The sequence below is a fragment of the Schistocerca cancellata genome, chromosome 5 (assembly GCF_023864275.1).
Source record: "Schistocerca cancellata isolate TAMUIC-IGC-003103 chromosome 5, iqSchCanc2.1, whole genome shotgun sequence".
NCBI lineage: Eukaryota > Metazoa > Arthropoda > Insecta > Orthoptera > Acrididae > Schistocerca > Schistocerca cancellata.
This window is the reverse complement of record NC_064630.1, coordinates 178,773,760-179,927,192: the sequence shown is the minus strand read 5'-3', so window position 1 is coordinate 179,927,192 and position 1,153,433 is coordinate 178,773,760. Positions and strand designations below refer to the sequence as shown.

At 42.4% G+C, this 1,153,433-nt stretch overlaps 1 protein-coding gene and 1 pseudogene across 1 annotated transcript; one reads left to right on the top strand and one right to left on the bottom strand.

Moving 5' to 3' along the window:
• Positions 1-438,290: 438,290 nt before the first annotated feature.
• LOC126188427 (uncharacterized) lies at positions 438,291-1,080,266 on the bottom strand. Its single transcript, XM_049930030.1, has 7 exons — positions 1,080,143-1,080,266; positions 1,069,001-1,069,372; positions 726,881-727,007; positions 666,966-667,150; positions 536,575-536,595; positions 488,285-488,388; positions 438,291-439,624 (listed from the first exon to the last, which is right to left on the bottom strand). The coding sequence occupies exons 1-6, from the start codon at positions 1,080,264-1,080,266 to the stop codon at positions 488,306-488,308; spliced, it is 912 nt and encodes a 303-aa protein (XP_049785987.1). The 3' UTR covers positions 438,291-439,624; positions 488,285-488,305.
• On the top strand, positions 915,648-915,765 carry LOC126189781 (5S ribosomal RNA; annotated as a pseudogene).
• Positions 1,080,267-1,153,433: the final 73,167 nt, after the last annotated feature.

Below are 1,153,433 nucleotides of genomic sequence, written 5' to 3'. Positions count from 1 at the left end.
TACTCTATAACAATATGACAAGAAATCCTTGTCTTCTTCCACTTCACTTCGCTGACCCCTACTGTATCTAGACTGAGCCTTCGCATTCCCCTTTTCTGATTTTCTCGTTTCCCTACCACGTTCAAGCTTCTGACATTCCACGCCCCGACTCGTAGAACGCTATCCTTTCTTTGATTATTCAATTTTTTTCTCATGGTAACCTCCACCTTTTCAGTCCCCTCTCGGATATCCGAATGGGAGACTATTCTAGAATCTTTTGCCAATGGAGAGATCTTCATCACATTTCTTCAACTACAGGCCACATGTCCTGTGGATATGCGTTACGTGTATTTAATGCAGTGGTTTCCATTGCCTTCTACATCCTCATGCTATTTATCATTGCTGACTTTTCTGTCTTTAGGGGCAGTTTCCCACCCCTAGGATAAGAGTGTGTGCCCTGAGTCTCTGCCCTCTCCTCTGCCCTTTTTGACAAGGCCGTTGGCAGAATGAGAGTGACTTATAACGCCGGAAGTCTTTTGCCACCAGTGCTGACCGTTAATTAAGATTTAAGCAGCGGTGGGATTCGAACCCGGACCGAAGACGTTTTGATTATGAATCGAAGACGCTACCTCTAGCCCTATTGCCTCTCAGTTATACGAATCAACGCTTGAGGGGCAGAGCTTCCCCTTCACACCGCGTAGAGTTTTGACACTGTTTAGCAGTTACCAATAATGTATTCGACACTTACCAATGCTCCACCTTCGTCTCTCCTTATCCCCTAATGGTTTCAAGCGTTTTATTGTATTAAATCTTTTTGCTCATATTCATTCTGTAGATGAAGTTTGTAATTTTGATGCCTGTTTCCCTCTAAAGAATATAAATGTTTAACGTTACAGAGACACGGTCTGAAGATGATTTTTGATAAAATCGAAACCGGTTACCATCTGATATGTGATATTCAGTTTTTAGTAAATCCTTAGGATCAAGACTATTGGTACTTTAATTATTAAGTGGTTCCTGAAAAAGGACTCTCTGTAAACTTTGGGAAAAGCACACTAAATTCAATTTTCCAAAACAGAGGGAGTCATACCAACAACTGATGTAGCGGATGAAGAAGAGTCGGTAAGTAGGTAGAACATCCCTGATTTTTGGGTGTACAAATTGATGAAAACTTGAAGTGGAAGAAGCATATGACTGACATTCTCAAACAATTAAGGTCAGCTTCTTTTGCTCTTCGTGTAATAGGTGCACTTGGAAACAGACGTATCAACCTTCAGACACATTTTGGAAATTCAACTCAGTAATGTCGTACGGTATAATGTTCTGGGGTAACTTTCCCTTAGAAACAAATTACTGAATGCAAAACGCGAGCAGTAGGAAAAATATGTGGTGTTGACTGACGGACGTCAAGTTTGTACTGCTTCAAGGAGCTAGGCATTTTAACTGCTCCTTCACAGTACTAATTTTCGCTTATGAGATTCGTCGTAAATAATCCATCACAATTTGAGAAGAACAGTGATGTATATATCTACAGCTCTAGAGTGGCAAAAGGACTTATACTGCCAACTGATGAAGCTGTGAGTGTCTCAAAGAGGAGTTCAATACATGGGAACAAAATTGTTTTTCAATATTTTTCCAATAACGTACAACGTCTGAGGTGTAGCAAAGCAGATTTCAATTCTAATTTAAAATCGTTTCTTTTGGAGAACGCCAACTGTTCCATTGACGAATTTATTATTAAAAATCTAATAACCAGTAAAGAAAACTGGTTTTAACTGTAGTTCCATGAGCAGGAGTAAAAAGATAATTTGTTCATTAATGTTAATACTAATCACGTCTACATATCCAATAAACTGACTCGTTTCACATCGTATCGATAAAAGTATCGTTCGAGTGGCCTATAGAAAATGTAACTAACTGACAAACCACTTCTAGTTCACGGTCACCAATTAAATGTACGTGCCCAAAGGCGTATAATACTGCGTATTGACCAATGAATTATTATAAACTACCAGGGGATGTTCAATGACTTTAGATGCATAACTCATTGTATAAGAGTTGATACGAGAGAACTTCGTTGTCTGCTGGATAACTGGAGCTTATAATTCTCTTTACCGCTGTAAGAAGATTTAAGATTCTACATTACAGGGAATTTTCTGGTTGTTAAATGCCTCATATAGTGGACAAAAACGTCTACATTTAGTCTGGGACACCTTACTTAGCCTGCAGCACATAGGGAAGGAAGTTTTATTGTGCTGGGTATGCGGGTGTTCTGAGTATTGATGAAACGCGTACGTTTCAACCAGCGATGGCGAGGCATGACAGAATCTCTGACCAGAGAGTTATTTATCGTTGCTAGTCTGCGCTTGACCGCGCGAGAGTTCAGTTAGAGAGAGCAGTAGCGTGCGCGAGACGACAGTAGGAGTCTGTACAATGAGTGTGTGTGGAGCCGGCAGAGCGAGTAGTGGTCGCGAGTTGTACTCGGTCGGTAGTTGTGTGTGAGGAGTCGGCGGGCGTCGACATGGGTCTCTGGTCAAGGTTCGGGACGAGGTATATTTTTAAATAAGGTAATGAAGCAGCATTGCGCACATCTGATAATGTAATCAATGTGAACTGTAATTAATTTGTTCAAGAAATGCCCCAATAATAATTTCGTTTTCAAAGCAATCGTTTTTAAGAAAAGAATCATTACAACTGAAACAATATTTCCTATGTTTTTCGTTCCAGAATCAATTTACCAGATTAATTACTGCACAGGGCCTAAGGTCAGCGCAGCTGACCTTATATAAATTTATCGGGTTGATCTTAACGTTAATTTTGTGGGGACTTAATATTTTTGCACATTTTGATTATCATTGAGTTTTATTACTGTGGGAAGCTAACATTTGGCATTATTTGCAATTTAATTCCATTCTTTTCATTTTCATATTTTTGTGGGGAGGTTACACTTAGCACGATGTCTATTCACATTTAAATATTTTCTTTTATTTTCACGGGGAGGTTACACTTGGCGACATCCGGACCAGGATCGTATTTCTTTGAGAATCTTCTGAAAAGTAGCCTGATATCTGCTCTTATTTACTAAAATATAATTAGCATTTGGCGCAATGCTTTTACTAATTTTGTGACTTTCTTTCCTCAGATCATCGGCAATTCAAAAAAATGGTTCTGAGCACTATGCGACTTAACTTCTAAGGTCATCAGTAGCCTAGAACTTAGAACTAATTAAACCTAACTAACCTAAGGACATCACACACATCCATGCCCGTGGCAGGATTCGAACCTGCGACCGTTGCGGTCGCTCGGCTCCAGACTGTAGCGCCCAGAACCGCACGGCCACTCCGGCCGGCTATCGGCAATTCGTTGCTCTGTTGTATTTGTGTTTGTTGCTTTTTGCATTGTGCTTATTTCATTTGTGAATAATTGTGATTAGTGATTAGTGTAAAAATGCCGCGAAAGAGTATTAATAGTGTATCGCGAGGTATAATGAATGAAATTACCGAATTAAACAACTTCACCGATAGTACTTGTGACACGCAGTGTAATGATGCCAATCCTGCGTTCACTGACAATCAGTGCGTTCCAACCACTAATGATGATTTTTATCTTAATGATGAACAAACGAACTCAATTGTCTCCTCTGTTAATTTGACGACAATTGATGATGCGGGCGCTCTATTATAATGAGCGCTGCCCAGCTTAACACACCTGGTTTGGAAAATTCAAGTAACGTACAGACAAATTTTTCTAATGAAAATGGACAGTGTACTGAAAGTATGACGGATTCACTTAATTCCGAAATAGTGACTGACAGTGTACATTCGACTAGCAATCCTTTTTGTAAATCACAGAATGACCTAATGGTCACACAAAGCGTGACAATTGCAGGTACACCATTAAAAAGCACTGAGAATAGGAATGCTGATTTTGGGTCGGATCCAATTATGGCATTGTTGCTACAAATGACTAAGCAGTTTAATGAAAAATTTGATAACAATTCCAAACAACAGAGTGAAGATTTCAGACAACCTAGAGAACAGAACAAACAAGATAACGAAAATCTCAAACAACACTTTAATGAAAAATTAGACAACAATTCCAGACAGTTAAATGAAAAATTAGACAGCAATTCCAGATAGTTAAATGAAAAATTAGACAACAATTCCAGGCAGCTTAGTGATCAGATTATAGCCGTTGCCGCACAATGTCGTGATACTAAGGAACAATTACGCGAGGAAATTGAGGCTTGTGCTAGGAAAAGTAGCGAAGAAATTAGATCTGTTGCTCAAGAATTAACGGATATGCAAACAGCTACAACAGAAACACTTAGAGAGGAAGTTAGTACAGTCGGTAAACAATGCTCTGAAAAAGCTACACAATTACGCGACGAGTTTGAAGCAATGACAGCAGAACTTTCGCGCACAATGGATGAAAAGATTGACGCGAAATTCGACCAACAGAACACTTAAATTGACGAACGTTCTAATCTTCACCTACAAAACAGTAATACGCGTTTCCGCAAATTTATACAGGATCAGAAGAAAGTAAAACGACAAGTAATGGAAACAATCACAGCACAGAGACAAGAAGACAAACGTAAATTGTTCGCGAAGGCAAAAACATACGTGGAGAGCAATATTGCTGCAGTGTCCGATGAAATTAATACCATCAAACAGTCGAACACAGAATTACGTGACGAAATTTCCGATCTTAAATCGAAAACAGACATATACACAACAGATTTTCAAACAGTGACCGACAGACTCGAACAATTAGAATTAACACAGGATTCCGATGTCGTCAAAGCTGACGTTAAAAAACTGAACGAAACCACAAGTAAAATGCAAAAACAGATTAATGCCTCTGACACTAAAACCGATGATCAGGTAAAAATACTGACTGAAAAATATGATGAATTGGCCAGTCGTATTGACGTTATTGAAAGTAATAATGACAACAAATCAGACGATACTGCACCGATTTCGTTTATCCAAACACCTGAATTCCAAAATTTACAGCAGACAGTCAATGAGATCGATTCGTCTAATAACACCTTACGTAGAAAATTGTCATGTTTACAACAAGAGGTAACAGAGATAAAAAATGTTTCGGTTGTAACACATCACAGCAGACGCCACTTAGTGAACATTTGTCAGACTCACGCAGCGCGTATAACTTGGGTAATCTACAGAGAATACGGGACTTAGAGTCAGAACAGACACAGACAAATAGATTCTCTTACAATACAGAACCTGTTTCGTCATACAGAGACGATAATTTCGATTACAAACATTTTCTATCAGTGAGAAAATTTAAAGTATTTAAAAATGACAGAACATAGATTCACCCACTGGTTTGGATACAACAATTTAGCTTTGCTTTTCCACCGACTTGGCCCGTAACGCATAAACTTGAATTTATTTGCAGTTTTTTAGAAGGCGAACCGGCAACTGGCATGAGACCGATCGCGAGACAATGTTACTCGGTGGAAGAATTTCAGAATGCTTTTCTGTCAGCGTATTGGTCGAAGACAACAGAGCGCGGAATTAAAGATCAGTTAATTAGTTTACCAAATTATGAGAACTCAAATTTTTCCCAGTGTGACACAATTTTTGAGCACATGGTGCAACAAAACCAGTACCTAAGTGAACCGTACAGTGAATCTGCACTTATACAATTATGCATTTCTAAATTACCACGGTCATTATAAGAGTGTCACTTCTAACGGGTCAGCAAAAAGAAAATATTTCGGCATTCAGGGATCTGCTGCAGCTTTTAGAAGTGCAGCAATCAGATTACTCTTTCGTAAACAAAAATTTTTCATATAACAACCAAGGCCAACAAACTTACAGTAATTACGGTCAACCACGTAATTACAATAGCAAAGGTAACAGACGCTTTAGGAACGACAACCACCAGAACTTTAATAGCAGACAAAAATTTTATTATCAATATCGTCAAAATTTTCAGCAACAGGAACCACATTTTAGTAACAATAGACGTTTTCCACCACAACAGCATGAAAGTCAGCCGGTTAGCATACCTAACCAACAATATAATTCACAAGGTCAACCAAACTTTAATGTTTCGCCGCGTGGACGTATAGTCCCTGGTACAACAAATAGTAACGCACGGCAGCAAAGAAACAACTACGTACAGAAAACACAGTATTTCAATTCCTATCGCAATGCACCGTATAGGAATGACTATTACGACAGACGTAAAAATAATGAGGACAATTTTCAGCGTACATCTAACAACAGTCGGTCTTACCAACAGCAAAATTATCCACAAGAACATATTCTCATGAATGAACCCGACAGTTGGTATCATCCAGAGCGTAATACGTCTGGAAGAAATAATAGAACAGTTCAAATAGTCGAAATGCTACAGAATCGTCCTGACAATAATAACACGTCAGATAGAATCTGACTAGATACTGTACAGGTCGCATCATCCAGTAACACAAGCACTACTTTAGAAACGCAGAATGTTGTTCACGAAAATGTTATTACTTTCGACGACATCCGAGACACTCTTTTACAGGAAAGACCAGTTGTTCAAAAAACTATTTCACATCCTGTCATCGAAATTAAAATTGGTTCATCGAAATTTTCAGCAGTAATCGATTCTGGATCACCTATGTCTGTTATAAATGAGGAGACTTTCAACGAGTGTAACAAAGAGAATACCTATCCTACATTACCATTAGGCAAAACGAAAGAGAAAGGAGCAGTGTCGAGTAAAGGAGCAGATGTAAAATTACAGACACATTTATCATTTTGTATTGCAGGTCACACATTCCACTTAAATTTTTGGATTATTCCGTTATTGACGACAGACATTATTTTAGGTACTAATTTTTTGGCACAACACGACGCAGTTATTGATTTTCAGAATTCCTATATAATGTTGAAGGATGAAAACGTACATTTGGCTTTAGAAATTCAGCACTCTTTATCTGCGGAAGAACAAACAATTAATCGTACAGAGGTCATTTCCGTATCACGCGGCATAGGCTGTAATTCCTCATTGTTCACAGATACATACGTACATAACTATAACACTCCAGACGAAGCTGACTACGACGTAATGCAGATGGTTTCTGATAAAGTTAAACAGAGCAGTGCAAATACAGACGACGAACGCACGCAACTACACAAAATTCTTTTACAGCAAGCTCCAGTTTTTGACAACGTTCCTGGTACTATGTTCGGTTTTATGTACGAATTTCAAGTCAAACAGCACGATACATTTAAAGCAAAGCATTATCCCATTCCATATATCCATAGAGAACATGTTAAGAAAGAATTGCAGGATATGCTTGACCAAGGAATTATTGAACCAGCAGTTAGTCCGTACATAAACCCGCTACATATTGTTAAGAAAAAAGATGGCTCACTTCGCCTCGTACTCGATTCACGTCACATCAATTACATAATTATTAATGAAACAGATCGACCACAGACATTAGAGGAACTTCTACAGAAATTTCACGGTACTGCTATTTATTCTACATTAGATCTGAAATCGGGATTTTGGCAAATTCAGCTCCATCCGAATTGCAGAAAGTACACGGCATTTCTCTAATTTGGCGACTGTTATCAATTTTGCAAATTACCATTCGGTTTAACTATTTCCTCAGCAGCTTTTATTCGCGGTTTGAACACAATACTTCCGACAGAACTTAAAGACAGAATCACGACGTACGTAGACGATATTCTTATTGCAGAAGCTAACTGGTCTGAACACAATATGATTCTTGAACGACTGTTACAAACTTTTCATGCACAAGGACTCACAGTTAACCTCAGTAAATCACATTTTGGCAAAACTTCTATAAAATTTCTTAGGCACGTAATTTCAGCAGAAGGCATTGCGCCTGATCCGGAAAAACTACAAGCTTTACGTGACATTACTGTTCCTACGACGAAAAAACAACTACACAATTTTTTGGGTTTAATTAACTTTTTTCGTAAATTTATTCATCACTCTGCTTTAGATACCCCCAGATTATGTCAATTGACAGGTAGAAACACTATTTGGTCTTGGGATAAGCAAGAACATTCTGAATTTATGAACCTGAAACATGCTTTGTTGAATGCACCACTTTTATCGCACCCAGATCTTACCAGAAATTTTTCCATTGCCACCGACAGTTCTAACACTGCTTTAGGCGTACATACTTTTCAGGAAATTGAAGAAGATGGCTCAACAGTAATTAAAAACATCGCATTTGCAAGTCGCATTCTGTCACCTGCTGAACGAAATTATTCTGTTACGGAACTGGAAACATTATGTGTTGTATGGGCTTTTACGAGATTTAGGCATTTTCTTTATGGAAGACATACCACCGTCTACACAGACCACAGAGCGATACAATTTTTACTTTCAGCTAAATTCACTCACGACAGATTAAGCAGATGGAAGCTATATTTACAGGAATTTAATTTTACAATTGTTCACATTCCCGGATCACAAAATGTTATAGCAGACGCACTATCTCGTTCTCTCAGCAACAATCAGCAAGAAATCGCAACCAACTTCTGCAAAGCAAATTTCAGCGTCATGTACATTCAACAAGTTGCATTTGAAAATTTCATTTCGTCGTCATTACAAGACATAGCACAAGAGCAGAGTAAAGACAACGTGTGGAAAGAAATGAAACACCTTTGGCAAGATAAGAATAATGTTACCATTAGAAACCATTACACAGTACGCAATGACATTCTGTTTCGCCGCTCTCATCCTGAGAGCAACAATTGGTTATTATGCATTCCTGATGAACTGGTTAACAAATTAATATGGTATACTCATTTAAGTTATGCACATTACGGAGCCCGAAAATGTTTTCTTATACTGAGACAGAACTGTTATTTTACGAACATGGAGAAACGTATTCGACGAGTTTTAGCGTCATGTAAAATTTGCCAGAAAGCTAAGTCAGACACAACTTCACATATTCCTCCATTATATCCCATTTTACCTGTTAAATTGAGACACATGGCCACTGTAGACATTTTTGGTCCGATTCCCAGAACTAATAGAGGTTTTTGCTACATCTTTGTCGCTGTTGAACTCACTCCAAAATTTGTTACCTTCACTCCGTTACGCAAAGCTACTGCTAAAACCGTTTCGAAAGCATTTGTAAAGCATTTCTTATTTCATGTAGGGCATGTGTTGAACGTAATTTCTGACAATGGATCACAATATCGTTCTACTATATGGACACGTATGTTACGAGCTAGAAACATTTCTCCGATCTATATATCCAAGTACCATGCTTCTTCGAACACCTGTGAACGATTAATGAAAGAAATTGATAAACAGTGTAGAATATACTGCCACAAAAGACATATTGATTGGGACACACACATATTCTCATTCCAAGATGTAATTAATTCCATTCCAATTGAATCCACTATGCTATCTCCGTCTGTTATAATGAAAAATGTTGAACCACCTAACAAAATTACAGAATTAGTAAACTTTCCTACATCTCGTCGACTACGACACCATGAAATAATTAACATTGCGCTGAACAACATCAAACGTGCCGCAGAGCGCCGGAGAAGACAGCAAAAACAAGTTTGTATACGCCGTGACTTTCACATTGGACAGAAGTTATTAGTACGTACACACTATTTATCCAACAAAATAAAAGGTAGGTGCAGTAAATTTGAACTTCTATACGCAGCTCCATATCGGATTCGCAGCATTCCTCACCCCAATGTTGTACACGTCGAAACTTCGAGAACCAGAAAATCGAAAGGGAACCACCACACATCCAACGTCAAACCTTTTATTGAATGAAGATACTTTATGATTTGACATGCTGTAATGCCATTTGCTAATATTTCTGATCACGTATGCAATTATACTCACATGAACACTTACTGATGACTGTCGTATTTTTTCTTGGCAAGTGCCCGGCAAGGTAAGGCTAGCAGGTCGCTTTACTTGTCGTTACACATCAGACCGTGCACATTTTCATTTTCTCTGTATGTATGATTGTTTTTCTGTTTTGTAGTATGCGTTATGAAATAGCTAAGACATAGCAAACACCAGTAGACTTTGACATTTTTGCTTTAAGATATCTCAACATCGTGACTATTTTTACATTTTTTGCTGCTGCATTATGATATTCTGTGTACATTTTTGCCTCTGAACACTGTTTATGTTTTTCACATATTCCGTTTTCTGTCATGCTATGCTGTATGTTTAATTATGTTACCATAAACCAGTCATTATTTAGTGAGTATATGAATTAAATGCAAGACATTAATCTTTGTTCATCAATTTCAGAAAGAAATGATGCGTGAAAAAAATAAATTAAACAGAAATGGGAATTTCACCTTCGGAATGATTGAAAGAAGAAGCAAACCTCGTGAGGAAGAGTAAATGGATGAGGATTAACAAGCTTTAACAAGAAAATACTATACATCGTAGAATAGCAGACTTAACTAATCTTTTCTTTCAGAATACAAGGCGATTGATGCAGGCTGTCAGACAGAACTACACATTTTAGTTTTAGTGATGAAATATGCTAGAGATAAGGAATAGTTATGTAATATGAAGTGATTTTTTTGCAGATGATAATGAATGCTGATGAGTAATGATGAAGAATATGCTATTATGGATAATGAAGTTTCTCTTTACAGGTGACGATAACAATTGAGTTATGATAATATAGATAATGAAGTGATGGATAATGAAGTTTTTTTCTTTACAGATGAGGATATTGTTGAAGTTATGTATTTATGCTATGTAGTTATTTAAGTATTTGTTGCAGTTCGCTTTGACAGTAGGTGTTATATTGCATAGTATAATGACTGAAGGTTTTGGAATGGACAGCTATGGAACACATTTTTATACACATTTCACTACCTGTTAATTCGAAGTTCACTACTTTTCAGCATAAAATGCATTTCTTCTTTCAGCTTAATAATCCATTTTTTATACGTTTTCGCAGGAGAAATTATTTAAGAGATTAATGTGCTATAAGCAGTTGTTCATTAAATCTATATCATTTATGAATGTGATTACATATACTCTACTTGTTTCATAATCTTGCAACAGCAGACTCATGACGAATGACGTTACACATTTTCATTTACAGCAACAGCGCAGAAGTAATTTTTTCTTGCTTTCCCCTATAATTACCCAAAGCAATGCATTGCTAACAAAAAAAAATGTATTACCAGTCCCAAATAATGATACCAGTTTAAGAGAGTTCTGAGTAATGCTGATCAGCTATGAATAATATGTCACTTGAATAATGAATGCTACTGATTACGGTATTTAAATGACCAATGATTAATAATGCTTTGTAACTACCAAATGAATGCTACTAATTATGCTTTGTAACAAGGAAATGAATGCTACTAATTATGCTTTGTAACTGGGAAAAGAATTCTACTGATTACTGTATTGAGATGATTAATGTATTTAAATGACCAATGATTAATAATGCTTTGTAACTAGGAAATGAATGCTACTAATTATGCTTTGTAACTGGGTAAAGAATGCTACTGATTACTGTATTGAGATGATTACTGTATTTAAATGACCAATGATTAATAATGCTTTGTAACTAGAAAATGAATGCTACTAATTATGCTTTGTAACTAGGAAATGAATGCTACTAATTATGCTTTGTAACAAGGAAATGAATGCTACTAATTATGCTTTGTAACAAGGAAATGAATGCTACTGATTATGCTTTGTAACTGGGAAATGAACGCTACTGATTACGGTATTGAAATGACCAATGACAATGTTGTCTGTAAATCAATTAATGAACATTTTTCTGTAATACTACATACATGGTACAGAAATGTTCAATAACTGGGCTATGAATGCCGCAAACTACTAATGTAATTCACAATGAAGACTAGTATGTGACTTAATGTCCTTCACTTTCTGACCTAACTTCCCTGAATTACTGTAATATCCATTTGTCCTGTATATCCTCTTGATCATGGAGCACTATATTTGGTTTTTGCACTAATTCTACGTTAGTGTGCCTTGTAAGAGCGTGGTGTTGACACGACATGCTGTCCACCACCGTGAGCGATGGAGACGTTATTATGGTCGCACTGTTTGGTGTACCTGATGTACTGCCAAAATGTTAACATGGAATATTACTACGACATTTCAGTGTCTGGGGTACGCTGATAAATACTTCTGGGAAAAGAACTTCAGATTGTCTCACTTGGTGTTGTACTTCTGTGGAAAGATATGGAATTTCAGTGCAGCTGCGTGCAACATAATGTGCTACAACAATGATGCAATCCTTCCTTTTCCTATTCTAATTCTTGTAACATAGTGAAGATCATTTTTTTTTGCTAACATTATTTGTATTCAAGGCCTATACATTTTTTTTCGATTTGCTGATATATTCTGAATTTCAGTGCGTGTGCACTTTTGTCATTTTTCTGACATGATTTCTACTTATTGTATATACATTTGTGATTTGCTGATATTTCTAACATAATTTCTACTCATTGTATGTGCATTTTGATTTGCTGATATGTTCTGAACTACAGTACATGTGCACTTATGTCAACTGTCAATGAGATTTGTACTCATTATGTCTATTTGTTGTGAAAACTTTGAAGAATTTTTCAGTGCATGTGCACTTATGTCATGTGTTAATAGGTTTTCTACTGAACTTCAGTGCCTGTGCCCTTTTCTCATTTTTCAATATGATTTGTACTCGTTGCCTATACATTTGTGATTTCCTGATATGTTCACTACCTCAGTGAGTGTGCACTTTTGTCATTTGTCGATATGATTTGTATATACATTTGTGATTTGCTGATTTTTCTGACATAATTTCTACTCATTGTATGTGCATTTTGATTTGCTGATATGTTCTGAACTACAGTACATGTGGACTTTTGTCATTTGTCAATGAGATTTGTACTCATTATGTCTATTTGTTGTGAAAACTTTGAAGAATTTTTCAGTGCATGTGCACTTATGTCATGTGTTAACACGTTTCCTACTGAACTTCAGTGCCTGTGCACTTTAATCATTTTTCAGTATGATTTGTACTCGTTGCCTATACATTTGTGATTTCCTGATATGTTCACTACCTCAGTGAGTGTGCACTTTTGTCATTTGTCGATATGATTTGTATATACATTTGTGATTTGCTGATTTTTCTGACATAATTTCTACTCATTGTATGTGCATTTTGATTTGCTGATATGTTCTGAACTACAGTACATGTGGACTTATGTCATTTGTCAATGAGATTTGTACTCATTATGTCTATTTGTTGTGAAAACTTTGAAGAATTTTTCAGTGCATGTGCACTTATGTCATGTGTTAACACGTTTCCTACTGAACTTCAGTGCCTGTGCACTTTAATCATTTTTCAGTATGATTTGTACTCGTTGCCTATACATTTGTGATTTCCTGATATGTTCACTACCTCAGTGAGTGTGCACTTTGTCATTTGTCGATATGATTTGTATATACTTTTTTGTGATTTGCTCTGTACTCATTGTATATATTTTTGCCATTGTCTGATATGTTGTGTACTCGGTGCATGTGCACCATATTTACTTCATGTTCTATATCTGTATGTTCTCTGTTTGTAAAGTTAATTAGCCAAAAAAAAATTGTTGCTCATGGCAAGTCCAAATGACTCACCATCGCTGCCAAATTTTTACACCCCCCCCCCCCCCCCCCGTGGAGGGTTATGAAACGCGTACGTTTCAACCAGCGATGGCGAGGCATGACAGAATCTCTGACCAGAGATTTATTTATCGTTGCTAGTCTGCGCTTGACCGCGCGAGAGGTCAGTTAGAGAGAGCAGTACCGCGCGCGAGACGACAGTAGGAGTCTGTACAATGAGTGTGTGTGGAGCCGGCAGAGCGAATAGTGGTCGCGAGTTGTACTCGGTCGGTAGTTGTGTGTGAGGAGTCGGCGGGCGTCGACATGGGTCTCTGGTCAAGGTTCGGGACGAGGTATATTTTTAAATAAGGTAATGAAGCAGAATTGCGCACATCTGATAATGTAATCAATGTTAATTGTAATTAATTTGTTCAAGAAATGCCCCAATAATAATTTCGTTTTCAAAGCAATCGTTTTTAAGAAAAGAATCATTACAATTGAAACAATATTTCCTATGTTTTTTCTTCCAGAATCAATTTACCAGATTAATTACTGCACAGGGCCTAAGGTCAGCGCAGCTGCCATTATATAAATTTATCAGGTTGATCTTAACGTTAATTTTGTGGGGACTTAATATTTTTGCACATTTTTATTATCATTGAGTTTTATTACTGTGGGAAGCTAACATTTGGCATTATTTGCAATTTAATTCCATTCGTTTCATTTTCATATTTTTGTGGGAAGGTTACACTTAGCACGATGTCTATTCAAATTTAAATATTTTCTTTTATTTTCACGGGGAGATTACATTGAAAGAAAAATTTAGGCATCACCGAAGAATTGTACAATACTCACTGCAGAGCAATGTCAAATACTCTTACATGCAGCTGCACCCTAGCATGGTTCTTTCCATTAGGTAGGGCGAGTAAGTAACACGCCCATCCCTGTCCTGCTGGTCACCAGGTTGTGTGCAAGTTAACCCCATCTCAGATGCGTTTACCTGGATATGCTTATCACCCGGTTAACTTAAGGGCTGGTATTCTGCAACATCCAGCTGCTACTTGTTGTTTGCAAAAACGAATGCTTGAGACGCTTTGTCCACTTCATCGGCGAGGAAGAGAAGACGAGTCGTTACTTCACGGAAGGATTTTTATCGGTGGTTCAATCACAACAGATCCATAATTTGAAAGGAAACACAATTTACCTAGAAGCGTAGTGGCGCTGTAAGACTCTATATAAAGAACATACAATTTGCCCATGTATACTTGAAATCTTAAGATCGCCTTTAGAAATTATGCTAAATGCACACAGAATTTCTTAAACAATAATTTACACAGAAATTAAGCCAAGATTTTTGCACGATTGCCTGACATCGTAATCAGACGCTGAAATTTTAATGACAAAGGAAGCGCTGTCGGAAGGGAATGGTAATTCCCATAAAAAGTTTTTGAGGAAATCCTATCAGTATATTTTAACCAGGGATAGTGTGGCATTCGTAGATATATATGTACTGACACTCATCTTGTAAAGTTCTCAATTTTATCGCAACATCAGTATTGAGTTGTAGTATTTCTATAGAGTCCAGTGTATTAGGAGACCTCTATGGTGAGTGATGAAACGAAGGTGGTAGGTTTCAGGCCAGCAATACACTACCCTGGCTGGAGTGGTAGTGGAGAAGTGAATGGATGCTATGCCAAGTGCATATGCCTAACAAATCGTCAGGGAAAGAATACTTGTTGAAAGACCCATTTATTGCTTAACAAACTGTCGAGACGATGCACAGAGAAGCTAAGAACTCCAGCACATAACCTGTAGGCAGCCATCTAAGAGGTGCCGTCATCAGCAGCGTCGCACTGTCCATGAAGTGATGAGAGTGAGAGTGATGACAGCCACGACTTGACAAGGGCGCTGGTCACTACAGTGGACGTCGTTCCACAGTGTAGACTAGGGGCTGCCCAGCTATGCAGGTCCGGGCCCACTGATGCACCCACAATGACACTGTAGACTCGGTGGTGGTGAGATGGATCACAGCAGCAGCTGAGTCTCCCCACACAAGTAGAGGTGCGCAGCAACAAGTGGTGGCACTGCATGGCCTCGACCTTGAACCATAGAGCACAAGAAGGCATGAGGCCGGTGGCAGCTGAGTTTTGCCCCAGATGGCACACTGTTGGAGTGTGCGGAGACAGCAGCGTTAGACTTTTTTCTGTATAATCACTGCTTTGTGTTCTTTGATGAAGACAAGATGTAGTTTAGTGCTGAATGCGGCCTACCACTGAGTTGCGTTTTGTGAGATGGTTTCATGTAATAGGATTGTGTGAGACAACGCACCTCTGCAAGGCGGTTAACATTTCATTGATTCATATTTTGAAGCTGCTATGTTTCTTGCGAGTGGATCCGTATTCCACGTGTCGTTATGGGCTTCTTGGTTCATTTTGATGTGTGGTACGGAATCTGCCTTGAGTCAATTAATTTGAAGCGTATCACAGTCAGTTTAGTCACTCTTATCGTTACTGAGACTTCCTAAACGGTTTCCGGTATGTACGGAATTCTGTTTATATGCTCCCACTTTACGTGCCATGTGTTGCTGGTGTTCTAATAAGACATGCCTTACTATGTTTACGTACCTTTTTAAAGTCAATTTTTATTATTCCACTGTGGCGAAGTATTTTTGGTGTGTTGTTGCCGTCGAAAATTCCGCGCGATTTTGTTGCGAAGTTGCAGGATTGTATTTTTCGCATATTCCTAAATATATCCGGCACTTACGTAACTTGTATATCACTAAATTGTGCAAAGCATCACACACACACACACACACACACACACACCAAAAAGAATTTACCACATGTGAAGTTATCACAGACATTACACATTTACGACACAAAATTGCACGGAATTTTCGACGGCATCAACACAACAAAAATACTTCGCCACAGTGGAATAATAAAAATCGAAACGGGACTATAATGTAAAGTGTATCTTCAAAACCATGTGAACAGCCGTCTGATGATGAACTTGTCAGTTCGAAACCGGTAACGGCGCTATTTACCTAAATAAATAGCAGTGTTAATAGTGGCTGGTTGCTCTTTTCTTCCTTGTAAGAATTAACCTACATTAATTGTACAGAGCCACGGCCCCACCATGTCAGTATTACACAAAATAGCATCCACCATTCTGAATATTATACACGGTCCAGTCACATTACGGTGACCACTGCCTACATTCTACGTCATCAAGCAATAACCTCTGAAAGACGGCAGGTGGCAGCATTAACAGTTTCGAGGGGGACGCAGAAAACATCGCAGTCCTTGTTGTAATGTGGAAACGCTGCGATTTTTCTAACGTTCAAATTGACACTATCATTGTTTTTTTGGCCAAGGCTGAAAGTCTTCCTGAAATAGCTATTAGTATAAACTGTTCGTTTGCCACTGTGGTTAAAGTACGGATATATCGTGCCTCCCAAAATGGTAGTATCCAGAACTGGCGTTGAGGTAACTGTGATCTGTGATGGACCTCAGGCCATAGATGACAGGGGTCCATAGGCAATAGACGTGCAACTGTTGAGCAACTGACCACCCACAAAAACCAAGGGCCTGAACAGTGTCTTTTCGACTACTGCTCAGTGAACGTTTCTGCATATGGGCATCTTCAGCCCGCGCATGGTTCATGCACGCATGCTGACTGCTGTTCGTCAGTGACGAAGGCTGGGATTTGCTCGCCAACACAGCAGCTGGACATCCTCTGAGTGGTGAGAGGTGGACTTTTCATAACTTCAAAAAGTAAATAACCGAATTAACATGACCAAGTTGAACTGCCATTGAAATGAGAATTAATACTGTTAAAATATTGTATACAGTAATAAGGTGCAATAAATTTGTAAAAGTATTGCGAATGTTCTTTTGTAAAGTTATTGCAAAGGAACTGAGAATGTTTATTTGCAGTATTGTTAAAGAGAGAGTGATACGATCAGAAATATGTTTGTCTTTTTTTTTGCATTTTAATGTTACTGTATCTATTGCTAAACTTTATTTTTGAGGTTACAGTCACACGTTGGAGGAAGGCAAGACAGAGCTGCTGATGGAACAAGAAGCAGAAGCTATGAGGAACGAGGAACGATTGTGTTACTGCACAGTAGTTATGGTCTGACACACTCCCTGTTGGATAGTAACGTATCTAAAACCAATATTTAACGTATAGCTACAGCAAATATGCCTATGTTCATCAGTGACAATGGACTCGATAAACAAACTAAGCTATCAGTAAACGCAATCTAACCTGAATAACACATTGTGCACGTTCTATGAGTGTCAGTTTCACTGTCATCTAAGCCCTCAACAGATTGTTACATGAAAAACTTAAAAGTAACATTTGGATGAGGTATCTGACTGCGAATTTGAATATGAAAAACTACAGCAACAAATAAACCTGCAACAATGAACATGTAAGCTTTCTCACTGCGTTTATGAACAAGAATTTACAAGTGGTGCTGAATCTGACTTGTGCAATGGAACTTACTGGATCAGATTACATTACATGTTGTGATGTCTCAGTGTCTCTGTTTTGGCCCTAATTTTTGCTCTCACCTCTTTAGATTGTCATCGCGCAAATGGACAAAACATCTGAACTGTCTTCTCAAGCCCAGGGTGCCAAACAGACATTATAGATAACCTAGCCCAGTAAGACAGCTAATAGTAGGGGTGGGTCGTAACAAAAATCATTAGAAATTCTGCTGTCTCGTAGCTAGAATGCATGAATTAATAAAGTTGGAAGTTTGGGGTTCATTCTAGAAAGACAACACAGCTATTCCATATTTTATTCTACATATAATTAATTTACTGTGCTTTCAGGGGTCAAGTGATACACAAAAATTATGTTCAATTAGTTTTGACACTCAATAAATAAAATATTTAACTGTTGGACATATTGAATTGACGATTATTAAAATCATTATCTGTACACACATGACAAAGTTCTTGTCACAGGAAAGAATGATCAAAAATCTTCATCAGCTGATTTACATCCACATTGTCATTGCTGGTCAATGCACTGAGTTGGTGGAGAATAAATTTACGTTTTGGACCAATGAAAAAACTATCATGTACACAATGTGAGGGTAGGTTAGCATCCTAACTTTTGATATTCAGTGGTCAAAGCATACGCAAGTTGGAGTGAGCAATTCTAGACTGAACATATACTGTGGCACTTTACCAAGCAGCATCTGCAACAGCGTTGTCTCTCGTGCTGGATCTGAAACGCTAATTCCCTATTCTGGCCTTGACTGAATTCACTCAGTCTCAATTTTCCTGTGTTCTGTAGGACGTTAATATTTCCCTAGTCAAAATAATGGCTATTGCACACTCGCTATCGGTTGGAGTGACATGCACAATTTCTTTGCCCACAGAAATTCCCACAGGAATAATTAACTTCCTCTCTGCTATCTGTTGCCATGATACATGAAGTGTATCGTCCTAACTTCCCAGAAAGCAAAGCTCTGAATGCCTCGCTAATTTCCACGCACTTGTGATATCTGCCATGAGATGAGAGAGAGATAACCATTTTAGTTCTCAAAATGCTTTTCTGCAATGGGGATCTCCCCACTGTGTCGCGTCTGCGTCGCCCATTATGGCTTCAGCCAACACCATCTCGCTAAAGGTGAATTTTATTTTTCTTGCTGGGTTGCAGCTGTTAATGCCGTGTAGCCACTTACCCTCGTCCCGGCCGTATTTACGTTAAAAGAAATAATGTATTGTTCTGGCGTTATCCCTTTCTGCGCTGAAGCTCCTCATTCTCTTGTTAAATGGGGTTTTCCAATGTCACTAACCACCTGCTCGGTTTGTCTGCAAAATGTGTTTCACTTTAACTTGTGTATTCACGCTCCTGTCCATATGTTTGTAGATCTTATTTCGTTAGTTTCTGGTACATGAGATTAACTGCAATTGCCTTTTGTTGATACCATATAGTCACTATTTTCTGAGGATCTCATACTATATCGTACTGTCGTTATGGATCAAGCTCATGCAAGTTCCGCAAAATCCAGACGCCTTACACATTCCATGCCTTCAGAATTAATTCGGTGCTGCTATGATCAATGGTTGAGGCATTGTTCATTGCAGTGCAAATTTATAAATTCAATTAATTTAAGCATTGTCCAGCTACTTTTCTGTCTTAAGCTAGATGATGTCGTTTTAACATTGTATTTTGATTTGGAATGTATTGCCTAATATGGCACTTTCCGTTTAGATGATTATTAGTGGCTTTACAGTCCTTTATAGCAGTTATTTAACTAATCTTACAACATTTTTCTCTCTGGCAGTTGTGGTTAAATTCTACTGAATTGGTTGATCTGCCCTTTAGATTCTCTCTGTACAATAACTTCAGGCATTTCCCAATTCTGAAACATTTATCATATTGATGATTGTGAAAGATGAATGTAGTTAAGGAAGCGTTTGTTTCTCTTATATCTACTCTCAACAATTCAATGCTACATTAATATTACAATTTATACTCATAAATAGACATGTACTTACTTAAGTGACATTATATACATGTAAAACAGTAAACATTTTTGCATATTTTTATACACATTATCACAAACTTTATATTCGTTGACATTGTTTATCATTAAAACCACATGTTTCCAAAATATCTACTAGACACAAATTCTTATTAACATATATGTAGACTGAAAGGACATTTACACATTATGCATGAAATACTAAATATAAAACATCATACATTTATGAATATACTTTAACAATTTACAAATCGAATTTTAGAATAAAAATAAAACACACAAATTACAAATTCTCAGTGGTACAGGTACGACTGAAAATTTACAGGCATCTCAACTCCTTGCTGAAGTGATTATCTTGTGCAATCTTTAAAATATTACAGTAATTCTCCACATGCTTCACTTTCTTTCTTCAAGCACTTTACCCTTTAACCTTTGGTCTGGGTTTGCTTCCTGATGCTGCTGCAAATCATTGGTGGTTGATGCTGCTAGACAGTTGTAGACTCTGCTCGATGTTGATGAAGATTATCGACATTTACGGTTCTGAGTGCTTGAGTACGAATGCTGTTACATGGTCAATTCAATGTTGGATTGTTCTGACAACAAACTGCTTGTCCATGGCAATGCCATGATTTGACAACATAGGTGGCATAGGTCTTGATTGGTGTCATTGCCATCGATGTTGATAAATGTAGCTCCTCAATTGTTGCTGCATTTTGATGTCCCCATTATGTGTACTCTGTTTGATGGTTTGACCACCTTTGGTCGGTTTGATAGTTAGAATGAAATAACAAGGTTTTGTTGAGTATTGCTTTCTTTTGATTCTGCCAAATCTCGTGCGGATTTAAGATACAGAGTTTAGAAAGTAATCTTCTTGTCTTCTGCCCTCATCTTCATACTCTTTCTTCTCTTAACTACTTGCTGTTTCTTCATGTCTTCTTTCTTCGAACTTGCAACTTCTCATGCATAGGGATAGGATATGTTTTTTCAGTGAAAGTTATTCGGAGGGACTACCAGTTATATTGTTATGAAATATTTATCAAGTTTGGAGATATAATTTTGGAAGTGATATATCCGTTTTCAGTTATAAGCTTCTCCATCTGGTATTGAGAGAAATATTCTGAGTTTATTTTTCCAGGCAGTTCTACTAAGGAGCTGTTACCGACAGTTTGCTATTGTGCATCACCGTTAATGGTGGCGCTTCACCTTCCTCGCAGGTTTGCGTCCTTTGTCCCTCGCTGCTGCTGGGTTTTCCTGTCCTCTCGCTATTGGGGTGAGGTGTTGGACAGTATTGTTCAAAATACACGTGGCTCGGTCTCCGCACTAATGTGAAGCATGAGACAGTGAGTTCCTTACATCGGTCTCCAGTTTGTCACCAATAACACATTGTGTAATCATATAAACTCACACACTCACCGTAGCTTCCCACTGACTTTCTGCTTCTGTTGTCAGTTTGGATACTTTCCAAGACAATTGTATTGATGTTGTTTGTGTGTCTTCTTTGTTTCATTTGTTTACAATGACTTTTGCTTAATGCAACTATTTATAAGTTGCTTTACAATAAGCTTTACATTTGTATATTTACATGATTAATACAAAACGAATTGTGTAAATAGTTTTTCCCATTACAATACAGAAGAATTATATCATTTACACATTAAGTTACTTCATTTGATAATGGTTCCTTTACTTATTGAATGAGCATGGACTGATGATGTGTAGTTGAGTTTATTAGTACATCATGCATTTAGTTTTCTTTTATTTTCCCTGACCTACTTTCATAATTTAAATGATTACACAGCTCTACAAAATAAATTTTTTTTTCGTTGCCAGGGAAGTTTGAACGAAAATGGGATATTGTTATGATACTCATTCCGAGTATATTTGTACTTTTTCCAAATTGGCTCTGGTTTTTGAGTTATAGGTTATTTGTGGAAATGAGAGTTTCATGTGGATAATATCGACTGCAGGGTCCATATATGGTGTAATGTATTTGCTACCTGTTTTTTAATTAGTGATATTGTACTATCTTTATTAAACAATTGTGCTCAGGGAGTGCATCTGTGTGGTTGAGGATTACATCATGCAAACATCACACTGTCAGCATGTGTTCAGTCCTGTTGTGCGGTGCGTGTGTTGAAGATATTGAGGGTTGTGCAGATTTGAATTCGGCGGTACTCGACATTCATTTGTTGGCCGAGGTAATCCCCGCAACAGCCAATAGGTAGCGTTCAGTGTAAACAAGAAAAATGGCGATGGTCGAATGTCACACACATGTGCAGTGCAGCTTCAAGGAGATAGAACCTTTTCATCGTGACGTAGCAAATAAGAGGTGAGTATTCATTTCACACAAAACAATTAATGATGTTTGTTCGATGTGATTGACATGCAAATACAAGAAAGTTCTGCATAATATGTAGTATTTGTGCAATTTTGTTTTAGGAAAACATGAGTTCTTCACGCCATCTTTGCGTGAACCATCCAGATGAGTTCTGCTACATTTGTGGTGAATACGTTCTTCAAAAGAACAGGAAGAATATCACTCCTTTTGTGAAGGAAGCGTATCTGGCTTATTTCGGAATTACACTTGGAGATCAAGACAAGGCGTGGGCACCCCATAAAGTTTGTAAATGCTGTGTGGCGTGCTTACGGCAGTGGACAAAACGAAAAAGGAAAAGCTTTAAACTTCGGAGTGCCTATGGTATGGCGAGAGCAGAAGAACCATACAGATTATTGCTATTTTTGCATTCTTAATGTGAAAGGTTTTAATAGGTTCAAAAAACGAAAGTGGGAATATCCCGATTTGGAGTCAGCAAGAAGACCGGTGGTGCACAGCAACGATGTTCCTGTACCAACCTTCACAACATTACCCACGCTAACATCATCAGATGACGAGGTGCACGGCGAGGAATGTACAAGTAGTGGTTCGGAATACGAATGACGTGAGACACAACCCCAGCAGTTCGACCAGAAGGAGCTCAGTGACTTGATACGAGAACTCAATCTTTCAAAGCAAGCATCAGAACTCTTAGCATCCAGGCTTAAGGAAAAGAACTGTCTTCATCCAAGTGTTAAAATAACAGCATACCGGACGAGAGAAGAAAACCTTCTTCCATACTTCAACCAAGAAGAGGTTATAGTGTATTGCAGCAATATACCTGGACTTTTACTTGAATTGGGGCTGCCGGAATATAGACCAGAGGACTGGCGTCTCTTCATAGACAGTTCCACTATAAGTTTAAAATGTGTTCTCCTACACAATGGCTATCGTTACGCATCTATTTCAATTGCCCACTCAACAAAACTTTGTGAAGCATATGCTAACATCAAGATGGTTCTGCAGAAAATTCAGTATATGCAGCACCAGTGGTTGATTTGTGTTGATTTGAAAATGGTGAACTTCTTGCTTGGACAACAAAGTGGATACACAAAGCACCCATGTTTTATCTGCATGTGGGATAGTAGGCAAAGCACGAACATTGGAAGCAGAAAACATGGCCTCCAGGGGAACATATGGCTGTTGGTGAAGCAAACATCATTAATGAACCTCTGGTTAGGGACAAGATTTAAATAATTATTTAAAACTTAGGAGCTAACATGAGCATAAAATTGCACTTCCTTCACAGTCACTTGGATCGATTTCCTCGTAATCTAGGTGATTTCAGTGAGGAACAAGGAGAGCGGTTCCATCAAGATATGAAAGTAATAAAGGAAAGATATAAAGGAAGATGGGACAGGCATATGATGGCAGATTATTGCTGGAATCTGCAACGTGACTGTTCTGAAGAGACCTATAAAAGGAAAGCGTGCAGGAAGCGGTTCGTCATGGACGGAAAATGATATACTTATAGAGAAACTTTTCAATTATGTTTTATACGTGGACAAATGCCTATCAGGTTTTCGTAGAAGCTATTTATAAAGATTATTTTCTTTTTTCATTGTAGTTTGTAGCGCTCGAGTTCAGTATTAGCAATTTTTTCTAATTTTTTGAATAAATCATGCATTATCTCAAAAACTAGAGCCAAACTGCATAAATGGTTGCTATATTCGTCCTCAGCACCACTAACCCATCCTAAAGCCACTCAAATATCCTTGGCAAGAAAATGAGTGTTGACCAGTGTTAGTATTGTTGAATATTGACATGTTTTTAGCTCGTCCTGTCTGCCTCTTGAGATCTGCTGCTACCTTAAACCAATCTACATTCTCTTGTTGTATCATCCGTGATCCTTTTATATCTTAGTTTTCATGGCTAATTGTCGTTTGACCACTGCAAGAATTCCTATCCAGTGCCTCTGTAGTATAGCACGTCGTTCTTCAGCAAATAATGCTGACGAATGTCAACTGAGCTCTTGTCTTTCCACTTATGTTTGACTCTTAACACCTCTAGGTCTTTGTTCTGCTCATTTGATACATGACCCTGGCAGTAAAATGCAAGTCTTGTCTGCCTTGTGACATTCGACGAATGCCCCAAAAATGGTCCGTGTACTTTCACCTTTCAAGCTTTTAACACTACTAAGTAATTGTCACTATTGCAACGATTAAATAATGGCTCTGATATCGCCTTTAACTCACTGCCACTATCTACTGCTGCGTTAACGGAAATACCCTTGACTGTTACACAAAGTGTTGGACTTAGGTCTGAAGTATTCCTGTCTTCGACTTCCTCCAGTAATATGTCCTCACTTACTTCATAATTTAACTGATGTATATGTGTTCGTTCCGTCACAACTGGATGTTTATGAATATCCATAGTTGCATCATTTTCCATTAACATTTGATGGTCTTCTTCAGGAGTTTGCGGAGAAGTACTTGCTTTTTTTTTTAAATTGTCAAACGTTAGTCTCGCTGCTTCTAGCTCAGGTTCTACCGTAACCAATCTACATTTTAAATCCTCATATTCACACTTTGCTACTTCCTTTGAGCTTGTCTCCTCGTCACACATCTGTGTAATGTTTAATTTGGATTTTAGAGCCTGCCAAGTATTCTTTTAGTGTGACAGTACTTCACAGTTAGATTCTGGGGTGTCGTCAGGTTCTATGTTAAGTGTGTCTGTACTCGCACTGTGACTCAACTCGGAATCATATTTCTTATCTGCCACTGAGAGTTGCAGATTCCAATTTTCAGCTATGTCGTCATCTATAACGACGCTGTGTTCTGTGTCTGCTGTGATGATTACATAGTCTCGGTAACACTGCCGTACTATGTCCTTACGTGTGCCAAAATTGTATACATTTGAATCTGATTTATGAGACTCTTCGCATAGTTTATAATCTGGTTCGTTTTCAGACCCAGGCGGGATATTTGCCCTGTCAATTTCCTCTCCACTATCCACTTCTTCTTCCCGATTTTGTTCGATTCTCGCTATCCACAATGCCTCAGACTCTTTCTGCTTTTCTTCCAAAGTTTTGTGGTAGGATTTCAGTAGATCCTCTAGCGTGTCGAACTTCTGATCAGGTGTACTTTTCTGTACTTCCTTCTTTTTTCTATGACCCGTATTAGCCGTATTTTGTCAGTTAATACTATCGTCTTGATCACTCGCAGCGTTACAGGTTACAGTAGGATATGCATTATCATGCTGAAAAGTATTTTTCGTCTGTGCAGAATCAAACATCTGCACCATATACATTAATGCTTCGTCGTAGTCAAATGGTTCATTATTAGGTATTGCTGGTAGTTCATCCTCACCGTCAGTGTCAATCCAGCCTATCTAGTCCCAACACTTCAGTTGTGGTTTCCTCTCTATTTGTAGTATCTGTGCGGATACCTTTGATGATCTTTATGTCGTTCCTGGTCCCAATTCTGAATCTTGTACGTCACACCTTAACCTTTTTATTGTTGGGGATGCTTTGTTATTCGGTTCTGCAGTATGTATGTTATCTGCTTGAACTCTTGCAATACCTAACTTCAGTCAATCCTCACGCTTCCCAGCATTTGGTGATCGTAACTCAATCTCCATCTGCAGTTCGTTTCTCCGGTAAGTACCCGAAGTACTTTCCTGTGGCTACATTCTCGCACTACCTCCCCATCTGCTTTCTCTCCATGGACCTGGAGATCGCTGATTAAAGTCAGTCTGTCGGTTATTCCGAGTTCTTCAGTATACATTCCTATTTACGTCTATAATGCGCCTGTTCCAATCACTATTAAACAATATCCATTACTCTGTGTTCTAGTGCTTCCACTACTCCCATTTCCGTAATTATTCCCATTTCGTCCAGAATTCAATCCCATTACTGGCCTACCAACGCTACCATTATTATTATTCTCCTTACTATTACGTGTTCATTCCAAATTATTCTATCATGAATCGCGACGTCTTTGAGCGCCGTTTTCATACATGAATTTACTTCTCTCAAAACACCTTTGAAAGTTCGTACACTATCGCCCCCACGTCCTATCAAGGCTGGTTAACACTTCTTTAGCAGTTTCGTTTTGCATATTTGCATCAATTTTCCGTTGCTATATGGGTTATCTAAGTATTGGTTCCTTTTAGCCATGTTCTCAAAGAATTTCACTGCTGTTTTCTCAGGTGACTTTTCAACTCAGACATTTTGTAATGAGCCACACTTTATTCTCATCTGAGCCTCAGGAGACCAATATCTTGCTATAAAGGCAGCTCTAAACGAATCATACGAATCGCAAGTTTCTGCTATCTTCGGCATAGTTTCAGCAACACTTCCCTCCATATGTACACAAATGAAATCTAACTTAAGGTTCAATGGCCAATCTGTCGGAATTCCTACTTGAAATTGTTCAATAAATGTGCGGGAATGGAGAATATCTGCATCTTCCTTGTAGTGCTGGTATTTCCGCACTGTAAGAAAGGGTTTATCATCAAAACCTCCCGCTTCTTTCTGTGATGTACCTTCTGGGCTTTGAAGACTAGAATTCTGTCCTAGGTTTGCATCAAATCTACGTAAACGTGTGTAACTTGGTTCATTCTGTGTCATTTGTGCAGTAGAATCACTTGCAGATCTCATTGCGTAACGCCTTCTGCCGGCTTTGTGTCCTGACGTGTAAGCAATTCTGGCTCTTAGATGCCGTGTTGTAAACCATCTACACTCCTGCAAATGGAAAAAAGAACACATTGACACCGGTGTGTCAGACCCACCATACTTGCTCCGGACACTGCGAGAGGGCTGTACAAGCAATGATCACACGCACGGCACAGCGGACACACCAGGAACAGCGGTGTTGGCCGTCGAATGGCGCTAGCTGCGCAGCATTTGTGCACCGCCGCCGTCAGTGTCAGCCAGTTTGCCGTGGCATACGGAGCTCCATCGCAGTCTTTAACACTGGTAGCATGCCGCGACAGCGTGGACGTGAACCGTATGTGCAGTTGACGGACTTTGAGCGAGGGCGTATAGTGGGCATGCGGGAGGCCGGGTGGACGTACCGCCGAATTGCACAACACGTGGGGCGTGAGGTCTCCACAGTACATCGATGTTGTCGCCAGTGGTCGGCGGAAGGTGCACGTGCCCGTCGACCTGGGACCGGACCGCAGCGACGCACGGATGCACGCCAAGACCGTAGGATCCTACGCAGTGCCGTAGGGGACCGCACCGCCACTTCCCAGCAAATTAGGGACACTGTTGCTCCTGGGGTATCGGCGAGGACCATTCGCAACCGTCTCCATGAAGCTGGGCTACGGTCCCGCACACCGTTAGGCCGTCTTCCGCTCACGCCCCAACATCGTGCAGCCCGCCTCCAGTGGTGTCGCGACAGGCGTGAATGGAGGGACGAATGGAGACGTGTCGTCTTCAGCGATGAGAGTCGCTTCTGCCTTGGTGCCAATGATGGTCGTATGCGTGTTTGGCGCCGTGCAGGTGAGCGCCACAATCAGGACTGCATACGACCGAGGCACACAGGGCCAACACCCGGCATCATGGTGTGGGGAGCGATCTCCTACACTGGCCGTACACCACTGGTGATCGTCGAGGGGACACTGAATAGTGCACGGTACATCCAAACCGTCATCGAACCCATCGTTCTACCATTCCTAGACCGGCAAGGGAACTTGCTGTTCCAACAGGACAATGCACGTCCGCATGTATCCCGTGCCACCCAACGTGCTCTAGAAAGTGTAAGTCAACTACCGTGGCCAGCAAGATCTCCGGATCTGTCCCCCATTGAGTATGTTTGGGACTGGATGAAGCGTCGTCTCACGCGGTCTGCACGTCCAGCACGAACGCTGGTCCAACTGAGGCGCCAGGTGGAAATTGCATGGCAACAAGCCGTTCCACAGGACTACATCCAGCATCTCTACGATCGTCTCCATGGGAGAATAGCAGCCTGCATTGCTGCGAAAGGTGGATATACACTGTACTAGTGCCGACATTGTGCATGCTCTGTTGCCTATGTCTATGTGCCTGTGGTTCTGTCAGTGTGATCATGTGATGTATCTGACCCCAGGAATGTGTCAATAAAGTTTCCCTTTCCCGGGACAATGAATTCACGGTGTTCTTATTTCCATTTCCAGGAGTGTATATTCGCCCTACAGTTTGTGGCGTTGTGTAACGCGACTCCATGGTTTGAACAGTGTAGGTCACACCTTGTGCTTCACGTTCTGAAACTTGCTACAAAGCACACTCTTGTATTCCCGATTGACCTGATATTCTTTCTTGAACGAGTGTTCGCAATCCACACTGTTCCCTACGGTTACCGTGATGTTCTGTCATACGTTGGTTTCGACTAACTTCCCGTTCACGGTTTGCGGTTTCAGACTGACATCCACATGTGCCTTTCCGTCTTACGTCACACGTAATTTCGCGCACCCTTTCTGTCGTATTACCGACAACAGTTGATTCTGCAGCATTCACAGTAGTATCTACCGACACTATAGTGGATACTGTCGTCGTCTGCGACTCCTCACTAACGCTTTCTACGTCACCTCTACTTTCGATCGAACGTAAAACTTTCGATCTCAGCCGTTGAAATTGATGTTCGTTTTTCTCCTATATTTTTAAAATAAGAGCATCGAATTTCTTTAATGCTGTTTCTGTCGTTCTTTTCTGAGACGTCGTCTCGGCAATAACATGTTTCGCTTTCGTCGTCGCTTTGATGGCAAAGGCTTCGACCTGTTGTTTAATCTTTTTAACACTTCGTTGCATAACTTCACGTAACGTAATCTTGTCTGTTTGGACAGGGTCAATGTCTGTTCTAATTGTTTGTGCCCTATGACGAGCGTTTGAAGCGTGATTTGTGATTACTTAGCTTCAGTTCGTATTAGATCTAATTGTTCTTGAATATTATCACGCGTGTTTTGTATTTCCTTGTTAGTTTCTTTCTGCTACAATGTTATGCACTCTACAAATTTTTTTGCCATTGTGTTATGCGCCGTTCTAATTATTTTTGCCCTTGTGTTATGTTTCCTTCTATACGCCTTTCTGAATTCTACGATTGTTGTAATAAACTCTGCAACATTACAAATATGTTGGCGGTTTCATCTACACCATTTTCGCCTTTTGCCACATGATGTAACCGTTTCCTATCTCGTTTTCCGTGAACCGTTTCCTTCACTTCCGAACAGAGTGTAGGAGCACTAACACTCGTTCTTTCATGCAATTGCAAGCCTGACTGATTCAGTATGCTTACGTTTGGTTCAGTATGCTGTAAATCACTATCTGCAGACTCAGCGTCTGATTCATTAGCAACCCCATTCTCATGTACATTCTTTGGACCATATTGAACATCATGTGTAGCATTTCCGGTCTCATTCGGCATTTCTATGTATTCTGTCTCGTGTTGTTCACGCTGATCTACCTGTTGCATGTCAAACTTGATCCTATCAAGATCTTCCATGACTTCCCTTTGTCTTAATCTATTATTTTCTGCCATTTTTGAGTGTTCTTCTAAGCGCTGGTGTTCGCGAAATTTTCGAAACCGACGACCCGTTAACATCCGATCATAAGACTTGATTCTACCCCAAAATACCATCTACAGTCCTATATTGAATCCGTTTCCTCATCTCTTATAGCCTTTTGGTTACTGGTGTTGAGACAGAACTCAACACAGCCCATTTAAATGATGTGTTTCACCAGCAAATAAGAAATACCTGAATACAATTCTATCTACACTTTCTACACATTTGAGTCACATTTACATTTACATTTTTTCTCCAATTTGCATCAGCTTATTATTTGGAAGGATTATGTATTTTGTACCTATCAAAAGTAAACCGTCAATCTATTAGAATACAGTAATTTCGCATCCTGGCAGGGTCACCATGCATAAGATATGTGTGCAAATGGATAAAACATCTGAACTGTCCTCTCAAGCCCAGGGTGATCTACAGACATTCTATATAAATATGAATCCGGCCATGTAAGGCAGCTAATATTACGTGCAGACCATAACAAATGAATTGTAAATACTGTGGTCACTTAACTAGAATGCATGAATTAATAAAAGTGAAAGGCAGAACAGCTGTTCCCTTTTTCATTCTATGTATAATTTATCAACTGTGCTTTCAGGGGGCGACCCAGCAATCATGTTCAGTTATTTTCAACACTCAAGAACAAAATATTTAACTCTTGGAAATATTGAATATGCAGTTATTAAATCGTTATCTCTAAAACTGAAAATGTTATCATAGGCAAGAATGATAAAAAATCTTCACCTATTAAATTTGCTACTGTGATATCATAGCTGGTCAGTGCACTCAGTTGGTGGAGAATAAATTTACCCTTTAAACCAACAGAACAAATCTCATGTACTCAATGTGAAGGTAGGTTAGTATCCTAGCTTTTGATATTCAATGGTCAAACCATACACAGGTTGGAGTGATAGAAATCTAGATTCAACATTTACTGTGGCCTAATGCACGATGGTACTTTACCAATCGGGACCTGCAATGACGTTGTCTCTGTGCTCGAACTGTAATGCTAATTCCCTACTCTGGCCTTGAATGAATACACTCAGTCTCAACTTTCCTGTATTCCATAAAATGTTAATGTTTCCCTAGATGAAATAATGGCTATTGCACACTCGCTAAGGGTTGGAGCGATGTGCAGAATTTAATTGCCCGCAAAAGTTCCAGCAGGAATAAATAACTACCTCTTTGCTATCTGTCGCCATGATATGTGAAGCATATCATCCACACTTTGCAGACCCAAAGCTCACACTTGTGTGGTCTGTCACGAAATGAGAGAGATCTAGTAATTTTTAGTTCTCGAAATGCTCTTACATAATGGAGATCTCCCCACCATGTCGCATGTCCCGTTTGCGTCGCCTAGTATGGCTTCAGCCAACCGCCGTCTCATTAGAGGTGAATTTTATTTTTCTTGCCGGGTCGGCGCTAGCCCTGTTAAAGCCGTACAGCCACTTACCCTCGGTCCTGGCCGTATTTAAGTTAAAAGGAATAATGTATTGTTCTGGCCTTATCCGTTTCTGTGCTGAAGTTCGGCGTTCTCTTGTTAAGTAGGGTTTTCCAATGCCATTAACCACCTGCTCGGTTCATCTCCAAAAGGCATTTCACTTTAACTTATTTATGCATGCCCTTGTCCTTACATTTGGTAGAGATTTTTTGTTAGTTTTGGGTACATGAGATTACTGCAATTGCGTTTTGTTGATAATATAGTTTTCTGAGGATCTCATACTGTTTCATCTGTCATTATGGACCGATCCTATGTAAGGTCCATAAATTCCGGATGCCTTACAACAAGAATCTAAAGGACGAGGATGTCCTACCATTGCCCTGAGAACTTGTTGAGCAGATCATTGAAAAAGTCTGGTCATGGGGTGCCAAGAGACTGGCACGCCATGATTTCGAGAGGCTGGAATAAGGGCGGAACAGAAGTTAATGACGTATACATATTGCTCTTCCAAGCTCAGTTCTGCTCGATGCCCAAACCGAGCGATGTTGTGCAGTGGTTAGCACACTATACTCACATTCTGGAGGAGGACTATTAAAATCAGCGTCAAGGAATCGAGATTTATCTTTTCTGTGCGAGCTGGAATAACAGATGAACTACTTAACAAGTGACGAGACGCAGTGCAAAACTAGTACACGAACTCGTGATCAACATTTGGGATGAAGAAAGAATTCCATCTGCATGGACAGAAACTGTCATAGTACCAACCCATAGAAAGAGCAATAAACAAAAATGAAGAAATTATAGAAGCATCTTATTAACTGACACGGACTGCAGTGTGCTTTCCAAGATCCTCCAGTTCAGATTGGAGTCGTATTAAAGAGATAATAGATGAGAGGCAAGTGGGATTAATGAAGAATCGATCCATTATTGATCAGGTATTTGTGTTGAAAAAAGCCATATCAGAGTATTAGGAATACAGCAAACTAGTGTCAATATTATCTGTTGATATTAAGAAAGGCTGTGATAGAATAGAGAAAAGTTGCTGGAGAGAATGGAGAAGTTTGTAACACCATAGAAGATTACGAATCTTCTGAACGTTACACTGGAAAGCTGAAAAGGGATAGTGAAAATTACTGGAGAATATCACATGGCTTTTGACATAAAAATAGCAGTCAGACAAAGAGATGGGATGTCACTCTTGTTCAATGTAAGATGGGATATCACTCTTGTTCAGTGTAATAATACAAGAAGCACTGGATGCAACAAGCAAAGCAGAAGTGGCAATTAGTACAGGAATAAAAATAAATGTACTCACCTTCACGGATGACGTAACGTTAATCTCTGAAAATCTAGATGGCCTGAAAGTATGCAAGAAAGCTATTAAAAAATTTAAGGAAGTTGGATTTAATGTAAATAACGAGGAAATGGAATTCATGACAGTAGAAAGCAATTACAAGACAAAACAGTAGGAAATATACAGATTCAAGACCACTTGTTCAAAGAAGCAGAAGAGTTTAAAATCATGGAGGTCAGAATATATAACTGAACTGATGAGAAACAAGACACAAAAGCGAGGATAAAAACGGCATCCAGAGCACCACACTCCCTCAACAAACTACCACCATTGAAATTTATCAAATGGTTCAAATGGCTCTGAGCATTATGGGACTTAGCTTCTGAGGTCATCAGTCCCCTAGAACTTAGAACTAGTTAAACCTAACTAACCTAAGGACATCACACACATCCATGCCCGAGGCAGGATTCGAACCTGCGAACGTAGCGGTCACGCGGTTCCAGGCTGTAGCGCCTAGAACCGCTCGGCCACACCGGCCGGCGAAATTTATCAAGATGAACCAAAACAAGGATATACGAAACCATAATCAGACCAGTATTACTATAAGGGGCAGATATATGAACAACAAATAAGTGTTCGGAGAGAAATATAAAGATTTTCGATAAGAAAATTCTGCAGGAGATATTTGGACTATTTATGCGGGAGGAGAATGGCGGAGAAGAAAAAAACGGGGAGCTCAGGGGTGCGTGTTGTGAACCAGGTATTATTGCGGAAGCTCAGGGGTGTGTGTAGTGAATCAGATATTATTGCGGAAGCCAAGAAAATGAGGTTGACATGGGTCCGGAAATTCTATAAATGAGAGTAGGGAATAAGACTGTGGGAAGTGTTCGAGAAGAAACACGGAAGGCGAAGACCTTTCGGCAGACCGAAAATAAGGTGGAGAGAACAGTTAGCCAAGGACCTTCAGTTACTTTGAGCAAGGGAAGAAGATGCCAATTGTAAAACGCTGTCGAGAAATCCTCCTGACGAGGCCAAAAATTGACTGCAGTTTGCCGGGCACGGAAAGTAAGAGTAATCAATTTCCTTAAATCGCTCCAGGACCGTTCCGTTCAAAGGGAACGCCGGTTTCCTTCCCCATCAATGAAGCAACACGAATTTGCACTCCGTCTCTAATAACATCGATGTCGATGCGACGATAAAACTTAATCTTTCCTACAATGAAGGCTTTCACGACCGGATGTTTCAGCCACCAAGAATTCTTTCGGGTTGTATGGCCGTGGCCCATGGAATTCTTCTATCCCTGACGTTTCGTCCAAAGCTACGTTGGACATCTTCGGAGGTGCTCCTGTTTGTCTTGAGTCTTTTAGACCACGTCCACACAACCCGGAAGATTTCTCGGCCGTTAATCTTTCCTCCTCCTTTCAACGCCCAATCCGTTCTTTGTGCCATAGATGGCATTTCTGTGTACCAAGTTTTGTATCCTTCATACTCCCGATCACCTGCAAATTTTATGTCTGCTCTTCCTGCAATAACGTGTATGCATAATGAATACATGTCATTGTCCGCCATCCTTTCTGGTGTTGCAGTTTTGATGAAAAGAATGTAAGGTTTCCAGATTACTTTTGTATTCAACGAAAGTGATATGAGCTCCCTTTTTATTCGATGTGTCATGCTTCATAATAGTTCACTAGATATTTTTCAAACAGAAGTCTTCAACAGTGGACATGCTACACCAGATAGGTTCTCAGTGCAAGCTATGTGAACATTTGTTGCTGATGTAGCATGCAGTGAGAAGTAGGGGAGAGAGTGGGTGTTGGTCACACTGCAGAACGGTCTGGAAATACCCAGCAGAACACAGAGATGCAAACACAAAGATGTTCCGTTTTGGAGATATGCTTTTGTAACGACTGATTTGAGAAGTGTGAAGATACAAGGTAATGTTGCTGCAATGCTTCCTCGCGCGTGGTTTATCAATAGTTTGAGAAAGAGTAAGGTAAATTTTTAGCACAATTTTTTATTTATTGATTCGAGTCAGTTCCTTTGATTGCCGAGACGTGGTTAAACAAAGGTATCTGGTCACATAGCTTGGACTCAGAGTTACAAACTCATCGCTTCCTTACCGTTCCAGTAACGTATTATAAGGCAAGGTCAATTTTTTAGATCTAAATTTTGTGAAGACAATAGTAATTGTAGATGAATGAGTTTCACGATTCACAGTACTGTTTTTGAAAGCTAGAGTCTCCTACATCATTAAGTAAATTCAGTTTCTACTATCATTCCCTGACGAAAGTTATGTTTTCTAAGCTTGTGTTGTCAGATTGCACTAGCTGAACATAGTTGCTCACGCTTAACGCTTGATGGTTAGCATAGTTGCTTTTCTTTGCATTGCGCTTTGGCAAGCTTTCTTTCTTTTAGCTGGTTCGCTGCTGAGCTGCATTTTAACATTCATTACTTTCTAAAAGTACCAAATAACCTTTGTCGCAAGGTAAGTCAGAAAAATTCGTCAGAGAAAGTTTAACATCAGTCAGGATATGATAAAATCATTCACAGTTATGCATTGCTTTACGTAACTATTATCTAGTCGAGTTTAGTAAAGTTGACTTCGGAAATCATTTATTGCTAGAAATTCTTATTTTTGCCGTGCAGTGTTATGTGTTCGTGGGTGTGTCACTTACAGTTCGCCATTTTGTTTAGTCTGTTTTGGTACTTAAAATTGCTGGGTAACTTTTACAGAAGCCTTTTGCAGAGTTACTCTTTCACAGTTCGGTTTATAATTTTATGTACAATTTTTACTCTGTTAATTCTTGTTTACTGAACTGCAAAGATACTTTCTGTGACGTCAAGCGTCGTAGCACTATTCACTTGGCTCCACGATAATGAATTTCGCAGGGTAGCTTATTTCAGTGTACAGTTGTCCTTTTTCCAATTATTTTTGTTAAAGGTTTATTGCAATAGAGTTGCCCAGTTTCAGATGGATTTGGCGACTCTTTTTATGAGATAGTGTTTACGTAAGTACACTACTTGCATTTCTCAGTTTACATTACAACACACACACACACACACACACACACACACACAGATGAAAGTTTAAAAATAGAAAACCAGCTTACATACACAACAGCAAAAACAACAACTAAACACAATAAAACAAACAGATGTCGGCATTTTAGTTCTGAATAACTAGTATTTTTCGGTATCTGTTTGGTCTCGGTTATAACAATAGTTTTTTTGTTATTTTTACCAAGAGCCGAGTAAAACACCGAAATATCCTTTAGCCGTAGCAGCAGCGTCAAAATTTTTCGTTTTTAAATAAACCTGTTGCAGAAAAAGAGTAATTTTTATTCTATAGTTTGCATTAGTTAGAAATATTGCATTATTATAGAAAATGGGAAAACCGATCAGTGCTATTTTATTAATAATGCCAACAGAGACGACCAACCAACACGCGGCATAAGAACTGGTACAACACTGGTGCCTCAGTGTCCCTATTGCCGTGTGTCGTGGCTTGAGGTACGCACGTACGTGCAATGTGAAAGACTTGCTCCAAACTGGTCTATGCAGCAGTATCTCCGTCGTACTGCACAATGTTACCTACCCAGTCTGGAAATATTTCTGCGAAATAACGTAGCAATGAAGCACAATGCTTCATTTTCTTTGAAAGATTAAGGATTGGTGTGCCATTTCTTCGAAGTAATAAAAGGGGAAGGCAGTTATGTTAACGGCAATAAACTAACAAACATTCATTCATGGTACACATTAAAAATAAAAAAGAGTTTATCTGTCATCTGTGTCTACATGATATGCCTTTATCTGCTTATAGACCTAGAAAACAGATAAATTAAGATGAAAATCAGAGTTCTACAGCCTCAGTTTTCACCCTCTAGCATTGACTATTCTAAATACCAAAGTAGTGGCATAATCTGCTACTGCAACGTCATTCTTCAGCACAGTTTAAGGAAATCCTTGCAATTTTTTGTAGTACTATTCAGTCATTTTACCACTTTTCGAGAAGAGCAGTGAATGGTGGACAGTCTCAGTTTTATTTCAGTTGCCTATTTAATTTAATACTTTGATTCCGTGTATGTTGAAACTGAGAGAGACAAAATATTTATTCGATTTCTGTGTTTGTTACAGGACATAATAGGAATAAAAAGCCTGGAACTATTATAGGAGAAATCGATTATTCTGAGCGATTTTAACAGTTTGGTTGAATTGGCTTGGAAGAAAACCGATATACTGGAAAACCGGTAGTTTGAGCACCATCGCCATCCCTAGTCGTCAGTTTCCAGAGGAGTGGAAAGGTAACAGGAATTATTGTTTCTTCGTTAATGTAAAACAACGTTTATACTTTTCCATATACTGAAGCAGATGAGGGTAGGAGGCTTCGGCGGGTGGCAGGACACGTATGTGTCGGCAGGACACTGCTCGCCACGGCATCCCCCAGGGTACAGCTGTGCTGACTGGCCGCTGACAGCCGCGGGAACCGCTGCCGGCACCTCGTTAGCCGCGGTCAGCAGGCAGCTGCCCAAGGCTAGGGTCGACCGCTTCGCAGCGACCTGCAGGTCGATACTGGCGCATCTCATGAATGAGCAATCGCACCCACCATTGCTCGCGCCGACAGCTTGTATTAGCACCGCTCCCTCGTCTGCGCTTAATGAAAGTTTCTCGCAGGTCGCTCACATAACGCGTTCTTTCAATAATTCATACTCGTAACGCCTTCCTTTCCTTTTCCCGTCCGTGTTTCTACCCATCTGTACCTTCATATCGGCCGCGGTGTAAACAGCTAGAATCACTAGCGAAACATTGCTTCATCATAGGCGCCTGACATTGCCTGTTTAGTCATATGGCAGAATATAGCGGGATGGAAAAATCTATATCACCTATATGGTCTGAGTCAAAACACCAAGAACATTTCTACAGTTGCTCAGATATACACTGAAGCGCCAAAGAAACTGATATTGGCGTACGTATTCAAACACAGATATATGTAAACAGGTAGGATACGGCGCTGCGGTCGGCTACGCCTGTCTAAAACAAGTGTCTGGCGCAGATGTTAGATAGGCTACTGCTGCTGCAATGGCAGGTTATCAAGATTAAATTGCGTATTAATGTGGTATTAAAGTCGGCACACGAGCGACGGGACAAGCATTTCCGAGGTAGCGAAGAAATGGGCATTTTTCCGTACGACCATTTCACAAGTGAACCGTGAATATAAGGAATCCGGCAAAACATAAAATCTCCGACATCGCCCGGAGAAAGATCCTGAAAGAACAGGGCCAACGACGTCTGAAGAGAACCGTTCAACGTGACAGAAGTGCAACCCTTCCGCAATCTGCTGCAGACTTCATTGCTGGCCACCAACAAGCGTCAGCTTGCGACCCATTCAACAAAACGACGATATGGGTTTCGGAACCGAAGGCCCACCCGTGTCCCCTTGATGACTGCACGGCACATACCTTTACGCCTCACCTGGGCCCGTCAACACTGACAATGGTCTATTGATGAATGGAAACATATTTCTTGGTCGGACGAGTCTCGCTTCAAATTGCATTGAACGGATGGACCCTGCATGTCTGTGGGGGCTGTTCAAGCTGATGGAGGATCTGTCATTCTGCGGCGCGTGTGTAGTTAGAGTGATATGGAACACCTGATGCGTCTAGATACGACTCTGACAGCTGACACATACGTAAGCATCCCGTCTGATCACCTGCATCGATTCGTGTCCATTGTGCATTCCGACGGACTTGGGCAATTCCAGCATGACAATGCACACTCCATACGTCCAGAATCGCTGCAGGGTGGCTCCAGGAACGCTATTACGTTGGCCACCAAACGACCCAAACATTATTGATCATATCTGGGATATCTTGCTGTTCAGAAGAGATCTCCACCCCCTCGTACTCTTACGGATTTTTGGACAGCCCTTTAGGATTGATGATGTCAGTTTCTTCGGCACTACTTGACACATTAGTCGAATCAATGCCACGTCGTGTTGCGGCACTTCTGCGTGCTCGCGCGGGCCTTACACGATATTTGGCAGTTTCCTGGGCTTTTCAGTGTATTATGTGAATGAGTGGTGTCTTTTCTTTCGGACGTGTCCGACACAACCGACACTGCGCGGATCCGCAGCTGAGATACATACCGTGTGAAGTGAAGAGAAAGGAATGGTAAGGAAGTGAAGATATCAGCTGCATCGGGACTTTATACGGAATCTTCGGCGACGAGTGCTTACTACGCCGTTAAATTAATCACTACTCAACGCAGACACAGTGTTGACTGAAAATGCGCGCTCTGTCTCGACTCGCTCCCCCGCCAATTCACATTCCCACCCATTGCCTCCTCTCCAAGTCCTCGTCCATGCTCATTAACTTATATTCCTGCAGGCGGCCGAACGGTATTACTATACCGCACTAAAGGTTCTGCATTCATATAACCGATCCGCCTCGATGGCCAATGAATCCATAACAGATGCACAACATCGTTCGGCCTCCAGTGGGAATCAAAAATTGGCGACCATGGAGAACATGGACGTGGACAACGGAGAGGTGGCGCTAGATTGGAAAGTTAATAGGCCGGATACTGTGTCGAGATACTCTGTGCATTTGTGATAAACACTGTGTCCGGCTTTACCAGTGGTTAACGCACCTGCCTAGTAACACTTCTGTCTTGTGCGCCGAGCGAGCGGGTTATCGTTTACGTATTTGCTCCGTCTCAGCCTCACAAGCGTTGGGGAGTTTATTGCTTCAGAAGCGTCTGTGCCTTTTTGTCTGGTACTGTCGTTGTTCCGTCTCGTCACTCGTTCTATGTGTGTCTCACTGGTTCGCTCCTGTTGTTTCTCACGGCGTCCAAAACCGTTCCACGTACAGGAAATGTGACTTCTTCGTTTGACTGGTTCTCTACTTTAAAAAAAAGCCCTTTAAAATAATAAAACATGACCTATACAAGGAATCTGATTACCCCTGTTTGTCGTGGACGAAAAAAAAATTTTGAATAGTCTTTGTCAGATCGTGCAGAATCTTATGTGAGACCAATAAGACGTCAATTTTAATCTAAATATGGTATGCCAATGTTTACATAGTAAAAATAAATAAATTAGTTAATTCAGTGCAATTATTATATAGATGCGATAAATCACTTTAGCGGGGCCAAATGAACAATCAAAGTCAATATAATTCCAGTGAACCTGCAAAAGTGAAAACAAATTATTGTAGGGGCCTACATAGACATCGCGCATCTGCTAGATGCCCACGAAATAAGTAATTTTGTTTGGGAGCTGACAGCCAATGAGAAAATAGGTCTGCACCTTTCAAGCAGTAATGGCGGACAGCATCAGCTGGTAATATACGTAATTTTATGGTAGCTAATTTTACTACACAACATTAAAATATGTACTCCCTCCAAAAGAAGCTACAAACAAACATTAAAATAAAATTATAATGAGCAGTAAAATGTCTGAGAAGAATTTTGAAAGAAAATTATTAATTGAACTTTAATTCCCGGGTTTTGAACACTGTCCACAAGACGAAATATCGGAAGGAATATTTATTGTAACTAAACAAACTTGAGATATTGTGACAGTACTTTAAAATAGTTAATTTAACAGCAATTGTCTATAATTTTGAAATGAGAGAGAGCGTAATAATGTTTTTTTTTAATGTCTTAACTGTTGCTGCAGGCAGTGCGATGACGTCAGCGGTAGTCAGCGCGGACGATGTGTGAAGTAAATCCTGGTTCGTGGCGTGAAGATAATGATGGATCCTCCTGTTTCATTAATATTCCAGTTACGGTGGTGGTCCATGTCTCTGTTGTAGTCGAATCAGCTGGTAGCACTGGCACGATAATAATAGTCCAGTATGCGCGTTGTCGTTACGCGTGCGACGTTTTATTATTAAAAGTTTATTAATCACGCGGTGCGGGTAGGTCGGAATTATGCAACGTCTTTAGCATTTAAGATATATATCCGGTTAATACCAATACTTCGTACAGTTCTTTCACCGTGTTGCCACAGGTAAACACTCACGTGTGTTTTTCACAACAGTCCGTTAAACATCAGTTCAATTACGTCGTCGTCTTTAAAACAGTTTGGACGATATAATTAATGTTTCTTGATCAAATCACAGCACTGTTCTTTTACTTAACATTTTGGTTTGGTCCACTTTCACGCAATTCTAACAGTTAGTGTCTCCACACGACAATGGTGTCTGGTTCATGACTAATTGTAATTGTCACAAGTTCACACAGTTTGTAAAATCGTCACCGCAAACACTCGATATACTTTCAGGTCTTACTGTTCACTTAATAATGCTCGTTCTCCTGTTAACACAGCGGACGCACTGTAATTAATTGTTCTTCCGCGTATCACCGTCTTTCACGCCGAACTTTTTACGTTTTCCCACCCGCTAACCGGCCGCGTACCACAACAACTCGCACGCTCTCTATCGATAGTCGTTCGCTCTCTCTCTGACACAATATTTCTCCGAGCCTAACCAAAGATTTACAAAGCATATAGAACCAGAACATTCATATTCGTACAATATAAAAATAAAGTAGTAGCAAAATGAATGAAGAAACAATGTGACGTATTAACAAATAAAGAATAGTTGAAATAAATTATACGTACGTACTATGACAAGCTACTGCACAAAAGAAAAAAATTATTATCAACTTTCGGGGAAAGCAATGTCTTTACAAAGTGGACACGTAACGTGCAGTCCCGTTTTTTAGACATCCGTGACTGGTTAGTTGATACTTTTCGTGTTACTTCAGACCAAGCCCATACCGCCTATTTTGATGCAGGAGTGTTCTGTGTTCTTGTCCGCAGCTCGTGGTCGTGCGGTAGCGTTCTCGCTTCCCACACCCGGGTTGCCGGGTTCGATTCCCGGCGGGGTTCAGGGATTTCCTCTGCCTCGTGATGACTGGGTGTTGTGTGCTGTCCTTAGGTTAGTTAGGTTTAAGTAGTTCTAAGTTCTACGGGACTGATGACCATAGATGTTAAGTCCCATAGTGCTCAGAGCCATTTGAACCATTTTTCTGTGTTCTTTGTGAAATTCGTAGATCCCTATTCAAGCACGATACTCATGTTCCCTTACGGTACAGAGATGATTCGGTCAGTGTGATGCTGCTTGCAAATGCAGACATTGAACGTTCAAATAGTGAGTCTTCCTCGAAGGCAGAGGATATTTATTTTAAGGGAGTTTTGCCGCAGTATGGTTACGTGTGAGAGGCATTCGCCGTGAACGTTGGTCAAGTCAACACAGGTTACGATGTTATAGCGACATATATTCAGTGGAAAAGCAAATCAAAAAGGACGTTCCGTCTCTTTTGCTGACTTGTGGCTATTGTATTCACGTTAGGTACAGCGGACAGATGGGGACCTGTTTTCTGTGCAACGAAAGTGGCATCTCCGAACTAGCTGCTCGTGGAGAGTTTTTGTTTTTCGGTCTTCCTTGGAACAGTGCCGTAAGTTTACGGTAGTTGCCTTGTCCCGTCCAGTAACGAACGTTTGTCTATATCTCTTTTCTGGAGATCATCTGACAGTCCCCACTGTTACTGGGAGTGATTTGCCGCCGTTGCAAACTAAGCCTGACCACATTCCTGCTCCTGCGTTGATGGCGGCGCGAGCGATTGATAACAAGCGTCGCCGCACTCAAGACTGTGATGAACTAGTTGTGCCATCTCCGTCCCACCTTCCCCTGGTCTGTCACCCCTACAAGTAGCGTGGTACCACCTGTACTTGGCAAGGTGGACATCTGGGACGCAGTATCAGGTTTTCCTGCTGCTGCAGGGGTGGCTCCTATCGCAACTCCCCAGAGCGTGTGTGTGTCGGAATCGTCTCCTTCGCAGCCTCCACCACAGGTTCAGCCTATAATACAGCAATGCCCTCCAGTTCCTCTGTCTGCTCTCGGCGATGGAGATCGTGATTTGCTGCTTATTTCGACTCCCGTTGCTAGAGCTTTCACCCCAGAACTGTCGGCCGATGGCTCTGAGGTTCAGTCTGATTGCCCTCTATTAGGGAGTCGGCATACCTAACAGCGTGACCCTTATGTAGGGCAGGCCTCGGACCCTGGGCAGTCACAGATTGATATCGATGTAGTGCAAGATCCGCCTACTGCCGAGGCTGTTACGCCGAATATCCGACTTAATGTATACAGCCGGAACGAGCAGTGGCGTGAAAATCAACCACGGGTTAAGATTCAGTTGTGGCCCTCCACTCTCCGATTAGTTTTTGGCCTCCCCAAAGGACTGTACCGGACGATTGGTGGAATAATCATGCTAGCTGTTGTTATTTCTGTGTTTTTTCCTTTGACTGATGGCTCAGGTTCAAATGGTTCAAATGGCTCTGAGCACTATGCGACTTAACTGCTGAGGTCATCAGTCACCTAGAAGTTAGAACTAATTAAACCTAACTAACGTAAGGATATCACACACATCCATGCCCGAGACAGGATTCGAACCTGCGACCGTAGCGGTCACTCGGCTCCAGACTGTAGCGCCTAGAACGATGGCTCAGGCGTATGCATTTATCAAGTTAAATGTTAACCTAGTGGTTTCAGAGCTGCCCCTAGTTTCGCTGCGTCAGTGCAGATACAGTGTTCGTGCAAAAAATTTACCAGTTTCCTTCTTCCTGGATTTCACTCTGTTTTCAATGTGACGGCAGAACGGGAACTTCCTTATTCTTTCGAGAAGGCATTCCCATTTGTGAGGTAGACATTCTTTAATCTGGTAGAGGAATAGGCTATACACTCTTTTATCTAAACTTATGGTATAAGCTCCGTCTGGTTCTGGTCACACAGAGGAAGGTTCACTTTTTTATAAAGAAGAGATTGTTTATCTTATATGTAGATGTCCTCTGGTTCTATTTGTTGGTGGTGGATTTAACTGTTGTTCTGCGTCCTGTTAATCAATCTCCACATTTTAATTTTTGTCGACATTTAAACGAGATGATACACACGATGCACTCGAAATTTGTTTGAGAGTGTAAATGTCCGGCGTTGGTTAAATTTACGCACTTTACTGTGACTTCTAGTAGCAGGGTTGACAGATTATTTTTATCGGATTGGACCCACGATCGCATAATTGCATCATCCTTGCTTGCTTTTCTGATCACTGTTCTTTGACCACCACTCTCCAAATTGATCGGCAACGCATGAAACTATTCCAATCCCCGTGGCAGATCCTTCTCTCGATGATCTGATACGCAATGTGTGGGAGCGTAGTCTTGTAAGGTGCCAGGATTTTGGCACTTACACGTTAGCTTACCAACAGTAGTATTAATAATAAAGGGATTGGCTAGGGCATCAGATCATGATTTTATCGAATAATGATGAATATGAGGCACTCTCGAGTAGTATTCCCCGCATGTCTGCATGATTAAGTTGCTAACATAAAGCGTTGGTGAAAAGTGTCGAAGTTCAGATTGTGGAATATAAAGTCTGCAGCTGGCCGTAGCTATCCGGGCCGCCGTGGTCAGCAGGTAGCGGTCACCGGCAAGGCGGGACAATACGAAAACTTAGGGGGAGCCCGGCCTCCGGAGCCACCTGTGCTGGGCAGCACGTGGCGAAGGCGGGATTCTCGTTTGATGTGCGGACATTTGCCACGCCGAACATTTGCCACGATTTTACCTGCTCCGAAGGGTTGGGTCCCTCCTCTCCCCCTCCTCTTCTTCATCGCTGTCCCGCAGTAAAGGTACTTACTGAGCCTTTCCGCTGGTTTACTTAACATAGGACCAAAATCTCTTTGGATTTTCTGCCACATGTCTAGAGAGACTTTCGCATTGAAATTCGCACCAAATTTCAAACGTCAGTAAAACTTTGCCAGTCTTCGATATTTTGCGTTCATCTAAATTATAAGTGCCCCTTCGGTGTTCCTGCAGCAGCTTTCCGTCGTGTTTTGTGTACCATGGGGGATCAGTTCCGTCTCTTATTAATATATTTGGTATGAATCTCTCGAGTGCTGTTGATACTATTTCTTTGAACTTAAGCCACATATGGTCTTCACTTACATAGTTTGGAAGGATTGGAGACTGTCTCTTAGAAATACGTCAACCGAATTTTTAGCCGCTTTTATAAATTGATATAATTCGCCTTTAGTTTTGGTGGATTTCTTTGTTACGGAATTGAGCCTCGCTACGACTGTGTGTTCACTAATCCCTGTATCCGTCGTGATGCTCAGGACTATTTGTGGCTAAGAGGTCAATTATGTTTTCGTAACCATTTACAATTTGAATGGCCTCGTGAACTAACTGTTCAAAATAATTTTAAAAAAGCATTTAGAACAATTACTGAAGTTGTTTTGTATCTATAATAGGGTCTGAAAACGTATTTTTGTCAACATACGGAAGGTAGATTGAAGTCATTGCCAACTATAATTGTATGAGTAGCGTACCTATTTGTGATGAGATTCAAGTTTTCTTTGAACTGTTCAGCAACTGTTTCATCTGAGACCGGGGGTCGGTAAAGGTTGCCAGTAATTAATTTATTCCGGTTGTCGAATATAACCTCTGCCCATACTAAGTCACAGGAACTATCTGCTTCAATGTCGCTCGTGAGCTGAAACACACATTACATTATTTTTCCTTAAGTTGTGCTTGTTGTTTCTGTTGTAGAGCAGATCATTACAAGTAAGGCTTTTCCCTCCAAAATCTAGGATGCTTTCTCTGTTACCCTGTACATACCAGAGCTAAACAATGTAGAACAACAACATACGTTACAAGCATAGCATTCTGTATTAATTCATTTCCTTACTTTTAAAATTTTAAAATTGTACGTCGACATTAGATGACATGTCAGTCATAGATGTTCTTACCTCTATTTAGTGAACGTATTTTCAGTCATCATATGAACATTGTCCTTCTACACTTTATTAACTAATGTTTCGCCGCAAGGGATATCGGATTTTACAGAGTAAATTAATATTGTGTATGTCATTCGTCTTTTCAAACATTCACACTCCCATTTCTTCTTTCCTAATTGTCTTTTGGGCATGCAGTTGTAGTAATTAAAGCAGGCACAAATGCAGTGATCAATAAGAAACGATTAGCGTACATTCGCATTCTCTTTCCATTGTTCCTTTCTTGTTGCTCCCATGCCAATGGACTGTTCTATTGCAATCAGTAAGCGTGAAAAGAAGCTACCCTACAGACAGAGGGATCCTTATTTATACTTGGCAGAACTAATTACATACTGACATAATCGTTGGTATTACTTTCGTTTTCCAAAAGTTATAAATATTTCGATTTTGGAAAAGAAGCTCAGTATTCCGCTAAGATGTCGGAGAAGAAGGTCCCTTACGTACTGGTTGTATCGAGTAAGATGTGGGGACGGCGGTTTGAAAGGGGATAGAGGAAGTACGAGGAGGGGTGTCCCTTACCTGAGGGGTCGCTACTCAAGCTGTCTGCCAAAGGGGCAAGTGTGGCAAATGTCCAGCGAGGCAAACGTCCAGCATTCATTTCGTTGCCTGGGGGCGATATGACCTACTCGATCATTGGGTAGAAACTCAGAAATGGCGTTGGAGTGATTTCGACGATGTTAGAGCGTTCGATACTGGTCGAAACTGAGTATTCTTCCGCCGCGTTTTCGTATGCGTGGAAGACTGGAGAATTGTGGAGGAAGAGGACTTCGCCTTCAGCCATCGAGTGGTACGGACTTGGAGACGGGTTGGTTGGTTGTTTTGGGGAAGGAGACCAGACAGCGAGGTCATTGGTCTCATCGGATTAGGGAAGGACGGGGAAGGAAGTTGGCCGTGCCCTTTGAAAGGAACCATCCCGGCATTTGCCTTGAGCGATTTAGGGAAATCACGGAAAACCTAAATCAGGATGGCCGGACGCGGGATTGAACCGTCGTCCTCCCGAATTTGGAGACGGGTCTTGGCCATCGGCTTCGAAGGGAGATATACGGTACGTATTTCAACATTGCACCAACGCGTGTTTCATGCACAGTTCTGCGCTTAGAGCTCTTTGTGCGCTCTGAAGCGATATTTTCACCAACGCTTAACCACTCCAAACAACCTATATAGTATTCTTGATCTTGAAGTTATCCTTGCGAGGTGCCGAGTATTCATAAACGTAGCTGCCGGTAACTGGGGCGCGTAATTGCAAATTAGTCGATTTGCCATTCTCAGGACTGTGTGGGTGGTCAAAGAAAATTAACATTTTTGTAATTTCTGTCAATTATGGAAAATATCAAAATTCAATGCCAGTATTACAATCGAACTGTCGACTTCATTGTAGCTACCATTTAACCTGTCCCAGCAAGCTTTACATGTACCATAGTCACTGCCCAGCTTACCCAACGGGAAGGAAACAAGGTTTCCGATCTTCTATGTCAGCGACGGACAAATAAGCTTACAGTCTTCGATCCCCTGGGAGGTACTGTCCCGCTCTTAAATGGTTGACTTCCCTGGCTAAACCGAAGCTCCGTCAAGCTTTGATAACTTATTGTGCTGCTAGGGCGAACTATTTACGGAGAACCCATGAATTTCATTAGCCTCTCTTGAGCGACTTGAATGAAGGTTCGGGTCGCGCCCTGCTGCGGATTGCAGATGTACAATGTATAAAAGCAAAGCTGTTGCAGTATAAACGGCGGCAGATGGAAGGGTTGCGGGTACGATCGAAAGCACTTTCGCAAGTGGTCTAGGAATTGGTTTCGTTATACCATTTGCTTCGACATCAAGATCGGTGTCGCCGCTCTTACATTTCTTTTCTTACAGCAGCAGACGGATGTCAGCTAACAGCGAAGCCTGACGTACTTCACTCCTTTCATCAGTAATAAGTGAATCTTTACGACGTGGATACGTCTACCGAATTTTGCTTCGACCCGGCTATTGAGAAGATAAGTACGTCAGTTACGCTTGAGCACAACACTGAATTCTTGGCTACCTTTTACCCAGATGATGTAGACGATATTATTGTTACGTCTCCTTCTCACAAATCGCCAGTATGGATGGACTCCCGTAGGAATTTTAGGTACGTTTTGGCCCCTCTTGGTCCTCAAATTTACGTCCATGTTGAACGGGCAGTTGTACCCGCTCCATTTAAGGTGGGGAAAACTGTACTCATTTCTAAACATCGTGGTCGTAATACTGTTGATAATTTTCGTCCTTTCACGATACTAAATTTTGAATGTATGACAGTGACGATGGTGGTAAATTGCAGGATGTAGGCAGATGATGCCAGCGAGTATCAGAATTGTCTTCCTGGTCGCTCTGTTCTTACTCCTGTGGCCGAATACCGTGACGTGGTTTCGGTTGTTGCTCTTACTTGTACCCATTGCGCCTTTGCTTTCTCGGATTTTTAATAAAGCTTTCGAGAGTCTAAATCATGACTTTCTGCTTCGTATTTTGAAGTTAACCGGCTTTATTGTTGAGGCTGATAGACTGAAGGCGAACATCGACGATTATGACCTTGTCTCGTGAGCGCTACTTAAAGAGGGAAAAAGTAAACACATTAATTTACGGGATCTCGATAGAGCAGTAATCGCGTGGGCCACTGCTGTAGATCGTCATACGTCACTAGGAGTGCTTATTAATCTTTGTCGGTTCCAAATGGCGACTCTCAATTGGAACTAGGCTACTGGTAAGATCCAAGGGACACTTCTGAAACGTGAACGTCGCTCTTTTACCCTTCTTCAGAAGGTGCCAATTTTGAATACGCACGCATTGTGCAAGGCCTATTACGTCGCAAAACTTTTCCGCTTCCTTCTATGATGGGTAAGAAACTGAAGCAGTTGTATAGTCGCTTTTTATGGAAGCGTCATATCTTCACATTACCATACGTGATCGTGACGAAGCAACTTTCTCTCGGCGGATTGGGCCTTTCTGACATTGAGAGTAAGGCGTCTGTCCTACATATTCAGCGCAGCATTTTGACGATTACTCAGGGTTTACATACCTCAATGTCTCGGCTGTTCACCTTACGGTATCCAGCGAGTATTCATCCATGTGTTAATGTTGGCCGTCTGCATTTTAAACTGAGACATTCGAGAGTTCTACCTAACCGTGAGCTATTTGGGTGCTAACGTGCCGTAGCGGCGGGTGTCACGAAAAGGTTTTTGTTGACTCGCTGGGAGGGATCCCATGCCCCAATCCTGTTGAAAAATTAGCACCGCCGGCCGGTGTGGCCGAGAGGTTCTAGGCGCTTCAGTCGGAGCCGTGCAGCTTCTACGGTCGCAGGTTACAATCCAGTATCGGGCATGGATGTGTGTGATGTCCTTAGGTTAGTTAGGTTTAAGTAGTTCTAAGACTAGGGGACTGATGACCTCATATGTTAAGTCCCTTAGTGCTCAGTGCCATTTGAATGAATTATCACCACATATTTCCTGGAAATTCATGGAAAATTGTGTGGGCCAACATCAGTCTCCTGGTTCTATCAATGGCAACGGCTTCCTCCCGGTATAATGTGGTCAACGACTTGATTTTCACCAGCTTGCATCTATATGGCATCGTGATTAGTGACACGGATAAATGCAGTAAGTGTGGTTCCCCAGAGACGCGAAAGCAATGGTTTGAAACTTCCTGACTGATTAAAACTGTGTGCCCAACCGCGAGTCGAACTCGGGACCTTTGCGTTTCGTGGGCTAGAGCTCTACCATCTGAGCTACCGAAGCACGACTCAGCCCGGTACTCACAGCTTTACTTCTGCCAGTACCTCGTCTCCTACCTTCCAAACTTTACAGAAGCTCTCCTGTGTAACTTGCAAAACTAGCACTCCTGAAAGAAAGGATATTGCGGAGACATGGCTTAGCCACTGCCTGGGGGATGTTTCCAGAATGAGTTTTTCACTCTGCAGCGGATTGTGCGTTGATATGATACTTCCTGGCAGATTAAAACTGTGTGCCCGATCGAGACTCGAACACAGGTCCTTTGCCCTTCGCAGGCAAGTGCTCTACCATCTGAGCTACCGAAGCACGACTCACGCCCGGTACTCACAGCTTCACTTCTGCCAGTACCTCGTCTCCTACCTTCCAAACTTTACAGAAGCTCTCCTGCGAACCTTGCAGAACTAGCACTCCTGAAAGAAAGGATACTGCGGAGACATGGCTTAGCCACAGCCTGGGGGACGTTTCCAGAATGTAAAGTTTGGAAGGTAGGAGACGAGGTACTGGCAGAAGTAAAGCTGTGAGTACCGAGCGTGAGTCGTGCTTCGGTACCTCAGATGGTAGAGCACTTGCCCGCGGAAGGCAAAGATCCCGAGTTCGAGTCTCGGTCGGGCACATAGTTTTAATCTGCCAGGAAGTTTCATATCAGGGCACACTCCCATGCAGAGTGAAAATCTCATTCCACCTTAGGTCTCCTTGTTGTGGTCATCTAGCAAAGTGTTCTTGGCTCAGGAAGCAATTAGCTTTCCTCAGTCATTCTGTTGGAGCTGCATATCCCACTGATGATATTTGGCGGCCGGCTACTTCTTTTTTCCTCGAGCATACAGACTAAAGCGGTAATTTGGCTGGTTGCTTTTTTTGTAAGTTTTGTCGTTGTTAGTGATGGAGATGCCAATTTGGATTTCCGCCCGTTTATGTCTACGGCGTTCTGGTCCTCCTTGCAACTGCCCCTATTTCGAGAACTCTTTGCCAACATTCTGAATCTTATTCTCCAGAGGCTGGTAACTGGATGGATCTAGCAGCAGCTGATGTCCTAATTGTGATTTTGCTTTCTCGTCTCTGTTACTGCTCTGTATTCCTTCCTTTCACGCTATTGGTACTACTTTTGGAAACTTACACAACATCAAATAAAAAATAAGGTATGAAACTATGTGAGGGAGCAGCTAAGGGGCAGGGGAGAGGGAGGCCTTCTGGCCAGTCATCGGGATCCTGTCCCTGTCCACCGTGTCTCCACCACACTGAAGCCGGCTGTGACAATTATTACTAGCTTTCTGTAAAACGTATTTCCTGTTTGCGAGAATATTCAGATACTTCTGTTAAGCATTTTCTAATTAATTCTAATATCCTACATTTAGACTGCCAAGCTTATGTTTATCATCATTATTTCAATGTAAGTTAACTGTAAATTCCATCTACTCAATATATTCCTGACATTCAAAAAAAGTAAACAGGAGGTCCCGATTTCGAGCTCGGTCTGGCACATATTCTCACGCGTTTTCGCTAGTTCTGTATAAGCAACTGATATCATCAGTTCTTTCCTTTCTGCCCCCTTCACCTTAAATTTCCATAGTTCAAGGGCATTGTTCAGTATTTTGCTATAAGTGACCGGAGGTTTCCAGTGGTTCGCTACGGAGAGTAATTGCATTCGAATTCCTACCCTGATTTATCTTTGTATCTCCATTGCATCGAAAATATCAGCACTAAAGAGCAAATGTTGACAACATACGCTATGTCCCTCGTTTGAAAACAAAGCTGTTCCATTCACTCACGGTACATTAGGTTGACAACAGTAATGGTCATTTTCTCTTCGCCCTCAAGTACGCATTCAGTACTGTTCGGTTCTGTTTGTTTTTTAGATTTTTTTTTGGCATTATTAAGCTGCGTTAACAGTGATACATAGCAGTATGGATATGTTTACTAACAAAGAGCTACCCGATATGCATCTCATGTATGCGCTCACTGAATGCAATGAAAGAGCGACGCAACGAGCCTGCGGTGAATTGTTGGCTCGGTGATGACAACTACATCACGTAACTTTGCATTTGACGGATTTCGAATTATTTTCTGTTTTAAGTTTTGGTAATTACACGTTGTGGATTTTTACACTTTTGTGAATGTATTTTCACGTGAACAAAAGTAATAGATTTAAGAAACCAAATAAACCACATTTACCTTATCACTCTGCAACATTACACCAAAGTACTCAGAAAATATCCCACAACAATCTCTGAATATTTGTCGGTGCGTTTGAGGTTCACCCCTCATACTTTTGTAAGTAGTGGAGTAACTAGGCTACGTCAGACAGGGATCTTGCTCTGTGTGCCGCTCCCTTGCGGGCGCAGGTTTCACTCGGCGAAACTTGAGAAAGGGAAAAAGAAAGATGGAAAACGGAGTGCGAAGGAGAGTGATGAGGCGGAGAAGGAAGGAGAATGGAAGAAGGAGAATCGAAGTATTGGAGATTTATAAAACGTGAGGGACCGGAAATGCGTGAAAGGGAATCTTTAGGAGGCTTGGATTGGGTTGCTCTGACAATATAAACTATCAACCCCCCTCAGACTTAGTAGTGAGATGACCTAGTGCGTAGCGTGTCAAAACCTGATCACAGATCAAGCACGAAACCGGATGAAGGTGTATTGAATTGTGAAAAAAGAAGAAAAATAGAAACTTTGAACGGTAAAAAATCAAGATACGCAACGAGCGAATTTGATTAGCCGTGGTGTCGTGGTTCTGTGGCCATAGTGTTGGATTGCAATGTTGGGAGATCCGCGTTCATATCTGCCTCGTGCTCCATTATTTTTGTTCACAAACTTATGAAATGTCCGCCGGTCATTGACGTGTCTGTGCCATGGTGTAACGTCCGTTTGAAACTGCGAGGTGTGAGGAAGTAACCTCCTATTTGTTCTACACACGTACCACATGTTATGACTCTAATGTTCTGTTTTGGAAGTTTTGACTCTTGAATTCCTCTGTCGTAACATAATTCACACCCGCTTGTTCGTTGCTTTCGTTTCTGTGAGGGGTCTATACGGGATCTCGCCTGCTCTCACTGTTCATCATATTTACTTGCGACGATAATACATTATTACCACGTGACTCATATTCTTTAACCAATATAACGCCAAGACTACAGAAGTAAAACAGACACGTCAATTACCGCATGGAAAGTTCGTAATTTTGTGAAGGAAAAATAAATGTAGAGCACGACGGAGATTAGAACACGGGTCCACTGTCTTTTGTTTTGAAGAAGGAGGGCATGGAAGCCTGGTCAGGGAGGGCAGAGTTGGCAGGGGTCGTAAGCCGAGGCCTGGCCACAGTGTCCCCTTCACCGTCAATGTTTTAGGCTTGGTGAGAGGAAATCAATAATGGGACATACCTTTTCATAATTTTATTTAATTTTATTTGTATTTCCCTTACACGACACCTAGAATACGTGTAACTAGCGACGCATCGTGCATTAAGTAAACAGAACCAATAATCTCTCGACTTTCCTGCTCCTAGGTAATATATGTGGGGAAACGGAAAATATTCTTCGTGGAAGATGCAGAAGGGTGCAACGCTTCATCATACAGGTATGTCTTAACGCATGTCGAATGTTATTCCATCGATAATCGGTCGTGTTCTTGTCAGCTCACTCAGTGGGTATCTTCCCCTACCTGCTGCTGATACAGCTGCGTGGCGGGTCGCATAGGGCACTCCCTAAGTAATTTGGATGCGATGGGGAGTTTCCCTTGCAGGCGTCAGTTACCGCTCCCTGTTACAGAGTTGCTTATCTCTTGTTTCCGGCTGTCAGGTGGAGCAACTTTTGTTACATAAAGTACGCCATTGCAACGTAACTGTAAATCGTAAATTCAGCGTTTGTTTTGTTACGGTTTTGCATTAATCAGTGAAAAAAGAAACGCTTTATGTGACTTTGGCCTCTGGTGATTCTATGTTTTGTATTTACCGTGCATTAATAATTATAGATATATGTCCCTATGACATAACGTATTCCTAATTTTTAAGTAACGACTTATTGCATTTTCCTTAAAACTTAAAGATAACATATTTTGTTTCGTTTGGACTTGGAAGTTTGATGATTACTTGTTGAAAAACTTAAGAAAAGAGTACCACACTAGAAATCACTCCTCACTATGTGCCGGTTGGTACGTTTTTGGCTGTTGACAGGTTTGTGGCGGTCGATGATCTGCGGGACGTGCGTCTCTGGGAGGGCAGTTGCGGCAGTGAGGACCGAGGAGAGACAACAAGAAAGTGCGGGCTGCATTGGGATAGTATACTGCCGAAAGTGTGGTCCTATGGTATTCGGTGCTCTGTGATTGACGTAGAAATCTGCAGTGATTACTGTAATGAAGTTTGTGGAGACTTTGCTCTCTACCTTCAGAAAGTAACGACGCCCATAGAGCACGGACCCGATGGTAGGGATCTATGTTTCTTTCCACGGGATGTGGTATGTGGGAGCGGCTTCCTGTTCTGTAGTACGGATGGGGCGATTCAAAGGCCTACTATGTGGTAATCTTTCTAAACACCTCCATATGGAAGCGAATTTGCTGCTTTGAATTGACATTATATGTTGCTTGTTGTCAATGTTTTGCCGGAAACTCATTGCCGGTATAGTTTGTTTCCACCTTGCGTCCCTCTAAGTAATACAGAACTCACGTCACAGAAAAGACGTTATTGGTGGTTGTTTGCCTATCAGGGTAGTGCGTATGCTATGGTGAGAGTATACAGTTCACCATACAGTGACGTGCGGGTTGGGTTATAGTGAACTTTTGGTATCAAATCATTTTCAGGTAACTGTGGAGTGCTGAGTCATCAGACCTCCCGTGGATTTTTCTGTGCATGCCTGGGCAGCGGGAGCTCTATGGTATGCTATCTCTGTTTCAGATGAAACTCAATCGTGTTAGCTACCTGTTATCTGTGTGGGAAGCAAACAGAAAGGCCCGAACGAGTAACGGCGGTTAGATGAGTGGAAATGTACTACGCTCGTGACGGAAGATGCAACTCCATGAGCTATTTAGCCGCTGTTTGCAAGTTACGCGAATTTCGTTTTGTATCTTGATGATCCTTATATTCTATATTAAGTGCTTTTAAATTTATTAATGAATGAATTAGATTGTAGTTTTGGATTTTAGTACTGCTATTGTTGGTTTCAAATTTTAGTTATTAGTACTGAGTGAAAATTTTCATATTTTTGTTACCGTGTCACGTGCCCCCAACGTCACCAGGTGGAATCCAACGTCATAATGTTTTGGCTGATCAGTGTATGTCCTGTTGGTATTACTGGGTTATTATCACTGTGAAACTTGGGTAGCTTGTACGTCTAGAAATAAGTGTTAGGGAACCCGTGTGGTATTGCTTTCGGATTTAAGGGGAGCTGAAGCAACGTGGTACAAATGGTTCAAATGGCTCTGAGCACTATAGGACTTAACTGCTGAGGTTATCAGTCCACTAGAATTTACAACTACTTAAACCTAACTAACCTAAGGACATCACACACATCCATGCCCGAGCCAGGATTCTAACCTGCGACCGTAGCGGTCGCGCGATTCCAGACTGTAGCGCCTGGTACCGCTCGGCCATACCAGCCAGCGAAGCAACATGAACTTAGTCTTTCTGTAAGGGCTTGTAACGCCGGAAATGCATATCCTCCTATTTCCATCTGTTGTACTATAATTTTTCGTCGCCCCACATTGTCTGAGTATGTTCGTGTAACGTAAATAGACTCAGAGGCTTATTGCTCGTTAACTGTTCGTGCTCCGGAACTTAATGCTAGTATCTTTCCTATGAGGGTTATGATATGAGTTTGGCTACGTACTAGATAAATGTTATGTTACTGTTTTAACAAACGTCACTCTGTACTCACAAAATGAGTTTAAATTGAGTAGTTGAAGCTCCGCAGTACTATATTCAAAAATCAACAAAAAATAAGTATACCTTGATTTCGCTTTATTGGTGCATTCGTATGTGGCCTGATAACAAGTGCTTAAGCAAGGGTGTATGTTGTAAAGATTAAACAAGATATTGACGAAGATTGGCGTGGGCGGGGAAGGTGTAAAATCGAAAATTGTCCTGGGGGCCCGTTATCCTAATTACACCAGTGTAAACAAATAGCTCAATAGTAAATAGAGGAGGGTACCTCCCCTGTGCATCATTCTGTGGTTTGCAGGGCAATCAGTTGACATTTGTATTTAAGAAACTTAAAGGTCAATGTGTCTCAGTATTCCTTGTAATCTTTCTAATCTCTTTGAGTTTGTTGATTCCAAAGCGAAATACAACGTGTAGGCAACAAAAATCTTACACGATTTGTCTCGATGTCTTTGACCTTGTGAGTGCATAGTCAGGAAAATGCTATACGCACCATGTGATCAAAATAATCCGGTCACCACTACGTAGTACGAAATTAGAGGTGGGACCAGCAGTACAAAAGGAGGCGGGGAGTGTTACGTTGTCAGTAGGCAAGCAGTAACAGCAGAAAAGGTCGTCAGCAGGACTCACTGACTTCCAGCTTGTACTAGTCATTGGATGCCACCTGAGTGACAAAATCATCAGGAAGATAGGAAAGCCGGCCGGTGTGGAAGAGCGGTTCTAGGCACTTCAGTCTGAACCGCGCTGCTGCTACGGTCACAGGTTCAAATGCTGTCTCGGGTATTGATATGTGTGGTGTCCTTAGGTTATTTAGGTTTAAGTAGTTCTAAGTCTAGGGGACTGATGACAGATGTTAAGTCCCATGGTGCTCAGAGCCATTAGATTTGAAGATAGGAAAACAGCAATGGGTCGCAATCCCATTGTTTCTTTAATTATTTTTCTTGCATAACTTCAGCTATAAATAGCCATCATCAGTGCATTTTAGTGAGTTACAAACCAATGAACTCACAGTTGTACGTCACCATATGAATTTATTAGTCTCCATGCAGAAGGAAACTAAACTCTTTTCTTCTGCTGTGCGTTTGTTGAATTGAAACTCACTTCAATGCACTGAAGATGGCTCTTTATAGCTGAAATCTGTATATACACTAATAATAAAAAAACTAATGGAATTGCGACTGTTTGCTGTGCTCTTTTATTTCCTTATGATCGTCTACGATGTCTGCACACAACCGTTTCTTACGCAATCATAACTGGTTAAAATTCCATCAGGGACATTTCAACGCTTCTAAAAATTGCTCTGATAGTGAGGTGACTGCGAAGTGGATATGCGAAGGAACAATCACAGCTAAATAAGACCAGCGAGATCCCAGAGGGACCGTCGATCACTGCGATAGGCGTTGGCAACTCTAATTTCTTGTTTTATAACATCCTACCCACTCTCTCCTCTATGTTTAACAATGGAATTCCCATAGTACTCTTAATGTTCACCCTTATACAGGCCTATAATTTCATCGAAGGTACTTTTGACTTTTCTATATGCTGAGGTAATACTCCACACGACCATTTCTTTTTCGATTTCTTCACATCTTTCCTGGAACCATTGCGCCTTGGGTACCTTGCATTTCCTATTTATTTCATTTCCATACTGTTTTTGAACATTATGAATAACCTCAAAGATAACGAATTATTGACAAATATCCAGCAAGAATCAGAAAAATATCGTTCTTGTGAAAGCTAGCTCTTTATGCACGTGGAGTAATGAGCGCTGTGGAGAGGGGATCTCAAATTGATTCCATATTTTTAGACTTTCAGAGCTCTTTTGACACCGTTCCTCACAAGTGACTTCTTACCAAGCTGCTTGTCTAAGAGGTATCGTTTAAGATGTGCGACTGGGGTCACAGTTCGTAACAACTGACGAGAGTTATCGAGTAAAAGAGGAGTGATATCTGCCGTTCCCCAGGGAGGTGTTGTAGGCCCTTTGCTGTTACTGATGTACATAAACAATTTAGGAACCCATCTGAGGAGCCCTCTTAGATTGTTGGCAGATAATGCTACTAGATCTACAACTTAGTTACCGCCGTTTTTTCTCAAAGTTCGAAACTTTATTGTGAAAAACTTACAAAAAGTTTACGATTCAAAGTAATGGCCATCGTTGGCCACTGCTTTTTCCTAGCTTTAGGGCAGCATACGAATCCCGCAGTGTATAAACTGGGCATCTATAGAGGGGAGCCATGAATTGATCCAATTTGGCACTTGTTCATACGACCACATGTGCTAGTGAGCTAGGTCGTGTGTCATAGTTCGAAAAAGGTGGCAGCCAGTGGGAGGAATATCTGGAGAATACAGCGGGTGGTGTAGAACTTCCCATTTCAACGTTTCGAAGTATGTTTTATCGGGATTTTCGACATGGGGTCGTGCACTGTCATGCTGCAAAATAATTTTTTTCATGTCTATCGCTGTAGTGTGGCCGTTTGTCTTTCAGTGCTGGGCTCAAACACATCAATTGCTTTCGATAACGATCTCCTGTGATTGTTCCCGTACGTTGCAGTATCGTCCAAAGCTTTCTCTCTTTCACAACCATCCTGGTCTCCATTCTTCATTCTTGAAGCATAGAAACCATTTTCTGCGAAGTTCAGTCACTAACAGGCGTCTCATCATAGATTTAGCCAGCTCTTTATGAGCCTCAGCCGCAGATTTCTTCGTATCAAAGCAGAAAATTGAAACCTCCCGCAGATGACGAAAATTGGGTGCATAAGTTGACGTATTCAATCGTGAGTAAATTTATGACGCAATCAAAAATTGACAGATATTTTGAAGGCGTTATGTTCTCAAATGCCTAAGCTTACTGTATGACACTTACGACAAACAACTTGCACCACTACTTTCTACTACTGCCGTCAATTGCAAAACGGCGGAAGCAAATTTGTAGACCTAATATCATTTACCGCCGCATAAAGTTATCGGACGATTCACACCCAACTGCAAAATGATTTAGGGAAGGTGCAAAAAGGTGCAAAAAGTGGCAATTGACCCTAAATAATGAAAAGAGTGAAGTCATCTACATGATTAATAAAAGGAATCCGCTGCATTTTGGTCACACGGCAAAACACGAATCTAAAGCCTGTAAATTCTACTAAATACTTAATTCAGTTAGGAATAACTTTAATTGGAACTATCACATAGATAATGTTGTAAGAAAAGCGATCCAAGGACTGCGATATTGATGAAATACTTAGAAGCTGCAACAGATTTGTTAAAGACACGCTTGCACTGCGTTTGTCCATCTTTTGCAGTATTTCTGGGCGATGTGGGATCCATATCAGATACGACTGATGGAGGACATCGAAAAAAGTTCATTGAAGGGCAGCTAGTTTCTTATTACCGCGAAAGGGGGCCAGAGTGCCACGGATATGATACGTGATGTTGAGTGGCAATCATTCAAGAAAGGGGAGGGGGGGAGGGAACTCCTCACGAAATTCCAGTCACCAACAATATCCTCCGAATGTGAAAAAATTTTGTTGGTGCCCATCTACATAGGAAGAAATTAATCGTTGTAATAAAATAAGAGGAATAGGAGCTTGCACGGATTCACGTGTTCGTTCTCCTATGCGCTGTTAGAGAGTGCAACGCTAGAGAAATAGCTTGGAGGTGCCTCTATGAACCCTCTACCAGCCACTTAATTGTGAACTGCAGTATAGTCATATAGATGTACATGATACGTAGTCCTGTCTTTTCCTGATCATTTTTGTTCTTACTTCTTCTGTTACCAAAGATTTCTTTGCAGTTAACTGCGTTGTACCGAAGTTTAAATGTCCAACATCTGTGAGTGCCCTTTTAAAAGACGTCCAAGCCTCTTCATCAGAACCACCTACAGATGTATTCTTTATCGAAGTATCCCATCTTTAGTGAACTTCAAATGTGTCTTATTATTCCTCAGTACTTCAGCATCCCATTTTCCTAAACAATGATTTTTCTGGATGATTGTGTTAAACTTTAGTGTACTCTTCATCATTACTAAATTATGGTCTGAGTCTATAACTGTTCCTGAGAACGCCTTACACTCCAATACCTGTTGTAGGAATCTTCCTCTGACCCTGATGTAATCCAATGGAATCGCCTTACATCTGCAGCTCTTTTCGGAGTATACCCCCTCCTCTTCAGCTTTTGATCTTATTCAGAAGAGTATTCGCTATTACCATGTGACATACACTGCAGAACTAAATTAGTTTTTTCAATCTCCTTCATGTTCTCCTGTAACAACTTCTTGTATTACTTCCTCTACAGTCGCGTTAGAGTTACCCATGATTATTAGATTTTTATCTTTCTTTATATAGTGAAGTACGTGTTCAACATCCTTGTATACTATCTCTGTCTCCTCAGCTACTGCTTGCGACGTTGGCGTATAAACTTGAACAATCATCGCTGCCGCCGTTGGTTTGTTTGCTGTCGACTTTGATGAGAACAACTCCATCACTGAACAGTTCGCAATAGCTCAACAGCTATTCATAGCGAATCCTACTGCCCTTACACTATTTTCTGCTGCTGTTGATATTATCTTATATTCGTCCGACCAGGAATCAGCCGGCCGTTGTGGCCGAGTGGTTCTAGGCACTTCAGTCCGAACCGCGCTGCTGCTACGGTCGCAAGTTCGAATCCTGCCTCGGGCTGGATGTTTGTGATGTTTGTGCAAGTAGTTCTAAGTCTAGGGGACTGGTGACCCCAGATGTTAAGTCTCATAGCGTTTAGAGCCATTTGAACCCGTAATCATTATATTCTTTCCATTTCACTACACTGACCCACAATACATCTAGATTGAGTCTTCGCATTTCAGTTTTCGGATGTCCTATTTCCTACTACATTCAATCATCTTATATTGGAGTCTCCCTCGTATGTTATCCCGTCGTTGGTTATTCCATATTTTCCTCATGGTCATCTCCCCATTGGCAGTCCCCTCCCGGAGATTCGAATGGGGGACTAGTTCGGAGTCCAGAGATAATGAAGACACCTTTTGAACCGGAGGCTACGTGTACTGTGGATACACATTACATGTATTTCATGCTATGTTTTTCATTGTCTTCTGCTCCCTCATGCCGTTGATCGTTGCCAATTCCTCCGCCCTTAGGGGTCAGGCTCGCACCCGAAGGGCAAAACGGTGGTCTGAACCTGTTAGCTCCTCTGCCCTCTTAGACAAGACCGTTGCAAAACGGGGGTTACTTCTTACGCAGGAAGAGAGACCCATGATCGTTTGATAACTAGTCAAAGACGCTACCCCTAGACTAAGGGTCTAGAACTAATTTGTTTGGTCGTTCCACTTTCGGTAATTGCGGGCGGTTATTCTGAGGCATTTTAGGGCTGTTAACTTTTCCACTGATATACCGAAAAAGGAATAGCAACAGGTCTTGTCGTATTATATTTCACACACTTGTCTGCAGGCCTTGCAGTATTTCGTTGCACTCTTCTGGTTCTGTAAACTTCCTATATATTCAAATACATCGCCTACGAACATCCTCAAGGTGATTTCGACTAGATCAGTTTTACACAACGTACGCAGTAACAAACTTTATAATTCTCTCACAGTTACTTTCTACAGCTGAGGATTTAGCGCCGGCCAATTCGACATCTTTAATTACATCCGCTGAGCAGACTTTAATATATAGACAAAGCTGATCTTTTATTCCGTAAGCTCGTATTTTGTTCACAAAGCGAGAACAGGGCTGTTCTGGATGCCACTGAATGTGGCAGGAACCTAGATACCGTATATACGGTCCTTTATATTCAGTATACGAAAATTGCGAGTTGAATTTCACGAGAGCTCTGTTTGCATTACATACGTTGATTCCAACAGAAGATATTTTCGTTCTACTAAATGGTCGTGTTAAACGATGGAGGAATACGTTCCGTAACTGTACAACTGATTGCTAATTATTTGCCCGGCAACCCTTCTTGTCACCGACTAAACCGTAAAAAAACCTCTGCAAAAAACGGAGATGTGCCTGTTCTATCATCAGTCAAGGCCATTCACCCATAGATCTCTGCGTTTATGTGTAATCCATGTTTAAGTTTACGGATTTATAGGCAGGGACGCATAAGTCGCTGAAAGAACAAAATAGTTTAACCGGCAGCTACAACCAGCATAGTCGCTGGAAACACGAATTAAGTTTTCCTTGTTAACAAGTTAAACATGTGATTGAAATAAGATATTTTAAAATACATGATCAATATTTCATCACCCGTCTTCACTCAGAAAGCAGTTTTGTATACCGAAATACAGTGCTGTGTTAACATATGCATGACATAGAACAGGATGCGAAGTTGACAGTGCTGTAGCACCGTTTGATAATGATATCACTGTGGCTTTCGATACTGGACTCTACAGTCGCAGGTTCGAATCCTGCCTCGGGCACGGATGTGTGTGATGTCTTTAGATTAGTTAGGTTTAAGTAGTTCTAGGTTCTAGGGGACTGATGACCTCAATTGTTAAGTCCCATAGTGCTCAGAGCCATTTGAACCATTTTTTTGATACTGGAATACAACCGTGCGAATATACTGAGAATTATATAACATATTAGTACGTTGCCATTCTCAAGGGTGCGTTAGAAACTTTGATGTATGTCCCAATAACTTCACTGAAACTCTGCATTTGCACTTCCCGTGATGAGTCAACAATGATCAATGCAATTTATGTTTAGGGAAATATGACTAACTACTGCTTGTGTTAACATGGATCTTTTCATTAAAAATTTATCTTTTTCCGAAATGAAATCTCATTTGTGATTCTTGTCAATGTCATGGTGGTAAGTATGTTGAATGGTTTTGTATCTTTAGCGACTCCTGCGTCTTCAGTTTTCAAATTTGAGAGCCTTAAAATATAGACGATGTCCAGAAACAGGGATTTGCAAATTTATCGTGGTCGTTGATAGGACACGATTACTTCCTTGTTATTCCGGACGTCACAAGAATGGGTTTCCAGTTAAGTTGCCAGTAGCGTTATCATAAGTTACTCTCTTGAGTCACTGTAGGCATATTTCAGGCCTCAGATATTCTGTCGATTTAAAACTTTTGTTAAGGGGGGACGTTGATCAGAAACACACACTATTTCAAAAATGCACCAAATCCACAGTTTTGGAGATATGGCAATGAAATTAGAACCTTTGAATATATGTATTCAATTTTCTTTGAATGAAATTTGAAGTTTTATTTTCAAAAAATTATGTTTGTTCCTTCTTCTCAGAATGTATTCAAGAGATTTCTACAAACATTTCTCTGTTTCATCTCTTTATATGTTGTAAGCTTATCTCATGAGGTTTTTGGAATAGGTCAAATAGGAGAATTTTCATAATTTTTTAATTATAATTCTACAAGCACAATTTTAAATTCATGCAAAATTCCAAGCACTTTGCCCTATATCTCTGCTTGCAATCATAATTTCAAAATTTCTCGTCACGCAGTGGGGTTTCTACAATAGTTCTAGAATACTTGGTAGCCGAAATTTTGCAGCTGTGGCTGTCGACAATCCCTCGGAGTGTGAAATGGCCATCGTCGGTCCGTAACACGTTAGACATGCAGCAGACAGATTCTACCATTTTTAAAAATGTCTACATAGAAAATTCTCTCAGCGTTACAAAATCGGTGGCTATCGGTTCATGACGACTTTGGATTTTGTACGGACTGCTTTGGCGGGCACGACATAGTGCTCTCCATACGCTAGAGAGTGGAATGCCCTGCGACTTGACGACCACTGACTTCACCATGCTGAGATGAACCAGCTAAAGTGTCCATGTCTTCCTGAACTGTTCGAGCAACAGTAGCACATATCTGTGGTCGCCCACTATTGGCCGATCATCTTAAACCAGCCCACGGCTTCGACCTTCTTGATTATTTTCTTCTCAGCGACACTTGTCACAGTACCTTTACCCATTCGTAAAGCTGCAATAGTGAATTCTACATACCGTCAGTAAAGCTTGACTAACAGTGCCTCCTCTGGTAAAGCCAGATTTCCGTGACTGCTGGCGCATCTGATTCCCTCTCTCATTACAGCTCATTTTATACACGATTCTCAAGCGGCCTCGCCCGACGTGTTGCCGTCTAGCGCCATCCGTTTTCCGGTTTTTGCGTTTGTTTCTGATTTCAATAAAACTAAATGTCGTTACAGGCATCTGTGTCAAGTTTTATCTCTGTACCATCATCATTCCGTGAACTAGTCATTTTCTGGTGTAAACGGACTTCTGGATCAACCTGCACATAATTTCTGTCAATATTTGAACGGTTCACCTTCAGCCATACCTCTTTTTCGGAATCTGGTTTGATCTGCTGTAGAAGAAATTACTTTCATTTTATGTGTCAAGAAACTCACCTACCGAATTCATGGAATGCAGATACGTAAACGGTAGGAGCACAGCGCACCGCACGACGCAGTGACAACCATATATGCTTAGAACAGTAACAGCCTTGAATGTTTGACTTAGAAGCGAAAACAAATTTGCTGGGAGCGACTGGTTGCTGTAGAGGCGCGTTGCAGCTACACCATATCTATTGTAACAACGAAGGATCTTCTTTCGCCGAATGCAATACCGTGTAGTACTGGCGTGTGAAGCCGGTATGCATATTCATAAATGTTATACGGACTCTTAACGTCCTCATCAGACCGATGGGCTGCTCACAACTTTGTGTCAAGAGACAAAATGCAATGGTATGGAATTTAAACCATCTTTTGGATTGCCACTTGCAGAGCTGTAACTGGGCAGTCCTGGTTCTTCCTCCCCTTGCAAATTAATTTTGGCGACATTTTGGATGCACCATATTTTGCGCATGCATTCTACCGAGTATTCACTAACGTTAACGAAAAGAAAATGTCTAAATCGTCTTTGATCTCTCAAATTTCTTCAAAGTTACTGATTAATGGTACGAACAACATATCTGATAGGTAGTCATTCTTTTAAAATAAAGGTGTGGACTACATGTGTTGATTAACAAACACAAAAATAGCCCACTTACATTACTTTAACATAAAGTAGTTCAATACAACGAAAAGAGATCCTTAGACCTTTTTTTCGACGGTGGGTTTAATTTCTGCAAGAAAGCTGGAAACAAAGGAATTAAATTAGTGTCAGGCTACGTGTTAGGAACTCTTTTCATATCTGTGTGACACACACAAAATACCAAAAGCACGAAGAATAATTCCGTTTGAAAATACATAATTCTTACTTAAATCTAATTACAGGGATGTCATGAGTAATTAACAAATTACAGTGTCGCTGCAATAAGAGGGCCACTCTAAATTATGTTTAATAACATTACGCTTATAGTCTGTCTGTAAACTGAAGAGCGAGCAGCGCTTTTGGTGGGGGAAGTGGCATTTCCCGGAAGAACGCTGCCACCGGACTACAGGGGCACCCAAAATCTGTTGCCCGTTACCTGTGTAGCGGTGCAGACCGGCGTGCAGTGATATACGTCGTTTCTGTTCGTGGGATTTTAGTTGCCAGTGTCAGTTAACTTTGTACACTTACTGATATTCTTCGACATCCGGAAGTGATGGATAATCGTCTAGCATTGTAAGAAAATGTGCAGAATACGAAGAAGATATTTGCGGAGTAACAAGCGTTCGATCGTCTCTAATGTTAGTACAGCGTATGTTAAAGAGGCGACGCAAAAAGAACTGTTGGCTAATATTACTACTCCCAACCAAACGGCTGTAATTTAGGCAAACGTCAGCGTCGCCCAATAGGACGCATAAAGAAGAAACGCGGAAATAAGCCGCATGGTTTACTGGAATCGCCACGAAGGAAATTAATAATTTTGTGAGGAAACCCATCCTTATAGACAGTTTCAAAATCACGTAAAACTTTTGATGCTGATGGAACACTAAATCTCTGTCTCGGTCACTATTCACCCGATTCTAAGACATACTGCTTATGTGCACAATAGCTACCGTAAACACTTCGAAACACACACCCCGATTCTGGACTTCCAAGCAGAAAGCTTGACATACGAGGGGCGCTTACATATTAACTTTCATTTTTTGGTAAGAACTTTATTTGTTAGTCTTCAGCAATGTTATACTCTTCAAAATATTCCACATTACATACTACACACTTATGCCAGCGCTTTTTCCAATTCCCGAAACACTTTAGGAACTGTTTCTTCGGGATAGTTTATAGGTCTTCTAACTGCATATTTTTAATCTCATCCATACTTGTTAAAACTGCTGCCCTTTAAGACCCACTTTGAAATGTTTATACCACTTGTATGCCCTTGGTTTACTCATAACAAGTTCAACAAAAGCAATATTCAATATTTCTAAAAATTTCATACATTTTATTCCATTCTTACAACAAAATTGATACAGATTATCTGATCTATTTTTATACAAAACAAATAATCGTTGATGCTACCAAAACACATGTAATCTTTTTGACAACTGACAACAGAGTAAATAGCCAATATGCATAACATTGTACACATACTTTAGAGACATGTTCACGAAGACAGTGACAAAAAAGTAGTGCAAATCGGACTAACACATAAAATTATAAATTTCTGCTTACTTTTTTAACACTCTTCATCTTGCAAGAATTGTTAAGTTTCAACACAGTCCTTCAATGAAAACTTCTACCTTTCAGTAGAAACACAAAGTAAGAACAAGCCATAAATTCCACAGATTTATTGAATTATGTGCGGTTCTTTTTACGAATAGCAGTGGAGGAACATATACCATATTCACATGACCAGGCATTCGGTTCTATGTTTGTAGTAGAATCCTGACGTCAGTTCCTATGTTAATATTATTTACTCTATTGTTGTATTTCGAAAGAAGCTATCGTCTTTTGTATTCCTTATGGCCTTAATGCATTTGTCTGAAAATAAACGCAGCCGAGACGTATCTGTGTACGGTGTCGCCATAGATTTAAATCGCGCGTCGCGGCAGGGCCGCTACTACGTTGTGAAACAGCTTGTAGAAGCGCCCTGTGACGTAGCTGGGTTGGCAGAGTGGGGACTCGCTCGCTCGCTCTTCAGTTTACAGACAGACTATACAACACGTTGCTACGCTTTGGCAGAATAAATAACGAATAATTCGTATTACAGCAGTACTGTTCTAATGCATCTGATTGTTATGAAGTAGGTAACGTATAAATGTGTCGGTGTAAAGCAAAATTAAAAATGTTTTTCAATACTTACAGAAATAAACAGACAAAATTGCAGAGTTTCTTCAGTGATATTTTCTGAGTATACGGAAATAAAGAACACGTAGCGTCCGGTGTCTCGTTACAGAGTAATTAAATTTCTTTGATTTTTTACCCTTCCTTATATTTTTATCTGTACTACGCTGGAATTATCTGGACAGCATTACAAATTTGGACCTTATGATCCATATGTCTTGTTTGGAAAGAAACTTCTACCTTTCACTCTCGGTACTTGTTGTTCATAGCAGGAATTACTACTCTACTCTTCATATTCCACCTAGCATTCAGATGTGCTTGGTTCTTTGTTAGCAGTATGGCTAGGTTTACTGATGAAAAGTTGGCCAATATGCACTCCTTACTGACTGGATGCAATAGCACAATGACGCTGCACTGAGATGTTTGCGTAGCGGCGCCGACCATGTCACAGAAAGTTTTGCTTGTGCTTACAGGCGTCTAAAAGAAACCGAATCCTTCCTTTTTAGAATAAAATACACTTGCCGTACGGGGTGAGGTAGAAGAACCAGTACGAAAAAGAATGTGGAGTCAACCAGTAGTTGGCGCGTAGCACGTGCTCAGAAGAGAAATGAAACATCAGGTTTGGGAATCCAACGCGAACTGCAGCATCAGCCGTATCATCCACAGAGAGTACAGCCATTCCAGCGAGTGGCCTTTCGTGAAGAGTAGTTTGCAAATTCCTTCTTCCAGAAATGTGATGAGAACCACAGTCTTGGTGCTTTCAGGTTTCTTTGCAAGTTGCTCGAACGCATGGTGAGCTGGAGGTTCAGCTGGGTACTCGAGTCCTGGGGCCTTCTGGCTCCGTCTCAGGGTGGGTTCCGTAAAGGCCGCTCTGCCGCCGACAATCTGGTGAGCCTGGAGGCAGCCATCCACATGGCCTCTGCCCGCTGTCAGCACCTCGTCGCTGTCTTTTTTGACATGCGGAAGGCCTACGATACGACGTGACGCCATCACATCTTCTCTACACTTCATGGTTGGGATCTTCGAGGTCCACTGCCTATTTTCCTATGAAATTTTCTGTCGCATCGTACCTTCCGCGTGCAAGTTGCCCCCTCCCATAGTTCCTCCCGACTTCAGGAGAACAGGGTATCACAGGGGACGGTCCTAAGTGTCTGCCTGTTTTTAATTGCAATTACGGGCTCGCTGCGGCGGTGGGAACGCCTGTCTCAGCCTCCTTGTATGCCGACGACTTCTGTATCTACTATAGCTCCAATGGCATTGCAGCTGCTGATTGTCAGCTGCAGGGCGCTATCCGCAAGGCGCAGTCTTGGGCTGTAGCGCATGGCTTCGACTTTTCGGCTGCCAAGACTTGCGTTATGCATTTCTGCGACGAACAATTCACCCTGAGCCGCTGCTTTATTTTGCCGGCGAACTTCTTGCTGTGGTGGAGACACACTGGTTCTTGGGTGTGGTTTTTGATGCCCGGTTGACTTGGCTCCCACATAATAGGCAGCTTAAACAGATGTGTTGGCGATTCTTGAGCCACACCAGCTGGGCGCCGACCGCTCTACCCTCTTACAGCTCTACCCTCACAATCAAGTGGGCCGGTGGATTCTGACGTAGCTGAGAGCCAACTGTATGTGACGACACGGGAGATAACAGAACCGTTGTTGCAGCAGCGGCATAGGTTGACAGCATTGGCACAGGATGTATCCACTCTTATTTCCAGCTAGCCTTGGTGTGGGTCCAGGGCCTTATATTCCATTATCTTCCGTTCTTTCTGGAATATCCTACAGTCCAGCGAGCAGGGGGAATGGTGTTCTCAGCAGTTAACACAGATGGGAGGCGGGGCACATGGAGTATTGAGATGTGAAGGACATCCACAATCTCGACACATGATGCCGGAAGTACATTGGGATGACATATGCCAAAACTTCCAGCATTTGAAGCACCGCATCGGAGGAGGGATATATGGTTTCACATCACAGCGGCAAACCATCACCGTAACCTTTTCGGGTAAGACGTCACCCTCGAAGGCCAAGATGAAGGCACCGGTGGCCACCTGATTATCCCTCGGACCCCGATAGACGCACCGGACGAAGGGAACACTTCATCGTTCTAGGTTGGCGCGTAGTTCCTCGTCCGACTGCATAGAAGATCCCTGTGGAATATAATACCCTGGACCATGTTTAAACTCCTATTGGGCGTGATGGTAACTGAAACATCCCCCCAATTATCACAAGTGAGCAACTGCCATGACTGGGCAGAGGACGCTGTCTTAATTATAACTGACCCAGAGCGCATTTTTGACATGCCCTCCACCTCAACAAACATGTCCTCGTAATGCTCCACAAAAAACTGGGGCTTGGTCAACATAAATGATTCACCATCAACTCACGTACAGACTAGATACCAAGGTGAATAATCTCCACTGCCTTCTTTAGCCATACGTTCCTCCCATGGAGTGGCCAGGTAGGGAAATGATCTTGGATCATATTTCTTGCCATTGAGGTTAGACCCCGATCGCTTAGAGACTGCTGGTGGAGGCCCACCAGCGAGAGATGATTTACTACGCTTCATTGTGGGTCATGCGCCCTGGTGCCACCCAATCCGACCAGGGGCTCTCCCCACGGGCACCACCGAGCCACAGCAAAGACCACTTGGCATGATGGCAGTTGCCAGGAGTCCCAATGCCCCAGAGGGATAGGCATCTACTCTTGGGCATACGTGAGGAGGTAGCAGCTCAGGCATCAGCAGTGCGATCCCTGTGTAGTCAGTAGGCTACCACCAAGAGGATACATGACGACCCCACCACAACGGACTGGCTACCATGCTGGTTGTCGGGTGTCGAATATCCATGTATGTAGGGAGGAAAGATGGAAGAGCACAATGGAGGGAATGTATGGTACCCGGACCACACTGCAGCCGTTGTGGCCGGAAGCTCAGTGTAAGTCACACTCCGTGACAATAACGACTATCCCAGATCTTAGGGCAAGATGGATATCGAATGCACCACGTAAGGCGTCCTTCCCCAAATGGTACGCACTAACAGAAAATTTGGAAATGGAGTGGTCAAACCTCTTAGGGGACCATCTCATTAAGGCCGAAACGTTGGAGACTCCTTTTAGTCGCCTCTTACGACAGATAGGAATACCGCGGGCCTATTCTTACCCCCGGACCCGCAGGGTGGTTGGAAAGTAAAAGGTAAAATATTACAGGCATTGTTTGTTGCAACAAAATCAATAAAGAGTCTCAAAACAACTCTAAATGGTTGTTAAAATGTACGTTATATATCTTGTAACATACCCTACGAAAAATTAAGAATGACAATGCCAGTAAAAGGCAAAAATCTTATGACAGATCTGGATGAACTAGTATTGGCGCGTTAAGTAGCGCTTATTTCAAAGAATTGTATTCCAACTGTACCTGTTCGCCCCAGTTCTAAATAGCATTTTTTCCAGTGAGAGAACAAAGGTTTGGTATAACTAGAATTTGCATATTCAGGAAACGGCGGTAAAAAATTACGAGACCTAGAAAACTGCGGAATTGTTTTTTTGTGGATGGTACTGAAATGGCTCTGATTGCTTCTAACTTTTCAGGATCCGGCTGAATGCCTTCAGAAGAAATAATATATCCCAAAAACTTAACCTTCAGACTTTTCCAAGTGAACTATAATTTCAGATTCTGCAAAAATACGTAATACACTGTTGAGGATGCGATTATGTTGTTCCCATGAGGCTTCTGCTATTAGAATATCGTCCACATATAAGGTGATGTGACGTTTTAATAACTCAGGTAATATGGAAGTTAACCTGCGAGTGAATGCTGCCAAAGAAATGTTCAAACCAAAAGGAAGTTCCCGAAATTGATAACAAACGCCGAAACAAAGGAAAGCTGTGTATTTTCTACATTCTGGATAAAGTTCGATCTGATAAAAGCTGGATCTGAGATCAGTAGAAGACAACACTTTTACACCATTGAAATTTTGAAGAAGTTCTTACAACGTTTGCGGCCTGTCTGTTTCAGGAATGATGATACTATTGATTTGTCTCGAATCTAAGACAAGCCTGATCTATCCATTTTTCTTCTCAACAGCATTTAATGGATTGTTGTATGAGCTTACTGCAGGCTCAACAATGCCCTCGTCAAGCATAGATTGTATTTCTGTTCTAATACGGTCCCAATAACGTTTCGGAATTACGTATGGTCTAAGACAAAATTTAGTATGCTCACGAACACGAAATTGGTATTGAAATCCCTTGATTGTTCCTGTTTTGTGAGTAAAACCTGTGGAATGTGCTTGTAATATCTCAAAAAGGTCCCGCCTATCAGCGTCATTACAATTCTCGATGGTTTGAATTTTATTCTGAATTAACTCATTAGTATCAAATACGCCATCGATTCATCCCTGTCAGTACTTGCAGAGTGATTGTTACTGTCTAGTTCCGTCGAAAATCCCGAACTGTTGTCTAACAGAAGGTAAAGCCGATTAATTTCCTCGTCATGGTTTGAGAGCCGATCTTCAAATTTCAAAGCTATTGACTTACCTTCTTTCTGTAAACTTATTTAAGTATCGTGAAAGTTTAAGATTGCTTTGTATTAATTCAAAAACTCTACTCCCAACATAATTTCCGTCGACAATAATGGAACAATAAAGAAGTTCATAGAGGAACTGTGGCTTTGACAAAAGATTTCTAAGTTGGTTTGTTGGCGTACATCTACACTTTTTCCAACGATTGCACCTTGTAATTTAATCTTACGTAACGGAAGTGTGGCGCAATCTTTCGATTTGTCGCATTTGCTAAAGTCTATTTCACTAATTACTGAATTGGTACTGCCAGAGTCAAGTACTGCCGTCAATTTTACGACATTTACTGTAATGTGAATTGCAGGATATGCAATGTTGTTCTGTTTTACGTCGTGTTCCTGGAGTAAGATGTCCCTAATGTCTTCCATTTTTACGTAATTACTAGCCACGGCAGCTATGTCGTCAGCTTCATAAGTACTTTTGTGGCTGCAGCGGTGTGAGTCATTGCCTACTATATCTTTGTTGGCGCGCGTCGTTATTGGGATTAGGTGAACTAACCTCTACAACTTCAGCTTGTCGAGAGGGCCCTGCCCTGTTTGAATTCCACGAGTTCTGATGAAATTCAGGTCTGTCGTTATGTCGGTAGATTCCATACTTTCTTTTTTACCGGTCATATGGTGGAGAATTGCGTCTGAAGTTATTCTGTCTCCTTTTATAAAAATTATTTTGGTTCCTATATTTTATGTTTATCTGATTGTCTCTGTCATAGTCATTACCGCAGAGAGCTGATCTTTCCCTGTACTTAATATTACTCTGCCAATGGTTGTCATATGGGTGGTATCTGTTTTGGCCATAATTTGCGTTTTAGGAATAGCCTTGTCGTGTCCAGTTATTGTTTCTATCATCGCGGAATTGTGACGGATGTGACCTGTAATTGTTGTGCTCCTGTTTTCACGTTTCGCGACTGTCAGTGTAAATTTCCAATTCTTGTAACAGTCCCTGAGAAGCGTCAATGTCGTCTTTGCAACGTCCTGCCAAAATAATATGTCGTAAATGTTCAGGCAATTTGATTATGCAAATGCGGATGAGTTCTGAGGGACTGTATGGGTTTGAAAGATACTGATTCTTATGTAACATGTCTTCAAAATATTTGACAAGACTGGAAAATTCAGCTTGTTCAAAGAGTTTCATCATTATGGTGCTATGTTTTACTCGGTCTTGAGTAGCTTGAGACGAATATGCTGAGAGGAAGGCATGATAAAATACCCCCTCACTCTGACAATCGTGAATGACCGATCGCATTCTTACAGCTGGTTCATTCTATAAATAATCAGACATATATTCTAATCCGTGCTCTAATGACCAGTTGGGAGGAAAATAATGAGAGGATTGGTGAAGCCACGCCTGTGGATGAATGTCGTTGCCAGAATTGGTAAATGTTTTGATTTTACCAATAGTAATGTACAGCTTATACAGGGTGTTACAAAAAGGTACGGCCAAACTTTCAGGAAACATTCCTCACACACAAAGAAAGAAAATATGTTATGTGGACATGTGTCCGGAAACGCCTAATTTCCATGTTAGAGCTCATTTTATTACTTCTCTTCAAATCACATTAATCGTGGAATGGAAACACACAGCAACAGAACGTACCAGCGTGACTTCAAACACTTTGTTACAGGAAATGTTCAAAATGTCCTCCGTTAGCGAGGATACATGCATCCACCCTCCGTCGCATGGAATCCCTGATGCGCTGATGCAGCCCTGGAGAATGGCGTATTGTATCAAAGCCGTCCACAATACGAGCACGAAGAGTCTCTGCATTTGGTACCGGGGTTGCGTAGACAAGAGCTTTCAAATGCCCCCATAAATGAAAGTCAAGAGGGTTGAGGTCAGGAGAGCGTGGAGGCCATGGAATTGGTCCGCCTCTACCAATCCATCGGTCACCGAATCTGTTGTTGAGAAGCGTACGAACACTTCGACTGAAATGCGCAGGAGCTCCATCGTGCATGAACCACATGTTGTGTCGCACTTGTAAAGGCACATGTTCTTGCAGCACAGGTAGAGTATCCCGTATGATATCATGATAACGTGCTCCATTGAGCGTAGGTGGAGGAACATGGGGCCCAATCAAGACATCACCAACAATGCCTGCCCAAACGTTCACAGAAAATCTGTGTTGATGACGTGATTGCACAATTGCGTGCGGATTCTCGTCAGCCCACACATGTTGATTGTGAAAATTTACAATTTGATCACGTTGGAACGAAGCCTCATCCGTAAAGAGAAAATTGCACTGAAATGAGGATTGCCACATTGTTGGATGAACCATTCGCAGAAGTGTACCCGTGGAGGCGAATCAGCTGCTAATAGTGCCTGCACACGCTGTACATAGTACGGAAACAAGTGGTTCTCCCATAGCACTCTCCATACTGTGACGTGGTCAATGTTACCTTGTACAGCAGCAACATCTCTGACGCTGTCATTAGGGTTATCGTCAATCGCACGAAGAATTGCCTCCTCCATTGCAGGTGTCCTCGTTGTTCTAAGTCTCTCCCAAGTCGCGAGTCATGGGCTGGAATGTTCCGTGCTCCCTAAGACGCCGATCAATTGCTTCGAACGTTTTCCTGTCGGGACACCACCGTTCGGAAAATCTGTCTCGATACAAACGTACCGCACCACGGCTATTGCCCCGTGCTAATCTATACATCAAATGGGCATCTGCCAACTCCGCATTTGTAAACATTGCACTGACTGCAAAACCACGTTCGTGATGAACTCTAACCTGTTGATGCTACGTATTGATGTGCTTGATGCTAGTACTGTAGAGCAATGAGTCGCATGTCAACACAAGCACCGTCAACATTACCTTCCTTCAATTGGGCCAACTGGCGGTAAATCGAGGAAGTACAGTACATACTGACGAAACTAAAATGAGCTGTAACATGGAAATTAAGCGTTTCCGGACTCAAGTCCACATAATATCTTTTCTTTATTTGTGTGTGAGGAATGTTTCCTGAAAGTTTCGCCGAACCTTTTTGTAACAACCTGTAGTCAAAGCCATCGTGTCGGCGAGTCGCATATCGGTCATTGCTACGTCGTGTCGGCGGTCCCATCTCAAAATTCGCTGCACCATGCCAATTTCTTTCATAATTTCCGAAATGCCCTGTGTTATTATTTTGTGGCTTTTCCGTATTTCTAAGCCCCTCTTCCCGTGTTGGAGCGCGAGTCTCCTCTGAAATATGTAATTCTTGTGTTACTTGTGCCAACTGATCTTGTACTTTCCGGATTTCTCTTTTATGTTGGGTATTAATTTGAATCTGGTATTGTTTAAATTTCCTAATTTGTTCCTACTCTTCTGTGTCAATAAAGTCTACCGGTCTTGTGTCATTCAGAGTATCACTTACATTCGTAGATAAATTATTTAGCTGATCCGAAAGTTCGACTACTTTCTCTGATAATGAAATAATTTCCTTTATGTGTCTTTCTGAATCAATTTTTAGAGTAACTACTGTCTCCTTTAAGTTTTCCTGAGTTCTTACAAGTTGTTTAACCGAATCGGTAGATGCAACTGAGTCAATTTTAGCCCGCAAGGTGTCGTGATTTTCATGAACAATAGTCTGCAGTTCTTTTATGTCTGCTTCGTGATTCTGTAATGAATTTTCATGCTGCAAGAAAAAAAGGTTGAAAATGCTCACAAATTTGTGTTTTCACATTACAGTCTTTTTGACATTTCGATTCGATGTTATGTAACTCAGTAGTTGAAGCTTTACTTGTTTGTTGCAGTGTTTCTTTAATTTGTTTCTGATTTTTTTTTCCATTTGTTGTTGTGACTGTTTTTGATTATGTTCCATTGCGTCTAATGTTTGAAGCTGTTGCTGTGTTTGTCTCTTATTTTGTTCCATTGTGTCTAACTGTTGCTGTGTTTGTCTCTGGTGTTATTCCAGTGTGTCAAACTTTTGAAGCTGTTGCTGTGTTTGTCTCTGATTTTGTTTGATTTATTGCATTAATTGCAATAATAATGTATTAATGTCTGGAATCTGTTCCTCTATGCTTTTCGGCAGTGCATTTGCACCGGAAACATTCGCATTTTGAAAAGCAGAAGATGTGTCTTGACTTAACTGAGAAAAAGGTGAGGAAACAAAACCTGAATCTAGAGTATTTGCAAAATTTTTTCCTGTCATTTGGGAATCCTGAGGCGAGCTGTTGCGACCGATCGATCGACAATGCTTCCCTGTTCACCAATTCGAAAGAATTGTCTACACCATTATTTGCCGCCTGGTCCATATCCCTGTGCACAATTACCAAATTACTATGTTAAACATTAATTACTTCATTACACAGTGGCGCTAATACACTACTGTCGTCTTTACTGTCCTTTCTCAGTTTAATTTGGAGCCTAGTATTACGTGCTTCACACGCCATAATTGTCACAATATTTCACACGATAACACAGAAAAGCACAATTTGGAGAGTAAAATAAGAAAACACATTAAAATAGCACTGAAAATAATATCTAGTTAATTGCAAGCACAGCTGCAAAATATTTGGTGCAAATCAACATGCATGCCACAACTGATTTACTGTACAACAATGAATGACTACAACTACAAAGAAGATTCTCTCTACAATTACGTGCTAGCAATAAACAATAGCAACACTAATTACACAGACTAAAAGGAAAAAAATCAGAATATTCAAGTGACGTATCCTCGGTTAAGCGTCGACATATGAAACATCCCCTTAGAAAATTTTTATATAACAGTGCTTCAAAACCACTACGTTATTTGATTTTCGAACAGCTGAGCAAAACTGAACGTACTCAGACAGTTCTCTCTTTACTTATTCTGATCAACAGTAAACTGACACACAATATTTTCTTTTTTTTTTTTTAAGCGCAACGCAATCTGACTTTCAATAATCCCTACAAAAGAATGGCCCTGACTAACAATAACCTATACCTTTCATGAATCACTTAGCTCACAAAAATCTTCGTTACTCACACCACTGCAATACAGCGTGCGCCAGTACTGACGGCTAAATAAAATTCTAACTACTGAAGGCACTAACTACTGATAGGCACAGTTAGCAAATGAAAGATTTTGATGGAGAGCAAGCAATGTATTTACCTAAATAGTGTACAAAATTCATTATATATATATATATATATATATATATATATATATATATATATATATATATATATATACACACTCCTGGAAATTGAAATAAGAACACCGTGAATTCATTGTCCCAGGAAGGGGAAACTTTATTGACACATTCCTGGGGTCAGATACATCACATGATCACACTGACAGAACCACAGGCACATAGACACAGGCAACAGAGCATGCACAATGTCGGCACTAGTACAGTGTATATCCACCTTTCGCAGCAATGCAGGCTGCTATTCTCCCATGGAGACGATCGTAGAGATGCTGGATGTAGTCCTGTGGAACGGCTTGCCATGCCATTTCCACCTGGCGCCTCAGTTGGACCAGCGTTCGTGCTGGACGTGCAGACCGCGTGAGACGACGCTTCATCCAATCTCAAACATGCTCAATGGGGGACAGATCCGGAGATCTTGCTGGCCAGGGTAGTTGACTTCCACCTTCTAGAGCACGTTGGGTGGCACGGGATACATGCGGACGTGCATTGTCCTGTTGGAACAGCAAGTTCCCTTGCCTGTCTAGGAATGGTAGAACGATGGGTTCGATGACGGTTTGGATGTACCGTGCACTATTCAGTGTCCCCTCGACGATCACCAGTGGTGTACGGCCAGTGTAGGAGATCGCTCCCCACACCATGATGCCGGGTGTTGGCCCTGTGTGCCTCGGTCGTATGCAGTCCTGATTGTGGCGCTCACCTGCACGGCGCCAAACAAGCATACGACCATCATTGGCACCAAGGCAGAAGCGACTCTCATCGCTGAAGACGACACGTCTCCATTCGTCCCTCCATTCACGCGTGTCGCGACACCACTGGAGGCGGGCTGCACGATGTTGGGGCGTGAGCGGAAGACGGCCTAACGGTGTGCGGGACCGTAGCCCAGCTTCATGGAGACGGTTGCGAGTGGTCCTCGCCGATACCCCAGGAGCAACAGTGTCCCTAATTTGCTGGGAAGTGGCGGTGCGTCCCCTACGGCACTGCGTAGGATCCTACGGTCTTAGCGTGCATCCGTGCGTCGCTGCGGTCCGGTCCCAGGTCGACGGGCACGTGCACCTTCCGCCGACCACTGGCGACAACATCGATGTACTGTGGAGACCTCACGCCCCACGTGTTGAGCAATTCGGCGGTACGTGCACCCGGCCTCCCGCATGCCCACTATACGCCCTCGCTCAAAGTCCGTCAACTGCACATACGGTTCACGATCACGCTGTCGCGGCATGCTACCAGTGTTAAAGACTGCGATGGAGCTCCGTATGCCACGGCAAACTGGCTGACACTGACGGCGGCGGTGCACAAATGCTGCGCAGCTAGCGCCATTCGACAGCCAACACCGCGGTTCCTGGTGTGTCCGCTGTGCCGTGCGTGTGATCATTGCTTGTACAGCCCTCTCGCAGTGTCCGGAGCAAGTATGGTGGGTCTGACACACCGGTGTCAATGTGTTCTTTTTTCCATTTCCAGGAGTATATATATATATATATATATATATATATATATATATATATATATCAGTTCATGACATCTAGTCTTACAAATTTCCTTTTTCTGACGGACGCACGTCCGGATCGTCTCCCCACATCTGCCCTTTCTCTCCCCACATCCACCATTGCTGGACGCTCACCTCCAACTGCACAACGCTACGCACTGTTCACACCAAACTGCCCAACACTACAATAGCGAATATTCCAACAATGCCAACCAGCCACAGATTGCACACAGCACGTTTTCATACAGACGTTATGTGGCGTTGCCAACATAAAAACCTAAACAGCCTGCTTACAATCTTCAATTTCATCTCGTGAGTTAAGGGTTAAGCTTGGACATATTATTGTACACTGGGTACATACCTCTTACTCTAAAACACAATGGTAAAACTGGAGTAAAGTCCCCATAATAATAATAATGGCGTATGACGCGTGTAGACCACTCGCCTGGTCTTTCGATTTGACGCCACTTCAGTGACTTGCGCGTCGATGGGGATGATATAATGATGATTAGTACAACACAACACCCAGACCCTGAGCGGAGAAAATCTCCGTCCCAGCCGGGAATCGAACCCAGGCCCTTAGGATTGAAGGTCTGTCGCGCTGACCACTCAGCTACCAGGTGCGGAAAGTCCCCATCTATATACTTTAAATTAATTGACGGAATATGGGTGGCGTACAAGTGAGAGATGATCTGTAATCTGAACTAAGACTAACTTTTGTTGTCTTTGTACCATCATTCATCAACATACAGCACGCAGAGCTATAATCATACCACTATTTATACTAAAGATGCTTTCATATGGCACCTGTCGTAAATATTGTTTAATATTAATTTTATCCAGTTGGTAAATTCTAGTGATTGTCTTTTGAAGTAAAATCGATTACACGGTACACTGCAATTAAATCAGGAAATATATTTCAAACGTCATCGCTCTATAATACCGTATGGACATGTTGGTGGCACTGGACTTCAGGAGGGCGATGTTCTGAGCAGTGTACAATGAGTTTCTATACTATTCGCATTAATGTGACTGAGCCGTTCGTGGCTCGTGTTCGTGTCATATCTCATTTGACATCCTGTTTTTACTGTGCTACCACCTCGTTATTTTAATTTGAAATACTGTTGTCACTGAGTAGCCGCCTCGCCTGCCCGTGAGCGGCATCATCGGCGCTTATCGATACAAGCCCTGGCGTATTATCTTTGCTGACTGCTATAACTTCCCGGTTGTCGTGTGTTCGGGTTAGTTCGTATCTGGCAGTGAGTTATACGCGCCGGCAGTAGAGCTCGTACGCGGCAGTCGGACGGTTGGAACGCGGCAGGAGTCGATCGGGCTGCAGCCGAAAGTGAGGTTCGGATAGCCATGACTCGCCCGACCGTTGCCGGCACACATGTTTGGAGTGGGACAACCTTGGTTGATCGCCGGTTGGTCGTCTTACTGGACGACGTGATTGCTCGCCGATAGTTTATGGGTTGGAGATGTGTGTGTCTCAACTCGTGGGTCGTCCTCGTCACCGCATAGTCACTCCTTTTACCATTGGTCGCGTTCTTCGTCCAAGTGTTTGTGATATTGTGTGTAGCTTGTGATGTCGACTGCCCAGTTATTTTAGCGCTGTCTCCGAGCTGATGTGTAGCAGGTGGTCGGCTGGCGCAGTTGCGACGTACTTACAGCACCAGTGGGGCATGCAGCATCAGGAAAATGCGGATAGCCATCACTTGCCCGACGATTGCCGACACACATGTTTTGAGTGGGACAACCTTGGTTGACCGTCGGTCGGTCGTGTTGTTAGACGACGTGTATTTGGCCAGCAATTGCTTATGGGTAGGCTGTGTGTGCCGACTCGTGTTTCGTCCTCGTTATTGCACAGTAATTGCCATGAGCATTGTCTAGTCTTCATGCAGATGTTTGTGAGGCTGTGTATAGTTTATGCGATTTTCACGGACTAGTTAATTTAAGTGTTGTCAGCGTACTGCTTCTCAGTTAGGCGGTCGTTTGTTTAAACGACGTCCGTTTTCGGGTCGTCCACCTCTTATAGATAGTCTGGGATCCGTTCTTGTTTGGTTCCGCAGTCTCTGCTGTCAGCATCGTTGGAAGTTTGGTGCAAGTGCGGAGCGGAACCTTGGTGCAAGTGTGGAGCGAAAATCACCTGGGGCATTGGTCTGCTGACGGTCTACCGGTTGGGTTGCCCTCGGACTGAGGAGGGTTGGGCCGACTACCTGTCGCACCTAAGTGAACCTTAGTGTTTCAAGTTCTGGCCGACCCCCGCGAAACTTCTGATCGCCGTTAGCTACACTGCCTTTCCTTATTTTTTGTGTATTTGTATGGCTCATAGCCAATGGTTTGAATCAAAGCTGAATTGTTTTTACTTGTGTTTTAAGTCAAGAGCCTTCAGCCGTTTAAAATTAAATTTTCTTACTTGTCAAGTCTTAGATTGTTTGGGCTTTCAGCCTTATTAATATCTTGTTTTAAGATTAAACCTGGGACCTTCTGCCTACTAAAAGTTATTTTAGTTGTGTTTTAAGTCAGGGGCCTTCAGCCGTTTTAAAATTAAAGTTCCTTGCTTGTCATGTGTGGGATTGTTTGGGTTCTTCAGCTTTATTTAAGATAGGGCTTTGTTGTTTAAATTTATTTTACTTTGAGTTTTAAGACTTGGGGCCTTCAGCCGTTTTTACATTAAACTAGTTTGCTTTTCAGGTGTTAGATTTGTTGGGCCTTCAGCCAAGTTATAGAAGTAACTTACGTGAGGCCTTCTGCCTGCTAAATACTCTGTTTTGTGTGTGCATCTTAAGTTAATGCTTCAGCCGTTTCTAAATTTAAGTGGTTGTGCCCTTAAGGCATAAGGTAGCGTGGCCTTTCTGCCGATAACCAAGTTCAAAAATGTGTGCTGTAATGTTTGGTGAAATAATAAAGCTATATGCGTTCGAATGTGACTGACAGCCGTTGACTTTGGCATCCTTTCCACAATTCCATGTACCTGTCTTGTCCTGCGGGTTTAGCAGGGCATGTCAGTAACCACCAGTCAAAAGCTGAATAATCACCTTTCGCCGCACGGACCGCTGAGAGACGTCCAGGAAGAGGGTCAACGAGTTTCTGAAAGGTGCCGACAAAGATGTGGAACCATACCGACGTAACTGCCATGGATAACTGTGCTAGATTCTCTGAAGAGCCCGATCGAGGTAGTTGCAGAGATTCTAAATTTGGTTTAAGTCTCGAGAGTTTGGTGTCCAGTGGAGCATGGTAAACTCATCCCTGCGCTTTTAGAGCTATGCACGTATACTGCAAGCTGTGTGACACAGTGCATTGTCCTGCTGATAGATGCCATAGTGCCGCGGAAAGAAATCTACATGTAGGGATGATCGTGGTTCCCAAAAACAGAAGTGAGTTTATATTGATCTACGGTGCCGACCAGAATGACGAGACTACCCAAGCAAAGCCACGGAAACGTTCCCCAGACCATAACGCCCACTCTTCCGGCCTGTACCCTACCGACGATTGTAACAGGGAGTTTGGTTTCGGATGTTTCACGCTTTTCACGCTAACGACCATCTGTCCGATGAAGCAAAAAACGTGATTCATCTGAAAAGCCCCCTGTCGCCACTCAGTGGACGTCCATTTGCGGCACTGGCGTACATATTCCAGCATTCGTCGCCGATGACCAGTGGTCAGCACGCGTCCATGAAACAGGCGCCTGTTATGGAGGCAAATATGCAGCAACGTTCGCTAAACAGTCGTCGAGGAGAAACTTCTGGTAGCCCCTTGGTTCGTCTAGACGGTCAGATGCTCAGCTGTTAGATGTTTACTCCTTCGTACACTTCTCCGGTACCTTCGATCACCCTTTGTCAACTGGTCCGTGGTGCACTACAGTTGCCTCGATGCCGAATTTTGAATAAAATGAAATTATATTAATACCTTCAGCTGCTGACGGGCGTTGATATATATCAACGGGGACAGGCGAAAATGTGTACCCCGACCGGGACTCGAACCCGGGATCTTGTGCTTACATGGCAAACGCTCAACCCATATTTTTTTTTGAAAAATCTCATTTTGTTCTATATTGTTCGTGGCGGACGTCCGATGACACTCGTTCAGGTTGTTCGTTGATCCGTTCACTCGGTTTTTTATTACAGAGGTTAGTTAAACCTTCTGAACGAACACGCTGAGCTACCGTGCCGGTTATTCATCTGAGCCACCGAGGGCACGGACGATAGTGCGACTGCAGGGACTTTCTCGCGCACGCATCCCGAGAGACCCACCTTCTCACCTTGTATGTCCACACACTACATTCGTAGTGTCCCACCCCAACACACTCATTACTCGTGGAAGACATTCTTACCAAGTCCCGTAAGATTTCGGGGAATATGTGTGCATCCGCACAGAAGAAGAAGGTCATGGCCGGTACTGCCAGAACTATATACTTGTCCAAAAGAATAGACACTATATCCCTATAAGAATTTTGAATACTTCCTATTTGTCATTACGGTATATCTTAACCACGGCGGCTTGTGAACGGTTTACCAACTTAGTCGTTTCTGAAATTCTTGTACCCTTGGCCCTAAAGACAATGATCATGCCCCTTTGAACGTCAGATAAATCGCTCCATTTTAGCAACACGGCAAGGACTGCACTGTTTTCCACGTCCACCCGACACCACTAAAAAATGTATCCTCCACTGCTAGTGCTACCAACTGGAGACTATGGGTGGTAATTGCACGTTGACGTCGAAGGTAGGCTGTGGTCACATTAATGTGCCATTAGAACTGTAATCTGATTTCAATCGTAGGCGAGTACTGAACGTTGTTCCTGTTCGAATCTTTTACGACATAGGTTATACATTTGGCTGACAAAAGTACGTTGTATACACCCGCACAGGATGGCTGTGTACAACTGACAGGACGTGAGAAAGTACTTTAAAATGGGACATAGGTCATATTAGCTGATCGTGTGAAGCAAATGATTGTGTTTGTAGTACAGTCAAACTGCAAAATATAATTGTCTGTTAATAAATTTTAGGCTTAAACACCCGATATGAATAACCTTCTCGACCAAGGTAGGATTTATTTTATAAAAAATTAAATCAAGAAACTGTATTTGCATACAAAAACACTTAAATAACGAAAAAAATTACGTACAGTCAAAGCTTCTCAAATAAACTCTTTTGCTTTGCGTTTTATTATACAAGGATATCCCCTGCAGAAGTATTTTCGTTCACATAGCCACTATCCGTAAGTGATGTGCAGTAGATGGATACACTTAAAGAGTGCGATAGTGTTGGTTTCTCCTATCACCATATTCCACTATTTATCCTGTACGTGACTTGCAAAGCATTGCACCTTAAATAATAAACTATAAACCACGAAACAGCCTATATGTTTCACGAGATTTCGTGCTACAGCGACAAACTGGAAACGCACTACTAACGTAAAAATTTCAGCACCAATTACATGTGATGCTGCCGTAGTCTTCCGTTGATTTGGACAACAAATGAAAATTACTTGAAAATTGATGTTACTTGCTCTGAAGCTGTGGAAGACACAATAAGGAATAAGTAGGCTAGGGGCTGAATATTTCATTGCTTAATTATTATTCCAGAGACTAAAACGCTTCAAATTCCACAGCTGGAAAGATGAATCAGGAACAGATGAGATGTGGAAAAATATTTTCGGACGGTACAAATCACAATATCTTCTGACGTTCGGCAGTTTAGATGTTACATTATTACTGTGATGTGCTCCATACATTATACAAAATTCACGAAAGATCCAGTTCTAGAGATAACATAAAAGCAACTGACAGAGAAGTTGACTGTGTGTGACCATATGATTTCCGCACGTCGTTGCCGATATGACGAAGACGGAGTGCTATTATCAGACAGGTCATGGTCAGATGCTTGGATTTTCATTCAGTGCTGCTCAGTGACTTGGCAACACTCATTTCAACAAACCTTTCGCTCAGACAAATTTAAATAGCGACCCATGACAGGCGCTGTTCCTCAATGTTTGGTGTTACTCAAGGAAACGATGGCATCCTAAGTAAGATCCGCATTTGTCACACATACCAGAATGGTGATACTATATTACACTAGCATTCACAACGTTTGGCATCAGTACCTTTTGCCAGTCACGTGTGAGTGGAATGTTTTCAGTCATCGTAGGCAATGTTTGAAGCGTACTCGATCGTATAAATCTGTATGAAATCAGAATCCATATGTACTGAATTTGCTTGCCGTTGTGTTTTGGTATGACGAAACGATTAATCCTGCTTGCATCCATCTTCCATGGGTGCTGAGAGTACGTTACACTCGTTCCGTTTATCTCTCTCTCTCTCTCTCTCTCTCTCTCTCTCTCTCTCCCTCTCTCTTTCTCTCTCTCTTTTTTTTTTTTTTTTTTTTTTACCATCAGTCTTCAAAACTGGTATGATACAGCCAGCTTCCAGTTCCTCTCTTGTGCCAAACTTTTCATTTCACAGGAGCAATTACACCCTACGTCCTGAATCATTCGCTGGTATATCCCAACTTCTGTTTTTACCATCTCCTAGTGCCAACGGCCTTGCCGCAGTGGAACACCGGTCCCCGTCAGATCACCGCAGTTAAGCGCTCTCGGGCTGGGCTAGAACTTGGGTAGGCGTCCATCCGGTCTGTCGAGCGCTTTTGGCCAGCGGGGTGCACCCAGTCCTTGTGAGGAAAACTAAGATGCTACTTGATTAAGAAGTGGCGGCTCCGGTCTCGAAAACTGACATACGGCCGGAAGAGCGGTGTGAACACATGTCCCTCCATATCAGAATTCAGTGACGCCTGAGGGCTGAGGATGACACGGCGGCCGGTCGGTACCGTTGGGCCTTCCAAGGCCTGTTGGGACGGAGTTTCGTTTAGTTCCCTCTGGTGCCATGGAGATTAATACATGACGTCTTAAGACTTATCGTCTCACCCCATCCTTTCTTCTTGTTAGTGTTTTCCACATACACCTTTCCTTGATGTTTCTGCGGAAACCTTCAAATTTCTTACCATATCACTCATCTAATTTTCAACATTCTTCGATAGCTTCTGTTGTCTTCTGTACGGTTTTTCCATGATCCATGATTCACTACCATACAATGCTGGGCTCCAAAAGTACATTCCCAAAAATTTCTTCCAAAAATTGTGGCCTATTTTTGACACTAGTAGATTTCTCTTGATCAGGAACGCCCTCTTTGCTTGTGTCAGACTAATTTTTATGTCCTCTTTGCAACGTCCGTCACAGGTAACTTTGCTTCCAACGTAGAAGAATTCCTTATATTCGTCTACTTCGTGACAATCAGACCTGATGTTAACTTATCTCGCTATTCTCGTTTCTGCTACCTCTCATCACTTTGCAATATTCCATTTTACTCTCAATCCTTATTCAGTACTCATTACACTGTTCTTTCTATTCAACAGATCCAGTAATTGTTCTTCAGTTTCACTGGGTATAGCAATGTCTTGGGATAAGACTTCACATTTTGGTAATAAATAACTAAACAATAAGAAACTAAACCTAAACCATCTCATCCTAACAAAATTCTAATCAAATTAGGACTAATAATTAAAAACCCTATAGAAAGAATAAATATTAAAACAATAATAATAAAACGATTTATATTTTTTTCTCCCGATATATAATCCTCAGCGAATCTTGTCGTAGATATCCCTTTAGCTTGAATTTTAATCACATTCTTGATCATATATTTCGGGCATTGCTTCTTCGATGCATACATTCTATAATATAGGCAAAAAAGGGCATCCCCGTCTTTACAATCGTTTGAAACGGAGAATTTGATCCTCCAATCTTATTATTCCGTCTTGGTTCTCTTACCTATGGTGCAGGATGATTATAATTAAACTTTCAAACCCTTGTAGAAATAACACCACTGGACAGAATGACGTCAAATTGCAACATAATATTGTCGGAGAAGGGAAAACGTATGGCAGAAGAAAAATAAACAGTTACAAAATGTAGCAGTAGATGGCGCTGTAGGTATCATAATTTAATAGTGGTCGACTACAAATAACAAATGAATCATACAGCAATACCTAAGGTGTACGTTTGACGCTAAACAAATTGTAATACTCAGTGTGCATGGGTAGTACTGTTAGTTACGTAATCCCATCCACCATGTGGAGGACATATCACTTCGGGTGGGAAAAATCGGTTTTTAATTGACCTGAGGTCAAAAACCGCATAAAAAGCATCACTCATATCGGTTTTTAGTTGTCCTGAGGCCAAAAACCGCATAAAAAGCATCAATAACATCGGTTTTTAATTGTCATGAGGCCAGAAAGCATCTGAGCCATGTAACGACACGTGCTACACCTTGTGTTTAGGTTGCATTGGTTTTCCTTTTGTTCCCCTGACATGTTTGTTGGTATGTTGTCTGTCATTAAGTGGCTGCTTGGTTGTCATTTCCTTCTGCTATCGATATCTGCGTTTTGCTTCCGGGAAACTGCTATGGAGGAAGTGAGATCTTTGACCGGTTGTAACCTCGTGTGGTGGCGCGGAAGTAGGGGGGTTGCGTGCAAAGAGTGTGGTGGACACGGGAGGGCAGTGTGGCTGTCCAGCTCGAAGCAGGCGTTGTCAGTTGTACCGAGTCGTCAAGTGTGTAACGAGCGGGCCGAGTTGACGGAAGAGCTCCCTGTGTGTTGGTTGTGTACAGAATCGCCCCACGAGTAGTTGCTGTTCATTTCGCTTTGGTGGGACATTAACAAGCTTTTTAAATCCTCCGTTTCAACACTGGAGTTTAAAAGGAGACACCTAACATGAAGGAGCGGTCACTACCCGTCAATGTTGCAGATAGGACGTGAACTCCGCTGACAGAGCGTGTTGTCGCGTGACCGTGGCGTGTTGGGTACGCTGGCGACGCGTGCGCTGTCGGATATGTGGATCTTTGCCATCGGAGGTCGTGTACTGCCTGTTCGAGCATAATTGCAAGCTAAGTTCGTGGAAGGTTTAATCATTCAGTAATAATTTTGTGTAACCAGCGTCTCTTCTGCCTTGTGGCCTCCGGCGACCGGGTTTCCTGTCCCTGGCACCGGTGTAATTGAAGACAGTGATCTTTCCTCCTTCTCTCGCTGCTGTCCGATGGGAGGTGTAGTTTTGGCAGTTTAATTGTTTCGCTATTCTGTCGTGGGTTATGAGAAAATTCATGCTTCTTGTTGGTTGATCATGTGGTCGCTCATTCAGGACTGTGTGGTGTAATGTTTCCTTGCACGAGGTTAGCTCTAATTCTGTCAGCAAGATAAGCCATCTTATAAAAAGTTTTCGCTTGCTAAAAGTTGGTTCAGTGACCTGCCTGAGAGTGGCAATTGTGTTTACAAAAAAATGGCTCTGAGCACTATGGGACTCAACTGCTGTGGTCATAAGTCCCCTAGAACTCAGAACTACTTAAACCTAACTAACCTAAGGACAGCACACAACACCCAGCCATCACGAGGCAGAGAAAATCCCTGACCCCGCCGGGAATCGAACCCGGGAACCCGGGCGTGGGAAGCGAGAACGCTACCGCACAACCACGAGATGCGGGCAATTGTGTTTACAGGCGCATTTAAATTGGTCAGTATTCTGTCTAGCCTGAGGATCACTGAGTGGGTGATTTGTGGCCGCCTTACACGGGTCCGTCATATCTGTTATGTTCTAATGATATTCCAGGACACTTTTGTTCAATTTTTTTTTAAATTTCTCCAACTTTGTGAATTACTTTTATTGCAATTAATCGTGTGTTTGCTGAGACCTGTTTAATTTTTTTAAATGGCGGTGTTGGTAGCTTCACTACCTCACCGTACCTTATTAACAAAATTCTGTATTTACTTTAGTAGCCTGTTTACTAATGTTCTTTAATTTTTTCATTGTTGTATTGCTATAAATTACTTTGATTGGCGTTAGCGGCGTGTTTTAAAAGGTAGTTTATTGCCGTACTGCTAGCTTCTGTGTTTTTTTTTTGTTTTTTTTTTAAATTGTTGTATTGCTATAAATTACTTTGATTGCCGTTAGCGGCGTGTTTAAAGGGCTGTTTATTGCCATACTGCTAGTTTCTGTAAGATACGAATAAAACATTTGTGAAAATCTCAACTCGACAGTAAACTACTAGAAATTTGGCCCCGTTTCCCAACTTGTGGTGTGGCTTGCAGTAACCGTAACCACTGTGTGTGTCAGCATCAATCAAATTGGATTATTAATTTGCGTGTGACTGGCACAAAAGGTGTTTAATATTCTGCCCACCGTTTTCTGCAAGAAGTTGAAATCGAGAAACAGCACGTTCCACATCTGATCGAAGTGTTTCCGGGGTCACGTCAGATTATTTTGAGCAATGCGTGCCTTCAATGCCGATAAGTTTGCAAGCGGAACATTGAACACAACTTCTTTCAGACAGCCCCACAGCCAATAGTCACACGGATTAAATTCAGGTGATCAGGGCGGCCAGGCTGTAGGGAAATGGCGGCTGATAATTCTAGCATTTCCGAAATGGCGCTTCAGCAGCTGCTTCACTGGATTTGCAATGTGCGGAGTTGCGCCACCATGCTTAAAAATTATCTCATTCAAACATCCTCGCTGTTGGAGAGATGGAATGATGTGGTTCCGCAAAAGACATTCATGGCACTTACCAGTGACGAAACAGGTAACAGACTAGAAGCACCTGTCTTTTCGAAAAAAAATATGGCCCTGTGCTAAATGATGCCGTAAACGCGCACCACACAGTGATCTTTTCAGGAGTAAGTAGTACTGGGTGATATGCGTGTGGATTTTCCGTTGCCCATATTCGACAATTCTGTGTATTGACATATCCTGTCAGATGGAAGGGGGCTTCGTCTGCCCACACAATCTTCCACGGCAAATCATTTCCCACTTACAAGCGAGCAAGAAATCCTAAATCAAAGGTCTCTCTTGATGGCAGGTAAACAGGAAGCAACTTGTGCACATGGGTAATTTTGAATGGATATCAAAGAAGGATGTTTCTTAGGATTTCATGCACAGTGATGACGGGTATGTCCAATGTTTGGCCAATTCTCCGTGCGCTACACATTTGCACACCACGTCTCGTCTCCTCCTACATTGCTGTGGCCACTGCTTCCACAGACGTCGAATCAATTCATTTCCTCCCTCTACCAGGTTGCACACCAAAAGAGCCGGTTTTATCGAATTTCCGAATCATTTTCTCTACACCCACGGCAGTCATCGGACCAACGCCTTTTTTAAAACCCTCCAGTGTCCGGAACTTCTGCAGAGCGACGTGTGCACAGTCATCATTTATGTAGTACAGCTTTACAAGCAGAGCACGATCCTTCATTGAGACAGTCATGGCGAACGTCGCAGACGCGGAAGGAGAAAAAGCCATGTACCCGGCGTGTTTATACCAACTTCAGTGGGTCGTGAGCATGACAGGTGTTTTCATTTACGTATTCTACTACATATAGCACCATCTATTGATCAACTTCCACCCTTTTTTTCTTCTGTTATACGTTTTTCTGCTTCTCCGATAATATTCTGTTGCAATTTGACGTCATTCTGACCAGTGGTGTTATTTCTACAGCGTTTTGGAAGTTTATAATCACCCCGTATATCACCCGTCTTTCCCCATAGCTTATTCCAGTTTTTCTCTGAATTTCGAACATCGTGCGGTGTTTCATAATGTCGAACGCTTTTTCTATATCTACAAATCCTGTGAACGTATCTTGATTTTTCTTCAGAATTCCTTTCATTATCAAGCGCAAAGTGAGAATTGTGTCTCTGGTGCCATTATCTTTCCTAAAGCGAGACTGATCGTCATTTAACAAATCCTCAATTTCCTTTTCCATTCTTCTTTCACTTGTCAGTAGCTTGCATGCATGAGATAAGCAGATTGGGCGATAATTTTTGCACTTATCTGCCGTGACTGTCTTCGGAGTTGTGTGGGTCATATTTTTCCGAATGTTTGATGGTACGTCGTTAGTCTCATGAATTGCTCACGCCAACTTGAATAGTAATCTGGTTGCCACTTCCTCCAATGAGTTTAGATATTCTAATTCAGTTGTGTCTATCCCTTATGCTTAATTTAATCTTAAGTCTTCCAGAGCTCTCTTAAATTCTGACTCTAATAATGGATGCCCTGTGTCTTCCATATCGTTTCTTATTCTATAAAATCATCAGACAAGTACTGCCTCCATAAAGGCGTCCAGTGAACGTTTTCCATCTACTCAACACAGCCTTGCTTTCAAGCATGGAATTCCCATTGTTCTCTTAACGTTAGCACCATTTCCTTTGATTTCACCAACTCTTGTTTTGTCTCTTTCCTAAGCTAAGTCAGTCCTTCCGAAGATAATTTCTTTTCAGTTTCGTCACGTTCTTCCTGCAGCTATTTCGTCTCGAATGCCCTTCACTTACTGTTTATTTCATTCCTGAGTAACTCATACTGCTGTATTTCTTTTTTTCCCTGAGCACCTGAAAATTACTTTACTCACTTCTTTCATCGACCAGCTGAAGTATTTCTTCAAATGTTCGTATGTGTGTGAGTTCTTAAGGGACCAAACTGCTGAGGTCATCAGTCCCTAGACGTACACACCACTTAAACTAACTTAAACTAACCTATGCTAAGAGCAACACACACACACACACACACCGATGCCCGCGGGAGGACTCGAACCTCCGGCGGGAGGGGCCGCGCAGTCAGTGACATGGCGCCTCTAGCCGCGCGGCCACTCCGCGCGGCGAAGTATTTCCTCAATTACCCAGGGTTCCTTCGGAGTTACCTTCTTTGTAACTATGTCTAAACGTCCAACATCTGTGATTGCCCTTTTTAGAGATGCCCATTCCAACTGAACCGCCTATTGTGATATTCCTTATCGCAGTTACCACATTCCAAGAGAAATTCAGGCGCTACTTATTCATTCCTCAGTACTTTAGTGTCTCACTTCCTTCCACATTAATTCTTCCGCATGGTTCTCTTGAACTTCAGTCTAGTCTTGATGAATACTAAACTACACTGAGGAGGTAAAAGTCATGGGATCATGTCGAACGTCGTTTTGCGCTGCGTAGTGCAACATCTCGATGGGTTCAACAGATCGCTGGAAGTCCCCTGCAAAAATATTGAGCCATGCTGTCTCTAACAGTCCGTAACTCCGAAAGTGTTGCCAGGGCAGGATTTCGTGGACGAACTGAACTGTCGATTGTGTTCCATAAATATTCGATGGGTGGTCATATCTCTCGCTCGAACTGCCCAAAATGTTCTTGAAATAAATCGTGAACAATTGTGGCCCGATGACACGTAGCATTTTCATCCATAAATATTCGGTCGTTGTCTGGGGACATGGAGTCCATGTATGGCTGCAAATGGTCTCTGTGTAGCCGCAAAATTACAGTCAGTGATCTTTTCAGTTGGACCAGAGGATCCATTCCATTCCACGTAAACACAGCTCACACCATTATGGAGCCACCACCAGCCTGCGCAGAGCCTTGCTGGTAGTTTGTGTTCATGGCTTCTTGATCTGCACCACACTTTATCATCAACTCTTCCCAACTGAAATCTGGACTCATCTCACCAGTCCACGGTTTTCCTGTCGTCTAGGTCGTCTAGGGTCCAACCGGTATAGTCAAGAGCCCAGAAGAAGTGCTGCAGGTGATGTCGTGCTATCAGCAAAAGCACTCGTGTCGGTAGTCTTGTGCCATAACCCAATAACGCACTGTCCTAGAGGACTTGCTTGTCTGTTAGCACTGACATCTCTACACAAACACCGCTGTTCACGGTCGTCAAGTGAAAGCCGTTGGCCACTGCGCTGTTTGTGGTGAGAGGTAATGGGTGAAATTTGGTATTCTCGTCACAGCTTTGACACTGTGGGTCTCGGAATATTTAATTCCCTAACAACTTCCCAAATGGAATATCCCATTCGTCTGGCTTCAACAACCATTCCGCTTTCCAACTGCGTTGATTCCCGTCGTGCGGAAACAGTGACGTCGGGAACCTTTTCGTGTGAATCACCTGCGGCAATGCAGTGACGTTTTATGGCTTGTGTACGTGATACTGCCATCACCTGGGTTAGTACGTATCCCTGTCTCAAGTCACCTCAGGGTGTGATCTGTGTCAATATCTGTTTCTGGATGTGCCTTACAATCCAAGATAGGATTTCGTATTCTGTATCTGACCATGATGTAATGGAAGCAGAATCCTCCCGCGTCTCCGGTCGTTTTGAAATATACCTCCTTTTTTTTTCTTGAACAGAGAATTTCCTGGTTCCATCTGAACTTTAGAGCATTAAATTAGCGTACGTCCTCTCTCATTCCCACTGCCTAGACTATACTCTGTTGCAACACTTTCTTCTGTTCCTTTCCCTACAACTGCGTTCCACTCCCCTACGATAATTAGATTTTAGTCTCCATTCACGCACCGAATTACCCGTTCAGTACCCTCACACACTTTCTCCATCTCTTCACGTTCTATTTGCGACGTCGGCAATTGTAACTGACCTATCGTTGTCGGCGTTAGTTTGCTGTCGATTCTGATAACACTGAACTGTTTAAAGAAACTCACTCTTCCCTACCTTCATTAATAGCGAATCCTACTCCCGTTGCATAATTTTCTCTTGCTGTTGCTATTGCCTCGTATTCGTCTGACTTGAGGTCCTCCTTTCCATTTAACTTCGCCGGTACCGACTACATCTAGAGTGAGCGTTTGCGAGTAACTTTTCAAATTTTATAGCTTTCCTACTACTTCTGGCATTGCATGCTTCTACTTCTAGAATGTTATCCCTTTGCTGGTGAATCCATCTTTTCTTGATAGACGGTTCCATCATGGAGATACGAATGGGTGACTAATCCGGAATCTTACGCCAACGGACAGATCATCATGACACAGTTTCAATTATAGGTCGCACATCTTTTACACACAAATTATGTGCCTCTAACGCACTTGTTTCTATTGCCTTCTCCATCCATAGCCGTAAATCATTGCTGATTCTTCTACCGTCCTGGATCAGTTTCCAACCCTGAGGGCAAGAGAGTGCCCTGAGCCTCTTTCCACACCTCCATCCTCTTTGACGAGACCTTTGAAAGATCGAGGGTGACTTCCTATGAAAGAAATTCTATTCCGCCATTTTCTGAATATTTTTATTAAAAATTTCAGCAAAGGCTGTGTTCGCACCCGGGACCTATAACGTTTTCATTGCTAGCATAAGACGGTACTAGTCTTTTTCCCCTCGGTTTTAAGCAAAACGCTTTACCGCTCTTTTAATTCACAACTACATACGCTGTTCAAAAAGCAGTGAAACAAAAATCGAAGTAAATCGTACATTGTACCTCCAGTTTTACACATACGATAAAAATTAATTTTTTTTCTTTCCAGTAGTTGCCTGCAACTATTTTTATCTTTTTTAAAGCCAGATCAACTTGGCGACAAAAATGAAATAAACTGTAAAACAATATATCTGAAACGGAATCATGACTAGAACACTACAAGATGCGACTAACACAACCGATGTCTTCTCAACGAAATAAGAAGTTTCATAGGTTTAGCGAATAAGTCGCGATATCGTTGCAGGCACAAAGAGTTCCAATATGCAGTGCCCATGTATTGTCGGAAGGCGAGTGGGTCCATATCGCCCCCTGCATCCACAATGTAGTGAACAGAGTGGCCCAACAGCTACGCAGTTGTATTGGACTTGGCTCTCGGAAAATCATTTGAGAACTACAGAGGCGAGCGAGTGTGCCGGGACTTACCCCAGTTCACTGCTACTAGCGCTACGTCACCATAACTCGACTGTGCGTAGTTCAAAAATCGCTCTGAGCACTATGGGACTTAACATCTATGGTCATAAGTCCCCTAGAACTTAGAAGTACTTAAACCTAACTAACCTAAGGACAGCACACAACACCCAGCCAACACGAGGCAGAGAAAATCCCTGACCCCGCCGGGAATCAAACCCGGGAACCCGGGCGTGGGAAGCGAGAACGCTACCGCACGACCACGAGATGCGGGCGACTGTGCGTAGTACACATGTATTGCACCATAATTTAAGAATGGAATTAAAAGTTAAAGCTGCTTTTCCTAACTTTGTCAGCGTATACTTTAGTATATTAATGTTTAAACTATCAAATCTCAGATTGATCAGATGAATATCTTTCCCTAAATACATGGTTTTCAGAAAAAAAATAAGTGGCCCTAAAGCTAGGAATCCAAAAATTGGTCGGAATGTGCAAATATATGTCATAATTAACAGGTGCAAGTCTCAACGTGATTAGAGCGATATTTTGGTCAGAATCCACGTTTTTAATAAAAATTGGAGGCGCTAAATATTAGACATAGAAATATGAAAATTTGTATGACGATTCAGTTCAACACAAAAATAGTAACTACGTGACCCCATTCAGCTACCTCTAGTAGTTTTCGAGTAATTTACTGAAACTAAATTTGAAACAAAAATGTCCTTGTCTCTATTAGATTAAGTATATGTTATATTAACGCTAAAACGATCTGATTACAGCGTGATGAAGCCTATTAAATAATAAAGGTATAACAGGTTTCAAGACCTTGAGGTTAATAACAACCAGTACAAGGAGTCTTAAAGCTACAGTTTAAATGTCATGTTCTAATGTCAGTTCTGTGCTAATAATTCCAGACGGCAAAGTTTATATGTAGGCGAGCTAAATCTTTTTCTGTGACTATAGCCATCTCAGTTGCATTCATACAAAATTACTAAAATTCTAAATTAATACACAACAGTTTCAAAAAATTATGTGTCGGAGGAAGAGGCCCTTTAGAGACAACTACCGGGGGCATAGAGTGGATGACAGTAGTTCTTCCCTTGGCCATCCGCTGCGCCCGTATATAAATACAGCCCGAGCGGCAAGAATTCACTTCGCACCCACCTACCGTATCATTCGTGTCAGTCAAACGCTGGAGCATGCGCTGCCTCGGATGACGTCAGAGATAGGATGTTACTAAACGCATATTTTCAGTAATAATAGTGAACTCGCGAGGACTGTACGCCATCATGGATCGTTTACATTTCTGAAAAACCGTTCACTTCGCATCCAGCTACCATACTGTCCACGTTAGTCAAACACCGTAGTACGCAATGCCTCAGATGACGTCACAGCCAGACCGCAACTAAACTCAAGTTTTCGGTACAAATAGGAAGCGAACTCACGAGGACTGTACACCGTCCTGGATCGCTTACATTTTGCGAAAGTAACTGTTAGTGTGCCGCCCGTAGTGTGCCGCCACTTTCGTGGCGAGCAATTATTTTGATTATCAGAAGTCAGGGCGAAAGACTATTTAATGGGAACTTACCTTAGAGATCGCCTCTGAACTCATAGTACCGGTTAGGATAGAGACATTTATTAATAGCCTTATCGTCAGGAACATAACTATGTTGTGTGTGTGAAAGTTAATCAAATATATCTATCAATTAGAACTCAAAATCTTCATTTATAATCACAGTTCCTGACCCCACTGAATATATAGAGAGTAGAAACATTTCTTTCATTGGGCTGGACAAGAATAGGGATTTGCAGACTTGAAACTATGGTCGGTATGTTCTCCATCGCTTTCTGGCTGAGCACAGAAATAGTTTCCAGGCTCTCGTAACAGACGGCGAGCAATATTCTAATATCTCCCATTACTTACTATTTACTATTATTATTAACCCTCCTCCCCATGAGCCGAAAATGCAGTCCCTACAGATCCAGGCAGAAACACTAATTGTTTTCTAATCCAGTGCTCGTTCACTTCATAACCATAACCGCTAAATCTCTGTTGTTGCGTGTCTATAGTGGAACAGCGACTGCACTGATCCGTGGCATTAAGTCTAATAAGAAATAGGCACTCACTGGCGAACAGCGGCTGTGTATCGCTTGAAATCGCGAGGACGAAACCGTCATTGGCAGAAGAGGAAGGCTAATATGAAACCACATCTTCTGCCAAGACGTTTGCGGCGATTCCCGTTCAACAGGTGTACAGCCAATCCCTCCTCCGCACATAAACGATAGCTTTTGTTGCGAGATGCTGTTTCTATAGGATATCAGTCCACAAATAACTGACAAAAATATCAAATTCGAAGGTAACTTTTGGCTAGACGTCGACAGGCGGATGAAACCCGCCCAGTCTCAGACACGAAAGTAACAGAGACGATAATGTGTGGATTGCGTGAGAGACAGTCAACACGTTGCACCGAGCAAATAACAGAGACGGTTTCCTTTGAATATTTGACAGTGCCAAGCCCCCGTGGGAGCAAGCAGGTGCTGCCACCTCGTATCATAATCGAAAGACCTGATGTTTCCATAAAAAGTTATTAGAGAGCTGATTTAGTTTCTTGGCATGATCGTGGGGAGGATAACAAACATTTTAAGCAGATTAAGGGAGCATTTCCAGGTGTGGATCTCGTCTCTTCCCCATAACTGACTTTCAATTAATGGCTGCTAATCTGAGTGGAAAGTGATCAATTATGACCCCTTAGTTTTGTGTTTTTCAGCCACCGTCGCCTTCGAAGTGACGAAATCATCAACACCTCGTAACTTCAACAACTAACATTTTCTTTACTGAAGTGGGCACCAGATACAATGCAAAATGCATCCAACATAGCCTCAAGCATCGGAATCTCGGCAGGAGAACGGAGAAACTCCGCTACATCGTCCACGTATGCGCACCGATAGTGTATCGCCTAACAGTGTCTTCACTGACCGACGTTCCTTCTGTTGCGACTTCTACACCACTTGTAAGCTGCAGTCAATGTGACTGCGCCAAAGACTGGGACGGCGTGGAGTTTTACAATTATTTATTGAACTTCCTTTACAATTTCTCCCTCATCGTCGCTGCTGCTGCTGTGTAGATCCTCCGACAATGCGCGCAACAGGAGCCTCAGGCCACCAGTGCTCATCTGAAGCCAGGATGCCCTGTGGTTGAGGTGAACTCGTCGCCTCTCGGCGTCACTGTGAGGTCAGCTGCCGACGCCTGCTGCACCGGCGGCTGGGTAGTCGTCGGTCTCGAGGTCCCGTCACGAACGGACCACGCGCCATGGTGCCGGGTTGCCGTAAAGTCTGGGCGTCAGTCGCCAGCGGCGCCTGTGACCAAGACCTTGATGCGGCCAGTCCTGCTGGAAGTTCTCGCTGTATTTAGTCATCCATGGTGCCGACTGAACTCGGACCGACCTCCAGAGCTGAAGTTCACATCTGGCGGCGAATGGATGACTCCTGCGAGCTGGAACAGACTTCCAGAATCGTCACCTACGAAGATTGAACATTCGGACACGGACCACGTCCGTCCTCAAATCCGAACTGCTTCCTAATCGCTTCTGTCTGTTGCTGCCTGCGCTCAACTATTTATATCCGACAGGAGAAAGTGTTTTACCCTCGATGGTAGCTTTTTCTTATTACTCCCACAGTATATTGTAGAGTAAGTAAGCGTGCTGTCATCACTTCCCCTTACTCAGCACTCTCCAGGCTTCACTCGGCACTCGGTCTGTGTGCATCCTTGCGTCAGCCAGTTGGTAGACTGCTGCTGTCAGCAAGGCTATCTGTGTCTGCCTACTTTGCAACACCTCGGTCGCCGGCGTGCCTCTGCTTTGCCATTCTCCACTGCGTGAAGTAACGCTTACTACAGGTGGCCACAACACTGCCTCCTCCTAAAATTTAAATTTGTCCCTGAATTTACCCTACAGGTTAACACTAGTTCTATCCTATATTCTACTTCTTTCCTATACACATCCAGGTTGCCCTGACTCATGCCCTACTGGTAATCCATTCTACAGAAATCTCATGGAGCGGTCTTGCATTAACATGCTGAATCCTCCGTTTTAATAAGACTTATACCACACCGATAAATACAATTAACACGGTAATAGTACTGGTTGAAATACCAATGGCCGCTATGCTATGTTTCCACCTGGTGTCGTACTCCTCCACATGCCTTAATAATTGCTGCATTGAAATTTGACCTTTCTTCGAATCTACTAGTTTATCTACCGTTTGCAATAGTGTAGCATCCATAGTGTTATTAATATACGTCATATTTTCACCTGGAGCGATGCTGAATGATGCATCTGGTCAGTACAACGTCAGATGAGTATCTGTGACCTTGGTGACTCTCATGACTGTCGCTGGTAAGCTGAAGCGATCCCCTACCATTACACAAGTTGTCCCGTTGGTTAGCAAACCACTGTCCCATTATTCAATCTCCGTGGTTGCTGTCCAATTCCCATTCTCATAACACTTGGCTGATATCCTCTCCGTAGAAAATACTGAATACAACCAATGCCTCCCAACTTGCTGAAAATGTGGCGTAGGCTTCACCATTATTCTCCGACACTGCGAAGCTTCTGCTTCTGCCCTAAATAACTGGATCTCACATAAAAACTTGACCGTGAAAACAACCCATGATGGACAAATGGAAACTGGCTCCGTTAGACATCTACTCAACTCTAAACTCGACATAGTAGCATGAGTATACCTCTCCTTAGAAATTAATGAAATGTCCTGTGTCCTGAACTGTACGCCCTTCCCAATGCACTCCCATCTGACCAGATAAGGATGCACTGTGTAACAGTGATACTGTATCCCCACACTAGTTACTGGAAATCTAATCTCTATATACATCTTAACTAGATCCGTTGTTACCTTAATCCTAGACATATGATGAAAAAGTGATATACTCGCTTCAATTATCGACACTGCGTGCTCTACCCCTCTAGAAACTCTCCCTCTGTCTGCTTCAGACTCCTTCTGAATTTTTTTGGTGACATCAACGTCACACTCACCTGCCTGCGCAATGCGTGATGTCCTGCATCTTGCAATTCATCCATCCTCACTCATGCATCACCAATGCTGTTAACCAGTTCCCGCAGCAATTTAGCCATTTCCAGCTTCCTTTCCACTATATCCAATCGCGTTTGTACCTGTTCCAGATCCGTATTCAATAATTTTTGTGTTTGTTCTATACATGCTCGTAACCCTGTAGCAATCCTATGCACCACGCTTGTCACATTCAACAACTCTGTACCTAATCCCCATATCCCTGTTGTGTGTATATCCACTAACTTCCCTATGCTTTCCGCCCCGTCACGAATAACTGTTAAAGAATTGTTCAAACCCTTAATATCGTCTCTATCCGCTGTCCCAAAAATTGTTTTCAGCAACTTCCCACTTGCATTCAACCAACCCCTCTTTACTCTCTTTCTCCTCCCTGGAATCAGCCTCACGACTTGGTGCAGTTGTTCCCTTATTAGCTTACATGACCTATCCAAAGCCTCGTACTCTTCTTGCACGTCCTGTAATATTCCGTTCTTAGATGCAACCGTTTCCACACTCGTTACCACCTGCTGTAGCTGCCGCATCTCGTTCCTTACCTGCAGGATGTTGAGTGCCAGCCGAAGCGACCAAATGTGACTTGTGAGGACCACATCTGGTTGTTTTCTGAACAACACCCTACTTCACAATGGCATATCCTGTACCTGGCCAGCTTGTGTCAGCTGCCAGAGGACTACGCCCCATACTATCCTCTTGTACCCCATCCTGCATCACCTACAGAATGGAGAGAGAAGGAAACAACTCCCATCACTACCCCTTAATACCAATGAAATAACCCTAATCTGTGCAGAAAAACAATACACTCATGATAATTACTGCTAACTACATATCCCTCGAACACAACTTATACTTAATACCTGGTTCACTGTCTACTTCTGGCGCTTCTTTTCGCTTTCTGCGAGAAGGAGAAGTACATATACATGTATCTACTACCCCCTGGAACGGCTTAACTCTACTAACATGAACCACCATTGTCTTGGTAGGCAATTGTAATTTTACATTGACAGGTGATGTCATTTCCACTACCTGGTAGGGTCCCTGTAACTTGTTAGTGAACTTCTTGGTTCTCCCTTTTGGAACATACGGATTAGTTAGTAGCACCCATTGGCCTACTCTGTACTGTGGCAACTTCCTTGTTGAACCTCCCATCTGTTCTTGTCGTTCCAATGCTTTTGTATTAGCTCGTCTAACTCACTGCCATACTTCGTTAATGGTTTTCGCAAATTGCCTTACATGCTCGCCCTCCGCTCCCACTCTTGGACAAAGCATGTCAAAAGGTGATAGCTTCTTCCACCCATACACCACTTCGTACGGCGAGAATCCTATCGACGTATGTAACTTACTACGATATGCACTGGTTACTAATTGCAAGTACACATCCCAGTCGGTGTGTTGACTATTTACACAGTGACTCAACATCTTAGCGATCATGCGATGCACTCTCTCCGTTTGTCCGTTTGCTTGTGGATGGAATGGACTAGTCCGTAGTTTCTTTACCTTCAGTAACTTACACAGTTGCTTCATCAGATCAGACGTGAAATTAGTACCTTGATCCGAGATTAAGGACTGAGGTATCCCATACCTGAGTAACCAATTATTAACTAAAGTTTGTGCCACCGTACTTGCTTTCTGATCTGGCAATGCGACCATGACTAAACACCTAGAAAAGTGGTCAATCACTGTTACCACATACTTATTCCCCGCTGCACTCCTATTAAATGGGCCGAATACATCAATTACGATTCGTTGTAAAGGTCTGTCTGCCTCTGGTAATATTTGAAGCTGAATCTTTTGATGGCTCAAATCCGCACGCTGTGTGCATGGCACACAATTCCTGACGTACTCATCCACGTCTTGACGTCGTGTCCTCCACCAAAACTTCTCCGCTATTCGCCTATCCATAACTCTTCTCCCGCCATGTCCTGAAAGAAAATGGTCATGCGCCTGTTGCAAAACTTCAGACCTTAACGCTGCTGGTACGACGACGCGGGGGCCGCATTTCGTCGACCTGCAAAGTAAACCGTCCTGTACTAGGAACTGTATTTGCTTTCTGAACAATTGGCAATCACTATCCACGACTTGTGCCCTTTTCCACTCATCTTCAGTCACCCCTATTACTTGTAATACTGCCACTTTCCTGCTCAGTGCGTCAGCATTGGCATGTTTCACACCTGGCTTGTGTAGTATTTCATAATCGAACTCACTGAGTTTCAGCGCCCATCTCACTAGCCTACTCGCTGGGTCTTTCAGACCTAATAACCATTTCAGAGCTGAATTATCCGTCACAACCTTAAACCTTCTACCATACAGATAACATCGAAAGTACGAAATCCCGTATATTACTGCTAACAATTCCTTCTCCATCGTGGACTAATTGTGTTCCGCCTTGTTAAGTTGTCGAGACGCGAACGCAATCGGATGTTTTTTGCCATCAATTTCTTGCCCATTCGATGCGTCACGTTGTAGTAGAAACGCCTTCGAAAAGTCTGGAAACTTCAAAACTGGATCTGATGTCAGTATCCGTTTCAACTCTTGAAATGCTTTCTCGCACTCTGACGTCCACTGGAAGGTAACACCTTTTCTTAGCAACTTAGTAAGTGGCCTCGCTATTTCTGCGAACCCCTTGTAAGTAGGCTGTTTAGGTTCCTATATTGGTAACGCCGCCGCCACGTAGCGCTCTCTGTATGAAAATCACTGGCTGTGCTGTGTGCAGTCTGTGGCTAGTTTGCATTGTTGTCTGCCATTGTAGTGTTGGGCAGCTGGACGTGAACAGCGCGTAGCGTTGGGCAGTTAGAGGTGAGCTGCCAGCAGTGGTGGATGTGAGGAGAGAGATGGCGGAATTTTGAAATTACATATATTATGACTTTTGATGATATTAAGGTAAATACATTGTTTGTTCTCTATTAAAATCTTTCATTTGCTAACTATCCCTATCAGTAGTTAGTGCCTTCCGTAGTTTCAATCTTATATTTAGCTGGCAGTAGTGGCGCTCGCTGTATTGCAGTAGTTCGAGTAACGGAGATTTTTGGTGAGGTAAGTGATTTGTGAAAGGTATAGATTAATGTTAGTCAGGGCCATTCTTTTGCAGGGATTTTTGAAAGTCAGATTGCGTTGCGCTAAAAATATTGTGTGTCAGTTTAAGCACAGTCCTGTATAATTGTTGAAAGGGGACGTTTCACCCTGTACGAATTTTCGATAATAGCTCGCAAGACCAATATACGATTGCAGTTGTTTTACCGTTTGCGGAACCGGAAAATCTCATACTGCAGAAGTGAGACGAGGATCAGTCCATACCCCGTCCTGACTGATAACATGCCCGAAATAATTCAGTTGTGCCTGTGCAAAATAGCATTTTTACAAACTTAATGTTAGCTGTGCTGCCTCTAATCTTTTAAACACCTTCTCTAACCGTTCCACATGCTGCTTTATATCTCTTGAAAAATCTATGTCATCCAGATAGACCATGCATTTTTTCGGTTTCAACCCGCGAAGGGCTGCACCCGGCAACCTCTGAAATGTTGCTGGAACGTTTTATAGTCCAAACGGCATTCTTTTATACTCAAAGTGACCACAATGCGTCGTAAATGCTGTTTTTGGCCTGTCCTTCGTATATACTTCAATCTGGTGATAACCGCTTCGCAAATCCATAGTGGAGAAAAATTTACACTACCCTAGGTTGTCTAACGTTTCTGTGATATTCGGAATCGGATATACGTCCGCCACTGTCCGTTCATTCAAATGTCTGGAATCGCATGAAAAGTGAAATTTTTTCGACCCGTCTGGTGTCTTCTTCGGAACTAGGACCACGCTAATAGTCGAAGGACTATTACTGTGCTGGATTATCTCATCTTCCTGTTGTTGCTCTATTAATTGCTCTACTACTGGTTGTATTTGTTTCAGTAGTCTGTGTGGCTTACGATACACCAGAGCGTGATTCCCTGTCGGAATACGATGCTGTGTTATCGGTGTAGCAGGTAACGTACCCTGTGCTTCAAACAATGCTTTATACTTTAGTAATAATGCTTCCATACCCAAACGATCATTTCCTGTCAAATGAAGTGCAAACGAAGTGCAGACGTGCTCACTGGAACCATAAACTGCTCATTTATGTCCATTACCTGTGATACACTCCTACGAATAAATCAATGCTTTTCATCTAAAACCTCATCACTCGGTAGTGGCTCTACCAAGAATAACCCCTGCTGTGGCACATCGACATCTACCGGCACCCATATCAACTTCCCTGCACTTGTTCGTACTTTGTCTCACGAAATCACCTTTAATGCACTTGTACGCAGTTTAGTTTGTATCGCTATCGGTGCACCTTGTGACTCTGAAACATTTGCAACGGCTGTACCCATTGAGAACAAGTTCCCATCGAGTTCCAGCGTATGTTTCGAAAGGTCAATTTTGGTGCGATGTTTAATCAGAAAGTCCAACCCAAGTATCGCTGAAAATCCCTGTCCCAAAGTTGACAACACCTCCATTTGCTCCCGGAACCACACGTTCCCTATCTTAAACTTCACCTGTGCTGTCCCTAGTGCATCTAATTTTTTATCACCTACTGCACGCAATCTGTATCTTGGAGTTTCCAATCCTTTCTTGCACACGAGGTCCACACTGACGACTGATACATGCACTCCAGTATCCACTAAAACTCTTCGCCACTTATCTTTTATCCAAAGCATTAAACTACTATCAGCCTCTTTGTGCACTCTTGAAGTACGTCGTTTTACTGGGAATGCCTCCAAACGACAGGAACACTATCTTTTTCGTTTAACAGTTTTTTACCTGCTGTATCATTAACCCGTTTCTTGGCTTTACACTGCCGTTCCTTACGCCTTATTTTATGACAATTGAAACACTGCGGTTCCTGACATTGTCCCTTAGAATGACCTTGCTTCCCACAATCGTAATACTCTTTGGAAGACGAAAAAATTTTCTTGTCATTGCGCCTTCTAGTGGCGCTATCCCCATCCTGCAAATATGTAGCTACGCGCAGTGGTGCTGCTAAGTCACTTGTATTTTCCATCTGTATCCGGCGTGAAAAATCTGACGAGACTCCTCGCAGAAATGCGTCTAAAGCTCTATTCTCTGCTTCTTTCAATAGAACTTCATTTGCACTAGCATCTTGCATTAACTCACATGTGTGCGCATTCGTTCTGCTAATTCTGTCTGAAAATTCTTCTACCGTTTCACCCCTTTTTGTTGCTCCATCCTCAGCATGTGCTGCTTTTGCAACTTATTTTCTTCAGACAGTTTCTTAACTTGCTCTGTCAGTGTGACTACGGTGTCATTTGTCCCGGTTGCACGTGTCTCTGGCATAAAATTGTATTACCCTGAAGCAAGTTAATTCCTAGCACATCTAATGGCAACCCATCTAGACTTATCACATTGCCCCATTACATGACCATAGAAGCCAATCACATCACAAGCGCTTGGTACAAATTTATCGCAAGGAGCGACGTGACATGTTAGTCCAAACACTACACACTTCGATGGTACTAAGTTAGCATGACTATCATTGCCACGAAACTGCAATAAGTCTACAGGGCTGCTAGGCCTTTCAAATGACACTCTCACATCCAGTAACGTTACCCTCGACATGTCTAACTACACAGAAAACATAGAGAGGAGGCAGTTGCTGGACTCAACCAATTAGGTATTACTCGGTTTCTCCGCATGGTGTTACTCAAAGTCGTGGCGTGGATGCGCCTGACACCACTTGTTACGACTTCTGCACCACTTTTCAACAGCAAACACAGTGGCTGCACCACAGACTGAGACGGGGTGGAGATTTACAATTATTTATTGAACTTTATTTACAATTTCTCCCTCGTCGTCGCTGCCCAGCCCTACGGATCCCTCCGCCTGGCTAGTGCTGTTTATATTCTCCGACAATGCGCGCAATGGGAGCCTCTGGCCACCAGTGCTCCGCTGAAGCCAGGATGCCCTGTGGTTGAGATGAATTCGTCGCCGCTCGGCGCCCAAGTACGGTACCCGTACAGAGCCGCGTCGCCGGAAGGTCAGCTGCCGACGCATGCCGCCGCGGCGCCTGGGAAGTGGTCAGTCGCGATGTCTGCGAGGTCCCGTCATGGACGGACCTCGCGCCGTGGGGCCGACTTGCTGTGAAGTCCCGGCGTCAGTCCCGGCGGCGCCTGTGACTGCGCTGCGAACAGTCCTGCTGGAAGTTCTCGCTTTAGTTAGTCAGCCATGGTACCGACCGAACTCGTGCCGAGCTCCTGAGCTGAAGTTGATATCTGGCGGGGAACGGATGACTCCTGCGAGCTGGAACAGACTTCCAGAATCGTCACCTACGAAGATTGAGCATTCGGACATAGACCACATCCATCCTCAGATCCGAACTGCTTCCTAATGGCTTCTGTCGGTTGCTGCCTGGGCTCCACTATTTATATCCGGCAGGAGAACGTTTTTTACCCTAGGTGGTAGCTTTCTGTTATTACTCCCACAGTACATTGCAGCGTGACTTAGCATGTTGTCTCACTTACCCTTACTCAGCACTCTCCAGGCTTCGCTCGGCGCTTGTCTATGTGTGACCTTGTTTCAGTCTGTTGGTGGACTGCTGCTGTCAGCAAGGCTATCTGTGCTTGACTACTTCGCAACGAATCAGTCGAAGGCGTGCCCTGTTTTGTTATTCTCCACTGCGTGAAGCAACACTTACTACATGTGGCCAGAACACTTCGAAGAAGTGGCTCAAGTGATACAACAAACAACAACATTGAACGAGGACCTTCATGAGAAAAACCACTTCGTATGTTAATCGGGACTGTTAATTGGCCACTGAAAGCCCTGAATCTTTGATACAAATTAGGCAAGACCTTGTTCGCGTCAATTGCAAACCCAGCAACTCCCAGTATCTGCTTTAGGAAGCCGTGGCTGATCCAGTCGAATGCCTTGTCAAATTCCAAAAGTGACAGAGCTCCAGAAACAGAAGTGACAGTGGCCACAAGTATGTCATAAGTCAGTTACCGGAATCAGAATGGTATGACTAGGAATACAATACCGATCGACACCAACAATTTTCTCCAGTAACGAGGACAGCCAGCTATGCATCGCTCTCGCCACAGTCCTTATGATCAAAATACCGTGGGGTAATTTGGTTGAATCTGTCACTTAGTACCTGGCCAGATTATTTATGAATTAACACAATTTTGACAATTTAAAACAAGTGTGATACGAAATCCTCTCAACTCTTAGTTCGAAAGCAACGTGAACGTATTACCCAACAAAATCCATAAATGCACATAGAAGTTCTTTGGCACACTGTCCAAATCCGGCGACTTTTGGAGAAGGTGATCACATATAACGTCACACTGAAAATCATGTTAAAACATACCATTATAAGCAGGTGTAAGTCTACGATCTAGATCTCGAACAGTCAAGTCTCATGACTCGACAGAAAAAGGTACCTCGTACAGCCCAACATAGAACCGATACAGAGCATGCAGTATGTCCTTCAGTGTCGTCATAACGTTGTCGTCCTTAGTCTTGAGAGACCTTATATATGCACGTAGACCATGAGTCTGATGTTGAATCTGGATGACACTGAGAAATCAGTTCATCCACTAACAGAGAACGAGGTTTGAATTGCGTCCTTAACTATTACACACAATGTATAATCCAGATCCGCATTAGCAAGAAGCACCACATAGAACGACCACGATGCTTCAAGGGAAAGTGAGAACCATGACACAAAAACAATCTATCTACTTGTAGTGCATCCAAAAAAGTAGTGAAAAAGGCTGTTATGAACATTGAAAGTGTGAACCTTATCAGATGTTACATGAATTGTATAAACGAGCCAGTCATGAGTCTCCAAAGATCTGTGTTGTGTCCTGCCTAGTTGTCAAATATGGGGTGCCTGGGAAACCTGGTTCCTCAGATCACTAAACAACAATTCAAGCAAATGGTTGTAATGAATTTTATTGCAGAAAATAAATGTCAATACTTAACTCTGACAAATACAGATGGGTCACAGGCAAAGGGCGATGGAAGAAATAAGAAATCTCTTTAGTATAGACAATGCTACACAGTAGAAGCGATATGACTAGTCTTGATGCTGTTCTTAAAGTTGTTGCTGTGGAACTCAGAGAACTGGGCCAGGACCAGGTAGCGCATCACTTACGTCCTCTTCACCCAGATGGCGCTGCCGTTGCAGTGTCATCCTGGAGAGGGGCGATCAGCGTGCAACTGGCTGACGTTGTCTCACAGCCCTCTCTGCTCCAACGTTCCCGACTGGCCTGCCGATACTTGACTTTACGCCTGAAGAACCCCGGCATCACAGAATGCGTGGATTTGTCGAAACCAAGTATGACTGTACCTTTAGAAGAACACGCTTGTAACTTATGGCCGCCATTGTCAGTGGATTACGCAGCTACCATTGAACACAGAGTGCTAACGCTATGAACCAAATGACGATGTGTCACACAAGGAGGCACAAACAGTGAGGAGGAGGCGTCCAGCAGTGTGTGACACGGTTACTTTTATTACTTTGAATGGGATTTCACATTTTACTTTCACGGTATGTTCTTCCACGGTATGAAAGCAGGAGAATATAGAAAGAATTGTTGTAACATCAACCCATTTCGCAAAATTTTGTCGTCAACTTAATCCTGTTAAAGTTGTGGTCTTCAGTCCGACGACTTGTTAGAAGCAGCTATGAGTGCTAGGATTTCTACATCCATTTGACCTGCTTCCTGTATTAAAGCCTTGGTCTCCAGCTATAATATTTGTTTTCTGACCTCGGCGTGCCCACACACACACACACACACACACACACAACAAAATTCGCAATTCGTCGGTGCTTCAGGATATACCGTATCAATGGACACCTACTCTTAGTGTATTTGTGTCATAAATTTGTTTTTTCCCTAAGTGAATTCGGTACCTCTTCATCAGTTATTTGAGCTACCCGTCTATTTCCATAATTATTCCGTAGTACAAAATTTCCAAAGTTTTATTCTCTCCATGTCTAAACTGCCTATCGCCTATATCGCAATTCTGAAACGGGCTAAACATAAGACAAATAACTTCATTAAAAACGTCCTACAACTTAAACACAGGGTGGAGAATAATTTTGTCACTAAATTTTAACCCTGGATACTGATGCCAGTAGGAACCAAAATTACTTATGTTGTGTAGGTCAACAACGCACAGTTTTTAAACTACGGAAACATGGCGCCATGAGCTCCGATTGACCGCGGGATTGCCCTGCTGCCGGATGCTCTGGACAATGCATGACCGCGAATAGTTTGCCTGCCGGAGATCGCGATGTATCGAAGGCGGCCCGCATGCTCTGTGGTAGCGTTGCAGCCTTCCACTATGGGGGCCTGGGGGCAAATCCGTCGGGGTCCCGACACATCCATTGTAGTTTCATGATAATACGTACCGGGAACAAACCAGTCAACAGCTGTTAGTTTGCGTACAGAATGTCTCTTACAAATTGTGTAGGCCCCGAAAAGGGCCTTTTAAGTAGCTAGGACATTGTTTACTTAAAGCAGGTGCTCGAACCGGCGACCCTCTGACGCGACGCAAGCTTGTTAACGACAAACGGTGTTTTGACGAACTCTTTCAAGGATTCCTGGAATTGCCCTGATGTGATCTGCAGCATGTTGAATGCGATCCATTAATTCCTCTTCCTATCTAGGTGGTTCGCGTCCGGGTAGGTGTACTAAAACCTCGAAGAACCCCCATAGGAAAAAGGCCGTTGACGTGAGGTCTGGTGATCGCGGGGGTCATGTCCTACGAGAACCTCTGCCAATTACCCGGCCGTCGAAGAATTCATTTAAACATCCCCGCACAACACGCCCCATCATGCTACAACCACATGCGTAGCCATGTCCAGGGGAACATCTTCCAGCAAGCCGAGTGGAGTTTCTTGCAAAAAGTGAAAGTAATTTACCCCAGTAAGTCGAGGAGGTAGACAGACCACCTCAGTCAGATAGTCCCCCACAATTACTTCGCAGATGTTGAGCGAAATCGTTCCAGGTTTCCATGGACGTAAATGACGTGAGGATTTCCCCTTGTCCAGTAATGAACGTTTCGAGTGTTGTACAGGCCATCCCGATGGAAGATGCACTCGTCGGTAAACATCACCATGGCAGGGAAGTCAGGATGTCATGCAACACGTCGCAGGAACCACCGGTGCTACCCGACAACCGACGAACAGCAACAGGGCAATCCCACGGCCAATCGGAATGCGTGGCGCCAAGTTAACGAAGTTCAAAAATGGTGCTTTGTCTTCCTACACAAAATCAGTAATTTTGGTTCCTACTGGCATCAGCCATCCAGGGTTAAAATTTCGTGACAATCTTTCTGTTTTCCCTGTATATATTTGATGGTAACAATTTCCTCTTTTTCATAAATGTTTTTTATTGTCATTGCCAGAATGAATTTGATATTCGATCTACTTCACCCATCATGTGTTACTTTGCCACCTAAATTTTACTACCGTTGTCTTACATTTTTTGTTCGTCGTATAAACTCCTTTCACAACACTATTCATACAATTAAACAGCACTTCTCAGTCCTTTGCCGTTTCTGAAAGAATTACAGTTATCGGAAAACATCGAAGTTTCCGTTTTTACTCACTGAACTTTAGTTCCCTCTCCAAGTTTCTCCTCATCCTATTTTACTGCTTCCTCAATATGCACGTTGGATGACTTTGGGGATTGTCTACACACCTTTACCACTCCCTTCTCACCTACCGCTTCTCTGGAAAGTTCTTAGACTCTTCAACCAACAGCCCGATTTTCTTACAAGTTGAGGATAACTTTCCGTTACCTGTATTTTCTCTGTGAAACCTGTAGAATTTCGTAAAGTTTATTCTAGTCCATATTCTGAAACGATTTCTCTAAATATACAAATTTTATAAACGTATTTTTATCTTTCTTCAATATAATTTAAAATTTATATACTTAATTACTTCCACGCATGTACTATGTGTCTTTGGAACCTTACATTATGTTCCACACGGTCGGCTTCTACCAGTTTTTCCGTTGTTCCATGAATTATCCAGGATTTTGTAACTCTGACTTTTAAACTAGCGCTCTTGTAATATTCACACCTATCAGCATCAGCCTTCTGTGGAAAATGAATTATTACACTGCTCTAGAAATCTTAAGGTATTTCGCTTTTTCTATTTTATTTAGCGCACCATATGCAGTAGTTTTATCATCGCTAGCTTTCCCAAGAATCTCAATAATTATGAAAGAATGAAGTTTTCTGCAGAAGTATTGTTTCGGCTTAGGTCTTTAATTGCTCTGTGAAAGTCTTGTCTCAATACCAAATGTTCCATTTCCTTGTCACCAGTTTCCTCTCTTTGTATAAAACTGTCCCGAAGTTCATTTCCCCCTTGTATACTTCTTTCACCTTTCACTTTTGTCTTCTTTACTTAGTACTGGCTTCTCAATCGAGTTGTTGATTTTCATACAGCTGAGTATCTATCACTCAAAATCTGTTTAATACTCCTGAAAGCCTTATATATCTCCTAGATATAAATGATTTAAAATTGTTGCATTTGTCTTCCAGGTATTCTGTCTCAGCCAATTTGCACTTTGTATCAGTCTATGATTTATACGCTCTGCACTCGTAAATTAAATTCAATTTCCACTGAATCTTAGCGTTTTACCTATTTTATCCTCTGCTGCCTGTTCAATTCTCAACAACATTTCAGCCAATAGTTGCATCATTTTCCCTTTGAAAATTCCTAATTTCGTGGTCCTTTCATTCTATACAAATTCTGTTGCTTTAATTTCTGATGTTTTTGCAATTTATTAAGTTTTAATCATCATAACCAACAAATTATTGTAAAATTCCAGACCTACCTCTATAAATGTTTTGTGGTTTAAACTCTGGTTTCGAAATCTGTCTTAGCATTACACAAGTTATCTGAAGCCTTCAGGACATCTACCTCTCTTTATCGTATGCATCCGTGTTTCATGATCCTTAAACCAGTTGTCAACAATGATTAAATTATGCCCCACATAAAATTCTACCAGGCAGCTTTGCCTATAATTCCTTTCCTCCAGCGCACATTTACGTATTATTTTTCTTCCTCTTTCTTTTGCAGTTCACCAGTTACAATTCTATTATCGCTTCCCTTACCTGAATAATTGATTTCATCTTTTCGTAATTTGCTGAGTCAACTGACTCTTTAAGAACTTGCAGTACTGTAGTGGGTGTAAGTTTCATATCTGTCCTGGCTCTGACACCACTTTCACTATCCTTTTGACAGTAGCTCAACAGCATTATACTTCTTATACATTATTACACCAACTGCATAAATCCTATTAGAATTTGTATGTTTCATGCTTTAGCAACAATTTTATCTCCCGGTTATTTTCTCCAAGAGGATGCCATCATCATTCAACCAAACGGCAGAGCTGCATGGTCTAGTGAAAAGTAACGGATATAATCTTTCTTGCTTTCAGCCGTTAGCAGTTGAAGCAGAGCAACGCCACATTGGTCTATGTTACAAGGCAGGGTTAGTCAATCGTCCCGATCGTTGACCCAGCAAACACTGAAAAGACTGCTGCACCTCTTCAGTAACCATAGATACCCCTCCGGTGTGGTTGCAATTGCGGTACGGCTATGTGTATCGTTGAGGCAAGCAAGCAGTGTCTGACCGAACATTCTGCTTCGGTTCCGGCTTCCGCCACCTTCGGCCAAAAATCCCACATTCGGCCAAACCTTCGGCATCGGCCAAAATATACCAAAGTTTTGGTCGAAGCCGAAGACTTCCAACAAGCGCCGAATTTGCACTAACTGTTAGAACTGCCCATGCGGGGTGGACACCCGACATTTAAATTGCAACAGTCGTGAATCTTTCACATTCTTGGAGAGAACTGTAGTACACTGTGTTGCGTCGGTCGGCCGCCCTCGCCAGTAACACAAGTACGTACAGGAGATTTTCTTATGCAAGGAATACTTCAGATTTCTTTTGCACCTCTAATATAGCCTCGTTTTAGAACGAAGTGTTTGAGTAGATGAAACGTAAAACATGAAGACTGAATTATCATTTCTACAATAGAATGAGTCTCGGTCAAGTCAAATAGCTTGTATGGAAGCAGATGTTGATGAGTCTAGAACTTCCTGTTCAAAATCAAATGCAAATATCGAAAATGCATTCTCAAAATATGATAAAAATTTATGGGATTAGCATGATACACTTGAATTACCTGTCACAAGTGATGACAACTTGGATTGATAACATCACAATCCTCCTTTCGAAGAACATCTACTAAGCGGTGTTTTAAAAGAACCTTTGCTTTCGAGGAATGCGGTCATTTATGAATATAGGGTTCTAGTCCATATACTCATCCATACCCAATTGTACACAAATATTTATCTGCTCCTCCTACCACTGTTCCCAGCGAACAATTGTCCAGCGCAGCGGGACAGATGTATGCGGACAGGCGATCTAACTTGACTTGTGAAAATGTGGACAATTTATTATTTTTAGCTTACAACACAAGACGATTTAACTTTGAGTATTAATTATTTTTCACTGATAGATATGAAAACGCTTACGGAAACTTTAAGTATCACTTGGTTATTATTATGTGTTTTTACATTTGTAATTGTTCAGGTACTTCTCTTAAATACGTAAATATTATAATTTATAGCAGATTAGATCTGAATGATTTTACGTGAGAATGTCTACTAGTAGATGGTGAGAGGAAGAGGTGGGGGGGGGGGGAGGAAGTGATGGGAAATTAGAAAGATCTCACTGAGAAGGTTCTCATTGTTACTGAATATATTTATGTGCAAGGAGACTGGACGAAACAACATTTGGATGTTTGACCTCGTAAGCAGGCTGTTTATGTTCTTATCTTGGTCACGCCACGTAGCGCTCTGTGTGAAAATCACTGGCTGTGCTGTGTGCAGTCTGTGGCTCGTTGGCATTGTTGGAATATTCGCTATTGTAGTGTTCGGCAGTTCGATGTGAACAGCGCGTAGCTTTGGGCAGTTGGAGGTGAGCCGCCAGCAGTGGTGGATGCGGAGAGAAAGATGCCAGAGTTTTGAGAGGTTACTATAAGCGGACGATATGGACGTGTGTCCGCCAAAAAAAAAAAAAAAAAAAAAAAAAGAAATTTGTAAAGATTCATTTCATGAATTGATAGATATGTATATGATCACTTTTGAACATTATTAAGGTACATACATTGTTTGTTCTCTGTCAAAATCTTTCATTTGCTAACCTTGCCTATCAGTAGTTAGTGCCTTCAGTAGTTAGAATCTTTTATTTAGCTTGCATTATTGGAGCTCGCTGTATTGCAGTAGTTGAGTAACGAAGATTTTTGTGAGGTAAGTGATTCATGAAAGGTATAGGTTATTCTTAGTCTGGGCCATTCTTTTGTCGGGATTATTGAAAGTCAATATTGCATTGCGCTAAAAATATCGTGTGTCAGTTTAGTGGTGATCAGAATTAAGTAAAGAGAGAAATATCTGAGTACGTTGAGTTTTACTCAGCTGTTTCTGTATCAAATAACGTAAGAGTTTTTCCAGCACTGTCTTTCCTAATTTCCAAAGGGGACGTTTCAACCTAAACCTCAGCAACAAACTTTCATATCACGTACTCTAAGAGGAAAAAGATTCCCAACACCAAGAGATCGTTGTGCAGATAAAGTAAAGCTGGTAAGCATGTCTCTAGATCTGAAAGATGACGTCTACTCCAATTTCGCGCCACTCACGTAACAGGGACAGTGGTAGCGCCACAATGAGGATACACATCAAGTTTGCCTTAAATTCGCATTGTAATTGGCTTGAGCATTTGAGAATAGACGTAGTGAATAGAGGTTAGTCAAGAATGCATTTAAGGGGACAAAGACGCCGTTATCAGCATCTCATTAAGTTTTAGAAGCGTTGTGTAACAGGCTACGGGAAGCTGAATGTTACATACGTGATACTGCAGAAAGACATGGTAGGAATGTAGCCACTGTACTCAATTTCTACCAGAGGTGGTCACTGGAAGGTACGACATCAAGAAGCCCGGTCTCCTGACGGCCACGTGGCACTATCAAGGGGGTTGATCATACTGTTCGGGGTATAGCTCTGGCGCAGCATAACGCATCTTCAGCAGCAATTCGAGCAACAGTTGGCACCACAGTGACACGATACAAATCAGCTACCCCAAGACAGCTCCAAGCCAGACGTCCTGTAGCGTGCATTCCACTGACCCCAAACACCGCCGTTAGCGACTTGAGTGGTGTCAATCGGGAGCTTATTAAAAGCGGAATGGCGGTTGTTGTATTTTCTGATAAAAGTTGGTCCTACAAATAATGATCGATTGTTGGTTCGAAGGAGACCAGGTGAGCGCGTAGAATAAACCTGTCTGCAGCCAAGACGCACTCACCTACACATGGACTTATGGTCTAGGTGCGACTTTGTATCACAGCAGGAGAACTCTCGTGGTTATCCCACGCAAGCTGAATGCAAAATTCTTACGTCACTCCGGTGATTAGACCTATTATGCTGCCAATCGTGAACAGCACTCCAGGGATAACGCTCGCCCACATACCACTGTTGTAAAGGAACATGCTCGACCAAGTATCGACTCGTTGCCTTGGCCTGCTCGATCACTAGATGTGTCACCAATCGAGCACATGTGGGACTTCATCGGACGGCAGCTCGAGCGTCATTCTCAACCTGCATAAAGCGTCCCTGTGTGGACCGTCCAGGTATAACAGGCATGGAACTCTGTCCCACAAACTGACGTTCGGATCGTGTACAACACAATGCGTGCACTTCTACAACCTTGCATTCAACAGGCTGGTGGTTACACCGGTTATTAAATGTACCAGGACTTATCGCGCGTAGTTTGACTTGTGGCCTAGAGCGTCAATCAGTTAAATACTTTACTTAGACTAATGTATTCCACAAATTTCATTACTATAATTATTTTTCAGTGTTGGAACTGTTTCTGCCTCAGACTATGTACCATAGTGCCGGACATGGCGGTAGCAAGTTTGATTTTTGGTGATGAGTTTTTTTCTTTATTTGGCCAAATCCTTAAATTCGACCTACAATACTGTCCATTAAAATTGCTACACCACGAAGATGACGTGCTACAGAAGCGAAATGCAACCGACAGGTAGAAGATGCTGGGATATGCAAATGATTTGCTTTTCAGAGCATTCACACAAGGTTGGCGCCCGTGGCGACACCTACAACGTGCTGACATGAGGAAAGTTTCCAACCGACTTCTTATACACGAACAGAAGTTGACCGACGTTGCCTGGTGAAACGTTGTTGTGATGCCTCGTGTAAGGACAAGAAATGCTTACCATCGCGTTTTCGACATTGATAAAGGTCGGATTGTAGCCCATCGCGATTGCGGTTTATCGTATCGCGACATTGCTACTCGCGTTGGTCGAGATCCAATGACTGTTAGCAGAATGTAAAAACGGTGGGTTCAGCAGGGTAATACGAAACGCCGTGCTGGATCGCTATGGCCTTGTATCCCTAGCAGTCGAGATGACAGGCATCTTAACCGCATGGCTCTAACGGATCGTGCAGCAACGTCTCGATCCCTGAGTCAACCGACGGGGACGTTTGCAAGGCAACAACCATCTGCACGAACAGTTCGACGACGTTTGCAGCAGCATGGACTATCAGCTTGGAGACCATGGCTGCGGCTACTCTTCACGCTGCATCACAAACAGGAGCGTCTGCGATGGTGTACTCAACGACATACCTGGTTGCACGAATGGCAAAACGTCATTATTTCGAATGAATCCAGGTTCTGTTTACTGCATCATGATGGTCGCATCTGTGTTTGGCGACATCGCGGAGAACGCACATCGGAAGCGTGTATTCGTCATCGCCATCAGGCGTATCACCCGGCGTGATGGTATGGGATGCCACTGGGTACACGTCTCGGTCACCTCCTGTTCGCAGTCACGGCACTTTGAACAGTGGAGGTTACATTTCAGATGTGTTACGACCCGTGGCTCTACCTTTCATTCGATCCCTGCGAAGTCCTACGTTTCAGCCGGATAATGCATGACCGCATGTTGAAGGTCCTGCACGGGCCTTTCTGGATACAGAAAAAGTTCGACTGCTGCTCTGGCCAACACATTCTCCAGATCTCTTACCAATTTAAAACGTCTGGTCAATAGTGGCCGAGCAACTGGCACGTCACAATACGCCAGTCACTATTCTTGATGAACAGTTGAATCGTGTTGAAGCTTCATGGGCAGCTGTACCTGTACACTCCATCCAAGCTCTGCTCGACTGAATGCCCAGGCATATCAAGGCCGTTATTACGGCTAGAGGTGGTTGTTCTGGTACTGATTTCTCCGGGTCTATGCACCCAAATTGCCTGAAAATGTAATCACATGTCAGTTTTAATATTGTTCTATATTTTTTCCAATTAATACCCGTTTATCATCTGCATTTCCTCCTGGTGTAGCAATTTTAATGGCCAGTAGTGTACATCTACATCCAAATGGATGCTCTGCAAATCACATTTAAGTGCCTTCACAAGACTGTTATTCCACTCTTGTATAGCGGTCTGAAAGAACGAAGACCTATGTTTTCCCGTACGAGCTCTGATTTACCTTATTTTTTCATGGTGATCGTTTCTCTCTATGCAGGTCGGTGTCAACAAAATATTTTCGCATTTGGTGGAGAAAGTTGGTGGTAGTAATTTCGTGAGAAGTTTCCTCCGCAACGAAAAACTCCTTTTGTTTTAATTATGCGCATCGCAAAACTCGTATCATTTCAGTGATACACTGTCCCCTGTTTCATGACGATACAAAACTTGCTGCTCTTCTTCGAATTTCTTAGGTGTATTCCGTTTATCCTACTTGGTGAGGATCCCACACCGCGCAGCAGTATTCTAAAAGAGGACGAAGAAGCGTAGTGTAGACAGTCTCCTCTGTAGATCTGTTACATTTTGTAAATGTCCTGCCAATATAACGCAGTCTTTGGTTAGCCTTCCCCAAATTTTTTCCTATGTGTTCCTTCCATTTTAAGTTGTTCGTAAAAGCAGTGAAGGGAACCCAAAGTACTACCAGAAGTAAAGCTAGCTCGGTTCCTCTACGTAGGCAATTGAGAGGGATGGGGTGCACTGATCGAGCAACTCGTAACAAGCGACGTGATGCCACTGGACGATGGATAATTGGAAACGAGTGATTTGGAGCGATGAATCACGTTCTACCATAAGGCAACCGGATGGAGTGTCCTGTGTTTGGCGAATGTTCGGCGAACTTTACTGGTTATCATATGTAGGGCCAACAGCGAAGCATGGGGGAGGTTGTACTGCGGCATGGGGATGTTTTCCGTAATTAAGCTGTGATCTCCTTACTGCCGTTAAGTCAACTATAAATGCGGAACAATATGGAGACATTTTACAGTACTGTGTATTGTGCGGGAGTGGGGCAACAGTTCGACCACTGTTTGTATCAATATGACAGTGCATCACGTCATAAAGCTGCGTCTTTGAGGCAATGATTTGTTGACAAAAACATTCCTGAAATGGACTGGCCTCAGTGTCCCGATCTGACTCCAATAGAACCACTCTGTGATTAGAAACTGGGCTTCCCCCTTCCCAGGATCTCATCATCCGGGTTCACTACCTTTTCTGGTTTCGGCTATTTGGGAAGGCTGAGCCACCATTCCCTCCACAGGTATTCAGACACCTCACTGAAAGTATCGGTCACTAAAGCGAACGGTGGACTCAACTCGTACTGTAATGTTATTCAATACATTATGTACATGTACTCCATATTAATGGCCACTAATAGGTGTTCAGCTAACTTTCATCCGTTTGTGTATGTACGTAAACACGGGAAGATTACGAGCTGTCCAGATTTAAATATAGTTTGTCATCATTCGTTCTTAGCCATTTTATCAGTAGTATAATGATTATTTATATGGTACAATTTAGAACGAATATATTAGCTGATTAAGGCACTGTATATTTTATAAGATTTCAACCCAAGTAAATCAAAATCGGTCACGCTCGTCACTACACTCACTGTTTAGTGTCATCCTGAGTTGTTCCCCTTGAAAACTATCACGTTTTAGTTCACACATCGTATATGATTTGCTTTTGTTTTCTTATGATTTGTTCTCAAGCCATTCTTAACTTTTACGACTTAAGACAAATTTAATCAGTGCGTTCTTACTTTACTGCCACATGACTGATTATTTCTTCCCCGTTACTGTATCCCTTCTTTTCACCCCACGTTTTCCACGGTCTAGAATTACCTCAGATTATATACTGATTACTGTTCCAAGTAACGCCATCCATCTAACGTTGACTAATTCAAAAGACTGATTTATTCCATCCGAAACGAACGATTCATTTACTATATGAAAACACATTCACTTTCTAGAAGAAGGCCACGCGATATCACCATTTCATCCCCAAAGACAGTTAACAGGTTACTAAAGAACCTGGCCTCTGTAGACATGGAGGAGGACAGGTAGTAAAGCTAAGTTCTTTATGACAAGAATTTGTGCGAACGTCCTGAAGTAAACTTCAATTCTCTCCACAGGGCCACATCGCATGAGAGCATGTGACAATGTTGATGGCGATTCGTCTTTCTGTTGAGGACATTAGACTGAAAGGTCTGTTTAGTGCTGTTGCAAGTGTCACCATTTCCCATTCCTTCAACCATAGCATAGTCAAACTAAGATTTTAAAAGCTGTCTACTGATTCTGATCTGATATCAAGTAATACGGATAACAATAACGAGTAAAAACCCTTTTCTTTTTTCTCGGATTACATCTTACACAAATTTTAATTGTCTAATTGTTTATTATCACAGAAGAGACACTTTTTGCCATATAACTACGGACACACTATTCTCCCTTGACTGTAAAGAGGGAAAGCTAGTACTTTAGTTATTTATTGCATGCCACATTCGTATGCTGTGTCCCATGTCGTCCATTCCTCGTAGCAAACATTCTCTATTAAACATTCTCTTCAAAGTATGATTCTCTATTAAGCCCTGAATTTAGAACGTACAAGGGAAGGATGAGAAAGATACGATACAAATACAAGGAGACGATGTTGTTTCATTCACGGTAAAGAGTATTTGATAAACTTGTCTCTTGAAATAAATGAATTATTGGCATTTTGCGGATTTTGTAGGAGACAGTAATCCAGTTACGATCAAAACAGGAATTTATTACAACAATATGAATACCCATCCAAAGCACATCAAACAATGAAGTACCGGTAGAGTGTCTGAGAAATTGAGGATATTAACCTAATACCACGGTGCCACAAAGACAAAAGAGATAGCGTTCAACATCAGAGCTATTCAAAACAAATAAGTAAACCGAACAAAAAAAGTAAAGTTCCGCATTTTAGTCCTAGACGGACTAATCGGGTGTGACCCACCGCCATGTCATCCTGTGCCAACGGCGTCAGTGGATGCAATATGGACGGGCTGGTGGGCGGTCATGTGGCCTCTCTCTCTGTCGTTGTCGGCTTCCTTGACTTGGGAACCGCTGCTAACCGGTTGAGCATCTCCTCACAATGCTAAGTGCAGGCCGTACAAGTCCTCAGTGGAGGATGCAGATAGGAGGGGCGTGGGGTCAGCACACCGCTCTCCCGGTCGTTATGATGGTATTCGTGACCGAAGCAGCTACTATTCGGTCGAGTAGCTCCTCAATTGGCATCACGAGGCTGAGTGCACCCCGGAAAATGTCAACAGAGCATGACGGCCTGGATGGTCACCCATCCAAGCGCCGACCACGCCCGACAGCGCTTAACTTTGGTGATCTCACGGGAACCGGTGTATCCACTGCGGCAAGGCCGTTGCCCGGAGCAAAAAGTGGGAAAGCTAAGGATCGAGAGGTAACTACTTCGTAAGATATCTTTGGAGGAAAGCTAGATAATTGGTACTACCATGCATGAGTATCTGTCCCAAAACCAGTTTATTTGAAAACTTATCACTCTTACTATCACGCTTATGGATACCATTCAGGGACGAAAAAGCACGAAAAAAAGGTTACTGTTTATCAAAATTAATTAAATATAAGCGAGCTACTTAATAAAAATAAATAAGCTGTAGCTAGGATTGGGCATGTAGAATATTAAACACAGCTGAACAAGAAATTAACTCAGAGAACAGTGTGTCACAGAAAACGATGATACTTGAAAACATGAACATGGACATGAATGGAGAAAAATGAAAGAGCGTTAGAATAGTCTCTTTCGAAGTTCACCACAATAATGGCGTACCAACTGCCGCAATAAAAGTAACAAAATACATCGAGAGTATACATTTTAAGAACTACTACCTCTTTCGAAAAGTTATGCCAGATTATGCAGCATTAAATGTCTTCCGTATGATGACTGCTAGGTTGCAGGATAATAGAACAAAAGCTTTTCGCAAATTGTTGGGGCTATTTCACAGTAAACTGTAGTTCAAAAGGTATTTGACGAAGGCAAATGCCAATCACCTCAACTAACGCTTTCATCGGAAGCCGTCTGCTCCCATTCATGGTTTCCTGTGTATGGGGCTGCCTCTGACAAACAAAACGTTTGTGCTTTACTGCGAGAGAAGTTTTCCTGCTGAATTAGGATTACGTTCAGGAGAATCACAAGCGAAATTGTGTAGAGTATTTAAAAAAATTATTTACGTTATACTTGTAGCATCTAGAGCGTTTTATCATTTCAAGTTGAGTTAGTCAGCTGAGCGTTTGCACAGGTCCCGGCAGGCCGACGCAATTTCCCAGAATGCAGAACCGCCTCGTCGGTGCCAGACTGGAGCAGAGCGGCACGGCGTCCAGGGTGTGCTTCGCCAGTATTGCCGCAGAACAGCGTGCGAAAAGGAGCGCTAACAAAGACGACGGAGAAGGAGGGGTGCATTATTAAGGCCGAGCAGCGCCACCAGCTGCGACGCGTCCTAGCCGCCGGGTGTGGTGATGCGCGCAGCGGGTTGCTAGCACACTAGGTGCGCCGGGACGAGAGTATCGCGCCGTCACGTACGAGGCAGTGGCTGCCTGCCGGCTAGTGCACGAGAGCGTGAGTCTGGGGCGGACGATACCAGCGAAATACAGGCGCTCGGGGCCCCTCAGCCGAGGCTGGCAGTGGAACACTACCAAAGGGTCTGCACCATCCAGTTCTGAGCCTCAGCATCTCCGCAATCTCCTCACTCTTATCACAGTTTCAAAATTCAGCTATGTAAAAGAAAAACAGTAGACACGGACGGTTACTGCAATATGAGAAACAGATTACACCGGATATGGAGTATAATAGCTACATAGAGATGTAATATGTCAGCACAAGGCAAAATTTACAGACACATACGAGTAATCTCCATCTACAAATTGCGTTGGAAGTAATAAACATAAAAGACCCAGATATTCAAGTGCGTGTCAAGAAGTATTTAAGAGACTATTGATAATACAATCCCGGCCTTTATGGCTGATATTATCGTCTTCGGTGAATTTTGCTTTATAGATGTCGAGATGTGAGCCAAAGTATGTTCCTGAGCCTAACGTTTCATCTTCTAAGGCAGGAAACGTCAGAGGCTACAATGATCCTGATAGCAACGCGAAACACCAACAAGCTCAGCAGAACGAACTGTTACGCTTCTGGCCATTAATCTTGCTACACCACGATGATGACCTGCTACTGACGCTAAATTTAACCGACAGGAAGAATATGCTGTGATATCCAAATGATTAGCTTTTCAGAGCATTCAAATAAGGTTGGCGCCGGTGGCGACACCTACAACGTGCTGACATGAGGAAAGTTTCCAACCGATTTCTCATACACAAACAGCAATTGACCGGCGATGCCTGGTGAAACGTTGTGTTGATGCCTCGTGTAAGGAGGAGAAATGCGTCACGTTTCCGACTTTGATAAAGGTGGGATTGCAGCCTATCGCGATTGCGGTTTATCGTATCGCGAAATTGCTGCTCGCGTTGGTGGAGATCCAATGACTGTTAGCAGAATATGGAATCGGTGGGTTCAGTAGGGTAATACGGAACGCAATGCTGGATCGCAACGGCCTCCTGTCACTAGAAGTCGAGATGAAAGGCATCTTATCCGCATGGCTGTAACGGATCGTGCAGCCACGTCTCGATCCCTGAATCAACATGTAAGAAGTTCATGATTAAGGAATTTTTTTTGCTAGCGCACTCGAGCAGATGTAATGTCGATGGATTTCTCACGCACTGCCTGCGACATGCAAAGCTGTAAGAGAATCTCAGACCAGAGAGCAGTGTTGTATGCAGTAGGAATCGTGTAGCAGTCGTAGTAGTAGTAGCGAGCAGTCGTGTGTATCGAGTTGGCTGGGCCGGTCGTGGGGAGCGATGGCGGAGCCTGAGCTTTGTAGTATTAGGTAAAAGTAGCCTCGCGCTTATGAAGTATTGTTATATTAAGTCCCATGTAAATGTTAAAAGAAATCCCTTAGTAATAATCTTTTTTGTAAAAATTAACTTTTTGACAACCATTCATCTCAATTTAAGGAATTTACTAATTTCTCTCCCCCCCCCCCCATGAACCATGAACCTTGCCGCTGGTGGGGAGGCTTGCGTGCTTCAGCGATACGGATGGCCGCACCGTAGGTGCAACCACATCGGAGGGGTATCTGTTGAGAGGCCAGACAAACGTGTGGTTCCTGAAGAGGGGCAGCAGCCTTTTCAGTAGTTGCAAGGGCAACAGTCTGGATGATTGACTGATTTGGCCTTGTGACACTAACCAAAACGGCCTTGCTGTGCTGGTACTGCGAACGGCTGAAAGCAAGGGGAAACTACAGCCGTAATTTTTCCTGAGGGCATGCAGCTTTACTGTATGGTTAAATGATGATGGCGTCCTCTTGGGCAAAATATTCAGAAGGTAAAATAGCCCACCTTTCGGATCTCCGGGCGGGGACTACTCAAGAGGACGTTGTTATGAGGAGAAAGAAAACTGGCGTTCTACAGATCGGAGCGTGGAATATCAGATCCCTTAATCGAGCAGGTAGGTTAGAAAATTTAAAAAGGGAAATGGATAGGTTAAAGTTAGATATAGTGGGAATTAGTGAAGTTCGGTGGCTGGAGGAACAAGACTTTTGGTCAGGCGAATACAGGGTTACAAATACAAAATCAAATAGGTGTAGTGCAGTAGTAGGTTTAATAATGAATAAAAAAATAGGAGTGCGGGTAAGCTACTACAAACAGCATAGTGAACGCATTATTGTGGCCACGATAGACACGAAGCACACGCCTACTACAGTAGTACAAGTTTATATGCAAATAGGTGGGAATTTAAGGGGATGAGACCTGGATAAACTGACTAAACAAGAGGTTGTGCAGAGTTTCAGGGAGAGCATAAGGGAACAATTGACAGCAATTGGGGAAAGAAATACAGTAGAAGAAGAATGGGTAGCTCTGAGGGATGAGGTAGTGAAGGAAGCAGAGGATCAAGTAGGTAAAAAGACTAGGGCTTGTAGTAATCCTTGGGTAACAGAAGAAATATTTAATTTAATTGATGAAAGAAAAAAACACAAAAACGCAGTAAATGAAGCAGGCAAAAAGGAATACAAATGTCTCAAAAATGAGATCGACAGGAAGTGCAAAATGGCTAAGCAGGGATGGTCAGAGGACAAATGTAAGGATGCAGAGGCTTATCGCATTAGTGGTAAGAAAGATACAGCCTACAGGAAAATTAAAGAGACCTTTGGAGAAAGGAGAACCACTTGTATGAATATCATGAGCTCAGATTGAAACCCAGTCCTAAGCAAAGAAGGGAAAGCAGAAAGATGGAAGGAGTATATAGAGGGTCTGTACAAGAGCAATGTACTTGAGGACAATATTATAGAAATGGAAGAGAATGTAGATGAAGATGGAATCGGAGATAAGATACTGCATGAAGAGTTTCATAGAGCATTGAAAGACCTGAGCCGAAACAAGGCCCCGGGAGTAGACAACATTCCATTAGAACTACTGACGGCCTAGGGAGAGCCAGTCCTGACAAAACTCTACCATCTGGTGAGCAAGATGTATGAGACAGGCGAAGTACCCTCACACTTGAAGAAGAATATAATAATTCCAATCCCAAAGAAAGCAGGTGTTGACACATATGAAAATTACCGAACTATCAGTTTAATAAGTCACAGCTGCAAAATACTAACGCGAATTCTTTACAGACGAATAGAAAAAACTGGTAGAAGCCGACCTCGGGGAAGATCAGTTTGGATTCCGTAGAAATATTGGAACACGTGAGGCAATACTGACCTTACAACTTATCTTAGAAGAAAGGTTAAGGAAAGGCAAACCTACGTTTCTAGCATTTGTAGACTTAGAGAAAGCTTTTGACAATGTTGAATGGAATACTCTCTTTCAAATTCTAAAGGTGGCAGGGGTAAAATACAGGGAGCGAAAGGCTATTTACAAATAGTACAGAAAGCAGATTGCAGTTATAAGAGTCGAGGGGCATGAAAGGGAAGCAGTGGTTGGGAAGGGAGTGAGACAGGGTTGTAGCCTCTCTCCAAAGTTATTCAATCTGTATATTGAGCAGTAAAGGAAACAAAAGATAAATTCGGAGTAAGTATTAAACTCCATGGAGTAGAAATAAAAACTTTGAGGTTGGCCGATGACCTTGTAATTCTGTCAGAGACAGCAAAGGACTTGGAAGAGCAGTTGAACGGAATGGATAGTATCTTGAAAGGATGAACATCAACAAAAGCAAAACGAGGATAATGTAATGTAGTCGAATTAAGTCGGGTGATGCTGAGGGAACTAGATTAGGGAATGAGACACTTAAAGTAGTAAAGGAGTTTTGCTATTTGGGGAGCAAAATAACTGATGATGGTCGAAGTAGAGAGGATATAAAATGTAGACTGGCAATGGCAAGGAAAGCGTTTCTGAAGAAGAGAAATTTGTTAACATCGAGTATAGATTTAAGTGTTAGGAAGTCATTTCTGAAAGTATTTGTATGGAGTGTAGCCATGTATGGAAGCGAAACATGGACGGTAAATAGTTTGGACAAGAAGAGAATAGAAGCTTTCGAAATGTGGTGCTACAGAACAATGCTGAAGATTAGATGGGTAGATAACATAATTACTAAGGAGGTGTTGAATAGAATTGGGGAGAAGAGGAGTTTGTGGCACAACTTGACAAGAAGAAGGGACCGGTTGGTAGGACATGTTCTTAGGCATCAAGGGATCACAAATTTAGTATTGGAGGGCAGTGTGGAGGGTAAAAATCATAGAGGGAGACCAAGAGATGAATACACTAAGCAGATTCAGAAGGACGTAGGTTGCAGTAAGTACTGGGAGATGAAGAGGCTTGCACAGGATAGGGTAACATGGAGAGCTGCATCAACCCAGTCTGAGGACTGAAAACCACAATAACAACAACTAATTTCTCCAATCCATGGTGATCCCGATTATTGTAAACAAAAATCAGTTGTTTCTTTTTATACATGACAAATCTATCGGCCAGCATTGCACAGGGCTGTCCCAGAAAAATTTCTTATATGAGCAGATGTATATGCGTTATCCGGCGACCTTATTGAGGTAATAATTTTCAATTTATTCAGAATGTTCTTTCAGGGCCATGACGCAGCACTGCTGACGTCCAAAATTTACCAGTTTAAACACACAGTCAATTATGGAAAGGTTATCTATGAATCACATTTTTTTATTAGGAGATTAGTCACATTTTATCCTTCCAAGATTACGGAATTTATCTGTGGGAAGTTACGCTGAATGTGAATTATATAATTATATTTTTTACTGTTGGGAGGTTTCGGAACTTTTCTGTTGGGAAGTTACAAACAGATGGTGACGTTTGCAAGACAACAACGATCTGCACGAACAGTTCGACGACGTTTGCAGCAGCACGATCTATCAGCTCGGAGACCATGGCTGGTGTTACGCTTGACGCTGCATCACAGACAGGAGCGCCTGCGATGTTGTACTCAACGACGTACCTGGGTCACGAATGGCAAAACGTAATTTTTTCTGATGAATCCAGGTTCTGTTTACAGGATCATGATGGTCGCATCCGTGTTTGGTGACATCGCGGTGAACGCACATTGGAAACATGTATTCGTCATCACCATACTGGCGTATCACCCGGCGTGATGGTATGGGTACCAATGGTTACACGTCTCGGTCACCTCTTGTTGGCATTGACAGCACTTTGAAAAGTGGACGTTACATTTCAGATGTGCTACGGCCCGTGACTCTACTCTTCATTCGATCCCTGCGAAACCCCACATTTCAGCAGGATAATACAGTACCGCATGTTGCTGGTTCTGTACGGGCCTATCTGGATACAGAAAATGTTCGACAGCTGCCCTGGCCAGCACAGTCTCCAGATATCTCACCAATTGGAAACGCCTGGTCAACGGTGGCCGAGCAAGCGGCTGGTCACAATACGCCACTCACTGCTCTTGATGAACTCTAGTATCGTGTTGTGAAGCTGCATGGGCAGCTGTACATGTACACGCCATCCAAGCTCTGTTTGACTCAATGTCCAGGCGTATCAAGGCCGTTATTACGGCCAGAGGTGGTTGTTCTGGGTACTGATTTCTCAGGATCTATGCACCCAAATTGCGTGAAAATGTAATCACACGCCAGTGCTAGTATCATATATTTGTCTAATGAATACCCGTTTATAATCTGCATTTGTTCTTTGTGTTGTAATTTTAATGGCCTGTAGTGTATGTTGACATGTAGAGTCTGGCTCGCTAAGTTGTGTTTGTTTGGTCATAGGGCGTAGGTTCTGACGAAGACTCCGGCATTAGGAGACTAGGAAAAGTAGAGAAATCAACTGTAGCAGAGTAGGAAATTGTTCAGTCAGGAAACCACGAATTGAAGTTTTCTCAAAGAGAAATTTTATGTACAGCGTGAAATTATTATCCACGACAATGTAGAGAAGCCATTGAAATTTATAAACATCAGGATAATTTTAATAGGAAAGAGGAGGCAATGAAACTTAGCGATATATGGACAGTAGCTCTGCTGAATCGCTAGACAGTTTTATCTTTGATAAGACGACAAGCGATAGCTAAGTTTCGTCTCTGACAAGGATTATCTCTCCTCATCATGTGTTACTTGGACTGTGCCCCCTTTTGTACAGTATTTATGTTGCTCTCGAACGTCCGACCGGTCAAGACTCAGCGGAGGGGCGCCTCTCAGGATGTCCAGCGCAGTCCTGGACAAAAGTCAGGAACAAGAAGAGTTTCTTGGACCATGACCTCACATTCGAAAGATTTAACAGCAGCTATTAGGAGACTAAACTCTACTCACAGAAACTACGCCCTAATGCCCGTAACTTAAAATTTATCACCATTAACGTTCACTTGTGTGTCGAAGTAGCAATGTAGAAACAAAATTTCGGCAGTAGAATAAAAGCGGAAAATTTTGAAAAGGATCACAGGTGAAAAAGGCCTCTTATTCCGATCAAGGGATGACTTCATGGACTGGACGCTATGCTTTGTTGGTAACATGGCTTAACGACAAACAAAGGCTATGTTCAGTATTACAAGTGAGAGTAAAGATCTGATTGACATCAAAATTAGTAGCGACGCAGCATTGGGAAAAGCAGACCAATTCTCCCATATAGGAAGTAAGATTACGCAGAATCCATGGAAAACTGCAGCGGTAGATTCACATAGAGATGGAAGTTTTCTTCAATAAAGGAAGCTCTACTGTCATTACAAACTAATGTTGTAGCTAGATGAAAGTGGAACGTGCACAATCTGAAACGCAAAGAAGTGATAAGTTTTTGAAGTGTACTGTGTTGAACACTAGCTTGTATTTCACTGTGCTACCTACCAGAGTGTAGGAGGCAAGACATATGACTTGTCTCCTCTGGGGAATACGATATGTTTTAACGTGTCTAACGTTTTGGAAGTTGGAAGTACGACGTTGGTGGTCCTTTGTCATGAAGAGGTGACTTTGAAATGTAGAAAACCTAGGTTGGCCCCACGAGGCTAAGTGCAACTCTTACCGACTGAGGAGCTACTAGAACGATTAGAAGCGGTTCCAAGGTCATGAAAGCCGACAACGACTGGGAGAGCGATATGATGGCTATATGCCTCTCCGTTCCGCATCGTATGACGTCATTGGCAGAGGATGATACGGCGGTAGTACGGGGCCGTTTGAACCGTCTAGGGGTAAACTGCAAAACTTCTTTATTTTTCTAGAATCAATCGATTTTATAATGATTGACAAAAAGTATAAAAGGCTACAATCAATCATTGTTCAAAATGATCGTAATATGTTATGTTATGCATTTAAGACAATGACTCTAATTTGCTTGCTGACGATCTTAAAAGTTACAGAAAATGAGAGTAGAATGTAGCATTAGTGTCTGTATAATGCGAAGCAGAGAAAGAGCTTGTGTTTAGTATTTGAATACTTTAAAAACTGTTCAGAGTATATGTAAGAATACACCTCTACACAGGCAGACTGAATGCAGTAAGCCGTATGCAGTTCGACAAATTTTCAGGCAAAGTGACAGACGGCCACTAGCGCCGAGACAGAAGTGTACCTGGGGATACAGCGTGTTATTGAATTGAACTGAATTGAATTGAGTTGAATTTATTTGCGTGTAGAAAACTGTTGTGTTGTACAAAGCATCGTCATTGGTTCCATAATTATACAGTTGGTTAAACAAAGTATATAAAAGGTAGATACATAATTCTACAGATGGTTATACGAATGATTACAGAAAAGGTTAAAATATATAGATATTTATGTAATGATATTGCACGTCTTGTACGAATCCAGAACTAGTTTTGTTACACTGGTTGCACAGATAAATTTTGTTGTATGTCATAAGCTATAATTTTGTTAGTTTACAATCATGTTTATAATAATATAGCATCATTTTTCATTGTATAAAAGATCATCATGTTTTTTCATTACCTATGAATTCACACGTACTATAGAATGCGTACTCTTTTAGCCATATCTCTACCACCATTTTAAATTTATTCTCATGCAATTCTCTTGTGCCATGTGATACAGTGTTAAAAAAGTTTTGCCAGCATGTACAAAATTATTTTATATTTCACTCAAACACGTCCAAGGAATGTCTAATAAGTTCCCGTTTATGGTTCCATATGAGTGCACAACTGACCTACTTTCATACATGCAGGCATTCTGTTTGGTTTGAAAAAGTGCATTTAGCATGTATAGACTGGGGCTGTAAGTCTTTTGCGCTCAATAAAGCACTGTGTGCAAGAAGTTAATTTGCTTAAACCAAAAATACATCTAATGGTTTTCTTCTGCCTGAGGAAGACATCTTTTGCCCCAGCAGAGTTTCCCGAAAGAAATTTCATAATGCAAATGTATGTGGAAGAATGCATATTATGCCATAACCATGCATTCCTTAGTGACACAATCCTTAAGTTTCCTAAGGAGATATATAACTCTTGCCAACTTACTGCACGGAACCACCTCTGTGTGGGTATTCCAGCATAATTTAGTGTCTAGATTTTTGCTAAACTATTTTACTCAATGTCTGAGTTCATTTATCCATTATTAATAATCTATAAGTGAAACGAGGATGTGTTCAGTTTTGTTTCTGTTTAATGAGTCTATTCTCATGGAACCACTGAGCTGCCTCTTCTGTCATTGAGTTGTTCATTTGTCTGACAACATTCACGTCACTATGTGAGGTGATTAAAGTTGTGTTGCCAGATTATAGATTTATATGGTAATAAGTTGGGCAGGTCATTCACAAACACAATAAATAAGAAAGGTACCAGTGCAGATCTTTGTGGGACTCCTTATTGAACGTCGTTATTTGAATTTAAAACTACCGTTTGGTTTCTGTATGCATATATACATATTCAGCAATAATAGTTCTACAGTTTATATGGCACATCTTCTAGACTGTTTAGCATGTGATAGACATTGCCAGTGTATCTTCTGTTACTGTAATGCTAATAACCCATTGGTATTTTTGCAGTTATTATTGATAAGCTAATGTGATGGTATCCTCGTGTTATTATTATTTGAAATAACCTCCTGTATCTATTTCAAACTACGCCCGACGTTTGGGTAATGAAATAGCCCAGAAATACATATCATATAAATGACCCACAGAATTCATTTACAATAGCACCATAAAAGTGACTTCCTTTCTTACATAACTAGCTCCTAAATTAATGTAATTAGTAAGGAACAGCAGTCTAAATGTCACAAAGGAATGACTGCCACTGAAGTAACTTTATGACTTTTGTTTGCTAATAATAATTATTCGGGAAAATTTTCCATTGACTCAATTATTTAACTGAAGTGAACTTGTTGTATCTTTAAATGCAGTATTTCGCGTTGAATGTCGTAGTCTTTATAGGTTACTCAGATACGTTATATTAATAGCCTTGTTCACATTAGGCAGTGCAAGCGGTTGTTAAGAGCTGCAGCATCGGAACGAGTTTTGCATTTTCATGTACTCGTATGTGTTATTTGAGTCACAGTAATTGTAGTACAGGTTATAGTACTGGGTTTTCCCCCAAATTTGTAACAACTGTGATGCTGTAAATCAGGTGCTTAATTTTGAGCAAACAGGGATGTTTACAAAAAAATTGTGGTAAGATCTCATGGGACCAAACTGCTTAGGTCATCGGCCCCTAAGCTTACACACTACTTAATCTAACTTAAACGAACTTACGCTATGGACAACAGACACATCCATGCCCAAGGAAGGGCGCGAAACTCCGACGGGAGGAGCTGCGCGGACCGTAACAAGGCGCCATAGACCACGCGGCTATCCCGCGCAGCCAGGGAGGTTTTCACTTTGTGGTTGTAAGGCATTATGGTATTAGTAATCTACAGGGGGTACTAATTAATTAAGCAGCCGTTGTCCGTAGTGGACTGGAGACCGTATTGGTTTGTAAAATCTATTTTTCGCTATTTTTTGTGTAGACGATTAGGAAGCGCTACTACCGATTCAGATTATATTGGCCGGTCAGGTTGGCCGAATGGTTCTAGGCGCTACGGTCTGGAACCGCGTGACCGCTACGGTCGCAGGTTCGAATCCTGCCTCGGGCATGGATGTGTTTGATGTCCTTAGGTTAGTTAGGTTTAAGTAGTTCTAAGTTCTAGGGGACTCAGCGCTCAGAGCCATTTGAACCATTTGATTTATATTGATTTCCAGCACATTTATCGAAATAACCTCGTATTTTTATTTTTAGTTGAATATGGCAGGCGGCTGTCTTTTTGGATAGGAGCTGAACGTTTTTCCATTTCGTTTCGGTTGTTTCGGAAGTAGTGCTTTTGAATGTGTATTGGCTGCAGTGTAGAGGCTGCGAATTATTTTCGTAGGATAAAATGTTTTGAACTGAAAGTCATTTTCTTAAATAAGTCACACCTTAGTCTGAAATATTGCATTATCGTGAATAAGATTAAGGAGAGGGGAAGATACTCCAATAAAAATGAAGTGCATAAAAGGAAAGTAGCTGAACCATAGCTACGTCCGATATAAACCTACCAGAGTCATAATAAGGCAATCTACAGGCAATTGAGGCTTGAATTATCTGAGGGCTATGGAAAAATAGCGTAGTCGGTATGAATAACCGGCTTCCAACGAGGAGCGAAGCCATCGCGCGATGCCGCGGCGGAATACATTGCTACTCGGAGCTTTAAATTTTCACACAAGGTACTCCGCTTGAATGGCACTTGATCTCGGCAGAACTGCCGGAGGCACTTAAAGATTCAAGCAGCGCGGCGGCAGATTTACTCGGTGGAGGACCCGGAATAAATTTTCTTTGTGTTCTCCTAGAACAAGGAGTCGGGGAGGGAGAGAGTGAGGGAGAGACACGGCAGTCTGCAATACAGCGCGCGGCGCGAAGTGGAATGAGCGCGGCTGTTTTTGTTGGCCGGAGGGGTGGGAGACCGTAAGCGAAGCGGCGTGCAGAGGGTCTGCGTGGAGACTCAGAAGGGAGAAAGTGAAAACAAAGGAGAGAGAGGCCCGGGTACTCACCTACCGCGAGCAGTCGACTCTACAAACTCACCACCCAGCCGCCGGTAACTACGCCTGCAAACGAGAGCCTCTGGCTGCGCCACGGTCACGTTGTTTACATTCCGGGGATCCGCACGGGACACTTTGGCCCCTGAATGCCTGATCAGCACTGCGCCGTAACTTTTCCAATCTTTCATTCCCCCTGGTGTCAGCTCATTCTCTATCGCTCCCTGTTGCCTCTATTCCATTCCAACCATCACAACGGCAGACACATTTGAATAATTGATGGACCTGATCACGTAACGAAATACTACAGGTTTGAAGTCACTGAACTTCAAAATGGCGAAACTGCACGGTACCAGTCGACACACAGGGGATTTTGCAACTTACCTGTACACAGCAGAATGAATTACGAGAATGGCGGTATTCCGACAACGAGAATTACGCCCGTACGGCTACCGTGTCGCGAGGGAGATAACGCCAGTCTGACGGGGAGTAATCTTCAGGGAGAAAATGGAATGCGGAGTTGCTGAGAGAAGTAAAAAGGTCCAGTGATATTTACACCACGAATTAATCCTTAATCCTTCTCTCTCTCTCTCTCTCTCTCTGTAGTCCTCTCTTTTTGGCCCTCCAAGAATCTCCGTCTGGTGTACAGGTTTACAGAACGTCTGTATATGACAGGATGATAATTCTGTCGAAGTTTGGTAGCCCAGTGAGACCTTGTAGAAACGATGTAAATTTTATTTATCGATAAAAGACTCCTACACCTATATTAACAATTGCTTATCTTTGTTGCACTTTAAATAAATATTGTTACAGCTGTGTGAGTGCCAGATCTATTTACCGTGCATTCGAGTCATGACGGTGCTGTCGAATATTAGAACAGGGAGATGCACCTAATCGTTTAGGTTTGTCGGTCACATGACTCGCCTTGGATGCTGTTGGTGTGACGTGTATATGAACTGGAGGAGAACATCAGGCATTGTGGATCAAATTTGACGTTTGACCTTTAACTTTGATATCTAACTGTCACCCCCTCACCATCTAAAGACACCCCTCTCACCACTACCCTCACCCACTTCATCCCCCTCTCCCACCACTTTCCTTAATCAAAAACGTTTCTTACAAAAAAAAAGCAATTGCGCTAGACACATTTGGATTTCTCAATCACAGCTCCCCATTTTACTGCCATAAAAGTGAATCAGCCAGTCAGACATGAATGAGTGAGGAGACATGGCATCATTCTCATCCAGTGCTGGCGGTACTTTTGCTGTTGTCCGCTTTATTCGAATGCATGCTGAAAAGTGATGCCTCCGAAGTTTTTCATCTGAAAATTCTTAAGGCTTTTTAAATAAAGAAATTTTTTAACATTCTACACCTTCGTTATTCATATTTATATACTTGCAGCTGTCTGCCGCTAGAGGGCTCCGAATTTCAGCGTGTAACGTAGCAATGTGTAACGAAACCATGTTGGTCTGTGAGGAAGAGCAGTGATTTCCCTAAATCGCTCCAGGCAAATGCCGGGATCGTTCCTTTCAAAGATCACGGCCGACTTCCTTCCCCGTCGTTCCCTAATCCGATGAGACCGATGACCTCGCTGTCTAGGTCTCCTTCCCCAAAACAACCCAACCCAAAAGGAAGAGCGTGCTGTAATTGAGTTTCGCATTCGAAGAGTTTGTCCACACACGGAGCGTCCCCTCTTTCAGCACGACAAAGCCAGGCCCCACACGAGCGCAGCGACATCTCCACCAGTCCAACGCCTTGGTTTCACAGTCGTCGATTATCCTCCATCCGATTTTCATCTATTTCCAGAACTTACAGGAAACCTCAAGGGACTTCACTTTGATAGAGGTGAAGAACGTTGCAAGCAGTGGTATGGTTTGTGGTTTCCTCTTTATAGTGACGGTATCAACAAACTGGTCACCCATTAGCAGAAATGTGTTCGTCGACAGGATAATTATGTTGAGAAATAAATATGTGGACGGGAAGAATAAAGATGTAAAATTTTAATTCTTTTTGTTTCGTTTAAAAGATTTGAAGAATTACTTTCCAGCAGGCTCTCGTAAGTTGCCACTGGCATAACCATGTCATATCTGTCTGCCATGTAGTTTCAAATTGCCAGGATAGGTATACATCTCAAGAAAAATACCGCGATTTTAGCTCAATATACGAAACACATCAGTCACCTCTTTCGTACATATAAACGGGTACATTAGGATTACATTTTCATAACACAAAGGTTACAACGGCTACAATTGCACTACTTATATTATCAGTTAATATTTTATTGTTATATCAATTTTAAATAGCCAGTTCTTGTACCCACAGCTGTAAACTAGTCTCTAAACTGACGCCAAGCTATGGTGATCACTTCTGAGCAGTCTTAAGATTGTTTCAAGATAACACATTCAATTCGGTAGCAGAAAGTTAGCACCCATATTCATAAAAAGACTGGTACAATTTTTCATTATTTGATTTTACCATGGAACTACAAGGAAACAGCCACCTAACAGATCTGAGTAACAACAAAAAGGAGCACAAAAATGAACAACAGTATTACTTTCAAACATACACAGTTTAAACAATAAATGAGGTAGTCTTCCTTGGTGCAACTTTTTCTGACAACTTTCGCAGTGTAACAGTCCCGTATTCCAAACTTATTCCCTTCTCCAACAGATACAAATTAGTATACAGAGGGAATCACATTCTTCACACATTAAAAGCTATTATAATAACGTATTACAATAAGCAAGTAAGAGCCTCTACACTCTAAAATAAAGGAACTCTTTACATAAAAGTACCTTGGTGCAGGAGAGTGAAACATTTGCGTTAATGTACTTTAAAAACCAAATGATGTTGCTAGAAGAGATCTCGAATTATAGGGGACCTCACTCGATAAAAATTTGACTATTGTTTATGGCTGAAATAAATAAGCTTTTATCAGTAATTGGCCAAAGTACTTGAGATAAATAAACAAAAAAACCTTTCCAAAATCTTATTTAAAAAGCACCTAGGGTGAAATGAATCACATGTTAATCAACAGCTTTCTCTAGAAAGCAGATTACTAATCTTACCTAAAAGCAAAGATTTCACTAATTACAATATCGAATCAATATCACATCGTATTCCTTCTCGTGTGGCTGCATGCACTGATTCGCTTGGGGAGAGTGTCGTGAAGCTGTTGTATCCTCTTCTGAGATGGTCCACATCTGTTGTAACTGGTAGTTGATATTGTGGATGTTGTGTTGGCTACTGTGGCAGTCAGCACCGACACAAGCAAGAAAGGAAAGAAACTGCAATGGTCGGTGGCAGGACTCCTAGATGATCTGTATATAACAACTGAAAATTAAATCAACATTTTATTTCTAAAAAGAAAAGAAACTTATCTTCTTGTACCTCTTGTGCCTCTTATACACAAGTTCTGTGCTTCCCATTGCTACTCGCAGAACGCTGGCTAAGTAACGTCTTCCTATTGCTCAGTGCTGATGCTCTCGAAGTCAGCAACCAAACTGGGAGCCTACCAGCAATGAGCGGCTGGTTAAATCATTGTTGACAGGAGAGGCTGAACTATGTCTTCCTAGAGGTGTGGCACTGCCCGCTCTTTCCAGGGCACGCGGATCAGCACCTTCTCGATGCCGTTTTGCAGCGCTGTGCTGGTTGGTGTGCAGTCGGTGGCTTAGGTCTGCACACTTGATAATGGAATTGGGGCTCAGTAGACGTCAGAGCCATTCACACACAGGATCTTCTGGGGACAGATGTGTGTGTCCTGCTGACCACAGCAGTACCTCAGAATCACGCAGACAGTCATCATGTGTGGTCGAGCATTGTCCTGTTGAAAAATGCACTACGACACTGTGGGGATAAGTGGTTACACATGAGGAGTAAGGAAGTGCGTGACGTACCGTTGTGCAATCAGTGTCCCCTCAGTCACGACCAGGTGTTCTGTAATGTCATATGTGATTGCACGCCGTACCATGACACCAGAAATAACACGCTGTGTCTCTCCAAGTCATTGCAACAATGGGATGTCTTCTCAGGTAGCCGCTATACTTGCCGACGATGGTCATCCAGGGTACTGCAGAACCACAGTAGTCATGCTTGCCGATTATGGCACCACTCCACGCGCACCAGTTCATATTATGCTCTTAACTGTAGCCTACTCTTTGGATGCTAATTCCCTCTTCCGGCTGCTCCTTGTCTGCAACCAATGGTGCCGGGTCAGACAGAATGCTGCAAAGATCCCACTAGTTAATCGTGAGCTTCCTAATATGCAGCCGAGTTATCGTGTGCATTTCATGAGTCATCACGGTCCATTAGTGGTTTTCCGATGAAAGACGCTGTTGTGGAGGTTTTGTGATGTTATTGGTGTACAATACGGTGATCCTCGCTTGTGATGGTCAAACTTGGTTGACTGGAAGCTTCATAATGCATGTGCCTAGCCTAGAATTCCCATGCAGTCCAACATCGGACAACTGTCACATCCCAATGTCCCACGAATCCGGATAATGCAGAATTCATCTAGCTAGCAAAACGGAGATCCATAGTGACGCTCCATCCAAGCTCTCTCTACTGCTGGTAACGCGGTCTTTCGAGTGTATGTGGCGTCTCCAAGTAGTTCAGTGATCACTCAACATATGTTACTCCTCACACACTTAGTATATATCATACCATATCTGGTAAAAACACTAAATAAGAACAATGCTAATGAAATCCAATGGCATTTCTATCTGACACAGAGAATTCAACTGCGATCCTGCATGTGTGCACATATCCGAAGCTACATTACCATCTGACTTGTTTTGTGAAAGCTTCACTTGTTTTGTCAGGCTGTGTACATTCTGAGCTGTCGATTTACCTGCACCATTTAACATACATCTTCGATAGTCATCAGTACTTAATTTCTTAGACGATGAAAGTTTCACGCTTTCGCTCTATGCATTTTGGGTTGTTCTTCAGTTCTTCTTTTTGTTGGCATGCAGCATGTTATCGAGGTAATTATTGATGTTTTTTGATGCTGCAAATCACTGGTGCTCATCACTCTTAACAGCATCTTATATAGTTTTGATATAGTTACATGATATATTTAGCTAATCGTGTGTATGTAACAATTTTAACTTTTTTTGTGTCAAATTCCTTCAAAATGTACCCATAACGAAAATAAGCATGTGAAAAAATAACCATTCCTACAGCCATTGGTTTGTCAGAACTCTACTTCATTCATTAGCAATCTAATTTTCGATTAATTCGACACGTTACTTGAAATTCGGTCTTGCAGCCAGAGAAGCAGCTCCATATATACCGTCTCAATGTGTTAATAAATTCACGTCCCTAATTTTTGGCACCTTGTACATAGTTTTCCCGAAACTAGTGTGAACCACTAGTTTAAAAAAGTCATGTTACAAACCATTTGTTTTTCTATTTGCATTAATATCTTTCTCAGAATTAACATCTGTATGTGATTTCAGTCAGAGAGCTTTGTGAAGTGGTAGTATTTGCTTACAACAATATTATTGTGCAGTTACTGCTTTAAATTTCTGTATTGACTCAGATTATTTTAAGATATAGTGCTTGCTGGTTGTATGATTTTCTCTGAGCATTATGATGAGTTGGATGAAGTTTACTGACTTTTCTGGACACTCAGGGTATACTTATAAAATGTAATCTATGACTTAATCAGCCAGTACAATCATTATTTCAAATCTGTTTACAGGCAGTGCCCAACCAGTAAGTGGATGGTATTGTATTACTGTCCACCTGTAGACATGGAGAAGTGTAATATCAGATTCATCATTTTTTTTATTATAATTAGTCATAAATACAATGTTTGCATCTTCATGTCTACCTGAAGAGCGAGCAATACCAGTCTGGCAACACACTCAACAAATTATAGTTTCTCTGTGTCCGTAATTTGCTGCAATTTTACATAACCAGTTTTCAGTGATGTATCCTACACTAAAACAGGTGACGTCATATAATGAATTGGATCCACTTCACATGTTCTGAGTCGGAGTAATGTAAAATGTTCAATGAATTCGGCCAGTAGCAACTACAATTCACAGTCAGGAAATTCTGGAATACTGTGACATATCCATTTGCATCTACAAAGTGGGTAAGTATCAATGACGGTACTCTTTAATGGGAAATCAAGATGGATTTTATGATCTCACTTCCTTGATGCTTGTCTTCCGGTTTTCTAAAACGGAGGGAGGGAATTCAATTAGTGTATTAAGACAAGTGACTTACATGTCAGTAAACTGCTACTCCCCTTGTGGAGTAGTGGTAGCGAAATTTACACAGACACATTCTTATGTTACTGCTTCTCTACTGAAAGCACTGTATTTCACTGGTAACGCACTACTCCCCGTCACCTACTGTACTTTAAGGTGCGCCTATCGCGACATCTTGTGACCATAAATCGCGTTGGATTATGACATTAGTGAAAGTTAGTCAAGCGATGTTACAGTCGTGCTTAAAAACTTAATATTCTGAGTTTGTGATTTAGTTGGATTTTAAAAGAAATTTTGAAACATTGTGGCAATGAGAATATAAATAAAAGTTTTCATGCAGGACTGCTCAATAAATTACGAAAAGTAACTTCCAAGAAACAAGCAGTAGCAAAAGTTAATTCAAAGAATAGTAATTATTGCTTAAAGTGGTAAATTATAGCTATCATCCTAGGACCCACGTGTCTGTGTTTCTTATTTACATATTTTAAACCTTGCAAACATCTCATTTCTTAAGAGTGTGAAGTATGTGGAAATATTTGAGAAATGCCACAAAAATGTATCTGCTAATGTCCATGGTATTCGGATCTTTGAACACAACTGCATGGCTGCTTGAGGGATAAATGAAGACAAAGGAAGAAAACATTGAAGTGGTTCCATTGTGTGTCTAAAAGCCTCATAACTGCGAGGGACATTTGAACAAATTTAAACTACTGCTTGAATACATGCACATTTAATATTTCCATTATATAAAAGGATCTTTTGAGGCTAGCAAATAGCGGAATTACTACTAATCGTCATTTATTTAAAGTATATGACCATTGTTTGTGCCATTTTCATTCTAAAGAGAAAACTGGTACAGATTTAGTCGATTGTCCACATTTCAAACCAATGCAGAACAGTACATTAAATTTTACAAGCTATTGTTTGTGACATATTCAGCTATCGAATGCTTGCCGCAACGACGTGTTAGTGACTAAATTCATATGGGGAAACTTCATACACATCCCATGTAAGTAAAGAGTGAAATGTTCAAACCTCCCCTATAATCAGGTGGTGACTGTACGAGATGGTTTAGCAAACAGCTGTGTCTGATTTCGTAGAGCATAAAAATTACTTGTTGCGAAACAAGCAGATTAATACTACTCTCGAAGAGGTAGAAGCACTTCGAATGGTAGAAATTGGCCTTATCTGTAAATACCACTTGAAGAAAACCAATATCATTGACACTTTCCAGGACGATTTCGAGAAACTGTAGCTGATTGTCGTGATTTAAGTTATCTACCTTAGCTTATGGCACATATTGTGCTTCACTATCTGGCAAATTATTATTCACGTTTTATAATTACGAACATAAGCTAATAAGTGGTAGAAATTAAGCATAAAAACAGCGAAAATAAGTTAAGGTCACGTTTACGTGATTGAGACAAACAAGAAGCACTTACTAAATACCGAGAATATTTTCTCAATAATGAACCGAGAAGTGCATAACCATATGAGTATGAAACTGATGTAACTGTTTTATTGGATGAAGAGCTACTGTCAACATAAGTCTACAAAATCTTGCTGACTGATGAAACAATTATCAAAGAATATGAATAATATAACAGCGTTCAAGATGTGCTGTGCATTTGAATGTAAGACATTAGTACGCAGTACACGGTGCTGTAAAACTGTTCATATTCTTGCATATTTAGCGGTGTCTAATGCACAGTAACGGGATCAAACCCTAATAACGAAGTAATCAAACTGCTCGTTCCTAGTCATCTGACGCTCAATAGTGGCACCCTTTACACAACCTCAAGTGTCATTCAGTATTGGCTACAGAAATATGTGGGTTTTGAGGAGCTGCTGAACTTATCTCACGACAGAGTTGGAAAGTTGTGGTAAGGGCATATGGGACCACACTGCTGGGGTCATCGATCCCTAAGCTTACGCACTACTTAATCTAACTTAAAACTAAACGACGCTAAGGACAACACACACACCGATGCCCGAGGAAGGACTCGAACCTCCAACGGGGGGAGCCGCGCGGACCGTGACAAGATATCGCGCGGCTAGCTCACGCCACACATTCATTGCGGTGCTAGCTGATCTACTGGTAGCACTTTGAAACTTAAGAGTGATTCGTTCTACTGATTTAATGTGATCTTTTACATCCACCCTCCGCAATACTCGACGGTACTGGTCCATCAGGAAATGAGGTCTGTCTGCTCTTGGTTTAGCTTTGGTTCTTCACGCGCGTTTCTGTTTGACAATCATATCACCAACAGTCGACCTGGGCAGCTTTAGAAGGATTGAAATATCCCAGCTGGATTCATAATTCAGGTGGCATCCAGTGACTAGTCCGCATTCGAAGTCACTGAGCTCACCTGACAGACACATTCTTACGTTACTCCTTCTCTATTGACAGCACTGTATTCCACTGGTAACTCACTACTCCCCGTCACCTACTGTACTTTAAGGTCCTCCTATCGCGACATCTTGTAATCAGTTCCGCATCTCACAGAAGTATGTGCACGCATATTTCTCTTCAGAGAGTATATGTTTCTCTGTTAATAGTCTCCTCTGCTGTGAAACGATGCAATACCAATCTGTAAGATTTTTTTTTTTTTTTTTTTTTTTTGCTCTCTGTGTACAGTTTTGAAGTGATAAACTCACTAATCCATCAAGACACGGAATTAGTTTTAGAAATGTATCTTAAGTATCCAGAAAATGTTAATGAACTTCACCCTGTCCTAACATTATGCCCAGACGAAGCCAAGACTTCCAAAGCAGCGTAATACTTCTCGCGTAAACCTTGTGCATCAACCACGTTTAACAAGAACAATGAATGTAGGATTGTCATCTAGTACCGTGACGCTTTAATCCTCCCATGCAAGAGATTGGTATATCTTGATCGATCATTTACGAAATGGGATAGAAATGCTGCAGTGGCACCGAACCTTACACTTAATGCTTTAGCGCTCCTGTTTCATGAGATACGATATGAACATAACGGGTTGAGATAGAGTGCACACGCAATGTAGACGTATCGTCAACTGTTAATTCGTATGTCGCTGCTTCTCCCTCGGAATTGAAGGATTCGGAAAATACTGGATGGTTCACAGACGAGCCGGTGGACAGAACAGCGGAAGAGTGCAACAGATTTACTGCATGTGTACCTTGTAAATTGTTTGTGGGGTACTTTGAAGACATTCGGCAAATTGTACTGAATGCTGAACAGGAACTTATTCTGATATGGGGTGCAACGGATAACAAGTCATATATTGAGAGAGCTCAAGAGGAGAAAGAGATCACCCTCGATGAAACAGTAAGGAAAATGCCACACATCATAATATCAAATGGTTCAAATGGCTCTGAGCACTATTTTGACTTAACCTCTGAGGTCATCAGTCGCCTAGAACTTAGAACTACTTAAACCTAACTAACATAAGGACATCACACACATCCATGCCTGAGGCAGGATTCGAACCTGCGACCGAGTGGTCGCGCGGTTCCAGACAGAAGCGCCTAGAACCGCTAGGCCACAACGGCCGGCCCATCATAATATCATGTGATCAGCATTTGAAGCTTTTAAAAGTTGTGAAGTCTGGGGTACTTCTATCGTTATCTTGGCATTAACGGGAGGTTTTCAAGTATCCTGTGCTACCGACTGTAAGCACATAAACATGTTCCATTGAAATATCCGCTCAGCTGGAGACTCCCAGGTTGATCATACTTGCGTTTCAGAACAATAGAAGAGGGAATATAGCAAATGATTCCCCCGAATTTGATAACTGCTGGTTAACTAATGCTAGAGTCTACCTGAACTTCGTATTCTACCCGTGGTATAATTTACACCTGCTGTGGGAAGAAAATGTATACAGTCTAGCTTATGTCATGTGTGCAAGGTTCTGTGCTTCATACAATGAAGAGGAAGGATGTCTACTCAGTCCACGGAAATGCGAGGAGTTGGCGACAATAGTCGTAATAGACTGCTCAAAACTTGATCTGTAAATGTACGAAATGAAATTTAAACTTTGCCAAATTTCCCAGAACACACTACAGCGTATACTCTAGATCTACTTGACTGTGTGATTAACTACTGCCCGCTCACTGGTGTTGTGCAAAGAGGTGTATAAGTGAACAGGTGCTGCACTATAAACAGAGCATTTCACAGTGGTATCTCTAGGTTGGAGATTCATAGCAGACGCTGAGGGTTTCTATGATGAGGGGTGGAGACAGTTCATAGCACACACATAAGATGCCAGAATAATAGAGACGTCCAGAATAATAGACACATTCTCAGCAATTATTGCATCAGTGAGGTCAATCATTGATGTAAATCCTCTAAAACACAAATGAGTGCAAAGTCGTTAACAGATTTCTACAGTGGGGTTCACTGATATGATCCTGGCATACCGTATCAAGATATGGTGATGGCGCTTAGATTTTTCGACCACATGGATACATCATCTACGTGAAGGGAAAGAGATCTCATGGATGTGTCGAATATTCAAGTTTACTGCTATTCAAGACATGGAATTCTAAGGGTTTCCTGGTTTCCATCGACTCGAGACCAAGAAGAAGATGTGTGAAAATAGCTCAGTGTCTGTTTATGAAAATGCAAAATTTCCTTTGAGGTGGATGAAAAATAAATCCTTTTTTCATCTCACAATCTGTTCATGATTTCTCTTCACCAACTTCTCATCTTGATAGTACACAATTTTACACAGATACCATGTCTATGGTTTTCTTCAAGCACACGAGATGCAATTATAGACATGTTTGCTGTATGTCTCTGGAAGCGGCCATAGTCGTGTGTTGCCTGTCCTCATAATCCGATATGTGCAGAACAATATCCCATGCAACCATTCAATATATTTCGTTATCTTCCATGTTAAAGTTCATATTCATGTTCAAGACTAGTATCATTAGTGTCCTGCACATCCTTTACTTACATAGTGAAATAGGGGATTCTTTTTTGGAAATAACAACAACGAAGACATATAGTAACGAACTCTTTCATTTATTCAGTTTACACAGATTCAATTTGATCTTTGAGACACAGTTCAGCTCTTGACATACAGTTCAATTCTTGAGCTCCAGATTAGTTCTTGAGGTTCAGTTTAGTTCTTGACATACAATTTCTCTCAGTTTGGCCAACATCCTTTAACCTTGGTCTATACTAGTTACCATCTGATATATTTCCTGTCGCTTTGTTTGCTGTAGTAGCTCACACATAGAAGAAGAAATTTCTATAATTCGCAGGGCAGAAGACTAACTCATCTGTAAGAGAAGAAGTCTTAAGGAGTCAAGATAACAGACAATTCACACAGATTTTGAATTAACGATAAAAAAATGAAACCTGAAAGTGCGAAATAGCAGTACAAAAACGAATAACTACATGATAACCATCAAAACTGGGGAACTTGGTGCGGAAGAGGGACGAATTATGCTATCTAGAGAGAAATACTACGAATAGGAATCTTTATATTAGGAGTGAAGAGGGCTATAGTTCTTACAGTGTTCAGTTGGAGGAGTGGTTTGAAACAGCTCTCCACGCTCGTATATCCTGAGGAAGTCGACTCATCTCTGCAGAATTATTTCAAAGGACGTTCATTTGAACTTGCAACTGTATTCATGCCTTGGTCTCTCTATATAACTGTTACGCCCTACAGTTCCCTTTGTTATGAAATTAGCAGTCCTTTGGAGAAGGATATGGTTTTCTTGAGGAAGACCATGCAATTCAAATATTCACACGGATTTCAGGAAAAAGGTCTGAAACTTTATAGAAATCTGTATATATGTTAACGTGGGCCATTGTTTAACCGATGCAGAAACGGATAGCATTTGAAATTCTTTATTGTAGAATACAACAATAGCAAGTAAATGAGTATCTATCGAAAATACCAAAGCAAGTTACAGTTTACTGGTTGTTGAACAAAAGTGGTACCAGGTACTAGATGGGAAAGTGACAGGGACAGATTGGAAAATGTAAACAAATTATAGAGAATGTGATCGTATCAGAAAATATTTTATGATAAGGAGAAATAGATGATGTTACGAAGTCAATGGCTTAGAAGTAAGTAAATAAAACCGGAAGAGGATTAAAGAAAACAAATCAAGGAAAAAACATGCTCGTGTGTAAAGGAAAAATTTCGTGTTTGCTTTTGTTTCTGGGGTAAACAGCACTTTTTAATTACGTGGGGCTTTCAGCTTTGATGGTGTCATTAAGCCTGTCTACATTAGCTAAGCCGAAACACTCGTACAGCTTTGCACACCCCTGGGTCTTGCTTATTACTTCGTTAATTGTGCTGGGCGAGTTGTTTTTACCTTAACGCATGGGCAATTTTCTGTAAATAGCTCCATAGTAATTACACTGTAAGCTAGCATACACCTACGCTCACCGCTATTAATATTACAGACAGTTTGACGTCACTTACTTACTCCTAACACGCTACGCAGTCATGAAATCGGCTGGAAAAGAAAGCAACGGTCCATCGACAACATGTGTAGAGAATGAATTAATTCTATTCCCCTTGAGCTACTTGAAACGAATGTTTCCTAGTATCACACACATAATAAGAAGTGCCTGGAGTAAGAGAGAGGGTGGGGGGGGGGGGGGGCAAGGAAAGCTTTGAGTCTGCTTCAGGAATATATGCAATATGTAGACAAGTACTGAATATGTTCCGAAACGAGAAAAATTGTACAACATCACTTTGTTAATGTTGTGTTTTATGAAATTTGTTGAGTTATCATTTTGAGAATATGTGAAATTCACAATACCTTATTAATAGTGAATTTACTGTGAATTCAGAATTTTAATACTGTTAGCGTTTACTGATGGAGGAAAATGATCTTTAAGAGATTATCCACAGAAATATCCAGAGAGGTATATATGTTGTAACTGAAACTAATCTCGAAAGGAAACATGGCTATCACTTTTAGGACAGATGTCCGCAGCTCGTGCTCTTGCGGTAGAGTTCTCGCTCCCCACGCACGGGCCCCAGGTTCGATTTCCGGCGGGGTCAGGGATTTTCCCTGCCTCGAGATGACTGGGTGTTGTTGTGTCGTCTTCATCATCATCATTCATTCTCATTACGCTCGGAGGAAGGCAATGGCAAACCACCTCAGCTAGGACCTTGCCTAGTACGGCGGTGCGGGTCTCCCGCATCGTCCCCTACGCTCCTCGTAGTATGGGACCTCATCATCATCATCAACATGGATTAACTACATCATATTCTGAAGGTAGCAATTCATGATGGACCAAGCTATGACTTCTTGTAACGTATTGTGGAAAATATTTTATCGTAAAATTGTGCTCAAAAAATGGTTCAAATGGCTCTGAGCACTATGCGACTTAACTTCTGTGGTCATCAGTCGCCTACAACATAGAACTAATTAAACCTAACTAACATAAGGACATCACACACATCGATGCTCGTGGCAGGATTCGAACCTGCGACCGTAGCGGTCGCTCGGTTCCCGACTGTAGCGCCTAGAATCGCACGGCCACTCCGGCCAGCTAAAGTTGTGATGTGTAACAGTTAGTAAATCATTAAATATTTAGCAACACTACATCTAGTAGGACTTGGAAGAGCAGTTCAATGGAAAGGACAGGAGGATATAAGATGAACATCAACAAAAGCAAAACGAGGATAATGGAATGTAGTCGAATCAAGTCGGGCGATGCTGAGGGAATTAGATTAGGAAATGAGACACTTAAAGTAGTAAAGGAGTTTTGCTATTTGGGGAGCAAAATAACTGATGATGGTCGAAGTAGAGAGGATATAAAATGTAGACTGTCAATGGCAAGAAAAGCGTTTCTGAAGAAGAGAAATTTGTTAACATCGAGTGGTAGATTTAAGTGTCAGGAAGTCGTTTCTGAAAGTATTTGTGTGGAGTGTGGCCATGTATGGAAGTGAAACATGGACCATAAATAGTTTGGACACGAAGAGAATAGAAGCTTTCAAAATGTGGTGCTACTGAAGAATGCTGAAGATTAGATGGGTAGATTACATAACTAATGAGGAGGTGTTGAACAGAATTGGGGAGAAGAGGAGTTTGTGGCACAACTTGACAAGAAGAAGGGACCGGTTGGTAGGACATGTTCTGAGGCATCAAGGGATCACAAATTTAGCATTGGAGGGCAATGTGGAGGGTAAATGTCATAGAGGGAGACCAAGAGATGAATACAGTAAGCAGATTCAGAAGGACGTAGGTTGCAGTAAGTACTGGGAGATGAAGAGGCTTGCACAGGATAGAGTAGCATGGAGACCTGCATCAGACCAGTTTCAGGACTGAAGACCACAACACCAATAACATGTAGAACCAACAATATTTGGTGAACTGTTGTAAATGTGAATATATTTCATTTCATGTTATTTTCACGTACATGGAGAGTAATATATATCCCAAAGACTGCAGATTTTAAGTCACAAAATCCCACAGTTATGCAGTCTGAAGTTTCATTCAGAGAAACTTACCCTTTTGTATGACAATCTGATTAAACATCAGTAAAAACGATAATGTGAAAACAAATTTCATCCTTTCTCCTATTACGTCAGCAGAATGTTATGTTGACCTGTTTGGAGTACACAAATATGAAATTAACATAATATCTGTTAGTCCTACAGAAAAGTGAAATGAACTCTACCTTTTCTTTGGAAATTTACTCTAGTGAAATTTTGTGGCGGGTAAGTTTTTGCCGGAGGCCACGGTTTCTGAGTTTAAGACAAACGACTTTGACGATCACTTTCATTTGTACCTCTTGAATAGTTTGAAAACTACGGACTCATGCGAAAATGCATCCAAATTAAAAATTTTACTCCAATCAATTTCAAAATTAAACTACATTCAGTTTCTTGTGAAAGGTTCCGTTAACTTTTATCTGTAGGACTAATAATTTGCATATACTGTTCAGAAGAGTATGGAAACCGTTTACGTTTTATCTGAAGGCGTTGCAGGTTGCATAAATCTCAGCATTAGGAGCAGACAAATCACCCACTATATACCTGGGGTAACAAATATATGAAAACACAAATAAAAAACAGATGACCATGTCCTAAACGACGTAGAAAATCCGTTAGCGTTCAAAACAGCTCCCATTCGGCTAGAAATTGATAAATAATGGTCCTGTATGACCACTCAACATGCTCTTTCGTCCGAGTTGTGATTTACCGTATGTTTTTCCACTTACCCTGTACGCAATATAAATCTTCTATACTGTGCCTGTTGTAACACCAAATATTTCAACTATCTCGGTTAAGGAAGCAGCACAACACGAGCGCCAACAGTTTTTCCAAGTTAGAACTCTTTGTTCCGACATAATGCGCTCACAACCTCACAGACCTCTGTCCTGACCGTGACTGACACTTCAGGGCTATGCACAGGTGCCGTTCGTGTTGATATACAACAGTGCTACCTGCTAATTTCGCTAGCATTTGCGAAATTCTTAAGCTTGCTTTTTTGTCGTGTTTTCATACTTTTGTGTAACCACGTGTACAGAGTGCCTGAGGGGGAATGGTCATTACTTAGGGGTATGACGTGAATCATCATTCAAACAGCCACCCGGGGTAGCCGCTCGATCTGAGGCGCCTTGACGGCCCGCGTGGCTTCCCTCGTCGGAGGTTCGAGTCCTTCCTCGGGCATGGGTTAGTGTAAGCCAGTTTGAGTTAGATGAAGTAGTGTGTAAGCATAGGGACCGATGACCTCAGCAGTTTGATCCCATAAGGCCCTGCCACAAATTTCCAAATTTCGAAATCATTGAAACAAAAATATCTAATAAACATTTGCTGTGTTTTCGTACTTCTGGGTAACACCGTGTATAGGGTGCCCGAGGAGGAGTGATCGATATTTAGGGACATGACGGGAATGATCATCTGAAGCAAATGTATGTAGAAATATTTGATCCGAAATGGATACCTTAAGAGCTATGAGCACTTCTTCATCTGTGATAACGTGAAACAAATCTCTCGTACAGCTAGCTTTTTGCTTTCCATATTTTGAGCCATGTGTCGCGCCCAGCAAGTGGTATAGACGCTTAACGACACAAAAAGCTGAGGATGGTCCACACACCTAGACATCGTGGATCTGGCTAACTGTATGTGTCGAAGGAGTTAAGCAACTCGGTGGTATATGTATGGGTTAATAGGCCAGACTTGAAGAATTACGTTCTGTAACGTTAATCTGAGAAAAAAAACGAATAAATGACTTAAAGGAAAGTACACTACATATGGTTGTCCAGAGTCCCCATTATAGAGGTATGTGGCGAATGTGGCTATGTGAGAATGAGAGCAGAACCAGAGCGAGTTCTGCAAATCCAGGCACCAGGATTCACCAGCACAGACGTCCCACCTGGACGACAGTCTGAAAAGAGCTCTTCTTCTGAAGCTGCCGCCTCCTTCTTCTTCATTCTGTTCAGCAGGCTCTGTCGTGTTCTCCACGTTGGCACTTCTGGCCACCGCCCTGGAGCGTCTCGTGTGTGGCGGCCATATGTGGTTGTCACCAACGCGCTGCCTCGCTGTGCGCCTACTCCACGTGAGCTGAAGTGGTGCTTCACGAGACTACGTCAAACTTCCGGATAACTCCCAAAGCAGCGCCCTTTCTGTGGCCTCTCTTCTTCTTCTTGCGTTTCGGCCTCTGTAGGACCACGGGTAGCCCCTTCGTAGACTGCATTTTCCTCTTCTTCTCCCAGAACTCTTCATTCTTTCTCTTCTTCTCTCCCGCTCTTCTTCCGTGATCTTCAGTTTCCGTTTCTCCTGTCGGCTCCACTGGTGACACTCTAATCTATTCCCGTATTCTTCTCTGTCATTGATCTCCGGCATACTGGTCGGTGTATATTTGTTCCTCCAATTTCTTTCCTTCGACCTCGATCCCCAATTCCAACCAGTCCTTCCGAAGTTCAACAATCCACTTGGTTCCTGTCTTTCCCCTTGTCCTCCCTGTAGTTTCCCACACTCTCTTCGTCATTCTGTCCATACTCATCCTAACTACATGTCCAGCAAACATTGCCCTTTTGAGTCGGATTTCCACGGATATTGTTCTCATGTTTCGGTACAATTCTTCCCTAGGTCTTCGCATCCACCTAGTATTTTTCTCAGTATTTTTCTCTCTTCTTTCTATAGTTGTTCTGCCCCATTTCTTCCTAGTGTCATCGTCTCAGCAACGTATAATACTGCATTCCTCGCATTTGCCTTGAAGTGGCGTATCTTTGCCACTGTGGATATATTATTTTTATGGTATATGTCTCTCGTCATGCAGAAGGCTGACCTCATCTTCTTTATCCTCTCTGTTATTCCCTCTTTGCTCCTGTTCCTTCTTGTTATAAATTCTCCCAGATATTTAAATTTTTCCACCATTTGCACAGTGCCTTCCGGTGTTTACCAGTCTGCAGTGGTATTTAATGTCTTTGTCTTGTTATATGCGATCCTCAGTCTCAACTTTCTGGCTACCTTCCTTAAGTTGTCGAGGTGTGTCTTTGCGTCTTCTTCCGTCTCACTTACTATTGCTATGTCGTCTGCAAAGGCTAGGCAGTCCACTTGAGCCCTGTTGTCCTTTTTGTCCCCCACATGGTTCTTTGGTATTCCCATTTCCTCGTTTATTGTTCTTCACTGCCTGATCACTTCGTCCAGTGCTATATTGAACAACAATGGTGACAATCCATCTCCCTGTTTAACACCAGTCTTGATCTCAAATTCCTCTGACAGTGCTCCTCTGAATCTCACCCTTGCTTTTGTGTGTGTCAGAATTCCTTTTATGAGTTCTTGTGTAGTTCCATCAACTCCTCTGTTCTTCAGGATCCTAACAAGAGTCTGTCTGTCGATGGAGTCATATGCCTTTGTGACGTCCACGAAGGTTATTACTGTCTTTTTGTTTTTTAAGGACCTATGTTCTATCAGTTGCTTCAGGATAAATATCTGTTCTATACAGACTCTTCCATTCCTGAATCCCGCTTGGTAGTCGCCAACTGTACTTTCTACCTGTTCTTCTACTCTCTTGAGCAATAGTTTTGACAGCACCTTGTATCCGACCTCTAGTGGCCTCTCTTATGTACTGTGGGTTCTTTCCAGGGAAGTTATTCGTTCTCCCTTCTGTTATTTTCCCTTTCAGTCGTTGCATCTTTAAAATACGTGACACTCCTCCCTCTCTGCCCCCCCCCCCAACCCTTAGGAAAAATTTGTAGCGCTGTCCCCAGCGACCACAAAATTTTAAATAAGTTTTTCACATGTTGTATCCAGTTAATGGGAAGCATTCGCATTTGTTTTACAACTGTTGCTGGAAGAGATACGTTAATGCTCTACAGTCCTCTACAATGGAAATACGTATGAATTCATATTTTCTTGTAAAAAAACATCTTTACATTTCACACTCATATCATTGTTACATTCTGATACCTGAAATAAAGATCCATTTCATTTACAATATGGGTACTTTCATTTCATTATTAAATGTTGTTTTCTGTGCGATGGAATACATTTCTTTATTTCACCATCAATTTGCAATGAATTGCACTTCATTACATCATTAGAATGATAGTACATGACAGACAAAATACTTTAAACTAGTTTTCACACATACTTCCAGTGTTACTAATCTTCAGTTTCTGTCGGATTTTTCTTTAACTCTTTGATAAACACCACTTCTAACATTATTTTGCTTGTATCTAGCAGGCACAAGAGATCTATCAAAAGTTACCTCTTCATTATCACGAGATGTCGTAGGAGGACGACACGTGATTACATCTGTCTCTGGATTCTGTAGGGTTTACAACACATTTCCCTAAAACGGTGGTCACTGATTGTTCTGAATATAAATTCATAATACTGTCCGCAATATTTACACTATTTACATAGAAAACACAAGATTTTTTATCGTTACAGCAGCGACCATAGGACTCCAGAAAGAAAAATAACGTAACAAGAAATTGATGGGCACTTCTCTCCTGATACTCAGTCCCGCTTTGCAATTCATCCAGCTTATGTCCTGAATGCGTTAGGTCATCTAGCTGCCTAACTGTGGACTGCATTGGCAATTCAAGCTTCAATTCATTTATATTTTTCTTCTCATTATTTACGATGCAGCGGTCTATTTTCATGCTCAAGTTTGGCCTAATATCACTACTGGGACACTTTTTCGTATTACGTGTTTGGATTATATCACCATGTGAGCTACATATAAACGAAATTTAAATAAAAATTTCAACTTCCTTGTGCTTCGGAGCACAATATCTGCGTGTCTTCGTTCGTGACAGATGACGATAATGCCCTGATACAGCGGGACAACAAGCAGCCACTCGTTGTTACTCAACAGTGTCTGCAGCCTTTTGTTCATCTTTTAGCTTCTTCACGCAGTCCATCGGAACATCTTGCACGGGCTGCAGCAGCTTCGCCTCACATGTCTCATTGTCATACGTGAACAAACATATTCTGAGGCTCTTCTCTAGTATTTACATTGTAGCTTCTCGTTACTTAACTTTGCATACTGACATTTCGCTTTATCAGTTAGGTAGCTCTTTTTCTGGAGCGTCCGCCCCGATAGCTGAGTGATCAGCGGGTCGGCCTGTCACGCCAAGGGGTCCGGGTTCGATTCCCGCCTGGGTCGGAGATTTTCTCCACTCAGGGACTGGGAGTTGTCCTCATTATCATTTCATTATCATCAGTGGAAGGCCACGGGAAACTCCTGCTGGAATCACTTCCCAAGACGCTCATTCGGTGGACCTCTCTGACGAGGCTCCCCCATGACAAGACCTGCCGTAAGCAGAACGTAAGGTTTAGTTTTCAGTCTTCTGAAGAAGTATGTAGAAATAAACGCCCCGTTCCGTCCGCTTCTGGCGGTAATGGTAATATTCTATAGAGGTTCTACACATTATCCACTACTAGCGGGATATTAACACTTAACTTAGACGTTTCCAGGAATGAAAACATCGAAATCAATAATTCTGATCAACTGGTAACTGCTGTCGGCCGTAACGGCGACGGGGAACCGTTTATTCATGATATCATCTTTTATCAGTTGTAGATAATTTACGATCTGTACTGGATTAGCCAGATTCTGCCCTAGAGTGCGCTTCTGAGAGCAGAGAATTGCTGATATTAACATGTCATATTCTCGCTCTATGACACTGAACGGTCCGTCAGTTGTAACAACTGTTTGGTAACAGTGATCGAGATTTCTGTTCTCTGCAACCGTTAGTCAGAACTGTTCTCAGATTCTGTTATGTGCCGGCTTAATTGTTTCATTACATACCTGATAATCTCTTCATTTTTCTCTATAGAGCTTACCGTTTGATTGAAACTACAGATGGTTGCTTTGACAATGGTCGCTTGCTCCTTCGAATGTCTGAGCTGCTGTTCTCCTATTATTACCTCTACTGATCCCTGAAACACGTGGCGTCGTCTTCGTCTAGTGCTCCGAACAAAATCTTACTGACCTCGCCCACAAAGTTTAAAAACCATACTTTCTTTGTGCGGGGTTTTTACTAAACAACAGAACCTTACGTCCTCAACGGAATACCTTTGGGTTCTGTGTTCTATCGTAGTAATTTCATTTTTGATTTTACGCTGCGAATTCTACTCGCCTGCACATCAGTGAATTACTTGCTTACGCTTTTGTAACGCAGGCACATAATAATCAAATTTACAGTTTATTCCACGCGGATCCTTCTTTAGTATTCTTGGAGTGTTAGATGTTCTTCCAAAGAAAAACTCATTTGATATATATCTCGTCATGCCATTGGTCGATCACATAACTAATGAGGAGGTATTGAATAGAATTGGGGAGAAGAGGAGTTTGTGGCACAACTTGACCAGAAGAAGGGATCGGTTGGTAGGACATGTTCTGAGGAATCAAGGGATCACCAATTTAGTACTGGAGGGCAGCGTGGAGGGTAAAAATCGTAGAGGGAGACCAAGAGATGAATACACTAAGCAGATTCAGAAGGATGTAGGCTGCAGTAGGTACTGGGAGATGAAGAAGCTTGCACAGGATAGAGTAGCATGGAGAGCTGCAGCAAACCAGTCTCTGGACTGAAGACCACAACAACAAGACCATGCCGTTTCGTATTGTACACAAAATCCACAAACGGACTGCAGCTGTCTCGGTCTGTTTGAGCACTATTTACATAGCGTCGCAATGTCGACATTTATGTTCGATGCTACTTCTATAATACCCTGTTTGTCAGAGAGTGGTAACTGGTGCTTCTTTGTTATACGCTGCAGCTTACATACTTAAAGATACTGACGGTATTCCTTAGTATAATATTCTCAACTAACACCCATACAACTGTATCTGCATCTTGCTTTCCAGTGGGTTTAGCTACCATGACCTTCGTCAGCACGTCTTGAAAAGTAAGAATATATTTGTTTCCTCTATGTGTTTGGTTTAATAGACCTACTACGTCAGTATTACAGATTTTAGAAACAAACTCAGGCGTTTAGTGATATGAAAATTCATCTTTATGTGTTTCTAATGAGCTTAACTTTCGCATTTCCTGATGCATTGTTCTACATCCATTTTCATTTCGTTCGATAATCGGCAGTTCTTTATTCGCTCATAGGTTTTCTCTATTCCCTGGTGTCCTCCAGTCGGAGGATAATGAAACTGTTGTAATATTGCAGCTTTTTCGTTTTCACTTATTTCCTCCAGCACTCTCAGCTCAGATACACTATGTGATCAATAGTATCCAGACACCCTCAAAAACAAACTTTTTTCACATCAGGTGCGTTGTGCTGCCACCTGCTGGCGGGTATTCCATATCAGCGACTTCAGCAGTCATTATACATCTTGAGAGAGCAGAATGCATCGCTCTGCGAAACTCACGGACTTCGAACGAGCTCAGGTGATTGGGTGTCACTTGTTTCATACGTTTGTACGTGAGATTTTCACACACCTAAACATCCCCAGGTCCACTGTTTCCGATGTGATAGTGAAGTGGAAACATGAACGGACACATAGAACACAAAAGCTTACAGGCCGACCACGTCTGTTGTTGAAGAGGGTCGTAATGTGTAATAGGCGGACATCTATTCAGACCATATCACACATGAATTCCAAACAACGTCACGATCCACTGCAAGTACTATGAAAGTTAGGCGGGAGGTGAGAAAACTTGGATTTCATAATCAAGCGGCTGCTCATAAGCCACATATAACGGCGGTAAATGCAAAACGACGCCTCGCTTGGTGTATAGAGCGTAAACATTGGACGATTGAACAGTGGGAAAACGTTGTGTGGAGTAATGAATCACGATACACAATGTGGCGATCCGATGACTGGGTGTGGGTATGGAGAAGGCCCAGAGATCGTCATCTTCCAGCGTGTGTAGCGCCAACAGTAAAATTTGGAGACGGTGGTGTTATGGTGTGGTCGTGCTTTTCATGGAGGGGGCTTGCACCCCTCGTTGTTTTGCGTCGCACTGTCACAGCACAGGCCGACATTGATGTTTTAAGTACCTTCTTGCTTCCCACTTTTGAAGAGCGATCCGGGAATGGCGACTGCATCTTTCAAGACGATGGAGCACCTGTTCGTAATGCACGGCCTGTGGCGGAGTGGTTACACAACAATAATATCCCTGTAATGGACTGGCCTGCACAGAGTCCTGACCTGAATCCTATAGAACACCTTTGGGATGTTTTGGAACGCCGACTTCGTGCCAGGCCTTACCGACCGACATCGATACCTCTCCTCAGTGCAGCACTCTGTGAAGAATGGGCTGCCATTCCCCAAGAAAACTTCCAGCACCTGACTGAACGTATGCCTGCGAGTGTGGAAGCTATCATCAAGTCTAAGGGTGGGACAACACCATATTTAATTCCAGCATTACAGATGGAAGGCGCCACGAACTTGTAAGTCGTTTCCAGCCGTGTTTCCAGACACATTTGATCGCATAGTGTATATGGATGACTTAGACTCCACAATTTAATATTACATGCGGCTGAGAGAGACTCTGTACAGGACAATCATTTACAGGGATGTTATTGTTGTGTAACCACTACTCCACAAACCGTGCATTATGAACAGGTGCTCGATCGAGTTGAAAGATGCAGGCGCGATCCCCAAATTGCTCTTCAAAAGTGGGAAGTAAGAAGGTTAACACATCAATGTCGGCCTGTGCTGCGATAATGCCACGCAAAACAGCAAGGGGTGCAAGCCCTTTCCATGAAAAACACGAGCACATCATAACACCAGCGCCTTCGATGTTCACTGTTGGCACTACACACGCTGGCAAATGATGTTCACAGGGCAGTCGCCATACTCACACACTGCCATCGGATCGCCACATTGTGTACCGTGATTCGTCACTCGACACAATGTTTTTCCACAGTTCAATCGCCCAGTGTTTACGTTCCTTACATCAAGCGAGGCGTCGTTTGGCGTTTACCGGCGTAATGTGTGGTTTATGAACAGTCGCTCGACCATGAAATCCTAGTTCCGTCACCTCCCGCCTAACTGTTGTAAGTAGGCTGTATATGTTTTCTTATTGGCAACGTCACGTAGCGCTCTGTATGAAATTCACTGGCTGTGCTGTGGGCAGTCTGTGGCTAGTTTACAATTTTGTCTGCCATTGTAGTGTTGGCCAGCTGGATGTTAACAGCGCGTAGTGTTGCGCAGTTGGAGGTGAGCTGCCAGCAGTGGATGTGGGGAGAGAAATGGCTGAGTTTTGAAATTTGTAAAAATGGATGTCATGAACTGCTATGTATATTCTGATTTTTCAACACTATTAAGGTAAATACATTGTTTGTTCTCTATTAAAATCTTTCATTTGCTAACTATGCCTATCAGTAGTTAGTGCCTTCCGTAGTTTGTATCTTTTATTTAGCTGGCAGTAGTGGCGCTCGCTGTATTGCAGTAGCTTGAGTAACGAAGATCTTTGTGAGGTAAGTGATTTGTGAAAGGTATAGGTTAATGTTAGTCAGGGCCATTCTTTTGTAGGGATTTTTGAAAGTCAGATTGCGTTGCGCTAAAAATATTGTATGTCAGTTTAAGCACAGTCTTGTATAATTTGTTCTAAGGGGACGTTTCATATGTCGACCCTTAGCCGAGGATACCTCACTGGAATCTTCTGATTTTTTCTTGTAGTTTGTGTAATTAGTGTAGATTTTGTTTATTGCTAGCGCGTAATTGTAGAGAGAATCTCCAATGTAGTTGTAGTTTTTCATTGTTGTACACAGTTGTGGCATGGATTTAGATTTGCACCAAGTATTTCGCAGCTGCGCTTGCAATTAACTAGATATTATTTTCAGTGCTATGTTAATGTGTTCTCTTATTTTTGCTCTTCAAATTGTGCTTTTCTGTGTTGTCGTGTGCAAGATTGTGACAATAATGGCGTGTGAAAAACGTAATACTAGGCTCCAAAGTAAACTGAGAAATGACAGTGAAGACGAAAGCAGTGTGTTAGCGCCACCATGTAATGAATTAACTAATACTCAAAGTAGTAATTTGGTAACTGTGCATAGGGAAATGGAGCGGGCGTCAAATAATGGAGTAGACAGTGAAACAAGTAGTGAACAGGGAAGCATTATCGATCGATCGGTCGGCAACAGCTCGCCTCAGGAATCCGAATGACAGAACACAATACTGCAAATACTGTAGACTTAGGTTTTGGGTCCTCACCGTTATCTCAAATGAGTCAAGACACATTTTCCGCTTGTCAAAATGTGAATGTAGCCGGTGCAAATTCACTGCCGAAAAGCACTGAGGAACATGTTTCAGACACCAGTGCATTGTTATTACAATTAATACAACAAATGGGACAAAAGCTTCAAAAGTTAGACACAATGGAACAAAATCAGAGACAAACACAGCAACAGTTAGATACAATGGAACAAAATCTTCAAAAGTTAGACACAGTGGAACAAAATCTTAAAAAGTTAGACACAATGGAACAAAATCTTCAAAAGTTAGACACCATGCTTGAACAAACACGTGAAGATTTAATTACTGAGTTACACAACATCGAATCGAAATGTCAAAAAGTCTGTAATGACGTATAAACACAAATTTGTGAGCATTTTCAAACTACTTTTTCGCGGCATGAAAATGCATTACAGAATCACGAAGCAGCCATAAAAGAACTGCAAACCATTGTTCATGAAAATCATGAGACCTTGTGGGCTAAAATTGACTCAATCGCATCTACCGATTCAGTTACGCAACTTGCAAAAACTCAGGAAAACTTAAAGGACATAGTAGATTCGATTTAAACACAAATGGACACTCTGAAACTTGGTTCAGAAAAACACACTGAGGAAATGTGTTCACTATCGGAGAAAGTAGCTGAACTTTCGGATCAGGTCACTAACTTATCTACAAAGGGAGATGATGATCTGAATGACACAAGACTCGTAGCCTTCACTGACACAGTAGAGTATGAACAAATTAGAAAATTCAAACAAAATCAAAATCAAATCAATACGCAGTACAAAAGAGAAATCTGGGAAGTACAAGATCAGCTGACACAGGTAATACAAGAATTACATATTTCAGAGGACACTCGAGCCCCAATACGGAAAGAGGGACATAGAAATACGGAACAGCCACAAAATAATAACACAGGGCATTTCGGAAGTTATGAAAGAAATTGGCAAGGTGCACCGAATTTTGAGATGGAACCGCCGAAAAGACGTAACAATGACCGATATGCTACTCGCCGACACGATGATTTTGACTATAAGCTGTTCATTACTACACGTAAATTCAAAACGTTTAAGAATTCTGCCAACGACATTCATCCACAAGCGTGGCTCCATCAATTCTCTCATTGTTTTCCTCTCAACTGGTCATTGGAGCACAAGTTAGAATATATGTGTGGCTACTTGGAGAATGAACCAGCTGTAAGAATGCGATCGATCATTCACGATTGTCACAGTGAAGGAGAATTTTACCATGCGTTCCTCTCAGCATATTGGTCACAAGCTACACAAGACCGAGTAAAACATAGCATCATGATGATGAAACACATTGAACAAATTGAATTTTCCAGTCTTGTCAAATATTTTGAAGACATGTTGCATAAGAATCAATATCTTTCAAACCCATACAGCCCTTCAGAACCCATCCGCATTTGCTTAATGAAATTGCCTGAACATTTAAGAAATATTATTTTGGTAGAGCGTTGCAAAGACGACATTGAAGCTTTTCAGAGACTCCTACAAGAATTAGAAATTGACACAGACAGTCGCGGGATGCAAAAACAGGAAAACAATCACTACAGGTCACATCCGTCACAGTTCCGTGACAACGGAAGCAATAACTGGACACGACAAGTCTATTCTTACAACGTAAATCATAACCAAAACAGACACCACCCATATGACAACCACTGGCAGAGTAATAATAGTTACAGAGAAAGATCGCATTTCTGTAGTAATGAATATGATAGAGATTACCTTAGAAACAGACAATATGGCAACCAGAACCATTAGTATCACGGGAGGCAGAATAACTTCAGACGCAATGGTCCACCGTACAGTGATAATTCAGGGAGAAATTCTCCACCACTTAACCGACAAGAAAGAAAGTACAGGAACTACTGAGATGACGACAGACGATATAATCATAACAACAGACCTGAATTTCATCGGAACTGGCGGGATTCAAACAGAGCAGGGCACTCTCGACAACGTGAATTTGTGGAAGTTAGGTCTCCTAATTCCAATAACGATGCACGCCAACAAAGAAACAGACAATGACTCGCACCGCAGGCAGCCACTTGCGCCAGCTGGCTCAGGGAAAAATAGCATACACGCTAACCTTGAGAAAAATTTTAGCATTCCTTACCGACGTATACAACATGATAATCGCTTAGAAGTTGAAACTCTGCGCACTATAAAGGGTAAAAGATTACACCACATTTCACATGTAAAACCGTTAATTGAGGGATAATCTGCTTTTTAACTTTGTCTTTGCCATAAAACGTTTCGCTTCACATTTCTAGTATGCATTGTCACACTTAGAAACTGTTATCATGCAACTATGTTTCGAAGTTAACTATCCAGTCTAGAACCTAGGGTACATATTTAGACCATAATTACCACTGCATTGTGATAGTGAACAGAGGACACAGTGTTACTGTGTGTGTACATTCTTGCTTGTTAGTTGCACGATCGCGTAACGACTATGAGGCTCACATACTTGGAACATATACCGGCGCTGGTAATGAGATTTTCATGCAACATTTTGGTTTGCTTGAGAGTGGATTCTGGATTTGAGGTGCGTTCTGTGAGATACCAGACGAGACAGTGGTTAGTTTATGTGACAGCTACACGATTTTATCACGACGCTACTAATGAGTGACAATTTACAATGTTGCTTTTGCGGTGTTTCTGTTTCACATCTGCACAGTTTCTGTATTATTCTGGAAAGTAAAACATGTTTTTGTAGTAACTTTTGTGGTATAGCTACAATGAGACAGCCTTTTCCGTAGCACAACAATACGTTACAGCACAGTAATTTCTTCATCACAACAATAAGCGTAATAACTAAGATATCTATACACAAAGCATTTCACTTTTGTTTATCATGAGGTACGTACATTGACTTCTGCAGAACTTAGCTTTCAGAGGACGATAACTACGACACTTCCACAGAGATTATCTTACAACAAGACGCACAGTTTAGCGCTACAGTAAACGTATTTGAGTGATTAATTTTATACTTAAAACATTTATTGTTACAGATATTTGAAGTACAATGACACAAAGGTTTTCCGTTATACATTTCATTCCATTGCTGTAATCTGTAACACCTGAGGGTATAATTACATTAATCCTCTGGGGGGTACACGCCTACTTTGTGTACCATGTGTTTGGCAAGCACAAGGAGCCCTAGCTAATATGGTATTTGCTTATACAACTTTACACATCGGTACCATATTTCTCCAACACTTGCCGGCCAGTGTGGCCACGCAGTTAAAGGCGCTTCAGTCTGGAACCGCGCGACCGCTACGGTCGCAGGTTCGAATCCTGCCTCGGGCATGGATGTGTGTGATGTCCTTAGGTTACTTAGGTTTAAGTAGTTCTAAGTTCTAGGGGACTGATGACCTCCGATGTTAAGTCCCATAGTGCTCAGAGCCATTTCTCCAACACAGAATTACACAGCCACCTAATTATTTAACAGAGACACAAACATTTTTTTTTTTACTACGTCAGTGACAAATGTTTACGCAGTTACACAGTTGGATAACTTCATACTTATGAAATTGTATTTTGTCTGTACTTTGTGAACTGTTCATATTTTTTCAGACCCATTGTGATATTATGAGAGCTTTTAATGATACATTTGGTATGAGATCATGATTTTTAAAGTACGTTGGAGGTAGATGACACTGTTTAAATGAGCAGAGGTTTTTTATTTAGGTTTTGACATTATTGCAGAAAGCTACGACGTTATTGAGATATGACTGAGGTGTTATGATGTAATTATTACGATGACGATGTGTATTATGCTGCTGAGGTGTGTTTATGATTAATAAGCTGATGCTATATGAGTTATTTGATTATGCTACATATCTGTTATGATGAAATATTTAAGAAGTGTCGACGAATATGTATATATGTAATAAGGTAAGGAATAATGAGTAGTGGTTAGGGACTCTGATTTGTGAAAAAGGATGTTGCAAACCAAGAATCGTACTTTAAGAGTTATGAAATGTATGTAAATGCATGAATGTATTACAATGCCGACGAAAACTTTTTGGACACTGTTATATCAATAGGATTTTGTTTCTACAGCTTTATAACGCAAATTCTTGACCTGTGAAATATTTTTATATGAGACTGTCACTGTATTGCAAACTGGTGTCGTAAATATTTCGGTAAGAAAGTTAAGTGACCACCTTCACGCAATGCGTCGTGGGCACCCAGCTGTGCGGCAGACGCCCAAAAAATAAAAGCCATTAGTGTGCCTTTCAGAAGCGCTGGTGGAGAAAAAAAAAAGGGGCCATTATCATCGCTATTGACATTCCTTTGTAGAAAGCAAAACTTAAATGCATTTGCTAATGTGAACACTTTCTGTCAACAGATCTATTATATAATTATTTTATGATCCACATTCTTCAAAAAAGGAGCACTTTGAAAGGAAAGAACAATAAGAAGGGACTAGTAACAGTAACTGCATATATAATTTTCTTTTCAAGTACTTGGTAACTCTTTGTAGAATTAGTTTTTGTGGTGCACCACTTTAATTGCATAGACATTAAGATGTGAATATACATTTCCCTTGTCTGCATTTTTGTCTTTAGTGTAATGTTTTTTTCTGCTTGAGCTATGTCATGTTAAGATATAAGTTATTTCTGCTGCTGTTTGCCAGGCATAGTGTTACTGAATTTGACTTTGTGTTACTCTGCTAAGCCAGTTTATTACTGATTTTTTTTCTTGTTTGCTGCTCATTTCCTTATATTAGTTGTAATATTGTTGCTTACTTTGCCAATTTGAATTTTTTTGTCATTGCTGTTCGTGTTAATGGTTTGTGCTGCTGCATTGCCTCGCCCCTTAGTTTAGCATCTGAGCTCAGTAGATTTAAGTTAGCTTAAGAGGGGGTAGACTATATAAGAAACTAACTATGATGGATTGGAAGAAATGCATTGAGAAGCTATAAGAAAATGGTTTGGCCAAAACAGTATTTTTAAAGAGGATATGAACCAAAAAAGTAGGGTTTAGGGACAACAGGTTTAGGTAGGATTTTCTTGGAAATAAATGATGAAGTAAGATAATGGAAAATAAATAATGAGGTAAGAAATATGTGAACATATAAATACAGAAAGCATGCTTGAATTGGATTTTTTTGGCTGGAGCAAATATCGAAATAAGACGAAAGATCTATGGAATGAAGTTTTCGGTTGGACTGCAGTACCAAATGTTACACTGAAAACGAACCCTGTCCTTTCCTATTGTGTTATCCCACTATGTGTTTGTGTACCCTTGTGTATTTGTTTTCTTCCTGTCTTGATGTGTTTAGCTAATATGAGTTATGTTGTAGAATTTTTCTAATAATATGTTATTTACTTTGTAAAGATGTTTAAACATTATTAATTCTGTTTTGTTGCTTATGTGTGAAGTTGATGTTCCAAAATTTATTCTGATCTTTTATGTATGTACTCATTTCATAATTCCTGTAACACTGATGTATATGTTATTTCTATTCTTTTGTAAAGCCTGTACCACAAATGTTATATGTATTGTTATGTTCTTTAATGATGTATTTTGTACCTTTGTAATCGTATTCTTATGTTATAAAATTGTAACTGACACCAGTTCATCATATTATTAACTTGTAAGTTACATTTCACTGCACACGTTTCTGTTGGTCATAGTATATGGACAATATGTGAGAAGTAGGGACTGTTAGTGTTTGCACATGTGTTAATAATTCAGCAAGGCACTGGATAACAGCATTGCTGGTTCTAAGGACAATTCCAAAAACTTTGTGAGTGCACAAGTGGTGGTTCATGGACTTGCTATATTGTCCACAAGACTCTTCGATGGTGATTGTGCACCTGCACAGTCGCAGCAGATGGCTGCTGGCCATCTCTACAAGGACTACAGTGGGTCTGCATCTTTGATGACCCAACAATACCATTATTTCTACAAGGACTACAGTGGGTCTACACCTTTGCTGACTCACCAGTACCACAAGTACTTCAAGGACTGCAGTGGGTCTGCACCTCTGGTTGCCCACCAATACCATTATTTCTACTAGGACTGCCATGGGTCTGCACCTCTTGTGGCGCAACAATACCACAATCGGGTCTTCTCTGTGATGACCTACCTACCAATATTCATCAACTTCCAATGACTCTGCTGTGGGTTTGCTCTGTTGTGGCCCATTACCTGTCAGCATGTCAAGAGTCAGAACTGTCTTTCCGTTGGAAGGACAACACTACTTCTTCAAGACTGCATGGAAATCCACTACTTCTGTGTGCAATTTCTTTCACTAATGAGACTTTGTGAAAAAAACTGTAATTACTATTATGATGAATGATCAGGACCATCTTTATGGACTGTGAGCAAATTTTAGCTTTTGACCAACATTTTATCAATAAGTGTGTGCATTTGACATCTTTGTTATTGTAATTATGAAAAATTTTATCAAATCATTATTGGCCACTGCCCAAAACAATTTGTAAAATTTTTTGTGGGGAGCATGGGGGCTATGCAAGTAGGCTGTTTATGTTTTCTTATTGGCAACGTTACGTAGCGCTCTATATGAAAATCACTGGCTGTGCTGTGTGCAGTCTGTGGCTAGTTTGCATTGTTGTCTGCCATTGTAGTGTTGGGCAGCGGCAGCTGGATGTGAACAGCCCGTAGCGTCGCACAGTTGGTGGTGAGCCGCCAGCAGTGGTGGATGTGGGGAGAGAAATGGCTGAGTTTTGAAATTTGTAAAAATGGATGTCATGAACTGCTGTATATATTATGACTTTTGATGACTATTAAGGTAAATACATTGTTTGTTCTCTATTAAAATCTTTCATTTGCTAACTATGCCCACTAGTAGTTAGTGCCTTCCGTAGTTTGAATCTGTTATTTAGCTGGCTGTAGTGGCGCTTGCTGTATTATTGTAGCTTGAGTAACGAAGATTTTTGTGAGGTAAGTGATTTGTGAAAGATATAGGTTAATGTTAGTCAGGGCCATTCTTTTGTAGGGATTTTTGAAAGTCAGATTGCGTTGCGCTAAAAATATTGTGTATCCGTTTAAGCACAGTCCTCTATAATTTTTCTAAGGGGACGTTTCAAAAGCATCGCAAATACGACACACTCAAACTTGAAAACATATGAATATACTGTGGAGCTCTTAATTTATGATATTTACTAAAATGCCTAATGAAACAATGAGAAACATTTCATGGCTATTGCCTTGCTAGTTGAGAAAAATGCCATATGGTTTGCTTTATGTATTTATTTACTCGTTTTGTTTAATATCATGTTTCTAGCTGCAGCAGCATTGGTTAAAATAAAATTTTATAGATGTACTAATATAAATATTTTATGCCTACATATCCAGAAAAAAAGAATAACTTCGATGTACTTAAAAAAAAAACGAAGGAGCACAAAAACTGAATTTGACTTTGTATTACGCTGTTAAGCCAGTTTTACTACGGATTTATTTTCCTTGTTTGTTGCACAGTCCTTATATTAGTTGTAATATTGCAATTGCTTTGCCAATGTGATTTTTCTCATTGCTGTTTGTGTTAATTATTTTGTGCTGCTGCATTGCCTCATCCCTTAGTTTAGCATCTGAGCTCAGTAGATTTAAGTTAGCTTAAGAGGGGGTAGCCTATAAGAGAATGAGTTGCGATGAATTTGAAGAAATGCACTGAGAGGTTATACGAGAAAAATACAGAAAGCATGCTTGGATAGGATTTTTTTGGCTGGAGCAAATATCGAAATAAGACAAAAGATCTATGGAATGAAGTTTTGGGTTGGACTGCAGTACCAAATGTTACACTGAAAACGAACCCTGTCCTTTCCTTTTGTGTTATCCCACTATGTGTTTGTGTACCCTTGTGTATTTGTTTTCTTCCTGTCTCTGTGTAGTTTCATAGATTTTTCTTCTTCTAATACTAAGCTACATTCACTATGATCAGGAATACTGTTATCCTCAAATATAATTGGCGTTAATAATATGTTATTTACCTTGTAAATATGCTTAGACATTATTTATTCTGTTTTGTTTTAATGCTTATGTGTAAACTTGATGTTTCGAAAATTATTCTGATCTTTTATGTATGTACTCATGTCATAATTCCTGTAACAATGATGTACACTCCTGGAAATTGAAAAAGGAACACCGTGAATTCATTGTCCCAGGAAGGGGAAACTTTATTGACACATTCCTGGGGTCAGATACATCACATGATCACACTGACAGAACCACAGGCACATAGACACAGGCAACAGAGCATGCACAATGTCGGCAATAGTACAGTGTATATCCACCTTTCGCAGCAATGCAGGCTGCTATTCTCCCATGGAGACGATCGTAGAGATGCTGGATGTAGTCCTGTGGAACGGCTTGCCATGCCATTTCCACCTGGCGCCTCAGTTGGACCAGCGTTCGTGCTGGACGTGCAGACCGCGTGAGACGACGCTTCATCCAGTCCCAAACATGCTCAATGGGGGACAGATCCGGAGATCTTGCTGGCCAGGGTAGTTGACTTACACCTTCTAGAGCACGTTGGGTGGCACGGGATACATGCGGACGTGCATTGTCCTGTTGGAACAGCAAGTTCCCTTGCCGGTCTAGGAATGGTATAACGATGGGTTCGATGACGGTTAGGATGTACCGTGCACTATTCAGTGTCCCCTCGACGATCACCAGTGGTGTACGGCCAGTGTAGGAGATCGCTCCCCACACCATGATGCCGGGTCTTGGCCCTGTGTGCCTCGGTCGTATGCAGTCCTGATTGTGGCGCTCACCTGCACGGCGCCAAACACGCATACGACCATCATTGGCACCAAGGCAGAAGCGACTCTCATCGCTGAAGACGACACGTCTCCATTCGTCCCTCCATTCACGCCTGTCGCGACACCACTGGAGGCGGGCTGCACGATCTTGGGGCGTGAGCGGAAGACGGCCTAACGGTGTGCGGGACCGTAGCACAGCTTCATGGAGACGGTTGCGAATGGTCCTCGCCGATACCCCAGGAGCAACAGTGTCCCTAATTTGCTGGGAAGTGGCGGTGCGGTCCCCTACGGCACTGCGTAGGATCCTACGGTCTTGGCGTGCATCCGTGCGTCGCTGCGGTCTGGTCCCAGGTCAACGGGCACGTGCACCTTCCGCCGACCACTGGCGACAACATCGATGTACTGTGGAGACCTCACGCCCCACGTGTTGAGCAATTGGGCGGTACGTCCACCCGGCCTCCCGCATGCCCACTATACGCCCTCGCTCAAAGTCCGTCAACTGCACATACGGTTCACGTCCACGCTGTCGCGGCATGCTACCAGTGTTAAAGACTGCGATGGAGCTCCGTATGCCACGGCAAACTGGCTGACACTGACGGCGGCGGTGCACAAATGCTGCGCAGCTAGCGCCATTCGACGGCCAACACCGCGGTTCCTGGTGTGTCCGCTGTGCCGTGCGTGTGATCATTGCTTGTACAGCCCTCTCGCAGTGTCCGGAGCAAGTATGGTGGGTCTGACACACCGGTGTCAATGTGTTCTTTTTTCCATTTCCAGGAGTGTAGTTCTGAAACGCAGGTAACAACTTACTCCCGCTTTTTTCGCTTCTCTCCGGCAGTCCCCGTTCCCTGTCTCTGTTGGCTTTGGACACCAAATGACTTTTACTCTATATTCGCTCTCGCACATAAGCCTTCCTCGAAAGAGCCTTCGCTTTCTTTTGGCTGTATTCCGCGGAACTCACACTATTCATTTCTTGACGTGTCTACCGCTCAGCGTCTGAGCTTCCCCCGAATCAGTCTCCTCTTTCTTCTACTTGTGCAGTCGTACTAACATGTTCCCTGCTGCTAATAACTAACTGCACTGTGTGGAGCTCACACTCTTTCTCCGTCTTCATTCCAATCCATTCCCCATGGATCCACATGTCTCCAGTAGCGTAACTGATTCCGACTACATTTTCCTCGAAAAAGTCTCGGCCTATCAGCCTGTCAAATGCAAGATCCACATCCTCCCGGTACATGGAAGCAATGCCTCACCTGTATTCCGCTTTCCGTTCATAGTCAGAGAATTATAGGTCTCTGTGTCCTTGCAAAGTATTAGCGATTCCCCCGATCCTAACACATTCGACTGGATTAAACATCCTGCCGTTTCTCAAACAATTTCTCTGTACTAGGGTTATCTCCACTATCAACGAGAAACTTCAGGCAACTGTTAGTGTCTTCTTGACACCCTAGTTCTATACATCCATTTTTATTTTCGCAGTTGATTGTTAACATATTTCCAGGAAAGGCGTAAGGCAACTTCCTTCTTAAGCTCTTGCTTAGTGTTTCTGGCTTTCACTTTTAATCGCGCTGTCCCCCCCCCCCCCCCCCCGCCCGTCCCCACATACATAGCTGCTGCTGATGGCTGCCCACACACAGCCGTCTGCAGTTACCGGTGCAACTGCACCGCCTCCACTTTCTGTTTGTGACCTCATGCCTCTGCCGGCTGCCTCTGGATGCCTTCCAGGAGGTCGGTCTCGACCCCGGGCGCAGTCTGTTTACTGCTGCAGAGGTTTCACGACCCCTGGCCACATTCCAGGATAACTGCACAGGCCCTAGACAATCCTTTTGCTGGGCTGCTACTGACCTCATCTTCTGCCTTATTTGGGTACCTACTTCTTCTCGAGACGTCCTTTTCTTTTCTGGCCCTTGGCTCTGCCGCTGGCTTGCGTAGGTGATACTCAAGTAACAGAAAAAGTGTCCTGAAAGACTTTCTATCATTTTATGTGAGCTTACATTGAGCAAGTTCGATATTCGAAAAAGAGGTGACCTCACCCTATAACTCGTGGCGTGACAACCTTATGCTAATCCACGACTTATAGCACATTTAACACCAGAACATTAAGCTGTCCTAATGTCCCATCTAGACGCTTCATGATGTAGGAGGCTGAGGATGGTTCGTCCAGCTAGTTGAAATGGAAAAGGCTAACTGAATACGTTGAAGGAGTTACGGAATTTGGTTAGGAAATAAACAAATTGCCAAGACTTGAACAACTAATCTGTTTAGTGCTCATTCGATCAAAAACGAATAAATGAATGAAAATACACTGCTCCTTAGTGTCAAAAGCCCACTGGAGGGAAGTATACGGATAAGTATGAATGCAAGTCCAGGTCCCTGGCCTCAGTTACACCTGCCTGGACGACTATCTCCACTACACTCATCTTTGGACGACGGCGCCTTTACCTTTATCCTGTGTGACAGGATTCATCGCCCTTCCACGTTGGCACACAACTACCAACATGCTAGACGTCGTGTGTGATCATAAATTAGAAATTTGTGGTAAGATCCTGTGGGACCAATCTGATGAGGTTATCGGTCCCTAAGTTTACACACTACTTAATCTAACTAATTCACTCTAAAGACAACACACAGACACATGCCCGAGGGAGGACTCGACCATCCAGCGGGGGAGCCTCGAGAACCATGACAGGGCGCCCCTGACCGAGAGGCTACCACGCGTGGCATGTGTGTTGGTTGGTTTTGGGGAAGGAGACCAGACAGCGTGGTCATCGGTCGGCATGTGTGTGACCACGTATGATCACCGTCTATCCACTAACGTGGTTCAAGGCTTCCCCACTTGGGCTCATGTGATGCTTCGTAAGTCTATGTAACGTTTCCAGCCAACGCTCAAACCGACACCTTCCTGTGGTGTCTCCTTTGTACTCTTAGTACTTTCTAGAAAATTTAATTGGTCTGCCATCAGTTCTTTTGACATTGAGTCACTGAATTAAAAAATTTGTGACAGGTGGTATTACAGTCCAAGGCAAGAAAAAATCTCCAGTAAACATGGGCTCTATGGAATATACCTTAAGAACTATGAGTACACTACTGCGAAACAGATATCTTGTACTAAACAATTGCTAGTATCTCTTAACTTATGCATTTTAAAGCTCATGTTTATCGTTTTCTTGCTTTTGTCCACACTATCTGCTCCCAAAATATGGGAAGTGCATATATGCACTAGTAAAATATTAAAATATTCCTTGTTTGATACCAAATGTCTTGCAATATATGATCTGAGCAAAGTTCGCCATGGCTGTGGAAACTTCAGACTCTGAATAGGCACTGTTCTGTCGCATCCTCGACATTGTTCTGAACGACTAATTGCGTTCACTCTAAAGGCTATGATAGTGGCACAAATCAATTAGTTAGTTCGAGAAGGAGGGTCTCACAATTGTTTTTGCATTGAAGATATTTAATGATCAAATAAATTCATCCTTATCACAGACCGCAAACCTTTACTGCCTATACTCTGATAAGCCAAACATTACGACCACTGCTCACCGCCTCGTTGGATGTCGGCTGCTCGCGTTGCGGGAATGTGACGCCGTAAGGAATGTATATAAGTGGATTAATGACGGATAGGGGATTATTCTTTCGACGATGCAACTACAAAGGGGGAAATCTGCTAACATAAGTGATTTTGACGAAGGTGATATTATTATTACTCTGAGCCCATAACCGAGTATCTCAAAAACTGCGTAACTGGTCGAATGTTCACATGCTACTGTAGAAAGCATCTATGGAAAGTGATAGAATGTCAGTGAAACTACACTGGGCCGATAAGTGGTTGGACATCCACGACTTTTCACAGAATGTGGGATTCGTAGGCTTGTCTGCTCTGTAAACTAAGATAAATGGTGATATGTGGGATCTCTTTCGAATGAACGCAGCCGGCCGCGGTGGCCATGCGGTTCTGGCGCTGCAGTCTGGAACCGCGGGACTGCTACGGTCGCAAGTTCGAATCCTGCCTCGGGCATGGGTGTGTGTGATGTCCTTAGGTTAGTTAGGTTTAGGTAGTTCTAAGTTCTAGGGGACTGATGACCTAAGATGTTGAGTCCCTTAGTGCTCAGAGCCATTTGAACCATATTTTTGAATGTGCGCATTGTGGGTGCACGCTTAAGTGTTTCGGAGCACACCGTTCATGTTGTTCACATGTTGGACCAACGAAGTGGTCAGTTACGATCGCAATGACCACAGGATCTCCGAGTTGGACTGTGCATCAAGGGAAACGTGTCGCCTCGTCGAATGATTAACGTTTTTGGTACCCTAGGTCGATGGTCGGCTCCACAAACTCCGTAATCCCCGCGAACGGAGGTTCTGTGCACCGTGACAAGGACGCAGGCTGGCGGAAGAAGCACTATGTTATAGGAGACATTCTGTTGTGCCCGCATGGGACCTGTGGTACTAACAAAAGACACGCTCACAGCTGTAGACCATCAACGTCCCTTCATGTTTAATGTCTTCCCCGCCAGCGATGTCATCATCCAGCTAGATAACTGTCCGTGTCTATTCTCTGCTTGAGCCTTGTCCCGCAGTTACGCAGGGTCAGCCATTGTTAATGGGATTTAGCATATTAATGGTTAAAGGGTGGCAGGATGCCCTTCCTGCCTCCACCCCGTAACCCCCCTCCCCCCACCCAGGACGGAATTTGTTTACCCCAAATGTCTGCATCGAGTGTAGTCCATGGAATAGTGCGAATGTGTTCAGATGTCTGCGAGCCGTGTAACTGAGGCGTAGCATGGGGACCAGCCCGGTATTCACCTAGCGGGATGTGGAAAACCGCCTAAAAACCACATACAGGCTGGCTGGCACATCGGCCCTCATCGTTAATCCGCTGGGCGGATTCGATCCGGCGCCGGCACGCCTATCCGAGTCCAGGAAGCTGCGCGTTAACGCTCTCGGCTACCCTGGCGATTATAAGTTTCCGTGTCTCAAGGCCAGAAACGTGCTACAGTGGTTTGAGGAGCATGACAGTGTGATGTTGATGTCTTGGCAACGAAATTCGATTGATATGAATCCATTTGGGTTGCTATCAGGCGCCTACCACTGCGTACACAAATCAGTGGCCCACTGTTTAAAGAAATTACATAACGCGTGCGAGGACGTTTGCTGAGACATGCCTCCAACAAACTGTCAGTATGGTTTGGTTTAGAGCCGAAACCCACTTTCATTTGGATGGGTTCGTCACTAAGCAAAATTTGCGTATTTGGGGGGACTGAGAATCCGCATTTTTGCGATCGGGAAGTCTCTTCACCCTCAACGAGTGACTGTGTGGTGTGCAGAGTCTAGTCACGGAGTAATGGGTGCGATATTCCTTGATGTCACGGAGACTACCGAACGGTACGTGAAGGCTTTGGAAGATGTTTTTATCCCCATTATCTCAAGCGACCCAGATTTTTACAAGATGTGGTTCATGCAAGACGGAGCTCGACCTCATCGAAGCAGAAGACTGTTTGATGTCCTGGTGGAGCACTCTGGGGCCCACATTCTGGTTCTGGCGTATCCAGAGGCCACTGGTATTGGTTTCGATTGTCCCCGATATTCTCCGGATCTGAACACATGCGACTCCTTTTTGTGGGGCTATATTAAAGACAAGGTGTACAGCAATAACCCTAAAGCCATTGCAGAGTTGAAAACAGCCAATCAGGAAGTTATCTACAGCATCGATGTTCCGACACATGCAGAATTTCGCTATTCGACTGCGAATATGTCATAACCCAAATCCGAATTTCTATAGTGACTTTTACATGATGAATAAATAGTGTGCATGCCGTAGTTTCTAATTTATGTTTTTTTTTTTCGTACAGTTCAACATTGTCACTCTGTATTAATCAGGCGGTCACAATGTTTTGGCTGAACTGAAGAAAATGTTTGGCGACGATCAAGCCATTCGGTTTAGCGGAGAACAATTGAAGAACAGGGGAAAAGGGCACAACGTCATAGGGGAAACGACTCAGTCACACATACAGAATGTTTTGCCCTATCATTCAACGTAGAATATAAATCTACAAAATTTTCCACTTGATGGAAGTAGTTGCAGAAGGCATGTACAAATCTCTTCTGGGAAGGGACAGAGGAATTCATCAACTGGTACCAGATATAGGGAGAAATGCAACAGAAAAGAGTCAGGTAAAGGATGTATGACCGACCGCTGAATGTGGTCCCAACGGTAGTTGTGTAAGCTCGCCTCTCTCATACGCTATACAGTAAAGTAAAAGATACAGCAACGTGTGGGAGCCAGAATTATCGGACCGAGTACACAGCAGACAGAAGTCATAAATGTCGACTCCATTTGTCATGAGGTACTAAACGGGAAAGAGAATTTAAAGAACAGATGTGTCGATCTTTGACACTTGGCTCCGCCACTAGTTGAACGCACGATGAACATGTAACGTGACCTAGCTCTGAGTGTTGAATTTTTCATTGGATGTGACTTGTGGTGCGAGAAAGTTGTCATAGTGTCCATGTGCTGGTACCTGTGGAAGATATGAGACTTGAATGTAAGATGCACTTCGTGTCAAAATGTCGATGTATTAAATCCAAATTTTGTCAAATTTTGACTTGATCAGTAGCTCTTTTGCTGAGAATGGCCCTTTCTTAGTGTTAATGTATTCCATTTCATAGAACACTGTGCAAGCATAAGGGTTTGGGGGAAATTTCGTGTGGATAGTGCCGTGTGCAAAGAGCGCAAACAAAAGCGGAAGCAGTGGTGAGACTTGGGAGAGTTGTCATGGGAGGCCCATGTGTGTGAACGCGAGTGAGATCCGTTCTGGCGAAAATGTAGCTTGATGGCAACGTGGCTTGATGGCTTCGAAGTGTACAAAGGCATACCTGTAACAATGGATACAGTAGTACAAAGACGTGAAGACATCATCCAGCCACCGGTTTATCTTAGCTATGGTGCCAGTGATTTCGATACGTAATCACGTTAGCGACGATATACCAAATCGGGGGATTTCTTGTAGAGATATTTTACCACAAACAGCATTTCCATTCCTAAAGTTAATTCAGTTTGAATATCAGTATCAATAACTGAGTAAATGATTAGCACAGTATTAAGATCCAAACTTGTCATTTTAAACATCGTTATATTGAAATGTTATATTATCTTTCAGAGCAGCTGTATAAGTGAGAATACGATACGATCGCTTTTTGTAGATCAAATGTTTTAAAAAGTATTCTTCATTTAATGAAGAAAGTTATTCAAAGGAATTATAGAAAGTTAACACTACATCGCTACGTCCTTGGTCACTACACATAACAATAATAACGTGTCAGTAGCAAGTATGCTAAGAATATTAAAACTTCAGTTTACTTTTCCATCTTGTATCTGAGTACGCAAAGAAATGAAATTTAATTCACATAAATAACTTTTCTGTACAATAAATTGTGAATACAGTCTTCTAAAGAGTGTTAAAATTAAATTCAAGTTAAAATTTCCGAAGGTTCACATTTCCTTCAGAAACGTAGAACATAATTTGCTCCTTCGGAACAGGCGACCTATATTAATATAATTAGATAAATTCTTTACAGAAGATAAGTAACGGTAAGTAATCAATGTTCACGTCAGTCCTGGCTCTGGTTTTCTGCTGTCACGACCGCTGAGTGGAGTCCAAAATGCACAGAAGCGTGTGTAATACAGGAAGTGTAACTGTATAAGCAAAGTAGGGCAGAGTTCCACCTAGGATTGAACCCCCTATCAAAATGTGCTTCGAAGACAGAGTTCGATTAACCACAAAGCTTGTGCTTTATCCGAATAGCATATTTTTATTAGAAATAGGTGTCAAACAAGTTTATTAGTTATTATTTAGTCACTGTATTAGGCAGAGTTGTAATGTTGTGTGTAGTATTTCGGTAAGCTCTGCTGGGCAAATTGATAGCGAAATGTACAGTAGAATGCAAAGAACAAGGCCGGCAGCCTGCGATTTTATGAACTAGCGTCGCGGGGACGGTCATCGTACCAAAAAACCACCAAAAGCACTTGTCATTTGCATATACAGTAGTCATCAGCTAAAGAAGATTATCTTCTGTGATACAAAAGCGATTGTTCTGAAAGTCTCAGGTAGAAAATACGTTTCATCTGACAGGAACAAGTATTGCAAGATTGAATATCGACGACATAATCCAGTCATTCGAATTTGTCGTTTTAAAAGTTTAGTCAAAACCTTATTCCCAGATGCTACTTCTTGGAGGCATTACTCGCAGTCATAAACTGTCAAAGGCCAGAAGTCCAGACTAATGGAGTTACTCCAACAAGCACACATAACAAGAAGTTCTCTGGGCAGTTGTTTGCCTTTTAAGAAGTTTTATGCTGGTGTCATCAACAACACGAGCTCCATTCGTCAGTCGAGATGCTCAGTTAAGCTATGAAGCTTTTTTGATTGTAAACGGCTACCCAGACTCATAAAAAAAATCTTCATGCCAGTGGGATTATAAGTTTGTCCCATTGTAGGTTGGATCTCTAATTGTCTTGAGCAGCCACAACTCATCCATAAATGTATCTGTGTAGAGACAGCTGAAAAAGTTGAGGAAAGTCAACTTTGTGTCATTGATGAAGAAACTACTACAACAGACAACGCAGGGGGAGGAAGCCACAATCAAACGGCCAATAGAATCTGGCCTGACTCAGGAACAAGTCGACAAGTGGAAAGTGGCAGGATTTCTGCATTAATTTTCAGTATCAGGGATGGAGAAGAATAGATCAAGTAGCACAAGGTGAAACATTGGATCAGCATTTGGGATCACATACCAATTTTTCGCTAACTGACGATAATTCAGGAGGCGGTGGGGCTGAAAAAAGCCATTACTGAAACTTCAAAGACTTCTCGGTCCTCTCCTATGGTCATAGTGAAGAAGAACGGCGGCACATATCTTTTCTGCTTCGATGATTAACGACTGAACAAATTCTTGAAGAAAGATATCTGTCAATTGCTGTGCACTGATGACATCACAAGCTGCTTGAAAGACTCAAAGTACACTCCTGGAAATTGAAATAAGAACACCGTGAATTCATTGTCCCAGGAAGGGGAAACTTTATTGACACATTCCAGGGGTCAGATACATCACATGTTCACACTGACAGAATCACAGGCACATAGACACGGGCAACAGAGCATGCACAATGTCGGCACTAGTACAGTGTATATCCACCTTTCGCAGCAATGCAGGCTGCTATTCTCCCATGGAGACGATCGTAGAGATGCTGGATGTAGTCCTGTGGAACGGCTTGCCATGCCATTTCCACCTGGCGCCTCAGTTGGACCAGCGTTCGTGCTGGACGTGCAGACCGCGTGAGACGACGCTTCATCCAGTCCCAAACATGCTCAATGGGGGACAGATCCGGAGATCTTGCTGGCCAGGGTAGTTGACTTACACCTTCTAGAGCACGTTGGGTGGCACGGGATACATGCGGACGTGCATTGTCCTGTTGGAACAGCAAGTTCCCTTGCCGGTCTAGGAATGGTATAACGATGGGTTCGATGACGGTTTGGATGTACCGTGCACTATTCAGTGTCCCCTCGACGATCACCAGTGGTGTACGGCCAGTGTAGGAGATCGCTCCCCACACCATGATGCCGGGTGTTGGCCCTGTGTGCCTCGGTCGTATGCAGTCCTGATTGTGGCGCTCACCTGCACCGCGCCAAACACGCATACGACCATCATTGGCACCAGGGCAGAAGCGACTCTCATCGCTGAAGACGACACGTCTCCATTCGTCCCTCCATTCACGCCTGTCGCGACACCACTGGAGGCGGGCTGCACGATGTTGGGGCGTGAGCGGAAGACGGCCTAACGGTGTGGGGGACCGTAGCCCAGCTTCATGGAGACGGATGCGAATGGTCCTCGCCGATACCCCAGGAGCAACAGTGTCCCTAATTTGCTGGGAAGTGGCGGTGCGGTCCCCTACGGCACTGCGTAGGATCCTACGGTCTTGGCGTGCATCCGTGCGTCGCTGCGGTCCGGTCCTAGGTCGATGGGCACGTGCACCTTCCGCCGACCACTGGCGACAACATCGATGTACTGTGGAGACCTCACGCCCCACGTGTTGAGCAATTCGGCGGTACGTCCACCCGGCCTCCCGCATGCCCACTATACGCCCTCGCTCAAAGTCCGTCAACTGCACATACGGTTCACGTCCACGCTGTCGCGGCATGCTACCAGTGTTAAAGACTGCGATGGAGCTCCGTATGCCACGGCAAACTGGCTGACACTGACGGCGGCGGTGCACAAATGCTGCGCAGCTAGCGCCATTCGACGGCCAACACCGCGGTTCCTGGTGTGTCCGCTGTGCCGTGCGTGTGATCATTGCTTGTACAGCCCTCTCGCAGTGTCCGGAGCAAGTATGGTGGGTCTGACACACCGGTGTCAATGTGTTCTTTTTTCCATTTCCAGGGGTGTATTTCTTAACTATGGACATGCAGTTAGGCTACTTGTAGATCATAGATGACAGGCTGATTTTCATAGGTCCTAAAAGCCTCTATGAGTTGAAGTTACACCATTTGGATTTAGTAAAGAGCCAGCCACCTTTGAATGTATGATGGACAACCAGCTTGGACACCTTAAACTGACGACATGTCTTTGCTTTCTGGATGTCATTCTCGTTTTATCGAATACATCTGAAGAACTCCTAAGTTACCTGACAACCTGTTGAAAGATTGCAGGTCTCTGCCTGAATCCAAAAAAGTGTCTCTTAGTCAGTCAAGGTATAAAAATCTTGGGGCACCTAATGAATGACGATTGAGTGACGCTAGTTCCAGAGTGAATCGGAACAGTCACAGATTTCCTAACTCCTTGGTTCATTCATGGTTTGAAAAGTTTTCTTTCGATGTGACTGTACTATTGGCAGTTTATAAGAGAATTCGGTATTAAGGTACATCGCTACCAAGGCGCAACCCCTGCAATAACGCTCTAGGAAGATTCTAAATTTTCCTTTATATGATGAGAATGCCGAGACAGAACTCAACATCGAAGCTAGTGGTTATGGAATAGGGATAGTTTTAGTACCAATTCAGGGTGGTGCAGATAAGGTAATAGCTTATGTTTTCAGAGTACTTTCTAAATCCGAGGTGACCTACTCCAATAACGGAGAAAGAATGCCTTGCATTAATTCGGGCCATCAACAGGTTCCCGCCGTATTTGTTTGGCAAACCAACCGCTGTTGTGATGAAACACCATCACTATGCTGCCTGACTGGCATGAAGGATCTGTCAGGTCACCTGGAAATGTAGCAATGAGGTTTCAGGAATGCGAAGCCACAATGGTATACGAAAGCAGATGCTAACACAAGGGCACTAACTACCTTTCAAACAATCCTGTGGAACAGCAGAGCAATGAGGACGAAATATCAGTCACTGCTGCAAGAAATACTGCTGCTGAACAGAGGGGAGATCCATGACTGCAGAAAACCATATAAGCTTTGTATAAAAAAGAGATTGACTGAACTAGAAATCCAATTAATTAATGAAGCATTTTATCATAGAATCTATGTTCCAATGGGACAGACATGATTGCTTATCATCCCAGCTCATCCATGGCCAGCTATCCTGAAGCTCTTTCATGAAGGTCTAACATATGATCAAAAGCGATTCATAAAGGATCTGATACTAATATTACTGGCCATATCTCTATCGATTGTTAGACACTATGGTGAGCCACTGTAAGTAATGCCAACAATGGAAGCACACCCTTAAATACCTCAGCAGATTCTGATACCCCTCCCTCTCGCAGTTGCACAACTCCACTAAACTGGAACAGACCTCTCGGGAAGACGACAAATGGGAACTGGAGGATAACAAGAGGTAGTGACTACTTCACATGTTATGCTTTCACTAGAGGTATGCCGAGTACCAAAGCTCTGAATATTCCAAAGTTCTATGTAGAAGTCATTATACTGAAGCGTGGAACACATTATCACCAAGACCGAAGAAACAAGTCAGCTGGGTCACATACAGACCCTGGACACCCAGAAGGAGAACCGCGAGCAGTACAGTGTGAAGCAGGATATACGCCTACAGGAAAAGTTCATAATGGGCTACTTTCGTCTGTATCGCATTTTTAGTCTCTTTTCGTACATGAATTCAAGGATTATGACTCTTCATCAATACGAAAAGCACATAGACGTCGTTCATGTCCTCCATATGAAGCCGTACTATAGGCAGAGGTGCAGATCTATGACGGGAGGTTCAGGGAAACTTGAGACCCAATCGATGATGGCAAATCTTTGGTGGGAGGAGCTACCTTCGATGCTCATCACAGTGACGAGGATATAACAACACGATCACGGGGCTGCCATACAAGATAAAAATACGGTCTGCTGTCGTCAACTCCAATAAGAATATCTGAAACAGCGGCGAGTGGCGTTTTGTCTGGGAGAGGGAGCAATACCACAAGCCATTGCACCTGCAGGCTGGCGTGGTGTGGGTCGCCAGTTCAAACCTAATCACCAGCAGTTATTTGTTTCTAGCTGAAAGAGTGGGCATTGGGAAAAGACCCAATCGATGATGGCAAATCTTTGGTGGGAGGAGCTACCTTCGATGCTCATCACAGTGACGAGGATATAACAACACGATCACGGGGCTGCCATACAAGATAAAAATACGGTCTGCTGTCGTCAACTCCAATAAGAATATCTGAAACAACGGCGAGTGGCGTTTTGTCTGGGAGAGGGAGCAATACCACAAGCCATTGCACCTGCAGGCTGGCGTGGTGTGGGTCGCCAGTTCAAACCTAATCACCAGCAGTTATTTGTTTCTAGCTGAAAGAGTGGGCATTGGGAGGGTATTTTTTTATTTCACTGTCCTATTAGTTCATCTCCCCCTCCTCCCTGCTCTCTCTGCAATCTCCTCCTGCCCCCTCTCTTCTATATGTTTCCTCTTCCCCCTCTTTCTATCCACACCCACTCTCTCTGCCCGTCTCTTTCTCCCATCTATCTGTCCACCTACTCCTCCCCCACCGTCTCCTCCGCTCCCACTCTGTCCATCTCCTTCTCCTCAATCTTCCTATCTCTCTCTGTCTGTCCATCTCTTCACCCCTCTGTCAACCCCCTCTTCCTTCTCCCACCTTGTCTGTTCAAAAAATGGCTCTGAGCACTATGGGGCTTAACATCTATGGTCATCAGTCGCCTAGAACCTAGAACTACTTAAACCTAACTAACCTAAGGACAGCACACAACACCCAGTCTTCACGAGGCAGAGAAAATCCCTGACCCCGCCGGTAATCGAACCTGGGGAACCCGGGCGTGGGAAGCGAGAACGCTACCGCACGACCACGAGCTGCGGACCACCTTGTCTGTCGATGACTTTCTTGTCACCCACCACCCCTATCCCAATGAAAAAGGTCCAGCTTATTTTTTCTGAGGGACTAAAAGGTTGCACTTAGCGAGTACGATCATACGAAAATCTCGCACGTGGTCAGTGATGGCCAGCTATAACACTGAGGGTTGCATGAAACGCAGCAGGAGACCCATTTAAGTAACCCTGTATGTGTCTCATTTTCTGCTACCTTACACTATATGACTCCAAGGATATATTAAAGTTATTTGTGGTTCACACACTGAACAACACAAATAACACACCAATACTTCATCATCTGAAAAGCATTCTTTATTAATCCAGTACAAGAAATAAGTACCAACAGGTCGTTTTCGAGCATTATTAAGTCAATCCTCCCCACTCACAGCCCCACCCCCAGATAGTGGGGATCCCACCGAATTCTTATACAAATAATTAATCATGTACCTAACTAATTTGGTTGAAAGAGCGCCAGGTGTTCCTGAGTTATACTTCAATGTCACCCCCGTTTCATTCCCCTCTATGGGATGTAGGTGGTTTTGAACCTCACAAACCTTGATCCCAGATAGCGATCGCAAGCAACCAGTAAATATCCAATTCCTCAGAAATTCGAACTTCTCTGTGTAAAACAGCTTCAACCATCTGATTAAGTTACAAATGTGTTAGTTTACTGATTATTTGGGTTTGAGCAAATAAGAGACTAAATGTTTAGAAAAGCTTTGAAATTATGTTTAAACTTTGTTGGATTTTTTAAGGGCTCTCATTATCGAACACTGGATGCGTGTAGTGCAAGTAATTTGCCCTTCGTTACAAGAAAAGCTAGCTTTCATGGACCTCAGTGTTTATGACGTCTTATATCCTCAAGGGTGGTTTAGTGGTACTGCCTTTGATTAGTAATCAAAACGTTCTCGGTCCTGGGTTCGAAACCCACCACTGTTTAAGTTTCGATGAATAATCAACATTGGCGGCTGAAGACTTCCAGCATAAAGCGGCCTAGTCAAAGAGGTTGGAAGGGCAGACAGAGGTCCAGAGCACTCTCTTGCCCCTGGGGTGCGAGAGTGCCTCTAAAGGCGGAAGAATCAGCATTGATCAACTGTATGAGAATGCAGAAGGCAATGGAAACCACTGCATTAAAGACATAATGTGTATCCATAGGACGTGTGGGCTGTGACTGAAAAAGTGTCTTGGTGATCTCTCCAGTGGCAAAGATTGAGGAATAGTCAATCATTCTGATCTTCGGGAAGAGAGTGTCAAAGGGGGAATGTCCATGATAAAATTATTGAATAAGCAACGAATTTATGATGTTCCTCGAGACGGGGTGGGGAGTGTCAGAAGCTTGAATGTGGTAGGGAAGCTAGCAACATTGAAAAGTGAAATGCAAAGGCGTAATCTAGGGGTCAGTAAAGTGAAATGGAAATAAGACAAGGATTTATGGTCACATGAGCATAGGGTAATATCAACAACAGCAGAAAAAAATTGTATAACGGGAGTAGGATTCGTTATGAATAGGAAGGTAGGGCAGAGAGTGTGTTTCTGTGAACAGTTCTTATCAGTATTTAAAACTTCCGGGCTGAGAGGCCGTGTCGATCTGTAAACCTTCTTCTTCCTGACGTTTCGTTAGTAACTGCGAGCATCTTCCGAGGTGTGTCAACGACTGGCTGCCAGGCCGTAGAGATCCCGTTTATAGAGAGCGCATAGAGGGCACCACCATATGTCACATTGGGTCCACTGTAAGTCTATCTTTGACTAATGTCATTATTCTCGATTGAGGGTAATCGATTGTCGTATCGTTGGTGCAAAGCCAACTGTCATATCTTGGTTAACTTTAAGCTTTCCTTTTTTCTATTCAAGTTATTGTGGTGTTTCTGAATCTCTATAGCTTCCCTATACGTGCGTGCATAATAATGCGATATTGTGCCTAGCACGCTCGTCTCAATAAATTTTATTTCATGATAACCTTCTCTAAAAACATGTTCCTGTACAGCTGATTTGTCGGTATGTCCCAGTCGACAGTCCTTTTGTGCTCGGTTAAGCGGGTACTGACGCTTCTTTTCGTTGCTCCAATATAAACCTTCCCAGAGCAACGCAGAATTTTATACACCCCAAGAGTTGCGAAGTGGAATAAAAGTGTCTGACAGCATTCAGCAACAACAGCTGAGAGCTGAAAGAGTTTTTCGTCCATTTATTCGCAATATTACTGACCGTAGTGGGAAAGGTCGGGCCAAGTTTCAAGTTGAAACAATCTTTAGGCCAACCAAGAAGGCTAGTGAGTGTTTAAGATCAGCGAAAGGCGCACGACACCCCTTAGCAACTCCAGGGATGTATAACATTCATTGTGGGAAGGTTTATATAGGGGCAACGAAAAGAAATGTCAATACCTGCCCAACCGAACACAAAAGGAACTGTCGACTAGGACACATCGAGATATCAGCTGTAGTGGATCATGTTTTTAGAGACGGTGACCATGAAATAAAATTTAGTGAGACGAGCGTGCTAGCCAGGTCATCGCGTTATTATGCGCGTATGTATAGGGGAGCTATAGAGATTCAGAAACACCACAATAACTTTAGTAGAAAAGAGGAAGGCTTAATGTTAGACAAGATATTGGGGTTGACCTTGTACCAACTGTATGACAATCGATTACCTTCAATCGAGAGAAATGACGTTAGAGATAGACTTACTGTCGGCCCCAAGTGACGTATGGTGGTGCCCTCTATGCGCTCTATATAAACGGGACCTCCACGGCCTGGCATACAGTCGTTGACACACCTCGGAAGATGTTGCCTGCTAGTGAAGACGCCGGCCGCGAAAGCCTACACGTTATGGTTAGTTCTTATAAGAACTGGCAGCAAACCAACACTGACAACGATAGTTCAGGTATACATGCCGACGGTGCAAGCTTAAGATGCAGAGATAGAGAAAGTATATGAGGATACCGAAAGGGTAATACAGTATGTAAGGGGAGATGAATCTAATAGTCATGCAGGACTGGAATGCATTGTACGGGAAGGAGTAGAAGAAAAGGTTGCTGGATAATATGGGATCGGGAGAATGAATTAAAGATGAGAAAGACTGATTGAGTTCTATAATAAATGTCAGCTAACAATAGCGAATACTCTATTCAAGAATCACAAGAGGGGAAGATATACTTGTACAAGGCCGGATGATGTGGCAAGATTTCACTTAGATTACATTATGGTCAGACAGATTTCTGAATCAGATACTGGAGCGTAAACCATTCCCAGGCGCAGATATAGACCCAGATCATTATGTGATGAAGAATAGGATGAAGGTGAAGAGATTAGTCCGGAAAATTTAACAGGCAAAGAAGTGGGATACGGAACTACTACGGAATGACAAGATACGTTTTAAAATCTCGCAGGCTATAGATACAGCAATAAGGAATAGCTCAGGAGGCAGTACAATTGAAGAGGAATGGACATCTCTAAATGTGCAATTACTAAAGCTGGAAAGAGAAACACAGATACAAAGTAGGTAACTGGGAAGAAACCATGGGTAACAGAAGAAATACTTCAGTTGATCGATGAAAGAAGGAAGTACAAAAATGTTCAGGGAAATTTAGGAATACAGAAATACAAGTCGCTGAGGAATGAAATCAACACAAGTGCACGGAAGCTACGACGAGATGGGTGCGTGAAAAATGTGAAGAAATCGAAAAAAGAATGATTGTCGGAAGCACTGACTCAACATATAGGGAAGTCAAAATAACCTTCTGTGAAATTAAAAGCAAAGGTGGTAACATTAAGAGCGCAACGGGAATTTCACTGTTAAATGCAGAGGAGGGAGCGGATAGGTGGGAAGAGTACATTCGTGGCCTCTATGAAGGGGAAGATTTATTGGATGTGACAGAAGACGAAACAGGAGTCAATTTAGAAGAACTAGGGGATCCAGTATTACAACCTAAATTTGTGAGAGCTTTGGAGGACGTAAGGTCAAATAAGGTAGAAGGGATAGAAAACATTCCATCAGAATCTCTAAAATCATTCGGGGAAGTGGCATCAGAGCGATTATTCGCGTTGTTGTGTATGATATATGAGCTTGGCGACGTACCATCTAACTTTCGGAAAAATATCAGCTACACATTTCAGAAGACTGCAAGAGCTCAAAAGTTCGAGAATTATCGCACAACTATCTTAACAGCTCATGCATCCAAATTAATAATGGAGACGAAAATTGGAGATATGTTAGATGACGATCAGTTTGGCTTTACGGAAGGTAAAGGCACGAGAGAGGCAATTCTGCGGTTGGTGACGAAAACAAGACTAAGCAAAAATAAAGACCCGTTCGTAGCATTTATCGACCTGGAAAAAACGTTCGACAATGTGAAATGCGGCAAGATGTTCGAAATTCTGAGAAAAACAGGTGGAATTGGTTCAGGAACCAAGAGGGAATAATAAGGGTGAGCGACCAAGAACGAAGTGCCTGGTTTGAAAAGGGTTTAAGACAGGAATGTAGTGTTTCGCCCCTACTGTTTAATCTGTACGTCGAAAAAGCAATGACGGGCATAAAAAGAATTTCATGAGTTTAATTAAAATCTAGGTGAAAGGATAGGATTCGCTGATGACATTGCTATCCTGAGTGAAAGTGATGAAGAATTAAATGATCTGCTGAGTGGTACGAGAAGTCTAACGAGTACAGAACATGGACTGAGAGTAAATGGAAGAAAGACGAAGGTTATGAGTAGTAGCAGAAACGAGAACAGCGAGAAACTTAACATCAAGATTGATGTTCACGAAATAGGTGAAGTTAATAAATTATGCTACTTCAGTAGCAAAATAATCAACGACAGATAGAGAAAGGAAGACATCAAAAGTCGATTAACACTGGTATAGAGGGAATTCCTGACCAAGACAAGTCTACTAATATCAGACATAGGCCTTAATGTGAGGGAGAAAATTCTGAGAATATACGGTTGAAACGTGAACTGTGGGGAAACCGGAACAGAAGAGAATCGAAGCTTTTGAGACATGGTGTTGCAGACGAATGTTGAAAATTAAGTGGACTGATGAGGAGGTTCTGCGCAGAATCGGAGACGAAAAGAATATGTCGAAAACACTGGCAAGGAGAAGGGACAGGGTGATAGGACGTCTGTTAAGACATCAGGAAATGTCTGCTATGGTAATAGAGAGAGCTGTAGAAGGTAAAAACTGTAGAGGAAGAAAGAGACTGGAATACACCCAGAAAATAATTGAGGACGAGGTTGCAAGTGCTTCTCTGAGATCAAGAGGTTGGCGTTAAACCATTCGGAAGACTGGAGACTAAAAAAGAAAAAAAAAGAAAGAAAAAAGAAAAAGTTTGCCCGTACATTCGGTGGTATATGTTGATTCTGCCTGCGAAATAGTATGATGCTTATCGCGATAGTAATAAAGATGTACTAAATTGGAACATCATAACTGACGCGGCAGTTTTACAGTATTAACAGCGAAAATTTATTAAGCGATAACCTTTTTCCTTTTATGGTTTTATGGGGATTATCAATGAGAAAAGAAAGTTTAAAAAAATGGCTCTGAGCACTATGGAACTCAACATCTGAGGTCATAAGTCCCCTAGAACTTAGAACTACTTAAACCTAACTAACCTAAGGACATCACACACATCCATGCCCGAGGCAGGATTCGAAGCTGCGACAGTAGCGGTCGCTCGGTTTCAGACGGAAGCGCCTAGAACCGCTCGGCCACACCGGCCGGCAAAAGAAAGTTTCTAATGTTTTTCAGTTATGTTTAAGATTTATTGCAAGTAGCTAAAGTGCTCTCATTGTCTAATACTAATATAATCGGGGTTTTCGCACGGAGTGTGTTACGCCACTCTTTCACCCCCTAACCCAACTCTTTGGGGGGAACCAACCCCCGTCCCCAAAAGTGTTTCTTTATAGATAATAAGTGTATGTACACCAAGTACGTTTAAAATCAACCAAATAATTTAGAAGGAGATGGGGAAAATACGTACATTTTTATAACATACAGAAATTTTACATTTATAGTTTCTACAATATTCTTGAATAACTTATGCTTGTAATGTTTGCACATTTTGTTATAGGGCCTACCTTGATGTGAGGGTATTCGGCTGTTTACCTAGCCTGCACGTTCTCCATATCGGTCACCCTCTTAATACTGGTAAGTCATCACTCGCTAGCCACTATTCTGGTGAACTCTACTATTGTGTTGAGGCACCATACGATAATGCACCAAAATTTGTCATCCAATCTCAGTTTTACTTGCTGCTAAGCTATTTTAAGGCCGCTGTGGCTACCACAATTACTAGCTCTATGTATCAGATGGTCATAGTTAAGAGCAGCTCCTCATGGTGTTCTTTTGTGGGCTGTAATCACTGCAAAGCTTGGTAGATATTCTAGTGTGTTACTGCAGAACCATTTTACGCTAGAAACTGTTAGTTCAAGTTTTGGTCACCAGGTGAATATACAGCGCTATGAATGCAAGAAAGGAACCGCGCGACTGCTACGGTCGCAGGTTCGAATCCTGCCTCGGGCATGGATGTGTGTGATGTCCTTAAGTTAGTTAGGTTTAAGTAGTTCTAAGTTCTAGGGGACTGATGACCACAGATGTTAAGTCCCATAGTGCTGAGAGCCATTTGAGCCATTTGAATGCAAGAAAGGCACATAGAACGTTTCCGCATATGATGGATTAAGAACGAGATGTGGGCAGAAAAGGTCACGCAAGTGAGAAAGGCACAATGTCGAAATATCGTTGACGGTTACTTACACAGTTTTTAGAATTTGAACACTGGAGACGTCAACGAGATGCTACATAACGCCATATTTGCACCTGGTGGCCGAAATTGGAAATAATTATTTTCCAGTGTAAATCGGTCCAGCATTAACGTTTTAGCAAATGATCAAGTTCCGCTATAATACGACCATTACAGCCCACAGTGTACCACCGTGAGCCCAGCACTTTAATTATAATCATCTGATATTAGTCCTATAAATACTAACTAACTTTCCTTTCCATGACGTATACCGCAAGTTGTATGCGTATGTGTGTATTTGGTGGTGGTGGGGGATGGGGTGGGGGGAGGAGTGGCGTAGGTTCTTCATGGCAAACACAAAAAAAACTCAAAAAAATTTAATTTCCTTCATTGTCGTTCAATTTCACTACCAACACGCTTTCTAAACAGGTAATGAGGTTTAAGTATAGTCCAGAATCTGAAAATATCTTTTAGGACAACCTCAGCAATACCAAAGCACTTTCCATAACCAAGTGGCGATACTGTACGCCAATCACAAAAATGATCTTAAAAATTACGAATTTCACTAACCGTCGTTGACTTTTGTTAACGACACACTTTTTAAAGATACATCGACGTGAAGGAAAGGTCCTGAACCTTAAACTATGAATCTGACATTGACACGAGGATTAATATGACACTGACAGGAGGAGAACACAGAAACTGCCATAACCTGATTTTCCAAAAATTTCGATAAGTGGTAGAGGATTCAAAATAAGCGAACACGTGTCTTTGCTTACCCGTAGATACTCGAAAATTTGTGAGAAAACGAAGTTTTCGAGTTACTTTATGTGCTTTTTAAAGGCTGAATTCGTTCAGCTAAAGTGCTAGTGCAGTGGCTAGCGTTGTGGTGCCAAATTTTCCCACCCAGTGCTCGAAACCCGAAAGTTACTTTTATTTTTGTTCCGGATTTATCTATGCTTGTCCATAGAAGATTACTATACGAATAGTTTCCAGTATACGTTGAAATAACGTTTTCCCCTTTCGTCTACTTCTTGTATGTCTGGCGACTGAGTTGAAGACAAAGAAAAAAAGAGAAAGCAGTAACCACATGAAAAAATTATTTGAAATTATTTTCGGTGAAGTACTTGTAGCGTATCTTGATTCATAATCAACTGCAAGCGCAAGTATTTGCTAAATTGATCCGTTATGCGTGGTTTGCCTCGAAATTATTACCAACGAGTGAAATATTTATCAGTTAAAGACGTTTCTGTTCCGAGTGAGATTCGTATGAAGAAATGCCACTGTGTAGTAAACCTGTATTCCCACGATGGTCATGGTTTCGGCAAGTTCTATGTTTGGGATGCTTCTACGATCGGTGTCACCCTAGAGAATGCACCAAATCTTGTTGAAGAATAAACGAGAGAATAAAATATAGGAATTAACATAAGAATCTAGATAAGTATGAAATACACAACATTGTAACCTTTGAAAATACTCTGTACACGTATATTATACAGTAAATATATGTTACTTATCAGGGAACCCAGGTGTAATTTTGCAATTCATACAACGCCCTTGTATCTCCAGAACTGATAAGTAACATTCGTGTAGTAACCTTCTACAGACATGGGTATATAAACCAAAAATAAATAAATAAAACAAATAAAACAATAATTGGGATTGCAACACAGGACGCAAAAGTAAAAACCACTACATCACTGTGCCTCCATTTCGACTGAGAGTATCGCGCGCTAAAAGGGTCTAAATTACGTCAGAAACTGTGACCGCCATTTCCTCAAGAACGGTTGAGTATCTACGAATAAGTTTCTCGCACTCTTCCACTGAGTAAAGTTTCTGGGAAATCAGGTTATGGTACTTGCCGTGTTCTCTTTATAAGAGAATTTTGGGTTATCTTTTATTGGAAAATTTAAAGCTATTACTGAATCTGGTAGGAGGAATCCTTAGAAACAATTAAATAATTCCCATTTTTAGAATATAAGATCCATGTCTAGACAGCAATATTTTGAAAAAGTGGGCATAAAGTAACTTCTCCGTTTGTACTGAGAGGGTTAAATTTCGCTTTGAAATGGCTCTGAGCTCTATGGGATTTAACATCTGAAGTCATCAGTCCCCTAGAACCTAGAACTACTTAATACTAACTAACCTAAGGACATTACACATATCTATGCCCGAGGCAGGATTCGAACCTGCGACCGTAGCGGTCGCGCAGTTCCAGACTGAAGCACTTAGAACCGCTTGGCCACAGCGGCCGGCAAATTTCGCTTTCTGTACACCTTCAAGTCATCATATATTTAATCACGTACTGTTTTTAAAATACTGTAATCGTGCATTAAGTGGAATTTAGGTATTTCCTGTAGATCTGGGTGTTGCAACTTTGATGGCCACGAGTGTACTTAGGTCACGTTACTACCAGGAAAACAGTTTTTCTTGTCGCGAAATACGTGAGGATGCTACAAATGTAAACACATCCGCAACGGAGCCCCAAGGTAGGGACGCTCGTACTTCGGGGGAGCCCAGAGCACCTACGAAGAAACACTCGCAGCGCTGTGGGGTTTTTCGTGGCCCGCCTCCCTCCACGCTGCAGGGAAAAATGTATGAGCGAGCGCCTTAGCGCCGTAGCGCCAGTCCCAGGGCGCGGCTGCGCGTGAAGTCGCCGCCAGAGGTCTCCCCGAGGTGGCGGGCGGCAGCGGTTGCCGGGAAACGGAATACAAATGAACTGCGACCCGCCGGCCATTACGACGACCCATCGCCGCCACTGTGCGCTGCGTGATGTGATGAGAGCCATACCGCCCGCGGCTGTGACGTGCTGCTCACGCGAGTCAGCGAGACCGGCGAAGCTCCTGCCGCAGCGTGGCTACTGCCCTGCCGCTCTGCGTCTACTTACCGCAAGCAACCCTACAGTATGTGGCTACACTTCTAGCATAATTTCTCCACTTCTCTGTTCCATTAGCGAACATTGCGTAGCAAGAACGACTGCCTAAAAATCTCCGTATGACCTATTGATTTATCTGATTTGCTCGTGGAGATCATTTCGCAAGACACATCTTTGATGAAGTAATATTTTACGCTATTCCTCTTCGGAGTACATTCTTGGAATTTCAACCACTATGTGATACACGATGCCTGTATTCCACCCTTCCATTGTATTCCGTTGAATATATCCGTAACACTCTCACATTTTCCAAATCATTCCGTGACGAAACATGTCACCCTTCAAATGGTTCAAATGGCTCTGAGAACTATGGGACTTAACAGCTGTGGTCATCAGTCCCCTAGAACTTAGAACTACTTAAACCTAACTAACCTAAGGACATCACACAACACCCAGTCATCACGAGGCAGAGAAAATCCCTGACCCCACCGGGAATCGAACCCGGGAACCCGGGCGCGGGAAGCGAAGATGCTACCGCACGACCACGGGCGGACTGTCACCCTTCGTTGACTCACATGTTTACACGGTGATTGTAATTAAATTTCCAGTTTCGAAGCCCTATAACTCTGGGAAGAAGGTCTACTCAGAATGTTGTCATATTTGAAGGGACAGTTATCGAAAAAGGAGATAACATAATCGAAACAAAATTAAATTAATGGAACTATTGTCACAAGATAGTGCTGTTATCGTCATAAAGTAAATGGGCTCGGCTACAAATGATAGTTTAGTGCCAATACGAATGCTATGGAGTGAGTGCACATTAAACCAGCCGTACTATACGACGCGTTACCGTACAAGCTGTGCCACAGGGTCGTACCACATAGGATGGGGTCCGCAGCTCGTGGTCGTGCGGTAGCGTTCTCGCTTCCCACGCCCAGGTTCCCGGGTTCGATTCCCGGCGGGGTTAGGGATTTTCTCTGCCCCGTGATGACTGGGTGTTGTGTGATGTCCTTAGGTTAGTTAGGTTTAAGTAGTTCTACGTTCTAGGGGACTGATGACCATAGCTGTTAAGTCCCATAGTGCTCAGAGCCATTTGAACCATTTGAACATAGGATGGGAAAAATTGATTTTTAATTGTCATGAGGCAAAACACCGCATAAAAAGCAACAAGGAATAGGTTTTCAACTGTCCTGAGGCAATGACCGCTAAAAAAGCAACAATGAAATCGGTTTCTGACAGTCGTTAGATTAGCGCAAAATATGTTTAATATCGTGTCCACCGTTTGCTGCCACAAGGTGAATTCGAAAAACAAAATTTTCCAAGACAGATCGGACTGTCTCAAGGGTCATGTTCAAAATGCGTTGCACAGTACGTGTCTTCAGTACAGCTGCTTTTGTAACCAGAGCACTAAACACATCATCTGTCAGATAATCCTACAACCACAAGTCACACGGATTAAGATCAGGTGTAGGAAAATGATGGCTGATAATTGTAGCATTTCCTAAGCGCTTCTGTGCAGTGTGCGGAGGAGCGCCATTTTGCATAAAAATGATCCTACCCACACATCCACGCTGTAGAAGTGTTGGAATGACGTTGGTAAGCAAAGGACTCTCATGGTGTTTACCAGTGACGGTACAGGTAGCAGGACCCGCCAACTCGTCTCCTTGGAACCAATGTGATCCTGTAGCAAACGATGCTCTCAACCTTCACCACACCGTCACCTTTGCAGAATGATGCGGTGCTGGTTGATGTACGAGCAGATTTTCTGTTGCCCATATTCTGCTAGTCTATGTATTGACATGTCCTTGGAGCTGAACTTGTATGTTCACAGCTAGATCCATGACCATTCATTGTCTACTTCCACAGAAGCAAGAAATTCCAGGCAGCATGTCAACGTGAAGCAACTCCTGAATATGGGTAATTTTGTGTTGACGATAGTCAGGGTGTTTCGTAGATTTTAATGCACCGTGCTCGCAGGCCTGTTCAAATTTCGGTCAATTCCCCGTTCACCGCGCGTTTGCACATTACCGTTCAACCCAACCTGCAGTGCTCTGGCCATACCTTCTACTGATGTCGGATCAATTGTTTCTCTCTCTCAGGCACATTACACCTCAAAAGAACCTGCCTCTTCGAATTTTGTAACCATTTTTTCCACATACTTTGGCAGACATCGAAGCATGCCCTTGAGGGCCCGAAGGTCTGCAGAGCTACTTGCGCACTGCCACCGTTCTTGCAAAAGAGCTTTACCGACAACACTTGATCATCCATTAGGACAGCCATTCCGAGAGTCTCAGACGCAAACTAATGAACAGCCGTGTACCACGCGTCTTTTATTTGGTGTATTCTGCCCCTTACAGCTCAATATAACCGTAAAATCTTCGTTATTTTCTTTTCTTTCTGTAACGTACTCTCATCTTTGACAATATTCCACTCAAATTTGACGTCATCCTGGGGAGTACTTCATTTTGAAACTCAATCATTAATTATAATCACCCTGTAGATTAAAATTTCCTCTTCGAAAAAAATGGTTCAAATGGCTCTGAGCAATATGGGAATCAACTGCTGTGGTCATCAGTCCCCTAGAACTTAGAACTACTTAAACCTAACTAACCTAAGGACATCACATACACCCATGCCCGAGGCAGGATTCGAACCTGCGACCGTAGCAACAGCGCGGCTCCGGACTGGAGCGCCTAGAACCGCACGGCCACCGCGGCCGGCTTCCTCTTCGACGCATCTAGGACACACAAAAAGTTTTTCGTGTCAAGTGTGTACAATATTCGGTGTTCATACTGTACCCGTTGGACCTGAGGTGAATCACGAGATTTATTTCGAAATTTACGCTCAAGCTTTTCAGGTATAATTCCATTATATTCGATACTGTCATATTTTGTCGTGTTGTTTGTATGATTATGTGTCACGGCTCTGGCCGTACATTGCAATATGTTGTATAATCGTGCCACTACGTTTATTTTAAAGCCATTCTCGTCCCCTACAGGCTTTTATTCTGACAACACGAACTATAATCGAACTTCATTAAACTCTTTATAATTACGACCTGCTAGTGCTTGTGGTTGTTTCTATTCTCTCCGCTATGTTTGTGAAATGTAGCTTGACACCATCCTTAATTAATGGCATTGCATAATCCTCAACGAGGCTCACACCGCAATACTACTTATTAGTGTGAGAATCTTATGATTCTGTAACTCTGAACACACAGTCTAAGACAAAAAAATAGACGAACCACGAAGGAATTATCCGAATGGGACGGAAACAAGTATATGTGTTGTAAATGTACGGACAAACAAATGATTACAGTTTCAAAAAATTGGTTGATTTATTCAAGAGAAAGTGCTACACAAACTGAGCAAGGCAATAATGCGTTGTTCCATCTATAACTATTATGCAAGCAATTATTCGGTTTATCTTTGATTGATACTGTTTTAGATGTCTTCCTGAGGGATATCGTGCCAAATTTTGTCAAATTTGCGCGTTATATCCTCAAAATACAGAGCTGGTTGGACGGCCCTGCCCCTAATGCTCTTAACGTTTTCAACTGGGGAGAGATCTCCCAGCCTTGCTGGCCAAGGTGGAGGTTGCCAAGCACGAAACAGGCAGTAGAAATTCTAACCGTATTTGAGTGAGCATTATCTTGATGAAATGTAAGACCAGGATCGTTTGGCATAAACGGCAGCAAAACGGGGCATAGAATATCGTCGACGCACCACTGTGCTGTATGGGTGCCACTGGTGATAACCCAAAGAGTCCTGCAATAAAAGGAAATGACACATCTGGCTGCCGGGACGTATGCAGGGCGAAGGTCAGGTACGTATACCACCGCTTAGATTGCATCGCAGTCAGACAGAGATTCCGAAATCAGTTACTGGTTTGTACAGCATACCCAGGAGCAGATATAGACTCAGATTATAATGTTGTAGTGATGAAGAGTAAGATGAATTTTAAGAGATCAGTCAGGAAGAATCAATATGTAAAGAAGTGGGATACAGCTCTACTAAGGAATGATGAGATACGCTTTAACGTCTCTAACATACAAGAGTAAGGAAGAGACCAGTATGTTGTACAGTTGAAGAGGAATGGAGATTACATAGAAAATTACAGAATTTGGAAGGAAAAACTTAGGTACAAGGAAGGTAACTGCTAAGACGCCATAGGTAACAGAAATGAAAGAGAAAAGCACAAAAATGTTCAGTGAGGTTCATGAATACAGATACACAAATCGCTGAGGAATGAAATAATAAATAGGAAGTGCAGGGAAGCTAAGACGAAATGGCTGCATGAAGATTCTGAAGAAATCTAAACAGAAACGACTATCGGAAGGACAGACTCAGCATACAGGAAAGTGAAAGCAACCTAAGGTGGAATTAAAAGCAAGGGTGGTAACATTAAGAGTGCAACGGGAATTCAACTTTTAAGTGCAGAGGAGTGAGTGGAATAGTGGAAGGAGTACATTGAAGACCTCTTTGAGGGGGAAGATTTGTCTGATCTGATAGAAAAAGAAATATAAGTCGATTTTGAAGAGATTTGGTATCCAATATTAGAAACAGAATTTCAGAAGGCTTTAGGGGACTTAAGATCAAACGGAAAGAGTAGATAACATTCCATCAGAATTTCTAAAATCGTTGTGGTAAGTGGCGACACTCCATCTGACTTTCGAAAATATATCAATCACATAATTCTGAACACTGCAAGAGCTGACAGGTGCGAGAATTATGGTACAATCAACTTAACAGCTCATGTATCCAAGTTGCTGACAAGGATAATGTATAGAAGAATGTAAAAGAAAACTGATTATGTGTTAGACGACGATCACTCTGGCTTTAGGAAAGGTAAAGGCACGAGAGAGGAAATTCTGACGTTGCGGTTGATAATACAAGCAAGGCAAAAATAAAAAATAAAAGAAACGTTCATAGGATTTGTCGATCTGGAAAAAGCGTTTGACAATGTAACATGGCGTAAGATGTTCGAAATTCTGAGAAAAATAGTTGTATGCTATAGAGAAAGACGTGTAATGTACAATATGTACAAGAGCCGAGAGCGGATGAGTGGACGACAAAGAACGAGTTTCTCGGATTAAAAAGGGTGTAAGACAGGGATGTAGGGTTTCTTCCCTCCTGTTCAATCTATACATCGTTGAAGCAATGATGGAAATAAAAGAAAGATTCAAGAGTGGAATTAAAATTCATGGTGAAAGGATATGAATGTTACGATTCGCTGATAACATTGCTATCCTGACGATCAGTTACATGATCTTCTGTACGGAATGAACAACCTAATGAGTACAGAATATGGATTAAGAGTAAATTAAAGAAAGGCGAAAGGAATGAGAAGTATTAGACATGAGAACGGCGTGAAACTCAACATCAGGATTGATGGTCACGAAGTATATGAAGTTAAGTAGTTCTGCTGCCTAGGCAGCAAAATAACCGAAGGCGGACGGAGCAAGGAGGACATCAAAAGGAGACCAGAACTGACAAGAAGGGCATTTATGGCCAAGAGAAGTCTACTAGTATCAAATATAGGCCTTGAGAAAGAAACATATGAGAATATACTATTGGAGCACAGAATAGTCTGCTAGTGAAACATGGACAGTGGTAAAATCGAAACCGAATAGAATCAAAGCATTTGAGATGTGGTACTACAGACGAATGTTGAAAATTAGGTGGAGTGATAAGATAAGAAATGAGGAGATTCTTCGCAGAGTCGGAGAGGAATAGAATAAGTGGTTCAAAATGGCCATGAGCACTATGGGACTTAAGATCTGAGGTCATCAATCCCCTAGAACTTAGAACTACTTGAACCTAAGTAACATAAGGACATCATACACATCCATGCCCGAGGCAGGTTTCGAACCTGCGACCGTAGCGGTCGCGCGGTTCCAGACTAATGCGCCTAGAACCGCTCGGCCACACAGGCAGACTGGAATAGGTGGAAAACACTGACAAGGAGAAGGGACAGAATGATAGGACATGTGTTAAGACATCAGGGAACGAAATCCTTAGTGCTAGAGGGAGCTATAGAATCAATAACTGTAGAGGAAGACAAGGATAGGATACATTGACCAAATAATTGAGGACGTAGGCTACAGGTGCTACTCTGAGATGAAGAAGATGGCACAGAGTGGAATCCGTGGCGGGCCACATCAAACATGTCAGAAGACTGATGACTCATAAAAAGGAAATACTGCCGAATAAATAATCGCCTTACAGTGTCACTCTGGGGAATTTGTGTTCGATCCGTACAGCTTCCCTGTAAAATCTTGCTAAGTCTGTGGGACTCCCCATTGTCCAAAAATCAACCTGTACTGCGTACATAAAGCATATCGTTCACGTATATGGGTCAGGTGTCGACGTACTCAGAGCTATGGCGTGATTTTGGGGATAGAACGCCCGCATACGAGATCGAACGCTGATGGGCTGATCGCTTGAATTGTCGTTATAGATCATCATGTGCAGCTACCATGGGAGAACTAACACTTGCACGTGGCCGGAACGATGTACACCAACTCGTACTATTGGGTAAATTCACAGTGGCCCACTTAGGTGCTACTAATTTTCAAGTGCTTGATTGAAATTTGAAAAGAAAATGCCTAACTGCGGTTCTGATATAGCAGAAACCTTCATCCTCTAGTGAGAACATACCTACAAGGTAAATCTCCGTCTGGGACCTCTTCTTCTGAAGTGTGCAAGAAAACCACGTGCGTCACGTATCTGCTGAATTTTAGGCATTTCGTACCAACAGTTTGTTTACAAAATGCCTTTAGTGTTTCCAACCTGGTTGTTTCAGGCAGATTTCGTCGAGAAAGAAAGTGAAAGAAAATGCTTTATTCGACAACTGCTAGTTCATTTCACATATCTGGGGACCCGTTTCGCTCCTGTACCACGTCACTTGTGTTACCGTACAAACAGGGTGCTGCTGTAGTCATACGGCGAACGACATGGAGGCATGAAAAGCAATCTATAAAACAAGCTACTTCCCGAACTTTCATCAAAATGATGTCGTACATTGTGACTTTAGAGTACTGCTTCAGTTTTCCTCATATTGTCTTCTTTCTGAGGGAGATTCTTGTACGTCGTCCGAATTCATCACACCTCGCACAAGAACATGTGCATGTAGTGCGATATATGAAGTAGCTATAAAGAAACTATGGGCTATACACGAGGCGAAAGATTGCCTATCCTTGTGTAGATACCTGGCTAACGAGAGTGGAGGATATGAGGCATAAGTCGAGAAAGGAATGAAAAAGGCTTGTAGGGCATCTCACATATTAGTCGATCCCTACATCGAGCTATCAGTAAAGGAAACCAAGCGAAATTAGAATAGGAAATTAACGTTCTGGCAGAAGAAATAAAAGCAATGAAGTTTAACGGTGACACTATAGATCTGTCAGAGACGGCAAGAGCAACTGAAATGGACTTGTAGGGTCTTCAAAGGACTTTCTAAGGTGAATTTAAAACAAGGGAAGCAGCAAATTACCTAATCAGGTACTAAGAAGATAGAATACAAAACGAAGATTGACAATAGCAAGAAAATAATTTCTCAAAAAGGAATATATATATATATATATATATATATATATATATGTATATATATATATATATATAATTATATTATATATATATGATGATGATAAAGTCCCATACCCCGTAACAGAGCATAGGGGACGTTGCGGGACACCCGCACCGCCGTACTAGGCGAGGTCCTAGTGGAGGTGGTTTGGCATTACCTTCTTCCGACTGTAATGGGGATGAATGATGATGACGAAGACGACACAGCACTCAGTCATCTCGAGGCAGGTGAAAACCGCTGACCCCGCCGGGAATCGAACCCGGGACTCCGTGTTCCGGAAGCGAGAACGCTACCACGAGACCACGAGCTGCGGATATACATACATTAAGAAGTCTTCTGTGACAGAATTTGTCCGGAGTGTAGACTGGTATGTAATTGCAACTTGGAAGATAAATAGTATAGTGTGTTTATATATTAGTTGTACAAAAGTAACTTTTAACCGTGAAAACAGTAAATAACTTATTACAAAAAAAAATGGGTTCAAATGGCTCTGAGCACTATGCGACTTAACTTCTGAGGTCATCGGCCGCCTAGAACTTAGAACTAATTAAACCTAACTAACCTAAGGACATCACACACATCCATGCTCGAGTCAGGATTCGAAACTGCCACCGTAGCGGTCGCTTGGCTCCAGACTGTAGCGGCTAGAACCGCGCGGCCACTCCGGCCGGCAACTTATACTCCTGGAAATTGAAATAAGAACACCGTGAATTCATTGTCCCAGGAAGGGGAAACTTTATTGACACATTCCTGGGGTCAGATACATCACATGATCACACTGACAGAACCACAGGCACATAGACACAGGCAACAGAGCATGCACAATGTCGGCACTAGTACAGTGTATATCCACCTTTCGCAGCAATGCAGGCTGCTATTCTCCCATGGAGACGATCGTAGAGATGCTGGATGTAGTCCTGTGGAACGGCTTGCCATGCCATTTCCACCTGGCGCCTCAGTTGGACCAGCGTTCGTGCTGGACGTGCAGACCGCGTGAGACGACGCTTCATTCAGTCCCAAACATGCTCAATGGGGGACAGATCCGGAGATCTTGCTGGCCAGGGTAGTTGACTTACACCTTCTAGAGCACGTTGGGTGGCACAGGATACATGCGGACGTGCATTGTCCTGTTGGAACAGCAAGTTCCCTTGCCGGTCTAGGAATGGTAGAACGATGGGTTCGATGACGGTTTGGATGTACCGTGCTCTATTCAGTGTTCTTTCTACGAACAATACGAGACTGGAATAGAAGAGAGAACCGATAGAGGTACTCAAGGTACCCTCCGCCACACATCGTCAGGTGTCTTGCGGAGTATGGATGTAGATGTAGATAATCATCCGTGTATTGTCATGCATGTCTGTGGAATAAATTTCATTGAAATCACGTCTCCTTCTTGGTGCTGCAGATGTCACAAACAGTCGTGTAATAAAGTTTAGTTTGGCGCCTCAGTTGGACCAGCGTTCGTGCTGGACGTGCAGACCGCGTGAGACGGCGCTTCATCCAGTCCCAAACATGCTCAATGGGGGACAGATCCGGAGATCTTGCTGGCCAGGGTAGTTGACTTACACCTTCTAGAGCACGTTGGGTGGCACAGGATACATGCGGACGTGCATTGTCCTGTTGGAACAGCAAGTTCCCTTGCCGGTCTAGGTATGGTAGAACGATGGGTTCGATGACGGTTTGGATGTACCGTGCTCTATTCAGTGTCCCCTCGACGATCACCAGTGGTGTACGGCCAGTGTAGGAGATCGCTCCCCACACCATGATGCCGGGTGTTGCCCCTGTGTGCCTCGGTCGTATGCAGTCCTGATTGTGGCGCTCACCTGCACGGCGTCAAACACGCATACGACCATCATTGGCACCAAGGCAGAAGCGACTCTCATCGCTGAAGACGACACGTCTCCATTCGTCCCTCCATTCACGCCTGTCGCGACACCACTGGAGGCGCGCTGCACAATGTTGGGGCGTGAGCGGAAGACGGCCTAACGGTGTGCGGGACCGTAGCCCAGCTTCATGGAGACGGTTGCGAATGGTCCTCGCCGATACCCCAGGAGCAACAGTGTCCCTAATTTGCTGGGAAGTGGCGGTGCGGTCCCCTACGGCACTGCGTAGGATCCTACGGTCTTGGCGTGCATCCGTGCGTCGCTGCGGTCCGGTCCCAGGTCGACGGGCACGTGCACCTTCCGCCGACCACTGGCGACAACATCGATGTACTGTGGAGACCTCACGCCCCACGTGTTGAGCAATTCGGCGGTACGTCCACCCGGCCTCCCGCATGTCCACTATACGCCCTCGCTCAAAGTCCGTCAACTGCACGTACGGTTCACGTCCACGCTGTCGCGGCATGCTACCAGTGTTAAAGACTGCGATGGAGCTCCGTATGCCACGGCAAACTGGCTGACACTGACGGCGGCGGTGCACAAATGCTGCGCAGCTAGCGCCATTCGACGGCCAACACCGCGGTTCCTGGTGTGTCCGCTGTGCCGTGCGTGTGATCATTGCTTGTACAGCCCTTTCGCAGTGTCCGGAGCAAGTATGGTGGGTCTGACACACCGGTGTCAATGTGTTCTTTTTTCCATTTCCAGGAGTGTATTACAGAAGTGTTTGATACAGACTGAGTGCAGCATATCTTCAAGTTTAATTCCTGTCTGACTTTGTTAGTTCCCGACGTTTACGTTGCGTAAATGACTTATTCCAACAGTCATCATGAAGTAGCACAGGTATGCAGAGCGTTTATGGTTTATGAATACAGGTCCACCGCTACATTTGAGGACTAAATATCGCAAGCCATAACCTCAGAGGCAAATTGTTATTAATTGGTACAGTCCTTTCACTGAAACTGGCTGTGTATCACATAGGAAGTCGGATTATGGTCGGCTAGCAGTGTCTGACGCAACAGTTGTACAGGTTTGCTAGTCTTGCATTTGTATACAGGGTAAATCAAAGAAACGTGCCAGCTTAGAATTTAATATACCGTGTGTTTCAGTACGGATGGATTACACAAACAACTTACATTCAAATCCTACAAACTGGGATTGTTGCAAGCTTTAAGGGAAAGTGACAAAGAGATACGAGCTGAGTTCTGTGAACATATGTTTAACAACACGCAGAATGAAGATGGCTTTTTTAATAAAATTGTGTCCAGTGACGTAGTCACCTTCCATACCTGCGATAAAGTGAATCTACATAATCTTCTAATATTGGGTAAGCAGAAACCAGAGGAAGTAATCGAACGTACTGGTCTCACCTAAGGTAAATGTTGCTTGCGCTGTAAGCCGAATCTTCTGTAACTGGCATATCGTGCCTGGACATACTTGAACACTATGCGACGCCTCAATTACAACAGGGTATGGGCACAGAATTTATTTTCCAGCGAGATGGCGCGCCACAACATTATTGATCTACATTTACATCCACAACTACATAGATGCTCCGCAAGGCACCGTACGTTGCGTGGCGGAAGGTAACCTGTACCAGTACCTGTCATTTCCTTTCCTGTTCCACTCCCAAATACAACTAGGGGAAAACAACGTTGTGTATACCACCGTTTGAGCCCCAATTTCTCGTGTCTTAATTTCGTGGTCGTTACGCGCAATGTATGTTCGCGGAAATAGAATCGTTCGGGAGTCAGCTTCAGTTACCCGTTCTCTAAATTTTCTCAACCGTTTCTCGAAAGAACGTTGCCTTCCCTCCAGGGATTTCATGTTGGGTTCCCGAAGCATCTCCGTAACACTTACGTGCTGTTCGAACCTACTGGTAACAAACTTAGCAGCCCACCTCTGAATTGCTTCGACGTCTTCCTTCAATTCTACCTGGTACGAATCCAAGACTTTCGCGCAGTACTCAAGAATAGTTCGCAACTGCGTCCTACATGCGGTCTCCTTCACAGATGAACCACTCTTTCCCTATATTTTTCCCAGTATACCGAAGTCTACCATTCGTCTTCCCTACCGCACCACCCACATGCTCGTTTCGCCTCATATAGCTTTGCAACATTCGGACCAGATACTTAAACTGCTCGACTGTGTCTAGTAGGGCACTACTAATACTGTATCCGAACATGACAGGTTTGATCTTGCTATTCATCAGCATTAACTTACATTTTTCCACATTTAGGGCTAACTACCATTCATCATACCAACTGGAAAATTTGTGTAAGTCGTCTTGTATCTTCCTATAGTCACTCGACTTCGACATCTTACTGCATACTACGACATCATCAGCAAACAACCGCAGATTGGTGTCCCCCCTGTCCACCAAATCATTTATGCACAGAATATAGAGGACCACACTGGTCCTGCCACATTTCTCTGGAGCACTCCTGACGATACCCTTGTCTGTGATGAACACTAGCCGTCCATACTGGGTTCTATTATTAAAGAAGTCTTCGAGCCACTCACATATCTGTGAACTTATTCCATACGCTCGTACCTTCGTTAACAGCCTGGAATGGGGCACCGTATCATACGCTTTCCAGAAATGTAGAAATGTGGAATCAGCCTGTTGCCTTCATCCATAGTTCTCAGTATATCATGTAAGAAAAGGGCAAGCTGAGTTTCGCACGAGTGGTGTTTTCTAAATCCATGCTGATTCGTGAACATAAGCTTCTTAGTCTCAAAAAAGTCTCTTACATTAGAACTCAGAATATATTCAAGGATTCTGCAGCAAACAGAAGTAAGGGATATTTGTCTGTAATTTTGCGGTTCCATTCTTTTACCTTTCTTATATACTGGAGTCCCCTAAGCTTTTATCCAATCGCTTGGGACTTTGCGGTAGGTAAGAAATTCACTATAAATGAAAGCTAGGTAACGGACCAATGCCGTGGAGTACTCTTTGAATCGTGAAGTTGTCGCGTATCTCCGTAGGAATGTGCTGACTTGGACTGGACGTCGTGAAACAATGTCCTGACTACCTGACTTATCCCTAGTGGACTTTTGCCTGTGGGGTTATATTAAGGACACCGTTTCGGAAACGTCGAGGAGCTGCGACAACAACTAACACAAACAGTTGCCACCATACTTCAAGACCAGCTTCAGATGATCTGGCAGGAAACCGATTATAGTTGGGACATTTTCTAGTTTCCAAAAGATAGTCATATTGAACATTTGTAAATGAAACTTGAAGCTATACTGCATTCAGTGCTGTACCAAAAATTTCTGTAAATTATTTACCTTTTGCACAATTAGAGGCTACATTGTACAACTAATTTTTAAGAAAGAAAGGGAAATTTAAATGTGGTGCTATAGAAGAGTGCGGAGGGTTAGATGGATAGATTAGGAAAACAGTGAAGTTACGGATGGAACTGGGGAGAAAGTAAATTCTAGGCACAACTAGAGAAAAAGAAGGGACAGCTTAATAGGCTTCAAGGAAAACAGTATGCAGGTAGACTGCAGTAAGCACATTCAAGTTTCAGTGGTTATGCACAGATGAAGAGCTTGGAGAGACTAGCGTGCAGAATTACATCGAATTAATCTCTGAACTGGAGATAAAACAACTACGACAACAACAGGGGCCGTATATAATAGTTCTATTCCACTTTCTTGTTACTATTGATGAAATCCACGTGCAGATAAAAGTTCATGAAGCTAGAGATACTATTAAATCTGAACAGTTAAACGTATTTTTAAAATACGTAATTCATGCAAAACGACGCAACTTTCACGGCCCACTAAGTGTGGTTTTCAGGACAATTCGATGCTGAGGCCTCACTCGGAGACTACCATTTATTCCACGTAAAGGTAATAACTCGCATTTCTTTTGAGTACGATGACCAGTGAAATAACCAAATTCTGTCGCACAATTTAAGATATCATCTCCTAATAATCCATGTGTACAGCTACGTGTGTATTTTAAACCATTGACTGCGTTAGAACCTCGTCCTACATTTATTTTTCGTTGGAGACTATTCAAATTGCGGCTGCAAACAGCACATCATTACTAAAGAAAATCCTAGGCATATCTAGAAGACTATACCGATGAAACACCATGCAGTCCCTTGTAGACGGCACTTCGTACTGGTATAAGTGATTTTCTAACTCATCCCATTCCCATGTTGCGGTATGGAAAAATTACTTCATATAAACAGACGCTCCGTGATCCTTATCGGCCTGTGAGATATACGATGGTGACAACGAAATATTGGCATGTGTCCCTCTAACGCGTGTTCTCTGAAATTACCGATCAGGGTTTCATGAGAATTAGGTCGCTTTCCCTCGAATGTTATCCATTCAAATACCCAGACAGTTTATATGAAACGTGAGAGAATTCCCGTTACCATCTTGCAGCGTGTCAGAATTTCTTCGATGTTGTCTTGCCTACTTAAGAAGTCGAAACACTAAAATAGTATAACTGGTCGCATTAGCGTATTGTAAGCAATTTTCCTTACAGGAGCACTGCCCGTTCGTAGTAACGCTCCACCTGTTATAAGCCTTTCATTGGCTTTCTCATCTCTGATACTGATTTCACGTACTCGTCTAATTTCATATCGCTCCTCAGTGTTAACTCCGAATACTTATACGCTGCATTTCTGCTCACAAATGACCACAATTTCATATCTTGTAGGTATCAATTCATTATCTGGGCTAGAAATTTTGAAGAAAAAATGAATTCTAGCATGACGGGGAACCTTCTTACATTCGATAACGCTGAAGTTTTTGTTTACATTCGAGAAAAGGGTCAAATGCATCTTCCTTTTATGGACACTCGTTGTTGGAAAACCAGCAATGAAATTCTTTACCACGTAGCCAAAGAAGATGTCACGACAGAGGGCACAGTTTGGTCAGACTTACAGGAATGTAAGCTCAACTGGCAAAATAAGAGGTCAGCTCGTACTAGAAAGTAATGCTTCAAAATGTGAAAATTCTTAAAGCATTTTAAATGAAAAGCTTTATGAATGAAAACACTACTGCAATATTGTACAACAATTATTACTTATTCACTGCACCATATAATTATCTTTTTTACGTGATGATGGCGCTAAAGCCGAAAATAGGTTTGTGAAATAACCAATAAATATTGTAGAATATTACGCCAGCGTTATGTGTGTTCTCTTACATAATGTATAAAATACTCTGCCTAGAACCGACGAAAAAACCCGTCAATGCAAAAGAACTTTATTAACATTCTACATCTTTATTGTTCGTACCTACGTATTTATTTCTCAACATGGTCTCTGTGGCGACGAAGACATCTCCTAACGAGAGACAAATTGATTCTTATCGTCACTGTAGAGTGTTTGACTTTGTTGACAGAGCCACAACCTCACCTCTGCTTGCACCGCTTCATCACCATCAATGTAAAGTCCTCAAAGGCGTTCTTTAAGATTTGCAAACAGATGAAAATCGGAGACGGCTAAGTCGGGACTGTGTGGAGGATGGTCGGTGGCAGTGAACCACTTGTTTCTGGTGTGGCAATTTCATGTTCAATGAGAGTGTGCTTCGTGTGTGGACGAAATCTTCTAATTTGTGCTTTAAGAAGCTCGATTACAGTTCGCTTTTTTCTCACTCATGGACATAGTTACGTAATACACAAACATGTAGCACACTACAATTCACAGCCCTCTAATGGCAGAAGGTTGCAGTTTGCGTCAGTGAAGCCGGAAAGCCGACCTAGTAAAGTGCATGACATTTAATATCTCAACCAAAATGGAGAACAGAATGAAATATTCTAAGCTATTACTTTTCAGTATGTCCTCGTACTAACAACCCCCTTAATTGATCAGACTGGTCGCTTTACATTGCTGTAGATCGTGTATTACTGGTTACAGGAGGCCTTGCGACCTTTCGCTGCGGATATAAGTCACAACAACGAAGCGGTGTTCATGAGCCAGTCGACTGCATGGTATAGACGCATTAAGAAGAATCGACTTTTACACGTGTTCGAATGCTATTAGTAAGCTATGATATTTTGACGTCACCGCGACCACGATGTGAATGAAACCGTCAGATTTGGTTGTGTACCAACTGGAACTGTCCGACGTGTCTGTAGGGAAATTGTGTGGAACTCGCTTAAGAACGGCGACAGTGGAAAGGCTGTAAGCGACACGAATTGGAAAAAAATATTACGCCTTGTCACTGACAGTGGTTTCAAACACAACACATTTGCTGGCGTCAGCGAATGAAGGTCCATCTCTTGCATTTTTCCGACCAAACACTGCGAAGGCATGTGCATGCGATGGACGTTTCCATTTAGGACAACGCAAGATGCCATTGCTCGAAGCGGGACGTAAGGTTGCACGTCTCCAATGGACCAAACAACATTGATACTGGACAGTAGCTGAGTGGAAGCATGAAGTGTGGTCCGACTGGTTGCGGCTTTGCCTTCTTCGAAAAAATGCAAAGCCACGAGTGCCCCGACATAGTAATGACGTGCTTACCCTGCACTGTTCCGAAGATTAGTTCGGCCGGATGCTGTTCTCGTATATTTTGGGGGTTTTTATCTTGCCGCGGCTTGGAGTTGGAACGGCACCATCCCACAGAAAACAGTTCCAGTTGCCTTTCTGTGACATCTTCGTCTGCAGTCTGATCCCCACACCTGACCTGTTAGAAAACGATTAGCGTTCGTCGGCTAGAGAAGGATGTAATGGAAACTAACCGCACTATACATCTGTACGAGTTCAATCAAATGTTATCTTAATATTAGTTTAACTGAATAATTAACTTGAAAGGCAATTGTTGAGTTGAAACTTCAATATATTACCTCTAGTTTGATACAAGTACACTGCCAAGCCCGTGAAAATTTTAAGCTACAGTTTCGACACTCACACGCCATCACAGTCACTCCAAAATAGCCAGCTTATGATATATATGTTGGCCACAACATCTTACAGTGTCTGTGTGGTTATGAGTTACATTTTTGCATGTGACGTATGAAGCCAATGGCGGCACGACATTTCCTACCGCATTTGTCACAAGTACATCTAGCTGCTGATGCAGGAGCAGTGTTATCATTGTGAAGCTTTCTGCCTTTATCATGTTTCGACGTTCCAGAAGGTATATCATTGCGCCACTCTGGTCTTACGCTAGCACGAGCCTCTCACTTGTTGCTGTTGATGCCAAAGCTCTCCATATCTGGTTTACAGGAGTTCTTGCACCTCAAGACAGGACGTCATACAAGTCTTTTGGCTGTATAAATCTCTCCAAGCATAATATCACGTGGTAATCTCTCAGGATCCACACGGTAAAGATATCCCGCCAAAGGAGTTGTCTATAATTCAAGATAGCTGAAATGCTGCTGCAGTTCGTTTCAGACAGTACTGCTTCATTAGTTACCCGGTCCGTCCACTTTACTCCTAGGATGGATCTCTGGCGCCGCATGTGGAAAGCATTAAGGCAACTTCTTGTTTGGCGTAAGTAGTCCATGTTTCAGATGCATAAAAAAGGACGCTGAGGACGCAAGTTTGATATACAAGAATTTTTGTGGTCGAAGAGAGTTTGTTGTTTCTCCAAACACGTGTAGAAAGCACGCCATAAGTTGTAGCAGCTCTACCAATGCGAGCTTCAACCTCCTTGTCAACAGGTATGATTTCAGTCTATAGTGGATCTTAGATAGCAGAAGTTATTCGGGACTTACAGAGTAGTTCCATGCAATGTGATACTCGGCTGTGTATTAATATCCTGAACGGTCTTGCTGCTGTTTACACTCATCGAGAATAGGTGGCATGCATGACTAAATCTTGATAGTAGCTCTTCTTCAGAGTTCGCAACAATTTCATCGTCATCAGCATATAGGAGTTTACGAGCGATTATCTCGTAGCGCTTTCTCTTACTCTTCAGAAGACTAACGTTGAAAAGATTTCCGTCTTTCCTAGTAAGCTGGTGTATCCCTTCACTGCAACTCTCAAAAGCAGAGCTGAGAACAAAATTCCGAAAAGTGTAGGTGCCGACACACAACCTTGCCTTACGCCACAGTTGATAGTGAATGGTTTTGATGTACTACGTATTATCGTCGAAGATTACAGAGCCCTACATATTGCCCTGAAAAGATCTTATTAAGGACAATAAAGTTGGTGGTCATCCAATTTTTTCCAGTATGTTGTGGAGTCCCTCTCTAATGACGATGTCAAAGCCTTTGTTGAGATCGACAAAAGCCACATATAATGGCACCCTGTGTTCTCGGGACCTTTCGTGTAGGTGGCACAATGTTAATATCATGTAACTTGTGGACCTGCCGACTCGAAATACGCACTGTGACTCAGGGTAGATCCGAGCAGCTAAAGTTCCAAGCCTTTCCACGATTATCCTCGCATACACCTTTCCAGCAATGCTCAAGAGAGATATTACTCTATAGTTGTTATAATCGCCTCTGTCACGTTTCCCCTTATAGACTGTTACTATATTTGCCTGTCACGTGTCTTGAGGTATTATGCCTTCTTCTCAGCAATGCAGGAAGATCTGATGCAATATCGGCGAAACACAGTCAAGCTTGATGATTTCAGCCGGTAGGTTATCACGGCCTGTGCTCTTGCCTAGCCTTAAACTTTTAAATGCAATTTTTAATTCGTCGAGAGTAGAAGGATCATGAAGATCAGACATAGCAGAGTAAGTAGGTAAAGTATCCAAAGCTTCTTAATAAATGTTACTTCTTCTGAATAGAGGTCAGCATGGTGTTGCACCCATCTGTCTACCTGCTGGTTTTTATTACTGATTGGGTCACCATTAACGTCTTTTATTGCAGCGTACTTCCTGCCTGTTGGTCCAATGGCCGTTATAATGCCTTGATACATGTCACGGTAATCTTCTTTGTCTCAGCAGATCTGAATAGATCTGTAAAGGCTGGTCCAACATCTGTGTGCACAATGACGAGAAACTGGTTGCAGATCTGTTTTGCAGGCCTAGTAATCGGCTATTGCTCGTCGGTCTTTAGGGTTATTCATATCCTGCGTATGACCATTGCGTTTCTTGTCTGTGTAGGGGCGCAACTCACTTTCACATTCAGCAAACTAGTCGCTTTGAGTGCTATCCTGCTCCCCAGATGTTCTAATAGCTGTTTGGATAATATTGTCTTTATCCAGATGCCAAATATTTTCGGCGATCTGTGCAGTTACCAATTCCTCAGGATTCAGTTTCATCTCAATATCTTCTCTGAACTTCTTATATAGCGCATCATCTTGGACAGCTTGATCTTCACTCTTCGACAAACACTCTTTGACTCTCTGCTGACTGAATCTTTTTTGGTGTGAACCGTGGTTTGGTCATAACTAAAGAGTGATCAGTATCACATTCAGCACGGGATTTGAGGACATGACGTAGGTCTGCTTTTCTGGTTATGATGAAGTCGAGCTGGTACCACCACCCAATTCCTACACCCCCCCCCCCCCAAAATGAAATTACAAAACAGATTGTCTGTGGGAGACTGCTCGCTCTAGTGTTATCCAAATCAATTTCTTTGAACGTTTAGTTCTCGGTCACGGCTTGCACAATATGTCAACAGATTTTAGTTATGTAATGGTTCAAATGGCTCTGAGCACTATGGGACTTAACATCCGAGGTCATCAGTCCCCTAGAACTCAGAACTACTTAAACCTAACTAACCTAAGGACATCACACACATCCATGCCCGAGGCAGGATTCGAACCTGCGACCGTAGCGGTTGCGCGGTTCCAGACTGAAGCGCCTAGAACCGCTCGGCCACACCGGCCGGCAGCTATGTAATAAAGTGGATTATCTACAGCCCTCCTTACGGTGTCATTTATTTATGACTACCAGGTTCGGTGCTTCAGTGCTCCAGCTTCACGTCTTAACTGACTCTGAGGCGGCTAACTCCAACCTTGTACAGGATTCATTAGCGGCCAACATCTATGAACTGGTTTTCGCGGACTACCTCTAACACCGATGTTGTGTCTCCAACCATTGGTAGTTCATGGATGGAGACACAACATCGTTGTTAGAGGTAGCCTGCCAAAACCATTTCATGTCCTCTCCACTTCAACCACCATCAGTCATTCTACCCGCCCCAGTTTTACAACTCATCTACTACTTTTAGTGCCTCATTTTCATGTCAGTTACTGCCGTTTCGTTTGATATATTTCGACTGTATCCCATTACTGCGTTTTCCTTTTGTTGATGTTGATCTTATAATCTATTCTCCACACACCTTCCATTCCGTTTAACTGCTCCCGCAAGTCCTTTGCGTCTCTGCCAGAACTCCACTGTTATAGGAACTCCGGTAGTATGCATAGTTGACTGCACCTGTCTTCTTTGCAGTTGGAATTATTACATGAATTCTGCCGTGGCTGGTTCTCCAAAGGAACTCAGTAATTCTGAGACAGTGTTTTATCCAGGATCTTGGTTTCCATTTAGGTCTTTCTCTGCTCTGTCAAATTCGTCTTGCAGTTTCTCCCATATTATATTCACCTACCTCGTCTTCGATTTCGTAATATTCGTCTCCAGCTTGTTTCCGTTGCATAAACCCTCTATATATTCCTTCCATCGTCCAGATTCTCCTCCTTTGCAGATTACTGGATTAACAACTGAGCTCTTGATACTCACACAGCTCCATCTCTTTTCTCCAAAGATCTTTTCAGTTTCCCCATAGGTAATATATGTATTTTCCTCAGTTGTACGTGCTTCTACTGCCTAGCATCTGTCTTCTAACCACTCATGCTTAAACATTTTGCATTTTCTATCAGTCTCATTTTTAGATGACTGTGTTCCCCTTCGTATGCTCCATTTGCTAAATTTTTATATTTTCTTCATTCTTAAATTAAATGCAGTGACTTCCATGTTATCCAGGGATTTATACTAAGCCTTGTGTTTTTAACTAAGTCATCCCCTACTGGATTCCCTATTCCTTCTCTGAAAGCTACCCATTTGTCATCTTTTGTATCCCTCTCTCCCGTTTCTGTCCCGCGTTGCCTAATGTCCCTCTTCAAATTCATCAGCTTCTGGTTCCTCCAAAGTATCCGGGTCACATCGCCTAAATTCCCTATCTTCTTTCAGCTTCTTCAGTTTAAATATGCGGTTCATTACCAATAAATTACTAGCAGAGTCCACATCTGTCCTGATAATGTCGTACAGCTTAAAATCTAGTTTTGAAATCTTTGCCTTTCCGTTATTCTTCGCGATCAGTCTGAAACTTTTTAACTTCTCCACGTCTCTTCTGCGTATATAACCTTCTCTCACGATTCTTAAACAAAGTTTAAGGTATTATTAAATGATTCTCTCTGCAAAATTCTGACAGATGGCTTCCACTCCTTTCCCCAACTCCATATCCTCTCACTATTTTTCCTTCTCTCCCTTTACGTACCTCCGAATTCCAGTACGTAGTCATAATTTAAAGACTTTCTCCCTTAGCTACCTGAATAATTACCTTATCTTATGATATTTCCTTAAATCGTTTCGTCATCTTCGGATTAATTGATATATAAACTTGTAGTACTGTATTGGAATTTGGCTCGTGGCTATTATGGTTTCCAGAATGCGTCCACAATGCTGATCTTAGTAGCTTCCCCCCATTTCTACTTTCGTTTTCACTAATTTGGTGTTGATAAGCCTGTTCTTTATGACACTGCAAGTCACTAATTCCCACTATATCTAATTTCAAGTTCTCAATTACAATTTTTAAATTTTCTAACCCACTTACAAAATCAAGGGAACTAAAATTCCACGCTCTGATACGTAGAATTCGTTTTAGTTTTGCTGATGTCAACATCCTCTGATTAGTCCCCACCCGGAGACCTGAATGATGAACTATTTTACCTGAAGAATACACTTTAAGATAAAAACTGACTCAACACGAAGGAGGTTATCTGCAAACGATGGAAATCAGTTGATGTACGTTCATGTACAGACAAACAAATGATTACAGTTTCAGAAAAAATGGATAATTTACTCAAGAGAAAGAGCTTCACAACTGAGCAAGTCAGTTAGAGTTGGCCCACCTCTGGCACTTATGCAGGCAGCTGTTCGGCTTAACACTGATTGACGGCAGTAGCTGGTTGTCCTCCTGACGGATACAGAGCCATATTCTGTCCAACTACTGCCATAGATCGTCCTAGTCCCGAGTTGTTGGAGGGCCCTGACCATAATAAACCGAACATTCTCATTTGAGGAGGGATCCAGCTGGGCAAGGTAGGGTTTGGCGAGCACGAAGACCAAGCTGTAGAAACTCTCACCATATGCAGTTGCTCACTATCTTCCTGAAATGTGAGCCAGGATTGCTTGCCATGTACGGGACGTAGAATTACGTCGACGTACTCCTGCGCTGAAAGGGTGCCGTGAATGAAAACAAATGGGGACTTACTATGAGGTGAAACACCACCCAAGAGCGTGCGACCGAACCGCCGAATCTTTCCATCAGTAAACGGGGTATATTCTCAACTGACTCGGTTGTTTTAACCCCCTCCACTGACGGAATGACCCGCTTCCTAATTCCGTATGTATAAAACCAATAAGGACTTGTAGCTGTCACGCCTTTGCGCTTACTGCTACGTATCTTATCAGTAAATAGCTCAGACCTAAAGGTAAGAGGTAGTAGTGAATTCACGTTGTTAATATTTGAATACAGCACAGCTGCCAAAAGCTCAGTTCACTTTTACTCCACTCCTACCCTCGCCATTGCACCACATTAACTATGTGCTACGTGGACCTTGCTAAATTCACTTGCGTGTACATTTTGACCGTTACTCGCCAGTATTTACCTAATGATTAGCACGCTCCAAACCGGACTATTTCCCAAAGAGCTGTGACGATCCATGGCCTACAGTGCCCTACAGTTCACACGGTAACACTGCCTACCTGACCCACTTAACTTGGTAGTGAGCTTATGTATCCAATCATCACTGCTAGCAACAGTGGATAATCCTATCAGCACGACGAGAGCAGCAGACTTACCGTCGAATCCTCCTGAAAATACTTGTAACTACGGTCGCCAGCTCTGAAGGAGCAAAAGAATAAATAAATTTTTGGCTCGTTTCAAAGTGAAACGGCTTGAGTTGAATTCAAACTTTATTCTGAATATTACTATTTCTGATCATTCGAGGTGATTCTACAAAGCAAATACTCTTTCAATTTCTGTGAGTTGGCTTGGTAATTAATACGAAGACTATTTATGCAACTGGGGTTAGCAAAATTCTATCCTTCAACTTTATGTAATGATTTTGGATATTACTCTTTGGACAATTGATATAGAATTACTTAAGTGAGTTTACTTGAAAGGTTACTCAGAAAAATTTAAGCAACTATAAATAGGCGACTCATTCTGGTGTGACCATTGCTCTTTTCAACATTCTTATACGCTAAAGTATTCTACAACAAAAAGAATTGTAAATGAAATAGGCGATAGTGGCCTCAGTCTGATTTCACTATACTATGTTTGAGGTTACTACACATTACAATGAACAACATGCGTCGTAATTTTACTCATTACTATATTCTGTCCTCTGTACTTGCATAAAAGAAAACTGGTATTCTCCTTTTACATGTATACAAAGTTCGAATTAACAATTGCAAGCAGTCTTGCCTTGGGTAGACGTGTTGATGCTGGTGGTGAGATGCACGTGGCTAACGCAGCTCTTCACGCCTCATGCCCTTAATGGCGGCTGGAACTACGAACCGTAGCACTCGTATAAGCTACTGCACGTCCGCCATAAAATCTGGGCGGAGGAACTCTTACAATCAGCCCCAGTGGCATAGAGGCGGCTTCGATAACCATTTGTCGCGTTTTACTCCAACGGCGACGATATTCGGCTTTTCACTGTTGCACAATCACTTTTGCGTGAGCACAGTTACACACGTCCGATCACGTCAACACTCCCCAGGCCATCCCATTGTTCAGTCCCTGTGTCTCCAGCTACCCCTAGCTACGCTCGTATCACCAAGAGTAGGGGCGTTCCCCTACCACCTTTTTACCGAAATCATTTGGTATTTAAGAATATTTATATTTATTACCCTGGAGTTCATACCAGTCATAATAATTTACTACTAGCGCTTTACAACATTAAATTATACAGTAATAACTTATAATTACCAAGAAAACGAATACATTTGACTTCGAGAGCTTAGTGCATTGTCTGACAGGTAGCGCTAGTTCCCGGTTTCGCCAATAGATGGCATCAGGGTGCAGTCCCTGGCAGTCTCACACCAGCGCGCCCATTTCCGACGCGCGGGCTCCAAATTACTGGCAGCCTACCATCATTTCAGTTCCGTTACAAGCGCCACGCGTGATATTTCGGGCTGTATGGCAAACGGCAGTCACGTTGGTTCAAAATGGCTCTGAGCACTATGTGACTTAACTTCTGAGGTCATCAGCCCCGTAGAACGTAGAACTATTTAAACCTAACTAACCTATGGACATCACACACATCCATGCCCGGGACAGGATTCGAACCAGCGATCGTAGCGGTGGCGCGGTTCCAGACTGTAGCGCCTAGAGTCCTGCGGTCACTCCTGCCGGCGGTCACGTTGGTATCCCACCGTTCTCTGGAGCGTCTCCAGATACGTACTTGCTGGTCATCGGGTCTCAGTTCGAAGCGGGATTCGTCATTCAAGACAATTCTACCACGGTGAATGAGGTTCCAGGCCGAATGTGCCCGACAGCACCGCAAATGGGTTTATTGGTGTACAGAGGTCAACACAGTCGGCGCTAGAGGCGCCCTGAGCACAACTCCCTCCCTGGGAGCCGTCTATTAATAGTCGTTATCAGTCAGGCACCAGTTGCACGTCAAATCAATTATGACGACAAATCCAGGGCTATGAGTGCTTCTCTGACGACTGCTCGGTCTTCACGTTCTGTCGCCTCTCCAAGTCGACCACTTCGTTCTTGACACAGTATTCGGCAATGTTTCACCATTTCCGTCATTATCGTCGAGTAGTGGCATCGTTCTTATTCAAATGTCGAGCGATTCGCCGATTACTCCAACCGGCTCCTTTACCTCCAACTACACCTCATCTCTTAAATGCTTACATCTGCCTGTATTATTCACGCGCCTGTCTGCGGGGCTTAGTTGCTGTCTCATGTAATTCGCAAAGTCCTTATGCCCTGGCGTAGACATGTCCCCTGTTTACTATTATTGCCACCTGCGTGGTAAAATTGCTCTGCAGCATCACATATTCATCAATCGGCCGCCAATGTTTTCAGTTTCCATTTTTCGTCGGTATTTGTATGAATAACAATTTGTGACCAATTTGGCTAGCTCATTCGTGGTAAGTCTTTTCTTCTTATACACTCCTGGAAATTGAAATAAGAACACCGTGAATTCATTGTCCCAGGAAGGGGAAACTTTATTGACACATTCCTGGGGTCAGATACATCACATGATCACACTGACAGAACCACAAGCACATAGACACAGGCAACAGAGCATGCACAATGTCGGCACTAGTACAGTGTATATCCACCTTTCGCAGCAATGCAGGCTGCTATTCTCCCATGGAGACGATCGTAGAGATGCTGGATGTAGTCCTGTGGAACGGCTTGCCATGCCATTTCCACCTGGCGCCTCAGTTGGACCAGCGTTCGTGCTGGACGTGCAGACCGCGTGAGACGACGCTTCATCCAGTCCCAAACATGCTCAATGGGGGACAGATCCGGAGATCTTGCTGGCCAGGGTAGTTGACTTACACCTTCTAGAGCACGTTGGGTGGCACGGGATACATGCGGACGTGCATTGTCCTGTTGGAACAGCAAGTTCCATTGCCGGTCTAGGAATGGTAGAACGATGGGTTCGATGACGGTTTGGATGTACCGTGCACTATTCAGTGTCCCCTCGACGATCACCAGTGGTGTACGGCCAGTGTAGGAGATCGCTCCCCACACCATGATGCTGGGTGTTGGCCCTGTGTGCCTCGGTCGTATGCAGTCCTGATTGTGGCGCTCACCTGCACGGCGCCAAACACGCATACGACCATAATTGGCACCAAGGCAGAAGCGACTCTCATCGCTGAAGACGACACGTCTCCATCCGTCCCTCCATTCACGCCTGTCGCGACACCACTGGAGGCGGGCTGCACGATGTTGGGGCGTGAGCGGAAGACGGCCTAACGGTGTGCGGGACCGTAGCCCAGCATCATGGAGACGGTTGCGAATGGTCCTCGCCGATACCCCAGGAGCAACAGTGTCCCTAATTTGCTGGGAACTGGCGGTGCGGTCCCCTACGGCACTGCGTAGGATCCTACGGTCTTGGCGTGCATCCGTGCGTCGCTGCGGTCCGGTCCCAGGTCGACGGGCACGTGCACCTTCCGCCGACCACTGGCGACAACATCGATGTACTGTGGAGACCTCACGCCCCACGTGTTGAGCAATTCGGCGGTACGTCCACCCGGCCTCCCGCATGTCCACAATACGCCCTCGCTCAAAGTCCGTCAACTGCACGTACGGTTCACGTCCACGCTGTCGCGGCATGCTACCAGTGTTAAAGACTGCGATGGAGCTCCGTATGCCACGGCAAACTGGCTGACACTGACGGCGGCGGTGCACAAATGCTGCGCAGCTAGCGCCATTCGACGGCCAACACCACGGTTCCTGGTGTGTCCGCTGTGCCGTGCGTGTGATCATTGCTTGTACAGCCCTCTCGCAGTGTCCGGAGCAAGTATGGTGGGTCTGACACACCGGTGTCAATGTGTTCTTTTTTCCATTTCCAGGAGTGTATTAGACTGTATTTTACGCAAGAGGATACTATCATCATTGAACTAAAAAGTATATGTTCATTCCTAACCGGGGAAAGAACGCTGTAGTTTGCCCATACTTTCAGCGTTCCCGTTACCAGTAGTGCAAAGTCGTATTCACTGATATTACAAAGGCAGATCAGTCATCCATCAAGACTGTTACCCCTGAAACTACTGAAAACGCTGTTGCCACTTTTCAGGAATCAATGGGTAGTCTGGATTTTCCACAGATGCATCTGCTATACATGTGGTACAGGTACCTGTATCCTCGAAGCACGCAGTGCTACCCACATCGGCAATGTCCATGATTCATGAGGGGAAAATCTGAATTTTTATAATAATAATTTTACTGTCTGACAATTCACGTCACATATGATAGAAAGCTCGTGATAGCGGAATTTATCACGACCAGTATATACAATATTCCACATTTTACATTTTCATTTTATTCTTGCATTTTTCTATTTGCCAGCATTTGGCTGTACATCATACCGGATTCTTTGCAAAGTGTTGTTATTTGCTCCTTGCGTAACAAAAAGCGGTATACACGAACGTTTTCATGTTGTGGGACGACGGAAGCGGATTCCGCGCTCCGCCAGAGCAGAACCACAAACTGTGACATTTCAATCAACGTCACCGTTCAGTGCGGCACACAAAGCGAAGTGCAGTAACAGGGACACATCCGCGTTTCTGCGATGCACAAAGCGAAATGCGTGTGTCGCGAATGGTAATCGGCGCTGGAAGCCCTCTAAGCCACCGCGATGGCGTTCATAGCGACGAATTTCAGAGAGAGACCCGTCATCCCTGCCGTAATGATCTACACAGAGCTTTTCGCATGATCTGCAGGTGCGGGCGTGCGTTCCTATTGGTGATGCACTGGCGCAGAATTGAAGTCGACTTCGTGATCTCACCGTTAAAAGCACAAATCGGCTGTGAATATCAGAACCGTAATTACAAACATCGAAAAAGCAATAATATTGCAGCACTCTCCACGCTAGACATCGCGTGACTCGCTTGTTGCGACCTAATTATCAATATGCGTACCATCAGTCGTGGTGAATGTGCATGTATACGACCATTCGTCAGTAAAAGCTACCAGGCAGCGTCATTAACTACGATACAAATCCTCAGATAAACATTTTATTTGGAAGAAAATGAAAGGTGAGTGAAGCGACAATATTTTCTGCCTTCGGCGGCAATCGCTGTTTATTTTCAACTGTTGGCGAATTTAGACTACCAATGTGCTGTTTTCAAAGGGTATTTGAGGTGCCGAGCAAGGACCACCAGAATGTGAAGCTACCAACATACAACGGCAAACGTAAAACTGACAAGTACTCTTCCGTAGTATTATGTACACACGCCACATTTTTGCTGCTGGACAACTTGGTTAACTACCAACTGAAAACCGCGTAACTGTAGGAAAAATTGACCACCAGCGGAAACTAACCAACGGGTGAAAATATTTGGCACTGCAGTGTTACCTGCAGGAAAAAACTTAAAATTAAGTGTGTCTAGAAGTAAAGAGTGAGAAAAGTGAGGTAGCTTACGGATAATAGACGTTTATTGCCTCTGGCCCTGAGCTTATGCTTACAGTTCCAACGTGGCCGTTAATTTTCGACAAACCAGCCCTGTAGATACGACGCTGTCCATAAATTTATGTACGGCATGTTATCGAGTACAGCGTATTTTTTGACACGTGTTCCAATGTGAGCCACCGACATACAACGAAAAGGCATGAAATTTTGCAGCATAGCTGTCGTAAAGAGAATACAAGGTGCTCCAACTGCACGTATCAAACTTAATTGGGCTACGAAACTCCATGCGACCGCATCGTCCTGTTACCCAATATCTGAGAATACTGGAAACAAAAATTCAGAGACAGAAGCGACTGATTACACTACTTTGCCCTTATGAATTCGATTGTCTGCGGTGAACTCACGAACACTGTCATCGCCATACGTCAAGTCTAGGGAATACTGCTACTACTACTACTATTTGATGAGGTACCCGCCGTAACATTTATTCCGAGCTGAGAACAGAGGAATTATCGCTGAATTAAGTGAAACAAGAGATCAGATCAAACTAAATTTTATTGTAATTAACATTGAAAGTTATCTTACTAAAAATAATATGACTGTTTTGCTTCCCGGCAATGCAAGCTGTCTGTAAGCTTACGTAAAATTTCAGCAGAGCAATTCGTACATTTCGAACATAGAAATTCGACTATGGGAATGTGATACGAAATCTAACAGCGAGAAAGTAACTTAAAAGAGCCTCCCTGGTTCCCTGTCTCATTAAACTTCAAAATGGCAAGAATACTGCCTGAATTCAACACAAATTTCCCCTAAAAATCTCAGTTTCCCTATTTTACATTTAATTCTGGCTTACCTGCTGCGCAATTGGAACACTGTGACCCTGTTCTTGTGTAGAAAGTGGATCGAATTTCTGAGCTGCAACTAACTACTTACATGTGTCTATTGCGATGTGCTCGCTTTAAAAAGAAAGGAAAAGCATACTTGGTTCTATAACCAATGATAACTCATAATTTGGAATAGGTTTTGACCACAGACAATGACTTGGAATGAATTATAACATAAACTGTAATTGCTTTTCTGATTAGAAAATTTCTGCATTGAAAAATTATCTCTTTCTTTCCTTCACAAACATTAATAAACAAAAACTACACTTCTGGATTGGAAAAGCTTAAGTAGTGTTTAACATCAAACGAGATCGTTTCAAAAGTGACATTAAATAATAAGCAGTTATTCCTACTCCCAAATTCAAATTGAAAGTTATGCGTGGCTGATTGTCTTTCTCTATACTCAAGTCTCTGAATGACTGAACCAAAAGTGCATAACTACAAGCTGCCGCAATGAAAATCTGAATTCAATTACCTTAAGTTAAATCCTTTTCGCTTGCTCAGCAAAATAATCACAAATCTTCTCAAAGTGCTTCAGTCTCTTTCCTCATCAAATAACTATTCAGTAAACCAACATGCTCCATTTACTGAGAACACAATTACAACTGTAACTCTCGGCCTGTACCGTGCTACTACTCATGACACACCATTGCCAACTACTGTGTATCCTCATATCACGATTGACAGTGAACATCACTTCCCACACATGTTGTAAAGCAGGGATTGTCCAGGCAAGCGTCCTGGCTGATGACACTGTGCGTTTATAAGTTCAAAAGGTACAAAGGTGCTTACGAGTCCATGACATACAAATACTAGAGAAGCTCCCATAAAATTATCTTCCTGTTGTGTACATAGTTCCACATAGCGCGTACACAACTTTCCCAATAGAGCGCGCCCCGTTAAGCACAACAGCGCAGGCGCAGCGCTCGTCTGTCTCTGCACTACAAGATGGCGCTGTCTTAGAGATGGACCAAATTCTGCTCCCGCCGATCCGCGTATTAATATGTAATGCAGCAAATGAGATTTCTGCTAACATAGAACCTTTTCTCCTCGCGGATCACACTCGTGCAGTGATACCTGAACGTGCCGGCCAGGGTGGTGGAGAGATTCTAGACGCTACAGTCTGGAACCGTGCGACGGCTATGGTCGCAGGTTCGAATCCTGCCTCGGGCATGGATGTGTGTGATGTCCTTCGGTTAGTTAGGTTTAAGTAGTTCTAAGTGATGACCTCAGATGTTAAGTCCCATAGAGCTCAGAGCCATTTGAACCATACCTGAAAGGGCGAGGTATTATAACGAGTTTACAGACCTCCGATTACTCAGTCTGCATTAGTCTGTACCAGTCTGCATTAGTCTGTACCAGTCTATAGTCAAGTTTCAGTCTGCGCCTAATAAGATTATCATATTCCTGTACATAGCCATGAAGAGAAATGTATAGACACTTTGACAAGTATCTGAGATATGTGAGAATAAGATTAACGTACCAAGACCAAAGGAACTTCTAATTGTCAACTGTAAATACCATCCAGAACCAAGTTAAGTTAGTTTTATGCTTTTTATTATTTTAATAAATGTGTGTGAAAATTAATCAAGTTCTGTTTAAAGTTAGTCACCGTCAATCTGCTACTCTAAGCGTGCAAGTGGCATTTCTATCGTCTGACCTAACGGCAGAAGATAAACACGACACAATAAGACCACGAGACATATTGCTGACACTTGTCTACTTCATCAGAGCGACAAGTCAAGGACATCACACACATCCATGCCCGATTCGAACCTGCGACCGTAGCAGTCGCGTCATATAATCTGATGGTGTGTGTACCGAAGGTCTGCAGTACGCACACCTCACTCCCCCCCCCTCCCCTTGTCAGAGCCCCTTGACCCTAGACGCGGTGTGCAGCACTGCTCGCGCCTACGTAGACGCGCCTCATTCGTTAACCCGAGATCATTGAGATCTCGGTATGTGTGGACAGGCCGAGGAAGCTACTATTCTATCTGTCGCCTGCCCCATAATTATCCGTGGCCCTGCAGACGACTTGAGGTGCTCAAACTGCAACAACGGCAACAATGGCAGTTCAGCATTCTCGTGGCCTACATTCTTCGTCATCCGCACAGCTACGACATCGTAAGACTGTTAACAGACAGATGCAGTACTGCAGAGGCTACAGCCAGTTGCATTTCTTTCGCAGAGTATGATCAACTTAAATAATAACCTGCAGTAAATAAAACATGTAGGACTCCTCTGTTGTCCTTGGCCCGCATCTCGTGGTCGTGCGGTAGCGTTCTCGCTTCCCACGCCCGGGTTCCCGGGTTCGATTCCCGGCGGGGTCAGGGATTTTCTCTGCCTCATGATGGCTGGGTGTTGTGTGCTGTCCTTAGGTTAGTTAGGTTTAAGTAGTTCTAAGTTCTAGGGGACTTATGACCACAGCAGTTGAGTCCCATAGTGCTCAGAGCCATTTGAACCATTTGTTGTCCTTGTCCGCAGACATTATAATCAAGCAGGGTCATTTTTCTTTCCATGCAACCACCGAGTCTCGTAAATATATGAAAATTGATAACTATGATTAACTGTTTACTGCCAGTTTAGTTTGTTTGCTAATGAGTAGTTTCAGTCTAATATTTTCATTCTTGTATTTCATAACAGAGGCTTAACTAATTTGCAATTTTGAGCATTAACTTCATTCACTTAAAGTGAAATATTTTACTGGCAAAACTAATAACTAAAGATACAGCACAAATTGAGAGTGGCCAATTTCAATTATTCTGTATTTAGCTTTGCGAGTGACTTCTGCTGGCTTGGTATGTACCTTATTGTTGTTATTTTAAAAGCAAAATCAGTTGCTTATTTGCTTAAACTAAATTCAGTTCAATCTGTCAACAGTCAAGAGTAAATTGCTTGCCTTTTTCTAACTTTTGCATTACGTTACACTGAGGTTACTGAAAGTCATGCTGTTACATAACAATGTTTAAGTTAAGCCAGTCATTTATTTAACCAGTAACTTCATTTACTTTGCTTTCAAAATTTAGTATTTCAGAATAAGCAACTGCAAACTCTCTGCTTTCTTAATCAGTCATTTTCTTGTGAACTGTCCTGTTGTGGAAAAATGTGACAACCTTCTGTAGCCATGCCACTGATTATTTGCTTGAATTTCTTCGCCATTACTTTTCTTAAGATTCTGCAGATTCATTACCCTAGCGGACTGGCGACCGTTTAGTTACCCCCTTTTAGCTAATTAGTGTTTTCGTTGTTTTATTAGTAATTTTTGTAGTAAATATCACATAGTAACCTTTTCCCCCTTCTAACTAAATTTACACATACAGTGAAGCAACGGTCTTACTTATTAAAAGAGAGCATTTAAATTACAAATATATACATACAATTCAGAAAAAAATTTATGTATCGGTAGCAGGTGGCACGCACCCTGCATTTCCGATGTTACAAGTACATGGCCCCTCTTCCTTGTTGACATTGAGCATGACCCTATTTCTTGCTGCATTTTTTGAAATGAGTCTTCGTACACTGGGAGAAATACATGTTAGGTAAATCTTCTGTGCAGTGCATTTGCTTGCTCCCTAAACATTCCTGATCCTACTAACTTTCCCACGACGACAGCTGCTGCACCTCTCTGTAGCTCCTGAGCGTTGTCTGAAAAGACAGAAAACAGAAAACAGCGTACCATGGCGTATCATCACCGTAATACCATAGCCCGATACAGAAATTAGAAACTATTATGAAGTAGCAAAAGTTCAACGCATTCCGTTTCATACACTCCTGGAAATGGAAAAAAGAACACATTGACACCGGTGTGTCAGACCCACCATACTTGCTCCGGACACTGCGAGAGGGCTGTACAAGCAATGATCACACGCACGGCACAGCGGACACACCAGGAACCGCGGTGTTGGCCGTCGAATGGCGCTAGCTGCGCAGCATTTGTGCACCGCCGCCGTCAGTGTCAGCCAGTTTGCCGTGGCATACGAAGCTCCATCGCAGTCTTTAACACTGGTAGCATGCCGCGACAGCTTGGACGTGAACCGTATGTGCAGTTGACGGACTTTGAGCGAGGGCGTATAGTGGGCATGCGGGAGGCCGGGTGGACGTACCGCCTAATTGCTCAACACATGGGGCGTGAGGTCTCCACAGTACATCGATGTTGTCGCCAGTGGGCGGCGGAAGGTGCACGTGCCCGTCGACCTGGGACCGGACCGCAGCGACGCACGGATGCACGCCAAGACCGTAGGATCCTACGCAGTGCCGTAGGGGACCACACCGCCACTTCCCAGCAAATTAGGGACACTGTTGCTCCTGGGGTATCGGCGAGGACCATTCGCAACCGTCTCCACGAAGCTGGGCTACGGTCCCGCACACCGTTAGGCCGTCTTCCGCTCACGCCCCAACATCGTGCAGCCCGCCTCCAGTGGTGTCGCGACAGGCGTGAATGGAGGGACGAATGGAGACGTGTCGTCTTCAGCGATGAGAGTCACTTCTGCCTTGGTGCCAATGATGGTCGTATGCGTGTTTGGCGCCTTGCAGGTGAGCGCCACAATCAGGACTGTATACGACCGAGGCACACAGGGCCAACACCCAGCATCATGGTGTGGGGAGCGATCTCCTACACTGGCCGTACACCACTGGTGATCGTTGAGGGGACACTGAAAAGTGCACGGTACATCCAAACCGTCATCGAACCCATCGTTCTACCATTCCTAGACCGGTAAGGGAACTTGCTGTTCCAACAGGACAATGCACGTCCGCATGTATCCCGTGCCACCCAACGTGCTCTAGAAGGTGTAAGTCAACTACCCTGGCCAGCAAGATCTCCGGATCTGTCCCCCATTGAGCATGTTTGGGACTGGATGAAGCGTCGTCTCACGCGGTCTGCACGTCCAGCACGAACGCTGGTCCAACTGAGGCGCCAGGTGGAAATGGCATGGCAAGCCGTTCCACAGGACTACATCCAGCATCTCTACGATCGTCTCCATGGGAGAATAGCAGCCTGCATTGCTGCGAAAGGTGGATATACACTGTACTAGTGCCGACATTGTGCATGCTCTGTTGCCTGTGTCTATGTGCCTGTGGTTCTGTCAGTGTGATCATGTGATGTATCTGACCCCAGGAATGTGTCAATAAAGTTTCCCCTTCCTGGGACAATGAATTCACGGTGTTCTTATTTCAATTTCCAGGAGTGTATATTGTACGTCTTTTTCCTATATCTTACTCCGGTATATCTAAGAAATTCGAACATCTTGCCAAATTTTACACTGTCGAGCGCTCTTTGGGGCAACATGTCCTTTGAGTATCTGTTGATATTTCTCCATTATTTCTTTTGGTATCATGTGCTGCGTCAGAATTGCCTCTCTCGTGCCTTTACCTTTCGTAAAGCCGAACTGATCGTCGTCTAACAGATCCTTAATTTCGTCTTACATTGAAAATCTCACTGTACTGTTCTTGTCAGCAGCTTGGCTGCATGAGATGTTAAACTGATTGTGCGATATTTCAGTAGTTATTTGCCCGTGCTATCTCCGGAATTGTGTGGATGACATTTTCGGAATGTTTGATAATACGTCGCCAGTCTTCTACAATCTACACAGCAACCTGAACTGTCGTTCTGTTGCCACTTTGCCTAATGATTGCAGATATTCCGATGAAGTATTGTCATCCCCTCTCCCTTACTTACTTCATATTTCCAGAACTCTTTGAAATTTTTACGTAATGCTGATTCCTTTATATCAGTCATATAGGTTGTAATTTCTTTATCTAACACGTCATCAGAGAAGCATTCCACCCCCTTCTCCTACTATTTCCACGCACCCACACTCTCCTCTGCGTTTTACGGAGGGATTTACACTGCATTAACGTTACCATCCTTGTTTAATTTCACCGGCGTTAGTTTTGTCGTTTCTATATGATGAGTCAGTCCTTAGGATGACCATTTCTTTTGGGTTCTTGACATCTGATATGGAAACGTTACGCCTTCGTTTCTCCGCTCTTCCTATTTACTTTATTGCTAAGTAATTTACATTGCTATTTTTCTGTCATTCTCTGAACGTTTTTATACGTTCTTCTTTTGTAGATTAAGAGAAGTATTTCCTCTATTACACAAGTTTTCTTCGCAGTGTCGTTCCTTGCATCTATGTTTTTCTCTTGTCCTACAACTGTGTTTGCTCATTTTGGAGATATCCACTGCTCTTCAGCTGGACTGCTTCCACTGGTATTTTTTATCACAGTATCCTGTTCCTTAGCGAACTTCAGACATCTCTCATTATTCCTCAGTACTTCAGTACTCCACGTTCCTTCCACACTGCTCATTCCCGGTGATTTTCTGAAGCTTTGGTTCACTCCTCGCCGTTTCGGAATTGTGATCTGAGTGTGTATCTACTCTTGAGTACGCCAATACCTAATTTCCGAATTTTTATCTCAGAGTATTTGCTATTAGCATCTGAATGCAAATATTGTATCTTCCCTCTCATTCTCTCCTACGAGCCTATTTTCTCCCGTAACCATTTCTTTTATCGCTTCTCCTATCCGCGTTCCAACCCCCATTAGATTTTCATCTCCCTTTGCATACTAAATTATCCTTTTAGTATCCTTACATAGTTTCTCTACCCCTTTATCTTCTCCTTTCGGCGTTCCCATGTGTACCTGAAGCATTGTTGTCGGCACTGGTTTACAGTTTTATCTGATGAGAACAACCCTATCACTGGACGGTTCACAGTAGCTCACTCTCTGTTCTCCTTTTCTGTTCATAATTATTCCTACTCCTATTATACCATTTCCTCTGCTGTTGGCAGTGCCCTATACTCGTCTGATCAGAAATGGTCATTATCTTTCCATTTCATTTCAATGACCCCCAGTGTACCTAAACTGAGTCTTTGCTTTTCCCTTTTAAGACATTCTAGCTTTTCTAATACATTTAAATTTCTGATATTCGATGCTCCAACTCGTAGGATGTTATCCCGTCTTTGGTTATTCCATCTTCTACCCGTGGTTGCCTCCCTCCTGGTAGCTCACTCCCAGAGATTCGAATGGGAGAATAATCAGGTATCTTTTGAGATTGGAAAGGTCATCGTAACACTCTTTCAGTTCGAATTTTCCTATACAGTTCCAATGTTACATAATTATTTCTGGACTGAAGTGCTCTTCATCTGTAATATGCCCATGTACTTACTATTGTCACTATAAATTCATCTAAGAGGCAGCGAATGATGACATTATATAAGAAAGAAAATCAGTATAGAAGTACGAGGATGGTTCCTGGAAACGAGGAAGAATTAATAAGTAGACCGGATACAAAAGTAGCAAAACATTCAGTTTAAGATTAAATTAAATTTCACTTCTAGTAGTTGGAAGATGAACCAAGTAATTCTGTAGTTAAATTTGCCAGTCCTTGAATGGGACGATAAAGCTTTAAGGGAAGGTGGGATCATGTCGGCTTGTTGAGACGCAAATCCAGAATCCCTTGGGTTTATAAAGACATGTGCATGCCACGTAGTGCGGTTGGTATTTAATTTTTTTTATTTTTCTCAATTTTTTTTCATTTTAATTTCCTCCCACAAATTTCAAGTGCAGTACAATTAATTGTGGCTTACGTGCCGAGTAGGCTCGTCGCTTTAGCAAAGATTGTCAGCTCCTGTTGAATATGATCTGCTGACAACATGCCCACTATGCGTCTACTGTGGGTAGCCAGTAAGAGAGCATGGGAAGTAAATCACGTGTTCACTGCTGACTGCCACCTGGAACATCGATTGCCGGGTGGACGCTCTCAGTAGCAATTATGTGGGTCCTCACCTACAAAATTTTCCAGCACTTTGCGCCAACACCAAAATTATGGTGTTGCATCACTGCCATGACTGGCTAATGGACTTACAGCCGGCCAGGATGTGCTCATATGTACCGTGTGTACTGAGTATATCGAGCTTATTAACTTTCAACCAACTCTGTCATTGGAAAACATACTTTAAGATGCTTACATACGCACCAGTCTGACCAGATCCCCCTCTGCCTCTGCACAAAATTGTGTCAACAGTGGGAACGTCTACATTTTGGTCTTAAGGGAGGCTGTAATTTGGTGGCAAACGTTGTGTTCACCAAAAGTACTATTGTCAAACGTAAATGAATCACAGGAAGAGCACGCCTTACCGGCGAAAGAAGTTCCTGTTGTGAGGTATCCAGGTCGTACACAGTGTGCAGCAACAGCTAAAGAAAAATGTTTGGCACCACATATTAGCAACAACTTAGAATGTTTTATTAAAGAAATACTACAATACTTCGGTAGGAAGATTGTGCCTGGTAAAGTTAAATGTTCACTTGCACTGATTTAACTTTAACTACATGCTAGTCCTGAATTCAGTGCCCGATATCTACTACTAGCATTGTAACATGTCCAGTGGCTCTTATCGGTGGTGGCTATAGACACAATCCTGATGATGTGTTGAGTTCGTGCTGACACTATCGTTGATGCTGTGCGATGATACTGACTTGAGAGGAGCTGTGTATCCTCTTATATCTGCGTTAGACTTTGGGATATCCGCCTGTGCACTATTTGAGTGACATATGGTGGCAGCGTAAAATAGTATTTGTCGTGTAGAACCCTCTCTGTACGCTAGCCTTAACTCAGTGCCGCCAGAGTTGTAGGCAGCGGGGTGTTCTTCTCTGTGCGGCTAATCTTGTGTTTTTCGGAGGACGCTGCATCCCTCCCTAGTGGGGTCAAGGAGAAACTTACTCCAAGTTAGCGATTAGGTTCTCATTACTATCCACAAACATGGATAGAAACCATGGTTACCATTTGATCTCGGTGTCAAGCTGTGGCATCACTATTAGTTGGACTCTCTACACTATGTTTAATACTTGTTATATCACTTTGGATGATAATGAGAACTCGTTCACTTACTTTGAAAAATTTTGCTCTCGACTCTTGTGTATGCTCAGTCTGCGGACGCACGAGTTGCTTTAATATTGTCATCAGTGTACGGAGTGGTCTTCTATGCAGTATTTCTGCTGAAGATTATATATCACTTTGGGTGGCTTACAGAATGGCTGTTTAAGCTTTATCGTATGAAATTTTAATGTGCATTCAAATTTTTCTGCAACTCCGTTGGCCCCTGGGGAAAATGACGTGGTTTTGAAATCTGATATTTCGTTCCGTTCGCAGGGAAATGTTTGAAATGTTGTGACGAAAACTGAGAGCCTTTGTCTGCAACTATTGAATTCCGGCAACCCATCGATTGAGAAAATTCTTAACGGAGTTTGAATTGGTTTCGTAGACGTTACAGACGACGGCTGTATTACATACACAAATTCAAAATAGGCATCTATGATAATCAGCCGGTAGCTTCCCAAAAATGGTCCAGAATAGACTATATGTAAATTATAGAAGGGCTGTGAAGCCTATAGGGTACAGAAAGAAAGTTTCTGAAGTGGAGATGACTCATATTTGTGGCGTAAGTGGTACTTACCCAGCACCACTTCTACGTCTTCATGTTATACCAATAGCAGTGCTCTCTGGTATGGCGTTTTGTATGTATGATGCCCCAGTCGCAGTCATGTAACTTTTGAAGTACTTTCAGTTTTCATAGATCTGGAATCAATATTCGTGTCTTTCTTGATTCTGAAAGATACGTCTGTAGACAGTGGTAGCACGTTTCATACGCCAGTATGATTTAAGGAGTGGTTGACAGATCAACTTTTCTGCTAAAGATCACTGCGATTGAACATACTATTTGACTACGTATAACAGCGGATCCTTTGGCACAAGTTTTTCTACTAAATTCGAGTTTTACAGATAATTTTCATAAGTGTCCTGACATATGATATCCCTAGAGAAACTAACGTAAGAAGAAGAAAAATTGAGAATCTTCATAGCATGTTGCATGTGGACCTGCAAACTATTTCATTATCATAGTTTGACAAAAGTAGTGCCCAAACTATAAATGCTGTCCAATTTTGGAAATATTGCTACCAATGTCTTGTGGTCTGTAAAGAGAATGACTCTTCAGCTTTAAATGTATTTATAGAACGTTTTAACAGAAAAGACAACAGCACGAGCTTCCTGTTCAGTTTTACTGCAGTGCCTCTGAGCAGCTGTCAGTTTTTTGGATGTTAATATATTTTTCCTTCCTAAAGCATGTCTACTGTGTGACAAGACTGTGCTGATTCCGTATCCTGAAACATTTGCTGCAGTAGTTAACATTTCTGTCTCAGATTAAGTGGCGAGAAATTTGATGCCTACTGAACTCTGTTTTAATTCGTCAACTTCACATTGGCGCTCATTGTTCCAGATCCATTTCGTACCTTTCCACAACAATTTTGAGGCGGTTTGTTTATAGAGGATGCATATGGAATAAATTTCCTGTAGCAAGTGATCCGGCCTAGAACAACACGTAATTGCTTGAGATTCTTTGGTTCAACGTGTTGCTATGCACCTTTGAAACCTTATTCTGGCCAAATGTGACCTAAGTATTGGACTTCTCGGTGGAAGAAGATGTATTTTCCTTAGTTCCATTTTAAATTGACTCCTTTTAAAATCTTAAATATCTATTCTATATTACGAAACTGATCTTCGTGATTTTCCCTGAGACAATGATATCATACAGGTAGCCTACAGCACTAGGTGTTTTCAAATCATTACTTGCCGGATGAAAGTTGAAATGTTGGCAGTCCCAAACGGCATCCTCTGGTATTGATAAGGTTCAAAAGTGTTATTTAGCACCAAGAATTTATTCTTCTCTAACCCAGAGGTGTTTGTAAGCAGGCCGTCTCCTAATCCAGTTTTTCAGAATTTGTGCCGCCAGGTAATTTAGATATTAACTCATTCCTCCAGCAACTGCCCGCCCAGCTAAAATTCGTTTCTGGAGATCGTTTTTGTACGGAAATATCCTGCAAAGAGTTCGGCAGGTAATACCAAAAGCACTCCAGTGACGTAAAATCGCAATGTCATGACAGTAATTTGGAACTTATGTCACCGATGAACGCTGATTTGTAAATTTTTAATGGGACTACTATCGTACGGAATGGCAAGTTGGCGGCGTACCATGGTCATCTGATTCCTTCATCACTAGTGATCGCTGTCATTCCCCCTGAAGTTGGACCTCGTAAATCACAAGGAAATAACCATTGTAAATATTTCCGCTTCTGACTCCCCATCGATATGCTTTGTATTTTAAATACCTGTATGGATTTCGATCGATGAATTGAACCTTGTTCCTCAACCCATGTTTTGTTGAATCATCACGCTATTCTGTCTGTGAATTTCACTTTACCATTTGCATACTCCAGATCTCAAAACTTACGAGTCACAAGGTCTTTCATATTCTTTCATCTGTTATATTCTTCTATCCTATACTAAGACGTTTTTTAGCACTTCTCACAGACAACCATACCGCTTTGCGTAATTTGACCTTGTGGTCAGATACTCCTTTGTCAAGAAAATGTGTATTTTGGGACGCAAATTAGTAAACTTAGCGTTGTGACTATGTCACTTCATCAGGTTTGTGACCCTTGTTGAGTTATACGGTTAGTTGGTGCTACCACAGCTGATTTGTTGAAATCAACTTCCAATGAGGGTCTTACTGATGCACCATTTCTCATCCATTACCAAGTAGATTGTTCTCACTCACGAGGAGCTCCAGTCTTGAGACTTTTAGTTATTTTCTCTCTTTACGCAAGTTCATAGCGGACCGTGAATTTCTTCACGGTATTGTTACCTATCGGGCTCGTTTTGTAACACCTTTGTCGTACTTATAACCAGCGTGGCCAGACGTACCTTGAACTTGTTCCTCCACTTTGTTTCTTTCGCCTTTTCTGAACGGATTCGTTCGCTAATGCAAGTCGACGCTTGTACACATCCTCCCGTCTACCTTCTAGTCCTGGCCATTTTTAATCTGCCGTCGTTATGAATATCCGATCTCAGCCCAGGTTGCCCCTGTAACAGGGTCGTATCTGACGGAGTATACACACTAGTCTTGACAGTTATCTCACGGTGTCCTCCCCTCGACGATCTTCTTACACGCAGAACGGAAGTTTCCAGGGAGCTGTAGCGATAAAATGGAAGTTTCAAGGGGGTCCTTGTGACGCAGATGGTCGTGGGTCTTCACTCATTCGTTGTGTTGCATCCCATCTCATTTTTTGCCTGTGTTCTGTTAAGCCCATTTCATGGCTCTTCTTGTCTACAAGCTTATGTCTTTCCTCGACCTTAGGGTCGCCACACTTTGTTCATTAACATTGCTGTTACATTTGTACCTTCCTTTCGGCTTTCCGCCCTAATTGACCAGAAAAATACCCTTACCATGTAAGAACAGCTACTTATTAACCTCCACCGAACTGAAAAAGAACTACTGTGCTGTCGCTATGGAACACCTGTTTCAGTAATAGCTAAGCTGTTATCAATTCGTTTATCACGATAGAGTTTCTTCCTATAACGTGCCTCTTCGTAAAGAAAGAGAAGTGTTTACCTTAACAAACTAGGCAAAGTTTTATGACTCTATGAAGGAGTATTTATTTTGATTTATTGTACTTTCGCAGGTCATTACCCAGCCTTCGTGCCTGCATACTTATCATGAATTTGGTTGCCTTCGTCTACGCTATTAGCAAACGCTACAGCCAAGCCACGGTAAGGTCATGATCAGCTATTTCACGCTGGAATGCGATAAAGATGAGACGCAGCACTGAGGAGAACTGGCTGCACTACGCTTCGCTGCTCTAAGAGTGTTATATCTCCCATGGAGAGATGATTGATAAGCAATAATAAGACACATGGAAACAAAAACAAGGGTTTATTACGACCACAGTGGAGATATGTAATGACAGAGGAAAAACTCTTCTCCATAAAAAATAATACAACTTCTCAGACACTAACAGGCATACGCCTGGGACACACAACGAATAACCGTAGTGGGACGTGAAGACTGTGCCACTGATAATCCCTAACGACGGAGGCTGAAAGTTAGGCGTAGTTGGCCAACAGGTAGGTCTCGGGATATCGCTGAAAAGTCGTAGGTCCCGCTGCGGTTGCTTCCGACCGGGCTCTGACTGATGGGCTGCTAAGAACCGGCGCATGAATTGGCCGAGAGCTTCGGTGGAGCGAACTGCCGACATGTTGGCTTACACCGTCCTACGAAGCTATTGCGCGGAGGAGTCAGTGTCGATCCAGTTACGCACATGTGACATGGCGGAGGCGATTTTCATTCCCTATGTCATTCTTGTTGTGATCGACGCAATCCAGGAAGGCAACGCCTTGTGATTATGCAATCCCGTGATGCTCCAGTGTCTGAGGGGCTGCTGGCACCTTTAGGTGAACGTCGGGTATATGGCAAAGCGTGCTGCAAGTAAGGTCAGCGTATGACCCAAAGTTTTTGTGCCTTGCCTTTACTGCACCTATCCACGCACTCCGAAAAATACTACCCTCACGAAAGAGTACTTCATCACATTCCTTAACCTGTGACCCCTGAGCTCTAACCTGTCAAAGCATCTGTTTCTCTGCTAACTCCTGACTTCAGGTATAACGGAACATGTTATTGTCCTTGCACGTAGCTCGTTGTTTATATTCGACGTGCATATTTAGTAAAATTAATTATTGTTCTAGATTCAAGAAGATAAAACAATTCATAAATGTTTGGTCTGAGCTCATCCTTAAATTAGTGCATTTTATTACTGTAAAGAGCAGCAAAAGAAGCATGAATGGAAAGGACGTACTGTATGCTTGTAAGAAGACCGAGCTTTGGTCCGTCTCGTTTTCGTTTGAGGAGCGCCTTTTCTATAAGAGGAAACGGTATGTGTGACTAGCCAGACAGTGTTAAGATAGAGGTAACAGATGACCTTGGCAACAACTTTTACTTGGTAGTACTTTAGCGCAGGCAGACTGAGCCGGATGAAAGTATCTGGATAGCAGTGACTGTGGAAAGACGTGTTTAGTGTTGCGCTCCAGACGTTGCTGATATTTGTGCTAACATCTGCACAAAATACGGAAGTAAGACATTTATTAATAGCTCTGCATTAGAAAATCGTCTCTCGAAATTATCAGTAGTGGTTTCAAGAATTACCAAGATCAATTATGGGTCTGCAGCGGTTGCATAACTTCGCCGCATGTACGCTGAATATGTGCAGCGTTAGCGACGCCAGTGTCATGTTGTTGTAATCAGAGACGTCAATAATTTGCAGAAGTGATACAACATCATCAATTGCAATGCCATTAGTGAGGCAAGACTCGAACTTTTTCAATTGACATTAACATAAATGACAGCCAGACTTAATTCTATTCGTTCTATGGTCAACTGTGGTTTGTTCAATACAAGTTTTCAGTATGTTTCAAGAGAACAATTTCTTCATTTTAATGACAAATATTAACTTTATCTGACTTGTGAAATGACTAGAGTTATGAAAGTAAACCAATAAAAATGTTTTTAATTTCTACATCTACATTTACATCTATATTTATACTCCGCAAGCCACCCAACGGTGTGTGGCGGAGGGCACTTTACATGCCACTGTCATTACCTCCCTTTCCTGTTCCAGTCGCGTACGGTTCGCGGGAAGAACGACTGCCGGAAAGCCTCCGTGCACGCTCGAATCTCTCTAATTTTACATTCATGATCTCCTCGGGAAGTATAAGTAGGGGGAAGCTATATATTCGAAACCTCATCCAGAAACGCACCCTCTCGAAACCTGGACAGCAAGCTACACCGCGATGCAGAACGTCTCTCTTGCAGAGCCTGCCACTTGAGTTTGCTAACCATCTCCGTAACGCTATCACGCTTACCAAACAACCCTGTGACGAAACACGCCGCTCTTCTTTGGATCTTCTCTATCTCCTCTGTCAACCCTACCTGGTACGGATCCCACAGTGATGAGCAATACTCAAGTATTAATGACCTGCAGCCGTCTAGAACGGAATTAGAATTATATATTAGTACCTTCAGCTGCTGGCGTACGTTGATATAAATCAACGGGGACAGGTGAACATGTGTACCCCGACCGACTACGAATGTAGTGTGTGGACATATAACGTGAGAATGTGGGTATCGCGAGAGGCGTGCGCGAGATAGTCCCTGCAGTCGCACTATCGTATGTGCTCTCGGTGGCTGAGATCGCGGTTCGCGAAATTTACGTGCCTCTTTCCATAACATTCAAGAAAGTAAATAGAAAATCACAATAAAAAATTGCGTCTCTGAGGAAGTATGAATACAGAATAACAACTAACCTTTTCCATCTCCAATTATGGCAATAATTCGAGTGACATGAACTCGCCTCTGAAGAAGTGATGCCAATTACAAAAAAAAATTAGGAAGTATGATGAAAGTTTTATGTGTATATAAGGTTCATGGGCACTGATAATCCTTAATATATTCTGCCACATAACTATATGGCGCCAGCAAAAATTCGTCGTTCATTTGACTCTGTTCAAAACTGCCTTAAATTTTAAAAAAGTTTTCTATAATTCCTTCGAAAATTTGACGAACTCACAAAATTAAAGACATTTGTTATTAAAACCACAAAAACGGCGAATGAAACAGTAATTGGGGCGTCTTGCTTAGTCAGCTATCAGATAGTGCAAAATGATCAAGCCTATGCAATTAAGGATAATCCTATTAAAGCTTCTGCTTTGGATATTAAAAAATAAATGTTACGTGAAACCAGAAAAATAAAGCTTTTATTTTCGACTGACATGGTATCTCAAGACGTCAGAGATTTAGCAACCAACATGAAGAACTAACTTACTTTTTGTTTCAAATCATGCAAATTTCATTAATTAAGAATGAATGTAATGAAGTTGCTAGACTAGAAGCATTACTTAGAATCGTTATGTATCATCAGGAAAGAACATTTCTGGAGGATCTGCAAATGCAAATCTATGCCAACAGACGAAATATCTAGTTTCCTAAATTCTTTTCTTGAAATGAGTAAAATACCAATGGACAACTGCATTGGTATTGGAGCAGATGATATGAGTGAAATAATTAATCAGGCAGCACAGGTTATTAAAAACCAACCGAAAAAACTGTTCTGGTAGTGACTCAATCATCCAGAGATATAGACTTGCTGAAAAGAATAATAAAAATTCGCTAGCCTATTGTCGACATCTTGTTGAGGTCATCAACATTATTACCTTCATAAAATATCGGCCACAAATTATTAGTTCATTCAAAATATTATGTGAGGACATGGGAATGTGTACATACGTCTCTTCTTATACGTGCTGAGCTTGGACGGTTATCTTGAGGAATTATACAGGGCCGAAGTGCTTGCTTCATTTTAGAAAACAATTCCGAAGCGAAAGTTTGATTATTTGGCAGAAGTTGACTTTTCAACTTGCGTCTTTATGGGACAGTTTTACAAATATTATTGAAATCAATTTAATCTTCTAAGGCAAAGGAATAAATGTACCAACAGGTCTCTGTAAAATTCCTCGCTGCCCAGAAAGATACAGAATTTTGGACAATTTGAGTGAGTCTCAGTGAATCTAATTGTGCTCCAAGACTAGACTGCTCTTTAGAAGAGGAAGGTGTTGAAATACGACAGTCACTCATTCTGCACTTGAAACGTTTGGTTGAGGCTTTTAATCAGTATTTTCGAAGTGATCAACACATTGAAAATAAAAAAGCGTTGTGTGTCAAAAAACCCATAGTGTCAATGCACAGTTTCTGACCATGTCAGCTGAAGAACTCAAAATCTTTAATGTACTGACATCTGATTCATCTTTGGAACACAAATTTAAATTCACGCTGTTAAGAAGAGTCTAGTGGAGATTAAAAGATGAATACCCTCAATTATCGCAAAATGCAGTGTTACCGCATTTACTATTTGCAAATGTAAAAAACAGGTTTCTCAGTTTATGTATTGATGAAAGTAAATTCTGCATCAGATTTTACGCCAAACCTGTCATGATATTTCAACTTTCATCTAAAAAGCCTAACATTTTTGTAAAACTAAGAAACTGTACCTATTATTCCAGTAAGGTTTTAATTGAAAATTTTTGTTTGAAATGCTATTTAAATATAGTAACTTCAATAACTTAAGTTTAATTTTTATATTACCTTTTGAAGCAAACAATTATTGTTAGAAAAAAACTATCACTATTTTTGCAGATAATCAGTTCAAACAAATAGCATTAAAACATACTGCAGACGAGAATCAGGGATTCCATGGTGGAGATGAACTTTACAAACTGTTCAACTTATCAAAAACAATAAGAAATATGTACTGCATTAAGTAACTTCAGTTTAATAGGGCATGGAACGTTGGCTGTAAGACGTTGCAAATTGCAGGAGAAAATAGTGACATAGTGAATCTTTTATACTTGTAATGGCATTATTAAGTTACTAAATCTACCTACATAAGTACTGTATTTATGATTCCATAGTGATAACTTAAATGCCTGTTGCATGAAGTGTTATGGGTAACTAAGTGTTCCTGTCGTTCATGATATGTAACTGCTGTGGACGATGAGGGCTACTACCCGCACCCGTTGTTTCCACCCTCTACTAAAGCACCATCTGACCAATGTCAAGCCAATGAGGCGTGGCGCATTATATCGTTCCTGTCTTGAGCATGTGTATAGGGAGAATGACTCATGAGTGCACAGTGACAGGTGGTCTGAAGTGGGTTCAGACGAGCGCGTATTTCGAATTTTCATCCACTAGAGTACAGAAGTGCACAAAGACATTAAAAAAATAGGTCAAGAGAATGTTTTTGGGAATTTTTCTGTTTATTTCTTAAAGAATTTTTTGTTTATTTATGTTTTTACAGTTTTATATACGCTTTTAGTAGTGTGAATGGTGCATTAATGTCGTCTAAAGTAAATTTCCAAATCATTGTTCTACTGATAAACGCTGTCAGAACTAGCGTGAGAAATTTTTGAGACGGTGTGAATGCTGACGCCGGGGAATTTTCTATCATAATATGTTAAGTAAGTTTATGGTAGAAGGAAAGCAAACTCGAGTGCAAGTGAGAATAGTTAATAACGTAAAGTATAAATAAAATATCAGAATGTCAAATATTTATTTCGGAAAAAAGTACGGTTCGAAAGTGTGTTTTTTTTTTTTTTTTACTGATTAGTCATGAAAAGCGCGGACTAATGCGGGAGAATAATGTTTTTCTATTGCCCTTAAACAATACTGATCAATCAGACCGGAGTATTCTTTGAGCGTCTTTTCTCTTGCTTACAGCAGTCTAAGTAGTCGGAGTCCAGACTTTCAATGATACGGTCGTGTGCTCCGAAGGAAGTTATAATCTGCCGATATTAATTGTGCTACATGTTCCAAAAGTGTTTTAAATGCAGGCATATTTATTCCGGTGTGTTTTTGAGAAAGAACGGATAATTTAAGTAATTTTGAGTATGAGAAAAGACATTAATTCCGCTTGGCATATTGAGCAGATCGGTGACTGAAATCTTGAGTGCATTAGACACCGATAAACATAATAGTGTTGCGAGAATTTTCGTTTAAGAACAATCCGTGCTTCGTAGCTGTTACGATTTCGGGAAATACGTTACCATAAACTTTTATAACGTGAATGAAGGGATTTGTGCACGACTGTGTTAGGATTAGCACGGGCTTCGCAGTGAACGAGTAATTATCGACTTCAGAATATAGTGAAGTTTTGCCAGTATTTTCACTTTTCATTCAGAGTTAACATCTTTTCCTGATTCTTAGAATATTTACGTTGTTTGCAGCCTGGTGCGAGTTGCAGTACGGTGGGTTCCTGCTCGGCTTTCCTACCGGCGATCGCTTGCAGCAAGTCCACAGATAGGTGCAGAACAAAAGGAACCGCGCTGCCGCACATGGTGTATCAACCGGGAAAACAGTTAAAAAGCCGTAGTACATTGAATCCATGGCTGAGAGAAATTTTGTTAAAGATCGTATAGTGAACGAAAATGAAAATTTAGTAAATCGATACACGCGTAATTTTGAACGGAACCTGTTTCGAGTCGCCGGAGAGACTTACAAGAAAGAAAATGTTAAACAGTCACAATAACAACGTGCGCGCCTCTTTCACAAATACTTCGTAGTTACCTTACTTGTTTGTAGAAGTAGAAATACTATTAGTATTCACATAAGCAGTATGTTTCGACTTTTTATAAAGAAAAACATTAACATTGTTTTACTTACTTGTTTTAACGACGCTTTATGATATATTGTGATATTTCTTCCGTAAAATATAAAATTAAAAAAAGTTTATCTCAGAAAATTTATATTTGACGATTCACTGTTCATTTTAAACACCAAATTATCCTTTGGTTACACTTTAGAGTCTTCCTGTACGCATTGTCAACCTGGCGACACCCAAAACGTCACCGAAATACTAATAAAACGGTGGTTTCCTACTGTGGGTCAAAAAGACCCGCATGGTACTACTAGGGATACTACGAAGTCTAATACTAGTGTTAACGCCAAATTCGCAGCACTGTTGTAACGGACACGTTCTTCGACGTCACACATTAATTTCTGTGGTTGATTGAAGCAATGCTGCTTATCTGTTAGCACTCAACTCTACGCAAACACCGCTGCTTTCGGTCGTCAAATGAAGGCTGTCAGCCACTGCGTTGTCCGCGGAGAGACGTAATTCCTGAAATTCGGTGTTCTCGGCGCACTCTTGACACTATGGTTCTCGGAAAATTGGATTCGCTGACGATTTCCGAAATGGAATGTCCCAAGAGTCTAGCTCCAAGTTCCATTTCGCGTTCAAAGTCTGTTAATGCCCGTCGTGCAGCCGTAATCACGGCGGAAACCTTTTTGCATGAATCACCTGAATACAAATAACTGCTTACTTTTATACCCTGCCTACATGACACTACGGCCATCTGTATATGTGCATTTTTCTATTCCATGGCTTTCATTGCCTCTCTTTAATATACACTCCTGGAAATGGAAAAAAGAACACATTGACACCGGTGTGTCAGACCCACCATACTTGCTCCGGACACTGCGAGAGGGCTGTACAAGCAATGATCACACGCACGGCACAGCGGACACACCAGGAACCGCGGTGTTGGCCGTCGAATGGCGCTAGCTGCGCAGCATTTGTGCACCGCCGCCGTCAGTGTCAGCCAGTTTGCCGTGGCATACGGAGCTCCATCGCAGTCTTTAACACTGGTAGCATGCCGCGACAGCGTGGACGTGAACCGTATGTGCAGTTGACGGACTTTGAGCGAGGGCGTATAGTGGGCATGGGGGAGGCCGGGTGGACGTACTGCCGAATTGCTCAACACGTGGGGCGTGAGGTCTCCACAGTACATCGATGTTGTCGCCAGTGGTCGGCGGAAGGTGCACGTGCCCGTCGACCTGGGACCGGACCGCAGCGACGCACGGATGCACGCCAAGACCGTAGGATCCTACGCAGTGCCGTAGGGGACCGCATCGCCACTTCCCAGCAAATTAGGGACACTGTTGCTCCTGGCGTATCGGCGAGCACCATTCGCAACCGTCTCCATGAAGCTGGGCTGCGGTCCCGCACACCGTTAGGCCGTCTTCCGCTCACGCCCCAACATCGTGCAGCTCGCCTCCAGTGGTGTCGCGACAGGCGTGAATGGAGGGACGAATGGAGACGTGTCGTCTTCAGCGATGAGAGTCGCTTCTGCCTTGGCGCCAATGATGGTAGTATGCGTGTTTGGCGCCGTGCAGGTGAGCGCCACAATCAGGACTGCATACGACCGAGGCACACAGGGCCAACACCCGGCATCATGGTGTGGGGAGCGATCTCCTACACTGGCCGTACACCACTGGTGATCGTCGAGGGGACACTGAATAGTGCACGGTACATCCGAACCGTCATCGAACCCATCGTTCTACCATTCCTAGACCGGCAAGGGAACTTGCTGTTCCAACAGGACAATGCACGTCCGCATGTATCCCGTGCCACCCAACGTGCTCTAGAAGGTGTAAGTCAACTACCCTGGCCAGCAAGATCTCCGGATCTGTCCCCCATTGAGCATGTTTGGGACTGGATGAAGCGTCGTCTCACGCGGTCTGCACGTCCAGCACGAACGCTGGTCCAACTGAGGCGCCAGGTGGAAATGGCATGGCAAGCCGTTCCACAGGACTACATCCAGCATCTCTACGATCGTCTCCATGGGAGAATAGCAGCCTGCATTGCTGCGAAAGGTGGATATAGACTGTACTAGTGCCGACATTGTGCATGCTCTGTTGCCTGTGTCTATGTGCCTGTGGTTCTGTCAGTGTGATCATGTGATGTATCTGACCCCAGGAATGTGTCACTAAAGTTTCCCCTTCCTGGGACAATGAATTCACGGTGTTCTTATTTCAATTTCCAGGAGTGTAGATATGTGACTCGTAGCTGCCACTGTGCCGAGTATCGACGCTTTAGCAAGGTTGTCTTTTCCTGTGGAACATATATGCTAACAACATGCTCACTATGCATCCACTGAGGTTAGCGAATAAGGGTACGTGGGAAAGAAATCACGTGTTAACTGCTGTGCACCCCATGGAGCGTCACTTAGAGTCTAGATGCTCTCTCTGGCACCAACTTCCATCTACAAACAAAACCTTTTCTCAGACTTTGTTCCGACACAGTAATCTAAAGTCTAGTGATGACCGCTATAGCTGGACAGTGAGCTCACAGTCACACTTGAGCGCGCCCGTATGTGTCCTGTGTACCGAATATTATGATGATTTTGAATCTGGCTAATGTTCAGCAACCGTATTTAAGTTTTAATGAAGGATAAAAACACACAACCGATTGGACAGATTTTATTCCACCGCCTTAGTTTCGATATCGACTAAGGGTATTACCTTGGAATAAGTTATGGTAACCTACAAAATTCTTTAATCAACATAAGAGAATAACAAACATTTCTAAAACCTTAATTAGTGCAAGACTTACTGAGAATATAAAAGCAGCTGAAAACCGCACACTGTGGGCCACCAATGGGACACGAATGGCATAGAGAATCACAAATTAAGAGAACAGCATGTTATAAATAAAAATAGTTATTACAAGAGAAAAAATTTAAAAACAGATTGATGAAAGTAGGTAATAAATGACATGTACATTAAATGCTTCCAATTAAAACAGCTGATGATGCAAGTCATCTTTCCAGTCCACAAACCATTAAACTGAAGAGGAAAAGATATAACATAGTATGAATAACAGCTATGGAATACAATAAAAACAATTGAAACAGGAGGAAAACGATGTTTCAGAACTGTATGTAAAGATCTTTAACCAAATAAAGGCAGTATGCCACAAAGTTACAAATAGTCGCAAAGAAACTTTTATTTCGCAATTATGGCTCTTCATTAAGAATGAGACAATCATTAATGGACGTTTTCTTACAGATTTCAAGTTCTTCAAGATTATCAAGTCTACATCTTCTCTTTTCTTTATGGAGGACAGTAACTTCATCCCCTCTCTCCGTTTGGTGTCCTGTAATATGCAAACGATCCACACGGAAAGAATTATGTCCATGAATATCTTTTCTCCTGATAAATGCTCTTTATATCTTATATTGATGACTCCTGTGGTCTCTCCTAAGTAATATACTGGACACGTGTCACAGTTTATTTTATATATCCCTGACTTTCGCAAAGGATTAATCGAAGATTTCAAACTGTTAATTAGGTTTTTCTGCACTTTTATTAATGAAAAAGGCGACTTTGCATCCACGTACTTTTTTAACAAACGATGACTTCAATGTAACGTGAACGTTTGTAAGTAAAGCTTGTTCAGTTTTTAATACTTCTAGTGCTGCTTAAGGTTTCTGAAGTGTCTGTTATTGTACTGCGTTCTTTTAAAAATCTGTACAGGTAACTATAACTTATTCTGAAGAAGATGCCCTTACTCAGTATACAAATCAGGGTAGCGCAATAAACATCTTGCAATCGGTTGGCTGTTTTCATCCTTTACTCCATACAGTGAGTTAATTAACTCTGAACAAACTCTTTCATTGGTAAAAGTCCCTTCAGATGCCCACATGCTCGCCAAACTTACCCGGTCACATTCTGCATATGAACACATAGTGCATTATAGGAAGACGGTATCTGTTCTTTCAGACATTTCTGAAAGAACAGATACCATCGGTGACAATGCCGCTCTCTAGAATGAAATGGTGATGAAATCAAGACCCTAAGTTGCCGGCAGGCGTTGATGTAAACCAATGGGGAAAATTGAAAATGTGTTTCCCGACCTGGACTCGAACCCGGCATCACCTGCTTACATGGCAGATACTCTATCCATCTGCGCCACCGACGGCACAGAGGAGAGTCCGACTGCAGGGATTTATCCCTTGCACGCTCTCCGTGAGACCCACATTCCCAACTTAATGTTCTCACACTACATTCATAGTGCCCTGCCCATTACACTCATTACTCGCGGCAGACAATCTTCCCGAGTCCCTTAAGACTTTAGGCAATGTGTGTGCATCCGCACAGAAAAAGGTCAATGGCTGGTTAGCCTTAACTATATGAAGATGGTATCTGTTCTTTCGGACATGTCTTCATTTCATTATCATTTCATTCTAGAGAACTGCATGGTCACCATGGTCTTTCGGACATGTCCGAAAGAACAGATACCATCATCATATAGTTAAGACTAACCGGCTATTGAAGTTCTTCTTCTTCTGTGCGGATTCACAAGCATTTCCCGAACTCTTACGGGACTCGGTAAGATTGTCTGCCGCGAGTAATGAGTGTAATGGGCAGGGGCCCTGGGTGGCTCAGATGGATAAAGCGTCTGTCATGTAAACAGGAAGGGTTGCTGCGTCGATTGGGGTGAAACATTCCTTTATTTGCCTTATGTTAGCATAGAGACACCATTTCTCATCACCAGTAGCGATTACAGGATCTGAATGGTCGGTGTCGTCACGAGCAAATTGGTGACGAGCAAGTAGAGATTCACATATAGCCACCCAGTGATTTTTAAATTTTGGTTTAGAGCAAGCGGTTCACATAAACCCGATTTTTTAGTATTCTCCATTGATGCAAATGCCGCAAGATGGTTGAATGATCACAGTTCATCACATTTACAAGTTCTCGAATACACTGACGTGGATAATGGTTGATTAATGCGTTCAAACAATCTTCATCAAACCACGAAGATCTTTCTGAACATGTTATGTCACTAATGTCAAAACGATCCTCTTTCAATTGAGAAAACCATTTTCTTATAGTGCTCCGTCCAATGGCATTATCCTCATACACGGGGCAAGATGTTTCTGGTTACATCTGCTGCTGTCACCCCTCTACTGAATTCAAACAGGAGAATATTTCGGATATGTTCCAATATCTCCACTTGGCACTCTCATTTTCGAGAGTCCGTAGGTTCACTCACTATATCACAATGACAAAATGACAATACAACTCAAACAGGATCAGTGAACTTCAAATAAACCCATAGGAACCGGAATACAAATATGCAATACAAAAACTCAGCGAACTTATGCACCAACCTAATAATTTTTCTGCAACATCAGAACGCAAACTTTAAAAATGCAAGAGTAGTTGCAAGCTTTGAGACATAACTATGATGATTTTGAATACAAATGTACCAAGCATCTACTAGATGGATAGATACGTACATGGTAGAACAGAATGAGATTTTCACTCTGCAGCGGAGTGTGCGCTGATATGAAACTTCCTGGCAGATTAAAACTGTGTGCCCGACCGAGACTCGAACTCGGGACCTTTGCCTTTCGCGGGCATGTGCTCTACCATCTGAGCTACCGAAGCACGACTCACGCCCGGTACTCACAGCTTTACTTCTGCCAGTATCTCGTCTCCTACCTTCCAAACTTTACAGAAGCTCTCCTGCGAACCTCGCAGAACTAGCACTCCTGAAAGAAAGGATATAGCGGAGACATGGCTTAACCACAGCCTGGGGGATGTTTCCAGAATGAGATTTTCACTCAGCAGCGGAGTGTGCACTTGCCCGCGAAAGGCAAAGGTCCCGACTTCGAGTCTCGGACGGGCACACAGTTTTAATCTGCCAGGAAGTTTCATATCAGCGCACACTTCGCTGCAGAGTGAAAATCTCATTCTGGAAACATCCCCCAGGCTGTGGCTAAACCTTACATCCATAGATAGATTGGTTAGAAATGAAACGCATTGACCGTAAAAAGGGCAGTGTGGGAATCCTTCAAGGCCTTTAGTACCAGAGTCTTATCGAGTTACCTCTCATAACACCCAAATAAATTCTTGTCAAGTCTAAAGATTATCACTGTCACCGAGCTTAGGGCTAATTCATGGATGACACATGAACTTAATCTGAGGATAACAAAGCGAAATCAGAAATAATGAACTCCCTCGGCTTACTTCTCGGATCATAGAAAAATACAGCTTTTAATGGTAACATCACACTTTTCACATATGACGCAGGTGCCTATAATGGAGTAGCCTACCTGCACTCTTAAGAAAGCTGAACAAGTATTCGGTCCTATAGGGATAAGATTTCAAAGCGATGCAAGGATTGTTAATGTACAGTAATGTAATTGTTCACAATTACAACCAGTGAACTCATACAAATATCTGGACGTAACAATCCTTACGACTATGAAATGGACAGATAACATAGGCTCAGTCATAAGTAAGGTAGATGGCAGACTTTGGAAGGATACTGGGAGAGTATAGTCAATCTAAAGTTTACAAATCACGTGTGCGTCCTGTTTTAGATTATTGTTCACTTTTGTGGGACTCATACGAAGACTGCCATGGTGTACTAATCGTATACAATGTAGGGTAGCACCAGTGGTCACAGGTTTATTTGAGTCAATGGAGATTGTCACGGAAATGCTGAAAATCTTGAACTGGCTCACCCCTGAAGTTAGACGCAAATTATGCCTCGAAAGCGTACTTACAAAATTCCAGAAATAGTAATAAGTGATGTTAATAAGTGGTATTAACAGGAGATATTAAACAACTCCCCCCCCCCCCTATGTATCGCTCCAGTAAGGACTTTAGAGGAAAAATTAAGCGATTAACTTATAAACGTGGAAGGCTTGAATATCTGCGAACAATTAATTATTTATATTACAGTGGTTCGTTAAGCACTACATACTTCATGTAGCACTTTTATCAACTGATGAGTAACAACAATAGCTTAAGGTAGTGAAAGTGAGAACTCTTTACATTTAGGGCGTCTCTACGGCGAGAGAGATTTTTCCGCCTATAAGGAGCATCTACATCCGACTCACCCCCATCTTCCTGTGAACGGAAAATAATAGCTTACCCAATATCCGAGTAAATTGTTCGATTTACATATTTATTCTTAAATTTATGGAACATATTTAAGATGAGTCCCTTGTTCTCCGTTTTTAAAGTCCTGCCTCCTCTGGCTATGAGAAATTACCTCGCGCATGTAGGTCGTACAATACTTATATAATCAGAAGAAAAATTCATATAAAGCAACATATCACCAGCTGATCCAGCAGTTAAAATATACTGGTATGAGTGTAATGTCCCCGTTACACAACGCGAAACTAAAATACACTTCAAGTCCATGTCAAAATATGTTCTGTAATTCTCTGTGACGGGGTTCTCAATATGTAATTTGGGGCAAATTAAACAAGACAGGTGTGATGTTAATTAACTTTATTGAACTATGCTGTATGTCTTGCAGACAAGAGTAGCTGTTTCTTGTCTTTGCCCTGAATTGTAGATTAGCTTCTAACGGAACTTGTTCCCCCTAATTGTTTTAGAAATCATAAGTAATGCTCAAAAGGCAATAATTTAATAACTGTTCCTTCAAGTACAAATATTTTTCCAGGTCTGTTGTGATTATTAACATCACTTTTTGGTTAATTGCAAATGTCAACAAATATATTTAGGGTGGCAACTTACTGTTTCCATTTTTGAATTTATTGATAATTGTATATGAGGCTGTGGCCATACTCAACTCAAAAAATAAAACCTAGTATCACCGACAAACATCGCAATAGCACTATATACACAAGATGACTCACTTGAACGTAATATCCCTTTTATTTCGTGAATGATTCCAGATGTCGAAACGATGTTTTCCGCAATTGAAGTGCACGTAATGTTTTATATGGATAATGCTCTGAATTGAGGTAACAACCTAGACACCGAAACACGTATATTTCTTTCACAAATGCTTACAACAACTCTCCGAAAGACATTTACAGTCAAGTTGGTATTGAAGTTAAGACCTTCCGCAAAAAATTATGAGGTAGGTACTAAAACTGGACAGCAATGCGGGCTCAGTCGGCAATGCGGTTTAAACATTGCAAAGCAGAATATTCATGTCAGGGTCCCTTGTTACTTGCAGAAAGATAGGCCTACTTTATCGAGTTGACCCTTATTTCCTTTTCGACACATATACTGTGTCAGCTATGACTTTGTTCATGTGGAACAACGGCGTATGGCAGGTCCTAGTGCATCAGATGTGCCTGAGGAAACTATTTTCAATGTGTGTTCATTTCCAAGGGTTTGTAGACACAACAACGATTTCATCAGGCAGTTTTTCATTTAAACCTTCCTCGTTGCTGATTGTATTGTATTGTACTGTATGGAACTGGGGATCTAGAAACGACGGATGGTTCACAACCTCACAACAGGCTACAGCAGTCCACTCACCCCACCGCCGCCCCACACCGAACCCAGGGTTATTGTGCGGTTCGGCACCCAGTGGACACCCGTCCCTCCCCCCCCTCCCCACCCCCCACCACCCGTGGGAACGTCACACACCAGACGATTGTAACCCAAAATATTTGCGTGGTAGAGTAATTATGGTGTACGAGTAGGTGGAGACAGTGATCACGCAGCAGTCGCCGACATAGTGTAACAGAGGCGCTGTAAGAGGAACCAGCCCGCATTCGCCGAGGCAGATGGAAAACCGCCTTAAAAACCATCCACAGACTGGCAGGCACACCGGACCTCGACACCTAATCCGTCAGGCGGATCCGTGCAAGGGACCGTCAAGCCTTCCCGCCGGAAACCATTGCTTTCTTCTTATCTCATTTTGTTCCGTATTGTTCGTTGAATTTGTTCGTGGCGGACGTCCAGTGACACTCGTTCAGGTTGTTCACTGATCCGTTTATTCAGTTTTTTTTATTACAGAGGGTAGCTAAACCCTCTGACCGAACACGCTGAGCTACCGTGCCGGCGTGCGTTAAAACGCAAGGCTAACCGGGCGGGCTCGTTGCTGATTACTTGTTAGATCAGAAATAGAAACATGGGTCGTCCATACTTCATAACACAGAAACCTCTATCCGCGAAAAAAAAAGAAACTACTTCATTAACTTTCTTATATCTGAGGAAATATTTATACATACTTCAAAATGATAAACTTCATAGTGATAAACAGTCCTACGCATAAAAACAGCTACTGTATTAATTGTCTAATGTTTGAAGAACGTGTATATATTTTCTTCAAATCTAAGAAAAAACAGTAGTTTCTTTTTTCAAGGTTTATCACTCTGAAATGTGAACGACCGACGCTTCGGTTTTGACAAGTAAACAGCAACGAGGAAGCTTTAAATGAAAAACTGTTTGACCTCGCTATGTACTGAAGCACCAAAGAAACTGGTGTAGGCATGCTTATTGAAATACACAGATATGTAACCTTGCACTCGGCAACACCTATGTAAGACAACAAGTGTTTGGCGCAGTTAGTAGATCGGTTACTGTTGCTTCAATGGCAGCTTATCAAGATATAAGTGAGTTTGAACGTGGTGCTATAGTCGGGTAGCGATAGAGTGCAGATATTTCCGTACGACCATTTCACGGGTGTATCGTTGTGCGCGTGGGGTTGATCTGCTATTCTGTTACTCTGCACAACGGATTAATCTTAGATGTACCCTTTACCCTGTGGCTCCTGCAAGTTGTAATTTCCACCCCCACACTACTACGGAAGTCAGACTATGATCCTAACGTTCTAAAGAGAAATGCCTGAGAAACTTTCAGCAATGAATATCTTCTGGAGTCATCCGCTGTAAGGAAATGACACAAAAATTCACATAATTTCTTATGTAACTAGTGGGATATTTGGGTACTGGAGTAGTGTAGGTAGTGTAAGAAAAACATGAAACTAACGGAAATAATTATTTATTTTGCAAAAATTCTGAGAAATCACAATTCCACATTTAGTTATGAATTGAACAAGTTATATCCTGGTTCCTTTCGGAATGTGAAGTTGCCTCTCAAGTATAGGATTCGCTAATGAAATTTCTATACAAAGTTTAAAATTGTTATTGACTTGGGCAGAATGGCTGAGAGGCACGCATACTCAACTTGAATAATTATCCTTTTGAATGTTGCTAGGTACGGTCAAGGCTATCACGTGTAAAATGCAGTAAAGTGTACTGTTGTGGAAGGAATATGAGGCTTGCAATAGCTGTAGTGCACAATACCATAAGCTGCGATGACTGCTTTTAGCGCCGCTCGCTGCTGACAAATAAGATAACTCTCATTCTATCTGGATTGACCTACGCCAATCAATCTCTCCCTACGCCTTGATGAAGTCAAGGATTCCTATTCGCCCCTAGTCTAACTTTTGGTGTGGTACACCGGTCAGATAACCAGTCCACAGCAATGCCACTCAAAAGTTCGCTCGCAGGCATTTAACTATAATTGTGTCCTTTCACATTGCACAGTAAGTGTGTCAGCCAACACAGTGAACAACGCTTAATCACAGGGACTCAATATGGAGTCGCACTTCGATTTTCACTCGACAGAGGTGCTCTCCCAGTAAAGTACTGAGGAGAGACTTGTTCCTCACTCTGAGAGCGACAACGGAACGCAACCTCTCCACGCCAGACGTGAACAGGTATTTCTTTTGGTCTCCTCCATTACTCCTTCAGTTCAAGGCGTCAGAAATATCGTCTGCCAATCAGCATTGCTCTTCTAAAACGGGAGAATGACGTTTCGTTTAAGGTGACAAATCCGGAAATCTGTAGTATCGGCGTTTGGCGTTTGCTGTCTCCCTGTGAAAATCTCTGAAACTGCATGCTATGTGTAAAGAATGCTTAGGTTGGATGGTCCCACACAATGCAGAATTTGCTCTTACACCGAACATGGGGTTGTTCCCCCTTTCACTCGGGCACACGCTGTCTGCTCCACGGGTGGCCAAGGTTGACTCGTCCTCTGAAGGGACCGGCCTCCCGGTGTGTGATCTGCCTCTCTCAAACTAAAAGCTCCTGTGACCGTCGTGTCTGGAATGTATGTGTGTAGGCCAGCCTCAATTATTTCAACCACAGTGTCCACTTGTTATTTGCACATCGTTTATATGAATGCATACAACATTGACTTTATCTTCTCGAGTTTGGGTCTGAAAGAAGCGTCTTTATGTGCAGAATATGATTGTGAGGGCGGAATATGTGAGCAATGAAGGTCAGGAGACCACGACGACTTACACTGTGAATATTCAGCATCCGGTAAAACAACAAGTCTCCAACATCGCTGCGGCCGGAAAAAGATCCTTCAAGAACAGGACCAATGACGTATGAAGCTAATCATTCAATGTGGCAGAGGTGCAACCGTTCAAAAAAATTGCTGCAGGTTTCAATGCTTGGCAATCAACAAGTGTCAACGTGTGAACCATTCAATGATACATAATTGATATGGGCTTCGCAAGAAAAAAGGCCTGCTCGTGTGCTCTTGATGATTGCACGACACCAGCCTTTACTCATCGCCTGGGCTTGTTAACACCGACAATGGAATGTTAATGACTCGTATCATGTTGCCGGTTCGGACGACTCTCATTTGAAATTGTGTCGAGCGGATGGACATGTATGGGTACGGAAACACCCTCATGAATCCGTGGACCCTGCATATCAGCAGAAGACTGTTCAAGCTGGTGGAGGGCCTGTAATGGTGTGGGGCGTGTGCAGTTTGAGTGATATGGGACTCTTGATACGTCTAGATACGACTCTGACAGGTGACACGTACGTAAGCATCCTATCTGATCACCTGCATCCATTCATGTCCATTGTGAATTTCGAAAGACATGGGCAATTCCTGCATGACAACCCACGCGTCCAGAATTGCTACAGATTGGCTCCAGGAACATTCTTCTGAGCTTAAACACTTCCACTAGCCACCAAACTCCACGGTCATGAACATTATTGGGCATATCTGGGATGTCTTGCAAATTGCTGTTCAGAAGAGATCGCGGCCCCGTCGAACTCTTCCGGATTTATGGACAGCCCTCCAGGATTGATGGTGCCAATTTCCTCCATCATTACTTCAGACGTTTGTCGAGTCCATGCCACGTCGTGTTTCGGCACTTCTGCGTGCTCGCCGGGGAAGGGGGGGGGGGGTGCTCTTACACGACATAATAATATAGATAAACTGCTCTATCGTGCCTGTAAAGGATTCAATGCTTCTTAATGGTAAAAAAAAAACTTACTGTTCAACATATCGTCTGGCGTTGTCGGTGATCCGTGAGAAGATTCCATCTTCCAGTGGTTCTCACTTAAATAAATTAAGAAGAGTTAATTCAGGGTACCATGCCCACTGCTATAATTGCGTCGTCTCCAACGCTTAGGAAGCTATTCGTTCAGTTTATGTGTTGTAAGAATGAGCCGGGTAGTCGTCGTATTGGAACAACGTACTCTGTCGTATCCAGTAGTACCTCTTCTGGAACAACAGGCAGAACGTTCGTAAGAAAGTGTGCACATGTATTTCCGTTTAACACACCAGTAACACCATTCCACAGTGGAATGTACAGTGGTGCCGCACCATACTTTTACGCTTCACGGTCACTGGTGTAGTACCTGACGACACCAGTGTGGGTTTTCAGTTTCTCAGTGGTGCTTATTGCGTAAACACACGTTACCTTTGTTGATAAATGTGGGTTGCCGTTAAAGGGTACAAGTGTTGAAAACGTAATATCGTCTCACAGACGCTGCAGAACAAACCGACAAACTTCTATACGACGTTTGGAATCACGTCCTCCGAGTGCCTGAAGTAGTGGCAGATGATAATAGTGGAATTTATGTCGATAAAAGATGCAAATGGCACTCGTCAGGCTGATCCCACATTTCTTGGCAATAAGTCTCGCGCCACCATGCGGGCTGATAAGCATCTTAGCCGAAACAGCTACTCGTACGTCATGTGCTCTGTCAGTTGCAGCCCATGTCCGCTTTCTCTGTTTGACGCTGAAGTTGCCTGTTCGCAAACAGTGACCTAATAATTAGCGGAAGTTCCTGGTGCGATGGACAACGGCGCTCGGGATGGATATCACTATACCACCATATTGGTTCGACAGCACGTCTTTGACATTCGCCTTATAAAAGCGGAGTGTCTTACTTCCCCTCATTGGTGTATATGTCTGCATACGATACATGTTGATGCAGAAAATACCGGTCGATAGACGACACACTTCCTGCTACTTCTGCAATGAAGACAAGTAAACAGTCAAAAGGCTTGATACAGCGACGTTGCCTGGAATTAGCGTGTTTACAACGCAGTAGCCGGTTCTGGGCGACTTCCTCATGAATTTCTAAATATTTAGCGGATTCTTTTTCGAAAAGTTTCACTCTCAAAATTAACAAGCGTTACATCACTGTACACGTCTTTTCCAGTGCTGTGTCCGGCCGGAGTGGCCGTGCGGTTCTAGGCGCTACAGTCTGGAGCCGAGCGACCGCTACGGTCGCAGGTTCGAATCCTGCCTCGGGCATGGATGTGTGTGATGTCCTTAGGTTAGTTAGGTTTAATTAGTTCTAAGTTCTAGGCGACTGATGACCTCAGAAGTTAAGTCGCATAATGCTCAGAGCCATTTTTCAAGTGCTGTCTGATGCCGTTACAGGAATATCTCGATCAATACAAACGTTAAGATTCCTTATCGCATAACAGATGTTCGCGAACCTTAGCGTTCTATCATTTGCCAAAAACGTCATTTCTTGGATAGCGATACGCACGTATGGAGATGACATTAGAATCGCGAACACAATGAATAAAACGTCAGTGCATTAGTGCATCAGCGGAGCTGCCATTTGTACTCAGGTGATTCATGTGAAAGGATTTTCGCGTGATTGTGGTACACGACGGGAATTAACATACTTCGTAATTGGAGCTCGACACATGTGACGTCCACAGTGTCAAGAAAGGGTCGAGATAAACAAATTTCAGGCATCACCTCTCCAGTGGCCGCTGGCATTCACTTTTCGAGAGCAACGGTGTTTGCATATCATTGTCATTGCTAAAGGACAAACAACACTGTGCGACGTAACTGCAGAAACCAATTTGGTAAGTACGTCAAAGACGTCTGCTAGGACGGTGCGGCGGAATTTGGCGTTAATGGGCTATGGCAGCAGACTCTTGACCACATCGGTTGGACCATAGATGACTGAAAAACCGTGGCCTCTTCATGTGAGTCCCGATCTCAGTTGGTAGGGTTCGAGTGTGGCGCAGACACCACAAAACCATACACAGAAGTTGCCAATAAGACACTGCGAAAGCGTCTGGTGGCTCCATGATGATGTGAGCTGTGTTTAGATGGAATAGACTGTTTCCTCCGATCCCACACAACCGATTATTGACTGGAAGTGGTTATTTTCGGCTAACTGGAGACCATTTTCAATCATTCATGGACTTCAAGCTCCCAGACAACGATGCGCTACCTCACCAGGCCCCATTTGTTCGAGTGGGTTTGAAGAACGTTCTAGAGAATTCAAGTGCGCGATCTGGCCGACGTGCGTACCATCGAATATTTATGGTACTCAACAGAGACGTCAGTTAGTGCACAATATCCTGCAGTGGCAACATATTCGCAATTATGGACGGCTGAAGAGGCAGCATGGCTCACTATTTCTGCAGGGGACTTCCAACGACTTGTTGAGGCCAAGCAATCTCGAGCTGGTGCACTACACCTGGAAAAAGGAGGTCCGACGTTATGTTAGGAGTTGTCCAACGACTTTTGTCGTTTCACTGTACATGTATTTGAGATGATGAAGACCTGTTACTTCGAAATGCCTCAAATTAATGCCTCAATAGTGTGTGTCTGTTTCAATTTACTACCTTAATTATCTCGAAACTTTCCGGTAGCAATTTGTCTTCGGAGCATGACCGGGAAGTACATAGTTCGTACCCTGCTGGGGAAAGCATCACTAAATCGATTTGGAACGCTTCTACACTCCTGGAAATGGAAAAAAGAACACATTGACACCGGTGTGTCAGACCCACCATACTTGCTCCGGACACTGCGAGAGGGCTGTACAAGCAATGATCACACGCACGGCACAGCGGACACACCAGGAACCGCGGTGTTGGCCGTCGAATGGCGCTAGCTGCGCAGCATTTGTGCACCGCCGCCGTCAGTGTCAGCCAGTTTGCCGTGGCATACGGAGCTCCATCGCAGTCTTTAACACTGGTAGCATGCCGCGACAGCGTGGACGTGAACCGTATGTGCAGTTGACGGACTTTGAGCGAGGGCGTATAGTGGGCATGCGGGAGGCCGGGTGGACGTACCGCCGAATTGCTCAACACGTGGGGCGTGAGGTCTCCACAGTACATCGATGTTGTCGCCAGTGGTCGGCGGAAGGTGCACGTGCCCGTCGACCAGGGACCGGACCGCAGCGACGCACGGATGCACGCCAAGACCGTAGGATCCTACGCAGTGCCGTAGGGGACCGCACCGCCACTTCCCAGCAAATTAGGGACACTGTTGCTCCTGGGGTATCGGCGAGGACCATTCGCAACCGTCTCCATGAAGCTGGGCTACGGTCCCGCACACCGTTAGGCCGTCTTCCGCTCACGCCCCAACATCGTGCAGCCCGCCTCCAGTGGTGTCGCGACAGGCGTGAATGGAGGGACGAATGGAGACGTGTCGTCTTCAGCGATGAGAGTCGCTTCTGCCTTGGTGCCAATGATGGTCGTATGCGTGTTTGGCGCCGTGCAGGTGAGCGCCACAATCAGGACTGCATACGACCGAGGCACACAGGGCCAACACCCGGCATCATGGTGTGGGGAGCGATCTCCTACACTGGCCTTACACCACTGGTGATCGTCGAGGGGACACTGAATAGTGCACGGTACATCCAAACCGTCATCGAACCCATCGTTCTACCATTCCTAGACCGGCAAGGGAACTTGCTGTTCCAACAGGACAATGCACGTCGGCATGTATCCCGTGCCACCCAACGTGCTCTAGAAGGTGTAAGTCAACTACCCTGGCCAGCAAGATCTCCGGATCTGTCCTCCACTGAGCATGTTTGGGACTGGATGAAGCGTCGTCTCACGCGGTCTGCACGTCCAGCACGAACGCTGGTCCAACTGAGGCGCCAGGTGGAAATGGCATGGCAAGCCGTTCCACAGGACTACATCCAGCATCTCTACGATCGTCTCCATGGGAGAATAGCAGCCTGCATTGCTGCGAAAGGTGGATATACACTGTACTAGTGCCGACATTGTGCATGCTCTGTTGCCTGTGTCTATGTGCCTGTGGTTCTGTCAGTGTGATCATGTGATGTATCTGACCCCAGGAATGTGTCAATAAAGTTTCCCCTTCCTGGGACAATGAATTCACGGTGTTCTTATTTCAATTTCCAGGAGTGTATATTAGTATTACGATAATCTCAGTAAAAGATAGTGTCATTCTCCGTAGAAGTCGTGCTATACTAAACACTAAAAGTACTATACATTATGAGTGCTGGAATTTTAAAATCAAATTTTTTTGCCAAATCCTCCTATGTATCAGGCTAGGACGTACTGTGCTCTCAGGTCGTGGATGAGATTCAGCAACTAGGCAAAAGAGAGAATGAAAAGAACATCCACGACACATCAGCCGCATGGATATTACCTATCCAGTCGCGTTTTTAAGTCAAGAAGTAACGTTTTAAGTGATCCGCCACCAGGTGCTACCATCTCACTGGCTGCGCTGCAACAATTGAAAGTTTTGCAGCAGGCCATGAAGAAACGTGGGCCACGTTAAAATCCTTAAACAACGTCAGATCTAAAATTGGGAGATGAAAGTCAAATGTCAAAAAGTTAACCTTGTCATGACACGACCCTATATCATTGATGAGACCAAAGGAATTCCTAAGTTTTGAACTGCAAATCACGTTGTATTCAGTCCACAGAACGGCATCCAGTAAAAAACCACATGCCAGCGTCTTGTCTGGTTCCTGCCTTTCTACTTACAGTTCAAAAGCACATCATTTAACTATGGTCTGATGCGTTTACGGACACGTGTGTATTAAGATTTTACCCACAATATCAAAGCTTTTTACATTCACGCAATACACTGAGATGACAAAAGTCACGTGATACCTCCCGGTAACGTGTCGACCCCCCTTATACCCGGCGTTGTGCAGCATCTCGATGTTGCATGAACTTAACACGTCGTTGGACGTCCCCTGCAGAAACACTGAGCCATACTATCTGTATAGCCATCTTTAACTCTGAAAGTGTTGTCGTTGGAGGATTTTGTGCATGAACTGACCTCTTGGCTATGTCCAATCAATCTTTCATGGGATTTATGTCTGGCGATCTGTCTAAACAAATCGTTCTCTCCAGCTGTCGACAATGTTCTTCTAACAATCGTGGTCCGGTGACATGTCGCATTGTCATCCACAAAAGTCCCTTCGTTGTTTGGAAAAATGAAGTCCATGAATGGTTGCAAATGATCTCCAAGTCATTTACAGTCAGTGGTTGGTTCAGATGCACCAGAGGACCCAGTCTGTTCAATGTAAACACAGCGTACACCATCAAGGAGTCACCAGAAACTGGACAGTGCCTTGTTGACAACTGGGGTACATGGCTTTGTGGGGTCTCGCCACACACAGACCGTACCATCAGCTCATACCAACTGAAATCTGGACTCATCTAATCAGGGCTGGTATTTTCAGTCATCTCTGGTCCAATCGATGTGCTTAAGAGCCCATGAGAGGCGCAAAGGGCCATGTCATGCTGTTAACACATGCACTCAATTCAGTCGTGTTAAATTTCGCTGCATCGTCCTAGCACATGTTCGTCGTACGTCTCACATAGACTGCTGAAGTTATTTCACACAGTTGCTTGTCTATTAGCACTGACAACTCTAGATAAACACCGCTGCTCTCGGTCAGGCCGCCGACCACTGTGTTGTCCGTGGTAAGAGGTGATGCCTGAAAATTCCTATCCTCTGCACACTCTTGACAGTGTGGACGTCGGGATACTGAATTTCCTACCAATTTTCGAAATACAGTATCCCATACGCCTGCCTCCAGCAATTATTCCGCTGTCAAAGTCTGTCAGTTATCGTCGTGCGGTCATAATCATGTCGGTAATCCTTTCAGATGGATCAGCTGCGTACAAATGATAGCTCCGCCAATTCACTGCCCTTTCATACCTTGTGTACGTAACATTACCGCCATCTGTATAGGTACATATCGTCATCCCATGACTTGTGCCATCTCAGCGTATTGTAATGAGAGAAATGCTTTTTCAGCTTATTGTGTTCTTCTTTATACGAGGCCTATTCGGAAAGCAAGTTTCGGTCGGCCGCTCGGTGGGAACCACGGTGAAGATCAAAAATGCTCCGATTTAGACATTTGTCGTAAGGTTTGTGCCAACTTCCCAATACACACTAATACACCCTATTTTCTAGGCATCTTTACATGCTTACAGTGCGCTCAGAACTGAAAAGAGCGACGTGACGCGATCGACTGGCATTTGATGTACTGTGCCCAAAACATCTGTTCAGATGTCCATCGAAGTTTCGCAGTGATTTTCATTTTGCACACGACTGGATCTTACTTTCCGTACAGCACTCGTAATAACGAATAAAAAAAGAATTGTAGTGTGGAATTCCTATAGTCTTGGGTGTGTTTTATTGAGGAAATGCTTTCATTTTTTTAGCTAAGCTAATGAATCCGTTTTGCAGACGATATTTTTGATTGAAGCACAGAACAGTTACGTGTTGGAAATATTTTTTGCAAAATGGAGTCTTCAAGAAGGATTGAGATCCTGAAATCCGTAGACATTTCGTAAATTGCTAGACAATAAATAGGTGGTGAGAGACGATATTGATATAACCGTCACATATAATGATTCTGAGATTCCCTTATTTCATTGTTTGAAAATTCTCTTTGTGGAAATTTAAACAGTAACGCTTACCGCCCACGTGTTGTTACCAACTTTCTTAAATCTTGCAACCATATCAGAGTTTTTGCAAGATGCTGCCGGAACACGTATACTAGGGAAGAATCCAACTTCCCGTGCTACACGCCGTTCGAAGTAGTATAGGCCTAGTTATCTTTGAGGTATAAATATTTACTTATGGACTTGATGAAATTATTACATTAATTTTCCCATTTACTTTCGTTATACAGTATAGTGATGAAAGATGTGACACCGGGTAAATTAAATGTCATGTGATGAATTTAAAAAGGATCTGAAACGTGATTTGCAACGATTATGTAAGTGTAACTCTTCAGGCTTTCCCGGCGATCTAATGACATCTTGGTTTGTCGGGTGTTCTGTCGGATATCAGCGTCGTACTAGCACGATATTTCGGTCACGTAGCTCGTGGCCTTCATCAGGTGCGACCTGAGACTGTCTCAGGTCGCACCTGATGAAGGCTACGAGCTACGTGACCGAAATATCGTGCAAGTACGACGCTGATATCCGGCAGAACACCCGACAACCCAAGATGTCAATTATGCAAGTAATAACAAAGCTCGAAGATGGACTCACGTATATTATCCTCTCCTAATTTACTGCAAATGCTGCTTGCTCATTAGCAGTACGATGCTGAGAAATTTGGACGCAATCGCTACCAAACTGCTGAACACAGTGTTTGCGTAGTAGTTTCCCAATAATCGTAATTAGGAACTTGTGCTCTAGAGCGAACTAGCACTGACAATATCATCAGCACTAGAGTCACTCTAACGCGCAGCTAATTCTATCCATTCCAGTGACAATGAAACTTGCAGCGAATTCCGACTGCTCGTCAAGTCTCTGCGCAAGTTGCCCTATCTCAGTCCAGCTACTAGCGCATATGCCGTTACAGCAGTGCTTAGTGGTTATTCAGCACAGCTAGTTGGTTATCGCCTCCACGGCGTTTGCATATCTCTCCAAGTTCGTCGTTCTCCACTATCGACGTTTGTATCGCATCTAGCGACCACTTAGACACTGCACTGCTGCCGCTACATCTAGTTACATTACATGAAGTGTTGACTAAGTCTGTTCATCTGTAAAATAATCTACCGTACTGTCATGCAGTGCCGACGTCAGGAACAAATGTTGAAGTTCACAATGACGTAAGAAAATGTGTGTTAGTTTCGTGGCAGCAACTTCGGACCAGTCACCGGTGACCATACATAGTAACATTTTAAAAAAATTGCAACAACAAGAACGAGTGTATTCTTGTAAAGAAACAGGCTCTGACGAGATTAAATTTCAAGCCTTTTTACTTCAAAGTCGTATATACAAAAAAATTGGGTCTTTTTTATTTTCGTGACGAAGAATACACCTAGCAGGATGATGTCCCTAAAGAAACTAAAACAAACTACCGAATTCTAAGCGTGAAGATTCCTAGACATTTGACTAACAGCCGAAACGTAGTAATATTCAGTCACTTCACAGCTTTCGATAACAAAGTTACCTTAAAAGTCACTCTCACAGTTAATTATCAGAAATCTAAAACAGGATAAATATCGAAAATTTCACGAAGACCTTTGGTATACACGTCAAACAAATCGTAATACTGCAGAAGAAGTAAGCTCACTCAGGACTTCGGGAATGTTGGAATACAACGAATTCCAGAACTTAATCGTAAGTTCCTGTCTTTGTAAAAATCTCAGATTTAAAATTGCAACTTGATTTAGACATTTTACCAACGAGAAATAACTTACTTTACTCTGATTGGTCGTAAGTTCGTCGACACATGTGCGCATTTCATAATGCCGGGATGTAGGATTGTCTACAAACTGATACGAACAAGATGGAGGCAAGGTATGTACAGAAAATTCTGAAAAAGCAAGTGTTCAAAGAAAATTTGAAGCAGACCATCTATCTCTGGCGGGGATGCCATCACTCATCCACCACTGTGGCATTGGGACATCTCCAGAGCTGTAGCTGCAGGATACCGAAAATTCCGGCCATTTTTTTTTCTTCTGTAAGACAGTGCTTTGAATTCTGTTTGCATAATAGTTCTGATTTCCCCCCATCTGTGCTTAGAGAGTGCTCTCTTTCCAAACACCAAGAATGCTTTTATGATTAACGGTGTTTTCGCGAATGTGCACATGCTTTTAGTGGTGAGAACGTTTGCGCATGTTGAAAGCAGGAAGGGTAACACGTCATGGACGGGCTGCCACATTAGGATCGCGAGGAATAATGCATTCGAAGGTATTTTTGTAAACAGGTTCTGTTAGGGCAAGAATTTCCATGTATACAAGACGAGACAACATAAAAGCTCCTACAAAAGCGACCATTAATTATTTCTGGGACACTATACAATTTCCGAGAGATCGACTTCGCTCTTATTTTACACAGCCATGTGGCGTTCGTATAACATTGAGAACCTTATAGATGGTGAGTCACCACGTGGAGGTTTTGCAGCGAGGCATCAGTCACGCTGGGGCAGGTAAGCAAAGCTAGATGTATCTTGCATGCCCCATTAGGAACAATGCACCCTGTGCTATCTTGTGACATCAGTATTAGCAGTTATCACATCATCAACAGTTAACACAAGTGCTGTACAGAGGCGTCTCACGTATGGGGCTGATGTGAGTGCGCCTTTAAGTTCTTTTATGTCAGTATAGCACTTGAAGAACTCTAACTGCATACCCTAAAATAGACCTAACTTTCACCCGGTGACTGTAGGCAGCAGCAGCATGAGAGCAATGGCTCATGCTGGCCTGCATCCGGCGGTGGCCTCGATGCATGTGTGGCATTGGAGCATTTGCGCTCTGTAAATAGGTCTTCGCTACTGTCCGGTCGCGTCAGAAACCATGCCTAGGAATTTCTCAGGTGTCAAGTATGAAAGGGATGCCATCGCCTCATGCTTGAGGGATCGAAACGGGAACCCGTGCATGGTTTGGCAGTCGATGGCCGCGTTGCTTCATGGGGGCTGCCGCTAGACTCTTGTGCAGTCCAGTAGACAGGGGTGCTTGCGCACATTGATTGTGTGTCTGTTGCATTATTTTGCGAGCAGGCCTGTAAGCTGTGCTATGTGCTATTTGGACAGTTTACGAGTTGCTTTCATGTCTTCACATCAGTGAACTGCATTATTTAGGAGAAGTTTGCATGTCAGTGTGTTGTGTGCTGAAATTCTTTCGGTAAATTAAGAGTTGATTTTATGTCTGTACTGCATTATTTCGGTAATTTAAAAGTAGTTTACAGATATGTAGGCTGTGTGGCGTCACCCCAAGCATGTCAGAGCATTGGTTTTGTATCAGTGTGATAAATTTACTACCTCTAAAATCCTTCCCTAAATAAATGTTGTAAAATAAAGTACACTCCTTCCCCACTCTCTCCAGCAACCCAACACAGGCTGAATCATTGCCCCCCCCAGACAACCATCTTGGGTTATGTCATGGAACAGATGACAGCGCCTGCAGTTGGGTGGTACTGTGTAATAGGTCAGTTGGACTCTGTACCTCGTGGCGAATACACTGGAAGGTGATAGTACCTCAAATTGTTTAAATAAAGACTGGTGCATCATTTCGACAGTTGATGATTAGCAAGCATGTTTTCATACTCCTTTAGATGGATTGTTATTTTGACGATTTACGAATTCCTTGGCTCTCTCGACATAAATGTATTAAATTACTTACAAGTGGTATGCAGGTCTGTAGGCTGTATGGTGTGACCCCAAACATGTCAGAGCATGTATTCTGTATCAGTGTGATAAGTATGCTATCTCTCAAATTCCATCCCTAAATAAATAGTTCCAAAATAAATAAAGTACACTCCTTCCTCTCTCCAGCCGCCTTGTGCAGGCTGAGACCTTTTCCTGCCAATCCCTAGGAAGATGTGGCGGTCAGATGACTTAGTTTAGTGGAGGTAGCCCAGGTGCCCTTTCATTCCCACCATTTCCTTAAACTTCCCACCAATCCCTAGGAAGAGATTGCAGTTGTATGACTTAGGCTAGTGGAGGTAGCTCAACTGTGCTTTCTTTCCCTCCATTTTTCTTAAGTTAGTAGAGGTGTGTTGCATTATCCTGATGGAATTTGTACTTCCTTCCATTTTCCGGGGGAGGGGATTAGGTTAGTGGAGGTATTCAATTGACCTATCTTCCTGCCAAGATTCAAACTTTGTGCTAAAATCCGTCATCTTGAATGACGTCATGACCGCCATCTTGGATGACATCATACACTGTGGCCAGATCTACACGCCGCCATCTTGGATAGTGTCATCGCTGCCATCTTGGATACATTTGGCAACAATGCAGAGTGTGCCAGAACCGACTTTGTCTGAGTACTTAGGGCCTCCCGCTGGCTGGACCGATCGCCTGGTGCAAGTGTTTTTAGCTGACGCCACTCCAGCAACTTGCATGTCGATGAGGATTAATTAATAAGACAACTCAATACCCCATCCCCAAGTGGAGAAAAATCTTCAAACTGGTCGGGAATCGAACCCGGAACCCCGGGCCCCTCATGTGGAATTTTGCTGCACGGACCACCTTTTTATCTGAACCAGACACTCTTCTATTACAAAACTTTGCCATTATGCACATTTTTTTGTGACAGCGTTGTATTTCACCAGCAAATAACACAAAATAAAACACAGTCAAGTTGAGGAACCCCTTCCAGTAGTACGTCAGATGAACGATAATCACTCGAAAGCATCAGAAAATAAATGCTGTCTAGTCCCAACTCTCCACAGTGGGGACTTGGGTGTGTCTTCCTGGACTACAGTCATGTATAATTGTCCACTTCGAGATTCAAAGCAGTTACCACTAGATTCAATTTATTTTACCCAGTACTATCTAGCTGAGGGAGGGATTCTTGAATACACTGTTTAAGTAGTCATTTCCACAAGAAAGTGTATGTCTTTATCTGTATGAAATGAAAGACGTTGTTATAAATGTATGTTTACATGAAAATACACGTTATTACTAATTGCACAGTTCCCTAGTAGTTCCCCTATCGACGCCATTATCCACTGTAGCTTGGCACGTTTTTTTATGGTTTTCACGAGATTTTCTGCATATTCTCTCTGTAACGACCTCCATACCCTCCTCATTTCATATGACAGCTGCTTCAGAGTAGTATATACTGCCTTTTCTTTAAGTTTCGTCTTAATATACTACCAAGCATTCCGAGACATTGTAGACAAATCCATAGAGGACACACCATTCCTTGTTTCCATGCTGTACAGAGATGGCTGCTATATTTTGGATCATTATCCTCTTGAAGCACTCAGTTTGGCTCGTTCGAAACAGACAGCTTCTTTACGGATCTAAGAAGGCATCTTTGATAAATATATAAATATAAATAAGTGCCATTTCCGATATTTTGCACTCATTTTAAATTGCAACAGACGAAACAAAACACTCAGCTCTCGCACTGTGCAAAAGCACATTGCTTACAGATTCGAGACCACTACCAGAGATGTCGCTGCGGACATTACATTTAAAATTATAGAGTACATTTTCTTGCAATTAGCAAAAGTCTGAACACATCTGGAAAAGTGCTGCATTTGATCGTGTCGTTCCTGTAAGTCAGGTACATTGTTTAGACCGTTCCGAAAACGGTAGTACATATAAGGTCCTTTGATCCAGTTAATCGCATGAGTCATTGATTGGGAAAACTAGATTTTAACCAGACTAAGGACCATTCTGGACTCAATCGTGTTAGGCGGCACTCGGAGACAGAAGGTAAGCATCTTCTGAATTAGAAGCCTCACATCAGCGGAAGGTCCATATTTCAGGCGATGTTCATCTGTGTGTATCGCAGTGCATGCACATTGGAGAGTCAGTTGTAGCAATGTTGTGCAGTCTTTTCGCTGTCGGTGACGTGTCAGGTGGCGCGGATCTCATACGTCTTATGAAATAATCAAAAGGGGTGAAAACCTGAAAATACTGTAATTCATACTCGCCTTCAGACGACATGGCGTGATACAATTCGCTGTTGCAAAGGATATTTAAGAACCGCCGATCAGCTAAGACAATTTGATATCCTCACGGCCGATGGCACTGGAACGAAACTTTTGGGAGCAGATCTGAGGATCTTTCTGGCTACAGGATTACGTCTCTCTTATGCATATAAATCACACAGACATGGGCTGTGCCTAGACATTCACTGTCCTGTTGAAAATGGCATCATGATACTGTCGCATGAGAGGTAACACGTGAGAACGTACGATGCCCTTGTTGTACCGTTTTGCGGCCAGAGTTTTCTGAATAACTACCAGCCATGACATGGAGTCATACCCAATGGCTACCCGCACATTGCACCAGGAAGAATGAGACCTCTCCCCTGTCCATCACAATACTCACTGACGAAGACCGTCCGAGTAGTGGTGAACCTCAACCCACTGCTGAGCATTTCTTTTTTTTTTTTTTTTTTGGTCATCAGTCTACTGACTGGTTTGATGCGGCCCGCCACGAATTCCTCTCCTGTGCTAACCTTTTCATCTCAGAGTAAGCAGCTTCGATGCATGAGCTGTTACGCTGATTGTGCGATAATTCTCGCACTTGTCAGCTCTTGCCGTCTTCGGAATTGTGTGGATGATGCTTTTCCGAAAGTCAGATGGTATATCGCCAGACTCATATATTCTACACACCAACGTGAATAGTCGTTTTGTTGCCACTTCCCCCCATGATTTTAGAAATTCTGATGGAATGTTATCTATCCCTTCTGCCTTATTTGACCGTATGTCCTCCAAAGCTCTTTTAAATTCCGATTCTAATACTGGATCCCCTATCTCTTCTAAATCGACTCCTGTTTCTTCTTCTATCACATCAGACAAATCTTCACCCTCATAGAGGCTTTCAGTGTATTCTTTCCACCTATCTGCTCTCTCCTCTGTATTTAACAGTGGAATTCCGGTTGCACTATTAGTGTTACCACCGTTGCTTTTAATGCCACCAAAGGTTGTTTTGACTTTCCTGTATGCTGAGTCTGTCCTTCCGACAGTCATATCTTTTTCGAAGTCTTCACATTTTTCCTGCAGCCATTTCGTCTTGCTTCCCTGCACTTCATATTTATTTCATTCCTCAGCGACTTGTATTTCTGTATTCCTGATTTTCCCGGAACATGTTTGTACTTCCTCCTTTCATCAATCAACTGAAGTATTTCTTCTGTTACCCATGGTTTCTTCGCAGCTACCTTCTTTTTACCTATGTTTTCCTTCCCAACTTCTGTGATGGCCCTTTTTAGACATGTCCATTCCTCTTCAACTGTACTGCCTACTGCGCTATTCCTTATTGCTGTATCTATAGCGTTAGAGAAGTTCAAACGTATCTCGTCATTCCTTAGTACTTCCGTATCTCACTTCTTTGCGTATTGATTCTTCCTGACTAATGTCTTGAACTTCAGACTACTCCTTATCACTACTATATTGTGATCTGAGTCTATATCTGCTCCTGGGTACGCCTTACAATCCAGTATCTGATTTCGGAATCTCTGTCTGACCATGATGTAATCTAATTGAAATCTTCCCGTATTTCCCCGCCTTTTACAAGTATACCTCCTCCTCTTGTGATTCTTGAACAGGGTATTCGCTTTTACTAGCTGAAACTTGTTACAGAACTCAATTAGTCTGAGCATAATGTAACGCAATTCGTCAACAGTCTTGCTTCCCAGCCACGGCTCCACTGCAGACACGACCGTCTGTGCCATGGTGTTAACAGCAGCCTAAGCATCATTAATCTGGCTGCTGCTATATGCGACGAACGTCTGGGATGGCACAGAATGTTACAGTGTGTCCATTAGTTAATAGTGTGTTTCCGGATATATGGCGAAGCTATTGTTTCCATTTTATCAGAGATTCTGCTGATTACGGGCGCAGATGTGAAAGGGTCTCGACCTGCTTGGTGCGCAGTAGAGTGATCCTCTCTTGTCGCTGTGGTACGTGGTCGACTACAATCTTGAGAACGAGTGTGCCTAGCCTCACGTTCCTATGCTCTTCAACATCGGACCACTTCCAAATGCTAATGCACAACAAATGTGGATGTTGCCTGATTCGACCAGTCAGCCAAATGAGCACCCACATTGAGTGTCAGGTGCCTGGCAACAACACAAACGCACTTTACTGTCCTTGCTACCTGTTACTTTTTTCAGACAGTGAACTGCGTATCCGATATTACTCACAAACAGATCACTTAGTCTGTTCATGGCTTCTCTGATTATACTTTCAGCAATATTTCTTTAGGAATTATATATCACTTTATCTCGTTCTTCATACGTTTTCAAATTGTTTTGTATCATTTTCCCTTCTTCTCTATAGCTTTAGTTATTTCATCATTCCAAAATCTTACACGTATTTTATTCACTACTTCACGTTTTTTATCTAAAGCTAGGACGGCAGTTTTATGGGTACAGCCTTTAATCGTCTGTCATTCAACTTCTATATTTTCATTAGTTAATTTATATTTTGGGTAGTTACTGAATTCCTGCAGCAAAGACTTCTAAGCCTCTACATTTCAGTATATTTACTTCAAAGACTCCTTAACTGCATCCAATTTTTGTTAGCACACAGTTCTCTGTCCACATCGAATGCACAAGTGTATGTGCGACCAGCAAAAAACTGAAGATTCTCACAATGACATAGTAATTTCAATAAACTTAAAGTCAAAACAGTGATCCTATGAACTTTATGGATTGCATATTGCTGTTCATTGTTCCACTCTGAATAGGGAAACACAATGAATGACCAAGAAAAATAAAAAACCAGTCGAAAAAAATTTTTTTGCTGAATAAATATGAACGAGAATCAAGAATTATAATGCATACGAAAAAACTGTTGCTGTTGAAAGAATATCAACTACTCTCCAAGAAGCAACTCACAGTCTCTAAAGGAAAGTCCGTTAACCCCGAAAATACAAATTTGAAAAGGTAAAACTTAACAATCGTGAGAAATAAGAGTAAGCACAAAAATCTTCTGGTACAAAAAAAAAATATATAAAGAATCGCGAATTAATAAAAAAAAGAATGAATGAACATGAAAAAATAGACACTGGAAGGCGATAAAACTCGAAACTGAAAACAAAATCCTCGGAATTCCTAGAAATCTAATAGTCAAATGAATCAGGAATGAAACAAATACCAATGGGAAACAGAGAGAGGATTGAGAGAAAAACAAAAAGAGTGCTTATCAAAACAGCTAACCTTGAGTAATTGTGGTCCTTAGCATAATATGCTTTTCTTGCCATAGCGCTACTTTACATACGGCTGAGATATCTACAAGTAAACACTATCTGATCTTTACATGTACTGTGGAAATTCGCTCATTGTTTGAGTAAGATGGAAGTTATTTCACTTCAAAAGGCCAGAGTAATTAGGGTTGGGAGAAGACATCAAACCTGATTTCGTTCAGGAGACACTTTTCAAGTTTCGTGTAGTCTGTCGCAACTGATGTGACGTCGATTTCTCTCCTGTGCCAGTAATCGCTGTACCACTTCTCCATATTTATTACAAATGATGTCACAGGTTCGTTAGCAAAGAAGTTTGTGTACTCATATGTTTGATGGGATTGTATAACGCTATTTGCCGTCCCGTGTCTCCATATCATAGCACCAGAGTTAGATTTCTCATGTTTGATTAACAAGTATGGAGCACGTATTTATAACTCGTAGACTATGTGGGATATCACTGATATGCGCAAAAGTGCTGTAGCTACAAGGATCAGGCGTAATATATTTATGCGCTCTTAGTTGGTGATCCAGACGCCAAATAATAGTTTTCCTCAAGTAGTGTAGATTATCTCCGTAATGGTCGTCGTACTGATGAAGAAATTTAGCCAAGAAGAAGAATCTGAGAATGGTAGTGTTCGTTTCGTTGGTAGTAATTTCTTTGAGAGACAATTGCTGCCGCTAGTAATCCTACTAGCAAAGTATTTCCACCTACTCTTCTCCCAGTTCCTGATATTTGGCTGAATGTTACTGCGTTCTTCAGTCGACTAGATCTCAAACAGTTCGGTCTACTTAAGGGAAAAAGCTGATGTATATGTACGGCAGTTGAGTTATACTGCAGCACGTCATGCTGTACACTGAAATAAATGTCAAGCATGTCGTGAATGTTTTTCTTTTAATCACACCTTACAATGAAGGTACGCACAAACACAGCGTTCGTGTTTTTATCTGGCAACTATGAGGGACTTAAAAAATGTAGTTCTGATAGCACGACTTTAATTGTTTTCAAACAAAACGTCTGAAAACAGTACTGTTCCAAACCGACATACTTCCAGCTTCCTGCGATTTACGTGAAACGAACAGGTTTCTCAAATGCATCTAACCTCAGGAACACTTTCCCAGGTCCACATAACGATTTAAAAAGATTAAAAAAAACTAAATCTACCAGCTGGTAACCCCCTTCCACATTTCCAACTCAGTTGGGTCTGACTCAAAAGAAAAGAAGAAAGAGTATTTAATGAAAGACGAAGCTTTTGCCCGACATTTTAAAGAACAGGGAGTAAAATATTGCGGTAGGTATCTTTGCAACTGTTAACAGTAGTGGAAATTATGGAAAACGTTTGATTCAGTAAACACAGATCGGTTACTTATGCCCACTGTTTGAATGTATGCCTTTTAGTTCTACCGACACTGTTCCAATTTGATCAGAATAACTTCTTTGTCAAATACTCACTTATGGAATAAGTACGGCGTGTCTCTGCTGACAGTATGTCGCAAGCGACGCTCATTGACAGAGCTTGGGCAATGTAGGCCCTCGTAGGAATCAGCATGGGTTTCCAAAAAGACGATCGTGTGAAACCCAGCTCGCGCTATTCGTCCACGAGACTGAGAAGGCTATATACACGGATTCCCAGGTAGATGCCGTGTTTCTTGACTTCCGCAAAGCGTTAGATACAGTTCGCCACAGTCGTTTAATGAACAAAGAAAGAGCATATCGACTATCAGACCAATTGTATGATTGGATTGAACAGTTCCTAGATAACAGAACGCAACATGTCATTCTCATTGGAGTGAAGTCTTCCGTAGTAAGAGTGATTTCAGGTGTGCCGCAGGGGAGTGTCGTAGGACCGTCGCTGTTCACAATAAGCATAAATGACCTTGTGGATAACATCGGAAGTTCACTGAGGCTTTCTGCGGATGACGCTGTGGTATATCGAGAGGCTATAGCAATCGAAAATTGTACTGAAATGCAGGAGGATCTGCAACGAATTGACGCATGGTGCAGGGAATGGCATATGAATCTCAATGCAGACAAGAGTAATGTGCTGTGAATACACAGAAAGAAAGATCCTTTATCATTTAGCTACAATATAGCAAGTCAGCAACTGGAAGCAGTTAATTCCATAAATTATCTGGGAGTAGGCATGAGGAGTGATTTAAAATGGAATGATCATATAAAGTTGATCGTCGGTAAAGCAGATGCCAGACTGAGATTTATTGGAAGAATCCTAAGGAAATGCAATCCGAAAACAAAGGAAGTAGGTTACAGTACACTTGTTCGCCCACTGCTTGAATATTGCTCAGCAGTGTGGGATCCGTACCAGATAGGGTTGATAGAAGACATAGAGACGATCCAACGGAGAGCAGCGTGCTTCGTTACAGGATCATTTAGTAATCGTGAAAGCGGTACGGAGATGGTAGATAAACTCCAGTGGAAGACTGCAGGAGAGACGCTCAGTGGCTCGGTACGGGCTTTTGTCGAAGTTTCGAGAGCATATCTTCACCGAGGAGTCAAGCAGTATATTGCTCCCTCCTACGTATATCTCGCGAAGAGACCATGAGGATAAAATCACAGAGATTAGAGCCCACACAGAGGCATACCGACAATCTTTCTCTCCACGAACAATACGAGACTGGAATAGAAGGGAGAACCGATAGAGGTACTCAAAGTACCCTCCGTCACACACCGTCAGGTGGCTTGCGGAGTATGGATGTGGATATAGATGTAGATGTAGACTCGCATTAACAACAGGAAGACCGCTCTTGTAGCCGTTATCTATTGACTTCTCAGAAGAACCATCATAGTACAGTCTCGACATATTTTTCTTTGCTGTGAATAGGTCAGCATTTCGCATTCATTCGTCCGAACTATCTCCCTACTGTTACAGTTATTTATCAGTTTCAGTTATTCCTTCGAACAGCAGGAGCAGAGGTCCAGGTAATGGAAAGAGAGCTGTGACGTTGCTGCAGTCGGAAGCTCCCGGAAACTGAACGCGTCGGAGTGTGCGGCGTGGCACGTGGTCGCCGGATATAAGGGCAGGATGGATTCGGGGGACGGCCGGCGACGGTCGGCCATCAATATCCATCAATATCAATCGCGCGCCGGCCCTGTCGCGCGCTGCCACTCTCAAAGATAAGGCTGCAGACCACCTGCCCCGCCCGCCACGCGGTTCTTCCCAGTCTGACGGCGAGCAATATGTTATGGGCGCCATTATTCTTCTCTGTCGAGAGACGGGGGAAAATTCCTAACAGTCTCATTATCTAGAAACCGGCATTCGGCTGTCTCATACTTCTTAGACAGTTTTCAACAGAAAACGAATACAAAGGGGAAGACCTCAAAATCCTGCCCTAACAAAAAATCATGACATAGTTTTAGTTCTCAGTCCAAACACATTCGATACAATTTTTCACACTAACGTATCCCGTGCGGGGTTCTTAATTCCTGCATAGCTACATCACCACAGGTCAACTTAGCCTGCTATTCTCAAGCTTTCAGTAACAACTTTTAGCTCCTCATCTCGCTTTGTCAAGGAATTAACTAGTTTTTGGTGCCTTGGATGTATCATATCAACTTATCCGTTGATTTATTGATCTTGTGCACTAAACTTACTTTTCCTCGATTCGATTAAATAACTCTTCATTAATTACTCTGCCTTTCCATATAAACTTCAGCTTTCTTCTCTGTCACCAATTTTGTAAAGCTATTTTCATCTCTGTACTCTTCATCGGCCACTATTCATTTCCATATCAGACCACATACCAAACAAATAAATACTTTCAATAAATAGTGTCTGAAACTCAAATTTATGTTCGCTTTTCCAGAACAACATTTCTTTCTTCAGCAGCTCAGCGTTTTCTATGTTCTCCAGAGCTTAGCTACCTACATAACATACCCTGTTTACTGCTTTCAGTTCCTCTTATCTTCATCTGAGTCCCTCAATGTCATCGGATTTATATCGTCCACACCCCATTCTCTTCTTTTAGTTTTGTTGCTAATCACCTTCTAACCTTTTCCCAACACACTATTTATTCCATTCATCTTATCTTTCTAGTCCTTTGGCGTCTTTGACTGATCTGCATTGTCACTGTGCGGCGGGGCGAGGTCGGTCGTCTTCTTCCTCTCTCTGAATTATCGAAAATCCACCTATCTCGATATTCCTTGCTTCCGACGTCCCTTCACCCTGTAGTAGCAAATACGTGCTAGGCAGTGTAAAGCAGCGTTGATGAAACCACTACCTAATACCTATTACACAGAGGCCGTGTTTCTCGAGTTGAAAGTCAGTTCCTGAAAGTTCATTAAAAAAAAAAAAAAAAAAAAAAAAGAAGTCCGGGCGTTCGGAGGACGCAGACTACTTGCAGAAAGCATTTAAAATTTAGATTGAATCTAGTTTTTATTCATACGGAAACACACGAAATGGCTATCAAGTCTATACTTAATATGGTAAACTTTATCCTTCGAAATTCACCGTCTGTGCAACACATTTTCACTCGAAAAGCAACCACAATTTTTGCAACTCCGACCCGACTAATTTTCATGATCTAACAGTCACAGACCCACCACTCTTCGCGAGCTAAACATTCGGTTGTTTCAGTGGTCTTCTTTGAAACAAGTGCTCGCCGAAGTATTCCGTACAGAGCACGAAACATGCCACGCGGAATTGTTACTATGACCAGAAAGTTCACACGCTCACAACTCTCAAACTGTTTAATTTATAAACACCAAACTTTCATTAAAATGTTCGTAAAACCTGTCGCTTCAGTCACGACACGTTCTAAACGAAATTATCTCACTAGTTCTTCGTCTTGCAGATTATTTTTTACGGCGCTATGTAACATGGTATTATCCTTAGGCCGGTTACCAAGCGACTATCTCGAGCTCCTGTACTCTCTGCCCACCTCACTATATTCACGAGGGACCAACTTAATTCGATTGGCTTACACAAATGACATACTCAATCCACGAAGCCACAAAAACTCATGAAATTATTAAGAATTGTGAAACGCTTATCATCTAAAACAAAACAGTCTTAGTTTTTGATAACAGTAACAATTAAAGACGAAAAATTATGATAGATATTTTCTGACGCTAAGAAGTTAAAACGTATTGACCATCCTGAAGTTATTTTCACGCTTTATTCAAAACATATCTTAAAACAGAATCCGTACTACAACGTTTTAGCAGATCATTGCATTGGAAAAACAGAACATAAACTACCTTGGATTGAAAATACTCAAAATGAGGGGTAGTCCATTATTATTAATACTACAGCATCATAAGCGTGTTTACAAAAGGTTCATAACAATGACCAACCGCGTTTTTACTAACGAATATTACTCTGCAAATGTATCATTGTTCGTTCCTCCAAAGGTGCAAGGAAAAACAACAAATTGTTGCATGAATGAAACAATCCTCGTTTTCATTAAAATAAAAAGATATTCTATGACAAACAAATTTATTTTGACTCACGCTTTCCCACACAAAACTCTAAGGAAATAAAGTAACTAGGAAATCAATCACACTGGCTATCTGAAAATTGCGCCTGCTTACCAAAAGAAAGTAGATACTTGAAACAAGCTGTCTGAGGAGAAGATTGATTCGTCCTGCAGTACCTAACTTAAAAAAAAAAAAAAGTATAAATAGGTGCCTCTCGTAATTACTATAAACCGTTCATCATAAGAATAAACCTGATGTAAACATTGCACTATGTATTCTTCCGCGTTTGCTGGAACCTCATTGGATTTCCGTTTTACGTGGGACTGCAGCCAAGCTGTCGCGCTTACTGTCAAGTACGATAATAAGGGTGCGTTTTGTGCTGTGCGTTACGCGCTCATCGACTTAGCGATAATGCGGGACAACAGCTTTACCGTCGCATTTAACTTGGACAGTACTGACCGGTCAGCTTGTACAGTTAGCCTGCAGTGACGTTGCCAGCTGCAGTTCACACGTAAAAAGAGACGAGCAGAGGAGCAATACAGCTTCGAATGTCATTTAATTTTTAAGCAGGATGAAATAATGCACTGCCAATCTCCCACAATACGCTGCTTAGACGACTAGGCGAAAACCGCAACACGTTATCGTTTTTAGCTAACGTGCTATTATAATTAAAAACAAGAACGATGAAAATTCCTGACTTAACCACAAGTAATTTTTCGTCATACCCTGTGTGTAACGTAAGAGAATACTGAAGGATTTCACCGTATAGTTAAATACTGAAGCCACTGGAGGTATTACAATCAGTCGTCTGGTAATCTCTTAGCTCCTTCCTTATACGAATCCGAGAAATACATTTCATTTTTGGAAGTGTCCCCTGCTACATTGATAAAGAGCCTATCAACAACAGAATCTACGGAACCAACCATTCGCAGTATTTTCTCTTCCTCCTTTATGACGAGCCTTTCTATATCCCGCCAGCGTTCGGCAGTTACGTGTGAAAAAGCTACGAACGTTAGTTCCAGTACGTCTGGCAACGTTAACAGTCTCGTTATTTCTCGGGCCAAATCCCATATCTTGGCTTCAGGTCAGTTCTGTTGGGTTCATACTGTAATGATATAGTAGCAAATGTAAAAGTGCAGCATGTATGACGTGCTCGATGCTGTGAAAATGGTTGTTTTTCATGTTTCTAAGATACTTATCTACCTCTGTCGTATAATACGTTGGACATTGGCCAAATAAAGAGGATTTGGTTTTTCAATTTTGGCTTAAAAATTTAAATTCTTGTGTTTTCTTAATTTAAACAACTTTTATGAAGTCCTTCATAAAACATCGATAATTAAGAATTTGTGTTTGAAATGGAAACAGGAATTTCGCTTCCAATACGTAATTAGAAACAAGAAGACGTGCATTATTCATAAAAATTGATGATGCGTTTCATAATTACTAGCTGTAGGTATTTCAAATTGAACGACAAAATAAACGATACTGCAGAGATTCGAACCGGCGCACGTGGTGTACGTCCTATTACCCTACCGTCTGCGCTACACGTTGAATGAAGTTATAGTAATCAATTGCAGTATGTAAACGTTGGGAAAACTTCAAAGCCAATTATCTCCGTAAGAACATTAAGGACAGCCTATTTCTCGGCACTGGAACAGAAAGCAGCCTCAGCCATTTTCAAACTGCACATTAACAGCGCGCTGATCAGAGCACAGCGCTGCAGATGCTGTTACTTTACACGATTTTTGAAATAAAAACTACGTAGCTGAAGTACGATTAAGAAAAACTTTGATGGCTGTTAATACACTTACATATATTAAAGTTTAATTTAACGTAACTTAGTTATAAGATATTTAATATATAAGTAGGACCTACTTCCAAGAGCGTAACGACACCAGTGTACGTGTGCTACAGCTTCTGACCAATCATCCCGTTTGTGCTTGTTTACATCAGGTTTATTCTTATGATGAACGGATTATAAAGCGAGGAACACTATTCGGTCTAGACGGTGAAAAAGGTAGCTGACAAATAGTATAACGGCTTTTGTTACTTAAATTTGGTCAGGAAACTTGTGTTTTGGCCTACATTTTGCTCCGCAATTTATTGTGGTTGACAGAAATGTGTGATTTCGTCATCACAATTTAGTTTGTCCGAAATTTTTATGATACGTGGAGCATCTATCGCTCTCTTACAGCCTCCAGATGATGCAATACACCGATGCTCTATAGGCAACTTATTGGTCATTATTGTACGCAGCGCATCTGAAGTGTGGGCTTTTACTGACGAACGGGCAGTGACATGGCGTATGACAATATATCCATGGTTACAGTTGAAATAATCGATAAATCATAATTGACTATTACGTCAATGTAATCAGCTCGCAGACGCCAAACCGTAACTCTACACCAACATAATAATCTACGCTCCACCGGGGGTTGGTTATATGCTGTCGATATTATCTTTGTTACATTTTCGTGTATAGCGTAGTTCTTCTAAATATTACAAATACTGATCTATAAACAAATGACTAGAAAAAAGTGATGTTGAGGTGTAGATCAGCCTGTTTTATAATACAAGTCTGTCTATTGCCAATGGTTCAAATGGTTAACATGCCTCTGAGCACTATGGGACTTAGAACTACTTAAACCTAGCTAACCTAAGGACATCACGCACATCCATGCCCCAGGCAGCATTCGAACCTGCGACCGTAGCGGTCGCGCGGTTCCAGACAAAAGCACCTAGAGCCGCTCAGCCACAGTGGCCGGCTATTGCCAATGTAGGAACTGCAAGTGCTTATGTCGTAATGGCTCATTCTTCAACATCCTTTGCTCTTAGAACTTCACGAACTAGTGTAAGCACACCTGGGTAAAACTGGATTTGTTAAAACGTATCTGATACACATATAAAATTATAGTGTATTGAGTCTACGGAACAAGGTATGCATTCCAAAAGCTGCTCAAGCGCTAGCTTCTATCGAGGTCCACGAATATTAGGATCTATAGGTCTGTAGCACACCACGTGGTCCAGTACTCGATTTTGATCCAAAAGTTAGAAAGAGAACTCCCAACATTTGAGAATGCTACTCTGGGACTGATGTTTGGACCAGGGAAGGATGAGTATGACTGGATGAAAAGGCGAAAAACCACAAATTGTACAAATCGCTGGACAATGTGACTGCGATTAAAAATGGGAGTCTGAAGTTACATGGGCACACAATGCGTCGGAAAGTAGTAGTGTATTGAATCTACGGAACAATGTATGCATTCCAAAAGCTGCTCAAGCTTGAAAGAAGAGGACATAATCAACAGACCAAGAGGAAGACCACGGATGAGATGGACGGACGGGATTAAAGAGGATATGTGTGTATGGGTCTAGCTTGAGAGAAATACGTGACGGACTAGCGAGGCCGAAGACAGACTGTGCTTTGTGAAACCGACGTACCAAGTAAGTAACCGATTAAGCAAGCAACCTGTTAAGTAACTAAGCTATAATGCTAACCTTCTGTATGTTGGAACTATGAATGGTTTTCAAAGGATTTTTAGTACGGAATTAGTGGAAACACAGCTAGCAAGCTTCTCAAAATGTTTGCATCAAAGATCTAGTGGTAATTTTCATTTATTACGGTGCTCTGTATTTCGATGACGTGCTCTAAAGGCTCTGTTTTTCTATATATTCTTCTAATGACAGTTGCTGGATAATCTTCAACATCTTTGAAATTGCTCGTAATAAATAAAATATAAAATGATCTACTACAGTTCAGATCCAGAATACCAAAGTCAGTGTGCAGCTGGGGATAGACGCTAAAACAATCGTCAATATACAAGCGGAACTATTGTGCATCAAACATCGAGACCCAACGAGACCAGCCCCAGATAAGTCTACCCGAAGTCTACTTAAAGTGATGCTATAGCTCAGTGGCCTTACGTTACAGACAGAAGGGGAAGATGTAACGACCAAATTGTAAGGGACAAATAGCGTTCATGTGTAGTAGTTGAAGCGTTCGTCTGTGTCTAAAGAAGAGACTAAACTATTTCCGAAAACACTCCGAATAATGTTATACTGTATTATAGATAATTATTTTAAATGTACTCCACCTTATATTTTTCGTTTTTAATCAAGTATCATCAAAATATTATATAAAATATTTTACTAAATTATGTGTTGTATGTTCAATCACAGAGCGCATTCTTTTACGGCCAGTACTTGCGTTATTGCTGATATTTGTTTCATGGGCGTGAGGTCGTGTGATCCAAGACATAATTCTGTGCCTAAAGTTTCATCTTCCAATCCCGATGCATTATTACAGCGGTCTGATGACGCCACGAACTGACGGTTGCGTGGATACATTATGAATCAGTCGGCTAGAAGGGATTGAGACTATAACTGCTTTTCGAATCGATAAAGCCTCTGATGATTCTCTAGAATTACAAGGCGAAACGTTAGGCACAGAATTATGCTTTGGGTCACGGCCTTGTGCTGATGAAACAAATATAAGCAATAAGTGTTCAATTTATCAAATGCCCGTTCTCACAATTATACGATGCACCCAATTATACATGACAGGTATATTATACACTGATCAGCCAGAATATTGTGACCACCGACCGACTGTCGATATAAACCCGTCCAAGTGGTAGCAGCGTCACCCGACGAGAAATGACTGCTAGAGTCAGAAACACGCAAGGAGCATGTGGTATCAGTGAGCGTGCTGTCCGTGTGTAGAAAGGGGAAGGCGCGCGCTCTATCTGAGTTTGACCGAGGACAGATTGTGATGGCTCGGAGGCCCGACCCGAGTAGTTCGGAAACTACACTTGCCGGGTGTTTGAGGGTGTAGTGAGTGTCTTGAACGCGTGGCGAAACCAAGGCGGAACCGCGTCCAGACGTCGTGAGGTTGGCCGGCCACCCCTCGTTACATATGTAAGACGTCGTAGGCTGGTCAGACTGGTAAAACTGACTTTAATGCTGGTCAGACTACAAGTTGTTTGAACAAACAGTGAACCGAAAATTCCTAATGATGGACTTCCGCAACCGATGAGCTATGCATGTGTCAATGTTAACTCCACGACATAGGGAACTATGACTGATATGGGCACGCGACCACAGTCAGTGGACGTTGGCGCAATGGCAGAGCGTTGCATGGTCTGATGAATTCCGATACCTCCTTCATCATGTCGTCTTCCAGGGGAATTGCTCCTTGTCGCCTGTACGGCGCGACGGACACAAGCTGGCGGCGACTCATGTTTGCTCTGGGGAACATTCACGTGGGCATCCATGGGTACAGTGGGGCTCATGCAAGGCATCTTGACGGCCAGGGAGTATCGTACACTGGTTGCAGATCACGTATACCCCTCCATGACGATCATGTTTCCCGACGGCAGCGGCATTTTTCATCGAAGTAATGCGCCATGTGACGAGGCCAGGAGTGTGATGGAGTAATCTGTGGAACGCAGTGGTAAGCTCGAATTGATATTCTGACCTGGACTGAAACCGATCGATCATATCTGGAATGTGACTGAACGAGGCGTCAGAGCTCACATCCACCCTATCCGGAATTTAGGTGAATTAAGTGACTTCTGTATGTGCAGATGTCTTTCCAACTCCTTCCAGCGACCTACCAAAGCCTCATTGCTTCCATGCCAACACGCGTCGCTGCTGTTATTCATACCAAAGTGGACATACCGACTATTACGAAAGTTGTCACAATGTTCTGGGTGATCAGCGTATTTTAGAACCGTCCTTATTTACTGTATTACGTTTCATTACTGGTTCCAAAATATTATCATTTGTTTTTTCTTCTACATGTATACTCTGCAAATCACATTTAAGTGCCTGGCAGAGGGTTCATTGAACCACCATCACAATTCTCTATTATTCCAATCTCATATAGCGCGCGCAAAGAATGAACACCTCTATCTTTCCGTACGAACTCTGATTTACCTTATCTTATCGTGGTGATCGTTCCTCCCTATGTAGGTCGGTATCAACAGAATATTTTCGCATTCGGAGGAGAAAGTTGGTGATTGGAATTTCATGACAAGATCCCGTCGCAACGAGAAACGCCTTTCTTTTAATGATGTCCAGCCCAAATTCTGTATCATTTCTGTGACTCTCTCTCTCATATTTCACGACAATACAAAACGTGCTGCCTTTCTTTGAACTTTTTCGATGTATTCCCGCAGTCCTACCTGGTAAGGATCCCACACCGCGCAGCAGTATTCTAAAAGAGGACAGACAAGCGTAGTGTAGGTAGTCTCCTTAGTATGTCAGTTACATTTTCTAAGTGCCCTGCCAATAAAACGCAGTCTTTGGTTAGCCTTCCCTACAACATTTTCTGTGTGTTCCTTCCAATTTAAGTTGTTCGTAATTGTAATATCTAGGTATTTAGTTGCATTTACGGCTTTTAGATTACACTGATTTATCGTGTAACCGAAGTTTAACGAGTTGCTTTTAGCACTAATGTGGATGACTTCACACTTTTCGTTATTTAGGGTCAACTGCCACTTTTCGCACCGTTCCGATATTTCTTCTAAATCGTTTTGCAGTTTGTTTTGGTCTTCTGATGAATTTATTAGTCGATAAACGACAGCGTAATCTGCAAACAATCTAAGACGACTGCTCAGATTGTCTCCAAAATCGTTAATATAGATAAGGAACAGCAAAGAGCCTATACCTTGAGGAAAGCCAGAAATCACTTCTATTTTACTCAATGACTTTCCGTCAGTTACTAAGAACTGTGACCTCTCTGACAGGAAATCACAAATCCAGTCACATAACTGAGACGACATTCTATAAGCACGCAGTTTACTTCGAGCCTCTTGTGTGGTACAATGTCAAAAGCCTTCCATAAATCCAGAAATACGGAATCGATCTGAAATCCCTTGTAACTAGCACTCAACATTTAATGTGAATAAAGAGGTAGTTGTGTTCCACAGGAACGATGTTTTCTAAACCCATCTTGACTGTGTGTCAATAGACAGTTTTCTTCGAGGTAATTCACAATTTTTAACCACAATTTATCTTCCAAAACACTGCTACATATCGACGTTAACGATCTGAGGCTGTAATTTAGTGGATTACTCCTACTACCTTTGTTGAATATTGGTGAGACCTGTGCAACTTTCCAGTCCTTGGGTACGGATCTGGTCGTGCGTAGCGTTCTCGCTTCCCACGCCCGGGTCCCCGGCTTCGATTCCCAGCGGGGTCAGGGATTTTCTCTGCCTCGTGGTGACTGGGGGTTCTGTGATGTCCTTAGGTTAGTTAGGTTTAAGTAGTTCTAAGTTCTAGGGGACTGATGACCATAGATGTTAAGTCCCATAGTGCTCAGAGATATTTGAACCATTTTTTGGTACGGATCTTTCGTCGAGCGAACGGTTGTATATGATCGTTCAGTATGGAGCTAATGCATCAGCATACTACGAGAGGAACCTAATTGGTATACAGTCTGGACCAGAAAACTTGGTTTTATTAATTGATTTAAGGTGCTTCACTACTCCGAGGGTATTTACATCTACATTACTCATGTTTGCAGGTGTTCTCGAGCCACACTGGATTAGCCGAGTGCTCTGAGGCTCTGCAGTCAGGGACTGTGCGGCTGGTCCCGACGGAGGTTCGAGTCTTCCCTCGGGCATGAGTGTGTGTGTTTGTCCTTAGGAAAATTTAGGTTAAGTAATGTGGAAGCTTAGGGACTGATGACCTTATCAGTTAAGTCCCATAAGATTTCACACACACACACACACACACACACACACATACACACACACACACACACACACTCAAACAAGCTGTTCTCTATTCGAATTCTGGAATATTTACTTCGTCTTCTTTTGTGAAGTCATTTCGGAAGGCTGAGTTTAGTAACTCTGCCTTGGCAGCACTGTGTTCGATGGTGTGTCCATTGCTATCGTGCAGAGAAGGCAATGATTGTTTCTTGCCGCTAACGTACTTCACATACGACCAGAATCGCTTTGGATTTTCTGCCAGGTTTCGAGACAAAGTTTCGTGGTGGTACTGTTATAGGCATCTCACATTGAAGTCCGGAAGAGAGTCCATCAAAAGATTTATTCACGTACAAGTACTACGAGGTTAAGACCACACGTGTGTGTATACTGATGTCACGTACTCGTGCGGAGACCGGTAGCAGACTATTTCCTTCGATTGCGTAGTTCTCTTTCCGCCGTGTGCGCTTGACAGTGACAGTGAGGGTCAGCCGGTGCCGGGCTCGAGCGCTGCGCCCCTCCCACACCTGCGGGCCTCCGTCGCGCCGGCGCTTGCCTCAGCCCCTTATCTCGCGCTGCTGGCCCGGAGAGAGCCACCCCTCAGTTTTTCCTGACAGTCTGCCGGCCCCCAGGGCTGCCCTCGCCCAGCAAAAACAGCGCCAGGCCACTCCGGCGCGACGCGCGCTGAGCCGGCGGCTCCCAGCCCAGGACGTCCCGGCTGCCAGGTGGAAGGGATGGAGAGCCGAGGCAAGGCAAGGCGAGGCGCTGCCCAAAGCCTCACCCCTCCCCTACCCTCCATCTCTCGGCCGTGGCTGGCCGAAGGGGTAGGTCGCCAGTTCAAGGACGAATAGCGGTTAAACGCCACGCAGGAGATAAATCCTTAACCAAGCGCCCACTCACAGATTGGACAAAAATACCGGAACTCCAAAAATTCCAACACATTACCATGATTAATACGCTGTACGAAGCACGTTGTCATGCAAAACAGTTTCCAGTCCTCTCGGAATAGATAAATACAAGCCCAGTACCGATTTCGAGGGAATCTTGTACCATTCTTCCCGAAAAATAGCGCTAACTCCAGGTAACGACCGTGGTGGTGGATAAGGACTCTTAACACGCCCGGGATGAAAGGGGGTAGATGTCATCGTCATCAGTTATCTCCTACATTAGCAGGTCCTTTGCCTCTCCATTTTCTGCGATCCATTGCTTCAATTTTAAGCCTGATGTATGTTGTACCGTCCACCATGTCATCCAGTATCTGGAATCTCTTCCTTCCTCGCATCCTTTTCCCTTCTACATAACCTAAAACTGTTTTTATCAGTCCGTCATTCTTTCTTAATATATGCCCAATCCAAATTCTTTTTCTTCTCTTTATTACATCTAGTAACACCTATACATATTTTACTCCATCCAACTTATTCTTTCCATCCTTCACCATGTCTAGATTTCAAAAGCGTCAAGCCTTTCTCTGTCTTTCTTCCTCATAGCCCATGTTTCAACGCCATATAGAAGAAGAACACTCCATACAAGACATTTTATAAGTATCTTCCTGACTTCTCTGTCCAGACCGCTGCAGAAAATTCTCCGTGTTGCAGTCGGTTTCTATCCTGCTTCCAAGATACTTAAAATTTTGCACCTCTTCTAGTATTTCTCCATTCAGCATAATTTTTATTTCCTTATTTCCTCCTAGTGCCAATACCTTTGTTTTATTTGTGTTAATTTTCATTCCACATTTTTTCCCTTTAGTTGCAATGGTGTCCACCAAATCCTGTAATTCTTTTTCCCCTGTGGTTAAAAGGACCATCTCATCAGCAAACCTCAAACACCCTACTCTTCTTCCTCCAATTTCGACGCCTTTGTCATCTAATGAGCATTGGTCAATCACATTTTCCAAGCAGAGGTTAAGTAGAGTAGGTGATTGACAGCATCGTTGTTTTACTCCTGTTCCTAGTCCGATCCAGTTTGTACTTTCTCCTCTCACTTTAACTGAAACTTTTTGATTAAGATATTATGAGTTTACAAGCCTTCTGGTTTTCCAGTCCACTCTCTTTTACCTCATTATAGTCGCCAGCTTGTCCCAAACCACATTGCCAAATGCCTTTTCTATATCGATGAAGCACATTTATAGGTCTCTTCGTTTTTCAATAAACCTTTCTTCCAAGATTCGTAGGAGCCCTATTGCATCTCTGGTGCCCGTATTCCGTCTAAAGCCAAACTACTCCTCACCAATATTCTCCTCCATTACTTTTTCGAGTCTTCTATTAATTATTCTTAACATCACTTTGGCTGCATGTGAAATGACGCTGATTGTCCTGTGCTCGCTACATTTCTTGGTTCCTTGTTTTTTCGGTAATGGAATCATTACTGTTGTCAGAAAGTCCTCAGGCCATTCACCACTGTCATATATTTTATTACATAATCTCAATATTTCTCTTATTGCGTCATGGTTCAAGCATTTTAATATTTCTCCCGGTATCGTGTCTGTACTTACCGCTTTGCCATTTTTCATTGCAGCTATGGAAGACTTTACTTCTTCCATTATGATGGTTGGTTCTTTCTAGTCATCACTTACACTGTTGTGTGATTCAAGTTCCAGAATTTCTGGTTTGCTATTTGTGTCATATAGCCCTTTTAGATATTCTTCCCATCCTGGGAGGACCTCGTCACGATCTTTGTACACTACCTCTTCGTCTTCACTCAAAATTTCCATAGTAGCACTTCCTGCTGTGTTTTGTTGCCATGTCCTAGTCTTTGTTGTATCGTAGGTCGTATCTTCCCTTCCTGTCCAGTTCTTCAATTTCATCACATTCCTCTTTTAGCCATTTTTTCCTAGCCTGCTCTGTTTCACTTCGCAATTCATTATTTAACCTTCGGTATATTTTTCTTGCATCTTCAGTGCTCTTGTTTTTCAATTTTCTTCTCTCCTCCATCTTTGACATCATTTCTTGTGTGACCCATTGTTTTTTTGACCTTTTTCCCTTTTACATATCCTATACTTTCCTGTCCTGCTTTAATTATTCCTTCTTTCGGCATATTCCAGTACTCGTTGGCATTATCGGGTGGTTCTTTGTCTCGTAATGTGTTTTGAAACTCCCGAGACAGCATTTCTGTAATTTGTTTAATGTTGGAGCTTATCTTCTCTAGATCCCACTTCCACACCCTGGTGTAGATGTGCAGTACTAATAAAAGCTAGCCTCTAACACACGAGACTGTACAACACTCCCTAGACACACGAACGGTGCTGGATATTTAACAACTGTAATCCTAAACCCACGTACCTGGTCCTTCCCGCGGCGGTCGATCTGCTACTCTCTGCGCTGTCTGCTGTGATGATGATGTTTGGTTTGTGGGGCGCTCAACTGCGTGGTTATCAGCGCCCGTACAATTTCCCAACCTTTGCTCAGTCCAATTTCGCCACTTTCCTGGATGATGATGAAAATGATGAGGGCAACACAAACACCCAGTCATCTCGAGGCAGGTGAAAATCCCTGACCCCGCCGGGAATCGAACCCGGGACCCCGTGCTCGGGAAGCGAGAACGCTACCGCGAGACCACTAGCGGCGGACTTGTGTGATGTGTCCTGTAATAACTATTGCCTAGCCGGGAGAGGAGTCACTCACACCAACAATACCGAGTTGATCTGGTAGAATTCACTGTATTCTGTTAAACATTCGCACAGAGAGGGGCTGCACTGTTCACAATTGACATTATTCCACAATGGACGTGATCAGTATTTGCACTCAAAGTTCGTGTCCTTTCTGACAAGGTCTAAATGATGCCATCCAGTGCAAAATCACGGTGAACGGAACACAAAATAATCACTGTTCAACGGATATTTACGGCTTCCAGCTCGACAGTATATGGACACTCGATGCCTATAATACGATACGGACCCTTGTAGACATGGTGGAACTTCTGTATCTCTTTGTTTACCTTGCGTGAACGCAACTAGCATGAAATAGTAGAATTACTCCCCAACACAGGATGTTTGCACTGCACTTCGTAACAGACAAGTAGAATCAATGTAAGTTAAACTCCTTGGTCCGCAGCGCTCGCAGTATGTCTGACGTCACACAATAATCCTAAATATGCTCACTTCCTTACTGCCACCTAATGAAAAAAAAAAAAAAAACTGACGTGCGGAATATCAGACCAAATGTGTGATTGTATTGAGGACTTTCTAACAAACACAACACCTATTACGGAGTATTTTATAGGGCCTATACTTTTCACAATACGGGTGTATAAATGCTGTTTTATACAGAGAAGTCGCAATGATAGGAAGTTGTAAATAAATGCGGAAAGACCTGCAGAGGGTTGCCGCTTGGCACAAACAGCGACAGTTGACCGGAACATAAATGGTAACGCACTGCTTGTACATAGACAGAAGACCTATTATTGTATGGTTATACGATTGCAAAAAAAGCACTGGAAGCAATTACTTCCATAAAATATCTAGGAGTTTGCGTACTGAACGATTTAAAGTGGAACGACCACAGCCGGCAGCTGTTGTCGAGCGGTTCTAGGCGCTTCATGTTGGAACCGCACGACCCCTACGGTCGCATGTTCGAATCCTGCCTCGGGCATGGATGTGTGTGATGCCCTTAGGTTAGTTAGGTTTAAGTAGTTCTAAGTTATACGGGACTGATGACCTAAGATGTTAAGTCCCATAGTGCTCAGAGCCATTTTTCGAACGACGACATAAAACTAATCGCAGTAAAAGCAGATGCCAGACTGAAATTCAGTGGAAGTATCCCCAAAAAGTCCATCAACAAAGGAAGTAGCTTACAAAACCTTTGTTTTACCAGTACCTGACAATTGCGCGTCGGTATGGAATCCTTACCAGGTAGGGTTGACAGTTGACATAGTGAATTTCTAAAGTGGAGCAGCACTTTTCCTTACAGGTTGATTTAGCAAGCAGGAAAACGCCACGGAAGTGATGAAGTAACTCGTATCAGAACCTGCAAGAAGCGTTCTGCATCACGTTGTGGTCTAATGTTAAAGTTCCGAGAATGTATGTTCCTAAATTTCAACAAATTTATTGGTTAGTCTTTCATTTAACACGCGAAGAGAGCGCGGAAATAAAACCAGATAGATTCTAGCCCACACGGAAGCTTACGGCATTCGTTCTTTCATCGAACCGTTCGCGACTGGAACAGGAATGGGTGGAAATGACAGTCGTAGACAAAGTACCCTCCGCCGCTCACCACAGTGTGATTTGCGGAGTATAGATGTAAATATAGAAGCGTACAGATAGGTAAAGGCGAGTCTCCTCACCGTCCCGCACTTCGTCGTACCCTTTGACACTAATATTAAACGCTGTTTATAAACGTACTTTCTACAGACAACAGTTTTTATTGGCTTTATTAATTCACAAAAAATTACCTCTGGGAAGCATTAATACTAAGCAAACACAGTAAAAACTGGTCACTGCCAGTACACACCACGCTAATACCGCGTAACACCAAGTTCTGTCTTGCCAATGACCCACGCTCAGGGAGTAGGAGAGCCGTAAGTTTCACCGTGTGTGCTGTACCCATCTGAAGCTACTTCGCTTTGTACAATGTTTCAGATAGTTTCAGACATTTTCTTTGGGATTAAAGGTAAATCAGGACTCAGTCGCGTTGTCACGTGTTGTCATAATGTTCGTCAAATGGAAAAGTGTGCATGCACTCTTTGAACACGGTTCATCGTCATGGAACGCACAAGTGGCCATATCATACTCTTCATGAAGGCGAAGAAGAAAAGAAAACATTTGGTCGTTTATAATGATGAATTTAGTTCACAGGCCAAAGTCGTGACATGAAGACCACCCCAAAACTTCACAGAACCACCCACAACCTCCACAAAATGCGGATGAAACGCCTCATTTTGTCGTAGGTTTACTCGACAGCTTGCACCCCTTGAAGGAAAATAGGTTGAATACAGACACGTCTGGAACTTTTCACTCCTCTAGGCGGCTACTGCCCAATTTCTATGTTGTTCTGCTCATTGAAGACGTGCATATTTATATCCGCTGTCGGAAATGGCCTTATTCGAAGCCAAGATTCCACTGCATACAGTTACCTTCTCAGTGTTGGCTCGGAAACTGACAAAGAAAATCCTGCGATCACTGACAGGGGCAGTCACTGTGGTATTTGAAACGGAATCTCTTTGTGTCATGTGCCATCTCATTATTTATCACTGGTGGAAATATGCATTATCCAGTAGAAAATACGTAAGCGTACGTTCGTTATACAACCGTATAACATTTCATGTTCAGTTCTCCGAAGTTACATATAACAACAGCCTCTACGTGTTCGGTTTTGATCGGTTTGAGTGGCTGGAAATCTAAACGCTTATGTAAATAGACGGCTTATTCCTTTATGGATGCCTCAATTGCCAGAAACTACACTCGTTTTCACAGACAATAGCACTTGGTAATTCGAAACTTGTTGGTGTGAGCGTGGAGTTGATCTGCTATTCTGCTCAACGGATTAATCTGAGATGTAACCTTTACCCTGTGGCTCCTTCAAGATGCAATTTCCACCCCCACACTACTAAAGAAGTCGGACAGACGCTCCTAACGTTCTAAAGAGAAATGCCTGAAAAAGTTCAGGAATAAATATCTTCTGGAGTCATCCACTGTAAGGAAATGACACAAAAATTCACAAAATTTCTTACATACCTAGTGGGATACTTGGGTACTGGAATAGTGCTAGTTAGTGTAAGAAAAACATGAAACTAACGAAAGTTATTATTTATTTTGCAGAAACTCTGAGAAATCACAATGGCACTTTTAGTTATGAATTGAACAAGTTATATCCAGGTTCTTTTTGGAATGTGAAGTTGCCTCTCAAGTATAGGATTCGCTAACGAAATTTGTATACAAAGTTTAAGATTGTTATTGACTTGGCAGAATGGCTGAGAGGCGCACCTACTCAACTTGACAAATTATCCTTTAGAATGTTGTTAGGTATGGTCGAGGGTGTCGAATGTGAAATGCAGTGAAGTGTACTGTTGTGGATGAAATACGCGGCTCGCAATAGCTGTAGCACACAATACTGTAAGCTGTAATGAGTGCTGTCTGCACCGCTCGCTGCTGACAAATAAGATAACTCTCATTCTATCTGGATTGACCTTCACCAATCAAACTGTCCCTACTCCTTGACGAAGTCAAGGATTCCTATTCGCCACTAGTCTAACTATTGGCATGGTACACTGGTCAGATAACTAGTCCACCGCGATGCCACTCAAAAATTCGCTCATAGGCGTTTAACTATAACTCTGTCCGTTCACACCGCACAATAATTGTGTCTTGTGTTGGCCTACACAGTGAACAACGCTTACTCGCAAGGACTCAGTACAGAGTCGCTCTTCGATTTGGTCTCGACAGAGGTGCTCTCCCAGTGAAGTACTGAGGAGAGACTTGTTCCTCACTCCAAGAACGACAATGGAATGGCGCCTCTCCACGCCAGACGTGAAGGGGTATATCTTTTAGTCTCTTCAATTACTCCTTCAGCTCAAGGCGTCAGAAGTATTGTCTGCCAATCAGCATTGCTCTTCTAAAACGGGAGAATGACGTTTCGTTTAAGGCGGCCAATCCGAAAATCTGTAGTATTGGCGTTTGGCGTTTGCTGTCTCCCTGTGAAAATCTCTGAAACTGTGTGCTATGTGTAAAGAATGCGTAGGTTGGACGCTCCCACACAATGTAGCGGAATTTATTTTTAAGCTGAACATAGGGTCGTACCCCCTTTCACTCGGGCACATGCTATCTGCTCCACGGGTGGCTGAGGTTGACTCGTCCTCTGAAGGGACTGGCCTCCCAGTGTGTGGTCTGCCTATCTCGAACTAAAAGCTCCTGTGACCGTCGTGTATGGAATGTATTTGTGCACGCCAGCCTCAAGTGTTTCAATCCCGGTGCGCACTTGTTATTTGCATATCGTTTATCTGAATTCATTCAACACTCACTTTATCTTATCGAGTTTGAGTTCAAATGAAGCATCTTGATGTAAGGAATATGATTTTGAGGGCGGAATATGTAAGCAATGAAGGTCAGGAGGCCACAACGTCTTACATTGCGTATGCGAAATTTAGCACTCACCTACCTAATCGGGTAATAAACTTCTGCAACAGAAAACGGAGAAGCAGAAGGCACTGAAAGAAAAGAGTTGGCAGACTTCCAAAACTCACAGAATCTACGACTGTCGTCGGTGAACGTTTACTTTAGGGATATCAGGAAATATGCCTACTGCAGTGTAAATGACAAGCAAAAACGAAACAGTAGTTTATGCCCAAATTTTGAAGTTGCCATCCGTAAAGTTGAGCTGCACTCCTTACCACATATGGAAGGTACATAGATTGTAAAATTGATGTGTTAAAGTCTTTTATAAACTGTGAATGTCGTACAGAAGCTGTTCTCGTATTAATTTTCATTTGTGGACTTCTTTTTTGTTGTAATTGCAATAATAATTAAGATAAATTAATGAGAAAAATGTTTATCACAGAAATTAGTGCGTTTAATTTTAAGCTCATGAAGTTTCAGATAACGAATATTCTCCAACCTACAGTTCATGGTGAACTTTGAAATGCATAATAAATAAAGAAGTTTTCTTCATTTCTGTTCCCATAGAGTCTTATAGACATGCATTTCATTGATTTCTTGGAAAGAAACATTTTGTCACATAAAAGCATTTGAATGAAGATATGGGAACTTTATCTAAAAAAAATGCCTGCAGTATATCATGTCAGAGATAGATGTGCTCGGTATCACAGTGAGATACTGCGTTTTGTGTACGAAAATCATACTTATTTTTAGACATATTTCCCTATTGCACCAACTAAATTTGCCCTAGCTTTTTATGCACGACTGTTTCTATACCCGGAAGGCGCTTTGGGAATCTGAACGAAGTATATATTATTTGTTGATAAGACTGAAAACGTTCTCTTTGATTCGACGGGGGAAATTGGTTAAGCAGCTATCAAATTTGTTGAATGGGATGTTCAATCAAATAGAATTCCTCTGTTTCACCATTGTCAAAGTTCATTTCTAAATATATGCATGATGATGATGAAAGAATATTTTATTTAGCATTCCAGGTCTCTTTTCATGCAGTTTTTCCATCAGCTTGGCGAAGCAGATTTTCGTAGTATTCGAAATTAAATGATTATCTTATACGGAGCAATCAATAAGTAGAGGCCCCAATAAATAAACTTATACATTATGTATATTATAGATCGCATGGTAGTGCATTGTATGTAAATACAGAAAACTGCGACCAGAAACGTTTTCAAATATTTGTTCATTCCGATCAACTAGTTTTCAAGCCTTTTCGTGCTCATCTTCAAGCAGGCCCCACCGAAGTAGTGTCTATATTTCTGTAGTGTGATGCTGGGTACACGCACTATCACAAGGAGCCAGCAATCATTTTGTGTATCACCATGACTGTTACATGGTTAGTTGTATCGAAATACGATCTGTTTCACTTTCTACATCAGTATGGGTGGCACTGTAGTTAGTATCGACCTGGCAGCTTAAATTTGTTCTATCGACCATCGGCTCATCATTTTTCTCTGTAAATAAAATAACTGATTGTCTCCAAAAACTGAACAGCTTCAAACATACACTGCACTTACCAGCGCGCTGAAAAGCAATGCCTCCGAACTTTTTACGAGAAAACATTTGAAGCTTTTTAATTAAAACCAACTTTATTAGCATTCAACATCCTTATTCTTCGTGTATACATATTTGCTTCTTAACATAGATATCCAGACGACGAACGCGTCTCTTCCAACGAGAGCCCAGTTTGTTGATTCTACAATTGATTCACTGTAGAATGTGGGACATCGTTGACGCAGCCACAACCTCACCTCTGCTTACACCGCTTCATTACTATCAAAGTGAAGTCCTTTAAGGTGTTATTTAATGTTTGGAAATAGATGAAAACTCGATATGGGACAAGTCGAGACTGGCTGTATGCAGGATGTTCAATGATAGTGAACACAAGGTGTCGGATTGTTGCAGACTGCTTTCATTAATAAACGGTGACAATGGTTCAAATGGTTCAAATCGCTCTGAGCACTATGGGACTCAACATCTCAGGTCATCAGTCCCATAGACTTAGAACTACACTCCTGGAAATTGAAATAAGAACACCGTGAATTCATTGTCCCAGGAAGGGGAAACTTTATTGACACATTCCTGGGGTCAGATACATCACATGATCACACTGACAGATCCACAGGCACATAGACACAGGCAACAGAGCATGCCCAATGTCGGCACTAGTACAGTGTATATCCACCTTTCGCAGCAATGCAGGCTGCTATTCTCCCATGGAGACGATCGTAGAGATGCTGGATGTAGTCCTGTGGAACGGCTTGCCATGCCATTTCCACCTGGCGCCTCAGTTGGACCAGCGTTCGTGCTGGACGTGCAGACCGCGTGAGACGACGCTTCATCCAGTCCCAAACATGCTCAATGGGGGACAGATCCGGAGATCTTGCTGGCCAGGGTAGTTGACTTACACCTTCTAGAGCACGTTGGGTGGCACGGGATACATGCGGACGTGCATTGTCCTGTTGGAACAGCAAGTTCCCTTGCCGGTCTAGGAATGGTAGGACGATGGGTTCGATGACGGTTTGGATGTACCGTGCACTATTCAGTGTCCCCTCGACGATCACCAATGGTGTACGGCCAGTGTAGGAGATCGCTCCCCACACCATGATGCCGGGTGTTGGCCCTGTGTGCCTCGGTCGTATGCAGTCCTGATTGTGGCGCTCACCTGCACGGCGCCAAACACGCATACGACCATCATTGGCACCAAGGCAGAAGCGACTCTCATCGCTGAAGACGACACGTCTCCATTCGTCCCTCCATTCACGCCTGTCGCGACACCACTGGAGGCGGGCTGCACGATGTTGGGGCGTGAGCGGAAGACGGCCTAACGGTCTGCGGGACCGTAGCCCAGCTTCATGGAGACGGTTGCGAATGGTCCTCGCCGATACCCCAGGAGCAACAGTGTCCCTAATTTGCTGGGAAGTGGCGGTGCGGTCCCCTACGGCACTGCGTAGGATCCTACGGTCTTGGCGTGCATCCGTGCGTCGCTGCGGTCCGGTCCCAGGTCGACGGGCACGTGCACCTTCCGCCGACCACTGGCGACAACATCGATGTACTGTGGAGACCTCACGCCCCACGTGTTGAGCAATTCGGCGGTACGTCCACCCGGCCTCCCGCATGCCCACTATACGCCCTCGCTCAAAGTCCGTCAACTGCACATACGGTTCACGTCCACGCTGTCGCGGCATGCTACCAGTGTTAAAGACTGCGATGGAGCTCCGTATGCCACGGCAAACTGGCTGACACTGACGGCGGCGGTGCACAAATGCTGCGCAGCTAGCGCCATTCGACGGCCAACACCGCGGTTCCTGGTGTGTCCGCTGTGCTGTGCGTGTGATCATTGCTTGTACAGCCCTCTCGCAGTGTCCGGAGCAAGTATGGTGGGTCTGACACACCGGTGTCAATGTGTTCTTTTTTCCATTTCCAGGAGTGTATTTAAACCTAAGGACATCACACACATCCATGCCCGAGGCAGGATTCGAACCTGCGACCGTATCAGCAGCGCGGTTCCGGACTGGAGCGCCTAGAACCGCTCGGCCACCGCGGCCGGCGGGTCACAATGCCCGCATGGTACTACGGACAGAAAGTTGGCTGAAACCAGGTGTAAACAGTAATGAAATTTTGAACTGAAATTGGACGGAGAAGGACAGAGAAGGGGGAGGCGTGTTTACAGCGATAAGAAGTGCAATAGTATCGAAGGAAATTGACTGAGATCCAAAATGTGAAATAATTTGGGTGAAGGTCACGGTTAAAGCAGGCTCAGACATGGTAATTGGGTTTCTCTGTAGGCCCCCTAACTTAGCAGCTGTTGTGGCTCTGCACCTGAAGGATAATTTGGAAAATATTTCGAATGGATTTCCCCACCACGTTATAGTTCTGGATGGAGATTTTAATTTGCCGGATATAGACTGGGAGACTCAAATGTTGATAACGGGTGGTAGGGAAAAAGAATCCAGTGAAATTTTTTAAATGCGTTATCTGAAAACTACCTTGAGAAGTTAAACAGAGAACCGACTCGTGGCGTTAACATATTAGACCTTCTGGTGACAAACAGACCCGAACTATTTGAAACAGTTAATGCAGAACAGGGAATCAACGATCATAAAGCGGTTACTGCATCGCTTATTTCAGCCGTAAATAGAAATAATAATAAAGGTAGGAAGATTTGATTAGCAAAAGTGACAAAAAGCAGATTTCAGAGTACCTGACGGCTCAACACAAAATTTTTGTCTCAAGTACAGATAGTGTTGAGGATCAGTGGACAAAGTTCAAAACCATCGTACAATATGCGTTAGCTGAGTATGTGCCAAGCAAGATCGTAAGAGATGGAAAAGAGCCACCGTGGTACAACAACCGAGTTAGAAAACTGCTTCGGAAGCAAAGGGAACTTCACAGCAAACATAAACATAGCCAAAGACTTGCAGACAAACAAAAATTACGCGAAGCGAAATGTAGTGTGAGGAGGGCTATGCGAGAGGCGTTCAATAAATTCGAAAGTAAAGGTCTATGTACTGACTTGGCAGAAAATGCTAAGAAATTTTGGCCTTATGTCAAAGCGGTAGGTGGATCAAAACAAAATGTCCAGACAGTCTGTGACCAAAATGGTACTGAAAAAGAGGATGACAGACTAAAGGCCGAAATACAAAATGTCTTTTTCCAAAGCTGTTTCAAGAGGAAGACTGCACTGTAGTTCGTTCTCTTGATTGTCGCACGGATGACAAAATGGTAGATATCGAAATAGACGACAGAGGGATAGAGAAACAATTAAAATCGCTCAAGAGGAAAGGCCGCTGGACCTGATGGGATACCAGTTCGACTTTACACAGAGTACGCGAAGGAACTTGCCCCCCTTCTAGGCAGCGATGTGCCGTAGGTCTCTAGGATTGGAAAAAGGCACAGGTCATCCCAGTTTTCAAGAAGGGACGTCGAACAGATGTGCAGAACTATTGACCTATATCTCCAACGTCGATCAGTTGTAGAATTTTGGAACACTTATTATGTTCGAGTATAATGACTTTTCTGGAGACCAGAAATCTACTCTGTAGGAATCTGCATGGGTTTCGAAAAAGACGATCGTGTGAAAGCCAGCTCACGCTATTCATCCACGAGACTCAGAGGGCCACAGACAAGGGTTCCCAGGCAGATGCCGTGTTTCTTGACTTCCGCAAGGCGTTTGATACAGTTCCCCATAGTCGTTTAATGAACAAAGTAAGAGCATATGGACTATCAGACCAATTGTATGATTGGATTGAAGAGTTCCTACATAACAGAACGCAGCATGTCATTCTCAATGGAGAAAAGTCTTCCGAAGTAAGAGTGATTTCAGGTGTGCTGCAGGAGAGTGTCGTAGGACCGTTGCATATTCACAATATACATGAATGACCTTGTGGATGATATCGGAAGTTCACTGAGGCTTTTTGCGGATGACGTTATGGTACCTCGAGAGGTTGTAACAATGGAAAATTGTACTAAAATGCAGAAGGATCTGCAGCGAATTGACGCATGGTGCAGGGAATGGCAATTGAATCTCAATGTAGACAAGTGTAATGTGCTGCGAATACATAGAAAGAAAGATCCCTTATCATTTAGCTACAATATAGCAGGTCAGCAACTGCAGCAAGTGGAAGCAGTTAATTTCATAAATTATCTGGGAGTATGTATTAGGAGTGATTTAAAATGGAATGATCATATAAAGTTGATCGTCGGTAAAGCAGATGCCAGACTGAGATTCATTGGAAGAATCCTAAGGAAATGCAATCCGAAAACAAAGGAAGTAGGTTAGAGTACGCTTGTTCGCCCACTGCTTGAATACTGCTCAGCAGTGTGGGATCCGTACCAGATAGGGTTGATAGAAGAGATAGAGAAGATCCAACGGAGAGCAGCGCGCTTCATTACAGGATCATTTAGCAATCGTGAAAGCGTTACGGAGATGATAGATAAACTCCAGTGAAAGACTCTGCAGGAGAGATGCTCAGTAGCTCGGTACGGCCTTTTGTTGAAGCTTCGAGAACATACCTTCACCGAGGAGTCAAGCAGTACATTGCTCCCGCCTAAGTATATCTCGCGAAGAGACCATGAGGATAACATCAGAGAGATTAGAGTCCACACAGAGGCATACCGACAATCCTTCTTTCCACGAACAATACGAGACTGGAATAGAAGGGAGAACCAATAGAGGTACTCAAGGTACCCTCCGCCACACACATTCAGGTGGCTTGCGGAGTATGGATGTAGATGTAGATGTAGATGTAGATGTAGATGTAGACGTCGCAGCACTAGTGTGGGATCTGGTATTGTGATGCTGAAGGAGACAGTACTCCATATGCGGACGAACTCTTCCAATTCAAAACTCTATTACAATGCCCTGTTTCTTACGCACTAACATGGTTACGTTACACATCACCATGTTGTACGCTACAGTTCCCAGACCTATAGCGGCAGAGGGCTGCAAATACGTAGACGTGATGAATAAACGTTAATCACATTATTTTTGTTTAAAAGCCTTAAGAGTTTTCGTATCAAAAATTCAGAGGCATTACTTTTCAGCACTCCCTTGTAATACACGTTGCTGAGAAGAAATTCTGTGTTGTTTTTTGTGTGTAATTAATACATTCGCCGTGTTCATACATACGTGCAGCAGGTGAATGCTGGAAATAGTGTTACCGGTATTACATATTCTGAAAATTGCTACTGTTTATATATATTAAGAACATTAAATTCAATGAACAAAATTCAAAGTGAAGTACCGCTTATTTTAATATGGCCTAGAATTATTTGATTATGCCAAACACAGCTACAGTGACGGTAGATTAATTTTGGGTTTAATAATCTGCGTGCACTTATATCGAATTTTAGCATAGCTGTCGTGTTATTAGCTTCTCTGAAAAAAAAAAGTCTAAAGAGGACTTAGTTGTTCAGCTCCCTAGTTACTGTAAGGCTTGAAATCGAGTGCTATCTTTGTTGTACAAGCTCTCTCACTTCCACCCATCACCTCGGTTGCCGTTTCTGGTCTGATTTGGTGGCCACATGTCTCGAGTGTAGTAAGTAACCAGTGCACAAGACCGGCTGGTTTCGTCATAAAAAATCTAAAAAACATGCGGGGGAGTTGGTTTCCTCATTTGGTTTTTGGTCAGGCTTAAACAAGAGCGGTACACATATTACACTCAACTCCCTCAAATCATTCCTCATGTAAAGGTACTGAACTGATTCTTATAACATATCTATGTAGGTGAACAGGTCACACACCAGAAATATGAAGGATACAGTATCTCTTTTCTCTTTCAGAAATGATGGGATCAAAAAAAGAAAAGAAGATAGACCTATGTCTTCCAAAACATCGGACAGAGGCTCGCTTTGCTGCACGTTAAGGCCTAGACAGTGTTGACACAGTTTGTGATGAGCCACACTTCGTATGCCACATACTTGCACAGTATCAGAAGAAGAATGAAACAAAACAAAAAAAAAAAACCATGTCCTTGCGGAGAGGAGAGGGGTTAAGGGTTAGTGGCACTCATCGCCGATGTTACCAGCATCCATATGAAATTAGGAGAAATTAATGTTGTAAACATAGAGAAAATGATAGAAAAGAAGTAAAAAGTAATATGGCATAAAATCTCACTCACTCTTCCCCAGTGTCACCCATGACACATCATGGAAAACAGCATTAAAATTTTTCAGATGTTCTAAAACTGTTAAGTAAACCTAAGTGAGACAATAGATTCACAGGAATGACCCACTAACTGTGAATGCCAATTGTATGTGGACATAGCTAGTCCTGGGCTAAAGCGATTGAATTACCATGAAATGCCTAATGTTAAGTAGATACAGTACCTTTCTTGTGTATGAAAAACCAGAAAATGAATATGTTCTACAATATTAATTCATTTAGCTCTCCTCTTTTCGGCGTACAAGGCCGTCATCAGACTATAATTTTTTGTCGTCATAAAACAGCAACAACATGGAGAACGAGAGAAAGATGTATAAACAAGGTAAATGACACTTTTGGTTATGCAACTGGAACATAACTGAAAATATTGAAGCTAAACAATAAATAATTCTGAATCTAAAGTACCATCAAAATTGAAAAATACAAACGTTTTGTGTTTGTATGCATGTGTGTGTTTTTACAGAAGGGTGGAAAAGTAATATGAATAAAACGAAATCGTGGAAGAAAGACTTCCCAATATTTTTTGGCTTGATCCACCGCACTGGTCAAATGAATAATAGTTGAGAATTGTATTAAATTAGAACTGTGTGCTGAAGAGGGAACCGTGTCTGTCACGCGTGACTCTCTTGCCGAATGAACTATCTAGGCTCGTCACACGACCCACCCTCGACACCTGAACTCTGCCAATATCTCTGCCCCACATCAGAGACCTCCTGAAACAACTACTACGCAGACCTTGTTGATACTGTGTTCCAATATTCTGTACTATTTCATATAATATTATATTACATGACTTATTTATTCTTTAGGCTAGAGTAATCCGAATTTACAGATAGAGTATAAATAAACCTCATTACATACATCACAAGGGCTCCACAACTGCTGAGCTCCACAACTGCTGATAGTATTTAAATTGAGTGATCATGTATTTAATAACATTTCGTGGTATCGTAAAATGTGCAGTGATTTATGGTACTTGTTATGAGGCATTCCAGGGTGACTGCTGAGATAGTTATATAACTAGGCCTATAATTACTCCTATATTAAATTATAGTTGTCTCTGCACGTTCATCAGTACACAGACTGACATTGTAAGTGGCGATTAGGCTAACATCGTTCAATTAAGGGAAAATTGATATTATTCGTGTAAATAGAAAGATAAAGTATCTCAGTATTTGAATACGCATGCTGTACCAGTTTATCTTTGTGATGTCACTCAGTTTTGAAGAATGGTAATCTACTTCTTCAAGTGAAATTGTTTAAATACTTTTAACTTGTTTAATTTTATAGTAGAATTTGTTTGTGCAGATATATGCCTTTGAGTCGCTCTTAACGAAATGAGATGGGCAGATGTAAGGGTAATTCCAGGAATATCAGTAGGAAGTATGCTAGGACACGTAGTGTTTACATCCGAAGTTTCTTGAAGCTGTTAGCAGATGATGCTGTTGCCTGTAGAAAGGTTACAATGCCAGAGAAAAGCAGAGAATTACAGGAAGACCTGCAGAGGGTTGATCATTGGTGCAGCTATAGGCAGTGGAACCTGAACGTAAATAAATGAAACAAAACACACCAAACAGGCAAAGAAATTCACTACTGTAGGATTTCACTATTGCGACACGATACTGCAGTGCCTGTGTTATTCAGAATTACGATGCACCGTGGCGACTACAGCTGTTATGAAATACTTGAAAAGTATTCGCAGCGCATGTGGAAAACCATCAGCTATATTAATGGAATGACGACAGTGAAAATATGTGTTGGACAGGGACTCGAACCTGGATTTCCCGCTTGTCGTAAGCGGTCGCCTTACCATTTGGCTATCCGAGCACGGCTCAGGGCCAGGCCGAAACTTCCGTACATGTAAGCATGTCTGAAAGAACTTCCCATTGTAATTTGAAACAATACAGGGTGATTCAAAAAGAATACCACAACTTTAGGAATTTAAAACTCTGCAACGACAAAAGGCAGAGCTAAGCACTATCTGTCGGCGAATTAAGGGAGCTATAAAGTTTCATTTAGTTGTACATTTGTTCGCTTGAGGCGCTGTTGACTAGGCGTCAACGTCAGTTGATGCTAAGATGGCGACCGCTCAACAGAAAGCTTTTTGTGTTATTGAGTACGGCAGAAGTGAATCGACGACAGTTGTTCAGCGTGCATTTCGAACGAAGTATGGTGTTAAACCTCCTGATAGGTGGTGTATTAAACGTTGGTATAAACAGTTTACAGAGAATGGGTGTTTGTGCAAAGGGAAAAGTTCTGGACGGCCGAGAACGAGTGATGAAAATGTAGCACGCATCCAGCAAGCATTTGTTCGCAGCCAAGGAAAATCGACTCGCAGAGCTAGCAGAGAGCTGCAAATTCCACAATCAACTGTATGGAGAGCCCTACGAAAAATGTTAGTTATGAAACCTGAACGTCAACTACCCGAGGCGATGGATCGGCCGCCAGGCAGCCCGTGACAGAGCACTTCATCACTGGCCTCCAAGAAGCCCTGATCTTACCCCCTGCGATTTTTTCTTATGGGGGTATGTTAAGGATATGGTGCTTCGGCCACCTCTCCCAGCCACCATTGATGATTTGAAATGAGAAATAACAGCAGCTATCCAAACTGTTACGCCTGATATGCTACAGAGAGTGTGGAACGAGTTGGAGTATCGGGTTGATATTGCTCGAGTGTCTGGAGGGGGCCATATTGAACATCTCTGAACTTGTTTTTGAGTGAAAAAAAAAACCTTTTTAAATACTCTTTGTAATGATGTATAACAGAAGGTTATATTATGTTTCTTTCATTAAATACACATTTTTAAAGTTGTGGTATTCTTTTCGAATCACCCTGTACATTCATTGCAATACCGTGTTTATCCATTGACACCGGGCAAGTGACTTTCGAGCAAAACGTCCTGCCTCTAAGTGAACATCCGTAACGGATGTACGAGTACAGGCTATAGACGCATGGTTGACGAAATATAGATGTTTGAGTCTGGCCGTGAGGCATGTTCACGAAGCCAAATGGTAAGGCGACCGCTTACGACATGCGAGAAATCCAGGTTCGAGTCCCGGTCAGGCACAAAATTTCGTTGTCGTCATTCCATTATACAGCTGATGGTTGTCCAAATTCGCAACTGGGAATACATTTCACGGATTACATTATTGGCTACAAATCACCGGAAACTATCGAACAGTACCTATAGGTAACAACCCAGAGCGACCTAAAGTGTAATGATTTCATCAAAACAAATTATAAGAAAATCAGATGGCATCCTGAGATTCACTTGGCGAATCACGAGAATATTTTAAGGACTCTAGATATGACTTAAGAAACATTTGCTCGACCGTCTATTGAATATTACTCATCAATTTGGTACTTTTCCCAGGTCAGATTATTAGAAGACAGAGAGAGACTGGAAGCTTGCACGGGTCTCACCAATATCCAAGAAGGGAAGTAGGAAGAATCCGATTACAGACCTTATATCTCACGTCGATTTGACTCAGGATTTCAGAACATATACTGACCTACGAAAATCTGCGAGTTTCGTCACGGGACCCTTTACTCGATGCGAGCATTACAGAGATGTTCAATAAACTCAGGTGGGGAAACGCTACGAGAGAGGCGTCGTGTATTACTCAGAGGCTTACTGTTGAAATTCAGAGAAAGGAAGCCTACGAAGAGTTGGTTAATGTATTACTTCCTCCAACATACAACATACGTGTCGCAGAACGAACACGACGAGAAAGTCAGAGAAATTGGAGTTTATGCGGAGTCTTACCGAATATAGTTTTCCTCGCGGAACATTCGCCATTCCGGAATACAAGGAATGGAGGGAGAGAGGTGGGGGAAGACATTACCATCAGCCAAAAACCGTATGGTGTCTTGGCTGGTATAAATGTAGATGAAAATTTAGAATGTGGTAATAGCAGCAGGTAGCTACACCCGTTTAAAATCATTCAGATTTCTTCATTTACATGATAGTCATTAAAAAGTGTTAGCATTATAGTTACTTTACAAACATAAGCTACAATATTAGTGTTGCCACAATATGCATTTTAGATGTACTGGTACATACCAAGTGTCCATTTTTTTTCGATGAAATTTTTCTGGTTGCGTGACAGAATCAAGACTTGGAAAATTATTGCCGGTCAGTTACTGTCACAGGCATACATCGTTAGTAGTTTTGTCGGATCAGAACTGAACTGAAATGGACTCCAGCTGCGAAAGACAGGCTTGAAAATTTAGTTTCTTTGTTGCCTATCGCATGCGTCACAATTTTATCTGCCACAGCTGTCCCCTCCGATTTATGCTTGGTGAGTTCATATGCCACAAAATGAGCACTGACAGTAATTTTCTCCGTCTACTCCATACTCCTTGCGGTAAAAACCAGCTTATTCCTTTTCTCATACGTCATCATTTTTCACTTCTAGCTCCCCTCTTTTCTACAGTAGTTCTAAATTTTTTGTATTTCTTTTAATGATTGTGTGCTTCTTTTCCTGCTGTGATGTAGTTTATCAGTTTTCGTTCTTTTAAGATTTGTTTTAATTTGTTTCGGGTATATCCTTCACTGGTGTCTACATGAGTAGTTCTGAGTGCTGTTTAGCTACTGACGCTTTGGGAGTTACTTTATCTCACATGTGAGCCTGACAGATAACTGTAAAACTACTACTACTAGTACGGCAACGCAGCTGCTAACAACTGGGCTATTTTGTTCTAAACCTGATTGAAATTTAGTGCTAAGTGAAATGATCTGGTCACGATTTGGATTATTTGCCGTAAATATATTGTTGAGACATAATGAGGTATTTGATGGAATGGTGACCGTCTCTGGTAGGGCTCCTCAGTCATCGTTTCCTCTGACAAGTCTTCGTCTGTTATTTTTTTCTGCACAGCATGGGTGAATCTCAGTGGGCTTCGTAAAAACAACCTTAATTAAATCATCGGGAACTGTTTTTCCACCGTTTTTAATTTTAAGGTAAGATTACATTCTCTGTCATCCAGAGTTTTCATTTTGAAGTCTTTCTTGTAGAAGTTCCATCGTTAAAAGCTTTCATATGTTGCACTATATGTTTTGACATCTTCGTAACTTTACCAGTTGATCTTATGCGATATCTAGGCGTCTGGAACATGCATACAGCAGATGCTTCTTGGGGTGGAAACTAACTGCCATTGCCCAAAGTCAAATAACAGCCATTATCCCCATAGATAGCGATATTTTTAGAACGTTTGTACGAAGTAACGAAATAAATCACATTCGTAGCAAATTTAATACCAAACACTGCACGTATTCTAGGTCATGGCTGTTGCAATTACTATCTTAGTAAAACTTAAATATAAGCTACGTTATTTACAACCACAGCATCTCCACTCTCAATGAGATTATAGTTTTTGTAGGTTTCTCGAATTATCCAATATACTCATTTCGCTCTCGTGAAGACGCACCACACGCGTGGATCTTTTTCTGTCCTGATGGTGGTGGTGGTGATGCGGGGTGTTTTTTCGCCATGGCTCGTAACACCGCCGACTGCTCCGGCTTTCTCGCAAAGTGCTCTCCATTTCGCGGCAGATCTTATTTCCGCTTCCAGAACGGCCTCCCACACGACCTGGCTATAGTGACCGTCTGGCTGCCAAGCCGATCCTTCCCTCCGAAGTTGGCTCTTTCTGCCGCCGTTTCTTATCCTTCCTGTCTCAGTGTTTCTACTGCGGTTTTAGGAAACAAGCTAATTGATTTCCTGGCCACTGACCAACGGTACATAAACAACTCTATTGGGAATGGTATGCCTTAATGCAATCGTTTCACAGCATATTACGTGAAACGGAGGATATATGAAACAGTGAAATAGGTAAAGATCTCAAGAACAAGAATGTAGCAATCCAGACACGAAAGAATGCAGTTGCTGCCAGGTATGTTATCAAACCACCTGTCGAGTAACTCACGGAGAGAAGATATTACTACGAAGTATCTACAGGAAAATGGAACGGCCGGTAGAAGCTAAACTGGGAGAAGATCAGTTGGAATTCCGGAGAACTGAAAGAACATGCGAGGCAGTGCAGACTCTGCGACGTATCTTAGAAGTTATTTTACAGAAGCAAGACCAACGACAAAATATCCGTAGACTGAATACCAGTTACGTAGTTTTAAGAGTATGCTCCACACTTAGAAATCACCTATAACCCCTCGCTTGTCGAAACATTCATACCCAAAGACTGGAAAGTTTCACAGGTCTCACCTATGTCCAAGAAAGGAAACCGCATGAATCCGCTTACAGACTCATATATCTTACGTCGAGTAGCCACAGGATATTCAGATGTTATGGATTACCTGGAAGAAAACAAGTTATCGACCAATAGCCATCAGGGATGCAGAAGATATCGTTCCTGTGAAACGCAACTAGCTCTTTATTCTCACGACCTAACGAGTGTGCTCTTAGACTGTTTTCAGATCTTCCTGTCATTTACCATCTTGTAAAGTAAGAAGATGATCAAAATTAATTGGAAAATAATTTGGAGAAGATATCTGGGTGGTACGATAAGTTGCAATTGACTCTAAATAATGGAAACTGTGAAATCAATCTACATGCGTAGTAAAAGGAATCCGCTAAATTTACATTACACGAAAGATCACAAAAATCTAAAGACTGCGAATTCAGCTAAAAACGTAGTTACTGAAAACTTATATGGGAAAGGTTACATAAATAATGTTGTGGAGAAAGCGAACCAAAGACTGCCATTTACGAGGCAAAACACTCTGAAACTGTAATAAGTGTACTAAGGAGACATCCTACACTAAGCTTCCTCGCCCTCTTCTAAAGTATTGGTGCGAGATGTGGCATCAGCATCAGGTAGGACTGACGGAGAACGTCGAAAAAATTCCAAAAAAGGCAGCTCATTTTGTATCATCGCGAAGTAGATGAGAAAGTTCCACCGGCATGATATATGAATTGGGACGGCTAATATTAAAACAAAGGCATTTTTCGTTGCAGCAGGATCTTTTCTTGAAATTTCAATCACCAACTTTCGCTTCCGAATGTGATTTTTTTTACTCCCGGTTACATAGGAAGAACAATCACCATAATAAAATAAGAAAAGCAGAGCCCGCGTCGAAGTATTTCTGTTTTCGTTTTTTCCGCGCGTGTTCCACAGTTGCACGGTAGAGAAATAGCTTGAAGGTGGTTCGATGAACCCTCTGCCAGGCACGTGACTGTAAACTGCAGAGTAATCATGTATATGTAGATGTAGAAGAAATCATAACTTCAGAGTTTTTTGATGAATTTCTAAATATTTCATAAAAGGCGAAGAACTAGGAAGATCAGACGTACGGAATCGATAACTTCTTGAAGATGAACATAAAAGAGTAAAACCAAATTAACGGAATGTAGCAGAATCAAACCAACTGACGACGGAGCAATTGGATTAGTAAATAAGATGTTAAAAGTAGCAGGAGTGTTTAGGCAGTTGAGCGGTAAAATACCTGATGATAGCAATAGTAAACGTTAAATTAAGACTAGTGATATCAGTAAGAATTAAATGAAAAGAAAAAATGTAATATCATTGATGTTAAGGGTATCGAATACTGTTCTGAAGTATATATTTGGAGAGTAACCTTATTGGGAAGTGAAAGGTAGACGACAAACAATATACACAAGAACAGAACGGGAAACCTTTGAAAACTGATGTCACGAAGAATTCCGAATATTAAATTCGTAGACTGGATAACTAATGAAGGGGTGCTGAAATGAATCGAGAAGGAATAAGATAAAGGTATAATTTGAATAAACGCAGTATTAGGTGGAAAGTACACGTGATAAGGCTTCAAGTAATAACTCATTGTGTATTAGAGAGAAGCGAAGGTTGGTTAAAATTGTAGGGGAAGATAAGTGCTTGATATAATAAGCAGGTTCAAGTGGTTGTAGTAGTTGTACAGGCTGCAATATTTCTGCAGAGTTGAAGATTCTTGCACAAGTTAGACCAGCAACAGAGCTACATTAATTCAGTCTTCGGACATAAGGGTACAACAACATGTGAATGGAATCTATTTTATAAGATTTTGCGTATAATCTCATGTGAGACTGTAACACTTATATCGATAAGGAGTAGGCTTATTTTAAGTAACTGTGTACCTGCAATTTATGATATGTGCATTCTGTGTTGTTTGAATTCCTTGTTGTGTGGCAAGAAAATTAGAGTTCTGTACTCCCTCAGGGAGTCACACCTAGTGATAAGTGGCTGGCGACCACGGGGCCCCGAGCTCAGTCCTGGCATTGCTTCCTCTTACTTTTGCCAGGCACCTCACTTTTATCTTTCCTATCTGGCCACCCTCGGCCAGCTCTTGTTCTTTTCCGACCCTGACGCTATTAGGTTTCGAGGGCTACGGGTGTTTCATTTTCCAACCTATACTTCTCATGCAGCGTCTGACCCGGAGCGGGCGGCTGCAAAAGGCGTCAGTATCCCATGTTAGGAGCGGCCTCCAGAACTGCGGAAGGCAACGGAATACCACCGCAGATTATCTTCCCTGCATAATGCAGTCTCCATTTTATGCACAAAAGTGGCTTCCTCTCATCTTAAATCATTGTCCGGAGGTCAAATAGTCCCCCATTCGGATCTCCGGGGGAGGACAACTTGAAAGGAGGCAAAAAATTAAAACGAGAATTGTTACCTGGAATGTTATAACTCCGCTACAAGCAGGAAAACTAGAAAACCTTAAAAGAGAGAAGGAAAAGAATCACATGGACCTCGTAGGAGTTGCTGAGGTAAGATGGAATGGACATGGAGAGTTGCAGTCAGGTGAATATGTGTTGTACTACTCAGGAGGAGAAGTAAAAGGAATTAATGGAGTAGGAATGATTATGACAAAGGAATTGGCTAAATGTGTGGAATATGTAGACTACGCAAATGACCGGGTTATTGGTGCATGGCTGAAAGGAGCACAAAAAGATTTACTGATTGTCCAGGTGTATATGCCAACTTCAGAACACGATGATCAAGTTGTAGAGGAAACGTGTAATTTAATAGAGAGAATAATGGACGAAAATAAAAAATGCTGCAAAATAGTAATGGGAGACTGGAACGCCATTGTGGGAGAAGGGAAAGAGGGAAACATAATAGGCATTCATGGTCTTGGAAAGAGAAATGACAGAGGTGCATGGGTAATTGACTTCTACAGGGAAAGGCAGCTGATAGCGGCAAACACTTGGTTCAAGAACCACAAGAGGAAGCTCTATACTTGGAAATCACCAGTGGATAAATACAGAAACCAAATCGATTTTATACTGGTAGAAGAAAGATACAGGAATACAATCAAGAAGGTGCACACATTACCAGGTGCAGATATTAATAGTGACCACAACTTACTTATGGCAGAAATAGAAATAAGAATGAAAAAACTGAAGAAGGCGACCATGGTGAAGAAGTGGGATTTAGAGAAGATAAGAACCAACAAAGAACAAATTACAGAAATGCTGTCTTTGGAGTTTCTAAACACATTACGAGACAAAAAAGCACCCGATAATGCCAACGAGTACTAGAATATGCTGAAAGAAGGAATCATTAAAGCAGGACAGCAAAATGTAGGATATGTAAAAGGGAAATGTCAAAAAAACCATGGGTCACACAAGAAATGATTTCCAAGATGGAGGAGAGAAAAAAATTGAAAAAAGAGAACACTGAAGATGCAAGAAAGATATACGGAAGGTTAAATAATAAACTGCGAAGAGAAACAGAGCAGGCTAGGAAAAAATGGCTAAAAGAGGAATGTGATGAAATTGAAGAACTGGACAGAAAGGGAAGATACGACTTACTATACAACAGAGTAAAGACTATGACATGGGAACAAAACACAGCAGGAAGTGCTACTATGGAAATTTTGAGTAAAGACGAAGAGGTAGTGTACAAAGATCGTGACGATGTCCTCCAGAGATGGGAAGAATATATAAAAAAAATATATGACACAAATAGCAAATCAGAAACTCTGGAACTTGAATCACACAACAGTGTAAGTGATGACGAGAAAGGAGCAACCATCATAATGGAAGAAGTAAAGTCTTCCATAGCTGCAATGAAAAATGGCAAAGCGGTAGGTACAGACACGATACCGGGAGAAATATTAAAATGCTAGAACCATGATGCAATAAGAGAAATATTGAGATTATGTAATAAAATATATGACAGTGGTGAATGGCCTGAGGACTTTCTGACAACAGTAATGATTCCATTACCGAAAGACAAGGAACCAAGAAATGCAGCAAGCACAGGACAATAAGCGTTATTTCACATGCAGCCATAGTGATGTTAAGAATAATTAATAAAAGACTCGAAAAAGTAATGGAGGAGAATATTGGTGAGGAGCAGTTTGGCTTTAGACGGAATACGGGCACCAGAGATGCAATAGGGCTCCTACAAATATTGGGAGAAAGTTTTATTGGAAAAGATAGAGACCTATATATGTGCTTCATCGATCTAGAAAAGGCATTTGACAATGTGGTTTGGGACAAGCTGGCGACTATTATGAGGGAAAAGAGAGTGGACTGGAAAACTAGAAGACCTATAAACTCATAATATCTTAATCGAAAAGTTTCAGTTAAAGTGAGAGGAGAAAGTACAAAGTAGATCAGACTAGGAAAAGGAGTAAGACAAGGATGCTGTTTGTCACCTACTCTTTCCAACCTCTACTTGGAAAATGTGATTGACCAATGCTCATTAGATGACAAAGGAGTAGAAATTGGAGGAAGAAGAGTAGGGTGTTTGAGATTTGCTGATGACATGGTCCTTCTAGCCACAGGGGAAAAAGGATTACAGGATTTGGTGGACACCATTGCAACTAACGGAAAAAAATATGGAATGAAAATTAACACAAATAAAACAAAAGTATTGGCACTAGGAGGAAATAAGGAAATAAAAATTATGCTGAATGGAGAAATACTAGAAGAGGTGCAAAATTTTAAGTATCTTGGAAGCAGAATAGACACCGAGTGGAAGTGCACAACAGAAATTAAAGCAAGGATAGCAATTCCAAAGAGGCGTTTTATAACAAAAGGAGAATTTTGTGCAGCGGTCTGGACAGAAAACTTAGAAAGAGACTCATGAAATGTCTTGTATGGAGTGTTCTTCTATATGGCGCTGAAACATGGACTATGAGGAAAAAAGACGGAGAAAGGCTGGAGGCTTTTGAGATCTGGACATGGTGGAACATGGAAAGAATAAGTTGGACGGACAGAGTAAAAAATGAAGAGGTACTGAGAAGAGTGGGAGAGAAAAGAAAGTTACTAGATGTAATAAAGAGAAGAAAAAGAAATTGGATTGGGCATATATTAAGAAAGAATGACGGACTGATAAAAATAGTTTTAGAAGGTTATGTAGAAGGGAAACGGAAGCGAGGAAGAAAGAGATTCCAGATACTGGATGACATGATGGACGGTACAACATACAGGAGCCTTATGAAGGAAGCAATGGATCGCAGAAAATGGAGGGGCAAAGGACCTGCTAATATAGTAGCTAACTGATAGTGATGACTGTATATATGAAAGAAGCAAAAGTATATGTTGAAATTTTAAATCATTATAAAATGAATATGTTTATGAAAGAAGTATGTTTGTTAAAAGCTGGTTCGTGCTTAGGGAACTTGTATTTGTAACATGTAAACGCTGTATGGAAGTCCCTCAGCAACGGAAGTGGCATGGCGCGATGTAAAAGGGGGGTTTGGCGGTCGAACTGAGAGGCTCCCTTGTGTGAACGGCACGCAGTGTGTGGCTAGCCTTAGCACGGTACACGTCGACGGTGCTAAGAGAGGCAATTGGAAGCTGCATTAGAAGGGATTTGCCTCGCATGTGGATCCGGCCATTATTTGGTATTCACGGAATAATGGAATGGCTCTAATATTTTGAAAATCCGACGCCAAGAAGAGAATTTATAGAACATTCGTAGATCAAGAACCGTGAGTACAGTTAGCCGCCATTTCGCCTGCAACTAATGTTCGAGACTGCTTCACAGACTTCATACATTCAGTTACGTAATATATGTTGGCATGGACCAGTTAATTTGCGTGTTGCTTCAATAATTATCACATAAAACGTCAGTTCGTTTTCGAAACCATAACTTCCATCCCGATCACGAGCCTACGCAGGGGCCTCACCTAAGTGCTACTAAAATCGAGTGTCCTGAATTTAATGAACAATTCTGGCATTCATGTGTTTAAAAGTGATTGTCTGTCTAAAGTAAGAGGAGTAGCAATAGTTAGAGTAAGAGTAAAATTTGGATATTTTGTTTATGGACTACCCCAAGTGAAATTGTTAATGTAGGAACTTTAAGTACAAAAAGTTAAAGATTAATCAACAGGAAGGTGAAAACCTTAATAATTTAAAAGCTACAACCATAAAAGTCAAGTTGGATAGGCTTTTGCTAAAGTATCCTTAATTTATTATAAAATATAGTTTTGTAGGATTACAGAGGAAGAGTGTGTAAATATTACTGCCAAGAATACCTGCTTCACAGGTGATTAAAATAGAAGTACATATAAATCTTTAATGACTCGATTTGTGGTACCACTATTAGAAGTGAAGTTATGCACATTTTCAAAGATAGTGTTGTTTTGGAACCCATCATGAATGGTTCCTTTTGAAGCTAATTAAGCACAGTGTTCCATTTTATAACCTTTCAAAGTAATTTAAATGAATGATTAGCTTTTAGAGACAGTTTCTACTTTTGAAATAGTCAAAGAATCTGGGATAGTGAACCTATACCAGTTTGAGGGTCCCCGTTATATTCTCCTCCAATTAAGAAAATAACTGAACTATTACTGTTACTAAGGAAAATTGCTATATGCAAAGGAGCTTAAGCAGTATGTTGAAGATACTATTTGTCTTTATTTGTGTTATTCATGTCAGTCCAGATAGAAGCCCCTCATCTCCAAAATTAGTTCTGCGCTTCATGCAGCAATGTTTCAGTATTTTGATTAAGTAACACTATTGATTGTGGCCGTCATTAGCATGAGCTCGATGCAATTTTGCTCCCCATACTTCATTGGTGTGTGTGTGTGTGTGTGTTATTGGTAACTGCTGCTACACACAGTGAAGGGTTCACCGTGTCAGTTAGTATCCTGTTTGCTATTCAAAGGGAAATCTCAACAAACGTAACTTCAATAACTAATATCCAATTTTCTCAAATATATACTTCCAAATTAATGCGCCTAGTTAGGCTAGCGACTGTTCATTTTTTTTGATTCACTTATAATTATACCACTTCTGTTATCTCGCAAGGTCAAGGCCGTTTGGTTTTACTGTTAACTTCACAAGATTGGAAATTATAGTCCGTTATCCATTTCCGTTAGACAAACGCACGGGCGAACATTTAAATCCTCTCAGAGGATAGCATTAGCGACTTTCACGGAACGTTATTGTTGTAAGACGACACTCTGGCGCGTGAGAACGAATATTTTGAATCCAGAAACCTTGAAGCGATCCATTTTCAAATCAACCACATGTGAATAGATTGTATACTGTTTCTTGTATCATCCGATGTGCGACGACAATTTGGCAGCTGAGAACGACAACATACTTTGAATCCAGAAACCTTTAAGCCATCTACAAGTGAAACAATCACCTCTATGGCATGAGTTTCAAGACCCTCCTCGTTTTATCAGCAGTTGCTCCAGGAGACACTCACACTTTACTTGTTATTTGATACCGTAATTCAGCTGATCAAGAAAGAAAAATGATTTTATATTTCCAGTTAATGCTTTAGATCCTGCGAAAGGACACACGCTAGGAGAACGATATTTGTACTGATACGTGAGAAGTTATAATTCAGACTCGTCCCTACTAAGCACCAAAGGCATGATCTTGGAGTCAGGAGAAACAAAGCCTTAAATAAAGCTAATCAGCAATTCTGGGGAAAACATAAAGAGAACTCTTTTAATAAAAGAGTAAAGGTAGCGAAATTAAGCTTTAACACCCCGTCGCCGACGAGGTCGCTAAAGACGATGTAAAAACTCGTATTTGAGGTAGGATGGGAAAGAAAATCTGCTGTATCCTTTTAAGACAATCATCGTGTATTTCTCTTACGGGGTTTAGGGAAACGGAAAAATTAAGTCTGAATGGCCGTACGGGAATATGAACGTCCACCCGTTCGAATGGAGTGACCAGTGCGTTAAGCGCTGAAAGTCTTTTAAGACCGATAGATACAATAATGTTCCCCTCAGACGAGTACATTGATGTTTATTGTGAGATTGTTTCGTGACAGATCGGTTTCTTTAATGCCATAGAACGTCACAGGGGTTGTAGGAGATAACTAAGAAAGAGCCTACGAGTCTAAACGTAAACACATCTTACTTACCAGTGTTACAAATGGCCACCTCGTAACCACCCTTCCTGTGCTAACGGGATTAGCTTTGTATCTTCAAATGGGAACCACACATTTTTACTGCATATTCGGATTTTACGCCAAAAAATACGCTTGCAGTTTGCCAAACCACTGTTTCCATTCATGGTAGATGGCGCTGTAATCGGTAAGTGAATATTTTTACAATTAAGAACCAACACATTTCATTCCACATTTCATTTTCTATGTCAATGTAAAACTTTGTGCTCTAACGGTTGATATTCATGTTCAAACGTTACTTGAGTCCTGGAAATTTGATGGTACGGTACAGATAAGTTTGCTATACAACGATGTTTCTGGCAAGCGAATAACTTGTATGGTAACGTAGTTTTCTGTTCCCTACGGGGTTCATTGTACTGACTTACGAATCTCCAAACCATCGAAATGTTTAATTTTGGTGACCGTCCTCGAACCCCACCATCAGGGCGTGACTTCATCGAACCACTGTAGCTGTCGCACTGGCAACGTGTGGAAAAGTGCCAATTACTCAAAAGCACTTAACAGAGCGTATCAGAAATGGTTGCGTGTACACCACCAGACATTCTTTTAAGACGTGTACATGCATTCCACGCACAAATAAATAAATGTATCGAAACGTAAGGTCGTCACTTTGAACATTTCTTGTGAATTACAATTATGATGTGAGGAGAGGGAACTCACCGAAATCAAGAACCGTAATACTGAGAAGCAAGGGGACTCACCGAAATCAAGCACCGCAATAGTGAGAAGATAGGGGACTCACCGATATCAAGCACCCCAAGGTGCGGTGCAAGTGACTCACCGATACCATGCATCCCGATCGGAACAGACAACTGTTACATCCATTTCATTCTTCCTGGACCACTCTAAACTGAATTTCTAACCAGAAAATAACACTGCTAACCATATTTTACTGTATAATTAAAATTGTAACACCAAAAAATATTTCTAAAATAAATATCAACCGTAGAACGCAAACGTTTACATTACATCGTAATTGAAATGTATAATCAAATGTAACCGTTCTTAACTGCAAAGAGTGTACATTTGCTATTTGTCGATTACAGTGCCACCTACCACGAATGGAAATCAGTGGTTTGGTAAACAGTACGTATTTATTGGCACAGGATCCGAATACGCTATAAAAATGGAGGATCACATTTTAAAATAAAAAGTTGCTCCCCCCCTCTCCCTATTCGCCGGATGCGCTGGTAGAATGAAGCCAACTGTAGCAGAGCCGGATACTGATATTAGCTTATAACCTACAACTCGTCTTTCGTAATACGCTTTAAAATAAAAGCAAGGTCACTCCATGAAGGAAATATCCGAATGGGACGGAAAGCGGTAGATCTGATGTACATGTACAGACAAAAAAATGATCAGATTCTCGGGAAACTTGTACCATTTATTCAAGAAAAGAGTTTAAGAAAATGAGTAAGTTAGTAACGAGTTGGTCCACCTCTGACCCTTACGCAAGCAGTTATTCAGCTTAGCGATATTGATAGAGTTATTGGATGTCCTCCTGCGAGACTTTGTGGCAAATTAAGTCCTATTGGTGCGTTATCGTCAAAATCCCGAGGTGGTTGGAGGGCCTTGCTACTACTCCAGATTCCGCGTTTTGGAGAGATCTGGTGACCTTTCCGGCCAAGGTATGGTATGCCAAGTAGAAAGTCTAGCCGTGTGCGGGCGAGCATTATCGTGCTGGAGCGTAAGCCCAGGATAGCTTACCATGGAGGGCTACAAACTGGGGAGTAGAATATCGTCGACATACCGCTGTACTGTAAGGGTGCCGCAGATGACAACCAAAGGAATCCTGCAATGAAGCACGTTGTCACGTCATGTGGCGAGCGACAGACATGTTGGTATCCCAGCGGGGGCCAGGGCGTCTATAGACACATCTTTGGCTTGGAATCTCACTGACGGGCGTAAAATTGTAAGGTGCGTATTTTTCGAGATATTTTGTTGTTCCAAGTTTAAATGAACTCCCTCTTCTTTAGATTTTACGAGGAGCGTCAGAAAAATAACGCAACACTTTTTTAGAAGAAAGCTGGTTGTTTTTTTCAGGATACCAATACACCATATTAATCCCCACTCTTATAGTTACAAAACCCTTGTTTTCAACATAATCTTCGTTCCATGAGTAGGCCTTACGTTGTCTTACTAGGTGTGCCTGTACCCCACATGGTACCACCCTACTGGTCGCCATCGGAACCAACATCTTGCTGCATCAATAACCTCCCTATCATTCTTGTACTGCTTCTCAATGAGTGAATCCTTCATTGCACCAATCACTGGAAATCGGAAGGTGCGCAGGCGACGATTAACCTAGTGGACACACCTATGAGTACCCCAACAGGTGGACGAGTGTGTCAGCGATAGCACCAGAGACATCCAGTCGGGCAGAGAGGTGTTTGCCATCATATCGAATGAGAGTGTCCGCACGTTCCTATAATGCAGGAGTCACAACTCTGTGCGGCCAGCCGGCACGCGCGAGATCGGGCAGATTGGCGCGACATTGTTGCGATGATGACAGTCGTCTTTCTCAGCGACTCATCGTGCTTTTGTTCATTTCTAGGTATTCGTAGCCATTCTCCAAGCGCCTACGAGTACCTGCGATGCTCTGGTTTTGCACCCAAAGGAACTCAGTGACAGTTCTCTGCATAGAACTCAACTCCGTTACAGATACTATTTTGAAAGCTACGTATATTGTCGCCACCAATCGGAATTTCAAGAAACTATTGGTTCTGAAGAAGGAATATTCCACGATGTCCCACAACAAATTCTGAGTTTTGTATACCGAAAATTCCCCTGAAAAAATGTGTTGCATTAACTTATCGAACGCCAATAGTACACTAAGATAACAGAAGTTGTGGTGTACCTCCTAACATCATGTCGGACCTTCTTTTGGCAGATGGAATACAGCAGTTCGACGTGGAATCGACTCAAAAAGTCGTTGGAAGTTGTCCGCAGAAATATTGAGCCATGCTGCCTCTCTGTTCGTCCATAAATACCAAACTGTTGCCGGTCAACGATTTTATGCATGAACTAACGTCTCGATTATGTCCCATAAATGTTCAATGGTGTTCATGTCGGGAGATTTACAAGGCCAAATCATTCGCCTAAATTATCCAGAATCTTGAATTAAGATTGCTAGAAGTCGGCTTGCCGAAATATCAAGCATTTTGGACGACGCTACCAGGCTGAATACCCGAAACTTTTTCTAGATTTCTGTATGCCGGGAAAACCTCAGATCATTCATTACATAGAATGTTCTAGAAACCAATCACGAACAAATGCGGCCCGGTGAGATGGCTCGTTGTCATCCGTAATGCTTACATCATTGCTTGGGAATATAAAAGTCCATGAACGTCTGAAAATGGTCTCCAAATAGCCGTGTGCAACCATTTCCCGTCCGGAATCGCTTCAGTTGGACCGGAGCATCCAATCCATTCCATTTGAATACCATTATGGAGCCACCACCAACTTGCACAGTACCTTTTTGACAGCTTGGGTCAATAGTTTGGTGGGGTCAGCGCCATACTCGAATCCTACCATCAGCTCTTGCCAACTGAAATCGGGACTCATCTGACGAGCCCATGATCTTGGGGTCGTCTAGGGTCCACTACGGTCCAACCCATTTGGCCAAGAGCCCAGGGTGGCGCTACAGGAGATGTCGTGCTGTTAGCAAACCCACTCGCGTTGGTCGTCTGCTGCTTCAGCTCATTAACGCCAAATTTCGCTGCACTGTCCGAAAGGGTATTCCTCGTAAGTCTGACATTTATTGCGGCATTAACTTCACGTGATGTTGCTTATCTGTCAGCACTGACCACTCCACGAAAACTCTGCTGCTCTCGGTCGTTAAGAGGAGGCTGCCGGCCACTGCGTTGTTCGTGACGAGAGGTCATATCTGATATTTAGTATTCTCGGCACACTCTTGACACTGTGGATCTCGGAACACTAAATAATCCAGCGATTTCCGAAATGGAATGTCCCATGCGTCTAGCTTTGACTACCGTTTTTCGTGCGCGAGTAAACTCCCTTCGTGTGGCCGTAATCACGTCCGAAACCTTCACATGAATCACCAGAGTACGAACGACTACTCTGCCAATGCACTGTTCCTTTATACCTTGTTCACTCGATAACGTCGACAACTGTACGTAAGTATATGCTGTACCATGATATTTGGCACCATAACGTATAATATTTTCTGGTCAGTGTTTTAATAGTGAGACTGCATTTTAGAATCACATGAAGGAGGTTGTACTAGAAACCGCAACAAATAGTTTCCGGCAAGTTCTACTGTGCTTACTTATGCATATTAAAGTGTTGTGTAATATTTTAAAGCTATGTTAAGGACACTGTTAATTCTTCAGTTACAGAGGTTTATGGTGAGTAGAATTCTATACAATTTTTTAAACTGATAACATAACATGTGGACACTTAAGCTATACTTCGTCGGTCGTGCACTGTCTTATACGTTGAAACGGGAAGAGGTCTTGTACCATGGAAAAAGTGAGAACTGCAAATGAAGAGAATTGATTTATTGCCTTAACAGTTTTCCTTGCCTTGAAAATGGAAAACTGTGTTAGCTGCCAATATCTTCTATTTCAAAATGTTTCTACCTTGTAACTGGCTTTTGCTAATACTTCTTCTAATTTTCATTCTATTTACTGATTATTGGTGCGTTGTAGGATAACAATGTAACACATAGACTATTAAATACAGTACTGTGCAAGATTTTTCTCTGCTGCGACATTTTAAAATCTCAATATGAACTTACATGGCAATGTTGTATCCTCTAATAGTTTCTCACATCATGAAAAACCATACTTTTCCGGAATATTTGTTGTAGTTTCAGTTTAAGACCACAACACCCTTAAGAAAATTTTGTAATTTCAAAATCTAGCAAAAAAATATACCGAGTTTCCATTATAGCGTTGGCTAGAAGCTAATGGTCTGAAAAGCGATCTCCCCTACTTCATACGGCAACATGAGCTGTTATTAGTGTATTGTTATCACTGTTTCGCTCAAATTATATTCTGGAAAACATTTCTAAAGTGTAACAACTCTTTTCACTTATCATTTTTCCTCTTCAGTGTAAGATATTTTATATAATCTTTCCAAATGGTACCATTCACATTTAGTAGTAGTTATTGTAGACGTTGTAACACCTCGAAATAGACTTTGAAATATATCTAAGAAGCATGGTTCATGAATACGGCACTGGGCAGTGATTTACTAGTTTATCATTTTTACCAGACGTGAACTGTAATTCTATGACAATCAAAGGAAGGATGTGATTTGCCTAGTATCAGTCAACATTATGGTCGATAAAAAGCGACTACCGATTATTGTTCTCTTTCTTTCGGTGTATTGAGTCAACCATGTAAGCATCTGCTTTAATGGACTAGTGTAATTTCATTAGTTGGATAATAATGAATTCAGGTAGCAATTTATTTTACTTTAAAGAGCTAGGAATTGTATCCTATTCACAAATGTTAACAAGACTGTCTTTGTAGCTCATCAGAATTTTGTAGCACTGCATTGACTAGAACATTCGATCAGACGCCAACAGCCACAGATTCAATCTTCTTAAAGTATAATTCTTGTTCCAAAAGTAAATTTAGTTTTTATACAGCAGGCAATCAGGTCTTTTCTAAGTGAATGTTCATTCAGCGCTTTAGTTTTTAACTCCCTGCGCGCCCTCAATTATTGACGTACCGCTAATGACGTATTCTACGCCCGGGCAGGAACAGATGAATAAATATTATAAAGAGATTTCATAATAACTTTCTATGAAAACTATCAGTTGAGGAATCATTTTAAATTTTAGCAGTTCACTGTCTAACTGAAGCCAAATTAGTTACTTTGACTTACGTAACGAGACTGCTGATTATGACGTTTTGCCCGCCCATAGCTTTAATACAAATGCAAAAGTTAATCACAGAAAATTTTATTTCCCCATTCTCCCATTTACGGGACCATTATAACGTTTTTCTTGTGTACTGACACGTTCCTCTATACAAATTGGTCTCCTACACTTTCGTCCTGTATTATTCAGTCATAGACGTAATTAATTTCTATATTGGCTTTTATCGTGCACCACAGAAGTACAATAATAAACAGTCGCGGGAAGCATTAGTTCTGTTCAACAGTAACTTTTCCGCCGGCTTTCAGTGGAGGCCCCTGAGACCTTTATGCAAAATGGAAGCCTAAGGGAGTTCCGGCTTGAGGCAAAATCACACGGTTAAATACGTCTTTAGGGAAAAACGGATAACTCTGTTCGCACGGAGGGAGCCGCAGACATTAATTACTCCCGAAACAAATTAACTCGTCAGACTCAGTCGCCACAGAAGTAGTTGCGACGTTATTGGCAACAGCACGCACCGCCAGAAGAGCACGGCAATCGCTCGTTCCCCGCCGGTGTCAGGAACTGCCACAGCCAGCCGTTCGGCGCCTCTGCAGCCAACGGCGTCATAAATAAAATCGTGCCTGTAATACACTTGCTCCAGCAACTGAATATCTAATAAGCACTTAGCAGCCGCCGCAGGCGTCGCTGATTTCATTACGAGCAGCCGGCGCGCAGTGTCACCGTGGCGTCGCGACGTCTGTCCCCTCCCCTCCCCTCCTCCTTCCCCCTGCGTCAACCCCCACCCATCCTCTCCCACCGTCCCCCCATCTCTCGTCAGAAACCTGCTGTCCGCTTGCTCGCCCTGCCCGCGCGTCGCTCTTTCCGCAACTCTTTGTGCTGAAACTCGTAATGGAAAGAAATGATAAATGGCGAACTGCTGTAAACAGAATTTTTACATCCTTTCTTCGGCCCAGCGTAAAACACAACAGATGATACATTTCTGCAAAGTAACAGTAAAGAAAAAGAAAGAAAAAAAGAACAAGAAAGAATGAAACATCTGCAGAGCAGTATGAGAAAGATATCTCTTGTCGGGGGTGACACGACAAGGATGAGACCGCCTGTGAAATAAAAGTGGATCATAAATCTTCTACTTATTTATGATTACATTCCTCTTTGGACATTGTTCCACAAGCCTCTCAACGCCATTGAGAGAAGAAACTTGTCAGAGAGTTTTCTTACTGCTGTTGCATACGATTTGTTGGGAAATTAATTTTGCAGACCTGTGTTGAATGATTACAAGCACAGGTCCTTCTTTTGAGTTTTCATGGGGTTTACTTAATAAAATGAAACTTTAACGATTGTTTGGTCCCAAGTCTACTCACGTAGAAGACGCGACCATCATCGACGTACAGCGTGACACCACGATGAACAATGTGGCACATACCACTTGGGTCCTCCGTTCTTATGTCTTCAATCTAATCAGTATTTAAAAGGTCAGTACTTACCTCAATGAAAGATGATTCTGTCGCAGTGCAGAGAGAAAGGTTAGTATCTCTTGGGCATAGTTATGGATTTAAAACAAGAGAACTTTTTTTTCGACACATTTGGCAGTTTCATAGACATTTAAATCAAAACACGTGGACGTATTCGCGCTTTTTTACTTGTCAGTTTAATACCCAAGTCATCTAATCCACTGAAGAACCAAACAAACGTACACCTACCTAATATCAAGCAGGGCACCGCGAACACACAGAAGTGCCACAGCACGACGTAGCATTGACTAAACTAAGGTTGAAGTAGTCCTGGAGGTAATTGACGTCATGAATCCTGCAGGGCTGTTCATAAATCTGTAAGAGTACGACGCTTTGGAGATCACTTCTGAACAGCGCGTTGCAAGTAATTTCAGATATGCTCAATAATGTTTATGTCTGTGGTGTCTGGTTGCCAGCGGAAGTGTTTAAACTCAGAAAAGTGTTTCGGGAGCCAATCCGTAGCAATTCTGGACGTGTGGGGTGTCGCAATGCCCTGCTGGAATTGCCGAAGTCCGTCGGAATGCACAATGGACCGCATAGAGCGATTGTCAAATAGTAATACGCAGAGTATAGCTTTCAAAATTTCAGTCGGTCGACATCCTTTGTTCCGCCGGCCCAACACCAATATGGGATTACGGTATCCGTTCTGGTAAAAAGATTTTGAAATATTTGAGTTGACAGAGATGGAAACCAACTCTCAAAATGAACAGCTGATAGTATTTTGTCACGTATACATTGTTTCGCAAATCTGCTCACTACAGCCAATCACTCTCTTGTGTAATTCGGATTGGTTGTTGAAAAATGTCGTACGAAAAGTATTCAAGTGAGGTTTTCTAGTGACGGTTTCTTAATTGTCAGTTTTTGTAACCGCATACCTTACACAAACAATGATGAGAATTTTAAGATAAGGAATAATAACAGTATATATGCTTTTCAATAATTTTCATTTGTTCTGCCGAAGGTTCAGGGTTCATCCGTCATTATGCAGACACCTTTTCCCTTGTTTTGTTCCAGATGCAACATTTCATTTACAACATCATTCGTGAAATTTTCGAAACGATCCTTTCGCTCAGGTGATAGGTAAGATACATCTAACCATAGATCGTTAGAGTTCCCAATTATTTGCGAATATTTTGGTCCATCACTAATAGATGAACGGCTAGTTACATGGTAAATCGAACTCTCAGTAACTCAAATTAATTAATATGTCATCGTTTCTCTTTGTGTCTGAGAACGCTTTTTCCGCTAGTCATCAAATCATTGCCCCCCCCTCCCAAATGCGGTTCATTACAAACATATAGAATGAAATATTCACTCTAAAATGGAGTGTGAGCTGATATAAAACTTCCTCGCAGAATAAAACTGTTTGCCGGACTGAAACACGAACCCGGGATCTTTGCCTATCGCGGGCAAGGACGCTACTGTCTGAGTTGAGCTACTAAAGCACGACTAACGACCCGTCCCCACAGCATTACTTTCGCAAGTGTCTCATCTCCTACCTTCCAAATGTCACAGAAACGCATGCGTTCGGGTGGAGAAGGTCCCGAATTCGAGTCTGTGTCCAGCGCTCAATTTTAACCTGGTCGGGGAGTTTCATTATAATGATCCTTCCGCATTCTATAATGGCCGATTGTGACTTCATCTGTGTATTGTTTCGTAATATTCCACCGTGTGGTTGGTCACGTCGTACTTATCGGTTACTCTGCAACTGCTTTTAAGAAGCACAGTGATGTACAGTCTCATGCTGCTAGTGTACTAGGAGAGACCCTTTTGTCTTCCAGACGCTATTTAACAAGTAAATGCTTCAGCAGCAATATGTGGACTCGGAGAGATTCACACAATTTCCTAAATTTCGAAGCTACTACTTTATGTGAACGATGTGAGCTGTGAGCACGTCTGTTTTTGTACAAACATTGCACAATTTCGTTCGCAGTGTTTTATATATATATATATATATACGCAATATGGTAATTTTTATCTACGTATTATAAGCTATTTACATACGTTAATAGGAGAGTTGGAACTTTAATTGTGGCAACTATTTATTTACAGCTCGTACAAAATAGATGCGTGTTTCAAAGTTTTACTGACCTTCAAATTAGTCATGAGCATTGTGTATAACCCGTTGGCAGCGATGTGGAAGTCGTAGCATACTCTTAGCAGTGCCAGTTGTGTTGACTGTTCGGGCGGCGCTGCCTATTGCCCGACGAATTTGTAACAGTTCTGAAGCGAATTGTTATATCCTAGCCAGTAATGCCAACCGAGCCCGCTGCCAAAAGGTTGGCAGCATCAAAGTCCGGACGCCGTCCGCATAAGCAGCGCCAGCGATACAGGAAATCGCCGCAAGTCTGCGCGCGCCACCGCTGGCTTCTGGCTTCTTAAGCGCTGGAGTCGCGAGCGCTAGGACAGTTCTGTATTCTCCTCTCAGTTGTATACTCGCCACCGATTTGTGTACTTGCTAGTCAGTTGTGTGTTCATCGCAGCAGAGTTGTTGTTTGTCGTTAGCCAACGCTGACCGAGCCGCTCCGACTCGAACTAGACAGATTCCTGTAGACACGGAGTTCACTACTGTGTTTCTGTATCTTCGTTAATAAAGATAAGTACCGACTTTTATTTAATCAGAGTGTTTGGGTTTTCATCTTTCTGTTCACTGTTCCAGCGGACCGGTCGGCCCGCTATTAAAAGTGTGGCGGTGACTTCGTAAGCCGTTTCTACAGCGAAGTGTTTGTCGCTACGAACCCCGACACAAAACGAATGCCGTGAAGTGTTTCCTTCAGTTTAGAAATCGAGTTGAACTGAAGAGGGCTTGATTCAGGGGAGTGCAGTAGGTGGTACAGCACTTAGTAGCCCCATCTGTTAAGCAAATCAGTAACAACTTGGACTGTACATGCATGAGCACTCTCCTCCAAAATGATGGCCAGGTCCTACAGAAAGTGTCATCACATCTGTCTTATGATGTTCATTTTTTTAACACAACCTACGACCAGCTTTACTTGTTATTCCATCTTAGAAAAAACCTTTTTCTGGGGGGATAAAATTTCTAGGTATGGATTGTTCCTGGGTGGACGCTAATTATTTTTAGATTTATCGGCGTGGGGGTGGGGGTTGGGGGGTGATTTTTTTCTCCGATGGGACCATTTCTCCCCCAGATCAGCCCCCAGTTACGTGTATCGTGAGAACTGTAAGACAAAACTGCCACAACTTTATGTGCACCTAGAAGGAGGGAGGAGGTATCTCAAATAGGAAGTATCCAAGCGTGGAGCTGTATCTATAATAGGAAGTATCAGAGAGTGCAGATGCATGAATCCTAAACTTGAATGGCACATTGTGTCGTATTGGATGATGTGACGATTTCCATGTTGGATGACATGATTCCATATGTCATGTTATACACGTGTACCCTTGATGATTGCACGACACAAAGCTTTACGCTTCGCCTGGGCCCGATAATGGGCTGTTGATGCCTGGAAAGATATTGCCTGGTCGGACGAGTGTCGTTTCAAATTGTATTGAACAGATGGACATGTAAGGGGATGGAGACATTGAAAAACGCGAAATTCTTCTCTGAATGACTGCAGGTTCTGCTCACACAAAACGTAAAAATAGTCTCTGAATAGTCTTTGCAAATTTGTAACGAAACCACGCCAGTGGCGGATCGAAGACACATTGAAGTGTTGCGTTCTTCCTGATTGAAATTCTGAAAAAAAAAATGATTTCGTAATACGATAAATATTCCTATAAATATGTATTCTGGTGGATTAATAAGAAAGAAGCACATGAATAACTCAAAATATCGTATATTATGAAATCATTTACAGGCTCAGACCACGAGGCTTGCACTGCGATACCTGAAAGCAGAAAGACAAGTGCGAACAGCCAGGCTCCTTCTAGCTACTCTCTAAAAAGTTTGAACACTGCGTCTTCTTTCATTATTCAAGTATTTGCCAACAAAATCGTTGACATTTATATCGACACAAATACTGATACAGACATGCCGAAAATAATTGTTTTTAGATAACGGTATTACATTGCTCCCTGAATAACTGCGACACAGTCCCTTGCTATGTTGTGAGTAGTCGTTCACAATTTACACGTCGGACAGAAAAGTTAATATGTACACATTTATTTTCCTTGTTTGATAAAACCGGTTTGATTTCAACGATTATGAGTTCTGGCACAGATCTATTATGCATTCACATGATATACGAGCTACACAGTGTTCTCAGATGGGCGTTGATTCCAAACTCGTGTCGGCTTGCGCATGCGACACACTACTGCCTTCTATTCCACCTGAGGATTTACGTCAGACATACTGTAGATTGTGACGTCAGACCTTGTGGTGTAGATGCGGTTTGCATGACATCCCCTGGCAGCGTCAGGATAGCTGGTGATGTCTCCTTGGAATAATCTTGGTGCACGCACATGGTGTTGTCTTGTTTCTCACCCCAGTCTTCGCTTGCATACGTGTAGCAGCGTCAAGGCTCCATAATTCATGAAATATTTGTATATCTCCATAAGTATTTTAAAAGGATGCACTTCTATGGCGCATACAGAACTAAAAAACACAGAGAAACACAAATAGAATAGATAAATATTATACACTCCTGGAAATGGAAAAAAGAACACACTGACACCGGCGTGTCAGACCCACCATACTTGCTCCGGACACTGCGAGAGGGCTGAACAAGCAATGATCACACGCACGGCACAGCGGACACACCAGGAACCGCGGTGTTGGCCGTCGAATGGCGCTAGCTGCGCAGCATTTGTGCACCGACGCCGTCAGTGTCAGCCAGTTTGCCGTGGCATACGGAGCTCCATCGCAGTCTTTAACACTGGTAGCATGCCGCGACAGAGTGGACATGAACCGTATGTGCGGTTGACGGACTTTGAGCGAGGGCGTATAGTGGGCATGCGGGAGGCCGGGTGGATGTGCCGCCGAATTGCTCAACACGTGGGGCGTGAGGTCTCCACAGTACATCGATGTTGTCGCCAGTGGTCGGCGGAAGATGCACGTGCCCGTCGACCTGGGACCGGACCGAAGCGACGCACGGATGCACGCCAAGACCGTAGGATCCTACGCAGTGCCGTAGGGGACCGCACCGCCACTTCCCAGCAAATTAGGGACACTGTTGCTCCTGGGGTATCGGCGAGGACCATTCGCAACCGTCTCCATGAAGCTGGGCTACGGTCCCGCACACCGTTAGGCCGTCTTCCGCTCACGCCCCAACATCGTGCAGCCCGCCTCCAGTGGTGTCGCGACAGGCGTGAATGGAGGGACGAATGGAGACGTGTCGTCTTCACCGATGAGAGTCGCTTCTGCCTTGGTGCCAATGATGGTCGTATGCGTGTTTGGCGCCGTGCAGGTGAGCGCCACAATCAGGACTGCATACGACCGAGGCACACAGGGCCAACACCCGGCATCATGGTGTGGGGAGCGATCTCCTACACTGACCGTACACCACTGGTGATCGTCGAGGGGACACTGAATAGTGCACGGTACATCCAAACCGTCATCGAACCCATCGTTCTACCATTCCTAGACCGGCAAGGGAACTTGCAGTTCCAACAGGATAATGCACGTCCGCATGTATCCCGTGCCACCCAACGTGCTCTAGAAGGTGTAAGTCAACTACCCTGGCCAGCAAGATCTCCAGATCTGTCCCCCATTGAGCATGTTTGGGACTGGATGAAGCGTCGTCTCACGCGGTCTGCACGTCCAGCACGAACGTTGGTCCAACTGAGGCGCCAGGTGGAAATGGCATGGCAAGCCGTTCCACAGGACTACATCCAGCATCTCTACGATCGTCTCCATTGGAGAATAGCAGCCTGCATTGCTGCGAAAGGTGGATATACACTGTACTAGTGCCGACATTGTGCATGCTCTGTTGCCTGTGTCTATGTGCCTGTGGTTCTGTCAGTGTGATCATGTGATGTATCTGACCCCAGGAATGTGTCAATAAAGTTTCCCCTTCCTGGGACAATGAATTCACGGTGTTCTTATTTCAATTTCCAGGAGTGTATTTTCATTTCTTTACAACAGACAAAAACTGTTTTATAATACAGATCTATTTATATATTTCATCATATTTTTTCAACTGGAAAGATATGTTTCATTGCAGGAATAATGCAAATTCAGATTCTTGTTTGGGTTATACATTTCTTATCTACAATGGTTAAAAGTTGTTGAGGTCACATAAATATCAGTGTGTCCACAAGTTTTGTTTTCTTGTTAACGGGTAAATTTTAAATACTCAATAATGTACTCTGCTTAAACTTCGGTTGCAATTATATTCTACTGCTGACTCATCATGGCGTAGTTGAGGCATAATTATTGGACGTAGCACACGTGGTGTGTTTTGAATTCTTGTACGTGGGAATCCATCGACATCCCTTCAATAAGAACACTTTGTTGAAGGAAACGGTTTCAGTTCTCTCCTGGGATAGGCAGAAATGCTGTTTACTTGTTGTAATGTTCGTTTAGCTCCCAACCAGGGATCGGGTTTAGACGTAATGTGCTAATTCCCCCCCCCCCCCAACAAACGATTAGTCACTGTTTATCCGATACATACCACTAGTCTGTTTTTTATTATAACAGAACTCCGGATATCTTAGTGTGTAAGTTGTTATTTATTGTGTGCCCTTTTATTTACAGATCTTCTATCCAAGTCATTGTTTCAACAAATATCCTTCTTTATACCAGTCACATGTTTCTACGAATTCCTCTTAACACGTATTCCAGCTTTTTAAAAGTCGATTTAGAATCCGGGTTCTGGATTCTATATTATGAAATTAGTATATCATTAAATTATATAGAGATGAATGTCAGCGGGACTGCTACGGTCGCAGGTTCGAATCCTGCCTCGGGCATGGGTGTGTGTGATGTCCTTAGGTTAGTTAGGTTTAAGTAGTTGTAAGTTCTAGGGGACTTATGACCTAAGATGATGAGTCCCATAGTGCTCAGAGCCATTTGAACCATTTTTGATGAATGTCATGTTCTAGAAAAGTCACTATAGCACATCACTACCTAAAGTACGTGAGTGTATTGTAGTGTAGTATAAAATTGACTCAGTTGCACAACAGACAAATGCCCATCAGAAGAAAGAAACTCTACAAGTCCTAATTGAGCAGTACCATACATGTTGCTTAGCTGCATTTTATGTAATTGTCCTACTGATGTTTACTATGTGAATAGTCCAGTACATTATGTTCAATGCACATAATCGTGTTGTGCTAATTTGGTGTATTGCGCACATTGCAGTGTATGTGTAGAAACGTTTTCATTTCATAACGTGTCATCAGTTTCTGCCATTTTACCACTTTCCCAGTTTTGATCTGTTCATGATCACCATTGCCACAATATTAAAATGAGTTAAGCACGTAAAGTATTTAGCAAGTCTGAGGTGCCTCTTTGCACACAGAGAAAATAACACTCTGTCTATACAGGTGGCAACATTTGGTAATACAACAAACAAAAAACCGTAGGGAAAAGTGAGTTGGTGCTACTGCACGTCTTATGCTTGTGTACAAATGCACACAGATAAATACAAATTCAACTAGTGTATATCTTGCATCGCTGGTACATGACTGGTGTTGTAAATTTAATTCTCATTCTGAAACAAGGTCTGGAGAAGTGATATTTCATGCGTTTTAGTTCATTTGCGCTTATTATGATGAATCCCCTCGTACTCGCTTATTACTTACACAAACAATGATGAGAATTTTAAGATAAGGAATAATAACAGTATATATGCTTTCAATAATTTTCATTTGTTCTGCCGATGGTTCAGCGTTCATCCGTCATTATGCAGACACCTTTTCCCTTGTTTTGTTCCAGATGCAACATTTCATTTACATCATCATTCGTGAAAATTTCGAAACGATCCTTTCGCTCAGGTGATAGGTAAGATACATCTAGCCATAGATCGTAAGAGTTCCCAATTATTTGCGAATATTTTGGTCCATCACTAATAGGTGAACGGCTAGTTACATGGTAAATCGAACTCTCAGTTACTCAAATTAATTAATATGTCATCGTTTCTCTTTGTGTCCGAGAACGCTTTTTCCGCTAGTCATCAAATCATTGCCCCCACCCCCCCAAAATCGGTTCATTACAAACATATAGAATGAAATATTCACTCTACAATGGAGTGTGAGCTGATATAAAACTTCCTCGCAGAATAAAACTGTTTGCCGGACTGAAACACGAACCCGGGACCTTTGCCTATCGCGGGCAAGGACGCTACTGTCTGAGTTGAGCTACTAAAGCACGACTAACGACCCGTCCCCACAGCATTACTTTCGCAAGTGTCTCATCTCCTACCTTCCAAATGTCACAGAAACGCATGCGTTCGGATGGAGAAGGTCCCGAATTCGAGCCTGTGTCCAGCGCTCAATTTTAACCTGGTCGGGGAGTTTCATTATAATGATCCTTCCGCATTTTATAATGGCCGATTGTGACTTCATCTGTGTATTGTTTCGTAATATTCCACCGTGTGGTCGGTCACGTCGTACTTATCGGTTACCCTGCAACTGCTTTTAAGAAGCACAGTGATGTACAGTCTCATGCTGCTAGAGTATTAGGGGAGACCCTTTTGTCTTTCAGACGCTATTTAACAAGTAAATGCTTCAGCAGCAATATGTGGACTCGGAGAGATTCACACAATTTCCTAAATTTCGAAGCTACTACTTTATGTGAACGATGTGAGCTGTGAGCACGTCTGTTTTTGTACAAACATTGCACAATTTCGTTTGCAGTGTTTTATATATATATATATATATATATATACGCAATATGGTAATTTTTATCTACGTATTATAAGCTATTTACATACGTTAATAGGAGAGTTGGAACTTTAATTGTGGCAACTATTTATTTACAGCTCGTACAAAATAGATGCGTGTTTCAAAGTTTTACTGACCTTCAAATTAGTCATGAGCATTGTGTATAACCCGTTGGCAGCGATGTGGAAGTCGTAGCATACTCTTAGCAGTGCCAGTTGTGTTGACTGTTCGGGCGGCGCTGCCTATTGCCCGACGAATTTGTAACAGTTCTGAAGCGAATGCCGTGAAGTGTTTCCTTCAGTTTAGAAATCGAGTTGAACTGATGAGGGCTTGATTCAGGGGAGTGCAGTAGGTGGTACAGCACTTAGTAGCCCCATCTGTTACGCAAATCAGTAACAACTTGGACTGTACATGCATGAGCACTCTCCTCTAAAATGATGGCCAGGTCCTACAGAAAGTGTCATCACATCTGTCTTATGATGTTCATTTTTTTAAAAACAACCTACGACCAGCTTTACTTGTTATTCCATCTTAGATAAAAACCTTTTTCTGGGGGGATAAAATTTCTAGGTATGGATTGTTCCTGGGTGGACGCTAATTATTTTTAGATTTATCGGCGTGGGGGTGGGGGGTTATTTTTTTTCTCCGATGGGACCATTTCTCCCCCAGATCAGCCCCCAGTTAAGTGTATCGTGAGAACTGTAAGACAAAACTGCCACAACTTTATGAGCACCTAGAAGGAGGGAGGAGGTATCTCAAATAGGAAGTATCCAAGCGTGGAGCTGTATCTATAATAGGAAGTATCCGAGAGTGCAGATGCATGAATCCTAAACTTGAATGGCACATTGTGTCGTATTGGATGATGTGACGATTTCCATGTTGGATGACATGATTCCATATGTCATGTTATACACGTGTACCCTTGATGATTGCACGACACAAAGCTTTACGCTTCGCCTGGGCCCGATAATGGGCTGTTGATGCCTGGAAAGATATTGCCTGGTCGGACGAGTGTCGTTTCAAATTGTATTGAACAGATGGACATGTAAGGGGATGGAGACATTGAAAAACGCGAAATTCTTCTCTGAATGACTGCAGGTTCTGCACACACAAAACGTAAAAATAGTCTCTGAATAGTCTTTGCAAATTTGTAACGAAACCACGCCAGTGGCGAATCGAAGACACATTGAAGTGTTGCGTTCTTCCTGATTGAAATTCTGAAAAAATGATTTCTTAATACGATAAATATTCCTATAAATATGTATTCTGGTGGATTAATAAGAAAGAAGCACATGAATAACTCAAAATATCGTATATTATGAAATCATTTACAGGCTCAGACCACGAGGCTTGCACTGCGATACCTGAAAGCAGAAAGACAAGTGCGAACAGCCAGGCTCCTTCTAGCTACTCTCTAAAAAGTTTGAACACAGCGTCTTCTTTCATTATTCAAGTATTTGACAACAAAATCGTTGACATTTATATCGACACAAATACTGATACAGACATGCCGAAAATAATTGTTTTTAGATAACGGTATTACATTGCTCCCTGAATAACTGCGACACAGTCCCTTGCTATGTTGTGAGTAGTCGTTCACCCTTTACACGTCGGGCAGAAAAGTTAATATGTACACATTTATTTTCCTTGTTTGATAAAACCGGTTTGATTTCAACGATTATGAGTTCTGGCACAGATCTGTTATGCATTCACATGATATACGAGCTACACAATGTTCTCAGATGGGCGTTGATACCAAACTCTTGTCGGCTTGCGCATGCGACGCAATACTGCCTTCTATTCCACCTGAGGATTTACGTCAGACATACTGTAGATTGTGACGTCAGACCTTGTGGTGTAAATGCGGTTTGCATGACATCCCCTGGCAGCGTCAGGATAGCTGGTTTGGTCTCCTTGGAATACTCTTGGTGCACGCACATGGTGTTGTCTTGTTTCTCACCCCAGTCTTCGCTTGCATCCGTGTAGCAGCGTCAAGGCTCCATAATTCATGAAATATTTGTATATCTCCATAAGTCTTTTAAAAGGATGCACTTCTATGGCGCATACAGAATTAAAAAACACAGAGAAACACAAATAGAATAGATAAATATTATATTTTCATTTCTTTACAACAGACAAAAACTGTTTTATAATACACAACTATTTATATATTTCATCATATTTTTTCAACTGGAAAGATATGTTTCATTGCAGGAATAATGCAAATTCAGATCCTTGTTTGGGTAATACATTTCTTATCTACAATGGTTAAAAGTTGTTGAGGTCACATAAATATCAGTGTGCCCACAAGTTTTGTTTTCTTGTTAACGGGTAAATTTTAAATACTCAATAATGTACTCTGCTTAAACTTCGGTGGCAATTATATTATACTGCTGACTCACCATGGCTTAGTTGAGGCATAATTATTGGACGTAGCACACGTGGTGTGTTTTGAATTCTTGTACGTGGGAATCCATCGCCATCCCTTCAATAAGCACACTTTGTTGAAGGAAACGGTTTCAGTTCTCTCCTGGGATAGGTGTACACCTTAGTACCCGGCAGAAATGCTGTTTACTTGTTGTAATGTTCGTTTAGCTCCCAACCAGGAATCGGGTTTAGACGTAATGCGCTAATTCCCCCCCCCCCCCCACCCAACAAACGATTAGTCACTGTTTATCCGATACATACCACTACTCTGTTTTTCATTATAACAGAACTCCGGATATCTTAGTGTGTAAGTTGTTATTTATTGTGTGCCCTTTTATTTACAGATCTTCTATCCAAGTCATTGTTTCAACAAATATCCTTCTTTATACCAGTCACATGTTTCTACGAATTCCTCTTAACATGTATTCCAGCTTTTTAAAAGTCGATTTAGAATCCGGGTTCTGGATTTTATATTATGAAATTAGTATATCATTAAATTATATAGAGATGAATGTCATGTTCTAGAAAAGTCACTATAGCACATCACTACCTAAAGTACGTGAGTGTAATGTAGTGTAGTATAAAAATGACTCAGTTGCACAACAGACAAATGCCCATCAGAAGAAAGAAACTCTACAAGTCCCAATTGAGCAGTACCATACATGTTGCTTAGCTGCATTTTATGTAAGTGTCCTACTGATGTTTACTATGTGAATAGTCCAGTACATTATGTTCAATGCACATAATCGTGTTGTGCTAAGTTGGTGTATTGCGCACATTGCAGTGTATGTGTAGAAACGTTTTCATTTCATAACATGTCATCAGTTTCTGCCATTTTACCACTTGCCCAGTTTTGATCTGTTCATGATCACCATTTCCACAATATTAAAATGAGTTAAGCACGTAAAGTATTTAGCAAGTCTGAGGTGCCTCTTTGCACACAGAGAAAATAACACTCTGTCTATACAGGTGGCAACATTTGGTAATACAACAAACAAAAAACCGTAGGGAAAAGTGAGTTGGTGCTACTGCACGTCTTATGCTTGTGTACAAATGCACACAGATAAATACAAATTCAACTAGTGTATATCTTGCATCGCTGGTACATGACTGGTGTTGTAAATTTAATTCTCATTCTGAAACAAGGTCTGGAGAAGTGATATTTCACGCGTTTTAGTTCATTTGCCGCTTATTATGATGAATCCCCTCGTACTCGCTCATTACTTTTGATATTGTTTATTTATTGGTTTTGTGTACCTTGAAACTTCTTAAAATATTTACGTGGGTATAAATCTTGAGTCCTGTCGGGGCTAGGATTCCTGAGCAAATAACAACCTTGGTGTGGTACGCGCATAATGACATACTGTTCTTCAGAAAGTAGTGCCCACTTGCTGTTTTTTCGTTTGAGTTGTGAAGATTTGCGGTGAGTTCTGAGTAGATCATGATTTTCCACTTCATAATACTGCTCATTTCTGAGATTCTTGTCATTCTGAAATTTTCTGAGATCTTCTTGACGAGTGTTTCCAATTAACACGGATCTCACCTTTTCTTTGCAGGATTCTGCTTGTCTCCGAAACCCCGGTACCTAGTCTGTACACTCGTGGTCGTCTCTGACATCAAAAATGAAGCCTGCTCGAGTGAATTGTATGTCATGAAAAGGAGGGTTGTCCATTAACCGTTCAAAGAAATCAAGATTCTGCGCGTGTTGATAATATATAAAAGTGCGTACAAACTTGTTTAATTCGCAAAACACACGTTCGCAGGGATTTTCTTGCAGGTTAAAGAGTAATATTAAACTTGTTTGTATGCCATTACCTTGCAAAAATTGTCTTCATTTATTGTTAGTGATGTAAGACGCATTGTCCGTGAGCAGTGACTTGGGTGCTCCTACGGTGGGAACGTATAGTCATTTGAGATTGTTTTATTACTGCAGCGTTACCGCACTTTGAAGCGTATAGCTTTACAAACTTTGAAAAGATGTCGTATAGTGCAATAATATACGTGATACATCTATGGGCTGTCCGGTATGGGCCGGCAATATCAAAAGATACACTTTTCAAGTAATTTACTACGCAAAATAGAGTGTAATTCAGTCTTACACCCTTTGATGACGGATTTTGCTTTCTCACAGTTGACACAAGTGCTTAATAATAGATGCACTTCCCGTCTCATATGGGGAAAGTAGCGAAACAGTTTAAGTTTCTTTACACACTTTTTGGTGCCGTAATGTTCCCAGATTTGATGTGTATACAAAATAAATTCATCTACACTTCCACAATGGAATAGATCGACAACAAGTGTCTGTATTAGGATGTCTCCAGTAAAACCTTACGTCATTGTGTAGGATGTGATAATGTTTCAGGTAGCCTACGTTATTCTGTTTTAACTGTGTTCTCACCTTGTGCCAGAAAGGATCTATTTCCTGTAATTCTTTCACGTTTTTGCACATGTCAGTGTAGTGTTTGTATAGTGTTTGTCTTTCATGAGTAAGATGCAATAGTTTGTTATTTTTTATAGTTTTTCTGCATTTTTGGTTAGACATTGTGGTAATCCAGATAATGCATCAGCTACAGTGATTTATTTCCCTGCTATGCAGTAAAAACAATGACAAACACGCTAAGGTTGCACATCAGAAAACCCAAATCTTGGTGATCAATATATATCTGTATATTTCCCCTAGAAATGTAATAACTGAACTTTTTGAATGGCCACACAATAGCCACTGTTACTAATTCTGTCGCTGCATAAGAACGGTCGCATTCCGTGAGTGCTCTACTTGCAAAGCTAATCGTTTTTACTTGATACTAATCTCGATCTTGATCAATCTGAAACAGACAAGAACCCATAACCATGTTTGAAGCAGCTGTAGCAACACAAAATTCTTGGCTCGTACCAGGATCACATAATGTATCTAAATTAACCAATGCTTCTTTAATTGTGCTAACCCCATTACTGTATTTCCGTGTCCAAAACGATCAGGCGTTCTACTTAATTATTCTTAGTAATGCTTTTCTGTTTAATAATTCGTCGGTAACGAAATGTCACAAGAACGAGTAGAGTGGATCAATGTTTTTAACTGCTCATGGATATGAGCTATTATTTATTGCGCTAATTTTAGCAGGATCTGGTCGTATTTCTTGTGATGATATTACGTGTACTAAAAGATTGATCTCCTCTCTTGCAAAGTTAGATTTCTGCAAATTTGCTGTTAATCCTGCTTGTTTAACTGCTCCTGTTCTTTCTAGAAAATGTAGCCGTTCTTCCCAGTGTTGCTGCAATAGGAATGTCGTAAACATACACTGTTACATTTTCTAACAGTTCTGGCCCTATGGCAGGGTCTAGTGCAATGATGAACACTACAGAACTATAATTAATCCGAAAGGCAGCACGCAAAACTGATAACTTCTACCGTCAAAAAAAGAAAAGGGGAAAAAAGGCTTTATGCTTTCTAGATTCTAGTGTGTCAGTATGAACTTTTTACACCAATACCTTTAATATATTTGACATCGTTGTGTAATACTTTTGGTACAACCACAAAGGAGTTTTCACTAGTCGCCCCCATCAATTACAGTGATGGCCAAAACGAAAGCAACAAACGGAATTTTTGCAAGCTTGCGTTTATTTTGTCCCGACACAGTATAAATTGGTGATAGTAAAGTAGAACAAATGTTAAGAACACAAACGTAAACACAGCTACATGTGTAATGATAGAGGAATATGTTCGTCATTTTTTCCAACTTAACGGATTTGCACACACATTTCGACAACTAGTTAATGCTCTCTGTATCGGGTGCAACCAACACTGGCAACAATAAAGGCACGACAGCGACGGGGCAAGTGGTGAATGATGTCATGAATCTGATGTTGGTGCAGTAATGTGCATTCTTCCTGAAGAACTACTAGCAAGTCTTAAAGAGATGTTGGTGGATGCTGAAGTGATGCAGCCCGTCTCTCTAGTGCATCCTAGACATGCTCTATGAGATTAAAATTGGGAGATCGAGAGGCCACACAAGACGCGCAATATCTTCCATAACCAAGAAAACATCAATCTCCCATTTACTAAGTGCCAGAATTAAAATACTCTCCATCATCGCTGTCCTCGGCCCTTCCTCAGTTCCATATTTGTCTTTCCTACTTCCAAAACCCCGTATATTATTGGAAGAACAATATTCTGAAATACACTGAAACATCTCCCTTTCCAATTAATACTGTAGAGTAGTATACTACTGGCTTACTGTGTACATCATTCCAGGAGCTAGAGCAAGAAGGCCTTCAAAAGCGCCAATGACAACATATCTGTATACGCATCATGATATTCTCCTACACTGTATCAATGAATCCCTGGAAGACGAGAACAAGACTGGTCTCGAAATCTTGATGTCTTGCGGGATTGTCCTCAGATAAAGCTTAGTTAGGAAGCGAGTAATATACTAGCTTCCCAGGAGGGACATAAACAAATATGTCTCTGAATAACAGGAAAAAGGTGACAGTGAGTTAGTCCCAGGGATCCTAGTTGATAAGATGATAAGTATGAAGTCTCCAAAATGATCTAATTGTGTGTTACAAGTAAGCAAAATAGGCAACAAATTAGCTACCTTCAGGAGACATCACGCCGATTCCGTGGTATACAACAATGGCCTCAGTTTGTCGGTGAAGAAATTCCAGAATTGGTTTTTCTTCTTCTTTTTTAGATATCTCATATCGAACTGAAGCTACTCACTGATGTTCAGATCCAGTACATCGGGAGAGTCAGCTGGCCAGTCAAGGTTCAACTGTTGCCCGCTATGAACTGACTGCCACTGAAACGGCACTCGTTTCTGGTATCTGTCCATTTATTTCTTTTTACTACTATTGTTCTTAGGCCGTGTTACATGACTGCAAGTAGTTCACCATTCCTTGTAGGCACGTTGCACATTCCGCGTTAATATATCAACAAATCTGGCCGCTTCATTCACGGTGTGGTTGTGTACAGGTTCAAACATAACAACCCCAACACCAGTTGACTGACACAACGTGAGAAACCATAATGGGATATATATACTAAGATGGTATCTCTTCTTTCGGACATGTCCGAAAGAACAGATACCATCTTAGTATATATATAGTTAAGGCTCACCGGCCACTTGACCATCCTCTTCGTATGTGCGAATGCACAAACGGTCCCCGAACTCTTACGGAAATCGGCAACTCGCGGCGAGTAATGAGTATAATGGGCGAGGGCACTACGAATGTAGTGCGAGACAATACGTTGAGAATGTAGGTTTCGCAGGAGGCGTGCCAGAGATAAATCCCTGCAGTCGCGCTATCCTCTGTGTCCTCGGTGGCTCAGGAAGTCCGCCTTTAGCCGCGGAGCAGCTCGGACTTGTTTACGCCCCGGCTGCGAACATTCGCGGAAGAAGCGGTGTTTACACCGTCGTCACTCGCGTGTGTTATTGTTTGAATCGAACGCAATGGCACACAATTTCCGAAAAACCACGATACAGTTCACGTTCTGTAACGAGTATGCACGACCGAAGGCTTTCGAAATCGAACGTTTCTTGAGGGACGAAGTGCAACTTAATTACACGGAGATTATTGGAATTCATTTATCAATCGTGAGCAGCACTCTTTACGTAAAGATGATACACGACGCAGCATGCGATAGGATCATTGAAGCCGCCAAACGAGGATTCCAGTTCCGACACTCCGATGGTCATATTGGCGAAGTTTTAGTCGCTCTTTCGGGCCTGGGCGTGCGTACGATTCGAGTCTTCGAGCTGCCTTTCGAGGTACCAGAATCCTTAGTCACTGAATCGCTCCAGCCATATGGCAGAGTTATCAGTCATACGGCCGAACGTTGGTCAAGTTTTAGCACGTATCCAGTGCTCAATGGTGTCCGACAGCTGCGAATTGCGCTTACGAAACATATGCCATCGTACATTAACATCGGCGGCTGTCGAGCTATTGTCATCTATGATGGACAGCCCCGGACATGCTCCGGGTGTGGTGGTGAAGGACATATTCGATCTGCGTGTATGCAGAGGAGACTCGTGCAACTCCCCCGCGGAGACCTCCAGAATCCGACTACACCAACGTCACTGCCGATGACTTACATGGCGGCGCTTCGCGGGGAGATGACGCCGAGATCGGAGCGCACTATCGAACCAACGCCCCAGTTGATTGAGGCGCCTTCGGACCCCACTGAAGAAGGAATGGCTCCGACCAACCTCCAATCCCAGACATTACAGGTGGTGCAGCAAGAGGATGACAGCATCACAACAGGCATGGAAGCTGAAGTGGAACGGCCCCAGGGCGTTGTGGCGGCGGCGAGAGCGCAGGTGATGCAAGATTCGCCAACACCAGAAGCCGAGGTTAGGGCCCGCAAACAACGCTCGCCAAAGCGCCGCAAGAAGCGCCGACTAAACTCTGCGGAGACACTCCCTTCTCTTCTTGGGAGCCCAGATGAGTCTAACACTATGGACCTGTCTGACTTGGAACCACAAGCTTCGGATGTCGCAGACCATATGAATTCGACAGTGAAAAGAAGTCATGTCGCTCAGAAGACGCATCCGCTCAGGGGCCTGCTACCCCTTCTGCGGTGGAGTCTCAAGCTGCGAAAGAACAACAGATGTCACACATCAATGCCGTACAGGAAAATTTGGAGCACGCCAATAATATCAGCTGGTATGAGCAGGACGACGAAATCGCCGATGTGGACCATTCTACTGGTGGGGACTCGCATCCGTCCCCATCTCAAGAAACCTAATGTCACAGGGACACGTCCGTCGGGTGACCCTCTGCGGATGTGCAAAGGGACTATCGATACGGTGAAACTTTGTCATTTTAACATCATGTGGAGATGACGGTTACTCGACCCCAGGCATACAGAATAGGGACAGTGAATGTAAATACCATTAGATCGCCCGTGAAACAGCAGTTGTTTAATGACATGATATACGCGTCGGATGTGGATATACTGATGGTGCAGGAAATTTACATTGCGGAGTTCCAGGAAGTCCATGGATACATCTCCTACACCTCGCCGCACTCGAACAACGACAGTGGAACGGCGAAATTGGTCCGAGACGGGATTCCGGTTCGCGACCTGGGTTATCTACCTTCGGCGCGAGGACTGGCGATAACAGTTAATGGAATTCACATTCTCAATGTTTATGCCCCTTCCGGCACAGACAACAGACGGGCGCGTGCGAGATATTATTCGGAAGAGATTGTGCCCTTATTTACCGGCAGTTTCGATCATTTCTTTATAGGTGGTGACTTCAATTGTGTTTTAGCCCAAAAAGACCAGACTCCACATTACAATATCTGTCGTGAATTGCATGTGCTCTACCGGGATCTGGAGTTACGCGACACCTGGGACATGATTCATAGAAACAGTGAGGGATATACTTTTTATACCAGTCACTCGGCGAGCAGACTCGATCGAATATATGTTTCGGTTGGCCTACAGGATAAGGTGGTCGACGCGGAACGATGGCCTGCGGCATTTACTGATCATCTGGCTTACATTTGTACCATATCACTCCCTAGGCAAAGTGTGTGGAGAAGCCGCGGGACATGGAAGCTCAGTTCGTCACTTTTGGCGGACCCCGAATGTCGTCAGAGAGTCGAGGAGGTATGGGCCACATGTCAACGCCGTCTACCAACATATACCTCCGTGCTTCAATGGTGGCTCGAGTGTACTAAGCCGGCAATAAGAAGAGCTCTCATACAGTATGGTCGAGATAAGACGAGATGGCAAAGAGACACTCTTGATTATTATTACACCATGCTTCGTGAGCTGTCCTTCCAGGTGCCGTCGGCAGAACATCATGCGGAAGTTCATCGTGTCAAGGCACAAATCCTATCGGTCACGCGACGACGACTGGGTGGCATCCCAATACGGGCAAGATGTCTCGACACCATCACTGGGGAACGTACCTCGATGCACCATGTATCGCGGGAACATAAACGTTACCTCCGGGAATTGGTAACAGTGCTCCACGGTTTAGATGGCCGTCAACTGACAACACAATAGGACATTGCAAATGAATTTTTAGAGCATTTCCGCCATCTCTATGCCGGTACACCGACGGACCGTCTGGTGGGGGAAGAAATACTGCAACATCTGCAATCGACACTGACAGAGACGGATAAGGCAGCGCTTATGGAGCCACTCACAGAAGACGATATAAAGGTGGCACTCACAAAAGGAGCGGCTCATAAATCACCAGGGCCAGATGGGATTACGCTAGAGTTTTATCGAGAATTCGTGGACATGATGATGCCACGGTTGGTGTCGATGTACAATGAGGCGATGCGTCCGGACATGCTCCTACCGTCGGATTTTGTGACGGGCTTTGTTCTTCCCATCCCGAAGATGGCGGGGAGTGGCAGTGTTAATCAATATCGGCCTCTCACTATGCTAAACAACGACTATAAAATCTTTGCACGACTACTAGCGTCTCGTCTCAAGTTGGCGATATCCAGGACAATATCCCCTGATCAGGCTTGCCTAGGGGTGCGAAGCAACATCTCCTCGGCGTTAAGTGAATACCGTGACGTTATCGCCCTTTCGGAAACGTGCAAAATGCGAGCAGCGATGATATCTGTGGATTTCGATAGTGCGTTCGACAGGATAAACCATGACTTCTTGGAGACAGTCATGAGCCGAATGGCGATTCCACCTGTTTTCATCTCCATCATCCGCGGTGGTCTCGCGGTTCTAGGCGCGCAGTCCGGAACCGCGCGACTGCTACGGTCGCAGGTTCGAATCCTGCCTCGGGCATGGATGTGTGTGATGTCCTTAGGTTAGTTAGGTTTAAGTAGTTCTAAGTTTTAGGGGACTGATGACCACAGCTGTTAAGTCCCATAGTGCTCAGAGCCATTTGAGCCATCTCCATCGTTATGAGGTTAATACGAGGGGCTACATCGAAGGTGATTGTAAACGGTCGGGAAGCGGGCTCGATTCCTATTAACAGCTCAGTCCGACAAGGGTGCCCACTCTCCATGATGCTGTTTGCAATAGCGCTTGAGCGGCTGATGTGTGTTATGAGGCGCTCACTTACTGGGATAGCGCTTAATGAGAACTCTTTCGTTTGTCGCGGATATGCGGACGACCTGATCCTTCTTGTCAGATCAGAACATGAAGTGCGTCAGGCTGTTGAACATCTAGACTCTTACGGGACGGCGGCAGGCAGTGTCGTTAACATGACGAAATCCAAAATTATGCACATTGGACGGGGTCTGGAAGACGTACCGGGACCGTTTCAGACGGTGGAATCGCTGAGATGTCTGGGGATTACATTTACCCGTTCCCTACGGCGGTCAGCGGCGGCGAGTTCTCGGCGGCTTCTGCAGAATGTTCGTCTGACGATACGCAACAACTCACTGAGAGCCTTTGACAAGATCCAACGTGTGGCATACACCAACGTTCACATAGCGTCAACACTGCCCCATTTAGCGCAGATCCTACCAATACCGAAGGGTATCGCAGAGCGCCTCATGGCTGCCTTTGGTAGCACTGGGATGTTACTTAAGATCAAATATGATACGTTAACGCTACAGTTCCGGAACGGCGGCCTCAACCTCACAAACGTGCGAAACAAAGCTCTGGTGCTCTACATGCGAGCGATGATACGAAATTGGCAACAAAGAAAGCATACCATAACGTCAGCTCTGATAGAAGTACTTGTTCCGCCTTCGTACAAACCCCCTATTGCGGTGGGCAATATTTCGCCTTCTCTTGCACACATTGCCTCATTTCTCGTTGATTACAGTTATGTTCGTCTGAAAGTACCTTCGACGAGAATACCCACGACTCGGAGGTCTATAGATGCTTGCTGGATCACCATGGCCGCAACATAATGGAATTCAAATACCCGTCGAGAACGTGGAACCACATTTGGTGTGCAGTGCATACTCCATTACTGTCAACAGCAGCGAGATCGATGTGGTATATTCTTATAAACCGTAAACTTGTGACCAGGAGTCGATTACATACAATTCATATGGTCGATTCTCCTCTTTGCACAAACTGTGGACTGTTAGCAACGGAAGAACATGGTTTAGTGTGTGGCGCAGCGAGGGACGTTGGATGCTGACGCGTCGAATACTGGCCTTCCTTCGGCGCACTAACTACACAGAAATCACATGGGATGTACTTTTTCTACCGGACAAGACCTTTTTTCCCAAACAAAAGACGTATGCGGTCAATTGGATCGCTGGACATGCGACGAAATATTTGTATTCGTACGATATTAAGTCCGTGATGGATTGTTGGATGTATTTACAAGAACAACACGAGCTCATACGGAGTCATACGAAATATAGGCATTACTTTTCCAATTTTTTAGGAAGTGTTTTTCACAATCCGCCCGACAGCTGGGGTGTCCCAGAACTGGGAAGATTCCTTCAGCAGAACGACTAGAGACAGTACTGCGCGGTTCAATTATATTGGCATATAGCACACTGAGAAGGAAACTGGCCCCTACCTGTTGGCGCCAGTTATGACTGCATTATGTTAACGCGGAAAAAAACACACACACACACACACACAACGATGGTAAACACCGAAACTGCCTCAGATAATGGTCCTTCGAATGGTCGACTCAGGAGAAATAAATAATGCCCACATTGGTAGAAATGGTCAAGATTATATGGCTTTCTGCCAGGTTTATGATGCGACACCGCGTGCTGCATGGATTGTGATGCAGATGATAAATTCATTTTCACTCCCGCCCGTGAGTAGGATTGTTATTTACTTTATTCCTGTTACAAAAAGAAAAAAAAAGTAGGGCGGTCTTTGCGTTCATTTTATGGTTTCCAAATTGTTTTTGCTGTCTCAATACTTTTCTTATACCTAGGACAGCACAACTGCACGAATAAAGATTGTTTGTTTACCCTGCCTTCCTGTTCCCCCCCCCCCAAAAAAAAAGTGGTCGCAAAAAAAAGGTGGATAGGGCGTTTGCCATGTAAGCAGAAGATCCCGGGTTCGAGTCCCGGTCGGGGTACACAATTTCATCGTCTCCGTTGACGTATGTCAACGCCTGTAAGCAGCTGAGGGTGTTCGTTTCATTGTAATTTCACCATAATGGGAGATGAAAGTCGTTGATGCTGAATGACGAATTGAAGCTTACCTTGTCTGCTTCCCTGCCTCACGCTATCGTCTGATACCGAATTTCATGCAAGCCTTGACAAAGCTTCCCAACGAGACAATCAGATGGACTTTTACTGCAAACCATGACTGTCGAGAGGATAACACAACATTTCAGGTGGTGGGAAGAATAGGAAGTGGATAGTATGCTCCACCTTGGCTTAGGCGGGATACAAGGAGAGTAAAATGACATTAAAAAAGAGATACCTGAGCTGTCTACTTTTCCAACCACTATATAGTTATTAAGAGGGTAATCCCAAAAGTAAGGTCTCCTATTTTTTTTATAAGTACATATACCTGTTTATTTCTACAGTAGGGTACATCAGCTTAGAGCTTGAACATTTATCTATTTTTCGACATAATCATCATTTCTGTCGATGCATTTTTGTAGACGCTGAGGCAGTTTATGTATGCCCATGTCATTCCAGCTCGCCGCCATGCTGAACTAAAACTGGCCATTCGGAACCGGAGAAGGGGAACGTTGAGCAAGGGCCTACACATTCTCCATGACAACGCTCGCCCACACATCGCTCGGCAAACCGTTGCTCTCCTGCAACAGTTTCAGTGGAACATAATCACCCACCCACCCTATAGTCCTTACTTGATGCCGAGTGACTTTCACCTGTTCCCTATGTTAAAAGAACATTTGAGCGGAAAGCGATTGAGCTCTGACGACGAGGTGAAAGAAGTGGTTCATAAGTTTCTGAAAAGCACGGCGGCGAGCTGCTATGACATGGGCATACAAAAACTGCCACAGCGTCTACAAAAATGCATTGACAGAAATAATTATGTCAAAAAATAGCTAAATGTTAAACTGTAAACTGATGTAAACCATTGTAGAAATAAACAGGTCTATGTCCTTATAAAAGAATAGGAGACGTTACTTTTGGGATTACCCTCTTAAAACCAGGGCAGGTGTCTGACATCATTGTTCAGAGGTGAATGGCAGAATCATTCGTAACATCTCTTGCATTAAATTAAAGCAAGATACATTAAAAATTTTGGCGGTTAATCTCAGGGCTGCTGATCGCTGTGAGCAACACGAACTAATGACTGAAGGCAATGCACATTCGGCCATTACGTCTCTTCATAACGATCTGCAGACTCTTCCGGTTCCAGTCTGAAAATTATTTCGAAGTACCAAAAGTAATTATTAGCAGGTAAATTTAAAGTAATTACAATAGTTCCAAATAGATAATAGTTTTAATCTCTCTCAGCCAGCAAAGAGTTAATTTAATTCTAACTTAATAACATATCTGTTCGCTACGACAACCAACAGAAGAGGACAAAACAAGTGTTGGAAGTCGCGCTCTCGCGAAAAACAAGAGAAAAATCCTGTACTCTTCTCTCTTTTAGCGACAGGCCTTTACAGTATCGCTGGCGGTCCTTGAATTCGCACTAGGATGTCAAAGAATACAGCTGGTGTTGCATTACATTAAACACAAGGAGCTGTATGAGATCTTTTCTGTTCTCTCCTTCCTTTCACAGAGACTGTTTAAAAAATATTACGCAAAGGAGACTGACTCCCGTCAAACGTTAATGAAAATATATTCTTCTTACAAAAACAAACATTTCAGAACTCCAGTGTAATACATGTGTCCTCTATACTTAGGATACACCAAAAAGACCCTTGAGACAAGATATGAAGGACACAATAGAGCTTGTAAGAATGGCTCCAGCCAATCAAGATTTTCAGAACATCTCCGCCAAGAACCCCCCCCCCCCCACCTTTTCCCCGCAGCCGCAGTAGACACAGATACTAAAGAAATCAGAAACAACACCAAGAAAGATCTCCTAATACTACTAGGAAACGTCCAAATTCAAAAGGCAATCACTGAAAACAAACACATAATAACGAACCAAACAAAAATCAGTATCCAGATTTTATTTAAAGTAATGAAACATGTAGCGGGCAAATAACAATCCATCTAGCTACAAAAAAACTTATCACCCCTTTCTCTCTCTCTGTCTATAAACATCAGCCATCAAATATTATTTAAACTAATTGAACAAACAGTAGGTAAATAACAGTACATATAGTCACCAAAAAATCAGATCCCTCTCTGTCTCTCGCACACATACACACAAAAACTTCAGTCGAAAAATAGAATCGCACACACAGAGAAATGATTGACGTTTCTACAGCCACAGAAAACAAACGACGAAGGCATCAGGCAACATCAAAACTAACTACACAAGGTGTAAGTGCATCCACACAGTGTGAAAGCCTAAGAATGCATGCAGTGCCAGTGAAGCGCAGTAAGTAAAATTTAAGTATCTGCTTCTGGAACAACATTAGTAATAAAGTAGGAAGCAAAAAATCGTAAGTTGTCATTGTAGTTTAATACTGTTTAATAGTAGTAATGTAAGACATCAGAATTGTTTATGATCCTCACAAACAGATTTGTTAGAAAAACCGAATTGTTACAGCGACCACAGAATATGTTTCGAAGTATAGCAAATCGTGGGCTCAATAATACTTTTATTGCAGTCGCAAATTACGCTATACAACCTATATAACTTATTTAATTTGTGAAGTTCATTAACTGGGCGGAATACGTTAAATAATTTAGGCACCACTTGGATCGGCTTCCGTACTAACTAGAGTTAATTTTAGACAACATTAACCAGACCAACCCTTAGGAAGCTTAGAGCATCGATTTCATACAAGCAGTTTCATGATAAAATACCAGCGATCAGTTCCACTGAATTCAAAAAGTTCATTGTAGAAAACTGCATCATTAATTAGCCGAAATTCCAACGAAGTTCCATAACCCCGTGCCTATAATCGGACTAACATTATTGTTTACAGTAGCCGTTCCCTGTTTCCTGTTTAGCATAACTCTCGATTATTGTAAGACCCACGCCACATCAGCTCTGCAAAGCTTATATCAAAGAACTTTAACGACGATAGTAGCAAACGCTGCTGAATTGCCACGAAAACCGCTCGCAGCTAGCGTTTCCACGAAACAATCAGCTATCTCCACAGAGCCTCCCACAGGCAGCTGCCTTCAACGCACACTTCCTGCGTAGTGGCTGTCCCAGCTGTCTGGAATGTGACGCCACAAATCGTCAAAATCAGACCCCATATTACCAGAACTCTGAAAATTATTTATTAAAGCTATCTTTTGCAGAAAATACAATTGCTCTCAAAACAAGAGGATCGGGACTAATTGGTTTATCCTACGTTAGTTGGTGCACGAGACTGACTGTTTTCTATGTCATCCATAACTATACGCAATTACACTTCTTCTTTCCTGTTTCTTCTTAAGTTTTGGTGACATCTCCCACATTTACTTTTTACCTTACTGTTGCCTGGTCCCGGCGGAGGTTCGAGTCCTCCCTCGGGCATGGGTGTGTGTGTCCTTAGGGTAATTTAGGTTAAGTAGTGTATAAGCTTAGGGACTGATGACCTTAGCAGTTAAGTCCGATAAGATGTCACACACACACACACACACACACACACACACACACACCTTACTGTTAATCACCTTTTCTAAATATATGCCGCAAAATTATCTCTCCTGAAAGTGCGTCCAGGTCGATATGGTGGTGTATTTCAATAGATTTCTTAAAGTTACTTGATTACAAAGTAATTTATCGTGTAAATGTTAAACTTCGCACTTTTGCCGCTATCTGTCCAGCGATACCTTGATTGCTAAAATATGGTAAGGTACCTATGTGTTATTAATTTTGCAAGTTGTACTACACTTTTGATTATTTCATTATGACTCTCTGTTAGTTCAACAGTCTAACGAAAAGCCTTTGTGATTGTTCCAGCTGTAAGTTGTCCCCCAACAGAGGCGAAGCAATCGGCCGTTCGTACCTAAAATTGGGGCGCCACTTCTTTGTCTGGGGGTGGATTCGTGGATCGTGAGTACATTAAAAGTATTCGCAGTTGCGAATATGGGCAATCACCAGCTGTAGGATGGAATGATGACATTCAAAATTTGTGCCAGATCGTGACTCGAACCAAGATATCCCGCTTAACAGATGCGTACATATCTCAAGGAACATTGCATCGTAATTCTGAGCAATGCAGGCAATGCAATATTGTGAAACAATAAATGATACACACTCGTTAGCAAATTATGTGAATGAATGTATTTCAGATATTGCAGACAATATAGCCTGCAAATAATTATGCGTAAGTAGAATGATTTTGTTACAAACCACAGGGTGTGAAGTCACTAAACCGGACAGAACCTAAAAACTAAAATCTGTAAGCTTAGATGAAGTACCAAGGTGTATAATAAAACAAAACATACAGAGGACACAAGCTCCCTTAACTGTTGGATTCTTTGTTTCGCCCAGTGAGTGGTAGCGGTGACTGAAACCTTATGGTGGACCACTAGTAAAACATCCCTGAATGTAATTGTTCTTCATTCATGTTAGGTACAGAGGTAAGATCGCCGCTTGGGTGTCGGCTGTTCCCTTCCGATAACTTAGGGGGCCTTGGCAGTATAGTGAAGTATCAGCACCTTGGAAAAGGTCGCATAATGGGTTTAAAGTGAACAAGTTAGAATCAGCAACACTTTGGGAAAGCAGCTACGTTTATGGAATCTGCACAGGAATTGCCGTTCCTTAATCATGAAGCAAGGAGAGCCTGCATTTACTACGAATCGTTCTTCAGGTAAAAATGTGAAAGTCGTAACACTGATCAGTTGTCTACACATACGCTGCTGTGGTGGCTAATGTAGTCATCTGTCGAGCATCGAAGGCTACTCTCCCTCAGAGCCGGAAGTTTGTCTCCTGGATGAAGTGTCACCTGTTGAGTCTTAGATCGAAGTATTCCACTGAGCGCTCACAGCTAGAAGTGAATTTTTACTTTTTTGTGAGTGTGAGCCTAGTGTACGATTTTGATCACCAACGACAGTGGTTCTTCCAAGTGCCTAGCACTCAGATGCATTCTAATAATGTAGTAGCCTCCCTTGAAAACTCAATTTTAATATGTTTAGCAATTAGTGGGGTCCTTTACTGCTAGAACTCAGATGCGGGCAGTATCTGACTCCCACTGTCCGTCCTCTTCCATGTTTTAGCCAATAAGGTATTCACCACATGTGCAAACGCGGGAATCTGAGAGAATCCGATACCTGCTAATTATCATCTCGCTCTTTCAATAGTTCAGATGGCTCTGAGCACTATGGGACTCAACATCTGAGGTCATCAGTCCCATAGAACTTAGAACTACTTAAACCTAACTAACCTAAGGACGACACACACATCCATGCCCGAGGCAGGATTCTAACCTGCGACCGTAACGGTCGCGCGGCTCCAGACTGAAGCGCATCGCTCTTTAAATGACTTGTTTAGTAAGGTTCAGTTTCCCGGGGTAAAACTTCCTTCGTAAAACATGCTTGCTGTTTATTGTATTGGCTCTTCGGCGAGAGAAGTGAATAAGGACGTTGTGGATAACGTAAGGTTTTGCGTATGTTCCTTTTCGAGTTAGCCCAGACTGGTTCTCCTTAAGCCATTAATGGGATTGTTTTATTAAACCTGGCAGTGCGCGTTTTGCGAGCAAAGAATTTTCTACTTCTTGTAAATTCAGCAAAATTACGTTAACGTATTGTAGTTCTCTGTTACATCACCGTAAAAAAGGAATCCTTACTTGTCCCTTTTTTTATACTGGCAACGGCCTTGCCACAGTGGATACACCGGTTCCCATGAGATCACCGATGTTAAGCGCTGTTGGGCGTGGACAGCTCTTGAATGGGTGACCATCCAGTCGCCATGCGCTGTTTCCCTTTTTCGGGGTGCACTCAGCCTCGTGATGCCAATTGAGGAGCTACTTGTCCGTATAGTAGCGGCTCCGGTCATAGAAAACCATTATAACGACCAGGAGAGCGGTGTGCTGACAACACGCCCCTCCTATCCGCATCCTCAAGTGAGGATGACACGGCGGTCGGATTGTCCCGATGGGCCACTTGTAGCCTGAAGACGGAGTGTGTCTGCCTTTTTATACTGAAAACTGAGTCGTACTGAAGTAAGGTGAGTACCTATTCAGATATTTGTTCACAAGCTACATTGTGTATCTTAATTTTATTATGTATATGTTCTATAATTAGTTAATCTGGATTACTTTATCGTGTGCTTATGGGGTGTCACGGGTTTTACCGCAAGGTTCAATCCGCATGAAAACCAGGAGATGCTCAAAGTAACAGTTCACCTTTAGATTTATTATTACAGTTGTTGCGTACATATTTTCTTAAAACGTTTTTTTCACTGATTTAAATGTTACTGGATGCACCCATCTGAGTTTTTAGTCGGGTGTTACTGTGAGTTTAAATAAATTATTTCATACACTGCAAAAACGTTTTAAGTGTTGTATGATTTTATTTACAGTCTAACACCTTTAAGATAGTGTAATTTCGCTCCCAAATGCTCACTGATGTAAAATATATTTGGTAAATTTCATCACATCTAAGTCTTTGCTTCGCAGTGCTCTCAGCCTGGAAATTGGTAACTAAACACTTTACGATCTGACATACGGTTGCTGTCGTCACCAACTTTCACAAACAGCGTCCAGGGGACTGAAGTGGCACCTCATCCTGACCTACGAACTATGGAATCCTCGGCCACTGTTGGAGGCAACTTCCGGATCCAACATTCTGGTGTCAGAAGGGACTACTGCAACGTCAGATGCTACCGTTGACAGAAAGCTCCAGCTGTGACGTCATCACAAGCTCAAATTTTCAGTTATAAGTGTACAAGTGTTTTGAATGGAATTTATATTTTTGGGTACCTTTTTCGCCGGCCGTCACAGGAAGAATGGATTTTCACAGAAAATTACATGTTCGGCTTCTGAAGGAAGATGGATCTACAGATTTGTCTTTAGAGGGAGTACTAGAGATACTACCAGTGTAGTTGGGCACGCTATGAGATGCCTTGCACTCAATCAGTGTCAGCAACATGTAGCAATTGCCGACGTTATGCGTATGAGGCGCGTCAGTGATCAAAATCTAGGTGGTTAGCTATTCGCTGTAAATACTAAATGCATTTATAGTTGCTATGTCTGAGTGCTTTGTTTCCTTGCATGTTTGTGTAATTTGAGTGTATTGTATTTTTGGTGGACAGAACCTGCACAGCCGGCCAGAGTGGCCGTGCGGTTCTAGGCGCTACAGTCTGGAACCGAGCGACCGCTACGGTCGCAGGTTCGAATCTTGCCTCTGGCATGGATGTGTGTGATGTCCTTAGGTTAGTTAGGTTTAAGTAGTTCTAAGTTCTAGGCGACTAATGACCTCAGAAGTTAAGTCGCATAGTGCTCAGAGCCATTTTGAGAACCTGCACAAACGCTAGGAACGTTATATCTCCTAAAATACAATGATATAATTTTGCACATAAATTCAGTGCTACATGTGAACACTGCGTATGGAACGTGTCGTGAATACAGTTAGAGCAGAAGGCCCAAATATAGGCTAGCTAAGGTTTTTGCTCAGTAACGCTTTCCTGATAATGATTAAACTGTCGAAGAAATTCTGGGATGGTACAATAACATGTGCCAATCGAGCTTATCGAGAGTTAAACAATTAAAAAACTCTGTTCTTATTTTAAATAATTTATTTAAAAATCAGTAGAAAAACGTCGGTTTTTTCTTGGGTCCAAACATGGGCCAACTTTAATATGAAGAAAATAATATTTAAAAACATGTTTGAAGTGGAAATTTATTTGAAATAATCACTTCATTGTCCATCCCTGCACATTCAGTATGTGCCCACACACGGTACTGGATACACTGAATCCAATGTTCTACGTTGGCGTCCACTGAAAACGTGCTATCGCAAAATATGCACGATACGTCTGTCTCAGAAGGCGTGCGGTTTTCAGAAAGCCCTAAACAACTTTTCTCGTCATCTAGGGTAGGCTCATTCTCATTAGATAACTTGTCAGACGAACATAGGTCTACTTTCTTTTTCTTCCGTAATTTTTTTTTGTTTCTCTCGCTTTTCCTTATTTGATTTTTTGTCCGCCCCAGTAGCTGAGTGGTCAGCGTGACGGATTGCCGTCCTCCGGGCCCGGGCTCGATTCCCGGCTGGGTCGGAGATTTTCTCCGCTCAGGGACTGGGTGTTGTGTTGTGTTCATCATCATTTCATCCCCATCCGGCGTGCAGGTCGCCCAATGTGGCGCCGAATGTAATAAGACCTGCGCAAAGGCGGCCGGACCTGCCCCGCGAGGGGCCTCCCGGCCATTGACGCCAAACGCTCATTTCCATTCCATTTGATTTTTGAATATGCTACAATTTTTCATCAGGAAAAGTTAGTTTTATCTTTCTCTTCAGCAACATGTCCACGGACCTTGTGAGCCCTTCGTTGTCCGGTGGTGCTGTAATAAAGCAAGGTTTTATAGATCTGCGACCTGTATTGCTTGTTTTCTTAGCAATTGTGGGTGGTGCGGAGATATCAAAAGGGCAAACAGGAGTCGAAGTTTCTGGTCGTGCATGTGAAGAGGAAGGAATGAGCAGAGGAAATTGTTCCTGGCTGAGGAGAGGATAACGTGAATTTTCTGGTAGGTTTACCGTTGGAGGTTCTGTGTTATCCATTCGTGACGATCCTGGGTGAGGGTCGATCGAAAGGCGAGATGAGTGGTGGTTCAGAAAAAGATTTGCCCAACTCCTACCAGATGCGTTAATGGTGAACGGTCGGTTAATGCCATTCATCTCTGCTATCACAAATGCCATTCGTTTCAGATCGGATGAAGTATAACGAAAAACCTTTTGTTCCTTAGCCAAAAAGTAAGAAACAAGCTCTTCTTCCAGATGCTGTCCTAAAAAGGAAGCCTACGAAGCTTAGCACTGGCAACAGCAGATGTAGTAAAATCTGTTTCCTTACTTAAAGTCTGCAGGGAGAGCGGGGTACATCATATACTTTTGCAGCCTTTTGAGTTCCCAGTTTCTTCGCCTTCACAGCAGTGATGGCTTCAGTCATCTTCAAAGGCTCCCACGTCTTCCTTTTGCCTTTGTCTTAGTATTTAGGTTTGTTACGTGTCACTCTGAGAAACAAATCTTGAGGAGATTTCAAGTAAACTTATAGTAATATAAATTGGTCCATATATGGGATATCCCACAATTAGACCCTCCATGCTAACCGATGTATGGACCACACTGCAAAATGATCCTAACTGTCATTACGAAATAAAGACAGAACAATGAAAACTGGGAAACGGATACTTTAACATATTGAGTGCAAAGCGAAGTAAAATTGTAATGTGAATGGTTAAGCACATACCTGGCGATAGAGTGCAGTCAACAGAAAATAGGTTTTCTTGCGCAAGATCTCATTGCAGCCAAACAGTATGCCTTCGCTCAACCAATTGTTTACAGTCATCGTCGGAGGTAGTGGGGGGCAGTATTACACATATCACAGCCAGGTGAGTGCACATTCTGCGCTCACGGGCATCCTTGCCCATATTTCGACCACTGTCAATATATTAACCTTCTCCGTTAATTGTAAAGAAGTAATACATTGTAACATCATGCCTTATACTACATCTTTACTACAAGAATAGCTGATATGTAGAGAGCGATAAACTTTTTTCGTTTCATCATTTTGTGGGATTGTAAGCGAGAAACATATTCTTAAGGGTTAGAAATTATGTGTATAGTTTTTTGCAAGTCACTAAATGCTCAGGTTGTCAAATACTGTACATTCCACATAGTAGCTGTAAACTATACCTCTTGTACATCCTGCAACAAATAGTATAGAGCAGGGGTTCCCAACTAAATTTTCTCGAGGACCCCCTCATCGAGCATGATTGGTACCTTGTCATATCACAGTAAATGCGAGTTTCTGTGTAAAGTGACTGTCAGCTGTCAGCTGCAAAGACGCAGCGCGCGCAGTCTAACGGCATACAGCAGAACTATTTGTCTCTATCTAATTCTAGTTTTGCGCTAGAGTGTGCTAGTGTCAGTAGGCTCTAGTAAGACGCTAGACACAGAAGTTACAGTTCGCTAAAGCTCTGCTCATGCAGGAAGCGGCTAAAACAAAAGATCTGTTATCATATCAAATATATTTAACGTATTTTTTATTCTAATAGCATCTTGCAGACCTCCCTGGCATAGCTCGTGGATCCTTTGGGGTCCGCGGAGCACCTGTTGGAACCACTGGTATAGAGTATGGATTAAACACACTGAAAAATGTATAAAGATTGTGTTCACTGTTGTGAATCGCATCACGGAGAACGTATCAACCAAGAAAAGAATTTTCACAAGTATGATAAATTCAGAAGTCAAAGAGTAAGTAGCTTTTTGAAGAAGTAAATATTTTACCTAATTCACATGATATTCTTAGAATCAATAAGTATCTTGCACGACACATAAAGTTGCCTATGTTGTACCTCAGGTTTCAAGCTATCCCCTTACCAAATTTCATCGAAATCGGTCCAGCGATTTAGTAACAATAAATTTAAACTTTGCGAATGACGAGGCAGTTTTCACGCATCGCAGTGTTTATGACGTCATATATCCTGAACTATATGTCGTACTATGATATAATTTTGCCTGTACATTAAGGGGTGTATGCAAACACTGGTTACAAATGGCTCTGAGCACTATGGGACTTAAACATCTGAGGTCATCAGTCCCCTAGAACTTAGAACCACTTAAACCTAACTAACCTAAGGACATCACACACATCCATGCCGAAAGTAGGATTCGAACCTACGACCGTAGCAGCCGCGCGGTTCCGGACTGAAGCGCCTAGAACCGATCAGCCACCGCGGCCTGCAGTGGTTACAATACGAGTCGCGAATACAGCTATTACCCAAGAAGTAATACATTACAACGTTACGTCTGATGCAAAAATGAACAGCGAAAACGTAGCAAGCGAACACTTTTTTCCTGTCATCATAGTGTGGGCGACTGTCAGTGAGAAGGTATCGTAAGGTTTTGATATTATGTGTAAAGAATCTCGGAAGCCACTAAGTGTTCTCATTCTCCAATACAGGATGAATAAGATCAGGTATTCGAGCGTCATGGTTTTGGAGGTTAGTAGTAAAGGAAATCTTCACTTTCAAAGACAGACCGGTATGACAGTTTCACATGTTTGATATTAGTATAAACTTAGGAGTGGCCGTGAGTCTCAAAGGTTGCGCAGACGATTTATGTTTGCACATACGCAAATTATGCTTGGTGGAAGACGTACGTAATATGCCGCAATGGGCTGAGTTCGGCTCGGAATTTTGAATAAAGAAATTCACACGTTTAGCGCTACCACAAACAGAACAGTACGAGGTTCTTCGGGGAACAGCTCAGTGGAGTATCCTAAAAATGGGCCATATGTTCTTGGATAGGACTAGTGAAATAAATGCACAAACTTGCGTGCTGAAGTAGAATAGAAGGCAGACGATATTATCCCTGACGAGGTGGAGCACAATGCACTACATATTCGACGGCGGTTCGACACAGGGCTAATGGGATTATGAGCGTTCTCTAGTAACTTCCGGTGGCGCCAATGATCTTGAAGTCTATCATCCTAAAACAGTCATCGTCATCATCGAAAAGCCTTTTATTCCATTAATACCTAAGAGTCTGAACAGTGGTTGAGTATCTGGTCTGGAACTGCAGATAAAAACACACGCGCTGTAAGTCGTAATACTTGAGGAAATCTGGCGTGACAACCATTTATATTCATACTACGACATGAATATTCTATGTTGTTGACACACATTTGAAATGTGCACAAATTGCTTGACACTATCTGTATGCCGCTGATTATTACACAAAATCTCATCAGCGAACTGGCGGGCAGCAGCGACGCCACGTCTCATTACCGCAGTCCCCGCAGCGCGGCACTGCCTGCGCTCCGCTTTCCAGCATGGCGGCTCGGCTCGGCCGCCTTGTTATTAGCTGCTGCAGTTATTTGTCTTCTGCGCTCATCATGGGGGCGGTGGCTTCCGCCCCCGCACTGTGCGTAATACGAGGCTCGCACGCGGCCCCCGGGCTCTTGCGTGGCGACTGCCGTTAATTAAGGCACTCAAGAAGCCAGATAAGGAAATTAATTCCCCGCTCCTTCTTGCACCCCTCTTGGGACTTGCTGCGTGCAGACTTCGGAGTTTTCTTCGAATATTTCTGATAGGTGTAAACTCTGTGAGCATGCGAGTATCTTAATACTATATGGGAAATATTTCGAGTTCTTTTGTATGGTGCCACACACCACAGCAAAAGTGTAAACGTCCAATTTTGTAAAGGTAAATGAAAGGTAAAGTCTATGTTACTTAACCCGTGAATGGGTTCTGGCCTGACTGCAGGTTAAGTACTGCCTTTCGTTCGCCATTCTCCCCCTGGCCAAAATCTGTAGCACTCAATTTAATAGCAGGCTTTTATACACATATAAGCTTACTACAATTTTCCTCACAGTATTGCTCCCTCTACTTTCTCTGTCAGACTCCTCCACCATCTCTCTGACTAACTTCTTCAACTGTTACCTTGTCCATATATTGCTACTCCCTCTCTGTCCACATCCTCTGCCCCCTCTCTATTTCAGCCCCCGTCATCCTCTTCTACACTGGCTCTGAGCACTATGGGACTTAACTGCTGAGGTCATCAGTCCCCTAAAACTTAGAACTACTTAAATCTAACTAACCTTAGGACATCACACACATCCATGCCCGAGGCAGGATTCGAACCTGTGACCGTAGTGGTCGCGTGGTTCCAGACTGTAGCGCCTAGAACCGCTCGGCCACTCCGGCCGGCCCTCTTCCACACTGTCCATCGACGTCTCTTCTTCTCCTTTCCCATCTCCTCCTCCTACACTTACTGTTCTACCTCTGATTCTCTCCTCTTTGTCTATCCCCTACATACTCCCTCACTCTCCATTTTTTCTGTCTTGCCTCTCTCCCTCTCTCTCTCTCTCTGCCCATCTCCTCCTCTGTCCATCCCAACCTTTCCACAGGTATGCAAATACGCATGTGTAGCCCCTGCAAAAGAAGTTGTTAATCTGGTATTGCTCCCACAACATGCCTATCAACAAAACTGCCTTTGTACCAAGGGCTTGGAAATCGTTTTCCCATGATGTGTAGGTGGCCATGCAAAAGCGGCTGATAATGCAGGTTGATACTACTCCAACACAACATGCCTGCTTCATAGGACAGCCAACACTTCAGGGAATGGGAGGAGGCAGTTTGGAAAATTGATCTTGCCAGGATGTGTGGGATACTCTGTAAAACATTTCGATAAGGCCGATCGATACCATTCCCACACAACACACCTGTAGACTTGGGCAGGCTATACAGCATGGCCTTAAGACATGCATCTCATTATTTCTGTTAATATTAGACCTAGGGCATTATAAATCCCCTATGTTGGCCCTCTTGTGGCAAAGAGTTCGTGTGTCATATTTAGCCCCCTTCTTGTGCCAGCAAGAGTTCTTGCACATACACACATATGTTCAGCTTCATACACACACACACACACACACACACACACACACACATATATATATATATATATATATATATATATATATATATATATATATATATATATTTGTGTGTGTGTGTGTGCATATATGTTCGTTCATCTACCTCTCTGATCATCCACTGCAATCCTTCCTACCTGTCCATCTACTTCTTCCACCTCTCAGCCCGTCCCCTCTTCCTTCCTCTCTTTCTCTCGATTTCTTCTTCCTCCTAGCACAGGTGCAAATGTGTCTGCTGTGAGTACAGATGTCATGAGAAAGACAAGACTGTGGTCATCACGGAAAAAGTTAAGAGGGGTTGGCGATGGTAGTATGGAATCATTGGGTACGATATTACTGGAGATTTTGGCTGGGGCCGGCCGGAGTGGCCGAGCGGTTCTAGGCGCTACAGTCTGGAAACGCGTGACCGCTACGGTCGCAGGTTCGAATCCTGCCTCGGACATAGATGTATGTGATGTCCTTAGGTTAGTTAGGTTTAAGTAGTTCTAGGTTCTAGGGGACTGATGTCCTCAGAAGTTAAGTCCCATAGTGCTCAGAGCCATTTGAACCAAGCCGTTTTGGCCGGGATAACTAAATTCATTGAACACATGGAGATGTTGCATGAATAGGCAAAGCGTATTCTGTAATTCTCCGGCTAGACTTTCTCAATGAACATCTGATAAAACTGATATTTGGCAACACACAGTGGAAATTGTAAAGTGTCAAACAAATAAGATGTCTTACACTGAATTCCTGAAACAATTCCACTTAAATCAACATATCACACAAAATAGTTACATGAAAATGTATGAATTATTGATAGACAAAGCGAATAAACAAACCAGCATATTATGAATAAGAACCACTATCAAAGCTACGAGATGCACTTCTGAGAGTAGGAGAATTTTACGATGGCAATGACTGTTCCAGTGTTAGGCCAAACCGCACACAGTGGGACATCTAGTTGATATAATAGGACACCAGAGCTACTGTACAGACAGCCGGTGACAAAAGCCCTTTGGAAAGCAATTCTACTGGAACACGGTGGGAGATAGCAGATAAGCGTCCAGAGAAACCCAACTCAAAACATTGGTGACTCACTGTAGCCACCTGTGTTAAAACTCGCATGAAAGAAAAAGCTGTTTATCTCAGTATCACATAGCAGAAGTTAATCTCTCCCCTACAAAAGAAATGAAGCCTGTGATAGGCTAGTGGGTGGAGTTACAACAAGTACGAATGCTCTGATTGGCCAGAAAGAAAAAGCGTGGCTACCAGCTTTCATATAGGCAAATGTAGAGAGAAGAATTCCGTCTTTGTCTGGCAGCAAATCGTTGAGTGTTTGACCAAGGCGACTCACGCCATGCTGACACGATTGTAAGAGTCATTATGTGAACACCTGTTCACATGGTCGTCTTAACTCATGAGGAGTAAAACTGCAAAGTCTTCTAGTACAGAGAGTCGCACCAAGCACTGACAGTTAATGTTTGCGAGCGATTTGAGACTAACAGTGTACACGCAATTCAAGCCAAATAGCGTCTACCATGCCAATTAACGTAGCTAGGGAACATCTAGGAGTAACATGTCAAAAATCCGCCTCAGTTGCGAAATGTTACTGGTCTTTACCCAGGTTTCAGCTAATCTAGCCTTCTTCAGAAGCATAAAATATAGTAATACATGCTTTAAAAATTCTTAAACAATTAGGACTCTCAGCTTCACTGAAGACATAGGAAATTTATCAGACTGGGGCTTAACAGTCGAGAGGGATTTAGAATCGATTACCAGGTTCAGAGCTCGCAGTGACAGCTGCCACTGCTGCCACTGCCCGAAGGTATACACGCCCGCTCGCACTAAGCCAGCAAGTGATATTCAAATGACACTCAGAACAGCAGTCGTCTCTGTCTATCGTTTCTTTTTCTCTTTGTACATTCAACCATGACCAGTAGTTAAACATATTCACGATTGTCGGGCTCAACTGAAGCAGAAATGAGAGATATCAGATCCAACTAAAAAGCTGATCAGCCACTGTAGGATTTGAATTATTTTAATTGTGTACTTCTTTCTAGTTGCTCTTTACCCCATTAATATTTGGGTATTTTCATTGTGCATTTTAGCTTAGTTGATATCTATGGCCCCAGATGTATTTAATTTGCTTCTATTTTGAAACTTCCTGGCAGATTAAAACTATGTGCTAGAACGAGACTCGAACTCGGGAATCTTTCCTTTCACGGCAAGTGGTAGAGCAATTGCCCGTGAAAGGCAAAGGTCCCGAGTTCGAGTCTCAGTCTGACACACAGTTTTAATCATCCAGGAAGTTTCATATCAGCGCACACTCTGCTGCAGAGTGAAAATCTTGTGCCTGTATTTATCGACCCCCAGGCATGGTCATCAACCATCTTACTATTAAAGAGCCTTGGAATAGTTAGGAATTTCGCTTCACGGTTGGGAACACCCAATATCAATATTTTATCGTCCTGTAAGATATTATGATGTTATACTTAGAGAAAAAATAAACCTTCATAAAAAAAATATAAAATTTTCAATTTTTGTTAACATATAGTTACGCCTGAAACCATACACTAATTTCTGTTAGCGATAAAGTTTCCTTTTAAGGGATTGTAGTGGAACCAACATTCAGATTATTGTCTGATTACATGACTGTCTGTACACTGCACTGTTCTAAACTCTACATGTATGGGATGGTATCTTCCTACCTTCCAGGCTGTAAGTTGAACACCAAATTCCTAAAACTTTCACAGAGCGTACTTCCTCAATTGTGGTAGGAAGACAGATCAGAACTAGTCTCACACATGTTAGAAACTCAGTGTGACATTATTCCAACTGGCGGGGGGGTTTACAGTTGCAACTGAGACAACAGCGATAGGCCCGCTATTGTTCCTTATCTATATTAACGACATAGGAGACAATCTGAGTAGCCGTCTTAGATTGTTTGCAGATGATGCTGTCATTTACCACCTTGTAAAGTCATCATATGATCAAAACGACTTGCAAAATGATTTAAATTAGATATCTGTATGGTGCGGTAAGTGGCAATTGACCCTGAATAAGGAAAATTGTGAAGTTATTCACATGAGTACTAGAAGAAATCAGCTAAATTTCGATTACGCAATAAGTCACACAAATCTGAAGGCTGTAAATTCAACTAAATTCTTAGGGATTACAATTACAAATAACCTAATTTGGAACGATCACGTAGATAATATTGTGGGTAGAGCAAACAAAAGACTGCGATTCATTGGCAGAACACTAAGAACGTGCAACAGGTGTACTAAAGAGACCGCTTACACCACGCTTGTCTGCCCTATTCTGGACTATTGCTGTGCGGTGTTGGATCCGCATCAGGTGGGACTGACGGATTACATCGAAGAAGTACAAAGAAGGGCCGCTCGTTTTGTATTATCGCGAAATAGGGGAGATAGAGTCACAGACATGATACTTGAATTGGAGTGGCAATCATTAAAACAAAGGTGTTTTTCGTTGCGACGGGACCTTCTCATGAAATTTCAATCACCAGTTTTCTCCTCCGATTGCGAACACATTCTGTAGGCACCCACCTACATAGGGAGAAATGATCATCACGATAAAATAAGAGAAATCAGGACTCGCACAGAATAATTTAAATGCTCGTTCTTCCCGCGTGCCGTTCGAGAGTGGAATGGTAGAGAGACAGCTTGAAGGTGGTTCATTGAATTCTCTGCCAGGCACTTTATTGTGAATAGCAGAGTAATCACGTAGGTGTAGATGTAGAGGTTGACCTATCACGGGGGTGAGACTAAACAGTGTACGTTTTCAGTAAAGACTGATCAAAGGATAAAATACCAGCTGGTATAGGAAAGGTAGTATAGGTTTCAGTAAATACCGATTTGCTGAGGTAAACATTTTATGTGGCTGAACCGTTCTTAAGCACTGAAGAATTGGATAGTTCATATTCTTTGTACGCAGGAGTACAGCAAATGTGAGTGACATTAATGGGGAGCATATGAGGTCATGCTCAGGTCATGCTCAGGTTAGTGTGAATAACTTTGGCGGAGGGGAGATGACTTTGTCAAAGGGTGCAATAATAGCCACTCTGGAAGTCTTGGAAGATGAAGACATATGATTGGTCGAGCCTAGAGGAAAGCCACAAGCAATCCATCGATATGGAAGTGTTACGAGGGAAAGTAGGTCTCTTTAGAGCAGTGATCGAATGCCCATGGAGAACTTGCTGTTGAGGTGTAGGGATTAATTTAGCGCGAACGGAGGGTTATCAGCAAGCCTGCTGACACAACGTCACATACTGACAGCAAATAGCGTACAAATTTATAGGAAGCTATACCGTATAGAAAAGCAGCTGTAACCAGTTATAGAAGAATTTATTGAACAACAACTACAGGATGGATCATAGAGCTGAGTGATAGGCCTTGCACAAATATTGTCGTCATGCCAAAGAAATCAGTGGACGGGACACAGAAACGCAGATTTTGCTGTTACTACAGGTTTCTAAACGCCGTACTATCTCGGATGTTTATCCAGTTCCAAAAATCATGGAAACTTTGAGTAATCTGTATCAGTGTCGGTTCTTCACAACTATAGAGCTCAGGAACGGATACCATCAATTGGAGGTGGCGCCTGAAGGTATGCTGAAACAGCATTTGCCGCCCCAGCAGGACATTATCTCTACAAACGCATGCGATTTGGAGTAAAGAATGCACCGGATACTTTTTAGTGGTTGTTAGATGGGGTACTGAGAGATTTAAAGCCAAAAACGTGTTTGGTCTACCTCGATACATTATCATCTACTCAGAGGATTTACCAGAGCACGTGAGACGTTTGGAGGAAGTCTTTAGAAGACTACAAGTAGCATGTATTACGCTAAGTGTGGATATGTGCCATTTTGTGCAAACTCGGGTAAATGTCTGCTGCATGTGACTAGCCACCCTGGAGTAAAGACCGACCCTCGTCTTACAGACGCAGTTCAAAATTATCCGATACCACAAATAACGTGTGGAGCGGCCGGCAGAATTAGAATTATTGCTCGCCATCTTTTACGAGAGCTGGAGAACTATTTTTGCTGTCAGCGAGAAAACGATGAACAACATACTGACCTTACTTTCCAGTCTCCAAGTACACATTCTTCTTGTGCTCACTGAAAGAAATGCTTCTACTTCCCTATTTACTCAGCGAGATCAGGAACTATGATTATAAATAAAAGTTTAGAGTTCTAACTGATTAATGCATTTAGTAAAAGTTCGCACGCACAGAAGTAGTAATATTCCTGACAATAATAACATTGATTCCAGAATGAGATGTTCACTCTGCAGCGGAGTGTGCGCTGATATGAAATTTCCTGGCAGATTAAAACTGTGTGCCCGACCGAGACTCGATATCGGGACCTTTGCCATTCGCGGGCAAGTGCTCTACCATCTGAGCTACCGAAGCACGACTCAGGCCCGCTACTCACAGCTTTACTTCTGCCAGTATCTCGTCTCCTTGGCTAAGCCATGTCTCTGCAATATCCTTTCTTTCAGGAGTGTTCTGCATGGTTCGCAGGAGAGCGTCTGTAAAGTTTGGAAGGTAGGAGACGATATACTGGCAGAAGTAAAGCTGTGAGTACCGGGCGTGAGTCGTGCTTCGGTAGTTCAGATGGTAGAGCACTTGCCCGCGAAAGGCAAAAGTCCCGAGTTCGAGTCTCGGTCGGGCACACAGTTTTAATCTGCCAGGAAGTTTATTAATAATGATGTCTCTGTCACAAACAGCACTATGAGCAGTTCATAGGCGACCTCTAAGGTAAGTTTCAATTAAAATGGCCTTTCGCCCTGACTTCTAAGGATCAAAGTCAAGTGTTCGCCACAATAGTGGAAAATAATCTCACCACTTGCCACTCGGTTTTGTTAACATTGCGGGCGGCACACAGACAGCTAGCTCCGTGAAATATAAGTGATCTAGGGTGGTGTACAGTCCTCGCGAGTTATCTTCCTATCTCTACCGAAAACATGCGTTAAGCGGCGGACTGGTTGAGACGTCATCCGAGGCGGCGTTTAAGTTGACTTTCGACTGACCCTGCAGAGTGATAGCTCGATGGATAGTTTGTGTCACTACCTTTCAGGACGCATTTAGATGCCCAGATAGATGCAATTAAATGGCCGCTTTCTCGGACACAAATTATTTAATAACTCTGTTGTGTGTCAGTTTACAATCTTCGTAATTTCTGCATGAATGGCATTAGGTTGGCTTTAACTACGGAAAAAGTTTCAGCTCGACTGCAATTAAACTTTGCCGTTTAGAATTTTTAGAACGGAACCGACCGTAGAACATGACCTCTGAACTACAACTTTAAGAGTCCTTGTAGTGATTGTTATTTACATCAATGTCTTGAAACTTGTAATATTTTTATTATTTCGTAGATGTAATCAAGTGCTGTAATCAGAACTTTCTATCATTAATGTAAATGTACTTGACCTATTACAAATAAGCACGTTTTTGTTCCAAATTTAGTTTTTAGTAAATTACCTGAAAACTGTTAGAGGTAGCTTAATGGGGTCACATAGTTAATGTTTTTATATCAAACTGAAGCTTCATACCAATTTTCATCTTTCTGAGTCTAATATTTAGCGCCTTCAATTTTTCGTAAAAAGCCGATTTTAACCAAAATATTTCTCCATCTAGCTGACACTTGTAACAGCTGTTTGCGACATACATATACTCATTCTGAACAATTTTTGGCTTTCTTGCTACATTTTTAGCACCACATGTTTTTTTGCGTAAAACAATATATTTAGAGAAACATATTCATCTGATCACTCTCAGATGCAACAGTTTCAACACTAATATACTGTAGCATATGATGACAAAGTTTGGAAAAGCTGCTTTAATTTTTAATTTCATCCTTAGACTATGGCGCAGTACTTAGTATGTTACGCACAGGCGCATTATAATGACTTTGAGCTATAAGCCGTGAATTGGGGTAAGTCCCGGCACAATCGCTCGTCTCTGTATCTCTCAAATGATACAGCGCTTGTTTCGCCACAAACGAAGCAGGCACAATCGTTCATTGGTCTCTGTAATTATTATATAAGGTTCGTGAAGGACTTTGAGAAAATAGTCGGATCCTCGAACAAGCTATTCAGGAGGAGGTCGAAATTGTATTGGTTGCAGGATTGTCAGGAAGCATTTGAAAAATTGAGTGAAATATTACTTTCACATTCAGTGATGCTTTTTCCGGATTTCGGTAAACAGTTTATGCTTTCGTAGATGATGCTTCAAATGACGGAGACGGTTGTGTTTTGGGACAGGTGGTAGATGGTCGGGAACATCCAGTAGCCTACGCTTCAAGGCAGTTAAAAAAGGCGGAGCGTAACCACTGAACAGTCGAGAAAGAGATGTTGGTGATCATTTATGGTATTACGTATTTCCGATGCTACCGATATGACAGGAAGTTTAAGGTCGTGACAGACCATGCCTCATTGAAATGGTTGCTTGGTTTGAAAGATCCATGTAGTAGATTAACTCGGTGGGAACTTAAGCTTTATGCGTTCGAGTATGAGGTAACCCATAAGCCAGGGAGATCACAAGCAAATGCGGATTCGTTAAGGCGAAGGTTGGCGACGTTAGGTACGCTAAGGAAGAGCGTTGAAGAGTGGCAGCGGACACAGTCAAGGGATAAGGAGTGCCGGGCATTTAAGTCACAGACGTATTCCGTTATGCACAAGGGTTGTTTCTGTAGAACGACGAGGAGTAGACCACGTGTGGTGGTTCTAGAGAGTTTTCGGAAGGACGTTTTACAGAAAGCTCACGCCCATATGTTGTCAGGTCAACAAGTGCAACGTGCAGACGTGTAGCAGAGCAGTTTTGGTGGACTAGCCTGAAGCGTGAATTGGAGCAAAATGCCAAGGACTGTGTGCCATGTATTCAGAGGGCCGACATTAAGAATCAGAAAATAACGTTGCAGAAGTTTACCAGAGGCGTCCAGTCCATTTTCGGTGCTACAGGTCGATGTCCTTGGGCCATTTAACAAAACACTTGCAGAAAATAGGCTCGTTCCACCATCACTGATCATTTCTATCGAATTTTGGCAATGCTACCGATCCTGGATCAGTGAGCTAGTAATGTAGCTCAGCTGTTAGTAAACAGCTAAATATTAAGGTTTGGGGTGCCTCAGACCATAATTACGGAATTTGGTCTTGAATTTAATGAAACGACTATGCCGCATGTTGCTTATATGGAAGGTACGGACGATTCCGTTTCATCCACTGATCAGTGGAGAATGGAACACATGCACAGGACAATTTGCAAAGATCTTACGTAGGTTCCAGGCACTACGATTGGTACGCCTATTTACCTAATGAACAGTGGGACCATAATTCGAAGTTTCAGAGTGGAACGGGCTTGTTGCCGTTTGAGGGGGTTTGCCGCACGAAAACGCCATCTCACTTTGACGTTTTGATTCCTTACTTATGTCCGGATTGTGAGTCGGTGAGGAAGTTTGCCAGATGAATTAGGGAAGTTTGATGGGATGTGCCAAAGGCAAGCACGAAGTGCCTAGAACGCCAGGAACAACCGAACATACACATGGGCAAATAGCAGCAGTCCCGCGCGGGGAAGTGGGTAATGGTCACTAGTTCCTACACGTCGAAGGGAAAAACGGAGAAAATTTTAACAAAGCACCAGGGACCATACCGGGTCATGAAAATGACCTCACCAGTCAGTGTGAAGAATCAGTTCCCCACAAAATCGTCTATTATACATTAAGTCGCATAAAACCGTTTAAAGAAATGACGGAGGAGATACCAAAGTTATCGGCAACCAACCAGGAGACCAAACAGGAGATGAAAGTTACAAATGATAAAAGAAGAAATTGGTGAACAATTTAAGTTGAATGTTGTGTCGTATAGATTAAGGCAGCATAAGTAATCTGTATAAATGTAATGTTTTTTTCTTTTTGTTTAGTATATCTGGAAATACGTATTTTTATTTCCGTAGGGATATTTGTTGTTATTTTTTCGGAGTTGTTTGTTTTTCATATCGTCATTACTGATATTTTTTTGTGGATCATGCGTTCTCAAAAGAAAGTAAGTGGGTGCAGGTGAGATCACGTGAGGTGTTGGTAGTCTCAAAATACAGGCAGGCTCACTTGGTAATGTCACTGGTACAGTTGGGGAGGTGCATACGAGACTAGGTTGTGATCTGTTGGGGTGGCCAAGTACGGACTGATATGCGGACACGTGAAGAGAATTGGTTTCTGGGGGACGTGAAGGGGACGAGTTGTGGGAAGGAGCTTGTGCCAGTCTGAACATACTTCCACTGGGTATGTTAACTTTGGTTATACTCCGTATTCACGTCAGAAACTATATGGTCGAATTGTTATGAAGGAGGCCGACCGGTAAGGCTGCAAAAACTCGAGCTTCAGGAAAGCGGAATGAATCATTAATGGCACGACGGGACGGATTTTCATCTTTCGGCTGTACTTACAGACTGAACTGTTATGACATTGTCGCGGAATTGGCCTGAAGGATCTCTGAGGGTGTCATCTGTTCAAAAGTTAACGTATTTCGATGGCATATTTAGTCCAGAGCTTTTCCAGTCCTTTGACAGGTCAACTGAGTCCCTTCAAAGAGGAGTTTTCATGGAAAAATGTGGCAGCCTGTACAGCATTTCCGGAAGAACAAGAGCACAAAATATTAGTAGTGAGTGTATTACCACTAGTTCTTGAGTGTTTATAGCAGGCTTTGCGTACTGTGTTTCTGGGTAAGATGAGAGGGGACAAAGTCTGTGGACTTGTCAACACAGCAATTACCAGTGGAATTGTTGACCGGCATTGTTCAGAGAAGTAACTATTTTAAGGTCCTAATCAGTGTGTAAGTGTATGATGAGAAGTACATGGTAATAGTAAAGTATGAACGGAAGTCCTGTATAATGAATTAAGCAGAGTGTTCTCAATATCTATATTATTAGAGTTAAGGTAGTTAAGTGGAAGCACGATGTTAAAGATTTAGGATGAAACATCTCGGAAGGGAGGGGGTGTGCTGCACCACGAATAATTCGGGTATTTCCTGTAAATTGTGCTCAGCTATGGCTGGAAGGTAGGAGTTAAGGGACCAGTTGTCGTATCAGAAGGCAGGTGCTGGCGATGTTGATATTTAGCAAACGATTCTGAGAGGGTGTTTTAAGACATCACTCGCAGGCGACATGGAACAGACGAGCAGGCACTGAAATGTAATCAGGGCAGCACAGAGCACTGATGTACTGTGAAGAACACGTGTGTTGCACTTATAACAGCGTGTAGTGACCTGTGTGTAGGGGCCGAGTTGGGCTCAGGAAGGCTGACGTTGTAATTATTAAAGAGTACTTCACTTGTCCCCTCCAGAGGAACTATGTCAGAGGCTTTGGGAAAAAGTATAAATAACCGAGGACGGAGGCTCAAATTAGAGTCGTGTCACCATTCTGTCTGTGTCTAAAATCGGAGAGAGTAACAGTTGTTTAAATTGCACGCCAACCACCTCTGGTGATGGACAGCGGCGGCCAACCGGCCCGCTGAAACCACCACTAACCTCCGCTGCACGGACGCGCCATAGCTGTGGTGAGGTGGGCAGACCTTGGAGCTGCACTGGCGCGAGGAGTAAGTGGGCTGTTGGACTCCACTGTCTGGGTGACATCGTACGGCGGACTGCAAACTGCCGTCCGCAGCGGCGGGCTCGGGGTGCAAACTCGCGACCTCTCGCGTGGAGAGCTGTCTGTGGTCGCTGAACGAGCTTCCCTGAGTGGACAGCCGAGTTGCACTTGAGAAAGCACTCGTTCACGTCACAGGCTGTTGCCACAGTTAATCCAAGTGCCAAGGCGTGAATTAGAGTGCTACGCCTGCAAGACTGGGCGACCTGACGGCGATGCAGCAAAAATCGGCATTGACGCTGCCCAAGTATGTATGCCGCACGACGAATTCACTGGGATCAGCAAAGGGCCAGCTGTGTACCTTCGATGCAGTAAAGTCAGTGACACACTTGCCGGTGTTCCTCTGCACGCTTCGGCGAGAGTCGCCCCTCTTTGTCAAATCATACTTCTTGGTCGTTCTGACGTATTACAACCTCTGAGCTAGGAAGGTTGTTACAGGTGTCTGATGTTATGTAACCGGCGTCGCTGGTAAAGGACCGTTTGTATTATACAAATCTAAAAGTCGTAGTAACGAAACTTCCATCACTTGTTAATCATTTCTTTGCTAGCGATTCCCTTTCTTACATAATGCAGATGCAGTAAAGGTTTGTTTGCGGCTACCTTCTTCATCTAGAACATCTGAAATGGCAGTCATCTAACCATTTACGATCCTTATCACTTCCACACCAAAATTATCTAAGATAACAGGGACCATAAACTTTAGATTTATATTACTAATGTGTGCTGTGCTACTGTGTACAAAACAACGTGTTGGTTTGGAGTGTCTCTACCACACACATAACTTCTTTGGGTGCATAGGTATTTACAGGATTCCAAACCAGCTTTCCTGTATCAGGTGGTTCATTATCATGGACAACAACCCTTAGCATATACATTGCAGTTCAGTTGGTAACACCTACATGACTGCCGTAGGTTGTGACATTGCCTCATATTCAGTTGTTGTTCCAATTTCCTAGATCCCAGGTCTATTGAGTTCCGCTGCATTCTTCAAAAGATCCAACTTGGCCTAATGATTCTCTAGAAAGTCTAGTTCGAAAATCACAGAACAACCCTCACCAAAATTGGTCAAATATTTCATGTATTCATAAAAACTCCTAGCTCCAATGTTAAAGTCGTGCATTGTTGTCTTAACGACTTAACGTCATTTTCACTTGCTCCATGTAACCTGGATTTTGGAGACCTAACTCTCTCCCTGCCTAAGAGATGCAGATTAACAACTAACAAGTGTGCTTATTTTCCTTGACCTGTACTATGCCTAACAAGCAGCTTCCCGTCTGTGTATACGTGTGAATAGTGTTGCATTCTACTACGAATACATTCTCATCTGTGTTTACTAGCGCTTTTTCTCGTGACGCTTCCCTTTTTTATTATCCCTTGATTCTTATTTCTGCAGTCGTGCCTTATTACCGATTTGACCACATCGACATTCATAAAAATCCGGTTGGCGGATGTGCTTCTGTAGACGGCCCTTATGTCCGCACATGTAATACTTAACTACAGAAACGAAGGCTTCGCTGACATTGTGCCCTAGCTTCGCAATATCTATTTCCTCCAACTATTTGGCGATCCTGATAGTTTTGGCCAAGTCAGATGGATCCCCTCTCTGCCTGACATATTTCTGGAAGTAACCAATAAGAAAACATCTAGAGCCCTATTTTCAGCTTCATGCAAGGTAAATGACTCAGCTTAGTAAATTACTCAGCTTATGTTCTTTGTGTCAGCTCATATTTTTGTGCAGTAATCTTCTGTATTTTATCCTAAAAGGACTCCACTAACTCATACGTTTGGTGCCTTAAAACTATTCAGTTCCTCTCTAAAAAAAATTTCACGTGATTTGCTACCGATAACGCTGGCGCAATCCAGAAGCCAGCACTTGGAATGGTCCTACCTTGCCAAGTACCTCATGATACATTACATTTCCTTTAGCGTCGCCCATTAACAGTAACTTAGATATGTGCAAACATGTTTCCTTCGTCCGACAGCACAACTCAGCGGTAGCTAATACAGCTGTAATGAGCACAGTGGCATCTTCCGCCGTTTTCCGGAAAAAGGCATTATTAAATTTACTGCTAACATATCGAGAGGATGGGAGGGTGCACTTAACATCATCTCAGCTTCTCCTGTCCATGACTGTAATTGCTGTTCCGCAGCTTGTAACGTTTGAATTTGCTTGCGAAAGTATCGATTTTCTGCTCATTTGTTTTAACACTCTGTGTTTAATCAGTGTGAATTTCATCCATACTAGCAGCACGTGTAACTATCATTTTACTTATTCTGTTACGGTTATTACAAAACAAAGATATGGAAAAAGTACAGTTGTAAATATTTCACCTTCAGCGCACCGAGGCATAAATGCATGTGCGAACTGCACGAATAGCGGATAAGACCCTTGAATGTGCATGTGTTTAATGTAATCTGTGGTGCGCTTGGTCGCCAGTCAGTTGTGCAGTGTTAGGGTATTCTTATTAGAGGCATGGTAGCGAACAGTTGAGTTTTATAGCTGGAGATCTTATATTTGTGAATACGGGAGAAATTATGTGGAATACTTTATTAAGGAGATGAAAACTTATTTGCAAAGATATTTCTTTTACTGCATGGATGGAGGAGAAATATTTCAAGGTAACCAATGCACATGCAAGAATAAAGTGTTTGTTTGTCAAAATCATTAACTGACGCAAATCTTTGTCCTTTATATAACTGCTAATATTCACGATTAGTGTTAATTTGATTTCTTTGTTTTCATTACGTCACAAATAACGCAATTGTTTAAATGTCTGTAATTTCTGTAATGAAGGAATTCCGTAACTTTTGTTCTGACGGTGTGCAGTTTTTTTGACAATAAGAAGAGTTTAACTTTTTGAGAACGCTTTTCTGTAAAGTAAAACCCTCCTCCATCAACCTTAGTAAAGTTTTAAATATTTTGTCATGTATGCGTTGCACCATACGTCACACGCTGCCAGAGTGCTGTTTGTGAGAAGCAAAGAAAAATTTAACAGTGAGCAGACTATGTTTCTTTAGCTGGTGCATTCACTAATTTCAATGTTCTTTCGAAAACGTCAGTACACCAGACACAAAATAGCATGCTGAGCAAGAGCTAAGTTACTTTTCTTTCAGGGCAGATCTCACAATGCGTTTTTGTGAGCAGACAGTATGTCGTCAGAATTTTCAACTGTTATGCTAATTAAGCAGATTAACTTACAGTGAACTTTTGAAGGTCATCTTAAACAGTTATTTTCTCACGAGTTGATCTGTATTTTATTTTGTGGGTACTTGAAGCCAGACGTTGCACTTCATGTTACGTAACTTTCGTGACGTACTTCAGTACCGAGTTTCAGTTCGATAGTTTTCACTGAGTGCATAATTAGTCTCTTTTGGGATTTATTTACATTTCTGTTCATTATTACAAAAAAATGGTTCAAATGGCTCTGAGTACTATGCGACTTAACTTCTGTGGTCATCAGTCGCCTAGAACTTAGAACTAATTAAACCTAACTAACCTAAGGACATCACACACATCCATGCCCGAGGCAGGATTCGAACCTGCGACCGTAGCGGCCACGCGGTTCCAGACTGAAGCGCCTTTAACCGCACGGCCACACCGGCCGGCCTCATTATTACAAATTCAGAATTTCACTAAGATTAGAGGTTTGTCTCACGATTGCGTTCACAAGCGCAATACAGTGCCAACCAACAGTCAGTTTTGCTCAGCAGTTGAATATGATTTCGTAACATGTTACACGAGGAGAATGCTCTTTGAAAGAGAATATTCAGTAGTTTATGTATAGATAAATTACAAAACTAACTTACAATACTACACACAACAATGCGGCAAATTAATTCATGTGCCGATTCATAAACCTGCGTGACTCTGAGCAGTCCCCTGCCAAGTGTCCCAATCTTCTACACATGTCACCGGTAACTGGTACTCCCTTAGTGCATGGCAACCGAAGGCCTGATAAACTACAAAATTCACACCACACTGGCGTTAAATTCATTTCCCTGGCATTACCTCTAAACAGCAATAAGTCTAGAGGTTTCATGCAGTTTCGCAAATGACACTCGAAGAGCGGACTAATATTCTTCTGCTCTGACATGGCCACAAACAGGAACACAGAAAAATGCTCTCTCGCCCCATTGCATCGCCTCGGGATGTATGTCCAGATGGTAACATTAATGATATTGTTGACTTATTTCTGCTACAGAGGTGGCGGCTGACATAGTCACTTACGATGTCAATTTTGTAGTGGTCCGGGCTAAGTCATGTATTATTGTCGGCTTGACGGAGTGCGCGGTGTGGTGGAGCAGGCCAGTGGGCGCGCTGTGCACTTAAGACGCAGCATTAGAAGAACAAGAATTTATTCAATATAGTTTACAGTCACATACTTCCCATGTGTCTGCGTCGATACTGGTGGTGGTGCAGCGTCAAGGAAGCTGCTGCTGCTGTCTAAGCGAACTTATGCGAGTGTCGCCCTCGGCGTGACTCTCACGTAATTAGGAAGTCGTGCGGGTTGCAGATCTCGTAGGCGGACGGTATGGCCCGCAAGACAGTTGAGGATGACCAAGGATGGAGGCTGCGAATTACAGGTACCGGAGCACTCTCGCTGATGTCGAAGCGGTTGTGCTCAGGTGATCTCTCAGCAGTTCCGTATGGTGTGGAGATGGGCCAAGGACTGCTGCCTACAGGTACCACTCAAAGCAGCAGATGGCCTACTTTACTGGCCTCATCAGTGGACTTCACCATTCCTATTTCACAAGAACGATTTTCAGAGCTTCGGATTATTACTTTTCCTCCAATCAGCAGGTTGATAGGTGTGCGTATGAAACTGCTACTCTCTCTTACGAAACCAAGCTGAACTGTTACAATGACGTGATGGCTTCTGCTTGCTTAGGTCACGCTGCTAAGTTTACTAACGACGTTTCTCGCCTGCACCCAGTGGGGCAATCGACCGGGTTTGTTTCGTTTCCCATAATGTCTGCTTTGTGCCTGCATTCGTTTTGATTGCGACACAGGGCGTTGGCCTGGCTCGTCCTGGCTTGGCGCTGGCTGGACAGGACGTAGAAAAACAAATTGTCTATAATAATATTTCTGCTACGTAACGGTATGTATATCAGTGCATCAGCACCAATTGTCCGTATCCCCCTATCATACTGACACCACTGGGCATGTGAACTCTCGCCGTGGCATGTTCTGTTACAACTGTTTAGTGACACCTGGTTCAACACCTCCTGGTGTGGTCACATACTAGTCTGATGAAGTCATGCTAATCCCACACTGACAGCCAGCATTCTTGCAGACAACTGTGTTGTTTAGGGTCGTATTTGGGTACAACATACGATCTGGACTCCTAAGTTTTGAGAGTAATATCAATGGCGAACACTGCTACCACGGGATTCTGCAACTCTCTTTAACCGTCTTCACACGCCTTTTTAGTTTAGGTCAATGTTCTGGCACGTGTGACGAAGAATGTAGCATAAGTTATGTACTGTGTTAAGAGCTGGTCTAATATCACGAGTAGTTACAGCGGGTTACGCCCATATTTATTGCAGCTATGCTCTGTTACATGAATTTTTATGACACAATAACAGTTTTGTAAGACTATATGGCTACGAAGTAAGCAAAAGAAATAATCACAGCAAAACACACTTAAAGAAAATGCGCTCAGAGTGAGACAGATATGCATAGCTTGTGTAACTGGACATCGCGTACTGTTTCGACCGTATCATTCCTTCCCATAAACAATTATCATGGCTACGTGCCCATAAGCTAGAGGTTTTTTGCTGTATCGTCTTCTCAATCATTGCACATCTTCCTGTTTATTTTTAACTCTCACACGGCTACCTGAACAACAGAGCCGAAATACTCGTTCTCAGTAAAGTCAAATTCTGGTATCAGAGCAATTAAAATTCTTTCAAACTTCAAAAAGGTAGTTAATTGCCTACCTCCTACGACAATAGCTATCTCTTCTGCAGCTAACTCTCGTCAATTCTCCCTCCCCCACCATTTCTCTCTCCCTTGTGTACATGATTCTCCATTGATATTCTCTTCCGTACTGAAAGCCATTGTCACTTTCCTTTCAGTTCCTCCTGTTTCGTTATCCGGTGCATCTCCTGTAATACTCTACAAGGCTTCAAAAATACTAAACTAATCAACCATTCTTAACGCTTCCGTTATTTTAATACCGTTATTACCGTTACTGTTATTATTACTGTTACTATTGTTGTCGGTTATTACTTCTTATTAATAGTATAAATTATTAATATAAATTATTGTTACTTGTTTGTTATGTAAAAAGTATTCAGTACTATTCTTAATGCACCCATTACTTTATCAAAATTATTAGAGTTCCTATTATTATTATTCTATTTTTGTCACTTCAAATTATTATTTTTATGAATATTGCAAATTGTGTTATATTATTTCTATATACCTGGGCAGATAAAAGAGAGGGCCATAAGTCCGTAATGTCTTCAGGCTATATAATAAATGAATAAATAAATAAATACATCTATCACGGAATATGTAGCGACATCTCAAAAGGGCCTGAAAAGCGAGCATTCGCCATAACCATTAGACTACCTAAGAAAAATTTCACTGTCATTGGTTTTTCCTCCACCGATCACTTCCGATCACTACTATCACAGATTATCCGAAAGCGATATGTAGGTTTAACATCCCTTGGAGAATGGTCTTCCACCGTCTTCGTTCTACACAACACACGCCACTTTAAATTCAATATGGATAGCACGACTAGTTTATTTACCTGTTCACTGAAGGTTTCATTTATCACATCCCTTTAGCGTTGGAAAGTTTAAACGCTGCGCAGTTTAGAAGCTCAGAATTTACACCCAGGATTACCTTTTGTTCTTTATATTAACAGTGTTTCTAAGTGTATCAGATGCAACAGATGTAAGTAAATTTCAAATTTAACCCACAACTACGAAGTTAAAGCTTACTGAAAATGAGTACGTCAAACCGATGAAATATCAAAACACTTTGCAGCCCATTAATACAGTTTCACACCTAATTGTGTGGTTGGAAGCGTCGCGAGAAAGGAGATACTACATTTCCATCTACGTCTTTCACTACAGAGAAGAAAAAGAAAACATCAAGTCGCTTAATGAAATCTCGTCGCTCGTAACAATTTCTCCAGACACACGCTTCACCTCATATTTAAATTTTAATTAAGTCCTTGAGAAATGCGTTCTTAGAGTTTACCTACCTTAATTAATGAAAACACTCTGTCAGACCGAGTTTCTTTATGGAAGAGACTTATCTTGGGTACATAACGATCGTCATCGTCCTCTGGAAGCAAACCTGGCGGCAGCTGCTGTTTCCTCTCGCTGCACGGATCCCATCTAATTTGCTGTTAATTTCTTGAGCATATTATTTCTTCTAGAAAACCCTCCTCCTCCTCCTCCTCCTTCCTTTACTACTGATGTTCCTTCTTTTTGTCCAGCATTTCTCCCACATGTGCCAGTCTCTGCTAACAACGAGTAACAGCACACTCACTGTGTGACAGTTTTTATTCCCTCCCTGCATCCTTAAACGACGTCCGTTTTCACGAAAGAAAGTCACGTGCACCATCTGCTTACAGTATGAGTGGATTCTGCCGGCATTCGTATTTTAACTGTGTGCGGGTTATTTTTTTCTGGCGTTTGCTTGAGCATCTTGCTTAAAACTCGCCATGATTCCTGGTACATCAGAACACAGGCCCATAATGTGGCAAGTGGAAAGACCCTAATCTGGCCAGTTCCTTCCCTCGAATACCAACGTGCTACCTGCCCCCGTAGCCGACGTCGCTAATGCACAACTCTGCGGTGGCGCTTTCAAATACTGGTGGTGGATGAAATTTTCACTGCCAGTATTTGACAGGCTCCACACGTTTTATTATACGTACACAAACATTATATTATACACGCTTCGATTACACTAACCTACACTCTAGAATTACAGATACGAGACAACTCTCACATATTCGTAAGAAAGGGGAAGATGACCACCCTTTCTAACAGGTTGGTGTTCCCATCCCGTGGGATGTCCCAGTCAACAGTGTCATACAACATTTGCATTTATTTACCTCCGAGCTGCTCTGAATGTGCACTTGCGCTTTTCTTCTAGAAATACATCTCCAAAAACTAATCTGCTGTGTTCCATCCAAATTTTATAGGTAGTCTAGCATGGTTGTCCTGATATCAACGTTTTATTTTACACGCTTATTTGTTGATACAGTCTGGTTTCTAAACTTGTTGATATTTTTAATTTATTTTCTACATACTCGTCTCGGTTCATTTCATTCAAGGACGGTGATGACCTCGCCTATTAAATTCAAATGGCTCTGAGCACTATGGGACTTAACATTTTAGGTCATCAGTCCCCTAGAACAAAGAACTACTTAAACCTAACTAACCTAAAGACATCACACACATCCATGCCCGAGGCAGGATTCGAACCTGCGACCGTAGCAGTCACGCCCTTCCGGACTGCAGCGCCTCGCCTATTAAGGTCCTAAAACTACCACTTCAAATCGCATCACATATTCTGATATTCCAATGACAGAAACCGTAAACATAATAGAAGATAGTCTTAAAAGACAAAGTACATTTCCACATGAATACATAAAAAACAGACAAGCTGCTAGATCTAAGAACAGAGCAGTTTTCTGTTCAGCAATGATTTAAATTTACGAACTCAAGTATTACTAATGGGCTCCTCAGTGTCTGGAACCTTATCAAATATGTTTATGAACCATATATAACATATTACTTCTAATTAAATAGTGTCAAGTAGGTCATACGTCCTCTAATGGATTATACTGCTACTAAAACTGCTTTAGGATTGATTTTTCAAAGGGTTAAGTGTTAGGGGCAGTTCTTTTTCGAGTGCCGCTTGGTCGCTGTGCTGCCTGTTTAGTAGCTACGAGCCATGCTTTGTGAACCGTGGCTGGTCACACACTGGCAATAACTGCCCCCTACCACTGCAATCTGTCAATCACAAAGTAATTTTAATCAGAACGTAGAGATGTGAATGACATCCTGTAACTGATAGATGAACCAAGCAGTAAATTTGACCAATTACATGCAGACATAAATTTTATCGATGACAAGATAAATGTTTCAATAGAAAAGAGCCAAAAAACAGCCAACACACAGTTATCACCAGTACAAGGAAAAAATAGCGCATAAAGATACAAGCCACGAGAGTATGAACAACACAGAGTGAGAAAAAAAAAGACAAAGCGAAATATGGTATACAGTCACATACTAACACAAATATGCACACAAAATCTCTAAAATTTTCAGAACACAGATTATCGATTAGACCATCAAACTGGCAATTCGGTTCGAAACTACTTTCCAGAAGCAAGAGAAAAAACAGAGATATATATTAAAAAATCAGGAATCTACCAACGAAGAAGTAATTGTTGATTTGCATCAATCGACTGCTGTACTGATACACTTCATGTGTTATTCATAACTAATTTAAAATCATCACTACCTGAATTATACGCCAATCAATTAATAAAATAGTTTTTGCTTGCAATCAGTAATTTTAGTGATTGACGCAATTAAGCTGACTACTTTTCCAATTAATTCCTTCTCTTTCGTACTGTCCATTTTCGCAGATTACATTCTCTAGAGTTTAGTAAGGTACGTGACCAGCCAAGCTGGAAGCAGAAGCCCAGACCAGTGACTACGTGTCTGGACCGATTCCCCCCTGGGACTCGCGCCTCATTTCCAGAGGAAAGCACGAGGGGATGAGACGAGCTGACCACTCATGGCAGGTACTGCATGGCTACCCGGGTATGGTTGAAACTGGTGTCTGTGAGTCACGATCCTACAGTTTTCCACATACGCACCCAACTAGGGCTAGTTTCACACAAATCTTACAACGTTTTTTTTTGGTCATCAGTCTACTGACTGGTTTGATGCGGCCCGCCACGAATTCCTTTGCTGTGCTAACCTCTTCATCTCAGAGTAGCACTTGCAACCTACGTCCTCAATTATTTGCTTGACGTATTCCAATCTCTGTCTTCCTCTACAGTTTTGGCCCTCTACAGCTCCCTCTAGTACCATGGAAGTCATTCCCTCATGTCTTAGCAGATGTCCTATCATCCTGTCCCTTCTCCTTATCAGTGTTTTCCACATATTCCTTTCCTCTCCGATTCTGCGCAGAACCTCCTCATTCCTTACCTTATCAGTCCACCTAATTTTCAACATTCGTCTATAGCGCCACATCTCAAATGCTTCGATTCTCTTCTGTTGAGGTTTCCCACAGTCCATGTTTCACTAACATACAATGCTGTACTCCAGACGTACATCCTCAGAAATTTCTTCCTCAAATTAAGGCCGGTATTTGATATTAGTAGACTTCTCTTGGCCAGAAATGCCTTTTTTGCCATAGCGAGTCTGCTTTTGATGTCCTCCTTGCTCCGTCCGTCATTGGTTATTTTACTGCCTAGGTAGCAGAATTCCTTAACTTCATTGACTTCGTGACCATCAAACCTGATGTTAAATTTCTCGCTGTTCTCGTTTCTAATACTTCTCATTACCTTCGTCTTTCTCCGATTTACTCTCAAACCATACTGTGTACTCATTAGACTGTTCATTCCGTTCAGCAGATCATTTAATTCTTCTTCACTTTCACTCAGGATAGCAATGTCATCAGCGAATCTTATCACTGATATCCTTTCACCTTGTATTTTAATTCCACTCCTGAACCTTTCTTTTATTTCCATCATTGCTTCCTCGATGTACAGATTAAAGAGTAGGGGCAAAAGGCTACAGCCTTGTCTTACACCCTTCTTAATACGAGCACTTCGTTCTCGATCGTCCACTCTTTATTATTCCGTCTTTGTTGATGTACATATTGTATATGACCCGTCTCTTCCTATAGCTTACCCCTACTTTTTTCAGAATCTCGGAAAGCTTGCAACATTTTATATTGTCGAACGCTTTTTCCAGGTCGACAAATCCTATGAAAGTGTCTTGATTTTTCTTTAGCCTTGCATCCATTATTAGCCGTAACGTCAGAGTTGCCTCTCTCGTCCCTTTACTTTTCCTAAAGCCAAACTGATCGTCACGTAGCGCAGTCTCAATTTTCTTTTCCATTCTTCTGTATATTATTCTTGTAAGCAGCTTCGATGCATGAGCTGTTAAGCTGATTGTGCGATAATTCTCGCACTTGTCAGCTCTTGCCGTCTTCGGAATTGTGTGCATGAAGCTGTTCCGAAAGTCAGGTGGTATATCGCCAGACTCATATATTCTCCACACCAACGTGAATGGTCGTTTTGTTGCCACTTCCCCCAATGATTTTAGAAATTCTGATGGAATGTTATCCATCCCTTCTGCCTTATTTGACCGTAAGTCCTCCAAAGCTCTTTTAAATTCCGATTCTAATACTGGATCCCCCATCTCTTCTAAATCGACTCCTGTTTCTTCTTCTATCACATCAGACAAATCTTCACCATCATAGAGGCTTTCAATGTATTCTTTCCACCTATCTGCTCTCTCCTCTGCATTTAACAGTGGAATTCCCGTTGCACTCTTAATGTTACCACAGTTGCTTTTAATGTCACCAAAGGTTGTTTTGACTTTCCTGTATGCTGAGTCTGTCCTTCCGACAATCATATCTTTTTCGATGTCTTCACATTTTTCCTGCAGCCATTTCGTCTTAGCTTCCCTGCAATTCCTATTTATTTCATTCCTCAGCGACTTGTATTTCTGTATTCCTGATTTTCCCGGAACATGTTTGTACTTCCTCCTTTCATCAATCAACTGAAGTATTTCTTCTGTTACCCATGGTTTCTTCGCAGCTACCTTCTTTGTACCTATATTTTCCTTCCCAACTTCTGTGATTCCATTCCTCTTCAACTGTACTGCCTACTGCGCTATTCCTTATTGCTGTATCTATAGCGTTAGAGAACTTCAAACGTATCTCGTCATTCCTCAGTACTTCCGTACCCCACTTCTTTGCGTATTGATTCTTTCTGACTAAAGTCTTGAACTTCAGCCTACTCTTCATCACTACTATATTGTGATCTGAGTCTATATCTGCTCCTGGGTACGCCTTACAATCCAGTATCTGATTTCGGAATCTCTGTCTGACCATGATGTAATCTAATTGAAATCTTCCCGTATCTCACGGCCTTTTCCAAGTATACCTCCTCCTCTTGTGAATCTTGAACAGGGTATTATTACTAGCTGAAACTTGTTACAGAACTCAATTAGTCTTTCTCCTCTTTCATTCCTGGTCCCAAGCCCATATTCTCCTGTAACCTTTTCTTCTACTCCTTCCCCTACAACTGCATTCCAGTCGCCCATAACTATTAGATTTTCGTCCCCCTTTACATACTGCATTACCCTTTCAATATCCTCATACACTTTCTCTATCTGTTCATCTTCAGCTTGCGACGTCGGCATGTATACCTGAACTGTCGTTGTCGGTGTTGGTCTGCTGTCGATTCTGATTAGAACAACCCGGTCACTGAACTGTTCACAGTAACACACCCTCTGCCAGCCGGCCGGTGTGGCCAAGCGGTTCTAGGCGCTCCAGTCTGGAACCGCGCGACAGCTACGGTCACAGGTTCGAATCCTGCCTCGGGCATGGATGTGTGTGATGTCTTTAGGTTAGTTATGTTTAAGTAGTTCTAAGTTCTAGGGGACTGATGACCTCAGATATTAAGTTCCATAGTGCTCAGATCCATTTGAACCATTTGAACCACCCTCTACCCTACCTTCCTATTCATAACGAATCCTACACGTGTTATACCATTTTCTGCTGCTGTTGATATTACACAATACTCATCTGACCAGAAATCCTTGTCGGCCCCGCGAGATGTCGACCTGTTGTCTGATGGTGATTCCCCCACACTGCGTCCAGTCACGCGATGTGGCAGCAACAGGCGCCCCTCCTGTGACGCCTCCTCTTCCAGCCCACGACGTGTCCTCGCCTTTGTCAACGAATGATGACGGCGGTCCCCCTGCCACCCATGATGTGGAACCCACAACACCCGTTCCAGAAGTACGTGACCGTCACATGTCTACGTCGTCAGCTTCCTGGGCCGATGACGTTGAAGAAGAAGTGGAACAGACTGCCAGCGTGTCTGCACAGGAGTCCACCACGGCGACACTGGGGCTGGCGCGCCGCCAGTAATTACCACCACCGCGGCACCACCGGCGGGTCTCCACCTGCCGGCTACTTCTACCGCACGTTCGGCAAATACTGAGTATAGCCGTACACAGCAATATCGTATCGCCACGATGAATCTTGCCACCATTCGTGCCCCCCACAAACTGGCCATGTTCCGAGACACTATTTACTCTGCGGGTGTTGATATAGCACTCTTACAAGAGGTGTTTGTGGCTGACTTCCTAGTTCCCACCGGATACAACGCCCATGTTTCCCCCGCATCCGACACCGGTAGCGGCGTCGCCTTCCTGCTACGGGACGTACTCCCTGCAGAGGACGTCATCTACCTCCCACTGCTCGAGATATGGCCCTCACACTGTTCGGCGTGCGTATTACTAATGTCTACGCTCCGTCCGGAACTGGCCGCCGTCACGACCGACAAACTTTTTTGCCGAAAGCGTCACACCCCTCTTCACAGTCCGCAAGACGATTTGATACTCGCTGGGGACTTTAACTCGACACAAGAGCCCGCGGACCAACTCCCGCGACATTCACCTTGTGCATCTCTCTCAGTGGTCATCGACCGTCTACGACTTGTTGACACTTGGAAGTAGCTCCACGGAATTCAACCGGGCTATACATTCTACACCTCTCACTCGTCAAGCCGCATAGATCGCATCTACGTTACCCGCTCCCTTACTGATGGCACACGTCATGCGAAAGTCTGGCCCTTGGCCTTTTCAGACCATGATGCGTACCTCTGTGACGTCACTCTCGCCCGACAGCGAGTGTGGCATAGTCGTGGTCTGTGGAAACTCAATGTCGCTCACCTGAACTCCTCAGACTGTCGCCGTATGGTCGAAGAAGCGTGGGCACGCTGCCGCCATCGTCGAGAAGCCTATCACTCCACCTTATCATGGTGGCTCTCCTGTGCGAAGCCGACCTTCAGGAAGACACTGATGAGTTATGGGAAGGAATTTAAGGCGTGGCAAACTAATACCCTGCACTTTTACTACACCATACTACGCGATTGTGCGACGATGCCATTCTCGCCAGCCCGGCAGTCGATGGTCCATAGCACGAAGGCGCAGATCTCCTTGATTATGCGGCGTTACTTGGAAGGAACCGTAGTCCGTTCTCGTGCTTCTAATCGTATCCCTCAAGAACGTCCGTCGATGTACCACCTCCTTCAGGAACGACGACGACGAGCTCTGATCCAAGTACTCACTGATGTGGAAGGGCGCCGGCACGACACCCAACAAGGCATCGGTCGTGCTCTCCATGCTCATATTGCCGGGCTATACGCAGCCGTACCACATTCTGCAGCACTGATCACAGAAGTCGCTCAGCTTACTACGAACACTCTTCCGGAGGATGCAGTGCATGACCTCCAAGACGACGTAACCACAGATGAAGTGGTAGACGCTATCAAGGCGGGTTCCGATAACAGATCTCCTGGACCTGACGGTATACCCATCGTATTTTTCATTATTTGTTGGCTTCCACGTGGACGGCAATCGCACAAGAGCTGATGTCACCGAGGACAGTGGTCCCGAGCGCCTTTCTAGAAGGAATCATTATCCCCGTACATAAACCGCACGGCTTATCGAGGGTAAAGGACTGTCGACCTATTACTTTGCTCAACAGTGACATGAAAATATTCACACGGCTATTGGCATCGCGACTCTAGAAGGTCGCACGTTACATCACATCCTGCAACCAGATTTCCCTAGGAGGCGACAACAACATCCTTACGGCCCTTTGCCGTTACAGAGACATGATAGCATTGGCGCATTATCAACGTCTCCATGGCGCCTTGGCTTCACTGGACTTTAGCCAGGCTTTCGACCGTGTTGACCACTTCTATTCACGGACAGTTCTTGAGCATATGGGATTTCCTGGCGGTATTGTCACAGTGGTTATGCGCCTGTTGAGTAGTGCAACCTCTAAAATCATGTACAATGGTCGCCTCACACCTTCCCTGGTCATCGCACGGTCTGTACGACAAGGCTTTCCACGATTTTGTATGCTTTCGCCTTGGAACCCCTGCTCCAGGGCATGCGCCAACGTTTGGAAGGTATGGCTGTGCACGGCCACCGTTTTTGTTGTACAGCCTACGCAGACGACGTAGTACTATATCTGCGCAGTGAAGATGAAGTACGAGCAGCACTGACATGGGTGGCGACTTACGGCGAAGCGTCGGGGAGCTGCCTTAACGTGCCAAATCCAAGGTCCTGCTCATTGGTGAGGGCTTGCCGGAGAGATGCGTTGCCCCCCTTAGTGTCGTGTCTTGGACTTGATTTCGCAGCAGATCTGCGCCGCTCAGCGACTATCAATGGTAGACGCTTGCTAAAGACAATCAGAGCAAATCTCGTAGATCACCGGCTACGAGCTCTCGACGTTATCCAACGCGCGCAATAGGTGAACATGTATCATGCTTCTCGTATACCACACGTGGCTCAAGTACTACCAGTCCCAAATCTCCAGGCCCGACGACTGTTGGTGGCTTTCGGCTCCTTCGTCAGCTCGGGGATGTTATTCAAGGTGCAATATGAATCCCTTGCACTGCCACGAGATCGTGGCGGGGTGGGACTCACCCACGTGCCGACTCGTGTCAAGGCACTTTACGTCAGCTCCCAACTAAAACTTTGGCATCGTTGCCCGCAGAGCCTTACTAGTCTCCTGCTTCACAACTTTGCACCGGCCTCCTTGTCCGCCCCAATACTGGTATCGACCATTCCAACCCCCTTTTATTACATCCAACGATTTTTCCTGGAGTTCAGCTATGTCTACCGGTCCTTACCACTTACACGTTTGTACCTAACGAAAACAGTCTCCGAATTGTTACAACAGTGCCGCCCGTCCAAACCCATCGAACGTAAGTATCCACAATACGTGTGGCGACACATATGGAAGGCGATCCATGCGCGTTTTCTCGAATCAGACATTCAATCAGCGTGGTACATCACCGTGAATGGCAAACAAGTTAACCGAGATCGTCTACACCGCATCCATCTCGCCGATTCATCCCTCTGCACCCACTGTGGACTGGATGACACGGATGTCCACCGGTTCCACTGTGGCACAGCGTTCGACGTCTGGACACTTGCGCGGCGAATTTTGGCGTTTCTTACTCGACAGACAAAAGCTCAGACCGACGTCCATATGCTTTTGTACCCCGATAAGGCTTTCTACCCCTCTGCCAAAACTCACTTTGTGAATTGGATCTGTGGCCACACGATCCGCAATTTTTTTTTCTTCTGGCGACAAGTCTACGCTAGAATATTGGCCTTATCTCAACGAACGACACTGCGTCCTGATCCGTAACCCATGCTATAAGCAATATTTTTCCAATTTCTTACGGAGCACCTTCAATGACCCACCTCGTAGCTGGAACGTCCAAGCCCTGAGAAACTGAAAACTGTATTAACCGAACCGAACTGAATAAATCTGCTACCCAGAGCCCACGCCTACGCAATGAGAAGACACGTTTGGACGAGCTGTTTGGACGAGCTGGCCTGCTGTAGGCGGAGGCACTTTAGGCGGTCCTGTAAGAACTGGTCTTGAACTACAAGTCGCACGACGACTTTCTATAAAATAAATAAAATAAAATAAATAAAATAAAGAAAACTTTTCCTGATTTATTCCTCATAATTTCTTCTTAAAGGAAAATGAAATTTGCTTTGGCTTTGAGAAACCTTTTTTTGTTCCTCAAGATTGCTTCTTCGCCATCAAGACAAAGAAGACCAATTTGTGTTTACTGGAAGGAGAAACCAGTATAAATGGAGTATTTGTTTTTTTTAAGTGTTTAGTTGCTTTAAAAACAAAAGTGGTTAGCATGCGGGGATGTGATGCGAAAAGTCACGGGTTCGCGCTTAGGTGGTTATGAAAAAACTAATTTTTTTTTCCGTCTTCATAAAAAAAAGATGGATAGAGCGTCTGCCATGCAAGCAGGAGCTCCCAGGTTCGAGTCCCGGTCGGGGTAAAAAAAAACCGGTTCTAGAAAAAAGGAGGATATTTGGCACCGTGTAGCCTCCTCCTTTCTAATCGGCCTACTGGACTGCGATATAAATGACCGTGATGGCATATGCCTGACGAAATTTTACAGTGAGTGAGGTTATCGTTACCGAAGGAAAATAACACCAGTTAGTTGGAAGAAAGTGTACAACAGACTCTCATGAGGAAAGAGTTTATTCTAAACTGAAGCTAAATATTGATGACAATTTTGAAATGGGGGAGGAATACAGTGCGATCGCTCACAAACCGCACATGGTGGGGGTGGGGGGGGGGGTGGGGGGTGGGAAGAGTACCACTTATTGTCTACTACAAAAGTCATTGATGATACAAATAAAACACTGGTTAGCTAAAAGAAGGTAATTAAACAGTCACCAGCGCGCTAGGGCAATGAATCTCCAGAATCTTAAGAAAGTTAATGGTAAAGAAATTCAAGCAAATAATCACTGGCGTGACAGCTGAAGGTAGTCACGTTTTTCCACAGCGCAACAGTTCACGGAAAAATAAATGAATCAGAAAGCACTGAGTTTGCTGTTACTTATACTGAAATACTAAATTTTGAAAGCAAAGCTAAACGAAGTTACTGGTTGAATACGAGTAAATGATTGGCTTAACTTAATCTTAGTTGTGTAAAAAATTTCTTTCAGTAACCTCAGAGTAACGTAATGCAAAATTTAGAAAAAGGAAGCAATTTACTTTTCATTAGTGAAAGATTGAATTGAATTTACTCTAAGCAATTGAGGAATAGGTTTTACTTTTAAAATAACAACAATAAAATACTTACCAAGCCAGCAGATATCACTCGTTAAGCTAAATACATAATAAATGAAATGTGCACCCTTAATTTGTGCTGTATCATCAGTTATTAATTTTGCCTGTGAAATTTTACGTCAGTTTAAGTGTATGAAATTAATACTTAAAATTTGCAAATGAGTTAAGCCTCTGTTACGCAATACAAGAATGAATAGTTACTGAAGCATAAAATTTAGACTGAAACTGGTCATTAGCAAACACACAAAACTGGTCGTCAATACTCAATCAATTTTCATATTCTTACTACACTCTGTGATGGCATGGAAAGGAAAAGGGACCCTGCTGGTTATAATGTCTTAGGACAATGACAACAAAGGTGCCCCACTAATTTTAACTATTGCAAGCTATTATGAAAGTTAGTCATTCTTTGTGAAAGAAATGTAACTGGTTAAAGCTTCTACATTTCTATAGCTGTTAGTTAACAGTCTTACGATGTTGTAGCTGTGCGACTAAGAATGTAGCCGACGATAATGCTGAGCTGTTGTTGTTGTTGCTGCTGCTTTTACTGCTGCTGTTGTTCGATGGGTAGTCCCGAGTCGCCTCCAGAGCCACTGATAATTACGGGACCGGCAGTAGATAGAACTGCAGCCTCCTCCACCCATCCATTCCTACCATGCTCTCAATGCTCGCGGGTTAACGAATCAGGCGCGTCTACATTGGCGCCAGCATAGTTGCACGCTGCGCACCGCGTCTGCGGGAACGCCCAACAAACACTTCCTCACTCTTTCACCACTCATGCTGCTCTGCTTCCTTTATGCTCACAACGCGACAGAGAGTCTTGCGATGCCACTATCCGAATGTACTGTAATATTTTTAGACCATGCGGCATCGGACGTCTGGAAAGCGGCTATCGCGTGTAATAAGCCTGAATAGCTTTGCTATGTAGTTCAGACTACTACACGGAATTACTGAATAAATATTGGCGATGGCGTACAAGAAATCGAATGTTAAGTGAATTCTGATTTTCATTAACAAAATTAACCTTTTTGAAGTGACTGAACAGAATGCACTAACTGGTGTACGTTAATCACGCCTAGCAGGCGAACAACATTTACGTAACACAATATACACACGCCTATGATAAACACTTGAACTAGCAGTAAGTTAGATTGATCTGCACCAACTGTCAGTAATGATTTTAATGTTACTGAATTTGCATTGTACTGAAGGTATAATGAGTACTGCGGTGGCAATAATTTCTTCAATTGAATAATCAATGAACACTATGGAACTGATGGTTACTAGAGATGTTAAAAACATTACTTTAGAATCATTTTGTTCTAATGAAACTGAATGAGTTTTTACGTTGATAAAGTACTGAAAAGCTACCACATCGAGTTGAACTGTAATTAATGTGGCACAGTACCTGGCGTCTTCTGTCAGTTGTATAAACCGGTGTTTGTTGGAAATTTTCGGCGTTAACTCCGATTATATCCTCTTGTTGCATTAATACGCCGATACTCAAGTAATATAGCCTTTTTACTGGTATTGCTACACACACAGTGATGGATTTGGGATACTGAACTATTTTCTGTAAATAATTGATGACACTCATGGAATGCACTTTGAATCACAAACTTATTATTTCACTCAGGCATTACACTGTAGAGAACTTGACTTGATAAACACATAAACTGGTTCGCTACGGATAAATGTACTTGTTATGGCGGTGGTATAAAATGCACTGTTCATAAAAACACTGTCGTACGATAACTACTAGTTCGTTGCTTGTGCTGGCGTGAGCTCATCACTGGATCTCATATGGTAGTAAGATCACATTGCAACATTAGCTGCAGACACTGGTCACTTCATATCTTGCTGTTGGTCGCTGCAGTCCGTCGTAAATTATGCAGACTTCCACAAGGCGTGCCATGTGCTGTTTGAGCGGGCGCAGCAACTATATGGCTCACAAGCCGTTTCCATCGAAATGTTCCATCCTGCAAGCCTTATTGTCCATTTGACTTGCTGACACACCAGTTCGTGTTTGTTGTAAGCTCACTTTTAACTGTCTATAAGCAACGTTACCGTACCGTACTAAAACCTTCACTTTCGCGCCGCGTAATCTCTGTTCTGCATCTGAACAGTTCCAGAACACATCTCTCTCTACTGCCAAATTCACGCGCCAACCTGCATTGTCCACGTTCTCGGGGATTTCCCTCACATTTAAACATTAACTTACACTATGCCAAGTTCACTATTTACAAATGGACATACCATAACATTACCATATTCAATTACAATCATTATATATATATATATATATATATATATATATATATATATATATATATATATATATATAAAACTAATATTAAATTAATATTTTTACTATACGTAGTAATATTATCCTAGTTTAATGCTTCTCTGTTTCGTCGTCCGAGTGCAGCACTATTCAGATACTGTCATACTCGTACCGCTATTTAATTTGACTGACGCCAGGCGGAAGCACCTGCGCTTTTGTTTGCACAACTATCCAACAGATGGCATGAGCGTTCACTTATTCAACTGCTGCACCTTGGCTATGCTTCGTTGTGGCATTACAGTCTCCATACGCGTAGATGAACAAAGGTACAGCTACTGCCATTTCACCGTTGCTGTCGATACATTAAAGTTCCCTTGACTATTACTCAGATATTTACAATATATTTGTTATAATTACAATCAACTATTACAGTCAGAAATGAGGGCACTATTACATCGAGTAATTACTAAATATGGTTTCTGTAACATAGCTTACAGCTTAAGAATCAGAAGTACATTCCAAGTTATCAACAAATACTAAACACCGAAAATTTTTGGATGGTGCAGAAAGTATTTTACCTGCATTTTCGTGTTACAACTGGATGCAATAAGCATGTAAGGGTACTGAAGTACAGGACCAATCATTCAACATTTGCTGTACACTTAAACCAATATCATCGTAAATTTATCACAAGAGACACAGACATTTGACAGATTACACATCCTGAGAATTCTTACAATGAATTTCAGTCTGTCACCAGTGTTACTGGCGATAATTTTATATGGTCATTCCATTTTGGATTGCTCCTTACACATGCCCTAGGACTCTTATGGAAGAAACTGCTTCCAGTGTTGTTCTATCGTTATTTAATCGTAAAATATAAGATCTTTGTGCTTACAAATTCGCAGTACATTACATTTGTTTATATTGAGGGTCAACGACCACTCCCTGCACCAAGTATTGAATTGCGGCAGGTCTTCAAGATTTCGCTACAATTTTCTAGTCCCGAATCTTTTCTGCATGCAACAGCTTTATCCGTCAATGGCCTCAAGATAACTCTCACGTTATCTACTATGTCATTGATATATATTGTGAAAAATAATAGTCCTATAACATTCCTCTGGAGCATGCCCGAAAATACTTTAAATCTGAAAACTTTTCTCCATTCAGAATGATATGTTGTGTTCCGTTTGCTAGACACTCATCAGTCCAATCACACAGTTGCTCAGATATTCCGTAAGCTCATATTTCACTTACGCTCACGTTTCACTCATTAAGTGGCAGTGCGAAATCGAATGGCATCCATAAGTCAAGGAGCACCGCATCTACCTGGACTCCAGTATTTACTGCTTTCTGGGTCTCGTGGACGAACGGAGTAATAGCTGTTATCTGAATCTATGTTGGTTCCTTACGAGGAGATTTTCGGCCTCCTAAAATATCCTAACACGTGAGCGTAAGACATGTTCCATAATTATACAACTGACCGACGTCAGAGATACAGGTCGGTAGTTTTGTGCGCCTATTGGGCGACCTTTTTGAAAAGGGTAATGCCATGTGCTTTTTATCCATTCATCAGGAACACTTAGCACTTCGAATGATCTGAGGTACACTGCTACTAGAAGAGAGGAATTTCATTCACATTCTCTATCTAAGAACGTACTGGTATCACGTCAGGTCCAGTGGCCTTCGCTCTATTGAGTGATTACAGTTCCTTTTCTATCCCTCACTTATTTCGACATCAGCCACTTTGCAGGTCGTGTAGCAATTCGAAAGAGGCACTACAGTGCGAGCATCCTCTGTGAAACACTTTTGGAAAAAGATGAGTATTTATTCCTTTTCTTTTAGGGTCTCCATTTCACTACCATTATGGTCACAGTGCCTGAAAACTGGCTTCAATTCATTTACTGATTTAACACAGGCCAAAACTTCTTAGGAATTTCTGTCAAGTCCAGACAGAATTTTAATTACGAACTCTATGAATACTTTAACCATGGTCCTCCTTACCTATTTTTGCTTCGTTTGACTTTCGTTTGACGATGAGGCTTTGGCTAAATTAAAAATTTGCTGCGAAGTTCTCTCTCTGCTTTCGTTGCAGTTTTAACACGTCTGTCGAGCCATCTGTCGAGCCACTTTGGGACTTTTCCATCCTTTACAGCGTTGTTTGTCACATACCTGTCTAAAGCGTATAGTACTGCGATCATTGACTTTTGCCCACTTTTGCCAACGTCGTTAGTGCTGGAGCTGAGGTCTCGTGGTGGCCAGTAAATTAATCTTTAATTTGTTTCTTCTCGCTTTTGCTAAGAAGGAAGATTGTCCTGTCATTCTTTTAATTCCCATTCACACGGTATTCAGTGATGCTTTAACGGCTTTGTTATCTCTTATTCCCTGTTTTACGCTAACTGAGTCGTAAAGTCCAGGTCTGTATGTCAATAGAAGGCTTTGGATGTTATCTCCACGAGACGGTACATGATTCTCTATTCCTACTACTTGTCCTAATCACTTGAGTCCCTCAGTCTGTAACTGGTAAGTTGAGGTCTCTACCTACAACTATAACATTTCCAAGGAATTTAGTAATTTGTTCTCCAAGTTTCCCCTCAACTATTCCGCCACAACTGGTGATGAGGCAGGAGTTCTAAAAGAGCATCCGATAACCATGTTTGATTTACTTTCAACGCTTTGTGTGTCCATTCCTGTAATAGTTGGTAGCAACGACTGTGACTGTTGAATATGACCTGAAAATTAAAATAACTGCGGCCCTCTCTTTAGCATTTAACTTATTTACGCAAGAAGTTTCTGTGTTTCATTACAACTAACATATATCAGAAAGAATGGAACTCGTGTGTCAGAACAGGAGCCAGTATTAAATAACCGTTGTCCGCAGATCTCTGGTTTGCAGGAGACTATCCCTCAATATTCACAGCCACACAGAAAACAAATGAATGAACATAAACCATGTGCTGAGTGCGAACACGTGAAAGTACAACACTGTTCCCCTTGGGATTTTTACGGAAGTGAGATGAAGCAGAAAAAAACACAAATATACCTTCAGAAAAAGAAGGTTCAAAAATGACGAAAAATGGAGAAAAGTAAACATCCAATAAAGTTCTTGTCTTGTCATCCCCCGCTAAAAATGCATAAAAAGGCAGTGGATTCAGAAGTAGGTAAACAGGAGGCTTAAACACTGCAAGTTATTAGCACGCCAATAAAGAAGTATTGTTCTTAGCCCTTAAATTCCAAAATGTTGAGACATAATTTGTGTATCATATTTACCGAATGACCGCAAAAGAAGCTTTATTAATGAAAGCGATACGGGTGCGTTGAAAAACTATCTTTAATTTCATTTAGTTTGAGACTGAAGAACCATTATCGACTTATAAGATTAGTTAAATCTATTTCTAAACTAAAAACTACGTGCTAATGCTATCCCAAATATGAAAACCACAATTAGTCTATTGATTTTCTAATTTACGTACCCTCTTCGATAAATCCTTCAGGCTTATGAAACGTGTCGAGTTATTCATTCAAAAAACTGAAGAAACCATTGGTCGCTAATCCTGTAAAGTACACCTACTATTATAATTTGTCACATTTATTAATTTAATTACACTGATAATTACGGAATTAATTTAGTTTACCTACACACTTATTTTGTGGAAAAAAGATACTTTCAAATAATCCAGTGCTACTTTTCCTAGACCATAGTTTCACTGTTTTTACCTAATACTTTAAAGAATTTGTCTAACTTTACACAGACCACTGTCAGTAGATTATTTTATGACACAGTCGAGATCTGTGTAACACAAATATTAGAGTAATTCAGACTTTATATCCCTTTAAATCACGACAAATTGGAGAAAAAGTGAGATATGGGGGTGTTATACAGTAAATGGGGATGTTCAATTTCCTGCATGATGTATAACGCCAACATGCTATATAAATTTGAAAGTTAGTATAAAATTAAATTCTGAGCTCTAGGCAGAGATGTGCAGTACATGAAAATTATTTTCACATTTAGCATTGTTGATCACAAACGCCATTAGTGAGCACATGTGCTGGAAGTGGAAGTATCTCTAAGTCCCTGATTATACTTCCACAACATATTCAGTTATCTACTTTATAAAATATACGTAATAAAAGTTACTGTAGAGCAAATGCTGTTTTCTCTGCAGTTGCATTGCCCCATAAGATTACGCCGCATGGTAGAGTTTACTGAAAGTATGCAAGTATCTTAGCATCCTCTTTGATGATGTCGATGCGTTTTCAGCCTTTATCAATACACATATGCTATTTTCTGTAGGTAATTGTTAGTAGCTGTTACATACTTTAGTAAGTGTATGTGACGCAACTATCTATATTCATTCTTCCAACTGGCTTTGGTTATCGGGGATACTCACAGTTTAAAATATCGTATATTAGCATGATAAGCAACAAAATGTAACTAATGTATTATTTTTAGCATGAAGATGGTTGATAACCGAAACTGGTGTTGTATATGTACGAGTATGTATATTTGTGTGTCATGTACATCGTGAAATAATCAGCAGACATTAGTTTTGAAGAGTACTCCAATCTCTTGGAGAGCAGTTTTAAACATGGCTTCTTCTTAGCAACAGTATATAATTTTCAAACACAGTAATCCCACAACCAACATATTGCAAATAACTGTTGGGTACATGAACGTAGGTTTCGACACCTCTAAGGAGTTTTCAGGAGAATGAAATTTTGGAAAAACATATAAAATAATACATAGAAAATTAAGTACGACAAAAATCATTAATCAAGATAACATTTGTCATGACATACATAGGTTTTATAGGTGAAATGACACTGCGAGAAGGCAGTGATCAGAGTTTAAAGCAGACATGCTAAAGTGAAAATAAAATAGAACACGTTCCAGCCTGATCGGCCCAGTGGCTTACGTTGCTGCCACGAAAACAATACAAATACATCACCTATCAGGCGTGGACAGCGACATGTGCCCATTAGAAATACTGTAACAGAAATAATTGAAAAAACTACAATTAATTGTTGTTGTGGTCTTCTGTCCAAAGACTTGTTTGATGCAGCTCTCCCTCCTACTCCATTCTGTGCAAGCTTTGAGTATCTACCGCAACCTACATCCTTCTGAATCTGCTTAATGTTTTCATCTCTTGGTCTCCCTGCACAATTTCTACCCTCCACGCTGCCCTCCAGTACTAAATTGCTGATGCCTTGATGTGTCAGGAAGTTTCCTAATACCCGATCCATTCTTCTAGTAAAGTGTCGCCAGAAGCTCCTCTTCTCCCCAATCCTTCTCAGTATCTCCTCATTTGTTACGTCATCTTCCCATTTAATCTTCAACATTTCTGTGTAGCACAACATTGAGCTTCAATTCTATTCTCGTCTGAACCGTTTATCGTCCATGTTTCGCTTCCATACGTGGCTACAATCCAAACAAATACTTTCAGAAAAGACTTACTGACTCCCGACATTTAAATCTACAGTCGATATTAACAAATTTCTCTTATTCACAATGCCATCACCAGTCTACATTTTATATCCTCACTACTTCGACCATCATCAGTTATTTTGCTACCAAAATGGTAAAACTCATCTACTACTTTGAGTGTCCCATTTCTTAATCTGATTCCCTCAGAATCACCGGATTCAATTCGACTACATTCCATTGTCGTCGTTTTACTTTTGATGATGTTCATCTTACATCCTCCTTTCAAGACACTGTCCATTGCGTTCAACTGCTCTTCCAAGTCCTTCGCTCTCTTTGAGAGAATTACAATGTCATTGGCTAACATGCAGTTTTTTTTTATTTATTCACCCTGGATTTTCATTCCTACTTCGAATATTTTGTTTTGTTTCCTTTACTGCTTGCTCAATATACAGATTGAGTATCCTCGCGGATAAGCTACAACCCAGTCTCACTCCCTTGTCAACCACTGCTTCCCTTTTGTGCCCGTTGATTCTTATAACTGCCATTTGGTTTCTGTACAAATTGTAATTATCCTCTCGCTCAAAATATTTTACACCTGCCACCTTCAGAATTTGAAAGGGACTATTCCAGTCAACATTGTCAAAAGCTTTTACCTAAGTCTACAAACCTTATAAACAGAGGTTTGTGAGGGGTGCCTTTCCTTAACCTCTGTTCTAAGATGAGTCATAGTGTCAGTACTACCTCCGCTTGTTCCTACTTTTCTACAGAATCCAAATTGATCTTCCCCGAGGTAGGCATTTACCAGATTTTTCATACGTCTGTATAGAATTCGCGTTCGCATTTTGTAACCGTGACTTATTAAGCTGATACTACGGTAATACTCTTACCTGTCAGCACATGCTTTCTTTGGAATTGGAATTAGTATATTATACTCGAAATCTGAAGGTATTTCACATGGCTCATAATGCTTGACACCAGATAGAAGATATTTGTCATGGCTGGCTCTCCCAAGGCTATCAGTAGTTCTAGAGGAATGTTGTCTATGCCCGCGGCCTTATTTCGACTTAGGTCTTTCAGTGCTGTGTCAATTTTTTTACGCAGTATCAAATATCCCATCGCATCTTTATCTCTGTCCTCTTCCATTTCCATAATAATGCCCTCAAGTACATCGCCCTTGTAAAGAGTCTAATCATAAAAACAAAATAAAAAGGAAGAGATTTTAATGTAGTTTTGACAATAAACAGTAGTCAAGCAGATTAAGTATAACTAGGATAATAAAATAAAAAAAATTCATACAAACAGCTGTACTGTCCAAAAAATATCTGCATAAAGCCAACTTTTGTAGTACACATCTATGAGATTCGAGAAAATGATGTTTCGGAACTATAAGCAGAAAAATACAGTAAAAAAATAGAGGAATCGAAATTCCACGGGTATTGGATTAAAACCACTGAAAAGATTTTTGTTACGTAATTGTAACAGTTCATTGAGGATGAGACCATCGTTCTTAAAAATATCCTTGAAAATCTTCAGTCTTCAAGTACGTCGAGCCTATCACCTTTCTTTTCTCTATGTAAAATGGAAATTTCTTCAATGCTTTTCGGTTTGTGACCGGAAATTAACAGATGGTCAGCAAAAGTGAAATCATGTGCATTAGTGTCTCTTTTTCTCAATATATGTTCCTTTCACCTGACATTAAAAGATCTTATAGTTTGTCCTATGTAATAAACGGGAAGCGTGTCACAAGTGATTTTATACACTACTGAATTTTGTATAGGAGCATTTGTGGACTTGAGATTGTGAAAAAGTTTTTTTGCAAGTTATTCTTAGTGGAAAAGATAACTATTCATTCATGTTTCTTTAGTTAGAAGACGACGAATTTTGTAAAAAGTAGGGCCTCGAAATGGAATCGAGAAAACTCTGGTGCACTCATTACTGTCACAAACAGCACTGATGTCTAAGGTGGTCACTTGATAGTCAGTTTTAACTTTGAAGATCTTGTGAACTATCGAAGAATTATAGCCTTTATTAACTACCATTGTTTTTATTATATTCATGTCTTACCTGAGGGGACCGATGACCATAGCAGTGTGGTCCCTTTAATCCCACAAACCAAACCTTACCTGAGCTTGTCAGGTGACAAGGGTACGGAAATTTCACGATGAATGCCCGAATGGAAAAATGCTTTTTTATCGGAATGAGGATGCACTGAACTAGAAGGCACAATTTGACGTTCATTAATGGATTTTCGAAACAACCGAAAGGAAGTCTGTCGTTGTCAATTGCAATACTGAAGTCCAAATAATTAAGCTGACGATCGTTACTTTCTAATTCACAAATGAAGCTGATTTTTTCATGAAGGCTATTAAAAATTTCAAAAAAATGCTGAATTGAAACTTCCTGGCAACTTAAAAGTGCGTGGCGGTCTGAAAATGGGCCTCGGGACATCTGCCATTCCCGGGCTAATTTTCTACCACCTGAGCTACCCAAGCACGACTCACGGCACGTCCTCACAGCCTTAATTCCCCCAGTACCTCGTCTCCCACCACCCTAACTTCACAGAAGCTCTCCTACAGACCTTGCTGAACTAGCACTCTTTTCTTCCAGGAACGCTAGTTTTGCAAGGTCTGTAGGAGAGCTTCTGTGAAGTTTGGAAGGTGGCAGACAGGGTACTGGCGGAATTAAGGCTGTGCTGTCGGCTAGGGAGTTAGGCTTGGGTAGCGTAGATTATAGAGCACTTGACAGCGAAAGGCAAATTTCCCGAATTCGAGTCTCGGTCCGGCACACAGTTTTAAGCTGTCAGGAAGTTTCATATCAGCGCACTCTCCACTGCAGAGTGAAAATTTCATTCTGGAAATACTGAATTCCTTCCAGGGAACCATTTTATATGATGAAATTTATGTCTACGTACCGAGAATATAGCCAAATATGCTGATCAGCAGCTGTAAAGGTACTGAAGAATTTCTCTTCCAACGAACTGATGAAGATATCGGCTGAGATTCTACTAGAATTCCCATTGCCAGGCCGTCAGGCTGTTGGTATACTTTGCAACTGAAAACAAAATAGTTGCGTTTTACTACTATTATGAGTAAACGAATTAGGTTGGTGATTTGCTTATAAGAAGTGCCTCCTGTAAAGCTACGTGTGTATTTTCCAACGGTGCCAGTGGTTGTTTGAACAAGTTCGTAATATCTGATAAAAACAATTTAGTGTCTTGATCACACTGCATACCTTTCATTATGCAGACTAGATACTGACTATTGACAACAGAATAAATATTTCAAAACACAAACAACTTTTTATGTTATTTTATAGTGGAGAAACCTTGCTAACTCATGATATGCACTGTTTATACTGTTCACAATAGGGCGTATCGGGTGGTGACTTGGATAAAAAATTGTGTAAACGTCAAATACGTCTTGACCAAGAACTAAACACTGCGGCGAATCTTATCTTAGTTTTCCATGCTGTCGTGCCATTCGTTAATGCGATCGTCTGTTTTCTGTCATGATTATAAGACTACATCCATGAATGGGAACGGTCTTTAACACCACACCATTTTAGTTTCTAAAGAAGAGTTTTACGATGTACAGAATCAATGCCTTTGCCAAGATCACAGGAACTGGCAAGTAAATAATTTTTCCTGTTTACGTCTACTGGAAATCAGTTTATGAGAACATATACTTCGATTTCTGTATAGAAGCAGTTACAGAAGGCAAACGGAGTAGTTACTTTAAGGATTATTCTCAGGAAGGTGTTTCTCGATCCTGTTGCAACATATCTTCTCAAGAAACTGCACCCATCAAAAGAACTTCTGTATCAGCCCGGTTTCCAGATCTCCTGAAGACAGACGTTGAATGTGGATATTGTATCACAGACACAGTCCCTTTTATTGTTCAGAGACGTCACTAAACCAGACCAAAGATGTTGTAACCTCCCCACAATAAAATAATATTCACATTTAGTGTAACCTGCCAACAGGAAAGTTCCGAAACCTCCCAACAGTAAAAAACATATCTATAACATTGACATTTAGTCTAACCTTTCAATAAATAAATTGCATAACCTATCAATAATAAAATGCGACTAATCTCTCAATAAAATTGCGACTCACTTATAACCTTTCAATCATTGACTGTGAATTTAAACTGGTAAATTTTGGACGTCAGCAGTGCTGCGTCATGGCCCTGAAAAATCATTCTGAATAAACTGAAAAATCTTCCCTTAATTAGGTCGCCGGATACCGCGTATATATCTGCTGCTATAAGAAATTTTTCTGGCGCAGCTAAGTGCAATGCTGGCCGATAGATTTGTCATGTATAAAAAGAAACAACTGATTTTTCTTTTCAATAATCGGGATGACCAAAGATTGGAGAAATTAGTAAATTCTTTAAATTGAAATGAAGGATTGTCAAAAGTACTTTTTATGAGAAAGATTATTATTAAGAGATTTTTTTAAAAACATTTACGTGGGACTTGATATAACAATAGTACATACGCGAGAGGCAGCTTTTACCTTATACTACAACGCTCAGGCTCCGCCATCGCTCCCCACGACCGGTCCAGCCAACTCCATACACACGACTCGTAGCAACTTCTCACTCCTACTGCCACACAGTTCCTACTACTGACAACACTGCTCTCTGGTCTGAGATTCCCTTATAGCTTACATATCGCATGCAGCTCGTGAGCAATCCATCGAAATTACATCAGCTCGAGTGCGGTAGCAACAAATTCCTTAATCATGGACCCCTTACATAACCCTCTACGGGTGGGGGGGGGGCAAAAATTTGGCAGCGATGGTGAGTCAATTGGACTTGCCATGAGCAACAAATTTTTCTATAATCTATTTAATTAACTAAGTCTACAGTCACAGAGTATATACATTATTGATAAGTGCAGAACATATTAAGAAATGAAATAGGGTGCACACGCACTGAGTTCAGAACATATTAACAAATGACAAAATGTATACGCATTGAATACAAAATATATTAACAAACTACATAAAGTGCACACGCACTGTATAAGTCTTTAGCATTTTTTACAAGAATTTAAACATATTGAGAAATGAAATAAAGTGCACACGCACTGGAAACGTCTTTAGCATATTTAGGAGAACTGATCATATTAACAAGTGAAATGAAGTGCACACGCAATGTAAAATCTTTAGCATATTTAGAAGAACTGATCATATTAACAAATGAAATGAAGTTCACACTCACTTTATAAGTCTTTAGCATTTTTTACAAGAACTGAATACATTAACAAATGAAATAAAGTGCACAGACACTGTAAAAGTCGTTAGCATATTTAGGACAACTGATCATATTAACATATGAAATGAAGTACACACACACTGTATAAGTCTTTAGCATTTTTTACAAGAAGTGAAACATTAATAAAAGAAATGAAGTACACATGCACTGTGAAAGTCTTCAACATTTTGCAAAATCTGAATACATTAAGAAAAGAAATAAAGTGCACACGCACTGTAAAAGTTTTTAGCATCTCTTTTTTTTATATATAAGAACTGAATACATCAGGAAATGAAATAAACTGCATATGCACTGTATAGGTCTCTAACATTTTACAAGAACTAGGAAAGGAATGGGAAAGACAGCATCATGGTTGTAGCACAGTAGGTTGCACATAGCTGCACTGAAAGTCCATATCTTTCTACAGAAGCACAACACCAAGTGAGCCACTCTCAAGTTCTCTTCCCTGAAGTATTTATCAGTGTAGCCAAGACACTGAAATGTTGTATTAATATTCAATGTTATCATTTTGGTAGTACATTAGGTACACAAAACAGTAGCACCATCATAACATCTCCATCGTTCAAGGTGGTGGACAGCTTGATATGTCAATACCACATTCTTGTAGAATCCATAATCTTACAGCAACGTAGAATTAGTGCAAAAACCAAATATCGTGCTCCATGATCATGAGGATGGACAGGACAAACGGATATTGCAGTAATTGCTGGTAATTAGGTCAGAAGGTGAAGGACACATTACGTCTTATGCTAGTCATCATAGAATTACACTAGTGTATCAACCGATCTGAATAATTATTGGCATTCAATGGCTATTTACACAGCATTTAAGTAGTATGTGTTGAGTATTACAGAACATTATTCATAAGTCATCTCAATGCAGTAATTACTGGCATCATATCATCTCATTACAGCAATTATTGGCACTCATTGGCCAGTTACAATGCATTTTTTATGCATTATTCAGAAGTCATAATTGAAAATGAGTTAATTATTGGCATAGCATTTATGCAAAAGTCATCTAATTATAGTAATCATTGGCATCACAAGTCATCTCATTACAGTAATCGGTGGCATTCATGGCCAGTTACTAAACATGTAACAAGCATTGAGTATTACAAAATACTATTCATAACTCCTCTGATTACAGTAATTATTGACACTTATTGGCCAGTTACAAAGGATTCATATAGTTTTACAAAACATTATTCAGTATTATTCACAAATCATCATTCAAAACAGGAGTTATTGAGTGTAGCATCAAGCTGCTAGTGTTTATATATGATATCATGTAAGTGACATAAGACATATTTAAAATATAAGACATTGTAACTAGTATTCAAGGTGTTTAGTCCAATAATACATAGACATAATAAAATGAATACATCAGAGAAATTTTCATTATGTTTAGGACTAGAAATATATCTTACACTGGTAGCATTATTTAGTCATATACTGGTAATAGTTGGGACTGGTAATAAAAAAAAAAATTGTGTTAGCAATGCATTGATGGGGCATGAAGATATTTACTTTTGACTTATTGGAGGAAATAAGGATTAATAACTACATTCGTCATGAGTCAGCTGTAGCTAGGTTATGAAAAAAGTAGAGTATATGTGATCACATTCATAAATGATGGACACAACTGGGTAAAAAATGCAAGTACTACAACAAGTTTAATAACTAACTGCTTATAGCATATTAATATCATGAAAAGCTTCTCCTGTAAAAAATACAAAATGGGTTATTGACCTGAAAGAAAAAATGTATATCATGCTGAAAAATAGTAAACTTTGAATTAACAGGTAATTAAATGTGTACTTAATATGTGTGTACTCTAGCTGTCTCTCCCAAAACAATCAGTCATTATACAATGCGACATAAGACATACTGTCAAAAGGAACTGCAACGAATACTTAAATAACAACATAGCATTTCTTAACTAATACAAAATGTATAAACCTCATCATTATCATCTTCTGCAAAGAAAAACTTCATTATTCATATTACCATAAATTCATCATTATCATCATCCGCAAAGAAAAACATCATTATTCATATTACCATATTCTTCATACAACTATTCATCATCATTTATTATCATCTGCAAAAAAAATAGACACTTCATTATTCATTATTCATAGTACTATTTACTTCATACAACTATTCATAGTATAGAGTTTCTTACTTCTAGCATATTTCGTCACTAAAATTAACATGTGTAGTTCTGTCTGACAGCTTGCAATAAGCCTAGTATTCTGAAAGAAAAGTACTCAGCCAAGACTGCTATCACACGATGTGTATAGTATTTTCTTGTTAATGCTTGTCAATTCTGATCCATTTACTCTTCATGACAAGTTATTGCATTTTCTTTCGTTCATTCCGAAGGTGAAATTCCCATTTCATAGTAAACCACGGTGGTTTGTTTAATTTATTTCTTTTACACATTATTGCTTTCTGAAAATGACGAATAAAGATTAATATCTTGCATTTAAAACATATACCCATTAAATGAAAACTTTTTGCTAGTGATATAACTATGCATTCAGCATTGCATGACAGAAAACATATTAGGTCAAAAACATAGACAGTTTTCAAGTGCAAAAATGTAACACAGTATCATAATGTAGTAGCAAAAAATGTAGAATAGTCAAGATATCATAAATCAAAAATGTTAAAGTCAACTGGTGTTTCCTACATCTTAAAGAGATCATAGTTCATACAAAGAAAATTTCTACTTTCGATAGGAAAACAATCACACATACACAAAAAATGGAAAATGTGCACGGTCTGATATCTAACAACAAGAAAAGCGACCTGCTAACCTTACCTTGCCGGGCACTTGCCAAGAAGAAAGATAATCATCATCAGTAAGTGGTCATATAAATATCTGGAAATGGCATTACGGTTTGATAAATGATAAAGTATGTTCATTCAATAAAGGGTTTAATATTGGAGACATGGTGATTGCCCTTGCTTTTCTTGGTTCTCAAAGTTTCGACATGTACTACATTGGGGTGAGGAATGCTTCGTATTCTATAAGGACCTGCGTATAGAAGCTCAAATTTACTGCATCTACTCTTTCCTCTGTTGGATAAATAATGCGTGCGTACTAATATCTTCTGTCCATTGTGAAAGTCACGGCGTGTACAAACCTGTTTCTGCTGTCGTCTCCGGCACTCTGCGGCACGTTTGATGTTGTTGAGTGCAATGTCAATTATTTCATGGTGGCGTAGTCGACGATATGTAGGAAAGGATACTAATTCTTTAATTTTGTTAGGTGGTTCAACATTTTTCAGTATAACAGTCGGAGATAGCATAGTAGATTCATTTGGTATGGGGTTAATTACATCCTGGAATGACAGTATGTGTGTATCCCAATCAATATGTCTTTTATGGCAGTATATTCTACATAGTTTACCAATTTCTTTCATTAGTCGTTCAGAAGGATTCGAAGAAGCGTGGTACCTGGATATATAGATCGGAGATGTTGCTTGCTCGTAACACACGTGTCCATATAGCAGATCGAAATATAGGTCCATTGTCGGAAATTACTTTCAATACATGCCCTACATGAAATAAAAAATCTTTTACAAATGCATTAGAAATAGATTTAACAGTAGCTTTGCGTAACTGAGTGAAGGTAACAAATTTTGAAGTGAGTTCAACAGCGACAAAGACGTAACAAAAACCTCTACTAGAATCGGACCAAAAATGTCTACTGCGGCCATATGTCTCAATTTAATGGGTACAGTAGGATGTAACGGAGGCATATGTGAAGTCGTGTCTGGCTTAGCTTTCTGGCAGATTTTACATGACGCTAAAACTCGTAGAATACGTTTCTCCATGTTGGCAAAATAACAGTTCTGTCTCAGTATAACAAAACATTTTCTGCCTCCATAATGTGCGTAACTTAAATGAGTATACCAAATTAATTTGTTAACAACTTCGTCAAGAACGCATAATAACCAGTTGTTGCTGTAAGGGTGAGGCGGTGAAACAGAATGTTATTGCGTGCAGTGTAATGGTTTCTAATGGTAACGTTATTCTTATCTTGCCAAAGGTGTTTAATTTCTTTCCAAACGTTGTCTTTGCGTTGCTCCTGTGCTATGTCTCGTAATGACGACGAAATGAAATTTTCAAATGCAACTTGTTGAATATACATGACGCTAAAATTTGCTTGGCAGAAGTTGGTTGCTATGTCTTGCTGATTGTTGCTGAGAGAATGTGATAGTGCGTCTGTTACAACATTTTGTGTACCAGGAATGTGTACAATCGTAAAATTAAATTCCTGTAAATAAAGTTTCCATCTGCTTAACCTGTCTTGTGTAAATTTTGTGGAAAGTAAAAGCTGTATAGTTCTATGATCTGTGTAAATCTCGTAAATGCCCATACAACACATAATGTTTCAAGTTCTGTGGCAGAATAATTGTGTTCAGCAGGTGACAGAACGCGACTTGCAAAGGCGATGTTTTTAATTACTGTAGTACCGTTTTCTTCAATTTCCTGAAAAATGTGTACGCCTAAAGCGGTGTTAGAACTGTCGGTGGCAATGGAAAAATTTCTAGTAAGATCTGGGAGTGATAAAAGAGGTGCATTGAATAAGGCATGTTTCAAATTAACAATTCAGAATGTGCTTGGCTATACCAGGACCAAATAGCGTTTTTACCCGTCAATTGGCATAATCTAGGGGTGTCTAAAGCAGAGTAAAAAGTTAATTAATCCCAGAAAGCTGCGTAATTGTTTCTTTGTCGTAGGAACAGTAATGTCACGTAAAGCTTGAAGTTTTTTCGGGTCAGGCGCAATGCCTTCTGCTGAAATTACATGTCCAAGAAATTTTATGGAAGTTTTTCCAAAGTGTGATTTGCTAAGATTAACTGTGAGTCCTTGTGCACGAAAAGTTTGCAACAGTTGTTCAGAATCAGATTATATTCAGACCAGTTAGCTTCTGCAATAAGAATGTCGTGTACATACGTTGTGATTAGGTCTTTAAGTTCTGTCGGAAGTATAGTATTCAAACCGCGAATAAATGCAGCTGAAGAAATTGTTAGACCGATCGGTAATATGCAAAATTGATAACAATCACCAAAACAGAGAAAAGATGTTTACTTTCTGCAGTTCGGATGGAGCTGGATTTGCCAAAATCCCGATTTCAAATCTAATGTGGAATAAATAGCAGTACCATGAAATTTCTGTAAAAGTTCTTCTAGTGTCTGTGGGCGATCTGTTTAATTAATAATAATATCGTTGACATGACGCGAATGAAGCACGAGTCGAAGTGAACCATCCTTTTTCTTAACAATATGGAACGGGTTTATGTACGGACTAACTGCCGGTTCAATAATTCCTTGGTCTAGCATAGCTTGTAATTCTTTCTTAACTTGTACTCTGTGGATATAAGGAATGGGATAATGCTTAGCTTTAAATGTGTCGTACTGTTTAACTGGAAATTCATACATAAAACCTGACATAATACCAGGGATGTTGTCAAAAACTCAGACTTTCGCTAGCAACAACTGACTCCTACTGCTACACAGTTCTTACTGCATACAACACTGCTCTCTGGTCTGAGATTCTCTTATAGGTTACATATCGCAGGCAGCGCGTGAGCAATCCATCGAAATTACATCTGCTCGAGTGCGCTAGCAACAAATTCCTTAATCATGGACCTCTTACAATGTAAACAAATATGCATGAGCAGCGCCTATTAGACGTAAGTGGTCTGACAGCCGAGCAGTTCCAGTCATTCCACCCGGAAGGAGATACACGGCTCGTGTTGTCTGTTATTCAACCATGAAATTACGGTCAAAACCGCGGTTCGATCGCGTCTGCATTGTTTATTTGTGTCCAGGCGACTCGGAGTGAACGAAAGAGATGTTGTTCGGTCATGGAGGGGATACAGAGAGACAGGAAGTGTCGATGACATGCCTCGTTCAGGCCGCCCATGGGCTACTACTGCAGTGAATGACCGCTACCTACGGATTATGGCTCGAAGGACCTCTGACAGCAACGCCACCATGTTGAATAATGCTTTTCGTGCAGCCACAGGTCGTCGTGTTACGACTCAAACTGTGCGCAATAGGCTGCATGATGCGCAATTTCACTCCCGACATTCATGGCGAGGTCCATCTTTGCAACCACGACAGCATGCAACGCGGTACAGATGGGCCCAACAACAAGGCAAATGTACCGCTTAGGATTGGCATCACGTTCTCTTTACCGATCAGTGTCGCATATGCCTTCAACCAGACAACCCTCGGATACGTGTTTGGAGGCAACCCGGTGAGGCTAAACGCGTAAGACACACTGTCCAGAGAGTACAGCAAGGTAGAGGTTCCCTGCTGTTTTGGAGTGACGTTATGTGGGGCCGACGTACGCCGCTGGTGGTCATGGAAGGCGCCGTAATGGCTGTACGATACGTGAATGCCATCCTTCGACGAAGGTGCAACCGTATCGGCAAAATATTTGTGAGGCATTCGTCTTCATGGACGACAATTCGCGCCCCCCTCGTGCACATCTTGTGATTGACTTCCTTCAGGATAACGACATTGCTCGACTAGAGTGGACAGCATGTTCTCCAGATTCGAACCGTATCGAACATGCCTGGGATTGAAAAGGGCTGGTTATGGACAATGTGACCCACCAACCACTCTGAGGGATCTACGCCGAATCGCCGTTGATGAGTGGGACAATCTGGACCAACAGTGCCTTCGTGAAATCGTGGATAGGATGCCAGGACGAATACAGGCATGCATCAATGTAAGAGGACGTGCTACTGGGTATTAGAGGTACCAGTGTGTACAGCAATCTAGACCACCACCTCTGAAGGTCTCGCTGTATGGTGGAACAACATGCAATGTGTGGTTTTCATGAGCAATAAAAAGGGCGGAAATGAAGTTTCTGTTGATCTAGATTCAAATTTTCTGTACAGGTTCCGGAACTCTCGGAACCGAGGTGATGCAAACCTTTTTTTGATTTGTGTATATTGAAACGACCGAGATAGACCTATCGTTACTCGTTCACCACTAATGTATAGTGTTCAAATAACAGATTGTCTTTATTAAATTTTGTGTATTTTGGATGTTGATTCTTTCACGGCAGCAAATTTAGATCAGGCAGTAACCTTCCTAAACACTCAAGAGAAAATTTCGACCACAGTCACCCCGACTGCCTTCATGTGTGATTATGGGCTTAATTGTCGATGCAATAAATGTTCGAAATGTGTCACAGCAGTGCAGCGCTATAAAGACAAACATGCCTGCTACGATAGCGGCTCACAGAAGGTCAGTATTGAGTCCGAGATGTTAGAGGACGAAAGCAGACTGTATCCCCGAACTCTCATTTGTACGGGCTTAGTGAGAAGTTATATTCATAAGTAATTCACCACATGGCGAAAACCATCTCCAGTTATCCACATCTGAGTGGCCCCATTTGTAATGAATGGTTGCGTCCTCTAATATAGTACTATTCTCTGATGTAATTCGTTAGCTTATAGTGAGACGTAACAGTTAAGGTGGATGCTGTTCTTCGTCCGCAAAGTAGGAGCATGAAATATTGCACATTACTTGGAACATACATAGGCTAATGATATAATGCTTTTAGAATTTGGAGTGTCACAGTTATGTCACATTTCTTAACAACCGGCTTATTCTCTGTGCTCGATGAACGGCAGCTAACAATTTTAAGGTCCACGGAGAAAATATCAGCCTCCCCTTATAACAGCACACGTGCTTTGGAGAGCAGTTGATGGTACAGAACTATCATCTGTCAGTCAAGCGAACTGCCACTCACGATAGTTATGGTAGGGAAGTGATAAGTAGGCAGTCGATCAATTGGAATCAACGCCTGAAATTCGGTCTACTTATAGGCCTGACTAAATGGCAGATGCAAGCCATAACGTTCGAGTGTGTACATCAGCACTACGTGTGCAAAGAACGGTTTACCACTAGCAGGAGGTAAGAATAACGGTTGTAAGGATATTTTGATCGACAGGGACCGGCTACGAGTGTCACGCGTCTTGTTAATCAGAAGCGGTTTCAAGACCGACAAGTATTGCTGCTAAAAGCGAATGCAGATGTGCCTCAACGGGGTCCAAGCGACATTGCTTGGTGAACTAGATGCACTGGAGATCAGGAGTCTGGTACCTTGCAATAGGCCATTGCTCTAATACCTCCTCGTCTTCAGTATGCCGAGTACCACTGACAGAGGACAGTAGCTAACTGATGCGTGTAGTGTGGCCTGACGAGTCGCAGGTTTGCTTGTTTTTCAAATGATGCCAAGCACTGAGTGCAGCGGCGGCTCAGCAAGGGGCGTTTGGAGAGCGTAGTTCTGGCTATGGATGATGCTGTGATGTTTTGGCATGTCGTTCGTACCACGAACAATTCAGGTTGCTATAACTATGAACTAGGGTCATTATGTCAACATTCTTAATGATTAAATGTAGTCCGTTATTGTATCACTTTAATGATGAGTGTATTGAGGTGCAGTAGCCTTCCGAGGTGGTAAAAGCAGTTTCTCCAGGATTGCAAGTATAGGCAAGGCCCAAGTGACACAAGCGGGAGGTTGGGGTCCAAATTGAGAGGTGGGCCCCAGGCACACAGTGCTGAATTTGCATACAGGCTGTATTGTATTTAGAAGTGAAAACTGTCACGTATGTGACTACTTGCTGATTTATTTTCGTACGAGCATTACACATTGCTTCATGAATGACAGGTAAATGACGTATAGAAGAGCAGGGATCATGTTAAACTGGTACAATACGGGTAAAACGAGAAATTTGAAGTTAAACTATGCTTACAAATATTACTGTTACATGTGTAGTACCTTTTGTTTGAACAGAAACCACCCATAAAACATTAATATACGTACATACTTCAGCGTACATGCAACCACTTGTTTAAAGCGGAAAACCGGGGCTTGAGTCTCTGTCAGGCACAAGTTTTCAGTTGTAGCCACTGAATTACTTCAGTACCATCTGGCGGCTGACATTAGCATTTATCTTTCATCATGAATACAAATTCGTCACAATTGCAGGTGTAAGTAGCCTGCTTATATATATTTCTATGTTGGCAGCGCTATCGCTATAGACTGTATTAATATCATTGACAGCGCTCTGCACCCTCGCTAAGAGGCTCTGTGGCTGGAAGGACTCGCAGTTGGAAGTTAATTGTTAGCCGTGTTGGAGATTAGCAGTGTTTGCACGAGCGGACGGTTTGGACGTGTGTCCTTCATGGAGATTTAGTGTTGGATGGAAACAGATTGTAAAATGGTGATTGATGTATTTGCTAATGTTTGGGAAATGGAATTATTGACGATTATATGATGTCTGGAACTGGATGTCAGATGTTAAGGTAAAATCTGCTAAATACACTACTGGCCATTAAAATTGCTACACCAAGAAGAAATGCAGATGCTAATCGGGTATTCATTGGACGAATATATTATACTAGAACTGACATGTGATTACATTTTCACGCAATTTGGGTGCATAGATCCTGAGAAATCAGTACCCAGAGAAACCACCCCTGGCCGTAACAACGGCCATGATACGCCTGGGCATTGAGTCAAACAGAGCTTGCATGGCGTGTACAGGTACAGCTGCCCATGCAGCTTCAACACGATACCACAGTTAATCAAGAATAGTGATTGGCGTAATGTGACGAGCCAGTTGCTCGGCAACCATTGACCAGACGTTTTCTCAGGTCGACCCATGGAACACTTCTGAGCACCACTTTTTCTTTTTATTTTAGATTGCGATTTTCATTTAAGTTTGAACTGTTGTGCGATGCCTTCGGCCGTGTATATATTGAGTTCTTTTTAAATTTTACATAAAGGCCTTCAGGCATGTTAAATTAAAATTTTCAAGATTGATTTTATCTAAAAAACCATTTTTCCTTAAAATTTGTTCTATCTAAAATTGTCTGTAATCCAGACCCTAAGCCGTTAGTTGTTCGATGTGTTACTTGTGGCCTTCAGCCGAGGATTTACGTGAACCCCTTTTAATAAGTCCTTCAGGCGTTTGTAATCTTTAAATGAAAATTTTTTATAAGAAGGAAGGGGTTTATTTTAAACTATTTGTCTGACTTGCTGTTCAGGCCTTCAGCCGTTGTTTCAAATTTGGTTGTGGTCTTCAGCCGTGCAATAAGTTAATATTTCTTTAATTACGCTTTCAGCCGTTCTGTTGTAAGTTTAAAAAGAAATTTATTGGTTAGAAAAAATGATTTATTAATGTCTTTTAATTATAATTATCCTTCAGACGTGTAGTGTGGGCCTTCAGCCTCTAATTGTTTTCAAATGCATGTTTTTTTTTAATTACCTTCTATTTTTATTTGCTTCTGATTTCAAAGATAGGCCTTCAGACGTTCTTGTTTTTGGTGAGGTTTTGGGCCTTCAGCCCAGAAAGCATCTCAAGTTTTCTTTATTTAGGCCTTCAGCAGTATTGTCTAATTGCGATCTTTTAAAGCAATGTGTAAATTAGAGGTTCTTAGAAACATAAAGTTGTTTGTTTGATTGTGCAACTCACAGTAACTGCTTACGGCCCCGCCCACAATCGTAACCTTATTCTGTGTGCTCTCTGAGTACCTACCAACCAGGTTTCAATGGCGACGGTCATCTGGGGCTCTTAAGGGGTTATTACGGTTGATGTCCTCCCTCATGGTGCGACGATCAACTCGGAACTGTATCGTGCTTTCCTTCTGTACTATGTAAATCATTTAACGCTTCGTGTAGTTAAACATTTTAATATTTATTTTAAAACTGTCTTACCAAGTGTTCAGGGAAAGGCATCTACTGTCTGAGGCCGGGTGCGCTACATGGTAACGTCGCCTGTGTGGAGAAGTGTTCTCCAACCGGACTTCCTCTTGCGCTCCTGGTTTGTCAAACGCTCAGGAATTTAATCGCAGGCCTACTGGTCTGCTAAATCACCCGGTCTTAAAACCAACGAAAATTTCCGGCACATTTGGACCAAAGGGTGAACGCAGCAATCAACATCCCTTTGAAACCTGTTGCCTGTAGGGGATCTAACCACCAATGAGTGGCGTGATCTTGTGGAACTTGCTCCTCGACTAACTGCGTTCTTCATCAAGGTTGGTGGCGGTGTTACATGGCGGCAACGTGGTGTCTTCTGGGGGGGAGGAGGGATGACCAATTTTCGTATCGTGTGCTTCGGTTTGTCCTGAACGGTTAAAACCGAAAATCTTCATGCAACCTTTCATACGTCACATTTATTGAGAGATAGATGAAGATTTCCTCATTTTTTTTTTCTGACACTTCTTAAATGTCACTTTGAATAGGTTATACTAAACAATAGGCAAAATTTTCTAAACGAAGCTTCGCGAATCGTAAAAGTTAGCATAACTAGGACTAGCTGGAATAAAAATCCATACACAAGGTCAGATTCGTTTCATTAGTTTCTAACAATAATCAAACTGAACAAGGAAGTATATGGTGGTGGTGGTAAGTTCCTATGGCCCCAAACTGGCGAGGTCATCGTTCCCTAGGCTTACATACTACTTAATCTAACTTAACTTACGCAACGGACAACATACACACCCATGCCCGAGGGAGGACTCGAACTTCCGACGGTGGAAGACGCGCAAACCGTTGCAAGGCGCCTCAGACGGAGCAGCTACATCGCGCGGCAATGCAATATACACTACTGGCCATTAAAATTGCTACACCAAGAAGAAATACAGATGATAAACGGGTATTTAATGGACAAATATATTATACTAGAACAAACATGTCATTACATTTTCACGCAATTTGGGTGCATAGATCCTGAGAAATCAGTACCCACAACAACCAACTCTGGCCATAATAACGGCCTTGATACGCCTGGGCATTAAGTCAAACAGAGTTTGGATGGCGTGTACAGGTACAGCTGCCCATGCAGCTTCAACACGATACCACAGTTCATCAAGAGTAGTGACTGGTGTATTGCGACGAGCAAGTTGCTCGGCCACCAATGACCAGACGTTTTCAATTGGAGAGAGATCTGGAGAATGTGCTGGGCAGGGCAGCAGAAGAACATTTTCTGTAGCCAGAAAGGCCCGTACAATACCTGCAACATGCGATCGTGTATTATCCTGCTAAAATGTAGGGTTTCCCAGGGATCGAATGAAGGGTAGAGCCACGGGCCGCAACACATCTGAGATGTAACGTCCACTGTTCAAAGTGCCGTCAATGCGAACAAAAGGTGACCGAGACGTGTAATCAATGGCACCCCATACCATCACACTGGGTGATACGCCAGTGTGGCGATGAGGAATACACACTTCCAATGTGCGTTCACCGCGATGTCACCAAACACGGATGACACTATCATGATGCCGTAAACAGAACCTGGATTCATTCGAAAAAATGACATGTTGCCACTCGTGCACCCAGGTTCGTCGTTGAGTACACCATCGCAGGCGCTCCTGTCTGTGATGCAGCGTCAAGGGCAACCGCAGCCATGGTCTCGGAGCTGATAGTCCACGCTGCTGCAAACGTCGTCAAAATGTACGTGCACATGGTTGTTGTCTTGCAAACGTCCCCATCAGTTGACTCAGGGATCGAGACGTCGCTCGACGATCCGTTACAGCCATGCGGATAAAATGCCTGTCATCTCGACTTCTAGTGATACGATGCCGTTGGGATCTAGCACGGCGTTCCGTATTACCCTCCTGAACCCACCGATTTCATAATCTGCTAACAGTCATTGGATCTCGACCGACGCGAACAGCAATGTCGCGATACGATAAACCGCAATCGCGATAGGCTACAATCCGACCATTATCAAAGTCGGAAACGTGACGGTACGCATTTCTCCTCCTCACACGAGGCATCACAACAACGTTTCACCAGGCAACGCCGGTCAACTGCTGTTTGTGTATGAGAAATCGGTTGGAAACTTTCCTCATGTCAGCATGTTGTAGGTGTCGCCACCGGCGCCAAACTTGTGTGAATGCTCTGAAAAGCTAATCACTTGCATATCTCAGCAGCTTCTTCCTGTCGGTTAAATTTCACGTCTGTAGCACGTCATCTTCGTGGTGTAGCAATTTTAATGGCCAGTAGTGTACTTTGAACTGAAATCAGTGCTACTCGGCAGAGCAATTGGTCGTAACAGCTATTTCACAGGAGTTTTAATGTTAATTGTGTGTCGAATTTGCAATGCAGCAATTTTGCAAATAGTTAATAAGAAGCAATTATTTAACTACTGGCCGTTACAAAGCTTTAAATTTGCCGGAAACTTTCCAATAATGTCATGTTAACCATTTTCATATGAGAATCTAGAACAGTAATGAAACAATGAGTCGGGAATAATTGTGGGCTACACACCGAAAGAAAGCATAACAGAAACCTGTAACTTTTTGCAGAAATCTGTTTTGAATCAGAGGAATGCTGAGGACTACAATCTAATACAGGACGGTAGTGGCGTCATGCTTTAACATCTGCATTGTCTCTTCGACATGGTGAGACCCTCCCTTCCCTTGGAGCAATCATTGGTAGAAAGACCCTCCCTTCCCTTGGAACAATCACTAGTAGAAACGGTTTGAGGACTCTGGAACACTTTGCTTACATTTGTGACGTAACACGACCTAACTGACTCGTCTCATTCCGGGTCATTGACCTTCAGTATGACTTCACAAACCACTCCTTTTTCCGATGACTTAATCGTTTTGACATTATAAGCCACGTCCCTGTTTTCGATCATGTCGTCAAGATGAAGGCGGGAAATCTGAAAATGGTGGGAAAATATTCGTGGCAGAGGCACGGAAGACATGGGAAAGGAAAAAGCTGAAACAAAATGTCGTCCAAGTATAAAATTTATTACATTCCAGAGCACGTTAAATGCACTTTGGTTAACTGTACACATACAAAAATCGGGGGGTTTTAACTTTGTTTTGCAGTAAAAGTCTCATTTTATATTTTCTGTGTAAGAAGAGAGCACTTTTGTGAATTACTCATAGTACCAAAAAAATTTTCTTGTAGAGAGCAAATATTAATATTTTTTACAGTAATTTTGCATAGTACCTGGTATTTTTGCATTCACGCTTTTCTGCTAAGAAATTATGTTAGTTCGTATCACTATTTTCTAAACCAACTATGTCCCTGTTGTTTATTCGTCCATGATAGATCATGAACACAGTGCTGTTGTCAAGAATGTCAGGTTCATCTTTGCTGATAGTTAAGGATCTTGATGATAGATGCAATTCACCGTACTTCGGATAGACCAGCAGTTCCGCTTCAAACTTTGTGTTGAACGTCTTACCCGCAAGAATGAATGCCGCTCGCCCTACTCCAATGGCGAAAGGCTTTTGATGTTTATTGAACTTCCATAATCACCCATCTGTTTCAGGTTTTGCACATCGAAGTAGATGAATTCCTGTTTTCTTGACCTGAACACATTGCGCTTGTTTTCTCCTCTGACAGAAAACGGCGAGAATTTCTGTATCCAACAATAGGCACTGCTGGATTAGTGTCAGACAATGAAAAAAAAGTATATCTTCTTGAAATGATTGCAAGACATTATATAAACGGTGTATTCAATTTTTGGTTGAAGACGGCAATAAATTTCACAATTAAACAGTGTGGCTTTACATATTATTACCAGCAGACTCAGTTTTTGTAACATCACAGCTTCACACCGGGCGCCGGTGTTTGCACTTCCCGCTGCGGACGGCAGCTAAGAAGAGTGCGCCACTGGAGACCCGCGGGTGTCCGCCGGCGGCGAAAGAGGCAGTTCGGCGCTCGCCAAGGAGCAGCTGATTGGCGTTCCGCTCGTCGTCCAGAAGGGAATAAACGGGCGCCCTGCACACTGACGTGAGGCTGACGGAGGACGCGTGCAGACATTGGCTGGGTGACGGAGGGCGGGGGGGGGGGGGGGGGGAAGGTTGTGGACCTGTAATGTTAAATGGTCGCTACAGATGATAAGGCAGAATGATGGTGGAGATAATTGGAATGAAAAGTTTAATTTGTTGCAGACAGTGTTCTGTTCGCCTGGAATAAATTGTGTGTCTGGTGTAAGCACTCTGCCTTGGGTACTAAATTTCTAACTGTGTCTCAATATTTTGTCCTTGACGCTGTAGGTTTTGTGGACGCGGTGTATATTGGCGCACTTGTCTGTTACAGTAGGTCAAGTGTTCTCAACTTGTAGCGGTTTCTTGCCGCTGGTGCTGCACTGTACCTTTATTTCCACACCCATCAAAAAAGGGACCTTACATTTCACTGAAAGTAAAAGTGAAGCATTTATGGTACTTGCCAGTTATGCCGAAGCTGTGACTTGTTGGATGGAAATTGTCCATAATTTTGTTACCTGATTAGGCTGTTATTCTAATTGCGCTTTCTAGATAAGTTATCGAGCTCTTGTGGCCTTTCCACGCGTCACTAACTGACTATAAGTAGTCGTTTGTCTCTTGGCGTATGCTACATAAGAAGTTAAGCGTGTACACGTCTTGGTGTCCTTGGTGGTTGAGTGATGATAAACACGGTAACCTGACTTTCTACTGCTGCAGAATTCCCCTGTGGAGAGGTGTGCTGAAGGTTTTGACCGCTTGTACCACATGACTTGGCTTGGGCAGTTACGGCTTATTTGAGATGTTTGTTGTTAGGCCGATCAGCTGTTAGGGTGTAATTTGAAACATTGGCTCAGCCCGCTGTGTTGGTGCCGAATGAAATAAGGAGCAAATGACTATTGTCAGCTTGTCACTTGTAACATTTTTTCCCGCTAGTTTTGGTAACTACGCAAGTGTTGGCAATGTGAACTGTCGAATGTGTATTTCTAATGACACATTTTTTGGCATTAGTAGCCACTTGTAACAGGCTTCGGGAAAATGCGTCAAGTTGAATTGTCAAAATACATTGGAACTGTTCTACGTAAAGCTGTTGGGTACCAAATAGTATGATACAGGCGCTGAACTGTGACTGTGTGATATGTATTGTATTACTTTTGCAACTGATGCCTGATGTTTGCTAAATTCCTGTGCCTATTGGTTTCTAGGAAGGAAACGTGGCTCTGAGCTCTATGGGTCTAAACATCTGAGGTCATCAGTCCCCTAGAACTTAAAACTACTGAAACCTAAGGATATCACACACATCCATGTCCGAGGCAGGATTCGAGCCTGCGACCGTAGCGGTCTCGCGGTTCCAGACTGAAATGCCTAAGAACCGCTCGGCAACAGAGGCCGGCTAGGAAGGAAAACAAGTGACTAATATTTCGTTTGTATTCTGGATACTCATTGACATTATGTACTTCATTTCTTATTTTGAAGCTATTGCAACTTTTTAAATTCAATGTTCAAAGAAGGAAAACATGTCACTGTTGTTTAATTGCTATCCTGGATGTTCATGCATATTATGTATTATATTTCTCAATTTTAAATTATTGCAACCATTTCAAATTTGATTTAGTAGCTTGTTGTAATCTGTGTCTCACGCCTTACTGAAAGGTTAGGTGGTCAAAAGAAAATAAATGAAAATTATGTGAGCATGTTTTCGCTCAACCGTGCACCACGCACTCTTACAGCAACCGTGTTCTTGCTACACAATTGGTAGCAGAGCGTGGTATTGTGTTGGTGAGAGGTGCGCACATTGTCAACAATGTCCTTTGCTTAAGGGGGCTTAGTTGGTGTTCGAGTTTTGATTTCTTTGCTGATTTGTGGGTACTGGCTTTATTGCGTGAATTATGTATCGACATGTTTCGTATTGTTTTATAGAGTGTCAGAAAGGGAGGTGGCAGGCATTTCAGATCTACGTGAAGGACGACCTTCGTTAAGAGTTGGTGATCCTAAGTGATGGTGATGTTTGGTTTGTGGAGCACTCAACTGTGCGGTCATCAGCGCCCTTTCAATGTCTTAATGTGAACGCAGTCCACTTTTTTTACCCAATGCAGTCTAGCAACTATCACGGATGATATGATGATGATGATGATGATGATGATGACTACACAAACGCACAGTCCCCGGGCTGGGAAAATCCCCAACAAGGCCGAGAATCGAACCCGGGACCCCGTGATCCAGAGTCTGCAACACTCGCCACTAGACCACGAGCTGCGTACAGGTGATCCGAAGTGCGGATGTAAGTGGTAATGTCGCCGATTTGACGCAGAGCCTGCACGATGTAGCTGGCCGGCCAGTGGTCACGCCGCTGCTACAGCCAGACGAGATGAGTAGCGCTACCTCTCGTATTTCTGCTGCTTTGGCCGAGCTCCGTTTGCTAGTGGCTTTCTTTGAGGGCTCAGAGCCGTCTCGGGTGTAGCTAGTTAAGCTGCGGGCTCGGAGTTTTAGGTGCAGACTTCTAGATTTGAGGGTTGGCGTCCCGGAATCAGTTTGTGCTCCCGTGCAAGTAGAAGGTGATGCAATGCCTGCCGCCTCCCTTTCTGACAGGAATTAGGGGACATGGTAGTCAAGTGATTGTGTAATGATTTCGAACGGCAGATGAAGATATCTTTAGAGAGGGGCCAGGAGGGGGAGTAAATTACTCTCCAAAGGGTTGAATATTTACCTGACAAGGCCAGAACGTTAAATAACAAAGTAGGGAGCGCTGGTGTGTGGAGGCTTAGGGAACGTGTTTGCCAAATTACCAAATCCGCTGCTCACGCTGTTGGAAGACGGAGGAGTGTTGTCAGTCAGTTTAGTATAAGAAACCGACCATAATCTGAACTATCTTTCGGTGATGCAAGATCGGGCAGAGGGACTGGGGTCAGCTAGTAAAATATTGTATCAGTTGTTGACTCCCATGGTTAATGGTATGTTTGAAGGTTTGGTGCGACAAGCACCACGTGATCAACTAAGTTTGTGGAATTTAGGTGGGAGATTGGCGAGAAGTTCTCGTCGCCTCACGCTCGTCAAGAACTGGTCGCACGGAGATATTTCTGAGCGCAAGAGGAAAACAAACTGTTACAAGACTACGTAATTAGGCGTCCGACGCAGCACGTAGTCTCCTACTGAAGTACACCAATTGGGAGGTAACTGATGATATCATGGAGGGTGTGCATGGAAATGATAGATCACTATTCACCTTTTGCAGCAGGCCGACCTCATTCCGGCAGCTACATGACTTGAGTAGACGGGGTGAGGCAGTTAGACAGGCAGACAGAACACGGTTACGTCTCGATAAGGAAGGCCGAGAGTGACGGGGGAGAGGAACCTAGAAAGCATGGAAGATGAGGTCAAGGCCCTCTGTTACAGTTGCCAACAAAGGGGACATCTAGCGAGGGATTCCCTTGCCTTCGCGATGGCCGTAGTTTCTGAAGCCAGAGAAGAAACACGGCTACAAGAAGGAAATCTTGTAATTGAATCGTAGCAGCGGCTGGACACAAAGTGCCGTCCGTCTGCGTTAGTTTCAAAAAGCACTACCACTGCGCCCTGCTGAACTCAGATAGTTCGTGCAATCTAATTGGTGAGGCCCGGTATAACAATAAGCAAATCAGTAAGTCACCTGAGCTAGAGGAAGGTATGATGACGAGTAATATGACGAACACAGAGAAAATAGTCTTGTTGACCACCGGTTGGATGAAGGTTAGACAGCAGGATTTTACTTGGAAGATAATGAAAAAAGTGCTGCGAGGTCATAGTGTACCTATCATCCTCGGATCTGATTTTACTTACGGGGTAGGCCTTATTCTCATCTGGAGACACAGCAAGTTTTTGCTTCGGGATCGGTAGGGAACATCGCCCCTTTTACTTTTTTCATGGCCATTCTGGGAGCAAATAGGTTCACGACTTGCTGCCGGAGAAGGAGGTAAGGCTCAGATCTTCGTGCTGCAGCATTTGGGACCGGAGGAAGGAAGCAGGATTAGAACACTGTGCGGGGAGTGTCGTGAAGTGTTGTGTGATCGTCTGGGGCGGTACACGGTGAGCAGTATGAAACAGAACTGACAGAAAAAATTTCGGTGAGACGGCCCTCGTACCCACTATCCTTACCCCGAATGAGACAACTGAAAACCGAGATCGGTAATATGCTGGAGGCAGGTGTAATGAGACCGTCCAAGTTGCCTTACGCATCCCTCTTCTTTCAGGTGGGCAAGGACCAAAAGGGGACTGGAGTGTCGGGACGGTTACTGATTAAAGAGAGCTCAACAAGAAGGTAGTACTACAATACATTTCTTTACCTGATCGCTATTCCTGTTCCGAATGGTTTCAAGGGGTGAGTGTTAACCACTCTCTGTCTTAACCAAGCACATTATAAAATTCTTTTGACCGAGGCATCCAAGCCAGTGACCGCGTTTTTTACTTACTGGAACCTTCAGGAGTTCATTAGAGTCGACTGGGGCGGCTGTGCTTTCCCAGATACTACACAGAGTTGAATTAAATTTCAGAAGTGATGGTCAGCAATTCTCACGTGGAAAATAGAGGCTATAAGTAACTAAAATGCTCCAATAAACATGGGTCCATAAATCATCCGTTGTCGAGATACAACATATTTTCCATTGCGGTTCATCAGTGTCTAGGAGCACATGACGTCTCGAAACGCTGAAGAAGGTGTTCGAAATGTTGTCCATGCGTCTAAATCCATTTGTCTACTATACATTTAGTATTAGTATGTTTGATTTTAAAGTTAAGTGTCATATATTTACGTTCATGGCATCTACTACACATTTTAAATTATTACTAATGGAATATGGTGCCTTAAACCATTTTAACCCTCATCCGTGAAGATGGTCCAAGACCGAAACCAGTAGATATTTGAGTTTAAAATAAAAAGAGATGATAGTTCAAATACGCATTTTATACCTCCTCTACCTAACCAATGTTGAACATGCATCTGAGTTAGAAGCCGGTGCAGCTGTAAATGAAAATGTGCCTGAGCACCGTCATGCATGAACTGAATGTTCTGGTGTTGGTTCAGAGGGACATCATCATTCCATCTGGAATGCAGTCCTGTTGTCCGTTAAGTTTCTGTAGTAGGAAATGTGGTCCAATTATGCACTCTACCAGCACTCCTGCCAACCTTTCAACGAATAACGCTGCTGATGTCGTGTTACGTGTGTTGCATTAGTATTGACTTCGGCACACATGTGAAAGTTATGTTAATTAAAAATGCCATTACGGGTAAAGCCAGCCTCATCCATGAACAGAATACTGCACAGAAACACAGGATTCAGGGTACACTGTTGTTGCTCCCGTTGGCAGATATTCTCTCTAGGAAGGAAGTCCGCATTGATGAGGACTTTCACTCGTGGAATATGATATGGATAGAGTACTTGCCTGTGTAAAATCCGTCAAATACTGCTATGACTCAGGGCACACTCTTGGGTAGCAATAATTCTTGTTGAAGTACTCGGACGATCGTGTACAATGCGCAGCACCCATTCTTCAACATCGGGTGTTATGAATCTAGGCCGGCCGCGCGGGATTAGCCGAGCGGTCTCGGCGCTGCAGTCATGGACTGTGCGGCTGGTCCAGGCGGAGGTTCGAGTCCTCCTTCGGGCATGGGTGTGTGTGTTTGTCCTCAGGATAATTTAGGTTAAGTAGTGTGTGTAAGCTTAGGGACTGATGACCTTAGCAGTTAAGTCCCGTAAGATTTCACACACATTTGAACATTTGATCTGGGCCGACCTTCTCGTACACGGTGTGCTAAACTACCGGTTTCTCTAAGACGCTGATGTAACCGACTAAATGTACGCCCTTCGGGCTGTCTATGGAGAGGAAAATCTTCTTTGTACAATCGTGCCGCCTTAAGGGCACTCTCCTTCAAATGGTTCAAATGGTTCTGAGCGTTATGGGACTTAACATCTGAGGTCATCAGTCCCCTAGAACTTAGAACTACTTAAACCTAACTAACCTAAGGACATCACACACATCCATGCCCGAGGCAGGATTGGACCCTGCGCGGTTCCAGACATGTAGCGCCTAGAACCGCTCGGCCACCGCGCGCTGCCACTCTCCTTCACTTTGTCGTACATGATGTGCAAGGCAGCGTACTCTTCATTGGTGTAACCTCTGTCCATTGTGCCTTCACGTTAGTAACTGATTGTGAGATTAGTATGGCATAGTGCACAGAGGGGGAACGGGAAGTAGTCGCGCATATGTAAACAAACCGATAGACGATCCCAAACCTTGAGTTACCAACGTAAATACTGTGGTATCCTGAGGCGCATGCAGTTGGTTCCCAACTCGAATTGATGCGATACTTTGATAACGGTTGATATGCATACCAATGTTTGTCGGGTCTTTTAGCTGCTTTTGGCCTGTATTTTCCATGGTGAATTATTGACCATTACGTCTGAAACACCCAGTATATTATTATTTGGACACTCTCGTGATTTTCAATAAAAATTTTGACTAACATTTAATCCATATTAGGGAGTTTCTTCGGTGACTCAGATGGGCGAGCCTTACGGTTACACCATTCAAGACAAATTTTGCTTATCCTGTGATCTTCTTCGTGGGATATTTGAATTCGGAGAAGGGAGCCTCTGTTGACCAAGAGCACATTAAGACTATCCATTCGTGTTGGCCCCCTAGGAATGTCAAGGAAGTATCCCATTTCGTAAGGACGACGAAATTTCTCGTAAATTAATTTCGTGCTTAATTTTGCCCACATGGCAGCTCCACTGTAATGAACATGAGGGGAATGGGAAGTTATCATAGATAAAGGAAGGGGAAGAACTTTTAGTGAGGACTCTCCCAGCAGGCGGCGTTAGAGGACCTGAAGGAGGCATTAGCGCGCACGCCTGTCCCCGCGATGCCGGACTTCAACAGAGAACTTCTGGTCCAGACTGATTGTTCCGCATCTGGGGTGGCCACATTGCAGGAATGTCTCGGAGGCCGGCGCACCATCGGCTATCCCTCGAGACCGCTTACGGACCTCGAAACGAAGTATTTAGTATATGAGCTGGATGCGCTAACAGTATAGTTTGCCGTCGAGAAATTTTGCATGTACCTCGAATAGAAGCCCCATTTTGCTGGAAGCACATAACCAGGTCTTGAGCTGGGTTTTGGATCCCTCAAGGCGTATGGGACGGATGGCTTGGAAGGCAGTGTGTCTGTCTGCATTTAAATTTACAGCAAGGCATATCCGTGGTTCGGGGAATGTAGTTGCTGACGGATTAAGCGGAATGCTCAGCGATGAGGAGGTTTCCACCGGTCGAGATGTAAGATATGAGAGGTTCGAAGAATTATTCAGTGCTACACTGTCAGAGTGCAGTGTTGTACTGTCCAAATTCTCGGAACTGTTTCGTGCCCTGCGAGGGTGGCAGGATGCCGACACCGATCTGAGGGACATTAAGGATATAATTCGTATATTGAGGAAGTAAATTCCGGTTTCTTGGGGGAGGGTGGGGTGTTTCATTTTTACTGTTAAAGCGAATGGAGAAACCGGATAGTGTTCCCTAGGGAATTAATGGGCTAGCTTCTTTAAGTATTACAACGAAACACCAATGGGGTGGGGGGTTGGGGGACACATTTAGGCATGTTCAAAAGCCGATGGAAGATCAGAAAAAGTTTGATATGGAAAGATATGGATAAGGAAATACAGAGTATGGTCCGAGCATGTAAGGTATCTGTGTCAAGTGAACATCTCTCTGGGCCGCGCCAGGAATTGCTGACATCAGAAGTGACATATTGTGCTATGAACGTTAGGCACTGGTGAGCGTATATGCGTTTACACGCCTTTTGCTGGTTGATCCTGATGCGGGCCGTACCACACGGACAACTGTCAAGGCTTTATAAAACATCTTTGGAATCTGTGGGCCATTCAGAGTCATAGTTACTGATAATGCTTCTACCTTTACTTCAGCCTGGTTTCAGATCTTATGTTTCGAAACAGGAGTATGGCACGCCACAACCTCGCCATACTACCCGAACCCATCCTTTGCAGACAGGGTAAACCGCAATTTGCGCTCTGTCCAACGTGATGACCACATTGGATGCCTCGCTGCCATAGTTAACGTACGCACTTAATATTGCTGCACATGAGGTCCATAAGTAGACTGCAGCCAGCCCTCTTGTCGTCCTACAAGACGAATAGTCCACTCTTCAACATTTGCAATGTGAATGGCTTACTTCCGGATAGCACCGACGCTGCGCAGATTAGAGATAGATGGAGGAGAACCAGAAGAATCTAAAAATCGCCCACGAGTGAAGGTGGGTGAAGGAACACGGGAAGGTAGATGGCCTCACTTCGTCCTGGCGACCAGGTTTGGTTTAGGAATTTTCATGTTGGAAGTAGGGCTTAGGAGGAGGGGGGGGCAGGGTAATAGGGAAGCAGCAGCCGAGATTTAAAGGGCCAGGGGTATTCTTGCTATTTTTAACACCAGCTAGCCTACTTGTGGTAGATCGCAATACTAAACAAATTTTAAGGCCCAATTGATCTCAACTGAAGCCGTTGAAGAAAGGCATCAGTCTTGAGGATCACTAGAATATTGCAGTTAGATGTAACAAGTTTTATAATTTTAATTGTATTTTATTTTAGTTAATACGAAATTATATCTTTGTCTGTTAGATAATCCTAGTTGGAACGCTTTTAACCACAACCAAAATGCCACTGAGGTATGTTAATTGCGACTGTTCTCTTAATTGTCTGAAGCGAACATGTCGCATTCCCTATGGGAAGCTGAGAAATAAAATTGTCACCGTTATTTTGAAGTGGTATCCTCACTCGTTTGTAAGCTCCTTTCTTTCCATGTCCCGACTCCTGCTGTGGGTGAGACCACTTGCCGCGTGGAAGAGGGGTGACAGGGCGTGGGGGAAGGCCAAGGCTGCAGTCCTCCTGCCTCGGCCAGCTTCCCATTCTGTCCCGTCATCTGACATTAGTGGGGTTGTTTGTAAAAGGCTTGTGTCCTTGTGGTGGGATACTTGGTCCTCACTTCAAGGAGACAAGCTCCGGGCAGTAAAACCGTTCCCAACTGCTTGGACAACCTCCTCCCGACCATCTCGGGGAGAAGAGGTCCTTCTGACCAGGTTGCGGATTGGGCATTGCCGGTTTAGCCACCGCTACCTGCTAAGGACTGGAGGTGGCTTCATCGCCTGCCCCCGCGACACTCAGTTTATGGGTGGAGGGGGGGGGGAGGGTGTGATGTTACGGCGTCACACCGACCGCCGGTGTTTGAACTTCCCGTAGCGAACGGCAGTTGAGAAGAGCGCGCAGTTGGAGAGCAGCAATTGTCCGCCATCGGCGAAAGACGGTGCAGTGGTGGATGTCGCGAGACAGTACGGTGCTCGGCAAGGAGAAGCTCATAGGAATTCCGGTCGTTATCCAGGAAGGAATAAAGGAACCCTGCACAACGACGTGAGGCGAACAGAGGACGCGTGCAGACGTTGGCTGTGAAGGGTCCAGGCTGTGGACATGTGATAGTAAAAGGTCATTACCGAGAACAGGGCTGAAAGGTGTTGGAGTGGAAAGTTTCCGTCGCTGCAGTGTTCTGCTCGTTGGGATAAAATATCGTGTCCTCTGTAAGCCCTCTGCCTTGGGTACTAAGTTTCTAATTGTGTCTTAACTTTTTTAGTAGGCACCCAGGGTTTTATGAACTCGGTGTGTAATGGCGAAGTTGTCTGTTGCGGTAGTTCAAGTGTTCTGAACTTGTAGGGCTTTCTTGCCACTGGTGTTGCGCGGTACCTCTTTTTTTTACATCAGTCAGAAAAGCAACCTTGCATTACATTGAAAACAAAAGTGAAGCCTTTAAGATACTTGTCAGTTGCGCTGAAGCAGAGACTTGAGGGACGGAAGTGGTCCACAAATGGCTTAACTGGCTACGCTGTTATTGTAACTGAGTTTGCTAGTTAAGTTATTGGCTGTTGTAGTCTTTCCATGTTAGTTACTGACTACTCATAGTTGTTTATCCCTTGGTACATATCTTGGTGTCCTTGGTGACTGGGTGAAGTTCAACGTTAACCTGAGTTACTACTATTGTAAAATTCCCCTGTGAAGAGGTCAGATCAAGGAAATTGTGATTTTACGTGCTCCTAGCACATGACTTGGTGTGGGAGGTTAGGGCTTACTCGATGTGCCTGCTGTTCGGCCGACCAGCGATTGTGGTGTAATTAGAAACTTTGACTGATGCCGCTGTGTTGGCGACAAAGGAAATTCGGACCAAATCGCTATTGCCGACTTGTCATTTGTAACCCATTTTCGCTGCTAGTTTTGGTGACTGCGCGAGTTGAAAATCTGAACTGACGAATGTGTGTTTTTGACGCTTTTTGTCATTATTAGCCATGTCTAAAAATCTTCTGAAAAATGTGTAAAGTAGAGTTGTTAAGATATATTAAAACTGTTGTAAGGCCGGCGGTTGTGGCCGAGCGGTTCTAGGCTCTTCAGTCTGGAACCGCGCGACCGCCACAGCCACAGGTTCGAATCCTGCCTCGGGCATGGATGTGTGTGATGTCCTTAGGTTAGTTAGGTTTAAGTAATTTTAAGTTCTAGGGGACTGATGACCTCAGATGTTAAGTCCCATAGTGCTCAGAGCCATTTGAACCATTTTTGAACTGTTGTAAGGAAAGCTGTTGAGTGCCAATAGTGTGGTATAGGCGTTGAACTGTAACCCACAAGTCGAAATAACAATAACAACTATCAACACAATCATACATAACAAAATAAATGAAAATCTACATCTACATCTACATCTACATTTATACTCCGCAAGCCACCCAACGGTGTGTGGCGGAGGGCACTTTACGTGCCATTGTCATTACCTCCCTTTCCTGTTCCAGTCGCGTATGGTTCGCGGGAAGAACGACTGTCTGAAAGCCTCTGTGCGCGCTCTAATCTCTCTAATTTTACATTCGTGATCTCCTCGGGAGGTATAAGTAGGGGGAAGCAATATATTCGATACCTCATCCAGAAACGCACCCTCTCGAAACCTGGCGAGCAAGCTACACCGCGAAGCAGAGCGCCTCTCTTGCAGAGTCCGCCACTTGAGTTTGTTAAACATCTCCGTAACGCTATCACGGTTACCAAATAACCCTGTGACGAAACGCGCCGCTCTTCTTTGAATCTTCTCTATCTCCTCCGTCAACCCGATCTGGTACGGATCCCACACTGATGAGCAATACTCAAGTATAGGTCGAACGAGTGTTTTGTAAGCCACCTCCTTTGTTGATGGACTACATTTTCTAAGGACTCTCCCAATGAATCTCAACCTGGTACCCGCCTTACCAACAATTAATTTTATATGATCATTCCACTTCAAATCGTTCCGCACGCATACTCCCAGATATTTTACAGAAGTAACTGTTACCAGTGTTTGTTCCGCTATCATATAATCATACAATAAAGGATCCTTCTTTCTATGTATTCGCAATACATTACATTTGTCTATGTTAAGGGTCAGTTGCCACTCCCTGCACCAAGTGCCTATCCGCTGCAGATCTTCCTGCATTTCGCTACAATTTTCTAATGCTGCAACTTCTCTGTATACTACAGCATCATCCGCGAAAAGCCGCATGGAACTTCCGACACTATCTACTAGGTCATTTATATATATTGTGAAAAGCAATGGTCCCATAACACTCCCCTGTGGCACACCAGAGGTTACTTTAACGTCTGTAGACGTCTCTCCGTTGATAACAACATGCTGCGTTCTGTTTGCTAAAAACTCTTCAATCCAGCCACACAGCTGGTCTGATATTCCGTAGGCTCTTACTTTGTTTATCAGGCGACAGTGCGGAACTGTATCGAACGCCTTCCGGAAGTCAAGAAAAATAGCATCTACCTGGGAGCCTGTATCTAATATTTTCTGGGTCTCATGAACAAATAAAGCGAGTTGGGTCTCACACGATCGCTGTTTCCGGAATCCATGTTGATTCCTACATAGTAGATTCTGAGTTTCCAAAAACGACATGATATTCGAGCAAAAAACATGTTCTAAAATTCTACAACAGATCGACGTCAGAGATATAGGTCTATAGTTTTGCGCATCTGCTCGACGACCCTTCTTGAAGACTGGGACTACCTGTGCTCTTTTCCAATCATTTGGAACCTTCCGTTCCTCTAGAGACTTGCGGTACACGGCTGTTAGAAGGGGGGCAAGTTCTTTCGCGTACTCTGTGTAGAATCGAATTGGTATCCCGTCAGGTCCAGTGGACTTTCCTCTGTTGAGTGATTCCAGTTGCTTTTCTATTCCTTGGACATTTATTTCGATGTCAGCCATTTTTTCGTTTGTGCGAGGATTTAGAGAAGGAACTGCAGTGCGGTCTTCCTCTGTGAAACAGCTTTGGAAAAAGGTGTTTAGTATTTCAGCTTTACGCTTGTCATCCTCTGTTTCAATGCCATCATCATCCTGGAGTGTCTGGATATGCTGTTTCGAGCCACTTACTGATTTAACGTAAGACCAGAACTTCCTAGGATTTTCTGTCAAGTCGGTACATAGAATTTTACTTTCGAATTCACCGAACGCTTCACGCATAGCCCTCCTTACGCTAACTTTGACATCGTTTAGCTTCTGTTTGTCTGAGAGGTTTTGGCTGCGTTTAAACTTGCAGTGAAGCTCTCTTTGCTTTCGCAGTAGTTTCCTAACTTTGTTGTTGTACCACGGTGGGTTTTTCCCGTCCCTCACAGTTTTACTCGGCACGTACCTGTCTAAAACGCATTTTACGATTGCCTTGAACTTTTTCCATAAACACTCAACATTGTCAGTGTCGGAACAGAAATTTTCGTTTTGATCTGTTAGGTAGTCTGAAATCTGCCTTCTATTACTCTTGCTAAACAGATAAACCTTCCGCCCTTTTTTTATATTCCTATTAACTTCCAAATTCAGGGATGCTGCAACGGCCTTATGATCACTGATTCCCTGTTCTGCACTTACAGAGTCGAAAAGTTCGGGTCTGTTTGTTACCAGTAGGTCCAAGATGTTATCTCCACGAGTCGGTTCTCTGTTTAATTGCTCGAGGTAATTTTCGGATAGTGCACTCAGTATAATGTCACTCGATGCTCTGTCCCTACCACCCGTCCTAAACATCTGAGTGTCCCAGTCTATATCTGGTAAATTGAAATCTCCACCTAAGACTATAACATGCTGAGAAAATTTATGTGAAATGTATTCCAAATTTTCTCTCAGTTGTTCTGCCACTAATGCTGCTGAGTCGGGGGGTCGGTAAAAGGAGCCAATTATTAACCTAGCTCGGTTGTTGAGTGTAACCTCCACCCATAATAATTCACAGGAACTATCCACTTCTACTTCACTACAGGATAAACTACTACTAACAGCGACGAACACTCCACCACCGGTTGCATGCAATCTATCCTTTCTAAACACCGTCTGTACCTTTGTAAAAATTTCGGCAGAATTTATCTCTGGCTTCAGCCAGCTTTCTGTACCTATAACGATTTCAGCTTCAGTGCTTTCTATCAGCGCTTGAAGTTCCGGTACTTTACCAACGCAGCTTCGACAGTTTACAACTACAATACCGATTGCTGCTTGGTCCCCGCATGTTCTGACTTTGCCCCGCACCCGTTGAGGCTGTTGCCCTTTCTGTACTTGCCCGAGGCCATCTAACCTAAAAAACCGCCCAGCCCACGCCACACAACCCCTGCTACCCGTGTAGCCGCTTGTTGCGTGTAGTGGACTCCTGACCTATCCAGCGGAACCCGAAACCCCACCACCCTATGGCGCAAGTCGAGGAATCTGCAGCCCACAAGGTCGCAGAACCGTCTCAGCCTCTGATTCAGACCCTCCACTCGGCTCTGTACCAAAGGTCCGCAGTCAGTCCTGTCGACGATGCTGCAGATGGTGAGCTCTGCTTTCATCCCGCTAGCAAGACTGGCAGTCTTCACCAACTCAGATAGCCGCCGGAAGCCAGAGAGGATTTCCTCCGATCCATAGCGACACACATCATTGGTGCCGACATGAGCGACCACCTGCAGATGGGTGCACCCTGTACCCTTCATGGCATCCGGAAGGACCCTTTCCACATCTGGAATGACTCCCCCCGGTATGCACACGGAGTGCACTTTGGTCTTCTTCCCCTCCCTTGCTGCCATATCCCTAAGGGGCCCCATTACGCGCCTGACGTTGGAGCTCCCAACTACCAGTAAGCCCACCCTCTGCGACCGCCCGGATCTTGCAGACTGAGGGGCAACCTCTGGAACAGGACAGGCAGCCATGTCAGGCCGAAGATCAGTATCAGCCTGAGTATCAGCCAGAGACAGAGCCTGAAACCGGTTCGTCAGACAAACTGGAGAGGCCTTCCGTTCAGCCCTCCGGAATGTCTTTCGCCCCCTGCCACACCTTGAGACGACCTCCCACTCTACCACAGGTGAGGGATCAGCCTCAATGCGGGCAGTATCCCGGGCAACCACAGTCGTAGCCCGATCGGGGGATGCGTGGGACGAGCTGGCCGTCCCCGACAAACTCCCATCCGGACCCCCACAGTGATGCCCATTGGCAACAGCCTCAAGCTGTGTGACCGAAGCCAACACTGCCTGAAGCTGGGAGCGAAGGGATGCCAACTCAGCCTGCATCCGAACACAGCAGTTGCAGTCCCTATCCATGCTAAAAACTTGTGCAAAGAACGTCTGAACTAATCTACACAGAGCGCAAACAAATCGACACAAAATTTAAACGGTTATTAAAATACGAGATTGCCTAGTAAATGCAGTAACTTGTGCACTGCTGACACACTGCTCGGCGGCGGAAGGAGACTACGCGAATTTACACTATTCAGGTACTAAAACGCGATGCTACAACTCTCAAATACTATAATACGCCCGAAATTTATGAATTAAACAATGCAAGTAACAAAAACACGCAAATAAATTAAGAATTAAACTATGTAACAAATGAGTGAGCTAGGAGTATACGACTTGCTGCTGCAGCTGCTTATCCAACGGCGGCAGGGAGCACACTGACTGTGACCAACCGACACTGTCCGTTCAAAACAAAAACATAAGACAGACGACTACGCGAATTTACACTATTCAGGTACTAAAACGCGATGCTACAACTCTCAAATACTATAATACGCCCGAAATTTATGAATTTAACAATGCAAGTACCAAAAACACGCAAATAAATTAAGAATTAAACTATGTAACAAATGAGTGAGCTAGGAGTATACGACTTGCTGCTGCAGCTGCTTATCCAACGGCGGCAGGGAGCACACTCTATGGAAGAGGTACAACTACTGGTTTATATAGGAGCACTCACTACACTAAATATAAACACTAGGCGGAGTTCAGAACCAACCAACACACAGAAGAAACCCACAAAACCAACATGGCTCAAAAAATGGCTCTGAGCACTATGGGACTTAACAGCTATGGTCATCAGTCCCCTAGAACTTAGAACTACTTAAACCTAACTAACCTAAAGACATCACACAACACCCAGCCACCACGAGGCAGAGAAAATCCCTGACCCCGCCGGGAATCGAACCCGGGAACCCGGGCGCGGGTAGCGAGAACGCTACCGCACGCCCACGAGCTGCGGGCACCAACATGGCAACACAGGCTACAGATCAGAATAGAAAATTTGAGAAAAGACATCAGACAGCTAACACAATTTATAAGAAGTGAAATATCAGACAAAAAACGAAGACGGTTAGGTAAAATCTCATAACAAGAAGCGATAGAGCAATTAGAGGGAAAGAAGCAGAAATTACAAGCATTGACCAAACGACTTATAAGACACCAAAAAGTGAAAAATAGAAGGAAACAAAACCAAACATTCAACACAAACCAAAATAAATTTTACCAGACAATAGATAACACACACACTAAAATAGACAATCCACCAAACATAACAGACATGGAACACTTCTGGAGCAACATATGGTCAAACCCGGTACAACCTAACAGAAATGCACTGTGGATACAAGCAGAAACATACACATACAAGATGATACCACAAATGCCTGAAGTGATAGTTTTGCAACATGAAGTCACCTGAGCAATTAATTCTATGCACAGTTGGAAAGCCTCTGGGAAAGATAAAACAGCAAATTTCTGGCTTAAGAAGTTCACATCCACATCCAAGTAAATTATTTAACAGTTACATTGCAGACCCATACACAGTACCTGATACTCTTACACAAGGAATAACCTACCTGAAACCTAGAGATTAAGCAGACACAGCAAACACAGAAAAATATCGCCCCATAACATGCCTACCAACAATATACAAAATATTAACTTCAGTCATTACACAGAAATTAATGACACATACAACACAGAACAAAATTATAAATGAAGAACAAAAATGCTGCTGCAAAGGAGCATGAGGATATAAAAAGCAACTGATAATAGATGCTGAGGTGACATATCAAGCTAAAACCAAACAAAGGTCGCTACACTACACATACGTTGATTACCGAAAAGCTTTTGGTGGTGTACCCTACTCATGGTTACTACAAATATTGGAAGTATAAAAAGTAGATCCTAAATTGATACAGTTCCTACAGATAGTAATGAAAGATTGGAAAACCACACTTAATATCCAAACAAATTCAAATAATATCACATCACAGCCAATACAGATTAAGCGTGGAATATACCAAGGAGACTCATTAAGTCCTTTCTGGTTCTGCCTTGCTCTGAACCCATTATCCAAAATGCTAAATAATACAAATTATGGATATAATATTGCTGGAACATACCAAAACAAAATCGCACATATTTTGTTACACATGGATGGTCTAAAACTACTGGCAGCAACAAATCAACTACTCAACCAATTACTAAAGATAACAGAAGTATTCAGCAATGATATAAATATGGCTTCTGGAACAGACAAGTGTAAGAAAAATAAGCATAGTCAAGGGAAAACGCACTAAACAAGAAGACTACATTTTGGGTAACCACAGCGACTGCACAGAAGCAATGGAAAAAACAGATGCCTATAAATATCTAGAATACAGACAAAAAATATGAACAGATAATACAAATATTAAAGAAGAACTAAAGGAAAAATATAGACAAAGACTAACAAAAATACTGAAAACAGAATTGGCAGCAAGAAACAAGACAAAAGCCATAAATACTTATGCTATACCAATATTGACCTACTCATTTGGAGTAGTGAAATGGAGTAACACAGACCTAGAAGCGCTCAATACACTTACACGATCACAATGCCACAAATATAGAATACATCACATACATTCAGCAACAGAAAGATTCACCTTTAGCAGAAAGGAAGGAGGAAGGGGATTTATCGACATAAAAACCTACATTATGGACAGGTAGACAATTTAGGAAAATTCTTTATAGAACGAGCAGAAACTAGCAAAATACACAAAGTAATCACTCAAATAAATACATCGGCTACACGATTGCAATTTCATAACCACTTCTACAACCCTTTACATCACATAGCATCAACAGATACGATGAAAGTAAATTGGAGAAAGAAAACACTACATGGCAAGCACCCGTATCATCTAACACAGCCACGCATCGATCAAGACGCATCCAACATATGGCTAAAAGGAAATATATACAGTGAGACGGAAGGATTCATGATTGCAATACAGGATCAAACAATAACCACCAGATATTACAGCAAGCATATTATTAAAGACCCCAATATTACAACCGATAAATGAAGACTTTGCGAACAACAAATAGAAACAGTAGATCACATCACAAGCGGATGTACAATACTAGCAAATACAGAATACCCCAGAAGACATGACAATGTAGCAAAAATAAAACATCAACAACTTGCCATACATTACAAACCAATAAAACAACATGTTCCCACATACAGGTGTGCACCACATAATGTACTGGAGAATGATGAATACAAATTATACTGGAACAGAACCATTATAACATATAAAACAACACCACATAACAAACCTGACATCATACTCACCAATAAAAAGAAGAAATTAACACAACTAATCGAAATATCCACACCCAATACAACAAATATACAGAAGAAAAGAGGAGAAAAAATTTTAAAAAAATACATCCAACTGGCTGAGCAAGTCAAGGACATGTGGCATCAAGATAAAGTTGACATTATACCAATTATCAACTACAGGAGTCATACCACACAATATCCAGCAGTACATCAGCGCAATACAGCTACATCCAAACGTATATATACAACTACAGAAATCTGTGATTATTGATACATGTTCAATTACCCGAAAGTTCCTAAATGCAATGTAACATATACCATACAGTTAAAAGGAAGTCACACCTGATCAAGGTCCGCATCACTTTCCATTTTTAACCAGACATAACGTCTGAGAAAGGAAAGATAATAATAATAATAATAATAATAATAATAATAATCAGCACCATCACCACCAATACCACCACATCACCGCCACCCTACTTCTCCACAACCTCCTCCTATTTTCTCATCATCCGCCTCGTCCTCTTCCTCCAACATCTCCTCCTTCTGCTTTCATAAATATATATTTTTTGTTCCAACTTTGACTTGGTCTGTCTTCTCCTTTCGGAACTGGTTCTCCAATGTCTGTAGCTGACGAGAAATAGGGCTAAATACTTTTTACTATACAGATTCAGCTTCATCTTTCCTTTTTAGTAGCAACGCCAGTTTTCTACGGATATTTCATTGAGATTTGAACAACCGACTTTTACGTAAAATCATCCGCCCAGCAGAACTAAGATGTGTTGGCAAACGTAATGCTGAACAGAACTGTGAGCAGAAGTCTCAGTTCACACCACTCCTCACGGCGTTAGGTATTTGGCTTTATGTGCTACGCAGTAGACATTAGGCATTATGTGTTACACGTTAGACCTTTGGAATTCCGAACACCCCTTAGCCCTCCATCCATGTCTAGGAATTATGGCTTAATGATCCGATGAGAGTACTTTTGCTATGACACCATGAATGAACGTGAGTCCTCGTGATACCACGTGAGACAATGAATGTGTGTGTCGTCAGGAAAGCGGAAAATTTAAAGCACTGTGCTTTAATAAGAGAAATCGTATCAACTTGCTGCAAAAATGTTTTAGCTTGCCTCAAAATTGAGAGAAAAGCAAATAGCACAGATTTTCTTATATGTTTGTGATGGTATATCAAGGAACATACAGGTTTTCAAGCAATGAATAATTTTCTTCATCTACCGTGCACGAAACTGTGAGAGATATTGCTGTTCATTCTGAGTGGTCAATATAAATCTCTCTGGGCTGCAACCGCTCGAAGCGTCTGACACAGTATCAGCAGGTATCGACTTTGACCTGTGTTTCTATAGCTCATGATACCAACGAGAACGCTTTCTTCGGTCTAATGCCTGAGAGAGCTAGAACACAAACATGGTGTCTGCATTTAATGCTGTTGCATCAAAACTAACGCATTCACACAGGTCTGAAAACTCCATTCAGCCAGAATTTGGCCTGTTCTTTTCCGTGGTAAGTTCAACTGCAGCAATATGAGTAACGTAACGAAATAAAATCATTTACTGTTGATGCTGCAAGTAGACGCATGTGGATCCAGTGCTGTGGATTTAACAAATTTCTTACTGAGTATTTCAGGGAATGTGCCAGAACCCGTGTATTATGTAGTTTTTGAGTATTGGTAACGCTGTTGGTACTCACGTGCTTTGTATTTTTCAGTCTTCAAAGCTACCATTTGCTGGATAATTTGCTCTGAAAAACGGGAAATTGATCTGTTTGCGGCTAACGCTAAATGCATCGTGAGGAGCAAATGCGTAAGATATTGTTTTAATTTCGAAACAATACGACTCGTATTTGCAGACTCAATGAACTGATCTCAAGAAAAAATTTACAGCATTCACGGAAGACTGATCAACACGAGCACAGAGAATCTTTTAAACGACACAGCTACTGGGCGCATAGCTCAGATGCTGATAATCTTCGTGCTGCTGCAGTAATGTAGGCTGTCACGTTCAATAGAATCTGAACATTGAAAGCACCTCATTTTTGCATAAATTGGCACTGTCTACAAAAGTTTTCAAATGATTTGTTGGATGCATTAATAAGGCTCTGTTATTTACCGCAGCCAACTCTCATACTATGGATGTATGGTAATTACCTCACTGATGATTCACGAATAAGTGCTTGATGTTACTGTGAACCTCTTTGGAAAGTACTGGGTGGCTCAGATTTTTAACGACTCAAGATTTATGTATCAGTTCTTTTGGGAAGGCAGCAGCAAAACGGAACTCATTGACTACACTTTTTGCAAGCTTCAACTCTTCTGAGAAAGGTACATATATATTTTCGTCGAGCCAGTGATGTATGACATACTTCGAGATCGCGAAGTTATAGGTTCCGTAAGTAATTTTTCTTGTTGGAACAAAATGGCGAATGCCACCTCTACAAGAAAGTAAGAATAAATACGAGACAACTACTAGTACAATGTAAGTCATTAGTGTTGCTGCTATCCTCTATGTGTGTGTCATCAAGACATTTTGGTTTCAGACCTATAGTCTTCAGCTACAGATTGTAGCTATTATGGATTTTACTGGCAAAAGCCTTAATTTTTATATTTTTTATACCAGAATGTTCAAGAAATGTTATTATTATTCTTGCAGATAAAACATGATCTGCAGGGAAACACATGTTAGAGCAAGAGCAAGTTAATGATGTTGTCAAATCACAAAGGAATTCATGACATTAGCTTCTAGTGGGGACTGACATAAATCAATGACGAAAGTCGAAAATTTGTCCCAGATCGGGATTCGAATCTCGAATCTGACCAAAAATTGTGATCATGAGTTGCTATGGGAATGAAAAACCTCCGGGCATGGTAAAGTTAGAGTTTAATAATAGTGGTATTTTGGTGAGAGGCACAAGTTGTGAGATATCCAGAAAGAACTCCTACCTCCTAGCTACACTTTCAGATAAGACTGTATTCCATTTAATCCACTATGCATTGTATTTGCCAGGGAAACCATTGAGAGTACTGCCAACGAGAAATCGAACCTATTATATAAATTGAACGTGAAGGAGGGAGAAAGGAAAGGAAAGGAAAGGAACGAAAAGGAGAGGAGTGAAAAGGAAAGGAAAGGAAAGGAAAGGAAAGGAAAGGAAAGGAAAGGAAAGGGAAGGGAAGGGAAGGGAAGGTAAGGAACTGATGATATCAGCTGCATCGGGACGACGACTCAAACATGGGCCCTCCTGCTTACTAGGCAGTTGTGTTAAGCACTGCACCATCTGGACACAGTGTTTATCGCAGATGGGTGGACTACCTCTGGCCAATTCACTTCCCACCTAACTCCACCTACACACCGTTCCTGTATATGTCTTCAGCGCTCTGTAATTTTAGATTCCGCAGGATGTCGGACATAAAAGTACATCCGCACTGAAGGTGGTCTATTCATTCCTTATTGAGGCGAATCAACATTATGAATGCGCGGTGTCTGTTCTTTCGGACATATCATATCCGCACGGACCAGGCATGGGACTTTCTCACAGCTGCCTATCTGACTCATAAAAGTCTGCTGAAATCTCGTTGGATCCATGGTGGTTGACCACCACCTAGTCTTCGCGATAACGTACATTCTGGACCACACAGTTGGCCTCCCTAGTGCTGATGTGTGAGCTGAGCTGTACCACAGAACGTCTGTTAGGGGCAAGCTTCCCCATCCCTACGCTGCTACCAGAGCAGGACATGAGCATGATTCATTGACTAGTGGCTGCGATATCACGATTCGATGACGAGGCGCCAGAACTTCTTCGGTGCAAGCGCTTACACCCTACCGCTGTCCCATACCCTGAGGCACTTAACATCTCAGTAAACTCAACGTACCCCCATGAACCATGGACCTTGCCGTTGGTGGGGAGGCTTGCGTGCCTCAGCGATACAGATGGCCGTACCGTAGGTGCAACCACAACGGAGGGGTATCTGTTGAGAGGCCAGACAAACGTGTGGTTCCTGAAGAGGGGCAGCAGCCTTTTCAGTAGCTGCAAGGGCAACAGTCTGGATAATTGATGATCTGGCCTTGCAACACTAACCAAAATGGCCTTGCTGTGCTGGTACTGCGAACGGCTGAAAGTAAGAAGAAACTACAGACATAATTTTTCCCAAAGGCATGCAGCTTTACTGTATGGTTAAATGATGATGGCGTCCTCTTGGGTTAAATATTCCGGAGGTAAAATAGTCCCATATTTCGATCTCAGGGTGGGGACTACTCAAGAGGACGTCGTTATCAGGAGAAAGAAAACTGGCGTTCACCGGATCGGGGCGTGGAATGTCAGATCCCTTAATCGGGCAGGTAGGTTAGACAATTTAAAAAGGGAAATGGATAAGTTGAAGTTAGATATAGTGGGAAATAGTGAAGTTCGGTGGCAGGAGGAACAAGACTTTTGGTCAGGTGAATACAGGGTTACAAATACAAAATCAAGTAGGGGTAATGCAGGAGTAGGTTTAATAATGAATAAAAAAATAGGAGTGCTGGTAAGCTACTACCAACAGCATAGCGAACGCATTATTGTGGCCAAGATAGACACGAAGCCCATGCATACTACAGTAGTACAAGTTTATATGCCAACTAGCTCTGCAGATAATAAAGAAATTGATGAAATGTATGATGACATAAAAGAAATTATTCAGGTAGTGAAGGGAGACGAAAATTTAATAATCATGGGTGACTGGAATTCGAGAGTAGGAAAAGGGAGAGGAGGAAACATAGTGGGTGAATATGGATTGGCGAAGAGAAATGAAAGAGGAAGCCGTCTAGTAGAATTTTGCACAGAGCATAACTTAATCATAGCTAAAACTTGGTTCAAGAATCATAAAAGAGGGTTGCATACATGGAGGAATCCTGGAGATACTAGAAGGTATGAGATAGATTATATAATGGTAAGACAGAGATTTAGGAACCAGGTTTTAAACTATAAGACATTTCCAGGGGCAGATGGGGACTCTGACCACAATCTATTGGTTATGAACAGAAGACTAAAACTGAAGAAACTGAAAAAAGGTGGGAATTTAAGGAGATGGGACCTGGATAAACTGAAAGAACCAGAGGTTGTACAGAGTTTCAGGGAGAGCATAAGTGAACGATTGACAAGAATGGGGGAAAGAAATACACTAGAAGAAGAATGGGTAGCTCTGAGGGATGAAGTAGTGAAGGCAGCAGAGGATCAAGTGGGTAAAAAGACGAGGGCTAGTAGAAATCCTTGGGTAACAGAAGAAATATTGAATTTAATTGATGAAAGGAGAAAATTTAAAAACGCAGTAAATGAAGCGGGCAAAAGGGAAAACAAACGTCTCAAAAATGAGATCGACAGGAAGTGCAAAATGGCTAAGCAGGGATGGCTAGAGGACATATGTAAGGATGAGGAGGCTAATCTCACTAGGGGTAAGATAGATACTGACTATTGGAAAATTAAAGAGACCTTTGGAGAAAAGAGAGCCACTTGTATGAATATCAAGAGCTCAGATGGAAACCCCATTCTAAGCATAGAAGGGAAAGCGGAAAGGTAGAAGGAGTGTATATTGGGTCTATTCAAGGGCGATGTACTTGAGGGCAATGCTGTAGAAAGGGAAGAGGATGTAGATGAAGATGAAATGGGAGATACGATACTGCGTGAAGAGTTTGACAGAGCACTGAAAGACCACAGTCGAAACAAGGCCCTGGGAGTAGACAACATTCCATTAGAACTACTGACGGCGTTGGGAGAGCCAGTCCTCACAAAACTCTACCATCTGGTGAGCAAGATGTATGAGACAGGCGAAATTCCCTCAGACTTCAAGATGAATATAATAATTACAATCCCAAAGAAAGCAGGTGTTGACATATGTCAAAATTACTGAACTATCAGTTTAATAAGCCACAGCTGCAAAATACTAACGCGAATTCTTTACAGGCGAATGGAAACACTGGTAGAAGCCGACCTCGGGATAGATCAGTTTGGATTGCGCAGAAATGTTGGAACACGTGAGGCAATACTGACCCTACGACTTATCTTAGAAAATAGATTAGGGAAAGGCAAACCTACATTTCTAGCAGTTGTAGACTTAGAGAAAGCTTTCGACAATGTTGACTGGAATACTCTCTTTCAAATTCTAATGGTGGCAGAAGTAAAATACAGGGACCGAAAGGCTATTTACAATTAGTACAGAAACCAGATAGCAGTTATAAGAGTCAAGGTGCATGAAAGGGAAGCAGCGGTTGGGAAGGGAGCGAGACAGGGTTGTAGCCTGTCCTCGATGTTATTCAATCTATATATTGAGCAAGCAGTAAAGGAAACAAAAGAAAAATTCGGAGTGGGTATTACAGTCCATGGAGAAGAAATAAAAACGTTGAGGTTCACCGATGACATTGTAATTCTGTCAGAGACATCAAAGGACTTGGAAGAGCCGTTGAACGGAATGGACAGTGAAAGGAGGATATAAGATGAACATCAACAAAAGCAAAACGAGGATAATGGAATGTATTCGAATTAAGTCGGATGATGCTGAGGGAATTAGATTAGGAAATGAGACACTTAAAGTAGTAAAGGAGTTTTGCTATTTGGGGGGCAAAATAACTGATGACGCTCGAAGTAGAGAGGATATAAAATGTAGACTGGCAATGGCAAGGAAAGCGTTTCTCAAGAAGAGAAATTTGTTAACATCGAATATAGATTTAGGTGTCAGGAAGTCGTTTCTGAAAGTATTTGTATGGAGTGTAGCCATGTATGGAAGTGAAACATGGTTCATAAATAGTTTGGACTAGAAGAGAATAGAAGCTTTCGAAATGCTGAAGATTAGATGGGTATATCACATAACTAATGAGGAGGTATTGAATAGAATTGGGGAGAGGAGGAGTTTGTGGCACAACTTGACAAGAAGAAGGCACCGGTTGGTAGGACATGTTCTGAGGCATCAAGGGATCACAAATTTAGCTTTGGAGGGCAGCGTGGAGGGTAAAAATCGTAGAGGAAGACCAAGAGATGATTGCACTAAGCAGATTCAGAAGGAGGTAGGTTGCAGTAAGTACTGGGAAATGAAGAAGCTTTCCCAGGATAGAGTAGCATGGAGAGCTGCATCAAACCAGTCTCAGGACTAAAGACAACAACAACAACAAACCCAACCTGAAAAAAAAGTATTACAGCAGATAGCGCTATGTTACTCATGCCTCCGGGCATAAACTGGACCACTCTCCTCTACTCAGTGCCTGGCCTCCTGCTTGCGGTGTGGCTCCAGCTCCGCGGGATTCATCACTAATAAAACATCAGTCTCACATTTCCCATAAAATCGTTATTTATTAATTTTAATAGATTCGCCCTATCCTTGTTTTAAATTAATAAATGTATTTTTTCTAAGTTTTTCACTCTACACTTCTACATCTAAACTTCTCGGAGTGAGTAGCACTATATCACTTGCGAAAACACATTTGAAGTCGTTGAATTTATAAAACTTCAGTAAATGAAAAGGAGTTTAGTTAAAACAGAATAGTTGGAACCTGGTCCTTGAGCCACATACCTTGGGGATCTCTGTAGTGATCTCTCATAAAATAACCGTAGTTATGTTCTTGATCAAAAGTGGTAAAAATAATCGTCTACTTTAACGAATCAATAACTTTAATTATATTTTCTTGATGTAATATCTTCCTCCCCCCAAAATGTTGCTTGATCATGTTCATTCTTGTGCATAATCTCACTTAGGTATTGGATGAAATGTTATCTACTTGCTTATCGATCTACTGTACCCACATGTGATTTTTTTGTGTAATATAAGAATCATATGGGTCCTTAACATGTGGAACTAGCACAGTGAAACTTAACATGAGGGTCTACAGTCACGTTTAGGTATAAAATTGGGCATTATAATAACACGGAGACACTTGAACTTAACACTGCAAGTTTTGATGCCAATGTGATGTACTTAGAAGCTAAAATACACATTTTTATGAATCTTTCAGAGTTATTTTTGATGTGTAATGAGCATTACGGACAATTGAGAAGTATCACGTTTTGTAGAACCTTCATAGACATAGTTTAGGTGTGAAAATAAATAATTTCAGTTTTCCACAGCGCCACGGCCTAGGAGTGATACTACAGTCACTCTATGCTCGTTGACAAGCGCAGCTTAACCAGTAAATTGCATCATTTTTAAAAATAACACTGGTCTGCAAATTTGCACTTCGTATTTTCTATAGAAACAAAAGTAGCTGTGCTTTGTTGATTTAGATGCTCTAAACATAAATACCAGGGTTAAAATTATCTCATAGTACAGGGTTATAAGTAAATAAGGTGTCTGTTTCACAATAATGTGAACGGGACGTTATAAGGGCGAATAGGGTTCCTCTGCTGTGACTGTGTCATGTGTATGCTTCCAATGCAGCTGGACAACAATACGTTACACACGTTGCACACGATCCTGTCACGAGATCATTGTCAAATGTAGACACTAGACGCAATTTTAATTATCATTTGTCACGGCTGCAAACTCTTGCCTTGTGTTAGTTCAGTTGTGATGGGAAGGAGTATTTTGACGACTGGCAGAGAATATGTGTGAAGTTAAGTGGTGAAATTGAAGAAGTGTGAAATTGCGCGAGTTCACAGTTTCAGAAGTACATGTACCGCACTTGTAATAACAAACCTGATACGTTTTATTACATTTGTTCAGGTGTTATTTGTGGTTCAAGAAGCAACAATTGACTACAGCACTGAAACAAGCATACACATTGTATTTCGGGTACCGAGATAGAGACCAAGATAAATCGTGGGCTCCACATATGGGTTGCACCTCAAGTTCGTCTATAATGAATGCTTGGATCCATGATAAAAACGTCTCCGTGAAGTTCGCTAGTTGGCGCCAACCCACAGATCATGCATCAGATTATTGTTTTTGTGTGGTATACCCTTGAGGAAAGGAGTCAATTTGAAGAGGAAGAAGTATATTCAAAACCCTGACATCCCATCTGTCATCCACCCTGTGTCTCCTAGCGAAGGAATACCAATTCCTGTTCCCCCACGTGTACCACCACCAAGCTATGATAACCATGATGCTGAACTGGCACACAAATTCGAAAAAGTGCAATCATCCGCCAGTGATATTGACTCTCCATTTACACCAACATTGCCGTCTACACAACCACTGAAAATCACACAGTGTGAACTCAGTGATCTGATTAGGGATTTAGATCTTCCAAAGCTTATAGCTGAACTGTTGGTCTCGTAAATGCAGCAGAGGAATCTCCTAGCGGACACAGTAGGTGTATCTGTGCTCTGGGAACATCAGACATTAAATTCTTAAGTGACACTGAAGATTTATTGGAGGACCTGAACATTACGTATAAACCAGACGAGTGGCGAATATTTCTATATAGCTCAAAAACAAGTCTGATGGCAGTATTGCTACGTAATAACAATGAAAGGCCATCTGTCCCTGACACATTGCTGCCATAGGTAAGGAAAGTTATATCATGTCAAAACCTATTGCAAAATGTGTTAATTACAAAAAGCATGACGGTTAGTATGTGGAGACTTCAAAGTTACTGCGGTGCTGTCGGGTTTGCAGGGGGGTTACACTAAGTATTGCTGCTACCTGTGTGAGTGGCACAGTCACACAGGAGAAAGACTTTGCACCCTTAGCGTCTGGATCAAAAAATATTGCCAATGAACCTCTATTGAATCCGAACAAAGTTGTTCTCTCATAATTGGACATGAAGTTGGAACTCATAGAAGCATTTGTTAATGCTGTACAAAGCAATGAAACAGCATTTCAGGCTTCAGTGTTTTTGGATACGAAATTTCCATGGCTCAGCACACAGGAGATCACAAAGGCAGTGTTCATTGGCACAGAGATACGCCAGCTGGTAAGGGGCACATACCCTGAGTCCACTGTTAGCCCTGGTGGGCTTCATACGTGGCATTGTTTGAATTGTTGTTGACAGAATTGTTCTTGGGAGGCAGGAGAGCCGAAAATTACAGGGATCTTGTGAACGACCTCATTCATTGTGATAAAGTCACTGGCTACAACATGACCCTGAAGATGCTCTAAGATGCTCTCCCTTTACTCCCACCTCTATCTGTTCCCAGAAGACTGTGGTGTATTCAGTGATAAACAGGACGAGCGGTTCCAGCAGGACATTCCGTCAAGCAGCAGCAGCAGACAGGACAGTCGACCCCTGCTATGTGGCTGATTACTGCTGCATGCTACAGAGAGATGTTCCAGGCATCACTCACAATAGGAAGGTAAAGAAACGACGCAAATGAACTAGAGGAGTTCAGTTTACATATATATCCTAGAGATTACGGTAGCAATAGACATGAAATGTCGAGTTCCAACTTGTTTGCAACCCTGTGCTAGGAGACAATTTTAATAGCGATAATCGTGTTCAGCGCATCTAAATCTATAAAAACTGCCTAATTTGGGTTTTGTGAAAGTCCACTGTGGAGCAACGCAATCAAATACTTTTGAACATGAAGCAAAATTCATATTAATCGGATATTTCTGTACATGTCACACTTGCATTGCAATTTGCTTACCTTTTTCCCTTTTTCATTTTAAAGTTTGCTTAAAATACTGGGATATATATATATATATATATATATATATATATATATATATATATATATATATATATATATATATGTGTGTGTGTGTGTGTGTGTGTGTGTCAGAAGTGAGAGATGAAATTTACTGAAGAGTTAGTACTTTCGTGTTTACATATGTTGAGTAGAGGTCCTTGACGTTACCCTAGTGTCACTATATCCACATGTTTTGTATGTGGATGTAACATTGCGACATGAAGCTTATAAATAATACAGACATTAAAAAAGTGGAGTTACATCAGTATTTTTAATAACTTTATGTATTTTTGACAGTTAAATAACATGAAATAAACTTTGCGTGTTGCTGATGAAGCTTATGTATTTTTTGACGTGGACATACTGTAAGTTATGCTAGTTTTGTCAACCGCTTTTCGTATTTGCGATAAATAATCCAGGTCGTTTGGATAGTTTTGAACATCGTGCCATTCTATGCAATTCAGGTAGGGCTTACTTATTTTTGATAAACGATAAAGACACTATAGGTAATGCGACGTATTTCTGATAAATATGTCATATTGTTAGGATACGATAACTTAGCACATGACTTAAAATTTAAATCGTTCCGATACTTTTGAACATGCCAAGATAACAGCTGTGATTGGGTGTTTCATTTTAATGGCAGCTAAATATTTGGCTGCTATTGGCTGGGGATGGGTGGAGAGGAAGAGTAGGGGATGGGGCCATGTCTAAGGAAACACATGGGGGCATCATGAGGAAGGATGAAGTTGTGCGTTAGCCTCTACTTGTAGACAATCCAAAGTTTAAAGGTGAAATTTGTCCCAGAGTTGGGATTTAATTCTTACTACTAATAATGTTACGAGTATTGGGGTATTGCGTCATACCACAGAGAAAAAAAACAATTAAGAGCCATAATGTCAGTTTGTGCCCTATGTTGTCAAGTGATAAAACACCAGTCCTGAAGTTAAATCATCTGGAAGTGTGTTTACGAAAGGCAGAGTCTTTGATTTCAGGTTTATATATTGATAAGAACTGAGATTGGAAAAACGTATTGGAAACGTTCTTAACGAACTGAGTCCAACCTGTTTTGCACTGCCTGGTATTGCAAGTATTTAAGGGGGACAAATTAGTAACTTAATATAGTTTGTTTATTTTTATTCAGTAGCGTCGGATGGAATTGTGTTCCGATGTGACTCATCTTCAAGAATGAAAGCATTCAATGTACAAAAGCATGTCACAAGATAGTATGTTGTACCTGCCGTCAATCATCTCGTAAAGAACTGTTTAAGGTGCTGCATATTTGAACTACAACGTCACAATATTTACTTTTCCAAATGAATTTATTTAATAAATAATCAGAGTTCATAAGGAATGACGACCTCAATAATGCCAATAATAGCAGAAATAGGTAGCTACATTACTGTTTAAGGTGTTGCATATTTGAACTACAACATCACAGTATTTACTTTTCCAAATGAATTTATTTAATAAATAATCACTTAGAGTTCATAAAGAATAACGACCTCAATAATGCCAATAATAGAAGAAATAAGTAGCTACATTACTCTTTAAAGCTGCCTGCAAGATAGAATGGGTGACTAACACAACTGATAGCTTACCCACTGATGCTAAACGCCTGACACGCAGGTAAGTTAGATTTGACAATAAGCGACGATGGTTCTTTCTCTGTAATTCCTTGTTTAGGATTTGTAGTTCATTTTGTGCAAAAGTTTTAATACCTAGTTTTAATACCTACTTGAGTTATTAAAGCCATGATTTCATCCATAATGGATATGAGGTCGTCGTTGTAAAAATCAAAGTTAAAATGTCAATTTAACCATGTAGTTACAGTGCAAAATATAAGAATCTCTGTTACGGTTATTCTCAAGATGAAGACGTGACTGTCTAAACGTTTAACTTCTAGTGCTCTGTACGCTGTAAATAGGTAGTTGATCCGACACTTTAACATTCATTTATGAAAGCTAATTTTATTACCTGTATTTCAGTTTTCCTAGAAATGTTCAGTATACAGTCTTATTTAAACACCAATTAAGTCAACATTCTGTACATTAACTCTCATCACATTATTGAGATACATCACGCAACTGAGACGACAGAGAACTGGAGAGGGTGTGGACATTTTGGTTGTGACGATACAGATTACGGTATGCATTCGAAGTTATAGCACATAGCACATCTGCTGGCTTTACTACATTCATCTTGATGGACCTTTCAAATATCGTTCTTCTCATTCATTGGGATTATGATTTACGTACATTTTATACACCCTGGTATTTGTTTGGTAACAGATTTTATCAACATATGTAATTCAGCTGTGAAATGTATGTATATCAATACAGGAAAGTGGAGTTCGCTTGTTGTATAAATAATTACGCTACAGGGAGTCTAAACCTGCTGAAAACCAAAAACATATGTGCATTAAAATTCTGTTACTACGAGAATTTCCGTGAAACAAAATATTCAAGAGATATTTACATACAATGGAACTAACCTTAAGATGTCAACTGCATTTGCTTTGTAAGTCACAGGAAAAAAACATCACAGAGTGTAGGGCGCAAATAGAGCATAAGAATCACAGATAGAAGAATAAGTTCTGCAATAATGTTTAATCATTTTACCGCCAACGTAACACAACCAATATTTGTTTTCTTATGAACAAATCAGCAACAATATAACACGTTCATCCTTTATACAGTTATGTACATAAGTCAGTATTTAAGCTTAAAGAGGCCAGCTGGAGAACTTAACAATGCACAGTATCTGAAACAGTTAACACACAGAGAACAATCGTGACTTTCACTGTGTTAGTCTTTGGAAACACGTTTAAGGAAAACACATGTTAACAACAAACAACAGTCTGTGAGCCACATGTTTGTCTGATGATTTGGTCATCATCATAGTCCGCTATCTTCATTAATCATTTGACATGGAAACAGAGTTTCTGAACGTAGTTACGCAATCCAGAGTAACAGTGTGCACCTAGTGAACTGTACGTGAAAGGAAAATCGGAAAGAAAGGGGAATGATTGAGGGCCAGGAACTTTATGCGCTTATTGTTGAGTTTGTAAGTGGCGTGTAATCACAAATGGATACTTCAGATACTATTTCTAAATAAACAGCACATCTAAAAGTAATTCTTCAACTCATTTAGGGAAGAATATGCTGGACAAAGTGCTGTCTTAATGGGACTTGCAAATTTAGTTACAAACCGTAGATACAAACAGCTCACTGTGTTCGTTTGTAGTAAATTATAAAAAGTCACATGAGTAAAAAAGGAAGAAGAAACTAACATACTGTACTGGCTTTGGGACCTTGTAAGAAAGTCAGTGGTACTGAATGGTACTGAATGTTTATCACTTGTGCTGTCGAACTGCAGTTCGTAAAATATGTCGAAGAAATTCCAGAGGCCAGCTGGAGAACTTAACAATGCACAGTATCAGAAACAGTTAACACACAGAGAACAATCGTGACTTTCATTGTGTTAATCTTTGGAAACACGTTTAAGGGAAACATGTTAACAACAAAGAACAGGCTGTGAGCCACGTGTTTGCCTGATGATTTTGTCATCATCATATTCCGCTATTTTCATTAATCGTTTGACTTGTCAACAGAGTTTCTGAAAGTAGTTACGCAATCCAGAGTAACAGTGTGGACCTAGTGAACTGTACGTGAAAGGAAAATCGGATAAACGGGAATGATTGAGGGCCAGGAACTTTATACGCTTATTGTTGAGTTTGTAAGTGGCGTGTAATCACAAATGGATACTTCAGATACTATTTCTAAATAAACAGCACATCTAAAAGTAATTCTTCAACTCATTTAGGAAAGAATATGCTGGACAAAGTGCTGCCTTAATGGGACTTGTAAATTTAGTTACAAACTGTAGATACAAACAGCGCACTGTGTTCGTTTGTAGTAAATTATAAACAGTCACACGAGTGGAAAAGAAAGAAACAACTAACATACTATACTTGCTTTGGGATCTTGTAAGAACGTCGGTGATACTGAATAGTACTGAATGTTTATCACGTGTGCTGTCGAACTGCAGTTCGTAAAGTATGTCAAAGAAATTCCACATGAGTAGAAACGAATAATATATGATACGTGATTTTGGCTCTTGTAAGACAATCAATAGGACTAAATTGTACTGGATGCTAATTACATGTGTTCTCGAACTGTAATTAGTAAATCACGCCAGAGAAATGATGAACAAGTTTTCCAATATCAGATGTGATGCCCACAGGGCCGTTGTTTCCTTTGAGATGGTTATCTGAATGAAGCACCTTTGGAACAAGGTAGTAGGCTCGTATATGCACTGCTGTTTCATATATAGAAATATCTCTTAATATAATTGCAACACTCATTATAGCTGAAACATTAATTAGGTAAAAATCAATTAATTTGTAATGAAGGTTAATGAACATTTAGTATTTGAACATTTCGTACCGTAGCACACCAATAACAGAATATATTTATATACAATGTATTTTCCATTAAATGTGAGAGAACATTTAATTCAGAAACACGATATATGGAACGAAGTTTGTTACGGCGAAGTAAAATAGCTCATCTGTCCGTACACCCTTCTTTTCCTTTCTTTTGGCCACCAGTCTTTAAAGGCTGTTACCCTGTTCATCAAGTTTCGAGTACATTTTTCTGCGCCGTTCTCGAAGGCTTTTGCCTGCAAGTCTGCAAGCCACGCCAAGAGCTCTTGGGAAACAGCGCACCGCTGCCGCTACCAGACAAAAGCAAGCACCCAATAGCTGCAGTTTCTCGCCGGTGCCGGGGTCTTCGGGCCGTGGCACGTTGCGAGATGGCGACCGCTTGTCTCGAAGGTCCAGACGGCGTTTCTGCCACTTCTCGGGCCGCGTTCTGCAACTGCAACAAGATCGGGGGCTGTTAGTAACCACCACTGACGTGAAATACGAAGTGTGAACAAAATGTAAAGGAAATATTTTAGTTTCACGGTCTGTATACATGTGATTTTCAGCCATTTTTTATCATTTTAGTGAACATGTTCCTGACGTGAACCTTCCTGGCAGATTAAAACTGTGTGCCGGACCGAGACTCGAACTCGGGACCTTTGCCTTTTTGCCTTTCGCGGGAAAGTGCTCTACCAACTTTTTTTTTTTTTTTTTATCGTTGTCTTTGGTCGTTGCGGACGTCACATACCATCCGTCAAGTTCGTTTATTGATCCTTCCACTCAGTTTTTCTTATTACAGAGGCCAACCAGTTCTCTGACCGAATTCGCTGAGCTACCGTGTCGGCTGCCAACTGAGCTACCCAAGCACGACTCACGCCCCGTCTTCACAGCTTTACTTCTGACAATACCTCGTCTCCTACCTTCCAAACATTACAGAAGCTCTATATCCATTCTTTCAGGAGTGCTAGTTCTGCAAGGTTCGCAGGAGAGCTTCTGTAAAGTTTGGAAGGTAGGAGACGAGGTACTGGGAGAAGTAAAGCTGTGAAGCCGGGGCGTGAGTCGTGCTTGTGTAGCTCAGATGGTAGAGCACTTGCCCGCGAAAGGCAAAGGTCCCGAGTTCGAGTCTCGGTCCGGCACACAGTTTTAATCTGCCAGGAAGTTTCATATCAGCGCACACTCCGCTGCAGAGTGAAAATCTCATGTTCATGACGTGTTCTAATTTTCATCTGTTTTTCGTGTTTGGTTTACTTTCGACTGTCGAAACGGTTATACCTGTTTTAGAGTGCTCGGTGGATTATTACTTTCGAAAGCGATGGATTGAAGAATTTGCTTAAATTTTGCTTAAAAATGTTGACTGTGGCTTTTGACCAACCTACTATGAGAAAGACAAGAGTTTAAGAGTGGTATAAGCATTTCAAAGAGGGTCGTGAGGGCGTTGAAGACGACTTATCACCCTGGGCGCCCTAGCACATCAATTACTGACGATAATAAGTAAGAAGTTAAGTGACCCGATCTGGAAAATCGTCGAATCGCCATCAGAAAGGTTGCTGATGATGATGACATAGATTCTGGATCATGCAAAGCAGTTTCCGGATGTTTTGGGCATGATGCTTGTAACAACAAAGTTGGTTCCGAAATCGTTGAATTTCGACCAATAACGACGTCATGTATACATCACTAGGAAATTGATGGAGACAATGATCCAGAAGTTCCAAAGAAAGTTATAACGGGTGACAAAACATGGGAATATGGGTATGACGTCGAAACCAACGGCCAGTCGCCCCAATGGAAACTGTGTGAATAGAGAAGACCGAAAAGAAAAATCGGTAATTTCGATCACATGTGTAGGTTCTTGTCAGTGTTTTCTTCGATTAGCATTGAACAGTACGATCGCACTGTCAATAAGGAAAACTACCTGGAAGTTATGCGCCGTATGCATGAAGAATACGAAGAAAACAATTAGAATTGTGTCAAAACCGCTCGTGAAAATGGCATCAACTAATGCTCACACCTTAACGCTTGTTCGTGTTTCTTGGCAAAAAACAAAACTGTTATGTCACCACAGCCACCGTATTCGCCAGTCATAGCTCCTGCGACTTCTTTCTATTCCCGAAGCTGAAGAGAACCATGAAAGGTCGTCGTTTTGCCAATACGAGGAGATAAAAATAGAATCACTAAAGGAGCTGAACACCATAACGAAAAATCAGTTCCAGAAGTGCTTTCAAGATTGGAAAAAGCGCTGGCGCAATTTATTATATCTGAGGGGGTTCATATGGCTTTGAGCACTATGCGACTTAACTTCTGAGGTCATCAGTCGCCTAGAACTTAGAACTAATTAAACCTAACTAACCTAAGGACATCACACACATCCATGCCCGAGGCAGGATTCGAACCTGCGACCGTAGCGGTCGCTCGGCTCCAGACTGCAGCGCCTAGAACCGCATGGCCACTCTGGCCGGCATCTTAGGGGGCATTAGTCAGAATGGGACAGAGCTGACGTTGATGAATGAAGATTATTTAAGAAAAACATAAATTCCCGTTACTTTTTGATAATACTTTTTACGTGAAAATTTTCCGGTCGATAACGTGTGCATATAATTAGGAAATCAATTTATTTACGTGGATATGAAAAAGGACAAATTATGGTTGCCTCACGTGTTGAAAAGTTATATCACAAATACGAGAGGCACATCGAGAAATAATCAGCAACATTCAGTTATCAAGCCCAAATAATAATAGGTGTAAGTTTTTTTCCAAATATGTCTGCAGACCCGGTACCTGATGTCAGGGTAGGTATTTTGCTAAAGAAAGCTTTCGTTGCCTTTGGTAATCTACTTCTGATGCCAGAAAACTAATTTTAAAGGGAGATTTTGGGGTGATTCGTATTAGCTTGAAGGCCATTTCGACTGGTACCACGATCTCCAAATGTTGTGTTAAAATTGTTTGTAATTAAATGATTCAAATGGCTCTGAGCACTATGGGACTTAACATCTGAGCTCATCAGTCCCCTAGAACTTAGAACTACTTAAACCTAACTAAGGACATCATATACATCAATGCCCGGGGCAGGATTCGAACCGGCGACGCTAGCGGTCGCGCGGTTCCAGACTGGAGCGCCTAGAACAGCTCGGCCTCTGCGGCCGGCTGTTTGTAATTATCTGTGCGGAATGAGTGGGACGTCAGTCATGTTGGTACCTCACCTTATGCCCAGGGGCATGCTTCCAACAATTACAGCAACGTATCTACTTGTATCGGTACACACTTGTGACCTGTTGTGTCGTCAATTGAAACGGGCAACAATAACGTAGATACAGTTTTAGAAAAGCCCTCTCCACACGTTAACAGACCAGGGCCGTTGTTTACCCACTTATTTAATCTAGTATGGTTTTCAGCTAAACGGTAATGCCTTGCCAAGTTTGACTGCTTCACGATTGTAAACGACATATCATCCATAAGCAAAATATTTTACCTAACACTTCTCCATTCGGTTAACTGTAACGGATTTTGAAAGTCGTTCCCGTGAAACTACAGGGTCAGCGAAATGAATCAAGCTTGAAATACGCTAGAATGTTTTATTCACGGAACAATACTTCGGATTGTCGCTGTCGCAACTTCGAGCTGCTTCGTAGTGGCATTGGAATTTGGTGTTACTTCTAGTCCATGTATCAGCTGAAAAGGTAACTGCATTTATCCCGCCGCTGCCGGTATTTTCAAGCGTACTTTATTTTTGCAACTTCTTGAAATTATTTTATGAAGTTATACTGCCCGTGAGAGCGTGGCTGGATCAGGGACCATAATGGCAATAAATAGTGTACTGGAAGTAAATCCAAAAGGCAAGACACAGTTATATGAAAGAGAATGTGCATGCGATACCTCTCAACCACTGTACAGGACTACCTAAAACTACCTGTCATCGTCGGAAGAAAGCGGGACGCAGAAAGACCCAGAAGATTCTGGACGAGTGTGTAGAGCGAGAGGAGACAGCCACACACAACCGAAAACGTACCGGACGGTACAGTCAAGGGCTATAATGAGAATTATAATGGGGCGAAGGAATAGAGTTTCTAGAAGTGAGTAATAAAAAAGGAAAACTAGAACCGAACAGCTTGTCTATCTACGGACAAGGAAGACATAAAGAGGAACACGCTCTCAAATTCAGAGCAAGTTGAAAATGTAACGAATGCAGGATGTGACAACACGCAATAATGGAACGCAACAGCACGCAGGAAGTAATAGAGGAAGATTATGAAAATCACAGGTCATAGGAGAACCTAAAAATTACAAGAGGATCTACGCAGAGAATAGGAAGAGTGATGGACGTGACATGAAAAATGGCAGAAGTTTCTAATTGGATCCGCTACTGGAGCGTTATTTTACTATTTTATTAATTTATTTTTTTAACTGTCATTGTAATCTACCGTGTAGATAGTTCCTGTAAAGCATTTTGCTAGAAAATTGGAGATCTCTTTTTCTTGTTACCACAGAAAGCAGTTTACTCATTATGAAGCTTCTACAATTATGTTAAACACCTAATTCATATCGCTGCTGACAAATGAAGGGATTTCTCCTTAGTTACCACACAATTACCTCTGTACCTTACATCTGGGTGAACTCTCATACATCAGACGTAAGTTTTGGTCTCTCTGCCTGCTGACAATTAATCATGTCATTTATTACACGTAGTCGAGTTAATTATTCAAAGCTTAATCGCATTCCTTGCCATGGAAATAATTTTTATTGTGTTTAATTATTTAAAGGTATCAAATGCAAGGAGTTGGAGGCGGATTGTTCAATCATGAAACGACCGAACACCGTTCGTTTTCTCTCGTCAACTCTTCAACAAACATCTACATCTACATCTACATTTATACTCCGCAAGCCACCCAACGGTGTGTGGCGGAGGGCACTTTACGTGCCACTGTCATTACCTCCCTTTCCTGTTCCAGTCGCGTATGGTTCGCGGGAAGAACGACTGTCTGAAAGCCTCCGTGCGCGCTCTAATCTCTCTAATTTAACATTCGTGATCTGCTCGGGAGGTATAAGTAGGGGGAAGCAATATATTCGATACCTCATCCAGAAACGCACCCTCTCGAAACCTGGCGAGCAAGCTACACCGCGATGCAGAGCGCCTCTCTTGCAGAGTCTGCCACTTGAGTTTGCTAAACATCTCCGTAACGCTATCACGCTTACCAAATAACCCAGTGACGAAACGCACCGCTCTTCTTTGGATCTTCTCTATCTCCTCCGTCAACCCGATCTGGTACGGATCCCACACTGATGAGCAATACTCAAGTATAGGTCGAACGAGTGTTTTGTAAGCCACCTCCTTTGTTGATGGACTACATTTTCTGAGGACTCTCCCAATGAATCTCAACCTGGTACCCGCCTTACCAACAATTAATTTTATATGATCATTCCACTTCAAATCGTTCCGCATGCATACTCCCTGATATTTTCCAGATAGAGAAGAAGGTGTTTGTGAGGAAGAGTATTAAAAGCTTTCTGGAAATCTGAAAATATGGAAACAATTTGGCACATCTGCTGATAGCACTCATTACATCACGACAATAAAGAGCTGTTGTGCTTCACAGGAATGGCATTTTCTGAATCCATGCTGATTATTTGTCAATAAATCGTTTTTGAGCTAATTGATAATGTTTGAACATAGTATATCTTCCAAAATCCTACAGCAAAATGACGTTACTGATAGGGGTATGTAATTCCACGGCGACTTGTGCGACTTTCTGGTCTTTGATACAGATATTTCTAAGAGTGAGCAGTTGCTGCTAAGTATGGAGCTATTATGTCAGCATACTCTGAAAGGAACCTGACTAGTATACAGTTTAGACCGGAGAGGCCTTGCCTTTATTAAGTAATTTAAGCTGTTTTGTTGCACCGAGGATTTCTACTTTACTCATGTTGGCAACTGTTATAGACTGTAATTCTGAAATACTTACTTCATTTTCTTTGGTGAACTCTGTCATCAGTATCACCACCACTGTTATCATGCAGAGAAGGTACTGATTGTGTTTGGCCACTGGTGTACTTTAAATATGACCAGAATCTCTGTTTTCTGCCAAATTTTGAGATGGAGTTACACTGTGGAAACTATTAAAAACATCTCACACTGAAGTTCATGCTAAATTTTGAGCTTCTGTAAAACTTTGCCAACCTTGGTGATTTTGAATTCTTTTAAATTTGGCATGCTTTTTTCGTTGCTTCTGTGAGTGTTCTCACCATTTTTGTGTATGATGGGGGTCATATAAGAAGAAAACAAAAACTATGGTAGTAGGGAAGAAAAAATAAAATGGTAAAGTTAATATTAAACTAGAGCAGGTTGAGAACTTCTGTTATTTGGGGATTTCAATCACTGACGACAATAAATGTATCACATATATAAAGAGAAGAATAGCCTTCGCAAAGCAAGCTTTCCAAAATAAAAGGAATTTACTAACAGACAATCATAAGCCTAGAAAGTAGGAAAAAGTTTGCCAAAACTTTTGTCTTGAGTATCTTAACATACAGATGTGAAGTGTGAACTCTGGGAAAGGCAGAGAAAAAGGGACTGGAAGCAATGGAAATGTGGATATGGAAAAGAATGACGAAAACAAGCTGGGTAGATAGAAAAAGTAATGAACAGTCCTTAAGAGAAGTAAAGGAGAAGAGAACACTGCTAAATTATATAGGAAGAAGAAAACCAAAACTTAAAGGGCACATAATGAGACACAACCAATTCCTAAAGAATGTATTTGACGGAAAAGTTTTAGGGCAAAAACCAAGAGACAGGCCAAGAGCAATGTATTTTAATAACATCAAAGAAGATATGGGGATAAAATCGTATGAAGAATTGAAGAGGATGACACTGGAGAGGGGGACGTGGCTAAATCGACAAGGCATAGCCTTTAGTTTATGATGATGATGATGGGGATCAGAACCATCTCTTAATAATTTGTGTGGTACACATATCTCAACAGCCATCAATACTATTTCTTTGCATTCAAACCAAAGCTGGCCCATGCTTACGCAGTTAGGCAACTGAGTTTCCAACAAGTATCCAATAACAATTATTATTTTCTATTTTCTAATTGTTAGTAAAGAACAAGCTCTGCAGAGTTTGTCCGTACAAGGGCAGCTCCCCATCGCACCACAAGTTGTCTGTTTATATTTCACATGAAGAAGCTGAAAATTAATGTTTATCGATCCAGAGGCACAAACATTCCAGTTGTCTGCTAAACGATGTCAAGAGACCACTTTCTATTAATTGTGGCAATGCTTCACTTTGGTGACCTGTGGCAGTTATGAAGACAGGTTGTTTAAAGTTAGAAACACTGTGATGAAGTTTATACAACATTTCACATTGCATTCCAACTACGTGTATCAAAAGCCCTCTATGTAGAAAAACCTACTGTTAAAGGGCAATTGTGTTTCAAACTATATTGTCCAAACTAAGTGGGTTTGGAATTAAAATGTGCTGTTTGACTGGTTATGGTCTGCATTTTATTTTGCACTCGGACACAACAAAGGAAATTAACTTACACAATTTGCAAGAAAAGCAGTTACACAGTAACAACTCACATAAAGCTGTTTTTGCAATGAGGACAATTTATGTCGACAATTTGTATGGAGCCCAGACCTGGCACTGGCTTCTTATAAATGGAACAACTGCATGCGGTATTAATGTAGCAGTTTTAAGTGGGGAGTGTTTTGAACTATGGTTGCGTAAGATAGCGGTACAGGTCGGCTTGAACGACCACTGCCAACCGCAGCAAACAATTGCACTGTAGCCACTACCAAATGCTTTGTTATTTCAATTTGCCTTGTGTTGCAGATTGTTTTTTTTTTCTTATTCTGAAATGAGTGAAAAAACTAGGCCTGGTGCATAAAGGGATTCGAATATGACTCACCACAACAAAATGAATCGGCAATCCTTATAACTGTTATGTCAGTTGTGTTTTCGTGGAAGCACAGCATGTGGGAGTAGAATGACAGCCCTTCGAGAGGGAACTGGAGCTTATTTGCCCACACCGCTGCTCCCCCCTTGGGGAGTCTAAGTTCTCATTTGTTTACGGTCGTGATCAACAGCCACGTAAGCACAAACACTCAAAATAAAAGTACACAAATGCATAGATGCAGCATCTGTTTGAAACAAAGAAACCAGATATGAATGCGAGGTGTTTCATGTCATTTTCTTGAGGCTTATAATAATAAAAACCATTGACCTTAGGTCATGTTGTAAGGCAGCCACACTGGACACCTCTATTAACCCCCAGAAGTAGTAAGTAAACAGTGCACTTGATAACTGGTGGTAAGTTCCTTTGGGACCAAACTGCTGAGGTCCCTAGGCTTACACACTACTTAATCCAACTTCAACTAACTTACACTAAGGACAAAACACACACACACACACACACGAGAGAGAGAACTTTAATGTCCAACAGGGGCGGGGAGGGGGGGGGGAGCCACGTGAACCGTGGCAGGGCGCCTCAGACCAAGAGTCTGCGCTGTGCGGCCTTGATACAGGTAAACAATCTGTCCACACATACCTAAGCAGTCAATTTCCTATAGTCTAAGTAAAAAAACTATCAAATTACCTAACAGAAACAGACACACACACACACACACACACACACACACACGACTGCAGTCTCATGCAACTGAGAAATACCAATATATGAAAAGACAAATAGTCAAATGACATGATATGTTTTGCTGAAAACACTCAAAAGTAAACTGTGGATTTTCAAAAAAAATTATGTTTTGTGTTGTGGGTTGGTAAAGTGGGGAATACAACATCGTTTTTGCCACAGACTACTAAAGTCTCTTCACAAAGTACTGGAAATATAATTCTTAGGGGGGAAAAATTTTAAAGGCAGAGTATGTACAAAACTTTATCTCAAGAGAATCACCCTACTCAGTAACTACATGTCTGAATAACTTAAATACATTCTTATTGTTACATACAATCTGTTCTATCAGTGTGAACCAGACGCTGAATGATTAATGGAAAGAATCTCCACTTTGTGCTAAAAAAAAAAAAAAAATGCGCAGGGCCTGGCAGGCCATACAGGTAACTCGGCCTGGCAAGGTACTTAGCAAGCAGGTAGCCAGATTAATGATAATGATGCAGCATTCAGTACGGTTAGTAGGAAGTGTACCTGCAACCACCAAAGGTTAAGTCTGGAAAACAAATCTGTGTTCCTGCAATCTGAACTACTCAAATCCCTCATCTTTCCCATTATCTTAGTTCCTGGACAGCTGCATTTCCCTGAAGAAAATATTCTCATGTCACTGGTTTAGCTTTTGCATAGTAATAAGCAAGAATAATCTCTTTTGGAAAACATTGGTGAAAACCAGTCCAACCCGTTAAACAGGCTGACTTCAATACTGAGGACTCTAGCTTCCACCCATTACTTTGACTGTTCAATTTACAATGAGAAGTCCTCAACCCACACCCCAGCCATAGTAACAATTAATGCACAAAATCAGTTTGATTAATTTAAAATGGGCCAAACACTAATGAGCATTTCATTTTCATCACTGTTCAATGTATGTGGAACCCATATCTCACAAAAGTTTCACAGTTCATCTAAGAGTACCATATCTGTTGATCTGGCTCATGAGTATGCTACTCACTGTGTCATTCACATTTTGGCAACCACTGCAAATGAAGAAGTGTATTTCTTACAAACAACAACCAAACTTGGACGAATTTCAGCATGCAGTAAAATGAAAAAAACTAGTCAAACCACTGCACAGGAAAACAGCAACTGTTAAGTACATCACCGCTTCAGAAATATTTTGAAATAATATGAGGGGAAATTGTCATAAGGTGACTGCTTTCGTACGAATATCTCAGACCGTATTATACATGGCATATTTTAATCTGTCCCCCCCATGAACCATGGACCTTGCCGTTGCCGTTGGTGGGGAGGTTTGCGTGCCTCAGCGATACAGATAGCCGTACCGTAGGTACAACCACAACGGAGGGGTATCTGTTGTGAGGCCAGACAAACGTGTGGTGCCTGAAGAGGGGCAGCAGCCTTTTCAGTAGTTGCAGGGACAACAGTCTGGATGATTGACTGATCTGGCCTTGTAACAATAACCAAAACGGCCTTGCTGTGCTGGTACTGCGAACGGCTGAAAGCAAGGGGAAACTAGGGCCGTAATTTTCCCGAGGGCATGCAGCTTAACTGTATGATTAAATGATGATGTCGTCCTCTTGGGTAAAATATTCCGGAGGTAAAATAGTCCCCCATTCGGATCTCCGGGTGGGGACTACTCAAGAGGATGTCGTTATCAGGAGAAAGAGAACGGGCGTTCTACGGATCGGAGTGTGGAATGTCAAAAGGAAGATCAACTGGTTTGCATCGACCGCTGCCTTTCAAAAGAGAAATTTACGCCGTTGTCATTTGGTCGTGTACTTTCGACGCGATTATTGAATTATGTAATGTTACATTTATTCTTCGCAGTGTTTTCTAATGCCACTTACTGAGAAGCTTTTCTTGAAATATCTCACCACTGCCTGTCTTCGAAATGTTTGAAAACGCAATGAGACTTGCTAAACTGGATCGTAGACATGTGTTAACCACAGCAATATGACACCTGGTTAGGACCTGTAGACCCTATTTCACGTCATCTTTAACAGGAGCTAGTCGATATCGATCATCTGTACATGCAACGATGACACAAGGCCGAATTGTGCGTAATAACGTATTAGAATATCCCCATCACTACTTGGTCACTACAATTTCGTAACATTCAGATGCAATCTACTCTCACGTTAATGGTAATAGAACATAGACAAATGACTGAAATGGGCAGATGAACGTGATGTGCAGTTTCATGGTGATGTTAGAACTGGGATACCATATATAGGGTGAGTCACCTAACGTTAGCCAGCCGCGGTGGCCGTGCGGTTCTGGCGCTGCAGTCCTGAACCGCGGGACTGCTACGGTCGCAGGTTCGAATCCTGCCTCAGGCAAGGGTGTGTGTGATGTTCTTAGGTTAGTTAGGTTTAAGTAGTTCTAACTTCTAGGAGACTTATGACCTAAGATGTTGAGTCCCATAGTGATCAGAGCCATTTTTTTTCACCTAACGTTACCGCTGGATATATTTCGTAAACCACATCAAATACTGACGAACCGATTCCACAGACCGAACGTGAGGAGAGGGGCTAGTGTAATTGTTTAATACAAACCATACAAAAATGCAGGGAAGTATGTTTTTTAACACAAAGCTACGTTTTTTTAAAATGGAACCACGTTAGTTTTGTTAGCACCTCTGAACATATAAACAAATACGTAATCAGTGCCGTTTGTTGCATTGTAAAACGTTAATTACATCCGGAGAGTTGACGCTTGAGTACCACTCCTCCGCTGTTCGATCGTGTGTATCGGAGAGCACTACAACATACATCGCGTTTCTACAGAATGATCTGCCAACGTTGCTCGAAAATGTCCCATTGGAAACGCGTCGACGTATGTGGTATCAGTATGATGGTGCACCTGCACATTCCGCAATTAACACTAGGCTGACTCTTGACAAGATGTCCGACAGGCGTTTCATAGGACGTGGAGGACGCATAAATTAGCCAGCCCGTTCTCCTGATCTTACATCTCAGGACTTCTTTATGTGGGTACGTTAAAGGATAATGTGTACCGTGATGTGCCTACAACCCCAGAGGATATGAAACGACGTATTGTGGCAGCCTGCGGCGACATTACACCAGATGTACTGCTGCGTGTACGACGTTCATTACGCCAGAGATTGCAATTGTGTGTAGCAAATGATGGCCACCACATTGAACATCTATTGGCCTGACATGTCGGGACACACTCTATTGCACTCCGTAATTGAAAACGGAAACCACGTGTGTACGTGTACCTCACCCCTCATGGTAATGTACATGTGCGTCAGTGAAAAAGATCAATAAAAAGGTGTTAGCATGTGGACGTAATGTGCTGTTCCAGTCTCTTCTGTACCTAAGGTCCATCACCGTTCCCTTTGGATCCCTACGTAATTCGGTGCTCTCCGATACACACGATCGAACAGCGGAGGAGTGGTACTCAATCGTCAACTTTAGGTTACAATATCTCCGGATGTAATTAACATTTTACAATGCAACAAACGGCACCGATTACGTATTTGTTTATATGTTCAAATGTGCTAACAAAACTAACAGGGTTCCATTTAAAAAAACGTAGGTTTGTGTTAAAAAACATACTTCCCTGCATATTTTTATGGTTTGTATTAACCAATTACACTAGCCCTCTCCTCACGTTCGGTCTGTGGAATCGGTTCGTCAGTATTTGATGTGGTTAACGAAATATATCCAGCGGTAACGTTAGGTGACTCACCCTGTATATAGGAGCCGTATGCCAGAAACGCCGCATGGCCCCAGCTGCCAGAAGGATACAGGTCATCATCCAATGACTGCCATTGTGTGCCGGATAAAACTATGACGGTGGCAGAGATAAGAAAAAGCGGTGGCAATAGAAATAATGATAGCCATATGAGAAACTTATATAACGCACCAATATTTTCACTACACTCAGAGGATACAACGACATATTGGAACCTTAAAAAAGAGCGGCAATACTGGTTGGACTCGACATACACATTCTCGTATTAGACGCAAATGCTAAATCGATATTGCGGCATACAGTAGTAATCGATCAAATACGACCTGCCCTCAGGACGCAGTACAAGAACTTGGGCTTCATGTCAAGAGTAGTAGACTCAACACGCCTACTTTCCAAAATTCTGCAGTGCAGCAACACACACACACACACACACACACACACATACACACACACACACACGCTCACACACACACACACACACACACACACACACACACACACACATACATACATGCAAACTGCAAGCTGGACGGTCTGAGACGAACTTAGAACAGGCTACCATAATCTGATTTATTTCACAGTTACAGCTCCAGATAATACCTTAAAATCCAGTCAACTGTGTATAGATTCTACGCAAATCGTATTGTGAACTTTTAAAGAGTTTATCATACGTCCAAGCCAACGAATAGGAGCGAGGGTTGCAGAGGGCGCAAGACAATACGATACCAACATCAGTGCATTCACTCCGGTGGCTTCTTTGAAACGTGACGATCGCACACCGCTCTCACCATCTCCCTGTATTGCGATGCTTCCTTCCATTCAGTTATACACAGCACACTGCTGTCTGTCACCTCATCTTGCCATCTGGTTCTTGGTCGTCCAGGGAGTCTTGAGCCTTCCATCTTCTCGTCGTATCTCTGAAGGACTATCTTGTTCCTAGGTTGATTCTGACATCATAGGCTGCCCAATGCGAACGTTTCGCTTTTTGCCCTGCTTACTACCAAGAACAGTGTTAGACAGTTGAAAGTGTTAGAAAGTTAGTGTTTTATCTCCGTGTTGTCCCTCCCTACAGTCTTTAAAACGTACAGCACGGCAGGCGAGAAGACAGTCTCAAAAATCTTTAAGAAAAATAGAAAAACAAAGAAGAATGATTTTCTGTCGAGCAGTCAAACAACAATAGAAAGAATCAATCAAGATTAGAAAAAATTGGAGGCACATGTGGAGGACCAAATGGTAACAGATGTTCATAGTTTTCCATACACACTTGTAACAAAGTAGTTTCGATCACCCACAGTATTACCGTCGCTGAGACGATCCGATGGCTTGATGACGTCAATCATCAATGCAGTACCTACTGAGAACACTGGTGCCGGTACGATGGAAGACACAGAATACTATGAGTGTCTCCGAACTGTCTTAGTAGAGCAATATGTGAACATTAAAATTATGATTACATAGGGAGAACTACGGCGGAAATGTTGCATCAGTCAGTAGACCACATTGTTCCATATCCAACAGTGTTGTTAAACGAATGTCTCTTGCAAAGACGGTTGCCCAGAATCTAGAAAATCTCGAATATCACTGTACGAGGGAGGATCGGAAAGTAATGCGCAATAATTTCATTCTCCCCTGGTATTGCAGAAGGAATGGTGAAATTTCACGACGTTATAGTTTGAATTTTGCGCTACAGATGGTATTTTGTTTTCATGAGCAGCTCTAGCGAGAGAATCCTGGCCTAGAAACTAAAATGGCGCGCATGTAACTGTCGTCAACTAGTGAAGAAAAGCGAAGTGTAATTCGATATTTGTAGTACAAAGGGCATAAACCGACTGGAATTCACAGGGAAACTCGTGGCGTGTATGGGAACTACTTTACCGACCGTAGAAAAGTCTCCAGGTGGTGTACTTCCTTCCAAGAGGGACGTGATAACCTTTATGAATCACTACCGCCCGGGCGAAATGAACGATATTGCTCATGACACGTTGGAATTTCGTAAGGTTGGTGCTTGCTGGATGCTTACGAACCTGACAGACAACCAAATGGACCAGCGAATAATGACAAGCTTGGGTCCCTCAGAGTGTTACGCCGTAGAACGGCAAGACTTTCTGGAAGCAACCGTCCCTGGAAATGAGTTGTGAGCTTACACTACACTCTCCAAACCAAGCAGGCTTCTATGGAGTGCAAGTCTGCTTGTTTCCCAGCGCGAAGAAAATTCATTGATTCCATGTTTTAGCAAAGTATTTATGACAGTGTTTTAGGATAGGCATGATGTGTTATTGGTGAACACGGGACCACTGCCTACATTAAAAGATTGGTTACGTCGCGCCCTTCGCAACAAGCGACACAACATTAATTTTGACGGTGTTGCTGCTCCTGTTCGTGAGAAAATCGTCAAATTTAGGTGGGAGGTGCTCCAACAAGCACTATGCGGTCCGGATCTTACCCCGTCGGACTTGTATGTGTTTGATCCCGTGAAGAAATTCTTGGCCGGCAAACGCTTTGTGACAGATACGGAGGTGAAATCAACGGTCCGCAGATAGATATACTCCAGTCAACTGAACTTCTACAAACATGGCATATAAAAAATGTTACCACGATGGAAGAAATGTGTTGAGAACGTTGGTGAACATGTAGAAAAGTAGGTGAAAAAGTAATTTCATTTGTGATTTGTTACCTGTTTAACCTTTTGGGAATAAAATTATTGTGCGTTATATCCTTCCATTGTGCTAAAAGTTGTGGAAGACAAACGCCCGAGAGAACGGAAACCTTACAGCCGGTTAGTTTGGTAAATGCTGTAGCCAAAATACGGGACAAGCCTCTGTGCCTGAGGGATCACGGACAGGTAATTGGCATGATTCCCCTGCAGTACGGTGCCGGGAAAGGAAAAACAACCGACGATGCAGAAAATGACGCAGAGCACACCGTGAACACTCGAACGACAAGTACGTTATGAGCATTCGATAACGCCTGGCGGCCTGCCCTGTTCAAAAGACTGAAGTGTAACGACAGATCCAGGTGTCTTTATAACAGCACAGACAGGCAGGTGAACCTGGAATGCTTCAGGAAGAAAATCGTGAAAAACATCACCAAAGACCGCCTGTAGGATTCTGTTTGTGTGTCCGCAATGACAAATACTGGCTGCAACACCTGCGCAAACGATCTGCTAACTGCCGCAACTGCCAACACAAGGGCTAAATCAGAGGAAAACTATAGGAAAGTTCCAATAAACGTTTCGTAATTAGTGCTTAGAAAATACATTAGAAATAGCAAAGCAAGACAGTTTGTATGTTACTAACCCCAAAATAAGAATAAATGAACAAACTGTAAAGAGAGAAGAGGGACACCTAGGCATACATATCAACGAAAATGACTGAGAATAAACTGAGGAAAAAGAAAAGTAATGAAAAGTAGCTGAAAGAAGAATAACGAGAAACTTAATTCTTTACCACGAAGTAGATGGAGTTAAGAGTTTCTGATACCTTAAAAGCATAACAACACATGACGGACGAAAGAAGGAGAACATATTAAGCAGATTCTCACAGGAACAGATGACATTCTTGGACAGCTATCAAAGATCGGACTCAATGTAAGAACGAAATTTCTGAGAAGGACATCGTATGGTCGGGAATCATGGACTGTGGGAAAACAGTAAAAGAAGAGATTGGAATTATTTGTGATATGGTGGTGTAGAAAGATGTTGGAAATTAAGTGGGCTCATAAAGATTGAGCCAACGGCCTTGCCGCAGTGGATACACCGGTTCCCGTGATATCACCGAAGTTAAGCACTGTCGGGCGTGGCCGGCACTTGGATGGGTGACCATCCAGCCGCCATGCGCTGTTGCCATTTTTGTGTGTGCACTCAGCCTCGTGATGCCAATTGAGGAGCTACGCGACCGAATAGTAGCGGCTCCGGTCAAAGAAAACCGACACAACGACTGGGAGAGCGGTGTGCTGTCCAAACGCCCCTCCCACCCGCATCCACAACTGAGCATGACACGGCGGTCGGATGGTCCCGATGGGCCACTTGTGGCCTGAAGACGGAGTGCTATAAGGATTGAGGAGGGTCTCCGAAGAATCTTCAAAGAAGGGAACATATATAAAATATGGAAAAGAAGAAGGGGTGAGATGATAGTACATAAGTAAAGACATCACGGAATAACGTCCGTGGTATTAGAGGGAGCTGTAGAGGGTAGAAACTGTATGGGATGACACAAACTGGGATATATTCAAAATACTGTTGAGGACGTATGGTGCAAGTGCTACTCCGAAATGAAGAGGTTTGAATAAGAGAGGAATTCGTGAAGGACCGCATGAAAGCATTCGGAAGGCTGATCACTCAAAAGGAATTAACTAAATAAAGCTATTATCAGTGAATAAATACAACGTAGAATTAAGTAGGCTACAAATAATAATAATAATAATAATAATAATAATAACTCATCTGTGGATTCCTTTCCTTTGTGTCTCTCTTCTTCAATGATGGAGACAATAAACAAACGCAGTTAGTTCCACTACGCCATTCCGACAGATACGACGCCATTAGCAACAACTGGAAAGTATAATCTGCCATTACGTGCAATCTTAAATAATGAGATTTCGGTTCTGAGATTTGCGAATGTGGCTATAATATTCCCAATACCAGTCTAGAAAAAACAAAGGCTGCAACACCATAAAAAGCAAAAATAATTAACTGACATAACTAATAGCACATAAAAAAGAAAAATGAAAGAAAAGAAGATTATATGGCTCGCTATCACTCATTTGAAATTATTTCGTTTCCGATCCCATGCTTAATGATAGGTTTTCTTCTGTTATCATAATCATACTTTCAAAAATGGTTCAAATGGCTCTGAGCACTATGGGACTTAACATCTATGGTCATTAGCCCCTAGAACTTAGAACTACTTAAACCTAACTAACCTAACGACAGCACACAACACCCAGCCATCACGAGGTAGAGAAAATCCCTGAACGCGCCGAGAATCGAACCCGGGAATCCGGGCGTGGGAAGCGAGAACGCTACCGCACGACCACGAGATGCGGGCAATCATACTTTCACCTCTACCACTTTCCGCTAATACCCGTAATTTTGATTGGAGTGACCTGTGTTAGCTGCTTCATCCAGTATATGTATATGAAGATCCAGGCAGTGATCAGTTGTAGAAATGGAAGCAAGTTCGAAACATCTACATCTGCATCCACATGACTACTCTGCAAATCACACTTAAGCACTTGGCAGAGGTTTCGTCAAACCTCCTTCATATTATTTCTCTCGAAGGGCACGCGGAGAAAAAGAACACTTACGTGTCTCCGCTCGTGCTCTTATTTCTCTTATTTTATCACAATGATCATTTATTCCTATGAAGCTGGGTGCCAACAGAAAATCTGCATATTCGGAGGAGAAAGTTGGCACTGATTTTCGTGGTAAGGTCTCACTGCGACGAAAAACATCTTTACATTAATGATTGTCACCACAGCGCGCGTATCATATCCGTTATACTCGTCTTCCGCGATAATACAGAACGAGCTGCCCTTCGTTGAGGTTTCACTAGCGTGAAAGGCCACAACTATCACACGGGCTCCAGAGTACAGTTGTGTAGTTCCGCTGAGGGCTGAAGTGTGGTGCCTTATGAACTCTTGTATCTGTAGACTCCAGGGACTCCGAGAAACACGAGGAGAGCTCCCCATCCCTTGCGCCCCTTCTGCGAGTCAGCCTCCAGGGACGGCTGAGCGTCGCTCGCAGATGCAGTGCCTGTTCGAGCGCTAGCGCCGCTTTCTCGTTAGGCGACCTGACGCTGGAGGCGGGATCGATATTTAAATGCCAGTGTCATGCATAGTAATCTCGTTAAACTTAAGGCTTGTCTGCCTGCAAACAAGAAACTGGTAACAGCTCGCTGTATTTACATAAGGTTCCCGTAGCACACCACCTCCACAGTAGACACACACACACACACACACATGTTACATGGAAGAGCCGAGGGAGTACGCGCTCAGAAACAGCGTGGGCGCTCTCAGGTTTAAATAGCAGATTCTACGGCTGCCTGTAAACTGTGGCACTGACAGTAATCCTGTCTCTGACTCGCTCCTGTTTCACCATTTGAATCTCCACGCAGAAAATTAGCGTTCATTCTGCGACAGAGTAGCCGACAGCCAGACCAGATGATTGCCAGGATACGTCGCCCAGAATTGAGATCTGCATCTGGTCATTAGTTCCTGCCTACTCTCCCTCCCTCCACCCCAAAGTTCATCAACATTGAAACCCCTGACCAGTAATACTATGCCTTAGAGTGCGAAGTGGCGAGGTTACAGCAGCTTCAGCAGCATGGGTCAGCCTTTCCGGAGTCCGAAAGGAGCCTCATGTGCTCATTAGCCTGTTGGTATTTTGTTCGTTATAGAATAGACTTCATTATTCCCCAACCATTCGTCCCAAAGAAGATTAAGAAATTCATCAGGAACGCGCATTTGACGTATACAGCTAAGGGAGTGTGTGTTAATCTTGCATTTTTTACGTACCACCTGGTTATAATTAAGGTGCAGCTCCTCACAAATGTCCAGAATGTGATGTAATTTACGTATGAGAGCGTAGTTTCGTAGATGTGTTGATGCGTTAAAGCTGAAAACAAAATTAGTTCTAATTTTGGCCGCTAGGTGCAAATCTGGCACTGTGAATGCAAGACAGTCGCACAGAAATATTTCCGTATGTAACATATTAGGAACGAGACTTGAGCAGGGAAGGTCAACCAGATGAGATAGGCATGATGTCGATTTTATTATTAACCGCCAGTTACAAAACTGTTTCTCGCTGCAGATTCCGGTGGAATCTGTGCAACATCTTCCTGCACAGTGCTATTCATATTAGGTGAGACAGAATTTGTCTCTGGTAAACGTGTTCTTTTAGATGTCCGTAGAGTCAAACGTTACATGGATCCAGATCAAGCAATCTTGCAAGCCATATAACTGGGAAACTTCCAGAGATAGCACGTTCGTGGAAGATTGCATTAAGCAGATCTTTCACTGGGCGAGCCATGCAACATGTTTCCCCATTTTGCATGTAAACAGTAGCTTCCACTCAGTTGCGCTCTTCCAAAGCAGGAATCGCATGCTGTACAAAGAGGTTTCGATAAGGCGCAGACGCCATTGTACAGCTGTCAGGCCCTGTTGGTGTATTCTTCTCGAAGAAGAACGCACCGAGAATGAATGTGCTTATGAATCGACAATACAGAATCACATGTGCCGAATGCAGTGGTTCTTCGTGAACAACAAACTATTTAACAGTACCACAAATTCGACGGTTCTGTGTATTCACTGCATTCTAGAGTGTAAAATTTGGCTCGTTACTGCATACAGTGTTGCCCTACAAAATGTCATCAACTTTGATCCGTGGCAGAAACCGAAGAACAAATTCAGAAAGTTATTACGGATCGTGATATTTCAGTTGCTGCATCGTCTGGATCTTGTAGGGGTACCAGTATGAAATAGGCAACTAATCTTTCTGTGTTGCTGAGTCCGCGATGGGCAATTCTCGTGACACTGCACAGGCATTAACACAACCCGTAGCACTTACAGCATAGCCAGTTTGCAACAACGGCAACCTCGTCAATGACTTCCACAGGGGTAGGACGCCTTCCTCATCCAGGTGCTACACCAGGCACACAAGTGTATTCGAATTTGATTATTGTCTTCTTTATACCATTTAATGACATCAGTCTTCTGCTTAGACCTTGTAGACGGAGATACTCTCTCATTGCAGCGCTCTAAGTGCTGCCATTCACATAAAACTGTTTCAATAACGGTGCAAGGTTTCTCTTCTCGATATCCACACTGTTCACTCACGTTATGGCTTGCCAAATGACTGCGAGGATCTCATACCGTTACATAAACAACGTATAGCTCCACAGATTTGCATCTTGTGGCCACAAGTGGAACAATTTTTTTTTTCCAGCGGAAATTGGTTCCGAACTAACGCATTAGCATATGTACCAAGTTTCACTAGCACACTACAGTTACAGCGAACAATGGACTTCTGTGAGTAGTTGCATTTTAATTATAATCACCTGATAGATGGAAAACCTTGCATTTCGGTCAACATACCGGCATTATCTTCTTGCTTGGGAATCTACTATACAGTAGCATTGCTGCGTGCAGTGTCATCCTCCATTTCGTTTTTATTGCAGGCGCAACTACATCTTCAAATTGTGTCTTTTCTTCTATTCACTTGACTGGTTTTCTATCTCTTCTAGTATTCTCCACGACAAAGCTCGCCATTTAATTGCTCGCTGATCAACGCAGAATGCTTTTCACTTAAAAAATCCACGTAACGCCCTCTTACTTCAAATCTGGTAACTCACTTTTACGTTCATAAGCTTAGTTATTAAACCTTCAGTTTACTTACGGCACTTGAAACAATTTTTATTCTTCTCTTTATATCTCTTGCTTCCCTTCCTTTTGTTGATTTTTCACTGCCCAAAATACAAAGTATGATCAACTGGCACCGTAATTACACTGTCAACTAGTACTATTTTCCACTAGAACACATTGAAAAACATCATTCAGAAAAATGAGTATGATTTACATGCTTTCCAGTAACACGTATTCGTTCCATCTTTCTTTTCTTTTTGCATTTCAGACTAAGGTTGCAAGAAACTCCTGCCCCCCCTCCACCACCACCACCACCACCCCCGCACTCTTATTAGAATCCAAGAATTTCTCAGATTAGGCAGTGAGTCCTTAGGTGGCGTATAAGGGGCTTACAGTAAAACTGCACACGCTTTCCAAGCCGAGTTTGTGATAATGTAGCCTGTCCGTTCTTGAACTGACTTAGTGGGCCGCCGCGTAGGAATTCTTCCTACCTATTACGTGTAGATGTTCTCGTAGTTTTATGTCCTCTTTTAGAGCCGCAGCAGTGCCATCGGATCCCGAATGTTTAATACTCCTGTATACATTTTCCGTAATGAAGCGGGAAGAAGTTTTCTTGTGCGAATAATTTTTACACTGGATGCCATTACGGTGTGTTTATTTAAGAAACACCGTAAAATGAACTTGTTCATACTTATTAGAAGCTAACTATCAACGGTACGGCCGGCCGGGGCGGCCGAGTGGTTCTAGGCGCTACAGTCTGGAACCGCTCGACCGCTACGGTCGCAGGTTCGAATCCTGCCTCGGGCGTGGATGTGTGTGATGTCCTTAGGTTAGTCAGGTTTAAGTAGTTCTAAGTTCTAGGGGACTGATGACCTCAGAAGTTAAGTCCCATACCGCTCAGAGCCATTTGAACCATTTTATCAACGGTACGGTGGTCTACCGCATGACTAGATCGAAAGGCATCCTATTGACGACTGCGGACTACGGCACGAAGTCTGTAGCTGGAGCTTACAATCGATATAGTTCGCGTAAGATCGTAAATCTTTGGTTATGCCAAATTTATTCATTTATTTATTAATATCAACGTTTTGGCACTGTAAAATTACTGAAAGATAGTATTTATGACCCATAAACTGCTCCTGATGTGTGGGTGGCAAAGGGCCACTTTTTTTAGAAAATATTTGTTAAAAACTATTACTTGAATTGCGTCAGGGTAAATTTACTTTCCCTACGTAACTCCTTTCTGATGTCACTAGCGATTTCTGCATTGGCACCTCATCCCACAGGCTCTGTAAGCGCCACATGATCAACCACCTCCCATAGCCAGCATCGGAGCCTACCGCTCTCTCCTTACTCCGTACGTATTGCAGCCGTGATACATTCACTTCACGTACGTGAAATAGCAAACCTTGAAATAAAGCAAATTGCGCCCTTATCTGCAAATAAGGGGTACCTTACAACAGAATTGCTTCTGGACCACTGAGAGCAATTGTGGTGATGAATGAACGTTAGCTCTAAATGTATAAAAATGTAAGTTAATGTGGATGAGAAAACTGTAATGTTAAGACACAGTATTACACTACTGGCCATTAAAATGGCTACACCACGAAGATGACGTCCTACAGACGCGAAATTTAACCGACAGGAAGAAGATGCTGTGATATGCCAATCATTAGCTATTCACTGCATTCACACACGTTTGGCGCCGGTGGCGACACCTACAGCGTGCTGACATGAGGAAAGTTTCCAACCGATTTCTCATACACAAACAGCAGTTCGCCGGCGTTTCCTGGCGAAACGTTGTTGTGATGCCTGGTGTAAGGAGGAGAAATGCGTACCATCGCGTTTCCGACTTTGATAAAGGTCGGATTGTAGCCTATCGCGATTGCGTTTTGTGGGATCGTGACATTGCCGCCGGCGTTGGTCGAGATCCAATGACTGTTAGCAGAATATGGAATCGTTGGGTTCAGGAGGGTAATACGGAACTTCTTATCCGCATGGCTGTAACGGATCGTGCAGCCACGTCTGGATCCCTGAGTCAACAGATGGGAACGTTTGCAAGACAACAACTATCTGCACGAACAGCAGCATGGACCATCAGCTCGGAGACCATGGCTGCGGTTACCCTTGACGCTGTATCACAGGCAGGAGCGCCTGCAGTGGTGTACTCAACGACGAACCTGGGTGCACGAATGGCAAAAGGTCCTTTTTTAGGATGAATCCAGGTTCAGTTTAGAGCATCATGATGGCCGCAACCGTGTTTGGCGACATCGCGGTGAACTCCCGTTGGAAGCGTGTATTCGTCATCGCCATAGTGGCGTATCACCCGGCGTGATGGTATGTGGTGCCACTGGTTACACGTCTCATTCACCTCTTGTTCGCATTGACGGCACTTTGAACATTGGACGTTACATTTCAGATGTGTTATGACCCGTGGCTCCACCCTCCATTCGATCCCTGCGAACCATACAATTCAGCAGCATAATACACGACCGCATGTTGCAGGTCCTGTACGGGCTTTTCTGGATACAGAAAATGTTCGACTACTGCCCTGGCCAGCACATTCTCCAGATCTCTCACCAACTGAAAACGTCTAGTCAATGGTGGCCGAGCAACTGGCTCGTCACAATAAGCCAGTCACTACTCTTAATGAACTGTGGTATCGTGTCGAAGCTGCATGGGCAGCTGTACCTGTACACGCCATCCAAGCTGTGTTTGAAGCAATACCGAGGCATATCAAGGCCGTTATTACGGCCGACGTGGCTGTTGTGGGTACTGCTTTCTCAGGATCTATGCACCCATATTGCGTGAAAATGAAATCACATGTCAGTTCTAGTGTAATATATTCGTCGAATGAATATGCTTTTACCATCTGCATTTCTTTTTGGTGTATCAATTTTAATGAGCAGTAGTGTATTAGACTCGTGCTTGATACAGTCAAGTTGTTCAGATATCTGGCCGCAACGTTACAAAGCGATATGCAATGGCTCGAACATGTGAGAACCGTGTTTGGAAGGCGAACGGTCGACTTCGGTTTTTGGGAGAATTTTAGGTAAGTGTGATCAACTGTAAGGGAGACCGCGTATTGGACGCTGGTACGACCTCTTATTATTGCCCGAGTGTTTGGAATCTGTATCAGGTCGTATTGAAGGAAGACATCAAGAAATTCAGAGAGAGCTGATAGATTTGTTAGCGGTAGATGTGAGCACCATGTAAGTGTTACGGAGATGCTTCTGGAACTCAAATAGGATTCCCTGCAAGGAAGGCGACGTTCGTTTCGAGAAACACAATTGAGAAAATTTGGAGACCTGGCTTTAGATGACTGCCAAACGATTCTCCTGCCGCCAACATAAATTGCGCTTAATGACCACGAAGAAATGATACGAGAAATTAGGGCTCATGTGGAGGCATATAGATAATCGTTTTTCAGTTGCCCTGTTTGAGAGTGGAACGGGAAACGAAATGAGTATTAGTGGTACAGGGTACCGGGGTACCCTCCGCCACGCACTGTACGGTCGCTTGCAGAATATCTGTATAAATGTCGATGTCGATTTAAATGCAGAATCTGCTTGCCTGAATCCTCTTTCAGTTCACAATTTATAACCAAATGGAAACTGAGTTGATGTACGTATTATGCCCTGTAATAAAGCCGTTTGAATCAGTGTGGCGTTTTTCAGTGGCCGCTAGTGGAGATTTTGTTGAAAGAGTATCAAAAATTTTTTGAGAATCCTCCAAGACCCAAACACACTGACAGTCCATACTCACTGTTTCGTACCAACTTCCAGTCTATAATTATGTAAATTTAATTCTGTGACTGATGCTCTTTCTACTCCACAGTTGCTACAAGCGAAGAACCCTGTGAGCACAATCTGTCAGTGGCTCGTGTAAGCTTTGTTATACGTCAATTCTTACTGCAACGATTTGTGTGTAGTCAGGTGTAGACGTAGATAACAAGACCGTCATTTACATAAATTATTTACAAAAGTATCTGAAAATGACACTCAGACCGACAATCACTCATCTATTGCATTTTCTTGATAAGAGTATGTTTCTCACGTTGTTCCATTTCCTACTATCTAACCAAATGTGTTCGACATTTTCATCGCGAACAGTTCACGGATAAGGAGTGACGAGTTGTACCACAACATTCTCTATGAAACAACGAACCTTTTCTCTGCTTCCTGTTGAGTGGAGATGTGAGACACTGTATGAACTGATCCGCTCGTTGGACAGGGATGTCTAGGTTGGCCAACAACTAAATATTGTTTAAGCGAAACAGTTTATGGGATAGGATTGGGTTTCACCATATTTCTGAGCATTATTTACATCACACATACATCTCTGTGATTTCATAAGTACTCGTCACAGTCGCTCTAAACAGTCATAAGCAACTTTCAACATCAGGACATTATTACGGATTGCTATCCCGTGTCAGTGATATTTCCATTCGGGTTGCTGAAATGAACGCTCCGGATTTATTCCTTCTAACAGAGAATTTGGTGTTTCAAATTGTCACCTGCATCAATTACTAACGACTTATTTTATTTCAGTGCAAACAGAAACACTATGAGCCAGGAAGCCGAACTGAAATAATTTCGTAATAATGTGACTTACATGAAAACTCGTGACTGTTTGTTACAAAACAAAGCCTGCATGTTATTTTGTCGAATTCGTTCTTCATGCATTCGACAGCGAAATATGCTGCAAGATGACCGAATTTCTCGCAAAAATAAATGTAATCTGCAGGGAAAAACAGGAAACAAACGTACATACAAGAACCAAGACGGAACAAAATGAATAGAGAACCAACAAAGAAAAGTTCGAATCAAAATTGGTGTAGTACAGGAATGCACACTTTGGCCTCTACTGTTCAATTTACACATCAAAGAAGCAATGACGGGAACAAAAGAAAAGTTCTGGAGCGGTATTAAATTTCAGGGTCAAACGATCTCAATAATAAGATACGCTGGTTACATAACTATCGTATTTGACTTTAGGGAGGAACTATACGACTCGTTAAATGGAACGAACGGTGTCACTACGATCGCGTTCAGAAAAGCTTCCCCTCTGCATTTCTTGTGTGAAAACAGTTCAGGATTTTAAATAAAAGAAAATTTATTGTTATTCTACATCATTATTCTTTACGTCTAAATATTTTCTGCCCTTTGCTGCTACAGGGCTCCGGTCCAAATTGTAGCGTGTAACAGGGCGGTGTGTAAAGGAACAACGTCCGGTGCGGTCCGTGATTCGAACTCGAAGTGTTCGTTCAAACAAGTAGCGCCCTCACCTTCATCTATATCTACATCTACGTTTATACTCCGCAAGCCACCCAACGGTGTGTGGCGGAGGGCACCTTCAGCATAATGGTGCCACAGCATACTCAAGGACTGCGAATTGTCATAGATCATCCCCCACAAAGTCCCGACTTGGCCCCATCCGATTTTCATCTGTTTGGATTTTCATGTGTTTCCAAAACTTAAAGATCTCTTTCAAGACTTGACGTGGATAGTGATGAAGCGGTAAAAACAGGGGTGAGGTTTTGGCTACGTAAAAAATGTCAAACATTGTACAGTGACGGTATCTACAAACTGGTCTCTCGTTGGGAGAATGTGTTCGTTGCCAAGATGACTATTTTGAGAAATAAATGTGTAGACTTGAAGTATACAGATTTAGAATGTTAACGTTTCTTTTATTTTAAAAGCTTTAAGAGCTTTCATGTACGAAATTAGAAGGCATTACTTTTCGGCATGCCCTCGTAGGACCGCATGTGCACTGAGAGTAAACCAAAGAAAGACGAAAGTAATGATGTTGTAACCCACAGATTTTTCGTGGGCAGCCACAGGACGAGGGGAAGCTACCTAGACTGCTCTAGCTGGCATCAGAGAATATAGAGAGAAAGTGAAATGAAATGAATCCAGAAAATCTGATTACAGATTCGTTATGCTGACAAGATGACGAGTACATTGGAACAAGCATAAACATGTCTATTGCGTAACTAAATGCTCGCTAGTCAAATCAATCAGAGTATGAAACTAATTTTCTCCGGCCACTGAACATCACCAATGTCATGCCGGTAAGGCGGATTAATGGAAGGAGAAGGCTAAAATTTTTCTATTTCACCATTCAACTGATGTTAAAATGTGCTCAAGATGGCGAGTTCTCTTTCGAACTTTGCCAGAGAGGAGGCAGGCGCGTACGGACACCAATTATCGACGCGTTCGAAGAAATGGCTCCGAAACGGGTCACACAATCTGAACTTCAAACGGCCGAGCGACACGACCGGTCTGAGGCCATCGAAACCGTTAGCGCCTCCTCCCGCAGTGATACAGGCGACCGGCACCTCTTCACCTCCCACGGAATGTTATTTTGGGGTGGCACCCGAGTTATCAAAAGCAGCGAGAGACGATCTGCTGCCCTCAGTTGTCTGCAATTGCTTGAAGGTGCTAGGCGTGTCACTCCGTGAGCAGCCGCAACGTCTAACTTAATGCCTTCTTGGAACATGGTTGTCTCTTCATGCCATTGGAGTAGCAGATAGTACTCGAGTAAAATAACAGTCGATCGGGAACTCGCAGCAGTTACGGTAACTGCTGTCGGGCAGTCACACCAAATGCTTTGCTCGCATTCATCATGGCGAGTCTGAGAGGTGGCATGAGGCCCCTCTCATATTTCTATCTTAGAGTAATTCGATTTTCCTCTCTAATTGCATGCGGTGAAAAATCGCTATTCTTTCACACGCGGACTTCCCACGCAGCGGCTCTCGTCACCTGGGTGGTCCGGTGACAGGTGGGTGCTGCTGATCTTGAAAGGGTTAAGCCGACGGGTGTGAGGGAGTCAAGTGGATACTTTCCAGACGCCGACATTGTCATAAGAGCGGGGGCGACACGCCCACAGGGGCGTGACGGAGCGGCTGGGCTAGAGATTCCGTTTCTTAGCAGAAACTTAGTGAAAACACTTTCTGGCGGGCTATCAGCGAGGCGTGGGAATGACTTGTGTTCCCAGGTAGACTTCTCGGGCAAATTCCCGCGTTTTCTGCAAAATCATAACTGTGATTGGCTTGCTCAGGGGATAGCAAAATCGGCGCAGAAATTGGCGGCAAGTATAGTAGTGCGTCAGCAATAGAGTGGAATTTTCCGCCAGTTTTCGAGTTTCTGATTGCAATGTTTAACCACTACCACTGTCGTGGGGTTGGGAATGTTTTGTGTTCGGCTTGTACGGGTGCTCTTGAGGGAGTCAGCTCTCGCCTTTTGGTCGGAGTAGGTTACAAGACTGAGCTCTCGCTGCTCTGGACAGCCTGCCTTCCATTGGCTGTCTAATATACTTTCATTTACTTGTAACTGTTTCACGAAGTTGCTGAAGTTTTGACTTCCGTGTAACTTTCCTAGTACAGTTGGCAATTGCGCGTTCTGCATACAAGCGACCTATGTTGTCCGTCTTGAGCAGTTCTAGCTAAAGTTTTCTGTATCGGAGTTACTGTGTGACTTCACTTGTTAAAATCAATCACTGTACCGTCAGTGATTGTGTGGCGAGCCTTCTTCGTCTCCCTCAGAGGCGCATTTGTATTGATAGGAAGTCTTTAGTCTGGAATAACCGGACCAGGATAATTTGTTTCGGGCTATACTCGCGACATTATCATCACCACGACTGAACGTCGAAGCAACCGCCCATCGCTTCCAGTACGCCAGATCGTGTCCTTGCAGTTAAGAAGACAGCTTGGTAATGTATGTCCGCAGCACCGGCAGATTATGGATGTTTCCTCTGTGATGATCAGAGCTCAGCAGAGCGCGCCTGTTCCCGTCTTTTCTTACGTGGTTCTGTCTTGGGTGTTCATTCTCTGAGTTCTCACTAAGGAAACAGCAATTAATGTTGGGTTGGCTGGGAGTTTCTCTTAAGATCTGAGTTGCAAGGAATTGGCTCCACATACCACTTGGTCATAAACGTCACAACCTAGTTTACAGCCAACTTGACCTTCACAGCATTTAGTTGCGTATCCGTTTTGATGTACTGTAAATGTTTCATGTGTTGAATTTATAATATTGAGTTTAGTCATAACAAATCAAATTGTTATTTTGGACAGAACTTTCATTCTGTAGATCGGTAGAGCAACCATTTCATTTCTCACCACGTTAATGTAACTTATTTATCAAATTAATTTCTATCAAATTAAATTATTGCAGATGCAAACTCTTTTCTACTCCACCTGCAGGGTCGATTAGAATCAGTTCGCGTTTCTGCTTAATCCATGTGCAACAGCAGAAATCGGAGTTAGAAAGGGGGGGGGGGGGCTTAGAGCATAATTTCCATATGAAGATTCTAGATGAATTTAGTGTTCAATACACTGCTAGCCCCGGCACTTCGCAAGTCTACTATCAGTAATGCGGTAAGCTTCACCGCGCCGGCCCCGTTCCTGCAAACGCATCTCGACGCCCTTTGCCTGCAGTTATCATTTTAGAGGATCAACTGCGGCAGGTGGCTCTAACTCTCTCTCCAGGTGCATTCTATTACCTTATCAAGCTGCTTGATGTGTTTGTCATCTGTAATTCGGGTCCTAGAACAAGAAGGCAGCTCGACAAATCGTTCTGAAATGATATGTCAACAGACATAATTGTGCGACATTACTATCACGAATTACGTAGATTTGGTTTCCACTATACTTCCTTGTTCAACTTCGCTATAGGCCTTTCCCTCATTAAAGCTTTCTCCGGTCCCTCTTTCTTTTGTTGTATCACCGACTTGGCAGCAAAAACCGGAAAGTATGTTACGTGACAAATGCCTTCGCATTTCAAGGACGGAAGATCAGCAGTTGAGTGACAGTCTCGCTTTCTAATAGAGAAAAGGTATCAAGCCATCCTTCATGCTTTTAATCTCAGTCGCCGCTGATATGATGACAGACACAGTCACTCTCAAATTCCGTTACGACCAAGTGACAGAAACTGCAGTCGCTACCAGGTGTAGATTAGAGGCGTTCTTCAAAATTGAGGATTCCGCAGTAGACTACGTGATGGAATTTTGTTACCCTGGAAGGTCGACGGACGAAAAACATAGGTGATACGATGCGGACCAGCAAAGGCAAAGGGATACTCCTTTTTAAACGAAGTTTGTTAGTGCCAAGCACAGCATTAAGCTGAGGAATAAATTTCTGAGAAATTACCTCTGAGCACAGCATTGTATAGCAGTGAACCATGGACTGCGGGGAATGTGGAAGAGAATCGAAGTGTTTGAAATGTGGTGTTACGGCAGAGGGTTGGAATCTAAGTGAACTGATAAAATAAGATATGAGAAGGTCCTTCAACGAAGCATCGAGGAAGGGAATTTGCAAAAATAGTGACAACATGAAGTCATGGGCAGCCGCATCAGTCCAGACTGCAGAGTAATGAAAAACTAAGAAAAAATACGTATGACCTCCGTCCCATCAGAGCAGCCCCATGTTACTACGTAAAAACAGGGTTACATTCATTCGATATCGCATTGAGAAACGTGGCCAGTTAGTATGTTAACTTCAACACTCAATAATAGTATCTACTTCAGCCACTCAGTTACTGTTAAAATTTCGTAAAGCATAGTTATTGTGAAACTTCCTGGCAGATTAAAACTGTGTGCCCGACCGAGACCCGAACTCGGGACCTTTGCCTTTCGCGGGCAAGTGCGCTACCATCTTTTTTTATTTATTTTATTTTATTTTATTTTATTTTATTTTTTTGCATTTTGTTCGTTATTTATCTTTGTGTTTGGTCGTTGCGGACGTCGCAAGACATCCTGTTTTTAAGTTCGGTGGTTGATCCTTCCACACAGTTTTTTATCACAGAGGCCAACCGGCTCTCTGGCAGAACACGCTGAGCTACCGTGCCGGCTATCTAGCTAAGAAGTGGACTGAGCTACCGAAGCACAGATGGTAGAGCACTTTCCCGCGAAAGGCAAAGGTCCCGATTTCGAGTCTCGGTCGGGCACACAGTTTTAATCTGCCAGGACGTTTCATATCAGCGCACACTCCGCTGCAGAGTGAAAATCTCGTTCTGGAAACATAATTATTGTCTTCAAGAAGGAATGTTTGAGTTGTCACTCCTCAAAGCGCCGAAGCTCTTCCTCAAAAGTTGCCTTGGTTTTTATTAAAATCATGCTCTCCAGATACTAGCTTTGTTGCAGTTCTATTCGCATAGCCGTATTCGACTCGATTTCGACTCATTTTCATATCTAGTAAGTATGCGTCAGCTGACACTGGCACATGATGTCCGAACTCAGATACGGGGTTACCATAAATGAATCATTCGCCGTCCAAGCTCTGTAGTTTCCCAAATATTACATGTTGAAAACACAGTGACGGAAAAGAAATTGTAACACCAAAATAATTAATGTAGATTAATGAATTTTCGGGAATACATTTGTCTAGGTATCATATTAAACTGATTAATAATGCACGATCAAAGATTAATGCAAGCGCAAAGTAAGCCGTCGCCATTGTGAAATGCTAGTACATTAGTAACCGGTGTAACCGCCAGAATATTCAATGCAAACATTCACGAAAAATGCAACCGTGGATGCAGGGTATTGCATACGTGCTGGAGGTCAGTTTGTGGGATGAAGTTCAATGCCTGTTGCGCTTAATCGATCAGTAAATCGATTCTACGCAGAATCGGAGAGGAAAGGAATATGTGGAAAACACTGATAAGGAGAAGGGACAGGATGATAGGACATCTGCTTAGACATGAGGGAATGACTTCCATGGTACTAGAGGGAGCAGTAGAGGGCAAAAACTGTAGAGGAAGAAAGAGATTGGAATACGTCAAGCAAATAATTGAGGACGTAGGTTGCAAGTGCTACTCTGAGATGAAGAGGTTAGCACAGGAAAGGAATTCGTGGCGGGCCGCATCAAACCAGTCAGTAGACTGACGAAAAGAAAAAAAAAAAAAAAAAAAAAAGGTCCGATAATGTCACTTATGTGCTGGATTGTAGACTGATCTGGTAATCAAGGAAACCAAGGCAACATGTCGACACTCTATAGAGCATGTTGGTCTACGACAGCGGTATGTGGGCGAACGTTATAATGTTGGAAAATACCTCCTGCAATACTGTTAATGAGTGACAGCACAACTTGTCAAATGGTCAAATCACCACACTGACGTACAGTTTTTCAGTCTTGGTGTGTGGGATATCCATGACAGTGCTCCTGCTGTCATACGAAATCGCACCACGAGAGTACGTCCAGTTTGTCTAGCATGCAAATGGTTCAAATGGCTCTGCGCACTATGGGACTTAACATCTGATGTCATCAGTTCGCTAGACTTAGAACTTATTAAACCTATCTAACCTAAGGATGTCACACACATCCATGCCCGAGGCAGGATTCGAACCTGCGACCGTAGCAGCAGCGCGGTTCCAGATTGAAGCGCCTAGAACCGCCTAGGTACTGCGTCCGGCGTCTAGCATGCAAACATGTTGGTTGCAGGTCTTCAAATGATATCCTGTTCCCAACATACGACGATCACTGGCACCGAGGCAGAATAAACTTTTATTAGGAAGCCGCCCAAGGAGCTCTCGCTTGACTTCACTGAAGTCGCAAATGGTGGTATCTTGGGGTCAGTGTGACGCACGCTGCAGGGCGTCTGTCTCCGACCTATCCTTGAAGAAATCCGTTCGTATTAGTTCTTTGTGCCGCTGTGGTGCCAACTGCTGCTCAAGTAGCTGTTGCAGATTCACTAAGAAGCGCCAGACATAAACTAACACACTGGTCTTTCCTCTCGGTGGTTCTACCTGGGTGTCTGGAACCCAGTCTTCTTACAACTGTGCACTCACGTAACCACCGCTACCAGTAATCATGTACAGTGGCTACCTTCCTGCCAAATCACTCTGGTGTATCGCAGAAGGAAAATCCAGATTCTTGCAACCCTATAACACGACTTCAATTAAACTCAGTGAGGTGTTGATAATGGCGTCTTTGTTGCCTTAAAGGCATTCTTCGCTAACATCAGTTCACCACGCCGAATCTCGAATTCTCGAAAGTAACTAACGCTCACGAGCGTCACAACATGTATTTAAAGCAACCGGATTATCATCCTCATGGTGGAGTTACTAGTGCCACTTTTACGCGACTAGTACGAAATTCGAATACACATAATATTTCAGATGTAGGAACACGCTTCCCAACTTTCGTTTATGTCGTTAAAATCCTTCTTGGTGCTGCGATTTTTTTTCCATCAATTTATGACTGCTGAATAAATTGAACAGTAAATTCACCAAATTTGCGTTTTGTACTCGACAAATGTTCTATGAGCGCCCCTCTGGTCACACGACATACGTCCAAGTGGTAATCGAGTTCGTTGGACATATTATTAAACAAGTCAATCATCAACACAGCGGAGCTGATACTTTCTCCGAGCTGTTTCAGTTTTCTTGGCAGTGGGGCAACGCAAACTCGGTCCTTAATAAGCCCCCGAAAGGGAAACGTCACAAGGCGTTAGGTCAGTTGATCCTGTGGCCGTAGGGGGTGGGGGGTGGGCGGGGGTGGGGGAGGGGTGCAAGGAACAGATTCTTTTGGTGTTCATCATTACATCCAATCCAGGAATGTGAAAGTTCGTCGCTTAGGTAGCGATGAATATCGGTGCTCCAATGAGGGGCTACCCCGTATCGCAGGAAGATAAAATTTCCGGAATCAGGAGTCAGTTTTGGAAAAATCACAACTGTCACTTATAAAGGGAAGAGGCACCCCTCAAAGTATCTTCGTCTGTAACAATGAACAGAAAACGTTAACTTTCGGTGAATCTCGTTCAAGTGCCACAATTTCGTGACAATTTTCAGTGGCCCACAGTCTCACAATGTGCCGATTAACCTGTCCAGATAAACAGAAGGTTTCTTCCAACAAATAAAATAATTCTTTTGTTTTATGTAAGTCTGCAGGCTTTCGTGGCCGTTGTCACTGAAGCTAAAATCTTCTGGGTTGTTAGGCCACGTCATGTTTCTTCTAAAATGTTCGACGTTGCGATCCCTCTGCTGGGATCTTCCTCTGGATCTTTTGGTGTCCACTACTGCTAGGACACTTTTTGTTTTTTTGCCATTTTGTCAAGCACTGGTGTCCTAACCCCAGCTGGTAAGCATAATGCCATCTCGATATGTTTACATTCTGCTCTTGCATCAGTCTTTCTTGTACATGTAATGCTTTGGGAAATACATTGCTTTGAGAACGAATGTGTCTTTTATGGTACCCCTGTATTTTATTACGTGACAGTGCTGCGATCTGCATGAACACTTCATATACTCTTAAGAGATAAGTCTGAATAAGATTACAGAATAACTGGCAACAGGAGACGTCACTTCAGTAACTACACTGAAGTGACAAAAGTCGTGGGATACCTCATAATACGGTGTCGGACCTTCTCTTCCCGACATAGCGCTGCAGCTCGATGTGGCATGGACTCAAGAAGTCGTTGGAAGTCCCCTAGAGAAGCACTGAACCATGCTCTCTCTATAACCATCATTAATTGCGAAAGTGTTGTAGGTGCAGGTTGTTTGCATGAACTGACCTCTCGATTATGTGCCATAACTGTTCGATGCGATTGATGTCGGGCAATCTGGGTACCAGAATGGTTTTCAAACCAGTCACGAACAGCAGTGGACCGGTGACATACATCGTTGTTTGGGAACATGAAGTCCATGAATGGCTGCAAATGGTCTCCGTGTACCTGAACATAATGATTTACAGCTAATGATCGGTTCATTTGGACCGGAGGACCCATTCCAGTTCATGAAATCACAGACCACACCATTATGGAGCCACCACCAGCTTTCACAGCACCTCGTTGACAACTTGGGTCAATGGCTTCGTGGAGTCTGTACCACTCTCGAAGCCTATCATCAGCTGTTACCAACTGAAATGAGGACTCATCTGACCAGGCCACGGTTTTCCAGTCGTTTAGGGTCCAATTCATATGGTCACGAGCCGAGGAGACGCGCATCGGGCGATATCATGCTGTTAGCAGATATTCGCGTCGGTCGTTTGCTCCCATAGTCCATTAACGCAAAATTTTGCAGCACTGTCCTAAGGGATAAGTTCGTTGTACGTCCCACACTGATTTTGGCGGTTATTTCACGAAGTGCTGCTTGTCTGTTAGCACTGACACCTCTAAGCGTATGCAGCTGCTCTCGATCGTTACGTGAAAGCCATCGGCCACTGCGTTATCCGTAGTGAGAGGCAATGCCTGAAACTTGCTATTTTCGGCGCACTCTTGAAATTGTGGGTCTCGGAATAATGAATTCCATAATGATTTCCTGAATAAAATTTCCCGTGCTTTTAGGTCCAACAACTACCACTCCACGTTAATTCATTTAAATCCCATCGTGAGGCCATAATCATGTCCGACACCTTTTCACATTGATCACCTGAATAAAAATGACATTCCACCAATGTATTGCCCTTTTATACCTTGTGTACGCGATACTACCGCCCGTCGGTTTAGAGAGTTACAGCCAAAAACAGTTTTTCCCGAATCAGACTCACTTAAATCTATCCAAAGTCACATCGACACTGTTTGCATTGACCATCATTTTTTCAGTACACGAAATCACCTAAGAATTCTAACGCTGTATGCTACATAGCGTACGGTGAGAAACTCGAATACTCTCGGAATACTATGGAAGTGATGTCACTAGACTACGAAGATAATAAACTTAGAGGGGTCGAACTTTCCGTCTGAAATTAGACACCCAGCTCAAATGGCTTTGAAGCGAAAGTCATAACTAATTTCTAACGTTTTTTTTTCTTTTTAAAGAAAGAAAAAGAAAAAGAAATGTTGCCAGCGGCATTCCATGGCTGGTCGAAGTGTATTGCTGTCAGCATACATAGATGCTTCGGCCCACGAGGAAAGGAATGCCGCTGTTTACAAATCGCCTTATATATGTCATCTATGGGGAGTACGAGTGTAATTTTGTAAGAAACTTCTGTAACAGAGAGGGGTATTCGGGTTTCCGAAGCGTGAAGCACATAAGAAATGGTTTTAGGCTTAGGGCACTAAGTTTTTAAAATACACGTGCAGTATTTTATGTGCTACGCAGTACTCCGTGTTTGAGGCAGTTTTCATTTATCAACCACTCCTGATCCTCTAATGTATTATAATGAAATATAAGACAAGTGTGATCTGCAACTGCTTCAGGAAAGCTAACCCAACAAAGCGGAGTGCAAACTTTGCGCCAAACTTCACCTCAGAGAACAAGGTGCTGTTACCTCTTTAGAAGGATATTTACAAATTTTTAAACACTGATGAAAATGACGACCGGAGGATACCTGAAAATTTTATGAGAACTACTCCATCATCCTTCGTTGTTGCCATTCTGCAACAAATTAATAATCTTTGATGAGAATCAGAAGTGTAACAATGCGAACCCTTAAATAAAGTGAGACCTATTGGTCTGTTTCCACTACGACCTTGTATTTAACGATTAATGCAGTCAACAAGCCCTTGGTGAAGTGTCATTTCAGTGTTGCTTTTTTCGGATGACGTTCAGATGTTCAGATGAGTGTGAAATCTTATGGGACTTAACTGCTAAGGTCATCAGTCCCTAAGCTTACACACTACTTAACCTAAATTATCCTAAGGACAAACACACACACCCATACCCAAGGGAGGACTCGAACCTCCGCCGTGCCTTTTTTTCCACGTAAGTACTTGTATTATAACTTTACGGTGAATAGCTTAGTAGCTTCCGGCAAAACTGTAACTAAACGTAAATGTTTTCTGAGTATCGTACCACGTTGCAATGTAAAAAAAGCTACACTGCAGAAACCAACGTTTTTGCCACAGTTACGGTGACCTTCTTGTGGGAGTATTGACCAGTAGTTCCAGAGGAAGGCTAATTTTAACTGTGTTCGAAACGTTGGTCTCTTCATATAACTGTTTTTACATTGTGACGCCGTTCGATACGCAGAAAAGTTTTCTTTCATCTGACTCTGGCCATGGGAGCCTAAGAAATTATGAAATATAAGAACCGACGAGTTCACACGTGATCTATGGCCTGTATGCTATGTCTCTGAAAGCACTCATCTGTACTTGGTTCTGTGATCTTCATTTCCTGCCAGTTTTCACACCTTGTTACCTCTCATAGATCTATGTTTTCCCTTTGGGCTACCCCTCAATTTCTTTCAATGAACGTATTTGTTGAAAACGTGTATTGCCTAAATAAATGTCCAAAAAATTCGTTTTTCCTTTTCTTTGGATAGCTGATATGAGATTTCCCTGCTAAACGATATTTTGCAAAACACCTTGATTTTATTTTCTTTCAGTCCAGTTGGTATTCGTTAGGTTTCTCCAGAGCCATATGTCTATCGCTTGTAAGCGTTTTCTGCCTGTCAGCAGTGGTGTCCAGTTTTCAGGGACATGGGTATAGCAACACATTGTGTATGAATCACACTTTAGACGAAAGTCTTGAAAAAATTATACTTTTCTTCCCTAAACTATCTAGTTCACTGACAGTTGTCTTCTTTCACCAAAAGCACAATTTGCCGTTGCATTAATTTTTCTGATTTACATACAATACTCCCCTTGTCATCTTCCCGGGTAACTCCGCACATTAAAACAGCTTCCGGCATTCGGGAAGGCCCGCCGGCCTCAGATAGAATCCACTTGGCAAATAAATGTGGAGGACCAGTGTGCTGGCCAGCTTGTCTGTGGTTTTTACGTGGCTTCCCACATCCAAATAGGTGAATACCAGGCTGGTACCAAAGTCTCACCTGTTTTACACGATTGGCAAACGTTTACAAAACGTTCACCGTTGGGGTACGTACATTCCATCCGGAAGTATGGATGACTGGATTGGAGCAGCATGGCGAGAGGAGGAATGATATCGGGCCACCCTCCACCATTTACAACGCCGAATACGGATATTAACATAACGACCCCGTGAAGATACGGGATAAAGGCCAAGAGAAAGACGAAGATGCTATGTGGCTTGTTTACTGAAATTAAAGTGTCTAAATAAAAAACATCAAATTTTCATTAGTTATTTCTTTCAGTTTCGCCGTCTGGCGTACTTGTCGTTGTTTTCTTTTCTTTCTACCATAATTTTTGATTCCTCACCAAAAGAACAACCTATTTCATAATTAGTTGATCCTTTCAAAGACGAAGACGACTACAAACCACTGTTGATAACGCTCTTAATTTATGGAAATATCTGCGCAGCCTATTTCGAACCGACAGGTTCATCTTCACACGTCGGTTCACATCAAGCTGCAAATTTGTTGAACTTTACGTAAGTTTTGTGCTCTTAATTGCCCCTCGTGGTGAAATCTCTTTGGGATGGTAGTGCTGCCGAAAGTACTGCGTATATTTGTCGCAAGATGTTGGTCTGTATTCACGAAATATCGTACAGTATGTGCAGCATTTACACGATTTGCGTATAATCACAATGCGTATGGCAAATCACACACATACACACTCAAAACCTTTTGCCACGTGGTCGATGTACACAAAGATGTTGATATCACACATACAAGAGCGCCAAATAATTTCTTTCTCAGAGATATTACAGTGTATACATCGATCTGACGATAGTAAATTTACAAGAAAAGTGGCATCCGTCCATCCTCGAAGGACGAGGGTGTAGCTTTGTTGGTTCAGAGTCTGCATAAGTTAGCTGTGGATGAAAAGTCCCAGTCGAGAGTGGCAGTCAGTGATGCTACAGTTTGGGTACGTGACACGTGAGGTACTTCGAACACAAGCCAGTCTTCTTTTCCGTCTTGTCCTCTTCCTGTCTTGTTCTACTTTGCTTTCATCATCTGCAAGCTTGACCCCATACGGCACACGAAGTCATCACTGGACACGGTGGTCAGCTGTACTTTCCCAGCGACTTGGGTTAATGTTGGCGTTGCTCAGGTCTCTCTTGCAGACATCCTTGAAGCTGTGTACTTGTAATTTAGTTTATCTGCGAGCAGTCCATCGTTCCACAGTGGATTTTTCAATCTAGTACTGACGGAGCACGCAATTCTGTTAGTAACTCCAGTTAGTAATCTCAGAGTCCACGGACAAGTTGTCGATCAGAAGTAGGTAAAGTCGTCAACTTTACAGAGAGAATTGCTGTCAGTGTTTTTCGATGGGAAGGCTGTTGATGCCCTGCACCATGATCATAGTCTTTTGGAGACTGATGGTAGGACTAAACTTTTTTTCAAGCAGTGATAATTTGTTAATTAAATACTGCAGCTCACGTTCTCTGTGTGTTACCAGAGCTGCATCGTCTCCATATAACAACTCACGAGTAAAAATTGTTTTTATTTTGGTCATTGGCTTGAGGCGATCAATGTTGAGATTTCCAACGGATCTAGTGTGTAAATATACTCCCTCCTCACGAAATTCAAAGGCAAATCTCAGGAGAAGGGAATACAAGATCCCAGGTAGAGTAGGAGCAGATTATTGATCGCGTTTTCTGGTAGAAAGAGACATTTGTAGTAGTTGAGGTGAGTATGCAATCTTCTGTAGCAACTTGAAAAACCCATTTCTGCTGAGTAAATCAAATGCTTCAACGAGGTCAGTAAAAGCAATACAAAGTTTCCTCTGATGTTCATGGCACTTCACTTGCAGCTGTCATAGACAAAGACGATATCCATATTGCTCAGCCTGGTCTGAAGATGCATTGATATTCTAGGCAGATTCTGGAAGCTAGGATTTGTAATGACATTAGGATGACTCTTGCATACGCCATTCCGACTACACTTAGCAGTGAAATGCCTCGGTAACTGTTGCAGTCACTCCTGTCTTCTCTCTGTTTATACAGAATAACAAGGAAAAAACGTTACATTTTACATACAATAAGCATTAATTACAAATAAAGTCAATGGATGTAGCAACCAGGTTTGTACGAAATGTGGCTTAAATGGAACATAAATATTTTCGTATACGCAGGGAACTAAACAAGTGGTGAGAAACACATAAACGTTACGACAGAAGAAATTAAATTAACATATGATTGGTAGTTGAAACTTAAAATTAACAGTTGTATTAATGTATGACTAAACACACTGCTATATTTTATTGTAGCGTTTATATTTGATTACTTACTGCGTGTTGTTGTCAAAAAGGGTAGTGGTTATATACGTTTTAAACTGGAAAGTAGATGAGTGAATACAAGGCAACATCGTTCGCAGAAACTGACGCAAGATTTTTAGCGTAAGTAAAATACACCTACAGTTACTCAGTCTTAAAGAATGGTTTACATTGTGTTCGATCGTTATAAAGAATAGCCACATTTAAATAGGTGTTTTGTTTACTGTATGGCAGTACCATCTCTGGAATGTTTCACCACAAGCGGGAATAAAGAGCCAAAAACTTATATAAACGTCAACGAATGTGCATATTGATGTGAAAACCCGTATGTTTATGAATCTGTCGATTCTAAACCGAGTACGGTGCTATTTACGTAAATATATAGCATTATCAATAGCGGCTGGATTGAAATAATCAACCTGTATTTTGTATATAGCCACGGTCTCGACATGTCAGTTATCAACAAAACAGCATTTATCATATTTTTTGCAACTAAAGAAAGTATACATCTCGCTGTTAGCAGTATCATCCCCCAAATCTCACTCTGGGAATGGACATCCATTCAGTTAACTTCATATGGCTTTGCCCAAACAATCTTCATAACGTCTTGGTTGAAAAAACATGCTGTTATCATTCAGAAATGATAATGACGTAACAATCTATCTAATGTAAAGCTCCAAGGACAGAAAACTCCAATTAACAAACTTTATGGAAACTTAATGTAGGGAAGTGAGTTATCATGACAGTGACGGCAACTATTGACGATAAAATATACACTGGTAATATTTTGATTAACGCCTATATCATTAAAATACTGAGAATATCATACAATAAGGCGAGGTAAAAGGAAAGAGCTATCATAGATTCTCTATCAAACATCTATAGGATAAATTCAAAATCATATGAACGAAAGTAATTCAGTCAAAGATAACATTTACCATGGAAGAGGATTGTAGCCGCATCGAAAATGAAATTCAATGCAACTACAATGCAGCTCGGGTATGAAAATGTTAAGTTAGGTAGTTGCTCAGTCGCTCTATAGTACTTTTGAGGTAGTTGTCTGAATGCAAACGCTATTAGATTGTTTCAGTTTTGGAAGTTTGATAATTCGTGAGATAGACATTGAAGTATTGCTCAGTCTTTCAATGAAGAAAGTTAATCATTACCGTTCTCAACGCGACGGTATAGTAAGACGAGTGTTATATTTCAATCGAGTGATATTGGTTTATCGGACTTAGCCTTCGTACTGATGAACAGTTACAAACCTGGAGAGCATTGGATCAACGACAGAAAAACAATTCGTAGTCTTGAATAGTACACAATAAAACGAAGGCACGAAGAAAGACAAGTACGCCAATTAGTCAAAAGTTGTCGTCAGCGTCACGGTTACTGAACTGAAGTTAATCTTGAATGACATGTCGGTGTGCGTGTGTTGTAGGGACAAACAATTAATTACAGAACGAACAATAAAATCTGAGTGAAAAGGTATATCTTACGTGTCGCCTAACTCATATAACGGACAATACAACGTGTATTAATGCAAGTTGATTGACTCTAGAAACATTTTAAGTGACTAAGTGAGTACATGAATAATGGACAGTGAAGAGTGATTAGCTTAAACCAGTATTACGGCGTATTAAAAAAACATTTACTCCAATATAAGTTAACTCTGGAGTTACGTCGGGCCGTTTGTTAATAACTGGACGTAGCTACGGCATAGCAACGGAATAGCAGGCAGCAAAATTTCATCCTCGCTATGTTTGATGTGAAAAACGACCGTAGTGATGAAATCAAGAATCAAGATTTAATTTCATCACGGAACTAATCGGGCATAAGATAAAAATATACGATTGCAGTTTACCAATTCACACAAGCTGCGAAGACTGTTGCGGACAGACAACAGAATATTTCCAAACCACGTGAGGAGCTGTGTTCTTACGAGAGCTACAGGTGCTGTTCCACGTCAAACCGACGGGAACGAACATCGTTACGAGTCGCGTCTCCTCACGGCGAGTGAATTAGGAGGGACGTCACACTAACCAGCGACTTTGACTTCCGACCCGATAACACCACATCCCTAACGCAGACAGCGGCCAATTACGAGTGCAAATTTGCCGAAATCTGGAAATGCACTCCAATCACGAGCACGTCTCGATGGCGTCGGTAGAGGTTGGGCTGGCTGCGAGATAATGGGAGCCAGCCATTGGCGGCTGCGACGGCGCAGAAGTTGCCGGAGGAGTTCGGCCGGCCCCTGAGGAGCCCGACCACAGGGAGGTCTGGGAGGGCCAGACGGCAGTGATTGAGATGCAGGCGGGGTGGCGCCCCTCGGCGGCGAGCGGCGTCAGGGTGTGGCGGCCTAGCAGTGGGCGGGGGCGGCGGGGGCGGCGGGGGCGCGGCGTGTCCGGATTAGCCGGCCTTCCAGCTAATTATGCCGGCTGGCGGTCCGTCTTTGATGTTCCCATTAGCGGCCGCTATGCAAATCGTCAGGCCGACACCTCCAGAGCGCTTTGAGGGCGTGGCAGCCGCCGCCCATTATCCGCCGGGTTCAGTCCACGTCGGCGGCGGCGTCGGTGGCGGCGTCGATGTCTGCTACAGGCCTAACGAGACCGCAGACTGAGCCGTCTGGACGTCGCACCCCAAACAGCCACTTCGTGATGGGAGGGCGAGCGTTGAACCTGCCGATACCATATGTCGTCTGTCTCCCCGTGATGTAGTAGCGTGTCTGTGACGTCACACTTGCGCAGAGATAGAATAGAACAGGGTTAATCTGTCAGGAAGTTTCTAAACAGCGCAAATACCGGCGCAGACTGTACGAATCAGTTTGAAAACAATCCCCTAGGTTTCCTGAATGGATTTTCACTCTGCAGTGGAGTGTGTGCTGATTTAAGACTTCCAACCAGATTAAAAATATTTGTTCATACCAATCCAGAGTGGAAATTTATTCCGGAAAAAATCCTCTATACTGTGGCTAACTAGTAGCCCATTTAGTGCGAGATCGCAAGTTCAGTCTGTTGAAAGTGTTAACAGTTTTGACAGAAAAATATTAGCTGCTAATGACTCACCATGCGCGCCAGAAGGGCGACATAAATTAATGTCTGGGAGGTGCAGGATCAATCTTCCCTGGAATGTATGTACTGTACTTCAGAAAATGGACGTCGTCGACATTCAAGAAATGTTCATAGCGATCCATTAAGTTGTACCAGGAATACCAAATGTAAAATGACATGCCACAGTGGTCACAAAGGTTCGTACCATCAAGATCGAAGGCTAACTCCTTTGGTGTTAAATACCGTGCCCAATGTTCGGGTGGGTTTCCACTCATAATGAATATGTATAAAATCAGATTGGTGTAACGGAGTGAAGAGAACTGATGGAATGTGATGACATTTAATCTGTCGCGTAGCTTATCGACAAATTGGCTATCCTTTAAGGCGTAGCTGTAATGTGATAATATGTTTTATAGGAAAGGAAAATATAAACATTCACAGGTTGAATTTGTCCAGTGGTTCCTGGTGAAATGAACTGCAATGACCCACACTTTTAAAGGGGCGTTGTTTGCTCTAATGGCGTGATTTTCATACTACGCAGGTCACGAATCAAGCAAAAGAAGCTGTTATGACCAACAATTGGTACAGAAGTGCTCATACCATGCTGTAGTTCTCGTACGCCAGATTTCCCAATCTTACTTGCTGTGACGTAATTTTTCCTTACTGTCCTGGCAAGATAACGCACCATGAGAAAGAATAGTTGTGTAAACTCTTAATTCCATACTGATATTTATGTTAGTATACCACTGGTTCTTAATTTTCCAAGAAAGTCTGGAGCTGTTTTTCTTTCCACATGCAGAGAATATCTTCGACATATCTGTACCAATACAAGACAAGTTTTGCCAGTGGTTTACTCTTGTTCATGAACATTTGTTCTAGTAAGGAGGAGAACAGTGAGCCCTTGCCACACCATCTACTTGCATATAACAGCGCCCTTGAAAGCAGAAATAATTTTGATTTAAGAAGCAGTCTACTGTATTAACTATGATCCGCTGCTCTTATGGATTAATGTTGTATAAATACGATGACTGTAACACAGTATCTATACACTGTTTCATAGCAATGCTTTACTGACGAATCACGGTACACAAAGTGACGATCCGATGGCAGAGTGTGGGTATGGCAAATGGCCGGTGAACGTCATCTGCCAGCGTGTGTAGTGCCAACAGTAAAAGTCGAAGGCGGCTGTGTTATGGTGTGGTCGTGGTTTTCTTGGAGGGGCCTTTCACCCCGTGTTGCTTTGCGTGGCACTATCACACCACAGGCCTACATTGATGTTTAAAGCATAGTCTTGCTTCCCACTGTTAAAGGGCAATTCGGGGATGATGATTGCATCTTTCAACACCATGGAGCGCCTGATCATAATGAACGGCTTGTGGCGGAGTTGTTAACGAGAATAACATCCCTGTAATAGACTGGCCTGCACAAAGTCCTGACCTGAATCCTATAGAACACCTTTGGGGTGTTTTGGAACGCCGACTTTGTGCTAGACCTCACCTACCGACATCGATACCTCTCTTCAGTGCAGCACTCCGTGAAGAATAGGCTGCCATTCTCAAAGAAACCTCCCGGCACTTCAGTGCACGTATGCCTGCGAGAGTGGAAGATGTCGTCAAGACTAAGGATCGGCCAACACAATATTGAATTCCAGCATTACCGATGGAGGGCACCGAGAACTTATAAGTCATTTTCAGTTAGGTGTCTGGATACTTTTGATGACATAGTATAAATGGCAATTGAGGGGTACATACCACATAAATTGATAAGAGGTGGCACTGATCCTCAATGGTGTAGAAAACATTTAAGTGAACTGTTCCTGCAGCAACGAAAAGAGTATGCCAAATTTAAGACAACGCAAAATCTCCAAGGTTGGAGATTTTAACTGGAGCTCAATTCCTTCACCAAAGAAGACGAACAAAATATTCCAGAATTCGAATCAAGATTAGCTGCTAGCATGAGTAACTTATTAGCTGATAACCTCGGTGTAGCGAAACAACTCAAAGAGCTTAATATAGGCAAGTCTTCAGGTCAAGACTATGTACTAGTTACGTTCCTTTCAGAGTGTGCTGAAGTAACAGGTCGATACTTGGCGTCTGAATTTTGCGGCTGGATTCTCGCTTTCCTGTCAGAAAGGTCACAGTTCGTGGTAATTAACAGAACGTCATTGAGGAAAACGGAAGAGATTTCGGCTGTCCCTAGAGAAATATTATACACCCTCTGGTGTTCCTACTGTACACATACGAGTTATGGGACAATTTGAGCAACCCTCTTAGCTTGTTTGCAGATGATGCTGTGTTCACCACCTATTAAAATAATCAGAAAATCAAAACTCATTGTAGGATATTTATAAGTTGTGAAAAGAGGCAACTGACTCTAAATAATGATATAAATTTTGATTGCACAATAGATCGTACAAACGTAAAGTTTGTAAATTCAGCTAATATTCCTAGGGAACACAATTACGATTAACTGAAACTGGAACGATCAAGTAGATTATGCTATGGGCAAGCTGAAGCAGAGACTGCGTTTTATTGGCGGAACACTTACAAGATGCAATATTTGTACTGCCTACACTATGCTTGTCCGTCCCCTTCTAGAGTACCGCCCATGGTATGAAATTTGTATCAAATAGGACTGATAAATGACGTCTAAAACGTTAAAAAAAAGGGCAGCTAGTTCCATATAATCATGAAATACGGGAAGAGAGTGTCACGAATATGATACAAGAGTTGAAAGGGCAATCGTTAAGAAATGGCGTTTTTCGATACGGGGGGGGGGGGGGAATCTCCTCACTAAATTTCGCTCAACAGCTACGTCCTCTGCCTGGTACCGAGCGCCGAGGGTTTCGAATCCGCGCAAGACGGCATGGAACTCGATGACCACTAGAGGTCTCTGCAGCAGTCGCGCCGTACGCCGTGGCTGCGCGCGCTCCTAGCCCCTAGTCTAACGTAAGGGCGCCACTGTGGGGCACGTGGTCCCAGCGGCCAATAACAACATACCCTTTTGTGTATTTAGGCGGCTGCCTCTCACTCCGCAAGGCTTTCCCCCTCCTCCAGCCTCCCCCCCCCCCCCGCCCTTCCGGCCATTGGCTAGGCAGTGTCCTCTTTGTGCCGACATTTTTGCGCAGTGTTTTACAGTGAGTGTTCCGTGTTGTCTGTCTTTAGGGAAGTGTTGCGAACGGCCATCATACTGTCGCTGGGTGTGATTTTTTATCTCTTGCAAACAGAAAGCAGACTGTCGCCATGTTTTTTTAATTGTGTGTCTACTATGTTACTTGTCTGATACCTGTGTATTTTATTGACATTGCCAACCTCTTTGCTTTCTGTTTCAACTTTCCACACTTTACCGCCATTTTACACTTTAAGTCACCGTTTTATCGCCTGCTTTTTGTTTATTTTCTTTTCTTCTTCCGTTTTTAAAAAAGTCAGTAGACTGTAGAGCAGCGTACTAAGCTGCTGCCAGCCCACCCCCTTCGGGGGGTATTGAAAATCAATAAAGGAAAAAAAAAAACTCCGCAAGGCAGCCTGGTATTCGCGCTGAGTCGGTTGACATCTCGCTTACAGACATCGTGTTTACGTTGTGTGTGCTTGCTTCCCGTTTATGAGTGGACGTTGTTTTGGTTTCTGCCTTGTGACCGTGTTGCAAAATACTTTGTTGTTGATCTTGCTATGTTGTCTGTCATTGTGCTTGTCCTTCATTTCCCGTTCGTCCGTCTTGTTTGTTGGCCGGCCACTCCCCTTTGGTCCCGCCGCCTCTGTGATAGCGGCAAACCCGCGACCGTTCCCGTCGCTGTTACAATACTCTGAATTCACAACTATTTTATTTACGCCACCCTCCATAGGGTGAGGTGATCATCGTAATAAAATAATAGAAATCAGAGCTCCGCGCGCTGTTCTGGAGTGGAACGGTTGAGCAACTGTGTGAAGTTGCTTCGATGAACCCTTCGCCAAGTACTTACGAGTGAGCTGCCGAATAGTCATGTAGATGTAGATGCAGATATACATTAACTGTATGAAAAATGAAAGGTATAAACACATTAATTGCATTAGTGGCTACATATTATGTGACGTTAAGAAGAGAAATCAGCTTTTAAGTGCCTTGCATTAATGTTCGTAACACCAGCACAGAGGAACAGAAACGGACTGGGAACAACAGGTAAAAAGGGTCAGAAAGTACACTGCATATTTTCGCTGATACTCTGGAAAACAGAACATGTCAGCAGTTGAAGCACTCGATTCTAATAAATAAAAACTTGAAATTATCAGATAATGAGTTAATAGATAAGCTTCCTTGGGGTAGCATCGTTTGTCGATGAACTCGTCGGCCACAAAGACGAAATATTCTCCTGGCTGATAACGCTAAACACTTTAGTTACAGATAAACGCGAGAGCTCGTGGCAAAAAAAGCAGAAGAAACAGTGAAATATAGTTAGAACCGGTCAGTAACTATAATACTCTACAGTTACCGAACGCAAAGAAACAAAAAATGGCAGTGCTAGTTTAGAGAGAGAAATCAACATTGTTGGATTATAAATACATGCTTATTGCGGAGAATGTGTACAAACAATTTCTACAGTTGAATATTGAAATCCAGTGAAATTGAGCTTAACTACAAAGAAACTAGCAAAGAGTACGTCGTGAGCAGGTAGCACCTTTGCTGTTCTGTTATTTGCGAGTAACATATTTAAGGGTACTGATTTTTCTGGAGACGTATAAGTCTCAACTTTATGTTAGATAAGGACTGAAGCTGAAGCAATGAATTAAAAGCACCGTCCGTGGCACATTTTCGAACGTTTAAAGGTATTTATTATAGCCCTGTCTACCATAGGGTGGCGCAAAATTCTTGTTATAAAGTGTTTGTCTACTGCGATTTGACCGTGTGACGTAAATGGTTCTCCTTGAGATATTGCCGTATTGCAGTTCTGAAATTCTGCAGCTCACTGACCTAAGTCTCAGATCACATTTCAGAATGGCAGCATTATCACTGAACGAGGATACTGTGAATCCACACATTCAAGCTGCTACTGCTCCACTGCATCGACAAAAAGTCACTGTTTGGTGAGCATTATTGGGCTCGGTGTTATTGTGGAACCTGTCACAGGAGTCAAATACAGCCTAGTCCTGCAAAATGAATTTCTACCGGTTGCACGACGCTACCGAATGCTCAAAAACTACTGATTCGTGCTGGATGGAGCACCATCCTGCACCATCCTGCAGACGTCTGCCATTTCCTTAATTCGATATTCAAACATCGGATCGTCGCTCTAGACACCTTAGTTTTCATTGGACTTTTTGTGGAATGGCTCCGTTATAATCACGATCTCAATACGTGTAATATTTTGACGGTGTTTTTAAAGGACAGAGTCTTCAAATATGTTCCTGTAACATTCCAGGACACTCATACTGAAATTTCCAGAGAGGTTCCTGCAGCCTAAAATGATGATCATCAGAAAGTCATTACGGAATACGTTTCAAGAATCTGTTGCAGAAATAAAGAACTTTGGAAACGTTATGTATTAAATTTTAAGCTGTTTGCTACAACATAAATATGGCAACAAGAATGTATCATCCATATTACGTTGTAGTACCCAAAAACTTTCTTAAAGCCTTTTTTAGCGCCACCCTGTAAATCCTTAGCTTTGCATTTTTCTATGGGAGGGGGACAGCTAAAGTGCATAAATTATACGCTCAGATTTCAATTTATCGAGAAATCTGTAGGAGTGCTTGTTAAGAAAGGTAATCGGTAAAGTATTGAATATTAAACACTTGGTGATCATATCATACTATATGAAAATATGTGAGAATATATACCAATCAGTTATTTACATACAAGTATTGAAATAAGAATCGTAGCCGCAGTAGCGTAATTGAACCGTTCATGATCAGGAAATATGAGCTGAACTAACTTAATATTTACTCAGACAAAATAAACGAGAAACTCAAAACAGCAATGTATGCACAAAAAAATGGCATAATTTGTCTAAGGAGACTAATGACATCAAAGGAATGTCAGATTGTGAACAACTGCAAGATATCCACATTCCATAAAAAAATTATGTACAGGAAATGCCAAAGGGAGAGGGACAGAGAGGGAGGGAGACATTCCGACTTAGACACATAGTGCATCAAACGAGCAATGAGTGCAGTGAATCGCGATGAGATACGAAAGAAAGCATGTAAGCATTGGTTTTGGAAAAATTACCTGCAGCTGATAGTATCATAGTCCAAATGATAACTTTTAAACATATTTTCAACAACGTATATTTTTCTTATAATGACGTGAAGACAAATAAATCTCTAGAACTGCCGCTACCATTACAAGTGCTACTGACCGCGGCGTATTAGGCCGTTCCTCAGCAGCAGGTCGCCGCGAGCAGCAGCAGCGCCACGGCGGAGCTTGGGAGAACTTGCCGCGGTCGCCAGGTCGCCGGGCCGCCTGTAACACAAAACACGGCACGATGGTTTATGCTTCACTACACAGTGAGTCAGATTGCAAAATTTCCGCAATATTATTACTATTACTATTATTATTGTTATTAGTGGTCAGTTTCTTTCCTATCACTCTTCACTTTAGAGTATGCTGCTGAAGTGCTGGCCAATATCCTCCATCGACGCTGTCGGAATTTAATTTTTTAATTCCTTAACATCTGGAACAACAAATTTTTTTCTTCTTTCTGCGAGTGATCTGCGTAAATTTCTTTCATTGCCTGATATTCCACTTCACTATACTCTGCGATAACATGGTGAATGAACAAGAAATTAACTATATATTCGGTTAATAAATAAACAGCGCCTTTCTTTACTGCGCTGTATTGTATTTCATCCAGACGAGTTTCGCGTTTTTCTTTTTTATTTAAAAGCACCATCTGTGGGATCTAGAATGACCATTTTGTATTGATATGTGTTATTAGTAGGTTTTAAAACAATTCAAATCCCATTTTGCACTAAATAAGCGAGTACTTAGAGTTCTTTGCGTGTTTGGTTGGCATCAGTGTTTCCTCTCTTCTGGTCATATGCTGGAGATTGCATTACAGCTCTATATACGATACATAAGCATGTTTTTATGTTCCGAACTGTTTTCTTCCAACTTCTCATCGTATTTGCCCTTACTGTTGTGATGCAATATCAGTCTTCTGTTACTAATTACAGATATTTGATAGAAATCTGTAATTTTATGACGTAACTATAGTCAGTTCACTATAATCTCATTCTCTTTCGTCTGTTTACGTACATATTGCCAACCTAAAGAAGTCTGTGCTGAAAATGATGTCTGTTCGGTTATATATATATATATATATATATATATATATATATATATATATATATATATATATATATATATATATATATATGAGAGAGAGACAGGGTGAGAGACAGGGTGAGACAGAGTATACACATATGTCCATCTTACCTTTGTGGAGTGAGGGAGGTTATTCAGCATCAGTTGTAGAATGTTGAATATAAATGTAATAGCTGCCAGAGAATGTGGAGAGGCTTATGGACGAGTGAGTTGAAAGGACGTGAGTGGTATTACAATTGTTATTATAATACTATTATGGTAATAGTCCTCTGTCGTAGTGTTACTCTATTATTTCATCTATTGTTGTTGTTGTTGTGCTCTTCAGTCCTGAGACTGGTTTGATGCAGCTCTCCATGCTACTCTATCCTGTGCAAGCTTCTTCATCTCCCAGTACCTACCGCAACCTACATCCTTCTGAATCTGCTTGGTGTATTCATCTCTTGGTCTCCCTCTACGATGTTTACCGTCCACGCTGCCCTCCAATACTAAATTGGTGATCCCTTGATGCCTCGGAACATGTCCTACCAACCGATCCCTTCTTCTAGTCAAGTTGTGCCACAAACTTCTCTTCTCCCCAATCCTATTCAACACCTCCTCGTTAGTTATTTCATCTATTAGTACAAACAATGCGTTCTTTGCAATGTGTACTCGATTATTCAACAGGAGTTTCTTTCCTGCTTTGGTTTTCTGTATGTGGTAATTTTATAGCAAGCTTAGTAGGTGCCTTTATTGTTGATTCTAATTACTTTCATGTTTCCTTCTCTAGTGGTCAGTTTGTGATTGTGTTCTCTGAGGCGTTCTGCAAACGAACAGTGGCTTGTCTCTTACTTTCTGGCGCTCAAGTGTTCATAGTATCTGATATCAAATGTTCTGCCTGTTTGTCTCACGTATCTGTCATCACAAGTGTCACACTGTAACTGCTAAACATCTGCTTTCTGATATATTTCATTGGTTTTTGTCATTTTTGAGTTGTATTTTTTAGTAGAACTCTCTGTTGTATATGCTACGTTTATTTCCTGTCTATTGAAAAAGTTGGTGATTTTGTGTGTGAGTGTACCTTTGTACGTCACTGTGTACCAACTTGAGTTTTATCTTTCATTTTGCTGATTATTCTGTGCATTTGTTATGGAACTGGGTGTTTATCGCTGTGTTTGGTTCTGCTATGATGTTGTCAATTGTTCTGTGCTTTCTGCTTTTATTTTACTTTTAATTTTTTTGATTAGCTTCGAGACTGCGTTACTATTGTAATCTTTGCTTTGGTCTATCTGCATTATTATGTCAAGTTGTTTCTGGTACGTCTCGTTGTCGAGTGCTCCTATGTTGAGTCTATGGAATGTGTTGAAATGCTGCTTGCTTTAATGAGTGTGGGTGGTTCGAGGATTGGGAAAGGGTAACGTCAGTTGCTTTGGGTTTATAGTACATTTCAAATGCTCTTATTGTTATGCATTTTCATTGTTACATCAAGAAAGGTAATACGGTTGTTGTACTCCCTATACATTGTGAATTTTACCTATTACGCACAGAGCCATTGACAACATCAGAACAGAACCAAACACAGTGAAAAACATCCAGTTCCATAACAAGTACACAAAATAATCAGCAAAATGTTAGAGAAAACTAAAAAAAAAGTTCAAATATGTGTGAAACCTTAAGGGACTTAACTGCTAAGGTCATCAGTCCCTAAACTTACACCCTACTGAACCTAAATTATCCTAAGGAAAAACACACACACCCATGCCCGAGGGAGGACTCAAGCCTCCGCCAGGACCAGCCGCACAGTCCATGACTGCAGCGCCCTAGACCGCTCGGCTAATCCCGCCCGGCAGAGAAAACTCAAGTTGGTACACAGTGACATACGAAGGTACACTCACACATAAAATCACCAAATTTATCAATAGACCGGAAATAAACATAGCGTATGCAACAGATAATTTTATCAAAAAATACAACCCAAAACTTACAAAATCTAAAGAAATGTATCAGAAAGCAGATGTTTATCAACTACAGTGTGACACTTGTGATTCAGATACATAGGGCAAACAGAGAATACATTTGATATCAGATACTAAGAACAGTTGAGAGCCTGAAATTAAGAGACGAGCCAATGTGCATTAGCAGAACGCCTCAGAGAATGCAATCGCAAACCTACCACTAAAGGAGAAAACATGAACCTAATTAGAATCAACAATATAAGCACCTACTAACCTTGCAATAAAATTACCACATACAGAAAACCAAAGTAGAAAAGAAATTCCTGTTGACTGATCAAGTACACGTTGCAAACAATACATTGTTTACATTAGTAGACAAAATAATAGAGTAACATTACAAGAGAGGACTATTACCATAATAGTACTACAATAACAGTAATAATACCACCCATGTAGCTTCTACTCATTTTTCCATAAACCTCTCCACAAAGTATCTAACCCAAAACTCAAATCAGCTAAACACTGGAAGTTTCAACCATTATTTGACAGCTATTAGATTGATATTCAACATTCTACAGCTGTCACTGAATAACCACCACACCACCCACTTCACAAAAGATAAGAAGGACAGGTGGATATACTCTCTCTCTCTCTCTCTCTCTCTCTCTCTCTCTCTCTCTCTCTCTCTCCCTCTCTCCCTCTTTCACACACACACACACACACACACACACACACACACACACACATAAACGCAGGTATAAACATAACAGAAATGAGTATACGTTATTTTCACCATAGACTTCGTTACGGTGGCATCATGTACGCAGATAAACGTCCTTAAATCACAATTTTCGATCAAATAACTTTAATTAGCGAGATGAGCCTGAAGTTATATCACAACAATAAGAGTAAATAAGATGAAAAGTTAGAAGAAAAAAGTTTGGAATATATCGTAAACAGAGGTGTAGTGCGATCTCCAGCACGTGACCAGAAAAGATTAAACGCTGATGCCAGCGAAAAACGCTAAGAGCTCTAAGTGCTCGCTTACATACATAAAAAATGAGACTTCAGCAGTTTTATACTCTACAAATAGCAAATATCAAAACGAAACTGTGTCATTCTATCTCCCACTGATGATGCCTTAAGGTGAAAAAAGCGAAACGCGTCCGGGTGAAACAAACTACAGTGCAGCAGGGAAATTCGGTTCTTACTTACAAATACTTCTGTTGTTGCTGCGGATGACAAACTCGTTAAATTAATTATAATTAAATACACTGGTTAATAATAATAATAAATAATAATAATAATAATAATAATAATCGTAACACTAATGATATATTCAAGTGAAGAAATATTAAACAAACTAAAAAATAGTAGGGCACCACGAGAAGATTCTGTCAACTTACAGATATTTAAATACGTGACCAAAATCATTACAGACAGATTCTGACAATTTGATCGAAGGTCTAACATTTCTGACGTGTTTAGGCCGATGGATACGTCCTGTCTTCGAGGTGTCCGTGACGGTATCCATCAACGTGATAACTGCAGACTACGGTATCCCGTGCTGTCAAAAGCTGTTCTGGTACAGACGGCGTTCGACAGCTGCTCTGACCAGCCCGATCTCGAGATCTCTCATAGATTGATAACGTCAGCTCACAGGATCCGATACGCACGCTCCCACTCACGGCATTCAGCTGACGTAGCACAGAGTTACAGAATGACGTACCCGCATGAGTCATACAAACGCAGTACAAATCGATGCCCACCCAGCTTATGGCCGTTGTTGTTGCCAGAGGTGGTAGCTCTGTGCACAAAGTTTTGTTCTCCGTAGACAACAAAATAAAAAAAAAAAACGTTATTTGCCAAACTTCCAAGTGGTGGAGTCCTAATTAAATCAGCAGCATATCTTCCCTAACCAACAAGAAACCTAACGTTTGTCATCTTCCATTTGACACAAGAACCGAATTGGGCCTTTATATCTCTTGGATATGAGAGCAAGACGGCATGATGGCTGAAACGCGTACGTTTCATAGGCAGCGATGGCGAGCCACAGAATCTCTGACCAGAGAGCATGTAGTCAGTTCAGTTGCGAGAGAGTAATAGCGTGCGAGAGTACAGTGCAGTTGCATGTAGGGAGTCGGTAGTTGCAGTTGCGAGTTAGCTGTTGTGTGTGAGGAGTCGGCGGGCGTCGACATGGCATTCTGGTCAAGATTCAGGACGAGGTATATTTACTAAACAAGGTAATGAAGCAGCTTAGCGCACGTCTGATAATGTAATGTAAATTAACTGTAATTAATTTGTTCAAGAATCGCCCCAATAATAATTTCGTTTTTAAAGCAATCATTTTTAACAAAGAATCCTTTTTTGAAATAATATTTCCCTTGCATTTCCTTAAAGAAAAGTTTCCCTTAAATTCAAAAAGAAAAAAAAATTATATTTGCGATGCATTTCCTCCAAGCTATGGCGAAAAATAAGAGCAGATGCAGTTTTATTGAGGTAAGAATTTGAGTTTAATCAGGGCCTAAGATCGACATTTCGGTCTATTTGCGTTTTCATTGTCACTGAGATTTCATTATCATTGAATTGTCGTACATTTTTGTGGGCAGCTTACACATGGCTCAGATTGCTAGTTCTAACATTTAATTATTGTCCTTTCAAAATTTTTGCGGGGAGGTTAAACTATTGTCATTTATCTCTTACATTTTTGATGGGAGGTTACACTTGGCAACATCCGGTCCAGGATCGTATTGCGTTGAGAATCTTATGAAAAGTAGTCAGATATTTGCTCTTATTTACTTAGTATAATTAGCATTTGGTGCAACGCTTTTACTAATTTGTGAATTTCTTTCCTCAGATCATCGGCAATTCGTTGCTCTCTGTTGTATTTTTGTTTGTTGCTTTTTGTATTGTCTTTGTTTCATTTGTGAATATTTGTGACTTGTATAAAAATGCCGCGAAAGACAATTAATAGTGCATCGCGAGGTATAGTGAGTGAAATAACCGAATTAAATCATTTCACCGATAGTACTTGTGACACGCAATATAATGATGACAATTCACCGTTTACTGACAATCATCCTAATGATGAACAAGCGAACTCAATTGTGTCCTCTGTTAATTTGACGACAATTGATGACGTGGGGCGCTCTGTTGCAATGAGTGCTGCCCAGCTTGACACACCCGGTTTGCAGGATTTACGTGACGAACAGATACATTTTTCTAATGAAAATTAACAGAGCAATCAGAGTACGACGGATTTATTCAGTTGCGGAGTAGTGACTAACGGTGTACATTCGATTGATAAACCTTTTTGTACATCTCATAATAACCAAATGGTTACAGAAAGCGAGACAATTCTAGATCCACCATTAAACAGCACGGAGGATAGAGCCGGTAATTTTGGCTTGGATCAAGTTATGGCATTTTTACGACAAATGGATGAAAAACAGAATGAAAAACAAGACAAACTTAGTGAACAGGTCAGACAACAGAGTGAGGATAACAAACAATTTAAGAACGAAGTTAATGAAAATTTCAAACAACTTAATGAACAGGTCAAGCAAGATAACGAAAATCTCAAACAACACCTAAATGAAAAATTAGACAACAATTCCAGACAGCTTAGCAAGCAGATTACAGCTGTTGCCGCGCAGTGTCATGATACTAACGAACAGTTACGCGAGGAAATTGAGGCTTGTTCAAGAAAAAGTAGCGAATAGTTGCGCAAGAATTAAGAGATATGCAAACAAGTGCAACAGAATCACTTAGAGAAGAAATTAATGCAGTCGGTAAACAATGCTCTGAAAAAGCAACACAATTACGCGACGAGTTTAAAGCAATGACAGCAGAACTTTCGCGCACAATGGATGAAAAGATTGACGCGAAATTCGACCAACAGAACAATCAGATTGACGAATGTTTTAATCTTCACATAGAAAACAGTAATACACGTTTCCGTAAATTTATACAGGATCAGAATGAAGTAAAACGACAAGTAATGGAAACAATCACAGCACAAAGACAAGAAGACAAACGTAAAATGTTTGCGAAAGCTAAAACATACGTGGACAACAATATTGCTACAGTGTCCGACAAAATTAATACCATCGAACAGCTGAACGCGGAATTACGTGATGAAATTTCTGATCTTAAATCAAAAACAGATACACACACAGCAGATATTCAGACAGTGACAGATAGATTTGAACAATTAGAAATAATACAGGATTCTGATGTCATCAAAGCTGACGTTAAAAAATTAAACGAAACCACACGTAAATTACAAAAACAGATTAATACTTCTGACATTAAAAGCGATGATCAGGTAAAAATACTGACTGAAAAATGTGATGAATTGGCCAGTCGTATTGACGCTATTTAAAGTAATAATGACAGCAAATCAGACGATACTTCACCAGTTTCATTTAACCAAACACCTGAATTCCAAAATTTACAGCAGACAATTAATGAGATCGATTCGTCTAATAACACGTTGCGTAGAAAATTGTCAAGTTTACAGCAAGAAGTAACAGAGATGAAAAGTATTTCAGTTAATAACACATCACAGCAGACGCCACTTCACGAACATTTTTCAGACCCACGCAGCGCGTATAATTTGGGTAATCTACAGAGAGTATGGGACTTGGAATCAGAACAGCCGCAGTCAAACAGATTCCCATACAATCCTGAACCTGTTCCGTCATACAGAGATGATAATTTTGATTACAAACATTATCTGTCAGTGAGAAAATTTAAAGAGTTTAGAAATGACAGAACACAGATTCATCCGCTAGATTGGATACAACAATTTAGCTTTGCTTTTCCACCGACTTGGCCAGTAACGCATAAACTTGCATTTATTTGCAGTTTTTTGGAAGGCAAACCGGCAACTCGTATGAGACCGATCGCGAGACAATGCTATTCGGTAGAAAAATTTCAGAATGCTTTTCTGTCAGCGTATTGGTCGAAAACGACACAGCGCGGAATTAAGGATCAACTATCTAGTTTGCCAAATTATGAGAACTCTAATTTTCCCAGTGTGACGCAATTTTTTGAGCATATGGTCCAACAAAACCAGTACTTTAGTGAACCGTACAGTGAATCTGCACTCATTCAATTATGTATTTCTAAATTGCCACGATCATTAAGAGTGTCACTTTTAACGGGTCAGCAAAAAGAAAATATTTCGGCATTCAGGGATCTGTTGCAGCTTTTAGAAGTGCAGCAATCAGATTATTCCTTCGTAAACAAAAATTTTTCATATAACAACCAAGGCCAACAAACTTACAGTAATTACGGTCAGACACGTAATTTCAATATGAAAGGTAACAGACGCTTTAGGAACGACAACCACCAGAACTTTAATAGCAGACAAAATTTTGATTATCAATATCGTCAAAATTTTCAGCAACAGGAACCACACTTTAGTAACAATAGAGGTTTTTCAAATCAACAGCATGAAAATCAGCCGGTTAGCATACCTAACCAACAATGGAATGCACAAGGTCAACAAGGCTTTAATGTTTCGCCGCGTCCCTGATACAACAAATAGTAACGCACGGCAGCAAAGGAACAACTATGTACAGAAAACACAGTATTTCAATTCCTATCGCAATGCACCGTATAGGAATGACTATTACGACAGACGTAAAAGTAACGAGGACAATTTTCAGCGTACATCTAACAACAGTCGGTCATACCAACAGCAAAATTATCCACAAGAACATAGTCTCATGAATGAACCCGACAGTTGATTTCATCCAGAGCGTAATACGTCTGGAAGAAGTAATAGAACAGTTCAAATAGTCGAAATGCCACAGAATCGTCCTGAAAATAATAACACGTCAGATAGAATCTGACTAGATACTGTACAGGTCGCATCTTCCAAAAACACAAGCACTTCTTTTGACAAGCAGAATGTTGTTCATGAAAATGTAATTACTTTTGACGATATCAGAGACACTCTTTTACTGGAAAGACCAGTTGTTCAGAAAACTATATCACACCCTGTCATCGAAATTAAAATTGGTTCATCGAAATTTTCAGCAGTAATCGATTCTGGCTCACCTATGTCAGTCATTAATGAAGAAACTTTTAACGAGTGTAACAAAGAGAATACCTATCCTACATTACCACTAGGCAAAACGAAAGTAAAAGGAGCAGTATCGAGTAAAGGAGTAGACGTTAAATTACAGACACATTTATCATTTTGTATTGCAGGTCACACATTTCACTCAAATTTTTGGATTGTTCCTTTACTGACAACAGACGTTATTTTAGGTACTAATTTTCTCGTACAACACGACGCAGTGGTTGATTTTCAGAATTCCTATTTAATGCTAAAGGATGAAGATGTTCAATTGGCTTTAGAATTTCAGCACTCACTATCTGCGCAAGAACAAACAATTAATCGCACAAAGGTCATTTCTGTATCACGTGGCATAGACTGTAATTCCACATTATTGTCGGATACGTACGTACATAACTATAACACCCCAGACGAAGCTGACTATGATGTAATTCAGATGATTTCTGATAAGGTTAAACAGAGTTGTGCAAATACAGACGACGAACGTACGCAACTACAGAAAATTCTTTTACAGCAAGCTCCAGTTTTTGACAACATTCCTGGTACTATGTCCGGTTTTATGTATGAATTTCAAGTGAAACAGCACGATACATTTAAAGCTAAGCATTATCCTACTCCATATATCCACAGAGAACAAGTTAAAAAAGAATTGCAGGATATGCTTGACCAAGGAATTATTGAACCGGCAGTTAGTCCATACATAAACCCGCTACATATTGTTAAGAAAAAAGATGGCTCACTTCGCCTCGTACTTGATTCGCGTCACATCAATGACATAATTATTAATGAAACAGATCGACCACAGACATTAGAGGAACTTCTATTGAAATTTCATGGTACGGCTATTTATTCTACATTAGATCTAAAATCGGGATTTTGGCAAATTCAGCTTCATCCGAATTGCAGAAAGTATACAGCTTTTCTCTGTTTTGGTGACTGTTATCAATTTTGCAAATTACCATTCGGCTTAACTATTTCTTCTGCAGCTTTTATTCGCGGTTTGAACACAATACTTCCAACAGAACTTAAAGAAAGAATTACGACGCACGTAGACGACATTCTTATTGCAGAAGCTACCTGGTCTGAACACAATGTGATTTTAGAACGACTGTTGCAAACTTTTCATGCACAAGGACTTACAGTTAATCTTAGTAAATCGCACTTTGGTAAAACTTCTATAAAATTTCTTGGACACGTAATTTCAGCAGAAGGCATTGCGCCTGATCCGGAAAAACTTCAAGCATTACGTGACATTACTGTTCCTACGACAAAGAAACAATTACGCAGTTTTGGGGGTTTAATTAACTTTTTTCGTAAATTTATTTATCACTCTGCCTTAGACACACCTAGATTATGCCAATTAACAGGTAAGAACACTATTTGGTCTTGGGATAAGCAAGCAAATTCTGAATTTGTGAACCTGAGAGAAGCCTTGTTGAAAGCTCCACTTTTATCGCACCCAGATCTTACCAGAAATTTTTCCATTGCCACCGATAGTTCCAACACAGCTTTGGGCGTACATATTTTTCAGGAAATTGAAGAAGATGGTTCTACAGTAATTAAAAACATCGCATTTGCAAGCCGCATTTTGTCACCTGCTGAACGAAATTATTCCGTTACTGAACTTGAAACATTATGTGTTGTTTGGGCTTTCACGAGATTTCGGCACTTTCTTTATGGCAGACATACCACCGTCTATACAGACCACAGAGCGATACAGTTTTTACTTTCAGCTAAATTCACTCACGACAGATTAAGCAGATGGAAGCTTTATTTACAGGAATTTAATTTTACAATAGTTCACATTCCCGGCACCAAAATGTTGTAGCAGACGCACTATCTCGTTCTCTCAGGAACAATCAGCAAGACGTCGCAACCAACTTCTGCAAAGCAAATTTCAGCGTCATGTACATCCAGCAAGTTGCATTTGAAAATTTTATTTCGTCGTCATTACAGGACATAGCACAAGAGCAGAATAAAAACAACATATGGAAAGAAATTAAACACCTTTGGCAAGATAAGAATAATGTTACGATTAGACACCATTACACTGTTAACAAATTAATCTGGTATACTCATTTAAGTTATGCACATTACGGAGCAAGAAACTGTTTTCTTATACTGAGACAGAACTGTTATTTTAACAACATGGAGAAACGTATACGACGTCATGTAAAATTTACCAGAAAGCTAAGTCAGACACCACTTCACATATTCCTCCATTATATCCCATTGTACCTGTTAAATTAAGACATATGGCCGCTGTAGACATTTTTGGTCCGATTCCTAGAACTAATAGAGGTTTTTGCTACATCTTTGCCGCTGTTGAACTCACTTCAAAATTTGTTACTTTCACTCCGTTACGCAAAACTACTGCTAAAACTGTTTCGAAAGCATTTGTGAAACATTTTATATTTCATGTAGGGCATGAGATGAAAGTAATTTCCGACAATGGATCACAATTTCGATCTGCTATATGGACACGCATGTTACGAGCTAGAAACATTTCTCCGATCTATATATCCAAGTACCATGCTTCGTCGAACCCTTGTGAACGATTAATGAAAGAAATTTGTAAACTGTGTAGAATTTACTGCCATAAAAGACATATTGATTGGGACAGACACATACACTCATTCCAGGATGTAATTAATTCCATTCCAAATGAATCCACTATGTTATCTCCGTCTGTTATACTGAAAAACGTTGAACCACCAAACAAGATTAAAGAATTAGTAAACTTTCCTACATCTCGTCGACTACGACACCGTGAAATAATTGACATTGCACTGAACAACATCAAACGTGCCGCAGAGCGCCGGAGAAGACAGCAAAGACAGGTTTGTACACGCCGTGACTTTCACATTGGACAGAAGATATTAGTACGTACACACTATTTATCCAACAAAATAAAAGGTAAGTGCAGTAAATTTGAACTTCTATACGCAGGTCCATATCGGATTCGCAGCATTCCTCATCCCGATTTTGTACACGTCGAAACTTTGAGAACGATAAAAAGTAAAGGCAATCACCATGTCTCCAACGTCAAACCCTTTATTGAATGAACATAGTTTATGATTTATCGCACAGTAATGCCATTTCCTATTTTTTTATGACCACTTACGCAATTATACTCACATGAACACTTACTGATGACTATCGTATTTTTTCTTGGCAAGTTCCCGGCAAGGTAAGGTTAGCAGGTCGCTTTTCTTGTCGTTCCACATCAGACCGTGCACATTTTCCATTTCTTGTGTATATGATTGTTTTCCTGTTTGTTTGTATGCACTATGAATGCGTTAAGATATAACACACACCAGTTGACTTTGACATTTTTGCCTTATGATATCTCAATATCGTGTCTGTTTTACATTTTTTTTTTTTTTTTTTTGCTGCTGCATTGTGATATTCTATGTACATTTTTGCCTTTGAACACTGTCTATGCTTTTGACCTATTACGTTCTCTGTCATCTTATGCTGTATGCTTAATTATGTCACCATAAACCAGCCATTATCTAATGGGTATATGATTTGAATGCAAGACATTAATCTTTGTTCATCATTTTCAGAAAGAAATAACGTGTAAAGGAAATAAATTAAACAGAAATGGGAATTTCACCTACGGAATAAACGAAAGAAGATGCAAAAACTTTATGAGGAAGAGTAAATGGATCAGGATTAACAAGCATTAACAAGAATATACAATACACATCGTAGAATAGCAGTCTTAACCAATTTTTTCTTTCAGAATACGAGGCGATTGATGCAGGCTGTCAGACAGAACTACACATCTTAGTTTTAGTGATGAAATATGATAGAAATAAGGAATAATTGTATAATGAATAATGAAATGATTTTTTTTGCAGATGATAATGAATGCTGATGAATAATGATGAATAATATGCTACTATGAATAATGAAGTTCTTCTTTACAGGTGATGATAATGATGGAGTTATGGATAATGAAGTGATGGATAATGAAGTTTTTTCTTTACAGATGAGTATAATGTTGAAGTTATGTATTTATGCTATGTAGTTATTTAAGTATTTGTTGCAGTGCATTTTGACAGTAGGTATTTTATTGCTTAGTAGGATGACTGAAGGTTTTGGAAGGGACAGCTATGGGACACATTTTTTATACACCTTTCACTACCTGTTAATTCGAGGTTCACTACTTTTCAGCATAGTATGCGTTTCTTCTTTCAGCTCAATAATCCATTTTGTATTTTTTCCAGGAGAAGCTTTTCATGATACTTACTAAACCTGTTACTTATTATACCTGTTCTAGTACTTTCATTTTTTTTTTTGCCCATTTGTGTGTGTCATTCATGAATGTGATCACATATACTCTATTTGTTTCATAACCTTGCTGCAGCTGACTCATGACGAATGACGTTACACATTTTTCATTTACAGGAACAACCTAGAAGCAATTTTTTTTTCTTTTTCTCCTCTTGCTTTCCCCTGTAATTACCCAACGCAATGCATTGCTAACAAAAATAAATAAATAAATAAATGTATCGCCAGTTCCAAATAATACTACCCATTTAAGAGAGTTCTGAATAATACTGAATAATTAAAAATGTTTTGTACTATTCAATACTTACTGGCCACTGAGTGCCAATAATTAGTGTAACTAAATGTATTATGTTAATACTATACCATTGATTAGCTCCTGTTTTCAATGATGATTTTTAATGTTTTCTAACTGGCCACTGAGTGCCAATAATTATTTTTAAATATGTCATTTGAAGGAGGGAAAATGTATTGTAATACTCAATACTTGCTGGCCAAAGAATGCCACAGTTTCTTATATTTTAAATTTGTATTATGTCACTTTTATACTATATATATGAATACTAGTAGCTTGATGCTACACTCATTAGCTCTTGTTTTGAATAATGACTTCTGTTGGTTTGTAACCGGCCATTGATTGCCACTCTTGTCTGTAAATCAATTAATGAACATTTTTCTGTAATACTATATACATGGTACAGAAATGTTCAGTAACTGGGCTATGAATGCCGCAAACTACTAATGTAATTACTAATGACGACTTGTATGTAACTTAATGTCCTTCACCTTTTGACCTGACTACCCTGAATTACTGCAATATCCATTTGTCCTGTATATCCTCCTGATCATGGAGCACTATATTTGGTTTTGCACTAATTCTACGTTGTTGTGCTTTGTAAGAGCGTGGTGTTGACACGACATGCTGTCGACCTCCGTGAGCGATGAAGACGTTATTATGGTCCCACTGTTTGGTGTACCTGATGTACTGCCAAAACGAAAACATGGAATAATACTACGACATTTCAGTGTCTTGGCTACGCTGATAAATACTTATGGGAAAAGAACTTCAGATTGTCTCACTTGGTGTTGTACTTCTGTGGAAAGATATGGACTTTCAGTGCAGCTGTGTGCAACCTAAAGTGCTACAACCATGATGCAATCCTTCCCTTTCCTATCCTAATTCTTGTAACATAGTGAAAATCATTTTTAACATCATTTGTATTCATGGCCACTTTTCGATTTGCTGATAAATTCTGAATTTCAGTGCGTGTGCACTTTTGTCATTTTGTAACATGATTTCTCCTTATCGTATATTCATTTTATCGTTTGCTGATATGTTCTGAACTACAGTACATGTGAATTTATGTCATTTGTCAAGAGATTTGCACTAATTATGTCCATTTGTTGTGAAGACGTTGAAGAATATTTCAGTGCATGTGCACCCATGTCACTTGTCAACATGATTTTTTGCCATTATGTTTATTTGTTGTGAAAATTTTGAAGAATTTTTCAGTGCATGTGCACTTATGTCAGGAGTTAATATGTTTTCTACTGAACTTCAGTGCCTGTGCACTTTTCTCATTTTTCAATCTGTACTCATTCTGTATACATTTTGTGATTTCCTGATATGTTCAGTACTTCAGTGCGTAAGCACTTATGTCATTTTTACTCATTGTATATATATTTCCTCATTTGCTAATATGTTCCAAACTACAGTAAGTGTGCACATATGTAATATGTTTTCTACTCATTGTATATATTTTTTTGTCATTGTCTGAAATGTTTTGTACTCGGTGCATGTGCACCACATTTAATTCATGTTCTACATCTGAATATTCTCTATAATTGTAAAGTTAATTAATTAAAAAAAATTTTGCCGCGATTGGCAAGTCCAAATGACTCACCATCGCTGCCAAATTTTTGCCCCCCCCCCCCCCCCCCCAGTGGAGGGTTATGAAACGCGTACGTTTCATAGGCAGCGATGGCGAGCCACAGAATCTCTGACCAGAGAGCATGTAGTCAGTTCAGTTGCGAGAGAGTAATAGCGCGCGAGAGTACAGTGCAGTTGCATGTAGGGAGTCGGTAGTTGCAGTTGCGAGTTAGCTGTTGTGTGTGAGGAGTCGGCGGGCGTCGACATGGCATTCTGGTCAAGATTCAGGACGAGGTATATTTATTAAACAAGGTAATGAAGCAGCTTTGCGCACATCTGATAATGTAATGTAAATTAACTGTAATTAATTTGTTCAAGAATCGCCCCAATAATAATTTCGTTTTTAAAGCAATCATTTTTAACAAAGAATACTTTTTTGAAATAATATTTCCCTTGCATTTCCTTAAAGAAAAGTTTCCCTTAAATTCAAAAAGAAAAAAAAATTATATTTGCGATGCATTTCCTCCAAGCTATGGCGAAAAATAAGAGCAGATGCAGTTTTATTGAGGTAAGAATTTGAGTTTAAACAGGGCCTAAAGATCGACATTTCGGTCTATTTGCGTTTTCATTGTCACTGAGATTTCATTATCATTGAATTGTCTTACATTTTTGTGGGCAGCTTACACATGGCTCAGATTGCTAGTTCTAACATTTAATTATTGTCCTTTCAAAATTTTTGCGGGGAGGTTACACTATTGTCATTTATCTCTTACTTTTTTGATGGGAGGTTACATGGCAAGAGAACCAAATATACGCAAAAAAACCGAAAACCATATCATCACTACGGGAAGATCTTGCAGCGAATGCATCAAGATTAGAACTGTAAACCATCAAAACAATTTCACATAGTAATTTTTTTTGTTTTGGTTTAGCTCAGCTCACGTATTTCAATACCTTTATTCAATAACCAGATACCAAAATACGTAATTCAGGGCGTAACACACATTTTACCAAAAGAAGGAAATCAATACTTTTCCAACTACCACCCTGTCACATGTGAAGTGTTCACATCACACATATGCAAAATTATGTGTACACACTTGATGAAAAATACCATCACGAGAACAGCAAGCATGCACGAAGAAATTTCAGCACCACAAAGAACAGCTCTTCATACCCTGTCCAGTCTCATTAAAGTGACCACCTGTTAGAAGACTGAATACCCATCTTCTGCAGAGTCAGTGCGTTGCAGGATGTTACCGACAGGGATGTGGAACTGTGCCACTCAAGTACCATGGCCACCTGCCCTTGGTTTCTCGGTTGAGAATGGATGACACCAACAGCCCGACCCAGGTGTTCCCATTGTTTCTTGATGAGGTTAAAGGTGGAGAGTTTGGTGGCCTACGGAATAGGGCAAACTCATCCTTGTAGTCTTTGAACCATGCACATATAAGTAAAATGGGAGCTGTATGACATGAGGGTAGATGTCATTGTGCAGATGAAAAACAGCATGTAGGGTGCATATGATTCCCAAGGGTAGATGCATACTTGTGTTGGCCCATCGCGACTTCCAGAATGACTACAGCACCCAGGGAATGGCACGAAAACATTCACAGATCATGAAGCTTCGTGCACCGGCTTGACCTTTCCGACGATTGTTGCAAGGTGTTTCCTTTCAGAAATTTCACGTCATACACGCCAGCAGCCATGTGTCCGATGGGGCATAAAATGTTATTCGTCTGAAAAGGGCACCTGTCGCCACTCAGTGGACGCCCAGCTACGGTAATAGCATGCAAATTCCAGTTTTCGTCGTTGACGAACAGCAGTCGCATGGCTGCATAAACCAGATCCTCCTGCTGAGGTCATTACACATGAACGGTCGTTGAGATGACACTGTTGGTGACTCCTTGGTTCATCTGGTCGGTCAGCTGCTCCCAGCTGCACTCGTCCATACACGTCTCAGCTACCACAGTTCATCTGTTCACTTCTATAACATGTGGCCCGAGGTGCACCACACCTGCCTCGGCGCAGGTTTTGGACACTGCCATTTTGCCATGCGCGGCATACATGGCGAAACGCGAACAGTTTAGAAACTTAGACGTTTCGAAAATGCTTCCAGCCATTTTCCGAAAACCAATCATCATGCCCTTTTGGATTTCAGATAAATAGCTGAGTTCGTGCATTACGACAACAACTGCACTGTTTTCCGCGTACCCGCGACACGCTTTTTATACCATCCACTGCTAATGCTGCCACCTGCCGTGGTTATTGCACGTTAACTTCAAACAGCGGCGGTCCTCACATTAATGGGACTGAACCGTGAAGATTCTATTATATACTAGACACAAAAACGTATGTATTTATGCCCCTTATTGATAACAAGAAATTATTTAGCCAACATAAACTGATTATCAGGTGTGAAAATTACCGAACTATCAGTTTCATAAGTCACGGCTGAAAAATACTAACACGCATTCTTTACAGACGAATGGAAAAACTGGTAGAATCCGACAACGGGGAGGATCAGTTTGGATTCCGTAGAAACGTTGCAACACGTCAGGTAATACTGACCCTACGACGTATCTTAGAAGATAGACTAAAGAAAGGCAAACCTACTTTTCTAGCATCTGTAGAGTTTGAGAAGGCTTTTGGCAGTGTTAACTGGAATACTATCTTTGAAGTTCTGAAGGTGGCAGGGCAAAATACAGGGAGCGAAACGCTATATACAATTTATACAGAAACCAGATAGCAATCGTAAGAGTAGAGGGGCATGAAAGGGAAGCAGTGGTTGGGAAGTGAGTGAGACAGGGTTGTAGCCTATCCCCGATGTTATTCAATCTGTATATTGAGCAAGCAGTAAAGGAAACCAAAACTAGTTTGGAGTAGGAACTAAAATCCATGGAGAAGAAATAAAAACTTTGTGGTTTGCCGATGACATTGTATTTCTGTCAGAGACAGCAAAGGGCCTGGAAGAGCTCTTGAACAGAATGGGCAGTGTCTTGGAAGTAAAATACAAGATGAACATCAAGAAAAGAAAAACGAGGATAATGAAATTTAGTCGAATTATATCAGGTGATGCTACGGGAATTAGATTAGGAAGTGAGACACCTAATGTAGTACATGAGTTTTCCTATCTGGGGGAGCAAAATAATTGATGCAGGTCGAAGTAGAGAGGATATAAAATGTAGACCGGGAATGGCAAGGAAAGCGTTTCTGGAGAAGAGGAATTTGTTAACATCGAGTATAGATTTAAGTGTCAGAAGATCTTTTCTGATACTATTTGTGTGGAGTGTACCATGTATAGAAGTGAAACATCGACGATAATTAGTTTAGACAATGAGAGAACAGATGCTTTCGAAATGTGGTGCTACAGAAAGAAAAATACTGAAGATTAGATGGGTAGATCACGTAGCTAATGAGGAGGTACTGAACAGAATGGGAGAGAAGAGGAATGTTTGTCACAACTTGACTAGAAGAAGGGATCAGTTGGTAGGACATGTCCCGAGGCATCAAGGGATCACCAATTTAGTGTTGGAGGGCAGTGTGGAGGGTAAAAATAGTAGAGGCAGAACAAGACATGAATAAATTAAGCAGATTCAAAAGGATGTAAGTTGCAGTAGTTATTTGGAATAAAGAAGCTTGCACAGGATAGAGTAGCATGGAGGGCTGCATCAAACCATTCTCTGGACTGAAGACCACAACAACAGAGCGTTTATTAAAGTTCTAAATATTTATAAAATTTTCTGTAAACTCATCAACACACAGTCATAGAATCAGTAGGGACATATTTCAAGAGGACAGATTAAGCCGCTTATCGTTCTATTTAATGTTCACCTTTCATTAACAGTCAGTTCGGCCGGCCGGAGTGGCCGTGCGGTTCTAGGCGCTTCAGTCTAGAACCACGTGACCGCTACGGTCGCAGCTTCGAATCCTGCCTCGGGCATGGATGTGTCTGATGTCCTCCGGTTAGTTAGGTTTTATTAGTTCTAAGTTGTAGGCGACTGATTACCTCAGAAGTTAAGTCGCATAGTGCTCAGAGCCATTTGATCCAACAGTCAGTTCAAGCGGTTAAGGCATTATCTTCAAGTACAGATAACTGCTTATTAATCGTCCGATCTACTAACGTCACAAACTGTTTGCTTCAGTACAAACACAAATGATCCACCATTTAGAAGCAACAGAAATGTCTTCTATCAATACAAACATGTCATCTGTCCCGGACAGCAGAAGCTGGGAAATGTACATCAAGAAGGAGGTGGATGGGGTGGGGGTTGAGGTCAAAGCTATTGGGTTCAAGATGAGGATGGATCTAAAATTGGACTTCTGAATTAATACAACACCTCCAATTATTTAGGCGTCCTTCGAAGAAGACAATTCATGCAGTAACCCAGAAAATAACGAATCACATTTACAAACGTAAAGAGAATTTCTTCGAATTTCGAATCTAAACTAAATGGCAAAACCATCACCAGGAATGGTCAGCATGATGAGGGTAGTTTATGACTGAAGAACGAATACAGCAAAGATGAAAGAGTAATAATAAGGAGAACAGCGACTTGCTTCCTTCTAAAACAGTGAATGACAGAGTAGCGGAAGAGTTGAGAGAATTCCCCTATTCAGTGAAGACGATTGCACCTGTTGGTTGAAGCAAGGAGGATATCAGAAGCAGACTGACACAGACAAACACAGCTTTCTAAAAAAATGAGGACTGATGAAACGCAATAGCACCCAAATATCTACATGAGTAACTCAATATGACATGGAAATTGTAACAACGAAAATGCAGATAAAATATCTTCTGCGCCATTTAAAATTTTTCTTCGTTTAATACTATTGTTAACGTGTAACGTGCTTCTAACTCTAAATCTGTAAGCTTTATTACAGAAACTGCACTGAAGAGCCACAAAACTGGTACACCTGCCTAAAATCGTATAGGGCTCCCGTGAGCACGCTTAAGTGCCACAACACGACGTAGCATGAAGACTACTGTCTGAAGTAGTACTGGAGGGAAATCACACCATGAATCCTGCATGGCGGTCTATAAATCCCTAAGAGTACGAGGGAGTGGAGATATCGTCTGAAGAGCAAGTTGCAAGGCGTCCCAGATATGCTCGATAATGTTCATGTCTGGGGATTTGGTGGCCAGTCGAAGTGTTTAAATTCAGAAGACTGTTCCTGGAGCCACTCTGTAGCAATCCTGAATGTGTGGGGTGTCACATTGTCCTGCTGGAATTGGCGAAGTCCGTCGTAATGCGCAATGGGCATGAATTAATACTGGTGATCAGACAAAATGCTTACGTACGTGTCACCTGCCAGAGTCGCATCCAGACGTATCAGGCGTCCCATATCCCTCTTATTGAACACACCCCACACAATTACGGAGCCTCCACCAGCTTGAACAATCCCCTGCTGACATGCTGGTTCATGGATTCAGAAGGTTGTCTCCATACCCGTACACGTCCATCCGCTCAATATAATTTGAACATGTGTCCACTCATCAAACAGTCCAATGTCGGTGTTGATGAGCGTAGGCAAGGAGTAAAGGTTTGCGTCGTGCAGTCATCAAGGGTACACGAGTGGGCCTTCGGCTCAGAAAATCCATATCGATGATGTTTCGTTGAATGGTTCGCACGCTGACACTTACTGGTGGCCCAGCATTGAAATCTGCAGCAATTTGCTGAAGGGTTGCAGTTCTGTCACGTTGAACGAATCTCTTCAGTCGTCGTTGGCCCCGTTCTTGCTGGATCTTTTTCCGGCAGCAGCCATTATGGAGGTTTGGTGTTTTACCGGATTTCTGATATTCATGGTACACTCGTGAAACGGTCGTACGGGAAAGCCCCAACTTTATCGCTACCTCGGAGATCCTGTGTCCCATCGCTTGTGCGCCGACAATAACACCATGTTGAAACTTCCGAAAAATTTGGTAACCTGTCATTGCAGCAGCAGTAAACGATCTAAGAACTGCGCTAGACACTTGTTGTCTTATTCTGTCTGTTTACATATTTCTGTGTTTGAATACGCATGCCTATACCAGTTTCTTTGAAGTTTCAGCGTATTTTTAGTATATAACGAATGTAATATTGTATTTATTCGTCAATGTATGTAATCGAGTGTAATTATACTTTGAATTCTGTAAATTGCTGGATAATATCCAAGGAAACGTTGTTTAAATGTATCGATAGTTACGACTAAATTGCAGTAGCTATTCCGTTGTTTATCTTTGCCTATGTAGAATCTCCGTCGCGCTGTGAGCGGAGAGGAAGCAGCGCAGTTTGTGTCATGAAAGAGTACGGAAGTGTTTGTTGGGCATTCGCGCAGATGCGGTGTGCAGCATGATCACAGCAGTGTAGGCGCACCTACTTCGTTAACCCACGGGCATTAAGTGCACGGTAGCAGTAACAGGCGGAGAAGCTCCATTTCTAACTATTGCGTGGGACATAATGATCCGTGACTCTGTAGAGACGCGTGATTCTGAACCAGCAGCAGCAACAGCCGCAGGTCAAGATTATCGCCGGCTACATTCTTCGTTGTACGCACATCTACAGCATCGTAACCCTGTTAACTAACACATTATAACAAACATTGTACAGGCCTTACCCATTGGTGTTTCTTTCACAACCTTTGACAAACTTTCCTGAATAGTAACCAGCGATAGTTAAAACTTGTAGGGCACATGTGTTGTACTTTTCGTCAGATATTATTACCAAGTAGAGACCCTTTCCGAGTGTCGTAAAAATATGAAAATTTTTATCTATTTACTACCAGTTTTCTTTGATTGCTAATAACCAGCATCAGTCTAAATTTTGCTTTCTCAGTAACTGTTCATTCTTGTATTGCATAACAGAGGCTTAACGAATTTGCGATTTTGAGTATTAACGTCTATCACTTAAAGTAACATAAGATCTGTCTGCCACCGGTAGCTAAGTGGCAGTCTGGCTTTAGCTGCCGCAGCGGTCGCACGCTCCTCCAGTTTGCTCCGTGAACGTTCAGTGTTTACGCCAGTGTTTTCGTGTTTTGTGCTCGTTTATTGACGTTTTGTACGTGAATTAAGCGTTATCAATTGAGCATTTGGTCTTCTTTCGTGTCATCTTTCTACGAAGTGCCGTTGGGATTTCGGCGTTGTCCGAGATTTCTTCGCTGCAGAACACCATGGCAAACTCCGTGAGAAAAAACACCGTGATTTTCACCTTCGACAAGTACACCCGTCGAGTACAGCCCTCTGCACTTGAAATACACGACTGGATTACCGAGGTAATTGGCCTTCATTCTGAATCTGTTCATACCATGCAGCTGAATTCTGATGAATACTGCATTTTTGTGAAGTTTAACGATTCCGCGAGTGTAGACCGCTTTCTGGCTAAATTTGGTTATGAAACGGAATTTATACACCGTGATGGTACTAAAAGTACTGTAAAACTCCGGAATTCCGAGTCTGTAATTAGGAATGTTAGGGTTTTGAATATTCCCATAGAAGTAGACAATTCGAAAATTAAAGATGTCCTTTCAAAGTATGGGGTTGTCAGACAAATAGTCAACGAAAGGTGGGCTTCGCATTTCAAGCTGCAGTGCTTTAACGGCATTCGCTCCGTGGAGATGGAAGTGAAAGCAAACATTCCCTCCCACATCTTTGTTGACGGGCACAAGGCGCATGTTATGTACTCAGGGCAAACCCCTACATGTCATGTATGTAACGAGTCTGGTCACCTCCGGCAGGACTGCCCTCGCCGTGTGTTTGTGCTAACAAATAACCTTACGCAACGCCGGAAATTGACACTCAACGATTTGTTGCCAGCCAGTAATACAACAGAGCCGGCGGCGGTCGTGGATCCTGTTACTACCTCTGGAAATGTTGCACTTAATGTTAATGACTTTCCGTCTTTAAAACCTGCATTAACTGCTGAAATTCCGTCCCGTGACAGCGAGATTCCCACAAAAAAGCGTCCTCTAGAGGACACTGAAAGAAATGTTGATGAGGACTCTTCCTGTGAAACACCCGTTGCCAGAAGGCCGAAGCCCAGTCCTGAAGATCTGTTGGAAGTGGAAAAAGGAGATGGAATGAAGGTCGATGTGGCTCCCACTTCCGCACAAGGACTTACACCGCCCCGAACAGATAGTGACGCAGCGGGTAGTGACTTTTCACGGAAATGTGACCCTGAGCCTGAGGTCACAGCTGAAATAACCGCATCTAGTGCACAACCCATACAGTGCGAAACGTACGAGGAAGTACCAAGTAAACAACCTGCTGACTCCGAAGCGCAACGCCGCGCCGAAGGAGGAAATAAACAAGCATCACCGCCTCGCCAGCAAAACAACACAACAGACACCACGCCGGAACAAAACATTGACGACTCGCAAGCCACGGCCGTTGCCCCATTCAGCCACCGCCGGCGGCTGCGACCGACACCTGGTCTTGCTGTCACGCGTCATCAAGCGAAAGCCACACCAGAGAAGAAAGACGTCAAGAAAAAGAATATTAAATATGAAGTCATCAGGGCCAATACTGATGAGGAGAAAGAGAATGGCCACTGTGACTTATAGCAATGCATTGTCAGGATTTCAGGATACTTTTCTTCTCAAGCTCTTTGTTTAAAAGCAGTGCAAATTTTTCTAGGAAGTTATAGTTGAATTCTTTTATCTTGGCGGCTCGCGCATGCCCGCCCAGACGCGGGAGATTGCTGAGTTGCCAGTTGCACACGACGCACGCGCCAAGAGAAGCACCGCCATAGTACAGCATAGTTCGCAAGCTTACGTTTAGGGGTGAGCGCGCAGTTTATGAAGTAAAGCCACCACGGCCGCATTAACCCTTTCGCTGCTACAGAGACGTGCTCCCCGCATTCCGCGCTGTGCGCGATTTTGTCACTGCACTGCTCGCCTGTGCTGACACATGGTGTTTCCGACTGCTTTGACACACTTATCATTCGATTCCACAAAAACTATTTGGCCCAAAAATTAGATTTTTACACATCATCTTGACTGATACCTTCCCCCCACTTCCTTTGACTGATTGAAGTGCTTTAAAATAAAGCCAAACGCGCCCGGTGTAAATAAAACTTTTATTACAATCGCGAAAGACGGAATATTTCTCAATATTACATACGACACCTATGTGGTACTTAAATTAAATGAGATATTGTTATACAGTAAATTTTATATGACATTTAGGTACCTTGTCCACATTTCATTCTCAGCATTGTGGCAACTAAAATCGACCATACGGAAAGTATACCTCTGCAAACTCTTCAAAATTTCGTGCAATGGTTTACTACATTTAATGCTGCACAATAACTGGGTTGAACATCGAAACAAAATTAAGTCATTTATGGGAGGAAGATATCAGTCAAGAAGATGTGTAAAAATCTAATTTTTGGGCCAAATAGTTTTTGTGAAATCGAATGATAAGTGTGTCAAAGCAGTGGGAACACCATGTGTCTGCACAGGCGAGCAGTGCAGTGATGACAAAATCGCGCACAGCGCGGAATGCGGGGAGCACGTGACTGCAGCAGCGAAAGGGTTAATGAAGAAACAAAGCACTAGAAATTTCAAAAAATTGCATTCAAACGATTAAAATTCGTGAAATAAGACACTTCGATATTGTTTTTAAATAAAGAAAATATTTAGCATTGCATAAGGTTTGAACTCTTCACCTGTAGCTTAATAACCCAACGTCTTAACCGTTACGCTAGCGAAGCTCGTCCTGAAATGTTTCTCCATAAGGACTCTAACAGGTCACGCAAAATTCTGACAAACACTGTTGGTATGCCTATGAATTACTTGCACTTCGTCGAAGTACAATAGGAAATAAACAATTACCACTGTTCTTTATTGCGAAAAAGCGCTTCGTGAAATTGATACAAACACCTTTCCTTGCTATCACCTGAATTAAGAGTATTATTGCTTGTTTGGTTTAATTAATTAATAGAAAATGAAGCAATTGGTATAAAGAATGGTTTTTCCAAACTTTCATAAAACAAGGTCTGCTATCAAGACATTGCTTCTGTTCTATTACTTTATTTATGACTGAACGTTTTTAAAACTGAAGACACTCGTCATTGCTCCGCTCTGCAGTCGAGATCTGGCAACGTCGTTCTGTGTTCATTGGCTGACTGTATTTTTTGACGTCAGATGCGCAGAACGAACCTAAACTCGGCCGCCAACATAAATGACGCGCACTTTAGTACATGTAATGGGCACACAGCTTGTAAAGATCGTGCCTTGTAGGGAAGCACGTTTGTTGCTATAATCATACCGAACCTCATCCCAAATAGCTTCTTCCGGTATGTCTGTGCTGCAAGCTTATAGCATTACTACTATTAACATTAATAAAATACAGTCACCCTTGAAATTGGCAGCACTAAAAGAATTCTTGTACCAGTCCGGAACAGGTATCGCGTTGCTACAAGAAGTTGCGATAACGGCATTTCGGATCCCAGGCTTTTTTGAAATTGTTAATGTTTCTACGGAAGCCAATATCGGTACAGCCATTCTTATAAGGGAAGGCATTCCGGTGACTGAAATCGAGCGACTAGAATCAGGAAGAGCCATAGGCATAAAAATTTTCGATGTGACAGTGATTAACCTTTACGCCCCATCAGGAACTTCCCACAAATTGGATCGTGCGAAGTTTTTTCAAGATGAACTGATTTATTTATTGAGGAAAAATCCGTGTTGTCTTATACTAGGTGGAGATTTTAACTGTGTTTTAAACCAGAAAGATCAACAACTCAACTTCAACTACTCGCCACAGTTAAAAAAGTTAGTAAGTGATCTACACCTTAAGGATGTGTGGGAACTTCAGCACCCAACGTCAGTCGGGTTCACGTATATAACCAGCCACTCCCGCAGCAGACTAGATAGAATTTACGTGTCACCAAATTTGCAAAATTATTTATTAAACGTTGAGACTATTCCCACGTATTTTAGCGATCACAGTACACTTTTAACTTGCTTTAATCTAAGTGTACAGCCAACCCGTCGATTCAGAGGCCAATGGAACTTAAATAACTCTGTTTTAACTGACGAAGAACTGGAACAGGAAATAAGGTTTGCGTGAACTATGTGCCTCCGCACAGTAGACAAGCACCCAACAGTCATTGACTGGTGGACAAGGAGGGCTAAGCCAAGGCTGCGGAAAGTTGTCATGCAGTATAGTGCAGCGAGGCACAGGGAGTTGAGGAATACAATGGAGTTTTATTATAAAGTTTTAAGAGACTTATATCAACAGGCCCATGATGACGTAATTCGTCTGAATGATATCAAAAAAATAAAAGCCAAGTTATTAAGCATTAAACGGCAACAGATGGAGGGACTCAAAATTAAATCGAAAGCCACATCAGTCGTAGCAGACGAAACAGCTTCTCTGTATCACTTGGTGCGGCATGCTAAAAACAGACGTCTAACTTTAATTGATGAAGTCCAGACGCATACTGGTACGAGGCTCACATGCCAGAAACAAATACTGGACGAAGTCCACAGGTACTATGAAACCTTATATGCCCCTACCACAGTGGAAGATGCAGCTCTCGAGGACTTTCTCACTATTTTAGGTCCACAATTGTCGGGAACAGACAACGATGACATCATGTCACCTATTACTAAAGAAGAAGTGCATGAGGCAGTGCGTAACTCACCTCTCAACAAATCTCCGGGACTTGATGGCCTCCCTGTGGAGTTTTATGCCCGCTACTGGTCTATAATTGGGGACAAGATCACTTCCATGGCAAATGAGGTCCTGAACGGAAAACCGGTCCCTGCAGAGTTTAAGGAAAGTAAAATAGTACTGATTCCTAAGAGTAAAGGCAAAACCAACTTAAACAATTTTCGGCCTCTTTCGATACTAAATTCTGATTACAAAATAATTTCGCGTATTATCAACAAAAGACTCTCTGCCTTTTCCAACAAAATATTGAGTCATCACCAATCTTGTTCTCCGACCAGAACGATATTCGAAAGTCTAACTGCATACAGAGACGTCATTGCAATTACCTCAGTGACAAGTATAAAATGTGCTTTAATCTTTATAGATTTCAACAAAGCTTTTGACCGCGTTAGTCATAGATACCTCTTTGCGACGCTGTCAAGAATGGCTTTCCACCCCCAGATTGTGAACATGCTAAGGAATATTGCAACAGGTATAAATGCGAAAATAGCCATCAATGGCCAAACATCTAAACCCATACAGATAAGGCGAGAGGTTCCACAGGGCAGTCCCTTATCAATGTTTTTATTTTCAGTATCTTTAGAGCCCTTCCTCCGCACTGTCCTCGCAAGATTAACAGGCATAACATTGAGTGGTGAGAAAACTGTCATACGAGCTTATGCTGATAACGTGGGCGTTGTAATAAGGAATAAGGAGGAGACAGTTACACTGGAAAGATAAATCCAAAGGTATTGTCTAGCGTCGGGAGCGACAGCAAATGAAAACAAAAGTCAAATATTGAATCTACGGGGCCTGGATCACCTTCGACTGGCATGGGCAAAACAAGACAACAAACATAAAACTTTGGGAATAACCTTAATGGCATGTCCGATGCGGATGGCTGCTTTTAACTGGACGGAAACTAGGAGGAAAGTTCATGGTGCTGTAATGGAGAACGTCCATCGAACTATGGACCTGGTGCAAAAAGTCAGATTCATCAACTCCTGCGTTTTTTCAAAACGTATTTCACTGCGCAGGTATTTCCAATCCCTAAACTAGTAGCGAAAGGGATCATGTCCACTGTTACCAATTATTTATGGCGAGGAGACATATTCAGGGTTGGTGCGACTACGGTTATACTGGATGTCAGAAACGGGGGCCTCGGTTTGGTGGATATTCGCAATAAAGCGTCTGCTCTGTTCCTCAAACGGACTTTCCATATACTCAGAGAACTTCCACAATGTATAACCGCAAAGCTCTTTGAGGCTGTGACACCCCATAGCCTGCAAGCACCGATTGATGTGCGAAGGATTAATGCCCGTCTGCAGTATGTGAGGAACTTTTTCCTCGAAGCAAGTTATCTTAGTGACGAACTCAGAAGCAACACACGTATCACAGCGCGCGACATCATACTTGAAAGGAAGTTAAATGAGGGTAGAAACAAAATTGAAACGAAATTCCCAAATTGTGACTGGAAAGCTGTATGGCGGAACATCAACTATGCCGGCCTATCTACAGACGCTATTTCCGCATGGTACAAAACAGTTAATAATGTCATCAGCACCAACGAGAGACTATATGGGATCGGTTTAAACCAGACACACCTTTGTGGAAAATGCAATCTGGTGGATACACTCAGCCACAGATTCACCTGTGGTGGCAATGTGCATAACTGGATCAGGCAACAAATCGCCTTTCTCACCAGATCCTCTACGTAATATATAACGCCGTCGCTCCTCCTGAGACCGGACATGACATACTTTCCGAAATTAAAAACCAACGCCATTAGCTGGTTACTGGGAAAATATGTTAGTTATGTCATCCACACACTTGGGTCGGACAACGAGATAGAATTCCGCGTTTACATGAAGTGTGAATATGCAAAAATCACCACGTATCGCAACCACAAGAAGCACTATGGCAACATGCTGAAGATAATTTTTGAAAGAATGGGTGTTGGTTAAATATGTGAAACCACTACAACACCTTGAACGAGAACGAACAGAAGAAAAATAAAAGTCACTTGGTTCCTTATTATTATTTACTTTAACCTTGCTTCCGGAACTTTCTTTCTTTTTTTTTTTTTTTAAAAATCAGTGTTCAGTTTCTACTCAGAGAAGAGGTTTCTTTGTCTTTCTTACATCGGAGAATGGGAATATTGTGTTAAGATTTCTGCACACTTAGTGCTATGACCCAACAGGGAACATGAAAAAGGGGTGGGAGGGGTTTTGGGCCTCGACGCATTGGCAGTGCCGTGAACAGACCGCACTGCTAGTGCGGCGTGTACCACGCCCTGACCATCGTAAAAAAAATTAAATAAATAAATAAAAAAATAATATAAAATAAAAATAAATAAAAAGAAAATAAAAATGGTTAATAAAAATTGGATTGCTGGAAGAAAAGATGGATAAAACAAGTGGATGGGGAAAAAAATGTAAGAAAAAAGTGGTTAGCGCGACAGAGTGTCAATCCTAAGTGCCAGGGTTCGATTCCCGGCTGGGTCGGAGACTTTCTCCGCTCACGGACTGGGTGTTGTGCTGTCCTAACCATCGACATTTCATTCCCATCAACGTGCAAGTCGCCGAAGTGGCGTCAAATGGAAAGACTTGCACCAGGCGAGCGGTCTACCCGACGGGACCCCATCGTCACACGACATTATTATTATTAATACATAAGATCTCACTAGCAAAACTACTAATCAAGTGAACAGCATAAATTAAGAGTGCACTATTTTACTTTTTCTGTATTTAGCGGGGCAAGTGACTTTTGATGGCTTGATACGTACTTCATTGTTCTTATATTAGAGTAAAATCATTTGCTCATTAGCTTAAAGGGAATTAAATTCATTCTTTCACTAATTAGAAGTAAATTGCTTACCTTTTCCCAAATTTTGCATTACTTTATGCTGATGTAACTGAAAGTCATGTTTTACTTAACGAATTTTCAGGTACATTCTGTATTTTATTTAACTTTACTTTCAAAATTTAGTATTTCAGATTAAGTAACTGAAAACTCATTGCTTTCGATTCATTTATTTTCTCGTGAACTGTTGTATTGTAGAAAAGTGTGACAAGCTTCTGCTGCCATGCCAGTGATTATTTGCTTCATTTCCTTTGCCATTACCTTTATTACCTTTCTTAGGATCCTGGATATTCGTTGCCCTAGTGAGCTTCCAACCGTTATAATTTTTTTCTTAATTAGTATTTTTTGTATTAAATATTACGTGGCACTCCCCCCCCCCCCTGTGGTTTTTGAGCGATTCCACCTAATTCAATCCGTTTCAAAATTATCATCAGTATTTAGATTAGGTTTAGAATAGATTCTCATTTCAGAAAGGGTTGATGTACACTTTTCTCCTTCAAACTAGCATTATTTTTCTTCGGTAACGTTAGCATTACCCTCTGTAAAATTTCACTGGGCATACACAATCACGGTCATTTACTTCGCAATACAGTAGGCAGACTAGGAAGGGGTAGGTTACAAAGTGAAACGTGAGTAAACAGAAATCTGGAGATGAAGTACCGGATTTATTAAAGAATTTAATGTGGAGGAATAGAGTACGAAACGAAGACGTACTAAAATGAATAGGTGAAAGTAATATGATTGGTATCCTTAAGAGATTATTGGACAGGTTAGGCGAAAGCATACTAAGCCATCCAGAAATTGTTACTTATCGCTGAAAGGAGCGTAGTAAGAACAGGAAAAGTAGTAGGGTCAGAGAAAGACTAGAATATGCAAATATATTGTTGAAAAAGTGTAACAATTACTCGAAGATGAAAAGACTACCACAAAATTAGGAAATATTTAGGACTGAATCAAATGAGTTGCAGACCAAATCATAAAAGAAACAAAATGAACAGAAAAATCGAATACCTATGACATCGAGGGGGGCAGTATGGTAGTTCCTCGGGAGACGGGTTTGTTATAGCTTCACATCAGTTCCTACAGAGCATTTTGCAACGAAAGTGATGGCTGTAATTAGAACTCGACATCCAGGAGATATTGGACCACACAGTTAGACTACAGCATTGGATAGTCCTCCCTTTGTTGGACGTCCATAAGGAATCGTCTGCTATGTCTAATATACGCTGGATCACTGAAATGGTTGTATACTTTTCTGTCTGAATTCTTCGATTTCATCCGTTGAGTGACACACTCATTGCCTCGTATGAACTGCAGAGAAATCACAAACTCTCCGATGTTATGGACAGTAGAAATGTCGTCGCTAAGACTGCATTGGAAACTTGAACGATATTTTTAGACTGAAATGGACATTTGAAAGTCGTCGCTGAGACTGCAAAGAAACTGGGACACCATGGCTAGGAGTTACCCCAAGTGTTGGGGCTTGGATAATTCGCTCGTCGACAGACACTATGGCCATTAAAATTGCTGCACCAAGAAGAAATGCAGATGATAAACGGACAAATATATTATACTAGAACTGACATGTGATTACATTTTCACGCATACAAAAAAATGGTTCAAATGGCTCTGAGCACTATGGGATTTTACTTCTATGGTTATCAGTCCCCTAGAACTTAGAACTACTTAAAGCTAACTAACCTAAGGACATCGCACACATCCATGCCCGCGGCAGGATTCGAACCTGCGACCGTAGCGGTCAAGCGGTTCCAGACAGTAGCGCCTAGAACCGCTTGGCCACTCCGGCCGACCTCTAATGCAAAGCCACGCTGGTTTTATAATTCAGCAATTCCACACATGGCGAGAGTGTCACTGCTTGGTTTCGTGCTTGCAAAACCCTACTTCGGCCAACAAAGTCGCCAGACCTCTCCCCAGTTCGAAACGTTCAGATGATTGTGAAGCCGGCCAGAGTGGCCGATTGGTTCTAAGCGCTACAGTCTGAAACCACGTGGCCGCAACGGTCGCAGGTTCGAATCCTGCCTCGGGCATGGATGTGTGTGATGTCCTTAGGTTAGTTAGGTTTAAGCCGTTCTAAGTCGTTCTAAGTTCTAGGGAATTGATGACCTCAGAAGTTAAGTCCCATAGTGCTGAGAGCCATTTGCACCATCACTGCGAGCAGGGCCCTCCAAGCAGCCGAGCACTTTCACGATTTAAAGCGCCAATTGCACAAAATTTGGAGGACATCCAACAACTCAGTCAATCAGTGCCAAGCCGAATAACTGTTAACCTAAAGGCCAGAGGTGGAAAAACACGCTTAGGATTTGTTGAATTTATGGAGATCTGTCTTTTGAATAAATCATCCAACTTTTCAGTAATATAATAATTTCTTTGTCTGTACATTTACGTAACATCTATTGATTTCCATACCATACGGACAATTCCTTCCTCGCGGGTCGCTTTTTGTCTTAAGCCTAGTTTACATGACGACATTGGGTTGCGCCACTCGTTGCGTGGAATGGGTTGCACTCAAGTGGTTTCACATATGACTGTAGACACGGCGACACCAGTATACACTTCAGTGTCATCGTTTTTTGGTCCCTGAATCGTGTCTGAAATGAAAGTTTTGGCAGTTGCACGTCGCACGAGTTGTGATGGAGTTAAAGCTTGTTGCGTGGAATCGCTGCATAAGAAGAAGATAAGAAGCGTGTTTCGATTCGTGGCTGGATGAAGAAAAGACTTCAGCTCGGTTGCTCAGCATCCTTGCTGAAATAATTTATAACGGAAGATCCAAGAAGTTCTTTTAATTATCTTATAGTGTCACCAGAGCTGTTCACGTTTCTTCTAAATATAGGTAATTATGGGATAAGAAATATAGATACTGTAATGCATGAATCACTTTCGCCGGAACTGAGATTACATATCATATTATGTGCATTACAATCGAGAACACTCGGCGTGCTATAAGATACGGTTGTAGTTGCTGATGACGCTATTTCATTAACACCAATTATTATTGGCATTAACTGTAATAATTATTAACATTAGCAACAATAATTACTCGAAGCAGGCCGCATTAAGAAGAGAATGGTTTTGCAAACTACTCTCTTGAAGCGAAATCTTTACAGTGGCAATATTTCAAAATCTAACATATGTGAATGGGGAACACTGCAGCGACGTTTTAAATAGATGAATATTGAATAAAGAATGCATGTTCTTGTATCTGTATGGCCTTCCCTCCTGTCAACAATATTCCTTAACAAAGAGTCGGCCAACTCGAACGATGGGACTTTAGTCTTGTAGACGAGAGCATTGCCACAGCTAAAATTACACTTGCTTGTATTTTTATTAATTCACTTTTTTATGTGCTCCTAACTTAATATATTTTGCGATGCAACTGAGATATTGTCAAACCATCAGTGTTCTGATCGCACACGACGGTCTCACCGGCAGCAATAGTTGCGTATTTTTGTAATCAGCATCACTGAAATCCCACAAACACCTATGCAAAGCATAGATATCCAAAAAGCGAACATTATTCTCCGTTCCCCACTTTCTATTTTCAGCTTGCCTACACCCTACGAACACACATAGCCTCAGAACTCATGCAACTAGTGTCGCCAAAGTTGGAACACGCCGAAAGTGTTTAGTTTCACCCTCGAGTTACGTAAACGCGCGGCACGCATGCGCAGCATTTGGTAGCGCAGTTGCCTGCAACCTAATGTCGTCATGTAAACTAGGCCTTAAGCCGTCGGCACACGGACTGTGCTGTCGAACGTTAACGTTGAGCGGCAGGATCAATGTGCTGCTGAACGCTCAGGAACGATGCGACTTGTGCATACGGTACGTAGGCCCCAACGTGGTATACGCGATCGCAACGCACTCCAGCGGCAGTTGAGGGATGTTTCCATTTCATAAATCACACTGTGTACTCAACGGGCGGCGTAAAATTTCCACGTTAGCTCTGTTAAAACGCACATTTCCTCCATCGTCCACGGAAAGGAAAGTACCATGTCCAATCAACAAGGACACAGGCTTATAAAAGTTACATTACAAACAGTGCGGTATAAATTTGGAATACTTCTCCGCATAAGATAAACATTATTTCATCATTCCCACATTTTAGTAAAATCCCAAGGTCACTTTACTTGATCACTGATCCTACCCAGAAGCAGAATCTTTGCAACATGTAAATTACGAAGCGTGAAAGAAAATGGAGCAAACTATCTTTATAAAAGTAGCGCAAGCTGTCCTGTAGTTTAAGCCAATCAAACAAAGCCACTCCTCAAAAAAAGGTAAACTTATATTGGTATATACTTATATTAAACTAATAATAAAGTGTCGTCCATGAGTAAGATAAGCAATATTAAGGGAACAGTAAGGCGAGGAGCTCCGTGGTCCCGTGGTTAGCGTGAACAGCTGCGGAACGAGGGGTCCTTGGTTCAAATCTTCTCTCGACCAAAAATTTTAACTTTTTATTTTCAGTTTATGTGAAAAACTCTTATGTTTTCATCACTTTTTTTGGAGTGATTATTACATCCACAAGAAAACCTAAATCGGGCAAGGTAGAAGAAACTATTCACCCTTTCGCCAAGTGTACTAGTTAGGTGGGTCGACAACATATTCCTGTCATGTGACGCACATGCTGTCACCAGTGTCGTATACAAAATATCAGACGTGTTTTCCTGTGGAGGAATCGGTTGACCTATGACCTTGCGATCAAATGTTTTCGGTTCCCATTGGAGAGGCACGTCCTTTCGTCAACTAATCACACGGTTTTGGGGTGCGGTCGCAAAACACAGACACTAAACTTATTACAGTGAACAGAGACGTCAATGAACGAACGGACAGATCATAACTTTGCGAAAATAAAGAAAGCAAAATTTTCAGTGGAGGGCAGATTTGAACCAACGACCTCTCGCTTCGCAGCTGTTCACGCTAACCACGGGACCACGGCACTCCTCACCTGACATTCCTTTTTATATTGCCTATCTTACGCATGGACGACCCAGTTTGTATATTTTGCTTATTTTTTCATAGTTCCACACAACTTCTTCCTGTTTTCTCGATTGATCTGTGTTCAGTTTTTCAAGGCCTATCCATTGTGCCAACTTATAACTAAATCTGAGGGGGGTGCGATGGGGATGTTCCCTTGTAAGTTACTCATGACAGGACAGTGACGCTACTCATTACGCTTTTTTTTATCGGTATTGTTCGTTGCGTTTGGTCTGTGCGGACGTCACAAGACATCTGTTCAAGTGGAACGTTGATTCCTTCACTCAGTTTTTTTATTACAGAGGGCGCCCAGCCCTCGAACAGAACACGTTTTTTTTTTTAAAAAAAAGTCTCAATTTGTTCGTTTTATCTGCTCGGTGCGGACGTCGCAAGACACCCGTTTCAGTTCGTCGTTGAATCATTAACTCAGTATTTTATTGCAGAGGGCAGCTATCCCTCTGACCGAACACGCTGAGCTACCGTGCCGGCAAACTCCATTATTGGTCAGAGAAACACGCTGTGCTACCGTGCCGGCACGCTAAACCGCCAACACACTTGTTGAATCTAATCATATTATGTTACCCCTTGCTGAAAACCTTAATCGTAGATATGTTACTAATTGAAATTTAATTATAACAAATTGTACCAAGAACAATGCATTTTGGGTCGATCTTCAGTGTGTCGCTCTCTTCAAATAGCCTACTCTCATAATACGTAAGTTACAATAATGCTTTTGCCACGAATATGATGTTTCTCATTAGTGTTAGTTCACACAGTTAACAACGGGTTTTCCAGTGATTCCTAATTTGCTGGTGCTCCGAAACGGCATATATACATATTAGGCCTGAAATGAATGCAATATGGCGCCTCACAAATCTGTACTGAATGGGGACAGCGTGTGTGTGACGTAGGTGGCGTTGTGCCATCTCACTGGTCAACGCTCAAAAGCACGCTCAGAATAACTGACATACCAGATACTGCTCTGCACGTTCGGAAAAATTCCCGAACGCGCTGTTCCACGCTATCACGTCAGAAACTCGGCACGCTCAACGCTCAAAGTTCGGATGCACGGTCCGTGTGCCGACGGCTTTAGAGTGAAGTGGCAGAGCACGCAAACAATGGTGCCTGTGAGCTTTCTGATAGATCAAATATATGAATCAAACATGAACCTATACTGTTCACAGGCAATGTTATAAGTGCAGGAGAAGGTAGTGATAAAGCAAATGTGTGAAAAATCTCCTACATTACTAGCTCAGTGGATAAGACCAGTGTTCCCAGTCGACAAGGATCCGGGATCGAGTGCCGGACCCACAATTGATTGTGGAAGGCACCCTCTGCCACACACTGAAAGATTTACCCTGCTGTTTCTGTGAGTAGGCTATTACATAGCTCCGTCGTCTACTAGAATCAGTAACGAGCACTCCATTAAGGAAGTACAACATTCGTAAACAAGTGAAAGTATTGTCTAGAAGTTGCACATTTGCCCAGCTGCTGTGCCATCACATTTCTTTCCTGCGTCCCGTAGACGGGACGCTGTTTCTCGCAGTCAACATCTCTGATCGCTTCGCAGCGTTCCGCCTTGTGATCAACAATTTACTTAATGAGCCAAGTGCAGTGAAAGGAATTTACATAGTCTTAGTTAGCATCTAAATTCAGCACGGCACATGTGCGTCAGCCGAACTCCGCACTCTGGGAGCAACATCTCTTTGAGGGTTAAATTACCTCAAAAGGGGCTCGGCTGCGCTAGACAGCCCGCGGCTTGTATACGGGCGAGGCGAGTCTGCACGAAAGTAAGTGGAGTACTCGCCCATCCACAGTGCGCGCATCTAGAGGACGGACTGGGGTGTTTGAGCAAAAGGCAGCTAAATTCCGTGCTCCTCATTAGCACAAGTACGCCCTAAGCCGGGCGAGCTTGCAGCGGTATTTACTGTGATGCACTCCAGTGTCTCGCTCACATTTGGGAGTATGTGGGATGAACCGGAAACATCAGGGAAAGGTTTCTAAAGAAACGTTTTCTCTAGCGTTCACTCTAACCTGTAAAATTTTGTTGACTGGTTTGGAGTAACGATTTTAATTATACTTAACGGATGATAGATTCAAGGACACGCCGAAGCTACATCTATCATATTATTATCAGTATAATATCACTACTAGAAATCTCCGTTAAAGCCAATCCTCAATTTCTGTCACATTGAAGTACATAGTGTTGGACTATAGAGAGGAACAAGCGATACGTTGGGGGAAGTGTTACTACCGTATGAAATTATAATGAAGAAATTTGTCACTTGCTAAGTGTATTAACGTCGCCGGTTTTGACTTTTGCTGTAGGTCATCTTCGGGAACGGCATTGTATTGCTGCGAAGCACGCCTCGCCAGCAGGGAGGAGATTCAGTTTACGAGTGGACAGGCCTTTCCACCTGCTGAGGAAAATGTTGAACTGTTGATGGACAATGATACGGAAGTGAGCTGCAGCTCCAGGTTCAAATGGTTCAAATAGTTCTGAGGTCATCAGTCCCCTAGAACTTAGAACTACTTAAAACTAACTAACCTAAGTACATCACTCACGTCCATGCCCGAGGCAGGATTCGAATCTGCGACCGTAGCGGTCGCGCGGTTAAAGACTAAAGGGCTTAGAACCGCTCGACCACCCCGGCCGACGGAGCTCCTTGACGTATCAGGATATTGCCGTATTGCTCGGTGCACATTACCCTGTAAGAAAGGCAGTTTCTGCAAGAATTACATGTGTTCATTAATATGTAGTGGTGAAACAAATGGTCCAAGCAGGTGGTCACCAATAATCTTTGCCGAAAACTGAAGCTAATAATTGGCTGATACTCTGACTGCACAATACCTTAAGGTATGTAAACGTTTATGATTCCATAGACGGAGCATGAACATCCCAAAGTCGCCCAGGTTGCTAACATCTCTGAAAACTCTTTCTTCAAACTTCCCGCCAATATTACGCGACGTTGTTTCTACGATGAATTTTCTCTTCTCTTGCGGGAACTAAATAATCTCCATCCGGCAGCACCTAATTTCTTTCTGTTATTCTGCTCACCATTTCACTAGCATGACTTGCCAGAGTAATCGTCGAAAAGCTTTCATATTCGTTTGCAAATGTCTTCCTTGGGTACTGTAACGATGATACTGTTCCGGAAATCTGACAATAGATCAGACATCCCTAAAATTTTTGGTAACATGCCAAATAAATTTCCAGTTGTATACCTATTACAAAATTCAGTAACTTTGTAATCTTCCAACAGAGAAAAATATAGGTACAGCATTCACATTCAGCGTAACCTACCAACAGAAAAATTCCGTAACCTACCAATAATACAATGTGACTAATCTCTCAATAAAATTGTGGCTCACTTATAACCTTTCAATAATTGACTGTGAATCTAAACTGGTAACTTTCGACGTCAGCAGTGCTGCATCATGGCCTTGAAAGATCATTCTGAATAAATTGAGAATTCTTACCTCAATAAGGTCGTCGGATAACGCATGTACAGGGTGTTACAAAAAGGTACGGCCAAACTTTCAGGAAACTCTCCTCACACACAAAGAAAGAAAATATGTTAAGTGGACGTGTGTCCGGAAACGCTTACTTTCCATGTTAGAGCTCATTTTATTGCTTCTCTTCAAATCACATTAATCATGGAATGGAAACTCACAGCAACAGAACGTACCTGCGTGACTTCAAACACTTTGTTACAGGAAATGTTCAAAATGTCCTCCGTTAGCGAGGATACATGTATCCACCCTCCGTCGCATGGAATCGCTGATGCAGCCCTGGAGAATGGCGTATTGCCTCTACATTTGGTACCGGGGTTGCGTAGACAAGAGCTTTCAAATGCCCCCATAAATGAAAGTCAAGAGGGTTGAGGTCAGGAGAGCGTGGCGGCCTTGGAATTGGTCCGCCTCTACCAATCCATCGGCCACTGAATCTGTTGTTGAGAAGCGTACGAACACTTCGACTGAAATGTGCAGGAGCTCCATCGTGCATGAACCACATGTTGTGTCGTACTTGTAAAGGCACATGTTCTAGCAGCACAGGTAGAGTATCCCGGTATGAAATCATGGTGGTGAATCGAGGAAGTATGGTACATAATGACGAAACTAAAATGAGCTGTAACATGGAAATTAAGCGTTTCCGGACACATGTCCACATAACATTTTTTCATTATTTGTGTGTGAGGAATGTCCTGAAAGTTTGGCCGTACCTTTTTGTAACACCTTGTATATCTGCTCCTATAAGAAATTTTTCTGGCAAAGCCCAGTGCAATGCAGGCCGATAGATTTGTGAAGTATAAAAAGAAACAACTGATTTTTCTTTACAATAATCGGGATGACCATGGATTGGAGAAATTAGTAAATTCTTTAAATTGAGATAAATGATTGTCAAAAATTAATTCTTATAGGAAAGATTATTATTAAGATATATTTAAAAAAACATTTACATGGGACTTGATATACCAATAGTACATATGCGCGAGGTTGCTTTTACCTTATACTACAATGCTCAGGCACCGTCATCGCTCCCCACGACCGGCCCAGCCAACTCGATACACACGACTCGCAGCAACTTCTCACTCCTACTGCCACACAGTTTCTACTACTGACAACACTGCTCTCTGGTCTGAGATTCTCTTATAGCTTACATATCGCATGCAGCGCTTGAGCAATCCATTGAAATTACATCTGGTCGAGTGCGCTAGCAACAAATTCCTTAATCATGGACCTCTTACAACTTGGAAGCTATATATTTTGTTGAATTGCATTTATTGTATGCCAAATTGTGACGGGGTTGCTGGATTACCTATTTCTTCCACATCAGCTCCGTCTTCCTATCAATTGTCTCGACAGTTCCTCTTAATCGCGTAGGCCTTCAATGTTCTGCTGTCTTCTGTGGTCCAGTTCATGCACTTGACACTTCAAAAAGGCCGTATGAACGCAAGATCTGTACTCACGTCAACATTGATCTTTCTTTACAAGTTGGGCCGATAGCTGTAATAAAGACAGATCAATCGGGGACCATTATCTTCTGCGACGTGTCTCAGTTACACCCCCATGAAACGCCACGAATGCGATGCCTCCGCCCTGTTGCGTGTCGTACGTCTAACGGTGGACGCTAAAGCCTACATCAGTGGAAGTTGACTGCGGCGGGCGCCAGCAGAGGCAGCTTCTGTGTATGATCATACCGGCGCAAGGCAGTATGATTTCCGAGTGTGAAAATAATTAATATTATTTTGAGAAACGTTTCCGTTATTGCTACTCATTTACACTCATACAGTAAAACAAACACTCACACTGCGTAACAAAATTGAAGGATCACTTTTTGGAAAAACTTTAACTGTCTTCCACTGCGACGCTTATGTTTGAAATTTGACTCAGAGGTGCCTACGACCTGGTGCAAAAGCGTTGCGCCCTGCAACGTCACTCTCGGGCTCGACATGGCTTCAAAGATGGAGAATGAAAATGAGCATATGACGTCAGTGGCCGGGAGTTTATAGGCAGGAAGTTTGGCAGCCAAATGCAAGTCTTATTGAGTGCGACGCCACATTGGACGACTTGCGCGTAGACAATGGGGATGGAATGATGATGAAGACAGCATAACACCCGGTCCCTGAGGGGAAAGATGTCTCTCCCCAGCCGGCAATCGAACCCGGGCCCCCGTGCGTGGCATACCAACGCGATAATCATTTAGCCAATGGGGCGGACAAGGCGCTTCATACGGAGAAGTGTCGACACATAAGAATATAGGCTAGATCTCAGAAGTCCATGTGAAGTGTAAAGTGGTTTAATGATTTCACCATACTTGCACCCAACGCCATCCCCAACGCGTTACACTATGGGAAGGCCGTCACATCTCGTCTTAGCGACATTTGACCCCTTCTTTCGACGCTTCTGCGATGGAGGTAATACTGGCGACACCCAGCACTGAAATCACACAGTTCTTTATAGATGGCCGAGGAAAATATTCCAGACACACCGCTGTTCAGAATCGACACGAAAATGCCTGAGGCAGTGGCATAGTAGGCGTCAATGACACTACTCCTGTCCTTGGGGTGATTATTGCCGCATAATTCGCGGTCCAAGGGATCGCCTTAAACCACAGAGGCATGAGAGATTGACACATGCCTCAATACTACGACAAAAGGTCGCTTTAAGACCCCCAGTTGGACAGTGTCCTTGGTGGTACCCGCCCACATTTATTTTAAAACTGTAACTTTACAGAGAAACTTTAGAGGATTCATGCAAATTAACCCTAGGTGCCTACAGGCAGAAAACCACTTTACACCACTACGAAGCCAGTTTCCTGCCTTCAGGAATCTAGGGGGACCTTGTAGGTTTTCTCTGTAAAGACACATTTTTAAAATTCTTAATAAAAGTTGGAGGGTATCACCAAAGACATTACCGAACTGGGGCGTCTTAGGATGGCCTTTTGTCGTTGTACGAGTATTCATATATATGTTTCTATATCGCATCCCTCCGTGGTCACGCCACTGGAGTCCGTGAAACTAAAGAGCTGAAAAAGCATAAGCAGTCTTTGATGGTTCCTGTCACGTTATAATTCCTTGGAAAAGTCTTGGACGTACCTTAATGGTTCCATCCTGTACACAAGAGCAAAAGTTGCCGTCATGCTGCACCCCTAAGTTGTACGATCACGTTCAGTGGGAACGCTGCCCCAAAATGTTCTTCGAGAGGGACTGAAAAGTTTGATACTGTCATCAGCATCAAAGAATGTCGCCCTGTTGCTCATCACACAGAAAACCATCGTTTACCAATGCGAAATATGCGTGAATCGTCGCCCAAAGGCAAACCGCGGTTTCATCGACGCTCTTTGTGCTACCCCTGAGGCCTCTTCTTGTCGCTTCTTAGGGTGAGCCTCATACCCCCTCCTCGGCTATCCATAAGAACACCGCGTGACATCTATCGCAGAGGCGTCAAAAGAAGAGGTCAAATGTGGGTGAGAGTGGGTGCGACGGCCTTCCCAACGTCTCGCACCTCCACGATGACATTCGCCAGAATTGTGGTGAAATTTAGTGCCAATGTTACATTATTAAGCCACCTTACAAATCACATGAACTTGTGAGCTTTGGCCTTTTTCTTCTCATCTGTCGACACTCAGCTGCTTGAAGCGTCTTGGAGCCCCTTGGGTGACGATGCTGGGGGTCATGCTTCTGCACCACTACAAAGAAAATTTGTGAATACCGTTGAACCAAATTTCAAACTTCTGAGTCGTAATTACTAGGACTCGAAAGAGTGATCGTTTAATTTTGTTGCGCAGTGTCTTTTCAAGTATTGCAGGAACATTTTTTTTTAAATTCTCAAATTTTAATTCCATCCCCAATTGAAGTTTGTGTGTCTGTTGCATCCTAGAAAATGACACTGACGCGAATCAGTGTCACCAACACCAAGAATAAAGAAAAAAGTCACGACGTCGGAAATAAGCCACAATCGCCAATGTTTGATCTGCCTTCAAAACTCACGTATTTGTAGTAGGAAGAGGTGAGTGGAGCGGTAAAATGAGCGAGTGTGATATACATAGCACGCATGTCGTAGCTTTACGTTCGCTGCTTTACACGATATACAGTGGGACCAGTGTACATCCTGGTTTTCTCTGAGACACACAGCTGGCATCAATAGACGGGTGAAAGTATGAGATCCCCAAACTGGCACCACAGCTGCTAATGGACTAGCTCTCCTTTTGGGTGAAGAATCTCAACATGAATCAGATAGTCAGATGTCAAATAGAATATTGTTGAATGTTGTCTCGGGAAGTATCTTGCTGGCCAACATATTCCACCCAGACTTCCTGCCCCTTAGGAAAACTAGGCAAACAGAATGTCTTTCACATCTAGTGGAGCTCATCGATATCACCATCAAAACACTGTTCAGTCACATTAGTGTGACCACTAGCCAATGGCCTGAACAACCACCTTTTGCAGCGCAAACAGCTGCGAGATCTGCGAGGTACCGATAAGGATGTTGACCCAAGTCAACTCGAGCGTCGTGGTCAGCTGGGCTGGATTACTCGGTTCCGCGGCGTAAACAGCCCATCAAGATTGTTCCATAGATTCTCGATCCGGTTTAAATCTGGGGAGTTTGATGGTCAGACGGTACAGTAATCTCATCCTGGTCTTCTTCGAACCGGGCCACCAAATCTTTTGAAGCCCATAGATATCACCATAAAAACACTCTTCAGTCACATTAATGTGACCACTTGCCAATGGCCTGAATAACCACCTTTTGCAGCGCAAAAATCTGCGAGATATGCGAGGTACCGATAAGGATGCCGAGCCAAGTCGACACCAGCACCGTGGTCAGTTGGGCTGAATTTCTCGGTTCAGGATCTGTGGCACAAACAGCCGATCAAGGTTGTCCCACAGATTCTCGATCGGTTTTAAATCTAGGAGTTTGATGGTCAGACGGTACAGTAATCTCATCCTGCTGCTCTTCGAACCAGGCATGTACAGTACAATCTGTGTTACATGTTGCATTGTCATGCTGGTAGATGCCGCCGTGGCAAGGACAAAACCACACTGCACGTTGGGGGTGCACATGGTCCATTTGTGTTGATTCACTGTGCCTTACAGGATGAAAGATCGCCCAGTGTATCAGTGTATACCACGAAAACATTCCCCAGACCATTAGCCTCCATCTTACGGCACGGAGCCATCCGACGATTGTTTCAAGGTGTTTGCCCTCAGTCCGAAGGAGCATAAAAAGTGGTTCCTTTGAAAAGGTCACCTGTCGGCACTCAGTGGACGCCCACTTGCGGTACTGAATCGCAAATTGCAGCCTTCGTCGCCGATGAACAGCAGTTAACATAGGTGCATGAACCAAGCGCCCGTTGCGAAGGTCCATACGCAGCAACGGTCGCTGAACGGTAGTAGAGGAGACACTGTTCGTAGCCCATCGGTCCCTCTGGTCGGTCAGTTGCTCAAAAGCTGCCCGTCTATTCGTCCGTTAATTTTTCCCCTGCCGCCGTTCACCCTTCTCATCTACTGCCCAAGGTGCACCACTGTTGCCTCTGCTACGCTTTCGGATAGTGCCATTTTGCCATTCACAGTATAGCTTTGGATGTCGGATAAATCGTTCCGTTTTCACAATACGACTGCGACCGTACTGTTTTATGCGTCGCTTGATATACCCTCCACTGCCAGTTCTGCCACTTGCCCTCTGTTATTGGTTATTGAAGGTTGACTTCGAACACAGGCGGTGGTTACATTAATGTGACTGGGCCGTGTAATATCGGCGATTTTGAATACTACTTCTGGCAGTAATGTTGTTGTTGTGGTCTTCAGTCCTGAGACTGGTTTGATGCAGCTCTCCATGCTGCTCTATCCTGTGCAAGCTTCTTCATCTCCCTGTACCGACTGCAACCTACATCCTTTTGAATCTGCTTGGTCTCCCTCTACGATTTTTACCTTCCACACTGCCGTCCAATACTAAATTGGGGATCCCTTGATGCCTCAGAACATGTCCTACCAACCGATCCCTTCTTCTAGTCAAGTTGTACCACAAACTTCTCTTCTCCCCAATCCTATTCAATACCATCTCGTTAGTTATGTGATCTACCCATCTAATCTTCAGCATTCTTCTGTAGCACCACATTTCGAAAGCTTCTATTCTCTTCTTGTCCAAATTATTAATCGCCCATGTTGCTCTTCCATACATGGCCACACTCCATACAAATACACTCAGATATGACTTCCTGACATTTAAATCTATATTCGATGTTAACAAATTTCTCTTCTTCAGAAACGCTTTCCTTCCCATTGCCAGTCTACATTTTATATCCTCTCTACTTCGACCATCATCAGTTATTTTGCTCCCCAAATAGCAAAACTGCTTTACTACCTCAAGTGTCTCATTTCCTGATCTAAGTTAGTTGAACCACAGCAAACAGATATAACACTGTTATCACTTTCAGCCATCAGTAGAACGAAAAAGTCCAGGTTGCCACTTATTACTTTTTATTCATTCGATAACTAGTTTCTAGCCGAGAGCCATTTTCAGAGCCGGCCGCATTGGCCGAGCGGTTGTAGGCGCTTCAGTCTGGATCTGCGCGACTCCTACTGTCGCAGGTTCGAATGCTGCCTCTGGAATGGATGTGTGTGATGTCCTTAGGTTAGTTAGGTTTGAGTAGTTCTAACTTCTAGGTGACTGATGACCTCAGATGTTAAGTCTCAGTGTGCTCAGAGCCATTTGAACCATTTTCAGATCATCATAAAAAAGTCGAAAATGGCATTTCCGAAGATGTTAAAAACTGTGCAGTAAACGTTTACAGTGCATACAGATAACTCGACTTTGTTATCATGAACAGAAAATGTGTGTCGGCCAGAATAATTTGCAACTTGGACTGGTTTTCCGTTCTACTGTTTAATAGAAGTTGCTGACCAAAGCTACTCCATGATGCTGGAAATTCGTACTTTCAGCCATGTTTCACATGCGAGCATAAGTTCGTTGTATGCAGCTATGTCTTCAAATTTTATTGGTATAATGATCGATGCACAAATTATTTGTTCGAAAACAAGTTTTTATTTATAGTATTTACAGGTCGAGCAAAGGAAATTCTGAATATGGACTGTAACATAATAATCGAATCTGTGAAGTGATTATAAAATAAAGGCAGCGAATTGTGTTTGACAAGTTCTATAGGAAAGGACACCAAACCTGGGAATCGAAAGCCATGAAAAACAGACAAAAATCGAGAACGGAGTGGGACAGGATTATAGAACATCTCCGATATTATTGTCTGAATATAGAGCCAGCAGTAAACCAACCATAGAGGAAAAACTGAATGGAAATTAGAGAGAAGAAATAAAAACTGTAGCTGTAAGGTGTACAGATGTTTCGTAATTCTGTTTTGTATGGTAAAGAACCCGGATTTCAGTTAAACGAAATGGACTATGTCTTTAAAACATTTTTTAACGTGAACACCAGTAAAAATAAAACTTAAATAATGGAGTGTAGTCGAACTATCATTCAGCCTATTCAGGGGAAATTATATTAGTAAATGAGTAACTAGTGCAACAGTTTTGGTGGCGGGAAGAGTATTGAGAATATAAAATATACATAGACTGTAACAGCAAGATAGTTTAGGAAGAAGGGGAATAAGTTGATATTGAAAGTAAATTTCAGTCGTAGGTACTATATTTTATTTATTTTTATGGTATGACAGTGGCGTTATAAACAGGCAAACGAACAATACATGCAAGAAGAGAATAGCTTTTACGATACGTGGCGACAAGAGAATGCTGAAGATTATATGCGTAGATCAGATAATTAAAGAAGTGACACTGTCTCCAGTTGGGGAGAAAGAGCGTTGAAAGAATCGTAACATAAGAAACGCACTCAATTAATCTGGAGGAGAAAATAAATTTATTGCATAAATTGACTAAAAGAAGAGAGAGGCTGGTAAAAAAATATCCCGAGTCATCCAGGAATAGTTAATATGTAATGGAGGAAAATGGAGTACTGTGGTGAAAAATTCTAGAGATATGTCAGGACTTGACGACAATTCTACTTTCTCCTGGTTTTATCCAGCGTCTTCACGAAGTCGGCATGATATTTCGGGTTTGAGGATTCTCTGATATTCATTTTCATAACGACCCAAAGCACAAACGCTCACTGGCTGCGCAGATGTCCATCTCTTCATAAAAGCAGGAAGCTCATAAAGGAATGCTCCGCCATAGCATTACGTTCCATGGTTTCGGCATTCTAGTGTGTAAAATGAATGCTGAGGATATCAGAACTTTAAAGAGTTTTATTGACCTCACTACCAAAACAAAAGTTCATTGTTACAATGTACATTTTAGAAAATTTACAATGATGGAATTTTCAACAGGTTTCCGTGAATTATTGTTTAAAGTAACATATTCTACAATGGAGTCGTGATAGACCACCATTTTCTTCAAATCACGCCTTAAGAGGCCACAATTTGCCACTGCCCCACAGTTTGTAGATGCCTTGCATAAATTAGTGGTCCAGTAAGTCGGTAAAAGGCACATACGAACCTTGAAACACAAGACTTAATACTATTACTACATAAAACTTTAAAAAACATAGACTTAACAAAGCTACTAGATTTTATGCCTGAAGTGATAGTTTTATCCGAATGTGCATAATGACAGTGTTGACAACAAGGACAATGAAGCATTGGGAAGGTCATAATTGTATGTGAGGTAATTTTAGTTTTTGTTCTTTAGATTTTGATTCTAGTTTCTCAATAATTATTAACTACACAACAGTCAAAATTGCGTACTGCCGCTAGCTTACTCGTGAAAATTTTGTGGATTAACATTAATAATAATAATCCTAAATCTTAATTAAAATTTCATAACACAAAGTGAGTGCATTATTTTTTACAGGAAATGCAGGATGTTGAGACTTGGTTAAGAACGACTCAAATCTATAAGACTGATGGTTCAGTTAGAAATTAGTTTTTCACAAATATCTACTTTCCTGAAAATTTCGTATCTGTGCTTTGCGTCCTTATGATACACAGTATCTCAATTACTGGGGAATGAATGTCGTGTGACTAGACCCTCCCGTCGGGTAGGGGGAGGAAATTTAGTTGGACCACAAGAACATTTACTTACGTATTAAGAATGCGTGAGCAAGAGGACATGGGGAAAGAGAGAGGGAGAGAGAGAGAGGGAGAGAGAGAGAGGGAGAGAGAGAGAGAGAGAACAAACGCAAGAACTCTTGTTTTCGCGGGGACAGTCATTATGTCTCAGCGAGAGTGTAACAAGACCTTCCTGCCTGTGGCTTCAAAGCTCTGGATTAAGACTAAGCGTTATCTCTAAAACTAGATGACAGAAATGGCGGAAATACTTCAATTAGAGCGCGCGCTCCAAGTTTTCTTCTCTTTTCTGGATTATTGTCTGCCGAAAGATTTAAGAAGTTCGCTGATTGCTGACTCAAGATGGGCCTCGGCGATTGGATGAAGTCGCGCGAGGGCCCGGCGTCCCTTATCTCTGTAATTAAAGAACAACTCCGATTGCAGGCGAGAACTTTTCGTCGTCACTAATTGAATGCAAATTGGGTTAATTTATAAGTCTCACCTCAGTCAAAGACTTTTTGGTATTAGTAATCACAGATTTAAGTCTGTTTTAATAGGTGATTTGCTAATGTGCACTTGCTTTGAGACTTACTGTAGAGCTCATCCAAAAACTGCCTTATGTTGTATTGAGACTGGAACGTTAATAACAAATAATACAGGAAGATAATGAGCATTCTAGCTATCATCGTAGCTAAGGACTATTTGTTGCTTTATTTGTTTAGATCAAAGATACGTTATTGAGCTCAGAAAGGAATTCATTCATTCAATTTCTTCAGGATAAGGAACTAATAGAGGGCAACAAGAAACGCTTCGATGATTAGACTGTCAATGATAAGCAGAGTATTAATGTTTACTCTAACTCTATTAATTTTCGTGTGTATATCTAATGAATGTACAAACTGATTCTCTGGAATTTCCAATTATTTATTGTCATAACAGTTAAATTTAATCTGAAATTAATTATTATTTAACTGAATTCTAGAATTTTCGTTACTGTAAACCATTAACTGAAAATATAAAAATAAACTGATACAATCGATAATTTGAAGCAAAACTTATTCATGGACTCACCGTTGGGCGGCTGCAGAAGACCTGCAAAAGAGAGACCGAGTCTTATTAAATTTGAAATTTGTCAACAAGTGAAGATAGTAAGCAGTAATGTCTGCCCCAAAAGGCATACAATGAAATAAAGAAAACCAGGTCAGTTAGAACAGTGTGAAAACGAATTTTTATCAAACAAAAATGTCTCAGTATTATGCTGAACATTTTGGTTGTCTTCACTAACTATTCCTTTTCATTTTGAAAGAACGTATGTTTCCTTCTCAGGTGAAATAATTGTGTAGTTCTTCGTAATGCAGGAAAAAACTTTCTCGAATGCCTTTTCTGTTATACATTTCTTTTTTTTTCTCTAATTTAAATTTGAGAACTGTCCTCTAACTTCGGTATGATACCTGACATACCAAATGAACCTGAGACCATGGAGACATACCAAGCTTTACATACAGAGTTATATGGTGTAATAGTTACCACATTCACGTCAGCAAGCAGAGTAATGCATAGTATTTGCTCGTCATACTGCAGTAGATCTCACGATGCACACACTTCGATCTAAAAGCACACATCTGGCTACGACGTATACTCTTAATTGTACCACAACTTCTGACAGTATTGTTAATGCTGAACACTTCCAATTGAAATCACGTAAACGTAAATCTTCTCTGTTGTTGTTGTTGTGGTCTTTAGTACTGAGACCGGTTTCATGCAGTACTCCACGCTACTCTATCATGAGCAAGCTGCTTCACCTCCCAGTACGAACTGCAGCCTACATCCCTCTGAATCTGCTTAGTGTATTCATCTCTTGGTCTCCCTCTACGAGTTTTACCCTCCCCGCTGCCCTCCAATACTAAATTTGTGATCCCTTGATGCCTCAGAACATGTCCTATCAACCGATCACTTCTTCTAGTCAAGTTGGGCCACAAACTCCTCTTCTCCCCAATCCTATTCAGTACCTCCTCATTCGTTATGTGATCTACCCATCTAATCTTCAGCATTCTTCTGTAGCACCACATTTCGAAAGCTTCTTTTCTCTTCTTGTCCAAACTAGTTATCGTCCATGTTTCACTTCCATACATGGCAACACTCCATACATATACTTTCAGAAACGACTTCCTGACACTTAAATCTATACTCGATGTTAAGAAATTTCTCTTCTTCAGAAACGCTTTCCTTGCCATTTCCAATCTAAATTTTATATCCTCTCTACTTCGACCATCATCAGCTATTTAGCTCCCCAAATAGCAAAACTCGTTTACTACTTTAAGTGTCTCGTTTCCTAATCTAATTCCCTCAGCATCACACGACTTAATTCGACTACATTCCATTATCCTCGTTTTGCTTTTGCTGATGTTCATCTTATATCCTCCTTTTAAGACACTGTCCATTCCGTTCAACTGCTCTTCCCAGTGATTTGCTGTCTCTGAGAGAATTAAAATGTCATCGGCAGACATCAAAGTTTTTACTTCTGCTCCATCGATTTTAATACCTACTCCAAATTTTTCATTTGTTTCCTTTACTGCTTGCTCATTATACAGATTGAACAACATTTGGGAGAGCCTGGAACCCTGTCTCACTCCCTTCCCAACCACTGCTTCCCTTTCATGTCCCTCGACTCTTATAACTGCCATCTGGTTTCTGTACAAATTTTAAATAGCCTTCCGCTCCCTGTCTTTTACTCCTGCCACCTTCAGAATTTGAAAGAGAGTATTCCAGTTATCATTGTCAAAAGCTTTCTCTAAGTCTACAAATACCAGAAACGTAGTTTTGCCTTTTCTTAATCTAGCTTGTAAAATGAGTCGTAGGGTCAGTATTGCCTCACGTGTTCCCATATTTCTACGGAATCCAAACTGATCTTCCCCTAGGTCGGCTTCTACCAGTTTTTCCATTCGTGTGTAAAGAATTCGTGTTAGTATTTTGCAGCCGTGACTTATTAAACTGTTAGTTCGGTAATTTTCACATCTGTTAACGCCTGCTTTCTTTGGGATTGGAAATCTTATATTCTTCTTGAACTCTGAGGGTATTTCGCCTGTCTCATACATTTGCTCACCGGATGGTAGAGTTTTGTCAGGACTGGCTCTCCCAAGGCTGTCGGTAGTTCTAATTGAATGTTGTCTACTCCCGTGGCCTTGTTTCGATGCAGGTCTTTCAGTGTTCTGTCAAACTCTTCACGCAAGTATCATAACTCCCATTTCATCTTCATCTACATCCTCTTCCATTTCCATAATATTGTCCTCAAGTACATGGCCCTTCTATAGACCCCCCTATATACTACTTCCAACTTTCTGCTTTCCCTTCTTAGCGTAGATCTGGGTTTCCATCTGAGCTCTTGATATTCATACAAGTCTTTCTCTTTTCTCCAAAGGCCTCTTTAATTTTCCTGTAGGCAGTACCTATCTTTCCTCTAGTGAGATAAGCCAATACATCCTTACATTTGTCCTCTAGCCATGCCTGCTTTGCCATTTTGCACTTCTTGTTGATCTCATTTTTGAGACGTTTGTTTTCCTTTTTGCCTGTTTCGTTTACTGCATTTTTATGTTTTCTCCTTTCGTCAATTAAGTTCAATATTTCTTCTGTCACCCAAGGATTTCTACTAGCCCTCGTCTTTTTACCTACTTGATCCTCTGCTGCCTTCACTACTTCATCCCTCAAAGCTACCGATTCTTCTTCTACTGTATTTCTTCCCCCCCCCCCCATTCTTGTCAATTGTTCCCTTATGCTCTCCCTGAAACTTTGTACAACCTCTGGTTTAGTCAGTTTATCCAGGTCCCATCTCCTTAAATTCCCACCTTTTTGAAGTTTCTTCAGTTTTAATCTACAGTTCATAACCAATAGATTTTGGTCAGAGTCAACATCTGCCCCTGGACATGTCTTACAATTTAAACCCTGGTTCCTAAATCTCTTTCTTACCATTATATAATCTATCTTATACCTTTTAGTACCTCCAGGCTTCTTCCATGTGTAAAACCTTCTTTCACTATTCTTGAACCAAGTGTTAGCTATGATTAACTTGTGCTCTGTGCAAAATTCCACCAGACGGCTTCCTCTTTCATTACTTACCCCCAATCCATATTCCTTCCTCTTTCATTACTTACCCCCAATCCATATTCCTTCTCTCTCTTTTCCTAATACCGAATTCCAGTCATCTGCAGAGCTAGTTGGCATATAGACTTGTACTACTGTCGTAGGCGTGGGCTTCGTGTCTATCTTGCCACAACAATGCGTTCGCTGTGCTGTTTGTAGTAGCTTACCTGCATTACCCCTATTTGATTTTGTATTTATAATCCTGTATTCAACTGACCAAAAGTCTTGTTCCCCCTGCCACCGAACTTCACTAATTCCCACTATATCCTGCTTTGACCTATCCATTTCCCTTTTTAAATTTTTTAACCTACCTGCCCGATTAAGAGATCTGACATTTCACGCCCCGATACGTAGAACGCCAGTTTTCTTTCTCCTGATAACGACGTCCCCCTGAGTAGTCCCCGCCCGGAGATCCGAATGGGGGACTATTTTACCTCCGGAATATTTTACTTAAGAGAACGCCATCATCATTTATCCATACAGTAAAGCTGCATGCCCTCGGGAAAAATTACGGCCGTAGTTTCCCTTTGCTTTCAGCCGTTCGCAGTACAAGCACAGTAAGGCTGTTTTGGTTAGTGTTACAAGGCCAGATCAGTCAATCATCCAGACTGTTGCCTCTGCAACTATTGAAAAGGCTGCTGCCCCTCTTCAGGAACCATACGTTTGTCAGGCCTTTCAACAGATACCCCTCCGTTCCGGTTCCACCTACGGTACAGCTATCTGATCGCTGAGGCACGCAAGCCTTCCCACCAACGGCATGGTCTATGGATCAGGGGGGGGGGGGGGGGACTTCTCTATGGCATACAAATTGTTGACAACCGGCTGCTCAGAAGAGTGGCATTTTCAGTTCTGAGGCTATAATTGTTCCTCGTAATAGTTTATGGTGAAAATGCTGTCAGAGGAACGAGTGCTAAAAGCAAGCAATAGTCAGTAAAATCTTAATCCAGCGACATTAGCAATATTTCACAATTTTAAAAGAGGAGGGTGGGTTCGATATCCATGTCAACGACTAAGATGTCTTATCAATTGAAACTTTGACTTATTGTTGGGGGTGCTTGCTTCCCAATCCAAGTGTAAATTTTAATCCGTCTCAGTCCCTTCACCTTCGGTGGTAGGTTATAAAACATCAGAGGTTGTCATTTAATACATTCGTCTTCTGATACTCATAACTTGAACAAAATTTCATACAAGTCAAGGGGAAGGCAACCGTTATCAAAAATTTTGTTTACGCTTTCTCATGTGTTTTGTTCTAAGTATCTTGTAGTATTAGAGATTCACACTGAACCTGGTCACCAAGTTTTGCATTCTTTCGTCGTTCGGAAGCTGGAAAAAAGTGTTTCACATGTTCCTATAATTTAATGTTGATATCGATGGATTTCGTTAGGGTAACCAGAAAAATGAGCCAGAAAATTATGGATTCTACTTTCAGCTGTGAAGGAGTAACAAATGAAAATAAGTGCCCTACATGCCTTAGGATAAGTAACGATGACATTTATGTAAAAACTGGCTGAAGAAGACCCGCTTCACATGGTGTTTGTTCTCATTTGTTTTCTGTGAACATCCAGGTCTTTGGAGAACGTAGAAAGAAATTAACGTTAAAAAATCGTAAAAATTTTAGTATGCCACGCTAAAACGTTCTCCAGAATGCTCAAAGACACTCAGTAGTACTCTTAAATCCACTAAGATATTCAACAATATCCTAATTTGAAATATAGTTCTCTACCGATTACTTCTTAAGAACACCTTAGTTACAGTGATAGTAAATGCTATTCTTACTGGGAACTGAAGTTTATTGAATTGAAAATGCAGTTAAGTGGTTGTGAGCGTGTCCTTGGAATTAATGCTGTTTTATCTTTCTCTTTGCCTGATATTATTTTTGCTTCTATTATATTGTATGACAGCCGTTCTTGTTTCCGCCGGCCGGGGTGGCCAAGCAGTTCTAGGCGCTACAGTCTGGAACCGCGCGACCGCTACGGTCGCATGTTCGAATCCTGCCTCGGGCATGGATGTGTGTGATGTCCTTAGGTTAGGTAGGTTTAAGTAGTTCTAAGTTCTAGGGGACTTATGACTTCAGAAGTTAAGTCCCATAGTGCTCAGAGCCGTTTTTTTGTCCTTGTTTCCACTTTTTAAATTAATATTGGCAATTACTTAATTAATTATTACTAAAATGGCTCTTCCAAATAATCAACTTTAATTCCTTTACTCCATATTAAGTTCTCATCAAAATGGGCTCCTAAGAATTTTAATAATTCCACCTCATTCATTATTTCCTCGCATGTGTTATAAGTAAAGTGTGTCTTTTTAAAATTGCGGGTGGGACCATTCGCAGAAAACCGCTAAATGATATTGTTAGGAACACTGTTTAATATTTCTTTTGCTTCTGTATGCTTCCATTTAATACGAGACTACTGTCATCTGCAAAAAGAACCAATTCCGCTGTTGTATGTTAGATGGAAAATACTTTGCATATATGAGGAACGATAGTGGACATCAGATTGTGCCTTGGGGACCCCCGTACATGATTTCATTCCAGTCAGACTTACGACCCCAGACTATACTTTTTGAATTACTAAGTACAATTTTACTCATATCTTTGGTTAGATATGACAGTGTCTATTGGTTAGCTGTACCATCAGTCCCATAAAACGTCAATTCATGTAAGAGGGTACTGAGTAACATAATCAGTCGTACCTACACATTTTTTTTGGAATCATCAGTCTTCTGATTGGTCTGATGCGACCCGCCATGAATTCCTCTCTTGGGCCAACATCTTCGACTGGCACTTGTACCCTGTGTCCCCAATTATTTGCTGGCTGTATTCCAATCGATGTCTTCCTCTACAGCTTTGGCCTCTACAGCTCCATCTAGCACCATGGAAGTCATTCCATGATGTCCTAACAGATGTCCTATCATCCTGTCCCTTCTACTTGCCAGTGTTTTCGACATATTCCTTTACTCTCCGACTCTGCGTAGAAAATCCTCATTTTTTAACCATTTTCAACATTCGTCTGTAGCACCACATCTCAAATGCTTCGATTCTCTTCTGTTCCGGTTTTCCCTCAGTCCACGTTTCACTACCATACAATGATGTGCTTCAAACGTACATTCTCAGTAATTTCTTCGTCAAATTAAGGTCTGTGTTTAATACTAGTAGACTTCTCTTGGCCAGGAATGCTCTTTTTTCCAGTGCTACTCTACTTTTTATGTCCTCGTTGCTCCCTCCGTCATCGGTTATTTTGCTGCCTAGTTAGTAGAATTCCTACACTTCATCTGCTTTGCGATCATCAGTCTTGATGTTAAGTTTCTCACTGTTCTCATTCCTGCAACTTCTCATTACTTTCATCCTTCTCCGATTTACTCTCAATCCGTATTTTGTACTCAATAGACTGTTCATTCCATTCACAAGATCATGTAATTCTTCTTCACATTCACTAAGGACAGAAATGCCATCAGCAAATCGCTGATATACTTTCACTCTGAAATTTAATCCCACCCATGAACCTTTCTTTTATTTCCGTCATTGTTACTTCGATTGGCAGATTGAACAGTAGGGGCGAAAGAATACAACCCTCCCTTACATCCTTTTTAATGCCAGCCCTTCGTTCTTGGTTGTCCACTCTTATTATTGCCTCTTGACTCTTGTGCACATTGTATATCACCCATCTCTCGCTTTACATTACGACTATTTGGCTCAGAATTTCGAACGTCTTGCACCATTTTATACTGTCGAACACTCTTTTCATGTCGAGAAATCCTATGAACGTGTTTTGATTTCTTTTTCTTTGGTTCCATTATCAGAGGCAACATCAGAATTTCCTCTCTAGTGCCTTTAACCTTTCTAAAGCCAAACCGATCGTCATCTAACACATCTTCAATTTCTTTTCCCATTCTTCTGCATATTTTTCTTGTCAGTTGATTATTAATCGAAATATAAGCGGTGGCGGCTTTCAAACCCGGGACTGAGGGCGTTTTGGTTACTAACCGAAGACGCAAGCCTTTTTTTTTAATTTTCTATTTCCTGTTCTTTTTTTTAAAATAGAGTAAAGCAAGAGAAGGAATGGTTTCAGGGGCAAAGTGGGCAGAGCGACACTGTACGAGGCTTGACCACGGCGTCTCCGTCACCAAACGGGAAAATATGGAAGAGATAAACGACCTCAAGAGAATTTTCATTTATTTATTGACAAAAATAAATCCGCATTTTCCATGACTTGTCTCTGAAAGAAAGAAAGATAAACACAAAGCTACACTTCTGTAACACACACATGCGGCGTCGATAGTCTCCAGCGATCAATGATCCAGCAGATCGAGAAGTATAGACAGTGCTTAGGGTCCTTCACAATAGCACAATGACGATCATTTAAATGGTTCCAAAAATCCATGAGTTATCTGACAATACCTCCAAATAAATAACGAATCCCGTGACCTCTGATCCACGAGACAGCGTTGTTTTTCGTCCTCTAGTAATAAACAGCGTTCGGGTAGAGAAGAGTGCGGGAAAAGTATAAGAGGGCGATATCCGTAAAAAGAGACCAAAATTTGACGCACAAAATACCAGACCTCTTCCTCCGGCCCACAACGGACATAGTCACACATAAAGACGAATCTGCAAGATGGATCCCATGGAGTCTCTCTCGAATAATTTGTTTTCTGTTCACCGTCAAGTACCAGGTCGAACGTACGTCGGACTCTAAGGTTACCGCGTTGACAGTTCGCCATATTACGTTCCAAGGCACGGCAGAACATGTCAGTTCGACGACAGGAGGTCGGCAATGAAGTTGCGTGCGGTAGATGTCACTGGCCGTTCGTAAGCGGGATGTGGAGAGAACGTACCGTAGGTAGCTATACTCCGGATAAAACCCCACCAAAGTAGGAAAAGGGCACCGGTATCTCAGTAAGCACTACCTGAGGGTCAAGGGAATATGGTTCCAGAATCTCCATCAGTAATCCCGTGAGGCTGGTCGGGTATCGTCGCCAAAGCTTGAGGTGCGTATAGAGACACTGCTCGATCATGAACATTGACAAGGCCAAGTCCTCCTCATTCTTTAATAAGAATGTGGGAGTCATATCGAACCTTAAATATCATTACAGAACTGACAAAGGATCCGAATTCCGCCATGATTCTTCGAGCTATGTGTTTAGGCATCGGTAGTGTTTGCAGCGGAAATCGTGATGCCTGATAGACGTTGACAAATTCGGTACTTTGTTGAAGGTCCGATGCACGAAGACGACGATCCAAAAGTCCAGCATGGATGTATTGCAAGAAGCTCCAATAATTAATGGAGATCGTGCATGAGATGTTGTCCCTGATGCAAAGACTGCGGATTTTATCGCACAGTCTGAGTGCGGTGACGCTTGCAGGTGCCATTCCAGTGCCAATATTCAAAGCCATCGATTTATGCACATTTATACGGCTCCCCGAAACTTCACTATAAGTGGCTAACCAATCCAGGGCTCTGGGAACATGATGTTCGTCACGAAGAGATAACATCAGATCAGCTGCCTACGCAGTGCACCTGAAAACGAAGCCACTAAGAGCCAAACCCGTGAGGCGGTGTCGCAGACCGCACAACAAAGATTCTAATGCTAAGACGTACAGCATTGTCGATAATGTCCATCCCTTTCTAACAGAGCAGCAAATCTGCAAGGTGTTCGACAGTCTGCCGTTGAAAAGCACTTTCGATGTTGCGCCACATAGGAAACGGAATACCACCTCGACGAAAGCGCCCGGGTAATGCATATTCTGAAGAACAGCAGTTAAGTACATGTGACTGTCGCGCTCAAATGCTTGACTGAAGTCTATCGCAGCCAGAAATCCCGGCACGCGATGCTCCTTAGCGAGGGCAATCAGGTCCCTGTAGCGGCACAGAGCGGCATGGGTATTATGCGTCCCACACGTCGACGCCTGATCCACTGGTAGGAGATGTCGTACGCCAAATTGGAGACGCCATGTCAACAATCTTACTGGTCGGTAGTCCGTAATACGTGAACCTCCGCGAGGTTTACGGATTGGGATGATAATACCTCCCATAAATGCAACCAGAAGTTGCACCTCTGGTGTCATGAGCTCTTGACATATAGTAGTCCGATACGGCACCAATAATCTCTGGAACGTCCTATCAAACTCCAAGGGTAACCCATCCGGTCCTGGTGACTTACTGAAAGCCTCTTTCCCTATGGCATCCAACAGTTCTTCTTCAGTCACCGACTCTAGCAGCTCCTGTTGGAGCTCTGGAGTAACCGTTGCACGCGTCAAACTAGCGAGGAGTAGTAATGATCTCTGGATCAGATCTTTTATATGGGTGAGAATAATGGGTAAAGTATGTATTGCTTATGTCTCTTCGCGTGACGTGACGGGCACCATCGGTGCAACATCTATGTTCTCTAAACCAGTGTGAAGTGTTTCTTCCTGTTCAGTTCACGTACGGAATTCGAGAAAGAATGAATGCTTAAATTACACTGTGCGAGTTGTAATTAGTCGAAGCTCGTCTTCGACGTTTGAACTGGAGCGTTATGCAGTGTGTTGTACTACAATGATTGTTGAATCTGGTTGTTGAATCTTTGTTGGTAAGCTTTAATGGGACAGCTGTATCTGGTGTCTGCCTTCCAGCGTCTCCGAATTCAGGCTTCACAGCGTGCCCGTAATTCTGTCCCATGTTGCACCCTCCCTACCAAGAAACTCTCAATTCAGTCACAAACTTCGTTCGGCAACCCATTTGATCTCCGTTGACTAATAAACGTTTCAGTGGTTCAAATACTTTTCGAAAACCTCGCTGCTTTGATCCATGGCTTTCAGGGAGTATTGTGAGAAAAGCACGTGTTCGGTTTTCCATCAGGGACGTTTTCGGAATCCATTTTATTTGGTTCACGGTGAGATGGAATGGTTTGCTATATACTCAGACGCAATGGACAGAATCACCCAGGAAAGCGTACGTATCGGTGATAAGAGAAATGGTTGACGATGTGAGATCAGTTGAACTGAAATGATCAGTTGAACTGAAATGAATCGGATCGCTGGTGCGAGAGAGGGTCTAGGACGAAAACAATCTGATATGTTAAAAAAATTCGGTGATAGGTGGATGTCAAATACACGAGTATATTGGGTCACTTCCGCTACCTTTCTTTTAGACGGGTTTGACCTGTGCTTTATTCCAATACTTGGACGTAGTTTTTTGATAGAGAGATGCTTATTTTTGCTGGTTTCCGCAGTATGATCTCGTCCACCACTTTAACAGCCTCCTCGCGATCCGGCCTACACTGGTGTCCAGAATTAAAGCAACAAACCGCCATTTCCCTGTTCTGTGTCAAATTCATGATAAAGTCATACAAACTGTCTACAGATGTTTGTACGATCGTGTTCTGCAAGGAAAGCGACATCCCGGTCAACGGACAACTACGCCAACGATTTCGTCAGGGCACCTATTAAACGGGACATTGTTTGCCTGGCACTCCCAAATCGATAATCACCATTTGCACAGTCACAGACGGTGCAGTATGACACAGAGAAGACGCCTGCGAGGCTCTCTGCGGTGGATGGCCATGGAAAGAATGGAAGCAGGACTGTCGCAAACTGATTTTATGACTGTTTGTTTGTGGTTCATTTAAACTTTTATAATTTTACTGCTTTAAAATTTTCCCATAGTGGTACTATATTTTCTGTATATGTAAAATAAAGTGCATTATACCGGAGGTTCAAGTTCTTAGTGTTGTACGTGGGTGATGTAAGTAAAATACCATGTCAATTATTATGTTAAATAATTTTCTGATGGCCTTTCGTATTTAAAAATACTTGTGTGTATAAATTGTTCATGTTAATGTAAATTTGACAATTTAAGAAATGGTCACGCTTAGCAACAATATAAGAAATAGGTGTTATGTAAAAGCCAGTGTGCTCTTCTTTAAAACGAAAGTGGCTCTGGGGAATGGAACAGGTGGCAAGGGCAAATTGGTGTGCTACCTAGAACAAGTGCGGGAAGTAAGTCACACAGTCTGTAGGCAGCACGTTTGTGGAGCAGGAGATGCTTTGCCTGAAAATTCGCACAAAATGCCTCGGATGGAGACTGCAAACGGCTTACGGCGTAGCTGCGAGTTGTTGGGCTACTGTAAGTAGAATTGACCGACGCCAAGAAGAGAAATTGAGCCCATACAGCAAGAGACTTGTAGGCCATACCGTTGGTAGTGAAGCAACCATAATTGTTTGCTTCACCCGAGCAAACAGACACCCCAAGCCCACAGACACCAGACAAGATTTTTATAGTAAATTTAATTCTGTACAGCGTAAACCGTTCATTTGAACTGTGTTTTAATAATCTTTCTTGAACTTTAAAGAAAGTGATTCACTCTGTTATTTCATCCTAATCAACACTTATACAGGGTTCCTTCCTGGTGTTTGATGAATCCGAGTATCCTATTTTACTGAATTATGAAATGCCAAGTTAACATAATGAGGTACCATTTAAACTGTTTTTGTGTTTTCTTAACAATTGCAGTGTTACAGTAAAAGTTTGCTTAAGTAAAATTCAATCAGAGTGTAGCCAAGTTACTTGAATCTGATAAATGACTATACAGAGTCTGTTCAAAGAATAATAGCTTTTGAAAGTAAATTCCAGTGAGAAAGAGGTTTTATTCAAGTGAAAAGATCAGTTTAAAAAGTATATGCTTTAGTATCTATGTATTTTAGTATATAAGTTGTTTATTATCTACGAGTAAAATGCTTTTCTATAGATCCCCCCTGGCCTATTTTTTCTAGCTTCTTCATCTACTAGACTTTTCTCTTTTAAAAACGTAATGTATAAGGGTGTAGTAGTCAAGAATAAATTCGAGTCTCTGCACCAATATTGTTTACGTGGAGTAATATCAATCTGATGAACCAAATTAAGCAGTAAGATCAAAGTAGGCAGAATTCATACTTCTGCTTTTCCTTTACTTCACTGTTTCATTGCCTGGATAGGATGGCGACCATTAGTACATATTTTTAACCATTAAATGAACTTGGAACTGAGTTGTCCAAGCTTCAGTAAAATAATATTCAGATTGCTGTTCTGTTTAACTGCTGGGTAAAATCCTAGGAAAAGAATTGAATAGTCTGATTTACTAGTCCATTAGACACACGGTCAAGTCCTGTAAAACGGGTAACTCTATTGATTAGGCTTTCTTATTAACAGGACTATCCTCCCATAGTGTACTTAATTGGGAAACTAAACTAAATTTCAGTAAGAACTTTTCCCGTAACAGAACTCTTTGTTCTATTGGGGTATAGTATACGTGACAACGTGACAACATGGAGACGGGGTTTTCTATTATTTCTGTAAAATCACGCTAAATTACAGTAATAGTCGTAGGGTTATAATGTGGCCAGATGGCTTAATGTATGTCGTTTTTTTCGGATGCGGAGCCAGTTTATAGAGATCGAATCTGTATCCCGAAGACCAGGGCAGGGCTGACCATTTATGACATCAGAAACAGAGGAGTGTTATTTAGTTGTAAGAGCACGATATGTACCGTCTTAGTACTGCATGGCATCTGGCATCTGACCTCGCAGCAGCCACTAAACGTGTTGCACCGAGACAAACGGTGTACAGAAGGCTTCGGCAGAGCGGCGTTTATGGTCGGAGACCTGCTGTATGTATACCTCTGATGCATCTTAACAGACGGAAACGTCTAGTGTGGAGTCGTCGGCATGTCATCTGGACGATCGAACACTGGGCCAATGTTCTTTTCACAGACGTGTACAGATTTTATCTGGGGAGTGATTCTCGACGGAGGGAACGTGAAACTCGATTTCGGGATCCAAACATTGTGGAAAGAGATCGGTATCGAGGAGGTTCGCTATTGGTGTGTATGTTAACCACACGAACATCTCTTCACGAAAATGTAGAAGTCAACCGGAGAGGTTTAACTGCTGTCAAGTATCGTGACGAGGTCTTGGGACATTATGTGCGGTTGTTACGCTTTACTGTGGGCCCAGACTTCGTATTGATGGACGATAATGCTCGACCTCGTAGAGCACAGATAGTTGACGTCTTCTTGGAAACGGAATATACTGAATCCATGGCGTGGCCTGCTCGCTCTCCCGATGTGAATTTCATAGAGCATGTCTGGAATGCACGGGGAGACGGGTTGCATCACTTCAGCATCCACCAACCACTCTTCAAGATTTGCGAGCAGCTGTGCAAGAGGAATGGCATTATTGCCTCAACATAAGATTGATGACGTCATTTATAGCATGCCCCATCGTTGTCACACCTGTGTTGTTACCAGATGTGGTTCACCCCATACTGAGCACATTAACCGGTTGTCAGAACATTTATGCAAATCCGTTATTTGGAAAAACGATGATCATTTTGGTCTACCGTTATGTATCTTGCACTTGTTTACCTCCTGTATTCTTTACACTGTTTCTACTTTACTGTAGTCTGTGTGCTGTTTTGTGGCAACATAAACGCAACCTTCCAAAATTTCAGTTCGTTGCTTTAATTTTGGACACCATTGTATGTCGCTCAGCGCCATGAGCAGTGCGAATGTGTCTCATTCGCTTAAAGGAGTCCCTGCTACACATAACGCTCAATGACATATGAACTGCAAGCTGTTGTCACTGTAATTGTAGCTGCAGTTTATAGGTTCTGAAATCACTTGCAGTACGCCGGCCGCTGTGGCCGAGCTTTTGGTTGGTTGGTTGGTTTGGAGAAGGAGACCAGACAGCGTGGTCATCGGTCTCATCGGATTGGGGAAGGATTGGGAAGGAAGTCGGCCGCGCCCTTTCAGAAGAACCATCCCGGTATTTGCCTGGAGTGATTTAGGGAAATCACGGAAAACCTAAATCAGGATGGCCGGACGCGGGATTGAACCGTCGTCCTCCCGAATGCGAGTCCAGGGTCTAACCACTGCGCCACCCCGCTCGGTGGCCGAGCTGTTCTAGGCCCTTTAGTACGGAACCGCGCTGCTGCTACTGTCGCAGTTCCGAATCCTGCCTTGGGCATGGATGTGTGTGATGTCTTTAGGTTAGTTAGGTTTAAGTAGTTCTAAGTTCTAGGGGACTGATGACCTCAGAGTTTAAGTCCCATAGTGCTCAGATCCATTTGAACCACTTGAACTTGGAGTACAAAAGGTATACTACGATGTAGGACAAGTCAGTAGTGATAGTGTAGATTATGTGACATGATGTAATGACAAAAGTGACTGAACTAGCGTCGTGATGTGGCACTTGTAGTTAGATGAAGACATACACACATCAAAAAAAGTTTTGCATCTGCCCGGTTACCAGAACTCTTGAAGATAGACGTTGACTGTGGATATTGTATCACCGACACAGTCCCTTTAACTGTTCATAGATGTCACTAAAGCCGCCCAAAGATGTAAACAACCATGCGTGAGCAGCGCCTATTGGACGGAGGGGGTCCGACAGCCGATCAGTTCCAGTCATTCCACCAGGAAGGAGGTACACAGCTCGTGTTGTCTGTAGATCAACCATGCCTAGGCAGTCAATATTGCGGTTCAATCGCATACGCATTGTTAATTTGAGCCAGGGAGGGCTCTCCACAACAGAAGTGTCGAGGCGTCTAGGAGTAAGCCAAAGCGATGTTGTTCGGACATGGAGGGAGTACAGAGAGACAGGAACTGTCGATGACGTGTCTCGCTCAGGCCGCCCAACGGCTTTAATACTGCAGTGGATGACCGCTACCTACGGATTATGGCTCCGAGGTACCCTGACTGCAACGCCACCATGTTGAATGCTTTTCTTGCAGCCACAGGACGACGTGTTACGACTCAAACCGTGCGGAGTTGGCTCCATGATGCACAACTGCACTCCCGACGTCCACGGCGAGGTCCATCTTTGCAACCACGACACCATGCAGCGCGGTACAGGCGGGCCCAAAAGCATGCCGAATGGACCGCTCAGGATTGGCGTCACGTTCTCTTCACTGATGATTGTCACATATGTCTTCAACCAGACAATCGTTAGAGACATGTTTGGAGGCGACCCAGTCAGGCTGAACGCCTTGGACACACTGTCCAGCGGGTGCAGCACGGTGGAGGTTCCCTGCTGTTTTGGGGTGGCATTATGTGGGGCCGACGTACCCCGCTGGTGGACATGGAAGGCGCCGTAACGGCTGTACGATACGTGAATGCCATCCTCCGACCGATAGTGTACCGTATCGGCAGCATATTGGCGAGGCATTCGTCTTCATGGACAACAATTCGTGCCCCCATCGTGCACATCTTGCGAATGACTCCCTTCAGGATAACAACATCGCTTGACTAGAGTGGCCAACATGTTGTCCAGAGATGAACCCTATTGAACATGCCTGGGGTAGAGTGAAAAGGGCTGTTTATGGACGACGTGACCCACTCTAAGGGAACTACGCGAAATCGCCATTGAGGAGTCGGACAATCTGGACCAATATTGCCTTGATGGACTTGTGGATAATATGCCACGACGAATAAAGGCATGCATCAATGCAAGAGGATGTGCTACTTGGTATTAGAGATACCTGTATGTACAGCAATCTGGACCATCACTTCTGAAGATCTCGCTGCATGGTGGTACATTATGCAACGTTTGGTTTTCATGAGTAATAAAAGGGGCGGAAATGATGTTTATCTTGATCTCTATTTTCTGTACAGGTTCCGAAACTCTGGGAATACAGGTGATGCAAAACTTTTTTTGATGTGTGTATTTGCAAGGAAAACAAAATCTATGTCGGATATAATTTATATTTCGTTCAACAATTAGCTCCTAAGGAGATAGAAACCTGCCGCCACTGCGAGAGACTACTGGATAATATCTGCGACCAATCTCTAGGACAATACTCGTACAAGCAAGCCGTCCAGGACCCAGCGGACAGAACCGCATGACCGCTCGCCGCTCGCGTCTGCACGCTTAACGAACCTCGCAGCCACACTGCCGTGGCCTGAGGAAGTGCAGCGCAGCTTTGGCTTTACCGCGCCCTGTTGTCCTCTTAACTTCACAAGCGCTACATAATTAATGGTACCGCCAACAGTCGACCAAGCGTCGGTGCACTGCACTGCTTCACGGTGATACTGGTGGAGAGGGTAGTCTCTAACGGACACGTTATGTGAATGGAACAAACAGTCACAACACCCGAGTTACTATTGTGACAATTCGCGGAACACTTATGTTCAAGTCATCTTATGGGCGGTATACATTTCAGCCTCCCATTTAGCTGCATCTACATCTACAGGGATACTCTGCAAATCACATTTCAGTGCCGGGCAGAGGTTTCATCGAACCACCTTCACAATTCTCTATTATTCCAGTCTCGTATAGAGTGCGGAAAGAATGAACACCTATATCTTACCGTACGAACTCTGGTTTCCCTTACTTCATAGTGGTGATCATTCCTCCATATGTAGGTCGGTGTCAACAAAATATTTTCGCATTCTGAGGAGAAAGTTGGTGATTGGAATTTCGTGAGAAGATTCCGTCGCAACGATAAGCGCCTATGTTTTAATGATGTCCAGCCCATATCCTGTATCATTTCTGTGACAGTCTCTCCCATACTTCGTGATAATACAGAACGTGCTGCCTTTCTATGAACTTTTTCGATGTACTCTGTCAGTCCTATCTGGTAAGGATCCCACATCGCGTAGCAGTATTCTAAAAGAGGGCGGACAAGCGTAGTGTAGGCAGTATCCTTCTTAGATCTGTTACATTTACGAAGTGTCCTGCCAATAAAACACAGCCTTTGTTTAGCCTTCCCCACAACGATTTCTATGTGTTACTTCCAATTTAAATTGTTCGTAACTGTAATACCTAGTTATTAAGTTGAATTTGCGGCTTTTAGATTAGACTAATTTATCGTGTAACCTAATTTTAACGAGTTCCTATTAGCGCTCGTGTGGATGACCTTACACTTATTGTTATTTAGGGTCAACTGCCACTTTTAGCACCATTCAGATATCTTTTCTAAACCGTTTTGCAGTTTTTTTTATCTTCTGATGACTTTTTTTTCGATAAATGACAGCGTCATCTGCAAACAACCGAAGACGGCTGCTCAGATAGTCTCCCAAATCGTTTATATAGATAAGGAACAGCAAAGGGCCTATAACACTACTTTGGGGAACGCCAGAAATCACTTCTGTTTTATTCGATGACTTTCCGTCAATTACTACGAACTGTAACCTCTCTGATAGGATATTACAAATCCAGTCATATAACTGAGACCGTATTCCATAAGCACGCAGTTTCACTACGAGCCGCTTGTGTGGAACTGTGTCAAAAGCCTTCCGGAAATTCATAAACACTAAATAGATCTGAAATCCCTTGTCAATAGCACTCAAGATTCATGTGAATAAAGAACTAGTTGTGTTTTACAGGAACGATGTTTTCTAAACTCATGATGACTGTGTGTTAATAGACAGTTTTCTTTGAGGTAATTCATAATGTTAGAACACAATATATGCTCCTAAATCCTGCTGCATATCGACGTTAAAGATATGGACCTGTAATTTAGTGGATTACTCCTACTAACTTTCTTGAATATTGGTGTGACCTGTGCAACTTTCCAGTGTTTGGGTACGGATCTTTCGTCGAGCCCGAGCGGTTCTAGGTGCTACTTGTCTAGAACCGCACGACCGCTACGGTCGCAGGTTCGAATCCTGCCTAGGGCATGGATGTTTGTGCTGTCCTTAGGTTAGTTAGGTTCAAGTAGTTCTAAGTTCTAGGGGACTGATGACCTCAGAAGTTAAGTCCCATAGTGCCCAGAGCCATTTGAACAATTTTTTCGTCGAGCGAATGGTTGTATATGATTGTTAAGTATGGAGCTAAGGCACCAGCATACTCCGAAAGGAAGCTGATTTATATATAGTCTGGATGAGAATACTTGCTTTTATTAAGTGATTTAAGTTGCTTCACTACTTCGAGGATATTTGCTTCTACGTTACTCATATTGGCAGCTGTTCTCTATTCGAATTCTGGAATATTTACTTCATCTTCTTTTGTGAAGGTCTTTCGGAAGGCTGTGTTTAGTAACTCGGCATTGACAGCACGATCTTCGATAGTATCTCCATTGATATTGCACAAAGAAGGCATTGACTGTTTCATAGCACTAAAGAAGGGGAATATGTTCTGGGTAGAGTTAGGAATGTAAAAGAAGGGAACTAGCTTTCGATTTATCAGGTAGCTTCACATACAACCAGAATCTCTTTGGATATTCTGCCAGGTTTCGAGACAATGTTTCGTTGTGGAAACTGTTATAAGCATGTCGCATTGAAGTCCGCGCTAAATTTCGAGCTCATGTAAAAGATCGCCAATCTTGGGGATTTTGCGTCTGTTTAAATTTGGCATGTTCGTTTCGTTGTTTCTGCAACAGTATTCTAACCCGTTTTGTGTACCAAGGAGGATCAGCTCCGTCGTTTGTTAATTAATTTGATATAAATCCCTCAATTGCTGCCGATACTATTTCTTTGAATTCAAGCCACATCTGGTCTACACTTATATTGTCAATTTGGAATGAGTGGAGATTGTCTCTCAGGAAGGCGTCAAGCGAATTTTATCTGCTTTTTTGAGTAGGTATATTTTTCGCTTATTTTTCGAGTATTTGGGGATTACAATATTCAGTCTCGCTATGACAACCCTGTGTTCACTAATCCATGAATCTGTTTTGATGCTCGTTATTAATCAGGATTATTTGTTGCTAAGAGGTCAAGTGTATTTTCACAACCGTTTACTATTCGCGTGGACTCATGAACTAACTGCTGGAAATAATTTTCATACGATACGTTTAGTACAATTTCGGATGATATGTTATACGTACCTCCGGAATTAGACATGTATTTTCGCCTACATATCGAGGGTAAATTAAAGTCACCACCAACTATTATCGTATTAGTTGGGTACGTGTTTGAAATCAAACTCAAGTTTTCTTTGAACCTTTCAGCAACTGTATCATCTGAATTGGGAGGTCGGTAAAACGATCCAATCATTATTTTATTCCGGTTGCTAACAATGATCTCTGCCCACACTAACAACTCACAGGAAGTATCTACTTCGGTTTCGCGACAAGTTAAACTACTTCTGACAGCAACAAACACGCCACCGCCAACCGTGTTTAGCCTATCCCTTCGGAACACTGTTAGGTTCTTCGCATAAATTTCGGCTTGCCGGAAATCTAAGTCGTTCGTCCAGTCTTATCACACTCGTAGAAATATAACGATACATGTGACCAAAACCCAAGGGATCGCCAGCCATAGTAAACATTACATAATATATTAAATCTGCATAGCATACATGTAAGAGCTAAAAGATATATTTAGGGATATAATTTCTGGGGCAGGCTTTGTTCCTGGGGGTATTTGATTTCTGAGGGAGTTGATTGTTTTCCCCGAGGGGAACAGGAGATTCATCAGACCATGAGAAGTTCTTATACTGCGCCAACGTTCATTGCCAATGGTCACGTGCCAATTTCAGTCGTAGTTGCTGATGTGGTACTGTTAAAATTGGCACATGCAAGGATCGTCGGCTGCGGAGACACATCGTTAGGAGTATTCGGTGCACTGTGTATTCAAACACATTTGTACACCACCCGGCATTAAAGTCTGATGTTAGTTCCACCACAGTTCGGCGCCTATTTGTTTCATCAGTCTGCCCAGCTGATGACGTACGACCTCTATAATGAGGGATGGCAGCCCAACCCCACGACGTCTGGACGTGCTTTCACATCGCTTTCACTACTTGCTTAAGACAGTCACCACAGTACTCCTAGAACACCCGAAAAGTCGTGCAGTTTCTGAAAAGCTAGTGTAGAGCCTCCTGGCCAACACAATCTGTCCTCGGTCAAACTCAGATCGCCGTCCTTCCCCATTCTACACGAGGACAGCACACTCATTGATACTAAATGGACCGTGCGTGTGTCCGACTAGTTCGGTTGTCATAACATTCTGGCTGATCAGTATAAGCGTAATTCTGTTATGGGCAGCCATCACTAAGTGAAATGCTTTTGTGTTGTTGTTTAACATGTGTGCGACGGCAGGTATTCTACAAGCGTCGCTGTGGGAAATTTTCAAAATACGATATCCCGTAAATGACTAGCACATGAATCCTACAACAACCATCACAGACATTCTACGCTGTCCTATTTTTAATCTGTTAATGCCAATAGGCAATTTTTCTTTTAAAAAGGGTATGTTTGAACAAAAAAAAAACACTGTCTAACTTTTATTACCAATTCAGTCGGAGAAAATCGCACATCTATAGAACTTTATATAATTCCGCAGTTGTATGATATAAAAATTTTATGTAACTCGGTCAAGAAATATATATATATATATATATATATATATATATATATATATATATATATATATATATATAGGGCAGTCCATTAATCGTGACCGGGCCAAATATCTCTCGAAATAAGCGTCAAACGAAAAAATTGCAAAGAACGAAACTCGTCTAGCTTAAAGGAGAAACCAGATCGCGCTATGGTTGCCCCGCTAGATGCTTTTTTTTTTAAATAGCAACCCCCGTTTTTCTTACATATTCGTGTAGTAGGTAAAGAAATAGGAATGTTTTAGTTGGACCACTTTTTTCGCTTTGTGATAGATGGCGCTGTAATAGTCACAAACATATGGCTCACAATTTTAGACGAACAGTTGGTAACAGGTAGATTTTTTAAATTAAAATACAGAACGTAGGTGCGTTCGAACATTTTATTGCGGTTGTTCCAATGTGATACATGTACCTTTGTGAACTTATCATTTCTGAGAACGCATGCTGTTACAGCGTGATTACCTGTAAATACCACATTAATGCAATAGATGCTCAAAATGATGTCCGTCAACCTCAATGCATTTGGCAATGCGTGTAACGACATTCCTCTCAACAGCGCGTAGTTCGCCTTCCGTAATGTTCGCACATACATTGACAATGCACTGACGCATGTTGTCGGGAGTTGTCGGTGGATCACGATACCAAATATCCTTCAACTTTCCCCACAGAAAGAAATCTGGGGACGTCAGATCCGGTGAAGGTGCGGGATGATGTCGTCCAGGATACCAAGCCGCATACATAGCACACGCCCATTGGGCAGTTTGATGGTGCTTCGACGACCAATCCACCTGTCATGAAATTTGGTATTCAATACCGCTTCAACCACACGCGAGCTATGTACCGGGCATCCATCATGTTGCAAGTACATCGCCATTCTGTCATGCAGTGAAACATCTTGTACTAACATTGGTAGAACATTACGTAGGAAATCAGTATACATTGCACCATTTAGATTGCCATCGATAAAACGGGGGCCAATTATCCTTCCTCCCATAATGCCGCACCATACACTAACCGTCCAAGGTCGCTGATGTTCCACTTGTCGTAGCCATCGTGGATTTTCCGTTGCACAATAGTGCATATTATGCCGGTTTACGTTACCGCTGTTCTTGAATGACGCTTCGTTGCTAAATCGAACTCGTGCAAAAAATCTTTCATAGTCTCGTAATTTCTCACGTGCCCAGTGACAGAACTGTACACGACGTTCAAAGTCGTCACCATGCAATTTCTGGTGCATAGAAATATAGTACGGGTGCAATCGATGTTGATGTAGATTTCTCAAAACCGACGTTTTTGAGATTCGCGATTCTCGCGCAATTTGTCTGCTACTATTGTGCGGATTAGCCGCGAAAGCAGCTAAAACGCCTACTTGGGCATCATCTTTTGTTCCAGGTCGTGGTTGACGTTTCACATGTGACCCAACACTTCCTGTTCCCTTAAATAATGTAACTATCCGGCGAACGGTCCGGACACTTCGATGATGTCGTCCAGCATACTGAGCCGCATACATAGCACAAGTCCGTGGGGCATTTTGATCATAATAGCCACACATCAACACGGTATCGACCTTTTCCGCAATTGGTAAACGGTCCATTTTAACACGGGTAAGATATCACGAAACAAATACCATCCGCACTGGCGGAATGTTACGTGATACCATGTACTTACGCGTTTGTGACTATTAAAGCGCCAACTAACACAAAGCGAAGTAAGTGGTCCAACTAAAACATTCATAGTTCTTTATGTACTACACGAATATTTAATAAAAAAGGGGTTTCCTATTTTAAAAAAACGCAGTTGACATTCGTCTGACCTATGGCAGTGCCATCTAGCGGGCCAACCATAGCGCCATCTAGTTTCCCCCTTCAAGCTAGACGAGTTTCGTTGATTGCAGTTTTTTCGTTTGGTGCTTATTTCGTGAGATATTTGGCCCGGTCACTATCATGGACCACCTTATATATATATATATATATATATATATATATATATATATATATATATATATATATATATATATACAGGGTGTTACAAAAAGGTACACACACCTCCGTCGCATGGAATCCCTGATGCGCTGATGCAGCCCTGGAGAATGACGTATTGTATCACAGGTATCACAGCCGTCTACAATACGAGCACGATGAGTCTCTACATTTGGTACCGGGGTTGGGTAGACAATATCTTTCAAATACCCCCATACATAAAAGTCAAGAGGGTTGAGGTCAGGAGAGCGTGGAGGCCATGGAATTGGTCCGCCTCTACCAATCCATCGGTCACCGAATCTGTTGTTGAGAACCGTACGAACACTTCGACTGAAATGTGCAGGTGTTCCATCGTGCATTAACCACATGTTGTGTCGTACTTGTAAAGGCACATGTTCTAGCAGCACAGGTAGAGTATCCCGTATGAAATCATGATTACGTGCTCCATTGAGCGTAGGTGGAAGAACATGGGGCCCATTCAAGACATCACCAACAATGCCTGCCAAAACGTTCACAGAAAATATGTGTTGATGACGCGATTGCACAATTGCGTGCGGATTCTCGTCAGCCCACACATGTTGATTGTGAAAATTTACAATTTGATCACGTTGGAATGAAGCCCCATCCGTAAAGAGGACATTTGCTCTGAAATGAGGATTGACACATTGTTGGATGAAACATTCGCGGAAGTGTACCCGTGGAGGCCATTCAGCTGCTGATAGTGCCTGCACACGCTGTACATGGTACGGAAACAACTGGTTCTCCCGTAGCACTCTCCATACAGTGACGTGGTCAACGTTACACGTTACCTTGTACAGCAGCAACTTCTCTGACGCTGACATTAGGGTTATCGTCAACTGCACGAAGAATTGCCTCGTCCATTGCAGGTGTCCTCGTCGTTCTACGTCTTCCCCAGTCGCGAGTCATAGGCTGGAACGTTCCGTGCTCCCTCGACGCCGATCAATTGCTTCGAACGTCTTCCTGTCGGGACACCTTCGTTCTGGAAATGTGTCTCAATACAAACGACCGCACCAGGGCTATTGCCCCGTGCTAATCCATACATCAAATGGGCATCTGCCAACTCCGCATTTGTAAACATTGCACTGACTGCAAAATCACGTTCGTGATGAACACTAACCTGTTGATCCTACGTACTGATGTGCTGGATCCTAGTACTGTAGAGCAATGAGTCGCATGTCAACACAAGCACCGAAGTCAACTTTAACTTCCCTCAATTGGGCCAACTGGCGGTTGTAGTGGGACGCGAAATTGAAACGTCACCCATCCACCAGTGTCAGCCCAGTTTGCAGGTGACTATAAGTTTAATTTAGTTTGTTTATATATTTTTCTTATTATTTGTAATAGATGTGAATTATCTAAAAGTCTTGTATTTTTTTATGTGTTTCATGTACGGAGAGGGCGGCGCAACGAACGGAGACAGCATCTTCGTTGCCGCGACCAGAGAGGAAATTGCTGGCCGCTATACGTCGCGGGTCGACAGCCGAGGAGCAACAGAAGATCCTGGAACCGAGTTGTTGCGTCGTGCTTCTAAAAAATTAAAAATGAATTTGTATACTCTTTTTGTACAACAATGACGTCATATAGAGCTTAATCTTGTTGAAAAGTCAGTCACTAATTCTCAACGCTCAAGTTCACATCTGTATGTGTAGGAAGCTAATAAAATAGTGTATGCTACTAAAGTTGAAACACGTGTCTTGAAGATTTATTTATGAAGAATTATGTGAACGGATTAATAATATATTTGACAAGATTAGTGATTCTTACGGCGTACACCGAAACTTTGAATCTCAAAAGTTTATTTAATGTGTGATTCTGATATCGATTAGATCAAGATAACGTGTGTCAATATAATTTCTGAGGAGAAAACAAACGAAATTTAAAATCGAAAAGTTTACGCAAACCAATTGGCCCGAGTGATGAAATTCTTTGCTTCCGACTCAACTGATGTTTTACAGTTTCGTTCAAGAACCATTCTGTGACAATTTAAAAAGAATGTAAATCATTTTCAAGTGGGTTGTAACTGACGTAGGTGACGAAGTCTGCACATGGTCATATGATAAACGAAAGCCATTTCTAAACAAAACCTATACGTCGTTACACTACACCGTGGCGACCTTATAAACAGGACTTGTGTGCAACTAAGGCACACAGGTACGAAACAAAACATCAAGAGTCCTTCGGAAGTCAACGCGAGTTCTCGTGGAGCCTTCACCAGCCAGCGGCGACTTCGCGGGTGTGGGCATCTGACGGAGCGCAGCCAAGCAGTACGGTCACGCAGTTATTCCACGAGAAGGCGCATCTGTTGGGCAGCAGCTGAACGCTGCAAACCCCGACAACCCTTTTTCTCCCTAAACTAACAGGCCCAGTACGTCAACTGCGGGGCGTTCCTCCGGCTGGTATTAAAGGTGTTGCCGAGGGCTTCGCCTGTCTACGGCGGTGCCGGGCGTGGTTGCAGCCAGTGACGTCTCCGGTGTTCGACTCAGCGTCCTGCCGGTTGCGGAAGCGGGGTCGCAGCATCTCAGCGGCTGCATCGACGGCTGTTATATCTGCAGCCCATAGCAGCACACTGATCATCGAGAACTACAAATTACAATATTAGTGTCCGGTGAGTTTGTTTCAAGTTGGAAGTGCAGTGTTGTACATAGGGAGTGTGCTTTTACTGGATTGCTGATTACAAGTCTGCGTGTGTAACTAGTTAATATCTTACAATAATGTCGGGAAGTGAAATGTCAGACGAAGAGCAGTCTATGTCCGATAGGAGCATGAGATCCCTTTTTAGGGCGATCGCTAAATTAAAACAGTCTAACGAAGAATCTATGGCTAGATTAAAACAGTCTAACGAAGAATCTACTGCTAGATTAAAACAGTCTAACGAAGAATCTATGGCTAGATTAAAACAGTCTAACGAGGAACCTACTGCTAGATTGAAGAAGGAACTAAAACAGGAGTTAAAACAGTCTAACGAGGAATCTACTGCTAGACTTAAAGGGGAGCTAACAAAATCTACGGACAGGTTACAGGAATATCTTAATGAAACCAGTCGAAAATTAAGTGATAAAATAGAGTCTTCTAAAGTTGAAATGCAGGAAAAACTAGTAGGACTTAGTAATAAGATTGCTGATAATTGTAAAAGGTTAGAAGAACATATCCAGGAATCACGAGAGGAAAAAGCTGGTATGCGAAACGATATTACTGACTTAACCGAGAGACTAGATAGTGTCACTATCTTAGTTGTAAATGAAATTCAGAAAAATAACGATATGTTACAAGACGAATTTTCTATGCAAACTGAAACTGTTCGTAGAGAATTATTGGAATCTATTAAAGAGGTCTCTACCAAACCTGTAGAGATTTCTTCAATAGATAATGTAGAATTAGAGACATTACCTCATCAAGTAGAAAAGGACCATACCGAAATCGAAAACATGAAATTTTTAATTACTGAAATATGCAGTAACCTTGAGACTGCCAAAGATAATAACATTGACGAAGGTACAGAGCGTTCACATCGTGAACACAGTGAAGAATCGATATTAGCTAATCGCGTTTCCAATACAGAAATGCGAATACAGGAAATTACTAAACGGTTATCGGAATTAGATAATAACGAAAACATTTCAGATAGCAGAGGTAATAACATAATCAGAGACAACAGTCGCATCGAATTTGCTAGCTCGGACGACAACAATATGAATAAAGAAATCACGGCAAGCCAATCCGATGCAACTTCGTCTCCGCAATCTAAACAAAATCCGACTATTTCTCTCGCAGAATGTCTGGATGATATGACGACAAATTCAAATGTAGCAAGTCGATTTCCTGTATTCAAACCAGGAGGCGAACTTCACCCTACAATCTTCATAAAAGCTTTTGAAACATCATTATCTCCCAAATGGAGTAATGAAAAACGCATTCAATTTGTAATAGGACATTTAGAAGCAGAAGCTGCGGAATGGGCAGTACTGCATAGAACTGAATTCAGGGACTGGGATGATTTTGTTAAGCAGTTTAAACAACATTATTGGTCAAGAGGAAAACAACAACACTTAACTTTAGAGTTGTTAGACCCTCCTCCATATTCTAAGCGGTGGGGAGGTTATAGGAATTATTTTGAATGGCATTTAAACCGTGCTAAATTAATTGAAGAACCAATTATTGAAAGTCATTTAATACGAGTCCTAATTAGTAGGTTACCGTATTATGTAAAGGAAAGAATGATAGAAAGAGAATGGTCACAACCCTGTGAATTATTAGGATATTTAGAACAGTTAGATATACTTAACAGAGAAAGGGAAGACGAGAAGTTTAGATTTGGTAGAAATGACAATCCTCGAAATAATAATAATAATTCAGAACCACGAAAAGCTAATAACAACAATCATAGCCGGTTTTGTTATATAAAGCGTCAATCTAAAGATAAAGAGAGCCAACAAAATCGTGGCAATAACTCGAAAATGCGGAAATTACACAATAACGATCATGAAATAAATCATCCTCAAGTAATTAATGAAGGTCAAGTGGTAGGTGACGTTATCATAGAAAGTTCGGAAAACTAGTGAAGTCCTTTAGTACGGGTCAACTAAAGGGAACTATTCGTCAAGATTATACAAGACCCAATTGCAATTTATCATTAAGCTGCCAAAAGGACGGTGAATGGCAACAAGATTTGCTTCAGGAAGACAATCTGATAAGGGAGAATATAACTTATAAACCCGTTATTAAAGGTTATATTAAAGATACCGAAATAAATATTATAATTGATTCGGGTAGCGAAGTAAGTATTTTATCGAAAGAATTATTCCAGCTTAAAAGAAAATATTGGAATTTCCCAACCTTACCTGTAACTGGGGTGAAAATTATAGGAGTTACAGGTAAAAGAAGTCAAAATATTACTGCGGAAGTTTATTTAACTTTTGAGATTGCCAAACAATTAATTGCTCACTCTGTACTTGTCGTAGCCAACTTAAATGTGACCCTAATTTTAGGTATAGATTGGCTGTGTAAATATAAAGCTATATTAGATTTTAAAGACTCTTCCTTAACCATCCATAAGGAGGCATGTGCTTTTAAAGTGAGGTTTTCTGATAATCAAGTACCGGAAAATTGCTACGAATCCTTACAGATTAAGTACGCACAGACCATGAGCCTATTAACAGATTTTAGTGATCTTGAATATGAAGTATACCAAGGTCAGGCTAGTAGCAGTATCGAAACCGAAGTGAAAGAAAAATGTTATTCTACGAATTGTCTATCCGAACAAGAAAAGAAAGAGTTGGAATCTTTGTTGTTAGAATTTAGAGCCGTCTTCTCAGATGAACCAGGGAGAATTAAAGATTACGTTTGTAAACTTAAGATTAAAGATCAAAAACCATTCTTTAAGAAACCTTATCCTATTCCAGTACAATTCAAAGAACCGGCTAGTAGAGTAATAAGTAAGATGCTAGAACAAAACATTATCGAAAGATCATGTAGCGCTTTTAACAGTCCTTTGTGGGTAGTTAAGAAAGCTACTGGTGGGGTACGACTAGTACTGGATGCCCGTGAGTTAAATAAAATTATAAAGATGGAAAGAGACAGACCTATTCCTATGGAGGACGTACTTCTTAAGATTACTGGTTCACGTTATATGAGCACAATGGATTTAACTGCTGGCTACCATCAAGTAATATTACACCCGGATTCACGGCAATATACGGCTTTTCTTTTTGAAGGCAGATCATATCAGTTCCAAGTTTTACCTTTTGGACTTAATATATCAGTGTCAACTTTCATTAGGGCATTAGATTCTGCTTTGGGTCAGCAATTGTTACAAAAGATTACTTTATATGTAGAAGATATTTTGGTAGCCACTAAAACGTGGGAAGAACACGTAACGATATTACGGGAATTGTTTGACCGTTTAATTGACAGAGGAATTACTTTTAAATTATCTAAGTCTTATTTTGGAAAGGAGGAAGTGAAATTTTTGGGGCATATAGTGGACAGTAAAGGTATTAGGCCAGACCCAGCACGTATTAAAGCTATTGCTCGATGTCCGAGTCCTAGAAATCGGAAACAACTGAAATCATTTTTAGGAATGGTAGGATTTCTGAGAAGATTTCTTCCAGGGCGGGATATTGTCAATTCTAAATTACTGGATTTATTAAAAGAGAAGTCAGTATGGCTCTGGGGACAAGAGGAAGAGGAAGTTTTTAATAAGATAAAAGGAGCGTTAACCGAAGCCAAAATGTTATACCACCCAGATTTCAATCAGGACTTTTGTATGTGTACGGATGCCTCTGATTATGGTGTGTCTTGTGTAATATTCCAAGGTGATCTGACCAATGAAAAGGGATTATATCGGCCTATTGGATTCGCTAGTAGAATTTTAAATAAACACGAAAGAAATTATTTTGTAACCGAGAAGGAAGCTCTCGCAGTGGTATGGGGTTTTCAACGATTTAGAGGATTATTAATGGGAAGAAAAACAATTGTATATACTGATCATCAGGCTTTAATCTTTCTGAACAATTGTCGGTTACTTCACCGTAGACTATTACGTTGGGTATTATGCTTGCAAGAATTTCAGTACGAAATTAGGTATATAAAAGGATCTCAGAATGTAGTTTCGGATGCTTTGTCGAGACTCCCCGTAGGAATGGAGAATATTAACATTGTAGAAGAACCAGGAACAAATTACCATGTTTATTTCCTTTTAACTCAGGAGAACGAACGTAAGGTTAAACGGATAGTAACTGCTATTAGATGCACTAAAAAGAAATGATGATCAATATAGGGACCTTATACAAACCCTTAATAATGGGGACGAAACAGTTAACACCCGGGGTGTGTGGTTATATTTTAACGACTTGTTGTATTGGAAAGCACAGAGGGAACACCAGAGATGGAAAATCTGCATTCCGAAAACTGTTGTAGACGAGTTAATTACTTATATTCATGAAGGTTATGGGCATTTTGGAATTCATAAATGTATTAAACATCTAATGAAGTATTATTATTTCAAAAATATGTCCCGTATTGTGAGAAGTAATATTAGGGCTTGTGAAACCTGTCAAAAGGTTAAAGTTAATAACAAATCTAAGCGTTATAAATTATATGCTGTAATTCCTCGAGGTTTGTGGGATCTACTGTCATTAGATTTTTTCGACCCTCTGCCTCGTAGTTCAGGAGGATTAACTTATGTGTTTGTTGTAATGGAATGTTGGTCCAAACATGTGAAGCTATATACTTTGAAACGAGCGAATACAGCAAGCGTTATACGCTGCCTCACCCGAAATTACTTTGTTAACTGGGGCATTCCTAAACGACTTATGTCTGACAACGGTAGTGCCTTTATTAGTCAAAGATTTCAAGATATGATAAAACAATATGGAATCAAACATATCTTAATTGAGAAATATCACCCTCAAAGTAATTTAGTAGAAAGAGTCATGAAAGAATTAGGACGATTATGTAGGACGTATTGTGCACATAAACATAACCAGTGGGCCAAACTAATGCCTGAATTCGAAAAGATATTAAATGAATTGCCTCACCTAACGACGGGATTATCACCTATAGAAATTTTAGGCAAACGAATTATAGGTGAGCCTTTACTAGCTGCTCTACCTTGGCCACCAGTAAATGAGATCCAACAATGCATCCCAGACGAAAAAGTTTGTGAACAGATTGTTAAAAATGCCGAACGGAGAATTAAAAGTTATAATCAACATGCTATAGAACCCTCATTTCAGGTAGGAGATCTTGTGCTAGTACGATCTCATCCTAAAAGTTCTAAGATCGGTAAGGAATGTAGAAAATTCTTCTTTATCTTTGAAGGTCCATATGTTGTACAGAATATTGTACATCCCAAAGCGTTACTTCTTATGGAACCTTCATCAGGTGTAATTAAAGGATTATATAGTGTTGATCAAATGAAACCCTTCATTCCTAAATAAGTTAATATTTAGTATGTGTTACACACGGAAGAGCGTTCATAGTTTATTCATGTGAAGTTTTCGTGATAGTTACGTGTTATTTTAAAGAAATAACAGAAAGCTTAAACAAGTGTTCTACAATAATCTACTGGTACTTCAAAAAGAGGAAGATAACCAAAAGGGGGATTTATATGGAAGAAATTTTGCTATTAGGTCAAAAGGAATTTTGTATATTTTCATGTTTACTCGGATAGTAGGAACCAAAGGGGATGGTAAATAATTTTAGGGACCATGGGCGTCCAGAGCTATATGGCTCACGAGAACATAGCAGAGTGCCTTTAACTGAGGTTTCTAATAGTGTTAATATAGAACACACCAAACGGGGCTCTCTCGCATGTTTCTCCTAAATAAATTGCCATTACCCAACAAGGTGTCCGAAGGTAAAGAAAGCCGTGCCGAGATTCTAAAGAAAGTTTTGCTTGATTTCTTCTTGACCTCAGGCATAAATAAGGTATTAGGGAAAAGACTGAAGTAAAGTAAGTAGTACTATTAGTTATTGTGAGAAACTAATTAGTAGTGTACAGTTTAGGAAAGAGTAACTCTAGTAAATGAATAAAACTGAAACTAATTTATCACAATTTGAACGCTCTGTCCTAATGTAACAACGTTAAAGATCGTACTAAATTAGTATTTACTAGCAACTATTAAAAGAAGAGGAGTAATCTCCATATATTCGGTTATGAATTACCACAATGGCACAATTAAGAGTAAATGACAAATAGTCACAACAATATCGTATTAAAAGGATTAAATCTATCTGAGAACAAGGACTCTAGATTGCGTAAAATGTGAGGAAAATGTATTAACAGTTAAATATGGTATATAGAAAAGATCTTATTTTCGGTTAAAAACCTGACAAACTGAGCTTGTGGGTGGGGTATGTAGTGGGACGCGAAATTGAAGCGTCACCCATCCACCAGTGTCAGCCCAGTTTGCAGGTGACTATAAGTTTAATTTAGTTTGTTTATATATTTTTCTTATTATTTGTAATAGATGTGAATTATCTAAAAGTCTTGTATTTTTTTATGTGTTTCATGTATGGAGAGGGCGGCGCAACGAACGGAGACAGCATCTTCGTTGCCGCGACCAGAGAGGACATTGCTGGCCGCTATACGTCGCGGGTCGACAGCCGAGGAGCAACAGAAGATCCTGGAACCGAGTTGTTGCGTCGTGCTTCTAAAAAATTAAAAATGAATTTGTATACTCTTTTTGTACAACAATGACGTCATATAGAGCTTAATCTTGTTGAAAAGTCAGTCACTAATTCTCAACGCTCAAGTTCACATCTGTATGTGTAGGAAGCTAATAAAATAGTGTATGCTACTAAAGTTGAAACACGTGTCTTGAAGATTTATTTATGAAGAATTATGTGAACGGATTAATAATATATTTGACAAGATTAGTGATTCTTACGGCGTTCACCGAAACTTTGAATCTCAAAAGTTTATTTAATGTGTGATTCTGATATCGATTAGATCAAGATAACGTGTGTCAATATAATTTCTGAGGAGAAAACAAACGAAATTTAAAATCGAAAAGTTTACGCAAACCAATTGGCCCGAGTGATGAAATTCTTTGCTTCCGACTCAACTGATGTTTTACAGTTTCGTTCAAGAACCATTCTGTGACAATTTAAAAAGAATGTAAATCATTTTCAAGTGGGTTGTAACTGACGTAGGTGACGAAGTCTGCACATGGTCATATGATAAACGAAAGCCATTCCTAAACAAAACCTATACGTCGTTACACTACACCGTGGCGACCTTATAAACAGGACTTGTGTGCAACTAAGGCACACAGGTACGAAACAAAACATCAAGAGTCCTTCGGAAGTCAACGCGAGTTCTCGTGGAGCCTTCACCAGCCAGCGGCGACTTCGCGGGTGTGGGCATCTGACGGAGCGCAGCCAAGCAGTACGGTCACGCAGTTATTCCACGAGAAGGCGCATCTGTTGGGCAGCAGCTGAACGCTGCAAACCCCGACAACCCTTTTTCTCCCTAAACTAACAGGCCCAGTACGTCAGCTGCGGGGCGTTCCTCCGGCTGGTATTAAAGGTGTTGCCGAGGGCTTCGCCTGTCTACGGCGGTGCCGGGCGTGGTTGCAGCCAGTGACGTCTCCGGTGTTCGACTCAGCGTCCTGCCGGTTGCGGAAGCGGGGTCGCAGCATCTCAGCGGCTGCATCGACGGCTGTTATATCTGCAGCCCATAGCAGCACACTGATCATCGAGAACTACAAATTACAATATTAGTGTCCGGTGAGTTTGTTTCAAGTTGGAAGTGCAGTGTTGTACATAGGGAGTGTGCTTTTACGGGATTGCTGATTACAAGTCTGCGTGTGTAACTAGTTAATATCTTACAATAATGTCGGGAAGTGAAATGTCAGACGAAGAGCAGTCTATGTCCGATAGGAGCATGAGATCCCTTTTTAGGGCGATCGCTAAATTAAAACAGTCTAACGAAGAATCTATGGCTAGATTAAAACAGTCTAACGAAGAATCTACTGCTAGATTAAAACAGTCTAACGAAGAATCTATGGCTAGATTAAAACAGTCTAACGAGGAACCTACTGCTAGATTGAAGAAGGAACTAAAACAGGAGTTAAAACAGTCTAACGAGGAATCTACTGCTAGACTTAAAGGGGAGCTAACAAAATCTACGGACAGGTTACAGGAATATCTTAATGAAACCAGTCGAAAATTAAGTGATAAAATAGAGTCTTCTAAAGTTGAAATGCAGGAAAAACTAGTAGGACTTAGTAATAAGATTGCTGATAATTGTAAAAGGTTAGAAGAACATATCCAGGAATCACGAGAGGAAAAAGCTGGTATGCGAAACGATATTACTGACTTAACCGAGAGACTAGATAGTGTCACTATCTTAGTTGTAAATGAAATTCAGAAAAATAACGATATGTTACAAGACGAATTTTCTATGCAAACTGAAACTGTTCGTAGAGAATTATTGGAATCTATTAAAGAGGTCTCTACCAAACCTGTAGAGATTTCTTCAATAGATAATGTAGAATTAGAGACATTACCTCATCAAGTAGAAAAGGACCATACCGAAATCGAAAACATGAAATTTTTAATTACTGAAATATGCAGTAACCTTGAGACTGCCAAAGATAATAACATTGACGAAGGTACAGAGCGTTCACATCGTGAACACAGTGAAGAATCGATATTAGCTAATCGCGTTTCCAATACAGAAATGCGAATACAGGAAATTACTAAACGGTTATCGGAATTAGATAATAACGAAAACATTTCAGATAGCAGAGGTAATAACATAATCAGAGACAACAGTCGCATCGAATTTGCTAGCTCGGACGACAACAATATGAATAAAGAAATCACGGCAAGCCAATCCGATGCAACTCCGTCTCCGGAATCTAAACAAAATCCGACTATTTCTCTCGCAGAATGTCTGGATGATATGACGACAAATTCAAATGTAGCAAGTCGATTTCCTGTATTCAAACCAGGAGGCGAACTTCACCCTATAATCTTTATAAAAGCTTTTGAAACATCATTATCTCCCAAATGGAGTAATGAAAAACGCATTCAATTTGTAATAGGACATTTAGAAGCAGAAGCTGCGGAATGGGCAGTACTGCATAGAACTGAATTCAGGGACTGGGATGATTTTGTTAAGCAGTTTAAACAACATTATTGGTCAAGAGGAAAACAACAACACTTAACTTTAGAGTTGTTAGACCCTCCTCCATATTCTAAGCGGTGGGGAGGTTATAGGAATTATTTTGAATGGCATTTAAACCGTGCTAAATTAATTGAAGAACCAATTATTGAAAGTCATTTAATACGAGTCCTAATTAGTAGGTTACCGTATTATGTAAAGGAAAGAATGATAGAAAGAGAATGGTCACAACCCTGTGAATTATTAGGATATTTAGAACAGTTAGATATACTTAACAGAGAAAGGGAAGACGAGAAGTTTAGATTTGGTAGAAATGACAATCCTCGAAATAATAATAATAATTCAGAACCACGAAAAGCTAATAACAACAATCATAGCCGGTTTTGTTATATAAAGCGTCAATCTAAAGATAAAGAGAGCCAACAAAATCGTGGCAATAACTCGAAAATGCGGAAATTACACAATAACGATCATGAAATAAATCATCCTCAAGTAATTAATGAAGGTCAAGTGGTAGGTGACGTTATCATAGAAAGTTCGGAAAACTAGTGAAGTCCTTTAGTACGGGTCAACTAAAGGGAACTATTCGTCAAGATTATACAAGACCCAATTGCAATTTATCATTAAGCTGCCAAAAGGACGGTGAATGGCAACAAGATTTGCTTCAGGAAGACAATCTGATAAGGGAGAATATAACTTATAAACCCGTTATTAAAGGTTATATTAAAGATACCGAAATAAATATTATAATTGATTCGGGTAGCGAAGTAAGTATTTTATCGAAAGAATTATTCCAGCTTAAAAGAAAATATTGGAATTTCCCAACCTTACCTGTAACTGGGGTGAAAATTATAGGAGTTACAGGTAAAAGAAGTCAAAATATTACTGCGGAAGTTTATTTAACTTTTGAGATTGCCAAACAATTAATTGCTCACTCTGTACTTGTCGTAGCCAACTTAAATGTGACCCTAATTTTAGGTATAGATTGGCTGTGTAAATATAAAGCTATATTAGATTTTAAAGACTCTTCCTTAACCATCCATAAGGAGGCATGTGCTTTTAAAGTGAGGTTTTCTGATAATCAAGTACCGGAAAATTGCTACGAATCCTTACAGATTAAGTACGCACAGACCATGAGCCTATTAACAGATTTTAGTGATCTTGAATATGAAGTATACCAAGGTCAGGCTAGTAGCAGTATCGAAACCGAAGTGAAAGAAAAATGTTATTCTACGAATTGTCTATCCGAACAAGAAAAGAAAGAGTTGGAATCTTTGTTGTTAGAATTTAGAGCCGTCTTCTCAGATGAACCAGGGAGAATTAAAGATTACGTTTGTAAACTTAAGATTAAAGATCAAAAACCATTCTTTAAGAAACCTTATCCTATTCCAGTACAATTCAAAGAACCGGCTAGTAGAGTAATAAGTAAGATGCTAGAACAAAACATTATCGAAAGATCATGTAGCGCTTTTAACAGTCCTTTGTGGGTAGTTAAGAAAGCTACTGGTGGGGTACGACTAGTACTGGATGCCCGTGAGTTAAATAAAATTATAAAGATGGAAAGAGACAGACCTATTCCTATGGAGGACGTACTTCTTAAGATTACTGGTTCACGTTATATGAGCACAATGGATTTAACTGCTGGCTACCATCAAGTAATATTACACCCGGATTCACGGCAATATACGGCTTTTCTTTTTGAAGGCAGATCATATCAGTTCCAAGTTTTACCTTTTGGACTTAATATATCAGTGTCAACTTTCATTAGGGCATTAGATTCTGCTTTGGGTCAGCAATTGTTACAAAAGATTATTTTATATGTAGATGATATTTTGGTAGCCACTAAAACGTGGGAAGAACACGTAACGATATTACGGGAATTGTTTGACCGTTTAATTGACAGAGGAATTACTTTTAAATTATCTAAGTCTTATTTCGGAAAGGAGGAAGTGAGATTTTTGGGGCATATAGTGGACAGTAAAGGTATTAGGCCAGACCCAGCACGTATTGAAGCTATTGCTCGATGTCCGAGTCTTAGAAATCGGAAACAACTGAAATCATTTTTAGGAATGGTAGGATTTCTGAGAAGATTTCTTCCAGGGCAGGATATTGTCAATTCTAAATTACTGGATTTATTAAAAGAGAAGTCAGTATGGCTCTGGGGACAAGAGGAAGAGGAAGTTTTTAATAAGATAAAAGGAGCGTTAACCGAAGCCAAAATGTTATACCACCCAGATTTCAATCAGGACTTTTGTATGTGTACGGATGCCTCTGATTATGGTGTGTCTTGTGTAATATTCCAAGGTGATCTGACCAATGAAAAGGGATTATATCGGCCTATTGGATTCGCTAGTAGAATTTTAAATAAACACGAAAGAAATTATTTTGTAACCGAGAAGGAAGCTCTCGCAGTGGTATGGGGTTTTCAACGATTTAGAGGATTATTAATGGGAAGAAAAACAATTGTATATACTGATCATCAGGCTTTAATCTTTCTGAACAATTGTCGGTTACTTCACCGTAGACTATTACGTTGGGTATTATGCTTGCAAGAATTTCAGTACGAAATTAGGTATATAAAAGGATCTCAGAATGTAGTTTCGGATGCTTTGTCGAGACTCCCCGTAGGAATGGAGAATATTAACATTGTAGAAGAACCAGGAACAAATTACCATGTTTATTTCCTTTTAACTCAGGAGAACGAACGTAAGGTTAAACGGATAGTAACTGCTATTAGATGCACTAAAAAGAAATGATGATCAATATAGGGACCTTATACAAACCCTTAATAATGGGGACGAAACAGTTAACACCCGGGGTGTGTGGTTATATTTTAACGACTTGTTGTATTGGAAAGCACAGAGGGAACACCAGAGATGGAAAATCTGCATTCCGAAAACTGTTGTAGACGAGTTAATTACTTATATTCATGAAGGTTATGGGCATTTTGGAATTCATAAATGTATTAAACATCTAATGAAGTATTATTATTTCAAAAATATGTCCCGTATTGTGAGAAGTAATATTAGGGCTTGTGAAACCTGTCAAAAGGTTAAAGTTAATAACAAATCTAAGCGTTATAAATTATATGCTGTAATTCCTCGAGGTTTGTGGGATCTACTGTCATTAGATTTTTTCGACCCTCTGCCTCGTAGTTCAGGAGGATTAACTTATGTGTTTGTTGTAATGGAATGTTGGTCCAAACATGTGAAGCTATATACTTTGAAACGAGCGAATACAGCAAGCGTTATACGCTGCCTCACCCGAAATTACTTTGTTAACTGGGGCATTCCTAAACGACTTATGTCTGACAACGGTAGTGCCTTTATTAGTCAAAGATTTCAAGATATGATAAAACAATATGGAATCAAACATATCTTAATTGAGAAATATCACCCTCAAAGTAATTTAGTAGAAAGAGTCATGAAAGAATTAGGACGATTATGTAGGACGTATTGTGCACATAAACATAACCAGTGGGCCAAACTAATGCCTGAATTCGAAAAGATATTAAATGAATTGCCTCACCTAACGACGGGATTATCACCTATAGAAATTTTAGGCAAACGAATTATAGGTGAGCCTTTACTAGCTGCTCTACCTTGGCCACCAGTAAATGAGATCCAACAATGCATCCCAGACGAAAAAGTTTGTGAACAGATTGTTAAAAATGCCGAACGGAGAATTAAAAGTTATAATCAACATGCTATAGAACCCTCATTTCAGGTAGGAGATCTTGTGCTAGTACGATCTCATCCTAAAAGTTCTAAGATCGGTAAGGAATGTAGAAAATTCTTCTTTATCTTTGAAGGTCCATATGTTGTACAGAATATTGTACATCCCAAAGCGTTACTTCTTATGGAACCTTCATCAGGTGTAATTAAAGGATTATATAGTGTTGATCAAATGAAACCCTTCATTCCTAAATAAGTTAATATTTAGTATGTGTTACACACGGAAGAGCGTTCATAGTTTATTCATGTGAAGTTTTCGTGATAGTTACGTGTTATTTTAAAGAAATAACAGAAAGCTTAAACAAGTGTTCTACAATAATCTACTGGTACTTCAAAAAGAGGAAGATAACCAAAAGGGGGATTTATATGGAAGAAATTTTGCTATTAGGTCAAAAGGAATTTTGTATATTTTCATGTTTACTCGGATAGTAGGAACCAAAGGGGATGGTAAATAATTTTAGGGACCATGGGCGTCCAGAGCTATATGGCTCACGAGAACATAGCAGAGTGCCTTTAACTGAGGTTTCTAATAGTGTTAATATAGAACACACCAAACGGGGCTCTCTCGCATGTTTCTCCTAAATAAATTGCCATTACCCAACAAGGTGTCCGAAGGTAAAGAAAGCCGTGCCGAGATTCTAAAGAAAGTTTTGCTTGATTTCTTCTTGACCTCAGGCATAAATAAGGTATTAGGGAAAAGACTGAAGTAAAGTAAGTAGTACTATTAGTTATTGTGAGAAACTAATTAGTAGTGTACAGTTTAGGAAAGAGTAACTCTAGTAAATGAATAAAACTGAAACTAATTTATCACAATTTGAACGCTCTGTCCTAATGTAACAACGTTAAAGATCGTACTAAATTAGTATTTACTAGCAACTATTAAAAGAAGAGGAGTAATCTCCATATATTCGGTTATGAATTACCACAATGGCACAATTAAGAGTAAATGACAAATAGTCACAACAATATCGTATTAAAAGGATTAAATCTATCTGAGAACAAGGACTCTAGATTGCGTAAAATGTGAGGAAAATGTATTAACAGTTAAATATGGTATATAGAAAAGATCTTATTTTCGGTTAAAAACCTGACAAACTGAGCTTGTGGGTGGGGTATGTAGTGGGACGCGAAATTGAAGCGTCACCCATCCACCAGTGTCAGCCCAGTTTGCAGGTGACTATAAGTTTAATTTAGTTTGTTTATATATTTTTCTTATTATTTGTAATAGATGTGAATTATCTAAAAGTCTTGTATTTTTTTATGTGTTTCATGTACGGAGAGGGCGGCGCAACGAACGGAGACAGCATCTTCGTTGCCGCGACCAGAGAGGACATTGCTGGCCGCTATACGTCGCGGGTCGACAGCCGAGGAGCAACAGAAGATCCTGGAACCGAGTTGTTGCGTCGTGCTTCTAAAAAATTAAAAATGAATTTGTATACTCTTTTTGTACAACAATGACGTCATATAGAGCTTAATCTTGTTGAAAAGTCAGTCACTAATTCTCAACGCTCAAGTTCACATCTGTATGTGTAGGAAGCTAATAAAATAGTGTATGCTACTAAAGTTGAAACACGTGTCTTGAAGATTTATTTATGAAGAATTATGTGAACGGATTAATAATATATTTGACAAGATTAGTGATTCTTACGGCGTTCACCGAAACTTTGAATCTCAAAAGTTTATTTAATGTGTGATTCTGATATCGATTAGATCAAGATAACGTGTGTCAATATAATTTCTGAGGAGAAAACAAACGAAATTTAAAATCGAAAAGTTTACGCAAACCAATTGGCCCGAGTGATGAAATTCTTTGCTTCCGACTCAACTGATGTTTTACAGTTTCGTTCAAGAACCATTCTGTGACAATTTAAAAAGAATGTAAATCATTTTCAAGTGGGTTGTAACTGACGTAGGTGACGAAGTCTGCACATGGTCATATGATAAACGAAAGTCATTCCTAAACAAAACCTATACGTCGTTACACTACACGGTGAATCGAGGAAGAACAGTACATACTGACGAAACCAAAATGAGCTCTAACATGGAAATAAAGCGTTTCCGGACACATGTCCACATAACATCTTTTCTTTATATGTGTGTGAGGAATGTTTCCTGAAAGTTTGGCCGTACCTTTTTGTAACACCCTGTATATGTAAGTCCACGCACAGTGTATAAGCGAGTGCGCTCTCGCGCTACGCTCACTCTGTGTCTTGCTGCTGCACAGACAACTGCATTGAACGCCGCCAACATGCCATACAGGAGATAATGACGTCGTCGTCGCGCAACTGTCTACAAAAACATAGAGAACATCGAACTTACTACAACCTCTGGGGACAAGAAGAATCGCATTCCAGTGAAGAGTGTTGCAGCCCATGCTCTCGTCGATGGACCTTGTGTATTTCTTGGATTTTCACTTAATTTTAGCCTTGATATAAACGATACATTCTCACATGGAAATGGATGGTTTACTGTCGCCATTGTTAGAGGTGGTAGTGGAGTGTCATCTGTACCTGGACTTGAAAGTTTTAATGATAGAGATGTAATTGCCTACCGTACCTACCATATGTTTGAAATTGCAAATAAAGACTTTGGTAAATCTGCATATGACTCTACATTTCCACATGTAGTGTATACACGTAACGAAAGAAAACTCAATATTCATGAATCTGTATTTATTTGGATTAAAGGTAAAGGTGTACGTCAATATGTAAAATTTGTATCTGATTGTACTGTATATTTCCATATATATATATATATATATATATATATATATATATATATATATATATATATATATATATATATATATATATGTATATATATACTCCTGGAAATGGAAAAAAGAACACATTGACACCGGTGTGTCAGACCCACCATACTTGCTCCGGACACTGCGAGAGGGCTGTACAAGCAATGATCACACGCACGGCACAGCGGACACACCAGGAACCGCGATGTTGGCCGTCGAATGGCGCTAGCTGCGCAGCATTTGTGCACCGCCGCCGTCAGTGTCAGCCAGTTTGCCGTGGCATACGGAGCTCCATCGCAGTCTTTAACACTGGTAGCATGCCGCGACAGCGTGGACGTGAACCGTATGTGCAGTTGACGGACTCTGAGCGAGGGCGTATTGTGGGCATGCGGGAGGCCGGGTGGACGTACCGCCGAATTGCTCAACACGTGGGGCGTGAGGTCTCAACAGTACATCGATGTTGTCGCCAGTGGTCGGCGGAAGGTGCACGTGCCCGTCGACCTGGGACCGGACCGCAGCGACGCAGGGATGCACGCCAAGATCGTAGGATCCTACGCAGTGCCGTAGGGGACCGCACCGCCACTTCCCAGCAAATTAGGGACACTGTTGCTCCTGGGGTATCGGCGAGGACCATTCGCAACCGTCTCCATGAAGCTGGGCTACGGTCCCGTACACCGTTAGGCCGTCTTCCGCTCACGCCCCAACATCGTGCAGCCCGCCTCCAGTGGTGTCGCGACAGGCGTGAATGGAGGGACGAATGGAGACGTGTCGTCTTCAGCGATGAGAGTCGCTTCTGCCTTGGTGCCAATGATGGTCGTATGCGTGTTTGGCGCCATGCAGGTGAGCGCCACAATCAGGACTGCATACAACCGAGGCACACAGGGCCAACACCCGGCATCATGGTGTGGGGAGCGATCTCCTACACTGGCCGTACACCACTGGTGATCGTCGAGGGGACACTGAATAGTGCACGGTACATCCAAACCGTCATCGAACCCATCGTTCTACCATTCCTAGACCGGCAAGGGAACTTGCTGTTCCAACAGGACAATGCACGTCCGCATGTATCCCGTGCCACCCAACGTGCTCTAGAAGGTGTAAGTCAACTACCCTGGCCAGCAAGATCTCCGGATCTGTCCCCCATTGGGACTGGTTGAAGCGTCGTCTCACGTGGTCTGCACGTCCAGCACGAACGCTGGTCCAACTGAGGCGCCAGGTGGAAATGGCATGGCAAGCCGTTCCACAGGACTACATGCAGCATCTCTACGATCGTCTCCATGGGAGAATAGCAGCCTGCATTGCTGCGAAAGGTGGATATACACTGTACTAGTGCCGACATTGTGCATGCTCTGTTGCCTGTGTCTATGTACCTGTGGTTCTGTCAGTGTGATCATGTGATGTATCTGACCCCAGGAATGTGTCAATAAAGTTTCCCCTTCCTGGGACAATGAATTCACGGTGTTCTTATTTCAATTTCCAGGAGTATATATATATATATATATATATATATATATATATATATATATATATATATATATATATATATATATATATATATATATATATATATATATATCAAATTTTATTAGTGGACGATGTAAAAATCTGAAGTAATCCGTCAATAACTTTATGAGACTTTTGCTAACAAGAAGTTCGTTGTGCATTACAATGGGAAAGTGTCGGTTGTATTGTTTTGCAGATGTGGTATGTAATTACCGGTACTGCGGTTGACAATCTGCTCTTACCTGGTAAATTTATGCCTAAAGTCGGTTATATCTGTACTAAAATAAACCTGAACGTGTGACTTGTAACCCGACAACTGCACCTTGAGGCTATATGATTTATTGTTAATGCTATTATTAACCGTTGGGCGAGCCAGAAACATGTTAGTAATACAGCGTCGAATGCCGCTTTGAAGACGGAATCTACTCCTTGACGTACCACGTAATGAAGTGAATGAATACATTTCTATGTCATGTGGTATGGAAGTAGTTACAGAATGCCGCAGAGTAATAGTTGGCGTACCTAGGCAAAGCTCTCATCCCTCCTCAGTTAATAAAAACCATCATCAATGATGAATGTCATGTCTAAAACACTGAAGAATAGAATTAGGAATCAGAAACTGATCCTTGATTTACAAACAGTAAAGCAATAACTCAAATCAAAAGGAGATGGGCACCGTCTCCATGTAAAGTGGAACAATTGTCAGGAACGGTAGTGACGTAAAATTAACGACAAAAATTAAGAAAATTAATATATTTAAATTTACTGACAATTATTTTGACTGATTTGAGGGCCACCAATGACCGAAAGGACGAATCTTATGATGTCGTTCAAACTTACCGAAAGCCAATATGCTCATGAGTGTTTGTCACCATATAGCAGCTGACGACACGGCTGTGTGTTATCTAAGGGTGTACGGTGGCTGCCGTCCGGCTACTGAGACGGTGAAAGTAATTGAAATAACGCGGACAACACGGAAGATGAGAGGAGAGCGCCGCTGGTGCTCGGCTGAAGGGTTGCGGTCACCATGGGAACTATTAGACTCGACTTTCTGTGTTACATGGAACTCAATCTGGTAATAATGGTATTATATTGTTACTAAGATGAACTACTTATATCTGAACTATTAAAACAGTCTATCATTAAGTGAGTCACATGACCTACATGTGGGACGGCAGTAGGAGTAAACATGAATATTAAAACGTACAAAAACCTGTAATAGGTCAACTATCTGGTTAGATCATGAGACCCCTAGCTTCAAAAATTAAAATAGTAAAAATTGGCCACTGAAGTTCTTTGCCTTAAGTCCGTTTCATCGGTGACAGTATTATCAGGGGACGTCTCATGGACTTAATTATTTCTATCTCCTCGTGTACGTTTAAGAAAATCTCATTTCTATCTGAATATAGAATCTCCATGTTATTGTGGAGATCTGAAAAAGAATGTTGATTATCAAGTAAGTGACATTTTAGCGCAGACTTCGAACTGCTCACGCTGAGATGTTCTTTAAAGCAGACCTCTCCCTATTTGCCTATTGTACTTTTCAGAACAGTTGTTACAGAAAATTGTATAAATCTCTATGTTTTTATATGGGTTGCTGATTGAGAGGTCCCTGTAGCTATACCTGGCAACTACATTTTGTACGGTAAAAAACGCATTATTTGTGTTAAACTTTTTTAAACGTTCACCTATTCTTTCTGAGAAAGGACCTTAGCAGGCAATGCAGTGGTTGTTCTTGTTGTTCCGCCTAACTCGTGAGAAAGAGGTAGTAATCGTGGAATGATTATTGAAAGAACTTGTATTGTTCAACATTTAGGTATTGATTTTGTGAACAAAATACATATCGTAACCATTAGCAAGTGCAATACTTTGCACAATCTGGTATTCCTACTCGAAAGCCTGGGAGGGTAGGGGGACTTGATACAGGCGGTAGAGAAGCGAACGAAACGCAGCTTTTTTATATTTCATGGGATGATTTGAAGAACGATGAAACATGGTGTCTGTGTTTGACGGTTTACAATTGTTGTTATTGTTGTTGTGGTCGTCAGTCCAGAGACTTATTTGATGCAGCTCTCCATGCTAATTTATCCTGTGCAAGCTTCTTTATCTCCCAGTACCTACTGCAACCAAAATCCTTCTGAATCTGCTTAGTGTATCCATCTCTTGGTCTCCCTCTAAGATTTTTACCCTGCACGCTGCCCTTCAACGCTAAATTGGTGATCCCTTGATGCGTCAAGTTATGCCACAAGTTTCTCTTCTCCCCAGTTCTATTCAATACCTCCTCATTAGTTATGTGATCTATCCATCTGATCTTCAGCATTCTTCTGTAGCACCACATTTCGAAAACTTCTATTCTCTTCTTGTCCAAACTGTTTATCGTCCATGTTTCACTTCCATACATGGCTACACTCCATACAAATACTTTCAGAAACGACTTCCTGACACTTAAATCCATACTCGATGTTAACAAATTTATCTTCTTCAGAAACACTTTCTTTGCCATAGCTAGTCTATATTTTATATCCCCTCTGCTTCGATCATCGTCAGTTATTTTGCTCCCCAAATAGCAAAAATCATCTACTACTTTAAGAGACTCATTTCCTAATCTAATACCCTCATAATCACCCGACTTAAATCGACTACATTCCATTATCCTCGTTTTGCTTTTGTTGATGTTCATCTTATATCCTCCCTTCAAGACACCATCTATTCCGTTCAACTGCTCTTCCAAGTCCTTTGCTATCTCTGGCAGAATTACAATGTCATCGGCGAACCTCAAAGTTTTTATTTCTTCTTCATGGATTTTAATTCCCACTCGGAATTATTCTTTTGTTTCCGTTACTGCTTGTTCAACATACAGATTGAATAACATCGGGGAGAGGCTACAACAGTGTCTCACTCCCTTCCCAACCACTGTTTCCCTTTCATGCCTCTCGACTCTTATAACTACCATCTGGTCTCTGTACAAATTGTAAATAGCATTTCGTTCCCTGTATCTTACCCCTGCTACCTTCAGATATTGAAAGAGTGTACTTCAGTCAACATTGTCAAAAGCTTTCTCTAAGTCTACAAATGCTAGAAACGTAGGTTTGCCTTTCCTTAATCTATCTTCTAAATAAGTCGTAGGATCAGTTTCGCCTCACGAGTTCCAACATTTCTACGGAATCCAAACTGATCTTCCCCGAGGTCGGCTTCTACCAGTTTTTCCTTTCGTATGTATAGAATTCGCGTTAGTACACTACTGGCCATGAAAATTGCTACACCAAGAAAAAATGCAGATGATAAAGTGGTATTCATTGGACAAATATATTATACTAGTACTGACATGTGATTACATTTTTACGCAATTTGGGTGCATAGATCCTGAGAAATCAATACCCAGAACAACCACCTCTGGCCGTAATAACGGCCTTGATACGCTTGGGCATTGAGTCAAACAGAGCTTGAATGGCGTGTACAGGTACAGCTGCCCATGCAGCTTCAAAACGATACCACAGTTCATGAAGAGTAGCGACTGGCGTATATTGTGACGAGGCAGTTGCTTCGCCACCACTGACCAGACGTTTTCAATTGGTGAGAGATCTGGAGAATGTGCTGGCCAGGGCAGCAATCGAACATTTTCTGTATCCAGAAAGGCCCGTACAGGACCTGCAACATGCGGTCGTGTATTATCCTGCTGAAATGTATGGTTTCACAGGGATCGAATGAAGGGTCGTAACACATCTGAAATATAAAGTCAACTGTTGAAAGTGCCGTCAATGAGAACAAGAAGTGATCGAGACGTGTTACCAATGACACCCCATACCATCCGCTGCAGAGTGAAGATCTCATTCTAGAAACATCCGACAGGCTGTGGCTAAGCCATGTCTCCGCAATATCCTTTCTCTCAGGAGTGCTAGTTCTGCAAGTTACGCAGGGTAGCTTCTGTAAAGTTTGGAAGGTAGGAGACGAGGTACTGGCAGAAGTATATCTGGGAGGACGGGGCGTGAGTCGTTCTTGGGTATCTGAGTTGGTAGAGCACCTGCCCGCGAAAGGCAAAGTCCCCGAGTTCGAGTCTCGGTCCGGCACACAGTTTTAATCTACCAGGAAGTTTCAAACCTGAAGAAACTTGTAGGTATCACCAAAGTACAGCTATTGTGTTCCACAGGTATGACTTATTAGCAGAAATAGACGTTTGGCAGTGACGGTGTGCACTTGCGCGCAGACTTCCAAGGCCCATACGGTGCTGCATGTGCACGTTACAGATGCAAAGCAAACTAGCTGTAGTGAAATATTTAAGGAATACAAACTGTGATACGAATACTTGTAGAAACAGATGAACTTAAATTTTGAAGTTAGCAACTTTAGAAATATTTATATAGTAATTTATTACGTCACAGTCGCTCGATAACTATAGTGTTCACATCGGTGGTTTCATCAATTTATTGCCGTCTTCAGATTGATATTTATCTCTTTTACTATCTGATGATCGATGTATAGTTCATTGACATTTTTATACAGCCTCGTGATTTTTATGGTGCAAAACTTGCATTGTTTGTATATCATGAGAAAGCTGATATTTTAATCATATCTCAAGATGATGATAAACTGTCGAATCCGATAATGTGAACGTTGAGCAATCTTGACGAAATGAAGTATTATACAAAGTAATCACAAACATTCTGAAAAGCTTATAAGACTGTTACAGGAAAGATTACACTGAGAAACAAATATTAAGAAAAGAAGTCGAAACGCTGCGTCGTTTCCGACTTATCTAGCAGCAAAGTTAGCCAGTCAAGCAGTCGAGCACGCAAATTCAAGCAGCTTGCCAGAGGGTGTCGCCAAACTCGTTCTTCATTTGGCATCCTCAAACCAAACAAACACATATTTTGCTCATTCAACTTAAATTTATCACTTCCGAAAATGTACGTTTTAACTGGTAATGAGCATATGAACGAGTGGTACCTCATGCACACACATATGTCTGCGCATTACGGTATTTCAGTGTATGGAAGTACTTGAATTTGTGCTGATCGATTAACTCCAATGCTAAATAACTTGAAAACGACGCAACTTTTCAAATTTTTTTCTTCAGAATTATTTTTCAGCAGAACCTCCCTTGCTTTTCTGACGACCCTGTATAAACATCCAAAATTAAGTAAAGGTATGTAGTGAACATGGCTGGATACGGCAGAAGAAAAGTTTAGTGTTTGTAGTATCCTGGAGCATCGGCCCATCTGCAACATGGCCAGATTCCACGGGTTGTTTAATCCGACAGGCACCAGCAGCTTGTCAATAATACCGGCGGGTTTGAGGAAAACTGTACACTTATCAGTGGCTCCAACATCACCACTATTGGGGCCAAAGCCACACCATTTTCTTACGTTGATGACAATTCAGAAAAGCTGGATGATTTATTCAAGAGTCAGAGCTTCACAAATTGGCCTTATGCAAGGAGTTATTTGGCTTCGCATTGAATAATATAGCTGGCTATCTTCCTGAGGGATAGGGTGAAATATTTTCTACAACTGGCTCGTTAGATCGTCAAAGTCGAGAGGTGGTTGGATGGCTCCGATCATAATGCCCCAATTGGGAAAGACGCGGTGACCTTGCTGCTCAAGGTAAGGTTTGGCAAGCACTTGAATCTCTCGTCGTTTGCGGTTGAGCATTATCTTGCTGAAATGTTAGACCGGGATGGCTTGCCATCTGGAGACACCCCACACAGCAGTGGGATACCAAATTAATAGTGGCCCACCTTATGGGCAGCTAAACAGGAGTGATGGTCTGAGGTGCTATTGGCTTTCATAGATCCGTTTTGCATCTCATCCGGGGCACCCTTACCATGGTTTGGAGCATTATGGGCAGACCTCCAGCCACCTCGGAACTCTGACGATCTAAAGCGCCAACTGAACAGGATGTGACACGAGATCCCTCAGGACATACAATAACTCTATCCTTAAATGCGAAGTCGAATAACTGTCGGTATAAGGGCAAGACAGGGATCAAAGCTTTGTTCACTTGCTCATTTTGTGCAATTTGTGAAGCTTCTTCTCTTGAATAAAACATCCAGATTTCTGAAATTGTAAGCATTTGTTTAACTATACATGCATGTCTACCGATCTCCGTCTCATTCGGATAATTCCTTTATCGTGTGTTTTTTTTTCAAAAAAGAAAAATGCATACACGTGGAACACACCTAACATGAGCTTAACCAAACTAGCCCAAGAAACCGTCTTTCGGGTGTTTGCCGCATGAGCGCAAGTGTCGTCTGTTTGAACGGCGAATTGGCCGAAGGCGCCCGACTTTCACCGGCATTTACCGATTTAGCTGGGGAATGGTTGCCAACTTAAAGTTCACACACCGTACGTCTGACGCACCACGTATTATTAGCATGGCAACCATTCTTGTAGCTTTTCCTGACGCTTCAGCAGAGACTTGCACCCTATGACGACATATCGTAACTCTATACTGTGTCCGGCTTTTTCCTTGGCAAGCATGTTCTCTGTACTTCTCATCCACTACAATTTCCTGTCATTTACTACCTGTGGTATCAAAGTTGGATATCACACTTGTTACGGGTTGCAGTTATCGACCGTGGTCCGTATTGGTATCGTTGGACACGCGTGTCGCGACCTAAGCCGCTAGCGCAGCTCCGCGGCTTGTATCAACTTTTTAGCGAGATCTCGTCCACTCTCGCTCGGAACGTCAAGTAGTAAAGTAGCATAGCCTTCAGCTGATAGGAAGCAACCTCTAACAAGGCGTTTAGTAACGTATGGCCCAAGTGACGCCTCAATAGCTATCTGTTTGTAATTATATGTATGCAGCCAAGAAGAATCTTGTACAACCAGTGAAGCACAATATATATTATTATTTACCAACGACATCTAATTATTTTAGTCGTTGCAGATCGAGACCATGCAGCCAGCACCTTATCGACGTTACTGACGAACCTGCTGTGATTTATATGTTTGTGTTTAGCATTGGCCACCAGTCAAAATTGGCGACGACTCGTACGTCACCATCATAACACTAATGAGAGACCGCAGTTCCACCAGTCGCCAGCCACTATGATTAAGCGTAACAGAGTTGTGTACTACAGTATGACGCATCCACCTATGTTATCCAATCTTAGTTCGACTCGATGGCCGAATGTGTCAGAACAGTTCTGGCAGTCAGAAGCGCCAGCTCTGCTGGATACAAGACAAGTCTATTTTCCATCTACATCTACATCTGCATGACCACTCTGCAATTCTCATTTAAGTGCTTGGCAGAGGGTTCATCGAACCACAATCATACTATCTCTCTACCATTCCACTCCCGAACAGCGCGCGGGAAAAACGAACACCTAAACCTTTCTGTTCGAGCTCTGATTTCTCTTGTTTTATTTTGATGATCATTCTTACCTGTGTAGGTTAGGCTCAACAAAATATTTTAGCATTCGGAAGAGAAAGTTGGTGACTGAAATTTCGTAAATACCTCTCGCCACGACGAAAAACTTCTTTTCTTTAACGACTTCCATCCCAACTCGCGTATCATATCTGCCACACTCTCTCTCCTATTACGTGATAATACAAAACGAGCTGCCCTTTTTTGCACCCTTTCGATGTCCTCCGTCAATCCCACCTGGTAAGAATCCCACACCGCGCAGCAATATTCTAACAGGGGTCGAACGAGTGTAGTGTAAGCTGTCTCTTTAGTGGACTTGTTGCATCTTCTAAGTGTCCTGCCAATGAAACGCATCCTTTGGCTCGCCTTCCCCACAATATTATCTATGTGGTCTTTCCAACTGATTGTTCGTAATTTTAACACCCAGATACTTAGTTGAATTGACAGCCTTGAGAATTGTACTATTTATCGAGTAATCGAATTCCAACGCATTTCTTTAGGAACTCATGTGGATCACCTCACACTTTTCGTTATTTAGCGTCAACTGCCACCTGCCACACCATACAGCTATCTTTTCTAAATCGCTTTGCAACTGCCATGTAGACGGTTTGATGATCACATTAATTTCAGACTATCATTTCGGCAATGTACAATTTACAAGTGCTTATCTTGAACCTCGTAATTTTACACAAACCTACACAGGTGCACACAACATAGATTTGCCGTGTACAGAGTGTTAGGTGTCCGAATGCAGATATTTCTACTGATGAATGTGTACAGTCCACTGAAAAACATCACATAATTATAAATATTACGAGTTGTATGAGTATGAGTTTAGGTTGATTAGTATCTCGAAGTATGCGTGGCACGAGAAGGACTTTAATGTCTTCTTATCTTTTCCCTGGGTAGCAGGTCAGTTACTGAAGTGTGATGTCTTCTTTTCTTTTCCCTGGGTAGCAAGTCAGTTACTGAAGTGTGGATGCATGCACGCAAAGCGGACAGTCTCAATTGACAGGCAGAGTCCAATTGACAGTACAGTTACAACCGTGGAGAAAACATCAAATAGTAAACTATTTGGAGTGTTTGCGGGAAGACTATGAGAAACAGAGAAAAACAACTAAAACACAGAAACACGACATATTACTACATCAATGACCACAATATCTGAACCTAATACCCAAACACCTGGTATAAATGCTTTCGTAGTAGACTCGATCGTGTACAATGTTACATACTCGTCGCTGAACTAAACAACACTTCTGCCGTATTGGCGTTAGTACATAAACGTAAAAACTGTGGACACACTATTTGATAAAATCAGGACAATTATTAACGGACATGATGTTGGGAGCATCCATCCTTCGCTTTCACGACGACTTGAAAATTTCTAGAGACACTTTCAATGAGGTGTCAGAATGTCTGTGGACGAACGGCGCCTTATTCTTCCTGAAGAGCAAAAGCCAGAGAAGGTAGTGATGTTTGACGCTGACGTTCGATGTTCATAATCATCCCAAAGATGTCCCATTCAGTGTAGGTACGGACTCTAGGCAAACTTGTCCATTACGGGAATGTTATTTACGTGCTGTACTCTCACAGAAGCTATACGCAGCACACAATGCTATAAAATGGGTTCTGTCCTTCCGCAATTAGCATTTTCTTAAGCGCAATACAGGGTCCACATCCTAATCACGAAAAACACCCCAGTGTCGCAACGTCACCTCCTTACCCACCCGGTTACGCGAGAGCGCTAATACCCTGCTTCGTGGACTCGGGTAGGCTTGCTGGCCCCGGGTCGAATCTGCCTGGCAGTTTAACGACGAGAGCCAGAGTGCCGGCTAGCCTGGATGTGGTTTTCAGGTGGTTTTCCACATCACAAGAGGTGAATGCTGGTCTGGTCCCCACGTTCCACCTCAATACCACTACATGCAAACATATGAAACACATCCGCACTATTTCATGATTTACACTAGATGCAGACTGCTGGGGTACACTGATTTCGTCACGGGGGGTTCAGGGTGGCGGCAGGAAGGGCATCCAGCCACCCCTTCGAACTTACCATGCCACATCCGACTGTAACAGTGCCAACCCTGCGCAAACTGCAGGACAAAGCCTCAAGCAAAAGAAGAAGAAGCAGAAGAAGATCGAAACATCACCTCCTCTGCACTTCATTGTTGGTCCTACACATGATGCCAAGTATCGTTCTTGGGGCAATTGCCAAAGTCAGACCCTTCCACCAGGTAGCCAGAGGCTACTTGAAATAACTCTAAATCATTAATCACTAGTCAACCACCGTTCACCGATCTTGCTCTTCACAGCTTCTCACGTGTTGCTTAGCATTGACCATATAAAACTGTGGCATGTGAGGAGCTGCTCGGCTATTGTACCACTCTGTGGATTTGTTACTCAGGAGACAACCAATGACTAATCGACATTCGAAATAATTTAATTCTCCTGACAGACCCCTTCTGTTTCTGTGCAGTACTGTGCGCCTGGAGACTTCTAGTTGTCCGTTCCGCATCAAATGGCAGAGTTCGGACACTTTTGGTTCGGTTGTGTACATGGCAATGAACTTTGCTCTCCAACAGGTGATATGACACTCATTGTATTCACACGTGTAGAATGACTACGTAAGACTACACGGTGATGAGTAAGTACTTGAAAATGTTATCTCGCCGAAATCAGTAGTGCTTGCCAAGTAAATTTGATTGTAATGCAGCCAAAGTCGAAAATGGTATTGTCTTTAATAAATTTAAGGCTGTGCTACATTTCACTCACTGTACACCAACAAATCACCACGGATTTAATTGTGTACTCTTTTTACTATGGTTTGAACTCATAATAGGTAAGTTTTCGTTATTTGCTACCCATTCAGGTTATGCGATTTTAGTGGTTAGTGGTGCATATAGCAGACATGAGGTGTACTTAATAATTCACCCTTAACTCACGAGATGTGGTCTCTCGGACTACGCGAAAATTTTTGAACTCCCTCTCCAACGCCAGATGTGGTGGAATCTTTCTATACTCCAACTACCCTCTTTAAATTTCCAAGCCTATTATGTTTTATTGTCGATTGCGTTATCGCCTTCTGTCATTATTGTTGACACGTGTTATTGGTGGGTATTGGAGATTCCTAGACCACGCCTCACGAACTACGTACCTACTTTCTTCAGTACTATATCGTACAGCTCAAAATATGTTCGCACGCATGTGTCAGTTTTAACTTATGTGGAAGAACAGAGATTATTTTAAGTGGGTTAATCTTTTTTGTGAAGTAAAATTTTGAATAATCGACTTGTTAGAACTTTTCCTGAAACCAATCATTTTTGCATGAAGTCAATATCGTTTAATGGTACACGCGCTTCTGGATGCCATTCCTAGTTTATCATTTTTAATGTAGCTTTGCTGTGGCCCTGCTTGGCTGCTGGCTGTGCTCCACTATCGAGAGAACTTTTACTGTACTGAGGTAAGTGCAAGACTAGTGCAGGCCCATAGTCACACAGTTACACTGTACACACAGACAATGTCACTACGGAGTAAATTAATGACTACGTCAAATAGCTTGCATTCAGTTTGGAACTTATTTTCTTGCTATACAATGAAAATTTCAGTGAACATTGTCATACATCGGTGCGTGAAAAGTGTTTCGCAACCTGATTTTATCTCTGCAAGCTAGGCACGTAAATTTTCAGTGGACTTTAATTGAAGCAGTTTCGATATTTCATTCAGATAAAATTTAGTAGTACTTTGGTGAGTAACTTTTATTGGTTTTACGTTGACGTATTTTTGAGATGTTGTGGACCGTCCACTCATGCGTCAGGCAACACACACTCCTCTCGACTGTGCATTACGAGGCTTCGGGAATCACCTTTTTCAGTAATTAGTTTAGTGCACTTATACTCTACATTACACAAACAGAGAGATGCAACGTTGAAAAGTTACACATCGGTTTGGTCTGTGTTAAAACGTAGGTATTCGTTATTTATAATTTTTATTTCGTATGAAATTGTGCTTCGTTGCATATACCTTTTCTCTTTCCACTAAACTGAAATGAGTTACCGGCCTCGCCCGTTTCCCTGATCTACGTTCGCGGCTTTGCTCTTGATTAACAATCTGCTGAATGTACAGTGTGTCCGGAAAGTCTTCCCCTGATTACATAAATTGATAACTCAGGCTAGAAGTAAGATACAAATATGAGACTTGTGTCGAATTGTTTACGACTACCAAGGTTTTTTTTCTGTTTTAGGTTCGCAGTACGTAAGCAGTGGATGAGGTGCAGTGCCCAAGAAGCCATGTTAACTAATCAGGAGTAGGCACAGTGTGTCCTGTGGTACCTTGAGACACGATCACCAACCACAGTGCAGAGACACTGCCAGACAGCATTTGGAAAGAATCCACCTGATGTCAAGAGCATTAAAGCCTGGTATGAGAAGTTCAAGAACACAGGATCGGTTGCTGACCTTCCGAGGTCTGGTCGACCAAGAACCTCAGCAGACAGAGTGGAAGCTGTAAGGCAGTCTTTTCTGCGAAGTCCGAAGAAATCGGTGCGCAGGGCCTCACGTGAATTACAGATGCCAAAAAGCTCTTTCCATGACATTTTACACTAACGTTTATTGTTTCGTGCATACAAAGTGCAAATCGTTCAGGCCTTGTTGCCCAATGACAGTACACATCGGTATGACTTTGCGGTCGAAATGCTATCACGTATTGAGGACGATGATGGTTATCTCAGACGAATTGCCTTTTCCGACGAAGCGACCTTTTTTGTCAGTGGAGTAGTGAATCACCATAATGTGCGCATTTGGGGTTCACAACCCCCTGGCGAGATCATGAAGTGCACCAGAGGCAGTTGAAAGGTGAATGTTTGGTGCGTGCTATTGCACGATCGAATCATCGGGCCATTCTTCTTCACTGAGGCTACCATCACGACTGCAGTGTATCTGGACATGTTACAACTGTATACTATTCCTCAGCTGCTACAGTATCACCCCAATGTCTTATTTCAGCAAGACGGTGCACCTCCTCATTGGGGCTTGGACGTCCGTGCCTATCTCGATATGACCTTTCCTGGGCGATGGATTGGTCGTGATGGGCCAACGGTTTGGCTTGCACGCTCTCCTGCAATAACCCCATTAGACTTCTTTTTATGGGGTTATTTTAAGGACGAGGTCTACCGAACACGTGTACCAGATCTTGAAACCCTGCGGCAACGGATAACCACCGTCGTCGAATCGATCCCTCCAGTGATGTTGGCTAATGTGTGGACGGAAATTGAATATCGCCTAGATGTGCTACGTGCTACCAAGGGTGCTCATTTGGAAGTTTAATGATGTGTGAAAAAAACTTTGATAGTTTGTAAACAATTCGACACCAGTTTCATATTTGTATCTTACTTCTAGCCTGAGTTATCAATTTATGTGGAAAGGGAAAGACTTTTCGGACACCCTGTAGAATCATTCGGGTAGCTGGCTGCTGAATACTGTACGCGCAGTGAACTGGGGACGGAGTAGGTTGAGAGATTAGCGGATGGCTGGGTTCATCGAGACAGTGTCAGCAGGTCGGTGCCCGCAAAAATGCAGAGCGCAGGGTTGCCACCGCTGCGGCGGTGAGAGCTGTCAGGCGCAGTGCGCGCGATAGCTGGTATCGCGCCGTCATTTGTTGGCACTGTGCAGCGAGGCCCGGCGCGGCTCGCTCGTTATTTCGCGGAGCGCTAAGCGCCTCCGTCCCTACCGCTGTTAAGGGCCGCCCTCGCAGTGTCTTGCGGCGTTAGCGCGCTCGCCCTCCGAGGATCGCGGCCCAGAGAGAATACGGGCTCGGGAATTTTTCCGAGCTACTGCCTCGCTGCTAAAAGGGTTCCTTAACGCGCACTGACTCCCAGCGGGCGGCAGCACTTTGCCGCTAAACGACTCCGCCTACAGATCTTCCCTCCAGTCTTCCTCCTCTCCAGGGTGCTCTCTCTCCAGGCCGGAGCAGCTGTTCCACGGCACCAGTGCTATTGTCTCACAAAAAACCTCATTGTCCACAAAACAATAACCTTCAAAATATTAGTAATGAAACTATTTTCTCGCGCTTTATGAACGGTAAATTCTTTAAAGGGAATACGTCGGAGCTCTTTCCACCTTTCGTCCTGCTATCTAGACGGCCGAAACACTGGTTAAAGTACTTCAAATCCACTACAGTGCAGATATTCCTCTACACTTACATCTACATGACTACTGTGCAGTTCACAATTAAGTGCCCGCCAGGTGGCTGATCGAACCATGTTTAAGCTACTTCTCTATCATTACACTCTCAAACAGTGCACAGGAAAAACGAACACTTACATCGTTCCATGCGAGCTCTGATTTCTCTTATTGTATCACGACGATCGTTTCTCCGTAAGTATGGGGGCGCCAACAAAATATTTTCAAAAGAACTTCCAGCATCATGGAATAATTGTAGGTTAGTAATTTGTGCTGATCAGTCCAACGAAAAACAAGCGAAGTTGAAAATTTCACTTTTTTTGTTTACCCGTTGACTAGCTTCTGGCCGGGATCCAGTTTCAAATCATCGTAACAGGTAGTCAAAATGGTATTTCTGAAAACACAAAAACCATGTCAAAAATATATACGTAGTATGATGAGCAAATTAACAGTTACAACTCAAATATTTGTATGTGTTGTGACTGTCAATTTGCTCTTCATAATAAGTGTATATTTTTGATACGATAATAACGAAAGCATTTCATTGCGTCTTTGGAAACGTAAGGATCTAACCTTTGATACGGTGATGGCAATTGTACCAACAGGTAACATGAAATGAAACAATAAATAGAAAAATGTACTACTCGACGTACACAAAATTATCTCTAACATGCATAATGATTGCCGAATCATACCAGGATTTTTTCTTTTTTAATAAGATTGGCGAACCTTAAATTCTTCCGAGAATCTGAAACAGCAATATTTCCTCCATTGACTGTAATTATTGTTTGTTTTCTGTTACTAGAAAGTTTCAGTTATTGTGCTATTTTCAACAGTATCGGAGTTTGTCAGTAACAGAAGATAAATAGTATATATAGCTGATGGTGGAAATGCTGTCATTTTAGAAATTTTGTACGACTGTGGTACCTGCCTGAAGAAAAGTAACTTGTAGAGAGAATCTTATCTCATTCTTTGAGGAATTGATCTTATTTTGGGGATTGTCTGTAGCGGGAGGGGCTTCACTGAGCGTGGACTCGCTGTGAATTCCACACTGACTTGTCCGGAATCATAACATGTCTGTTATGGTTATTACCTTCCTGAGTTATAATTATGTCTTTAAATTGCAGATCTGATGTTTGGTGTGTAAAACGAACGGAACAGCAACCAGTATGGTATGACACAACTGTATGCTGCATTCGTTATTATCACAACTTTACACTATTAGCAAGAATAATTGATTTCAAATTTTCACTTGCACTCCGTAGTCCCTATCGCTACGTAACTAACTCAACGATTAACAGAAAAGTTTTCAACGGAGCAAATTTGCTTTCTTGTTTGAAAAGAGAAACGCTGTGTTCGATCATGTTGCGGTGCTCTCTGTTTGTACTGCCCTGCTTTGAGTGTGGAAAATCGAGGAAGAAAAAACTGAAACATACTTCGTCGACCCTGCGGCGAACACTTCCCGACGCCGTAATTACGGGGGACACAGTTTCGTCTCTGGTTAATTAAAACCTTGCTGGCAGTGGTGGAACCGGAGCAAGAAGCGACAACGGAAAAGAATGGATGAAAGGGGGCAAAAGAGATAAGGGAAATGATAATTAAGGGTCTTCTTCCTGCTACGTCGAGTGAGCGCTTTCGGAATGGGCCACACGGGAGAGGAGGCGCGATTTTATTCAAAATTAGGACGGCGGCGGAGGACGTGCACGGAATTTCGAGTCGGCGCTGAACACGTAGAGGTCGCGTAGACCGTACCGGCTTCGGTATCGTATGAGAGTGAGCTCCGTAGTATTACAGCGCGGCGGAGATATTGGAAAAAGGTTGAGCACTCTGCGAGAACTGTGCGGGAGACTCAAACGAAGCCGAGGGCCTGAATGCAAACAAAATTGGAACCCAGAGAAAGAAGTCGTTAGGAGAGCTGCCTCGATAGAGGAACTTGTTTTCTTCTCAGGCATTATTACATTTTCAGAGAACGTAAATCTGCTCTACAAAAATGAACTTTGATTGCATAGTTAGAGATCCGTTCACCAATGAAACCAGAGTACCATAGACAAAGTTGCTCAGGTTGATATCGTATACCTTGTCTACCGTAAAAGCACTCGATACTGTTCTACGCTGTCGTTTGGTGAACAAAACACGAGCTTGCTTATCGTTAGTACTGGACGAGAGTTACGACGGGATTCAATACTTTCTAGCGAAATAAGTGTCCAAAGAATAGAAAAGCAACTGGAATCACTCAACAGAGGAAAGTCCACTGGACCTGACGGGATACCAATTCGATTCTACACAGAGTACGCGAAAGAACCTGCCCCCCTTCTAACAGCCGTGTACCGCAAGTCTCTAGAGGAACGGAAGGTTCCAAATGATTGGAAAAGAGCACAGGTAGTCAAGAAGGGTCATCGAGCAGATGCGCAAAACTATAGACCTATACCTCTGACGTCGATCTGTTGTAGGATTTTAGAACATGTTTTTTGCTCGAGTATCATGTCGTTTTTTGAATCCCAGAATCTACTATGCAGGAATCAACATGGATTCCGGAAAGAGCGATCGTGTGAGACCCAACTCGCTTTATTTGTTCATGAGACCCAGAAAATATTAGATACAGGCTCCCAGGTAGATGCTATTTTTCTTGACTTCCGGAAGGCGTTCGATACAGTTCCGCACTGTCGCCAGATAAACAAAGTAAGAGCCTACGGAATATCAGACCAGCTGTGTGACTGGATTGAAGAGTTTTTAGCAAACAGAACACAGCATGTTGTTATCAATGGAGAGACGTCTACAGACGTTAAAGTAACATCTGGCGTGCCACAGGGGAGTGTTATGGGACCATTGCTTTTCACAGTATATATGAATGACCTGTCGATAGTGTCGGAAGTTCCATGCGGCTTTTCGCGGATGATGCTGTTGTATACAGAGAAGTTGCAGCGTTAGAAAATTGTAGCGAAATGCAGGAAGATCTGCAGCGGATAGGTACTTGGTGCAGGGAGTGGCAACTGACCCTTAACATAGACAATTGTAATGTATTGCCAATACATACAAAGAACGATGCTATATTGTATGATTATATGATAGCGGAACAAACACTGGTAGCAGTTACTTCTGTAAAATATCTGGGAGTATGCGTGCGGAACGATTTGAAGTGGAATGATCATATAAAATTAATTGTTGGTAAGGCGGGTACCAGGTTGAGATTAATTGGGAGACTCCTTAGAAAATGTAGTCCATCAACAAAGGAGGTGGCTTACAAAACACTCGTTCGACCTATAATTGAGTATTGCTCATCAGTGTGGGATCCGTACCAGATCGGGTTGACGGAGGAGATAGAGAAGATCCAAAGAAGAGCGGCGCGTTTCGTCACAGGGTTATTTGGTAACCGTGATAGCGTTACGGAGATGTTTAACAAACTCAAGTGGCAGACTCTGCAAGAGAGGCGCTCTGCATCGCGGTGTAGCTTGCTCGCCAGGTTTCGAGAGGGTGCGTTTCTGTATGAGGTATCGAATATATTGCTTCCCCCTACTTATACCTCCCGAGCAGATCACGAATGTAAAATTAGAGAGATTAGAGCGCGCACGGAGGCTTTCAGACAGTCGTTCTTCCCGCGAGCCATACGCGACTGGAACAGGAAAGGGAGGTAATGACAGTGGCACGTAAAGTGCCCTCCGCCACGCACCGTTGGGTGGCTTGCGGAGTATAAATGTAGATGTAGATGTAGATGTAGCAGAAAGACTTCAACAGGTCGTTCCTAACGGGACAGAGTCAACAGATGTTAATTTCAATAGTAGCCGAAGGGAATGTTAATAGAACGTTACTATTATTACTAGGGAGCAGCTACTCATGGAAGTCCAGTGTGGTCTGTAATTATCGTATGGCAGCGTAACTCGATATATATTTTAATCCTTAATGAAAAACCGATTTACGCTGGAGAAAAATTACTTTCAGTTTTTAGCAATGGGTGCAAATCTGGCGCTAGAAATGTAAGAAACACGTATAGAGATGCTAGCATATGTAATGGATTAGGAATGGAACATGTTCAGAAAAGGTGAGACAAGTGAGAAGGGCATAATGCAGATTACACAACTGGTCATTAAAATTGCTATACCAAGATGAAATGCAGATGATAAACGGGTATCCATTGGACAAATATATTATACTAGAACTGACATGTGATTACATTTTCACGCAATTTGGCTGCATAGATTCAGAGAAATCAGTACCCAGAACAACCACCTCTGGCCGCAATAACGGCCTTGATACCCCTGGGCATTGAGTCAAACAGAGCTTGGATGGCGTGTACAGGTACAGCTGCCAATGCAGCTTCAACACGATATCACACTTCATCAAGAGTACTGACTGGCGTATTGTGACGAGCCAGTTGCTCAGCCACCATTGACCAGACGTTTTCAGTTGGTGAGAGATCTGGAGAATGTGCTAGCCAGGGCAGCAGTCGAACATTTTCTATATCCAGAAAGGCCCGTACAAGACCTGCAACAAGGGGTCGTGCATTATCCTACTGAAATGTAGGGTTTCGCTGGTAGCGAATGAAGGGTAGAGCCACGGGTCGTAACACATCTGAAATGTAACGTCCACTCTTCAAAGTGCCGTCGATGCAAACAAGAGGTGACCGAGACGTGTAACTAATGGCACCCCATACCATCACGCCGGATGATACGCCAGTATGGCGATGACGAATATACGCTTCCAATGTGCGTTCATCGCGATGTCACCAAACGCGGATGCGACCATCATGATGCTATAAATAGAACCTGGATTCATCCGAAAAAATGACGTTTTGCCATTCGTGCACCCAGGTTCGTCGTTGTGTACACCATCGAAGACGCTCCTGTCTGTGATGCAGTGTCAAGGATAACCGCAGCCATGGTCTCCGAGCTGATAGTCCATGCTGCTGCACACGTCGTGCAGACGGTTGTTTTCCTGGAAACGTCCCCATCTGTTGACTCAGGGATCGAAACGTGGCTGCACGATCCGTTAGAGCCACGCGGATAAGATGCCTGTCATCTCGACTGCTAGTGATACGAGGCCGTTGGAATCCAGCACGGCGTTCCGTATTACCCTCCTGCACCCACCGATTCCATATTATGCTAAGAGCCATTGGATCTCGACCAACAGGAGCTGCAATGTCGCGATACGATAAACCACAATCGCGATGGGCTACAATACGACCTTTATCAAAGTCGAAAACGTGATGGTACGCATTTGTCCTCCTTACACGAGGCATCACAATAACGTTTCACTAGGCAACGCCGGTCAACTGCTGTTTGTGTATGAGAAATCGGTTGGAAACTTTCTTCATGTCAGCACGTTGAAGGTGTCGCCACCGGCGCCAAACTTGTGTGAATACTCTGAAAAACTAATCATTTGCATATTACAGCATCTTCTTCCTGTCGGTTAAATTTCGCGTCTATAGCACGTCATCTTCGTGGTGTAGCAATTTTAATTGTCAGTAGTGTATAAACCACCACTTACAAAATTTGTTTTATATGGGGACGAATAGTCGAAAGGTTGCAATTGCTACTCTGAGATGAAGAGGTTGGTACAGTAGAGGAATTCGTGGCGAGCTGCATCAGACCAGTCAGAAGCCTGATGACTCAAAAAGAAAGAAGAGGGAGATAGAGATAGAGAGCACCGGAGACGTCGAAGAGAAGTAGTATTCGTTAAACGACGGGATCAACTTTTGCTCACTGCAACGTGCACCTGTGTACTGGTCTTCAGATCAGACAGACTGGTAGAGACCGAAAGTGTCCCTGGTAAACGCGTTCTTTTATATATACTCAGAGTCAAAAGTCATATGGAATCAGATCAGGTGAACTCCAGGCCATGCATCTGGAAATCCTCTGGAGGTAACACTTTTACGAAGCTTGCATTTAGTAGATCCTTCACTGGGCGAGCGACATGAGTTGTTGGTTTTTATTGTTTGAAAACACTGGTTCCCACACAGTTGTGTTTTCAAATCAGGAATCACGTGCTGTACAATGAGGTCCCGATAAAGTGTAGACATCAGGTTAGACCTGACCGGCCCTCTATTGTACTCTCTCCAAAGAAGAACGGATCGAGTGTGCCTGTGAATCCACAGCACTCAGTGACAAACGGCGACTGCAATAGTTCTTCGTACTCAACATGCTGTTTAACAGTACACCAAATTGGGTAGTTCTGCTTATTCACCGCACCCTGTAGGGTAAAAGTGGTGCCTCCACAGAATACTGCCCAGCCACATGTCACCAGCTTCAATCTGTACTAGACACCGAAGGGCAAATTAAGAAAATTGCTGGGGTGCATGAGGTTTCAGTTGCTGCAACGTCTGTATCTTGTACTGGTACGCTGTAATATAGACGGCATAACTTTCCATACTGTTGACCATGGGATGGAAAAATCACGTGACGTCACACGGGTACTAGCACTACCCGGGACACGTAATGCATGTTAGTTACAGCGGCAGCAACCTCGTTAACAACTTCCACCAGGATAGGACGCCTTCCTCTTCGAGGTTCCGCGTTAAGCTCAACCGATTTTTCGAATTTCACTGTCGTCTACTTTAAATCATTGAACGACATCAGCCCTCTCCTCAGACCTTCCAGTTCGTGATGGTCTCCCAACACAGCACTGTAATTGCTCCCTTTCACTAACAGCGCACGGTCTTTCTTCTCGGCAGCCATACTGCTCACTCACGTTACTGCTTGTCAAGTGATAGTGTAGATCTCATACAGTCATACAAACAGTGTACAGCGCCAGATTTACACCAGGTGGCCAAAGTTTGAACTATTTTTTTTCCAGCGTAAATCGTTTCACATTAATGCATTAGCGTATCTACCAAGTTTTGCTGCCATACGATAACCACAGTCCACACTCGATCTCCGTGAGTACCTGCACTTTATAACCACCACGTGTATACAGTATATGGTGTACTGGATCACGACGAAAACCTCATGAGAATTTCTGTAGATGATACTGTTGTCTATAACAAGTATGCTACGTCGAAACATTGAAGCGAAATGAAGGAAAACCTGTGGAGGATCAGAAATTGGCACAGAAACTGGTAGTTGACCTTCAACGTAAATAAGTACAGCTTATAGCGCGTACTTAGACGGAGAGACCCTTTTACTGTTGGGTTACACTGTTGGCGATAAACCAGTTGTGGCTTAGCGATATTCAGTGACGGCTGGAAAGCTGTAATTTGGTTCTTTCTGCCGTGCAGTGGTTTATAGAACTCGCTTACACGTTGACGAAACTGTCTTCTGAATGTCGTCCCTGAGTTCGATTGCTGGTTGCTATCTTAGTCACGCCAGTATGTTTAGCAGATGGTTTAAATCACATGCCAATCTCTTAATTAATAAAGTCAGTCACCGTAAAGCAATAGCGAAGACTTTTGATACAGCTTTTCAGAAGAACAACGATTAACTGCTGTGCAAGTATCGGTCCCATATTTTAAATACTTTTGGTAACATTTAAGATTATATAAAAACGTAAACTTTATGACTTTCTATTAAAAGTGACGGTCTGCCACATTAATATGCATACATTTTTAAATACATCACTATTTTGCTTATAACAGTACGCTGTGCAACGTTCCAGTTTTCAAACAGTAGTTATTATTTTCAGTGTTTGACAGTATTATTTCGTGTGCTGTATTGTCCGAGTGAGTGAGAGGGTGAACGCAGAATGTACGTGATGTAAGAATCTTGACATTCATTATTATTTAAAATGAACAATCATGTTAATCATATTGTGTAATCGAGCGCTGAGTTGAATACACGTTATGACGTGCTTAATGTTAAGTACCAGTGTAAGAAGTTCAGAAGCTAAATCTTTACTTCTGTCCTTAAAACAAAGACAAAATTATTTTCAGTTGATTTACTTTTTGGAAAATACTAATTTTGGAAACGATTAAAGTAATTTTCGGATTGGCGATTGGTCAAGGTGGCAAATTACTGGGTTTGTCCGCAAACAGCTACGAAGGTGACTGGCCACGTTATGTTCCAGGCACTCACAATCGAGAAAGTTCGCTCGTTCTACACGAGAGAGAGATTTGTGTGCGCTCGTCGCCTCGAGGAGTCGTAATTCATCTCTAGTTGCACGTAGAACTGTTTAGACGTTCGAGAAAAAATGGTGAAATTTGTTTTGCTGAAGCAGCAGTGTTTCGGAAAATAATTCGGAGCTTGCGTACACAATGTTTCTGGAACTTCGGAGAATTTTCTGACTTTCTTCCAGTCGGCTTAAAACTTTCGCATGACGTGCTGAGTATGGTAATATCGAAATTCAGACTACTGACCTTCCGTGAACTGTGTAGTAATGAGTCAGCATTCCAAAACTGAGAGCCATGACTAAAATCTTGCAGTTTTACACATATGCTAGCTACTAATGAGTGGATGCGTTATGTACGTGAAAGTGATAGAGCAAAGTATGAGCAAATATTTGTTTTTGTTACTGAAAACTAAGGGTGAAGGTGACAAAAACGTAGGCTTGTCAGCTATACATTTACTTAAGTATATTGTGGGCCATACTGAGGCTTAAAAATTATCTACGGTAACGTTGTGGAACTGAGATAGCTAAAAGTCGAAAATCTAAAGGTAGACGACACATTTTGCACCTCAAGAGATTCTTTCAATAAAAAACAACGTTTATTGCCTTGGGCGATGGTAAGAACAAGAGAGAAACAATTATGTAGACGACTTTTCGGTGAGGCTTAACCGCTGTGGCAGTAATGAGCGCACGTTACAAGAAATTGGTTTTATTTACCAAATATGGAGGCATTCCGCGTGACTATTAATGTTTAACGTCAGTATCGGGATGAACTGAACAATTACTATGAATAGCCAGCGAGAGCCAAAGTTTTGTGGCCGGACGCGGATGATCACCGACTTGTGCGACTGTTTACTGAAGAGGAGTTCTGTAACACACTACGTCACGAAAGGGTATGTGCGTTCAAGGAATCAGAAAGCACGTGAGTGTGTTGCTCGAATACACTAATCGCAGGGTTTTCAACGATCGTCCGATGGAAGTTTGAACCACAATAATTAAAGAGTTTTTGCGGAAATAATAGCGTCCACACCCGAAAGAATACGTAACACCAGTGCAGAGATGAAGTGGAACCCAGAAAACGTTTGAAAATGAAATATTCGTGCTTAGCTTTAAATTTTAATGAGTTAAGTTACGCTTTATTAAGGCATGAAATGTATGTTATGTTTTCGATCATTGTATTTTTCAGGACGGTCCAATGAAAACATTTTTTTATTAAAAAGGAGTATTTTAAAGTGGAGAGAAAGGAAAAAGAGAACGTGGGATGATGACCCACCCCGTGAATCAGGGAGAATAAGGACTCCCACTACTATCAGCGTAGTTCATTGTTGCGGCTCGCAAATAACCGTTGAACTAAACTGTATGCTACTCACGATTATTTACTTTTCTACTACCTGTGACTGCCGGCAACAGTTCAAGTTCCTCTCGTAGTGAATTTCATCGTAAACATAATCGGTAATGGCTCTTGCTTACTTGTAATAAAATTTTCTGTGCAATGATGTTATGTGACACGCTGAGATGACAGAAGGCATGGGACAGTGATATGCACACCGATAGATGGCGTTAGTACCACGTAAACAAGATATAAAAGGGAAGTGCATTGGCGGAGCTTCATATGTAGTCATGTGAAAAGGTTTCCGACGTGATTATGGCACCTGACGCGAATTAACAGACTTCGAACGCGGAATCGTAGTTGGAGCTAGACGAATGAGAGATTCTGTTTCGAAAATCGTTAAGGAAGTCAGTATTCCGTTATCCACAACGTCAATAGTGTGCCGAGAATACAGAATTTCAAGTATTATCTCTCACCACGGCCGACGGCCATCGCGTAACGAACGAGAGCAGCGGTGTTTACGAAGAGTTGTCAGTGCTAACAGACAAACAACGATGCCTGAAATAAACGTAGAAATCGATGTGAAACGTACGATGGACGTATCTGTTAGGACAGTGCGGTGAAATCTGGCGTTAATAGGCTATGGCAGCAGACGAGCGACGCGTGTGCCTTTACTAACAGTACGACATCGCCTGCAGCACCTCTCTTGGGTTCGTGACAATATCAGTTGCATTCTAGGCGACCGGAAAAACGTGATCTTGCCCTAGGAGTCCCAATTTCAGTTGGTAAGAACTCATGATAGGGTTCGAGTGTAGCACAGACCCCAAAAAGCTATGGACTGAGGTTGTCAGCTAAACACTGTGCAAGCTGTTGGTGGCTTCATACCGGTGTTAGTTATTTTCAGATGGAACGGAATGGGTCCTGTGGTCCAACTGAACCGATCACTAACTGAAAATGGTTATGTTTGGCTACTTTGAGACCATTTGCTGGCATTCATTGACCTCATACTCCTAAACACGTCACTGGACCACAATTGTCCGCGATTGGTTTTAGGAACGTTCTGGACAGTTCGAGTGAATGATTTGGCCAACCACATCGTCCGACATTAATTCCATCGAACATTTTTGAGACATAATCGAGAAGTCAGTACGTGCGCAAAATCTTGCACTGGCAAGACTACCGCAATTATAGACTGCTAAAGAGGCAGTGCGACCCAATATTTCAGCCGGGGACCTGCAAAGACTTGTTGAGTCCATGTCACGTGAAGTTGCTGCAAAACGCCGGTGAAAAGGAGGTCCGACACGATATGAGGAGGTATGTCATGGCTTGTATCGCCTCATTTTAACCTAAATAAAGTCACACTTAAAGGCCTACGAGCCTTCGTTCTTAAAATGTTAATTTTTATGAGGCCACGGAGCCATACATTGAACCTTATTTCATAAATTAAAAGCTCTTGCAAGGCCATAGTGCCCAGAATCGCGGTATAAACGTTTTATAAGTTGATAGACTGTTCATAGGGCAAAGGGCCAAAATTTTTTTAGAATTTTAAACAGTTTTTGAGGCTATCGATCGATTATGAGTACTGTTAGATTACACTATTGAGTCTAATCATCTGTTCCTGTTCCCTTACTCAAATTTAAATGCATAATGCGCCACAGTGCCGTAATTACCATTGCTGCTACGAATTTGTATATTGAGATTATGTTTTGTTCTGTACACGGTTGCCATATGCAATGATTATGTATAAAATTTCCGTACTATATATCCAATGTTAAGTGGTACTGATCAGAAGAAATCTTTGGTTTGGTGCATAACTTCGAAGCGTTCCTTAAGTTCAGTAAACACAAGTTAATATATATTCTTTCACTATTTGCAACTATCTGCCAACGCTGGGGTAAGTTTTTGATTCTGTGAATGTAGAAATCACGTGCTTCTGAGGCGAAGAACTCGTCGAGCCATGTAGGGAGTGCATATTCATTCTGAAACATAGTTCCTTGAAGAGTGTTCAATAGAGAGACGGAAATGTGAAAATCTGAGGGCGCTAGATCAGGTGAATAACGTGGGTGTTGAATGACTTCCGAACCCAACTCCTGTATAGTGTTTTTTGTCAGTCTAGGGGAATGCTGTTGGAAGTTATTGTGCAGTAGCATCACCGCACGCAGTCTTGTTGTTCACGTATGTTGTATGACGTATGTCAACAGTCATGGCTATACTTGGGGGTAGCAATTCGTAGTACACCACACCCTCGATTTTCCACCTAATGCGTAAAATTGTCTTTTGTGCAGGCACACTGCTTTGTTTTAACTCAACCATTTCTTTATTCTCCTCCTGTTTGCATAAAGACACCATTTCTCGTCACAAGTAACGATGTAGCTGTTGTTCACCAGCCAATGACGAGCAAGCAGAGATGCTGACATTTGTGATTTTGGCTTACAGCATTCGATACTCACATATCCGATTTTTGAACCTTCCCCGTTGCATGCAAATGTCGCACGATGATGGAATGATGACGGTTCATCACATCTGCCAGTTCTCGAGTACACTGGTGTGGATCTTTGGGGATTAATACGTATAAGCGATCTTCATTAAGTTCCGAACATATTCTTAAACGTGGAGAGTCATCAATGCCGTAACTACGCTCCCTGGAACGAGAAAACCGTTTTCTTGTCGTGCTCTGTCCAGTGGCGTTATCCCCACATATGGCGCAAATATTTCTTGCTGCCTCCGCTCCTGTCACCCTTACACTGAACTCACACAGTAGAATACGTCGGAACCTTCCCGATACCTCCAATGGACACTTCATTTTCTACCGTCCACTGCTCTACTCACTACCTCCAAATGACAAAATTATAATATGTTATCTACCGAGGACTGGTCAGATCGTACAGTTAAAATCTCTGTACACTATATTGCTGAACACTGTGATTGGTGTGACGTAGCAACTACGTTAGGTAGTACTGTATAAATATACCCACTCTATTTTTCAATTTTATTTGAAAGCTTCCATAGTAAGTTTAATGATAAGAATTATTATTACAATAACAAGAGGGCTTCACCCGAATATAAAACAAAGTAATTCACAGCACCCATTAGATAACGTGAATTAATACATGTAGATATTAATCAAAGTAAATGTAAATGAGAGTATGTAGAAGGCAGTGTGCAGGCATACATCGAACGATCGCTATAGAAGGCTCTGAGGCATCTCGAGCGGAAAGGTACACTGGTTGCCATGGCCGGATTTAGATGGGAGTACCCGTTGCACTGAAAAATGATAGGTTTCTAGTACCTTCTAGAACAGTTCGGCATAGTAATACCGTTCTGCTATCAGGAAACGCGCGAGATTGAGAATGCTGAGGGGAACCATCCCTCCCCCACACCCCCTGTAGAACTCATCGATGTCGATATTGCGAGATATCGGCGTCGAGAGAAAATAGTCTCACTTGCTGTTAACCTTTCAGGTTAAGAAATACATATTTTAAATGCAATCTAAAGCGCGTAATTGAGGACAGGGCTTAAGTAAACGATCTCCTACCTTACATGCTTTTTTATTTCATTCTTTTATAAAATGACTAACTACGCAATTACTCGTTGGCGCGGAGGTACGAATGAAGTGGAGGGGAGCGTTAGTTTTACGTTGGCGCTTTCACTCTAGAGAGCCGCTCTGGGCCCTTCAGGATGGTCAGTTCCGTATATGACCACACCGATGAAATGCTAACTTTATTCGGTCAGTAAGTACTTCTACAGTACAAATGGATTTTCAGGCACTGCTGCGAGTGTCTGAAACAGCAGCTGAGTAGCGATGGGTTAGTCTGCCGGCCGCTCTGGCCGAGCGGTTCTAGGCCCTTCAACCCGTAACCGCGTGACTGCTACGGTCGCAGTTTCGAATCCTGCCTCGGGCATGGATGTGTGTGATGTCCTTAGGTTAGTTAGGTTTAAGTAGTTCTAAGTTGTAGACCTCAGATGTTAAGTCCCATAGTGCTCAGAGCCATTTTGATGGGTTAGTCTGTAATTTAATACGCCAGTAAAAGCGCACGCAAAGCAGTGATATTGATTGAGTGATACGAAGTCTCATTGGAACTGCCATGGACTTTAGAGTAACAATAGACCCGTGTGCAGCAATCAAGATGCAATCTCATCATCATGGGTACGTGATTTTTTGCATGGCTCGGCTCTGTCTGAATTTCCAATAAGTCTTCAAGATTTTACTGTATGCAAGATGGCCACAGAGCCTAGTGCAGTTAAACGAATCTAAATTCAATGTGTAATGTGGTAATGTTGATGGGAGCAAATGTTTGTTGTATTACAGCAGTAGAAGTCCCGCGTGACAGTGCAAAATTAATTGTATAACTCTGAGTCAAACTTGTATCTAAATTCAGTGTACGCAAAGACAAGAAAGATTTTTCTAGAAGAGGCTAACGTATATCGAATTGTTCTGAAGGATTCATTGTGAAGATAATTTATGATCATAAATGTGATATGTGTCATCATAAGGCGCGTAAGGAAAGACGTTTGCCTGATACTCTTGTCATTTGTGAGCTTTCGAGTTAACTACAGGTGCCAAACATTATTGTAACAGCAATCCCTTGCTGTTGTACCATGTGCTTTATTGGAAGACACTGCGCCTCAGAACTTTACTTTATTTATCACGGTTGGTCCGTGTTCTTACTTCCTGCCACACCCTTTTTCATTGTAATATTACTTGGTTGATTTGTTGCATCCCAAGATTTCTTACAATGAGTAGCATCGAGAGCGGGAGAGCAGGACCATCTTTGAGAGCCAAACATCTTCGAGAAATATAAAGATCGTGGTCTGTGGTGCTCACGACAGGAAACAAGCTTTAGGTGGATGTTGGCCCGCTGTGCTCCCGATTTAATTCATTCTGTGTGGGACCAGGGCTCGACTAACCACTGTCACCGATATATTAACATTTGCATGCAACTCATATCACATTCCAGCATTCGGTGTAGTAATAACGGTAGTCAGAGTAATAAGCTGCTCCACTGACCCTGCTAACTTCCAGTGGGGTGGAGATTAATTACCATAAAGAGCAGACTAAGAGCATAAATGCTATGTTAATCAGCTAATTAACAGCGGAATTCCAATCAAGAGCAACTGCCAAGATGGGAAACATTGAAGTAGATATCCTCGCAGTAACGAAGCAGCTTAAATCACTTAATAAAGGCAAGGCTTCTGGTCCAGATTGTATACCAGTCAGGTTCCTCTTAGAGTATGCTGATAAAATAGCTCCATATTTAGCAATTATATACAACCACTCGCTCACAGAAAGATCCGTACCTAAAGACTGGAAAATTGCTGGAGTCACACCAATACCCAAAAAGGCAAGCAGGAGTAATCCGCTGAATTACAGGCCTATATCACTAACGTCGATTTGCAGTAGCGTTTTGGAACATATACTACATTCCATCATTATGAAGTACCTAGAAGAAAACGATTCATTGACACACAGTCAGCACGATTTCAGAAAATATCGTTCTTGTGAAACACAACTAGCTCTTTATACTCATGAAGTAATAAGTGCTATCGGCAGGGGACGTCAAATTGATTCCATATTTTTAGATTTCCAGAAGTCGTTCGATACCGTTCCTCACAAGCGTCTTCTAACCAAATTGCCTGCCTAAGAAGTATCGCCTCAGTTGTGCGACTGGATTCGTGATGTCCTGTCAGAAAGGTCACAGTTAGTCGTAATAGACGGAAAGTCATAGAGTAAAACAGAAGTAAAATCCGGCGTTCCCCTAGGAAGTGTTATAGGCCCTCTGTTGTTCCTGATCAATATTAACGATTCAGGAGACAATCTGAGTAGCCGTCTTAGATTGTTTGCAGAGGATGCTGTCATTTACCGTCGTTTAAAGTCATAAGATGATCAAAACGAGGTGCAAAATGATTTAGTTAAGATATCAGTATGGTGCGAAAAGTGGAAATTGACCCTTAATAAGGCAAAGTGTGAAGATATTCACATGAGTACTAAAAGAAATCTGCTAAATATCGATACACAAATCTGAAGGCTGTACATTCAACTATATGCTTAGGGATTACAATTACAAATAACCTAAATTGGAACAATCACATACATAATGTTGTGGGTAGAGCAAAACAAAGAGTGCGATTCACTGGCAGAACACTTAGTAGGTGCAACAGGGACTGCTTACACCTCGCTTGTCCGCCCTATTCTGGAGTATTGCTGTGCGGTATGGGATCCGCATCAGGTGGGACTGATGGATGATGTCGAAAATGTACGAAGAAGGGCAGCTCATTTTGTACTATCTCGGAATAGCGGAGATAGTGTCACAGACATGATACGTGAATTGGAGTGGCAATCATTAAAACAAAGGCGTTTTTCATTGCGACGGGATCTCCTCATGAAATTTCAATCACCAGTTTTCTCCTCCGATTGCGAAAACAATCTGTTGGCACCCACCTACATAGGGAGAAATGATCATCACAGTAAAATAGGAAAAATCACGGCTGGCACAGAAAAATTTAAGTGTTCGATTTTCCCGCGTGCCGTTTGAAAGTGGAACGGCAGAGAGACAACTTGAAGGTGGGTCATTGAACCCTCTGCCAGGCACTTTATTGTGAATAGCAGAGTAATCACGTAGATGTAGATGTAGATGAACTCTGATTAAGGATTGTTATTTTCCCTTCTCGCGTCCGTGAGAAGATTTGGCAGCTTCTTTGATCACTCGGAAATTCGTTTACTCGTCTCTCACGTGTCAAATGTCGTACCGTAACTTTACGTGTCACGAAGTGTGTGGCGCCGAAAACAGTGTCGTATCTTTTGTCTCGTATTTTGTGTCTCTCTGTCGTGTACTTTTCAGAGACATTTGCATCAGTTCCGATCATTCGAAATTATAGTCATTGTAGAAACTAGTTTTTTTTTTCAAACATACAGTTCCAACGTCTGACAGCCTCTTTATTTACTCAGTGCCTGTTAGGTAAGATGGCAAGTCGTCACGCCCGAAAAAGCAGTTTAGGAAAGAATTTTGCTCGTTCCTCTAAGTGGCCAATATAGAGTCTTAATGTCACGCATCCAACTTGTTGTTTTCTTTGCGCATTCTTGGCAATCTAATGGTTTTCGCTACTGGTTTTCCGTTCACTTTCTACACATCGTTAACAACCTACTCTCAATAGCCATGTACACGAAGTACTAACGTAACCGTGTTTTATGCTCCCGAACCACCTGTACGAAGGTTATGCTTGAGTTATATCCCCTTGTCCGATTATTATTTGCTGCTTTTTAAGATGTCTGTCGGTAACTCCCATGGCCATAGTCAACAAATGTCTTTATTTACCCTGTCCATTTGTATTCATTCATATCTAAAAGATCTCTCCTTCCAGTAACACATCTGTGCGAGTGGTGTAGTACCCATTTGTTTCATGTTTAACTGGGCTAACCTTGTTATTATTCATTTGAACAAGACGTTTTCCGTCGAATCGCAGCATCCCTGTATCCATTTAACTTGCGTGACCATTTCGGATTGTTCCTGTTGAACACCAGAATTTCGTTTTATGCGTTCTGGTCATATGCTGTGACCACAAGAAACCTCAAAGATATATAATATGAAATCTGACAATGCCACCACTTCTGACAAGTGACTTCCACGATCCCATACTAACATTATAAATGACAACAATAAACTACTGAATCCATTTCGATGAAAACAGATACATGAACCCTGAGGAAGAACGTAGATTATTTTGGAAAGCAAAGAACAAATCGACCCCTGAGACGATGAAATTGTGAGGTGAACATATTTTTTTTTTCCATCAGTAAAAATTACCTCTGCCAAAAATTTGTTAAATTTGTTGTAGAATGTATAGCTACTTCAGTAACCCGATGCATAGAAGCACACACCTTTCGCCCACTCCCCTCCCCCCCCCCCCTCCCCACCGCATGGACCGCTCGCCACGTTAGCGCAACTGGCGTTATTGTACGTACAATATCTTGTTTACTTACTTACAAACACAAAACATAATAAAACTACTGATATGTGAGTCCAGCTGCAGGTAACAGCTAGTTTATAAGAAATATAAACAAATTACATAGCTGCACGCTTAGTGTCAGAACGACGAATTCCTACACCAACACACTTGACGGAATCAACGTCAGTATCCCAGTCCATGATACGATAAATTCCTGTGTTAAGTTATTCACAATCCTATGTCTTAATGTATTTTAAGTTGTCAGTTCAACTATAAAGCGCCTGACTTGGCGAGATACTCACGAATATATCCACATCCTCTAAAAATTTTTAACGTTTTATTATGAGTTTGCAAATAGACCGTTATTATTTACTCTGTGTTTTAGTATGTATTTAGGCGGAATTTAAAAGGATAGGACAGTAGTCATTTTATGAGCACTTCCGTCGAGTAGACTAGCGGACGGTGATCGAGTTCATAAAAAGGCATACAGAACAGATCTCGTGATTTTTTATCGAGGTTCGTCAGTGTGGTAAGATCGATGAATCTCGAGTGGCCGGAGAATGTCAGGACCACAGACTTTATTTGTGGGACTTTTGATACCACACAAACGGTATCCTTATGCAGCTGTTAACCTTAGTGATTTTGCCGCATTTAATGATTTCAGACTGTGTGATGAACTTGTTCTGTGTAAGTTAGGGTAGTCTTGATGATTATGGATTTCAGGTTTTGTTGTGAATTTCAGCTAAATTTCGCACCGGTGATCTTTGTGATTTTGTTACTGGTTCATTGTGAATTAATGTGGCGATTTCTGCCCTTCTTCTCCACTTGCTACTGTCTGTAAATGCTCATCATGCACTATGTAACTACATTTTACACTACTACTTGAATAAAAATTAACTGATTTGTTAATTTTAGTGGGCCCACTAATCACAAATAATCTACTGGTTCAGATTCCCAAGAACCTCGTTTAGGCAACATCATTATTCTACGTGACCCTTTTTATTTATTACACTCTTAATCAGTTATTTATTTATTGCACATTTTATTGTTTTATCACTAAATTTTTCTGTTTCTGCCAACTAAAGGTTTCTAAATCAACGTTGTGGTAAAAGTTGGACTTAAAAGCTATTGTGCACAACCACCCCGTAGGGACCTCAGAAATCCATACAAATATTTTAGGTCTCATAATTGATTCTGACTCGTTCAAGGATACAATTTGTGATAGCTACGGTTTCGATTCAATGTGGTCAAGTTAGTTCCCACTACGGCCGGGTTACAAGTTTGCCTTGCTGAGTAAAAGAATGTATCCTTATACTGGAGTACAAAAGACTTGTCTGAATACCCAAAGACAGAAAAAAACACGAGTTTTAGTTTTTTCTTTTTAAAAGTGACATATAGTCATCAGGATGCGTGCCACATTTGCGAATGTCTGTATAATAATCTATTAAGTCAATGTTCGCTTAAATATATGACAAATGTACACATTATTGGCTTCGGAAAATCGGAAGCCATCTTCATACGCAACGAAATCTATTACAAAGCTTCGCACATGTGTATAACGGAAACAGTCAAGCAATTTGAACATCACGAAGGCGACTAAAATATTTCAATGAATGAAGAGCTCTTTTACCATGTAACGATATGTTGTACATCATTGAAATATTTTAATCAGTTTCATGATGTGGCTATATGATATACATTCGTTCAAATATTGTAGTTTAATTCGTGATGCTCGAAACAGATAGCTTTTTTGTTACACATCTGTACGAACTACCGTAGCGGATTTTGTCGCTTGTGAAGATTGCAGCTATTTTCAGAAACCAATACTGGGAATAACTTCTTCTTCTGTACTTCAGTGTTTAGGCACTTGTGTTTATTCCGTCTGCACCTTTCATTGACACCTCGTTTTGGAGCTTCCTACATCCTTTCTTCCTCTTGGCTAGTACAGCACTGCCTCTCTGCAATCCTTGTTTGAAGCTGATGTTTCCATGATGTTTTACTTTCTTCAATCTTCTCTTAATATTATGTTCCGCCCTAGCATCCTCATTTCTTACAGGTTCGTCTTTAGTAACGCCTCTCACGTTCGTGTGGAACCCCATTTCTGCTGCCTGTTATTTATTTTCATCAAGTTTTCAGGGACCCGTGACTCACTTCCATACAACATTACATGTGTACCCATGATTTCATAAAATTTTAATTTTCTTTTTTCCGTATTTTGTCTGGAATGTCTTATTGTTGTGCTTACAGACATGTTCGTTAATTTTATGTTCTTTATCACTGAGCATATCATAGATCACATCACATCCTAAAATTTAAAAAAAATTAAGGTCGAGACGTGCTTAAAATTGTATATCTGTTATTGTTTTTGATCCTTGATTTCAGTTTTTTTTTCATATTCGCAGGTTATATTCTCTTTTACCTAAGTTATATAGTTTACACAGTACGTTTTGTATCTTACTTTCTTCTAAAATTATAACATCATCGGCATACATAAGGAAATTCACATAAAATTATTTATATATACTTTAAACGAGGTTTTTATTATTTTCGCATTTTTTTGGCAACCTCAGTTGTTTGATGACGTATTCCAGTCCCTTAGTTTTTACCGTCTACAGCACTCCCTAGTACTATGGAAGTTATTCTCTTACGTTTTAATATATGTCCAGTCATCCTGTCCCTTCTTCTTGTCAGTTTCTTCCATATATTCCATTTCTCGGCAGTTCTGCGGATAACGTCTTCATTCGTTATCTCATCAGTCCACCCAATTTCCAGTAACACCACATCTCAGATGTTTCGATTCTCTTCTATTCCGGTTTTCCCACAGTCCAAGTTCCACTACTAAAAAACGCTGTGCTCCTAACATACGTTCTCAGAAAGCTCTTCCTCAAATGAAGGCCTACGTTTGATACCAGGAAACTTCTCTTGGCGTTTTTTATGTATTCAAAAAGGCTTCCAGGATATCCAGCTTTAGAAATTCATAGATTCTTTCTGTTCGCACTGTCAAAAGCATATGAGAAATCAATAAAAGTTAAATGTTTCCATAAACTGATGTCTTGTTTGTCTAGAATTATTTTTGTGCTAAGCATGTCGTCAGTACATGAACGGCCTTTCCGGAAACCACTTTGTTGTTCTAATACGAAGGTATCTCTTACGGTTCTTATAGGATTCATATATTTTACAGGCTGAGTTTAGGCGGCTGACTCCTTTATAATTTTCACTGTTGTTTTTCGACCTTTAAAAAAATTATGCCACTTCTTATGTTATGCAAGAACTAAGATTTTACGCCAGTACCAACATTCATTAAATAAACATGGTAATTTAAAACTGCAAATGGTGCCGCTGTATTTTAATTGTTCCATATTATTACCATCTGGTCCACATACTTTCCTGTTCTACATAGTTTTTAAAACTTATTGGAATATTGCTACTGTGACTGAATCTACAGACACTTTTACGTAAGTCGGAATTTTCTATTTGCCACAGTTTTTATAAAATTGTTTCCACTAATCTTCGGTAATTATATTAAGTTCTGCAGTATCTTCATATGCTCTCCTTAAGGATTTCATTAATTTATGAGGTTTTATAGATTTCGCTTCCCATATATACGCTATTCTACATTAGTTATAAAATGATTCCATGACTTTTGGTGTGCAAGCCTAGTTATTTATTTGGTTCAGATTTTGCTTATACGTCTGTTCAGTTTCTGGTGTTTTTTTCCACAAGAGTTTCTTTTTTTCGGGATCTTTCACTTCTTCAATGTCTTTTGCAGTATTTTCATTCTAGACCATTAACCCTTTCTTTTTCATTACTTCTTTCTTCTCAGTGCCTCATATGCCACTACTTCTATAGTCTTTAATTTTTGCCATCCTTTCTCCACATCCTGAACAGTTGTAGTGTCTAGCAAATATTCCTGTAGCTGACTTTGATAGGATTTGCTAATGCTTTCTTTTTTCAGAAGGTACACCTTAAAGACATTGTATTTTACATATCGATTGTTGACTTAATAAATTATTATACAATGATTCGTTATGCCACTGATACTGGCATGGAACGAACATGGCAGACGTATCCAACGAATACGCTGACTTGTTGCTGATACTCCGCAAATGCCGACGCTATGCCAATGAAACAACCATGGATTATCCGTGAAGTTTCCTGTTGAAGAGCTCAATCAGCCATTGCGTTATTACTTGCTGAACCATGGCTACACAATTAGTTGAGAAGATGCGATAGTAATGAACGAAGACCAGAAAGAAACTGACGATATGTGTTTCTTTTAGGTGCAATATACTACGATCGTCGTGTCAGCTTACGAGATTTGCTGCAGTTAATCATATCAGCTTTACATCTGTGCGGCGAACAGAAGACTGTCAGGAATTTCTCCCGTATCACCTGTCACTGACACAAGAGCTGAATGGAAACGACTTCAATCTAAGAATTACTTTTTGCGAATGGTCCGTGCGTAAGTTCCATTTGGATGCCCTACAAAGTGCTATGTTCTCTTGTGAATCCGTATTTAAAAATTAAGGTGTAGTAATCCTTCATAATATATGGTACAGGGCCACGGAAAATCCTCAGTGTGTCAAGCTGACCATCGAAGGAGTGCGTTAATTGTGCTGTCGAAACCCTAAAGATGAAAACATCAATCCACACTTCACAGGTAGTCCTCTCCTTGAAAATGTCAATGTCAGTCTAGACATTAGAGGCTATAAATGGATGCAGCACGACTGCCATTCACAAGAAGGCCATCAGATCTGTTATCACGCACTTGGATGAGTGTTAGGTATGTTGCTTTTGGTGGAACGGCCGCTAGTCTCGCAGAAAATCAAGTACCTCCTACCCCTGTAACGTTACTCATGTTTCTCTCAATCGAGCGTAATGCAGGGGCTATGGTTCCAGGCTACAATGTTGGTAGTGTTGGTTCAAATACTGCACGTGTTATTTATTTATTTATTTTCTTCAATTTCATCGTAAAGAACTCTATTAAATAGTATGTGCAATTCGAAATTACTTAAAAACAGTCATTTCCGCAATATTTTATTAATAAATCAATCATTATAGCATACTCTCTTCAAATGTGTGTTCCGTTTGTGCTTCGTAGTTAAAATTCTAAATATTTGGACGGTTACATGGAGTGCACAACGATGAATGAAGTATTAATAGGCGCGGAAGGATTCCACAGAATAAAGTATTCATCCTTAAATTTTGACCTCGATCATGTAATTCATACAGATCAAGCCGGCTGCCAGAACAAATTGGCGTTCAATAGATCCCTTGCGGAATAAAGAGCGAAAACTGCCCGTGTGAACAAAAACCATTTGAACAAATTAGTCATTCTTTCACAGCACAGTGTACTAGAACCGCGTCAGGAAAGATGTTACCTCACGTTCTGTATACAGTCAAACCTCGATATAACGAATTTCATGGGACCATGAAAATTATATTGTTGTACCCGGGTTATTGTTATAATGAGGTTTTGTTATCGTGACTCGGAGCAAGGAGCCGTTTTCGTGGCTGAGAAGTACATTACTGCAGTACATTTCTGATGAAAAATAGCATTAAAAGACAAATGATGAAACATTTTGTCCACTTCATTTATTAATACTGCACGTGTAGAATATCTTACTTTTATGTACCGAAAAATTCACTTATTTCACTTTGTTTCTTTCCTCTTAAAGATTCTCTTGTAAATATTGTCTTTATCTCCTCTAACGCAATCAATTGCTGCGCTGAAACACTGGGGATTGAGGATTCTACTTACTGAATCGTTTCCAGCTGACCTATTAGCTCCATCAGGGGAGGGGGATTCGCCCTTATCACATCACTATGATCATCAGAATCTTCAACAGGCGATTTACCCTTTACCTCCGTGAGATATATTCGTCGGTATATGCTTCGAACACCAACGCCTCATCGTCTACTGACAAGCATTCAACTACTGAAGTATCCATTGTTTTACCAGTAACTGCTGAATAAGTCTCCAGATCACTTTGAATATCATCCTGTGTTATTTCATCCACCACAACATTCTCACCAACATCTTCACTCTCGGAACAATCACATTCTGCTGTATACTGTTGCAGTAACTAGCAGTTAGTTCAAATACATCTACTGCAGTAAGGTATCCTATTTAAAAAAAAAAAAAAAAAAAAAAAAATTTAACTAAACTACGCTCATATATCGGCAGAAAGAGTAACGTTTCTTAAGTATGCCCATGTAAATAAATGCCCTTTTCTCTCATGATTTTGTAGGTTACATTCATTACATACATTGCTCTTTTCTCAAAAAATTGAGAGACGCATGGATATAAACTAGAGGCAAAATAACTTCTTCAAAGAATTAACGTCAGTACAGAGAGGCACAGATGGAGGGGTAAGCATGGATTTCACAACTCATCACAGTGCATTAAACGTAATGTGGATTGTTTGGTGAAGTTTAAAACTGAATTAAAGACAGTCTGATGAGCAACTCTTTTTACCCAATTGAGTACTATCTTCACTGAAAATTAAATTTAATATTTTAAGTGCTTTGTGATGAGAATTACTACTTCAGTTGGGTAGCTTTTTGTAATGGTTATTAGATTCACTATTTGACATAAATTAAATTATAGAACGTAATGCAATATGAAAGAAAAGTCATCATACGTTGGTCTCTTATACAAGTACCATTCTAGCTGTTTTCGATGATTATCCGTGAATTTGAGATCGTTATGAAGTAGGGTTATTGAGATACGTGGAAAATATACTGAGAAGAGGTTGCTGCTTCGTCAGTAATTTGCGGTTAATCGCTGTGACAGGGGCACATGAATGCTCAACAAATTCCCTTCATAGGAAAATGGAGACCATGTAAATGGTCTTCTCTTACGTCAGTGACGGCAGATCTCATCCAGTGCACGTTTAACTATGTTATTAAAAGCAGAGGTTAAACTTACCATTTCAGTTGTAAGTTTTCTTTATTTTTCGATGCGTAAACTACTTAAAACTGAAGCTGTAGTTTCCACCTCTGCCATTATACTCGTTGTGGTTGTTTCTCTGGCAGTATTGTTGTGTTCAAAAGTTCCGGAATCCTGTCAAGTATGGACCACATGCTCCATCAGTCTGCAGGGGCATGTATCCAGCGTAAACATTGCAGTGTTCTGAATAGCCTCGTTGTAGAAATAATCTGCAAGACATGCTGGGAGAACAGTCGGAACATGCATCAGAACAAGCGCTGTATTGAAACTTCTTGGCAGCTTAAAACCATGTGCTGTTTTGGAACTAAAACCCAGGCCTTCCGAGAGCATTGCTCTATTCGGAGGAGCCATCCAGGTACGAGTGATGGACCACCTTCTGGTTCCATTCCGACTCACCCCGCTTCAGAACGAAGGATTTATTCAGTAGACAATACAAAATGGCTGTGGCTAAGGCGTTTCTCCACAATATTCCGCGACTATTAGTTCACCACGGCGTGCTAGAGAGCGTGTGTAAAATTTTGGGAAGCGGGAGAGAGGTATTGGCAGGAGGAAACGTGTGACGGCGTGGTGCGAGGTATGTTTGGATAGCTCAGTCGGTAAGAGCAATGACCGCAAAAGAAAGGTTACAGTTTTGAGTTCTGATACGACCCATGATTTTAATCTGCCAGGAAGTTTCAGTAGAAGTCACCTACAATTCCAGCCAACATACTAAATTACTTTTAGCGGCTAGATTGAATTTAATCCACGAAAACTATGAATGTGTATGCTTGTGTAGACTTTTATTTAAAAAAATATGCAACGTTTGTCATGATAACTTATAACTCTGTAAGATGTTCTTTCATTAATAACTGAGATATGATACTTTGGAGCACAAGTTAATTTGGAATAATTTTTTTGTTTTGGTAAGAGAAATCCACCTGTACTTCTGTAAAATTATTGCCAGTCCACCGCGAATGTACATTGTCTCGATAAGTGTAATGACAGCATCTAAAACTCATTGTTGTATTCGTAACGTCTAAAGATGAACACTGGCGGCCGAACATGCCTACGAAGTAAGTGAACTAATGTTAACGTTGATAAGTCGTCACCTACAATGAAACCTGCAAAAACCTAGAAAGCTTAGGCGGGAAAGTTTTCATTTCATGAAATTGTCAGTTCGTCATCGGGAGCATGAGCCACAATCATTCTGATTTCAGATATTACGGTGTGTAATTCATGCACGCCTCATGTACGCTGCTTTGGTGCATGACTAGCATTTTCGAAGATTATCACACGTTCTCACAAACAAACCTAACATGAAGAACTAGCTCACAGGAGGAATCTCTCCACTAAACATGAGAAGAAAAGGGCTGTACTGAAGTGGAAAGGAAGTCTACACACAATCTGCAAGTTAAGGCCCTGGACGAGGAGAAGTGTCTTTATGAAAAATGCCGACAAACTTGCATAATCGAAGCTCATATGAGTCAATGGCAAGCAACTGTAAGGAATGTGAGGAAATGAAGACTTGCTAAAGAAATTTCTTCAGGGCATCACTATGGCTAGAGTGCCTGGAGAGTACATTAGGAGAGACATAGACAGAGCCAAGGGTATCCTAGTTAGATGGGGTATTCCAGAAGCTGCCAGATGTAGAGAAACTCAATCAGAATGACATATATAAATCAGCTCTCAAAATCCTGTACAGTTTATGACAACGAAAAAAATGGTTCAAATGGCTCTGAGCACTATGGGACTCAACTGCTGAGGTCATTAGTCCCCTAGAACTTAGAACTAGTTAAACCTAACTAACCTAAGAACATCACAAACATCCATACCCGAGGCAGGATTCGAATCTGCGACCGTAGCGGTCTTGCGGTTCCAGACTGCAGCGCCTTTAACCGCACGGCCACTTCTGCTTGCTTTATGACAACGGATCTACTGCCTGTGGTGGAGAAAGCTGTGACTCTGGTAGAATAGTATTATAAAATTACTCAAGCTTTAAATTTGTTTGTTAAATTGCTCTTTCCTTGTTGCCCTTGATTTGTTTACTTTTTAAAATCTCTACATAATCTTTGCGAAGTTCTGCAAGGATATCCAACGGTCAGCTTCGATTAGTTGAGCAAGTTCATTGAGTTACGACGAGGTTGTAACACCACTAAGCGAATTTGCATATTTAGTGCGCTGCTCAGGCCTTCAGCCAACGAGAAACGTTGGCGGTTGCCGGGAACACGAAGCAGTGTTTATTTGATGGCCAATGAATTGCTCTGCATGATCTGGAGCCAGAGCGAGGCGCCTCGCAGTTCTATATTTTTGGAGATTTTGGATGAGGTATTTCCAGTTACATTCCAAGGGTAGTTAATAGCCAACGTGTAGGTCATTTCAGTTGTGTTATTTCGTAACCGTTTTGCGTGCAGAACTTGCAGTGAGTTGTAACGTGAAGTGTTACTCCCGTGTGTAGCATCACAAAGGCTCACGTCGCTCGTTTCTTGTAATCTGGAAGGTGGCTTACTGGATCGAGTAATATCTGTTCAATGCATCACATTGTGCACTCAGTCTTATCACCCTCTCCTGTGTTATGAATTGTTTTTTCGTCTTTCTGGGAGACGTATCTAGAATATACAGGGTGCTCAAGAGGAAGTGTCGAATACTTTGAGAGGTGGTAGTACTCATCGAAACAAGAAAAATAAGTCCAGTAAACATTGGCCCGCCAAGAAACGCATACTTTCCGAGATAGACACGTGTTTCTAGGAAGGGCTGCGCGACGCGTGGTTGCGGATATTAGCACAGTCGTTGCCGTGGCACTCCGCCAAATGTGACATCAGTCTTACTCACAGTATTCTACCTACCATCAGGTGGTCTGCAGTCAGTTGAGTGGTTCGAGTCGTGTTATAGGCTACGTTAGTTTTCGTCGTGTTTATGTGTCTTATTGTACAGTCCTGTCAACCCTCCGTTCGTATCATGGTGTTTTACCCTCTTCCAAAGGTGGATTCACTTACGTGCTTACTATTATTGTGCTGTTTGTACGTAGAAACGGTGTAGCATATATACATTTTTTCCCTTCCATTATTTCTTACCAATGGAAGCCTACTAATCGACAAGTGAAATGGTGGATATGGTATTCTGCTATGATTCAGCAAGTGCACATAGCCCACTACGCTGAAAAATACAGACAGCGCAGTGTGTCCACTCATAAACTGTTCGGCAGACTTTTCCAGCGTCTGAAGGACGCAAGTACCCTTGAACCTCAGAAAACTGACAGTGGAAGGCCCCAAAATAGTCTGCACGACTGACTTGGTGAAGCGCGTGTCACTTTCGGTGGAAGAAACCCCTAGGGCCAGTGTGCGACGATTAGCAGCAGCGGAAGGCGTGCCTCGCTATTCTCTAGGGGGGAGGGGAGATACGTCCTAAACAGTTGCTGTACCCGTATCATCTACAGCTCGTTCAGGCCCTAAGGCCACAGGATCATAATGGCAGACGCCGGTTCTGTGAATGGCTGTTGCAGAAGTGTGCCGCAGATCCACCATTCACATCCAAAATTTTATTTACCGATGAGTGAGAGATCACAGGAGATGGTGTTGTGCATTTCCTTAACCAGCATGTATAGGTAGATGTAAATCCCCAAGCAATTCAGGAAAGAGGTCATCAACACCGATTCTCAATCAACGTATGTGCAGGTGTACTTGGACTTGGTGACAGATTAATAAGGCCATAGGTGCTACCACACAGGTTAACCGAAACGCATTCTTTGGACTTTCTCACCTTGATGGAGTCTGTGCCATTGCAGCAACGAATACAAATGTGGTTCATGCACGATGGCGCACCATGTGCGCGAACATCTGACGTAGACATTTCAGAACCTTTGGATTGGTCTGCTCGTTCCTCAGACTTCAGTCCCCTAGACTAACGTTTATGGGCACTACAGGGTTGAGTCTTCAATGCGTGCCAGCAGGTGCGATAACCACAGGGTATATTTCAAAGGATGCATGTTTGCTTAAGCAGAAGGGCAGAAGGATGCAGTGTCATGAAGGGACGCCACGCTGAACACTTCCTGAAATACATGAAACTTTCTGGCAGATTAAAACTGTGTGCCAGACCGGGACTCGAACTCGGGACCTCTGCCTTTCGCGGGCAAGTGCTCTACCAACTGAGCTACCCAAGCACGACTCACGCCCCGTCCTCTCAGCTTTACTTCTGCCAGTACCTCGTCTCCTACCTCCCAAACTTTACTGAGGCTCTCCTGCGAACCTTGCAGAACTACCACTCCTGAAAGAAAGGATATTGCGGAGACATGCAGGGGTGCTAGTTCTGCAAGGTTCGCAGGAGAGCTTCTGTAAAGTTGGGAAGTTAGGAGATGAGGTACTGGCAGAAGTAAAGCTTTGAGGACGGGGCGTGAGTCGCTTCTTGGGTAGTTCAGTTGGTAGAGCACTTGCCCGCGAAAGGCAGAGATCCCGAGTTCGATAGTGTAAATAAATGTTGGTAGAGCACTTGCCCGCGAAAGGCAGAGATCAATGTTGGTAGAGCACTTGCCCGCGAAAGGCAGTGATCCCGAGTTCGAGTCTGGGTCTGGCACACATTTTTAATCTGCCAGGAAGTTTCCTGGAAGTTCATCCTGAATGTAAATAAATGTTTTACATTGTAAATAATTGTTTCACATTCAGGATGAATTGCCAGAGCCTGCATCATTCATCACTCCTCTACAGGTCATTCTGGCGTTGCTGCTTTGTTACAGACATTCGCATCATCTGGGAACAGTCTTACAAGCCCTTGTACACAATTTCTTGCTGTAGTGGTTTCCTAGCGTTTATCCCAAGGTACGGGATCTGCTGTTTAATTATTTGTCAGTTTTATTTTGTGTAACTTTGTAGTTCGGTGCTGTTCCTGTAGACGCAGTCGTCAGTGAACCTAAGGAGGGAAGTCGTGTACGGACATCTTCAACTTTTATAGTCCTGTCCTCCTCAGTTGCGCGCAATATTACGGTATATTAATAATTTTTATTTATGGACCGTCTGACAGCAACTGAATAAAACACAATTTTAGTGCCATACGCGTTTCGCCTTTATTTTCACCAGAACTGTTTATAACCTATAGGCACAATGACAAAAATGTAAATAAAATAGCTAACATATGTACATATTCCAGGCCACTGATGATGCCTTGCAGAAAATAAAGGCGAAAATTAAAAAAAAAAAAAGAAAAAAAGGAAAAAAATAAAAAAGAAAGAGAACTCTTCCCCACATCATCTGGAGACACACACACACACACACACAGCACAAAAAAATATATATATATATACATATATATGACACAAAACACACACACACACACACACACACACACACACACACACACAAACGCACACACAAATGTATACACGAACAGACCACAGATACTTCAATAGCTACACTCATAAGTTTGGCAATAACATTCGATCTTTGGCAAAAACATTTGACAGTCGTCAACAGAAACCACAACATTGCCTTAAAACAAGCGTTCTGTGTATAGTGTTGTGGAATGGCGAAAAAAACCGCAAATTGACGTTCATGAGAAGAAGAACAACACCAAAAATGCAACAGGAGCGTAATATGTAGGAAATTGTCCACGCAACCTGTAAGTACAGTTCTAAACATTACTATTTAATGGGAAATACCAACCACCAGAACTGTTTATAACCTATAGGCACAATGACAAAAATGTAAATAAAATAGCTAACATATGTACATATTCCAGGCCACTGAAGATGCCTTGCAGAAAATAAAGGCGAAACGCGTATGGCACTAAAATTGTGTTTTATTCAGTTGCTGTCAGACGGTCCATAAATAAAAATTATTAATATATCGTGTACGGAGTTTGACTGTGTAAACATTTTTATGCATGTTTAGTACGAGGGTCATTGAGCAAGTAGAGTACCATATTTTTTCTCAGGACTCTGATGACCTCGATGTTGAGCGCCCATAACCCCCCCCCCCCTTTTCTCACGCCAATTACAGTTGAAAAAATGCAGAAGTTTTTTTGGGTCAGCCACTATAATGTCATTATGTTCTTGTAGGTGACGGCGCAACAAGTAGCCTTCAAAATGGCTTCTGTAATTCATGTGGCTCCGAGCAAAGAGCTGTCACTGAATTTCTTTTGGTGGAAAACCAGAGAATCTCAGATATTCATAAGCTCTTGCAGAATGTCTACGGAGACCTGACAGTGAATAAAAGCACGTTAAGTCGTTGGGCGAGGCGTCTGTCGTCATCGGAAGAAAGTCGCGCAGACCTGTCTGACCTTCCGCGTGCCACCCAGCTGCACACAGCCTTCACTCCTGTAATGTTGGAACGTGCAAGCATTCGAATTCGAGGTGATCGACAGATGCAAACGAACGTCTCCTTATCCATGACACCGCAAGGCCTCAAACAAAAGTCTACGCGCCCGAGAACAGCTTTCGACTTCCATCTGTTAGTGAAGGATGCAGTACATGGATGATGTGGAAGTTATCGACGCAGAAAGACAATGGCTCCGACGTCGACCTGTAGGATGGTACCATGCGGGCATACAAGTTATCTCAGTAAGGTGGCGTAAGGTCACCGCATTGAACGGAGATTATGTTGAAAAACAGAGTTTCGCAGCCTAGAGAGGGGGAAATAATACGATGTATTGGAATCCTGAATAAAACGAACCTTTTTTTTTAAAAAAAAAAGGTTGGATTAGTTTTCTTGTACTTTAACTAAAATAACACTTAGGCTGAACAGTGTAGCAGACCAACGGTCTGGAATCTGCAGTGCGGATTAGATCCTGGTCTGACTCACTTCCCTCTCTCGCAAGCTGTTGCACAGCAGGTCCGAAAAATATTCTTCATGTCTTTAAGTTTAAAAGATTCTATAACTTTGTAATTTTTCCTCCTATCTATCTACGTAATTCTGTAGCTCTCAATTCATTCGAGTAATCAATCATTCATGATAGGAAACACAGTCATAGCTCAGTCACTAAAAATGATTCAGAAATTTTACTTGTTAGAATGAAATCAGGCGATGATTCTTCTTCTCTGCAGGCTCGTGCTTTGCGGCAGTCTGCTATTCTGTACAAATAAAATGCCTCGTAATTTTGGGAGCGTTGTATAATCAGTCGGGAAACCTCAGATCAAGCGGATATTTGGCTTTGATGAAGTTTAACCTTCCGAAGAAGTAATGGAGCTCTTGGATTATTAAATGCAGGTTCGTATCCAGTCTTTCGGAAGTCCCTTCTGATTAACAACTACGCAATATATCGATAAATATCATTAATTCTCAAATTTAAAATACACACCATTTACTTGAAGGAGCGGGACTAAACGTGATGAATATATATATATATATATATATATATATATATATATATATATTTCCTTTTTAGTCGTACAGTTCGTATCAGTTATCTTCTGTGATAAATCTTAATAATCAAATTACAGTTCTTCCAAACCAAGCTCATGCTAATCGGCACGAAGACAATCTCGGAAGCTCCCTTTCTTTTTTTTCTAACACCCACCAGAGAGAGTACTACAAAGAATACTTATGCGCTCATGGCATAGCTATTGTATGAAACTATTTTGCGCATGGATTCTGCGAGTATGAAGATAGAAGATTAGTAAACGTCATTCAAGGGTAGAATTGTATCTGAATAATTCATCGAATATAAGGAGATATTACAACTTTTAATTGTTTTAACACGAAATAAATTAATTTAAAAAGTGACGGTGGCATTTTCTACCCTTGGTTCTTTTGTGCGCAGAATAATGAAGAGTTTCTAAGCTATCTGGAGATAGAGGAAGATTTGTAAATAAATAACGCCAGATGCGAAGTTTGGTGGGCAACGCTCTGCCGTCTCTATCTTTCCGCATCTGCCAATTTTTCACATCGTTCTAGTAGCGTGGGGGAGCTTAATGTTGGAGGTCGGAGTTTGCTGTTGCCGAGAGGTTCATTTTTTAGGCCTGCATTCGTTAGCATGTAACTAGAATTGTTAATGGAGTAGGTGTGTGGACAGGCGGAGCGAGGGTGCCGGACTTTCGGCGTCCACAAAACTGAGGGACGGGTGCAGGACGAGATGGAATTTGTTTGTGACTTGGCGGACCGCGGGACTAAACGTGATGAAAAGTGGCCGAAGCGATGTGAGCCGCTGCTAAAGAACGGGGGAGGGGTTTGGGATTTGGGAGAGAGGGTGGTCCAGGTGGGGGTGGAGTGAGCGGGGGCTCTGGTTGAGAGCCGACACAAAACTCATTTCTGTCTCCCATACTTCCCCGCGCCACCTTGCCCGGGGTAAAAGCTAGCCTGGCGGCTCGCGTGGAATTTTAAATGCCTCTTTTAGGGCCCAGCTTGCGCCTTGAGGAGTGCTCTTCCGGCAGACTCAAAGACTGGCCGGCCCCCCGTGCAGCCTGCAACAAAATTCAGTAATTTGGCACTATGACAGATGGCGAACGAATTCCGTTTCCCGCTCACGGATTCAGAATTCGTAATAGCATATCCAGATAATACATATTCATCTCAAAAACTGCGGTATGAGCCGTGCGGTGAATTCCACCTAGTTTTAAATTTACGATTTTGACACTCGAACACTTTAAATACAACTTCAAGCGAAAATCAACGCATTGGCCTTGCCCGCCTTAAACTTGCAGTTAACAACAGTAAGTAGCAACACGAAACTGCTGCAATTAGGACGGTACCCTAACCTACATTCCCAAAGCCACTGTGTTGTCCCTGGCGTAACGTAGTTCCTTGCAAATTTGAGACTGTCTGTCCTATTATAGTTTCACGGGTCTTGCTGATCAGATACCATCCCACCTGTACATCTACGAATTCGCTCGATTTCTGTTATACCACTTATTTGATAAGATCATCAAACTCTTGAGTAGTGCCCTAGAGCTGTTTATATTGGCCTCTTTTACACAATAATCTTTAAAGGTCCACTGCAATTTACAAAACCCCTGAAAGAATTGCCTGCCTTTAATCTCTCCTATTGCAGATTATAAATTCCACTTTTTTGTTTCATATCACTCCTTAGCAGTGTCTTAACTATAGTACTTGATGTGCTACAGTCGTTCGGCAAAAATTTTGTAATCGGTAGTGTCGGAATTTTCGCTTTTTTTTGTAAGCCTTATTTTTTGCCTGTCCACATTTAAACAGAACTGCCGTTCGTTAAAAATATCACGAATTTTTCTACAAGTCTTTCTGGGGTTCTGCGCGACAATCCAACGACGATACTTCTTTATAGAAAGGTAACTGGTTCACTTTCTGATCGTGAAAGTATTTCTCAGCAGCGGTAGATGACAGTTAAGGAAAATATAAACGACTAAGAGCCATACCGCGAATTATGCTGTGTAGGTTCCAAATCTCACAACCGTGGAACTAAGCATTTCTGGTGCAGTCAAAGTGAAGGTCCAGCCAACGGTTTTCAGTGTTTTCACAAATGATCAAATACTCTCGGCTTACTTCTGATTCCCGTACCTTCACGAATTTCTTCATTCTGCCGGAAACTTTTGTGGTTCACTAAACGCTTGGACGTCTAAGGGTAGTGCAGGGGGTGGTGGTGCAAGATTTTTTATTTCCCATCTCTACAGATATGTAAGTTAGGTTTATCGTTGTTTGTCATTCTTATTATACTCAATAATTAGTTTATTTTCAGAGGGAATGAGTGTTGATGACAATCATGGTGTTAGTTCAGGGTCCTACTGTTCACACTGAGGCTCAGAATTGTCTAAAAGAATACGTGTATCATCCTTAGAAAGAGTTCTGAATGAAATTTTAGATGAAGTTTCTATCTTAGGGAATTAGAGGATGGAGAAGACACGGAACGTGATGCGGACCTTAGAGATGACGAAGATAACGCATCTCCAGTTAGTGAGCATCAGGATGTGACTGTAGACAAGTGTGGAAGAAGGTATCTAATCACATAGCCCGTAATACGTAGCAGGTCTCTCGCAATATATTAAGGGAGCAGGCTAGAGTAACTCCAGCTGGTGTTTCTCCTTCTCCTGAAGAAGCACTGATTTTAGTTATTACACTTGACTTCACGGATCTTATAGTCGAACATTCAAATGAAGAGGCGTTTAGTCTAAATGTTAGTTACACTAATGAGAAAGAATTGTATGCCTTTAAAGTAAAACTGAAACTTATGGGTGCAAATAAAGATAATTCTGTCCGTGTACACTATCTTTGGTCAGGGGAATTATGGCAAGACAACGTTTCAAGGAAGTCATTAGAACCATTATGTTTGATGACTAACCTAACCGCTAGCAAAGAGAAAAAGCAGACAAGTTCGCAGCAATCCGTGAATTGTCTAAAAAAGTGAACGATATGTTTCTACTACCATTCAAACCATGAATGCACCTCACCATTGATCAGATGCTCAGCTTGCCTAGAGGACCCTGACCCTTCACAGTATTTATGAAGGGGAAACCGGGTAAGTATGGAATCCTTATACGAATGGTGTCAGGCGCAATAGACAGAAACATCATGAATATGGAGCTCTAGGCAGATGAAATACAGAGTTGGTTCAGAGAGGAACGAGTATCAGCAGCTGTCGTTAAACGTCTGGCAATGTCTGTGCAACGTACTGTCAAAATATTACTACGTAACTGTACTACACATCGGTGGATTTGGCGGAAGAATTTACCAAGACTACTGTATAACTTCAGCAGGAACTCTCCAGTCAAACAGAAAGCACATTGCAAACATAATGAAGACCAAATCAAATCGAGAACTATTTGCCTCAATGTTCTTGTTTGCAGGCCCAATATCAAGTAGACCAACAGTTCCTTTGACTCCGAACATAGTAAAAACAAAACTAAGTTAAAGCTTGGTGATGTTGTCAACAATGCACCAAGATGAAGGCACTGAATGCTGAGAGAAGAATAAAACCCACATAAATTCATGTCGTACTTCCACTGAAGGTGGAACTGATACCATTGAGCACATGTTTCGTACGTACACCTGCAATAGGAGAACAAAGAAAATTCCCTCTATCAGTATGTTACTCTTTCATCGTTGTCTGTTATCAATGCAACCACCAAATTGTTCCAGCAAAATCCAAGCTGGAATAAGGACAACTACAAACGAAAATTTTGTTTTCTACAAGCTCCGTTGGAACTAGTGAGACTGCAGGTAACAGAAGGAAATTCTAGTGTAAGATGGCTATCTAACTTAACTGTTTCCGAAAGACGACGCACATTAATTTCATTACATATTTAACTAAAACAGAAAAAAACGTTTTTATTAGTGTAAACGCTGAATTACAATGTATATTATGATGAAATGGAAATAAGTATCTCATTGCTACAGTACTGTTTGACGCTCTTCATAAAATGAATGCGAAAAATTTGATTCTATTATATAAAATTTCACAATTACTGCATTCAATTACAATTTTAAGAAAATAAACGTCTGGATCACAACATCGCATTTCATATACAGACTTTTTTTTTTGGAGTCATCAGTCTTCTGATTAGGCTGATGCGGCCTGCCACGAATTCCTCTCCTGTGCAAACGATTCATTACAGAGTGATAATTTCCACCTATGTCCTCAATTATTTACTGGCTGCATTCTAATCTCTGTTTTCCCCTGCGAATTTTACCCTCTACAGCAGCCCATTTGTACCATGGAAGTTACTCCATGAGGTCTTCATTCATATTCTACCATCCTATTCCGTTTTCTTATCAGTATTTTCCATATACACTCCTGGAAATTGAAATAAGAACACCGTGAATTCATTGTCCCAGGAAGGGGAAACTTTATTGACACATTCCTGGGGTCAGATACATCACACTGACAGAACCACAGGCATATAGACACAGGCAACAGAGCATGCACAATGTCGGCACTAGTACAGTGTATATCCACCTTTCGCAGCAATGCATGCTGCTATTCTCCCATGGAGACGATCGTAGAGATGCTGGATGTAGTCCTGTGGAACGGCTTGCCATGCCATTTCCACCTGGTGGACCAGCGTTCGTGCTGGACGTGCAGACCGCGTGAGACGACGCATCATCCAGTCCCAAACATGCTCAATGGGGGACAGTTCCGGAGATCTTGCTGGCCAGGGTAGTTGACTTACACCTTCTAGAGCACGTTGGGTGGCACGGGATACATGCGGACGTGCATTGTCCTGTTGGAACAGCAAGTTCCCTTGCCGGTCTAGGAATGGTAGAACGGTGGGTTCGATGACGGTTTGGATGTACCGTGCACTATTCAGTGTCCCCTCGACGATCACCAGTGGTGTACGGCCAGTGTAGGAGATCGCTCCCCACACCATGATGCCGGGTGTTGGCCCTGTGTGCCTCGGTCGTATGCAGTCCTGATTGTGGCGCTCACCTGCACGGCGCCAAACACGTATACGACCATCATTGGCACCAAGGCAGAAGCGACTCTCATCGCTGAAGACGACACGTCTCCATTCGTCCCTCCATTCACGCCTGTCGCGACACCACTGGAGGCGGGCTGCACGATGTTGGGGCGTGAGCGGAAGACGGCCTAACGGTGTGCGGGACCGTAGCCCAGCTTCATGGAGACGGTTGCGAATGGTCCTCGCCGATACCCCAGGAGCAACAGTGTCCCTAATTTGCTGGGAAGTGGCGGTGCGGTCCCCTACGGCACTGCGTAGGATCCTACGGTCTTGGCGTGCATCCGTGCGTCGCTGCGGTCCGGTCCCAGTTCGACGGGCACGTGCACCTTCCGCCGACCACTGGCGACAACATCGATGTACTGTGGAGACCTCACGCCACACGTGTTGAGCAATTCGGCGGTACGTCCACCCTGCCTCCCGCATGCCCACTATACGCCCTCGCTCAAAGTCCGTCAACTGCACATACGGTTCACGTCCACGCTGTCGCGGCATGCTACCAGTGTTAAAGACTGCGATGGAGCTCCGTATGCCACGGCAAACTGGCTGACACTGACGGCGGCGGTGCACAAATGCTGCGCAGCTAGCGCCATTCGACGGCCAACACCGCGGTTCCTGGTGTGTCCGCTGTGCCGTGCGTGTGATCATTGCTTGTACAGCCCTCTCGCAGTGTCCGGAGCAAGTATGGTGGGTCTGACACACCGGTGTCAATGTGTTCTTTTTTCCATTTCCAGGAGTGTATTTCTTTCCTCGCTGATTCTGCGAAGAACTTCTTCATTGCTTACCTTATCAGTCCATTTAATTTTTAACAATCTTCTGTAACATCATATGTCAAATTCTTAGATTCCCTTCTTTCCTGACTTCTCCACAGTCCACGTTTCACTACCATACAATGCTATACTCCAAACGTACATTTTAGAAATTTCTTCCTCAAATTAAAGCCTATGTAGGTACTAGTAGACTTACCTTGATCAGGATGCCGTTTTTACCAGTGGTAGTCTCTGTTAGGAGAGATGGCAAGGATGGCAAGGATGGCAAGGAACGCGTTTCTGAAGAAGAGAAATTTGTTAACATCGAGTATAGATTTAAGTGTCAGGAAGTCATTTCTGAAAGTATTTGTATGGAGTGTAGCCATGTATGTAAGTGAAACATGGACGATAAATAGTTTGGACAAGAAGAGAATAGAAGCTTTCGAAATGTGTTGCTACAGAAGAATGCTGAAGATTAGGTGGGTGGATCACATAACTAATGAGGAAGTATTGAATAGGATTGGGGAGAAGAGAAGTTTGTGGCACAACTTGACAAGAAGAAGGGATCGGTTGGTAGGACATGTTCTGAGACATCGAGGGATCACCAATTTAGTATTGGAGGGCAGCGTGGAGGGTAAAAATCGTAGGGGGAGACCAAGAGATGAATACACTAAGCAGATTCAGAAAGATGTAGGTTGCAGTAGGTACTGGGAGATGAAGAAGCTTGCACAGGATAGAGTAGCATGGAGAGCTGCATCAAACCAGTCTCAGGACTGAAGACCACAACAACAACAGTCTCTGTTACTTTTATCAAGAGGTATTCTGTTGCCTAGGTAGCAGGATTCCTTAACGTCATCTACCAAGCGATCTCCAATTCTGAAGTTAAGTTTCTGACTGTTCTAATTTCTGGTACTTTTCATTGCTTTTGTCTTTTCTCTGTTTACTCTCAATCGTTATTCTGTCCTTGTTAGACTGCTCATTCCATTCAACATGTCGTGTAATTCTGCTTCACTTTGCCTGTGGATAGCAACGCCATCAGCGAATCTTACTATTGATATCCTACCATCTTTAATTGTAATTCAACTTTTGAACCTTTCTTTTATTTCCGTTATTGCCTCTTCGATGTACAGATTGACCAGTAGAGGTGAATGACTGCATACCTGTCTTACAACGTTTTTTACCCGGTTTGTTCTTTGTCGTCCAGGCTTATTGTTATGATTAGCATATTACCCAATCCATAAAATTTCGGGCATGCAGCCGCATAAATTAAACTTTTTCGAATATTTAGGCCGAATACCGTCCAGCCATCTTCAGAGTGAGCTCACTCTGAAGATGGATGGACGGTATTCAGTCGAAAAAGTAGAAGTCGAATTTATGCGGCTTCACGCCCGAAATTTTATGGATCAGTCATTGCGTCGCGAATATATGAAGATACATATTACCCGTCTTTCCCTATAGCTTACGCCTATTTTCCTCAGAATTTTTAACACCTTACACTATTTGACATTGTCGAACGCTTTTTCCTAGTCGACAGATCCTATGAACATATCGATATTTCTTCAGTCTTTCTCCATTTTCAATCGCAACGTCAGAATAAACTCTCTGGTGCTTTTACCTTTCTTAAAGACAAACTGATCGACATCTAACAAACCCTCAGTTTTCTTTTCGATTCTCGTGTATATTATTCTTATCAGCAACATGGATGCATTAGCTGTTAAGCTGACTGTGCTATAATTCTCACACTGTTCGACTCTTCCTATTTTAGGAATTATGTGGATGATGTTTCTCCGGAAGTCTCATACGTTTTACACACCACCGTGAGTAGTCATTTTTTGTCACTTCCCCCATAGTTTTAGAAATACCGATACATGGCCTTCTTTCATATTCAGTCGTCCAAAACGCTTTTGAATCCTGACTTTAATACTGAATCCCTTCCCTCTTCCTGGTTGACTCCTGCTTTTCTTTCTATCATGTCATGTATAGAATAGCACCAATAATGATCCAGTAGCATGCCGGTTGTCTAAGACACTCAGTAATATATCCACCGTCTTTTTTATTTTATGTGCAGACACCACTTATGACACAGTCGTTGTCAAATGAGCCGCTAAAGACAAACAATATTTCATTTATTTCCGTTCAGCAAGTAAACATTGTTTGGATTAGATAATCTGCATTTTTCATTTTATGTGAGTTTCAAATAAAGTTGTTACATGTAAATTCCTGATTCGATTGAATTGTTTTATTATTTAGGTCTCGATCCATTCGTACGTCTTAGTACTTCGCTTAAAGATGAGAATATCAAGCTTAAAAGTAGATAGCGTGTAACATTAACGAAAATCAATACAGCTGAAAGAAAATATCTTTCGACAGCACTGAATAGTTTATATCCCAGTTCCTTCCGTTAACAAGGTACAATATCTGTTGTTCAATTTGGTCTCACTAATCTTCCTTTATCAAAGGCATTTGCTTCGCTCTTGTTTAAGGAATGTTTACAACGAGGAGCTATACTAGTACAAGGAGACATACAGTCTGCCCCAGCTGTTTCTACATAATTTCTCATCCAGAAGCAAAATAAAAAATGTAGCAAGCAAATGTCGCTTAGGCACCAGGAGAACATTAATCAACGTGAGTGCCTTACTTGTAAAAAGGTTCGTTTCGAAGACGTTAACAGCATTGCGTCTCGTGTCTTCCTTTCGAAAATAAAATCAAACAATTCAGTCCTGATATAAACTGTCTTACCATGGTCATTAAGACTATACAGCGACGCAAGGTATTAAATTCTTGTCTATTCACTGATGTGAGCGGTTATAAAAGTGTTTTATGTGTGACACACAAATTAAACCAAAAGTGTAATCATTTCAAACTAGTGAATGCTTGAATAAGTTGAAGAATGATTCTTTTCTTTACCTAACAGATCTTCTGAGTTTTACTCGGTCTAAACTTACGGATGCCGCTTCCCGGTTTTGGAAGTCTTGTTTCATATTAAGATTTAGCGTATGAAAATCGAATCATTTACAAAGCTTATCTGATCTGTGTAACGAAATAAATGACATTTTTCCTTTATGTACGAAGCCAAATGAGGCACATATTCTTACCCTGACGTGCCGTGTTGGTGAGAAATAGCCGCCACTGTCATCACATGACGAAGTCCATTGCACATTGTTTCCTTTCCTCTTTCGCTTTGGCACTGGGCGGCCTCGCTTAAATCTACATCTACATCTACATGATTACTCTGCAATTCACATTTAAGTGCTTGGCAGAGGGTTCATCGAACCACAATCATACTATCTCTCTACCATTCCACTCCGGAACAGTGCGCGGGAAAAACCAACACCTAAACCTTTCTGTTCGAGCTCTGATTTCTCTTATTTTATTTTGATAATCATTCCTACCTAAGTTGGGCTCAACAAAATATTTTCGCATTCGGAAGAGAAAGTTGGTGACTGAAATTTCGTAAATAGATCTCGCCGCGACGAAAAACGTCTTTGCTTTGATGACTTCCATCCCAACTCGCGTATCACATCTGCCACACTCTCTCCCCTATTAGGTGATAATACATAACGAGCTGCCCTTTTTTGCACCCTTTCGATGTCCTCCGACAATCCCACCTGGTAAGGATCCCACAACGCGCAGCAATATTCTAACAGAGGACGAACGAGTGTAGTGTAAGCTGTCTCTTTAGTGGACTTGTTGCATCTTCTAAGTGTCCTGCCAATGAAACGCAAACTTTGGCTAGCCATCTCACAATATTACCTATGTGGTCTTTCCAACTGAAGTTGTTCGTAATTATAACACCCAGGTACTTGAATTGACAGCCTTGAGAATTGTACTATTTATCGAGTAATCGAATTCCAACGGATTTCGTTTGGAACTCATGTGGATCACCTCACACTTTTCGTTATTTAGCGTCAACTGCCACCTGCCACACCATACAGCAATCTTTTCTAAATCTGCGGTTAAAGGCGCTGCAGTCTGGAACCGCAAGACCGCTACGGTCGCAGGTTCGAATCCTGCCTCGGGCATGGATGTTTGTGATGTCCTTAGGTTAGTTAGGTTTAACTAGTTCTAAGTTCTAGGGGACTAATGACCTCAGCAGTTGAGTCCCATAGTGCTCAGAGCCTTTTCTAAATCACTTTGCAAATGATACTGGTCTTCGGATGACCTTACTAGACGGTAAATTACAGCATCATTTGTGAGCAAACGAAGAGAACTGCTCAGATTGTCACCCAGGTCATTTATATAGATCAGGAACAGCAGAGGTCCCAGGACGCTTCCTTGGGGAACACCTGCCATCACTTCAGTTTTACTCGGTGATTTGCCCTCTATCATTACGAACTACCACCTTCCTGACAGGAAATCGCTAATACAGTCGCACAACTGAGACGATACTCCATAGGCCCGCAGCTTGATTAGTAGTCGCTTGTGAGGAACGGTGTCAAAAGCTTTCCGGAAATCTGGAAATACGGAATCAACTTGAGATCCCCTTTCGATAGCGGCCATTACTTCGTGCGAATAAAGAGCTAGCTGCGTTACACAAGAGCGATCTTTTCTGAAATCATGCTGTTTACGTATCAACAGACCGTTCCCTTCGAGGTGATTCATAATGTTTGAATACAGTATATGCTCCAAAACCCTACTGCAAACCGACGTAAATGATATAGGTATGTAGTTCGATGGATTACTCCTACGACCCTTCTTAAACACTGATGCGACCTGCGCAATTTTCCAATCTGTAGGTACAGATCTATCGGTGAGCGAGCGGTTGTATACAGGGTGTTACAAAAAGGAACGGCCAAACTTTCAGGAAACATTCCTCACATACAAAGAAAGAAAATATGTTATGTGGACATGTATCCGGCAACGCTTACTTTCCATGTTAGAGCTCATTTTATTACTTCTCCTCAGATCGCATTAATCATGGAATGGGAACACACAGCAACAGAACGTACCAGCGTGACTTCTAACACTTTGTTACAGGAAATGTTCAAAATGTCCTCCGTTAGCGAGGATACATGCATCCACCCTCCGTCGCATGGAATCCCTGATGCGCTGATGCAGCCCTGGAGAATGGCGTATTGTATCACACCTGTCCACAATACTAGCACGAAGAATCTCTAAATTTGGTACCGGGGTTGCGTAAACAAGAGCTTTCAAATGCCCCCATAAATGAAAGTCAAGAGGGTTGAGGTCAGGAGAGCGTGGAAGCCATGTAATTGGTCGGCCTCTACCACCCCATCGGTCACCGAATCTGTTGTTGAGAAGCGTACGAACACTTCGACTGAAATGTGCAGGAGATCCATCGTGCATGAACCACATGTTGTGTCGTACTTGTAAAGACACATGTTCTAGCAGCACGGGTAGAGTATTCCGTGTGAAATCATGATAACGTGCTCCATTGAGCGTAGGTGGAAGAACATGAGGCCCAATCAAGACATCACCAACAATGCCTGCCCAAACATTCACAGAAAATCTGTTTCAATGACGTGATTGCACAGTTGCATTCGTATTCTCGTCAGCCCACACATGTTGATTGTGAAAGTTTACAAATTGATCACGTTGGAATGAAGACTCATCCGTAAAGAGAACATTTGCACTGAAATGAGGATTGACATATTGTTGGATGAACCATTCGCAGAAGTGTACCCGTGGAGGCCAATCAGCTGCTGATAGTGCCTGCACACGCTGTACATGGTACGAAAACAACTGGTTCTCCCGTAGCACTCTCCATACAGTGACGTGGTCAACGTTACCTTGTACAGCAGCAACTTCTCTGACGCTGACATTAGGTTTATCGTCAACTGCATGAAGAATTGCCTCGTCCATTGCAGGTGTCCTCGTCGTTGTAGGTCTTCCCCAGTCGCGAGTCATAGGCTGGAATGTTCCGTGTTCCCTAAGACGCCGATCAATTGCTTCAAACGTCTTCCTGTCGGGACGCCTTCGTTCTGGAAATCTGTCTCGATACAAACGTACCGCACCAGGGCTATTGCCCCGTGCTAATCCATACTTCAAATGGGCATCTGCCAACTCCGCATTTGTAAACATTGCACTGACTGCAAAACCACGTTCATGATGAACACTTACCTGTTGATGCTACGTACTGATGTGCTTGATGCTAGTACTGTAGAGCAATGAGTCGCATGTGAACGCAAGCACCGAAGTTAACTTTACTTTCCTTCAATTGGGCCAACTGGCGGTGAATCGAGGATGTACAGTACGTACTGACGAAACTAAAATGAGCACTAAAATGGAAATTAAGCGTATCCGGACACATGTCCACATAACACCTTTTCTTTACTTGTGTGTGAAGAATGTTTCCTGAACGTCTGGCCGTAACTTTTTGTAACACCGTGTATGATTGCTAAGTAGGGAGCTATTGTATCAGCGTAACCTGAAAGGAACCTAATCGGTACACAATCTGGACCTGAAGACTTGCCCGTATCAAGCGATTTGAGTTGTTTCCCAACCCCTAAGGTATCTACTTCTAAGAAACTCATGCTAGCAGATGTTCGTGTTTCAAATTCTGGAATATTCCATTCGTCTTCCCTAGTCAAGGAAATTTAGAAAACTGCGATGAATAACTCCGCCTTAGTGGCACAGTCGTCGGTAACAGTACCATCGGGACTGCGCAGCGAAGGTATTGACTGCGTCTTGCCGCTTGTGTACTTTACATACGACCGGAATTTCTTCGGATTTTCTACCAAATTTCGAGACAATGTGTCGTTGTGAAACCTATTAAAGGCATCTCACATTGAAGTCCGTGCCAAATTTCGCGCGTCTGTAAATTTTAGCCAATCTTCGGGACTTCGCGTTCTTTTAAACTTCGCATGCTTTTTCCGTTGCCTCTGCAACAGCGTTCGGACCTGTTTTGTGTACCGTGGGGGATCAGTTCCATCTCTTGCCAATTTAGGAGGTATGAATCTCTCAATTCTCAATTGCTGTGTCTACTTCTTTTTTTTTTTTTTTTCATCAGTCTACTGACTGGTTTGATGCGACCCGCCACGAATTCCTTTCCTGTGCTAACCTCTTCAACTCAGAGTAGCACTTGCAACCTACGTCCTCAATTATTTGCTTGACGTATTCCAATTTCTGTCTTCCTCTACAGTTTTTGCCCTCTACAGCTCCCTCTAGTACCATGGAAGTCATTCCCTCATGTCTTAGCAGATGTCCTATCATCCTGTCCCTTCTCCTTATCAGTGTCTTCCACATATTGCTTTCCTCTCCGATTCTGCGTAGAACCTCCTCATTCCTTACCTTATCAGTCCTTCTAATTTTCAACATTCGTCTATAGCACCACATCTCAAATGCTTCGATTCGCCTCTGTTCCGGTTTTCCCACAGTCCATGTTTCACTACCATACAATGCTGTACCCCAGACGTACATCCTCAGAAATTTCTTCCTCAAATTAAGGCCGGTATTTGATATTAGTAGACTTCGTTCTTCATCGTCCACTCTTATTATTCCCTCTTGGTTGTTGTACATATTGTATATGACCCGTCTCTCCCTATAGCTTACCCCTACTTTTTTCAGAATCTCTTGCACCGTTTTGTATTCTCAAACGCTTTTTCCAGGTCGACAAATCCTATGAAAGTGTCATGATTTTCCTTTAGCCTTGCTTCCATTATTAGCCGTAACGTCGAAATTGCCTCTCTCGTCCCTTTACTTTTCCTAAAGCCAAACTGATCGTCACCTAGTGCATTGTCAATTTTCTTTTCCGTTCTTCTGTATATTATTCTTGAAAGCAGCTTAGATGCATGAGCTGTTAAGCTGATTGTGCGATAATTCTCGCACTTGCCGGCTCTTGCCGTCTTCGGAATTGTGTGGATGATGCTTTTCCGAAAGTCAGATGGTATATCGCCAGACTCATATATTCTACACACCAACGTGAATAGTCGTTTTGTTGCCACTTCCCCCAATGATTTTAGAAATTCTGATTGAATGTTATTTATCCCTTCTGCCTTATTTGACCGTAAGTCCTCCAAAGCTCTTTTAAATTCCGATTCTAATACTGGATCCCCTATCTCTTCTAAATCGACTCCTGCTTCTTCTTCTATCACATCAGACAAATCTTCACCCTCATAGAGGCTTTCAATGTATTCTTTCCACCTATCTGCTCTCTCCTCTGCATTTAACAGTGGAATTCCCGTTGCACTCTTAATGTTACCACCGTTGCTTTTGATGTCACCAAAGGTTGTTTTGACTTTCCTGTATGCTGAGTCTGTCCTTCCGACAATCATATCTATTCCGATGTCTTCACATTTTTCCTGCAGCCATTTCGTCTTAGCTTCCCTGCACTTCCTATTTATTTCATTCCTCATCGACTTGTATTTCTGTATTCCTAATTTTCCCGGAACGTGTTTGTACTTCCTCCTTTCATCAATCAACTGAAGTATTTCTTCTGTTACCCATGGTTTCTTCGCAGCTACCTTCTTTGTACCTATGTTTTCCTTCCCAACTTCTGTGATGGCCCATTTTAGAGATGTCCATGCCTCTTCAACTGTACTGCCTACTGCGCTATTCCTTATTGCTGTGTCTATAGCGTTAGAGAACTTCAAGCGTATCTCGTCATCCCTTAGTACTTCCGTATCCCACTTCTTTCCGTATTGATTCTTCCTGATTAATGTCTTGTACTTCAGCCTACTCTTCATCACTACTATATTGTAATCTGAGTCTATATCTGCTCCTGGGTACGCCTTACAATCCAGTATCTGATTTCGGAATCTCTGTCTGACCATGATGTAATGTAATTGAAATCTTCCCATATCTCCCGGCCTTTTCCAAGTATACCTCCTCCTCTTGTGATTCTTGAACAGGGTATTCGCTATTACTAGCTGAAACTTGTTACAGAACTCAATTAGTCTTTCTCCTCTTTCATTCCTTGTCCCCAGCCCATATTCTCCTGTAACCTTTTCTTCTACTCCTTCCCCTACAACTGCATTCCAGTCGCCCATGACTATTAGATTTTCGTCACCCTTTACATACTGCATTACCCTTTCAATATCCTCATACACTTTCTCTATCTGCTCATCTTCAGCTTGCGACGTCGGCATGTATACCTGAACTATCGTTGTCGGTGTCGGTCTGCTGTCGGTTCTGATTAGAACAACCCGGTCACTGAACTGTTCACATTAACACACCCTCTGCCCTACCTTCCTATCCATAACGAATCCTACACCTGTTATACCATTTTCTGCTGCTGTTGATATTACCCGATACTCACCTGACCAGAAATCCTTGTCTTTCTTCCACTTCACTTCACTGCCCCTTACTAGATCTAGATTGAGCCTTTGCATTTCCCTTTTCAGATTTTCTAGTTTCCCTACCACGTTCAATCTTCTGACATTCCACGCCCCGACTCGTAGAACGCTATCCTTTCGTAGATTATTCAATCTTTTTCTCATGGTAACCTCCCCCTTGGCAGTCCCCTCCCGGAGATCCGAATGGGGGACTATTTCGGAATCATTTGCGAATGGAGAGATCATCATGACACTTCTTCAATTACAGGCCACATGTCCTGTGGATACACGTTACGTGTTGCTACTATATCTTTGAATTTGAGCCACATCTCGTCTACATTTGCATAGTCAGTTCGGAAGGAATGGAGATTGTCTCTTAGGAAGGCTTCTAGTGACACTTTATCCGCTTTTTTAAATAAAATTATTTTGCGTTTATTTCTGGTGGATTTGGAAGAAACGGTATTGAGCCTAGCTACAACGACCTTGTGATCAGTAATCCCTGTATCAGTCATGATGCCCTCTATTACCTCTGGATTGTTTGTGGCTAAGAGGTCAAGTGTGTTTTCGCAAACATTTACAATTCGCGTGGGTTCGTGGACTAACTGCTCGAAATAATTTTCAGAGAAAGCATTTAGGACAATCTCGGAAGATGTTTTCTGCCTACCACCGGTTTTGAACAAGCATTTTTGCCAACATATTGAGGGAAGGTTGAAGTCCCCACTAACTATAACTGTATTAGTGGGGTATTTATTTGTTACGAGATTCAAATTTTCGCTGGATTGTTCAGCAACTATATCATCAGAGTCTGGGGGTCGGTAGAAGGAGCCAATTATTAGCTTAGTTCGGCTGTTAAGTATAACCTCCACCCATACCAATTCGCACGGGGTATCTACTTCGACTTCACTACAAGATAAACCACTACTGACAGACAAAAACACTCCACCACCAATTCTGCCTGATCTATGTTTCCTGAACACCGTCTGAGACTTCGTAAAAATATCTGCAGAACTTACTTCAAGCTTTAGCCAGCTCTCTGTACCTATAACGATTTCAGCTTCTGTGCTTTCTATTAGCGCTTGAAGCTCAGGGTCTTTCCCAGCACAACTACAACAATTTACAATTCCGACTGTTCCTTGATCCAAGCACGTCCTGTATTTGCCATGCACCCTTTGAGATTGCAGCCCACCCCGTACTTTCCTGAGGCCTTCTAACCTAAAAAAATCGCCTAGTCCACGCCACACAGCCTCCGCTACCCATGTAGCCGCCAGCTGAGTGTAGTGAACTCCTGAACTATTCACCGGAACCCGAAACCCCACCACCCTATGGCGCAAGTCAAGGAATCTGCAGCCAACATGGTCGCAAAACCGTCTGAGCCTCTGATTCAGACCCTCCACCCGGCTCTGTACCAAAGGTCCGCAGTCGGTTCTGTCAACGATGCTGCAGATGGTGAGCTCTGCCTTCATCTCGTATGCAAGACCGGCAACCTTCACCAAATCAGTTAGCCGCTGGAATCGAGAGAGAATTTCCTCAGATCCAAAGCGACACACGTCATTGGTGCCGACATGTGCCACCACCTACAGCTGGGTGCACCCTGTACTCTTCATGGCATCCGGAAGGACCCTTTCCACGTCAGGAATGACTCCACTCGGAATGCACACAGAGTGCACACTGGATTTCTTCCCATCCTCAGCCGCCATATCCCTAAGGGGACCCATTACGCGCCTAACATTGGAGCTCCCAACTACCAATAAGCCCAACCTCTGCGATTGCTCAGACCTTGAAGGCTGAGAATCATCCTCTGAAACAGGGCAGGCAGCTGCATCTGGCTCAGCCAGAGACAGTACCTGAATCCTGTTTGTCAGACGCACCGGGGAGGCTTTCTGATCAGCCTCCGGGGACGTCTTTCGCTGCCTGCCACGCCTTGGAACGACCTTCCAAACAATCACAGGCGAGGGCTCAGCCCCACTGCAGGCAGCAACCGGGGCAACCACAGCGGCAGACCGATCTGGGGACAGACGGGACGAGGTTAACATCCCTGTGATACCCAAGTTCGGCTCCCCACAGTGGTGCCCATTGGCAACAGCCTCAAACTGCGTGACCGAAGTCAACGCCGCCTGCAGCTGTGAGTGAAGGGATGCCAACTCAGCCCTCATCCGAACACAGAAATCACAGTCCCTGTCCATTCTAATCGATGTTGAACAACAGTTACTGAAACACGACTCCGTGCCTAGATAACGCAAGGGAAACACGCAAAAAATGTATGAATAACCTGTACAAATGCCTAACGACTGTGCTACAATCTGCCTGAATTTACCATTACAGTATCTAAAACTCGAAATTACACCTCTATACGAAACTCACACGCAATTTAAGTAAGAATATACGAAGTAAACACAGATAAGAAGCTATATACGTACCTTTCTGCACTGTCGATGTGCACCAAATGGGAGCTCAGGCCACACTCCAGACGTCTTCAATTCGTCTCGCTATTTCGTTTTTACACCACTTTCTCTTCTTTCCTTCTATGGAAATCCATTATGACGTACATTTTCTCAATCTGTCCACTGCTTTTCTCGTACACTCATGTTGAGGAAAAAGAGAATACCTTGAACGACTAGAGAAAGGTCATTCATATTCACACTACATGTACGTTATTATGTCCAGCAGAAATGATTATCATTTCGGTCACCCTGGTTCAGTATGTGTCATGTTCCCTAGCAGGCACATTGTCCGCCATGGGCCCGACAACTGATTCCATGCGTCATGGATCCGAGCTTATAAGGTGCGTTGGGCGTCCTGTGGTATAGCCATCCATGCCGCATTCACCTGGTTCCAAGGGCTTGGCAATGGTTGTCAATGGGCCACAGTCCTGTTCTCATCCTTTCACCATACCCCACACATTTTCGACTGGCCGCAGGTCTGGTGATCTGGTGGTCCAGGGCAAAAGGCTGACATCGTGTGACTCCTAGAAGGCAAGTGTTTACACAGCACCCTGAGGTCGCGCATAGTCTTCCTGAAAAATGGCGTCTGGGGTGTTGTGCAGAAAGAGTATAGTTACGGGTCGCAGGATGTCATTCACTCTTGTTAAACTGCTCACAGTTCGCTGGACACGCACCAACTGTTATTTGTGATTGTATCCAATAGCACCCCACATCGTAAGGCCTAGCGATGTTGGTGTATGTCTTATGCGAATGCGGTCACTTTGATGATGTACCCTCAGACTGCGGCCAACCAGACTGCGGGCATCAATCTCAAATAAACAGAACCAGGATACGTCAAAAAACACTGTTTGATGCCATTCCTGTCCCCAACACCATTGACGACTTGCATGTTTCTGCATATTCGTCAAAGATAGGCTGTCACCTCTGATAGTGTACGATGTGTTCCACTGTTTCGCCAGAGCCGAGAAGAACGCAGATCTGTCTTTCAGTGTCATTCCGATGAAGTGTCGGTCTTCTCGGGCGGTGGTCTTGGTGGTGCGGCCTGATCCATCTCGTCATGTTCAACCGTCTTCCGTGAACCATTTTGCACACACCCACATCGTCCCAGAAGATCATCAATTGCTTGGATGGATACATCACATTCTCTAACGGCAATAATGAGCCCTCTTTCCGACTCAGTGATTTGACAGTACGTGCATACGTCTGCGAGGCATCCTGCATGTCTGCTAAAGTCACACTGACCCATTACCTTCGGTTCATAGCGCAAACGAGTGCTGCGCCTCGATATCGATGTTGACCTTGAAATCGCGGGATGACATGGTTCAAATGCTAATCATTTCTACAGAACATACTAAAGTACATGTCCGGCGAAAATCTCTAGTCGTTCAAGGTGTTCCGTTTTATCCGAACAAAAGTGTATTACACCCCTTCTCATCCAGGATTTTAGTCAAGCATCTTAGAATTCTTGGGAGAATTTTAGGAAAGAGTGGTTTACCTGTAAAGTAGACAGCATACAAGATGGTGGTGTTACCTATTCTTGAGTACTGCTAGAGCGTCTGGGATCTGTACCAGGCCGGATTGAAGGAAGACATCGAAGCAATTCAAAGGCGGGCTACTAGATCTGTCACTGGTAGATTCTAACAACACGCAGGTGCTACGAAAGTGCTTTGTGAACTCAAATGGGAATCTCCGGAGGGATGGCGACGTTCTTTTCGAGAAACTCCACTGAAAATTTAGAGAACCGTCATTTCAAGCTGAACGATTCTACTGCCGTAAAAGGGCCACTTAGACACGAGAAATTAGGGCTCATGCAGAGGCATATAGATAGTCACTTCCCCTCGCTCTGTTTGCGAGTGGAACAGGAAAGGAGATGACAAGTAGTTGTGCAGGGTACCCTCCTTCACGCACCTTACGGTGGCTTGGAGATTATCTACGCAGATGTGGATGTAGGTCCCATTTTATTTATGCTCATGTTTCTGATTATATCTCTTAAACACGTTTAACATTTTTCTTTCAAGTCACTGGTCCCGATTCCTTTTTTCCTATTTCTGCAACAAATCACTTGTTTCTTAGACCTACGCTACCTGATCAAAAGTACCCGGACACCTATTACTCGATATTAACATTAGGTGTGCCGACCCTTCGGCTTTTTGATGGTTTGAACACCCCTGCTAACGTTTTCAGTGAGGTGCCAGAATGTCTCTCGAGGAATGGCCGCACATTATACCTTAAGAGACGATATCAGACAAGACAGTAGTGTTGGGCACTGGGATCTGGTGTTCCATATGGTTCAGGTCTGGACTTTGGGCAAGCTAGACCATTTCAGGAACGTTATTGTCCGCTACCCATTGAGATCAACGTCTCCGAATACTTCCCCTATTGTACGTAATACACAATGATGTAAAATGTGTACATATCCTAGCGCATTTATCGTTTCCCTAAGTGCAATAAGCAGACCACCCTGAGCAACAAAGAATATGCCATATCATTACACTAAATTCTCAGTACTACACTTTTTTTACTAAACATAATGGCAGCTTACGTCTTCCAGGCTTCTACCAAACACAAAACGTTCAATCTGACTACCAAAGGTTGTAGCTTCATCATTCCAAACCGCTCGTTACCAACCATCTAGTTTCAACTAGCGTAGCTTAATATTGATTTCAGAAGTGTGCTTATTAGGAACTGCTTGACCGTTGTACCCTACTGCTTTTAATTCCTTACGCACAATCACCATGCTAGCTGGGCTGTTGGTAGCACCTTGTAACTCGCGACTGATCCATCCCATTGAGTTAATGAGATTTTCTGCAACCACAATCCGCAACTCCCGATGGTCTGCCTGGTCTTGATTTGACTGTGGTTTTTCGTTCCCATTTCTATAATACAACAGAATCATCAACATTCGATTCAGGCTGCCTTAGAAGGATTGAAATGGCCTTGTTACTCATGTGACATGCAATGACTAATATACGTTCGAAGTCACTGAGCTTGCTGAGAAGTACAGTCAGCCTTTACTGCTTCTCGTTTCATAACTGTAGGATCGTTTCTCTTGACATCTAGCGGGCAATTCTGCATAATGCATAGGTGTCCGGGTACTTGTGATCCGATAGTTTGAATAATGCTTTAATGATACATGAGATAACGATTTTTTCGTTTTATGTAGAGATGAATGGAGCCGTACATGTTCTGCCACAAGCTCAATTATCTTAACTACACCTCATTCATTTGTCTATGATATTCCTATTGTTACGGTGTAAAGCCAATCGCCGGCACGACGGTTGGGAATTATATAGGGTGGTCCATTGATAGTGACCGGGCCAAATATCTCACGAAATATGCATCAAACGAAATAACTACAAAGAACGAAACTCGTCTAGCTTGAAGGGGGAAACCAGTTGGCGCTATGGTTGGCCCGCTAGACGGCGCTACCATAGGTCAAACGGATATCAACAGCGTTTTTTTTTTTAAATGAACCCCCATTTTTTATTACATATTCGTGTAGTACGTTAAGAAATATGAATGTTTTAGTTGGACCACTTTTTTCGCTTTGTGATAGATAGTGCTGTAATAGTCACAAACGTATGTGGTGTCACGTAACATTCCGCCAGTGCGGACGGTATTTGCTTCGTGATACATTACCTGTGTTAAAATGGACCATTTACCAATTGCGGGAATGATCGATATCGTATTGATGTATGGCTATTGTGATCAAAATGCCCAACGGGCGTATGCTATGTATGCTGCTCGGTATCCTGGACGACATCACCCAAGTGTCCGGACCGTTCGCCGGGTAGTTACGTTATTTAAGGGAACAGGAAGTGTTCAGCGACCTCCGCGCCCCCTACCTTTTATAAATCCCTCCAAATCCTTGAACGCCATGCTCTCCGCCTTGCCTATCGCATCCGTCTCCCCTCCCCCACGCGGATCCTGTATGATCTCATCCCCTTCCCCCACCTCCTCCTTTTCCTTGAAAGGATACGGATCCTGTACACCTCCTGTAAACTTGATCCTCCTCACCCGCTCGTGTCCCCGATCCTCTCCCACCCCCGCCCGCTGCCGCGCCTGTATTCCCACATCCCACCTGGTCTCCATCTCTCCACCCTCCTTACCCTCTCCCAAGGTGGCTTCCGCCAGCTCCCCCTCCCTGATGATGTCCTCCTCCCCTGCATATACCCCTCCTATCAACTTTGATCCTCCCCCCCACCTCCTGTGTCCTTTTCTTTAGGCACCCTCCCTCCCCCCCATTCCCTTCCCTTCTCTTTCCTTTCCCCCCTCCCTCCTACCCTCTCCTCCGGGCTTCCCCTCCCCCTTCCTCCCTCCCCCTCTCTCCTTTGCCCATGGCATCTCTGCTCTCCCCTCTCCCATCTCCCCTTCCTCCTCCTTCACCTCCACTCTTGGCAGGTCCCCGGACTCGTACACGCTGAGTGAACATTCGCGCGCCGGAGGTCGTCGCCATCAGTGTATCGTGTGTGCCGTCGTGTTTAGTGTTCAGTGTTGTCGTCGTACTCCATCGTTCACCTGTGCCATCGCCATCTTCAGTGTTCGTGCGTCGTGACAACAGTTTGTAGTGAATAATCGTCGAGTGTGAACGGCTCCGTGTTTGTCTTTATGTGTCTCCTTTTTATTAACCACCGTTATGTCGCATTTGTGTATTCTTTCTGTTTTTTCTTATCTCCTCTACGGCTGAAGAGCGGCGTACCAAGCTGCTGACAGCCTGCCTGTTTTTGTACAGGTTTTAAAATAACAATAAAGAAAAAAAAAAGTTCAGCGACATGTTAAACGTCATCCACGATCTGCAACAAATGATGATGCCCAAGTCGGTGTTTTAGCTGCTGTCGCGGCTAATCCGCACAACAGTAGCAGACATATTGCGCGAGAATCGGAAATCTCAAAAAAGTCGGTGTTGAGATTGCTACATCAACATCGATTGCACCCGTACCATATTTCTATTTTCTGTGCACCAGGAATTGCATGGCGACGACTTTGAACGCCGTGTACAGTATTGCCACCGGGCACAAGAGAAATTACGGGACGATGACAAATTTTTTGCACGCGTTCTATTTAGCGAAGAAGCGTAATTCACCAACAGCGGTAACGTAAACCGGCATAATATGTACTATTGGGCAACGGATAATCCACGATGGCTGCGACAAGTGGAACGTCAGCGTTCTTGACGAGTTAATGTATGGTGCGGAATTATGGGAGGAAGTATAATTGGTCCCCATTTCATCGATGACAATCTAAATGGTGCAATGTATGCTGATTTCCTACGTAATTTTCTATCGATGTTACTACAAGATGTTTCACTGTATGACACAATGGCGATGTACTTCCAACATGATGGATGTCGGGCACATAGCTCGCGTGCGGTTGAAGCGGTACTGAATAGCATATTTCATGACAGGTGGATTGGTCGTCGAAGCACCATACCATGGCCCGCACGTTCACTGGATCTGACGTCCCCGGATTTCTTTCTGTGGGAAACTTGAAGGATATTTGCTGTCGTGATCCACCGACAACGGCTGACAACATGCGTCAGCGCATTGTCAATGCATTTGCAAACATTACGGAAGGCGAACTACTCGCTGTTGAGAGTTACACGTATTGCCAAATGCATGGAGGTTGACGGTAATCATTTTGAGCAATTATTGCATTAATGTGGTATTTACAGATAATCACGGTGTAACAGCATGCGTTCACGGAAATGATAATTTCACAGTGGTACATCTATCGCATTGGAACTGCCGAAATAAAATGTTCAAACGTACCTACGTTCTGTATTTTAATTTAAAAAACCTACCTGTTACCAACTGTTCGTCTAAAACTGTAAGCCATATGTTTGTAACTATTACAGCGCCATCTATAACAAAGCGAAAAAAGCGGTCCAACTAAAACATTCATATTTATTTACGTACTAAACGAATATGTAAGAAAAATGGGGGTGCCTATTTAAAAAACGCAGTTGATTCCGTTTGACCTATGGCAGCGCCATGTAGCGGGCTAACCATAGCGCCATCTGGTATCCCCCTTCGAGTTAGACAGGTATAGTTCGTTCTAGTTCTTTCGTTTGACGCTTATTTCGTGAGATATTTGACCCAGTCATGAACAATGGACCACCCTATAGAGCAGAGAGAGCTGTGACAAGACGTCAGCCAACTGCACGCTGACCGACCCCTCTCCAGGATGACAATGCGACAGCTGCGGCCCCTAAGTGAAGAGAACATAAGCGCAGCGGCCGACTGGCCGCGGCCCAGTTCTGCAGCAGCGTCAAGACTAGCAACTATGGCAGAAACGCCGAAGCTCATTACTTTCCTCGTATATTCTATGTAGCTCAATCTAGGAATTGTTTCACTGAAGACATTGCTTATTTTGTCACCCTTTGCTTGCGACACATCTGTGTTATTGTCAAAGTTACGGATTGTCATTGTTCACTTCGTAATAAAACTCATTAATACGATTTGTTTGATTTGTTTGTCTAGCGATACGGGAAAGTAGGTTACCTAGACACCCCATATCCGACGACTAGGTAGGCTTCAACACTTTTATTGAGAGTTTCTAAATTGTTAATTCCGTACAAGTGAAGAAAATATTTCTATGTAGCTATGAAGTGTATCATGCTGAAATGCAATGAAAAGCCTTCACAACACCTTTCTTAGATTGAATGTTATGGGATGTTACAAGTAGTTGTATTTAGCTAATACTTTACTACAACTTTATATCTCTGATCTGGGAAATACTCATTCTCTGTTCCCAGCTGATACTGTGTCAGCGTAACACTTACATACTAAAGGCGACAGGCGATAATACCCTGTACTGACACATATGTTGCGTTGATATCAAAGGAACTGTGATTCTGATATGTTTTCACACGTGTTTTCCAATGACGTAACTCAAGACCGAAATTTATTTGGAGGTGGGAAGCTATTTTTTCCCTTTTTGCTTTGCAGATTGTTCCTAACAACCTTTACAACTGCTATATTCGGTTTGCGCGTCCTTAGACCTAAAAACGTTGACTGTAAGTTAACATAGTTTTCAGATCAGTGTTGTACGATGCTTACGATTAACGTACATGCTCAGCTTGTTAATCAGGTGACCTCTTCTGTTAGCAGTGGTTCAACAAGAAACGAGAAAACAGTGACAACTATACTCTCATGGACTTCGTGATCCTTTTTGATTGCAACTGACCGCAAACGAATATTTTTGTCTGCAAAGCAATAACGCTCTTCGTTAGGCTGCAGAGATACGTTTTGCAAAGCTTGAAGCTAGATTTGCTGTTTAACGTACAGGACCACTAAAATCCGGTACTACAGCCGCAGCGCAGAATTAACGCGTACAATGCCAAACGCTGATGATGTTGTCTCTAATTCCGAAAACCATGTTATCTGCTGCAACATTCTTTTAATAGGATTTGCTCTGCTTCTCCATGCCAACAGGACTCCACATTTTTATTCAGAACATTACAGTAAAAAGTAAATATTGTATATGTGAGTACGTTAACAGCTGTACACATGAATGTACGCTTCACTGGCCGGTGTCTGTATGAACCACATAATATATTCCTGAAGGTATGTTCCATCTTTACAATTAAATGAAAGGCAGTTTCTCTCATATGCTTTTCGCTTCTTTTATTTGTGAAGCATCTTCTGTGACCTGTAGTATGTGTTTATTCTCTTATATGCAGTAAATGCACTGTATAGTACTTACGAGTACGGTAATATGTTACGGTTTCTCATACTCGTTCAAGATTCAAGAGTAAAATTAAAGTCGAGGTGAAAGCTGATGACATTCCTATCCTCTATGAAAGTGAACAAGAACTCTGTTGAATGGAATGAAAAGCCTGATGAGCATAGAATATATCCTGAGAGTAAATCGAAGAAACAAAAAAGCAATTAGAAGTAGGAGAAATGAGAACAGCGAGAAAAGTATCATCGGGTTTGATGGTCACAAAACAGATGAAGTTACGGATTTTGCTACCTAGGGCCGGCCGGTGTGGCCGTGCGGTTCTAGGCGCTTCAGTCTGGAACCGCGTGACCGCTACGGACACAGGTTCGAATCTTGCCTCGGGCATGGATGTGTGTGATGTTCTTAGTTAGGTTTAAGTAGTTCTAAGTTCTAGGGGACTGATGACCTCAGATGTTAAGTCCCATAGAGCCATTTGAACCATTTTTTGCTACCTAGGCAGCCAAATAGCCCGAGACAGACGGAACAACGACGACATCAGAAGCTTACTAGCTCTCACAAGGAGGACATTCGTCGCCAAGATAAGTATTCAAGTATCAAAGAGGAAGATATTTTCTGGAAATGTACGTTTGGACCACAGTATCGTGTGGTAGTGAAACAAGGAGTGTGGAAAACCGGAACAGAAGTGAATAGATTCATTTGAGACGTGGTGTTTCAGACGAATGATGAAAATTAGGTGGGCTGATAAGGTAAGTAATGAGGAGGTTCTAGACTGAATGGGAAAGGAAAGGAATTTGTGGAAAATACAATTAAGAAGACGGGACAGGATTACAGAACATCTGTTAAAACATCAGGGAATAGCTTCCATGGTACTAGGGCGAGCTGCGACGGTAAAAATTGTAGAGGAAGACTGAGATTGTAATCATCAAGCAAATTACGGAAGACATAGGTTGTAGGTGTTACTGGTATTAAAATAAAATTCATCTGTATAATGCATTTATTACACATAAGAAACAGTTATGTGTTACAGGCCACTGAACATGCTTCATAAGTAAAAGAAGCGAAACGCGTGTGGCAAAAAAACAAACCGCCTGTCATTTAGCTGCAAAGAAGGAACATACCTCCATGAATTTTGAAGCAACTGAAGAACGACAGCATACGGTAAAAATGACGACACGTAATCTGCATCTCCATCTATGTGATTACTCTGCTATTCACAATAAAGTGCCTGGCATAGGGTTCAATGAATCACCTTTAAGCTGTCTCTCTACCGTTCCACTTTTGAACGGCGCGAGGGAAAAACGAGCACTTAAATTTTTCTGTGCGAGCCCTGATTTCTTTTATTTTATCGTGATGATCTTTTGGAGCAAAGTGGAGCAATACTAGTGTAAGTACTAAATTCAGTTTCACGATCTATGTATTTCTCTATTAAAAAGAAATTAATTATTGTTTTCGTTGGCTTACAAATGAATAGTTTTTACAGGCTTGCTTTTGCAAATAATGTAAAGATCACTTTAGACTTAAGAGTCCAATAAGTTACCCGTGGTACAATTCAATAAGCAGTAAGGGGAATTTCGGTGACCGGCTTTAAAATGTATTGCCAATTTCGCTCGTTCGTGATTAAAGCGGTGAACATTCACACGTGACCTTGCATCTCAATGAGCACGGTTATTGCACGGTTCCGAGGTATTGCAGTAAGAGAATTTCAATTAAGCTTTAATCTTACGAACGCACGACTAAAGCAATCACACTCGAAATGTACTTTCAACGTCCGCCTCAGAGTGGTGAAAATGCAAAAACTTTGGTAACTTTTACGACGGAATACGAATTTTGCAAATATAGCTTAATCTGAGTTTACACAGAAAATTCCAAAAGAGCAAAAACGTACAAGAATTCATAATTAACTATTCTGAATATATTCCAACAACAGTTTAAAAATGTATTTCAAGTGAGATATACTGCACGTTACATAGGCATCCCTAAACTTTCGCTTCAGTACATTTACCATATAATGTTACAAATGGACCTTTTTAGAATGATGGTCGTCAGGATATCCTCAACTTTAAAACTTCGTGCTTAGAAGTGACGTGCTATTAAAAAAGCCTCTCTTCTTTTCCTGTCCTTAAAGAGAAATTATGGATGTCTAGCAATCACTGTAACGCTAAAAACAACTTTCCCTTGATTATTATGTGAGAATGACCTGTGAACGAATTTAGACATGTTGAAAACACTTCAGTGTACATCAGTTTGTGTGGTTGATGGAGTATAATGATCGTGAACTTCGCCAGCATTTTGCTTAACCATACATTACTGCCAAACCTGTGAAACTCAGTTTCACTATCAGAAAGAAACAGTCAGTTAACCACATACGATTCGTTCGCTAGAGAAACATATTTGCAGCAAATACACTAAAGTTTAAGCTTTCTGGCAGATCAAAACGGTGTGCTGGAAAGGCCTGGAACCAGCAATCACGTCCTCGGAAGGCAAGGTTACTAATCTGCAAAGAAGTTTCAAAACAGCCAACACTCCGCTGCAGAGAGAATGATTTATTCTGAGGTCATTCCAAGTTGATCTCGTCAGTAAAGCCTTTATTATTTATTACTCAGAAAAACTACCGATTGTCCGTATTAATGCGCCACAGAGCTGAACGTATAATCGAAAAACTCGTATAATCGTAAACTTACTCCACTGTTCTACAAAATTCTACTTCTGTATTTGCAAAACGTCGCACTTGTCACATATGTAAGACAGCTGAACTGCTAACGCTTTACTAACATTAGCTCTCCGGGAAAGGCAAGGTAAACATATATGGTCTCCGCCAGTAACTCAAGATGAAATGAGAAGCAATAAAATAATGGTCAGTCCGATCATGGGATCGTTGCGATTGCTAAAACCTGAATTACATGCATAATTGTGTATCTCAAATGAAAATATTCGTTCTAATTATAACAGAATACTTCATCCTTCACTTTTCTTTCAAAAATCGACGGACTATGCATGGATAAGCCGCACCGGTATGATCGGGGCCTTGTTGTAAAGTATCACTGTCTGGGTCCTAATCGATGTTCATTTACCAACTCCTTATCTGCTGCCAAAATATATGATTTTTAACACTTATTGTACAATAGTCGCTGTTTCTTTAGAATTTTCTTTCGAGGGACTGTACAGCGTGGAGGATCTTCCACGTTATGAACTGTTGTGATAGGTATGTATGTTTACAGTGCTTGCTCAACTATCTCTCTGCAATTGAGCTACATTTCCTATATGAACTCCCACCCAGAGCTACATGTTTCAAGTTCCACCTTGAAATATAACTGCAATTAAACTGTATATGGTTTACTGAACTTTCTAGTTTTCTAAGTGTTCCTTTGCACCTTGGTAATCATTGTTTCTACAACTATCCCGTTATCACACCAGTATCAACGTGGTCATCCACAATGGTGTCAGTTCTATTTGTTCCCGTAAGATCTGATACGTTTCCGTCACGAGAAGAATTACGATGTACCTCTTCTGAGCAGTTTTCAGAGAAACCAGTCAGAATTGTTTCTTTGGTTTCTGGCTGTCTTGTCACACTCAGCAGATACAATCAGTAGTTATTCAAACCGATTATCGCATAATTAAATCGAAGATTAGGTAAAATACTTTTTAACGAGCTGTTGTTTTCTCTAAAATTATCATTCATAGTATTGCCCATCGCTGGCTACTGCATTCTCCCATCTTTCGGATAGCATACGAATCCTGTGGCGGAAGAACTGGGCGTCTTTTGTGGGGATCAATGAATCGATTCAATTTTGCACTTGTTCATATGATCGGAAGTGCTGGTCAGCCAGACTGTATGCCACTGATCGAAAAAGATGGTAGTCAGAGAGAGCAACGTATGGAGAATACGGCGGGAGGGATAGGACTTCTCATTCGAACGTTTCCATGTATATTTTGACGGGTTTTGCGACATGGGGTAGAGCACTGACCAGCTGCAAAATTACCTTTTCTTGTCTATCGCTGTACTTTGGCCGTTTGTGTTTCAGTACTGGGCTCGAACGCATCAGTTTCTTTCGATAATGATGTCCTGTGACTGTCTTCGTCTGTTTCAGTAGCTACGAAAACGTTCGCTCTTCCACCGTCATGCCGACCTTCGACATCAAAATCACGGTTATTAAGGCGTTGAAACATTCTCTGCACGTTCTTCCTCTAATAGTTCCCTGACCCAGCATTTTAAGAGCCACAGCCGCAGATTTCTTCATGTTAAAGAAGAAAATTAAAACTTCCCGCATATGGCGAGAAATGGGTACTTAAGTTGACGTACTTAATCGAGACTAACCTTATGATGCAATCACAAATCGACTAATACTTTTATGGCATAATGTTTACAGATGCCTTAGCTTACTGTATTACACCTGCGACTAACTACCCGAACCCCACTTGCCGCAACTGCCGTCTATTGCAAAACGGGGGAAGCAAAGTTGTAGACCTAATATTTTGAAATGAAAATCAATGTGTAATGTAGAACTGCGCCTTTTTCTAGACTGAAGTCAGCTGATAGGTATACCTGCTTAAAGGAAGTCCTTCTAACAAATGAATCATCTTCAATGGAGGTCAGGCTATCAAGTAGAGAAGGAATTAGCATATTTCATCAAAATATAAGAGGTACGAGGGATGAAGTCAGTGAACTGGTTGTAGATGTTGACTCTGACATTATCAGCATATCGAAGTACCACTTAAGTAATTTGACAATTCAGGGGCTTCCTTTACCAAGTTATAGATTAGCTGGCTGTTTTTCAAGGAGTTCTTTACGAAATGTGGGAGTTGCTACGCACGTAAAATCAGTATTCCATTTGAGTCCGTAGACGCATCACGGCACTGCACTGAGCAGGTATTTTAATGTCGTACAAGGGAAGTTGAATTTACTGAAAATAAATTTCTAATAGTTGTTTTTTTTAGGTCTCCTAACTCTGACTTCAGAGCATTTCTGCTCAAGCTACGTTCTTGGTTCACCTTATAGGAAGTACGAAAAATTTGTGGTGACTTCAACTTTAATCTTTTATGTGATTGTGCAAGAAAAATGATGTTGGAAGATCTACTAAACACACATGATTTGATGAAGATTGTGTTTTTTCCAACAAGGGCGCAGGGAAACAGTAGCACAGCCGCATACAATATTTTTATTTATTCTTCCTCATTGGATGGGCATTCTATTACAAAAAGGGTGAATGACATTTCAGACTACGATGCTCAAATTTTAACACTAAAAGGTTGTTGTACCCCAACAAATGTTATACGTAGTTACAAACTACACACATAAAAAAAGGTTTGCATCACCCCGGTTCCCAGAACTCCTGAAGATAGACGTTGACTGTGGATACTGTACCACAGACACAGTCCCTTTGACTGTTCAGAGATGTCACTAAACCTGCCCAAAGATGTAAACAACCATGCAAGAGCAGCGCTTACTAGAGGAGGGGGGTCCTACAGCCGATCAGTTCCAGTCATTCACCAGGAAGGAGATACACGGCTTGTGTTGTCTGTAGTTCAACCATGCCTATACGGTCAATATTGCGGTTCGATCGCGTCCACATTGTTACACGTGACGTGTCCAGGCTTCTAGGAGTGAACGAAAGAAATGTTGTTCTGGCATGCAGGAGATGCAGAGACAGGATCTGTCGATGACATGTCTCGCTCAGGCTGCCCAGGGGCTACTACTACAGTGGATGACCGCTACCTACCGATTATGGCTCGGTGGAACAACGACAGCTACGCTACCGTATTGATTAATGCTTTTCGTGCAGTCCCAGGACGTTGAGTTGTGACTCAAACTGTGCGCAATAGACTGATTGATGTTCAAATTCACTCCCGACGTCCATGGCGAGGTCCATCTTTGCAAACACGACACCATGTAGTGCGGTACAGATGGGACCAATGACATGCCAGGTGGACCGATCAGGAATGGCATCACGTTCTCTTCACCGATGAGTGTCGCATATGCCTTCAACCAGACAATCGTCGGAGACGTGTTTCGACACAACCCGGTCAGGCTGACAGCCTTAGACACAGTGTGCTGCAAAGTGGAGGTTCCGTCCTGTTTTGGGGGTGGCATTATGTGGGGCCGACGTACAACGCTGGTGGTCATGGAAGTCGCCATAACGGCTGTACGACACATGAATGCCATCCTCAGACCGATAGTGCAACCATACCGGCAGCATATTGGCGAAGCATTCGTCTTTATGGACGACAATTTGCGGCCTTATCGTGCACATCTTGTGAATGACTTCTTTCAGGTTATCGCTCGACTAGAGTGGCCAGCATGTTCTCCAGATGTGAACCCTATCGAATATGCCTGAAATATATTTAAAAGGTCTGTTTATGGACGACGTGACCCCCCCCCCCCCAACCACTCTGAGGGATCTACGCCGAATCGCCATTGAGGAATGGGGCAATCTGGACCAACAGTGCCTTGATGAAGTCGTGGACAGTATGCAAAAAAGAATACTGGAATGTATCACTGCAAGAGAACGTACTACTGGGTATTACGTATAACGGTGGGTACAGCAATCTGGACCACCACCTCTGAAGGTCTCGCTGTATGGTAGTACAACATGCAATGTGTGGTTCTCATGAGCAATAAAAAAAGACGAAAATGATGTTTATTTTGATCTCAATTCCATTTTTCTGTTCAGGTTCCAGACTTCTCGGAACCGAGGAGATGCAAAATATTTTTTGATGTGTGTATGCACAAAAGCTAATCATACGGTAGTAGAGAGCTTTTAAAACACGTTAAGGAACTAGAGTGGCAGGACGTTTATAGTGCCGATAACCTAGGTGACAAATATAATGCTTTCCTTAACACACTTCTCATGCTGTTTGAGAGTTGCTTTGCAAGAGAACTTTCTAAACAGGGTACTAGCACTAAGAGGCAGAGTGGTTGTCTGTCTAGTGGATAAGAATTTCATGTATAATTAAGTGGGAATTGTATCAAAATGTTAAAAGTGGTCACAAACAAGCTACACCAGCCCATTACAAACAGTACTGTAAGGTGAGTTCTTAAAATGTCATTAGGAAAGCAGAGTATGTGGTACGCAAATAGAATAGTTAATTCGCAGGATAAAATTAAAACCATATAGTCAGTTGTGATGGAACTGTCTAGTCAGCAGCACAAGGTTCACGATTTGAAGTCAGTTCGTAGTAAAAATATTTGTGTTACTGGTAAGTCAGGTAAATGTTCAGTATTTAACAACAGCTTTCTGAGCATTGCTGGTGAATTAAATAAAAACTTAGTTTCCACAGGGAATAAAGTAACTCTCTAAGAAAATGCCCCTCTGAGACTGTTGTCTGAAATAATCTTCTGTGATACTGACAAGGGGGAGACAGAGTCAATAATAAAATCACTGAAGACTAAGGACTTTTATGGATACGATGGGGTGCCTAGCACAATATTGAAGCACTGTGCTGCACATGTTAGCCCTGTTATTAGCCACATTTGTAATTTTTCCTTTAAGAATGGTCAGTTTCCTGAACGATTACAGTAGCAAAGCCGCTTTATAAAAAGGGAGAAAGGTATAATGTAGACAATTTTAGATCTATTTCTATGCCATCAGCGTTTTCAAATTTTATGGGAAAGGCTGTGTATGCAAGGATCATTGATCATTTTACATCACATAATTTGTTATCAAATGTACAGTTCGGATTTAGAAGTGGTTTAACAACTGGAAATGATATACTCTCTTTCCTCTCTGCGGTAATGGTTGGATTAAACAAGATATTTCGAACGCCAGTCATCTTTTTTGATTTAAGTAAAGCTTTTGATTGTGTTGATCACAAAATATTGCTCCAGAATTTGGACCATGTGAAATATGAGATGTAGCTCACAATTGGTTCACCTCTTACATTAACAACACACAGAAAAAGGTCATTATTCACACTGTTGAGAATGGCTGTGATGTGGGGTCTGAGTGAAGCATGGTCAAATGGGGAATTCCGCATGTATCAGTGCTGGGGCCACTCCTGTTCCTTATTTATATAAATGATATGGTCTGTAGTACTACAGGTAATTCTAAAACATTTCTGTATTCTGACGACACTAGGTTGGCAAGAGTGTTGTGTGTAACAATGGTTCTGTTTCAAATAGCACAGTTCATGACATAAGTTCTTGGCTTGCAGAAAATAAACTAATGCTAAATCACAGTAAGACTCCGTTTCTACAGTTTCTGACACACAATTCAACAAAACCCTGCCTTTTAATTTCACAGAATGGCATACGAATAGTGAAACTCATCAGTTAAAATTCCAGGTGTTCAGGTAGATATTAAACAGTCGTGGAAAGCTCACGTTCAGGATATTGGTCAAAGACTTAATGCTGCCATTTTTACTACTCGAACGGTATCTGAAGTAAGTGATCGCTCGACACGAAAATTAGTCTACTTTGTTTATTTTCATTCGCTTATGTCGTATGGTATTATATTTTGGGGTAACTCTTCCCATTCTCAAAGGATATTTTTAGCTCAGAAACGAGCAGGTTGGGCAATAAGTAGTGTACATTCGTGAACCTCTTGTCGACCCCTGTTCACTGGTCTGGGAATTCTGACATTGGCCTCTCAATACATATATTCTTTACTGTCGTTTCTTGTTAACAATATCAGCTTGTTTCCAAGAATTAGCAGTTTTCACTCAGTTAATACTAGGCATAAATTCAATCTGCGTTTGGGCCGCACTTCCTTGAGTCTATTACATAAAGTTGTATAGTATACTGCTGCATCCATTTTCGATAAGCCACCGCAAGGATTCAAAAATCTTAGCAGTAACCCACGCGGTTTTAAATCCAAACTGAAAAGTTTACTACTTCCATTCTCTCGAGGAGTTCCTTGAAAAATTAAGCTGATTCCTATGTTATATTGTTGATTACCGTTACTTAAACTTGTAGCTTATTTTTTGCTTTCATAAACATTTAGTTTTGTTTGTTATTGCTTTTATTTAGCAATTGTATGTACTGGCACGTTCCATGACCTTGGAGAGTAGCTCCTCCATATGGTCCTTCGGAACTAGACGTGTAAAATAAAATAACATAAAATTTACAATTTATCCCACAATTGACACATTAAGTATTGATTTAAACAGCCACTGCTAACAGTGTCAGTTCAAGTAGTACTTATCAGTCAGAATGTAGTTGTTGGTAATGTTTTGAGAAGGACTGGGCTGGTATTTTGGTTACAAAGATTCACTTTCATTGTTACCAAACTCTAAAGTTTCCGAAATGTAAGGGTAACAGGAAACGAAGACAAGCATCTTACTGGGGCAGAGTGATCAATAATTATTTTTTTCACTTCTACACACCTCAACAAGTTATCTTGAGTATCCGTCCCTATCATGCTGGTGCTGCAATGCATTCTTACGCAAGGAGAGGTCGTTGGTGACGAACCGTAGGGGTATAACTAGAGGGAGCTCTCTATCTCTGCCAGTCAGGCATGCATCCTCTGACTCCATCCATCTTCGAGTCGGTCCAGAAGTCTGGCCTGAATGAACTATGTTACAGACTACAAGACCAAGCTTATGCGAATGTCCTATGCTGTGCTACATGCCCGAAAGTTCGCAAATGTCCAAAAATGCACCCCTCCACTGCTGTCGACAGTTTTTTGCGCAATTAAAATTACTGGCCAGTGACACAATTTTGTAATTTCAATCGTTTTCCCTCCAGAGACTTTGTAAAAACTCCTCTCCCAGTCAATATCTGAACCGCCTTTCTGCCTAACACATGGAACCCAGGACACGTTGTGTACCGAAAACAAACTGCTTTTCCATCCAGTGTGATTTCGCCATTGCGGGAAACAAAAATGGAAATGTCTCTCGGTATCGCCTTGGTGGGCCATCAACCACGAAATAAAATCACAGTTCGTGCTGTTTCTGGTACGCTTGGTGAAGATGTTATCTGAGACCAGAGTCCACGCCTTTGCGTACTCAGAACAGTGTTTCTGTGAAATGCCAATGACCGCAGGGAAAGTTTTCCTCGTTAACTTGAGGGTGCGTTATACGGTGCGGCGCGCATGTTAGATTGGGGCGAACAGTGTTGGGTGGTTTTTAGCAATGTCACTGCGTTCCGCCGTATTGCCGGCTCCGAAGTAATCTCCGACGTGGCGATGGTGTGGTGACTGTCCAACCACCTGCACAAAGCTCTGTTCTTCCGTTTTCCGTCCGCAGCTCGTGGTCGTGCGGTAGTGTTCTCGCTTCCCACGCCCGCGTTCCCGGGTTCGATTCCCGGGGGGTTCAGGGATTTTCTCTGCCTCGTGATGACTGGGTGTTGTGTGATGTCCTTAGGTTAGTTAGTTTAAGTAGTTCTAAATTCTAGGGGACTGATGACCATAGATGTTAAGTCCCATAGTGCTCAGAGCCATTTGAAGCATTTTTTTCTGTTCTCCTTTGACCAAGCGCTTGTTGTCCACCTTGTAAAGGACACTGCCTCCTGTGTCCTAACTGAACGACCACCGTGACGGTCCTTCACTTTCCCAGCGCTTGCCAACTCCTGACCTCTACGTAACTTTATGTGGCATGTATGGAATTCCATTAGAATAGAAAAGGACAGAGACTTAATACTGCCACAACTCCTTAGGGTTGTTAGTGCATTTGGCATATTTAACAGTCGTTAACTTACTAATCCGTTGCATCACCGCTTACATGGATGAGATATGGCTAATCAGACTGGTTAGCCACCTTTCGGTGCAATATTAAAACTCCCCTCACGTTTTCGGAAAAATATTACAACTTATGTCATTCACTACTGCTGCTGAATGGCGTCTCGGTCCAACTGAAGTTGACGGAGAAGGCGGCCCATAGACGAAATCTTTAATAACTCCACGCTCGAAGAATAGTAACACACTGCAAGCGAAGGCGACCGCAGGAGGCCAATGCTGGAATGAGCTACCTGTATGCCCCTTACAGACGATCCATAGTTGAGGCAGCACTCGTCGACATTTGCCATAGCTTGCGAGAGCTAACTGGTAAATATTTTCAGCATGTTCTCGAAAGTTTGCAAAAATACACACCTCCAAGATATCTAGATGTGTGATTCCTGCATCCGAGCAACCAAGGTAACTGTACCAAGGAGACAGCTATTGTCAACACAGGAAGTAGCAGCTTACAATTAGCGCTAAGTGGACAAGCTAAAATTAATCTCAAATTTACACTTTCATTCATATACAAGATACAGTCTGCTTATATCATGTGATTAAACTAATAGATAAGAATGTAGTGAAAGGATTTCGAAATGGACTATTTCATATATGGCACTTGTGGTCTATCAAATTCGGGAACTAATATAGACTGGGCTCCAAAAATCACCTAAGCTGCAGTTCTGGCGTGCTGTGCGAGATTTTTAACACTCTCTTCTCCTTGAGAAAAAATCAAGCTTTTTGGTAGGATAATTTATTGTAGTTCAAAATTATACTGGGATACCTCTCGATTAGAGGCAGCGGTTTCCCAGTTATTCAAGTTAGAGTCCAGACAATCTCACACATTGGGCTTGTGCTGTAGCTTAGATGGTTTTTGGCTTGGGTGGTTTTTGTAAAGCAGTTCCTGGTAGTATTCGAGCTTGGTGGACCACAAGTGTCCTATATTCAGTTGTCCCTCTGGACTTCCTCTAAGCCACTGTGCTGCACTGTAAACTATATTACCATGTTCACCCTGCAAATTATTCCCTTAATATAAAAGTAATTGACGCCAACGATCTTGTAATCATATAATAGACGTCCCTGTGCATATACGTATAAGGTAGTGAGTAATGAGGTAGAAGCATATTCAGAGGAGCAGTTTCATTGCAAGGGCTAGAAAGTTGGGAGGAAGTACGATCAACAACGAAGTTCATTTGAAAGAGAATAACGTAGAACATTGCAAATGGTATGCGAAGATATAAGTAGGTAGTCCGTCAACGGCTGGTTAACAGTACTCCTGAGAAGGCGGAACAGGGCAGAAATTAGGTTGAGAGTAAGTGTAGCAACTACACTAAGCCATCCTATGTTACAGTCTGCATTGGCATTGTGTAGAACCCGCGTAGATGTACGTGAGCTGTAAAGATAAACTGGTTGACAATAACGAGTTGCCCTGAGAAGACGCACAGAAGTCCGCTTTTTAAAGAACACAGCGGCTGCACCACACTGGGAGAACAGAATCCACTGTGCAGCGCCTGTATGAGGCAACCCACAATGCGAGCGAGCGCAGCACAAAGCGGCTCATCAGGCGCGGCCGACCCGTCACAGCGCGGAACGGCGCGGAACAGCGCTCCATTTCGGGCGCGGAGGCCGCCACAATTACTGCACTTCTGCTGCGACAGCGCGCGGGCATCTGCGGTGCGGATTAAGGGCCACGCCGCGGCGACACAGCGAGCACAGTGTTCGCGTTCCCAAGTTCTTCCTGCGACTTACTCGGCTGCGTGACGGCTTCATTTTGCTTGCACAAAGTTTTAGCGCCAGAGGGGCTGCGAACCCCAGCCCACTATAGCTATTTCAAAATGTACGGTGTAACAAGGGCATGCCGCACAGCAGAAGCATGTCAAACACTTTCAGTTACAGACCAACATCTCTTACATCGTATGCGGCCAAATATAATAGTCATGTCGGAGTTTAGGAAATAAACTTTATTGGATATGAAGGAATCTGTGATTCGTTCCACGGAAGAAGTTATAGTTCAGGTATTGCGTTACTCTTCGGGTTACAATAAATACTATCCAGCTCACATTTCTACTAGCCATACTTGGGCCTCTGTGTGAAACTAAGAAAATAGCTCCAAACTATTCGTTTGGACAAAATAAAAGATGTAATCAACATGGAATCCTAATTTCAAGGCCCTCTGCCATTCTGGAAATGAAAAACAGCCCATTATCTATTTCACACGGGATAATAAACCGGTGCAAATCGGTTGGTAACAGGTGGAGCGCTCTCCCACCATACAAAGATGTTTCCTGATATTCCATCCTCTTTCGGGAGTGCATGGGGCTGTTATTAACTCTGATACTGATATTCATGTTGATAACTGTTGAGAAATTCCCAAAATGAGTCGCTTGTAAGATTTTTAGAGTAACTACACTGCGGAGTAAACGCGAATGCGTCAAAGATAACGGTGTTGAAGACATACATAATCATCAACGGAATATTTTGTGAACACTGTAAATTAGTTGATACCATGCTCGCTTTGTTTACTCTTAGAGGCGTACAGTGTTATCTGTGATTGAAGCTCTTGTTACGAACAGTTCTGTCTTTGGTGCAATGTGAAGTACTTTAAAAATCGTAAAACTGATACACCTTCAGAAAAGCTGGAAAATGGCAAACCAAAATATTGGCTCCAAAGATAGCAATAGTCTGGATGAATTTACGGGAAATGTTGGAATATTCGATCCACCGGGAAATCTTAAAAAAAAGTTCCCTGATGAAATTTGCTATACAGTTTGCCACTACTACTTGAATACTGAAAATGTATCATGCAAATATTGGTTTGCTACCAAGGAACATTAACCAGCATGAGTTCCCTACTTCTAACTTTGTCCTATTTGTTCAGATACAATGAACATAAACACCTGGCTTATAAACTTTCATGTAGCGACTCCTATATTCAATTTGGTGAAGACGATTCTGGAGCTGGAGATTTTAGTTGAAATTCGGATTATAACAACGAAAAAATTAAGTCTTTCTTTAACTCTTGTCATGCAGGATACATTAAACTGAATAAAATCTTGATTACATTCTGATGCGGTACACAAACACCATTATTCGCTGACTTCTACATGTGTTCACTACGAATGATATGCTAATAGTTAATTTTCATAGCATATTTGTCTCATGTACTTGTGATATACGGAATTTATGTGTGGATATATGTGTATGTATGCGTATATACAGCTTATATATTGTAACAGTTCTGGTACTAAATGTAACACTTCTGTCACTAAATGTAACTGGGTTTTCTCTTTTGATGCTGTCAATTGTCAGGATGAGCATTCTAAAGCAATCTGTCAGGGTGAAAATATTAAATAAATTAACTTTTCCCTCTTAACAACATGTGGGCAGGGTGGGTTCTTCCTTGGCTCGGGTATGAGGTAGAATGAAACAGGATTTTTACATAAGATAACTTTTATTGAAGTTTCGTACAACTGTATCTTACTGAATGTTCTGGTTCGGAGAGCGGCAGCTGTGTCGTTTACGTAGCCTTCTGCTGCAGCAGCGGCGGCGGCGGCGGCGGCGGCGGCAGTGGCGTCTGATTACGCGTAGCGGTGTGTATCTCGTGTCGCCGTCTCGCCCAGCTGACCGGAGACGCTCAGCGCGAGGTGGCCCGTTTAATTTTTGCGAGCGACGTCGTGCATCGGATGGTGATACCTTGAATGTGGCGTCCCAGTGTTTCTCTTCTCTAAGCGGCCGCGTGTGTTGTGCGTCGACCAGCGGAGCGGCGCGGAGCGGGAAGGCCAGTGTCCCGGACTCGAACCACGGACTCCCGCTTGCCAGTCTTCGGCTGTCAGGTCTTCATCCCAGCTCACAGGTGACTGCTGATGTGAGGCCGTCTCCTTCCCGTCCTCACGAGTCACCCGGGTGCGTAAAATCAGACTTCAAATACCTTTTAACTTCTGTCTTCTGGCGCTGAGGCTGCTGCTTGCTATTCCATTACAGCGGCGGACTTGGTGCGTCTGTGCATGATGTAGTCTCTTCTTGCATGACGGTCTTCAGCACCGAAACTGACTTAAAACAACTGCTACGCTTCTTCACTTCTTCGTCTTCTTCGTCGCTCGTCTCCGTCTTCGTCTCCGTCTCCGTCTTCGTCTTCCGTCTTCGTCTTCATCTGTCGGGCCCACCGCGTCTCGCGTATTTATTCACTTCAGTTCACTGGAGGTGAACGACTTCACGGCCATTGCCTCTTCTGTCACGTTGAAAAGCTTCTCGAAGAATCTTCTTAACGTCAGTCATTGGCTCTTGGGATGTAGGCGAGGGCCTTTGCTCACATGCGACAACTGAGAAACACGTGAGCCGGTCGGGCGATGCCCTGACGGCTGAATCGACAGCGCCCGCTTATGTGGAACTTGCTGACTTCACGGTCATTGTCTCTTCTGTTCTGCTGTTCTGCCCGCTGAATGCCAGTATGTGACTCTCTAAACTAAACCAAGTTTTTCATTTATATTCTAATTTCTACTTCACTTTGATTTCACTAATTTATTTACTTAAGTACCACTTAACAATATAAAAACACCGCCCTAATAGGCCTTGAAAGCCCAGCGGTACAGACCAGCTGCCGTGTCATCCTCAGCCATTATACATCATCGGATGTTCATACGGACGCGCAACACACCACTCTCCTGGCTGTTGTCAGTTTTCATGACTCGTGCTGCTACTATCAATCAAGTAGCTCCTCAATCGGCCTCATAAGGGCTGAGTGCACCCCCACTTGTCAACAGCGCTCGGCAGACCCGGTCAGTGACCCATCCAAGTGCTAGCCTAGTCTGACAGCACTTAACTTTGGTGATCTGACGGGAACTGGTGTTACCAATGCGCCCTATATAAAGAGGTTGGCGCAGGAGAAGAATTAGTGGTGGGTCGCATCAAAACTCTCAAAAGAATGGTGACGCTAAAATAAGGATTAATGCTCCCCAAGTTATCAAAAGTGTAGATGATCCTGCTATCACCGTATGCCAAGAGTTCAAAGGAATTTGTGATATATCTCAAGGAAAAAACCGTACAGGCAATATCAGTCAGCCATTGCCTTTAGAATCACCATGTTTTTATTCGAGAACAGGGAATGTCAAATTATGTTCCTATTCCCTAGAATTCGTCGTTCCCACATATCTCGCCGGTTCTCCGTAGTTTGTCGCGTTACTCTTTGAACTAAGTCTGTACGACCTTGTCTATAAATACTGTCTATTCTAAATTGTTACAGCAGAATTTTTATTCCGAACCATCGGGTTTCACGCTCTCGGCGTTCTGAACTGTTCGGACAATGATTACCTCATCCTGGCGAATAGCACTGTATCTAAACTGCCATTATGTTATAGTCTGGAAAAGGATATGATCTTATCTTCCCCCTGTCGTTCAATGAACGCCTCGGTTCTGTCTGTCTCCTGTCCTCTCTTTCTGTCTCACCCACACACCCATCCACCCACCCACCCACCCACCCACCCACACACACACACACACACACACACACACACACACACACACACACACACACAGACACACACATCTTCTCCGTTACTCTCACCCTCACTCCATCTTAACAGATATAACATGTTTGTAGAATCCAAACTGCAAGTAGAGGCAAAGGGATGAAGAGAGATTTTATTTTAAGATGAGGTAATTACAGACGACACGTACGATTACCTTGACGAAGGACGAGGAGACGATAAATCCGCAACAATGATCTACATCTTCATCAACATTTATACTCCGCAAGCCACCCAACGGTGTGTGGTGGAGGGCACTTTACGTGCCACTGCCCTCCAGTTTTACATTCGTGATCTCCTCGGGAGATATACGTAGGGGGAAGTAATATATTCGATACCTCATCCAGAAACGCACCATCTCGAAACCTGGACAGCAAGCTACACCGCGATGCAGAGCGCCTCTCTTGCAGTGTCTGCCACTTGAGTTTGCTAAACATCTCTGTAACACTCTCACGCTTACCAAATAACCCTGTGACGAAACGCGCCACACTTCTTTGGATCTTCTCTACCTCCTCCGTCAACCTGACCTGGTACGGACACCACACTGATGAGCAATACTCAAGTATAGGTCGAACGAGTGTTTTGTAAGCCACCTCCTTTGTCGATGGACTACATTTTCTAAGGACTCTCCCAATTAATGTCAACCAGGCACCCGCCTTACCAACAATTAATTTTATATGATCATTCCACTTCAAATCGTTCCGCACGCATACTCCCAGATATTTTACAGAAGTAACTGCTACTAGTGTTTGTTCCGCTATCATATAATCATACAATAAAGGATCCTTCTTTCTACGTATTCGTAATACATTACATTTGTCTATGTTAAGGGTCAGTTGCCACTCCCTGCACCAAGTGCCTATCCGCTGCAGATCTTCCTGCATTTCGCTGCAATTTTCTAATGCTGCAACTTCTCTGTATACTACAGCATCATCCGCGAAAAGCCGCATGGAACTTCCGACACTATCTACTAGGTCATTTATATATATTGTGAAAAGCAATAGTCCAATAACAATTCCCTGTGGCACGCCAGATGTTACTTTAACGTCTGTAGACGTCTCTCCATTGAGAACAACATGCTGTGTTCTATTTGCTAAAAACTCTTCAATCCAGCCACACAGCTGGTCTGATATTCCGTAGGCTCTTACTTTGTTTATCAGGCGACAGTGCGGAACTGTATCGAACGCCTTCCGGAAGTCAAGGAAAATGGCATCTACCTGGGAGCCTGTATCTAATATTTTCTGGGTCTCATGAACAAATAAAGCGAGTTGAGTCTCACACGATCGCTGTTTCCGGAATCCATGTTAATTCCTACAGAGTAGATTCTGGGTTTCCAGATATGGCATGATACGCGAGCAAAAAACATGTTCTAAAATTCTACAACAGATCGACGTCAGAGATATAGGTCTATAGTTTTGCGCATCTGCTCGACGACCCTTTTTGAAAACTGGAACTACCTGTGCTCTTTTCCAATAATCTGACACCTTCCGTTCCCCTAGAGACTTGCGGTACACGGCTGTTAGTAGGGGTGCAAGTTCTTTCGCGTACTTTGTGTAAAATGGAATTGGTATCCCGTCAGGTCCAGTGGACTTTCCTATGTTGGGTGATTTCAGTTGTGGCATCCACCTGCAGCAACGTAGGGAAAAATATAAAAAAAAACTAATTAAGTATGGCCTGACGGGGATGTAAATACACTTACTCCACAGTATGTGATTCTGACAACCTCTAAGATGTTACTGTATAAAACTTGTCAATTTGGTTTCTTGCCTGCAATATATTTAACATCACAAGGAAGCATGATACGAATGACCGCTATAGATTGAGCAGTAAAAGACGCAAGTTACTTCCAGCTGATTCGAAACCTTCCGCACTGTCTGTATCTGACGAGAAAAGTTCTTACACATGTAGAACTGAGGCGAAATTTTCGGAACCTGTGCATTACGACATACAGTAACACTAATTTGCCTTATTTTCGATGAGATACCTAAATGCTAATAAGCTGCATTTGAAGGATAGTGCTTACCCGGGTAGTAGACCAAGGTCTTTCTCGTGACGTACGTGGTTCCCGGAATGTGCATCTCACAGCCGAAGATGGTGGGTGATTCGAGGCTGGAGTCCTCCACGTGGGCAGAGGCTCGAACCTCGTAAGCCGCGCCACCCACACCAGGCGTCGCCGACGACTTGATCACCAGGTCGGGCAGCGTCCACCTGCGAGAACGCAACTGTGAGGTAGCCTTAGGCTAGGTGCCAATTGAGGAGCGCATAGGGCAGGGTAGGGCAGCACGCATTTTTTTTAACTTCAGGGCGGACGTTCATGAAATTGACCGAAAATGTGAATTTCTATTTTTTTAAGCTTTATTGCTAGAACTAATGAACAATAAGTTCCCAAAGTTTCTTGATGAAATCACACCCAAAGTGACTGAAAAATTATTAAATATGCGATTCGACCTTCCTGCCACGCACTTTTTGAAGAAATATTTCAATACTTGCTCGCTGAAAAACGATTCCGCGGATTACTTTCACACAAACTTGCATGCGATACATCTATAAGGCTATGATGTATAATCCTTATATCCTTGTATAGATCATGTGTCACTCTGTTCCATATCTTAGAAATGCTGACAGAGGACCTGTTTTGTTGACGAAGAAGCAATTCTTGCTTAACCTTGTGCTACTGATGCCGATGACATGGCTATCAGACATTTTAGCTGACATGAAAAGTGCGCTATGGGATAAACATTTCCACATGGTATCAACAGATGAACTTCCCATTCATCACGTGTGACACACTAGCTGGTGTAAATGTGTACAGGCTCAGAGGAATAATAACCCCGTCATTCACAATGGGAGACTTCCAAATTGTATCCTGGATGTAATCAAGCCCACTTACAGGTTTCTTATCGGTCCCGAACTTATAAAGAAATGTATTCACGGAAAAAACCACAACCTAGAATCTCTAAATTCACTCACATGGGAACAATTCCCTAAAACAACACTTTTATCAGCTACAGTTTCCAGAATTGCCACTCACGACGTAGTTCTTGTATTTAATGATGGGAAGGTAGAGATGATGAAAGTATTAGAATGGGCATTAAAATAGGAATTTCGCTGAAGGCATCTTGACAAAATTAGGTTTACAGCGCCCCTGTGCAGATGAAGAAGTTTAAGGCCTGATAAAGCACAGAAGAAGAAAACAAGAAGCCAGTTGAGGAGCCTAGAATAGAATGAGGACCCTGAGATAAATCTGGGGCATTCTGAAGAGGTGACAAAAGAAAATATTTTATGATGAACTTTAAATTGCTTTTCCTGATAATTACGTTCTTTGGAGCTGACGTGTCATTTCTCAGAATCTATGAGTGCCAGAATTACGAAATTTTGTACACTTATTTATACAGGCCCAATAAATGTTTCCTAAAGAGTAAATTTTGAAATCCTGACTGTAAGATGAGATATGGGGCAGAGTGCTTGGAATTTGAATGAATTACACTTACATAATTATCAACTAAAATTTAATAAGATTGTCCTGTTCGATGTATTGAAAAAATCCTCATGAAAGAAACTTGGTATACGGAATGAAATCAAACATCGAACATCTTGTTTATATCTTTTGAATACCTCTAGAGAAATAGGTATAGAATTATGTTTTTAAGTTAGCTGTATACACTGAGAAGCCAAAGAAAATGATACACCTCCTTAGTATCGTGCAGGGCCCCCGTGAGCGCTCAAAAGTACCGCAACACGATGTGGCCTGGACTAGACAAATGTCTGAAGTAGTGCTGAAGGGAACTGACTCCATGCATCCTGCAGGGCTGTCCATAAATCCGTAAGAGTACGACGGGGCGGTCACTTCTAAACAGCACGTTGCAAGGAATCCCAGATACGCTCAATAAGTCTGGCGGCCATCAGAAGCGTTTAAAATCAGAAGAGTGTTCCTGGAGCCAATCTGTAGCAATTTCGGACGTGTGGAATGTCGTATTGCCGTGCTAGAATTTCCCAAGTCAGTCGGAATGCACAATGGACATGAATGGATGCAGGTGATCAGACAGGATTCTTACGTATGTGTCACCTATCAAAGGCCCCTATCAGGTGTCCCATATCACTCCAAATGCACACGCCCCAAATCATTACAGGGCCTCCACCAGCCTGATCAATCCCCTGCTGACATTCAGGACCCATGGATTCATGAGGCTGTCTCTATGATCGTACATATCCATCCTCTCCATACAATTTGAAACGCGACTTGTCCGACCGAGTTTTCAGTCATCAACAGTCCAATGTCTGTGCTGATGGGCCCAGGCGAGGAGTAACGCTTTGTGTCATGCAGTCATCAAGGGTACACGAGTGGCACGAGTGGGACCTCGGCTCCCAAAGCCCATATGGATGATGTTTCTTTGAACAGTTCGCACGCTGACACTTTTTGATGGCTCTGCATTGAAATTTGCAGCAGTCTGCGGAAGGGTTGCATTTCTGTCACGTAGAACGATTCTCTTCTGATCAGTCCCGTTCTTGCGGCGTCTTTTTCCGGGCGCAGCGATGTCACAGATTTCATGTTTTACCGGACTCCTGATATTCACAGTACACCCGTGAAATGGTCGTATGAGAAAATCCCCACTTCATCGCTACCTCGGAGGTGCTGTATCCCATCGCTCGTGCGCCCACTATAACACTACGTTCAAACTTACTTAAGTCTTGATAACCTGTCATTGCAGCAGCAATAACCGACCTAACAACTGCTCCAGACAGCTGTTGTCTTATATAGGCGTTGCTGACCGCAATGTCGAATTTTGTCTGTTTCCACGTCTCTGTACTTGAATAAGCATGCCTGTACCAGTTTATATGGCGCTTCCGTGTAATCGTAGAAACTTTACGATAAATGTGTTAATTTCATGTTAAACATGGCACAAAACTTTAATGATATATCTTCAGAATTGTGTACTTGGTCCATCTATTTTATGGCGTGCGTTTTTCGTGAACGTCCCGCCATAACAGGTGCAACTGGGACCGCGCAAACTGGTACACGATGCGATGATGGCGCGACTCCCGCCTGCGCCTGGTCGCTTGGCGTTGTGGTTGTGTCTCATTTTCTCGCACAGCACGCCACGCTAACGATGTGGGAGAGGTGAGGCGGGATGCGGGAGAGCAGTCCTCCCATATACGCCCCCTTCGTCACCATGGAGTACTAGCAGAAGCGATCACGAAGATATTGCCTAAGTACTAACTCTGATTATCACAGAACAGCCACATGTTTTTCGCCTTTTATGCTCTCGAGATTTCATTATTAGCACATTATATTTTTCAGTTACTTATATAAGCATTGTTTTGCCTTTTCGTTTCGTTATTGTTTCATTTTCTCAAGAACGATACACAATTCAATGGCAGGTGGAAAGTTCCACGGGAGTATCCCCTTTGTGCTCCTGCTAAAAAGCGTACTAGGTCTAAAGTATGTAAGTTTCACTGTGATTACTTGATATGAATGTAACATGAGACATCACATTTTTACTGAAAGCTAGAAACAGTTGAGAAATCTCTACGAGTGACAGTTTTTTTAAATGGCGCATAGTGATAAGTTAAAGTGTTTTAGTGGTGTATGAATAGTACCAGCATCAATAAACTAATCACACAACAGGCTACACAAATAAAGAATGTGGTCGTTATTATCACGAAAGTATCAGAATTATTCTCAGTTGCTGACAGTACACTGACCATTGTGTTCATTCGATTACTTGTTTACTCTTCTCAGTAATAACTCTTTCACTCGTGAATCTCACATGGTCAGGTGAGTAGCCATTTTGCGTCCTATGTGCGTCATTATTTTCATATTTCTCAGGTGAAAAATAGGGAAAAAACCTTTTGTCAGTTTCCACTACACTCCTTCAGTATCAAAAATACGATAGGTTGCTGTGATTCCACTAGAATTGCAGCAGAATTGGCGATTTATATTTCTGTTAATTGTTAACGTTTTCTCATTTGAAGAAGCGTCGTCATTTATGAGTAATGCCTCTATTTAACGGTTGTAATTGTGTATCTTTTGCCAAAACACAATATAATTTTCACAAACTTAGCTTGCAGTAGCCATTGTGACACAATCCTGAAACAGTGTGGGTCATTAAACAAGTAATTGGCAACCAGTGAGTTCAATAATTTACGGGAAACCTCTTTGTATCGGCTTTCAGTAACGTAAGAGAAGAAATTTCACGTTTATTTTCGTACTAGGAAATTCTCTTTTCACTAGCCGTTGATGACTTTTAAAAAATTACATTACTGGGATAAAAATAGGAACTTCCGTACGTCAATAATTAGGAAAAATATTCTCCCTCCTGCGTTCTACAATTTGCCAAAGTCTACTTTCGATATCGCAGCGGTTTAGCAGCTATGAATGTTGTGAATATTTCGTTCTCGCGTGGATGTTATCAGAAGTGAACGCGATACATAATATCCATTTTCTCGAGGCTGGCTGCTTCAAAGTACAAAGGCAAAAATAAATATCATATGTCTTAACATGTGGTGTAATTTGCACCAAATTGAAAATCATGGGGATTCCTATTTTTCACTGCAAACTTACCGAATTTCTGACTTGTGTTACTGAAATGCGAATATCACAATAAGTACGACCATTAGCGAGAGGAAGGGCACTTCAGCATTAAGCTGACAGTTCAAATAAAAATATTTTGTTTGTCTGATAGCTCCTATAAAATGGAAAGGTGTGTGAGTATATTTTCGTAGGAGTTTTTCTTGTCTTGAATGTTAAGAATTGTGCTCAGCGTCGGTAGAAAGATACGCAGCACAGAAATGAGTATAAGTGATCTTTACTCAGCGAAGATGCGCGCTAGATTTACATGTTGATCGCGAGAAGAATAGAGGAGACAGACAGTTGAGCTTTGGTGTTGGAAGTGAACATTCGAGTTTTGGTTCAGTAGCAATAAGTATCAAACAATGGAGATTTTTGGGAATTATATTGTCGATTAATAGAAGAAGTACTGTGTAGAGAAAATGAACTGGTTTTTACACTGGTAGGTTTGTACTATTTGTGAATGATGGATTACCGTTAATATTTAAATTTGTTTTATTTGCGGCAGCGCTTTGATAATGCAGCATTCTTGGTTCGTCAGACATTAAGATCAGGAACCTTTTTCCTTTTCTTCTTTCTCTTTTGTTAGTATTTATTGATCATTGTGAGATAAACTGATTTAAAAATAGATTTTGGAATTTTGTTAAAGGAAAGATTATACCTATGAAGTTAAATTTTTGTAATTCTTGGATTACAGTTGCATGATATCAGGTAAAGCTTAATTATTACTGAAGTGTCACTACATGTTATTAAGTCAAATTATATGTCTTTGTTATTGAGTTAATTTAACGCAATTCTCCACAGCCTAAGAGTCAATTACTTTTCAATTTGTTTAATCCCATTATCAAAAATGATAAAATGGAATGAGCGTATGGCATCGTTGACAGGGAGGCCCCAACCGGGGAAGTTAGACCGCCACGTTCAAGTCTTATTTCAGCCGAAGCAACATTGGGCGACTTGCGCGCCGGTGATGACGATGAAATGATGATGAGGACAACACAACACCCAGTCCCCAAGTGGAGAAAATCTCCAACCCGGTCGTGAATCAAACCTGGGCCCGCTCGCGAAGGAAGCGAGCACGTTACCACCTAGCTAAGCAGGCGGACATAAAAAATGATGAACTAAGAATGATAGCAATGTCTTCAGAGAACTCATGCACCTTTGCGTTTCTCAGTAGTTAGATTTTGCGGCTCTGTTATCGAGACTTGCTGTAGCTACGAGAACAGTTTGTAGTGTATTATTCACTGCGACTCGGGTAATCCAAATAGTGTAAACAACAGCATGTTTCTTTAATTAAATTTAACACGGACTAAATTTAGTTTCAAAGTAATCAGTTTTTCATCAAAGTTTACAGTCAGATTTTGGGATAAAATAATTTTCAGATACTGCACGATTTTCTTAGAATTCTCGCTGTTACATTTCTCTAAGCATTCTAGCAGTTGAATTTTGTCACAAACAGTTTGAGTTATGCAAGCTATCAGCTTAAAGGTATGATATTGGTACCAGTCAAAATAATAAGTCCAAACTGTAGCATTCTACAGAAAATTTAACATTAGAAACACAATCAACATTGCAGATGCACTTTCATTAAAATAAAGTTAAACGGATAACTTTAAAAATCTTTTGAGGAAGATCATAGGAGCCGGCCGCAGTGGCCGAGTGGTTCTAGGTTCGGAACCCAGCGACTGCTACGGTCGGAGGTTCGAATCCTGTCTCGGGCATGGATGTGTATGATGTCCTTAGGTTAGTTAGGTTTAAGTAGTTGTAAGTTCTAGGGGACTGATGACCTCAGATGTTAGATCCCATAGTGCTCAGAGCCATTTGAACCACTTGAAGATCATAGGGCTCACGCATCAATTCAGCCAGCGCAGCGTGTAGCCAGCTTGCACGGCAAAAAATGCGCAGGACCTGCACGACACATGTGCAACATATGCGTCGCGCTGTAATCTCAGTCACCACACACTAGCAATATATGTCTGAGTCCGTTCTTACGTGTTAACTGTAGAGCACTCATTACACATTCAGCCAAACCTATTCTGACAGAGGTCACCTAGTGACCAATGTAGGCTTCCCAGCACTTCGACCACTGGACCTCTACGTGACCAATGCGTGGTTGGTACAAAAGCTGTTGAATACGTTCGTCTCCCTTCATTGCCCACATAAAGTAGCAGCCGGAAATTACGAATAACTGGGAAAAAAGGAAATGGAAAGGCTGATAATACAGTATTTAACCACAAAATGGAGTCATTATGTATATGTGATATCTCTTCTTTGTGACATGTCTGAAGGAACAGACACTTCAGTGCGGATGCACAACAAGCTCGAACTCTTAAGAAATGCTGCAAGTAATGAGTATCATGGGCAAGGGCCACTACATAAGTTGAGAGAAGTTGAGAAATTCAGTGTGAAGTGAGGCGTGCTAAGGTAGTCCGTCCAGCGGCGATGACCACTGCGTCCAGATGGCGCTGTGGTCAGCGCATCTGCCTAGTATGCAGGAGACCCGGGTTCAAATCCCAATGGCACCAATTTCGAACTGTCCCTATTGATTTAATCAATGCCCAAATCGTTGTGTGGAAAAGAAAAGAGTGCTCCCTCCTATAAATACTCAAGTGATTCAGTGATTAGCATACATTATACTTCAGTTGTGGCTACCCTGTACTCTGTAGTGTACAACCTAATCCCACAGAGACCCGATTTTTATCCTGATACTATAAACAGAATCCTCAAATTTCGGCTACATTAGGTATAATTTTGGTCCTTAGTTCCACGGTACAGAAATCCTCAAGGATGTAAACTATGTCATGAAACAAGATCGACAAGAAAAGCTTGCTCCATAAATGGTAAGTGGATGTTGTGTAAGTAGAATCTGTCTCCTCTTTAATTTCAAGGTTTATTGTCAAACATGTCTCAAATATGTATTTATGATGGAGAGTCATACAATTTTAACCACCACGTCGAAGAATAAAGTTCGTTATTTCTTTCTTTCTTTTTTTTCCATGGAGGTCCGTGTTTTCGTTCCTGATAGACATCGAATTCCAGCACCACAGAACCGTAGCACGGCACTAGGGGAACCAAAAAGAAATGGTGCAGGTGAAGTATCGCGTCGTGATTCGTTTACGGCAGCAGCGGACGTTTTGCAGCTGTGTCGGGTTTACACCGAATTACTGCTTTACCTGTCAATGAAATTTATACTTACTTGAACCAGTCAACTTAGCTTCGAAACAACAGTCAGGAGCTAAAACTTTACGTCCAACCATTATCGATCGTACATCCGCAAATTTCGAAATCAGTGCCCTACCTAAAATTACTTATTTTTAAGGAAGTAGTTTATTGTGGTGAAATACACTCTAAGGCAGAAAAAAATTGACGCTCACCGAAGGAATTTTCCGAATTGGATGCAAATTGACAAATGTGACGTGCGTCTAGAGACAAACAAATGATGATAGTTTTAGAAAAGCTGGATGATCTATTCAGGAGGAAGAGCTTAACAAATCGAGTAAGTCAATAAACTATTGGTCCTCCTCCGCTGCTTATGCAAGCAGCTATTCGGCTTGGCATTGACTGACCGGTTTTGTATGTCCTCCTGAGATCCTACTCAACTGGATCACTAGATCGTCAAAACCCCGAGCTGGTTGGAAGACCCTGCCCATAATGCTCCAAATATTCTCGCCAAACACTTCGGCTACCTTTCTGGCCAACGTACGGTTTAGAAGCAACGAAGATAAGCGGTACATACACTCGCCATGCGCTGATGGACTTTATATTTCTGAAATGAAAGCCCAGAATGGCTTGCCGTGAAGGACAACAAAACGGGTCGTAGAGTATCACCGACGTACCGCTGTACTGTAATGGGGCCGAAGAAGATAACCAAAGGTGTCCTCCTGTGAAATGAAAAGGTACACTAGAGCATTACTCCTGTATCCCACCTCTGTCTGAGTCGTTCCCAAACACCTCTTCGAGCTGGAATCTCATTTACTGGAGTAGAATTGCCTTCAGTGATGGCCGGCCGATGTGGCCGTGTGGTTCTAGGCGCTTCAGTCTGGAACCGCGTGACCGGTACGGTCACAGGCTCAAATCCTGCCTCGGGCATGGATGTGTGTGATATCCTTAGGTTAGTTAGGTTTAAGTAGTTCTAAGTTCTAAGGGACTGATGACCACTGATGTCATCCATAGTGCACAGAGCCATTTGAACCTTCAGTGATGAGTCCCTTTTCGAACTGATGACCAGCGAAGATTTTTCGAGAGACGTCGTGGACAGTGGTGGGATACCACCCTGACTGTATTTGTTTTCATAGCAGGGTCCTTTTGGTTGCCATTTGCGGCATTCTTACAGCACAGCTGTGCATCGACGATACTCTACGCCCTGTCCTTTTCCCCGTCACGGCAGGCCATCCTGGGCTCTTACAGTGTACAATAAGATACAATGATTACCAACACTTCCTTAAAGTTGTTTATATTAAGCAAAAAATTAAAAAAGTGACAAGATCCGTCTAATTTCTGTATCCACAAAACTTTTAATCGACATAAATTTTACAGAATGTTTTCTCCGTGCCAAATGTATGTTAAATTCACCCTTATAATTTGTATTTCAGACATGTTTCCTTCCTTTTGTTTCAAGAAGATCACGACAATGTTGTCATCTCAACATAATCGGCGCAGGACTGCGCAGATGATGATCGAGTGAAACGTGAGATACGCGTCTGTACATATAGCTGTCTATGCCTTTGCACTTAGATGAATTATAGCTTTTTCCACCTATGATGTATACTTTACTGTATTGAATCGTACCCAAAACATGTGTGTTTTCTGTATTTTTACTGTCACACTGCCTTTCACTTGCATGTTTTAATATGACGCAATTTGTATTTAATAACCGCCTAAGAACAACGTCGCTTTCTAGAGCTGTATCCCAATAATTCATGCGTTCGTTTGAGTTTGAGACTTACAAAGCGATCTGACATCGCGTTGTTTCAGGTTTCCATTGTGTTTTGCCAACATTGGACTTGAGTTACTTTCTCACATTCAAAAATGCAGTGAAACGTGCAGTTGCGTCTTATGACGTCACAAATTTCCACGATGACATTTTATGTACACGTATGAAGACTTTCATAACCGCGCTCATTGTACCAGCATGTCTCATATGAAGTGCTTTTCTGAGCGTTCTAAGACACAAGAAATATTCATCGGTGAGAGTCAAAAGACCGACATTAGATGTATGAAGAGATTATGCGATGTGTGCAAGAGAAATGTCTATAGAGCATACCGGCATCACGAGTAGCTGTTTCCAGACAATATTTGAATTTCAGACAGAACGGTTTGTCTGTACTTCAGGCTACCGATATTTGACGTCCCATCCTTGTCAGTGCTGGACATGCTTCAGTCTACCTTTTGCGAAGTGATTATACTTGTCAAATTCAGCTAGAGGCACATTAATACGGTATGCTAATAAAAACGTCGTGGATATAGAGCAGGTTGGCGCTGCCGAAACCCCGGTGTCAGGCCCAATAAAGTTCCACAAACTTCACATTTTCCAATTAAACCTTGTGGCGATATGCTCAAGCGGCACCACAGCGAGGGCGTCGTATTAAATAATGGTTGTATTTTGGCCGGAGGTGCTCCAAACATGGGAGAGACTAGAAAGGAAAGTCATTATTTCACAACAGCTAAGAGCCGCTGATAAAACAAATCTTTTTAACTACTGGTTGCAGATTATCGTTAACAGCCTTCAACAACCTGTGTGACAGCATTTTTACGGTCCTTTTTACGGTGGTACCAGATATTATGAAAACCATCCTGCACCTCGAGAACAGTAATGTGCCTTATATAATCCATGGTAAAGGGCATTGCTGTATTTACGTGGTCTTCGAACACTGTCGTAATCATCCGTCTGTGTGGAGTGCACACACAAGGACATCATCCAAGCCTGGGCTTGAATTGCATTTACTGTGTATGGTGTCCTGTCATCTTCCGACACAGAAAGTAATTGAAGGAAAAATGAAGTGCACCGGACTCTCATTGGATCGACTGAATTGTGCGGACATGCAGATACTGAGTTAAGAAGTTCGGGCTACAGTGACTTTGTGGCTCTCTTGTGGAAGGATATTTGAGGAGGGTAATACAGGTACTTGCTGTGTGCGGGACCCACAAGACGAAGAATAGCACTATTGCAAGTTAGATGTCCTATAATTAAACCAGCCGGAGCGGCCGAGCGGTTCTAGGTGCTTCAGCCTGGAACCACGCAACCGCTATGGTCGCAGGTTCGAATCCTGCCTCGGGCATGGATGTGTGTGATGTCCTTAGGTTAGTTACTAGTAGTTCTAAGTTCTAGGGGACTGATGATCTCAGATGTTAAGTCCCATAGTGCTCAGAGCCATTTGAACCACATTTTTGTCCTATAATTAAACTATGTCCAAAACACCTTCTGACAATCCGTTTAAGAAAAGTGGCTCGCATTTAATAACAGCGGCCTCAATCCTCTTAAATCATATCCTTCATTGTTTGTTCGAAAGTAAGTAAACTACGCACAACTGTGTTGTTTCCTTTTTAACAGAAAACTATCTCTTCCCAGTCATCCTCGTTTATTACTCCCTCTAGACTTTTGTACATGATATACATTACCGTCCTCAATATCTTTTATTTAGCCAACTTATCTTAGGATCGGGAACGTCTAATACCATCTCACATTATAGAGGGTTATCTCAAAATTTACAGATACTAGTCAGGGCACATTTCGTGCCGTGACATGTTAGAAAAATAGCCCAACAGTTTTTGCAACGAAAAAAGATTGAATACCCAGCGACAAGATAACGTTCTATGAGTCGGGGCGTGGAATGTCAGAAGCTCGAACATGGTAGGGAAGCTAGAAAATCTGAAGAGGGAAATGTAAACGCTCAATCTAGATATAGTAGCGGTCATTGAAGTAAAATGGAAAAAAGAGAGATTTCTGGTCACATGAGTATAAGGTAATATCAACAGCAGCAGAAAATGGTATAACGGCAGTAGGATTCATTATGAATAGGAAGGTAGGGTAGAGAAAGCGTTGCTGTGAACGGTTCAGTGAAAGGGTCGTTCTTATCAGAATCGACAGCATTCCAACACCGACAACGATAGTTCAAGTACGGGTACTGACGTCGCAACTTAAAGATGAAGAGATAGAGAATATATGAGGGTAGATGAAGAGATTGAGAAAGTATATGAGTATATTGAAAGCGTAATACACTGTGTAAAGGGAGATGAAAACCTGATAGTTATGGGGGACTGCAGTACAATTGTAGGGGAAGCAGTACAAGAAATGATTACGGGAGAATATGGGCTTGGGACAGGGAATGAGAGGTAAAAGACTAATTGAGTTCTGTAGGAAATTTCAGCTAGTAATAACGAAAATTCTGTTGAAGAATCACAAGAGGGGGAGGTATATTTGGAAAGAGCCAGGTGACACGGAAGATATCAGTTACATTATTACATAGTCACACAGAGATTCCGAAATGAGGTGGTGGATTGTAAGCGTAGGCATGAGCTGATACAGACTCAGATCACAACGTAGTAGTGATGAATAGAAGGCTGACGTTTAAGAAACTAATCAGAAAGAATCAGTACTCAAAGAAGTGGGGTATAGAAGTACGAAGGAATGAAAAGATAGGCTTCTTTAAGGCTATAGATACAACAGTAAAGAATAGCTCAGTACGCAGTAGACTTGAAGATAAATGGACATCTCTAAAAAGGACTGTCGTAGAAGATGGAAAGAAAAACACAGTTACAAAGAAGGTAACTGCGTAGAAACGATGAGGAAAAAGAAGAAACCTTCAGTTGCTCGATGAAAGCGGGAAGTAAAAAAATGTTCAGGGCAATTCAGCAACACAGAAATACAAATCACAGAGGAATGAAATAAATAGGAAGTGTTCAAATGGTTCAAATGGCTCTGAGCACAATGGGACTTAACATCTATGGTCATCAGTACCCTAGAACTTAGAACTACTTAAACCTAACTAACCTAAGAACAGCACACAACACCCAGCCATCACGAGGCAGGGAAAATCCCTGACCCCGCCGGGAATCGAACCCGGGAACCCGGGCGTGTAAATAGGAAGTGTAGGGGAAATTAAGACGAAAGAGCTCAACGAAAAATGTGAAGAGATCGAGAAAGAAATTATTGTTGGAAGGACTGATTCAGCATACAGGAAAGTCAAAACAACCTTCGGTGAAATTAAAAGCAAGGGTGGTAACATGAAGAGTGCAACGGGAATTCCACTGCTAAATACAAAGCAGGAACGGATAGGTGGAAGAGTAAACTGAGAGTCCCTTTGAGGGAGAATGTGTCTGATGTGATAGAAGAGGAAACAAAACTCGATTTGGTAGAAATAGTTTATCTACTATTAGAATCATCATTCAAAACAGCTTTCGAGGAATTAAGATCAAATAAGGCAGAAGGGGTAGATAACGTTCCACCAGAGTTTCTAAAATCATTGGTGGAGGTGGCAACAAAATTACTTTCGACGTTGATGTGTACAATATACGTGTCTGGTGACATACCATCTGACTTTCGCAAAAGTATCATCCACACAATTCCGACGACTGCAAGAGCCGACAAGTAAGAGAACTATCGAACAATCAGTTTAACAGTTCACAATTTTAAGTTGCTGACAAGAATAGTACAGAGAATAATCGAAAAGAAAACTGAGTATTTGTTAGCTGACGATCAGTTTGGTTTTAGGAAAGGTAAAGGCACCAGAGAGGCAATTCTGACGTTCCGGACGGTAATGGAAGCAAGACTAAAGAAAATTCAACTCACGTTTATAGGATTTGTCGACCTGGAAAAAGCGTCCGACAGATTAAAATGATGCAAGATGTTCTAAATTCTGAGAAAAATCAGAAAGCTATAGGGAGGAACGCTTAATATACAATATGTACAAGAGTCAAGAGGGAATAATAAGAGTGGACGACTAAGAATCAAATGCTGAGATTAAAAGTGTGTAAGACAGGGACGTAGTATTGGGCTCTTACTGTTTAATCTGTAAATTGAAGAAGCAATGACAGAAATAAAAGAAACGTTCAAAGGTGGAAATAAAATTCATGGTGAAAGGATATCAATGATACGATTCGCTGATGACATTGCTATCCTGAGTGAAAGTGAAGAAGAATTACGTGATCTCCTGAATGGAATGAACAGTCTAATGAGTACAGAATATGGACTGAGAGTAAATCGAAGAAAGACGAAAGTAATGAGAAACAGCAGAGAGAAACTTAACATCAAGATTGAGGGTCACGAAGTAGATGAAGTTAAGGAATTATGCTACCTAGGCAGAGAAATAACCTATGACGGACGGAGCAAGGAGGACATGAAAAGCAGACTATCACTGACAGAAAGGGCATTCCTGGCCAAGAGAAGTCTACTAGTAGCAAATATAGGCCTTAATTTGAGGAGGAAATTTCTGAGAATGTACGTTTGGAGCACAGCGTTGCATAGTTATGACACATGGCATGTGGGAAAACCAAAACATAAGAGAATCGAAGAATTTGAGATGTGGAGCTACAGACGAATGTTGAAAATTAAGTGGACTGATAAGGTAAGGAATGAGGTACTGCACAGAATCGGAGAGAAAAGGAGCATGTGAAAAACACTGACAAGGAGAAAGACTAGGATGATAGAACATCACTTAAGGGAATGACTTCCGTGATACAAGAAGGATCTGTAGAGGAGAAAACTGTAGAGGAAGGCAGAAATTGGAATGCATCCAACAAATAATAATGGACGTAGGTTGGAAGTATTCTCTGAGATGAAGAGGTTGACACAGAAGAGGAATTTGTGGCGGGCCGCATCAAACCAGTCATAAGACTGATGACTAAAAAAAAATTAATTTTTGTGTTTAATTCCTTTTGCCTTCTTCGGTAAAGCATGCATATTACACCAGTTCAAATAATCCATTTCTCAATCATTTCCCTTTATACTTCAAAAGTCAACTTACTGTGTGTCACATCAATCCCTACTTAATACCAGAAAGAGAGTGATCAAAAGCAATAGTGTAGGCACTAGGATCGAGCTTCAGACTGGCAAACTCTTCTTATTTACGTGGCACCGTGATGAGGGAAAAGATCTTTAAACGAAAACTGAAACTTCCACAATTTGCGTCAGTCTCTGTCTAATCTCCTAATAGATAGATAAAGATAGTTTTAAAAACTTTATTTTCATTTTCGTGTGATATCACTCTCCTTCTAGATTCTTATATTATAAGGTACCAATCATCAGTGAAGGTATAGTCCATCGTTTAGTTTCAAACACTCTTAAATCAGTTGCAATTACGTTTCAAGAAGGCAGACAAACATATTACAGAATATATGTATGAAACTGCTGTACTGAGTGGTGATTGATGTTTAATACCTTCCAGAATGACTTGTTTTGTTGTGGATGATGTGTTTTATTTTAAATTAGTAAAACAGTTATCTTCGTTTTACTAAAATTAATAATCAAAGTTGCTGACATGTTTTGGTTACCTACAGCCGCTTCGTAATTTCTGTCTTTTCTCTTTCACCACATTGAACATCTGACATAAAGTGACCTTGTTTGAAGCGCTTGTGACATTTTATGACGATTAAATATCATTCTCGTTCAGTACTTCCATCAATCCCCTACATTTGTTTCAGTGTGAATGGGAAATAATGCTTGTAACGAAATACGACCGAAAAGAACTGTTCGCCGGTAACGTACTGAGCCCTGTAACTTTATTTCTAATAGTTCTTTTTATTCTGATGGCCGGTCACTTTTCTTCTGAAAATTAAAATTTCCTCCAGATCAATAATAAAATACATTTTGCTGATGACAGAGGCCTCAAACTGGACTACGTTACTGTAAACAGACAATCGTTTATTTTAGAGTTTTTCGAAAACTGCAACAACAGATGAAAACATACATAAAACGCGGTATTTGGTAGAATAAGACAATTAACGGTATATGAGATAGCTTCCACACCGACAGGAGAGGGTATCTGCATCTGTATCTACATGAGCACTCTGCAGTTCACAATTACGTACCTGGCGTAGAGTTCTTCGAACCACCCTCAGACTATTTATCTGCCGCTTCACATTCCAACAGCGCGTGGGGAAAATTGAACTTTAAATCTTTCTGTATCAGTTCTGACTTATTTTGCTATGTTGATCATTTATTCCTAAGTAGTTTGGCAACAGTAAAACATTTCCACATTCAGAGGAAAATATGACTGAAATTTCATGAAAAGATCTCGCCGCAACGAAAATCACCCTTTGTTCTCATGATAGCTATCCCAACCCGCTTTTCATGCCCGTGACACTCTCCCCCCTATTTCGTGACAGTACAAAACGAGCTACCCTTCTTTGAATCTTTCGATTTCCTCCGTCAATCCTACCTGAAAAGGACACCACACAGCGCAGCAATACTCTAGCGGAAGACGAACAAGCGTTGAGCAGGCAGTCTCTGTAGTAGACCTGTTGCGTCTACTCAGTGTCTTGCCAATAAAACTTATTCGTGGTTCCATCTTAAGTTGTTCGTATTTGTAATTCCCAAGTATGTAGTCGAATTGGCAGCCTGTAAATTTGTATGATTTATTTTATAACTTAAATATAACGGATTTCTTCTTGTACACATGTTGATGACGTCATACTTCCCCTTACTGACAGACTACTGCCACTTTTCGCACATTCAGATATCGTGTCTATGTCGATTTTCAACTTACTTTGATCTTCTGATGACTTTACTAGACTGTACAATGACAGCCTCACCTGCCAACGGTCTAAGAAGGCTGCTCAGATTATCTCCTAAATTAATTATGTAATTTAGAAACAACACTTATGTAGTTTAGAAATAACACTTCCTTTGGGAACGCCGGAAATCACTTGTTTTCCTCGGCATTTACTACTTAGTGTAACCTTTCTGAGAGCAAATTACGGATCCAGTCCCAAAATTGAAGCCAATTATTCATTTATTCCGGTTATCAACTAACAGTAACTGTTGCTATTGTGCGAGCCTGTACCATCCCGATTAACTATTGCAAACCTACATCCTTCGGAATTTGCTTACTGTAGTCATCTTTTGGTCCGCCTCCATGATTTTAACCCCCCACCCCCTACCTCCACTCCCCACTTCCCTCTAATACTAAACTGGTAATCCATTTGTCTCAGAATGTGTCTATGTGGCCGAGCGGTTCTAGGCGCTTCAGTCCGGAACCGCGCTGCTGCCTCGGTCGCAGGTTCGAATCCTGCCTCGGGCATGGATGTGTGTGATGTCCTTACCTTAGTTAGTTTTAAGTAGTTGTAAGTCTAGGGGACTGATGACCTAAGATGTTAAGTCCCATAGTGCTCAGAGCCATTTGAACCATTTTTTTAGAATGTGTCCTACCAACCGATCTCTTCTTTTGACCGAGCTGCACCACAAATTTCTTGTCTCACCAATTCTATTCAGTACCTCCTAATTAGTTACAAGATCTACCCACCTAAACTTCGACATTTTTCTGTAGCATCACATTCCAAATCTTCAGTTCTCTTTCCATCTAAACTGTGTATCGTCTGTGTTTCATTTCCATACATGGCTTCACTCCAGACGTATACCTCCAGGAAACACTTCCTAACACCTAAAACTGGATTCCATATTAACAAATTTCTCTTCTTCAGAAATGCCAGTCTACATTTTATGACCTCACTACTTCGGCCATCATCAGTTATCTGCTGCCCAAATAGCAAAACTTATCTACAACGTAAAAGTGTCTCGTTTCCTAATGTAATTCCCTTACCATCACCTTATTTAATTCGAATACATTCCATTATGCTTGATTTGTGTTTGTTAACATCCGTCTTATGTCCTCCTAAAAAGACACTGTCAGTTCCGTTCAACTACTTCTCGAAGACTTTTGCTGTCTCTGACAGAATTACAACGTCAGCTGTAAACCTTCAAGTTTTTATTCCTTCTCCCTGAATTTTAGTTTGTATTCAAAATTTTTCTTTTGTTTCCTTTACTGATTCCTCAGTGTACAGATTGACCAACATCGGGATAGGCTAAAACCTAGGCTAAAACCTTGTCTCCCTCCCTTCTCAAACACTGCTTCCCTTTCAAGCTATTCGACTCTTATAACTGCCATCTGGTTTCTGTGCTAGTTGTAAATAGCCTTTCGCTCCCCGTATTTTACCCCTCAAAGAGAGTAAGTATTCCATTCAACAATATGAAATGCTTTCACTAAGTCTACAAATGCTATAAATATAGGTTTGCGTTTCCTAGATCTGTCTTCTAAGATAAACAGTGGGTTCAGTATTGCCTCGCTTGTTCCTACACTTCTCTGGAATCCAATCTGATCTGCCCTGATGTCGGTTTCAGCCAGTTTTTCCGCTCCTCTACAGAGAATTCGTGTTAGTATTTCGCACCTATGACTTATTAAACTGATAGTTCGGTAATTTTCGCACCTGTCAGCAACTAATTTCTTTGGAACTGAGAATATTAAATTATTCTTGAAGTCTGAGGGTATTTCGGCTGTCTCATACATTTTGCACATCAGATGGAAGAATTTTGTCATAGCTTGCTCTCCAAAGGCTATCAGTAGTTCTCACGGAATATCGTCTATTACCGGTGCCTTGTTATGACTAAGATCTGTCAGAGGTCTGTCAGATTCTTGTCGCAATATCAAATCTCCCATCTCATCTTCCTCTATATCCTCTTCCTTTCTGTAACACTGTCTTCAAGTTCATCATCCGCTTTGTACTCCACCCCACTTTCAGCTTTCGCTTCTCTACTGGTTTTACATCTCAACTCTTGATATTAATACAGCTGCTTCTCTTTTCCCCAAAGGCTTCTTTAATTTTCCTGTACGCCCTATCTATCATTTCCCTTGTGAAATGTGCTTCTAAATACCCAAATTTTGTCCCCTATTGCTGCTTGGCTATTAGACAGTTCCCGTCAATCTATTTTTTGGATCTTTATGTTCCCTTTTGCCCGCTTTATTTGGTGTATTTTTGTATCTTCTACTTTCATTAGTTAAATTCAGTATCTCCAAAGATCTCTACTTGGCTTTATATTTTTACCTATTTGAACCTCTGCTGCCTTCACTGTTTCATCTCTCACAGCTAGTCATTCATATTCTACTGTACTCCTTTCCCTGTTCTAGTCAGCTGTCGCCTAATACTCCCTGTGAACCTCTCAACAACCTCCGGTTATTTCATTTTATGCAGGTCCCATTTCCTTAGTTTCCTACCTTTTAAATTATCTACTTCAGTTCCGGTACAAGATAAACTACTTCCTACAGCTACAAAGATGCAGCCACCAACTGTATTTAATATCTTTTCTAACGCTGTTAGGTCGTTTGTAAAAATTTTTATCTCCAGCTTTAGCTAGCTTTCGGTATCTATACAATTCGAGCTTCAGTGCTTTCTATTACCACTTGGAGCTCCGATTCTTCCTCAGCACAGCTACAACAGTGTACAATTGCAATAGCGATTGTTGCTATGTTAGCCCTTTCTTCCTGTGCACGTAATGCACAGTTTGAAGCTGAAGCCCAATCTGCACTTTCCCGAGATCCTCTAACCTAAATAAAAAGTCCATTCCACACAGCTTCCACTACCCATGTAGCAGCTTCCTGCATGCACTGAACACCAGAACGACTAAGTGGAACGCGAAACGCCGCTATACCAAGGCGCAAGTCGAGAGATCTGCAACCTACACGGTCGCAGAATCGTTTGAGCCTCTGACTCAGGCCCTTCACTCGGCTATGTACGAAAGGTACGCAGTCTGTTCTGTTGATAATGCTACCAGAGGTGAGCTGTGACTCCTCCCGCTACGCACACAGGAATTTTTCCCCTCCTTTGCAGCCATATCCCTAAGCGACCCCATTATGCGTCATATATTGTAGCTCCTAAGTATCAGTAAATCCACACTCTGCCCGCTCTTGTATCCGAGATGATTTTTCTGGAACAGGGAAAACGACTGCATTTGGCTCAGGGTCTTCGTCAGCCACAGACAGCGCCTGAAACCTGTTGGTCAGATGGGGAGGCCCCCCTTGAAAGTCTTTGCTGCCTGCCACACCTTGAAACGTCCTCCTACTCGATCACTGGAGAGGGGTCATCCTCAAAGTGGGCTTTACACGAGGGACGTGCTGGACGTACCTTTTATCCCCACGTCCAGCTCCCCACAGCGATGCCCATTGGCAACAGCCTCAATCCGAGTGGAGGAACTACAGCGTAAATTGTGATTAAAACGTGGAACTCACAAACGAAAGGTTTTGCTCTGAAGTGCTGCTTCCTAGACGAGAGGTGCTGATCAACTACCGAGTTCTACAGTTGTAACTGACTACTTCGTCATATTAAAAGCAGCGGAGGTAACATTAAAATTTTTGTGGGAATTCCACTGTTAAATGCAGAGTAGATTGTGGAAAGAGTACAATGGAGGCCTCTATGAGGAGGAAGACTAGCTTGATGACGTGATGGAAGGAGAAACAGGACACTTAAGAGAGAGTGCATCCAGTACCGTAATCAGACTGTAAAAAAGTATTGGAAGACTTAAGAACAAATGAGACGAAGAGATAGATAACATTCCATGAGAATTTTTAAAACCTTTAGGGGAAGTGGCAACATAATGACTATTAGTGTTAGTGACTAGAATGTATTGGACTGGTGATATACCATCTGACTTTCGAGAAAACATCAGTCACAAAATTCCGATGCTTTCAAGGGCCGACAACTTCGAGTATATCGCACCATCATCTTAACAGCTCATGCATCCAAGTTACTGACGAGAATACTGTACAGATGAATGAAAAAGAAAATTTAGGATGCGTTACACGTCGATCAGTATTGATTAAGGAAAAGTAAAGGCACCAAAGAGGCACTGACTTTACGAATGATAATAGATGCAAGTTCTAAGAAAAGTCAAAACTTTTTCATAGACTTTGTCGACCTGTAAAAAGCGATAGACGACGTAAAATAATACAAGATGCTCGAAATCCGGGGAAAAACGTAAATAAGCTGCAGGGAAAGTCGGGTGATACACTCTTTGGACCGTTACAATAGTTCAGATATTCATGTCGACATCACATGAAAGATTAAGAGAGAGACAAGGTATAAGAGGGCACTAAGAAGGCAATAGTATGTGTAAAGGATGTAAAGAGAGATGATTTAATAATGATGGAGGAAATGGAGGAGAATGGATAGAAGGGAAAAACGGCATGGAAACTGCCAGAAGGTGCCGGAAAATTCCAGGTCGATTATATCACGGTGAGAAGAAGATTCTGAAATCGGATAGGAGATTGCAATGCGTTCCCCGGAGCAGAAACATATTCAGTTACAATTTAGTAGTGATGAAGATCCGACTGAAGCTTCAGAGAACCGTCCGGAAGAATCCATGTGGAAGGAAGTGGTGTACTGAACTACTGAATGATGGCTGAATTCCTCTAGAGTTGTAGACACTGCGATAATGGGCATCACGGTAACCGGTTAAGTTGAAGAGGAATGGAAGTCTCTGAAAAGGGCACTCACAGAAGTCGGACGAGAAAGGTAATTGTGAAGAAACTTTGGGTAACAGAAGAAATTCTTAAATTGATTGACGAAAGAAGAAAATACAAAAAGTTCAGGAAAAGACAGGAATATAGAAACACAGCGACTTAGGAGTGAAATAAATAGAAAGCGGAGGGAAGGCTAGGCAAAATGACTGGAGGAAAAATGTGAAGAAGTTAAGAAAGAAATGGTCACAGGAGGACTGATTCGGTGTAGTGAAAAGTCGAGGCCACTTTCAATGAATTTGCAATTAAAAGCGTCAACATTAAGAGTGCAGGAGGAATATCTCAAACGCAGTGGACAGATAATATAATTGGAAAGCGTGCACAGAAGGCATCTACGAGGAACGTAACTGTCTGATGACTTGATAGGAGAAGTAACGGGAGTCAGTGTAAAAGACATAAGTTACCCAGTATTGGGATCAGAATTTGACAGAAGTTAGGAACACTTGAGATCAAGTAAGGCGGAAGCCATACACAACATTTATTTCCAACTTTCTAGAATCGCTGAAGTAGCAACCAAACTATTGTTCCAGTTAATTTGTAGTACGTGTCAGACTGGAGATATACCGAAGACCATCTATACAATCTCGAAAATGGCAAGGGCAGATAAATGCGAGATTTATCAGCTTAATAGCTAATGCATCAAAGTTTATGACAAGAATAACGTAAGGATGACGATCTCTTTGGTGAAGACGAGTTTGGATTTAGAAAAGACAGACATGTCAGAGAGGAAGTTCTGACGTTTTACATGATAATGGAAGCAGGACCTTAAGAAAAATCAAGATATATTCATAGCATGTATTGATCTAGAAAAAGCCTTCGATAATTTAAAATGATGCAACACACTCGAAATTTTCGGGAAAATAAGGGTAATCCTTATCATATGACAGGAAATATGGAATATGTATAAGAACGAAGAAGGAATATTAAGAACGGAAAACCAAGAACGAAGAGCTCGGATTAAAATGGGTGTAAGAAAGAAATGCGGTCTTTCCCTACTACTGTTCACTCTTTAAATAGAAGAAGCAATGATGAAAATAAAGGTTAGTGAGCCGTTTGGCTCGATCAGCGGTATTCCCGTCCCCGGAATTGGTCATCTTTCCGGTGGTGTGCGCAGAGCGCGTGGTGGCGCCACCTACCGGGCCGATCGGAGAGCGAGGGGTAAGCTCTATCAAGTAGCGAGGATTTGGCTTTGGGACTCCTAGCAGTAACGTCGTTGGCGAAGTCGGGCGGACGGTACAGACGCCGTGTGAGGCGGCAGGAAGACCACATCTGAAAGGGGCTGTTTACCCGGTTGACGGCGCCGTAGCAAATATCTCCGGCGTGGACTCAGCCACGTTCTGGGAAGCCGTTGGTGTATTTCGCTTCCTGCATGTATCCTGGCACCGGTATCTGCGGCGGCTGGCTTCGTCGAACAATCAAGAGTGTAAGGGCCTTGGTTGTGCAGTAAAGTGTGGCCGGAATCGACTACTGGGTTCGGTGCTGTTGACTTCATTTTCTTGTCCGGCCGTTGCTACTCCTACTGAGTCTGTCCCCAAATGAGTGTAATTTCAACTCGCTTAGTACGCAATCTACTGGCGAGAGCAATATGTGATGTGATGATTAACATTTACTAGGGCCTGAAGTGCTCATACATTCTGTTTGTAGATTGCTACTGTCAGTTTTTAACCGCCATTGAATACAGTTTGGCTGGTCCTTGTCTAAGTGCCACCTGGTTATTGGATTTATATCATACGACGGAGTTAAGCTGGCCAATTGCTGTAGATATACATGGATAAAATTTTCCTGGATATATTTTGCTGTGAATTTCAATAAGATAACTGTTACGTTTGTATATGAAGTAATAGTGTGTCTGAGAGACACATGTCTAATTATAAATGACTAGTTTCATAAATTCTTACGTGTTACTGAGAGGCCAGTTGTTATTGTGTGTTTAAATAGTTTGAAACTGATTCTATCAATGAAAGTACAAGAATTCCTTCAGTGACAGTATGTGGAATTGTAATTAATTCTGATTTAATCACATATTTAAGTGTGGCTATTTGCTGTAAGCGCTTTGTGTTCTGCGTCGGGGGCGAACTCGATGTACCATTAGCTTGCTCGCTAGTAACTTGCATTTTGATTTCGTTTTATCCGGACGTCTGCTGTTTGTCGTGGTAGCGGGTGTGGGGTCCTGGGTTGTGTCCTGCTTGCGCTGTTGTGTATTTTCCGCCCCCTTTGCCCGCGCGTCCCGGCTGGCTGTGTATCTAGTTCGCTCGTGGCTTAATGTATAATTGGCCTTACGCACATAAGATAATAGATTTGTACTGCTTAGCTGAAGTTCATTAATAGGTTAATTAATTCTACAGATGATGTGCTGTAATGAATTATTGTGTTTCTAGTTACATAAGGCAGAATCGTCTATTGTAAATACCCGCTAGTTCTGAGATTTTTTGTACCTATTCGTGACCGTTGCTGCTCCGTTTCGGGGTCCATGCCGAGCCTGTGTTGGAAACAGCTGAGTGAGCGGGCGTTTGTTGAATCCCACGAGGTGGATTGGTCACATGAAATTTCATATTTTATACCTACATTGTAGGGTGCCTGCCATTTAAGTAACGTGGTTGTGTGCCATGGTATCTGATTTGTTGTTGCCTGTACTCTGAATTACTTTGGTAATACCAATCACTTCAGTAACGAAAGACTACATTTTCTCGTTAAATTTTAGTGAAGTGTCCTTCAGGTTGATCATAGTGTTTGAGTAAATAATTTTTAACTCATTTCACTAATTGTGTAAGAGACCGTAAGTATCGTGGTTTATGAATGTTTAAATTTTGAAGTAACTTGCTCTAATCTAAATGGTAATCTTAAAGATGTGTGGTAATTTTAAAAATATGTTGATGGTTTTACTTGTTAATTGTACTTTTTAAATTTGCCAAGTAGGTGCAACTATCGATGGTGATTGCCTGATGCGTCACTTGGTCCAGTCCTACCATCCCACAGCCTATTGTGCTGAGCTTGTGACGTTGTGTAAAAGGCTGTGCTGACAAATCAGATAGATTATGAAGCGGAATCAGATTTCAGGGTGAAAGTATATCGCTAATGACACTGATAGGCTCCATGAAAATGAGAAAAAATTATGACACCTGTTTAGTGGAATGAGCGGTCTACTGAGGTCAGAATATTGAGTGTCAACCGAAGAAAGACGAAAATAGTGAGAAGTAACAGAAATGAGGCTGGTGATAAAGTTAACATCAAAACTGGGAACCATGAGGTACACGTGGTCACGAAATTCTTTTACGTTAGAAGCAAATCAACGTTTACGTACGAAGCACAGGTAAAGACACTTACGCCACTGATAACAAAGACTGTGCTTAATTTGGGGAGGAAATATCTGAGATCGTGCATTCAGTGCGCAGCACAATATGGCTATGAATCATGAGCTGTGGGTAAACCGCACATTGCCATAATCGAAGCTTTTGAAATGTAGCGCAATAGAAGAATATTGAAAATTAGGTCATCATCATCATCATCATCATCATCAGCCAATTCAATCATTAGATGATGTGGCCTCTTCGAGTCGTGGACTCAGGTAGGCTTTCAGCAGTCTTCTCCAAGTGGGACGGTCTTGGGCAGTTCTCTGCCAGGTGTTACCAGCGATCTTCTTGATGTCTTTGTCCCATCTGTCTGGTGGTCTTCCTCTAGGCCTCCGGTGCTCTCTCGGACTCCACTCCAGTACTAGCTTCGTCCACCTGTTGTCTTTTCTTCTTGCGACGTGGCCAGCCCACTGCCATTTCAAGGAACCTACTCTCTCTAAGATGTCATTAACCTTCGTCACAGACCGGATGTCATCTGCCCTTTTCCTGTCCTTTCTTGTATAGCCCAGCATTGATCTCTCCATGGCTCTCTGTGCTGTCCTAAGTTTCCCTTTTGTGAATGAGTTCAGTGTCCATGTCTCGCATCCGTACGTCATCACAGGAAGAATGCATTGATCAAATACTGCTTTCTTCAGATTTACTGGCATTTTTGATCTGAATACTTTTGAATTCTTCCCAAATGCTTGCCAACCAAGCTTGATGCGTCGATAGATTTCTGGTCTTATGTCTCCCTTCATATTTATAATCTGGCCAAGGTAGACACATAGAAAGCAAGGACGTTCTTCCAAATTTTGCGAGGAAAGAAATAAGTGGAAAACATTGTTACAAAGAAGGGAAACGATGATAGACCAATGTTAAGACATCAGGGAATGCCTTCCATGGCACCAGAGGGAGCTGTAGAGAATAAAAATTTTATAGGAACCCAGAGACTGTACTATATCTGTAAGTAACTGAGTATAGTGGATGCAAGTTCTACTATCAGAAGGAGAGGTTGACAGAGAAAAGAAATCCGTGGTGGGCAACATCATATCAATCGGAAGACTGCTACAACCCCTTCAGCACTATCCCCCACGAAAAAATTGTGACGACCTCTCCATACAAATAGAAAAAGTTTTGCTGCAATGTATCTTGAGCCAATGTAAACGTCACAAAGACCGTAGCAGCATATTTTTCAGATATTACAGATACAGTGATCGAATACCCTACTAAAAAGAAAATTATCCAAGCGTTTTTCCTGGAAAGGAGTATGTTAAGAAATGAAGAATTATTTTCACCTATATTTTATAATCTGTAGCTGCCAAGCAGAGATATGTTTACCTTGTACTCGTTATCCTGTCTCTATGGACAGAAACGAAGTGGATGGTGCGCAGAATTAGCGGTGTCGCGATTGCTTTCGTTCCCTTTTATTATTTACAGTTTGTATCACTTTCAGAAAAATACGCGGCGACGGAGAGAAACCTCGTACATACGGTGGTTATCTCTTTGACCGAAAGCAGTTTTATTAGAAAAAACAGGATTTCTGGATCCGCATGTTTGCCTTTCATTCGGCCAGTAATTGCCACACGTTCTGGGGACCGTAGTTTTGATCGCTTTTTCGATGCGATTAGCGTCAACAGTGGTGGGATGGAAATTCACCGCGCCACCCGCTTCCGGGACGTTTGTTTTCGGGACGTGCTGCCCGGAGCCGGGCATGCGCAGTGCGTACCACGCCGAGCGTCCGTCACTGTCCTGACGCGCCATTTGGCTCGCGCGCGCAATTTGCGAGCGGTCGGGGCGCGGGCGGATATTACAGCAGCACCGCCGCAGCCGGCCTGGCTCCGTGACCGGATGACTCGCTGCCTGACTGACTGGCTGGCTGACTGACTGACTGCTGGCGCGTCCGACAGCCACCAGTGCGCGGCCGTCACGGGCCGCCGCCCCAAACAAAAGCGACGCGCAACCAAAAAAGATGGACGGTGCTCGGCGGCACTGCACGGCTGCTTCGGCAGTCAATGTCCCCAGTACAGTGGCGCGGGAACGTTGGCGATTTACGGCGCTACGCGAGACGGCTGACCGTAAAATATCCTCCTGCCGTATTCAGAGGCTACAGAAACGTGGAAAGGCTTTGTGTCTAATATAGCTATCCTGAATCTCATCAAAGGTTGCGCTTACCTCATCATATACACGGTATATCATAATTAGCAGAGAAATCTAACACGGGTGAATATACGAGGACGACGGTTCAATCACGCGTCCGGCCATCCTGATATAGGTTTTCCGTGATTTCCCTAAATCACTCCAGACAAATGCCGGGATGGTTCCTCTGAAAGGGTTCAAAAAACGGCTCTGAGCACTATGGGACTCAACATCTTAGGTCATAAGTCCCCTAGAACTTACAACTAATTAAACCTAACTAACCTAAGGACATCACACACACCCATGCCCGAGGCAGGATTCGAACCTGCGACCGTAGCAGTCCCGCGGTTCCGGACTGCAGCGCCTCTGAAAGGGCACGGCCGACTTCCTTCCCCTCCTTCCCTAATCCGATGAGACCGATGACCTCGGTGTCTGGTCTCCTTCCCCAAAAACAAACCCAACCCAATATACGAGGGTAATCTCAAAAGTAAGGTCTATTTTTTTATAAGTACAAAGACCTGTTTAATTCTACAATGGTTTACATCAGATTACAGCTTGAACAATTAGCTATTTTTCGACATAATCACCATTTCGGTCGATGCATTTTTGTAGAGCTGTGCCAGTTTTTTGTATGCCCATGTTATACCAGCTCGCCGCCAAGCTGTTCAGAAAGCTATGAATCTCTTCTTTTACCTCGTCGTCGGAGCTGAATGGCTGGGACCAAAATTAAGGCAGAAAGGTACTGTGAGGCTCTGAAAAAATTCAAACGGGCAATTCAGAACCGGTGAAGAGCAGTGTTGAACAAGGTCGTACACATTCTCCATGACAACGCTCGCCCACACATCGCTCGGCTAACCGTTGCTCTCCTGCAACTGTTTCAGTGGAACATAATCACCTACCCAGTCTGTAGTCCTGACTTGGCGCCCAGTGACTATGACCTAAAAGAACGATTGGCTGGAAAGCGATTCAGCTCCGACGACGACGTGAAAGAAGAGGTTCATTAGTTTGTGAACAGCATAGCGGCGAGCTGGTATGATATGGGCTTACAAAAACTGCCACAGCGTCTACAAAAATGCATCGACAGAAATGGTGCTTATGTCGGAAAATAGCTAAATGTTCAAGCTGTAAACTGATGTAACCCATTGTTGAAATAAACTGGTCTATGTACTTACAAACAAAATAGTAGATTTTACTCTTGGGATTACCCTCGTACATGACAAAAGGAGCCTAAAAGCCCTAGTAAATATGGAAGCGCAAACGAGCCATTCACTAGACAATTGTGTAATCTATGGCTACAAGCTGTTGTTGACTTCAGTAGGAAATATCGTCCTCGTTGGTTGAAATGTAAATTATGGTAATGTTTCACGTCGTTCATCGTTTCTGAATGTCCTTCAAATACCGTAGGAAATAACACCTTTAGCTAACAATCAACAGTAAACCTTTTGTAGATTTACCTCTTGTGGTAAAAATGTTTGTGTGTTGAGAATGAAATTGAGATGGTAAAATTTATAGGACAGTTATATGCACATATACAAAGGAAGTGTATCTACGCCCAACCAACCGACATGAAAAATAGTTAAAGACGTAGTTAGAAGAGCAACGAGTAATGAGTAATTCCGGCTCTGGCGTTTCAAGACACGGCGAGATACGTCCTCTATTCTACCTTGCAGTTCATTCGGTAGTTTGGCGTGTAATTGTACGCCGAGATAATTCTCGTCATTTTAACTTAGGGCATGATTTTAGCAAACTTATTAATCAAAATTTAAGGGCTGGCACTGGCCAAATAACTCATGGAGGCCAATTTGTTTCTATTCAGTTGTTTTGATCAACTGTTTTCTAGATAAGATTGTGTAGTTTGTCTCAGAATTTGTCTGCCATTGATGTGTGTTGTGTTAGACAATTGGCAGCGGTCGACGCGAGCATACTGGGAGCAGAGCACCACGGGGGCAGAGAGATATTCAAGGCCCTGTCCTCTGTTTTAGATCTGGGGGTATGTTGTCACTGTTGCGTGATTCCATCTTTACGGTGGAGAATTATAGCATCTGAAGTTCAATTGCAGTGCAGTGTTGAATACATTTCTATGTCATTTCCTGTCTCATGAGTCTCTCATATTGATTCGAATCCTTTTTCTACTCGGGTCTATCGCTAATTCGCAGGCAATATTAAACCAACCTCGTTTTAGGGGTAGTGTCATATGGTCATGTTCTAGTTGTAATCGTTCTAAGAATATTGTTGATTAATCAACTGAGTAAGTAAATTTGAAGATTGGTTTGGTCAAAATTAAAGCACCTCCTTAATTGTTTTAATCATTTGTATATAGTTTTGTTTAGGAAAGTTGGCTAGCCAAACCTTTAAAAGATCTGTGTTCTTACCCTTAATCTCTTACTCAGCTGATTGGAAGTGTTGAGAGTTCTGATGGGAATTGTATGGACATTTGTACTATTTAAGTAAAGTTTTACCTTAGTATATTTACCAAGTCCTATTCAAATTTTATGGGTCTTGTTCCGGTTTAAGAAATTTATTTGTTACTTGTCCAAGTGGTCTGGCCTTGTAAGGCAGTCTCCTGTATTATTCTGATTGTGATTTTATAATGCTTTTGATTGTAATAAATTATGTAGCAACTACAAGGGATTACTATTGTGATTTACGTGTGTCACTACCATGAATCATTTCACCGAGATAGATACTGTCAAGAGTGTGCCAAGAATACCAAATTTCAGACAGTACCACAGAGAATCAGTGACCTTCATGTAACGACCGACAGCAGTGGTGTTTGTGTAGAGCTGTCAGTGCTAACAGACAAGCGACACTGTGTGAAACAAACATGTGAAATAGCCACAGAAAGCAATGTCTGACGTACGATGAACGTATCCGTTGGGACACTGCGGTGAAATTTGGCCTTTATGGACTATGCAGCACACGACCAACGACAGTACCTTTGCTAACAACACGACCTAGCCTGCAGCGCCTCTCCTGGGCTCGTGACCATACCGGTTGGACCCTGGACGACTGGAAACCCGTGGCCTGATCATATGAGTACCGATTTCAGTTGGTAAGAGACGATGGTAGGGTTCCAGTGTGGCGCAGACCCCACGAAGCCATGGACGCACGTTATCAACGAGACACTCTGCAGGCTGGTGATGGCTCCATAATGGTGTGGCCTGAGTTTACATGGAATGGACTGGGTGCTCTGGTCCAACTGCACCGATCATTGACTGGAAATGGTTATGTACCGCCTCTTGGAGCCCATCTGCATCCAATCATCAACTTCATGCTTCCAAACAACAACGAAATTTTTATGGATGACAATGCGCAATGTCACCTGTCCCCAGTTGCTCACGATTGATTTAAAGATCCTTCTAGGCAATGGAGCGAATGATTTGGCTACCCCTATGTCCCTTCGTGAATCGCACTGAACATTTATGAAACATAATCAAGAGGTGAGCTCGTGCACAAAATTCGACATCGGCTAGACTCTCACATTTGTAGACGGCTATAGAGTCCATTCCACGTCAAGTTGCTGTACTACGCCGGGCAAAAGGAGGTCCGACACGATATTTGGAAGTACCCCATAACCTTTGTAACGTCAGTATGTTGCGGTGTTACTAAGTCTTCGTGGATAATGGACGTTGCTTTAGTTTACGTTGAAAATTCTACATCTGCATCTACATCTACATCCATACTCCGCAAGCCACTTGACGGTAGGTGGCGGAGGGTACCTTGAGTACCTCTATCGGTTCTCCCTTCTATTCCAGTCTCGTATTGTTCGTGGAAAGAAGGATTGTCGGTATGCCTCTGTGTGGGCTCTAATCTCTCTGATTTTACCCTCATGGTCTCTTCGCGAGATATACGTAGGAGGGAGCAATATACTGCTTGACTCTTCGGTGAAGGTATGTTCTCGAAACTTTGACAAAAGCCCGTACCGAGCTACTGAGCGTCTCACCTGCAGAGTCTTCCACTGGAGTTTATCTATCATCTCCGTAACGCTTTCGCGATTACTAAATGATCCTGTAACGAAGCGCGCTGCTCTCCGTTGGATCTTCTCTATATCTTCTATCAACCCTATCTGGTACGGATCCCACACTGCTGAGCAGTATTCAAGCAGTGGGCGAACAAGCGTACTGTAACCTACTTCCTTTGTTTTCGGATTGCATTTCCTTAGGATTCTTCCAATGAATCTCAGTCTGGCATCTGCTTTACCGACGATCAACATTATATGATCATTCCATTTTAAATCACTCCTAATGCGTACTCCCAGATAATTTATGGTATTAACTGCTTCCAGTTGCTAACCTGCTATTTTGTAGCTAAATGATAAGAGATCTATCTTTCTATGTATTCGCAGCACATTACACTTGACTACATTGAGATTCAATTGCCATTCCCTGCACCATGCGTCAATTCGATGCAGATCCTCCTGCATGTCAGTACAATTTTCCATGTGTTACAACCTCTCGTTATACTACAGCATCATCCGCAAAAAGCCTCAGTGAACTTCCGATGTCATCCACCAGGTCATTTATGTATATTGTGAATAGTAACGGTCCTATGACACTCCCCTGCGGCACACCTGAAATCACTCTTACTTCGGAAGACTTCTCTCCATTGAGAATGACATGCTGCGTCCTGTTATCTGGGAACTCCTCAATCCAATTCCTCGTCTTCTATTACATATTCCGTGCATTCAGTAGTCACATGTTGATAAACATCAACATATGGTTTCAAACACCTTCTGAAGCATTCTTATTATTCCCAAATGAATTAGAATATGAACCTGACTTGTAGCTATCATGGCTTAAGCCGCCGTAATATAAATCGTATCAACTCCTCAGTTTTCCTGTAGCTTTGGCACGACTGTTTTCGAAGAATTATCCTGGCAATTGCCAACTCAGACGCATTTCGGAAGCTTGACGTTCGTGGAACTCGTTCTGATTGCTGGTTTATTCAACGAACATCATTAAATGATGGACCACTTCCAATTATGATATACTGTTGTTAAACATCGTAGTCTTCTTTATTCGAACGACACTGATAGAACGCATGGTGTTATAAATTCGCGCCGCGCGGGATTAGCCGAGCGGTCTGGGCGCTGCAGTCATGGACTGTGCGGCTCGTCCCGGCGGAGATTCGAGTCCTCCCTCGGGCATGGGTGTGTGTGTTTGTCCTTAGGATAAGTTAGGTTAAGAAGTGTGCAAGCTTAGGGACTGATGACCTTAGCAGTTAAGTCCCATAAGATTTCTCACACATTTCAACATTTTTTATAAATTCGCGTTCTTATAAGTCAGCAATATTTCAGAGTGGAGTGATACTTTCAAATTTTATTTTTAGACCTTTTTTAATCGTTTCATTTTTGATAAACCTTAGACCTAGAATGGTTGTGTTTTTGTACGACGTATTCTAGAACTTGAGTGGAACTGTTCCACTTTGAATACCCCTCCGTTGCATCGTTAATGCTTAATAAAGGGACTGCCGGCCTGTTTGGCCGAGCGGTTCTAGGCGCTTCAGTCTGGAACCGCGCGACCGCTGCGGTAGCAGGTTAGAATCCTGCCACGGGCATGGATGTGTGTGATGTCCTTAGGTTAGTTAGGTTTAAGTAGTTCTAAGTTCTAGGGGACTGATGACCTCAGACGTTAGGTCTCATAGTGCTCAGAGCCATTTGAACCATTTGAATAAAGGGACTTACAACGTGTTCTTTCGTCAGGAAATATATTTCCATAGACATGTCAGCTGAGCATTTTTTCCGGCAAATCCTGATTTCAATCTTGTTTATTTCGATGTTTTCACTCAGTTTCCGTTCCTCTCTCAAGTGACAAGATGTGTTATTTGTGATGCTACCCCCAAAGAAAAGTCAGCACAGTTGCTATTTTCTCAACAAGAAGTCTGACAAGAAGTCTGATGTGTTTCGAATTCCTTAAATTCTAAACAAGTTGCCAATATATTTCCACCATTTAGGTTTATTCACTTTTAATAGTATCCCAATCTATGGCCCAATTAAAAATCGAACATCATATCAGAGAATTTGTGAGAATTTTACTGAAACTCTATACGCGGTCACAAGTACCTGGTCTCATAAGTTCCAAACTTATAGAAGTTCTCTTGCGAGACTTGCAGGACTAGTACTCCTGTGTGTCTTTCCTCATAACAACTTATCACATTCATACACTGGAGAAGCGGAGCTCCACTGACAAAAGCTGGGAAGGTGCTCACAGACAACATTTGAGTATTTCATTAAAAGAGACTCACGCTCTCCAGTGACATTTGCATTTCGTTTAATTCCTTACCATTGCTAATTTTAGTATCTGACCTCCCAAAATATATATGCACGACAGCACAAATTCCGACAGTAAATGCTGTATTCTTTGTTTATAAGCATACTTGTTCCATTTACTTGCAGCGCTTCCTGTAGCCAACAGTGACTTCCAGTTCACTCTTCACCCTCGAGCTTGTGTTCAGCACTGCACAATTCTTTCTCGAGTCAGTTCCTCCAGCAGTGTTAGTCTTACGTTAACAGTGACATGAATCTCGTGTACAGGTTCAGTGAATATAATGGCAGAGCGTCACAAAGACACTACGCTCCTCAGATATTCCCACACCGACGGCAACAACATGGCAGTAGTTATGCTTCTGAGGTTTGTTGAATTCCTTTGTTTTTTACTGACGTTGTTTTTACAGGAAAAAGTAACCGCTACATTGTTATACGAGAATGAGCCATCAGAGACCATGAATCAACTGTATTAAAATACTGTGCAAATATCCCTGAATAAACTCCGAAACTTAGTTGCTGGAGATAGGGTTCATTCTATAGAGCCCTTTGTGATGATGTAATTCTTTAGTTTCTCCTGGTGTATTTGTTGATCGAATAGTCCACGGGTGTACTGCTGGTTCAGAGTGTCCAAGGGTACAGTATTTCGGCCATCAGACATGACACCATCAGCAGGAGCATTGACGAACTGAGCTCTTGAAGGTGCGCGGGCGACATACTCGTATATCTGCTCTCATCTCAAACCGATCCCTCCAAGGTCACCGCCCGAAGACACGCGTCGGTGATCGTGGAGTCGCGTCGCGTCGATGTAGCTGTTCGCTCCGCACTGGTCGCCACATCGTTGTATTTGCGGAACGTCTTCTTGATTGACTCAGTGCTGGTTCTCAAGCCTTGCTGGGATTATACTCGCAGTCCCGATTGATAAGATAATCCCTGGTACTAATTTCGATGGTTTCTCTAACGACACTGTCCCAGTAGTTGAAAGCTTGCTCTAAAATCCTGGTGCGTTCGTATTCCATCGCATTATTCACTGACAGTGTTCAGTAACCGACTACGTGTTGAGCTGCATTAGTCAAGTGTTCTCGGCATCGTTTATCGATGGTGCGCACGGACAGTCCTGTATATACGTCTTGCCACACTGGCTTGGAATCTGATGTACCCCGGCCTTTCGCAAACCGAGGTCATCTTTGATACGCTCCAGTAATGCCCGTGTTTTATGGGGGTGGGGGACGGGGGAAGACTATATTCATGCGGTGCTTCTCAATGTGTGCCCGAATTTTCCGGACAGCTCGCCGGTGTAGGTTATAAAGACTGTGACTACCTCCTTCTCCGTGATTTCTTCCGTCTCTGCATGTTGTACAGTGGTGATGGGGCGAAGCGCGACCTTACTCTGCGGTCGTGAGTTTCCGTTTTTCCGGAACAAAGTTATTGGGTGTTCCAATTCATGGGACAGAGTCTCAGCTTCTGAGGTGGTGTGCTCCCTGTGCACTAGTGTTTCCAGTGCCCCGTTCCTCTGCGCAGGATGGTGGCAGCTATCTGCGTGCAAACGCAGTTTACTATGCGTTTTCTTCCTTTACACACCGTAGCCCAGGGCGCCATCAGCAGTTCTGTTAATGGTGACGTCTTGGAATGATTGTCTTCCTTCATCTTTGGTCTCCATAGTGAATCTGGTGTTGAGATGTAAGCATTTCAATTTTAAATGAAAGTCATTGGTCAGGATGACGAACATGTCATCCACGTAACGGAAAAAGCAGATGGGTTCCCATTTGGGTGGCGTCAGGGCCTCTTCCTCCAAGTCCTCCGTACATAAATTCGCAATCACTGGCGAGAGTGGGCTTCCCATTGCGATTCGCTCCGTTTGCTCATAGTATTCACCGTTTAATAGAAAATACGTGGAGGTTAGGACATGCCTGAAAAGGTCGGTTGTCTTCCTGAACAACGAATTATAGTGTCTCACGTACTGGCATGAATGACGAAACAACATCAAAGCTCACCGTGATACCTGACATCTTAAACCTGAAGTTTCTGAGACGTTTCACAAAATCCACAAAATATCGTATGTGTCGTGGTCACTGACCCACATAAAGAATCAGTATTTCTGTCAGCTAAAGGGTAGGAGCTATAATGTGGCTGACAATAGGGCGTACCACACCACATCTTTGTGGAACTTAGGGAGTCCATAATGTCTTGGCGGTAAAGGTCCTTGTACTGATGTTAATAAGTTTCCCATATTTCATTTTGTTTTCGTTTCTTTCTTTATCATTTCCATCCATCACTTGCTGAAGAGCTTTAAAAACGATTTCTTATCAGCATCTATTTTCCCAGTTTCATGTTCAAGTTCGATTTCCTAAACTGCCGTAACCAGACGTCCTGACTCAGAAAATATGACTGTCCGTCAAAAACATGTACAAATGTTTAATTGTGTGTCAATTTCGAAGGGACCAAACTGCTAAAGTCATCGGTCCCTAAACTTACACACTACTTAAACTAACCTATGCTAAGAGCACCACACACACCCATGCCCGAGGGAGGACTCGGACCTCCGGTGGGACCAGCCGCACAGTCCATGACTGCGGCAATTACGGACAAGGCTCCTCTAACCGCCCGCGTGGAAAAAAGAAAGTATATCTAGTTTCCTTCACCATCCATACATACCCAATTTTGGGGCACCACCACAACAATTTCATGGCACAAAAAATACGAAACACAAGAGTGAACTCGCAACAGACAGTATCAATTACATTTTGCATGTAGATTTATTAGAAGTGTTATTAGAGAAGTAAGAGATTACCTGGATGCCAAATTCACGCCCTGTAGCGAATATACTGGAAGGAGAAATAGTCTTTGAAGCCTTTATAGCCAGTGGCAGGCCAATTTCGACGAGTTCTAGTGGTATATTTCAGGTATGTATGCAAGAAAACGGCTGGTAAGTACAAAGTTCACATAGCCGGCCGCTGTGGCCGAGCCGTTCTAGGCGCTACAGTCTGGAACCGCGTGACCGCTACGGTCGCAGGTTCGAATCCTGCCTCGGGCATGGATGTGTGTGGTGTCCTTAAGTTAGGTTTAAGTAGTTCTAAGTTCTAGGGGACTGATGACCATAGCAGTTAAGTCCCATAGTGCTCAGAGCCATTTGAACCAATCTTAGCCTTGATGACAGCTTCCGCTCTTGCACGCATACGTTCAGTTAGGTTCTGGAAGGTTTCTTGCGGAATGGCAGCCTATTCTTCACGGAGTGCAGCACTGAGGAGAGGTATCGATGCACTCGGTGAGGCCTGGCACAAAGTCGGCGTTCCAAAACGTCCCAAAAGTGTTCCATAGGATTCAGGTCAGGACTCTGTGCAGGACAGTCCATTACAGCGATATTATTGTCGTGTAAACACTCCACAAATCGTGCATTATGAACAGGTGCTCGATCGTATTGAAAGATGCAATCGCCACTCCCGAATTGCTCTTCAACAGACAGTAGCAAGAAGGTGCTTAAAACATCAATGTAGGCCTATGCTGTGACAATCCCATGCAAAACAGCAAGGGGTGAAAGCCCCCTTGTAAGTAGGCTGTTTAGGTTTCTATGTTGGTAACGCCATGTAGCGCTCTATGTGAAAATCACTGGCTGAGCTGTGTGCAGTCTGTGGCTGGTTTGCATTGTTGTTTGCTATTGTAGTCTTGGGCAGTTGGATATTAACAGCGCGTAGCGTTGCGCAGTTGGAGGTGAGCCGCCAGCAGTGGCGGATGTGGGGGAGAGATGGCGGAGTTTTGAGAGCGGATGATCTGGACGTGTGTCCATCAGAGACAGTAAATTTGTAAGACTGGATGTCGTGAACTGATATTTATATTCTTACTTTTGAACACTATTAAGGTAAATACATTTTTTTCTTCTTTATCAAAATTTTTCATTTGCTAACTATGCCTATCAGTAGTTAGTCCCTTCAGTAGTTAGAATCTTTTATTTAGCTGGCACTAGTGGCGCTCGCTGTATTGCAGTAGTTTGGGTAACGAAGATTTTTGTGAGGTAAGTGATTCATGAAAGGTATAGGTTATTGTAAGTCAGGGCCATTGTATTGTAGGGATTTTGGGAAGTCAGATTGCGTTGCGGTAAACCAATAGTTTGTGTCAGTTTAGTGTTGATCAGAATAAGTAAAGAGCGAAATGTCTGAGCACGTTCAGTTCTGCTCAGCTGTTTGATAATCAAATAACGGAAGGGTTTTACCAGCACAGTAATTCAATAATTTTTCCAAGGGGACGTTTCACTCTCCAAGAAAAACGCGTAAACACCATAACACCATTGCCTCCGTATTTTACTGTTGGCGCTACACACACTGGCAGATCACGTTCACCGGGAATTTGCCATAAGCACACCCTGCCAGCGGATCGCCACACAACGTTTTTCCGCTGTTCAATTGTCCAATGTTTACGCCCCTTACACCAAGTGAGGCATCGTTTGTCATTTTCCGGCGTGATGTGTGGCTTATGAGCAGCCACTCGACCATGAAAAATTCAAGTTTTCTCACCTCACGCCTAATTGTAATAGTACTTCCATTGGATCCTGATGCATTCTGGAATTTCTGTGTGATGGTGTGGGTAGATGTCTGCCTCCTATACATTAAGACCCTTTTCAACTATCGGCGGTCTCTGTCAGTCAACAGAGGAGGTCGAGCTATACGCTTTTGTGTTCTACGTGTCCCTTCACGTTAGCACTTCGCTGTCACATCGGACACAGTGGACCTAGGGATGTTTAGGAGTTTGGAAATCTCGCTTAGAGACGTGTGACACAAGTGACACCCGATCACCCGACTATGCTCGAAGTCGGTGAGTTCCTCGGAGCGCCTCATTCTGCTGCCTCACGACGCCTAATGATTACTGAGACCGCTGATATGGGGTACCTGCCAGTAGGTGGCAGCACAATGCACCTAATATGAGAAGCGTATGTTTTTGGGGTGTCGGGATGCTTTTGATCACATAGTGTATATTTGGATAGCAATTCTACGCAAGGTACGCTACTATGACTTTTTCTCATGATATTTTTTTTCTGTTTTGAACCTGTCTGCATCTTGCGTGCACACAAACCCTAATAGGTGAAAGAATGTCACAGTACACAAGGAACAATAATATGCTAGTAAGTAAGTCCTGACTGAGACATTCAGGTGAAGAAAAGAAAAATCAAAACTGGTATCACCACCTTTGGGACCCTTGCTTCCCTAGCTGTAGACATAAGAGATAGGGGAAACCTAAAAATTCCTTGAAGCAAGACTGTCTTCGCAACGTCCATGCTGCCAAGATGACCAGATTTCAGGAATACAGCTGACGACGCGCAATGAGAATCAGCCCTACCCGTAAACTGAACCTTTTTCCTCCACAAAAATTCAGGTGCCAGTGCCCAATTGTAGTTTTCGCGAGTGAAAGTAAACGTGCCATAATTGCCATATGTTGGACACAAGTATCACTCATGCTAGGTGAAGACAGAATATTTTTTTTTCTATTGCTGATCGTGTGTTCATGAATCTCTAGGGAAATTAACACTTCAATCACATTTTTTATCATATTTCGTCATTTTTTGTGCTTGTATAGGGCAAACAGGTCACTCATCCAATCATTTGACCCATTATATATATAAAGGTTTATTGCCCAAGCGGGATAGACACAATCTACGATGCCAGCACCGGCTTCATTGTATTTGTAAATGTGATAAGGACTTTCTAAGATAAAGATAATATTGGGGAGTTGATATGCCGCAATTGAAGGATTATTTTCAGTAGGCTTGTGCTCCAGTTTACCCCAACTCGAACAATCTCACATTGCCTGGGGAATTATAATTTTTAATAGGACAGAGGATAAAATTTTATATGTAACTGAATTAATATGGTCTGTAATAGTAACACCGACACTTAGGCAAACGGGTAATTTACATCATATACAAGAAACAATACTGGTGGAAGACCAACAACCAAGTCCTCGGATTAAGAAGCACGTAAAGCAGACCTACAGTCTTTTTCTACTAGTCATCCTGTGCATAGAAAAAAAATGACGAAAATAAAAAAGTGCAGAAGTTGTTTTAAAATGTAGGTTGAAAAAATATCGAAGTATCGCTGATGATAGTGAAGTAGACGAAGTGAAGGAATTGTACTATAACGGAGAAGCAAAAGCAAAGAGGGCTTTCCTCGCTGAAAGAATGCGAATAGTTTCAAACGCAGAACACAATACTTCAACGATGTGAATCATAGACGTGATAAAAATTCTAGAAGAAATAGTCGATTTGTTTGAGAACTGGTTTTGTAGAAGGAAGTCGAAAATGATGTAAGATGATAAATGACGGGGACGTCCGTAGAATCGCGATGAATGGAGTATTTGGAAAACACTGAGTCACGGACAGGATAATAGCATATGGGTTAAGATATCAGAGAATAATTTTCATGGAACTGGACGCAATCATAGGAAACTCAGAGATTGCTTATATCCAACAAATAATCCAGGACGATCGGCTTCGGTGCCAATTAGGGATGAAAAGTTTGGCACAGGAGAGGAATTCGTTGGTAAGACAATATCGAACCAGTCATGAGACTGATAACCCAAAGAAAGAAACAGAGCTAAACTTGCGCTAGGACTGACCGAATCTGATGATATGACGGTCTGTTAGAGCGTGACAGAAAAGAAAGTTGAGCGGTGGAGAGGCGTATGTTGGGGATTTCACCGAGAGGTAGATAAACAAATGCGTCAGGGAACAGAATGTGGTGGAAGTCCTAACTGTGATAGCAGATGAAATGGGTAGGTCTGGACATGTCACTGAGCGAATGGATGATTTTGTACAATCTAACAAAGAGGGAAAAGACGAGACGACTACCTAATGGAAGACAGGTGGATGACTTCAGCAGCACAAAGTCTGTACGGAGATGCCAATGGCGAAGAATGCAATGTTTGGAGAAGTCGAGGTCATTATTCTATAGTCAGTGGCTGATAGTGGTAATTCCATACAATGAAAGCTACACTGTTTTTCGTTAAGCTGGAAACGAGGCTTGCAAAATCCCTCCCAGTTTTGCTAGGCTCATGAAACATATTCGCACTAATCACAGCGATCGTCAGTTTCTTTATCTGCGCACGAGGATGTCCACTGAAGAATCTTTATTATTTTCAGAGCAAATATTCCCTTTAACAATGAAATTTCACTCTGCAGGGGGAAGGGGGGGAGAAAATTAAATTGTGTGCTACGAGCCACGGATACCAAGGGTACTTCGAAAATAATTAGCGCCTACGAGATGTAGCAACTGTTGCCACTGCAACAGTCGTAGTCGAAAACATTAATACCCAGACTGCTCAATACGTCTACTTAATGGTACAATCCCGACTGGATATGTTTCAAGTTTCGAAATATTTCGACGTACACTACTCAGCGTAACGTATCACAACGCTCTTGTAAATAAAGTCAAAGGATTAACGAGCTTAGTATCGCATGATAGTACTATAAACTAAACACTGGAATGACAAAAGTGTTGAAGGAAAATTCAGCGTTTGATTCTCAAACTGCAGAATAAAGAAACTATTTAATAGAAGTCGCAGTGGGAAAATGTATCGAAGTCAGATATTATACGATATTTTTAAATGCTTCATAGAGAAACACAAAATAGTGTCGAATTTTACTACAGTGCCTTATGGGAATTACAAAAGCAAACACAAAGTGTCGATGACAAAGTAAAGGAAATGAAGACTTTCAAAAAATATATATATTCTAATTATAAGCAGTCAGATTGAAAGAGAATTTTGTTCAACCCCTGGACCACACAGATCTCTCTGACGAAAAATGCTCTCTACCAATTAGCGAGAAAACAAAGGAGGATAAAGGGAAGAATTGTCGGAAACATTACAGCCAGTAACCACACAAAGGCAAACAACTGCCCAGAACTTCCAGCAAGAAGAAACAATTTCAGGGCTATTTAGAGTCACCACTGAATAGGAAATACTAAAATAACTCCATTCTTAAACAGCTGTATATGGGATTTAAGGGACAAAAGCGGAAATTCGTTAACAGAACCGGTGATAGACGATGAATTTGAAATCACGATGAAAAGCTGGTCAGTGAACAGAAGCCCAGACGTTAATACGTTCCCAAACGAATTTTACCAAAAACATTGGCATGTATGGTATCTGTGCTTTCGGACATGTCCGAAAGAACAGATACCATGTTCGTATAGTTAAGTCTAACCGGCCATTGACCTTCTTCTTCTGTGCTGGATGCACACGCATTGCCCGAACTCTTACGGGACTCGGCACGAATGTCTGCCGTGAGTAATGAGTGTGGACATTAAGTTGGGAATGTGGGTCTCATGTGGAGCTTGCAAGGTATAAGTCCCTGCAGTCGCCCTCTCCTCTGTGCCCTCGGTGGCTCAGATGGATAGAGCGCCTGCCATGTAAGCGGGAGGTCCCGGTCGGGGCACAAGTTTTCAGCTGTCCCCTTTGATGTATATCAACGCCTGTCTACATCTTATGGTCTTGATTTAATTATCATTTCATTGGAATATAATAGGTGATGAATTTTTTCGAAATCACGAAAGCTAAGATCAAAATCAGAAACTATACGTGGCAACATATCTAGAAAGATAAATAGTACCTGCACCGAAACACTTAAAGCGAGCACAATATCCTTTTATCGTCCAATCACATTGTTTGGTACAGAGTGAAAACTGAAAGTGAGAATACAGAGAGGACGGCAAGAAATTGCAAGACATGTAGCGTTCCATGAAGGAACATTCCCGATGTAATCAGAATAATGAGAGACTACATTTTACAAGCACACACGAATTAGAAAAGTTCTGTTTAGCTCAGCATTGATGTAGATCGTCCCTTTGACAAAGTGAGCCACGAAATTTGAGGGAAGTGATTTTAGATTAACGGCATCAATGAAACATAAATACCAGTAAATGCAGGAATGATTTCAAAGGTCCAAGTGAACTGTTTCCTAACAGGACTTCCAGCGCAAAGACTCGTCAGATTACGCTGTCCATTGTCTTTGATTTCGTTTACAATCCTTAGTACACAGGATAGCCAAAATGAGGATAAAAAGATCGGAAACATCAGTTTCGGGCAGTCAGTCATAAGTAGATTTTTTGATCATAATAGCGATAAATAATACTGACGTGGTACAAAGGAACCGTATTTTGGAAATTAGCGGGTTAGTATGACGAGCACTCGTTAACATCACAGAAAGTAAACTACTCTGGACAATGAATCATATACACTCAAGCACTCATCCCTTCGAGGAAAGTGACGAAATAAGAATACTCGGTTTCCAAGATAGAAAACGAATCGATGAGTTTCGTTGAGAAACTCATCGATAATGCAAAAGATATTCTGTAGAACATAAATGGAACGTTGATACGCTTCAAGCAAAGACAAATTAATATAACATTACGCTTCGAATGCGTTAACAGTTACGTGCTGTCCAAAGTAAGATACAATTCCACTCAAACATGAATTTACTGCCCGAATAAAAACATACAGGAGGGGGCGTATGGAGAGGCATGCTCTTCCCCATGATCAGAGTACGATTCACGCTGCCAATGAACGAAGAAGGGGGAGTTGGAAGATCGGGTCTACACTCGACAGCCTTCGAATGCACATCAAGAGCGATCTTTGTGAAAAACTTACTCCACGGTTCTGTGGACAAGGCGAAATTCTTCAGGGAAGCATAGCCAAGCCAGTGAGCACCATACTGTAGGGATAACGGAAACAGGAAGCAATCACAACACAAAAAGTAATACCGAAAATAAGACAATGCAGCGGCGCTGAGCACAACATTTTAAATACAGAATTTGCACCTGAAGAACACACGAAAAAACGTTTTCCATCGGATTTATGAGCTGACGCAAAGCCTTAATCTACTATCTTTTAGCCACTGCAGGGCGGGGACACAGGACCCATCAAGAGCAGAACCCATACTTTAATTACTGCAATATAACAAACGCAGCTACACAGAAGGGGTGGATATGCACAAAACATGGAGATTTATAAATGAATAAAATAACAATGCGCAAATTGCTATGTTAACAAACAGAAGATGTGTCGAACTGGAAGCAAATTTATTTAGACATTTGAACCTTTCCGTGCCTTAAAGTGATACATTTTTACTACCATATCATGGGTACACCTAGTGAAAGAGAGATGGAGGCTACTAACAAGTCCGTAACTGGCAACAAAATATAAACTATACATACATGTGACTATATAGGACCACAGAAAACCAATAACAGAGAAAAATCAGTGGTAATCCCAATATTCTAAAGAAATCTTTTTTCAATTCATTTGTAAAATGATAGTGTTTCACTTGCAATACATACATAAATCTCACCTAACTGAAAAAGGAGTTTCAGGTTAGCAATTTAAAACTACAAAAATTTGCAGTTAAGATTCATACATACGCCAAAGGACCCAGTAGTCTTTTACAGTTTCCAGTTACCTAATGTTACAATGATCTCCACAAAGTATTATATCGAAAATTTTAATTATAAAACTCAGCTTTTCAAGAGGTCCGATGTCATTTTTAGATTTTCTTTCCCTTTAATTTTTTCCCTTTAGAGGATGTTATTTATATTAATGGAGGAGGAAAACATTAAAAACCTTTCGCTACGAATAAGTGAAATTTATTACACATCATGACAAAGCGGGACGTCTGACAAGAATAATTTACTGTACTTTTAGCAATATATATTACACTTATTTTCCTTCACAAAAACTATTTCTTTAGTATATCTTCATATTTTCACTGCCGAAAGACTGATCCATAAAATTTCGGGAGTGCAGCGCATAAATTCGACTTCTTCTAAAATTTCGGCTGAATACCGTCCAGCCATCTTCAGAGTCAGCCGTGGTGACGACTTTGTTTAAATATGTTTTGAACTCGATATATTTTTTAGTCAGTATCGAATTTTATGAACTGACTGACGGTGTCGCCATGGGAAGTCGTTTGTTACATTTGGTGGCCACCTTTTTTATGGAGGACTTCGAGGAGAAGGCGCTGGAATCTGCTAGCTTGAAGCCCACAGCGTTTTGGAGGTACGTTGACACTTTTGTAGTGTGGCCCCATGATGAAGACAAGTTAAAAGAATTTTTAGATCATCGGAATTCCATCCACAGACAAATTCAGTTCACGATGGAAATCGAAAAACGTGGATGCCTTCCATTTTTGGATGTGTTGGTACGGCGCAAAGATGATGGCACTTTGGGACATGCAGTATATCGAAAACCGACCCAAACGGATTTATATTTACGTGCAAATAGCTGCCACCATCCTTCACAGACGATGAGTGTACTCAGAACTCTAGTACGCAGAGCACATGTCATTGGTGACGAGAGCAGAATGGAGGGCATCTGAGAAGAGTTTTTGAAGCCAGCGGGTACTCTCCACAGCAGACACGTAAGGCGCTACAAATGAAACCAACTGTGGCTATACGAAATGCCAAAGAAGACAAGGAAAGTTTTAAATCAATGGATTTTCTGCCATACGTGGGAAGCCTATTGTCAAAAATAGGACGGTTTCTCAGTAAGCATAAAGCGAAAGTGATTTTCCACCATTCACCAAAGACAGCAGCACTCTGGGTTCCGATAAAGATGACTTGGTACTTCGGAAGCCTGGGGTTTATAAGATCCGCTGTGAGTGCGATCTTTCATGCATCGGAAAGACGACACGTACTGTCCAGGAAAGATGCACAGAGCACTGCAGGTACATCAAACTCTTACAGCCTAATAAATCTGCAGTGGCAGAGCATTGTATTGACACTGACCATTCTATGGTGTACGATAACGTCGAAATTTTAGCCTCGACTTCATCTTTCTGGGACTCAGAAGTGAAGGAAGCAATTGAAATTCAGTTGGCGACGAATTTTAGTAACAGAGATAGCGGCCTCAAGTTGGACAAGTCATAGAATCCCACAATTTCTGTAATAAAATCACAAAAAAGTCGCGACGGTGCAGCTCGCAGTGATACATAGATATCACTGTGTGCATAGACTGCGCAGCTATAGATCTATTTCCATCCATATGCCATACCTCTTTGCCGTCGATTAACGCCTCTTGCACCTTATGTGTCTGTGGCCGCAAACGCAGTGGTGCGGTTCAGGGGTTTAAAAGGACGGAGTAGCGTCAGTGACCTCGGCTCAGTCTGAAGATAGCTGGACGGTACTCAGCGGAAATATTAGAAGAAGCAGTCGAATTTATGCTGCTGCACTCCTTAGCGTATTGCAGCCCCGTCAGCAACTGTGAAAGACTAATATTTTGAAGGAACTGCCTCAGTTGCGCCAATTTTCTGGTCTTTACCAGGTTTCGGCTAAATTAATCTAGCCAACTTCAGAAGCATAAAATTACTATAACACGCCAGAGAAAGGCATAGTCAACATTAAAATTAAAACCTATAGTACCGTGGTACCATGTCGAATTAAAAGTGCTTGACTGAAGTCCAGCCCCGGCATCTCTTCACCACGCGGACGGTTGGCAGCGGTAACTACGCTGGTTTAATTTTAATGTTGACTGTGCCTTACTCTGGCATGTTATAGTAATTTTATGCTTCTGAAGAAGGCTAGATTAATTTACCCGAAACCTGGTAAAGACCAGAAAGTTTGCGCAACTGAGGATGATCCTTCAGAATATTAGATCAATATTACTTTTCATTATTAGTTTAATTGCTAAAGGAAAACATATAACTGGAAGGAAAAGTACTGGCACTACTTAGTGGGATTCATATTTTTTAAATACGTCAGAGAAGTTTAATGTTGAAGGTATAAGTGGGGATGGTATGGAGAAATGTAAAGAAAAACGAAAAGGAAAAGCACTGTCAGCAGAGCACTTGGACGGAGAAAGCAAATGTCCTAAGTTCGAAACCAGTTCCGAAAACTTTTAGATTTCTTTTATACCACTATTTTTGTTGTGCTTTTCTTGTTAATAATAAATTACGGATCCAAATGCTGTAAAATGTGTCAGTCTGACGTAATTGTTTCTCATCCCATTAAAGAAATATTTTCTGTTTCACGTGCGACAGATTCCTGCAACACGTTCTGTCTTACAATAAATCTTGCAGCTATATCTCAGTATTTGCTTTTGACTAGATAAAAAAAGTCTTACTCATCCTCTCGGTGATAATACAAATACCGATTTATAAAATAGTGTGTGAAGTTGTTTTATACTACTCCGATAATCCTTGTTGAAAAAGTGTACGTAAGCTACACTGATAAACTGTTACATGAAACTGTTGTTGCTTAGTATATAAATCTCTGATGAATAAATAAGTAAGCTCCTTGACGATACAGCCTTTGAATTCGTTTCACCCGAAAACCGATATGAACTAGACTTTCGCACGTTGATAAAATAAATTAGATGATTTTACATACAAACGGAATGTATTCATAGGATTACTTATACAGTCACCAAAATGTGGTAGAAGCAATATGAAATACGGCTTGCATCGTTCACGAACATGGTTTGCAAGACAAAACATCATTTCATAATGAACCTCATAAATAGCCGAACAGTATTCGATATTTGTATTTCAAATGCAGGGACTGAAGGAACAGATCTTTCAGCTGTCTATAATTCATGTATTCGTGAAAATAGGGTACTTTTATATTCACAATTAGGCACTGCAAATATACAAATGAACATAAGATTTTGTAGATGTAAGTATACTAAAAACATATGCTCAGGTTATGATACTGTGCCGGCCGCTGTGTGGCCGAGCGGTTCTAGGCACTTCAGTCCGGAACCGCGAGACCATTACGGTCGCAGGTTCGAATCCTGCCTAAGGCATGGATGTGTGTGATGTCCTTAGGTTAGTTAGGTTTAAATAGTTCTAAGTTCTAGGGGACTGATGACCTCAGATGTTAAGTCCCATAGTGCTCAGATCCATTTTTTTATGATACTGTTTTTCTCAACGTGTGGCTCTTATTGTTAGCTCTAGTAAGTACGTTGTAGTTGTGAATATCAATTGTGTCATCTAAGAAATCCAGGATGTGGTTACATGTTGTACTGGTTTTGTAAATTACAATTTTTAAAGTTATGAAACTTTCTATGCTATTCTCAGTACAGGATATATCTCAATAAGTAACGAACAGCTTCAGTATCCGCCTAAGTTTCATTTGGTAATTTATGCGAAAACTTCTAATTAACTTGCATACTTATTAGTGACAGGGACATAAAAACCAATACCAAAATTTAGAATCAGATGGATACGTGTGTATGAGTTGATCGTTATTCCTAATGAACAATTAGCGGCGTGCAACTCCAATACATCCTCGGAAATTTAAATATAGTTGACACGCGTGATCCAAGAAACTCACTCATTATTGTACATACACACACGTTACTTTTATTCAGCGAGCATATCACCAGAATAAATTTACAGAGGCAAACGACTTTCTGTCGGAAATGATAACGGAAGTTAAATACTATCCTGCATAATGAAGAGGAATTAACAATTACGGTGCAGGAAACATGGAGGGCCTATTCTTCGTATGTGTGTTTACATACTCTCGTTACACCACACCGTATATTAAACAGATGTGTTTTGTAACATTGATAGAAGAGTTATATTTATCCATGAGATAATATGATGCGAGACGAAGACACCGCTTAGAGGGAATGTGGTTAGTTAGTTTGAAATAAAAATAGTGATGTAAGTAGCAAACTCGCCAGAGCACTAACAATACCGCTAATTACACAACTGCACATCGGAATCAAATATCGTTGCTTGCGATATGATGTTCATCATTGCGAAATTCCAATCCTTATCCAAACTAGAAGCTTAATGAGGTAGTGTATTCAGAGATTTCCCCGAAACTGAAATGATATCATCAGCCTTTACGAGGTCCTCATTAAGTTTGTTGTAGTGTTTCACCACGGAAATTGATGTTGATTAAGCCAGCTAAGGGCTAACGTTAAATTAAGCTGGTCTTCCCGCCCTGGTTTCAGACAGTGTTCGTAGTAGTTTACTCGGGTTTAGAAACAGACGGATACGTTTGTTTGAGTTGCTCGTTATTCCTAATGAACAATTAGCAGTTATTTCCAGGAAATCAATGCTGTGTCGTGAATTATTCTACGTAATATTCACGTTCGACAACCGGTTTTTGTTACATGGAGGAGAAGTGTCAAGGCGGCGCGCTACTGGTTACGTGTACGCTACTTACGAAATTTTATTCTCACATGTAACTGAATATAGATCGTATCGAGTTGTGAATTTAAAAACAAACAAGAAATCTTTTATACGTTGTTAAAGAGCCTGCCGACGGTCTAGGGAAAAGCACAAATACAATTTATCTAAAAGATAACAGTTCACAAAGAGGTTCAGGCGCATTCAAGGGATAGTATGTTGTACGTGGTAGCGGCAACTCGTTGTCTATAAAGATACACGTTATCAACTGCCAGTACTTTTTCTTTGTCATCAGTCCTGTGACTGTTTTAAGGCGGCCCGCCGTGAATCGCTCTCCCGTGCCTACTTCTTTTTCTCAGAGTAGCACTTGCAATCTAAAGCCTCCATTATTTGCTGAATGGATCCCAATATCTGTCTTCCTGTTCAGCTTTCACCCCATACCGCTACATCTGGTACCAAAGAAGTTATCCCGTAACGCCTTAACAGGTGTCCTGCTCTCCTATCCCTACTTCTTGTACGTCTTTCCCACAAATTTATTTCCTCGACGATTCTTCAGAGAACTTCCTCATTCATTACCGTATTAGTCCACATAATTTTCAATATTATTTTGTAGCCCATATCTGTAATTCTTGTATTATGTTCTGCTCCGCCTTTACCACAGTCCATGTTTCACGGCCTTATAATACTGTCTGCCCCAATCGTACATTCTCAGAAATTTATTCCTGACGTTAATGCCTGTGGTCGTTGATAGAGACTTCTCTTGGCCAGGAATACTCTTTTTACCAGTGACTGTCTGCTTTTTATGTTCTACTTGCTGCATCCGTCATGTGTTGTTTTGCTACATATGTGGCAGAATTCCTGGACTTCGTCTAATTCGTGATCACCAATTCTGATCTTAAGTTTCTCGATGTTCTCATTTCTGCTACTTCTTATTACTTTCGTTTTCCTTCGATTTACTCTCAATCTGTATTGTGTGCTCATTAGACTTTTCATTGTATTCAACTGATCCTAAAATTCTTCTTACTTTCGCTGGCGATAGCAGTGTCACCAGGGAAACTTTTCACTTACTTACTTACTTTCCGTGTCCGGAACTAGACTTCAGACTTCCAAAAATCAGCAGCCAATGTGGCCTTGTCATTTGCCTCCCACAAATCATTCATTGTGCAGGGCTGATCTAAATATGGACAGATAAGCAGGTGTTGAGGATCCTGGACAGAACCACACAGACAGAGAGTGTTCTCATTCTCTTTTAGGAAACCCCATTGCTGCAGGTTTGTCATGCACTTTGGCACTTCTACCCTCATACGGTTTAAGGTTCTCCAGACTGTGTATGGTAGGTCTCCAACTGGCGCCAGTTCTTCTTTTACATCTTTATGGGCAACGTTGTCTATCAGCAGCTAATCCTTCAACAACCGGAACGGACTTCTGGGAAAATGAAGACCAATAAGACCCTACTCAAACAGTCTTTTGTAAGGCCACTTGTGATGATGTCTATAAACATTTCACTGATATTCTTTCACCTCGAATTTTTTCCCCTCTTGTGCCGTTCTTTTATTTGCATGCAGATAGATCAAATGGCTCAAATGGCTCTGAGCACTATGGGACTTAACAGCAAGGACATCACACAACACCCAGTCATCACGAGGCAGAGAAAATCCCTGACCCCGCCGGGAATCGAACCCGGGAACCCGGGCGCGGGAAGCGAGAACGCTACCGCACGACCACGAGCTGCGGACACAAATAGATCAGTAGGGTTGGATGACTACATCCCAGTCTTACATTCTCTTTAATCTGATCATTTCGTAATTCGTCTTACATTCTTTTTGTTCCCCCAAAAAGTGGTTCAAATGGCTCTGAGCGCTATGGGACTTACCATCTGAGGTCATCAGTCCCCTAGACTTAGAGCTACTTAAACCTAACTAATCTAAGGACATCACACACATCCGTGCCCGAGGCAGGACTCGAATCTGCGACCGTAACAGCAACGCGGCTGCGGATTGAAGCGCCTAGAACCGCTCGGCTACAACGGCCGGCTTTGTTCCCTCAGGGCACTTGCACATATTGTATATTACCCGCATTCTCCTATTGTTTACCCCTATTTTCCTCAGAATTTTGAACACCTTGTACCACTTGACTGTTGAACGCTTTTCTCAGGTCACAAATCATAGAAACGTGTCTTAATTTTTCTTTTCTGTTGACCCACTATCAACCGCAACGTCAGAATTGCCTCTTGGTGCTTATACCTTCCCTAATGCCAAGCTAGTAGCCATCTAACACATCCTCAATTTTCTTTACCATTCTGCGATGTATTATTCTTGTCAGTTACTTGGATGCATCAGATGTTCAGCTTATGTGTGATGATTCTCGCACTTCTCGAACCTTGCAACCTTCAGAATTGGGTGAGTGATGTTTTTCCGAACGTCAAGTGGTATACCGCTCGTCTCATACAGTCTACTGACTAACTTGAGTAGTCGTTTTGTTGCCACTTTCCCTAATGATTTTAGAAATTGTCATGGATTGTTATCTAACTGCTCTGCCTTACTCAATCTTAAGTTTACGTAAGTTCTTTTAAATTCCGTTTCTAAGACGGAATACCCTGTCTTTCCCTAACGACTCCTGTTCGTCTTCACTCTCCGCTGCATTTCACAATGCAACTCTCCTTGCACGCTTAATGTTACTCGCCCTGCTTTTAAATTTACCGAAAGTTGTTTTGACTTTTCTGTATGCTGAGTCAGTCCTTCCACCAATTAGTTCTAATATAGCTGGAGAAATCAAAGATATTTGAAATTTAACGTTAAAGATTAGTACCCATTTTAAAGGCATCATAGCTCGATAGTTGTTGGTGCTTGAAGTGGAGTCGTGTCATTACGAATATCAATAATTTTTTCTACTAGAGTAGGAATGCCTAAGGAGTGATTATTCAGAGGTGTAAAACAGTGTTTTTGCGTTAGCAGACAAAGTCTCTAAAGGTCACGTGATTATGGTGCTGTGCAACGCTTGTGTGTAAGCACTCTGCATATTTTGAATGTCATTATATCGTTAGTGCAGACAAGTCACGTTCAAAATTACCTTGCGTTTTGTACACACGTTTCATATGCATCTCAATAACTTGCAATCATTACATGCACTTAAGTCAGGTTGTTGTTAATATGACGCGGTCTTCTTCGCTAGTGTACCGTTTGTAAGCTTCCGAATAGCTACTGCAGCCTACATTCATTCAAACATCCTCACTGTATCAACCTCTTAGTCTGTCTCCACATTCTCCCCAACACCTCCCTCAACAGCCTATTAACGACTTCTTCATACCGTAGGATGTATCCTATTAATGTATCTCTTCTTCTAGCCATGCTGCACCATAAATTTCTTTCCTCCCCACTTCTATTCAGTGCTTCTTCATTAGTAACGCATTCTATCCATCAAATCTTCAGCATTCTTCTATAGAACCTTAGTTAAAAGTTTAAATTCTCTCTTGAGTAAATGTCCAATGGTGCATGTTTCACATCGCTACATTCCCAGAAAATACCGTCCAAAAACACCTCCCAACAATTTATAGATGTTAACAAATTTCTCTTACTGTTGCCAATTTGCATTTTATGTTCTCTGTACCTCCACCATTATCAGTTACTTTGCTGCTCAAACAAAAAACCTTATCCAGTACCTTTAATGTCTCTTTCCCTCTTCTATTTCTCTGTGTATAGCCTGATTTACTTCAACTACACTTTGTTATATTTTTTAAAATTATGTTCACCTTCTAATTCCTTTCTAAGACATGCAGTAGTTACATTCCTTTTCTTTGCCCTTCCAAGTCCTTTCATGTCTTGGGCAGAAGTGCAATGTCATCGGCAAATATCAAAGTTTTTATTTCTCCTCCACAACTTTAATTTCTTCTCCAGATCATTCACTGGCTTCCTTTACTGCTTACTTAATGTCCAGATCGAATAGCACGGAGGACAATTTACAACCCTTCGGACTCTCATCTCAACGACTGCTTCCCTTCCTTGTCCTTCGGGTTTTATAACTGTTGTCTAGTTTCTGTGCTAGTTGTAAAGAGCCCTGAATTTAACCCTATACATTCTGAATTTCTGAATGTGTTCTAGTCAAAATCGTCAAAGGTTTTATCTAAGTCAACAAGCGCTATAAAAGTGAGTTTGACTTTCTTTAACCCAATTATCAAAATAAGACCTGAGGCCAACACCGGCTCACGTGTTCCTACATTCTCCAGACCTTGCTTTAAAGCTTTCAGAATGAACTGTAAGAGCAGTTTATTTGTATGGAGAGAAGTGTAACCACGCAGATATCGCTGTTTTTTCTGTAGGAAGAAGGGACAGCCGCCACTACTTTTTAGGTCCTAATCTGTAATTGATGTTAGTGCCGTGTCTGTGTTTTAATGAATTTTAGTACGCCAGTATTGTCAAATAATTTCGCAGTACGCCAAAATGAAAACGCTGCCAAAAAACTTTGAATCTGGAGCTGCGATGTGCAGGATATTAACGATCTATCACGCGCTGAAGTTTTCTTTGAAGGAACTATTTTTTAATTTTTTAATCGTTCCATGTGTTTAATGTTATTAATTTCATTTTTAGAAACTAAATTATTAACCGTAAATATATAATATCCACGAAATACGAACAGGTTCTAAGGTTTCGAACTGTGGTTTCAATACAGTTAACGAAATGTATGATGGTGTGTGTAATCTGCAGATAATGATTCAGACTGTGCATATGGAAACTGCTTCAGTGTGTGTATACTGAATGGATTGAGCGGCTCCACATTCCCATATCACAAGTTTCATCAAGCACTTGCCTCGTAAATATATGGCCAGAAAGTCAAGTAAATTATCCATACGATATTATCTCTCTATTGCTCGGTGTCTCTATATTAAAAACAAATAAAGTGCTTCATTCAGGTAAAAAATAATAATAATAATGGCGTGTGACGAGGGCCTCCTGTCATGTAGACCGCTCGCCTGGTAACTTAGTGGAATTAATTTTTGTGACACCTGCCTATTAAAAGTAGCTTGTCCTGTTTCAACGTATTTCGATTTCCATCGTGAGTAACAACAGTTATTCAGAATTAGATAAATATGTAAAGACTGCCTTAATAAGTGCACCATTAAAGTTTGTCTTAGCTCAGTACAAACATGTAAACAAGCAGCATTATACCTAAATCAGGTGGCCATTTAGATTTGATGTTAGCCAAATGCATAGTACGCTATGCTCCTCCATATATATTTCTCCTCTATAATTTTTATATAAAATTTCTCAACCGCTAAGCTCTGTTGTTCATTTCCAAATTGTCGAATGGCGTCTACAACAAAAGCTGTCTGCAGAAGATCAGCAGGCAGCACCACTCTGGGTCAAGGAGTATGAGTTTATCTGCTTGTGTGTATGGGTGTCAGCACTACAGGATACACTAAGTATGAAAGACTGGATACTGTACTCTGTTCGTAGAAGTTAATTACATACAGAGAGTGAGTCGTCTGATCTACACTAAGTGATCTACAGTAAGTGGAAGAATCTCACGTCCATTATTACTGTATGTAGCGTGTTAGATTACTTTTATTTCGGTGACTGTGCTACTGAATTTCTCGAACTGTAGGTACTGAAAATAAATTACATTAGCGAACGGAATTGAGAGTAAATGTCGTTTACGCTGTTAGGTGGGTATTTGTGGCTGGAACTCACAAAACCACCGTTTTTGTATCAAATGGTCTTATTTCAAATAATCATTTTTATTGTTACACACAAACCCAGTAATAGAAAGGAAAGTTTACGGTGTTATGGACACTATTACAAAACTTACAAGAGGTCTATACTCAAACTGAGCAATCTCACATGCAGTTGTACCAGTGATGATAAATATTAAAACGATAGTAGAGATAGGAAAGCCTTCATTTCTTAGGGACTTTTAGAAAATTTAGAGCCGCATATTAAAATACCTGCACTACATTCAGTAGCACGCTAATTGTGTAAATGCGTACCATATATATCGAAATACCATTCCTTGAAACCCTATTAGTTTCGTATTTATCTTACCATGTCGTAAGGAGAGCGATCTCTATATTAGTGTAAAAAATATTCCAAAGTCGAAGTTTTATTGCCCTGACCCCAGTTAATAGATATCCTGATTACTAGTTCCTGCAACGCTGTATTGCCACCATCAGATCATCGGATATCTGATGGCAATATAACTTCGCTGAAAGTAGTAACTAGGACATGTATCAACTGCGATCTGGAGAATAAAACTATTTTGGAAGCATTTTTACATGTTGTAGTTTCCTTTTTTTTTTTAGTCTGATCCTATCGTTCACTATATTACGCTGTAATACCTGTTTCGCATACTCTAGTCTCTCTTTGTTCCCACTGTCTCCCCCTCCCCCCTCCCCCCTCCCTATCTGTAATTGTTTTCCACAGTCCAGTCTCTCTCCGTCCCTGCTTCCTTCCTCCCCCCCCCCCCCCCCACTACGCACCAAAACATTCTGTTTTCTAAACTCTACCTATTTTTCGCCCTCTAAAGCTTCTTGAAACCTCAATATAGCTGGCTGTTGTAGATGATTTCTCAGTAACGTTCCGAAAATTTATCGCAATTGCCACTACTGTTGGAATCAGCTGTGTCAAGCGTGAAAGTCAGTGACACATGAAACTTTGTACCGGCCCGGCACAAATTTTCATGTGTCCCCAATAGGTGTGATTTCCATGCCTAGTGCAGCTGATGTCTAAATTAGTCACCATTTCGACAAAATTTCTAAGTATTTTTACAGCTACACATCGCTGACAAAATGTATTCCTTCAGACAGGCACAGACATCTGAAGGAACTGATTAATAAAATGTCTTGTTAACCTGTCGCCTTCTTCTGTTAATGCACTTTATATTCGGTTTAGTACTTCTGGATTTCGTATTTTATCTGTCCACTAAATTTTTAACATTCGCACAGCTTCCACCTTCTTTATCCGTGGATTTCTTATGGTCTAAGAGTCAGCTATGTGCAATGCTGTGCTACAGATTTACACTTTCAAGAACATATTCCTCACTTCCAGGTCACTGTATTATACTAGCTTTTCTTCTTGTCTCTGCAGCCCTGGCTTCCTTTCTTCAGCAGTCTTCTTCATCTCCATGTGTGAAGAACTTTACATCTCAGTTATCATATTTTTTAAACAGGATGTTCCTTGTTTTCTTCCCTGCGACCTTTCTTTCGAAAACATTTCGGAGAAGAAAATCATCTCTAATTAAGTGTCCAATTATCTGCATTCCTCTTTTCTTTCATTGTTACTATTGCATCCTCGATGAACATATTAAATAAGTAAGGTGAGAAAGGGCACTCCTGTCTTAGTGCTATTCTAATTCGCCTGTCCTTCCAACCAAGTCCTTCTTCACGCATTGCCTTAAATAGTAACTCTGAGTCAACCATATCAAATGATTTTTCAAGCTCAATAATTGCTGCGTATGAAATATTTTATTTGAATGGTAATCGGTTTCAGTCTTGAGGATCATCTTCAACCCATTAAAAGACTCTGAGATAAAAATCATCATGAATCAGGAACAAACAGGAAAAAGCGATAATAACACGTGGAGTAAGAGTTTATTTACTGCACATGTTACTATCATTTATGTCTTTTTCTTCCTGGTTGCCCCTAAGGAAAATGTTTATTTTCTTTTCAGAGACTTGGTGTGATGAGAATAGTTTAGACTGAAACCGGTTCCATCAAATTAAAATATTTTAAAGGTATTTTTGAGATAAAGACCGACTTTTTAAATTTAGATATAGATCGCTGTGTTTCCAATAAAGTTATCCAAAATTATTTTTATCTTTCCTTCTAATATGACGTTGTGCTAATGTTGGTTCACGAACTGTAAAGACTGGAGCTTTAATAATGAGCCTGAGCTAACCTACGTGTAGTTTCTCTCCTGCATGTACAATGCACTAATATCTCCATATCTCGCTTCTTAGATACGACAGTTCTTTTACATATCACACTGTTGTGTTGTTCCCAGCTTTGATGTAATCTAGTCATTATTTCTATTGTACAGCTCTTCGTAACCTTTGTTTGATTTGTATATCGTTAAGCGATATTCAGTGCTGTGTATGTTCTCCATTCCTTTCAGTAGGTGTTCTTAGTCTTTGTTTCGTTTTCCTATTCAACTTGGAGTGCAGAAGCCAGTCTCGTAAAACATACCTGAACGACCTTTGGACGATGGTAAAACAGAAGGTGTATTGATACACAGTGGCACTCAGCATAGGTTACGGAAGGCTTCGTTTTCGCCCAAAGTGTGCTGGTATACGTCCGACTTGCTCCATCTTGCAACAGTCTGGGAAGCGTGAAAACGGCAAATAAAGTAGGGAAAAAAATTGGGTAAAAATCCATTTAACCAAAGAAATCTATCAGTTGTAAGCAGGAAAAGCTTTTCTTGAGATGAGTCTCTCAAGGTGGTAGTAACCACCACCAGCAGCATAAGCACCAGCCGCTCAGTATATCTGACATCCTTCCTGGTACTCATTGCTTTTGTTATACGTCTGATGATAGCCCGAACAAAAAGCAGTCGTATGAAACAGGGCGATAGATACTCGCCTGCTTCACACTGAGGCACTATTCGGTCAAGGTGCCGCGAATGAAATGTACTGAAGATGATGTCATGTCATTGGTGTCCTTATTTTGTGGGCTGCTACAGTCAAACAGCATAAAATTAATGTGTGAGTTCGCAGGGACGTTAATGATTCATATTATGACTGCGAATCAAAGTTGTTTCACCTCAAAAGGAATCAACTCAGAAAGTAAGCATTAGAGTAAAATAGACAGATCAGGGTATATATCACATGCCAACTGATGAGACCGACCTTATTTCACAGACTCTTAAATGACCCTCCAGTAAACGTCTTTAAGTAGATCGGGATAATGAATGCTTACATTTGAATACCCGGATTTTGGAAGTACACAAGAAAGTCAAGAAGACGTTTCCTTAAATACACTGACTCAATCACCAGTTCTATGGCTTAGTGACCAAAATCAGAGAAACCCAAAATTCAGCAGCACGCCAACTCAGTCATAAGCCATACGATTCTCAGCAGTTCATCTATTCATTATAGAGCCCAGTTTCGATTTAGGGTGAAGATGGAGAAAAAATTAGGCCTGTTCTTATCAAAGGAACCATCCCGGAATTTGTCTTCAGCGATTTCGGTAAAGCACAGGAAACCTATAATTGTCTGGATGGAGATCTGATCAGTCGGCCTTACGGACACGAGTCCAGTGCCTGACCTCTCTCCGTATGTTCTGTACCGCACGTCAGAGACACACCCGCAGAGGTGCCCCCATCACCGTATAGCAAGCAAAAGAACCAATGTTGTTGTACCAAACGTGTGACCCACACATTATGAATACACCTCAGTTGTAGAATGTGACAACACACTTATTAGGAATCTCAGGAAATGATGCCGTTTAATGCTAATCTTAGTAAGAAATCTCTTGACATTCAAGAAATAATACACATGTCACGTTAAGACAACTTTCCTCCACTCCTTAAAAAAATAAAAAACTTTACATTTGACAATGAAGAACTGGAAATTAAAAAATTTATTTTTCGTATCTATTTATATACTTAATCAGTTTACGCCTTAAAAGGCATGTTCGTAATAGAGTCTTTCCATTTTAAGGAGCAACAGACACATTGTATGCTAATTATATACGTATGAAAATCTGAAAGAACAGCAACTGAGTTAGGAAAAGTGGGCAATTAATGTTATCTTCGCGAAGAATATTGCAATAGTCCGGAGATCTCGTTACAAATTTTTCTGGATATAGACCATGATGAGCCAAATAATTATGATACTGGTTTAACAGTCGCTGCACCCATCTAGAAGATAGTTTTCTCGTATTCACTTCCACTGTTAAAACGTGATATACAGCTGTTCAGATGACATCCCTACAGAATCATTTCGTGCAGTTCTGTAATAATTTCAGGATTGATGGTACATATTGGCCGACCACTAAGCGGATTATCATCTAAGCTGTCCCGATCAAATTTAAACTCGTTTTCCCACTTGGCAACAGGTGGATATGAAGGAGCAGCGACTCCCAGTCTTGTGAATGTCAGCATGAATTTCTTTTGTTTTCGTACCTTTTTCGGGAAGTACTTAATCACTGATGGAATTTCGAATTTTTTTTTTCCATCTACACAGATTAGTTCAGGGGGAACAGAAAAAAGACGTCCGCACAACACTCTACCCAGAACACTGATGTGTCACGCGTTTACTCATAAGGGATTAGGTATTATTACGCGGATGCCTTGTTGCGCTAGCGCTGACACCTGCTGGTGATACCACGAAATTTTCAAACTATCCTCACAAATATCTGTTGCGTATTCCAGATTTCTTCAAACTAATACTAAACTGCTACGTCCGTTTGTTTTACAAGGCACAACACGAATTCATTTTGGCAATATTTATTTTTCAAGTGTAGTGATTTGCGGAGCTGTCCTCCCCTGCTCCTCACCGACTAGGCCTGTGACATGTAGCAAAGATATTCGTCCTCATGGGGGAAGCATCGCGATGTGCTGCGGGCACCAGAATACACCGGGAGCGTTGCCGAGGGGTCGGTTGGAGCAAGGTGGGGCAGTGGTTCCAATACTGGAGTCGCTTTCTGGAGGACGACAGTTCAAAGCCGCGTCCGGCCATCCTGATTTAGGTTTTCCATGAGTTCGATATATCACCCCAGGAAAATGCCGTGATGGTTCCTTTGAAAGAGCACTGCTAATTTCCTTCCCCATCCTTGACAACCTCTAAGCTTGTGTCCCGCCTCTAATGACCTCGGCGTTGACGGGGCGCTAAACCCAGCCTTCCTTCCTTCCGAGGCGTCGGTTTCCACGACGGTACAACGGTCACCCATAAGTCATGGAGATAGGTCAAAGTTTAGGACAAGTTTCGTGTATTTCGTTCCATGGTATCCACGACGTATGCAATAGGACTCAGTTCAGGATCTACGGAGCTAGAAAAAACCTGCACCCTCAACTCAATGGAATGGACCTCAAATCACTCTCTCTGTATGTACATATTTTTAGAAATGGTTGCGGGACCCGGTTGTTCGATGTTGAGGATGTCAGCTACTGGTATTAGTAGACATTTGTTACATTGACAGCTTCAACCATCACCTGCCGACAGTTAGTTGGACATTCCCACATTTATCTAACAGTCAGCAGGTGATGGTTGAAGCGATCACTGTAGCAAATATCTACTGGTACCAGTATTGCTGGCCTCTGTTTTGAACACAGCCGAGGTAGAGTCTTCCAACACGTCGGACAGGTTTCTGAAGAAGGCGTACTAAAACGCTGAAATTGGTTGCCAAATACAGTAATGTTGAAAACTGACGGCTCAAAGGTATTTAATTTGACATCCTCAAATCATTTTGTCGCTGTTCCAAAGCGATTGACCGTTGGTCTGGTACTGCAGGCAGTGTGTGCTTTTTAGGCGATTTTTCCACGTATGTTTATGCAAATTCAACGCTCGTACACTCCTTCACCTCAGAAAATACAACTTCAGAGCAGCTGAAATCACATAACTTTGTACGCTTCCGCTGTCAGAGCTGACATAAGAGATTTCTTGTATCGTACCACGAAATAAGGTAAAAAATTATGACGGAGAAACCATAGCATAGCTGTTTACATTAGGACCCGGTACGATACTCAGCAAACTATTTTGTCAGTTGAGATATGTTAAAACACAGAACATAGGTTGCACATTTCAGGAAAAAATTCTGCATAGCAGCCCCCTCCCATAGTTTAAATCGACGACCGTTGCCAAAGAAAGGACGTATGGTCACAAAGTTAATGGAGGAAGTATTGCACCCTTGTGGGACACAAATGGCGTTGCGACATTTATCGTGAGTCGAGTCACAAGCCCCTAGGTTTTCGAGTTTCATGTCACATAGGGTAGATAGAGTTTACTTCTGGGCGGGATTTCTGTAGATCTGTTAAGCCTTGTACACATGAGCAGAAATATAATTTATGATCAAGGAGTGAAAACGAAAGAGACTCACCTGTCTTTGGACTTCTCCGCAAATAAGTGAAGCTTGGGCTCCGGGAAAACGGAGCGTGCGACGCACGTCACGTTGACGGAATCGTCTGTCGGCTTGGCTCGTCGAAAATCGAGCTCTCGTCCAGGTTCTGCAAGGGAGAAGAAACGGTTGGCATTAGAACGCGACGATCGCAGTGGAAATCCTGGAAATAGTCACAGCTGCGTCGGTAAGATAACGAGGGCGATAGTGTCCTCTTTGTGTGAAAAACACGTTTGTCCCAAGGAGCATTTGCATATGGTGAAGGAGGGCTCTAAGGTGTAAATAATATAACATATGTAATTATAACCAATATATTTCGAAATATCGACCACGTAACGTTCTGTTTTCAGTTGTTCAATCTATTCTCTAAGTCACTGACATTTTGCGTTAATAATGCATTTAAATCCAATAACATAAAGATGAACTGAACTTTGGATTCTAGATACATTCAGAACTAAGTTTTCCTCCATGTCACAAGCCTCACGTGTCATATCTGAAGCAACGATATGGTAGTTTACCAAGTTGGTGTCAGAACTGGAGATGTTGCTCAATGTTTTCCTCTTTATTGTAAGCGTATTTATTACTGAGCAAGAACGAGATAATATTACATAAATTTTGGAATGTTTTTAAGAGAACATGTATATTTGAGATGTACGGTTGAGAATAATAGAGAAGTAGGAAATGTTAAGAAAATTAAGATCACACGTACGTCCCATTTACAAGTACTGCAAACAGAAAAGTTGGACAAAAGGCAGTGACTGAGAGGGTTACAACACGTCAACTAAATTCTGTTCTCTGGATCAGTGAAGTATGTTCGCCTCTCTCTGCGGTAGTACAAGTGACTATGAAGTAGGAGTATAGATAACAAAAAGATGACGAAAAAAGGAGGTAACCTTCTTTGCCATAGAGGGTGTAATGGGTATGAGTACAGATGTTTTTGTATGTGGTACCTTAATACGTAAATAGTATAGATCAGCCGTTCGAGAAAATTCAAACACTTCGCAAGAGTGTGCAATGATTTTCTCTACACAAGCAAACCAATGTCAAAACGAACTCTCTGTACAAAAATCTGCCAAAATCTTAGAGAAATCATACGCATCAATGTGCTGATCTGTTTTTCTCTACGTCGAATAGTCTTCTCTCAAACACGTCACGAAAGTTGTGACCTGATGTTTACTTCATAGCCGTAAGTACACCGCTATGTGGACTATGCCTGTCAGTATATACTAAACTTTTTGCGTGAACACGTCCACACTGCAGCACCTGACCCGCTGCGCAGGGGAGTATAATAATTAATGGCTTGCTATTCCCACATGTACTTGGCTGTACTAAACAACCTAATAACATTTGACTTCTAATACCTATAATTATTTGTCCACAACTGTCGTAGATACCGATGTAATGTTGTTCATTGCACCGGCTTCAGTCATTAATAGAAATATCTACACTTATACCCTGTATTGACAGATTCCTGACAGATTACGAAGGGAGTAACTTAGTCGGTAAGACTGTGCGGACCGAGTGAGTTGGCGCCGTTTAGCACACTGGACTCGCGTTCGGAAAGACGACGGTTCAAATTCGCGTCCGAACATCCTTACGACATCCTATGCCTGTTGTTTTTAGATGGCTAGAGTACGCACATTGTGTAAATAGAAACCCATGATACTAATGAATGCAGGTGGCACTTGTTCTAATGCACCGATGGATGTATATCATCATTCAGTTTGCATAAGGCCCTGAAGATGAAACTAATGTAGTGTTGAAAACAGCCGCGTAATTACATGTTTTATAATAAGTATAGCAGTCGTATTCTGTATTTCCACATATTGATGACCAGGCAGGTTGCCACGTCCACTTCAATGACGGATCGACGGATCAGCTGATCCTGATTTAGGTTTCCCGTGATTTGCCTAAATCGGTCCAGGTAAGTGCCGGTACGGTTCCTCTGAAAGGTTACGGGCGATTTGCTTCCCGAACCTTGAAACAGTCCGGGATTGTTCTCCGTTTCTAACGATCTGGTTGTCCTTCACCAGACGCGTTTCGCTTTATTGAGGTAAAGCATCGACAGTAGTCTGTAATTATTTACATTTTGATTTGCTTCTAGATCGAAAAACTGTTGGTTAAGAATAGGTTGATTTGTACTTACGGTGATTTTTCTGCTGATTTCTCTCTTACATCGGGAAATGCCGTCTGATAGCACATCGTAATTTTTCTATGTTAGACACTGATAATTTTGGTCTAATTTTCAGATGTTCTGCAGCACTATGCATTTCTTATGTTTTCCCAACACATTTTTATGCACACCACTGTATTCTTTTTGTTTTTGTCCCGCAAGTATGAGTTGTTGTTTGTGTTTTGTATTGTTGCCAACATAACCTTTACACTGCGTTGCATTTGACCTACAGAATTGTTTCCATTAGATTATTGTATGTGTGCAATTATATTTAATTATGTTTCTGTGTATTATGTAATGCGTAAGAGGAGAGAAGGAATAGTGATGGAGGGACTTTTTTTTTTAGGGGAGGGGGAAACCATGATGAGTGGACACAAGTATATAGCAGTTTGATGGAGGGTGAGTTAGACGACAAGGTGAGAAGCGAGAAGTGAAATGTAACTGTGAGTGAGGGCATGTGGGGGTTGTGGGAGAGTGGGAGGGGGTGAAGGATGGAAAAGGCTCTTTTCTTTTTCATGTCAGTTCATCAATTATTCTATACAGATTCCGGTTTCCAATATTTATCTGGTCGTGTAGTAACTGTATATTTTGTGTTAATGCTTTTTGAACGTGGAAATTTTCTTGGAGAGGGAGGAGGTGTTTGTCTTTACTGCTTTTTGTGATATTTATATCGTTTTCGATATTGCTTTATCTATGGTTTTCTTCTTTTAGATGATCTGCAAATGCTGAATGATCTGTACCGTATTTAAATGCTCTGATGTGTTCTTTATATCACGTGTCGAATGTCCTGCTAGTCATTCCAGTGTATACCTTCTTGCAGTCTCTGGTACTGAGCTGATGAATACCTCATTGTTGGTATCTGTCTGGGATGTGCTTTAGTATGGAATTGTTTGTTTTGTAAGCAATGTTTATGCCTTGTTTTTTGAATATGTTGCCTATTTTGTGAGGGAATTTGTTGTGCTAGGTCATTGTATGCAATTTTTTTTTGTTGCAGTGTAGGTTGTAGGAGTTAGTGTGGTTCGGTTAGTATTTTTCATTATTTTCCTCTTTATTTTTTTTGATTAATTTGTCTTCCGTTGTTTCTTTGCGTCTATTTTTTATTATATTTGTTCTATAATAGCTAACTCTTTTTAGTAATTAGAAGTGTTTGGGGGGATCCTGTTCCGCCTGTTTAACATCTATCTGATTCCAGAATGAGACTTTCACTCTGCAGCGGAGTGTGCGCTGATGTGAAACTTCCTGGCAGATTAAAACTGTGTACCGCACCGAGACTGGAACTCGGGACCTTTCCCCTTCGTGGGCAAGTGCTCTACCATCTGAGCTACCCAAGCACGACTCACGACCCGTCCTCACAGCTCTACTAGCGGAATTATAGATGTATCTGATTGATGCGTGTTTGTGGTTATTTGGGTGGTTCGTAGTTGCATTTAAGAAAATGTCACTTGTAGTGGGATTTCTACATATGTCAAATGCATGTTTATTATTTTCTTTTCTTATGGTTTCATCTAAAAAAATTGGGTGTGTTTTCTTGTTCTTCTTCTATTGTGAACTTTATGTTTTTGTGTACAGTATTTATGTCTTTGTGTAGTTGCTCTATTTTGTTTTTAGGTTCGTCTACCATGCATAATATGTCATCCTTATATCTGTACCAGTAGATGACGTCGTAGCTTTTCTTCGTTATTATGTCTTCAAATATTAATTTTTCTGTGTGATTCATGAAAATGTTGATTAAGTTTCCTGAAATAGCTGAACCCATGGATAAACCTTCTTCTTGTATGTAGTATTATTGATTGAAATCAAAATAATTTTGTCTTGTTATTAACTCTAACAATTTTATCGTTCCATCTGTGTGTTCATGAGGTAGTTGGTTGTGTGTTTCCAGGTTTTCTTCAATTACTTTTATGGTTTCATTAACAATGACGCCACTGTACATACATTCTATATCAAAGGAGAGCAATATTGCTGTGTCAGGGACTTTTGTGTCCATTAAATTATGTTCTACCAGTTGAGAGGTATTTCTGATTGGTCCAGCATTTTCTAGTTTATAATGCTGGGTGAGCTGTTTTGCTAATAGATATGTAGGAGCTGCTCTGAAATTTACTATTAGACGAACTGAATAATTTCCTTTATGGACCTTCAGTTGGCATCTCATGTTGGGGGCTTGAGGGTGTTTTTGTACAAGTCTCTCTTTCTCTCTGCCTGCAAATGTATACTCCATATTTTTGAGTGTGTTTTTAAGATGTTTGAAATATGTCAGTTGAGTTTGATTTTAACTTCTTATGTTGTTTTTGCTGAAGAATTCTTCTCTTTTTTCTACGATTCTTTTGCTTTCACGAGGACAACACTATTACCTTTGTCTGATTTTGTTACAACAATAATATTTTCTGCTTGTAGTTTTTTCTTCAGATTCTTAAGCTATGTTTCATCACAATTATTTTTGAATTTATTGTTTTTGTAACCTGTTATGCCATGTTTTTAATTTCTTCTGTCATTAACTCCCTAGTCAGCCCTGTGTTTACATTACTGTTTTCATTTTTTTCTTCTACAGTGAGAGTATATTCTGATTCTATAATGAGATCTTATATCTGTTGTTCATTGCTGGTGAGTCAACATTGTATTTTAGACCTTTTCCTAACAGCTGTTTCCCGTTTTCATCTAGTGTTATACCCGTAAGATTGATCACCCTAGGATAAAAATTATGTGTGAATGTGTTTGCTGTTGTGTGGTTTTGTGTGGCCACACAAATGAAAAATTCGTAACGATTAGGAGGAGAAAGAAATGGAAGTGCTAATGGAAAGGATGAAGTAGTGTGCAAATAAATGTTCAAATTTAGTAAGTCTGTGGTGTGAAAATTAGAGCTGGAGGGACAGGAAAGTGAACGAAATAGAAATCAAGTATTTGCCCCAAAGAAGAGAAGTTCGCCTCTTAAATATACCATTGCGGGCATGGTTAAATGTGTCATTAAGTAGCAGCTCTCATGACATTATAAGAAATACAACAGAATACAAACTGTGCGAGACCTTTAAAGCTTTCATCTCATGGGACTGTACTTCAAGGCTGGAAAAGAAACAAAAATTGTTGTCTACATGATTTGGCTTAGAAAGATCCCAGAGTAAGGTAGTACGTACGAACGTAGCTTGACAACAGATATACTACATTAGATATTTATTGAAAAATGAGGCATCAGAATTAAAACGGCCAGTGATTTACTCAGAGGAAACTTAGATTCATACATATTACACTGTGATAAACGTCGTCGCAGTGAATGTGGACGAAAAGTGTTGTCAAACAAAATTTAAGATCAATGTGCAATTGTTGTACTTCCCAGCGTATGGGTTTAGGGATAGACGTGTAGTGCGTGAACACTGTACTCGTAAGAACACTGCGGTGTACGATATTGTTACTTACGCTCCCTGATTCTCGACTTTGGCTTTGCTGAGTAGCCCATTTGAGATGAAAACCTCTGGCCGAATCAGGACTCCAAATAGCGATCGCCGCTTTAATGGGCATTGGCTGTACTCTCACTTCGCGCAGTCCGACACATCGGAAGTGATGCAGGTTAGCTGTAGGAAGCATTCATGACTGAGCAGACGTCAATATAAACTCGCTTCTACTGAAGTGGAGTCCGACGTCTTAACAGATACGTCATCCGCTCAATATTTCACACCGAATCACACTTATCCTGAGGCGAATACAACATTAGAGTCTGCAGGAGCTTAGGAACACTTGATATTAAATGAGGAAGTAGCAATAGGTAATATTGTTTTGGAATTTTTTGAAATCATTGAGAGGAGTGACAAGCAAACGATTATAGGAGTTAGTTTTTAGAATCTACGAAATTGTAGACTTACCTTGATCTTCGCTGCTGTGAAACGGAAATGTTCTACTAGGCAAGGACCTGTACCCTAGGTATGGATTCCAGAGCCCATATTTATGGGGCATTCCATTGTTTTTGGCCTTACTACCTCCACCAAAAATATGGAAACCAAAGAGCTTGGAGCAGAAGAGATGACTTTCTCAATACCAAAGATGAACAAGTGCTTATAGCTCTTCAAGTATTCATTTTAAAGATTCATTTTAAAGATGAACAAGTGCTTATAGCTCTTCAAGTATTCATTTTAAAGCCCAGGGTTCAAGTGGCTCTAAGCACTATGGGGCTTAACATCTGAGGTTAGAAAACGGTTCGAGTGGCTCTGAGCACTATGGGACTCAACTTCTGAGGTCATTAGTCCCCTAGAACTTAGAACTAGTTAAACCTAACTAACCTAAGGACATCACACACATCCATGCCCGTGGCAGGATTCGAACCTAAGACCGTAGCGATCTCGCGCTTCCAGACTGCAGTGCCTAGAACCGCATGGCCACTTCGGCCCGCGGGACTCAACATCTGAGGTCATCAGTCCCCGAGAACTTAGAACTACCTATACCTAACTAACCTATGGACATCACACACATCAATGCCCGAGGCAGGATTCGAACCTTCGACCGTAGCGGTCGCGCGGTTCCAGACTGTAGCGCCTAGAACTGCTCGGTCACAACGGCCGGCTTTTGTTTTGGGACATAGTACTACCTCTGAAAGTCATCCACCCAATTATCTTAGCAACAACTGGTATACATACTCCATGGCAGAATGTGTTACACAAGTATACCGAAAAGCTTCGAGGGGTTGCCGTGGGTGTCTTGAGCATAGGAACCCGTGTCCGGAAATGTCATCCAACGACGCTACCGAGTTACGAAGTTATATCCACCGGCGCCTGCCATTAAGATACCCCTTGGGCCACAAACGCGAGCCGGCCGGTGTGGCCAAGCGGTTAAAGGCGCTACATTCTGGAACCGCGTGGCCGCTACGGTCGCAGGTTCGAATCCTGCCTCGGGCATGGATGTGTGTGATGTCCTTAGGTTAGTTAGGTTTAAGTAGTTCTAAGTTCTAGGGGACTGATGACCTTAGAAGTTAAGTCCCATAGTGCTCAGAGCCATTTGAACCACAAACGCGACCTCGTAAGTTGACGGACGGCAGGTGGAACGTCTCGCAATAGACCTGTGTTGTAAGTTATTCAGTGATTGCGACCGATTGCCACGACTGCCAGTGGACAAGTTGGAGCTAGCTGCTGTGTAGGCTGTCGCCTTCCTGGATCAGGTTTCAGACACGGGTTTCCATCCGCAGTCTTGAAACCCTTTAAAATCGCCTGTGTTTTGCGGTGTACGTGATACAACGGTAAGATATCGATAGCGCCCAAATTACAGTGGCTAACATCTGCTTGCACATCAGCTATCTCCATCTAATCCACTGGAAGTGCGGCAATTAGTTGCGTTCAATGAATAACGGCAGATTATCCGAGAATTCAGCGCTGTTATTTAAGTTAAAAGAAAGGCGATATAAACGCAGAGAAGAGAGGAGGAAACATAAAAGTATTCAGTGTGAAAACAACAAAAAACAATAATTACCTGACATTGTCGGAAGGTGAGCGATCTGTATCACAATGCAAAAAAAGCTAAAGTAGAAATTCTATTTCTCATATCGCAGTTGACACATATCCTGATTGCTAGTTTCAGCAAAGTTATATTGCCATCTTCAGACCATCAGATACCTGAATTGTGAGTAGTAGTGGCTGTATAATTCACGTATCCCATAACCTGAAGATGGCTATATAACTATGCTAATTCTTGTAGTCAGGATATGTATCAGCTGCGATCTGAGCAACTGAATTTCTACTTTGGAAATTTCTTCACAAGAAGAATATCAGTATATCACTATTTGTTTTACTCTTACAAGAAATCATGTAAAATTGGATAAGGTGTTCAAAATTCCTTTCTCCGCAGTTGCAGCATGCCTGACACCCGTCTTCATTGACTGATACTCAGAGATACCGGGCATGGAGCGAAAATTTTCCAACGCTGCATGTATCCTTGCAACTAAGTTTGCCGCTGGCTCTACTGGGCTCTCATACACCACATTCTTCAGATGAACTCAAAAGATAAAGTCCAGTCGGTAGAGGTTAGGTGAGTGAGATGGCCATGTGACAGTGACACTTCGACCAGTCCACCGATCTCCAATCATCTGTCCGGTCTGAGTTCTGGCAGCTACACTGAAATGTGTGAAGCCACATGTGCGGTGGAATGTGGCACTCCCACCAATTCTGGCAGTATTTCCCGAGTGAAAGTCATATAGCTAACGCCTGTGACTCGAGAAGGAAGCATGCGGGGCCAATCACGTAATCATGTACCATGTCAGCCTGTAAATCTATTATCCTCGATGACCACATTCGCGGTTGACGTGAGGGTTGCTTTTCTCCCAAATATGACATATTCGCTGATGAAAACGCTTCGTATGTGAACAAGACACGTCTGCGTGGTGCAACGGAGCAAAACCAAGTGCTCAAATTCTCTAAGCGGAGCAAAATCTTATGCCATCCGTGCCTGTGCCTTCTAAAAATGGAATGGATGACTTCTTTCCTCATGCTTCATCCTCCAAATCGCAACGTGGTTGCTATACAATGGTTGGGCCACAGCGCTTGTTGAAGCGTCAGCGTTAAATCTCGCTAGTAATCATCAAATCTCAGCGTGCCTTCGCTTCGCGAGCGATATCCACTGATTTGACATCGTTTCAAACCACCTGTTTCACCCACAATTAATCGCTGTGAATGTCGGACGGTGCGGCTCACTACCCTTTGGTTGTCTTTTCCCAGAGACCCCTAAAATTGTGTGTTGACTTCCTCTTGCCTCCCCATAACGAAAGACACACATACAAATAAGTTTTGCATCATTCCGGTTCCCAGAACTCCTGAAGACAGACATTGGCTGCGGATATTGTATCACAGACCCAGGCGCTTTGACTGTTCTCAGATGTCACTAAATCCTCCCAAAGAGGTAAACAACCAAGCATGAGTAGCGCCTATTAGACGTAGGGGGTCCGACAGCCGATCAGTTGCAGTCATTCCACCAGAATGAAGGTACACGGTTCATGTTGTCTGTAGTTCAACCATACCTAGACGGTCAATATTGCGGTTCGATCGCGTCTGCATTGTTACTTTGTGCCAGAATAATCTCTCAACATGGGAAGTGTTCAGGCGTCACGGAGTGACCAAAGCGATGTTGTTCGGACATGGAGCAGATACAGAGAGACAGGAACTGTCAGTGACATGCCACGCTCAGGCCGCCCAAGGACTACTGCTGCAGTGGATGACCGCTGCCTACGGATTATGGCTCGAAGGAGCCCTGACAGCAACGCCACCATGTCGAATAATGCTTTTCGTGCAGCCACAGGACGTCGGGTCACGACTCAAACTGTGCGCAATACGCTGCATGATGGGCAATTTCAATCCCGACGTCCATGGCGACGTCCATCTTTGAAATCACGGCACCATGCAGCGCGGCACAGATGGTCCCAACAATAAGCTGAATGGACCGCTAACGATTTGCATCATGTTCTCTTCACCGATGGGTGTGGGATACGTGTTTGGAGGCCACCTAGTCAGGCTGAACGCCTTAGACACACTGTCCAGTGAGTGCAGCAACGTGAAGGTTCCCTGTTGTTTTAGGGTGGCATTATGTGGGGCCGACGTACGCAGCTGGTGGTCATGGAAGGCGCCATAACGGCTGTACGATACTTAAACGCCATCTTCCAACCGATAGTGCAACCATATCAGCAACTATTGGCGAGGCATTCGTCTTCATGGACGACAATTCGCGCCCCCATTGTGCATATCTTGTGAATGACTTCCTTCAAGATAACGAGATCACTCGACTAAAGTGGCCAGCATGTTCAACAGACATGCCTGGCATAGATTGAAGAGGGCTATTTATGGACGACGCTACCCACCAACCACTCTGAGGGATCTACGCCGAATCGCCGTAGAGGAGTGGGGTAATTTGGACCAACAGTGCCTTGATGAACTTGTGGATGGTATGGATCATTGCTAGAGGACGTGTTACTGTGTGTTAGAGATACCGGTGTGTACAGCATTCTGGACCACCACCTCTGAAGATTCCGCTGTATTATGATGGAACAACATGCAATGTGTGGCTTTCATGGGTAATAAAAAGGACGGAAATGATGTTTATGTTGACCTGTATTCTAATTTTCTGTACAGGTTCCTGATCTCTCCGAACCGAGGAGATGCAATTTTTTTTTTTTTTATGTGTGTACATATCGCGCTGCTCGGACCAAGTGAAGTTCTCCATGAAGAGGCAATACAGCCTGCGACAAACTTCGAATGAGAACTGTGTTTCCACCATGAATATTTTCTTCCTTACTCCACCACTGCTCTTAGCAGTCTCTACAGTGGTGTTGGGTCAGCCATTGACGAGTTTGGCACCATCTAGCGTCCGCTATCAGGGCTATTGCTAGCCATTCCGTTCCGCGTTTCGTCAGCATATAAAATCACGTTTGCTGCTGTAGCGGTAGCCTAGCGGTAGGCGCCGGCACCTATAACTGAGACGTTTTACGGCGTCGTTGGATAATGTTTCCAGAAATTGGTTCCTCTTCTAAACTTCTTTCTCTTGGTACCCTCTACAACTGCTCAAAGTATCTCGGTATCATTTTGTACCACGCTGCATACTCGTATTACTAAACGGCCATAAAACACCCAATTCAATTTGCGTGTTTCCTGTCTAGCAGCTGCCGGCCAAGGACAATAAAAATTTGATTCACAGGATTTCAAGTAATTACTGATGAATTAAAAAATTCAAAATGCTATCGTGGTACACTATTGAACAGATGTAGTGTTAAGTTACAGTTTTAACACAATAAATCAATAATTAAAGTAAGAAACAGTCTATATATCTTGGGACAGAAGTTACTGCATCTTCCAACATTGGCGTTTAACGTGCTTAACGTCAAATATGTAATACATTAACACATTTGTAAGGTAATCGGACTGAAACTATTCCCTAAAGAATAAGAGGATCAAAATGGTTCAAATGGCTCTGAGAACTATGGGACTTAACTTCTGAGGTCATCAGTCCCCTAGAATTTAGAACTACTTAAACCAAACTAACCTAAGGACATCACACACATCCATGCACGAGGCAGGATTCAAACCTGCGACCGTAGCGGTCGTGCGGTTCCATACTCTAGCGCCTAGAACCGCTCGGCCATCCCGGCCAGAGAATCAGAGGAGAAGTGGTTAGTAGTCTTGTAGAAATACTGAACAAAGCATTTATTTTGTATTCATTTTCTAAAGAATTCTTCTCAGCCGTCCGTGGTATTAACCCTTGCAAAACAAAGGACAGTAGGATATACAAGGCGCGGCGATTAAATCCGGACAAATGGAACTTCCTTTTAAAACCAAATTTACTAAAACAAAATACTAATGAAAATGAAAATCCTGTTATATATTAGTAGTGGTATCTTTGAAGGGTGAATTTAGTCGATGTATGGTTCAAATGGCTCTGAGCACTATGGGACTTAACATCTGTGGTCATCAGTCCCATAGAACTTAGAACTACTTAAACCTAACTAATCTAAGGACATCACACACATCCATGCCCGAGGCTGGATTCGAACTTTGGCAGCATCCCGGTTCCGGACTGAGCGCCTACAACCGCTCGGCCACCGCGGCCGGCTTACTCGATGTAATCTCCTTAATTCGCAATGACCGCCTTCAGTCTTGTCCGGAAGCGGTCGCACGCACTCTTTAAAAAGCGCTGTCCTTATTCGCGAATGCTGCTAAGATAGCGGTGCTTATAGATGCGACATTAGGATGCATCGTCTTATTGGTAACTCTTTCGGATACTCTCCGAATATATTAGTCGAGGGGGTTCAAGTCCGAACTATTCGAGGGCCAGAATCATTTGACCTGAGCATGTCAACGTTATCCGACGGCCTGCTTTGGACCAAATGACTCATATGAGGTCCTCTTCTCCAATCTGAAGCATTGTTCGCTCGCTGAAATTGAATATTGACGCCAATTTCCTCAGCGATCGCCTCGGGTCCTCCGAAATCAGAGCCTGAGCACTTTCGATTACTGCCCCAGTTCGTGACACGCGTTTCCTCTAATGAGGTTCCCTCGCTGGGTTAACTGAACTTTCCGTAGACTTCTCCGAAGCTTATACTTGGGCAATATCGTAAACAGTTGATCTCAGGTACCTGAAGAATTGAACTATTCCAGTGGGCGAACGCCCAGCGCGAAGGCTTTCGATAATCGAGGCTTTTCTGTTGTACTCCTCACCTGTCCGTTACATCTAGGCCACTTTCGAGGTCCTGACTGTTAACTGAATGTCTGTGGCTTTCAAGAACGCTAATCGCGACCTCCGGTGGAACTACAATATGGCGGGAAATTCAAACTGAAATTTGTCCTTATTTAAGTGCCGTACCCTTTACTTTATGCCCACCTTTTGCAGAAATTGTTATCTGCTCAGTTACAATGAATTTCAAATATTTTAGAAAATGTTTATTGTTTGTAACGAATTATTCTATCAAATTAAATACACGTTTTAAATTTTTCCGTTAAAATTAACTCCAATAATTTAATTCTCAGTAGCGTGTGCCACTTTCCGCAGTGAATATTGTATTAAAAATTTCGAGGTTCAGGGTCTCACACGTTAATTTCTCTTTAAAAAGTATGTTGGAAGTAAAAGTAACAACAATGAAAGTTATTTCATTCTCTTTTTTTTGTGATGACCATGAAGTCTATAGTACACGTTACTGTAAGAGAATTGATATTTTGCTAGGTTTTGGACAGTACTTAGATATTAGTTTTTTTTCTGGTGGAGATAAGATACACCCCATCCCCCCATCCAACCCCCTACCCTTGTTAATGCACATTATGGAAAATGCCTTATTCTTGCTAGGGTTAAGAACTGTCACATTAATTGAATTCATTGCACTATAAAAGTTGAAGAGTATTTGTCTTTAGTTTCGCATGGTAGTATGACTAACAAACGCTGTTCTGGTATGTCAGCCATATATTGGTTTTCAGTAATATGTTGTTGGACGACAGCGAAACGGTCAACTTTTTGATTATAGTTCCGCATTAGCCACACAATACAGTTAGAAACATATTTTTCACGCTCACACCACAAGAAGAAGAGCTGTTGTGCAATGTGTGATTTCCTTTTCGTTCACTTATTTTGTTGAGTGAAACAGAAAAGTGAGAAAGACATACCTGGATAAAGAATCGTCAGCCAGATTTCTGGTTTTTATAATACTTTATCTATAGATACTGTACTATGCCTGAAGTTGCTCTAAATGAAAATTATTCCTCCGGCACTGCTGCTGTGGAACGGTGGAATCTAACAGATAATCGAAGGACGGTTCAATGCAATATGAGCATGCCGTTGACAATCCCGCGCTGTTTGAATAGGTACAGGTGTGCACATGCAATACAGACTGGTCTTTGACGTTTTTAGAGCCGACCATACAGATATATTTTTTATATTTTCAATTTAATTTCAGCGGTAACAATGTTGTTAAAAAAATCCATTGGATTGGGCAAAGGTCTTTTGTAGAATTATATGGCCGATAAAATAAAACGATTTTCATTCACCATCCTAGTGTATTCCGTTCTGTGGGTTTTCCTGTTATATAGCTTGAAATATTTATGAGTACTTTAACAATTTAATTTAGTAGCGTCATGTGTGCGAAGCACTATAATTTATTAATCTAATGCTATTCTAAGCTCGCATGTGTGTGAGTTTCTGTGCAAATGAAAGAGTGAGTTGGACCTTTTTTTTGGGGGGAGGGGGGCGAAATGTGCGGTTAATAATTCACGTCCTGGTGCGGTAATAAATAATGAACCGACGAGAGCTGAATTTCGCGTAATTATGACTGTGTGGCGAGCCCTGGGCCAGAGGTACGAAAGCAGGGAGCACATACGCGATTATACTCTTCTTTTCCCCGAAAACTCTGCCGTATGACGACCGTATTACCACAACAGTTAACTCTGGTCCTGCAGGACGATCTTTTGTTTGTCTCTGTTTTCCTTCATCAGCGGGATCGTTTCGATAACCCTGCCTGCTTCCTTGTTTACTGATCCTTAGAAAACACACATTTATTAATGACATTAGTTTGAAATATATATGGGATAGAATGGTTCATCTCTAATGAGCGAAAATATGAGCTTGTGTGTTGTTTCTTAGCTGTCCCCCAAGTTTACTACGTTTCTGTTACCATTGATTGAGAATAAAATAAAGAAACGAAAAACAATAGGAAAGAAGATAGTCGTAGGGACACTGTTTCTTAATACAGCGGCCGGGAAAATTTTGCCTCAGAGTTACATCTTGTCTTGCACGCTACCTACAGTTTCTTAATTATACATCTAATTATCTACAGTTCTGGCCTACCGTCTGAAAACATAGAGTCTTGACTGCCCTAGTGGATGTATCTCTATGTAATTCAGATGGTGCTACGTCATTATCTTACAGCCAAGGATTCATTCCTTAACTAATATGACGAACCAAAAAACCAGAGATATACGAAAAGTTGCTTCGTATTTAATTTCGCATGAGAAGTAGTGTGGGGATCCGCTGCTACTGCTACACTGTCCCATGCGTTAGGTTATCAGTACCCGAAAAAATCTATGTGGAGTGTTATCCATGTGAAAATGAACAAGAGTTCTCCAGATGTTTCCATATCGTGTAACTGAGGCGAGACTCGGGTACCAACACGTTATTCACCTAGTGGGATGTGGATGGTCGGCACACAGACCCTCGTCTTTAATCAGCAGGGCAGATTCTATCCGGAGCCAGTGCTACTCCACATCCCAGAAGCGGCGCTTTAACAAGTACAGCTATCCGGATAGGTTCATGAATGCAGGCGAACACTTGAGGTAAATCCCAGAAATGTGGAACTTACTAGACATACAACAACCAGTACTTGGATGTCTGAGAGCGATGCAGCCGTTCTCAGGTTACAAGTCAGCCGCCGTAACGTTGAAAATTTTCATCGTATATGAAATTTGGAAGTGTGGTTACACGGTGTCGGTCCTTCAATGGATGGGACAGCAAAAATAATGCACCAATGTCAAAGATGAAACGACGGGAACTAAGCGCCTTGGCGGATAGAGTGCAGGACGATTGAACAAAACTAGCAAGCAGAAGCAGCCGCAAAATAGTCATTAACGTGAGTCAGTGCAATGCATCAGTCCGTGAGACTGTCCGTGTTTGCAGAACAACTTATTGTCGACTCACACTCTCATTCAGATCCCTGCCTTCATTCCAGTGTCTTATCATCACTTAGTGACGTACTCAATTCCATTCCGTGACGAATGGACGCTACTTCTGGTTCAATGATCGAATCTGTAAGCCTCCAACTCCACTTCCCTGCTTGTCAGCCTCAAAATACTACACTGTCACCATTTCTGCAAGATAGTAACCGCGGACAGTAGCCGGCAAGAGCGATAGCGCAGTAACACCAAGCAAGCCTCCGGGACCACGCTCTACCTGCAAGATTAAGACCTCCTTTGTGGAAGAAGAAACAACTGAATCCACCAAGGGCTTTATCTCCTAGCAGCAGTGCAGGGAATACGGAAGCTGCACACTGCCACCCAACAACCTTCCCTGTTACGAGCTGTGACGACGTAGCGTGTCAACATTGCTGTTGCCGCACACACATTTATGTAAAATTGACTTCTTTGATTGATCATGGGTATTGGCTGACCAGCGAAACATACGCAAAGTACACACGCTGCAGAAGTGTACGAGCACACGCTGAAGAATTTATCTGAGAGCTTCCCCCCCCCCTCTCTCTCTCTCTCTCTCTTACTAAGGTGAGCATCAGCAGTAAAAACTTAGCATATGTACTGTGTATCCTTGTGAAATTACAACACACTGAGGTACTGAGGTGACACAAGTCATGGGATACCTCTTAACGTCCTGTCGGACCTCATTTCGCTTGGCATAGTGCAGTTCGGCATGGCATGGACTCAACAAATGGTTGGAAGTCCCCTGCAGAAATATTAAGCAATGCTGTCTCTACAGCCGTCCATAATTACGAAACTGTTGCCGGTGCACGATTTTGTGCACGAACTAACCTCTCCATAATGTCTCATAAATGTAGTGCGATCTGCATAGCCAGATCGTTCGCTCGCATTGCCCTGAAAGTTCTTCAGACAAGTCGCGATCAGTTGTGGCCCAGTGACATGGCGCATTGTCATCCATAAAAATTCCATAAATTTTTGGGAACATGAGATCCGTGAATGGCTGAAAATTCTATCCAAGTATCCAAAGTTATACATTTCCTGTCAATGATCGATTCAGTTGGATCAGAGAACCCAGCCCATTCCATGTAAGCACAGCGTACACTATTATGGAGCTATCACCAGCATTCACAGTGCCTTATTGACAACTTTGGCCCATGGATTCGAGTGGCCTGCACCATACTCGAACCCTTTAATCAGCTCTTTCCTACTAATATCTAGACTCGTTTGACAGGCCACGTTATTTCATTCATCTAAGAGACCAACCGACACGAGCCCAGGACAGCGGCTGCAATCAATAGCCTATTAACGCCACATTTTGCCACACTGCCCTAACCGATATATTCGTCGTACGCCTCACATCGATTGCTGCCGTTGTTTCATGCTGTGTTGCTTGTCTGTTAGCACTGACAGATCTACGCCAATGTCGTTACTCTCGCTCCTTAAGTGAAGCCGCTCGGCCACTGAGTTGTCCGTAGTGTGAGGTAATGCCTGAAATTTGGTGTTCTCGACATGCTCTTGACACTGTGGATCTCGTAATACTGAATTTCGTAACTATTTCCGAAATGAAACGGTCAATGCATCTAGTTCTAACTACATTCCGCGTTCAAAATCTGTTAATTGCTGTCGTGCTGCCGTAATTACTTCGGAAACTTTTTCATATGTGTCGTCTGAGTACAAATAACTGCTACACCAATGCACTGCCCTTTTATACCCTGTGTACGCGATTCTGTCGCCATGTGCATATTTGGATATCGCTATCCCATGGCTTTTGTCAACTCAGTGTATATATCCGTGCATAATGTGGACTCTGTAAACCAACAGTTCTTTTAGCATTCATATCGTCAGTTCTAAGCAGCCATATAGTTCGACACAAACATATATACACTGCCTGACCGAAAAGAAAAAAGACAAAAAAATCGAAACGTCCAGAAGGAGAGGAGGAAAAGAAATGAATATTCATGGATTGAGAAGACATGCTGTTACTTCAGTGATGACAGGATTATTAGCCAGAGCTATTACGTGGTTAGTGGGATTATTATTACCTGAAAGGGTATACGACAGTTCTATCACACACATGTAGAATATATTCCTACGCCGACTGCTGAAACTTGTAGTGATCTCCCCAAGGTCAGTCATTAGCATTTCTACGATTATGAGGTAGCTCACACACATTTATCAAACTATAGCTCACAGATGAAATTTGAGAAAAATAAACATGACAAGAATCGAACCCACAGTCTACGTGTACTTACGCTATTGCTAGTTCATTGGCGCTACTTTCCCCTGTTGAAACTGGCGTAGACTTGTTAAATAGAACAAGTGCTCTGTTTTAACAAATTAACCATGTCCAAGAGCAAACCAACAAACTTTCGGGTTTAGGGCTCCGCGAGAGATGGAAAGGATGCGGTGAGGGGAGATTATGGGGGGGGGGGGGGGGGGGGAGAGGAGTACTAGGGACTGAAACTGAAACCCTCTTGACACTGACGCCGTCGGACTTGCACATCAGTTTTATATCATTACATTTTGGCCCTCACGATAGGGCGACTTTACCTGCACATCAATCTGAATTTATTACACTTTGGTGTCCAGTATGAGAATGTATCATCTGCATATCAATTTTAGTTCCCATTAAAATATTACATAAAACGAGATAAAAGACACTCCAAAAGAACTGGAAATACTCATTCACACAATCATTTCACCTCAACATAGTCTCCGTGACAAATTGAAGGTAGCCATAAAACCATTTCCGCAGGTGTCCCTCGGGCTGTCAAGAAAAATTGGTCACTATAACCCCATTTTACTTACATTAATTTATTCTGGAAGTTAGCTGTTTTTAATGGCAGTCTCAAATAAATTTAAAATCTCATAGGGAGAAAATGTCTTCCTTTCCCCCCCCCCCTCACCTCCACCAATTTATATACTGATATAACTTCTAAATTGTACTGAAACACGTATATAATATTCTCTCTAATGGCCTTAAAATTTTTGTTAGAATTTAAAAGTAAGTTGCTTCCACTGTAAAAAGTCGTCTGTTTGACAGTTTTTAGGCATCAGTTAGGAAGCGCACTCTTACAAAGCCCTCTTTCTGTTATTAACTTGTTACTTTCCACAAATATTCTTTGCTTGATTGCTGGTAAATGAGTGATTGCTTTGTAAATAATCTTTGCATTGTAAAGCAAAGCCGGCCGTATTGGCTGAGCGGTTCTAGGCGCATCAGTCTGGAACCGCGCGACTGCTACGGTCGCAGGTTCGAATCCTGCCTCGGCCATGGATGTGTGTGACGTCCTTAGGTTAGATAGGTTTAAGTAGTTCTAACTTCTAGGCGACTGATGACCTCAGCTGTTAAGTCCTATAGTGCTCAGAGCCATTTGTAAAGCAAAGCCATCACGTTTCAAGCATACGTCTGAAGCTGAAACCGAAATGACATAAAATGAGAAGCGAGTGTGCACCACACATACTTTAAACAAAAATTGTATACACAACCATGTACTGTTTTGTTTTCTACCTCGCAGAGAAAAGGAAACTCTTATTGATGGATTACCGGGTTATGATTAGAATGCTAGTACGGAAACTGAACCGTCCGAAACTTAGCAAGCGCACGTGTTCGTAGATAAAACTATGCTAAATACTGTCATTGAGCTACTATGTTCACAGATGTAGCAGCAGGAGAAGTGTTTAATATGTTTCTCATATCCCGTATACCTATAGTCAACAGAGGCAAATTACAACGATTTAGATGTCTTTTGAGAGATAAGTTCTTTAAACTGTATAGTTCAGTACAATGTTATAAATTAATTAGGGTTTTTCTAAGCTGGCTTTTGCTAAAAAGTCCTCCATCTGACAGAGGTACGTTCGCTGAAGTCGATCCCTTCCAATTTTCCCATCCACACTCGCCTTGTAGAATTGTTTCGTCTATGCCCTTCCGTTAATCCTCTCTCTATGTCGAAACCATGTTAACATGCCTTTCTCAATACTCGACGTTACGTCTTGTTTCACTCCACAATGCTCCCTAAAATTAAGTTAATGGACTTAAGTCTTAGGTCTTGGTTAAACCATTACAGAGTCCCACCAGATTCAACAGTCCCCTGCTATAGTATATCGAGAGGTTGTAACAATGGAAAATTGTACTGAAATGCAGGAGACTGCAACGAATTGACATGGTGCAGGGAATGGCAATTGAATATCAATGTAGACAAGTGTAGTGTGCTGCGAATGCATAGAAAGAAAGACCCTTTATCATTTATCTGCAATATAACTGATCAGCAACTGGAAGCAGTTAATTCCATGAATTATCTGGGAGTAGGCATTACGAGTGATTTAAAATGGAATGATCATAGAAAGTTGATCGTCGGTAAAGCAGATGCCAGACTGAGATTCATTGGAAGAAGCCTAAGGAAATGCAATCAGATAACAAAGTAGGTAGGTTACAGTACGCTTGTTCGCCCACTGGTTGATTATTGCTCATCTGTGTGGGATCCGTATCAGATAGGGTTGATAGAAGAGATAGAGAAGATCCAACGGAGAGCAGCGCGCTTCGTGACAGGATCTTTTAGTAATCGCGAAAGCGTTATGGAGATGGACTCCAGTGGAAGACTCTGCAGGAGAGACGCTCAGTAGCTCGGTACGGGCTTTTGTTGAAGTTTCGAGAGCATACCATGGCAGAGGAGTCAATCAGTATATTGCTCCCTCCTACGTATACCTCGCGAAAGGACCACGAGGATAAAATCAGAGAGATTAGAGCCCACACAGAGGCATATCGACAATGTTTCTTTCCACGACAATACGAGACTGGAATAGAAGGGAGAACTGATACAGGTACTCAAAGTACCCTCTGCCATACACCGTCAGGTGGCTTGCGGAGTATAGATGTAGATGTAGATGTAGACATGCAGGGTCCCTGGATTCAAGGTGTTGCAGCCATACCCACACACGTCCATCCACTCAATAAAATGTGAAACGGGACTCGTCGGACCAGGCAACATGTTTCCAGTTGTCAGCAGTTCAATGTCGGTGTTGATCGGCCAAAGCAAAGTGTAAAGCTTTGTGTCATGCAGTCATCAAGGGTCAAATGGCTCTGAACACTATGGGACTTAACATCTGCGATCATCAGTCCCCTAGAACTTAGAACTACTTAAACCTAACTAACCTAAAGACATCACACACATCCATGCCCGAGGCAAAATTCGAACCCTTCACGGTAGCAGTCACGTGGTTCCTGACTGAAGAGCGTAGAACCGCTCGGCCAAGTCGTCAAGGGTACACGATTGGGTCTTAGGCTACGAAAGCCCACATCGATGACATTTCGTTAAATGCCTCGCACGCCGACCTTGTTGATGACCCAGCATAGAAATCTGCAGCAATTTGCGGAAGGGTTGGTCGATACTCTTGAGCCGTTGTTGGTCTCCTTCCAGTAGGATCTTTTCACGGCCCCAGCGATGTCGGAGATTTAATGTTTTACCGGATTCCTGATATTTACGGTACACTCGTGAAATAGTCCTGCACGAAAATCCCCCCACCCCCCTTTCATCGCTAACTCGGAGACGCCGTGTCGTAAAGCTCGGGCGCTGACTATAAGAACAAGTAAAAAAAATAAAATAAAATAATAAAAAAAAGTTCAAATGTGTGTGAAATCTTATGGGACTTAACTGCTAAGGTCATCATTCCCTAAGCTTGCACACTACTTAACCTAAATTATCCTAAGGACAAACACACACATCCATGCCCGAGGGAGGACTCGAACCCTCGCCGGGACCAGCCGCACAGTCCATGACTGCAGCGCCAAGACCGCTCGGCTAATCCCGCGCGGCCCCAAACTCACATAAATCTTGATAACGTCACATCGCAACCGATCTAACAACTTCGCCAGCTATTTGTTGTCTTTATAGGCGTTGGCGATCGCAACGCTGTATTCTTCCTGTTTACATAGTCCTGTATTTGAATATGCATGCGCATACCAGTTTCTTTGGCACTTCAGTATATGAATGCATAGTGTCCGTTCTTTCGGAAATGTTCGAAAGAACAGACCCTATGCAGAATCCGCAGCTGTGAAACATTAATTATAAAATGAAAGGGATCACTGATGTCAGGCGAAGGAGGAGGATTCATTGCCCAGCTTCGTATATCAGTTATATGAATGTGTGGTATCCGAAAGGACAGAAACCACGCATTCATATAATTGATATGCCTAGATGGTCAATGGATCCACCTTCTTCAATGCAGATGGACAAATACGTCTGGCATCCTATGGGAATCTCGGCGTAGTGAACGGGATGCTGTGGACAGTTTGCGCTCATTGGGAATGTGGATCGCCCGTGAAGCGTGCCGATATAGTTCACGCATTTGCGAGAACGCTGTGTCTGCGATGGCGCAATGGTTAATGCACCTACCTGGTAATCACGAGATCTCGGATTCATATCCCAGGCCGGTACACATTTTCATTCGTCGCCGCTGATTCCGTGTAATATCCCGCTGCAATTGGCAGCAGTGATCACCTTCAATTTACAGTTAATGTTTCACAGCTGCGTATTCTGCGTGGTGTCTGTTCTTTCGGTTATGTCCGAAAGAGCAAACACCACACATTCATATGAGTCTGCGTATGCCATACTTTGTTCCTAGAGAAACAACTGTGTTTACATAAATGTAATTTGTTGTGGTTAAAGGACGTGTCTCCTCTTCTTTCTCAGTAATCGTATGTATTTGAAGTTAAATTTTCACAGGTAGGTAAGAAATCAATCGCAAATCTTTATTTTGACGAGGGCAAAAGACATAATTTAAATTTTTTGAAACTAATTTATTTTGTTTGAATTTCTGATTAATTAAACTTTAAAGTGCCACGTAAATGTGTTAATGGTGTGAATAACTTCTGCTATGTGTGAGTGAAGTGACTTTTGCTTTCCAGAAATGTGAATTAACTCCATTATTATAGAGAACATCCTTTTAGAGTATTGTTCCCTTATTTCTTGTGTCCACTTTCGTCTAGTTGATTCTTTCTCTCCTGAAATTCTGCCTTTTGAACTGCCTTTCTTAAATGTGTTCTGTTTTCTATTGTTTCTATTGTAATTGCTGCGTTTTCCATGTTCATTTCAGTCTCTATGAACCACGCGGGCTTGGATTTGCAGCTACTGAGTAATGTGAATATCCGCGTGGTTAGTCTGTTCTTATGTAGTCTCAATATATGTCCAAAAAACTGTGGTCTTCTCTCCCTCATTACATCAGTTAGTTTTTCAGTTTTCGAGTATAATTCTTTGTTTGGTCTTAACCTGTATCCAGCATTATCGTTTCTTTTAGCTCCCAGTATTTTCCTTAAAATTCTTCTTTCGAGCTTCTCTAGTTTCTCAAGATCTCCATTTCTTGTTAGTTTAAGTGCTTCTACTACATACAGAGCTTCAGATCTGGCCACTGTTTGGTAGTGTCTTAATTTCGTATTCCAGGATTTTTTGTTGTAAACGATTTTGGTCATATGAAACACTGTTTCCACTTTGTGCACTTCTTTTGAATTTCATGTAATCCTGTCTCCTTGGTATTTAAAGGAATCTGTTTTGTGTATTGTTTTGTTGTCAACTGCAATATTTTGAGGAGCATCACAGATATTTGTCATGAAGTTTGTTTTTTCAGGGGATATTTGTAGTCCTACTTTGGCGGATTCTTTTTGCTGTTCTCTTATTTGGTTTTTGGCTTTGTTTAGCAAGTCTGTAAGCAATACCAGGTCAACTGCGAAGGCCAAACAGTCGCTCTTGTTTAGATTTCTTCCCAGTTGAAATCCCTTTAGTATAGATGGCCCTCCAATATTCTCGAACTAGCTTCTCTAACACACGATTGAAAAGCAGAGATGACCGATCATATCCCTGTCGGACACCTTACTATATTTCAAACTATTTTGAGAGCTCTCCCCAGAATTTTACTTTAGATTATGTGTTTGTCATTGTTGCTTTAATTATTTCAGTTGGTTTAGATATAAAGCAATGTATGTCTGTCAATTGAATCATAGGCTTCTTTAAAACCTACAAAAGTAAGTTCCTGATTTTCCTCATTTATATTATGTTCTTTAAGTTTACTATTGGTTCTGCACATGACCTTCTCTTTCTGAATCCAGCCTGATACTTTCCTAGTTGTTTGTCAAGTATTTCTTCTGCTCTTTTTAAGCCGGCCGGGGTGGCCGAGCGGTACTTGGCGCTACAGTCTGGAACCGCGCGACCGCTCCGGTCCTTAGGTTAGTTAGGTTTAAGTAGTTCCAAGTTCTAGGGGCCTTATGACCTCAGAAGTTAAATCCCATAGTGTTCAGAGCCATTTGAACCATTTCTTGCTCTTTTTAAAAGCGCCTTAGACAGTATCTTATAGGTCACTGGTAAGAGGGAGATTCCCCTATAATTGCTAGAGTCTGTTTTCTTCCCTTTTTTATGTAGTGGATGTTTTAGTGCAGATGTCCATTCTGGTGGTAAGCTGTGTGTTATCCAGATTTCTTTGAGTATTTCTGTTAGACATTTTATCATGTTGTCACTAGAGTTCTTCCATAGTTCGGCAACTATATTATCCTCTCCAGGTGTTTTATTATTTTTAAGGTCTTTTATTATTCCTTTTATTTCTCCCATGGTTGGAGGCTTTGAGTCCGGTGGAGTTGGGTTTACAATATCGAAATTAAATATTTCTTTCGTTGGATAACAGTTATGTATTCGGCAATTATTCTACAGTTCTCTGTGCTATTATATGCAGTTTTCTGCATTTTTGCGTCCGTGGAAAATATATTAGGTAGAGTGTATTTTTTAAGCTACTTTCGAAAGTTTTGTAAAAGTCCATAGCGTTGTCCTGTTTGAAGTTTATTGATGCTAGTTGGTCTTTCATGTATTTTATTTTGATCTTTTTAAGGCCTTTTGATGCTTGCTTCTGGACTTCTTTTAGGGAGTTCCTGTTTTTATCATCTTTATTTGCATTCCATACGTTCAAAGCTCGTTGTCTTGTTAGGATTATTTCGTCACACTCATCATCCCGTCAGGCATGTTTCCATTTTTTGCTGAGGAGAATGGATTCTTCTGTTGTCTGTACTATGTCTTCTTGAAGTTGTTCCCATGTTTTAGGTGTTCTCTTTTCCAAAAGTGTCCTGAAATTATCTTCCTTAGTTAATTTCTGAGTGTCAAACTATTTCGATTGGTATTGGCTCTGTATTTTATATATTGGCCTAATTTTGAATTTAACGATAGATACACAGTGATCTGAATCTAAATATGCACTCTTAGCAACTTTTACACTGAGTATCTCTGATGTAGACTGCTTATAGCAACATGGTCAAGTTGTTTCTCCCCACAGACTGGATTCGGGGATACCCATGCAGTATGTTTCCTAGGGAGTTTTTTTTTAAAATTTAGATTTTAGAACTATGCCATGTTCTCTGCATAAACTAATAAGTCACTTTCCATTTACATTGCTTCTTTTCTGTGCAGTGAATTTGCCTGCTATGGATCGGTGATGACGTTCTTTGCCGATTTGATCATTAAAGTCTCCCAGCAATGTTACCGTGTTTTTGGGTGAAATCTGGTCTAAGGTGTGTGACAGTTCCTGACAAAAAAATTATGTTTTTTCTTGTTGTGTTCTGTTTTTCTCATTTGCTGGTGCATCTTTATTTACAGTGGTTTACAGTTTGTTTACTAATTTGAAAGTTAATGTTGAAAGTCTCTCATTGTCAGATTTAAATTCTGCTATTGAGTTTAATATGTTTTGGTTTACAATGAATCCTGTGGCATAACATAACTCTTTCTCCTGGCTTCGCTTTGAAGATTCTGAATCCCTCTGAATCAAATGAATGTTCATCAGTATGCCTTTTCTCTTGGAGTACTGTTTTCATTATATTTTTCTGTTATATAACATTTATTAACGTTTTAAGTTTTCCTGTTTTTAGAAGTGAGTTTACGTTGAAAGTTGCCAAATAGTTTATATTTTTGGGTTTAGTTTTATTTGTTGCTTGCTTAAGGCAGGTTTCAGGATGCTCCGACTCATCCTTCGCACATTGGTGTAGGCCCTCAGAGTCCGAATGCCTGCTTTTAATTTCCTTAGAAATGGGAACTTGGTTGGTCCCTGGCTGTAAAATCTGTTACAATGTGCGTATCCATTGTTGATTTTTTGTTGGCTTAGTGGTACAAGTCCCCTAAGGATTCTACTCGAGGTTGTTAGCTCCGTGGAACGGTTTTCAGCCGCACCGCTGGTGGACAGATGCTGCCACTTAGCCGCTTGTTTCAAGACAAATGCCGAGTGGATTTTTTACTTTGGTTACCTCTTCCGCTAGTCCCGCCGTACCGAGAACTATTCTCTCCACCTTCACTACCGTTGAGGTCTTCACTGTAGTCTCAGCAAGGAGCCCTTACTAGATACTAGTGGTCTATAAATGCAGGAAATTAGTTTAAAGATAGGAAGAAATAAAGAAATAGTTTCCATTTTGAACCAATCTGAGGCTACTTTCCGTACAACACATGGGGTTAATACATGATTAGTACGTAGGTGGTGTCATTTGTTTCATTTTGTTGAAACGCTATTAATGCATTAGGGCAGGGCTTCCCAACCTTTTCAGCTGGCGGACCCCTTCTTCAGTCGAAAATCCATGGTGAAGCCCTCGTGAGTCAAGAGCACAGTAACTTCAAATTTCAGAGCGAAACCCATGGGAACTGAAAACTTCTTAATGCACATGCCATGTTCCCAATGCATTTAGCATGCAAGAAACAACATGGCTTTATGAGATTTTTCTGCAATGGTATAACTTTGCCTGTTTTTGTCACTCGATAACTAACCAAGAGAGAAGATTTTAATGAACTTTTATTAATTGTTTTTGCATGAGTTTTCATGCAATGCTGAGAAGTAGCTAGTTCAGCACTCTTCCTTTTGAAAAATTCGATGTCTTTAGCCTGGAAATCCGGGTCAGTACCTTCAAAATGACGGTGCAATTTAACTGGAACCATTGAACTGTTCGAAGGACTCGCGCACAAATTACACACTGAGCTTTACCCTTCTTTGTCTCCATAAAGCCCATTTATAAATAGCTTTCGTTGTACTTACGCTTCTTGGTTATTCCACTTCCATAGGATATTGCAACCAATGGAGTACTTGCAGCGTTTTCACATAATAAATCCGACAAAGCTCGCTCCGTGCTTGCGTAAAAGGTTTCAGCGCATCTAGCGCCGTGAGCAGGCGCACAAACGAACCCCATATTGTTGCGAAACAGTCGATCACAGAAGCCGCATTCTCCGGCACTGAACTGTGTATTCGTTCTCATTTAGGCACCGCAAATGCTGCTTGGGTATACGACCTGAAGTACAAGTACACGTTTTTTACACACAAAAAATAATGATGAATTTCATTTTCACATTTTTATTCAATAATATTACTCACTATTTTACACGATTTGGTGAAATGTGGCCGCGGACCCCCTAGAAAGAGCCGGCGTGGGAAGCGCTGCATTAGAGAATAGGAAGGATATGAGAGTCGCCATTAAGTAAACGATATGCACGCTGAGGATATTCTTTTTCTTTAATGTTTCTCTCGTCAGAAAAGCAGCTAGACCGGGCCCTCAAAGAGTAATATTTTGTATGGATGGTTATCACAACTGAGAAACTGCAAAAGTCGGTTCTCAGCAAGCCGTCGTCTTGAAAAGCTAAAGGTGCGTTCCGCTCCAGTTCTCTGGCAGAGCGCAACCACTTTGACAGCCGCAGAGTAAACTCATAAAAGCTGGGTGCAGCCTGCCTACCAGAAGACGTCAAAGCAGGTACAGCAGCAGCAGTAGTGAACAGCCTCCAGCCATTATCGCTGTAATAACCGCCGCTGCCGCCGTCGCCGCCGGCGGCTGGACGCCAAGCGCCTCCCACCCACCCCTACCCACCCATCCCGTCCCCCATAGCGCCCACTCGGGCTTTCGTCCAGCCACAGTCCTCACACCCACATCCATCCCCTCGAGATCTCCTTACAACCAAGCCGAGTGGCCACCGCTGCAAGCGTAACGTCGAATCGGCGCTCCTTGATTCGAGGAATTCGCCTCCATCACAGGGGCGGCGGTCGAGACTTTAGCGCGAGCGTTGGCGGACTGTCAAAGGGACGGACGTCATTCGCGCAACTTTCACGAGCTGACTGCTGCGTGCAATTAATAGCGGTCGGGTATCCCTCCCAGTGGACAGGTGCTCAAAAGGATGCTCCTTTTGGAGCACAAATGGCTTCGACCACACCCCTTCCACTGCGGCGCTCTAAGCTGTGGTATCACCGGCGAGTTTTGTTCCGGTTTCAGGTATAGAGAGGTACGACTTTGATTCATTAGTCCAGCGTGAGCCAGCCGTACAGCCTGCCTAACAAATTTGACTGTTTGGTTCCAATTAGTCGACGACACAACAAGAGCGACACTGAAATGGTAGAGGAAGCTCCTTTCCAACGTCAGTAGAGCAAGAGAGAGAAACTCCTTGACTTTTAAAGGACAGATTAACGGAATAGTTGTGACTGACAGGCACGACATATCTGTTATAACAGTGGTGGGTTTCTCGGGCGAAGTCAGTAACTGACAGAATCTGAATCACATTTATTGCTCCCTTTGTCCTAATAGGAAGAACTACGAACTAGGAAATCAGGCGAATTTGAATTAAAACAATAGTTCGTTTAGGAGAGGAGACATGTTAACTGTTCCTAGTGAGTTTTTTGGTGTAAGAACTAAACTTTGGCGTGTTATGTATTGCTTACAAGTAAATGACATTAACAGTACGTAAAAACAGTCTAGTGTGCAAAACAACATAATCTTAGTTGACGTATTTCGCCTTTTTGAGGCATATTGAGAAATCATATAGGAACTGTTGGTAGCGTTTCAGTCATAAGTAGTCGAAATTCTGGTGTGCATCTTAGGTGAAGGCACGCAGTTATGCTTAGATAGGGTCAAGCTTCTCATCTTGATACAAATATTGGTATACCAGTATTTGGTATACCAATGTTTGAATACCGAGGCTGAAAGTGTGGCCGTAAATACAACTGCATACCACCGCCGAAGATGCACAGCAAAATTTCGACCACTTAGGACTCATGCGTTACCAGCAGTTACTGTATGAATTTTGAAGATGTTTCAAAATAGGCGAAACGTGTCACTAAATCTTATGTTGTTTTTGCAAAGTAGACTGTTTCTTTCCTACTGAAAATATATGACTGTTGCTGCACAATGACCATAAAGTGGGAGGACTTATGAATGACATTAAAATTTTATTACATCTTTCTACAAGTAATGTTATTCTCTACAGTGTGAGCTGTGACAACTTGTAACTCAAGTAATAGCAACGATAGTGTTAAACTACACTACCGCAAACGTTCTGGTTTCATCGGACAAAACAGTTTCGGGTTCACCACATAAAAAATATATTATAATTTTTAAAGTTCTGTAGTTTTCCCCTTTAACAAACAAAGATGGAGAAATAAAGACCTAAATGTGATAAAAAACATAAGCCCTATAAATAGTCAGACTTCTTCGAATGATAATCAGGGAAACGAGTGAGAAACATTCAGTTCCAAGGCAAGCACTATGTGCCAGACTTAAGCATCAACGAGAAAATTAAGAGCTGACCATCGAATCTGTTTGAGAAAATAAGAAGTTTTCCGAGAACGGTTTGTTATGAACAGAATACACTGGTACCCTGTCTCATCAAAAATATGAATTGCAAGGTTATGTGTCTGAGTAAAGGTAAGTTCTTAAATTATGTGCGCAAATGTGTAGGGAAACTGAAAATCAAGCTTCGATTTCACAAGGCAAAAAATTAAAGCGGGTGAAGACACGTACAATGAGATTGTAAAAAGAGATGAATACCAAACCCTGAGAACATCTTAAATGGCGAGTATGTAGCAAGCAGCAGGTTTCAGCAACGAACACTTAGTCATTTACGGTCAAATTTCGACTTTTTTTAAAAAAATGATTTTTTTTTTTAATTCAAACGTAATGTCCGATACATAACGCCAAACATTTAAACGACCACAATGAAAATGATGGTAGAATACGAAAAATCAACTAACGTATATTTTTTGACATCGAGTCTTAAAATTCTATTAAGTATCGTTGAGCGTAAATAACGTTCCAATACAAACTTTTTTTTAAAAAAAATTGTATTCGTAAAATCTTACGTCGCCGATAGTACCCGATCTTCCCTGTATTCTCTGCGGTATTGGTCCAGTAAGTATTTTAAACTGTTACCATTAAGAACGATAAAGGCCTTTTAAATTTAAGAGACTAATGTTTGTTGCGTTTTCGTTACAGAAACAGTTTCGGGATTATTGGCTACTCATGAACAAAGATCTATCGAAAATAGCGATGATTCGTTTGAAAGTTCTTTCTGAACTTGAAAACTCAAATTGATGGTAGTGACTCATCCAGCCAGCTATGTACCACGGACAAACAAATGACTACATACGTTCATGATTTTCCTGTTATTACAAGATGTGATTGCCAGCTCGACAATAGTGGTACGTACATTGTTTCTGTCGAAAATGACATCAAGGGTAAACTTGACCAATCATTTATGTGCATAAAGAAAGTAACAGTCTACAACAGTACACAGCTTCATCAAGCACATAAGAAGAGAACAGTCCTTCAAAAATTTTGTATTATTTCAGTTACCCGAACCAATAGTGTTGATCAAAATATCATGTGAAGCAATACTTGGAGAAAAAATTACGAGACACGACGTTAACAATATGTGGTTCCTATTAGGTAATATATTGGGCTGGGATATTTATCCAGGCAGCGATAAGCGTTCACATAGCAGAATAACAGTTGTAGACCCTATCTCTGCAGTGTTAACGCTGGAAACCAGCATCTAAGTCACGTGACTCGGGTCAGAAAGCCGATTTCCTGTCATTACGCGTGAAGTGGAGCTGACAGTTACAGTTTCTCTCTTTTATAGCTGAAACCTAGTATTGATTTTGACAATTCAGTGAAGTGTAGTACAACTCTTACACATGTAGTAGTGCAGTTAACATACTTTCTCCGAAACTCTTCATAATAAAGCAGTGGTTACGGTTTTTACATGTGGACAAATTGAAATGCGTTGACAGTTTTTTAACAAGCGACAGAATGACTGTTCTTTAGTGAATGCTTTTTTTGCGCTATGAATTCTTGTAGTTCACCCCTTCCACAGGAGTGGAAGGCAAAATAACGATTTCGAACATAGCGTTAGTTTTCTAACGATTTAACAAGAACTTGTGTCAAATGCTTTAGTAAGCTTTTGTAGGAAAGGAAATTCGTTTATTTGCAAAATGTCAGGATTTACACAAAATAAGCATGTATGTTTTCTGACTTTTGCTTAATGCAGTACTAGTATCGAAACAATATCAAGATAGGAAGAGTAATATATTAAAAAACGTTGATTATATTGGTGTAATGAACTAGATATTAACTATATGTCGTCCCAAAATCTTAGTCATACACATAGTCTTACATCTAAGGAACAACATCCATCCTAACTTTCAACTTATGGAAATACCTATGCAAGTGAAACTTCCTGGCAGATTAAAACTGTGTGCCCGACCGAGACTCGAACTCGGGACCTTTGCCTTTCGCGGGCAAGTGCTCTACCAACTGAGCTACCGAAGCACGACTCACGCCCGGTACTCACAGCTTTACTTCTGCCAGTACCTCGTCTCCTACCTTCCAAACTTTACAGAAGCTCTCCTGCGAAACTTGCAGAACTAGCACTCCTGAAAGAAAGGATATTGCGGAGACATGGCTTAGCCACAGCCTGGGGGATGTTTCCAGAATGAGATTTTCACTCTGCAGCGGAGTGTGCGCTGATATGAAACTTCCTGGCAGATTAAAACTGTGTGCCCGACCGAGACTCGAACTCGGGACCTTTGCCTTTCGCGGGCAAGTGCTCTACCAACTGAGCTACCGAAGCACGACTCACGCCCGGTACTCACAGCTTTACTTCTGCCAGTACCTCGTCTCCTACCTTCCAAACTTTACAGAAGCTCTCCTGCGAAACTTGCAGATCTAGCACTCCTGAAAGAAAGGATATTGCGGAGACATGGCTAAGCCACAGCCTGGGGGATGTTTCCAGAATGAGATTTTCACTCTGCAGCGGAGTGTGCGCTGATATGAAACTTCCTGGCAGATTAAAACTGTGTGCCCGACCGAGACTCGAACTCGGGACCTTTGCCTTTCGCGGGCAAGTGCTTCGGTAGCTCAGATGGTAGAGCACTTGCCCGCGAAAGGCAAAGGTCCCGAGTTCGAGTCTCGGTCGGGCACACAGTTTTAATCTGCCAGGAAGTTTCATATCAGCGCACACTCCGCTGCAGAGTGAAAATCTCATTCTGGACCTATGCAAGTGTTTGAAAGTAATTCGCTTAGACAGCTGAGGTTTTCCTCCCTTTATCTAATCTGTAGGATACAAAACAAGACCAATCGTAGCATATGTGAAGGTTACGTACCTAGCAAAAAGCAAAACATTCGATGTGTAACAAAAATGTCATAAATTGAGCACTTTAAATGCGTAATAATATGATCGGTTTCGTGCCCCGATTGAAGTGACTCAGATGGTTTCAGTAAAAAGACGTCATGGGCAGCCTGTGTTATCTATAGTCTATGGTAACAGTAATTAAACGTAAGTGGTAATTCCAGAGAATAATGCAGAAAGCCCAAGAGAAAGTGAAACATCGCAAATCAAGAAATAAGAAATAAGAGGCTAGAAAAGAGTCAAATTTCCACAAAGCACTGAATAGTTTGATCTGAAACAAGTTCGTTGGCTATTTTTCGCTGCAAGTATATAATTATTAGTTTCATACATTCAAAACATTTTTCTTGCTTCTGTCAAGAATATTTAATTTTCACAGACGTTTCACCTTTTACATCATTAGAGAAAACAGCAGTAGAACTTCTAAAAATATAAGCACCAGAATACTGACACGCAATTCTCTTTCCCTTCATTCTTTCCTGATCATCTTCGTGTAGCTTCGAAAACATACAGGGTCACCCAAAATCCCGGTAACATTTGAAAATTCGATACTTCACGAAATAATATAAGTAGAGATGTAAGCATTGCCACATATGCTCTAAACGATATGGGGTTTTATTGAAACAAAAAAGGACAAAAGTGACCAACAAAGGCAATAATGAATATAAGAATTGGTTTTTAGCAAAGAAGATGTTCTTTATCATAAATTCTCAACATGTCGGCCGTCACTCATTAAGAGTATTTTGATTAGAATTGTACAGCAAATCGGTAGGTGTGGTGAGAAATTACCGTAAGATGTTGTCTTTCGGCAACCATAATGACATCAGCCGATCGCTGTGTACTTGTGACTTCAGGTTACCACACTCCCAATAGTCATTCAGATTGAGGGCTGGGGACCTGTGAGGCCAAGCATGACGGAAATGGCGACTCAGCAAGCGATCCTTACCAAACGATGTACGCATGAGATCTTTCGCACTAGTAGCAATATTGAAACGATCGCCATCCTGCATGGAAGTCGTACCTTCGAGCAGCTATTCAACAGCCAGGCTAGGGATGATGCGATTCTGTTAACATACCGGGATACTCGGCACCCATCACGCTGACAGTCTGAAAAGCAGCACCTCACATTTCCTCGAAGAAACCAGGGTCCGATCACAACTCATGTAGTGATTTCACACCACATAGTGACTTTTTCGTCACGTTATGGGGATAGTTCTAGGATTCCCAGTACATAAAATTCTGCAGTTGTGGGTGTTGACAGACACTCGGAGTGTGAAATGGGCTTCCTTGGTCCACAACACGTTAGGTAGCCAATTGTCATCATTCTTAATTTTTTGACGTGCCCACTTAGCATATACTCTCCGCATCAAAAAATCTCTGGCTAACAGTTCATGATAACTCTGGATTTTGGGTAGTATCATTGGAGTGTACGCTTTTAGTGCTCTCGAAACATTAGTTTGTTGGTGCGACATGCGACTTCACCATGTGGAGTGAATCTGGCAAAGTCTCTCTTTCTTTCTCAACTGTTCGAGCAGCAGTAATACTTGTGCCCGGTCGCCCACTAAGGGGCCGATCGTCCGAACAACCCAGGGCTTTGAACTTCATGACCACTGTCTTTATGATCATTGTCTTCATGACCATTGTCTGCTTGTCAGAAGCCCTTATTATGGTGATAAGATCGAAAGGCTGCAGGAGCACATTCTCCATTCTCATAGTAATGATCCTCTTACAGTGCTTTTTCTGGTAAAGTCAACATGCGGCGACTGCTGGCACATGACTCCCCTTCTACAGCACGTTTTATACACTATTCTCATACGGCGTCATTGACGTCCAGCGCCAACTGTTGGCCGGTTTCTTCCATCATTTTTGGTTTCAGTGAAACCTCATGTCATTTCAGGCATGTGTTTCAGGTCCTCCGTTCAAAATGGTTCAGAAGGCTCTGAGCACTATGGGACTTAACATCTGAGGACATCAGACCCAAAAACGTACGACTACTTAAACCTAACTCACCTAACGACATCATACACATCCATGCTCGAGGCAGGATTCGAACCTGCGACCGTAGCAGGCGCGCGGTTCCGGACTGTAGTGCCTAGAACCGCTCGGCCACCGAGGCCGGCTCAGTTCCTCCGTCTCTACCAAAATTACTCAATGAATTAGTGCACTTTCAGAAGTTAACGGACGTTTGAGTCACCCCATACATCCAACTGCTTCATGTCCTACGTATGCGTCATTATCCACTTTCTGACAGCTATTAACATCCAACGTTCTATAACTTCCGAGCTCCAAAACTCACACCACCACTCCAAATGTCTTAACATAATGTTAATGTCTCTACGATAAGAACCCTACAACTCCATAGTAACGTCGTTAATATATATATATATATATATATATATATATATATATATATATATATATATATATATTGCTCAGAGTTATACACATATAAACCTGAAAATCAATCCCTCCACCTCACTCCCCTCTCACCTCTCTCTCTCTCTCTCTCTCTCTCTCTCTCTCTCTCTCTCACACACACACACACACACACACACACACACACACACACACAGTGAGGAAAATTAAGCACACTATAGTCCACAGATTGGTAACTCTCACGTCTACAAAGTAGTAAACAGAGGGCAAATACACAAACTGTTCTTCTACAAAGAGTTCGAACTTGTTACTACAGTAAATCTAAAGAAGTTTCACGCAGAAGGGAACGAAACGTCAGTAAATTTATACATGGACTACGAACCTGAGCCCCGAAGTAGCCTTACACCGAAGTCTTAAAAGAAGTAAACTCCAACCGCGAAAGCATCAATTGTATTAGTATTTCAAACTATCACGAGCTTACGCAGTAAGTTATTAGATGAATAGGAAACGAATTAAGAGACCCAACCTCGACTCCTACCGCACATAAAAGGCAGTAAAAAACTAAGGAGAAGAAGACAACAGAAGTGTAATCCCCCGGATAAGACAAACTTTATTAACAAGGAAAGAGCGAACAATATTTTAACCTTAATTATCCAACGCAAGAAGATCGCAGCGCACTGCCAAACTTAAAATACGTGGAGGACTAATTTATTCTTCTGTAATTTCACGGAAGATGTACAATTTATATAAAACTGAAGTTTCCAGGACGCCTGGTACCCCATCTCTCTCAGTCTGAGAAGGATTTGCATTTAGGATTCTGCAGTCAAACACGAATATTGCAGTTATCAGTTTTCCCCGCTATTAACGTGCTGTCTGCCGAATTATAGGGGATCGTAACTCGAGGGGAGATAAATTTCGTTCGAGTGTCGAGCACTTGTCAGCGTTGTAACTGGTTGCGTACTTCGTGATATGGCCAATAAACAATTGCATCCGGATGGAAATGAATTCGTATGTGCCGGAGTGGGTAATTGCTGCCCGCGACAGTTCCCTCGTAATTCTGTGCCCACCGCTGCGCCAGATAAAACTAATAACGTTCGTCACGAGCACTTGGTCACTCCCAGCTGCAAGTCCCATCTTCAGCAACGTCAGACGGCTGCCCGTCCATGCTGCTGTTCCTTGCGCTTACAGAAATTATGGTTTTAAATTCCAAGCAACAACTGGCAAGAGCCTTGCACTTCGCTTGTTGTAATGTCCGGATTACATGAAAGTACGTCTTCAGAAAAATGCCAAGAATATGTGCCCCTTCTTTCACATAATGTTGACCCAAGAATCAATTTATAACTGAATCTGACCACATTTCGTAAATAATGAAAAGTAGAGTAGAGTACTCTCAGTGCTCAACGGAAAGAATTGTAAACGAAAAATGAAGAACGGACCTACATTTATGGCCACAGTTGGGTCTAGAGGGTTCATAATCTGTTCCTTTGAGCGTGTAAATGGTCTTCCTTGTAACAAAATATGGCTCTGAGCGCTATGAGACTTAACATCTGAGGTCATCAGTCATCTATAACTTAGAACTGCTTATACCTAACTAACCTAAGGACATTACACACATCCGTGCCCAAGGTAGGATTCGAACCTGCGGCCGTAGCAGTCGCACGGTTCGGGACTGAGGCGGCTAGAACCGCTCGGCCACCGCGGCGGGCGTTCCTTGTAACAATGAGCTGATGAGCATGAGTAGCCCAGTCTAACAGCCTACACATATCCACATAAACCTCAAATATATATATATATATATATATATATATATATATATATATATATATATATATATATATATATATATATATATATATGATTAGCAGAAGTTTTTTGCTGATAAGAGATCTTGAAAAAGTTTGTGCCGATCGCAGTTTTGCTTCACATTGACAAACGCTCATGCTGAAAGGCTGCGTTTGAAATGTGTGCACATTATTTAAAAAAATGTTCAAATGTGTGTGAAATCTTATGGGGCTTAACTGCTAATGTCATCAGTCAGTAAGCATACACACTACTTACCCTAAATTATACTAAGGACAGACACACACACCATGCCCGATGGAGGGCTCGAACCTCCGCCGGGTCCAGCCGCACAGTCCATAAATGCAGCGCCCCAGGCCGCTCGGCTAATCCCGAGCGGCAATTGTTAACTTTTTCCGATTTAAAGGAGCGTCATCATTTATGAGTAAAGCCTGTATTTGACAGTTTTAATTGTGTATCTTTTGCCAAAACACAATACCATTTTCACGAACGTACCTTGCAATAGCCATTGTGACACAATCCTGAAACAGTGTGTGCACAGGTAGCCAAAGCGGTTAGTGCAATTGCTCGAGTAAAGTGGGAAATCCGGATTCCATTCCCGGTCTAGTTCAAGTTTTCAGGTCCGTCGCTCTACACTGTCCAGTCACATTAATGTGATCACCGCCTATGTTCGACGTCAACATGTGATAATTACTGACGGAAGGTGGCATTACTAGCAGTGGGAGGTATACAGGGTGTTACAAAAAGGTACGGCCAAACTTTCAGGAAACATTCCTCACACACAAATAAAGAAAAGATGCTATGTCGACATGTGTCTGGAAACGCTTAATTTACATGTTAGAGCTCATTTTAGTTTCGTCAGTGTGTACTGTACTTCCTCGATTCACCGCCATGATTTCATACGGGATACTCTACCTGTGCTGCTAGAACATGTGCCTTTACAAGTACGACACAACATGTGGTTTATGCACAATGGAGCTGCTGCACATTTCAGTCAAAGTGTTCGTACGCTTCTCAACAACAGATTCGGTGACCGATGGATTGGTAGAGGCCGACCAATTCCATGGCCTCCACGCTCTCCTGTCCTCAACCCTCTTGACTTTCATTTATGGGGGCATTTGAAAGCTCTTGTCCACGCAACCCCGGTACCAAATGTAGAGACTCTTCGTGCTCGTACTGTGGACGGCTGTGATACAATACGCCATTCTCCAGGGCTGCATCAGCGCATCAGGGATTCCATGCGACGGAGGGTGGATGCATGTATCCTCGCCAACGGAGGACATTTAGAACATTTCCTGTAACAAAGTGTTTGAAGTCACGCTGGTACGTTCTGTTTCTGTGTGTTCCCATTCCATGATTAATGTGATTTGAAGAGAAGTAATAAAATGAGCTCTGACATGGAAAGTAAACGTTTCCGGACACATGTCCACATAACATATTTTCTTTCTTTGTGTGTGAGGAATGGTTCCTGAAAGTTTGGCCGTACCTTTTTGTAACACTCTGTATAAGGCATGTCGGGGGGCGGGTGGCGGAGGGCGGGGGGCGCGGAACAGTACAGACGCTGTCGTAATGCGGAATCGGAGTGCTTTTTCTGAGGTTCAAAATGGCAAGTCATTGGCTTTCCGACCAACGGTCCAAGTATTTCAGAAACGGCTAAGCCGCCTTCTTTAAAGTAAACTGCACACGACTAAACGACTGTATCCAAAACCGGAACCAAGGCGTCTGTGTTCACCATGGGCCGTAGATAACGGGGGTGAACGACGGTTGTGAAGATGTATATGGGCGAATGGACATGCAACCGTTGTGCAACTGATCGTCCAGATGAATCAACGGGCTACTAACAGTGCCTTCTAAACGACCGTTTAGCGAGCTTTGCTACGTACGGGTCTCTGCAGGTGGTGCCCGGTTCATGGACCCATGCTGAGCGTAGTCCATCGGCGACGATGGCAGAAATTTGCACGCTAATACCGCAACTGGAAAAACTGGTAGAAGCCGAACTCGGGGAAGATAAGTTTGGATTCCGTAGAAATGTTGGAACACGTGAGGCAATACTGACCTTACGACTTATCTTAGAAGAAAGATTAAGGAAAGGCAAACGTACGTTTCTAGCATTTGTAGACTTACAGAAAGCTTTTGGCAATGTTGACTGGAATACTCTCTTTCAAATTCTGAAGGTGGCAGGGGTAAAATTTACAATTTGTACAGGAACCAGATGGCAGTTATAAGAGTCGAGGGGCATGAAAGGGAAGCAGCGGTTGGGATGGGAGTGAGACAGGGTTGTAGCCTCTCCCCGATGTTATTCAATACGTATATTGGGTAAGCAGTGAAGGAAACAAAAGAAAAATTCGGAGTAGGTACTAAAATCCATAGAGAAGAAATAAAAACTTTGAGATTCGCCGATGACATTGTAATTCTGTCAGAGACAGGAAAGGACTTGGAAGAACAGTTAAACGGAATGGACAGTGTCTTGAAAGGAGGATGTAGATGAACATCACCAAAAGCAAAACGAGGATAATGGAATGTAGTCGAATTAAACCGGGTGATGCTGAGGGAATTAGATTAGGAAATGAAACGCTTAAAGTAGTAAAGGAGTTTTGCGATTTGGGGAGCAAAATAGCTGATGATGGTCGAAGTAGAGAGGTTATAAAATGTAGTCTGGCAATGGCAAGGAAAGCGTTTCTGAAGAAGAGAAATTTGTTAAGATCGAGTATAGATTTAAGTGTGAGAAAGTCGTTTCTGAAAGTATTTGTAAGGAGTGTAGGCATGTATGGAAGTGAAACATGGACGATAAATAGTTTACAAAGAAGAGAATAGAAGCTTTCGAAATGTGGTGCTACAGAAGAATGTTGAAGATTAGATGGGTTGATCACATAACTAATGAGGAGGTATTGAATAGGATTGGGGAGAAGAGAAGTTTGTGGCACAACTTGGCTAGAGGAAGCGATCGGTTGGTAGGACATGTCCTGAGGCATCAAGGGATCACCAATTTAGCATTGGAGGACTACGTGGAGGGTAAATATCGTAGAGGGAGACCAAGAGATGAATACACTAAGCAGATTCAGAAGGATGTAGGTTGCAGTAGCTACTGGGAGATGAATGAGCTTGCACACGATAGATTAGCATGGAGAGCTGCATCAAACCAGTCTCAGGGCTGAAGACCACAACAACAACAACAACAACCGCAACTGGACGTCTAGTGACTGGCGATAGGTAGCCTTCTCAGATGAATCATATTTTATGCACTATCAGGCAAAAAGTCGTTAGTGTGTACAGCGTGAAACGTCCGAAAGTAAATACCCAGTAACAATCATCGGAAGAGTCCAGACCTGAGGAGAGAGCGTTATGGTCTGGAGAATGTTTTCGTGGTATTCCCTGGGTGTTCTCGTCATTCTAGCGCGACGGTAGCTGAACCAAGTATGCATCTATCCTTGGGTCGTACGTTCACCCTTACATGAAGTTTGTTTTTCCTCGGCATGATGGCATCTACCAGCAGGACGTTGGAAAGTGTCACACAGAGTGCAGTGTACGTGCGTGGTTCGAAGAGCACGTGGATGAGTTTACCATTCATCTTTCCACCAGACTCCATGGATTAAAACCCAGTCGAATACTTGTTGAACTGTCTCGATCGAGATGTTCGCGCCATGGATCGTAAACGGAGAGACCTAACGTCGCTGCCCATGGCACTGGAGCCGGCATAATGCTACATCGCTATTGGTACCTTCCACAATTTCACTCTCTTACAGCAGGTCTGCGCTGTAAAATTTGGTTATTCAGGATTTTGACAACTGGTCAATTCAGTGTGACTGGACCGGCTATTATGAAGCCGAAGTTGGTTCATATTCGCAACTGCGAACACATTGGCATTATTTATTGAGTCGCTACAGTGCCTGTTCCTGAGGAAATGGAAGCATGTCAGATGGGTCACTGCGTCATATTTATCAATAACACGGGCAATGCTACTTCTAAAACATGGTACTTACGGAAAGTCAGGATTCGGTGTGGACGGAGCCATATACAGTTACCGTTGGTTACTGTTTTTTAAAAGTCACGTACACTTTATTTGGAACCAATTGCAAATAAGGTTGACAATAAGGAACAATTATCAGATTTGACTGTTAAGACACAATGTCTAATAAAAAAAAATCGTAAGCAAGTTGCACTCACGGCTGAAGGCCTTATTAACCAGAAATTCAAATTATTTGTCAGCTAAAGCCCCCAATAGTAATAACTCAAAACACAATTTGACGGCTGAAGACCTGGATACCAAATTCTTAGGAACAGTTAAACTTCTCCAAGAGACACTAAAATATTATTTAAAAAAGAAAAAACACACAACCATCAAAATTTCACTACTAAGGGACATATCTAATTTAAAATTCTTTAGACAAATTGTCTTGAAAGGAGGGAATAACATGAACATCAACAAAAGCGAAACGAGGATAATGGAATGTAGTCGAATTAAACCGGGTGATGCTGCGGGAATTAGATTAGGAAATGAAACGCTTAAAGTAGTAACGGAGTTTTGCTATTTGGGGAGAAAAATAGCTGATGATGGTCGAAGTAGAGAGGTTATAAAATGTAGTCTGGCAATGGCAAGGAAAGCGTTTCTGAAGAAGAGAAATTTGTTAACATCAAGTATAGATTTAAGTGTGAGGAAGTCGTTTCTGAAAGTATTTGTATGGGGTGTAGCCATGTATGAAAGAGAAACGTGGACGTTAAATAGTTTAGACTAGAACACAATAGAAGCTTTCGAAATGTGGTGTTACAGAAGAATGTCGAAGATTAGATGGGTAGATCACATAACTAATGAAGGTATTGAATAGAATTGGGGAGAAGAGGAGCTTGTGGCACAACTTGACAAGAAGAATGGACCGGTTGGTAGGACATGTTCTGAGGCATCAAGGGATCACAAAATTAGCATCGGAGGGCCGCGTGGAAGGTAAAAATCGTAGAGGGAGACCAAGAGATGAATACACTAAGCAGATTCAGAAGGATGTAGGCTGCACTATGTACTGGGAGATGAAGACGCTTCCACCGGATAGAGTAGCATGGAGAGCTGAATCAAACCAATCTCTGGACTGAAGACCACAACAACAACAACAGCTGAAGTCCTTATTGTCAAGAAATTCAAATTACTATGTGGCTGAAGGCCCCCAATAGTGATAACTCAAAATTAAAACTTTTCTTTAAAAAGCAATCATCACAATCTGATCAAACCAAGAGAGAAGAGGGCCACAGACAGTGCTCCAAAGATCGGCCTGGGAAGTTCGCACAACTTCGTAACCGATGATACAGCCAGCCAAGAGTGGTACTCACTTAACTGGATGGCAAGTCAAACTAGTGACAGTTTAAACGCAGACCAACACACTTGCAAAATCTACCTAACGTCTGATAACCAAAACAACGATGGAATGACCCAGGCAAGGCGGAACCGGCGGACACTACTGTGTCTTGAAAATCCGGTGTTTAGAACATCCAGAAGCAGAAGGGACCACTATGACCAAAGCAGTCCGAAAGAAACAACATATCCGGACCACAGTCAAGGAGACTGTCGAATTACACGCCTTACCAGACAGCAGCGGCAAGGCGAGGAAAGGTACACTGCCGCGAAAATACGATAACCTCCAGGGGAGGTAACTGGGGCGTTAGCGGTCATTAGGCAGAAAAATACCGCTGGTTGAACTTCACCAATACACACAAGGAATTTAATGATTAATAATAAGAAGCGTAGTATGGCTAACTAATTTCGCCAACTCCAAACACTCCACTCGTTACTCTTCGTCTCAGCGACCCTGCGAGCAACAACGCTCGAACAAGCGGCGTGATCTCAAAATAGTGGAGGTTTCACTACTGGGTTAATGTTCACTCAACTCAAACGTTCTGGGTCCGGTGGACAACGAGGTTGTGGCCCTCGCAACCACAGACCCTCGATCTGGCAGTGCCTGCATGCCGCCAGCAGTCCCGGCCTGTTCTCCCACTGCCGGACCTCCCAGCTGCTCCGTCCCAACCGAATTCCCCGACACACTCCGATGTGGAAACACTTGACGTCCTTCCAATGGTAGTACCACCGTGCTAGATATCGATAACCGCTGCAGCTGCCACTCGCGGACAGACAACGCTAGCAAACGTAGTGGCGCCAGTAAGCACAAGAAGAAAACAAGACGGCACTATACCTGTTACACGATGCCAACCTACCAACGGCACCAACGCGAGCCGCAACACGGCTCAACTTCAAATTTATTTACCAATACGAGGCCCTTGAACTCTCAATAATGAATGTGTTTCCTGGACGGTAATATACTAACGTAGAGTACAGGTTGTGTCACCAGGATTTAGGGATGGCTACATATGGCACTTTGTGTCTAGCCGGGAGTAGTGCACTGACAGTTGAAGCGATTGATGCTGACAGCTAGCGTAGAACGGGATACTCAGGTTCGAGTCCTGCTCGGCACAAGTTTTCCCTGTTGTCATTCTAATACACATCCGAAGGTGGTTCATATTGGGAACTGTGTATACATTTCCTATACATAGATCTTTATCCAGAATAGAAAAATTTATTAAATAAAGCGTTTTCTAATATGTTATGCATATCTTTTAACATGTGAAATCAACAAGCTTAGATAATGCAAGGAATATCAACATATAATTAACATTTCATTTTAAGCTGAAATTAGAAAGGCTGAGATAGCCTAAGCGTTGACGCCACTCAGATGGTTCTCCCATGTAAACTGAACAAAGCACGGTAGACTTACGCGAGTATAAAAACAGACAAAAATATTTTTAATTAACACGTGTTGGCAAAATGTACATTACGCATATAACATTTACGTAACCGTCAGTTAACACTTGTGGAAACCATGGAAACCAGAAAGGGGTCTGAACGACTATAAAACACTGTGAAACATAAACAGCAGAAATATTACGTAAGCGCTGCTAGATAATCACGTAAAGTGCGTATTTCAGCCAAAGAACAGGTAGCAATGTACATAGCTTGATTTTAATCCACTCCCTCTTCCTTACTCACTCACTCAGCCCACCACATTGTCGTTATCACTTCGTGTCTCGCTGCCAGTGTGTACTATCTCACAGTCTCAGTCTTCTTCATTATTTGTCCTACTACAGCTGTCTTTCCTCACTGTCATTGTCTCCTTTCAAAAATAGTTCAAACGGCTCTGAGAACTATTGGACTTAACTTCTGAGGTCATAAGTCCCCTAGAACTTAGAACTACTTAAACCTAACTAACCTAAGGACATCACACACATCCATGCCCGAGGCAGGATTCGAATCTGCGACGGTAGCGGTCGCACGTTTCCAGACTGTAGCGCCTAGAATCGCTCGACCACCCCCGCCGGCATTGTCTCTGTCTTACTCTTCCTTACAGCCACTATCTCAATCACTCCTTCCCACTACTGCTGTCTCTTCTTACTACCACTGTTTCTCGCTTCTTAGTTGTCATTGTCATCGACACTGTCACTATCGCTGGGTCTCATTCACTTCTGTCTTCTCCGTATCTTAATTCGTCTCCCACATGCACTGTCTCGTTCACTCTTTTCCTGCCACTGTTCTCTCCCTGCCAAATATGTTCCACTGTCACGGTTTCCCTCTCTTTCTTCACAATGCCATTGTCTCCTTCTATCTTTCTATACCACGACCACTATTTACCGTTTCCCATTACTTGTTAGTATTCCGTCTGTTTCCCACTGCCACCAACTCCTCTCTCAGCAGAAAACATCCTGAATGTGTTTACAAGTATGGGAAAAATTTGAAAGGTGACGAGACAGGTAGAATGAGGCAGTTGGTACCCTACTTTTCAGTCGGAGTCTTTCAAAACGGAGCATATTGGCCTTCTGTGTGCTGCGATAGGAACATTGTTTCACTGGTTACCATCTTTTCACTGACGTGAAATGATCTTCATATGTCAGTAAAATTTTGATAATTTACCTATGTGAACCTGAAATAACTCAAAACTATTGATACAACTCAGACCGGATTTTACATGCCCAAAATTTTTGCATGCGTTTCAGTACTACCACTTGGGGTTCGCAGAAACCTTTTGATGATTGCGGACACTCTTTACATCATATTTTTCCGCTCTACACCAATTTATAAACTACGCTTTCGTCTCATGCCGGATTGTAGGTGCGTTTGTACGTGTACAAACAGGGTAACTTTGAACCCTTGACTCTCGGGACTGCTAAAGGCATCAAAAAAACTTTTATGTTTGTTCGAGATTGGGATCTTAAAAATACGTCGTAAAAATTATTCCATTTGCTGTGCATGGCCGTCTTGGAATCTGCGGCTCGGTCAAAAAAAAAAAAACATGTTTTTCAGAAGTCTTTCTTAAAAAAATATATAATTTTGGAAACAGGAAGACAGCCCTTCTAGATAAACATGTAGAGAATATGCCATCAAAATTTTAGCACTTTGAAGCAGTTAGTTATTTGGATATTTGCTGCTGACGACGAAAAAATTGTGAGGAACACTTTTTCCGGATTTTCTCAAGAGCCTCCCATTAGCTACATGGTGCCTCCTTAAGCCCCTTAATTCCCACCGTCTATTACATCTAACGCTAAAAGATCCAATTGATTTTTTCCATTTGCCTAAGCTGGAAATGTGTATAGTAGTTACAGTAAGACGGTCCCTGGCCCAAGAGCGGTTCAAAATACTTGAACCTACATTTCTTTCTCCACTACAACCCGAGGCATGAGCCCCGAAACAATCCCGTTTTTATGAGCGGTGTTTTCGAACATGTCGGTAGCGCATGCTGTCACATGCGTATAAATTACGAACCAGGCTCGAACTTGGTAGGCAGATATAACAGTGACGTAACGAGTTTTACAGATGTAAGCTAGCCTAACCGGTATACTCTTTAAATAAACCTTGGGTTAATTCCGATCTAAAACACATGGTATAAAGAGACCTACAGTACAACGGGTATCTCAGGACAGCATCTCATAAAGTATATACACAAAGGAACTCACCGAACGTGTCCTTACTCCTCAGTAATTCCACTTTTCCGTGGCCCTGAAGACAAGAATAACCGGCCAAGTTCCAAGGACGCCTTCCATCAAATGTGAGAAACGTGCTTCTCAGGAACACCTGTCCTTTGCTGGATGCAAAAGTGACGTTTCCTTAGGTAGCTTACGATTTCATATCGGAACAATGCACAGGTTCACTATCAAGGCATGTAAGCAGCACAATTTTTGGGCACGAATTTCTCAAGTTATTCTGAGTCAAAACAAAACGAAGAGTTTTAGTTGAATTACTATTATTATTATTGTTATCTTTATTTTTGTTATTATTAAAACTCACCTATGGTCTAGAGGTAGCGTGTTTCATTAGTTATCAAAGTGTCATGAATCTCAGGACGAGCCCAGCTAATGCTTAAATCCAGAACAAATACCCTCAGCGATGACGGCCAAAGACTTCCGGCGTAAGATGTCACAGTCACTCTGCCAACGACCTTCTCAAAGAGCGGATAGAGGTTCAGGTCACTCACTTGTCCCTGGGATGGGAAGCTCCTCGAAACAATCAGAATAATCAGCAATGATCAACGACATGAGACTGCAGAAGGTAATGGAACCCACTGCATTGAAGATACCTAATGTATATCTGCAGGACATATGGCCTACAACGAAATAGTGTCATGATGATATCTCTCGGAGGGAACTTCCAAGAGGGAGGTGACACTGAATAAAGGTGAAATATCCAATGGAGGGACAATATTCTACGAGTCGGAGCACGGAATGTCAAACGTTTGAAAACAGTAGGAAGTCTAGACAGTATGAAAAGGGAAATGCTAAGGCTCAATCTAGATACAGTGGGGTTTAGTGAAGTGATAAAGAAGGAAGAGAGCGATATCCAGACAGACGAAGATACGGTAATGTCAACATCAGCATAAACTGATGTAACGGGAGTAAGATTTGTTATCAATAGGAAAGCAAGGCAGAGAGTGAATCAGTATGAACAAATTAGTGATACAATTGTTTTCAGCAGGTTCGACAGATAACCAACGCCGCAACAATAGCTTAGGTATAGCGTGTCGACGTCGCAAGCAGAATATAAACGTATAGAGAAAGTATATGAGGTTATTAAACATGTAGTTCAATACGTAAATGAATACGGTAATCTAATAATCATCGGGGATTGAAACACTGTTTGTAGAGTAAGGAGTAGAAGGAATCCGGACTAGGAAGTGGGGACCGAGCGAGGTGGCGCAGTGGTTAGCACACTGGACTCGCATTCGGGAGGACGACCGTTTAACCCCGCGTCCGGGCATCCTGATTTAGGTTATCCGTGATTTTCCTGAATCGCTCCAAGCAAATACCGGGATGGTTCGTCTGAAAGGGCGCGGCCAACTTCCTTCCCCGTCTTTCCCTAATGCGAAGAGACCGATGACCTCGCTGTTTGGTCTCTTCCCCCAAACCACCCAACCCTAGGAAGTGGCAATGAGCGTAGTGTATGACTAATTTAGTTCTGCAATATATTTCACATGGTAATAGCGAGTAATTTATTCAGTAATCACTAAAGAAATAGGTATATACTGGAATGTTCGAGGTGGCTTACATCACGGTGAGACAGAGGTACCGAAATTTGATATGGATGCAAGGCGTACCCAGGACCAGACTCAAATCGTGATACAATAATGATGAAGTTTAAGAGGATCGCCCGGAAGAATTAGTGTGGAAGGACGTGGTATGCTCACGTACTGAGGGCTACATTACTGTCAGACAATCAAATTTCTGGAGGAAGCAAACCTGGCTTGCGAATCCATCTTGCCTCAGGACTGTGAATTGTACATCGATCACCTATTTCCAGCTACAGACAGAAATTTTAAATCCGATAAACAAACGTTATGGATCCGAATATCCTGGTTACCTTTCTAGTTTTCTAGTGATTTTCCTGTGGTTCTCCTGGTGAATTAGTGGTACTGAGCAGGAAGGAAGACGATGGCAATTTTGACATTTCGCAAACGATTCTATATAGGTGAGCACTATATACAAGCAGGCACTATGTACAAGTGTGATGTAATCAGGTTAGCACAAGGCACTGACGTGCTGGGAAGAACCCGTATGTTTCTGTTATGGAAGCACGTTGTGACCTGTGTGTAGGGGGCGAACCGGGCTGAGGAAACCTGACGTATTAAAGAGCACTCCACTTGCCCTCTCCAGAGGAACTACGTCAGACACGTATAGGAAAGATGTAGAAATAAGTGAGTCCGTAGGCTCAAATCAGGCAATCGTGTCGCCATTCGGTCCCCGTCTAGAACCGGAGAGGATAACGACTGTTTGAGTTGCAGGTCAAACCACGACGACCCTGGTGATAGATACCGGCGGCCAACTAATCCCCTAAAACTACCGCGAACCTCCGCTGCACGAACGCGTCATTGTTGTGACGGGTCGCACCGCACCTTGGAGCTGCAACGGCGCGAGGAGCCAGAGGGCTGCTGGCCTCCGCTCTTTGGCTGACATCGTCCGGCAGACTGCAAGCTGCTGTCCGAAGGAGCGGGGCTGGGGCGCGAACTCGCGGCCTCCGAGGTGGTGAGCTCTCCTGCTAAGGCTCACTATAACGCGGGCAGACAGCTGTTTCCCTTTGGTGCTCTACGTGAGTCCACGAGGGAGCAGTCATTCGTGTACCTAGTTCCCGGCGCAGCCAATGCAAGTACGCTGCGCGACGTCATCACGAGGATCAGCGGAAGGTTGGCTGTGCATCTTCGATACAATTCAGGCCAAGACACGCTTGCCGGTGTTTCTCTGCACCCTTCGGCGTGAGTCACCCCTTTCTTCCAAAACAAACTTCTCGATCGTTCTGATGTATTACAACCCCTGAGCTCGGGGGGGGGGGGGTTTGCAAGAATGTGGTCGTTTGGCTTTCCAACACAATACGCTGTGTCGGAAAGTGTTCGTACACGTCCATTTCTGCTTTTTGGAGAGAGAGTAGGTTTTGGTGATTGGTGAGTGAGGAAGTGGCACTTGACGTAGGGACCTCAGCGCAGTGTGGTGCAGCGAGTTTTTTACTAACGTTATTCTTGATGTTTGCTCTATTTGTCAGTCAGTTGCGTGTGATGGGGTACAGGATGTTCAGAGTTACTATTTTGAAGCCATAGGCCCCCTTGGATCCTTGTTTTGAGGTAATGGTGGACATTATAATTTGGTGCCTGTGAGGAGTTCATTTCGCAATTTATCTGGGCACGAGTTGTGTGGGGTGGCCGAGCGGTTCTAGGCGCTACAGTCTGGAACAGCCCGACCGCTACGGTCGCAGGTTCGAATCCTGCCTCGAGAATGGATGTGTGTGATGTCCTTAGGTTAGTTAGGTTTAAGTAGTTCTAAGTTCTAGGGAACTGATGACCTCAGATGTTAAGTCCCATGGTGCTCAGAGCCATTTGAACCATTTTTGAACGAATTGTGTATCAGACCTGTGGCAGCTGTTTGTATGTTCTGTATTGGTCATCTGTCTAGTAGTTGTACTGGGTGCAGATGGGCGATGATTGGTTGGAGGTATTAATTTGTGTTTACATATTTCGTGTAGGGTTAAATAGGATTTAGTGTTTTGTCTCCTTTTTTTAATAAAATTAATCAATTTAAGATGAAAGTGGAGAACGAAAAATGATGGAAACACCTGCTACTGCCACATGTGCAGCTGCTGCTTTAACTCGGCAAGGGCAAGTGTTAACAGAGCAGTCTGAGGGCATGAAACAGAGTAATTTCGAACTTAATCGTGAGCTAGGGGCTCGTAAAGGGATTCACGATCAGTCGCTATCAGAATCATGGGAGAGTAAATGTCGACTGAGAGTGTCTTCTGTTTCACATGACCCGACAGCGATTGCACTGATTAATCCATTCTCGAGCAAGGCATCGGAGGACGCGGCAGTTTTCATGTTAGGGACGCTGTTGAAGCACGTGGGTGGTCAAATGAAATAACCCAGTTATGCGTTGGCTGTTGACGCAAAAACATATGTTGTCTAAGGCGAGGCATTGAGCAAAGCACATACGTTCCAGGAGCGGGCCACCGGATTGTGTCAGCAGTACCAAAAGCAGAACAGGCCGCGATTCTTTCAGGAGAAATTAAGTACGTTGTCGATGTATCGAGTCTGTGAAAGAGTTCTAGGATAGAATCCGCAAGCTAAGTGCAAAGACACTTGTACAGATCCAGAATACAGAAGCTAATAGGGTACTCTTACAGGAGGAAGAAAATAGAGCGGTGGATTTTTTTTTTTTTTTTTTTTTTTTTTTTTTTTTTTTTTTTTTTTTTTTTGCGTGGTATATCGCCTGAAATGTCAAGGAGGGTACGGATGGAGAGCTCGGAGGACTTAGTCAGCTATTACGATCACAACAGTTGTGGAGGAGGTGGATATGGCCACAAAGCAAAGAGTGGAACACCGCATATTCGCTTCTGAAGTCAAGTGTTATAGATTTTATGGGGAAGGACATGTAAGGAAGCATTGTAAGCAACCAGAGTGCTATGCGTATTGCACAGTTGGGCACCCGGTATTTGATTGTAGAGGTGGGAGGATGGAAAGCACCTGCAAGGGGAGTAGCTGTTAAACGCAAACGGGATTGCTTCACCTGTCGGAAGGCAGTCCCGATAGACCGTAACACGACATAAATTACAGTACTGACGAAATGCAGCTTAGTGGGCCTAGTGAGAAGCAGGAATATCCTAACGAATAGCTGGGTCTTATTTTCTCTGCAAGACTTCGAAAATGATATGAAAATTATTTTCTACTTCTGACTTTACGTTAACAAACTTTCCATTGAGTTTGATAGAAATACAGTATTTCTGTGCTCTCCGTTGCTCTGTTTCCCTTTTAACAATATTCCAAATTGTTTTAATTTCAATAAGAGGTGCTAATCTCAGACATTATGTACATGCTTCTCGACTGTTTAATAGCTTTTCTTAATACAGTGCAGTAGCATTGCTAATATTTGTTTCTGGATCATTACTCCTTCTAACCATAAGATACATTTTCCTTTTCTCTTTACAAGATATTTTTATCCCTATAGTAACCTATGATTGTTTAGATCGTTTCTTACAATAATGTTTCACTGTTTTCTTAGGGAAACTGTTTTGAAATATACTCACAAATACTCAAATAACTCCCATGATTTCCCATGCCCCCCTAATGATTTTGCTCTCATCCCGGCCAGTTTATCCTTCCCTTTTCTACTGAGACGCAGGTCATGGCTTGTAAAGACCCATCTACCAATAGCATCAACACGACAAAGCAGCCGCTGAAGCAGCTGATCTAATTCCACATTGTCCCTCTGACAGAGCTGTTCAATTGAGACCCATCATACCGCATGAAAGCAGTAACCAAGCCAACATTTGTATGTTTCGTTGCAGATGCTATTTTTAGCAGGTCACATTCAATATTGTAGCCCTTATCCGTATCGATACTGTTTCCGGCTCGATCCACTATCGCAACATGATCCTGCCTTGTAAAACCCCTGCACAATGATCCTATATCGCTTGGCTAAGACATGCACTGGGCCTGAAAGCACTTGTAACCTTGTACCCGTCACCTAATTTTTCCTCCAAGATCTGGCCCACATATTTTCCATGGCTACTGCCTAACAACAGAACTTTCCTCTTGCTTCCTACATTTTTTGAAACAGTTGGTTTCCTGGTGAAAGTCTGTAGAGTATTAACTACACTTACGTCTACCTGAGCCTCCTCCTTGGCTGACTAACGTACCAAAGCAAATCTATTGTTTATGACAATGATGAAACTATCAGATAATGTTTTCCTTCTGTGGTCACAGTTTCTTGCTTCCACTTCTCACCTGTCTTTACACTTCTGCCTCCTTAACCTCATCAGCTCCTCCATCGCAATATCCATTAGGGGGTCTAATCCTCCCTTCCTGTTCAGCTAGTTTCCTACCCCTCCAACATACTTTGTAACACCATGGAAGAGACGAATTGTCTTCCCAGATTCCCATGCCACTACATCACCCTCAACGTAAATATCTGTCACAGTAGCTGCACAGAACCCCAGAGCTAACTATCCTATGGCAGCTCAAACTGTATACATGTCCTAATTACGCTTCATGAGATAAATATAACTAGCGTCATTCACATAATAAGTATGAAATAATTACTACACGTTCGACTACCTCACTAAGGAAGACTAAACGTTCTTATTGACGGTAAAAATTACTTGTAACTTTAGAGTAGAGCATCTGTAGCTATAAGACAAGATTGTAGGTTACCGTTTCCGCAGATGTAAGCACCTGTATCAAAAATAAATCGCCACCTGCAGGTTGTATATTATTTAGTATCTGAAATATTAAATTGTTAACTACCTGATAATGTAAGTGGCTAGTCACTTAGAAATGAAAATGTTTCACTACCTACAACCTTAACTAACTACCTGTAGTACGTGTACCAGTCGTAAAAAGTGGATGAATTGAAGCTGTGAGCAGCTGCTTGAATGTGAGTAAATACAACAGTGTTTGGTCAAGCTATAGAGTGTAAAATATTACTAAAAATTAACTGGCTACAAATTGTAAATTAGTGATCATATAAGTGTAGCCTCTTACTACATACTATTGAAACTAGTTTACTGATCGAGACCTGCTGATTACATCTTACTAAATATGACTGCAAACAACCAGTTGTAGTAGCAACTGTTATCAAATGACAATATCCTACCTAAGGAAATTAATAGGTTCATTTAATTGACTGTCTACACCTAGGGAATTCAGTTATAAACCAGAGGTTGATTGTACGCCACTGGATTCGTAATAGACCAATAATAAGAAAAATGTGAAGGAGGCAGGAAATGAGGAAATAGGATGCGGGAGGGGGGAGGGGGGAAGGGGGGCTTAGATGGCAGGGCATGCATCTTATTGTTGACACTTGCAAATAATGGAATAGTTGTAAGTATGTACCATTTTATATCTTTAGATTTGTATTTTTTTAAATTTTCATCCATGATTTTTATATTCTTATCCTGCTCCTACTTATTTGTGGTGTATTTTCCCGTAGAGCCTTCTGAAGAAAGGCACTAAGTGCCTGAAATTCAATAAGAAATTAAATTTCTTTTGAGCAACTGGTTGCTGATTGTTTCTACACATTTAGCTCCAGTTGCTGGAGATGAATAATGCTACGAATGATGGACAGTTTCCTATTCCCCTTTCGACTCTCCATGTAACCACTGATGACCGGGCACGCGTCAGATGGCTTGATCCTTACAAATATTATCGTTACAGTTATTGACAACCAGCATAAATAGATTGCTAGAAACATTACTGTAACTCTGATTCATGGAATTCAAGGAATAAAATGAGATCCGTAAGACTGAGAATGGCTGACGCTACTCACGTGTTATAACAGATATACAGTGATTGGCCAGAGCATTACGACCATCGGTATAAGCCCGTCCAGGCGACAGCAGCGTCACCTGGCGAGGAATGACTGCTACTCAGACACACGCAGGATGCATATACACTCCTGGAAATGGAAAAAAGAACACATTGACACCGGTGTGTCAGACCCACCATACTTGCTCCGGACACTGCGAGAGGGCTGTACAAGCAATGATCACACGCACGGCACAGCGGACACACCAGGAACCGCGGTGTTGGCCGTCGAATGGCGCTAGCTGCGCAGCATTTGTGCACCGCCGCCGTCAGTGTCAGCCAGTTTGCCGTGGCATACGGAGCTCCATCGCAGTCTTTAACACTGGTAGCATGCCGCGACAGCGTGGACGTGAACCGTATGTGCAGTTGACGGACTTTGAGCGAGGGCGTATAGTGGGCATGCGGGAGGCCGGGTGGACGTACCGCCGAATTGCTAAACACGCGGGGCGTGAGGTCTCCACAGTACATCGATGTTGTCGCCAGTGGTCGGCGGAAGGTGCACGTGCCCGTCGACCTGGGACCGGACCGCAGCGACGCACGGATGCGCGCCAAGACCGTAGGATCCTACGCAGTGCCGTAGGGGACCGCACCGCCACTTCCCAGCAAATTAGGGACACTGTTGCTCCTGGGGTATCGGCGAGGACCATTCGCAACCGTCTCCATGAAGCTGGGCTACGGTCCCGCACACCGTTAGGCCGTCTTCCGCTCACGCCCCAACATCGTGCAGCCCGCCTCCAGTGGTGTCGCGACAGGCGTGAATGGAGGGACGAATCGAGACGTGTCGTCTTCAGCGATGAGAGTCGCTTCTGCCTTGGTGCCAATGATGGTCGTATGCGTGTTTGGCGCCGTGCAGGTGAGCGCCACAATCAGGACTGCATACGACCGAGGCACACAGGGCCAACACCCGGCATCATAGTGTGGGGAGCGATCTCTTACACTGGCCATACATCACTGGTGATCGTCGAGGGGACACTGAATAGTGCACGGTACATCCAAACCGTCATCGAACCCATCGTTCTACCATTCCTAGACCGGCAAGGGAACTTGCTGTTCCAACAGGACAATGCACGTCCGCATGTATCCCGTGCCACCCAACATGCTCTAGAAGGTGTAAGTCAACTACCCTGGCCAGCAAGATCTCCGGATCAGTCCCCCATTGAGCATGTTTGGGATTGGATGAAGCGTCGTCTCACGCGGTCTGCACGTCCAGCACGAAGGCTGGTCCAACTGAGGCGCCAGGTGGAAATGGCATGGCAAGCCGTTCCACAGGACTACATCCAGCATCTCTACGATCGTCTCCATGGGAGAATAGCAGCATGCATTGCTGCGAAAGGTGGATATACACTGTACTAGTGCCGACATTGTGCATGCTCTGTTGCCTGTGTCTATGTGCCTGTGGTTCTGTCAGTGAGATCATGTGATGTATCTGACCCCAGGAATGTGTCAATAAGGTTTCCCCTTCCTGGGACAATGAATTCACGGTGATCTTATTTCAATTTCCAGGAGTGTAGTATCAGTGAGCGCGCTGTCCCTGTGTAGAGTGGCGAAGGCGTGCCAAATATCTGAGTTTTATGAAGGGGAGATGGTGATGGTCCGAAGGCTTGGCACGACTAGTTCGGAGTACTGTGATAAATGTCTTCAAAACGTGGGGAAACGAAGGTTAAACCACGTCCACACATCGTGGGTTTGGGCGGCCACCCCTCACTGCAGATGCTAGACGTCGTAGGCTGGGCAGACTGGTATAACAGGACAGGGGACGATCTGTGGCGGATCTAACGTCAGACTTCAATGCTGGTCTGAGTACAAATGTGTCTGAACACACAGTGAACTAACGATGGGCCTCCGCAGCCGTCGAACATACATGTGCCAGTATTAACACTACGACATCCGACATCGGCAACTATGACCGAAATGTATAAGCGGCCATCGGCATTGGACTTTGGCGCTGTGTGCAAAGCGTAGCATAGTCTGATGAATCCGATACCTTCTTCATCATGCCGATGAGAGGGGGGGGGGGAGACCCGTCGTGTGAGTTCCAATTGATGTGCTGGCCCCCCAACTCACCTGATATGCAGATGTAGTGCAAACTGCCTCCAGCAACCTACCAAGGCCTTACCGCTTCCATGGTAAGATGCATCGCTGCTGTTATCCGTGACAGAGGTGGACATACCGGCTATTAGGTAAGTCATCATAATGTTCTGGGTGATAAGCGTACACACATCACCCCAATATCTCGTACTTGTCGCTATTGTGCTTTGTTGGTAGCACTGCCACAGCTTACGGAAGGCGGGTGACCTTGAACGGGACAGCCGCAGCACGAGGCGCCTGGCAGGATCGCGTTCTAGTTCTAACTAAGCGCGATCCGCTGGAAAAAGCGACTTCCGGCGCCGCCATTGCTCTGTAGGCACGTGTTACTTCCTGCCACGCCCTGATAAGGGGCCGCACCCAGTCCTCTTATCTCTTTGACGTCATGTAGGGCTCCAGAAGGCGCTGTCAGGTGCCTGCTACAACGTATAGAGGCCGCTGCATTTTTTATTTATTACGTAGCAACAGCATTTGTTTACATTCGTAGCAACTGCATGTTTGCCCTCCGCCACACACCGTTGGGTGGCTTGCGGAGTATAAATGTAGATGTAGAACGGTTGGTAGGTCCCCCTTGAGAATTAGTGTGAGCGCAACCTGCAGTTGAAACACCGCACGTAAATGTGTTGCAGCATTTCAGTTGAAAGGAAAGCACCGTTACCGACGATTTAGAGGAGGTCAGTCGTGAGCAGTTACCGAGTCAGGGTCGTAAAGTTACCTGCAGAAAGCTTGTATACAGGGGAAGTTTCCCAACGTGTGTACGAAAGTAATGTGGCCCGGCCATAGAATTGGTTCCAGTTGACAGGTAGTGTTGAGGACTTTCAACGCACAATCCGTCCACGTTCAAGATAACAGATACACAAGATGATCGATATCTATGGCTTTTAAGTCACAGAAAAGGTGGGTTGAGTGCTTCTGAACTGAATTCGGCGTTCAGAGAGGCTCCAGGGCGTCATGTATCGCATCAAACTCGTAGGAGACGATTGGATGAAGCAGATCTCCATTCCCAACGACGAGTACTACGTATACGCCACAACACCTTGTACTCTGTTACAGCTGGGCAAGAAATCATGGAGAATGGACTCTCCAGTACTGGCGTCGGATGTTGCTTACCGGCGAATCTCCGATCTGATTCTACCGTGATAATCGTGTTTGGAGGCAACCCAGTAGTATCGAATACCTTCAACACATTGTCCCACGTGTGCAACAAGGTGGCAGTGGATAATTTTCTCGGATGGCATTATATTATCGAGTACGCTGGAGTAAACATTTTGCCCGATATGCTACCTAGCAATGGGGGAACTAAGTCTATAGGCGGTGTTTCATTTTAGATAAATACACTCCTGGAAATGGAAAAAAGAACACATTGACACCGGTGTGTCAGACCCACCATACTTGCTCCGGACACTGCGAGAGGGCTGTACAAGCAATGATCACACGCACGGCACAGCGGACACACCAGGAACCGCGGTGTTGGCCGTCGAATGGCGCTAGCTGCGCAGCATTTGTGCACCGCCGCCGTCAGTGTCAGCCAGTTTGCCGTGGCATACGGAGCTCCATCGCAGTCTTTAACACTGGTAGCATTTCGCGACAGCGTGGACGTGAACCGTATGTGCAGTTGACGGACTTTGAGCGAGGGCGTATAGTGGGCATGCGGGAGGCCGGGTGGACGTACCGCCAATTGCTCAACACGTGGGGCGTGAGGTCTCCACAGTACATCGATGTTGTCGCCAGTGGTCGGCGGAAGGTGCACGTGCCCGTCGACCTGGGACCGGACCGCAGCGACGCACGGATGCACGCCAAGACCGTAGGATCCTATGCAGTGCCGTAGGGGACCGCACCGCCACTTCCCAGCAAATTAGGGACATTGTTGCTCCTGGGGTATCGGCGAGGACCATTCGCAACCGTCTCCATGAAGCTGGGCTACGGTCCCGCACACCGTTAGGCCGTCTTCCGCTCACGCCCCAACATCGTGCAGCCCGCCTCCAGTGGTGTCGCGACAGGCGTGAATGGAGGGACGAATGGAGACGTGTCGTCTTCAGCGATGGGAGTCGCTTCTGCCTTGGTGCCAGTGATGGTCGTATGCGTGTTTGGCGCCATGCAGGTGAGCGCCACAATCAGGACTGCTTACGACCGAGGCACACAGGGCCAACATCCGGCATCATGGTGTGGGGAGCGATCTCCTACACTGGCCGTACACCACTGGTGATCGTCGAGGGGACACTGAATAGTGCACGGTACATCCAAACCGTCATCGAACCCATCGTTCTACCATTCCTAGACCGGCAAGGGAACTTGCTGTTCCAACAGGACAATGCACGTCCGCATGTATACCGTGCCACCCAATGTGCTCTAGAAGGTGTAAGTCAACTACCCTGGCCAGCAAGATCTCCGGATCTGTCCCCCATTGAGCATGTTTGGGACTGGATGAAGCGTCGTCTCACGTGGTCTGCACGTCCAGCACGAACGCTGGTCCAACTGAGGCGCCAGGTGGAAATGGCATGGCAAGCCGTTACACAGGACTACATCCAGCATCTCTACGATCGTCTCCATGGGAGAATAGCAGCCTGCATTGCTGCGAAAGGTGGATATACACTGTACTAGTGCCGACATTGTGCATGCTCTGTTGCCTGTGTCTATGTGCCTGTGGTTCTGTCAGTGTGATCATGTGATGTATCTGACCCCAGGAATGTGTCAATAAAGTTTCCCCTTCCTGGGACAATGAATTCACGGTGTTCTTATTTCAATTTCCAGGAGTGTAAATGGCCGTTTATCGTAACTGGTAATTTGAAAAGAAAATTGTGACTGTGCTCCAAAATAAACGCTGTAACTCTTTGGCAAACATTGTCGTCTCCAGACAACCATTGTCATCTGCAGACGACAGCTAAAAATATTGTTGCAATTTGTATGGTGAAGCCTTTTCGAGATCAGAGGTCGTTTTACGGTATTCTTAGGGAAAAAACGGGAGAAAAAAGATAGTGATTATTAGTGACGTGATAACGTCATGCAAAGAGCTAAATCAGTCTCCAGGTCGTTAGTATTTTCGAACAGTGGTATCCCGTACGCTGCAGAAACCTGGATCTGGGGCAGGAGTATGCCTTTTTGATATTACGCTATTAAGAAGAGAAGAAACTGGTAATTTCTACATTTGTGTAATTCTAGTATCACCTATACGGCCCTTTCTGTATCGATATGCTTAAGTCCTACTTAGTATTGTGAAGACCAATTTCTGGAGGATAATCATGTCATCGATTTCAGTAATATTAGTTTTGAATATACGGAAGTTCAAAATGGATGATGAACAGTTTAGAAAGTAAGGTAATAGAAGCTTTTGAAATGTGGTAGAACAGCAGAATGCTGAAGATTGCGTGGGCAGGCTGCGTAACGAGTGAGGACGTATTAAATAGAATTAGGAAGAAACGAAGTTTACTGCACAACCAAACTAGAAGGACACTTTCGGAGACATCAGTGGATCATCAATTTAGTATGGTAAATTGTAAGATTAAAAATTGTAAAGGGAAACTAAGAGATGAATACTTTAAGCAGATACAGAAGTACCTTCGTTGCAGTAGTTATGCAAAGATGGTGAGGCACAGAAAGAGCAGCTTGGAGAAGTGAGTCAAACAAGTCTTCTGACTGACGATGACGACAACAACAAGAAACTCACTTCAATTATAGTGCGCTATTGGTGTCAAGTACTGTTATGGAATTCAGGAAAATGTTTCTGGAGTATACGTCTGGAGTAGAACGTAGGATGGATGTGCAGTATTTACCATCAAATAGAGAGGACAGAAAAAAACTACAATGTGTAACTTTGATCTAACTACAAATGATCAGCACTGGACGTATGTGTTATAATTAATGCTCTTCGTTTATATCCGAGGATGGTCACTTTTTTAACTGAGTGTGATAATAAAGTTGAAAATTTGGAAATTTGTGGTAAGGTCTCGTGGGACCAAACTGCTGAGGTCATCAGTCCCTAAGCTTACAAACTACTTAATCTAACTTAAAGTAACTTACGCTAAGGACAACACATACACCCTGCACGAGGGAGAATTCGCTCAAACCTCCGGCGGGGAAAGCCGCGCAGACCGTAACAAGGCGCCCAAGACCGCTCGGGATACCAGGCGTGGCAATACAGTTGACTATGGGATCATGGGAGCTGCAGATAGCGAGAGAGAATTGAGCAAGATAATGTGTACTGTGTAACAGGAACGGTAATGTGTAGTGACATATCAGTTAGAAACCAGTACTATGCATATCGGTTGCCTACAGAACAGCCAATGGACACATCAAGAGAATTACGATATCACATACATTTATGAATAGCTAGAAAATCCAGATTAGCTGCCAGGAAACAATATCTACCTCCTAACAAAAATGTGTGTAAACAAATAATTTTATTTTTATTATAGACCATGAGAAGGAATAACCGAAGCATTTTGGTTAAACATTAAATAAATATTCAGTTAAAGAAGACGGAACTGTTCTTATCTACACGATAAACAAGCACAATCGGAGAAGCAACCGAGACAGACTGTCTGCAAATATTAACAAAATTTCGATGTAAACTGTGGATGCGTTTTGAAAGAGTTAGCCCTTTGCTGAACGTTAATGGATTGCCTATTGTGTGACAGCTGGAAAGTCGAAAAGTTCCCTACGAGGTCGTGACGAAAATGTGGAAGAAATCAGAGTATTGCGTCTGTAAATAGCAAAAGAAAGATAATGGACTGGCTTCATTGTCATATTAAACTGTAATTGGGGCTGTTAACGTTCAATTGTCAGTGCTGTCTCACACTGAGAGAACGCAGTGGCGGTACTGCGTCATCAGAATATTTATCGGACATAACAAATTAGATTGACACAGTGACAGTATTCAGAATAGCCGACTGCGCGATTCAGTTAAATCTTCATGAACTGGGAACGATACACGACAAATCGGACGAGTTTCAGTTCAGTGAGGTCATTAGAAATGTAGCCTACATGCCCTCCTGCCTGACGGCATGAAAACTTGAATGTGACGTTCGTCGCATTGAGTGAGAGGATCGGAAATCGCTGGGGAAACCGGATCGCGTTTCATCTTTAACAGGGCGGTAATAATGGTGGTCTAGTCCGGTCGAAGCTAATCACCTGGGTCCGGAGTTACACGCGGCATTCAGTTTGCTCCGGTAACGTCATCCGTGGCTCTGTGTACTTTACGGGTCTCCGTAATTGGATGTATGAAACGGGTAGACACTCGACAGTCGACATTAATTGGGGAATCGGACATATCGATTGGTGACAAACTGACTCTGTAGCGGCCTATGATGCTTGCAACCGGCGAAGCGAACAGTAGCTGCGCTAGGTAGACGGCTTGAAAGCACAGAAGTGGCACACAGATTTTTTTCATTTTTCCTTGGTACGTTATGCGTCCCTCTTTCTATTTCTTCATCAGCTTTTTTTAGGCTCACCAAAACTTCACCTCCTCTGCCTACTTCTTCTTCATCACTGACTAACACACTCATCCAGTGTCTTTTAATACTTGTTGGATTTCTTTCGGGCTACCGCTACAGTTTTTACCTTCTACTGTTTAGTGTTGTAAGTAGGCTGTTTAGGTTTTCTTATTGGCAACGTTACGTAGCGCTTTGTATGAAAATCACTGTCTGTGGCTAGTTTGCATTGTTGTCTGCCATTGTAGTGTTGGGCAGCGGCAGCTGGATGTGAACAGCGCGTAGCATTGCGCAGTTGGAGGTGAGCCGCCAGCAGTGGTGGATGTGGGGAGAGAGATGGCGGAGTTTTGAAATTTGTTAGACTGGATTTCATGAACTGATCTATATATATATATATATATATATATATATATATATATATATATATATAATGACTATTAAGGTAAATACATTGTTTGTTCTCTATTAAAATCTTTCATTTGCTAACTAAGCCTATCAGTAGTTAGTGCCTTCCGTAGTTTGAATCTTTTATTTAGCTGGCAGTAGTGGCGCTCGCTGTTTTGCAGTAGTTCGAGTAATGAAGATTTTTGTGAGGTAAGTGATTTGTGAAAGGTATAGGTTAATGTTAGTCAGGGCCATTCTTTTGTAGGGATTTTTGAAAGTCAGATTGCGTTGCGCTAAAAATATTATGTGTCAGTTTAAGCACAGTCTTGTACAATTTTTCTAAGGGGACGTTCATACCCTTCTTTGTAGTCAATACTTTTAATATAATCAATTCCTCTACTTTTCACCGAAGAAATTCTTCATTTTATACCTTACCAGTCCACGTAATTGGCAGCAACCTTTTGTAGCACCATGTCTCAGATGCTTCGAATCTCTTCTTTATGGGATTTTCTCAAAGTCAGTAATTTACTTCAATACATTGCCACGCCTCAGATGTACTTTATTAGAAATTTGTTCCTTAAACTGTTGTTGTTGTTTGATGCAGCTCTTCATGCTACTCTATCCTGTGCAAGCTTCTTCATCTCCCAGTACCTACTGCAACCTACATCCTTCTGAATCTGCTTAGTGTATTGATCTCTTGGTCTCCCTCTACGATTTTTACCCTCCACGCTGCCCTCCAATGCTAAATTTGTGATCCCTCGATGCCTCAGAACATGTCCTACCAACCGATCCCTTCTTCTAGTCAAGTTGTGCCACAAACTTCTCTTCTCCCCAATCCTATTCAATACTTCCTCATTAGTTACGTGATCTACCCACCTTATCTTCAGCATTCTTTTGTAGCACCACATTTCGAAAGCTTCTATTCTCTTCTTGTCCAAACTAGTTATCGTCCATGTCTCACTTCCATACATGGCTACACTCCATACAAATACTTTCAGAAACGACTTCCTGACACCAAAATCTATATTCGATGTTAACAAATTTCTCTTCTTGAGAAACGCTTTCCTTGCCATTGCCAGTCTACATTTTATATCCTCTCTACCTCGACCATCATCGGTTATTTTACTCCCTAAATAGCAAAACTCCTTTACTACTTTAAGTGTCTCATTTCCTAATCTAATTCCCTCAGCATCACCCAACTTAATTTGACTACATTCCATTATCCTCGTTTTGCTTTTGTTGATGTTCATCTTATATCCTCCTTTCAAGACACTGTCCATTCCGTTCAACTGCTCTTCCAAGTCCTTTGCTGTCTCTGACAGAATTACAATGTCATCGGCGAACCTCAAAGTTTTTACTTCTTCTCCATGAATTTTAATACCTACTCCGAATTTTTCTTTTGTTTCCTTTACTGCTTGCTCAATATACAGATTGAATAACATCGGGTAGAGGCTACAACCCTGTTTCACTCCTTTCCCAACCACTGCTTCCCTTTCATGCCCCTCGACTCTTATAACTGCCATCTGGTTTCTGTACAAATTGTAAATAGCCTTTCGCTCCCTGTATTTTACCCCTGCCACCTTCAGAATTTGAAAGAGAGTATTCCAGTCAACATTGTCAAAAGCTTTCTCTATGTCTACAAATGCTAGAAACGTAGGTTTGCCTTTTCTTAATCTTTCTTCCAAGATAAGTCGTAAGGTCAGTATTGCCTCACGTGTTCCAACATTTCTACGGAATCCAAACTGATCTTCCCCGAGGTCGGCTTCTACCAGTTTTTCCATTCGTCTGTAAAGAATTCGCGTTAGTATTTTGCAGCTGTGACTTATTAAACTGATAGTTCGGTAATTTTCACATCTGTCAACACCTGCTTTCTTTGGGATTGGAATTATTATATTCTTCTTAAAGTCTGAGGGTATTTCGCCTGTCTCATACATCGTGCTCACCAGATGGTAGAGTTTTGTCATGACTGGCTCTCCTGAGGCCATCAGTAGTTCTAATGGAATGTTGTCTACTCCCGGGGCCTTGTTTTGACTCAGGTCTTTCAGTGCTCTGTCAAACTCTTCACGCAGTATCGTGTCTTCCATTTCATCTTCATCTACATCCTCTTCCATTTCCATAATATTGTCCTCAAGTACATCGCCCTTGTATAAACCCTCTATATACTCCTTCCACCTTTCTGCTTTCCATTCTTTGCTTAGAACTGGGTTGCCATCTGAGCTCTTGATATTCATACAAGTGGTTCTCTTCTCTCCAAAGGTCTCTTTAATTTTCCTGTAGGCAGTATCTATCTTACCCCTAGTGAGACAAGCCTCTACATCCTTACATTTGTCCTCTAGCCATCCCTGCTTAGCCATTTTGCACTTTCTGTCGATTTCATTTTTGAGACGTTTGTATTCCTTTTTGCCTGCTTCATTTACTACATTTTTATATTTTCTCCTTTCATCAATTAAATTCAATATTTCTTCTGTTACCCAAGGATTTCTATTAGCCCTCGTCTTTTTACCTACTTGATCGTCTGCTGCCTTCACCACTTCATCCCTCAGAGCTACCCATTCTTCTTATACTGTATTTTTTTCCCCCATTCCTGTCAATTGTTCCCTAATGCTCTCCCTGAAACACTCTACAACCTCTGGTTCTTTCAGTTTATCCAGGTCCCATCTCCTTAAATTCCCACCTTTTTGCAGTTTCTTCAGTTTCAGTCTGCAGTTCATAACCAATAGATTGTGGTCAGAATCTACATCTGCCCCAGGAAATGTCTTACATTTTAAAACCTGGTTCCTAAATCTCTGTCTTACCATTATATAATCTATCTGAAACCTGTCAGTATCTCCAGGCTTCTTCCATGTATACAGCCTCCTTTCATGATTCTTGAACCAAGTTTAGCTATGATTAAGTTATGCTCTGTGCAAAATTCTACAAGGCGGCTTCCTCTTTCATTCCTTCCCCCCAATCCATATTCACCCACTATGTTTCCTTCTCTCCCTTTTCCTACTGACGAATTCCAGTCACCCATCACTATTAAATTTTCGTCTCCCTTCACTACCTGAATAATTTCTTTTATCTCGTCATACATTTCATCTATTTCTTCATCATCTGCAGAGCTAGTTGGCATATAAACTTGTATTACTGTAGTAGGCATGGGCTTTGTGTCTATCTTGGCCACAATAATGCGTTCACTATGCTGTTTGTAGTAGCTAACCCGCACTCCTATTTTTTTATTCATTATTAAACCTAATCCTGCATTACCCCTATTTGATTTTGTATTTATAACCCTGTAATCACCTGACCAAAAGTCTTGTTCCTCCTGCCACCGAACTTCACTAATTCCCACTATATCTAACTTTAACCTATCCATCTCCCTTTTTAAATTTTCTAACCTACCTGCCCGATTAAGTGATCTGACATTCCACGCTCCGATCCGTAGAACGCCAGTTTTCTTTCTCCTGATAACGACGTCCTCTTGAGTAGTCCCCGCCCGGAGATCCGAATGGGGGACTATTTTACCTCCGGAATATTTTACCCAAGAGGACGCCATCATCATTTAATCATACAGTAGAGCTGCATGTCCTCGGGAAAAATTACGGCTGTAGTTTCCCCTTGCTTTCAGCCGTTCGCAGTACTAGCACAGCAAGGCCATTTTGGTTAATGTTACAAGGCCAGATCAGTCAATCATCCAGACTGTTGCCCCTGCAACTACTGAAAAGGCTGCTGCCCCTCTTCAGGAACCACATGTTTGTCTGGCCTCTCAACAGATACCCCTCCGTTGTGGTTGCACCTACGGTACGGCCGTCTGTATCGCTGAGGCACGCAAGCCTCCCCACCAACGGCAAGGTTCATGGTTCATGGGGGGGGGGGGGGGTTCCTTAAACTAACACCTGTTTTTAATACTCGTAGGTTTCTGGTGAAACGCCATGTTCACTTTCCCTGTAGTAATACGCTTCTTATATACACCCGGCTTAGTCATTCGTGATTTTTCTTCCTTCTTTCGTTAATTTTGTGGTCATCAGTTTTAATGTTAATTGTCAGTTTTAATGGTAAATGTGCAGTTAATGGAAATGAACGTTCGGCATCATTGGCCGGGAGCCCCTTGCAGGGCAGGTCCGGCCGCCTTGGTACAGTTCTTATTACATTCGACGCCACACTGGGCGACCTGCGCGCCGGATGGGGATGAAGGCAGCACAACACCCAGTCCCTGACCGGAGAAAATCCCCGACCCAGCCGAGAATCGAACCCGGGCCCGTAGGATGGCAATCTGTCACACTGACCACTCAGCTATCGGGGCGGACTGTGTAGTTAATGTCCTCATTATTGTACACTTTCTTGGATTTCCTCCCACTACCAACTCTGTTTTCATTAGACCGTTCCACTCAACAGACCCTCTAATATTTCCTCGTATTCGGTGTCATCAGTGGATCAATTTATTCATATTCTTGCACTTTGAATTTCAGTCATAGTTTTGAACCTTTATTCCACATCCGTCAATGGTTCTTTGATTTATAGTTTGAACAGTAGTGGGGAATGCATCCTTTTCTCTCGCCCTATTTAATCTGCACAGTTCTCTCTTCGTCTTCCATTTGTATTGTTCCCTCTTGCTTCTTGTACATACCCGTCATTCCCTACGGCTTATTCCAATTTTTCACAGAATTTCAAACCTCTTGCAGCAGGTTCTACAGCTCTTTGGGGCTCGACTAATCTTGTAAAAAGTCTTGATTTTTGTAACTTCTTACCTCTGTCATCAAAGGCAACATCAGAAACGTCCCTCTGGTATCTTTACCTTTCCTATAGCCAGCTTGATCGTTATGTAACACATCCTCAACTTTCTTATCAGTTCTTCTGTATCTTTTTACAGGGTACAGCTTGATGCACGCGCCGTCAAAGCTGGTTGCGATCTTCGGGATTGTGCCGATATTCGTCCGACTGACCGATAGTATAGCTCCTTATGACGCTACTGATTCTGGTGAGGAAACCAAACATCGAGGACATTGGTCCCATCGGATTAGGGAAGGCCGGGGAAGGAGGTTGGCCGTGCCCTTTCACAGGAATCATTCCGACATTTACCTGAAGCGATTTAGGAAAATCACGAAGAACCTAAATCAGGACGGCCAGACGCGCGTAGAACTACTGCAATTATGGCATGCTTAACGTTGAAAACCAACATAGACATATCTCAACACAGCAGATGCTACAAGTTGATGTCTCTGTTGATACCTCAACAAAACGGAGAACACCATTCACTATGTAGTCATGTGCACGTCAAACGAGACTGCTCCTTCCTGCCATTTGTATGAACTCTACGTAGGCCCACCTTCCCCTGTGGTAGAATGACCCTCCAAAGTGAACAGTTGGCATTTTTCATGGGATGAATAATAATTTACTCAATGAGATTACTTTTCCTCTGGAGTAAGAAAATTGTAAAATAATACTTTTTTACTCTTTTGTAGACATAATTATGACACTGCATGTGAATGATCTACCTAACTTATTCCGTCTGTGGCAGATTATAATACCAGGTGATCAAAAAGTCAGTATAAAATTTAAAACTTAATAAACCACGGAATAATGTAGATAGAGAGGTAAAAATTGACACACATGCTTGGAATGACATGGGGTTTTATTAGAACAGAAAAAAAACCAAGTTCACAAAATGTCCGACAGGTGCGCGTCGTTTGGTGATGATCGTGTGCTCAGCCGCCACTTTCGTCATGCTTGGCCTCCCAGGTCCCCAGACCTCAGTCCGTGCGATTATTGGCTTTGGGGTTACCTGAAGTCGCAAATGTATCGTCATCGACCGACATCTCTAGGGATGCTGAAAGACAACATCCGACGCCAATGCCTCACCATAACTCCGGATAAGCTTTACAGTGCTGTTCACAACATTATTCCGCGAATACAGCTATTGTTGAGGAATGATTGTAGACATATTGAGCATTTCCTGTAAAGAACATCATCTTTGCTTTGTCTTACATTGTTATGCTAATTATTGCTATTCTGATCAGATGAAGTGCCATGTGTCGGACATTTTCTGAACTTTTGTATTTTTCGGTTCTAATAAAATCCCATGTCATTCCAAGCAAATTAGCCAATTTTTACCTCTCTATCCACATTATTCCGTGATTTATTCAGTTTTCAAATTCATACCGACTTTTTGATCACCTGGTATGTAAAGGCTTTTGTAAGTTTAACTATGTGAACGAATACACCCATCAAATTTGAACACACAATCGCATCACATCATCCTTTGAAAGGTCATATAAACGGAACTTAATCCAATTATACCTAATCGGTGGTTAAATTATGTGATTTTAGTGAATTTACCCAAGCACCATTCTTTGATATCGGCCTTACGTCTGCTCTAGTCCGACAGCTTCTTGTCGTGCAAACGTCGTATTAACTAATCTGGGACACTTTCTGAGGCAGTTCGTGTATGATGCTGCCATAATGTACACAGAATCGACATCCTTGGCATGTTATCGTGATCATTAGTACTTGTACATAATTAGTTCTCCGTTCGACCTGCAGCAGCACGTCCTCAACGTAATAAAACATGATGTGACACATCGAAGCCTCAAATTACAATGGATTACGCAAATAGACGCTGAAATTAAATGTATATGGTCTAAAGAAACGATACGGACAAACCCGTAGGCTTTCTAGAGGGTGTCTTGAGGGGTAAACTGAGGATAAAAACTTGTGCCGGCAAATAAATACCGCTTGCTATACAAATTCGGTAACTAACTTGAAATTGTACGATTCGGCCACAATGGCGCTTAAGGACTATGCAACTTCTGTAAAGATGTGGACGAAAGAAGACGGAAGTAATGCGGACAGCGAGAAACTTAACATCAGGATTGATGGTCATGAAGTAGATGAAGTTAAGGAACTCTGCTACCAAGGCAACAAAATAACCAATGACGGACGGAGCGAGGGGGCCATCAAAAGCAGACTAACATCGGCAAAAAGAGCACTCCTGCTCAGGAGAAGTCTACTAGTATGAAACATAGGTCTTAATTTTAGCACATCAGTGTATGGTAGTGAAACATGAACTGTGGGAAAACCGGAACAGAAGAGAATCGAAGAATTAGAGATATGGTGCTACAGATGAATGTTGAAAATAGGAGGACTGATATGGTGAGGAAGAAGGAGGTTCTCCGCAGAGTTGGAGAAGAAAGAAATATGTGGAAGACACAGACAAGGAGAAGGGACAGGATGTTAGGATATCTGTTAAGACAATTCCTTCCGTGCTACTTGAGGGACCTGTTGAGGGCAAAAACTGTAGAGGAAGACAGAGACTGGAATACTTCTAGCAAATGATTGAGGACGTAGGTTGGAAGTGCTGCTCCGAGATGAAGAGGTTGGCACAGGAGAGGAATTCGTGGTGCGCCGCATCAAACCAGCCAGATGATTGACGACTCAAAAAAAAAAAAATTGTTATTCGACGTCATCTTGCGTCGTGAATTCTGCCAGGTCATTGGAAGATGTTCCGCTGGCGGTGCAGCAGTGTACGAACTCAACGTTTGTTTCGAAAGGGGTAAGGGGGAATAGGGAGGGGGAACAGAAAAAGGCGCTTTATGGCGTTTTTCGACGACATCTCTTGGTATGGCTTCCTGTATGCCATTTACTCCTCAAGACAGAGTTTACATCCCATGGAAATTTGACATTGCTGTTTTGCTACTTCATCTACAGAGACTATTTTGGAGTTCACGATGCGTCGGTATTATTAAGGAATAAGCTTGCGTAGAATTTTTAACAGTTCTTATGAATGAGAGGACATTTTATTGCAAATGACTGACAACAGAGAGGTATACTTAAATGCATGAAGACAAAGTCATCGATTTAATATGTTACTTACACTTTAGGCAGTGATTCATATCCAAGACATTAAACAAAATTATCTGGGTTAAATTTTCTTGGAATCAAAAGAAAAATTCTATGCTTCTGCGCCAAGTTTTCATGATTCCCTTGGTATTAAGGCGAGTACTGGACATTACAATCCCCTACAATATACAGTTGAGAGCACTCCACGTCCCATTATCGGGTTCTTCAATGGTGCGGATGTGAGACAGTCCGAAGTGCACTTCAGCTCAAGTAATTATAATTGGAGAAAAAGGATAAGAACATCTTGATCAAGTCTTTCTACAAGAATCTTCGGTCTTGTGACAAATATCAGAACCAGTAATCTCTCCCAAAATATTCTGAAATGGGAACGCCTCTGCCCCACTCTAGATCAATGCTGAAAGTGACTTTTCTTTATTTCTCATTTCATATCTCCAGCCGAGCTTTGTGGTAGCTTTCATTTATACGTCAGGAAAATGTTGGAACTGAAATCTCATCTCAAACAGTACAAGCAGGAAACCCCTTTATCCTTCTCTCATCTAGGATTTGCCTGAAAAGATTTCCCGTTCTGCAACACTGAGAAGGGAATTGAGACTGCAGAAGACGTACCTCATGATTTTAACCAAAATGGTTGGGGACGTCAGCGATATTACTTATGATAATTAATTATGAAAAAACAGCAACGACCGCAAAATATCATTTATTTAAAATGATCGGTTTCAGCGGGTACAGTAGGCCATCTTCAGTTTGACTGCACCTTTTTTTGAGGCTGGCGACGACGTGCTGAACTGCTGCGGGTTGTCAAGACGATAAAGATGGCAACAAGTTATCGTCTTGACAACATGCAGCTGCTCAGCACGTTTCCAGATCCAGCAAACGGTGCAGTTAATTTGAAGATGGCCTAATGACTGTGGCCAAACCGGTCATTTAAAATAAATGATATTTTTCTGACATGATTGTTTCTTCTTACTAAAGAAGTACATCAGTTGAAATGAACCTGATTTCATGGTAAAGTGTCTGTACGTTATCGTACTAAAAAGGGATTACGGACTCGAGAAACACGAATATGAGTAGAGAAACAGGTTGGATGTTCCACTAAATGGTGAAAATGACAAGTTACTGCTGAAAAAGGATTTACAGTTCTTCCAAACAAAGTTCCACAACTTAACAATGAATTTTTTGCCCTGTACAGACATTTGTGCAGAGCAAGCGCTGCCAGTATCAAAATTTTCAACGAACAAGTTTATTATTACCTGAAGTTTCTCGGTAAAGTTCGGTTTCATTCCGTAGTATGTTAGCTTGCACTGTATGTATGTAGGTCTCTGTATGTTTGAATTTAGGGCAACCATTAGAAACAAGAAAATAATTCGTAGGGTCAGTTTATTTAATTACAATATGTCGATTAGCTGTTGTCCAAGTAAGACAAAGGCCTCTGCTTTAACTTCATAGTGGACTTGAGGTTTCGCCAACGGACTCTAAGCAGGATTATGGGTGAGACGAAAAGTATGCAGTTAGGTATAAGTTGGGTAAAATTCCCCGTGCTCCAGTGTTTCGTTCTGAATACAATGTTGCACGAGGACATCACGTAAATGGAACCATCTACTGTAGTTCGGATGTAAACATGTCTGGAGAATGGTGGTGCATTAGCGCTTGCTTTGCATCTCCCTCCAGCCGTTCCGTTGTCTGAGAGATAGCACGTGTATCGTGCAGAACGAGAACACCACGGTATTCAACATGGAAGGAAATACACGACCCAGTAACATCAATGTGACCACAGCCTATGTCCGACGTTAACGTGCTATAACCACTTACAGACAGCATATGGCAGCGCTAGCATTGGACGATGTATAAAGCATGTCGTTGGGAGACGGAAAACAGTGCTGTCGTTTTTCGTAATGCGGAAGCGGAGCAGTTTATCTGACGTGCAAAAGGGCACGACCTTTGGCATTTGGGGCAAGAATGGAAGCATTTTTGAAACTGCTTAGTATGTATGCGTCCTGCGGTGGCTAAAGTATTCCCTGCATGGCAAAATAACACTATCTAAAACCGACAGCGAGGCAATTGTGGTCTGCCACTGGTCTTAGATGACAGGAGTTCATAAAATGGCTCTGAGCACTATGGGACTTAACATCTGAGGTCATCAGTCTCCTATAACTTAGAAATACTTAAGCCTTAGGTTATAAGGCCTTAGGTTATAAGGACATCACACACATACATGCTCGAGGCAGGATTCGAACCTGCGACCGTAGCGGTCACGCGGTACCAGACTGAAGGGCCTAGAACCGCTCGGCCACACCGGCCGCCGATACCAGGAGTAATCGTCGGCTGCCGAGATGTGTGCGGACCAACAAACACGCAATTCTACATCTACATCTACATATATACCCCGCGAGCCACCTTACGGTGTGTGGCGGAGGGTACTTGTTGTACCACTATCTGATCCCCCCTTCCCTGTTCCATTCACGAATTGTGCGTGGGAAGAACGACTGCTTGTAAGTCTCCGTATTTGCTCTAATTTCTCGGATCTTTTCGTTGTGATCATTACGCGAGATATATGTGGGCGGTAGTAATATGTTGCCCATCTCTTCCCGGAATGTGCTCTCTCGTAATTTCGATAATAAACCTCTCCGTATGGCGTAACGCCTTTCTTGAAGTGTCCGCCACTGGAGCTTGTTCAGCATCTCCGTAACGCTCTCGCGCTGACTAAATGTCCCCATGACGAATCGCGCTGCTTTTCGCTGGATCATGTCTATCTCTTCTATTAATCCAACCTGGTAAGGGTTGAGCACCTGACAGCCTAGAGGAACCGATGGGCAAACAACTGTGCCTTCTCAACGATCGTTCGTTGGACTACTTAAACCTAACTACTTAAACCTAATTACTACTTAACTACTCAAACGTAACTACTTAGAACTACTTAAACCTACTAACTACTTAAACCTAATTAACCTAAGGACATCACACACATCAATGCCCGAGGGAGGATTCGAATCTGCAACCGTAGTGGTCGCTCTGTTGGAGACTGAAGCGCCTAGAACCGCTCGGCCACAACGGCTGGCTGACTGTTATTCGTCGGCCAGTAACGCAACTGGCATCCACTGAGTGTCGGCTGGTGGCCTCTTCAGATGGATCATGTTTAATGCTCCATCGTACTAATGGACTTTGTCAAGTACAGCCCTGCGATCCTCTGATGGGTCCAGGCCGTTGGAGGGGGCGTTATGGTCTGGAGAATGTTTTTGTGCCATTCCCTGTGTGATATCGTCATTCTGAAAGGCACGATGGATCAACATAGGTATGTGTCTATTCTTGGTAGACCATATCCACCTCTGTCTTGTTTTTCTTCGGCGCAATGGTATCTGCCAACAGGACAATGTAATGTGTCACACAGCCCCCAGTGTACATGCGTGGTTCAAAGACTAGCAGGACGAGTTTACCGTACTCCCCTGGCCAGCAAACCTCACGGATTTGAACTGAGACTCTATGGCATCACTCCAATGGGGCTGTTCGCGCCGTGGATCCTCAACCGTATAACAAACCGCAGCTGGCCACGGTGCTGGAGTCGGCATGCTCCACGTGCCCTTTGATACCTGCCAGAATCTCACTGACTCTCTTCCTCCACTTAATAGTTCAATTCTTTTATCTTGGCGGTTCGCGCATGCCCGCCCAGACGCGGGAGACTGCTGTGTTGCCAGTTGTACGCGCCGAGAGAAGCAGCGCCATAGTATAGTTCGCAAACTTACGTTTAGGGGGGAAGCGCGCAGTTTATGAAGCAAAGCCTCCAAGGCCGCATTAAACCCTTCGCTGCTACAGAGATGTGCTCCCCGCATTCCGCTATGTGCGCGATTTTGTCATCATTGCACTGCTCGCCTGTGCAGACACACGGTGTTTCGACTGCTTTGACACACTTTATCATTCGATTTCACAAAAACTATTTGACACAAAAATTTGATTTTTAAACATCTTCTCGACTGATACCTTACCCCCATAAATGACTTAATTCTGTTTAGATGTTCAAAGCAGTTATTGTGCAGCATTAGATGTAGTAAATCATTGAACGAAATTTTGAAGAGTTTGCAGAGGTAAAAGTCCATAGCGTATACTTTCCGTATGGTCGATTTTATTTGCCACAAGAAATTTCAAAAAATTACATTCAAACGAATAAAATTCATTAAGTAAGACACTTCGACAATATTAAGCACAGATGAAGGTTTGAACTCAGAGCCTTTTGCTTAGCAGCCATATACTTTAACCATTACGCTAACTCAGCTCATCATTCAATATATCTCCCGGAGGACTTTAAAATATCACGCAAAATAACGACAAACACTGTTGATATGATTATTAATTACTCACGTTTCGCCGAAGTACAATAGGAAATAAACAATTACCGCTGTTCTTTATTGCGAAAAAGCGATTTGTGAGAATGATAGAAACACATTTCCTTGCTATCGCCTGAATTAAGAGGCTTATTCCTTGTTTGGTTTAATTAATTAATAGAATACGAAGCAGTTGGTATAAAGAATGCTTTTTCCATACTTTCTATGAAAGAAAGTCTGCTATGAAGACATTGCTTTTCTTCAATTACTTTATTTATGACTGAACATTTCTAAAACTGAAGGCACTCGTCTGTGCTCTGCACTGCAGTCGAGCTCTGGCAACGTCGTTCCTGTTCGTTGGCTGACTGTGTTTTGTGACGTCAGATGCGCAGAACGAACCTAAACTCGGCCGCCGTCATAAATGACGCGCACTTTAGTTATTCGGGCTTTTGACACGTGGTTTCTAATGTAACTGGACCAAGTACAACTATATTTGTGGTTAGGGTGGACCACATACCCGCAATGACGCCAAGAAACGGTTACACCTCGTGAATACTTACCGTCAGCTGAACTATATCTCCTTCTTTGTTAACGAGCAGGATGGTACACGTTACGGTATGGGACTCGTGCGTAGGACGGCGGCAGTTGATATACCCATTCTGCTGTCTGTAGTTTTACGCGGTTTTCCTGGCCCACTTACGATATTTGGTGGGACATTGCCGATTTCCTTCCCCATTCGAAGCGTGAGCTGCGTCTCTAGTGACCTCTGCATCGACTGATGTTTACTTCAAACATTCCTTTTTTATCATCTTGAAGGAATGTAGCCCTTGTGTAGCAGCGACGCTTTGCCTGTAATAACAGAGTCTGATGGTACCTGTAGCTCGACATATGCGAGCAGCCCGTAGCGGCTTGCTTTACACGCATTCTACTTTAAAAATGGCGACTAAAGCTGTTTCACTTAGTATTTATTTTCTACGTGACGTGTAAGTACTGCTTATTTTTGTACTGTTAATCAGTTTTTAGTCCTCAAACTATTTTTGAGCTTTTACTTAAACAAACAGTTACCATTGGAAAGCGCCCTGGTAGTGCGTCTATCGTTTCCATAACAACATGCTGCTGTGTATGGTACGTCGTCGGACGTGACAGTGTTTGCCTATCGATACCACAACAACCTCGTTGGAGAGTAGCCTGCTGCCACATCTTTGGAATTGCGTCTATACTTACCATGGCAACCAGTAGCCTCTAAATGGTTCTCCAACAGGACCAGGGAGGGCAACCAATGTACTGTTCGGAACGATTTTTATTTATCTCACATATTTAATATTTTTACGTATTTTATCTCACAATAGCTGTTGAACCAGCTACGTTCCATGTATTTTATTTTTCATTCTTGTCGTAGTTCTTTTACTGACGATATTTCACGTTGTTATTTGAATTTTTACCCATTGGTTAGCGGTGACATTATTCTGTCAAAATCGGGCGGAGCCTCCAGTATATACTCCCCTCCCCTCTTCCGTATGGCAGGCCCACGGCTTTTCCGTGCAAACAGTATGTTTTAGTGCGCCGATGTTCGTCGCCATTGTGCTAGGGTTTCTCTTCCCATCAGTTCATTACTGCCACTCCTTCAGTGCTCTTACTTTCACGTGTGCAACTCCGTGTCTCCGTTCGTGTATAGTGCTGATCTTTATTATACCACCTGTGCGTCCGTGAACACCTTCCTTTACCACCAGTGCGTCCGTGAACACCTTCCTTTATTTTAATATGTATGTCTCCTCTTTTTATCCTCCATGTATGTTTGTTTTTATGTCTTCCTGCTTAATGTCTTCCTATAGCCGAAGAACGGCATAAATAGGCCACTGCCGGTGTACCTTTATGTAAAGGCTTGAAAATCACAATAAAGAAAAAAAAACAGTAAATAAGTAAGACGCGCACTGCTCTATCTAGCAGTGATTTATCACCAGAAGGAAGCTCCTCATACAGCATTTTGGTAATTCATCGTTTTATAACTTTGTTGTTTTATATAACTTTCTTTAATGTATGTAGCCCTCTGATCAGACTTTGTACTTGACTTGTAGGTCTGAAAATGCCTTTCATTCGCAGGACACTTAGAAAATGCAACAAGTCCACTAAAGAGACAGCTTACACTACACTCGTTCGTCCTCTGTTAGAATATTGCTGCGCAGTGTGGGATCCTTACCAGGTGGGATTGACGGAGGACATCGAAAGGGTGCAGAAAAGGGCAGCTCGTTTTGTATTATCGCGTAAGAGGGGAGAGAGTGTGGAAGATATGATACGCGAGTTGGGATGGAAGTCATTAAAGCAAAGACTTTTTTCGTCGCGGCGAGATCTATTTACGAAATTTCAGTCACCAACTTTCTCTTCCCAATGCGAAAATATTTAGTTGAGCCCAACCTACATAGGTAGGAATGATCATCAAAATAAAATAAGAGAAATCAGAGCTCGAACAGAAAGGTTTAGGTGTTCGTTTTTCCCGCGCGCTGTTCGGGAGTGGAATGGTAGAGAGATAGTATGATTTTGGTTCGATGAACCCTCTGCCAAGCACTTAAATGTGAATTGCAGAGTTGTCATGTAGACGTAGATGTACCAGAACAAATAAATTTGTGATGAAGATTGATTTTAATAGTACCCATTAAAAATTTAACATGTCTGCTGTTGTCAAATAAAACTTTGCCTGTTAGTTCATGTACTAAATACTGTTCACCTTAATAGTCAGCTGTCTGTATTTTAAATGTTAAGTAGCCAACTTATATTTACTGCTGCTACATGGTACTCTTGGTGTAATGTTTATCTGCCCGCACGTGCTAACGCGGGCGCCTCTGTCTGTTGCTACCTGTGGCTTTTAGGTATGAGCAGCCCATAATGGCTCGCCTTCCATGTATTCTTTTTAAATTTTTGTGACTAAAGCCTTTCTCGCTTGATATTTATGTTATGCGTGACATGTAAGCACCGTTTCTTTCTTGTACTGTTAGTCAGTGCTTACACTTTTTCATAAAAAGTTTTTCCCATAAATCTGTACTTATGTTATAGGCCAATTTGAAAATTTAATTTCTGATGAAGGAACTCATAGAAGTGTTGCAGCCTTGTCAAAAGAATTAAATTTTGTGACCGAGGGCTCTAATTGCTTTAACTTTCATTCCGAATTCCACAAAAAAAAAAAAAAATAGCACGAATGTGTTTGTGTGAGGGACTTATGATATATCATGGATATTTACAGAGTACTCGTGTAATTATGATTAACTCGATTTCTTACCATAACAACCTTTTTTCTGCGAAAACGCTGCACATCAGTGAAGAAGTCTATTGTGTGCAATAAGTCTAACACGGAAGGACCTGGTTTCTCGTAGTTCCTATGCACAGATGCAGAAGTACGGTGATGAAGTCCCCGTCGCTGCAGAAGCAGCACACGGTGAGGTTGTGTTGCCGCTCTATTATTGCGTTCAGTGATGCCATGTAAGAGTTGTACATCGGCCATCTCTTCATCAGTAAGCCTATCCATAGACCTGTGTACCACTGTTGACGCACAGCTAGCACTACCGGAAGTAAAAACCGGAGACAGGATGGCGCAATAATAAATGCAAGCTTACTGTTGTTAACAGCATGTACCGTCAGTAAATGGAAGAAGTGCTTTTCCTAACAGACCACGCAGCGCATGCTTTCGACGTTTATATTGTCGTGCAGATACAGCGTGACAATTATTGAAATACATGAGAAAAACGCAAATTAATTACAAACTACGGCGCTCACACACTTTATTCAACATGTAAACGTCATTACAGATATTCGGATTTAGAGTACGAGATATTCGATACGCCTGCCATCACTGGCGATGATGTGGTGCAGACGAATAGCAAAATTCTACGTGACCAGCTGTCGATGACCTCCTGAATGGCTTCTTTCAGCTCAGCAGTGGTTTTGGGGTTATTTTTGTACACCTTGCCTTTAATGTAGCCCTACAAAAAGGAGTCGCATGTGTTCAGATCTGGAGAATATGGCCCAATGCCAGTGGCCTCTGGGTGCCCCAGACTCAGAATGTGGTCCCCAAAGTGATCTTCCGGGACATTAAACACTCTTTTCTTTCGATGGGGTCGAGCTCAGTTCCGCACGAACCATATCTTATCGAAATCAGGGTCACTTTGGATAATGTTGATGAAACCATCTTCTGAAACCTTCACGTACCGTTCAATCGTCACCGTGCCTTCAAGGAATATCGCACCGATTATTCCGTGACTGCACATTGCACACCTCACAGTCACCCGTTGTGGATGAAGAGACTTCTCGATTGCGAAATGCCCAGATGCGCCAATTTTGCTTACTGGCCGACCCATCAAAGTGAAAGTGAACTTCGCCACTAAATCAAATCATGCACGTACATACTAATTCCCATCATGCCCCGCGGCCAACAGTGCAGTTTGAACGTCCTAGCGCAAACTGTTCAGATGTTGTGCTGATTTTATTTGATGTAGTTCAATAACGTTCACCCTGTGGATTCTATGAAATACACATACACAGGTAACTGAGAGTAAGAACTCAAACGAAATTACTCTCTAACGAGTCACTGAGAACCACGCGTCCCTCATACCATGTAGAGCAGGTTTTAGATGGCGTGAGGTGCGGGCCGGCAGTTGTGCAGGCGTTGGCTTACTATTACATACAAATGTAGTAAACATAAAATATCCTTTGCGGCGTAGTGCCGTATAACGATCCTGCCTTGGAGGCGGTTAAGTGGGAGATGTGTCTCAGAGCTGCATAGTGACAGATGGTGACGCGAGACTGGACGTGCACGTAGTTTATGTATCAGCCGATAGAGGACAATATTGGATAGGGAGACTGTGATTTTAGTTTCGATTGCGACCACTAGAGTGCACTAAAGTAATAGAATGTTTTTAATAAACTGTTCTAGTATTTTCATAAAGTGTTATTATGTCTTTTTGCGTATGTAAAATGTGTTTTAGCAGTATGAATGATGCGTGAGTGTGGTTTAAGGTTAATATGAAGATAATTGTTTAACGAGTTATGTAGTCGGATTTAGTGTGGGAACATTTCGAAGAAGTATGAATATGGACAAAGGGGATTTTTGTAGAATAGTTTTGTAAAGTAAGTTTATGGTAAAGGAAAAGTTAATTTAAGTACAAATAACAATAGAAAATAACTTAATGCATAAACAAAACTTCAGCTTATTAGATAATTACGTCGGTAAAAAGTGCAGTCGTGAGGTTTACTATTTTGCGATTGGTTATCGATGAAAAGCGCGGACTGACGCGGGAGAATGTCGTTTTGCTATTGGCTGTTGAGTAAACCGACCAATGGTAAAGCAATATTCTTCGCGCGCCTTTCTCTGCTGCTAGAGAAGACTTAGGGTATTCTAGAGATGGATCGAAGCCTAGCCATGAAACAGATCGGACGTGTGTAGTAGTAGTAGTTCCGATGGAAACGATAAGTTGCCGGATCTAGCAGTGTTTCGTACATCAAAAGTGTTGGAAAGTCACGGCATAATTATTCCGATGTGTGTGTAGAAATTTCGGAATTTTTAAGTGAATTTTGTGACTAGAAAAGACATATATACCGCGTGACATATTGAGCAGGTCGGTGGCTAAAAACTGTAACTGCATTTGTTACCGACAGACTTAATATTTGGCGAGCATTACCAATAAAAAACAATCAGTATTTTTGTAGCTATTACGTTTTCGGGAAATGTAACACCATAAACTTGCTAACATAAGTGAAAGGGATTATGAGTGACTTTCTCCCGAAACATAGATCAGTGACTTAAATTGCAGCCTGGTTCACGTCGAAGTACAGCAGGTTTCACTCGGCTTTCCTACTGATGACCTGCTGAGACAATGTTCACAGGTAGGTGCAGGTCCGTCGTAAAAGGGACGGAAAGAACCACGCCGCCGCACCTTCTTCATAATTGGCGAATAGTAATACAACTTAACTTAGTTTTTAATCCAGTTATACTTCCTGATATCAGTTCATAAAGCAAAAGTGAGCCGTGGCGTGGCTCTCGGGCGCAAGACGCTATCGATTACTCCTCTGGTTGAGGTTGGCACTATGTGCGATCGCGAGCGCCTCCTGTCGGAGCGGGTCCTAACGAGGGAGTGAGTGCGAGTACGAGAGTTTGGGGCGGACAGCAGGGGGAGAACGGACACTGCGGCCGCACTCTGAGGCGACAACAGAAGAGTTGCTGTGCACGGCCGAGAAGGGAGCGTTGAGCAAGGCGGCAGTCAGCATCGCTTTCCGGGGGACAGAGAGTTGCGGCAGTCCAGCGAGCAGACACCAACTCCGGGAGCAGTGCTCCAGTTTGTGGACTTGGGGGTCGTATTTTGGCCCAGTATAGTTTGCTTGGTACGCATCTGCTGCTCCCCTTACGCCCACGTGTGTTGTTCTGTCCGTATGTGCATTGCAAAGGTTACGCTCCGGCTGGAACAGTGGCTTGTGCATTACGTTCATGCACCCTGACTCATTTGTTTTGCTGCAGAGATTTTTATTCGTCGCGATTGCCTTAGCCCGGTGGTGCCTAGTATACGAGATCAAGACAGCTAACGTGTGACCTGTTGTTTTGGGTTTTGGAGTCCTGTTTGGGCAACCTAGTTATCACGCACACAAATGTATTGCTGCCGAGAGAGGTTAGTCGTAATCTTGTGGAACTGAGCTTTCAGTGACTGGCTCGTCTGCAAATTAATTAATTTAACCTTTGTGGTGTGTTTTTTTTGCATTCAGTGGTGAATTTCTTGTCATTCATTCGCCGTTAATGATAACTGTGAGTAAGATAGCAAGGTCTTGAAGGGCTTGCGTATCGTGACTGTATTTTTGGCAACTGTTTAATTTGATTTCTTGTTTATCGGTCTGGTGAAAACTTACGCCATGTTTACTAATTTACGCCTGTGGTCCGGGAGTTGGTTTGAAGGTAAATCCGTTGGTAAATTTTTACTGGACCTAACTGTTAACTGATCTTCCGTTGAACTAATGCCATTATTAAATCGTTTCTTGTGTGCTATAAATTGTATTACCATAGGCAAGGAGACAGGGCACATTCTGTGGTCGAGGGGTAGGCACGGTTGCTGCTTTGCGCGTGGCGTCTTGTCGCTCGCTATCATTTCCCGCGTTAGTACTGGCGGCGTGAGATTTGTTGGCTCGCGGTTGTATGGCCGCTAGTCAGCTGTGCCTGCTCCCGCTTCAGGGTGCGCCGTGTTTCGTAGGGCGTACGACGACTTTGTCACTGTTTCTCCTGTGTTGCTGTCGGTCGCTTACCGAAACGTTAGTCTGCTTTAGCACGGTGGCCACTGGGCCGTGGCGATGTCGGTTGATGATCAGCGTTGGGGCGGTCGTCCGCTCTGAGTGGCTTCGGTCGCTTGGACTTAGCAGTTACCTTCTGGTTAAACAGATCAAACTTGTTTATTTGCTGTAAATTCCTAAGTAGTTTGTGAGAAAAGTTGTAACTCAGCTTTTCATGATTTTACACAATTCAAGCATTTTGGTAAGGCATTTTCCTACCTATGTTTTATTTAAATGAGAATTCTTTATTGGGGTTATTCACCTGTTGAAGCTTAACATAAAATTGGTAACTTAGCTTTCATGATTTTACTTAATTTAAGCATTCTTGTAAAGCAGTCCTTTATCTACGTTTTATTTATTGGTAATTCTTTATTGGGATTATTCACTGGTTGAAGGTTAACATGTGTTTGTAACCAAGTTTATGTCTTTGCTTAATTGAGATTTGTTAAGAGTCTTTATTGCTGGAAGATCATTAAAGCTTGGGTGCTTGTAATTGCGAATAATGTTGTCTGTCTACGTTGTGGGCTACCCTTACACTTCCACAGCCAAGCTGTCCTAGCTACCAGTACAAAAAGAATAAGAGATTAAAACTACTTCTGCAGAATGTGAACACCTTTAGGTTATTTGCGATCGAATGGGACCGCGGCGTAGAAGATATCTCGGAGAAATTATGTAATAGTATAAAACCCAGTTTGTTAAAACTCGTGGTGAAACCTTCAGCTGTCATATATTTTGCACAATTCGCTACCAGTTTCGATCAATGAACATTATCAAGCTTAGCTGGCACACAAGGCACAAAAGTTTGAAGAAATTATGGTATAACTTTCCGAACGTTTATGCCCGTTAAACTTGATAATAGTCATTGACAGAAACTAAATCTGACAAATTACAAAAATTACAAGAATGGACCATTAATAATAGGAGCAAACCACAAAATAGCTTATACCGTAACAGTCCTAAACCTATACCGGGTTGTAATACAGTACAGAGTGAGAACAACCACTGACGACATGTGGACAATATCTGAGTTTTCAGTGCAGCCGAAATGAATCCATCACAATAGATACCTCATTAAACTACTACAGCAGCAATCTAAAATTAAAGTAAACTAAACTCCTCCCGAACAGGCCATGAAGGCTCAATGGCAATCTGGATTTGATTTTCTAACTTTACATCAAGCTTCCTCACGATAATAGTAAAATTGGGCTCCCAACTACAACACAACAGTTCACATATCATGGCTCTCGGTCGCAAATACAATAATGGAAAATTAACACGTCTTCCTCTAGTACTAGAAGCAAGAAACCAGAAAACAGCCCTCCAGTTTGGAAAGGCTTACTTACATCAACACTCAACTAAATCTCCATCTACTACCACTCGTGTCACTGGCTACGCAATAAAGCATAGCAGCTATCAACTAAAATACTCTCTACCCATATTTAGCAGGATAATGGCAACACCGTATCTGTTATCCTCATATCTTAGTACTATAATATGTAGATCAGTATGGCTCCCAATTTGAGAAAACACCCACATACGCAACGTGCCAGCAAACACAATAACCTCAACACATCACACTCTGCACACGGATTTTTGTGTGGTATAGTATTGATAATTCGTCACATTCAGTGTGCAGCCTTTGTCATTCACCTTACACTAACTTACACCACTCACCCGATTAAAGTATCACCTTTGGTGACCAAAGCACCCTCTTAGTGCTTCTCCGGTAACGTCGAACCCCTTGCCTCGGTTTCCTCTCGCCCGTGTAAAAACACGAATCGCACTGCCGGCACCACGCGGGATTAGCCGAGCGGTCTAAGACGCTGCAGTCATGGACTGTGGGGCTGATCCCGGGGGAGGCTCGAGTCCTCCCTCGGGCATAGGCGTGTGTTTGTCCTTAGGGATAATTTAGGTTAAGTAGTGTGTAAGATTAGGGACTGATGACCTTAGGAGTTACGTCCCATAAGATTTTACACAAATTTGAACATTTTTTTTAACTACCGGGTTGTTTGCGTTCACACACAGCGGCGACACCCCGCGCCACCCGGTAGTGTAGTCCCGATCTCGGTTCCTCGGCGCACCACATCTTGTTGTTGGCTCCATCAACTTTGACTGACAGCGTAACCCCCAGCTGCCACTCCTGTCACTCAGACGCATTCAGGCCATTATGCTGATTGAGACGAGACGAACCTACGCCACAGTTATACCCCGGCTCCCGGCCACGATCCGTCAGCAGGTAGTATTTCGGCAACATCGTTGTTGGTTGCCTCCACGGCGCGACTATGTTTCACTTAATACGAGAAAAGTTTTAATGAGCTGCACTGCATGACCCTATCTACAGAGTTTGATCATCATCAACGTTGACTACCTCCATGACGCGCCTACTGAGTAACGAAAAGTCACATATCTTATTAGCTAAAAATTATTTCGCCTCTTTGAGAAATCTTTCCGCTGAATACCTCATTGACAGACAGGATGTGACGCTACAAGATGAACTGAAATAATAATCTCATAATGTTTGTTTATTCATTGTAAAATGTAAACTTTCACGGCCGGATTTGCCACAGTTAATGAAGTATTCAGGGCTATCATTTCACTTTAAAACCCGACGTTTCGTCCTCAACTGCAGAGGACATTTTCAAGTGGGGCCGTAGCTCCGTTGAATGTCCGACTGACTACAGCAAAATGCCGCTTCCACGAGCTTCCACTCAGTGGCGTGACATGTTTAGAATACATGAGCGCAATTGGCCGTTGTCGATCGCAGTCGTCCGATGTTCATCCCATGGTGGAATACTGGTATACATCTTCTTCAGCACCGGAATCCAAATTTCATCCAATTTCACGCCCTTCTCCTTCCTATTGAAATTCCTGGAGTGTTTCACAATCTCTATGACCTCTGTATAACCATTCGTGTTATCCGCTTGTGGCTGCCAGTACTTGGGTCCTATCAAGATGAATGATGTGGTGCCCTGGTTGTAAAGCATGTTCCACAACAGCTGATCTTCAATTGCCCTTGTGCTCGTCGAATCGTTTTTTGACAGGTTTTTTTAGTACCCCCGTACACCTCTCCACAACTAGCTAAAGCTACCACTCAAGAAAATTTCCGCCTGCTTCCTCCTCCTTGGTAAACTGAGTCTTCGGATTGATCCCGTTCGCATGTTTGTGAAAATGATCCAGTTCCTCCCTGCCATTGAGATTTTATACTTTAGTCTGCAATGACAGGTACGAACTGAGGAAATGTTTGGGAAGATACAGTTTATTCAGTGAAAAACAGTACTTTGCTTCACATGACACACGTTTTAAATCATGACATCCAAACACAATGGAACTGCGTTCTTGTTTTACTAATGATACGCTACAATTTTCTTTTTGTTCAATCCAGTAAAATTATTATTACAGAATAATAATTAGCTTTATTTCGCAGAGAAAGAACGTAAAACTGTGAAGAAATTTTCAGCACACCGTTTAAATGGAGAAAAAAATACATTTTTCCCTTTGGAATCAACAGTTTTTTTGTAAGTTCATTTTCACGAAACAAAAAACACTAGACGAAACTGGCGGAATGGAACGAAAATACATATGTGTGTGTATCTTTGAAAAGCAAGATTTTTTAGTTGTTGTTTGCTATTCGTCAACCACGAGGAAATCGAGCTCCGAGAAAGGGTATTGATATGCTGGTTTTCCATAGCAACATATCACACCCCACAAGGCAACAAAATGTATAAGAGTTCCTGCTCACTAAAATATTTTATGGTTATGGAACTTATTCAATATTTTCCATTCATATTTCTTCAATTTGTGACATCCTGTTCAGGCATATATTACACACTTTACGATACGCGGAAACGGTCCCGTTCGCTCGTTTTGTAAAGTGTTTGCAGTAGGAGTTCCCTTGAGGCTGTGTCGCACGGTACACAGTTTACCGATTTTTCATGCGTCGGTAGGTAACACTCAGCCTCCGGTTCGATCGCAGGCAGGTAAACAGGAGCCCACGTCTACAGCACTGTAAACATGTGCGGATCGAACAAGTGTTTCCACAGTCAATAGACAGCAGTGATATAGCGTTAGGCTCAACAAATCGATTTATGCCGGCGGCAAATATTTGCTGGGTCTCATGCCAAGCGCCGGGCGCTGCAGCGCTCGCGGAGATACTCGACTACGGATACAGGCCTTCAGAGGACGAACGCAACTGGCTACTATACGTCTGTCAGTATGTGCTTGCTGTAAACCACTTTCCATCCACCGCTCTGTTTCCTCCGCGTCGTATCTTACACATTGCAATACTGCATGTATTCTTGTTGAAACCCCTCCACCACAAGCAGATGTTTCACATCCTGGCTTTTCACAATCAAGTTTCGACTGCAGTTGGATTCGCGATAAAATGGGTAGATGGTGTCTTGGCAGAAGCAGAAATATATGAGTAACAAATGACGCATGTTGACAATGTACGGTAAAATGATCAAAACGTCCTTATTATTACGTCTGTTTCTTCTTAGATATGAGGCTAGATCGGTCTATCAGTATTTATTTCGCTCATCGCTATAGGACTGCTAATGGAGACTTTTAAATACCGGGTGATCAAAAAGTCAGTATAAATTTGAAATCTTAATAAACTACGGATTAATGTAGATAGAGAGGTAAAAATTGACACACATGCTTGGAATGACATGGGGTTTTATTAAAACAAAAAAACAAAGTTCACAAAATGTCCGACTGATGGCGTTGGACAGCAGGTAAATGCTACCGTGGCGGGTGAGAGGTACGCCGATATGTTACAGACTCGCATCATCCCTAGACTGGCTGATAACCACCTGCTGGAACGTACAATGTTTTTGCAGGATGGCGCTCAACCCCCATATTGCTAGACGCGTGAAAGATCTCTTGCGTGTGTCGTTTGGTGAAGATCGCGCGCTCAGCCACCACTTTCGTCATGCTTGGCTTCCCTGGTCCCCAGACCTCAGTCCGTGTGATTATTGGCTTTGGGGTTACCTGAAGTCGCAAGTGTATCGTGATCGACCGACATCTCTAGGGATGCTGAAAGACAACATCCGACGTCAAAGCCTCACCATAACTCCGGACATTCTTTACAGTGCTCTTCACAACATTATTCCTCGATTACAGCTATTGTTGAGGAATGATGGTGGACATATTTAGCATTTTCAGTAAAGAACATCATCTTTGCTTTGCCTTACTTTGTTATGCTAATTATTGCTATTCTGATCAGATTAAGCGCCATCTGGCGCACATTTTCTGATCTTTCGTATTTTTTTCGGTTCTAATAAAACCCCATGTCATTCCAAGCATGTGTGTCAATTTTTACCTCTCTACCTACATTATTACATTATTTATTCAGTTTTCAAATTTATACTGACTTTTTGATCACCCTGTATTTTTTGACAACGATTTAACTAACAGTGTAGCAAAGGATAACAGTGAAAGTAACGATAAAAATTATATGCTTTCGAGCAGATATAAAAGTTTTAGTATGCGTATAAAACAGATAACTTCAGTGAATTGTCTTTTAATTTGGGACTGCCGGAGTGGCCGAGCGGTTCTAGGCGCTACAGTCTGGAGCCGCGCGACAGCTACGGTCGCAGGTTCGAATCCTGCCTCGGGCATGGATGTGTGTGTTGTCCTTAGGTTAGTTAGGTTTAAGTAGTTCTAAGTTCTAGGGGACTGATGTCCTCAGCTGTTAAGTCCCATAGTGTTCAGAGCCATTTGAATCATTCTTTTGACCGGCCAGGGTGGCCGAGCGGTTCTACATTCTACAGTCTGGAACCGCGCGGACCGATACGGTCGCAGGTTGGAATCCTGCCTCGGGCAGGGATGTGTGTGATGTCCTTAGGTTAGGTTGAAACGTCCCCTTTGAAAAATTATACACGACTGTGCTTAAACTGACACAATATTTTTAGCGCAACGCAATCTGACTTTCAGAAATCCCTACAAAAGAATGGCCCTGACTAACATTAACCTATGCGTTTCACAAATCGCTTACCTCACAATAATCTTGGTTACTCGAACTACTGCAATACAGGGAGAGCCACTACTGCCAGCTAAATAAAAGATTCAAACTACGGAAGGCACTAACTACTGATGGGCATAGTTAGCAAATGAAAGATTTTAATAGAGAACAAACAATGTATTTACCTTAATATTCATAATTGACATCCAGTCTTACAAATTTCAAAACTCCGCCATCTCTCTCCCCATATCCACCACTGCTGGCGGCTCACCTCCAACTGCGCAACGCGCTGTTCACATCCAGCTGCCGCTGCCCAACACTACAATGGCAGACAACAATGCAAACTAGCCACAGACTGCACACAGCACAGCCAGTGATTTTCATACAGAGAGCGCTAAGTGGCGCCGGCGTTACCAATATAAGAACCTAAACAGCCTACTTACATAGCCCCCATGCTCCCCACAAAAAATTTCACAAATTGTTTTGGGCACTGGGCAATACATATTTGTTAAAATTTTTCATAATCGTAATTCCAATAACAAAGAAATCAAATGCACACACTTCTTGATACAATGTTGGTCAAAAGCTAAAATTTTCTCACAGTCCATAAAGATAGTCCTGATCATTCATCATAATATTAATTAGTTTTTTTCACAAAGTCTCATTAGTAAAAGAAATTGCACACACTCACTGTGATGATCAGGACTGTCCTTATGGACTATGAGAAAATTTTAGCTCTTGACCAACATTGTATTAATAAGTGTGTGCATTTGATATTTTTCTTACTGTAATTATGAAAATTTTTTTCAAATTTGTGTTGGACAGTGCCCAAAACAATTTGTAAAATTTTTTGTGGGGAGCATGGGGGCTATGTAAGTAGGCTGTTTGTTTTCTTATTGGCAACGTTACATAGCGCTCTGTATGAAAATCACTGGCTGTGCTGTGTGCAGTCTGTGGCTGGTTTGCATTGTTGTCTGCCAGTGTAGTGTTGGGCAGCGGCAGCTGGATGTGAACAGCGCGTAGCGTTGCGCAGTTGGAGGTGAGCCGCCAGCAGTGGTGGATGTGGAGAGAGAGATGGCGGAGTTTTGAAATTTGTAACACTATTTTTGCTCTTCAAATTGTGCTTTTCTGTGTTATCGTGTGAAATATTGTGACAATAATGGCGTGTGAAAAACGTAACACTAGGCTTCAAAGTAAACTGAGAAATATTAGTGACGACGAGCATAGCTTATCAGCACCACTGTGTAGTGAATGAAGACATTCGAAGTAGTAATTTGGTAATTGTGCATAGGGAAATGGAGTGGGCGGCAAATAATGGTGTAGACAGTGAAACTGGTAATGAACAAGGAAGCATTATCGATCGGTCGGCAACAGCTCGCCTCAGGAATCCGAAATGACAGAACACAATATTGCAAATACTGTAGACTTAGGTTTTGAGTCCTCACAGTTTTCTCAAATGAGTCAAGGCACATTTTCTGCTTGTCAAAATGTGAATGTTGCCGGTGAAAATGCACTGCCAAAAAGCATAGAGAAACAGATTCCAGACACTAATACATTATTATTGCAATTAATGCAACAAATGGGACAAAATCTTCAAAAGTTAGACACAATGGAACAAAATTCTCGGAAGTTAGACACCACACTTGAACAAACACGTGAAGATTTAACTACTGAGTTACAAAACATTGAATCGAAACGTCAAAAAGTCTGTAATGACGTAAAAACACAAATTTGCGAGCATTTTCAACCTATTTTTTTGCGGCATGAAAATCCATTACAGAATCACGAAGCAGCCATAAAAGAACTGCAAACCATTGTTCATAACAATCATGAGACCTTGTGGGCTAAAATTGACTCAGTTGCATCTACCGATTCGGTTACGCAACTTGCAAAAACTCAGGAAAACTTAAAGGACACAGTAGATTCGATCTCAACACAAATGGATACTCTGAAACTTGGTTCAGAAAAACACACTGAGGAAATGTGTTCACTATCGGAGAAAGTAGCCGAACTTTCGGATCAGGTCACTAACTTATCTACAAAGGTAGATGATGATGATTATGATCTGAATGACTCAAGACCCGTAGCCTTCACTGACACAGAAGAGTATGAACAAATTAGAAAATTCAAACAAAATCAAAATCAAATCAATACACAGTACAAAATAGAGATCCGGGAAGTACAAGATCAGTTGACGCAGGTAATACAAGAATTACATATTTCAGAGGACACTCGCGCTTCAGTATGGGAAGAGGGACATAGAAATACGGAACAACCACAAAATAATAACGCAGGACACTTCGGAAATTATGAAAGAAATTGGCAAAGCGAATTGGACTTTCAGATGGAACCGCCGAAACGAAGTAACAATGAGCGATGTGCGAATCGCCGACACGATGATTTCGACTATAAGCTGTTCGTTACTACACGTAAATTCAAAACATTTAAGAATTCTGACAACGACATTCATCCACAAGCATGGCTTCATCAATTTTGTCATTGTTTTCCTCCCAACTGGTCATTGGAGCACAGGTTAGAATTTGTGTGGCTACTTGGAGAAAGAACCAGCTGTAAGAATGCGATCGGTCATTCGCGATTGTCACAGTGAAGGAGAATTTTATCATGCCTTCCTCTCAGCGTATTGGTCTCAAGCTACACAAGACCGAGTAAAACATAGCATCATAATGATGAAACTTTTCGAACAATCTGAATTTTCCAGTCTTATGAAATATTTTGAAGACACGTTGCATAAGAATCAGTATCTTTCAAACCCATACAGCCCCTCAGAACTCATCCGCATTTCCTTAATCAAACTGCCTGAACATTTACGACATTTTATTTTAGCAGGGCGTTGCAAAGACGACATTGAAGTTTCTCAGGGACTCTTACAAGAATTCGAAATTGACACTGAAAATCGCGGAATGCAAAAACAGAAGCACAACAATTACAGGTCACTTCCGTCACAATTCCGCAATGACAGAAATAATAACTGGACACGTCAAGGCTATTCTTACAACGTAAATCGTGAACAAAACAGACACCACCCATATGACAACCACTGGCAGAGTAACAGTTACAGAGAAAGATCGCATTTCCATAGTAATGAATATGACTGAGAATATGGTAACCAGAACTATCATTATTATGGGAGACAGAATAACGTCATACACAACAGTTCAGCGCGCAGTTAAGATTCCAGGAGAAATTCTCCACCACATGACCGACAAACAAGAAACTATGTCATCTACCGACATAACGACAGGCGTGAATTTCATCAGAACTGGCGGGATTCTAACAGAGCTGGGCCCTCTCGGCAAGGCGAATTTGTAGAAGTTAGGTCTCCTAATCCCAGTAGCGACGCGCGCCAACAAAGAAACAATGACTCGCACCGCAGGCAGCCGCGAGCGCCGGCTGGCTCGGAGAAAAATTACATAGACGCTAACCTTGAGAAAAATTTTAGCATTCTTTACCGATGTACCATATACCACATGATAATTCCACTGAATCTGAAACTCTGCATACTAGGAAGAGAAACGGTTTACACCACATTTAACATGTAAAACCGTTTATTGAAAGATAATCTGCTTTTTAACTTAGTCTTTGCTATAAAATTTTTCACTTCATGTTACTAGTACTCTTTTTCAATCTTAGAAACTGTTAACATGCAACTATGATTTAAAGTTAACTATCCAGTCAAGAACCAAGATATAGTAATTACAAATGCATTGTTATAGTGAACAGACGACAGTGTTATTGTGTGTGTACATCCTTGCTTGTTAGTTGCACGATTACGTAACGACTATAAGGCTCATATACTTAGAACATATACAGGTACTGCTAATGAGATTTTAATGCAACATTTTGGTTCACTTGAAAATACATTCTTTATTTGGAGTACTTTCTGTGGAACTAAAGATAACTTAGCATTTGGTTTCTTTGACAGCTACATGATTATATCATGACGATACTAATGTGTGACACAATTTACATTGTTCCTTATCCAGTGTATCTGTTTTTCTGAATTCTTCTGGAAAGTAAAACATGTTTTAGTAGTAAGCTACAATGTGACAGCCTTTTTCGTAGCACAACAATACGTTACAGTATAGTACTTTCTTGATCACAGTAATGTACATAATAACTACGATATCTATACATAAAGCATTTCACTTTCGTTTATGATGATGTAAGTACATTGACTTCAGCAGAACTTTGCTAACAGAGGACGATAATTACGACGCTTCCACAGAATTATCTTACAGCAAGACGCACATTTAGCGCCACAGGACACGCATTTGAGTGATTAATTTTGTACTTAAATCATTTATTTTTAAAGATATTTGAAGTACAATGATACAAAGGTTTTCCGTAACACATTTCATTCCATTCTTGTAATCTGTAACACCTGAGGGTATAATTACATTAATCCTCATGGGGGTACACGCCTACTTTGTGTACCATTTGTTTGGCAAGCACAAGGAGCCCTAGCTAATACGGTATTTGCTTATACAACTTTACACATCGGTACCATATTTCTCTAACACATAAAATACATAGCTATCTGATCATTTAACTGAGAGACAAACATTTTTTTTACTACATCAGTGACAGATGTTTACATAATTACATAGTTGGATAACTTCACACTTATTAAACTGTATTTTGTCTGTACTTTGTGAACTGTTCATATTTTTTCAGAACCATTGTGATACTATGAGAGCTTTGAATGATGTAATTGGTATGAGATCATGATTTTTAAAGTACGTTTGAGGTAGATGACACCACTGAAATGAGCAGAGAATTTTCTTTAAGTTTTGAAATTTTTGCAGAAAGCTATGACGTTTTTGAGATTTGACTGAGGTGTTATGTTATTTTTACGACGACAGTGTGTATTATGCTGTTGAGGTATGTTTATGATCAATAAGCTGATGTTATATGAGGAATTTGATTATGCTACATATTTATTAAGATGAAATATTGAAGAAGTGTCGACGAATGTATATGTGTGGTAAGGTAAGGAGTAACGAGTAGTGGTTAGGGACTCTGATTGATCAAAAGGTTGTTGGAAACCAAGAATCATACTTTAAGAGTTGTGAAATGTATGTAAATGCGTGAATGTATTACAATACCGACGAAAATTTTTTGGACAATGTTATATTCATAAGATTTTGTTTCTACACATTTGCAACGCAAATTCTTGACCTGTGAAATATTTTTATATGAGACTGTCACTGTAGCAGAAACTGTTGTCATAAATATTTCCGTAAGAAAGTTAAGTGACCACCTGCACGTAATGCATCTTGGGCACCCAGCTGTGTCAGACACCTGGAGAACAAGCCATTAGTGTGTGCCTTTTAAGAGGCACAGGTAGAAAAAAAGAAAGGGGAGGCCATTATCCTCGCTATTGACATTTCCTTGTTGAAAGCATACTGTGGAGCTCGTAATTTGATATTTACTAAAATGCCTAATGAAATAAGAAACATTTTACATCTATTGTCTTTGTAGTTGGGAGATTGCTCATTTTGTTTAGTATCTGGTTTCCAGCTGTGTTGCAGCATTAGTTTTATACAATAAACTTAGATGCATTTGCTAATGTGAACACTTTGTCAACAGATCTATTAAATAATTATTTTATGATCCACATTCTTCGAAAAAGGAGCTCTTGGAATGGAAAGAACAATAAGAAGGGACTGAGAACAATAACTGCATATATAATTTTCTTTTCAAGTACATGGTAATTTTTGTAGAATTAGTCTTTGTGGTGCACCACTTTAATTACATAGACAGTAAGGTGTGAATATACATTTCCCTTATCTGCATTGTTGTCTTTAGTGTAATATTTTTTCTGCTTGAGCTTTGTCCTGTTTAGGTATAAGTCATAGGATTTGCTGCTGCTGTTTGCCAGGCATAGTGTTACTGAATTTGACTTTGTGTTATTCTGCTAAGCCAGTTTACTAGTGATTTAATTTTCTTGTTTGCTGCTCATTGCATTATATTAGTTGTAATATTGTTGCTTACTTTGCCAATTTGAATTTTTTTGTCATTGCTGTTCGTGTTAATTGTTTTGTGCTGCTGCATTGCCTCGTCCCTTAGTTTAGCATCTGAGCTCAGTAGATTTAAGTTAGCTTAAGAGGGGGTAGCCTATAAGAGAATGAGTTGCGATGAATTTGAAGAAATGCACTGAGAGGCTATACGAGAAAAATTCAGAAAGCAGGTATAGGTAGGATTTTCTTGGAAATAGTGAGGTAAGAAATATGTGAAATAAATCCAGAAAGCATGCTTGGATAGGATTTTTTTGGTGGAAGCAAAGGTTGAAATAAGACGAAAGATCTATGGAATGAAGTTTTGGGTTGGACTGCAGTACCAAATGTTACACTGAAAACGAACCCTGCCATTTCCTTTTGTGTTATCCCACTATGTGATTGTGTACCCTTGTGGGTTTTTCTTCCTGTCTCTGTGTAGTTTCATAGAATTTTTTCTTCTAATACTAAGCTACATCCACTATGATGAGGAATACTGCTATCCTCAAGTATAATTGGCATTAATAATGTTATTTACCTTGTAAATATGCTTAGACATTATTTATTCTGTTATGTTTTAAGCTCATGTGTAAAGTTGATGTTTCAAAAGTTATTCTGATCTTTTATGTATTTACTTATGTCATAATTCCTGTAACACTGATGTATATGTTAGTTCGATTTTTTTGTAAAGCCTGTACCACAAATGTTATGTGTTATTATGGTGTTTAATGTTTTCTGTACCTTTGTAATTGTATTCTCATGTCATAAATTTCAAATGTAATTGACACCAGTTCATCAAATTAAGTAACTTGTAAGTTACATTTCACTGCACACGTTTCTGTTGGTCATAGTATATGGACAATACGTGAGAAGTAGGGACTGATAGTCTTTGCACGTGTGTTAATAAATCAGCAAGGGACTGGTTAACAGCATTGCTGGTTCTATGGACAATTCCAAAAAACTTTGTGAGTGCACAAGTGGTGGTTGATGGACTTGCTATATTCTCTGCAAGACTCTAAGATGGTGAATGTGCACCTGCACAGTTGCAACAGATGGCTGCTGGCCATCTCTACCAGGACTACAGTGGGTCTACTCTGTGATGACCTACCTACCAATATTCTTCAAAACGTCGAATGACTCTGCGGTGGGTTTGCTCTGTTGTGGCCCATTACCTTTCTGCATGTCAAGAGTCTGCACTGTCTTTCCGTTGGAAGGACAACACTACTTCTTCAAGACTGCATGGAAATCCACTACTTCTGTGTGCAATTTCTTTGTGAAAAAAACTAATTACTATTATGATGATCAGGACTATCTTTATGGACTGTGAGAAAATTTTAGCTTTTGACCAACATTGTATCAAGAAGTGTGTGCATTTGATTTCTTTGTTATTGGAATTACGATTATGAAAAATTTTAACAAATGTATTGCCCAGTGCCCGAAACGATTTGTAAAATTTTTTGTGGGGAGCATGGGGGCTATGAACGTAGGCTGTTTAGGTTCTTATATTGGTAACGCCGCCGCCACGTAGCGCTCTCTGTATGAAAATCACTGGCTGTGCTGTGTGCAGTCTGTGGCTAGTTTGCATTGTTGTCTGCCACTAGTGTTGGGCAGCTGGATGTGAACAGCGCGTAGCGTTGCGCAGTTGGAGGTGAGCCGCCAGCAGTGGTGGATGTGGGGAGAGAAATGGCGGAGATTTGAAATTTGTAATGCTGGATATTATGAACTGCTATGTATATTATGATTTTTCAACAATATTAAGGTAAATACATTGTTTGTTCTCTATAAAAATCTTTCATTTGCTAACTATGACTATCAGTAGTTAGTGCCTTCCGTTGTTTGAATCTTTTATTTAGCTGGCAGTAGTGGCGCTCGCTGTATTGCAGTAGTTCGAGTAACGAAGATTTTTGTGAGGTAAGCGATTTGTGAAACGGATAGGTTAATGTTAGTCAGGGCCGTTCTTTTGTAGGGATTTCTGAAAGTCAGATTGCGTTGCGCTAAATATATTGTCAGTTTAAGCACAGTCGTGTATAATTTTTCAAAGGGGACGTTTCAAGGTTAGGTTTAAGTAGTTCTAAGTTCTAGGGGAATGATGACCTCAGAAGTTAAGTCCCATAGTGCTCAGAGCCATTTTTCAATTAATTTGATCTGAGTAAATCCGACTTACACTCAAATATCAGAATTCTTGTGTCTCAAAAGAGAGACATAAATATTTGTAATGAAAGCAGATAACTGTTAGCTATGTAGCGCAAATGTATTATTGTTTAATAAAATTAATCGTGACCAAACAATAAGCTCTTTAAGTTTAGATTGGCTCATTCTGTGTACAGTCAATTTCAAACAAACTGTCTGACACAATCACAGTTTAGTGCGCGATCGACTATTCTTCTCTTTTGTATGTTCTCTGAGGCTACAAGATTGAAACCACTAGTGAAGCATTTTTATTTTACAGTTAACATACACAACAGTTAACAAGATAAGGCGATTTAAATTACAATAGACACAGAACTAATGGTACAATTATTCTACTTCACAAGGGAGGACAAAGACAAGAAAAAAACAGATTTATGAACCACCTTTCTGTAATGTACAGAGTTTTTACTAACATTGCCAGGCACTGTATTTGTCACGAATGAAATGCAAAGAATGAAGAAGACAAAAATGCATTACAGCATTACAACAGGATGGTGTAACCACAGTGCCACTCTGCAAGTATCAACAATTAAAAATTATAAATAAGAAAAGTAAGAATGAGAAAAGCTTTAGTTCCAATTTTCAGGTCAAGGGCCAGGAAATTAAGAAGCAATGATGAATTACAGTATATGATCAAAATTATCCGGACACCCCCAAAAACATACGTTTTTCATATTAGGTGCTTTGTGCTGCCACCTACTGCCAGAAACTCCATATCAGCGACCTCAGTAGTCATTTGACATCGTGAGAGAGCAGAATGGGGCGCTCCGTGGAACTCACGGACTTCACTTCAAACGTGGTCAGGTGATTGGGTGTCACTTGTGTCATACCTCTGTACGCGAGATTTTCACACTCTTAATATCCCTAGGTCCATTGTTTCCGATGTTATAATGAAGTGGAAACGTGAAGGGATACGTGCAGTACAACAGCGTACAGGCCGACCTCGTCTGAGGACTGACAGAGACCCCGGACAGTTGCAGAGGTCGTAATGTCTAATTGGCAGACATCTATCCGGACCAACACACAGGAATACTAAACTCCATCAGGATCCACTGTAAGCACTATGACAGTTAGGCAGGAGGTGAGAACTTGGATTTCATGGTCGAGCGGTTGCTCAAAAGCCACACTTCACGCTGATTAATGACAAACGACGCTTCTCTTGGTGTAAGCAGCGTAAACGTTGGACGACTGAACAGTGGAAACAAGTTATGTAGAGTGACGAATCGCGGTACACAATGTGGCGATCCAATGGCAGGTTGTGGGCATGGCGAATGGCGGGTATCTTCCAGTGTGTGAAGTTCCAAAAGTAATATTCGGAGGAGGTGGTTTTATGGTGTGGTCGTGTTTTTCATGGAGGCGGCTTGCGCCCCTTTTTGTTTTGGGTGGCACTATCACAGCACAGGCCTACATTGATGTTTTAAGCACTTTCTTGCTTAACACTGTTTAACAGCAATTCGGGGACGGCGATTGCATCTTTGAACACGATCGAGCACCTGTTCATAATGCACAGCATGTGGTGGAGTGGTTACACGACAATAACATCCCTGTAATGGACTGGCCTACACAGAGTCCTGCTCTGAATCACATAGAACTTTGGCATGTTTTGGAACGCCGAATTCGTGCCAGGTCTCACTGACTGACATCGTTACATCTCCTCAGTGGAGCACTCCGTGGAATTGGGCTGCCATTCCCCAAGAAACCTTGCAGCACCTGATTGAACAAATGGATGCTGTCATCAAGAGCAACACCATATTGAATTCCAGCATTACCGATGTAGCTCGCCACAAACTTGTAAGTCATTTTCAGTTAGGTGTCAAGGATAATTTTGATCACATAGTGTATTTCAGAATACAGACAAAATTAAATAAGTATTTTTACGGCATTTCCGCGTGGTGAATGACAATACAAATCATCAAGTGAATCTGATAAAGGAAAACAACAAGCTGGGCCCGAGAAGTTAAAATGTACTGAAAAAATACAATCGTAAATGTAGAAAGAGATATATCGGGAACAAGAGTATTAAGTCTTGGTAGGTTGATTTGTGGGAGAAGACCAAACAGCAAGCACACTAGTCTAATTGGATTAGGGAAGGAAGTCGGACATTCCCTTTCAAATGAGCCATTCCGGCATTTGCATCAGTCGCTTTAGGGAAATCACGGAAAACCCAAATCAGGATGGCCGGACGCATCTTTTGAACCGCCGTAATTATTATGAGAGTCCAATGTACTAACCACTGCGCCACCTGGCTCGGTGTAGAATGTGAGAGGAGAAGGTAAGACCAAATAGGATGGAATTGAAATTGTCATTTTGTTCTTAGCTGGTGAAAAAACAAGCGAAAAAAAATACAAAGGAAGAACTGAATTAATAGGTCGACACAGTGCAACAGATCTTTACAGATCTTGAATGAGACTGTAGAATCCAGCAAGAAGAATTACAGTTTTGTCACTGAAACGTAGTTTTTAGAAAGCTTCCGTAATCCTTTGTTTTGAAAACACATTTACCAACAGGCTTTCTCAAACAATACAATGGTCGAGCCTTTGTTAGTACTCTAATAAAAGAATAGTTTCTATTTCATGATGATAGTGAGAAATCCAGAACTGAAACAGAAGTCAGGCTACGGGAATTCATTTCATCAAAAATATCATCACCAGTCCTAAACGAAGTATTTTTTTTTTTATCATCAGCCTACTGACTGGTTTGGTGCGGCCCGCCACGAATTCCTTTCCTGTGCTAACCTCTTCATCTCAGAGTAGCACTTGCAACCTACGTCCTCAATTATTTGCTTGACGTATTCCTATCTGTCTTCCTCTACAGTTTTTGCCCTCTACAGCTCCCTCTAGTACCATGGCAGTCATTCCCTCATGTCTCAGCAGATGCCCTATCATCCTGTCCCTTCTCCTTATCAGTGTTTTCCATATATTCCTTTCCTCTCCGATTCTGCGTAGAACCTCCTCATTCCTTACCTTATGAGTCCACCTAATTTTCAACATTCATCTATAGTATCACATCGCAAATGCTTCGATTCTCTTCTGTTCCGGTTTTCCCACAGTCCATGTTTCACTACCATACAATGCTGTACTCCAGACGTACATCCTCAGAAATTTCTTCCCCAAATTAAGGCCGGTTTTGGTAATAGTAGACTTCTCTTGGCCAGTAATGCCTTTTTTTGCCATAGCGAGTCTGCTTTTGATGTCCTCCTTGCTCCTTCCGTCATTGGTTATTTTACTGCCTAGGTAGCAGAATTCCTTAACTTCATTGACTTCGTGACCATCACTCCTCATGTTAAGTTTCTCACTGTTCTCATTTTTACTACTTCTCATTACCTTCGTCTTTCGCCAATTTACTCTCAAACCATACTGTGTAATTATTAGACTGTTAATTCCGTTCAGCAGAACATTTAATTCTTCTTCACTTTTACTCAGGTTAGCAATGTCATCAGCGAACCGCATCATTGATTTCCTTTCACCTTGTATTTCAATTCCACTCCTGAACCTTTCTTTTATTTCCATCATTGCTTCCTCGATGTACAGATTGAAGAGTAGGGGCGAAAGGCTACGGTCTTGTCTTACACCCTTCTTAATACGAGCACTTCGTTCTTGATCGTCCACTCTTATTATTCCCTCTTGGTTGTTGTACATATTGTATATGACCCGTCTCTCCCTATAGCATACCCCCTACTTTTTTCAGAATCTCGAACAGCTTGCACCATTTTATATTGTAGAACGCTTTTTCCAGGTCGACAAATCCTATGAAAGTGTCTTGATTTTTCTTTAGCCTTGCTTCCATTATTAGCCGTAACGTCAGAATTGCCTCTCTCGTCGCTTTACTTTTCCTAAAGCCAAACTGATCGCCCCCTAGCGCATTCTCAATTTTCTTTTCCATTCTTCTGTATATTATTCTTGTAAGCAGCTTCGATGCATGAGCTGTTAAGCTGATTGTGCGATAATTGTCGCACTTGTCAGCTCTTGCCGTCTTCGGAATTGTGTGGATGATGCTTTTCCGAAAGTCAGATGGTATATCGCCAGACTCATATATTCTACACACCAACGTGAATAGTCGTTTTGTTGCCACTTCCCCCAATGAATTTAGAAATTCTGGTGGAATGTTATTTATCTCTTCTGCCTTATTTGACCGTAAGTCCTCCAAAGCTCTTTTAAATTCCCATTCTAATACTGGATCCCCTATCTCTTCTAAATCGACTCCTGTTTCTATTGTATCGCATCAGACAAATCTTCACACTCATAGAGGCTTTGAATGTATTCTTTCCACCTATCTGCTCTCTCCTCTGCATTAAACAGTGGAATTCCCGTTGCACTCTTAATGTTACCACCGTTGTTGTTAATGTCACCAAAGGTTGTTTTGACTTTCCTGTATGCTGAGTCCGACAATCATATCTTTTTCGATGTCTTCACATTTTTCCTAGAGCCATTTCGTCTTAGCTTCCCTGCACATCCTAGTTATTTCATTCCTCATCGACTTGTATTTCTGTATTCCTAATTTTCCCGGAACATGTTTGTACTTAGTCCTTTCATCAATCAACTGAAGTATTTCTTCTGTTACCCATGGTTTCTTCGCAGCTACCTTCTTTGTGCTTATGTTTTCCTTCCCAAGTTCTGTGATGGCCCTTTTTAGAGATGTCCATTCCTCTTCAACTGTACTGCCTACTGCGCTATTCCTTATTGCTGTATCTATAGCGTTAGAGAACTTCAAACGTATCTCGTCATTCCATAGTACTTCCGTATCCCACTTCTTTGCGTATTGATTCTTCCTGATTAATATCTTGAACTTCAGCCTACTCTCCATCACTACTATTTTGTGATCTGAGTCTATAACTGCTCCTGGGTACGCCTTACAATCCAGTATCTGATTTCGGAATCTCTGTCTGACCATGACGTAATCTAATTGAAATCTTCCCGTATCTCCCGGCCTTTTCCAAATATACCTCCTCCTTTTGTGACTCTTGAACAGGGTATTCGCTATTACTAGCTGAAACTTGTTACAGAACTCAATTAGCTTTCTCCTCTTGCATTCCTTGTCCCAAGCCCATATTCTCCTGCAACCTTTTCTTCTACTCCTTCCCCTACAACTGCATTCCAGTCGCCCATGACTATTAGATTTTCGTCCCCCTTTACATACTGCATTACCCTTTCAATATCCTCATACACTTTCTCTATCTGTTCATCTTCAGCTTGCGATGTCGGCATGTATACCTGAACTATCGTCGGTGTTGGTCTGCTGTCGATTCTGATTAGAACAACCCGGTCACTGAACTGTTCACAGTAACACACCCTCTGCCCTACCTGCCTATTCATAACGAATCCTACACCGGTTATACCATTTTCTGCTGCTGTTGATATTACCCGATACTCATCTGACCATAAATCCTTGTCTTCCTTCCACTTCACTTCACTGACCCCTACTATATCTAGATTGAGTCTTTGCATTTCCCTTTTCAGATTTTCTAGTTTCCCTACCACGTTCAAGCTTCTGACATTCCACGCCCCGACTCGTAGAACGTTATCCTCTCGTAGATTATTCAATATTTTTCTCATGGTAACCTCCCCGTTGGCAGTCCCCTCCCGGAGATCCGAATGGGGGACTATTACGGAATCTTTTGCCAATGGAGAGATCATCATGACACTTCTTCAATTACAGGCCACATGTCCTGTGGATACACGTTACGTGTCTTTAATGCAGTGGTTTCCATTGCCTTCTGCATCCTCATGTCGTTGATCATTGCTGATTCTTCCGCCTTTAGGGGCAATTTCCCACCCCTAGGACAAGAGAAAGCCCTCAACCTCTATCCGGTCCTCCGCCCTCTTTGACAAGGCCGTTGGCAGAATGATGCTGACTTCTTATGCCGGAAGTCTTCGGCCACCAATGCTGATAATTTATCAAAATTTAGGCAGTGGCGGGGATCTAACCCGGGACCGAAGACGTTTTTGATTATGAATCAAAGACGCTACCCCTAGATTAGACCACGGGTACTCTAGTATACAGCTCCGAAAACCGGGAAAAAAGGAAAAAGATAAGCACATACTCGAGCAACCTACATCATATGGATAATAGTCTACAGCTTGCTTGTAGTAGAGAAGAGAGTTATATTTTGAAACAGAAGTGTAATATGTTTCCTATTCAGTTTTAAATGATGGCATTCACTTTTTGCGTGCCAGTTTTTTCTGAAATTACAAAATTTACTCCTGAAAATTAAGGTTTTTCAAACGTGAAAAATCCCTCAAGAACCTAAGAACCAACAGTCTACTGCAATTTAAAAATGTTTCGGAGGAGAAAATCTTGTCAATAATTAGACAGAATTAAATAGAAGAGCTGTAAAAAATCACTTTCGGGTTAAAATCGTTTTTAAATAGAACTATTGAGATCTAACTTCAGTTTTTATTTCAAGACAGGTAAAACTCTTTAGACATTAAAGATCCTCAGTTAATCTGCAGTTATCCCAGTTTGCGTTGTAGGAGAACTTCTGTTTCAAGGTACAAGATCGTACACAATTGCCCATACGTTGGTTAACCAGTTTTAAAATGATACAAAATTTTAACTGAAAAATTAATGATATCTTCCAAACATATTTAATGTATTATACGTTATGTAAATTGTGTATACGTGAAAGTATTTGGTAACACAATATCATGTCTTAAACCAAGAAAAATCAGTAGAAAATATCAGAAATTATTAATAGTTTCTGTAGAGCGCGCTTCTTCGCGTTAGCCTAAAATCGGTCACTGGACTTATACACCGAGCAGGAAATATTATGAGCTTCTAGGTACACTATCTTCAACGTTCACAACACTCTCCACTACACATGAACACCGAATGTGAGATATTAAAAATGAAGTTTCAGTTTGGACTCAGAATCATTTGTAATAACACTTATGTAGTCCTCTCACGTGTGAAAATAACAAACTATAAGTGAGCTCATACAATGAATTGATAAATTACTGTATTTAGCGAAGTCGAAGTCAACGGCTGAAAGTACAGATGTTCGGGAATAGATGTGGTAATCTGAGAAGAGTTTTCAAAAGTTTTTTTTTTTGTTTTTTCAAAAATGAGCCAAACGACCGGATTAGAATAACGGTGTCTCAATTTTCACATACGGCTGCGAGATAGTCATTAAATGTCAACACCATTCATAAACTGAGATTTTCTTATCTAACAGTGGAAGGATGCATGTTGTAATTACTAGGAGGGAGAGGAAAATAAATATTATGTTAGTTTTACCTCATGAGGATCACGAATTTTAGGCTTACTGGAAGAAGCGCTTCGATACTAAGCTGCTCCCAACCGATGTTCAGATAATTCGTATGGATATAAGTGTGGCTGTTACTGTTAGATGGGTTGCGGGACGTGTTTATCTATTGAGGCAAAGAAATATCTGTACTGAAAGGTGATAGCTTCCCCATTTCGTCGTGTAGAAAGACGAGTACATACGCATTAAATTTCAGACTTTCATGAACGGTAACCGTACGCAGTTTTCTATCTTTTCAAGCATCATTTGGGCCAACTGAACGCATTAATGTCATGTTTAAAACCACATATGTTGCTTTCATTCGCTTATATTTCTAATTTCTATTTCATCTCATTCTTATAAGAAGTTTCTTTAGAATTTGTTTCTCATCACCCCAACCGATCATTAAGAGTTTAATGGCATACTGTACGAGCATGTATTGCATGGTTCAAGCTGGAAAATGGGCTGCAACAGGGAAGTGCACTTTGGCCTTTATTGTTTATTATTGTTATGGATGAAATCCTACAGCAAGTATCAGATGCAATTGGAGATCATCAAAGGAAAGCAGTGCTTTTTGCCGATGACCTGATGTTATGGAGAAACTGCGAGAAGGAGGTGCAAGAGCAGTTAGATGCATGGGAGGCAACGGCAGCACAATATGGAATGCATTTCTCTGCAAAGAAAAGTGAACTAATCGTCACAACAAGGAGGAAGAATAGGCCAAATGTGGATATAACTTGTGGAGGGGAAAAACTACAAGTGGTAGAGAACTTTAAGTACCTGGGAAGCGTGATTGAAAGTAAGGGGGGAAACGCAATGGAAATAAATGAAAGGTGCAGAAAAGCCGGGCAGTACTACAAATGCATTAGGGGGCTTATTTGGAGCAAGGAGGTGCCACAGAAATTCAAGGGAATTATATACCGAACATACTTTGTCCCCATATTGGCATACGGAAGTGAGACATGGGTAATGCACAAAAGCGACAAAAGTAGAATACAGGCTAGTGAAATGAAGTTCCAGGGGAGCAGGTTGGGTGTAACAAGACGAGACAGATTGCGAAAGGTGTATGTGAGGGAAAGACTAAAGGAGGAACCAGTACAGGACAGGATAGGAAAATCAAGACTGCAGTGGTATGGACACATGAAGAGAATGGATGAGGGAAGAATTCCAAAGAGGATGTTTGATCTGCAACTGGAGGGGAAGAGGCCCAGAGGAAGACAAAGGGATAGATGGGTGAAGGGAGTGAAGGAATGTGTGATGAGAAGAGGAGAGAACTGGACGAAGGTGGAAGAGGGGGAATGGTGGAAAGACAGAACACGATGGAGAGGCTTGTGTTCCCGACAGACCCAGCCAGTGGCTGGAAACTGTGCAAGATGATGTACGAGCATGTACAAGAATGATTCTCTGAAACTTCCAACCTGGAATTACATCATTCCTTAGTGATAGACCATATCTTTAAAGCACTAAGGGAACATAATTTTTAATTATTTTTAGCCATCTTGAAAGCACATGCAAAACAGCTGCTCTGAGATATTCGTAGTAGAGTAGATGCAAATTTATCTTGAAGCACGCATCTTTGTGCGTCATTTGCTTGTTCCAGATACAAAGGGACAGGACACGGGGCAGACGGAGATTGATCGTGGCGGACTGTCCGGTAATCAGCGCCACCTGCGGCTGTGACACGGATACCGGTGCAACCTGCTATCGTCATCTGTACTCCCATCAAATTAACATGGACGTGGAACACACAGCTGGAAAGCCACCACAGGAAGGCCTCAAGCCTGGCACAGACACTACTGGCCATTAAAATTGCTACACCAAGAAGAAATGTAGACGATAAACGGGTATTCATTGGACAAATATATTATATACTAGAAATCACATGTGATTACATTTTCACGCAATTTGGGTGCGTAGATCCTGAGAAATCAGTACCCCGGACAACCATCTCTGGCCGTAATAAATGCCTTGATATGCCTGGGCATTGAGTCAAACAGAGCTTGGATGGCGTGTACAGGTACAGCTGCCCATGCAGCTTCAACACGATACCACAGTTCATAAAGAGTAGTAACTGGCGTATTGTGACGAGCCAGTTGCTAGGCCACCATGAACCAGATGTTTTCAATTGGTGAGAGATCTGGAGAATGAGCTGGTCACAGCAGCAGTCGAACATTTTCTGTCTGCCCGTACAGGACCTGCGACATGCAGTCGTGCATTATCCTACTGAAATGTAGGGTATCACAGGGATCGAATGAACGGTAGAGCCACGGGGCGTAACACATCTGAACTGTAACATCACTTTTCAAAGTGCCGTCAATGTGAACAAGAAGTATCCAAGACGTGTAACCAATGGCACCCCATACCATCACGCCGGGTGATACCCCAGTATGGCGATGACGAATACACGCTTCCAATGTGTGCTCACCGCGATATCGACAAACACAGATGCGACCATTGTGATGCTGTAAACAGAACCTGGATTCATCCGAAAATACGACGTTTTGCCATTCGTGCACCCAGGTTCGTCATTGAGTACACCATCGCAGGCGCCCCTGTCTGTGATGCAGCTCAAGGTAACCGCAGCCATGGTCTCCGAGCTGATAGTCCATGCTGGTGCCAACGTCGTCGAACTGTTGGTGCAGATGGTTGTTGTTTTGCAAACGTCGCCATCTGTTGACTCAGGGATGGAGACGTGGCTGTACGATCCGTTACAGCCATGCGAATAAGATGCCTATCATCTCGACTGCTAGTGATACGAGGCCGTTGGGATCCAGCACGGCGTTCCGTATTACCCTCCTGAACCCACAGATTCCATATTCTGCTAACAGTCGTTAGACCCGACCAACGCGAGCAGCAATGTCGCGATACAATAAACTGCAATCGCGATAGGCTACAATCCGACCTTTATCAAAGTCGGAAACGTGATGGTAAGCATTTCTCCTCCTTACATGAGGCATCACAACAACTTTTCACCAGGCAACGCCGGTCAACTGTGTATGAGACATCGGTTGGAAACTTTCCTCATGTTAGCACGTTGTAGGTGTCGCCACCGGGGCCAACCTAGTGTGAATGCTCTGAAAAGCTAATCATTTTGCGTATCACAGCATCTTCTTCGTGTAGGTTAAATTTCGCGTCTGTAGCACGTCATCTTCGTGGTGTAGCAGTTTTAGTGACCATTGGTGTAAAATTTAGAGGACCTTACCACTTGAGTACGAAAAAAGTCGAACATATTTAAGTTTTTGTTTAGGAATTGAATATCATTGTTTTCATTCAATGAGTGCATTTATTTATTTTATATTTGTTTATATTATTTATAGGATCCCAGATAACTTGTTTTATTTGCTGTTACTGCAGACATTCGGTGTGTACGAATTGAAAGTCTCTTTTTGCCGCACCAGTGTACTCCCTTTTCTTATCGCGTTTCTTCAGCTGAAAAAACTGTGCTCAGTAATACAGTTGGCTTACAAACGTTCACACGTTGTCTTATGTAGTGTGATTCAGGGTTGCGCACAAACTGAAGGAGCCGATAGAAGAGTGGAAATGCTTAAAACTAGGTCTTGGTAGTAATCGTGAGCCAGTAAAAGCTTTGGAATGACAGAAACAGCAAGGAAAATCAATGCACACGATCCTTAAATTCAGGAAAGACAGTGTACAGTTTGCTTAGGAATGTTGTACATTACAGAACTTGTTCAATATCGCCTCCATCACATATCATAGAGGGATAACATCTTCGAAGAAAATTCTGGCATACTCTACCGGGTAAGCAGACCTCACACGAATTTCATCAGACGCTGCAAATGTACTGGCGAGAAGTGTCTCTTCGTCGGGAAACAATGTCGTGTACACGAGTGGTCTGATATGCCCCCACAAATGCAAAGAAAAAGCAAGAGATGTCAGGCCAGGAAGCGACTTGGGTATGAAACTGGAACATCCCTTCTGATCCAACGACTGGGATATGTAACTTTGCATTGTCACCTCCCTCCCCTAATCTGATGCTTCTTGATTTGTGTGTTCCTGAGTTGTGGAAGGGGGGGGGGAGGGGTGGATGTGCTGGATGTTTATAACTTCGAGTACACGAAACCAGTTTCTGACGAAGAAACGCTTCTCGCAGGGATATTTGCAGAGTATGTTGAGCTTCATAAAATGCATCCAGCAGAGTGCGCCAGAATTTCCCACGAAGTTTGTGCCTGTTTTGAGTGTGGTGGTTGCGATTTTGACCATCTTAAGTACCTAGGTACAATGTTGTTGAGTAAACAGGACACCAGCGGAAAAACGCTACTGTTTGAGCACAAAAAACGCAAATATGCTCCTCTTAGAACAACTTTAACTTAAAAGTAGATTACCAGCTGCCTCATTCTTTCTGTGTGGATTACTGTTGTTGACGGTCAACATCGGTCTGGGCAAGCTGAGAAGAGCCATACTGGTAAAGATATTTTATCATAACTGCCACAATAGTTCAGCTGTTTTTCCTCAGTCTCGACGCCTTGAAGAAACACGGAGAGGCCATATTTCCGCTCCGGGGATGAAGAATATGGCTCGGAAATTCGAATTAACTGGCGATATGAGTATAGCTCGCCGGAGAGGTCGACAACCAGTTGCGCCACCAGTTGTTGGAGAAGTTACTGTTCCCATGGGTGAGAATACTAGTCGCTATGTGCAACCTTCAAGCAGTGGACGAGCTGTGTAAAATTCCTAGGTCCACCGTTCGAAAAGCGCTGCGAACGGTTGTAAAGTTATATCTTTACAGCGGTCCCGCTCCTGTCGTAGACGCAGATGATCGTCATATTGTGCAGTGCTTCTAGCGTAGAGTGTAAACAGGGTTCGCAGTTCCTCTCTCACGTAGACTTATAATGTGTTTCTTTCAGTGGTTTATTCGTTATTTGTATACCCGCATGTCGCTACAAACGATTCTACAAACCTTCATTGTCCTGAACCACTGGTTTTCCACGGTGAGGCTCTCAAGTAGCGAAAGCTTAATTTTAACCACTCCTACTATACAGCACTTAAATTTGTTTATCTCGAAGTACTCAGAAACGGTGCACAGAACACAACCTCATTCTCACAACAAATATGACAGTAGAAAATGTTGGAAACGCTTATGGCGGTATCTAGTGCGCATGTCATTCTAAAATTGATATCCTTTCAGACTGATATCCTCAGAGTAGAGAAGCAACTTTAATCACTTAATAAAAGCAAGTCTTCTGGTCCAGACTGTACACTAATTAGGTTCCTTTCAGAGTATACTGATGCAACAGCTCTATTCTTGGCAATCACATACAACCATTCGCTCGACGGAATACATGTGCCCAAAGATTGGAAAGTTGCACGGGTCATACCAATATTCAAGAAAGGTAGTAGGAGTAATCCACTAAATTACAGGCCCCTACCATTAATGTCGATATGCAGCAGGATTTTGGAATATATATTGTGTTCGAACATTATGCATAAACTACCTCGAACAGAACGGTCTATTGACACACAGTCAACGTGGATTTAGAAAACATCGTTCTTGTGAAACACAACTAGCTCTTTACTCGCATGATGTGTTGAGTGCTATTGACAAGGGATTTCAGATTGATTCCGTATTTCTGAATTTCCGGAAGGCTTTTTGACACCACACAAGCGGCTTGTAATGAAATTATGTGCTTAGGGAATACCGTCTCAGTTATTTGACTGGATTCGTGATTTCCTGTCAGAGAGGTCACAGTCGTAGTAATTGACGGAAAGCCACCAAGTAAGAGAGAAGTGATGTCTGGTGTTCCCCAAGGTAGTGTTATAGGCCCTTTACTGATCCTTATCTGTATAAACGATTTGGGAGATCATCTGAGCATCCGCCTTCGGTTGTTTGCATATGACGCTATCGTTTATCGACTAATAAAGTCATCAGAAGATCAGAATAAATTGTAGAAAGACTTAGAAAAGATATTTGTATTGTGCGAAAATTAGTAATTGACTCTAAATAAAGAAAAGCGTGTTTGGTCATCCACATGAGTGCTAAAAGGGATCCGTTAAACCTCGAATTCACGATAAACCAATGGAATCTAAAGGCAGTAACTTCGGCTAAATAACTAAGAATTACAATTACGAACATCTTAAATTGGAAGGAACACACAGAAAATGTTGTGGGGAAGGCTAACCAATGACAGCGTTTTATTGGCAGGACAATTAGAAAATATAACAGATCTACTAAGGACACTGCCTACACTACGCTTGCCGTCCTCTTTTGGAATACCGCAGCGCGGTGTGGGATCCTTACCAGATAGGATTTGCAAGGTAAATCGAAAAAATTCAAAGATGGACAGCACTTTTTGTATTATCGCGAATTTGCATAGTATCCTTGTAGATGCAAATGTAGATGCAGATCATTAGACTGAAACACGGGCCGAGGAGCGTCATGTCTTTCTAGTTACACTATCTGCTATGTACAACACTCTCACCTATCTCTTGACAACAATCTTGAAACGATTCGAGGACGTGCAAGAAAGTTATGTTATGTGAGCTGCGTCACAAACAGGCGGGACGCAATTCAGGTCGTTCGGTTATTTTTACATTGAAAGTTACTGTGGCCAAAAATATTTTTTCATAACAAAAAACAGTTAGCACCAATCGAAAAAAGAATATACAGGCGTGTCAGAAGAGGAACGGTCATTTGAAGCAAAAATGTCCAGCAAACATGGGCTGTAAAATGCATGCCCTGGGAGATATAAGCATTTCTTTATCTTCAATACTGTGAAACACATCTCTTCTAGCCATACTCTTTTTTTTCATATTTTGAGAAGTGGTAGTACGGACCAAAATAAGAAAAATAGTCCAGTAAACATGGTCTCTTAGGCTATGAACACTTGTCCATCTTCGCTACTGTGAAACACAGCTCTTCTACTGCTCACAGCTCTTAAGGTATGCATTTTAGGGCCTATGTTTAAGACAACTGCTCATTGTTTCTGTGCGTACTACTTCCTACCAAGATACGGGAGGCAAAGAGCTTGCAGCAGAAGAGACTTGTTTCACAGAATCGAATATGAAGAAGTGCCGTGTTTACTTCACTTCTTTGCATCGTATGATCGTTCCTGTGATATTCCCTGATCACATGACCATTCCTCTTAGGACCACCTCTATAATCATTCGTTGAGTAAGTTTGTGATACGCTGAAGTAAGAATGGTTGTTGTACCGGGTTTTCATCTGTCCGGCAATTTGAATCGCCGCGTTCATGGGGCGCGGTGCCGTTTGTGTGATGTCCCGTTGCGCGGGAAGATTCTGAACTGTCACGTTAGTGCTCCACAGTGAGGACTCGACTACGGCCGGTACGCCAGTGTGTCTTGGTAGCGTTGTTTGACAGGGTGCGCATCTCCTGCGGAACAACGACAGTTTTATGGTACTCAATGCCTTAGGTGGCTTCATTGGATCAGTAGGTCTTCCCAGTTCGGATGTCGCATATGACGTGGGATTCTTGCGGTTGTGGAACAACCTAGTTCTTGCAGTGACTTCATTGAAGAATGGAGCAAGCAGAGAAATTGAATCGTGACTGTTGCTTTATGTTGACTGTCTTCCACCTTGGCCTGTGTAGGTTGCTATTGTCCTTATTAAAACGTTGAACTGGGATCTGAGTCGATGCTCCGGTTCAGTGTTTCATACGCGCTCGCTTCAAGCATCACGTCTGTTCGTCCCGAATCGTGGATGACGTGATGGAGTTTCTGCGGTGCGCAGTCGCTTTGGGCACTTGCTTATTTGATTGTTGCTTAAGTAGTTTGCTGTGTGTGCCGGAAGATTTCTACTACAAGATGGTGTTATTATGTTTCGAACAATGGGCTTGCTAATGATGTTCCCTACAACAATATAACCACGGACTGAAGTTATTGTGATTAAATGTGTAATTCCCAGTGGGCTCGGGTGGCTCACATACGGTTGTGAATTATTTAGTAATACTACGTGATGTCCACCGATACTTCACGTAGTATTACTAGGTAATTCATACCTTATGTTGTGATAAATTAATGTAATAAAGACAATGTAAAGAGGACACAATTGTAGAATTAGAACACCATTGGGGAACTCTGAATACTTCGAAATAAGACAAGTACTTAAACAACTTATTAATGTTGTGATGGCGGGAACGAATAGGGCAGTTAAAGTTATAGTAAAATAAAAACAAACAAAGATGATTTTTGCAGATGATATGGTAATATAGGGCGATTAAGGGGTGGATGTACAGTTAAAACTTGATGCGTGGAAGGAAATAATGAAAAGGTATGGATTAAAAATAAATATAGATGAGATGGAAATAATGCTGTTTGGAAGAGACAAAGGGATCAACGGGAATATTACTTCGAGTGGAGAACCCCTCAAAGAGGCAGACAGTTTCCTTAGTTGGGAGGTGAAATATCTAGTGATGGAAGAGTAACCAACGAAATTAATAGGAGGTAACAGAAGGGAGGCAAATTCTACCAAACAATAAAACACCTGATTAGGAATAAGGAAGTTTCAGAAAAAGCAAAGCTCCTTATGTATAAGGGTTTTTACTTCCCTATTGTCACATACGGAGGAGACACATGGACAATGACAGAAAGGAACTGGAGCAGACTGCAAGCAGAGGAAATTAAATTTATCAGGGCAGTTAAGGGAAAAACAAGAATGGAGAGAGTAAGGAATGGAGATATTGGAAAGGACATTAAACAAGAAAGAATGAGAGAAGAAATCAAAAAAAAAGGTTAAAATGGCACGAGCATGTTAAGAGGATCCGTTGGCAGAGACTTCTCAAAATTATGGAAGAACTAAGGATGGATGGAGAAAGACCTAAATGGCACCCAAGGACACGGTGGTAAATATGAGAATATCTGTGGAAAGGAGAGGTGTGACCTGGCAGCGAGTGGAGGAAGAAAAGTGGTGGGAGGACCGAACCAAATGGAGAGGACTCGTCAACACCCAGACCCGGCAGTAGCTGGAACAGGATCCGGGCCTGCCGCGGTGGTCTCGCGGTTCTAGGCGCGCAGTCCGGAACCGCGCGACTGCTACGGTCGCAGGTTCGAATCCTGCCTCGGGCATGGATGTGTGTGGTGTCCTTAGGTTAGTTAGGTTTAAGTAGTTCTAAGTTCTAGGGGACTGATGCCCACAGCTGTTAAGTCCCATAGTGCTCAGAGCCATTTGAACCATTTGAGCAGGATCCGGATACAAACATACTACGTCATGTCGTTCATATAGAGCGTTTCCCCACGCTACTTTGCCTGAGCACTGAGTAAGCAATTTTCTGGTACTCCTCAATAGTTTTGCGAATCTGGCTACTAGGCAGTAGTCAGTCACTTTTAGTTTGCTCCTGTGTTAGTGGCTTCGATTCAGTCGTTCCTAGTGGGCTGTTGAAGCGAACTGCCTGCGCCAGTTAGTTTGGTGAACAGTGAGTGACTTAACCTGCCGTGTTCGTGTTTAAAGATTCAAGTCAATATCGGTTGTGTGTGGGTGAAATCTGATAAGACGTCTGTAAGCAGAAAACAGTGGTGGCCGTTATTGTGGAGAGGCAACTCTGAGGGTGTGCTCGAACTTTGGTTTATGTCCTCAGAGCTGGCTGGCGCTAGTTGCCGCGTTTAAGGTTGTCGGTTTGATTACACATAATAAAGTACCAGCTTCGTGTTTCCTGCTATGAGCTACAAGGAGATCAGGGGTCGTAGCACCAAGTTACGACACCTGAAGAGCCCGATACCGGTCGTGTGATAATAAAAGAACTTTACAATTGAAGGGGTATCTTCAACCTCTGATATACAGTGAGGTCAGAAAATGTTTGAAACGCTTGTAGGGATATTGCAGCGCACGTTGTACTGAGACATAAATGTTAAGAAAAAATTTCGATGCGTTGGTCCGTGTCCGAGTTATTTAGTATGAAATCAGCCAATCGTGGCGTCGCACGCTCACATTCAAGCAGCCTGCCAGGAAGGGGTGGGGTAAGGGTGTGTTACAACCAATTAATATTTTGTTTGCTTATTTGAAATTTGAATTAGCGCGTGAGACGACCTGATTGGCTACCTTCAATGCTGAATAACTCGGAAACGGCGCAACGTATTTGGTTTTATTTTTTTTCTTTTTCTTTTTCGGCATGCGCCAGAAGATTGTTGTCGGCACTGCCAGTTAAAGTCCTGTTTCTTATATGGACCTCCGTTTCAGAATAAACTGATGGTCATATTCGCGAAACTCTATGACATCTGACTTCATATGATGCAGTTGCACCCTCGTTACTAAGAAGAAGATGTTCCAGAAGATCCGACGTACATTCAACTGTTCTTACGAAATTTGAATAAAGAAAGTTCAGCTTAACAGTGTCAGTCAAATAAACCCATCTAAGCACTCCTTAACCATATACTCGTCACACAATTTAAATTAGCTCGCATCTCGTGGTCGTGCGGTAGCGTCCTCGCTTCCCACGCCCGGGTTCCCGGCTTCGATTCCCGGCGGGGTCAGGGATTTTCTCTGCCTCGTGATGGCTGGGTGTTGTGTGCTGTCCTTAGGTTAGATAGGTTTAAGTAGTTCTAAGTTCTAGGGGACTGATGACCATAGTTGTTAAGTCCCATAGCGCTCAGAGCGATTTGAACCATTTTTGAACTATTTAAGTTAAGCGAGGATTGTGACTTAACGTAACCTGACTGAACCTAACTTAAATGGACTACTCAACGTAGTCAGGAATGCTGCGACGATTTCTTAAATGGCTCAGTAAATTGTGTGTGCCTTGGGTAGGTAGTACAAGAATACTGATGGCGTGTAGAGCCAAAGAAACTGGTACACCTGCCTAATATCGTGTAGGGCCCCCACGAGCACGCAGAAATGCCGCAACACGACGTGGCACGGACTCGACTAATGACGCCATTAATTCTGCAGGGCTGTCCATAAATCCGCAAGAGTACGAGGGGGTGGAGATTTCTTCTGAGCAGCACGATGCAAGGCATCCCGACTATGATCAATAATGCCCAAGTCTGGGGAGTCTGGTGGCCAGCGGAAGTATTTAAACACAGAAGAGTGTTCCTGGAGGCACTCTGTAGCAATTCTGAACGTGTACATTGTCTCATTGTCCTGCTGGAATTGCCCACGTCGCTTGGGATACACAATGGACATGAATGGATGCAGATGATCGGACAGGATGCTTACGTACGTGTTACCTGTCATATCTAGACGTATCAGGGGTCCCATACCACTCCAACTGCACACGCTCCACGCCATTACAGAGCCTCTACCAGCTTGAAAAGTCCTCTGCAGACATGCAGAGTCTACATCTACATCTACATCTACATCCATACTCCGCAAGCCACCTGACGGTGTGTGGCGGAGGGATTCATGAGATTGTCTCCCTACTCGTACATATCCATCCGCTTCATACAATTTGAAACTAGACTCGACCGACCAAGCAACATGTTTCCAATAATCTACAACGCAATGTCGGTGTTGACGGGCCCAAGCGAGACATAGTGCTCTGTGTCGTGCAGTCACCAAGGGTACACAAGTGGGCCTTCGGCTCCGAAAGCCCATATCAATGTTATTTCGTTGAATGGTTCGCACGTTGATGCTTGTTGATAGCCCAGCATTGAAATCTGCATCAATTTCCAGAAGGGTTGCACGTCTGTCACGCTGAACGATTCTCTTCAGTCGTCGTTGGTCCCGTTCTCGCAGGATCTTTTCCGCCCGTAGCGATGTCGCAGTTTGATGTTTTACCGATCACAGTACACTCGTGAAATGATCGTACGGGAAAATCCCGACTTCATCGCTACCTCGGAGATTCTGAGTCATATCGCTCGTGCGCCGACTATAGCATCACGTTCAAACTCACGTATATGCTGATAACCTACCATTTCAGCAGCAGTAGCCGGGCGGTCTTAGGCGCTGCAGTCATGGACTGTGGGGCTGATCCCGCCGGAGGTTCGAGTCCTCCCACGGGCATGGGTGTGTGTGTTTGTCCTTAGGATAATTTAGGTTAAGTAGTGTGTAAGCTTAGGGACTGATGACCTCAGCAGTTCAGTCCCATAAGGTTTCACACACATTTGAACATTTTTGAGCAGCAACCGATCTAACAACTGCCCCAGACTCTTGTTGTCTTATACACGCGTAGCGACCGCAGCGCCGTATTCTGGCTGTTTACATACTCTGTATTTGAATACCAGCCTATACCAGTTTCTTTGGCGCTTCAGTGTATAAAGAATGAAACCAAGGAGAAAATGAAGGAGCATTAAGGTGTAATGATCTGTCGATTATAAGATCAGGGCGCTAGGTGTAATTAAGAAGAATGAGAAATGAGACACGTTCCTCCGGAGCTCATTCCATTAAACTGCGTGGATTGCCAACAGGAACAGAAGAATTTCCGAGCAATACTTTGCTAGTATTGAATACGACCTGCTTCGATAAAAGTTTGGTCAGCTTGTGTAACTACCGTGTTGGGGTCGGTTTCGGTTCTCAGTATCGCCAGAAATTTTTCATTAGTTTGTGAATTGTAAAGACGGGCATATTAAGCCTCGTGACGCCAATTGAAGAAATGCTTGCATGAGGCCGGCCAGAGTGACCGAGCGGTTCTCGACGCTTCAGTCTGGAACCGCGCGACCGCTACGGGTGCAGGTTCGAATCCTGCCTCAGGCATGGATGTGTGTGATGTCCTTCGGTTAGTTAGGTTTAAGTAGTTCTACGTTCTAGGGGACTGATGACCCGAGCTGTTGAGTCCCATAGTGCTCAGAGCCATTTGAACTTGCATGAGACGCAGCGGCCCCAAGGTCCAAGATCCGGAAAGTCTACAACGGTCAGGAGAGCAGTAGGCTGACCTCAGGCCCCTTTGTAGCGCCATCCTAATAACGTCATATGACAAATGATCACATGGCGGTCGGTCACCATGTGTGGTCCTTGTGGCTTGACTGCAGAGTTACGTATATTTTTGATAAGTAATAGGATAGTGTTATCTAGAATTTGATAAACTTAAAATTATTTCATGTGAAGTGTTGAATACAAAGTACTATATTAGAAATAGTACCGCGGCTTCGAATAATCGGCCCACACGTAAGCATATTACTTATCAGTGCCATGACGCACAACAGCCGATGAGCACCTGTACGATTTTCCCTGATGGGTACAAAAGACCGACTTCAGACCAAACATAAGAGAGCATAGAGATTACCGCGTGCTGCAGACTCACCGTCAGTGGACATTCGAAACATGGAGGGCATCATTTATTCTGTTCATACACATCGCAGGCTGGTACACATTAATGACAGGCTATGATCACATTGAGAAACACATGAACGATGGGTCTCGCTAGCCGAAAGTGTAGTGTTCTTCTTGGCTGTGAAGGAACTTGTGGAGAATGTTCACACATTTTGGTCTGGAGCTTTCAGCACATTTTTTATCATTAAGCGAAGAACGAACCTACTACACCGTTACCTGCAGCAAGAAGTGTACATCACTCTGTCGTCATCTTACTACGTCATAACATTTGACAAAGACTCAACCATCATGAGGAGTGTCTCCTCTCCTTCGTCCTCCACACTACAATACTGAGGAGTTAACAAGAGATTTCATCGAGCTAGATGTGCATGGTCTGTACTCCGCTACCGTTCTCCGATACTTGTGGCTTTCAGTGCGAATAAGCAGTCATGCGTCAGAATTGTTCCACAAAGATTTCTTTAATCCATGCTGCGAAAATTAATGTTTTTAACCATTTGTCTTCTCTTTTTTAAGCAGTAGATGAAGCTAATTTGATGCTATAATTTACACCTAGTGCTTGACCGCATTACTGCATTACTAACATTCGAAGGCGCCCATTTCCTTTTATCTTTAGCTTGAAATTAGTATTCACTTTAGATACATTCACACTTTCTGCTTATTTGCGTTTTTTTTCTTTTTTGATGGATTATAAGTGTTTCTTTTTTTCCCTTTGTAAGTTTGGCGTTATAAACTTTTTGTAACAACATTTGTATCAGTGTTTCTTTTCAGTTAATGTGAAGAAAAGCATATTAGTAAGTAACCTAATCAAATGCTTGTAACACTAAGCATCATTACAATGCTCATTTATAGTACAATATGCAGAATAATCCCCATCATAAGCACTGTATTTACTCCTTCCTTGAAGCTCTATCTCTTTCAAACCATATCCATATATCTTTGTTTCATTAAGTGTTTACCGAAGCCAAAACTGTATGTCGAAAGAGATAAATCATTACCGGCACACCTGCCCTTGCTTCGGTAAACATGTGATGGTCTGTATTTGGAACTGAAATTTTGTATTTTTAAATCGGTCATACTTAAGTAAGAAGATAGTAACTGCTGGATAGATTATTCAGAAATCCGATGTTTATTCAGCTGCGGACACAGCAGCACCACACCAGCAAGATGAATAAACTATTAGGGTTGTCTTACCAGCTCATGGGCAACGTTTTTCAACACATGAGAGTGTGTTTTTGTCTGCAATATTATTCCCACTAGGCGGACATAAAAGTTGTTGCTGGTTGATTTAAAGGGGAAAATGTTACAGTAAACCTTCTACCTGATAGGCTAACCAGCCCCGACTTTTCTTTATGCTGATAACTAAATGAGAAAATGAATGTGGCATGATTCTAAATTTTGAAACATTTAGTTTATATTCAATTGTTTCCTCCCCAGTGAGCTTGCCGCTTGTGGGAGGTAGTAGAACGACGTATTTATTCTAACTTTCTTTTTACTTCACGTCTATGGTCACAATTTTTTATCATCAGACTACCGGTTTCGGTCTATAATGACCATCTTCAGATCAGCAGCAAAAATTTTATTTCAAGTTCTTGCTGCACTATTTATTTACTTGTCAACAACCTTTCTGCTCTGGTAAAACCAGTTCTCTTGAGATCATCAAAGTTAAGCTCTGTCAGGTTTGGCTACCGTTTGGGTGGATGACCTCCATGTCTGACGAGCACTATTGGCAACCGAGATGCTCTCACACCTCGTGAGGCAAATTGAGGAGCTACTTGGCTGAGAAGTAGCGGCTTCCATCTCGTAAACTGACGACGGCTGGGAGAGCGACGTACTGCCCAGATACCCCTCATAACCGTATCAAGTGACGCCAATGGGCTTAGGATGACACAGCGGTTGGTCGGTACTATGAGGCCGTCAGGGCCTGTTTGGACTAGAGATGGGCAAAACTGTTCTTTTCAGAGATCGGATCAGAACTGTTCACTCCCTGAAATGAATTAGCTCTTTTTCATGACTCACCACTCATTTACAATAGAAAATAAATGGAAGGCAAATTGCCCTTTAAACTTGGTTTATTCCAGTACTATACCCGTATTTTGATCTTATTTCATCCTATTTTGAAGTAACACAGATAATGAGTAAGAATTTTGTATCGTTTATTGAAATTTCCACGATATGACAAAGTTTTTGATTATTGATTTATTTTGCACTATCGTGGTTTTTTGGGTGATCAGAAAATGTTGTAACTTGAGATTTACATTAACAATATATTTGGCTATAATGTATTAAAATTTCATTAACCTCACACAAATACATCGCAAGCCATATATTTTTAAAGTGAACGTTTCCTTCCGAAGACGCCTAAAATCGCAAAATCCGTACCAGAATAAGAAAAAAAAATATAAATTTGACTGCAAAACGAAAGTGCTGCATATACCCTTACGCAGAATAAAACAAGGAAAATACTGGTGTATCACATTTTGCGATACGTTTATCGGTTCGCTCGTAATTAAAGCGTAAATTCGAGTGTCCATAATAAAAATCCTATAGTAAGAGGAGTCGTCAGGAACCTAATCTGATCAGTTTAAACAAATAAAAATAAAATAAAAACAAATGATGTATACATAACATAATAATGTAATATACATAGCGGTATTACTACGAAGAACAATATCCAGTAGAGACGAACTCCGATGCAGAAGCACTGAGTCGAGCCGTGAGCTGTATTACTGCGTGAGCTAAGACCGCAGAGACCAGAGTGACACCTGAGTTGCTTTGCTCAACGCTCTGGCTAGAGTCGAGAATGGTGGGGTGAGCGTTGAGCGGGCGAGTTCCGAGGGTGGGGGGAGCGGTGAATGGCCACCACTCACCCGCTCCGAGACAAATCGTCCATTCCCTTGCGAGCAGGTTGTTGCAAGTTGTTCCTATGTTATCCGTTAGGTGGCTCTCTGTCCTGTTGCTCGCATCAACTGCCCAGAGGGCAGGACGTGCGACTGAAACGATCGCCGACAGAGTGCGATGCGAAATTAAGCTGCGCCAGACACTGCACACGGCAGACGACGCACAGAGACAGCACAGCATATGTGAAACACAAAATCCAATGGGGCACTGCACAATGCAGGCAGCCAGGGTAGAAGCAGGGCAGAGGCTGGCGCTGGCTGTGTTGTGTGGCGTGCACTGTGCTGTGACCAGCAGAGGCGCTGCTGATATGCTCCGTCTCTCTCTCTCTCTCTCTCTCTCTCTCTCTGCCATGGGAAACGTTTGGAGCTACCGTTCTTTTTTTCTGAATCACTGATTGTTCACTCCTTTGAAAGATTCAACTCTATGAATCAGTTCAAGAGCGGATCCCCCATCTCTAGTTTGGACGGAGTTTAGCGTATTTATTTATTTGTTTACCAGTAGTGATGCAAGTTTCACATCTACATCTACATTTATACTCCGCAAGCCACCCAACGGTGTGTGGCGGAGGGCACTTTACGTGCCACTGTCATTATCTCCCTTTCCTGTTCCAGTCGCGTATGGTTCGCGGGAAGAACGACTGTCTGAAAGCCTCTGTGCGCGCTCTAATCTCTCTAATTTTACATTCGTGATCTCCTCGGGAGGTATAAGTAGGGAGAAGCAATATATTTGATACCTCATCCAGAAACGCACCCTCTCGAAACCTGGCGAGCAAGCTACACCGCGATGCAGAGCGCCTCTCTTGCAGAGTCTGCCACTTGAGTTTGTTAAACATCTCCATAACGCTATCACGGTTACCAAATAACCCTGTGACAAAACGCGCCGCTCTTCTTTGGATCTTCTCTATCTCCTCCGTCAACCCAATCTGGTACGGATCCCACACTGATGAGCAATACTCAAGTATAGGTCGAACGAGTGTTTTGTAAGCCACCTCCTTTGTTGATGGACTACATTTTCTAAGGACTCTCCCAATGAATCGCAACCTGGTACCCGCCTTACCAACAATTAATTTTATATGATCATTCCACTTCAAATCGTTCCGCACGCATACTCCCAGATATTTTACAGAAGTAACTGCTACCAGTGTTTGTTCCGCTATCATATAATCATACAATAAAGGATCCTTCTTTCTATGTATTCGCAATACATTACATTTGTCTATATTAAGGGTCAGTTGCCACTCCCTGCACCAAGTGCCTATCCGCTGCAGATCTTCCTGCATTTCGCTAAAATTTTCTAATGCTGCAACTTCTCTGTATACTACAGCATCATCAGCGAAAAGACGCATGGAACTTCAGACACTGTCCACTAGGTCATTTATATATATTGTGAAAAGCAATGGTCCCATAACACTCCCCTGTGGCACGCCAGAGGTTACTTTAATGTCTGTAGACGTCTCTCCGTTGATAACAACATGCTGTGTTCTGTTTGCTAAAAACTCTTCAATCCAGCCACACAGCTGGTCTGATATTCCGTAGGCTCTTACTTTGTTTATCAGGCGACAGTGCGGAACTGTATCGAACGCCTTCCGGAAGTCAAGAAAAATAGCATCTACCTGGGAGCCTGTATCTAATATTTTCTGGGTCTCATGAACAAATAAAGCGAGTTGGGTTTCACACGATCGCTGTTTCCGGAATCCATGTTGATTCCTACATAGTAGATTCTGAGTTTCCAAAAACGACATGATACTCGAGCAAAATACATGTTCTAAAATTCTGCAACAGATCGACGTCAGAGATATAGGTCTATAGTTTTGCGCATCTGCTCGACGACCCTTCTTGAAGACTGGGACTACCTGTGCTCTTTTCCAATCATTTGGAACCTTTTGTTCCTCTAGAGACTTGCGGTACACGGCTGTTAGAAGGGGGGCAAGTTCTTTCGCGTACTCTGTGTAGAATCGAACTGGTATCCCGTCAGGTCCAGTGGACTTTCCTTTGTTGAGTGATTCCAGTTGCTTTTCTATTCCTTGGACACTTGTTTCGATGTCAGCCATTTTTTCGTTGGTGCGAGGATTTAGAGAAGGAACTGCAGTGCGGTCTTCCTCTGTGAAACAGCTTTGGAAAAAGGTGTTTAGTATTTCAGCTTTACGCTTGTCATCCTCTGTTTCAATGCCATTATCATCCCGGAGTGTCTGGACATGATGTTTCGAGCCACTTACTGATTTAACGTAAGACCAGAACTTCCTAGGATTTTCTGTCAAGTCGGTACCTAGTATTTTACTTTCGAATTCGAGCTCTAGGCCGTTGTCAGCTATACCTGCTGTACCTGTGAAGATAATAGGTATAACACTGTTCCTTACGTCGATATTAGTCAATGGAAACTTATGATCATGTTTTACGTTGGCTATTACAACATGTTCCACATGGCATCTTTGTTATCATATGAACACATTGTTTACAAGTTTAATTTTCATTTGCGTGGTCTTCTAAAGGAAATGCAAATTTGCACTCACACAGAAAAGTACTCAGAAGGCATCCTCAACGAATCAACAGATTTTAAATATAGAAAAATACCACGAAAATTTTATAGACATTATAAAACGTACAGGGTAAATCATCGCGATAAACACCAAAACACAGATCACTTATCTTTTACATAACAACCACAAAAATACTGTCTCTCCAAAATTAAACGTAATCACTGACTTTCTGCGAAACAGGAATTCCGTAATGAACATATAGAAACGCTGAAGCCGTTGTCAAGAAAGCCTTCAAAAATAACTGTACAAAATCACAGAGATAAAAAGTAAACATACAAATTAGGTGATTATATCATAACAAAAAGACAACCAACATTTATGCGCCAAGATGGCATATGTACCATGTAAAACGTAAGCATAAGGCGTCATGTGTACACACAGACCAACATAGACGTAAGGAACACTGTTATATCTATTACACCATCTTCAAAGGTACACATGAGAGTGGCAAAGCGTCAAAAAGACTCATCGTGTATCTACTAAATAAAAAATAGTGCAACAAAAAACTTGTGTTAAAATAAAATTTAATCTATGGTAAGTCACCATGTTTTTACAGCGCCGTATTTCGAATTATTGGCGACATATACTTCGGGGTAAACATGAAACACTTTGTTACGTAAATACCCTCGGTAAGTTTGTCTTGCGTATACAACGCTGAACTGAAATAGATATTAATTTTCCGCAGCAGTAAACATTTGCTGTAGCTCAGTATTTCACCATCATAGGAGAGTGCACGCTCGCTGCAGCCGTTCCCAATCTGTATCCATATTTGAACACTCCGTAGCGAAGGCATCGGCTCTCGGCGTATCTGTGGTACTGAATGCGAGCACAATCCGCTGTGTGGAATTTATTACTGTTTCAGAACGTCCGATAAGGCCTGACTAATGGCTGCACCGTGCATAAGTCACGTCGCACAGCCAAGGAACTTCATCGTGTTCTGCGCCCCGTACCTCTCCTCTGCTCTGTAACAGTGGTTCCGCTCTCATTTGTTGAGAGAGTCTTACGTGCTTAACCAGGGACCGTGGGTATCAAACCCCAAACGAGTGACAGGGCTCTGTTCCGCTACTCTAGTGCTCCACATTTAAAGACATTTGGATTCTCTAACGAATAGAGTCCCATCCACAAAATAAATTATGTGTGATTCCCAACTCGCAAGAAGTTTTTTTTTTCAGTTTTTCGCTACTTCAAGAGCTACTTATCGAATCTATCTCCAAGGCAGCTCTTCACAGGCGGAAAAAATGCCTCATCTGAGCACAAAAGAAGCTAATATGTTCCTGTTTATTTGAGACACTCTGACTGAAACGTGGGGTACCAGATACCTCATTCTACCTTCCTCAGTACCCCTAAAAATTTTCACAAAACTTTTGACATACGAACATTTTCGATATTTTCTTTATAAGCAACTCACCCCAAACTCCCATACGCTCCCCTAAGTGTAACTCACTAACATCAATTAGTCCTTCACTGTAAATCTCTCATTTACCTCTACTACCAGTTAACTTCTCACACTCACTCACTCAGCCCAACGCATTTTCATTACCTCTTTCTGTCTCCTTGTCATCGTCTCCTGTGTCACAGCCGCAGTCCCCTCTCTCTTGTCCTAGTACCACAGTCACCACTCAGTGTCTTCTCTCTCTCTCACTCTCCCTTTTACTCATAAAGTCTCATTCTTTCCTTCCTACTGCTGCTGTCTCTTTTTCCTGTCACTATCACTCTCTGACTCGTTTTCGTTGTCATATCTTGTTTCATTATCACTGCATCTCACCCAGTTCTCTTTATACCTTCCCCCACATTCCTCCCAAATGGCAGTGTTTCCTTCACTCTTTTCCTGGCACTGTCCTATCACTGTTAACTGTTACTGTTCGTGACCCCTCCCCCCCCCTCCCCCCGTCGGGGGTTCGAGTCCTCACTTGGGCGTGTGTGTTTTCCTTAGCGTACGTTAGATTAAATAGTGTGTAAGTCTAGGGACCGAGGACCTCAGCAGTTTGGTCCCATAGAACTTACCACAAATTTTTCCCTCTGTTCCTCTCATACTGCCATTGTCTCCTTCGATTTTTCTAAATACAACCACTGTCCTTCGTCTTCCAAAAATTATTACTTTCCCGCCATTTTTCATTGCTACTGTCGTCTTCTCTCTCATTATAAAAAAGTGCGAATATGTTCACATGACAAATTTTTTTGGAAAAATCTGTGAAGAATATGAGGAAGGTGGCATGAGGCAGCTGGTATCCCACGACTCAGAGTCTGTTATATAAACAGGAACATAATCACATTTTTTGCACTCCTATTGGAGTATTTCCCGTTTTTCTTCTTTCCCCTGCTGCAGCTGCGCATGTAGCTCATATGAAAAGAAATGTATTGGCCAATAAAATTCATATAGTTTACTTATGTGAAACTGAAATGACTTAGTGCTAATTTTACTCCTCAGACAGGATTTTACATGCAAAAAATAGACTGCTTACGCTTAAGTGCTACAACATGGCTTTTCCAGATGATAGGAGACACTTGTCAGCTTATTTCACCTCACACCGGATTTTACGTATGTATTTTGCGGGTAGCTTTTAACGTATATGAAAGAAATTTTGAAGGTTATTTGAGGTCGGGATCTTAGGAATTCATCTAAAAATTACAGCCAATGGCCGGACATAGTCTTCCCGATATTCGCGGCTTGATTTTACTACACAGAACAAAGGTTTTTTTACATCTTTCTCGATGAAGAATACAGACGGTCCTTCTGTTGTGAAAACAAATGGTTCCTAGCCCAAAGGTTACCCATAACACTTGACACTACCTTTTTGGAGGTCGAAAACGAGGTCATTACAGAAGGAGCAGAAGTTTTAGTTAGGGAAGGATGGGAAGGAAATCGGTCATGCCCTTTCAAAGGAACCATCGCCGGATTTGCCTGGAGCGATTTATGTAAATCGCGGAAAACCTAAATCAGGATGGCCGGACGCGGGTCTGAACCGTCGTCCTCCCGAATGAGAGTTCAGTGTGTTAATCAATGCGCCGCCTCGCTCGGTTCCACATTTTTACCACCAACAGAACGAGGTATGAGCATGCATATTGATATTGCCCCACAAAACCAAAGATATAAGAAGGATAGCTAAGGTTAGCAATGTTAGGTCAGCTACACTCAGCATGTCTTGCCTACATGACAGTTTTGAATCGAAAAGTAATTTCAAACTGAAGAAGTCATGTTGAAAACACCAACGGCAGCTGACTTGAATAACTTTAACATTTTACCACATTCGGTCATAAATCATCGGCCTCTGACTCATAAACGATCCGATTAGTAGCATCTCCATACGTAAATAATCATGACCCAGGAATTGGCCATTCCGTGTCCAGTTATGTTCTTTAAAATATTAGTGACTTCAAAAATGTTTATCCTCAATAGCAATATTTGTAGTTAAATGAAATTTGTGGTTATGTAATGGATGTCATTCCTACTTCATTATGGAAAAATTAAATCTACTGTAATCATTCCTATCAACGACAAGTAACGATTCTATATACTGTGAAATTATATGAGTAGGTAATGCACCCATAGAAGGCAAACAAGTCAACAAGATAAACTCTAAAGTAAATAGTGACATTCAAAGCGTGATCTGTGCATTCAAAAGTAACAACTATCCAAGGGGACAAACGCAAAAGGAATTTTAAATTGTCTAATTAGTTTAATTTATTGCTTCAAGAAATGGATAACTGTCAAATAATCTTACGCCTCATAGCATTATTTCGATGACGTTGAAAGCGTTTGTGAAACAACTCCGACCACTGAATGCCCGAATCCCTACTCCCACCCCGCCAGCAACCCCCGCACTAACTGACGGTCACGATCAAAATGTGGTTGCTGCTGTGGTATTCAGACCAAAGAATGTTCTGATGTACTTGTCTGCTCCAGTCAGTACTGTGCTAGTTTTACCATCTCAACTATTCCTTGATGCTGAAAATAATGCTTCCGAATTTCTTGTGTGTAACGTCAAAAGACTGCTGATAAAAAAACAAAATGAAAAAAAAAATGGTTGAAATAGAAGATTTACTTAGCACAACCTATGCGATCATTATTGGACGGTTTATTTCTCCTGTTTCATAGTCTGCAAAGCCATTTAAAGGATTTATGAAATTCGTTTGCGTTAAAGGTAGTAGTATAGTGAAGCGTAACAACGTTCACTTTCACACTTCTGGAAAATTTATACATGATCACAGAGGGCAGTCATACGTATTCTTTTAACCTGAAATGAATAGACTAAAATTTTAAATTTTCATTCTCAATACTTCAAACGAAAGCACAGAACATATATTTGGTTTGCCAGTCGACTGGACTTTACCTATTAGACAAATGAGAAATAAAATTACTGTTCTCCGCTAAAATCCAAATGCGGACTACTTGCAAAGTTAACGATCTTCAATAACCACTATGGCTTCATTGACTGTTGTGACCGAAGAGTAATTTAAATACGAGGTATCGACTGCTTATATCCATAGCTTGATAATTCAGTCAATTACGAGGTAATTGCAGGAGCAAAATGCTTTTTTTGCGCTTCAGTCCTGGACTGCCGTTATCTCGGATTGCTATTACTGCTAGCCGATACTACTGCCACTTCAAGGCAAATGTCCTTTCGATTTGTGCGTAAAGCTACAGGGTGAAAATATGAATGCTACCAAAGGGCTCCTGCGAGCTACGTAGGACCCTGCATATATACCAATAGCTACAGTGAAAGCTAAGATTATGAAGTAAATGCATGAATACTACACATTGCATACCTGATGAAATAACTGCAAACGAGCCGTGTTGCTACGGTAGCAGGTTCGAATCCTGCCTCGGGCATGGATGTGTGTGATGTCCTTAGGTTAGTTAGGTTTAAGTAGTTCTAAGTTCTAGGGGACTGATTACCACAGATGTTAAGTCCCATAGTGCTCAGAGCCATTTGAACCATTTTTTGTTTTTTCGAGCCGTGCGGTGCAGGCTTGTCAAGAAGTACTAAGGTGTACCACAAGAACCTGCCTGGCATGGAGAGAGATAAGCTGTGTCAATAATTTCACAAACACTGAGCACAGTTTCCTCATACCAGGATAAGATAAAGAGGCCATCTTAGCCTATGTCAGGTAAGTGAGGAACGTGTAACAAATTCTCAGAGTGTCCCCTTTGGCTCCATACGCATTTGCATTTCTTGAATAATCTGTGCTCTCCGCTTCAATACCCCAGATGGTGTCGCACGATTTCTCAGGCAGTCATGACATTTTTTTTAACGCGTCTCTGTATTAAAAATTTATCCTGCATAGGCCAGTTATTTTTTTATGGAGCCAAAGACTATAAGCCAAAGAACCGAGCTCAGCACAATGAGTAGGCCATTGGTCTGGTCCCCTTCTGTTTAGCGATCTGTCGTAATCACATAGAATACCATAGAGAGGCAACACAGCGACATGTGTGAAGCAAAATGAACAGCCCACAACACTGCTGGATACTATTAAATTAACAATACGTCGATAATGTTACTCCTGTGAAAGGACAGTCATTTAACCGTGATCGTACGTAATGAAAAAGTATCGCAATGTTTTTGTTTCTCTAAGGATTTATTTTGAAAGGAAGCAGTAGCAGAACAAAAGGGAATCGAACCAAAGTTCTATCAGTAATCAAGTAAATCGTAATTACTTAAAAGTAAATGGTCACCAGCGTAATTAAGTAAAGTTATACGCAGTACTGTCATGGATCGGATAGAAAGCTAACCATTGGGACTGATTTTACTTAATACTGAACATCCGTTTTGCAAATAATGTACCAAGCACTAGCGCAATTCATCAGTCGCGGTAACAGTAGATTGGGATTTTGGCATTAACAGCACAGAAGGAATATTTCAAGGAATAATTCATGGTGTGGGTTCCTGTAGCCATGTCCTAGTTCATGAACCACGGGCAACGTATGAGTGGCCAAGTAAGTGGTCCCGACAGTCGGGATACCAGTTACTTTGGAATAAGGCTGGGCATCTCGGACATATTCTGAGTCGTGGTCACCTTTGTGCTCATACGGCAAAGACTACCAAATCCACCAGTTAGTCCCTCAGCCGTTATGGGTAAAACCCAATGGGACTCGGGGCAAGTAAGGCTAGCAACCTGCTTCCCTGGTACTTCAAATATGATGCTGGCAATAATCAGAGCAAAATGCCTCGGACCTTTGGAGGTGACGGAGTCCCACCTCTAACTGACAAACCAGGGACTCCTAAGATACGACTTGGCAAACAAATGGTAATGAGATGGGGAGCTATTAATATCAATGTGGGCTAATCTGGGAAGAAGGTAGAGCTGGCAGAGGCTGCAAGTAAGATGGGGCTGGACGTTTTAGCTGTTAGTGACATTCGGGTAAGGGGTGAGAAAGAAGAGGAAGTGGGAGAATACAAGGTCTACCTGTCAGGAGTCAAAGCAGGAATAGCACAATGGGGTGTAGGGCTTTACATCAGGAAAGAAATGGAACCCAGCGTAGTTGCAATAAGGTATGTAAACGAACGACTGATGTGGATAGATTTGACAGTGTCTAGCAAGAAAATTAGGATTGTGTCAGTATATTCGCATTGTGAAGGGACAGATCAAAATAAGATGGATAGTTTTTATGAAGCACTCAGTGATGTAGTTCTTAGAGTAAAGGACAAGGATAGTGTTCTGCTCATGGGTGATTTTAACGCCAGGATTGGAAATCGAACAGAAGGGTATGAAAAGGTTATGGGTAAATTTGGAGAGGATATGGAGGCCAACAGGAACGGGAAACAACTCTTGGATTTCTGTGCCAGTATGGGCTTAGTAATCACAAACTCCTTTTTTAAACATAAGAACATTCACCGGTATACTTGGGAAGGCAGGGGAACCAGATCTGTCATTGACTATATAATAACAGATCAGCAATTCAGGAAGGCTGTGAGGGACACACGTGTATTCAGGGGATTCTTTGATGACACTGATCATTATTTAATCTGCAGTGAAATTGGGATTGTGAGGCCGAAAGTGCAGGAGGTCAGGTCCATATGTAGGAGGATAAGAGTGGAGAAGCTTCAGGATAAGGAAATCAGGCACAAGTACATAACAGCGATCTCAGAAAGGTACCAGTTAGTTGAATGTAGTCAATTACAGTCATTGGAAAAGGAATGGACAAGGTACAGGGACACAGTACTAGAAGTGGCTAAAGAATGTCTTGGAACAGTAGTGTGTAAAAGTAGGATGAAACAAACAGCTTGGTGGAATGATACAGTCAAGGCAGCCTGTAAAAGAAAAAAGAAGGAATATCAAAAATGGCTACATACCAGAACCCAGGTAGACAGAGAAAGTTATGTTGAAGAAAGAAACAAAGCCAAACAGATAATTGCAGCATCCAAGAAGAAATCGTGGGAAGACTTTTGAAACAGGTTGGAGACTATGGGTCAAGCTGCTGGAAAACCATTCTGGAGTGTAATTAGCAATCTTCGAAAGGGAGGTAAGAAGGAAATGACAAGTATTTTGGACAGGTCAGGAAAACTGCTGGTGAATCCTGTGGATGCCTTGGGCAGATGGAGGGAATATTTTGAAGAGTTGCTCAATGTAGGTGAAAATGCGATCAGTAATGTTTCAGATTTCGAGGTAGAATGGGATAGGAATTATGATGGAAATAGGAGCACATTTGAGGAAGTGGAAAAAATGGTCAATAGATTGCAGTGCAATAAAGCGGCTGGGGTGGATGAAATTAAGTCGGAACTCATCAAATACAGTGGAATGTCAGGTCTTAAATGGCTACACAGGATAACTGAAATGGCCTGGGAGTCGGGACAGGTTCCATTAGACTGGACAAAAGCAGTAATCACACCAATCTTTAAACATGGAAACAGAAAAGTTTGTAACAACTACAGAGGTATCTCTTTAATCAGCGTTGTGGGTAAAATCTTCTCAGGTATTGTTGAAAGGAAAGTGCGAGTATTAGTTGAGGACCAATTGGATGAAAATCAGTGTGGGTTTAGGCCTCTTAGTGGTTGTCAGGACCAGATCTTTAACTTAACGGCAAATAATGGAGAAGTGTTATGAGTGGAACAGGGAATTGTATCTATGCTTTATAGATCTAGAAAAGGCATATGACCGGGTTCCTAGGAGGAAGTTATTGTCTGTTCTACAAGATTATGGAATAGGAGGCAAACTTTTGCAAGCAATTAAAGGTCTTTACATGGATAGTCAGGCAGCAGTTAGAGTTGACGGTAAATTGAGTTCATGGTTCAGAGTAGTTTCAGGGGTAAGACAAGGCTGCAACCTGTCTCCATTGTTGTTCATATTATTTATGGGTCATATGTTGAAAACAATAGACTGGCTGGGTGAGATTAAGATATGTGAACACAAAATAAGCAGTCTTGCATACGCGGATGTGTTGGCAGATTCGATTGAAAGTTTGCAAAGTAATATTTCAGAGCTAGATCAGAAATGTAAGGACTATGGTATGAAGATTAGCATCTCCAAAACGAAAGTAATGTAAGTGGGAAAGAAATATAAACGAATTGAGTGCCAAATAGGAGGAACAAAGTTAGAACAGGTGGACGGTTTCAAGTACTTAGGATGCATATTCTCACAGGATGGCAACATAGTGAAAGAACTGGAAGCGAGGTGTAGCAAAGCTAATGCAGTGAGCGCTCAGCTACGATCTACTCTTTTCTGCAAGAAGGAAGTCAGTACCAAGACTAAGTTATCTGTGCACCGTTCAATCTTTCGACCAACTTTGTTGTATGGGAGCGAAAGCTGGGTGGATTCAGGTTACCTTATCAACAAGGTTGAGGTTACGGATATGAAAGTAGCTAGGATGACTGCAGGTACTAGTAGATGGGAACAATGGCAGGAGGGTGTCCACAATGAGGAAATCAAAGAAAAACTGGGAATGAACTCTATAGATGTAGCAGTCAGGGCGAACAGGCTTAGATGGTGGGGTCATTTTACACGCATGGGAGAAGCAAGGTTACCCAAGAGACTCATGGATTCAGCAGTAGAGGGTAGGAGGAGTCGGGGCAGACCGAGGAGAAGGTACCTGGATTCGGTTAAGAATGATTTTGAAGTAATAGGTATTACATCAGAAGAGGCACCAATGTTAGCACTGAATAGGGGATCATGGAGGAACTGTATAAGGGGGGCTATGCTCCAGACTGAATGCTGAAAGGCATAATCAGTCTTAAATGATGATGATGATGAAGGAATATAAACAATTTTTTGCAACAACTGTCGTTGACAAACTGAATATTGGCTTCTGTCTTGCGTTCTTCGGCCGACGTTCATCTAATGATTTTTCTGACGTTTCGCCAGCACGAGTGGCTGGCATTGTCAAAGCTTCACCCTCCATTGCCGGTGGTGAACTGGAGCCGAGCTCGCGGTCGCACACTATATGTACCTGACGCGCCAACGTCCGAGGGCTTCTGCGCGGTCATTTCCGGTGCGGTTCTCCTCTTGCTACCTGCGACGATCGTTCGTTGCAGTACGGGAAGCCAGGATCCGTTTACCTTAAGGCTTTCCTCTTTCTTGTTCAAACTGTTCGCGTGTTTTTGTATTTCTACAGCTTCTCTGAACAAGCGCGTGTGATAGTGCTTCTCTACAGCCAGAACTTCGGTGTCGGCGAATTTTATTACGTGGTCGGTCTCATTCAGTGCGTGCTCTGCCACGGCCGATTTCTCCACCTGTCCCAACCTGCAATGTCGCTTGTGATCTTTGATCCTGGTGTTAATTGATCGTCCAGTCATTCAGACATAGACTTTTCCACATGTGCACGGTATACGGTATATTCCCGACATTGCAAGTGGGTCTCTTTTCTCCTTCGCCGATCTAAGACACTCTTTGATCTTCCTTGTCGGTGACCACGAAAGCCTTAACAATTTTGAACTGTCTTTCAATAACGCTTCCTATCTGTACATTACAGTAGGAAGCCAACGCTCATTATAAGTAAGTGATTACTAATGGTGGGCCGGCCGAAGTGGCCGTGCGGTTAAAGGCGCTGCAGTCTGGAACCGCAAGACCGCTACGGTCGCAGGTTCGAATCCTGCCTCGGGCATGGATGTTTGTGATGTCCTTAGGTTAGTTAGGTTTAACTACACTCCTGGAAATGGAAAAAAAGAACACATTGACACCGGTGTGTCACACCCACCATACTTGCTCCGGACACTGCGAGAGGGCTGTACAAGCAATGATCACACGCACGGCACAGCGGACACACCAGGAACCGCGGTGTTGGCCGTCGAATGGCGCTAGCTGCGCAGCATTTGTGCACCGCCGCCGTCAGTGTCAGCCAGTTTGCCGTGGCATACGGAGCTCCATCGCAGTCTTTAACACTGGTAGTGTAACGCTACTGCCCGCTCGGGCGTACATTAGCTCTTTAAAGCCTGTACTGTAATAAGTTCACGGGCTTCACCTTATAAACAAGGATTTTAGTACATAAGTTGACCGCGTGTACCTAATTGGAAGCAATTCGAACTTATATCCAGTCAGTAACTATAGTGATGCGTCAAACAAATGTAAAGTATAATTACTCGTTCGCATGGACAAGAAGTACACACAGTAGATACTACCAATGATTAATAATTCGGTCGCCAGCCTAATTAGGCATTGAGTGAGTTTTTCCTTGTACAAGTGGGTGCATGTACAAGCATAATAACACGTAGTAATGTTGCGTTTTATGGCAAAGTTTGGAACCGGAAAAATCCACTGAATTAAAGTTTTCTCCTTTTGTACTAATTTGGACGAGCTATAAATACACAACACCACACTGCAATGATTACTACGAACTGCATTTTGTATATTGATCAGACTGAAATCGGGCATAGATTACCCTAGAATTAGCAATCTTGAAAGTACACGTACAATGTCACTATTAAGGATGGATAAACACTAATACACTTAAGTTTAATATGGAACTTAACTTTGCTGTTCAAATCTGATCAGTACCCTTCAAGACTTGAAAGAACAGACAAGAAAAAAGGGGGGGGGGGCCTGAAACTGTTATGGTCGTTATACTGAAACTATTAAGTACTGAAGGTAAATTAACACTCAAAATTATCAATCTATAGATAACTACTCTTTTGTCTTACTTCTGAATTATTTAACTGTCATTATTTCTGTCTCAAATTAATTAAATAACATCGCTAACTCAATTCAAAAAAACTCTCTTCCAATTTAGTCATACTTTTGTTCTTTATCAACATTTGCAATAACACACAGAACTTTAAACTTCTTTATAGCATAGATTTGTCTGCTGATAATTCTCGTTAACACTAACTTTAAACTTTCATTTCGGGATACTCGGTTTCACAATATATGGTAAGGACCCTGTCTAGGTCAGTGATAAGGATGATTAATTGTTAGGGCAATTCTGGTAAAAGTCACATTATTATTGAACAGTTAGAAACATTTTCGACACTGGTCCACACAGATACAATTCTAAAGATGAATTAAATGTTTGACCTGTGCAAGTCGGTGCGGTGGATGGCAGGCAGCGAGATAGCGAGAAGCACAGCACACATACAAGCACGGCTAAGGCTCTCACTGCATCGGCACTTTCCTTCTTCTTAGCGTCGTAATCTTTCCAATTTTGTGCCTAAGAATATAGCCATGCCATGTAGTCGTCGGAATCGGCACATCCGAGGCTCAATGGAATCCACTTTTCCTGGATAGCCTCCTCGATACAGTACGTGTTCCTCTGACTGATGCCCAACTCCGACTGTCATACTGAGCCCGTTGTGCCGAACCGCGCCAGTGTGCGTTTTCCCACTCTCGCCTGCCTCCACCTTTTCCCGCTCCCCTACAGGTAGGGTATTCACCACAGGTTTTCTACTACACATATATTAATACCTTTCCTACGTATGGACCAGGCGTATAAAATACAATTTTCACATCTTACAAGAGTTTCAACATTAAGTAAACTTCCCTTTGATTACCACATTACTTGAAATCTAACATAATAATAATATTCATTTCAAAAGTTGCTTATAGTTTCTTTAACATAACGATACGAAAAGAAAAAGAAATTCAAAACATTGCTTACATTAATCTCTCGAAATTCAGAAAGAAAAAAATTTATAATATGTACAATTGTTGTTGTTACACATGCCCCTGTTTCCAAAAAATTTTCTTAAGTCTAAATATTATGGGAACACTAAATCTTACCATTATACAGTGGTTCCGAATCTTTACTTAAATGTCCAAAAAGATTTACACTACATATTTCCTTTTACTCACTGTATATAGGTTTACACTTTTTTAACATATCAAGAATAATTACTTGTCATTTACTCAAGTGCCTTTTGCACAGTCCAACTTCCCATCATAACATTATTAAAATAGCAATTTAATCATTTTTACTAACTTACCCAAGAAATAATTTCAGATTATGGAATATAAACATTTAACTACAAAAAACAAATGCATATTTCGTATACACTATAAGATAATTTGTCGCTGCTTGCTTTGAATAGCAGTCGATTTCCTTACTTACTAAACAAAACACACACACATATATTCAGAAAATTAACTACACATATTTGCTGCCTATTATGCGGATTTGGGCAGTCCTTTTCACTTCATATTGTCACATCCCCTGGATTACATTTACAATTTTCCATCGACTATTTATCTGCCCTCATTGGTATTTGGCAGTCCTTTATATTATGGTTCATACACTGCCCATTTTCATTTTTGACAGTCCCATCTTTTATCTGGCTGATAGCATTTATCCTTCCTTTTCAGTCCTTTTCTCCATACATTTTTACAGTTACAGTACAATTGGTAATCTGAAACTCACATAACTACATTAGCACACTTTCAAGGGTATACAGACATTTACAAAGATTAGTTACATTTAGAATAACTTGGGTTCAGCGTAAGATGCAGCACAATTACTCGTTCCTAGGAACATACAGTTTCAGGTCCACAATATTTCTTACACCTAAAGGTCTTTTGGATTTCGGGTAGATCAGGTAGTAAGCATTATCGTGTGTAATGTTCTGTATTATATATGGTCCATTATAAATATATTTAAATTTGGAAATTTCATGGTTTAGTTCACTAGACTTTTCGTGGGTTTTTAAAAGAACATAATCTCCAATTTTAAATTTTGAAACTTTTAGATTTTTATTGTGTTTTTAGATCTAGATTCAGCTTTTTGCTTTGCCCTTTTTATCACCAATTCTTTCTTTTGATCCAATCCCAAACTTGTACAAGGTGGAAACTCTAGTCTTTTCTTCAATTAAACTTTTACTACTTCTACCTAACAAAGTTTCTTCCGGTGGAAATCCTGTAGTTTCATGATGTAATGTGTTCATGACATTCTCAAAATCCGATATAAATCTGCCCCAGGTTCTATGATTGTGACTGCAGTATGTTCTACACAACCTCCCGACTTCTCGCATGTACCTTTCAACCGGGTTGCTTGCAGGATGGTAGGCTGCAATATATTTAACCTCCACACCATTTTTCTCCATTCCTTCTTTCCAAATTTTGGATATGAATTGGGGTCCATTGTCAGATAGTACTGCCTTGGGTTTCCCGATGGTCCTGAAGTATTCGACCATCCTACTAAATACAGCTTTTGCTGTTGCTTTTTTCAAGGGGTATAATTTCACAAATTTTGAAAATACTTCCAAAATCACCAAAATATATGCACAATATCCCGAAGTCTTTTTGGAGGGGACCATATAAATCTACCGATAATAAGTCTAGGGTGTCTTCAGGCAATGTACTTTGCATTGGTCCCCTACTAGTTTTGTTCGGCACTTTGGCCTTATGACAGACGTCACATGCCTTAATCCGTTCCTTTACCTTCTTACTTACACTACCAGTAATCACCACAACATTATTCAGTTTATCCAAACATTTCTTCGGCCCACTATGCCCCAATGCTAAATGAAAATAATCTATGACATCAGTGTCAAACTGGTGTGGCCAACATACTCTCCATTCCTCAGTGACTAAATCTTTCCTCCTATATAAAATTAATTTATAAATTTTATAATATTTTTTAATTTGAGGATACTGCACACTGTCAAAATTTACCTTCACTGATTTCCAGGTCGAATCCTCATTCTGATGGTCTCTCATATTTTTACATATCTGCTCAATTTTCCTTTTTCCTGAAACTTCTTTCATATACCTTATCTGAAAAGTACCCTCTTCACCATTTTCATTGGGCGCTTCACTCATACCATTAGGCAGTCGAGATAATGCATCGGCCACATAATTCTCAGTACCTTTAACATAGCAAATATCGTAATCAAATTGTTGCAGGTACAAAGCCCAACGATTTAGCCTACCATTAAGTAAACAGCAATCTTTAAGAAAAGTCAAAGCTTTGTGGTCGGTATGTATAATGAGCTTATGGCCCTACAGATAATTTCTAAATTTCTTTAGCCCCCATATAATGGCTAAAGCTTCCTTTTCCGAAATAGTTTAGTTTCTCTCGTATTTTGTTAGGGTTCTACTTGCAAATGCGATAGTCCGGTGTTCGATTTCTTTGCCCTCACAGATTTCTTGGAAAACTTCTATGCCAATTCCATAAGCACTGCTGTCAGTACTCATATGGAAAGGTTTTGACAGTATGGGGTGATGCAAAATATTGTCATTCAAAAGTTCCCCTTTTAAGTTTTCAAAATCTCTCATGCACCCTTCAGTCCACACAAAAGCACTATTTTTCTTAAGTAGATTATTCAAATGAGGACTATTAAAAACTTGCCCCTTGACGAATTTTCTATAGAACCCACATAAACCTAAAAAGGCTTTCAACTGTTTTCTATTTCTAGGAGCTGGACACCCTGATATTGCACTTAACTTCCCCGGATCCTTGCCAATACCGTTCGTAGTAATAATGTGCCCCAGAGGTACAATTTCGCAATTAGCTGAATTCCCATTATTTCCACTAATTTTCTCATACCCTCTTCCAGTAAAAGTATATTCACTTTCTTTTACACCTGAAAATTCATCTTCACTAGAGTCATCACTACTCTCTTCCTCACCACCAGATTCACTTACGTACGCTACTTTTGCACAATAGGGAAAGTTAGTATATTCATTTTCGTCTGTATTTGCGTACCTTTCATCATCTGAACTATCGTCAGAATCCGACCATTCTGGATCGCTTTCAGGTTCTAACATAAAAGCTTTTCTGAGACAGGCACTAAGTTCTTCCTCAGTATTGTCGTCAGGCTTGGATTTTAATTCAATCTCCTCTTTTGGCAAAACGGCCTCATCATCAGCTTTATTTACATCTACTGTGACTTCATATTCAGTGTAATCCTCGTGGACTTTAATTACTTTCAGGTAATCATCTACCCCTTCTCCACGGTGCCTCTCGGTAGCAGCTTGTACTATTGGCGGATTGTTAGCAGAAGTTATTTCTTCGTCAATGCTGAGGATTTCATCCTCCAACTCCTTCCTATCATTAATCTGCGTCCTATTGGCGGCATGCGTACTTTGCGCGGCGCTATTTATTCTCTCCTCTTCCAATTCAGGCCACGTCACCTTATTGACGTCCCTATCATTTCCTTTTCTATTAACTAATTTCTTCGCCTCATACTCGCTTTTAAAATCCTCCCACTCACATTGCTTTAGGCCCTTGTACAGTTCGTCGATCTGCACACGCCAATCAGTTACTTCTGCTAATTCATTTTCGCCTTTTACCTCATTGCAAACACTGCTAACCGCACCTCTCTGTGTACTCACAGTCTCATTTATTGTTTCCTTTGCCACGGAATTATCACTCGTAAAATTTTCATTAGCTCTGACGGCTATGTTCGTACCTACTGCTGCCATATTGCTAGCGGCTTCTTTCCGAACAGATGTTCTGCTAGGCTGGGTCGTTGCCCTCTGATGCTCCACTCGCCTGTTAACATGTAGCGCTCTGTGCGGCAGAGATGACTCATTCTGGCTCGCACCTGATGCTTGTTTCGCCACAACATGTTGCGTCGTTTCACGCCTGTCTCTAACCTGTCTCATTATATTACTGTCGGTCCGGTATCTTTTCTTAAATCGGGGCCGGTATGTGTTGTCCGCTTCCGTTAGGCCCGCAACATTCATGGAAATTAGTTTCCCACGTCGTTATTATTTTGCGCGGTGTACCTTCTACCGCGACCTGGACTATTTCCTCTGCCTCTTCCTCTCTGTATTACATTGACGCGAAATCCATCGCTGTCATTTCTTTCGTCATTGTTTCGGTTCTTACGGTTACCAAAATTTTGATAATTGGCACGACTTGCGCGCCAATGGTCTTCGTCTTCGACTCTTTCGAGAAATGCTTGGAAGCTGCGATGATTGCATCCTACATACCTCTTTGAATCTTCTGGAAGCTTTTTATATAGCTCCCAGATAATTTCTGAATCTGATCTTCTGCCTCTTAAATGCGTCAATTTCCGGTACCAATACTCACAGAAATCTTTCAAATAATTCCTGCCCCTGTTATCATGCTGTTTGGCCATGATGAACTCGCACCATAAATGGTCCTGCTTTTGTTCAGACCAATATTCTTCTGTAAATCTTTGCCTAAATTCTTCGAACGTCATTCGTTCGGTATTTAAATTTATTCCCCAGCGTTTAGGGTCACCTGCTAAGGCGCTAATTACTACATTTATCTTTTCCTGATCAGACAAGTGCTCAGGAAATACTCTCTCGCAATTTTTGATAAAATCTAACTGATGCCACCCGTTATGTTTCTTGGCTGGATCGAAGCGTTCCTCACCTTCTAATAGCTTCGTAATTGGTGTGCCATTACAGACAACACCAGGCCTATCTTTAATTTTGCTCTCCAGATCGAAAATTCTGCCTTGAATTTTCGTAGTATTTTGTTCACAATTTTGAACACATCCGGTTACTTTTTCACCTAAATCCCTTTCAGTGTCTAAAATACCTTTTTCAACTGTGATATTCCGTGTTGATATTCGTTTACGATCTGAGTTTTAAGACCGAAAACTTTTTCGTCTACCTTAATTTCAACCAGAGGTTCTACTTTCTCTTGGATGTTGAGAATTTCAACATCGAATCTACTATTAATGTTTCCAATTTCCTCCTGCATAGTATCCATATTTTTGTTAATGGTATCAATTTCAAATTTCATATTGTTTACCACAGCACTTAAATTACCCATTTTTTGTTCTACCTGTTCTATTTGTTTACTAATTTTAATTCCCTGTCCTTCAACCTGTGCTTTAATCTGATCACTTTGAGTTTTGAGCTGCTGATTAACGTGTGTTTTAAGCTGCTCGTTCTGTGTTTTGAGTTGCTCGTCAACGTGTGTTTTTAGCTGATGGCTCTGTGTTTCAAGCTGCTCTGCAACGTGTGTTTTGAGCTGATGGCTCTGTGTTTTAAGTTGCTCAGTCTGTCCTCCAATTTGTTTGGTTAATTGTTCAAATAAGTCGTTCATGCTTAAAATTTTTACACTGTTTTGTTCTACGGAATCCGTGTGTTCCGGTCCTACTTCATAAGTTTCTTTCGGTTCTTTCTTTATCTGTGGTGAATCAAATATGTCAGTGGATTCGTTCACGTACCCGCTATACTCTACAAAGTCACCCTCTACTTCCTGTTTTGACCCTTGCTGTGTTCGAGACGATCTCGACATTTCAATCTGTTCGTTGACGTGTTCATGGTATTGTATGTACACCAATTGTCTTCCGCTAACGCCATCTGTTATCTGGCCGCGTAAACTCCGGCTACTGCCAGCCGCATTCTCCATTTCGCTTGGCGCATCTACCCCGTCTACGTTTCTGTCCATACTAAATACCAATTACACCACTCTATTATACTTGACTCGCACTGCAGTTTATTTTACTGAACTTTATTGCTATTCGTGCCACTGAACATCCACTGTTCGGTCTTTACGTTAATTTGTAACCGACAACAACTGGATGTCCTGTCACCGGGAAGCCACTTGTAACGCTACTGCCCGCTCGGGCGTACATTAGCTCTTTAAAGCCTGTACTGTAATAAGTTAACGGGCTTCACCTTATAAACAAGGATTTTAGTACATAAGTTGACCGCGTGTACCTAATTGGAAGCAATTCGGACTTATACCCAGTCAGTAACTATAGTGATGCGTCAAGCAAATGTAAAGTATAATTACTCGTTCGCATGGACAAGAAGTACACACAGTAGATACTACCAATGATTAATAATTCGGTCGCCAGCCTAATTAGGCATTGAGTGAGTTTTTCCTTGTACAAGTGGGTGCATGTACAAGCATAATAACACGTAGTAATGTTGCGTTTTATGGCAAAGTTTGGAACCGGAAAAATCCACTGAACTAAAGTTTTCTACTTTTGTACTAATTTGGACGAGCTATAAATACACAACACCACACTGCAATGATTACTACGAACTGCATTTTGTATATTGATCAGACTGAAATCGGGCATAGATTACCCTAGAATTAGCAATCTTGAAAGTACACATACAATGTCACTATTAAGGATGGATAAACACTAATACACTTAAGTTTAATATGGAACTTAACTTTGCTGTTCAAATCTGATCAGTACCCTTCAAGATTTGAAAGAACAGACAAGAAAAAAGGGGGGGGCCCTGAAACTGTTATGGTCGTTATACTGAAACTATTAAATACTGAAGGTAAATTAACACTCAAAATTATCAATCTATGGATAACTACTCTTTTGTCTTACTTCTGAATTATTTAACTGTCATTATTTCTGTCACAAATTAATTAACTAACATCGCTACCTCAATTCAAAAAACCTCTTCCAATTTAGTCATACTTTTGTTCTTTATCAACATTTGCAATAACACACAGAACTTTAAACTTCTTTATAGCATAGATTTGTCTGCTGATAATTCTCGTTAACACTAACTTTAAACTTTCAGTTCGGGATACTTGGTTTCACAATATATGGTAAGGACCCTGTCTAGGTCAGTGATAAGGATGATTAATTGTTAGGGCAATTCTGGTAAAAGTCACATTATTATTGAACAGTTAGAAACATTTTCGACACTGGTCCACACAGATACAATTCTAAAGATGAATTAAATGTTTGACCTGTGCAAGTCGGTGCGGTGGATGGCGGGCAGCGAGATAGCGAGAAGCACAGCACACATACAAGCACGGCTAAGGCTCTCATTGCATCGGCACTTTCCTTCTTCTTAGCGTCGTAATCTTTCCAATTTTGTGCTTAAGAATATAGCCATGCCATGTAGTCGTCGGAATCGGCACATCCGAGGCTCAATGGAATCCACTTTTCCTGGATAGCCTCCTCGATACGGTACGTGTTCCTCTGAACGATGCCCAACTCCGACTGTCATACTGAGCCCGTTGTGCCGAACCGCGCCAGTGTGCGTTTTCCCGCTCTCGCCTGCCTTCACCTTTTCCCGTTCCCCAACAGGTAGGGTATTCACCACAGGTTTTCTACTACACATATATTAATACCTTTCCTACGTATGGACCAGGCGTATAAAATACAATTTTCACATCTTACAAGAGTTTCAACATTAAGTAAACTTCCCTTTGATTACCACATTACTTGAAATCTAACATAATAATAATATTCATTTCAAAAGTTGCTTATAGTTTCTTTAACAAAACGATACAAAAAGAAAAAGAAATTCGAAACATTGCTTCCATTAATCTCTCGAAATACAGAAAGAAAAAAATATGTAATATGTACAATTGTTCTTGTTACAGTAGCATGCCGTGACAGCGTGGACGTGAACCGTATGTGCAGTTGACGGACCTTGAGCGAGGGCGTATAGTGGGCATGCTGGAGGCCGGGTGGACGTACCGCCGAATTGCTCAACACGTGGGGCGTGAGGTCTCCACAGTACATCGATGTTGTCGCCAGTGGTCGGCGGAAGGTGCACGTGCCCGTCGACCTGGGACCGGACCGCAGCGACGCACGGATGCACGCCAAGACCGTAGGATCCTACGCAGTGCCGTAGGGGACCGCACCGCCACTTCCCAGCAAATTAGGGACACTGTTGCTCCTGGGGTATCGGCGAGGACCATTCGCAACCGTCTCCATGAAGCTGGGCTACGGTCCCGCACACCGTTAGGCCGTCTTCCGCTCACGCCCCAACATCGTGCAGCCCGCCTCCAGTGGTGTCGCGACAGGCGTGAATGGAGGGACGAATGGAGACGTGTCGTCTTCAGCGACGAGAGTCGCTTCTGCCTTGGTGCCAATGATGGTCGTATGCGTGTTTGGCGCCGTGCAGGTGAGAGCTACAATCAGGACTGCATACGACCGAGGCACACAGGGCCAACACCCGGCATCATGGTGTGGGGAGCGATCTCCTACACTGGCCGTACGCCACTGGTGATCGTCGAGGGGACACTGAATAGTGCACGGTACATCCAAACCGTCATCGAACCCATCGTTCTACCATTCCTAGACCGGCAAGGGAACTTGCTGTTCCAACAGGACAATGCACGTCCGCATGTATCCCGTGCCACCCAACGTGCTCTAGAAGGTGTAAGTCAACTACCCTGGCCAGCAAGATCTCCGGATCTGTCCCCCATTGAGCATGTTTGGGACTGGATGAAGCGTCGTCTCACGCGGTCTGCACGTCCAGCACGAACGCTGGTCCAACTGAGGCGCCAGGTGGAAATGGCATGGCAAGCCGTTCCACAGGACTACATCCAGCATCTCTACGATCGTCTCCATGGGAGAATAGCAGCCTGCATTGCTGCGAAAGGTGGATATACAGTGTACTAGTGCCGACATTGTGCATGCTCTGTTGCCTGTGTCTATGTGCCTGTGGTTCTGTCAGTGCGATCATGTGATGTATCTGCCCCCAGGAATGTGTCAATAAAGTTTCCCCTTCCTGGGACAATGAATTCACGGTGTTCTTATTTCAATTTCCAGGAGTGTAGTTCTAAGTTCTAGGGGACTAATGACATCAGCAGTTGAGTCCCATAGTGCTCAGAGCCATTTGAACCATTACTAATGGTGGACCACTACTAAACTAGACACGGGGTCATTTTGTCACTTTAATGAAAATTAATATCACTGAAATAGTCTTCAAATCTAGCACGGTGTGAGTAGTTGCAGTTATATGCTTATTATAGTGCACACAAGTTATAAGAATGAAACTTGTAATTCTTGATTACCGTTATTCTGTTATGAAATTTAAATGTGCCTCAAATATTATCAGGGAGACACAAAAACTAATTTGTCAATAGACTCGGATCTAGGCTCACACTCTTTTAGTCGCAACACGATATTAAAAACAGTGCTAGGTATATTCCACGTGAAATAATAAACACTGTTACTTCAGTAGGTAGTCTCTTTAAACTGAATATATCTTCTCTTAATAATTGTACCTTGATGAAACTTAACTGTCCTTTTACGAAAACTTTGTGGAGTGTTTCAAAACCTATGCTCTCTAAATAATTATGCACCTTACAACTCCACAAAGGTTACTGCATACTGAGGGAGATAATTGCTTTTCGGTTCAGCAAAATAGGATGCTCAGAATGATCGTAGCACTTCGGAGAGCACACTGAGCAAGTAAACAACCAAGGATACAGGTTCTCAACAAGTAGTTTACAGAACACAAACTTATTATTGAAAAAGAAGCTGAGTAACTGGTTCATGCAATTATACAGTACTTAGTTGGTAATTTAAGATGAAAGTGGTGGAAACGTTCTCCTGCGCTTTTAAAAAAAAGTGGCAAAACTATCCACGATGCTTGTTGTATAACTATTTCTGAAAATTCTCTTCTAAGCGTCGGCTTTTCGTAGCACAGAGCCAACCAAAGCATGCCATGAATAACAAGCCAAATTACGTCCACATCCGAGGATATATTAAATAATTTGGCAGTTCTTCTTACCTCGCTCAGTTCACAAGATGCGTACACATTGCCTGTTACTCACCGACTGACTCATGCCTAAAGCGAGCATTGTAGTTCGACCGCCAGACTCGACTTTTCTATTCCCGCCAAGGAAGTTCGATGCAGAGAGGCTTACCTCAATGTCCTACAAGATTACAAACCCATACGCCCTATGCTGGAACCAGTGTGACAAGTAAATTTCAACTTTTCCATTCTTTCACGGCACATTGCTTTTGGTATTACACCCATAGATCAATTACAGCTACATAAATTACCAAAAATAATTAATGAAACATTTACATGGAAGTTACGTCATACAGGATGGTTATACAGAAGTCACTTTAAATATAAGGAGGCAAAGAAGTTCGATGGGATCTTTTTAGGTAGTGTCGATAATAGTGGTACAAACCCTTCGCCATTTCTTGTGCAGGTAGAAGAAACGGTTGTAGTACACGGTAATGAGTACGGAAATTCCGATATAGCTTTCAACTGATAGGGTTTGGGAATTACAACCAGAAATATTACTTCCTAATACAGTGCACTACTACCTTGTACAGTGTACATACCTCGACCGCAGAGTGCCTAAGTAGAACATGGCGGCTAATAGCGCAGAATAGCACTGCAGGGAGCCGTAAATAGCGTACAACAGCCTGTTTACGTGAATTCTGTTTCTTTAGCCTTGGTAGATATCCTGCGGTGCATCTCGAATAATACACTCCAGGAAATTGAAATAAGAACACCGTGAATTCATTGTCCCAGGAAGGGGAAACTTTATTGACACATTCCTGGGGTCAGATACATCACATGATCACACTGACAGAACCACAGGCACATAGGCACAGGCAACAGAGCATGCACAATGTCGGCACTAGTACAGTGTATATCCACCTTTCGCAGCAATGCAGGCTGCTATTCTCCCATGGAGACGATCGTAGAGATGCTGGATGTAGTCCTGTGGATCGGCTTGCCATGCTATTTCCACCTGGCGCCTCAGTTGAACCAGCGTTCGTGCTGGACGTGCAGACCGCGTGAGACGACGCTTCATCCAGTCCCAAACATGCTCAATGGGGGACAGATCCGGAGATCTTGCTGGCCAGGGTAGTTGACTTACACCTTCTAGAGCACGTTGGGTGGCACGGGATACATGCGGACGTGCATTGTCCTGTTGGAACAGCAAGTTCCCTTGCCGGTCTAGGAATGGTAGAACGATGGGTTCGATGACGGTTTGGATGTACCGTGCACTATTCAGTGTCCCCTCGACGATCACCAGTGGTGTACGGCCAGTGTAGGAGATCGCTCCCCACACCATGATGCCGGGTGTTGGCCCTGTGTGCCTCGGTCGTATGCAGTCCTGATTGTGGCGCTCACCTGCACGGCTCCAAACACGCATACGACCATCATTGGCACCAAGGCAGAAGCGACTCTCATCGCTGATGACGACACGTCTCCATTCGTCCCTCCATTCACGCCTGTCGCGACACCACTGGAGGTGGGCTGCAAGATGTTGGGGCGTGAGCGGAAGACGGCCTAACGGTGTGCGGGACCGTAGCCCAGCTTCATGGAGACGGTTGCGAATGGTCCTCGCCGATACCCCAGGAGCAACAGTGTCCCTAATTTGCTGGGAAGTGGCGGTGCGGTCCCCTACGGCACTGCGTAGGATCCTACGGTCTTGGCGTGCATCCGTGCGTCGCTGCGGTCCGGTCCCAGGTCGACGGGCACGTGCACCTTCCGCCGACCACTGGCGACAACATCGATGTACTGTGGAGACCTCACGCCCCACGTGTTGAGCAATTCGGCGGTACGTCCACCCGGCCTCCCGCATGCCCACTATACGCCCTCGCTCAAAGTCCGTCAACTGCACATACGGTTCACGTCCACGCTGTCGCGGCATGCTACCAGTGTTAAAGACTGCGATGGAGCTCCGTATGCCACGGCAAACTGGCTGACACTGACGGCGGCGGTGCACAAATGCTGCGCAGCTATCGCCATTCGACGGCCAACACCGCGGTTCCTGGTGTGTCCGCTGTGCCGCGCGTGTGATCATTGCTTGTACAGCCCTCTCGCAGTGTCCGGAGCAAGTATGGTGGGTCTGACACACCGGTGTCAATGTGTTCTTTTTTCCATTTCCAGGAGTGTATGACTGAAAGGTGCTAGAGAGCCATCTTTTTAGAGGTACATCCGGTAGCGAGTCCGTATGAATGTTCTGAGTAATGTCCAAGACAGCACGCATCAGACTTGAGGGAAATACAAATTGACCTGAGAAACAGGCAAATTTCAGCTAGCGTTTTAGTCTTAAACAGTTGCTAGTGGCTAGGCTGAACTATAGCATGCAGATATTTATCCACTCACAGATCAGTGATGAGAAAACGTGTTATTGGATCTCTTCAACACATGCTGCCACACCTGTAACGACGACTGAAACTACAAACAACGGACTGGCAGTTTGTGTAACAAACCGTCGGAGAAACTTTTCCTCTGAGTGGTGAGCGGGCGGCGAAAGAGCCAGAGCACTTTGAAGGTGGTAGGGATACATGGAGTGCCTGTGAAGTAGCATTCGCGACGTACAATCACATTTACTACATGCCACTATTTCGTGTTGAGTGCTGCTACTTCAATCTGCTTAGACTGAATTGGAAAGCGTTCTTTGTAGTCCCCTGTGCGAGCTAATCTTCTTGTGCACAGGTCACGTTTTCTTGTGCTGCCTGTCACATTTTCTCGTGTGTACATGAGAATCATACTTGTACATTATTGATTATGTTGATAGCCTGCCAGGTTTAAACGGAACGCTCATTCAAGACTAATGTGAAATGCACATAAAGGCCAAATGTAAACCTACAGGGTAAAGCTGCGTTCTACCAAAATTACCGTTCGGTATTTTTGACGTAGAAATAGTAGGGAGCACTGGTAGGAAAAGAATTGCAAATGAATGTGTGAGAGGACCTCCTTTCTCTTTCTCCTTTTCTCCTTCTTGGCACATAATTAGAACCACTGATCGTTCAGTGTTAATCCGTAGTGTATTTTTTATCCTTACAAAATATAAATTGCATTATATCAGTAAAATAATTAGCTCCTCGCGTAACTTGTGCGCTTTTATTTAACCAAACCAATTACTTCTGACTCAGATACACTTTGTATGCACAGAAAAAAAAACTCTATAATTATTATTGTTATTTTGCACTCAATAAAACGTCCCTCGTGGACAAAGGGAAGAGTTTCCTATTATAGCTGATAAATACGAAAGCTGTTTCGTAATAAGAGGAACATGTTTTATACAAACTTGATGAAGAAATTGAAGCGATGTTTGGTATGTTCCGTATTTTTCATTAATTTTTCCCCCTTTTAGAGGAAATTCCGTTTTCTGGCGCTATACAACGAGGTTTTTTTTTTACTACAAACTCCCTGTTTCATTTTACAAATCAGCAATATTTGAACAGAACCTGAATTAAGCAATGACAGTTTCAATTTTGCTATAAATACTGTTAATTTTTAGCAGCATACCGGAGGGTAACTTTGTAGATCGAAAATCTTCCATAGGTTATGCAACCCTCAGTCATTTTCTAGACAGTTCACCGCTTCGGATTTCTAGCGAAATCTACTGAGACACTTATTGCAAAGACAGACAAAGCGATCTAAATAAGGTAATGCCCGATAGGTACGCACCACACCTAACGTACAGTGGTGACCAAAGCTACTATGAAAAACTACAGTAGTCTAAGCTTGCTTACGATTTTCAGAACAGCCTGCGGCAGTATTACAAGTCTGCTGGAGGCAGTTACTGGTTAAATGAAGGCTGTGAGAGCCGGATGAAACAGCAGTAATTAACAATAAATGCGCCACGCTGTGAAGGCTGCGTGCTGGAGTTAACAAAATACTCACCTATGTAACAACGAGTCGAGGCGCTCAAATACTCGAAAAAGTCATGTTTAAGCTGACAGTGCCTGTGCAAGCCTACTCTCGCGTACGTTTAATTCCAGTGCGTACCGCGCCCGCTTAGTATGGGAGGAACAGGAGCTCTAGCGAACCGCAAGCAAATATGCGCAGCGCAGGGAGTGATCTTGCCGAGGTTATAAAACACAAAACCTGACAAGAAATCCGGAAGCGCCGCGAGGCCCGGGCGACAGTGGGCCGCGATGGGGATTGGGTTTCGCGAGCGAGCGGCACGTAAGGCCGCCGCTATGAAAGGGCTCCGCGCCGTGTCATTTCTAATTTCCGGGCTCTTACATAATTCATGAGCTACGCGCCGCGCGGCACAGCACACCGCAGCGTTCGATGCTGCCGACACTCGTTCGCCGGAGGCACACACCTGCGGCAACTGTACCCGGTCAACGGGGGCAGGGGGAAGGGGGCAGCGAACTGATGTCCTCACTTTCCTCAAGGTTTTGTCTTAAGCTTCGAGAGTGAATCTCAAACTCATACGTGGAATCTTCCGTACAACTGTTACTATTCCGATAATGTAACAGCATGATCGAAAATTTCCAATTGATCGTCCAATAGTTCCAGAGGTGTCGGCTAACGCTAATGAAAATTCCTTCCACACGTGAGTTTAGTTTCGTTATCTTACTGAAGAAAGCCATTCTTAGAGATCAAGAATTTGTATAGTTACCAACTATCTAGCGGCTGTTACTAGTCAACGGCAGAGACGTCAAGAATTCCAAGATGGCGCTGGCGAGAACTTCAGAAATGCAAGATGGCACTAGCAGGAAATTAAAATATGCAAAATGGCAGTGGCGCAAAATTTTAACAATCTAAGGTGGTGATGACGGTAAATTGGAAAAAAAGTACCGGATGGCGTTGGTGGGATATTAAAAGAATCCAAGAGGGTGGAACTATTCCAATTGCGCTAGCAATCATTATGGCGCAATTTTCGAAAGTATCGAAACAATCCGTATTATTTATCAAAAAGTGTATGTCAAATGCACCAGTCATTTCATATGTGCACGCAAAGCATATAAGCTTATCCACCCCAGTTGCATACAATGTTGCCATGTTCAAAAATAATAATTGCCATTACTCCAGTATGTCCATGTCGAAAAAAAACGTAAACTCACTTGAATTACATAGAAATGGAGCCATGTTCAAAACAGTATTGCCAGCACTACACTATTTTCATGTCAAAAAATATAAAACCTGCACTGGAACTACTTAAATATGGTTCCATTTTAGTCTTAGAGTGCCGATACTATAATGATTCCATGTCGACAAATACATAAACCTCACCTCAGTTGTGTTAAATGCCTCCATGTTGAAAATAATATTGGCTATACTATACTATTTTCATTGTTGAAAAATATGTAAGATTAAACCGATTTGCATAAAACTGTGCGAAGTTGAAAGATATTAGAGAATGTTACTCTGTTTCCAAAGATGATGTAATCTTCACTTGATTTGAGTAAACTGGTGTCATCTTAAAGATATTGCCAATACTACAGTATTATCATTGTTGAAAAACATGTAAGCTTGTCTAAACTGGTGCCCTGTTCAAAAAAAGATGTTTTGCTAAAATTGCTTAAATTGACGCTATTTGTGACCCTTTTATATATACACCTGAATTTAAAGAGTATCCAAGAGATAAGATTTTTTTTGTGCACTGTGTTCAAAAACAAAAAGATAAGGACAATAATTGTGTAATTTATAATATATGCTCGTCTTATACACACATAAACACAGACACGGGCGCAAACACAGACGCACACACACGCGCTCTCTCTCTCTCACACACACACACACACACACACACACACACACACACACACACAGGCTCACAAGAATATTCACTAACGCATCTGCGAATAATACACTCCTGGAAATTGAAATAAGAACACCGTGAACTCATTGTCCCAGGAAGGGGAAACTTTATTGACACATTCCTGGGGTCAGATACATCACATGATCACACTGACAGAACCACAGGCACATAGACACAGGCAACAGAGCATGCACAATGTCGGCACTAGTACAGTGTATATCCACCTTTCGCAGCAATGCAGGCTGCTATTCTCCCATGGAGACGATCGTAGAGATGCTGGATGTAGTCCTGTGGAACGGCTTGCCATGCCATTTCCACCTGGCGCCTCAGTTGGACCAGCGTTCGTGCTGGACGTGCAGACCGCCTGAGACGACGCTTCATCCAGTCCCAAACATGCTCAATGGGGGACAGATCCGGAGATCTTGCTGGCCAGGGTAGTTGACTTACACCTTCTAGAGCACGTTGGGTGGCACGGGATACATGCGGACGTGCATTGTCTTGTTGGAACAGCAAGTTCCCTTGCCGGTCTAGGAATGGTAGAACGATGGGTTCGATTACGGTTTGGATGTACCGTGCACTATTCAGTGTCCCCTCGATGATCACCAGTGGTGTACGGCCAGTGTAGGAGATCGCTCCCCACACCATGATGCCGGGTGTTGGCCCTGTGTGCCTCGGTCGTATGCAGTCCTGATTGTGGCGCACACCTGCACGGCGCCAAACACGCATACGACCATCATTGGCACCAAGGCAGAAGCGACTCTCATCGCTGAAGACGACACGTCTCCATTCGTCCCTCCATTCACGGTTTCCGCGACACCACTGGAGGCGGGCTGCACGATGTTGGGGCGTGAGCGGAAGACGGCCTAATAGTGTGCGGGACCGTAGCTCAGCTTCATGGAGACGGTTGCGAATGGTCCTCGCCGATACCCCAGAAGCAACAGTGTCCCTAATTTGCTGGGAAGTGGCGGTGCGGTCCCCTACGGCACTGTGTAGGATCCTACGGTCTTGGCGTGCATCCGTGCGTCGCTGCGGTCCGGTCCCAGGTCGACGGGCACGTGCACCTTCCGCCGACCACTGGCGACAACATCGATGTACTGTGGAGACCTCACGCCCCACGTGTTGAGCAATTCGGCGGTACGTCCACCCGGCCTCCCGCATGCCCACTATACACCCTCGCTCAAAGTCCGTCAACTGCACATACGGTTCACGTCCACGCTGTCGCGGCATGCTACCAGTGTTAAAGACTGCGATGGAGCTCCGTATGCCACAGCAAACTGGCTGACACTGACGGCGGCGGTGCACAAATGCTGCGCAGCTAGCGCCATTTGACGGCCAACACCGCGGTTCCTGGTGTGTCCGCTGTGCCGTGCGTGTGATCATTGCTTGTACAGCCCTCTCGCAGTATCCGGAGCAAGTATGGTGGGTCTGACACACTGGTGTCAATGTGTTCTTTTTTCCATTTCCAGGAGTGTATTATCTACTCGATTGAATTTCTCATGTAAGCAGTGGGGCTAAGTGATATGCCTGATATTGCCAGCTTCCATTTCTCTCTCTCTCTCTCTCTCTCTCTCTCTCTCTCTCTCTCTCTCTCTCTCTGTCTTTTGTAATGCTTACTCATATGAAACAAACAATATATTACAGAGAAACAGGACGAAAAATCCAAACAAAAGTAGTGTAGATATAAAAGTTATAGTAAAAAAGATTGCTCTCCAAAGAAAAGTTAGATGAACACTTGGTTAACTGTACATATTTACGTACACATTTCATGGTAGATTATCGCATATACTCTAGCGATTATGAGGTACAGTCAGAAATTTCACTGCCCAATATTTAAGCATTTTAAATTTCTGACACATGTATAAAAAAAATATTTACTTCAAGTCGTAACATGCCCCAAGCTATGGTATTCACATCAGGTACATTACAGTTAATATTTTTAAGTGTCTCACATATATACCAAAATAAACTATGAATCACATTTGTTATTTTTCATATTTTCACATTACAGGTCTCACTATACATTGCCCTTCCGACTTCACGATCTGAGTGATTATAACGGCCATTTCCTGTTCACTAACGCATGTCATCAAATGATGACAAATGGTATGAAGACGTTAAACTGAATCGAGCGCTCGTTTCTCTGCTGCCACAGAATATAAACAATACATATAAACCAATTGAGTAGAGTATTGCAGTAATGAACCAAGAGAGGAGATGCAATATTTCTGATTTATCGAAGAGTGTTCCTCATAATTGAAATTTGATGTTGAAGAAATGTTTTCCTGGTGATCGTGTGATCTAGCCAGTCCGCAGGCATTTTTCCATATGAGTATGTTAATTCACTTAGGTTACAAACAACATTTAATGTGTTCACTTTTTTTTGGGGGGGGGAGGGGAATGCTGACCCCAATCTGCAATTACAACTCACAACTTACAATTTCAATTTACAACTTCAGTTTTCTCTCTCTCTCTCTGTCTCCCCCCCCCCCCCTCTCTCTCTCTCTCTCTCTCTCTCTCTCTCTCTCTCTCTCTCTCTCTCTCTCACACACACACACACACAGCCACACACACACACACACACACACACACACACACACATAATAAATTTAGTAATTACCATCCAAGCTAATGTATTCATCTTGTCAAGACGTGAAAAATTTTTATCATCCTCTGCTCAGAAACCTACGTTCCATTGTTCAGCGCTACAAACTGCATGGATCTATGATTGAATCAGATACTGTACTGTTATTTTAACTTCAAAATCCAATGGACATTTCCTGTAACCATCAACTGTCAACCGATTAACAGAAGATACTTTACACCTTTTTCTTTGCATATTATGCATCCTTACTTGGTCATGAGTGCATCCATTTTTGATCACAGAATGACAAATTCCGTAAATCGGTCGCTCTTCAATTCGTCTTTCGTTAATCCAAATTTCTTTTTGTTTAGAAGTGAGATACTGTATCTCTTATTTTCAGGAAAACCTAAACCATCGAACCATTCATGGAGATCACACCTGGTATTCTCACGAATATTTGAAGATTTAATATGGTAAATTAAGTAACTTGTGTTTTTGCCATGCCGTTTTACATGCTTTCCCTGAAATTTGTCTAGTACATATCCCAAATGTCTGTAAAGAGGGCTTTTTGAATATTCATAATATCTATTCCTGCTGCAATGGATTTATCATAAATTACGTTTAGCCTGTTCAACTCAGTGCCAACAAAATTTTCGTTAAATGTAAACTTCTTTGGAAATTCAGTTTAGTTATCGATAATGCTCCATACCTACCTACTTAGGATGTTAGTTTTATGCCTCGCATACTTGGCCTATTATGCTTGACATTATCAAACACATTATTATTTACCAGTCCGAAACACATTTTCTTGAATTCATTGCTTGCATTCATAGTCTTTGTGAAGCAGTTTCAATGTACGGTTTATATCAAGGAGCTTTTTTAAATGATAAAATTGAGTGAAACTTTTTCTATAAACAGTATATGTTACTAACGTTATTTCAGATATGTGTAGTGAATAACATACATAGTTTTTTTATCACATATGGTAGAAATTCTTTCGCTTGTTACTTTCGGGTGGTGGCCATATTATTGATGGACGTTTCGTCAATTCTAAACGAATTTCGTGGATACCCTCAGGATATTCGAGATCCAGTTCTAAATCTTCTCCCATGTTCTCCACACGTAAAATATCAACACTGGAGAAAGCGATGCAAAATAGGACACTGGAAGATACTGGGACATTCCCCAGGCAAAAATGCAGTTCCCATAAAGATGTGTAATTAAGATTCTGCTCTAGTAATTTTCAATAGAGCATCCAGGGCGAGGCGACGTGAACTACTGTGAGGGCCAGGATCTAGATCAGGGCTTCATAACATACGTGCTAGCGGAACAAGCTGTAAGCAGCAACGCGCGAGCACGGAGCAGCGCGAGCACGCTACCCCCACTACCGGACCAGAGCGGAGAGTGGGGAAAGTCACGTGGGGCACACAACAGCTGCCGCCAGTCAATGTAAATCCGCGGCCACCTGCAGGGATATCACTCACGAATTATTACTGCGACAAATGAAACAAATAAAGGAGAATGTACACATGCCACATAATTTTATTAGCTTAGTGTATGCCTCTACATTCGCATTAATTTGTGAACTGTTACACAATAAAAGGTGTCACTGAAGTGTGGGATTCTCGGTTATCTTGTACTTTTTGCCCTTTACAATTGCGTCTATGTTCGCAGTAATTGTTCTTGTGCATTTTAGGCGCAGCGTGCAGTTTAAATTTCGATCAGACAATGCGTTTCTCAGGCGCGTCTTGTTACATTTCATTGCAGAGAACAGTTGTTCACAAACATACGTGGAACGAAACATTGATATTATTGCAGCCGCCAGTTTGTGCAAACGAGGAAATCTATCCTGAGGGAAGTGTCTGTAGAATTCCAAAACGTTTTTCTTGTTCTGAAATTTGTCCCTGTATTCTCTGTCACACTGCAGGTCAATAATTTCTTGCTGCAGCTCAGGACGAATCTCTTAAATATTCGCTGAATATGGAGAGAACAGATCAAAATCTCTGTCTAGTGCTGTCAGATCTTGAAAGTGCTGATCAACTAAACTATGTGAATAACGTTCACAGTGTTTGTGAACATCTTGCATGGATGATAATTTAGGAAAATGAGCTAGATTTCCTGTTTCCAGCTGACTCACCCAAAGTGTCAATTTCATTTTAAAAGCTCGTATTCGATCTATGAAATGAGCAATTAGCAGATCTTTACCTTGTAGTAAAATGTTCAAAGCATTCAGATGGCTAGTTAAATCTGCTAAGAACGCGAGATCACATTCAAACGTGCGCGCGAATTTCCCCTCCCTCCCCTCCCTCCCTACTCCGCGACCATGCACCTGCTCGCGAGCACGTGCCTGAGCAGACGCGAGTACTCGCGCTCAAAACCGGCCAGTTGTTAAGCCCTGATCTAGATCATATGTTTCAAGACAGAGGCCGCGGAAATTTTGAAAATGTCAACGATCAGAAGCACCATAAGTGTAAGATATAAACTGAGATACTCGACTAGTACCTTATACTTCAATACACACCACACACAACGAGATCTTTGGTATTCGCCTTCTGTTACCATTTCACCTTTCAGTAAACTTTTAAACTTCGCAACTGCAAGCAAATTATACTCCAGTAAAAAATATTCATTGCTCATATACACTCAAGGGCCAAAGAAACTGGTACACCTGCACAATATCGTTTAGGGCCCCAGCGAGAACGCAGAAGTGCCACAACGCTAAGTGGCATGGACTCAGCTAATGTCTGTATCGGTGCTACAGGGAACCGACATCAGGAATCTTGCAGGGCTGTCAGTAAATTCGTGGGTGTACGAGGGAGAAGAGATCTCTTCTCAACACCACGTTGCAAGGCATCCCAGATATGTTCAATAATCTTCATGTCTGTGAGTGTGGTAACCAGCGGAAATGTTTAAACTCAGAAGAATGTTCCTGGAACCACTCTATAGCAATTCTGTACGTGTATGGTGTCTCATTGTCTCGATGGAATTGTCCAAGTCCGTCAGAATGCTCAATGGACATAAATGGATGCAGACTATCAGACAGAATGCTTCGGTAAGTGTCACCTGTCAGATTCTATCTAGACGCTTCAGGCGTCCCATATGACACCTACTGCACACGAATCACAGAGCCTCCACCAGCTTAAACAGTCCCCTGCTGACATGCAGAGTCAATGGATCAACGAGATTGTCTCCATATCCATATACGTCCATCTGCTCGATACAATTTGAAACGAGACTTGTCCTTTCAGAAAACGTGTTTCCAGTCATCAACAGTCCAATGTCGTTGTTGAAGGGCCCAGGCGAGGAGTAAAGCTCTGTGTCGGGCAGTCATCAAGGGTACACGAGTGGACCTTCGGCTCCGAAAGTCCATATTGATGATTTTTTGTTTAATGGTTCGTACGCTGACACTTGTTGAGGACGTAGCATTGAAATCTGCAGCAATTTGAAGAAGGGTTGCCGACCACACCGCCGTATTCTGACTGTTTATATATCTCGTTTTTTGAATACGCATGCCTATATTAGTTTCTTTGGTGCTTTAGTGTAATTTTCTTTGAAATCGAATTAGCACAGACAAGGCTCACATCATGCAATAATCTAATGCAGCATAAATACACTCCTGGAAATTGAAATAAGAACACCGTGAATTCATTGTCCCAGGAAGGGGAAACTTTATTGACACATTCCTGGGGTCAGATACATCACATGATCACACTGACAGAACCACAGGCACATAGACACAGGCAACAGAGCATGCACAATGTCGGCACTAGTACAGTGTATATCCACCTTTCGCAGCAATGCAGGCTGCTATTCTCCCATGGAGACGATCGTAGAGATGCTGGATGTAGTCCTGTGGAACGGCTTGCCATGCCATTTCCACCTGGCGCCTCAGTTGGACCAGCGTTCGTGCTGGACGTGCAGACCGCCTGAGACGACGCTTCATCCAGTCCCAAACATGCTCAATGGGGGACAGATCCGGAGATCTTGCTGGCCAGGGTAGTTGACTTACACCTTCTAGAGCACGTTGGGTGGCACGGGATACATGCGGACGTGCGTTGTCCTATTGGAACAGCAAGTTCCCTTGCCGGTCTAGGAATGGTAGAACGATGGGTGCGATGACGGTTTGGATGTACCGTGCACTATTCAGTGTCCCCTCGACGATCACCAGTGGTGTACGGCCAGTGTAGGAGATCGCTCCCCACACCATGATGCCGGGTGTTGGACCTGTGTGCCTCGGTCGTATGCAGTCCTGATTGTGGCGCTCACCTGCACGGCGCCAAACACGCATACGACCATCATTGGCACCAAGGCAGAAGCGACTCTCATCGCTGAAGACGACACGTCTCCATTCGTCCCTCCATTCACGCCTGTCGCGACACCACTGGAGGCGGGCTGCACGATGTTGGGGCGTGAGCGGAAGACGGCCTAACGGTGTGCGGGACCGTAGCCCAGCTTCATGGAGACGGTTGCGAATTGTCCTCGCCGATACCCCAGGAGAAACAGTGTCCCTAATTTGCTGGGAAATGGCGGTGCGGTCCCCTACGGCACTGCGTAGGATCCTACGGTCTTGGCGTGCATCCGTGCGTCGCTGCGGTCCGGTCCCAGGTCGACGGGCACGTGCACCTTCCGCCGACCACTGGCGACAACATCGATGTACTGTGGAGACCTCACGCCCCACGTGTTGAGCAATTCGGCGGTACGTCCACCCGGCCTCCCGCATGCCCACTATACGCCCTCGCTCAAAGTCCGTCAACTGCACATACGGTTCACGTCCACGCTGTCGCGGCATGCTACCAGTGTTATAGACTGCGATGGAGCTCCGTATGCCACGGCAAACTGGCTGACACTGACGGCGGCGGTGCACAAATGCTGCGCAGCTAGCGCCATTCGACGGCCAACACCGCGGTTCCTGGTGTGTCCGCTGTGCCGTGCGTGTGATCATTGCTTGTACAGCCCTCTCGCAGTGTCAGGAGCAAGTATGGTGGGTCTGACACACCGGTGTCAATGTGTTCTTTTTTCCATTTCCAGGAGTGTATATTTACATGTTTGATTTTATACATATGGCGGTACACTTAAAACCCTTTTTCATCTTTCTTGTCATCTACAACCATGCACTCGCAATCAGAATGCTGGATACTACAGACATTCATTCTCGCTCTCGAATACGTGAACTTGCTACATTTTGGGAGGTAACGATATGTTTGAAAAGTTCAATTTGTTTTCATATGGAAATATTTACGAATGCATGCAAAAAAGTAATGTGTCCGAATTTTTTATGTGAAAACTCTTAAACCTTATTAAATAAAACAATTTGTGTTAACATTCTACATCTTTACTTCTAATTCTAGATATTTTTTGCCTTTGCCGCTAAAGGGCTGTGAACTGTAGCGTGGAATTTGGCGGTTTGTAACGTAACTCCGTCGGTGCGTTAAAAACAGTTACTGTCATCGATTTTCGAATTCCAAGAGTTTATCCACACAAGGAGCACACTCTCCTTCAGCATAACAGTGATAAAGCACACACGAGTGTTGTGACATCTGCAGTATTCTGACGCCATGAGTTTACCATCGTCAAATGTCCTCCATATAGTCCCGACTGGGCCTCCTGCGATTTCCGTCTGTTCCTAGTGCTTAAAGGACATCTTTGAGGACTTCTCTTCCATGGTGATGATGCAGTGCAACCCTAGGTGAGGTTGTGGCCCCGTCAACAAATGCAAACATTCTACAGTGGTGGTATCAACGAGCCCGTCTCTCGCTGGGAGAAATGTGCTTGTCACTGGCGTGACTATGTTGAGAAGTAAACTTATTAAGCTTTACCACATAAGAAATTAAGAGGCACTTTTAGCTCTCTGTCGTTGATACACAGTGTCCTTCTTTTTGTTACTGCAGTTTTATTTTCTATCACTTTTGGCAGTTTCGTATATGCTCATCCACAAAATACTTTATTTTCATTTCCATTAACAAGTAGTTGATCTACTTCTTTCTATGCCCAAGTGAAATCTCCCTCCTGAAAAGTGCTCAGTTTCTTTAACAGCTTTTCAACCATATTATACAGTTACATCTGCTCTCTAAGAGTGGACGGTATTAAACTCGCTTTCCATTTACTGAGGTAGGGTGAGATGATGTCGCAACCTAGTGAAAAATAGATTTCAAGAGACTGGTTGGTTCTCTTATGACTCGTTGGACGGGGTTGGGTATTATGGCAGAAAATATGGACTGAAACACAAATGAACTTGTCGAAGTCTAATATAAATGTACACTTCATATGGTAGAATGATTCCACAGAAAGTCGTCACATACACTGAAGCGCCAAAGAAACTGGTATTGGCATGCGTATTCAAATACAGAGGTATGTAATCAGGCAAAATACGGTGCTACCGTCCGCAACACCTAAATAAGGCAGCAAGTGTCTGGCGCAGTTTTTACATCAGTTACGGCTGCTACAATGGCAAGTTATCAAGATTAAAGTGAGTTTGAAAACAGCGTTGTAGTCAGCGCACGAGCGATGGGACACAGTATCTACGAGGTGGCGATGAAGTGGGGATTTTCCCGTACGAGCTTTTCGCTAGTGTACTGTGAACATCAGGATCCGATAGAATATCAAATTTCAGACATTGCTGCGGCCGAAAAAGATCGTGAAAGAACGGGACCAACGACGACTGAAGAATCGTTCAACGTGACAGAAGTGTAGCCCTTCCGCAAATTACTGCAGCTCCCATGCAGAGCCATCAACAAGTGTCGGCGTGTGAACCATTCAACAAAGTATCATCGATATGGGATTTCGGAGCCGAAGGCCTCCACGTTTACCCTTCATGACTGCACGACACAAAGCTTTACGCCTCGCCTGACCCCACCAACATCGACATTGGACTGTTGATGACTGGAAACATGTTATCTGGATGGACAAGTCTCGTTTCAAATTTTATCGAGCGTATGGGCGTCTATACACTACTGGCCATTAAAATTGCTACACCAAGAAAAAATGCAGATGATAAACGGGCATTCATTGCACAAATATCTTATTTTAAAACTGACATGTGATTATATTTTCACGCAATTTGGGTGCATAGATCCTGAGAAATCAGTACACAGAACAACCATCTCTGGCCATAATAACGGCCTTGAAACGCCTGGGTATTGAGACAAACAGAGCTTGGATGCCGTGTACAGGTATAGCTGCCCATGCAGGTTCAACACGATACCACAGTTGATCAAGAGTAGTGACTGGCGTATTGTGACGAGCCAGTTGCTCGACCACCATTGACCAGACGTTCTCAATTGGTGAGAGATCTGGAGAATGTGCTGGCCAGGGCAGCAGTCGAACATTTTCTGTTTCCAGAAAGGCCTGTACAGGAAGTGCAACATGCGTTCGTACATTATCCTGCTGAAATGTAGGGTAGAGCCACGGGTCGTAACACATCAGGAATGTAACGTCCACTGTTCAAAGTGCCATCAACGCGAACAAGAGGTGACCGAGACGGGTAACCAGTGGCACCCCATCACGCCGGGTGATACGCCAGTATGGCGATGACGAATTCACGCTTCCAATGTGTGTTCACCGCGATGTCGCCAAACACGGATGCGAGCATCATGATGCTATAAACAAAACCTGGATTCAGCCGAAAAAATGACGTTTTGCCAATCGTGCACCCAGGTTTGTCCTTGAGTACACGATCGCAGGGGCTCCTGGCTGTGATGCAACGTCAAGGGTAACCGCAGCTATGGTCTCCGAGCTGATAGTCCATGGTGCTGCACACGTCGTCTAACTGGTCGTGCAGATGGTTGTTGTCTTGCAAACGTCCCCATCTGTTGACTCGAGACGTGGATGCACGATCCGTTACAGCGATGTGGATAAGATGCCTGTCATCTCAACTGCTAGTGATACGAGGCCGTTGGGATCAAGCACGGCGTTCCGTATTACCCTCCTGAACCCACCGATTCCATATTCTGCTAACAGTCATAGGATCTCGACCAACGCGAGCAGCAATGTCGCGATACGATAAACCGCAATCGCGATAGGCTACAATCCGACCTTTACCAAAGTCGGAAACGTGATGGTACCAATTTCTCCTCCTTACACGAGGCATCACAACAACGTTTCACCAGGCAACGCCGGTCAATTGCAGCTTGTGTATGAGAAATCGGTTGGAAACTTTCCTCATGTCAGCACGCTGTAGGTGTCGCCACCGGCGCCAACCTTGTGTGAATTCTCTGGAAGGCTAATCATTTGCATATCACAGCATCTTCTTCCTGTCGGTTAAATGTCGCGTCTGTAGCCCGTCATCTTCGTGGTGTAGCAATTTTAATGGCCAGTAGTGTAGACATTGAGACAACTGCAGTGATTCATGGACCCTGCCTGTCAGCAGGGGACTGCTTTACCTGGTAGAGGCTCTGTAATGGTGTGTTTCGTGTGCAGTAGGTGTGACATGGGACGCCTGAAACGTCTAGATACGACTCTGACAGGTGTCACGTACCTAAGCTTTCTGTCTGATCACCTGCATCCATTAATGTCCATTGTGTATTCTGTAGGACTTGGGAAATTCCATCAAAACAATGCGACACCAGACACGTCCAGAATTGCTATAGTTGGTTCCAGGAACATTGTTCTGAATTCAAACACTTCCGCTGTCTACCAAACTCGCAGGCATGAGGATTGTTGAACCTATCTGTGATGCCTTGCAGCGTGGTGTTCTCCCTCGTACTCTTCCGATTTATAGACAGCCCTGCAGGATTCCTGGTGTCTGTTCCCTGCAACACTATTTCAGACATTAGCCGAGTGTTCGTATTGCTGCACTTCTGCGTGCTCGCGGGGGCGCTACACGCTGTTAGGTGTGTGTAGCAGTTTCTTTGGCTCTTCAGTATAAATCGAGATAGTAGCCTGAAGTGTGTTCGGTATAACAACAAGTCCTACCTGAGTTTTATTCATTGTCTTTTAATAATCTGAAGCCTGACTCTGTCACACTTGTACTCGCGACTCTCTCAACAAACCTGACTTCAGACGTAGACCATACACAGAAAACTCAGGAGACTCGAAATATGAAGCGAGAACGCTGGAGTCCGAAAGCTAGAGAGAGGACATTCCTTGCGGCGGTCTCTTATCGGCATCGTGTATGGCAATGGCGGTTCTGATCCAAGGGGCGTGTCCCTCAAGCAGCCGGCGGTTTGAGGAAATGGTCAGTTTGGACTTACTCTCATGGTAACCTGTATAACGCCTATTATTAATTTTGTATAGCGGAATGATCACCCTGCTTGGTACCGATTGCTGATGATGCGTCAGATCTCACGACCACTGTTCTCAAAATCATAAAAAGAGGCATCCAAGTATTGTCTTGGTTTCTGAAACCCAACCCTTTTAAATGTCACACCTGTAATTGTTTGACATTTAATTGTGCATTCATCAGCAACTCATTAAAGATCACGGGTAGGATTTAATTCATGCACTTCGGAGATGGTACCCCCATTATTGTGAACCTGAATTTTTAATTTTGTTTGTGCACACTTACCTGTGCTGAAAGCATGCCGTAATTTTTCATACGGGCATGCAGCTCTATCGTATGGTTATATGATGATGGCGTCCTCTTTGATAAATTATTGCGGAGATAAAATAGCCCCCCCCCCCTCCTCCACCCCCCATTCGGATCCAAGCGCGGGGACTACACAGGAGGATGTCGTTATCACGAGAAACAAAATTCGACCTCTACTGATCGGAGTGTGAAATTTTAGATACCTTAATCAGGAATGTAGGTTAGAAAAGTTATAAAGGGAGATGGGTATGTTAAATTTAGATATAATGGGAATCAGTGAAATTCGGTGGCAGGAGGAACAGGACTTCTGGTCAGGTGAATATAGGTTTATAAATACAAAATGAAATAGGGGTAATGTAGGAGAAAGCTTAACAGAGAGTAAAAAAAAAAATGGGAAAGCAAATAAGCCACCATGAACGCAATATTGTAGCCAAGATAGGCAGGAATCTCACATGAACCACAGTAGTATAAGTTTATATGCTAACTAGCGCCACAGATGAGGGGGAAATTGAGGACGTGTATAGTGAGATAAAAGAAATTATTGAGATGGTTAAGGGAACTGAAAATTTAATATTGACGGGGGACTGGAATTCGATAGTAGGGCCGGCCGATGTGTCCGATCGGTTCTAGGCGCTTCAACCTGGAACCGCGCGACTGCTACGGTCGCAGGTTCGAATCCTGCCTCGGGCATAGATGTGTGTGATGTCCTTAGGTTAGTTAGGTTTAAGTAGTTCTAAGTTCTAGGGGACTGATGACTTCAGAATTAACTCCCATAGAGCTCAGAGCCATTTGAATCATTTTTCGATATTAGGAAATGAAAGAGAAGGAAAATATGAACTTGGGGGAAAGGAATGAAACAGGAAACAGCCTGGTACAATTTTGCTCAGAGCATAATTTAATCATAGCTGACACTTGGCTTCTGAATAATGAGAGAAGGTTGTATACATGGAAGAGACCTGGAGACACCGAAAGGTTTCTAGTTGGTTATACAATGTATAGACAGACATGTAGGAAACAAATTTTAAATTGTAAGGTATTCCCAGGAGCAGATGTGACTCTAACCACAATTTATTGGGTATGAACTACAGATAAAAACTGAAGAAACTATGAAAAGGCAGGAATTTAAGGAGACGGGCCGCGGATAAACTGGAATAACCAGAAATTGTAGAGGGTTTCAGAGGCATCATTAAAGAACAGTTGACAACAATGGGGGGAAAGAATACAGTAGAAGATTGGGTAGCTTTGAAAGATGAAATAGTGAATCCAGCAGAGGATCAAGTAGGTAAAAAGACGAGGTCTAGTAGAAATACTTGGGTAAGATAAGAGATATTGAATTTAGTCGATGATAGGAGAAAAAACAAAACTGCAATAAATGAAGCGGGTGAAAGGGAATACAAACGTCTAAGAAATGAAATTGACAGGATGTGCAAAATGGCTAAGCAGGAATGGTTAGAGGACAAATGTAAAGATGTAGAAGCATATATCACTGGGGTAAGATAGGTACCGGCTACAGGAAAATTAAAGAGACCTTCAGAGAAGAGAGAATCACCTGTACGAATATCAAGAGCTCAGATGTGCGGGCTTTCAAAAAATGGGAATGTGTGGTGCGGCCTTCAACTACGCACCCTCTGACTGAGAGTTGAAATATTAAAAGTTTTGGCTGGTTTCGTTGTCTAAGGGCTGGGATACGTAGTTGCCATATTACAAGCCAAATACTGCTGTGTCTACAGTATACAATATGAATATACACATGAATCGAGTAGTCGAAGTTTCCTATCACTTGGCAGTTGCGAATGTTGCGTAGAAATTTATAAATGAAAGACTGAAATTAAGTAAAATCTGCAGGTATTATCTTAACGACTTTAAACGATGAGTACGATAGTAGAAGTACTTTTTAAGAATGTGGTATATTTCTGCAAAACATTTATTGGTGTCTGTGGTCCAGCAAATTGAGTAAAATATAAGTTGAATAACAGGGAAACAATGGATTCCTACTGCACATAATTAGTTATGAACAACAATATAGCTCGCGAGATATTCACTTCTGAGCGCACACTATGTCTTCACTGCAGCAGCCATGGAAATCTCGCAAGTACACAAGTCGGCACTCCGAAGTATTTCTGTCTCTCGCGATCACACGCAAACTGTTCCATGCCAAGCCTTTCCCGCGACTGCGCATCCGTCGCGCTGTCACGTCCAGCACTCCAGGTGTCCTGTGCGACTCTCCTCAACTGCCCTGTCCTCTCTCGAAACGATGCTCTTCTCCCACTTACATCCAGTCTCCCCATTCACGAGCGTTGTGGTTGGCTAGAGTGCTCCCACCAGATCTTCAAGCCAACGCACATTCACAAGCATAACGAAACATTTTCGAAATACTGGTTTTACATTTAAATAACTTTCAGTTAAATAAATATTTCTATGGCTGGACCATAAACACACTCTACCACACATTATTAAATACATAAACAAATTAAATAAACATATACCAAAGGAATAGTGTAACACCATAGCTGAAATGCTTTACTGATTTATTTTGCCTTTTGTTTTATTTAATGTTACATCGTTGAGCTTCTGTAAATATGTTTGATTGAATCGAAAACACAAAATTGTATACTCTTTTCTTTGTTAAAACTTTGATGTCATGGTTTGATTCTATGCAAAGTAGTATATCTGTCATTTAAATTCTTTGTCCCAATTGGAGGCAGAAAAAACATACTGTATACAGGGTTTTACAAAAAGGTACGGCCAAACTTTCACGAAACATTCCTCACACACAAATAAAGAAAAGATTTTATGTGGACATGTGTCCGGAAACGCTTAATTTCCAAGTTAGAGCTAATTTTAGTTTCGTCCACCTACGCTCAATGGAGCACGTTATCATGATTTCATACTGGATACTCTACCTGTGCTGCTAGAACACGTGCCTTTACAAGTACGACACAACATGTGGTTCATGCACGATGGAGCTCCTGCACATTTCAGTCAAAGTGTCCGTACGCTTCTCAACAACAGAGTCGGTGACCGATGGATTGGTAGAGGCGGACCAATTCCATGGCCTCCACGCTCTCCTGACCTCAACCCTCTTGACTTTCATGTATGGGGGCATTCGAAAGCTCTTGTCTACGCAACCCCGGTACCAAATGTAGAGACTCTTCGTGCTCGTATTGTGGACGGCTGTGATACAATACGCCATTCTGCAGGGCTGCATCAGCGCATCAGGGATTCCATGCGATGGAGGGTGGATGCATGTATCCGCCCTAACGGAGGACATTTTGAACATTTCCTGAAACAAAGTGTTTGAAGTTACGCTGGTACGTTCTGTTGCTGTGTGTTTCCATTCCATGATTAATGTGATTTGAAGAGAAGTAATAAAATGAGCTCTAACATAGAAAGTAAGCGTTTCCGGACTCATGTCCACATAACATATTTTCTTTCTTTGTGTGTGAGGAATGTTTCCTGAAAGTTTGGCCGTACCTTTTTGTAACACCCTGTATATTTGGAATTTGTTTAAATAATTTTGTTTAGAACTACCTATATGTGCAAATGATATGTTTGCTATTATGTAAACGGCTGACCTTCACTTAGAATTCTTAGTTATCTTGTGTGTAAGAGATAGTGTGGTTCCCCTTTGGAAGGGAACTGAGTAGAGCGCGCAAATTGTGGTTGGCCTAGGTAGAAAAGGTGGAACAAGAGTCATTCGGGGACGAGCTACCAAACTGTACACTGCCCATGTAAAAGTTGTATATTGTGCTGGTTCCGAGAGAGGCTTTTCCTGCCGCTTACTAATGCCTCGGATGGATGGATGAAGAACCGGAGCTATTCTGGAATTGATGTCTACCATCGCCACCAAGAAATGACAGAGTCCGGCAATTCTACCTGCACATCCATCTACCAACACGCAGTTGCCACCACATTGCGCAAACACTGTAATGGAATAATATAATAATGTACAATGAAGAATCAGCTTATTTGATGTGTTAGTGTGCTCAAATATAAGGTAATTTATACCTGAATTTATGTACCTACCTTGATTTTTTCCTTGTCATAACATCTCTCAGGATCCTCTTCGTTTGAACTAAAGTGATTACCGATTGTCCCTAGTGAAAGAACATTAAAGCCCAGTGTTTTGCTAATTAATGCCTCTTGAACATAGTAAAAAGAAAGTTAAAGTTAATGTGGCAAGAGAGTGAGTTATAGTAAATGATGCTTGCTGAAAATAATTTTCCTGTTAAAACTGCTTATTAATGTGTTGTTGCCAACTTCAAAATTAAAAGTTCTTAAGACTGAGACTTATAAATTTTTGATTAGTTAATGATCATAGTGCTGTCTGTAGTAAATTTTAAAAGGTGAGTCAGTTTCTTGTATATTTGTCAACATTGTGTCTCACTGCAGTAAAAGTTGTGAATTGCAGTTGTGGAAAGTTGGATGCTTGCTAAGCACTTGTTTCTTTTGGGTATTGTAACTGCATATTAATAGTGTAATAAGATCCACAGGTTGTTCTTTACCACTATTTGAGAAACCAATTATTTCTTTATTCAAAAGACAGTGATAAGTAACGTGTTAGTGAATTCCATTTAACTTTTATTCTAAATAGAATAGTATTTAGTTGAGAGATGTTTAACCTGTGACCAGTTCATAATTTTGCAGTGAACTACATTTATAATTTTACGTCAGCTAGGAAAATTTTTGAACAATAATACTTAACCTATGTCCAATTTATCATTCAGCAGTCAATATTAATAGTAATGTTATTAAACTTATTCAGTTTGAATAAGCCCTGAAAGTAATAGTGTGTTCCGGTATCTGTTATGCAAATAGTCTGTCCTGCTCTGTCAGCCTCCAATCTTAACCGTGAACATATGTAGGTGTCTGAGTTCATTGCACTCGCGTGTGGCAAAATATGGGTTATGTTTGTCCGTAAAAGTTACTAACACCTATTTTCTTAAACAAGAATGTTAATCATTCTCTTTCCTAATTAGACTGACGATCGTTTTCTTTATTATTTAAACAGTGTAGACAGGCAAAAATATTCTTTGTTACTGTTCGAATATTTACGTAATTCTGACTTTTATTTCCGATAAGCCACCTCCGTTAGGTACAACACGGTCAACATAACAAAATTCGTAGTGTTATAATAGCAACAAAAAGGAAGGCCAGTAGCCTAATGTCTCTGTGCTTTCTAAAACACAGTAAATATTTAACAATTTCTTCATGAATAGTATATATCGGATATAAACAAAGACATAGGTGAATAAATATATTTATAAGCATGCTGCTACCTTTTTTTCGGTAACTCTGGAGTACTTGTGGCCTGACGCGAACGATAGTAATCGGCCACTTTGACCTTCAATAAGTCATGTAGTATTCAAGTTAAATGCCTGTAATTTATACCAGTTTAGGCTTACACTAAAAGCTTTCTAAAGACATGTCGATCGACGAAATTGGATGAAGCGTTTACATTTTGGAAATTCGATGCTGGGTGTTATTAAACTTTAAACTAATAAAGATATTGAAAATTTGATTATAGCATCAGAATCGTCGTACAGATAATGGTAATGTACATGTTTCTTTTTGAGGTATCATGATTCATCTGGCTATTATCAATTTCTATACGAACTGTGAAATGTCGGCCTTGATGGTTTCACAAAGTGCACTATCTTTGGCTCTCCCAGCGTACAAGTCTCTATCATCGACACAGCGTCACCAAGGAATTCCCAGCCACATGCTCCCTGCACCCATAGCCAACGTTCGGCACCACGTGGTGGCTGCTGGGCCCCGGCTTGCCGAGAGGCTCTTGCGGCCACGCCAACTCCGAACTTATAATATTGTCAGGGCGCCACAACTCGTCGGTTACCTTACAGATCGGGGACCAATGCTAAGCAAAGAAGGGAAAGAAGAAAGGGGGAAGGAATATATAGAGCGTGAGAGAGATTATAGCATTAAAAATTAAAAATATGCATTACTTTTACATAACAACAAGATTCAATTCGAAGTCGAAATAAGTATTGCTCTATTTAATCAGTTTAAGACTGAACATTTTAGAAAAACTGAACATTTTAGAAAAGTTGAGTACACATAATGATTTTTGCACGCTGATTACGAAATAAAATAGCCACCATTGATTTGAAATGATCAAGAACTAGATGTTGTTGTTGTTGTTGTTGTGGTCTTCAGTCCTGAGACTGGTTTGATGCATCCCTCCATGCTACTCTATCCTGTGCAAGCTTCTTCATCTCCCAGTACCTACTGCAACTTACATCCTTCTGAATCTGCTTGGTGTATTCATCTCTCGGTCTCCCTCTACGATTTTTACCCTCCAAACTGCCCTCCAATACTAAATTTGTGATCCCTTGATGCCTCAGAACATGTCCTACCAACCGATCCCTTCTTCTAGTCACGTTGTGCCACAAATTTCTCTTCTCCCCAATCCTGTTCAGTACTTCCTCATTAGTTATGTGATCTACCCATCTAATCTTAAGCATTCTTCTGTAGCACCACATTTCGAAAGCTTCTATTCTCTTCTTGTCCAAACTATTTACCGTCCATGTTTTACTTCCATACATGGCTACACTCCATACAAATACTTTCAGAAACGACTTCCTGACACTTAAATCTATACTCGATGTTAACGAATTTCTCTTCTTCAGAAATGCTTTCCTTGCCATTGCCAGTCTACATTTTATATCCTCTCTACTTCGACCATCATCAGTTATTTTGCTGCACCGAGCGAGGTGGCGCAGTGGTTAGACACTGGACTCGCATTCGGGAGGACGACGCTTCAATCCCGCGCCCGGCCATCCTGATTTAGGTTTTCCGTGATTTCCCTAAATCACTCCAGGCAAATGCCGGGATGGTTCCTCTGAAAGGGCACGGCCGCCTTCCTTCCCCATCCTTCCCTAATCCGATGAGACCGATGACCACGCTGTCTGGTCTCCTTCCCCAAAACAACCAACCAACCAACCAGTTATTTTGCTCCCCAAATTTCAAAACTCCTTTACTACTTTAAGTGTCTCATTTCCTAATCTAATTCCTTCAGCATCACCCGACTTAATTCGACTACATTCCATTATCCTTGTTTTGCTTTTGTTGATGTTCATCTTATACCCTCCTTTCAAGACACTGTCCATTCCGTTCAACTGCTCTTCCAAGTCCTTTGCTGCCTCTGACAGAATTACAATGTCATCGGCCAACCTCGAAGTTTTTATTTCTTCTCCATGGATTTTAATACCTACTCCGAATTTTTCTTTTGTTTCCTTCACTGCTTGCTCAATATTGAGATTGAATAACATCGGGGAGAGTCTACAGCCCTGTCTCACTCCCTTCCCAACCACTGCTTCCCTTTCATGTCCCTCGACTCTTATAACTGCCATCTGGTTTCTGTACAAATTGTAAATAGCTTTTTGTTCCCTGTATTTTACCCCTGCCACCTTCAGAATTTGGTAGAGAGTATTCCAGTCAACATTGTCAAAAGCTTTATCTAAGTCTACAAATGCTAGAAACGTAGGTTTGCCTTTCCTTAATCTAGCTTCTAAGATAAGTCGTAGGGTCAGTATCACCTCACGTGTTCTAACAAGATAACTAATAACAAATTTTACCTATAGTTTGGTACAATTAATGGTCTTTAGGAACCACTCAGATATCTGACATTGTCGAGGGGATGAAATTTATCTGGCTGGTGTCTACCACTGATGGTTTATCTGAAAACTTCTTCTGAGCTCTGTGGAATATTGCAGAAATGTAACTTGTCTCTTCGATTGAACTGTGTTTCGGCTTAACTTACTTTGCTATCCATCCAATGGCACTTGATTTGTTCTCTCGGCCGAACAGAGCATCAGGTGGTAGCATTCCTTTGATCAGGAAATTCCAGATTCACTTCCAGTCTCTGTGCCTCTCAAGTCGTTACATCCTGTTTGTGTGAGCACATGCATGAACCGATATGTCCAAACAAGCATATGGAGGTTTACATAAATCCCCAGAAAATTGCGTTCCTATCACCTAATGCTAGGTACAAAGGGAGCAATGCCACAACTGCATGCTGTCTACTGGCTAGAGCCGCACCCATACTGGCTGGGAGAGGACTATAGACCCACATCTCATCATGGTGGTGTGTGAACAGTAAGTTCTACGTCTCTCACGGGATGCCTTCTCACTTTCTTAAAGTAGCCAAATCCCTCATCACCTTGAAAGTATCTTAAGGCAGCAGCACAGAGGAGCTGTAAATATCAGGTTGATACTTTCTATAGCTTTATAAACTCGATAATACAGCTGATTTTATTATGATGATCATCTCTCCCTCACTAGGTGGGAGATTGTAAGTTCATTGGAAGATTTCACTGCGACGAGAAAACGCCTTATTTTCTCTCCAAGTTGCAAATAATATCTGTGGTACTCTCGCCCTCACTTTCACCTGCCCAGCAGAACGCCATTTATTTAAAATTGATTGGAAAATAAATGAAATTGCTGATGAGAGTGCCTTCGCATGGTGAGTAATTTTATCGTGCAGTCTGGTTACACTCGCCAGGTAACACTCTTTCCGCTTTTGTAGGAATGTGATACGTTTTTAAGCTCTGATTTATAACTATGTAAATAGACTGTTTGAGTCTGATTCTGTGTAATTGCTAGTGATTTGAAAGTAGATTTCAGAAAGCAGCTTGGGATGTATATGGAGCAGAAGATTGTTAATTTTTGAAGGAGTATTGCATTTAAACAGCCGCGATAGTCGTTTGGGACATATGTTACATGCATGTGATTCCATTGCACTAAGGGATTACTGGATATTTTTGTCTTTCTATGCCAATTACCTTTAAAAATTAGAATGCATTCTGTACGCATGTATACGACATGTAAGACTTTAGTTTTACTGGAAAATTTGTTAGTGGCAGCAGGGAGTACCACAGTTAGCATCATGGTACTTAAATAGCCCTGACAGACTTTTGGAAATTGAAATACAGGTATCTCTTTCCATTGCACCGCTGGTTTACTGGGTACTTTTTCTCTTCCTAAGCAAATTGATTTTCGAAATCATAAGGGGATCTACACACATGTATATGGAACAGAAGACTGTAGTTCTAGTAGCACTTATGTTAATGGTGGGAGGGAGCACCACACACAGCATATCTTTACTTAAATAGCCTTGACAAACGTTTGGTAGCCCTGTTACAGACATCTGAATCTACTGCTACGCTGGAATGGCTGTATTTTCATCGTAAGCTGATTAAATTTCAAACTCTAGATGAAATCTTATAAGCAGTTATATGGCATGTAAGGCTCCAGTTGGTGGCATGCTTCACACAGCATCATTGTACTTTTTGTATGCTTTGAATTCCACATTTGTTGCATGCAAAACCAGTTGGAGTAAGTATACCATCCTGCAATCAAATTTCGTTTTAACTTACAATGACTGAATTATCGAAATCAAGAACAGCATATCAGCAAATCTCAATGCTCCCACTATGTTTAGCAACCCAGTACCACACATCTATTCCCACTCCACTGTAGCAGATGCCACTTCCTGCAGACCAAGTGAGTTCAGAACACTTTGATGCTTTATAAAAATGTCCTGTGGTGACTCTCGAGCGACTAATTTTAAAGTGGCAACGCCAGGCACAATGAGTACTGATTCCTTAAGACTGCTGTGGCCAAAGATGAGGATGCTGATACAGAATGTGTCATACTTAGCCATCAACTTCCCCTGATATATATATATATCAGTTTCCTGTACAGCTTCTCCCATTCTATTTGAATGAACCCCACTTAGTACCTCACTACACATTCTCAATTTCCACTATAACTTCGAGGTCGTGTCAGCTGCTCTCCCAACATTAACATGCATAGACCAATTTGTGGTTAAATAGTATATACAGGTGAACAGTACCATCGAGTCAACACTCAATACTCGACACTTCACGGTCGCTGTCTACCAATTCTTGGCTGATCTATGAAGCAGAAGCACATTTTGATAGGACCACATAGGTTGGTCCATTCGAACATGCGGCGGGAATAAAATTTCTTGGAAATACGATGTTTTTCTCTTGGAAAGATAGAGTTGATTAGGATATGTACGGAAAAATGCAGAAAAATTTTTACCTGATCAGCTTGTGAGTCTGGGATATGTGGGTGATAGATAATACTGGTGTGATGAACCTATCTCCATGCACTGCACAGCCACTTGCAACGTATTTGTTTTAGATGTGGGATGTTCGTAGGTGGTGGACTTGCCTGCAAGAATGTGGGGAGACATGTGGTGGAATTGGTAGTTGACTTGAACGCTGCTAACTCTATTGCACAATAACAGTACTAAAATGCCGTACACATTCATCAGGACACTCAACTGCTTTAAAATGCCTAGCAGTAAGTACATGGAGCGGGCTGAAGCAGAGTGCATATGTCTGATTTAGATTCGTTTCTTGGCATCTTACATGAATAATCCTAACACTATGAAATGACGAGTAAGTGAGGTAAGCATCATACAATTCATCTGCATGGGTTTATAAGGGTATGTGATCAACCCATTAAGATGTGACGTCGTACGAGGCGAGTGACCAAAATTCCCGTTGGTATGTCACCTGGAGATGTTTCAGCACAATTAGGATCGAGGTGTAAGAGGTACTAAGATGACTGCAGTTGTTGGAGGAAACAATGACATTGATTTGGTCTTGTTGTACTCGTTGGTTAGTTGGCTCTCTATTTACAGTAGCTGAATGAGTGATACTGTTAGATTTGTATTATGGAGATGTGCTCAGTCTGAAAAAAGGTGATATATTTCTCACGAAAAGCCATGCTATCAGTGAAGGCTCTGACAATATGGCTCTGAGCACTATGGGACTTGGCATCTGATGTCATCAGTCCCCTAGACTTAGAACTACTTAAACATAAGGATATCGCACACATCCACGCCCGAGGCAGGATTCGAACCTGCGACCGTAGCAGCAGCGCGGTTCCGGACTGAAGTGCCTAGAACCGCCGGCCACAGCGGCCGGCCTCTGACAATTTTACACTGTCGTAGTTATAGCGCGTTAATCACACGAGTACGATAAAGGACATTAATTCACATACAAGGCGATGTTTATAGACAATCATTCGCTATTAATGAATGAATACTGTGCATGGTTGTCACTTTCCTGTTGTACGTTAGTATGCCATTTCTCTCGTTGTGACAGGTCTCTATATAGTCAGTGATGGGTGGAGGACTAGATAACAGATAGAAACTAATGGAATAGTGCTGGCGGAACATAATGAGATTTCAAGAGAATTAACCTAGGGTTGTGACGTGGAGGGGGACTTCCCTTATTTGTTGGAATCACGTGCAGTCAAATGTTATACATCGGACACTGGAATGTTCGTGAGAATACGACAGATAAGCGATACTCTGACGAAAGGGGAACTAAGAGTGTGTTCTATGCCGCTTCTTCTAGGTGTTGTGGGGAAACATATTAAATCCTCTCATCGAGTGAAGTGACTACATGAGGAAAAAAGCGGATAATATGAAGATTTTACCGAAAGACAATCAGCAACAGAAGATCCATCTTTCCTTTTCTCGATGAAAAAGAAACAACATTGTTCCGTGAGTTTTGTGTGACTGAGTCTTATTGCAACCCTTGTTCACTAAAGTACGAGCAGCTCTTATCGGCTCGCCATCTTACTTACAACTATTCATGACGTCGCCTTTCCAGCTTAGATCTTTTTTAATATGTGACTTGTAAGTACTGCATCTTTTTCCAGTCAGTATAAACTTTAATTTTATTAATTTATTATATACTTAATATGTTTTGGAACAGTTAGTCTAATTCTGATGACGATGCTCATAGTAGCGTCGAAACCTGGTCAATGTTGACTTAATATTTGTGACCGAAGGGCTTATTTGTTCTAATACAATTCTGACACGGTCACTGAATCTTAGCAGCTATGTTCAAAGTTTTACATTTCCATTTGAGTTGTCTAAGCATGCAGCCACTGATTTTGGGGTTGCCAGTAGGAATACTTCTAAAGGACTGTATTCTGAGGGAAACCCAAGTCTGCCGGCTCATACATCTGTCGATAGCAGCGGGGTGATGGTGACTACTGTTCGCATGTGGGCTGGTGGTGGTGGCGGGGATGGGGGCAGAGGTGCAGCGGGGGTAGAGAAGCGAGTGAAACATCCTACTGCCCCCGTAGACCAGCAGGTCAAAGCAGTATTAGTTCGGGAGCAGTATACCAGAATTCTAAGTGACTTACTTACATAAGCTTGAGAAGTCAACTGACAGACAGAATGTTATTAGTGATGGATACATTGTCATTTGACGATGGTTACCACCCACTTTGGTATCACAGGAAGTGACAGACACGTCACAGAAGTGTCAATAAAGGTTACCTGGCGAATGTAATCCTATTGCAGGAAAAAGATTACTTATTATCCAAAGGTGCTCTCATGATCAATTTAATTAATTAGTCAATCAATTTGATATCAGTTATGTGCCACCGGGTTGATGGACGCGAGGGCAAGAGAACCATTGTTTTTTCATAGCGGCGCAATCTTTCAACAGAAGTTCAATCTCCCAGCTACACAGTGAGAGTCTTATTTTTTTTATTTTACACGTCTAGTTCCATAGGACGAAATTGAGGAGCAAATCTCCAAGGCCATGGAACGTATCAGTGAATGAAATTAGAACATAAAAATAATGACAGATAAAATAAAATGTTTATGAACCTAAGAAAGACAAGCCATAAGTTTAAGTAAACGCATTCAGCAATGTAATACAGGAATTAGCTTAATTTTTCCAGAAACTTCACGACAGAATAGAAAGAGTGACCCGTGAGGAAACCGTTTGGTTTCGATTTGAAAGCCTGTGGATTACTCGTAAGATTTTTGAATTCTTGTGGTGACTTATTGAAAATGGATGCAAAGTATGCTGCACACCTTTCCCACAAGAGTCTAGGAAGTGCGACCCAAATGCAAACTGGATTCTTGCCTAGTATTAACTCAGTGAAAGGTGTTCATTCTTGGGAATAAACTGTTATTGTTAGGAAGAAAAGACGGTAAGGAACATATACAGGATGGTCCACCTGAAGTTTCGGATGAGATTATCGCGAGAACTGTACATCGGGTAAGAATAGCGGATAAGACAATTTAGTTATCTCAAAGGGGGACATCAAATGATAGTACACGCGACCCCGGGCGCCCGCCCCTTTGGATGGGGCAGCGGAAAACCTTTAAATCTTAAATGGAAACCCCTATTTTCTATAGCAGATTCGTATTCTCCATAAAAAAGTAATTACGTTTTGTCTGATAAATTTTTTTAAACCATTGACATTTGGCCCTGAAATCGAGAAAAATTAAAATTGGGGAAGAACTCCGATTTATTTAGAATGATCCGAGAAGGATGCATCAAATCGATACGAAATGTGCACCAATTCCTTCATTACGCCAAATTAAGCTTTTTTTTTTTTTTTTTTTTTTTTACAAAATGATAGTTTTTGATGGAGGGAGACAGAATGGTATTAAAATTTCGTTAGAGAACTCTTCACAATTGCATTACTCACCCGACTGTGGCGCTACCATGGCCAACCTGCGAAATATGGATCAGTATGAAGGTCAGTGCAATACGATACAACGTCACTTTACTTTCAGATTGTGAACCGTAAACATTAACTGACGAAAGTACATTATTCTTTAGCGAAACATAACTCACTATCCTCCTACAGAGACTGTTCATATGATGTTAATTTTAGGTGAATGCCATAACAATTACGATGTAGCTGCCCAATTGTATGTGGATCGTTTCTCAAACAGACGACGTCCAAGCGAAAACATTATTTGAAATTGTACTCAACGAGCTCGAAGTGGATACATGCACCGTCCACATCGTCATCGCGAATACAATGAAAATGACGCTCGTACCCTTACCGTTCTCGCCTGTGTTCTACTGGATCCCGCAATGAGTAGTCGTGCGATTCAGAGACAAACTGGAATACCGAAATCTACTGTTTTTAGGATTTTGAAGAAACATAAACATCGTGCGTATCATATCACACGGACACAGGCACTAACGCCAAAAGATACGCAAATACGCGTGCATTTATTCCAATGGGCCTTGGAAATGATAAGAGGTGACAATGATTTTTTTTTATATACGTTATGTTCACCGATGAAGCCACATTCAAAAATGATTGTCATTATTGGTCTCCTGTCAATCCACACTGGCACAGACCCGTTGATAATCAACACAAACGGCCAGTACTGATAAGAGCTGCGCGCAACGTCACACTTCCTGAAGATAAGCTCGCGCTAGGGCGTGGCAGCGGAAGTTAGCCCGCTCAGCGCAGCAGTGGCGGCGCCGGAAGGGACCCTTTCCAGCGGATCGCGCTTAGTTAAAACTAGAGCGCGATCCTGCGCGGCCCTGGTGGCGGCCGCTGAAGCTCGTTGCGCAACAAGATGACGACTTAGAAACACAGCCATGCTATAATACCCACCCACCTCCCCAGGAGTCGGAACACCCGCACCCATCAGAACATGTAGATTATGATTTACACCTACTGATATACCTGTATAATATACGTAATAAATATATAAGAAATTTAATGAAATAAACCTAAAAACAAATTAATATAAATACAAATATAAATTAAATAATACCTAAAAGAGATAAATGAGAGAAAGTGCCACAGAGAACATCCCAGAGTGTCCCAGAGAGCACCCCAGAGTGCCACAGGGAGCTACACCACTAAGAACAATCGCTTCTTGGCTTTTGACAAGATCAATGTGTAGTATGAATGAAACATAAAAAACATCCACCCACCTCCCCAGGAGTCGGAACTCCTGCAACCTATTGTTACTAATCATCGTATTTAATTTTTAAAAAAATCTCACGAGCTAGATAAGGATGATTAGTGTAAACAACAATCTAATCAAACATGATCCGTTGAGTGGGCTTACTTCCTGCCACGCCCAGACAAGCTTATCGCTATGACGTAAGGGGCCTGTATATCTCGCTCGTGAGGCAACAGCATGCTCATTCGACTCGAGGCAGCCGCATAACACACACAGCCATGCCGCACAGGAGGAGAATGTATAGAAGGAAGAACAGAATGCCAGTTTACAAGAGTGTTGACAGCTTCTCTATTACACCAAATGAGACAGGACAACAAGAATTACTTGAAGGACCAATTACCTTTGTTGGTTGCAAGATTCAGTTTTCTTGTACAACTACAGAGGTTGTTAGTGGTAATTCGTGGTTGACGATTGCCATATTTTTGACCGAAATGTCACTGGGGAATCTTATTTACAACTTCTCCACGATGATTTGTAGGAGCTAATGGAAGATGTTGATTTAGAAACTAGGCAACGAATGTGGTTCCAACAGGACGGAGCAGCTCCCCATTATGCTAAAGATGTCCGGAATGTTTTAAATTTACGCTACCTGGATAGGATGCGGTGGATCAATTCAGTGACCTCCACGTTCACCAGACCTCGTGTGGATCTGCACGGAGATAACTTATCCTCCGATGTGTGATGGAGCTCACAGCAGTTGGTGCTTTGCCTCCCATGCATGTTGGTGTTGCGTCTTCATATGTGGATTGTCTTCTTGGGTGTCTCCTCAGCACAGTTCTGCAGAGCTAGCTATGCAGCGAGCAGGTGTGGCCAGCGGGTGGTGACGCTGCGCGGCAGTTTGCGGCCCAGTGTCCGGATTTGAGCGTTGCGCGACCGGCCAGCACGTTCGTAAAAGGTGCGGGCGGTCGTCTGGAAGAGGTCACGGAGCAGAGGTACTTCCGCGACGTCGTCAAGATGAGCGGTGGGAAAATCGTAAGGCAGGTGTAAGGCCAGCCGAAGGATGCGGTTCTGCAGTGTCTCCAGCTTCTTCAGGTTCGTGTCGGCGGCGTTCCCCCAGACGACAGCGGCATATTGGAGTACAGGGCGGAGCAGCGCCTTGTACAGGGTGATGCCCAGCCGCGGTGGTAGTTGGGAGCCGGGGTTCAGCACCGGGTACAGGGTGCGGAGCCGTTTCCGCACTTTGGCCTTCACTTTGCGGATGTGCGGAACCCGCGTGAGGCGGCGGTCGATGGTGACGCCGAGGTAATGCGCCGTTGGGCGCCACAGGGCAGGGCTTCCACCGACGGTGAGCGGTTGCAGACCCGCAGGAACGAGTCGCCTAGTGACGATCAGGAACTGGGTCTTGGCACCATTGAATTGGAGACGCCACTTAACTGCCCAGGCTGCCAGGGTGTCAACGGCGAGCTGCAAACGGCGGCGCATGACGGCGGCATTGAGGCTCCTGGTATAGAGAGCCGTGTCATCCGCGTACAGGGCGAGCCGCACACGGCCGATCTTCGGTGCATCAGACGTGTACAGCGAGTACAGGAGTGGCCCCAAGACCGAGCCCTGCGGCACGCCGGCGTTGATGCGGCGGACGGAGGACAAGCCCTGCGCGGCCCGCACATGGAAGGTCCTATCGGCAAGATAGGAAGCGATGAGACGTACGTGCGACGTCGGGACCCCAAGTTCTAAAAGTTTGAACAAGAGGCCGCGGTGCCACACACTGTCGAAAGCACGCGACACGTCCAGGAACACCGCGCCGAAGAACTCGCGCTGCTCGAGGGCGACGAACGCATCTTCCACTAGCCGAAGGAGTTGATGAACGGCCGAGTGGCCCCTGCGGAATCCGAACTGCTCTTCGGACAGGAGGCCTTCCTCGTCGACGTGGCGCTGCAGCCGCCTGATGTACACGCTTTCAAAGACCTTGGAGACGGCCGGCAGTAAACTAATAGGTTTGTAGTTCACTGGCTGCCGCACATCCTTCCCCATCTTCGGAATCGCCACGATTTCCGCATGCTTCCAGGACTGAGGAAAACTGCAGGACCGGAGGATGACATTAAAAATGTCGGCAAGATGAGTGACAGCCACGGGTGGCAACTTCTGCAGGAGGGCGTTGGAAACTTCGTCTGGGCCCGCAGCTTTCCTGGGGTTCAGGGCACGCAGTATGGACGACACCTCCTCCGCTGTCGTCTCTTCAATGACGTCATCGTCGTCGCGTGCCTCCAGGTAACATGGGAGCCGGTCAGCAACCATGTCGTCGTGGACAGCGTCAGTCGGATCTTCGATAGGCGTAAACGCAGCCTCGAAGACGTCTGCGAGGGGATCAGCCTTCGCAGCTGGTTCGCAGACAGCCTGACCATGAACCAGCAGCGGAGGGATACGCTGTGTGCGTCGGAGGAAACGCTTCGTCGTCTGCCAGGCTGTGCCGTCTTCAAGACAAAGGGTGGCGACCTTGTTATTCCAGTCGCGATTGCGATGGTTGTCAATGGTGGCCCGGATGTCCCGACGCATCCTGTTGAGGAGGCTCTTGGTGTTGGCATTTCTCGTCCTCTGCCACTCCCGGTAGACCCTGTTCTTCTCGGTGATGGCCGCAAGGATGTCCGGCGGCAGCTGTCGGGAGTAGTCAGGCGGAGGGCGAGGGCGGGGCGGCGTCGCTATAGTGGCAGCGTCGATCGTGGTTGCCGCGAAGTGCAGAAGTGCTTCGTCCGCTCCAGCTTCCGCAGGGGGCGGCGCGGCGGCGAGTGAGTGCGTCACGGCTGCTTGAAACCTGTCCCAGTCGATGCCAGCAAGTGAGATACCTCGCCTGGGCTGTTGGAGGGCGTCTAGGTCGACATAAAAAACTACAGGGACATGATCCGAAGACAGCGCCGTCCTCGTCGTGGCGGTGATCTGATGAGGGATGCCCTTGACGACCACGATGTCGATTATGTCTGGGAGCCCACGGGCAGGGAAGATTGTAGGGTCGTACGGCCCCATCACCAGCGCATGGTGACGTTCCGCTACCCGGAGCAGGCAGCGGTCAGCGGCGTTGGTGATCCTGGAGTTCCAGGAGACATGTTTACTATTGAAGTCCCCGGCGACGAACACCTGCCCCCTCAGGGAGAGCAGAGCATCGATGTCAGCAGGGTCCAGGGGACGAGACGGCGGCCGGTAGGCCGCGACGAACGTGATGGCGCCCGCCGAGGTGTGAACGACGACACCAGTGGCCTCCAGCGTTGCCAGTGGGGGAAGTTGTATCACATGATGACGAATGCCGTTGCGGACGTAGACGGCTGTTCCGCCACCCGCCGTCGGTCGGTCGGTGCGATAGCTGGAGTAGTTTGCCGCCCTGACGTCGACCCCAGGCTTCAGGTGTGTTTCATTGATAAGGCAGACGTCGACGGCTTCATCTCGGAGAAATTGGCGAAGTTCGCCAGCTTGAGTGCGGACGCCGTTGGCATTCCACGCGACGACTGTGAGCCGTCTAACGCTGCCCACGGTGCGGCTGGTGAGTGTTGACAGCGGTCTGGGTTGGAGAGGCCATCGGCACTGCAGCGGTGAGTTGCTGCGACAGGACTTCAATCAACTTCGTAGCACTGGTCACCAGGGCTGTGAGCTGCGCGACGGGGTTGGCCAGGTCAGCGGTGGAGGCAGCCGGCGCGGCCCCGGCGCTGGAAGGGGGAGGCGTGGCTGCTTCGCTGTGAGAGTCCACCTGGGGCTGCGCGACTGACGATGCCAAGGGCTGGGTACACACAGGGCGGTGACCCCCGCGCCGGCGGTTGGCGGGGCGCGGTCCGGCCGACGTCCCGGGAGAGGCAGCACCCGGTTCCGCCACTAGCAGCTGTGGTGGAGGCGCAAGAGCGGCACGGCCACGAATGCGGCAGGAGCAGTCGACGCAGCCGGGACGGCGGAGGGCACCCCTGACGTTGCCGCCGCGAAAGAGACGCCTGTCCGTCTCGTTGCTGGCTTCTTCTGACGTGGCGCCGGTGTTTGGCCACGTTGGCGAGCGATGGCACGCTTCCACACCTCACACCCACGATAACTGCCCACGTATGCACCGCCACAGAGTGCACATGTAGGCTTCTCGGTGGGCGGACGGGGGCACGCACTTCCTGCATGAGCGCCGGCGCATTTAACACATCTGTCCGGCATGGAGCAGTGGCGCGCGACGTGATTGATCCCCTGGCAGCGAAAGCACTGCACAGGGCCTCTCCGGGAGCGAAGATCTTCGGTCTGAACCGGAACGTCGGCGACCCACGTCAATTGGTATAGTTTGCGGTTCTCCACGGTGTCAGAGCAGACGACCAGGAAGAGCGGCATATCATCGCGTGATTTCGGCGACTTCATCTTCACGACTGCTCTGATGTAGAAGCCCAGGTCAGCGAGTTCACGATGCAGGTGATCGGCTTCCATGTTGAACGGGAGGTCGCGGAAGACAATCTTCAAGACCTTGTCAGGCGCGGAAGCGTGGGTATAGAATGGTATACCACGATCAGACGCCTCCTGAGCGACCCGTCGATAATCGTCAGCAGAGCGGAGTGTGACCCTGTACAGGTCACGCCCTGCAGGCTTCACGGTGTACACGGCCGTTGTCTAGCTGCGCAACAGCTTCTGCAGTTCCCCATACGGCGGCCGAAATTGGAGGACCACCGGCGGGAGATGGAAGTCTTTCTTCGGCGCAGGATCGCGCGGCGGCGGGTCCGGCGCGTCATCGAGCGCGTCGAATGAGTTGGCGACGGCAGTTGGAGGCGTCGTCGATGACTTGCAGTTCGCCTGGCCGGAACAAAACCGTCGGCATCAGGGGCGAGATCTTGCTTGGCTCTCTTCTCGATCGGCGAGCTGCGAGCAGCGGACGTCGCAGCTGTTGCCCTCCTCTTCTGTTTCCCGCTGCGTCCGCGTGGCTGGGGGGGCGGTAGAGCTCTCATCTTCTGAATCTGGCAGCGGAGTAGACAGCGCAGTCTTCAACGTTTCCGGAGCTGTGTCCGTCAGATCCATAGCCATAGCACTGGTCGTCATAAGTGGGGGGCCAGATGGGGCCGCCGGCGGCGCAAGCGCGGCTGGGCGGCGATCTGCCACACCCTTCGCGTCGCTAGCAGGCGCAGGTACGTCCTTCTCGCGGCTGCGCATCTCAGCGACTGTAGTAGTAGTGTGGAGTGAGTCGAGTGTAAATGGGGATAATTTTGAACAATTTCTTCGTGGCTAGTTACATTACTTAAGCACCCCAACATGTGAGACGCCAGGGGACTCACACTAATGAAGCACCCCATGGGAACATCATAATACTACGTCCATGTTCCTGGGGAATGCTAAAAGTAGGATACAGTACATTTTGTACAAAAATAGCTTAATTTGGCGTAACGAAAGAATTGGTGCACATTTTTGATCGATTTGATGCGTGTTTCTCGGATAATTCTAAATAAATCGGAGTTCTTCCCCAATTTTAATTTTTTCTCGATTTCAGAGCCATCTATCAATGATTTAAATAAATGATTCACACAAAACTTGATTACTTTTTTATGGAGAATCCAAATCTGCAATAAAAATGCGTGTTTCCATTTAAGATTTAAAAGTTGCCCCCCGTCCCACCCAAGGGGGCGCGGGATGGAGATCACGTGTAGTATCATGTGATGTCCCCCGTTCAGCTTTCGAACTTGTCTTACCCACTATTTTTACTCGATGTATAGTTTTCGAGATAATCTCATCCGAAACTCAGATGGACCACCCTGTGTATATACTGAGAGGCCAATGTCAGAGTACCCACGCCAATGAACAAGGGTTGACATAAAGTTCGCTGATTTACATCACTTATTCCCCGAACCGCACGTGTCTGAGCCTCAAATGTCCTTTGACAACGGGAAGAGTTATCCTAAAACATAATGCCAAACGTCATCAGCTAATGAGGATATGCAAAATAGACTATTTTTCATGTCGGTCTACCACTTGCTTCAGATACCATGCGAATAGTAAATATGGCATCATTAAGTCTTTGAACAAGACCCTGATTGTGGGCTTTCCAACACAGTTTACTATCTACCTGAACACCTAGAAATCTGAACTGCTTAGTTTCACTAATCATATGCCCATTCTGTGAAATTAAAACGTCGGGTTTTGTTGATTTGTATGTTAGACACTGTAAAAACTGAGTCTTACAGTGATTTAGCGTTAGTTTATTTCCTAAAAACCACGAACTTATGTATTTAACTGCACTATTTGAAACAAATGCCAGCATTTCACACAACATATATTTTAGACTCACCTGTAAAACTGGAGGGCATATCATTTATATAAATAAGGAGCAGGAGTGCCCCCCCCCCCCCCAATTTAACTATCCGCCACTCGGATCCAGCATCAGAGTCATGCTCAACACTATGAGTAATGACCTTTTTCTGTCGGTTGTTAAAGTAAAAGGTGAACAAATTGTGAGCTACTTCCCATATTCTGTAATGGTGCAACTTCTGGAGCAATATTTTGTTATCAACACAATCAAACGCATTAGTTAAATCAAAAAAGATGTTTAATCCACCCAGTACCTCACAGAGAAAGGAGAATATAGCATTTTCGGTTGTTAAACCACTTCAAAATCCGAGCTGTACATTGGATAGCAAATTATGTGAAATAAAATGATCAATTATCCTTACATATGCAGCCTTTCCAATAACTTCACATAACACTGGTGGTATAGAAATAGGTCTAAAATTGTCTAAATTATCCCTTTCTCCCTTTCTACAAAGTAAAAATTACAAATACGGCTTAGCACAGCGCTAACAGATGCAGCATAGTGCTTTACTACTCTGCTAGGTACTCCATCATATGTATGAGAGTCCTTAGTCTTCAGTGATTTAATTATCGACTCAATCTCCCTCTTGTCAGTATCACAGAGGAGAGTTTCAGACATCAGTCACGGAAAGGCATTTTCTGAAAGAGTTATATGATTCCCTGTAGAAACGAAGTTTTTATTTAATTCACCAGCAATGCTCAGAATGTGATTGTTAAATACTGTTCATATATCTGACTTATTAGTAACAGAAACCAAAGAACCCTCTCTAGCCTGAGGAGAAATGCTCTGAAGTCAGAGTTAGGGCACTTATAAATAACAACAATTGAAAATTTAGTTGCACTGCACAACATTAACTGTTCAGTACAGTGCCATGGTATGTCTACAGACTCAAATGGAATACTGTTTTTTAAGTACATGGCCACTCTCCCACTTCACAATGAACTCCTTGAAAAACAGCCAGATAATTAGTATAAAATATATGTAAAAATCTGCCAACCGGTTGCATGGGTTTTCTGTATACCTTGACCAGGTTTCGTCACCTCTAACAAGGGAACCACCCCATCGCACCCCCCTCAGATTTAGTTATAAGTTGGCCTTGAAAAATTGAACACAGATCAATCGAGAAAACAGGAAGAAGTTGTGTGAAACTATGAAAAAATAAGCAAAATATACAAACTGAGTAGTCCATTAGCAACGTAGGCAACATCATGGGGAGTGAGAGCGCAGCAGCGCTGTAGTCCAGTGGTCAGTCCGGCATTCGCCGCCGTGCAGTGCGGACGTGTTGTTGTTTCCGCCTGCGGAGCGCGCTCGCTCGCTGTTGTTTACATTTCAGCGGCCGTCACTTACGTGTCGCTTACGTGCACTAGAACCATGGCCAACCGTTTTCGAAAATCAACTTTACGAATCAACTTCTGCAACGACTACGCACGACCAAAGGCCTTGGAAGTGGAACGCTCCGTACGCGACGTTGCTAAGATCCCAGCTTCTGACATCTTGGGTATCCATTTGTCCATATTAAGCAGTACGGTGTACGTCAAAGTCGTCAATGACGCGGTATGTGAAAGAATACTTAGTGACACCAACCATGGATTACGCTTTTGCCACGCCGACGGCAATGTCGGAGCGGTCACTGTCGACCATGCCGGCTTAGGAATGCGCACCATACGAGTTTTCGAACTCCCGTTCGAGCTTCCGGTGGAAGGCGTTATCGCGGCTTTCCGCCCCTATGGCACTGTACATGGCCGTTCTTAACGGTGTACGGCAGATCACTATCGTCCACCATCACCACGTGCCACCTTACCTGCAAATTAGCGGGTGCCGCGCGGTTGTCGTATACGACGGCCAACCCAAAACCTGTTCCGGGTGACCCTTCCAGCTGCTACGGATACCGCTGGGGCCGACGCGTCGCGCTCAAAGCCTGACGCTACTCCGGCGCCACTACCAACAGCGACGACTTCCGACACCCACACGCCTGAACATATGGACGCCCCTTCATTTGACGTTCCCGCGACGGCCTTCCTCTCAGAGCGACGCGACTCCCTTCCGTCTTCCGACACGGAGGGACGAACCCGCAAACAACGTTCACCTAAGAGGCGCAAGAGGAGGCGCCGTACGGTCTCGGAACGAGACGGATCACCTCCCACTGATACTCCAGAGGCCGTCCGACCCGACGAGGCCTCGGAGAACTTACAAGACGATACGAATGACGACAACATGACGCCGACTGTGGATACCTCGATGCCTACTCTACTGGCTCGCTCAGGTGCTCCTGAACCAATGGACTCCACAGTTGCGACTGCCGCCGAGACGTCCTCCGCCCCTACGACCGAAGTGGAAAGTACGACCATCACAACGATAACGCCTTCAATGGTGTGGAGTGAGGACGTCGATGAGGACCCGGACCACACGCTGGGGACAGAGTTACCCCAGACGGAAGCATCGTTACGCCGCTGATAATGCCGTCAGGTGGCGTACGGCACGACTCACCGTTGCCTCGTCCCTCTTCATCCTCCGCCGGTGGAGTTCCCCTCCACGGCGGGGTACGGCTCCAAACCTACCGAATAGCGACGATCAACACTAACACCATTAGCTCACCCGTGAAACTTCAACTGCTGCGAGAGATGATATGGGCGTCGGACGTCGATATCGCACTACTACAGGAAGCACACCTGGCCACACTTCCAGACGTCGCGGGATATAACACTTATCCTTCTCCTGGTGACCACCTGGGACGCGGCGTAGCCATCTACGACAGAGAAGGCATTCCAGTGCCCGATATCACATACCTTCCATCTGCCAGAGGCATGGCCGTGACCGTCATGGGGACGCGTATCGTCAACATTTACGCTCCGTCAGGCTCCACCCGCAGACGCGACAGGGCACTCTTCTATTCAGAAGAAATCGCTCCTTTGTTTCTTAGACGCTGCGACCATTACTTGCTTGGGGGTGATTTTAATTGTGTCTTGCACCCTAAAGATCAAGTGCCCCACTACAACATCTGTCAAGAACTGTGTCTTGTCGTCCGAGATCTGTTGCTACGCGACACTTGGGAAGTTCGGCACGGCGACGCGCCTGGACATACTTACCAGACGAGTCACTCCGCGAGCCGCCTTGATAGAATTTACGTCTCTCGAGAATTCACACCGGCAGTCGAAGGTGCAGAACTTTGGCCCCTGACCTTTTCGGACCACTGTGTCTAGATCTGCAACATTCTCTTCCTCAAGCAAGTGGTTTGGCGTAATCGTGCACCGTGGAAGCTAAACACCTCCCATCTTCATGATCCCGAATGTCTTCAACGTGTTACCGAGACATGGGCCACCTGTGAACGTCGCTTACCTAAATACCGCACGACCTTGACCTGGTGGCTGGAATGTGCCAAACCTGCCATTCGACATACTTTGATTCAGTATGGTAAGGAAGTTGCTATGTGGCGCCGGCACACTACCGACTATTTCTACGCCGTTCTCCGCGACCTGGACGCCCAACCGCCCACCCCCGACACCCAGAGGGAACGCAGCAGGATTAAGGCGCAAATTGTAACTTTGACACGCCGTAGACTGCAGGGGGCTATGGTGCGAACCCGATGTCAAGATTCGGCGGAACAAGAACATCCGACCATGCATCATATCGGCTCCGATAGGAAACATCGACGACAACAACTCATCACCGAGATCACCACCTGTCGCGCCCAGCACGTCACTTGCCAGGCCGAAATCGTCAGTGCCTTTGTCGACCACTACCGCACAATATACCAGGAGGAGACTACCAACAATCACGCTGAGGAGTCTGTGTTACCACACGTAACTCGCACCCTCACCAGCGACGAAGCGGACGAGCTGATGGAGCCCATTACGCGTGACGAAATCCACGATGCAATCATAAAGGTGCTCTGAATAAGTCACCTGGTGTCGACGGATTGCCGATAGAATTTTATCGCGCTTTCTTCATACTAATGGCGTCACGGTGGACAACGATGTTTCATAAACCGCTGACGATGGGGAACGCCGTACCGCCGTCCTTCGTCACGGGAATTATTATACCCATCCACAAACCGACACCAGGTGTGACGACAGCACATTACCGTCCCCTGACTCTGCTTAACGCAGACTGTAAAATTTTTACACGCCTACTAGCAACGCGATGCCGCAAGATCCTGCCAAAATTCTATCCCCGGAACAGACAACTCCGGGCGGCTCAGTTAATACACAAACGGCCACAGGAGAATGTAGCGATTTAATTGCACTGGCAGCGGCGTGCAGACTCCGCGCCGCAGTGGTTGCCATTGATTTTGACAGCGCATTCGACAAAGTGCGGCATCTTTTTCTGTTCTCAGTGATGAACCGCATGGGTTTTCCACCAGCCTTTATCGACGTGATCCGGCGCCTGTACGGCACCGCCGAATCGCTGATGCAGGTTAACGGCCGTGTGGCGGGACCAGTGGCAATCCGGCGTTCCGTACGGCAAGGCTGCCCACTTTCGACCCTACTGTATGCCATAAGCCTGGAGCCACTCGTCGGGAGTCTGACGAGCCACCTTTCTGGTCTCACTTTGCGACAGCACAGTTTTCGATGTCGTGCGTATGCGGACGACCTCCTCCTCTTGATCCGCTCACGGAGTGAAACACACACGGTACTTGATCTGATATCAACGTACGGCACTGCAGCGGGCAGTAACATGAATGTGGCTAAATCCGCGGCGATGCCCATTGGACGCGGCCTCTCACACGACGACTTAGCACCTCTCCCGTGTGTACAACAACTACGATGCCTTGGTATCATTTTCACCTCCACCGTGCGCCGCTCCGCTGCCATCAATTTTCGGCGTGCACTCCAAACTATCCGCACAACGGTGAGACAAAATCTTCTCCGACGACTCGATTCTTTACAACGTGTTCAATACCTCAATCAACAAGTGGCGGCCAGAATGGTCCACATCGCACAGGTCCTCCCGCTGCCATCAACTATTGGACGCAGCCTCCAGGCTGCCCTCGGATACTTCCTTACGGCCGGTACGATCTTCAAGGTCCGCTAGACACGCTCACCCTTCCCCCGCGAGCGGGGGGCCACGGCCTTGTCAATGTGCGACTCCGCGCGGCGTCCTTGTACATGTCGACCATGCACAAGCAGTGGCACTGGGGCACCTCCCTTACGCGCAGCTTGCTGGATATTCTTGTGCCTGCGACCATAACACCACCAGTACTAGTCGGACACGTCAAGCATCATCTGACGCACATTTCTAATTTCATCGTCGACTTCAGTTATGCTCACACACACTTACCGACCACGCGTTCTCCTCGACCTAAAGATTTTTACACCCAACTCCTTCGTTCCATATCCAGCATCAATATCGAACTGAGACATCCGTCCACGCGGTGGCCAACGGTTTGGCGTCACATCCACCAGCCTTTTCTTCCCTCCAACGTCCGGGCAACATGGTACCAAGTCGCAAATGAAAAATTCGCCACAAATCATCGTCTTCACGCCATCGGACTAAAGGACTCTCCACTTTGTTCCATTTGCCACCTCGTGGATGACGATGTCCATCAACTGACTTGTGCTGCCACCAGTGACGTCTGGAAACTTGCCCGACAGTTCGTTGCCTGTTACCTCCGCGTTCCGCCGGACTCGATTGACCCACGGACTTTTATCCATCCTGAGAATACTTATTTCCCCGCTTCCAAAAATCATGTGATTGTATGGGTCAAGGGATGGACGATCACCTACATGTATAATGATGGCGACAAATCACGCCTTGATTTCTGGCAGTACTTACAAAAAGCCCACAGTGAAGTCGAACACCGACCGCGCTACCGCGCCTTCTTCGCCAATTATCTACATGCGATCTTTACTTCACCCCCGCTCAGTTGGATGGTGCCACACGCCGGCAGCACTCCCCCCCCCCCCCCCCTGCTGACATCTGAGACTCTCCGCGCTAACTTCATACATTGTAACCCACAGTGGAGTAGGCGCATGGACACGCGCCTCCTTTCTTTAATGCACTACCCCAGAAAACACTGGTATTTCCCTCACTCCACTGTATATTGCTTCACACCTCTTAGATTACATCAGAATTATTATTCTTTTTTTTTTCCTACACCTTGTTCATAAAAAAAAAATTGCTCGCCTTCTACGAGTATAATGTCTTGTGTTATTTTCGCCGGAAGGATGGCATTTCTGTTGTATTTAAGTTTGTACCAATAAAGATCTTTTTTTCATTTACCCTTTTCCTGGTGAAAAAAATAAAAATAATACAAAAATAAATCAAAAAGCTACTTTGAGGGAGTGATTCAGGGACGGGAGGGGGGAGACATCGCGGCCGGGCCTCGGGTTTCGACCCCTTCCCGCCTTGTCTCCACCTACTCATAACTGAACACTCTTAAAAAAAAAAGTGGTTAGCGTAAGCAGCTACGGAACGAGAGGTCCTTGGTTCAAATCTTCCCTCCAGTAACAATTTTCTTTCTTTATTTTCGCAAACTTATGATCTATCCGTTCGTTCATTGACGTCTCTGTTCACTGTATAAGTTTAGTGTCCGTGTTTTGCGACTCCACCGCAAAACCGTGCGATTAGTAGACGAAAGGACGTGCCTCTCCAATGAGAACCGAAAACAGTTGATCCCAAGGCCATAGGTCAACCGATTCCTCCACGGGAAAACACATCTGATATATTCTATACGACACTGGTGACGGCATGTGCGTCACATGACAGGAATATGTTGTCGACCCAACTAACTTGTACACTTGGCGAATGGGTAAAAAGATTGTTCTACCTCGCCCGATTTAGGTTTTCTTGTGCATGTGATAATCACTCGCAAAAAAGTGATGAAAACATAAGAGTTTGTCACATAAACTGTAACACATGAATGAAACACTATCGCAGTCTCACAGTTTTCCCTGTGCTCTGTTGTAACATACGTTTTTAACGTTTTTAAATTTTTCCGTGTGTAGACCGTCAAATCCTGCATATGTCCAAGCAAATCTGAACATGTCCTGGAATTTTGGAGAGCGAAGTTGATTATGTGTGAGTGCCTGAACTTCCATACTTGACACACGATCACGTAAACAATACTGCTCTGTGTACCTGTGCAGCTTCGCAAAATCATAGAATCTTTTCACAAAGTATTTCACTTGCCGAAAACCAAACACATCTAACGGTTGCACAAGAGGTGTACAACCTGGAGGAATGGTAATCACGTCTACTCCGACACTAAAATTGCACGGACAGATTAGTCTGAAAATAAAAAATTATACTTTTCACTCGAGGGAAGATTTGAACCAAGGACTCTTCGTTCTGCAGCTGCTCACGCTAACCACGGGACCACGGCGCTCCTGAGTTCCGATTATCCTCGATGTTGCCTATGTTGCGCATGAACAACTCAATTTGTATAATTTGCTTCTTTTTTCATAGTTCCACACAACTTCTTCCTGTTTTCTCGATTGACCTGTGTTCAGTTTTTCAAGGCCTATCACACTGTGCCATGTTATAACTAAATCTGAAGGGGGTGCGATTCGGAGGTCCCCTTGTAAGGGTGACTTCATCAGAAGGTAAGGTAATTACCTAAAATGAATGTCAGACTAAATATCTTATCTAATAAAAGTTTACATAAATGTAATCGAGATAAATAGTATCCTGGTAAAGGAAGCCTTTGAACTGTCAAATAATGTATGTCGTGCTCCGATATACCAATAATGTGTGAGTCATTATGCATAAGCAGTTCACTAACTTTATCTCTAATACCTATTATATTTTGATTAAAAATGTTAATACCTTCATTAGTTTGATACCTGACTTCCTGTAAAGGCGATTCCTTGTTAGATAGGCTTTCTGTAAGCAGGGACAGCTATCAGCTGACTTCAATCTAAGAAAGGTGCAACTCTAACACCAGCTACTGCAGGAATTTGCCAATGAGCGATTCCACTACCACCCACCTTCATCATGCTCCCCGTCCCTAACAAGGCCCCCCAGCTTCATCCATAATCATTACCTGATCCTCATTCGTAAAATTCTTTTACGAGTCCCCTATGCTAACAGTCACCTGAGCCAGCACTGCACTAAGCTTCACAATGCTGGTGACCTGGTACTCACTCCCTAACACATCCTGTAACTGTTGTCCCATACCTCTGCCACGCGAACTACCTAACAGCAGAATCTTCCTTTTTCTTTTAGAATTTGCAAATGATTTAGGCGCCCTAATTGCTGAGGACTGCTGCATGACCACCGTTATAAAATCAGCTATATTACCAATTTTATAAAGTGATATGAGGTATTAAATTGATATTTACAACTTCTCTATGCTGTTAACTTAACGGACTTCATTGGTGACGAGGCATCTGGCTATTTTAAGAGAGTTCGAAAGTGAGAAGGCATCCCATGACAGAAGTAGATAATGTTGTTAGCTCTCCGCCGTGAGCAAAAAACGCCAACGGCCATGCCGCAGTGGTAACACCGGTTCCCGTCAGATCATCGAAGTTAATCGCTGTCGGGCTGGGTTAGCACTTGGATGGGTGACCATCCGGTCTGCCGGGCGCTGTTGGCAAGCGGCGTGCACTCAGCCCTTGTGAGGCAAACTGAGGAGCTACACTCCTGGAAATTGAAATAAGAACACCGTGAATTCATTGTCCCAGGAAGGGGAAACTTTATTGACACATTCCTGGGGTCAGACACATCACATGAGCACACTGACAGAACCACAGGCACATAGACACAGGCAACAGAGCATGCACAATGTCGGCACTAGTACAGTGTATATCCACCTTTCGCAGCAATGCAGGCTGCTATTCTCCCATGGAGACGATCGTAGAGATGCTGGATGTAGTCCTGTGGAACGGCTTGCCATGCCATTTCCACCTGGCGCCTCAGTTGGACCAGCGTTCGTGCTGGACGTGCAGACCGCGTGAGACGACGCTTCATCCAGTCCCAAACATGCTCAATGGGGGACAGATCCGGAGATCTTGCTGGCCAGGGTAGTTGACTTACACCTTCTAGAGCACGTTGGGTGGCACGGGATACATGCGGACGTGCATTGTCCTGTTGGAACAGCAAGTTCCCTTGCCGGTCTAGGAATGGTAGAACGATGGGTTCGATGACGGTTTGGATGTACCGTGCACTATTCAGTGTCCCCTCGACGATCACCAGTGGTGTACGGCCAGTGTAGGAGATCGCTCCCCACACCATGATGCCGGGTGTTGGCCCTGTGTGCCTCGGTCGTATGCGGTCCTGATTGTGGCGCTCACCTGCACGGCGCCAAACACGCATACGACCATCATTGGCACCAAGGCAGAAGCGACTCTCATCGCTGAAGACGACACGTCTCCGTTCGTCCCTCCATTCACGCCTGTCGCGACACCACTGGAGGCGGGCTGCACGATGTTGGGGCGTGAGCGGAAGACGGCCTAACGGTGTGCGGGACCGTAGCCCAGCTTCATGGAGACGGTTGCGAATGGTCCTCGCCGATACCCCAGGAGCAACAGTGTCCCTAATTTGCTGGGAAGTGGCGGTGCGGTCCCCTACGGCACTGCGTAGGATCCTACGGTCTTGGCGTGCATCCGTGCGTCGCTGCGGTCCGGTCCCAGGTCGACGGGCACGTGCACCGTCCGGCGACCACCGGCGACAACATCGATGTACTGTGGAGACCTCACGCCCCACGTATTGAGCAATTCGGCGGTACGTCCACCCGGCCTCCCGCATGCCCACTATACGCCCTCGCTCAAAGTCCGTCAACTGCACATACGGTTCACGTCCACGCTGTCGCGGCATGCTACCAGTGTTAAAGACTGCGATGGAGCTCCGTATGCCACGGCAAACTGGCTGACACTGACGGCGGCGGTGCACAAATGCTGCGCAGCTAGCGCCATTCGACGGCCAACACCGCGGTTCCTGGTGTGTCCGCTGTGCCGTGCGTGTGATCATTGCTTGTACAGCCCTCTCGCAGTGTCCGGAGCAAGTATGATGGGTCTGACACACCGGTGTCAATGTGTTCTTTTTTCCATTTCCAGGAGTGTATTTGATTGTGAAGTAGCGGCTCCGGTCTCGTAAACTGACATACGGCCGGGAGAGCGGTGTGCTGTGCCCCTCCATATCCGCACCCAGTGGCGCCTCTGGACTGAGGATGACACGGCGGCGGGTCGGTACCATTGGGCCTTCCAATGCCTGTTCGGATGTAGTTTAGTTTTTAAGAGCAAAAAGTGAGTCCGATATCCTAGTCCTATGAGGCAGGACGTAACGGATTTTAAGCTGATAAGAACAGTTTTTTTTTTTTTTCGTTGCTTACATTAGGACTTTGTTTTGTATTATCATCGATAGTTGAGAGAAAGTTTTCAGTTTGTGACTCACGTTGTGAATGTCACTTTATCCGAAGGAACATTGCCTAACATCACACTCCGGCACACCACAGGACGGTCTGCGGTCTTCAGCGACGTCTGCCCTCACAACTACGAGAAGGAAACCTGGGCGAAAAAGAAAAGATCACTTAACTAACGAGGCCAAGCTTTACTGCTTGGGGTATATAAAGTGAAGGCTTATTAATTTCGAGAAGACGAGTTTTGAGGACCGCGTGTCAGCTGCGTCAGTGCCACCTTGTTCCAACAAGCAGGGGAATGGTTTCAAGGAAAATACTATTCTTTTCTTTCCAGAAGAAGTCTTTATTTCGTCATGAAGAAGAACATTACGCAGGGGAATGATTTAAAGGAAAAAAAGTTTCTTTTCTTTAGAGAAGAAGTATTTTATTCCATCGTGAAGAAGAACAGTTTCTTTTAATGGCGATGAAGCCAGGCCGAGAAGGCAACTTCTGGCGAGCGTAAGAATGGGTTGAAGGGGAGGAAGGAGACCCAAAAAAAAAAAAGTACAAAAAAGGAAAAAAAGTTCGAGTCTCGGTAAAAAAAGTTGGTAGAGCACTTGCCCGTGAGTCTCGGTCCAGCACACAGTTTTAATCTGCCAGGAAGTCTCCTATAAATTGTTAAACAATTAATTTGGTTGGGTAGTACGGTAGCATTTCCGCCATTTTTGATATCACAATTTTTGGGGGTTTGGACACGCTGGTTCATGTTGTGTTCACACAAACAGGAAGTAACCACTTCAGAGAGACAGAGACCGCGCGAGTCTTGCATTTCTCGATCAAAGGGATGCTACAACCTGATGTTTGTGCGGGGACTTCGAGAGCAAATGGAGCTCCCTTGAGCAGGTGGGCAAGTCACCTTGGTGATGGGTTTGAGGCAAAGTTGTTACAACAGGAATTGGCCATTGGAGAGAAAGCGGAGGTGCTTTCCCGATATCGAATATCATAGGATGTTACCTCCACGTCCGCCGTCGGTGATATTTAGTATCGTGATCTGTAATTAATATACAGGGTGATCCATTGATAGTGACCGGGCCAAATATCTCACGAAATAAGCATCAAACGAAAAAACTACAAAGAACGAAAAAAGTCTAGCTTGGAGAGAGAAACCAGATGGCGTTATGGTTGGCCCGCTAGATTTCGCTGCCATAGGTCAAACGGATATCAACTGCGATTTTTTAAAGTAGGAACCCCCATTTTTTATTTCATATTCGTGTAGTACGTAAATAAATATGAATCTTTTAGTTGGACCACGGGTTTCGCTTTGTGATACATGGCGCTGTAATAGTCACAAACGTATAAGTACGTGGTATCACGTAGCATTCCGCCAGTTCGGGCGATATTTGCTTCGTGATACATTACCCGTGTTAAAATAGAACGTTTACCAATTGCGGAAAAGGTCGATATCGCGTTGAAGTATGGCTATTGTGATCAAAATGCCCAACGGGCATGTGCTGTCTATGCTGTTCAGTGTCCTGGACGACATCATCCAAATGTCCGGACCGTTCGCCAGATAGTTAGGTTATTTAAGGAATTAGGAAGTGTTCAGCCACACGTGAAACGTCAACCACGACCTGTAACAAATGATGATGCCCAAGTAGGTGTTTTAGCTACCGTCGCGCCTAATCCGCACATCAGTAGCAGACAAATTGCATGAGAATGGGGAATCTCAAAAAATCGGCGTTGAGAATGCTACATTAACAATGATTGCACCCGTACCATATTTCTATGCACCAGGAATGGGATTGCGACGACTTCGAACGTCCTGTACAGTTCTGCCACTGGGCACAAGAGAAATTACGGGACGACAACAGATTTTTTGCAAGCGTTCTATTTAGCGAAGAAGCGTCATTCACCAACAGCGGTAATGCAAGAATGAGATTTTCACTCAGCAGATGAGTGTGCGCTGATATGAAACTTCCTGGCAGATTAAAACTGTGTGCCCGAGCGAGACCCGAACTCGGGACCTTTGCCTTTCGCGGGCAAGTGCTCTACCATTTGAACTACCGAAGCACGACTCTCGCCCGGTACTCACAGCTTTACTTCTGCAGGTATCTCGTCTCCTACCTTTCAAACTTTACAGAAGCTCTCCTGCGAAACTTGGAGAACTAGCACTCCTGAAAGAAAGGATATGGCGGAGACATGGCTTACCCACATCCTGGGGGATGTTTCCAGAATGAGATTTTCACTCTGCAGCGGAGTGTGCGCTGATATGAAACTTCCTGGTAGATTAAAACTGTGTGCCCGACCGAGACTCGAACTCGGGACTTTGTCTTTGGCGGGCAAGTGCTCTACAATCTGAGCTATCTAAGCACGACTCACGCCCGGTACTCACAGCTTTACTTCTTCCAGTATCTCGTCTCCTACCTTCCAAACTTTACAGAAGCTCTCCTGCGAACCTTGCAGAACTAGCACTCCTGAAAGAAAGGATATAGCGGAGACATGACTTAGCCACAGCCTGGGGGATATTTCCAGAATGAGATTTTCACTCTGCAGCCGAGAGTGCGCTGTTATGATACTTACTGGCAGATTAAAACTGTGTGTCCGACCGAGACTCGAACTCGGGACCTTTGCCTTTCGTGGGCAAGTGCTCTACCATCTAAGCTACCGAAACATGACTCACGCCCGGTACTCACAGCTTTACTTCTGCCCGTAACTCGTCTCCTACCTCCCAAACTTTACCGAAGCTCTCCTGCGAACGTTCGAGAACTAGCAGTCCTGAAAGAAAGGTATAGCGGAGACATGGCTTAGCCACAACCATGGGGATGTTTCCAGAATGAGATTTTCGCTATGCAGCGGAGTGTGCGCTGATATGAAACTTACTGGCAGAGTCTCGGTCGGGCACACAGTTTCATTTTACCAGGAAGTTTCATATCAGCGCACACTCTGCTTCATAGTGAAAATCTCATTCTGGAAACATCCCTCAGGCTGTAGCTAAGCCATGTCTCCGCTATAGGCTTTCTTTCAGTAGTGCTAGTTCTGCAAGGTTCGCAGGAGAGCTTCTGTAAAGTCTGGAAGGTAGGAGACGAGATACTGGCAAAAGTAAAGCTGTGAGTACCGGGCGTGAGTCGTGCTTCGATAGCTCAGATTGTAGAGCACTTGCCCGTCAAAGGCAAAGTCCCGAGTTTGAGTCTCGGTCGGGCACACAGTTTTAATCTGCCAGAAGTTTCATATCAGTGAACACTCCGCTGCAGAGTAAAAATCTCATTCTGGAAACGTCCCCCAGGCTGTGGCTAAGCCATGTCTCCGCTATATCGTTTCTTTCAGTAGTGCTAGTTCTGCAAGGTTCGCAGGAAAGCTTCTGTAAATTTTGAAAGGTAGGAGACGAGATACTGGCAGAAGTAAAGCTGTGAGTACCGGGCGTGAGTCGTGCTTCGATAGCTCAGATTGTAGAGCACTTGCCCGCCAAAGGCAAAGGTCCCGATTTCGAGTCTCGGTTGTGCACGCAGTTTTAATCTGCCTGGAAGTTTCAGCGGTAATTCAAACCGGCACAATATGCACTATTGGGCAACGGAAAATCCACGATGGCTACGACAAGTGGAACATCAGCTACCTTTGCGGGTTAGTGTATGGTGCGGCACTATGGGAGGAAGGATAATTGGCCCATATTTTATCGATGGCTATCTAAATGGTGCGATGTATGCTGATTCCCTACGTAATTTTCTACCGATGTTACTGCAATATGTTTCACTGCGTGACGGAATGGTGATGTACTTCCAACGTGATGGATTTCGGGCACATATCTCGCGTGCGGTTGAAGCGGTATTGAATAGCATATTTCATGACAGGTTGATTGGTCGTCGAAGCACCATACCTTGGCCTGCGCGTTCACCGTATCTGACGTCCCCGGATTTATTACGTGGGGAAAGTTGAAGGATATTTGCTATCGTGATCCACCGACAACGCCTGACATGCGTCAGCGCACTGTCAATGCATGTGCGAACATTACGGAAGGCGAACTACTCGCTGTTGAGAGGAATGTCATTACACGTATCGCCAAATGCAAGGTTGATGGACATCATTTTGAGCATTATTGCATTAATGTGGTATTTTCAGGTAATCACGCTGTAACAGCATGCGTTCTCAGAAATGATAATTTCACATAGGTGCATCTATCAGATTAGAGCAACCGAAATAAAATTTTCATACGTACCTAAGCTCTGTATTTTAATTTATAAAACCTAACTGTTACCAACTGTTCGTCTGAAATTGTGAGCCATATGTTCGTGACTATTATAGCGCCATCTATTACAAAGCGAAAAATGTGGTCCAACTAAAACATTCATATTTATTTACGTACTACACGAATGTGTAATAAAAAATGGGGGTTCCTATTTAAAAAAAAAACGCAGTTGTTATCCGTTTGACCTACGGCAGCGCCATCTAGCGAGCCAACCATAGCGTCATCTGGTTTCCCCCTTCAAGCATAGGACAAGTTTCGTTCTTTGTAGTGTTTTCGTTTGACGCTAATTTCGTGAGATATTTTGCCCGGTCACGATCAATGGACCACCCTGTACATGGGGCGGTTTTCGACGTCCTAGGCATGCAGATGCACGCTCAACGCTCAGCCCTGTACCAGGCAGCCCTGGACAACAGACAAAAGCGCGAGAGGCCCAAATCGGCAGCTAATACACCGGTTTTCATTCCATTCCTGGGTGCTTACTGTTATTACATCATGGGAATGTGAGTGGTGGGTCGGAGGGGGGGGTCAGACGTGATATCTTTCCAAGTTGGGTAGTCCTATCGCCCACAAATTGACTAAATAAAAGATGTGCAAATTGCTTTGAACAATACACTATTGAATGATTGGAATTCGTGTCATGAGATCCTTCCTATACAACACAGAGTGGTTCTTTCTCCGACAGTTTCCAGATGGGGAACGGGAGAGAGGAAGTTGGGAGAGGAAGACTTGGGGTTTCACCATAGGGGAAGTTGGTAATTAATAACCAACTTAATTAATTAGTCAATTAATTTGGTATCAAAACTGTGCTCGTATCGGTGAGGGGAGAGGGGGAGGTTTGGCGATTTCCCAGAGGGTTGGTACACAAATATGCAGTCCTCTTTATCACAGCTGATTGACCATAATACTACTGATTAATGAGACTCACCACAGCTGTGTTGATGGACACTTGTTGTGTCACGACAGGTTTCGTTCGATAGAGTATTATCAAGTTATCGTGCCATGCCAGTACGATGATTTGAGAGATCTAGTAGTTTTGTTACAGGCAAAATCTGGGAAACATTCTGCAGACCGACTGACGGGATCATGACGAGGAGTATGTGGGTGTGACAAGAGGAGCCGGTTCGAGAACATTCTTCCACACGAGTGATTTATCATTTGGCACCCACTCTCCCCTCACTTTTAGTTGCACATTTTCAACCAAGACCGTACTAATTGTGGAACGCACTGTATATAAAATCTAGTTCCTCGCATGTTGGAGCCTCAGACTAAGACCGATGTATGATAACAGCAGTCTTCTCTTGGCCAGGTATGCCCTCTTTGCCTGTGCTGATCTCCTTTAATGTCATACATCGGTCTATATTGTTATTTTGATGCCAAGCATAATTCCTTTAATTCGTCTATTTCACAGCCAGTAATTTACATGTTATGTTTATCGCTAGTACTGTTTCTGCGATTACTCATTGTTTTCAACTTCCTTCCCTTTTTCTCAGATCATATTCTATACTCATTAGACTGTTCATTTCAGTAAAGATTTCCTGTAATTCTTCTCCACTTTCAAAGACGGTTGTAATATAATCAAGAGTCTTTCACATCCTTTCACTCTGAATCTTAGTCCCACTACTGAATCTTCCTTTTCTTTCTTTCACTGGTTTTTAGGTGTACGGCTTGAACAGTAATGGTGAAAGACTGCATCGCTGCTATACACCTACCAAGCAGAGCGCTTCGTTCTCGATATTCTAACTTCTTGTTCCGTCTTGGTTATTGCAGAAATTCTCCATTAAGGTCTTTTCTCTTAGGTTGCAGTTTTTTTCCTCCGATTTCATCCACCCTGCACCATTTTACGTTGTATAATACATTTTAGACCAACCTTGTGAACGTTTTTACTTCCATTATCAAGAAAATTAACTGCCATTTAAAATATCCGCTGTTTTATTTACCGTTAGCACTTCATATTATTCCCGTCAGGAATTTGAATACAAGACTTGATAACTGTATGGGGTGATAACTTGCACACTTGGTATTCTGGGATTGTGTGGATGATATTGTCTATTCCTCTCTAGTGTGCAGAACTTAACGACGAAAGTAGCTTTCTCGTGATTCGTCACTGCCAAGCAATGTAGCTCTGTGAAACTTAGACTATAAAAAGAACTACAGGAGAGCTCCTGTAAAGTTTATAAGGTAGGAGACGAAGTATTGGCGGAACTAAAGCTGTGAGGACGGGGCGTGAGTCGTGCTTGGGTTGCTCAGTTGGTAGAGCACTTGCCCGCGAAAGGCAAAGGTCCCCAGTTCGAGTCTCGGTCCGGCACACAGTTTTAATCTGCCAGGAAATGTTCAGAACTACAACAGTGTGGTACAGAAGGTAACTACAAGAAATACGTAATGAGATGAACAGACATGACATTTTTATTAAAAGACAATAATTACGCTGAAGTCACCGCGTTTGACGATGGTCCTCTACAATTACAGAAGGCGAGACAAGGCTCTTAACATGATTTGTGACTACCACCGATTGCAGTGTTTGCTCCGCAACGTGCTCTCATGCCAGCCTCAGGGTTGGTAAGAAGTTCTGGTGGTAGGACACTTTACTTCTCCTCCAGCGCGGTTAACGAATGCTGGATGGTCGCTGGTGCAAGTGAACAAGCTGCAATACGTCTCCACAACGCATCTCAGCCATGTTCAATGGGATTTACGTCTGGAGAAAGGGCTTGCCACCAATTCTCCGAATGTCGTCTCGTTCCAAGAACTCCTCAATCTGCGCACAGGATCCACTTCAAAGTCAATAACGAAGGGCCGCCCCGTTCTATCTGACCGTTGTGACTCTTCCTGCTGCCATATTACTGAAGCCAGTTCTCGCAGGAGCAGTCTCGGTGAGGGAGACGTCGTGGTGTCGACCGCCACAGGAGGAGGCAGCACGCTGGAAATACCTCGGTGGGAGTGCGAGCGAGAGGTGGAAGGGTTTCAGATTTCTGTGCTTCGCCCTATGCCGGCGCTGCCGCCTCCGCCGCTCGCGTGTTGTGTGGCCGAGGCGGCGTATCGATCTGCAGCGGATGGTGGCAGGGGCGGCGAAGGTGGCGGGGGCGGTGGGAGCCGATGGGCGGCCGCGCTCCGGAAACGTCTCTGTAATGGCCGGCTAACCGGCGCGGCCGCCGGGCACAGAGCGGCAGTTGCCGTGTACTCCAGCAGCCGCTCCCAAACAGTCCGGCCGACTCGTCCGGCTAATCGTTTTGGGGGCGACTCCTCGGGTAGCGCCGGCGGACGCTGCTCCGTGCGACCGTCTACGTTGCAAGAGGTAATCCTCCCCATAAATCTTCCTACCACTGAATCCACGGTACTGAGTCTGCAGTCGCTGTGAGGGTCACATTTGAGTCATGACGCATCGTATGAGATAGCTAAGTTAAACAGCACTTGACCGGCGTTGCCTGGTGAAACGTTGTTGTGAGGCCTCGTGTAAGGAGGAGAAATGCGTACCATCACGTTTCCGACTTTGACAATGGTCGGATTGTAGACTATCGCGATTGCGGTTTATCGTATCGAGACATTGCTGCTCGAGATCCAATGACTAATAGCAGAATACGGAATCGGACGGTTCAGGAGGGTAATACGGAACGCCGTGCTGGATCCCAACGGCCCCCTATTACTAGCAGTCAAAATGACGGCCATCTTATCTGCATGGCTGTAACGGATCGTGTAGCCATATCTCGATTTCTGAGTCAGCACATGGGGACGTTTGCAAGACAACAACCATCTGCACGAACAGTTCGACGACGTTTGCAGCAGCATCGACTATCAGCTCAGAGTCCATGGCAGCGGCTACCCTCAATGAGGAACCTGGGTGCGTCGAACCTGGGTGCACGAATGGCAAAACGTCATTTTTTCGGATGAACCCAAGTTCTGTTTACAGCATCATGATGGTCGCATCCGTGTTTGGCGACACCGCGGTGAACGCACATTGGAACAGTGTATCCGTCATCGCCATGCTGGCGTATCACCCGGCGTGATGGTATGGGGTGCCATTGGTTACACGTCTCGGTCACCTCTTGTTCGCATTGACGGCACTTTGAACAGTGGACGTTACATTTCAGAAGTGTTACGACCTGTGGCTCTACTCTTCATTGGATCCCTGCGAAACCCTACATTTCATCAGGATAATGCACGACCGCATGTTGCAGGTCCTGTACGGGCCTTTCTAGATACAGAAAATGTTCGACTGCAGCCGTGGCCAGCGCATTTTCCAGATCTCTCACCAGTTCAAAACGTCTGGTCAATGGTGGCCGTGCAACTGGCTCGTCACAGTACGCCAGTCACTACTCTTGATGAGAACTGTGGTATCGTGTTGAAGCTGCATGGGCAGCTGTACCTGTACACGCCATCCAAGCTCTGCGCAGGAGTATGAAGGCCGTTATTACGGCAAGAGGTGGTTGTTCTGGGTACCGATTTCTCAGTATCTATGGACCCAAATTGCGTGAAAATGTAATCATATGTCAGTTCTAGTATAATATATTTGTCCAATTAATACCCGTTTATCATCTGCATTTCTTCTTGGTGTAGCAATTTTATGGTCAGTAGTGTTTATTCTTAAGTGTCAAATGTCATATCTTGTCCGGACTCATTTTGTTCGATGTAGTGCAGCTACTCTACTTGGCGTAGACTCAACAAGTCCTTGGAAATACCTTTCAGAAATGTTGAGCCATACTGCCTCTGTAGCCGGCCATAACTGCGAAAGTGTAGGATTTTGTACACGAACTGAACTCTCGATTATGTCGCGTAAATGTTCGATGGTATTCATGTGGGACGGTCTTGCTGGCCATACCATTAGCTCAAATTGCCGAGAATGTTCTTCAAACCAATCGCGAACTAATGTGGTCCGGTGACACGGCCCATATTCAACAAAAAAATTCCACAGTCGTTTGGAAACATAACGTCCACGAGTGGCTGCAAATAGCCTACAAGCAGCCGAACATTACCACTTCCAGTCGACAATCCATGTAAACACAGCCCACACCGTTGTGGAGCCACCACCAGCTTGCACAGTGCCTTGTTGCCAGGTGCATGCCTTCGTGGGGTCTGATCCACACTCAGCTCTTACAAGTTGAAATCTGGGCTCATCTCATCAGTCCACTGCTTCCAGTCGTCTAGGTTCCAACACATGGGTTGCCAGGGGAGACGCTGCAGGCGATGTCGTGCTGTTGGCAAAGGCACTCTCATCTGTCGTCTGCTGCCATAGGCCACTAATGCCAAATTTTGCCAGCACTGTCCTAACGGATACGTACGTCGTACGTCTCGTATTGATTTCTGCTGTTATTTCACGCAGTGCTGCGCATCTGTTAGCACTGACAACTCTACGCAAACATCGCTGCTCACAATCGTTATGTGAATGCCATTGGCCACTCCGTTGTCCTTGATGAGAGGTAACGCTTTAAATATTGTATTCTCGGCACATTTTTTATATCGGAGTACTGAATTCCCTAACGATTTCCGAAGTGGAATGTCCTATGCCTTTACCTGCAACTTCTATTCTGCGTTAAAAGTCTGTTAATTCCCGTCGTGCGGCCAGAATCATATCGGAAACCCTTTTACACGGATCAAAATGTTCCAGACTAGTACCGATTCCGATCTGCAAGAGGGGTCCCATAAGGTGGAGATGACAATGAGAGAAAGATTTAATAACCAACGAAAGGGTAACGTTCTACGAATTGGGGCGTGGAATGTCAGAAGTTTGAACGTGGTGGGAAACCTAGAAAATCTGAAAAGAGAAATGCAACGGATCATTCTTGATGTAGTGGTGGTCACTGTAGTGAAATGGAAAGAAGACAAGACTTTATGGTCTGATGAGTATAAAGTAGTGTCAGAAAATAGTATAACGCGAATAGGATTCGTTATGAATGTGAAGGTAGAGCAGAGAGTGAGTTACTGTGAACAGTTCACTAACAGGGCTGTTCTTAAATCGACAGCAAAGCAATAGGCTACAGTAGTTCAGATATATATGCCGGCGTCGCAAGTGGAAGATGAAGAGATAAAATATATGAGTATATTGAATGGGTAATTCAGTATGTAAAGTTAGGTGTAAATTTAATAGTCATTAGGGACTGGAATGAGGTTGTAGGAAAAGAATATGGTTCCAATTGCTCTAAGCATTATGGGACTTAACATCTGAGGTCATCAGTCCCCTACAGTTAGAACTACTTAAACCTAACTACCCTAATGACATCACACATATCCATGCCCGAAGGAGGAGTCGAACCTGCTACCGTAGCACCAGCGCGGTGCCGGACTGAAGCGACTAAAACCTCTCGGCCACTGCGGCCGGCGCGGGAGAACATGAACCTGGTAGTAGGAACTAGAGAGGAGGGAGAATAACTGCGTTCTACAGCAAATATCAGTATTAGCTAATACTCTATTCGAGAATCATAAGAGGAGGAGGTACACTTAGAGAAAGCTGAGAGATACAAAAGAGTTCAGTCAGATTACATCAGATTCCGAAATCAGATGGTGGATTGTAAGGTGTATCCAAGAGCAGACTTAGATCACAGTTTATTAATGATGAAGAGTAGGCAGAAGCTTAAGAGACTAGGCAGTGTGCAAAAAAGTGTGACAAGGAAGTACTAAGAGATGAAGAGACACGCTGATGTTCCCTAAGGCTGTAGATACTGCGATAATGCATACCGCAGCAGGCAGTACAGTTTAAGAGTAATCGACATCACTAAGAGGGGCTATCACAGAAGCTGGAAAGAAAACCGTAGTACAAGGAAAGCAGTTGTGAGGAAACCATGGAAAACAGATACTACTTTAGCTGATCAATGAGACAAAAGGTACTAAATTGTTCAGGGAAGACAGAGATACATAAGCACAGGTCACCTACGAACGAAATAAATAGGAAATACTGGGAAGTCAAGACAAAACGTGAAGAAATTGAGAAAAAGGTGATAGTTGGAAGGACGGACTCAGGATTTTATTTTATTTATTTATTTATTTTTTCAGTCTTCAATCTTCCTATTGGTTTGATGCGGCCCGTCACGAATTCCTCTCCTGTGCTCTTCATTGTGGAGTAGCACTTTCAGCCGTCGGCGTCAATTATTTGCTGAATATATTACAAACTCAGCATATAGAAAAGTCAAAACAACCTTCTGTGAAATAAAAAGCGAAGGCGAGAACATTAAGAGTGCAATGGGAGTTACTCTGTTAAATGCAGAGTAGAGAGAGAATACAGGTAGAAAACGAGCACTGGCGGCCTCTGTGAGGGAAAAACTTCTCTGATGACGTGATATAAGAAGAAACAGGACTTGATAGGAAAGAGAGAGGGGATCCAGTATTTGAATCAGATTTAAAAGAGCTCAGGAAAACTTAAAATGAAATAAGGCAAAAGGAATAAATAACATTCAGTAGCAACAAAATCACTATTCACGTTAGGAATGTATGAGACTGGAAATGTGCCCTCAGACTTTCGAAACAACATCACACACACACAATTCCGAAGACTGCAGGAGACAAGTGCGAGCATAATCGTACAGTCAGTTTAACAGCTGATGCATCCAAGTTGCTAACAAAAATGATATACAGAAGAATGGAAAAGAAAATTGAGGATATGTTAGGATGCCGATCAGTTTGACTTCAGGAAAAGCAAAGGTACCAAAGAGTCAGTACTAACGGTTCAGTACAGTTGATAATGGAAGGAAGACTGAAGGAAAATCGAAAGATTTTCATAAGATTTGTAGACCTGGAAGAAAGCATATAGTGTTGCGGGTTGTAACAAGCCAGTAAAATTATTGTCATTTCAGAAAATATTTCGTAAGTTATATTCATTGTTAACCAATTTAATTTCATCAAAAATACGTTGCTTGTTGTTGCCAGTCTGCATTTTAATCCTCTCTACTTCGACGATTGACGTTTAGTTTGTAGCCCAAATAGCAAAACCCATCTACTCTATTTAGTGTCACATTTCCAAATCTAATTTCTTCAAAATCGCCAGATTTAATTTTGTTTCCTTCCATTATTTTTATTTCTCTATTGATGGTGTTTACCTTGAAAACTGTTTTCAAGACGCTTTTAATTCCGTTCAAATACTCCTCCAAGCTCCTTACAGTCTCTGACAGAACTGCATTGTCAGCGGCAAACCTCGTAGTTGTAAATTCTTACTGCTGAACTTCTTCACAGTTTACTCATTGGGAATAAGTTACAGCCCTGCCTCATTCCCTTCTCTGCTCCCTTTCCATCTTATATGACATTTGTACGTGCTGTCTGGCTGACTTTCGTTCAGCAAAAAACCTACTCGGAAATTGGACGCGATGAATGTACCTTCCATTAATACTGCATCGATTTTGGAAACAGGGTGACAGACGGGAAGATAAGACCCGATAGTCGAATGTGTTCGATCCCGTAGTTAAGTGACTTTTATTTATCTTCGTTCTTTTTCTTCTCTCTCGATCCAGTTTCATTGTTCATAAAAGCTGGAATAGTATTCATTAAGTTAATTAAAGAACAGATGACAAACAGATAAAATACATAATACACAGTAGGTGCATATACGAGGGTAATTCCAAAAGTAAGGTCTCCTGTTTTTTTTTTTTTATAAGTACATAGAACTGTTTATTTCTACAATGGTTTACATCAGTTTACAGTTTGAACATTTAACTATTTTTCGATACAATCACTGTTTTTGTCGATGCATTTTTGTAGATGCTGTGGCAGTTTTTTTATGCCCACGTCATACTAGCTCGCCCCCATGCTGTTTAGAAAGTTAAGAACCTCTTCTTTCACCTCGTCGTCGGAGCTGAATCGCTTTCCGGCCAAATGTTCTTTTAACCTAGGGCACCAAGTCAGGACTATAGGGTGGGTGGGTGGGTGGGTGATTATGTTCCATTGAAACTGTCGCAACGGTTTGCCGAGCGATGTGTGGGCGAGCGTTGTCATGGAGAATGTGTACGCCCTTGCTAAACATTCCTCTTCTACGGTTCTGAATTGCCCGCTTGAGATTTTTCAGAGTCTCACAGTACCTGTCAGCGTTAATGTTGGTCCCAATGGGCATAAAGTCGTAGGTTTACCTATTATGGTGAGATTAACAAACAGTTTGAAAGCACTGGTAAAATAAATTGTTCGTCGTGAACGTAGCATGAAGTTCAAGTTACCATACAATCAACTGGTCCTCAGTCAGTTAAAAGGGAAACTTTTATCAACTAACATTCTAAAATATTGAGTCTTCATCCGATGAATTTAATCCATGTGATACACACTTCATCATGCCAGGGATGGCATATGAGACTAGATTCTAATTGCGTTGTAACGTTCAGAAATTAGGCTCTTGTTCCGTGGCCGTTGAGACACGTGGGACAGTGGCGATTGCGGTCGCCTTGGACAAATACTCCACAATGAACGAAGATAACATGCGAAGTCCGCAGGGAATTTGTCCTACTAAATCTAGGTTTGTAACCTCATATCTCTGTGAGCTGTAAATGAGGAGTACATAATAAGTGAGAAGCGATCATTGTCGCTTTGCATAGGCGAACCAGCTGAACGTTTGCAGCCATGAACTAGCGGCAAACTGAAATTCATGGAACTTCCACCTTATTTTCGGTAATATTTTGCATGTACATGGAAAGCGCAGGGCAGTCAAGACGAAATGGTCGCAGGGCAGATGTGAAGAAATCGAAAACGAAATAGAAAAGTCGAAACAACCCTCGATGTAACTAGAAGCCAGGGTGAAAGAATATAGTAAAGACCTCTATGCGCAGGAATTTGTCTCATGACGTGACAGAAGAAACTGATGTTGAGTGGAAGGCATGGGGATCCAGTATTGGAGTCAGAATTTAAAAAACACCTGGGCTCAAAAGAGGTGGGCGGGGTGGATTCAATTCGCTTGTAACTGCTAAAGCCATTGGGGAGCGGGTGACAACTAGACGACTATTCAATTTGGTGAGTAGAATCCTTGAGACTGGCGGTCTACTATCACACTTTCTAGGGGTAGAAGATAGCTAGGACACATAAGTGCAACAAGTATAGCACACTCAGCGTAACAGCTCATGCATCCAAGCTACTGACAAGAATAATACAGAGAAGAATGAAAAAGAATATTGAGGATCCGTTAGGTGACCTTCTGTCTGGCTTTGGAAATATAAAACCGGGAGAGGCTGTTCTGACATTGGGCTTGGTAATGGATGCAAGACTGAAGAATAAGCAATAAACGTTCATAGGATTTGTCGACCTAGAAAAAGTGTTCAACAGTGTAAAATGGGGCAGTATGTTCTAAATTTTGGGAAAAATTGGAGTATGCTGTACGGAAAGATGGGAATACAAAATATGTACAAGAACCAGGAGGGAGCAGTAAGACTCTAAGGCAAAGTAAGAATGGCTGAGATGAAAGAGGGTGAAAGACAGTGAAGTCGTCTTCCGCCCTTCTGTTCAATTTATACATCGAAGAAGCAATGATGAAAATCAAAGAAAGTTTCTGGGAATGATATTCATGGTGGAAGGATATAAGTGATAAGATTCGCTGGTGGTACTTGTACCCTAAACTAAAGTAAATGAGAATTACAGAATCTCTTGAGTGGAATGAAAAGTCTCAAGAGTACAGTATAAGGAATCAGAGCAAACTGGAAAAATACAGAAGTGACCAGAAGTAGCAGAAATGAGAATAACGAGAAACTTACATGAAAATTGGTGATCAAGAAGCAGATGAAGTTGTGGAACACTGCAACCTTGAAAGCAAAACAATTTACGAAGGACGAAGGAAGTAGGACGTAAAAGGCAGACTAGCACAGGCAAAGAGGACCTTCCTGGCGAAGGGAAGGCAACTGCTATGAAAAGCAGGACTTAGGCTAAGAAATTTCTGGAAATGTACGTTTTTAGTTTAGCATTTTGAGGAAGGGAATCGTGGAAAGTGAAAAAAAAGGAACAGAAGAGAATCGGGATGAAGTGCTACAGAAGAATGCTGAAAATTAGGTGATTAGGTTGACTGGTAGGATAAAATAAGAGGGCGTTCTCCGCCGATTCGGTGAAGAAACTGACGTATGATGAACACTGACAAGAAGAAGGGCAGCATAATAGGACTTGATAGGACATGTGTTAAGACATTATGGAATAATCTCCGTGGCACTAGAGTGAGATGTAGTAGGTAAAAGCTGTAGGGGAAGACAGAGACTGGAGCACATCTCCTGCGAGGAGAGCTTCTGTTAAGTTTGGAAGGAAGGAGATGAGATACTGGCAGACGTAAAGCTGTGAGGACCGGGCGTGAGTCGTGCTTCGGTAGCTCAGATGGTAGAGCACTTGCCCGCGAAAGGCAAAGGTCCCGAGTTCGAGTCTCGGTAGGGGGCACACAGTTTTAATCTGCCAGGAAGTTTCATATCAGCGCACACTCCACTGCAGAGTGAAAATCTCATTCTGGAAACATCCCCCAGGCTGTGGCTAAGCCATGTCTCCGCTATATCCTTTCTTTCAGGAGTGCTAGTTCTGCCTGGTTCGCAGGAGAGCTTCTGTAAAGTTTGGAAGGTAGGAGATGAGATCCTGGCAGAAGTAAACTGTGAGGACCGGGCGTGAGTCGTGCTTCGGTAGCTCAGATGGTAGAGCACTTGCTCGCGAAAGGCAAAGGTCCCGGGTTCGAGTCTCGGTCGGGCATACAGGTTTAATCTGCCAGGAAGTTTCATATCAGCGCACACTTCGCTGCAGAGTGAAAATCTCATTCTGATAACTGTTTGGTAATTACTTCTGGAGCGGATTGCAAACCCTATTGGTGACGTTATGTTTTAAAAAAATGTAATAAACATGAAAACGGTGGGCACGATAGTTCGTACTAATCTACTAAACTAAAAGCAGGTATGGGTAGTGCAAACGATTTCGTATATAGTTGATAAAATAATGCGAAACAAGGTACGTAGACGATGTGCTTTGCGTGGTTGCAGGGCAATTACCTGGGTAAAAGAAGCAGGCATACAACAAGAAGGAGAGGCGTGGAATCGTCATTCATATTTTTCGTTTGCGGACGGAGTGTTTCTAAGAAAGGGAGAGAATGCTGACAATGGACCACAAAGCATGGAAGTGCAAGGAAGACAACAGAGACAAAATCTGAAAGCAAGATAACGGATTCAGAGGCGTAATAAATAAAAAAGCTATTGTTAAAGTGGTATTATTGCAAGAACTTATATTTTGATAGTATCAGTTACGAATCTCGTACATTCAATGAAGAGAAAGTAATGATTCCTTTTCTCTTCTCATAACATTCATGTTAGTATCTTAGATGTAGCGTGTACCTGTTCAAACAGATTTATCTTTGACTTTTTTCACATGATGTGTTACTGCACACAGATCAGTGCTGCCTGCAAACAAAAAGCAGATTGGCTGTGCCTAGTCATCAGACATTACTGTACACTATGGCCACAGCCCTCAAGTCCTGTTATGAGGTGAATCATTGAATATTGTGACGTTTTCAATTACTGCCTATTTTCTATTTTTACTTACACCTACATAACGTTTTTCAATTTCTTTATTGTGTATTAGGACAACCACTGACTATATTGTGTATCAGGACAACAACGGACTACTCGTGAAAAACAAGAGTGAATAGAAGTGAAAATCGGCGCTCAGTCAGCCTAGTACTACATGTGTCAAAACCATTCATTACAATATTCCAATGAAGAATAAATGGCAGGAATCGTTTGGTTTTAGGAGCGGTAGGGCTACTGGAGTAGCAGCTAATAACAAAGAACAGATTCACAAAAAATTAACGAAACTTAACACTGCATTCGTATGTTCGTAGAATTCGTTTGTAAACATGGAATAGAATGAAATGTTTTGGGTTGTTTGGCAGTGTGGTATTAATTACAAATTCACGAGGTAATTTGCTGCCACATTGTGCTAATTATCAATGACGGAATGGTACAAGAGACCGAAATACAGAAGATTTTTGGGCAAGGTCGTTCATTTTCACCACTTATGAGCCAAAACAAGATGAGTACATGCTCAGTAGCATGTTGGTCCACATTTGGAACATACTATTCTGTGTGGCATGGATTCGGCAAGTTCTTGGTCGCAAATGAAATAATCCTATGGCACTTCGGTGGCTTGAGAGTCAATGATAATGAAAATGATGATGGACACACAACACCCAGTCCCCTGACGGGAATCGAACCCAAGCCCCCTGCGTGGTACGCAGTAACGCTTCCGCTACGTTACGGAGGCGGACTCTTGGTCGTTTCAGGAGTTATTTAGCACAGGTCACGTAATTCAAATAAATTTTTCGTGTTTTCTGTTCGTGGGTGTGGTGCTGGGGCCCGATCAAATCCCAGACGTGTTCCATCGGAAGCGGATGATGCAAATTTGAAGTGAAAATTTCAAATGAGCTCACAGTCATGCTCCCCAAATCGTTGTAGTATGTTTCTGGTCTGTGACATGGAGAAGTTACTCCGTTGGAAGATCCACAGCAATCAGGAATGTCCTCAAGAGTGAAGGGATGTAGCTAGTTCGTAATAATGTTCAAGTAGTTTTAATATTAATTTTAGTTACAGACCACCATATTTTTACATCAAGTTGTTGATATAAGTCTATGATGACGACATTTAAATCTGAGTACAAACAGTTTTTCGATCACAGCGAACCAGCATATATAAATATTGTATGGTACTGTTGACTCAATAATCCAAACAAACTTTACTGTTTATATGTAGATAGAGTACAGTCAAAATAATAAGCCAAACAAACTTCGTAATTTTTATGTGCAAAAATTTTCTATAAACGCGGCGGGAGCTCGCTTGGCTTTTTACTATTATTGTACCATATGCCCATAACAAGCACGAAGCTTGTTTGACTTATTACTTTGACTGTACAGTATTTACATACGTTGGCTCGCTATAATCAAAACACTGTATTCGGGTATCAGAGACCTAATTAATAACCAGATGTAAAATATTGTGGTCCATAAACGGAACAAAAATAAAAATAACGTATCCTGAATTATTCTGGATTTCTTATGCCACTGTGTCGACAATCGGGAAACGTTCACATTGTCCGCAGCTGCCGTGGTGCTCATGGATGCCTACGTCATTGTCCCATACAGAGTAGTAAGGCCTGTATTCGTAGTGCGTCGGATGTTTCGAGCATCTGTTCGTCTGGATACGGTGGATCCGGACACGATCATCGAGGTGGCGTAACAATAAACGTGATTTATCCGAGCAGGTGACGAGTTTCCACTGATTCACGATCGAGCCTCCTTGGTCTCATTCCCACTGCAGTCGTAACTGTTGATATAGTCAGGTGAATGTGGGAACACGTATTGGTAACCTTCATGTATAAGGGGCCTTCAAAAAGAAACGAGCCGGACGAATAATTACAGAAACCAGTACCTGTATGTTAGAAGTATTGATCCTGGCTGTTGAGACACTTGTCCCACTGTGATACAAGGCGGTGAATGGCTGTGTCATAAAATTCCAGGGGCTGCGATGTTAAAACAGTCCCACACGTACAGGTAGACGTCGTCGTCCGAGGTGAATCGTTTGCACCTCAGAGCCCTTTTGAGGGGACTTAAAAATGGCGTAATCATAAGCAGAGAGGTCCGGGGTGTATGGAGGGTGGCCGAGAATCTTCCATTTGAATTTCTGCAGGAGTGATGCGACTATGTTGGCCGTATGAGGCTTTGCATTGTCGAGGAGCAGAATGACCCCAAGGGTGAGACTGCCTGGTCATTTTGATTTGATCGCTTGGCGAAGGGTGGTCAAGATTTGGAGTAACGCTGGGCATTCACTGTTGTCCCGAGCTGCAGGAAGTGAATCAGAAGGCGGCCATTTAGGTCAAAGAAGAACGTCAACGTACAATGCGACTGGCAGCGTTGGACGATTAATTCATGCTGCTGCTAGCTCTGTACAGCCACGTGACGTGCACGCGTGCCCTTTAGCGATGGAGTGTGAACTTCCACGCTCTCGTCGGAACCACACCTAGTTACACATGCCACGATATTACCCTCTTGTCACCGGTCAGCGCATTCCAGACTCCGGCTCGTTTATTTTTGAACGGTCCTTATACTCTAAACGGTGTGCGTCACCAGCACTGTATATTTGTCATATCTGCCACAGATCACCGTCTATCCTGCTTTAAAGAGCGTTAAAGCCGCCGACCTCCTCGTTCTGGCATGTGGCGAGTACTTTCAACATCTTGTTGCCTATTCCTGGTCTCACTGTCTTCCAACCGCTGCTCCTAGATGATCACGACAATGGAACACGAACAGCTGGCCACCTTTGCTGCTTTCAAGACGCTGTTTCCCAGGTGCTCGGCCTTAACAATCTGCCCTGTGTAAAAGACCCTTATGTCAGTAGATTTTACAGTTTCCTGCCAATACCATCTTTTGAATAATTCCCATTTCGTATAGCGGAGAGAATTCATCTTCGTTTTTATTCTCACAGTACACGCAACAACGTAGATCTAAGCTGATGCAGGGAAATCGACACTAGCCATACTGTATATAAAAGGGCGTGATTAAAAGTAATGCTTCCGAATGTTGTATGTAATATCTCTGAAAATTTTTTAAATCAAACAAACGTTATTAACCTTATATAGCTTTATACTTCATGTCTACATATTTACTTCTCCACAGAGTCAGACTGGGGACGAATACACGTCTCCCAACGAGGACAGTTTGTTGATAGCGTCGCTATAGAATGTTTTAACTTTGTTGACGGAGCCGCAACCTCACCTCTGCTTGCACCACCTCATCACTATCGAAAGAAAGTCCTCGAAAGTGTTCTTTAATTTCTGGAAGCAAACGAAAATCGGATGAGGCGAAGTAGGGGCTATATAAGGGATGAACGAGTGAACTCAAGACGTTGGATTGTTCCAGATGTCGCAGCGCCCCTCTGTGGTCTGGCATTTTCATGCAGAAGAGGGTGCTCCATGCGTCGACGAGCTCTTCAAACTTGAAACACTATTAAAATATGCTGTTTCTCCGCATCGATATAGTTACGTTACATATCGCCATGTTACACGCTACAATTTGGAGCCCTCTAGGTCTGCAAATATGTAGACATTAAGAGTAAAGACGAAGAATGTTGTAAGAGGTCCATGATTAAGGAATTGTTGTTAGCGCACTCGAGCAGATGTAATTTCGATGGACTGCTCATGCGCTGACTGCGATATGTAAGGTATAAGAGAATCTCAGACCAGAGAGCAGTGTTGTCAGCAGTAGGAGAGGTCCATGATTAAGGAATTTGTTGTTAGCGCACTCGAGCAGATGTAATTTCGATGGACTGCTCATGGGCTGCCTGCGATATGTAAGGTATAAGAGAATCTCAGACCAGAGAGCAGTGTTGTCAGCAGTAGGAGAGGTCCGTGATTAAGGAATTTGTTCAAAAAATGGTTCAAATGGCTCTGAGCACTATGGGACTTAACATCTATGGTCATCAGTCCCCTAGAACTTAGAACTACTTAAACCTAACTAACCTAAGGACAGCACACAACACCCAGCCATCACGAGGCAGAGAAAATCCCTGACCCCGCCGGGAATCGAACCCGGGAACGGGAGCGTGGGAAGCGAGAATGCTACCGCACGACCACGAGATGCGGGCAAGGAATTTGTTGTTACCGCACTCGAGCAGATGAAATTTCGATGGATTGCTCATGCGTTGCCTGCGATATGTAAGCTATAAGAGAATCTCAGACCAGATAGCAGTGTTGTCAGCAGTAGGAGAGGTCCATGATTAAGGAATTTGTTGTTACCGCACTCGAGCAGATGTAATTTCGATGGATTGCTCATGCGCTGCCTGGGATATGTAAGCTATAAGAGAATCTCAGACCAGAGAGCAGTGTTGCCAGCTGTAGGAGAGGTCCATGATTAAGGAATTTGTTGTTAGCGCACTCGAGCAGATGTAATTTCGATGGACTGCTCATGCGCTGCCTGCGATATGTAAGCTATAAGAGAATCTCAGACCAGAGAGCAGTGTTGTCAGCAGTAGGAGAGGTCCATGATTAAGGAATTTGTTGTTACCGCACTCGAGCAGATGTAATTTCGATGGATTGCTCATGCGTTGCCTGCGATATGTAAGCTATAAGAGAATCTCAGACCAGAGAGCAGTGTTGTCAGCAGTAGGAGAGGTCCATGATTAAGGAATTTGTTGTTACCGCACTCGAGCAGATGTAATTTCGATGGATTGCTCATGCGCTGCCTTGGATATGTAAGGTATAAGAGAATCTCAGACCAGAGAGCAGTGTTGCCAGCAGTAGGAGAGATCCATGATTAAGGAATTTGTTGTTAGCGCACTCGAGCAGATGTAATTTCGATGGACTGCTCATGCGCTGCCTGCGAAATGTAAGCTATAAGAGAATCTCAGACCAGAGAGCAGTGTTGTCAGCAGTAGGAACTGTGTAGTAGTAGGAGTAAGTAGTAGCTAGCAGTCGTGTGTATGAAGTTGGCTGGGCCGGTCGTGGGGAGCGATGGCGGAGCCTGAGCGATATAATACAAGGTAAAACCAGCCTCGCGCTTATGTAGTATTGTTATATCAAGTCCCATGTGAATGTTAAAAAAATGTCTCAATAATAATCCTTTTTATAAAAATTAACTTTAGACAATCATTCATCTCAATTTAAAGAATTTAATAATTTCTCCAGTCCATGCTCATCCCGATTATTGTAAAGAAAAATCAGTTGCTTCTTTTTATACAAGACAAATCTATCGGCCAGCATTGCACTGGGCTGTGCCAAAAAATTTCTTATAGGAGCATATATATATATATGCGTCATCCGGCGACTTATTTGAGGTAAGAATTTTCATGTTTTTATTCAGAATGATCTTTCAGGGCCATGACGCAGCGCTGCTGCCGTCTAAAATTTACCAGTTTAAATTCACAGTCAGTTACTAAAGATTATAAGTGAGCCACAATTTTATTGAGAAATTAATCACGTTATTATTGGTAGGTTACGGAATTTATCTGTTGGTAGGTTACGCTGAATGTGAATGAATGTTGTAATACATAATTATATTTTTTATTGCTAGGACGTATTTTATTTTACTGTGGGGAGGTTACATAATAAACTGTTGCTAGGTTACACTAAATGTCAATGCTATACATATTTTCCATGTTGGGTAGTTACACTAAATGTGAATATTATTTATATTATTTTATTGTGGGGAGGTTACACTGAATGCGAGTGATATAATTATTCATATTGTTTTACTGTTGAGAGGTTACAGTGAATGTGAATTTTATACAGAGGTATTTTTACTATTGGTAGGTCTCGGAATTTTTTCTGTGGGGAGGTCACAATGTTAATAAAGTTTATTTTAATTAAAAAGCTTTAACAGTTTTCATATAAAAATTTCTGAGGCATTACGTTTCAGCACGCTCTGGTACATGCAATGAGAGTGGAAAGTAAAGGCTGCAAATTTTTTTTTTATTTCCCAGTTGCCTCTGCTACGCTTATCCTCTTCCCTCAGCGCGTCTTCCATGCAACGCCACTAGTCAGCATTCAGTTTACCCGTGAGCACTGGTTATAACATATATCAGAGGGGAAGAAAGAGAAATAGAGCAGTACTTGAATAATGCAACTGAAACCAGCAGCTGTATAATACAACGTCGTTTTTTCAAAACGTCGTAATTCATGGTAAAGAGCTCCTGGCATATGTCATGCAAACCCTGTTTACAGTGAGGACACATAATTCTGAAGAAAACAGTGAAATCATACAGGACAGAAAGACCAACTAAGTTTGCTTAATAAGTAGTACTGTTTCTAGTTCAACACTGGGTTGTTCTTTGTCACCGTGGTTCGCACGTTAATGGCAATTTACGCTTGCTGTGCACATATATCTTTACTGTCGGTTATTTGTGATTAATATTTCTGCTGTAGAGTTTCAGTGTGTCCTTCATCGTTATGCGTGCTCACTGTAGAAAGATTTTGCGTGACTACAATATAACAGGACAGTTTCACAATGAGTTACTTGATTTCTCCATCTGACGTACACGGTATAATGTGCGTTTCACGCTCACAATTTTTATCTGCGGATTATGTAGGACGATCTCGATTCCCCTATAGTTTTTTTAGTGTAAGGCTGAACTGGGTTTCTTGTAGATGCCACTGCCTATTCTTGCTTTCCACGGGATACCGAGGCTGTAGCCTTTGCCACAGCTTATTGTCGATCATTGGCGGGGTTGCACATGCTTCCTGGTACTATGAACGCAGTGGTTTTCCTGAATTTCACTGTCTCATTCGACAGGCAGTTGTCTATATTGATCATGTAGTAGTGGTACGTTTGTAAAGATGACATAAAATTCGTTGTTTTATCAACTTTTAACAGTTTTGCACGTATGACGGCGGTTTTTTTAGGGCATTACGGTTGCAAGTAGTACTTTTTGCACTATTTAGCCCAACGTCTACGGCTGTCACGTCTACTGTATTTTATAGTTGTCCCAATAGCGATTATTACTATAATTTTGAGTGTGGCAGCTGGGTGTTTCCCTATTGGTAGGTAGCATGTGTAGCACTTACGGCATTCTTGTTTGTTGCGCCGAACCAAGCCATGGCCCATGGTGTTGGTCTGTCATTTTCGCACGCTTCTGCGTTGGTGGTAGTACTGTTGGTCTGCCACGACGTATCGTGTTGTGAATGGTTCCTAGTACTACACTCCTGGAAATTGAAATAAGAACACCGTGAATTCATTGTACCAGGAAGGTGAAACTTTATTGACACATTCCTGGGGTCAGATACATCACATGATCACACTGACAGAACCACAGGCACATAGACACAGGCAACAGAGCATGCACAATGTCGGCACTAGTACAGTGTATATCCACCTTTCGCAGCAATGCAGGCTGCTATTCTCCCATGGAGATGATCGTAGAGATGCTGGATGTAGTCCTGTGGAACGGCTTGCCATGCCATTTCCACCTGGCGCCTCAGTTGGACCAGCGTTCGTGCTGGACGTGCAGACCGCGTGAGACGACGCTTCATCCAGTCCCAAACATGCTCAATGGGGGACAGATCCGGAGATCTTGCTGGCCAGGGTAGTTGACTTACACCTTCTAGAGCACGTTGGGTGGCGCGGGATACATGCGGACGTGCATTGTCCTGTTGGAACAGCAAGTTCCCTTGCCGGTCTAGGAATGGTAGAACGATGGGTTCGATGACGGTTTGGATGTACCGTGCACTATTCAGTGTCCCCTCGACGATCACCAGTGGTGTACGGCCAGTGTAGGAGATCGCTCCCCACACCATGATGCCGGGTGTTGGCCCTGTGTGCCTCGGTCGTATGCAGTCCTGATTGTGGCGCTCACCTGCACGGCGCCAAACACGCATACGACCATCATTGGCACCAAGGCAGAAGCGACTCTCATCGCTGAAGACGACACGTCTCCATTCGTCCCTCCATTCACGCCTGTCGCGACACCACTGGAGGCGGGCTGCACGATGTTGGGGCTTGAGCGGAAGACGGCCTAACGGTGTGCGGGACCGTAGCCCAGCTTCATGGAGACGGTTGCGAATGGTCCTCGCCGATACCCCAGGAGCAACAGTGTCCCTAATTTGCTGGGAAGTGGCGGTGCGGTCCCCTACGGCACTGCGTAGGATCCTACGGTCTTGGCGTGCATCCGTGCGTCGCTGCGGTCCGGTCCCAGGTCGACGGGCACGTGCACCTTCCGCCGACCACTGGCGACAACATCGATGTACTGTGGAGACCTCACGCCCCACGTGTTGAGCAATTCGGCGGTACGTCCACCCGGCCTCCCGCATGCCCACTATACGCCCTCGCTCAAAGTCCGTCAACTGCACATACGGTTCACGTCCACGCTGTCGCGGCATGCTACCAGTGTTAAAGACTGCGATGGAGCTCCGTATGCCACGGCAAACTGGCTGACACTGACGGCGGCGGTGCACAAATGCTGCGCAGCTAGCGCCATTCGACGGCCAACACCGCGGTTCCTGGTGTGTCCGCTGTGCCGTGCGTGTGATCATTGCTTGTACAGCCCTCTCGCAGTGTCCGGAGCAAGTATGGTGGGTCTTTTTTTTTTTTTCACTTGCCGCCCTGATTTTACGACCCACCACCTAAGTGCTTAAGGTGGGTCTATTTTGACCACTTGGCCGCTACGACCGGTGTGCGGACACTGATGTAGTTGATGAAACTCACACCAGTTCCCGCATCCGGTCGCACCGTTGCCCGTGCCCGCCACGTGGAGGCGGGTCTGTGCTTTTTTTTTTTTTCTTATTTCTTTCTTTACTTTGGCAGCTTTCCCAAAACCGATTTAACAAAGTTTTTACAAAAATAAATTTTGAATTAGAGGAAGGAAATACAAGGAATAGTTTAGACTGAAGAGGAGAAAAGACGATAGGAAAGGAAGTGATGATAGTCCCACCACCGTAGGGGACTGAGGATGAGCGCCTTGGGATTTATCTTCAAGCCTCTGATCCTCAGTCCCCTAACCTTAGCCTAGGAAGTTCTATTCTATTCTATTTATGGCGTTTGATATCTCTATTTATGTTCTATTTGGTTACTTGTATACAGGTTTAGAGTGCCGTGGCGGCTGATGGCAATTGCGACGGTGCGCCGACACTGTTTATGTCTAATTTTATACATTAATCTATTGTCAGTTTTAGGTCTACTTATGTATGTCTATTGCATGTCAGTTGTTTTATATACCTCTGTCTGTAGGTGTTGTATCCCAGGTGTGTTTCTGTGTTGTCTGTATTTCCCGCAGAATAGGATTGTGTGTTCGGGGGTTCCCATACCTCCACATGTACACGTTGATGTGTCTCTAAGACTCACGCGATTTAGGTGCGTGGGATAAGGTCCGTGGCCAGTCAAGAAATGCACCATGCCGCGGCTAGGATCGGCATGTTTCATTCTTAATCTTTCCGTTATGTTCGGAAAAAATGTATAGACTCTCCGTCCCTTATCACTTGTGCCCCATTCCTGTTGCCATGTGTCGATTTTCCATTTTTTGAGGTCCCGCTTATTGTTCAGCGGGGAACCAGTCAATATGTTGACCTGGTCTAGTCTACCCATCTTTAACCAGTACAGAGCGGCCCGATATTTGATTGTGATATCTATCGGGAAGATTCCTAGCACAACACACAGTGCTTCAACTGATGTAGTGCCGAAGGCTCCCGATAGTCGCAGAAGGACGCTTCTCTGCCCTCGCCTAACCGCTGTTCTGTTTGTGGCGAGGTTGAGTCTGTGCGCCCATGTACTGGCCGCAAAGCTTAGCACTGATTCGAAGAGTGCGCAGTGGTAAGTTCGTGTGACTGACAGAGGAAGTCTATATTGTCCTGAATTAATCCTTGCCAGTTTATGTAGTAATTTTTCTGCCTTGTTTGTTGTTATTCTGATGTGTTCATGGAAGTTCAGCTTCTCATCTATGTATACGCCCAAGTAGCGGGTTACCGTCATTCTCTTTATGTTGTTGTTCTGTATTTTAATAGATGGATTGCGTCTGAGTTGCCCTTTGAGCAGTGTGTATGTTGTTTTGTTGCCCGCTATCTTGAGCTTGTTTGTGTTGCACCATTGTGTTATTGTTTGCAGTGTGCCACTCGCCTTCTCCTCTAGCTGGGCTCTTGTGTTTGCTGAGATAACCACCAATAGGTCATCTGCATAGGCGACAGCACCGTCTGTCCTCATATCCTCCTCCAGCAGTTGCAGGAGAGGTTCAAAAATTATGTCCCAAAAGATGGGTCCACAGATCGATCCCTGCGGACATCCCTTGGTAATTTTCCTTATTACCTTCCGGTTGCCCACGCGCCATTCCACTATTCTGTCTCTGCAGTAGCCTAAAAGACTGTTGTATAGGGCTGCGGGTACTTCCATCTGGCGTAACCTCAGAAACAGTGCTGGCCACCACAGGTTGTCAAATGCTCCTGCGATGTCTATCATGATTGCCAAAGAGTATGTTTTATCTGTGTTTTGTGTAATTTCTAAAGCTCTGTTTATTGCATCATCGATGCTTTTTCCTTTCCGAAATCCAAACTGGTGGGGATTCATTCCAAGTAGGGTTCTGTGAGCCTGCAAGTGGTCACACAGTAGCCTCTCTTGGATTTTTGCCATGGTGTTTATGAGGCATATTGGTCTGTAGGATTTCGGATCTGATTGGTCTCTGTCTGATGATTTTCGTATGATGACTGCATTTGAGGTTTTCCAGACTGTCGGTACACGGCCTAGCCTTAAGGCGTCGTTTAGTAGTTCTGTTAAGTATGGGGTGATCTGTGGTGCTAGCCTCTTAAGCACTTCTGCATGGATCCTGTCGGGTCCAGGAGCTTTTTTATTCTTTAGCTCTCTTATCGCTACCGCAACTTCCTCGTGCGCAAAGGGACAGGTGACGGCGTGGGTGTTATACTGTTCATGAAGTTCTTGTCTGAGTGTGATCTGTTCCTGTGTGTCTGAGTCTGTGGCATCTTCCGGGAGGAGTTTGTTCAGCAGATATTGTGCTGTGTTTCTCCATCCCACTGTCATTGTGCCGTCATCCTGCCGTAGCGTGCTTAATGCCAATGGGGTCTTTATTTTTTCTGTCAGGATCTTGTATTGTTCCCCCCAGATATTCTGTTGTGTGTGTGTGGTCAAGTAGCTCTCCCAATGTTGTTTCCTGGTCTGAAATAATGTCTTTTTGAAGAGTTCTTTGGCTTCCCTATATGCAGCTAGTCTTAGTAGTTTGTCTCTTTGTATCCATGTCCTCTGGTATAGTTTTCGTTTCCTTGTCATGTCACGTTTGAGTCTGTTTAATTCGTCTGACCATGGTGTTTCCCGTTGTTTGCTATGTGTGTGCGTAGGTATTGCTGTTTCTTGTGCTGTTTGGATGATTTGTGTCAGTTTGTGTGCTCTGTAGTCCACGCTTCCCTGTATGTTGTATATATCCTCATTTTGAACAATTTGTTGTAGTCTGTCCCAATTCGCTCTTTTGAAGTTGAAGTGTGTTGTATTGTGTGTGGTGCGGTAATTGTTTGTTGTGAGACTTATTTCTATTATGTTGTGATCACTTGTGGTCAGAGAGTCGTGTATGGTCCATCTTTGCAGTCGTCCTAATGTTCTGTCATTCGCCAGAGTAATATCGATTTTGGTGGCAGATCCGTCTGCACCTCTGTATGTAGGTGTAGGTCCGTCTTCATTTATAATATGTAGTTGCGTCTCCTGTATGACGTCGTTGACTTTCCGTCCTCTGTCGTCCGTTCTGTCCGAGTGCCATAGTGTGGATTTAGCGTTGATATCTGCACATATAATTAGGTTCTTATTTCTAGAATACTCAGCAATGTCTTGTATCATATGTAGGTATGGCTCTATGTTGTCACTGTACTGTGCATATAGTGATGAGACCACCCATGTGTCTCGACCCTTAGTTATTTCTGCCGTGGCCAGATGACTGTTACATAGCTGCGTAATCTTAGTGATATTTAAAGTTTTGTTGAGGACAACTATGGCAGCCTTGTAGTTTCGTCTGTCTGAGATTGTGACAGCGTCCCAGGGTAGGTTAGTTAGGTTTCCCTGGGTTGTCACATAGGGTTCTTGCAGGCAGAGAATATCCGCCTGCAAGTCCAGAGCTACTCGCGGCAGTTCTGCACTAACGAGTGTGCTTCTATTAGCATTAAGTTGTATTATTTTCATGGGTGTTTCACATGAAGATAGAATTTGTGTCCTGTTTGCGAGTAGTCAAAGTCAGTTCTGCCATGTGCCCTCACTTGGTCCTTGTACACTTGGTGTGGGTTATATGTTTCCCCCCTCCGACTACACGCTAGTATGACTAATTTTTCTAGCTCTGCTGGGTCTGTAGGTATGTTTGCGGTCTTTAAAGTCATTCTGTCAGATTGTTCAGTGGTCGGGAAGCATACATAGCTGCCTAGTGGGTGAAGTAGTTTGGTTAGCAGTCTTTGTGCTGTGATGAATGTGTCCTTATATTCTAGCCTACTTAGTCTTAAGTTTAGTTCTACATTGTTGTAGTCAGCATGCCATGGTGTTTGGCCGACTTTTCCCTTCTGCTCTTTTTCTACATATGGGATGATTCCGCTATATTTATCTCGAAGTGCAGATGTCACCGGTGTGGTGTCTTGTTCCGTCTTCAATGGTGGTGAGGCTGATGAGCAGCTACCTGCGGCTCTTCTTCTTTCACCTTTACTTTTTCTTATGTTTACACTACCTATTGCACTGTCGTCACCTTTCTTTTTGCTATCACTATCTGTACACTCATCGTCACTATCGTGATCACCCGTAAGTAGGTTTGTGTCAAGGACTACTACCTTTTTCCTATATGTCTCGTTACATCCGGTCATCTGTTGTGTTTCATTATGTTGTTGAGGTGTTATGCGTTGTTGTGTATGATCTGCAGGGTTAATTATCCCTCCAGATACAAAATTCACTGGTTTTATATATCCTGTACATCTTTTTGTATTATACCTTTTTGGTGTGTTGTCGTTTATTCTTTCTTCGCTGCTAGCTTTGGCATAGTCAGGTGTTGCGTGGGATTTCTGTGTATTGTCCATTTGTTCGTTTTCCGTGTGTTTGTTTAGGTTTACAGACTTGTCTGTGTTCGTGTTTGTTTGTGTGCTGTTGTTTTGTATTTGATCGGTGTTGCTGTGTGCATTGTATAGCACTTCAAATTCCAGCTCGTCAATTCTCGCCTGCAGTGATTGCTGGTAGCTGACCCAGTATTGCATCTGTTTTTTAAGTTGTTTGGCTATGTTATAATGTATAGCTCCATTAAGTACCATGTCGTCGATGAAGTCCATGGTATTTATATAACTGTCATGTAATGCGTGCATGCCTTGAAGAGATGGGATATCGTCTGTGTTTGTGGGGTGAGTGGGAAGCAGTCCCATCTGCCTGCGCCAGCTTATAGCTCTTTGATGGTTTCGATTAATGGTCGATGGTGATTTATAGTTCGTTTTTTGCATTCTTGATTGGGGCAGTGTTGGGCTGCTTTCATTCTCCATAATCGAAGCTCTGTAGCAGTCGATCTTGGAGGAATTTATGTGTTTGACACTCAAGACCTCTTCGTCTGGCACACAATTTGCCTCGGATTCTGCAGGGGATGCAGATGTCTTGTTCTGCTAGTTTGCACTGATTTCTTATGTGGCCCTTCCCTTTGCAATTGGAGCACGTGATTTCGGTGTCTTTACACTGCTTTGTGGTGTGTCCAATATCACAGCACTTGTAGCAGGTGGGGACTTGGGTGAAATTTTTGACAGTTAGAGACTGGAAATCTATATAGACTCTATCCCGTTTTGTCAAAATTTTGTGCAGATTCGGTGTGACTTCAATAACTTGATGATTGTATCCCCGCCCTCTTGGTCCTGTTCGGAATTTGATTTTTGTCTCTTTCAGGAAACTTCCTCACCAAGGTTCAGTTCATAGAGGCTTTCAAGAAAGTCTTTGTCACTGATTGTGTCTGGCACGTGGTGTATGATCACTAGCGGTCGTCTCTTCCGTGGTGGCTCGCACCTGATTGTGTTAATGTTCTTTGCTGACTCGAGCAGTTTTTTACAGTCGTCCTGTGTTGCAGTCTCAACTATGACAGCTGTTGCTGTAGTTTTGACTGCCTTAATTTTTATCTTGTCCTTTTTTGGGTCAAGTTTCTGTGTAAGGGTTTGTCGCACTGTTTTTGGGTCCTTATTTTCTGTCGAGGTGATGAAGAGTGTTGTCGCTTGTTTTGCTTTGGCGTGTTCTATTTTTAGTGTTTCTTTGGATTTCGGTTTGGATTTGGCGATACTGGCGAAAGTTGGTATTGCTGGGAGTATTGTCTCTGGTTTATTTGTTTTTGCCTCATCCAGTTCTTTCTGTAGTTCTTGGTTGTCTCTTTTTAGAGTAAAATTTTCTATCCTGAACTCCTCTACTTGGACGGACAGCTTGTTATTCTCGTCTTTGAGAATATCAATCTGGCCCTCCAGTCTCGCATGTATGAGCGAGTCTGTTGCTTCAAGGTCATGTCTGGCTGCTGCAATTGTTTGTATTTCTACTTGTTGTCTTAGTCTTGCGTTTTCTTTTTCTAGGGCCTGAATTTGTCCCTCTAACCTAGCTTGTGTCACTGCGTTGCCGATTAGCTTATTTCTAAATGCTGACAGTATGGTCAGTGACACTTTTTTTGCTTTTAGTTCTGTTTGTATTTCAGCAATGAAGGTGTCGATGGCATCGACCTTTTCCTCGTCAATTTTATTGGGCTGATCCTCCATGTTTGCACATTGTCGAGGAGTCCCCGGCGTGCTGGAGGCGTTGCTGGCTCTTCTCCTTACAGAAGCCAGCTTGACAGCCGCCGAATCGGCCTGTCCCGCGCTTCGCTCCAGTTTTCGCACTTAGTGCGAAAGTGGAACGTTGCGCAGTGTGCAGGCTGGCACAAGCATCAAGCTTCCTTGGTATCAAGGGAGTTGAGCCTATACCAGCTTAGAGCCTAGTAGCGGCTGTCTCCGTTGTTCTTCTCGCCCGCAGCGGCCAGCTGGAACTGCGCTCCACGTTCGCGCTTTGCGCTGCAGCCGGCCACGCAACTCGCGCACACGCGCACAGATGGCGGCCGAGTTGGGTGTGGTACTACGTGTCGCGCTTAGCAACGCGGGCACTCGTCGTCCGTCGCGTCCTACTTATGGGACTTCGCACGGCTCGCACTGCCAGCGTTACTCAACCTACTTAGCGGACTTTGCGCTATGTCGCTTTTGTGGCGTATCGCTTTCAGTTATCAAGCAATCAAGCAACCAGGAGTTTTTGATCTGGAATTTTTATAGACGTTAGCCTTCACTGCTGCGCAGCTGTGCTGTGATTTCGGTAGAGTGTTATTGTCCTATACCGGAGAAAAAACCTACCATATGTTGTGGTTTTTGGTTCGTCACACGAGATATTTTGTAGTCAACGAACTTTGGGCACTTCACAAACAGCGATTAGTGGTGTTAGTAATGTTAATACTGTCTGGGGTTCCTAGGGGTGTTAGTAGTGTTTTTCAAGTGTTAGTTGTCGTTTAGTACCTTTGTTGAGGTCCAGTTCCGTGCGTGCAGTCTCGAACTCACTGTGCACCGTTTTCTCACATAAAAACGCTTTTAACACTGTGTCACTACACACTGCACTGAAGATAGTCACTGTTGCTCACTATTTATGTTCAGTTTGGCGCGATTGCACCAATGTAACCGACGCGAAAACTATATAAGCAAGAGCGCGCGCGCGACACGTCCGCTCTGCTCGGCACGACAGGAGTTGTGTCAATGTGTTCTTTTTTCCATTTCCAGGAGTGTATATGGTGTCTATTAACCTAGCATGTACTTTTGAGTTATTGCTTCGGTTGATTATGTGTATGTCACTTCCTGCCCTTAAGGTGTGTGGGCGTGTCATTGTTTGCCCTTTTACTACTGTGTGTGTGCCTGTGCGGCGTTCGGTAATTGCTTTGTTGCATTTGATGTTGTGCTATATAATGAATGACTTCAGCTGCCATTTTTATTTTTGTTTACAATGTATGACTCAAACTTGTTCATAAGCAACTGCGAGTGGGTTGAGGGCGGAAGAGCTGATGGAGGTTAAGTGTACGCTCTTGCCCTTGAGGTAGGGAACTGCCCCGAAAGGCGAAAGAATCAGCAATGATCAGCGGCATGACGATGCGGAAGACAATGGAAACCATTGCGTTGAACACACGTAACGTGTATCCACAGGACATGTAGCCTGTAACTGAAAAAGTGTCATAGTGATCTCCCCATAGGCAAAAGATTCCGGAATAGTCCCCCATTCTGTTCTCCGGGAGAGGACTGCCAAGGGGAAAGTGATGATGAGAAAATAACTGAATAACCACCGAAAAGATAACGTTCGACGCGTCGGGGTGTGGAATGTTAGAAGTTTCAATGTCGTAGGGAACCTAGAAAATCTTAAATGGGAAATTCAAAGGCTCAGTCAGAATACAGTACTTGTCAGTGCAGTGAAATAGGAAGAGGACAAGATTTCTGGTCAGGTGATCATAGGGTAATAGCAACAGCAGCAGAAAATGATATAAGGGGAGTAGGATTTGTTATGAACAGCAAGGCAGGACAAAGAGTGTGTTACTGTGAACAATAAAGTAATACGTTTGTTCTTATCAGAATCGACAGTAAACGAACAACGGTAGTTCAGGTATACATGCCGCCGTCGCAAGCTGAAGATGAGATAGAGAAAGCATACGACGATACCGAAAGTCTAATAATGCACGCAAAGGAAGATGAATATCTAATAGCCATGGGGGACTCGAATGCAGTTGTAGGGGAAGGAGCAGAAGTGAATATGTGCTTCGGACAGAGAATGAGGGAGGAGAAAGACTAACTGTGTTGCGTAAGAAATTCTGCTAGTGATAGCTAATACTCAGTTCAAGAATCACAAGAGGAGAAAGTATACTTGGAGAAGGTGGGGTAATACGTGAAGATTTCAGTCAGTTTACATCATGGTCAGACAGAGATTCCGAAATCAGACCCTGGCGTCCCCAGGAGCAGATATAGGCACAGATCACAATGTTGTAGTGATGAAAAATAGGCTGAAGTTCAAGACATTAATGAGGAAGGATCAATACACAAAGAAGTGAGATACGGAAGTACTAAGGGATGACGAGATACGCTTAAAGTTCTCTGAGGCTACAGTTACACCAATAAGGAATAGCTCAGTAGGCAGGACACTTGGAGAGGATTGGAGAAATGTAGGGCCGGCCGGAGTGGCCGTGCGGTTCTAGGCGCTACAGTCTGGAACCGAGCGACCACTACGGTCGCAGGTTCGGATCCTTCCTCGGGCATGGATGTGTATGATGTCCTTAGGTTAGTTAGGTTTAATTAGTTCTACGTTCTAGGCGACTGACGACCTCAGAAGTTAAGTCGCATAGTGCTCAGAGCCATTTGAACCATTTTGAACAAATGTAAAAAGGGCGATCACAGAAGTTGGAAAGAAAAACATAGGTACAAAGAAGGTAACTGCGAAGAAACCACAAGTAGCAACAAAACGACTATTCACGTTGGTGTGTAGATTGTATGAGTCTGGCGAAATATCATCTGACTTTCGGGGAAACATCATCCACACAATTACGAAGGCTGCAAGGGATGACAAGTGTTAGAATTAACGCACACTCAGCTTAACTGCTCATGCATCCAAGTTGCTGACAAGAATATTATACAGAATAATGGAAAAGAAAATTGAGGATGTGCTAGATGACGATCTGTTTGGCTTTAGGAAAGAGAGGCAATACTGGCGTTGTGGTTGATGATGGAAGCAAGACAAAAGAAAAATCAAGACACGTTCATACGTTCTGTCGATCTGGAAAAAACGTTCGACAATGTAAAATAGTGCATGATGTTTGAAATTCTGAGAAAAATAGGGGTAAGCTATAGGGAGAGACAGGTAATATACAAAAAAAGTGTGAATTCCTAAGGGACCAAACTACTGAGGTCATCGGTCCCAAGTCTTACAGACTACTTCAACAAACTTATGCTTAGTACAACACACACACCCATGCGCGATGGAGGACTCGACCCTCCGGAGGGAGCGGCAGTGCAATCCGTGTTATGGCGCCTTCAACCAAGCGGCCACTCCGTGCGGCTGTGAAGTATAATATGTACTACAGCCAAGAGGAAGTAATAAGAGTGAACGACCAAGAACGAAGCGCTCGGTTTAAAAAGGATGTAAGACTGGAATGTAGTCTTTTTGCGCCTGTTGTTCAATCTGTACATCGCAGTATAAATGATGGAAATAAAAGGAAGGATCAGGAGTGGAATTAACATTGAAGGTGAGAGGATACCAATGATACGACACGCTGATAACATTGGTATCCTGAGTGAAAGTGAAGTAAAATTACATGATCTGCTGAATGAAATAATCTAATGAGTACAGAATATGGATTGAGAGTAAATCGAAGAGAGACGAACTAATGAGATATAGCAGAAAAGATAATAGCTAGAGACTTACCGTCAGGATTGATGGTCACTAAGTAAATGAACTTATGGAATTCTGCTACCTCGGTCGCAAAATAAGTAATGACGGACGGAGCCAGGAGGACATCAAAAGCAGACTAGCATTGCCAAAAATAGCATTCCTGGGCAAGAGGAGTCTACTAGAAGCAAACATAGGCCTTAATTTGAAGAAAAATATTCTGAGAATGTACGTTTGGAGCACAGCATTTTGTGGTAGTGAAATATGGACTGTGGGAAAACCGGAACAGAAGAGAAACTAAGCATTTGAGATGTGGTGCTACAGACAAATGTTGAAAATCGGGTAGACTGTTATGGTAAAGAACGAGGAGGCTCTGCGCTGAATCGGAGAGGAATCGAATATGGGGGAAACAGTGACAAGGAGAAGAGACAGGATGATAGGATATCTGTTAAGACATCAGGGAATAAATTCCATGGTGATAGAGGGAGCTGTAGTGGGCAAAAACTGTAGAGAAAGACAGAGATTGGAATACATCCGGCAAAAATTTGAGGACTTAGGTTGCAAGTGCTACTATGATTTGAAGAGGTTGGCAAGGAGAGGAATATGCGGCGGGCCGCATCAACCCAGTCAGAAGACTGGTTGGTGACCCATTAGAAAAGTGCCTTTTGGAGGCACAATTTGGTTTTACACTGGTGTTCGGATATCGTAGTGTAGTTTAAGTGTGCGGTGTTTTAATACTTTAATTATACATTTCATCTAATATTACTTCACGTAGACTGAGACTGGGTATGTGATTGATGGTACCACACTTTACTAAGTTAGCGAGGTCATTTAAGGATGAGCTCGGTGTTTGTCACGTGTGTGTATGTTATTCTCCGGGTTCCCCGTCTTTTGGAATCTTCTCAGTATATTGTCTTACTCTTGTACGTTAATACGTACGTGTTCTTGGTTTTATTCCGATGGATTTCCATATGACGTTTCTAGCTTCATGATCCTGTATGAGTATGTTATACGTATGCGGCTACTACTTTTATTGATTGTTTCCTACTTTACTCTATAAGCTAATGTTACGTATAAACAGAGGATTTGCCACACGAGATTTTCTTTTGCAATTGTTCGTCGACATACATTCGTTACATATTGGCAGCCGGTATTACTAATGTTGGAAACATTATTTTACGTCCAATACCTTTTCTGGAATTGCAGGCCGGTATGGCCGAGCGGTTCTAGCAGCTTCAGTCTGGATCCGCGCGACCGCTAGGGTTGCAGGTTCTAATCCTGCCTCGGGCATGGATGTGTGTGATGTCCTTAGGTTAGTTAGGTTTAAGTAGTTCTACGTTGTAGGGGGTCCGATGACCTCAGATGTTAAGTCCCATATTGCTCACAGCCATTTGAACCATTTTTTTCTGTAATTGGTGAAATATTGGTGACTTGTTTCGTTGTTACTTTGGCGGTACTGCGGTTAGGTTTTTTATTTACACAAGTTACACATTTTCTATGGTGGTGTGGCCGTGTACGTTGGGGGATGTGACTGGGTTGCTGTATAGTCATATCATTGGAGCATGTGTTTACAGTTTTCTTTGTGACTTCAACGCTATTTGTATAACAGGTTTTAGACCTTTTTCAATTTTTTATATATTAGAGGGCATTACATGTTATTATTTCGGTTTGTTTGCATTATCCAATTAAAGCTTGTTTATTAGGTTCTTCTTCCGTTTGTTTACTCCAGATGTTTGGTATTACGTTAATTGTTTTTAGTTCTTGGCACATCCCATACTCGTAGCTGTTCCCGTTATGGGTATATGTGACTGTGTGACTTCCATTGCTTTGCTAGTGTAATTCGTTGTACTTGTGGGTTCCCCTCGGGTACATTATGTCATTGGAGTACGTGATTAGACGATTAAAAATTAAATTAAATTAAAAAAATTAAGTAAAATTAAAAAAAGGGAGAAAAGGAATTTAGAAATATAAGTTAGATGCTGAATTTTGTTTTGTATGGATAACGATTATGTAGTTCTATACTGCAATTTTATGGTGCCATTTAACACCTTTTTAGTCATTGTGATTTTTGTTGTCTGTACTCTCACATTTCACTATGTGCATAATTCCGTACACAGGGGCCTGAAGACGTTTCTTGGCATCGAATCTGGTAGCCTGTTTTGGATAAACGACGTTGGATTTTAATACAGCTGTTCGTTTCAATTATTATTGTTCAAGTGCTTCATGCCCGGCTCCTGTCCCACATTTCTCGACGGATTATCTAGGAAACAAAGTATTATCTTCATTTGGGAACTGTCAGTCTTAGACAGAAAATCAGCGTTAAATGGTTCCCTGATGTCAAACAGTGTTCGTCGAAAGTGAAGAGGAACTTGGTTTGGGATGTAATTAAATGTAACGAGATCATCAATGAAACTAAAGCTGTCGAACGCGCAGCAGTTGTGGTTATAAACGCTCATATTGAGGCAGGAGGGCTTATGCTCTTGGGAATGTAATATGTTCGTCAGGCAATGATCCCTCTTGGGGGGTCTCCTCCCTGCATAAATATATGGAGAAGGAAAATGTGTAGTAGTACAGTTAGAAGAATTGCACAAGGTACTTAAAAAAAGGAGGCTGTTGACATACTGTTACATAAACTTTACAAAAAAAAATCAAGGGAAGCTATACTTAGAGCACAGTTCTATATGGATTGGAAAACAGACAGTGGTAACAGATTGATGCAACGATCGGAAGCTTTGAATTGTGACGTTATAAGAGATTGTCGCTGATGGAATAAACCGAATGGATTGATAAGGGATGAAGATGTCATGCAACAAGCCAATGCGGAAAGAAATCCCAATTACTAACTGAACGAATCGAAACATAGAGTAGGCAGATGCAATATGCTACATGAGTTGCAGAATAGATACATGAGTGTAGGTGCAGCAGTTACGCGGATTAATCAGCTTCCGCAGTTGATTGGTCTCTGTATCTGATTGCATGCGAAGGACTCAGGTTCGGTTCTACATCTACATCAACATACATAATCCGCAAGCTGCCATATGCTGCGTAATGGAGGGTGCCTTTTACCACTATTGGTCATTTCTTTTCTGTACCACTGGCAAGCAGAGAGAGGGAGAAACGGCTGCCTACTGTATAAGCATTCGTACAAGCCCTAATGTATCTTTTTTGTGGTCCTTACGCGAAATATTCCTTGGCGGGAGTGGAATTGTCCTGCGGTCAGCTTCAAAAGCCGGTTCTCTACATTTTTCGAATAGCATTCACCGAAACGAACGTCGCTGTCCCTTCAGGGATTGCCATTCGAGTTCACGAAGCTTCGTAATACTTGCTTGTTGATCGAACCTCCCACTGCCAATTCTAACAGCCTCTCACTGATATGCTTCGATGTCTTCCTTTAATGCGGCCTGTAAGGGATTCCAAACACTCGAGGAGTACTCAATAATAGTGTTCTGTTTTCAGTTCCTTTATAGATGAACCACATTTCCCGAAAATTCCGAAGTCGGCCATGTGTCTTCCCTGCTACAACCTTTACTTGCCCGTTTGATGCCTTGCAACTGTGTCATGCAATGCGCAACTAATGCTGTATTCGAACATCACGGTATTTCTTTTGCTACGAATCTGAATTGACTTATATTTTTCTACATTTAGACTCAAGTGCCATTCATCAAACAAACTAGAAATTTTATCTACGGCACCTTGTATCCTGCTACAGGCATTCAACGACGAAACCTTCCCATACCCTCCAACATCGTCAGCCAATGCCACAGATTGTTGCTTACCCTGTCCGTCAGATCCTTTAGGTATGTAGACAGAAACAGCGGTCTCGGAGCACCCCTGACGAAAACCTTGCCTGAGACGGACACTCCCCGCCGAGGACAACGTATTGTGAAGTCTTCGAGCTACTCACTTAATGGGATCCTATTCCGTATTCTTGTTAAGAGTCTGAAGTGGGGCACCGAGTCAAACGCTTTGCGAAAGCTAGGAATGTGAAACCTGCCTGTTGCTCTTGATCCATGGTTCGCAGTATATTATGTGAGAAAATGGCAGGCTGAGTTTCATATGAGCAAAGCTTTTTAAAACAAAAGAATTTTATATTCGGAGCAACCGCAGCTGTTGAAAGGCATGATGTCAGGAAGAATTCCGCTCACAGTTGGTAAAACTATTGATTATTAAAGCACGACAGGTTTCGCGGCTTTAAGCCGCATCGCCGGCCGGAGTGGCCGAGCGGTTAAAGGCGCTACAGTCTTGAACCGCACGACCGCTACGGTCGCAGGTTCGAATCCTGCCTCGGGCATGGATGTGTATGATGTCCTTAGGTTAGTTAGGTTTAAGTGGTTCTAAGTTCTAGGGGACTTATGACCACGGCAGTTGAGTCCCATAGTGCTCAGAGCCATTTTTTAAGCCGCATCGTCAGGTGAACCTACGTGGTAAAAGGCAAAGTACAATGTCACCACTTTTTACGGATATTAAAATTAGTAAAGGAGTGTGTGAAATATACTCTCAGTGTTAAAAGGTCATAGGTATACCCATCACTCCTAGTCAAAAGTTATTTCAGATAATGTCTGATCCTTTCCACATTGTTATTTCCGTGTGCCGTGACTAATTAGGCAGTGGCAATACTTTATCGCCAGTCCGGCCTCTTCTTTAAAAATTTATTGACCGCCCACTATAATATATACACTCCTGGAAATGGAAAAAAGAACACATTGACACCGGTGTGTCTGACCCACCATACTTGCTCCGGACACTGCGAGAGGGCTGTACAAGCAATGATCACACGCACGGCACAGCGGACACACCAGGAACCGCGGTGTTGGCCGTCGAATGGCGCTAGCTGCGCAGCATTTGTGCACCACCGCCGTCAGTGTCAGCCAGTTTGCCGTGGCATACGGAGCTCCATCGCATTCTTTAACACTGGTAGCATGCCGCGACAGCGTGGACGTGAACCGTATGTGCAGTTGACGGACTTTGAGCGAGGGCGTATAGTGGGCATGCGGGAGGCCGGGTGGACGTACCGCCGAATTGCTCAACACGTGCGGCGTGAGGTCTCCACAGTACATCGATGTTGTCGCCAGTGGTCGGCGGAAGGTGCACGTGCCCGTCGACCTGGGACCGGACCGCAGCGACGCACGGATGCACGCCAAGACCGTAGGATCCTACGCAGTGCCGTAGGGGACCGCACCGCCACTTCCCAGCAAATTAGGGACACTGTTGCTCCTGGGGTATCGGCGAGGACCATTCGCAACCGTCTCCATGAAGCTGGGCTACGGTCCCGCACACCGTTAGGCCGTCTTCCGCTCACGCCCCAACATCGTGCAGCCCGCCTCCAGTGGTGTCGCGGCAGGCGTGAATGGAGGGACGAATGGAGACGTGTCGTCTTCAGCGATGAGAGTCGCTTCTGCCTTGGTGCCAATGATGGTCGTATGCGTGTTTGGCGCCGTGCAGGTGGGCGCCACAATTAGGACTGCATACGACCGAGGCACACAGGGCCAACACCCGGCATCATGGTGTGGGGAGCGATCTCCTACACTGGCCGTACACCACTGGTGATCGTCGAGGGGACACTGAATAGTGCACGGTACATCCAAACCGTCATCGAACCCATCGTTCTACCATTCCTAGACCGGCAAGGGAACTTGCTGTTCCAACAGGACAATGCACGTCCGCATGTATCCCGTGCCACCCAACGTGCTCTAGAAGGTGTAAGTCAACTACCCTGGCCAGCAAGATCTCCGGATCTGTCCCCCATTGAGCATGTTTGGGACTGGATGAAGCGTCGTCTCATGCGGTCTGCACGTCCAGCACGAACGCTGGTCCAACTGAGGCGCCAGGTGGAAATGGCATGGCAAGCCGTTCCACAGGACTACATCCAGCATCTCTACGATCGTCTCCATGGGAGAATAGCAGCCTGCATTGCTGCGAAAGGTGGATATACACTGTACTAGTGCCGACATTGTGCATGCTCTGTTGCCTGTGTCTATGTGCCTGTGGTTCTGTCAGTGTAATCATGTGATGTATCTGACCCCAGGAATGTGTCAATAAAGTTTCCCCTTCCTGGGACAATGAATTCACGGTGTTCTTATTTCAATTTCCAGGAGTGTATTTTCTCTTTTTAGATACAGGCAAATTTTAATGAATGGTGCGTTTCTTCTTTACTTTTCGCTCCCCCCAACACTGACGACATTCTCTGAATAGTAACTTATGACTAGGAGCGATGGGATTGCCAATGATCTTTTGGCATTGTGAGAATAGTTTAGACGTTCCTTTACTAATTTTAATAATGGTAAAAATTGGTGACGCTGTACTGTTCTTTTTACTACGTAGGTTCACCTGATGATGTGGCTTAAAGCCGTGAAACCGATCGTGTTTTAATAAACAACAATTTTATAAGCTTTGAGCGGAATTCTTCCTGACATCATACCTTTCTAAAACCGTACAGCCCTTTTGGTCCCAGGAACTATTCTTTCTTGAGACGACTGGAACGAAGTGCACATAGCTCCGTGAGGCCACTTGGGGAATTACTTGAAACACGTATGTATTCAGTATCAGCGATGGCGAGCCATGAGAGAATCTCTGACCAGAGAGTTATTTATCGTTGCTAGTCTGCGCTTAACCGCGCGAGTGTGCAGTTCCGAGTTGGATGCAGCAGTTGCGTGTAGCGAGCCGACAGTAGCAGTTGTTGTACGTAGCGAGTCGCGAGAGCATGTAGTTCAGTTGCAAGTTAGCAGTTACGAAATGTACTCGGTCGGAGTCGGCGGGCGTCGACATGGGTCTCTGGTCACGATTCAGGACGCGGTATATTGTTAAATAAGGTAATGAAGCAGCATTGCGCTCAGCTAATAATGTATTGTAATTGTAATTAACTTGTTCAAGAAATGCCCCAATAATAATTCTGTTTTCAAAACAATCGTTATTAAAATGAAAAAAATCATTACAATTGAATGTTCATTTCTCAATTTTTGTGTCGAGTTTACATTGGGCCAATATTTTTCAGTATTTTTGTAGCGAAGGTACAGTCTCTTTTATTTCAATTTAACGATGTTTTGTGGGAGCCCAACAACATTTGGGTCATTATTATTCAGTAATCTTGTGGGGAAATAACTTTTGGCACGTTTTCATTATCATAGACTTTTCTTTTATTTTTGCTGGGAGGTTGCGTTGAGCACGATTCCCATTAACATTTAATTATTGTTCCTTTTCAAAATTTTGTGGGGAGGTTACGTACTTGTGTGAGAAGTAGCGACACAGAGGTCTGGAAAGCTGATGACAGCGTCCGTACCTCATCAGAAAATGACATGGCGGTGGTCGGCTGCGGGTTTGAATGCGGAGCTGGTCTTTATGCGATTATCAGCCGTGCAGCTACGGAAGGGCTTGAAACGACCCCTCTTCATTTGCACAGGCCAGGTAATCAATAATCTAATCATAAACTCGCCTCCACCTTTTATCTAAATACTGTCACCGATAACTTTCCATCGCCACAGTTTTAATTGGTTATCTTCTATCGGAGCACCACCAGCCAAGGTTTCGTTAGCTTCCTCAAGTATGGTGCCGTAATAAAGGGCACTACTTAATACAGCACCGGAAAACAACAGGACGTTCCCCCTGGGGGATATTGGATCTACTGATAATGGTCTTAACGTCGCCTACCAAAAGATAGCGTACTGGCATAGCTACGAGAGCGCCATTTGTGTTTACCCTTTAATAGAGAATGCTCACCGCCTGAAGGCTCCGTCTGGTACAAACGTGTGAAGCAAACAGGCCAACACAGACCAGAAAGAACTCGTGCTAGCTAAAACCAACTGCGAGAGCTCGATAGGGATCAAATTGTTGGCATCTAAGTGGTGGGATGGTCGTCTCGGAAAATTTGCCACGCAAGTTGGACGTGCTGCGTCAACTGTGCAATGATGTTGGTATTAGTGGTCACGTGAATATTCTTACGTCTTAGACGAGGTTCTGGACGTCCACGAGGTACACACGCCTACCAGAATCGTCGTATTGTAAGGGTAGCAGTGGCAGATCGTACAGCTGCCACAGCCCACATAAGAGGGCTTGTGAACACAGGCGTGTCAACAGGAACAGCTGCGAACTGGTTATTAATAGTGGGACTTCGGGCACGCACATCCCTAGCCCGTCATCCACTCATGCCATACTACCGACATGCGCGGCTCAACCTGTGCCGTCATAGGATAACTTGGAAGATGGACTTCAGTGATTAGTGCAGATTCTGCCTGCATGCAATTGAAAGTCGCTTGCACATACGAAGACCTGGTAAGTTCTGTCTCTTACAGTACATTCGTCCAAAACTCACTCGCTCTGTCAATGGCCTTATTCTCTGGGGTGTGATGATCTACAGGTCTCGTTCACCTTTGGTGTTTCTGGAGGTGACCCTAACTAGCTAGACTTCGAATAGAACTAACAAGGGAACCATGCCTACTCGTCATCAACGATATTGTCCAAATTTGTGGTATGAGCAGGGCTTGGCCAGAAAGGAAGACAACAGAACTGGGTTTGAAAAAATAGTTCTTAGACCCATTCTTTTGTCGTTCTTGCAACGGGAAGGTGATGTGTTGTTACAACAGGATAATTCTCTCCCACACACTGCCCGTGAAATTCAAGGCCCTCAGCAAGATGTGCTGCAAATGCACTAACCAGCATCACCTCCGGACTTGTCTTCAGTCGAGTACGTGTGGCATACGAGGAGACGAGAAGAGACTCAGGCCACTCGTCAGCCAACAATCCTTACAGAACCACGTGAACGGGTCAAACCGGCATGGCATAAAGTATCCCACGACAGTATTCGGCATCGGTACGATCGACTGGATTCCAGAGTCAGCGCCTGCATTGCCGCCCGTGTAGGCTACACCCCATTGTTTTAGCACGGGTCGATGCCTGGTACCCAGAACCGCTTGTACCGCAGAACATCTTCGGCTATTGATCCGTAAACGTAACCAGGTCATGTACTCCATATGCACTGTTGCAACAATAAATCTTGAGTGAATTGGAGACCCCTGAAAGGGTGTAATATTTTTTTTCCGTCGATGTAGTATCACGAAGCTATTAATCAGGATTACTTAGGAAACTAAAGGGGGCAGAGCACTGAAAGCCTGAAACCGACCTTGACGAAGAGTGGCAGCCCTCTTAATCCCGGTGGCATATAGTATCGATCTGGCGAAGAGCCAGAAGGCTGAGTTAGTTTTACTGGCCTCGTTTCGTTATTCACAAATATATGTTGGCTGCTGCCAGAACGATAATCGTTTCTCTTTCCGCTCTACTGTGACAGTGCGAAAGTTTCCCGACTGCAACTTGCCCGTCCGCGGACGTCACAAATAAAGCAGCGACGGCGGCGACTGCGACACGCGGCGTCCTTTTGTTTTGCCGCTGCGCGCCGCTCATTAAGGGGTCCATCACTGAAATGTGGCGGCCGTTTCCTGCGACCCCGTCTGACGCTCCAGAAAATACGCTCTCCGGATCGGCGCGTCTGCAAAAACAGGGCTGGGTGTGGGGCAGGCGTGCGGTTTGCGCGTCTGGCGGCGACCCAAGCCCGCGGGGGCGGTTGGGGCCGTGGGGGCGGCGGGGGCCGGCGACCTGGCCAGGCTGGGCGGCGCTGCCGCCACCAGGCGGCCATTCCTCACACACTTCCGGCCGCCTGGCACTCTGGCCGTCACGAATTTCCGTGGCTCGTTAGAGCGCGGCGCGGCACATACATCCAGCCCGCCGGGCCGCCATATTTCTGCTCTACTCGCGGCTTTCCCCTTGTCAACCGCTGGAATACTCTCGTCTTTAGTCTACACTTTATTTTTGTTGCTGCAGTATTTATTCACTGTATCGCCCTCGAGAATGCGGACTGTACAAATGTCACGCTATGAATTTTGAACTTCTGATTTTGTAGCTGAATTGTCAATTACGTTTTACACAAAATATTTCCACCACTGAACAGTCATCACCTATGCTGAGGAGATCGATAATAGCCTGGAATAGGGGCCTGATTGTTGCTGTTGTGATCTTCAGTCCAGAGACTGGTTTGATGCAGCTGTCCATGCTACTCTATCCTGTGCAAGCTGCTTGAACTCATAGTATCTACTGCAACCTTCTGAATATGCTTAATGTATTCATCTCTTGGTCTCCCTCTACTATTTTTACCCTCCACGCTGCCCTCCAATGCTAAATTGATGATCCGTTGATGCCTCAGAACATGTCCGGCCAACCGATCCCTTCTTCTGGTCAAGTTGTGCCCCAAATTTCTCTTATCTTTAATTCTATTCAATACCTCCTCATTAGTTATGTGATGTACCCATCTAATCTTCAGCATTCTTCTGTAGCGCCAGATTTTGAAAGCTTATATTCTCCTCTGGTCTAAACTATTTATCGTCAATGTTTCACTTCCATACATGGCTACAATCCACACAAATACTTTCAGAAACGACTTCTTGATTTTGAAATCTATACTCGATGTTAACAAATTTCTCTTCTACAGAAACACTTTCCTTGCCCAGTCTACATTTTCGACCATCATCAGTTATTTTGCTCCCCAAATACCAGAACTCTTTTGCTGCTTTAAGTGTCTCATTTCCGAAACTAATTCCCTCAGCATCACCCGATTTAATTCGGGTATTGATAAGTCTGGTAAATTTCGATCGAATAACGGAACATTTTTGTTGCGCTTTTATGGTTGGTAGGATTGATTACACCAAGGATTGAATAAAGAATTTCAGCAATGTACAGCGTATATTTCATTGTTGTCAGTCATCTGAATTCGTCAGTGTGTTGACGGCAATTGAAAATGGAGAAAATCGAGTTTCGAACTGTTGCTAAGCAATTTCATTTGAAAAGCTGGACTGCCGCACATATCAAGATAGATTTGTACGAAATTCACTTGGACTCTGCACCATCATGGAAGACCATTTACTTTCGGCTTAATTAATTACCTTCCAGTGGAGGCCGCCACTAAGGAAATCATTGACAACAGCCGTGATATGATAGTCCAAGACCACTGAGTAAAAATTCATGATATTGCTCAGACTGTAGGCCTCTCAACTCTGAGCGAGTGCATAATATCCTGAATGGTGAATTGGCTATGAAGAAGCGATGTGCGGGGTGGATGGAGCGATTGCCCACAGATGATCAAATGTGCATCCGGCACAACTTTTCAACGCAATGTCTGGCGTTGTTTAGTCACCATTCGCTAGACTTTTGGCGCCGCTTTCTGACTTGATGAAACCCGGATCCATTATTATATACCAAAGTTAAAAATGCAGTCAAAACAATAGATAGAGGATGGTGAAAGTCCACCGAAGAAGGCTAAGTCCCTTTTCTTGGCAAGATGATGGCCACTATTTTTTTGGGATTCCCAAAGAAAAATCGTCATAGATTACTTTGAAACGCATGAACCTAAACTGAAACTTATTATGCTTCATTGGTGGATCATTTGAAACTTGGATGAAAAAAGACCAATATTGTCCAGTAAAAATAAGCTCTTTCGACACATCGGCGATGACAGTGCACAAAATGCACGACTTGGGCTTTGAATTGGTTCCTCAACCACCCTATTCACCCAGTTTAGTCCAAGTGAATTCGTCCTCTTCCCAGACTTAAAACTTTGGCTTGCTGGAAAGAAATTTTCGACTAATGAGAAAGTGGTAGTTGCAGTAAGTGAGTATTTCACAAAGTTTGACATAACCTATTTTTCCGATGGGATGACAAAGCTGGAGGATCGCTGGGCCAGGTATATACCCCTCAAAGGAGACTATGTCGAGAATTAAGGCGAGTTCTTTACGAAACAAACATTTTTCTTGCTTTTGTACCAGACTTATCAAACCACGCTCGTATTTTCACATCAAATTCTTGCTTCCGCAACAGTTAAATTATTTTATAAATTGGTTTCTGAAAGACCACTAACTTACACAATACTTTGTTCATTTCCTTAAATTAATTTATATTGGAAATGGCTAGCCGCTGTGGCACATCGGTTCCAGGCGCTTCAGTCCGGAACTGCATGACTGCTACGGTCGCAGGTTCCAATCCTGCCCGGGCATGGATGTGTGTGATAGGTTAGTTAGGTTTAAGTAGTCTATGGGACTGATGACCTCAGATGTTAAGTCCCATAGTGCTCAGAGCCATTTGAACCATTGGAAATGTTTAAGGATATGACTCATCATCAGGCAAAAATGACTGTACGTAGAAACGTATACTTGGTGTATTATAATTAATGGCGTAAACGGATAAGGTACTGTACAAGCAAGAAAAATGTCCAGAAACATTGGCTCTGAAGTCCATTCGTCAAGAGGTATCACCAGTTCTACATTTTCGCTACTGTGAAACATGTTTTCTTAAATGAACAACCATATCTATTAAGATATGCTCTTTGAAGCCACGTTTATGGACTTTTCTTCTTTTTATGTTGATACTGCCACTTCTCACAATGTGGAAAGCAGAGAGTATGTAATAGACGCGATTTGTTTCACATTATCTAAGATGAAGAAGTGCACCTAGGTCAGATATGCGTCTTAGAGACTATGTTTACTAAGACATTTTTGCTTCTAGGAGGGGCGTTCAATAGGTAATGAAATACTTTTTTTATGATAGCAGGTTCGTTTTATTCAGTATTCCTAAGGACCATATTATTCTCAACTCCTTCGGGCACAAAACCCCGTTTTTCAACAGTATCTCCGTTCAGTGCCTTACGCCACTTTACTGGGAGGATCTTCATGCCCGCATGGTACCACTCAGCTGTTAGACGTCGTAGCAAACCTCTTGCTGAATCATCCACGTACTGCTTCCCTCGGAGTGAATCCTAAGTTAGGCCGAACAGATAGGAGTCGGAAGGTGCGGGATCTGGGCTGTATGGTAGATAACGAAGAACACTCCAATGAAGTTTTGAGAGCTCCTCTCGGATGAGAAGATTTATTTGAAGCCTACCGTTGTCAGGTAGAAGGAAAAGTTCGCTTGCATTTGTGTGTCGATTAAAACGCCGAAGTCATTTCTTCAATAAGGGAGAGCAACTTCTGAGTTGATCGTTTTCATCCGTGACGGAGGGCACAAACAGAAACCCCCTTCAGAGTCCCTGATGACCGTCGCCATGACTTTACCGACGGAGAGTGCGACTTTGAACTTTTTTGGGAGAAGAGGTGGTGTCGCAGCGCTTCCTGGACTGCCGTTGCGTTTCCGGTTCATAGTGACGAACCCATGTTTCATAGCCTGTGACGACGTACGACAAAAAATTGTTACTAACAGCCTCGTGATGCACAAGCAGTTCCCCAGAGATGGTCCTTCGTTGTTCTTTATAGTCTTCTGTTCCACGGCGAGAAATCCAGCGGGCACAAGGTTTTGAGTATCCCCAGTTGGTGAACGAGTGTGTCAGCCTTAGCAACAGAGGAGTCCAGTCATGCCGCAAGGTATTTGATTGTGATGCGACGGTCGTGTCGAATGAGTGAGTCCTCACTTTCCACAGCTGCGTGCAGCTGGCCAGCAGGCTGGCGATCAGACGGGTTTGCGCGACCTTCCTGGAATGATGACAGACGCCTCGCCCAACGACTCACCGTGCTTTTTACCACTGTGAGGTCTCCATAGGCATACTGCAAGCTCCTATCTATAGCTGCTATACTCTGGTTTCCCGCCAAAAGAAACTCAATAACGGCTGTCTGCTAGGAACGCATCTTCGTTACAGTATAGCGCCGCCACGTATCGGAATGTGATGAAACTATAGGGGCTGCAGCGGGAATCTTCGACTGCATACCACAACACATTCCGCATTTTTTCCAACCGAATTTTGCCGAGAAAAAAGTGTTGTATTGCTTATTGAACGGACCACGTAATATGTGTACTTTTAACTGTATTCTTTTTCGCCGGTAATTATGACCTAATGTAGACCTAATGTAGTAATTTTCTGTCTCGGTAACTGGTGTCACCTGCAGTGATCACCAGACGGCGACCATTTCTGATGAACGGACACAATAGGAGACAGAAAACCATTACATTAAAATCTGCAGGGAGTTTCTACGTGTAGAAACAGAAGAAAACATTTTTTTTATGTGACACAAATATCACACCTGCACTGTTAGGCGTCACTGATGGCCCTGACACTGGACGTTCTCAGTTCTTTTGACTGTTCCGTAAGCCACACGATGTCAGTAATCTGGTTCTCAGCACAGTCAGATCTTACTCCCAGGGGAGGTAAGTTTTCGATGCCACTATAGTGTCCACATACCTGAATAAACATTGCCTTATTTTTATTACTGAATACAAAGTCTGCCTATTATGAAAAATACTGTTTCTTTCATATAGACTCGAACCTTTTTCTGCACCTTTGAGCCATCTTCATTGCGTTTTCTTCACCTTCAAAACTTAAATACGTACGAATTTAAATTGATAATTAATCTACGAAAATTAAACCTTAGTTAGATTTTGTTTGTTGTTGTTGCTACCGTAATTTTTTGTTACGTTGTACTGTTGGGCAGGATCATCTTACGTGATCGAATACTAGTAACCTGTCGTATGCAACTAAATTATATTAATTGAATTTGGTTGGCGTGTTAACACACCAGCACCTCGTAATTTACTTAGTTTATCTTACTAAAACCGTTTTTATTGACATGTACTTGCACATTTTTAAATTTGTTTGTTAGCAAAACCTGAATATTTTAACTGCAACCAATTAATTAACTTTTTTCTTATAACAAGTTGCTGATCTGCTTCAATGGAAAATTACTGCCGATGAATTTCTTAAATCAATTACTATCCAATGCAACAGCAAGTAGCACACAGTGCACTGTCGACCTGCACATGATAAAAGCTTTAGATGAATAATGAATTCTTTGTTCAGTTTTGCTGACAGTATTTGGGTGTATTTGTGTGTGTGTGTGTGTGTGTGTGTGTGTGTGTGTGTGTGTGTGTGTGTGTGTGCCTGTTTGTATGTGACTAGTTGTCGGCTAGCCTTAGATCTGTATAATCTGTATGTCTAACTGCAGCAGTGAAAGCGCGCTGAACAGACATCGTTCCCCCTTATTTCTTCCGTAACTGTGACGTGACACCCCCGAGGTGTCACATGGACGCAAAATAAAATACCTTCTGATTTTGCGTCCGTATTAACTGGATGTTCCAGAATTCTGGGAAAAAATGCTATGAAAAAAAGTTTGCATATGTGCACTACAATTTTAAGACTCGAATGCCATCCTAAGGAGTAGCAAGTAGTTGATGCTTTATTTTCTCTTTTGCATTACTGCACACTCACAGCAATTCCTTTTTTTAAATTCTGTATTTTGATGTCTACTGAATGATAGTGGATGGTTCAAATGGCTCTGAACACTATGGGACTTAACTTTCGAGGTCATCAGTCCACTAGAACTTAGAACTACTTAAAACTAACTAACCTAAGGACATCACATACATCCATGCCCGAGGCAGGATTCGAACCTGCGACCGTAGCGGTCGCCCGGTTCCAGACTGTAGCGCCTAGAACCGCTCGGCCACCGCGGCCGGTTGAATGATAGTGGGTTCAGTTGCAGCTGCCTATTCAGTTAGCCTACTGTTAATTGTTTTTAAAATTCTGTAAAAGTATGTATTTTGCTGTCTACTGAACCGCAGTAGTATATAAATAATTACTAGCAGCTGTTTATAAGTCATTTGATTGATATCTGATCGGTGAATTTCGGCTAACTATACCTGCTTATTCAGTGACTAATAATTGTTTTCAAAATTCATTAAAATTCTGTATTTTGCTGTCTACTAAATGACAGTGGGTGCATAATTAACAGCAGCTGTTTAAAAACCATTTGCTTGAAATCTGGTCAGTGAACTCTCGTTAATTGTAGCCGCCTACATAGCTGCCTACATATCGAGTGTTGCTTTTAAAATTCTGTACTTAGTAATTTGAAATTTGATACCTTGATTGCCGTGATCGAAGGAATAAGATTAACTGATGAGCAACTGGAGGCTAGCAGTCGCCTAATTACTTCATCTGAGGGCAACCTGCAAGGGGCCGTGGGCTTTGCGTTTGGTAGGATTAAACCTAACGTCTCTTTCGGGTGTGGTGTTAGCAGACATTTGAGCCTGGTGAAGGGTGCCCGCGTCCGAACATCTCACGCTATAGGACACCGGGGGAAGAGAGATCCGTTTTCCTGTTAAGAACTGATCCCACATTAGAGCAGTGCGAAATCTAATGCTTTTTATGTGTGTGCCCTCTTCAACAATGAGCCTGTATCCGCTCTTTGGGATTGTGCGAGTTCTGTTTCACTACTTGATTACAACTGGTTCCTCGAATTTCGGAATTTGTGTACAATTCTTCCTCTGTGTCCTCCCATCTCAGAGACGGTGCGTCATTAATGGATGAAAATTACCTCTGGTAGTTGAGTTTCGGGACAAGTTAGACTTACTGGATTTTACATGGACTGTCGACTTAGGCGTTGCTAAGAATTTGTCAGTTAACTTGAAACTGTGTGATTTCATACAGCGTATCGGTCCGGTTCTTGATATCAAGTTCGCGCCTTGTACTTCAATTTTCGCCATAATGAAAGGATAGCACTGTGTTCATGTTAGCGCTCTCAGCCGATTATTAATGTGCATTCGAAGTCGCCTGTATTTTGCTGCTCATCATTTGAAACCTGGTGAGGCTAGGCAACTGTTGAGCGTATTATCCCGATTTACCGTCTTCCTCACTAATAAATTGGGAGTCACTAGTAATATCCGACACAAAATTCGCTTGGTTGAAAATATTCTTGTTTATCAGGCACCTTGAAGATTTTGAGCAGGCTAATTAATAACAAGTTCCGGGATGTTGCCATTAGACCTTAGATTTCTCCCTACCCTTCACCCATTTTTCGTTCTCCTGAAGGACAGAGTGGCGGTTATCGACCAGTCGATCATAAGGCACTCAACTAGAAGGTCGTCTTTGAATCAATTCCGCTGCCCGACCTTCACAATTGCTTCACCTGTTTCGCCTATCACCAGATATCCTTGACCAAAGATTATAAACCAGTAAGTATTCTTTCTACTGATTGGAACCTATACCAGTGTAATTGGGTTCGTTTCTGACTGTCTACAGGTACGGCCGTGTTGTCTCGTCTTTTGGACCATATTTTACGAGATCTTAAGTTGAAATCCGTTTCAAAATGGCTCTGAGCACTATGGGACTTAACATCTGAGGTCATCAGTCCCCTAGAACTTAGAACTACTTAAACCTAACTAACCTAAGGACATCACACACGTCCATGCCCGAGGCAGGATTCGAACCTGCGACCGTAGTGAAATCCTTTGGTAACTATCTTGATGATGTGGTGGTTTACAGTGTCAGTTCGCGGACCATTTGGACCACCTCGAAGAGGTTTTACGTCTTAGGGTGGCAGGGCTTACTGTCAAGCCTTCTAAGATTACTTTAGCTCACCCTTGTAAATCCTTTTTGGGTCACCTGATTTCGGTTCAAGGGGTCAGCACTGATCATGAGACGAGACGTTCCGTGATTCCCCCCAACCTCCTTTCCCTTAAGAGCAATAACGGAATGGACAGACTTATTGGAATGGTGAATTTCTGTAGGAAACTTCTTCCTAATTTCTCGCAGTTAGCGGCAAGAGAGACGAGTCCTCGCTACCTTTGAGGCAATTAAAACCGGACTTAGCAGATCTCTTGTGTTACAATGTTACTTATAATCCGTCTTGATTGCAAAAATGTTTATTCACATGACCGGTTTCGGTTCCTCTAGAACAATCTTCAGAGCTGCAATTTCGGTTACAGGAGCACTCCTATAACCGAAACTGCAGATCTGAACATGGTTCTAGAGGAACCGAAACCGGTCATGTGAATAAACATTTTTGCAATCAAGATGGATTATAACTAACATTGTATAACTAGTCATTGCTGTGACTCATTAGACATTATGTCTGTTTTTCCAAATCTCTTGTGTTAGTTTTCTCGGAATTCCTCAAACCCTTTATTGTCCATACCGATGCCACCAATTCTGGGATAGCGGCGGTGCTCCTCCGAGAACACCAGGAGGAGCGATGTCCCGCCGCCTTCGCATCGTGCAACTTGTCTGGCGCTGAATTAAAATATTCAGTGTATCAGTGGGAAGCTTTAGCAGTTCTCTTCGCCTTGGAGAAGTTCTACCTAGAGAGTAGGGAATTTGTGGTCGAGACTGCTTCTCAGGAGTTAAGTTGGGTTTTGGTTCACTCCAGAAAAACTGGTAGGTTTCTCGTTGGAAAGTCAGAATCTCCGCATTTAGTTTTCAAGTTCATCATACATATACTTTCTATGACCTCAAGGGGAGACGGGAAGACAACTCCCTTATTTTAAAAACATAAAAAATACTTTTAAATGGCGAGCATATAGACGAGTACGTTCTTAATAACGGTATTGTATTATATGTCAAAAGACGAAGGAAGACGAAACATTCAAAATTTGTTTCCTCAGTTAGTCGTTCCCACTGCTTTTAGTTATTTTCATCTTGGTTTCAATTAGACAAAATATGGTTTGGCCATCTATGTGAAAGGATATACTTTGGTTAGTGCGATGGTGTTAGTTTTGCAAACAAGGGAAACCCAATTCCAGACGCAAGGGTCTTCTCGAGTCTACCTGTGAGACAGACTTTGCACCATCTCCTTGTGAACTATGTAGGACGCCTTCAACGTACCCATGCGGAGAACAGTTACATCTTGGTGGTGATGAACTGGTTTTCCCACTTAAGCTGGAAAATGCCGAGCCGTGTGGTCGCTAGTGGCCAATCTGTACAGCATCTTACCAAAATCTTTGCCATCTTTGGAGCACCGAGCACACTAATAAATAACAATGCCGTAGCATTTACATGTAGGGAATTTTCGAGGGTTTGTGTTGATCATGGTGTTAGGTATGTTACCACTGCTCCTTACTATCCTCATTCGTCCTTTGCTGCGCGCTTGAATGGAAATTTGAAAGCCGTGTTGATATTATTTCGTGCTGGGTCCCAAAAACGCTGGGACATTTCTGTCCCATGATTAAATGTTGCTTTTAATACTGCTCAGCATGAGAAGATCACTCTGGTCTCATTTATCCTGCCCTATACGATTAAACCTCCCTAGAGTAATCTTTGGACCGCTGAAGAGCTGCTCCCTGAGCGAGTCATCCCCAAACCATCTAACATAAGTGGGAGAGAGCGAGATGCCATATGGAGCTCATGTATAGGCGTCAGGACCATAGGTGTGTGTGTGTGTTGGGGTTTATGGGCGCTCAACATCGAGGTCATCAGCGCCCAGGACCATAGGTACAATTTTGGGAGGCGCGAGTTCAGGGGAAGGTCGGAGACCGTGTGTTTCTGCATAGGTTTGACATTGGGGAGAAGGTTAAAACAAACCCTTCTAATAAACTGGCTGTAAAAGTTTAAGATTCCCGAGTCTAGTTAAATTCTAGATCCGTAATGACCTGAACAGGAAGACCTTTAGAATACATGTTAGGTTAAGGAGGGTAGCTAGCCCCATCTTTACCTTCTGTCCCTGGTGCCGAACCATGGCAGAGCATATCTGAGTTTTAGTGGAGGAGGTGGATCAAAAATGGCTCTGAGCACTATGGGACTCAACTTCTGAGGTCATTAGTCCCCTAGAACTTAGAACTAGTTAAACCTAACTAACCTAAGGACATCACACACATCCATGCCCGTGGCAGGATTCGAACCTGCGACCGTAGCGGTCTCGCGGTTTCAGACTGCAGCGCCAGAACCGCATGGCCACTTCGGCCGGCGAGGAGGTGGATCCATGTGAGCTCGGTCTTCTATCGATTTTGCTCCATGTTTATGATCTTTGTCTGGATAACTTTGGAGGTACGCCGAACCTGATTTTCACTACCGGTTACTGCCTGCTGTGCGGAGCGGTCTCCGTCAGCGGGCAAAATATTTTCGAAAACACACCAGCGGCTTGGAGGTTACTTGGCCAGTTCGACGTTAGTGAATGCGGTCCAGTCTTTTGCAGGCTTAAGGAGCGTAAGGATGGTACCCATCCCGCCCACGTTAAGTAACTTACGTGCGTATGCCCTTATCTCTCTCGCTCTTCCCTTCCCCCCCCCCCCTCTCCCCACAGCCCGGAAGTGTTTATGAAACCACCACTCATAACTGACAGCGGTTGTTTACGAATCATTCGCTTAAAATATGTCCGATAAATTTTAATTAATTGTAGCTGCCGTCCAGTGATAATCAAATGCTTTTACTATTCTGTGCATTGCGTTTGTACTGAAAGAAAATGGGTTCATTATTAATGGCAGCTGTCTGTAAGTCAACAGATTAAAATCTGATTATCTCGCTGTAGCTCTTCTTTTAGTGACTGCTAACATTTAAAAATTCTGTATCTTTTTATCTGCTGAATGACAGTGGGCTTATAATTAGTGGTACCTATTTATAAGTCATTTGCTTAAAATATTATCCGTGAATCTCGGCTATCTGCAGCTGCTTGTTCAGTGACTGTTAATTTTTTCTAAAATTCTTTCTTTAACATTCTACTGAGTGACAGTGTGGTTATAATTAATAACAACTATTAAAAATCATTTGCTTAAAATCTGATCAGTAGATTTGGGTGAAATGTAGGTGCTTACTGAGTGACTGGTAAATGTCTAAAAAATTCTGCATGTTGCTGACTACTGAATGGGAGTTGGTTATTATTAACAGCAGCTTTTTAAGCATCATTAGCTTAAGTCGTTCAGTGAAATTTGGTTAACTGTTACTGCCTATTTGGAGACTGTTAACTGTTGTTCTGTACCTGTAGTTTGTGAGCGTGTTGACTCACGGTAGATTCATAATTAATAGAGATGTTTTTAAGTCATTTGCTCAAAATCTGGTCCGTGAATTGTGGCTAGCTGTAACTGCTTATTCGGTGACTGTTAGTTGTTTTGTAATCCTGTATTTTCGTGTTTATTGCATGACAGTGCACTAGTAATTAAAGGCAGCTGTTTGAAAAACATTTGCATAAAATTTGATCAGTAAATTTTGGTTAACTGTAGCTGTTTATTCAGAAATTGTTGTTTTTCAAAGTCTGTAATTTACTGTCTGCTGAATGACAGTGGGTTTCTAATTAATAACCACTGATTAAAAATCATTTGCTTAAAATCTGCTCAGGGAATTTGGGTTGACGGTGGCTAACAATTCAGTGATTGTTATTGTTTTTAAAATTCTATACTTTTGCTGCCTACTAACAGCGGGTTAAGATTTACAAGTATCTTTTTGAAGGTTATTTATTTTTAAAAAAATCTTCTCTGTGAAGATTTCTAACCGTTGTTAATTATATTAAAAATTTAATTTTTGGTGTGTAGTTAACTGCTGCTAGCTCAAAATCAGTGGCAGCTGTTTAAAAATCATTTGCTTAAGATCTGATCAGAGAAGTTTGGTTAACTTAGGTAACTATACACTAAATGTTAAATTTTTTAAAATTCTGTACCTTTGCTATCTGTTGAGTAACAACGGCTTCATGAGAAATGGCAACTGTTTAAGGGCCATTTTTTCTGCAGTCTTTCAGTCAGTGTTACTGTTGATTGCTTTTGTAACTCGTGTGACTTTAATAAAGGCAAATTACATACTAAAAATTATGAACGATGAAGCAGTTATGTGGCGATTCTGGTCCTTCCTTAAGACTGACCCAGTCCCACCTATTTCCACCCAAACTCCCAGTTGTCAAATGCTAGCAGAGCGTGGTTGAAAAGTGTATGAATGTGCAGGGAGCAGTTTGGGCGGGAGCACATAAGGTTTGGAGTTATTGAAGGTACACCAGAGAACCAAATGGCTCCTGCGAAGGGGCTGAGATTAGTTTTGGCTGTCAATTATCACCTGCCCTGCAAGGCACTTTCCGTAGGTGCCATTGATATTTTGGAAAAAGAAAACACTAGCGACTTGGAGGTTATTTGACCGGTTCGGCACTAGTGAAGGTGGTCCACTGTCTTGCAGGCTTAAGGAATGGATAGGTGGTGACCGTCCTGACCAAGTTAAGTAACCTCTGTGTATGTTCTTACTACTCGCTCTTATCATTCCTCTCCTCCTCCCCCTTCCACGGCCTCCCCCCCCCCCCTAGTGAGGTTTATGTAATCATCACTTATAATTAATAGCAGCTATATAAAAGTCATTTGGTTAATAACTGACCAGCGAATTTTGACTAAGTGTAGTGCCTATTCAGTGGTAATTTTTCTTTTTAATTGTGAATTTTGTTGCGTTCTTATGACAGTCGGGTTATAATTAATACCAGCTGTTTAATAATCATCTGCGTAAAACCTCATCAGTGAATTTAGATTAGCCACAGCTGCCTATTCAGAGAATGTTACTTGCTTTAAAATTCTGTACCTTGTTTGTGTCCTGAATGACAGTGGGTTCATAATTAATAGCAGCTGTTTATGAGTCATTTGATTAAAATCTGATCAGGATTTCTGGTTAACCGTCGCTGCTTCTTCAGTGACTGTTGACTGTTGTCAGAACGATGTATTTTTCTGTCTACTGAAAGTGACTTCATATTTAACAGCAACTATGACACTCATTTCCTTAAAATCTGATCAGAGAATTCTGGTTAATTGTGGCTAACTACTCACTGACAGTTGATTCTTTTTAAAGTTTTTACCTTGGCTGGCTGTTGAGTGACAGTGGGTTCATGTTTAATGAAAACTGTTCAAAGTTAATTTAATTAATAAACTTCTCATTGTTTTATGCTAACTGTAGTTAACTATGTTTTAAAATTCTGTAGTTCTGATGTATAGTTAATGGCTGATGGGTCATAATTAGCTGCAGCTGTTCAAAAGTCATTTTCCTAAAATCTGCTCAGTCACTGTTACCGCTGATTGTTGTTACAACTCGTTTGACTTTAATAAAGGCCAGTTATATATTGAAGATGATGAACGCTGAAGCCGTTATGTGGGAACCCTAGTCCTTCCAGGACGGTGACCCAATCCCAAACTACCCCACCCAAGTTCCTAGTTACGTGTTAATTATCGTACAAAGCAGTATCAGGAGATGCAGCAGAAATCTGTAAATCGGTCTGCGCACGACAGTGCACGGTACCAGTATGTTCCAAAAAGCCACGCGAGACAGTGCAATTTTTCAGCGGGCTCATATCTTGGGTTCTGTTGTTCACATACGTATAGGATGAAGTGTTTTGGATAACCCTTGGCCTAGTGTCCATTATTATACCTATCGGAAGAAAGGGCATGTTGTAGATATGCTATAGTAAAGGGTCGAAAATTAAACATTGCACACTTCCTCCAGCCGAGGCAAATTTGATGAAATCGGTTGGTTCTTTTGTATTAAGTGTGGTCTAAGATGGTTCATAGGCTGTTTATAGAAGCATCTTCCCTTCATGGGTGATTCCCCGGAAAACCCCGAAAAACCATGATTGTTCGATACGAAAAGTGCCTGTTCTGTGCTTTCAATTCACGACACATCATCATATGATATAGTCGGTTAAAACCTACACTTTTTTCGATATCATTATCCGTTACTGAATTCCAGAGGTTCAGAATTACATTTATCCAGAAAACTGCAAAGCCGGTTTTTAGCCTTTATTGCAGAGTGGACCGGATTTATCTAAATACCTAATCATAATAAATGGCACAAAACTCTATACTCCTTTGACATTCATCTAGGAAACCCTTATTCCCGTTTCCGAAAATCTGTATCCGTTATCAAGATACACACGAAAAATCGTGATTTTTGGGTACCAAAAGTACCAACTTTGGGGATGCCCGCTTCTATTATCTATATCCCGATCGTCGAAAGACTCTCCTTATCTTCTTAAGATGAAGATGTCAAGGAATCTTGACATTTCTTTCGATATCATTAGCCTTTACCGAGATCCAGATGTTCAAACTGGCCGTACATACACACGTAAAATATGGCGAACGTAATATTCGATCTGAGGCGTAAACGAAGTTTTAACTGACGTACTGAACACATGGAAAGAGTTCTAGTGACTTCGGAAGAAATCTGGGGTGACAATGTTTTAGTCACCATTTTATCACCAATAAATCGTTATGGCGCGCTGTTTGCGTTTAATGGGCACTTCATCCCTCATTTACATCATCCAAATCTACATGGATACTCTGCAATTTAGGCTTAAGTGCCTGGCAGAGGGTTCGTCGAACCAGCTTCACAATAATTCTATATTATTCCAATTCGGAACAGCGAATGGCAAAACGAGCACCTATATCTTTCCATGGGAGCTATGATTTCCCTTTATTTTATCATGGTGATCGTTTCTCCCCATATACATCGGCGTCAAAATAACATTTTCGCATTCGGAGGAGAAAACTGAAATCCCGTGAGAAAATCCCGCAGCAACTACGAACGCCTTGATGTCCACCCGAAATCCTGTATCATAACGATGACACTCCCCTGCCATATTTCTCGATAATACAGAAGTGATACCCTTTGAACTTTATCGATGTACTCTGTTAATCCTATTACTTTCGACTGACATTTTGTGCAGAGCGTTCTATTCAACAGGTTGTATAGTTCAACCTCACCTTCTGTGAGGATAGCAGCGGCATTAGCGAATTTTGTCACTAACATATTTTAATCATGACTTTTTAATCCAATTCTGAATCCTTTAGTCCAGCAAGGTATGTAAGAGGCCATCTCGGAATCACGATATTAAGGGAGAAGTACTAGAACACAGTGAGAGTGGGTCGTTAATCGTACCTCCGTAACCTGGATCTATTCCAGCACAGAAAACAGCTTTCAACTCTTAGAAACCTCCGCAAATGTAAGACTTATGCCAGTTAAATTTGTGAGTTACACAGTGTTGCCTTCATGCCGGTTGATGTTAGAATACAAAGAAATAAGGGACTTAGGAGAAGGACAACATTCATCTATCGTGCAACATACACCCTCTCAGTCATTCATTCATTAATAATGTTCCTTGGAACCTATGAAAATGAGAAAACAAATGTCAGCTGAATTAAGATATTAAGATATAAATTAAATTTGTGAATTAGCAGTTACAACCAGCATGACGAATAAACTGTCTTTAATTTGCTTTATATTATTTATACTTAAAGGACTTTAGTTGAAAATATTAAATTTTTCAGAAAATCTGCTGATTCTTTAGCAACATTAAAACTATGAATGGCAGTAATTTAAAAGAAAAAGCCTTTTGAATGCTGGCATTAATTTTTTCCGTTTTTCGTCTTTTTAATTTTGCAGTTGGACGCGTTTCGCCTTGTTTACATGGCATCTTCTATGATTGTCCTGAAATGTTAAATGATTGTATCAGTCTGCACATACAGGTTATAGATTAAACACATTTCATACTAGTTTTCATAATAAAATGGAATGGTACTTACAGATCAGCATGGTTTAAATGGTTCAAATGGCTCTGAGCACTGTGGGACTTAACGTCTGAGGTCATCAGCCCCCTAGAACTTACACTACTTAAACCTAACTAACATAAGGATATCACACACATCCATGCTCGAAGCAGGATCGAACCTGCGACCGTAGTGGTCGCGCTGTTCCAGACTGAAGCGCCTAGAACCGCTCGGCCACCAGCGGCCGGCAGATCATCATGTAACTCATTATTTATAAGCCTAACAGCTTCCTCTCATGAGGAAAATTGGTTGAAAGTTTGAAGTATCTGTTGTGGTCACTGTGTTTTCGAAACATAGCACTGTAACGGTGTTGTTTGTGCATAGAGCATCATTCGTTTTGCAAGTATTGCCGATTTTCTCAATTTTTGCTTTAGATTGTTCTTTGTTTGGCTGTGCATGTGCTGATGGATTGTGTGTGTGTGTGTCTACTGTTTACTTTATATATTTTTATTAACTACTTACGTTTCATGATTCTTTCCCTCATTTTTAATTTTATTTAATTGTATACTTTCAAGTTTTGTATTTTTTAATTTCTTGACATCTTATATCATCGTTTTTATTTTATTCAGCAATTTATTTTCGTTTTTATACTTAGGAGATAGGTGGGATATGTGTTTATGTATTACAATTTCTTTCTGTTATACGATAAGTGGGTGTAAACAGTAGGTGGTCAATCATATTCACTCGGTTTCTGAGTAGCAGCTTCTTTTCAGCCCCTGTTTTATATACGTGATAATAATCTTGTAAGATTATGAGCTGTCTTTCATTATTTATTTTAAGTACTTTCATGTCTATCTCTCTTCTTATTTCCTGTTAAATGTTCTGCATTAGTTGAGTGGCTTGTCCCACATTTTAATGTTATGATATTGTTGTTTGTACTCGGGTCGGATGTTCTATCTGTGTGTGCTACCCCTTCCATCATATGTGTTGCATTGCGACAGTTCGTATTTTCCTGATTTCTTGTAGATATCTCTTTTTTGTTTTGGAAAGTACTTCTGGATTCAGAATTGACAGTTGAGTTAAAAACTACAATCCGAAGATAACAGAAGACACAGATATATACCAGGAAGCAGGAATATACCAACTACAATGCAACATACTTGGCAGCAAGTATGTAGGACAAACAGGAAGAACATTCGATACCCAGTGCAAAAAATATTTCAGAGCATCTGAATGTGGGGCTCATCACCTAATTTTGGCAGAACACTTAAGAAAAAATTGTCACAACCCTACTACAAATGAGGAAGACATATAAACAGTTAGAATAAACAATGAAAGACGTCATCTAACCTTACAAGAAAATTATCAAATGTACAAAACAAAGGGAACTACAAATCGACGACTGGTAGAATAGAGTTAACCATTAACTGTTTACACTGATGGGTGATATAAGAGGCATCCCGATAGATGATCACAAATCCCAGACCTCTCGTCTGTTTGTGAATAGTAAAAGAAACTGGTTGGTCATATAAAGTAAAACTACACGCAATTCGAACACGCGTCGGATGGACCAACGATGCCCAACGGAACCGACCTGATCACCATGTCATCCTCAGTCGTAGGTTTCGCTGCATGTGGATATGGGGAAGCAAGATGTCAGTGTCCGCAGCCCGTGGTCGTGCGGTAGCGTTCTCGCTTCTCGCACCCGGGATCCCGGATTCGATTCCCGGCGGGGTCAGGGATTTTCTCTGCCTTGTGATGACTGGGTGTTGTGTGATGTGCTTAGGTTAGTTAGGGGGACTGATGACCATAGATGTTAAGTCGCATAGTGCTCAGAGCCAAGATGTCAGCACACTTCGACCCAGTCAGTTTTTGTCACCAGAGAACTTACTCGTCAGTCAAGTAGCTCCTAAAGTGGCCTCGAAAGGGCTGAGTTCATCCCGTTTACCAACAGCATTCGTCACACCCGGATGGTGACCCACCCAAGTGCTAGTCAACCCCAAGAGTGTTTAACTTTGGTGATCTGATGGGAATCAGTATTAGCACTGCGACAAGGTCAGAAATCCCGATAGCTGATCACAAATCACATTTCTCTCCTATGTACAAAAGTGATAATAAACAGGTAAATAAATAAATAAAAAATGATAAGATATGAATTAGATCTTACAGAACAATTACAAAAGAAAATAAACAAATAAAATTAAAACGGAATAAAACTAATAATAGAAAGTAAATATTAAAGAATAAATAAATTAAAAAAGTCTAATCACGCACGCACACACACGTGCACACACAAACACACACACACACACACACACACACACACACACACACACACACACACACACACATATATATATATATATATATATATATATATATATATATATATATATATATATATATATATATAATTACAGTGCTATCTTTCGAAAACAGCGTTACTGCAAACTTTCAACGAGTTTCCACTTATGAGAAAGTCGTTCGGGTTACAAATAATGAATTAGACGCTGATCTGTAAATATCTTTCCGTTTTATTATAAAAACTGCCATGAACTGCTTTACCTATATATGCAAATGAAAAGAATCTTGAAGTATTTCAGGTCACCCAGTGAACATCCCCTTGAAATAAGGAGAAACGCGTCCCGGTGCACAGGTAAAATAAGAAAAGCAATATGCAGCATGAAAAAGACATTTCTCTTTCAAGTTACTTCAATTTTCACACAGCTTGTACGAAAATAGCCACTATAAGAAACGTGTTGAACGTAAGAAATTCAAGAACATCGAGAAGGCTGCTTCAGTATGTTCGGTTACCTACTTGGCATTATTACTGCTGAATGAATACTTTTATTATGTACCAGGAAGGCCGCAGAAGATAATCTACCAGCATGGCCGTGAGACAACCAGCACACTTTTCTATAAACTCCCTTTCTCTCTCACTCCCCAACCTACATTATCACTTTAATATAACAACAAAAATTAAGAGTATTACATATATTTGCCGGCCGGAGTGGCCGTGCGGTTCTGGGCGCTACAGTCTGGAGCCGAGCGACCGCTACGGTCGCAGGTTCGAATCCTGCCTCGGGTATGGATGTGTGTGATGTCCTTAGGTTAGTTAGGTTTAATTAGTTCTGAGTTCTAGGCGACTGATGACCTCAGAAGTTAAGTCGCATAGTGCTCAGAGCCATTGAACCATTTGAACCATTTTACATATATTTACCACCGTTGGAAACATTAACCTTTATATGTTATGTACACTTGTTAGTTAACTTTATAGAAAGTGTCTAGGACGTAAGTAGTCTAGAAAAGGAGCCTGTCACCACTGTAATAAATTTACATTTAAATTACTGCTCTCCTTGCAATTATATGTGGGTGATTTCTCCTGGCAGATACGATGCAAAACGCGTCACACAAAAGTACGCGTTTTTAAGTGATATAAAGTCAATTGATGATGGAGGTAAAATACTCCCAAAGGCATGGTTCGACAATAAATAAATGCGATTTATTAGAGTAATTTGTATTTTCAAATTTGTGTCCATAACGGTCACGGCCACACGTAATCTGAAATTCTCGCATTTAAAATGAACCATGGCACGACAAATACTTTTCATTACAAGCTAAAAGCAGTCTGTTCACTAAGTATACAACCAGTATTTGGTGGACAAACTTCTATTGAGACACACATAACCCGCAATTTTAAATATAACTGATAGCAGCGCCGGTAAGAAACTTTTCAGTTTATAAAGTTTACAGCAAACCTAATTCATAAGTTTAATGTAAAAACCTTAACGATATCTAGCTAGCGCTAAGGGTAGCTTTTTCAGAAAGAGGGCACATAAATTACATGACGTTAAATTGGAAATATATCTGTATATACAATTACCACTCCTAAACAATTTTAATATCATGTAATTTATGTAGCTGCCTTTTGAAGAAAATATTCTTAGTGATATCGAAATATGGTAAAGGTTTTTTACGTTAAACTTTTGCAGCTGGTTGGCTGTAAACTTAGTATATTGAATACACATATAACTCATATTCAGAATTACTTTTGAATACATAGTAGGAGGAGACAGTGATCAATGTTATTACAAATATTTACTATCAAAAACAGTCTTGATCATAAATTATCTATTCCAGTGACCGGTTTCGACTACAACTGTGGTCATCTTCAGAAGATGAGCACAGTTGTGCTCCAAACTGGTCACCGGAATAAATAATTTTTTGATCAAGACTGTATTTGATAGTAAATATTCATATTCAGAAGATTAGCACACAGAATTGCTGTTCAGAAGCAAATGTCTATTTTCATACTGTATGTAATTGTCTTAACAGTCTGCAAACAGACTCTTTCTACCATATCTATGCGACGCATCTTCCATATGCGCTACATAATTATTACAGCGCCTTATCATTACACAAAGACTGGCGAAATTACGGGATGGTGAAAAAGAGTGTCGACCGTTACCTAAAGGATTTTTATAAAGTCTTCCACTATATATTTAGCCATAGGGCACTCAGGATAAATAGTTCTCATAGACGTCTGTGTCACACAAAACTCATATTAATCACATCTGACACATACGGTATGACACTAGGTAGATTGGGAAATATGTAGTAACAAAATCGATTGCATTTGTAAGTAAAGTATCTGAGGATTTGTTGGACATTCTGGAAGCAATACAAAAATATAGTGCGCCGCTAGAAGAACTAGTAAAATACCTGAAACTGTTTTTCATCTCTAAATCGATGTTGATGATGGCGTTTCGGAGGTAAGCTGTCTCAATGTATTTATTGCGTGAAAGATGTCAGAAGAAGTTTGTAAGGGTGTTGCAGAGTAGGGTATTCTGAGAAATAATTGTTAAGAAAATACCTCGATACGTTGCGCCGTTTCCGATGTAATTAGCGCTGAAGTTAGCCAGTCAGGTAGTTGCGCGCTTAAGCTCAAGTAGCCTGCCAAAGAGAGTGTCGCCAGACGTGTATTTCGTCTGGTTTATTCAAACTGAACAAATGTAACTTTCACTAGCTTAGTTTAAATTCATCACTTCCGAGAAAGGCAAATTTTAATTGGTAATGAGATTTCAACAAGTGGTAACTCACCGGCCACAGATGTCTGTGTATCACCGCACTTTAGCGGGTGAATTTACTTGAATTTGCGCGTGCAACTGGCTGATACATTAACATGTAAGTAGGCTGTTTAGGTTTTTATATTGGTAACGCCACGTAGCTCTCTGTATGAAAATCACTGACTGTGCTGTGTGCAGTCTGAGGCTGGTTGTCATTGTTGTAATATATGCTATTGTAGTGTTGGGCAGTTGGCTGTTAACAGCGCGTAGCGTTGCGCAGTTGGAGGTGAGCCGCCAGCAGTGGTGGATGTGGGGAGAGAGATGGCGGAGTTTTGAGAGCGGATGATCTGGACGTGTGTCCATCTGAGACAGTAAATTTGTAAGACTGGATGTCATGAACTGATATATATATATATATATATATAATGACTTTAGAACACTATTAAGGTAAATACATTGTTTGTTCTCTATCAAACTCTTTTATTTGCTAACTATTCCTATCAGTAGTTAGTGTCTTCAGTAGTTATAATCTTTTATTTAGCTGGCAGTATTGGCGCCCGCTGTATTGCAGTAGTTTGAGTAACGAAGATTTTTGGGAGGTAAGTGGTTCATGAAAGGTATAGGTTATTGTTAGTCAGGGCCATTCTTTTGTAGGGATTGTTGAAAGTCAGATACTTTGCGCCAAAAATATTGTGTGTCAGTTTAAGCACAGTCATTTATAATTTTTCTTAGGGGACGTTTCAAACATCAATGCTAAGTAAATCGGAAAAGGCGAAGTGTATTGAGTTTTTTTCTTAACAGTTATTTCTCAGCCCGTCCTACCTTGCAGTGCCCTTACAAGCTTTTCAGACTATTTCTGACCACCCTGTATTCTGATACAACGAAACAGCTCATTTCATGGATAATTGATGACCACCAGTAATCTATCATACACTGTTTCAGCACCTAAGTAAAATCTCGTACAGTTACGTGAAAACCTCATTTCTTCTGAGACTATCTTCCCATATATAATGTAGTGTAGAGTATTAGGGAGTGTTCATCGATTAATGTACCATTTACTTTAGCGGTTGTCTCATATTCAATACGTCAGCAAAAAATGATACTTAACAAGTCAAGCAAAAACTCCAATGACAATACTTAGGTCTGACAAGTAATATGCGTAGCCATGGATACTGATAGAACATAAAGTATCTGAGTTTCAGTTCGCAGTCTGTCCGTGGTTATATCCAACACATCCTGATATTAGTAACATTGCTACATTTGCTCTGACCTTAAGGAAATAAGGGGCGTACCTTTTGTGACAATGACTGGGTGGCATTACAGTCCCCTTTGTGACATCACGGGATGGGAGATAACGAGGCCACATACGTGCCTCGCAGCCGCTGCAAACCAGCGATAAGAGGTGGCGCTGGGCCCTGGCTTTGTGACCTCTGCGCGACCCTCTGTTACGGGTCGATTCTGCCACCTGTCGCCTCCACCAGCAGACCAACCGCAACACAACTGCGCCACTAAACACTATTCGGGAATTGTGTCCTGTGTCCCGTGTCCATGTGTCGTAACTAGTGATGTGTCGTAACAAGTGACCCAAAGTCTGATAAGCCCTATGTGCACTAGTGATTTCTGCCGGTACTTCAGAGTGCTAAAACACTTGCATTCAGACTGTTCTGCTAGCATTTAGTCTCCTGCAAACTGTCCTGTGATACCTTTTACCTTCTTATTTCTTGAAACGATCATCATAAATGTATTCGATGCCTTGTCGCTTCTTCCTTAGTTCTACTACTTCTTCATCGTCATGATATTGTGTACGGTAAGTATTGCACTATTTTATTTTGTTTCCTGCGTCATTTTTCATTACTTCCTAATGTTTGTATCCCACTGACTGCGTACTTTTGATAAAATGTTCCCAGGATGTAATTCTTTCATTTAGTCTTTCATCCACCAAAATATCCAACATCTAGTGACAGCTTGCAAAAATTTACCTACTTTCCGTATTCTTACTTTGTTTATTTCCTTTCAGACCTGAACTAGTTGCAGCTTTCTTCTCCAGGGCGGACATGATTTGTGTTGGATGTTAAGGTACAGTGTATATTGCGAGTTTGTTTGGAGACTGCACGAGTAATGTAGTGTAGAGTATTAGGGGGTATTCATCGATTAATGTACCATTTACTTAAGTGGTTGTAGAGACAATGAAAGGAAGACATGTCGGTGAGCCATCTGACTTTAACAGCCGAGGATAGCTAAAAAATGCGAGAAACGCACTGGCATTCTTGTTAACTATATATATATATGAAGACAGTAACTGTTCTCGAAAGAACAGATACTGTAGATGACTGTGCAGCTTTTCCCTGGAATAAATGATGACTGACTGAAACCCTCAGCTCCTGACAGGTGTTGTTGATATATCTCGATGTGGACAGCTGAAAAAGTGTGCCCTGACCGGGACACGAACCCAGGATCTCCTGCTTACACGGCAGACGCTCTATCCATCTTTTTTTTTCATTTTGTTCGTTGTTGATCGTTGTGTTTGGTCGTTGCGGTCGTCACATGACATCCGGTCAAGTTCATTTGTTGATCCTTCCACTCAGTTTTTTATTACAGATGCCAACCAGCTGTCTGACCGAACGCGCTGAGCTACCGCGCCGGCTGTCTGAGCCACCGAGGACACAGATGAAAAGCGCGACTGCAGGGACTTATCCCTTGCACGCTTCCCGTGAGACTCACATTCCCAACTGTCCACAATTGTGAATGGGCAAATGTCTATAAAGTCCATTACATCGTTAGAATTGTGGACAGTTGGGAATGTGAGTCTCACGGGAAGCGTGCAAGGGATAAGTCCCTGCAGTCACGCTATTCATCTGTGTCCTCGGTGGCTCAGATGGATAGAGCGTCTGCCATGCAAGCAGGAGATCCCGGGTTCGAGTCCGGGTCGGGGCACGCATTTTCAGCTGTCCACATCGAGGTATATCAACAACACCTATCGGCAGCTGAGGGTTTCAAGTCAGTCATCATTTATTCTTGTTAACGTTAGCGGCTACTAAGTTCACGCTAGACAACCACTACATCACATTACCCACTGTCGAGTTCTCACGTCTATGAGGCAGCGCACTCCAGGCAAAATATACAGCAAACGTCTAAGACTTGATGTTCAGTAATTTTCCTGTGTTGGAATGAACGTTTAGCGAGACAGAAAATAAATTATCAACGAATTATAAAACGACGGGAAAGAAAATCTTGGAACTGTGTGACATAAACGTAAGTTCATAGGCATGTCTCCCCATCTGAAAGACGGTTTATTCAAATTTCGCTCCAGTCGCATAGGAGTGACGTCACCTGAGCATGAAAATGAGGTTTGCCTTAAATAACGTTAGTATCTTTGGCACTGGACGTGGTGAGTTGATGTCAGTGAAGAAGGTCTTTGAGGCAACAACTCAGAGACTTTAAACGACGACGAGCGTTGGGGCTATCCTTCGACCATAAATATAATAGACTGGCCCTGACGTCATTTTCGTGGCTCCAACATCTCTGGGCTGAAGTCACGTGAATGTTGGCAAAACATGGTTGTTTCGTGTTGCGCTTATGGCTGTACTCAGCGTTTTGTCGGGGAAATGGCATTACATTTCACGTGTAAGTGTGTCTAAGATGGTGCAGATGCGTTTATTGAAATCTGCTGAAGTGACTTTTATATGTTTTTTACACTTGAAATAGAGTATTACGTGTAAATTAAAGTGTTGAAAGTGATGCCTGTAAAGTCAGACTGATATTACATTTTGGAAAGTATCTGTGATAATTCGGTTACAGAAGTGAGTATAATCGTTTCTTGTTGCTACTCATAGGTTCCGTAAGGATGAAAACCGAAGGCAGCTTTGGATACAAGCCCTGAAATGGAAAAACTTTAACCCGTCTGCACATACGCGCCTCTGCTCGAAGCACTTCGCGGAGAAGTGTTTTGATAGGTTAGTTATTATTTACAATGTATATCTATAATTTGTATTTACAGTGTCTGTCATTTTTAAACCTAGACTCCAAAATTATTTTCTGAAACTGCAAAGTCTCACCTATCACCTAAAATATCATTTTTTTTAAACTGATAGTTTAAACTTTTGTAAAAATAGTGGGAACTGAACCTTTGAAGTGCACCTAAAATTGATGCTATAAAATGGACCTGCTCCTAAAGTAAACAGTTTTGACACCTATGTTTGACATAATTCCCTTAGCCCATTTTCTTTTATAAGTGACTAAAGCTCGAAACGTGGCGAATACAATGTTTAAAGTTTTGACACGAGCCCACTCTTACTGTTTAAAAGAATTTTAACGACTTTTTACTGTAATTGATAGTTTATAGTAATTTCGTCCCGCTGCCCACCAGAGTGGCGTTCGATGTATTTGTTAGATTTTATAAATGGTACTTTGAACAAATCCAGGTCAAATGTAGTTCTGGCATAATTTTTCACAAATAAAAAAGTAGTTTTTGTTGGAAGCGTTTGGCAGTCAATTGAGAAATGTGGGGAAAATCCGATACAAACATAGGATGGCAGACCGATGATTTGAAATCCTGCCACGTTTTGCCAATAGTCACGTGGTTTATGTTGGAGCCACACTAGCCCCATAGCTTCTGCACAGCAAGGCCAGTCTACTAGTATCTATGGTCGAAGGGGCTACCACAAACTGGATGTTCTTTCTGCAAAATTTCAGATAGACATGAAGTGAATGCATCAATGTACATGATTGTTGGCATCGCTGGTCACGAAAATGTGTGATCGCAACTGCGAGGGATGACCATCGTGTTTGTGTGTGGCTCCGGCGCATCGTACTGCATCTGCAGCAGCAATCTGAGCAGCTTGTGGCACCATAATGATCCGTTACGAATCGGCTACCGCAAGGGAAACTCCGAGCCAGACGCCCTATATCGCGCGTTCAGTGATCCCAAACTATCGCCATTTTCGACTTCACTGGCGTCAGATAAGAGTTCGCTGGAGGGTAGGGAGGAGGTACTCTGATGAAAGCTGGTTTTGCCTCGGTGACGGTGATGCCCATGTGTTGGTTACGAGGAGCCCAGTTGAGGGCCTACAACCAACCTTTGTGAGTGCTAGACACACTGGACCTACAGCTGGAGCTATGTTCCAGGTGCGATTTCGTATGATAGAAAGAGCACTTTCGTGGTCACCCCCACCCTTACTGAAAAATTTGTACGTCAGACTGATGATTCGACCCGTTGTGCCGTCATTCATGAACAGGGAGTGTTTTCTGACAAGATAACTGTCGCCGACAAACCGTTGTTGTAGGCCAACATGCTTTACAGAGTGCAGACATGTGGCGTTAACGTGCTCGATCACCAGATATGTCTCCGGTCGAACACAATTTGGACATCATTGGACAACAACTCCAGCGTCATCCACAACCAGCAATAACCGCCCCTGTATTGGCCGATCAGGTCCAACAGCCCGATCAAGTCCAACAGCCCGATCAAGTCCAACAGGCCGATCAAGTCCAACAGGCCGATCAAGTCCCACAAACTGACATCCGCCACCTGTGCAACACAACGCATGTACGTTTGCATGCTTACATTCAACATTCTTCCGATACCACCGGTTATTAATGTAACAGAATTTCACATTTGCAATGGCTTATCTCGCTCTTGCATTTGCCTGTGATGTTGCCGGGTTACTCGTTAACAAATTCTAACCATACAAATGTATTCCCGAAATTTCATTGCTCTAGATTGTTTTTGGTGTTGCGATTTTTCCCATCCACTGTGTCTTTTGCAAAGTAATTTCATTTAATCCTGGCGAAATGCCTGGAATGATTTTTCGATTTAAAACCCGCTATAATTGAATTTATGGAGGAAAAGAAGTTCAGGAACAAAAAGTACAACATCAGGAACGGATTGCAGACCTTGTATTTTAATTAGATTTCACTGTATATTGTCCACAGTAAGACATTGCAAAGTGTAAAACAATGTAGTTCTGATTTGACTGGGACGCATTTAAAAAGAAAAGGGCACAATATAAGGGACGGCTTCTGATAAACACAGTCCACTTCCCTAATCTCATTGAAGGTAAATAAAATACAAGATTTGAAGAATTTATTGTGAATCTGAAAGACCTGCAAGGATAGTTTTCTAAAGGTTTTCATGATAATGCCAATGTTACATATGTTTTCCATTCGCCATTTGTTGAAAATGCACCTGTGCGTGTGCAGATATAACTGATCTGCAAAGTAATCCCGATTCAAAAGACAAATTCTTTCATATTAAAATGGTTCATGACGTCTACGTAGTTTTCCTCAACTAGTGTTTATATGTCACCCTAACAAGATTGCAAAAGTGCTACAATATTTCATCAGTGTAAGTGTGTGAAATACCTTTTTTCGGCTATGAAACTAAATAAGTCACGATGATGAGGTAACCAGAGCGTGAAAATCTGCCCCGTCTGTCCGTACTCCGACAGTCTGTACCATATAAAAATTACGAGTATACATGTGGCTACCCACAACGCAGCCACCTTCTTATGCCTTCAGTGTGTCAAAAACAATTAACTAATGCTGAAAATTTGTTTTGTTTGTGATCTGTGCTGTTGAGAAATGTGAATTATTATACCCAGTCGCATGCAGTGCCACTGCACAGTGATTTAAATGTGGTGCATTCACAGTTTCTCCCTTCTCACTCTCAGAGAACTTGCCGTGCAGTGGGCGCAGCGTGCCCCTAGGCCGTGCGCTACGGCGCTCGAGACAGGGCACACCTCACGAGGCGATATCTTGGTCGCTCCTGCTGTAGGCAGGACCGTAACTCATCTAAAATAATGACGTGGTGCACCATTGTGTGCAGTTTTGCCGTTGCGCGCACCAATGTTGGCAAGCCTTTCTCTGCTGCATCAAGAGAAGGCGCAACAATGGTCCTCATGCTGACAGTCCAGGGTGCTGCTGGCGTCATCGCACTGTCCATGGCGATATCTGTCTTACTGCAACTTACCTCAGTCTAGGTGACATGGCTTTATGATCCTACATGACAGAGCAAACAATATACCTGTCCTCACTGGTACTAGTTACGTGGGGTCATTGAGGTAGTGCATCTGCAGGTGAACAACATACATGTCCCCTCTGGCGCTAGTTACGTGGGGTCGTTAAGGCATGGCTTTCGTAAACCCATAGGTGCTTCTTCCTAAGACAGTCGTGGGATCCTAATCAACATTAGCAGCAATATCGTGAAGCGATAAACGGCAGTCTTGATAAGCTACTATCCAGCCAAAGTGGATTTGAGACGTATGCTTATTAACAAGGAATAGTATTATCTTCCCACATACAAACAATATTCAGATTCGATTTCGGAATGAGAAACCCGCTTTCCTTATGTACAGTAGATGTAGTGAAATGCTAGTCATTAAAACATAGTGCGCTTCATGGCAGTTTGACATTGTTGCAGGCATTCGGCATGATGCTGCACTTCTAATAGCCGAAAATGTACAAACCGTGCCGCTAACACTCATTTTCAGTTCTTGGATGTTGATAATCATGTAATATACACAAGTTATTAATGAGATATGTTTTCAAATTTCTTTTGAATTGATACACTGAGGTCACAAAGGTCATAAGATACCTCATAATATCGTGTCGGACTTCCGTTTTTCTGGAATAGTGCCGTCATTCGACTTGGCATCGAAGGTCCCAGCTGGCATATTGAGCCATACTATCTCTATAGCTCTCCATGTTTGCGAAAGTGTTGCTGGTGCAGCATTTTGTACACTAACTGTCCTCTCAATTGTGTTCCAAAACGGTCGATGGGATTCACGTCGGCCAATCTTTGTGGACAAATGATCTTTCGAACTACCCAGAAAGTTTCTCAAACCAGCCGTGAACAGTTGTGGCCTGGTGACATGGCGCTTTGTCTTCCATAAAAATGAAGCCCATGAATGGCTGCAAATGGTCTCCAAGTAGCCGAACATAACCTTTTTCAGTCAATGATCGGTTCAGTTTGACCACAGGAACCAATTCACTCCATGTAAACTCAGCCCACAATATTACGGAGCCACCAGCAGTTTGGCTTCAAATGGCTCTGAGCACTATGGGACTTAACTTCTGAGGTCATCAGTCCCCTAGAACTTAGAACTACTTAAGACAAACTAACCTAAGGACATCTCACACATCCATGCCCGAGGCAGGATTGGAACCTGTGACCGAAGTGGTCGTGCGGTTCCAAACTGTAGCGCCTAGAACCGCTCGGCCACCACTGCCGGCCCACCAGCAGTTTGCACAGTGCCTTGTTGACAAGCTTGGTCCATGATTACCTGAGGTATGTGCCATATCCTACTATCTGCTCTTACCAACTGAGACAGGGATTCATATGACCAGGCAACGGTTTTCCAGCCGCAGAGGCTCCAATCGATGTGGTCACGATCCCAGGAGACGTGTTGCATGCGATGTCGTGCTGTTAGCAAAGGCACTACGTCCGTCGTCTGATGCTACAGCCTGTCCTAATGCATGTGCTAGTCGCACGTCGAACACTGACTTTTGCGGTTATTTCAAGCAGCATTGCTTGTCTGTTAGCACTGACAACTCAACTGAAATGCCGCTATTCTCCGTCATCAGGTGAAAACCGTCCGTCACTGTTGTATTTCGTGATGAGAGGTAATGCCTGAAATTTAGCATTCTCTGCACACTCTGTGGATCTACAAATACTGAATTCACCAACGATGGAGGGTCCCATGCGTGTAACTCCTACTACCATTCCTATTTCTGTTAATTCCCGTTGCTAGGCATCAATGACGTCGAAAACCTTTCCACGTGAATCGACTGAGAACAAACGACAGCTCCTCCTAAGCACTGTCCTTTTACACCTCGTGTACGCGATTACCGCCATTTATACATGTGCATAACACAATCCCTGAATTATGTCACCTCAGCAGAAGTGTTATCTGTCCAAAAATAAACCTCGCTTTCTAGCACCATAATGAAATTTTCTCCGTATCTTATTTTCTCTTCGTTTTACTATTCAGGATTGAATTCTAAATGACGCAGTATTCAGTAACACATGTATAAGGAATCTAATCTGGTGACGGTAGTTAGTTCACAGCGCGAGTGACGTCGAGTGGTGTTAATTTGGAGAACCCTTGCGCGGAAGACCCACAGCTCCGGAGCCGCATTTTCCAGGCAGACGCAGATTTATTGTGGTGTAGGGCGGGGCATAAATCCTGGGGGAAGGCCAGCCGCCAGCCGCAGCCTCTGGAGCCTGCCGACGAGGCAGCCCCACTTCCAGCACTGTGCGGTCGCGGCAGCAAGGCCACATCCCCAGCCATGTATCTGTTTTGTGATGACTGATCACCACTACCTCTCACCGATTATACGACGAATATATATACATTTTTCACTATCAGCTCAAAAAAGCTACGAAATTAATTTATAGTTTGTTTCCATGTAGGCCTCCAGTCCCTGTACGGAATGAAGTCCTCGCTCCATACTACCTTAGCTTACTGCCAGAGGAGACACCACAAAATGTCGCAGCCGGCCAATAAAGTGAATAGTTGTCCGGTTACTACTTTTCTGTTTACGAAGGGGAACTTTGCTGAGTTCATGGAAGTATGTGGCAAAAATGCACCATTACGTGACACAGTGGTAGGATTCAAGTGTTGCCAAACAAGTCTCCACAACAAAGAGGGAGTGGCAAATATTATCTCTGTATGAACCGAGAATCGCAAGAGAAGTAGGGGCCCCGGTGCTCGAAGACCAGCGTATGACGTTCGAGGCGATAGTGTGAAATATGTCATGCATTGGTTTGCAACGTCTTGAACGGCATTTGGAACGCGACAAGCGTCACCGCTCGATAGGTTCTGCGACTGTTACGGCAAGGGAGGGGCCTAAATATTAGGCGTACCTAGATTTCACTGGCCATACAATCACCATGGCCGAGTGCTAGGCGTGTCGCTATGACCCCGAACCAAAGAGCAAAGCAAGCAGTGAATACAAGCAGACTCTCTACCACCGACAATTGGTAAGTCTCAACAATCATCTGCCGACGTGTTACTGAGAGATTGTTGGAACTGGTATAATGTGCTGCTAACGGTGTGTGCACCTGAGCGACAAATCGTTACAAACATATACTATCCAAAACTCCTTACGGGGTTACCAGGGGCCCTTAAGACGTAGTACCGCAGGAGGCTCCGCGACATACCTCAGCTAATAGTCCCGCATTCTTCTTCTTGGGCTATCAAATTTAGCCTCCCCCTGGTATTCTCTTGACGTGCACCAATGTTTCCTTTCCCTTTCCTTATATGAAGAAACCACTGCGTGGCACGCATTGCCAGAATGAGGACGAGGATGTTTTCTAGTTGTAAAATTACCTGAAGAAACAAAATACAAACATCTACAGCCTTGGACTCATATTCACACATCGTTGGGATGTATAATGTCCAGTTACTGGCAGTCGCTTCAGTAACCATCTTTAGCAGCGTCTACCCGTAAGAGACGTGCAGGAAGGTACCGACGGTAGAGTCATGACGACTACAGTGCCGTGGCGAGCTGCGCTATTTTTCTCGGTTGCTGATTCATGGTGCGCCAAGTCCGATCCAGATAATGACATATATTAATGATTATGATTATATCTGAGGGTAGGGGTGTATTGTAAACTAATCTTATTGCTCTTGTAAAAACACTCGTACACGGCGAGTTGTGTGGAACGGTACAGTGTCGTGCTGGTAGCTGACATAATGCCGAGGAAAATCAGACTGCATGCGAGGGTGTACAAGGTCCATACGGATAGATACACACCTGTGTCGATCCACTGCGCCTTCTAGAATCACGAGACAGCTCATGGAATGCCACGAAACCCTTTTCCTTCTTCCAGGCTGTCTCATTCCAATCATTGTTGGTGGGTGTTTGCTTTCCGACTTTTCATGGCGATGGAGCATCTGAAAAGGCCATCTGTCGCCACTCAGAGGACGTCCAGTTGCGATACTGGTGTGCAAATCCCAGCCTTGTTCGCCTCTGAACAGCAGTCAGCATGGGAGCGTGAACCAGTTGCCTGCTATAGAGACACATTCGCAGCAACGTAACTTGAACTGTTGTTGAGAAGGCACTGTTGGTAGCGACTCGCAAACGGTTTACAAAATTAACCGTTTCGGAAATGTTTCCATAGCTCGCCCAAAATCCAACGATCATGTCCTTTCACACGTCAGACAAATCACTCTGCTTCCACATTACGACAACAACTGCACTGTTTTCCACGTCCCGCAGACAGTCTTTATGTACCTTCTATCGCTAGTGCTGCCACCTGTTGCCTTTGAATAGTTATTGCACGTTGACTTCGCACATAGGCGGTGGTCACAGTCCGTCTATGTATCCCACTGAAAGATAAATATGTAGAAGAGGGTCGTGTTAGCAGCTTAAGTTGTTTGGTTGGTTGATTTGGAGGAAGGGAACCAAAGAAGGAGATCATCGGTCCCATCGAATTAGGGAAGGATGGGGAAGAAAGTCGGCCGTGCCCTTTCAAAGGAACCATCCTGGCATCTACCTGAAGCGATTTAGGGAAATCATGGGGAACCAAAATCAGAAATATCGGACGCGGGCTTGAACCGTCGTCCTCCCGAATGCGTGTCAAGCTTGCTAACCATCTCACAGTTTGATTTTCTTGACGTTATAATTAAAACTTTTAGAAATCAACTGACGTTCTGTTACGCACTAAGTGCCTTTGACGAATAATGTCATCATGTATAAAGTACATATATGATATGTCTGTTTCGATCTGTAATGTTTAAGCTGGCGGCAGTGCTTTAAACTTGAAACTGTTCAGCACGCGCTGTTACTGCCGGCATACTCCACATAAGCCCGAGAATGGAAAAAAAGACTTGAGCAGTAAACAGGGAAGGGTCGCCAGTAGTCAGCGAGACGTGAAGGTGGCCCAGGATCGTGGAGAGCGATGATTTTTGAAGCTGACAGCTTTTAATGTTAGGAGGTGGCAATTTTGTGGGTAGCTACATGTATAGTCGTCACCTCCAAACCGGGGGTCATCACCTCCAAACCTGTTGTGGAACGTTAGATGTGGGGGAGTCACGTTTAATTTCGCCACGAATGTAATTCACTGAAGTTTACTTACGCGCGAGTCTGTGTGACAGTTATCACCTTCATATAAAGGAAGTTATTGGTGAGCTCCCGTCTGCCGTATTTCATACTAGTGGGCCAACGAAATGAACGAACTTAATTCGATATTGCAGAGCCTGTGTTGTTCAAAATTACGACGCAGTGTTCCTCTGAGCATGCAGTCATGTCCGAAAGAATAGGCACTGCGGCGACTATAGCATTTATGAAATACATGAAACGTATTCGCACTTGCTATTATGGACAACCATCAGCTGTATGATGGAATGACGACAGCGAAAATTTATGCCGGACCGGGACTTGAACCCGAATTTGGCACTTTTCGGCATTTGCGTTCTTGAATGATAAATTGAAAGGAGTCGTAATTGGAAACCCGTTTCAAACTGTACATTTTCGAAGATTTCAGATATACGCATTTAGTTAAGATGCTGTTATACGTGCGGTAACCAGGTTACCTTCCTGTTTTAGACCTCTAAAAGCTAGTTGTATTCTACCCATGTAAATTGGTTGGCAAGGCGTCTCGCTCCAGATGCCGAATGTAAATACCGGGTTTTGCTCGTTTCTCAGGCCAGTTTAAGTGTTCTTTGTCGGTAAACCCTTGATTGTAATTACACTATTTTTCTTTACTGGTATTTTAATACGATTCCCCATCAGTGATCTGAGCTGTCTTTTGGGGCGCATTTGAATAGTTCTGGGTCATGTTATTGGAGCCTCGGAAGCTACTTTGCATTTATTTGTGTTTTTAAAATAATTTTGATGAGTGGTCTAATAGGTCCGCATTTAAATAATTATTCTACATTGTTAATTACTGGTGCCTTCGAAACTATTTTAACTTTTTGAATAACTGTAGTTTTAATATTTCTTTGAAGCCATCACTTATTGGCACTTCTGAACTAACTTGCATTGCTTATATATAAAATAATTGTGACAAGTGGTCTAATCTATTGAGCGCATTTAAATTATTCCTGAATTTGTTCTCAATCGGCGAATTTGTATACATTACGGTTTTAGGGGGTCACAGTGCAATAATTATTTTTTTAATAAAGGTCCACTGGCTACCAGTGTGTGATGTAAATTTAAGGTACTGAAATAAAATAGTCTAATGTCTCTGCTTAGTCTGGACCCAGTATTTTACTACTACCGAATCACCGTATCCTTATACCGTTTCAGTATATGGTAATTAAAGAAGATTTTTCAGTTCAGGATCACATCGAATAATTTCTTCCACTGTTTGTGTTACGCTTTGTTTGTTTACTGAAACAAATACTGCACTACATCATAAAAGAAATGGAATTTCTGGAGGAAAAAGAATCCGCTAAAGGTAAGATTCTCATATAATTCGTAAAAAAAGTTTCCATGTCTAGCGAGCAACGCATATACAGTATTGACGCAGTGCGCAAACCGACAGTAAAGATGCTTGCATAATTGACTGATACGAAGTACTTACGTAAATTGCTTTCCCAAGGCACATTACCCTCAAATCCTTTGCGGATGCGTCAAGTGTGCGTAGAAATTGCTAAAAGAAGATGAACACCTGGATTAAAGGAGACAAGGGTAACGTGAATAAATCGGCAGTAGCAGATCACGTACTGGGATTAGCAAGCTGCCAAATTCGATTCTCTGATGCTATCATGCAGTCGTTATCATGACAGAATGTATGGAGAGGCCATAAAAATTCGAAACACAGTGATATCTTAATATAAAAGAATGACTGAGACAAGGTAAGGTGTGAGTCGTAGTTCCAAATAAAGCAAACACCACTAACTCTTCTGATGTAGGAGCTGCGTAACACACTCTGGTACGACTCCCTGATTTTAGGGAGCGCTGGGGAACCATGAAAACGCAGAAGTTCCATGATAAACAGCAAAAAGTGCGGCAGTTTCGGATTTGATAGATTGCATTTGTGTATGACGCAGTTGCGCTGTCATGATCGTTGAGATGCACCTTCTTTAATTTGAAGGCTTTGAGCACGCCATATATATTTTCACTTTAATAGTTATGCTAACGTATTTTAATCTGCTGCCTATGCAAACAGTGACAAAACCCGCGTATGAGTTGCAGGTTTCCCACTGTACTTCTTGAGTTCACATCTAAGGGGATACGGAAACGGATTTTCGGTGAAAAAGTCGATTTTTGTTTAATTGGCTTATTATATTCCTCCATGTTTCCCCTTTAAAGTGACATATCAACAATGACCCTATTACAATTATAACTATTTTACGTTTATAGATTGTGAGATTATGTACTGCGCTTTTGTGATACAATTCCGTCATAGCTGAGCATAAATAATTGGAAAGCAAGCAATATGGAACAGCGTAAATATAAGCAAACTTCAGTGTATAGGACATGTGCAGAAGAGAATGGATGCCAGTATGAGAAGATTGAAATCAATTATGGAAGGGAAAACCTAGGCGATGGGAAAACCCTGGTTGTGAAAGGAAGACTGCCTTTTGAAGTGTATGGTGCTGTGGCAACCTACAATCTTGGGAATGTTACTAAATGCCAGCTCCCTGCAAAGTTGGGTTTACATATTGGTTCCCGCACAGTATGGGCTATGTTGATTTAAATGCGGCAGAGACTAAGGCATGCAGATCATATACTCAAGACATTAGTGAAAATATCAAGGCAGGTACAAAGGGGTGGCAAGAGGAGACTAAGATGATTATTAAGACTATGAAGGAGGTATTAACGACGGATCAGGAACGCTTTAATCTTCTTTCTCCGTTTCCTGTAAGTTCACTTTTTACTTCTAGGAACATTATCTCAGCTGCTGTTGAACCTAGAAGCTTTAAAATTTTATGGCATAGTCACATGGGTTTCTTGTACATACTGAGTAAATAATTTTTGAATTATCTGATTTACAAAGGTTTAGAGGATACAATGGAGTGAAAAGTGATGGAAAAATTTACTGTGAGGTAAATCTAAAATATCTCTGTAAGTAATTAGTTTCACAAGAAACTGTTGTTTCAGTATTATTAAAACACATCAGTGCACATACGATACAATTTTTTTCTCTCCCGCTCAAGTAGTTTGTGAGAAAATATGCCCTATATTAAGCAGAATTTAACATTGCGGGGATAGACGGATCCTTATCCGCTTCTGATACCTACGCTGACAGTACAAAACCTGTTTATGATTTGCAGTTTTTCCACTGTACTTCTGGAGTTCACATCTGTGATTGCTTCGCTTACACCCACCATGGCTGTGATAAATTCTTATAAGGAACGCTATCACATTACAATTTTTCTCATGCTCATGTTCGGATTATAACATGTCAACACAACAATTAGTATTGTTATGCAGCTTTATATTTCCAAGGGGACGGACCAAACTAGCTGCTAAAGAATAAAATGAAGCGTTTAACAGTCAACGCTGGAAAATAACTTCTTGTAAGATATACAGACGGTTACTTATGGAGCTACAACAGTTTGTTTCGGAGTCATAAGCAAGTTATATTGGGTAATTCTTTGCTCAAATTTCTGTTACAGTCGCGCGTAACTCATACTGGTGACTAGTTTTGAATGTTGGCATTCATTTTCATATCAGACCTATAGAACACTGCAGTATTAAGAAACACGTAATGAACTCAACATTAAAGTGATATAAAGAGCACAGTTGTTAATAATGTAACATTCGATTAAGTTTGGAAATTCATTAACTATGTCTTTTGTAAATAGTGCAGTGAGCCTTGTTTTGGAAGACGATTAAGTCTGAAAACTCATTAACTATCTCTTTATAGCGTCTGAGTATTTCTTCCGTAGTTATAGAAGAAATGTTTGGCACAGAAAGGTCTTACACCAAAGCCTAACGCCCATAAAACAGTTTATCAAATATATGAAAGCCGGCTCCGAAAGCTTACATTGTGATATCTTGAAATGCCTCTTGGCAGAGAAAAGTGGAAGATTTGCACAAATCGATCAGTACGAATAGTGATTGTACTGAGGAATGTTACAAATTCTTCTCAGCTAGACATATAAGCTTTCAGAGGGAGGTTATCAACATGTTAACGATAGTTTGAGCAACATAGTTTGTGCATAGGTAGGTTTATTTAGTTTCTTTGATTTCTTTTATTAATATTAATGCATAACCTAGCGTTCCCTGAAATGAGAAGCGCCTTACATAAGCAACAGGTTACATGTTAAAAATACGATGTGGTTTGTTGTTATTCTGAATGATTATAACACTGAAGTAGCATTTTCGGTCAATACTCCCACAAAATATCTGTTGTTTTTATGTATTTAAACCTAACAAATCATTAATTTTCAGTATTTAGTCACGTGATCCACAACGCTGTGTTATTGGTTGCAGCTCTGTTGCCATCAGAACTAGGATGAAGACGAAGCTACACGTGTTATAGGAGTGTCTGTCGATGTTATTGGTGTTTTTCCATACTTTCCCTGAAAACGGTTTAGTTATTTAGAGATGGAAAACGCATTTACAACTTTTAAGTAACAATGGAAAAAACGATTGCGAAAGCTTCCAAAAGTTGATACATTTATCGTCTCTTCGTCTTTCAAAAACAACATAGATTTTTATGACACCAAAACAAAAATGAAAACTTCATTCTGGGACGGAAGTACTGAGACAAAGCAATAATTCGCAGAGCTTTTCATTCAGAAGATAACTCTGACTGTAAACTGCCGTGGTTTTTACGACTGTTTTCAGCTATTGCTTTCCCCAATTTTCACGTTTTCAGACTGGATAGTAACGCCCAAGGGGTACTACACAGCATCATCGTGCTTGCTTTCAATAGCGTTGCACATTGCAGTTTTGCTGCTCTTTTAGGTAATTAATATAAATCATCGGAAAATCACATCTATAAAACTTACTGCAGCAGAACCTTAAAATATTTGTTTTTCTACTGCATACTTAACTGCTGCTGAAACACTGTGATTTAAAAATACTGAAGCAGGGGCGCTTTCGTTTTATCGTAATGACCTGGTCTTATTACATTTCGTCGTAGGTTCCAAGCAATGTTCAGTTTCCCTCTTCGTCAAAATCATACAGCTTTACAACAGTCTTAGTGGAGATAGTTGTAATTGGCCAGTTATTTCCTTGAACGACTTATTTGGGAAGAATAACGGAATCGGAAATATTGCTTTCTCAGATTCTTCAGGATAAGAACTACATCAGGCATGAAATACAGTTTCTTGACACCACCCAGTGATTCATCGCAAGTTGATCAGGCGAAAAAGGAAGCTAATAAATGAAAAACGATATTAAACGTAATACGATATACAATTTAAAGCTCTTACGTAACTGTATTGTGAATAAAGTTAAAAATAGGGACAGGAAACAAAAAGAAAAAAAAAATCTGTCAGTGAGATTCGATCTTGTAAACATTGCATTAGATGTTCAGCAGACTACTCCTTAGGCTACAAGCAACAACGTGTTCGTATGGAGCTTTACTTACATCAGAAAGATGATCACAGAAATAAATATTTGTAGTGACCATTACCACATTTGGATCTCTAAAAGCAGAGTGGCAACCATATTTTACGCTGCTTCTCGTTCTTTTAAATACTGAAAAACAATTTTTCAGGAGCTTTTACATACGTATCTTTACAATGTGGTACTACAGACAATTTGTAGCGCATTTTCCATATCGTGGATTCCAAAACAAGGCATCGCTGTGGATGAGCTTCACGGCAGTGGGAGCATCGTGCTAGCCAGTGATAACCCTGTAGTCACCTGACCAGAAGTCTTGTTCCTCCTGCCACCGAACTTCACTAATTCCCACTATATCTAACTTTAACCTATCCATTTCCCTTTTTAAATTTTCTAACCTACCTGCCCTATTAAGGGATCTGACATTCCACGCTCCGATCCGTAGAACGCCAGTTTTCTTTCTCCTGATAACGACATCCACTTGAGTAGTCCCCGCCCGGAGATCCGAATGGGGGACTATTCTACCTCCGGAATATTTTACCCAAGAGGACGCCATCATCATTTAATCATACAGTAAAGCTGCATGCCCTCGGGAAAAATTACGGCCGTAGTTTCCCCTTGCTTTCAGCCGTTCGCAGTACCAGCACAGCAAGGCCGTTTTGGTTATTGTTACAAGGCCAGATCAGTCAATCATCCAGACTGTTGTCCTTGCAGCTACTGAAAAGGCTGCTGCCCCTCTTCAGGAACCACACGTTTGTCTGGCCTCTGCTTAATTATTGCATTTTTTTTAATTGCATAATACATGAAAGATGCGGTAGCATGGCGCCAGCTGCTTCGCTACCTTAGACTGTAAGGTCTGCACAGGTTTCTTTTGTTTTTCTTTAATGAACTTTTGATGCTAATTAATTCCACAGAAGTATGCCCTTTTCGAATATATTTGTGACCAAAAATCGATTCTGGTAGCTGGATCCCAGGTTTTTTTTGCTAATTATGCCTTTTGCATTCTAGTGAAGATATTTCCACAGCAACTTTCATCCCTTAACACTTATTCCTTTATTTCTAACCAAGAAATGAAATACCAATTTTCATGACTTAACGAAATGTTTTCATAAAAATTTTCGTCTCGTACTACAGGCAGATAGGGGCTGAATTTCCAAAAACAGTGAATTAATGTATTTTTAAAATTTCAAACCGAAAAGTCAAATACAAATTTTCATAGCTGTATCTTTAAAAGGCCTTAGTAGTTCCTTAATAATGATTTATTTTCAAAGATATCCCCCGCCCCCCCACAATTTACCACCTCAGTGGTTGAATTTCCAACAATGCTGAATCTCGTATTCACTTTTTTATGACTGAGAAACAAAATACCAATATTCGCATTTCTAGCTTCAAAATAGCCTCAATGGTGACACATATTCAAAAATCCTTCCTCCTCTATTTCACACCATTAGGAATGTAATTTCAAACAATCCCTACTTAAACGATGTCTACAGGATAAGATTCTCACCCTTCCCCAATTTCAGTTTTTCCTCTTAGCAGTTTGGGCTGTGCGATCATGTGTCGGTGCATCAGTCTGAGCCTATGTCATTCACTTAGGGGATGAATTTCCAAAAAAATTAAACGTATTTTTTTTCGTTTCTTACCAAGAACCCAGAAACGAATTTTCAAAGATTTAGTTTTAAAAATGCTTTCACAATAATTTCGTAGAATATTTCATCCTCTATTTCACTCCCTTACGAGTTAAATTTTCAAAATGAGTTGAATGTGTTTTTTTTTTATTTTTAACAGAGAAACAAAATACGAATGTTCATAGATTTAGTTTCAAGAACACTTGCCTAAAGAAAAATTTCCATATGAACTTCCATCCCTCATTTCACCTCCATAGGATTTCAGTTTCCTAAAATAGTGAATTAAGTTATAACTGTTGTTGTTGTGGTCTTCAGTCCAGATACTGGTTTGATGCAGCTCGCCATGCTATTCTATCATTGCAAGCTTTCTCATCTCCAAGTACCTACTGCAACCTACATCCTTCTGAAACTGCTCAGTGTATTCATCTCTTGCTCTCCCTCTACGATTTTTCCCCTCCACGCTGCCTCCATTACAAAACTGGTCATCCCTTGATGCCTCAGAACATGTCCTGCCAACCGATACCTACCCATCTAATATTCAGGATTCTTCTGTAGCACCATATTCCGGAAGCTTATGTTTTCTTCTTGGCTTAACTATCTATAGTCCATGTTTCACTTCCATTTCGGGCTACATTCCATACAAATACTTTCAGAAAAGACTTCCTGACACTTAAATCTACACTCGATGTTAGCAAATTTCTATTCTTCAGAAGCACTTTCCTTGCCATAGACAGTTTGCATTCTACATCCTCACTGCTTCGACTGTAACGGTTATTTTGCTCGCCAAATAGCAAAACTCATATACTACTTTAAGTATCTCGTTTCCTAATCTAATTCCCACATCATCACCTGATTTAATTCTACTACATTCCATTATCCTCGTCCTGCTTTCGTTGATGTTCATCTTACATCCTCCTTTCAAGACACTGTCAATTCCGTTCAACTGCTCTTCCAGGTCCTTTGCTGCCTCTGACAGAATTACAGTGTCATGGGCAAACCTCAAAGCTTTTATTTCTTCTCCATGGATTTTAATTCTTAATCCAAATTTTTCTTTCGATTCCTCTACAGTTTGCTCAATATACGGGTTGAATAACTTCGGGAATGGGATGCAACCATGTCTCAGTCCCTTCCCAACCACTGCTTCTATTTCATGTCCCGCAGCTCTTACAACTGCCATCTGGTTTCTGTACAAATTGTAAATAGCTTTTCGCTCCCTGTATTTGACCCCTGCCACCATCAGAATTGGAAAGACAATCTTCCAGTCAACATTGTCAAAAGCTTTCTCTAAGTCTACAAATGCTAGAAACGTAGGTTTACCTTTCCTTAATCTATCTTCTAATGCAAGACATAGGATTAGTATTGCCTCACATGTTCCAACATTTCTACTAAATCTAAACTGATCCTTCCCAGGATCGGCTTCTACAAGTTTTTCCATTCGTCTGTAAAGAATTCGTGTTAGTATTTTGCAGCCATGACTTATTAAAGTGATAGTACGGTAATTTTCACACCTGTCAGCACCTGCTTTCTTTCTGACTGGAATTATTATATTCCGAAGGTATTTCACCTGTCTCAAACATATTGCTCACCAGATGGAAGAGTTCTGTCATGGCTGGCTCTCCAAAGGCTATGAATACCTCTAACGGAACGTTGTCTACTCCCAGAGCCTTGTTTCGGCTTACGTCTTTCAGTGCTCTCTCAAATTTTTCACGCAAAATCATATCTTCCATTCCGCCTTCATCTACGTTGTCTTCGATTTCCATAATAATACCCTCAAGTACATTCCCTTGTATAGACCCTCTATGTACTCCTTCCACCTTTCTGCTTTTCCTTCATTGATTAGGTTTGGTTTTTCATCTGAGCTTTTCATATTCATACAGGTGGTTCTCTTTTCTCCAAAGGTCTCTATAATTTTCCGGTAGGTAGTATCTGTCTTATCCCAAGTGATACAAGCTTCTACGTCGTTACATTAGTCCTCTAGCCATACCACCTTAGGCATTTTGCACTTTCTGTCGATCTCATTATTGCGTCGTTTCTATTGCTTGTCGCCTGCTTCATTTACTTAATTTTTATATTTTTTCCTTTCATCAATTAAATTCAATATCTCTTATGTAGATTAAAACTGAAGAAACTGCAAAAGGGTGGGAATTTAAGGAGATGGGTCCTGGATAAACTGACTAAACCACAGGTTGTACAGAGTTTCAGGGAGAGCGTAAGGGAACAAATGGCAGGAATTGGCGGAAAGAAATACAGTAGAAGAAGAATGGGTAGCTTTGAGGGATGAAGTAGTGAAGGCAGCAGTGGATCAAGTAGGTAAAAAGACGAGGGCTAGTAGAAATCCTTGGGTAACAGAAAAAATATTGAATTTAATTGATGAAAGGAGAAAATGTAAAAATGTAGTAAATGAAGCAAGGCAAAAAGGAATACAAACGTCTCAAAAATGAGACGATGGCTAGAGGATAAATGTAAGGATGTAGAGGCTTATCTCACTAGGGGTAAGATAGATACTGCCTACAGGAAAATTAAAGAGACCTTTGGAGATAACAGAACCACTTGTATGAACATCAAGGGCTCAGATGGAAACCCAGTTCTAAGCAAAGAAGGGAAAGCAGAAAGGTGGAAGGAGTATATAGAGGGTCTATACAAGGGCGATGTACTTGAGGACAATATTATGGAAATGGAAGAGGATGTAGATGAAGATGAAATGGGAGATTCGATACTGCGTGAAGAGTTTGACAGAGCACTGAAAGACCTGAGTCATAACAAGGCCCCCGGAGTAGACAACATTCCCTTGGAACTACTGACGGCCTTGGGAGAGCCAGTCCTGACAAAACTCTACCATCTGGTGAGCAAGATGTATGAAACAGGCGAAATACCCTCAGACTTCAAGAAGAATATAATAATTCTAATCCAAAAGAAAGCAGGTGTTGACAGATGTGAAAATTACCGAACAATCAGTTTAATAAGACACAGCTGCAAAATACTAACACGAATTCTTCACAGACGAATGGAAAAAGTAGTAGAAGCCGACCTCGGGGAAGATAAGTTTGGATTCCGTAGAAATACTGGAACACGTGAGGCAATACTGACCTTACGACTTATCTTAGAAGAAAGATTAAGGAAAGGCAAACCTACGTTTCTAGCATTTGTAGACTTAGAGAAAGCTTTTGACAATGTTGACTGGAATACTCTCTTTCAAATTCTAAAGGTGGCAGGGGTAAAATACAGGGAGTGAAAGGCTATTTACAATTTGTACAGAAACCAGATGGCAGTTATAAGAGCCGAGGGACATGAAAGGGAAGCAGTGGTTGGGAAGGGAGTAAGACAGGGTTGTAGCCTCTCCCCGATGTTATTCAATCTGTATATTGAGCAAGCAGTAAAGGAAACAAAAGAAAAATTCGGAGTAGGTATTAAAATGCATGGAGAAGAAATAAAAACTTTGAGGTTCGCCGATGACATTGTAACTCTGTCAGAGACAGCAAAGGACTTGGAAGAGCAGTTGAATGCAATGGACAGTGTCTTGAAAGGAGGATATAAGATGAACATCAACAAAAGCAAAACGAGGATAATGGAATGTAGTCGAACTAAGTCGGGTGATGTTGAGGGAATTAGATTAGGAAATGAGACACTTAAAGTAGTAAAGGAGTTTTGCTATTTGTGGAGCAAAATAACTGATGATGGTCGAAGTAGAGAGGATATAAAATGTAGACTGGCAATGGCAAGGAAAGCGTTTCTGAAGAAGAGAAATTTGTTTACATCGAGTGTAGATTTAAGTGTCAGGAAGTCATTTCTGTAAGTATTTCAATGGAGTGTAGCCATGTATGGAAGTGAAACATGGACGATAAATAGTTTTGACAAGAAGAGAATAGAAGCTTTCGAAATGTGGTGCTACAGAAGAATGCTGAAGATTTGATGGGTAGATCACATAACTAATGAGGAAGTATTGAATAGGATTGGGGAGAAGAGACGTTTGTGGCACAACTTGACCAGAAGAAGGGATCGGTTGGTAGCACATGTTCTGAGGCACCAAGGCATCACCAATTTAGTATTGGAGGGCAGTGTGGAGGGTAAAACTCGTAGAGGAAGACCAAGAGATGAATACACTAAGCAGATTCAGAAGGATGTAGGTTGCAGTAGGTACTGGGAGATGAAGAAGCTTGCACAGGATAGAGTAGCATGGAGAGCTGCATCAAACCAGTCTCTGGAATAAAGACCACAACAACAACAACAAGTCAAAACTACATGGAAATAAAATCATTTTTTTTCTGTTTTCATCCAGATCCACTTCCATTTAAGTGCAGAAAATTATATCAGGCGTATGTTCACCTCCACTGTCAAGACAAGCATTTACACGGTCTGTGAAGTTCGTGATGACCTTTTCACAGTCATCTGCGTTGATGTCGTTGATGACATGTTGAACTCCTGCCTTAAATTGGATTACTTTTGTGGTTTGTTCGCGTAGACCTTGGACGTGAGGCAATTCAATGAAAAGAAATCACATGGAGTAAAGTCACGAAATCTGGTAGGCCATTCCAAGTCGTGGCGAAATGAGATCACAGACTGAGGGAATTTTTCATGGAGTAGGGTTAGTGTCTTGCAGAAGGAGTGACACTTAGCTCCGTCTTCCAGAAACCGCATATTGGCTATCTACGTCGTCCAGAGCAGGCCAGAAGTTGTTTCTGACCATTTAGCGATAACGCTCACAGCTAATTGTTACTTCACTACCGTCGTAACCTTAAAAAAAAAGAAAAAAAGAAGAAGGAAATGTGGCCAGCCACATCACCTGCCTACGAGGTGCGACAATAAAGTAATGAGACTGATTTTCTTTACAAGCTGTGGCAACCCAGCAGGTTTGCTGCGTAGGCACAATATCTTTGACCTTGGTCTGTAAGCTACCTCTGGTTCAAGCGGCACATAGATGCAACTGGTCGTGAGTTGTGCTGTAATAAGTTAACACATCTTTGTGTCTCTCGTCACGGAAATGGAACCGCATAATATTGCTCAGCGGTATGCCATTTCTTTTTGCGTTAAATTGGGTGAAAACGCAACGACAACGTGCGGTTACCTTCAGAAAGCTTTTGGAGAGGAGGTTATGTCAAGAGCTCAAGTTTTCCGTTGGCATAGAATGATCCCCAAAAATCTCACATCACAACTGCGAGAAACACGGAAAAATGTGGCAGCCGATCTATTAGAGCAAACGGCAATCAATCCAGAATTTTTGAGCTGTGTTATCACTGGTGATGAAATTGGTTTTTTTCAGTACGATCCAGAGACAAAACGCCGAGGTTCTCAATGGTGCTCAAAGGGTTCACCCAGACCAAAAAAAGCTCGCATGTCAAGGTCAAAAGTGAAAAGCATGCTTGTGTGCTTCTTTGATTCCAAGGGAATTGTTCATAAAGAGTGGGTGCCTCTTGGACAAACAGTTAACCAATATTACTAGAAAGAAATTTTAGAAAGACTTCGTAAAAGAGCTCTCCGTGTCTTCGCCAACATTGTTGAAAATTGTATTCTGCGTCACGATAATGCGCCATCCCTTACTGCTCTATCAGTACAGAAATTTTTAACCTCAAAACAGATTTCACTACTACCACAGCCACCTTATTCACCAGATATCGCTGTGTGCTACTTTTTTCTACTTGCAAGAGTCAAAACGGCGCTCAAGGGACACCATTTTCAAACATCACAAGATGTCCAAAAAGCTGTGAGGAGGGTCTTGGAGCCGGCCGGGATGGCCGTGCGGTTGTAGGCGCTACAGTCTGGAACCGCGTGACCGCTACGGTCGCAGTTTCGAATCCTGCCTCGGGCATGGATGTGTGTGATGTCCTTAGGTTAGTTAGGTTTAAGTAGTTCTAAGTTCTACGGGACTGATGACCTTAGAAGTTAAGTCCCATAGTGCTCAGAGCCATTTGAACCATTTTTTGAGGGTCTTGGAGGATATTACAAAGATGAGTTCCAGAAATGTTATCATCAATGGCAGAAGCAGTAAAAAATGTGCGTACAATCAGAAGGGAACTACTTTGAAGGAGACAATATTAAACTTTAATAAAACGGTACGCACCATTTTATTTCACATCAGTCTCATTACTTTACTGTCGCATCTCGTATAAGCCTCACCAAACAGTGTTTAACAGTGGATGCATGTGGCTTTCTTGGATTACCCTAGGATTTCCTTGCCCCAAATGCGGTAATTTTGTCGGATAACGAAGCCACTGAGGCGAAAATGTGCCTCGTCACTGAAGATTATTGTTTTTGCAAAATTGTTGTCCTGTTCTTGTGTTGTCGGAAACCACTCGGCAAATTTCTCCGTTTCAAATAATCTGTGAGTCTTGTATATGTTCCTTTCAAGATCTTTTTTCAAAATTCTTTTATACCGGTGTTGTCAGAATTCCCATTTATTAAGATCGACGTTGAAGCGACTTGTCTCGCAGCCATACTGTCATTCACCAATGCAATCTTTTGAACTGCACACTTTCGTCCGGGCTACAAAAGATCCGGTTTCCTCGAATTTATTTATCAACCGCTGAACTATTGATGCTGTAAGAGCATAATGACGTCCGAAAATTCCGCGATGTCTAACAACAGTTTTTGCATAGGACGCGCCGATTCTGTAATGGGTTCCGAGGCAACTGAGATCCCGAAATAAACAAACAACGCTTGATCAAGTTTTGTTGTTTAAGTACAGACCGGATGTTTATTTAAGTAAAGTACAGTTTTCTGCCTTTTATGCCATTTTTTAGTGTTTGATTTTATGCCTTTAACACATATTTCAGGACACTTAACGTGTTGTATACTGCAAACTATGTTGAAGACATAGAGTCAAATACTTGAAAATGGCATAAAAGACCGAAACATAGGTTGTACATAAATAAACAATAAAGCGGTCAAATGTTGGTGTGTTCCTTTAACAAAATATTGTGTGACTGTTACTCAGCAACATCAAAAATTCCTTGATCAAGTAATCGCAATGACAAACAACAGTAAAAGTAATAAGTAGAGTGCTGTAAACTAGAAAACAAAATTTTATAACTCAGTTTAAAAATTGCGTAATATTTGAAAGGCCCTGAAGTTTTCCGGTAAGACATATAATGGTTAACTGCGTATAATTATGTGAATATTTTCATATTTTTTTAAAACCTCTCTACATGAGGGCCGAGATCTTCTCAAAGCGGGAGTACCCCGCTGCCACAGTGTGTGCGTTGCAGTGCCATAAACTGCGTCCAGCAGTATCGGTGGTCGCGAGCCCACCACATACACCCCCCCCCCCCTCTCCAGTAATTAGCGGTCTATTTAGCCTCGCCACGGCGCGCCGCCGTGCGATGTGCTACACGGGCTAGCTAGGCAGTGTGTGCGATGCGGCGTCGCTGTGTGTGCAGCCGCCAGCCGGGCCAGCACTTCATTAATCCTTGAAGGTCTCGGCGCCAGATGTGCGTTATTTATAGCACACTGCGGCGTGCTCAGATTCGCCTATTACCCGTAATGGCCAATTACGGTCGTGTATCTTTGCTAGTGTGTGCCACGCCGGTACGGCCACGCGTTGCCATAGGCTCCGCCTCGAACAATTTATCTTATCCGTTCTCGCTCCGGCCCTAACGCGGTACTTCACAGCGCAATAAGAAACTGCTGCCTGTGTTGCGACAACAGACCCTCGAAAATTTAGTCACATGTCGGCCTGATGCTTAAATTATTGTACCGTGAAGTACCAGAGATACCGTAAAGGGGTTCTACATCTGCCTCTATACTCTGCAAACTATTGCACAGCGATCGGCTGAGAATAAAAAAAGCAGTTAACTAACGATGTCATGATGTACAATAAGAGGATGTATATCTGTTTATAAGGAAAGGAAACTATCTAGAGAATCTTCACTGAGCTGACAAAAGTCATGGAATAGCTATAAGCACATATGCAGGCGGGGGTAGTATTGTGTACACTATGTATAAAAGGACTGTCCATTGACGAAGCTGTCATTTATGTGTAAAGGTTTCCGACGTGGGAATTAACAGACTCTGGACGTGAAATGTTAGGTGAGACTAGAAGCATGCCACATTCCATTTCAGAAATCGTTAGGGAATTCAATTTTCTGAGGTTCACAGTTTTAAGAGTGTGCCCAGACCATCAAATATCAGGTATTACCGCTCAACAGGGAGAACTTTGTGGCCGACGATCTTCATTTAATGATAGAGAGCAGTGGTGTTTGCGTAGAGCTGCCAGGGCTAACAGATGAGCACCACTGCTTGAAATAATTGCAGAAATCAAAATTCGTTACGGTGATGCGGCGAAGTTTGGCGTTAGTGGTGAAACATCCCCTTAGAAAAATTAATAAATTACTGTGCTGATAAACCTCTTACGTTATTTGAGTTGCAAACAGCTGAGCAGAACTGAACGTAATCAGACACTTCTCTCTTTACTTATTCTCATCAACACTAAACAGACACACAATATACACTCCTGGAAATGGAAAAAAGAACACATTGACACCGGTGTGTCAGACCAACCATACTTGCTCCGGACACTGCGAGAGGGCTGTACAAGCAATGATCACACGCACGGCACAGCGGACACACCAGGAACCGCGGTGTTGGCCGTCGAATGGCGCTAGCTGCGCAGCATTTGTGCACCGCCGCCGTCAGTGTCAGCCAGTTTGCCGTGGCATACGGAGCTCCATCGCAGTCTTTAACACTGGTAGCATGCCGCGACAGCGTGGACGTGAACCGTATGTGCAGTTGACGGACTTTGAGCGAGGGCGTATAGTGGGCATGCGGGAGGCCGGGTGGACGTGCCGCCGAATTGCTCAACACGTGGGGCGTGAGGTCTCCACAGTACATCGATGTTGTCGCCAGCGGTCGGCGGAAGGTGCACGTGCCCGTCGACCTGGGACCGGACCGCAGCGACGCACGGATGCACGCCAAGACCGTAGGATCCTACGCAGTGCCGTAGGGGACCGCACCGCCACTTCCCAGCAAATTAGGGACACTGTTGCTCCTGGGGTATCGGCGAGGACCATTCGCAACCGTCTCCATGAAGCTGGGCTACGGTCCCGCACACCGTTAGGCCGTCTTCCGCTCACGCCCCAACATCGTGCAGCCCGCCTCCAGTGGTGTCGCGACAGGCGTGAATGGAGGGACGAATGGAGACGTGTCGTCTTCAGCGATGAGAGTCGCTTCTGCCTTGGTGCCAATGATGGTCGTATGCGTGTTTGGCGCCGTGCAGGTGAGCGCCACAATCAGGACTGCATACGACCGAGGCACACAGGGCCAACACCCGGCATCATGGTGTGGGGAGCGATCTCCTACACTGGCCGTACACCACTGGTGATCGTCGAGGGGACACTGAATAGTGCACGGTACATCCAAACCGTCATCGAACCCATCGTTCTACCATTCCTAGACCGGCAAGGGAACTTGCTGTTCCAACAGGACAATGCACGTCCGCATGTATCCCGTGCCACCCAACGTGCTCTAGAAGGTGTAAGTCAACTACCCTGGCCAGCAAGATCTCCGGATCTGTCCCCCATTGAGCACGTTTGGGACTGGATGAAGCGTCGTCTCGCGCGGTCTGCACGTCCAGCACGAACGCTGGTCCAACTGAGGCGCCAGGTGGAAATGGCATGGCAAGCCGTTCCACAGGACTACATCCAGCATCTCTACGATCGTCTCCATGGGAGAACAGCAGCCTGCATTTCTGTGAAAGGTGGATATACACTGTACTAGTGCCGACATTGTGCATGCTCTGTTGCCTGTGTCTATGTGCCTGTGGTTCTGTCAGTGTGATCATGTGATGTATCTGACCTCAGGAATGTGTCAATAAAGTTTCCCCTTCCTGGGACAATGAATTCACGGTGTTCTTATTTCAATTTCCAGGAGTGTATTTAGCGCAACGCAATCTGACTTTCAGTAATCCCTAGGAAAGAATTGCCCTGACTAACAATAATCTATACCTTTCATGAATCACTTACCTCACAATAATCTTCGTTACTCGAACTACTGCAATACAGCGATCGCCAATACTTCCAGCTAAATAAAAGATTTTAACTACTGAAGGCACAAACAACTGATAGGCATAGTTAGCAAATAAGAGATTTTGATAGAGAACAAACAGTGTATTTACGTTAATAATATTCAGAAGTCAGTATATATCAGTTCATGATATACAGTATTACAAATTTACTCCTTCCAATGGACACACGTCCAGATCGTCCGCTCTCGAAATTCTGCCATATCTCTCCCCACATCCACCACTGCTGGCGGGTCACCTCCAACTGCACAACACTACGCGCTGTTAACATCCAACTGCCCAACACTACAATAGCAAATATTCCAACAATGCCAACCAGCCACAGATTGCACACCACACAGTCAGTCATTTTGATACAGAGCACTACGTGGCGTCACCAACATAAAAACCTAAACAGCCTAATTATAGTGGGCTATGGCAATAGACGACCGACGTTAGTGCCTTTGCTAATAGCACGATAGCGCTTGCAGCGCCTCTCCTGGGCTCTTGACCATACTGGTTGGACCCTAGACGTGAAAACGGCGGCCTGGGCAGATGAGTCTCGATTTTAGTTGGTAAGAGCTGATGGTAAGGTTCGAGTGCGACGAAGACCCTACGAAGATGTGGACCAAAGTTGTCAACAAAGCACTGTGCAGGCTGGTGGTTGCTCTATAATGATGTGGGATGTGCTTACATGGAATCAAGTGTGTCCTCTCGTCCAGCTGAACCCATCGTTGTCTATAAACGGTTATGTTCGGCTACTTCAAGACCATTTGTAGCCATTAACGTTGTTCATGTTCCCAAACAACGATGGAATATTTATGGATGGCAATGCGCCATCTCGCCGGATCACAGTAGTTCTCGATTGGTTTGAGTGCTTCCCACATAGAATTGTGGCACTACACGGGGTAAAAGGAGGTGCGACACGATATTAGAAGCTGTCCAATTACCTTTTTCATCTCAATTTGTTAGAGATGTCGATATTTCGAGTTGCTGTTTAAGCTATGAATGATGAGCAAAAGGTGAAAGAAGAGTTAAGAGATACCTTTTGTCAACGTCCTACACAATTATCTCTTGTTCTTGGGATCTCAAGCTGAGTGGCTGTTAAGTTCGATTGTTGTTAAATATCTGGTTGCTAAATGATATATAAATATTTCTATTGAGTCGTCTTCACCTTTGATTCAAGCCACCGTCTTCTCTCCTAATCATTTATTCCATTTGCGTTGTGATTTACGTACGTTCTAGGGAAATAGCAGAAGAGCTTGGGGATGGATTTTTGCGTCACAAAAACGATCGGATGCTTCATTGTTCTTTCGTTAATTCTTAATCTGATCTCTTTCTTTCTGTTGCACGCAATATTTTATATCGAGAATTATGCGGTTTTGAGCGGGTACCGTTTCCGAACAATGACGCCTGCCAACCTGACCTGGTATTAAAAAAATTAAAAAATTAAAAAAAAATGAGACAATACGAGGATGGGCTTCAGTAAGGTAATAAATGTATCACAATTATTACAAACGTCGACATACTTCAATGTATCGTGCCATTTATGCAGAAACTAGTCATTCTCAATGTCAGTTGCCGCAACACCGTGAATGTCATACTGTACTGAACTACTTCACTTACAGATTGTTAAACTAATGTGACACCTTTGAGAAACCTCTACCGTCATCCTCTCAGTGCTGAGACTGGATGCAACGCCACAATATTTACTGAGACATCGTTTTATTCTGAGTCATCAGTCTTCTGACTGGTTTGACGCCGTCCGCCATGAAACTCCTGTGCCAACATCTTCATCTCAGGGTACCACTTGCAATCTATGTCCTCAGTTATTTCCTTGGTGCATTCAAGTCTCTCTCTTCCTCTACAGTCCTTACATCTACATCTCCCTCTAGTACCATGCAAGTTATCGTAACAGGCGTCTTATCATCCTGCCCCTTCATCTTGTCAGTGTTTTTCATACATCCCTTTCCTCTCCCATTCTGGGCGGAACCTCCTCATCCCTTACCTTGTCATTCTACATAATTCTCAACATTCGTCTGAAGCACCACATCTCAAATGCTTCGATTCTCTTCTGTTCCGGTTTTCCCACAGTCCATGTTTCAGTATCATGCAATGCAGGCCTCTCATCAACGTACATTCTCAGATATTTCTTCCCCAAATTAAGGCCTATGTTTAATACTAGTAGATTTTTCTTGGACAGGAACGCCGTTATTGCCAGTGGTAGAGTGCTTTTTATGTCCTCCTTGCCCCGACGGTCATGGGTTATTTTGTTGATTGCGGAACTCCTTAACCCAGTCTACTTAGTTATCACTAATCAGTTTTTCGCTGTTCTCATTCCTGCTGCTTTTCATTACTTTCGCTTTCCTTCGATTTACTCTGAATCTATATTCTGTACGTGTTAGACCGTTCATTCCATTCAGCAGATACTGTAGTACTTCATCACTTTTGCTAAGGACAGCAATGTCATCAGCGATTCTTATCATCGATACCCTTTCAACCTGAATTTTAATTCCACTCTTAACCTATTGTTTATTTCCGTCATTGCTTATTTCATTTTGAACAGTAGGGGCGAAAGACTACGTCCTCGTCTTACACGCTTTTTTAATCCGAGCAATTCGTTCTTCGTCTCCCACTCTTATCGTTCCCCCTTGGTTCTTGTACGTATTGTATACTTCCCTTCCTTTCACTACAGCTTTCTTTTCTCAGAATTTTTAATATCTTGCACCATTTTACATTGCCAAACGCTTTTTCCACGTCGAAAAATCCTATGAAACTGTCGACTTATCTTCAGTCTTGCTTCAATTATCAACGACAACGTCAGAATTGCTTCTCTGGTACCTTTCCCTTTTCTAAATTAAAACTGATTGTCATACAACAGATCCTCAATTTTATTTTCCGGTCTGTATATTATTCTTGTCAGTAACTTGGTTGGGTAGGCTGTTAAGCTAACTGTGCGATAATTCCCGCACTTGTCGGCTCTTGCAATCGTCAGAATTGAATGGATGATGTTTCTCCTTAAGTCATATAGTATATCACCAGTCATACGTTTTACATACCAACGTGAGTAGTCGCTTTGTTACCACTTCGCTGAATGATTTTAGAAATTCTGATGGAATGTTATCCGTCCCTTCTGCCTTATTAGAACTTAGTCTTCCACAGCTCTTTTAAATTGTGATTCTATCACTGGATTTCCTATATCTTCTATATCGAATCCTGTTTCTTCTCCTACCACATCAAACAAGTCTTCTCCCTCATAGATGTCTTCAATGAACTGTGTCCACCTATCTGCTCTCTTTTCTGCATTTAACAACGGGATTCCCACTTCACTCTTGATCTTACAGTCCTTACTTGTAACTGCACCAAAGCCTGTTTTGACTTTCCTATAGGCTGAATCAGTCCTTCCGACAAACATTCTTGTTCCGGTTTCTTCACATTTTTCCTGCAGAAATTTCGCCTTGGTTCCCCCGCACTTCCGATTTATTTCATTCTACAGTGAGTTGTATGTCTGTATTCCTGAACTTCTCTGAATGTTTTTGTACTTCCTTCTTTCATCGATTAGCTGGAATACTCCCTGTGTTACCCCTGGTATTTTCGCAGTTACCTTCTTTGTATTTATGTTTTCGTTTCCAACTTCAGTGATTGCCCTTTTTAGAGATGTCAGTTCCTTCTTAACTGTTTACTGAGCAATTGCATCTCGCACTGTATGTAGCCTCAGAGAACTTCAGTCGTATGTCCACATTCTTTAGTACTGCTGTATCCCACTTCTTTGGGCATTTATTTTTCTTGACCAGACTCTTGAACATCAGCCTAAGCTACATCATTACTAGATTGTGATCGGACTCTATACCTGCTTCTGCATACACCTTACAATCCAGTATCTGATTTCGGATCTCCGCTTGACTATCATCTAATCTAACTGAAATCTTGCCTTATCTCCCGGCCTTTTCCTAGTACATCGCATCCTCTTGTTATTCCTGAACAGACTATTTGCTATCGCTAGCTGAAATTTATTGTTCAACTCCACGACCCTCTCTCCACTGTGATTCCTAGTGGCAAGCCCATATTCTCCCGTAAACTTTTCTTCTACTCGTTCACCTACAACTGCATTCCAATCGCCGACGACTATCAGGTTTTCATCTCCATGTACGTACTGAATTACCCGATCAGTATCTTCATATATTTTTTTCTGTCACTTCATCTTCGGCATGCGACGTCGGCACGTATACCTAAACTATCCCTGTCGGTGATGCTTCGCTGTCGATTCTGATGAGAACAACCCTGCCATTGAACAGTTCATAACGAATCCTGCAACCGTTACACCGTTTTGTGCTGCTGTTGATATTACCCCCATTATTCAGTCTTTTTCTGAAGATTACATCCCCCTGGGCAGTCACCTCCCGGGGATCCGAATGGGGGACGTACGTTGATCTTACGCTGTAGATACATCGACAACATGCACATTTTTCCCCAGTATCCTTGGGTTTCGTAACTGTAATTTCGATACGTTTTTTTCTGGGTGTTGGGTATAAGTATTTCCGCTCACACATCCTGACAAAGGAACTTAACGAAAGTTTCATAGGTGATTTTAGTTTTATGGGCATTAGCCTGTGGCCTTTAACTTACTTTTTGTATCACATTGATATACGACACTTCATAGAGAAAATGAAAGACGTTGCCATAAATTCATATGGCGCCCAGGAAATACAAGTGTTAATATTAGTCAAGAGCGGAAAATTAGAGGAATTATGTAAGGAAAAGTCACACTCCCTTCAAAAACACGAAGATGGAATTATGTTCGTTAAACATTTTGATCATCAAGCGTCTTTCTAAAACTGAGTGTCCGTACATGCTGATTTCTATGGAGCTTATTTTATTATTTTACTTGGAGCATCTGACGAGAATTCTTAGTAACTCCAATTCCCCCCATCAGTTACCAACTTAATTTCGGTTTTCAGCTTGCAAGTCGCCCTAATGAAGTAATGTGCCACGAGTTTTAAGGACACGAGTTGATCCATTGGCCCTTTCTTATAAGAAATATCCAAAAAAACGTTAACCGCGATACGTCCCCTTAGAAAAATTAGTTAATTACTGTGCTGACAAACCTCTTACATTATTTGATTTTCAAACAGCTGAGCAAAACTGAACGTACTCAGACATTTCGCTCTTTACCTGTTCTGATCAACACTAAAATGACACACAATATTTTTTTAGCGCAACGCAATCTGACTTTCAATAATCCCTATAAAAGAATGGCCCTGACTAACATTAACCTATACCTTTCACAAATCACTTACCTCACAAAAATCTTTGTTACTCGAACTACTGCAATACAGCGAGCGCCACTACTGCCAGCTAAATAAAAGATTCAAACTACTGAAGGCACTAACTACTGATAGGCATAGTTAGCAAATGAAAGATTTTGATAGAGAACAAACAATGTATTTACCTTAATAGTGTTCAAAAGTCATAATATATATATATAGCAGGTCATGACATCCATTCTTACAAATGTACTGTTTCTGATGGGCACACGTCCAGATAATCTGCTCTCAAAAATCAGCCATCTCACTTCCCCACATCCACCAATGCTGGCGACTCACCTCCAACTGCTCAACGCTACAATGGCGAATATTACTCCAACAATGCAAACCAACCACAGACTGCACACAACACGGTCAGTGATTTTCATATAGAGCGCTACATGGTGTTACCAACATAAAAACCTAAACAGCCTACTTACAACCGAATTAACAGACTCGTTGCATGAAATAAATCATGTTAATCGGAGACTCAGGTTGACACAATACCAGGTCCTAGGGATTTAACATCTACATCTAGTAGATACTCCGCAAGCTACAGTACGGTGCATGTCGGAGTGTACCGTGTACAGCTACTAGTCATTCCCTCCCTGTTCCACTCGCAAATACAACGACGGAAAAGCGACTGGCTGTATTCCACCTTATGAGCCCTAATTTCTCGTATCTTACCTTCGCGCTCCTTACGCGTGATGTATGTTGGCGGCAGTAGAATCGTTCGGCAGTCAGCTTCAAATACCGATTCTCTAAATCTTCTCAATACTGTTTCTCGAAAGGCACGTCGTCTTCCCTACAGGGATCCCCATTTGAGCTCGCGAAGCATCTCCGTAAAACTTGCGTGTTTTTTTGAACCCATCGGCAACAGATGCAGCAGCTGGCTTCTGAACTGCTTAGAGGTCTTTCTTCGGTCTGAATTGGTATGCATCTCGAAATTTCGAGCAGTACTCAAAAATAGGTGGAACCAGCGTCATATACGCAGTCTCCCTTACATGTGACCCACATTTTCAGTTCTCACATGTCCGTTCCATTTCATATCGCTCTGTAACGTTACGCCCAGGTATTTAAACAAATTCACTGAGTCAAGCAGGACACTACTAATACTGTAGCCGAATACTACATGTTCGTTTCTCCTACTCAACCGCATTAAGTTACATTTTCCCACATTTAGAGCTACACTATGTGATCAAAAGTATCTGGACACCTGGCTAAAAATGACTTACAACTTTGTGGCGTCCTCCATTGGTAATGCTGGAATTCAGTACGGTATCGGCCCACTCTTAGCCTTGATGATAGCTTCCACTCTCGCAGGCATACTTTCAGTCAGGTGCTGGAATGTTTCTTGGGAATGGCAGCCCATTCTTCACGGAGCGCTGCACTGAGGAGAGGTCAGTGAGGCCTGGCACGAAGTCGGCGTTCCAAAACATCCCAAGGTGTTCTACAGGATTCAGGTCAGGACTCTGTGCAGGTCAGTCCATTACAAGGATGTTATTGTCGTGTAACCACACCAGGCCGTGCATTATGAACAGGTGCTCGATCGTGTTGAAAGATGCAAACGCTATCCTCGAATTGCTCTTCAACATTGGGATGCAAGAAAGTGCTGAAAACATCAATGTAGGCCTGTGCTGTGATAGTGCCACACTAAACAATAAGAGGTGCAAGCCCCCTCCATGAAAAACACGACCACGCCATAACACCACCGTCTCCGAATTTTACTGTTGCTACTACGCACTCTGGCAGATGACGTTCACCGGGCATTCACCATACCCACACCCTGCCGTCGGGTCGCCATATTGTGTACCGCGATTCGTCACTCCACAAAACATTTTTCCACTGTTCAATCGTCCAATGTTTACGCTACTTACACCAAGCGAGGCGTCGTTTGGCATTTACAGGCGTGATGTGTGGCTTATGAATTGCCGCTTGACCATGAAATCCAAGTTTTATCACCTCCCACCTAACTGTCGTAGTACTTGCAGTGGATCCTTTTTTAGTTTTGAATTTCTGTGTGATGATCTGGATAGATGTCTGCCTATTACACATTACGACCCTCTTCAACTGTCGGCGGACTCTGTCAGTCAAGAGACGAGGTCGGCCTGAACGCCTTTCTGCTGTACGTGTCCCTTCACGTTTCCATTTCACTATCCATCTGAATCAGTAGCCCTAGGGTTGTTCAGGAGTGTGGAAACCTCGCGTACAGACGTATCACACAAGTAACAAGCAATCACCTGACCACATTCGATGTCCGTGAGTTCCGTGTGGCGCCCCATTCTGCTCTCTCACGATGTCTAATGACTACTGAGATCGTGTATATGGAGTAACTGGAAGTGGGTGGCGGCACAATGCACCTAATACCAAAGACGTATGTTTTTGGGGGTGACCGGATACTTTTGACCACATAGTGTAGCTGCCATTCATCAACTAGAAATTTTGTCTAAGTCGTATTGTATCTTCCTAGAGTCACTTAACTTCGACACGTTACCTTACACCATGGTATCATCAGCAAACAACAGGAAACACTGCTGCCCACACTGTCCATGAAATCACTTATGTATGTAGAGAACAGCGGCGGTCCTACCACACTTCCCTTGGGCTCTCCTGACGATATACTAGTCTCTGATGAACACCGGCCGTAGAGGACTATATATTGGGTTCTATTACTTACATAGTTTTCGAGCAGCGTACGCACCTGTGAACTTATTCCATATGCTCGTACCTTCATTAGCAGCCTGAAATGCGGCAGCTTGCAAACGCTTTCCAGAATATAAATGTGGACTCGGCCTGTTGGCCTTCATCAATAGTTCGCAGTATATTATGTGAGAAAAGGGCAGGCTGAGTTCACACGGGAGATGCTTTCTAAAACTATGTTGATTCGTGGACGTAAGTCTCTCAGTCTCAATAAATTTTATTATATTCGAACGCAGAATATTTTCAAGAATTCTGCAGCAAACCAAAGTCAGGGACATTAGTCTGCAGTCATTTGGGTCCGTTCTTTTACCCGTCTTTCGCGCTTTTTTCCTGTCACTTGGCACTTTGAGCTGGGCAAGAGATGCGCGATAAATGGTAGGGGCCCAGTGCCGTACTCACTGTAAAACCGAATAGATATTCGCCCTCCCCCCCCCCCCCCACCGAACTGGTAATTTATTTGCTTTCAAATCTTTTTCTACGCCAGCGGTACTTATGAGTATGTCGTCCATATGCGAGTCTATCTGTTGGTCAAATGACGGTATGATTGTACGATACTCCTGTGTGAAAGATTTCTTGAAAGTGAAAGTCATGGTCACATCACAAATTACTCTTACTAGATACAACCAAGACAAAGGAAGCGCCATTGTTCTGTGATACGAACTTCAACACTTCTTATCGAAATCTGTAAGAGTCAGACACAGAGTGAATGCTAAAGACACTAGAATGTCTCAAGTAGATGTAACAGGTTATGTACTTTGGCCTTACTGTGACTTCTGTCACAGCTGAGTGGAAAGTTCCAAAGGCTTTTTTTAGGATGGGGATAGGGAAATACATTGTGGCTTAATCTCTTATGGACGCTTGTTTTATGAATAGACTGCACCAATAAAATTTTAGGTATGCGAATTTCTCTTGTTAGTGTCATTCAAGATATATTACATATTTTAATTCTCAGTTTCACTACAGGAAAAAATGTGCTTTCTGTAGAAAAATAATTTTCTACCCTAAAGATGAGTTTCTCATGATTTTTTGGTGCATATTCAAATTATTTTAATGTGAGTATAATCTTCGAAGATAATATTTTATTACTGTGTATATGTAGTTTTCTTTTCACTCAAAACTGAATTGAAATTGAAATTAATAACGCAAAATATACTATCTCCAGATTTACAGATACTACTGTCATTTTAAAGAAACTATTTTCTCACTCTTGTGCGCTTGTCACTGTTGTACGCTTCTCACTTTTGTATGTCGTTCCTGAATAACTCGAAAACCTCACCTCGAGTGAAAAAGGGCCAGAACGTAAAATCAAGTAATTTAAATTTACTACATAAAAAGTCCGAGACATATTTTCTCTAGGAGTAATATTTTGTGCGAAGAGAGCGCGAGAACATTGAAAATTTCTAGCGTCGCACATGCGCTGTTGCTTATGTAGTTTTTGTAGGTCAGATGGAGGTAGTTTACCGGCTTGGTAGAGCGAATGTGTTCTGTATCAATTTGTTCGTTTGAGCTTACTCTACACTATTGTTGCGCGTTGTAAACAAGGAGTATGTTTGAATATAACAAAAAATAAAAATCAATGTACATTAAAATTGGTCTGTCTCTGAAATTATTCGGAACAAGTCATACGTCCGCTTGAAGTGTTTCTGTTCTAAATCACTAATACTGTCAACCCTCGAACATCTACCTTTCTTCCTCACTCAACACGTATTTTGGTGAAGAACGAATTTAACTAACCATCTTTATAATTTTTGTCTTTTTTTAAAACAACACAATGCTGTAATGTTTTTTTATAAAAAGTAAATAAATTTCATGATTCATTGTCAGTATAATTGACAATGACAGCCTTCTCTTACAAGAAATTCATGTAGTAACAGTTTTCTGTTTCACAATCAACAATTTTAATAAATAAGAAAACTTTTGACATATAAAATGTTCAGTGTATCGAAAATTTCTGTACTATACCCCCTACTCGTATATACCAACAACTTTGGTATCACTCGGATGTCATGTTCAAAAGTGGATATATCAAATAAGTGTGCAACTTTTGGTGTGAGGAACGAACTACTGACTGTAACAGCTTTACATCTACACCTGCTTTTACATCTACATCCATACCGTCTAAATCACTATGAAGTGAAGAGCAGACGATAGTTTGCATTGTAGCATGTAATGGGATGTCTTGCCGTTCCACGCGTACAAGGAGGGCGAATGTTTCCTTAGTTTCCTCTGCAACTGCTGTAATTAACCCAGTTATGTCTACACAGGCCCTAGGGAGAGATGTGCAAAGAGCTGCAGCATATTCCTAGATTCCTTGGTTAACACAGATTTTCATAAATTTATAAATAAGCTTTTGCATATTAGTTTATTTCAATATTCAAGCGTGTTAACTGATTCTTCCGCTACTGCTTGGTAGAACAACTTAATAACTATAAATGAAGTACATGTTTCTGAATTTTCTGTGTTATTAATTTAATTAGTTAACTGAGTTTCAAAGTATAAGGCCAGGCTCGCGGTAAATATTGTAATGTGAGAGACTACAGAACTATTTAACACAGTGGAACAAATGTTACACTTGGAGCATAGGATGAAAAATTAAGTATAAATGTCATATTTTATAGTGTAATAGTGACTTAAATCAAAATTTTGAAGATAACCAATAAATAAGCGTAAAGGGAATAATACATAAAATATCAGAACTAAACTAAAAGACAGTATATGAGTGACTGTGAGTGTTTATGTGTGTGTGTGTGTGTGTGTGTGTGTGTGTGTGTGTGTGTGTGTGTGTGTATGTGTGTGTTAAATAGTTTTATGTATGAAAAGTGATACTGAAATGGAGAAATAGGTACCTTTAATATCAGTAACAGGAAATAAAAAACAAATTGAGTATCAATAATAATGACGAATACTTACTTCGGCGAGGACGTACATATAACATTCAATTGTTCTGGTTTCTCAGCATTTCTGCGTAGAATCGCTGTGAGCTAAGAAAATAAGTGATTGTTTTATCTGGCCCTCTTCGTATACGTTTAATATCACAATTACTCTTAATTGGTACGGTGTTATTTCCTTGATCAATATTCTACGTTGCACCAAGCAAGTGATGTGTAAGGAATCTCTTTCCCTATACTGACAGTACTTCCGCTACTTAACTTGTTATATCAAACCGAGATTAGTTCCCGATTCAATTGGTAGAACTGACATGATTTTCGATAGAGACACAAATATCGTATGTAATGTTGACGACGAATTCTGTGGCATGCAATGTGTCTAATGCCATAGGATAATAATGAGTCACTTAAGAATAGCTATACAGACGAAAGTGGAATGCTCTCCAAAAGGAAATTAAAAACAGTCATATGGTGTACGGGTTGTCATCTGGATAATTCTACATGACCATGACTCCCAACAATGGGAAAGTTCTCATTGCGTATTAGTGTTTGTCCTGATACACTAGTCAACAGCTATTCAACAGCCATTTTATATCTGGGATGTGATGCATCAACTAGTACGTATTTTGGTGTGCAGAATCCGAATATACATTTCAAAATGTTCTTGCGCGTACAATTTTTGAGTTTTTAAAGGTTTTTTATTTTCCGTATTCAGTATTTCGCTTTTTGCTGTTCTTCAGTTTTGATGTTTAATTGTTTGTTTTTGATTTGCAGAGGAGAGCTACAAGATCTACAGATCATCAGTAAATGGTTGGTTTGGTAATACAGTGATGTGAAAGAGATCCTCAGTGAGTGTTTCTTGTGAAATATAGTGCAAACTTTTTGTGCTTAAAACTTACACTAAAAAAAATGGCAACTAGTAAATCTCGTTGCTGTCTAAACCACCCCATCCAGTTTGGTCATATGTGTGGGAAATTCACTCCAAAAGCCCAAAGAAAACCAATCACTGATTTGATTAAGAATGAATGTAAATTGTATTTTGACTTTCCTGTTAGTGATCAAGATAAAAATTTTGCACCTCATGTTTCCTGCGTAACCTGTGATACAACCTTAACCGAGTGGTTGAAAGGAAAACACCGAGCCATGCCATTCGCTGTTCCAGTGGTGTGGGGTGAGCCTAATGACCATTATTCAGACTGTCACTTCTGTTTTACAAATATTTATGGACATTGAAGCAAAATTAGACATAAAATAAAGTATCCAAACGTATCTTCAGTGCATTTGCCTGTGCTTCATTATGAGGGGTTTCCTGTTCCAGTCTGTAACTTTAAAGCCACGGAACCAGACAAAATGTCAAGTGAATCGTAAAGTATTGAAAATATAGAAGAGTACTGCCTCAATATCATGACAATTCGCCTCAGCTCTTTCATCAAATGGAACTGAATGATTTGGTTCGAAATCTAAAACTTTCGAAACAGCAAGCTGAACACTTGGGGTCGAGACTGCAACAACGGAACCTTCTAGCTGCAGGGACGAAAATTTCGTGTTTCAGATCAACACGTGCTTCCTTCGCTCAGTATTTCGATATGCAGAATTCAATGTGTGCATGTAGAGATGTCAATGGTCTGATGATGCAACTGGGTGTACAACATAATACACAGGAGTGACGACTATTTATTGCCTCCAGTAAAAACAGCTTGAAAGTAGTAATACTGCGTAATGGCAATACATTTCCATCGGTATCTGGCTTACGCAGTAGACGTGAAAGAAACTTATGAAACCATGGCTTTGCTGCTAGAGGCATTCAAATATAAGGGTAATGAATGGCAGCTTTGCTGTGATTTAAAAGTTGTTGCTTTCCTTACGGGTTTACAGGCTGGATTTACGAAATACTGCTGCTTTTTGTGCATCTGAGACAGCCGTGACACCAAGAACCACTATACATTCAAGGAATGGCCTATAAGGAAGCCATATGTTCCTGGAAACGTAAATGTGAACAATACCCCATTGGTTGAGACCGATAAAATCGTTTTTCCTACCCTTCATGTCAAATTGGGCTTTATCAGGAACTTTGTAAAAGCTCTGGATAAAGAAGCTGAGGCATTCATCACTTAAAAGTTTCCCAAATTTGGTGAGGCAAAGCTGAAAGAGGATATATTTGTTGGACCACAAATAAGAAAATGATGAAAGATCCATTTTTGATATCAAACTCACAGATATCCAATTAGCTGTTTGGTCTTCTTTTAAAGCAATTGTGAATGGCTTTTGGGATTACAAAAACAAAACTATGTTACCATAGCGAATGATCTGTTGGACTACTATAAGAACATTGGGTGGAAGAAAGTCGGTTAAATTTCACATTTTACACTCTCACCTGGATTTCTTCCCGGAAAATTTGGGAGTCGTAAGCGATAAGCGTGGTAAACACTTTCACAGAGACATTCTTACCATGGAACCCTTCAATGATGGATGACTACTGCTGGGGTATTGTTAGGAAAAGTGATGAAAAGGCAAACAAAAGAAGAGCTTCGTCGTAGCATTTTTCAAAAACCAAAGACGATTAAAGGCGAAAATATCTTCTGAACTAATTTGGACGTTTTACTGGCATCATGCCCATATATACATACAAAGTAGTATTGATTCAAAACGTTCTGAATGTGTATTTTTGTTGGACATAATTGTGTCAATTTTCTCTATCACCATTTTTTATTCTGCTGTGTATCTAGGAAATGTGACGTCATAGAGAAAAACTGATTTTACCAGTATATTTAGCACCCCAAAATTAGGTAAATCCACCCATTTACAAACCACACTCAGAAGAAAAGTTTAAATTTGTTAACTAGTGATATTACTGTTCCACAAGACAGAGTTCACCTTCCTCGTTATAGCTCTTCCAATTTCTTTAGGAAACACATCTTTTTTTTCAGTTAGAGTGACCGAACATTTTCATTGCCTCTATTTCCATCATAAAATTTTTCCCAAGTCACCAATCATAAAATATTTTTCTTTTTCCATGTTTATTTCCAGACTCTAACTTGCATATTCCTTTATAAGTTTCATCACCGTATATTCAGTATCTCAAACACCGTGACCGAAGACAACTAGCCGCCAAAAAACAATAAAATGTCATCAGTTTTTAAGATGGTTAGTCAGACTTCGTCGTCATAATCTACATCAAAGATTTGGCCTTTTAGTATGTTCCGTCTCGTTCATTAGTATTCCTAAAGATCTTTTGCTTCTTGGTTCAACTTGTTTTATGGCATTAGTGATTCTTGCATCTGATATAAGGTCTTGCATCTGATATAAGGTCTATATGTTCTTTCCATCTTAAATGATACTGTTTTATTATGTCGTATTATGCTCTCATTATTCATTTAAACTCGAATGTCATCAGTTCCCTTTTTATCCATGAAAGAAGATCCAGCCACGTATCTAAGGAAGTTCATTTCACAATGCTTCTGTTTCCCTTCTTAAGATCCAGTTTTCATACAGAGAGCGCAGTGCCTGTGTACCCAAAACCTTATAGAACTTAAGTAATTTCTATGGACTTCCTTTCCCAGTGTTCTGCGTGAAAACTTCACAGGAATTGTTAAGTAGACCTGACCTATTTTGTATTTTATTTTTTGCCCTGTGTGGAGTACTGTGCCCTAAATATTTAAGTGTATTAACCTGCTCTATGATCCACTTGTCAGTTTCAGTATTACACCGCATAGACCGGTGTCCTAAAAATGTCATTGTTTTGTCTTTTTGATGCAGATGTTCAGATTGTATTCTCTGGCAATTTTACTTAGATTAAAGACAGCTTGTTATAAGTCATCTTCAATCTAACAATTGTTACGTTGTCAGTAAAAAGACAGTTTATTTTTTTACGATATGTTCATACAGTCAGATCTGACAAATATTACGCGTTACGAGTTACATGAGACGCCCTTTTCAGACGGAAAATATCCCTTCAGCTCAAACAGAATATTTCTGAAAGTGGAATGTTATTTGTCCATTCGAAAGAGTTCTTTGAAATTAGTCTAATACGATATTCGGTTTAACGATGTGTCCTGAGCACTTAACATGACAGTAATACTAGTCTGCAGGTCTTCGTTGCTCGACTTCCCTGTCTCACGCGACGGTCTGATCCACAATGTGTGTCTATCGCTTGCTACCGAGATTCAACAGCGCTACGCAGTCTCTGTCCGAGTACTCACTGTTAACCTAAAGAGTATATCGTATTAGGCTAAACTGAAACCACTCCATCGAAACGTCACATCAAATGGCATTAAAAATATTTAACGTGTAGTGAGGAACAAACCTACGTAATACTCTGAGGCGCAAAAAACGGTATAGGCATGAGTATTCAAATATAGAGGTATGTAGACAGGAAAAATAAGGCACTGCGGTCGGCAACGCCTATATGCGATAGCAAATGTGTGGCACAGTTGTCAGATCGGTTACTGCTGCGACAGTGGCACATTATCAAGATTTGAGTTTGAACGCGGTGTTATAGACTGCGCACGAGCGGTAGGACACAGCATCTACGCAGTGGATAAGAAGTGTGGAATTCACATTATGACCATTTCACTAGTTTACCGAGAATATCAGAAATCCGGTAAACCGTCAAATCTCCGACATCGCTGCGACCTGAAAAAGATCCTGCAAGAACGGTACCAACGATGTCTGAAGAGAACCGTTCAGTGTGACAGAAGTGCAATACTTTCGCAAATTGCTGCAGATTTCTGTGCTGGGCCCACAATAAGTGTCAACGAGTGAACCATTCTACGAGACGTCATAGATATGGTCTTTCGGAGCCGAAGGCCCACTTTGTACCCTTGACAACTGCACGACACAAAGCTTTACGTCTCGCCGGGGCCCATCAACACCGACAATAGACAGTTGATGACTGTAAACATGTTGCCTGGTCGGACGAGTTTCGTTTCAAATCGTATCGAGCGGTTGGACGTGTACGAGTATGGAGACAACGTCATGAATCCACGGACCCTGCATGTCATCATGGGACTGTGCAAGCTGGTGGAGGATCTGTAATGGTGTGGCGCGTGTGCAGTTGGAGATATATGGGTCCCCTGATACGTCTAGAAACGACTCGGACTGGTGACACGTGCGTAATCATTCTGCCTGATCACCTGCATCCACTCACATCCATTGTGGGCATTTCCAGCAGGACAATGGGACACCCCACACGTCCAGACAGAGTGGCTCCAGGAACGGCCGTCTGAGTTTAAACATTTCCGCTGGCCAGCAAATTCCCAGAAGTGAAGATAATTGAGCATATCTGGGATGGCTTGCAACATGCTGTTCAGAAGAGATTTACACCCCCTCGTACTCTTACAGATTTGTGAACATCCCTGCAGGGTTCAAGGAGTCAGTTCCCTCCAGCACTACTTCAGTCATCAGAGTCCATGCCACGTCGTGTTGCGGCACTTCTGCGAGCTCGTCCGGACCCTACACGATATTACGCAGGTGTACCATTTTCTTTGGCTCTTCAGTGTATGTTAGCGCTGGAACTTCCATGAAACAGTTGATGAGCATTTCTTTGTTTTTCCTTTTTTTACTGGCTGTAATTACACAATGCAGAGATGCAGTTTAAAATATATTCCAAAGCAGCAGAAAATATGCGTCGGAGGTGGGAATATATATTTCGCCCGTACAAGAATTCCGCGACTGATCCTGTTCCTATCGTGTATGCGACGTTAGCACAGTAACTACGGTAGAAACCTGAAGTAAAACTGTAAACAACAGAAGTACATTGGACCAGTCAGCTGTGAGCAATCAGAGTTAAATAGTGAACGAGTCAGTGTCAATGTTATCGTGTTACAAGCCGTGAAGGAGGAGCGTTTCTAAATCAAGCGTTCAAGACAGTCTTCAGAAGGCTTGTTAAAAGAGGAAAAATGTGTATAAAGTTCTACCCGCACACCTTGAATCCCGAACATTAACGACGATACGTAGACACAAGACACAACTTGACTGAAACGCAACACGCAGTCAGTTCTTTCCTGATAAAATAAATAAAAAATAAAACCTGGGGGATGTGAATTAGTATTATAAATACAAACCTACAACCAATACCAGAAATTCATATGAAGGGTCAACAATTCAACGACATAACTGACATTGAAGCGAAGACCAGAAGTGGAGACAGTTCATGTTAACGTTTCTCAGTCATAAAACCTTTTCGATCAAAGGGGTATGTAGTGATGGGCTATTATTCGGCACTAAAAGTGCTTCGCTAATGGCTCTTTCCGCCTGACGTGCAATTTGCTCTGTTTTGAAATTTTCTGGCAAATTAAACTTACGTACTGCAGTAGGTTTCGAACCGAAAACCTTACTTCTTCTCGGCACCTCTCTTAGCGACTGAGCTATAGGTGCTCGACTCTTGCTAACAGCTTCACTTCTTGGAAAGAACGATATTTCAGTCGTATTGGAGATTCCAGTGATTGTTGGTTTTCAGAATAACCCATTATCCAACATAATTATAATTATTTCAGCACGAGACTATCTGTTTGAGCATCACTGGGCAGTAGGCAAGGCCATAATTCAATGTAAATACTGCTAAAACAACACTGTCAACATCAGTGTCATTGAAAATGGTAGTACAATGAAGTGAACACCCTTAGCTGCTTATAGGCGTTGACATACGTCAACGAGGAGAGATGAAAATGTGTGCCCCTACTGCGACTCGAACCCGGGATCTCCGGCTTACATGGCAGACACTCTATCAATTTTTTTTTTTTTTTTGTTTTGTCTGGGAGGACACCACAAGACATCCGTTCAAGCTGATTGTTGATTCCTTTACTCAGTTTGTTTTATTACAGAGGGCCACCGCCTCTCTGACCGGACACGCTGAGCTACCGTGCCGGCAGATCCGTTTAAGTTCGTTGTTGATCGATTTACTCAGTTTTTTCTTTTATTACAGAGGGCACCTAACCCTCTGACCGAACACGCTGAGCTACCGTCCCCGGCTTCCATCTGGGCCACCGTGGACACAGAGGATAGCGCGACTGCAGGGATTTATCTCTGGCACCCCTCTCGCGAAACCCACATTCTCCCGTATTGTCCCGCACTACATTCGTAGTGCCCCCGCCCATTATACTCATTACTCGCGGCGAGTTGCTGATTCCCTAAGAGTTCGGGCACTGTTTGTGCATTCACACAGGAGAAGATGGTCAAGTGGCCGGTGAGCCTTAACTATATATATACTAAGGTGGCATCTGTTCTTTCGGACATGTCCGGAAGAACAGATGCCATCTTAGTATATAGAAAATGGTATTTTCTCAGTTACGGCATTGAGCCACGGCGTCTGCCTTATGACTTGATGATGACCGGTGAGGCCGAAACCAGTAATTCCATACCGAAATTGTTGTGATTATGTCGGACAATAAACTATTTTCACCTTCACTTCTGTCACTTCGTAACTCCTGCTTTCCAGATTGCTAGTCGCTCGAAGGATGCAGATCTTCAGTGAAGTTTGAAAAGTTGGCGCGCAATGTGGAAGAAAATTTGTGAGATTAAATGACTGGATTGAAGAGATCGAAACTCTGCTTGCCATTCTCAATAGAAAGCAGACTAAAAACGTGAAAGTAACTTTGGGCGTGTCCCAGAGGTTATAGCGTTATTTTTCATAATATATACAAATGGCCTCGTAGATAGCGTCGGAAGTACCATGACACTTTTCGCGGATGATGCTGTTGTACACAGAGAAGTAACTATGCTATAAAATTGTAGCGAAATGCAGGAAGACCTGGAGACGTTAGACGCTGGATGCTGGGAATGAAAATTGACCCTCGACGTAAATGTAACGTATTGGGAGTACATAGAGAGAGAGAGAGAGAGAGAGAGAGAGAGAGATAGAGAGAGAAATGGCAGAACAAGTACTAGAAGTAGTTACCTCCATAAAAATTTAGAAGTAAGTGAGCTGTGCACGGCTCTTGTTCATGACATTTATTGTTTGTCATCGTCTATTACGGCACTCGTTTCTGAATCCATTTACTGGCGTCACTAATTCCCTGTCTTACTTGCCCGTGAGTGGAAGCATCAGCGCCTATCTATAGTGCACTGTCGTACCATCTCTGGAGCGACTGATTGTATTTCCGGGTCGTCGTGTATCTGGAAGTCAGTTGGAGACGCAGCAGCACTGCAGCCGGGGACGGAGCCCTAGTGAGGTCCGCACAGCCAGTACCAGCGGGGACGACCTTTGGTTGGTCTTTTGAATGGGTCAGAGCAAGTGTCTCCGGGATGTCGTCCGTCCGAAGGAAATCAGTTAGGCTGGAGACGAACCGGGAGTGCAGTCGGGCACGGAACAGTGGATCGGCCGAGTCATTTGGAAGGCAGACATTGCGAGTAGGCGCTGGGACCGCGTTGGCGCAGACGGAAGGCCGTTGGTCGGTCGGTCGGCTGGTCGTCGAATGGCGACATGTGGTCTGCTGAGCACTGACACCAACATCAGTCGGGGAAGGGTTGGCAGCCAGCAACAGTCGGGTCTGTATGGTGTTAGTATTCGCCGGGACCGCTGTCGGCGAAGGTGGGCTGCTTTTGGTCGTTTGCTCGGCCGGTCGTCTCAGTCGACAACGTTTTGGATCCTCAGGACGAAGACCATTTTCCGAGTTGGGATTTGGTTGGACCTTGTTGCTCCGTTGGAACTGAGTAGCGACGCAGTCTCCACAGCTCGAAACCAGGCCGGGGCTTTTGGCGTACGGCACGCGCTGTTCCGTCTGGAGGCGTTAGCTGTGCGAGTAACTTTTTGCTTCCTTCCGAAGCAGGACCCTCAAGTTGAGTAATTAGTTACCTGTTTATAAAACTCGACTGTTACGATTTGTTCGTTATTTGGGGATTGTTGTTTTCTGAGCCCATGACGAGTGTGATAGCAAGTCGTGTGTTTTCTTGCCTAGAATCTGCAGCCTCCGGTAGTGACTTGGCAGTTGTGACTTGTGTTTTCGGATTCTTTTAAACTCGTCTTGAGTGATGTTTGATGCTTTGATCTCGGTGAGGTCTAGTTTGAAGTTGTAGGTATCTCGGATTACTCTTCGTCGGCCGATATTTTCCATTATCTGTGCAGTTGGATCTGACCGTTGAAAATCGGTCACATCGTCGGTCGGTCGTGAACCGTCCCTTGGTTGTTGCCTTCCGATTACGAGTTTGGCGATCGGGCTGCCTGTCTCACCTAAACGTGCGTTAGTGTTACTTCCCAGGCCGACCCTTGGAACCTTCTGAGCTCCTTGTGTTTTACATAGTGATTTCCTTTTAGTCTTAAGTACTCTGTCGCCTTCTGCTGAGTTTTAGCTTGTTAAAATTGTAGGCTTTTTTCTCTTTAGGCCTTAAGCCATGAAACTGCTTTCTCCATGGTGTGTGACCTTCAGCCGAGTTTTAAACTCTCTTAAACTGAAAATTCAAAATTTTGTCTTGCCCTTAAGTCATTAAGATTAATATTCTTTAATATGTGGCCTTCAGCCGAGTTTAATCTCTCTTAAATTAGGAATTCAAAATTTTTTCTTGCGCACAAGTTCAAGTGTTCAAATGTGTGTGAAATCGTATGGGACTTAACTGCTAAAATTTTGTCTTGCGCGCAAGTTCAAATGTTCAAATGTGTGTGAAATCGCATGGGACTTAACTGCTAAGGTCATCAGTCCCTACGTTTACACACTACTTAACCTAAATTATCCTAAGGACAAACACACACTCCCATGCCCGAGGGAGGACTCGAACCTCCGCCGGGACCAGCCGCACAGTCCATGACTGCAGCGCCACAGACCGCTCGGCTAATCACGCGCGGCTCCCGCAAGTCATAAGGTTGTTATTCTTTAGTATGTGGTCTTCAGGGAAGTTTGCATTAAATGTTTTAAGCTAAAGCCCTTAACCTGTTAAATTGAAAGCCCTTTTCCCTAGGCTGTAAGCAGTTTAATTGTTTGGTTGATATGCGGCCTTCAGCCGGGTTTCAGCCTATTTAGAATTGACATTGAAAACCTTTCTTTGGCCTTAAGTCGTAACACTGTTCTTGCTTAATGTGTGGCGTTTACCTTTTTTTTTTTTTTTAAAAAAAAGAAGTGAAACCTCCAGAAGAACTCCTGTACCTCAATTCCTTGGTCCAGGATTTTCGTATGTGGCTTTCAGCCGATTTAAATCAAATCAAAGGAGCTCTTTCGTTAAAACCTTCAGAGTTTTTAAATGTTGCTTATGTTATTGTGTGTTTTAACTAATAAAATTTATACGTGGGTAGTAAATGACAGCAACTTATTCTGGCCCCTTTCCACAAAAATAACCTCATCCGCTCTGTCCTGATAGTCCAGGGATTTCAGTAAACGTACAGAGCGATTTGAAGAGAAATGACTGCATAAAATTAATCGTGAGTAATCAGATTCCAGACTGAGATTCATTGGAAGAATCATCAGTAAATTTAGTCCATCAGCAAAGGAAGTAACTTACAAAACACTCGCTCGACCAAAAAGTGAGTACTGCTCGTCAGTATGGGACCTGTACCATATAGGGCTGAAAACAGGAAACAGTGAAGATCCAGAGAAAAGCAGCACGTTTCGTTACGACTTCATTTGCTAGGTACGAAAGCGTCACGGAGATACTCGGGCAACTCCAGTGACAGACGCTAAAAGACAGGCGCTCGGCATCACGTTCTGGACTACTGTCAAAGGGAGCATACATGCATAGAAGAATCGACCCATACATTGCTTCCTCCTAGAGAAAAGATTATGAAGATAGAATTAGAGGGGTTGTATCCCACACGGTAGCCGAGCTGTCTAAGGGGCTGCAGTCATAGACTGTGCGGCTGGCTCCGGTGGAGGTTCGAGTCCTCCCTCGGGCATGGGTGTGTGTGTTTGTGCTTATGATAATTTAAGTTAATTAGCGTGTAAGCTTAGGGATTGATGACCTTAGCAGTTAAGTCCCATAAGATTCCACACACGTTATTATTATCCCACACGGAAGTTCACCGGCAACCGTCCTTCTCGTGAACCGTATGAGAATGGAAAAGGAAAACTGGAACACAAAACGCCTTCCGCCACAGACCGTCAGATGTCTTGAGGAGTGTAGATGTAGATAAGTAGCCTGGGTATCTCAGTCGTTAAGGGAAAAATTCGGGTTTTGGGCCTAGTCTAATTGCTTTTCAACCGCCTAGAAAGTTTCAAACGTTGCGATGTTCCACATCGGTAACTTGAAGCAAAAATGGATGTCGGAAATGAAATACACAATGGTGTGAGCTCATCTAAAGGTATAAGCACACCGTGAAATAAGGTACCGAGTGGAATGCTACCGTGTAAAAGGACTCCAAGTTTTCTGGAAGCCGTACGGCAGGCCTCAGGGTCCGCCTCTTGAGTGTGTGTAGCCGTTGGATGTTCAAGTTCCGCTAAGACGTGGCTGGAGGTAACGGTCGCGGTCGTGGTCGTGACCGCGGCTCCTCGAAGCGGCCGCACCTCCGTCAAAGTTGGGCCCTGCGGGGCGACCATTAGCGGCCGCCACGAGTTGCCTAGGGCCTAGGGCCTAGGGCTGGGCCCACCTGCAGCCGGCGTGCGGCTTCGGCTGCGGGAGGCGGCGTGTGGGAGCTCCGCTGGGGTCGAGATCAGGCCGTACAAGCTATCACGTGGCTTCTGGCACATTCTTTTATGAAGGCTACATCCCTACTCCCCTTCCTCCCGCCACCCTTCGCCCACCATATCGGAGCCCCCCCCCCCCCCAACACACACACACACACATTCATTCAATTCAAAGTTATGTCGACGGCGAGACGATCATTACCTGGCTACTCTGATATCTACTGGGTGTAGTGTTATTAAGGGGAGTTTGCAGGCAAAAAAGTCAAAATTTTTGAGACTTTACACCACAAGCTCTATAATATTCTTCACTCTTCCCGAACAAAATGGTGAAAAAACTTATCTTTGTGTAAAGTTTAGAAGTATTTTATTGTTATAAAAGTACTCATTTTTAATTTTGTTCCACTATTTGCGTATCTCCGAAACTACTTAATTTCGGACACGCATCTCTTTATATGCCATTTTGAAGCCTATAATGTCCCCATTAAAAAAAACATGGAAACAGATCAGTCTCAGCAGTATTACGCAATGGCCATCAGAAATAAGGAAGTTTTGCAAAAACAGACATAATGTCTGGTGGGATAGCAGCAATCAGTGATTGTATAATGTTACTTATAAGTAACAAAAACGGAAGTGATTTACATTGTATGAAGTAAGCAGTATTGGCTTCATAAGTTTACAAACTCTCAACTGACAAAAAACCGAAACGTTCACATTGTCCACCTGGACGTGATTCATAATGCAAATTTATTATGAACACAAGAACTCTAGTCCTACAGCTGTTAAGGAAGCCACCAAGCGAATTTATAGGAACCTAGGTCATCCAGACCCCCTCCGAAATTATGTTCATGGGCGGACTAAGAATCCGAATGAGTCTTTCAATAATGTCACCTCGATAAGAGAGCTCAAATACTGGATGATCAAAAAGTCGGTATAAATTTGAAAACTTAATAAACCACGGAATAATGTAGATAGAGAGGTAAAAATTGACACACATGCTTGTAATGACATGGGATTTTATTAGAAACAAAAAAAATAAAAGAAAAAAAATGCTAGACGCGTGAAAGGTCTCTTGCGCGCGTCGTTTGGTGATGATCGAGTGCTCAGCCGCCACTTTCGTCATGCTTGTCCTCCCAGGTCCCAAGACCTCAGTCCGTGCGATTATTGGCTTTGGGGTACCTGAAGTCGCAAGTGTATCGTGATCGACCGACATCTCTAAGGATGCTGAAAGACAACAGCCGACGCCAATGCCTCACCATAACTCCGGACATGTTTTACAGTGCTATTCACAACATTATTTCTCGACTACAGCTATTGTTGAGGAATAATGGTGAACATAGTGAGCATTTCCTCTAAAGAACATCATCTTTGCTTTGTCTTACTTTGTTATGCTAATTATTGCTATTGTGATCAGATGAAGCGCCATCTTTCGGACTTTTTGAACGTTTGTATTTTTTTGGTTCGAACAATACTCCATGCCATTCCAAGCATGTGTGTCAATTTGTACCTCCCTATCTACATTATTCCGTGATTTATTCAGTTTTCAAATTTATACTGACTTTTTGATCACGCGGTATATGTTTGCTGTTAAGCAGACCGAAATGGGGAGTTATTGGTGCTGTATGAACGTTTAATAGCGTTAATAGCTGATATATTGGGAGAATAAGAGTTCTAGCCATCATATCATCACTTTAAAAACGTTGGAATTTTTATACAAGTTGAAAACTGCCAAGGCGCCATCAAAGAATCAAGGTCAACTTCAAAGGAGAAGCTTCAGCGAAGGTGAGAGGCAAATACTATGATGCTGTCTATGCAGTTGGGTGCTTTTGAGTGTTAATATAAAAAACAAATTAATTTTTTATCGTTTTAAACTTTAAACGTGATTTTATCGAAATGACATTTTTTAGACTTTATGTAGCTATTTATCAAAAACTGCTTGTAATACTTACACGAAACTTTACTATCTATTTTACTATAACTTATTGTACCTACTGAAGCACAATCATGTTAATGATTTGAGTAGGTATGAATCTAGGGGCTTACATGTACAAATATTCACCATAAAAACGACAAAAGTTTGGAAAAATTATATCTCAATTCTTTGGTATCGTATCTTTCAATTATGCTTCAGTAGACATGAATAACAAGGATAAAATATCGGTGAAATTTTTAGATGCTTATTTTAATTGGTTTCAGAGATAAAGGTAGAGAAACTTGGCTTATTTAATATCGACCGCAGAGGGCCTGCAAACTCCCTTAATAGCGAAAATTTAAAAGTTGCCTGTTAGCTACTATAATTATCAACTTCAGTTTCTCACTGTTTTACGCATGTGTTAAGTTCCGAGACATTTTAGTATGATAGGCTTGGCTCACTGGTCTCAGCTATGCTAGTTTTTCTTGCCTGCGTTCGCTGTGGTGAGCGTTGGTTCGACCAAAATGTTTTACGTGCAGTGCATTCATTCAGTCAGCGTAAGATTCCTAGTAGTGTTTTTCGTAGGATTCTTATAGGTTCCAGAAGATTAGTTCCTATCGAGATCTTCGGAGCAAATGCTGTACAGAGTTCCATGCAATGTTTTCTATTGTTCATTACTTTCAGGTTCTTTTGTAGAAAATTACGAGCCAAGCATGCTCACTGCTCACATTTTGTGTATGAGGGAAAAAAATATTGAACTTTACCAAGGTCGAATAACAGTTCTTTTGTTAGGAAGCCACATAATTAGAGTGAACGAAACATTTTTATGCTAAATTTAGCCGCTGTGCGAAGTAAGTGATTCCTGTGTTAAATTGTTCATAAAAGAGTCAGACTGCATTATCATAGCACTTTCATAGCTCAATGTCATTTATACAAAAGTGAATTTTAACTAGGGCAATTTACTGTACGCACTCAGGTCGATTAACACGTAGGCCAGTTACAAACTGAACCGGTTAAAGTGTTTAAAAAAAGAAAACACATCAGGTAACATGGGCTCCCAAATGAGAGACCTGCGAAAAAACTGCGTATGTGTGGTTACAAGCCGCCCGTGATTTCACTGTGAGGCACTGACCTATTTAGTGCAGAAGTATTTGAAATGCAAACTTTACGATTAAGAGACAAAGGAATTACGAAGACTGGCGGCGACAGGGCATTGGTTGAAATTAGTGGGAAAATTGAAACTTCTTGCCGGATAGGGATTCGAACCCAGTTCTCCTGCTTACTAGGTAGTTGCTCTGACCACTGAGCCATCCGGATACAGTGGTCATTGCGGTTGCATGGGTATCGGTGAAATGCCGCGAGTAATAAAGATAATAGGCAAGAGGCACTACATTTGTTGTGTGTGAACGAGTTGAGAATTTGAATCTGACAGGAGATGTGCTAGGGTAGCCCGTGCACCTGAAATGACCACTGTATGTGGATGGCTCAGTGGTTAGAGCCTCTATCTAGTAGGCAGGAGACCCGGGTTCGAATCTCGGTCCGGCATAAATCTTCAATTTCCCCGTTTGATTTCAATCAATGCCTGCTTGCAGGCAACGTTTCCAATTCCTTCGTGTTTTAATTCGTAGTGTCTCCTCGGTCAAAAAATTGTGTCTGTTCTTTCTGACATGTCCGGAAAAGAGACACCACTCGCACACACGCGCGCGCACATACACACACACACACACACACACACACACACACACACACACACATACACATATATGTATATATATATATAAAATTCTTATTATTCCCGTCCAGTTATGGACAAATCGTACCAATAGCTCCTGGTTGGCGTATGTGGTACTTGCTTGATGGACCACCGAAACATTTTGCTGCCAATGGAATGCGACATGTAACGCGTCAAAATTTTCCACAATGGATAGACTAAGCAGAGCCTTTACCTTTGCCTGCGGATCACTTGCCCTTAAAACTCTGCATTGTTGTGAAGTTATGCCAAAACGGAAGTACATAGCACTCTCAATGATAATTTTGACGAATGAGGAACTGGGGAAGCAGAATTTTGAGTTCTATGAGATGTGGAGAACATGGGGTGGGGAGGGTATTTGAAAGAATTTGCAACTCAGTGCAGAGATGAACACAGTATTGCATCTGAACTTGAAGACGCCACGTGGAATACGTCCTCCAACAGGTACAGTGCAAGTGAGCAGTACATTGTAAAATGTTACGCGTTAAAATAGTATTTAAGCAGATCGTGGCTGAAATTCGAACCCAATTAGAGCATTACTTAATCAAAAACTAACATATCAAACACATATGTGCCAACTAGGAAAATAATTCTTACTGAAGTAAGAGAAAGCTCATAAACGTAAATTCGTAATTACCTCGCACATAGCTAGAGTGTGGATCCATGTTTACTGAGAAGTCTTTGTTTCTGTTACCATATAATTTGACCGGTGTCAGTTTTCGCTATTAATTATGATACAAACGTAAATCTGCATCTACATCTGCACTCTAGAAGCTACTGTTAAATGCGTGAGAGGTGCTACTTCCCATTATACCAAATATTATTCTTAGTGGTTCAAATGGCTCTGAGCACTATGGGACTTAACATCTTAGGTCATCAGTCCCCTAGAACTTAGAACTACTTAAACCTAACTAACCTAAAGACATCACACACATCCATGCCCGAGGCAGGATTCGAACCTGCGACCGGAGCAGTCCCGCAATTCCGGACTGCAGCGCCTAGAACCGCAAGACCACCGCGGCCGGCTATTCTTAGTGTCCCATTAGCGTATGGAGTGTGGAAAGAACTATTCCTTATGTGTGAGGTAGCCGCTGAGCCACCAACGTACGCCTGTAGATGTGAATGAATCGCGTGAGACTGGCCGATTGTCAGAAAGCTCCCCATGGACTCATAGGCACGTAATGAAAAGGGCGTTGTCGGATGACCAATGGATGACTGACAGGACAGGGGTGTTCCACAAAACATAACAAACAGAATGGTCATCTATGTTCATCTAGCTATGAAATGAAACAGTGGTCCATGTTCCCTGCTGGCATTCATGAATTACAAATTGCTACTGGTTTTTTTCGATCACAAATAATGCAGAGAATAAGATAATTAACGGTTATTGGCATACAGCTGTACTAATCTAACACGTGAATATTCCGACACATATTGTGGTTGGATGGGACCAAACCGTAATGTACACGTAAATCATGGGAAGATAAATCCATAGTGGTCCGAATTCGCCGGCCGGAGTGGCCGAGCGGTTAGAGGCGCTACAGTCTGGAACCGCACGACCGCTACGGTCGCAGGTTCGAATCCTGCCTCGGGCATGGATGTGTGTGATGTCCTTAGGTTAGTTAGGTTTAAGTAGTTCTAAGTTCTAGGGGACTTACGACCACAGCAGTTGAGTCCCATAGTGCTCAGAGCCATTTGAACCATTTTTTGGTCCGAATTCGCCCAAAGTTCGAGAAACTACTCATGCGTCTGATATTGCTGACTGAGTCACGGATGAGTGAACTATCACCTGAAACGACGCATGGAGCATAGCGGGCACTGTGATCTGCCACAAACTGTGACCCATCAGCTCTAATGGGTCCCAAGACAAAGTCACCAGACAAAGTGCTCTCCTCTATATCTTGTATAGCGCATTGTCTAGCGACTAATTATCCTTCTCCAGTCTACCAGTCCATCAGTTCTTGCGCATCAATGACGTGCCGACATTAAGTCGTCGAGAGTTGCGGCGACTTGAATTCCAGCGGCGCCTCGTAGGGACTTGCTGCGGCGCGGTCGGCGCGAGTGTGGCACCGTCTGCTGGCAGTCGATCCTCTGCCGGCGACATCGCGACTTCTCCTGTGACCCAGCTGTCCGTCTGCGAGGGTGTATTAGTCGGCTCGCCTTCCTGCAGCGCGCCGCTCGCCCCACCGTCGCGTTAACATTTTGGTCGGTACAGGTGTCCGTGCCGCTGCCATTGATCTTTGTATTTTTACAAGTGGATTAGAAAGACTTCCTGCCCTGCTGGGCGCTGCTGAAAGACTTGGCTGATGTACTTTAGCTGGAGCTGGGTCTCGTTATTGTACCGATGCTATTTGATGCAAGCACCTTTGTTCTTTTAGTAAACAGACAGGTAGTGTGGCTGCCTTGCGCACAGAACTTTTGTGGCAGTCTTGTGCATGAATGGAGTGTAAAAATGTTTCGTGATTTAAGCTGGTTCATTCTCAAAATCATTTATCTGTGTACTACACTACTGGTCATTAAAATTGCTACACTACGAAGATGACGTGCTAGAGACGCGAAATTTAACCGACAGGAAGAAGATGCTGTGATATTCAAACGATTAGGTATTCAGAGCATTCACACAAGGTTGGCGCCGGTGGCGACACCTACAACGTGCTGACATGAGGAAAGTTTCCAACCGATTTCTCATACACAAACAGCAGTTGACGGGCGTTGTGTGGTGAAACGTTGCTGTAATTCCTCGTGTAAGGAGTACAAATGCGTACCATCACGTTTCCGACTTCGCTAAATGTCGGATTGTAGCCTATCGTGATTGCGGTTTATCGTATCGCGACATTGCTGCTCGCGTTGGTCGAGATCCATTGACTGTTAGCAGAATATGGAATCGGTGGGTTCAGGAGGGTAATATGGAACGCCGCACTGGGTCCTAACGGCCTCGTATCACTAGCAGTCGAGATGACGGGCATCTTATCCCCATGGCTGTAACGGATCGTACAGCCACGTCTCGATCCCTGAGTCAACAGATGGGGGCATTTGAAAGACAACAACCATCTGCACGAACAGTTCGAGACGTGTGCAGCAGCATAGACTATCAGCTAAGAGACCATGGCTGCGGTTACCCTTCACGCTGCATCACAGACAGGAGCGCATGCGATGGTGTACTCAACGACGAACCTGGATGCCCGAATGGCAAAAGTCATTTTTTCGGATGAATCCAGGTTCGGTTTACAGCATAATGATGGTCGCAACCGTGTTTGGCGAGATCGCGGTGAACGCACATTGGAAGCGTCTATTCGTCATCGCCGTACTGGCGTATCACCCGGCCTGATGGTACAGGGTGCCATTGGTTACACGTTTCAGTCACCTTTTGTTCACATTGACGGCACTTTGAACAGTTGTCGTTAAATTTCATATGTGTTACGACCCGTGGCTCTACCCTTCATTCGATCCCTGCGAAACCCTATATTTCAGCAGGATAATGCACGACCGCATGTTGCAGGTCCTGTACGGGCCTTTCTGGATACGAAAAATGTTCGACTGCTGTCCTGCCAGCACATTCTCCAGATCTCTCACCAATTGAAAACGTCTGGTCAATGGTGGCCGAGCAATTGGCTCGTCACAGTACGCCAGTCACTACTCTTGATGAACTGTGGTATCGTGTCGAAGCTGCATGGGCATCTGTACCTGTACACGCCATCCAAGCTGTGTTTGACTCAATGCCCAGGCGTATCAAGGCCGTTATTACGGCGAGAGGTGGTTGTTCTGGGTACTGATTTCTCAGAATCTATGCACCCAAATTGCGTGAAAATGTAATCTCATGTCAGTTCTAGTATTATACATTTGTCCAAGGAATACCCGTTTATCTTCTGCATTTCTTCTTGGTGTAGCAGTTTTAATGGCCAGTAGTGTAGTTGAGGCGTCAAGTTCGTTCAGTTATACGTCCAATTGATCTAAGTGATTGGAATCAACTGTTTGAAATTGTGTGTAATTATTAGAATCATTATCGTTTATAGCGTCCAGGATTATATTAACGATTTCCCTTACTGATGGTCTTGCGATATAAAACTGTTTGTAATAAATAGTTATTCAGTAGAATGTCACGCTCACTTCCTGCTAGCCTTTCCAATCACTAGTTCTGCCATGCTTTGGTGCAATGTAATTTTTTAAGCATCTAGGAGCACTGTCGATATTCCTCTAATGGTTGACGATGGAGCAGCACTTGAAGGGGATATGCTTGTTTACTTAGCCAACTTCTCTGCAAACTGCTGGCCAGTGATATTTTTGCTAGCAAGACAAGCGTCTCTGTTACACACCCAAGCAAGCAGTTGTTAAACAGTTTTGAGTTACTGTTCCACTCCTCAGGTACGCATGTTACGTCCGCCTCCTCGTCCGCACTTCTCAAGAACTGGGACCTTGACTTCACCCATTATACAGTTTCTTAGATTACCCAACGAAGAGCACTCTTACAACATTTAGGCTAGAGATTATGCATCCCACGTAGAAGCGGACGTGAAGTCAACCCTTAACTTTGGCTAGAGAAAAAAATTCCTGTTCACAATGCAGTTGAGACACTTCTCACAGAGTACTGAAATCCTTATCTATCTCTCACTGCTCCTTATATAGCATCCCCACACGGCCTATTTTTGTCACAAAACAAGGTAACTTCGAAGTGGTTTTTGGCCACATGGCTCTACTTGTAATAACTGAGACGTCCCGTGATTGCAGTTGTTCACCAAGCTACATAAATGATTTCTGAACCCCATAACGCACAGGGCGCGTTGTGTGAAAAACTGCGGACTCGCAGACGCCAGCACTGCCATTGGCCGAGTCGCTGGTCGGTACCTACTCTAGGCAGTCACCTGGCCGCAGTCCCCTGGCGGTCGATGTGAACATCTCATTGCCAGCCTGGCCCATTGCGTCCAGCCTTACTCATCACATACCCAACTATTATACACAGTAAATTATAATCAAGAAAGTTACCAGGGAAGAGAAGGTTCTGTCAAACACTAACATTATGAATTTGAAGTGTTAGCTGTCTTATTAACTGACAGGAATAAAGTTTAGACTCTAAGGATTTTAAATCAACTAGGAACAGCACAGGAGACGTGCCAGTCCAGCACTGATCTGCTACGTATCATGTGCGATAGCTAATCTACTCCTGTATTAGCCTTCCTTACTGGACTGGTACATATGGGGCTGAAGAATAACTCCGCATTTTTCACTTAGCACTGGTTCTCGCAATTATGTAAGCAGGCAGCCATAGAATGTGTTAGGGTGTAAATTTATTGAGCGAAAGGCCTGTGTTTTGTTAATTTACACAAACGTTGGGTGAATACATTTGTTTACTTTCTATAAAAACATTTCAACCGTTTATTGTTTAAAATACAAGAAGAATTATTGATCTACTTAGTTACGTAAAATATGTAATATCGCAGATATAAGAAACAAAACAAAACTTCTTAATAGAAAGTAATATTTGAAAATCAGCAGTGGGTTGAAATCGGTTACGTGGTTTAGGAGGAGGTGCGGAACATATGTACATACACCCATAAATACATGCACACATTTTTATAACATGTGTGGATTCATCTATAAACATTATTACAGAAATTTTGTTAGTATATATATAGGGTTGCAGACAAATAAAAGAAAATTTCACACGTGTGAGAGTATTCCATAACAGAAGCAAGGACGTTCCAGCAGACATGGGTCCTCAAACGAGCCGTTTGTGACATACTTGCACATGTATCGTTACGACCTGCCATAATTCTAGTATGAAATATTGTCCTAAGATATTGCAGATGTATTAGAAATATAAACTATTCTATTAAGTCCCTATCCAGTTGGGCTTCAGTTCCAAATAGGACAACATTTGATACTGAAGTCAGTGGCAGCTCGTAACCACACACTGGCACTTATTTGGCAAATGGCTTGTTTGCGACCCGTTCGTTCGAAATTTTACCTTTATTATATCATGCTTCCACTACTGTTAGTTAACGCTACTAATTACGATATAACTTGTATGCAAATTTTGCACTAAGGTGCCCTCTCATCTTGGTACCCCAAGCTGTCGCTTTTGACGCTTTGTACTTAAACAAGCCATTTAGAGCAGCGAGCTACCTAGCCTTTTGTGTTGCTTACTGATGCTTCGTTCAACCGTGTAAGTGTCAAATACCGCACTATTCGTGTCTGAAGTGATGAAAATCTGTCTCAGATTACCATCAGCAATTCTTCATTAACTTGTGAACTGTCTTTCAATGAGTTAAAATAAGAAAACCGTATATTCTGCCATACAGTTTGAGTTATGCACATCACCTGCAGTTCATTCGAGGTCGGCTGCACCTCTTGTTCGATACAACAACTGATTTAAAAACGGCTGTGCATCAACCCACTTCAGCATTAATGTCTGAGTGAATTTGCACGACAGATACCCTTATCGTTTTTCGTATGATGTTCGTGTAGTCGTTGTCCTTAAAACCCCAGTAGAAACAAGTGGGGCACAGATGCCGGTGCCTTCAACAGACAAGAGACTGGCACTGATCCCAGCTGTTGTTGCTGTAAGATGTTTGTGTCAATTATAAACCAAATATTCATATCAGACCATTAGTTCCTTATTTGAGAGTTCTCAGCCTAGGACCTATTTGTATTATTTTAACACCAGCCATTTAGGACACACATTCTTTCCAAGGTGCAAAATTTTGATTTTAAGTCGTTAGATATGCTGTTGATACAAAATTATTCGATGTTGATTGGAAGAACTCAGGGAGCCCTCAGCAGCCGTATCCAAAGCGTTTCCATCATCCACTTTTAGTTTCATCTGTCTTCCGCGAAGCCAGTCTTCGGTGGTTCAGTGGCTCAGTGAGCTCAGGCGATGGGTACACTGCTCGACATGTGGAACAGGTCATCGGTTCAGCACAATGAGAGATTCGTATAGGTTAGTGATTGCTATTTAGAAACTAAAACGAAATACAGTGTCTTCGGTAACAGATCGTCATCCATCATTCATGGCCAAGTGAGAATGGAAGATATAACAATGAAACATAACAGGATATATCCGATGAGGGAATTCGTCGTCGCAATGTCCCAAAGTCTTTTGACGACCTATGAACTCACAGGCAGGTAATGTTGCGGAATCTACATTCTCATATTAGGACGTTACATCTGTCATTGCCCGCTTTTAGTCGCTGAGTTCATCCCACACAAAAGTCTAATATTGCTTTCTTCAGGTCCTCCCCAGAGCCTGAACTACGGGCTGCAATATCAAAGGTGTTTCGCAACCGCATTTTCCACAGGAGACGATCTGAGTCTCCGTGTGATATTACGTATATTTTCAAAAAGTCAGGCAACAATTTTGTCAGTAATGAGGCTACTTTGACACAGAGGTGAAGCATTGACAGCCTAAAAGTGGGCGCTCCATGCAAAATGCAGGAGCTGCTTAACACATAGTGACTTAACTAGATCTCAGATCCAAAACCGTCATTCGAAACAACATTACAAAGCGAATACTACCAATGACGCTTCTCGAAGTCAAACAGTGGAAGTTCCATATCAAGATCCCGCAAGTTACTGTGCTGGATTACAGGGCCCAGTAAAACATTGATAATATGAACAATGCGCCGTATTTGACCAAGGTCTTAAGGGAGAAAATACAGATTATTTTTATGTACCGCTACCAATCAAAATGGCTGAAGATTACTGATCTTATATTAGATTCAACTTTAAATAGCTTGCAACGAATTTAGAGGCACTAGTACTCATCTTGAGGAGTCGACGCATACACATATCTCTATCCTTTTCACGTTTTTAAGACTATTAACTACAATAAGGCTACTTTATTGACTTGCTAGCGTCTTCGGTACGGTCAGTTGTACGTCTCCTCCACTTACGTCCACCGCCTGACAATAACTTCGTAACCCATCTGACGCTTTCATGGATTTTTAAGTCACTTTTTACTTTGCACCATTTGCTCAACGTGAGGTTACCAGAGCGTAAAGCACTCACGCATAACCTCTCACAGTCAAAAGCTGTTCATTCATATAGCACATATTTTGAGGCTTGCGTTTTTGGGAGACCTGTAGCCATCCACTGCCCAGTTTTTCGGGAAAAACCGTTAGGAGTTTTGTATTAAAAATAATGCTATTTAGAACTACATGAGCACGACTGTTTAAAGCACTGACAATAAAGGACCATTTACGCGAAATTGTACTTTCTAACATTTCAAAAATACATTGCTCCATTTCCACTTCATTAACTCACATACTGCAAATGAGCACAGGAGATTTACTTTCATCTTCCGTTCCATTCTGACCAGTTACATAATACACTATTGTAACAGGAAATGTTTGGATTACACTGATAACAAAGCACGTCTCAGATTCGTTAGTTTATGTAACCGTACATCAAATAGCGTAAGCTGCTGAGCGAAACAGTCGGTTAACAAAATCTGACAACTGTTTGTTTGAATTACGGTTTGCGGTAATCTAGCTCACTCAGTGACATTTTTGTGCTATGATATGTTTTCCTACTATGTTTAAACGCGTTCTTTGAAGTTTTTATGTGTGCTTCAGTGTTTAACCTTTTCAGATACGCCCGTTACAGCCGAATGTCGCTGTGTTATGTTTCCAACTTTAACCACTAAGCTCAACGGAAATCAAACTTTCCCTTCCGGTGTGTCTCAACAATTTTTCCTGTCGCACAAGCCCGACAAGTCTATCGCGAAAAGGGAAATTATTCCATCCAATATATTTAATAAGCCCATAATACGGTGCATTCAGTTTTCAACCCGAGCTTTAATAATTTCTAACAAATCCGATGTTGGGCTATTGTCAGTTCATCTTTTCGGTAAATTGAGCAACAGAAACCTTCTGAAATAGTTTTTACCCCATTGTTCCCACTTGGTGAAAGTGGTCACTTGATCTACACTCCTGGAAATTGAAATACGAACACCGTGAATTCATTGTCCCAGGAAGGGGAAACTTTATTGACACATTCCTGGGGTCAGATACATCACATGATCACACTGACAGAACCACAGGCACATAGACACAGGCAACAGAGCATGCACAATGTCGGCACTAGTACAGTGTATATCCACCTTTCGCAGCAATGCAGGCTGCTATTCTCCCATGGAGACGATCGTAGAGATGCTGGATGTAGTCCTGTGGAACGGCTTGCCATGCCATTTCCACCTGGCGCCTCAGTTGGACCAGCGTTCGTGCTGGACGTGCAGACCGCGTGAGACGACGCTTCATCCAGTCCCAAACATGCTCAATGGAGGACAGATCCGGAGATCTTGCTGGCCAGGGTAGTTGACTTACACCTTCTAGAGCACGTTGGGTGGCACGGGATACATGCGGACGTGCATTGTCCTGTTGGAACAGCAAGTTCCCTTGCCGGTCTAGGAATGGTAGAACGATGGGTTCGATGACGGTTTGGATGTACCGTGCACTATTCAGTGTCCCCTCGACGATCACCAGTGGTGTACGGCCAGTGTAGGAGATCGCTCCCCACACCATGATGCCGGGTGTTGGCCCTGTGTGCCTCGGTCGTATGCAGTCCTGATTGTGGCGCTCACCTGCACGGCGCCAAACACGCATACGACCATCATTGGCACCAAGGCAGAAGCGACTCTCATCGCTGAAGACGACACGTCTCCATTCGTCCCTCCATTCACGCCTGTCGCGACACCACTGGAGGCGGGCTGCACGATGTTGGGACGTGAGCGGAAGACGGCCTAACGGTGTGCGGGACCGTAGCCCAGCTTCATGGAGACGGTTGCGAATGGTCCTCGCCGATACCCCAGGAGCAACAGTGTCCCTAATTTGCTGGGAAGTGGCGGTGCGTTCCCCTACGGCACTGCGTAGGATCCTACGGTCTTGGCGTGCATCCGTGCGTCGCTGCGGTCCGGTCCCAGGTCGACGGGCACGTGCACCTTCCGCCGACCACTGGCGACAACATCGATGTACTGTGGAGACCTCACGCCCCACGTGTTGAGCAATTCGGCGGTACGTCCACCCGGCCTCCCGCTTGCCCACTATACGCCCTCGCTCAAAGTCCGTCAACTGCACATACGGTTCACGTCCACGCTGTCGCGGCACGCTACCAGTGTTAAAGACTGCGATGGAGCTCCGTATGCCACGGCAAACTGGCTGACACTGACGGCGGCGGTGCACAAATGCTGCGCAGCTAGCGCCATTCGACGGCCAACACCGCGGTTCCTGGTGTGTCCGCTGTGCCGTGCGTGTGATCATTGCTTGTACAGCCCTCTCGCAGTGTCCGGAGCAAGTATGGTGGGTCTGACACACCGATGTCAATGTGTTCTGTTTTCCATTTCCAGGAGTGTATTTCAGTGTATACACTTAATGTTTAAACGTCCAAAAATATTTTACCACCGAGAGAGAGATATGGTTCGAAAAATCTTTTATAGTTGTGACAATCCTAGACCAGCTTCTAGTAGTGTGAGCGAGTATTTTATTTACCTTCGCTATCCACACCTACAGCGTGATAGTTATTGAACTATATGAAAAAAAAACGTAAATTATTTACAAACTACGGTGTGCGTACACTTGATTGAATATGTAAACGTCACTTCAGATATTCGGATTTAGTTTATGAAATGTTCGATAAGCCCGCCATCATTGGCGATGATGTGGTGTAGACGAATAGCGAAATTCTGCATGACCCGCTGAAGTGCCGGACCATCGACTCTGTCGATGATTTCCTGAATGACCATTTTCAGCTCAGCAACGGTTTAGGGGTTATTTTTCTACACCTTGTGTTTCATACAGCCCTTCAAAAAACAATCACGTGTGTTCAGATCTGGAGAATATGGCGGGCAATCGAGTAGCTTACCAGTGGACTCTGGGTACCCCAGAGCCAGAATGCGGTCCCCGAACTGCTACTTCAGGACATCAATCACACTCCTGCTTCGATCGAGTCGAGCTCAGTCTCGCATGAACCACATTTTGTCAAAATCAGGGTCACTTTCGATAATGGGGATGGAATCATCTTCCAAACCCTTCGAGTACTGTTCGGTAGTTTCTGTGCCATCAAAGAATGTCGCACTGACTATTCCGTGACTGGACGATGTACACCAAACAGTCACCCGTTGATGGTGAAGAGGCTTCTCGATCATGAAATGCGGTATCTCAGTCCCCCAAATACGTTAATTTTTGCTTATTGACGAACTCATCATAATGAAAGTGGGCTTCGTCGCTGAAACAAGCCATGCAGCGCCTGCAGCCAGCAGTGAATTTTGAACGTCCTAACGCTAACCATTCAGAAGTTATGGCGATTTTATTTCATATGGTTCAATAATTGTTGCCCTATACATATACATCTACACCTGTATTCCCTAAGCTACCTCACGCGGTGTAAGGGCTGGTACTTTGTGAATGGGTGTCTCTCCGCACCCTCCACCCCCCCCCCCTTTTCCCTGTACCAGTCGAGAATAGTTCGCGTAAAGAACGATTTCCAGTAAGCCTCTGTGTGAGCGCTATGATCTTTTCATGATCTTTTAGAGAGATATACGTACAAGGAAGTAATACATTGGTCGACATTTCCAGGAACGTACAATCTGTGAACTTTAACAGTAAACCATAGTAGGACGCAGAGCACCTCTCTAGCAGAGTCTTGCGATTGATTTGATCGACCATCTTCGTAACGCTCTCGATTGTACTAAGTGAACCTGCAACAAATGCGCTACTCGTCTTCTGTATTTTCTCTGCCGGCCGGTGTGGCCGTGCGGTCTAGGCGCTTCAGTCTGGAACCGCGAGACCGATCCGGTCGCAGGTTCGAATCCTGCCTCGGGCATGGATGTGTGTGATGTCCTTAGGTTAGTTAGGTTTAAGTAGTTCTAAGTTCTAGGGGACTGATGACCACAGATGTTAAGTCCCATAGTGCTCAGAGCCGTATTTTCTCTATGAATCCTGTTTGGTGAGGATCCCAGACTGGAAAGATATAGTCAACTTTACGAATTTACAACATGCTGCGTGTGAGATATAGGTCTGCAACTACTATTATAATTGAAATAAATGGTTGTAGCCTCGTCATAAGCAGTATTGATAAGTATCTATTTTTTATTTCTTGATGGTGACTTGTTTCGGACACCTGTGCCCATTTTCTAACCATCCGTGCTGTAAGTTTAACAAATACAGCGATAGTCCGTGTACAGAAACTGCCCCTGCAGTAATCAAAGCGGTATATGGGCGAATTAACAACAGCAAGTTACACCACACAGGGGGTATATTAGAGAACTCTAAGGAGTCACACTTACAGCACGAATGGTTTGGGAATGGACAGTGTCCGAAATTATTCACCATCAAGAAATGAAAAAGAAGTACTTTTTTATGCAACTTATGACGAATCTACAATCATTTATTTCAATAGTCAAGTATTTGCTTGTAAGCTACCTCCTATCTTGATGGAACACATTTCGTGAGGATTCCTCCCATGAATCTCAGTCTGGCATCTGCCTCAGCCGCGATTAATTTGTTCCACATCGAACGGCTCAGTACGCAGCTCCCAGCTATTTTATGAAAGTATTATTTTTCCAGCGGTTTTTCTGCAATCGACTTATACCTATAGGCTGACAGCTGACATCTTCCAACACAGAAGAATGGGGTGCTGAGAACACTTGTTCACCGAGCCAAAACACTGCCCGTCTGAGACAGCTTGGCAGCAGAGTTAGAACACCTACAGCAAGTGTTCGCAGGCAACGGATACTCAACAAGGGACATCCGCAAAGCGCTGTATCCCTTCAGCCGACTGATACTGAGGGAGAAGAACAAGAAGAAGAGACCAGGAGGGTAGCCTTTCTACAGTATACAGGACCTTTATCTGCTAAGATCAGCAGAATACCGAAAAATCACAATATCAAGAGTGTGTTCCGCCCACCAAACAAGATCAGGATGCTTCTTGGAACGGTTCAGGATGATCTAGGATTGTGAAAACATGGGATTTACCACATACCATGTGAATGCATTACGTCTTACATTGGCCAGACAACCAAGGCCGTAGACATAAGAATTAATGAGAACCAAAGGCATTCCAGGCTACTACAAGCCACTAAATCGGCAATAGCAGAACATGGCTTGGAACTTGAGCATACCATGAATTATGATAAAACCAGAATATTGTCTCAGACCCCCAAATTTTGGGATAGCATCATCACTGAATCGATCGAAATCAAGATGACAGAGAACTTGATAAACCGGGAAGCTGGATATCAACTCAGCACCGCGTGGAACCTGCTTTTTGATCTATTACAAAAAAAAAAAAAAAAAACGGAACAAAACAAGACCAGGAGAATGACAAGGGCGCTGGAGAAAGTCGGAACAGTCACCAACAGCAAAAGCAACTTGTCGACAGTGCGAGGAACGCACCTGGCGGGCGCGGACCTAGTAAGGAAAGCCATGAAATGGCCGCTACCGGGGAAAACAGCGGAAGGGGGCGCGGAAGGAAGATGGAACACCTGGCGACCAACCGACACGGTGGCAGCGGGAGCGGAGGGCGTAGGGAACGCCAATCAGCGTCAAGACATGAATACGGGACACGGTCAGGCTGTCGTTTGGTCACAGGAAGCAGCTGATGAAGACGCCGAGGTACGAGGTCGAACTATTGTGTTAGAAAAACGCAGACCACCGGCAGTACACCCGATTCAACGAGATGTCATCTATAAGTATGTTGTACAGTAGCCAACATTTAGAAGCTTTAATGGCCAGTAGTCTGTCACACAGACAGGGAGTGTCTGCTATGGTATCAGTAGAGTAACGACTTTCGTAAACAAAGTAAGTAAATTTTGCCTTGCTGAAAGCTTGTTCTAAATTGCAGAAATCTCTTCTCAACTTTTATTCCACCATCCCCAATACACTTTCACCCTTTTGTCTTCTGTGCCTCACGTTTGTGGACTAGTGCTGTAAGTAGGCTGTTTATGTTTTCTTATTGGCAACGTTACGTAGAGCTCTGTATCAAAATCACTGGCTGTGCTGTGTGCAGTCTGTGGCTAGTTTGCATTGTTGTCTGCCAGTGTAGTGTTGGGCAGCTGGATGTGAACAGCGCGTAGCGCTGCGCAGTTGGAGGTGAGCCGCCAGCAGTGGTGGATGTGGGGACAGAGATGGCGGAATTTTGAAATTTGTAATACTGGATATTATGAACTGCTATGTATATTATGATTTTTCAACACTATTAAGGTAAATACATTGTTTGTTCTCTATCAAAATCTTTCATTTGCTAACTATAACTATCAGTAGTTAGTGCCTTCCGTAGTTTGAATATTTTATTTAGCTGGCAGTAGTGGCGCTCGCTGTATTGCAGTAGTTCGAGTAATGAAGATTTTTGTGCGGTAAGTGATTTGCGAAAGGTATAGGTTAATGTTGGTCAGGGCCATTCTTTTGTGGGGAGTTTTGAAACTCAGACTGCGTTGCGCTAAAAATATTGTGTGTCAGTTTAAGCACAGTCGTGTATAATTGTTCAAAAGGGGACGTTTCATATGTCGACCCTTAGCCGAGGGTACCTCACTGGAATCTAATGATTTTTTCTTGTAGTTTGTGTAATTAGTGTAGCTTTAGTTTATTGTTAGCGCGTAATTGTAGAGAGAATCTCCTTTGTAGTTGCAGTCTTTCGTTGTTGTACAGTAAGACAGTTGTGGCATGCATGTAGATTTGCACCAAGTATTTCGCAGCTGCGCTTGCAATTAGTTACATATTATTGTCAGTGCTATGTTAATGTGTTCTCTTATTTTTGCACTTCAAATTGTGCTTTTCTGTGTTATCGTGTGAAATATTGTGACAATAATGGCGTGTGAAAAACGTAACAAAAAAAATGGTTCAAATGGCTCTGAGCACTATGGGACTCAACTGCTGTGGTCATAAGTCCCCTAGAACTTAGAACTACTTAAACCTAACTAACCTAAGAACATCACACACATCCATGCCCGAGGCAGGATTCGAACCTGCGACCGTAGCGATCGTGCGGTTCCAGACTGTAGCGCCTTTAACCGCTCGACCACTCCGGCCGGCAAAATCGTAACACTAGGCTCCAAAGTAAACTGAGAAATAATAGTGACGACGAGCGTAGCTTATCAGCACCACTGTGTAATGAATTAACAGACATTCGAAATAGTAATTTGGTAACTGTGCATAGGGAAATGGAGCGGGCGTCAAATAATGGTGTAGACAGTGAAACAGGTAGTGAACAGGGAAGCATTATCGATCGATCGGTCGGCAACAGCTCGCCTCAGGAATCAGGAATGACAGAACACAATATTGCAAATACTGTAGACTCAGGTTTTGGGTTCTCACCGTTTTCTCAAATGAGTCAAGACACATTTTCCGCTTGTCAAAATGTGAATGTTGCCGGTGCAAATTCACTGCCGAAAAGCACTGAGGAACATGTTTCAGACACCAGTGCATTGTTATTATAATTAATGCAACAAATCGAACGATTGTCCCACACTTCCGTTACGTAAGATTAAATTACAAGGTGCAATCATTGGAAAAAGTGTAGATGTACGCCAACAAACCAACTTAGAATTCTTTTGTCAAAGCCACAGCTTCACTATGAACTTTCTTATTGTTCCATTATTGTCGACGGAAATTATACTGGGAGTAGACTTTTTGAATGAATACAAAGCAATCTTAAACTTTCACGATGCTGAAATAAGTTTAGAGAAAGAAGGTAAGTCAATAGCTTTGAAATTTGAAGACTGGCTCTCAAACCATGACGAGGAAATTAATCGGATTTACCTTCTGTTAGACAACAGTTCGGAATTTTCTACGGAACTAGACACTAACAATCACTCTTCAAGTACTGACAGGGATGATATAGACGACATATTTGATACTAATGAGTTAATTCAGAATAAAATTCAAACAATTGATAATTGTAATGACACTGATAGGCAAGACATTTTTGAGATTTTACAAGCACATTCCACAGTTTTTACTGACAAAACAGGAAGAGTCAAGGGGTTTCAATACCAATTTCGTTTTCGTGAGCATACTAAATTTTGTGTTAGACCATACGTAATTCCGACGCATTATAGGGACCGTGTTAGAACAGAAATACAATCAATGCTTGATGAGGGCATTATTGAGCCTGCAGTAAGCTCATACAACAATCCATTACATGTTGTTGAGACAAAAAATGGATCGATCAGGCTTGTCTTAGATTCGAGACAAATCAATACTATCATCATTCCTGAAACAGATAGGCCGCAGACGATGAAAGAACTTCTTCAAAATTTTAATGGTGTAAAATTGTTGTCTTCCATTGATCTCAGATCCAGCTTTTATCAGATCGAACCTCATCCAGAACGTAGAAAATACACAGCTTTCCTTTGTTTCGGCGTTTGTTATTAATTTCGGAAACTTCCTTTTGGTTTGAACATTTCTTCAGCAGCATTCATTCGCGGGCTATATTCCATATTACCTGAGTTCTTAAAACGTCACATCACCTTATATGCGGACGATATTCTAATAGCAGAAGCTTCATGGTAACAACATTATCGCATCCTCAACAGTTTGTTACGTATTTTTGCAGAATCTCGAATTACAGTTAACTTGGAAAAGTCTGAATTCGGTAGGTCAAAGGTGAGGTTTTGGGACATATTATTTCTTCTGAAGGCATTCAGCCGGATCCTGAAAAGTTAGAAGCAATCAGAGCCATTCCAGTTCCATCCACAAAAAGACAAGTCCGCAGTTTTCTAGGTCTCGTAAATTTTTACCGTCGTTTTCTGAATATGCAAATTCTAGTTACACCAAAACTTTGTTCTCTCACTGGAAAAAATACTATTTGGAACTGGGACGAACAAGCACAGTTGGAATTCAATTCTTTGAAAGAAGCGTTACTTCACGCGCCAATACTAGCTCATCCAGATCTGTCACAAGATTTCTGCCTTAGCACGGATTCTTCTAAAGTCGGTCTTGGTGCCCACTTATTTCAAGAAGCCATAGAAAATGACACTACCGTTCAGAAAACCATTGCTTTTGCTAGCCGAGTGCTAACAAAATCTGAAAAAAATTATTCCGTTACTGAATTAGAAGCTTTAGCTATCGTTTGGGCATTTAACAAATTCCGTTTCTTTCTTTCTGGTAAGCACGTAAAAGTATACAGTGATCATCGTGCATTACAATTTCCTATGTCTCCAAAATTAAATCATGACAGGTTAAAACGTTGGGCATTGTTTCTGCAAGAATTCCACTTCACAATAGTCTACATTCCCGGCAAGGAGAACATTGTTGCGGACGCACTGTCACGCGCACCGGCTGGGCTTGAGAAAAGCAACACAGAAGGCAACCTCGAGAAAAATTTCAGTATTCTTTACATTCAGAAAGTCGCCTTTGAAAACTTCATCACCACATCTTTAAAGGACATTGCTCATGAACAAGATAAAGATCCGATTTGGAAAGACATCAAGAGCAAATGGCATGAAAAGACACACACACAGATTCGGCATTATTATCTGGTTAGAAACAACATACTGTTCAAACGCTGCACTGTTGATGACAAGCTATGGGTAGTTTGCATTCCTGACGATTTTGTTAATAAGCTCATTTAGTACATTCATTTCAGCTATGCACATTTTGGCCCACGAAAATGTGATCATATTCTTCGAACGACTTGTTATTTTAACAATATGGAGAAGAGAATTCGAAGAGTCTTGTCTATTTGTAAACTTTGTCAAAAGGCGAAACCATCTACTATCTCCCATCATCTTCCGCTGTTTCCTATCATTCCTTCTAAATTAAAAGAATTTGCTGCTGTTAATCTCTTGGGACCGCTTGTCAGAACATCTAATGGATTTTCGTACGTTCTAGTCGCTGTTGAACTTACTTCAAAATTTGTTTCTTTCACACCGTTTCGTAAAGCCACTGGACGGTCTGTATCCAACGCCTTTGTTAAAAATTTCTTACGTGAAGTTGGACACGTTAGTAAAGTCATTTCAGATAACGGAAAGCAATTCAGATCTGCTGTTTGGTCACGCATGCTTCGGAACCACAAAATCAAACCTGTTTTTATTTCATTGTACTCACCACATTGTAACCTGTCTGAACGGATTATGAAAGAAATCAATAAGCTCTGCAGACTTTACTGTCACAGAAAGCATCAGCATTGGGACAGATATTTACACTTATTTCAAAACGTGCTGAATGAAATGCCTCACGACTCCACTGCTTTACCACCTACTCTTGTACTAAAGAATGAAGAACCACCGAACAGAATCAGAGAGATTGTACCTTTCCCGAATACACGTTAACTTCGACACAAAGACATAATTGATTTGGCTATTATAAAAATAAAATCTGCAGCAGACAAAAGGAGAAAACTACACGGTAAAGCAAATGCAAAGAAATTATATATTGGTCAAAAAGTTCTCATTAAAGCTCATTCATTGTCACATAAGAAGAAACACTTGTGTCATAAATTCTTTCTAGTTTACAATGGACCTTACAGAATCCGACGTATACCACATGATAATTACGTTGAAGTTGAAACTCTGCGTACTAGGAAGAGTAAAGGTTTACACCACATTTCACATGTAAAACCGTTTATTGAAAGATAATCTGCTTTTTAACTTTGTCTTTGCCATAAAACTCTTCACTTCACATTTCTACTATGCACTGTCAGACTTAGAAACTGTTACCATGCAACAATGTTTGAAGTTAAATATCCAGTCAAGAGCCAAGATAACTTATTTAAAGAGAAATGACGAATGCATTGTTATTGTGACCAGACGACACAGTGTTATTGTGTCTGTGCATTCTTGCTTGTTAGTTGCACGATTACGTAACGACTATAAGGCTCACATACTTAGAACATTTACCAATACTGCTAATGAGATTTTAATGCAACATTTTGGTTTACTTGAAAATACATTCTGGATTTAAAGTACTTTCTGTGAGATACCAGATGACACAGTGGTTAGTTTATGTGACAGCTACACGATTTTATCACGACGCTACTAATGAGTGACAAATTACAATGTTGCTTTTGCAGCGTATCTGTTTTATATCTGCACAGTTTTTCTGAATTATTCTGAAAAGTAATACATGTTTTAGTAGTAACTTTTGTGGTATAGCTACAATGAGACAGCCTCTTTCGTAGCACAACAATAAGTTACATTATGGTACTTTCTTGATCACGGTAAGGTAAGTAATAACTACGATATCTATACGCAAAGCATTTCACTTTCGTTTATGATGAGGTAAGTACATTGACTTCAGCAGAACTTTGCTTACAGAGGACGATAACTACGACACTTCCACAGAATTATCTTACAGCAAGACGCACATTTAGCGCTACAGGACACGCATTTGAGTGCTTAATTTTGTACTTAAACCCTTTATTTTTCAAGATTTTTGAATTACAAAGAAAGTTTTCTGTGATACATTCCATTCCGTTGCTGTAATCTGTAACACCTGAGGGTATAATTACATTAATCCTCAGGGGGGTACACGCTTACTTTGTGTACCATGTGTGTGGCAAGCACAAGGAGCCCTAGCAAATATGGTATTTGCTTATACAACTTTACACATCGGTACCACATTTCTCTAACACAGAATTACACATTATCTGATTATTTAACTGAGAGAGACAAACATTTATTTTACTACATCAGTGACAGATGTTTACATAATTACACCGTTGGATAACTTGACACTTATGAAATTGTATTTGTCGGTACTTCGTGAACTGTTCATATTTTTTCGGAACCATTGTGTTACTATGAGAGCTTTGAATGTCGTATTTGGTATGAGATCACGATTTTTAAAGTACGTTTGAGGTTGATGACACTACTGAAATGAGCAGAGAATGTTTTTACGTTTTGAAATTATTGGAGGCAGCTACGACGATTTTGAGAGTTGACTGAGGTGTTATGATGTTATTATTACGACGACGATGTGTATTATGCTGTTGAGGTATGTTTATGATCAATAAGCTGATGCTATATGAGGAATGTGATTATGCTATGTATTTATTATGATGAAATATTGAAGTGTCGTTGCAAGATTGACGTTTCGACGAATATATATACGTGTAAAAAGGTAAGAAGTAATGAATAGTGGTTAGGGACTGATTTGTGAAAAAGGTTGTTGAAAACCAAGAATCATACTTTAAGAGTTATGAAATGTATGTAAATGCGTGAATGTATTACAATGCTGATGAAAATTTTTTGGACACTGTTATATCAATAGGATTTTGTTTCTACGGATTTGTAACGCAAATTCTTGTCCTGTGAAATATTTTTATATGACACTGTCACTGTAGCGGAAACTTCTGTCGTAAATATTTCAGTAAGAAAGTTAAATGACCACCTGCACGTAATGCGTCTTGAGCGGCCAGCTGTGTCAGACGCCTGGAGAAAAAGCCATTAGTGTGTGCCTTTTCAGAGGCACAGGTAAAAAAATAAGAAGCCATTATCCTCGCTGTTAACATTCCTTTGTAGAAAGCATCGCAAATACGACACACTCGAACTTGAAAACATATGATTACACTGTGGAGCTCTTAATTTATGATATTTAATGCCTATGATATTTAATGCCTAATGAAATGATGAGAAACATTTTATATCTATTGTCTTTCTAGTAGAGAGATTGCTCATTTTGTTTAATATCTAGTTTCTAGCTGCACTGCAGCATTGGTTAAAATAAAATTTCATAGATGTACTAATATAAATATTTTATGCCTACAGATCCAGTAAAAAATAACTGTATGATGTAGTTAAAAAAAACGAAGGAGCACAAAAACATTTCACAGGAATTGCATACAGAATTTTCTTTTCAAGTACTTGGTAATTTTTTGTAGAATTAGTTTTTGTGGTGCACCACTTTAAATACATAGACATTAAGATGTGAATAGACATTTCCCTTATCTTCATTGTTGTCTTTAGTGTACTATTTTTTCTGCTTGAGCTATGTCATGTTTAGATATAAGTTATTGCATTTGCTGCTGCTGTTTGCCAGGCATAATGTTACTGAATTTGACTTTGTATTACGCTGTTAAGCCAGTTTTACTACGGATTTATTTTTCTTGTTTGCTGCTCATTGCCTTAAATTAGTTGTAATATTGCTGCTTGCTTTGCCAATTTGAATTTTTTTGTCATTGCTGTTTGTGTTAATTGTTTTGTGCTGCTGCATTGCCTCGTCCCTTAGTTTATGCATCTGAGCTCAGTAGATTTAAGTTAGCTTAAGGGGGTAGCTATAGGGGGTAGCCTATAAGAGAATGAGTTGCGATGAATTTGAAGAAATGCACTGAGAGGTTATACGAGAAAAGTGCAGAAAGCAGGTATAGATAGGACCTTTGGGAAATAATGAGGAACGAAGGGAGATCTCTGAGAAGTAAAGAAAGTTTTGATTGCAAAATACTGCAGTAAAACTAACCCTGTCCTTTCCTTGTATTATTCCGCTATATGTTTGTGTACCCTTGTGTATTTATGTTCTTCCTGTATTTATATGTTTATCTGATAAGACTTATGTTGTAGAATTTTTCTAATACTCAGCTACATGAACTATGATGAGGAATACTGTTATCCTCAAATATAATTTGCATTAATAATATGTTATTTACTTTGTAAAGATGTTTAGACATTATTTATTCTGTTTTGTTTTAATGCTCATGTGTGAAGTTTATGTTTCAATAATTATTCTGATTTTTTATGTATTTACTTATGTCATAATTCCTGTAACACGGATGTATATGTTTATTTCTATTCTGTTGTAAAGCCTGTACTACAAATGTTATCTGTATTGTTATGTTCTTTAATGATGTATTTTGTACCTTTGTAACTGTATTCTTATGTTATAAAATTGTAATTGACACCAGTTCATCATATTATTAACTTGTAAGTTACATTTCACTACACACATTTCTGTTGATCATAGTATATGGACAATATGTGAGAAGTAGGGACTGTTAGTGTTTGCACGTGTGTTAATAATTCAGCAAGGGACTGGATAACAGCATTACTGGTTCTAAGGACAATTCCTAAAACTTTGTGAGTGCACAAGTGGTGGTTATGGACTTGCTATATTATCTGCAAGACTCTTCAATGGTGATTGTGCACCTGCACAGTCACAACAGATGGCTGCTGGCCATCTCTACAAGGTCTACAGTGGGTCTGTATTTCTGATGGCCCACCAATATCATTATTTCTACAAGGACTGCAGTGGGTCTGCATCTCTGGTGGCCCACCAATACCGGAATCTCTACCGGGACTACAGTGGGTCTGCTCTGTGATGATCTACCTACCAATCTGCTTCAAAACGTCGAATGACTCTGCTGTGGGTTTGCTCTGTTGTGGCCCATTACCTGTCAGCATGTCAAGAGTCAGCACTGTCTTTCCATTGGAAGGAAAACACTACTTCTTCAAGAATCCATGGAAATCCACTACTTTCGTGTGCATTGTCTTTTACTGCTCAGACTTTGAGAAAAGAAACGGCAGTTTTACTGTGATGAATGATCAGGACTGTCTTTATGGACTGTGAGACAATTTTAGCTTTCGACCAACATTGTATTAATAAGTGTGTGCATTTGATAGCTTTGTTATTGTAACTATGAAAAATTTTATCAAATCATTATTGGCCAGTGCCCAAAACAATTTGTAAAATTTTTTGTGGGGAGCATGGGGGCTATGTAAGTAGGCTGTTTAGGTTTTCTTAGCGCTCTGTATGAAAATCACTGGCTGTGCTGTGTGCAGTCTGTGGCTGGTTTGCATTGTTGTAATACTCGCCATTGTAGTGTTGGGCAGCTGGATGTGAACAGCGCGTAGCGTTGTGCAGTTGGAGGTGAGACGCCAGCACTGGTGGATGTGGGGAGAGAGATGGCGGAGTTTTGAAATTTGTAATACTGGATATCATGAACTGCTATGTATATTATGATTTTGCAACAATATTAAGGTAAATACATTGTTTGTTCTCTATCAAAATCTTTCATTTGCTAACTATGCCTATCAGTAGTTAGTGCCTTCAGTAGTTTGAATCTTTTATTTAGCTGGCAGTAGTGGCGCTCGCTGTATTCCAGTAGTTTGCGTAACGAAGATTTTTGTGAGGTAAGTGATTTGTGAAATGTATAGGTTAATGTTAGTCACGACCCCTTCTTTTGTAGGGATTTTTGAAAGTCAGATGGCGTTGCGCTAAAAATATTGTGTGTCAGTTTAAGCATAGTCTTGTATAATTGTTCTAAGGGGACGTTTCAGTGCTAACATTAAGATCATTTAGACACGATGGCGAAGTATTCCAATACATTTGGTTGTTAGTGTGCCGATATTGAGACGTGTCGCTCCTCCAACTGTGACTATTCAAAATCTACGCTCAGTTCTACATCTAGAATATTTGAACTATAAGTGACTGAAAATGAATCAGTGAATTTCTGCATTCGTTACCTTAAACACTGCGCAAGGATACTAAATTTACTACTTTGCGCACTTATGTCGTATTATGAATCGTGACAGGATGTTGGAATGTAAAGTACGTTTCGTACACGAGAAATTTGTGCCACTTGGCCGACTGGATATTAGTACTGGTCAGTCTCGTTTTATCCCTTCTAATCTTGGTTATTTCTCCTTCTTCGTAAATTTATCTCAAACCTACGAAATAAAATTGCTCGCCATTCTTCACAGAGGTAGCTAAATACTTCGTATTTATTCATTAACTATCTGATTCCAGAGATGGTTGCAGGAACCCATCAGTAGGTAATACTACCAAATCTTGCAAAGGCCATCAGCACGTGATTATAGAGCAAATCAACGCTTATTTATAGTTGTCTGTCGTTAAAAGTCGCAGTTTAGAAAGCGTAAGCCGAGTCCAATGATACCTTCAGTATTACAGAGATATTGACGTAAGTTTCGTTTTCATAGGCACTGGCTAAATACATAAGTGATTGTAAGAGCGTTGAAATCTACTTGAGTTTTAGCATTTTTATGTAGATGTACTTTTCATATTCTTGCTTACTGTATAAAGTATAACTGAGGCAGACACGCTTATCCAGTCCAGCAGGGCCTTGATAAGCGACGGAAAGCTGCCTGAAATCCACAATGAGGCTGACAGGTGGAATCGAATCGAATCGGCTTGCGATTGAGTCAAGACAGCACTCACCTTAAACGTCTGACAGTCTTGATGAATCACTGCATAAGCCGGCCGGTGTGGCCGTGCGGTTCTAGGCGCTTCAGTATGGAACCGCGTGACCGCTACGGTCGCAGGTTCGAATCCTGCCTCGGGCATGGATGTGTGTGATGTGTTTAGGTTAGTTAGGTTTAAGTGGTTCTTAGTCTAGGGGACTGATGACCACAGATGTTAAGTCCCATAGTGCTCAGAGCCATTTGAACCATTTGAATCACTGCATTTATGCCCTACTCTGTTACTGGGTTACTTCAGCTACTTACTTGTGTCAGCAGTGTTTGCTCCTGCTTGGTGCAAGGAGCTTGTAAAAAGATAACTGTATTTATTATATCTCTCTGCTAATGTTTCAAGCGTCAAAGAACGTATCATTTTTAGTGCTTAAATTGGTGAAATAAAATATTCTTAGACTGCATCTACATCGGTATGACTAAACTGCAATATAGACTGCAGTGCGTGGCAGAGGGTTCTTCGTACCGCGTTCAAACTATATCTTTATCGTTCCATTCTTGAATAGCGCGCGGGAAAAGCAAACACTTAAGTATTTCTGTGCAAGTTCTGTTTTCTCTTATTACAATAACCATTTCTTCTCATGTAGGTTAGTGTCAAAACCACTTTTGCATTCGGAGGAGAAAGCTGCCATTGAAATTTGGAGGAAAAGATGTTTTTCTCTGATCCCGCCCCAAACTCGTCCCTATTTCATATTGATGCAAAACGATCTACCCTTCTTTGAACTTTTTCGATGTGAATCCTATCTGGTATAGATCCTACACCGTGCAGCAGTACTCCAGAAGAGGATGGACAAGCGTTGTCTAAGTGCTCCACCAATAGAAAACAGTTTTTTCTTCGCCTAACCCACAACATTTTTCAGTCTGACCCAAATTAAGTTGTTCGTACTTGCAGTCCACAACTACGACGATACTCGATAGGCACGCAGTCTCATTAGAAGCCGTTTCTCAGGAATGGTATGGAAAGCCTTATAGTAAAGTAGAAATACGAAGTTAATTTGAGGTTCCCTGCCGAAAGAATGGACCATTTCAAGGGAATGAAGACATAGTTGTGTTTCACAAGAACGATATTTTTTGAAACCGTATTTTTATTGTGTGTCAATATATCGTTTTCTTCTACATAATTCACAATGTTCGAACACAATATATGTTCTAAAATTCTACATAGAATCTACGTCAGTCATTTGAGTCTGCAATTCAGCGGATTTCTCCTATTTCATTACTTGAGTGTTGTGTAATCTGTGCAGTTTTCATATATTGTGCGCAATTAAAATGTTAAGTTCGCTGCCATTTAACAAAACGAGAGCATATTGCCGAGTAGAGGCGCTAAAGGTCATCAGTGCTATGGGCCCCACGTGATCACAAAGCGAACCTGCTGAACGAATGTGTTTCTGATGGAAGATAGTAAATACCCTCATGAAGGAGTAGTATTGATTTCCTTTTAGGGTACTGAGTGGAGATGTAGTCCAAGTGACTACACTCATGCTCATAAATTAAAGATAATGGTAGAATGTGGTTTCACACAACGTGGCACTAAACGAAACTGGCGCTAATAGCACAGGCAAATATGTAACACACACGACACAGATCTGTAAGTCCACAGTATGAGTGATAAGTTGAGAAAACCGTCCCGAAACACATGTGCTACAAAATGCCACTGTTTCCTGCGCATGTACCCCTATATCAAGATGAGATATGATCACCATGCACACTTACATAGGCCGCAAGACGGGTTGGCATACTCTGGATCAGGTGTTCGAGCAGCTGATGGGATATAGCCTCCCATTCTTGCTCCAGTGCCTGTCGGAGCTCCTGAAGTGTCGTAGGGCTTTGAAGACGTGCAGCGATACGTCGACCGAGAGCATCCCAGACGTGCTCGATGGGGTTTTGGTCTGGAGAAAAGGCAGGCCATTCCATTCGCCTGATATCTTCAGTTTCAAGGTACTCCTCCACGATGGCAGATCGGTGGCATCGTGCGTTATCATCTAACAGGAGGAAGGTGGGACCCACTGCACCCCTGAAAAGGAGGACATACTGGTGCAAAATGATGTCCCGATACACCTGAGCTGTTAGAGTTCCTCTGTCAAAGACATGCAGGGGTGTACGTACACCTATCAATATCCCACCCCACACCATCAAACCATGTCATTCATACAGGTACCTTTCAAGGACATTAAGAGGATGGTATCTGGTACCTGGTTCACGCCAAATGAAATCCCGGCGACAATCACTGTTCAGACTGGACTCCTCCATGAACATAACCTGGGACCACTGTTCCAATGACCATGTACTGCGTTCTTGACACCAGACTTCACGAGCTCTCCTGTGACCAGGGGTCAATGGAATGCACCTTGCAGGTCTCCAGGCGAATAAACCATCTCTGTTCAGTCGTCTATAGACTGTGTGTCTGGAGACAACTGGAACAGCGGCTGCGGTAAGGTCCCGAGCAAGGCTACCTGCAGTATTCCGTAGCCGTCTGCGGGCACTGATGGTGAGATATCGGTTTTATTGTGGTACTGTACACTGTGGACGTCCCGTACTGTAGCGCCTGGACACGATTCCTGTCTGCTGGAATCGTTGCCATAATCTGGAGATCACACTTTGTGGCACACGGAGGGCCCGTGGTACGACCTGTTGTGTTTGACCAGCTCCAGTCGCCCTAGTATTCTACCCCTCATAACGTCATCAATATGTGTTCTTTGAGCTATTAACACGCCTGAAAACGTCTGCACGCTAACTCGCTGCACCGTAATCTGACATGCACGAAAACACCGCTGCTTATGTGGACTGCTGCCAGCGCCACCGTGCGACGACCTCAGGTCAAATGCATCGCATGGTCATGCCGCGAGGTCATTTAAACCTGCAAACTGCCCACCAGAGCGTTGTTTCACCATGTATCAGCATCATCCTTAATTTATGAGTGTGAGTGTAGTTTCCAAGCTATCCATTTGCCGTGTGATGTGTCACTTAGAGAGCACGTTTCGAGACATCAAAAATTATACGCAAACCTACAGATTAATTATTCTTTGTCACAGTATATTGATTATATGAGCCGCAAACAAAAGTTTCAAATAATAGTAGTCTGAAGTTGATGACTTTGGCTGACCAGAATAAAAAATTTACATATAGTTAGTAGTTTTCGGTATTACATTAAAACTAACTTCCTAATATACTTTGATATTGAACAGGTGTCACACAAGTGACTTAACTGAACTCCTTACTGTCAGTCAAAATGCTGCTGTTAACAAAAAAAGAAAGACACAACGTCCCAAATATTTCAGGACATTCATTTTCGTTTCGAGCTGATTTTGATTAACAATAACAGTTTTATTCTTCTTATCATGCATTGTGAGGGAGTGAATGGAGAGTGAGTGTGAAGAATGAATCTTAAAACAGTAAATAAATACACAGGCTAATTCAGCTGCCTGAAACGATAGGTTTTATGTAACCCACAACGCCTTCAAAAACAACACACAAGGCTGTCATATTCTCTCGCTCTCTAGGGACAACCTTTTAGCTCTACAGAAAAAACGAATACGACCTTTTTGTGGAAATTTAATGAAGTAAACCTCCGTCTCTAGAGGAAACATTCCCACCGAAAATTCAACTACATTAAAATTCCTACAAAAAGAACTATTCAGTTTTCTGTAGGGTTAATAATTTGCGCGATGTGAGCGAGAGAGTATGAAAGCTGAAAATTTAGTGCGTAGTATATGAATGCATTTCTGGTTGCATAAATCCAACAGGTAGGAGCACCTGAATCACCGTGCGTACGTGCATGTGTACGATGTTGTGCAGTGGTGAAGTCTATCGCTTGAACTATGTGGAAGACATTTTGCAACTTAGCCGGTATTTACGTATGGAAAAATGCTTATATTTCATTCCTTCCGACACGGAAAGAAGTTGTTATTTAAAGTTTGTTTGTCTTTCTTCGAACTCATAATTAGGTAGGGTACTGAAATTATTTAAAGTCTTATGATCAGTCGAGCAAAAGAATAACCTAACTAATGAAGCGAAACCACAACTGTTACTGGGCACTGTTTGTCTCAGACAATCAGAAAGAGCTTGGAATTACGTTGTGGAGATGATGAATTGACTGCGGGAACTGATTATCGAGATAGCTGGGTTTTCATCCACGACGAACGCACTCTAAAAACTGAAACGTTTTGAGTAATAACTGTAATTTAAATGATGGTAATTGTTTAATACTCTTAGGTAAGATAATTTCTTCAAGGAAAACGATGCAATGATGTAATATAATAATAATGTAACACATGTCTTACATATAACCTATGAAATGAGAATTAGAGACATATATTAAACGGTGTCCCGAGTATGACAGGCGCGATGATTTGCCGAGCCCTCACAGACCAGATAGCTGTGTGGTGGGATCTTTAGCACAGATCTACGTACGTTCCTGTTATCTTTTATTCATCCTTCTTAAATGCAACATTCTTGTTATTTCAGAAAATGTTTTCGAATGTATCTCATAAAGTGATACTACACTCCTGGAAATTGAAATAAGAACACCGTGAATTCATTGTCCCAGGAAGGGGAAACTTTATTGACACATTCCTGGGGTCAGATACATCACATGATCACACTGACAGAACCACAGGCACATAGACACAGGCAACAGAGCATGCACAATGTCGGCACTAGTACAGTGTATATCCACCTTTCGCAGCAATGCAGGCTGCTATTCTCCCATGGAGACGATCGTAGAGATGCTGGATGTAGTCCTGTGGAACGGCTTGCCATGCCATTTCCACCTGGCACCTCAGTTGGACCAGCGTTCGTGCTGGACGTGCAGACCGCGTGAGACGACGCTTCATCCAGTCCCAAACATGCTCAATGGGGGACAGATCCGGAGATCTTGCTGGCCAGGGTAGTTGACTTACACCTTCTAGAGCACGTTGGGTGGCACGGGATACATGCGGACGTGCATTGTCCTGTTGGAACAGCAAGTTCCCTTGGCGGTCTAGGAATGGTAGAACGATGGGTTCGATGACGGTTTGGATGTACCGTGCACTATTCAGTGTCCCCTCGACGATCACCAGTGGTGTACGGCCAGTGTAGGAGATCGCTCCCCACACCATGATGCCGGGTGTTGGCCCTGTGTGCCTCGGTCGTATGCAGTCCTGATTGTGGCGCTCACCTGCACGGCGCCAAACACGCGTACTACCATCATTGGCACCAAGGCAGAAGCGACTCTCATCGCTGAAGACGACACGTCTCCATTCGTCCCTCCATTCATGCCTGTCGCGACACCACTGGAGGCGGGCTGCACGATGTTGGGGCGTGAGCGGAAGACGGCCTAACGGTGTGCGGGACCGTAGCCCAGCTTCATGGAGACGGTTGCGAATGGTCCTCGCCGATACCCCAGGAGCAACAGTGTCCCTAATTTGCTGGGAAGTGGCGGTGCGGTCCCCTACGGCACTGCGTAGGATCCTACGGTCTTGGCGTGCATCCGTGCGTCGCTGCGGTCCGGTCCCAGGTCGACGGGCACGTGCACCTTCCGCCGACAACTGGCGACAACATCGATGTACTGTGGAGACCTCACGCCCCACGTGTTGAGCAATTCGGCGGTACGTCCACCCGGCCTCCCGCTTGCCCACTATACGCCCTCGCTCAAAGTCCGTCAGCTGCACATACGGTTCACGTCCACGCTGTCGCGGCATGCTACCAGTGTTAAAGACTGCGATGGAGCTCCGTATGCCACGGCAAACTGGCTGACACTGACGGCGGCGGTGCACAAATGCTGCGCAGCTAGCGCCATTCGACGGCCAACACCGCGGTTCCTGGTGTGTCCGCTGTGCCGTGCGTATGATCATTGCTTGTACAGCCCTCTCGCAGTGTCCGGAGCAAGTATGGTGGGTCTGACACACCGGTGTCAATGTGTTCTTTTTTCCATTTCCAGGAGTGTATGTCATAACATCTTTCCGTCTTCCTGAATTTCTATCTCCTGTTCATAAATCGTTATTTTTAAGATCATTATTTTTTAATTACTTTTAAGCCTATAAGTATTTAAAACTGCAATATTGTTAATTTTTAATACTAATAACAAATATCAAAAAGTTCCACATTTTGTGCGTGTCCTACTTCATGTTATGAAAATACGACTTGTCTTAGTAACTAGGTAGAAAGCCATTTAAAAACAGTAGTAGCTAATAAATAAATACTCTCAAGAAGTTTAGTAAAGTGTTCAGTAGTGTACTCAAATTTTGGTGAGGTACGGTATCATAGAGGATAGAATCTGAAAGATTGTCGTAGGAGTTTCATTAGTCTGCATTTAATTCTATAGGTCGCAAACCGCTTCACGAACTATACAGCATTTGCTTGCATGATAACGTGTTGTAAAATAAAGAACTGTATAGTATTTAAACAAACAAATGTAGTCACTGAAAGCTAAGTGAACATTAGGCTGTTAACAGATTTTTGTTGTGGTTACTTATCGGAAGGTCGTTGGTTTAGTAAGGATGCTGAATGATAGTTAGACTGTACAGTCTGACTGCACAAAATAGTAAATTAAGCTATAATACATTGACCTTTTTAACGAAAATGTGAGCTCTAGAAGTATACCCGTTATGTAGTAATTACTTGATGGAAATGTTTTTGACAGTTTAATTAGTAACCTAGACCGGAAGTGTAACACAAACATGCAGCAGATTAACAGACAATAGCTGTTAAGCGTTACGCCCGGTCAGTTAATCCTTAGAATATTTCCTGGATCAGTTAAATTGTCCGTCGTCCTAGAGCACGGGGCAAATCTGTAGATATTAACCAGGTATTTGAGGCACCAAGATAGCGCGCTACCGTAACAGTAAGAAACACGAGCGCAACAGCTTCGAATTACTGACAGAAAACAATAATAAGAACAATTGCGCTTACCGAAGACGACCATCTTCTTGTTCATGAAGTCCTCATCCTTGAAGGTGGACACGGAGCAGCGGTAGTCGCCGGTGAGGTCTGTGGTGGGGTTGGAGATGCTGAGGGCGCGGTGCTTGGTGTACTTGTTGTCTGACGCCAGGTAGTCGAGGTTGAGCCGCCCTTTGAGGGCGCCCAGGTCCTGCGGCTTCTGGTCGGGGATCCACTGGTACACGGCCTCCGGACTGTTGTTGAAGAACCACTTGACCACCAGGCCCGAGTTGTTGTCCTGGTCCTCCGGCTTGAGCGAGTACTCGCAGTCGAGCACCGCCGACGACGAACCGTTCCGGACTGCGGCCGGCACCTTCAGGTCGGTTATCTGCACCCCCGCTGCGCCTGCACAGATAAGACAAAGGAGTCCAGCTGCAGTGACGGGCGGCCGCCGAAACAGTTAAATGAGAATTGGCAACATTTTCGCCAGACAGCTGTGCAGAATATGATGTTTAATTTACACTGAGGTGATAAAAGTTTGGGATAGCGATACGCATATATACAGATGGCGATAGTATCACGTAACAATGCTTAAAAATAAATTGTCATTTGTACACAAGCGATTCATGTGAAACTGTTTTCGTGGTGATTATGGTCGCACGATGGGAATCAACAGACTTGGAACGTGGAAAGGTGGTTGGAGATAGAAGCATGGGGCGTTTCAGTTCGGAATTCGTTAAGGAATTCAGTATTCAGAGATCCACAGTGTCAAGAGAGTTCCGAAAATACCAAATTTCAGGCATTACCTCTCACTACGAATACTGCAGTGGCCAACGGCCTTCACTTAACGACCGAGAGCAATGGTGTTTGCGTGGAGCTGTCAGTGCTACCAGAGAAGCAGCACCGCGTAAAATAACGGCTGACATCAATATGAGGTGTGCGACGAACCTATCCGTTAGGACAGTGTGTGGATCTTGACGTTAACGGCCGTTGCTAACAGCACGACATCAGCCACAGTGCCCTTCAAGAACTCGTGACCATATTAGTTGGACCCCAGACGACTGGAAAACCGTGACTGGTCAGAAGAGTCCCGATTGCAGTTGGTCAGAGAAGATGGTAGGGTTAGATTGTGGCGCAGACCACATGAAGCCATTGCCCCGTCAACAGGCTCTGTGCAAGCTCGTGGTGTCTAAATAATTGTGTGGGCTGTGTTAACATGGAATGTAGTGGATTCTCTGGTCCAACTGGAAATGGTTATTTTCGGCTACTTGGAGACCATTTCCATTTGTGGACTTTTTTTCCAGAATGACATTTTAACTCTGCAGCGGAGTGCGCGGTGATATAAAAGATCCTGGCAGATTAAAACTGTGTGCCGGACCGAAACTCGAACTCGGGACCTTTGTCTTTCGCGTGCAATTGCTCTAATTTTATTTGTTGTTTCAAAACAATGATAGAATTGTCACTGGGACAGGAATTGTTCCCGACTGGTTAGACGAACATTCTGGACAGTTCGAGAGAAAGATTTTGCCACCTGGATCGCACGACAGGAACCGTATCGAGCATTTATGGAACATAAGTGAAAGATCAGTTAACGCATACCGTCCTAAGCCGGCAACATTTTCGAAGTCAAAGCCGGCTGTAGAGGGACTTCCATCGACTCGTTGAATCCATATCATGCAGAGGTGCAGCACTACACCGGGCAAAAGGAGGTCCGACACCATATTAGGAGATGTCCCATGACTTTCATCACCTCAGTATATTACGCAGTAATTTCGAGACGTCTACTCCTGATGATACTTTGAAGAACCATCACTACTGACGACAAAAAGTTTTTTCTTAGTGTGATTTTTTAAACATCATGACAGTTGCTAAGCAGTTTCCAAAGCTCTGAAGTATGAAACAAGTGCGAAAATCGTTCTTGGATCGAGTATCCGGCCACCCTCTACCACTAACATTGCCAAATTCTATAATGGATACGCCAACTCCGTGAAGATAATAGGAGATAAACGCCAGGAAACGCAAGAAGAGAAACCAATTACATAACTACTGATACTATTATTGATAACTACAGATTCTGTGAGCAAAATCAGTACACTTTGTTTAATCCCTAGGGTACATCTAATCTACACAAAATTCTTTCCTCTGCTGGGCCTGTCCGTAAACTACCCCGATCAACAGCCATTGTTTGCTGGATTCATTAGACGTAGAGCGTTTCTACTGTGATAATAGATTCGATTCGATTCCACGATTCATTGTAACTTCTAACAATCCATCTTTCCCGAAAAATTTTCACTAACTCACTGAATACTCATGAAAACAATTTTGTTCAGTATTTCCCGGCTTTATTTGCCTTCTCTTCATCTCTATATGTGTGACTACAGAATCACCCAAATGCTCCAGGTGCATTCGTACACCCTCTACCACTAACATTGCCAAATTCTATAATGGATACGCCAACTCCGTGAAGATAATAGGAGATAAACGCCAGGAAACGGAAGAAGAGAAACCAATTACATAACTACTGATACTATTATTGATAACTACAGATTCTGTGAGCAAAATCAGTACACTTTGTTTAATCCCTAGGGTACATCTAATCTACACAAAATTCTTTCCTCTGCTGGGCCTGTCCGTAAACTACCCCGATCAACAGCCATTGTTTGCTGGATTCATTAGACGTAGAGCGTTTCTACTGTGATAATAGATTCGATTCGATTCCACGATTCACTGTAACTTCTAACAATCCATCTTTCCCGAATAATTTTCACTAACTCACTGGATACTCATGAAAACAATTTTGTTCAGTATTTACCGGCTTTGTTTGCCTTCTCTTCATCTCTGTATGTGTGACTACAGAATCACCCAAATGCTCCAGGTGCATTCGTACCTCAATTACGCTTGCACGCGTCCTACAACTGAGGCTAACATAAACTTAGCTGTTTTATAGCTAAGGAGAATATGTATGTTTTCGATCATTCTAACATTGGTATTGCGTTTGTATTTTACGTGCCCGCTTCGTCTATAGTGCTTCAGATTTTGATGCCCATCCAGGGATATCTCTAGACATGTTGTACACTTCTTCTGATTGTTACGTTTAAATTTATTTTCGTATTTCTTTCTAGGTTGCCTTTCAGCAGGAGGCAAGTAATTTTCTGAGGTGCTAACGACACATTGACAGTTCGACATCGCCCTTCAAGTTCATGTATCGCAGGATTAAATTTACCTTCTATTATTCTTCTCGGGTCAGTGCTTACGAAGCACATCACGTCGTCTTCATGTGCTATCAATCCGTATACGTTCCTTCCGTCATGAAACATGTATGGGCTAAAATTCTGCACCCCAAAACAATGGTGCACAAACTGATAGGCCCGCCGGGGTGGCCGAGCGGTTCTAGGCGCTACAGTCTGGAATCGTGTGACCGCTACGTTCACAGATTCGAATCCTGCCTCGGGCATGGATGTGTGTGATGTCTTTAGGTTAGTTAGGTTTAGGTAGTTCTAAGCTCTAGGGGACTGATGACCTCAGGAGTTAAGTCACATAGTCCTCGGAGCGATTTTGAACAAACTGATAGCTGCGGACGACCTTTCGTTTGATCTTCATCATTTCCTTTTCTGGGCATCTTACATATTCGTATCTTCCACGGAAATAATCTCTCAGGCAGTTATACAACGCCTCTCGTCACTCCAAATCATCGACGGAGTGTAAGTAGAAAGGGCGTCTGTCGCTTTAAGAATTTAACGATTGTTATTATCCCACCCTTAGTGTTAGGCTATAAATATTATTGGTCTCGTTCATTTTTCAGTAAAGTGAGGTAAATAATTTATCGTATCTCATTTCAGAAACATATTAATTCGTGACATTTTTATATTTTCGTGGCCATTGAGCGTTATCAAAACAGTGTTTAACGACGTGTTGTAACACGCCTACGCTCTTGCCACGAGCTGCGTGCAAACAACCCGCCACCTGTCATCGGTGATTTCAGCCTGTCATTTTGTGGTGCAAATTAATTATGGTAACACTGGCAGCTGCTGCTTTCCTTGCGTGAGCCTTTTACATGAATGTTGATGGTGAAAACAAAAGCGGTACAACTAACACGTGTACGCATATAGGCTGTCTCCATCATTGTGTCAAAATTGGAGCGTTTGCACCGGGTCAGCACATTAGCCACGACACGTGGCACCATCCCATTGGTTACTGTGCCAGCTGCAGACAACATTAGTAACCAGTGTGTGTACGTAGTATGCGGGTAGTAGCGCAACTAGTGTAACTGATGCAAAGAACAAATTTCGGTCTAGGGTATCGTAGTATATCCTTCGTTGGTGGATTGATTTACACGATGTTTCCTCGGCTGAGTGCGAGTGGGCCTTTTTACGATTAGATTTGTGAACCCCAAACAATTTTAATTAGCTCTGTGTACACACTAAAAATCATTTACTCGAGGTGTCTGTTTCCAATGATTGTTCAACAATCGTGTAATCAAACAATAAAGGATGTTTTTAATTCAGTGCAGTTCCTTACTTTAGATTACTCGTATATTGAGAGTGAAGTACCAAGCGCCGATGCTCTGCAGGTCTTCCTGCGTTGCGTAACAGTCCCTAGCGTTGCGAACTCTCTATGCAGTATACAACTGCATCTAACTTAAAAAGGACATGCTGTTTTATATTTGCTAGTATTTCTTCAGTCCAATCAAAAGTTGGTGCGTTTTTCCACACACTCGTACTTGGTCACTAGGTGACATTTCGGAATTGAATCGAGCATCTTTCTGAAGTCAAAGGACACAGACGGTGTTGACCTGGTACCCATTAACTAGTAACTGCCATCTTCTGGATTTCGTGGATGAACAGAGTAAGACGGGTTTCACGAGATAGTTGTTTGCAGATATTATGTTGAATTACACAGAGGGGTTTTTGAAGGTTATCGGACTCCCGAAAGGTCGTAGTAAGTGACCATAAAAAGTATTAAAAAATTCAACAACATGTCGATGTCACGTATAGAGGCCTTTAGTTATGTGCATCACTTCGGCAGTTCTAATAGGAAACGGAAGTTTCACTCACTTCGGAACATATCTTCCCTCCCGCGTCTATTAACAGAAGAGGAATAATTCCTTCACATATTTCCCATATGTGTAACTGCTCTCCCTCCGTAGAGTGATTTTGGTTGAATTTCTATACCGCGAGAGATCTTGATTCTGTTGCAAGGCAGTCCACACCCATGATAAACTTATTCCAGGAGATAGGTTCCTTGCATCGTTCCCATTTTGCCATTATTTTGCGTACTACGACGTTTCGAGTGGCAGCCATTCTCAGGTAAAATGTTTACAACCTTAATTGTACCGGTTTGGGATACAGTCAGTCCGTGGTTGCCCGGGCTGGAGAACTGTAGGCAATATTTTCGGCGGAGTACAAACACTAGCACACAGCCACGCCATTTGCTGTTGACAGGGAGCACTGAACTGTGTGCAACGAAATCTCGTGGCAAGCTTTGGCTGCGTTTTAATCTCTGGCGATCGCCTCTTGTTCTCGGAGCAGCTTCGTAACACGGCTTGTAAACAACAGAACGTGTTTCTAATTTCGCACAACCTTTTCAGTACATACCAGCTTTACTCAAAATCTACAATACTCTTGAATTTGTCTATTCACTTTCAGGATTTTCATTTTCGAAGGTTGCTCAGGAAATATGAAATCTGTTTCTTGTCGTACTTACTAAGCGGAAACTCTTCCAACGTTTTTTTTCTTTTCTATTTTTTTTTAACATTCCTGCTGACAACCGTGGTCAGCGATGCCTAGAAGGCCTCACTATCACTGATTCACTGCTCTACGTTAAGTTTAAAGCCTGTTTGTATGGTTTGGGCACTTTAAAATGGCAATCGGCTGCAAGCATAAGCAAATACGGATGAAGGCAGCCACAGAGAGTGGAGCGATTTGGGGATCAAGCCTTGACAGGTCTGCCAGTGTAAACTCGAGCTCTGTGGGTGGTGCAGTTTACAGTCATAGCGCTGGCGGCTGCTATCGACACGACAAACATGCTCTTTTCTATTAGAGCATTGCGGACCACACCAATGAGACGGAAGTAGCAAAAAAGCTCGCTAAAAGTTCTCCGCGCCATCGTTAGCAGCCTTCCTTGAAATAAGGAAGGAAGGAAGATTGGGTTTAACGTACCGTCGACGTAGAGGTCATTAGAGACGGAGCACTGGCTCGGATTGTGTCAAGGATGGTGAAGGATATCGGCCATTCCCTTTCAAAGGAAACATCCCGGCAGCTGCGTGGAGTGATATAAGGAAATCACGGAAAATCTAAATTTGGGTGGCCGGACGGGAGTTTGAACCGTCGTCCTCCAGAATGCGAGTCCAGTGTTGTCTTGAAATAGACCGACACACGGATACGAGAGGAATTCTGCGCCAGGTTACTTTCTAGTGAGCGCCTATTCCATAGCAAGTAGCGAGAAAAGTACCGTGTCCGGCGCCAAAAGAGAGACAATCAGTTAGGCTCTTCAAGTTAAGCTGCAAGTCCCTACATATGATAGTGAATTTAACTCTCTGAACAGTAAAAAAAGACAGAGTTTGTATTAAACAGTGCTACGAGTTGTATATCAACAACAGTCTGTTTCAGCAAAAGTATTAGACTGGTTCTGTCAATGTATATAAATGTATCTTGGCTCTGACCCACACGTCACAACACTGTGCGAGGTCAGAACTGACTTATGGTAATACGGATGGCCGATCATTTCTGGTATATTTGGAGTCGAAACCCATGATAGACCGGGATTTGCTTTTTCAGTACTTTCAAAATAATAAAACAAGGAGTAATGCACAACAAAGGAAAGTTTAGTTTGGCAGTGTCTTAACGAAGTAGTACACATCTGGCATCTGCTTGTCTTGTACGCAACCATAGTTCGAAACACCCCCTATTACCCCTACCTCCGCCTGGAAGTATCACTTTTAATTATCCGCACAGTAACTATGAAATTATAGGGCTGTAGCCTGCCGAGCCTCTTGCCCTAATCCCAGATTGTAGCTGATAAGTTGTAATCTACCCTTACTCCCTCCCTCCAAACAGTAAATCTTTTTATGTATCCTGGTCCGGGATCGGGGCAGAGTCTATATGGTTATGAACAGATTGGGCACGCTTAGTTCAAGGATGGCCGGATGCTCTTCCTCTCGCCACACTGTTACCATCAGGGATGGAGTATGTGCACTCCAGATACCTGCGTATACACTGTGTGATCAAACGTATCTGGACACCCCCCACAGAAGATACGTTTTTCATATCAGGTGCATTGTACTGCCACCTGCTGCCAGGTACTCCGTATCAGCGACCTCAGAAGTCATTAGACATCGTGAGAGAGCGGAACTCGCGGACTTCGAACGTAGTCAAGTGATTGGGTGTCACGACTGTAAGCGAGATTTCCACACGCTTAAACATCCCTAGGTCCACTGTTTCCGATGTGATAGTGAATTGGAAACTTGAAGGGTCACGAACAGCACAAAAGCGTACAGGCCGACCTCGTCTGTTGCCTGACAGAGACCGCCTACAGTTGAAGAGGCTCCTAATGTGTAATAGGCAGGCATCTATGCAGATCATCACAAAGGACTTTCAAGCTGCATCAGTATCCACTGCAAGTACTATGACAGTTAGGCGGGTGGTGAGAAAACTTGGATTTCTTGGTCGAGCGGTTGCTCATAAGCCACGCATCACGCCGGTAAATGCCAAACGACTCCTCGCTCAGTGTAAAGTGCGTAAACACTGAACGATTGAACGGTCGAAAAACGTTATGTAGAGTGACGAATCACGGTACACAATGTAGCGATCCGATGTCAGGGTTTGAGTATGGCGAATGCCCGGTGAACGTCATCTGCCGGCGTGTATAGTAGCAACAGTAAAATTCGGAGGCTGTGGTGTTATGGTGTGGTCGTGTTTCTCACGGAAGGAGCTTGCACCTCTTTCTTTTTTGCGTGACCGTATACTATCACAGCACAGGCCTACGCTGATGTTTTAAGCACCTTCTTGCTTCACACTGTAGAAGAGCAACTCGGAGATGGCGTCTTTCAACACGATTGAACATCTGTTCATAATTCACGGCGTGTGGCGGAGTGGTTACAAGACAATAACGTCTCTGTAATGGACTGGCCTGCAAAGAGTCCTGACCTGAAACATACAAAACACTTTTGGGATGTTTTGGAACGCCGATTTCGTGCTAGGCCTCACCGACCAACATCGATACCTCTCCTCAGTGCAGCACTCCGTGAAGAATGGGCTGCCATTCCCAAAGAAACCTTCCAGCACCTGACTGAACGTATGCCTGCGAAAGTGGAAGCTGTCATCAAAAAATGGTTCAAATGGCTCTGAGCACTATGGGACTTAACATCTATGGTCATCAGGCCCCTAGAACTTAGAACTACTTAAACCTGACTAACCTAAGGACAGCACACAACACCCAGCCATCACGAGGCAGAGAAAATCCCTGACCCCGCCGGGAATCGAACCCGGGAACCCGGGCGTGGGAAGCGAAAACGCTACCGCACGACCACGAGATGCGGGCAAAGCTGTCATCAAGGCTAAGGGTGGGCCAACACCATACTGAATTCCAGCATTAGCGATGGAGGGCACCACGAGATTTTAAGTCATTTTCAACCAAGTGTCCAGATACTTTGGATCACATAGTGTATGTTATTCATGTGACAGTGTGCATAAATTTTCTAAATATTTGAGAATGGTTTACCGGAGACAGGACTTGGGTATCAGCACGGATTCAACTAGTGGGATGTGGAAAACCGTCTAAAATACACATCCAGGCAGACAGGCACACCGACCCTCGTCGTTAATCCAGGGCTGGCGCACCTCTCCTAACGGGAAGCGGTGCTTTAAGAAACATGCCTCTCGGGGTGGGTCTCCCCTAATACCATAATGCGATCAGGAAATTCATACATGTCACATAATGTTGTCTGAAATTTCACGTCCCTATGGGTCGAGAGTCAGTGGGTCAATAAATGCACCCGATTACGATATTTTCACCATTTTATCACTTAATCTCATCCAAATTATTTCATATTCGACTTCAATACTAATCTCACTAGTTATGAAGGTATTATTTACCATTTACGGCTATAGAAAAGCTTTCGCCGCATCCATAAATTTTATATGGAACTTATAATTGTAATGTATAGATATTAATGAGCGATGCCCGAAAAAGTTATTGGGTTATGCGTAGCATCTGTGTTGAATGCGGAAGCGTGGGATAGGGAGTTGAAGTTAGTGATGGGAACGAGAAAGATGATACGCGCCTTAAATGTAAACAGCTGCCGTAAAGGCACGAGAGAGGGAATTCTGACATTGCAGTTAATAATGAAAACGAGACTAAAGAAAAATCAATACACTTTCGTAGGATTTGTAGACATGGAAAAAGCGTTCGACAATGTAAAATAGTGCAAGATGTTCGTAATTCTGAGAAAAGTAGGGGTAAGCTGTAGGGAAAGACGGGTCATACACAATATGTACAACAGCCAAGAGAGAATAATAAGAGTGGACGTCCAAGACCTAAGTGCTCGTATTGAACACGGTGTAAGCTAAGGATGTAGACTTTCGCCCCTAATGTTCAATGTGTACATCGAGGAAGCATTGATGGAAATAAAGGAAAGGTTCAGGAGTAAAATTAAAATTCAAAGTGAAAGGATATCAATGATACGAATTGCTGTTGACATTGCTATTCTGAGTGAAAGTGAAGAAGAATTACATGATCTGCTGAACGGAATGAACAGTCTAATGAGTACAGAGTATTGATTGAAAGTAAATCGAAGAAAGACGAAGGTAATGACAGGTAACAGAAATGAGAACACTACGTCAGAGATAGCCAACATCACAGCGAAAGAAGACAATAATTAATGGACTGTTTTTAAAAGAGTCATGGCTTGCATATCACAATAAATTGCATATGTAACAGAGAATCTTTGGATTCGTAGTCTAATAATTTCAGCCACAAAATCAGTAATGATAGGAATCTTGATTAGTTATCCCAATTGATCAATTACACTCCTGGAAATTGAAATAAGAACACCGTGAATTCATTGTCCCAGGAAGGGGAAACTTTATTGACACATTCCTGGGGTCAGATACATCACATGATCACACTGACAGAACCACAGGCACATAGACACAGGCAACAGAGCATGCACAATGTCGGCACTAGTACAGTGTATATCCACGTTTCGCAGCAATGCAGGCTGCTATTCTCCCATGGAGACGATCGTAGAGATGCTGGATGTAGTCCTGTGGAACGGCTTGCCATGCCATTTCCACCTGGCGCCTCAGTTGGACCAGCGTTCGTGCTGGACGTGCAGACCGCGTGAGACGACGCTTCATCCAGTCCCAAACATGCTCAATGGGGGACAGATCCGGAGATCTTGCTGGCCAGGGTAGTTGGCTTACACCTTCTAGAGCACGTTGGGTGGCACGGGATACATGCGGACGTGCATTGTCCTGTTGGAACAGCAAGTTCCCTTGCCGGTCTAGGAATGGTAGAACGATGGGTTCGATGACGGTTTGGATGTACCGTGCACTATTCAGTGTCCCCTCGACGATCACCGGTGGTGTACGGCCAGTGTAGGAGATCGCTCCCCACACCATGATGCCGGGTGTTGGCCCTGTGTGCCTCGGTCGTATGCAGTCCTGATTGTGGCGCTCACCTGCACGGCGCCAAACACGCATACGACCATCATTGGCACCAAGGCAGAAGCGACTCTCATCGCTGAAGACGACACGTCTCCATTCGTCCCTCCATTCACGCCTGTCGCGACACCACTGGAGGCGGGCTGCACGATGTTGGGGCGTGAGCGGAAGACGGCCTAACGGTGTGCGGGACCGTAGCCCAGCTTCATGGAGACGGTTGCGAATGGTCCTCGCCGATACCCCAGGAGCAACAGTGTCCCTAATTTGCTGGGAAGTGGCGGTGCGGTCCCCTACGGCACTGCGTAGGATCCTACGGTCTTGGCGTGCATCCGTGCGTCGCTGCGGTCCGGTCCCAGGTCGACGGGCACGTGCACCTTCCGCCGACCACTGGCGACAACATCGATGTACTGTGGAGACCTCACGCCCCACGTGTTGAGCAATTCGGCGGTACGTCCACCCGGCCTCCCGCATGCCCACTATACGCCCTCGCTCAAAGTCCGTCAACTGCACATACGGTTCACGTCCACGCTGTCGCGGCATGCTACCAGTGTTAAAGACTGCGATGGAGCTCCGTATGCCACGGCAAACTGGCTGACACTGACGGCGGCGGTGCACAAATGCTGCGCAGCTAGCGCCATTCGACGGCCAACACCGCGGTTCCTGGTGTGTCCGCTGTGCCGTGCGTGTGATCATTGCTTGTACAGCCCTCTCGCAGTGTCCGGAGCAAGTATGGTGGGTCTGACACACCGGTGTCAATGTGTTCTTTTTTCCATTTCCAGGAGTGTATAATCAATCATTGAATAATTTTGCTGAAGTCAATTAAAGATAGATCGTGTCTGTTAGACAAATATCGGCTAACTTTCCTGGTAGCTTGAAACCCCCTCCCCCATTCGTTATCCGTTGTGCATAGATAAATAGTTGGTATTTTACTTAACAGCTAAATAATATGTTGGGCCACCCCCTTTTTATGAAATTCTAAGCATTAAATCAAAAAATGTAGCAAAAATTGAAGGCCTCATTGGAAAGCAAGTTCATACATTCTGGAAATGATCTCCCCGAGTTCCACGCAAAGAAATGAAGTACAGTCGGAAGTAACTAAATTCAGAGAAGGAAATCAGAAATGAACGGTAATTATTCAATGTACCTGCGTAGCCTATATAACCTGACAACAGCAGAAGTCGGACCGGACAATGTTCACTTTGTTATACAGCCCTCTGGTATACGAAAATTCAAACGGATCCACAGAGCAACAAGGCTTTCACCTCAGCTGGTATCATGTGGTTCAGTTTCAACTGGATGTTTTAATAAAATAAAACAGATCAAAAGAAGTAAATAATGTTTATGGGACACCGTCATGGTTCAAGTCTTTCGGTTGGAAGCCTCTTCGGCGTCTTGTGTGTCCTTCAGCCAACAGAACCCCGCTTTCCTAGGACGGCGCCCACCCAATTACTAACCTGGTTCGTCGATGCTTAGCTTCGGTGATCGGGCGGGACCCGGTGTTACCAATGTGGTAAGGCCGTTGGCTGCCAAGAGTATTGAGAAAACCTTTATCCGGAAGATGAGCCCTATTTTGGTAGAAATTTATCCAGTCTCTCTCCGCCATAGTGAGAACTGTTAACTGTAGCCGAATTTTAGGCTATAAAGGAAAATGTAAAAGTTCTGGTTAAATTTAAATTGAATTTAGGAGTTTAAAACTATTTCTCAAAGATCAAAAGTGGAAATGTTATCACAAAAATATTGATAGTGGTAATTTAAAGCAGTATAAAAAGCAGAAGGATATTTATAAAGACCAAAGCTGATGCTTAAAGACCAGACAGTGCAACACAGACCCATAGTCGTTGGAACATGGCAGGCTCATGCGGTATAAATACAATACTGACAACAGAAGGAAAGTTCGCTACAAAAGCTAGTTGTTCCTTTATACTGTACCTGACCGATTTAAAATAGTTGTAGGACTACAACATTCATCTTCAAAATAAAGGTATCAACGACAAACATCTGTCATGATGAATCGAACAACACATTAAAATCTGTGATAGTAACTCTAATTTTAAAACGTGGAGACGCTTCTAAAATGATTTTATGGAAGTATGTTATCATTTTTTTATCATTTCTAGCTAAATAAACAATAAGAAGATAACCGCTATACGGAGATGTTTATCAACGCTTCGCTATACAAATAGTAACCAACGGAAAACTGACTGGTCATTAACAGCAACTCGTTGCAAACCAGCAATTATACTAACACAGACGCTGACAATCTGATGTTACGATCCAATCAAACAGCGCGCAACAGAGATAATGAAGTAGTATGGGTTTCGTGAGGAACCTCTTCATGGCATGTAATGCACAACATTAGGTAGTTTCAGCCCTTCCACCTTCCTTTTCACTGACTTACTAGTTTTATAAATTTTGTCCCCTTTTTACATTCTTCCTTAACCCAAATTCTGACGTTAGTCTATGCGGACCCGAATCAAATTTGGAAGATAAACTGAAGCGTACAACCGTTAGTTAGTGCGTTCTACTAATATTTCCAGATGCTTTCACGTTGTTGGAAGGCATGTATCATGTTCGACACGTGTTTCTAGCGAAACAAAATGATCCCATGGCTAAAAATAAATACTACTTTGTATTATACCCTAGTAATAACAACTTCCTTGGATGTTGCAAAATACGCAGGATAACTGTTTTTTTTTTGGGGGGGGGGGATTTAAAAACATTCCAAACTACACAAATTACGAGAAATTACATTAAAACTTTAAAAATACAAAATAGTTATGTTATATGAACAACAATTTCTTTCCGAGGAGATGTAAAACAGAGCCTTACATTCAGAGTATGTTGCCTATCTCAGGGCCGAACAACCCACTCCAGAGCAGCTTCAGCCATTTTCCAACCATCTTTTCTCACCAGCACAGAGCTTATTTATATCTTTTGGGCAGTGGGATGAGTAGCTGAATTGATAATCTGCTCCTTTCGTCTTCACTTCTCTTTGATCAGCTTGCCCTTTCCAGTGTCTGTTTTTTATAATGTAGTACTGAACAAAATATAATTGGAAATACTTATGAAAAAAGATCCAGCGTATCTAAGAAAATTCAATTACGATGAGATATAGGCACTTTAATTCCACATTAATCGGTAGAATAAAATCAGGAAACTTCTAATAATATTTCAGAATTTCTTTAGAAGGAAATTAAACGGAAGCAACAGTGGTGTATTTTCCTTCTCGAACCTATCCTCATTTGCTACTCGTAACTACTCCACCAACGCCTTCAGCTAGCAGCATGGTCGTTCTCAGGGAGTGTATCGAACAAGATACAGTCGCCGCTCGTACAAACCAGAGTACATTTGCTGATGAACGGCCGGTGAGTGAGGTATCCAGAGGCCGAATGTGACGAATAGAGCATGATTTATGTTCTAGATGCTCCAGAGTGGGGCTCGGGAAGTAGGCTGGTTTTTGAGATGCTTTCGCGAAGTGATTCTACATTTGGAAAGAGGTAAAGTAAACCGCCAGTTATTGTGGAGCAAAGATTGTGTTTTGTTCAACAATATCTGCATTTTGGTATCTGGGGCAAATTATTGGTCATGTATTCAGAGTTTTTAATATCTGTTCTTTATCCTTCACTATCAGTTCAAAGTACTTCATTGTTGCTGTGGTGATCCTCAGTCCGAAGACCAGTTTTCTGCTCTCCATGCTGCTCTATTCTATGCAAGCCTCTTTGTCTCCGAATAACTAATGCCAACTTACATTCTGAATCTACTGACTGCAGTCTTGTCTTGGTCTCGCTCCGCAAATTTTAGGCCTCACGGTTCCCTCCAGAATTAAACTGGTGATCCCTTGATGTCTCAGAATGTGTCCTACCAAGCGATCACTTCTTGTAGTCAGGTTGTGCTACAAATTTCTTTTCTTCCCAGTTCTATTCAGTACCTCCTCATTAGTTACGTGATTTACCCACCTAACCTTCAGCACTCTTCACATTTCAAAAGCTTCTCTTCTGTTCTTGTCTAAACTGTTTATCGTCCATGTTTCTCTTCCATACATGGCTACACCCCATAAGAAATACTTTTAGAAAAGGTTTCGTAACACTTTAATATATATTCGATGATAACAAATTTCTCTTTTTCAGAAAAGCTTTTGTTGCCTCTGCCAGCCAACATTTTGTATCATCTCTGCTTTGTCCATCACCAGTTAAATTACTGGCCAAATAGCAAAAGTCATCTACTGCTTCAAGTGTCTCGTTTCCTAAGTTAATTCCTTCAGCGTCAAGTGATTTAATTCGACTTCATTCCATTACCCTCTTTTTGCTTTTGTTGATGTTCGTGTTATATCCTTCTTTCAAGACACTGTCCACCCCGTTCAACTGCTTTTCCAAGTCCTTTGCTGTCCCCGACAGAGGTACAATGTCACTGGCAAACCTCAAAGATTTATTTCTCCTACCCGATATTTAATTCCTACTCCCAATTTTTATTTTCTTTCATTTACTGCTCGCTCAACATACAGATTGAATAAAATCGGCTATAGGCTGCGAGTCTCACTCCCTTCTCAACCACTGCTCCCTTTCATGTCCCTCGAGTCTTGGAACTGCCATCTGGTTTCCGTATAAGTTGCAAATAACCTCGCTCCGTGTATTTTACCCATGCTGCCTTCAGAATTTGAAAGAGAGTATTCCAGTCAACATTGTCGACATCTTTCTCTAAGTGTACAAATGCTATAAATGTAGGTTTGCTTTTCCTTAACGTATCTTCTAAGACAAGTCTTGGGGGCAGCATTGCCTCGCAAGTTCCAACATCTGTCCGGAATCCAAACCAATTACCCCGATTTCGCCTTTTACCAGTTTTTCCATTCTTCTGTAAGGAATTCGTGTAACTATTTTGCAACCGTGACTTATGAAACTGATAATTGGGTAATATTCACAACTGTATACACCTGCTTCCTTTGGAAGTGTATAATTACATTCTCCTTGAAGTGTGAGGATATTTCGCATGTCTTATACATCTTGCACACCCGATGCAAGAGTTTTGTCATGAATGGCTCTCCCAAGGCATTTCTGACGGAATGTATACTACTCCCGGGGCCTTGATTGGATTTAGGTCTTTCACTGTCGTTTCAAATACTTCTCGCAGTTTCGTAGCTCCCATCTCAACTTCATCCACGTCCTCCTCCAGTCCTATAATATTGTCTTCAAGTTCATTCCCCTTGTATAGATCCCCTATATCCTCCTCGCACCTTTCAGCTTTTCCTTCCTTGCTTACTTCTGGTTTTCCGTCTGAGCTCTTGACGCTCGTAGAGTTGCTTCTCTTTTTCCCAAAGGACTCTTTAATTTTCCTGTAGGCAGTATTTCCTTTTCCGCTAGTGACACGCGTTTCTCAATTTTTACTGTTGTCTTCTAGTTATTCCTCCTTTGCCGTTTCGCACTTACATTTTTAGATCCTTATATTCACTTTCACCTGCTTCATTTTTATATTTTCTCCTTTCATCAGTTAGTCCAATATCTCCTGTGTCATCCAAGGATTTCTACTAGGCCTTGTCTTTTTACCTATTCGATTCTGTGCTGCCTTCACTACTTCATCTCTCAAAGCTATCCATTCCTCTACTGTATTCCTCTCCCCTGTTCTAGTCAATAGTTAACTGCTGCTCTCTCTGAAACTCTCAACAACCTCCGGTTCTTTCAGCTATTCTTGTCCCCTCTCCTGAAGCTCTTACCTTTCTGAAATTTCTTCAGTTTTAATCTACAGTTCATAACCAATAAACTGTATATCATAAGACTAGCAAAAGGATAAATTTCACGTAACTTAGTGTTCATCTGAATCAGTTTACGCTGTTTCTGACAATGCTAAGGAAAGATAATAGTTCCATTTCAGTGCGTTTCGTTCCTGTGTTATTAAAGATATTTGAATACCATTTCAATTCCAAACAAACTTTTTATTCATTTGCCGTTAGCTCTATTATCTTTTACCTTACAACTGATAAAAATCTTGTCACGACTGTGCTACCACACCTTGCACTATTGCTTGAACAGCTAACTGCATTTTTGGAAAGGCATCAAAGGTCTCATTTGGAAGAAGCTTAAAGTAAACAATAAGGCAAACATTTGTGTAGTGATTTCTTTTAGGAACATTAAGTGCAGTATTTATATTACGCTGTGAAACAGAACAGAGCAGGTCGAGTTGCCCGTTGCACAAGTAACAATCTGCTGTACGACCAAAATGAAATTTTTGGAGTAATGTTAGGCAACTGTGTTCATTCGTAAATTTTGCGTATAATTCAAGAGTGACATTTTTCTATCAAGAGACAGATTCAGTACGCGAAGGTAGCCGACGTGTTATGACAGGTTGAGCAGCAAAACATGAGTGTTATTGACCGCCATTCTTTGTGTTCAATATCATTTACAGATTGTCATATTCAGATGAGAGTAATTCGCATCAAACATATCGAATGCAATTTACACTGTTATAGAGAAGAATAGTGAAATCTATTCTAGGTCAGAATACATTGGCGACACTACAGTCGGAATTTAGAGCACTTGCTTTCACATTGTCTCTACTGGACTGAGACGCTGTATTCTTGTAGAAACATAAAAATAAAAGTTCATGTTGCTGCTAAAGTGCTCAAGATATACAATAATGGTAACAAGAAACATTCGTAAGTAGGGTGGTTTTGTTACATACAGTTTCCGAATTTCAACCTATAAGTTTCAGTTCCTTATTTTGTGTTCTTTACAGTTATAGTCAACAATGTTTTACATTGGTTATTAATTTGGGTGTTACAAGAGGAAGGCCTCTTACAGGGCCAACTGATTCGGCTCATTTAGAGGGTCGATTACGTACGATCTAAACTGAAACCTAAGATATTTCGGCTCAACAACCCGCTGCTTCTAGGAAAACCACCCGTACAGTCATGACACGCAATCGACTTACAACTGACCGGATCGAAACATAATAGAAAACTGAGCATTCCTCGTCAAGATACAATGGGTCTGCAAACGCTTATTTTCTTACAAATCGAGGAAAGAAACTTTTTTAATTGCCGGCTATGTACCGCTGAGGCATGTGCTATGAAATGAAAGCGTCATTGCCGTAGTAACAATATATCTGACTGCGGAGCGGAGAACTTGTGTTCGATTACCAGTTGCATTCTGCATGTTTTTTTTTTATCTGCATTCTTTAATTCCGAAATTGGTAGACATTGGAGGGTTGATAAGAGAAGTTAAACACTAGGGAATAATAATAAGTTACGCAACTAAATTTCTCAAACCACTTGTTTTTTCGAGTCATCATCAGCCTTCTGACAGTTTTGATGCGGCCCGTTACGAATTCCTCCCAAGTGCGAATTCCTTACCTCATCTCTCAGAGTAGCACTTACAACCAACCTACTCAATTGTTTGCTGAATGTATTCCAATCTCTGTGTTCCTCAATAGTTTTTGCTTTCTACAATTCCCTCTTCTTCCAACGACGTTATTCTGTCTTAACAGACATAAAATCATCATGTCCGTTCTTCTTGTCAGTATTTTCCATATCTTCCTTTGCACGCCGATTCTGCGGAGAAAATCCTCATTTCTTTCCTTATCAGCCCACCTAATTATCCACACACTTCTGTAGCATCACACACAAATTCTTCGATTCTCTTCTATTCTGGTTTTCCCACAGTCCATATCTCATTACCATACACTGCTGTGCTCCAAACATACATTCTCTGAAATTTGTTCCTCATATTGAGATCTGTGTTTGATACTGGCGGACTTCTTTTGGCCATTAATACCTTTATCTCTACTGCTAGCTGTTCTCGTTTATACAATTTTACATTACCTTCGTCCTTCTTCTATTTGTTCTCAATCCAAATTCCGTACTCATAAGACTGTTCATTTCATTCAACACATCCAGTAATTCTTCATCACTTTCACTGAGGAGGACAGTGTCATCAGTGTGTCTGACAACACCAATATTGGCATATGCTGAATAATTAGTCAGGGCTTACGTAACTGGATTTGGCAGATGAAATCCTTCTGGCAAAAACTTCTCTAAGTTTTTAACTAATGATTAACAAACCGGGTGGAACAGCCAATTCTGTAGTGCTAAAAAGAAATGGCAAGTAGAAAAATACAATGTTCACAATAAGCGGCATTACATCTACTCAATAGACATCAGCAGGACAAATGCGAAATTTCATGCATCTTCCAACGAATGCCACCAATACGGCAATTAGACCCTGCAACTGTGTCGGCAAAGCTTCGGCTGTATAAGAATTTTTAACATGTTGCAGCCCTGTCAGCAACTGTGATAAGTTAAAATGTCGAAGATCCGCCTCAGTTGAAGGATGTTACTGGTCTTTACCCAGGTTTCAGAATAAGTCACGCTTTTTATGTTTGACCGTGCTTTATTCTGGCATGTATTAGTATAATTTATGTTTCTGAAGAAGGCTAGATTACTCTAGCTGAAACCTGTGTAAAGACCAGTAACATCTCGCAACTGAGTCGGATGTTTGACATATTATTTCGGCTGTATTACCGTCACGCTACCGATGGACACAAACCCATTTAACAACTGGAAAAGTCTACAATCAGCACATAAACTCAATGTTCATAACCAATGAGACGAATTTTGAAATTCAGTTTTTGCGAGCACGTTTCAAATGGCGCTGAGAAAAAACAGTCTACGCAGCCTGCACAAAACCTTTGCCGAAGGAACACTGCAGAATGTGGGACACGTCCTCCACATGAAAAATGCGGGAATCCCCTAATCAGCACTGTTGTAGAAACAAAAGAGTAGATTAAAATGTAGAGGACACCTGGAAACGAACGAAGGATCTTTTACGAAGGATCTACAGTCCATGTACATGGACTGGGAGGAAGGAGAAAACCTGGCAGCGGATCGGGGTTGGATGAAACTGAGCTTCAATTACGCCCCTGTAATACTGCTAACACCTGAACTCAAATGGTTCAAATGGCTCTGAGCACTATGGGACTCAACTGCTGTTGTCATCAGTCCCCTAGAACTTAGAACTACTTAAACCTAACTAAGGACATCACACACCCATGCCCGAGGCAGGATTCGAACCTGCGACCGTAGCAGCAGCGCGGCTCCGGACTGGAGTGCCTAGAACCGCACGGCCACCGCGGCCGGCCACCTGAACTCGGTAACCTATGCGGTGAACATATGGCTCCTAACAAGCTCATGTAAGTTGTTAAACAAAAGTTGCGCAACGGGTGATTCTATGAGACACCTGGTGATAAACAGATACGACCCAGCCACACAAGAAATGTGAGCACCATACCTCAGAAAAATATAACGAGAATGGTCTCATCTAGATGCAGAATGAAATAAGATGTCACAAAAAATCCGGTTTATTACAAAAGTCCATAGATCTCTCTTTTGAACATTGAGTGGGTAAGACAAGTAGCTATTAGGTTCATTAGGTTACAAATTAGCTTCGCAATACAACAATACTTCGTCAAAGGCGGATACATTTGGTATGGAAATGACGATAAGGAGAGAAATTAACTATATGCACATGAACCATCAGTGACTGCTGAATTAACTGTAAGAATGAAGTATCAAAATCTTAGAAGAACAAATTAACATCAGTTCCCTTGGCTAGGCGCATGTTGAGTTGATCATAGTGAGTGCATAGATGAGTTTAGGATACCAAATCCTAACAATCAAAAGACTTCGTGGTCGGCGCAAAACATCGTTTGCCAGTGCTGCATGTGCTTACCATGCATTGCACAATCAGAGGCAGAGAATGACTGCAGCGTTAGTTGAAAATCAGAGTGCGGATGACCGTCTTTGATCACGACGCAGCTGACCTGGAATGAAGTGGTCTCTCTCCCATCCTAAGAAGAAGTACTCTATTTACCTGCTCCTGGCCAGATCATCTCTTTTCTTCTCGTCTCCTTTCTTCTCGTTTCCCCCCTTTTTGCTTAAGAATACATTACCAAATGGCAGCAGATCTCGTGAGCGCCAACGAACTGGAACTTTCCCAGTGAGCCAGAATCCTCTCTCCCATACAAAACTTATCCATCGCTAACCGTTTCACTAGTGGGGCCGAGAATCCACAAGAAAATTACTCCAAATCCTTGCCCCTTCTCGTGTCTCTCTATCAATGCGACATAGTGCACATACGCACTTCTTATTCTCATTCTCCCACTTGTCTCTTATTTTAGGAAGGCAATCACGTCTGCTCCTACAAAAATATAAGGCACTAGTTGCGGTATCCGCCTTCGCTCAGGGAGTTGATACGAGATTGTGTGGTAGTTGGAATAAAAGGATTATTGATTCCTCAGTCTTGTCATTTCATTGTTCTTCGGTTTCTCTGCATCTCACAGTGCTCATTCTCCTTCGTTGTGCTTAGTACTCTTCATCTGTTTCGTTTTTTCGCTGTTCTTTTTGTTTTCGTCGCTTTGCTTGAGAATTGTAAGATCTGCTCGTCTCTTACGTTTGGGCATCGTCTAAAATATATATCAAATAAACAACAGATACACTAAGTACACTTTACGCACTAATCGCACTATATTTTGGTTTTATATTCAGTCATTGTATAACTCTGACAACTCACACTTCACTGTTTGTTTTTATTCACTCACAGCACTATTTTGTCAGTTCCTCCCTTCGCCAGTGATTGTAAACTGACGTACGAACCAACGACGGGTCTTGCTTTATATACCTCCACCAGTGGACAGTCCCACCACTGGCCAATTCCAGAATATACCAAAAAGGGTTCGAATGGCAAACAATGTTCCAGAATTTTCCACCATATTCGAGAGTGTTCTGAAATGTTCCACAATGATCTGGGAAGTTCCGGGATGTTTCCAAATATTCCGTAATCTTTCCGAATGTTTCAGACTATTCCCGAACATTTCACAACATCCCGGATCATTCTGGAACATTCCGGAACTTTCTGAAACGTTGTGGAGAGCTCTCGAATACTCCCGAATGTTCTGGAATGTTTTAGAAATTTCTAGGGGGCGAAACGTCCCAGCCCCTATGTCTTCAAAAGCACGCCTTTCAGGTAAAAACACGAACCTTCTTCATGGATGGGGGATAAAGGGGTTCCACGCCATATAACTCGCACGATCATTTTAGTGGCACGCACATTGTACACTTCCTTGTATAGTATGTATTGATTAATGTAATGCTTGGTGGGACCTTGGCACAAAATTGAGCTCCTCGGAGTGTTGGGTGTGGCTGGCCCCATTAGCAGGTCTCATCTTTTCTAAAGCGTCCCTTTGACTGCTTTTCTGAATATGTTGATTGGCGACTCCATGACGTGCTGTGTGCACCACGACCAAATAGTGGATAGAATTGGAATGAAAATCAGCATTGGCCGTATTTTGTTGTTTTATTATCAGCAAAATCGATTTTCGGTCACTTAGTGACCATCCTCAGTGCTGTAATATACAATTAAAATTGGTAGGCACTGGTATCAAGCTATAACCACAAGCTTAGAGCGATCACATTCGTGTGATGTGATCGCTCTAAGCTTGTGGTTATAGCTTGATACCAGTACCTACCAATTTTAATTGTATATTACAGCACTGAGGATGGTCACTAAGTGACCGACAATCGATTTTGCTGACAATGAAACAACAAAATACGGCGAATGCTGATTTTCGTTCCATTTTCTGAATATGGTTTTACAACAGACAGTGCTCGGCCCCTGATCTTCCGCTGTCCACCACACCGTGGCGCCGAACGACAGCCTAAAAGAGTGGGCGCAGATCAGAGCACCCTTGCAATGGGCCCTGGCTTACAGCGCTAACACTTCCCTGACGCGCTTCCCTTTTCTCCCTGCGATTCTTCGTATTCCAATAGTCAGCAAGGAAACTCAAGTTTTTCAAAAAACTACACATATCCCCTCGCCACAGAAAAAAATGAAATAAGTGCTAGTTATTTTTACAACCGCAGATAATTACGTGCATACTCTCGTGCATTACTTGGCATTAGCTCTAATTTAATCGTGTGTTTGTCTGTTGCCAGATATACTACCTAGCACTGAAGGAACTAAGTCTAAATGAGTCAAGTACCCAATGCAGTTTCAAGAGTCTTGCCGAGTGCATCTTTTAACTTTTGAATTTTTCAGTTTCTTTACTGACTTCTAGCGCATAAAGGGTTTCTTCTTTTTGACTGGTACGTTTGTGCCCATGGATGATACGTGGAAGAACAATCTCGAGGTGTAGGCTGCTCGACTTTTTCAGCCTCTACCGTCATCAATACGTGTATAACACCGGGTACCACCACACCAAGCCCTGAGGAGGCTTGTTTGTCAACACACCAATCGTAGCCTACTGACAAAAAACGGTTCAAATGGCTCTGAGCACTATGGGACTTAACTTCTAAAGTCATCAGTTCCCTAGAACTTAGAACTACTTCAACCTAACTAACCTAAGGACATCACACACATTCATGCCCGAGGAAGGATTCGAACCTGCGACCGTAGCGGTCGCGCGGTTCCAGGCCGTAGCGCCTAGAACCGCTCGGTCATTCCGGCTGGTGCCTACTGACAGACAGTGTAGCTGGCGAAGGAGAGTTTTAGGCTGATATAATGCAGCCATGTTTATACTGTGCTGGAAGATAGAATACCTCTATCTGTAGCGCTCAAGTGAGAGTGCATGAGGAAGTGACAAAGAAAAGACGGGGATTATTTCGTCAATTTTTTGTAACGTTCATGACGGTCTTCACTTCAAAACTTCGGATAAACCGCCACAGCAATCATAAAATGTATAATTTGACGAAAGTACTCTTACAGCCAAACGAATCTACTAATTGCTAAGGCTACACTGATTCGCACTGCACTCATTAGTGCTAATTCAGTTTACTAGACCCACAGTCATTTGTGGAAATCCGGTAATGAATAAAAGGTGCCCGAGATTTCAAGAAGGGGAAAGTGTTCCCCACTCTTAAAGCTGTAATGAGTCCAGATAAAAAAAACCTGGGTTCCCTAAACGAGGCTTAAGCTGAAAATGCTCCCACATGTGATGAGTCTGTTTGACAGAATCACTTAATGCAAAAGCAGTATGCCGGGAGGAGATTTCATCCGCCCTGCTTAATGTGTCCACCAGGGACCCCGGTAGCGGTTAAGCCGCAGCAAGTCGCGGTCCCCGTGACACCGTGCGGTCGCGGTCGCAGTTAAGTTGGCCAAATCTCTGCGGCGCAGCCACGAGGCAAGTTACCCCGCTAAGCTCCTGCCAGCAGACCGGATTCCCCCTGCAAACTCTTATCTACGAAAACAGCGAAAATATCTCTCCCCCTCCCGGTTGCCCCCCCTTCCAACCTCTCTCCTCTACCATCGCTGGTGAGTAATTGCGCCAGCAGCAGTGTCGGTAAATAATTGGATTTATAATTAAAACGTAATTAACGCGGCGCCGGCACTTAATTTGTGTCGCGCCCCGCGTGGTCCCCGGGTAGTGGGGGATTCCCCTACCGAAGAGGATGTGGCCGACAGAGGGCAGCGCTGTGGGCGGCCGCAACAGCAATTAATTGGCGACGGCCGGCCTTCGCCACACTTGTGCAGCCAGCTGACCACTGCCCCCAACAGGGGTCGCAAATGGGCCCTGAACGGATAAGGCGACCGCAGCGAGAGCCCACTGTGGCTGAGGGAGACCGAGGCAAGCACCTAACTGCTGCACAATTTAATTATAACCTGATCCACATGATCCCTGTTACCACTAGACATCAGGATAAGGCGAATGATACTGCAGTTGAGCATACAGTGGCCAGGTTTCCAAAATCAAGGCAAGGGACACAAATTAGAAATCAAAATCAATTCCCTATTTGTGAAATCTTTCATTTATAGTTTACTTATAAATTGCCACAGCTACAACCACGTAGATCATAGTAACTTTTTGTTAAGACACGCACTAAAAAAGGATCAAAATACCTTGCATTACTGAACCAGTAAACAAAACATATCACTTTAATGTAAGAAGGTCCTTGACTAGGGTAGATAACCATTATTAGTTCATAGGTTACTTATTCCTCATTTCGTGGTAGTTTCTCTGTGGGCAGTTTCTCAAAAATCTATCTTGCAGAAGAATGTGTGTAATTCAGGAGTTTGGTATTTTGCAATACAGTTTTATAGAAGTGACATGAAAATTACACTTAGTTATAATTAGAGCCTTACCAGTTTGCACGCTAAACTTATTTATCAATCCATAATGCATTTGTAATAGAGAAAACTCTTTATGCAGCAGCTAACTGAAATGCACTTCGCACATTTAACCACTAGACAAATAAGATACAATGCTTATAGAGCCAACACATTTACTGCTATAGATGGACAATTTGCTCTGGAGCAAGTAAAATTTCCTCTCAGACGGCTTTCAGCTGATCGCAGCAGTCAAATCGATTGAGCTGAAGATATGGTTACTTCTCTTTTGCATGGAAATCTAGGAAACCTTCCTTAGCAATAATCGCTTTTCTGTATCATTTATAATGGCACTATTGTCACAAAGACATACGTCCATGGCCGATAGAAAAAGTACCTTCACACAACATGAAAAACAAATTCTCGCTTTCGTGTCTATTTTCAGAAATGTAAATTGAGCTTTAATTACGTCAGTGAATGAACACTTCCTTTTTGACATTTCTGTGAAAAGTTTGCAATATATTACACGAGGTAACGTAAGCTGAACGTCTAAGGATCTAAAACCAGACTTTAAAATTAGGGGACGTGAAGCAATAGGCAACGCACACATAAGGAGGAAGTGACAAAGTGCTCGTCATGTGGTAGTATTACGTATTAATAACTAAAAAACTTAAAAAATTGTGCGTTGCTCAGTTTGATTTAATCAAAGAGTGGTTTTTTCTTTATTCTATGCGTGTGACCACTTTTCTTCTCCAACTTTCTACGCTACACGTTACTTAAAAACAATCCATTTCAAAATGTAGGGAACCATTAATAAAAAATGTGACCATCTACGCCCCGTATGCGTTGTCTTGGGATAACTAGACTCTGATGCTAAATAAGGGACGACCCCGTAAAATACGGGACGTCTGGCCACTTCATCCAAGGAAACATGTAGGGTACACTGTGCCATTCCATTGCCATATCGGTGTTGAATGAAAGAGCTGGGTAGCTGTGGAATGAGGATGGCTGGCGCTGAAAGACAATCAGAACCAGTCCAGTCGTGGCGTGCCTCATGTAAATGCTTTTGGGGGGGAAAAACTACTCCCATCGTGTCTCTGAATAGAGCGGTGTTCATAATGAAATAGCTGTTGGGCATAGAGGTTTAGTTGTAGAGCCCGTGCTTGCAACAAAAACGGCCGTGGGATGGTTCAGACCACGTAATATGCCTTTAACCAAACCTTCACCGCTCACTGTCATGAAGATTTGCCAGGGACAACACGTACTTCGGATTCTACTAAAAATTGTAGGCCTCATTTCCATGGTAGAATTACTCAGGTAGATTAAGGAAATGAAAATTGTAGGTTAAGACTTGAACACAACACTGTGTAGCACATTTTAATACGGTACAGTCTGTATTTGAAGAGGCTAGAAGAAAGAGAATTAAGTGGGTTCATGCTCTCAGTTTAATCTGGCAATTGTTCTTCTTGGGTGTTGGTTGAAATTACTTGGAATCCACTCTGCATGATATGAATGACCGCCGCTTCCTTTGGACGAAAAATGAAGAATATAAAAATAGTACCCGAAAGCCCAAAATTCCCAAAAATCAAGTTCCACATTTCATAAAAAAAGAAAAAAACCAAGTCCCTTTTGGAATAATGTTGGTTGAATAGTAGCACGTAGATAGAAAAGATATTCAGTGCCAAGAACTTAGTGTTTTGAAAAAGAAAGAAATAAAAAAGGATAGAATACCATTAGTTTCAAAATAAAATCATATTAGATCGCAAAGTACCGTAATTGGGAGTCATGGAGTAGGACGAATGAACTCAAAGAATACTCCTTATGAGTACTCTTTGAGAATCGTGTGTAATACCTAAGAAAGAGCCATGCATTGTCACTGTGTTACGTGAGTTTGCCGCAGCAAGTCGTACCTCAGCGTGTGCTAGTATACGTGGGCGCGACGAGACTGCTTTTTGAACGCTAAAGATTTGCGATCTGCTACGACGCACTGAACTTGTAAGAAGTAAATCAGTAACTTCAAATAGGATATCACGTAGATCCAGATAGTGAAAGATTCGAAACTGTCTGAAATTTAATATTTTCAATAAAAGACTGGACATTACCCACAGTTAGAAACTATTAACGATGGACCAACATAGAGACTAAACTTTGAAAACGAATTGTGAGAAAAGAATTAACTTTCGTAAAATCAGTTAATACACTCTGGAACTTGCATAATATCTTGGACTGAAGTATACGTCATTAATTCCACCCAGATAGGAAAAGCTACTTCCTTGCGGCAATGTTAGGATGTGAAAATAATGCAAGAAACCAGCTATCAGTGTTATTACTGCGTTAATAACTTCTTTCAATCCATTTAGTATTGTGTATTCGGTAAACAATTATCCGTGCGACGATACTGATTGTCCAAGGGACGCGGCGTTCATAACTACTCTTTGCCGCATTAACAAACTATCGCTCTGTTACGAACTATTAGGCTCTAGTAAACTGAAAAACCTTAGTGGAGATACTGGTGTTGTGTATGAACTGAAGCTATGATTAATACCGGGGTAGAAATTGATATATCCCTACGTGTAGCTGTGATTAAATACCCCGGGAAGCACGTAATTGCTTGACCTGATCGAGACAAATAATACGTACTCGGTGGGATTTCAGCGCAGCCCAAATGGATTTTTTATATAACGTCAATACATACACCTCTACCGCTAATTAGCCATACTGTTACGTTATAACGTCTGCAAGAGCAGTACGGTGATGTGAATACGATCTTCCTTCATCAACACACTGCTAACACTGCTCTTCGAATCTTCATAATCCTCCAAATACACGTAATGCACTGATTTACAAACAATACCGTATACATTAACTTCTGGCCTTGAGGTCCTAAATTAATTATTTGAAGGACATCATCAGCCGCTTAGTGCAATGTTTTGTATTTCATTGTATGTAAATTCAAGGTGCCGAGGGGAAGAACTGAATGGAAAGGGATGACTGGTGTCAGCCATTGATGGATACATATGCGGGGCAGCCTGCATAGCCACCCGCGCCGCCCCCGCCAGTCAGCCCGCACGCAATCTCGGAACAGTTTACAAAGTTTTTAAAGAAGTACAGCGTTGGAGGGATGGAATAATGGCTGCAAAAGCCAATATTATCCTTCGGGCTCTCTCTAATTGCGAGTTTATTGTCACTCAGCTTACGCCGAGTGGCATTATGAGCATAACGTAAACAGTCAGCAATATATTACAAGACCCTAGCTTGGACGTCGCGATGGCAAAAGCAAAATTAGATTCGACGCACAAGGGCTAATGCTGATAGCTAGCAGTCACCGTTTTATTTATTTCCACGACGCGTTTCGAAGGTTTAAACCTCCATCATCGGGTGGATTTACATTAGTAAGTATTACATTCGTGTGTGTGTTGTGTTACGATTTTTGGAGGAACTTGTGGCACTGCCTAGTGGAGAAACGAAACGCTATTTCAGAATATGGTTTAGGATTACTTTTGACGAAAAATTAAACTGATATCTAATGGTAAACATTAAATAAGTAAACTACAGTACCTTCAGTGATCACAGGTTGCTTTTGCTGTCGTAACACATCACATGTATACTGCCACATTTGTAAACAAATATGGCGTCTGGAATCAGCTGGGTGCAAGGTTCGTATAGCAGAAGTGAAGACATAATCGCAAAGTGCAAAGAATATACATCATAACAATATTATTACAGAATAATTGCTTTAAGCATTTAGCAGTGTTTGTTTATGTGTGTGTACTTCAGGTGGTATATAAATCCAATTCTGACAAGTTAAAACAGCAAACTTGTCAGAATTGGATTTATATACCACCTGAAGTACACACACATAAACAAACACTGCTAAATGCTTAAAGCAATTATTCTGTAATAATATTGTTATGATGTATATTCTTTGCACTTTGCGATTATGTCTTCACTTCTGCTATACGAACCTTGCACCCAGCTGATTCCAGACGCCATATTTGTTTACAAATGTGGCAGTATACATGTGATGTGTTACGACAGCAAAAGGAACCTGTGATCACTGAAGGTACTGTAGTTTACTTATTTAATGTTTACCATTAGATATCAGTTTAATTTTTCGTCAAAAGTAATCCTAAACCATATTCTGAAATAGCGTTTCGTTTCTCCACTAGGCAGTGCCACAAGTTCCTCCAAAAATCGTAACACAACACACACACAAACGTAATACTTACTAATGTAAATCCACCCGATGATGGAGGTTTAAACCTTCGAAACGCGTCGTGGAAATAAATAAAACGGTGACTGGTAACAGTGAACTTGTTGTTTCATTTAATGTCAGTAACAGTCACGGTAAAGCCTAACCTAAAAATGTTCGCATTTATAGCTGATAGCTACTTTGCTCGTATTGTTGAAGACGCGAAGGAAGTTACGGAAGAGTTAAACTTGGAGACGAGTGTTCCTCGTCTTACAGGCAGACGAAGACAAAGGGAGAACTGTGATCATAATGATGATGCTATGACATATTGGAAAAGAAGGTAGCACAATATATCTTTAACGAACCCTCCTTGAAGTTTTTCTGTATCCGCCACTGGTGTCAGCAGCATGGGCACATTACGCGGAATCATCGGCAACGAGTGAAAATGTGCACATGACCAGGATTCGAACCCGAGTTATCCTTATTACTAGGCAGGTACGGTAAGCATACAGTATTAACGTAACTGCATGGACTATTTCGGTGCGCCTCCGGACCGATCTACACTCGCACTGAGCGCCACCTATGTGCAGTCCCTGACTATTTCTTGCATGACGCTCTCTGAGATTCCCACAGGAGGATGGACTTATGATCGCATCCGCACTGAAGACGGTGAATCCATTGCTCAGTTAGGCTTAACAAATTATATAAAAGAGTGGTGTCTGTTCTTTCGGACGTTCCGCGTCATGTCCCAGTGCAGCAGACAGGAGTGATACTCTTCCTTTCCTTTCTCCCCCTCTCCGCCTTCAATTTACATATAATGTATAACAGGTGCGGATTCTGCATTGTGTCTGTTCTTTCGGACATGACACCACACAATCATATAATCATATAGTTGTATATTTCAATACATGATTATGTCTCGCGGCGTTCGCTGTGTTATTCAGTGGTTTGGTATTTAACTAATTTGTAAATGAAAATGATAATGTTATTTCATTACAGTGAGTAATTACAAAATAATTTTTTCTCCCGGCTAAAGATTTGGACAAGTTGTTAAAGAAATCCAAGTTAACGTTGTGTTAAAGTGTTGTCTGTAAGTTTTTTAAGTGTCACTAAATCGCAGCTCATACAACAGATTCTATACAACTATTGATTATAATGGAAACAGTTATCTTCAGCCAAATGATCATTAAAACCACTGAATATCAGCCCCGCACAACACTGACGTATATTACCTGAAACAATATTCTTCGCAATTCGTGCGAAGTTAATTTCGGCTCCACACATCAGCAAGAAAAGTTTTTTCCATGGATCGTGCTATGAGCACTGGTTTTTAAAGAACCAGTCTGATTCCAATTACTTTCATTAAAATGGGTATGGGACCACCGGTGCACATTTATTTTTACACACTTTTATTACCATCGGCATATATGTCTGCAGAGTTGCGTAATTTGAATTTGCCGCTTAGATAATTGTTAAGATGGCGGCAGACAATAGACAGAGACTTTCTATTGTTAGAGCAAATTTAGTTTTAACTGGAAAAGTATTTGAAATAATGCTTATTAAGCTTTAATTTTATACTGCGCACTATTTACACTAATTTTCATCAAGCAAACTTTTGATACTTTCGTAAGAAACGCAGATAAAAATGCGACAGAAATCGCTATAATCAATGGTTGCGCTCCTTGCAGCGCAAAGAAATAATTAACACAGAAAATGCTTATTGAGAGAGGAATTAAAGTTACAGTGGTACACAATACATAGTGATTATTTATAAGATTTTAGGCTCGTCGTGTAGCTGTGACAAGACAGGGAAAAATCTGAACAAGTATGGTTCAAATGGCTCTAAGCACTATGGGACTTAACATTTGAGGTCATCAGTCCCCTAGACTTATAACTACTTAAGCCTAACTAACCTAAGGACGTCACACACATCCATGCCCGAGGCAGGATTCGAACCTGCGACCGTAACAGCAGCGCGGTTCCAGACTGAGGCGTCTACAATCGCTCGGTCACAGCGGCCGGCTAAACAAGTATGCACTGCTGGCATTAATTATACTTATTTGAAACCATGGGATTACTCCTCGTATATAGATTACTTCGGAAAAACATTGTATTACCAGTAAGTTACGTTAAGCACGCAGCACTTTACAAACTTTGCCGCTGTTAACAGCTCCTATGTGCTTTAGTGAATGTTAACAACTCAAAGTGTGTGGTCTAAGCCAATCTTGATATATATATGGATTTAAAATACATTCACTGCTACAAAATTAATGTGTGTTGTTTAAAAATTATACACTCCTGGAAATGGAAAAAAGAACACATTGACACCGGTGTGTCAGACCCACCATACTTGCTCCGGACACTGCGAGAGGGCTGTACAAGCAATTATCACACGCACGGCACAGCAGACACACCAGGAACCGCGGTGTTGGCCGTCGAATGGCGCTAGCTGCGCAGCATTTGTGCACCGCCGCCGTCAGTGGTTCAAATGGCTCTGAGCACTATGGGACTCAACATCTTAGGTCATAAGTCCCCTAGAACTTAGAACTACTTAAACCTAACTAACCTAAGGACATCACACACACCCATGCCCGAGGCAGGATTCGAACCTGCGACCGTAGCAGTCCCGCGGTTCCGGACTGCAGCGCCAGAACCGCTAGACCACCGCGGCCGGCGCCGCCGTCAGTGTAAGCCAGTTTGCCGTGGCATACGGAGCTCCATCGCAGTCTTTAACACTGGTAGCATGCCGCGACAGCGTGGACGTGAACCGTATGTGCAGTTGACGGACTTTGAGCGAGGGCGTATAGTGGGCATGCGGGAGGCCGGGTAGACGTACCGCCGAATTGCTCAACACGTGGTGCGTGAGGTCTCCACAGTACATCGATGTTGTCACCAGTGGTCGGCGGAAGGTGCACGTGCCCGTCGACTTGGGACCGGACCGCGGCGACGCACGGATGCACGCCAAGACCGTAGGATCCTACGCAGTGCCGTAGGGGACCGCACCGCCACTTCCCAGCAAATTAGGGACACTGTTGCTCCTGGGGTATCGGCGAGGACCATTCGCAACCGTCTCCATGAAGCTGGGCTACGGTCCCGCACACCGTTAGGCCGTCTTCCGCTCACGCCCCAACATCGTGCAGCCCGCCTCCAGTGGTGTCGCGACAGGCGTGAATGGAGGGACGAATGGAGACGTGTCGTCTTCAGCGATGAGAGTCGCTTCTGCCTTGGTGCCAATGATGGTCGTATGCGTTTGGCGCCGTGCAGGTGAGCGCCACAATCAGGACTGCATACGACCGAGGCACACAGGGCCAACACCCGGCATCATGGTGTGGGGAGCGATCTCCTACACTGGCCGTACACCACTGGTGATCTTCGAGGGGACACTGAATAGTGCACGGTACATCCAAACCGTCATCGAACCCATCGTTCTACCATTCCTAGACCGGCAAGGGAACTTGCTGTTCCAACAGGACAATGCACGTCCGCATGTATCCCGTGCCACCCAACGTGCTCTAGAAGGTGTAAGTCAACTGCCCTGGCCAGCAAGATCTCCAGATCTGTCCCCCATTGAGCATGTTTGGGACTGGATGAAGCGTCGTCTCACGCGGTCTGCACGTCCAGCACGAACGCTGGTCCAACTGAGGCGCCAGGTGGAAATGGCATGGCAAGCCGTTCCACAGGACTACATCTCTACGATCGTCTCCATGGGAGAATAGCGGCCTGCATTGCTGCGAAAGGTGGATATACACTGTACTAGTGCCGACATTGTGCATGCTCTGTTGCCTGTGTCTATGTGCCTGTGGTTCTGTCAGTGTGATCATGTGATGTATCTGACCCCAGGAATGTGTCAATAAAGTTTCCCCTTCCGGGGACAATGAATTCACGGTGTTCTTATTTCAATTTCCAGGAGTTTATAAACATAGAGTTGAAATACTCTTTTTTCTGTATTTATTGTAGTGTAATTACAGTTATCAGGTTCATTCTTGCTTATTGCATACGAATTACGAACTGTACATCACAGCTTAGCAGGTTGACGGCTTCACTTACTGAAAATGCAAGCTGTGCGGAGGAGTTGAGTGTGTGTGTGTGTGTGTGTGTGTGTGTGTGTGTGTGTGTGTCTGTGTGTGTGTGTGTGTGTGTCTCCGGGCGTGCGTGCTAGCGAAAGCTGGCGCTAGAACTCACGACTTTAATAGAAGAATAAGTGTTAGTTTTATAAGGTTGGGCCCGATACCCACAACATCATAAACAATCACTTAGACTTATGTACCATCTGATGATGAGTCATTAGGCCACTCAAAAGCGATAATGGTAAAATAAAAATACTTATATCACAATAGGCGTCATCCTGTAGTTATTTCTGAAACCTTTAGGTATCAAGTTGACAGCAAAAACCATTTAGCGAATTAGATTACTGATCAAGTTAAAAGTGATCGCGTTCTCATGCCAGAAATTTATTTCCTTTATTAATAAATGGTTACCTTTAGTCTCCATATTTGTCGGGTACGCCCTATAAAGAATTTTTTTTTTATTTCGTATGTATTACTTTATAGATACGGTGTTTGTCTAAACGTGTAGCTTTACATCCACTGTTGATCTCGTTTGTCCCCTTTGGTTCTCGACGAGTTTTGGAACGATTTATGCATATCTGTAATAATTAACCCAATTTTTTCGCACCTTATATGTAACAATGTAATTTTTCAATATATACATTCCGGATATTTTACACGTGTTACTTACTTTTGTTATATCATGTATACTGTGGTAAATTCTTCTTACAGTACTTTCTGTGATTTCTGTTTCTTATTTGACGTGAACATATTTTAGAGAGTAGTCGTGCCCTCTTGTCACAGTGAAAAGTACGTAAAGGATTTCTCTAACCATTTGGATCAAAGTTACAAAGACAATAGAAGACCTAAAACTAATTTCATGAAGGATTTTATGGTTGATCATTTAAATCCACGGTAATATTAAGTCTTGAAAATATAATATGTTTGTCAATTGTTTGTGTTTCACAACAAACAATTCCCTATCGCATGGGCGTTTACGACGTGCAGAAGTTCCACACAACTTGCCATTAAAATTGCTACACCACGAAGATGACGTGCTACAGACGCGAAATTTAACCGACAGGAAGAAGTTGCTGTGATATGCGAATGATTAGCTTTTCAGAGCATTCACACAAGGTTGGCGCCGGTGGCGACACCTACAACGTCCTCACATGAGGAAAGTTTCCAACCAATTACTCATACACATACAGCAGTTGACCGGTGTTGCCTGGTGAAACGTTGTTGTGATGCCTCGTGTAAGGAGGAGAAATGCGAACCATCAAGTTTCCGACTTTGATAAAGGTCGGATTGTAGCCTATTGCGATTGCGGTTTATCGTATCGCGACATTGCTGCTCGCGTTGGTCGCGATCCAATGACTGTTAGCAGAATATGGAATCGGTGGGTTCAGGAAGGTAATACGGAACGCCGTGCTGGATTCCAACGCCCTTTTATCACTAGCAGTCGAGATGACAGGCATCTTATCCGCATAGCTGTAACGGATCGTGCAGGCACGTCTCGATGCCTGAGTCAACAGATGGAGTCGTTTGCAAGACAAAAACCATCTGCACGAACAGTTCGACGCCGTTTGCAGCAGTATGGACTATCAGCTCGGAGACCATGGCTGCGGTTACTCTTGACGCTGCATCACAGACAGAAGGACCTGTGATGGTGTACTCAACGACGAACCTGGGTACACGAATGGCAAAACGTAATTTTTTTTCGAATGAATCCTGGTTCTGTTTACAGCATAATGATGGTCACATCCGTGTTTGGCGACTTCGCGGTGAACACACATTGGAGGCGTGTATTCGTTATCGCCGTACTGGCGTATCACCCGTCATGATGGTATAGCGTGCCATTGGTTACACGTCTCGGTCACCTCTTGTTCACACTGACGGCACTTTGAACAGTGGACGTTGCATTTCAGATGTGCTACGACCCGCGGCTCTACCCTTAATTCGAACCCTGCGAAAGTCTTCATTTCAGCAGGATAATGCAAGAACCCATTTTGCAGGTCCTGTACGGGCCTTTCTGGATACAGGAAATGTTCGATTGCTGCCCTGGCCAGCACATTTCCAGATCTCTCACCAATTGAAAACGTCTGGTCAATGGTGGCCGAGCAACTGGCTCCTCACAATACGCCAGTCACTACTCTTGATGAACTGTGGCATTGTGTTGAATCTGCATGGGCAGCTGTACCCGTACACGGCATCCAAGCTCTGTCTGACTCAATGCCCAGGCGTAACAAGGCCGTTATTAAGGCCAGAGGTGGTTCTTCTGGATACTGATTTCTCAGGATCTATGCACCCAAATTGCGTGAAAATGTAATCACATGTCAGTTCTAGCATAATATATGTGTCCAATGAATACCCGTTTATCATCTGCGTTTCTTATTGGTGTAGTAATTTTAATGGCCAATAGTATACATAAAGGGAAGCGCCCTCAGTCACAGAGAGAAGACTACAAGCTAACCGCAAGACGCTGTCACAGGCAATCCACTGAAGAATACCATGGAATCGAAATACACAAAGTCCCGTTGGAACATCGAATGGCGAATCGTCGCGTAACGCGTCTTAATACTGCAGCACGTGGTACAAGACTGTTAACAGGACTATATCGATCATTTAAAAGCTGGCCGGTGCGCACCTGATCCGAAGAGATGCCTGTTACTTGTGCAGTGAACTAGGCACTGAAGCGCACTTGCCGGCCGCGGTGGTCTCGCGGTTAAGGCGCTCAGTCCGGAACCACGCGACTGCTACGGTCGCAGGTTCGAATCCTGCCTCGGGCATGGATGTGTGTGATGTCCTTAGGTTAGTTAGGTTTAAGTAGTTCTAAGTTCTAGGGGACTGATGACCACAGATGTTAAGTCCCATAGTGCTCAGAGCCATTTGAACCATTTGAAGCGCACTATGTTCTGTCTTATACCGGCAGCTGTGTGGCAAGCTACTTAACAAACAACCTGTTCAACAGAATCGCGCCAAATGATTCTGATGCAACAACATTCACAGCAATAGATTCTACGCCATTCCCTGCGCCCAATAAATCAGCCGCCACATGGATAATCGACCATGCAGCGCACTCATGCACCTGTACCACAGCGAGATATTATAAGGGAAGATAAGAAAGCTTCCGTTTGCGAGCATTGCTGCAACGATAATGCAACACAGCGCGGTTCCTATGCTGTTATACTGCATATACACCGACATGAAGGCAAGCGGTTAGCGTGACCTTCGAACGGAGACCATTTGATCGTCCCTTATACTAACTTACGTAACGGAATCCCGCAACAGTCAACTCTACAGTGATGAAAATCCTTATGTCTAACCTACTACAAACTTGTTGGCTGTAATTGTACAGGGTCAACTAATATGGGCTTGCTTGCCGAACGGGGTGCAAGGTCTTGGTCTTCTTTCGGGAAGCGTTGTCAGGTTATTTTGAGCCCATGAGAAATGTGATTTAAACAGTGTAGTGCCTCACTGGCCAATGATATTCATGTCCGTGGGCATCTGAACACCAGATTCATTCATCGTTGGACTGGAAGAGGAAATCCTGTCGGAGCACATGTGCAATAGAAAGATCTGAAGCCTATGTATTTTTCATCATCGTCATCATCATCATCAACATGAAGGATGAGATATTTTGGCTTTTTCCACCCCAGAATTTGTTCACGCCATCTCTTTAAGGGATCTTCAACTTCCCATTGCCGGTTGGATTATATTCTATTGCCGCTTTAGTTACTCTATTCTTAGACATGCGTTGGACGTGGTCTTTCCAGTTCGCTCGGTATCTTTAATTTATATTTTCTGTAGCTTCAACATTTAGTTGATTAATATCCCACAACAAAACGAAAGAACTTCACCTGTGATCATTCGATTCGTCGTAATTCATCTGTTATTAGGGTCTAACGTTCGATACCATACAGCAAAATACGTTATTTATTAATGTCCTCTGTATAGTTCCACAGAAATATCTCTAGCTGGCCAGTTTTAGCTCTATATTATCTGACCTAGGAAACTTGTAACTGCTCCCAAAATATTTAAACTCTTTTACTTGTTCAATTATTTATCTACCTATAACAATTTTGGCTCTTAGGGGTTCCAGTCCTTGAATTGCTATCATTTTTTGTTATCTACTGACCTTCTCATTTCGTATTAGCGGCAGTTTGGCTCAATTTGCGTACTGCAATTTGAATCTTTTCTTCAGCTTCTCCTATTGGAAACTGATCAGCAGGAACCAGCATCGTCATAAAGTTAAAGTGATCGCTTCTTAATGCGCCATTTAATGAAATCAACCATTTACGAGTCACATCGTCAATGTAAACATTAAAGCAGGTGGGGGACAGTGTCTAACTCCTTGACTGATATCAGCACTTTGCACCCCATTCCTCAAAGTACGGATCATTAATTCATTATTTTTATATAATAAGTGAATTACAGAAGTCAGATGTGCTGGAACTTCCAAATCCTTAAGTGATTCTCGTAGCATTTCCTTCCTTACCTTGTCAAACACCTTTTCATGGTCAATAAAAACGTAGTATCGCTCAGCAGTTCACGATCATGTCGCCGTGTGAGCATCTGAGGAGCCGTCAGCAGAAAGTACACAGTACTGATTTTCTGAAGATGATTTCTGCATTAAGTCGAAACAGTTTATCGACAAAATATTATTTCGATATAGACTGTTGTTTCAAAGCGGTTTTCGTATTGAGTTACATGACGTCGTCGTCGTATAAAACCAAGTTAAAATTGAAGTCTAACTGACTGTAGGGTGCCATTGTACAACAAACGTCAGGAAATCTGATATCATGCGGTATATTTCTTGCATCGTAGTAATACATGCATTTAGACTGGCAGTAGTCGCCTTGATCAGTTACTACGATTTTTATTGCTGGTGTAATGTGTATGTTGTTTCAGTACTTGGGTGGCAAACCGCCTATCACGCAGCACTTGGTCTTAGGAAAGAAATAACTTTATTTTCTTCGTGGCTGCATAATTTTTGCTAGCTTAAATATATTGAAATCTTGCAGAACAATGTAGTGTGTTGTTACAGTGGGAAATAAGATATAGTAGTTGTGCTGCTGTATCAGTGGCGTCGATAAAATATGTGCGCGTAATGCTACAGTGCGAGATGAAACCGAACGAGTATTTAAAGTAGCTTGTAGGGAAGGTGTACGGTCGACTTTATTAGGAGAATCGAAGAAAGTGTAGCTCACAGGCAGAAGAGAACCTGTAGTTTGCGGTGTATGTATGTACGAGGGCGTAATGACAAGTAATCTCTCCGAATTTCTTATTTAAAAAGTCTTAAGCGTTTCTGAATAAACGTTGCTGACATTCTACATCTTTTTCTTCGTGTCTCCATACTTATTTCTCAACATAGTCGCCCTGGCGATAAACAAAGTTCTCCCAACGAGAGACCAGTTACTCGTTACCATCACTGTAGAATGTTTTACATTGTTGACGGAGTCACAACATCACTTCAGCAGGCACTGTTTCACCATTATCATAATGAAGTCCTCGAAGGCGTTCTTTAAGTTTTGTTAAAGGGTGAAAATCAGATGGGGCCTTGTCGGGACGGTATGTGGAGGATTATTGATGACAGTATATCCAAGCCGTCGCATTGTTGGAGACGTCGCCGCCCTCGTGTGTGACCTCGCATTGTCATGCTGAAGGAGAGTGCGCTCCACGCGTGGGCGAGCTCTGCGAATCCGAAACTCCATTACAGCTCTCTGTTTCTCAAGCACCGACATACTTCCATTACATACCGCCATGTTAAACTCTAGAATTCGGAGCCCTCTATTGGCAGAGGGGCTTCAATAATATAGGCATGAAGAATAACGATTTGTAATGTTATTAACGTTTGTTTTGAAACTTCCTGGCAGATTAAAACTGTGTGCCCGACCGAGACTCGAACTCGGGACCTTTGCCTTTCGCGGGCAAGCGCAGGTTCGCAGGAGAGCTTCTGTAAAGTTTGGAAGGTAGGAGACGAGGTACTGGCAGAAGTAAAGCTGTGAGTACCGGGCGTGAGTCGTGCTTCGGTAGCTCTGTTGGTAAAGCGCTTGCCCGCGAAAGGCAAAGGTCCCGAGTTCGAGTCTCGGTCGGGCACACAGTTTTAATCTGCCAGGAAGTTTCATATCAGCGCACACTCCGCTGCAGAGTGAAAATCTCATTCTGGAAACGTTTGTTTTATTGGAAAGGCTTTCACGATCAAAAATTCAGATGCATTGCTTTCCAGCACGCTCTCGTAGATGTAAGACAAGAATGAGGTGCTGAAAGTCAACAGAATAGCTCAAAATCCTCAATTGAAGATAATCTGCTATACGAACTTCGTAGTACAGAACTAGATTTAATACTCTCTTAACACAAATACTATTATTTCTCTCGAGGGAAGCTGTGGCTTGGGAAATGCTCTTGCTTCGCTTCGGCTTATTTGCTCACCTCTTTCCATCTAACTGAGATGATCACACAACCGTAATTCGATTATCCGAAACGTCAAACTATTAATAAAAGAATATCCTCTTACGAAAGTAGGACGGGCTTCAAATGATTCCTTGTCACACTGCAGCGCCTACTACATTTCTTTTAGCATTCCATATTGCGCCAATACCTGATCTCGCTCGGTTCCTATAAAACCAGCTTATCTTTAAAACCATTAAAATATGACCTTGGTATTCACCTGAAGATGATAAAGTGCATGCAAACCTTAGATTGTGAATGGAAACAAACTACAAAGGATACATGCCCTCTGGTATCTCAGATCAACAGTACGCTCTCTACACGGGAGAGCCAAGAGAAAAAAGTGGACAAATTAAACAGTAAGAAGAAGTGGAACAATTCAGTATAACTTTTGTAGTAAAAGCAGTTATTAACACGTATCGGCTCTTTAGTATGGTATCCACATTTGCAGTGTCTGAAGACCCGCAATGTAAATGGCTTCTGTGTGATAAATGATACATTGAAAGCAGGGCGGTAAAACAGCAGTGTAGCGTATTTTCGTAAGGAACGGCACAACTGCAGCATTACCTATGACAGATGTTATTAATAGCTTTCTAATAGCTTTCTAATTTCTAATAGCATTTTCGACATGGGAGAGTGTATTTTGTGCGTTTCTTATCCCAGTTTTAGGAACTTAATATATAAGTAGGCTGTTTAGGTTTTTATGTTGGTAACGCCATGCAGCGCTCTATATGAAAATCACTGACTCTGCCGTGGGTTTGCTCTGTTTTGGCCCATTACCTGTCTGCATGTCAAGAGTCAGCACTGTCTTCCCGTTGGAAGGACAATACTACTTCTTCAAGACTGCATGGAAACCCACTCCTTCCGTGTGCATTTTCTTTTAGTGCTCAGACTTTGAGAAAAACACTGCAATTTTACTGTGATGAATAATCAGGACTGTCTTTATGGACTGTGAGAAAATTTTAGCTTTTGACCAACATTGTATCGATAAGTGTGTGGATTTGATATATATGTTTTAGCGTGCCTAAAAAAATTTGTAAATTTTTTTGTGGGGAGCATGGGGGCTATGTAAGTAGGCTGTTTAGGTTTTTATGTTGGTAACGCCATGTAGCGCTCTATATGAAAATCACTGACTGTGCTGCGGCAGTCTGTTGCTGGTTTGCATTGTTGGAATTTGCTATTGTAGTGTTGGGCAGTTGGCTGTAGCCAGCGCGTAGTGTTGCGCAGTTGGAGATGAGCCGCCAGCAGTGATGGATGTGGGGAGAGAGATGGCGGAGTTTTGAGAGCAGATGATCTTGGCGTGTGTCCATCAGAGACAGTAAATTTGTAAGACTGATGTCATGAACTGATATATATATTATGAATTTTGAACACTATTAAGGTAAATACATTGTTTGTTCTCTATCAAAATCTTTCGTTTGCTAACTATGCCTATCAGTAGTTATCGCCTTCAGTAGCGCCTTTTTTATTCAGCTGGCAGTATGGGCGCACGCTGTATTGCAGTAGTTTGAGTAACGAAGATTTTTGTGAGGTAAGTGATTCATGAAAGGTATAGGTTATTGTTAGTCAGGGCCATTCTTTTGTAGGGATTTTTGAAAGTCAGATTGCGTTGCGCTAAAAATATTGTGTGTCAGTTTAGTGTTGATCAGAATAAGTTAAGAGCGAAATGTCTGAGTACGTTCAGTTCTGCTCAGCTGTTTGAAAATCAAATAACGTAAGGGGTTTACCAGCGCAGTAATTCAGTAATTTTTCTAAGGGGACGTTTCAAATACTCTGTTATATTGTGGATTAATATTACTGTAAACACGTTTAAACCAATTTACTATGATGTTGTTAATATCGTAGAAGCTACAGTTTCGAAGACCTGCTGTCGTCTATGAGAAACTGTTCGAACGATCAAATCATGATTTATTCCTCTTTTCCTCTATTTATGGTAAACGCATGGATAAACTGTGGCAGAACTTTACCAGTACGATGTATTTATCTCTTTCCATTTTTGCTAGTTCCGTTCAGCAGCTGCATGAGCTCCAGTACCAAGTACACAGAGAAAGTTTTAAGATGAACTAAATTAGTTTCAGAAGATAGTTAATAACGTATCTACTGAAGCAACAATAATGTCTAATATCGTCCCCGTATGTACTCTTTATCTTTGCACACCCTTCTTTCCGCCGTCCGCGGTGGCCGTGCGGTTCTGGCGCTGCAGTCCGGAACCGCGGGACTGCTACGGTCGCAGGTTCGACTCTTGCCTCGGGCATGGATGTGTGTGATGTCCTTAGGTTAGTTAGGTTTAAGTTGTTCTAAGTTCTAGGGGACTTATGACCTAAGATGTTGAGTCCCATAGTACTCAGAGCCATTTTTGAACCTTCTTTCCAGCCAGATTTTCCTTATTTCCCAGTGTTGTTAGATGGTGCAGTCTCCTTAAATTTCCTTTCCCCAGAACCCGAAATAAATAAATAAATAAATAAATTTTTTTTTCTGAATTTGGCAACAGTCGTATTTTTGCCGAAGCGTCGATTCCAGAGATGGTCTCCTGTGTCAGGTAGAAATTAATAAAAAGCAGAGAGAAACCTGTGTAGGGGTCTTAAGTAGCTGCAATCGCTTGCCTCTCGAGGGAAGCGGTGGCTGGGGAAATTCTCTTGCTTCGCTTCGGCATATTTGCTCACCTCTTTCCATCGAGCTGTGATGATTACACTACCGTAATCCGATTATCCGAAAAAAGAGTATCCTGTGACCGAAAAAAGGACGGGCTTCAAATGATGCCTTGTCACATCGCAGCGCCTACTACAAAATACGATGAACCTCAATTTATCGTGTACCAAATTGATGAATTACGGCAAAACATCGTTAATCCCTGATGTATATTTCCTTTAGCATTCTATATTGCGCCCATACCTCATCTTGCTCAGATGTAAAACCAGCTTATCTTTAAAACAATTAAAAGATGATCTTGCCATTCACCTGAAGATGACAAGTGTCTGCAAAACATAGATTAAAAACGGAAAAAAATTACAAAGGATAAATTTCCTCTTGTATCTCACATCAACAGTACGCTACATGGGCGAGCCAAGAGAGATAAGGTGGACAAATTAAACAATACGAAGAAAATGTGGAACAATTCAGTATAACTTTTTGTAGTAATAGCAGTTATAACATGTACCTGCTCTTTAGTATGGTGTCCACACTTGCAGTGTCTGAAGACCCGCACATACGACGATTACACCTTTTATCAACCAAAATGTAAATGGCTACTGTGTGACAGAAGATACATTGAGAGCAAGGTGGTAAAACAGCAGTGTAGCGAATTTTCGTAAGGAATAGCAGAACTGCAGCAATAACTATGACAGATGTGATTAATAGCTTTCTAATAGCTTTCTAATTTCTAATAGCATTTTCGAAATGGGACTGAGCGTATTTTGTGCGTTTCTTACGCCATTTTTAGGAATTTAATACTCCGTTATATTGTGGAGTAATCTTTTTCTCACTGCTAATCTGTAGCCATATGCTCATTAAATTTGGTCTTAGAGGTAATCAGTTTGATCAAGTAGTGTTTCACAACATTAAAATGTAATTTGTACATAACTGATGCGACAGAGATCAACAAAATGAAATTGTCGTACAGTGCGATGTTTTGCCTGAATGAGATTAATCCGCAGAATGCATTGTGGATTTTAAAACTAAATTAACAGTGACTCATTATAACGTATTGTTTAGGTTGTATTGGTCTACAGCCTTAATCCTCGCCAGTTCGTTGTAATAATGACAGATGGGAGAAGGGGAATAAACACATCATAAGCTGATTGCTACTAATCAGGAACGCATCCACACACAAAAGAAAGCTCTTAATATCAAATAATCACTGACACGAAATAATAGTACGCCACACGTCTTCGGCACAGGATCGTCTTCGTAATCTTCACTTCTTACTCATTGCGTATTAGAATTTCCCATTTGACTGTTTCGTCAGCGAACATTCGTTGTCAGTTTTGATTGAAATTTTTTTTAACCTCGTTGCTAGTCATTCTGGATCTGTAGTATGTAGGTAATAAAACTTCCACATTCTTCTGTCATCTTCTAATTTTTTTCTAAACTATTAGTCATAATTTCTTTGCTAGTGTTTTGTCTTCCATTCTTCCGTCCATTTTCTCGTTTTGGAACTCTTAAAATTTTTATTTCTTCTCGCTGAATGAACATTTCTTTCTTGTGCCGAGCTGAAAATTAATTACTCACTTCCGTAAAGTAATATTGGGAAAGCAACTGTCTTATAATAATTTATTTGACATTCTCTGTGTATTCAATTCATTCTGCATATAGTTATTACAGTCACAGGGCGAGTCATGATGAATTAACATAGTTTATTTGGTTTAGTTTTCTATCATTCACAAGAAATTTCGTTTACAATTGATGTTTCACGATACGTTTGGTCTCATGAGCTGATACTGTTATTATATTCACCACACTGTGAAATTTACCTATGCTCTTTGTAGGTCAAACATTTATGTAAAAAACATCAGTAAGTGAATACATCAGCTATGAGCCATTCCATGTCTATATAGCGTCATTCATACAAAAACAATTAACATCGGAGATCAACTACATTGTCAACACAGAAAATTATTTACTGGTACTGGTTTTGCTAATTTTATGAATGTCTACCACGACTCCGTTTTCATAATCACTTTTGTTTCGTATTTGAACTACCTGTGTGTCATTGTATTCCATGAAAAACGTACTCACAATCTATGAAAGGGAAGTGTTTCTTCGGCGAAATTCCAAATAAACTTCAGTAAGTTCGCACAAAAGGAATAGTGGTTCAGCAGTGGAACTATCTGGTATAAAATGAATTTGTTTTTCTATATGTTCTATTATTGTTACCTCTCTTCTTGGGAGGACTCTGGGATACAGTTTGCTATAAGCACTAATCACACTTCTTCCTACGTAGTGTTACACTCATCTCTTTACAGCCTTTTTGTACAGTGATATTATTTGTGCCACCTTCCAATTTATCAGCACCATTTTCTGCTATCATATTATAGAGGTGTAACAGCGTTGTTGATTACTTTGCGTTAATTACCTCCAGCCCACAAATTCTCACAGCATTATATGGAAATGAAGTGGATACACTGGAAAATCAGTAGAAAGGAAAAAACCTGGCAGCGCTAAAACTGGCGGCACTTGAAGCGATGACTGAAATAAGTTTGACATAAATTTACGATAACCAGCAAGTGTAAAAAGAAGTGGGAGTAAAATATTCCTACTACAAGTAGATGGAAAACAGTAGACGGATCACATTGCTAATGAATAATTAACTTATCATTGGTGCTGGAAGGACAAAGTTCAACATGTCGCCGATATGGTGATCATTAGCTTGATTGTAAAGTATGTGGACCTCACTGAAGGGGCCACTGCAACATCGGCAGAAAGTGGTTCATGAAAGCTACGGAAAAACTTACTCTGCCGCTCCAGGTAGATATTAGAAGCAATATCCTCCCAAATACGAATCAAATTACGTAGAATTTACACACACTCGCCGCATTAGATTCTGACTAACGCCATGTATCACATAATGCCGACGGCACTGCTTAAGAAAATCTCAACCAACCACAGGAAGGGATGGGGAACCTCCTCGAAGCACTCGAGTAAGCTGGTCGGCAGAAACAGATAATTAAACAGACGCACACAAACCAAGACACAAAGATCGTAATGCAAAACGTGTCTGTGATATCTGAAATGAAGCAATAACGAATGCGGAAAGAAAATGACGAATTATTTTGTACCTTGAAGGAGCGTGTCGAAGTAAGAGAGGCAGCGAAAAGTTAGGATGCGGCGTTCATACATTCATCATTGTGCTCTGGGTGTGGGCCAGGCAGGGGTGCCACAACTTTTTTAACTTCCGCACCTGTGCCATGAATCACTGCGGCGCCTCACATTTTCTTGTTACCTTCAGCTGCTTTACTGCGGGCCCTGTTTCCAACGCAGATACCGTACGCTGAACCGGACGTCGTATCTTCGAGAATATGTCAATCGTAGTCTGTTCCTAGCGTAAGCGTATTACATATTAATAAAGAAAAAAGTTCCCAATATAAGATCACGATTGTTAAGATCATCGCTAGTAATGCTCTCTTGTCGGGTTAATGACTTCTGTAAAATTTATTACATTACCGCTGTCATTAGCCTGGAACTTACAAGTTCCTAATGAAAGTTAATTTTTACTGCACAGTAAAACTTATGGTGAATCAGGACGACAACTGACTATGGTAACAGTCGTAATACATTATTTGTAATAATGAGAACAATATTGAGAAAAAAATAATGGGTTCGATTCCCGGCTGGGTCGGAAATTTTCTCCGCTCAGGGACTGGATGTTATGTTGTCCTAATCATCATCATTTCATCCCCATCGACGCGCAGGTCGCCGAAGTGGCGTCAAATTGAAAGACCTGCACCAGGCGAACGGTCTACCCGACGGGAGGCCCTAGCCACACGACATTTCCATTTATACCGATTTACAGTGCATTATTTGTAAACGAGGTACCTTGCACGCAAAATATATATATATATATATATATATATATATATATATATATATATATGTGTGTGTGTGTGTGTGTGTGTGTGTGTGTGTGTGTGTGTGGGTGGGTGGGTGGGTGGGTGGGTGGGTGGGTGTGAGGAGTGTGGGAGGAAGTTTTCATTGACTTTGGACGTCTGAGTTACGTTATGCTCTGGAATCTGACTTGCCTCTTCCTGCACAGCTGCAGTGCTCCGTATTGAGCAGGGTCTCCATCAACTCATGATTTGTAGATTAGTACCAAGAAATTGTGTGCAGTGTGCAAAAGGGCACTTCTGCTGTAACGCTTTCGGAAATATATTATGCAACCTTGGTTATCACTAAGTGTATGAGGGATAGATCCTGCAGAAGTTTACACTAGACCATGAAACCCGCCGCAAGCGGTTTTAGGCGCTTCAGTCTGGAACCGCGCGGCCGCTACGGCCGCAGGTTCGAATCCTGTCTCGGGCGTGGATGTTTGTGATTTCCTTAGGTTAGTTAGATTTAAGTAGTTCTAAGTTTTAGGGGACTGATGACCTTAGCTGTTAAGTCCCATAGTGTTCAGAGCCACTTTTGAACCAAGAAACCCGTCGGGTGGTCATTTGTCGGGACCTGATGGATCAATAAGCGGCTGAAAGTAACACTTTTCTGAACACCAACGTCATCTGAGATGACACCTAGTGTCACCGCTACACGCTCCATGGAGCGGCGGGCGACATGCAAATTCTCAAGGAAGAAGGTCAACACACAGCTCTTTCAAAACAACATTACTTGTAATGACTTCTGGAAGAGGCACAGTGCGGTTCTGTTGGACATCCACACAAAGCCGCTACCCGATCTGGGAGTACTGGACGACACTGACTAGGCTGAAAGCTGGAATTTCCAGATAGACTGGAAAATAAAATAACTTCAGGACTCATAACACTTTTATGACCGTGATAGTCATCATCAAACATGACTGAATTGTTTTGGTTTAGCCTCTTAAAAATTTCAGCAGTTTCTTTCTTTTTCAGATTTCTGACTGATTTCATGCGGCCTCTCCTGTGAAAAACCTCTTCATCTCAGAGTGACTCTTGCAACTTAGGTGGTCAGTTACTTGCTGGATTTATTTATTTTTATTGTTTTATTTTATTTTTTATTCCAACCTCTGTCTTCCTCTACAGTTTTTGCCCTCTACAGATCCCATGAAAGTCATTCCCCGATGTCTTAACAGATGTCCTTTCGTCGTGTCCCTTCACCTTCTCGTGTTTTCCACATATTCCTATTCACTCCGATTCTGCGCAGAACCTCCTGATTCCTTACCTTATCAGTCAACCACATTTTCAACATTCGTCTGTAGTACCACATCTCAAATGCTCCGATTCACTTCTGTTCTGATTTTCCCGAAGTCCGTACATTCTCAGAAATTTCTTCCTCAAATTAACGCCTATGTCTGATACCAGTCAACTTCTTTCCCACTTTTAGTCGGCTTTTGATGTCCTCCTTGCTCCGTCCGTCCCTGGTTATTTTGCTGCCTAGGTAGTGGAATTCCTTAACTTCACCTTCTTCGTGACCGTCAGTCCTGATGTTAGATTTCCCGCTGTTCTCGTTTCTGTTCCCTTCATTACCTTTGTTTTTCTTCGATTTACTCTCAGTGCATATTTGATACTCATTAGACGGTTCATCATCTTCATTTGTAATTCTCCTTCACTTTCACTTGATGTACAGACTGTGTAAGTAGGCTGTTTATGTTTTCTTTATGTAAGTAGGCTGTTTATGTTTTCTTTATGTAAGTAGACTGTTTAGGTTCTTATATTGGTAACGCCGCCGCCACGTAGCGCTCTCTGTATGAAAATCACTGGCTGTGCTGTGTGCAGTCTGTGGCTAGTTTGCATTGTTGTCTGCCATTGTAGAGCGGCAGCTGGATGTGAACAGCGCGTAGTGTTGCGCAGTTAGAGGTGAGCCGCCAGCAGTGGTGGATGTGAGGAGAGAGATGGCGGAGTTTTGAAATTACATATATTATGACTTGTGATGATATTAAGGTAAATACATTGTTTGTTCTGTATTAAAATCTTTCATTTGCTAACTATCCCTATCAGTAGTTAGTGCCTTCCATAGTTTGAATCTTTTATTTAGCTGGCACTAGTGGTGCTCGCTGTATTGCACTAGTTCGAGTAATGAAGATTTTTGTGAGGTAAGTGATTTCTGAAAGGTGTAGTTTAATGTTACTCAGGGCCATTCTTTTGCAGGGATCTTTGATAGTTAGATTGTGTTGCGCTAAAAATATTGTGTGTCACTTTAGTGAATGTTTGAGTACGTTCAGTTTTGCTCAGCTGTTTGAAAAGCAAATAGTGTAAGAGGTTTATCAGCACAGTCGTGTATAAATTGTTCCAAAGGGGACGTTTCATATGGCGACCCTTTGCCTCGTCCCTTAGTTTAGCATCTGAGCTCAGTAGATTTAAGTTAGCTTAAAAGGGGGTAGACTATATAAGAAACTAACTATGATGACTTGGAAGAAATGTATTGAGAAGCTATATGAAAATGGTTTGGGCAAAAAAAAATTTTTTTGACAGAGGATGTGAACAGAATACAGAAGGCAGGCTTAGGTAGGACTTTTCGGTATAATGATGAATGAAGGGAGATCTCCAAGAAGCAAAGAAAGTTTTGTTTGCAAAATACTGCAATGAAACGAACCCTGTCCTTTCCTTTTGTGTTATCCCACTATGTGTTTGGGTACCCATGTGTAATTATGTTCTTCCTGTCTTTATATGTTTATCTGATAAGACTTATGTTGTAGAATTTTTCTAATACTCCGCTACATGAACTATGATGAGGAATACTGTTATCCTCAAATATAATTTGCATTAATAATATGTTATTTACCTTGTAAAGATGCTTAGACATTATTTGTTCTGTTTTGTTTTAATGCTCGTGTGTAAAGTTGATGTTTCAAAAGTTATTCTGATCGTTTATGTATTTACTTATGTCATAATTCCTGTAACACTGATGAATATGTTATTTCGATTCTTTTGTAAAGCTTGTACTACAAATGTTATCTGTATTATCTGTATTGTTATGTTCTTTAATGTTGTATTTTGTACCTTTGTTATTGTATTTTTATGTTATAAAATTGTAACTGACACCAGTTCATCATATCATTAACTTGTAAGCATTCATTTCACTGCACACTTTTCTGTTGGTCATACTATATGGACACTATGTGAGAAGTTGGGACTGTTAGTGTTTGCACGTGTGTTACTAATTCAGCAAGGGACTGGATAACAGCATTGCTGGTTCTAAGGACAATTCCAAAAAGTTTGTGAGTGCACAAGTGTTGGTTATGGACTTGCTATATTAACTGCAAGACTCTTCAACGGTGATTGTGCACCCGCACAGTCACAACAGATGGCTGCTGGCCATCTCTACAAGGACTACAGTGGGTCTACACCTTTGCTGACTCACCAATACCGTAATCTCTACAAGGACTGCAGTGGGTCAACACTTCTGGTGACTCACCAATACCGTAATCTCTACCAGGACTACAGTGGGTCTACTCTGTGATGACATACCTACCAATCTTCTTCAAAACGTCGAATGACTCTGCTGTGGGTTTGCTCTGTTGTGGCCCATTACCTGTCAGCATGTCAAGAGTCAGCACTGTCTTTCCGTTGGAAGGACAACACTACTTCTTCAAGACTGCACGGAAATCCACTACTTCTGTGTGCAATTTCTTTTACTAATGAGAAGCTGTAATTACTATTATGATGAATGATCAGGACTATCTTTATGGACTGTGAGAAAATTTTAGCTTTTGACCAACATTGTATCAATAAGTGTGTGCATTTTATATCTTTGTTACTGTAATTGTAAAAATTTTTTTCAAATCTGTATTGGCCAGTGCCCAACACCATTTGTAAAAAAATTTTGTGGGGAGCATGGGGGCTATGTAAGTAGGCTGTTTATGTTTTCTTTATGTAAGTAGGCTGTTTAGGTTCTTATATTGGTAGCGCCGCCGCCACGTAGCGCTCTCTGTATGAAAATCACTGGCTGTGCTGTGTGCAGTCTGTGGCTAGTTTGCATTGTTGTCTGCTATTGTAGTGTTGGGCAGCTGGATGTTAACAGCACGTAGCGTTGCGGCAGTGGTGGATGTGAGGAGAGAGATGGCGGAGTTTTGAAATTACATATATTATGACTTGTGATGATATTAAGGTAAATACATTGTTTGTTCTCTATTAATATCTTTCATTTGCTAACTATCCCTATCAGTAGTTACTGCCTTCCGTAGTCTGAATCTTTTATTTAGCTGGCAGTAGTGGTGCTCGCTGTATTGCACTAGTTCGAGTAATGAAGATTTTTGTGAGGTAAGTGATTTCTGAAAGGTGTAGTTTAATGTTACTCAGGGCCATTCTTTTGCAGGGATCTTTGATAGTCAGATTGTGTTGCGCTAAAAATATTGTGTGTCACTTTAGTGAATGTTTGAGTACGTTCAGTTTTGCTCAGCTGTTTGAAAAGCAAATAGTGTAAGAGGTTTATCAGCACAGTCGTGTATAAATTGTTCCAAAGGGGACGTTTCAACTGAACATGAGGACCGAAAGACTACATCCCCGTCTTACACCCTTTTCAATCCGAGCACTTCGTTCTTGGCCGTCCACTCTTATTATTCCATCCTGGCTCTTGTACACGTTGTATATTACCCGTCTCTTCCTATAACTTACCCCTATTTTTCTCAGAATTTCGAACCTCTTGCAATGTTTTACACTGTCCAACGCTTTTTCCAGGTTGATAAATCCTATGAACGTTTCTTGATTTTTCTTTATTCTTTCTTCCACTATCAACCACAACAGCATAATTGTTTCTATGATGCCTTTACCGTTCCTAAGGCCCAACTGATCGTCGTCTAACACATCCTCAGTTTTATTTTCCATTCTTCCGTATATTATGCTTGTAAGTAACTTGGATGCATGAGCCGTAAAGCTGATTGTGTGATAACTCTCACACTTGTTAGCCTTTGTAGACCTCAGAATTGTGTGGATGATCCTTTTTCGAAACTCAGATGGTATGTCGCCAGAGTCACACATTCTATCCCTTCCGCCTTATTTGGTCTTAAATCCTCCAAATCTCTTTTAAATTCTGATTCTAATACTGGATCCCCCATCTTTTCTAAATCGAACCCTGTTTCTTCTTAAAGCACATCAGACAAATCTTCACTCTCGTGGAGGCCTTCAGTGAACTCTCTCCACCTATTCGCTCTCTTCTCTGCATTTAAGAGCTTAATTACTGTTGCGCTCTTAATGTTAGCAGCCTTATCCTTAACTTAAAGGAAGTTGATTTGACTTTCCTACATGCTGAGACAATCTTTCCGACAATCTTTTCATTTTCGTTTTCTTCACATTTTTCACGTAGCTATTTCATCTTAGATTCCCTGCACTTCCTATTGATTTCATTCCCCAGCGACTTGTATTTCTGTATTCCTGAGTATCCCAGAACATTTTTGTACTTCCTCCTTTCATCGATCAGTTGATGTATTTCTCCTGTTACCCATGGTTTTTACCCAGTCAACTTCTTGTTAGCTATGTTTTTCTTTCCAACTTCCTTGATTGCCATTTCTAGAGATGTCCATTCCTCCTCAACTGTACTGCCAACTGAGCTGTTCTCATGGTTGTATATATAGCCTTAGAGAACTCCAAGTTTATCTTGTCATTCCTTAGTAAACCTGCAGCCCTCTTCTTTGCGTATATATTCTTCCCCACTGATGTCTTAGACTTCAACCTACTCTTCATCACTACCACATTGTGATCTGAGTCTATATCTGCTCATGGATACACCTTACAATCTAGTCTCTGATTTCGGAATCTCTGTCTGACGACGATGTTATCTAACAGAAATCTTTCCATATCACCCGGCGTTTTGCAAATGTACACTTTGTAATCAAAATTATCCGGACATCTGGCTGAAAACTACTTAAAAGTTTATTGTGTCCTTTATCGGTAATGGTGGAATTTAATATGGTGTTGGGCCACCCATAGCCTCGAAGATAGCTTCCACTCTCGCAGGCTTATGTTCAGTCAGGTGCTGGAAGGTTTCTTGTGGAATGGCAGTCCAGTCTTCACGAGTGCTGCATTGAGGAGAGGTCGGTCGGTGAGGCCTGGTACGAAGTCGGCGTTCCAAAACATCCGAAAGGTGTACTATAGGAGTCAGGTCAGGACTCTGTGAAGGGCACTCCATTACAGGGATGTTACTGTCGTGTAACTAATCCCCCACAGGCCGTGCATTATCAAGAGGTGTTCGATTATGTTGAAAGATGCAATCGCCATCCCCGAATTGCTCTTCAACAGTGGGAACCCAGAATGTACTTAAAACATCAGTGTAGGCCTGTGCTGCGATAGTGCCACGCAAAACAACAAGGGGTGCAAACCTGCTCTATGGAAAAGACGACCACACAATAACACCACCGCCTCCCAATTTTACTGTTGGCTCTACATAGGCTGGCAGATGATGTTCACCTTGCATTCGCCATATCCACACCCAACCATCGGATCGCCACATTGTGTACCGTGATTCGTCACTGCACACAACTTTTTTCCACTGTTCAATCGTCCTATGTTTACGCTCCTTACACCAAACGAGGGGTCGTTTGGCATTTACTGGTGTGATGTGTGGCTTAAGAGCAACCGCTCGACCATGAAATCCAAGTTTTCTCACCTCCCGCCTGTCATAGTACTTGCAGTGGATGTTGATTCAGTTTGTACTTTCTGTGTGACGTATGACGCAAGTGAGACCCTATCACCTGAATTCCGCGGAGCCCCCCATTCTGCTCTCTCAAGATGTTTAATGACTACTGAGGTCGCTGATATGGAGTGCCTGCAGCAGGTGGCAGCACGATGCACCTAATATGAAAAATATATATTTTTGGGGGCGTCCGGATACTTTTGACCACATTGTGTACCTCATCTTCTTTTGATTTTTGAACCGAGTATTCGCTATTATTAGCTGAAGTTTTTTGCGGAACTCAGTCTTTCTCTCATTCCTTGTCCCAAGCCCCTCTTCCCCTCTTAGCTTTTCTTCTGCTACTTCCCCTACAGCTGCATTCCAGTCCCCCATGACTATTAGACTTTCAACTTCCTTTATGTACTGTATTACCCTTTTAATATCCTTATATACATCATCTACTTCTTCATATTCAGCTTGCAAGGTAGGCATGATTACCTGAACTATCGTTGTCGGTGTTGGTTTGCCGTTGAATCGGATGAGAACTATCCTATCACTGAACTGTTCACAGTAACACTCTCTGTGCCCTACCTTCCTATCAATAACTAATCCTTCTCTCGCTACATTTTCTACTGGTATTGATTTTAACCTATACTCATTGACCAGAAAACCTTGTCTTCTTTCTGTTTCACTTCTCTGAGCCTTTGCATTCCCCGTTTCAAATTTTCTAGCTTTCCTACCTCGATCAAGCGTCTGTCATTCCACTCTCCGCCTCGCAGAACGTTGATTATTGTATCTTTTCTCATGGTCATCTCCCCTTTGGCAGTCCGCTCCCGGATACCTGAATGGGGGCTATTCCTGTAACTTCTTCGGTTACACATGTTCTGTGGATACATGATATGTGCGTTAAATGTAGTGGTTTCCGTTGCTTTCAGTATCCTCATCACGTTGATCATTGTTGATTCTTCCGCCTTTAGGGATAGTCTACCATCCCAAGGACAAGAGAGTCCCATGAACCTTTGCCCGCTCTTCCGCCCTTTTTGCCAAGGCCGTTGGCAGAATGAGGGTGACTTCTTATGCCGGAAGTCTTCGGCTGGCAATGTTGTTTATTAATCACAGTTTAAGGGGTGACGAAATTCGAAACAAGGTCCGAGGATATTATGATAACCAGTGACGTTATCCGAAGACCACGGGTGCAGGTTTTTCATTTATTATCGTTTGTGAAAAATGGAGTAAGTAGTCTAAATTTTCCAGACTCAGTTGCTGTCGACAGAGCTGTGAGAGTGTGGTTAGTTTAAGATTCATGACGTTTTAATGTACACGACACGCATTGTCTTTTTCATCGTTGTAATTGGATAATGAATGATGGCGACTATTTGGACATATGGTTGTATAGAGTTGAAATCGTGAGCTGTTCAACTGTGTTACTCTACTTTTTGTATTTATTGCAGTTTCCAAGAAAATAAATCAGGAACCAGTTTCAGAATAACTCTCAGTGGGTACTTAGTCATATAATGCTGGTTTCATAACAAACTTAACTGCTGCCTCTGATTCCTTTTTTCTATTTACTGCTATTGCTACTTCACGAATGGCCATGGGCTCGATGTATGCATGAATGACCATGTGCAAACTCCATATGTGCATTCAGACGTGAGCACACCGTCATGGTTAATGTGCATTTGGGTACTTAATCATGAAGACTGGTCACTAAATAGGCAATTTGCTAGAGCAACTGTCTTCACTTGCAGCCAGCATTCAATAGTGCCCTATGGGTGAAGTCCATTCAAATTTTCAATAAGTCAGATATATAGGTATTAGAATAGAACAGACTAACTTTCTCTAGATTATCCCAAACAGGATGTATTATATTCACACAAGCGCGAAAGCAGCTTCACTTGAACTCTATCACGTACTCCATTATTATGAGAATGAAACTTTGCACCGATAAATTGAAAGCAAGACGTTACAAACGTATCCATCGGAAATGGTCTGTGACAGCTGTAATGCCTTGCTGTAAAGCGCAGAAATACAAGTGTGCATGTATCACAAATTATAGTTTTACATAAAAGAGACGACGAGAAAATGGAAACAGGAATGGTGGAATTCTAGAAGAATCATTATCTGAGTCAGGAAAAGCATTTTTATTTACAGAACTTCCAATAAAAAATTGATGTGACAAAATTTAGACCCTGGTGGATAGTTTCTATCGACTAACACTGTTCGGTCATACACATATTCACACATCGGTTTCAGTGACTATATGAAACTGTATGAACTAAGTGTTCAGATATGTAACCAAACACTGAGAGTATTCCATCACTCATACGCAGTGCAGGATAACATGATATTGTGGTACCACTTTTTTTTAACTTAATAAATAATCCTGTACTCAAATTCGACTACCAAATAAATTCAAATTAATAGTGATGCATTACAGTACGGATATAACATACACCAATGATTGCAATTCTGGTAAGCAGTTCATTCCATTTCCATGAAGGATATATGTAACGTTTTTCTTAAGCTGGGTGTGCTGGTTCACTATGGGAGTTGGAGTACCTGAGGGACACATCTGGAAGAGGATCGTAAAACTGTTCCTTGTTGAAACTCAGAATCCAAGCCACTTACACACCGAAGAGACGGGCGCTGTCAGAGAATGTATCCAATGTTCAGAGCATAGCTTCGCAGAGGGGTCCGCCGCTCGTGGTCTCGCGGTAGCGTTCTCGCTTCCCGAGCACGGGGTCCCGGGTTCGATTCCCGGCGGGGTCAGGGATTTTCACCTGCCTCGAGATGACTGGGTGTTTGTGTTGTCCTCATCATTTCATCATCATCCAGGAAAGTGGCGAAATTGGACTGAGCAAGGATTGGGTAATTGTCCGGGCGCTGATAACCACGCAGTTGAGCGCCCCACAAACCAAACATCATCATCATCATCATTCGCAGAGGGAAGGGGGCGGCATTGGCTGTAAACCTTTATCGTGAGAAGCAATGTAAGGAACGCTTTCTAAAAAGATAAAGATCTACAACTGGATGGAAAAACAGGAGGCACTCAAAGCCAGAAGAATCTGTTGGACCCAAAGAGGTCAGAAGCATCTGATGTTTAAATTTTGTAAGGGAGCCCTGATACGGTTCACCAGAATTGTTTTTGTAGTGAAGACAAAGACACGCGAGTGTGTACGTGCAGCTAATATCCATTGGCTGAAATATGAAACCATCCTGATAGTGGAAGACAATTATCAAGGAGAATCGGCAAACAGCCGTATGTTTTGAAACGTTATTTTATTTAGATAACAAGTTTCGGCCTCTCAATAATGCCATCTTCAGGCCCCATATGTACTTCATGTATACACATTCAAACGTTCGTTATTCGAGTGTTTCCTTCGAAGACATGACAATATTCAAATAAATAATTCATAATATACAGATACTTAAGGCTACAATATGCTAGTATCGATACATCTTATTGTCCATGCATGTAGTGCATACGGGGCCTGAAAATGGAACTTTTGAGATGCTGAAACTGGTTGGCTAAGCAAAATAGCTTCTCAACATGTGCGGCTATTTGGCGATTCTCCATGGTAAATATTTGACCGGCCGCTGTACGGCATCGACAGTGGATCAACGGAGATAGAATTTTAGCTTTCCGACACGCTCTAAGACAGAAATAAGTATTTCTGTTTAGTCACCGCAGATTCATTAGGGGAAGGGAAATTGTTGCTATTTTCATACATTTGTCATTGGTCGTAGCTCGAATGGTCTAAAGCAACTGACTGACGAGGATCTTGTGCTGGGAGAACCAGTAAAATTTTGATAAGGAGAGCAAACAGACACTTTGTCTTGGATCATCAAAGGGAGAAAAGTCTTCACCTTAGAAGTGTTGAGAGGGGGCTTCATTGTAGAGGGCTTCATCGTAGATGCCCAAGCTGAATTTATAATTCTCAGCTACCAATGCGGCCGTCATCTGCACTTGAGTTTCAGAACGATGAAATGCATGAACACTGTTTGCATACGTCATGACGAAGTCGTTTGTTTAAAGTTAAAGTTTAGATTTTTTAAATTTATTCACACAGTCAGCTAGCTGAACTCAATACACACTAAGACATGGGATATCTCCCTCATATGCAATTTTCTGGATCTTTTCTCTAATCAATTGACTAATTCAGCACTCATTGGAGATTTATGTGGTCTTAACTAATCATTTTAATTTCAGTTCCACTCCCTGAGCCGTGTACGTTTAACGATGCGTTTGAAACTTCGTGCGTTTTATAATTATTTGTTATGCATACTCTGAGACTGGGATCAAGGTAATGCATCTTAGTAATAAGCAGGATTCTATTGTGACCTTTAGTATCATTCCACTGTTTGATGAAACTGTTTCTCATTATCTTTAAGCGAACTATGTAATCACATCTCATATTTAATTAGGCCACCTCTGTTTAAATTCAGATGTTCAATAGTTTCCGTTTCAAAACTTTATCTTAACATTTCAAATAGTCTAATGGGACGCGGTCTGTTCACAGTATATGACACCGCGTTCATATCTTCTTAGGACCACAGATTGCAGTATCAGTATCACAATGATCACAAAAAATACAACGAACTGAAAGAAATAAAGCTCGTACGTATAAAGATGACTTTGAATGGAACTATACTGGTTAGAATCATCGTCAACAACAGGTACAGAAAGCAGCACATTCAAAGTGCACAAGCCATAAAATGGTCTGAGTTTGAGATACACAAAGCACAATAAGATTTCTTTAAAAAAAATACGTAGCTTAGCTTGATTGACGATAGTTACACATCTTGTGACAACATAGTGCGGACTGCGTTGTGCAACCTACGACCGGTCCTTTTGGGAAACTATGCCAGAATGTTTCCTGCTTGGAATCAGGGAATTATGTCTCTTACGTCACATCATCTGACCTATAGCAGGGCAGAGAATTTCCATCAAATTGTTCGGCGTTACTCTCCTTCCCCGTCTTCCGAGCAAGTATGCTGCAAGTTAACAATGAAGCAATGTGTGAGCAATCCATAGCCAATGTGCTGTGGCATTCGATTACAGCAAAGCAGACATATGTGTGTATTGTGTAGCGATGACGTGTCTCTGCAAGGCAATCATACCTCGCGATTGCACCCTTTCTGATGACGAAACTTCAAGTTTAGGAGATTTTTTTCGAAGGAAAAGTCTTGTCTATCTCTGTTACAGAAATACTCTAGTTTCCGTGGACGCTGATATATTATTTGTTTAGCTCTTTTACGCGTTTGTCGTTGCGTCATTTTATCCATTTGTATTGGATTATACCGTCACGTTTATTAGGTAGCATTGTGGCTACTGTATCGCTGAAATGCCCAGGTAGTGATGAAATAAACCCACTAATGACCTGACTCGCATCCGTATTTAACCTGCTCGATTCGCCAGTCGGATCTCCAGCAGCCGTAGCACAGATGTACACAAGAAAAAAAAAAAAAAGAAGACATGTTCCACATCCACGAAGATCTCCTCAGCATGGATCTATGGAACGAAAAACTAATCTAATCTAATCCAAACCGAACGATAAAATTTTAATTACTGCAGCCGGAAGGAGACGATACAGATATACAGATGCTAAAATGGAACATATTTATAGGCACCGATCCAAATAAGCAACAAAATATTTCCTTCAAATTCCATACAGAAGACTGAGGTGCGAACACGTTACATCGTACACAATTACTTACAAATGTAGTTTCTTCTCTTTCAATGAGACGTAATTGTGCGAAATGCTAGAAATTAAAGAAAAGTTAGTCGTAAAAGATGAACCGTTGGTTCATTATTGTGGTGTAAGTGACATCACCGTCCTGGTTTTCAGCACATCCAGTACAATGAAGACAAAACTGCGGCTGGCTCACGATACAAGGATAATGTAAAGAGCAAACTAGATTAGGCAATAGAATGTTTCTCACAAAAAGATGTCTGCTAGCATAAATTACAGAAACTAGTTTGGGAAGCTCTGGGGACGTATGAATCGTTGGTTGATTTGGGGGAGGGTGGCAAACAGCGAGGTCATCGGTCCCAACAGACTAGGCAAGGATTGGGAATGAAGTTGGCGGTGCCTTTTCAAGGAAACCGTCCAGGCATTTGTCTGAAGCGATATAGGGAAATCACGGGAAACCTAGATCAGGTTCAACCGTCGTCCTCCCGATCGCGAGTCCAGTGTGCTAACCACTGCGCCACCTCCCTCTGTCTGAGAAAGTATGTCTGCAATGGTTGCATGGTATTGTGTCACAGACTGTGGAAAAGAAAACAAGATTTCAGGTATGGTTGCACAGAAGAATATCGAAAATTTTGTAATCACCCAATAGAAGAAGGCCCTATATTACAGCACACCTGTTAATAAATTAGAAAGTAATATCCTCGGTAGCCGATGGAGATACTGAGGGCTAAACACGCGGCGGGAGCCAAAGGTTAGAACATATACTACTGAAGACGTTTTGTTTACGAGACGAAAAATAATCTGTTTTCCCACCGGCTCAAGGCCTTTGGGGGCTGGGTAAGAATTATGGAGAAAGAGACAAGGAAAGTAATAAATGATAATGAAGTAAGTAATACATGATATACCGAGCGAGGTGGCGCAGTGGTTAGCACACTGGACTCGCATTCGGGAGGACGACGGTTCAATCCCCCTCCGACCATTCTGATTTAGGTTTTTCGTGATTTCCCTAAATCGCTCCAGGCAAAACCCGGGATGGTTCCTTTGAAAGAGCATGACAGACTTCCTTCACTATCCTTCCCTAATCCGATGAGACCGATGACCTCGCAGTCTGGTCTCTTCCCCCAAACAATCCAACCCAAGCAATACATGACATAGGCTACAAAAACATTCATCGTGAATCGGTATACCTATTGATGAAAACTGTATAAAAACCCCTATAGTAAATCCTGAGATAAATCTTCACTTACGGAGAGAAGAACGCGGCGGGAGACTAATTTAGTAATAAGGATTCTTAAAAATATTAACTGTAACGGTATCAAGGTGTGTATAAATTACCACCTCAGCATAAGATCATAATAACCTTAAAACTGCGGTAGATACTAACAAACAGTTTTCAACAAGTGATACGACAACTCAGAATGCTTTTTACCTTCTAGGAGACAGAATTTTAACGCAAAACGTAACTTGAGAACAGATAAAACGTGGACGCCAGACGAGAAAGCTCAGTGTGTGGTCTGGTTCATACAGACGACATCCGATACCCAAATCCAACGAAACTTTCGGACACCGCATGGAAGGCAATCCACCGTCCCTACCAACTATTGGGGCTTGCCATTCGTCATTTATGGAAACAGGTAGTGTTATCCTTAAAAATGGCGCGGGTCGCCCATCTGTTCCAGACGCCAACTTGGACAAGCTGTGGTAGGCGTTTGCAAGGAATCCGGCAAAATCCCTGCATACGGCGGCTAGAGAGTTAGGAACTAGACGATCAACAGTGCAAAATGTCTTGCATAAGAGTTAGCGATCGTGGAGGTGTAGCGCCTGCAACATTCACGGCTACCATCTACTGTCATCGTGTGGGCCTGAAGATGGTCTAAAACAGACCGAAACCGATAACATAATATAAATAAGTTTATTGCTGTTGTGACTGTGTACATTCAATTGTAAATACTAAATAAACCGCCGTACTCCTGAGAGACACGTTCTCAAAAATTATGTTGCGTAAGAGCTTGTGGGTTTATCTGTACAAGCTGCTGCTCCTCAGGCATTAAAGCCTACTGACAAATCTCAGTTCGACCATTTTGTGGTGGATATGCTAGGTAAAACTGAAGCAAACAACGAGCTTTTGGAAGAGATTTGTTTCTCCGAAGAGATAACGTTTCATGTATCCGAAAAAGTGAACCGTCACAGCTTTCGTGCATGGGATTCGCAGCATCCTCATGTTACTCAGGAACGGAAAGAGTTCAAACGACAATGTCTGTTGCGGAGTGATGCACAACTGCATCGTTGGCGTATTCTCATTGATCGAATCTGCCGTCAACAGTAGTCTTTTCTGGACATGTTACAAGACTTTCTGTGCCACAATTGTAGCACCTGTAAACTGATGTGGTATTCCAGTAGGTTGGGGCACTACCCTACTGGTCCCAAATGCACATCAGTTCCTAGATGAAAACTTTCCGGAAAGGTGGATCGGACGAGATGGTCCAATTCGATGGCAGCCTTGATCCCCTGACCTCGCACAACTGGATTTCCTTCTGTGGGGTTTTCTAACGGATATGATGTACCAGACGAAGGTTAAAGATCTACAGGACCTGAAGGCACGCACTCGCAATGCATTTGAACACACCTCCGAGAATTGTAAGTGGAGAGAGGTGGAATTCCGACTAGGCGTTATCCGCGCCACTAAAAGTAGACAAACTCATGAATATAAATGAGGAACAAAACCTTTATGACTTACCACATGTTGTAAAGCGTTTCTTCAAATTTTGTATTGTTTTAAGGGTATTAAAGTTTTAAGTTGTACAGGTAATTCATGGACTTACTTTATAGCTTCGAGCCAGGCGCTTGTTGAAAAAAAGTCGAGTGAATAAAGTTTGCATCCTGTGAACCCAGAGACATTTAATTTCTGTGTCGACGAAGCAACACAGTCGTCTCAGTGAATGCGAACTTCGACATAGCGTTGCCTTCCTGCCGGCGGACCACCTGGTGAGAAGACTAAATGTCGCATCCTGGGTTGCGCTACACACAGCTCTGCAGGCAGGCTGCCGGGTCAGCGGCGAAGAATGGCGTTTGACAATGGGGCGCCTGCCTGAAGAATTTTTTAATTAGTCTACTTACTTTGAAAGACACGATTATTCTGTGACCGTACAGAGTACGCAGCACGGGCAGAATATGTGATGAACTCCCTCGTCTAACTAGGAGCACGGTTGCGTGCATTAATAAAAACTTAGTTTTGTGCAAAGTCTGTTATCAAAGAATGTTAATTTCTTTCCCCTCTCTCCTTTTCATCTTTCGTAGAACGAGAAACATGCAACATACAAGTAATTACTGTTAGTAATATAACGATCCGGTTTGCTTTTACTTTGTTACTTGTAAGTAATATGGATCCTTAAAAGTATTTTTTTTTGTAACTGTCTACTATCAAATTGTCACAATTGTTAACAAGCATCGTTCACTTATTAATCATCTTCAGATCAGAAGAAAAGTTTTGTAAAACAACGCAGCTGTAATAGACGATAACAGCGCTGTACCAGAATGAATTTAATTCTCATTTATAATCTATAAAGACCTTGTAATTCGCTGCACTATTAGTGAGATCCTGACCGATTTCATTCCCAAAATGGCTGAGAGGAAAGTGACTGTCTGTATGCTTCTGTATGCGCTTTAATATCTTCCATCATATTCCCATAGCCATACGGGGTGGGCAGTCTAAAGGTCCCGAATGCGCGTCTCTGAATTCGATGCATGCCGAGATGTTTCCATGCGAATAGACGTGCAACTATTGAGTAAATGACCGCCCAGATGAACCATTATCTCAAAGACCGTTCAGTGAACGTTGCGGTGTAAGAACCTCTGCGGCAGGTGCCTGATTTATGCACCCTTGCTGACTGCTGATCATTGATAAAGATCTACAACTGGATGGGAAAACACGAGACACTCATAGCCAGATGAATCTGTGGGACCCAAAAGAGGTCAGAAGCATCTGATGTTGAAATTTTGTAAGGGAGCCCTGATACGATTTACTAAAATTGTTTTTGTAGTGTGTACGTGCAGGTACTATCCATTGGCTGAAATATGAAACCATTCTGATAGTGGGAGACAATTACCAAGGAAAATCGCCAAACAGCCGTATGTTCTGAGAAGTTATTTTACTTAGATGACAAGTTTCGGTCTCTCAATAATGCCATCTTCAGGCCCCCATATGTACTTCACGTATACACAATCAAACGTTCATTATTCGAGCGTTCCCTTCGAACATGACCGCCCAGATGAACCATTATCTCAAAGACCGTTCAGTGAACGTTGCGGTGTAAGAACCTCTGCAGCAGGTGCCTGATTTATGCACTCTTGCTGACTGCTGATCATTGGCGACGAAGTATGGAATTCGCACATCAGTGCTTCACATGGACGTCCACTGTGTGGAGACAGCAGCCTTCTCAGATGAATCATGTTTTATGCTCCATCCCACAGTCGGCGGTACTGCGTGAGACGTGTAAGAACACCCTGCAATCAGGAGGGAGGGTTATGGCTTGGGTAATATTTCCGTGGCTTCCCCTGGGTTATCCCTTCATTTTGGAAGACAATGCATCAGCACAAGTATGCTTATATCCTTGGGGACCATGTCTACCCCTACGTGCAGACTGTTATTCCTCGACACGATGGCATCTGCTAGCAGGACAATGCATCGTGTCACACGGCTCCCAGTGTACGTGAGCTTTTCAGCGTCCAACAGGATGAATTTACCACACTCCTCTGGTCACAAAATTCCCCGGATTTAGCCCCAGTTGAGAATCTGCGGGACCATCTCGATCGGACTCTTCGCGCCTCGGATCCGCAACCGACAAACGTAGCGCAGCTGGCCAGCCGGCCGCAGTGGCCGAGCGGTTCTAGGCGCTTCAGTCCGGAACCGCGCGATTGCTACGGCTGCAGGTTGGAATCCTGCCTCGGGCTTGGATGTGTGTGATGTTCTTAGGTTAGTTAGGTTTAAGTAGTTCTAAGTTCTAGGGGACTGATGACCTCAGATGTTAAGTCCCACAGCGATCAGAGCCATTTTGAGCAGCTGGCCACGTCACTGGAGTCGGCATGGCTCCACGTCCCTGTCGATATCTTCCAGAATTTCTTCCTGCAAAATGTGATAATTCAAGCTTTTAATGGTGTTCACATTAATGTTACTCGACTGTGCATGTAAGGAGCCCGGATCCGCATTCGGACTCAGTTTAACCTAAACTGCGTGCAGTGTTTGACTGATATCTCATTTTAACTTAGCGTAATGCGGTGCTACATTAGACAAACGGCATTGCTTGTAATCCGTTCATTTCCTCTGTGTTGAAGTTATGCTTTAACATACAAAATCTTTCGATTTTGTGGTATGCGTGGCTTGGCACTACATTTACGAGATGCGACATATTCGCAATAAGGTTCCACAGCGATCGAGGAAATATTTATTTTATTGTGAATCCATTCACGGACTAGAGAAGTTTATTAACCAGGTACTTAATTTTGGTCAACGGTGACCACTTTCAGACCTGCGTAAACCCTATATGCTACGCATTTAGTGTCATTGCTTATACAGGGTGGTCCATTGATAGTTACCAGGCCAAATATCTCACGAAATAAGCGTCAAACGAAAAAACTACAAAAAGCGAAACAGGTCTGTCTTGAAGGGGGAAACCAGACGGAGCTATGGTTGGCCCGCTATAGGTCAAACGGATATCAACTGCGTTTTTTAAATTAGGTACCCCCATTTTTTATTATATATTCGTGTTGTACGTAAAGAAATATGAATCTTTTGGTTCGACCACTTTTTTCGCTTTGTGATAGATGGCGCTGTAATGGTCACAAACATGTAAGTACGTGGTATCACGTAACATTCTTCCAGTGCGGACGGTATTTGCTTCGTGATACATTACCCGTGTTAAAATGGGCCGTTTACCAAATGCGGAAAAGGTCGATATCGTGTTGATGTACGGCTATTGTGATCAAAATGTCCAACGGGCGTGTGCTATGTATGCTGCTCGGTATCCTGGACGACATCATCCAAGTGTCCGGACCGTTCGCTTGATAATTACGTTATTTAAAGAAACAGGAAGTGTTCAGCCACATGTGGAACATCAACCACGGCCTGCAACAAGTGATGATGCCGAAGTGGGTGTTTTAGCTGCTTTAGCTAATCCGCTCATCAGTAGCAGAAAAATTGCGCGAGAATCGGGAATCTCAAAAACGTCGGTGATGAGAATGCTACATCAACATCGACTGCACCCGTACCATATTTCTATGCACCAAGAATGGCATGGCGACGACTTTGAACGTCGTGTACAGTTCTGCCACTGGGCACAAGAGAAATTACGGCACGATGACAGATTTTTTGCACGTTCTCTATTTAGCGACGAAGCGTCATTCACCAACAGCGGCAACGTAAACCTGCATAATATGCACTATTGGGCAACGGAAAATCCACGATGGCTGCGACAAGTGGAACATCAGCGACCTTGGCGGGTTAATGTATGGTGCGGCATTATAGGAGGAAGGGTAATTGGCACCCATTTTATCTATGTCAATCTAAATGGTGCAATGTATGCTGATTTCCTACGTAATGTTCTACCGATATCACTACAAGATGTTTCACTGCATGACAGAATGGCGATGTACTTCCTACATGATGGATGTCCGGCACATAGCTCGCGTGCGGTTGAAGCGGTATTGAATACCATATTTCATGACAGGTGGATTAGTAGTCGAAGCACGTTCACCGGATCTGACGTCCCCGGATTTCTTTCTGTGGGGAAAGTTGAAGGATATTTGGTATCGTGATCCACCGACAACGCTTGACAACATGCGTGAGCGCATTGTCAATGCATGTGCGAACACTACGGAAGGCGAGCTACTCGCTGTTGAGAGGAATGTCGTTACACGTATTGCGAAATGCACTGAGGTTGACAGACACCATTTTGAGCATTTATTGCATTAATGTGGTGTTTACAGATAATCACGCTGTAACAGCATGCGTTCTCAGAAATGATAGGTTCACAAAGGTACATGCATCACATTGGAACAACGGAAATAAAATGTTCAAACGTACCTACGTTCTGTATTTTAATTTAAAAACCTACCTGTTCGTCTAAAGTTGCGAGTCATATGTTTGTGATTATTACAGCGCCATCTATCACAAAGCGAAAAAAGTGGTCCAACTAAAACATTCATATTTCTTTACGTACTACACGAATATGTAATGAAAATGGGGGATCCTATTGAAAAATACACAGTTGATATCCGTTTGAGCTATGGCAGCGTCATCTAGCGGGCCAACCATAGCGCCATCTGGTTTCCCCCTTCAAGCTAGACAAGTTTCGTTCTTTGCAGTTTTTTCGTTTGACGCCTATTTCGTGAGATATTTGGCCCGGTCACGATCAATGGACCACCCTGTATATAACGGGCAATCAGAAAGTTTCTTTTTGGGCACGGCTCTGCAGTGTATATGCAAAGTAGCGCGACTCCGATGCAGTTGTATAAGCACCGACACGTAGGCCAGGGATTAGTGTGGCACTTGTTTCTTTCTGACATGCGTGCGGTAAATGCGAAAACGTGAACCACTGTAACATTACTACCAAAATCGTTCAAACAGGACCAAAATGGTTCTACTTTTCCCTTGTCTGCCATAGGACAAACACCGTTAGACATTCACCGGTGAATGAAGTATGTATACAGAGCAGCATGTTTGTCAAAAACCACCATTGTGGAATGGTGCTTCATGACAACGCACGTCCCTGTATAAGAAATGTCGTAACTCAGAAGTTACGCCAACTCAGGTGGGAGAGACTCGAGCATCCGCCATACAGTCCTGATCCCCAAGCGATGACGCTTTCGGTCCCTTTAAAAAGGCCTTCAGCGATCGGCGATTCGTGTCAGACAAAAATGTGCAGCAAGCTTCTATGGATTTCATCAGGCAGCAAGACACCGTGTTTTACCAAGTAGGTATCCTTTACCTGATGCGTAGGTGAAATGATTGCCTCAATGTTCACGGCTATTTTGTCAGTTTCGCTTACGAAATATGGACTGCACGACTTTCGAACTGAAACTTTTTGATCACCTCTTATAGAAGATACAGTCACATTAATCAGCCATACAAGTTTCGTGACGAAATCAAACATCTTTTGTGTACCTTAGATACCATTACGCCCTGTGTGTTTAACACTTAAAACACACGAAGTGCACGAAGCTTGTAGGGCTAAATAATGTGAGAGTACCATCTATTAGAATTATGTAGTAAACTGGATTTACTCTGTTCTGAAGATGGTCATCATTGACTGAAATTAATTACCTGATTAATAAAGTTTTGTGGACCTTTACTGGATTTGTAATAAAATATATATTCATCATATCGGCTGAGACAATACGTATGATAGTGTTCGGGCAGAATTCGACGATGAAGTACAAAACTGGCAACATGACGCATATATAATATTGTGGTATTGTCTAGTTCGCAGAGACTCTGAAATAATGCGTCTGCTAAGGCTTTCTAGCCCCGTCCAAGAGCCAAGAGCCACATCGCGTCGGCGTATCCATGGAAAATGGGTGGACACGGTCAGTACAGGCGATGCTAGACTGTTGGAGCGGATGATGTTTTCTTCAGATGTATACGTGGCACTAAAGGAAGGCGAGAAACGGCTTCAGAAAATCGCTAGTAGCGCAATCAAAGCGCTTTTGTGTTAGCGTTGGTATCCCGATGCTCTGGTCGCAATGTTATATGCAAAGGTGGTTTTAACTACGTCAGAACAGGCATCGGAATGCCTAACCACATCATCCTCAGACAGAAAGGAGTCACTGGGTATGAAATCTGGTTTCGCAGGACAGAGCGGATCAGGTTGTGGAAAGGGGCTCAAGTCAGTTACTGTTAGTTACACAAGAACACACACAACTTTATTCCTCAAACCACTGCTCAGTTTTGTCTTTAAAACCACAGAGATCAATTCACGGCTGAGGGCTCAAGTAACTTCTCCAGAATAAGTTTAATTATGCTTTTAATACACCAGGATTTAGAGTAACGGCTGAAGGCCTTACATAAGAAAAATTACAAAAGCCGGAATAATATTTCAGATCAGTTAAGGAAATTCCTTAAAAGCCAGGCATTTACCAATTCCTGCTAAAGGCCATGTGGCCATGTTAAGGAAAATTCAAGTTAATTCTTCGGCTGAAAGCCCAATAAAAAATTTTATTTACATAACAAAATAGTTGATAGATTCAAATACCTGGGGGAGTGGATCCAAGCCAATGGACTGGATAACACAACAAATAAAGAAAGAATAAAAAAGTTGGAATTTGCATATAAATTAACACAAAACTACTACAATAAGAAATCAATATCCATACAAGCAAAGATTAAACATTATAATTCAGTTATTAGGACACAAGCAACATATGGATCAGAGTGCCTAACACTAAATAAGAAAGGCGAATTAAGAGAACTAGAAAAAAGAGAGAGAAAAATATTAAGAAAAATTCTAGGTCCTGAGAAAAACAAGGAAAGCAGGTGGATTAAAAGGAGAAATGAAGACCTATACAAAAATACAGAAAAGGTCATAGATACAATGAGGAAGAGACGGCTAAAATTTTATGGACATTTAAAAAGAATGGAAGAAACACGAATTACAAAGAAAATTTTTAATTACGTTAGTAAGCTGAAAAACACCGTAGGATGGATAGAAGCAGTAAAGAAAGACGCCAACAAAATAGGTGTTACAGAAGAAATAATACGTGACAGGAATAACTTTAGGCTACTTATAGAAAACGCAAACTATGAAGAAGATGCGCCAAAACCTCGATCCAAGAGAGTGTGGACAGATGAGCAGAGACGAGCAGTTGGCGAGAAAATGAAGAAGTACTGGGAAGAACGGAAGAAAAAGAAACACCAGAAGTCTTAAGTTGTATGCGGTCCATAGCTGGCCAAATTCATAATTAAAAAAAAATGAAATAAAATAGAGGCAATGAAGATAAAATTTTACACAGTACAACAGAAAAACATCTTAAGAAAACTTTAAGTATCTTGTCGGCTGAAGCCCCAAACAAATACTCGAGAATAATTAAAGTTAACCTTAAGATAAAAATTTACAGAACCCGCCCTAAGGCCGTTTCAAGAATTCAAGATAATTCAAGAGAAATCTTACAGACAAGTATTTATATACTAAAGCCACAGATTCTGAAGGCCTAAATACAGAGCAACAAGAATTTTAAATGAAAAACGGGTGAGGCCTAATCTTAAAGTTGTTAAGAAGTTCGGCTGAAGGCCATATACTAAACATTAAGTAGACAATACTAATACACGGATGAAGACCTGACACAGCACCTGAGACCAAACACAATGACAATCACAAACAACAAACAGAAGTGTTACAGCGGTCGGCCTTGCGAGGGAACTCTAACTACAGTTTAGGTGAGACAGGCAGCTAAGCGTAACACTAAAGAATCGGGTGGCAACACGATCTAGGGACAGCTGAAGAACCAACCAACAACCTAATCGATTCCCTCTGTCGCAACCGACCAACTGCCTACTCGAGTACGCGACAGCATTTATCTGCTCAGTGGAAATGACATAAGCTACACGCGATTCCACGCAAACACACTTGCGCAAGAACTCGAACAATCGTAAATGCAATCACTGTGAAACAACAAGGACGAATCAATTCGACACAGAGTTTCCACAAGCGGTCGGCGTCCGATGAGACGGCCGACAAAACGACCAACCCAGGTCGTTCCCACTCAAGTTGTGTGTGTCGGCAACGGTTGGGCGACTATTGGCGGTCCGAAGCTGACTACAAATCCAACCCGACTCAATTCCATGTCCGTCCGGAATTCGGAGACACAGCGACCCGGGCACACTGGCTCGAACCCAACCACGCAGAGGTAGCTCTTGGCCATTGTCCACGACATCTGTGCACAAGTAGGGAACCGACCGACGTCCAGCAAGATGACCAAGTGATGAGGCCCAGAAACGGTCAAAAGACCACATACAGGACGCCCGATGAGACGACCAACCGAACATCCAACCAACGATCGTCCCACTCTAATATCCTTCCGTCGGACAGTTCATGTGTGTCGCCAGCGGTCGGCGGGCACTGGCTGCCCACTCCTCAATGGTGCTCCATCCCCCACTGCTGCGTCCCGACTGAGTTCCGTCGGACGACGACCCGGAAATACTAGCAGTGGCTCCAGAGATACGAGGTGCATTCAAGTTCAAAGGCCTCTGATTTTTTTTCTCCGGACTGGAAAGAGATAGAAACATGTGCATTGTTTTAAATTGAGGCCGCGTTCATTGTCAATACGTCCCAGAGATGGCAGCACCGTACGGCAGATGGAATTTTACCGCCAGCGGCGAGAATGAGAACTGTTTTAAATACTTAAAATGGTGACGTTTTCCTTACTTGAACAGCGTCCAATCATTCGTTTTCTGAATTTGCGTGGTGTGAAACCAATTGAAATTCATCGACAGTAGAAGGAGACATGTGGTGTTGGAGTTATGGATGTGTCGAAAGTGTGTTCGTGGGTGCGACAGTTTAATGAAGGCAGAACATCATGTGACAACAAACCGAAACAACCTCAGGCTCGCACAAGCGGTCTCACGACATGATCGAGAAAGTGGAGACAATTGTTTTGGGGAATCGCCGAATGACTGTTGAACAGATCGCCTCCAGAGTTGGCATTTCTGTGGGTTCTGTGCACACAATCCTGCATGACGACCTGAAAATGCGAAAAGTCTCATCCAGGTGGGTGCCACGAATGCTGACGGACGACCACATGGCTGCCTGTGTGGCATGTTGCCAAGCAATGTTGACGCACAACGACAGCATGAATGGGACTTCCTTTTCGTCGGTTATGACAATGGATGAGATGTGGATGCCATTGTTCAATCCAGAAACAAAGCGCCAGTCAGCTCAATGGAAGCACACAGATTCACCGCCACCAAAAAAATTTCGGGTAACCGCCAGTGCTGAAAAAATGATGGTGTCCATGTTCTGGGACAGCGAGGGCGTAATCCTTACCCATTGCGTTCCAAAGGGCACTACGGTAACAGGTGCATTCGACGAAAATGTTTTGAAGAACAAATTCCTTCCTGCACTGCAACAAAAACGTCCGGGAAGGGCTGCGCGTGTGCTGTTTCACCAAGACAACGCACCCGCACATCGAGCTAACGTTACGCAACAGTTTCTTCGTGATAACAACTTTGAACTGATTCCTCATGCTCCCTACTCACCTGACCTGGCTCCTAGTGACTTTTGGATTTTTCCAACGATGAAAGACACTCTCCGTGGCCTCACATTCACCAACCGTGCTGCTATTGCCTCAGCGATTTTCCAGTGGTCAAAACAGACTCCTAAAGAAGCGTTCGCCGCTGCCATGGAATCATGGCGTCAGCTTTGTAAAAACGTGTACCTCTGCAGGGCGATTACGTCGAGAAGTAACGCCAGTTTCATCGATTTCGGGTGAGTAGTTAATTGGAAAAATAATCGGAGGGCTTAGAACTTGAATGCACCTCGTAGTATGGCAGTGCACTTATCGACAAGCTCTGCTGCTGCCACTCACGGGAAATTAAGGCAGAAAGTTAGTGACGCCAGTAAATGGAATAAGAAAACGAGGCGGCAGTACGGTAAGAACAGACGATAAACAATAAAGGGCATGAATACGAGCCGCGCACGGTATAGGGTACGTATATGGAGGGGCATGTGGCCAGGACACAGCTGTTCGGGTGGATGTTAGCTTTCGTGACCGGACCCGCTACTTCTCACTCTAGTTTCTCCTCAATTGGCTTCACAAGGGCTGAGAGCACCCCGTTTGCCAACAGGCGCATTAAGTGAAGTCAACTGCAGCTCACTTAATCCGGAAGTTAGGAGCGTTTAATTACGTCTTGTCGTGACTGTACGTGGTACAGCTACTGCACGCGGGGCGTGCTAGAAAGCCGATTCATATCAGTACACTCAGTGTGCATGATTGTGCAAAAGTCAAACGTAATTTAAAATATTGTTACAACTGCGGATATATTCCGAACACGTTGTTTTCATGTTGAGTCAGTGTTGTTCTTTTTACTGAATCTTTGTTTCATTCATGTGTTCTAGGAATTGCTACATACTCGTATATGAATGAATTCTCTACATAGTGTCACCCATGAGGAGTGGTTATTATTCAGGCATATGATAAGAACGAGCACTCGAAGCAAAAATGTCTTTTAAACATGGGCTCAAAAATACAAACATAAGGAGTTATTAAGATTTCTTCATCTCCGATGTTATTGAACAAATCTCCTGTGCACCCGGCTCTTTACTTTCCATAAATTCAAAGGTATACATAAAAGAATCCAGGGAACGTGGGCACTAAAGTGCATGCCGACTTACGACCACTTGTTCATCTTCGCTACTGTGAAACACATCTCTTCGACTAAACAAGTGCTCGTACTATTAAGGTGTGCATTTTAGAGCCCATGTTTACTAACAATATTTTCTCGCTTTGTTACATACTACCACTTCTCAAACTATGGAAAGGAAAGAGCTAGCAGTAGAACAAATTTCTTTCACAGAATTTTTTAAAATAAGGTACAGTCATAGTTATAGAATTATTTCATATCAAAAATCGCTTCGCCCTTTTAGGGCATCAATAGATTGACTACAAAACAAGAGAACAATTTATTAGAAACAAACAGACAAAGGGGCATGGTCGATTTTGTATAACTAATCAGGTAAAATAGATCAAAAGTAGTAGAAGCTTACGTAATGTTATTGACTATCGATTATGAGGAAGCTATGGCCGGATATTCAATACTTTTGCACTGACTGTTACCAATGGATATACACTCCTGGAAATGGAAAAAAGAACACATTGACACCGGTGTGTCAGACCCACCATACTTGCTCCGGACACTGCGAGAGGGCTGTACAAGCAATGATCACACGCACGGCACAGCGGACACACCAGGAACCGCGGTGTTGGCCGTCGAATGGCGCTAGCTGCGCAGCATTTGTGCACCGCCGCCGTCAGTGTCAGCCAGTTTGCCGTGGCATACGGAGCTCCATCGCAGTCTTTAACACTGGTAGCATGCCGCGACAGCGTGGACGTGAACCGTATTTGCAGTTGACGGACTTTGAGCGAGGGCGTATAGTGGGCATGCGGGAGGCCGAGTGGACGTACCGCCGAATTGCTCAACACGTGGGGCGTGAGGTCTCCACAGTACATCGATGTTGTCGCCAGTGGTCGGCGGAAGGTGCACGTGCCCGTCGACCTGGGACCGGACCGCAGCGACGCACGGATGCACGCCAAGACCGTAGGATCCTACGCAGTGCCGTAGGGGACCGCACCGCCACTTCCCAGCAAATTAGGGACACTGTTGCTCCTGGGGTATCGACGAGGACCATTCGCAACCGTCTCCATGAAGCTGGGCTACGGTCCCGCACACCGTTAGGCCGTCTTCCGCTCACGCCCCAACATCGTGCAGCCCGCCTCCAGTGGTGTCGCGACAGGCGTGAATGGAGGGACGAATGGAGACGTGTCGTCTTCAGCGATGAGAGTCGCTTCTGCCTTGGTGCCAATGATGGTCGTATGCGTGTTTGGCGCCGTGCAGGTGAGCGCCACAATCAGGACTGCATACGACCGAGGCACACAGGGCCAACACCCGGCATCATGGTGTGGGGAGCGATCTCCTACACTGGCCGTACACCACTGCTGATCGTCGAGGGGACACTGAATAGTGCACGGTACATCCAAACCGTCATCGAACCCATCGTTCTACCATTCCTAGACCGGAAAGGGAACTTGCTGTTCCAACAGGACAATGCACGTCCGCATGTATCCCGTGCCACCCAACGTGCTCTAGAAGGTGTAAGTCAACTACCCTGGCCAGCAAGATCTCCGGATCTGTCCCCCATTGAGCATTTTTGGGACTGGATGAAGCGTCGTCTCACGCGGTCTGCACGTCCAGCACGAACGCTGGTCCAACTGAGGCGCCAGGTGGAAATGGCATGGCAAGCCGTTCCACAGGACTACATCCAGCATCTCTACGATCGTCTCCATGGGAGAATAGCAGCCTGCATTGCTGCGAAAGGTGGATATACACTGTACTAGTGCCGTCATTGTGCATGCTCTGTTGCCTGTGTCTATGTGCCTGTGGTTCTGTCAGTGTGATCATGTGATGTATCTGACCCCAGGAATGTGTCAATAAAGTTTCCCCTTCCTGGGACAATGAATTCACGGTGTTCTTATTTCAATTTCCAGGAGTGTAGTTATCTGGTGTGGTGACTATACTAGAGTCCGTAAATTTAAAACACCGGTGGTGTATCATGCTGGTAACAGAGCGAAATTACTGAGCGTAAGACCGTAACTTCGATAGCTAAAAATATTTATATAAAAAGTATTAATTAAACACGTTTTGAATCATATTACAAAGCATAAAATAATTTCTCCAAGTCCCTTACAGGTAACTGCCTCGCCGCAGTGGTAACACCGGTTCCCGTCAGATCACAAAAATAAGCGCTGTCGGGCTGGTCTAGCACTTGGATGGGTCACCATCTGCTCTGCCGAGCGCTGTTGGCAAGCGGGGTTCTCTCAGCCCTTGTGAGGCAAACTGAGGAGCCTCTTGATTGAGACGTAGCGGCTCCGGTCTCGGAAACTGACATATGGCCCGGAGACCGGTGTGCTAACCCCATTCCCTTCCATATCCGCATACAGTGATGCCTATGATCTGAGGTTGACACAGCGGCCGGTCAGTACCGTTATGCCTTCATGGTCAGTTCTGGAGGAGTTCGGTCCATTCAGGTAACTAGTCACAAACAGACAGCTTTGAAAATTGGTGATTTTGAATTTTTAATAGCTGGAAAATAATTGTAAGACCTACAAAGGAAAATGTTGGGCGCATGCAACTGATAAAATTTAGGAGGTGAAATAAGCATGCATCAAAAAATTCTATTGCCACTCACCTACATAGGGAGAAATGATCATCACGATAAAATAACAGAAATCAGGGGTCGCACAGAAAAATTTAAGTGCTCGTTTTCCCCGCGTGCCGTTTGAGAGTGGAACGGTAGAGAGACAGTTTGAAGGTGGTTCACTGAACCCTCTGCCAGGCACTTTATCGTGAATAGCAGAGTAATCACGTAGATGTAGGTGTAGATGTACCGCATGTACCACACGTTTTTCGTTGTAAGTTTTTCAAGTACTTCCATAGGTATTAAAAACTAACAATCACAAACGCTCAGAACTATCTGTAAGGGATTAGGAATCTCTGTGAGCTTAGAAGAAATTATTTCACTTTTCGCCAGATTTAAAAACGGGTTATATTAAAAATTTATTTTTCTTTAGATGAATATCTTCCGCCTTTCAGTCTCGTGCGCATGTGAAATTTCTCAATGGACTTTAACACTTTTGATTAGTTTATAAGAGATACAGGTGTCAGTTTCGGAATACTTTCGCCTTCTCACATGTGAAATAGAATAGTGTTATCTGCACCTCTTAATAATATATCAATCTGTGTAACAGTTTTTTCTGAAAACTTCATTTGTCGTAAAACATTTTTGGTGCAAACCGTTGTGACTGAAATCTGACAAGAACTGTGAATGTCCCAAAGAACCAGCAGAGTGACCAATCAGCTAGAAACCGTCAACAGCAGTTACACAGCTGTAAACAAGAGGACAACAACAGGAAAACAGACAGTGGAGACGCCATGGCAGAATAACAAAGTGCGAACGGTGATTCAGAAGTGAAAACCTAAGGCACAGCGAAACCAGCGCCGAAACCAATTTTGTATAATGACAATGCTACGAGAATGCAGAGGACACACAACTGAAGACAGAATCGTGGTGCGGCTGACTTTATAGTGGGGCCACGAGCACTAATTCCCCGGCAAGACGAGTGTGGCTCTGCGTCATCACGAGGCCAGTAGTTCAGAGGCGAGATAATGCTGTCTAATGGCCATTATAGAATTCTACACATATTGCCTGGAAAGCATACCGTTACTACGCGTACAGCATGCCGGTCCTGCGGGGCAGCCGAGATGTAAAGCGTTACTAAATCCACCAACCCCCCAAGCCTACTGGAGTCAGGTGGATCACATTTCGACGTAATATTGTATGACTACGATGTCTTTCGCGACCGAGTCCTTGCATAAAAAGTTCTCGGTTTACCAGCCGCGTCAAATTTGGATAAAATCCCAAGCTTTCGGTGACTACCTTCGTCATCTTCGTCAGGGGTAAAACTGACCGTCGTGGACCGGTGAGGCTTCCGCTTGGCTGGATGATGTCACGGTGAAAACAGCGCGCACTGAGGTGGCGGCCTCTATGTCCATAGATTTTGTTTGCACGCTTTATCCAGTGTTGCTCGCAGCGCCATCCATCGCAACAGGCGGAGAACTGCAAGGAATGTAAGAAGTCTCGCTCTGCGCTATTTCTTTAAAAATTGCGCACTTCCATGCATTGTTGAGTGCATAACCGGAGTCTCTGTTGAAATTATTTTCGCAGAGTCTAATTTCAACTGCTTCCATGATGACAAAGTCCCAATAGTTTGCAGCATGAGCAAGTAGTCTTGTTTCATCGAATAAAATCTTATGTTTATTTAACAAACTGTGCTCAGCCACCGCTTGGGATTTTATCGAAATTTGACGCGGCGAGTAAATCGAGAACTTTTTATGTAATATTGTAGTCAACCAGCTCAGAGCTATATTTAAAATTTCAAGCTTCCAGCTCATCGAGAAGTTAGTTTAAATCAGTTGCAAAATTTGTGCAGAGCAGACAAAGCGTCATACCGAAAACTCGATTATATACTGTTCAATGGGGAAGAAATAAGAAAAGAGTAGTCCTTATTCCAAAAACCTGTCTAGATTGTGGTTCTTGCGGTTTATTAGCAGCGAAACTGGAGGCACCTACGTGTAAGAGCCGGAAATCCACATTCGCAACATAAAAACCTCCGCCTGAAATGGAACGAGCGCGGCTGAGCCGTTTCGCGGACGAGTGTAACCGGGCGGTGCCCGCGAGAGGCAAATATAGCCACTCTGCGGAACAGCGCCGGGCGCTGCTGCTGCTGCTGCTGCAGTTCCGCTTAATGGAATACCGGCGCCCGCAGGCCGCAGCGGCTCGGCGTCACTTTGAAGCGCGCGCCAGGTGGCGTGACCGTACGCCCGCTGCCCGCTCCTGCCGGCTTTAAAACCAGTTAGCGGGGCGTCGGCGGCGGCGTTCTTTATTTGGCCGAGTGCGTGACTTGGCAGCCGGAATTCAATTAGCGGCGCCCGCCTCTGCGTGCCGACCGCCTCCCGCTGATTAGAGGGACTCCCGAGCCGACGCCACCGCCGACGCCGACGCCGACGCCGACGCCTCCCTCGGCACCGACGCCGCGCCTGAAGCCGCACCCGACGCCGGCGCAGCCGCTCTGAACGCCGAAGCCACCTCCGGCGCTGACTCTGGCCCGTGGTGAGTGCGTAGCAACCAGTCCAGTTGCCAACACTTGGACACATCGGGCTCCGGTAGCCTCAGCCCACATAATTTACGTAACGAGCGATTCTACAGTGTACAGTTGACACACACACAGACGTATCATATGAGATTCCAATCGCTCTCACGCTCCCCACCCATCAGGTCCACACATTCGAAGGGTAAAGCCAATGGCTGGCTTAGATTCATTTGTACGATAAAGCAGTTTGGCTACTAAGTCTGCCGACACAGTGTAACGTATCCCATACACTAAAAAACAAAAAGAGAAACGTAACTGGCTTTGAATACTAATGCTGCATTCTTCCAAAAGCTAATTGTTCGGAAGTGGGGTACATCACAGTAACAACTGCAGGAGCAGAACATGGAAAGACATAGTGCAACCAGTTCAGTTCTTAATCTCCCTACTGCTGGTCAACTGAAATTTTTTCGTACCTGATTTTGTAGTTGTAAGGTTCAGATTCGTTTGTGGCGGCGGACCGTGATAATATGAAGTATAACGCAATATAACATATTATATTCAAAACATCAACCTGCAACTTTATAGAGTGCAATCCACCTGTTTAGCTGAGTGGTAACGAGCTTGCGTACTAAGAAGCGGGGCCGGGCTCGATTCCAGGCCAGGTTGGGGATTTTTCCCGCCCGTTGACTAGGTGTTGTGTTATTATCATCTCGTTATCACCGATGCGCAAGTCGCCCAATGTGGCGTCACCCGAAACACGACTTGCACACGGCGGCCGCACTTCCCCGGACTGGGCCTCACTGCCAACTACGCCACACTGACATATATAGGGTGAGTCACTAACTGTTGCCACCTAGAATAATTCCGAAAGTATGATAGCAGCTGAAAAGGATGTGGGACAAATGCTGCTTGGGGCAACGGGGGCCATAATTTGACGTTGGTTTCTGTTGCTAGGTAGAGTCGCGTAAGAGATATGGAGGTCAACTTTTTTTTTTTTTTTGATGGGATGCTGTAGTCTGGTACTTATTTTCTGATAGCGGCTATCGAGATTAATCCAATACAGAAGGTGTTCGAAGTGATGACCATTGGTATCAATGCAGTGCTGCAATCTTCAAAAAAAAAAAAAAGGTTCAAATGGCTCTGAGCACTATGGGACTTAACATCTGAGGTCATCAGTCCCCTAGAACTTAGAACTACTTAAACCTAACTAACCTAAGGACATCACACACATCCATGCCCGGGTCAGGATTCGAACCTGCGGCCGTAGCGGTTCCAGACTGAAGAGCCTAGAACCGCTCGGTCACACCGGCCGGCTGCAATCTTCTTATCGTGGATTGAGTGGTATTCCTTATTACTTCGGCACTTATCGAAGCACATGCTCAGACAGTTTGTAGAGGAACGTCACATAAATTGACATTCCGAGAAAAATTAAAAGGGTTTTTTGTGTGTTAAAAATTAGTGACGCGTGAACTATAAATTACTGAAAGATTGAGTCCTTGTGCGCGATGAATATCAAATATTAAAAGCTCACAAACAGTGATGCGTTTAACAAACAGTCTTTTGTTTATAGAAACTGTGTAATGTAGATGAAGAAGAACAGAGATAATTTTTTTGGGTTACATTTTTTTGTTCTTACTTGTTTCGTCTAGCGGAAGGCCGTCATTGTATCACAGTCCGATATGTAATGTAAGTCTGTCTGTAAGTTACTAGAATAAATGTCCAATTGTTATTAGAAAGTGTTGATTACAGAAGTTGTGAGCACCTCCCATAATAGCCATCAATGATTGTAATTAATAACTCTATTTCAGAATTTCGTGTTGCGGGGAGCTCTTTTTCCCTAGCAGCATCTGCTCGCTCAATACGGTGACGATATTTGTTAGTTAGAAATTCAGTCTGTAATATTAAGTGTAAATGCAGGAGACTTCTCTATTTTGATCTTTAATAGTTTCAAAGCTAGTAAAGTAAAGACAAATTCAATTCATTAATGTTTGCGCACTGAATGAGTTCAGTATGTTTAAGATTGGCCGCTTAACGGCAGATGAGGTTCTCCTCAGTTTTTGCCTTGCAGATAATGAATAGTAAATACAGAAAAATATTCCGTTTAACAAGCATAAAAATATCGGTTTCTTTGTGAAAGTTGGTACATACATGACCAGTAGCTCCTAAAAACCAAATTAATCACTGCAATTTGCGTAAAAACACGATGTTTTCTCTACATAATAGCAGCGCTCACGTGAATATCTGTTAGAAGGCCGTGAGTAGTGCACTGTGTATAAAATATTATTTCGTGCGTACTTCGGAACAGCCAATGTCAGTACGTATGTTATATCGTATGCTATATCGTGGTAATTCAGATTCTCATGCTAGCCCACAACATTTAACAGAGTAAATAATATTGCAGTTTTCAGTATTTATTTTTTTATTAATCATTATATCTATATAATTTAACAAAACTGTCAATTTCGAATATCGCGATAAATTCTCTCTCGTATATCGAGCAAATAGTAAATATTTACCGAATACGGCGTATCCATCTAACGTGCCATTGACATATAAACACCATTCGACGGTTTCGCAATACAACACTAATAGGAACGGTAAAACTAGTGTCGTCGAATCAAGCGAGTCTGAATGATGTATTCCTTCGAAGAACAAGTCGATATGCTTCTTATTTACGGAGAACGCCAACGAAATTCAGTCAGAGCTAGGGGCTTATACGCTGAAAGACATCCTCAACGTACTCACCCTACACATCGTACAATTGAATATGTGTATGATAAATTGAGAACAACTGGATAATTAACGCACCGGAAACATATCCGGCAAAGGAAAGTTACTAACGAGGAAATGGGAATTGGTACTCTTGCCACTGTGATTCGAGATCCTTGTCTTAGTTCGCATCAGATCGCAACGGAATCTGGCAGGAGCCAGAGTAGTATTGGTCGTGTTCTGCATCGCCATAAATATCATCATTACCATATCAGTCTCCACCAAGAATTAACTGGTAGGGATTGTATGCATCGCACTGAATTCTGCCGCTGGGCTCAACTTCAGATTCATAGGGAAGACACATTTATTAATTTGTTTATATTTACTGACGAGGCTACATTCATGAACCATGGAAATGTTACTTTGCAAACATGCATTACTGGGCAACTGAAAATCCATGTTGGCTGCGGAAAGTTGCCACCAAACACCGTAGTCGGCGAATGTATGGTGCGGGATTCTGGAGGAGAGAATTATAGGCCCCTATTTCATCGAAGGAAATATTAATGGTTGGAAGTAAACCACACTCTTGCAAGAAGCATTAGTTCTGTTATTGGAAGAAATACCTTTAGGAACAAGGAACAGACTGTGATACGAACACGATGGGTGTCCGGCAAATTTTTGCTGATGGCTAGAAATGAGTTTCAGAGACAATTCCCAAACTGTTGGATTGGACGCGGAGGAGATGTGTCGTAGCCGGCTCGTTCGCCAGACTTGATGCCTCTCGATTTTTTCTTATGGGGATTCGTAAAAGACATTGTTAATAAAGCCGTTCCAACTACACCTGAAGATATACGAGAGAGAACTGTCAGAGAATGTGCTTCTATAACTGCCGTTGTGATAAAGAATACCACTCAATCTATTACAAGAAGATTGCAGCACTACACTGATACCAATGGTGATCACTTCGAATACCTTCTGTAAATGTACGTTCATGCCACCTTTGCGACCTTTGTTGCCCTTCAAAGACCATACTGTTACACGTCATTAGATTCGTCTCGACAGCCACTATCAGAATATAGGTACCAAACTATAGCACCCCATTTAAAAACACAAAGTTTATCTTCATATCTCTGAAGTGACACCAACTAGCAACAAAAAAAAGTCATATTATTGCCCCCGTTGTCCCATACAACTTCTGCCCCACAAACGTTTCAGCTCCTATCATAAAAATGGCTCTGAGCACTATGGGACTTAACATCTGCCGGCCGGTGTGGCCGTGTGGTTAAAGGCGCTTCAGTCTGGAACCGCGTGACACATCCATGCCTCGGGCATGGATGTGTGTGATGTCCTTAGGTTAGTTAGGTTTAATTAGTTCTAAGTTCTAGGCGACCGATGACCTCAGAAGTTAAGTCGCAAAGTGATCAGAGCCATTTGAACCATTTGAACTTAACATCTGAGGTCATCAGTCCCCTATAACTTAGAACTACTTAAACCTAACTAACCTAAGGACATCACACACACCCATGCCCAAGGCAGGATTCGAACCTGCGACCGTAGCAGTCACGCGGTTCCCGACTGTAGCGCCTACAACCGCACGGCCACCGCGGCCGGCGCTCCTATCATACTTTCGGAGTTACTCTTGAGGGAAATAGTAACTAACCATATATATATATATATATATATATATATATATATATATATATATATATATATATATATAGAGAGAGAGAGAGAGAGAGAGAGAGAGAGAGAGAGAGAGAGAGCGCAAATCTGTCGATAATGGCGCGAAAAGCGACACGTCATCCTACCAGTCACTTTCCACCATGATTAAAAGTTGAAAAATTAAGAGAAACTATTCATATCATTAGTAAAGGACAGTGGTATCATTTCCCAGAAATGAAACAAATGTCAAGTCAGAAACTATTATTATTTTTATTGTTATTATTACTGCAAATTTAAAAGAGAGGAACAGAATGGCCGTGCTTACATTATGCAAGATGAGAGATGATACATAAAAGCCAGGAGGTGATACGTGCCTCAATTGCATTTTAGAATTGACGATCGAAAATGCATCATAGATGTTAAATGGTGACAAAGATACTTGAAAAATTTACATCTTCGGGTTAAGAATATCGAATTAATTTATTATAGTAGTACTTTCAGGGTTTCTTGTAGAATGCTCACTGGGACTGACGCACTTAACTTTCGTCAAGTAATGTAAATTTTCTCTCTTTGCGGCAAGTGGCTTTCTCAGCACGGGAAGAAGCCCACAGAATTCGAATAGGTCACCGTGACGTTATTCGAACTTTCAGTCACTATCGTGAGACACAAACCAAGGACCTGCCTCGTGTTAGCAGGAGGTGGCAGTGTCGTCTGCGAATTTTATCATTAGATTCCTTTCATTCTGAATTTTATACGCACTTCTGAACCTTTCTTTAAGTTCAGTCAGTGCTTCTTCGGTATACTGATCGAGTGATGAAGAAGAAGGCCTGCATCCCTACTTTAAGCCCAGTTTATTCTGTGTTTAATTAGTGTGATTTCCTGTCGTAAAGGTCACATTCTGTGGTAACATCCACTAAAACCTAAATTATTATTAGGGTTACCCAAGAAAGTATAATAGGTATTCTGCTGTTCTTAATTTATAGAAACGAATTAACAGACATTCTGAGCAGTCCTTTTAGTTTTCTAACACTTGATTCTGTCGTTTAAGCGTCTACTACAGTAGTCAGAAGATTGAAATGCATGAAAGATGATTTAGACAAGATGTATTCATGGTGCGAAAATTGGCAGTTGATACCGAACAATAAAACGGCTTATTCCTTTTACACGAGTACTAAAAACAAATACAGTCAACTTTCGGTCTGTATGTCATACAAACTTAAAGCAGCCGACTCGGCTAAATACCTATTGATTCGAGGAACTGTTTATTTCAGGTTGAATTCTAAGACATCACCTTCACATTAGCTGCGCTCAGGAAAACTGTTACATTGTGACAAAGTATGAGTTGTGGTTCAAGTGGTTCAAATGGCTCTGAGCACTATGGGACTTAACATCTTAGGTCATCAGTCCCCTAGAACTTAGAACTATTTAAACCTAACTAACCTAAGGACATTACCTATCCATGCCTGAGGCGGGATTCGAACCTGCGACCGTAGCAGTCCCGCGGTTCCGGACTGCAGAGCCTAGAACCGCACGGCCACCGCGGCCGGCTATGAGTTGTGCATCCCAAAGATAGCAAGGGCAGATGAATGCAAGAACCACTGCATAGCTTAGCAACCCATTCATCCAGACTGCTGACAAGAATAATTTACACAAGAATGGAGAAGACAATTGAGGACCCGTTAGATAACAATCGATTTCCCTGTAAGAAAGTAAACAAACCAGAGAGGTTGTTCTCACTTGACGCTTAAGAATGAAAGCAAGGCTTAAGAAGAATCAAGAAACATTCATTGTATTTGTCGACGAAGAAGAAGCGTTCTATAACGTGGTGCAAGTTGTTTGAAATTCTGAGTAAAATAGAACTAAACCTATAGGAAAAGAAAGGTACGTACAATATGTAGTTGGCCGAAGAGGGAACATCAGCAATGGAAGACCAAAAACGAAGTGCTCCAATAAAAAAGGGTATAAGATTGGGTTGCAGTCTTTAGCCCTAACTGTTCAATCTATACAAGGAAGATCTATCCTCAGTGGAATCGAGGAGAATTGCAGGACCTGTTGAATGGAAATAACCGTCTACTGCGGACAGAATACGGATTGAAGCTGTAGATAGACTAAGGAAATGGGGTGTATTAGATATGAGATCAGTGATAAACCTAACATCAAAATTGGGTTCCAAGGAGCTTATATCGTACTCTGCGTAGGGATAATGCAGTTTAAGGCAACTCGCACTTGGGGTAACTTAAAGGCCATCCGCACCAGAAAGGCTGTTTCGGAGGTGAGGCACAGCGGACATGACCGTGTGAACAAATAACCCAACACAACTCCAGAGCGTAGCCAACTAGTCTTATGCATATGCAACAATCCAGACGAAATTCAGATTACAAACGTTGCTCTGGCAAGGACAAAACTCTACTATTTAGTGGCGCATATAAGATTTCAGTGACTAGCGAGAGCCTGGCCGCCACGGCCGGGCTGAGGTATATAGTGGTTGTCTGTCCTTCACGACATCGGCGTAACGCCACGAGTAATGAGAACAATGGGCAGGGGCACGACGTCAGTAGTGTGTGGATAAGTTGAGGATTTGGATGTGTCGGAAGGCGTGCTAGGATAGTCCGTGCAATGGCGATGGCAACTGTGGCCCGGATGACTTGATAATTGAAGCATCTACCTATTGAGCAGAATACCCGCCTTCGTCAGAGGGGGCTGTCACCCCACGTGCTCGCCGCGGTGGCTGCCTGGCGCGGGAGTGAGACATGGCGGTACTCAAACTTGGTCCCAATTCCAATCACCGTCGGATACGAGCAGGGAATCGATTAACTGAAGGAATTATATTACCCTGGAAGCGAAGTAGCACATGACGAAAGAAGCGAGGAGGACATAAAGAGGAGGCAATCACAGGCAAAGACGGCAATTCGGGGCCAAACGAGTTACCAGTATTAAACGTCGGCCATAATGTGAGAAAGATATTCCTGAGAATGTAAGTTTGGAGCACAGAATACTGTGGTATTGAATCACAGATTACATGATGATAGGAACAGAAAAGAATAGAAACATTTGAGACGCAGAGGTAGTCAAAGATATTTAAAGTTAGGTGGTCTTCTAAGATAATGAATGAGGAGGTACTCCTCACAACTGACGAAAACAGGAACAGATGGAAAACACGGACAAGAAGAAGGGGCAGGATTATAAGATATGTGTTAAGAGGTTACTCAATAACTTCTATCCTACTAGAGGGAGTTGTAGAGGGCAAAAACTGCAGGGGTGGACGGAGATTGGAATGCATCCAACTAATAATTAAGGACGTAAGATGCAAGTGCTACTCTGGGCTGCAACA

Excerpts from the sequence above, each read along its gene's own strand:
- LOC126188427 (XM_049930030.1), bottom strand. The coding sequence starts at position 1,080,266 with ATGGCGCTAGCTGCGCAGCATTTGTGCACCGCCGCCGTCAGTGTCAGC. Across the intron at positions 727,008-1,069,000 it reads CAAGAAGATGGTCGTCTTCG|AACCTGGACGAGAGCTCGAT; the intron begins GTAAGCGCAATT and ends TCTCCCTTGCAG. Across the intron at positions 667,151-726,880 it reads GCGGAGAAGTCCAAAGACAG|GTGGACGCTGCCCGACCTGG; the intron begins GTGAGTCTCTTT and ends GCGTTCTCGCAG.